The following is an 876,802-nucleotide window of genomic DNA, read 5'->3' on the forward strand; positions in this document are numbered from 1 at the left end:
CCAATCACCTAAAAAGAGATCCGTACACCAATCACCTAAAAAGAGATCCGTACACCAATCACCTAAAAAGAGATCCGTACACCAATCACCTAAAAAGAGATCCGTACACCAATCACCTAAAAAGAGATCCGTACACCAATCACCTAAAACCCGTTAATTATTGCCTAAAACGGAAGTCGACTCTACACCACACCCGACCCGTAAGTCCGAGACAGAGTCAGACTGCACATGGCCGCTTATCTAATCTCGGCCGTGAGATAAGAGTCAATGCGGGGTAGAATGTGGGGTCAATATACACTACCCCATAAATGACTGTATGCAGTACCATTTGGCTCGACGTTTCATCAATTTTTACACATCTCAACTCTCAACTTTGGTACTGCAGGTATGAGGTCATGTGACTGCACCTGGTCTCCCACTGTCTGGCCCTCATGGTCGGACTGCAGGTCACTCACTCACTCACTCACTCGCCTGGCTGCCCATACATTGTCCAGAAACAGAACCAAACAAGCCCAAAAATGATGAAAATGAAAATGTAACGACGCGAGCCATCTTCCAATAATGTAATAAGATATATAAATAAAAAATATTTTCTTAACATTATCTCCTTCCTTCTTTTTTGGTTTTGTAAAAATTGAAAATCCCAAAACTCAACCAAATACAAAATTCAAAAAACAAAAAACAGTGCCATCGAAAAGAGCACATTCAATATACCCACTCAAGATTTTTCTTTCCGTTTCCATTCATTTTGGTATATTTCACTCTGGACTCTGACTACTGTTCGTGGTAATACTCAAAATCACCAATATCCAACCAAAACCGAAAATCAAAAAAACAAAAATAAAATAATCCAAACACTGATACCATTAATTGAGACCTACTGAATCACAGAGACAACATTTTTTTCTCACCCAATCCACCTTCACCTTCATTCTTGTCGTTGTTGCCGGAAAGATACAAAACACAACGAAATCGCCCAAATCAAAAACTTAACGAAATGTAAAAACGTGAATCCAGTAATGAACGTCAAAATAACCGACTCCAACTTTTACTTTTCGTTAATATCTTTTCCATCCTCCTTTGCTTGTGTTGTTGTATGATTACAATACACAAAGTGACCAAAAATGAAATCTAAGGAAATCTAAGACAACAAGAACAATGAATAACAGTATATATACCCATAAAATTGTTTAGAATACTCACCAATATGTTCAAACGTCTTTTTGTGGTGGACTGTGAGGCTACATCTTCAATACCATAACCCAAAGAGACCAAAAATGAAAAATAACGAAATCAAAAACAACAAGATCAACAACTGATAGCATATACCCACTGAAGTGTTCAAAATACTCGCCACAACGTTCAATTGTCTTTTTGTCGTTGGTTGTGGCAGTACACTGAACCAAAAGAGACAAAAAACAGAAACTAACAATCAAAAACACAACCACACCGACTTAACACACCATATATATCCACAGAAGTGCTTAACATATACTTACAACACTCGAATGTCTTTTTGTTGGTGGCTGTAGCAGTATACCTAACCAAAATAGACGAAAAACAAAAAACAACAATAAAAAAGAAGCTCACACCAACTAATAACACCATATATAACCATAGCAGTGTCTAACATACTCCCACAACACTTGAATGTCTTCTTGTCGTTGACTGTAGCTACCATACCCTCAACACCATACGAAAAGAGACGAATATCAAAAAGTATCAACAAAAAAGATCATAACGTCAAAATATAACAACATACATATACATAGAAGTGTCTAACATACTGACTGCAACATCTGAATGTCTTCTGTCGTTGACTGTAGCACTGTACCATTACTACTCCAACAATCACACCAAAAGTCAAACAAAAACAAAACTAAAGAAGACAATATCGATCAATAGTAATGGATGACTCCACTGAATACTTTAAAATACTCACTGCAACATCCAAAGGTCTTCTTGTTGTGACTACCTGTCATACCTACAACACAATACCAAAACAGACGAATATCAGAAAATAACAAAATCAAACGTTACAAGGTCAAAGAAGAACATTGTATATACCCACTGAAGTGCTTAACATACTCACTACTGACTTTAAGTGTCCTTTTGTTGGAACCTGTAGCATTACTCTGATGTCCACACCCAAAGTCACCAAAAACAAAATGGAACAAACAAAAAGATAACAACATCAAAACACAACACCATATATATCCATCAAAGTGTTTAACATCCTCACTGCAACCTTCAAGTGTCTTCTTGTTGTGACTAGTATAGATAACTGTAGTATCCCCAGCCAAAGTCACCAAAAACAAAAACGAACGAACGAAAAGATAACAACATCAAAAAATAACACTATATATATCCATTAAAGTGTCTAACATACTCACTCCAACATTAGAGGGTCTTCTTGTTGTACACTGTGGTGATATATCTACGGTACCTTCAGGAGTCACACTCAAAGTGACCAATAATGAAAAATATCAAGAGAAGAAAACTTTAATTTCTTAATGAACATACAATAGACCATATCCAAATGTTTTCCTCTCGTCAACTGCCATTCTTCCTGTTTAAGTTGTCTTGTTGGGTGGTATCACAACTCAATACCAACCCAAAGTGACCAATAATGAAAACTATCAAAAGAATAAAACTGTATTTCCTTTATGAACATACAAAGTTCTATCTCCATCGTTTTCCCCTTCAAAACTTACTTCTTGCTCCAGTTGTCTTCTTCTTCTACAGATAGCTTCAGAACTACAGCCAAAATGACCAACAACGAAAAATAACAAAAGAAAAGTATTACAATTTCTTAATGAACATACAATAGACCATATCCAAAAGTGCCCTTCAACTTCTCTGCCATTCTTCCCGCTGTCATGTAGTAGACTACATACCCAATCAGACCACCCATACATAACTACTTCCATTCACATCACTCTTCAGCACTTTGGACCACTTAGACAACTGACTCTCCCGCATGACCTGATCGCTCATCGCTCTCGCCTTGGCTTCTGCTGGCATTGGACGATCCGATGTGCAAATTTTCACCCGTCTTGCACGGTTGTATTTCTTCCAAAACACATTGGGCAGGGCTCTAAATTTTCTGCGACTTCTGCAGATAGATACTCCGGAAAATGAGCTACCCAAAACATGGTCCAACCGCTATTTGAAAATTCCTGCTCGTTTTGCTTTTCCTTTTTTTCTGTAATTTACTGTAGATCTGGTTCTGCAGAATGGAGACTTGCATGAGCTGTACGGCCACTTAAATAAAATATAAAAGATCCACATATCCATAAAATAAAAAAGTATATCTATATACTATATGAGGTTTGATCCGAAAAATCCAGATACAGTTAGGGAGATCACGTTGGAGGAAGCCCGAAGTCGGTTTCCGTTCATGGGCCTCATCCTTGGAAAGAGAGTCGTTTATTACTATCGGGCGCTCTTTCTCGATTTTCTCTCGCCAAACTCTCATGTCAGATACGAAAAGTATATTGACGAAGACGGGTTGTGTGAAGACTACCACTTGGAAGTCAACTTGGGCTACTACTTTAGGAACTTTCCTGAGGCCTCGTGGAGGTCCCATGTGGAACTTCTTAAACGGTTCCCTGTTCTGCAGCTTCGTGCGTATATTGTCCATCGAACCGCAGATCTCCAAACCCATGCCACGCTTTTGGTCAAGGGTAGGGATATGAAGCGGGTCGAGCAGGGTTTCAAAGCCATGGGCGAGAAATTGAAGAACTATGATGTCGCAAGGGCAGACGCTATTTTGGATGCGATTCTTGCGGAAAAGCGTCCTTCGCGGGAGGATCACAAGTGGATCAACCAGTTGTACGAACAGCTGATCCGTAGTGTGTTGTTCTCGAAGGGTATCGTGCGCGAGAGGAACAGCGCCGTGGTAATGATGTACCCTACGTTCACGCCCGAGAAAGATTTGCTCCACCCTGTTCTTGACTACTTGGAAAAGAAAGAGGATCCGGAAACCAGTCTTCGCGAGCTTCAGAAAACATACAAACAATGTCTTACGGATGTGGTGGTGGATGGCATTCAGGTGACGATCACTAAACAAGGCCACGACCGCTTCCCTTTCGAATTCATTTATCCCTTGGGTCTGCCGCTCGACCCAGAGGAACAGTTAAAGTGGCACCTCTTCGGCCTTCCAAGCCAGAGCTATCTGGTGTCGGAAGGGCTCCTGCTGACGGACAAAGAGGCCTGGACAGGTTCACTCTTTGGCTTCATGACGCTTGAGAATGATACGCTTCCACGGCCGGCCTTCTACACCCTTTACGGAAAGTCGACCATGATTGTGGCGGTGCCGGGTTTGACATGTAACTATTGTCATCGACTTGGCCATCGTACTTCAACTTGTCCAAAAATTAGATGTCATAAATGTAATACCATTGGACACATGTCGAAGATGTGTCGGAAGGAGAAGAGACCTTTGGAGGTACTTGAGGTTCCTGCCACTCCTGAAGGCTCCCCTCAGAGTCGTCAAAGAAGTCAAAGAAGTCCAACTCAAACTGAAACTCGAATTGAAAGCCAAAGTCAAGGCAACAGATATACCCGCGGTGGAACTCAACGTATTCAACCTAGACGCTCCTCCAGACTTAACCCAGATACAAGTGAAATCGTCAACTGCGAAAGTGACTCAATCTCAGAGACAGAAAGTCTGTCTCTGGAACAAGATTAGTTCTCCGGAGGCGCTCAAGGGGTACAATTCGCACTTGCCCCGAGGAGTGCCAAGAGAAAACTTGTTGACGATCTTGCTGAAGAACGTCCAACGTGCGAAACTATGGTCTAAACTAATGGACCATGATATATTGTTGTTGCTGGAGGTGGGAAGACGGCCGTCCCTCGGGGATGGTCTATGGCTGGAAGAGGAGGAGCGGTGGTAATGGTGAGAAATTCTGCTGTGATAGAGGTGGAAATTGACAGTTTAGAGTTGGATGAAGTGACTGCTCGACTGGTGGCTTCGATGACGGTGATGACAGACCTAGGAGAGATGCTCCTTGTTTCTGTCTATATGCCGTGTTGTCGCTATGTCGAACAAGAAAATATAATTAGGGCTCTCTCTCGAGCAATCCAATGGCACTTGTCTCAAGGAACTGCTCGGATTGTGATCGGAGGGGACTTCAATAACATTCAAGATCCATATTTTGATGTACTTGCTGGTACCCCTAGTCCCAATCCCCTGGAGAGAGAATCCAGGTCTCTTCTAGGTGAACTTATCTGTCATTATGGTCTTGTTGATACAATGCGGTATCTCAATGAGTTCCTTCGTCATGGAACTAATACTTCTCATGGGGTATCTAGACGTCTTGATCGGATATATGTGGATCAAAGTCTTAAGTCACACATTTATCGGTACTACGAACGAAAGAATGATTTGACATCTACTCATGTAACCGTATGCACATCTCTTATGATCGATAAGAAGAGTGCGGTTAGAGTGGGACAACCTCGCTTCATTACTCCAAATGAACTTCTCACTCAAAGTACACTTCGTAAGTTTGAGAGGTATACTGACTTCGATAACATGGTGTATGACTGTCGGAAGAAGATGCAAAGGATATCATATGTGGTAAAGAGACTGGAAACATGTCAGATAAAGTTGATGATGAAGGGGATGATTCTGAGGAAAAGAGTGATTCTTGAGTTGAAAGATGGGGACAGTGTTGCTGATAATACAGATAGTATTATTGATATGGCAACGACCTTTTGGAGCAAGCAATATGAAGACTTGGGAGATCCTCCTGAATCGGAATATCTTGACCTTCCCGCCATTGAAGCAGAAGATGCTTTTCGACTAGATCGCCCATTCACTCAAGATGAGCTCTACTCATGTCTCCAGACTAAATCAGATTCAGCTCCTGGTGAAGATGGTCTTACTTATAAATTCTGGAAAGCAACTTGGGACATGTATGGAGAAATGCTCACCAAAACAGCAAATGGTTTAATGGAAGGGATCATTCCCAATTCCATGACAACAATCCTCCTTACAATGATACCAAAAGTCCCAAACTCAAACGAGATAAAGAATTTTAGACCAATCGCCCTCATCAACACAAGTCTCCGTCTAATCTGCCAAGCAATTAATGAACGATTATTACTGGTGGCTGATCAACTAATTGGCCCTTATCAAACAGGCTTTATCAAAGATCGTCACATCCATAACAACATTCTCCTGTTCCAATCAGTACTCCATCTATGGTGCAGAAAAGATCTTGACCTTGGACCAACGAGAGCATGGGCTTGGCCTGAAGTCAGATTACAGGACCCTGACCTTGCTGCAGCGGTCATTGACTTCCAAAAAGCCTTTGACCTGATTAATCAAAAGTACATTGGAAAATGTTTGGAAAAGACAGATATCCCCCCTCGCCTTCGTACAGCCATTATGACTATTCTCCGAGCGCAACACGCTCAAGTCTACATCAATAATGTAAAGGGTCCACGCTTTCCAATGAGAAGAGGTACAATGCAAGGAAACCCATTCTCTCCGTTCTTATTTATCCTCGGAATGGAACAATTACTCCGAAACCTTTCAAAGATTAAAGGAATGTGTCTTACTGGTCGACACAGTTTTGACCCTACTCCGATCAAGGTAATGGCTTTTGCTGACGACCTTATAGTCTTCATGAGTGATGAAGATCGTCCTGTTGTAAAAGAATGCCTTGAAGCTTTTTCCTATCACTCTGGCTGCAAAGTTAATAAGGATAAAAGTCTGGTCTTGGTCATTGATGAAGATCATCCCGATCGATGCCCATATCTAGACTTTCCAGTAAACACAGTTGCTGAACTGTCAAATATGAAATATCTTGGGGTTACAATCGGTCCGCTTGATTGGAAGAAAGAATGTCGAAACTTACTTGGAATCATTCATGGAAAAGACGAACTACTGCCATCTCGTCTCGGAAAAGCTGTAAACACCTTCCTTCTCTCAAAGCTCTACTATCGAGATATCCACTCACCAATGCATCAATGGGACATTTCCCACTTCACGAATGAAATCGGTCGGAAGTTGTTCTACGGCATCGGTCAAGAAACAATCTTCACCAGAAATGAACTCGGTGGTTATGGTGTACTTCTACTTGATCGACAACTTCTCGGTAGAAGAGCTCAAGTGGTTCATGAAGCAATCTTCGGAAAAGAATGGCATCATCGCCTCTTTCGCCTAACGATACAACACTGGGCAACATGGGCAATCCGTTACAGAGAAATGATCAGTGATTCCGATTTGACCATCCCATGGTATGAGTTTCTTCTCGGACGGACGTACGTTAGACCGACTCACACCTACCATCTCCTCGACAAATCACTCCAAAAGGAATTTTCAAAACTGATGTGGGCATGCATTAAGGCGTGGGTTGAATTGACTGGTATGAAACAAGGGGATCCAATCGAACCTTATCAACCCGCTAACCAAGATTTTGAAAAGTTGGTGGAGCCGTACCTGGGAGACCTCTTTAATTATGATCCGGAGATATTTCACTCGGTGAGTAAGAAGTCTCCGCAGACTGATCGATTACTGAGAACTCTTGACGAGATACTTCGTCCTTCTGATAGAAAACGTCTTCCAAAATTCTGGAAACAAATGAGCAAACAGCTTCATGTCCACGATAAACCATATGACTACCTTCATATGTTCCACAACGGAAATGACATGCGGGCAATTTCCCAAGCAAAGAATTGTCTACTCTGTGGTCGCGACATCAAAACCCTCCATCACACCTTCTTTCAATGCCGTATAGCTTGTCAGGTGTGGCAATACGCGGGACTTCGGGGTCTTCCCGAAATCTCAAAGTTGGTCGGTGTCTGCGGTCAACCACAGGATAAGTTCTGTTCATACATGCGTCGTCTTCTTAAAGCACGCGTTCCTAATCATGCTCAAGCGATAAGTGATCTTGAACTTCGGTCACTTCTTCGATACTACGAATCACTCTACTGTAAGCAGTATTGATGATTGTTGATTCTACTTTGATACATTTTATCGAGAACACCTCTAGCTCCATTGGCCGTGGTCCTAGTCGTCTCACACATTTTCGATATTAAATCTTCGAATAGCATGCGTTGATTCTGTTTTCTTGTTTATGACACTCGCGTTAAAGTGTCTGGTTGAGACATCGTTCTCACAGTGTTGCTATTTTAAATGAAATCGATCTCTTTGATTTTGAAGTTCTCAATGGCAAATTGCTCAGGAAATTAGAAATTTATATTATAACATATATAAATGAACCTAAGAGCCTGGAACCTAGGACCTCGCACCTGAAAGCGTCGCCTAAATGAGAATTTCATCTTCATCACGATCCACCCTTGGTCCACCCCGGATCTGTTTGTATCTTTTGTGAACCTAGTCTCATAGGCTACAATTTTGAAGATTTTCCGTTTGCGAGTGGTTTCTCAAAGATTGTCTTTTTCACCGAAATTCATCTTTGGTTCGGAATATCTTTGATTGGCTTTTGAATCTTGTGAACCTAGTTTCATGTGTTCTTATTTTCGTTGAGGATTCTCCGTTTGAGAGTGGTTTCTCCGAGAATCTCTTTCTCGCCAGAATTCCACTTTTGGCTCCGGATGATCTTTGACCTGCTTTTGAATTTTAATGAACTTAGCTTCATGTGCTTTACTTTCGGTGAAAATTCTTCGTTTGAGAGTGATTTCTCCGAGAATTTCGCCTGATTTTCTAAGATCCTTTCTTGGATGTTATTTTGGTGGAGCCCTTGCTCCATGTGTTTTTGATATTGAAATGTCTCGTTCGAGATTCGTCTCCCGAATATTTCTTTTGTTCTATTTCAAGAGTTGATCTTGTATTCCACTTGACTTACATCTTGATGATTTTTCATCCTTGAATTTATTTTCATGTTCACTCCTGTTTCTGATACTTCGCGAATTTCGACGAATTTAGTCATTAACAGAAATGAACAAATTTTCGACTTGATTTATTTACCTGCAGATTTACATTCATTCTGATTGATCTATCGATTTTTGATCAAATTACATCGCGTACAAGGTACGGTTTCGGACCCCCCCCCACAACATGTAATTAGATGCTCGCTTTATCGCTTGCTTGATTTCCTGCCCTCTCGATTTACTTATTGATTTCCCGATTTCTTGACTTATTGCCCGATTTACAGTTTGATTTCTCGACTTCCCGATTGATTGCCCGTTCACAGATTAACCTTAACACTTACTCAGACAACGACAGTTTAATACAGCACGGCGCCAAACATCCTGTATGCTTGTCCTGCAGATACGTGTTTCAGGTTAGTCTTTCTCGAACATCTCGGATGCGATCCCGACAGCTTCCCGTCCGATGTGTTCAGTATTTTTACATAGATGGCGGATCAGGTCTTCCTGTGCTCGTAGTTTCTCCTGCGCCAAAAACAGCGTAAGGTTTTAATCTTAGAGGTCCGTCGGTCGTGTTGGCTCTATGCCCAGGTTAACCAGGTCTTTGAGGGCGTTTTCGCGGTCACTTTTGTTTTGCATGGATCCTCTGTGTTTTTCATCGAAGACCAAGGCTCTTTCTCCCTCTTTTTGCCCCGGTGCTCCCCGCAAGTTAGCCAGGTAGAACCGTTAAGAGTGATGACTCGTAGGATCAGTATATATCTAATGCACAATCACTCACTCACTCACTCCGTACACCAATCACCTAAAAAAACACAACAATAACGAAAGACGACCGAAAAAAGACTTCAACATGAAGAACATCAATGAATAACAATAAAATAAATTGGAGACTCGCCAAAATATCATGAACATGGTGAAACAAGGTGCCAGTAACAGCCCGACAATGTGTTAACGAAGTGCCACAATGTGTTAACTATGGCGTAACTATATGCAGTACTGCTGTATCAGGTCAATCACGCTGGACGCAAAAAGAAAAAAACTATAATATTATTACTTGAAAACTGTCTAATAATAAAACTGAACAAACAACAACTAAAAAAGTTGTATATTTATGGAGGGGTGTGGCGGTGGCGGCGATACGACCATATAGAACCACGAACAGAACGAATAACGACAAGAATGAATCACCACCAGAAGTAAATCATCACTAAAACACTTCAATAAACAAAAGAGAATAATTTAAATCATAAATTGTGAAATAGGCATAAGAAACATGGGGACGACGTGCTAAGTGTTAAGCGCCAGTGGTTAACTATGGCGTGACTATATGCAGTGCCGCTGTATCAGGTCAATCACGCTGGACGCAAAACGATAAAAAGTATAATTTTATTACTTGAAAACTGGCTAATGATATACTTGAACAAATTACGAGTAAAATAGTTGAACATTTATGGAGGGTTGTGGCTGTATGTGATGTAACAGTGTATGGCAGTAAAGAAGCACGCCCAGGACCTTCATCACTTTAAAAGTAACTCTGAAGCAACAGAAAATATAATATGATATTGTTGAGAAACAAAATAGGTGGAGTATCATACAAAAGTAAGCAGATTGAGACCATATGGTGATGGTAACGGTCATAGTATGGCGTGACTATATGCAGTGCCGCTTATTCAGTAGAAATAGGCCTACGCAAAAGCACCAAAATGTCATAATATGGGAAAGAAAATACTTTCATTGTAATTAATGAACATAAAATATATAAATCAATATAATTTGTATAATTGTATACGTCTGACAAGTGGCACAGGGTAAAACATGAAAGAGGGTTTTTTAAAAAAAAATAGACCTAAGAACCTAAGAGCCTAAGACCTGGGACCTGGGACCTCGCACCTGAAAGCGTCGCCTAAAATGGACAACGTCTAGTTCTGGATTGTCTATGTTACTTGTGGTCGTTGATTGATCGATGTATATGATGATGTGGGTGCAAATACATATAAATATATAGATATACTTTAATAAAACTTGAAGGTGTTTGAAAGAATCAAAAATTATTCTTGAAGATTGTGATGTCTGTGAGAGTATGTCAAGTGTTGCATGTCTACTGGGTGCTGTGTCAGATCATGGTGGGCGATCTCATATAGAGCATATGGATACAACTACAAAAAAACTTCATGCCAAATGGGGACTCGGCGCGGGAAATATTAAATATCATAAAATTTGGAGACCCGGCGCGGGAAAAAGATATCATATAATTTGGAGACCCGGTGCGGAAAAAATGGAGAATGGAATTGGGACACCAACCAGTGAACACCGACGGTCTCACTCACTCTCAGATGTGTTATATGCAGTGCCGCTTATTCAGTAGAATAACCCCCTAGCGAAACTACACCAAAACGATAAAATCGATGTAAAAACATTTTCATTGGAATAGTTGACCTGGAAATAGGATGTGATTGTTGTGAAATTGGAGATATAGAACGAGTAGAGATGATGGAAAACGGGGTCATGGTCAAAACACTAAATGATGTGAAACGTGAAATGAAACAATAGAATGAACATGAAAATAACATAAAATACGACAGCATAATATAATTGATAATCTAGAAAACAAAACGATAAATATATGGCCTGTAATGTAAGACTATTCTTAGATTCATGTGGCGACAACCTGAAACAACGTCCGGTATAGACCGTTTCACATTAATATATAAACCATACTTTCCTATATTCTCTTTTCTGTACTTCTTTTGGGGTGGGAGTAGAAGTGGAAGGGGAAGAAGAGGAAGATGAGGATGAGATGAGAAAACACAGATGGTGTTTGGAATAGGGGCGGCACGGAACAGACTGGGCCTGGGTAGGGGGCTAGGGTGGGTGGAGGTGCTGCCGGGGACGAGGTCTGGGGGGTGTGCTTGGGGTGGTGCGGTGCGGGCGCTGGGCAGTGGGAAACTGTTCGGAGGTTCGTGGACTGTGGGCCGTGGGCGTGCTTCGCCGGCGTCTCAAAGGTAACTACACACGAGGGGTTTTATGCCTAACAGCTTTCCCCATTCGTATACGTATATAGCTTGAATGCACTTTACTAAAAAAAAAATTTCATCTTCATCACGATCCACTCTGGGTTTAACCCTGACTTGTTTATCTTTTGGAACTTTGTTCCATGTGTTTTAATTTTATGGATTCTCCGTTTGAGAGTGATCTCTCCGAGAATTCTCGATATTTTCCAAGATTCCCTCTTGGTTCCGGATGCACTCTGCCTTGCATTTGAAATTTAATGAACTTAGCTTCATGTGTTTTACATCAATTGAAAGTTCTCCGTTTGAGAGTGATTTCTCCGAGAATTCTCGATATTTTCCAAGATTCCCTCGTGGTTATTATTTTGGTTGAACTTTTGCTCACTGTGTTTCAATTTGGAATATTCGTTGCGATTCGTCTCCCGAATATTTCTTATGTTTTTTTTATTTCAAGATTTGATCTTGCACTCCACTTGATTGTCTTCTTGATGATTTTTGTTTCCTGAATTTATTTTCATGCTCATCGTCTGTTTCTGATACTTCGCGACTCTCGACGAATTTAGTCATTAACAGAAATGAACAAATTTTCGACTTGATTATTTACCTGCAGATTTACACTCATTCTGATTGATTTATCGATTATTGATTAAATTACATCGAGTGCAAGGTACGGTTTCGGACCCCCCACAAAATGTAATCAGATGCTCGTTTTCTCGCTTGCTTGATCTACTGTTTTCTCGATTTACTTATTGACTTCCCGATTTCTCGATATATTGATTGACTTATTGCCCGACTTATTGTTTGACTTATTGCCCGTCCACAGATTAACCTGAACTCGCACTCAGGCAACGACAGTTTAATACAGCACGGCGCCAAACATCCTGTATGCTTGTCCTGCAGATACGTGTTTCAGGTTAGTCTTTTTCGAACATCTCGGATGCGATCCCGACAGCTTCCCGTCCAATTTGTTCAGTATTTTCACATAGATGGCGGATCAGGTCTTCCTGTGCTCGTAGTTTCTCCTGCGCCAAAAACAGCGTAAGGTTTTAATCTTAGAGGTCCGTCGGTCGTGTTGGCTCTATGCCCAGGTTAACCAGGTCTTTGAGGGCGTTTTCGCGGTCATTTTTGTTTTTCATGGATCCTCTGTGTTTTTCATCGAAGACCACGCCTTTTTCTCCCTCTTTTTGCCCCGGTGCTCCCCGCAAGTTAGCCAGGTAGAACCGTTAAGAGTGATGACTCGTAGGATCAGTATATATCTAATGTACAATCACTCACTCACTCAAAAAGAGATCCGTACACCAATCACTACACACGAGGGGTTTTATGCCTAACAGCTTTCCCCGTTCGTATACGTATATAGCTTGAATGCACTTTACTAAAAAAAAAAATTCACCGAAATTCATCTTTGGTTCGGAATATCTTTGATTTGCTTTTGAATCTTGTGAACCTAGTTTCATGTGTTCTTATTTTCGTTGAGGATTCTCCGTTTGAGAGTGGTTTCTCCGAGAATCTCTTTCTCGCCAGAATTCCACTTTTGGCTCCGGATGATCTTTGACCTGCTTTTGAATTTTAATGAACTTAGCTTCATGTGCTTTACTTTCGGTGAAAATTCTTCGTTTGAGAGTGATTTCTCCGAGAATTTCGCCTGATTTTCTAAGATCCTTTCTTGGATGTTATTTTGGTGGAGCCCTTGCTCCATGTGTTTTTGATATTGAAATGTCTCGTTCGAGATTCGTCTCCCGAATATTTCTTTTGTTCTATTTCAAGAGTTGATCTTGTATTCCACTTGATTTTCATCTTGATGATTTTTCTTTCCTGAATTTATTTTCGTGTTCATCGTCTGTTTCTGATACTTCGCGACTCTCGACGAATTTAGTCATTAACAGAAATGAACAAATTTTCGACTTGAATTATTTACTTACAGATTTACATCCCTGCTTACTGATTTCTCGATTATTGATTCTTTTTACATAGCGTGCAAGGTACGGTTTCGGACCCCCCACAAAGTGTAACATAACTTCGATCTACATCTCGATTTATTGCTCGCTTGATTTCCCGTTCTCTCGATTTACTTATTGATTTCTCGATTTCTCGATCTATTGATTGATTTATTGCCCGATTTACTTCTCGATTGATTGCCCGTCCACAGATTAACCTTTCCACGCACTCAGGCAACGACAGTTTAATACAGCACGGCGCCAAACATCCTGGATGCTTGTCCTGCAGATACGTGTTTCAGGTTAGTCTTTCTCGAACATCTCGAATAGGATCCCGACAAGGTCCAGTCCGTTTTGCTCAGTATTTTTACATAGATGGCGGATCAGGTCTTCCTGTGCTCGTAGTTTCTCCTGCGCCAAAAACAGCGTAAGGTTTTAATCTTAGAGGTCCGTCGGTCGTATTGGCTCTATGCCCAGGTTAACCAGGTCTTTGAGGGCGTTTTCGCGGTCATTTTTGTTTTTCATGGATCCTCTGTGTTTTTCATCGAAGACCACGCCTTTTTCTCCCTCTTTTTGCCCCGGTGCTCCCCGCAAGTTAGCCAGGTAGAACCGTTAAGAGTGATGACTCGTAGGAATAGTATATATCTAATGTACAATCACTCACTCACTCACTCAATCACCTAAAAAGTGATCCGATGCTTGACAGCTGGATAGCCCGCGGTTGATCCGACGGTGAGCCTTAGATGGCCTCGGGTTCGTCCGAGGCCTTCTTCGCCTCTGAGCTCGGGAGATAAAGAGGGCTAGTCACGCCCGATTGAATACAACAACTAATACAGGTTTTCTAACCAAAGTAATAACCGATTAAACAGATCATTAGACATGAATGATCGCCCTAACACTCACAAAGTGTAATTTAATCTTCGGTTTTCCATCTCGACTTATATCATTCTCGATTTATCTCTCGCTTGTTATCTCGATTTACTTATTGATTTTTTTACTGATTTCTCGATTTATTGATTGCCCGATTTTTTCCGACAGACGGCTCTTGGACTCGCGCTCAGACAACAACAGTTTAACACAGCACGGCGCCAAACATCCTGTATGTTTGTCCTGCAGATACGTGTTTCAGGTTCATTCTATTTGGAACAACATGGATGAAGCCCGACGACGCCTTATCCAACTTGTTCAGTGATTGTTATGTATGGCGGCGGATTGGGTCTTCCTGTGCTCTTAGTTTCTCCTGCGCCTAATAAGGCGTAAGGTTTTAATCTTAGATGTCCGCCGGTCGTCTCGGCTTAAATGCCCAGGTTAACCAGGTCTTTGAGGGCGTTTCTTGGTCATTTTTGTTTTTCATTTAAGACCAGGGCTTATTCTCCCTCTTTTTGCCTCGGTGCTTCCCGCAATTTAGCAGAGTAGAACCGTTTAAGAGTGAATACTCGTAGGGTCAGTTTATATATCTGATGCGCAATCACTCACTCTCCTAGCAATACGTACATCAATCACTTCTTGAATTTGTGTTTCCCGTGTAATCCACATACTGAAGGCGTAGTTCACACATTGAATAAGCTTGGGGCTTTGATAATGCATTATGCAATTCCTGTACTCGAACTCCATGCTACTGATTTAGTGCTTACACTTGCCCTTAATATTATCTCGCTTGAGCACTTGAACAAAGATCTCGTGCTGGGCATTTAAACTACACTCAGATATTATTGAGGATCATGTTTATCAACTAAGCGTTAAAATTCCAGACTATCACCTGATGGTTGATTTAGGCCTTGATTTGCGACACATCCAATCTTCTGTAGCCACCGCCGCAAGCTCTGCACTCTTCTTGAAGCTCGCCAATAAGTCTTTGAGCCTCAAGTGGGTCAGCAACTTCAGTAGGCTCTTCCCAAGAAAGGTATTCGTTGGTGTAGTTAGGCTTGTAGTCTTGAGGCAAGATCTCCAATCTCTTACCGTAAGCGTTAACCTTTCTCCAGTCTCTGTGGACGTTGAACAAGGAGTCAGAGAAGTAAGCAAAACATCTGGAGAACATCTTGGTGTTCAAGGTAGAAGTCATTTGAGGCTTGAAGTCGGAGTACTCGGCCCAAGCTTCCTTAGGGTTAGCGAGCATGTAGTCGGTAGCCTTCTTGAGGGCGGTCATGATCTTTCTAACCTTCTCTGGGTTCTCGGCCAAAAAGGTGTCGTTGACAATGTAAAGAATGGTGCAGAAGCAGCAGCAGCCCAACTCAGCCAATTTGTCGATTCTGAGCATCTTGGCGTCGGTGGCTGGTCTGCCCTTCTCCTTCAAGTATTCCTCCAACTCGACTTGTTGGATACATTCGATACCAACACCAGCATCAATCTTACCCTCAATAATATACTTGGCAACGTTCATACCGCATCTGACAGCAGTGTAGTCAGATGGGGTCATACCGTAGTGCTTGGTCAATTCGTCAATTTGGATTTTTCCAAACTCACCAACGTAACCAATTCTCTTACCCTTCAAAGAGGTGAAGTCGGAAGTGATTCCGCTACCCTCCAAGTACAACACACCGGTGAATGGCTCGTCCAACAAGGAGCCAACAGAAGTGACTGGGAAGCCACGAGCCTTGGCAGCAAGAGTGTGGACCATAGCCTTAAGACCCATATCAGCCTTACCTGAACCGATCAACTCGGTAACATCGGAAGGGTTGGATGGCTCCAAGATGGAGATTTCGACACCTTGTTCCTTGAAGTAGCCCTTTTGCTGAGCAAGGTAGATTGGGGCGTGGTAAGGGGTTGGTTGCCAGTTAAGCAAGAAAGAGACTTTTTCGGTGGACATTGTATTGATGGTTTGATAAATCAATAAAGAATATGGTGGGAGATTGTTTGATACTTATACCCCTCTCTAATTAAGATGGATCCAGAAATATCGCTCAACTGCAATCCCTGAAACGACATATAGCATAATTTTCTCCTTAATTTCTGGAATGGACGGGTATTGGGTAATTCTAAGAGTAGTCTCGTCATGTACATTGGAGTTTGCACCCATTATGGCCGCAAACCCAAGAACCGTAAGCGCATTGGACTGCACAATGGCTACTAACATATTGGAACAACAGACGAACACATAGTTAAATATCCATAGACTATTGAAAAAAATTCGCTAAGTGTATGAAAGCAACCTCAACTGGGGTATTAATATCTCTGAAGAGAATGATTTTTGACATTATTAGTCACAGCGTCTCTTCCACCCAAGTACTTTCTGCACAATGGTGTTCTCTCATGCATAGGTAACTGCAGGGTAACAGAATACCATCAAGCAAGTTGGGCCGACTTGTTGGTTATTCGGGAGGGCCATATCTTTGATTTGAAAAACTCAAATAAATGTCCCTTTCTGGACTCGTCTATTGGAGTTTTCGTTCTATAATTCAACCCTAGGTGTGCAAGGCACACAAAAGATAGTCACAAAGCAATGTAGGTAGATGGAATGGAGAATCTGATTAGCAGTTCTGGATGAAGGATAAAAGCACCTTTTTTCTTATTACGAGACTTGATATCGTTGATACTAATCTGGTAAATCATAGCATGTTTCGAAATTTAACTCATAAGCGGGGTTCGGGGTTACTCATTGCGAGTGGGTTACCTTCGACTTCTTTTGTAGCGTTTTGATTAACATTCTTTGTTTCCTCTTGAAACTAGGACCTGCTTTCTGTAGTTTTGATTACTTCTATGTATTGCTTGCGGGTTCAAGCATTCACCTTTTGAAGTTATGCTCTCATAATATAATTCGTCAAAATGAGTCATTTTTTCATTAGTTTATTCATCATATCAGCTCTTTATCAAGCTTTTCTAAATAACCCTTGACGCCGAATGAGTCTTTTATGAGATCTTTTTTATTGAGCACTGGGCTATGTGAACTTCCATACAACAAAAGGGAAATCGCTAAGCTTTCACGAACATTGACACATGTCTTCGAAATTCATTCAAGTCGATGTTTTTTAAACCAACAACAGCCTCTCCTTGGCTCATTCTATATTCCATTAAACACAGTAGTTCTAATCCTCTCAGATGCTCCAATGTATGTTCTTATACCCACTGCTATCCTGGACCAATTGCCATTCCATACTGTTGTAGGTATCGATTTCTATCTTAGAATAGAGCTTTGGCGGAATTAAGGAAAGTGACATTAAAAGCTATTGAGTACAATTACGAGTAGTGTATTCCCATCCAAGACTACTTGGATGAAAGGCAAGATTTTTCGTAATTGACGCAACAGGGACAAATTGCGAGAAGTCAAATCGTGACTCAGAAATCTAAAAGCCTTGCTAGCGATGAAAAAAGAGTCTTCAACCATCATGTATAGCTCTATAATCTATACTAGGATATATTTATACCCAAAATGCATTCACAGCCTCTCTCTCAACAATTCACCGTATGCTCACCAAGATCAACGAATTTCATACAAAAAAGAGATGGACAAGCCCACGAGATCAATTAGAAATGGTAAAAAGTCTTGGAGTGCTGGTACATACCAAATGATAGTCTTTCAATCGTCACATGAAAATTACGATAAATTGTTTGGTCAGGCTTTCAGAGTATAAACTTTGATATGATACACGCATCTTTCCTCTGATTCAAAAGAAATCAGGCTCCATTAAATATGAAGAGCACTCGCTTCAATCCAATCTTGTATCTCCCTGAGTATGGGTTTTGAGAATGTTCGTTGAGCCTTCAGAGCCATGAAACGTTGATGTATCTGTATAGTTTCAATAGAAAAATGAAGAGTGCCAAGAACGGTATGGATTAATAATTACCAAAATACTATAAACTAGCTTGAAATATACTACGCCGAGATTGTGAGTGGTTGTAGTAGCGCAACCTGACATCACCTCTCGGTTTCATTCCTCAGTCAAGTGAAATTTCATATGCTAGTGCACATTGTTCTGCCTAGGTAAAGATTTTGGGATTGGTAGGTTTTAGGGGAATTGTCTTTCATCAATTTAGATCCTGCTCGTATGTAGTTGGCACCAATACTCCTATCGTCGAGTCGTACTAAATCGAGTCATGACGACCTATGACACGGATGAGGATACCCTCAAATTCATGCCTCACTATACATCAATTTTATAATCCAACTGAATGAATGTCCTACGGAATTTGGGGGTAGCCAAGGCTTCCTTGTCAAGCTGTTCCACTTTAATTTTCGGGAAGCACTGGTTTACCCAGAAATGGATTCATAGCAATTTTGGTGGCTCATCCTCAAAACAACATGTCAAACTTATTTTTTTGTTCTGAACATTAATTTTCCACGGTTAAACTAACCGGATATGGTAAACCTCAGGATTTCGTCACCCAAAGGGACAGATCTATGCATTTTGATCCTGCATCCATATGTTTCATCCTTGTATATAATTCATTTTCAAGAGAGATCCAAAGAATTTCGCCCAATGGGCCTTTGGCTACAATTGCTTGGATGATACTACTTTCTCTGATGTAGTTTGCTGAGTAACAGAGGGAAAACGGATAGTTCTGCACGGTTTTGGATTCTGGTTTGTTCAGGGAAGGTCGAAAGGGTGAAGGATTTGTGGTTATGTTCCAAGTACCTCTCGTGAATGCTAAAATTGCACAATCATTGTGCTTCCTGTTTACAAAATGACTTTTATGTGAGCCGATACAACACAAATACTACCAACTTCCAAATTTTTCTATGCTATGGGGCATGCTAGATAGTATAAATACGCTAGTCCAAGATTGATGCCTGTCGAGATACCCAAATTTTAGAATAAACTCTTTCTCATAGGGTCTATGACTGCGCTAATTGATGAAGACACATGTAGATACAAGCTCTATCGAATTCTATGAATGGAGCTCCAAGGCATAAAATTAACAGATAATTGAGGTCTAGACGAAGAAAAGGCCTATATCTCCAGGATCACTCGCAAGAATGAACTCATGGCCCCTTTGGTTGGGTCTTGGTCATTCTGTCAGCACCAAGGTTTGCGAGTTTGTCGGCTTGTTCATTTCCATCGATGCCCAGATGGCCCTTCACATGAACAAACTTGATCTGAGTAGCATTCTCAGCATTGAGCTTCTTGTATAAATCATAAGTTGGCAATATTATGTCAAGATTGGCGGCTGGCTTGTTCTGCGAGTTCCTCCAATTGTTATCTTTCCACTTGTCAACCCATTCCTCCATACAACTGATGGAGTATTTTGAATCAGAGCAGATCTCAATATTGGTATCCTTAAATTTCTCACGATTATTGGAAACGTGCAGAAGAGCATGTTTCATGGCGTAAAGTTCTGCCCTTTGATTGCTAGGTGTGATTCTGAGATTGTCAACATCACTTAATGGCACAGCAGCGTTTGACTCGTCGTCCTTACCAAACCACACACCATATCCACTCATTGGCATCGATTCTTTTCCGTTGCCTCTGCATGCTCCGTCCACATAGATTTGCTTTGTCCTCTTCAGCTTTGATGCCAGCGTAACTTGAGGGCTAGGTCTGCCATACAGAGTTGTACTTCCATACAGTGTTGAGCTTCCATACAGAGCTGCGCTTTCATAGCTCGGCTCAGCTCTATAATTGTCTCTACTATATGATCTGGAGATAGGTGAGTGGTCTCTTTGAGAGGAAGACGAAGAACTGTAGCGGACGTATCCAGACCGGCCACCATAGGAGGAAGAAGATCCACGACTGTTTGATGACCGATTGGCCGAACCATTACCCTCGTTATTGATGAACAGTTGCGCTTCGCTGAGGCTCAGAAACTTCTTGTATCTGGCCCCAGAATAGCCGTGAACTTCTTGGGAACAATCATCCCAACTTTCATAGACACCTGGGTTATTGCCCTTTGCGACGGCGTAATACAGCCTACCCATGTTTCTTGTAACGAGAGATTTAAACAAAGCGAATCCGATTGCGCTCTTGTTCGTTGTTGAGGCGAACTTCAGCGGTATAATTGATTACTAAATAACGGACCAATGAGTGCTTTACTGACCCTCTTAGAACATGTATGGTTCACATTTCAAAATACTAGCGGGCTCTATGTGTAATATAGGTATTTTTCGAACTATCCCCGCCTGAACGGAGTTGATCTACAATTGGTACATGCAGGTGCGAATCTAATGCATATCGGCCCACAAAGGCAACAGGAGAAAGTCTGCGCAAATTCTTTGAGTTAATTCGCTGGTAGAACGGCTTGAGTCATCCAACAATGTAATATGCGCATGGTTGCCGAGAATCAAGAAGAGAGTCAGGAAGTGCTGTTGGAGGAGGCGTTGTGGTAGGAAGTGGAACTTACTCATAGGCTCTGTTGATTAGAAAGCAGAACTCAAAAGAGTCATACACCTGAAGAATTAATGGGTGAATCGCAATTTTTAAGTAGGCGTTCTGCTGCTTTTGAATTCTTTTACCTCTATATATGTATATAGTGAGAAGAGAGGTACCTCCCCGATGTCTCCAAACTTGGAGCTTTTGGGATGAAAAGGTAAAAACATAAATATAATATTTCCTTCTCCACTGTGTGAGTTGCTGCTAAAGGTTTGACCATAATCTTGTACATAGAATATGAACGGACGAAACAAATTGGAAGCAATCCAATGTACACTCATCGACAAATGGACGGAGTATTCGCGGTAAAAAGATATATTATTGAAGAAAACAGATATGCTGTTAGGTAAACTATAGAGTATCACCATTAGATTCCCGATGCAAGAATATTGAGAGAATTGATAACAACGCTAAGACAGCACGAACATAGTTGGCCCGCTAGCCATCTGAGCCTGGCCAATGAACCACGAGCTACTAAGCTAGCGGCACCTGGTTGAGTGTCGATCTCTAGCGATCTAGCTCGCTGCTTATGGGGATCTCGGTATATTGCTTCAATTCACTGGGGTTCGCCAAGTACGAGTCTTTTGATTGAAAAGCTAACCGGGAATACTAATCATTAATATAAATGATCAGCCTAACATTATCCCTCTTACTAGATGCTGAAAAGTACGTTCCTGGATTTGACTGAAAGATGAAATTGAGACTAATCTATCTACCGACGGTTCATGGGAACCCTGCAGCCCAGAAAGGTAGTTACTAGGCTCCCGAAAAGTCATCTGGACAATTCATAAAACGAGTCCGCTCAAACCAAGTTTTTGGATTACAAAACAACTTGTGTTAACCAGAGAAACCGAATCAGCAAGACTTATTGAAATTTCGGATATTTCCATAGACCGTTCTCAAACATTCCGACTAATTCACATGAAATTAGATCGCAAGCTGATCTACTATAACTTCTTTTTGCATCCTTGGAGAACCCATTCGAACTCCCATCTTTGCAAGGGTTGAGAATTGATCAGGAAACAAGAACTTAACTCAAAAGATTATATGCTTCACCGAAACTCTTGAAAATCAGCGTTCAGGGACCTTTCAGTAAAGTTTCGTCTATTTAGGGATATGAGTAGATTGAACTGCTGTATAGAAAACTGCGGAAGCGACATATATGAAAGTGCCTATTGCAATGCAGGTTCACAACAAATACAACCTCAATTCCACGAACTGATATCTCTTAGCTGATCCAAAAAAAGAAAATAGAGGAAGTAGATATCTGACTCCGGCGTGATTCGAACACGCGCATCTTACGATAACAGAACTTGAGTCTGCCGCCTTAGACCGCTCGGCCACAGAGCCTCTATTAAGAGCTAATAGGGTATGGTAGGATAGACACTATTATTAATGTCAAATCAATGTAAGTTCCAAGCTAAAGCTAAGAGATCTCCTAGCTCAGAAAGAAGAGAATAATCCAATCTATTTATATCCTATTCTAAGGTCTCGCTTTTGTCTCATCGATGTCTCAAAGCGCACTATTAAACTTTCGCTAAGTGGGTAAAACACAAAAAGCTTAATATTTCTTATAATGCGCTTCGGGCAACTTGTAAGGAAGAGATATTTGCAAGATACATCCGATACTTGTGTCGCTTCCTAACAAGAACTGGAACGGTTTTGTTTCTTCATAGAATCATTTATTTGATTAATTTCAGTATCCTTGTATCGGACAATACGAATTGTTATAGAGTTTTCAGATTTAAATTGGAATATTTCTATATCTAGATGGAAATTATGTCCCTAAATTGTTATTAATCCTCCTGATTGAAATAATTCCGGAGAGAAGGGTGGAGCTTCGAACAAGATTGTATAGACGTGACACAAGATTGAAATGTTTCACTTTTTCCGTCTGTAATTTACTTTATGTTATATCCTAGAAACTTGAAATAAAAGCTTGAAACAATATTTGACGTGAATGTAATCCGGTGTCATGTCTCAATTTAATTTCCAAACTGAAACCTGATTGACACAATCTAAAGACGAAATAAGATGCAGTATCCTTCGAACAAAAGCTGATATTTTACATTGAATTGAGAATTAATATGGACTCTCAAACATCAGTGCAATCCCACTTGTGACAGATCAAAAAGCAGAACAAAATGCAATCTAAGTAAATAGTAATCCCATTTGGCGCACAATTTATCTCATATTGACAAACTTAATAAATTTTACTGTTAAAGCAAAAACAATCTTCATAGCCACTTTTGTTGTGATTGCCCCTGCGAGTTCTTGTTGATGTCTGAGTAGAATGATGCTAGGTAGCTCATAGGGTATTATGACTAGATTTTCGAGTTAAGAATATCGATATATCTGTTGACGCTAGGATAAGAGACATCGAATGAAATGTTCGGGATAACGACGATAGGAGAGCACAGAAGCTTCGGGCCACTAGGACGGCCCGTCTGTAAGCCTTAGATAACCCAATGATGCTCCTTGAAGAACCAGATGTGGGTTTTATCGGCTTGGCCAAGATCTGACCTACTGATCAGATCTGGCTATAAGTATGGCTAGCTATGGTCGATCATATAGAGCAACTAATCAGGTATTCTAATAAAGTAATAACTGAGTGAACAAATCATTAGACATGAATGATCCCCCTTAAAAATTGACTTCGTGAAGAAAATATGCAAAGAACCTGATGCGTCTCTCATCTTTACTCCTCAGATCAATACACTAGTAGCCCAGCTCGTCTGTATCACTCAAATGAACACTTGTTAGGTTGATCATTCAGGATGAATGATCTGTTTATTCAGTTATTACTTTAGTTAGAAACCTGTATTAGTTGCTCTGTATAATCGACCAAACCTAGCCATACTCATAGCCAGATCTGACCTACTGGTCAGATCTTGACCAAGCCAATGAAAGCTCCCTCTGGTGATCCAAGGGTTGTCATTGGTTCTTTAAAGCTCATCAACGGGCCTTCCTAGCGGCCCGTCGCTTCTATCTTGCCCTATCGTCGTTATCCAGAGCATCTCATTCGATGTCTCTAATCCTAGCGTCAAAAAGCCATCTCAATATTCCCAATTCGGGAATCTAGTCGTAGTACTCTATGATTTACCTAACAACGCTTGAAAGAACAATATGGGATGTTTTTATCCTTTCTTAGAGCTGTTGACCTTTCTCGTGCACAAACTGAATCATCGCTTTCCCAAATACCTGAATGAACATGATGGATTCCGTAGGTTACGAACATTAGATTTTTGAAATATTAGCGAGGATTTTAACCGTAGCAAGAACTGCAGTTTCTCCCTCACATCTTGGCATATAAATGAAATGTAATGGAGATAGCGGAAAGTCAAAGCATATCCCATAAATAAATTGTGCTAACCTACTTATAATGCGAGTTTCATCACACGTTCCCATTAACAGATGTTGGTTTCATAAGTATTGGAATATGAAAGGCTGATTTCAAGGTATTGTTGATCTAAACAATACCTTATGAGTACCTTTTCCGACAAGAGTATAAAAAAGCTGAGGACGAAGAACTTCATGAATTAAAAGTGAAGAAACTTGGAATTTTTGAGTAGTCCAAATTTTTTTGTGAGTCATATAGACTGCTTTCATAGAGTGGTCTCTTCTTTCTATGTATTGGAGACGCTTGTGCAGAAATGCCGATCAGAGCTCTCCAGAATTGAGTGTAGATTTATCATCATTTCTAAACAGATTTACGTCTCTTGCCGCTTAGGCGAACTTTCCAAGTTGTGTTACGGTTACTTTAGTTTGTCTGCCCATAATAAATTCAGGCTTATATCTACAACAAGATCGGGTCAAAAACTTCATACAAAAAGCAAATTTGCATTATTGCTCACGAGTAGTTTAAATTGGGGTCTCTCAATAGTTCCTGCTGTTTGCCCCAGAAGATCGAAAACTGGTACGATTTCTAACATTGTGGGAGCACTTCAAGAATCACACATTAATTAGAGTTCAAGAAAAAAAATGAAATATGATCAAATGAGTATTTGAAAGTTATATCTTTGAGCAGGTAAGGGTTTAGATTTTTTTGGACGAGATCGGTAATTCGCACTCAGTTCATCAGGGTGTAGACTCTTGTTCTTCTGCTTTAAGCTCCATCATTTTCATTTTACGAAGAGGAATGCCAGGAAAAAACTTTCATTATAGCTTCAACTCTATTTAAATCTATTGGATAGATCTCTAGGGTGATTTTTGATCTTGTCGTCATCTTTGTCCCGGCGAAACATCGATACTTATGTTTTGATATCGAATAAAACATTCCACAATTATGAGTGTTAGTTGAAACAACGAATGCGAGTCCACTATATGATCAAAAAACCAGAATTCTTCTATCAATGACCACTAGCGATGATTGGTGCCTGTAGCCTGATGCTAATTTCTCCCAGAGCACCAGAGTGGCATAACAGAAGCGAAAGAGTATAATTAGCAACTCTTGTCTACATTGAAATATGTGATCTTAGTCATAAAATGATGATTCATGCAATGAAGATTTGCCAGTGATCTTGCACAGGATACAGCTAATGAAAAATCACAAGAACGCCTGCGCTTCCAGAGTAGGTGAGAAGTTGAAGAGAAAGAAAAAATAGCACTCGACTTATTCATTCAAACCATCAATTGTCACAATCCCGTCTATATCGAGTTTATTGCGGTAGGCTTTTCTAAACCCTAAACTGTCGATTCCTTATCCTCTTCGGAATGGATAATATGGAGAAGATACTAAGATCTACGCATAAATTAAAGAGTCAAGAAGAGATAGCTACATCATAATTGGACAAAAAGCAAACCTCGTGCTTCGAGTTGCCAACGCATTCACGGGTCAGGATTCACGGCATGTCAAGGCACGCAATGAAAGTGTTCTGAAGTGGGATTGCTTATCCCCAGATAATTCGACAAGAGAAATACTACGTAAATTTTTTTTACTGGAGAGCCATATCGAGAGTAGCATTCTATTGATATTGGCTAACAATTCAGACAAGATAGATATAAATGTTCTAAGGTAGGACTGATATGAGTTATTTGTTGCAAATCCAATATATCAGCCAGTCTTGTATCAATTGTCCATAATTGTATGGTTTTTGTGTTTTCTCTGGGAGATGAATGGAGAATTTTTTAATTGTGAGATGTAGCTCAAAATGAATCAATCACAGCTAGATATTGTACGCTGCTCAAAATTTGAAATGGAAATAGCGCACAGACTATTCCGAATTGCTCCGGAACGTATTGCGTGAATTTGTGAGTAAAACGACCGAAGGCACGTTAGCGAACGACTATGAGAAGCTTGAGGAATTCCGAGAAAGTTTCAATACTTTAAAATACTGTCCAACAAGTGAGGAAAAAGAAATACATGACCTACTCAGCAAAATCAACTTGTGTTTACAGAACAAGGTGTGGCGCATCGCCTCGTTTGAAGCTATGAAAGTCAAAAAAAAAGAAATCGGCTTTCACTAAATTACTCAAGGCGGATGAAGGGTTCACAGTCATTTCCGAATTAGGTGAGGCCACTACCGAATTGGGATGTCTGTTTCGCAAGTTTTCGGAGTACCGTAAACAATAGGTGCCGTAAATTCGAGGCGGCAAAATGCAAGATCAAAAAAGACAAAAAATCATAACCAATTCGAGCCTGGCGAAACTATTTGGCTCACAATGTTCCCTTACCTGTCAATCTACCTGGGATAATGGAGTTCAAAGTAAGTCAGGGTCTTTCGCATCGAACTGTAAGGCACCAAGTCTACCAAATTCTCTCTCCAAATATAATCCTACAAGTTTATTACTTTATCTTTTCATTTATTCATTTAGTTTAAAGCCAGCTTCGATGTGGCGTATACTTGCATTAGTTGCAGGAATTGATGTCACCTAAAAAACCATTAAGAAACTAAACTGCATAATGACTTGACATGCATCAGGTGTATGCATAAAGGATCATAACCTGTGAGATTTGAGAGTTACTCGACAATGTTTGATGCTACAAAAAATTGACTGAATTCACAAAAAAGAAAAATTTAGTCGTTGTATCTGATTTAACTACTACCATACCTGATTCCATATCTTAGGTGGTTGTTGGGGATTGGAACGGTACCTAGATTAAATCCTTCAAAGAGAAAGAAGAAATCTTCAATGATCATGAAGCGAGAAGCGGATGATACGTTCTTAATCGGTGAAATTTCAGCCAAAGTTGAGTATATAATCCGAATACCTATGTTTTTCAAGTTTGACGTCATCCGGAAAAATTCAAGAATTAGCGAAACATACTAACACATGACATCATTCAAATTAAGACCCTTCAGGTCAACAATTGAGACTTCCAACTACTAGAGTTTCTGAGAAGAAGGATAGACACAAGACAAAGACCAAGCACATAAATATATATGACACACATAACATGAGAGAGTATCTTAGTAAGTTTGAACCGATCTTAGTCCTGATGCAATTTCACAAAAGAAATATACCTTTGAGATTCCGAATACGGTGAGTATAAACAAGAAGATGTAGAGCGTTGAAAGTAAGGCGCAAATAAGGAAATTATTTCGTTCGAGACCAAAAGAGGCTGTCAAACTTCACAGCATGAGGCCTTAGGAACCGAGGAGCTACATACAGGAGAACAAAAAACACAAGTATGACTTATGAATAAAATTTGATGAAAAAAGTTGAATAATATATGATAAAATAAACAGAGGAAGAGCAAAAGCCTTTTGTTCGGATTGATTTACAAATTTTTATCCTACTTGTGGCAATGTTCATGTCAAAAGATTTAGCTTCGTATATAAGAATAAGGTCAATATTGAGACTTACAATGCAGTCAAGAAAAACGCGGGGATGCACACCATAGTGTTGACATACCCAAAGTACAGGTTAACATGCAGTACCATTAACTTGTAAAAGCTGGTTAGAATAATCTATACCTGAACGCACAAGATGCTGCAGGTCTTCAGGCACCTGCAGCAAACAATCTATCCTGCGTCGAAGAGATTAAGAATTATGTCGAATTAGAGTTAGCTCCTAATCAAGTATACGATGCATGTATCAGGGGACATAACCCGAGGCGGTTCCCTCAAAATCTTGGAAAAAAAACAGACAACGCGTCGCCTAATATGACAAGATAATGCATAACTGATGACGAGATTTGGTATGACAGGTCTCTTTTGTTATTGACATGATGTGAGGCTCATGAATTAGCTATTGTTCTATTCTTGAAAAAGCTCTGTTGACCGGTCCGTTCATCTGAGTCATTGAGTAAATGAGTGATTTGTGGCCCAGAACCTCGTTTCAATTATTTCAGAACCAAAGTTGCGATCCGCAAGTTGTGCAGCGTTTTTGGACTATGCAATCACCGCTGACAGTATCCGCGCATGCACACATGAGCTGCACGAAGAACCAAAATAAGGATAAGCTAAACCCTACGCGAAATTCTATGTACAGTACAAGGAGTTACTAGATTTGGTTATGCTGCAAAATCCAATTCGGTTCATGAGATTACTTCTTTTGGCGAACAAAAGGACAACACGATTTTCCTTTTTGAGTTCGTGAAACTAAAGTAGATAGACTATGTTTGAAGGGTAAAACTGGCAGATCTTTTCTAGTTGTCACTTCATCGAGCTGTATTGAGTGGCCAAGAACATTAGTTCGGCAAACCTTTCTTTATTCTAAATGATATTTTCATAGAAAACGGTGTATGAAGTAAGTCTCTTTCAAGTAGTTACAGTGGACTCAATTCTGCTTCATTTCTTCGACACAATCACGTTTCAGATCTTTTTGTATCTGTACATCTTGCAAGTGCGTCAACATAGTTGACGCTGGGACCATACGCACGCCATATGTGTCCCAGGGAGAATAACCAAGAGGATATGCAGGCCGAATTTTGATGGTTGCAAAATAATGTTCAAACAAGTCTGATCAGCGCCAAAAGCCACATGTATAAAAGGATGCGGTTATCGCCAACGACTATTCGAATCACAAAACAAGCCGAGCAATGGGATTCAGAGTTTTCCAAGTATTGACATTGATACAGTGCCTTTTAGGCATTGCTCAGGCAATTACAATCACTCAAAACACTATCGAACAATCGCTTATTAGTCTTAGTCTAGGCTCACTAACTGTCAACCCCAATGTATACTATGCCATCTATGATGGCGCTGGTGCAGTTGTTGCTGGTGATGTATTGATCAACGGTCAGTTCTACGTTGTTTCTAGATTTGTGGCAACTGCTTTCGCTCAAACCTTGGGTAACTTCCAAAACAATGGAATCGTTTCATTCGACGCCAAACAAGGATTGTTATCTACATTCCAGTTGGCTCCAACTGGAAATTTTTTGAACGCTGGTAGTTTGTTTTTTGGGCAAAATGGAGTCATCTCAACTCCTGTTACTGTGACTGCTGTCCTCGGAACCTGGAAGAACACAGGAACGATTGTCTTTGACAGTGGTGCTCCTCTTTCGGTATCGGCAGTTACCTTGACTGCCTTGAGTAGTGTTGAGAATGATGGTGCTATTTGTTTGTACAACTCTTTATTGGCACAAACTAGTTCATACGTCGGAAATGGTTGTTACAACGTCGGTCCCTATTCGGCTATGCAAGTTCTTCCATCAAATCCACTTTTCACATTCGATTCGGACCTCACCATTGCTCTTTCCTCTTCTACCTCCTCCTTTGCAGCACTCGGTATTACCAACGCTATCATCGGAAACACAGTATACAAAGTGAGAGGTTTTGGTAACGGAAACTCTATCAGTGTAACAACAGGTTTCACTTCCTATTCATACAATCAAAACACTGGTGTGTTAACCCTTCTGCTCTTGCTTGGTGCTATTTCTGTTAGATACAATATCGGTACAGGCTACGATACCAGTAAGTTCAGAAGAACGGGACTTCTTGGTTTGTTATTTACAACAATCCATTATGATGGAACAGTTCCTACTGCAGCAACTATCCCAAGTATCTGTTCGTGTCCTGACTTCCCAATTCCTCCAAGACCTACCTCTAGCTCTGCTTCAAGCTCGGGCTCTAGATCTGCCTCTAGATCTGCCTCTGCTTCTGCCTCTGGCTCTGCTTCTGGTTCCTCATCTGCCTCTAGATCTGCTTCTGCTTCTGGTTCCGCCTCTGGCTCTGCTTCTGGCTCCAGATCTGCTTCTGCCTCTGGTTCCGCCTCTGGCTCTGCCTCCGGTTCTGCTTCTGGTTCCCCATCTGCCTCTAGATCTGCTTCTGCTTCTGGCTCCGCTTCTGGCTCTGCTTCTGCATCTAGATCTGCTTCTGCTTCTGGTTCCCCATCTGCCTCTAGATCTGCTTCTGCTTCTGGCTCCGCTTCTGGTTCTGCTTCTGGTTCCCCATCTGCCTCTAGATCTGCTTCTGCTTCTGGCTCTGCTTCTGGTTCTGCCTCTGGTTCTGCTTCTGGTTCTCCATCTGCCTCTAGATCTGCTTCTGCCTCTGGCTCTGCTTCTGGTTCTGCCTCTGGTTCTGCTTCTGGTTCCCCATCTGCCTCTAGATCTGCTTCTGCTTCTGGTTCCGCCTCTGGCTCCGGTTCTGCTTCTGGCTCCGGTTCTGCTTCTGCATCTAGATCTGCCTCTGGCTCCGCCTCTGGCTCTGCTTCTGCTTCCGGTTCTGCTTCTGCCTCTGCTTCTGCCTCTAGTTCCGCCTCTGGCTCTGGCTCTGCTTCTGGTTCCGCCTCTGCTTCTGGTTCTCCATCTGCCTCTGCATCTAGATCTGCCTCTGGTTCTGCCTCTGGCTCTGCTTCTGGTTCTCCATCTGCCTCTAGATCTGCTTCTGCCTCTGGCTCTGCTTCTGGTTCCCCATCTGCCTCTAGATCTGCTTCTGCCTCTGGTTCCGCCTCTGCCTCTGGTTCCGCCTCTGGTTCTGCTTCTGCCTCTGGTTCCGCCTCTGGCTCTGGCTCTGCTTCTGGTTCCGCCTCTGCTTCTGGTTCTCCATCTGCCTCTGGTTCCGCCTCTGGCTCTGGCTCTGCTTCTGGTTCCGCCTCTGGTTCCGCCTCTGGCTCTGCATCCGGTTCCGGTTCCGCCTCTGGTTCTGCTTCTGCTACAGGTTCTGGTTCAGCATCTGGTTCTAACTCAGCTGCTCCTGGATCAAGATCTAGAACCGCTTCTTCGTCTGGTTCTGCTTCCAGCACTGATTTCCCAATGTCTCTGTCTTACACTTACTACAGCAACACTTCAAGCTCTTATAGTTTCAGCAGCACAAATACTTTGCCCTCAAGCAGCATCTCATCTGATTTCGTTCCTTCCAGTACTACGCCTACTGATACTGGATCTTCTACTTTCCCTAGTCAGAGTTCAGGACCATCAACAAGTGTTGTCAAATCCACAAGTGTTGTAACCTTTACTTCTTGCTCGGACAGCACATGCTCTACTATTACATCCGCTCTCAGTATTCAATCGGTCACTACTATGTCATCTATGCCAAATAGTTCAACTGCTGGCTCTGGATCAGGAAGTGGATCAGGCTCTGGATCAGGAAGTGGATCAGGCTCCGGTTCAGGAAGTGGATCTGGCTCTGGATCAGGAAGTGGATCTGGATCTGACTCTGGATCAGGAAGTGGATCTGGATCTGGCTCCGGTTCCGGCTCTGGTTCTGGTGCTCCAGGTTCCGGCTCTGGTTCAGGTTCAGGCTCTGGTGCTCCAGGTTCCGGCTCTGGTTCTGGTGCTCCAGGCTCTGGCTCAGGTTCTGGTTCTGGTTCTGGTGCTCCAGGTTCCGGCTCTGGTTCTGGTTCTGGTGCTCCAGGTTCTGGCTCTGGCGCTACAGGTTCCGGCTCTGGTTCTGGTTCTGGTGCTCCAGGTTCCGGTTCAGGTTCTGGTTCAGGTTCTGGTGCTCCAGGTTCTGGCTCTGGTGCTCCAGGTTCCGGCTCTGGTTCTGGTTCTGGTGCTCCAGGTTCCGGTTCAGGTTCTGGTTCAGGTTCTGGCTCTGGTGCTCCAGGTTCCGGTTCCGGTTCAGGTTCAGGTTCTGGTGCTCCAGGTTCCGGCTCTGGTTCTGGTTCTGGTGCTCCAGGTTCCGGCTCTGGTTCCGGTTCTGGTGCTCCAGGTTCCGGTTCAGGTTCTGGCTCTGGCTCTGGTGCTCCAGGTTCCGGTTCAGGTTCTGGCTCTGGCTCTGGTGCTCCAGGCTCCGGTTCTGGCTCTGGTGCTCCAGGCTCCGGTTCAGGCTCAGGCTCCGGTTCCGGTTCTGGTTCTGGTGCTCCAGGTTCAGGTTCTGGCAGCGGCTCTGGCAGCGGCTCTGGATCCTCAGCTATTCCATCGGTCACTGTTGGAAACTCAGGAGCTCAAACCAAGCTCAATTTCGCTTTGGTGCTTCTCTCGCTGTTCCTTTTGTTATAAGCATGATTTTTCCCTTCATAAATGATATCCCCCCATGATGCTTCCATCACCATTCGTTCACCCGCTTTCGAGAACTTTAATTAGAGATTCTTTTTTTCCCTTTCTTCTGGATCTTACTTTCGATCTTAATACATTGTTACATTAATTAATGCACTTCTCGTAGATGTTCTGTGAAATTAGCTACCTAATCTCTAAACTCATCGATCTGTTCCTTTTAGTGATTTCGAAAGGTTTTTGAGTCTCGTAAGGATTTATGAGGTGCCTAGCAGGTTTTGAGCATGTCCTTAGCAATCAAACAAATGTATAACGTGAATCATTGAAGTGGCGTTTGATTTCAATTTTTCTTGATTTGTGGCATTGTCGGTACATGAAATGAGTTAGGCAAACGTTAGAATGCTTACGTCAGCTGACCAAATAAGTAAGTCTCGATCTGGGGCACGGTTGACAGGTGTCGCAGGTCGGTTTTCACCTTCCTAGTACACCGAACGGAAGTGTCACAGGTTGGATGCTAGGAACTCTCGTATACAAAAGGGAGGCTTCGCCCGTCCGTTTGTGTTGGAAGGTCAATCACTATATACTCCTTTTTAAGAAATAAATCAGTTTTACAATCAGTAATCTAACAAAATGGGTTAGTTTTGGATTCAACGACTACATCGAGAGGCCATGACTCTCATAATTCAAAGATTCGTGATTCAAAAAGTAATTAGTTGATTGGTTAAAGCATATAGAAAAATTTCATAATACTAATAATACTAACAATCATCATGATTAGAACTGAACAATTAAAAAACCTGTTGAGAACAATAAAACCCAACGTCGATTAGCTAGGTATTCTGACAAGACCAGCTTGTTTTACCTCACAGTATGATCATCTCGGAATGCATCATAATTTCAAAACAATTTTTCAATCTTCTAGGAGATCCTTGGGAAGATTTCCGTTCATCATCCAAGTAAGAGACCGATGATTACGGAATTCCTCCATATACTGAATGATTTCCTCGGCTGATTTATCATATTTCGCCATTCCTCTTTCTATCGCCTCACACAATTTTCTTCTACGTTGAAATCTTTTAGACTCTTTTGTACGAGAATCACCTCTCCATTCTTGCTTGCCGAATCTATCATCGAGTTCCCTGAGGGGAGGCTGACCCCGAAAGCCTTTGGTGAACTCGGTATATATTTCCTTGACAGTCATAGGGTTGTGAAGGAAGTCAATATTAAGTTTGGGTTTCTTTCTCCGAGCCATATTCTCTATATTTTCAACTTCGAGCCTGGCCAAAGATACAACAGACATAGAATCTTTACGTTTCAGATGTTCAAACAGTCCAACAATCTTGCGTCGATCGACGTGAGCAACATCTTGGGTCTGCGAAGTAGTAGACTTTCTAATGCGGGGAGGGTGTAAGGCCGAGAGCCCAGTGGAAGACGGTTTCGCATTAGGAGATAATTCCATATGTTGATGGCTTTGAAGCAAGTGGTGTACTTGATGATTTTCCTGGCTCAGTAGATCCTGTTGACTCAGAACTTTCTGTCGTGGATTATTTGCGTGGCTTATCTCTGAGGCAGAGCCTGTTCTAAACGAAGACTTTGAGGCGAGACTCACCTCTCGATTCGGATCTGACTGAGCTCTGACTGCCGCCTGTGCCACTTGATGAAGCAGGGTTTCTATGTTTCCCTCAAGCAGAACGACTGAGTCTGGAACGTCTACTATAGACGAAGAAGTCAAAGATGGAATTGACGCCATGGAGCTTTCTACGTCATGAATCAGACTATGAGTTACTTCATGGACGTTGTCATTTTCGGAGGCTATATTCTCTTGCACCAGATTGGCAATAGAATCGACAGTTTCGTCACCCTCAGACACAGTGAAAGGATCGGCAGCGTGTATATTTTGAAGCAGTTGTACCACAGATGGAACTTCTTTGTTATGGAGCAAATCAATGATGAGCTGGGTCAACTTGTCGATTTTCAGACCTTGATAATCTATGACGTGCCTGAAGTAGGAAATATCCTGAGTAAGTGTGTCAACTTCATTTTCAAGCTTGCGAATAGTTTCAGATTGTTTGAGTTGATTTTCACGAAGAGAGAGATATGATACCGAGCTCAGTGAAGAGTATCCTGCTTCTGTGTCGTTACTTGCTTGATGTGTGCTTTGTATGGGTCGCAGGTTGGGACGGGAAACTAGCGAATCGAGATGGGCAGTTTGAGAAGACAGGTGATTCGAGTGACTATTGTGAGTATTCTGATGAATTTGTGTCGGCATGACATGTGTGCTTTCATGAAGTGTATTATTTCTATCATTGAACTTAGAAGAAGCGTCCATTTCCAATTCAGCTTCATGATTTAAATGATGCAGGACTACATTTTGTTGACGTTGATCTTGCCCACTAAAGCTATGATGGAACCGTTGCTGATGTAGATGACTCCCTGAGCTCAGCTGATGATTCCGGTGCGAGGAATGCACAGCATTTGGCAAGACCCTTGCGGAGAAATTCCGGGATTTGGTTCCACCAGGGTTGCTTGAGTGGCTTGATTGGCTGTGATGCAACTGCGATTTCTTGTGTGGCTGCTTGATTGCATTTTGTTGTTGTGGCATGGTCCTGCTTTCACTATTGGCAACGATCTTTTTCGATCCTTGTCCAAAAACTGTTCTTCTCTCTTGATTTCCAGGAGTTCTATGTCTTCCACTCTCCAAAGGATGTGTGTTGTGGGCAATTTTTTGAGATGAAGCATGGATAGTGGATACCTCTACATTATTGTCCAGGACAGCCAGAACACCATCAAGGGCTACGATTGGCTCTATAGAAGAAACCCGAAGACTCTTCTCTGTCAACCCTTGCGAATCCATGGATACGCGAGGAGACAGCGAGAGGTATATATCTTTTGATTTTGCAGACCACAATGATAACGAAATCCGGGGTGCAATCGCGTAAATTAGCCCCGAACATACCACTTGACTTTACATTGAAAAAAAGTTTCATGTTTATTAGAGAGACAGATCGGAAGCATTAATTCTCCAAAATTTTCTCCGTCAAATTTTTGAAAGTGGTTGTAGGAAAACTGTGATTCAAAAATATACCAACTGACTCATGTTGAAACAGTCAAAATAGATTCAAAACAACGACTACTCAGAAATTATAGTCAAAATTTAATTACATTCGCTAAAACACTGAGTTTATAAATATGTGTTACAAAATACTGGTCCCTATACCCAAAGTAGAAAAAGAAAGAAAGAAAAAGACGCTTAGAAAATCCAGCCAAAGCACTTTTCGTAAAACCATTTAATGTTCTTTGGCTTGCCCTCGGCCTCCCAAATGGCCTTCTCCTCGTCTTCCTTTCTTTGAAATTCAGCCTCCTCAGCATCAACAACGTCTCTGTAGGTGTCTAAGTCCACATCTTCAGGCTTAATGAGTTTGGTCTTCTTAACCAACTTGTATCCTCCCCACATGATAAGGAAGACTGGAAGAATGATGTAACCAGTGATGAATGTCTTGTATGGGAAGTGACCGTGTCCCAAGAAGACAGTGAAGTTTTTAATCAAAATAATCAAAATGACAACACAGAAGGCAAAGTAAGTACCAAATGGTTGCCATGGAGAACAGAAGTTCAAATCTCTCTTTCTGACGAACCCTTGAGCCTTCAAAGCCTTCATGAAGCGCATGTGAAGGAAGAGAATACATGCCCAAGTAATCAATCCAGTCAAAGAAACAACATTGACGAAGTAAGTAAAGATCTGAGCTGAGGAAGAGCTGCATGTCATGAAAGCCAAGCAACAGAAAGCAGTGCCCAAAACGATACCCCAATATGGAACACCCATTCTGTTGGTGTTTGCGAAAAACTTTGGTGCGTAACCAGCAATGGCAAGACCATAAATAGTTCTAGAGGCAATGTACAAGTCGGAGTTAGCAGCAGACAAAACGAAAAGCAAGATACATCCGTTGATGACATGGTCCAAGCCCTTAATGTGTGCGTTTTTGATAGCGATGACGAAAGGCGATGCAGATGCGGTAGAACCAGAAGCACCCATAAGCAATTTGTCGTTTGATGGGACACACATTCCGAGGAGCAAAACGGAACAGATGTAGAACACCAAAATACGGTAGAACGTCAATCTAATGGCCTTAGGGATGGCTTGTCTTGGTCTAGCGCACTCAGCGAAAGTGATACCAACCAACTCGGAACCAGTGTAAGCGAAGGTAGCGACAACAAGCACAGACAAGAAAGAAACAAAACGACCGGTTGAGCCCTCGATCTTAATACCTCTAGCTTTATCAGTGTAGTAATTGAAGGCGCCTGGGTTCTTCCAGTAACGGAAACCGAGTCTGTCGTGAGTTGGACCACCGCCCAAGGCGATGACGAACAACAAGATAATCAAACCAATACAAGTAAGAACCTTGATACAAGACAACCAGAACTCAATCTCACCGAAGAAGCGAACACCCAAAATGTTGACCACAACAATGATCACCAAGAATACTGCGATCCACACTCCAGGATTGACTCTTTGCGGTGTAACCCAAAAACCCATCACCAAAGATCCAGCAACCAATTGATTGGCTGGAAGCAACAAGTATTTGAATAGGTACACCCAACCACAAGCAAAACCAAGAGACTCGTCAACATATCTGGTCAAGTAACCAGCAAAACCATCGGCCAAAGGAATGAAAGTTGCGACCTCACCCAAGGCACTCAAAACCATGTACACCACAAAACCAAGAACAGAGTAGGAAATGAAGACACCACCTGGACCAGCAGCCTTCAATGCGGAACCAGTACCGATCAACAAACCGGTTCCCAAGGCACCACCGATGGCAATCATCGACAAGTGTCTTGCCTCCAACGTCTTCTTCAAGGCTTGACCCTCAGCAGTCTGAGCCTTGAATTGTGGGTTCGACATGGTAACAGATAAGTTATACTCCGCCGTGTGGCGGGAGAGAACATCATCGGAATCTTGTTTCTCGATGTCCTTCATTGTGTTGTGAAAAGAAGATGCTATGAATTCGAAAATCCAAAAGGCGGCGGCCTGGCCTCGTTATATAAACCAGGTTAGGGAACCAGGCTGAATCAGTATGTAGTGCGGATTTTGCAGCCGGAGAGCTTCCTTGTGGAGATAATGCGCAAAACGCCTTGCGATCTAGGATGCCGTATCACATTCGCTGAGTGACAGATGGGCATTTTGTAACTGGTTGCAAATCCTGCAGCAAGTCCCCGGTCCTGTATCCCGGCGCCTATCGCTTCGATGACTTCCACGTAAATCCTGCAGCAATCGAAAGTTTAAATGGTTCATCTCACTTTATGCATCAACTTGGACGTTTGGGTTTTCAATTGATTGTGCGAGTGAGTCAGTGAGTCAAGCGAGTCAACGAAACCGCGTGGTTGAGTACAACACAACGGTCGCGTATGTTTCCAATGCGCTTGGCTAGTCGATGTCGGTGGAGATAAGAATTTTGCTCGTCACCCATCATTAACTAAGCTTTTCTTTTTTTCTTCTTCCACGCTCAACGGCCAGTGTGTTCACCAGAGGTGGTCCCGCCTTGGCGGATCCGCTACAGAGGGCCAGTTCAAGCAACACGTAGTAGCCCTATACTGAGTAAACCCAATTAGGGTGGTTTGATTTTTCCTATGACATAATCGTCACTCTTCCTCCCAATCTGAGAACTTGGACGCAAATCTCCAATGGTGCTCAATTGAGCGACATAGACATAAGGGCGGAGATATTGGTCTTTGACAGTAATGGAGGGTTCAATGATAGATTCTAGGAATAGCAGTTTGACCTTGTTAAATCCGCGCACTATCATTCATAGCACAATAGGCGCTTTAACACAAGTCCAACTTCTTGCTCAAAAATACAAAATTGGCACTTCTGCCTTATTCCATTGGTATCTGAGTTAGGATACTGCCCTTGGCAATGTCCTGATAGGTATTAAAAAATAGCCTGTACAAGATAACATCTGGAATTTGATAAAACAATTGTCGTTGAAAATCTTCCGGTTTTGCCCTGATCTTTGCGAGCTGCGATACCCAATCTGAGTATCGACAAAATACTGAAGCAGCCAGAGACGGACAATCGGACTTCTATTGGTGTTCCCTACAGTATGGCGGCTAATCGCCCGGCTGGTGCATGAATAGCCGTATGTATGGTCGTCTGTATGCACCCCACCGGTGTCGCCAAGAAACTCAAGTATGGTCTCTAAGTGGCAGTGCACACCACGTCCATGTGCATGAACTTCAAAACGCCGTTTCAATCTACAAAGAGGTGGGTATTGGAGTTTCTGGTCGTTGACACCAACCTCCGGGGATTTCCCCACAAATCCGAAACGAAGGAACATACAGCTGCTTTTCCAGCATTCTATGGTGGGGTTCTCTCATCGCAATGCGAACGCTGCATGCACTGCCAAACAATTCGATCATCACTCCCATTCTGCAGGGCCTTTAAATTTGCCTTTTTATCTCTGCACCCCAGGAACTGCCTTATCTACTGAATCCACCGATTGCTCCATGTACAGTCTTTCCACCTATCTTTATCGAGGTCTGTTGTAATAGGATCCGGACAGGAGGAACTTCCGCCATTAGTCGTTGGAGTTTGTCCTCGGTTGGCAGGCACAGCCACCTGCAGGAGCCATATGGGTTTAGTTTCTTTCAAGAGGCGTTTGCAACAGATTCTCTTGTTTCACGGCGTGGACTTATGGTGTACCGGTTGAATAGTGGGGGAGCTCCACTTTGACAGAATTGTGGGGTGGCATAAAACGCCGATGACAAAAAAAGAAAATGGCTACCCCAGAATTGGTAGCCGGTGCAGGCCGGCTGAAATACTTTTGACGCTTACGGGTTTTGGAGCTCAAGGGGTTCTTTTCTGTCTCTTGGCTGGGCAAAGAAAGGAAAGTGGGCTCGCATTGTGCGAAATTGCGTCGAAGAAAAACTGTGGTTCCGTTTGTGTGTATCGTAAATTCCGTCGGGAATTTGTATGTATATTAATGGTTCTGCCCAGCTGCTCCGTTTCATGGTATTTTTCGATTCGTTGAATACCTTTGAGCTACCTTTATGATTGACGTTGAGGTGAGACAATGTGTCACCATGGTGTAAGACACCCTGAAAAACAAACAAGGCAAAAAGAAATTGAACAACAACGGGAAACTCGAAGAAAAAAGAAAAAAATGTAAAAGTAAAAAAACCGCTAAAAGGAAAGAGGTGGAGAAACTCTCATCAATACTATATCATTTGTTCGCACCTGAAGAAGGCGTTTTTGGCACCGCCTTATAGTCGTATCTCCTCAAAGCATCGAGGGATCTCAACTAAATAATTCTTGGCAAACTGATTTTTGTGTCAAAGTGCGCTATGAATTTGTTCTAGCGCATTATTGATTATCACTTCCAGATACTTTGATGGGTCAATTCCGTGGGACCGCGATGCCGCTAACGTAGTGGGTCGCTATATGTCTGCAATCAGTCAAATTATCGATATGTTCCTGCAGCCACCCCAATTTAGCGCATTTCCTGCGTTTGCCCAAATCTGCATCAAGATAAAGATCCAACTCACTCGAGCCTACATATATATAATGTGGAGAGAATCTGAAAAACTTTTGATCGGTGTAATTCACTGAGTATTGGTTCCAAGATTGTGCTAATCAAATAAGACTGTTCTACACTTGTCTTTGCGCTATCTTCGACCTATTCTTTTTTCGCTTTACTTCTTCACTTTTGAGAAACTATTCATTTTTCAAATCTCGTTCTGCAACCTTTCAAGATGATTAGCGACAAGAAGGACAGAGAGTCCATTGTTGTCGAAGACATGAGCTCCACAGAAGAGATCTTGGTCGCCAAAACAAATGACTTTGGCGCAGAGATTGACTCCAGAGATTATGGTTCCACGAAGCGTAAGCTTTCATCTCGTCATGTTGCCTTGATGATTATTGGACAAAGTATCGGTACCGGTTTGTATATCGGTTTAAAGACTCCTTTGATGGATTCTGGTTCCCTTTCGCTCTTTTTGGGTTTCCTTTTCTGGTCCGTGACCATGATCTGGCCCTTGATGATGGCGGTTGGTGAAATGTGCTCCTACTTACCAATTAAAGGTTCCTTTTTGCACTATGCTGCCAGATGGCTTGACCCAGCAATGGGTTTCGCCGTTACCATGATTTACATGTACACATGTCTAATGTTTTTGTGTTTCGAAGTCGTCGCTTTCGCTTCTGTAGTTGGCTTCTGGACTCCAGTCAGCCCTGCTGTCTTTATCAGTGTCGGCTTATTAACCATTCTTTTTTTCAATGTGTTTGGTGTTAACTGGTACGGCGAAATCGAGTTTTTCTCTTCTATTCTCAAGGTCTTGTTGATCGTTGGTTTGATGCTCTTCACTTTGATCACAATGTGTGGCGCCAACCCAAAACATGATGCTTACGGATTTAGAAACTGGTCACAAGGTGGTTTAATGCATGAATTTCTTGCTAAGGGGTCCACTGGAAGATTCTTGGGACTCTGGAATGTTCTTATTTACGCTGCCTTCTCTTGTGGTGGCCCTGATATGTTGGGAATGGTCGCTGGCGAAATCTCCCAACCTCGCAGAAGCATTGCTCTCGCTGCCAAGCGTACTTACGTTAGAATCTACTTGTTTTACATCGGTGGTGTCTTCTTCATGGCAACCATTTGTTCCTCAATCAACCCTGATTTACTTGCCGCAAGAAGTGTTTCTGGTGTTGCATCTTCTCCATGGGTCATTGGTATCAAAAGCTTGGGTGTTCATGGCTTAGACTCGGTAGTGAACGCTGTGATTGCTACCTCTGCTTGGTCATGTGGTAATGGATTTGTTTACGGTGCTGCAAGAAGTGCTTACTCTGCATCTTTGGCAGGATACTTGCCTAAGATTTTCGCCAAATGTTTGCCAAATGGTTGTCCTATTTACGCTGTTGGAACATGTATGGCCATTGGCTGTTTGTCTTACTTGAGTGTATCTGCTTCGAGTAATGTCGTGTTCAATTGGTTCATCAACTTGTCTACCACTGGTTTGTTGTGCACCTTCTCGGTCATCTGGTTGTGTTACTTCAAGTTTAAGAAGGCTGTTGTTGCTCAAAATGCTGAACAACTCGACGACAAGTACTTCAAGTTGAACAAGTTCTTCTACCCCTGGTTGCCATACTGGGCTTTCGGTTTCAACAACGCTGTCCTTTTCTTCAATGGCTTCTGGATCTTTTTCCCCGGTAAGTTTTCCGTTGCAAACTTGTTCACCTCTTACTTTGCACCTGTGTTGTTCCTCTGCCTCTACTTTGGCTGGAAGCTAGCCAAGAAGACCAAATGGAGATCTGTTATGGAAGCCGATATTACGACTGGTTTGGCTGAGATCAATGCTGAAGAGATCTTGGAGAAGGAATTTCTTGACGCTACCCCTAAGAAAGAGGGTGTTTTATGGAAGATCTGGAACAAGTTCTGTGACATTTGCTTCAACTAAGCCACATGACTGTATTCAGTATCTTACTCAAATCGTTTCTCAACTTGTTCATAATAAGTTAATCTGATAGAATCAAAATAAATTAATAGTTTTTACCCTTTTGAGCGACAATGCACAGCTAACTCTACACCTTACCACCAAGCCTGATCTAATCGATCAGCCAATCGTAGCTAAACACCCGTATCAATAGTCAATCATTTAGCAAATTCGAGCCCCAATGGGATTATTACCCGGTTGATTATTCTTCATAAACTCAAATCACATGGATACGATGATTAATTTGTCGGTATTTATCTTTCAAAATTGGCCAGGAAAATGTCCATCTTGACCCACTCAAAAGAGAAAAAAAAAAAATCTTGGCAAAGATTACTGTAATCTGCTGAAATTCCGCAGCTTTAAACTATTATTTTGACGAGATTCGTCCCACTGCACTTTTGACACATACACTGTATAGTAGTCTTTTGATGGTACAATACCAGATGACACTGCCAAATGACAACTTCCGAGATCACTCTGTCATGTCATAGCGATGGTAATTCCAAGATTCCTCACACTGATGTAGATGAAAATGCACAAATCTCGAATTTTCAGCTCGATTCGAATCCCCAAGTGCCCGATGAGTTGAACCCTTCTTTTAAGATTAGTACTCTCTTTGAGGTAAAACAAACGAAATATGGTGGGAGGGGATGCTTTTCGACCCAGAAAATACAAGAAAATCAGCCTGTTTTGACCACGAATTACCCTATTGGTTGCTCAGTGGTCAGGCCTTTCAGGAAAGAGGTGTGCTGGTGGTGTTTCGCGTATCATGACGGAAAGACTCTTAAGAATCGCATTGATGGGAAGCTTTACTTTTGTTCCGAGTATTGCATGGCTCATTTTACGGCATATGACCCAGAGGGTCTCCTACGAACCTCTTTGATATCTGTGGAAGATTTATATTCAAAATGCGCCGGAGAAATTAAAGATGAGGATGTTCCAGGAAGAGATGAAGATTTATCTTCTTTAATAGAATTAAGATGGAGTCAAGTACACGAATGGGAGAAAAAGATCTTTAGTCTTAAGCCTTCGAAGAGACAAAAGTTCTTTCCTACTGTAACCGAGGAGGACTACGCTGAAATCAAATACGTAATCACAACTCTTTACAGCCTATATTTGGATCTGAATTTTTCCGGGACACATAATAGTGCTGACAGCGATAGGGATCCTGAATGTGAGCCCGTCTCTCATTCACAAGAAGTCGAGCTCTTCAAATTGTTACAATCTTCGGAGGAAGACAAGGTGAGAAAATACCCATACTTATTGGTTTCATACACCAACATTTACAAATTTGTCAGGCTAGCATGTCCAATCTCCCTACTTCCTTACATCACAACTCTGAACGTTCGTGGAATCATAGGGCGGAATCTAACAAATGCATTCGGAATTTGGTCTCATATTACAGAGCATGACGAGGAAAGAGAGTTTTTTGGTTTTGGCGTTTACGCTTCGGCTTCCTACTTCAATCATTCTTGTTATCCAAATGTGAAGAAAGTGAGGGAAGGTAATACTTACAAATTTATAGCGTCTAGAGACATATTTCCTGGTGAAGAAATGTGCATTAGTTACGGAGTACGAGAGTCAGATAATGTCATTCAGCGAAGGGACTGTCTCAAGGAGTGGTTCTTTACATGTGGCTGCTCCAGATGTATTTCCGAGTCTGCGGATTAATTGACATAGCATAATCATAATCATGAGCATAATCAATCATGCGTGAAATCAAAAGGTTGATAAAAATTCTTGAATTTCTCACATTCATTTGACTCTTCAGCCAAAGTTTGGCGGCATCGGTCCCAATTCTGTCTTTTGGGCGTTTTGAGGAGAAATGCCAAAACTCTTCTAGGAAACTGTAAATCGAGAGTCTTGTCATCTATCACAGGTGCCACGTAGTATCGCAGAAGCATCAGATTTTCGAAAAGTGTAAATCGAACAAAAGAGTTCTTTGTCAAATCCTCCATCTTACCGTCATCGGGCAAACATTTGGTGAATTCTAGATTCTGATTATTTGCAAACTTCTCGTTATTTACCTGAAGTCTGTTTTGCAAAGCTCTATCGAAGTGCTCTGCCAATAAGTTTTCAGGTATAGGCACCATTTGTATATGGTAGTGGACATTCTCAGGCCTGCTGATCTCAAAAAATACAACGGCAAACCCTTTCAGATGAAACGCCGCGGCTATACTACTTTGATATTTCTGGAGCTCTTCGCTAGTCTCTGTCGGAAGAGAGGCAGTTGGGGTATGATCCAATGGTACCAAAATAGCATGTCCAGATAAGTTCAAATTTCGCAGTGGCAAGGTGAGAGGGCCTTTTGCAATTGTGAGATATGAACATCTGCCAATCGAAACAATCATGTGGGTCTCGACCTTCGGATTCAGGAGACAGAAAAAGCACGTATCTGGAGTCACTCTGGGACGTTTGACCTCTGGCTCGCGGGCCTCTGATTCTTCTTCGGTATGTCTTTTGAGTCTTTGGAGCTTTTGTTCCTTTGTGTCTACTAGTTCTGTCACGATAGGACTCAACTCTGGTTTTGGCTCCACCAAAAACGGATTGGTGCAACATCCACTGACGTTGTCCTTTTCATTTCCCAAACCAAAAGCATAAAACCATTTGGTGCCTGTCTTCTCCCTACCCAAGGATATGAAACGACAAATACGCTCATTGTCCCATGCAAAGGCTGGGTATTCGAAATGTCTTCCCTTGTCCGACCCGACAGCGAAGTGATATCTTGGACGTAGCGATTGCACAATTGGATCCAAGGTTCTGTTTCCTACAAGTGTCAATCTCTCAGTAGCTGCAATTGCTTGTGGCCAATGGTAAGTGAACATGAGGTCAGCTGTTCCAGCGTAGTCGGCAATTGCTTTGATGTCTTTGGATTGTGTATCCACGAATGCCATTGTTACACCACAAGGGAGCTTTGTCACGGATGGTGCCTTGACTCCAATCAAATTTTTAGAGGTTTCCTGCTCGGATTGGCTGTTGTTGCTCTTTATGAAGTATGTTGGAACATCTAGCTCGTTTTCGATTTTGACATCAGGTAAAGAACCCAATAATATCACAGCAGCCAAGGGCCCAATTTTGGAATTCTGGGTATTTATCTTCTTCACGACATCGTTTAAGGTATCGGGATCAGGATGAAGCACCAAGAATTTCGGTTTCAGGACGTCCATTTCGTATATGGTTCACTATCTAATATTATCAAACCCCAGATAACGCAGCTAATGTGCAGGTGTGTAACCAAACGATGAGCATCGCGACTGTCGCTCTTAGGGTTTCTGCCCTCTTCTTGAGATAGTGGCTCCTTCTCAAACAATGCGAAGCACGTGATGACTTTCTCACGTGTGTACGTCCCTTCACAAACCTCGTCTGCACTCCCTCGCTCCCCAGCGCACTGTGCGAGAAAATTTATCAACCAACAAATCTTCACTCTTCCTAGTTACATAGCAGTATAGAAAAATGGGTAAATCGTATGTGTCAACCCCCTCAATATCGAAATTGAATCCCTTGCGTCCGGCAATCTGAATCAACCGGTTCAATTTGCTGAGTTCCCTGACGTGATCTGAATGAAAAGTTCCTTCTTCGCTTTTGAACAAAGAACCCTGCAAAGTCAGCCATGAGCTCGGACACCATACACATATCAACATTCTCAGTGTCTTAAGCTGATCACGTCGAGGGACTGAGCTAGTCTGAGTCTGAGTCTGCTGATTCTGAGCACATGGTGCCCTCTTGCCAGTGCTTCTAAAGAAGTACTCCGTGTGAGCATACTTTGCAGCTTTCAATGATTAATTCACTTGCTTCTGTCAACTTTCATTCACCTCCTCATTACATAATACTAACTTTGCAGTCGTGGTTACAGATCTGGTACTCGTTACATGTTCCAACGTGACTTCAAGAAGCACGGAACAATCGCTTTGTCCACTTACTTGACTGTTTACAAGGTTGGTGACATTGTTGACATCAAGGCCAACGGTTCTATCCAAAAGGGTATGCCACACAAGTACTACCACGGTAAGACCGGTATCGTTTACAACGTCACCAAGTCTTCTGTCGGTGTCATCATCAACAAGGTTGTTGGTCACAGATACCTCGAGAAGAAGGTCAACTTGAGAGTTGAGCACGTTAAGCACTCTAAGTGTCGTCAAGAGTTCTTGAACAGAGTTAAGGACAACGCTGCTAAGAAGAGAGAGGCTAAGGAGAACGGTACTCAAGTCCAATTGAAGAGACAACCTGCTCAACCAAGAGAGTCCAAGATCGTCTCTGCCGAGGGTAACTCTCCTCAGACCTTGGCTCCTGTTGCTTACGAGACCTTCATTTAAGCTGTATAACTAATCATAAGGTGTTTGAAAGATGTTGTAGATAGTCAATAATTAAATGATTTTATGCGATTGGTGCTCCTGTAAGAACAATAATAGAAAAGAACAATAACAAGTCCAGAAGAGTGATGTTGTGCTTTTGGATTTTTAGGGGAGTCTGAAATTGTTTGAAAAGTTTGCCACCCATTTCATTGGAATCACAAGATCGATTTTGAAAGGCCAGCTTTGCAATCATTAGCAAATACTATCACTAGCTCGATCTCTTTGCACGCTGATCGAGAGAGTAACCATTGCATTCATTACGCAGCAAATTAAGTGATGAAAATAAATGCTTCTGGTGTGGAAATTCAAGTTGCGGATTCATCCACAATCCCAAAAAACACGAAAAAGAGAAGACCTAATTATAATGGTAAAGGGGACATATTTTCGTCTCGCTAGAAATGCACTTTCCTACATCTCAGGACTATTTGTCGACTCAAACAAGTCCTAGTGGAGTCTTAATTTACGATAATTACGAGATTAAACGAACGCTCCTCACCTATAAGAACTTATCGGCGACTAGCGTCGTGACAGACATGACAATACAACCTTCAGGATCAGAAACTCTTTCAGCGTTTGTGTTATGTAACAAGAATGGGTGCGCCAAACACCTTCACCAGAAATACCCCGTAAAACCGTACGGCTCTACATATCCAGAGGAATCGGCAAAGCCGGCTCAACTCCAGAGGGAATTGTATGATGATACGCGAGACTTCATCATGTGTATAAAACTTGGAAGGTCATATGGAGATTAAAACTGGTGGCAGAGAGTGAAGTTCTTATATAGCGGGATCATTCCGGCCGGGTAACCGTACTGTTGAAACAATTACTATGTGGGTATGGTATGCAGGATCTCATCTCTTGATAGAGTTACAGAACTCGAGGTCTGCAATACTAAAACACCCCCAAAATGGCAAAGCGCGGGAAGAGTGAGAAAGTCCAAAAGTCCAAGAAGCTTAAGGTCTCTGAACCTGGCACTCAGTCGAAAAGTCTCGCCAAAACAAACACCTTAGAATCGCCTAAGGCGAAGTATTTAACTGCCTCAGACATCTCCAGACTAGTCAAGGATGTAACTGAAAAATCGGCTTACAACAGCATTGTGACCTTACTTGAAGAATTGAGGAAGTGTATCGAGCATCTCCGCAAGTCTGAAGATGTGGCAGTGGAAGAAAATGCTCGTTTGATAGCTGTCTCACTATTCAAGTGTTTCGAGGCTCTATTCTCGGGCCAAGCTATGGCTTTGGAACTGAAAGATGAGAAAAAACAGTTGGTCGCACGTTGGTTGCATACCAAATACGCTTCATTCATCGCAATCTTGGCTGAGTTGATTCAACACAATTTAGCCTTCGAACTGTCTTTGCAAATTGATGCTCTTGAAATTTACTTGAAGATCGTTCACATGGAAGCTAAGAAGACTGGTGAGTTTCCTGTTGTCACATACAGAAATTTGGTAAAACTGCTCCTTCTTAGCGAGATTGGAAGCAGCTTGTCTGATGAAAGTACAGACAATTTCCTCCTCGTTCAGTTCGCGGAATCGTTCTCTCAATACTGGGACTTGCAGACATACTTCTTCAGTAATGATCTCGCAGAAGAACTAGATGAATGTGCTGAAAAGCAAGCTCTCCCTTCTATGCTCTTCCCCAACTACTTCACCTTGATTAGATCCGGTCTCTTGTACACAACCAATGATGACGAGTTGAGGTCGCTTCCCAATTGGGTTCCAATTGAGCTTCCTGACTCTGCTTACAAGTTCAATATCAAAACAAGATATCAAAAATGTCTCTTGACTGTTTTGAAGAATACTGAACTCTCTGCATCGCAATACAAGGCTCTTTTGAGCATTCTACACAAACGAATTATCCCATTTATGGCTGTCCCTGCTGGACTCATGGACTTCCTTACTGATGCATACGACCAACAAGATGATGACGTTGTACCCATCTTGGCTCTCAATTCCTTGTGGGAGCTAATGAAAAATCACAATCTAGAATACCCGGATTTCTACACAAAGCTTTACTCCCTTCTCACGCCTACCCTTTTGTTTACTAGATACAGATCTCGTTTCTTCCGTTTGTGTGACTTATTTCTTAGTTCCACGCATTTATCGGCAAACTTAATAGCCTCGTTCATCAAAAGATTAGCCAGACTAGCATTGACAGGTTCAGCTCCTGGTGTGGTAATTGTCATTCCTCTCATCTACAATTTGTTGAAGAGGCATCCATCTTGTATGGTATTGCTTCACAACCCTGATGCTACTTCCGGATACGTTGACACTTTCAACAATTCAGAGACTGACCCGTTAAAAACAGGTGCTATGGGTTCTTCGTTGTGGGAGATGGAAACTTTGATGAGCCATTATCATCCAAATATTGCTACATTAGCGAAGATTTTTGGAGAACCGTTCAGGAAGCCAAGTTACAACATGGAGGATTTCTTAGATTGGAGTTACATGACCTTGATGGAAAGTGAGAAAACTAGGCGTTACAGGGGCTTGGCGTCTTTGGAGTTTGAGGAGTATGACAGCTTGTTTGCAGTTGGAGAGGGAAAAGCATTTGTGGGTGGATGGCTGTTGTAAATATGCATTATAGAACTAATGTAACAAGAGGATAAGAATATAGACATCAAGTTAGAATTAGGAAGGGCTATGTTGGTCGGAAATTGATATAAACAAGAGTTTCTTTTAAACGGGTATCTCTTTCATCGTTTTTTGATCGGATTTCAAGACACAACCGTTCCCAAACCTGCAAGTAGTTCAAAAAAAGATTCATTAGAGATCAGTTTGAAATTGTTCATATCCATGATCCCGTCCAGTCCTGCTATTCTGAGGAATGCCTTGCCTTAAAGCTGAATGCTACACACCCATTGCAGACTCATAGATTTTTTTTCTGATAATATTGATAAACATATCTTTGATATCCGGATGAAAAAGTAGTGTTTGGTCTAAAATAAAGTACTCACTTTTTCAATTCTCTCCAAGAGAGTCGCGTCCTGTTCTAAGTTTCAACATTTTGCCCACTTTTGCACTATGTCATTGAAATTAATTTACAAATATTAATATCAAAAACGTGTCACAACTTACCTCAAAATTACACAATGTATTGTTCCGGATCATAGCTTTATTTTCAACATTTTTTTTTATTTTAACGTTTCGTATTCTCAAATCAAATTGCCTCAGTCTTCATTTACCCATCGCGTGTCCCGATTCGGAAAAGTAATTACGCGCATGGTCCATCCCCCACCATACTTCAACTCTTTTTTCCTTCTCACACCTGGGCACTAAAACAGCCAACACTACCCCCACAGAATGGATGACACTCAATTTGATCAGCCCATCGATGCCGTTTTCGGTGATCGTGTTCGGCGGTTCCAGGAGTTCATTGATCAGATAAATGTCCAAGGGACAAACTACAGAAACCAAATCAAGGATATGCTCATGAAGGGAAGGGTAAGACTATTCGTATCACTCGATGAAGTGCGTGATTTTGATGTCGAGTTTTGGCGCGGCTTGTTGAACACTCCTGTAGAGTTTTTGCCCGCTTGTGAGCGTGCGCTAAGAGACACCGTTTTGACCATTTATGATCCTAATGATGACCGCTACCAACCATTAGATGACGACCAACAATTTTACATCGGGTTTAAGGGTGCCTTTGGAGGACACTCCGTGACTCCGAGAACGATCACCGCAGACATGCTTTCTACCATGGTGACAGTGGAGGGTATTGTGACTCGTGCATCTCTTGTGCGTCCCAAAGTGATCAGATCGGTTCACTATGCCGAGAAGACTGCTCGATTTTATGCAAAAAACTATCACGATAACACAACATCTTTTGACGCCATTTCCACGCCAGCGGTATACCCAGTGGAAGATCCTGATGGAAACAAGTTGACACCTGAATATGGTTACTCAACCTATAGAGATTATCAAAAGATTTCTGTTCAAGAGATGCCTGAGATCGCTCCTGCGGGCCAATTGCCTAGATCTGTGGATATTGTGCTCGATGATGATCTAGTTGATCTCACAAAACCGGGTGATCGTGTCGAGATTGTTGGTGTCTACAGAGCATTAGGAGGAGCAACTAACAACAACGCCTCCTTCAAAACTGTTATTTTGGCTAATGCTGTTTATCCATTGCATGCTAGATCCACTGGTGTGGCCGCTCACGAAAAATTGACCGATTCTGACGTTCGGAACATCAATAAATTGGCACTGGAGAAGAAAATATTCGATACTTTGGCCCAGTCTCTCGCTCCTTCTATTTACGGATTCGACCATATCAAGAAAGCTGTCTTGCTCATGTTGTTTGGTGGTATAGAAAAAAACTTGGACAATGGCTCTCACTTGAGAGGTGACATCAATATCTTAATGGTGGGTGATCCCTCTACGGCAAAGTCTCAAATGTTGAGATTTGTTTTAAACACTGCATCACTTGCCATAGCAACCACAGGTCGTGGTTCCTCCGGTGTTGGTTTGACCGCTGCCGTCACCACTGATAAAGAAACTGGTGAAAGAAGACTTGAAGCTGGTGCGATGGTTCTTGCAGATAGAGGTATCGTGTGTATCGATGAGTTTGACAAAATGTCCGACCTGGATCGTGTGGCCATCCACGAGGTGATGGAACAACAAACTGTCACCATCGCAAAAGCTGGAATTCACACCTCTCTTAATGCCAGATGTTCCGTTATTGCTGCTGCTAATCCAGTATTTGGCCAGTATGATGTTCACAAAGACCCTCATAAGAATATCGCCTTGCCTGATTCTCTTTTGTCCCGTTTTGATTTACTTTTTGTCGTCACCGACGACGTTGAGCAAACAAAGGATAGAGTTATCTCGGAGCACGTTTTGAGAATGCACAGATTTATTGCGCCTGGTCTTGCTGAGGGCGAGCCAATTCGCGAGCGGGCCACTCTTTCTTTAGCTTCAGGAATGGACGACACCGTCGAGGAGACGGAGCAGCCAGTCTTTGAGAAATTTAACCCCTTGTTACACGCAGGTGTGGCTGGCCGCGCCGGTAGTGAAACAAGCCCTACTATCGTTTCCATATCATTTCTCAAGAAGTACATTCAATACGCAAAGCAACGTATTAAGCCGATTTTGTCCAAAAAATCGTCCGAATACATCGTTGCAACATATGCTGCGTTGAGAAATAGCGATCCTTCTGAAACAAACAAGAGAACTGCTCCAGTAACTGCGAGAACTTTGGAGACCTTGATTCGTCTAGCCACTGCACATGCAAAAGTGAGACTTTCGAAGTCTGTGGACGTCAAGGATGCCAAAGTCGCTGAAGAATTGCTTCGTTTTGCCTTATTCAAGGAAACTTCGAAGAAGAGCATGCTTAAAAGAAGAAAGACTGCTCTGTTTGGGTATGAGGAGGAAGAACTTTCAATGTCCGAGTCTGAGCCAGAGCCAGCACTGCCACACGACGACAGCGATTTCGAGCAACCTGCTGAGGATGAGGAAGACGAATATGTGGAGGAGATGGCAGATGACATGGAGGATTTGGTACTCTCTCGCGAAAACCTATCCGACCAGCTTCCAAGGGAAGAGCCATTGACGCAAATACAAACCAACGTTTCTAGTGTTGATGCCAATACTGGGTCCACTGGTCTCACTTCGGAAAGATACGAGATATTCAAGAGGTTGATGCTGAGAATATTGGATTCTGACTTATTCAGGAATGAGTCAGCGTCTTGTCCTATAAATACCACAATGGCCGCCGTGAATGAGAATCTCGCACAAGAGGATGTTTTCTCTGAAGCGGAATTCAAAGCAGCAGCCAAAGTCATGGTTGATGAAAATATAATTATGGATGGAGACGGCAAGATTTGGAGAATCTAGTGAACATTATCCCATTAAACCCAGCGGCTGTTTGGAATTTCTACATGATTTTTTATTTGAAGTTTAATTGAATACATACTTGCTTTGATCGAGATTGATAGATATGAAGTAAGTTAGCGTTAGGGAGCTGGAGATCTTACGAAATGAGTCTTGGATTTAGGTTGCAAAATAATCAAACCACAAAATAAAGAGCACAGTGGTTTCTCTCTTTCTTGGTGAAAAGAATTATTTAAGTTTATTTCTCCCATCATTGCTCGAAAACCTAAGCGATCGCACCTCTATCTTCTCACCAACGCAGATCATCGCATATACGAACTACACATGTCTGACGATGAAGTAATTCTGGAGCCAGAATTGCTTATGCATACCCTACATACGCTACCCAAGCAATGTAAAAAGTATTGGAATAAGCGATACAAAATCTTCTCCAAGTATGACGAAGGTGTTTTCCTTTCATCGGAATTATGGTACTCTGTCACACCAGAGATCACCGCAGAGGCTACTGCACTTCTAGTAAAAAAGTTGATTCCAGACTGTAAAAACGTGCTAGATGTTTGTTGCGGTGGCGGGGGTAATACCATTCAATTTGCTAAATTGTTCGAACGTGTGGGAGGTGTAGATATCAACCCAACTAATGTGAAATGCTCCAGACACAATTGTCTGATATATGGCGTGAGTGAAAAGACATGGTTCATCGAGGGAGATTGGTTAGAACTAGCTAAAAGTCCAAAATGGCTTCCCGAAGATTTGACGGACGGGAAATTCGACTTTGTCTTCTGCTCTCCTCCGTGGGGTGGGCCTAACTACAAACACCAACTGACCTTCGACTTAAATGTGATGCAGCCATTTAATTTAAGAGAGCTTTGTAATAGTATGATGCCTTTGGCAAAGAATTTTGGGTTTTTTCTTCCGCGCAATCTGGACTTTGATCAGTTAAGACAGATTGGTTGGGAACTTGGCTTCCCTAAAACTCGAGTGGTGTGTTTGAGACAAGATTCTCGTCCAATGGCCATTTTGGCCATTTTCGGGCCCTCATTTGAAAACGACATTTAGAATAGATACAGAATTAATTAGAGCTTAAATGATAGATATTGTTGCAAAAATTAGGAAAAAGAAAGCCCGATGCGGGGCTCGAACCCGCAACCTTTTGATTGACCTTATAGTGTTTAAGAGTCAAATGCTCTACCGATTGAGCTAACCAGGCTTTTGTTGTCAATGAATTTTGATACTCTTATAGGTACTTTATTTTATTATCAATGCCTTCGAATATCTGTTGCAAAGCAAACCTTTGGAGGTACTAGAAATAAGAGTTCTCATTAATTTATGTACAATCGAAGTATATCAGCCACATGTGCGGGATTAAAAGTTGATATGGGGCGACAGGTTAAAATCTGTTCAAAGAGATTGTAAGAGTTTGAATAAAGAGAATTTTCCATTAAGAAGTCTTTACCATTAACACTTTTCATAGAATCATGTCATTTCTTCTCTAGGTTAGATATGCAAGTTTAATGTGGCGTTTTTCTATAAACTCTTCTGGAACTCCTCCATGACGTCGTCGTAAATCTTTTCTTCAAACCTCTCTGTATGTGGTGCCTCGACCTCATAGACCATGCCAGATCTTCCAACATCGTTCATTAACGTTTCAAACCATTTCAATTCACCATCACCAAAACACATAGATACGGCATCACCAGAAGAATTTGCTCTGGCCGTACGACCGACTCTATGAACAAAGTCACGCGCAGATGAAGGAAGATCGTAATTCACAACACATGAGATGGATGACACATCAATACCACGAGAAATCAAATCTGTAGCGACCAAAAAATTGACTTTCTTCTCGTCAAAGTCTCGCAAAATTCTAGATCTAATGGAGCTTTGATTGTTTGTGGAGTTCAAAAATGCTGCGGTCATTTTTTTACCAACACAGAGTTTAGGCAAGAGCTCATTAAAGATTTTTGTCAAACGAATCGTAGCATCATTCGACTTCGCAAATATAAGCACCGAATTGAACCTATGCGTGCTGAGTAAAAACTTGAGAAGCAACAAAGGTTTTTGAACCGTCTGCAGCGAAAGAAATTTCAACTTGTATTCAGTCAAAGTGGTTGGAACAGAGAACATCTCAGTCATTGGGCGATCCACAGAGTTAACAACGACCAATCTAGGTTTTGATAATTTCAACATAGCCATTTTACCGGCATCAGTTGTCAAAGTGGCCGAAAAAATTAATTTTTGAGGTGCCAAGTTCCAAGTCGTGGCAAGATTTCTCGAGGTACCGAAGTATTTCTCGATATGTGAAACCACCACTTGACTCCAATCTTGGTAGGACAGTGAAAGCAAACGATCAGCCTCGTCGACAATCAAAAATCGGAGAGCTTCGAGTGAAACACTTCCCAGGGATAAATGATCGACCAATCTACCGGGTGTGGTAACAATCACATCAGGAACATTTGCCCTCAATCTTGAAGCCTCTTCTTTTAGGGATCTGTCGTTTGTCAAATTGACAATGGAAAGAGATGTACCTTGAGAGAGTTCACGGAGAGTAGTTGCAACCTGAACAATCAAAGGTTTAGTGGGCACGAGAACAATCGCCCGGACTCTCGGAACAGTACGATTTTGGAGTGCTTGTACAATTGGAATGGCATAGGCTAGCGTCTTACCCGAACCTGTCGAGGAATTGACAAGTACATCGCCTCTGAAATCAGGAGAAAGCTTATTTTTTTTGATGTCTTCTAGTAAAATCTTCAAAACAGATAATTGCACCGAGAACGCTTCTTTGTAGCCAAGTTTTGCCAAATTCTTTTGTATTAAAGGGCTCAAATCGAAATCGGAAAAAGGACGCACAGTGCCAGGCGCAGAGTATGCCGGTTTAGCAAGCCAATCTAGGTTTTTCAGATATGTCAGTGTGGCTATGAGTTCTTCGTCTTTGGGGAGCTCTGGTTGCGGCATTGGTGTCAATTGTTGAGTGGGGACATCCTCCATTGATTCTGTATCATTGCCAGCGGACTCCAAGGCACGAATATTCTTGAACTTGTCAAAGATTTTGGAATGTCTGCTGGTATAGTCATCATCAGCAGCAACAATTTCTTCCATTTGTGCATCTGCATTGTATTCTGATGCTTGAGATTGAGCTTCTGGAAGGTCAACATCCATGTTATCCTCTGTCAGAACACTATTTAGTGGTGTTTCAGGAATTGGAGTTTGTGTATCCTCTTCATTATCACTCTCGCTATCACTGCTATCACTGCTATCAGAGCTGCTGTCCGAACTGTCACTAGAACTATCGCTGCTACTATCCTCCTCACCACTATTATCAGCTTCCAGATCAACAGAGGCATTACTCAATTTACGCTTTCGGAGAAGCACTTTTGAAGAAGCTTTTTCAACGACTTCCGCATCAGGATCGAACCGTGGAGCGAACATGGTGGTAGTGATGAGCATCGCATACCTTTACAGAAGATAATACCGTGGAGAGGTGCAACACGAGAATCAGGTAAAAAAAAATGTCTCGCTGTAAAGAAGAAGAAACTCAATCTTTTTTTTTGAGATGGACTCGTTTATGGATTTTTTTGTCCCTTCTTTCTCAATGATTAGGGGATTGAAGTTGGCCTACCAAACAACGATACGAACTAAATAGCATTAACAGAGAAGTTTCTATAATTTACATGTTTTGAATACCTATCTTATCCATTCGAGACTATCAACTCATGCATTCTTTGTATTTATCCTCTCTTTTTTATATCGACTGATCATGTGACCCAAGATACTCATGAAAAACTCCAAACAGGCTGAATACGACAAGTCAAGTTCAGAATAAGAGCCCGTCATATCCTTGACTTCAGTTTAAACCAGAGTTCAAATCCTCTTCTTAGTATAGGCTTGCACGAATCTGTGTCTTTCTTTTCCTTCCTCACATAGTACAACTATTATTCACACAATGAGAGCTGCCTTCACGCTTCTCAAAGGAAGATCCGCATGGAAAGGTCCTCACGTTGTTCCTCTTCCTATTGCTGAGGCAATGAAAACCGGAGCACCAATCAGAACAAATGCTCGGAGCTGTACAATCCTTCCGCAGTTTGTGGGTTTGAGATTCCAAGTCCACAACGGAAAAGACTACGTGGACGTGGAAATCACCGATGAAATGGTTGGCAACAAATTGGGTGAGTTTGCTATGACCAGAAAGAAGTTTGTCTACAAATACTCCAAGAACTAGACCTCTCACACCTTGTATATATTAATGAACACTGAAGAAACAACCGAAAGCAGCTACACAAATTCATACAGAAAGCAAATAGAAGCGATAGAAATCTTTTTGAAGTCATAATTGATATATCTGAAACTTTAAGTGAGAAAAAAAATGCCGGAGATCTGTGTAATGTGTGGAATCTGATTGTAGCTTAAGCGTCAGCGAAACTACTTAAGTCCAGTTCGTATTGTCACGCTTTGAACCGCTCAATCCCTTCTGTCTCGAGGCAGGTACGCGTTTAATCGTTCTTGTCTAAGTTGGCCAGTTCGATCAATGATTGGCCATTTCCCCCATCCATTCAATCTTACTACAAGACATGAAGCATTGTCATCTCCTCCAATGTACTCAACAAAGCGCACAACCTCTTCGGCACAGTGCTGTGGATTAGCTTTCAAGTGACCTTTCAAGTTGAAATTCGACATCACAATGTCGGCTATTTCCTGATCTGTAAGCTCGTTGCTGACTCCGTCAGTGCACAAGACAAGAAACGCCTCGTCGCCCCCAAGACCGCCAATAGTGTGATTCTTGATTTCCTCCTCGGTGAGTTTTTTCAGTATAGTATCAACATCTCCTATGATGTATTGAACAACGTCAGGCTCAGCAGTAACACCCATTTCCTTGAACTTTAAATCGCCAAATGATCGGGTGTTAGCAAGTGATATGAAACGCTCTTCGCCGAAAGAATCGGTCATGAAATAATTGGTCAGGTACCTCCGTAGACGGGAAGACTCTACTGGGTTTGAAGGATGATGAGCGATCGTCAAGGCATGTGCTTCTCCTGTTCGATCAACCAAGATAGCTTTAGTATCACCGACCTGCGCAACTGTTAGCTTTGATATGGTTTGACGATTGAAAAAATAACTCTCGTACACCGGACGAAACTCGTTCGGTTGCTCTGAATAGATTGTCTCGAGGTATGCAGAGGTACAAGTCGAGCCCAGCTCGTTGTCCTCTTGTTGAAAGAAGTTGTAGTCCGTGCGAAGGAACGCGAGAGGGAGACGAAGCATAAGGTCATCATAAGGCATCTCGAATCTCGACAACTGAGCAACTTGAGGCACAGCTAAAAGCATTTTCTCGACATTGGCCTTCTTTTGCTTGTACCATCTTTTCCAGTAACCTCCGATATCGGTGCCATACTTACGAAGTAGCTTATCTTGGGCGTCGGTGTCTTCAACCAAATCAGTCAGCCCCTCCACAGTCTTCGCTAATGTTTCCAGAAGAAAGGTCAGGCACTGCTCGCCGCCATGGCCGTCGAAAATGTTGAAATTGAACACCTTTTCCTTCCCAATATCAAGCACAAATGCACTATACTTATCCTCATTGTACATCCTGTTCACTCGCGACGAGTAATGGCCCAAATGAGACGGGCTCTTCAAAAGTGGAACACGCAACTTACAGGACGTACTGACGAGAGGCTTCGCGGCAGCCTTACCGAGCGACTGCGATCGATCAATGGACGTAAAAGTAACTGCGTTAGAGAACCGCCGAACTGTGCGGCTTCCACAAGAAAGGTGTCGCAGAGACGCCATTGTGTTCAGAATGAGGAGATTTCCTATGCTCATAAACTCATAAAGTGAAGAATTGGGGGCCGGAGGTGCGATTCTAAAATGTTGGGGTAATTTATGTGGGACAATTGATGAGAAGATGTGTGATGATGTGGAGTCCTATCTACCCCGGACCTGTGTTCCATGCACGGACATAGAAGCCCAGCAGGACCTTGAAGTAGGGGCTTGATCGCGAAAGAGGGGCACGAAAATCGATCAATAATGAAAAGAAGATCAGGGGACAAAAATTAACGAAAATGATTCTAAAAGCGCTTTCATATTTGCTTGGCAGAACTTTAAATTTTAATATTTCACATGTCGAAACAATAGGGTTCATTAGGTTTTTGGCTGGGCAATTCAAAATCACAGGTGGTGTGCGCCGGAGACTTGACAAAAAAAAAAACCATTGAGAATTGTGTATTTATTGTCAGAACTGAATTCACAAAGTTTCACTTGATATTCAGAATATAGTCGCTTCCGATGTCGGCGTCCATTTCTAAGACCTGGAGTAAGAGTCTGTATTCACAGAGGCATCAGGAGGAAAGACCCTACGCTCATCGTAGAATACAAAGAGCTGAAGCAGAACTTGGTTTTTTTGCGAGAACTCCTCGTTCGTTGAGCTCATTATTGGCTTGTCTCTTGATGCTACACTGCTTTGACTCGCCTTTGACTCGTCTAGGAAGCACTGACTTGGTTAGTATACAAAATTGGAAAACCAATTCGCCACGCTCATTGGTATACTTTGAAACCAAGTTTGTAATTTCGCGGATCGTTTGAGCACATAACTACTACTGCCTACAAAGCTCCTACTGTACCAGTGATGTCTGCAATACTCCAGGAACTGATATCCAGGACTAAATTTTTACTTGCTGGATCAAAGACAAGCCATAAAAATCTATAAAGCACCCGCAACTTGACGGAAGATTCACTGATGGTCTCAAGCAGTTTACAAGCTTCAAATGCAACAAAACACAAACAGGAATCAAAAGTCAACGCCCAGGAATGCGCATCGAGATTTTAAATTCAACAGATCACCTCGAAATGACACCGTCCTTTCTTCAATCTCATTTTTTTCTAGTCTATTCACTCACATGACAAACCATATCTACAGTTTACGCATAGTTATCTAACAACATTCATTATATTTAAGCGTCAACTCTACAAAGCAGCCTTGATCTTTGGCTCCAACTTGCCCTGAGAGTTCAAAGCTTGCAAATCGGAGTTTCCACCGATGTGCTCTCCAGCAATGAACACATTAGGTACAGTTCTTTGTCCAGTAATCTCGTACAAAGCTTCTTGGATCTCAGCACCATCACTCTCAGTATCCAACTCCAAAATATAAGCGTCTTTGGTGATGGAGCTGACGGTAGCCTTGGTTTTTGTACAATAAGGACAGTATGTCTTAGAAGCAATGAAAATAGGCTTGTTCTTGATCAAGGCTTGGACCTTGGACTTGGTTTCTGCGGAGGCCATGACTGGAGATGCGAAAAAGAATCTTTTCAAAATGCTGATCATGAAAACAGCCAAGAGAAGGTACGCAAACATCCGTTTATATATGTGGCTGAGACTGGGGTACTCAACTGTGAGAGTTTCCTGCAGGACCGCAATCAGGGAGTTTTATGCCTCTGATGGAATTAGTAATCTGAGTAACTGGTGCTGACAATTTGAAGGGTTCGGAACAATATGGAAGTGGGATTTGTCAAGTTCCAGTTTATAATGTGCTTTGTAGCTAAATTGCTTTTTTGTTTTGGGAAGAACCAAGTCGATGAATAGGGTTGCGCTGGTGGTCTAGATCGTAGGACATGCTTACATTCATCATATAGCTGAATCGGAAAGTTATCTACAGATTCACATCGGTAATTTATTGAGTTCAAATTTTCCTTCTTTGAGGTTCTGCTTTACTTTAAATCATCTTTGTGAAATCGCCAGAAGGTTTGCTTCGCTTGAGGGTGTGGTGATCATGAAAAAAAATTGCCAAAGCATAGATCATTGGAAAATCGAGAGTTTTGCTGCCTCTCAAGGATGGAGGTACCATTGTCAGGAAAGAGTCTTCCAAATATATGCTGGTTCGTGGTAGACTAATTCACGTATCTTCCTCACAAAACTTTGCGGCCATTCCAGAAGTTGTTCTCGCAGTGGTGCTAAGATTAAACTCACTGTTTAGTGCAGAAAAGGCAATATTTACTACTCTGTCCATAGTGAAGAATATTCAGAAGATGGATGTTTTTGTTGGTTGAGGAGTAAGTCGGAGCTATTGACATGAGGCAGAAGAGGAGTGGCCAGAGTCGCGTGGCTGACTGGATTATCGGCAAAACATCGCACTTCGTCTGAGACTCACCTTTCTCTTTTCATGATCGGCTTCAAAGGCCTAATCGCAGAATGGCTGCAAAAATAAATCAAAAGCATACACGCTCCTGCACCGTAGATTGACCGTTTCTGGCACCTGATTACGATTAGAAGACCACCAGGAAATGCACTCAATGCTAATTTTCGATTGTGTTGTAAAATTGACTACAGCTATCCATCGAAGTTTTTTATAGATTGTAAAAGAAGATCATGATATGTATTTTGTGAATTCTAATCATGTGCTTCGTTTAGATAGCGTATAATGAAGCCGTCCGGTTACAAACATCGACAGGGAGCAAGTATTGGCTCCAATTAGACATCCTCTGACATTGGGTGACTTCCTAAGATATTATCCATAAAGCGCTCATTTGTCAACAAGTATTTCAGAGGCCATCCATTAAGTTCTAAATTTACAAGTTGGCCGAAGGTGGTTTACCGTCCTTCCAATCGCTGAACATTTGGCGACCGATGATCTCCACAGAGTATCCATCAGGATCCTTGATGAATGCCAAATCCTTCATACCTCCTTTATTCCATTTGACAGACCAGGTGACGGAGTCACCAAACTCGGACTCGATTTCCTCGCAAAATTTACCTGGATGATCACAAGACACGCAAGTGTGACCGTATCCCTGTAAAGCACCATTTTCGGTAGAGTTACCGTTGTGGTACCCTTCGAAGGAGTCATCGTTCTCTGTGCCCCAATTGTGAGTGAGCTCAATGACACCTTGTTTAGCTGCAACAATATCGCGATCTACCTCTCCTTCCTTAATACCGGAGTGATCATAGCCAATGAAGTAGAGAGTGAATTTGCCTGCCTCAGACTCGTGGGTGCGGAACAACTTCATACCCAAAACTTCCCTATAAAACTTCAAAGACTTGACTGGGTCCTTGACTCTAATCATGGTATGGTTAAACTGGTAGTTAGACTCGTCTGTCTTAGCTGTAGCCTTACCGTTGCCATGCTCAATGAGCTCGATCCAGTACCCGTTGGGGTCCAAGGCAAACGCAATGTTGTGTTGACGTCCATCCGCCAATTTTTTCTGGAACTTGACACCATCTGCGAGAAGCTTCTTCTCACATTCTTCAATGTTGTCGACTGAGATACAAATGTGGCCAAAGCCTCTGTGCTCCTTTCCGTTTCCATTGTTCAATGTGTAGTTGTGATCATGTTCAACACCGTGGTTGTGGCACAATTCCAAAATACCAGGTCTGGCTGCCCAATTGGTTGGATCCACCGTCTCGTAGCCCATCATATAGAGGGTGAAGCCATCGAGCTCGAAATGAGAGATAAGCTTCATGCCAAAATGCTTCTCGTAGAAGGGAATACTGACCTTAGGGTCTTTGATACGATAGCACGTATGGTTCATGGTAAACGAATCATCAAAACAAGGCATTGTGGTATTATTCGAGAAAACAAGTGAGAAGATTTGAGTAGAATTTGATGGGTATTTCAATGGTATATATATATGTCCTGTATGTCTATGTGCATACCCGAACCGTTGGGAGACGAACTTAGAGCAATGATACATGGACATAATTTAGATTCGTAGACATGCGCACACTCTAAAACTGACAACTTCACAGAGCTAAGTCTCAGCATAGCAGCTCTTGGGTTTTGTTTTCTATTTTACACCTCATTCTAGTATTTATTTGTTCGGGTATCTAATCAAACTGATGGCTGCAAATCTATTTCGGGTAATTCTATCCGCGCTAAATTGCGAGCCTGGCCTCTTGCACCCAAGAAGACATATCTGAAACGGCTTAAAATTTATTCTGTGAATCTCCCGTATCGTAAAACCGAAGGTCAAACATGAACATTTGGTCATCTTCACCAGCTCTCATACCAGTTTCAAATGTAGACATCGCATATCCATAGATGACAAAAGATTGACCTGTGCTCGGGTTTCAAGACAAAAAAAAAACACTTATAAAATTTTGTTCATGATTTGAACTTCTGAAACTATTGGTAAGCAACCCCAGCTCATTGCCCTTCTAAACCCTGGTTTTGTATCCTAAATCCAACGATCCTACATATTTGTGTCTCAGATCACTCATCTAGAAACAGTCCTTCTTCACTGGAGGCAATAGAAAGAAGACATCATAATTCATTAATATATTCTGAGGAAAAAAAAAAGAAAACCCATATGAAAAGCTTAAAAAAAACCCGTGTTTCTCGGTTCACTTGCATTTGACTACCTTTCTCATATCTTCCTCTCAATGCATATAGCTCGGTCCGACTGCAAATTTCACAGTCCTCTAACCGACTACTCTCTTGTGTGACTCATTGTCCAAATAAACTCCCTACAATCATTAGTAACGAGTCGTGTTGCTCATAGATTCAACTCTTGCCAGTAGATTCGACTATATTCAACATAGCTCGTGGCATCACCACCTTATTTATTCAAACCTGCTCGTTTACCTTGCAAGTGAACTTATGCTCACCGCATAATCATTGAACATCACAGAATACAAATATCAAATAATTCAAGAATGTTAAAAGCTTGCCTAAGGAGCTTCTCTTCATCTGTTCCAAAACTTTCGGCACACGGAGCATGTGCTCGTAAAACAGTTCGGACCATTCAAAACTTATACGAGCAGAAAATTCCTATTTCGGTGGTAACCGCATGGGATGCAATTACTGCAAATATAGCAGATGAAGCACAAATAGATACAGTTCTCGTTGGAGATTCTCTAGCAATGGTAGCACTCGGCTACGAGGATACAAATGCTTTAGAATTGGAAGACATGGTGCACCATGTCAGAGCAGTCAACAGGGGGAACAGGTCATCCTTGCTAGTAGCAGACATTCCATTTGGAAGTTTCGAGGAATCTGAGGCTCAAGCAGTTCGTTCAGCAATCACTCTAGTGAAAAAGGGAAAGGCTCAGGCAGTGAAGATCGAGGGAGGTGTGGAGATGGCTCCCACCATTAAAAAAATTGTCCAAGCTGGAGTGCCTGTCATGGGGCATATTGGTTTAGCTCCTCAAAAGCACAATACTTTGGGCGGGTTCCGTCTACAAGGAAATACTTTGCAAAGTGCCGTTAAGATTGTCGAAGACTGTAAAGCTATTGAAGAGGCAGGTGTTTTCGCTATGGTGATTGAGTGCGTTCCTAATAAATTGGCCAAGCTTGTGACGGACTCGGTGTCTGTTCCCACGATCGGAATTGGCGCAGGCAATGCTGTCTCTGGTCAGGTTCTTGTCACCGCTGACATCCTTGGTATGGAAGACAAAAAGCCAGCAAAATTTGTGAAACAGTATATGCATTTCCATGGACAAGCAAAATTGGCCTTAGAAAACTACAATGATGAAGTGAAGAGTGGTGCGTACCCTGACCCTAATCACCACGGCTATAAAATGAACTCAGAGGTTTTGAACAAAGTAAAGGAATACTTGTCTCAGCAAGACATTACGAACTCAGAATAAAATAATAGACAAATACCGCAAAAATTGATAGAACTAGAGTTTCACTGTGTAGGACTGCCTTCGTAAACCCCATTGCATTATGTATGGCCCATATTCCCAACCACCAAAGAAGAGAAGGGCAATCACGAAATATTCATGTTTAGAAACTAACTCAAAAAAAAATCAGAGAGGGGCGCGCCGGGAATTGAACCCGGGACCTCCCGCACCCTAAGCGAGAATCATACCACTAGACCACGTGCCCGTCTGATGCTAGTTTTTCATAGCAAAGATTCACAACAAATAAATACATTCCTTTTCATGTTTTTAACAAGTAATTTGCGCCCATAAAATTTGATTGTTCATTAAAATATCCTCATTTACTTGATTAGGTGAAATTTGAAGTCAATTCCTATTTACTAAAATACTTGGAGAACCACTCACATTAGATACAGAAGAACTCATCTTCAGTGTATTCAAATTGCTCAATAAGAGTTTTGAAATCATTGACTTTCTTGAGTAATTCTGGCAGTGCTGATATCTTGTTCAATACATCATAGTTGTAGGAATCCTTGCAATAGTATTCTTTGGGGTCGATGTCGTGAGCAATGAATCTGCCTCTGAGCTCCGCAAACAGGTTATGAATATTTTGCAAATCCTCGGCTTTGATATTATAAATCGCGATGTCGTCGTCGTCTTGGAAGTCTGTCATTGGAATGGCCAGAACAAAAGTCGCAAGGATCGGTAACATGAAATACTCAAGCTTCATGATTGATGGGAATCCTCGAATGAAGTGTTTTCAATGATGAGTCTTTTCCATCTAAACACCGACTGTATTTATACTCCTACAGTGAGGATCAGAGGATCTACATCTACCTGAGCCAACTGAGCAATTGTCTGTCCCGAAGGAAAATCTCTGATCTGCGATAAAAAGCAAACAAGAACTTGATGCCTCTATATACGTAATTTCTTGTTTTTATCGAGTAGACTGTATTGCGCCAATCGCAAGATGATCGTCACCTGGATATCCTCCATGAACTAATTCAGATTTCAATTCTGGGACCATTAGTAGATAAAAGAGGGGACTTGAACTTGTCCGATTCAAAAGAAACATTCTATTCTCGTTTCTGATGACAGTCTAAAAGTACAAGGATGCCAGGACAAAAATGACTTCTGATGTGCTCTGTTTCAACAATTGCAGATCAAAGTCGTCTTTTGCATACCTGCAAAATTACTCCTTTGCGTTCCCTTAGCTGCACGCATTGCTTATGGTGTCATGTCTTCACTTTTTCAGATTCTATAAACCGACAAGCATCGTCTAGTTGCCACTAAACCGCCCAAACTTACTTTTTGAATTTCTAAGTGAAATTTGCAATCAAACAAATCATTGAGCAAGTATTCGAAATAGTTAGCCCAACTTCTGCTCGAACTCTTCAGATTCATCCACAGCAACCCAGAACACAACCCAGACCCTACAGAAGCCAGTACACAATCCTACAAGCCTTAAGCTTATTCAAAAATATGCAGAAGATTTAGCCCAGAATTCCAATAATACATGTTTCCACCTCCACCCTTGTAATTTCCAAAGAGCACGAGGACGGGCCTGCATAATGCCCGGGACCCAACTCGCCCGAATTACGTTTACAACTATTGCCACTTTTCTTCTTAGTCTAAAGTAAACCAAAATGTCTGCTCCTGCTTCCACTCAAATCGAAATTCTCCAAGAGGGCGATGGAAAGACCTTCGCTAAGGTCGGCGACGCTGTCACCATCCACTATACCGGAACCTTGGCTGATGGATCCAAATTCGACTCCTCTCGTGACAGAGGTAGCCCATTCCAGTGTCAAATTGGTGTTGGCCAAGTCATCAAGGGTTGGGACATTGCTATTCCTAAATTGTCTGTTGGCTCCCGTGCCAAGTTGACCATTCCAAGTCATGAGGGTTACGGTGCCAGAGGTTTCCCACCTGTGATTCCTCCAAGCTCCACCTTGGTGTTTGACGTTGAGTTGTTGCGTGTGAACTAAGGGTCTAAGGTCAGTTTAAAGTTTATATGAAATTTATGGCTTGATTAAATGATGTAGCACGTTAGCAATATGCATTGTGGGAAGTGCGATCACGATGTCGTTTCATGTTTGAAATCTGCAAAATATTAATTGAAGACACAGTTGCTGTTTCGGTTCTTTTTGTTTAGATTGTGAGCGATCTAAATAGCTTAAACTTCTAAGTACACTTTATGTATTGCTCGGCGATAAGGCAATTGATATAAAAGTGTACACGAATCAAGTGCATACTCACAAAAGGATCAATTATTATTCTCGAGTTCTACATAATTCTAAAAGATATGGTTTTATTGAAATGAGCTTCAAAGACATTAAAACAACATATGATATAAACCACAAATTATTTTTCAACAACTTGTCCGATATGGTGTAATGGCTAGCACAGTTCGCTCTCACCGAGCAGATCGGGGTTCGATTCCCCGTATCGGAGTTTCTTTTTCCTACCCTCTTTGTTTATATCCCTCTTTTTCTCTTGCTCGTTTTCCCAGGCGTAAAAGTTACAAAGTCTACAGAAAATTTTGTTCCAAGTATCATTATATTTACTGGAGTCATCACTCACCTCAGAGGACATTTACTTTCACATTATCTATATACATGCTTCAGATCCTAAACATTTAGTCCTGAGCTTAGTTCTTTGGCTCCTCACCACTGTTACCAGAGTTGTTCTTGTACATCTTCTCGAAAACCTTCAAAGAGTCGGCTTGCAACTCCTCGGTCTTGGTCTTCAACTCAACAGGGTCAACCTCCTCACCGGCTTGAGCCTTGGTGGTGATCTCTCTCAAAGCGGCGATCTTCTCTCTGATCTGGTCAGCCTCAGCTTGCTCAACCTTGTCCTTGAACTCAGTCAAAGAAGCCTCAGTGTCGTTACACATTTGGTCGGCTCTGTTGGCGTTCTCAATGGACTCTCTCTTAGCCTTGTCGCTCTCAGCGAACTTCTCGGCGTCGGAAACCATCTTCTCGATCTCAGCATCAGACAAACCGGAAGAACCAGCAACGGTGATGGAAGCATCCTTGTTGGTGGCTTGGTCACGGGCAGAGACCTTGATGATACCATCGGTGTCAATGTCGAAGGTGACCTCAATTTGAGGAACACCCTTTGGAGCAGGTGGAATACCAGACAAGGTGAAGTTACCGATCAACTTGTTGTCTCTGACCAACTCTCTCTCACCTTGGAAGACTCTGATCTCGACGGAGGTTTGACCAGCAGCAGCAGTGGAGAAGACTTGGGACTTCTTAGCTGGAATAGTAGTGTTTCTAGAGATCAATCTAGCGAAAACACCACCCATGGTCTCAATACCGAGAGACAATGGAGTGACATCCAAAAGAACGACATCCTTAACCTCACCGGCCAAGATACCACCTTGAATAGCAGCACCCATGGCAACAGCCTCATCTGGGTTAACAGCCTTAGATGGCTCCTTACCGAACAAGGACTTGACGGTCTCAACAACCTTTGGCATTCTGGACATACCACCGACCAAGATAACCTCGGAAATGTCGGAAGTGCTCAAACCAGCATCCTTCAAGGCCTTCTTACATGGGTCAATGGTCTTCTTGATCAATGGCTCAACGAGAGCCTCGAATTGAGCTCTGGTGATCTTTTGGTTAATGTGCTTTGGACCGGAGGCGTCAGCAGTGATAAATGGCAAGTTGACCTCGGTAGAGACGGTAGAAGACAACTCAATCTTAGCCTTCTCAGCAGCCTCTCTGATTCTTTGGATGGCCATTCTGTCCTTGGACAAGTCAATGCCGGACTCCTTCTTGAAGTTCTCGACGATGTTTCTGACAACAGCAATGTCAAAGTCCTCACCACCCAAGTGGGTGTCACCGTTGGTAGACTTGACCTCGAAGACACCAGCACCAATGTCAAGGACAGAGATATCGAAAGTACCTCCACCCAAGTCGAAGACAGCAACGACTTGACCGTCGTTCTTCTCCAAACCGTAGGCCAAAGCAGCAGCAGTTGGCTCGTTGACAACTCTCAAGACGTTCAAACCAACAATCTTACCGGCATCCTTGGTGGCTTGACGTTGAGCGTCGTTGAAGTAAGCAGGACAAGTGACAACAGCGTTGTTGACTGGCTTGTTCATGTAAGCCTCAGCAGTCTCCTTCATCTTGTTCAAGATGAAACCACCGATTTGGGGAGGAGAGTAGGACTTGCCTCTGGCCTCGATCCAAGCATCACCGTTACCGTGCTTGACAATCTTGTATGGCACCTCGCTCAAGTCTCTTTGGACCTCCTTGTCCTCGAATCTTCTACCAATCAATCTCTTGGTGGCAAACAAGGTGTTCTCTGGGTTAACAACAGCTTGACGCTTGGCTGGAATACCAACCAATCTCTCGCCCTCCTTGGTGAAGGCAACGATAGAAGGAGTGGTTCTACCACCCTCAGAGTTCTCGATAATCTTTGGGACCTTACCTTCCATAACGGCAACGGCAGAGTTGGTGGTACCCAAGTCAATACCGATGACTGGACCGTTAGGAGAGGTGGATTGGAAACGCACAAGACGCTTAGCGGCCTTTTGGCACGAGTTTCTAGCAGCCAACATTATTTAGTTACTTTGTGTAGTGGACGGAGTTGTGGGTGGAGGCCAAATGAAATACCCGGGGCAGGTGAAAATTTCGGCTGGGTTACCCGGCCGCGAGAGAAAGTTCCAGAACGAACTGGGGTAACTGTGTTGTCCTGGGGTCAAAATGTTCTCGAATATTTTTGATAGCGGGAAAGACCGCATCGGATCATCTATGTATTTACGATTTTGGAGTCCATAGGGCGTCGAAGTGGTGTTGTGTCTTCTTATTTTTGGTTGCAAAAGAATGATCTTGCCACGTGACCCGGACAACAATTGGCGGCCACAGTCATGTGCAGGACATTGATTCCGGATTTGCAGCCAAGTCTTAAGGGGGAGTTATGACAGTGGTTGTATTTGTGCTAAACGTTGTGATGGTGATTGTTACTACAAGCAACAAAAATCCTGTTTAATTTTCCTTAAGACGTTCTATTCAGTTATATTCTAGCCTCGTGGACTCATCTATTATGCAAGTATCCATGATATTGTTGACTGTGCTATTTGCTACCTGGCGTACACATTAAACTTCATTCTTGTGGAATTGTTCTCGTGAGTTTCAGGCAACACTTGTTGTGCTTCTCAGATTTAGGACACAAGATGCAAATTCGATGTGAAGCCAGGGGACCTGGTAAGACCAAGGGGCGCCTGTAGAATGGTAGACAGAGCTGGTGAATACTTAGATGAACTCCGAGACATATAATTAGGTCCATGGATACTCAGAATTGTTCCATATCGTCTCATGATTTGGCTGTCTATGGTATCATGAGACGTCTGCGATGCAATTGTAGAGGCATCGTCATCAGACGTGTAATCCAACATTTCACCCAACATCGAACGACGATTGAGGACTTGCTGCATTTTGTCAACATTCTCATCAATTGAATCAACATCACAATCATCACTGTACGCCAGACTTGTCAATGTTTGTCTAGACACACTTGGTTTGGCGGAGAGGTTGACAGAATATTGAGACGCAGATTGAGCAAGTGAAAATGCGAAGTCAGTCTCGCTCTCTTCGATTGATGATTTGCATTCAATAAGATTTTCCTCGATAGAGGAATCAATGACAAGGCTCTGAGCTCTGGCGTGTTGGCTCTTATCATCATGTGTCTCCACAATACTAGCCTTCTGGCTCAAAATGAACGAAACTTCCGAGGGCTTAGAATTCGACAGCTTCTCGCTTACGGAGAGGGCAGGTTTGTAGGCTTCGTGGCTATTGGAGTTAAGAGCAGGCATCTGCACATCAACTTGTGGAGTCTTTGGAATGAAGAAATCAGGAACTGCCTGTCCAGCCGCAAGGGCCTGGAAGAGCGCAATTTCTTGGCGGAGACGTATTCTCAGTGCTGTCACATTGCGAAGATACCGATTCCATAATTCTAGTCCTACTGTATCCAATGGCTGCTGATCGCCTGATAATTGAGGTGCAGTGTCTTTTGCAACTACCCTCAAACCACTAGAGGGTTTAAGATCTTGCTGAATCTCAGCATCATTCATTGCACGCTGAGCAGAACCTTCTTGGATATTGTCTTTAATCGCAATCGCAGATATTCCATGTGGTGGGGGCGTTGGAGCCTTGCTATCAGCCAAGAACGGGGAGACAGACTTCGTTGTAACAGGAGCCATATTTTTTTGTTCCTTGATATAATTCGAAAGATGCGAGAGTTTGCCAACTTGTTCGTGGAATGGATGGCCAGGATTTGGCTGATCGTTAAGCATACCTGCCATGTTTCTGACATCATCTGTAAGCGCCGATACCCGCTCAGCACCAATGTTCAGACCCAATTGAGGATTGTTGACGGGGGCAGAAATAATGCCTCTTCCAACTTTTGGAATGATTCTGTTCCGTCTCTTTTCCAGCTTCAGGCGGCGTAGCTGGGTCTTGGCATTCATTCTTTTCGACTTGGCTACGAACTCCCACAACAGGGTGAAGCGACTTCTACAAGAAGAAGCAAAACGTCTCATCTTGGCATAAGCACGATATATCTTGCTCCCGGGTTTGAATCTAATGGCTCCGCGACGTTTTGGGCGATTGTATCCCTCTGTTGGGTAGTCGATTCCGGCCTTCACGCTCTTCGATTTGGACTTGAATCGAGAGGGCCGATTCAGTGCACTATCATTGTCTCTAGTTGAGAATATAGTCGCCTGAGAACCCATCAGATCAGAAATCTGGCGCGTGCGGTCAGAATCAGTCACTACGTTCTGCTCTAAAATGAACTCCGAGAATTGCTCGGGAATTTGATTGAGGGTTGCGTGACGGCGCCTGGCCGCATCCGAAAAATGAGCTGAACTATCACTCCCTGAGCTGGACTGCTTGTTTTGTATCATGCCATCCGAAGTCAGATGTCTAGTGTAATAGTTAGACTCGAAGAGAGGTCCCAGTGCTGGTATCGATACAGACAGCTCCGTTTCGGCAATATGAGCCACATTGCGAGAATATCGTGGCTGGCTGTTTTTAGAAGATGACCTTCCACTCTCGCTAGCTCCTTTCATGAGTTCAGCTGTCAATACGTCTGAAATAGTGTATGAGGGTGATGATCCGAGAGACTTGGAGAAGTCCAGAGGCCAGTTTTTTGCCAGTCGGCGCTTTTTTCGTGAATCCCAGCGATTACTTGTCATTGTTGGTTTAATTCGATGGGTTGCAAGGGAACAATTAACCAATTGTTCTTTGATCTGATAATCTGTACTGTGTAGTAGTGGCTGCAAGTATTTAAGAGCCTCTGGAATGGTATGGAGGTGGCCGATACTAGACGTAATAAATTATTTGAGTTGAGAGATAAAGAGGTTTGAAGATGGTAATTCTGAGATCAGAAAATTTCAGATCTCCTCAGTCCCGCTTCGCACTGAGATGGCTGGTCAGGGAGACAACTACCAAAACAGGGTGCTGGTTGTTCCTGCAGGCGAACCCCTGATTTGCAACCATTTTAGATATGGGAAACAATATCTGAGCATGGACAGGAAAAAGAAGAAGTATAATTTATTAATCTTAACTAGCAACTCGTTTTAATTAAGTATATGATTTAATTGAACTCTAATAGCCTTGGATAGAATGTTCGAATTGCGAGGTACGATTGTTTGATAGTGAGTATTCACAATGACATGGCTCGCCACAAGTTACGAAAGAGACTTCAGATCATTTTATACGTGATTCATTTTATCAAATTACAAAGGAAGATATAATGCGCTACACATTTGACTGCGACCGGCACTAGATGGTATACGCTCCTACAGCATTGCTGTATCTATTCCCCTTTCTTTACTTTGCTGGGGCCAAACCAACGGCATCCTTCTTCAAATCGTACACAGAGTAGTACTTTCTCAAAAAGGCATCACCAACGATGGCCAAGTCACCAATAGGCTTAGGGAAGTCCATTGGAGTGAAGGCAGAGATACAGGAGCCAGAAACCTCCAAAGTGTAATCGTAGGCGGTCAATGTGAAGTTGGTTCCACCCAAGTTCAAGGTCAAATCTGGCAAGTTGTCACGGGAGTCACAGTCAACCTGGTATTGACCAGACCAAGACTTTGTGGCACCAATCTTAGCGTTGACAATCTCAGCCAAAGAAGATGGCAAAGTGATCAAAGAAGTACCAGTGTCAATGGCAGCACCAGTCTCGGCCAACTCAGCGTACTCATCGCCCAAACCGATACCCTCGAACTTGACCTCCCAGTAAGCCTTTCTTCTGACAGGCAACCAAGTAAGCTTGCCAGAGAACAAAGACTCATCGTAGCCACCAAAGGTAGCAACACCACCATCATTCTCATTCTTGTTAGTGTCACCCAAGTAGAAACCGAATTGAGGCAGGTCCAAAAGACCCAACTGGATGGCGTTGTACACTGGTGGAACAACCTTGTTGACGGAAATGGTGTCATAAGCCAAACCCAAAATACCGTCAAACTTACCGAAGGCAAAGGCAAGACCTGGCTCAGAGGTAGCCTCTGCAAAGTCTTGCTTTGGAATAACCAAGTCACCAATAGCCAAGGTGTCTTGAGAGATGTAACCCTCCATGGCACCTGAGCCGTATTGAATCAGGAACTCAGTGCCATTCTTCTTGTATGTCGAAGACTCGTCGTGGTCGTACTTGGTGTGCAAGAAACAGGCCAAAGAAGTACAGTCCTTAGAAGGCACCCACAAATTGGACGAACCAGTGTCCAAAATCACCTTGAAAGGCTGGCCTGGAGTACCCAACAGAATCTCAGTAAAGTACTGCGCATTGAGGTAATTGGTCAATGGTGCCTCGTGTTTGCTCGAGTCAGACACAAATGGGACCTCAGCCACACGTTGACGACCGCCGTCAACAGTGTTACCAGAACCAAAGAAAGCCTGGGTGTACTTGTTGACCAAAGCATCGGTATAGTCCTTGAAGCGGTATGGGTTGAGAGTCTCGTCAACAGGGAACTTACTCATCTTTGCGGAGTACGTTTTAGCGTCTGCTGTGGCACTCACCAAAGCTGTGGCAAGGGCGAAAAGAGTGGCAAACTGCATTTTTTTCTGGGGTCAATTGGATGAATGATGGACGCTAAATGAGCGAGTTGGGTGTTTGAAGTTCTTCTACGGCCACTTGCACTTAGAGAGGTACGCAATCAAGCTTATCAGAGAGCAAATGTGTGGGAAGAAGTTTAGGGGATAAGATAAAGCACTGCGGGTGAGGCCTGGTATATATACTTGTCGGTTGTATGCAGTCGACCATGTCAACTGTGGTATCTCTCCCCAGAATTCGGCAATGTGTTGAAAATGAGGGGACTTAATTAAAGCGGTTCTTGCTTAGATGAAATAATTAAGGAGATGATAACAGAAATTGTCGCTCTGTTAATCGGATCTAGAAGAACCCCTAGAACTCTGTGAAGCCATAGCTCTTAGCCAGCAGCAACTAGGCTATGCCTGTATATCTATAGTGGTCATTAAGGGTAGAATAAAAGAAAGATAGTGATTTCAAGTTTCTTTTTCATTTCAAGATGAATGTATCGTACACTGGTAGATATTCCCCTCTGTTTCGTTGTCATTTTGTGTTTCTGCAGCCCTAGCAGAGTTCTGATCTCGTATTGTAGATTTGGATTAGGCCATATGTATTCCTATTTGGGATATGAATGGCGCGCCCTGCATAATGTGTTGCAACCGTTGGGTCAAATTGGACTAAATGGCTTCGGAATCAATAAAGGTGAATAATGAACCGAAACTTTTGCGAAGATGCGGATAATTGTATCACTTAAAACCAATTTCCCGTTTGTTTGTTCAAACACGGAGGCGTAGAAGTCAAATTACAAACACTATAATACACCGTGAGAAAGTACATGAAGAAACACCATTATTTGGGTTTGATGTGTCCAAAATTCCGACCTGGTCTCTTGCTTCAATGGTTTTATATTAATCCTAGCATTATATAATATTTTTGGTACTCAGAGCGGGCAACGAAATAGAAAGAGGAAGCATCTTTTAGCTTGTCGCTTCTGGTAGACGCATGACAGCTCTCTTCAAATGTATTTCGTCACCTCAGAGAGAGCTTGATTGTAGCCATGATCCCACTCCCACAAGAATCTCAGCACACCTCTACTCTTCAAATGCTGCCTGTACCGGGCAGATTTAATAGCCTGAGTCCGTCCAACTCTGCTCCCTGCCTTGGCGAATGTTTCATAATCATTCCATGCTGCTTTGAAGCCATCTTCGTACCGGTAGTGCTCATAATTCTCGTTTGGGTTCGCTTTATGCCAATAATCCACATGTGCCTGGTAATGTTGGTTGAACAAAACATCAAAATAGCCTGCTGTCGGAACAGAAACCGATGGGAAAGTGAAGGACTTATTCAATTGTTGCTTGAAATCCCATTCACCTCCATTTCCTGATTCAAACTTGTATGTCCAGAAATAGATCGAGGCAGGTGCTCTTTGTAAAAATAAACCCATTTGGGTTTGAGCAAACTTGGCGACATAAGCTGCCCTCCGTGAACTTCCATAATCGTTTGGATCTAAGCCTGTGCGCGCCCATGTTTGACCATCAAGTACACATGTCCATTCTCCAATCATGATATCTACGCCCCTGCCATTGTTGTCGAGGCCAGAGAGGAGATCAGATTGTAAGTCATTGGTAATTTGGTCTGCACTCTTGGCCAAATCTGATTGTGAGAAGCATCTATAGCAGTGCTCATCAATTATCAAGCCGGCACAATTATTCTCTCCCTGTTGTTGTTGCACCCATTTAACATATTGATTTGCACTCCATGCATCGGAAATAACTATCGGAATAGAAGTGTCGATTTCTCTTATCGCTTTAATAGCCCTAACATAGTAATTTGTCTCTGGGTCAATCGAGCCCATCGAGACAGCTTCGTTTGCAAGCAAGATGGAGGATATGTTGTCATATGAAAGCAAATCCTGAGCAACAAAGCGCATTGCTTGGACCATTAAATCTTGGTATTGTTGATTACTCCAGAAATCGGCACTACCGCCGTTTTTCTCTCCACTAGAAGCATCACCATTAGCACCGCCAGGCAAAGCATGGATGTCAACACAAATGGCAATATTGTGCCCAGCGGCTGGCTCAATATAGTGTGATTTCAATATGTTCCATGAATTACGGTATATTTCGGAGAAGCTCTCGAATTTGGTACCTGACACAAACTTACCACCACCGATATTCCAATACCCAAGAGGGATTCTTACTCCGGTAACACCCTGGCCTTGCATCCATTTCCAATCGTCGTTGGAGATGTAATCTTTCCAGTATTTCTCCATGGCGCGCCTGGTTTGGTCAACTCCAACGTCATTGACGCTTTTAGCTACAGCCTCGAGCTCGAACAGAGTGTTGCCGGGAAAAGTCAGATGAAAGATCCACTTCTCACGCACAAATACTCCGCCAAGATTCACTCCAAGATTCTGTCTTGCACGAAAAATTTGGCGGCTGGTGATAGGCAGAGTCACAGCATCATCTGCGGAAGGAAAGCTTGAAATTTGATCGGTCATCTGCACTTAGTATGACTGCAATGCAATTTATTATGATGCATTAGCTTGACTCTCAAATCTTTACTGATTGAGATATGATGAGGATTCATTCTATGACATGACAAGCGCCGTGGTGTTTCAATTTAATTCGTAAACGTACGTTTGATGTAATAATTTTATTCAAATAGGGGTGTATAGCGAAAGAAAACAATAGTAAAAGAACTGAAGTATGGGGATGTCCCAGTCTCCTTTTATAGGTTTGTGTTCTAGCGTGCATGGATTTCCCGATTTGAAAGTGGCTGCAAAAAGGCATATTAGGTTTAAACCAAGTTGGCAAATACATCTCCTTTTCACAGACTGATGAGTATTTTTGCTGAGCGTACTTCTTTTTCGCACTGAGACTTTAGGATTCATTCTTAACGATCACTCTGATCGGTCGTTCTTATCATCTGGAGTCCTTTTGAAGAAAACTTGGCAGACAAATACACACCGTAAATTCACAACAACGTTTCCATCAAAAAGATGAATATGTCTTTGCTGGATATATGAAATGTCATTTTTTACCTTCTACTCTCGAACTTGCTCAATCTCCCCACATTAGCTGCAGACCATCTACAATTTTTGAATCAGATGATCCGTTGTGCAACTCCATAAGAGTCCAATGTGGCCAGAATTTTTCAGTGCATTAAACAAAAAGTTTCAACTCATCAACACCCATCTCACATTTTTATCTTCGTTCTCGCGCCAGACTATCCCGACTCTTGACCTTATACAGAAGCTTGACAATGATATATCGGCTCTAGATCTACAGATGATCAAGCAATTGTTTCCTCCAGGCGATGTATCATTTGGCTACTTTGATGAAAGTCAAATTTTGCTTCAACATGTCGAGAAAGTCCAGTACTCAGGCGAAAAGGGCTACAAGGCCAGTCAGCCAAAATCCATAGAAGACGCGTATAAGCAGGTGGCTGAACAGCGGGAGGATATGGATCATGAAAAGCAATTGCTTGTTTTTGAGTTCTGTGACGTAAGGACAAACGCTATCACAGCAATAATAAAGGGAAAACGAACGTATCCATCCAAGAAATTGAAAACGCTGTCGCCCTCAGGACCGGAATTTTTTCAAGCGTCCAAATCTATGGATCTAGCGCTGTTATCTCAGGCTCAATTGCAGGCTATTATTATGGCTCGAAACGATCGCTTTCGTGTCTTCATTCAGGAGCATTTGGATCAATTCACTGAGGCTGAAATCGAAGAGGGTAAGGCATTTAAAAATTTAGTAGAACAATGTTCCCCTAATATTCCTAAACCTTGGGGATATGTGGACCCTGTTCTCAACATGGAGTCCAAAGTGATTGGGCCTAATTGTGATAGAACAGAGAAACCTACCGCCGAGGAAATGTTGCAGTCATTACGCGAGAAGCCATTGTACAAAGAACAAATCAAGCTTCTGCAAACTTGGACGGAACAACGTGATGCACACTATGAGACTCTCGCTTCTCAGTCCATAAACCCTGCATTGGTTGAGGCCCTATGGCGCTATAAAGAAATTGACATCGATGACGGCGGTCTTTATTGCCATCAATCTAGGGCTCTCTCTTCAATAATAGATCATGCAAAACATGTGATTGTGAGTACTTCTACGAGCTCGGGAAAGTCTTTGATCTATCAAATTCCGATTCTAAATGACATCCTCAATAGTTGCTCTGCAGACTTGAACCGGAGAGTCTCAACTGCACTTCTTATATTTCCGACGAAAGCCTTAGCACAAGATCAACTCAGACATTTCAAAGAATTAATCTCATACCTACCAGATCAGAAACGGAAGATAATTGTTGATACATATGATGGCGATACCTCAAAAAAAGACCGGCCATACATACGAAATTATGCAGACATAATATTTACGAACCCTGACGCGATTCATGCTGCCATACTACCCTCTCATTCGGAAGAGACAGGGCCGAGGGGTTGGAATGATTTTCTTCTGTGCTTAAGGTATGTCATTGTTGATGAACTCCACGTTTACAAGGGGAATTTTGGTGTTCATGTCTCTTATGTGATGGCTAGACTCAACAGGATGCATCAATACATAAGTCGAAAGGATTCTGCGCCCGTATACATTTCGTGTTCAGCGACAATCGAGAATCCTAACTCACACTTCCGAACAATCTGTGCCATTCCTGCCGAAGAAGATGTGGTGCATATCTCAGTTGATGGTAGCCCCAGTACTGAAAAGAAGCTCGTAGTATGGGAGCCGCCGATTCTTATGAATAAGAAGGGTCAAAGAGAAATTCCTCAAAAGACTTTGAAGCTGGCAACGACTTTGGAAAATCCTATTCAATCCGTCTATTTACCCAAGGAAAGCATCATATCGGAGCTGGCAAAAATTCTTGTTCACCTTCTTTGCTACTGGCCCACAATCAAAGTAATTGTATTTTGCCCCATAAGAGTTGTTTGTGAGCTATTAACCAAGGAAGTAAAGTCACTCATTGCAGACCCTGATTATCCTCAGTGGTCCAATTTGAGCGAACATGATGTAATGGCTTACCGCGGTGGCTATTCTAAGTCGGATCGGCGAGCAATCGAACAAAAGATGTTTAAGGGACAGCTTAGAGCTATTGTGGCCACAAATGCTCTAGAGTTGGGTATAGATCTTTCCGACTTGGATGTCGTAATTTCATGTGGATTTCCGCATCTGAAAGCCAATTTACATCAACAATTTGGGCGTGCTGGAAGAGGCAAAAGCTCTAAAGGAAGTCTCGCAATCTTAGTTTGTGGCTCCAATCCCGTCGATAGATATTACTTACAAAACTGTGAGGATCTTTGCGATAAAAGTAGCTATGAGGATTTGTGCGTGGAGGGGTTATTGGATGGGACTTCCAATCATATAGTGATGTCTATGCATTTGCAATGCGCGGCATTCGAATGGCCAATTGATCTTGAGAAAGACATTAAGTGGTTTTCTCCACGCGACAATCCTCGAGTGAATGAGACTTTCTACCAGATATGCATTGATAAACTTATGGTTGACAAACGCGGCACCTACCGTACTGATCCAAGATATTTACCCTGGCCAGCAGAAAAAGTCTCTCTACGAGCTATAGAACTGAACATGTTTGCAGTTGTTGATGTCACAGCGAATCGAAACCAGGTTATCGAAGAGGTCGAGGAGCTGAGAACAAGTTTCACCCTCTACGAAGGTGGTATCTTTTTGCATCAAGGGCTACCATACCTTGTTAAGGAGTTCAATCCTGAAAAAAAATATGCAAAGGTCGAACGTGTCAAAGTTTCTTGGGTTACCCAGCAAAGAGATTTCTCGGATGTTGATCCAATAGAAATTGAATTGGTCAAGCAGTTGAGTATTTCGGCGAAGGTTGGGCAAACTGATGTGCCTGTGTTTTATGGTAAGATTCAGATCACCACCATTGTCTTCGGTTTTTTCAAAGTGAGTCGAAGTATGGAGATATTGGAAGCTGTGGAAGTTAACAATCCACCTGTTGTTTTCAAGTCGAAGGGATTCTGGATGGAAGTGCCCAATAAAGCTATAGAAGCCATAAAGCAGAAATCATTAAATCCTGCTGGCGCAATTCATGCCGCTCAACATGCAATCATGAACGTTTTACCCATTTACATTACAAGCGGAGCAACAACCCGGCACAATGATCGCTGGGCTCCTGGTGCTGCTGATGCTGAAATCTCTACTGAATGCAAAGCACCGGAGAAAGAATTCGCGAAGCGCCAATCGACCAGAAAAAGACCCGCCAGGCTTATCTTTCATGATACTAAGGGAGGTGAACAAGGGACCGGTATATCTGCAAAGACCTTTGAGTACATAGACCAAATCTTGGTAAAAACTTTTGACACCGTTTTCCTGTGCGAATGTGACTGGGGTTGCCCACTGTGCGTTGCTGGCTCCTTTTGCAAGGAGTTGATGTTGGTAATGTCAAAACCCGGAGCTATAATTGTTCTCGGGTCCATTTTAGGAAAAGATTTACAAGAGTTATTGGATACTGTCAAGGATGGACCAGAGCCAAATATGCCAAAAATTTCGACGGAGACGATTGCTGATCGGAGTCAGATGGTGAGGATGTCACCAAAGGTAGAAATCATACTTGAGGAGCAGAAGGGAGAGTCATAGGTTTCATCTATCAAATGACTATGTATTAAATGCTGGTTATGTATGTTTTTTGCCCATCATTGAGCTTGCGCGACGGACGAACTTATTTTTTAATGACTCGGAAGGTCTCTCGACAGAATCTGCAAGCGAGTCTGCTGTAATACTGGCAGTGCTCCGACTCCTCGGCGCGCTATAAAGTGGCGGGCGCACATTATCTAATCTCATCAGCTCATGCTTCCGGTTTGTCTCCTTGCTACTCTTTTTTGGTGAGGACATGCTTTTTCTTCTCTCTTGAAGGGCCGGAGATTTTGGTAGGGATTTTTGCTTGGCAAATCGGAATACAACCCTAACTGATTTCAAATAAATAGAAGCTAGTGTTCCAATGTTTAACTCCAATTCTTCAAGGTTTGCAGGGTCAATATTTTCAGCATCTGGCGTAATTTGGCACCGCCTCTCCATAACGACATGCTTGGTATACTTTTGAAGATTTGGCCCGGGTTCAGCATTGTACTCATGGGTTATCATCCGCCAGTAGAACAATCCTCTTTCACGAAGATCCGGATTGCCGCTTTCTTCAGTCGCATACTTAAGCACTTGAAGTACCAAAGACTCTGCGTCCAGAGGATTAGCAACATAATACTTCACCACAGCTGTCATGATTGCAAGCTGAACGGGCACACTTTCCTTTTCATAAGTATCACAGAGATATTTGAGAGCCTCGCTCGTAAATGTAATACTCTCGGAATAATTCCCGAGAATCCAAGATAGCGCGATTTTAGCATCATCATCCTCCATGGTTTTGTAATGAATGACAAAGTGGTCTAATGTGTCATCGTATGTGTTTTGGTACTTCCGTAAAATGTTTGTCATAACAATCATTGCCTCTTGAGCAATTCGGGGAGATTCACCTGCTAGCAAGTCAATCAAAAGAGCAACGCATCTATCCGCAGCGGCTTCTAATTTTATGGACAAGTTTCCAAAGGCACGGATTGCTTTGCGGGCCATTTTGACGTCCACATCAGTCGCATATTCCTCGAGCTCGCGGAATACGATCTCGTAATTGCCCTCATCCGCCAATAAATATATGATTTCAAGCTTTGTGTCCTTAATGTACATTGGATCATCCAAGTTCCAGAAAAACAGCTCTACATCCACATCGACAAGATATCTGCGGCCGAGTAGAATCAAGATCACGTTTCGCAATACTAAAAATTGGATTTCTGGTGGTTTGGAGAGCATTGACACCAAAGCTGAACCCAACCGCTTATCTAATCCCGAGAAATTTGACTCTGGTGATGCAATGAAGTTGCTCAAGTAGACCACAAGCTTGACGGAATTTAGAACCACGGCGGTATTTTCATGCAGAAAACAAGGCAAGACCGCATCCATCATTTCTAAGGCATCATCTGAGCTTTGTGGCACATAGGACATGAGAGCATCTAGCAAAGACACTTGTTTCCACTCGCTAGTTGTTCCGATGCCGGCGATTAAAGAAAGCAGATGCTCCTTGTTCACATTGAGACTATGGGAGGGTGAAGATTGTATGATGGAGTCTAGGGCAGCTAATGCACTGGCTACGACGTTTTTGTTCTCATCATAGAGTAGATCATTTAGGCCTTCTATAAGTCCAGAATCTACTACTTTCACTTGGTTTTCATGAAACAAACGTGCAACAGCAAAAGCAGCCGCAGTTCTCACGTGTGGATTGTTATCGTCAAGCAAGGGGCGTGTTATGATAAGTCCTTGGCGGAAGAAGTCCTTTTGCCGCACAGACGAAACTGTTTTCACTGATAGTGCCCTCAACAATGGATCTTTATCTTGCGCAAATCGGTGGTAGATTTCCAATGCGTTTAGGGCATCCTCTGGGTTGTAGGCCGCATAATGAACAATGTAATGAGAACAGAGCCTGCTGATCTCGTAGTCATCCAATGTTAGGAGATAAACAACCTCATTCATGAGCGATGCAAGCTCGACCTTGTTGAGGATTATGTTGGAGATGATTTTTTTGAGAACAACCTTGACTCTTGCGTTTGGTTTGCCTTTCTTTCGAGCTTGGCCAATTTCCGCTCTAAGCTCCGACGCTTTGCATTTCCCAAAATAATTAGCATCCATGGCTCATCTATGTTCACTGCGAAAAGATTGCGTGATTGTGTTTCGTGGGGAAGTACCGGAGGGGTCAATAGTAGGTAAGTATGGGGTAAGGTAAACTCAATTGCATTGTCACCTCAATCGGGAAATTAGCATCAACATTAAAATGTATTTTGATTAATCGTTTCATATGCATGGATTCTTATAGGATATTCAATTCTATATATTTTGGTGAAGGTTTTTTTCTAGGCTAGGCGAGAACAACTGTTTGAATGTTATCAATGACAGAAAGATCAAAGACTCAGAAAAAAGAAAGCAAATAGTCAATTGATCCCGGGTTTGCAGGAAATTTTCCTAACCCTTCACGACACTTGTGTTTGCAGAGGGCAATAGTCTGACGTACCCAGATGCATATGAGACACTTGAATCAGAGTACTTGATGGCCTTTCCGCTTTGTGAGTATCCAATCCATTCGAACACAGTGCTCGATGCCGTTCTACCGCCACTACGCTGTAGCTCCTCGATTAATTTTAAAACAACATTAATGGGTTTTTGGCCGCATATTGTGTTTCCTGTTTCTTTGATGTACCTGCTCCATTTCTCCAGCGAGCCCTCAGAGGCTATAAGCATTGCAGACTGGTCCAAAAACTTGATGGACTCATATATTGGAACTGAGCGATCGTCTGACTCATGAAATGGGACCAAATCATCTAAGTCGCCACTTGCGACATATTCTGTGTACCCGAAGCGCTTACCCCAATGACAGAAATCAGACAGCACAATAAAAGTATAACTATCATCACTAAAGTAGGGCAGAAGAGCAGCTATAACCTTTTCGCAGGCCTTTTCAGATAGAGAAGAGAACATGATCGGAACGATTTTTGGTGGTGAAACCTGATCTTGTTTGCACCGCCAAGCCAAAAAAGGCAAATGCATCTCGAACAGGTGCTCATCATCTTCCACTGACTCTGACATCTTTTCAAAACCACAACCCTTACCCAGACCTATAAGAGCATCACGGATACCTGTATTCACCTTTATATTTCCCAAAGGAGTTTCATATGCATCGTACTGAGAAACAAGTACCTTATCTTTGAAATAAACGTGATGAGAAGGACCAAGAATGAAAACGCATTTCGTATTCGTCAAGTCCCATACACTATATGACTCAGCGAGACGTTCACCACAGTATGTATAGCCAGCGTGTGGGCCTACAATGACCCTAGCGCCTCTTTCGAACTTAGGTGCTTTGGAGAAGTATTTCGTCAATTGTTTAGAGAGGGTATCATGATTTGCTGAATACCATGTTCCCGCATGAGTCGGTGGTCTGATCTTTGTCATGATTTGTGGGGTAGTCGGGTGTGGGTTTCTTCAGTGGCAAGTTCAATTGATAAGAGATTAGGCCAGTGACGTGCGGGACATAGATAAGGAATAAGAGTGTTGCAAGAATTAAAGGAGGATAAATTAAAGACAGATATACTTAGAAATTCCTAAATTCATGGGTTCTGCAATTTTTTTCGTCGCCTTTTTTGCTCTGATTTGTTGAAACGATACTGCCGTCTGATCATATTCGACGCAGATTAATTGGACACTTCTCTAGAAACAATCGTAATAACCACAAAACTTTTATTTCAAAATGAAAGGAAATACCTCTGTACAGAAAATGGTCAATTGGCAAGGCTCCAATTTTCGTACGCGCAGCATCTTTGCTTCTCCTTTAGGTGATCGTGAGTCTCCATGGCGACTCAAACAATTCTTCCTCATCAGCAAAGTACTTAGAATTACACCAAAAAGTGCCCCTCGAAATGATACCCTGAGGCGAACGATCCTGTTTGAATGCCACCACATACTCCTCTTCCCGGGGCTCAAACTCGTCTCCAACGTAATGATCTGCTCTCTTCACCACAATGCCGAACTTTTTCATTTCTTGCTTGTAAACCAATTTGACAATCTTGCTTTTCTTTACTCGGAAATGGATTGTGGTCTGGTAGTCTGTGTCGGCGGGAATTATGAAGTGAATGTCATCACTTCCTTTCACCGGCACTTCATTGACAGTGCCATCACCCAATGTGACCACAAATTTGATGATCTCTAGATTCTCATGTTCAGTCATCAGATGAATTTCTTGTGCAAGATCAATTATTAGTAGTAGTGTAGTGCTTTCGGAGAAAACTTACTAAAAATGCAAACGGGAAATCGATAATTTGTTCGAACGAACTGTATTCAGTCAATTTGTTTAGCCGGCTTAATTTTGCTTGTATATCCTAGCGAAAACTAGCTGGCGCCGAAAAATGTATGATTATGGGGTATCCTTATATAGCTAGTACATGCAGAGGGGTCTAACCGAGGATTTCCTAAAACGGGGTAAAGACATGATAGCGAATACGGAACTGCCGAAATTGCCGAAAATTCTTTTACTTGCAAAACCACAAAGTAAACGGACGCAATTTGCTTACGGCGACAATTCCCATCAAAATTTCATAAACTAATGCCCTGGTTAGGACCCTGTTTCGAATTGCCCAGAGGTTGTTGTGCGCAGTCTTTGGATGTCACTTTTTTGCAGCCAATTCACGCCAACAAATCAATTATCACATGAAAATTTTGTGAAGCACAACCTGAAAGATTCTGGAGACTCAATATCGTGTATTTGTAAGAAATTTATGTATGTTTATTTTTTTTAGTTAAGCCTTGGCTCATCCCATCCTCCACAACGTTGGATTTGAAATGCGTTAACTTCGTCATTCAATAGGTTTTTCAACGACTCGAAATTGTGCTCGCTCTCCTCTCTGCCAAACGTAAACGATTTTTTGCACAGTGGCTCCCGGCCATGTTCCCTGACTTGGGATACAAATGTATGATCCAATGCCTGTTCCACAGTCATACGATCTTTAGGGAGCCAGCGAAGAAGACGCCCAATGAAGTCAAGACCTTCATCAGATGCGAAGGGATAGATTTGTTTCCAGGACACGGGATTTATAGCGCATTCCTTGATTTTCCAATTCCGGTGCATGGCGTACTCTTGAGGAGGTGGGCCCAAGTACTTGTAGATCTGCTGGAGTTGGTGCATTTGGTTGTCACCACGCATAAGTGCCTGGCGTCCATAGCACTCTGCCGCGATACATCCAATTGCCCACATATCTACTGCTTTACCGTATTGGTCGTAACGTAAAAGAAGTTCAGGAGCTCTGTACCACCGTGTGGCCACATAGTTGGTGATAGGTTGAGGGGCATTTTCATAAAAGTAGCCAATGGAACGAGAAAGACCAAAGTCACACACTTTTAGTGATCCAGTTTGTGACACAAGAATATTCCCTGGCTTCAAGTCTCTGTGGATCACCCCCGCCGAGTGTATGTACTTGATTGCACAAAGAATCTGGTACACGAAGTGGCTTATGTGGAACTCCAGAAGCTGTGTGGCGCTATAAAGCACCCGACACAAATCATATTCCATGTACTCCTGAAAGCAATAGAGGCCTTCATATGGCTTTTCCATGACTAGGTGGACGTCTATTAACGACACAATCTGGAATTAGTACTCTGTGTAGATCAAATAAATCGGACTCACATACGTTTGGGTGACCTTTGAAGAACCTCATAAGTTTTAACTCGCGGATTGTCCTTCTCATCAAGACTTCTTTGGTAAGAATCTTGCCTATCTTCTTGATAGCAAGAGGAATAGGTTCCGTAGCCTTGGTATCCATGGCTTTACAGACTACGCCGTATGTACCGCGACCTAAGCACTTTTCAATTTTGTATCTACTGGGAATGTAGAAATTGATATCCTTATAAGTTTGGAATTCTTTCATGAGGAAGATGTGGTTTGTGGTACACAAAACAAGAAACGGTCCCGTCGAACACACGCGCCATGAAAAATCAAAAAATATCAGGAGCTCGAACGATTCCAATACTACTTCATACACTAATTCGCGGAATCAATTTATATTTAGATTGATTTTTACTTCATAATTTTGAAGATTTAGTTTCTTATGGTAGAAGTTTGGAAGGAACATTGTAGAGAGCCACCAGACCTCGATGATTTAGCTTCTGGGCAAGTTGTATCGCGTATTAGAAGATACTGAATAAAAGAAAAACAAGTGTTGAATGCTTATGCAAGGCGTTCACAAGCGAAGTCTTACTTTATCTTGACCATCAGACTCAATAAGCTCGCTAGTATCCAAACAAATACATAAGAGAAAATTCTACCTAATTACCCAGGCAAACCCCAGTGCCACAATTTTTTTTTCATAATGTTAATGGTGGCCAATTTTTGCAACTTCCCAAAAGAGTGCTAGTGAAAAATTGTCGTGTCTGACTCACTTCACATCTGGAAATTTCTGCAGTCTGAAAGATCAGTCTTAATTCCAAATTACAGAACCCAACACATCAAAATGAGTAGCTCTAACTACAGGTTCTACGAGAACAAATATCCCGAGGTGGATGAGGTTGTCATGGTCAACGTCCAGGAAATCGCCGAGATGGGTGCTTACGTGAAACTTCTCGAATACGACAACATCGAAGGTATGGTTTTATTGAGTGAATTGTCTAGAAGAAGAATCAGATCCATCCAGAAATTAATTCGTGTCGGTAAGAACGAGGTCGTTGTTGTCTTGAGAGTTGACAAGGAAAAGGGTTACATTGATTTGTCCAAGAGAAGAGTTTCTGCTGAAGATATTGTCAAGTGTGACGACAGATACAACAAATCCAAGGCTGTGCATTCCATTTTGAGACACTGTGCTGAGAAATACAACTTCTCTTTGGAGAAGCTTTATCAGACCATTGGCTGGCCATTGCTGCGCAAGTTCGGCCACGCTTACGATGCCTTCAAGTTGTCCATCGCCGACCCATCCATCTTTGACGATATTGAGGCTCCTTCCAAGGAGGTCTTGGAGGAGTTGAAGGTTTACATCAGCAGAAGATTGACTCCACAACCTATCAAGGTTCGTGCAGATGTCGAGGTCTCATGTTTCTCCTACGAGGGTATCGACGCTATTAAGGCTGCTTTGAAGACTGCTGAGGCCGAATCTACCGAGCAAATGCAGGTCAAGGCTAAGTTGGTCGCTGCTCCATTGTATGTCATCTCTACCCAAGCATTGGACAAGAACCAGGGTATCGCTTTGTTGGAGAAGGCTATCGAAAAAGTCACTGCTTCCATCGAGTCTGCTGGTGGTAACATCAAAATCACTATGGCTCCTAAAGCTGTCACTGCCACTGAGGATGCACAATTGCAGGCCCTCTTGGATAGCAAGGAGAAGGAGGACAACTCTGACGAGGACGATGAGGAGGAGGAGGAGTAATCCTGAGAATATCTCTAAGGACTACCGTCACAATGCACAACCAGCTAAGGCGTTCTGGTTCACTGCGGAAAGAGAAGGATCGGATACTCTGTACTTCTACAAGTAAGAATTTTGCATGGAAGCGTTTTACTTTGCTTCGGATTCCATAAGCCTACGTGTATATTTAAAACGTTCTATATAGTATATGGTAACGACTTGGTTAATATGAGTTCCCTATTATTAGCTCTTTTCACGATGTCAGCAGGCAAGTTGCTCAAGAGAGTCGAAGGTATTCTCATTTCAAGTAGCGTCTCTGGGAAGTAAACATTGTCCACATTCATGAGCTCTTGGTTGCCCGAGAGGTCTAAAAATCGCAATTTGGGCCCAAATTTCACATTTCGGAACATTCTTAAGTCATTGTACTGAATACTCAATTCTTCGAGATAAAACGGAAAGTCCATGCTCTCGATTGCTTTGATCAGATGATATCCTAGACGTAAAATCCGAAGGTTTGATGGCAAGATAACGTCCTTGAGTGACGATATGTCTTTTTCGTTTTCTTCAAGGTCAGGATTCATTTCCATGTCTAAAACCTCTAATGTGGGTGGAAACAGGACGTTTTTTAATGATGTGATCAGATTATTGCCCAAATAAAGCTCCTTTAATCCTGTTGGGAATGAAACCTTGCTCAAAGTCTTGATGTTATTGTTAGCCAAAAACAACTTCTCAATTGTGTTCGGCAATTTCAATGGGTTGATGCTATTCACACCATTACAAGCCATGTTGAGCTCTTTGACATACGGCGGTAGCTTCAATCCACGAGTATTTGTCATGGACAGTTGAAGATTGAGACACAACGTACTATCCGGAAATTTAATTCCAGCCATAGACTCGTTTGGAATGCATGAAACGTCTAAGTATTCTACCTTCTCGGGAAATCGTGCCCCCTTCATGCACTCGATAGGGTTGTGAGCGACAGATAAAAAAGTTAACTCGCGAGGAAAATTAACATATTTGATTGTATCTATCCTATTTTGTGATAGATCAAGGGCAGAAAGCTGTTGTGGTAATTTAATATAGTCCAATGAGTAGATGCAATTATTTTGTAGGTTCAAGCGGCGAAGACTTGGTGGGAAAACATAATCGATGGATTTGAGTTGATTGTGAGATACATCAAGTACCTTTAAATTGGGTGGCATCTTGAACCCTGCAAGTGTTTCTAGTGACTCGCCTCCCCCTATGTTCAAGACTTCCAATGAGTCGGGAAATTTGACTCCAGGGAGTAGCCTGAGACAATTATAGCTGTAGTCAAGAATGCGAAGGTTTTCCCATCTAGATATGTCATCTGACATATCCTTTCCAAGAGCAACGAGTGCATCGATCTCGGTTATGTATATTGTGCTTGTATCAAATTTGCGGATTATAGAACATTGCTCCACCTTCGATCCAACAGCTTGTTTGAGAGCATCCATGAACTGAGTGTAAACATTGGTCCAAGATTCAGGAGTCTCCGACCACTTCATTGTAGATGGAAATACGATGTGATACGAAAGTTTCTCACAACTTTTGAAGCTAGGGGCGCCCGCCAATAGTATTGGAATGATTGTCTCTAACTCGGCAGTAGACCCGCTATCGGCGTTTATGAGAAGATGCATAGAGAATGGAACTTTCAGATCATATGAGCTCAACTCTTCGATCCGGATGGTTTTGACATTGAAATGAGGCTTGTCTTCAAGTTGTGTGACATAATGGAATAGAAGCTCGTTCGAGTAGTCTCCGACTACCAAATGGTCTTCAGGTGGTAGTTGCACAACTTGCACTGGTGGAACTCCGGCAATGCTGTTTGTCAACTGTCCATCAATATGGGAGTTTTGTGTCGATATGCTATACGGAGTATTAAACAGAGGGTCATACATGTTCAGTCCCACTACCAGTTTCGGATCGTCCGCATAATGAACATATGACGAATGCATGTTTGCTATAGGATCCGAACCGACACTTGGAGTAGAAAGTGAGCTATTCTGTTGGGTTTTCTCAGAGTATGTGCTACCATTGAGATACAGCTTTGGAATCCCCATTGGCGCAACTGGAATAGTGTTATCGGGTAAATAGTCAGGCATGTTGCTTATTTGGTTTGTCTCTCCATTAAAATTAGAATATTTTGCGGATGATGATGTATTTAGAGATGCCTGAGAGATGGCCGAATCAATATTCAAGGAAGATGAGTCTGAGGCGCCAGGCCTGCTTGAATCGTCTCTCTCCATGGAATTGAACTTTCGAGAAGCTACTGCGTGAAGATCTTATCCTCTGAAGTAATATTGGGAGTTGACACTGTTGTTCTGAGTTGATAGACTGTATTATTAACTGATAGTGCGCGAAGAGCATCGCGAATTTGGTGACACAGACAAGAACAGGCATCGTCACATTCGAAAGATTTGGTCAAATCATGCACCTTTTCCAAATTCTATTTTGTTCTTGATACTTTTTTTTTCCCCGCTGTCGAACCATTTGTTTGGGTGGGTTTTCTCGGGTACATCAATTGATTCGCGGACCTTTGTTTCAGACAATAATGAATTCTACACTCATTTTTTAAGATCATGATGTTTCGTTTTTTTCAAACTCATTAAGTATGGAACTATTTCTCACCACATGTTACTCTATAATGTTATTTTAAGTGGCTCGATAGTACGAGACCGCATTGAATCATACTTTGTCGCGTATGGCAAGGGCATATCTGAATGGCTCCCAGATTGGCACTTTTATGTGAAGATGGCCTTCATCAGTGTCTGTATCAGAGACCTCATTTCTGAAGATAATATATCCTCTTATCAACAATAACATGCATGTACATGCCATAAAAGAGGCGCCAGCGAAAATAGCGCAATCAGTATACTGGCCAGAGCCCACAAAACCATTGTTTCCTGTCTTCAATGTGAGACCGATGACGGGCGAAGCAATTCCCGCACCTGCCATGAACGGCCATGACAAAGAAAGACCCACTGAAGCCCTATGTAGGCCATAGAGCTTTGTATTAATGGATGGGAAAGTTGCGAAGATCGTACCCATTATAGCGCCCATAATGAGACAGAACGCAATGATAGTAGCGTAATTCTTTGCGGGAATCCACATGGCAAACACAAACACACCAGAGAGGAAATATGCAACTGAAGCAACGGTAACAGGGCCGAATCGGTCTGAAGCTTTGCCCACAATGGGTCTACCGAATACAGAGCCGACCTGGATCATTGCAGAGGCAATAGAGCCTTGATATGGCGAGTAGCCCATGGAAGTGGTCACATTGGCCATTGTATACAAAACAATGACATATCCGAACATACAAAAAATCAAATATAGTATGCATAACAAAAACGCACCACTTTTCACGACAGATGCATCCCATATGGTGTACTTGACCTCCATTCTAGTACGAAGTAAAAGTGTGGCACATGTACTTGATACAACACAGAGTATTGCTTGAACTCGGAGAGCCCAGTGTACTGAACGTACTTGCATCACTTTTTGCATAGCCAAGTTAAATACGACACCTCCGCAGCCAGAGCCTGCAGCAGCTATGGCCACAGCAAAGGCTCTTTTATGCTTGAACCATTGAGGAAGAATCAGAAGGGCAGGAATCGTCATGAAGGCTAATCCAAATGCTTGGAGCAAGCCTTGCGTTAAATACAATTGCCACAATTTCGTCACAAAAGAGGCCAAGAGAAGACTTGCAAACTGAAACACAACACCCGCACCGGCGGTGGGCCGAGCTCCAATTTTGCCCTGAAGCCAATTAATAAACGGAGAGAACAAGAGCCCACCGCCAAATGTGAGACCTCCTATGAGAGCGTAATCGTATTTATCGGCACCTGGAAATGTCTGTTCGTTCAAGTAATGTGATAAATATACGGCAAATCCTGAGTTAGCACCCCAAGTCGCAAAATTAAAGAGAAAGGAAGATAGCACAATGAACCAACCATAGCCTCCGTCGGGGATGTCTGCAATCCCTGGAGATTTATTCAGAACAGGCTCCTTCTCGATATCTGTAGCCTCTTTTGCTGGCTGACAAGTCATACTAGGGTCGCTGGTCTCCTTTATGGATGCTTCTCGAGACTCCGATGAAGAACGATCGCTTTGAATCATTCTTTCCAGGTTTTCTGGCGCTTTTATTTGTATTTGCGGGGACAATTTCAAATTATTAATGCATGCACTGCAAAGCAAATATCGAATGGAAAAGTATGGAGCTAGAAAGACTTAAACTTGTTGTTGAATGCCTTGGGATCAAGGTGGAATGAGGAACTGCTGAAGTTGTTATGAAACATTTTAGAAAGATTTGTAATTTATACTCCGAAGGTGATTCACATAGATGCTGCACACGACCCGAATTCCGCTTTTGAATCCCGAGATTAAGAGTGTATATAAACCTCGGTCCGATCACCGATCTCGGTACCAGGGTTGTGTGTCCGAAAAATTGCGTTTCCGGGTAGAAACTCCCAAAATTGAAGGAGAACCTTAGCTTCAGCCCTTTCATAGCAACGACATACAATTGAAATGAGTAAAAATCGAAAAAATACAGGGGCGCGCCGGGAATTGAACCCGGGACCTCCCGCACCCTAAGCGAGAATCATACCACTAGACCACGTGCCCTTGTACTTGACATGTTGAGTCATGACACTGAAACTTATACGCCACTGACCCCAAGTGACGCACCAACGCGCGAAGCTTCCTGCACTCCCACTCCCATCCAACGTCAGATCGAATGGAAGTAATTTAAAACGTACCGGGACGATCGTTTATGAGGCGGGGGAGAATGTTAGGGGAAACGCGGATTCTGGGCCAAATTAGGCCTCAAACCGCGCCGTATGGCCGATTCGCTGAAGCAGTCCGACTCGGACATCCCTAACTAAGCAGAACGGATATAAATATACTAAGATAATCCCTAGTTTATAGAAACCAGGAGATTCTCTAGTTTTAATACAACGAGTACTGATCTAATTAATCTCTAACATCTCAATAGTAATCCACCTCCTAACATGACAAAGAAATGTTTATCAGGTGTAAGAATTTTTAGAATGTATTTGATATGAGTAGGCTTTGAACTTCTCTCACGCTAAGATATATAATACTCGTAACTCATACTCTTGTACCCATTAAACTAAATAGATTGAACTATCAATAATCCTAGTAATGAATCGATGATAGCAGTCGCAGCCAAGCTCGTCACCTCACTATTGGTGTCATATGGTGGAGAAACTTCTACCACGTCGCCACCTATGATATTTAGTCCTTCTAGAGCATCTAATATTGTGAGAAGCTCTCTACCAGTCCAACCGCCGATCTCCATGGTGCCTGTTCCAGGAGCAGTAGAGGGGTCAAGAACATCTATATCGACCGACACGTACACTGGTGTCTCCCCAACGGTCTCTTTAATTTGAGTGACTATTTTTTCCTTGCCCATATCATCTAGATCTCTAGCCGTTATCGTGTTGAAGCCACATTCCCTGTCATGCTTCTGGTCATAAGTAGCCAGGATGTACGGAGCTCTAAGACCCAAATGAAAGCACTTTCCTGGCTCCAAGTATCCATTTTCGGCGGCATAATGGAGAAACGTCCCGTGATTCAAAGACATGTAGTCAGAGTATCCGCCGCCAAGAATTTTCGGGTTCCAGGTGTCGATATGACTATCAAAGTGAAGAACTGCAATTCTTCCATACTTTTCGTAAGCCAGGCGCAAGGCCATCAAAGTTATCGTATGGTCTCCTCCAATTGTAATAATTTTTGGCAGAGGAATATCCACTTTGCCTGATGTAGAATGCTTGTGGATGGCTCTCTCGGCTCGGTATAGTTGATTAAGTGCAAATCGATTATCAAATGGAGTCATTGGGACGTCCCCACAGTCAATAATAGTAAAATTGTGTGACTTTGAGTCGTATGGATTCACTTTCCTCAATTTAGAATTTGGACCATTTCCTCTGACTGGTGTCACTCCCTCATGAAGTCTTCTAGCACCCAGTCTTATGGCCTCTGGGCCGAACCTAGCTCCTGGCCGGTAGGATGTCCCAGTATCAAAGGGCGCTCCAACGATAGCTATGTCAATAGGGTGGTCAAACATGTTCGAATTGAAGCATTGCATCGTTTTGAAACCTCCAAACGTTAATAGTCCACCAAATATCCCACCAGTAAAGAGGTCGGAGGTGTCGTCATTTTCAGGGAATTTTATACTGGATCTGTGAGTGAGATATTTTTCATGTGCATTCATTCTGGATGTCCTCTGCTGCGTTTCAGAAATACGAATCAAATCATTCATTGTCTGAAAAGTGCCAAACGCAAATCTCTCATTGTAATTCACATCTTCGACAAAATCAGATTTTCCTGCATTATTTTTGGTAGTTGACACTTTTCCCTCATTAATACAGTTAAACTTGTGTTCTCTACTTTCTTTGGAATCAACCAATTCACCGTATAGTTGGTCAAGTAAGGAAGCAGAAGCCTCGATATTCATAATATCTTGCCCATATTTATACGGGGACAAGGCAACTGTGCATCCTAAGAATATGAAGTGTAAAAAGCCACGCATATTTGATGCTTTGTGAATCTTATAGGGCGACACTTACTCTTATTACAAGAGAGGTTCTCAATTCCGTTTGACGTTAGCGCGTTACGATTGTGCAGTGCTTATTCCATAGGTAGAGATTCCATGCGGCAAAGCATATGATGATTTACTTGATATAATAAAGTTTCCTCGAGCCTCTCGATCGAGTCTTTAGTTCAATCTTAATTTCTTAGGAGTGATGTGTTTGGCATACTCAAAAGGAGACTGAAAGATGATGGATCAAATCGATTATCCATAGAATCGATAGACATCATACTTAATTGAGTATTTGTATGCTTCCGTATGTTCTTTTTGTTCATTCTTCTTTTTGTTCCTGTTTTGGAATCTACAGATTTGTGGCATTCTTGACAAAGAAAAGCGTTTTAATGAACTATCACAAATCTCAATTCTAAAAAAAATCGAAAAGCTTGACTAAAATTCCAAGACTCAAATTCATGACTTAAATTATAGCTACCCCACTCCCTTCAACCTCTTTTATATCAAAAATCTTCTCTTCGAATCTCTTAGCAGGGACTATTATTACACAAAGTCCTGTGTCCAAGAGGTTCCATTGCATGAGAAAAGACAAGACATGTGCTAAATCTGAATCCACCTGAGAATCTTCGGGCAAATATCGACATTTAGAATCAGCCGGATATTATTCCAACGAGCTCAAGCCTGCAATCCTCGAGTGAAATCAAATCAACGTTTTAAAATACCCCACAGACCATCAATCTCATAATGGGCAACTACAAGCCACCTGAGACAAGAGGGCCTTGATCATGCATGGAACTCAAGAACTCTCATGGCACATAACCAAAACGTTGTTCTTCATCAAATTGCCGAATTCCAAATTCAGCATCTTTAACAATATATAAAAGAAGTCCAAATTACATCTGAAAGTAATTCGAAACCCTGCTTGTTGATAGAAGCCTTCTGTCACCCTTCCACCCCAATGCAGCCTTTCTTTTCGCACCTTCGGCAGACAAAACGCATCTCGGGCTACATACAGAACGAGCTACATACAGAACCAGCAACTGGCCATATATATTCGCAACTCAAACCATTATTTGCGTCACTTGCATCTCGGACAATTCATCTGATCACCATATAGGTCCTGACGTCAGCAGAATTGGCAATTGGTATAAAGTGCCCAATTTCGCACCTCCCAAACTTCAACATCTACATTACTGCTCAATAGACCCCAGATGTCTAACGATACAGAGAACCAACAATCCGTTGCTTACACGGAGAAACCAGCCGAATCGGAGAATTTTGATGAAGCATTTAAAATCGAAAAACCGAAGTACAATGACAAGTTCTTTGCCTTGTTTTTCGTGCTTGTGTTTGTTGCCTTCTTCATTGTGGCAGGTATAGCCATCAATGCGGCTAGAGAAACATGGAGCTACCAAGGTGGTTCGATTTACCATAGTTCAAACACTTTCTCGCTCAATTCCAACACCGCTATCTTGTTTGGATTTGCTGTTGTTATTGCCGTGGTCTTATCGTTCCTAATCCTCGTGTTTGCTAGATTGAACGCAAAATTATTCATCATCTCTGGTTTGATTCTCAACATCTTGTTGGGATTGGCCACGGGTATTTATTATTTGGCACTTCATTATTGGTCGGCCGGAATTGTGTTTTTGGTGTTCACTGCAATTAGTGCTCTTTGCTACTGGAGATGTAGAAGCAGAATTCCATTCAGTGCCATCGTGCTCGAGATTTCCATCGACGTCATGAAAAGATACAAATCAACTTTAGTGGTTTCATTATGTGGTATTCTACTCTCTGGTGCATTCTCCGCTTTCTTCTTGATGGTGGTTGTTGGCTGCTATATCAAGTATTCGCCCGATGCTGGAAATCCCGGCTGTAGCGAAACCGGAGGTACTTGTTCTAGAGGTAGTTTAATCGGTGCTTTGGTGTTTGTTTTCTTCGCTGGTTACTACATCACAGAGGTCATGAAGAATGTAATTCATGTTACCATAGCCGGTATTTACGGAACCTGGTATTATTTGGCTGGCTCAGATCAGGGCGAGCCCAAGTGGCCTGCTTTGAGCTCATTCAAGAGGGCAATGACTTATTGTTTCGGCTCGATTTGTTTCGGATCTTTAATTGTGTCCATTCTTCAAATGATTAGAGGTCTTGTTCAAGCTTTGAGGACACAGTCCTTCGACAACGGAGACATCTGTGCTGGTTGTGGTTTCCTCATTTTGGATTTGATTCTCGGCTTTTTGGACTGGTTGGTGCGTTACTTTAACCACTACGCTTACATTTTCGTGGCCCTCTACGGAAAACCATACATCGAGTCAGCTAAGAACACCTTCAACTTGATTCGTCACAAGGGTATGGATGCTTTGATTAATGACTGTTTCGTGAATACCTCATTGCAACTCTATTCCTTGTTTGTGGCTTACGTGGTGACTTTGTTTTCATGGTTCTTCTTGAAGTACACCAAACCCGAATATAACAGAAATGGTTCATTTAATGCGCCTGTTATGGCATTCTGTTTCGTCGTTGCCATGCAGATCACCCGTGTCTCTCTTGCAGTCATTGAATCTGGTATTTCTACATTTTTCGTTGCTTTGGCTAACGATCCCGAGGTATTCCAGATGACAAACAGAGATCGTTTCGACGAGATCTTCCGCAATTACCCTCAAGTTTTGGAGAAGTTGATGACTAAAGATGCTCAAGTAGAGCAGCAACAGAACTATCAACAACAGCAGCAGTACCAAGGCCAACAGCAATACCAGGGCCAAGCGCCACCACAGTACTAATAAAGCTTGGTCACTGACATTTTTACTGAAGAACCTATTCCTTTATTCATGCACTAAGTATGCATCCTAATACACATCTTATGAATACGACACAAGAGGTGTTCTATTGTTGCCTGTAATATAAGAAAAAAAAAAAAAAAATAAGAAAAAAGAAATTTTTCGTTCAGTAGAACTTCGAGCTATGCCGGTTCATCAATTTTGAATCTTGAGACCGACCAAGCAGCCTCGCCAACTCCCCACATTCCGCCAGACTAGAGATTCACACAATAAACATACAATGCTTACTCTAGCTATCGGAGATTTCTTCATACCAGAACGAGTGATAGAACTACCATCGAAGTTTTGCAAGCTCTTGTCGCCCAATGCGCCCGCTGTGCCATCCAATCCGAAGATTGCCCAGGTGCTTTGCCTTGGAAACATAACCCAATCTGCATCCACTCTTCGATTCCTAAATGACCTATCCCCATCATTTCACATAGTGCGTGGAGAATTTGACAACTATAATATCTTGTGTCAGCAGCTTGCGAACTTGGGCCACAAGTCATCCAATCCACTACCGTTCTACAAAGTTGTAACAGCAGATAACTTCCGCATTGGATTTACTTCAGGCTATCAGGATGTACCACGTCATGATCCATTACTGTTACTGACATTTGCTCGTGAAATTGATGTCGATATCTTGATATGGGGAGGTGCTCATCATGTTGAAGCATACACTCTAGATGGGAAATTCTTTATCAATCCTGGCAGTGCCACTGGGGCTTACACATTTGATTGGCCAGAGATTGAGGAGAAGGATGATGACGAGGACGAGGACGACGAGGAGACCACTTTAGCTCCATCCAATGCCAAGAGTAGCGGAGGCAGCGAAGATCAAGGCGACAAGGAAGAGTCTGAATCCGATGAAGTTGAGAGAAAACTGAGCGAGGATGACAAGGAAAAAGAAATAGAAGACAAGCAGGATCCATGCGAGCTAGAGCCTCTTGAGGAATACAGCACACCCTCTTTCTGCCTCTTGGATACTCATGGCTCGCTGTGTACCCTTTACATCTATACCCAGGTCAACGGCGAGATTAAGGTTGATAAAGTAATGTATCAGAAAGATGAATAATTTTCGATTATCGAAACAGACCAAGTAGGGTGGGACCTCCGTCAGCCGCTTGAATACAACAAGATTTACACACACAAAGCTTCTAATTTAGACGTTCATTATAGCCAAACATTTTATGATACTCAGGAAAGAGACTTAGTAAATGTCTTTACATCTTCAAGCCTGAACTGAAGAGTAGTGCAAAACAAATTCCTTGCGAATCTTTTCCCAATTGTGCGGATCGAAGAAAATATAAACACCACGCTCGACGTCCGGCGAGATAATTTGCGGGTCCACATTACTGTCTTTTGTGAGCCAAACTTGTAAATCTCTATGATATCTCCAATTCCTCGTCACTAGCTCTCTAGCAGCATACTCTTGTATCGTGTCTCTAGGCCTGGAGTAGAAAATGTAAAAAAGTGTCTCGTCCTGAAATGACTGTATTTTGCTACCGCATGGCTCTGGTTGCGGAATGATGTTTTTCTTTAGTATAGACTCTGGAAGTGAAAAGTAAGGTTCAGCCTCCGACCGCGTCGTCTCTTGCCAAGGCGAGCCCATGTTCTTCAAATTTTCTGCACCCGGACTGAGGTCTAGTCCCATGAGATCAACATCCTGGCATAAAACGTTCGCCGACTTTTCGTTATTGTTAATGTGTATGAGTGCGGGTAGAGCAGCAAGGCCAAAACGTTCGATTGGCGATACCTCCGGACCCGGCGTGGAGTTGTTATTGATAGCATTTTGGCTGACGGTACTCAGAAGCCCCGGCGGAAGTGTTCCAGACATCTTTAGTTATGACGTCTAACTAGTATGGAGAGAATGGAAGTTGAGGAAGGTTGGGTCACGTGCGCATAGCCATTTGCAGCCAAAGGTGCGTTTATGGTGAGAGAATTCGAGTCAATTTAATTTAGGTCAAAAATAGAAAATCTTTAATTGCCACTGAAATACTCTCAACAGATTTAAATGGATAATTTTCCAGTTTTTGGATGAGCCATAATCACATGGGTAGCCATGGAAAGGTCTCTAGACCCTTAAACCGAAAAAAGAGACTCAATGGAAAACAAGCGGGTCTAACACATACCCCCACAATTGTCCCCCACGGCCATCGAATGGCAAAACTCACCTTTTGCCGAGCTTAAAGTGCAATGCCAACGACTGCCGATTAAGCGGGTTGCAGCTATCCATAATAGGTAGTGGAAGCGGGCTGTGGAATAGGACCATAAACGACCCAAAGGCCAATGTCCGAGAGGCTATAAAAGTGATTCAAAACCAAGGTTCTGGCCAAAGCAACCACGTCATTCGAGTGACGACCTTTCATGCACAGTCTGGTATTTTGCAAAATTTAATGAACATGAGTGTAAAAACAAATTTGCTTATACCCGGCTTTTGTTGAACAAAACATGGCTGTTCGGCAGTAAGGTTTATTTTAGTTTCGAAGCTCGATGCGACATAGCGCAAAGCTTCCCAATTAGGCAATGCGCCGCAGCGACTTCCGATTGGCCCGAACTAGTCCAAACCAGGGGGCAAGATGAATACCCGGGGTGACTTACTAAAGAGGATATGTCTTTTGTGAATAACCAAGTTGAAGAGTCTAATTCAAAAAGGCACATTAGATGATATCACAGCCCCTACACATTGTAGTTACACGTTCAGAAGGCTTAGTGCTTATCACTTGGCTGTCATGTTCCAAGAAAGCAGTGCCTCTTCCAAAGCTGTGTGTGCAGTTTATCCGGGCTTTCTACCACCGGCTACAAAACATTAACATGAGTGAATGGCAGACAAATTGAATGAGTTACACAATTTTTAATAAATAGTACTACGCTCTCGTGTAAAATTACCACCGAATCAATTTTGCCGGATTACCATAGCACCATTACCGTCATTGTGGCTCCTCTGGCCCGGTTGCAAACGTTAGCCCAATTCAGTGCCACACTGTGTTGTGATGCCCGAACAAGGGAACTAAGGGGTGACGAACAGATAACACAGAAGACGGCTGAGTATGTGGGGGACTTAATACAGAAAGTCTCGTCACTTAACTCAATTCTGAACCCATGTTTCGCCAGCGCTGACTAATAAAGTAGTGGTAAATGGGTCTCTGAACTACATTACCTAGTTTGGAGATGAAGAGCAAGTTTTAACACATCCACTCTGTAATGAGCGAAACTGTGTTGATGCATATTCACACCGTTAGTAATCACTGGCTCGTCGTTGCCATTTATGGCTACTTTTGGAGCGCATGCAAAGAATTGTAACCAACTGTTCCGCATCCGATGCGGCGTTTGTATACAGGTTCCGATAATGTCCTAACCATGTGCTACCTTGTCGTGTGTGTTCGAATAAAAAGGGGAGCATAAATACGGAGCCAAATCCGGATCTGTCGCGGAACTACTTTTTGTCACCTTCTTTTTTTTAATCATCATCTTTATTTAAAATGGCCAAATTCTCTGCCTCTTCCCTTCTCCGCCGCCATAGAGGTTCCAATGAATCTCTCAGTGCTGCCAACAGCAGCGGCTACAATTCAGAACTACCCAGCTATTCTCCTTCAGAGAGTGAATGTTCTTCTATTTATTCCAGCCGAGATGGGTCCTCGACACCAAGAAGGGACCATCCCGGGGCGAGCGCTAACAACCTCGATGAGCAGCTCGCTTCAAGACTCCGGGCTTTGGAGACGTCTCTCCGAAACCCAAACCTATCTCCAGCCACCAGACAATTTTTGGAGGTGGCTATCACTTCATTTGAGAAGACTGCTGCTGAAAACGAGGAATCGCTCCCGCCTTACACTGAGGACTGTCGTCCACCATATGAACAGTGATGACTGCTTCAATTTTTGCTTCAATCACAAGGGCACTTAACACACGAATGTCTAGCAGGTTCCATCTGGTAGAAACACTGTGCTTGACTCATCTTTGCCGAATTTTTTTCTCATTATTATTGTCGGTTGCTTTCAGTTACCAACAGTCGTTGGTTTTTAACTTTTAATTATTTTGACATCACATCATTGCCATGGTGAAAGTTTCTCCCGGTTTACTACTTTCAAGCCACCTGGCGCACATTTTCAGTTCTCTCTGATCATCTTATTTTCAATTAATGAATACCATCGGCCATCTACCGGCCATAATACACTATCGATATTTGCAATTGCATTGTAGATAATAGGGGTTTACCCGGAGAATCTTGCATGGTGTGAAATGATCCGTTAATTTAGCCGCCGGAAAAACTTCCAAATGAAGCAGCGCCAGAGTTAATCAGACGACTTCGGCCAATGGTATCTGCGCCGGATTAAGTTTTGGGCGCTTTTGGGTCCCCATCCCCTATCTTGCTGCATATCTGTCAAAACTATACATGCATGGTACTGCAGCCAAGAACTCAAACATTCTCTTATGTAGTCAATGCTAGAAACTATGACGTGAGGCGTGAGACATATACGAATAGTGAAAAAGAAATTCTAACAACTTGTTCAACAACAACATGCTTTGAATATTGCTCGAGATAGCTTATTTTGTTCATGTATAAATACCTATTTCAAAAAAGTCTAAATCTATACCTCTGGTATGAAGTTTACACATAGCAGCGTATACTTGATATCGCATCTCTACTTTTCTAGAATCGTTTACAAGAGTATTTAAACAGAACTGACTATGAAAGAGACCAGATTCCAGCCCAATATTATAATAACAGGTACTCCCGGCTGCGGCAAAACCTCTCATGCTGAAAGTTTGGTATCCCTGCTTGGCGAAGGATACAAACACTACAACATTAGTGCCTTAGCAAAGGAACGGAAATGTTTTCTGAGCTACGATGAGGAGTTTGATTCTCACATTGTGGACGAAGATAAGCTCTTAGACTCTCTTGAGCCAGATTTACGAGAAGGTGGTGCTGTTGTAGATTGGCATTGTTGCGATATCTTCCCTGAAAGACTCATTGACTTGGTTGTAGTCTTGAGAACAGATAATTCTGCATTGTTTGACCGATTAAAGAAGCGTGGCTACAAGGATAATAAAATTCAAGAAAACTTGGACTGCGAGATAATGGAGGTTGTGTATCAGGATGCAATCAATGGATATGTTCCAGAAATTGTCATTACCTTGACCTCTAACAGTGTTGAAGAATTGGAGGACAATGTCGATAGAATCTCGGCATGGGTGGAAACTTGGGTCAAAGACCATCCTCAAGGAGTGACAAATGAACTTGACCCCGATATGGTCAGAAGTGAAGATGAAGATATGGAGTAGTAATGTGTATACGATAATCAATTAAAAAGCCTTTAGGATCACTGTATTTACGGACTTATTGTTTTGGGCATGAAATTTACTGAATGTATCGATTAAACTAGATTACACATTAAGATACACTGCGATGATGCCCAAAATATCTCCTTGCCAATAGCAATTAAAACAAACCCGTGAATACTTTTCTCATTAAAAAGATGGCCAAGAGGGCCAACAAAATCAAGACAACGTTGTATCCCTGTCTAACGAGGATATAAGCCCATTTGCTCTTGATTCTTGCCATATTGTGGGTTTCAAGTTCAGTCATGCATCTAGCGTTTTGCTCGAAAATGTACTTTGATTCCTCTATGATTTCCTGCTTTTGAGTCTCAGTCAAGTTGTTCCTAGTCATAAGCTCATAGTCACGCTTGTATAAAAGACGGAAGGTTTCCTCGTCTGGAACCTCAAAGTGAAAAAAATTGGTGCCCATTTTGATAACCTCCTCATGCTTGAGACCATCTTTTTGCGGGAAGAGACCAGTAGCACGTCCGAGAGATGATCTCATGACCCTTCCGCCTGCGAAGAGAGCCAAGTACATCACATGCAAGTACGCAAAAAGAATATAAGGTTTCTCCTTGATAGCTTCATTAATGTGGTTGACGAATTCAATTTGAGCAGGCATCATTGGTGTCAAGAACTTATTCTTATCATCATCATAGTAGAATAATAAGTCCTGCTCCGCGCGCTCTCTTCTAGCCATCTCCGGCTTCCAAACCTTTGCCAAAAGATCCTTCCACTCTCCATCGGAATCAAGTTGCTCATATAAATTACGTTCGACGGTGGCGAAGACATGGTAGAAACTTTGCAATCCTTGGCGGTAGATCCTGTAGTCCCTGAGGGCAAGAGCAAATCTCAAGGTAACCCATTTATCGATTTTGTTGTGAAGAGCTCTAGTGTCCAAGTTAATTCTATTCGCAAGAGCGCCCACATCCGTTTTGTGTGGAATTATTTCGTGCAGCGACAATTTTGTGGACATTGTATGTGATTGTAGTTGGGTATATCTGGGTGTAGGTGAAAAAAGATTTAGTGCGAGTGAGACTTTAATGACCCAAGGCTTCAAGAAATGTAAAAATAGTAGTGCTGTTCGAAAATGAAGGCTGCCACGCAGCTATAAATATTGAGGGGGGAGGATGACTGGCGATATGTCCGCAGTACATCTCATCTGCAAGGATCTCCGTAGAACGCGCAGATATCGGGAGGTATTATACGCAGGAAATGATCGTTGCAAGTTTATCAAAGCAAATATTATGGCGGCAGATATCGAAATGAAAGTGTGGTGGAAGGAAAAATCTTGTCAAATCAAATGACTACAAATAGCCATGCTTCCTTAGCTTTTAGAGGTAAAAAAAAAAAATTGAATCGTGGCGCCAGCATAGCCGATATCGCTCTTGGATTCTGACAAGAATTTGGTCCAGGTACAGTCACGTCAAAATGTGGGGCTAAATATTCTCCGATGTCGGTTCTTCTTTTGTTTATCTCTGATATGCGTTTGTGATAGATAATAGATATCGAAAAAATAAGTCTGACCGGAGGTGATGAGACCTCGGAAATTTTTTTGAGCCAAGACTCGTCTCAAGAAGCGTGTTTATTTATTGAACTTATTCATTTCATGATCTATAGAAAACCGGGATGCTTCTCGATTCGGATATTATATTCCACTATAATGAGAATCGATGTTTGATTGCTGTCTTGCTTCATTTTTGTTTCGAATAGACTGAGCTGGGACGGCTACTTCTTTGGCCAAATGTATGAACTGAGAATACTTTGTAGAGTACATTACAGAAACACGTAAAATCGTTGCAAATGTTATCGGAAGCGCGTTTCCTAAACATACCTCAGACAGTAATGATATCGAGATCTCAGAGTAATAAATCTTGGAATTGGAGGCCGCGTGTCTAGTTTGAGATTTGTTTTTGCAGTTGCAAGTAGCACCCAAGAAGCCCTCGTTTTTGATATTCTTGGTTTGACTTGGCACAAACATCTAAGTTTGAAGAGATAGCCCCAATAATATGAGAATGACAAAGCTTAGTATACTTAGCAAGCATTGCACCTGGACTCCCTTGACTTTCTGGTGAACTAAACTACGTTGCCCATACACATGTATGAGCAGAAAATATTATCTCTAATTCGATATTTGATTCTTTCAAGTGACGAGCATGGATGGACTCAATTGATTGGTCATCCCTTTGCTGTAATATCAAGCCCAAAAGCTTTAGACTACAAAAATTGCATAGTTTTCTATATTCGTTATCGTATTTTACATATTCGTACACACCTCTAGTTGAAAAACCAGACCCATGGCTTGGCCCACCATTTGGCGGACTTGACCTTTTGAGTTTTTTCTTGTTTGTCCAAGATAATAGTTTCAGCGTCGTAGATTGTTCTGTCAGTCATAATGTCAATTTCGTCCACACGAAGGTAGTACTTGTTCCATGATCTAGTCCAACATTTGTGGCCAACGTAACAAACAATGGTGAATGGAATACAAGCGTAGTTTTGAAAGAAATTGTTGACATCAGCGTCAGCCTCAGGGAACAAAGCAACCCAGAATTGACCAACCAAAATCAAGATGTTCACAATAATAGAATACCATGATCCGAAGACACCGGTGTAAGAAACGAAACCCAATGTGTCGAGAGGGATGTTGTTGTACTTCAAAGCAGCTCTCCATCTCAAGTGACACCAACAAAGAGCGGGCCAAATAAGGACAATAGACAAAGCGACAATGGACAACAACCAGTTGAAGACAACGTCTTGATGCTTGAAAGTGGCGATAAATGCAAAACAGGAACCAATACAACTGACCATCCAAGCTCTAAGAGGACGGCCAGCCTTGTCAGTGTAGTCAAACCACTTAGGGGCGAAACCCTGTTGAGCCAAAGAACGCAACAATCTAGATGAAGAATACATAGAAGCAGTGGCGACAGAGGTAACGGAATTCAAGATCACAGCGTTAATGATACTTGGAACGACCTTAACACCATGGAGTTGAGCAGCCAACACATAAGGAGAAGCAGCACTTGCAGAAGAATGGGCACCCAAAAGACGGTCAGAGTTGTATGGAACCAACAAACCGACAAATGTCAAAGAGCCCAAGTAGAAGAAAATGATACGGACAAAGACAAGTCTAATGGCAGGAGGCAATGCTCTGCGAGGATTGCGCACCTCATTAACAGACAAGGCCAAGAATTCAGTACCTCCCATAGAGAAAGAGGCGGTGGCGAAGGCTTTTACCAAACCCTTGAAGTTGGTGATAGCACCGGGGTCTCTCCAGTACATACCACCAATGAATCCAGATTGACTGGCACCCAAATCAACACAAAGACCCATGATGATGAATCCCGTTAACATAACCAATTTAAGAGTGTTCATGAAGAACTCAGCTTGAGCGTAACCTTTCACACCGAAGAAATTAATGGCAACAATGACAATAAGGAAAATTGCGACAAAGACATCGGAATCGATTGAGGTGTTCCAGAATTTGATCGTCATCGCAGCCGTGACCAATTCCAAGGAAATGGTGGTGGTCCACTGGAGCCAGTAGTTCCACCCAAGAGCGAAGGCGATGGAATCATCTAAGAACTTGGTGTACCAGTCATTGAAACCACCCTCCAAATTGGTGTAAGCGACAGATAACTCACCAACAGAGTTCATGGTACATATACACATAGCACCTACAATGGCATAGGCGATGAGAACAGCTAGAGGACCACCCATTCTCAATTTAGCAGCCGAACCGACCAAAAGACCAGTACCAAGACCACTGCTAAGGGCAATAACAGCCAAATGAGACATTTTCAAGTCTTTTCTAGGGATTTCGGCCTCTTCTTTTCTCTGGAAAGACTCCCAAAAGCCTACCTTTGTATGTTCATTGTCTGAGCTCATGACCTTGAGCTCGGATACAACCGGCTCAAGATCGGAGCTGGATTCGTAACCTTCTCTTTTACCCATATTAGCAAAGGATGAAGTGTTTCTGTTCTATTTGCAGATGAGTTGGAATGTGGAAGTATAGGCAACACAGAATAATCCGGGTGCTAGTGCCTAAAGAATATGCAAGAGATGTATGGACAGGGTGCAAAGAATGAAAAGACGATTGATCAATGTTTCAGAAATTGATAATTGTCTGTAAGAAGAAAATGATATAAAAGTACAATAAATTGGATGTCTCAAGAAAAAGTACCACAGCAGACTTGAGGCATTAAGTACACTTGATAGAGATGGGGAGGCAGGGGTCAGCGCCCAAAGGCGAGCTGCAAAGGACGGCAACAATTACCACTACACCCGGCATAATTGGGCTGTTCACACCGAATCATTTGTCCACGCAAGAATAGGGTGATGAGCATCTGCATCTGCACGAGGCATTACCAATTGCCGTAACTGATGGCTGCAAATGCCGCGCAGGATATGCAATATTGTCGGCGCCAAAGCCTGCATCTGGGTCTGCAGGGCTGCATTTTGCAACAGCGAAGACAAGAAAAAGAAACTGCAGACGCATTATGAGGGACATCAGATCAGACATGGTCACTGGAAGAGTTCGTGACGAAAAATTCAAATTTCGAGGCATTTGAATGCCCAATGTCCCGGAGTAAACAGAAAATAAAACATTGATCAGTTTTTGGCAAGCTTATTTTCGAAGCTCGTATGCATATGGACCCCTCGCAAGCGTCTTTTTGCGACATTACATTGGACCATTAATAGCTTATTGGCTTATCTAAGGTTCTACGATTTTTCGTAACCAGACCACGACGTGCCTATGTTCAAAAGTATAATGACCCATGCACCCAACAAGCAATGGAACCAATCACATCAGTTTGAGTTATCTTCTTTACGTTATCGATGGGTCTATCTGATGTTCGATGGAACTATTAAGCTATTGTTCCATGGTGGTAGCTCAGAATGGAAGACAATGTAGAGAAGAACCTGTAGACAGTATAATGGCTGGAATGTTCGAGGATAGCGAAACTGATAGTCAATTATTGCGGGCTCTTATTTGTGAAACTCAGTTCAACTTCTTCAAAAATATACATAAAATAGACTTCTGCTTTCCGATTTAAAAACGGAACTTCCCCGTTTAAGTCTGAAGGTCATCCCTCATAGCCGGCTTCTCGAATAATGGACCTGCAGCTCGGAAAAACCCAGCCATGGCTCAAGAATTGGCATTCTTATAATCATCTTCAGGCGGTTTCTGATCTGCGATTGATAAGAGTCTCACGTCTCAATTCGATGGCTGCCGTCAAGAATTAGCGTGCAGAATGGCGTTTTTTCCCCCATTCAGCAGTATCCGAGTACGGCATTAGCGACATCGGCACTTCGCGGACCACGGCACATTGAAAAAGGGACATCGCACCGTTGAGTCCTGCAGACTTGCGTTCTGCTAGAGTTTCGGCTACGTCGGTTTGAGCCAAGTAAATCAATTACCATTTAAAAATGATATGATTAAGCTCATGACCTCACTTTTCTTTTATGGTCCTGTTCGCATCGCCGTTTGCTAAGATTTGATTTCAACTATAATTGGCTGGATTTGGGGTAGGTGGAACCGATGTGACAGCGCTGGATGCAGGACACAGGCCATCGTCAAACTTTAAGTAATTCTACAGTCACCGAAGAATAATGAGGGCGGAGGGAAGCCGGGGTAAAGCCACCGTCATCTGGGGCCAGAATTTAGGTCGAGCCGTTTGCCGTATTTGACATGACGTGATGAGGGGTGAAGACATATTCCAAGCCTGGCTAAATTGTTTAGAATTCGGGCAGGAAATGATCTTCTGATCGCGCTTTTTTTGATGAAAGCAAGAGAGTGTCACTATTTACAGCTCTGGAAAAGATCAATATGAAACATGGAGGAAATTTGTGGAATAATTTATTTACACGACAACGATTCAGTGGAAAGAATCTGGCATGATGTTTACCTATTAAGCTCTATTCTGCATTTTTGGCCGTGCTTTTAAGGATAATGGAGTCTACGCTCTTCGCAGCTTTTGTGACTGCCAAATGGTCCAACATGTCTCACCAAAGTATATCTGTCATAAATTTGACAGGTACAAAACTCTTCAGTTTCTTTAAAAATAGAAAAAAAAACCATGCTACGATCGATAAATTCAACGGCAAGCGTAACCTTTACACATTTTTTGGTTCGATCCAAGTTTTAGGTGTTGCTCAAAACCCACGTGACCTGCTTGCTTACCATTATCTGAATAATCTCTGTATCGTTTCGTCCGTACCGATGGTTCAGCTATTAAAGACTAACTTTACATACAACTACGACTTCTACACTACCTCGGTCGCATACCTTAATCGCTATCCAAATCCCTATGCCAAACATGTGCTCAGTTCCGACACATTAGACTCTTTTGTCGATGATGAAGGAAGACTTCATACTACCAGACTAGTCGTGAAAACAGGGCTGTTGCCTGAGTTTATCATGCCATATTTAGGTTCAAGTGTCCAATCATGGGTGATTGAAAAATCTGTCATTGATCCAAAGCGACAGGAAGTCAGTGCCTATAGCGCCAACGTTGATCATCATAGATTTGTAAAGGTGGAAGAGTTTTTGAAGTATAGCTGCAAAGGAAATATGACCAGGCTTGAATGCAACGTGCGCTTTCTGTCTAAATTTTTTGGATTCAAGAAGCGAATTGAAAACTGGACTAAGGAGAAGTTCTCCAAAAATTTGCATAACCTGACTGAGGGCTTCATGTACGTCATCAGTAGGGTAGGGGGCTTGAGCAGCACACAGAGCGAGCAAACGATATGACAATTTTGATCTTTGTTTGTTTGCGCAGCCGCATCGTATATAGTATTAATGTGTGTAATGACAAGAATGGGTATTTATTGGAAAGACTGAAGATCTTGCCCTCGTGCATTTGATCAAGGACATGTAGAATTTGCATGAGTCTGTTTGGTAATGTCTTGATGCCATGACTTGACTTTCTATAAGCTATAGTTCATTAAGAGGTAGTAGAGTCGAGATTGAGAAGACCTTCTTTTCGGAATCAACATATCAATAAAAGAACTAAGATAAGAGAAAAATCTCAGCTCGCCAGAGTTATACCTAGAATATTTCCACAGGTCTGGTAATTTTGGTGTTTACAAGTCACTAGGTTGAAAGAAGAAGAATAGAAGCAACGGAACATATTACTAATTTTAATCTGAATATCCTTATATTCTATCAAATCTACGGAAAAATTTCAGACTAATTCTGAACGATAAAATATTCTCATAAATTAGTTTGGAGCTTATCTAATTCTGATAAGAGGTAATATCTAATCTCCGCAGTAGATGCACCTACGCAACAGATCAAATACATCAAAGACATCAAAATAAACTGCTAGATTCCATCAGGTCCCCTAATTCCCGAGCAAAGATTCAGATAGACAACTACTCGAACTAAAAAGATTTCGTCATATCAACTGTGTTACTTCAATTGTTTTCACCATGAGTTCGTACCCCGATAAAGAATCCGATACTGTCGTGAGTCAATCACGTAGTCATTATCCAGAATCAGACTTTGCGAATTACTCCGGTAATGCCCGTGAAGTGTTCCTCTCTCCAATTTTCCTTAAGCAAGAGAAGTTTTACGTCTATAAGGGTCTCAATTTCCTTGGAAGACAAGACACGCAATTTGTCGTAACTCTTGACGAATACCAAGGCTTGAAATTTAAACCGGAATTGTACTCGGGACACATCTGTCATCTGAATCTATCTAATCATAAAACCGAACGCAAAGTCTCGTTTCTGAGCAAGAAGCGGAGTAAATCACACAGCAATCCGTCTTCGTCGTCGCAGACAGAACAGACAGAACACACAAGACAACGCAGATACACTTCATATGATAGTAAACTCAAAGAGTCACTAGGCACATCATTTAGCCAGCAACCTCTACTTCCGCTGCCTCGAAAACCTTCTGCCAGTACCAACTTCAATCTCTTAGGGAACCTTGAGGGGGGATTCGATGGGAGTGGTAGTGAAAATGCAATTGAGGAGGATGCAGAGCTGCTTGAAAATTATGATGATCCGACACAAGAGCAGAGTGATTTTGTAGACGTTGTAGATGGAAATTACAGTAAGGGTACTGATGATCCAAATGAGGACCTCGATGAGAGTATTGATGAAGAAGAAGACGAAGACGAAGACGGAGGCGAAGATAATGAAGATGAAGATGAAGACGAAGATGAAGAGAACGAGAGCGATGAATTTGATGACGCATTTTATTCTTCAGATGATGACAATCACTTACCAATGGGCCATAGATACGGCTACCCATACGTTAATAGAGTGCCGGTGATCGATGTATTCGTGAGTGACTGCGAAGATGTTGACAAAGAATTTGATGTCGAAAATTCTGAAGACAATATGAGCGTCGTCAATGATTAAGCCCGAGTATTCTCTTTTTTTTTTTGCGAGCTTTCTCGGTGATCTCTCTCTTTTAAACATCTTAACCACAGCAGATCCTGTGTGGAACATCACCCATTATCTTAACAAACACAGAATACCCACCAACAATGGCCGACATCAAACAACAATTCGAAGAGCTTCTGTTGGCGTACTCCAAGTCCCAATCATCATTGTCTGAGTTTGTTGAAGCTAGATCCAAGCTCGAAACTCAGTATCAGGAGAACAAGATTGTTCACGAAGAGTTAGAGGGATTAGACGAAACAGCAAAAATCTACAAAATGACAGGGCCTGTCTTGATGCCGCAGGATTATAGCGAAGCCAAGATGAATGTCAGCAAGCGTATGGAGTTCATTCAGGGCGAGATCAAAAGAGTTGAGGAGAAACTCGAGACCACTCAGAAAGACATGGAAACTATCCGCGGAAAGCTCTTACAGGTCAGATCACAATTGCAAGGTTGAATATCATCTCATAGCCGTATAGTACCCACCTTGGTCCTTGGCTTTTGAGAACTACCTATGGCACGCCATCTTACATCAAAACTAGCCCGAATTCTATATTGAGCTTGCCCTCTATGTTATGTATGGTATGGACTATCCACGAGTCAACTGGCTCTTAATCAAGTTGACTATAGAGATGGCGTTAAACATGGCCCACTGCTCAACAGAGCTGTATGAGTATCCCATGGACTTCATGGCTGCGACGCTCTCATCAACATAAGCGTGTGTCCGTTCAAAGCCTGCACTGGAGTCTTGAAGCATGAACAACTCCGATTTGACATATATAGTAGATAAAAGAAATCTCTTGGCGTACCATGCACTATCGTTTGACTCGTCGCCAGCGTAGAAAGCAATGTCATCCGACAAATTATGTAGTTCCTCTAAAGACAGTTGCCAATTGTATGGTAAAATGAGTCTGGAAAGCGCCTCGGAGAGATGGTCAATGATTGGCTCGTTGTAGCCCAAACGCTCTTTGATCAAGTATGCCGCACGACTGTACTCATCTCCAATACTATGGAAGTCGGCATTTTCGTTCAAAGCATGATCGTAGAGTTTTTGTCTCTGAGACTGAAGCCAAAAAAGTACCAATCCGTACTCGGGAGAGTGCTGGGACAGAGCAGAGACAGCACTCTGGATTGAGTCAGAATAGCCTAAATCGGCTACAGCTGCATTGATGGAGTTTTTCGAAAACCCATACTTTGGAACGTAATCCAAAGCCTTGCTAAAGAGAACACCCTGCGGAGTTCTTTTGTTTACAATAATGTTTGAAGCTGGGTGAGACGTAGAGTGGTAGGCTCTTCTACTACAACGAGAGATAAGGCGGAACATAGTAGCTATGAGGAGGTGATACACTGTAGTCAGGTACGTGGCAGAGATTTTGCTCTGTTGCTTCGTATAAAACTGAGCAGGAAGATACAGATATCGTCAGGCCATACTGCGAACGATCTGGGGTATACACAACGCCCAAGCTAGAAGGAGTATTTTGAGTAGTGGGAAATTTACTTTGTTCCAATTTTGAGAGATTCGTTAATTTTATGGTTTAGGCATCGATATATGTGACTTCGTCTTTCGTGGAAATCTCTCTCTCGAAGCACATAGTACAGGCATTCTGAGATCATCTTGATTATCAAAGATAGAGTGTGTTTAAGAATATTTGACCAGTATTAATACTTAATGCCTTTCTGATAAGGTTCCCTATCATCTGTACGTACGAAGTGTTTGAACGCTCATAAATTGGCCTTGTTGCATTGAATTACTCCACTAGACCTGTTCAGAAATGAATAGTATTTTTTTGCAACCGCCAACTTGTAAGCAGATTCGAGATGTTTGAAATTGGACTTTTTATGTTTTGATATTTTCGATCTTCTTATCAGATCAGGATCTCATTGTCTCACTCCACACTATTAGAAACTAACCCAGTTTACCATGCTTGTACGTATCAAGACAAAGACGAGGCTTGTTGTGAAAAATTTTGCAATTGAATAGCCATCTCCAACTCTCTGCATCCAAGATCTATCCACTAACATCAGATTAAACAGTGGGACCAAGGACAAGGCGCTCGCCACATACTAGATGACGAAGATGAATGCACAAAGCGCCCATTGATACCTACTGTCAAATGTCATCTTGAGTCAGAGATAGAAACTCGTATTGTGGTGGTGGTTCCATCAACAATGTCTTCTTTTGTGCAACAAGCATCCAAATCAACGGTTGGATCCATCTCAGTGAGTTATCCAGAGTTCCAAAACAGCCAAGAATTTTTGCTGCCACAGAATGATTTCGATGAGGATGAGCAATTGTATAATGCTGTTGATACACAAGCTCTTATCAGAAAATATCCCAATATTGAGATACCCCTCTACAAGATTGATGAGCAAGAAGCCTTAGCGATGGTTGTTCCACATTTTGCCAATAGCATTGCTGAACGATATGTTGCAAAGCAAATTGCATTGCTCTCAAAACAACTGACTCAATGGTTGATTTTATCTCCGTGTCAGATCAACAATAATATTTCTATTTGTCGTCTAGATTTGTCTTCCCGGATGTTCACGGATGTTCCCATACTTCAACCACCGCATTTCATCACAGGAATTTGCGCATCTTTGTTGTCTGAATTGATGAAACTCAATGTTGATCCCGCTAACATTGGCGCTCTTGTGTTGAACTCTGAGGGTCAACCTGGGTTCGAGAAAATCGACGCAGATGCGCTAATGGAGGCTGCTGAAAAAAGCGCATCGTTTCTCGTTGGAGAACAATCAAAACAGAAATTCTTGAAGACTCTTAGTCTGACTGTTCGCAAGATAAACTCGGCGGTAACATCAGGCATGTATATTTGATCCCACTTTGTTAATTCCTTGTGGATCACGAACCTGAGTTTTCGCAAAATAACAGAAAAATTGCTCTCTGATCATTTCATATTCTGGCCCATACATAACTGTTGTAACCACTTCTGGTACGGGAATTTCTAAAAGATACCTTTTAAAGCCCAAATATCTCGAAAGAGAGACATATTTAAACAAAGTAAACCCAGGAAATGTATTTTAATCTATAAAATCTGAATTTTGGACCTACGCTGAAGAATTTCTCATGGACAAGAAACAGTTCCACAATACGGACACCGAGGACAGGAAAGGCACTTGAAAGTCTCTAGGAATGAGCAAAAAGTTGATGAATTGAACGGGGAACCAAACAGAGTAATTGATGACTAGAGTCTGAAGGTAAAGTTTCAGGAGCTTCGCTTTCGCATCCTCCCATGTGCCATTTTCCAATACTATAGTTCCGTAAGTAAAAAAGCAAAAGAGAGAAATCGGTGAGAAACAAAACTGGTCGGACATAACTTTTCGAAGCACTTCTACAAATTGTGGGTGCTTCGAGTATATCTGAAGAAACTTGTACCACCAGCATTGGACAAACGCCATAATAAAGCCCCAGCACATAAAACCACTCAAGCGATAAAAATTGAAGTATGTCGGCTCAATAGTGGACATTGAGTTGTATATTGCTGGTGTATCAGTGCTCGAATCCACAAGAAATGGTGCCTCGCTACCAGAGCCAGGTCCTCCTAAGTAATCGAGGAATCTATCAAGATCATCCTCACTAATTTCTGTCTCATCTCTCAATTCTATTGGTCCTGAAGTTGTTTGTACCAGGGTGTTGTTCTCTACATCTGATGGTCGTAATCTGGGGTAGATATAAGAATTCACATAGATAGAGAATTGAGGAGATTCCGGTTTGAAGGAGAGGATCGTTTGTGCCAAAGACTCCGAAATTCCATAAAGAACCAAATTTGTTACAATGATGGTAATGAGGGAGCTTTTCATGTACAACTCCTTGTACTTTGTAGTGAGTTTGAGGAGAAACGCCACTAGCGTCAAGATGATCGCAAAGTTCAAAACGGGGATATTGTAGATCCTTACGCAATTGATGAGTTTCGAAAATGTTATTGAAGTGTCTTTTTGTGAGTCCGTTTCATCTGGTAGTCCTATCATTAGATGGTGTGGTCTGTAAGAGTTTAATTAGTGGAACTAAAAATGCACCAAATAGATGAAAAATAGGCACATGAGGATCTGAGTCTTAAAGTGTTTAACGATTCATTTCTGCCTTCATTTTATTTTAATTCAAACTCTTTACATTTTTTGGTTCATCTTCGGTGAAGGCTTTTGTTGGACCCTGGGTTTTGATAAGAAGACACTACACTTCACTCCCTGGACCATGAAAAGGTATAAATATATCAATGTTGATAAAATGAGTGACTGAAGAACAAGCCTGATATGAAATTAGCCAGTTGGAACTAATTGTGGAAAATCTCGGATACTCTTACAATACGGATTGTGTATCAAATACTACGTATCACTATTCTATCTCCTTACAGTCTTTGCCAGACTAAGCATTACATGCATGACGTCCAAATAGACGATGACTCTGATATCAGGCCCCTTAAGAGGCCTTCTTGAGAGTAGCAGCCTCCAAAACACCGGGCAAGGAGTCGTTGCCAATATTGAAAAGAAGCTTGATACCACCAACTAAGGTGACCAACAAGGCAATGGAGGTCCACAACAAAAGCTGAGCTTGGGCAGCAATGTCCTTCTTTGCACAGTCGTAACCGGTCCACTTTGTGGTCTTGGAAGTCTTCTTGTCAAAGGTTGGAGAGCATACACATTGCCAACACTTGGCGCCAACCTTAGAGCACTTACCATGGCTGTTACAGTTGTGCGTGGAAGCTCCACATTCATTTTCATCAGCAAAGCAAGCTCCAGAAGATGACGTCTCTCTTTTAGCAAAGTTGGAGAACAACTCGCTAAGCTCCTGACTACGCTTGGACATATGGCCCTTGTTGCATGCATGTTTGTGCTCTGGTCCAAGTGCAACAATAGTTACATCAAATGAGCTCTGCAAAGCTGTAATGCAATCAACCAAAGCTGCCTTGGCAACCTTGTAAGTTCTGGCGTCATATCCCAATTTGGAGCCAAGGGAGAAGAGCGAATCTAGGTTAGCAACAACAAAAGCTGGTGCGTCAGCATCGTCAGTTTCAACCGAGGCATCATTGTGTTGCTTGGAAGAGAACTTGATCAATTGCATGAGCTCGCTGATGTAAAGTTTGTCGTTGACGAGTTGCAAGCTGGAGTCCAAGTTCTCCATAACATTCTGCTTTGAGTTGAAGGATTCAACGATGTTAGACCATTTTTGTGGCAATTCACGGTGGAAGAGTTTAAAATCGTGGGTCAATTCTGCGGAGCCGGAGCCAGAGACGTACTTAATCTCCTCAGTCAAGTGAGCAACGTGGGATGCATTGACCAATCTGGCGTATTGCTTTGGAAAGTCTTTGAAAAGAGCCTTGGTCAAGTGCTTAACAGATTTTCTCTTGTCCACACGGACCTCAAACGAAGCCTCATGGTCCTTGATTAAGTTGGATGGAGAGTCAACACCCTTTAAGATAACCAAAAGGGAAGGCTTCTCCTCATCTGCATCTAAACGATGAACAGAGTCAATAAACTCAAGAGTCTCGTCTTTTCCACCGAGACTGTAGTTCTCGTCAAGGCCGAATTTGTCGGCCAAGTATAAAAGGGCAGTATTGACGGAGACTTTCTGCACATCCTTCTTTTCGATGATTCTTTCGCCCGAAAACTCGTACACAGCAACATTGCTGGCACACACAGCCAGGGCACTTGCTAAAACAAGCGAGCAAAGGGACGCAAGCTTCATGGCGATGGAGTTAGAGTAGGTTAGACTTCGGATTAGAGAGTATTGAGGTTGGACATTGTGTCTGCAGGTGATTAGATCACGTGTAGAGATTGCAAAAGGCTATATGGAAGAGTGTGTTGAAAACAAAGAAGTATTGTGTGCAAAGGAGTAATGTGTGTTTATCTAGACTGAAATTTTACAAATATAGAGTACTTCTTTTTGTTCTCTCTTGTGTCTATGAGCTGGTGTATCCATCGCAGGCTGGGCAAGAACGATACTTGGGCCAAGTTGGATAACACTAAAACAGCAAAATGATAGTGTTTCCAATGTAAAAGAATTACGGTTTGAAGTAGGTTTTTTTCAGTTAGATACAAGACACATTGGAACATGTACTTCACGAATATTGAATGTAGTCTCAGGACAAGAGGTTCAGACCAGCTCCGGGGTTAAAGCAACAGTTCTCCCTAGATTCTTGAAAGACATCAAATGTCATACCAAAAAGTTCTCAAAAATTGTTCACATAGGATCTATTAAAAAGGTGTCTTTTGATCCTGTAAGAAGATGCGGTGGCTCAATGGCAGAGCTTTTGATTCCAAATCAAAGGGTTGCAGGTTCGATTCCTGTCCGTGTCATTCTTTTTTGTTTTTTAGAATTTGTGTTTGACTCTTCGGTATTCTTGTGCTACATGTTGCAGCAATGAACTTGTTGAAAACTCGCATGACAGAGGATGTGTTATGGGAATATCGGTCTTTTCGACGGGTCCAGACTGGCCCTTGCAATAGAAATATTTGATTGTCTAGGAGTTTACTGTGATTTACTTGTGTCAATGGGTTCGTTAAAACACACTGAGGCAGCCATGATCGATGCATTCAGATAGGGGTGAAAGACTAATTTCGAATTTTATTATTCTTCAATTTTATTCAGTCAAAAAAATTATCATCATAAGCATAGATCCACTACAGAAATCATGAGACCTCTCGTGATAACTCTAGTTGGCTAGTGTTGTAAAAAAGCTCATCCTGCTCATTTATATATAAACTTATGGGCCGGGTAACCACTTAAATAGGTCAGAATGATCACCAGAAGTCAACGAGATAGAAAACATAATACGGAACTTGATGGTTGAAGAAGTTATGCGCTAATTGTAAGTGTAACTGGAACTTGTTGTAATTCATTTTACTAAGATTCTGAGTCAAGTCGTAAGACATGGAGACAGAGTCAAAGTCACAACGTCTCATTTGCAAAAATGCTATCAAAGAATCACATATTCGTGGTCACATCTCTTTGGTTTTAGAAGGGTAAAAGCAAGATCCATGGTAATAAGCCGTATTTAAGTATTTTTTTGAAACTCCAACGGTACCGGTACGAAGGACCACATCACTCGTTGAAATGAAGTCCATGCGTGGACTCTGAAACTTGATTTTTTCCGAACTACATGTTCACTTTTATGGCGCACTCTGCTAAATTTTCTATTTATTTCAATATTCAATGCTGGCGCATTTTGTTCGATTTGATCTAATTATCCTAACAATCGCTGATTTTCAAAATGTTTGTACAAACTCAAAACAGGCGCAATCAAAAACAGAAAAAGGGCAAATAAAAAACTTGACGAGGCCTAAGCAAAATCAATCTTGTCTAACAAGTCTAATCAAGGATATTTCCGCCTGTTGGCCGCCATCGCATTTCTTTTGACATTTGACTATTCTCCTCTGTTGAGTAGCTCCCCGCCTGGTCCAAAACCGTAGACCCGTATGCACAGCCAGCGCCCATCCCAGATCAAGGACAATAGGAGAAAATATTAAAAAACAAATATTACTCGGACATTTCAGAGATTCGGCCAAACCCACGAACTGTCTTTATACTTGCTTCGCTCTCCCGTGACCCACTCCCCCATTCGCGCCATTTCCCTTATCATAAAGCCGGCATCGGTGGGGCTACGCAACTCCGATAAGAGTGACTGGGTCTTCTGCAGGTATCCCATCAGATATACGAAACCAACAAAAGCCACATAGTGTCTATTCTGCGCCCTCGACAAACCGACAAGGAATTTGATAATATCACGATATCTATTGCTGGAAGGACTTACTTTGATCACTATTCCAGGTCCACATCTGCTTAACATACGCAAGTTCTCTCTGCTAGGTGTGGCTTCACGGTTTCCCAAACCTAAACCAATACGCAAATGGCATTCAATCCAACATTTGAAGCCAAGAGAAAGCTCTCTGCGAGAGCCCCCTCCGTAGAAAAGGAGGTTTCTCTCTTCTCAGAGTCTCAGAACTCTTGGGTCGTCTTCAATCCAAATGACCAAGTACCCTATGATATCCTCTCCTTCTCTACCAACAATCCCTTGACTAGTTCGGACGAGGAGGATCAAGAAGAAGAAGACGACGAGGTACATCTGAAATACGACATCCGTCAAGAGGACCCACATGACATGAGTGAAGAGCACGAAGATGATGACCTAATCGAGGATCTACATACCTCGTTGTCAAATAGAATCAATGAGTGGCAAAAGACAACGGACACTTCTGTCTCAGATAATGTTGCTTCGTGGGATTTGGACGCAGAACTCGTCTCTCAGATGCTTGACACCACTATCTTACAGCGAGTACCTGCGTTTTACGGAGATAAGTACTTCGACGGAATGTCCAAAAGTCAATATACTGAATTTAAACGTACGAGTGCTCGTTTGAGGCGCTCTTTGACACGGGGTGGTATCAATTCTTCCGATCCCGATCTTCTTACTCGTCTTCTCAGTCTTCTACAGTGGCAATCACTTCTTCGAGACTCCAGCTCTGGCTCCATGGTCAACGATTACATTGTGAATACGAGGTCGCGCGTTCATCATAGAAGACCTAAATTTGTTCGCCAATATTCCGATACCGCAACCTCATCTTCGTTGGTAATGTGTGGTGGGCCTTCATGGAACGACGTGTAGTGTCTAGAGTAGCGCTGTTTCGATAACGACGCCGTTCTTCTTGTATATTTTTATTTCAATTGATGGAAGCCGACTGTGCTTCAAATTGTGTTGGCTGCTAGCCGCTTTTTAGATGAATATATGCCTATGATTTGCCTCTGTAGTTCAGAGAGCACTACAATGGGGAAAAGCCGTTTCCATCTACATCACTGATGATCTTCAGTGATATCAAAATATAACAGTAAGCCTGAACGAAACTGAATCATAAGGCCAAAACAAATTTAATTTGATCCCTCACGTCAACTTCAATTTCTTGAGTATCTTGTCTTGCACCTATTCTCAATTAGTAGCTGGCTAAACCAAATTGAGAGGATCTACCGCGTCCTGCAGATACACCGTTACTGGTTCGCGCCTCTATTAACAGCCGCCCCGTCTCCCAAACACAAATACCTCATTTTGTTTATCCGCAAACAGATTGAACAATATATCCCAAAAATGTTGAGATCATCCATACGCTCCCTCTCCTCCTCAGCTCCTCGCCTCGACTTCGCCAGAATGCAATTGTTCGGTGTTGTCGGTAAAGTTGTTCAAAGAGAACTGAGAGACAACGTTCCATTCTTGACTTACTCCCTCGCTGTTAATAGATTTGTTGGCGGTAGAGATGACAAGACCCGCGTCACCGACTGGTACAATGTGTCTGTGTTCGAGGAAAAACAGGTTCAATTCTTCGAGAACCACCTTGGTCCTGGCGCCACTTTGATTGTGGATGCCGACGTCACCCAAAGACAGGTTGTCGATGACAGCGGCGAGGGCAAGCAGATTTACACCACTTTGAAGCAGCGCAAGTTCGATGTGGTTCGTTTCCCAGCCAAGAAGCATGATGGCGAGGAGGAGATTGTTGAGGAGAGCGCCTGAGTGATTCAGATTTATACCAATTATGTACTTATAAATGTTTCAATTAAGAACTTCTAAATGCCATTGTGGTAGACTAGATCCGCTGCTTGAGCTGGCGATATTGTAGTTCCTGTCGGGGTCGTGATTGATGAGAGATACAAAAGACCCAGATGTATGAGCTGTTAGTACTGAGAGCGACTTCCATTCTAGAAAAGCACAGTTTTCGTGTAATGGATGATCTTGCTGTAAATTTGATTATACTCATTTGGATCGCTGCAATAGCCTCTTAACTTGGACACAAAACCAAGTGGCTCAACACAAAAGGGACGGGAATACTCACTATGGTGCTTCAATTCAAAACTTTTATAATTTAAAGCATTCAAGTTTGTTATTTCAATTATTGATATTTGTTTTTCTATATCTGTCCATGTCACAAGTACACATACATTTGACCATCAATCATGAGATAAGAAAAGAGAGAAAGAAAAAAAAAATTGAATTCTCATTCCTCCCTTCCTCATCTCTACTAATATTCTTTAATCTTTACCCGAAATACCTTTTCGAGGACTTTGTGTTCCTCCCACCTTCCCCAGTCGTGCGCATTTCAAGGTGCAACCTCTTGAAAAACATCCCTTGAATCTACCACAAACACTCAGTATCCACCCAGGCCATGAGCATTTTGGCATCCGTCATCCTGGGAAAACCATCCCTGGCACCTGCTGATGATACTAGGGCTCCACAGCAAGGTACAAACGGACATAAGTACTTAGCTCCCACCATCACGTTGGCTCACGATGATTCGGACAAAATCGAGTTCCAGCGTGGAAACAACGAAGCTGCATCTTCACAGCCTTCGCGTTTTTATCTTCCAATGGTGTTGGACTCTGTCAATGAGGTCAACTATAAGATAAATGTGCCCAACTTCGCCAGTCTACCGCCTCTTCGCCTCAGTTCCAAATACATCTCAGACTTGATTCGAGTGGACTCGATGACTCCTGGTGACTTGTATGGACCAAACAATCTCAGCAAGTCAACTGGACTCGATAACTACTATTTCGACAAATCTGCTGGCTTGGGAGACTTTTCTCGTTTCGAGAAGGTGTCGCAATTAGACTTGCCAGATAGATTCTTCGAGGAGTATAACATGACCAAGGTGTCGACCCGAATGGGATTGTTCTCCGAAATCAATCGTTCATGGATCGCTGTAGACAACAAACTTGTGCTCTGGAACTACCAATTGCCACAGTCATCCTTCAACCAATCATCCCAGTTCCTCACCATTGATCAGATACGACACTCCGTCATTACTGTGGCTTTAGTCAAGCCAAAAAAGGGTGTCTTTGTCGAAGACGTCAATCATTTGCTTTTAATCTCCACGGCCATGGACATCTTCATTTACGTTGTGAAATATGATGCAGCATCAAACAACCTTGAGATCTTCAACCCTAATTTGTCTGTCAGCACACAGGGCCTTATTGTCAACAAATTCATTATGAATGAAGAAACCAATGACATCTATTTTACTGGCGAAGGGGACGGTGTTAATGTCTGGCGTCTCGATTACCACAAGAATGTGTCATTTCTCAAAAATAAGTGTGACAAAGTCTGTCTCACGAAAAGTGCATTATCCTCTGTTTTGCCCATTGGCAAGATTCCAGGGTTCGATCTTTTTACTCACGAAACCGATTATAAGTCTACAGAAAAGAAGGACCAGGGCAAGAATACCGTAATTCCGGAGTCAATCACACAACTTGAGGTAGATTCCGGTCGACAACTATTGTACACTCTCTCCAATAGATCCGTGATTCGTGTGTACAAATTGCAACCAAATCAAGAGCTGTTTGCGCAACACAGTGTTTTGACCCCACACGAAATGTTCAAAACACTCACTCAATTAATTCCAGACTCGTCAAACATAAAAGCATTTCTGAAGTTCAGAATTATCTCAATTTCTAGAGTCACTTCTCAGGAATCAAGCAATGTTCAACTCATCGCAACCACCAACTATGGTGCTCGAATCCTCCTCAAACTCGGATACTCGTCTTCACTTCCATCGTTTGCTTCTTCGACTATCCGTAACACAACTTCTCTCAAACTTTCGGTTGTATGTATGAAGTTTCCACCTGCAAATGATGAACCAAAAGTCAATTCTGAATTAGACAACTACGCAAGAATTAAGCAGTATGTTGCAATCATGGTCACCAACCAACAGAACTCGGGGCTTTTGAAGAATACAAAATTTGCAAAAATTTTGAGTCCGGGTGTCTTCTTGGCAGTCCAGAAAACTACAGGCTCCGATAAACTATTCATTGCCTCGGTTAATTACGGATTCTTGAAACACAACAATAAGTTGGTTGAAGATGCTGAATTTCTCTCGTTTGGAAGTGCAAAGAAGGATTCTGAGTCTGCGCCAGTGTATGTTCATGACATTATTCAGTTAACTCCTTCTATGAACGCGACAAATACTCCAAATGGTTATGCAAACATCCAGGCTGCCCAATACACTAAGAAGCCACTTCAGTTTGCTGTTTTGACTAACTATGGAATCAGCATCTATCAGTACAGAACCTCAGACAAGATATTAAGTTCATTGAATGATCAAGTTGTTGAGAATTTCATCGAGGAGAACGGTTATGAAGAGACATGCTCGTCTCTTTTGTATTTGGCCTGCTCTTATGGTGTTCACAGGGCAGATGAGTTGATGAAGAGTAAAGCTCAACTTTTGTTTTCTCACGCAGGCAATAATGCCAGGCTCATAGAAAATTCTTCTGTTTCGGCCCAGCTGCATCATGTTCCTATCCAACCATTAGAGCAACAACCTATGGCGGAGCAAGTCATTTTGAGTGATCGTTTCTACGGAACGTGCCTTCTCATTTCCAGATTGTTGAAAGACTTGTGGAATGAAAAGGTCTTTACTGCATTACCTCATATCAAGTTGCATCCAAGCGGTGAAATAGAGGTTTCATCAGTTAAGGAAGACAATCTAATCTTAAAAGACTTGACTGTCAATAAAGCGCAAACAGAATTTTTTGTTGGCTCGATTGTGGTGCTCATTGAGTTCTTCAATGAGAATTCTAACAAGATTCCTGGTCTCGATGCTCCAACATACAGTGCAGACCCATCTAAGTTTGACAACGAAATTTGCTCTAGAACAGAACACATTGCATTTACCTCTTTAATCAGATCCTTGAATTCTATGAAGGAAGCCTTCTCTTTTTTGATGGTTCTCATTGAAGAGACTCAGTCGCATCAAAACAACTTCAATGAAGTTTTCAAATACCTTTCTCTCACAAATCAATTGAACTTGTTGAAACTCAGATTCAAGGACCTACTCTTGCCCACGGCTGAGGTCAAGAACTTAATCAAGGATCTTCTTTCTTCCATCATTAATAAGAACATCTTAAAGGGAGGTTCTATTGACCTGATCGCTTCTTCATTGCAAGGCCGGTGTGGGTCTTTCTGTTCCACAAATGATGTTTACATCTTCAAAGCCATAGAAAATCTCACAAGAGCAAAATCCATTGGCAACAGAGATGTTGAGTTGAAGTTGAAATGCCTCAACAATGCAGTTTCATTGTTTGAAGAAGCCAGCGACTCGCTTACCTTCGAAAATATTGAAAATTCCGTGGATATTATGTTGTCATTAGATTTTTCAACTGGCGCAGTTGAGTTCCTCTTGAAACTTGCCAGCAGGCTGTACAACTTTCCTTCTGCAAGGTCAAATGGCATGTCTTCAACTAATGAAAACAATCCTCATGACATAAAGAAGCATATGGAAGAGAATTCGAGGAAGCGTACGAAATTGTACGATTTAATCTTCAAAATTCTCGTTAAGCTCGACACAAAGGCTCTACAAATCAATGAACTGAATAATCAATATTTGATCAATGAGTTCTCGGAAGTTAGAGACTTGACTTATGATACTTGTTTCTCATCTTCTGATAAAGCATTCCATTACGAGTTCTATCGCTGGTTTATTAGTAGAGGCTGCAGTGAACGACTCTTGACTGTGGAAACCCCATTCATTTTGCCATTTTTGGAAGAGCTGTCGAATAATGACTTGGCTTTGACAGAGCTACTCTGGCTCTATCATGCCAGAAGGCAATCATACGAGCAGGCGGCTACTATCTTGTTTTCCTTAGCCATTTCGGAGTTCCCCTTGAACCTCGAAAAGAGAATCGAGTATCTTTCTAGAGCAAACGGCTTTTGCAATTGTACCTGTCCTCCAAGCATAAGACAAAAGATGATTCAGCTCGCTGCCCTGATTCAGGAGATATTTGATGTTGCCAATGTTCAATTGGACCTTGTGAACACTATAAAACAGGACAAGAGAATAAAGGGCGAGAACAAAGACTCTGCGATTACAGCTTTAAGTTGTAAAATCCAAAACGCAAGCGAGCTATTCAATGGATACGCCGACCCTCTCGGCTATTACGAAATCTGCTTTAAGATTTTCTGCATATCTGACTACAAGAATCCGGATGATATTTTGAAACGATGGGAATTATACTTTGAGAGTACCTTCCATGAGTTTCTTGCATCCAAGAAAAAGTCGCAGCCATTATACTCAATTCTTAGTGATTCAATTTCTAACGTGGGCAGAAAGGTCTCTTGCAATGATTCTGTCTTCCCAGTTAGAAAGCTTATGAAATTGATGTGTAAGTTCATTTTCAATGCAATTGAGGAGATTGGTCAGGATCAAACACCTCCAGCGGGAGTCGTCGTCGAGACTTTCCTCAAGTCGGGAATCAGTTTCGAGACTTTGTATGCGGTCATCAAATCATCCATCACCCAAAATTCCAACGAATTAACTGAGCCTTATCACTTATTTATCGAAAAGCTTCAGTCGAAAGAAATGGTGTACTTGATTCAGCATTGGTATAAAAACGATCAAAACATGATGTCCAGCATACCAAAAGAGTCAATTTTGACCATGACTGAGTACTCGGTCGAGAAAGATCCTTTGGAACGTTGGGTTAAGACTCAAAACTCCTTTATTTAGTATTGAATTTCTATAGTGAGTAACAACCCGGTCATGTGTGCATTAAAACTATACATAATATAAGAATTATCATATTTGTTCAGTTTTTCAATTAAGTTCATAGAAGTTGCCCTTTTGATTGTCAAATCTTTCACCTTGAAATGGACGAAGACAACTCGTTCCGCTATGCTCTAATAGCTTGCCGAAGCCAGTGTGTGGTAGGATGCCATCCACAATCAATGACACACCGTTTGCTTCAGCGCCACGAGGCATGATCACATCGGCTCGCTCTTTTGTAGGAAAAATATAATCTGTCATTTCCTGTTTCGCGCCTTGGAGATATGTTGACAAGATGTGCTCCAAAGTCTCAGTTTCGGTAAAGAGTACGTCTCTACGGATCCATCGAATAAGCCGAGTGTCTGCGTCACTATCTATGTAAACTCGCATGTGGGACATGTCACATATTTCCTTATTGTAGAGCGCATAACATCCATGAACGATCAAAAGCTTTTGGATCTCACCCTCTTTATGGAGTAGCAGAGACTTCAAATGATCCAGGAGCGCTTCGAAATCGACACGAGCGGGTCTGAATTTGTGTTTTGACATCTCATCACTAGTGCTGCCATTTTTTGTGACCGACTGTTCGAAAGTGGTCATGTCCAATACTTCAATGTGTAGAGATGAGCCATTGTTCTCTGGTAAGTTCTCGACCTCTGTTTTTATTAGCTCCGCTGTTGTCCTTTTTCCGGCAGCATGACCACCCCCAATTAGTACAATGAGGTTTTTCTGCATTGCCTAAACGACTTTATTAGAATAGGCTCCCTGAACAGTGATCTGGGGTGGAAATTAGAAGCGAGTGTGGTAGACATACAAAATATTTAAATATATGTATACTAGAGAAGCTTAGCCTCACATATAATATTTGGAACTTAATCGAGAGGAACATAAATTTTTTTTATTGGCTTTAGAATGTTCCCTCTTCATAGGGGTAGTGGATCTGTTCGAGAGTGAACGCTCATTGTGTTCGCAGTGAAAGGGGTCTAATAGTGAGGATGATTTAGTACGAGCGACATTTTGCAGCAAATAAAATGCATCACTCACCAACACTTCAAAACTTTGAGCGGGGTTTGGTTGCCCGTTCGATACCCCATCACTCGACACTCCCCACCAGTGGTGCTGATACTGCTAGTGGAGCTAAGATTTAGCCAAAAAAGCGCAAAAAATTTAGAGTAAAAGGAGTCTAGAAAGGATCCAAATCTAGATTCATGTCATGAAGGTGCCTTCCATGCACAGAAGCTCTCCGCTCCCTGCTTGCTCAAACCTAGTTTGCTCATTTGCAGCCATGACGGCATGGACGCTAGGGCACGGCTGAACCTGAACAACAAAACCGATACAAACTTGCTTCCTCTAACCGTCTCCCTAAAAATAGGAGTTGATGAGTCAAGAGGTAAGCTCTCATGCAACCGAAGTATCTTAGGAGGCGCAAAGTACCTTTTCGCCTTGCTTGTTCGATTCTGTTATGTCCGGAGCCTGCACCGGACAGGACTTTGCAACTTAGGCAGGTACTTCCAAGTTCAGATGTGCCATTAATTCAGAGGTTCAAGCACAGCATGCAAAAAAATATCTACGAAGGAGGAGAAACTAATCAGGGAAGACAGTTTCGGGAACAGCATCTCAAAACAGCCTATACTGCAGAAGCTAAAATTGATATCAATATGATAGAAGAAATGTTTGTCAAAGGGAGGCTTATGCTTCTACCTAAGCTGCACTATACATTTTTTTAACTTGTTTTATTTACTGTTGCGTTTCACACGGCTCTCCTCAATTTCATCACATCAGCTTTCCTCTAAGGCACTGTTATCATAATACGTATGTACTGTGGAAATCTCCTATTCCATATTTAGCTTGACATGGGCTTCTGTCCTGCATAAATGAACACTTCTGTATTAGGATCCTCAAATTTTCAAGAGGGGTGTATTGCTTCTGCTATGTCATGCTCTCCGTGTTTTTGGAGTCCGTTGGGAGCTAATAATGAAAACACATGACAGCATCTTTTATTTCTCACGATCGGCAAACAGAACACAGTACCCGGAACGGCAATGATTTCGGAACGGCAACTGAAAAATAGCAGCCGGCAACTGGCGCAGCCGAAAACAACCGCTGCACGTCTAAGTCATCGCCTCTGCAGGACTCATCTGGGATATGCGCGATGAGATGACCCTATTTTTCGTACGAGTCGATAATGCGTGTGAAAGACTACAAGGGTGGAGCTGGTTAATGATAATGTAAAAATTCAAATATACAAAATAAATATGTAAGATGCCAGAAGTAGAAGATGATGCAAAGTAGCGTCCAGCGCCGTCACCAACAGGAGCCCTGCTCCAATTGTAGTTTGTGTGTTTCAGGTAAATATGCCTAGTAGACGTGGTTAAACGAGAAAGCGGCGCTTTCCTGTTGAGGCTTGAAGTCAATGTCCTCCACAGAAACATTTGTACTGTCGACTTTTGAGAGACCGACAGGGTAGTAAGGGCTGTTGGTGCGGCTAAGCATGTAAGTAGGCATAGAAATTTCATCTTCTGAGTCTGAGTCTGATGGGGAGTTCAGGCCAGTCAATTCGGGCATCTCCTCCTCATCCTCTTCAAGGACAATCAGCAATTGACGGTCGCTAGGAGATTCAAGAACTGGAAGTGTCTTAGAAGGAGTGTGCTTGGTAGCAGACATAATGATAGGTTCTTCGTCGTCTGAATCAGACAAGTAATCATCTTCCTCAGGGTCGAAAACGTTCTCGTCAGAGTCGGAGCCAGTGGAAATGTAGTCGGAATCATCGGAGTCGGAATCGGAATCGGAATCCACCTCGTACTCAGTGACGTTTGGGCCGGCAAGAGGCAGCAAGATCTGTTGCTCTCTCTTCTTTTCAGGAACACTGAAAGTAACCTTAGAGGCGGGCTTGCTCTTTTTGCTGTTGACAGTAATGTCATCCATCAAACGGTCCAACATGTTGGCTTGAAGGACCAAGAGACGCAAAGAGGATTTGGGGTCAGCGGCCTGCTTGGCAAGCTTGACTCTGACCTTGGAGGCCATGACGTAAGTTTGGGTCAAACTCATAATATAATATTGTGGAGTTTGAAGTTTTGCGCTATGAAACAACACCGAGTCTTGGATGGTGTTTTAGTAACGCTGGGTATAGTCGCAAGAGATGACCAGATGGGGAGGCAAAAGCGCAGTCCTAGGTATATGCAATTAGAGAATTGCAGTTGCGGATAACAGGAGCTAAGATATGTATAGGATCAATGGAGACAAACAAGCTTCAAAGTGAAGTTGTTTTTGTTGATGTGGTAGCTGATGTGAAATACACTGATTAAAAAAACTGAGATACGGGGGATCTTGCCAATCTATATATGTATCACCCCCGGCAAGGAATTAGTCAGAGGTCCCGATGACAAATGCCCAGGTAGCCGAGTTTGCGTCAGCAAAGTGCGCGGAGGTGTGCATACACTCGCACGGTAAACAGCCGCGGCGCGCGCGCTTCCCTGGTAGGAATAGTTCGATCGGAGTGTCCATTGAGCCGCCGTTAATTCCGCGTGCTAGCTCCGTACTGTCAACGGAGATGATTAAGACTAGAACGAGGGGTTTGAAGTTCATGAATTTCTGTTTGTCGGAAAGAGCATGGCCTGAAAAATTTGGCTGTTATCCAAAATTCGTCTTTTTGCGTTTGTGGTAATTTGCCGCTACGATCCCGGTTGACCCTTCCACAACCCCAATCTCCAGGGAGTTGCGGACGCATCCCCGGCTCCGAGAGGCTAGTACCGGATCCGAGAGCAAGTGCGTCAGACAAACGACGCACCGCAACCGGGGCCATGGGAAATAACCACTGATTTGGTCAGAAAATTATTCTTTTTTTAATAACGGCGCAAGTTTCGAAAATTGCAACCGTTCTTGTTGAGCCATTCACAGAGTTGGTTTCGCAAGTATTCCTTCCCCAATTTTTTTCTTCGCTTCTCCACATATGCTCTTAGACTACTAACTGTATGAAATGACGCGGAAGTATCCACCTGGCTGCAAAAGAGGATCCCAGCCGCTGGCACCAGCGTGCGTCCTTGCTTAGCCACGATCGGACCCTTTTCGATATCCGTTCATTTGGATCATATGCACTAGAACCGAATCCGAATCCGGTGTTTTGTCCGGCTGTCATGCCTAATTTCTCGCTTCGGTTGTCGGTGCCAGTGGATTAGCCCTTTGTATTGAGACAGGGTGCATGGCCCTCAACTGTGGCTCCGTTCAAGTCGGCCCCAAACCGTGAGTCATGTATGATCTCTTACTAATTGCGAGGTAGACAGTTCTTACGTCAATGAAATAGATTATGTCTCAATATTTATTGGTTCACTTGCTTATCTGCTGAAATTTTAGCATTTTATTTTCTTTTGTAATTATTTCTCCCTTTCTCATCTAAATCCTTTCCTTTGTCAGCTTCCTTACCGCCTTGACATTTTGCGCGCCTGGTTCCGCATGCCCTAAACTCTATATCCGTGCATAGGGGTCTCTGCGTATTCGCTTACTTAATCGGCCCCAAAACGCACACTTTCTACCCGTGTGGTTTCGGCCGAGCTAGAACACTTGGTCACTAGGCCACAGCGAAGTGCCAGAGTCATAGATCTTATTGCCGTTGCTGAAGAGATTGAAAGAATTTCCAAAGATTGCACCAAACATCGCATACTCGAATATTGATGATATCTGTCATGTCTTTCTTTAGCAGGGCTGTCTATTTCCACACGGCTGAAATTTCTTAGCATACATATGCAGCTCTGTGTATGGGTGGTGGCAAAACGACACCTATCTGAAGAAGTATGCACCTGCAGAATGGTCTCTATGCAGCCGCACCCCAGCCGTATCTCCGTCTCATTCCGTAGAATAATTAACTACCGTAGAGGAGTGTTTTGGAGGCGTAGATACGAAAATCTCGATGGCGACACTATGGATTAAATTGAGGGCTCAATTTTCTTAGAGGTGGAATTGAAGAACGTAAATTGTAGATCCTTGGGGCTGACTGATCTGCTGAAATGTTATTTGTAAGCACACAGGAAATGATTTGTCTATATGGTACTATCGAGCAATTAGTTAGCAGGTGAAGTAATGGATAGTTTAATTGATTCTGTACACAAAGAAAGATATGGGATCGCGAATGGGGTTTTCGGTAAGCTAATTTTAGATGGCGGGAGGATTCCTAATTCAGTCAATGACCCCATCCATAGTAGTTGTATTCTAAATTACTAGAATTGTATTTTGTTACTTATGAGGGGTGAAAGTGGGTGGAGTTCTCTAGAGTCAGCCCTGACGTCTTTGTATGAGTTTCATGCGAACAGAGGATGTCTCAGAAAGCTTTGAAGCCACTTCAGAGTCTTACAAAGAGAATTGAAAAATAGTATGCTTTTGATCTAAACAAACTGTAATCTCAAACTCACATAGGTTGATACTATGAAACATGGCCAAATTACATGCCTTGACGCAATGGCATAGCTCCTAAAATAATAGATGGATAGCTGCTAATTTAGACTCGCAATTCGCTAAGATTGATCTGAAGTGGGCAAATTCGTGCTGCAAAATTCTACGGGTTTGACAAAACATTATGTGTATTTCAAATGCGTTACTCAACACGGGTGTATACTCCTTTTGGTTTGACACGAGCTACAACGAATAGATAATCGGCTCATCAGTAACTTTATGATCAGATCCCTTCAATATTTTGACATGGACTTCTTAAACCAAATCATCGGCAAAAGCCATCATGAGCCAACGCTAACATCTCATAATTATGCAGTTATATATTCGGCCTATTGAAAAATCCTAAAGACTGCTTTGGAAAGGTCGGATTTTTAATTTCCCCTTGTTCAATCAAGTAAGCAGACATCGTAATTTAGACTAGAGCTCACCTCAGTACAGCAAGCCAAAGCTGAAAAACGAAATATTAAACTTTCCTTATGCTCGAAAACGACAATAAGGTAGTTGGGAATAAAATATCGAAAACTTTGAATTAAGTCTTAACAGATGAACAACACTATCTGTTCGCGGCTACTGCTGGCCTGACCTCCCAAAAAACTACTGGCTGTTTGTTATAAAGCAAGTACAACCACAAATGAATACCGCAAATAACAGAGAAATTACAGATACACATGCTCGGTTCAAGAAGATCTTGAAGGTACTCATGGACCAACCTCTCTTATTGACTCCCGTTCGGCGCTACTTGGGATGCCTCAGCTTGCGCCAAAAGAGACTTTGTGCAAATTTGAGGTCGTCTATGAATAGATCAAAAACCGTAATGCGTTATCGAAAGACTATGAGCGAGGCCATGTACTCGGCGATGGTCGAAAGTATCGTAGAGCTTGCATTGATACGTTTTATTAGATTCGAATTTCAAAATATGTTGGCCGCAATTCACTAAGATATCATGAGCATTATAATCTCATTAAATACCTTGATTCAAGTGTGATTCAATAAAAAAACGTATTCTTTTTTTTTTTTCGAGGCGCTGTGTCAGATTTGCCTCATATGAACCCCTCGCTAAACCTTCAGTACGCCCCACATATAGAATTGATCTGTGTTCTCTAGCTCTGTAAGAATGCTCCGATTGCCTCAAAACATCTTCAAAATCGGCCTCAAGGCTCATCCTATCAGGAGCCTCAATACAAACTGGTCTTTAAAGACAAATGTCTTCCAATTTCTTAGACAAACCCGCCTCTCATCTACCTGGTCTCGTTACAACAAACACTATGGCCGGAACAAGATTGATTGGGACAGATTGAAGAAGCCTGCTCTATTTACTGCAACATTTTGTGTTGCTACAACATTTGCAGCTCCTTACCTATTCAAAATCCCCCCATTCTCGGTCTTTCAGTACAACCCTAAACTCCTAGTTTACACCATCATTGGACTCAATGTTGCAGGATTCCTCGCATGGAAGTCACCAGTATTTTCCAGATATATGACTCGTTATGGCCTCCTAGTGAAGGATAACGTCAGAAGTCAGTGGTCTTTGTTAGGTTCGGCCTTCTCCCATCAGGACCCATTTCATCTCTTGTTCAACATGCTCATGTTATTCTCCTTTGGTACTAGTTTCTCAGCCACTATTGGCGCAGCTAATTTCTTGACGCTTTATCTAAATGCAGCTGTGTTCTCGTCCTTTTTCTCTCTCGCGGTGCCTACGCTCATGCGGACATCATTGGCTGTGGCTTCTCTCGGTGCTTCGGGCGCACTCTTTGGCGTTTTGGGTGCATTTTCTTATTTAATCCCTAATGCTGCTGTCCTGTTGTTTTTTATTCCCTTCCCTGGTGGAGCATGGGCCTTGTTCTTGTTTAGTGCTGCCTTAAATGCCGCTGGTATTTTCATGAAATGGGGACGTTACGACTACACAGCGCATTTGGGAGGATCTTTGGCAGGAGTTTATTACGGGTGGTATTATTCAAACATCATTAAAAAGAGAAATGCTAGACGGCAAGTGATCTGGCGACCATAAGTTCAACCATAGCTTAGGCATGTTTATTTAGATGTATACTCTTTCATTGATCACGGCCATTAATTATTGTACATTAGAATATGGAGACCCATCAATAGGCTCTATGCAAATGAAACGGACTTCTTCTTAGACTTAGACTCGCTTGCAACCAGTACCTCTGCGTCAGATCTTTTAGCGTCCCTAGCGTTCTTCCTTCTAGCAGCCCTGGCAACATTGGCCTTGCTCTTGATCTCATTCTTCTTATCCTCTAACTTGTCGATCTTGCTTTGCTCTCTGCGCTCGATTTCCTTACGCTTTAACTCACGAACCTCTTCTAATCTTCTTGATTTTTCTAGCTTGGACTCATTCACCAAGTCGTGCTTGTCATTGATAGACTTTATAAGGAGATTAAGTTTCAAACTGTCGTGGTCATCTACAAACTTCTTGCCTTTCTTACCTGACTTCACCTTCACACCTGGCACGATAGCTCTATTCAAGGTTGGAATACTCAACTGGTCCTCACGATACTCTTTTCCGTTCTTGGCACCATATAGTCTCATCTTAGCTTGCTGCTTCTTCACAGCTTGCTTCGAAAGCTTCTTGACCTTGGATTTTTCAGTGAGCTTCGGCTGGTTTTGCAACAAGTTTCTTGCATGCGAGTCTGTGAGGACCTCGCTCTCAACAGAACGAGCGGAGTTGGCGGATGCTCGATTTTTTTTGGCTTGAGACAGTCTGGCTCCCATTGTTAACGTTTGTTTCTGAGATCAATTTGTCTAAGGCTGAAATATGGAGATGCCATCTCTCATCTCAATGGTCATGTGATACGTCACGTGATACAACAAAAGATAAAGACCAACGTTTCACATTCTCACCTGAAAAATATATGGGTAGAAAAAAATAAATCAAAGACGTTATGTTGTTTTAAACGAATAAAAAAAATCTCCGATACGGGGAATCGAACCCCGATCTGCTCGGTGAGAGCGAACTGTGCTAGCCATTACACCATATCGGATCTGTTTGTCAAAAAAAAACGTTTTTTGTTTGTGTCATCGTACTACCAATTATTTAATCTATTATTCTACAGATTGACTTCTTAGAAATTTTTTGTTGCTATAAAGAGTGCTTGGGTAGCAATATTATGAACTTCGTTCTGAACGTAATTGATATTTGGACTCTTGATAATGATCTAATCCATACCGCAAATCATGAATACTGGATCCCAACCTTTCGCCTCGAAAGTCATAAAGAGTCTGTTTACGAAATACTTATCCAATTGATGAGCCTCGTGTTTTTTGCCGTCTTTCAATCGCATCAATCTGAGTGCTTCTTCTTCATTCGGAACTTGTTCCCTCGAAAAACCTCCATTTACACATAATGCATGCTTCAACTTACCGTCATTGGCGTTCATGATTGCTTGAAAAAGCTTGTAGATTCTTTCGGGGTCGCTCTGCCAAAATTTCCTCTTGCTCAATTCAGATTCGGGATCAGAATTCTGTACAACAGATGCAGCGGCGGCTACAACAAAGAGAGCTATTGGTAACAATCTCATTTCTGGTGTATCTTAACCTAGCGGATTAAGGGCTTAATATATGCACTTGCGCCGATCCACTGTGATCGACTAAGATCTTCATTGATCTACATAAATTGCACTTTGCAAATTGGAAGCAGACAGTAATGCTAGTCAATACAACTACTGAATACAATGTTGTCGACAGAAGGTCTATAGGTCCCTGATTTATCGTCGTCGCTTTCAGTGTTCAATACGGATGATCCACAAAGACATTTTGATATATAGGATGGCTTGCTCTCAATTAAGTTCATCTTTCCTCTTTGCGATATATTATTTTTACAAAGAGATCTACATTCCTTTAGTTTGTGATGTTGCGGGATACAAGATTGTCTTGTCAAGACTATAGTTGTACCCCAATAGTCCCATCCAATTAGGTGCTACAATGCTTTCGCCATACTTGAATGTATTTGTCACTCTCACCTTAAATCTTTTTTAACAAAAAAAAAACGCTTGTGGAATTTTGTCAAGGTACATAAGTATAATTCCGAAACTAAAGGATCAAGTGAATATCAGATATTCCGCATTCAAGAAAATTAAACTCAAATGACAGCCAACTATTCAAATGAAACTTTTCATTCTGTTTTCCTTGAATTTTCGTGATTCTTGGACTTCGACAAATATCCTTGTCACTCGGGTAACGCCGAATCTCTTATCAGCTCGCGAGTCTGGTGAAGAATGAAGTCACTACTAAAATTCACAGCTACCAGGCCAAAATCGACCGGATAAATGTCAAGAACCGAATTCAATTGGGATGTGTTTCCATCTACTAAACTCGAGGCAAGGCAAATGTCTGGTCCCATAGCCTGCTTGTTCACTCCATTTGAAAGTACTACCACCGGGCATTTGGAGTCAAACCCCATCCAGTGCTCAAATTGCCAGGCCATTCTCAATCAATTCATAAGGATTGATAGAGAAAATAGGCTTTGGTGGTGTCCTTTGTGTCAGATCAAGTCGGAGCTTCCAGAAAGGTTTGTAATACCTGAGAAAGGCTGTTCTGACGATGAAATACCTCTTTCTATCAGACCAAGTCCACACGGAACTGTGGACTATGTCCTACCAGAAGATATCACTGAGTCTGTTTTCTCGGGCTCTTGGGTGATCTTCGTTATCGATGTGTATCAATACACGAATGGAGACGAGAACGGAGATGATTTCTGGTCGCTCAAAACGGCGATTGCCGAGAGTATAGATAAACTCGAGAATGATGTCAAAGTAGCCATCATCACTTTTAGCGAAGAGGTCTATGTTCATTTTCCAAACAAGGCCCAGTGCATGGTTCTTGAGCCATTTCAACAAACAGGAGACTTCATGATGGATTTCTCCCGATGGTCTGAAGGTAACCATGAAGTGCTTTCGCGCAACAATCATGCATTCTCAGCCCCCAGTGAACACTTGAAGCAGTACATTATGTCTCTTCAGCCTCACCCAACAAAACTGGTGAAACCTTGCAGAAGGACTGGCACGAGTTTGCTCACAGTCTGTGAACTAGTGAAGGAACACTACAAGTCATTTTCTTTGGGAAGAGTTTTCTTATTCCAATCTGGGCCACCAACCACAGAACCGGGCAAAGTCTCAGAAGAGAACACACCATTGCGCACTCACAATGACATAGTGACACTGAGTGCTCCACACTTGTCTTCTGCTATTCAATTCTACTCATTTATTTCTCTTGTCTCAGTTGGGTACACTTTTAATCAGGCTTACAAATCTGTGTACCACTCTTCTACACATACCGCCATGCATAGACAAAGCAGCTCCCCAAAATTCACTTTCAATATATTTGTGGGATCCTCCGATCAGACCGGTGTGTACGAAATGAAAAGGCTAGCCGAGGGAGGCAATGGTACCATCTACATGACAAGCACATTTTGCTCCAAACAATTCGTTGAAGCATTTCACAATTGTATTGTGCGTACAAACAATGAGAAGAAGAACTGTTCGATTACTGTTCTACCTTCTATTGGCATCAAGATCATATCCGCAATTGGTAACTGTACGGAGTTGGAGTCTTCATACAAAGCAAAATACGCAGACTTGCATCATGACAGAATATCGGACCTCGTTACAAGCTTTGAGTCTTCTATAAAGCTCAGAAACTTCACGAACCAATGGTATCTCGGTGGTCTCAATAATACTGAAACTACAGCCTTCTATTTTGACGTGGACACTGTTTCTTCTTCATCCATGCTTGACCCATTTAAGGGTTCCAAAGAATTGTACGTACAGTTTCAAACTAGACACTTTGATCGAAAACTCAACAGGCAATTGTTACGTGTGACAACCGTGCGGCGACCCACAACATTGGCCATACTTGACTCGAACAAAGTACAATTGTCAAATGGCAAGTACAAACTTATCCACCACAAGAGTACCATAATTAAGGAGAAAATTCTTCTGGAGAGCTTTAATGCCAATATCTGGATCACATTGCTAACGCGACTCCTCGTCAATAAAATTGATTATCCTGGTTGCTACAATCCCACCGAGGATATTACAAAGGAACTTGATAAAATCCTCATTCGGTTACTAAGCAATTTTGGTGGCATTGAAATAGATCGTGAAGTTGGGTCAAATCCGTACGATGCTTCGAATTACAAATATGCCATGCACAAATGCTTTGAGGAGCTTCCTTCTCTTGCCTATCAATTGCGGAAGAATCAGCAGCTCACAAAAGTGTTTAATTGTTCTCCTGACGAAACGGCATCGTGTCACAATGTCTTCAAAGCTCTCTGCGTGGAAGATTCTGAGAAAATGATTCGACCAAGGTTATACAAGGTTGTTGCAAATTCTTTCACCCAAGTCCCATTCCACTGGAATAGTTTACTCGTGTCTAACAACGAGAGCCACTACGTCGTACTTGACAGTGTGACCACTATCATTATTTGCAAGTGCACGGCAAATAAGGAAGACAGTCTTCCTTTGCATCCTTCGTACAATGATGATGTTCTCTATGACACTCGCATGCCACAGGACTTGCAAGATGTGATAGCTTTGGTGAGAAAAGAGACTTTGGCGGCACAAGGCGTCTTCCCTAGAATAATTGTCACTCAAACGGGACATTCACAAGAACGTTCATTGAAAGCACGGTTAGAGAAGGCAGCACCTACCTTGGAACCCAAACCGAAGACGAAAAAATGGTGGCAATTTTCTAATGCTGGAGAAAAGACGAGGACTTTAGCAGAGGAAATGACCATGAAAGAGTATCTTGAGATCTTATTGAGTAAGGTCAAAGCTCATAAGAACAGATCTATTTAATTCATAAATATTGTTAGATATTTCCGAGGAAGGCAACCACTTTGGATACGGCTTCAGTGACAGCTCCTTGGTCTGAGCCTCTGCCAATATTGTGATTGGCTCCTTTTACAATTCCACTATGGGGGCTCCATATCTCTGCCTTCGTGCATGCTTTCCAAGTTTGAAGAAGAGCAGCTTTGTCGACTGAGGCTGGAACAAATTGATCTTTGCCGCTGTAGAGAACCAAAATTGGGGATTTAATTCGTCCAAATGACTTGAGATGGTCCTCATCGGTCAAATATGAAGAAAAATAGTCGTCGTCTCCCCTCTTAGAGGCTAGTGAATAAAACCTGTAAGCTGAAAAAGGAGCGCCAAAGAAAGTGTTCAGGACCTCCAAAGGTAGCAATTCATCTGGCTTCCCCTCATCAATAAGAGTCTTTGCAAGCTCTAAATAGCCAGCAATTTTATCGTTATCAAGAACGGCCTCTGAGTCACTAACAGGTGCTTGAAGAATTCCTCCATTGAGTTCGAAAATGCTATCGAAGCCTTCTTCATTTGACAATTTGCTCAAATACTCAATTGTATCCTGACATCCTGTTGAATGTCCCATGAGCACCACTTTAGAATCCTTAGTTCCCCGCTTTGTCCTCAAATACTTGACAAGCTGACTCAATTCTCTGACATCTCTCTTCAAGCTGCCAGTACCATAGCCCTGATAAGATGATGAGATTAGGGCTTGAACAACTGTCCAATTGCGGCCAAATTTCCCTTCGATACCTTGTGCTAAATCAGGAACATATGGAACTGTGAGAAAACCGTCTCCCAACCCACCAATGAAGATTAGGAAGTTCTGAGGGGTGTCGCTTTTTTGGCCGAACTCAATTGCAGTGAGACTCTTGTAATATCTATGGATTACTACGTCATTCATCTTTCTTGAATGTATCTTTTAGTTTTGACCGTTGGAAGTGAGTCAGGTGAATCACCGGAGTTCTGATAAGAGATTCGCAATAGCTCTAACTGCCAAAAAAACAAAAAAGAACATAGTGATGAGTAACACTAGTAGAAATGAATTGGCCATCATTTGATTGATAATTGCTAGTTTTTTATATTTCATCTTGTTTTTTTTTGGTACCAATTCTTTGTGTATAGTCGATCTCAAAAAACTGAACTCAACCGCTTGGCTCGTGGTAAACATTATCGACTCATTAAAATTGCTATTTAGGAGGTTTTGCTAATGCTCCAGGAGCAGATCCGGTGTTTCCGCCGGTGCTTTGTCTCATGCCAACCTCAGGAATCAAGAGAGTCTGTAGGTGCGCCGAATGAATAGTAGTATACATGACAACAATATGAAGGAGGAGACAGTAGGCCAAGAAGATCATACGTGTAGCCCGAGTTGCAAGAACTGAACGGGTGAGGAATATGAAGAGTCGCTCCAATGGAGAGAGTCTGGAGTTGACTCGTTCTTGTTCTTGAAGACGAAATTGCTCGATGGGGTGTAACTTCGATTCATATCGCGTTTGATATGGGTTCTCGAGATCTTGGATATTAGCTTTGGGCTGGAACGTTTTATTGCGCTGAGATGCACTTTCGTTGGTTTTGATAGCTGCCATGTATCTTGTCTTCTCGTAAAGCTCTTCGTTATCAGTTTGCAATTGCTTGTTTTTTCTCTTCAAATCACTTATCATGTTGAAGTGCTTTCTCAAATCATCCTCTAACTCCTTGTTCTTCTCCCTGAACCGGTCTCTTTGTTTCGTGATGATAGGTAGAATAGATGCCTCGTCAATTCCCGGAGCTCCAAATTGGGAGTTTCTTGTCAACCGAGTCATATTTGAGACAAGACTAGCAGTGTCGTTGAACCCACCATTGCTGGCATCCTGAACACTTGCTAGATCAGCTTCTAATTTAACACTTAGCGTTTTGAGACGTTCAATCTCAGCGATTGAGCTTTGCAAGTCAGCTTGCAATTTTGTGTTAGTTTCTATGAGAGTTTCATGTTCTGCTCTGTATTCAGCAAGTGTGTTGGTGAGTTCTTTGTTTCTCTTTTCCATGAGAGAATCAATGGAATCATCTGGTTGATCACCAGTAGTTGAACCTTCACCAAACTCGATCTGGCGTAACATCTGTAACTCGCTTTTGATATCATCATAGTCAGAAGTTGACTCTAGCTTAAGCTTCAAGCTCTTGATTTCCTTGGCTGCCTGCAGCAACTCTCTCGAAATGGACTGGAGTTTCGATTCGTGATCCATGACTGATGCATCAGCATTTTTCCGGACTTGCTTCAAGTTAGCCATGAGTAAAACATTCTCGCTTTCCATCTCGGCTAGCTTCTTCTCGTAATCTTCTTTCATTGAATCGATATCAGAGCCAGCCTGAGCAGTAGATAGCTCTCTTCTCAAAGCTTCGTTTCTGCGCTCGAGGTCAAATACTCTTTTCTTCCACGTTTCAGATTCTCTAGTGAGAAGGCCGATTTCGGCAAGGACACCAGCCGAAGCCTGGCCATCTTCAATTTGACTATTGTGTGAGCTCAACTGCAATGTGGCAACCTCCTGAGATGTCTTCAATTCGTTGACAGTGGATTTGTAAGATTCAATCTGGGAATCATGATGTTCCTTGATGTTCTGCCAATTCTTCTCTTTCTCGTCAATCAAAGCCCTGAATTCATCCTCTTGCGCTTTCAACTTGCTTGCCATCAACTCGGCTGCTTTCTGTTCATTCCGTAAGAGACGTTGTTTGAGGACGTCGTAATCGGCTTTCTTTGCTAGTTCATTTGTGAGGTCTGCTACTTGCGTTCTTAACGATTCTGCCTCGGTCAGTTCCATAACCGCGTCCAAGGAAAGTTCCAAAAGGGGCCTAGGATCTGGCGCTTCCGCCATGAACCTGTAGAATCCAAAAAAGTAAGATTCTGCTTTCTTGTTCTTGCTTGCCATCTCATCAATCTGGTTCTGATACAACTTCAAAAGCAGATTGAACAGCTCAAGCTTCTGTGCATCCTCCAATTTCTTGAAATCTCTGGTCTTCTGCGCCAACTCTTTTCTGGTGGTCAATGACAGCTTCTGGTCTTGCTTTAATTCCAACCCCTGATCATCTAGTTTCTTTTGTAGTGCGGGCAAGTCCAATTCTGTCCACGCTTGAAGGACATTCTCGTAAATGCTCACCTGGCGTGGTTGTTCGCTCACTGGAACTTCAGGAGACGACATTGAGGCTGAGTTTGCGAACCGAGGATGGTTGGATGATTATACGTTTACTGATAATAGGTTTGTATCTATGGTAATAGTGAGTGTGGAATTCGCGACTCTATATAGGGAAGAATGTTACCAAAATAGGCGATAGAGAGCGATACAGATTTGAAAGGAGATCGTAATGAAAAGATAATTCTTTGTTCTTATTTCTTTTAACACTTACTTCTTTTTCTCTTCGCGCAACTTTGGATTCGTTTTTGGCGATATATAGTAGAAGTACACCTTGATACAGATATAATGATAGTAGTGTGACACATTGTTCATTTGTAATTTACATACCCGTATGGAAAATTAACCAATGCTATTAAACAATTTCTTATTTACAGCTAAACCGCTTACTCTTCGTCCTCCTCAGCGGCCTCACCCTTACCCTGGTTCTTTCTCTTAACTCTACCAGCTCTGCCACCACCGTATGGAGAGTTTGGAGCGAAGTCAATGTGCTTTTGGGAGTCCAATCTAACCATGAAAGATGGAATGTTGACGATTTGCTTACCAACAGCAATGTGTCTTTGGGAAATCAAGACTCTAGCGTGGTGGATAGATCTGGCCAAACCCAACTTGAAAACTTGGGTTTGCAATCTTCTCTCCAAGAAGTCCTCTGGTCTCAAAGCCAAGACGTAATCCAACTTCATCTTGTCCTCTGGCAAGACACCAACTCTCACCAATCTTCTGATCAAAGCGTTACCCTCGAACAATCTCTTCTCATCCTTCTCATCTCTGGTCAACAAGTCACGAGCAGCTCTTCTGATCTTGGACAATTGGAAACCAATTCTGTAGATCTCTCTCTTGTTCTTCAAACCGAATTCACCGGCCAATTTCAACTCAGCGTCCAAACGAGCAGACTCGTATGGTTGCTTTGGGACGGAGTAAGTCTTAGAGTAGGTTCTTGGAGCGCCTGATATGTTAGTATACTTTTTGTTTTTACAGAACTACGTGATGACTGAGTCAATACAGCAAGCAATAGAGTCACACTCCCATACCATTTGAATTCTTTGCAGAAACAAATTCGTGCAACACTTTGGCGATGGATGTTCATGTCTCGTTCCACACAAAGTGTACATGGCACACTAACTAGCAACGACCAGAACGGGTACAATAACTCGTCACAAGTCTGAGGTCCACTTAAGAACCTTTGCTAGCAGTGGTTCTATGATTAACTGGAAACCAGTAACACTTAGAAGCCAATAGAAAATCTTCCAAGTCCAGAAGGAATGGAAAGACTACAAGGTGCATAAATGCTTGGTGTAACTGAAGTGTCGGGATTCAGTCACGGCCGTGAGGCTTTTGATGAGTCTGTTGTGAGAGCCCGAAATTCTCTAGACTTTTGTAAACATACGAGGCATGTTGACTTTGTTGGAGAGGTGAAAATTTCTGGGAGGGGATGCACTACTTATATAGACTGCGAAGAATTTTTTTGGGCACAGACACGCACTTTTTCAAAGTTTCACCTCATCGCCAGGTGCACGGATCTTTTCTCAATCCCATCCCCCGCGATGTGCTCTATCAACACTCTGCATATAACCCATCCATCTGATTACCTAACAATAGTTGTACAACTAAACTGTCCAAAATTGAATCTTTGCAAATACGCATATGAAGTTTGTGGCACTCATCTCCGGGGGAAAAGATTCGTTCTACAATATCTTACATTGTGTCGCCAATGGGCACGAGTTGGCAGCTTTGGCCAATTTGCACCCTAAAGATGCTGGTGTAGACGAATTGGATTCGTTCATGTTTCAGACTGTTGGTCATGATGTCATAGACTTTTATTCGGAATGTCTTGGTGGAATTCCGTTATTCAGACATGCAATTAAGGGATCATCGTCTAATGTGCAATTGGAGTATTCTCCAACTGAGGCCGATGAAATCGAGGATCTCTATGAATTATTGAAAAAGGTGAAGGAAAGTATTCCTGAAGTAGAAGCTGTATCTTGTGGAGCAATTTTATCCCATTATCAAAGAACAAGAGTTGAGAATGTCTGTGATCGATTGGGCTTGACCTCTTTGGCCTATCTCTGGCAGAGAAACCAAGAGGAGCTCATGAGAGAGATGTGCGCACTGGGGTTGGAGGCTCGCCTCATTAAGGTTGCAGCTGTGGGACTTGAGGAGAAACATTTGGGCTTGCTGCTTCTGGAAGCTTTGCCAACCCTTTTGAAACTCAAGGCTATGTATGATGTCCATGTCTGTGGAGAGGGTGGAGAATTTGAGTCTTTGGTGTTTAATGCTCCAAATTTCGTCAAGAAACTTGTCAAAACAAACCTGGAGATTAGATCGGACTCCTCCGATACTCTGTATCTACGATTGGCGGTGGAAGTAGTGCCTAAAGACGACAAAATTGATGAAGGATTGCCAACAATACCTCCACTTCTTTCTGAAGAATTCGCTGAGATCTCGGATAGTCTAGTCCTTTCAGGTAATGCGAGTGAAAATACTCTGCCAATGAGTTATGAAGGGGACGCATTCACAATCCGAACTTCAGAAACAGCTTCCAAAGTGTTTATCTGCAATGTGAGTAGCACTCTGCCCTCTGTTGAAGCTCAGACAGAAGATGTATTGAATCAGATTGAAGCTCTTCTACAGGAGAGAGGAGCTGAGATCTTCGATATCCAACATATGACCGTTTTGGTGAGCGACATGAAAGACTTTGCAGCAATAAATGGCGTTTACCTGGGTCATTTCATTGCAAAATTCCTTCCGCCCTCTCGAGTTTGTGTAGAGACAACGTTACCAGCTCAATCAAAGGTCGTTATGTCGTGCACAGTTTTGAAGCAAGGGTCCGACAGGCTGGGTATACATATCAGATCCAGATCATATTGGGCACCGCAAAATATTGGACCCTACTCGCAAGCCATCGTGGAATCTGTGGCCACCCATAAGACCGCTTCTTTATCAGGTCAGATTCCTTTGGTGCCATCTTCCATGGCTCTAGTTGGAAATGAGTCGCGAAGTGTCATGCATGTATTGGCACTTCAGCATTTGCATCGTGTAATGGAATTGATTAATGTCAAGAAGATCGCCAACATCATTTGTTATGTGACTGACGCATCAGCTGTTGAGAATATAGTCGAACTATGGAGTTCTTACGTCGATCAATTCTTGAGTCAAAAAGATCAGAGGAAACTCTCTATTGTTCAAACAACCGCTCTTCCCCGAGGTGCCTCTGTTGAGTGGGGTGGGCTGGCCTACGAAATAATTGACCAATACGACGATGAAGACGATGTAGCTGACCAATTAGCTCAGTTGAACTGCAAAGCCTCCTGTCTTGATGAAGATCTTGTGTCTGAGTCTGCTTTTGGTCCGAATCTCAGCCTGCTATTCAGCGTTAACGATGAAAACAGCCTAAGCACTTTCTTAAACAACGAAAAGGTTGCAGCCACGCAGGTTTCAGTAATGGCAACCTTGCAAGACATTGCAGCATTAATTGAACTTGGATGTTCAGCTGAGTGGGTACCGGTTCTTGGCACTTGGAACTTCCAAGGACTCAAGCAGAAATATAGTGTTATCTGGGAGAGATGATTGCATCTGCAGCTCCAGACCCATCTGCTTTAAATTGAAATGTTTTAGACAAATTAAAAAATTCATATTGAAGTTTAGGGAACCCAACCTAGAACAACTCCATGTTTAAAGGTCACAAGACATCTTGCCTAACAGAAATAACTAGACTAAGAAAACAATAATCATCAAGCCACCGTACCACTTATTTTGTCGAAAATTTAATCTTATTTTTTACTACTTTTGCGGGGTCCACTCATGCTCCCCCGCGAAAAGTGAAATTTCATTTGGTAGTTGATCCGATGAGATACCCCAAATGCTTTCACACCATAGAGATCTCCTACGAAACAAAAGTCATGCATTTACCTCAATATTTGCAAGACGCCATGTTTTCATCATGAGTCATCAGAAGAAACGTGAGGCAGTCGCCAAAAGCCAGCCGTCTGAGGATGACAAGAAATCCAAGCTACAAAACTGGGCTGAAAACGATGATAAGAGACGGATCCAGGAACAGCTACTAGAACATAACAAAAGACTCTCTAATTTAAAACTTTTCACATCTGGGCTAGCGAGCTACGTCAAGCATAAAACGGATGGTTCTCTACCTCCAAATACAACTTTCAAGAGTTCAGTTACAGAAACCAAAAATCGTTCGCAGGTAAAAGAATCTAAATCTAAAGCGCAGGACGAAGGGAAAGAAAAGGAACCTGCTAAAGACTTCAAAGCAGAGAATGCCAATATCTCTACTCCATTCGGAGATATTCCAGAAAGAATCCAGGAGAGATTGGGCCCAGCAACAAAATATCTTGTACATAAAGACCATCAATATTGGGAGCTTGTGTTGATTCATTTGCAAAATAATGGCGGCTTTAACGGCCTCAAAACAAAGGAGGTGGCAAAACTCATTCGTTCGATACCTAGTAATCAAATTCTTCTGGTGTTTCCCATTGTTGAAACACTCATTGAGGACGCAAGCATGCTGAAAACAAAGGGAATAATGACCGCCTATCTTCAGAAATTGGTCTCGGTCCCTGTTATTGATAGTGAGCGATTGCAAATCATCGAGTCAGTTGCAGACGGCTTGAGAACAACTTCTGAGGGAGGGAAACTAAACACAGACACGTTTGAGATGCTCATAGAAGCCTACGGAAAGACAAACAACATTGAAAAACTAGAGGGAATGATGGTGGAAATGAAAAAGCTTGGCCTCAATCCTTCTTCGCGGGTCTACACATGCGTTCTTTCCACAAGCGTTTATAAAACAAAGGATCACACCCAAGCTGTACAAATATTTGATCTGATGAAGTTTCTTGCGGGCTCAATGGCTCCAAAAAGTCGAGAGTATCGAGACATAATTGTCTCTTACATCAACAATGATGACATCGAGAAATCACTCGACTTATACCAGGAGATGCGTGACAACAACATCAAGGTTGACCAGCCAACTCTTGTGGCCCTCGCTAGAGGCTGCGCTACGAGATCACAGCTCAAGCTCAAAGCGTGGGACTTCATCTTCGAGATTTATGAGCTTGGAATGAAGCCTACGATTGGAACCTTAGAGTATATGCTTTATTTGGCTGCTAAAGATGCTGATTTGAGCTTGGCAAGAGCTCTTTATCAACAAGTCATTAAGGTCAGTGTATTCAATCCAAGAGCATTGGGATTCCTTATGTTGGCATATGCCTCTTCTAACATCAACGAAAGCAACCTGACCGTACCGGCCATTTCAAATCACGAAACTGGGCGGAGGTTCAGATTTAACATATTAGAGAAAGTGAACTACGTTACAGACTTGAGTGATCCTATGAAGGCTGTCCCATTTCTTCCCAAGGTCGTATTGACAACGCCTGAGGAGGTCTTATCGGAGTCAAGTGCTATTTTGGCACACGCTCTTCTAGTTAACAGAAATGCTGTGACATCTCAAAATGTGAACTCATTTTTGAATATTGCAGCAAAGTACGGCTCGCTTGACGAGTTTCAAGACAGATTTGAGCAGTTTTCGTATCTAGACATGACTGGAGCTCCACAAACAAGACTCCAAGAAGATTCTACTGTAGAATTGATCGAAGATGTCGAGGATACGGAAGACTCCGTCAAAGAGCCAGTGCAAACAAAGGCACCTGTTTTGAATACTACGGATCAACTACTTGCCGGTGTACGGACAGGAAGATGTACATACACATACACAATTGCTCTCAAGGCTGCAGCTCGGCACAAGAATTTCGACTTTGCTGAGAAAATCTGGAAGGAACGTGGAATTTTCAGGAAAACGACGGCATTCACTAGCATGTCTAGACGGGAGAAGGATAAACTGGATTTTATTTTTGCGACATCTATGGTGCACGCGCTAACGGAAATGAATCTACTCGATGATGCTTTGGCTATTGTTGTGAGTACAGAGTACCAGTTCAAGTGGACGTGGAAAGAATTGATGCCACTACACAAGGCCGCTGTGACCACTGGATACGACAAAGTAACCCAAACAATACGTGGTATCACAAACAGGGCGCAAATAAAATTTGAGGGTAAAATTAGACGGAAGGATTATAAGGTTTACGTCATGCAAAACAAGCGCTAATTGTTATAATAGCTGTATATAGACAAAGAAAATTTTGCGCTGATTCATGGAATTATATGTACACGATTATTTACAGACAAGGCTGATGACACCTTTCTTAACGACCATCTTCGAAATGCGATTAGTGTCAATATTCTTTTTGGGGGGCAAGTTCTCTACTACAAGAGAAAGGATCTCCTGTTCAGGAAGACCTATGAGTTTTTCGTCACTTGAAATTGCGCAGACTCTTTTGCCATTGATGATAACATTATAGCTGACAATGTTCAGCAACGCGGGTTTGGAATCAGGGAATTTTTGCGAGAAGATAGAGCTCCAGGTCTGGTTTGTTCCACGTAGCAAAATCTCCCAGCACTCTTCTGCGATAGCCGGAACAACTGGAGCCATACAAATCAATAGCTTTTTGTATGAATCGAGTATAATTTCATGCAGCACTCTCTCCTTGAATGCACTTTGCAAAAGATTGGTCAATTTCATGTAATCCAGAACAATTGTATTGAGAGACAAGTCAACATCAATCGATTGCGATATCTTTGCAGTGAATTCCTCTGTCGCATTGTAAATTTGTAGTTCCTTGGGGCTGAGCAGAGACAATTCGTAATGCTCTCCGTTCAAGATGATACCACTAGTCTCGGAGGCCTTAATAGTACTTTTTGAAGTTTGACTCGCCATCACAACTTCAGATGACATTTTGAGGACCTTTTTCAACCAACGCTCAATACCCAGAATCAGCTCCTCGTTCCAGAGCAAAACGTCTGATATTGGCGCCGAGAATAATGTATGTGCTCTCACGGCGTCTGCTCCGTACTTTTTGATACAAGCAGCCGGGTCAACTCCATTGTACTTAGACTTGGACATCTTTTCGTAGGAAACCAAAGCTTCTTTTCCAGAATTTTTTGCCATTGGCACACCAGATGCAGAAAGAGTGATTTCGTCAGGCTTCAAGAATTTCCCGTTTTCAGGATCCTTGTAAGTTTTACCATGAACCATGCCTTGAGTCACAAGTCTCTTAATAGGCTCGTTGTTGAAATTCTTTCCATTCCACAAGCCAGCGTCACCCAAGAATTTCGAAATGAATCTTGAATAAAGCAAATGCAAAATGGCGTGCTCAACACCTCCAGTGTAAAGATCTACTGGCATTGTCCGAGATGCTTTCTCGTAGTCGAAAATGGCTTCAGAATTGTGAGGGTCACAAAATCTGAAGAAATACCATGATGAATCTATGAAAGTATCCATGGTATCGGTCTCTCTTCTTGCATCTCCGCCACATGATGGACACTTCGTATTAACGAAAGACTCTATGCTTCCCAAAGGATTTCCTTTACCAAAGTTCTTGGTGCTGACTTTTGGGAGAAGAACAGGTAAATCCTTATCAGGCACAGGCACTGCACCACATGAATCACAGTGGATTATAGGAATTGGAGCACCCCAGTATCTTTGACGACTTATGAGCCAATCTCTGATACGAAGTTGCGTCGATGTTCCACCTCTTTGTGCTTTCGAAAGACTTTCACATACAAGACTGCCGGCTTCGGCGGAAGTTAATCCATTGAACTTTCCAAGATGCAGAAGGCCATTGGGTAAGTTCAGATTGTCTGATACAATTCCAGTTTCAGTAATTAAGTCTTCTGGAGCAGTTTCTCCAGAGAGGGGACGAATTGTTGGTTTCACGGCTTGACCGGGTCTATGCTGACTCCAGAACGCATTATCTCGAGAGTCATGAGCGGGACATCCCATGACAGCGCCGGAGCCATATCCCCCAATAACGTAGGGAGCTGCGAAAATTGGCACATCGAAGGTTTCATTTGTAGTTCCATCCACAGTTAAAGGAATTGAAGCTCGGATGCCTTTGAGCTCGAATCCATCTTTCAGTGTAGAATGTATATCTGATTCAGAATGCAGATCAATGAACTGAGCCAATTCAGGGTTCGACCGAGCTAGCTCTGTGACAATGGGATGCTCGAGAGAGAGGGCTAAGAACTGGACGCTAAAAAGGGTATCTGGCCTTGACGTATAGACACGAATGTTTGAGAATTGTTCCGATGACACAGGGAAATCAATATCGGCGCCTTTGCTCAAACCGATCCAGTTCTTCTGCATGGCCTTTACCTTCTCGGGCCAGCCCTCCAAAAGCGTAAGGTCATTGAGCAACTCCTCAGCATACTTCGTAATTCCAATGAACCATTGCTCCAACTCACGCTTCTCAACGAGAGCGCCAGAGCGCCAAGAACGTCCTTCAGAATCAACTTGTTCGTTGGCCAAAACGGTTTGATCTACAGGGTCCCAATTAATGACAGCGCCTGCCCGATAGGCAAGTCCTTTCTCGAAAAGCAAAGTGAAAAGCTTTTGCGTCCATTTGTAGTAGTCAGGAGAGGATGTATTGATCTCTCTTTCCCAGTCGAAGTCCACAAGCATGAGGTCAAACTGCTTCTTCATCTGCTCCACGTTCTGCTCAGTCCAGTCGGCCGGATCAGCGCCTCGCTCCACAGCGGCATTCTCAGCTGGAAGCCCAAATGCATCCCAACCCATGGGATGTATCACATTGTATCCTTTGAGCTTCTTAAACCGTGCAATCACATCACTTATAGTGTAGACACGCTGATGCCCCATGTGCAAGTTACCGGAAGGGTATGGGAACATGGTAAGGCAATAGAATGAGTCTTTGCCGTTGTTTTCTGAGCGGGACGAGTCATTGAGCCTTGAGTGGATAGATCCATTCGGGAACACTTCGTTCCATCGTTTCTTCCATTTCTTGTCAAGCTCGTTCAAAGGAGTGTTGTGACTTGAACCAAGCGATCCCTCTTGACCGGATGCATACCGTCTGAAAATAGGAGAGAAACTCCTGGATGCTCTGGCTCTTCGTAGCATCTTGAGAGGGTTGTTGGTTGGGTTTAAACAGATCCAGAAACGCACCATAATTGATGAGGTGAATAATTGTTGAAGAAAATATCTAGAACTCTAATAAATACAAAATAATATTGCGCGATGATCCGAGGATATGTATCTTTTTACCTTGAGTGTTCTATTCTCATTTGAAGCTTCTATGTTGCGTAGATTAGTCGTCTCTATAGTGTCCATTTTTGTGTACAATACGAAATTCTGGTTGATAGCTCTCACTGAATATTCAAAAAAGATTATTGGGAATCACTTCGGAAAGCTTCTTCTTTTAGCTCTTTCAATGACCTCACTGAGGAGTATAAGAATTGACCAAGCCCTTCCAATCCAACTTCGACCAAAGTATGCAAAACGAGAGTCTTGATATCTGAATGGCTCATGTTTATCCACAGAACATCAGCATTCCGTTGGAGCCGAAGCACAGAGTCCTCTGAGAGCGGTCCTGGATGTCTCATTGATATGTCCCCTTGTCCATCCTCAAGCGACCATACTGCCTCAGCGAATAGATATGCGAAGGCAGGATTTCGTGATAGTCCTCCAAGATTCTTGATCAGGAGAAATTCTGAACTTCCGAAAAAATTGAGGCTTCCCATCTTTTCAATAAATACAGGGTGCAAAAACATGCCCTTGTTAAAGGATCCGGGCTCCTGCCGGAATGCAAGCTCCTTCCAGATAAAGTTTACACTATCGTATACATACGCATTGATCAATTGCTTGCAACTCGAGCTTCTGTCCTCAAAACGTATCGTTTTCAAGTACGAGATGTACCCAAGAGTTTCTGATACCAACAACGGATTTGACGCTAGAAGAATCAGATAGGTCAAATTTCCAGGAGGAACCATGTACAGAGCTTCATTCAGAGACGAGTCGACCTTCGAATGGAAGAGTGGTAGAGATCTCAACAAACATGTGAACACCAACTTGGCTCTTAAGTCGAGATTGGTCCAATTCATTCCGGTGAATCCGTAGATCCCATGAAGAATATCCAGAATTGCCTGGTAATTAACCATATTCGACGTCAAATTTTCATCACGACTCAAAGAATAGGCAAGCTTGCAAATCAAACTTGAGGCACTGTCAACGAGGTGACCAAAGTGTTGGATCGATAAACTATGTGAGAAATCTTCGATTAAGGAGGCTAACAATCTTGAGGCCCCATCAAGAGGCAAATGTGGGATTATTGACATTTGAAAATTAAAAAGGGCCAGGCCCTTTAAACGGGGGCGTTTCCCAAGTCTGCTGAGCAAATCCAGAGCGAAACTTTCTTGGTGAAAGATCCCAAATATCGCTAGTCGAGAAATAATGTCGGAATCCAATCTATCCAGTTCCACATCTTGTAGGATTAGGTTTTCGAGAATCTTTAAAAGCTTGATTGCCTCCTCCGACTGATAACCATGGTATACTAGCTTCAAGCAGAGTTGAATGTAGTTTGTATGGTACTCGGGCGATTTCAATCTGAAAATAAAGTCATTGTCAGTCATACCCGTACACAAATTGTCAATGTGCTTCTCTAGATGCGAGTCCTTTGCTAAGAGCCCACCTGGGTCATCGGTAGACAACTTTGTTCTTTTGCGCATATACGATTCCAGCCTCAACTGGTCTGATAGTGCCAGAATTCTTTTGTAAACTGCTTGGATATCTTGTGACAATGGAGAAGAAGTCGCATTGACAGCCTCAAAGGATCCGTTTCCACGCCAAATGAAACCAGCCTCGAAGTCTTCTTTTGTGATTGTTGCAGCCGAAGAATTCGAGTCATTGTGTTTGGGTTTGGCCGCTTTTTGCATCACCCACCGTAGCAAATGTAAGGAAGGATCTGAGGGTGTCTTTGCAAGTAGGTCATCAATGAGCCCCGAATGCCATTCCCTAAATGATATCATTGTATCGACTTCGAGCAGAACAGCGCCAATTATGATCAAAGTGGTGATCATTGGGCGGCTTTGTTCGTGTGTGAGTAATTTGAAGAGAATGGGATAACAGCTTCGTAGTAGACGGAACGACAGTCTTCCAAAATACGGAATGCTATGAACAAGCCATCGCAAAATATCAACCTGGCACTGAGACGCAATTCTTCTCAGTTTACAGGCCACTCCATTCCTATAGTACACTTCGGACGGGCCCACACAGGCAATAATCTTCAAGAGGAGCCTATCTTGTAATAAATATGAGTTTGATGGTATAAGAACATTATCTAGAATGAATTTCCTTTGCACCTCTTGAAGTGATGGCTGAAGGACTTGGTCGATGACTGACTCAAACTGAGTGTAATTCAAGCCATTGCGTAAGAGGCGGGCGATGGTCTCATTGAGTTGCGGGTTCACTGAACTCTCGTCTAGTCGAATATTATCAAGTAGCGTCTGTAGATCATGATCATACATGTCATTCACACCAGGTGAAAGAGATTAAAAGGTAATAAGAGTACACCATGGCATACAACAGATACGAGTATTTTGAGCTAAATCTGAAGCCGATAAAAAAAAAACCAAAATCTTTTAATTTAATAACTGCTTTAATGACTTACAGATGGTAGTATTTGGGATTATTGGTGGTACGCTGCTTATGTATTAACATCAAGTCGAAGTGACCTTTCTATGAAGAGATTTTTTTTACACTCCACCAGCTTCTCTGTACCATCTAATACCTCTGTCAAAACTAACCACACACAATCCTTCGTTGATATCGCCTCCAAGGCCTCCACGAACACCCTTGTCGATGAACGATACTCCACTGCACACACTTATATCGGAGTCATCGCATCCTTCGGTGGTTTCCAAATCTGACAAGCTAATTTGAAAAGTGGCCTCGCGCTCACGCAGCTCCATGCTCCAAACTCTAACACACTTGTCGAAGCCGGAGGAAGCCAAAAGGGTTCCGTCGGCGTTGAAACTGAGACCCATGATCCAGCTCTCATGTGCAAACCCACCGATTGTGGTTTTTGCTGAATGCGTCAGCGTAGTCAATGATCCGATGTTCTCACCGTATTTAATGTCATATAGCGTAATAGACCCAGCAGACTGGTTGTCTCTGGCTACAACTAGAATAGATCCACCCGGAGAAAATTCGATCACACGCGGAACAGATGTAGAGCCTACACCGACCTTCACTTGAAGATCCGTGGAATGGAATGTGAAGAGCTGCTTCAAGCCCTTGAGATTGTACACAACAACGTCTCCCATAGTGTATCCAATGGCGCACAAGCCTTCTGAAGAAACAGCCAAGGCACCGGGAAATGAGGAGAAGTTGTTTGATGAGTTGAGTTCGCCCACAAGGGTGTTCAATGCAATGTCGACCTTCTCGCCATCGACAATGAGGTCAAGGTTATAAACGCCAGTCTTGCCGTTTGCCTTCGTCACGACGAAGAAATGCTGCGCGGATGTCGGATCTTTATAGAACCCAGGACACCAACAGTCGCTCGCAAAAAGATTGCCGGTCTCGACTGCCAGGAATGTAGCCATATCCGTATTTTTGATAGAGAAGAATTTCACCGAGCCATCGAAGCATGCAAATGCCATCAACATGACCTTGGTAGTCAGTCCTGGGGGCACGTCTTCAAATACAGCAACATGATGTATACCAATTGGATTGATTAGTTGTCTTACCACATGATCTTCTGGATTATGAACCTCATCAACCTGGTTGTCCCAAAAGGCAGCGTAACCATCACTGGAGACGGTGATTGTGTATTTGCTTGTCATGACAACGCCCAGAATGTCCAGTCGGTGGGCATTTGAGGCTGTGACGGTGGAGATGTATTGCTTTCCCATTGTAAAAGTACTCTAAGATTCTTGATTTAGATGGTAGCAATTATTCTAATTGAATACTAACTTTGTTGATGGAAGAGGTATGATAAGATAGGCTACCGATTGTGTATTATCGGTCTGTTTCTGGTCTGTTTTGGTAGGACAATGCCTAATTCTGAGTTAAGTTCAGTGAAGAATGCTAGCTAGTGAAATTATATATGAGGCCTCACTGAGTGTGTCTATCTGATGAATACACAGTAAGTCGAGAAAAAAAATGGGGTTTGATTTAAACAATTTGCATTGAATACTTGAAATTTATTTCGGAACTGTTAATTCGGAGGCTTCACATCTGCATCTTGGTAAATGCTTTTGTTCAGCTTCTCCACTACCCCAAGTTATTCTCCAAACTCATTGATTCAGCAGATTGCGTCTAGCCTCTATCAATAAAAAAGTTCAAAATTCCATCATGAAGGTTTACGCACTCTCAGATCTTCGATTTATTTCCCCATCTACTCTCAGATCGTGGCTAGCACGTAAATCTGATCCAAATCACGGAAGATTAGCTATCGTGGATGTGCGGGATTCGGACTATTTTGGTGGACACATCAAGGGATGCTATCACTATCCCGCGGGAAACTTCCACGAGACATTGCCTGAGCTCAGACAGAAACTTGTCGATGACAAAGTCCAGGATGTAGTATTCCATTGTGCCTTGTCACAGGTCAGAGGACCCAAATCGGCACTCCGTTTCCTTCGCAGTATTGAGGAGCTTGGAGCCGAAGAAAAGAAAAAGTTCGACGGCATGAACGTGTGTGTGTTGAAGGGAGGATTCACGAGCTGGCAACAAGAATACGGAACAGACAAGGAAGTGACTGAAGATTACGTCAAAGACTTATGGGAGTAGATGGATGATGAAGCCAAAAACCGGCACTGCTCCAATTGGATCTACACTGATGAACTAGGATGTGATCTGCTGGTATTACTTCCAAGAGCGACATTGAGAAGATTAGAACCACTATACGGGCATTCCGTTTTTCAACATTGATGTGAACAATGTGGATATTCAGAATGGAAGATTTTTGTAAAACTGAGACTGATCTCCTTGGCATCATCCCTCCCACTGATTATCCCAGACACCGATCGTGAACATTCACAATATCTTCCAACTAATCACACAGAATTCAGACGACACTATCTTGGTTGAAGAATTGACCTCAAGAATCTGAGATTGGTCTATTCAGTGCAATCTTGCGAGGCCTTAGCTAGCATTGATTTACGAATCTTGATATTCATGCCCAGAACGTGGCCTGGGCCTTGCTCATAGAGCATGCAACTGGAGTCTCAGATATTATCAATTGCTCGAAGTCTCTTAATTCCTGTCTTTTTCTCTTCTAGAAATTATATCAAGTCCACTCTGAAAGTCTTATAGTCCCAGTTCCATTCCCCTACTAAATCACCCGGTGAGCTAGCAAAGATCTAAGTCCACTTTACTAGAATTTCTATCTATTGAATTTATAAAAGAATTTCACATCATCTTCTACAATTTTTTGCCATTTCACATGTACATTTTTGCTTCTCTTCCATGTCTTAGTATTACACCGCGATCGGGGTACCAGAAATACCATTCCACTACAATCCCTGTCTCGAAATGAATGGGTCACCGTGGAGCTCGGCCATGAATTTACCCAACAATATTGCAGTCACAGCCGCCGAAGATGTATACGTCTCCGAAGGTAACTCGTTGAAAGTTGGCACTCTCAATTCCCTGCTTTTTGACCAGATCGACTTGGCAGCAGCCCAAGGAATCAATATCCAAGATCTCATCCTCAATGACCAAGAATGTTTTCTCGCTCTTGTTGGAACTTCTTCTCTTGCAGTAGCAGACTTGTCGTCGGTCCACAAGAGTGCCTCCAATACAAGTGTCTCGATCTATAAGGTGGGATCATTCAAGGATCGGATTGTCTCTGCGCTCTGGCATCCAGCATCTGCCACCAAGACGCATTTGGTTGTTCTCACACAAACCTCGGTGCAAATATTTGACTTGGCGCTTTCGTGTGTTGATGCCCAGCTCAAGATTGACCTCACTGAGTACCCTAAATTTGGCGGTGACAGCGCCGTATCTATGGCCTTTGGCTCCCACTCGAGCTATCTTGGTTCAATTACTCTATACATTTCTACAGGCAAGGGAAGTGTACATGCTCTTACTCCATTCATTTATGAGGGCTTTCCTCAAGCTTTCACTGGGCTGATGATACATGATCTCTTGAAGGAACGCGAGGATTTAAAAGACCTTACCAATGCAAACATCCCACCAGCATCCATCTTCAATGATTTTCGGAATGCTTTCCTGGATCAAGAAGTGTTTGCAGCAGACTTGGATAATCTATATCAGTCGCTTCACATTTCTGATTTCCCGGATGAGAAAGAATGGAACTTCAAAGCTGCTGGAATCAAATCGCCAAGGCTTGTTGGTCCCCTCACTCAAGTAGATCCACGAAGCCGAATCATCAACGCATCTCCCAAGCATAGATTCACGATTCTTGCCTCTTTGAGCGAACAAACAAACGGAGGTGTGCGTGTATCATACTTGGCTCAACTCTCACCATTGATATATGCATTCAACGATCTTGCGGAGATTGGACCCGAGCCAAAGAAGCCGGAGCCAAAGAAGCGGGAAGAGCCAAAAGACAAATATGTCAAACCACGCCGAGGTTTCGGATTCGTCGTGGTTCCTGGCGGTGATAAAGCCACAGATGATGGCTTGAGCAAGGAGGAAGAACATTACAAAAAATCATTAGAGGACTATAAAGCTAAATTGAAAGTCGCTTCATTCATCAAGACGACATTTAACGTGTTGACTATAATCTCCAAAGACAATGTGAGCCTAGGAGACAAAGCTGTTGAAAATATCAAATTTGCTGCTAATGAGTCATGGCTTGTTTTAGCTGGGGACAACAAAATAGTAGCGGGAGACGTCAGCAAAGCTGCTGATCAACTTCTCGACCCTAGCTGTGAAGCATTCACTGTTAAATACTATCTGAAATCCAAAACTTCTGGTAGTGGCTTCTGCTTCTACACCTCCAACGAAGAACTTCTTAGCATCTGTTCGTGGCAGAACGCTAGCAAGCCACAGGTTGTCAATGTTGTGGGTGAGAAGACATCTACAACAGACCCACAGTTGGCGGTATCTTATGAGTTAGAGACTCGAAGTCGCACGCCCGGTCTGAAAGCTGCACTGCCTGCAAGAGAGCTAAGATTATTTTTGGAGGGTGCGGGCAATCTTCCAGCCATCAGCAAGATTGATGAAAACTCCTCCAAATCCTTAGAAGAGATCCACAACGTCTCCAGTTTGACGGTGCAGCGCCTTCAAAAATTAACCGGGTTCATTCTCACCTTACAATCTGTTCTAGCAATTCAACACGGAGAATTGCATTTGCAAAGACAGGGGTTGAGCGAGATTGCAGCTAAGAACTTCTCTTCCCAACATGAAGTCACACAAAATCGCATCCAAGCATTACTAGAAAGGCAAAGTAAACTAGCCGATAAAGCAAAGAGGATCCAAGATCTGTTGCTGGAGAGATTCGAGGAGAGCAAGAAGAAATTTCAGCTTCCGCTTTCAAATTCCGAGCGTGCTTGGTTTAAAGAACTCAACTCCATCACCAAGAAAATAACTGTGGGTGATGAGGATTGCCTAGGGTTGCAGCTGATTGTGTCTGATTTAACACAAAAGGTGGAGGCAATTGAAAGCGTTCCAGAGACAGCAGAGGAAAAATTAGCCAAGACCTTGTCGGATTTGCTGATGGATAAGAATTGGAAGAGACTTAATTTCATATTGAAACACGAAGGTAACGAAATTGATAATGGAAAAGAAAAGATCGAAGAATTATTATCTCGTGTTTCGAGTCTTAATTTGGGAGTTCCGGTTTAAAACGGCTAGAAATTTTGTCATTAATCAATATACAATTTGGATTCATTCTTGGCTATTCAGGTGGTGGTGGTGGTGCTTTAGCAGATGTAGTCGGTGGTGGCGGCGCTTTTACGGATGAAGTTGGTGGTGGCGGTGGTGGTGGTTTCCTTGGTGCCGGGTTTGTATTTACCGCACCGGTGGTGATTACAGAGGGAGGTGGTGGTCTAGGAATGACAGGTTTCGCAATTGGTGGAGGCGGTGGCGCCTCTCTAGAAGGCTGTGTCAGCTTTGGAATATAATGATCATAGCCATTGGGTCTACCAGAGGGAGGTGGTGACCGATAAGTTGGTTCCCCTCCATATCCGGGTCTGGGAATGTAGCCATGTTGATTCGATGGGTTTCTCGACTGATTGGCACGAGGTGGAATCGGAGGCAAGTGAGTTACGGGACCATGATTGGGGCCGTGGTTGAACTGATTGGGAGACAGGCCCCTTTGCGAATCGTAATTGTTTGTCCTTTGCCTCTTTTGATCCTGGAAATCTCCTTCAAACGATCTAGGTCCAGACTCGGGGCTTGCTTGGCGCTCGTTCCGGAACTTACAATCTCGTGTATAATGACCGATATTTCCACAAGTACGACAAACAATTTGCGTCACATCGCGAACCAGTGATCTTTGCTGGTTGTAGCTTTCAGGAGGCGTGAATGGCTTCGTTTCACGTAGGGTACCGTTGAGAACGGCAAGTTGACGAAGCTGATCTCTTTTGAAATCATTCTGGCCTACAGGAGATGAGATGGCCTTCTCAATGACCTCATTAGTCAATTTTATGGCCTTGTTCACCATTGCAGTGGTGTCTGCAGAAATTACAACATGTAGACTATCTTCATTACCTTGAGACCCTGCCAGATCCATCTCCTTACCTTCTTTCACAGACCCTTTTCCACGGATTGCCAATTTAGCACCAGACTCCTCTTGTAATTGGCGTAGGGTATTACCTCTAGGTCCTAAAAGCAAACCAACAAAGTTGATATCTGGATATTCTTGTACTGGGATGTATAGTTTTTCGGTGGTCTTGCCTGCCTTTTTATAGTCCAGTGGGGGGTCATAATTCTTTATGCTTGTTACGGCAATCTCCACTAGCGCGTGTCTTTCTTTCTCAAGATTTTCGATAGCGCGAGACTCTCTGCTATTAATTCTATTTCCGCTTTGATCGTATTGAGGTGGAGGGGAAGGTTCTCTGTAGTAATTTTCCACACTTTTGGAAGGTAAACAATCAAACAATGACGTTCCGCCTTTACCGGCTTTTCGTAGGTAATGAGAGATTTCTTCCACTCGAAAGTATTGTTGGTATGCAGTGATTTGTTCCTGGGTTAGATGGCCTGAAATAACAGTATCTAGCTGGTGACCCCCAAACTCGACGAAACGAGCGCTTTTACCGGACCACCGTGTTTTTCTTCGGCCTCTGTCTGTGCTGTCTTGGCTCATTTTATGCAAAAATCCGAATGAAGAATTCGGATGGGGGAGTTTGATCAGAGATGAGTGATTCCAATACTGGCTTATCTGAGTGAACTGTGGGGGTGTACTAAAGTTTAGACCTGGGTCATCGACGGTCAAAATCTCTATCAATTGCTAGTTAAGATTTTTGATTTATTTCGAATTTTCTGAATTAATTTTGTTAGTATGCGAACGGTTTGGGTCTATAAGATAGCTTGTGTCTTGGAGGTCTTTACCAGACAATTTCCCACGAACACGCCATTTTATATATAATTTCGATTTTTGGAATGTCTTACGAATTGATGCAATGAATTAATACCCAATGTGCTCCTCGAGCAAAGGAAAATCTTCATAAGTCTGACGGGTAACTCAAAACCATCAGCTTCTCTTGAATTCAAGAACAGACAAGACCTCCCAGCCCGCTTTCCTTTTCTCGATAACGCGCACAGACCAGCCTCGTTGTTTCATGAGCTCCTCGACTTTGTCTGGATTGTTTCGGGCACAAAACAATATGTATGCCACACCATCTCGGCTCAAGATCTTCTCAAGATTTAAGAGAACAATCCATGTAACCTCCATGCCATCTTCTCCCCCTAGAAGTGCTAGATCTAGCCATGTGTAGTGATCTCTCGTTGTTGGTACATCCGGAACGACTTCTGCTGGGACATATGGGGGGTTGAACACCAATACGTCAACAACGTTTGGTCTGATGCTCAGCGTTAGAGACATTTGTAGTACATCAAACGTATTGAACTTTTGCTGGCTGCAATTGGCATTATAGGTTGCAATCACCGCTTCACAAGCATTTGGATTCAAGTCCGTAGCAAAAAATAGACCCTTTGGAAACACATTTGCCTTGAGGAATGTCGAAACAATACCCGAGCCTGAACCAATCTCACACACAATGGGATACTTGCGTTCTTGAAGCCCAGAAATGCACAGTTCCATGCAATCTAGCAAGAGATAGGAGTCCTCTGCCGGCTCGTAAACACTCTCGGGTAGTAGCGGGATCTCTGGTGTCGGGAGCATAACTATGTTTTGAATAAGTTATTGCGTAGGGGTTGGGTTTGAAAGGCTTCTTCAGTGGAGATGATCTTCAATTAAAAAAGCATCTCGATCCGAAGTGATGAAGGCCTTTAAAAATAATCTTTTGCAAAAGTTGTCATACTGATGAAAAATCAAACAATGTTATGTTTTTCGTTAAGGTTTTTGGTTTGCGAGAAAAATTGTTCTTGCTGTCTTCTTATCGTCTTCTCATCTTCAATTTGTCAATACCCCAGACTCTATTGCAAATGCAAGTCAAAGTGAAAACTCTAACAGGAAGAGACATCCCCGTAGATGTTGAGCCTACAGACAAAGTCATTCGTATCAAGGAAATGATGGAAGAAAAAGAGGGGATTCCTCCAGCCCAGCAGAGGTTGATTTTCAACGGATCGCAACTTGACGACGAGATCACCATTGAAGCCTCTGGAATACAGCCAGGTACATCTTTGCACTTGGTGTTGACTTTGCGTGGTGGAAGATAAGTGTATTCCTACCTGCGTTGGTACGATTGGGACAAATGGAGATGATATGTTTATCATCTTTTTTCGAGAAACAAGAAGAGATCCAGGCGTGCAAGTTCTTCTTCATGCTCAGGTCGCTTAATTGGAGCATTGCTTGAGAAACTCATGCAATACCACTCCTCATTCTCGCGGATCATGAATGCTAAAGGTTCAATTAAAAATACATAATGATACATAATGAAATTAAGATGCATTAGCCCATTTCCTGGCGTTAGCCAAAAATTTATTGATCTTGGGGCCTGGGAATTCGTAGTCATAATATTCCTCGGTCATTCCATCAATTTCTCTCTGTTTCGTGACGAGATTGGGCATCTTCCCTTCGATTCTCGAAATGGTCTCGGCATCACCGTGTTCTGATTCAAAGTCTTTCCAGGACTTGAGAAGCGTTATAGCATCGGCTCCTTTGTGCTCCTTCTTAAAATGATTGTATGCTTCTTCGAATATGAGTCTAGTGTTATTGACGTGATACTCTTCCAATTCGAAATCTGTCTCCTCGGAACCAACAGTTGCAAGAGTATTGATTTGCTCTGGCGACAAGATACTTGACTCAAATAATGCAAGCATGATCCACACAATCGCTTCATCTCTTGAAGCGATTTCCTCCCTGAGAACGTTTCTTGCGTCGTCGTATCTAAACTCTTCCTTAAGGAACTCAATGAACTGGGACAAAAACATGGTTCCATTGTCGAACTCTTCTTTAATTCCCAAGCGATAGAGTTCGATGCATCTCTCTGATTCGTTCATTGATTTCTCAAACGATAGGTATTCAAGAAGTACATCATGTGAGAGTGTTCCACCGCTCAGCTTATCATGCAAATAAGAGACTTCAAGCCATTTGGCGTAAATTTTCCGTACTCTTTCGTACTCGGAAAGTTCTTTTTCCGTTGAAATGTAGAATTTGAAGATCTTGCTCTTAGGCTTGGCTTGGCATCCATAACCGATAGCTCTGCCTAAAATCTTACGGCCTTCAACCAAACTCTTTTCGTTGCGAATTTCAAATTGGGCAAACATGATCCACAACTTTGCGAACGAAAATCTTTTGTGCGGTACAATAGCCAAAGCACGCTTCCAAGTGTCTCTGGCCTTCGCAATATCTTTGCATTCAAACTCATACACCAACGCCAATTTAATCCATAAAAAGATGTACCGTCTCCATTGAGTCAGTTTATTGACATCCTTTGGGGTATGCGCAATAGCGCTTTCAAGAGTAGTGACTCTGAATTTGATGGCCTCTGAAGAATCCACGATTCTGCTAAGTTCCCACCAACTATCATAGTCAAAAGGATCTGAAGTGACATTTTTCTCGAGTTGAAGTTTTTGTTTTAATATGCTATTGTCACCAGCACTGCTGAGGCTGTGGTGATTTTTTATCCTCTTTACTAGATCGACCTTTTGCTCTTTCAGTAGAAAGTCCTCTTCTAGGATTTTGGAGGTGATGGTTTGTGAACGATCAGTTTCGCCTTGCGAAGCTTCCCATGTAATCCAGCGACTCAACAACTCACATGCACTGGAGTCTTGTTGTACGCTTTTGTGTGCCAATAGTGAGTCTGCAGCTGTTTCGAAAATTCCTCTTATTGAGGCCTTGTGCTCATCGTCATCTAGTGGCTGTTTTAGCTCGAAATCAATCCACTGCACCCACAGTTCTGAATCAGGAAATTCTGCAACATATCGCCTGTAGATCTCTCTGGCATTATCAGTCTCGTTATATCGCTCCTCAAAAGATGTATACGCCAACCATGCCCCACGCATTGGATGCCATTTCAACCAGCGCTCAAAGATCTCTCTAACAGCTTTGAAATTCGCCAAAGACTCCTCAATCTGCACATACATAAACCAGAACTTGTCCGTTCGAGGAAGTGTGGTAACAGCTCTATTCAATAGATTTCTCGCATGGTTGACATTTTTGTATAGTAGTTCAAGCTCAATATAGCGTACCCAAAATGGAACATGTTGTACATTCACTTCCAACGCTCTTTCTAGAACCGACCGTCCACGCTTGAAGTCATGGTTCTGTTCTATCTCCCATTTAGCGTATCGCATCCATTGGCCATAGTTGAGTCTGTTTTTATTAAGCTGCTGTTCATAATTGCGGCGTTTCGTTAGTTGGAACAGTCGGAGCTCTTCCAAGTCTCGTATGTCCTGCTTCGGCTTCGTAAGTGTGGAGCGTTTCGATTCGTGAGCTTCGTGTAAAATCTGAGATGAGGTGACTTGAGTTGCGGCAGGATTCGACTGCCGTATACTCGCGTCATTGTGGTCGTGTGCTTCAAGAGCGATAGACATTAATGATTCAAAAAGTAAGAGCTATGGAATGCTAGATGTGGAGAGAAATGATGAGAAGTAATCAGTGATAAAAAGAAATGCCTTCAGCCAGATTCGAACTGACGATCTCCTCATTACTAGTGAGGTGCCTTACCAACTTGGCCATAAAGGCTTCTATATTAAATCGAGATACATTGTTTTTCAAGAGCTTTTTAATTTGTTTTTTTTACCTCATATGTTCTTTTCTTTTTTATTGTGGTATGTACGTTAATTCTGCGCGGTAGCTGAATGACTTCTTCAAGCTTAGGCAATCTCATTAGTTAGGCCCAGACTTGCAATTGTTCAAAAAAATCTATCCGTTTTCTTTCTGAACCAATAGCCTTTGTCACCTCATATCGTAAATCATCGACCATCGCTGGATGTCCACATGTAACAAAACATACTGAACCGTTGCTTTTGAATACTTCAAAAGAAACAATCTTCGCAATGTTGGGCCTTTCCTGTTTGAAAACAACATGAGGAAGGGAGTGCTCCAATTCAACATTGCTTTTATCAGAGTCTCCCAACAATGGAGCACGCTCACAAAGCCTAGTCACGTAGATTGTGACTGCAATTGAGTAGTCTCTCAATAAATTCAATTCTTCTTGGAACCAGCGAACTGCTTCTATGTCTCTAACAACCCATATCAAATGTGTCAGTCCGTGACTTGAAGCAGAACTCACAGCCTCATAAGCCTCCGCAAAAATGCCAGGTATTCCATTACCTCCAGCCACGAAAATTTTGCTGTCATAATTTCTTGCAGGGGTACACTCGCCATATGAGCCCTCAACTGCTACTCTTACAAATACCGACTTGGACTTTGAGCGCTCAATTTGTCTCTGTAAATCTCTTGTAACCCCTTCTTTGACTTTGATGTAAAAAACGATAAAGTCGCCCATGACAGTGTATGTAAACGGATGCGATTGCCAGAATGTCAAGGGAAGAAGAAAATGAACAAAGCAGTGGCCACCTCCTTCCGCAAGGAAAGACGGAGGCCTACGAACTTTCACCCTCAAAGTAGAATCTGCAAATAATTCAACTTCTGCATTTGGAAAACCGAATTGCAAAAGCCTCTGGATTCGATACGCCCTATCTGCGAGCCAAACCCAGAGAGAAAAGTGGTAGTACCATAGAAAGTTCAAGTTCTTAACATGCATCCAAGCTCCAGCTAAGAAAACAGCCGCGAGAATTATGTGTATGGCTAAGAACATCTCGTAGAATTTTCTTCTGAGCACTAACAATGCTTGTCCAAGTAGGGCGATGCCAGCAACGGTGCCTGCGAAGCCATAATAAATATAAGCCTTTGGTGCAGCAGTGTGTTTATGTAAAAGAGCACCATACCCAACAGAATGGACAAGAATTAGTAAGACCATAATTCGAGTTGTCCAACGATGAAATATGATGAAAGTAGAATATGTCCAACCAGTAAAGCCTTGTAGTATATTGTTTCGACCCGCGAAAAGAAATGAAAGAGGGAGAATGTAAGTTGCAATTATTCCTGAACGCACAGAGTAATATCGAAGAAGAGCCATGGTCGAACTCGGAAATATTGGATCATTTTCCACCGGATGAATTTTGCAGACGGACAAGTAGGTAGTTAAACCACAGAAACCAATCAAAATCATTGACTCCATTCGACTTGGCTGCAAGTAATCGAAGATTTTCAACGAGGTTTTCTCCTGGGTTCTTTGTCTCCCCAGTAGGGCTGGAAGTGTAAATGACTTTCTGATGGTGTTCGAGACTGGATCCGTGAATCGATTCGTAATCTTCGGTGCCCAGAGCTTGATACGATAATCTATGGCAGCAACTATAAATACAATTGCCCAGAAGGCAATAATTGGGATGCCGTATTCGACAGATCGAGTGTAGTTGCCTAGAAATTGATCATAGGCATCTCTATAAGTGTAAATGACCTGAGAGGGCACTTGCGGCGGATGAAGAGGTTCAGTGGAGACTGTTTGGGCAGCCTCTTTTCTGTAAAAATCCAAAGCATCAGAATAGTCTTTTCTGGACACACCTGCATTGGTTCGCTCATTGCATAGGTCGAGGAACGCATCGACCTGATCTGGGTACCCAACATCGAAACAATGAGCCGTCGTCGCAAATGCAATTTTGTTTTTACAAAGACACTCTGTCAATGAGTCCAGCTTATTTTGAACAGACGCCATTTCGCTACATACCTGCATTTTTCTGGCAATCAGGCTGCAAGCGTACATAGCGATTTGACTGTCAGAATATCTATGGAATGGTGCACCCTGCAATGCCTTCTGCGGTGTGGTGATCTGGAAGCCACAGATGAGTATAATCAGTAGTAGAATAGTTGAATACCTTCTATTCCGTTTGATACTGAAGCTCCATGCTAGTATTAGGCCAATAAAGCCTGCAGCAGTCATCCATAATTGAACAGGATTCATCGAATTACAAAATGGAATTAATCCAAAGATGAAGTGGTATTATCAAATACTTCCAGTCGGATACATAGTGAAACATTTCTCTAGCTCCTGGATTTGGTCAAATCAATGTGGACCCTGATTTCTTGAAGGCAGGACAGATACCCGAACTTCGGAATTACACGGTTATGAACAGTATCTGGTGACAGATCACAAAATTCGAAAAGAAGAGAGCTCAGCTGTTTCTGTGTAATTTTGTATGCTACACTCCTTTCAAATATTTTTTTTCTTGTTTTTGATGTCTGTTTATAGCGTTGGAAGTGTAAAACAACGATGAGGACAACGAAAGCGGCATGAAGCGAGCAAAATGTAATGAAACATCATCTCAAACATATCTTCGTTGTGTTCTCATCCTATGTTATTCCTCTTCCAACTTTTAAGGTGATTTTGTATTTTTAATCCCTGATTTCATTTATTACCAAGATACTGAATCCCTCTGGGAATTAAAAATATCAATACATCAGGTCGAAATTAATTTCAGTAATCAAAACCATTTTGTTCATGGAGCGGTCATTAGTGCCCGCTAGTCGCGTTTTATCATTGGCGATGTATCATCGTGCTTCTGGAACTTTTTCATTACAAATATCAATGCGGTATAAAGCTTAGAGCCCGCCCGTGATTAAGGTCCGCATTGTAGAAAGATGAATGCTCCTGGAGTCAGGGAACTAGAGGTTCCATTAAGTGAAATCAGAAGACCAATTCCTCCAGTTCTTGATCATCAAAAAATAGAAGCCATGCTCTCAACACTTTTAGGAGTGCCCATGGCTTCTGCTACTTGTGCCATAGAAAACATCACACCAGGTCAATTGCCCCAAGTAGACGTATTTCTTGTCAAAGAGAATGGCAAAAATTATTACTTTGCTTTTGGTGGCTGTCACAGATTCCAAGCTTACGATCGTCTAAAATTAGTCAACACGAAAGAGCCCATGGTGCGCTGTAGGGTTTTTCCAGCTACAAGAAAAACTCTTCGTGTTTACTTAGGTAGTTCAGTAGATAGCATGTTTTAATAGAACTAAATTTGAGGAAGCATTAAGGTCATCAGAGTCAAGAAACGTTCAATTCTGTTCGAGAGTTGATAGAATCCACACTATTCCGAGGTGATAGATTGTCATCCAATAATAGTCTCTTTGCGATTCTTCTTTTTTGCCAGGCAGCAGGCACCAAAGGCAATTGTCCAAAACGTTCCTCATAGATCAAAGCGGTGAACATAGAAATAATGAAGAGCCAGTAAAGATTGTAGGAAATAACACTTCCATAAGTGGCACTATTTGTCCAGCCGAGGACTGCTGTGAATAACATCCACCACACGCCGTCTTCTGCACGTTCGCCATTGCAACAATTGACATGCCAGACACTCTGATTTATGTCATAGGATCCGGGGCCATCTCCTGTTTCGCTCACATCCAAACCGCCACACTTAAGAATGAACTGCTGGAGTTCGAGATTCCAGACGCCTTTGGCAAACAATCCCGCTGCGACAAGATAGAGAAAGCATGTCGAGATGACCAAAAACAATTGGATAGAGAGCGTATGGCCCGTACGAAACATCACAATTCCAACTCCAGATCCAATTGCAATACCTAAAAGAGCAGCATTGATTATTGAGGCGATGCTTGTGTTCTCATTTATGCCAATCCCGCCGACAAAGACAATCGCTTCTAGTCCTTCTCTCAAGGTGGTCACGAACGGGAGAAGAAATAAAGCGTAGCGCTCTTTCCAAGCTACATTCGAAACACCCGATTGTAGATTGTTAATGGCAGAGCCCAACTTGTGCTTCCATTTCTTCTGCATCTTCGTCACTCGAAGAATCTTCACCCCCATAAAAGAGATTGTGACACTAGCCACAATTGAGAAAACACCTTCCCAATAATGCTCCGTAATAGCCCATAGGTCTTGGCCCACTTGATAAAAAACCACTAGAATAGCCGTGCCCACAAGAAGACACACTGCAAAACCTGAAATTCCGCCCGCCCATATATTTAATTTGAGTCTCAGGCATTCATCTTCCCTTCGTTGATGCTCATCCGTTTCGAAGCTCTCGTTAGGGATACTTTTGTAATCCCCTGATTTCTTGTGCTTATCATTTGCAGCCTGATCTACGAATGCGAGTAGCACTGAGATAATGATCGCCAGCTCGAGAGTCTCACGTAGAACAATGAAAAACACTTGAATTGAGAAATAATCGTTGAAAGAAAACATACTTCCAATTATTCATCAGGGGTAATTTTGGTCGGCTTAATATAGAGACACAGCCATTCCGACAATCGGTCAACCTAAGTGCCGTACGTGGTGGTTCCGAATCAATGCAAGGCGCCAATCCTAACTAATTGGAACGAGGTCCAATTATCTTGAACGTGTGCCATTTACACTTATTCAAACTAAGGAATGGACGCTACGTCTTTGATTTAGAAGCTGAATTCTTCCTTGTTGGTTTCTTTTTTTTAGAGCCAGCTCAAACTAAGGCATGAGTAGCTCTGTGCTTTACAAAAAGCCCACATTTCGAAATGACGCTTTTTTAGTATCAATTCAGTGGGGAATAAATCAATGCTTAATTCAAAGTGGTGCTCCGGTAGCGCATTATTACTAGTAACATAGCTGAAGTATACATTGAGATATCGCCAACGTGACTCACGAATCATTCACTTGAAAAGAATTGTACTCTCATGAATTTGTTAAAACCCCAAATCTCACTCGTATCTGAGCCCAGTAAAGGCTTACGTATTGATCCTGTTAAAAAGAGAACCTCCGATACGCGCCGAATGTCTGTAGAATCTACTCTTCCAGTTGATAGAAGCAAATGTTGGAATTGAAATAAATGTAGAGAGTAATCTTGAAAAATGAGGAAAAACAAGACTACCTTTTTAGCTAATCATACATATTTTGGTAAAAAAATCATCTTTCGGTTGCGGCCATATCAAGTGGAAAATACTGTTTCCCGTCCGATCAACGTTAGTCAAGCCACTTAGAGCCACACTGAGTAATGCAGTGGGAGACCATGTGTGAAATTGTGGTGCTGCAATCTTTTTTTTCAATTTCCAGCATAAAATTAGATTGATATTTCCTCCAGGATTGTTCCCCAGGTTTTTGTCCAAATTAATCTACTGTTCAGTGAAATTCTCATGATGTGTATGCTTCGCTCCTCGATGGGGCTCAATAATTAATAGTCGATCTAAACGAGTCATCCTTTCCCTTCGAACGTTGCCTTGGATTAGAATCTGTCTTTTTAGCCTTGACTGGCATGTCAGGTGGTGGCTCCGATCGAGCTCTCTTGAATCTCTCTTTGTCAATCTCATGACACTCTTCAAAGATAGGAAGTTCGTTCAGTTTGAGTGGCAAAGGATCTGACTTGAAATAAATATGATCCAACGCATCAAGCGCATTATATCTTGTCTTTGGGTCAAGCGTCAACATATGACTCAATAGATCCACCCCAAGGTCACCCATAAGAGGCGTAAACTTCGACTCCAACGATCTAGTACAAGTCAAGCCAATATTTAAATCAGGTTTGTTCGGCAAATGTGTGGCATCGGGCCAGTTTTCTCTATTTGGCGGGCCAACCAAATCAAATATGATTTGTGCCTGGTTCGAGTCAGACGAACCTACCAAGATAGGCTTTTTCACAAACAATTCCGCGAAAACACACCCAACGCCCCACATGTCTACAGCGGTTGTGTATTTCCGCTCACCAAGAAGAAGCTCAGGTGGCCTATACCATCTAGTAACTACCAAGCCAGTGTAGTTTCTTTGCCCGCCACCAGGTCCTTTACCTTTGAGCGGAGCTTGACCATGATAGACACGAGCGAGACCAAAATCCGCTATTTTCAAGACTCCATGCGGATCCAAAAGAATGTTGGCAGCCTTCACATCCCTGTGTAGAAAATGCAGTTGATGAATGTAATTGATGCCCTCTAGTAGCTGCATCATCATGCATTTAATGGAGGCCACATCTAGATTAGTAGCAGGATTACCTAGTAGACCCACCAAGTCAGCCTTCATGTAGGGAGAAACCATGTAAAACACGCCTCTTTGCGTAATTTGATCCTTTGGATTGGAGGTTCGAGGTTCCTCATGTATCATGGTCAGAATCAGTAGAACGTTCTCATGATTAAGTTTTTTGAGAATTGTGATTTCTCTCAATGCTGTGATGGGAAAACCCTCTTTTGCCAGATTGTTTATGAGCTGCTTTAAGGCTACTACCTCACCGGTCTTGATATGCTTTGCCTTTTGAACCACACCGAAGGTACCCTGGCCAATTTTCTTGATGATATCATAGTGGCTCAATTTCTCTATATCCTCGAAGCGATTGATTGGCTGTAGCTTCCGTTTGGACTTTTCAGACATGTGTAAGAAGAGTTGTTGCTTGGGAATTACTATTTCCTAGTGCTCACTATGAAGGAATGGTAGAATATAGGTTGGATACGGAAATAGTGTAGCGAAGCATAAAAATAAGCAAATGTTTACTAATTTTGAAAGTATTCAATTCTGGTAATTGAATTGTTTCGATTAATTAATTCTCAGGTAAATGCCATTAAAAATTGAGACCTACATCTCGGGTCTTGTGGTCAATAACGATGAATTGAAGAACTATAGAGTGAAGTAAATGTGATTTTCTATGGTCTTATAGACATCTTATTTCTCTGTTTCATTTTCTCGATCCTGGCTTTGAGCTCCGCTGTTACCTCAGCAGCTCTTCTCCAGCTGTCTTCCTCACCAGAGAAATCGTACAGCTTCTTCGCCGTGTCATTGTCGTCCTCTGAAACTTTTGCATCTGGTATTCCACCATCAATTGACAATCTGTCAACGCGGGAGCTGAGTTCTTGCAGAGACAACCGCAGCTTCGACAATCTATCTGGAGACCTAAACGGTGAAAAGCGACTAGATTCACTTACCATCGGCGGAAGAAGAGAAGGGGTCAGCGAGGTACTCTGCTGGAGCTTTGCCATCTCCACCTTCTGTTCCAAGCTTTTAATTTTAGATTGTGCATTGTCTAAGTCGCTGACGAGTCTGGCGACCTTCAAATATTTTTGTCTTGCAGCTGTGTTTCCTTCATTCAACTCCATTTCTAACTGCTCTAGCTTGGCACGTAAAAGCCCATTCTCCGTTTTCAATGAAACAATCTCATCCTCTCGTGTCGAGGCGGCAATTGTGAGCTGCTCACATCGGCTCAGTAAAAGCGCATTGTCCTTTCTTAGTAAGTCTAGTTCTTGTTGATGCTCAGGGGAGCTAGAGGCTTGTGGTACAAGTTTGGGAGCCTCTAAGGTCGGCTTTGATTGAAGCAACGTTCTGCCAGTAAAACTCTTAGCAGGCGCTTTACTACTAGAATCATCTCTGCGTGCCGGAGATGTGGCTATACGTTTGGTTGGAATGGCTTTGACCATGGGTACTTGATTCTTAATAGTGCTCTGCACTACAGGTTTTGTCTTGGGAACCGAAGGAGGTTTCGAGGCCAATGAAGATGTGGTAGTAGTTCTCTCTGAATTTTGCCCCAGAATTGCAACCTGTACCGTTTCGTAGACAACTTTGACTTTTGCGAGTCTATTTTCATCGATGTTTGCGAGCGCCTTTCGTAATTCTCTTTCGCCAACAATTTTCATGAGTGTTCCAGTGAGTTCTGTGGATGCTTGCCTCACAGGCTCTTGAGGATCGCTCAAAAGTTTTACAGCAACGTCCATGATTACGTCCACCTGTTGAGTCTTCGGTTTTGTTTTGGAAACAGCTAGGCATTTCAGAAGAAAATTCATAGAAGATATCTTTATCTGTGGAGTCTTATGTTTCATTCCAGCGATTGTATCTTCAAGAATATCCTGTAACGAGGAGTATTCAAAGATTGAGAACATAGCGTTTAATATAGCTTGAGACACCAGGGGCTTTTTCTCCTTCGTTCGTTCAATCATGAGAGAAAAGACAAGATTCTGGTATTTGCGAAATTCTTCATGCAATCCTTTCAGTAGAAATTCAATGGCGTTGGCTGTTAGTTGTACTACTTGTATGTTGGCATCCTTTAGTGCTTTTGCGAAGGACCTCACAAGATCTGAATAGTCGCTGTGCATGAGTTTTGGAGCCTTTTTGAGTACATCATTGAGTTCTTCCATGGCCTCCTTTCTATCTTGCCATTTGGAGGATCCTAATTTCTGATTGAATTGTGGCGGGATTTTGCTGAGAATGTCAACAGGGTCAAGCATTTCATATGGGTCAAAAGACTCTCTAGGATCTTCGGAGTGATCGACATCCATTTCTGAGATGCCGTTAGCGCCATTATGTATTTGAGATTCGGCGGCGGCTTGCTGCGCTCTTGTTTTCCTGATTTGGACTGCTTTTACATCCTTCACTTTTTCAAACTCAGAGGTCAAATCACGCTGCTGCACTGGTTTTAAGCTATCAAAGAGAAGGGGTATGAGTCCCTCGCCAAGCCATTTGTATAGCTCAACAGTCAACTTTGTAGTCTCTGCTCTCACATTTCGGTCAGCGTGTGCGAAAAGCTTTGCAAGAAAGGGAATTATGGGTTTAGGAGAGATTATGCTACAACCAAATTGCTCAACAATCTGGGAAGTACAATTCACGCATCCAGCCACTAATTTTGGCAATCTGTTATCGAAAAAGGTGCTGATAACTTCAAACACCCAGTCTCCTGAGCCCGATATTTCAACCAATTGCAAAAATACTTCAATCGTGTTTGCTTTTGTTCCAGATCTACTGGAAGCCAATCCTTTTTCACATAGAGAGCGTATCACCGGATGCTGCTTGAGCTTTTCGACTCTTTCGGTTGTACCTCCATACTGAAGATACTTAGCCAGAGCCAATATTCCGGACTCCTGAGAAATCACATTAGAATCCGTAACAAAAGCTTTCAAGAGGTCTGGATTATTGGAAATTAGATCAAAACATGCGTCATTGACATTTCGAGACTCCTCAAACTCTTGTATTAACGTTTTATAGCCGTCTACCCTAGCCTTCCAAGCTTTATGAACTAGCCTGTCTTCAAGAGCCAATTGAGAGTAGTCTTCATCTTTTGGCGGCTCGCTCATTTTCGCTGTGTCTACAGACCTATGTTTCTGTTTGTGGTCTTGATTCAGATGTAAACAAAGACACGCGAAAGTCGGGGTACACTAGATGATGTATTCTGATTATGAGCTAAGAAATTGATACTTTATTTTTTGAGTAGGGATTTTATGTAGATATTTTTTTGCGAAGGAAAATGTTTAATTGTGATGCTATGGGTATTTGGGAATCAAGTCAACGGAGGTGGAAGCCATAAGAATCCCGATTGGTAGAGAGAAAGGCATTTATATTCTGCTACATCATTGATTTGTTAAATTTGGTTGTGATTTTAATTCCAGCATCCAAGATCCCGAAAAGAAGTTAGATATTGTGCATCACATCAGATACGAAGATCATCTCCAAAACACTCTTACACAATTCTATGATAAAACCTCCTCTAGAAACACAGAACAAACGAATATTATATCTTTTCATGTATGTAGTATGGCTATTGAAGGCATATGCTCAACTAAAGCCCCAAGCATGAGAGGAGAACAATTGAAAGCAATTCCGGTTGGCTGCTATCTGCGAGCTCATCCTACAGAATCTCCCATGCAAATGTATTTTACAGTCTGTACAAACTTACTCAATGACCTTGGCGTACTTAGCCTTGATCTCATCGTAAGGCTTCAACTCAAATCCCCAGGCCTCCTCACCTGGTCTAGTCTCGTAGTATTTCTTGATGTCCACGCCATGGTATGGGTGGTAAGCCATGTTAAACCATGGCACGAAAGCCATGAGAAGGAACGAGTATTGCGAGTTTCTATTGGCAATATCCTTCATCTTGTCATCCAACTTGGACTCGTTCTCGTGGTATGGCAACTTCTCCTCCGACAACAATTTCTTGATCTCATATCTGTCCTTCTTGACTTCTCTGGCGTTCTCGGACCAGCCCAAGAAACGCTTGGACGATCTAACATATGCAAGACAGAAACCACCAAGGAGACCAATCAAGGTGGCACCTCTCAAAAGAGTGGGAGGGAGCTTGGCAGGCTTCTTGAAGGAGCCTGCGATTGGGTCCAATTTCTCCCAAGCCATCATGGAAAGTGGGACAGCAGCGGTTCCAGCGGCCCAGATTCCAATGTCGGAAGGTCTCATGTAGGAGATGACTCTGCCGTAGTATGGGTCGACATCTATGAGCTCATAGTCGCTGTGAGGAGGCTCGCCCCTCACGGGTTCGTATGATTTGTTGTAGGACATTGAATATGTGATGTCGTTGAGGTGGTAACTGTCTGGATTTGATTGGGTGAGGAAAAGAGAAGGTGGTCACGTGGACGATATGGGGTCCAGTAGTAGGAGGTTGAGAGAAGGATTTCTAGAGATGTGTTCAATTCAGATTTCAAAGGGATCGCGGAATATTGTTGGTCTCGTTCATTTTGATGTTTGACTGGCTTTTGAACTCAGAGCATACGTTCTTGGCACCTCTATGTTGTGTCAGATAGAGAATTGGCCATTCATGATACACGGTTGACAAAATGACTTTTTATATTCAAAAATATTAGTTGGGAAATAAAATATTCATAAAACATAAGGGGGTATTCAGAATTTGGCGGAGTTATACTGGATCAAATGTATAAAGCTCTTCAGAATGGTAGCAATACGTGTTCTGACCAAGAAACTTTACAGAAACAAAAGAACTCTAAATTTGCCTATTCAACCATTCCTTGAGTTCTAAACCGCATCAATTATCCCATACCTCGTCGATACCTCTAATGGTACACGTTCTGTCCCCAGTCTACTTCCTTCAATGTTTATCATGCCTCCAGCGTGAAACAAAAGACATTTTTCATTTCTTCTCAACCAAACACAATTGATATTCCAGTTTCTGAAATCTGTTCCGATCTCCACGCCACCCTAGCTCAAATCCTATCTGCTTAACCATCTTGGCTGCAAATCCTTCCTTACATGCATGCCTACCTGCTCACATATAATAGTGGTCTCATAAGCGATTACTCTCAAACACGCCTTTTTCTAAACAGCAAGATGTCGAAACCAAGAAGAAAGCCCCTTTTCAACATCCTTTTGTTCACATTTGTGGCATGCGCAATCTATTTCGTCGCCTCCTCGGACAGAAAGTCTTTGCCCACACTCATATCAACAAGAGCTAATTCGGCTCCTGTTGTCGAACCTGCCAAGGCAGCCATAGCCAAACAGAATCCAATTGACACCAAACTGGATGCAGAGGTTGATCTTACCGGAGCGCAAGATCTCGAGGGTTCATTGACAGAGACACCCTTCATGCCCAAGATGGCAAACGAGACTTTGAAGGCACAACTCGGGAATTCAGCGTGGCACTTGCTCCATACCGTATTGGCGCGGTTTCCCGAGGAGCCCAGTGCATCTGAGAAATCAACGTTGAAGCAATTTGTCCATCTGTTTGCTCAGGTGTACCCGTGTGGAGACTGTGCTAGACACTTCCAGAAGCTCTTGAAGAAGTATCCCCCACAGGTGGGTTCAAGAAAGACAGCTGCAATTTGGGGCTGCCATATCCACAACAAGGTCAACGAACGCCTCAACAAAGATGAGTATGACTGCACCAAGATATTGGAGGACTATGACTGTGGGTGCGGAGACGACGAGAAGAAGACGGATTTCACTCTCGGCAATGAGTCCATGGAACACTTGAGACAAATCTCTGTTGACGAAGTGAGTCCACGTCAAGGTGGTTAGACGGCCCATTTGACCATTTATCTTCTTTGTCGACCCAACCAACTTCTCCCTACAATTATGCTTTGGGTATGTCTACACGAAAGTTCATATGAGATTTTGGCACATGGATTAGTAAAAACTGACTAGTCTCTGCTTGTGAAAAGCATCGTTGAGACTGTGGATGAAAAACCCGTTCTAGGAGCTTCACATGATGGTACAACACGAGACGCTTTGTGGACGTCTGCTCTGCATCTCACGATACACATGGAACTTGTTTTCTTCGCGGCGGATCCCGCCGAGTGCTGGAATCAAGGGGTCTCTTATAGTGCTGGCTCTTTCGATAATGAGCTTACTAGCTTCAGAGGCAAGTAGTCTGTCAACTCGCATGTATTTTAGTAGTTTGGTGTTGACCACCTCAACGCGGCGCGTCTTTAATCCTACGATTTTCTCTTCTCTTCTGCGAAGTAATTCTTGAGCGTCCATTCTTTGCTTTTCTATCAACTAATAGATATTGGTCTTGCAAATCAGCTCCCCTATTATAGTCCTTCTAGATGCAGTCGAGTTGAATACACTAAATGGTCTGTGACTGTATGTTCAGCCATTTCCGTGCCACATGCGAAGAAAATGAATATTTTAAGGAAATGATACTCTTAAATGCCCCAGACTTGGGCCAGAATTCATACAAGCCTAAGTTATTTCTCCGTTTGTGCCTAGATATGAAACAAAACAGTTCAGTTTTTTGACACATTTGGATGCAGGTTTCAGATACATAGTGTAGAACCAAAAAACATATATCGAGCACTTACATAATTACAGTGTAAACAATTTCGTAAATTTCAGTGTTTGTAGCACAGATTTCGTGGCGATAGATATACAGTCAATGAGCCATGTCTGATATGGCACCCTGCCAGCTTCAATCCATTGAAGGTATTCTGTGAGAAATTGAAGAATCAGGACCTGTGTTCTCAAACCTAATTTCTAATAAAAAAAAAAAGGTTCTTCCAATACTTCCTTCATCTCATTTACAATTCTCAAATTTCTGCGTTGGACCCTGCGATAGCACACCATTCAAATTGTACGATATCTAGACTCGGTTTATAATGGAGAAGAAAGCTGAGGTCTCCTATGAGAAGAAGAGTAATCCAATAATACATAACGAGATGACCGATGCTAGAATGAGAGTATCTCTTTTCCTCCTTGTGTTGATTCGGGAGACCAACACATTGATACCTGGAATCTGCTGGATTGTGCCTGCAATTCTACTCTGAGCATTCTGGAGAAAAGCCTGCTGTCCAATCAATTCATCTCTTGTTTCGTATGCTTGTTGCAAGAGTCTGTCTGCAAAAGAGTTGGCCTGTTCAACCCTGCGGCCCTCTTCCAAAATGTAGTCATTTTCATTGATCCCCGACGCAGACGAGACATTTCTCTGTTTGTGTGCTGATAAGTCCAGACGAATCAGAAAGAGGAGATTGTTTCTATTCCTCTCCTCACTTATTTTGGACTGGATTTTAAGGAACGAGCTTCGATGATCAGCCAACACCTCTTTATGTCTTTGTACCTGTTGGGACCTGGAAGCTGGTGCTGCGCTGTCCGTCTCTATGCTTCTTTTCAATCTTGCGATTATATCCTCGCGCTTTTCGAGGATCTGTGTGATGTCGTTGACAAGATTGAGCTCAGCATCGTCGGAAGCCACCGAATTACCAACCTGTTGGATTTTAGAATACTGGGCTAGAAGCTTATCTGTCTGGTTTTCTAGCGAGAGAGCTGAGTTTCGTATTTGCGAGAATGTAGCCGAAGACATGGCACAATTGGTGTCAATAGGCTTGTGAATATGGAGTATGATAGTGGACTATGTGGAGTTGTTAGAAAATCAATTCAATCGGAATGAATGACGAAAAGAAATGTATTGGAAAAATGTCAAATAAAACAAATAGCAAATTGATTGCGAATTTTAGTATTCTTCAATATAATAACGATTATCACTGGCGTGAATGGATTGATTCCTTTGATAGTTGGTGAGACATCCAGCAATGCTTCCAGAAGAGTTGCAGGAGATTATTCTCTTAGAATCTTATAATATTATGGAAATGCCGGTTCACAAAATTTAAGCACATTGATTTGTTACAATTATTTCATGCGAGATCATGAGTACCTGAAGTGCACGAACAAACATCATTCAATTGGAATGCGACTGTTTGTTGAAACTTAATCTCATACAGCAGACAAAACTTCTAATTGCTTTCATTTATAGTCAAGTATATTTGATTTGTAACAATCACGCAATTAATATGGGAAACGAGTCTGGGGTGACTTTTCCAGAAATCGTCATTGACATCTTGCACTGATTGAATTAGACTTAGACGCCTAAGAAATGGGCGAAGATTTGAGTCTTTGTCTTGTCTTTCATGGATTCTACTTTTGTATTCTTGTCTCTTGTTGGATATAGTTAGAATAGACTTCGACCAGATTCAAAAGTGTATTTTGGATTGATATGTCAAAATATTATAATTTCAGAGTTTTAACTGTCGAAACCCCTGTATATATTAGTGAATACTGAAACGTCTGATTAGCCATGTCAAGACACATCAGGCATTGACTCAGGTATACGGAGCACGTCGTTCAAACACATAAATTGTCAGCATAATTAAAATTGAGAACATATTAAAAAAAAAATTCCCGTCTTGATTCATAGATGGATCAAGGATTGCTCAAACCCACCACAACTGGCCCTCATCGAACAAGAGATTGAATAAAGCCACGATGCTCAAGGTGACTTTTTAACAAAATCAATGACGAAATCATTATAAAAAAGAAAAGAAATAGAGTACACAAATTTGTAAGAAATTGTTAGCTGCACACAAATATTCTGACCTTCTCAATACTTACTATTGGTCCCACATCTGTCTCCGTTATCTCCGACGCCTACATCTAAATCTAGCTATCGAGGTGAATCCCCCTAGTTCATACCAATTGCTCAATTGACTAAAGAAAATGACAATTGAATCGCCCCTGAATACCAGACCAGCACATCTCCAACAAGTAGCCCCCCTTCCAATGAACGAATTGGTCCCTGAGGAGTCGGCTGATGCTCCCAAGAAGCAACCTAAACTAGTCAAATCGATCATCTCGTTCCTACTCAAAGCACAGAAGTATTCCGCATATGGGTTTCTTGCATTCTTTGGGCTCCATGCATCGTCTGTAGTCGTAGCTCCAGCTTTGGGTATAAGTTCTACAGGTATTCAAGACTACTTTGAGATGACTCGTGCAGTGTACTTATCACCACTCTTTGAGTATCCAGTTGTTCATGGATGTGCTTTGGCACATGTGTTCAGTGGTGTTAGCATAAGAATCCTCAGGCTCTTATCATCGCAAAGGACCAAGAGGGCTACGGCCGAAAGAGACATTGTCATTCAAGACGTACAGCGAGAGGATATTGGCTTGGGCGGAATTGGGTCCATATTTGGGTTTGGTTTCAAGAAGTCATGGATCTCTTCAACTATTCCATCCCTCACGCCGCTCACATTTTCTGGGTATGTATTGTCAGTGGGATTGCTGTACCACATGTGGAAGATGAAGTGGAGACCTATTATAGTTGACGGAGACTCGTCATTAGTCACTTTGAACTTCATCACACATTACCTCAGCCCCGAGATCAATGGCAAGGGTTGGGCTGCTTTCAATTTGGCCATGTTGGGCCTTTTACTGTGGGTATCGTTCTACCACATGGTGAGTGGTTTGTTCAAGTACAGAAGACAAGTCAGTTCCCGAGCAAAAAAAATTGCGTACGGCATCATCACGGCTTTTACCACCATGAGTTTCATCAGCATCGGCCGTTTCATGCTGTGGCCGCTAGACGTCAGCTTCATCGGCAAACAATTCAACAAGTACCTTTTTTAACTGTCTTAATTGCTTGATTATTATCATTGTATATTCAATTTTACTTCGCCAATCAAATCTAGATCTACAGAGCACAAGTGCTGACCTACAGATTCACAAGAAAACATTTGCGCCAAATAAAAAAAATCCAGTGTATCTTAGGGCCTCACGAGTGTCCGTTGCTTCTATCTGGAGCGCTCATAACCTCCCCGACTATTTTATCCACACATAACTGCCAAATCGAGAGGTTTTTTAGTTTGCGCTTAAAAGTCGCCTGATTTCAGACATACAGACTCGAGCTCTTGGACCACTAATATTCCACATCTACGGTATTCTTGACTATCGTAAAATTTAAACTACTTTCTTTTCCTAAACCAAATCGATTGGCGAATATATCATAATCCAAACTTTGTGAAGTAAGGACCATCTGGACTGTGACTAGAAGCACATCTGTGTCAACATCAACAAGCTCGCCGGTCTCAAACTCGACATGAACTTCACCTGAATCGCATGCAATGCTGCTAGCGATATGTGCTCGAATGCTCCCCAATTGCTTCAAAAACCCATTCATGAACTCAATCGAGACTAGTTGGAACGAAGCTCCAACTAATCCAACAAATCATACCCTATTTGTGTGCCATAATTAGGCTATGGCTCCCAAAGTAGGCTGCTTCATGGCGCCGGCTCTCTTGGATTTGTAGTCCTTGACAGCAGACTTGATGGCGTCCTCTGCCAACATGGAACAGTGCAACTTCACAGGTGGCAACGACAACTCTTTGGCAATGGCAGTGTTCTTAATCTCCAAGGCCTCTTCAAGAGTCTTTCCCTTGACCAATTCGGTCACGTACGATGAGGAGGCGATGGCGGAACCGCAGCCAAAAGTCTTAAACTTGACGTCTTGGATGACACCGGTCTCTTCGTCCACCTTGATTTGCAATCTCATGACATCACCACATGCTGGAGCACCAACAAGGCCAGTGCCCACATCGGAGTCATTCTTGTTCATGGTGCCCACGTTTCTCGGGTTGGCGTAGTGATCAAGGACCTTCTCATGGTATGTACGTTTCTGCGCGAGAGCCAACAATGGGCTGCGGGAAGCAGGCACCACGGAGGTTCTGAATATGGCGTTCAATGCGCCGGTTGGTCTTGCGACGGCGGCGTGTCTCAAAGCTTGTCTAAACATTATTGAAGTAGTTTCGAGAAGAATGATCGAGGAGATGAAGACGAAAAAAGTACTGTGTGACGGAGCGGATGCGGACCTGTGGGGAGGGCTTCGGCTCGGGGCTGCGTCTGCAGGAACTATACAAAGATACCTAATTACGTAGACACGATTTGGGCGGGGCAGGAATTAGTTAGAATAGTAAATGTGCATTTTTGGACTTCCGTTGATTTTTTGGCGTCTATGATTTATTTGGTTTTATTGTGGTGTATCTTTTGTTAAAGTGTGGCTCCCGAATGGCTTACCGTAGGATTTGTAATAGGGACTGCGCAGATGCTTTAGATAACAGCGTTGTCAAATGGGGAAAGAACTGTTTAGAGAGTGAGCCGAGAGCGGATCCGAACACAAAAAAAACTAATGAAACCTTAATCTATCGTTTTGTTCCATTTATTGTATTTTTATTTTCGTTTCTTAACTTTTGTATTTATATTGGCAGGATTGAAACCTACGATTCGATGGTGTCTATTGGCCATCTAATATATGCAATGCGTCATCGATGATTCAGGGTGACTCAAAAGGATTTCAGGCCAGAAAATCAAAATCCTAAGAGTAAAGCAGCTATCAAAAAATTTGCATTGAATTGGTGCCGCGGATAACATAGATTGGGTTGTTTTTGCATGTTGAATGTACCTCTTCCCATATTGATGACCATTGGTATTGAAGCATTTCGTCTACCATAGAAAGAGACCTCAGCAGAGCAGAGCAGTCAAAAAATCAAAGATGCTTCAGATGGTTCTATCGCACAGCTTGAAAATGGGCTCTACTCACTCTCGTTGTTTGAATCGATGGAGCACCTTATTCTAGGCTATCATGGTAATAGGTTAAGCCAGCGTATACTGTACTACCTCCCACACATACAAACGACAACAAAACCGAGTGATGAACATCATTAATCGAGTTGATGGATTTATATAACGTACGAAAAGACCATTACCCTCTATTCATATCCCATTAATCCCCGAATCCGTATACTTCGATTGGCGGCACCCGGCAAAAAGACAAAGCCGTCCAACCAACCGCATGCGGTCAATCTAAATTCTCTCAAAATTTGGATACCATTTCCTCCGTCAACTCTTTTCTTGCCGAAGGCTCACTCTCTAGCTTCCCTTCCTCTTCCTGTCTTATCGTCTTCCATGGCTACATGCACCCCTAAATTACATGGCGCCAGCCTGGAATAAGTCTATCACGAGAAACGATCACGAGAAACCATCCCCTACTATTGGACGCCAGTAACAGTCGCCTGCAAATTCTCGATTCCCATTGTATCAATACCTTTCCCAGAACCCTCAATTCCTCCTCTAGTTCCTCATCCCCCCAACTCCATCCCTCCATATCCATACCTAGGATTGGATCATGTCTCTACCGACCTCGGATATAGAGACAGGCGTCTCCAATGGAGATGTAGACTGGTTGTTTCGGGGCAAATCAAAGAAATTGACCAAGAAATTGGCTTCCGAGTACCGGCCATCGGTCTCGCTGGAAGAGAAACCGACCCTAGATACAGCGACCAAACCTAGCAAAGGGCTCGATTCTGCCTCCAGTCAGGAACAGAAACCAACCACGGATCAAGTTCCCAGTGAGCCAAGTGCCACCGTTGGGAAAGAAGGCTCTCCACCGAGCAACAATCAGGAGAACCATGACAAGGAGGAGAAGGCCAGAGAGTCGGTTTCGAACCATGACCAGTCTCGCATGGGCCGGTCTGCTAGCGTGGGAGATGAGCCTCCGCAACCTGGAACAAGGTCACGTTCGTCTTCTGCTCCTATTGCCCCTACTGACCTTCCCTCAGGCTCCAGTTTGGGCAGGGGACTTAGTCTAAACCTAGGTTCGCTCGACCGCTCGAAGTCGGTAGAACACGAGATTGCTTCGGACACCACTCAGGCCGCGTCGCCCAAAACTGCTCCTAAAAAGAGTAAGCATCTATTCAGTTTTCTATCATCTAAGTTCAAGAGCTCGGCCCCGCCAAACGGATCCTCCCACTCCCAGCCAAAGTCATCTTCTCCTCCCTCAGTCAGCAGTGCCGCATTTAGACATTCAAAGCCTTCCCAGGCTGTCTCCAATGATCTTTCACATAGCACACATAGGCCGCCTTCTGAGATGGGAGTACAGACCGCCAGCAAGCCAAGTCGAAAAAACTCCGTTTCAAGCGGAAGACTGTCTGAAGAGAGAGAAAGCTCGTTTTTCTTTCGCCGTAAATCTGTCATTTCTGAGACGGTTCCTCCTGAGGTGTTGGACCACAAACTAAACAGAAACCCCAATAAAGAAAAGTCACGGCTCGTTGAAGTCCCAGACCTTACCTTGAAGCGTGTCACTTTTGCGGTTGACCAACTCGAAAAGGATCCACAACAGCAAATTCCTTCGCGGAAACCCAGACGTGGAAATGTGCTAATCCCAGAAGACTTGGTAGCCCCAACGCCAAGGTTGAATCAAGGTATATCTGCTACTGATAGCGCTCGTACGGCTGCTGAGCCCAAGTACTCAGAGGCAGATCTTCTACGCGCAAAAGAGGCTCAAAAACGAGCTTTAATGGAGGCAGAGGTACATGCCACTGAGGCTCATTTGTCGGCTAAAAAGCTTGCGCTTCAAGTTGCCCAACACAAACATCTTAAGATTGCAAGCGTAATGGAAGAAGATGATTTGGCGCCGGCTCGTGAGCTGATTGAGATCGATAAACCATTGCATGTCCACGAATCTCACTTCGCTCCTGAAAATCCGCAAGAAACAGTATCAGCGGAAGAGGAACTTTCCCTTGAAACATTATATACTAGATGCTGTCATCTTCGTGAGATTTTGCCCATTCCTGCTACACTCAAACAGTTGAAAAACAAATCCAGACCTCTCCCAGTCTTGAAAATGTTAAACCCGAAACCAACTTTGATTGATGTGCTTTCATTCAGTGATTTCATTTCAATTACCCCCATCAATACCGTCATTTTCGACAATGTTACTCTTACCACAGAGATGCTCAAACATGTTTTGGGCTCCCTTTTGCATAACGAAGGCTTGGAGAAGCTCTCACTCCGAAACGTTCCCATTGATGCTACGGGCTGGGTGTATCTCTGCGAGTTCATGAGCAGAAATACAAACGTTAAGAAGCTTGATATTTCACAACAGAAAATTAAGCTGTCATCCAAGCAAACCGCATTGCGATCTTCAATGAATTGGAATCTTTTGATTGAGTCTCTCATGGTTCGGAAAGGACTTGAAGAATTGGTTATGGGAGGTTGCAAATTATCAGACGATATATTCCAAAGACTTTTAAACGATGCCTTGGCCCTTGGCACATATCGACTTGGCGTGGCTGGAACAGAACTTAACACACGTAAATGTGAGATCATTACTGACTGGATCAGTCGTCCCGATTCGGCTTGTGTGGGAATCGATGTTGCATTCAACGATTTGAGCAAAGGTCAACTCAGACCTTTCATTGATACATTTTTGAGCAAGGACGTTAAGTTAATTTTCTTCTCATTAAATTCAACGAATTTAACAAATGTGGATGAGGTTGCAGAACTTTTATGGGCTCTTGTAAGAGTCAAAACGCTCCGCTTCTTGGACTTGAGTTCCGTGCCTGAATTGTTCCCAGGGGTAATTCTGAAGCTAGCCAAAACTCTTCCATTATTCGAGAGTTTGAGACGAATCCACTTTGATCTCAATGAATTGACGACACAGTCAATAGACGCAATTGCGGATATTCTTCCTAAAGTCCCTCGACTTGTTCACGTATCCTTGCTTGGAAATCGAAACTTGGATCGTGGATCAGTCGGATCTCTTTACACAGCAATTAAGTCTTCTGACATCTTCACGCTCGATTTAGACTACGATCTTGTGCCACCAGAATTTTCTCAAAGGCTTGCTCTTTACCTCATGAAAAACCTAGATAAGTTCATTCGTCCTGATATCAATGATATTGGAGTCGATAGCGAGCAAGAAGATGTCATGTTTGATGGTTCATTGCTTATGGAGACTGCCGAGAAAATGCTTCTGGAGAGTGACAAAACCCCAGGTCAAGAAGATCTCAAGGTTCAAAAGATTGTTACAAATGCATTGATCGACCGAACCAGGACCGTAAGAAAAGAGATTCACATCATTATTGACAAGCTCTTCGAAAAAAGGAATTCTGGTGAGCTCTCCTTCGAAGGTAAGGAAACCTTGCTCCGGTTCTGTCTTCTTGATGCATCTTTAGAGAAATTGCTGAGCATGTTCGAGGAGAAGGCTAAACTGTTCTCAGGAACTCCTTTGAGTCCCACTCCAACGCCAAGCTACGAAAATGGTACACAGATTGATCAAATTACAGTGAAGCCAAAGCAACTCCACGAAAGCTCAGTTGCATTGATCGACTCAGGGCCTATTTTGATGGCAAAGAATTCAAGACCCTGCGTTCATCCACCACTCCAGATAAACGAGGCTTTTGAGCCACATTCGGTTGTTATTGATGCTTCATCTGATGGAAAAAATGTGCCAGTTGATTACTTTACTGGTAAGCCCGTTCTCATGAAATCTGCCTCGCAGACATCTGTGTATGCAAAGCAGCAGGAATTAGAGGAAGGTGAATTCCATAGATGGGGTGTGTTTGTTCAACACAGGCAGGGAGATGACAAAGTGCCCGAGACACTGGCACATGAAGGGGGTAAGGCTGACTTGCCTCTTCTCGGCGCTGTTCCCTCGGGCTCAGAGCTTAGAGAAGCAATTATTGATGCAAAGGGAATTGAGTCTGTCACACAGTTGATCTCCAAGATTAACAACAATAGAGTCAGTATTGAGAACATTTATCGCACAAAACCCGGCGTATCAAACGAAGAGACGATTAAGAGCAGTTCTACATTGCCCAACTCTGAGCTTGTTGAAGAGCTTTCCGAGCGGGCAGAACGCATTGAGGATGAAGTTTGCTCCATTGACTCCGAGCATGATGTACATCCTGTGGTCAACGAAGCTTACGACATGCTATTGAACGAGGCAGATCGGGTCAGATCAAACAAGTAATTGATTACATCCGAAAGAGTCGAAGAGCTTTACTATGAATAGAATCCATACTGTTATCGCAAAGCCTGTAGGGATGTCCTCAACTTGACTAGTGCACAGCTAAAGCCAACGAACATCGAATGTCACAATATAGTGAAGGAACCAAAGATTACAGAATCTACAATAGTTAAAGAAATTACAACTTATGATTAAATTTAAAAAAAATTGCACATTTAGTTGGCAGCCTTGAAAGAAGCAATCTTCTGCTCAACCTTAGCTTGTCTCTCCTCTCTGGTCAACTTAACGGCCTGGTACTTCTTAGACTCAGCAGCGTATTGCTCCTTGGTGAACTTCTTCTCGGTTGGCTTGAAGACTGGGTCCTCTCTGATCTTCTCGTGAGCGTTCATGTAGATCTCCTCAACATCCTCTGGGTCGATCTCGTCGTCGATGTAGGCCTTGAAGACTTGCTTGTACTTCTCCTCATCGTCGTCCATCAACTCCTCCATGTACTCAGAGACGTGACCACCGAAGATGTACTTTCTCAAAAGCTCAGCGTCCAACTCCTCGGACTCAATGTCCCAACCTGGGAATCTCTTGGCAGAGTGAGGAACGTACAAACCACCGTCGGAAGCACCCTTAAGGACACCGAAGATTCTGGCACCGGTGGTGGTTCTTTGCAAACCAATGTCCAAGAAAACCTTGAATGGTCTTGGAGCATCCTCAACGGCCTCGGTCAACTCGTACTCACCCTCAACCTCCTCGACACCGGTGTAGGTCTCGTGCAAGTTCAACTTGGTGACAGCTCTTCTGGCAACCAACAAACCGACAGCGTAAGCAGCGGACCAGTTGGTCAAACCGTACTTGATACCGTATTGAGGCAACTCATGGGCGTAAGCAGCGGTAAGGACAATGTCACCAGTGATGGTAGAAGAGACAATTTGGGCAATGATGTCTCTGTTGGTGAATCTGACAACCAATCTGTACTTAGGAGAGTTGTACTTAGCCTTGTGTTGAGCGACCAATCTCTTTCTTTGGTAGTAGTCGGTCTTACCCTCCTGTCTTCTACGGAAAGGAGTTTGGAATCTGGAACAGTAGGCAGAAGTCTTGATAGCGGATTTGTCGAAAGCCATTTTGGATGTGGTCTGTAATAGGAATGGTGAAACTTTTTTTTTTCACCTGGTGCGCACTGATGGGTCGTGTGGTGTCCATTTTCCAGCTGCGGCCTGGGAGACATTGGTCTCACATTTACTGCTACGGACTGATTAGAACGCACACGGTCACGTGTCGTATCCATGGTTGCAAAGAATGAAGATAATGATCAAATAAAAAGGTAATATTAGATGAGAATCGATTAATTTCGAAGTTCATTTCTCAGTAGCACAAGTACGACTCGTCGTCTGTTGTGAAAGTCACAGTGTGATGTTGGTGTTGAGGCACAACTGCAATTGAACGAAACGCTAGCACCGCCAAATGGCGATAAATATCCATACTTCCGAAAAACAGACAGAACAAATACACTTTCATTGACATGTTTCATTTTTGTTAGACTATATTTTATATAAATCGTATAAATCAAGACCTAGATCATGAAGTCTGGGTTCTTGTACAATTCCCACTCGAAGTCGGGTTGGAACTCGGCGTAAAGCGTCTCAGGATCTCCTTGAACGTTCTCGGTGTAAGCAGCCTCTTGGTCGCCACAAATCTTCAACTTCTCGCCAGGTCTCAAAGCAGCATCTGCCAACAACTGACATTCACAACTTCTCTCCATCAAGGTGTACAAGTAGGCAGCCTCGTCAACAGTAGCACCAACGGTCAAGAGACCGTGGTTCTGCAAGATAATACCCTTACCGTTGCCGAGCGCAGCGGCGATCTCCTTGCCCTCCTCTGGTTCAATTGCAACACCACCAAAGTTGGAGTAGACCGCCTGGGTCTTGTAGAAGGTACAGACATCTTGGTTGATCATGTCCAACTCTCTGCCAAAGGTAGAGAACGCTTTACCATAGACGGAGTGGGTGTGGCATGCGGCATTGACATCTGGTCTAGCCTTGTGGATAGCGGAATGGATTGCAAATCCAGCAGCATTGATAGAAGACTGAGGGCCATCGGGCAAAACGTTACCCTCCTCATCACAGTGAACCAACTCGCTGGCCTTGATCATACCAAAGTGCTTGCCCAAGGGGTTGATCCAGAACGTGTCGGGGTCAATAGGGTCTCTCAAAGAGATATGGCCAGCAGTGCCCTCGGTGTAACCTTTACGGGCGAAAACACGGAATGCGGCGGCCATGTGTTGCTTTGCCCAAGCACGCTCTTCCTCTTTAGTGCTGAACTTAGGAATCGAATGTGGAGGAGGAGCACCCATGGCAAGGTTGTGTGCGCCTCTGGAGGCAATCTCGTAACCTTTTCCAGAAGTAGTGGAGGTTTCAGCGGAAGTACCAGCTTGAATAGGAGCCATTTTGTGACGTTTGGTGGAACAAATTAAAGATAGGAGACACTAAAAGTGGAAAGTAGAAAGCACGCGCGGTCAAACTACTGTGGTAGGGAAATTACGGAAGGAAAGCTATTTGAATATATGAGGTTCCAATAGCAAAAAAGCCAAGTTGACAAAAGAAGGCTTGTTTGTAGTATGATGCAGAGAAACTCCGGTGGATTTCCAGCTAATTTATGTCTGTGCGGAAATTGATTTGGAGTGTATTTGGAAGGATCCGCCTCACAGAGTATCTGATGAGATCGGCTGTCCTATTCAGGAAACTAGCGCGCGCACTAAAAGAAACGCCCGCCATGACTTCAGACAAGATAGGGAATTGGCGGTAGCGGCACCGATGTTCCGTGCATTCCGAAATTGACGTTGGTTCAATCGGGAAATTCTTGAGATTGTGGTGGCCGTTTGTAGTCATCGAAATCCATTTGACTAGCGGTACGCAAATCAGGTCAAGCGTAATCAGAATATAGCCGCCGTGTACAGGTACTTCACGGAGACCACTGTTTCAGACTATATCACAGATACACAGCCAATCTTTGTGAGTGGTGCGAATTCCGGTGAATGGCGCATAATTGTACCAAAAACGACAGACAATATTTGATGATTTTTTGAAATGTTCACACTTGGAACGGACAGGTGGAGGACGCACGTTGACGCTAAAGTATGAAGTTTTGAGACATACGAAGTAACTGAAGATCTGTTGTATATCCAATTCTATTTGCTAATTTGCTTGCGCTACTGGAAATACTGGCTCATCTCTCTCAATATTGTCTTTATCAGAATACGGGTTCGCATTCAAAACCATCGGATGCGAATTGAACAAAATCCGCCCTGCAAATATTCAAGACGCCAACTCAAGTCTCTCCACTCAATGAAACGAAAAATTTTCAAATTTTCACTGAGCCCTCAGTTGCATATCCCACTCACCTGCTCTTTATCGCGAACCCTGGTCTGTCTCACTTCCATGTATGCACGATCCCTGGTCCACTAAGAACTACGCAATTTATTAGCTATTAAACAGTTTCTGGAACGGAACTGCAACAATGCTTCCATCTCGGATTCTCGGATTTTGCGCCATTGCAGGCCTCAATCTCATTTCTTCTGTTTCTGCCTCTGACGGCGACGATCTTGAAGAATTCGAAGACTGCCTCTATCAGTGTAACCAAATCACATGTTTCAAGAACCCATACAATATCATACAGCAAGAATTCGAGGAGGCCCTAAAACGAAACAACCATCGCTTCCATCGCTATGAGTCCTCGTGGAGGTTCGAAAAAGATTTGAGCGGCCATCTCCGAGCCATGCTTTGGGACTGTGAGTCCAACTGTGACTATCAATGTCAACGAATCATCACTGCAGAGCGGAAAGCGAAGGGCGAAGAGGTATATCAGTTCCATGGCAAATGGCCGTTTTTGAGGGTTTTTGGAATTCAGGAATTGGCGTCGGCTGTGTTCTCCATGGCGAACTTCTTCCCCCATTACATTGGCTTCTGGGAAGTCAGCAAAACAATTGAAAATTTACCCAGTGAGAAATATAATGCATTGAAGCGGCCTCTTAGAAACGTCCAGTTTGTTGCTTTCGTCACCATGTGTGCGTGGATATTTTCCACAATCTATCATGTCAGAGATTTCTTGATCACCGAACGTCTCGACTATTATTTTGCGGGTCTCACAGTTCTTTCGGGTTTCTATGGCATTGGATATCGTTATTTAAGATTGTATCTTCCAACTAGAAGATTGTATCTGTTTCTTTTCACCGCATTGTGCTTCTTATCTTACTGTGGCCATGTATACTATCTTGTTTCTGACTGGCTGTACACTTACAACATGAGGGCAAATATCGCTGTTGGAATCTTGCAGAACGTTTTTTGGGCTCTCACATGCTACTCGTTGTATTACAGATATTATGCAATGGAGTCCAATAACGAAAACTACGACCTGAAGAAGCACCTACAATACACTCAGGGAAGCACTTTAATCCTAGGTGATTTCTACAACCGTTCCGCCAAACTCTTTTCGTTATATCCTTTAGCGATTTGCTCAATTGTTTTGCTCGGTATTTCACTTGAAATTTTCGACTTCCCTCCTATTTTTTATGACTTGGTGGACGCCCACTCGTTGTGGCATCTTGTCACTGCCGTGCCCTCATACATGGGGTGGTATAAATGGATGATTTGGGATATTTGCGAAAACGTCTGGGCAGACTTGCTGCCAGTCAAGAAGAAGGAGGAATAGTCAGGGTGTGTTGTAATCGAGTATTTATATGATAGTTGTCACGATTGAAGGGAAACCAAAACCTGAGTAAGTCAGTTCAATTTGGCATTTTGCTGTATTCGTAATTTTTGCTTCAGAATAACGCCTCCTCTCAAAGAGTCTCATCTAGGTTTACTATACCATATGACAGATACGCTTTTTGCGTTTGTCAAACATTTCATCAATGGTCGGTTCAGTTCGGTGTGTAACATGAATTCTAATAAAACAACATTTGAATAGTATCAGGCTCTGTTTCTCGTATTATATGGTAGCAATTCTATTATCTTATTCTTTCTATTTCGCTTAATCGCTCATGTCATCTTCCTCAGGTGGAACCCAAGCTGGTGGCTTGAAGTACTCTTGGTCAGCTTCAACAAGTTTCTTGAATTCATCCTTGTTGTCTACGAATTGGTAGAGGTACTCCAACTCAAGGTCGTGAACTTGTCTTCCCAACATAATCAAGGAGTGCAAAGGCTCACCAGCATCGTACTCGGCCATTTGCTTCAAAGAACCGGCTTTAAAAGTTTGAGTTGGCGATCCGAGTCTAGAGACTGCTACACAGGGGGTATCAGGAGTGTATGCCTTCTCCTGCTTTGTTTCCTCGATCTCAAGCAACTGTTGAGCTGCTACAGCAATATCCATATATCTAGGAGGCTCGTAAATGAGTCTACCTCTAGCCATATTCTCGATACTCTGCTCCTTGACCTTGATGTCTAGCAATAGCAAAGTGTGCAAACCGATTTTTCTGTTCTCCATGACTTTTGAGTAGAACGAGTCTGGCTTCCAGGAATCGGTGAAGAAGACAAGAGAAACAGTCTGTCCGAATTGATACAATTGCAATCCACATGCGCCGACTGCATTCATCACACTGGCGTTGTGAATAGACTCGTAGGGAATGCCCAACTCCTTGGCTCTAAGCACCAAGTCGGTGTGGGTAGTTGCACCAAAGACATCACCCACAACCAAAAAAGCGATGTCGTCTTTGTCTGCGCCTTCCAAAATTGAGTCTGCACCAGTCTCAACTAGTTCACGATCAGCAAGTATAATCTCCTTGCCATAGAACTTCTCCAAAGACGATTGGTCTGCTGCCATAAGGATTGAGGTGTAGGCTTCCAAATAGACTCTCTTACATTTTTTAACAGTTTCAAGACCACGAACAGTGATGTCTGATTCGTGCGAAAGACCCAATCCGATAAGGTAGAGCATTTCGAACTGGTGGATGTGATCTGAGATGAGCTCGATGAGATGCGCAGGATACTCCACAATACACTGAACATCACATACAAATATGGCACGAGAAAGTACATCTAGGGGAAAGCAAGAATTTCTTCAAGATATTGCCAATTACGAGAAGTTGCTACAAAATGCTAATCTCGAGGCAGACATTCCTCCTCGAAGAGCCATGAGAGCAAAGTCTCTGAAACCCGTCATAAAGGTGAAAAGAGCCGCCAAGCCAACTGCTCTCTCCAAGAAATACCTCCAGAAAATAAAGAAAAGTCCATACCTAGCGAGACCGACGTACAATGGTAAGCCGCAGATAAAGCTCATGGAGCCAACGGCTCCAGCAAGAAGACAAACCCGAAGCGTCAAGAAACGCCAGCAATTCGAGGAGTCGAAGCCATTGCAGAATAAATTCGAACTTCCGGAAAGAAAGAAGAGGAGTGCTTTATGGGAGAGTGTTGCTAACGTTGATAGCGAGAAAATGAGTTTCGACCACTCAATCATGACCACCAATACCTACGAGTCTCTTATTCGTACTATTCGTGAAAAGGCAGAAGACATCGATTTCGGTCTTCTGTGCAAGTTTCTTCCGAAAAATCTAGAGGCTGAGAAACAGAGGTTTCATATAGACTTCGAAGCCGATCAAGGTCATATCTATCCGAGAGGACGATTGTTCAGCGACGATATCGATTATTTCTTCAAGCAGTTGAGCGACTCAATTCCTTCAAATGGTACCGATACAATTCCTCTTATATAACTATACACTTTTATGCATTATGTCCCTATTCAATGGTTTGGCTCTACAACAGCTCCTAGGCCCTCAACAACTCTGAGGAGTAGGTCGGAGGGATGCGGGTACTCAAGAATCAAGTGCTTGGCCCTCCTGATATAATCCTGCAATGTTTCATATGTGTAGTTTAACGAGGGTCCTGCTTGAAGATAGTCTATAGCCAGCTTAATAGACTGCAAATCATTTCTGCGCTTCTCTGGAGAATCAAGCTCGAATAGAACGTGATGCAAAGGAGTCGTATCACCTTTACTATTGAGTAGTGAGTGGAGAACCGGTAATGATAGCTTTCCTTCAATAAGATCTTCTCCAGCGAAGCCCTTCATCTCAGAGTATCTGACGTCTGCAAGATTGAGGTAATCATCACGGATCTGATAGATTATACCTAGCAAGTTCGCCAATCTCACTAACGAGTCAGAATCCCAATTTGAAGTATCGTTTGCAAAGAGTCCAAGTAATTTCACAGAGAGTCGGAACAATCCGCCTGTCTTGTTCATGATCATTTGTAGATACTCCGCGATTGACGGAAGACCATTATGCATAACTTCACGAAGATTGTCACGCCAATATATATCTAGGCCCTGGCCCTGGTGCAAATTCAACATCTCATCCACAAGTATCTTCATCGTTTTCTCTTTCACCCCTGACAACTTCAGGGTATCAGACGATGGCAACAGTGTCCAGAGTCGCGGCAACACATCCATGCCTTTCCTGAGAGCAATGAAATACATGTAGTTCCCACAATTGATTGTCGAAGGCGTGCCAAATTTGATGTGGGCACAAGGTTGGCCTCGTCGAAGAGTCGAGTCGTCTTCTATATCGTCAATGAGAAGGGACGCATTATGAAAGATCCCAATGATGTCTCCGATTTCGTATAGAATTTCCTCGTGTTCTATGTGGAAGAACTTCTCGTTGAATGCTATGAGGAACTTGTAACGGATGTTCTTGTTGTTTCCAGGTATTCTCAGAAGATAGTCGTACGGCTGTGTGATCTCGCTGCGTGCCTGTTTGCATGCGGAGTCGGATATTATCAGTTCTATATCTGGGTTCAATATGTTGTTGTGCATCATGAAACCTTTACTGTTTGGGTGTAAGTCGCTTTCAAAGGCGGGGGTAGTGACACTTTGCAGCCAAGATCAGACAGCAGAAAATAGTGCAGGTGATCTGACACGCGACAAAAACAATTCACAAAACTTATTCTGAAAATTTTCTAAATATTTGAATGTGATTATGGGAGGCACTCTTTTTGGGTCAATACTTGCAAACTGTCATTCGATTCTGTCTTGATTTGGGATTGAATTAGAGCATGAATGACTGAGTCTTCCAAGTTGCTTTAGTGCATTCTGATTCCCTGAGTGAATTAATTAGAGAAGAAACCTTTTGTCATTTTCAATTCTTAGTTTTCTCAGAAAAAAATTTTGGACTTGGTGCTATGTTCAACTATGTAGTCTCGATTTCATAATTTTCAGAGCACCAATCGAATTTCATGTAAAAGTGAAATATGCCTCTAAAATCTAATTCTATCACTTTACTAATAAATTTCTCTGCAATTGCCAAATTCCATCGAAGAATCCATGGACACACACCCACTTTTGATTTCCATTTTCTGCTACCACTCAATATGTTTCACACTACCACCTGTCTCCCAAACTCCAGTGGTGAAGTAAGATCACAAGCACATAGTCCCGGCCCATCGCAGCTTTGTCCCAATCGTAATCGCCAATTACCCAATTGACGTCCCCAAAAAAGCTGATTCACGTTCTCTCGCTTCTACGCTCCTAATACTTACAAGTCCGATTCTTCAATGGATGTCATAAACGTCTTTGACGTTTCACCCTCGCCGGTATCCATGATCTGGATCGGAACCATCTTTGCATCGTCAATATCGGTGTATTTCAATGTGCTATCACCCACAAAGTTCACGTTTGCCACGGCCCGATTGAAGCAAGAGCCCTGGCGAATACTCCTAACGTTCTGCTTTCTCGGCCCTCCTCTGGTAGGATTGGTACAGAACTGTTACTTCGTAGCCAAGACAGTGGGGCTTCTCGAAGAAGTTTATGTGTTTTCTCTCGGCGTGGTTCCACAAGCATGGACTAGAGGCCTCGATGAAACTCTGAGAGCCAAGGCTCGTGAGATCATTGCGCAAAACAGAACAAGAGACTTTGGCTACTTCATGATACAGCTCGGGCTCTCAATTGCATTCACAGTTTGGCTCCTATCCTACTTTGGGGTTGCGTCATCTATTTATTTCCTAGGGCCACCTTTGCAACGGGTAATGCTCTACATACGATGCAGACTATATCCAGATCAGGATATCAATATCATGGGAATCGAGGTCAAGTCAAAATATGCATTCCTCGCATCTCAGCTTCTAGAGTTCTTAATATCGCCAGAGTACTTCAAACTCATGACACTCTTTCCGGTGAATCCATCCATGGCTGTGTTGCATTTGTTCTCCTCCCAAATTCTCTACGAGGCATTTTTGGAGTTTTGCATAGGTCACTTTTGGTGGTACTTGAGATATTTCTATCTCGATGTCATGTACAATGACAGTCAAGATGAGTGGAACATTGCGTACTCCAAAGAGCGTCAAGAAAACATTAACTTCCAAGAAATACTCCGGCACGTGGTCACCCCTTTCTGGTATAAAAAGGTGATGAAAAAGATCATGTTGGATCAACTGTTGCGGGTATTGTTTGGAAGCTTGGGAGAGGATGGCCAGGTGCCACACACTGTCGAAGAGATGCGAGAGCTAATCCAGCGACTTGGCGCAAACTCCCGCACCACTAATGAAACTCCAGAAAATAACGACGATGCTGCAGATGAGGCGCACAATGGTGACACAGATGGTCAAGGCCCGGATCTAGAGTTCGACACAATCCCAGCCTTTGAGGGAACAACGGGCATGAATGTCAGAGGCGACGGAGAGGGCCAGGAATAACAAAATCGGAAATAATATTGAATTTCAGGGCGATTTGTAGACCTAAAAATAATTAGTGAGGACCATCGAAAATATGATGTCATTCCGGATCGGCAGGTACGAGCATCCTGGAGATGACCAACTACATAAACCCAAATCCGAAGCAAATATATGAAAAAAAGACCGCGAAATTCGGCGATTTCAAAAACCCGGAATCATCCACTTCACGCCATTTCAATTCTTGACCCCCAAAACGTGGTCCGTAGTGGAAGCCGCCGCACTTATTCTGCCAGGCCTTCGTTACTGCACCTCCCCCTGTCAATCACTCCCTCACTGTAGATAAACGTAGATACTACATGGACTGGTCCCGATCATGAAACTAGTGGGCACCATTTCAGATGAGGTCCTTCTCAACATCGAAACGGAACTAAATCCCAAGGTGGCCGCGCTCGTGTCGGCGTTCGTTGCTTATCTCAAAGAGCCCAGATACCAGAACCCCCTAACCATCTCGGAACTTGCCTCTCTCTTCAACGCATTCTACCATGATCTCTACGGCCTAGTGCTCAGTCTATACGCCCAGCTGACTCTGTGCAAGCGGGCGTTGATCCAGAATTCTCCCCTTTTCGCCAACGATCTCCGAACGTACGACTACTTGAATGCCATTGCTCATTATTCTTCGTCCCACATAAAACTAGTCAAGCGCTCGGATCCCCAGGCAGCATACCAGCTTCGAGTGTTTGCGTACTACAAGGCGGCCACAATTACACAGACGATAGAGACCGCGCAGGCACAGCTCTTCACGTCGGTGACGCCGGGTGATCAGACCCAGCTCTACTATAAGATCTTCCGCTTTGATCTGCGGGACCTAGCCATTCAGGATCTTCTATCCGAGAAGTTACAGATTTTGCGGAAATTGTCTCTCCCTTTGAGCGCCTTTTGTGAGACCGAATTTAAAGCCGACTCGGCCAAGTTGGATGAGTACTTCATGACTCTCTCCGAGGAAGCCAAACAGACCTTGGCAAAATTAAAGACTTGCATTGTGAACTTGGACGAGGCCAGAACACCCGATATGAAACTACAATACATCGTCAAAGTTCAAAAGACCTTGATTGATTTGTGCGCGGGCTTCTACAAGTACGACTCCTCCAAGGTGAACAACGACCTTCTTCTTCCGGCGCTCATCTACATCATCATCTATCACCCGCCGGACTTGCCAGAGGATCACAAGGAAATTGATCTCTATCTCAATTTCACGTTTGTGAAGAACTTCTGCCAGATCTTGGACCCATATTGCATCTCGTCTACCTCATTCAACTCAAACTCCTCTTTGTCGTCTTACGTCCCCACTGAGAGAAGAGACTCATATTTACGTGGCGATAAACTCTCCTCTAACAATTTCTTCGAGCTTATCAACCTAAAAGAATCTAGCAATGAGGTTTTCGAGGAAGTAGAGCCTGAGTTCCAGTCTGATAAAGCATTGATTGATTACTTGCAAAAAACAATGTTCAATACAGGAGAGCTACAGTATTACCTCACAAACTTTGAGGCAATTCTATACTTCCTCGTCAACACTCCAGTCAAAGATATAGTGCCCGAAGGCTACACAATCCCAGAAGTTTATCTAGCGAAGGAAGTTGTTACCCTCCCTATACAACAAGTACTCGAGAACAGGGAGGCCAAGGAGAAGGAAGGCGCAGAAAACCTGAAAGAGATTACTGAAGACTCTGCAGAATACTTGGAAGAGGTTGAGGACTCTGCAAGGTCACGCTCTAGTTCTTTGTTCAATACTATTTCTAGCGCAGTTTCTCAAACTGTAACCAGATCCCGCTCAAATTCGGCAGCTCTCAAATCTCATCATGCAAGAGAATCCTCATTCCCTAGCTTTGAGCAGTCAATCACATCAGGTATGCCTTCCGGGGACACATACGGCTTGACTCCAATGAGAAAGTTTCTTGGTCGCATCGGCCAAGCATCTGGAGTCAATCTCAGTGACGCAGAAAACGGACCCATGTCAGACAGCGATGAAAACGCAGAAAATAGAAGCAAGCGTTCACTGTCTTTGTTTGATGTATTCTCACCTGGACAACCTCGTACTCGGTCTGGATCAGGAGAAACCCCTTCATTTTTGCATTCGTCTAATCTCCGAAAGCCCACCATCTCCACCAAATTATCCAATGGTGTTTCCGAACTCATGACTAAGCTTAATGTTGCTGCGAACGGTAGCTCTCACGCTCTCTACAATGAAGGCGGGAATAATTACAAAACACCTTCTCGAGAGGACTCATTGGAGAATTTTAGCATCAACACTAAAGCTCCGCCGATCGTGGGCGACCCGGCTTCAAGTATGGATAAATGGTTCAACAACCTCGGAGATAATGGTGATGCACAGACTTTTGCCAATAGCCAGATGGGTTCCGCCTACAATGAAGGATCCCTTTTCAGCGCATCTTTCGCCGAGCTCACAAAATACCACAACGCAGATTTCGATTCATTGACAATGATGGATTTGAAAAATTTGAAGTTTTATTATGACCAGCTCTGCAGCGAGCTTCTAGCATTGAAGGAAGAGTCTAAGACAAGTAACGAAGAATTGGCAGTGGAGAAAGACCCACAGAACATAGAGTGAATTAAAGATAACTGGGCCATGAATATAGGAAATAATGCATATGATACTAATACTATTAATCATGTACTATAACCCTCCAGACACTAGATAACCACGCACCTGCACAATAGACAGGTGTGTTCCAGAAGAATCTGGAGTAACTGATAGCAGACCTCTTAAACCATTCACCTAGATACCACTCTCCAACGAAATGAAGCATGGTTCTACACTACGGCAAACGGAGATATCAATTGGATGACTCTGACCGTGCGTTCACACATAAGAGAGTCAGAGTCGAACAGCTTCTAGAAAAGCTTCTGTTAGATGGGAAAGCAGCCGCCAAAACACAAGTAGACTACGATGTGAATCCGCTCCTAGATTTTTCCGACGACAGAAAGCGGAAGAAACGGCCCGGCATCGACTCCGTGATCTCCGAGAAGATCCGACTGGAATACAAAGATCAAGTTCTACGAGGGTTGACGATGATACGATACATGCCCCCAATCACCATCATCATTCTTCACTTCCACGCATGGGTGAAGAGACTCTTCAACAATTTCATTCGTAAGTACAACCGCACTCATGCAGGGCAGAGACAGGTGGGGTTCTTCCGTAGCTTCTATAAGATCATGGCCATGGTGGAAGACCCGCGAATTGGCTTGACCTACGCGAACTTGTATGACATCGTGATTCGCGAAAGCGAGATGGAAACGCGAATGCTTGTTTTGAAGAAAAGCAACAAGCTCGATAGTAAGAAGATCCAGGAGATCCGAGACGAGGAGTCTTTGGCGCGGGAGTGTAATTACAAGTATTGGGACCGGATGGGGGACCTACCTGAGGTAGACATGGATGATGTTTCTGATTGAGATCTGGTAGAAAAAAAAAAAAAGAAAAGAAACGAGAAACATGATAAAGTAATCCACTTACATTTTCAAATAGAGCCTTTACTATATTGATTGAATAAGTCAGTCTACTCAGAGAGAGCACAGTGATGTCAACCACGGAGCACGTAGTCTCGATAACCGTAGATCGCTTGTCGAGTCGATGTGTCTCAAGATATACCGAAACAATATATATATTATCACTCTACTAATATCACAAATGCATGAACTCTACCTTGGAACTCAGTTGTTTTGTTGACGCACCCGTACACCAGGCGTCTCCATTCGATCTGAATTTCCAACCGCCAACTCAGTAGTGACAACTTCCGCCTCGTCTACACAAACAATGTCACAGGATCTTGAAGACGAAATCCGGACCGGCGATCCTGGAGAGCTCGACAACAACAGCTCTGAAGAGGGCGACGACGTTATGGCCGACTCTTCGGAGGAGGAGGAGGACGACAACGACGAAGAAGCCATCCAACAAGTGCGGGACGGCTTCATTGTCGATGACGACGAAGACCAGGAGGTGTCACACAAAAAACGTAGAAAACACAAAAGTAAGACCAAGAAGCGCCCTGCTCGTGTCGACTCCGGGGATGAACTTGACGACGATGATTTCGAGCTTATGCGTGAGAACCAAGGCGCTGCCCCACGTCAATCCAGCTCCAGTAAGTTCAAAAGACTTCAGAGAGCTCTGCCCGGCGAGAGCTTGGACGATGCCGAAGAACAGGATCGTCTGAGTCGGGGCCGTGCAGACAGAGGCCTCAATGATTTTTTCTCCGACGATGAAGCCGAGAATGATCTCGAAGAGGGCACGGGTGCCAATGATTTGGCTGACGATGGCGAGAGAAACATCTTGGACGAGTTCGAGGATTTCATCGAGGATGATGAGTTCTCCGACGACGAGGGTGGAAAGAGCCAGAAGAGAGCCCAGCTCCAGAAAACCAAGCGCAAGGGTCCCAAGCTAGACACATCCAAATTGTCCAGTGTCGACCGTGAGAGTTTGCAGCAATTATTCGAAGTCTTCGGAAATGGTGCTGAGTACGAATGGGCTTTGGAAGCTCAGGAGATCGAGGACGAGGGTAATGATGAAGAAAAAGAAACTGCCTTGGATGAAGTCTTCGAGTACTCCGAGTTGAAGGAAAAAATGCTTACACAAGAGGATAACGTTATCCGTATCATCGACGTCCCAGAACGTTTCCAAAAGTACAGATCTACATTGAACTACATAAACTTGGAGGGCGAGGAGCTTCTTCGAGAGAAAAAGTGGATCAGTAATGTCATGTTCACAGAGAAGAAAAACTCATTCATCGGCGACCTTCAAGGCCCATTCACTGAAGCTGTCGAGAAAGTCGTTGAACTCATCTCAATTGATAACTTCGAGGTTCCTTTCATCTGGGCCCACCGTCGTGACTACTTGATTTACACCGAGGAAGTCACGCTGCCTGAAGGCTCAATCAAGAATGTCGTGCATAAATTGCTTCTCGAGGATGACTTGTGGCGTATAGTACACTTGGACATCGAGTACCACTCCCTCTACGAGAAACGCCTCAATACTGAGAAGCTCATCCAACTGATCGAAGTTGATGATGAGTTGACCACTGAAGTGGAGGCTTTAGAGTCTATGGTATTTATCCAAGATCTTCAAGACTATGTTAACTTCACATACTCCTCGAAAATCAAAGCTGTCAAAGCTGCCAAGCCAAGTAACACAAATGACTCCGGTGAAGAAGACGAAAAGTCTAGCGCAAAGAAGCATTCCAAGTACGCGATTTTCGAGCGTATTCGTGAAAATGTGTTGTATGACGCTGTCAAAGCCTATGGTATTTCTGCCACTGAGTTCGGTGAAAATGTCAGAGATCAATCCTCAAAAAACTATGAGGTTCCATACAGAATTCATGCCACAGACGATCCACTCGAGTCGCCTCAAGATATGATCGAGCGTTTAATCGAGGATGATGAAGTCTTGTTTAAAGACTACAAGAATGCTCTCAATGCTGTGAGAAAGACCTTTGCAGAGGAGATTTTCCACAACCCAAAAATCAGACAAGAAATTCGTCAAGTCTTCAAAAAGTTTGCTGTTATCAGTGTCACCCTCACTGATAAAGGTAGAGCTTCAATTGACGGTCTTAGTCCGTATGCTGATATCAAATACGCGATGAATAGATCTCCCGCAGACTTGGTTGCGCAGCCGGATGTTTTCTTGCGGATGTTAGAAGCGGAACAGAAGGGTCTTATTGTTGTTAATGTTCAAACTCATGACAGTGATAGCTGGTTCCAGTCTATTTTCAACTGCTTAAGGTCTGATGGTACCTCCGAAATTTCAGACTTGTGGAACAAAGAGCGTGAGTTAGCTTTGAGCGCAGCATTCAAGCGTTTGTCTGCTATGGTTGCACTCAACACTAAAGAAGACTTCCGTCGTGAGTGCGAGCGCTTAATTGCCGCAGAATTGAGAGCCCGTTTCTTGGCCAAGGTCGACCAAGCTCCATTCACTCCATTTGGCTACGACAAAGGAACAAAGCCGAATGTGTTGGCATTGTCCTTCGGCCAAGGTCTTCATGACAGTGCCGTCGTTGGAGCTTTTGTCAGGGACACTGGTAAGATTTCCGACTTTTTCAAATCTGAGCTGAACCCTGCTCGTGATCGCGAAAGTGAGGACAGATTCTCAGGTCAACTTCAAGAATTTTTTGACAGGAACCTCCGACTTCATAAGCCCGATGTCATTGCTATAGCAGGTATTAACACTGCCAGTAAGAAGCTTTTCGAAATTGTCAAGAACTTTGTCGCCAATAAAAACTTGACTGTGAGTTCCGACGATCTTCCTAATGATGAAACACCACCTTTGTTGCCTGTCATCTGGTGTCAAGATGAGACAGCTCGTTTGTTTCAAAATTCCATCAGAGCTACAACAGAGCTTGCTGATAAGCCGTCATTAGTGAAGTACTGTGTTGGTCTTGCCCGTTATGTTCAAAGTCCTCTTTTGGAGTACATTTCGCTTCGTGACGATATTTTATCCCTTACCTTTTACGAGCATCAAAAACTTCTCTCGAATGACGCAGTTCAAGAAGTCTATGAGACAGTTTTTGTTGATATAGTGAACATGGTTGGTGTTGAAATCAATGAGGCCTTACGTGAGCCATATCTCGCTCAAATGCTTCAATATGTGGCTGGATTGGGGCCTCGTAAAGCATCTGGTCTCTTGAGAAATATTGCAAAGTCTCCCGGCACCTTGCCAAGCCGTAGTGCTTTGATCACATACGAGTTGTCAACGAGAACCATCTTCTTGAACTGTGCAGCATTTCTCAACATCCCCTACGATGATGGAGTATCTGTTCGTGAACGAGATGCCTCTGTGGACTTGTTGGACGCAACCCGTATTCACCCAGAGGATTACACTTTGGCATGTAAGATGGCTGCTGATGCTCTTGATCTCGACGAAGAAGATGTGGCTCATCTTGAAGATCAAGGTGGAATCATTTATCAGCTCATGCAAGAGGGTGTCAGTAAGGTGGATGATTTGAACTTGACTGCATTTGGCCAAGAGCTCGAATCCAAATTCGGCCAAAAGAAGTATGCCACTTTACAGAGTATTAAAGAAGAACTCGTTAACAATTACGAAGAATTACGTCGCTCGTTCCACATTTTGGAGAATTCCGAGGTGTTCCGTATGTTGACAGGAGAAACCACTGAATCGTTCTCTCGTGGATCGATTGTTCCAGTGACAATCAAGAGAGTTGGTAGAAGTCAACGTGATGACAAGATTCGTTTCTTGCGTGTCTCCACTTCTACCAATATCAATGGGTCAGTGGATGAGGGCTACATCCTTCGTAAGGCTCACTTTTCCGAAAACCAAGTTATTCAAACAGTTGTTTTGGACGTGAATTACGAGAACTTCACAGCTTCTTTCAGTGCTCTTCCCGAAGATATCCAGAAATCCTCTGGTACCAGATTTTTCCGTGACCCTGCTAAGTGGAATTTCGCTTTGGAAGATGCTGATAAACAGCTTGAGAAAGCCAAAGAGAATGCTCAACTTGCAAAGACAAGAAATGTGCAGCACCCATTGTTTCACAACTTCAATCACAAACAAGCGGAGGAGTTTTTGGCTGCCCAAGCCGTCGGAGACTGTGTCATTCGTCCCTCCTCGAGAGGCCCAACTTATCTCACCGTCACATGGAAAGTTGCAAATAATTTGTTCCAACACCTCAGTGTTGAGGAAGTCCCAACACCTCATGGTAAGGAATATGTTGTCGAGCGTAAAAGATACTCTGATTTGGATCAATTGATTTTCCAGCACGTCCAAGCAACTGCCAAACATGTGAATGAGATGTGTCGCCATCCAAAGTTCAGAGAGGGTGCTCTTCCAGAAGTCATCGAATGGTTGGAATCATACACAAAAGCAAACCCCAAGAGTAGTGCGTACGTGTTTTGTTACGACCATAAGGCTCCAGGCTGGTTCCTCCTTCTATTCAAGGTCAATGTCAACACTCCCGTCACCACATGGCACGTCAAGACAGAGGTCAATGGTTTTGTCTTGAAAGGATTCACATACCCTAACATGATGCGGTTGTGTAATGGTTTCAAACAAACGTTTAAGTCGTTGGTCAGTGACCAGACCAAGGGTTCTAGATACTACTAGCACTGCCTCTGATCAGGAGAAAAGAAAAACGAGGTCTACCTCGACCGGAAAGAAACGAATAATATAATATATTGTACATTATAAATTTTAATCCCTGTTGTATGTTCTCAACTTAGACCTAAAACTGTCACCATCAACATAACAACCCATGAGCCACCTATCTCCGCCATCGGCTGCGGAGAAATGTAAACGAGAGTGCAATACACGTCTATTGTCGAATATGACACATGTGTTTTCGGGAATTTTCACGACATACTGGTTGGCCGCATTGTTCACATATTCTTCGAACGCAATCATTCCTCTGATGAATGCATCGAAGAGGACTGGATCATCATCGCGAGTGACATGATACTCAAAAGGTCCTTGGAATGGAGGCGAGTAGTTAACCTCCTTGATCTGAGCATTTCCAGTCTCCGGACAGCGCACATATGGGTCCTCAACAATGAGAGGGCGAAGATAGTAGTAGTATTCGTTGTTGTTATCGTAGTGGAAAGTTATGGGCACTCTCTTCAAGGCATCGTAAGCCTCCGGATCACTATCTCTAATATGTTGGGCAGCCAAGAAGGAATCTGCGAACACATTCTCGCCACCAGTGGTCGAATTCTGAATGAAGTGAAGCAACTGGAGCCCAGGAGGAGACTCGTAGTAGCACAAGTCCATGTGAAGCGGCAAGAACACATCTGTGTTGGCGATGTTCTTTGCGTCTGCCTCAATTTTGACGTTGAATAATGTGCCGTAGAAGGTCTCCTTGATGTACCCAAACCGCTTCGCCAACTTCGACACTGGCCAGAGTCCCGTGTTGGCATCCGTGAGAGCCTGCGTCTGTGGATTTCTCGTAGGATCATCGATACCGTTGACGAAGCATATTCCAAACTTGTTGAGAGAATTGACCACCTTCTTGAACGTTTCGTCCCCACTGAGATATGCATGATAGTCTACATTCAAGCTCTTCATCTCCTTGATGAGATCAGACTTATTCCAGAACTTCTGCTGATCGCGGAAAAATTTCCCGGCCATCCGGTTCTTCATACTACTATACTTCCGCAATTCCGACAAGCCATAGTCGGACTCACTGACCGACCCATCGTTGTGTTTCCAAGCCACATGAAGCGTGGGCTCACTACTATCTACTACAATAGGATCCTCGGCCAACTGAAGGTTGCGCGCGATTTGGGCGGTGGAAAACGACTTTTGTCGGGAGGAAATGTCAATTGATTCGGGCGAGCCGCAGGCATCTCTAAGAAAGATGGTTTGGAATGAGACATGGTTCGGTCTCTCATGCCCTAAATCGACCGTGATCTGCGAGTTATCAAAAGAGACGATGGACAAGGGTCTGGCGAGAATACGAGATTTTAGAAATGTTGTCGAAATGACTTTTTGAGCAGTGTTCGGCTTAAAAATCATGTTCGGGTAGAGAATAAGTTAGTGGTGCCTATCAGATATCGGCACGATCTGCATTTAGCCAAATCTGGGGAAGGCCTGTATATGTAGATATCCAATCGCACCGGCCAAAAAAACACGAAAAAATAATGACACCCACGAGGTTCGAACTCGTGCCTCCGAAGAGACCAGGAATGTATGGTAAGGTAACCTTACCCTGGCGCCTTAGACCACTCGGCCAGAGTGCCTATTATTGGTATATGGGAATTAGTGCTTCACTATGATGGATTTGAAACATCATTCATTTACATATCAATTGATCTCATTATCCAATTTTCAAATGGAAAGCAAAGTATAGTCCATATTTCTATGTACTAGAGTTCGATGTATGGAAGTTTAAACTGGCATAGACACTGGAATCTATGGTAAGTTTCAAGATTCTGATCTCCATTAGAACATGTAACTCTACGAATCTAGGCTATGACTTTAGCTTACATTTAGCTCAACAAAAGTATAAATATAAATGTATATTTCTCCGTACCCAATTTTTGTCTTTGACCGCTCTATAAAATCATAAGGTGAAAAGACTTGTCCTTTGCTTACCGAAAGGATAAATAACTAAAGCAGCGGCACACAAGCCGACACTAATACCAATTGAAACCTCCACCATTGTAGCACCAAAACTCAACGAACTGGCATCGGTGGCGACTCCTGTCGCAGATGAATTGGTGATTTTGTTTGCTGTGTCAACACCCGCCAACAAGGAGCCCTTTGAGGCAATACCTCCCGGAACCTGTACGAAAATAGCTGGAAGCATTGCACTGACAGCCATTCCTCTACCTAAACGGGAATACACATTACCCAAAACACCAATAATGAACGCTCCGATGGCTGCAGTGAACTCAGTCACATCAGCAAAGTGCTTACCTGCAAAAAAGGTGGCCACATAAGAAATAGCTGTAATTATCGTCATCACAGGAAGTTGACGTAAGCGAGCTTGATTAATGAGACTCAAACAGATGGAAAAAATTGGCACAAACAAAATCTTCCATTTGTCATCCAAGCTGTGACCCGCCGGACAAACAGCTGCATCTGTGGCATTATGGTCAACCCATCCATATAAGGCGGCTCCGAGAGTAATTCCGAAACCAAGGAATAGCGAATAAATGATGGCATAGAACATACGCACAGAACCGGCGACGAGATTCTTTGATTGAAGCTCAAGCGAGCCACACAAAATAATGTAACCTGGCAAAATAAGAGCCAAAGCACCTTGTGCAATAGCTCCAAAACAGAATATATTTCCACCACGGATTGATCCCAAGGCTCGCGAGATGAAAGACACAACAATGGAAGCAGCGACCTCAAACACAGAGGAGTACAAGTGGGATTTTGGCGACAAAAAGAACTGCAAATATCCAATAATGAGACCAATTGCAAATGTGACGGGAATGTCGTACCAACCACCACCGAAACCCCAAGCGCAAACAGTAGCAGATCCCAACCCATACAAGAAAACGCATGACCATGGTGAGTAAATGTTGTTACTGCGAATGAGCTCTTCGAGTTTTGTAGTTGCCTCTTCGACACCGGCTAAGTCGTGAATGACTTCCTTGTAGATTTTGTGCGTATCCGATAATTTTGATAAGTTGAGACCTTGAGCACATTTGACTAAATGCACTTCCGAGGTTCTGGTAGCTGCGTCACCGAAGGCCATGATCATGGTTCCGGGGAAGTAAACAAACTGACCATCGATTTCGAGGACTCTACTTGTCATAATCATATACTCTTCCAATCTGTGGGTGGGTGCACCATACATCATGAGGGCTTTGCACATTCTGATGATGAAACGTTGGCGTTGTAAGATATCTGCGATGTGAACTGTGATGCGCAACTTTTGATTTTCACGCTTCTTGAAACGTTTGCCAATTTTGCGGGCGTCCATCTTAGGTGCCTTTGGTTTAGCATTTTGGAAAGAGGGAAGATTTGATGCTTCACCGTCCAAATCTCCAAGATCTTCATCGCCGTCTTGTTTGTTCGTATCGGATTGCTGGCCTTTGTTTCGCCAAGCACCACTTAACTTTTGTTGACCATGTTTGAGTGTGGCTTTCAACAGTGAAAAGTCTCTATGATTGGCCTGCTTTAAGTTCAAATCACTATCAAAAGCGCTCTCGCTAGCCAAAGTTGAGCCGTTGATGGACGAACCAAAGGTGGTCGTTGATCTATTGTCGCCACCGTTTTGGTAAAGCTTAAGTAATGAAGACAAAACACCTGCGTGCACTTGCTTAGGTGGAGCCACAAAACCATCGTCGTCGAAAAAGTCATCGTGATCAATTTCATCACGGGGATCATCGAACAAAAAGTCTGGATTTGGCTGGAAGAAGGTCTCGCCTGAGCCTTCCGTGTTGGTGCGGTTGTGACCTGGAACATGACCGGATGTAGCAGTTGGCTTCTCATTTGGAACAAGGAAAGCAGACGAGCTGTTGTTGACGTCTGAGTCTCGGTCACTCAATGACCGTTTTGGCTCGTGATGATGAGCGTTCGGAACGTGTGCAGAAATGAGATGCTGAGCTTCTTCGTTCAAATCGGAAAAGTCTAAAGGCTTCATTTCGATGGCATTATCTTCAGGAGGAGCAAACTCTTTCTCCTCATCAAGGACTTCCGTGTTCTTCAAGGATGCGCCAGGGGCCAAGCCGCCCGTGCTCCCGCCGCCAAAGTTGAGAACCTTTCCCAAAAACGTGTCCGAGCGTGAAGGAGCATCGGCGCCCTGTACGCGCTCAGCCATAGACATCTTCCTGAAGATGTCTCGGAAGCCCTTATTTTCGGTGCTATCGCCCGACTTCCGAGACGAGTTGGTCACCGATGAGCGGCGAATGTCAGTGAGATCGATTTCGCCCGGTCTAGATGTGCGGGAACTCTTTCTCGAAGGCTCAAAGGGGCCCTCGTCACCAGAGGAGTCTACGTTGTATGCATTGACCGGATGGTCCACAGGGTCAATGGGGGTGTATTCTGAGTCAGAGTCTTGCTCGGAGTCCTGCTCACTGGGAATCTGCAACCTGAAGTTGGGAAGATTCTGACCCTGAGCCTCTGCGCCAGGGTAGTTCTCGGGATCCAGGTCCAGTTCATTAACCGACAGCATGGAAGACACTACGGAACGACGGAACGACTCGGGCTGCGCGGAATCGGGAAACCGCACCGTCTTGGTGCCTTGCGACAATTTCTTGGTGGCCCTCGCGAAGTTTGCGCGGGTGGAGTTTTTCCCATCTTTCTTGCGTAGATTCGCTAAATTGACCGACGGAACATTGAAGTGGGATTGGTAGTTGGAGTCGTCATCAGAAGAGGAGAGCCCTTGATCATTCATGGTTCTCCGGATACGGTTTGAGTGAACGAAATGGCAAAGGGTTGTGGTAGGTCTATGTGATGTCTCTTGCTTTGGTAAGACTTGATGCTTCTAGAGGGACTTCTAATGAGAATCCAGTTGCAGGATGATTTGGCGGTTCTTACGAGAAAGCAAATGTGTGTAGAACGAGAGGACCGCTTTAATGTATGGGCGATACGTTACTTGATGAGCCGATGGAAAAGAATGCAAAAAATAGCACTTTTTCTACCGTTGTCTGGACATTCTATCTGCTATATATAGAGGCAAGCGAAGACCATGGAGTGTATGTACTTGACGCATATCTTACATCTATGTACCGTAGGCCAGGGTTGTGTGCAGTGCCTACGGATAGTATGGGAGGCTGAAACCAACGGAAAGTCCAGCCAAAGGACAGATAGAGGGGACAATTTTGTTTCGGAGTTTCGAAGCAGTACACCGAAGCATACACTCAAAGTAATGACAAACGCAGATTTTCTGTGGCCAAGCTGGATTCCGAGATCAGTGCGTTTTGCTCCTTATGTAATAGTGCATCAACGAAGATTGCAAGGAGTTGGTTGATCTGGTGGGAGTAGGCACGCGATGGTAGATAAGGCAACTAGGGAAGAAAAAACAACCGATCCGTAGAATCACACTTCTTAAAATTGAAATTTAATTTCTTTGGAATTATGCCAGAGCCTTCTTGTTCGAGTTAAGTTGCAAACCTGCCTGTGTAGTGACCGTTTCATGTTGACGGCTGAGTTTTGCAGCCATTGAATCCACAGGCTACACAACTTAAGTCAATAGAGAAATAGCATACTGTTTGATGAAGAGATATAATGGCTGCACATTTATATTAGTTAGAATTTCTCAAATTACTCTTTCACAAAATTTAGTTGAACCGTTTCTTAAGTATACAGACACTTATACACTTTCTTCCCATTGAACACCACAGTATTCGACAACATATCCCACATGATTTTCATCTAGCAGCGACACCCCGTCATCGATATCGGTAGCCACAATGATGGTTCCCCAAGCCATTCCTCCAAGAATATCTTTAACCAGCTTCGACAGATACAGTTCAAGGTCCATGATTGCCTTTGGCATTAGTTGGAGCTCAAACTGACGCTCTGAAGATGGATTGTACGCCGGCGATGGAAGACCAGAGCTCTTGAAGGTTTTGGCAACATCATCCTTGCCGCTGTAGAGTAAAGGCTCTCCACCCAAGTCGTACCTCAATACCTGCGATGGGTTGTGGCCAACAATTGACGAGAAATTCTCGAAAAATGCGTCACTCAACATAGATGCGATTTTACTTGTTTCAGGGTTCAAGCCCGAGGACGACGTAGCAGATGAGTTGGACATGGATCTCTCCCTCTGGTCCTCGTTTGGATCCATCTTGTCTATGAGCTCCTTGTACTTCTCGAGTTCAGGCTCGTGGGTAACCTTCTTCAACTGCTCTTGCTCGGTGAACAAGAAAAAGCCAGGATATTGTGGTAGCACGGAGCCTGCAGACAATTTTTTAACTGGTTCCTTCTTGGGCGCGGCCTTGGCCAGGACAGCTGCGTATGTCAGTTCCTGTTTAGACTGCTTTGCTTCTTGAGCTGGAGCCTTCTTGTCATCCACCTTCGACTTCGTCTCTTGCCCCCCAAAAGGATTACCACCGAATGGATTACCTCCAAAAGAATTGCCGCCAAATGGGTTTGTCAGTGTCGATGGCTTGGTCGCATCGAATATGTCCTTCGTCATCTCAATCTGCAACTTCTTCTTGTTCTCGATTCTCAATTTTTCGTCAAGAAGCTTCTGAACTTCCGCATCTTGTTCTGCTTTGATTTCGGCCATTCTCTCGGGATCTTTGCAGACTCCTCTGATGGCCTTAATGGATCCCTTCTTACGAGAGCACACCTGGGTATTCTTACAAGCAAAGATGTACAATACCCTGTCATAAGGCTTATCGTCACGCGGAGCGGAAGCCTGTAGAAGTAAGGCCATGAATTCATTGCAATTGTCACATTTTAAGTCTTTTTCGGCTGGACTCGAGTCTTCGTGAAGCCATATAGGCTGTCCACCAATAAAGGTATCTTCTAGCGTAGGCTCTTCGTCTTCCTCGTCAAAAGCGACGTCAGTGTAGCCAAGGAACACTTCCGAGGCCTTGTCATAGAGACTTTCGTCGTCTGAGAACTCTTCGTCGATGGCACTCATTGGTTGTAGATTGGAGATGAGCATCGCGGGGTGCTCTCACTAGGTAGAGATAAGGAAACACCTTGAAAATGCTTGTGGAAAATGATTGATCGGGAGAAACAAATGATTTTTAAGATTGTTACGAGTAGATTAAATATTGAAATAAATCGACAAAAACAAGGTGCTGTTGGACTTGTATGTTCTATGTCGACCCTTGGAATCTAAAAGACAGAAATCCATCGTAAATACACACGGTCTTCGAGGTACGATGATCAAAAATTCTTATTGAGTTGAAATTCGAGGATAATAGGCTGTCTTATTCTTGTCTCTATTTACAGGGGAATCTACAAGAATCTAGGCACTTCCACTTCCTCGAAAGCCTCTATAGCATCACCGGCTTCGAACTTGCTCCATTTGTCAAATTGGAGTCCACATTCCAAACCCTTCTTCACTTCAGTCACATCGTCCTTGACATGCTTAAGGGATGACAATTCACCGGTGAATACAATTTTGCCGTTACGTTTCACACGGACTTGCGACGACCTCTTCAACGTACCATTGTTGACTTTACAACCAGCAATTTTGATGATTGCCTTGTTTTTAGCAGTGATATCGTATACGGCACGAATCTCAAGCTCTGCCAAAATCTTGATGTCGATGTGAGGCTTGAGACGAGACGTAAGATCCTCTGTCACATGTTCGATCAAACGATAGATGATGTTCTGTTCCAGGATCTTGACTTTGAGCTGACTTGCTTCAGCTTGGATGGCCTTAGGAACCTTCACGTTGAAGCACAAAATCTGCGCATCAAGTGCGCTAGCCATTTCCAAATCGGACTTGGTGGGAGGGCCTGCCTCGAAGAAAATGACCAGTGCTTGAACTTCGTCATTTCCAAGTCCTTCAATGCTCTCTTTGATGGCCTCAGCAGAACCATAAACGTCACTCTTGACAATGAAATGAACTTTCTGCGTGGCTGCCTCAGTTTCTTTGATTAGGTCAGTTGCATCCAATCCAGCCAATTTGCGCTCATTGATTTTCTCCTGTAGTTCCATCTCCTCAACCTCTTGCTTTCTCTTCTTGTTGATAGAGTCGATGTCTTTAATGGTCTGCTGTTGTTTTTCTCTATCCTCCCGCGCTTGAACGACCTTTTTACAGACAGGCTCCAGGTCTGCTTGAATGATTCGATCACCAGCCAGGGGAAGATCTTTCCAGCCCCAAACTCTGACTGGAGTCGAAGGTCCTGCTACTTTCACAGTCTTTCCAAACTCGTCTTTCATACCTCTAATTTTACAGTATGTGGTGCCGGCAACAAGGTATGAGCCGACTTTCATTGTTCCTCTCTTGACCAAAACGGTGGCAATGTTACCCAATCCAGTGACAACTTGGGATTCGATAACCCATCCCTCAGCTGGCACACCAGTAGGTTCAGCTTGAAAGTCGCTCAATTCACTAAGCGTGATAACGGCTTCTTCCAATTTGTCCATGTTGAGTCCGGTCTTACCACTCACTTGAACAGTTTGTGTCTCACCACCATAATCCTCGATATCCACTCCATAGCGAGAAAGATCGTTGAGAACCTTCTCAATGTTTTTTGATGGCTTATCACACTTGTTGATAGCCACAATTATAGGAACATTTGACTTCTGGGCATGCTTAATGGCCTCAATTGTTTGGGGCATCACAGAGTCGTCTGCTGCCACTACCAAAATGACGATATCTGTCACGATGGCACCACGCTCCCTCATACTCAAGAAAGCCGAATGGCCGGGAGTATCCAAGAATGTGATTTTCTTCTTGGAGACAGGCGTCATCACGGAGAACGCACCGATGTGCTGCGTGATGCCTCCAAACTCGCTGTCTACCACCGCCGATTTACGCAAGTAGTCCAAAATTGTAGTTTTGCCATGGTCAACATGACCCATAATTGTAACCACCGGCGGTCTGGGCTTCAACTTGCTCTCATCTACAGGCGCTGGAAGGAGATCATTGTCCTGCTCCTCGCTCACTGTCGCTTCAAACCCAAACTCGTCCGCGATCAACGATGCGTTTTCTTTATCTAAGATGTAGTGGTGGGTCATTTCCTCATAACCCATCTTTTCGAGTCTTTTAAGAAATCTAGAGAGTGGAACGTTTAGAATAGATGACAATGTAGACACAGTGACAAACGGTGGGATGGTGATCTTGACCGGCTCGCGCACTCTTCTGCGCTTCTTAACAGCCTGGGGCTTCGAAGACGGCTGCAGATACTCCTTTTGCCTCTGCTTCTCTTCATTGAATCTCTGTTTGAGGCGAGAATATTCTTGGTGCTGCGATGCGGTCGCATCTTGTCTAGAGCGAGGCGTAGAACCCTGATATGGCAGGGATTGCCCATTTTGTCTGAAGTTTCTGTTGTTGTGCTGTGTGTTTTGTTCAGGGGAACGTCCTTGTCCATTGTTGGTTCTGGATTTCTTGTCGTACATTTCTGCAAACCTGTTCGGACGGGGCTTGTTGCCACCAACAGGACCTACTTTGGGCAAGTCTTTAAAAGAGGAGTATGGGCGAGAAGCCCAGTGCTCGGTGCCGGCCTTTTTGAGAAGGAGGGCGGCTCGAGAATACATATGTACAAGGGTATTAGTGGGTACTAGACGAGTAAAGTGTGTAGGTGCGAAAGGGTATACATATGGAAGTCAAGATGCAATATATTACGAATACTAGGAGAGAGCGCAACGACCAACGCATAGCCGCCAAAAAGATTATTTAATGAGGCGCAGATTTGTTTCTTTATGTTTCATGCAATAATTTCTGCCGCGGTACTCTTTTTGGCCGCTTGGCTGTTGCGTCTGCAAATGCAAAGAACTACGAAAAGCTATAGTCGCCGTTCGAGGCCACAAATCCCATGGATTTGCACTCGTTGAGCGTTTCGATGAGCTCATCGATATCCCGGAAGTTGCTATCGCTACATGCAAAGTTGCGATGGCGGTTGGAGAGAATGTGCTCGTCGAAATGCTCGTACTTGACACGGCAGTTTTCACAATAACCTGGTTTAAGCTCCGCCTCCTTTCCCTGCAAATCCCGTTGCTGGAGTTGGCGCTTGACAAAGATTCGTCTTTTGAGGTTGTTGAGATTTTTCGAGCGGACCAGAGATACTTCCGGACCAAGCCCATTTCCTTGCTGAGCCTGCTGCACTGCAGCACTATTCAAGGCTGAATCCATGGAAAATTGGACTGAATTGGAGGCTCCATTGTATCCAGAGGCCATGACATCATAAAATTTCGACGTGGACACATTGTGGCTTATGCTAGTAGGGTTGTTGAATGGCTGAATAACAGATGAGTTGCGAGTTAAACCAAGAGGAGGACGGAACTGCAAATCTTCGACAGGTGGCTCTTGCACGTCTGTCGATGTGTTTTGTAATTCCTGGTCGATGGTTTCGTTGCCATTGATGGTTGAGGTGCTTCCTTCCTCTGCCTCGACATTGTCAGAGCTGACAGTGGGCCCAGTGAAAGAAACTCCCGAAGAGCATTGTTCCCCGCGAGCAGCAGCAATAATATCGTAGGAGACCTTCCGGAGGAGCTCCCGGTATTCTTTCGTGGCTTCGAACTTCTGCAAACGACGCTGTTTCTTGCGCTCAGAGTTCTCTGATTGCTCTGCGATGAATGGACATTTGCCATCCAACGTGTAATGGAATAATGGATAGCTATCAGACAGCCATTCGCGAACAGCAATAGGGCGAACTGCTTGAGAGAGGTCGTATACGTATAAGTAGTTCTTTTCCAAATAATGAAGATCGTCCCTACGCGCGTTTGGATCCTTGTCCTTCGAACCGAAAATCTTCTCTTCACGCAAAAGATTGGACAAATTGCCATTGGCCTCGGTAACAGTAGATTCGGTCACACCCAAGTTTTTGAGGAATCTGAAGACCTTGTCGTAATCCCACACTTTGATCTTGAGACTAGCAGCGTCATTGAAGATGTCATTGGCCGCGTAGTGCCCTGAGGCAACGAACGGACGTCTGCTTACAATAATGCTCACGTCGTGGTCATAGAAGGGCGAGATCTCGCAGCCCACCAGGCGCAAGGCTCTTTGAGCCCGCTTTTGTTCATTCTGATGCTGAGACAGCGAATCGCTGCCCTGGGTGTCGAAATATACAACCGATTCTCGCATGATCTTGCGCCATGATGCCTGCCATTCCTTGAGCTCATCGCCTACAAGTCTCGCGGACTTTGCTGTCGCGGTAGCTACATTTGTTGACTTTTCCGTAAGCACATTGGAGGCGTTATTTTCCGCATGTGAGGGGGTATTCTCCGCAATTTCTTTCGCAGAGATTTTCGCCGAGTCGTATCCCTGTGCTCCGCCAGTACGGGCTTTTTTTAGCAAGGGCACGGGGACATTGCTGTTTGTTTCTGCAAGCGGGACTCTTCTCGAGGTGTTACCTAGAGGAAGGGTTCTTTTTCTAGCATTTACTTCCATTTTACAACATGAGGGGGTTAGGGGGATTCAGGCGATATTTATAGTAAGGAGGAGAATATGGTGTGGTGCAGAGATGTGGTAGTATGGGGAAGATGTAGCTAGTAGAGGTTTGTAGGTGGAGCGTGTAGTTAGTATTCGCGGTAGGTACTAGGGCGCGTGGTCAGCCATGAAGAAACCTCGAAGACATCGGAGATAAAAAAAAAGAATGGGAAAACTTTAAATTTTAAATTTATAGCGGGAATATGAATGATTTTTGAAATTGTCTTGTTTTGTATTGCAACTGTTTTGGGTGGTGCTTTGTTGATTGTAGTTGGGTGTGATTGGCTGCAAATCGGTGCTGAGACGAGATTCAGTTATTGAAAAAAGTTGAAGATTGGTCAAAATTTCTCACATTTCACTCAGAGAAGAAAGGTTTGCTCAATTGATGCGACTTTTCCACAAAAAATATTGTTGTTTACAGGTATGCTCTTACAGAATGTGGTCATGTTCAAGGTAACAGAAGTCACGATAAGACTTCTACAAAGTCTATTCGCAAAGAAGTGGAACGTATAAATCAACAATTTGCGTGAATTTTAATGAATGCTAAATTCCTTATCGGGGTTCTCAACATATAGACCACTATGTATCCGTTCACCGAAGAACCCTACAAGTGTAAAACACACTCGATGCCGGTTCTTTGAAAGCATGTTTGCAACAAAATTACAATTTGGAAAATAGGCCTAAATTTATCGGCTCTGCTTCAAAATCACTCACATAGACAGTGACCGATCTTCACAACCGACCAGACTACCTACTCCACACTTATCATGCTACAACAGCGAGAAATCGCCAAGATCTTGTCGCAGGTGGTCAATGAGGCAGGCACTCAACTGCCCTCCGGTGCATACTCGGCGTCGCTCCTTTCTAGCAAGGGATTGCCGCTAATTACCGTCACTTCGACCGAATTACCTGCCCCAGACTATTCTGTGTCGCCAGACACACTTAGAGTATATTCGCTTCTAGCCATCAATTCGTACAAGCAACAAGAGAAATGCGGAGATAGCAGCTTGGATGACTGGACGGTATTGAGCCTCGATGAGACTTTACGGGCTATAGTCAAGAGGTTTGTTACAGAAGCTAAGGATGGTCAGAGTGAGCTATACGTGGTGCTCTTCTATGGAAAATCTTACAGCGACGCAAGGGCAAAGGTCAGCCTTGATGCTCTTGCTGAGATTTTGAGTGAAGGCCTCAAAGGATATGTCTCTTAGTGAACGTACGCTTCTAAGTTTATAGTGTTGGACATACCAACTTGTACCGAATATAAATAGTCATACTATTAATACTATGCTAAACAAACTGAACGGGACCCCATCTGAATTTTCGCCTGGACGTGCTGTGCCCCTACTCTAAGGGGGAAGCCATGTATTACTCCAAAAAGGAAAGAGAGCGAGAGTGCTGTAAGAACTGAACCCTGCGGTGCCATCAGTGCATGCAAAATCACCGAGGAAATAAAAAGAAGAAACAAGAAAAGATATGACAGGTATGCATCGTGGTGGCGCCGGGAGCTTACTTGACCATGTCGACGTCGGTATCCTCTTCGTCCTCCACGTCCTCCTCGTCGTTGATGTCGTCCATCAAGCTCTCCTCGTCGAAGCTCTCTTCCTCGGAGTCGTACCAGAAGTCCTCATCCACGGGCTCGGCGTCCTCCATGTTGGCACCTGAAACACCAAACGCGTGCTCGCTGTTTGGAATGACAAATCCCGGGGGGATGTTTTTCTTCGATCTCTGGACCTCTTGCAACACACGCTCCTTGTACATCTCGGGGTTTTTCCTCAACTCGAGCGAGGCATCCATGTTGGCGGGAGAGTTCACGTTTGGATCCTCCAAAAGCGAAACAATCGAGATGAGCACAGACTCCACGGTCTGTGCGGGCGTCCAGGTCTCACTATCGAGCTCATCGGAGGTCGGGTCGCCGCCCTGGTGCAAAATGGAGATGCACAACCGGCCATCTCTATAGACATTTGGGTGGAAGATGCTAGGGGTGAAACGGAACGTGGGAGGGGAGAACGGGAAATCGACCGGGAACCTCATCTGGCCCTTGAAGTATCCGCCGTTGTACATGGAGTCCTTGTTGAGAATCATGAACCCGATGTTCCACAAGAAGATGTTGTCATCTTCAAGTTCGATTTGGAAGGTGGGGATGCCCTTCTTAGGGTGTGTAAGCTCCTTGAATTGCCGCTGAAGAATAACGGCTGCAGATTTTGAACTCATGATAAAGACGTCTTTTAGTTAGAAGGCGGCAGTGGCGGGGAATATGGGTGTAGGGTGGTGGCGTGTGGTGTCTAGGGGAAAGATGGTGGTACTCAGCTTACACAGAAATGTGACTATGGCGGCAGACGGGGTGCGGTGCAGGGCATACCCAAAGGAATAGTAATGTCAAGAATGCCGTCTTCGGAGGTGCGGCGACGGGGCAAAAATGGCGGGAGAAACGAATTTTTTTTCGAGATTTGTGGTGAATGTGGGGGCCTATTTTATTTCGGGCTGTTTTTTTAACAGAAATTTCGTGCGTTTCTACTGGTTATTGGATACTACTTGCTAGATGGGGCTGACTCTTGCTTGTGCGCATTTCTTTTTCGCACCTACTACCGGCGACCCGCACTGTTTCATGTGTGTATGTATAATGAGCAGAATAATCTGACGGGGTCTGGAAGGCGATGCACTTTCTATAATTAATTTGAAGGAGAAGAGTGACCGCATTTGATCGAGCCTTCGGTCTGCTGCGTAACTAGGCGTATTTGAGACATGCACGAGTGCAATGTATACCTGATGATGTAGGTTTGTTAGGGATGCAATTTGCGACCAGGGGGTATGTATTGCCCGCCAAAACCGCAGGATATACACATATACTGACTGTATTTTTTTTATTATTTAATTTTTATTTTTCAACTTTTCAAAATTTGTTTATGTTCATTCAATACATATGCCATTGACTGCTCCAACTTTTGCTTTGTTCTGATCTTAATTAAACAACAGAATCTCATTCGTGTCTTTCATTATGAAACATTTTGCACCCAACCTGGTCCCTCATAACCCCTTCTTTAGTTACCCCCTCAATGCACAATACCGACCATATCCGGCTAATCTAATCATTCAATGGACACATTGTTCTTGTCGAATTTGATCTCCTGTATTATGGACACTGTGAATTTCGTTTTCGTTCAGCACGTGTAGAGATTATGTGGTGATTGGCTTATGCTCACTAATGAGAATACTATGGTTCTAGAAAAATCGGAACAAAATAAGTTCAAACAGCTATAATTTTTCCAATCGGTAAAAAATAGCCCCTCCCAAACCCACAGGAAAATATGCAATGGCCGATTGCAGGATACGGGCAGCCAGGAAACAGAGTTCGTATTTCTATCATGCATTGTGCAGATGCAAGTCCAGGATCGGATTGCTCCCCAGATCTATCCTGCAGAATCGACTGTTGCAGCCATTATTTAAAGAACTTCCATTTCCCCCGAACTCTCTTTTTCTTTCCCAGTAGCAGCTAAAAAGCACATCAGCAAATAACTCTACTACAATTTCAATAATGCAGGATCCTATCAATATCTCAGAGAACATATCCGATAAGGAGTTCGTTCGTTACAGAACAAACTTCGGAGTCAACCTAGGCGGATGTTTTGTCCGTGAAAAATGGATGTTCAAAGACTCAATGATCGGGGATGAACATAACGGACCCAAGACTGAGCTCCAGGCTCTTAAAGAAGAAGTAGCACGGGACCGTGATGGTGCTCGTGACTTCTTGGAGAACCACTGGCAATCATTTATGAATGATGACGACTGGAAATGGATCCAGTCGAAGGGAATGAACAGTGTCAGAGTGCCAATTGGATACTGGAACATTGATGGAGGCAATTTCACCGGAGGCACCAAGTTTGCTGACTATGCCGACATTTACAGGAACTCATGGCAGATCTTCAAGTCTCACTTTATCGAGGCAGCAGCAAGATTTAATATCTCTGTTCTAGTGGACGTGCATGCTTTACCCGGAGGCGCAAATAAAGACAGTCATAGTGGAGAAGAACACACTGCTGATTTCTGGTCCGACGAAGGAAAGCAGGGCTCAATGGTCGAGGCAGTTCGCTTCATTGCCCGTGACTTGAAAGGTTACAGCAATGTCAGTGGAATTCAAGTGGTGAACGAGGCTTTTGACGTCAAACCTAAAGACAGTCTGTTCAGATACTACGAGAGCGCTATGAGGGCAATTAGGGAAGAAGACGACTCAATCCCAGTTGTCATTTCAGATGGATGGTGGACCCCAAATTTCACTAGTTGGATCAAAAACATTCAGGGAGATGGCCAGAACTTTGGCTTCGTCTTAGATGCGCATTGCTACCGAATGTTTAGCGAAGGAGATCAGAAGAAGTCGGCCCAGCAAATCACTGATGATCTTGAAGGAGACTTTGTGAACGGTCTTATGCAAGGTCCTCAAGATGAACAGGAAGTGGTTGATCTCATGCTCGGTGAGTATTCTTGCGTTCTCAGTGAAGAAACTTGGCGGAATTCCAACGTCAGCGATAAGGACACAAACGATCCAGGTAGAAAAGACTTGGCAGCCAGGTTCGGCCGAAAGCAAGTTGAACTCGCCTTGAAAAGAACGCCCGCTGCGATCTATTTTTGGAGCTATAAGTTTCCTTACCCATGGGGTGAATGGGATGCCAGAGTGGTATTTGATGGATACATCGGGACACCATCAATCTCTATGCCCCAAGGTGGCCTCTTCGAAGAACTTCGCGACAACGCTTTCAATGCGCATGTCGACTATTGGACGAATGAAGGCCATAATTTTGATTTCGAGAGATACAAGCTAGGCTACGAAGCCGGATGGTCCGACTGTTTTGGTTTTGCCGAACGCGGTGCCATGCTTGGTCGCAGAATCGCTCTTAATTTTGCCAGAAAGCAGCAGCATATCCGTGAGAGAGGAGATCAGGATGTCTGGCAGTTTACTCAGGGCTATAACAAGGCGACGAAAGACTTTGCAGAGAGGTGCTACAGAGTGTAAACCTAAAACAACTTCTACCCTTTGCTACTACTTTTTCAATTCACGCATTTTTCTCGTATATGACCTCTAGCTTACGTAGTCTCCTATCAGTAGTCCCTTTACATGCTCGGATTTCACGAGCTAAAGAAATGATCATCAGCAATAGATCTAAAATTCGATCCGTTTTGTAAATCATTTCCCTCAATTGATTGGCTACCATCGAAGTCTATGTCCAAACAAACCATGTGTTCCGTAGGCCCTGCGCCTGGCTACCTATGCGCCTATCACAGAGAGCCTAATGTCATTCTTATCAGTAGGTAGGTGTACAAAATGCCTCAGCACAGCCCAACAAAGAACGTAAAATTCCGATTCAAAAAATAAATCAATAAAACCACTCAAGCAAAATATTATTTCCCGCAGCAATTCTCCTCCCTGGATCCTTCCACCCTGTCAAGTCTCGGCCCGCACAGCAATTGCGGAGTTTTGGTGTAGATAACGGATCAGAGTCCTCACCCAACCTGGCACTTGGAATCGTAGGTAGATTTCCGAAACAAAGCGAGCCATTGAAGTGACCAATCAGCACCTACAAATTTTAACCAATACCCACACCGGAAAAATTATCCACGCATTTAACACGCATTGGGCCTTCTTCGATTCCGGTGGTCCAGCCTTTTCCTGTTTCTGGCCCCCCTCCTTTCTGTGACATCCTGTATTTTTCAACCCCCAACGAATTCCCCATATAACCACTCCCACTTTCCCCAAACCCAGTTCTCTATCCCCAATTGCCGAACATGGACATCGAGGAACAGTTGGACAGGGCCGAGAAGCTGCCCTATCCATCTTTGGTGGGCAGTTCCGTGAAATCCGCCGACGATTCTCCCCACAACAACTACATCCACCCAGAAAAGTACACTGGAAACCTTAAGCCCGCCCAGAGAAAAAAGTCTCTTTTGAACTCTTCAATTGGTGCCTCCTTGGACGATTTGATCAGCGAGGGCGCCCTCATGGGCTCCGAAGAGGACTTCGACCGGTTCTTGGACGATAAGGGATCTGTGCGTTCCGACGCCAAGTACTTGGGCAAAAACTCTTCCGAGAAGTCTGACAAGAGCAAGACCGCCGCTCTGAAATTGAGCGAGGTTGCCTCGGCAGACCAGGGTGCCCCAGATGCTTCTGTTGCCAAGGAGCCAGCACTGACAGCCATTGACAACTCTGTATCTGTCACCGAGAGCGTCAGCTCCGGCAACGAGGTGCAAGCTGGTTCTTCTATCTATGGGGCTGAAAACTTCAGTACCCCCAACTTGTCTGAGTACCAGCTCGACCACCAGATCTCTGACCACTCGCAGTTGTTGGACTCTGTCAAGTCGTACGATTTGTCCAAGTTGCCCTCCTCCAACGATTCTGAATTGAAGTCGAAGAGCAATGACGCGTTCGGCCTTGCCGACAGAGTGCCTCATGTGGTTAGACCATCCACTGCTAAGGGTAACCAGGCGTTCGCTGTTAACCGCTTGGACTTCGGCGATAACGCCAAGGTGGCCCAGACCGACTCCTTGCACACGCCATTCTTCCAGAGAGACGAACGCTCGCCTTCGAGATCGCGCTTCCCAGTGTCGAGAGTTGACCGCTCCAGATCTAGATCTACTGACAGATTTAACCCAAGAAGCCATTTGGCAAGAGGCGACTCTTACAAGAACACCCACGATGATTTGCCTTCCAAGTACGAGCTTCCTGCTGACTTGGATGTCGATGAGGTGCAAGAGGACGACGCCAGAGAGAGCAGACACTCGAGACCTACTTTGGGTGAATCCGTCGCCGCAGCCGAGAAAGAAATGAGAGAGTTCAAGGCTACTAGTGTTACCAGAGATCCATCCTTGGTCACCTCAGGCGACTACACGAACTTCAATGCTGATGGTGGTAGCGAGAATTTTAACGACAAGAACTTGTACTCCGTTCGCTCTGAATCTTCTACCAACTACTTGCGTTCGATCTCAAGATCCCGTTCCAGACAGCCTGGTTCTGCCAGAGATCACGTCACTCACTTGAACAACGAGAAGAACGAGAAAAATGACGCAAATCCAGCTGAATTAGTCAACGAGGGTGCTTACGTCTCAGACGACCCCTACGGACAAGTTGCTGGTTTGGATGACATGATGAAGAAGGTTTTAACACCAACAACGTCTACTCAGACCAACAACAAGAGTCAAAAAAACTTAGTCAATGATGTATCTGCTATAAAAAAAGTAACTGAGACTAAGGAGCAGTCAAAGACAGTACCAGTGCCATTAGATGGTGTGTCTGTTGAAGATAAGAAGACATCGACTGTGGATGCAGTAGGAGAGGTGTCTTTAGAGAACAAGGAGGAGGAGGAGGAGGAGAAAGGAGAAGAAGTAAAGGAAACAAAGGGAAGCAAAGCCCTGGAGCCAACCTCAGATAGTGGAATTGAGGTTTCCGAGAAGAAGGCTGATGTAGAAGAGGTCGGGCTGAAGTTGCCAATATCGGAAGTCGTGGAGCTAGTTGATCAAGCTCAGCCACTCACAACCAAGGAAGAAAGTGCAGATGACGAAAGTGATGCCAAGCATGCGGAAAAATCTGTTCCAGCTGATACAGTCCTTGTCCTGAAAGCTGAACACCCGAGCTCTTCGACAATTGAAGCAGATGAAGAAGAAATCATCCCTGCAGAACCTTTGAAAAGTTCAGATAATGCAGCCGACCAGATTGTAAAGGAGAAAGAGGATCTTCTGGAAACACAAGCTGTTTCGGAAGAGCCTAAAGTCAAAAACCCAGCAGTCGTAGGCACAGTTCTTCAGACAAAAGAACAGGAGATTGGAGACGTAAAATTGGATGAATCACTGAAGACAGAAGTTTTATCAAAGGAACTTGGAGATGAGACAGCAGTTTCTAGCTCGAAGACTGAAGACATTCCAAAGCAAAGCGAATCCGAAATCTCATCTGAACCTAAATCTGATGAAAAGCCAGAGAATGCAAAAGAGACTTCATTATTGGATGCTGTGAAAGAGAAGGCCGAAGAGCTCATTGAAACACTCAGTGGTTCTAAGGAAGAGGACTCTCCTGAGACAAGCAACAAGTCTATTGATGATGGTCCTGGCGCTCCTGTCGAAGCAAAATCAAATACTGCTACTGAACCTATCAGTGCGGAACCGGCTTCAGACACTCCTGGTGTTTCCTCGGCCAAAGAGGTAGTAGATGAGAACGTAAAAGAGCCAAAAGACGAGGGGGAGAATGTGGTAGTGGAAGAAGAGGAAGAAGAATTTTTTGATGTTTCTCCAGAAGAATTAAGAAAACATTTGGAGAGCTTGCCCATCTACCTCTACACCTCTCTTGCCGGCGGTATGCAGATTGTAAACAGAACCAATCGCCTCACTACCATCTTGCAAGCCAATGGAATCAAGTTTGAATACCGTGACCTCGGCACCGACGAAGAGGCAAAGAAGATATGGAGAAGATATGCTACAGGCAAGACCCTCCCGGGAGTTGTTCGTGACAACGAAGTCATCGGAAACTGGGAGTACATCGAGGAGGTCAACGAGGACTACCGGTTGAGAAGCGTTCTCTACGAATCACTCTAGTCGGGGCAGCGCTCAATACTCTAATCTCCATTTTTCCATTTTAATCGATTCTATTTTTACCAAGTACCTCATTAAACAAGCCATCCTGTAGACAATGATGGCTGCAAATCCACGAATCGCGAGAATCCTGCACAATATACTTTTTTTGCAACCACACTAAGTTCAGACCAAACCAGACACTGTGCACCTGAGCTTACGGCCACGTCTACATCACGTGTACAAGAGTCACGTGACCCACCCCACCACCACCAGATCTCAATTTCCAATTTTCAGTCGGTCACTTCTGTCGATAATCGGCTTTCGCCTCCGTTCAATCTCTCCCCTCTCCCCACTCCCCGTCGGCCTATAAAAGAACAGAGATTCGCTCTACCTTTTCGGTCTTCAAATCCCTGTACTCTAGCTCTCTTTCGTAGTTAGCTTCCCCCGCTGCTTCTTATAAGCATTGTCCCCCCTGTACTTCCCTTGTAAACTGTTATTTTTCTGTTCCAATGGCTACTCCTGCTGAAATCATCGCTGCCCGTATCAACGGCATTGACTTGTCGCAGCAAAACGACGCGCCCAAGCCAGTGCTGCTGACTGTGTCCGAAACCAAGGCTCCAAAGGTTCGTTCCATTAACGACGAGAACGCCTTCCCTGTTTTGGGTGGTAGCGCTAAGCCTGCCAATGGCCACTCTTCTTCTTCATCGTGGGGTCCTAACCTGAACGGTTCGTCTCCTGTGCCCTCTGCGTCTGCATTCAGAAGCACTGGTCAGAGCGCCAAATTGAAGACCTCTACTGTGCAAGAGGCCTTCTCTTTGGGTGCTGAGGATCAGCTCAACGTTGCCAGACCAGAGTTTGTGAAAATTTTGACCTCGATTAAGGCCACCACCGGTGCTGGTATCGAATGTACCTCGTCTCAACATACCAAGAAGAGAACGTTTTTGATTAGTGGTAAGCCCGAGCAAGTCAAGCAGGCCAAGAGATTGGTCATCAAAAAGTTGTCCAAGCCCATTGTTACCTCGTTTGCCATCCCTGCCAAGGTCAGATCCAAGGTCATTGGTGCTCAGGGTCGTAACTTGAAGCCTATCATTCAGCAAACAGAGGTCAAGATCGAGATCGGCAATTCCGACAGATCTGTCAGCCCTGATGCCGATGACGACGATGATCTCTTCTCGCAAACTGTCAACGTTGCTCTTGAGGGTGACGCTGAGAGCTGTAAGTTGGCCAAGAGTCTTATCATGGCCATTGTTAGAGAGGAAACCAAGAATGCTCAAACTAAGATTGTAGTCAGCGCCAACGTTAAGCCTTTTGTTACTTCCATTGCAAACTCTATTGCCGCCAAGTACTCTGGTATTGACATCACTGTTCCTCCCTTCAACTCGGCCTCGAACTCAGTTATCATTCTGGGTGAGAGAGAGGCTCTTCTTTCTGCTAGAGAGGATCTCAACCAAGCTCTTACCGCTTTGGAAGGCAACTTGGTCACTGAGTCTGTTAACATTCCAAAGGTCAAGCACCAATTCTTGCCTGTTGAGCAGATCTTGGAAGAGGACAATGTCTACATCAAGATTCCTGCTGATGGCGAGGGTGAAGTCCAATTTATTGGTGACAGACTGAAGCTTGCCTCCGCCAAGGAGAAGGCTAGATTGACCACTTCTCAATACAAGGTTGAGTCTTTGGAAATGTCTAAGGCCCATAAGGGTAACTTGGCCCACGTTCGTGCTGTTGCCAGCATGTTGAACAAGTACGGTGTCTTTGACAGAATTGCATCTGAGAATGGCGTCAAGATCAACGCACCTTCTGACTCCGCCTTGTGCGTTGAAGGTAACACTCTGATCCCAGTTGATATCGTTGTCAAGGCTGATGAGGCCGAGGCCATTAAGAACTCTCGTCGTGCCGTCGTGTCTGCTGTCAATGCTATCTCTCCTTCTTCCACAAAGGTCGTGGAAGACATTGACTCTTTCTTCATCAAAGCCGCCACCGAGGTTCTTGATGCTTTCAGCGGCGTCAAGTATGTCACTCTCAATAACAGAATCACTTTGTTCGATGCAAGTGAAGCTGAGACTGGCGATGACTTTGACGACTTTGTAGAGCTGTCTAGTGATGTCTTGATCGAGGCTGACAGAGCACTCAACCCATTCCGTTCTTTGCAAGAAGGTTTGGTGTCTGAGGTTCTCCTGATTCCATCCGCAAACCAGAAGCATCTTTCCGGCCCTAACGGCTCTACCCTCAAGGCTCTCTTGAACTCTGTTGAACACAACACTATCAGCATTAAGTTGCACTCCAACGGTACAGGCTCTTCTGCCGATGAAGTCTACATTAAGGGCTTCAAGGATGAAGTTGCTAAAATGAAGAAAGAATTCGAAGAAATCTTAGCCGAGGTATCTGAATTCAGCGCTACTGGTGGCTACACTACTACAGTGAATGTTCCAGCTTTCGTTTTGGCCAGAATCATCGGTAAGGGAGGTGCTAACTTGAAAGCTATTCAGGATGAGTTTGGTGTGGATCTCGATGTCGCTGATGAGAGCAAGGACTTGGACAAGACTGATAAGCTGATTACCTCTGAAATCACTATTAAGGGTCTTAAGAGAAACGCTCAGGCAGCTAAGGCCAAGTTGGCAGCTTCAGCTAAGAAGTTGGCAGATGACACTCTTGTCAGATTGAGAATTGAGAGTCAATACCATAGAAGAATCATGGGACCTGCTTTCTCTTACGTGAACCGTTTGCGCGAGAAGTACAGCGTTATAATCAGATTCCCTTCGGAGAATGGTAGCAACTATTCCGATGCTCCTCAAAGTGCTAACGAAGTCGTCATTCGTGGACTTTCTCGTAATGTTGCTAAGGCACAAGAAGAATTGATGCAATTGTACCAATTTGAGAAGGAAAATGGCTTCAAAGCTACTCTTCAAATTCCAAAGGCCGCAATCGGTAGAGTCATTGGTAGAAACGGTGAGAACATCAAGGACATCTCCGATGCCACCGGTGCTGAGCTTCTTTTCCGTGACAGAAAAGAAGATGCTGAATTTGCCGAGGTCGACATCACTGGTTCTAAAGCAGGTTTGCAAGATGCCACTCAAAGAGTCAAGAGCATCATCGAGGAGATCGAAAACACAATCAACACCACACTCAAGGTGAACCGTAAATACATTCGTGACATCGTTGGTCAAAGTGGCTCGACCTTGAGAGCCATGATCACCAATGCCGGTGGAGACCTGTTGCCCAGACAGCAATACGCTAGATTGGTTACTGTTCCTTCCAATGGATCAGACTCCGATGAAATCGTCTTCGAGGGTGACAAGACCATTGTTGAAAAATTGATGAAGGAAATCGAGGCTTTGGTTGCTGAGAAAGAGGCCGCTGTTACTGAAACTTACGAGTTGGCCAAGGAGAAGCAGAGACTCCTCGTTGGAAGCTTTGGTTCTGTCCGTCGCCAATTGGAAGAAGAGTTTGGTGTCCAATTGGTCATTCCAAAGGCAGACGACAACTCTACCACAATTAAATTGATCGGTTTACCAGAGAAGATTGAAAAATTGAAGGTTAAGATTGAAGAGCTTACTAAAGACAACTGGAACATGAGCATCGACATTCCTTTATCATACCATGCCTTGGTCAGTGACAAGGGATCTCTTTTCGCCTTGTTGAGACAAAACCACAATGTCGAGGTCTCCCACGGAAACCTCAACAGAAAGGCCAACAAGGCTATGGATGCCATTCCACCTGCTCCGCCCGCCGAGGCTCTTGGCGGCGATGAAGCCACCAAATTCACCACTGCCACTTTCGAGATTACGAGCGACAACGATGATGTGATTCCTTGGAGATTGATTGGTTCTGATGAAGACACCAAGGCCGCCGCCAAGGTCATTGAAAGTAGATTGGAGCAAGCCAAAAACGCCACAACTGCTGCTTGGCTCTACTCTCTGACCCCATCGGACCACTTCCCAAAGATTGTGGGTGCCCGCGGATCTAAGATCAAGAAGATCAGAGACAGCACCGGGTGTTTCATTGTCGTCCCACGCGACTCTCACAAATACCGCGACTATGTGTACTTTGTTGGATCTGAGGAGAGCTTGAACAAGGCTAGAGATCAAATCCAGAAGTTACTCTAAAAGGGTCTACGTGAAGTCTAAAATTAGCATATCTACATAGCAAATAGAAATTTACCAAGAATTCGGATCGATATCAAGACACTTCTCCCATTGTGTGGCTCAAACGAAAGAGGCGCACGGCTGCTTAAAGCTTCCACCGTTTTCACTGACAGTAGCAGCCACCACACTTTAGGAAAGGCATTGGGCCTGTCACGTGAAGTCACCTCAATGGTGAGACCCTCCTAAGTGTTCGGTTGCAGGCAGGGCCCAGCGAGAAGTCCAATCATAGGCAATATTTTCAAATACAATTTTCCCCGGAAAAAAGCTCAGTCTAAACGCCGCCGCGCAGAATCGTCGGCCTGTCAAAGCTTGCATCCAATCATTGGCACAAGTGTAGCACTGCCGGAGTTGTATCCACATACTGTGGCCGAACTGGCAAACAGAAGTGCCCTGGCCATGTACCGGAACATGCGGTGACGGAGTTTTGCAACCGTTAGTGTCTGCAGTCCGCTATCCGTATATGGCGAACTGACGCCCTTAAACATGGTGGATCAAGAGTTCTTTCGGGCTGTCTGCAGTACGCATGCCCCATCGCCTTTCTTTCTTTTTTCGCATACATGCGACGTCTCAGTTTGCCGTGAAAGACTATTCATTGCAGTATAAAAAGGTAACCGCTTCCGGGCCGTGGCAACGCAGGAAAGTAATTAGGCTAGCAAATATATGCTGAGCTAATTTTTTTGTCACCTCATACTTCTTTTCTTTCTACAACATGTCTTACGAAGAGAAAAAGATAGATTCAGCCTACGCTGATGAGCTGGACTTCCCAGGATCCACAGACGATGACCAGGCATCTGGCGTCGCTGTGGTGAACATTGACCAGAACACAAAGAAGATCGGTGTCATCTCGGCGATCTTCTTGATTGCAAACAGAATTATTGGTGCTGGTGTGTTCTCGACTCCCAGTACGATTTTGATTCTTTCCGGTTCCGTTGGTACGTCCTTGATCCTCTGGGTGGTGGGTGCCCTTATCGCCTTCACTGGTCTCTTGACGTATATGGAGTTGGGATCAGCCATTCCAAGAAATGGTGGTGAGAAAAATTATCTCGAATATATCTACACCAAACCAAAGTTCTTGGTGACTGCCATGTACGGCTCGTATGTGTTCTTCTTGGGTTGGGCCGCCGGTAACTCCATTGTCACTGGTGAGTTCTTATTGAATGCCGCCGGCAAGGAGGTGACCCAATGGAACTCTCGTGCAATTGGTGTGGGTGTGATCACCTTTGCCTTTTTGATCAACTCTCTCCACGTCAAGTCTGGATTGATGTTGTCGAACGTTTTGGGAATGATCAAGATTGTGGTCATCGTATTCATCTCGGTAACGGGATGGGTGGCCCTCGCGGGCGGTATCAAGATCAACAATTTCCAAAAGCCCGACAACTTCTCTCATGCCTTTGCAGGTGAGGCTCCAACTGGTTTTGGTGTTGTCAACGCTTTGTATAACGTCATTTGGTCTTACATTGGTTACTCCAACGCCAACTATGCTTTGGGTGAGATTAAGAACCCAGTTAGAGTGTTGAAGATCGCTGCCCCAACCGCGTTGTTGGGTATCACTGTGCTCTACATTTTCGTTAACATTGCCTACTTCGCTGTCGTTCCTGCCGCAGACATCCGTACTTCCCAGCGTATCGTTGCCGCTACCTTTTTCAAGTTCGTTTTCGGTGATAAAGGTGAGAAGGCTGCTTCTGTCTTGGTTGCTTTGTCGACTTTGGGTAACGTTTTGGCCGTCACATTTGCGCAAGGTAGAATCATCCAGCAATTGGGTCGTGAGGGATCTTTGCCCTTCTCAAAATTTTTCGCTTCTTCGAAACCTTTCAACTCGCCTGCTGCAGGCTTGTTCCAGCACTATATTGTGTGTGTTATTACCATTCTCGCTCCTCCTCCTGGAGACGCTTACAACTTCATTTTGAACTTGATTTCTTATCCATTGAACATCGTCAATACTTTCGTCGGTATTGGCTTGCTTTATTTGAAATGGAAGAAGAGCAAAGGCAGAATTCAATGGAGTCCTCCTATCCAGACCCATTTCCTTGTTGTAATCTTCTTCGTTTTGAGCTCGCTTTACTTGGTCGTTGCTCCATACATCCCACCAACTGGCTCCCAATCTGTTTACAATAAGATGCCATACTATACTGCTCCTGTGGTCACATGGGGTATCTTTGCAATTGGTGCAATCTACTTCTTGTTCTGGGCTAAGCTCTTGCCTAAGTTGGGCGGCTACACTTTGCAGGTTGAGGAGGTCATTGGAACGGACGGATTCTGGAGAAACAAGTTCTTGAAGGTGCCAAACGGCGTCAACCAAAAGCAATTTGTTGAAGAGGCCATCAACGAGGATGCTCTTCGCAACTAATTTTCACTTCATTTTTGCATACACTCGTATCTCAACGCATACCAGTCGTTTCCGAAACAATTACCCAAATGTATAATACGGAGAAATTACGGTTAATAGATTTTACTTTAGATTAATTCAACATAATTCGGTTTTTTGAAATGCATGAGATGTAGCAGAAGCTCTCACTGGTCGTCTCCCCAGAAATAGATGTTGACGGCTCCCCCAGCGGGAAGAGAAAAAATAAATGAACGCAAGCAAACATTATACATCAATTGAAAAAAATAAATGAATTCAATTTGGAAAAGATTATAGCGTCTTTAAGACCTTGAATTTGTCCACATCCACCCAGGCTGTCAGATATTTTTCAGCACACGCACGACCACAGTAAAGATTTCTACTTACACCACCTCAAGTAACACAAAATGCCTGTCAAGGCCATACCCAAAGTTTCCATACCCAGAAACGGTGTCTCTTCGTTTGTAAGACCATGCTATAAAGTGTCTCTCCAATACTGTAACTGGGGTGGCTCCTCTCAGGGAGTCCGTGACTTCTTAACTCATCCCAATAAGCTTGTCGATAGATTCGCCCAAAACAACAAAGACGTTATGTTTGAGATTTTGTCCAAGGGCGGACACCCAACTTTCACATTTCACTATGCCAACGGCCAGAAACAAGCCGTTGACGTCAGAAACTTAAAGGTTGGAGATGTAGCTAGAAAGCTTCAAGAGTACATGCACAGAAGCGGCAACGAGCCATTCAAATTCAACCACAAGGTGCTTTCAAACAACGAGTCGGTCAGAGGTATCTGGTCTCCTTTCCATGTTGCTAAGAACGACAGACATAGGATCTAGGGATGTAAATGTACATAGAAAAACGGCTTGGACGCCGTTCCAATCCCCTGCATTTTGATGGTATTGGGTTGACCTCAATACTTTGGACGTTTTGGTGAAGAGAAGGGCTTTTTACTTGGAGTAGTATATGAGTTGAGGATGACGTTAGTAGGTAGATAGAAAAAGAACTGCTGTAAACAAAGACATGTAGCGTATGGGGGAAAAACGAGAGTAATCATTGATGAGAGAACATTTGAAAATTTATAATTGTATTCTATGAGAAAACGAAAGAAAGGTATTAGATGTTTGCTTGGTTGGTGAAGCTATCACTCCACATAGATATGAAGGCCCAAATAGTCTATCAGTATTAGAGAACCTAAATTTTACGAAAGGATCTAGTTCACTGCCAAATAATCAATTTAAAATTTGTTAGTGAATGCTTCAAAGTCTACTGGAGTGAACGTCTACTGTCGAAATCTATGTTTCAATACCAAGATGTTTCCTCAGAGAACGAGAAAAAAAAGAGAAATAAAATAAAAAGAAAGGAAAAGAATAGAAACAGAATAGAAAAGAATAATAAAAAAATGGTGAATGTTTCCCACAAAACAAATATTACACCTTATTCAATGACTCAATTTGTACCACTGAATAGTCACATTGACCCCAGCTGTGTCACTTACCCTAGCACAAATGCAGTAACTGCGAGTGCGCGCTTACCGGCGTATGCTGCCGTTTTCGACAAACGGCTCTTTGCACAGGCGCCCAAAACAGAACTACAGTGCGAGAGGCCAACCTCAATTCGGCTTTGCATACCGTTTCGCGCACCTTTCTCTGTCGGTTGCCCCTTCTGGAAGCATTGTTTCATCACTCCACAAACTGAAAAAAAAAAAATATGACTAGTAGCAAAAATACTTACCACTCTTTATTTCACGAAAAACATGGATTACAGAAGTTATCAGCAAGTGCTAGACTTGTCGGATCCCAAAGAGACCCTCAGAAGCAAGACCAAGGCTGCCAAACAACCAGGCGCGGTTAAAAAAAGAACAAAGAGCGGTTGCTTGACATGCAGAAGCAGGAAAAAGAAGTGTGACGAGAACAAAATCGACGGCAAATGTCAGGCTTGCATCCGCAATTTCTTGGATTGTTGTTGGCCATCTTCTGCCACTTCTAGTGCTACTTCAAATGCCAGTGTCAGTGCCCACGTTCTGCCTACTGAACCTCCAACTACCTGCGAGAATGCAGAACAAAGACTACAAGAGAAGAAGCCTACTCAGCCCAGCAAAGGTGCTAGTGCATATCCCTCTCCATTGTCTTCGCCCAAGCTCATCACTGTGGAGGAGACCCACGAGAAGCTTATGAAGGGTATGTTGTCTACCATGACCTTCGGCAAAGTGAGCAAACAGCCTCGCGCCACCAAGGCCAAGACCACGGCGTCGCTGTTTGTTGTGACGTCTTTTGACAAGGACCGGGTCTTGTGTCAAATTGCTTCGAAGTGAGGTGTCTAGCAGGTCTAGAGACTATCTATTTAATGGTATGGGTTTAGGATATGGTACAATGAATATTTATGTTTGATAACGGCATGGAGTTGTAGATTTAATCTTAAATTAGACGATTGATTGTGAAACGAAATGTAATGTTTTGAGTCGACTACGTATTTTTACATTGTCACTAACAGTCCACGCGCCTCCTGGAAATTTTTCACTGCGACTCAGGGTTTTTGTGGGGCAATTAGGCGTCTGTGCTTGAGAATGCCGCGACTCATGAATCAGCCAAAAATACATATAAAAAATAGAAAAAGGAAAAATAAGAAAAAAAAAAGAAAGCAAAATTGAAAAACAGATAATTCGAAGAACTTATGAGCCAATCAAAATTTTGGAGGGGCTCATTCATTGAAAGATTAATCATTGCTTGGCTGGAACTGTTGCAGAGTGGTTTCTGAATCCACTCCTCCATTATACGATAAGCAATGTCCAACTAGACGTTTCACATCCTGCCAGCAAATCCAAAGGCCTTTCACAAAACCGGGCACTAGCGCATTAATTGTATTCTCTTTGCTAAAAAGGTACCTTTCGAAACATTCACCTTGACATCATAGTGCGTACTATGCGTCAAGAACTCCGAGAAACATCACCAGAATCAAAATTACTCGGCTGCAAAGAAAACAGAATTTGTCACGCTATCGCCTCAAATCACCCCATTAATTAATGTATACCTTCCCCTATTCTCTGAGGGGAATCAGTGAATGTTGTGATTTTAGCCACACCTGCACAGCATCTTATCTCTACGTCAAATTTGCAGCCAGTCTCAACTGTGGCTGCAAATACTGTGGAGTGAGGCTTCACTTACAAATGAGAAAATGGATGCAATCACGAGATCCCCCGTAACGAGGAATAGTCTAAGCATTTGAGCTGAATATATAAGCCATATCTGACTTTTCTCTCCAATTTCCAATTCACATCATCCAAAATATAAAGCATGGCTCCAGTTCTTAAAGTGCCTTCTGGCGACTACGACACCCACTTCAACAAAGCAACTGATCAAATTACTAGGGACGGGCTCCTCACAGTGAATGAAAAGAACACAAAAAACGCCTTGTACCCTGACTTTTTGCCCACTTGGAACCCGAACGAGAAGTACCCTCCACTTGAGTTTTTCAAACATGAGGATCCAGGCAAAAAGGCTAACCCAAAGCTTCCAAACCTCTTGCCAAAGGACGGACTGCAAGTAGTCAAGCGTATTACCCCAAAATTCGGAACCGAAATTGTTGGCGTGCAATTGTCTCAATTGGATAACCAGGGAAAAGACGAGTTGGCGCTTTTGGTCGCACAAAGAGGTGTGGTTGTATTTAGAGAGCAGGACTTTGCTAAATATGGCCCTCAATTTGCTGTCGACTATGGCCGCCATTTCGGTAGACTTCATATTCATCCAACCTCTGGTGCTCCTCGCAATCACCCTGAGCTTCATATCTGCTACCGTAGAGCAGACCCAAATGAGTTTGAGAGAATTTTCTCGACCAAAACGTCGGCTATCCAATGGCATTCGGACGTTTCTTACGAACTTCAACCTCCCGGTGTTACCTTTTTCTCTGTTTTAGAGGGCCCTGACGCTGGCGGAGATACTATTTTCGCTGACACTGAAGAAGCCTACAACAGATTGTCGCCCGAGTTCCAAAAACGGTTGCTGAATTTGCATGTCCTCCACTCTTCTGGAGAACAAGCACTGAACTCCCGGTCTCTCGGTGGTGTTGAGAGAAGAGCGCCTGTATCGCACATTCACCCCTTGATTAGAACTCACCCTGTCACCGGCAAGAAAAACATCTTCTTGAACAGACCATTTTCAAGAAAGATTATCGAGTTGAAGGAAGACGAATCGGATTATTTGTTGAATTTCTTGTACACCCACATCGAGCTGGCTCAGGACTTGCAATTGAGAGCAAAATGGGAACCAGGATCGGTTGTTGTATGGGACAACAGAAGACTTGTGCATTCTGCTGTCATTGATTGGGATGAGCCAGTTTCAAGACACGCCTTCAGAATCACTCCGCAGGCAGAAAGACCAGTGGAGAATTTGGCCGACTTGAATATTCCAGACGAAGAATTGAGCCAGCAATTTCAAAAGTTATCGACTTGAACGTCACACTAGAATCTCCCTGAATAAAATAGTATTTTGAATGTTATATGATATCTTAAGATCTGTATAATGAAGTTTGTGAACGACTTCCAGGCTATAAATAAAAAAAGATACACAATTGATACACTGCTTTGGATAACATGTAAAATCTGAATTGTAATATGGATTGGTACAAAAAATACACAGCATCATGATGCCATCAGGCATGGTCAAGCAAATAGTTAGTAGCTGCCTCAACATCCCATTGTTCTTTCTCAAGGGCGGTTTCGACATCCTTTCTGTCAAAGCCCATTCCCATCAACTCAGCAATGGCAACATCGTGATTTGCAGATGTGGGTGGAGAATTAGAGGTTTCTGGTAGTGGTGCCGCATTTCCAAAGCCTGCGAATAATTGTTCCCACTCGTCGTTTTTGTTGTCGACTGGTTGGGGATTCTGGCTAACAGAACTGAAATCGATCTGATTTTGTGCACCAGATGGATCTACATCTGTGAAGTGATCCGTGATTGATATGTCGACCGGATCAATATCGTCCTCGATATCATCCTCTGCCACTTCTAAATCATCGAACTCATCTCCAAATATATCATCACCTCCATTAGTCTTGGTGACTGGTTCTGCAATAGCGGGGCGGAGGTCGTCAAAGTCGCCATCAAATTCTTGGGAAGAGGCTTTGTATTGGCCTACCTCTGCCACGGCATCATCAAACTTTTCACTCAAGCTTTGCTCATCATCAGAAGAACTTTCATCGAGATCAAGTTCCCTGATGGGTGGGAACTCTTCCTCTTGTTGACCCAGCCCATGAGGCAACTTGAAGCTTTGAGAAAGTGGATGCACTGGTGTATCTGACAAATGATCCTTTGCATCTTCTGAATTAACCAATTCAAACAGTCCGACGCCCAGAGATGATCTGTCACCCTCAGTGCCAGCTTTTACCTCTGGTTGGTCTTGGGGTAAGACAACCTCATCCAAAGCATCTCTATCGCTAACCTCGTCGATGTTATCATCCCGAACTGACATTGATGGGTTGTTCTGGATACTAGAAGTCAAAGAGTCTGTTCTTTGAACTCCCACCAAGACACCAGGCATACCGACCATACCACCAACAACGTTGGATGGTTGGAAGCGATACTCGGAAACATTTGGAGAGGTCACTGGTGTTTCGACAGTGTCACCGCCCTCAGTTGGTTTATAGGAGTTGGTAGAAGCTTGGACAACACTACCGAAGTTATCAAAATCATTTGTCATGCCAACAAATTTCTCATTCTGGTTCTCGAGGTCTTCTTGTTCGTATTCTGTTGGAGGTTCGAAGTCGATGCTCTTTCTGCGAACTTCCTCAAGGTTATCAAGACCAGTCATATCCTGAGCAGGATGCTCCACGACTTCGTCAACGAGAGAAGATACGGGTGGTACCCCTTGCTGAAGAGTTGGCTCATCAGAGTTGTTCGAAGGTTCGACAACATCAGACTCGGTAACTTCCTCAGGCTCGGCATTTTGCTCTGAGACAGTCTCCTCAACGTAAGAACCAGGAACAATCTGGGCTTCCTTTCTCACATCTTGGAGGTTTTCTGCAGGTGTATCAGCAGATGTTGCATTTGATACTTGCTTACTCTCCTCAAGTTTTTCGTCGGTTTTGTGAGACGCAGCAAGTCCAACGGCACCTGCGGCGCCTAGAATGGCGACACCTGCGGCACCGGCAATACCGGCAATGCCAGCGGAAGAAGACTTCTTGGACTTGAGCTTCTCTGCCTCCGCTTTCAAGGATGCACTTTTCAATTCCGCTGCCTTTACCGCAGCTTGAGCCTCTTCAGCATCTTTGATGGCCTTGGCTTCTTCATGCTGTGCATGTTCGATTTGTTTACTAAGCTGGCCATTCTTTTCATCAACCTCAATCAATTGTTGTTTGAGCTCCTCGATTTTCACCAATGCAACCTGGTGTTGCGATTTACGAACATTGGCTTCATTTTCTAATCTCACACTCTCGCTCGCTTTACTTTCGAGCTGTTTAGACAATTCGGCAATCTCAGCATTGACATTGCCCAATTTCTCTCTCAAGACTGAATTGATTTTCTGATGTTCTTCAACTGCAAGCTGCTTTTCATGAAGTTCACCAGACAAGTGATTGAGTTTAGCTTCAGCAATTGATGCTTCAGAACGCAATGCTTCAGTCTCTTCTTTTGCTGTTGACAATGTTGACTCAACCTGTTCAACTTGTTTCACCTCATTCGCGTAAGAAGTTCGCAATAACTTCAACTTAGCATCGATATCTTCTTTCAAATTCAAAATTCGTGCAAGTTCTTGCTCAGCACGGACCTTTTTCTCGTGGAGATTAGAAGTCTGGGTTGTTAACGACTTTACCTGGTTTGAAATATTGGCGATATCAGTGTTGGCGTCAGATAATTTACCGGCAATTTCTGTGTCTGCCAACAAATCATTGTTGTCCTGCTGAGAAAACGAACGAGGTAAATCAGCTTGAGGAAAGTATCCTGTAGCTGGACTGGTTTGCAGAGGTGCCTGTATCATCGAAGCCCGACTTCTAGGTGGAGCGGGAACATTTCTTAAAGCCTCGTAGTCGACCTGCGAGCCCCAAGAAGTCAATGATGGAGGCTTTTGAGTAGCTGGAGAAGCAGTTTGCAGAATTGAAGCATCAACTGTAGTCTTTGCGACCTGAGTATCGCTGTTGACTTGATTTGGTAATGGAGGAGAAACATCTTCACCAATAAGACTGGGGGAAGTCACAGATGGCTGCAGTGCCATCAAAGACTTACCAAAGTCAGAAGTTGGTGCGAACGAAGATGTCAACTGTGACTTCATCTTTGGTGGTTCTTTTGAATAGTGCAAATCGCTACTGCTTACTCTCTGCTGTAAAGAAGCTCTCTTTTGGATAAGAGGTGACTGAACAGGAGCTGCTGGAGTCAGACTTCCAAAGACGTCCGCCAAATCATCGATTGCAGATGATTTTTTGTCTGGGGCAGGAGCAATAGGAGCGGCTGAAGCGGCAGGTGATGATACAGAAGCCGAAGGAGCAGTTTGAATATCCTTTGGTGTAGCGCGCTCCTGAAGCGATGAGATCAAAGAATGGGGAACAACATTTGGCAAAGGCATACCGGCGCGCTTTCTATTAACCAAAAACAATGCAATTGAAAATTCGATCTTCTCGAAGGTTCCGGTGTTATTGACATCCGAAAGGTCCCAAATGGTGGCCAAGTCCTGCTGGTCCAAACGAGAAGTCTTGAGGAAGCTAGCGACCTGATCAGGGCCCAAAGAACCTGTTTTTGCTGTATCTAAGCTGTCGAAGATGGAGTCGAATTGTTGCTTTTGAAGAGGAGTCACAGACCACTCTTGGTTTTCTGGAACCTCAGTCTTAACAGGAGCAGGCTGGGGAACATAGGATGGAGTCGCAGGAGTTGCCTGTTGTTCAGGTGGATTAACTGACTTCCACAAATGGTCAGGCAAGAATGGTGGTAATTGCTTGAGAGCTCCACTCAACAAGCCATGGATAAGGTGCATTGCCATAACGAAGGCAGGCAAGTCAAGCTGCCCCTTATTTTGGATGTCTACAAGACTCCAAATTTGGCCTAGGGTGACAGTTGGCAACTTGGCCTTCGTCAAGATGTCTTTGGCGGCATTACCATCCAAGGGAGTTGATTTAGAACCTGTGGTCCGAACAAACATTTGAGAGAACCGTTCATAGTCTGCTGGCGAGACTGGCGAGATTGGCTCCTGTCTTGGGGCTTGTTGCGCTGGCGTGCTTTGTGGAACGGTAGAGGAAGGTTGCGATTGCAAGAACGAGCTACTGGTTCCCTGGGGCACCAATTGGCCTGGAGGAGCCAACCCAGAGAATTTCGGTAAAGGCCCAGGCGTTTCTGCGAGCTGGGCAGTCGGATACTGGCCGGATTGGGTGTATCCAATCAAACGCATTGCGAAGCAGAAGCCGAACTGGGACAAAAAGCCCATGTTGGTGCTGTCTGCAAGCTGCCAGATCTCCCCCAAGATGTTCGGAGGCAAGCCGGACTTCTCGAAGGTCAATCTGGCCTTTTCTCCGGTGACAATGCCGCTTCGTTCAGGGTCTAGCGACCTGAACAACAGAGAGTAGAGTTCCTTCTCATCCTGGGTGAGCCCCACTTTGAACGTGGTGGTCGATGCTGATTTGTTAGTACATTTCCGGAAATAATGTTTGCCTCCAAATCGGAGGGGAATTGAGCCACATACGCTGAGAGAAACTCATGGTAGTTTGGTGGATAGTGGTTGAACGATACAGTACTGAGCAATACGGGGTATAGAGATCTAGGATGTACCGGGTGCGGGTATCGGATGGTAGCTAATGGGGGCATGGGGACTCGAACCATTGGGGAGATTAATACATGAAAGTTTGAGCGTTTTTTTTTTTTCTATTTTATTCTTTTTGCTTTCTGTTTTATTTGTCTCAAATTTCTTTGACAGTTTTTTCTTTTGGTTTGCACAATCAAGTGGATCATTGTACGTATGAATACCATGAAGCCGAAAGTTAGTAGAGACATGGCCAAATACACCTCCACCAGGTATCCTGATTGGAAATATTCTCGAGAATGGAGTGGAAATATAAGTTTCACGTGTTACGTGTAATAGATTTGAACCGACTCGACGAATGCATTCTCGGGCCGATAAAGCCGCTGGATTGGCTTCGAATTATCTCGCAAAGGCATTAATTTCAGACCGCCAATTTTTGGAAACTCTGAGGATATTGTTTACGCATGTCCCATAATCAGAACAACAAAAAGAATGTCTTTGTGAGTTTTTGAACTCAAATCAATTTTGTTACCGAGCTCGAAAGCGACCTTTGTCCAAAGATGTTGTATGTCACCTTTCTTCCGGTGCCTATAAAACCCTTACGTCAACACCTAAAAATTTAACTTCAAGCACAATTAAACAATTTGAGTACCCAAAAAGTCCATTTTCCTTCAATTTGGTTGAATTCAATCTCGAGTATTTCCACTCTGCGACAAGCTAACCCTTGCAACAGTGAGCTACAGACTGAAAGTATTTGTTGAAAGCTAACTACGAAAAGTCTTGATTGTAAATGACTGAAACTTTCAAAATTCGAGAAGTTAATCCCTTCACTCCTAAGTTTTCCCTTCCCTTTCCGAATTCTAACTTATCCAATGAAAATGAGATTCATTGATTAGATTTTCCAAAAGTGAACAAATCCAAAAAAAAATTGAAAAAAAAAAAAAGACAGTCTTATTTCATGACAATCGAATGGATAGAGAATGTATTCTCAGGAATCCACGAACACCCAGATAAGCACTGTCCCATCTCTTTGGATCAATTCTCATCGCAGCCGTACACCCGTGCACCATCTCATCACCTCGAAAATCTCTGCCCCATACAATCCCACTATCCATCCATACCAAATTTAACCACAATGAACAGAGGTAGAGGTGGCTTTAGAGGCGGTCGTGGTGGTGCCCGTGGTGGCTTCAATGCCCCACAGGGTCCACCCGACTCCGTATTGGAAATGGGCTCTTTTTTGCACTCCTGTGAGGGTGACATTGTGTGTCGCTCCATCAACGTCAAGATCCCATACTTCAACGCTCCAATCTACTTGGAAAACAAGACTCAAATTGGTAAGGTCGACGAGATCTTGGGTCCATTGAACGAGGTCTTCTTCACCATTAAGCCTTCTGAGGGTGTTCAAGCCTCTTCTTTCAAGGATGGTGACAAGTTCTACATAGCTCCAGACAAGTTGCTTCCTATGGAGAGATTCTTGCCTAAGCCAAAGGAGGTTGGCCCTAAGCCAAAGAGAAAATCTACCGGCGGTGCTGCTCGTGGTGGCCGTGGTGGTTTTGGCGGTAGAGGTGGTGCTCGTGGTGGATCCTTTGGTGGCCGTGGCGGTAGCCGTGGTGGCTTCGGTGGCCGCGGAGGTGCTCGCGGTGGCTCTTTTGGCGGTCGCGGTGGTGGCCGTGGTGGATCTTTCGGTGGCCGTGGTGGTGGCCGTGGTGGCTCTTTCGGTGGCCGTGGTGGTCGTTTCTAAAGACCATAGATCCTTGCCTTGCCCATTCTACTTTGATTGCATGTAAATTACACTTCATAAAACGATATAGTATTAAACCCTTGTAGAACTATGTACAGTGTCTGGTCCACGCCGATCAAAGGCCACAACTGTTCAAGATGGACCCTCGCAACTCTCTATAGCCCGTGCGCCTTTTGAGAATGTTATTGCACCTGGAATTATTGAAATGAACACCTGATAACATCGAGTATTGGATTAATTCAGCGTTACCTATCATCTCCAAGAAATGCTCCACCACTTGACTGTTGCCTTGAGAGGCCAAAGCAGTGGCAGCTTTTTCATCGCTAAGAACCTTCTTCTTGATGATTTCCCGGGGAAATTTTTTCTTGACCACCTCGTCCAATCTCGTGAACACTATTTCAAAAGGGCTTTTGCTTTCTTGTAGGTAGTTCATGATTTGTTCGTCCTCCTGCTTGAATCCAGCTACGCCATCCACAATCATGTAAGTCATTCTCAATTGCGGTCTTTGCAGAACATAATCTAAAACCAAACTTCCCTGGTTCTCAATTGAGCGATTTCCGTACCCAGGAGTATCAATGAGGCGTAGTTTCGAGCTCACATTGAAACAGACCAAGCATTTGGTGAAACCTGCCTGCTTGGATTCGAATGCCAAGTCTGCCTCAGAGCTGTCCTTGCGCGACAGTTCTTTTTGTGCAAAGACATTATTTATAAGACTTGATTTTCCAGCATTGGTGTGCCCTACGAATAAAACCTCAGGCAATGGCCTTAGAAGCAGGGTCTCGATGCCAAACGATGTTCGCGATTGTTGCAAGCTCTTGTGATAATCGTTCCATTGATATGGTTCGACCAGATCAAGTCTGTACTGACGTTCTTCTTCCTTCTGTTTGACCTTTATGTCTGGAATATCCGAGTAAGACGCACATGTCCATTCGTGTTTCGTTTTGAGAACCTGAAACATTTTGTCCGCTTTGGACATTTGAGCCGGCAGTGGCTCTAGGAATGACAGGAATCTAAAGTATTGATTGAGATCTTTGGCATCCCAAACCAAAGAGGATAGGTCTACATTTCGGGCTTTCGTTTCTGTGGCAAAGCTCAAGGGTTCGACCGTAGTGGGGACTTTCGGCAAAGACGATTTTAGGTACTTGAGCGATAGTAGTTGTCGTGATGGTCTCATATGGTGTATTGGTTAGATAGCTCAAGCGTTCAGTTGTAGATTCTTAAGAAGCTCAAAAAAAATTAGTCAAAAGAAAGAATTGAAAGTTTTCAGAAACTCGGCTTTTTAGATTTTCCTAATCCACTGCAAAATCTCAGAAATCTACTTTTTCGATGTCTAATGCCAGACATCCTGGGGTAAAAGAAAGAGACTGGTGTACATGGTCTAAGAATCTAAGCAATCGACAGAAACTATTGAGATATTGCATTGTTACTCTCTCAGTGCGATTCAAGTTCCTTCTTGCCGTAAACCGTGTGCTTAAGTTAGCCCAATTGACTGTTTGACATGTTTATGCAAATTCTTGATCCATCGATATTGAGGCGACCGGTACTTCTATGTATGTTCTCAGTTGACTTGTGAACCATATTCTTTAATGATTTTCTCAACTTTATTCTTACTAATAACAAGTATTCGTTGTGTCTTTGTTGATAGCTGCATACTTAGGATTTGCACTGATAAGCTTCGGACATGACAAGATACTCCACTTTAGCGTCTTTGCGATCCTAACAGGGGAATTCTATTTCATGTTCAATATTCAGCGACCTTGGAAAATCACATTCATATTCATGACGTTAGGTGCTTCGATCGCTCTGGAGTTTGTGCAGCACCTTGTGAACCCAAAGAGGGTTTTCGATCCTGAGGATATTTACTACAATTGCTTTGGTAGCCTGCTATCACTAATTTTCTGTGTGTTGACTCAAAGATTCTGGATTCGTCAGCGGAGCAGAAATGACTTAGAAACAGGAGACACCGATTATGTCTATGTAAATCTACAGGATATTGAAACCTGATTTTCGAGTCGATAAGACTGGTGAGTTTCTATTATCACTTTAAAACATGACTTTTTTCAGTCACTGTCTTCAATTTCTATGGCAAGAGCCACATAATTCGGACTCTTGGTTTTAATTGATTGCCGTCAGATTTCTCTATCAGTTCATAAACAGTTCAAATAGGATTACTCATTCGGTTTATGAAAATTACAATGTGGTGCGGTTTTGCCGCACGATAAGCCGGCATTGACTAAGGAACGTAATGCTTAGTCAAAGTGGTCCAGCATATAAATAGGACATGAGATCCATGGGTACATGGACTATTTTTGTGGAGAAAACAAACTCCTGATACGGAAAACATTTGATTTATTCAAAATTGCACTTCTTCTTTTGAAGATATAACATTCTCGTGCTTGTTTTTTTCGTTACTTGTGAATAATGGCCTCCCGGATCAGAAGCTACGACTTCCACACGTATTTCAATGGCAGCGACAAAAAAGAAACAGAATTTTGCTTGAAGTTCCGCGACCTAGTTGCTGCTGAATTCGCAGAGGAACTCGCTTCCGGCAAAATCCACATAGAAGAGCCCTGGAACAGGCCCATTGGCCCTCACCCCATCAACATGTGGGAATTGGATACCGCTGGAGTATACGATCCCGCGTTGGTTGGTCGTCTCATAGGATTTTACCAATTGAATCATGGAAAGTTGTCTGTTTTGATACACCCACGCACCAGTGATGGAGACTTGAAGGACCATACAGAATATGCCCTTTGGCTTGGACACAAGCAAAGACTAATGACTGATATTTTCACCGATTAGTGATCGCATTTGCTAATTATAGTTCATATATGTATTGCGTGAACTACATGTGTCGTGTGTAGCATGAGCGTCTGTTCAGATGACACATAGGCAGAGAAAACGCGAAGCACATAATACAAATTTCGTAAGCCCAATTACTTTCAGATCTAAAATATAAGTGCTGTCATTTCTACGAAACCATAAAACTGATTATGTTAGAATAGTCTCTAATTAAACCTGTGCGCAAGAACCTCATACACAGTATTGTAATAACACCAAGCAACACCAGCTATTCAGCCACCAGTTACCACCAATTAAGCCCAGTGTGCGCTCCTCCCAGCCGAATGCCGCAACCAGAGGTCCCTTCATCCCCGAATGGTCCGGACCGTCATGTTTCGGCGTCCGACGTTGTCTCAAACACTTACGGCAAGGTCAGATCAACACCTCTACGCCATGAAAATTCGAATAACATAATCGGAAACTCCTTCAGCATGTTTGCTGCTCGGCCCGACCCGAAAGAGGCTCGATACCTGAATCCAGACACCGATGATGACAACTACAACTCCAATATGCCTTTTAGTGATGACGATATGAGAAGTGTGGAGGCCGAGGACGCCGGTGCACCTATACAACGAGTGGCAAGTTCAGATTCTGCAGTAGATCCCGTAACCAATCTTGCTCATGACGAAGAGCGTCAAAAGCAGCCAGCAAGAGCGAACACAAGCTCGCATTTCTCTTCTTTTCGTAGATCAACCACCACCCTCTTTGGTCCCAAACCAAATTCTGTCCAGTTCAACGATGAAAACAGAAAGTCGTCCCGAAATTTGTTCAACATATTCCGGAAAAAGACAAAGGATAAGGACCGCCGGCCTGAGGTCGCTGATGGGGATGCTGACTCCTTGGAGCCATCTTCTGATGACATAGAAGCCGCGAAAAGAGCCGTTGATCTTTTGAATGCATTGACTCTCGGCGGGCCCGCTGTCAATCTCGTAGCTTCATGTTTTTGTGAAGACGAACATGGAATAGCTCGTGCACCTCTTCTTCTTTCTTTGATGAGCATGAAAGTCACCGATATCTCTCGCTCACCACTTACAAAAAACCGTAAATTTAAAATTGATTTGCAGTATGGCGTGGCACCTCAGCGGATCAAGTGGTCAATCGAGAAAACCGCAAAAGATGTCCTCTATTTGCACTCCCGACTCAAATGGCTTGGTGTCAGAACATCTTTTAAAACTTCCGATCTCCCGAAATACCCTGTACCTCCTTTACTTAAACGGAACACTGACCTCAGAGTGGTTAGTTTGCCAAAGCCAGCCAATGGAACGCCTAATATATCTAGTCCAAACCAGGCTCCAAGAATATCCGAGGAGTTCAATAACGATGTTCAATCAAACTTGAGCAATCACAGTCTAAGAGAGAGATTTTCAACTCTACGAGCTCACTTCAGCGCTCAATCGTCCATATCTTCGGCTGGATTCGACTCCCCTGAGCAAATGCGCACCAGGGCCATAAAAAACCAACAATATACCTTGGAAATCGAAAATTATTTAAAAGAACTCATCATACAGGTTGCCATGAGACCTCAATCCAATCGTCTTTTCCAATTTTTCGAGATTTCTCCCATATCTTCTCTTTTGAACTACGAAACTGGTTACATAGGAAAGCAAGGTGTTATTCATGTTGGAGGAACCGCTCGCTCACAAGGCTGGAGAGTTGGCCATTTCAAAGCAAACGATCTTAAATCAATGATTGACAGAAGATCGGAAAAGTGGTTCCTTGTGAGAGGAAGTTATGTGATGTATGTGCCAGACATTATTTCCACAACGCCATTGGAGGTGTTTATGGTGGATCCCTCCTTCAAGATCTTGGGTAAAGGCGAATCCCTGGACCCAGGTGATGGAAGAGGCTCTGATCTGGACTCAGACTATGCAGAGGAGTCCCAATCTCAAGTCGAAGCAGCAAATCGACTTGCGGATAAGGTTCAAGATCAAGTTTTCACGCATCTTAAAATCACATTAGAAAACAACGAAAGAAAATTGGTCATACTTCCAAAGTCCCGGATTGAGCAAAAATTATGGCTTCAATCGCTAAATGAAATGGTGAAGAGCACTGTCTGGGCTGAGAAGCATCGGTTTAATTCTTTTGCTCCTGTCAGAAAGAATTGCTACGCCCAATGGTTGGTTGATGCCCGAGACTACTTCTGGGCCGCTTCTGCCGCCATGGAAATGGCAAAAGACGTGATTTTTATCCATGATTGGTGGCTTTCTCCGGAGCTCTATCTCCGTCGTCCTGCGAACGGAAATCAGCAGTTTCGTATTGACAGAATATTGCAAAGAAAGGCGCAACAGGGTGTTAAGATTTTTGTCATCGTTTACAGAAATGTCGGAACCATTATCCCAATTGATTCCTTGTACACAAAGCATTCTATCGTTTCATTGAATCAGGAGAACATTCACATAATCCGCTCTCCAAACCAACTTTTGCAAAACACCTTTTTCTGGGCACATCATGAGAAACTATGTATTGTGGATTACAACGTGGCATTCATTGGTGGTTTGGACTTGTGCTATGGAAGATATGATACTCCTGATCATGTCCTCTCGGACGACTCGAATATTGGTTTCACGAACTTAGACCAGAGCAATTTAACGCCCGAGCAATTCGATTCCTTCAACATCTTCCCGGGCAAAGACTACTCAAACACTCGTGTCAAAGACTTCTCAAATCTTGATAAACCATACGAAACTTTGTATGATCGAAACACCACTCCAAGAATGCCCTGGCACGATATTCATATGATGACATCAGGAGAAGTCGCAAGAGATTTGTCGCGCCATTTTGTCCAAAGATGGAACTACTTACTCAGACAAAAGCGTCCTAGTCGTCTAACTCCACTCCTCACTCCTCCACCTGACCTTACCCCTGAGCAGCTCAATGACCTCAATTTGACTGGAAGCTGTGAGGTGCAAATCCTTCGTTCCGCTGGAAATTGGTCTTTAGGGCTCAAAGAACACGAAGAAAGTATTCACCAAGCATACTTAAAATTAATTGAGAACTCGGAGCATTGTATTTATATTGAAAATCAATTCTTTGTGACCTCGTGCTTCATTGATGGTACCGAGATCAAGAATCGTGTCGGTGATGCTATAGTTGACAGAATTATTCGAGCCAAGAAAGAAGGTACAGCTTGGAGAGCTATCATTGTTATTCCTTTGGTCCCAGGATTCGAGAGCCAAGTTGACCAGATTGATGGTTCCTCGGTCAGAGTTGTGATGCAATGTCAGTATATGTCGATCTCTAGAGGAACGTCAAGTCTTTTCGCAAAATTGAGAAAAGCCGGGATTAACCCCGATGATTATATTCAGTTCTTTTCTTTGAGAAAATGGGGAATTTTGGGTCCAGATCGTACGCTTGTGACAGAGCAACTCTACATCCATGCAAAGACGATGATTGTCGACGACAGAATCGCCATCATTGGAAGTGCTAATATCAACGAAAGATCTATGAGAGGTTCAAGAGACTCTGAGGTTGCCGCAATTGTGAGAGATACAGAAACAATCAAGTCTACAATGAACGGACAAGCAGTTCGCGTAGGTAAGTTTGCACACACTTTGCGGATGAGACTCATGAGAGAACATCTAGGTGTTGCTGTGGATATACTTGATGTTGTGGAAAGAAAGTTCGAAAAAATTCTACAATTTGCCAAGACAGAAGACGGGTTGAAGGCTCAGTCGCACGAATTATCGGACTCTGAAGGTCAAGTTCTATCTGCTGCTGTTGAGCTTGCAGCCAGATATGTTTTGCAAGAATCTGACGGTACGCCGCTCTGGAGAAAATATCAAGAATCATGTGGCTTTAAACCCGAAATTCACAAGGTGCCATTTGATGCAACACCTGATGATACTGCGGAGCCAATGGCCCTTCCTATTTCCTTCAACAACAGAACGGGTCCTAGAGAAGCCAATGTTGGAATTCGTGAGCGCAAGAAACATTCTTTCGATCCAAGGGTCCAGCAAAATATCAATCACAAGCGTGATGTTTATGGAGAAGGTATCGACAAGTATAGATCTAAACAAGCTCGCCTCGCTAGGCTTGACAATGCTAAATATTTGAAGAGGCTCGCGCATGCCTATGAGGAAGATAAACCAAACAAATCTTTCCTCCCGGATATCAACAGCGTCTATATGTTCCTTGATTCCGATGAAGAACATCACAGCCAGGCTGAGACAAACACGAGAAACCGGGAGAAATGGCTTTTCCTCAAAAAAATCGCTTACTTGCAACGTGTCGCTGCCAGAGATGCTGAACAATCTGAAATAGAGCGCAAAAGACGTGTCGCAGCTGGATTGCCATCGTGTGTCCGGGCCTCAACTAACATTTCCGCAGCCAAGAAATTGCACAAGGATGTGGGTGCCAGTCATTCTCCTGAAAGTTCCAAAGAACAACACAGTGACAGCCCAGCGAGATCCAGTGACGTGAACGGATTGGTGCAGGCCAACGATGTTGTTAGCGATGTTAATCTTGAAACGCAAGATGCTACAACTGGGGAGTCCATCACCGAGCAGATTCCTATTGTAACTCTTGATGATGAAGCCTTCAAAGAGACCATGAGAGGTATCAACGCTCAGGCAACTGATATAGTCACCAAGTTTGTGGACCCATACTGCTTTCAAGATCCTCTTGATCCTGAATTCTATGAAGATCTCTGGTATGAAATTGCAAGAAAGAACACAGATATCTTCCGCCTAATCTTTCATTGTCAACCCGACGACACTGTGAGATCGTGGGCCACCTACATGCAATTCATGAAGTTGAACAAAGGATTCCAGGTTTCTCAAGCCCGAGATGCTGATTCTAGGAGGGAGAAACGTCTGTTTGAATCAGAGAGACCGGGTCAAGAATCGAAATCTCATCAACGGAAAAGTAGTCACGCAACCATAAACATCAGCGACTATCAGCCAGAAGCTGGCATCCTAGGTGACATCCCTTCAGGTGATCGCGACAGACAGGGTAGATCGGGTGAAAGAGCCAGATTCAACGTCCCAGACTCAATTGCCGAGCATGATGATAACAGGGACGGGGACGCTTCAAGCCTGGAAACCGAAGGTGAAGAGGGAGATGATGACGATTTGATCGATAGCTCTAGTGAGTCAAGATCAGAGCGGATCAATGGAGAAGCAAATGGAAGTGTTAATGGTAAGGCAGACGGCAAATCATTTGATGCTAAAAAGAGAAGCGATACCACCAAAAAAGTGAGAAGACGTGCTGGAACCTTTAGCAACCGCCGCAGAGCCAAAGCAGGAGAGAAGATCTTCGAGAGAGACTCTGCGCAGCGCGTTTTGGAGGAAATACAAGGACATCTTGTTCTTTTCCCTGTTGATTGGCTTCAAAGGGAGTTAGATGGAGAAAATTGGTTCTTCAATACCGATAGAATCCCTCCAATCGAGATTTATGATTGATTAGAATGTGTGCATACATAAAGTCACAGAGCAAAGTTGTTCTTAAAATTAATAAATAACTACTAATTCAATTCTATACAGGTACTTGATTTCTTCTAGTTTTTTGTGATTTCTTTGTTTTATTTTGTTTTATTTTTGTTCTGTTATTGATACGGTGTTCCCCCAGACTAGCACAACAACTACTAAGAACTTGCCAAACTCAAGTCTTCTCCCAGGGTACACGATCGCGCCAAACTCGGCAGCTTCAATTAATCAGAGATGTTCTTGCTTCTTCTTTCATATATGGGAATCGTAGTGGGATTCTTCTTGCTCGTTCTAGCAATTGCACTGGGGTTATATTATCTTTCTGAATTGGTTGAAGAACACACAGAGCCAACCAAAAGACTCCTCACGAGAGTCATTTACGGAATAATGGTCATGTTCGTCCTCTTGTGGCTTTTCGACTCATTCCCTTTCTTCCTACTGCTTTTCCTGATTTTCTCGTACTTCGTTTACTTGCAAAACCTAGCCAAGTTTCCATATGTGCAGTTGACTTCGCCCATTTTCCTTGCCTCTTGTGTCTTAGTGATTATGAATCACTTTTTGTGGTTCAGTCATTTTCAGAATCCACATGTTCCTCTGTTCCAAGAGAGACTCAAGAATGGATACCATGCTCCTCACGTTCCTCTGTTCGCAGAGGTGGTCTCGTTTTTCGGAATATGTGTCTGGCTAGTGCCCTTTGCTCTATTTGTTTCTCTTAGTTCGCATGATCATTTGCTCCCACATCACGACGACACTTCTGGTTCCAGACAGAGAAATACCGGTTTGGCAAAGGTCGTTGTGGAAGCTATCAGAACCAGGGTGTACAATTTGTCTCGCAAGCTTGGTTATGAGTTGGATTCCAGCTATGGCTCTCTCGGATAAACGCTCTTTCTCACTCAATGTTGCGATCTTAAGTTCCACCCTAATCATTTGCACAGTTTCATTCTTATCGCTTACATACATCCACAACATTGACATTTAATTAAAATGGTGTTTAATATATGAAATATTTTGTTCATAAGGCATGGACCCTTTCGTTTAGGAGATGAGTTTTATTGAATCATGATTGGCTATGATTATGAAAGTCTCAGCTCGAAAACCTCTCTGAAGTTTCTATGCTTACTGTGACTGCGTAGTTGTTCCTTAAATTAATTCATTCAAAATACATGCGTCATAAATCCTTATCCTCAATTTGACAAGAAGCTCTTTACACGAGGGCCAAAATGATCCACACTTAACAAAAATGTGTCGTGGCCAAAGTTACTGACATTCGTGCCTAACTCCAAATATTGGATGTTTTCTTGCTGTGAGCTGACTGATCGAAGCACGTCTGCTATCTCTCTTTGCTGCCACACTGGAAACAAAATGTCCGACTCCACACCAATTACCAAAACCTTCTTGTTTGCAATCTTTTTCATACCATTTTGGAGATCCTTCCAGGATTCCTCTGGAGTTTCAGTGGCTTTTTTAATCTTTTCTTGATATGGCTCCTTGGGTAGTGTTTCTTGCAGAGTTTCTGAAACTTCGTTGAAAAATTGCTCTTCGTTTTTGGACCTGACCTCAAACGCTTTCTCCCGATTCTTCAAGCCAAGATCAAAAATATCCATGGCTTTCAGGACGTATAGGAGCGAATTTGCATCGTATTCAAGGCAGAACTTCTCTCCAGCGTGATCTAGATAAGTTTCCACCAAGAAATCAGGACAGAATGCGACGGGCCTTGAGTCATCGGCTCTGTTTCTTCCAAATCGAGACTCCCACTCTGGACCTGATCGATAAGTCACTGTGGCAATCTCTCTTGCGAGCTTCATACCTACGTGAGGAGGAATTCCATCGTAATAAAATCCTCGGTTCCAGTTGGGATCACTCATTAAGACTTGTCTCTGTGTGTGTCTGAGAGCAATAGAGTACGGATGCGATCTTGCGCATCCACTAATGCTAATGACATGTTCAACTTCTTCAGGAAATTCCCAGGCATACGCAAGTGATTGCATGCCACCCATTGAAGCTCCAACCGAAGCATGAAGCTTTTTCACCCCAAAAACTTCCCTTACTAATTCTCTCTGAGCTCTCACCATATCATTGATGGTCATGATCGGGAACCGAGTCCCATAATAGTCATCCGTAGCAGGATCACGAGATGAAGGGCCTGTAGATCCATAACAGCCACCCAAAACATTCGTGCAAACCACAAAATACTTATCTGTATCTATGTATTGACCGGGTCCGATGAAGTTCTCCCACCATCCGCTTTTAGTGTTCTTTGGCTGAGACCTAGCATGCGAGGATGCCGAGAGACCAGTGTGAAGTAAAATCATATTATCCTTGGCAGCATTCAAGGTACCCCATGATTCGTAAGCAATTTCAAAAGAGGGTAGATATCCACCATTGTCCATGAATGTGGGCCTGTCAGACTTGAAGACTTCAAAACCAGTGACAACTCTCGAGTATGAAGGTTCCGGCCCTCCTTCTAGCGAGTTGACAGATGGTGCACAGAAAGTCAGCTGTTCACTCATGGCGGATGCTAGCGTCTTGTTTTTCTGTTCCAATTTGTCCAAACATGGGAATGATAGTTGTGGGTTTGAACTTCTGGGAACCGCTGTGGCTTTGTACCTCAAGGCTATACTGGAATGACGGTAAGCCAGTTTCCATGCTGATTTCATTACTGACATTGAGCGCATTATGAGCATCAAACGAGCTACACTTGCTGATCTTCACTCGTTATCACTAATCAATCCTTTCAGATCATGGTGTGGTCACGTGAAGTTCCATCACAGCAGTGTAAAGATTTGGGTGCAAAATAGATTTACTCCTGCAGAAAGGTCTCACGTCTGGGACATACCGGACTGAAGTTTTACTACTTGAATCCTAATTAGCAGGTAAGAAGATGACTTGTAAAAGGTGGCAAAAATCCGTCTCAATCTCGGAAGTATTAGTGAGTAGCTATGTCCGTTGAAAATTTGGATTCAAGACGGTCATTATATGTCTCTGTAGTCAAGTATGCAAATATCCAACTTATCTTCGAAGATTTGATCGAATTGTTTTTTATTTTGTGATTGAAGAGCTATTCAACATTTTTAATTTTACAAGAAGCATTTGCAACGGTTCCCGAGTGGCGTTTTGGCATCTCGGATGTTAGCTCAAGCCGATGGCGAGCCCATGAAGGAGTGCTTCCGGAAATTGAACAAACAGACTTTTGTCTCAAAAAACTTGCAGCCAGCTGCAAACATCCTCTTTTGCAGTATATTAGGGGATATTTTTTCATTACGATTTTCAAAATCAGAGCTGAAACATGGCCCTAGTAATCTCATTCCTAACTATTGAGGCAAATGCTCAAGCTTTGCAAATGAACAACATGACTACTAAAATATTAATTTAGTCCACTAAAATACCTAAATCACTTGAGAAAGAGACCCCAGCCATCGAATAAAAAGCTTATTAAATAAATCAAACCATACATCCAATCATTCTTCATAAGCAATCATTGGTAAAGTTTTGGGAATGGATAGCACGTGACGCAACTGATAGGAGGGCGAACCTAATTACCAAATACAACCTACTTCCAGCATCAAACACCAACAATTATGTCTAAAGAAGAAATCGATATCACCACCCAAGCCGTTCAAAACGAGGAAGAGGGCTCACTCAGATACGCTGCCTACGCCAATAGATTCAGAACCATCCTTTTGGCATCTCACAGATACGTTGCCTACACTTCTGATATCGGAGAATCTTTCCGTCCAGTGGCACATCCATACTTGGTGACCTTAGGTTATGGTGTCTCATGGGCATATTTGATTGGTGATGTTGGATACGCCGCTTGGAAGGCAAAGTTGAAGAATGAGGGCCGATTCTTCCCTGGTCTCAAACCATGGAACTATCCATACCCTCCCCCCAATAAGGCAATTGCTGAAGCTTACAAAAACGATCCTGCTGAGGAGACTGAATGGAAGACGGTTGCTGTCAAGAGAGGTATTTTCCAGAGTTTGGCCTCCATGGCTTTACCTGCTTTCACCATTCACTCTGCAGTGAGATACTCCTCAATTCTCTTCAAGAACTTCAAGTCAAAGCCAATTAAAACATATGGACCAGTGGCAATCGGACTAGGAATTGTTCCCGTGTTGCCATACCTTTTCGATGAACCGGTAGAAAAGGCTGTTGAGTGGGGTTTTGAGCAGGCAGAACACTTCTACAAAGAGAAATTGGAGTAAGGGCTACCAACCCTATTTACACTGCTATCTTTATCTAATTAGAACTGAATGGCGGCTCTCACGATCTTGATCCGGTCGATATTTATCACGAAACAATGTGCTTTCATCAGTGCCTTCATTGGCTACGGAATAACAGAGCTTACATTAAGAAATCAAATATTAAACAACCCGAACACCATGTTCGTTTAATTAAATACATAGTCATCAAGGATGTAACACAACCTATCCCATCTCGTCATTTTCTCATTTCTGTTCTTTCCAAACCCTCATACCTCATTAAAGTGTCTCTGGAATTACTGTGGTCTCGAAAAATTCAACTCACCGCACTTCTTACAGGTACGAGCATCCATGTCACCATCGAAGGCGATGATTGCATCCTTCACTTGAGTCCCTAGGTCGTAACAATAGAACTCCTTTTCATGAATGATCTCCTTACACTTGCGGCAATACCATCTAACCTTGTCATTCACACCTTCTGGGCGGTCTTGCTCTACCACCAAACCAATAGAGTCAGCAAATCTGACCGGGTTGTGTGGAACATTGCCAGGCAACAAGAACGAGTCTCCAGCCTTGATCACAACATCCTTGAACTCTCCTTCATCAACAACCTTCAAGCACATTTCTCCTTTCAACTGGTGAAAGTATTCTGGGGTTTGGTTGATGTGGTAGTCCGTTCTTTCATTGGGTCCGCCAACAATCATAACCGTGAAGCCGCCTCTGTGAACGCAGTAGTTATTGACAGGAGGCTGAAGAAGGTCTCCGTTTTCTTCAATCCATTTTTGGATATTTATGGGATTTGGAAGCATGTCGTTGCACAAAAGAAAAGTGGTGTCTTTTCTGGGGTATATATATCGTCTGTCACACCACTATCGCATTACTCACCAAGTGATATACGAGCAACTGAACCGAAAATCAAGTATACGAGGAAACAAAGACAGATTTTTTTGCGAAAAAAATAAAGCTATTTTTTGGTAACTTGATTGAATCTCACAAGTTCTAGACGAACTTGTGAGGTAACGATTCAAGACGCACCTACTGATTGAAAATACGAGGAACACAAAAAAAAAAGACACAAAATGTGATTGAATGAATACAAGAGCACTGATGTGCAACACGAGCAAAGCAGGCGAGAGAGTGATTGTGTTCTATTACGGAGCGCAAAAACAAAGTTCTCCAAATCGAAATGAGCATGAGAAGCTATGCAATAAAAGGAACATGCTTTAAGAAGAAGAGTATTGAGATAATCATAATCAAAAATGAAAAAAAGTAAGCTTCCCCACCAGGAGTCGAACCTGGAATCTTCTGGTTCCAACAGAAGTGGTTACTTTCGTAGCCAGACGCCTTGACCATTGGGCCATGAGGAACGAAGCTTATGGGTTAAATTTTGGTCATAACTATATTGTGCAAATATTGCCGTTTCGAACAATCTTCACTAAAATATAGGAAATTATTCAAATTTGCTTTTAGGTATGCAGACATTAGCCAAGGGTATTCACGCCTTCATGTGCGCTTTCAGTAACAGGGGAGACATGGGGAGTACTAATAATGTATCATCATTTATCTAATATATTTAGAGACTCCTTACAACGAAACCCGCGACATGACTTGGTAAACTTGACTGTGTATTGAGGTAACTTTTCTTTTTAAACACAACTGATATTTTGTTCACACAAGTTCTCATTCAAGCCATACGAAACAAAAGCGTCACCTGCTAAATCCATTCGTTCAACTGAGAAAATTTGAAAAAAAAAATAAATAATAAGAAAAGGAAATAGATGAGAAACCGCACCAAATCTGGGACCATTTTCTAATTCATGTTTGAATCGGACTCACAATCGCTCAAGTACTCCACAGTAATCTATCAGGCTGGGGCTTCTTCCTACACTACCACATAAACACAACTCAAAATCATGAAAATCGTCATAACAGTGAGGTTTTCTGACACTGAAGCAAGCTCAAATGCTAATCAAGACTTGGATATCCCAATCTCCTATAATCCTCAAAAAGATGACATCAATAAGCTTGTCAATACCTCATTTTGTAAAATGATAATCCGACAGAAAAACCCCACAACGCAGCGCAGAAGGCTCCGACTTATATACAATGGGCGAGTCCTTAATGATCATACAAATTTCAACACTGAAATACTAAGACCCAAGTTGCAGCAACTCCAAAACCTCAACGAGTCAACGGAATTGATCAGAATATACATACATTGTCTTGTTGGTGAAGCTTTAACGTCTCAGCAGCTTGAAAACGAAAGGGAATTGGACCGCATTGCACAACAAGAAAGTACAGATGCACCCGTGATTGGGTTTGACCGTTTGCTACTGCAAGGCGTTAGCGAGGTTGATGTGAATAACCTTCGTGATCAATTCTACCAGATCCACTTTCCCGAACTCAGACAGCAAGCTACTAACAATGGTGTGACTGACGTTGAAGAAGACGAAAGCCGCCAAGAGTACATTCGGCAGTTGGAAGAGCGTTGGCTAGAATCAACTGTTGCAGGCAACAATGGTAGCGGTGGAGTCGAACCGGCAGTAGCCGAGGACCGAGCACAAGCGGATTTGGAGGGCACTCTACACAACGAAGATTTATTAATTGGCCTCTTACTCGGCACGTTTCTTGGTGTTGTCGCTTTGGTTTTCTTAATGATGGATGATTCTCTGTTCAACACCACACAGAAGATGGCAATAGTCCTCGGGGTCACTATCAATTTACTTCTTGCATTTTTGAGAATTGGATCTGTTTACAGCGTTTGAAATCACTGACCAGAGGTGCTTGCATTATTGAGTAATGCTTTGATAGAGTCTGTATGAAAGCTTAAATTCGTGGTTTTCAGACAACGTATGTAATTTCTCCATGTACATTTAGGCAACTTTTTTAATTGACGAAGGCTCAAGATTCCAGTAGGTGAAACACGAGACCATATACCAACACCCACAAACAAAGAAGTCTCATGAAGGGATTCCTGACGAAACGAAGAACAACAACAGAAAAAAAAAAAATACAAGCAAATTAAAGTGTTCTACAGATTACAGTATGTTTGACCTCCCAGCCCTCATGAACATCCATGCACAAGTGCGTTAGCCATATTCATGAAAGGGCGTTAAGATGGCCGATGTCCATCACTGGATATTGTTCTGGCCAGAACTTGACACTCGCCAACTCGTAGGGATAACGTGAACAGACAAGCAACACGGTATAAGTTCTGGATGCCGCACGAAGAGGTCGAAATTTTGGCTGGAGATGATTCTTATATACTTGAGAGATGGGGTTACCCGGAGGCATAGGTCTGAAAATTAAGTGAGTTATGTTAGAGAACAAGTGGAGACCAAATATTTACTGGAAAAGATTAAAAAACAATAAGCAGAGAAAGGCTTCATCCTATACGAAGCTTCTATTTTAATTGATATTTTTTTAGCTGGTCTGTTGAGTGTACACACATAACCAGGCAGTTCTAATCAATTACAAGGAAAGAGTAGAACAATAAAATGAAGACACAAAGAAAGCATATCACCTGGATCGTACACGAGTTTACACCAGAGTGCATTTAATACGCCGTTATGAGTAAGTACATGTCTGTGCCCGGGATTGACAGTATGGAGTCAATCAATTAATTAGTAGTCAGATGACACCTACGGTTCTAGGTGAAAACAAACGGAGAGCATTCCATTCTTATCCTAGTGCAGATTCTAAATATTCTACCCAAAGAATCGCTGAATTCAAACAAATAAAAAAAACACTGAGGCTAATAGATCAGCCATTGAGTCCAATTATCATCCCATTTAGCCTGCTTACTTGAGTGTCTTTCTATTAGCTGCCGAAAGCGGGCCGCGCGCATTGGCGTGATAAGAGTGATTGCACGAGCCAATGAACCCAGGGTTGGAACGAATCAGAACTTGGAATGTTGTAATAAACTCCAAAACCAAAAATGAAAGGTCTTTGCATTTCTATATAAATTCTGGTCTTGCAGATACATGATCCAAGTAGCCTCGCTGTTAAGCATATCTTCGATCCTCCCTCCCCTCATTTGGCTGAGGGAATACTGTGCGTTTCTTGCACAGAGTGATATGTGGGACCGCTTTTCCTTATGGGGCTTACCTTTTCAACCACCCGGGAATTTTTCTGACTAGAGACTACCACTTCTCTTGAGCAACCCTTTCTTCGATTTCGATCCTTTTTCTTCTCATTTCTAGTCCCGACACATTCCTGCCACAATGTCCGAGCCTAAGCCATTACCCTTTATTTATCAGTTCGCTTCTGGTGCCATTGCTGGTGTCTCCGAAATCTTGGTGATGTACCCATTAGATGTCGTGAAGACCAGACAGCAATTGGCTACCACCAGTGACTACAATGGTACCATCCGTTGTTTGAAGAAGATTGTTGCTGAGGAGGGTGTTTCCCGGTTGTACAAGGGTATCAGTGCTCCAATTTTGATGGAAGCTCCAAAGAGAGCCATCAAATTCGCAGCCAATGACGAGTGGGGAAAGTTCTACAGAAAGGCATTCGACATTCCTGTCATGACTCAATCCTTGGCTATCTTAACCGGTGCTACCGCTGGTGCCACTGAGTCCTTCGTGGTTGTGCCTTTCGAGTTGGTCAAGATTCAGTTGCAGGACAAGACTTCTAAGTTCAATGGCATGGGTGAAGTTGTGAAGCACATCGTTAAGACTGGTGGCCCTCTTGGCTTGTATAAGGGTTTGGAGTCCACAATGTGGAGACACGTTTCATGGAACGCTGGTTACTTCGGATTGATCCACCAGGTTAGAACCTTGATGCCTAAGCCAAAGACCTCGACTGAAAAGACCCTTATTGACTTGACATGTGGTACCATCGGTGGAACTTTTGGTACCATGTTGAACACCCCATTCGATGTTGTTAAATCTAGAATCCAAGCTGGTTCCACCAAGTACAAGTGGACATTGCCCTCTATTGCTACCGTTGCCAAGGAAGAAGGAATGGGCGCATTGTACAAGGGTTTCGTACCAAAGGTGTTGAGATTGGGTCCTGGTGGAGGTATCCTCTTGGTGGTGTTCACCACTTGTATGGACTTTTTCAGATCGATCCAAAAGGACTGAGTCCTTCCATCAAACCATGCTTTATGCACGTACATACTTCTCGATTTTGTATTTATTATAGAAATTCAACAACGACACAAATTTGACGCTGGCTTTTGCTTGGCCTTGTATCCCCAGGGTGTATCTAAATTCAATGTATCAATTTTGAATTTTGATCATCTTTTACTAAATAGATGAATGAGCAAATCAATAAATTCTGCCTCTTCCTCAAAACATCCAGTGTCCGATTCTTTCAAAAATTTGAAAGTTTCCGCGTAATTAAACTTTGATAAGTCCAAATTAGTGTCTTCAGCAACATCATCGCTAAGAAGTGAGAGTCTGTTTAATGTTGGTACTACCACACTCTCATCGATTTCCTTGCTATTGTTCAAATTAAATTCTTTGGCAAGCCTATCAAATGCACTTCGCGTTCTCTTGAAGTTAGACTCATCAATGATAAACTTTTCAAAGAGACTCAAAATTGGACGGTACTCATGCAACAAGATATAGTACAAATCATAGTTCATGGACTTGATATCGTGACTTCCCACAATGTAATAGTCCGGCGACTTTTCAATGATTTTTGCAAAGGAGGGACTGAGAATAAGCTCGAAGATTGCAAATACTTCCTCGACTACGTACTTCACATCCTCATTATTGCGATTTTTTCCGACAAAGAGAAGGAAATGGACAAGAGTATTATAAACCTCATTCCATTGATGATTGATCAAATCCTCGAAAGGACGAACTTCACATTCCTTCAAAATTTGATACATGGCTGTCAAAGCTAATTTTGCGTTGTCCAAATTAAAGTTCTTTGCTATGTTGAATCTCAAAGTCACCTGAAGCACATCCACGCAGTATAATAAAGCAGAGACCTTGGGCCCATTCGCACTTAAACTTACAAATGGTGCCTTTTGATGGCAAAGCTTCCAAACGTTTTCATTGATTTGACGAGTTTTCAAATTAGCCAATGCCAGTGAGTTTTTAGAAGTCAATTTGAGTAGAGCGAAAAGAAATGCTTTGACGCCGTATCTGCCGAAATGGGAACCCTTTTGGTGCTGACTTATGTAGGATGAGACAGAGAGCCACAAATCAAGTAGCGGAATCTTGGAGGATGACTCTGGAGCTGTCAAATATTCAAGAAACGACTTATTTCTCATGAGATCATACATTGTGAGCGATAGAATCAAAAATGAGGGAAGCTCATATATCTTTTTGCAAATCACCTTCTGTACCTCCTTAGGAGTTCCTCTCTCAAGTCTAGAGTCGGAGGTATCGAAGAAAGGAAACTTAGTTATTTTGAGGCGTTCCTCCATGTCAGTGTATTCCGCAACTGTATCAATGGACACATACAGATCTGGAGCAAAAGAATGGCCAGTGATCCATCCAAAGAAAGAAGAATGATTCATGCTTGCCAGTAGCAAATCAGGCTGATACTGGTATAGAACTGTGAATAGAGCTGACAAAATTGGAATAAACCGTGAACGAAGCGTGTTTACCGTGATAATTTGAGAGAAATCCAGCCTGTTTACACAGTCTTTGTATGGATTAGAACTCTGTTCGTTTCCACCGCTCATGTCGAGAATATACAAATCCTTCTGTTGAGTGTGAATGGTGGCAGGACAGCTCGAAAAGATCGAGAATAGAGCATATAGCCTCAAAAGCGTCTTGTACTCTATTTGAGGAATCAGTAAAGTGTTATCATTATGGCTGCATTTCAGTAGATCCTCAGCCAGATAGCCTTGCCAATTCAATGGCGTAGTTGTCGCAATGACAGCTTCGAGAGTAGCCGAGAAATCAGTTTTGTAGAAGAGTCTGAATAATGCTTTTGCCTTAGCTCCCTGTTGAGAGCTTACGTAGCGCTCGACTGCCATGAGACGAACTAGAGTAGCTACGATGTCGTACATGAGCAGAACAGAAGAGTCAATATGGCCGAAACGAGAGCGGTCATTCTGATCAAGAATCTCACAATAGAACACGTTTAAGTAGGCAAGAAAGACATGGAAGTGTTCTTCACCAAAATTGGACTCATCTCTGTTATCCAGGAATAAGAGAGGAAGAATGTCGACTTTATTGTTGTCGAAGATGGTAGTCACCTCTCTAAAAACCTGAGCGTAAACAGCCATGACGGAAGCCACAATCGAGAAATCATCTCCATCTTTTATTTTTGGGGCCGGTTTGAACGACTGATCCTTCTTTTCAGACGGCTCAGAGGACAAAGGTGTATCAGACGGAAAGGCAGTCACATCACTCAAATCATCCACCTGTGAGAATGGGTCGGTGAACCCCTTGCTCAAATCGATTTTCTTGAAGCTGGAGAAACTGTCGGAGATATCATCGACGGGGAGTTCCTCGAAGAGGCCATGCTGTCTTATTAGCTGAGCGATCTCATGATCCTCGTCGAACAATTGTTTGGCACGTCCAGCGGCTATTCTAGAAACAGACGAAATGAACACACGCAATCCCTCGACCAAAACCTTTTGTGTAGACGTGGGAATGTGGCCATGCTTCCACAGCTGTTCCAATGCCTTATCTAAGGCTGCCTGGAAAGGAGGTCCCAGAACATCACCTACGAAGACATTGCGAACAATTGCACTCGAAGCGTTGGGATCAAAGGCTTCAGTGAAGGACATCGAGACACGAAAAAGAAATTGCGGCTACTTTTCGCGGGGGTTTCAGACGTTTCTGCACTTTCCTAATGAGGGAGGAGATGTCCACTAAATAGAGGTGGTACATATGGATCGTGTACCTACATTCCGTTTGCCAAGTCTGGGTTCGTGAATTTTTTTTGCAATATTTTTGTTTCTGCCAAGGATTGCTATTTCGGCTCAATTGTTCGATCCAAGTGTTCAGCAACCAAATTTCTCTAGACACTGCCTCGAAGCCTTCCTGTGTTGACGGATATAGGTCCTGCTTCAATACTAGAGGATACTCCATATAATTGACGCTCATTGCACAATTGTTGGAAATAAAAGTGTATTGTATACTTCATTGATGTCTGTAGACAGACGCGAATAGAATTTGCGAGTCAATTTTCGTGTTTCTCTCTCGAGTTCCTCATGTCATACCATCCAGTGGACATCGCTCTCCAGGACCTAAGCAAGCCGGACGATTCCGCAGGCATTGACAATGATTATCTACTGGATGCGGGCTCCGATGCCTCGGAGACATCGGTCGTCTTTGACAGCATTGATAAAGCTGTGTCTTCTTGCCTGGAGTCAGACGTGTCTGCAAATGAGTCCCTCCCAGATATGGCGTATTTCAATCCGCACGAACTCAACAAGCTGGGATTTCTGAAGAAATTATGCTCGTTTTTCGGACTCGGGGTGCTCTCAATATGGCTTTTGGCTGTAATGGTTTACTCAAACACCAACATAAGTACAGCTACGAAATTGTGGAAGGATAAGAACTCCTTCAAGGTCACAGGGCTCGAAAACCGTAATATCAGCCTCAATGCATATTCGCCTTCTCAGCAGAATGTCACTCTTGACTCTTACAGAAAGGGCAGCTACAGGAGTAGTCCCATCTTGGCAAGATGGTTGCATCCACGCCAATTTCCAAAATCGTCGACGGATGCAGCAAGAGGCTTCTACTTGACCACAAAACATGGCTCATTTGTTATTAAGCAGGTAGATTCAACTTTCAGTCAAGTTGTTCTTGAGTCAACACAATTCGAGTACGAAAACACATTCATTTATATCGACGACCTCTTCTTGAACCCGGGCACTTCAGTTGACGATAAAGATGCCTGGCATCTTGTGCGCCTGGACTCAGTACGGCAGTGGCGCCATTCGCTCTTTTCTTTGTATTGGATGTGGCAGCCAAGCTCAGGTAAATTTGTCCCTTTGAGACAATCGGAGGAGACTAAGGAAGGAAAGGAGAGTTTGGAGAAATTGAGTTTCGCCGAATTTGATCCCTCAGGCAAGTTCGTGACATATGGGTATGAGCATGACTTGTATATCATTGATCTTGCAACCCAACACACCACTCGACTTACAGACTCCGGTTCACACAACGTTTTCAACGGTAAGCCCGACTGGGTTTATGAGGAAGAAGTCACATCCTCAGATAAACTCCTATGGTGGAGTCCAGACCTGAATTTTCTTATTTACGCTTCCTTGAATGATACCTCAGTATCTGAGTACATTCTCGACTACCATACAGACTCTAGTGATGTTGTTATGTCATATGATGACAAGCCGCGTCCCTTGTTAAGTGGAATTGAACAATATCCTGATTATCAGTACCTCAAATACCCAAAACCTGGGACGAATAACCCAGAAGTGACACTTTATTGTTTCGATGTCAGTAAAAACGAAACTGTTGAGATCGAGCTGGCCTCTGATACTGTTGTAGGTCGAGATTTTATTCTTTATGATGCTATATGGATCGATGAGGTTCATTTTCTCATGAAAGTTTCTGACCGCACAAGTTCTGTTCAGCAAAAGAAGGTGTTCACTCCACATGATTCTTTGAAGCTAGTCTCAACTGTGAATGCAAGTGATTATAATGGATGGTTTGAGAAGAGTCTGCCAATTGCCACAATACCCAAGAAGGAACAGAACACCAAATACGTAGATCGGGTTGTTGTCGATGGCGTAGTCCAACTAGCATTGTTCGAGGATTCTTTGAGTTCAAACTACTCAATTTTACTTGGCCCAGTAACCCTGGAGAGCCTTTTGACATACGACAGCATTGAGAACGCAGTTTATGGAGTGTTTGGCACAAATTTGAATCTGTCGTTCGGTATGATTGATTTGGAAACAGCTTCATTATCTCCCTTGACTCACTCAGGCCATTACAAAGTCGCATTCAGTCCTGACGGACAATTTGCAAATCTTCGGTATATGGGTCCAAATGAGCCATGGCAAAAGTTGATAAATCTAGGCCTCCTTCAAGAGCACGGTTTGCGCATTGAGGACGTCGCCACTGCTGACGATGTTGGTCATTTATCTGCAACTTTAGAGACAACAAACTTACCCACACACATACGAAGCACAATTTCGATAGGATCAGGTGGCAGTGCAGTCAATCTCAACATAGTTGAAATCTTCCCGCCTAATTTCGATAGGACCAAAAAGTATCCTTTACTTGTCCATGCATACGGAGGACCAGGTTCTGTCAAAATTGATGACTCTTTCGACATAGACTTCCAAGACGTTGTGAGCGACATGCTCAACTCAGTGGTACTTATTATTGATCCCAGAGGTACTGGAAAGGATGACTGGACTATTAAATCATTCGCTCGAGAAAATATAGGCTATTGGGAGCCTCGAGATATAACAGCTGTCACAAAAAACTATATTAAAACTACGGGATTCATCAATGAAGAGAAAGTAGCTATCTGGGGCTGGTCCTACGGCGGCTTTACGACTCTCAAGACTTTGGAATACGACAAAGGAAATACGTTTAAATACGGGATGGCAGTTGCGCCCGTCACAAATTGGCTCTTCTACGATTCAATCTATACAGAGAGATACATGAACAGCCCACAACACAATCCAAATTACCACACCGCTCGCATCAACGATTTCGAGTCCTTTGCTCTTGTAAAGAGATTCTTGTTAATTCATGGTACAGCCGATGATAATGTTCATGTTCAGAATTCCCTTTGGTTCACGGATCACTTGAATTCCGAAGATGTACACAATTATGACATGCATTTATTCCCCGATAGTGATCATTCAATTTATCATCACAATGCTGGTAAACTTGTGTTTGAAAGGTTGTTGTGGTGGCTTGAAAAAGCTTTTATGGGAGCTTATGACTAAAAATTGGCGTAAATTTTAAGCTCAAGCCTAATCAGGAATAGAAAATATTAAAATATTTATCGATTTATCTTTCTTATGTTGTTTTACAATGGCCGTTATCACTTCGAAATTGCGCCTGCATAATACAGGCAATGAGCATCTCATCTCGGGAATTTTTCTATGGTATAGAAACTAGAAATTGCAGCCATGGCGAAAACATCAAAAGCTACTAAAAAATTTCAGAATAAGCACTTGAAGCATACCCTAGAACACAGGCGAGAGGTTCAAAAGCAGAACAAAAAGATTGCTCAGCGCAAGGGTAAAAGCACTGGCTCTGAACCTGAACCTCCCAAAGTTAAGAAAACTGCTAGAGAGACTTTCGATGACATGTCCGTAGAGCAATTCTTTGAGGGTGGATTCGAGGTACCTAAGCCAAAGAGAGGTACTAAGATTTCCACCGCAGAAGACGATTCCGAAGAGGAATCGGGCAGTGAAAATGAGGAAGAGGACCAATCTGATGAAGGAAGTGCTGAAGATGATGGCGAGTCTTCTGAAGAAGATGATGACGAAAAAATGGCACAGAATATGGATGCTTTGAAGGAAAATGACCCTGAGTTTTACAAATACTTGAAGGAAAACGACAAACAATTGCTTGACTTCGAGGCTGTCAATCCACTTGATGCTATGAGTGATGATGAGAGTGAAGCCGAAGATTCCGAAAAGGACGAAGGCCCTCTGTCTGAATCTAAGAGAAGATCCCGAACTGATATTACTAGAGAGCTTCTCAAAAAATGTGACGATCAATTGAAGTCCAACCCATCAACTCAAAGCATTCAAAGAGTCGTCGCTGCTTTCAAATCTGCCGTCAATTTCGATAATTCAGAGGAACAAAACTCTAAATTTACCATGAATGACCCTTCTGTTCTTACCGATCTCATGATGCTCGGTTTACAATCTGTTCCACGCGCGATGCACAAAATCTCTCCCTACAAAGTCAATCTGAGAGGTATCAGATCTCTTAATGAGAAGAATGACAAAAACACCAACCTTGGCCGTATCATGAAGTCCCAAGCAGGTTCATACTTGGCACTCTTGAGCGAGATCAACAACACTGAAACCGCAGCTTTGGTTTTGTCTTCCTTACAAGAGGTTTTGCCATATTATATTTCTCAGAGAAAAATTCTCAAGCAGCTCGTGGGTGCTGTAGTTGAAGTTTGGGCTAGCACGAGAGACGTTGACACCCAAGTTGCCACTTATGCCTTCTTGAACAATGCTGCCAGAGAATACCCCAAGTCTGTCTTGGATGTGGTTTTGCGTTCATCATACTCTGCATTCTTAAAGTCTTGTCGTGTCACGAACCCTCACACTGTTGACCAGCTCAACTTTGCCAAAAACTCTGCTGCTGAGCTTTTCGGTATTGATGAACAATTGTCCTACAGTATCGGATTTGACTTCGTACGTCAATTGGCAGTTCATTTGAGAAATTCGTTGACCGGCACCAGTGGTGCTGCCAGCAAGGACGCTTACAAGTCTATTTACAACTGGCAATTTTGCCACTCCCTAGATTTCTGGTCGAGAGTCTTGGCTAGACTTTGCAACCCAGAGAAGGAGTTAGTTGATCACAAATCCCACGAGTCTCCATTGAGATCCTTGATCTACCCATTGGTTCAAGTGACTTTGGGAACTATCAGACTTATTCCAACTGCGCAATTCTTTCCTTTGAGATTCTACTTGATCCGTTCATTGATCAGATTGTCTCAAGGAACAGAGGTTTTCATTCCAATTTTCCCACTCGTACTGGAGATTCTTACTTCCACAGCCTTTACCAAGCCAGGAAAGCCATCTAGCTTGCCTGCAATCGACTTTGATTATCAAATCAAGGTCAGTCTGCAATACTTGGGCACCAAAGTCTACCAGGATGGTTTGAGTGAACAACTCATCGAGTTGTCTAGTGAGTACTTTGCTCTTTATTCGAAGAACATCGCATTCCCAGAACTTGCTACCCCAGCCATTTTATCTCTTCGCAGATTCATGAAGAAATCCAAGAATGTTCGTTTCAACAAGCAGCTCCAACAATTTGTTGAAAAGTTGAACGCCAACGCTTCTTTCATAACTGTTAAAAGATCTCGGGTTGACTATGGTCCAGCAAACAAGACTGAAGCTGCCAATTTCTTGAAGGATGAATCTTGGGAGTTTACTCCATTGGGACAATTCGTCGTTGTCCAGCGCAAGACTAGAGAGGAGAGACAAAATCTTTTGAAACAGGCTCTTAAAGATGAAGAAAATGCCAAGAAGAATGACGATGATGTTGATATGGAAGATGCTGTAGATGCCATTGTCAGTGGTGACGAGGATTCTATGTCAGAGGAAGAGGAAGAGGAATAGATAAATTTCTATAATTGCATGTACAATACAAAAACTTTGGTAAGAACCTTTTAGTACACTATCCATAGACGCACAATTGTTTAGTTAGAGCTACAGTATTTTGGTTTGTTCGTAAAACATAAATTGATAAATAATGAGAGAGTAGTACAACTATGGATCGATTGGAATAAAATTTCCCACGATGCAACTAGGAATGTTGTAGCGGTCACGCCTGATAGTGAAACTGAAACAGCAGCTTTTCCTCTTGAAGCCGTCTTTTGTCCGTAGATTGCAGCTCGTGAGAACTGCTTTTTGACCTTTGTCGAATGCAATTGCACCATACTTCTCCCAGAAGTTTACAGCACTTTCCTCACTCATGAGCTCGTAGATTGCGAGTTTTCCGTCTTTAAGATCATCTGTGCTGACGCCAACTAAGGAGGCAAACTCCTTGTTACCTCTATAAATCTCACCAGTCCTTCTCCAAAGACAGGCTGGGATGGCCATGGAAGTAAAGACACGGTCATAATCCAACAACACCCTTTCGAAGCTCTCCTCAACTAAAACCAAATCTACGTCTTTGAGTGTCCGTGCTATAGCTCGGAACGCAGGGCGGAATATCAGAAGAGGTTTCATGATCCGTTGCCTTGAGGATTGATTCATGTAATTGTCCATGTAGCTCTGCAATCTAGCATAACCCTTCGCGTAATTGTAAGGCTGTAGCAAGCCGGCTTCCAACTTGGCCTTGATCACCTGCTTCAAACGCTCCTCGGGGGAGATCTCTGTAGTAGGGTCTGCCGCAGTGAGGAAAAACTTGTCTCTCGCCGAATCAGATATTACCGGCTGGTGGTTATCTTTAAGATTGTTGGACGATAGATTCCGCGAGGCGGTTCCTTTGGAATTTCCGTTTTCGGCCTCAGAGCGGTACATTTTAGCCTGTGTATCAGGAAAGGTAGGGAGCTGGGCGGGAGCAGCTGGAGAAAACTGAAGAAGATTGTTGAGGTTTGTGGTTGAGTTTCCACGCTCCGGAGACATCAGAAATCCCATCAATGGGTCGGTTAGCGTAGTGCTATCTTGAAGAGCCCCATTGACGAGTTCAGGGTCATCGATCATGGAGAGGAAATCATTCAAGGAACTAAATTCACTACCCGCATGCTCGGAATAGAAAAACGGCTCTTGATTGAATTGTAGAGATTTTGTGAGTGATGTGTGTGATTTGATTCCATGATTGAGGGTTGGATCAAGCCCTTGTCCCTGATCTTGTTGGCCTTGCTCTGGGCCCCCTTGTCTAAACAAGCCTAAGGACTGATCATTCTTGTTCCCAAGGTTGATGTTGTTCGGTAGGTTTGGAACAATGACTGGTACGTAATCTGCCAATGGCCCCGTTGTATTGGGCCTCAGGCTATCTGGTGTGGAGCCGTCAGGCAAAACCTCGCCCTTTTCAGAATACCCTAGATCGGGCTTTTTCTTCTGACGGCTGGCAGTAGGCTCATCATGGCAAAGATGACCAATTCCCCTTTTTATACATCGCAGACACGGTCTAGCGTCGTCACAAATCATATGCGACCTTCTACAATATACACAAGCTTGGTCTACTTTCTTCTTGCGACCTTTGCGCTTTTTGGAATTAGCGTCGGACCCATCGCCCGAGTTTTGCGAATCTATCGAAGCGGAGGGCTCGAATTCTGTGCCCCCTGACGTGTAGGATATTTTTTCATCCTTTTGCTTATGAGGATAGGATACCATTATGGCGGTGTGGATGCAAATATATGACTAAGTTGGGCGGAAACGGAAAAGGAAGATTTGATTTAAGGAAGAATAGTTTGCAGAAGTTGAACTTCCTGCTGGCGCGACTTTTAGCCCAATGGTAGATATTTGTGGAGGTACTATTTGCTTACTATTTTGCAGAGTCTTGGTGCTTACGCATCACGTGACACGTCTCAAGATGGCGGGGGTTTCATATCGAATCCGAGATTCGCCGGGTTTCAGCCGGTTATAGACACTACCGAAAGAGGATCAAGGATGTATTATTGGTTCTCGTTGTACTGATAAATTAGATTTGCCCCTCTTGACATCAGAGACACGACGCTTACGTAGGGCTATAGAAATGAGTGCTTGTATAGAGAGACTGCAGACAGATCGGGGTTAGGCGATGATATTTGACGTATGGTGATACATTAGCGGATTAATCATTCAAAGGTGGAATATATTTACAATGGTAGTGGCGGGTGCAAAAACCCGTGATTTCATGGCAGCCGGATCGTGGATGTGCTCAGTTGAAACAGATCGGTTTCAGCATCCTCCACACTATCCTCGCGCGTGGATTGTGGGGTAAAGAAGGAGCTTGAGATGGATTCCAGAAGCTGAGTTCTGGTGGTCATGTAGGATGTAGATGATTCGACACTGTCGGCGACAGCCAATTCATTGGAATGGGTTTGTGAAAGTGAGCTCTTGGAGGTCGATTCAATAGGAATCTTCAATGAAGAGGTCGTAGTAGCATTATCAAATAGACCTTGAGAGGGCATTGGCTCCAGATTGTTTGAGCCATATTCTTCGCTGCTGCGCAGTAGCAATCCAGAGCTTGGGGATGAGCTCAGAAGGAATGCGGAGTCTGAATCGCCTCTCTCTAGATCTGGGGTGAACGTGCGGTAAGTTCTGGACTGATTAGAAGAGGCATGGCTTTGCTCGAGTAGGTTCAAGTTCTCGTTGCACAAGGGGCAAGAGCGTCTAAAGTTGACTAGCCAGTTCGAGAGACATTCCTCGTGATACATGTGTTTGCATTTCAACACTAGGACTTTGGAGCTTAGTGGCACAAACCGTCCCAAACAGATGGAACACTTTTGGGTCTTGAAGTAATCTTTTTCGGCGAATAGAAGATCCATGTCGGTCAAAGTGCGCACATCAGTCCCATTAATTACAAAGGTGGGCAGTGGACGCAGCTCTATTTGGCTCGAGAGGTCATCACTTGAATTCACTGTCAGAGGTAGATCCTCAGTCTGACGAGTGGCTAGTAGATAGGGGTAGAAATTGTTGGCCGGTATCAAGTGCGTAGTGCTAAACATAAATACAGGTAGTTTCAGAACGATTTTTTTGTACCGCGCGTTGAGAGTACGCTTTCTGAAGTGCCTAAGAGCTTTGACCAAGAGATAGCATAAGAAGATGATGAGTGTTGGAGAGATGGCCATCAGAAGCATGACACCCACCAAACCATCTATTGATGCTGTCTGAATCACGAGGCTAATATCTTGATCCTTCACTTGGACCAAGCCTTGGTAATCCTCAAGTGTCATGAAGAGAATGGGAACGGTCACCAGGCCATCCTCGTTGAAACTGGTGGAATACATGGTGACCAAGCCTCTATGAGGTTCGTTATTGGCTATGATTATTGCATGCGGATCAAGTTTGGCCTCAAGAAGGTTGGTGACCTTGTCAACGAAAGCACACTCACCTCTTTGAACGATCACGATTTTGCCCTTGACGTCCGGGAAGCGATGATGGTCGATGGGAGAGCATGCAGTCAAGTTCAACAACACGAATTTGCTCCGTAGCTTCACGTTAAGAATGGGACTGAACGACGCATACCTAGCAAGGAACTGTTTAGTCACGCCATCAGACTGGTTGTACGAGATGATCAGGTCAACAGGAAATGCAGATGTCAACACCGAACTTGGGCCGAAGGAAGAGGTTCCCACGGTCGAGTTTTCGCCATGAAAATACTGTGGCGTTGTTCCAGGAAACGACTCTTGTTCAATATGGTGAAGGACGCTAGCCAGAGCGCCATTTAGACCCGAGAGTGAGATTGCATTTACTGAAATTGCGCGAAGGCCACAAATAAGAGCAAAAATCATGCTCCATGTCTGCGCTGGGCCCCTCATGCTATACAAATCGGAGAATCAGACCTTGTTGTGGAGACGAAACCTTGCACTCTGCATGATAGGGTCCAAGGATGCAGAGCCACCAAATGAGGAACAGGTGGGGTGAGCCAAGGTGAGACACCATGTCCAAAAATGGAATTAAATGGGTCAGGAATCTCGTTTGAACTGCAAATCCGATTTCATTTCTGACCCGCGTCAACCAGATCCACCCCGTGGAATCGGTCGGGATATTTTTAGCCGCCGTTGCCCGAAGTTTCCAAAGATGCGGCGTAGAAGCCCGCTAGGGCAGGAACACGGAAATGGATGAACGCATTTGCGGCTCCACTGGCGAAAATAATATTTTTGCACGAAGAAAGCCGTCCAAAATAATCGATTTTTCAAAATATTTATCAAATGGGAATCTTCCATGCATCGAATACCTACGCTTCTTCTCGAATTTTGCAACCGCATCTGTGATTCATGCAGGCCCAGCAACCCCATCTTAGCGAAGCTTTCCCCTGATACCGACTATCCCTTTCGCAGCCTACTTTCTCCCCACCAGCAGTAGAATTTCGCCCAAAATACACGCTAGAATTCCGCAATCTGCCCAATGAGTGCTGCTCGTGACCCAATTTCAGTATGTCCGCCGAACGCTACCTCAATTGCCTTATCTCTGCCACATTCTCAGTCCAAATACTAACTATCAGCCATCAGAGGTGTGGGACCCACCAGACCAGGAACTGATAAACCAACCAGATGCAGACTTTGACGAGCAAGAGTCGCTGCCTCCGTCTCAATTACCCACCGAGACTGATAATCTAACTGTCAGTGAAGACTATGATATGACCTCGGTCAAAACTAAGCCTCCTCCGAGACAGTCAATTGAGCCCACTTTTAGAGGTTGGAAAGAAGCAGGTCTATTCGAGCAAGCAGACCTGTTGACAGAAGATGACGAGGCTGTCGATTTGCTTTCACGAGGCTCTTTCTTTGACACTTACTTGCCTCCAATGGCTTATGGCCATTGGTACCACAACGCGGCATATCTTGGAATTGCAGGCCTTTTGTCCTGGATCATTGGCTGGTTTCGATTCTCCATGGGTCCATTGTTTTTTGTCATGGTTGCTTGCTCCATTTTGTACCGATCCTCTGTTCGTACTTGCAGACAACGGTTGCGTGATCAGGCTCAACGTGAGTTCTCCATCAAGTCAATCGAAAATGACTACGAGACTGTAGACTGGCTCAATGTTATTATGACTAAATTCTGGTACTACTTGGAACCATCAATCGCTCAGATCGTCTCTGACCAAGTCAATCCTATTCTCGCTGCTTCACCGGCCCCGGCATTTATTAAAGCTCTTTGGCTTGACACCTTTACAGTAGGAACCAAGCCACCACGTATTGACATGGTCAAGACTCTTGATGGTACAGCTGATGATGTGGTGGTCATGGACTGGGGCTGCTCGTTTACTCCAAATGACTTGTCAGACTCGAACAACAAACAAAGAAGAAGTAAAGTCGACCAGAAAGTTATTGTCAAGGCAAACCTTTTTGGATTCTCGATTCCTGTTATGGTATCCTCGGTGTCTTTCAAATGTTTGCTCAGAGTTCGTATGCGCATGATGGCCGCATTTCCTCATGTTGAAACTGTCAGTGTTTGCTTGATGGAGCCTCCTCTGTATGATTTCACTTGCCGTCTTCTTGGAGATTCCGTTTTCAACTGGGAGGTCCTTGCATTTCCAGGATTGTATCCATTGATTAATGAAATGGTGAAGAAGTATCTTGGTCCATTGTTGTTCGCTCCTCTTTCGTTTCAATTGAACATTCAGCAAATTATGGCTGGCGCACCCTTTAATTCATCAATCGGTGTGTTGGTTATAAAGATCAAACTGGCAAAAAATTTGAAAAATTATGGACGTATTGGAAACACCGTCGACCCATACTGCACCATTGGATTTTTCAAAGAGGTACTTACTAAGACTAAGTACATAAGCAGTAGTACTAACCCCGTCTGGAACCAAACATTGCAAATCCCTATCTCTACGCTTTCTGAACCATTGAGCATATCCGTTCTAGACTACAATGGTAATCAACTGCGTAAAGACCACGACATCGGTTCTGTTCAGTATGACTTGGACATACTAACTGGAACTCCAGAAATAAAGGACATTCATGCTCCTATCATTAGAAATAACAAACCAGTCGGTGAGCTCCAATTCGGTCTCCACTTCATGCCCACGTTAATCGCTCAAAGACAGGCAGATGGTGCAATTATACCACCACCAGACCTCAACACAGGTGTGGCTCGTATTGAAGTGACCTCTGCCAGAAATTTGAAGGGTGCAGAAGGAAGTAAGGTTGAAACCTATGCAGAGGTTTTCTTGGATGGTAAGTTGCTCCTTACCACCGCAGTTGTGAATAACAATAATCCCGCTTGGGGCAAAGCGAAAGAGTCTATTATCTCGAATAGAGCCAAGACAAAGGTCAAGGTTGTTTTGCGAACAAAAGACAAGAAAATTTATAGCAGCTTCACTTCAACGTTGAACAATCTTATTGATGCCTGCCAAGTGGACGATCCCTGGTTTCAATTAGCCAAAGGTGGCGAAATTCAAATTAACACATTTTGGAAACCTGTGGAGCTTGAAGGAGCTTCTGGAGCTGGTGATTACACACCACCTATTGGAGTGATGCGTATCTTGGTCGAGAGTGCTGAGGACTTGCCTAATTTAGAAACAATTGGTAAGATTGATCCTTACGTACGGATTTTCATAAACGGTATTGAAAGAAGCCGAACCGTCAGCCTTGAGTCGACCTTGAATCCAACATGGAACGAAGTGCATTATTGCTCCATCTCTTCGGCCAATCAAAAACTTACACTTGAGGCAATGGATGTTGAAAGACACAGTCCTGACCGTACTCTTGGAAAGTTTGATGTTAATTTGAGGGACCTCATTAATAAGGATGAGAAAGGTAATTACATTGAAAACGCCGAGAATATCAAGCGCACATCTAAGCTTATGAGAAAGAAGGGTACAAAGGGTTCTTTGACATACTCTCTCTCTTTTTACCCTACTTTGCCTGTAATGACAAGAGATGAGATTAAGGATGAAGAGGAAGAGAGGAAAAAAGCTGCCGAAAAGAAAGAGAAAGAATTAAAAAAGCGTGAAAAGCAACAGAACGCCGGCAATTCGAAAGCGAAGTCCCCTGAGGTGGAAGATGATGACGAAGACGTATTTCAAACGAATAAGTTGAAATTGAATCTCGATGAATTGCTCGAATACAAAAGTGGTGTACTCGTGTTTGAAATTCTAGAGATTAGAACAAACAAAACGGGATCCTACTTGCAGGCTTTTTTCGACAATCATGGCCTTTGCGATTTTGCTTCCCCAAAATTGAGAAATAACAAGAACTCAACTAAATGCACAGGAGATGTTATTATCAAAGAGCTTGAATGGTCGGAGGCATGCTTCAGAGTCGCAAAGAAAGCAGACTACAACAGAATGGAAAAATCATATAGTGAAGTGAAAATCCCAACCCTTCAATTGCTCAAGAATGGTTTTGATAAACCATATACTATTGAGTTGTCAGGTGGACAAGCTCAAGTCTTATTGCAGACCCTGTGGATTCCTGTTATTTATGCCTCTGAAATTCCGCCACAAGACTCTCACAAAAATAGTGGAGATGTCAAATTGCAAGTCTTGAGCGCAGAAAACCTTCCAGCTGGTGATCGAAACGGAAAATCGGATCCATACATCAAATTGTACTTGAACACCAACAAGGAATCTTTCTTCAAGAGTAAGACAATCAAGAAGACTTTGAATCCAACTTGGAATGAGAAGTGCGATGTTGAGACTGTGAACAAATATGATTCCACAATTCGTGTGGAATGTTATGACTGGGATGTAGGTCCTGAGAAGGACGACTTCCTTGGAGGAGGCACGATTTCTTTAACCAACGTTAACTCTGAGGAAGAAATCGAAATAGATGTCCCATTGAAGGATGAGCAAGACCAGGACGCAGGTGTGGTGCATTTCAAGGTTGGTTTTGAACCAAAATTTGTGTTGAATGTCGCTGCTCGCACAAGTACTCATGGTGGTGCACTCGGATTGGTAGGATCTGGTGTCGAATTGGGTGTTGGAACTGTAGGATTCGTCGGAAAGGGAGTTGGAAAAGGTGTCGGCAAAGGACTAGGCTTGGGAGTCGGAACTGTGGGCAAAGGCTTGAAGAAAGGCTTGAGTATCGGAAAGAAAGATCGATAGATGTATTTCTATATCAATTTATGTACTATGAACATTCCGCTTTCACGACATCCTAAGCTTCCACAACAGCTCATTGTATTGACTCAATTAAGACAAAGTGTCTATTAGATACCCTTCTTATTTACATTAATTATTTTACATTAGAATACGTCTCCGAGTCTTAAACGAGGAGCAATGTTCATCGACAAAAGCTCCTGGAAAAGCAACTTAGCGGCGTATGGAATAGTCATCTTAATGACATATTCAGAGCTTTTACATGTGTTGCACCAAGAACTGTAGCCCATCAAACCACAATTGTTGCAAACGTCCACATCAAAAGCATCTGAGGACAACATCAACCGCTCTAATAAGAGCTGCGATGCTCCATATGCAATTACACAGTCTCTCTCCATCTCTCCCAATCTCAAACCACCATCCCTAGATCTACCTTCGGTCGGTTGTCTTGTTAAAACGGCTCTTGGTCCTCTTGCTCTTGCATGCATCTTATCTAGAACCATATGCTTCAACTTCTGATAGTAAATAGGCCCAAAGAAGATATAAGCTTGCAAACATTCACCTGTAATACCAGAATACAACATATCCTTTCCGGAATAACTGAAACCCTTGTCCACCAAAATCTGGGACATTTCCTCCAATTTCGAACCACCAAAGCATGTTCCATATTCTAAAGAACCATTCAAAACACCGGCTTTGCCCGAAATCAATTCGATCATCTTTCCAACCGTCATTCTGGAAGGAAAACCGTGCGGGTTCATGATAATATCAGGACTAATACCATTATCATTGAAAGGAAGATCTTCTTGTTGTACAATAATTCCACAAACACCTTTCTGTCCGTGTCTCGAGGAGAATTTGTCACCAAGCTCAGGTCTTCTAGTTTGACGCAAAAGAACTTTCACCAAGGTCTCATCTCTTTTATCCTTGGTCATTAAGACTTGATCAATATATGCTGGCTCAGGACCTTTATAGTATGCTGGAGTTTCTCTGTATGCCTCGGAGTTGAGTGGTTGAGCGGGCCCGGTTGGGTCTCCCACATATGAGTGTTTATTTGCGAAGACTTGACCTTGTACAACACGCATACCGACCTCACCCAAACCGTCTCTTTCAATTGAAGCATGAGCGAAAATTGGCTTGTTGTTCTCATCAACACGCATACCTGGAAGACTGTCCAGATTGTTCGTGTACTTTTTCAAGTTGATTGTGTTCTTGTAGACAGCTTGACATCTTCCAAAACCTCTATCTATAGATGACTTGTTAAGCACTAAAGCATCCTCGATATCATAACCTGAATAGGACATAACCGCCACGGTCGCATTTTGTCCAGCTGGGAGCTTATCATATTGAATTAATTCTATTGTTTTTGTCTTCACCATTGGCTGTTGAGGATAGACCATAAAATACAACAAAGTGTCAATACGACGGAATTGATTGTATGCAATTGCACCGATGGCTTGCTTACCCATCGCACATTGATACGTATTTCTTGGGGATTGATTGTGATGAGGATATGGAATCAAACCAGCAACAGCTCCTAGAACGGTGAAAGGCTCAATTTCGAGATGTGTGAAGCGCATTTCAGGCTCTTGCTCCATATCGCGTTCGTAAAGAGCAATTAAGGCATCGTTTTCTTCGTTAACATCAAGATATTCGACTAAACCATGTTTCAAGAAATCATCGAAAGCCCACTCGCCTTTTAACAATTTCTCTAGATGCCATGCCTCGACTCTGGGTTGTTGAGTCTTGTCGTCAATGATAATTAATGGACGACAAACTCTTCCACCATCGGTAGCTATATGGACCGCAGTTTGATGCGTATTGGTGAAAATTGAAATAAATTCAGAGACGCGACCTGTTCTTCTAAGTTCTCTAAAATCTCTGACGAATTTGATGGGATAACGAGTTGTTCCAACGAGAGTACCGTTTACGAATATACCATAATTTCCATCAGAGTAAAGAGTGGCAGAGTCAATACTAAGGATATCTTCACAACCTAGAAGGAGACACAAACGTTTTATCGGTTCTTCCTCATCATCAGTAGTGATATGTGTCATCAATGCAAGATTCTTGACCAAACCACAGGCCTCACCCTCGGGAGTGTCTGAGGTACACAACATACCAAATTGAGATGGTTGCAATGCTCTGGGGCCGGAGACCTTACGAGACTTTTCGAATTGAGAGGAGATACGAGTCATCATACCGAGCGCAGAAATGTATGAAAGACGGGAAAGAACGTGGGTCACACCTGCTCTTTCCATCTTGAAACGTTTCAAAGACCAATTACCTGTGGTAATAGCCCTGCTCAAACCTAAGGTGATCTGATGGATCTGGGATTGCATGAGTATCACTGCGTCGAATACAGCCACACCCTTCTTTTGCATACCCTTGTCAATGGCAATTTTCAAATCTGAGTTAAATTTTTTGAACAAATCCTCGAAAAGAAGGGACATGAGCTGACCGGCCAACTCGAGACGCTTGTTACCAACGTAATCTCTGTCATCGACCATAGATGGGTTGTGCATAGTCATTAACACTCTTCTTGCCATTGTGGCCATGTACAATGCCTTCTCACGAAAGTTCAAGTTCGAAACTGTCAAGTGGGCAATGATGGTTGTAGCGATTGCTTCAATACCCTCCTGAAGCTGAGTGAGCCTAGGAGAGCCAGCTCTACGGATCGTTTTGACTCTCTTTCCAACATAGAGAAGAGCCTGTTGTTGGGTATAGATCTGAAGCTTTGCTGCTTCTTCGAAGTTGATGGCGAACAAATCTTGATATTGCGGGTTGTTACCACACACTAATTGCAAAATTTCGAGATCTGAAGTGATACCAGCGGCCTTCAACATCACAACGATAGGCATGTCCTCAGCGATGGAATTATGTTTCAAATATAGTTTTCCATTTTTGCAAATGATGTAGGTTTTGGATTTACGTTCGTGAGTCGACGAAGTCACAGAGGCTTGCACTATACCCTTCTTTTCGTCTGCTTCCACAATGATTCTGTTTTTAGAAAGCTGCTCCTGAATCAAAATGACTCTTTCAGTACCATTGATAATAAAATATCCACCGGGGTCAATTGGACATTCTTCTCTGGCAGCCATTTCTTGACTATTGAGACCATCTAAGACACAGCTCTTGGATCTCAACATAATAGGCATGTCACCCAAGGGCACATTTCTATTACGAATGACCTTTGTTCCACGGACGTATTCAATATCTGCATAGATGGGCGCAGTATAGTCCATGTCTCTCAATCTACATTTGTGAGGATCCTCGGAAATGCCTTTGCAGTCAGGGCTTTGGTCAGATGTTCTACCAACACGAATGTCTCTGTATCTGATATAGAAGTCGCGCTTCACATCTGAAAAGACATACTCGTTGGCTTTGACAATCTTTTTCAAATCAGTCTCGATGAAGTAATTGAAAGAATCCAAATGTTGTTTGACCAAACCTTTCACTTTGAGGAAAGCTGGCAAGAGCTCCCATTTATCTTTGACCGTATTAATGGGATCGGTGAGTTTCCGGCCCTTGTATTCCTCTTTAAGGAGAGCCGAGAATGACTCGTCGACTTGGGGAGAGGCCATTGACTAGGTTGTGCAAGCTTAGAAATGCCTTTCAGATCGTAATATTCAAGACCCTACTGTGTGGTGCACGGGTGTGATGCCATCTCTTCTCAGATCTCGAGAAGGCACTTCACCATACAATAACAACGGTCATCAATAAACTCGAAAAAAAAATAACTTTGAATTTAGACAATCGGCCTTTTGTGTTTGATTCGCATATTTTATTTTGTATCATCGTGAGCTCCATCTGGGGTGATTGTTGCCCTGCTTGGGCACATTGTCATAAAATTAAAGCCCATATACATATCCCAATCAACAACTAAAATTATTTGACATAGAAAAGCGCCTTAACTAATTATTCAACGAAGCTCGTATGGCGCAGTGGTAGCGCAGCAGATTGCAAATCTGTTGGTCCTTAGTTCAAACCTGAGTGCGAGCTTTATTTTTTGCCCGCAATTTGCTTCTCAACTCATTACTATACCCTTTTAAGACAAACCCATTTTCATGACTTCTGTGCAATATGAGGGTGATCCTAAACTTCTACCGTTTGACTCGAATAGACTTTTTCACCTATACACTAAGTTATCTGAAAATTTAGATATCTCAAACGCAGATCTCGAAGACGCAGCACACTCCATAGCTTTAGCACTACCCTCCACAATCACTGTTGATGAGCTCTTGCACTTGGCAGCTGAATCTTTGGCTCAAAAAATTGTTGTCAACCCCGACTTTTCAAATTTAGCTGGAAGAGTCGATGTCCATGCGATCCATAGGTCAATACCCCATGATTTTGCAACCAACTTCGAGAGATTACATCGCTACCTTCACCCTAAGACTCGGCATCCGCAGCCATTAGTATCAGATGAAGCATCTGCTTTTGTCAGAAAGCATGCTGACTTTTTAAACCGTTTAATCGTTTCAAGTCGTGACTATGATATTACCTTTTTTGGGATGAGAACTTTGGCAAAATCATACCTTATCAAAGCGAACAATAGAACGGCAGAAACGCCACAATACATGTTTTTGCGCGTTGCTATCGGCATTCATGCTTTAGCTCTTCAGGGTGCTCCTGAGGCTGAGATATTGTCTCAAATTGCAAGAACCTACAATTTAATGTCCCAAAAATACTTCATTCACTCGTCGCCCACTTTGTTCAATGCAGCTACTGTTAGCGGCTATCTCTCCCTGTGTTTCTTAATGGCAGTTGACGACGATTCGATAGATGGTATCTACAAATCACTCCACAAAGCGGCTCTCATATCAAAGGCGTCGGGCGGGATAGGCATACATGTAAATAATATTCGATCCAATGGCTCCCTCATCAGATCTTCAAACGGAACCTCAAATGGACTTGTTCCTATGCTTCGCGTTTTTAATAGCACGGCTCGATATGTTGATCAAGGTGGAAATAAGAGACCAGGCGCCATCGCTGTTTATGTTGAGCCCTGGCATGGAGATATAGAAGAAATTTTGGATTTGCGCAAGAATCACGGACCCGAAGAATTGCGAGCTCGTGATCTATTTTACGCTTTGTGGATCCCAGACTTGTTCATGAAGAGAGTCAAAAACAACGAAGATTGGTCATTATTTTCTCCAAGTGAGGCCCCAGGTCTTTCTGAAGTTTATGGAGATGAGTTCGAGGATTTATACAATAAATACGAGGAAGAGGGTCTAGCGATTACCCTGTTCAAAGCCAGAAAACTTTGGGTGAAAATACTCGAGACTCAAACAGAAACAGGAATGCCATTCATGCTTTACAAAGATTCATGCAACAAAAAACTGAATCAGAAAAATTGCGGGACGATTAAATCCTCAAATTTGTGTTGCGAAATCGTACAGTATCTGTCTGAAAAGGAAACGGCAGTGTGCAATTTAGCTCTGTTAGCCTTACCCTCTTATGTTGTTGAGACAGGTACGACGGTCTCATTTGATTTCCAAAAATTACACGAAGTCACGAAATGTGTCACGCGGAATTTAGACCAGGTAATCGACTCGACTCTTTACCCGACAAAATCAGCCAAGGTTTCTAATCTCAAACACAGACCTCTCGCAATTGGAGTTCAAGGATTGGCTGACGTTTTTATGCAGCTACGTCTACCATTTGACTCTGAGGAAGCGAAACAGGTCAATGTTCGGATTTTTGAAACTATTTATCATGGAGCAATTGAATCATCAATGGAATTGGCAAAGGAAAAAGGTCATTATGAATCTTTTAAAGGATCACCCGCTTCTTTTGGAATTCTACAGTTTGATATGTGGAATTGCAAACCTACTTTCTTTGATGACTGGGATGAATTGAAAAAGCGTATCATGAAGCACGGATTAAGAAATTCTCTTCTTGTCGCCCCCATGCCAACCGCTTCAACTTCCCAGATTTTAGGTTTCAATGAGTGTTTCGAACCGTTTACATCAAACATATACCTGAGAAGAGTTTTGTCCGGTGAATTCCAGGTAGTAAATAAAAACCTAGTGAAGGATTTGATTAAGCTTGGTATTTGGAACAATGCCATGAAAGAACAAATCATCATTGATGATGGTCTGATCCAAAATATTGATATCATCCCACAACCTCTCAAGGATATTTATAAGACGGTATGGGAGATAAGTCAAAAGAGCATAGTCGATATGGCTGTTGCTAGAGGGAGTTTCATAGATCAGCTGCAAAGCTTGAACATTCATCTAAAGAATCCAACCTTCAAGAACCTCACCTCTTGTCATTTTTACGGTTGGGAAAGAGGCCTCAAGACAGGAATGTACTACTTGAGAACAAAGGCTGCTTCCAGAGCCATTCAATTTTCAGTTGATGCCACAAAGTCTGCTTTAGAATTAGAATCGATGAGCAAACCTGACATTGGCCTTTTAATGGCTCCAAAATACATCGAGACTCGCTCGTATCCCAAGAAAATTTCGGAAGACTCGAATCCAAGACGCAAGTTGGCGGCATTGAAGCGCTCCCTGCTGCTTTTATCAACTCCAAACACCGATGTTTCTTTATCCAGATCTCCTAGCACGGACAACTCCGAGGTTCAATCGAAGGAGCAAAGCCCGAAGGCAATCACCTCTAGCAAGACTACTTCGCCTGAAGAAGACTACGACATTTATGATACCACTCCAATCTCTTGTAACATAGCTAATCCAGAGAACTGTGAAAGTTGCTCTGCTTAAATCCGTTGTATATAGTATAGATTCATTTCAATTATTTATTTACGACTCGCAAAATCAGCTACTTGGGTCATTCCATCAGCAGTGACAAAAAAGCGTAATTTAGATTTTTCTGACCAGAGCAAAACTCCGACTTCAGAGGCGTAATTGCACAAAACCTCGTATTCTTTGACGTTTTGGAAATCCTTGAATAAGTATCCATCAAAGGTTTGAATTCTATCCAATTCTAGCTGCCACAATTTAATTTGGTCAACAACATTAGGAGGGAGAATCTCAAGTCTATGCTGTGCATTTGTGCTGTCAGTACTTTTTGATTGTGGCGCTCCACCGGCCGTATTGATGTTGTGACTTATGTCAAACTCGATTTTTTTGTCAAGTTTTTCAACGGCAAGCTGTTTCATTTGTGTATGAGCATGAGTTTCGAGGAACCGAATTATCTGGTCGGCTGTAATGCCATTGTATAAGGCTTTGCGAATTGATTCACGGGTGATCTGGCCAATGACCATGTTTGCAAATCGAATCTTTAGCGAGACAAAAAGATTGAGAATGGCAATCTCTAATGGAGAATTAGTGTATGCATATAATTTAAAATTTGTCTCCAACACAATTTGGCCCATCTGTGATTCTTGATGAGCGGTGTCGACCGATTCGGCTTCGTTAGATTCGGCATCCTGTAAGGTTTGATTAAGAACCATTGATGGCGTTTTTAATCCCATGGAATCGGATGTAAGAGTTGTCGCTAATCTAGTAGGAAAAAATCTTGGTGAATTCTCAGAACGTTGGTATACTAGACCATAGTCTCGCAAATCCGGCAACATCTTGAGTTGAGTTTCACTCAAACTCGTCACTGAATAGGCCTTGCCCAATTCTAAGGATCCTAGGATGAATATGAAATTCAAGACATCTACAGCATCCATGTTTAAGTCCAGAGTCAAGTTGAGGTATTCCAAAAGAATCGTCCAAATCTGAATATTGACATCTTGGAGCAAAAATTGGAATCCACTATTCGTGATTCTTAGTGTAGCTGCGCTGTTTCCCGGCCCTTCCATCAAGCCTCCCAGCTTGAGAAGAGAAAGAACTGACTTCGATGGTACTGACGGTAGTTCAGAACCGACCATAAAATGCAAGATGGTTTCCCATTTCTGAGATGCAAATTTATCAAGGAATTTGATGTCAACATTTTTATTTTCAGGTTCTGTTGAAATGATTCCAAAGGCGTTTGGCGCTTGCGATCCAGTCAAGCAGTCTCTGAAGTTATTCTGAAATTTAGGGTGCAATCTAACATGCGTTCCTGATTTGTCATTTTCTATTAGATGCAAAGCACGAAGTCTCTTGAGAGACTCGTATTGAAGTCTTCGAGCTTGCGGTTGGCACCATTTTTCTAGATCTTTGATGGCCACTGGCTTTGGACTGAAAAGCATACTCATTACATAGAACTTTGCCAAAGAAGGTAGAAGCCGGAAGATTGATAGACATGTTGCAGGCGCATCATAAATACGAGACTGTACCACGTCTGGGAGTGCTTCTAAGTACTCATTGACGGTGCTTTTGAAGGATGTTCCAGACATGGTCAATGTATGAGACGTGCTACCCCAGATCTGAGGGATGTAAATAGTGATACAAGGTGAGAATTGGTATCGAATATATCTAGCACAAAAACCATTCGAGGCCATTCAATTCTTTCCTTCTGAATTCATTTGATATTTTTCTGACCTGTTTTCTTTTTTTTTGTAAAATTATGAGAATTCGAATTACCATTATTTGATAGCAACTCTGTTCTATTTTGTGAACTCAATCTCGCTGAGTGACCTAAAACCATCTACTGAAAAAAATAAAATCGCGCCAAGTGGAAATTGAGATATGAAATTGAAGAGCTTAATGTGATACCAAGATTTTTCTTACAAAAATTACAGTGGTGTTTTCCAGATGTGAGAATTGATACTCAATATCCGTATGTGAGAGCACGAAGACGTGAAGTTCATAGGCCACGAGCTGCAGACCACAAAACATTCAATAAAACACCGTAGAATTTGACCCAAATCCAATTGCTACGCTCATCGCGTCACCATCGCGATATGATAAATATTTGGCCAGATCGTTGCTTTATCTCTTGTTCTTTGGCGCACTTGCTGCAGCGGAACCCTCTCTGCAGTGATGATATTCCTTAGCGCCCAAGGCCTGCTACTCCTAACAGTGATCACTAGAATGCTAATTTCGCCCATAGCTCATCGCGGCAACCACCATAAACACTTCTCTCGAGCGTGTTTCGAAGCAATCGCAATATCAAATGTAAAAATGAGGAGTTCCATGGCCACGCCTAACTCTACATTGCCTTCGACCAGATCGCTAAACCCATCTATCATAACCTAAATCATAGCACAAAATAATTCATTTATGCATGCGGCCTAAAAAAAAACATTCGAAGAGAAATAAGATTAATGGGTTCAGTTTGATACCGGACAGACGGTGATGGCGCCCCTCCTGTCAAGGGCTACATGCATCAGAAAAGGCATAAATTGAACACATGAGAGGATGCAACGCAAAAGACGCACGCCTCAAGGTTACCAAGAAGACTATAGCTCCAAAGTTTCGGGCGCGAATCCTGTAGCAACTGCACATCTGCTAAGCGTTGCCCGTCTATGCAAGACGACAATGTTCGTTGTAACGCGTGGAGTGTATCTATGGTTGACGCCTCAAGCACCTTGTTATATAAATGTAATCTGGAATCCCCACAATTTTAAAAGGGTAAAAGGTTTGCTTCTACACCTATACGCTCCCTGTTCATAATTCCCACACTCCACACATTGATCCCCTGATGTTAAAAATGATAGTACCTCCCCTTCTTGACAATCGTGCCATCGGCTTAGAGGCATGGAATTCTGCCTCTTCGCGACTAAAGAGCATTCTCCCAGAGGCTGAAATCTCCACCGAAAACGTTGCAGCCATCTTCACTCCACCCAAAGGCGATGGCCTCCGACTCCCGGAAAACGACCAATACCGCTTCCTAGTGGTGGACGATAATGTAATTTACTTGCGCATATTCAAGCGAGTGCTCCATAAACTCTTCCCCACTGCTACGGTGGATGTGCTACAGCTTTCTACTGCAGTTGATGTGCACTCTCTTCTGCAATACCACATAGTCTTTTTGGACATTGAGATGCCCGATGTCACTGGTGTAGATATTGCTCGCAGCGTTCGCAGCTGTCCATCCTTGGATACTGTCGGGCTTATCGCTGTGACCACCAGACATTTGCTTTCAGATTTACAGTTGTACCAACAATGTGGATTTGACCACACCTTCCCAAAGCCGGTTGGCTTGAACCAGGGAAATATTTTCGAGCAAATCTTACGTGTGCTTGAGAACAGAAGTAGCCACTTCTGTTGATAATCATTCTTCTTTTAAAAATGAATTAGCTGGACTAGTTCCGATCCTGGATAGGATCTCTATGGGGGTAACAATATATTCAATTCTTGTTGGTAATAGGTAATTAACAAATGGTTTTTAATCAAGACTGATGTAGTAATTTCTCTATCTGTTGAAATTCTCAGCTATAGACTTAGTGTCTTATTGTGGCTACTGGCGCTAAAACTCTCCCCACGGATTGGGTTGGGCGTGTCTCAGGCGTCGCCACAGATCAACCAAGCCCAATTCCGCCAAATAATGCTCATTGCCCAATTGAGCGAACAGACCAAATAACCATCATCGTTATCAGGACTCTACAACACGTAACAACTGTAGTCAATCTCGCTTTCTCTTGATAAGAAATTGGAAAGCAATTAAATATTTGTTAGTATGACTAAAGTTCTCGATTAATTCTATTCTTTGCCTGCGATGGCCAGACACTTTCACTGTATCTCAATATTAGGTGAGGAGGGGGGAGGGGGGTGGTCATCGGTTTTTTTTAGACTCAGCCATTTTTTGTATTGTTCTCTGACCGCCCATTCTCGCATGCGCACTGCACTCATAACCCGTTGCGTTTGGCAACATGCCGCTATGCATAAACCGTTATGCATGGCATTGTGACCTGTGAGAATGAAGCCTACAAGGTGACAGCCCCAGTGTGCAAACTGGTTAAGAGCATAGTAAGTAAAATGGTCTCGAACGACACAAATGAACGAAGTCGAAATCTCAGATCTTACGAGTTACTATCAGTCCAATGCAAATAATGTGGTATTTAAGCGCTCTCATCTAAAAAATTTGCTGAATGTGATTGATGCACGTAGGGCTAACCGTTTAAAGTTGCCTATCAACCTTGAACTTTACCCAGACGAGCCAACTCACTCATCATATATATACACTGTTCGATGTTCTCTCCTTTTGGTGCACAAACGGGAACACAGGTCCAAGAGCTGTCCATTTCTTTTGCAGCGGCGCACAATTCCGTATATTGAGCACCATTCTTAGTGAGGTCAGCCTTGGTAGCGATAATCATCACTTTCTTGTCCTTCATCCTCTTTTCGCCAACTTCTTCTATGAGTAGTTTGAGATCAGCAGCCGCATCTTTGGACTCAAGGGAAATCACAAAAGCGAGACCTCCACTGCGCTCGATGTGTCTTAAGAAATCCATACCTTGTCCCTTGTTTTGAGATGCACCCTTAATAATTCCAGGGATGTCCGCTACGGTGAATGGATCTTTATCAATCCGAGTGAATATAGTGCCAATTGTAGGTTGTAACGTAGTGAATTCCCAGTGACCGATTCTGGGTCTAGCTTTCGAAATAGCTTGGAGAAGGGTCAGTTTGCCAGCATTAGGAAGACCTACCAAACCGAGGTCAGCAATAAGTTTCAACTCTAGAAGAAAGAACTCGTCCAATCCGTTTCTGCCTTGCTTACTGAATCGAGGATTTCTGATATTTTGGGTGAGAAAATGCATATTTCCCATTCCACCTCTGCCACCTCTAATCAATAGGATGGGCTTTTCAGTCGGCTTACTGAAATCAAGACCAGTTAAAGGGAATCGATCAAACATTAGCTCTTCAGCTATAATTTCACGATCGTAATCTCTCACTTGCGCATCTAACTCATTAAAGAATTCCTTTTCACGATGGTATTCCTCGTCTTTTTCCTTGAACATCCATCCTTCTCCTGGCTTGTAGTCGCCTCTGAAAAATTGAATATCCATAGTTGATGGCGCGAGCTTAAGATCCATTACAACCTGGTTTAGGTCACCATTAGTTTTCAGCAATTGCTCATGAACTTCGTAAGGCTTGGGGATCCAGCGAATAGTGGTTCCCACTGGAACCTCTAAAACCACATCATCACCTCTCTTTCCGTCCAATTGACTCGAATGACCCGCTTTTCCTGGCCCCGCGACATAACTCTTTTTGATCCGATGTAGTGAGCCAACGCTATTCACAACCAGAATGTAAACATTTCCACCCATACCACCATCGCCTCCGTCTGGAGGACCAACGGGTCTATTTGCATCTCGGAAGAAAGACACACATCCATTTCCACCCTTGCCCGTTTGAAGACGAACAAGTTTCAAATCAACAAAAGTTCTTTGTTCAATTCTCTGGCCCTGGCGATATGAATGATGCTGATTGCTGAAAACTTTATGACTATGATGTTGATCGCCTTTAAAGTAATCCTGCAAGGTCATAGTCAGGTCTAAAAAGCCCAAGTCATCCTCACTTTTAGATGAAAACCTCACGTCACGGTGAGTGACAAAATTCGGTTTCTTGATCGCCCGCCGATGAAGATTGTATGACGATTCAGGGATTTCTGCGTATGGATCTCGTTTTTCAACTACCTCTTGTTCAACAATTTCTTCACTTGAGGGTGCTACACTTTGCAACGCTCGACTGTAAGTAAAAAAGGAACGACATAGTTTGGAAGGTAGACGAATAGAAGAGACAGATCGAGTCACGTTCATGTTTGGAAATCTCTTTTCTTGCCACTTTGCAATATTGGTGCTCAAGCCAAACCTGATAACCCAAAGAATCACGTGACACAGAGATACATAGTGCGGTAAGTAAGATCGATGATCATCGCATCAACCAAATGGCATTTTCAGACTTAGGAGTTGCAAAATGGCTCGATGAGGCCCTTGCTGCAATGCAGATTCATACACCAACTGAAATTCAAAACAAATGTATTCCCGAAATTCTCCTGGGCCGGGATTGTATTGGAGGAGCGAAGACAGGATCTGGTAAGACCATCGCATTTGGTGCTCCTATGCTAACTAAATGGTCAGAGGATCCAATGGGAATTTTTGGACTTGTCCTCACTCCTACTAGAGAGTTGGCTATGCAAATTGCCGAGCAATTCGCAGCGCTTGGTGCCCTGATGAACATTCGCCTCGCAGTTGTAGTAGGAGGTGAAGATATGATGGAACAGGCGTTGAAGCTACAAAAAAGACCACACTTTGTTATTGCTACTCCGGGTAGATTGGCTGACCATATCCTCAATAGCGGAGAAGAAACCATCAAAGGCCTTCGAAGTGTGAAGTATTTAGTCCTAGATGAGGCAGATCGTGTTCTCAGCAATACTTTCAGCAAAGATTTAGGACGCTGTCTCAGTGTCTTGCCAGATGCTAGCAAAAGACAGACGTTGCTCTTCACCGCTACTGTCACTGACTCTGTAAGATCATTGAAGAACAAGCCACAAACTGAAGGGAAACCTCCGGTATTCCTCTACGAGGTTGAAACTGTTGATAAGGTAGCTTTGCCAGCAACACTACTGTTGTACTATATTTTTGTGCCCTCCTACGTGAAAGAGTCATATTTGCATTCTATCCTTTCCCTTGAAAAGTATTCCAAAGCAAATATCATAGTCTTCGTCAACAGAACAAAGACAGCAGAGGTTTTACGCAGATCTTTGAGGAAATTAGACTTCCGTGTTGCATCTCTTCATTCCCAAATGCCACAGCTGGAGCGTACCAGCTCGTTGCACAGATTCAAGGCCCAGGCGGCTCGCATATTAATTGCAACAGATGTAGCATCTAGAGGTTTGGATATTCCTACCGTGGAGCTTGTTATTAACTTCGATATTCCAGCTGATGCCGACGATTTCATTCATAGAGCTGGTAGAACGGCCAGAGCAGGCAGACGAGGTGACTCCATTTGCATTGTCACTGAGCGAGATGTTGAACGAATTCATGCCATCGAAGAACGCGCAAACAAAAAAATGGAGTTGTTAGAAGATGTTACTGACGACAAGGTAATTGCATCATCACTACAGAAGATTGGAGCCGCCAAAAGAGAGGCGCTCATGGATATGGACAGAGAGAATTTTGGCGCTAAGAGAGAAATTAACATTAAAAAGAGGGAGAAGAATACCAAGAGTGCAAAGAAAAGTCATTGAAGTTTAATAGACGTACACGATTGAATACAGGTACCATTCTTGAATTTGCATTGAATGTAGTGCATTAAAGTTGTAGATCTAATAGACCGAAGGAAGCGCGCTCAAAAACCGCCGCGGTATCGCTCAGCTATAAGCAATGAGTTCACGGCAATAAGAGCAACCACTACTGCTGTGAAACAGGCCATTACCAAACCTTTATGAGAGCCGATTGTATGTATACGTTTTTGGGTTAGTCTTCTCACAGTTTGGAAGTAACTGATGAGAGCCACTACTAGACTAGCTAAGGCTAGGAAAACAAGTAATGAGAACACAATCTTTGACAAGATGGTATTAGGCGGACTTGGTCTGGTCGGTTTGTCGGTAAAGGAGAAACCCAATATCACACTAAAAGCACAAAAAAATAACGCGACAGAGAATTTGGAGAAGCTCAAACATGTACGTTCATTCTGAAGAAGATCTCGGGGCTCACTCAACGTACATGTCAAGGTCGTGCTTGGGGGGAGCCAACTCACAAGACGAGTGTGCTCTGAAATCTCATGATGGTCATCTTCAGTCGACTCAATTGTGAACATCTGTTCCTGAAGTCCTCTATCTGGGCGAACTGCTCTAGTCCTTTGAGCGGTTGGAAGGATTGATTCTTGTGCAAATGTCAATGGATTCTGAGAAGTCCCAGGATTAGGTATAAGAGGGTCCAAATGAGCTGACGAGAGTGTTCGTAGCCTTATAGGCGGCGTGATGTAGCCAGAAGCATCCTGGTTTGACATGGTATCTTTCGTGTGCGTGCAATTATGTCATCAAAGGTCCACAGTTTCTAGTTCATAGCATAAAAGAGCTGGAGCCTGAGGTTTTGAGTATAAAGCCCGAGCAGGAGTAATATGATAAGTGAGTTGTAAGAAATGTAATAAATTTTGCCACGATCGGTTTTGGCGCGGCTGTTTTGTAAATATTGTGTTTACCTAAATTAACTGTGGATCCAAACGCATGCAATATCTACGTGCAGGTGCAGTGGGACAGTAGGGCTTATCGGAGCCTTACAAAACGAAAGATTGGACCTCAAACTGTGTCACAATGATTCATCATTTGCTGTAACAACAATAACAAAATTGAATCCAGACCTCTTGATTAACCTTTTTTTTGTATGTGAAGACGACCAAGATTCTGGGTTCAACTTAACCATAAACAAAAGAACAGAGAGAGAGCGGAAGCTTCAAATGCAATTAGTTTTTTGTTTTTTGAAATTGTTTCTGAGATATATATTCCAGAAGAATTTTGTGGAATTTTCAATGGAAATGTCAAGGCGCAGACACGTTTGGTTGAGCTAGTGTGATAAGTCCGGGGATCGCATCGCGACTATCCTCATATCAACAAAGCTATAGAACCTTTACTACACAAATTCCAAACCACAACACTCACCTCAACTACATCATATCATAATCGCCAGAACAAGACATGTCGTCTAAGGAAAGAAAATGTATCTGTGGATGTACGCACATTGCTCGAGATCCCTCGAGTGTCACCAACGAAATGGTGTGTCAGCAGTGTGGTTTGGTGCAAGAAGAAAACTCCATTGTCTCCGAAGTCCAATTTGGAGAATCCTCTAGCGGTGCCGCTGTGGTTCAGGGTTCCATGGTCGGCCCAAATCAGACACGTGCATTTAGCCATGGCAGTGCTCTAGAAAGTAAAGAGCATACATTGATGAGGGCAAAACAAAGGATGAAGCTTATTGCTGCCAGTATGAGGATCCAAGAAAGTGTGTTGAACACAGCTTTCGGATGTTTTCAATTAGCCCTCGCGAACAATTTCGTGAAGGGTAGACGTTCCCAGAATGTGCTAGCCGCTTGTCTCTATGTGGCCTGCCGTAAAGAAAAAACAAATCATTTGTTGATTGATTTCAGTTCTCGTCTTCAGATATCCGTCTATTCTCTCGGTGCAACTTTCTTGAAGCTTATCAGGGTTCTCAACATAGAAAACCTTGAGCCGATTGACATCTCGTTGTTCATCGAGCATTATGCCGAGAAGCTTGACTTCGGCACATACACCACCAAAGTTGTCAAGGACGCCCGCAACCTCGCAAAGCGTATGAGTGCAGACTGGATCTGTTCTGGCCGTCGTCCTGCCGGCATTGCCGCCGCGTGTTTGTTGTTGGCTGCTCGTATGAATAATTTCCAAAGATCCCACGCAGAATTGGTGGCTGTTGCGCATGTCGCAGAGGAAACCATTCAAAAGAGAATGAACGAATTCAAAAAGACCGCTTCGGCGAAAATTACCGTCCTGGGGTTCAGAGAGGCCGTCAAGGAAAGCGACTACTTCACTCAGTCACAAGACCGCCCGCCCGCAATCAACAGGAACAAGGAAATCGAAAAGAAGTTTCAAAAGGTTCTTCGACAAAGAGAGCGCACCTTGGAGAGGCATCGTGAATTGGCACGAAAGAGGAAGCTTTTGAGCAGTCTAGATATTGTTCCTGAACTCTCGATTGATTCGAATCCAGAGGCAGCGGAGAAGATGTCGGAGACTATTGAAAATAACGATAATGATGAAGAATTAGACGAGGCGGAAATACTAAAGTCCGTGAACAATATAAGCCCGGAAACTTTGGCTAGATCTGGAATCAGTCTCTCAGAGAGCAACTCCACGAAAGATAAGGTGGCTCAATCTACTACTGAGGATCAATCTCCAGAGACAGATACTAAAGACGATAAGAATCCCACAGATGTGATTAATCAAGACAATACAGAAGGTGAAGAGAAAGATCAGGAGAGCAACGAAGCATCCGATGATGAGACAAACGATTTGTTTGTGCCCAATGAGGACGATGATGACTTTGGATACGATGACTTGCCCGATGCACCAAGCGACAATGATGAGTTGTATGAAGAAGATGCCGATGACGACGACGATGATGATTACCCCGAACCTAAGTCAAGACTTTCGAAGTTGGAAAGTGAATACGAAACAGTTCGCCCAGCTAGAAGAAGCGGAAGACTTGAGGGGCTCAATGCCGAGTCTAGTACATCTAGAATGCGCTTTGCTGATACACCAACTCCGCGAGTTCCGAGACCAAAGAAGTCCACAAGGATTAGAATAAAAAAAGAGAAAATCGAGAAAGATAAAGAAGCAAGTGAAGATGGATTTCTCAAAGCTATCCTAGATGGGGGGTCGCTCAAGGAAGAAGATATTGAGAAGGCGCTCGACGCTATTTTACAAAAGAATCACTCATCCAAACCGACATTTGATGACTCTACTCATCAAAGTGAGGAAGAAATACGGAAAATGATTGATTCACAGAGACCAAGGAATTTAGTGAAAGGCGGTCCCTCCTCCAGCGATATTCTCAAAAAAGTGCGGGACGACGAGGAATTGGACGATATGGATGATGACGATGAAGTCAATGACGTAAAACTCCTGGAAGAAGAAATGAGAGAAAAAGAACGAATGTGGATTGCAATTAATCACGATTTCCTCATTGCTCAGGAGAAAAAGAGACTAAAGCTAGTAGCCGATGAGCTTGCTGGTAATTCTTCGGGCCAAGTGAAACGTAGAAGAACAGTCACAGTCAAGCAGCCACCAGCTAGTGACAGTGTCCGCCAAAACTCTTTGAGTAATCGGACAATTACTCCAGCCGAGAGCACAAGACAGATGCTTCTGAAAAAGACCTACTCCAAAAAGATCAATTACGATATGTTTCCTCAACTCTTTGCAGAGTGATTATTCTTCTTATCAATGACTGGGTATTTATTTGTTTAACGAACGATTTTCAATTCATATTTAATCAACATCTTGATTTAAGAAGACACTACTTTAATTCTAAAATACATTCGTGCATCGCTTCGCCAAACTAATATTCTCTACAATTTTATTTAAAAATCTCTTGTATCATAATCTCATTTCAAAAGACTGATTTTGTTCAATATTTGGTCCACTGGGAGCTTCTCCACAGGCTGCGATGAGGTGCGATGAGATAAAATAGATAGATACACTTCTTGTGGATACTACGCACAAAAATTACACAGCATCATGGGAAAAAAAAGAAGAGCAGCTATCTTGCCAACTAATATCATTTTGCTTCAAAACGTTGTTAGAAGAGACCCCGAATCTTATCATGAAGAGTTTGTGCAACAGTACTCCCATTACGAGTCATTAAGAGATATATTCTTATTAAACCCTTCCGCTGACCAAGGAACAGACTTCGCAGACTTGATTGGATTTGTGAGTGCGGTGTGTGGATGCTACCCCAAAGAAACCGCCAAGTTTCCAGATGAATTGAAGAACATTCTTTTGAATAACCACAGATCTTTGACCCCAGATGTGAGGGAGAAGATTATCCAATGTTTGACTATGCTACGTAACAAGGATATCATTAGTGCCGAGTCCTTGATTCTGACGCTATTCCCTCTCTTGGAAGCCTATAGTTCCAACTCACAAAATGCATCTACATCCTCGCATCATGCCAAAGCGGTTAGAAGCCAAATCTACAGTACATTGGTGCTGTTGCTAAAGGCTGTCAACACCGGTGCAAAGAACCAGAAAATTAACAGATCCACACAGGCTTTGCTCTTCAATATGTTGGAGCAAAGAGATGGCAGAGGTCTTTGGGCCACGAAATTGACCCGTGAGTTATGGAGAAGAGGTATTTGGGACGACTCCAGAACTGTTGAAATTATGTCTCAGGCAGCATTGCACTCAGATGTTAAGGTTTCGGTTGCAGGAGCCCGTTTCTTCTTGGGTGCTGATAAGGAGAGAAACGACGCTCTCGAAGATGATCTGTCGGATGACGAGAGCTTTGACATGAACGCATTGAAGCATAAAGCTCAACACAACAAGAAGAGTGGAAAGAGAGGTAAGAAGATTGAGCAAGCTTTGAAGACTATGAAGAAAAAGAACAACGCTAAGATCTCGGCTACCTACCTAAATTTCTCTGCAATTCACTTGCTCAGAGATCCTCAGGGTTTCGCTGAACGTCTTTTCACCGATCATTTGACCAACAAAAATGCAAACAGATACAACTTGGAGCAAAAGATTTTGTTCATGAATCTCATTTCGCGTTTGGTTGGTACCCATAAATTGACTGTGCTCGGTCTTTACTCATACTTCTTGAAGTACTTGACTCCAAAGCAGAGAGATGTCACTCAAATCATGGCATCGGCAGCTCAAGCATCTCACGACTTGGTGCCTCCAGAATCAATCAACTCTGTTGTCCGTAAAATTGCAGACGAGTTCGTCAGTGATGGTGTGTCTACTGAGGTGGCTGCTGCTGGTCTCAACACCATTAGAGAGATTCTTGCCAGAGCTCCTTTGGCTATTGAACAACCATTATTGCACGATCTTGTTGAGTACAAGGGCTCCAAGGCAAAGGCCGTTATGATGGCTGCAAGATCTTTGGTTTCTTTGTACAGAGAAGTGGCACCTGAGATGTTGCATAGAAGGGACAGAGGAAAAGTCGCTTCTTTGGAGTTGCAAAGTGGTGAGAAGAAGGGATTGCCCGTATTCGGTATCGAAAGCTCCACAGTCACAACCATTCCTGGTCTTGAACTTTTGTCTAAATGGAGACAAGAGCAGGGTGAACAAGATGAGAATGCTGACGAAAATGACGAAAATTGGGCAGTGGTGCTGCAAGACGAGGAGGAGGAAAGTGAGGTTGAAGGAGACTGGGTTACCATGGACTCTGACAAAGAATACAACATCAGTGATTCTGACGACGAAGAGAAGGAAGACAAGACCAATGACAACAAGGACGAAGATGATTCTGATCTTGAGCTTTCTGATGATGAAAATGTGAAGGAATCCACCGATGCTGCAGAGGATGCTGATCAACCTGCCAAGAAGAAGCAAAAGACTGTGGCCACCGATTCTACAGCTGCAATGAATGAGTTGCTTTCAAGCAGAATCTTGACTCCTGCAGACTTTGCAAAATTGGAAGAATTGAGAGTCCAAGCTGGTGTCGATAAGCTCATAGGCAAGAAACAGCACAATGAGGAAGCTATTGACTCGACTAGTTTGCTCGGCCAAGTCAAATATAAACAGTTGAGAGAAGAGAGAATTGCTCATGCCAGAGAGGGTAGAGAAGACAGAGAGAAGTTTGGTTCCAAGAAGGGTAAGAGAGATGCTCCTCACTCAACTACCAACAAGGAGAAGGCTAGAAAGAAGAATTTCGTTATGATGATTCACAAAAAGGCTGTTCAAGGCAAACAGAAGTTGTCTCTCCGTGATAGACAAAGAGTTTTGAGAGCTCATATCACAAAGCAAAAGAAGAAGGGTCATTAATTTAATACAGGTAATTGCTTTAGAATTTACAGAGATTCTGATAATATAACATAAATGAGCCTCAGAGCCAGCAGACTTGGCGATTAAAATAAACATACATCAAGACAACGAAGAAGTGAAGATCAGAAATCCGATTTACTCGTTCTTTTTCTTTTTCAACTTCTTGTCGTCAGCCTCCTTGTCCTTTCTCTTCTTGGACTTCTTTGTTGGGTTTTCTTCAGTCGAAGCGGCGGCTTCAGCAGGGGCGGAAGTTGAAGACACAGTTGGCGCATCGGATGGGGATGCATTAGCAGCAGCAGCGGCGGCAGCAGCGGCTTTAGCTTTTCTCTTCTTCTCTGCCTTTGTCTCTGGGGCCTTTTGAGCATCAGAAGAAGAAGCAGTAGCTGTTGGCTTGGCTGGAGCAGCTGGCTTAACAGTTGCAGATTTGGCAGCAACAGGTTCACTCACATCAATGGAAGACTCTCCGGCCTCTTTGGCATCAGCAGCGGCAGCCTCAGTGGCGGCGACGATGTTCTCGTCCAATTGCTTCTGCAACTTGTACTTCTCCAAGTTTTTCTTGTAGGCCTCGAAATCAGTCTCATACTCCAGTTGCAATCTAGCTTTGTCTTCAGATGTCAAGTTAGCCCACTTGTCTGCGATGATTTGATTGAGCTCAGTTGCTTGGAAAGTAGGTTGACCACTTTCAGCTCTCTCCTTTCTCAAAGAATCACGGATCTGGAGGTTGAAACGCAAGTATGACGTGAGTGGCTTCTTAGGAGCATTGGGGTCTTTTTCTGCGCGCTTTTTCTTTGGCTTCTCGGCTCTTTCAGCTCTTTCGGTCTTGTCGTCCTTCTCTTTCTCATCAGGAACTTCTATAGTCTCAGTAATTTTTGAGTCAGAGGCAACAGCCACTGGTTCCTTAGCCTTGGACTTTGCTGGTGTAGCCTTGGCCTTTGGCTGGGAAGGCGTTGGAGGCTCCTCAGCGACCTTAGGCTCCTCGGCCTTTGAGGTGTCTATCTCGACCTTTTTTCTTGGGGCTCTTTTGCGGGGAGTAGCTGCACTATTTCCATTAGAAAGAGTAGTGACTGTGGTGGCAACAGAGTCAGCAGCACCTGCAATCGATGCGCTTAGGTCTTTCAACTGGGAGCCTGCTTGTTCGGCACCGTCCAAGCCTGCTTGTTTGTAAAAATCGACAGTGGCAGTAGCAGCACTGGTTGCGGCATTTGAAAGCTCAAACAAGGAAGCAACAAGTGCGTTTTTGGCTTGTTGGAGTGTCATTGTGTCTCTGAACCTTGGACGTGGATTCCTAGTGCCTAGTGATGAAAAAAAGATCAAGGGATGGTAATTCGAAAAAGAGCGCAAACACCAACACGTGAGGAAATACTAGGCTATTATTTAACAGCAATTGAGTTCAATTTTTGGATCGGATACACAAGTTGTGGCACTGGCTTTGGAGTTACACCGTGATCTGAGCGTGTTTTTTTTTTCAGGACCAACAGAAGGTGTAAAATTTTGAACGTTTTGGATGGTGCGAGTGGGGCGGGTGGGCGTAGGTGGTCACAGAGAGGCCCTGGGAAGGGTCTGGCGCGAAACTTGCATGGATGGCGGGGGGTCTGGGGAGGCGAGCCACTTGGACAGAGGCACGAGTTCGCGCCAGCTAATACTGCGCTCCAGCACCAAGGTGGGCTTTGTGGGAGGGGGTGATAGTTTTGTGGCTTCCAGGTTTTGTTCAAAGGTTCAGACATTCACAAGTTAGGAAGATAATGTTTTGATTTTAGCTTCAGACTTCGATTTATGAAACACCCCAAATCCAGTTAATTTGACCAATGTAGTCTGATCGATTTTTTTTCCTCATTTTTTACATCTCTTAACGTCTCATCTTTGGCCTTGACCATTCGTGAATAATAGGTGGTTGCAAACATTTCGCACCCTAGGCCCTACCCCAAAATGGTACCAAAGGCCTTAAAGTCAATAGCCTTGGCTTGCCCTGGACAAGGAATCTGGCCTCAAGGATGTCTTTATCATCTACGCAAACACGAGTCTCTCTTCAGGGATTCATTAGACTGCTTGGACGAAACCATCGGCTCCAGCTTCTCCAAATTTCTTTTGGATCAGTCATCTACCCAAAATGAATCGTGGAACCTTTCCACCGCCAATGCACAACCTGCTATTTTGAGCTCTACTTATATTCTTTTGGATATTTTCAAGAAATTACACGGGATAGACTTGGCTTCTTCATCTTCTACAACACATCTTTTGGGTCATTCTTTGGGTGAATACACTGCAATCACCTTGGCTAAAGTCATATCCCTAGAAGACGGCTTGAACTTAGTAAGGAGGCGTGGATTGTTGATGGAAGAATTTGCTAAAAGCACAGCTGATCGCAAATGGGAAATGCATGTGTTGGTGTTTCGTCCAGCTGCATTCGATTTGGTCCTACGCAAAGTGACGGAGGCTGGATTGTTGGCTTGTGTCAATAATGAAACACAATTGAGTATTTCAGGAGAGCTGAAGCGTATACTGTTGCTACTATCAGATCTCAACACCCCTAAAAAGACGATTTTAAAGCAAGCAGTCTTGCCTGTGGAAATACCATTTCACAATTCTGTTCTTACCGAAGTAGAAGAAGAACTTTTGAAAGTAAGGCCTGTATCTGGATCCCCAATTAAACCCGTGGTATGCAACATTGATGGCGTTTCGGCGAGCGAGGATCTTCTTGAGAAAACAATACGAGCCACTTCCAGACCTGTTCAATGGAAGAAGTCAATGGATCACTTATGTAGCTTGCATACAGACACCGTTATCAACATAGGCCCTGGAAGCGCTGTGGATAGTATCAATAGCCGATTCAAAATCAAAAATCTCCCGATGAAGAACGAGGAGGACATGAAAAGCCTTGCAAAGCTCTTGAGCGGAGCCGACTGAATACACCTCTGCGATTTTGAATACTTTAGTGACACTTTACAGGCCAAGGAATACAAAATATAAGATTTCAATCTTCACTAGTTCAGTAAAACTCACGTTGGATTAGTCTGAGCGGAAGATCTCACGGTTGCGGCCATATCAAGTGGAAAATACTGTTTCCCGTCCGATCAACGTTAGTCAAGCCACTTAGAGCCACACTGAGTAATGCAGTGGGAGACCATGTGTGAAATTGTGGTGCTGCAATCTTTTTTTGATTCTATGTTTCTTTTGAAGTTTTTGTTGCGCTACATATTATTTGTTTAATACACTCGTTCGATTAGTAGGCCTAATTCTGCGGATACACGACAGACAAGTAAGTGAACATAAGCAACCTCAAATTCCAAAGCTCATTGAGTTCATAAGAATTTTTTATAGAAATAGTGCTAAATGCTTTATCTCTCATGCCTGTACCGTTTTATAAATGATTCAGCAAAATCACTCATTGCCCTTGTTGGCGTATCACGTATGAGCTGAATACGAAAAGTTCAACCTATACCCAATTACTACAAATTATGAAATCATTCACTTGATGAATCAAATACGCCATTCCGAAAATTCAAACTCGAGCAAACAGCCTGAGTTTTGATTATTGTGGAATGGATTCTGAACCTTAACCGCTTTCAAACGCGAATAATTAAATATTGCAAGATTGCACAATTATGATAAATCTCATTTCGTTTGGCTTCAAGACTCTTCCAGAAAAATCCTAGTCTCTAGATGAAGGTAATGCCCTCCTTGCTGTAGAGTGTTTTAACCTGAAACACTCCTGAAACACACTCCGCGAGTCGCGAAACTATATAAAGAGACAATTTCTCGATACATCTGGATATTTATTCCTCACTTTTCTCTTGAGTCTAGCTCGTTGAGCACTTTTTTTAAATAGAGTGATGTTGAATTGAGTCTTCCGAGGTTCTGTGTTAGCACCTTTCAATCTGAAGCACCTAATTCTTGAGTGGTAATTATGGAAACTGATGAAGATTTTCTTTGCTTCGGTGCTAGGAACATCATCAAAGAATGTGAAGAAACAAATTCCATTAGCACGACTCTTTGTGACGGGAAGAAAATATACACCAATAGGGAGTTCTTCAAGTGCCGACTTGAATACCCACATCTTGTGCAATTTTTGCAGAAACAATTGCATAAAATGCAATTGGAGTTTTTGCTGATGAACGTCAGCGATGAAGTGAAAGATGCATCTCTAATCATATTGACAGAGAAGAGGCATGAACTCGAACAGCTCGTCAAGCACCATCAGAATCTTTCAGAACGAAGAAGAAATTGTGCTGCAAAGCAGCTCACAGAACTTTCTGACGACTTGGATTCCAATGAACATCACCGAATTCAACTGATGGATATAGACTCGAACAGCATGACTTTAATTGACACACATCAAGTCAATTTAATCGCAACTCTTCGTGACGGTCACCTCGAAAACTTTCAGTTACTTCAAAAAATCAAGAATTGGCCCGTTATTAATGACGAGAACATGTTTGTCTATCACAAACTTCTTTGGGTTCTCAATGATCTCGATCGTACTTGTTTTTTGAACTTGAAACACATTCAGGAAAAACATTGCAACACCTATGAAGTCATGTTGAAGAATGTAAGGGGTGCTAGAACTATAAAATTGGCCGTGACGAGTCTTTCTGCCTTCAAAATCGGAGATGCCTGGAGTGCCATTCCCTTAACATATTTGTTCATCTTGATTCTATTCGGGTACTCTGAGGTCCACGATGCGACTTATTGTCTATTCTACTACATTGGTATTGTAGTCAAGTGCGTGCAGTTGCTTATTCCAAGTATTATATTATGGGTTAGTTACTTCATCAACATGAACTGCCTCAAATGTTCTCATTTATTGTGGAGGGCTCTCTATGAAGCTAAGCCTTATTACAGAGGCACGGCTTTTTCTGAGTTTAATGTTGAGTATTATCTCTCCATGGAATCGTGCGAAGGAATTGAATCGTTAAAGCTACCCGCAGAGGTCTCAGCTCAACTACTGGAATCAGACGTGAACACATATCATGACGCTTTGCTCTCGTATCTTTCTCAACAAGATATCGCGTTCGCCAATATCCAAAGAAAGTCTATTGAGATCACGGGTCTTTTCGCTAAAAGTAGGAGGGAACTCATCAAAGCGATGGGTCTGAACACCAAATCCTGGTTTATTCAAAGGTGGGTTCACATTCTAAGCACTAAGCCTTATGAAGAAGCCATTCAGCAGGAACTCAAAAAATTGAGCTTAATGAATGTGCGTAATTTTGCCAGCGGCAAGTTTTCAAAAGAGAGTTTACTTATTACTGAATTCAAGGAGCACCTCGAATTTGTGAATCATCGAAACAGGGAGGTAATACGGCAATTACTGAAGTTTAAACTAGGTTTAATTTCTCAGCATGAGGCGATCTTACCAAAACTTCGCCGCCAGCTTTATTCACAGTCTTATTGTGGCCGAATCTCGAGCATTATCAACTTTTGTTCGGTAACAATTATGTTGCTTACGATCCTCAGCAAGAGGATAAGTTGAGCTCACTTAGCGAGAAGTCGTCTTTAAATTTAGAAGCTCACTATAACTGCAACCGATATCTTGGTGGTTTATAATATTTCAGGGACTATTCAGTCTTTTTTTATCGTCGAGATTTTGATCGTGCTCTGCTTTAATTGGTTCTTCGGGACTACAGAAAAAAATAAAAAATAGTTTACATAATGTCGAAAATATACAATTCACTCAAATAATGGCAAATAAGTTATTCGATGTTGTCGGTTCAGAATGATGGATCTCTGCTAAACGAGGATTAATTGAGGATTCAAACTCTGCCCAGTGCTTAAGTGTAGCCCAATACAATAAACTTCAAGTATTTTGCATTAGATGTAACGATAGTCCACTGAACTCACGATGTGAACCAATCCTATCGATGAGGTAAATCACGTTGAATGTGTTCCCACCGTCTCTTACTCTTCCTTCTCTCATTTGCTAGCTATTTCTACCGTATTACTGGCAGGTCTTGGGAATGATTTAAATATTAATTTATCGAAACTTCACCGGAATTGTTTTCTTGAATGACAAAATATATGATGATATCGGCAACCAATGGTATGTATTTGTTATTTTCAATTATACATCCTGATTTGCGCTACGCGTATATTGTGGGGCATAGTCACGCAGAAGGATCTTTTTCATGAAGATACGAGGTTTAGGAAGACTTAATACAAATTTGGGATATCAGTCTGGTTTCTTCAATTGCGTCATTAATCTCAAAGAGCCGCCTTCCTCACATATGGGCGCACCGGAAAAGATTAAAAGTTTTCGAGATTCCTTTTCAAAACTAGAAAAACTCTTAGGCTGCAAAAGCGACCCACGGATTCGTTAATATATCTCTGATAGAAATAATACATCTTGACTTCATAGGACAATCCCAAGCATACAATACAGGTATGAAACAATTGAAGGCAGGAATCATTTGTGTGCAAGAAAACGGCTATCATTTCCTCTTCATAAGAACGGGGATGATTTCTTCTTTCCTTTCATTATGAAGACAATAGAACTTTTCTTCAATGCTTCTTTTGGCGACTTTGGTCTTGTTTTGCTGTGTGATATGGTATGTTACCCCTAAGGTTATGCGTTATTCGTCTCAAGAAGGCCTAAGAAATTTAAGTATGATCGCAGATCGGTTATTACCCGGTATATTAAGATTAATAGAATTTCTACAGTTGTAAGATTAGTCTTGCAAAACTTGGTGGGTAGAGGTGTACATTTGCATTTGATTTGTCCTTCTTCTTCTTCAGAGGAGATCCATAAACAATTGGCAGTCAAGTTGAAGAAGGAGCCAAGAGATGTACTGTAATACTCGAGAAGTGTGATTTGCTGCTGTTCATAGCTATTCGCGAGTTTTCATGGGGGCAGATCAGGAAGTTTTGTGGAAAACTTTCTGGCTGCTTGTTCTTCAAAGAGACAGAAGATCTTTAAGTTTAGATTTGACGACTTTGCGCCTGATCTTGTATGGAATAGAATCACTTTTGTCCTCTGATACCTACAGACCAAAAGCTCGTGTCGTTTTTGATTCAGTATTTCTCAGTAAAAGAGAAGAATTTCGCGAGGGAATTACAAAACGATGCTTCTTCTCAGGAGTTCGTTGACCATTCTGAAACGCCCGAAGATGTTCCCACTCAAGGAATTGACCAACAGTCTACTTCAAGATCAAGAATGCTCAGATTTTCCGAAACCCAGATATTGCTGATACCTCTGACTCGATTCATGCCCAGGATCACAGCTGTTTAGATATGATCCTTGACAGTACATGGGTATTGGCTGTGAGTTTCTCTTGTCGAATTGGATAAGTATTTACAGCAAAGAGTACTAACTTTAATAAAAGCGATACTAGGAAGCCTTACAAAGATCGAGGATAAAAACAGTCCAATGAGCACTCAGTGACGTCTCTCATCATATGCGAGAGGTTGAGCAGAGCTAAAAAAAAACAGGCCTTGCACCCAAAAGCTCCCATGGATGTGAATCTCACGTTTCTATTTCATTCAATGCTGCTAAGTGGTTCGCATTGTCTCCCACTTGATTAACAATCGGTCTGCCCAACAATAAGTAATGCAGTGGGCAACCAATGTGAGACCATGTGTGAAATAATGCTGCTGCAATACTCTTTTTCTTCGAGACCTTGATTTCGTTTCAAATTCAGAGGCTGGATTGTGGGCAATTATATTTTACTGAACTCAAGGTTTGTACAACCGCTAAGTTGAACACCCAATTTTGTTTGTTGACCTTGAAATATGCTGACCACTCTACGCGCTTTCAGGTTGAATCGGCGCGGATTTTGCCGATGGCTGACTCAAATATCCACAACATTTGTAATCCTCGCGAGAAGTACCTACATCATTGTGCATCTGAGACAAAACCTAACAATAGCTTTCTAGGGTGAAACCAGAGGAATACAAGGCATTTCACAGAAGAAATGAAACAAGAAAAAAGGAAAAAAAAAAAGGAACCGGAACTATCTAAATTCTGCATTCATTTGGTATACACGCATACTACAGTTGATGGGTATTCTAGCCTCGGCTGCCATCAGTGAGTTGCTGACCGCAAACAAAGCTCATCTAATTACGTAGCGCATTTATCAACCGAGTAGCAGTTATATATTTATATTTTCACTAAACCAGGTGAAAAATTTTAAAACCCCAAATTTGGATTGTGCATTATAGGTTTTGTGGTGGTAGGATTCCCCTCAAATTTACCCCAGCAATTCCGATAACCGTCACCTGACCCCTGACTCTTGAATCACAAATACACGATAAGCCAACAACTGCTTCTTCTCTTCTATGATTGGCACAAACTACACCCACACACTGATGGAAGATACCATCACATCCCGGCCTTCAAATATGGGCGACAACACTTTGTATATCAGCTTTTATTCTTCCCCCTATTCCTTTTCCCCAATCAAACATACAAACACAGCCGCCGAAGATCAAAACGTCTTTGAGTTTAGCGATGCCTCTGTTTGTTACCAGAAATTCCAAGAGTTCAACCGCCAAATCGTGGCTCCTTGTCATGTGGTGGTAAGAGACGATACTATGTACTGGGTGTCTTGCGGAAAAGATCATAGTTCAGAACACTGGAATGAAATGGCGTTTCCCCCAGCGGAGAACAGCGTCAAAGTGAACACAGATGTTATCAAAAGAATATTGCTCTCCGAAGCTGGAAGATATCCCTGTGATAGGTCTCTACCTCTGGTGATATCTTCCGCTGAATTACTGGGTAGCTCAACCAGTAACGCCAAGCAGGATAACCACCGCGCCACAAATTGCCATCTTTCTGTTCGTTTAATGGACGGTAAAGTGGTGAGATCCACTTTCAGCGAGAACGAATGTCTTTTGGATGTCAAGCGGTGGCTCCAGCAGGAAAATCACATTCCCCAGGTCCCAGAGGATGATGCTGTGATCTCAAATTACGTCCAAATTGGATACCTCGAGAAATTTCGCCATGCATTTTTCTTCCCTTCAACTCGTCACACTTTTACTGAGTCGGAAGAGCTTCTACGTTTGAAAGACATTGGTCTTCACTCAAGACTGTGTCTCATTTTACGACCCGATTATGACCCATCTGCTCAGGTGGAGGATCCAAGCACAGGTATTACAACTTCCTGGGAGACTGCGATAAGTCGAATGGGCAATCTTTTGCAAGCACTATACCAGTTTTTCGACTATGGTGTCGATGAGGCTCAAAAGGATCTCCAGGATTTCACAGACAGCTTGGAACACAAAGACTACGGTACTCCACATTTCTTAGGCACAGCACCAGCGACTGGATCGTTGGTGAACATTACGACTGCGTCTGATCCTGCCAAGATTTCGGATACCAATGAATCCAGTTATCTAAATGTTGCGTCGCGTGCAGGCTCACCTTTATACCAAGTTACGGAGACAAAGATGGCGCACGATGATTCTTGATCACGGTGCTAGATGAAGAAGTTCTAGACTTGTCATGAAAGTTCACTTCAATCCAAATACATAAGTAGGTATGTTTTTCTTTTTAATTTAATGATCTTGAGAATTATTGCGATTAGAGTTTTATATGTTGAATATCCGTATTTATTCCTGTTCCCCAATTACATGAGCCCGATTCTGCCTTGTTGACTCACACCCGTATTCCCCCACATTTTCTTATCGCATTTTTCACGTCAAATAAGCACCTCTAAAGAGGATGGATTCCTTGAGATTATCAAACCTTTTAAATCTTCTCAAGTTTCCCGCTCATCCGGATTTAATTGTTAAAGATGCTTCTGTTCTCAATTGTGGGTGTTTGGTCTCTGAGTCACAATTCGTTCAATTAGAGACCAAGGAATGCCCAGTCTGCCTTGCCAATCCGGTGTCTATTCTAAAGGAAATACAGCCACTAAGAGAATTGTATGCGATTGTTCAACAAATCGAAAATGATAGCTCTTCTCGAATTAGAAGGGTCCTGTCGCTGAGACAACGAAACAGTAAGACGACTATAGAATTCAAACCCCAATCGACAGATGATATGGACTTGTTGGGCTTATTTTGCAAAATTGCGAAAGAAGATGCTGCAGAAGCTCAAAATGCCTTGGTAGATACCCGTTCAGTGTCTTTGAAAATACCTGCAGTGAAGGGTGCTTACTCGTATTCTCCAACCGACCAACCAATCCAATCCCTATCACAGAATCTTGATATTCCAAGCACACAACAAACCGCCCTCTCAAATCTGGCACATCAATATAACTTGGAGCACAACTTGTTGCTGGGTCTCAGTGAACAAGAGGAGTACAACTTTTCTCAATGTTTCCCATTCCACAGAAATGTCACCACCTTTGCAACGCAACAAACAAAATTTTCTTTCAGCTCAAGTGCCCTTAAACTGAAGAAATTTCTGTGCACTGCGGTTTTCACCACATTTGACCCTGTAGCCAACCGAGAGATTGCATATTTCGCATTGGTATCTGATAAGAGATGGGAGTTGTATAAGTATGTGACAACAAAGCCACAACTTCTAGCGTGCGGAAAACTGTCTGGTGAGTATGGCCCGAATCATGGCGAGATGAAAGCACCAAAATCCGAGGGGATTGTCGTAAAAAATGATTTCGGTGGTGCGAAAGTTGATAATGTCGAAGGAGATGATCTATCTGACAGATTAAAATCGTGGATACACCTTTATTGTTGCTTGTCAGAAAAATACCTTATTTTATCAGGAACAAAAGGTTTGGTGAGAGTGCTCAATGTCGATGCATCAGTGGGCCCGATCGGCCAGCCTGTTTACTCGTATTTGACCAACTTCCCAATAAGGTGCATATCATTGTCGCCTAACGATAAACTTGTGGCATGTGGAATAACTGCAAGAGAAAAGATATCTGGGAAGCAACAACCTTTCATTATCTTACACCAAATTGAGACCGACAAAAGCGGGCTGACCTCCGTAACACCAATTACAATAACTGTCCCATACAGGGATCCCTTGAAGATCATTAATTTCAATGCTTCATCAACTCATTTGCTTTGCTGCACCGTTTACGAAATGAGGTATTTTATTATCCGATTGAGAGGTGAAGAGGGATCCGACTATCGCCGTCCTCGTCTCATATTCTCAGATATGAGAGTTGCACGAAAGTCCAAAAAAAGAGATTCAGGTGAAGATGGATACACCGATCTCGATGTGGTATTCAACGACGAGGATGATGACCAAATGCTCGATAACGAGGGTATAACGGACATCAAATTCGGCAGGCCATACACAAATACCATGATTATCACCACATCATCCATGAAGAACCGCCCCACAATTATGCTCAAATTGAACGGTCCCGCTATTGATTCAAGAAAGACTGTGAGTGGGGACGGTACCTCTGAGGATCTAATGTTTGAGTTCAGCTCACAAGCGAGTCAGCAAGACGAAGATACTAACGCGAACACGAACATTGTTGATGCAGATGTGATCATGAAAATTCCCGAGATCGGGTCTACGATTTACGGAGTTGATCTATCACCTCGAGGAGATGGCATGGTCTTCGTTGATAAGCTGGGTAGAGTTCTACTTGTATCAACCACGGGCACAGAACAACTAAATATGATTAATCTGAGCTCTGTGCGTAAGAGTGTTGTGCAATTGGGAGAGGTGACTCCCGCATTACGGTCTACCGAAGCTGCCTCAGTAAAATTTTCAGCCCACGGCGGCAAAATTTTTGCTGTTGACCGTAAGGGTCTCTTTCAAGTGTTTGATTTTACGAAGGGTATTCCTGGCGAACATCCTGGCGTTTTTAAGTGCAAGATCATAAGTGTGTGAGACCCTTCATCGCATACAAACCCGCGATGCCCATCGTGATCACACATCAAGTCACTAGCTCTGACAGAATTATTCGTGATACTTGTGTAATCAACCGGGAGAAAAACAGAACTTCTCACGAAAACTCGACAAAAAAAAAGAATTGTTGATTACTCATCATGATCTGATCATTCGAGTAACTTGCCTGATATTTATTCATCATGGAGCCCATCCTTCCATGTGCACACCTCTCGGCATTCGCACTGTGGCTTTCACTAATTACTATAGAAATAACTTCTCTTCTCTTACTCTACTAATCGTCAAAATGCCTTTGTCTCCGCTTGTTGAAGATGCCTTGGACTTAATTGGAAACACTCCGTTGATTAAACTCAACAAGATTCCAGAAGCCTATGGCATCAAAGCTAATATCTACGCCAAGGTCGAACTTTTCAACTTGGGAGGTTCCATCAAGGACAGAATCGCCAAAAACATGGTTTTGGAGGCCGAGAAGACCGGCCGTATCAAGCCAGGTTACACTTTGATCGAGCCAACCTCTGGTAATACCGGTATTGGTTTGGCTTTGGTGGGTGCCATCAAGGGATACAGAACCATCATTACTCTTCCAGAGAAGATGTCCAACGAGAAGGTGTCTGTTTTGAAGGCATTGGGTGCCGAGATCATCAGAACTCCAACTGAGGCTGCTTGGGACTCTCCAGAGTCTCACATTGGCGTCGCCAAGAAGTTGGAGAAGGAGATCAAGAACTCCGTTATCTTGGATCAATACAGTAACGAGGCCAACCCTAACGCACACTACTACGGTACTGGTTTCGAGATTTGGGAACAAACCGAAGGTAAAGTTACCCACTTGGTTGCCGGTGCTGGTACAGGTGGTACTATCACTGGTATTTCCAAGTACTTGAAGGAGAAGAACCCAGAGATCAAGGTTGTTGGTGCCGACCCTAAGGGTTCGATCTTGGCCGTTCCAGAGTCTTTGAATGGCAGTGTTGACCCATACCTCGTGGAGGGTATTGGTTACGACTTCATCCCAGATGTTTTGGAGAGAAAGTGGGTTGACTCTTGGATCAAGACCGACGACGCCGAGTCCTTCAAATTGGCCAGAAAGGTCATCAGAGAGGAGGGAATTCTTGTCGGTGGTTCCTCTGGTTCCGCTTTGCAAGCTGCTTTGGAAGTTGCCAAGGACTTGACCGAGAACGACACTGTTGTCGTCGTCTTCCCAGATTCCATCAGATCTTACTTGTCTAAGTTCGCTGACGATGAGTGGATGACCACTAACGGTTTTGAGGTCGAAGACACCTCCAAGAACGGCTCTAAGAGTGACGACTTCTTGTCCAACAAGACTATCAGAGATTTGGTTGCTGGAAAGCCACCAGTTGTGACTGTTACCTTGGCTGACACTGTTGGTAAGACCTTCGAGTTGTTGCAAAGCAACGGCTTCGACCAATTGCCAGTATTGAGTCTGTCCGGTAACTTGATTGGTTTGATCACCTTGTCAAAGATCTTGAAGTCCTTGTCAACCAAAAAGGTCCAATTGACCAACTCCATTAGATCCGTCTTCTTGGACTTCAGAAAGTTGGCTGACTTTGAGAAGTCCTTCTCTATTGACAAGGCCTCTGGTTTCACCAAGAAGTCTTACCAGGCCATTACCTTGGACACTCCATTGTCCTTGTTGAACAAGTTCTTCGAAACCCACTCGAACGCTATCATTACCGACGAAGACTTGAAGCCAGTGCAAATCGTCACCAAGGTTGACCTTTTGTCATACATGACCAAGCAGACCACTCTTTAAGTTTAAGACTTTTTATTAATACATATCTACGCAGGGATTTTTCCGCTTGTATAACCCCTTCCCCAGTCTATCCCTGACTTACCAGCGAAAAAAAAGTATATACACACAAAATCTACTATGAGAACTTCCATCTATTTCCACAGTTCTCACAGGTACAGAATGTGGTCAAAGGCTCATCCGCGGAACGTGTTTGCATCTGGTAGTAACTGACCTTCTTATGCTTACATTTACCACAGGTGAATCTATCGGTCACTGCTCTCTTCTCCGTGGCGCCCTGGGCGTCAAAAAGATTCTGCTTGTTCAATTTCTCGATTTCTTGTTTCAAAGCTTCCGGAGCCATCTCGTTAGGCGTCATCTTAGTGAAAGCTTGAGGTGTAATGGTTCCTTCCAACAATCTACCTCTCAACTCTGGGTTTCTTTTGTTTCTGAGGTTCATGGTGAAGGTTCTAAGCTTATTTCTGTAGCTGTCATTGACTTGAGAGTACTCTGCTTTGTAGACCTCTGTCTCAATCTCTTTGGCAACGTTGAGGATTTTCTTGCTGTCATCATCTCTCTCTATGGCTAAAGCAGTGTACAAGGCAGACAAGGACCCGTTACGTGTTGTGTTTTCGTAGATGGCGGTGTTGACACCGTCGGTCTTTGGATTTCTAGGGCCATTGTGGAATTTGCTATTTGTGGAGCCAGCCTCTGGTCTTTTGGAGTCTGCACCAACAGAAGCAGGAGAAGCAGAGGAAGCAGGTGCAGCAGGTGCATTTTCTTTCAGTTTCTTCATGGACTTTTCGCTTTGAACAACCTCCTTCCACTTCCTGATCATCTTCTTGACAAGATTGCTGATCTCGCTGCTAGAGTTTGATCTGTACTTGTTGACAGCGACACCAACCTTTGTTTCTCGCAAAAGCTTCTCTGAGGGCTGGACGCCGTCGTTTAATATGTTTAAGAGTTTCAAGATGGTTTCATTATCCGTACTTTTCTCGAGATTTGACACTGTAGACTTGATTTCCTTGACGTCCATTTCGGAGATGATGTAGTGTGCTTGAAGACTACATGAAAAATATCAGTAGATAGTGGAGTACAGTTGAAAATTGCAAGAACCATAATCATATAAAATAGTGGCTGAATTTCAAATTTACTCCTCAATTGATTTTTTTTCTCCAAAGAATTTTTTTTATTTTTTGGATCCAGCTCATTTTGAGAATCATCAACTTGTCGTTGTACTTATCACTACTCTCGAAACTATTCGGCTTCTATAAAACACAGTCTCTTCAAATTTAGTCGCTCACAAATCAATTAAAGCAATGAGCGAAGACAAAGATAGAATCGTATACATCAGCAGCTTGCCCTTTGACTATTCGGAAGAGCAGGTTGCGGAAATCGCCAAGTCAGTCGGCCCAATTTCAGATTTGAAGCTCATTTTCGACTCAGCGACAGGAAGATCGAAAGGATCTGCTTACGTTCAATACGCAGACCATGAAACCGCCCTCTCGGCTGTGCGTAATCTCAATAACGCCAATGTCGGCACCAGATACATACGATGTTCTCTCGCCAGTGACAGCGATGCGTACGATCCAGTTCCCGAGTTTTCGAGCCACAGCAAATTGCCTCCGTTGCCGCTCGGCATCCAGGTCCATCCCTCTCAAAATCCACAGCAAGTCATCGCGTATCTTCTATCTACGCTCGATCTGCAGAAGGCCTCCGAGTTATTGAAGGAGGCCAGAACTATGAGCTTGGAGAATCCACAGCTTATGAAAAAGCTACTAGACCAGTACCCACAGCTATCACATGCATTGGTTGAGACCAGTATGATGATCAATGTGGCCACAAGCAGCCAGATAGAGTTGTGTCTCAATCGCCAACAACCAGAATTGGACTATATGACACCGGATCATGTGGATTTGCTTGTTTCGGTAAACAAAATGAGCGAAGAAGAACTTGCTGCTCTTGATGAAGACCAAGTGAAGATGATTAAGGACATCAAGAACGAGATCAGCAAGGGCTCGTATGGAATTATTGACTAAATACTCCTTGAATGACCAGATACGAATGGATTTCTGTAACTGTACATAATTCAAAGTAGGTTTTTTGTCCAAAGCCAGAACTTATAAACAGACAAATTGTATTCTTTCGATCTCCAGTGTGTAGCCAAATATTGGTGTCTCTTAAATCTAATTCAACCGTTTCTTTCTCGAAAACTTCTACTGATCAAAATAAATAAAATACAGGATTAAGACTCTCATTTTTGAGCGAAGCAAATATATTATGTGCCTATTCGGTGTTTTTGTTTCACTGATTGACCTCACTACTACATCCCCAGGCTTCGCACTAGTATCTAACTCTCCATTCCACAATGCAAAGAGGAAATCAAGACTTCGACCTAGCGAACCAAACAATCATCTATTTGGGACTGATTCCTTTTGAGTGGAATGAAGAAAATCTCAAGGCCGTGGTTTGTAGTCTCGGCACAGTCTTGGATATCCATTTCAGTATGGACCATGTTGGTAAAAACAAAGGATATGCATTCATAGAGTATCAGACACCTCAACAAGCCAAAAATGCTATTGCTGTCTTACTACAGAGTCAATTCAAAAACCCCATGACTGGATACTTCCGTAGGTTCAAAGCTGATCTTTCAAAGGAACCAAACAAGAACTCACATATCACCAACAGGCCGCTGATTATACCCAACATGAACGCGATGCCTCAAGGAATGCAGTTTCCTCCCGACTTTGTTCCTCAAATAACAGCAACAGCTCCTCCACCACCAAGCCAAAACCAATACAGTCAACAAGCTCCAGAACCCTACAACCAAGCAGCCCAAAGACCAAGTAATATGAATACTTCTGCTCAAGCGCCTCCACCACCACCGCCAAATAAGGCAATGTTGTCTGAGCTGGGGATTCCCGAGAAATTTCTCAAGGCAACAGAGGCTCTTCCAATTCCAGTGAAACTTCCGTTCGCAACTCCAGATAAGATCAGCGAGACATTATCACTGCTTCCACCAGCAGAACTCATTCAATTGCTAGCCAACTTAAAGGCTATTTTGGCAAGTGGCGACATGACCCGTGCCGCTGACGTCTTTCAATTGTCACCACAGCTTGCAACTGCTGCTACCCAGGCCCTTTTGCTTATGGGCTTCATTGATGAAGGCGTCATCCAGGATACGATGAAATCAGGCGGAGCATTGCCAACTGCAGCTCAACCAATCAGCCAGCCGCCAAACAACTTCCAGAACAAGCCCTATGGCCAGGAGCTGTACGGTGCTCCCCCACCAATGAACCAAAGTGGCCCACAGTCATTCAATAGAACTGGGTATGGAAACTATCCACAGCAGAATTACCCACAACAGGGCCCACCTCCTCAGAATCACCGGCCTCAAAGTGGCTACAGCAGAGGGTACAATCAGCCTCCAACAGGTATGCAAAATGGAAATCAGTCCGCGCCACTACCCCCTCCAAGTTCTCAGTCTCAAGGTAGATGGCCAAATTTGCCACCTTCGGCGCAAATGAAGCTCGCTAACTTGGCTCCGAACGAGGCGCAAGTGATTGCCGAAGTCTTACTGATGCCCATGGAACAAATAAACCAATTGGCGCCTGATCGTCAAAATGTCATCATGACTTTACGTCAACAATACATGTAATTGACCGGGGAGAACAGAGTTTAGTAGAAATTATCATTCATTAGCCGTGATACTTGTTATGTGAATCTCGTTTGTAAATGAGTTCTCACAATTCATTTGTCAGTTTTGTCTCATGAATTGTAGCGATTAATATCAAAAGTCTGTTTAATGAGCTCCAACGATCGAATTTTGATTCCGTCTCATGCATGAAGTCTAATTGAGCAGATCCATTCAGATCGCATCAACTTCCATGCAGTGAGGTACTGTTCATCGTATCTAGTGAAAGGCTTCGAATAAGCAAATCGTTGAGCCGTGAAAATAAACGATCACAGAACACCAATATTTCTAGTCTTCTAAATAATAATAAAAACAAAGCTTCTTTTTTCCAGCAAGGGCTGCGAACTCGTTCTTTTGTGTAGACGCCCTTTCACCCTTCGGTCCATCTGCGCGGGTTCTGTATGACGGCTCAACGGTTAAGTGTGGAGAACCTCATGCTAAATGACACAAACATGACCCGAGATGGGGCGAACTTTAGCCGACGCCCGAAATACAAAGACAGGCAAATCTCGCCTTGATCCAAATTCATAATACCCTTTTTTTGAAAATCCTTCCAATCTCATATTTTTTTTGACCTCTGGTTTGGAGCCTCGACCTCGCTGCTACTCCGTGGAGAATTTGGTCCAACCTCCTTATCACGTGGCCCATCTCTACAGTTGAGCCATCCATCATATGCCAATTAACACTAAGGCGACAAATTCGTTTTTCTCAGTTGGCACCAGGCCAGAAGTCCATTTGTAATGGCAGCCCAAAGCCATATTCTAAAATATGTTCACCAGCATGCTCTCCAGTACCTGGCTGAGAGTCTAGGCCAGAGTGATTCTATTGCAGTGCCCAACAGTACCAAAAAAGCACTGCTATCAGCGTTGTTTCCCCTAAATCAGTGCACAAATATTCAACTTCGCGACACGAAAAAGTCATGTCGTGACGGAATTGAGCATTCGATGCTACAAACACATTCTCAGGGCGTTCATTGCGAAGAACACAATGATCTATTGGAGGAAAGCGGCAATTCAAGCCCTCTCAGTTTTCTTCTGAACGATTCACTAGACCACTTTGAAAGCCTAAGCCTTACTTCTTACAATTCTTCTACGAACTCCATTCTATTGAAGGAATCTGCTCTATCGAATCAACAATCGCTACTTCAGACAGTTAACGACGTCTTCATGTCTCTCCTAAAGAAAAAGTGCAATATCAGCTCCAAAGATTCTGTCGATGATACCATAGCTGTCGCCGTCACTTACGGCACGAATTTGTTTTTGCAGCAGTTCTCCTCGTCCTCCACTCATGAATTGTGCCTTGATATTTTGGCGGCCAAGGAGAATGGCGAGTTGAGCGAGTATCTCCATTTTACTCTAGAAGAGCTCTTTGAGAAGTACGAGTTTTTGGCCTTCGACCGGTTTTGTGACGCTATTGTAGATAGCATGAGCTGCAAATTAGATGCTGCGCAGACACCCGAACAACCAGAGTATTTCAACCTATTTAAAGACATATGGACTTTTGACCCGGATTCTTTCCTATATTTGAGTCTTTCAGATGTCCTTTCATTCTACCCTGCTCGAAGTTCTGACAGTGCAAGCTCCGATGATGCCATAATACAATACGAAGAATCAGCGGTCCACATGAACATTGTTTCGTGCTATCATTCACTACGGAGAGAATTCCTTCAAACGCCTCCGGTGACAAAGTTTGACATCGGGAAAGATTTGAAGCAGCTTGAAGTGCTACTAGTCACCGGCATCGGGTATCATTTGCGAGGAGCAAGCAAAGAAGCGATCAAACCACAAAGAACCAAACTGAAGTCACTAAGATTTGATCTTTGAGACTTGCATAAATCTGCATCATTTTTTTTAACTCATATCACGACCCGGATTGCTAGCTCCCGACGAGAATAGGGATTCACTTCATTAATGAGTCAATCTCACCTACGGTTGAGCCCAAATCTGGAAAATAAATGAAATACAATTCACCCGAATAAGGGAATTATTCTATAAATATATTCGATTTCATTTTCTTTATTTCATGCATTATCTCTTTTTCCCCACTTTTCACTGCATCTACTCAAACAGATTCGGCTGCAAGATTAATAAACACTGACAATGAGCCCTCAACCGGGCGACTCTCCACTTCCGTCAGAAGGCCCAGCCACGAAAAAGAAAAAAAGAATAGTTGGTGTGTTTCCCTGTCCCAACTGCTCGAAAACATTTACCAGAGCCGATCATTTGTCTCGTCACTTCCTCAATCACAAACCAAAAGAAGTCTATGTGTGCGAATACGAATTGACTGGATACGTGGGTCAGCCTCGAAAGTGCGGGAAAACGTTTGTTCGAAAGGACTTGAGAGCTAGGCACTATAGGCGACATTTGGCAGAGGCAGAAAAATCAGACGATCCTTCAGCCAAACTGGCGTCATCAAAGAGTATTGATTCAAAATTTGAGACACCAAAGATCGAGCACGATACACCTAGTGCTACACAAAACAGTCCTTTTTCATTTTCGCATAAATCCGACACACCTACAACACAGCGTGTACCACATCCAGATTCAAACCTCAGTCAGAGCGAGCAAACTATTTTGCCGGACCAGAATGTTCTTGCCCACACTAGCGTTGTTTCACAATACGTACCACCTGGTGCTGAAATTTCTGCTCCAGAATTGTCACAGAATCATAGCGCACCAGGTTTCAATACCCTATCGCATGAATCCATGACAAGATCAGGTGTCATGAATACCACACCTCATGACCCAAGCTCACATTATCCTATGACGACGAATCAGGAGAGGCTCAACGATTTCCAGTATCCATTAGCACCACAACATCCTGCTGCTAGCCAACGAGACTCTTTCAGAGCTGCCAGTACCGTTCCTTACTCTGAAGGCGATATAATATCTTGGCTTTTCACTGACAACAGTTTGAATACAGGCTTATATCAAACCGGAGGAGTCAACTTGGCCGCGGACCAGATTGGGCACGGCCAAGAGATTACCGACTACCAAAACCATACTCAAATTCCGAGTGAACAACAGATACCTGTTGGAATAAAAACAGAGCCGTCTGAGAATTTCCAATTGGAGAATCAAGTCACTCCACATTTTCAGCACCCTTATGCGCCAAATCAAAGCGACCACACCATTCCTTACATCCCCCCTACAAGACAAATGCCGGGACCTGAATTGAAAGGATCCCCAAATTCTTGGCCTTCGCCATTCTACCCAGCACCAAAAGATCTGCTTTACAATAATGGTCTACAAGATCTAAATTATTTCTTCAACAATGACAATCCATTAGAGGATCTTCTAAATACTTCTCCGCGTGATTCTCTTAGCATCATGGGTCTCATACCTTCCACTGTCTCTTCAACATCTCCTTCGCAGTCTAACGATTCAAACACACCAAGATCGCTCACTGATGCAGCGACTAGAGAAGCTACAATGGATTTGTTTGAAATGAACGCTAGATCGATTACATCGGAGCTCAACACTCAGAAAAACAAACAAATTTATGTTGACAGAAAAATTCTCTCGAAGTTATTTGACCAAATACCCTCTTTGGATGAAGTGTATATCCGGTCTCTTTTCCCCGACTATCAGGGCCTGACTCTCGGTGATAGGTTTTGTTTCTTTCTACAGTGCTACTGGGATACATTTCAGCCAAAATTTTCTATTCTACACCGTCCTAGCTTCTGTACCGAAACAGCTGAGCCACTTCTATTGCTAGCAATGATTTGCGTCGGGAGTATGTATTCGGCATGCTCAACAAGGTATTCTGAGCAGCAAAGGAAATGCCCTGAACTCAAGTTTTGTATGTACATATTGCAGCCACTCCGGTTTACACTTTTCCAACACCATCAGTTCAAATCCCCTGTCAGAGTGTGGATTCTACAAACTTTGAATTTGCTTGAATGGTGTGAGAAAAACTATCTTCTGAGAGAGATGCATGAGCGTGCCCATATACATCATGGTACGACTGTTCAGCTTCTACGAAGATCACCATTTTTAGGAGGGAACCCTGCAGTTGCGAATAAGGCTGCTAACTCTGCCAGTGATACCGCTACAAGTGGAGGTGAAGACGAACACTCAGATGGAGTGAGTGATCTGGAGGACCAAATGAGCTCAGACCAAACAACATTCAACAAATGGGTTGAATCCGAGTCAATGAAAAGAATCACATTCATGACATTTTACTTAGACATCATGGATTACATTAAATTTCGCCACAATCCCCAAATTCCTTTTTTCCAACTTCAGCTTCTCAATCTACCTTGCGACGAGGAACAGCTATGGAATAACGAAGAAATAAATGGCTCGTTTCAGAAAGTTGTCAAACGCCAGAGAAAGTTACAGCGATCATCAAATCTACTAAATCGAGGTGTGAAAGACGAACCAAACAGAATAAGACCAGGTATGAATTTCCTCAGTGCAATGAAACGAATTCTCAAATCACAAAGAGAGAAAGTATCTTTTGTCAAGACTAGTGTGTTTGTGAAAAACATTTTATTAGGTGGCATAGCCTCTTTGATGCACCTGATGCAACAATCGGAATTTCAAAACAGTTTCACTGCTTTGGTTTCTCCAGCTGACAAGACTAGAAACTCAGTTTGGAAAGCAATTCTTGTAAAAGCATTAGACAATTGCGAGGCGGATTTGTTCCCAACACATTCTACACTGAGTAATGAATCATGCTTTCGAGCCGATAGTCTGCGCTGTAAGTTTCCAATGTATCACTTGTTGCAAATCATTGGATTGTCAGACATAAACCACTATGATATAGCCATTTTTGGTGGTTCTCCTAAGAATATGAGTGTCGACGCAACAAGCAAAGATCAACAGCTTGTTCAAAGAAAGCTTCATTCCATATGGAATGCATCACATTGGTTAAAGACCTCAAATGATGTCGCCAATGTCAGAAGTGTTATTCATTGCTATTGGCTATTGTGGAAGGTAATGCTTGCTCCGATGGATGATAATGGAAAAGTGAATGACCAGCAATGGGCACGAACTTGGCAGATTGAGTTCGACTTCTTCGACATCATGTATCCGTTGAGTGTTTCTATGCTAGTCCTCTGGTGTTATACCTTTGCCACTTATGGCCCAGAGTCAAGGATCTTTTCGGTAAAAACTGAAAATTGGGCAGTTCAAGACTTTAGAGACTATAATAAGTTGACGTCATTGAGTACAGAGAACGGGTATCAGTATTTGGCAAGGCTAAGAAACGAGCTTGTTCAGGCAACCAAGGCGAGTCCTACATCGAAACATCACGTTCTTCATCAACGGTCTTCCTCAAGAGCGATAGCTCTCGAAGAGGTAATGAAATCGTACTGTGAGAAATTACCAATTTTGACTGACCAAAAAAATATCAGCGGCTTATGTTTTCTAGTCGGCACAACTCTTCTTAAAAGTCAATGGGAAGTCATACGAGAAAACGCAAAATTGATCATTAATTGCGGATTGAGATCAATCGGCAAGGAAAACGTACATTGTACAGACTTATTTGACAATGAATTTGATAATTAATGATACACGAATACATAAAATTAACACTGGGCTTTTCTTATCAAATAGGGATTGACCTTGTAGACTCGATTTTGTTAAAAAATATATCAATTGTTAATGCTAAAACGAATAAAGGATTGTCTGTAGACAAATTAATCCTTTATGATAAAGACCCCTAAACAATGCTCAGAACTAAAGAAATGAATGCTCGAATGATTTAAACCAACAAAACAGCGTTGACACAACCGTCTCTGTCTGGCTCATTGGTAATCTGGGCGTACTTACCCCAAACAACCTTACCACCAGCAGTCACCAAACCCAACTCAGAGACGTTGACCTCAATGATGGTACCCTTGGTCAAAACACCAAGTTGAGTGTACATTGGAGATTGAGGGTTCTTCTTGACACCAAGAATAGGCAAGAACACCGTAACACCCAATTCTGGGTGGGTGACATTGGCCTTTTTCTGTCTCAATGCAGAAGGTCTGATGATTCTCTCCATCTTAACTGGTCTACGTGTGAAACCCTCTCCAACGAAAGTGTGTTTTGTGATCATTCTCTTCCAAGACTTAGTCTTAGACTTACCAGTCTTAACAACTTTGAACATCTCCTCTTCAGAAATACCTCTAACCTTAGGCAAAGGAACAGAGAATTTATCTGCCTTCTCCATTCTCTTCTGCTTAATACTGGAGGAGATGGCCTTAGCAGTGTTGTTGGTTTGACGGTCCAACAAATAGGTTGGAAGAGCCTCGCCGCTGTCCTCCATAGGAGTGGATGGACCTTTAACCTTAGACTCTTGATGGGCCTTGATTTTCTTCTTCATTGCCACCTTTTCGCTGTAACGCTTCTTAGCGAATTGCTTTCCTCTCCAACCCTTCAAGGTTTGAGCATCCTTAGCCACTCTGTGGCCCTCTCTGGCCTCTCTCTTTCTCTTTCTCTCCTCGTGATCGAGTCTACGACCATGTTGTTTTATGTGCTGCTCAATGTACTCGTTTTGAGGCATGTTGAATGTAGAGTTACTTAGGGCATCTTAGAAAATTAAAGCGATGAGGATGAGATGGGGTAAGACCCGTACACCATAATTTGGCATCGATTATTAGGAACTCAATCCAAACCACCATACGACGACAGTATGAATTAAACAAGCAATGAAAGCAAATGATATTCTTCTCTAATTAAAGATTTACTTTTTTTGTCTGTAGTTTGGCTCATGCAGTTTTAGAGAAAGATTGTTCTAGCTCTGTAAGCCTCGTGTCTGGGGCAAACTCTTCTGTCAAGCTAAAAATTTAGAATCATTCTATGGCTTTATTGATTACGAGGTCCATGTCTCCAAAATTTCTTATAACATTAATGTCACTTTCATGCTTGTATTTATTGCACACTTCCACATCCAAGTGCGCGATGACCATCTCAAAATAATTCGCACACTATCTCACCAACTGTAACTATAATAAAACCAAGATCCTCGTCATCAATACAAAATGTCGGAGCAATCTCTAGATGAATTAATCAAGGGGATCACTCAGTCCCTCTCCCAAACACAGGATGCCCTTAACTCCACGCTGACCAGGTACATAGACGAAGCAGAGATGCTCCTTCCGCCAATTATCAAGCAGATCCTAGAGAAAGGTAGCGGAGAGATTGAAGGCATGTCACTTCTTTCCTTGAAAAGTAATTCTCTTTTATCGTATGTCAATAACTTGGCTATCGTCATCCTAGCTCACTTGTCAAGATTGCAACAAGAAGGCACAGAAGAGCTGAAAAACAGTGCCGTGAAGAACATCATTGAACAAAGAGTCACCTTAGAAAAGGGAGTCAAGCCTTTAGAAAAGAAACTCTCCTATCAGCTAGATAAAATGGTAAGATCATTCCACCGGATGGAAGAGGAGTCTAGCAAGTTGGAACAGAAGGTGAATGAGCAGCAAGAAGCCAGAGCTAACGGTGAGGAAGACGGTTCTTCTGGATCTGACTCTTCTGATTCCGATTCCGACTCTGATGATGAAGATGCGCTCTCATACCGCCCAGATGCTGCTGCTTTGGCTAAGATGGCTCCACCAACGAAGAAGAAGCTGACTCAATCGGCAGCAGACTCTGAATCTAAGGAGAAATATAAGCCTCCTAAGATTTCCGCTGTGGCTCCACCTTCTGCCAACTTCAGCGAAAAGGCCGGACCTAAGAACCAGACAAGAAAATTGCAGAGTATGGAAGAGTATTTGGCAGAGGCCTCCGATTTGCCACAGGCTGAGAGCTCAATTGGCTCAACCATTGTGGACAAGGGAAGAGGTGGTGTAAAGACCAACAGAGAAAAACAAAAGGAACAAGAGATCCAACGTTACGAAGAGAGCAATTTCACCAGATTGCCCAGCACTGCAACCAAAAAATCTTTCAAGCAGAAGATGGCCGAAAGAGTCAATAATTTTGCAGGTGAAGATTGGTCTATGTTTAACTCTAACAGAGATATGAGAGACGGAACTAGCCGGAAAAGAAAGGCTGCGTCTGCTTGGGATAGAGCTAAGAGAAAACAGAATTGATGGAACTAGTCTACGCTTTAATGGATGCTTTTTGACATATATAATGTAAATTCAAGATTTTTTTTTCTTTTCCGGTAAGGTAGATACAAAGCTGACAGATAAAAATAAATGGGTAATGCAGTATTGAGACATGGAAATCACCAAGGGCTTGCCAAGTTGATAGCATTATAGGAGGCACTTCGGCCATGACTCTTGTGTAAATTTTGCCCAGGAACACTATGATTTGGTTTGTAGTTCGTGCCAAAGGTTGGACCGTTGAGACTCAAATTGGATGTTGATGAAACAAGGTTCTCATTATCGACAAACGAAGGAGTTCTGGATTTTGCTATAGTCTCAAGAGGAAGGATTGTTCCTTGGTCACAGCTTGAAATTTGGTTCCCGATAGTGTTGTAGGGTACACTGTTTAAGCCTCTTGAAACAATTGGAGAAGTGACATGATAATCGGGAGAAAAAGTGGTTGTTCCGGGTACATATGAAGAAGAAATAGACTCGAGAGGGCGAGTCTGAGCGGTAGCCTTGTTCATGGGCAATGCATTTTGAATGAAATTGGAATGAGAATGAGTTGGACCTGTAAATTGTGAATTCATCATATTCTGGCCATAGTGTGGCTGCGCACGATAATTGAAATTATTTCTGGCAGTGACGTCCAAAAGCGGATATGTGCGAAGATGAGGACCATGTAAGCTTCCAGTGTTGAAGTTTCGTGCACCAGTCATCTCATTCTTACTCGAGTATCCATAGCTATGATGATTGTATGGTCTTCCTAAGAATTGGTTTGCCTGCGGTGGAGCGGATCTTCTATGCGTGTAAGGATTTGGGTTTCCGTTCAAGATTGTCGCAATCTTTGATTGGATTCGTTTCCCGAAGGATGAGACAATTTTGCAATTTGCAAACCACCTTCTGATTACCTGAGACTGGAGCAGACCAGAATTTTGTTGTCCCAAATGTTCATTTCCGAGCAAGATTTGCAATCCAGGCATAATCTGTTGCGTTCCGTCTGGTAGTTCAGTGATGTAGGTGACTTTTGTGTTGATGAGAACATCAATCAAAGTTTGGGCCACATAATTTCCATACGGATCGTTGATGAACTTGTTGATATCAGCTGTCAAGATCAGGGCGATGATTGTGAATTTCAACTCGGAGAACTCTCGTCTCACCGGCTCATTTGTGTAGCAATTTTTCATCAATTTTTCAATGACGTTCGAAGAGAACTTCAAATTGCACAATTCAGACACTCCAATTCTCATGAGGTTTTGGAAAAGCCGGCAATCCACCTCAATGGAGTTGATAGAAATGAGATATTGTAAGACATAGTTTCCGAACTGATCATTGACAAGTCTTGCAAAGGTATCGTAGTGCAAAATAGAGTCTGCGAAGGCAGTGAGTTGATTAGCGTTGACATGATTCAAGCATTTTTGCAACACGCAACAGCCATGTTTGTGTGTGGCGACTACCAACAAGTTGCCAATTATTGAGTCATAAATGAATTGACATTTTTCCGGGGGATACTTGTTGAGAATCTTCTGTATGACGTGATTTCCATTCAAATCCTTGATGAGCTCAATAATGTAGGGAGTCAATCCCTTCATGAGGTAGGCCAATTGTAAGTCGGTGTTCATTTTCTCAATGATCTTCTGCAAAGCACGGGTTCCATGTTGGTTCACCGAGATCAGGTAGAGCTCAGTGCTCAAAGTTTCCATGATGAAATCCAAATCAGCCTCCGTACAGTATTCGGTGAGTCTTTGGACCAAGTAGTTGCCGAAGGGATCCATGATCAACTCGCAAAACAGGTCCAGAACCTCCGTGAAGATGATTCTAAAATTGGCCTTCCGGGTCTGGGAATTCGTGACGATACTCTGATCTATGCGTTTTTGTAAGAAGCGGCATCCATACTGATCCTTGGCCAAACGTGGGATCTCTTGCACCAACTGCGACAAGGGGATCTTGGCAATTGAGGCCAAATACTCCTTGTCGAACTTGGCAGAGTTGTAGTGGGAGTTCCACGAAGACAACGACTCCAGCTCTCCCAGTGAGAGCTGGTCATTTGGCAACTGTCGAGGGTGGTCGCCCAAGTTGAACAGGGGCAACACCACACCAGTGTTCAATTTGTGCGAGTCCCAAAGATACGATTTTGTGGCAGCGGCCACGGGAGGGGGCGTAGTAGGCTCCGAAAGAGACAGAATGGAGTGAACAGATAAATTGTGGGAGTGGGACCTCGGGTGAGGTTTTGGGTCCGAGACCCCATAGTGGCCCAGGGACATTTGAAGGGGTTGTTCTAAGAAAAGAGAGGCGAAGAGAACTTTAGCAAAAAGCTCCTGGGATAAAAAAAAGCCAGGTTTCCGGGTGCGTCGAGGACCTTGGTGGCAAACGATGGGATGTTCTTTGTCTCCCTACACTCTGACACAAGGCAGATCAAAGAGCAGATCTAGGTACTGGAGAAGGTGCTAATAGAAAGAACAGAAGGACGACTATTGGACGCTGACGAATTAGAGTGTGGATATACTTCAAAGCACACGGCGCAGCGGACTCAAGAACAGATCACCTAGGCTAATTCACACTATCGACTGTTCAGGAAAAACCACTGTCCTGCTGTGGAATTTCCTCGCTGGGTGACACAGTCCGTTATACCAGTAGCTGCGAAGGGCAGATAGCACCCACAGGCACTGTGCACTAGGCCCCGTAGAGACAGGACGCTTGTACAGGGCAGAGAAGCAAAGACAATGCGGTTGGGCCGAGCGGATGTGCGAGTCTAGAATTGGCCGAAGGGGGAGGAAACTACGGGACGGAGTGTGAAAAACTAGCGGCGGTTGGTTCTAATTATATGTTTATATAAAATGTCTATTATTACTTGCCATGGGGGGGGGGGGGGGGTTCTGGTGACTTGAACGGTCTCGTTTCCTGTCCTATTTTTGGCAGGCTCGGTGTACGGGTAGGGCTTGTCATGTAGGCCATTGGGGCAATTGGGTCCAATCCTGTCTGCGTCGGATACTTAGGAGTGGCGGTTCTAGGGGCGCGGGTTTAGTGTTGGTTTAACGGTGGTAGTGAGGTTGTAGGTTGTTATTATTGTTTCTGTTGGCGGTGTTTAATTGTCCGGTTGGGCAAGAGACTGCCGTAGAAACGTGTGTGGACGATGGCATTGTTCAGCTCTTTTGGGTTGAGACAAAACTTTCTGTTTTATTGCATTTTTTTTCTTTCTTTCTGGTGTCTGCCCATTTTGCACTTCGTAATTTTCCCATTGTCTGTTGACGTCGTATGTGATCATTCATCGGTGCCTGTGGGATCATCTCACATTCCGGTGCGCATTGTCATTTTGCTGACGAATGCGAGTCAGGTTCGCTATCCAAAATACGAGCACAATTTGTTTTCTATGAAAGGCTCACTGCGGATTTTATCACCCGCAGGATCTAATTTATTTGTGTGTTCGTTTGACTCGACCAGCGCGAACAACAGAATTAAACACCTCTTCGTAGAATATAAACTCCTCCCTATTGAAAGCACTCTTTAGTCTTCGGTTCACCCTGGCTTGAATCTTTTGCCTCGAAATGGCCTTGTTTTCCTCTGCCTCTTGTGTACTCATAAAATCTCCCACCATGTACCCTGGAGGCGACAGGTACTTGTCCATGATTTGGGACCGAACCCATTCGTCGTCATCGTCGTCATTTTCAGAAGCTTTGGTGTCCATTGTATCGGCCCATTTCGGACCAGCGGGTTTAGCTCCAAAACCTGCTTCTTTAAAAAAGTCCTGATACCTTTGCTCCTGTGTCTTTGTCATCACTCCGAGGTTTGTGTTAAGTTTTTTTGACGGGCGCCATTCTGGATTAGGAATAAAGTCATCCAAAGCCCATGGCTTCTCTGTGATTGGATTTTTCGTCAAATCAAATTGGTAATCTTTCTCTTCGAGTTTGAGCCGATAGTATGTGCGGAGAAACTCGATACGCTGAAGGGAAGTGTAGTTACTGGGGTAGTTCGGCTCGTCAATTGGATTCGGCCCGTCATCGTAGGTGCTATTGATCTTTAAAGGCTCGAACTCATCTTGAGAGTCAGCAACAATGTCCTCGGATTCCAAAGTGGAGTCATCTGAATTGATCTCTGGAGAGTGCTCTCTTTTCTTCGTTTTAGCAAAATCAAAATCTTTCTTTGGCAGACTGCTGGCATCAGAGTATTGAGTTGGGAGCATATTAAATTGAGAGCTAGTAATTTCACGAGGCGAAGTTTTCTTTGTGGGTGACTTGAAAACTACATTATTTCCTTTACCCTGTGAATCATCATTGACTTTAATTGGACTTGAGAATATAGGAGAATCCTTTTTGCTATTGGATCGCCTTTCTTGAGGTGGCTTCATGCTCGTGGAAGTAGTCAATCGCAATGAGGGCTCTACAGACTCACGAGGTCGTTGCTTGGCTAAAGAGGCAGATTTCGCTGCCTCTGATCGCTGCAATTTGGCGATTCGTTCCTCAAAAGCTTCAAGCTTTGACTCCAATACACTTACTTGTTGTTTTAATTTTGAGTTTTCATCCCGAAGTAGTTGATTTTTGGCCTTGAATGCTCGTAGCTTATCATTGAACTCTGCGATGAGCTTAGCTCGGAAATCTTGGGTAATATCTGGACTAAAAGAGACACCCTCGACCAGACGTAGAATGTGACCCAATTCCTGCTGGACTTTCGCCACAGAATGCTTGATTTGAGCGGCGTTGTCCATAAATATGTATACTAATAACGCGTTGAATATACGTGGGGAGAATCGATCCGGTGTATAAGCACTAAGCCAAACACATGAAATGGCTGCAAAACAAAAGAAATACTACTGCATACTAAATGTTTTGTTAATATGCAAGTTGTATGCAAACTTCGCAGCCTCTTGTCCAACTGGTGAACCTAAGATGAATTGGCTGTGAAACCAATTTGTACTAAAACTAGTTGCACCTTTTCTTATATTTTTCGAGAAAAAAAGAATCCAACAGGTAGAGATTCAGGTGAAAGATTAATCTTTGATTTATAAAAACGATTCATCTTTACAGCCAACAGTTTGTCTTCTTGTCCAAATGACAAGTACCTGAAGTCGTAACAAGATGTGAGCTCATCGTGTCTTGATTTTTTGCCATGAATCAGAAGTTTTCGTGCAAATCCTTTTATGTGATGCCTGCATTTTTCTACGCGAAGTAAAGTCTAGCATTATTTTATAAAAAACTGTGATGAAGGCAAATCGCACTGATTTGCTTGATAGAACTACCACCATGAGAATAATACATTCAATTGAACGGACATGGCAATGTACTTACTGCTCGGAAAAAAGAAACGATCTTCTTTAAAGTGTCTCATCAATCTCATCATACTAAGCATTTCTTTTTTTATATGATTAAGTATAGTATACTACACTTGACTACTAATACCTCATCAGGTAATCAGAGTAGGGCAAGATATCAAGTTTGGGAGACAACAGCAGCGAGAATTGACTTCGGGCTATAAATTGAGTCCTATTTTTTGCAATGAAGATTTCTCCCAACTTCTTTTATTTCGCTATCCTCGAATCGAGATACAACAGGCTCCTGCATGTCTCGCATTTTTTGTCTACCATATTTCAGACTTCACCAACTACATCGAAATGAACGGAGCTGCCCAAACGTCGGGTTTCAGCTTTGGTTCCAATACTCAAGCAGGCACCACCGGTTTTGGTTCCTCCACTGGCGGCTTAGGATCCTCAGGCACGTCCACTGGCATGTTTGGTAACCAAACACAGAAACCAGGAGGCTTGTTTGGCAATGCATCGGGTACGCCAGCCTCCACTGGTGGAGGTCTTTTTGGCAACTCTGGAAACTCCAATTCCGGCGGCTCTTCTGCTTTTGGATCCAATGGCACATCCGGCCTCATTGGCCAAAACCCTCTCGCAAACAATACAAACGCAGCCTCGCCATTTGGCGCAAACAAACCTGCTGCAACTGGTTCCGGTATGTTTGGAAACACAAACACCGCTCCTTCTGCCAGTTCCGGCTTGTTTGGAAACACTGCGTCCACTGCTTCCAAACCTACAGGTTTGTTTGGTAGCGCTGCCCCTGCTAGTTCAACATCGACTGGAATGTTTGGCGCCACAAACAACAACACTGCTGCTCCTAGCGGTGGCCTATTTAACAATAATAATGCGGCTGCTCCCGCTGCTTCAGGGGGTTTGTTTGGTGGTAACAATACCTCCTCAGCAACTGGTGGCCTCTTCTCAAATGCAAACAATGCTCCTAAGCCAGCAACTGGCGGTTTGTTTGGAGGAAATTCGGCTCCAGCTACTGGTGGCTTGTTTGGTCAGCAAAATGCAGCTTCATCCTCAACTACCACTGGAGGTCTTTTAGGTCAGAATAAACCTCTCTTTGGTGGAAGTAGTTCAACTCAGCCACTGGGCTCGCTTTTTGGCGGTACCAACACAAACTCCGCCAACACTGGTGGCCTCTTTGGATCATCACAAGCTACTCAAAGCGGTGGCTTGTTTGGAGGAAACAATGCCGGAACAAGTTCATTGTTTGGCGGACAAATGCAACAGCAGCAGCAGCAGCAGCAGCAACAACAACAGCAACAGCAATCTCAAGGTCCACAGCTAACAGCAATGACTAGATTCGGGGATCTTCCGCCTGGCTTGAAACAAGAGTTGACTCAACTTGATGCTTACATCGACCAGCAACATCTCATAGCAAAAACACTCAAGGGGGACCTAAACAAGCATGACTCATTAATTCGCTCTATTCCAAACGATGTGAATTTCTTACATTCAAAACTCTCATCGATCAACCAAGCACTCCGGTTCGACGCAGAGCACCTAAAGTCTCTCAAGACTGTCAACGACGAGCTCACCAATGATATCTCGAACATAATGCATCTTATTGTACAGCTCTCCACACCCGGTACGAAGCTTTCTTCCTCATTCCAGCTTCACGAGTTCTTTGCAAAGAAGGTGAAGAAGTACAAGGAGACCATGGACTGCTACGAGGCAGTCGTTAACGACAGTGTGGCTGCGATCTCCGGTTTGGAAAAGACATATGCGGATGATTCCAGCAACATTTCTAATATAGTGGATGTTGTTAGAAACCAATATCAGCTTTTTATGGAGCTTTGTGAGGTCGTTGCACAAGTTCACAATGAGTTGGCAAGAACTCACCCAGATCTAGACAGAAAATGAGCGCAGTCTCTACTAATTCCTAGTATTGTAGTGTAATATATATATAGGCATATGCCAGATGATATACTTGATTAATGTAAATTGCAGTTGTGACGCCTTATTACCCCAAGTATGGCATGCACATTAACTGATACTATGTCTTCTAGAATCGATTATTTATCCAAATACCTACTGACGTCTGATACAGACAAGCTGAAGAAGAAAAAGAAAAAGAGATCGCACCACAAACTATCGGATCAAAATGACACTAGCGACTCTACAGCCGTTGTTGTAGGCACTGTTCCTCTTCCTACCACTCATATAGAAGAAACCACCCCTCTACGACCAGAATTAGAGGATCCAGAAAATGAGGATGCGCCGATTGTTCTACAACCAAAGAGTTCATCTAAGGCCAACAAAGGTTTTAGGCGCATTGATAATGGAATGGTTGTTTCTAACACGAATGACTCTACAGAATCTGCCAATAATGCATCTAAAAGCAATACAGACACCACGAACCAACTTCTAGAACAAGGAGAAACTATCTACAGAGACAAGAGTGGACGGATTATAGATATTGAAGGCAAAAGGGCCGAGATGGCTGACAAGGCTGCCAAAGCAGAACAAGAGGCGAAACAGCTTCAAGAAAATCTCAATACAGGAGACATAGACAAATTGAAGAATGTTTCAGACGAATACAAATTAAGTAATGCAACCAGATTTGATGTCGCGAAATCAAGTGAAGAGTATGTATCTCTTATGAAGGGAAAGGAACAATTCGATGATCCGCTACTGGCTTTCTCTCAAAAAGAAGAGAAGGTAGAGGTTTCCAGTACAGGACGTCCAACCTACGACAAAGGGATTCAGCCTGTGAACAGATTTAATATCTCTGCTGGTCACTTTTGGGATGGTATTGATCGGTCAAATGGATTCGAGCAGAGGCTCGTTACGAAGAGAAATGATCTTAAAATCAATTCGTTGGTTGAAAAGAATTCGAAGGAAAGCTACACGGAATACGACTACGAGTAGGCCTTTGCTCTTTCCTTGCTAGAACTGAAAAGGGTAATAATCTATAGATCAATTTTATTCCGAGACATCAGCTAGTCCAAAATTAATAAATCAAATGAAATTTTTTGAGATATGGTTATTCGTACGTAATTCTAAGAGATGGCCTACCTTTAAAGAAGCTGAGGCCATACCCTACAACGTAATGCCAACACCGGAGCTCCCAGGGTTTTACTACGATGAGGAGAAGAAAAAATACTTTCGAATAGTCAACGGAGACCAAAGAATCAACTCTTCCTATCACAACAACACGATCAGAGCTGAAAACCGTTCGCGGGAGTTTCTGAAAATCATCTCATTGAAGCGACAGAGACGGGCAGAAGACCCATACGAATTGAGTCGAGAATTTCAGAAACGTTCCGTTTGCTTTGATCTTAGCGAAAAGCTCTTGCAAATCAGATTAGGGCTACAGTCTCCTCTCTTACTACCTCAATCCCAACTCGAACATGCTCTCCGCCATCTACCTTTAAAGAAGATTAAAGATGGGGCAATATGGGAAGGACTTAATGAAAACGAGGTCTTTATTTCTGAAGGACTGACAATATTCCTTACTGATGTATCCTCTCTTCGAGATAAGGAGATCCTTCGACGAATGCCTTTAGGAGTACATCACATCTCTCCAAACACTACGGATTCAAGACCTATAAGAGATGTTCAGAGCAATGGCGAATTTGTGCTATGTCGTAATGACGAGCTCTCTTCTCTTCTGCGATGGCAATGCGTTCGTGGCCGTTACCGGTTTGAGAACGTCACTGCAAGGCTAATAGCAGTCTTGAAGAGCAAGCTTCCTCGTAATTCGATAGATTTCGAGCATGATAAAGTCTTCTTGGGCCTGTTCCATGAAGATACTTTGCATCTTCTTTTGGGGGGAGAGTATCTTGTCAATTTTGACTTGGCCACTTTCACCGTGGTAGATATACACAGAGTGCCATTTTTTAGCAATGATAACTATTTGCACTATGCTCAATTGAAGCAAGTTGGACAATACGTTTGCCTCAATTTAGTCACAGGCCTATTTGTTTTTGATTCGATTCAAAAACAATTCGCCAGAACGAGGTTCAAACAAGTCATATATGCCTACTTCTGTCGGCCCTTTGTCATTGAAAGACCATCAGGCCATATTCAGACTGTGTTACGTATTGATGTTGTCACTCAAAGTGAAATTCGCACTGTCGATTTCGACTCTAAAATCATCAATATCAAGAATTCTGGCTCTCCGATCAGCATTCATAATGGTAACGAGGTGAAACCTCTCATTCAAAGTCTTGATGGGATGCTAGTTGTGGAAGAGTCGAGGGAGAATCTTTTTATTGTAAATTACAAAACATCAGTTCAAGAGCGTCTCAAACTTAAAACAGGATTGTGTCGCAGGCGGGTCCTGATGCCACGGCTTGAGTGTTTGGGAGGCGTTTATTATATTTGCCAGAGTGATGGGACTTATGCATTCAAAGAGATGGATATGAAGTAGTTCCATCATTCTACAGCTTGAGGACATAGATAATAATACATATAGTGTATTTTAGGGCGTTAGGGACATCATTGGCACATAAGTGTGTCTATATACTTCTATTTTTTAACGTAAGTTTTGTAGGCACCGTAGTCAAAGTTACCAAATTTGTAGTCGATATCCATCAATAACTTGACGGCATCTGCAGAACGGTAAACGTAGTCTGCTGGCAAAGTGATCAATGCATTTGATAAAGGCTTTTTATCAGCTTGCTTGAATTGGTCTCCGTTCAAGTAGAACACCCTGGGGTCGGTGTTGTACACTTGGTCATTTGTCAAATTGTAAACACCTGGGTATCCACTGATAGCCTTGAAGTTGGATTCTCTAGTATTTGGAGGATGCAAAGGAAACAATCTTTGCAAAAGCTCGTAAGAAGCCAAAGTGAAACCAAATTGAGGAGAAGATCTAAAAACTCTGGCAATCGAACCCTTGAAAAATGCAGAGATTCCCTCCTCTTTCAAAATATGGCTGAAAGCATGAGCAATGCCTCTATACTTGACATCACCCTTCTTTGCCTCAACCTGTAATCTGGTCTTGATAACGTCGGCTGGAGTAGTAAAGAATGCAGCAGGGGCACCAGCCATAGCACCAGATACCAATAGTTGCCAGGTACTGAGAGAGTGTTTCTTAGTTGGGTCGTGAGGATCAAAATTGAACAAATGAAGTTTGATGTTAGCGTATGTTGGGAAGTAGATTGCAGAAAATGGAACATCTCTCAACAAACAAGCGCTGGCACCCTTATACAAACCTTTGAGTCCCAACTGCTTGATGATTTGGCCTGCAGTCAATCTCTTGTGTGGAATCTCACCGGGGCTCAAGCTCTTGGAGGTAGCACCACCCTGCATTTGCAATCTAATCTTGACAATTTCCAAAGGATTAGTGAAAATGACTTGACAACCACCAGCTGTGGATCCCGCAAGAATTTCCCATGGCATGGTAATGGAGCCATCGTCATTGGTACCAATACGACGAATCAAATCATTCACAGTCAATTTGATAGCTTTTTCAGGTGCGACACCAACCAATTGTGCACCCAAACCGGAGTACAAACCCTTCAAACCCTCCAGTTTGATGATTTTTCTGAAACAATCCAAAGAGTTGTCATAAAGGGCTTTGTGCTTCTGTGCCTGCATTCTTGTTTTCACCAAATCGATAGGGTACACTGCGGTAGCACCCACGCATCCGGCGATGGACCCCAAGAAAAACGAATACAATGAGTCAAAGATAGGCCACAAGGAGAAGTTATCGTCCTTCACTGGCTGGGCAGCTGGATGCTCGAACATGGAATATAAAGTTGGAACATTGTTGAGGTAGTTTGGGTTCAAGAAGGAGATCAATTCTCTTCTGGGGATCGACTCCTCGTTCCGGTCGATTAAAAAGAACAACATGTCCAATTCTGGGGTGGTGATAGGACGGAAGTTGGATGATTTAAGCAAGTGGTGGTTCAAGTGGTCGTGTAAATCCTTTTTGTTGATCAAAATATCGGACTTATCCTTCTGAGTTGGTGGGGTATTAGCGATAACTTCGTTAATCAAATCCACTTTGTTCAAGCAGTTGTACACCATCAAAACATTTGCCAACGTGAACTGATCCTTATTGAAAAACTCAGGTAAAGTGTTCAAGTTCTTCTTCAACTTGATGGACAACTTGTGTCCCAAGTTAGTCGAGAGAAGATGGGTCATGTCATCTTTACTGATGACAGCGGATCTACCCGAGAGAACTTCAAATCCACCAATCAACTTGGTCATTGGCAAGTTGTTGATCAAGGAGATGAAGTCCAAGAAGTCGATCTCACCATTTGGAGCAAAGAAGCGTTCCAAATAAGCCCAATTCAACTTTCTACTCTTCATATGGTATTCTGGGTCGATTGATTTGTTCAACTTGTTGAGTGCCTCGACACATGCAGCATATGAAACCTTCTTATCGCCGTCACCAATCAACTGGAACACAACTTTGAAGACACCATCGGTGTCAGTCAAGTTGCCGAGAAAGGAAACGAAATCTTTCTCATTGACGTAGCCCTTCTTGTCTTTGTCGGCCATGAGGTAGAGTAACGCGTAGGCTTCCTTGGGCAAGTCGCTTGGAAAAGGCGACAACAACGAAGTGAAGCTTGGCAACGAGAGAAATTTCTCATTGGTTTCATTGTTGACCAGAGCGAACTGGCCAAACAATTCGCTGGCTTTTAGATCAGTGGACATAGTGAAAAATATCCATGCACGAGCTTCTCAACAAAATGAGGGAGCTGGAAGCAAATAAATTAAGGATCTTCGAAATGAATAGACAGCAATATGCTAGTATATGCCTGATTTGTCTATGCAGCTATTTTCTTTTGTGTTTGGTTCCAACGGAAGAAAATCAAAATAAATAGTAAGAGTTTTTCGGCTGGCACTGAAATTGCAGTGAGCCCTTTAGTGTGCACTCGCCGACTCCGCAAAAACAGCCCCGATCAGGGAATCCAGCCAAATGACAGCACTCAAAACCTGGGGAAATTCGTATGGGGAAAAAAAGGATAGCGCCCCAAGACAATTGGAAGTAATCACTCACGAAAATTGTAGTTGCAAACGAGCCAAAGACTTCGCTTTTTATACCCTCTTCGGCAATTATGTCTCAAGCGAGGTACGATCTAGCGCCTGTAAACAGCGAGGCAGGTCGATAGGGCCACCTCCGCTCGCCCGCGCGTTAAGCCCGAGGCGACTCACACAATCAGAGGAGTGTGATTCTGCCCCTGGAGACGAAAAAGAGAAGCAAAAATTGCAAAAAATAATTTGAATTTTGGATTTTTGGATCATTAGCTTCTCGGGTTATTGGGTTTCTAAAAATGTTGTTTAGTTTGGTCAATGTGCGCATCGGCTTTTGGCTGTATGACGATGCTCCATTTACTCCTCTCTTATGCGCTTGTGGTGCGTATTAGTTCCGCACCCAGCATGTTAGTTTGACCGATCGGCTTAACATTCGTTATGACAATCTGGACCATTTAGGACGAGATTAAAGATTTTGAAAGGATTTTCGTTTTTTGCAACTCTCATCTAGACAATTGTGATTTCTGGTATCATCGAACTGTCACTCTCGGTTTCGTAATTGTTGGATATTGTAATTCAAATGATGTAACGTGAGTAGCCAAGTAGTCAATAGCAAAGAATTTTGTGGTTTGGGGGGATCTTTTGGTTTTATTTACCTTTCTCTGTATCTCTGATTATCGGACAAAGGGTCATGGTAGTTTGTTATCTTATCGGGTCTCCGGTAGACCATTCGGGGTTATCTATTGTGAAGTACAACGGTTTATCTCCATATATAAATATCTATCATTTGCCATATCAAAGTTTAAATTCTGTTATATTATCTACACTAAAATCTGACAGATATGCTTTACTACTTCACCAACAAGATCCACTTTATTAAATTCAAATGCAACTCCCAATCAAGAGAGACAAGGCCTAAAATTCCACACGGCGATTTAGGATACCAACAGATTACTATCAGCGTTCCTTCTGGTCCTTGAAGAAGAAACATGTTCCCAGAATTCGAGCATTAAATGTGTGTTTTATGTTTCCCACTGCTTTTGGTGGATATGAGCGCTGGCTGCCATATTATGAGAACTGTTAGGATCACAATGCAACGAAATTAATTTAAAGAATGTAGTCATAAACACGAAATGTAAGGTTTCCTAAATTTAAGCTCACAAAAGTTTCGACCTTGTTTTTGTACATAGTTTGTAATCATCACCCCACACTGATTCAAGGTATATACTACTACTAATAAACTATAATGGCTAGTGGAGCACCTGGTATGTTCATTACTCATTGCTTAGCTTGTTCAAACTAACCAATAGGAGGCAATTTTAGAGCATGGACCCCAACTCCCCCCGAAAGAGGGCTGTTTCCTCTAGATCATTTGGGAGAGTGTAAGCAACAAATGATGGACTATTTGAAGTGTATGAAGTACACCGAGAATAAAAATGCGCCAAACTGCAGAGTCATGGCCAAGAGATATTTGAAGTGCAGAATGGACAACGAGCTCATGGATACCTCGGACTGGGATTCACTTGGGTTGACCAATTTACCCGAGGATAGTGCTGAAAAAAACCAGAAAAAGAAGTAGATACTATATTATTTTGTTCTCGGAACGTTGTTCGTGAAAATCTGTCTATAGGAGCTTGTCGCTATCCTTTCTTGTACATACATACATAAAGTCATTGCATCGCCATATATTGTAACAACTATAGAATGGAGAGTTCATTATTGTAAACTAGAACATAGAGATTCAAAGTCTGAGTACTAAAAGCTATGGAGAAGGAGTAGCTTGTTCCTTTGACGAAGGCTTTCCGCGTCCTCTTCCTCTAAAGTCACCTCTACCTCTACCGCGACCATTGCCTCTGCCACGTTCTCCTTTAAAACCTCCACGACTAGGGCTGCCGCTCGATTGCGGGCGTTGAACTGGTGGTGGATGGAATGGAATAGGCTGGACTGGCGGTTGATTCATGAATTGTGGGGGAAGCGGAATACCAGGGACAACAGGAATAGGATGAGGTGCGAAAGTGGGTGGAGGTGGGACGTGTCCTTGATTCATAACAGAAGAGTAAATCTGGCCGTAAATCTGCTTGATAGCAGAGGAATCGGTTGTAGAAGCGTCAGTGTTATCGCTTCTAGATTCTGCAGCTCCAGGTTTATCAGTAGAATCTTGCGTGTTCTCAGAGGACTCTTCTGTGGGTTTCTTGTGCAACAAAGCCAAAAGTTCATTGGCTCCTCTCGACTTTTGATCCTTTTTCTCTGTCTCCTTTGCCTTGCCTCTAACCTCTTCAGCTTTCTTGAATCTCGCGGTTCTCTCTTCCTCAGTCATAGTCTTCTTTGTCTTTGAAGCATTTGAATGGTAGACCAATTGTCTATCAGTAATGTTCAAGACTAGAGAAGAATCAACAACAGTACCACGGTTTGTCTTTAACTTACCACTCATGTTGTTACCACCCACTAAAGGTGTGTCAAAAACAACAGAGAGCGAGGTCTTTGTTCCCAAAGTGTTGATAGCTACCACTGTTCCCTTTGAAAGCTGAGGCACCTTTCCTGAATCCTGAACATAGATGATTCTGTCACCAAGCTCGAATCTTTGGCTGCTCAAGATTTGATAAGAAACACTTGGATTGATCACAGCTCTCTGAGGAACGCCCTTGACATCCTTGTTAGCAAGAGGCAATGGCTTGCTAATGAAGTCTTCCATGTAGTCCTCGATGGCAGCAATACTGAATCTAGTCAACGACTCGGATTCCAACGAGACCCTCTGCATATCTGCTTTTCTCTGTTTCAACCACTTCATCAAGTCTTTGATCTCAGAATCAGAAGCTAATTCGCTAGCGTCTGGAAGGCCATTTTTCTGCATACACATGCTTTGCAAGTTTTGGAAGATCTTAGGGAACTTCGATTTGTAATCTTTGAGCAATTGAATTGCCAACGGAGAGTACTCCCAAAACCTTGGTGATTTTCTAGTGAAGCCCAACACCTTAAGTCTACGAGCATCAAATTTGATATCTAAACCAACGTTGAGTTTCGAATTACGGTCCTTCAACATGAAAGATCCAGTAATCTTTGACAAGAATAAACCAGTGATTCTCAAGTGCTTGGCAACTTCGAAAGATGGTAAGTACTTAATCTCAGTTTGCTCAATCTTGAGTCTCTTCTTACCGATGGCAGGCTCCAATTGAGATTGGATCTTGCTGATCTGGATGTTCAATTTGTCATCACCGGTGTATCCAACAACCGTCGCAGGGCAACCATAAGCAAATGCACCCATGAAGACAACGGGGGAACCAAGAGGGAACTCCTGGTCAACTGGCATTGGAGGTTTGATTGCAAATCTCTCATCTTGATTGGTGACGCTTTCAACGATTGTTTGCATGGGGAAAGGTTCTGGTTCCTTAGCAAAAGCCTTGATGTAGGCACCCTTGTTGCTCCTGAACAAACCTGTCACATGTTGAACGAAAACAAGGCACTCAATTTTTCCAATAAAAACGGCCTTGGTTTTCTCATAAGTGAACTTCAAATCTCTGTTATTTTGAGCAAAGATCTGTCTTTCCTCACTAGTCAATTCAGTCGAAACAATGCTTCTGGTGGTGCCATTGAGAACAGATTCAAACTTGTATTGGGAATTCCACACCTGAGTGACCCTGGATTCTTGGAGAAATGGCCAATTGGTATAGACAATCTTTCCCATGAATTTTTTAGTGAATTGCTCAATTGAGAGATCGCCCCATATGTTATCCAATGTCAAATTCATAGACTCTGACTTAGAAGGAAAGTTGAAAACCTTTACCTCCAGGAGCGCAAGCTTGAAGGAGAAAGGAATGGTGTACAACGATGGGAACCCTGCCAACAATTCAGTCTTCAATTTAGCGCCTTCGGGCAATTTGAATTTGAAATCTGGATCAACCTCAGTGTGAGGAAGTTTTTCTTCGTAACATTTGTCATTTTCCAAGTCCTGGAAAAAACCAGGTAATGGAGATGGATACAATGAGTTGATCTGTGGGTTGAAGATAAACACAATATCGGTTCCATAAGAGTTTCTCTTTGCTTCCTCAGGACTCAATTTGGCCTCAACAGGCTTTATAACCTCAAGTAATCTCTTCTCATCAACAAAACTAAGCAACACAACGGCTTCCCAAGATGCTGTCTTTCCATTGAGATCAATGTTGACTTCATGAGGGTAAAAGTCAATGATAGGCGAGTGCTCATTCGTCATGAGGGGTCTGTAGACCAGTGGAAGTAACTTTCGAGATCTAGCAGGTAAAACGGCCATCAATTGCTCGAATGGCTTGAACGGTGTACCTAAATCAAACTTGATTTCCGGATCAGTCTGTCCCAAGATATGCTTGAGTCCAATGGAGATATCAGAGATACGAGGAGAATAGTGGTATTTATAATACCAATTCCAAGATGGGCATCCCTTATAATAATAGTACAAAACCCACTGCAAGCCCTCCACATAATGTCTTGTCATTTCAGTGAGTTCTTCTGTGTTGTGGAACGAGAACCCAAGCTTGTCTTTATAGTAATTATCCTTAAAGTCGACAAACTTCTGGTCGTACAAGTCCTTCGTGTCTTTCATGAGCTCTTCGGTAGCGAAAAGATTTGAGGATTGATATTTTTTCACAATCTTTCTCAAATCAGTGACTCTCGCTTCGTATTCCTCGGCTGTTTCGTAAGGCGAAAGACCATCGACATCGATCATAGCTTCATAAGTGTTCTGAGAACGCGAATGAATTATAAGAATATTTGCTTCCAAGGCAAATTTTTTCAAAAATTCCAAGTGGTGTTCAACCACATCGGTTGGTAAGCTGAGGTTGGGCATTTGGTCAGTGTTGGCCAATTCAACAAGCTCGTTGACTGGTTTCACACCGAGTTTTAGCAACCATGGTTGGATCATTCCAACCAATTTTTTTTCGTCCTTGAGCATGAGAAGCTTGCCCGTACGTTGTCTCTTCTTTTCACCAGTAAGAGAGATATCTTCTAGTCTCTTGTTGAACCAGTCAATGTCCACGCTCTTTCTCTCAAAGTTCTCTAACTCAAACTCGGACAAGTAGTCGAGCCACACACCCAATCTCTGAAGATTGATTTTACCTCCTTCGTTCAAATAGCCATCTAAGTGTCTTATGCTTTGCTTGAAAGCACCTATTAACAAGGGGAATGCACCACTGCGGATATGCAAGTCGGGCAAATGAGGCAAGAAATCGTTACCAATAACATACATAATCAAGATGAAATCATCAAGAATTCTCTCGAAATCGTACTCAAAGGAGATTTCTGTCTCCAAGTCGGCGAACTCCAACTCCATATACTCACGCAATAAGGACAAATGCAATAAGAAAAACTTTTGGTCGTGGACGTCTCCACTTTTGCTTTGAGAGCTAGGTCCAAATGTGACCTCCTCTCTAAGTAAAGAGAAATGAGTATCGTGAGTTACCAAACCCAACATGATCAAGTCAGCGTCTAACCCGTAGACACAATGCCTCAAGTTTGGGTTATAGTTTTCTTGCGATTTCATAGTTCTAATGAAATTCATGATTTTGTGCTCACCTTCTCCTGGCACTTCATGGCCAGACAAAATGATTTTAACGTTACTCCATCTAACATCCTCGGACATTTTCTTGTGGACAAAGTACTTCAAATTTTCGGTCAATTTGGCCATGAACTCAGTTCCCGGAGTGATGGCGTTGGAATCGAAGGGATCTTCCTTTGGAATCTGCGCGCCTTCTTTGATTGCCTTCTTCAAGTTCTCCTCGGCTTCGTAAGCAGTCCTGAATCTTCTAGCTCTTTGCTGGTTCATTTTAGCTCTTGGGGCCACACCGTCAATAGCCATATAAAATACTTCTTTAGGCTTAATGATGTCGAACAAGTGATCTATATAATTGAAGATAGCGGCGAACATCTGGTCCTCGGTCATTCTGGATAGCGTGTTGTCGTTGGAATGGGTGCACGTATGTAAAATGGAATTCATATCAAGATACAAATTGTCGAATTCGGAAACATTGGTGCCCTCGACTACCTGAGAGATCAAGGGCCATCTTTCCGAAATGAATCGGAAGAACTTAGGAATACCTATGCTGTTAGTAGAGGAAAACGAGAGTGGGACTATCCATCGAGGAGCTTGTGATTACATACCCATTTGGTTTTGGTTAGATGTGGAGCGAGTAGTATGGAGTTGGAAAGTTGGACGAGGCAGGCAAGACACGACTCTCTGTGCAGGTCCCAGCTAGACTGGGGATCGGCCAAAAGACAAGTGTGAGAGAATGGCCATGGACAAAAATCGAATATATTTGACAAATACCTTAAACAGAAACTAATTAAAAAAACAATGTTGCACCAGGCCTCTGGTTCCGCCGGAACTCCGGCCATTACATAAGTGCAAACTCCACCTCTGGATAAACCATTCGCGCGAGCCGCGCGAGCTGGCCTACTGGTAGTGAAATCCGGGAATCATGTGGTCTCGCGTAGATCATATTACTTGAAGGCACAAACGACCTTCTCGGTGAGAGATTGATATGCCCTTGCCAAAAAGGTGTAGCCTGGGGATTGTTTGAATCTATTGAGGGGCAGCATTACAGCATTGTTCTCCTGGCCAAAACGATCCCTGAAAGAATTGAAGTCAAAGAACGACGCCTTTCCCATGTTCGAGCTTCCCCACGCTTTGACAGATGATATTGCCCTTGAACTGTAGATCTTGCCATCCTTCAATATGGCGTTGGCTGTCAAACAAGACAACTTGAACATCCGGGTAGCCTGGCTCATCAGTTCGTCACGTAGGTGATACACGAAGGGCAGATGCTGGGCCCAAAAATTGGCCGCGGCGGATTTCGATAATTTGGTATAATGGTAGAGTGCTTTCCTCAGAATTAACAACCTCTCCTGGATATGTGGGTTTTGTGGCCAGTGGTCAACTACCATTTGCTTGACTTGAGGCCATACACCCTGTGCGTGGTGCATAATTCGAGACGAAAGACCCAGAGCCTTATTTATTAAAGGTGCGCATTCCTGGCGAGCTAGGTCGTAGTATCGCAATACCCTCAATCTCTTTGGCCCAGCAGTTGAAAACCCAAAGAACGAGTGCGAAACAGGTCCATCCTCGTACATTGCTTTCTCATAGACATTCTGCCAGGCAGGGTAGTTGACCCAGGACTGAATTTGAGTGAACATCGAGTCGGGTTCCTTTGGCGATGTCACCTTCAGATGAATTTGAAAGAACGCTAGGATGGTCACAAAAACCAACATAGTCTGGTAGAGCCAAATTTCCTTGAACTGTGAGGCAAACTCAAGAACATCGATTGTTCCATTAATAACCTTTTGCGAGGTTCTTTTTACGGTGCAGTTCTGAGTTTTAGAGTCGTTGCCACAAGTTCTCTTCATGACATGAAGCCTACGTAAGATGGCGCCTAGAGTCAAATCAAAATACCACGCAGACACAAATCTCACTGCGCTGTCAACTCTGCTGAAAAGATTGCATGAACTGGTATTTCTTACCACGCAAGCGCCATGAGCGTCTTTCCCCTTGATGCCGCCACAATTGGTGTTGCCACCGAAATTCGAGTCTCTCCCTTCCAGATTGACAGACTCAGAACAATCGCCAGACAAGACGGATTGAGCAGACTGCGGAGAATTTCCTTCTTGAGCGGCATGATCTACACCAGTTTGAGTGGTGATAGTGTGGAGAGACAGGTCAGGAAAGGACTTATCCTTTCTAACCCAGGTGTTTCCTTCGTACACATACGACACGCTTTGTGTTTGGGACTTATCTAAACTCTTATCCAAGCCGCGGAGACCTTCTTCTCCGAAATCGTGATGATTTGCGTCCCTGTGGTATGAAGAAGAAAGATCATCCTCTAAATCAGAGGAAGAGGATATAATCGACCAATCTTCGTCTTGACCTGAATGAGCACTCATAGCTGGGAATTAGTAAGCCTACTGATTACTGTTTTTGGTAATTGATGTGTGTTGATGTGAAAAAGGTTATTCTATGTTGTAGAGTAAACTGGGGTACAGAAGGGGTGAAGATAAAAAGGGAAAGTAGATAAGCGTGGTCACGTGTGATAAATAAGTGACAGGCTCATTTGGTCTGCATTCCCGAAAGGAAAATCGGTCTGACGGGGTTTTGAATCGTGGCTCCAGGTATTCTGTGGGTTTCCTATAGAAAATTAATTTGAATTCTGTATGTTTATAAATTTGTTGGATTTTTTGTTTCATTTTTTTTTTAATACTTCTGGATAGAAAGTTCTGCGGCCACATTATCAGTGTGCGCACTATTGTAAGCACTATCTGGCTACAGTATATAGGAGCTTGAGTGGGTTCTAGGTAGGTGGCTGTTTTTTGACTCTTCGATTTTGAACACAGTTGTGAATATACACTAGATAGTTTCAGTTACCTCGATCGCAATTGAGATAATCATCACCTCTGTAGCCAGTATCTTACTAACACAAATTATACATCATCTACGTGTTGACTAACACCTAACCATTAATTTTCTATAAAATACAATCATTGATTTGCTTTCAAATCAAGCGGAATGAATGGTCGGAGGCGACCACTTATCTCACCCGTTCATGGTAGTCGTCACTAGAAGAGATCCAGGCCTTAATTACCTGCATTGGCTCCGGATCTTCTAGATTTTTTTTCAGGGCGACTGCTTTGCCTCTCGGAAGAACTTGGTTTGTCACGATTGTTCTCGGACTCCAAAGCCACCAATCTGTTCTCAAGTGTGCTAAGCGAATTTTGCAAATTGCTTGCGTAGTTCATGAGATTCTCATACTTCTCCATTGATACATAGGATCTTTTGCCATTCATCATTTCAAATTGACGATTCTGCGGTGCAGCATAGCCCTTGGATCCATCAGAGAGATGACGGTGCACATTTGGATTGTCTATTGGAATGCCGTCTTCTCCTCTATGAGAGCCCTGCTGTTTCTGCGACTCAGAGACAGCTTGGTGTTGCTGCTGGGCTTGTAAATTATGCGGAGGCTGCTGTGAAGAGCGATTAGCTGCCGAATCTAAACTATTGTCGCTTTGAGAATTTGAAAACTCCATTTGCTTTTGAGTTTCCCAATGCTGCCTCTCAGAATTTGGCATCACGGGAAGGAATTGAGAGCTACCGCCTGCGTTATCCACCCTCTCATATCCACCGTTTCTTTGAATACGCTCTGGAAAATTTTGATCCGGGTAGGATTTTTGATGTGGCATTCCCCGATTGATTATGAGGCGCTTTTGACTTCCATGAGGTTGCCCTAGACCTTCCGAGCTTATCATGCGTTGTTGGCGAGCCACAGGGGGACGTCCCGAAGCACCTTCATGATTTAACTCAGCTCCCATACTATAAGAGCCGTTCAACTGTGCATGTGGCGGATACTGTCTTCTTTGCGATGGGTGGGAACCCTCGTAATTGTGGTGGTGATAGTAGTGAATATGGTGGTAAAAATGACGATCGGAATTCGAACTTTGACGGGGAACAATCTCATCTCTTCCTCGTGCAGTCATTTGTTGCAAATACTTTTGACTCATGGGGCCATTACCTTGTTCCATGGTAGTTGTAGTGGTGGTGGTCGTGGTGGTTTTAGGGAAGTCCTTTCTGGCACCGTTGGTGGGGTTTCGGAGCAGAATATGACCCCCTGAAGATTCAGTGCTATCAGCTCCGCTCAGTGGTTCGCTTCTAACGTCTTGTGAATTTTCTCCATGCTCTTGGGGAGGCTCTTGGCCCGCATGATACTGCAATGGACGCCATTTGTTTAACTCGTACTGAGGCAAATCAATGGACCCGCTACTTAAGGAAGACGAAGGAAACGAGCCATCTTGATTATTGTGGGACATAGCAGTGTCCTTAGGAGTCTTGAGGATCTCGACATCTTCTCTCGCCAGCAATGAAGAGACACCAGTTGAGTTCATCAAGGCACCGCCTTGGCCAATGAAAGTTGAACCTACATTAGAAGAATTGGACGATGATTGGGTTTGATGTGATCCAGTGTTGTCAGGTCTTGCTTCGTTGGTTGCAGATGCGGAGGTATCATTCGTCACTTGATGAGATGTAACAGACGTCTCTTCATTAACAGAAGGACTCACACTGGCATCGATGTCCCTCGAAGTCGCGCGCTCATTTGTTTGGCCACGCAAGATGTTGCCAGTGCAAGCGTTTGGGGAATTCAAGTGGCGTGACAACGCATCAGTTCTGGCAAAGTGGCGGTGACACTTGTCACATTGGAATGGCTTCTCACCAGTGTGAAGCTTCTCGTGCCGTTTTAGGTCATGAATACGTCTGAACAGAATGTCACAGATTTCACAGCGGTGAAGCTTCAGAGAGGTGTGTATTAGCTCATGAGAGACCATGTTGTGCTTCCGGGTGAATCCCTGATTACAAATCTTGCAGAAAAAGGTTTTCTGTAGCCCTGTTTTGCTCAATTTACTGATGGCATCTTCGGATGCCGTGGTCTTGCCAGTCTCATCAGTTGCGCCAACAGAGTCTCCAGTCGACTTCAGGGTGCCGTCAGAACCCGTTTCCGGCTGTGGGGACGCAAAACTGGCCGATGGAGGCGGCTGCGGCATGTCCGACGTGTCCTTGTCGACGCTGTTTTCTGGTAGGTGTTGCATGGGTTGCAGTACAAAAGCGCAAGGTTGGCGGTCGTCAGAAGCGTTGTTGTCCAGGTCAGAGGTCTCGTTGGAAGCGTCGTTGGACAGCTCGTTGGAATCGACTTTCTCCTTTTGGTGGTGGTGGGTCTGGCTCTTGGGCTTGTCGGTACTGTTGGAAACACGATTGGGTGAGCAGTGCGAGTCAGAACTGGAGTCCTTTTCATCAGAATTTTCAAGGTATTTGATATTGAGTCTGCTTGAAGATGAAGGCATGGTTCACAAAAAATTAGACATAGCAAACTCGAAGTCAAAAATTATTTTTTTGGGGGTCGTTGGTCCAAACACTTAGAGTACTATTTTCAGATTAGATATTGGAGCAATGGTGGAGGAAATTGAAAGGTAGCGGTGATGGAGATGGTATGGGTGGTTATACTACTAGAAGGCACGGTCTGTATCAGAATACAATTGAAAAGTGCCAACGCCGTTATCGAAGCGGTAAGAAAAAAAGAAGTTACGACAGGAACCAGGGTAGTAGGATGAGCCCCATAAAATAGGCCGTGAGCGAAGGAAATCCGCCACAAACAAGCAAAACTGCGGGATCATGCGCCTAGCGCGTGTATGCAGTGTGGTCCGGCAGGAGGCCTGCATTGCCCGCCATGTACCCTACGTAGGAGTGCAGACACTGGGTATCTGCTAACGTGTCCTGTACACTGTCGGCACCGCGACTGTATGTATATATCGCCTTGCGGTGCCACATGTATGGAGAAAAGTGGTCCCAGGCGGCGCATAGGTGATCATCTTTTGAATGTTCGAGAAAAAAGCAAAGCTAGAAGCAGATTTTTTGGTCAGTCAGTGTTCGTGGATAATTTGGCAATTGCACTCGAATATTTGAGGCGCAGCAGCATGATTGGTAATGGAGAATCAGATTCTTTTTTTACTCTGGATCCCTTTTCTGGGAGACTCTAATTTATTGGTAGGAGCTGTTGCATGTATGGTGGATTACCAGCAGACCAACCAATGGAAGTTGTGTAGGCAACCCCTCCCAGAATGGAAAAAATGTTAATTCTGAGTATGTGCCGTTAATATAATTGCTCTAATTCCCTCCACAAGGAGAGAAAGCGGTCAATCTTTCAACATCACACATACTCATCCAAAGAGCGATAAAAAATTACTCAATTGTCGCCCAGGCTGACTTTGATCGCAAGCTTTACTCTGAACATCCTTGTACTCTAATTCGATTCTCTCTGGACCAACCTGCACTTTCATGCCTTCAAACCAGGAAGCATCTCGGCTATAACACATTCAAAATGGACACTTGTCAAGGCGAAGAAACATAAAAGTATTGTTCTAAAAGGGGCACGAGTATTCCCTAACTTAAATTAGAGACTGCGATATTTGCAAAGTCCCGAGATTTTCTTCCAAAAATTAAGTATGGTTGTCTCTTACTTGATACTACAGGCATTGCCATCAAATAGTCTATGCAACACTACAAGGCCACTTCCGCACAAGTACAAACGGCACTAAAGTATCAATTCACTTCTAGACATTTACAAAGACACGAGGTGCAAATGATCTTCTTTGGTAATTTAATCAATAATTGCAGGAATGATGTTCCATACCGTTTCGAAGTTGAGGAACAGGCTTCAACAATATTACCAAAGCACCCAGGCCATGTCAAATTGGTCTGCAGGTAAGTATTTGGTCTCGCATATGGCGGACTCCGGACTGTATACACTCCGAACAGAGAGACGTCACCACGTTTTCCGACTTGCATGGTGACATATATAGCCGAGGTGCCGGGATTCGGGCTCAATGGAGTTCCACCAAACAAGACCTGTTCGGGATCCCGAACGTATGTCTTTTTCCAAAGAAGTCCAGAATTGCTTTTGAGACACGATTGCCGAAATTTTATGGAATTGACCCCGAAATCCGATGCTCGATCGATGATTGAGCCGCGGTAATCCATCCTCCCCGCCTGGAGCAGTCTGTTTAATTGGTCCAAATAGAGTCCGTTGGCGTTTAAGGCTATGGCCTACCGAAAGATTTTAGCAGCTGCCTATCTTGCTCAGGCGACTTGAATGTAGAGCGGTATTAGATATTTCGTAGAATTCATCAGAATATAGGCATAAAAGTTGGACTTAGTTATGACAATTCGGAGACTGAATCGATCTTGCCAAGGTTCTGAGTCTTGGGAAAGAATGATGAGGAATTGTCATGAGAAGAAGAGACGTCCTGCTTAGTTTGATGCGGGGCATAGAAGATATATCGCGCTGAGTGGCTAAATTAGGTCAACAATTTCCAAGTCCAACGCAGTGTCGAAGAGGAATTCACCCACCAACAACACCTATTTGGGCCGACTTTAGTCATAAATGTTCAGGTTAGAGTGGCCATAATTGGCAAAAACGACACAATCGTTAAAATTGATATCTTTGAACATTTCTTGAACGAGACGCGACTTAGTGGATAGACCAATAGACTAATTGCAGTGACTTCGATCTCCAATGACGTCTGGGTAGGCTTTGCGATAATGGTTATTAGTCCAATGCGCCCACCACAAGTTTCCTTCCTGATACAGTTTTGTGTTACATTTGATAATCTTCGAAAGATTTGAAAGACTCATCATTGACCATTTGTCCTCGTGTACCTCGCCAGTGTAGAGCCGGTCAATTGCGTCCACAAATTAGAGGAATGGTGTGAAATCAGTGAAGTCTATGAATAAGAGGAACTCGGTCAATTGAGAAGTACCAGCATTTTACCGGAGTGACGCTCGGACTAGTCTTGAAAGCAATTGTTGCTTAGCCAATAAGTACGCTGACTGTAATGTCAGTCTAAAACCACTAGTCGAAAATGAAATGACAAAAAACACATTTTCTAAAACAGGTTTTGCGACACGTCATCATGACTTAATATTATGGGTAACTCGATGCCCAAATCCTGGCACTGTGGAACTGATTACCTTAGCCCAACAAAACAGGCATCACGAAAATCACCCAAATATATTTGGAAAAGAACAACAAAAACACGTTATCATTTAATCATGTGAGAATTGTTCACCCTATTCTAAGCCAAAACTATAATTTCCTGATTGGTGTTTTATGAACTATCCCCCAACAAACGATAAGCGCAAGTGTGTCATTGCAATTGTAGTCGAGCTAAACAAAACACAAATCTTGAAAGAGTGACGAGAAGAATAACACAAAAAAAATATTAAGTTCGCCGACAACTCTGACTCAAAATTTAATGCTACATTCCGTTGTGCCTATTTTAACCAGCCATTCTTGCGATAGTCATTAGACCCAGATTAGTCCTGTACCTACGTCCGGTTCCAACACGACCAACGGGGTGGTTTAATTATCTCCAGAAGTCACAGTGACACCACAACATCATTCGAAACAAACCACTCCAGACCCTACAAATCATACCCAACGTATCCTTCACTCTTATACTTCTACGGCATTTGATCCTGCCTTTGGATTGCTTTGCCTAGCTCAATTTAGCGTATTTTAGAGCTATACAAGTGCCTCGGTGTTTCGTCGACCATTACTGGTTAATCCCGTCGGCCAAACCCTCACAAAATCAACTAGTTTCAACGGCAGTAGCTTCTCCTCACTTGAGAAGCTCGTTGTTGATTGTGTTTGTCTGAGTTCAGAGTCAAGACAGCTTGTGCAGTGGCTATCGTGGTAGGATACCTTAGTTTGCTGTACCTTGAACCTGACTATAAGGCCTTAGTAGCGCAGATACCCCTTTTCCTTTTAATTTAATTCTCTTGTGACTTTCTACTGAGTGATTGTGCGAAGTCTGGACTTTGTTTCACCAGTTCAAAACGCTCCCAGATATCCCCCCTCTTGATTCCTCTTTGCGGATCAATTCCGAGCAACTACGTACCCACCTGCCCACCATTTGTGATTACGATAGGATGTCCATCATTACAAACCGCAAGCGACCTAGGGGGTTCAGTGAAAACTTCGATCAAAGCCGCAAAGCTGCTGCGAACGAAGCTATCAACTCTTCCAAGAACTATGACTCCGTTCAATCCCGTGGACAATTCAACCAATCTCCGAATCTCAATATGAACATCAACCTCAATTCTTCTGACCCGGGTCTTTCAAACTGCGGCGGGTTGCATCTACAATCCTACGGTGCCTCTAATGAGAATGCTTTACTAGAGGAAGACGAAGATTTGGATCACGAGATTGACGATGTATTCGACAGTAACGATAGTGATGTCGTATTTTTGGAGGAGAGAAGACTCAAATCTTCTTCTTACACCAGACAACAACGCAACAACTCTGACTCTTCTCATATTATTGACAGAGACGTCTGGGAAGCATACAACATGTTCAATGTGAACAATGCTGATACCCCTGACTCTTCAATTACTCCTCTGTTGGCAATCAATCAGAAAAAGCAAAGAACCAATTCGTTGCCGCAGCTTCCCCAAGCTCGTTGCTTTTATGAGAAAATTCCAAATAATTACATTATTCAGCATCCAAAAGTTGGCAACATTAAGACTCATGTGGTCCCACATAAGCTTAATTTGCCCCCATGCGATGATGAAGATGGTCATTATATCATAAAAAATAATGATTTGTTTGCGAACAGATTCATTATTCAAAAGTTGTTGGGTCAAGGCACATTTGGAAAAGTCGTCGCTTGCTATGACAAGATCAATCGTGAGACAGTAGCGATCAAAATTATTCGTAATATTGCCAAGTATCGTGATGCGGCTAGAATTGAGCTAAGGGTATTGACGACCTTAAAGAAATTTGACAATGAGAACAGAAATCACTGCATCCATTTGAGAGAATGCCTAGACTACCGAGGACATATTTGCATAGTGACTGATCTTTTGAAAATCTCGCTATATGATTTCTTGGAGAATAACAAATTCATTCCGTATCCAGGCTCTCATATTCAAGCAATCGCTAAACAACTTGTTCGGTCAGTGACATACTTCCATGACCTCAATCTTATTCACACTGATCTCAAACCGGAAAACATCTTGCTTCATGACGATTCCTATCAAAGAAAGCAGTTGAGAAGTAGTACCATTGTGTCAAGCTATATGAACTTGAATCTCAGCTCAGACAAAAGACGACCCGAGAAAGCTCCAAAGTATTCAAGGATTTTAAATAATCCTTTGATTCAAATAATTGATTTCGGGTCTGCAATTTTTGATGATGAATACCACTCGTCAATAGTGTGCACAAGGCACTATCGGGCACCTGAGATCGTTCTAGGTGTTGGATGGTCGTTCCCATGTGATATGTGGTCAGTTGGCTGTATATTGGTAGAGCTAGTGATTGGGGAGCCAGTCTTCAGGACCCATGACAATCTTGAGCATTTGGCTATGATCGAAAAGGTCGTTGGGTCTCGCATAGATAAACAAATGGTTCTACGTTCCAAGCAAAAAGAGAACGAGTGCGGTGTCAAGTTGTTTACCGACAATTACAGACGCTCATATGATGACATAACAGATGATGATTTCGAGGATGACATCGAAATCCTAGGGGAGATCGAAGCAGATGACGATGATAGTCTACGATTAAAGTTTCCTACAGAGTCTACTCCAGAGAAATTCATCCGCAGTGTTGAGCAGCTCAGTCGTATTGACTTGTTTATAAGCGAAAGAATTGGCTTGAACATCAATTTTGACTACTCATTGAGCGAAAACTACCAAAACAATTCCCACATCATCAATTTTGGGAACTTCACATTCTGGTGGTTTTTTATTGACTTGTTAAGAAAACTATTTGTCATCAACCCGGCTAATCGGATATCAGCTCTTGAAGCGCTCGAACATCCATGGTTCAACTTGGGTAGTGAAGACGAAGGCACTGTGTAGCGGAAGCCTAAATCCGACGGCTTTACGAGGCTTAGAGGGGGCGATCTAGACCCCCCATCACAGTTCATGCATTCACTTCAATCCCGTTGCGGAATAGGCACTCGCTTTCGGTTCGCGCACACTCAAGCACTCACAATTAAATGCCCGAAGAGGAAAGCAATAAACAATGGTGAGTATGTCCTCTGACAGGGTCCTAGACCCGCAGTTGCGGGGGCAAGCTGACCCACTAGTTTTAGTTCGAGATTTTGTTTAATTTAATTCAAAGAAAAATTTCTTCACAAAGCAGACAAAGAAAAAAATAAAAAGAAAAAAAAAAACGTTTTCGCCCTGCACACAACCCGTAAAAACTTTTTTGACTGTCTCCGTTTTCAGGATTCACCTGCAGATACAACCTTTGAACGGTAAACCCATGCTCATATCCAAGGCTATCGTTGACGATATACAGAATCGATCGTAACGGCTTTTAGGACTTCGATGATTAACGATGACGACAGAAACCACAAAAAAACGGTTTCAGGTTATGAGGCAGTCTAGACATTGAGCTTGTCTCAAGTTCGTTGGAAGTCCACAGAGCGAGGTATGAGAGACTTGAGCTGATTCTAGGAGCGCACTGTATGTGCCGTGCAAAGGAGAGAGCCGTCAAACTACAAAAGGGGACGTCCGTATCTGAATAAAGGGCAAGATTAATGGTGGAGACTATGCGGCTCGGTATCAAAGATAGGCCGCACGAACTGCCATAACTCCCCACCCCAAAAAATGAGGAACTGATACGCCGATCGATCCAGTTTAGATCAACTGCCCGAATCAGTCCCGATTTGACTCACAAGACAACTGCCTAAAGAATCGTTCTGGACTCATCTTTGATTGACTGCGTGACCTCATCTGAGACCCGCCCTGAAGGAACATTCCGACTGTGAAGACTACTGCAAGGGACTCACGAATACAAGTCCGCCATCAAGGAGGTTTGCAGCTTGTCTCTGTCTCCTATTTGCATATACTGCCCGCCATTGAGTTATCTGCACTCACGAACATATTGAATGCAGTATTTGACGCGTGCGATAGGCTCAGATTCAGAACCTGGACAGATGGTTTTTGGTCGAGACTTGGTCTGCCATCACAGCCTTGCATTACATCACAAGAACAAGAAATGATTTCTGCCATAATCCATTAGACTTAGCGCGGCAATGTCAACCGCGTTACGGGAAGGCTTTCGGCGGCGTCACAAACTCACAGTCACCTATTACCAGGCGAAATTTGCGTGGAACAGAACTAATTCTAGATCTGCAAAAAAGAATAATAGAGCAAAGACAAAATCGGTGTTGACTCTGCCTTTTTGAGATCTCGTTCCTCCTGAGGATTACATCACATCAGAGTTCAGCTGATTGCTGCTGCCAAATTGTACCATCAACCTTTAGCCTATTACATCCGCATTGGGCAGAAGAGATGCAAATTGCGAGATCAAAGACGTACCTGCATGTATCCTGCAGGCGGCGGTGCGGCAACGGCACTCCTGCAGCAAAATTGTGATGCAGTGAAAATTTTATTTCCTCAATGGGCCTAAATGACCTCGGAGCGGTCTAGGCCTGCTCTTCGGGCATGTTCAGTGTGCGCTAAACCTGTAGACAACCGATCCATACAAGGTTTATAAAGTTGCCTGAGACGCCGAATTTTCGGACCCTAGCTTTTTTTCACCTCAGTCAATCTTTAGTACTATTTGAAGTCCATTTGCTCTGTCTCAGGAATCACTCTTTTATTTCCTTTGAACGTATCCTCCAACTGCCAACTACTGTCTTTCCTTAACCCACACACTCTCTATTTTGGCCAGTCTTATATCCGCAAACTCAAATTTTAAAAACAAATTTATTCAATCAAAATGAAATCTGCTCTTGCTTTTACTCTCCTTTTGGCTGCTGCTTCTGCTGCTCCTGCTAACCACCGTCACCACGACCACAAGAGAGACAACAACGGTGGCTCTTCGAACCCTTTTGCCGGTGATCTTTCTGCTTTCTCTGACCCAACCAAGCCTTTCGAGGATGGTGTCCATGACTGTAGCTCTTTGCCAACCGGCCAAGGTGTCATTGCTGTCGACTGGATCTCTGGTTTGAACGGTGGTTACACTTCGATCATGAACCTTCAAGGTGGTACCTCGAACACTTGTTCCGATGGTTACTACTGTTCTTACGCTTGTCAAGCTGGTATGTCCAAGACCCAATGGCCATCCAACCAACCAAGCAACGGTATGTCCGTTGGTGGTTTGCTCTGTAAGGGCGGTAAGTTGTACCGTTCCAACCCAGACCAACAGTACTTGTGTAACTGGGACAAGCAAACTGCTTCTTTCGTCTCCAAGCTTAGTAAGGACGTCGCTATTTGCAGAACCGACTACCCAGGTTCCGAGAACATGAACAACCCAACCTTGTTGCAAGCCGGTGGCTCTGCTCCAGTCTCCGTTGTTCACGCCGAGACCTACTTCACTTGGAAGAACGGTAAGTCTTCTGCTCAATACTACGTCAACAACGCCGGTGTCACTGTTCAAAACGGTTGCGTCTGGGGTTCTGCTGGCTCTGGTGTTGGTAACTGGGCTCCTGTTGTTCTTGGTGCCGGCCAGAACGGCGGCAACACCTACTTGTCCTTGATTCCAAACCCAAACAACAAGGACGCTCCAAACTACAACATTAAGATTGTTGGTGCTGACGGCTCCAGCACTGTTGGCACCTGTAAGTACGAGAATGGTAGCTACCAAGGTGGTAACGGTTCTGATGGTTGTACCTTCACCGTTACTGGTGGTACTGCCCAATTCGTCTTCTACTAGATGTTCAATCTCGACTTGTATACTAGACGCTTTTCATCTTGCCTTTGCTGACTAGCTTGTTTTATTCCCGTATTTCTTCCGGATACTTAGATTCGTTGGCTTTATGCCGTTATTTTAGACTTTAGAAACAATAGAAAAACTTGATTTATTATTATCTGTGTAGCTTTACATTCCTATTGTTTTCTTCTAACCGTATGCAATCTGCTCGCAATAGCTGAGAATGAGCTCGTTGTTAGTTTTGAATAGTGTATGTAGCGACTCAAGACTTTCATCTGGTGTTGGTTGGAATGAGCTCAGCACATATATGTGTACAGTTTTTAGACGTAATCGTTTCATGAGAAACTTCATAATTGAGCTGATTGTCTGTTTCCCTGAAACCTGAAAGTTTTGCGGTTTAATGAGCGGCGTCGAGCCAATTGGCTGGAACCGTATGGCTACCTTTGACTCTTTTGAAGGTATATCTTTCGTGAGATTCACTTCTTGTAAAGGCGAATGAATGTCCGCTTCTGTATCAAGAGGTTCTGCTTGCGCAAAGCTCTCATTTTCTGAAGAGGCATCTGAGCTCTCGTCAGAGTGTAGGAGATTCGGCATTGAATTGTGTTCCTCAGGGTGTAACTCTTATCAGTTGTTGATAAGGAACGTCTGGGGAATCTGACTTCCAGTGGTAAAAGTTTACGATGTCTTTGCAATAAAAATTTTCGAATTTTGCGAATATTCTATAACGTATATTTTGTTTTTGATCGGTGCACTTTTATAGTTGTAATCCGATGGTTTATCTCTGGTACAACTCACCCTAGATTACTATTTATACGTGTGTAAAGAGCCCTGAAGAGATCATTGACGGGATCTGTTGAACATCTCAGAATTTATACCAATTGGACTTCATGATATCCTCATTTACTCTGTTTGTTACACCTTGTATTTCTATGTAGCCGTATCAAGTACATACTCAAGTATCTGAGCTGCGTTTTTGCAACAGCATCTAAGCTTCCGAAAATTTCGGTGATGTAAATTTTCACTTTTTTTTCTCGCTTCTTTTGTAATTATTTCTCATCTTTACTCAGAAATGAGTGTCATTATGTCTTATTCTGAATGAACATCAAATTAACTTATCAACAGAGTATAACAAAAAATCAGGAATATATTTGTCGAGCTATCTAAATCACCAGATTCTAAAAAATAAAACGTCTTTTGGTAGTAAATTCAAGTTAAGGGTCCTCTCTGACCGCCGCATACCCTCAATTGACACCCCATACTTTAATTAATCTCAATACCCCAACATGTCTGAAACAGATTCGGAAACGCGCCTGCAAGTCAGCGAAGAAACAATCGAGGAGAAGAATTTCGAGAAAGTTCTTCAGCTGATCCGCGAGGGCGCTGTCGATGCCGCTGAAACAAGCGACTACTTATCGTATTCTACCTTGCTTGATGTTCAACTTTCCGAGCCTTCACGCTACACAATTGATGAGAGGGAAGAGCTTTTGGCACAATTGCTCGAGGCCCTTTCTTCCGACAGCCTGTTAGTTTATGAAATCGGCTGGGATTTGCCCTCACTCCTCATTCCGTTCATCGATTCTGATGACGAGTTCAACACTGCAATTAGAGATATTCCATGCGTCTATAAAGTGCTCAAACTCTTCGAAATGCTTGCAATTCATGGAAATGCGAAAGAGCTTTTCCTTAAGTCGAATGAGTTGTTGGCGTCTGTGGAATTGGAGATCCGTGACATGAAGTGGGAGGCTGCCACCAAAATGTATGAGGTGAAAGTGTACTGTCTCTTCGAGCTTATCATCAGCTGTTTGCGCAGAATACACACTTTATATCCTTCCAGATTCTTGAGTATGACTGTTCTGAGCTTCATCAATGCGTTGTACTTGAATCCGCCTTTCACCATGGAAACCTTCCACTTCTCGTTGAGACGGATGTATGACTTTGCCCGCAACTACAATAAGCCTCCGCTCCCAGAGTCCATTGACGAAGATGAGGAAACATTGAAGAAAATAAACGATGACGAGGAATACTTGCAGAGGAAACTCTTGACTGCCTTTATCACAGAGGGAGTGAACTTGATTTGCAAGCAAGAAACCATTGGTCTTTCAGCAGATTTTTTCAAGGGTCTTCAGGACCAACTGTCCTCGGATATACGATACACAAGTGCTCACACTCTCAAACAGCCGTCTATTGACAGGATTCTTCTGTTGACTGAATCCTTCGATATGGATTTGAGAAAGGCTTTTGTTGACCTCATAAGCACCACTGACTCCTTAATCTCATTCCCAACTGCTTCTACCCCTGATGATGCTTACAGAAACGAGCTTTTTGAAAAGTTAACGGTGGATTTCCAAAAGAACTTCGCAAGCTCCATCCTCGGTGGTGATTCCAACGTTGTCACTGACTCTATCAATGGATGTGCTACCCTTTTCTCATATAAAATTGCGACTACTCAGGACTATGACCTGATCCAGATTTCAATCGAGCAAGCGATGAAATTGGGACTACGCGTCCTTGTGCCTGGCCTCGTGCATAACAGCTTCACGAGGAGAGGGTTACAAGATCTATCCGTTTTTTGGATGTGGCTTGCGATTGAGCAAAAGGGTGGCCAAAAGGCTTTGGAACTTGTGATTGCAACAATTCCTCCGATCATAATCTCCACATACTTACAGTGTTTGATGTTCACATTGGCTACATCGTTCAAGCAATCTTACTTTAGATTTGTTACACTTACTTTGATAACCAGACTCTTTTCTTGTGCCCCTGAGACAATCGCATACAACCTTCTACTTAATTCTCTACAAGAATGTCCGTATGAAAATGTCAAAGCGGCACTTGTGCAAGTTTTGAAGTCTCTTCTCATCAAGGATAGGGTTGAAGAAGATCTTTCTGCGAACATGAGTGCTTTGGGACTCGATAAATCAGATCAAACTTCTGTGCCTCCCCCTTTGCCCTCTCGTGAACCTCCAAAACTGTCAAAGTACATCAACCTCACAGAGACCATGTTCACTGATTTAATTTCTCTAGTTGACACTTATATCGATTCTGCTTTCAAAGAAGATTCTTTGGATTTGAAAGTAACGCCAACATTGCAGGCGTACTTGAATCTATTGATTGTCATTAAGAACAATGAATTTGTAAAGGCTGAAGAAATCCAAAGAATCTGCAAGGAATTGACTGCAAAAATCATCAATGTCGCCCAGAAATGTAAGAATGATCCTCAGCAGGCAAATTCCTACAACATGTCTGGAATGTTAGCTGTTAGTGTAGAGAGGTTGAGTGAAAATAATGTTTAGATAGTTTAATAGTTACATAGTTTAAGATGCGGAAGCAACAGTTCCACAGTCTAATGAATTTTGATATGCAAACCTTACTTCTTGTTCTTTGCAGCATTCTTTCTTGTAGGCCCGGTGGCTCTGTCGTCGACTAGAGGACCCCAATACACAAAGAATCCTTCTTTTGTCGTTGTAATTTCTTCTTCCCATTGGAGCTCGGTATCATCAATAAAAGGGTCGTCGCAATCATACTTTCCGACTTTTCTGTTCACCTTCGGCTCCTTCTTTTTCTTTTTCTCCTTAGTAGGTTCGTCTTTCTTCTTTCCAACGGCGGCTTTATCATCAATAGCGGCGGGCTCTTCTTCCTCATCTTCTTCGCCATCGTCCTCATCCTCGAGCATTTCATCTAACAAATCAATTGCGGATTTGGAATTTGGATGCATGGCATTCCAGCCATACTTTTCCTCGGCCATCTTCATGACATGTACTACGACCTCTGCCTGTCCCGGCTTTGGGTCTTTGGGATCTAGAAGAGGAATATCTAGCACTATGACCGGGAGTACAGAGTCGCGTTTATCTTGATCGTCGTCGTCCCTCCCCATGAGCCTGAGGTTACCTTCTCCAGCTTCTAAGATTGTGGGATCTCCCACTGAGGGCGACGCCTGTGCCCACTTTCTTTTCTCAACTGTCATTGTGGCATGGACACCCGGTTTCTCCAAGAGATTTGGCGTTAATTCGGGTGTCTTCTTTTTTGCGTTCGTTTTCTTCTGGTCGGCAGTGGCCTTAGCTTCAGCTGCCTTGAGCTCGGCTTTTGTAGGCTTCTTGGCGCTTTCTGTCTTTGCTTTTTTGCTAGTACCATCTGTCTTGGGTCCCCTTCGTTTCTTCTCAGGAGGGGCGGGGACTGAGGTATCTCCGGGGTTGTCATCTGTATTTATTATTGAAGTGATTGATGCTCTCGTCGATTTTGGCACCTTCGCGGCGAGTTTTGGAGCAGCTTTCTTCGCGCCAGCCCGGAAATTCGTTTGAAAACTCTTCAATTGGTCCAGCAATTGACCTGAGTGGGGGTTAGTTGGCGGTCTGCCCCTTCTGGCTGGAGCTATTGCCCGAGGGGCAGCTTTGGCTGAAGATTCCATTGGTAGAGGCGATGAAGGAGCTGGACTCGACACAGCAGTTGCATCGACTGAAGTTTGGTACTGTGATACGAGGCTCTGGGTCAGTGTTGACACCTCTTGGTTTGTGGGGGCAGGCTGATCTTCGTCCATTTGTTCTTTGCCGTTACTATCTAATAGTAATGATATAGGTACATTTCCTTGCGCCATTATTGATAGGTGAAAACGGCGGATAGATGTTTTTCCGGTGTGGGCGCGATCACAGTCGAGATTGTTTATTTATTAAAAAGTGTGAGTGTAGGTGTAATCAGATAAGTGTATGAGTATTTAGGTCTGAACAGAGGTGCGGATCATAGAAAAAAAAGAATTTCCGATAAGTATAGATAAAAAAGAAAATTGAAGTTCTGTCGTTTCATGCATTTAATATTCATTATATCTTGTAAGTTCATGCTCTGTCTAATTGTACAACGTTGGAATGGAGACCAAGCTTACTCAAAGTCAAGCAAGTATCACTTCCGTAGCCTTCTAGAGAATTCATAGAGAGATCACCATTCCAGTAATCAGCATATACCTTACACATAGGCAAGCCAAGGCCCAATTTGAACTTGTATGGCCTGGTGATCAACAGCTCGAGAGTGGACTTCTTAGTAAGGGTAGATATCTTGTTAATGTCTCCAACGGATGTGAGACCTAGACCATTCAGTTGTGTTTCGACAATCGATGAGCCCGCAGAGGTCACTTGGAGGTTTGAATACAATTGGAGACCAGGGATACGGTGGAAGTTTGCGAGAGACTCTCTTGCTAACTCGGGAGACTTTCCAAACGACCAAATAGATTTAAGTTTGCTGTGTGCGATTCCACCACCTTTATCGGAGATTCTAAACATGACGTTTTTCTTCGAGTCGATTATTGTGATCTTCACGGGCGGAAGCTTGTGCTTGTTATGTCCATGAGTTTTGATAGTGGCCTCGAAAGAGTTTCTCAAAATCTCTCCAAAAAGATAATGAAGGTGAGGTACCATAAATGGGAAAGTTGCGTTTTTATCGCCCTCAATTATGAGATCAGGCATGAGCTCGGGGTGAGGGAAATACTCAGCCATGGAAGCAGCAATGAATTTGCCTACGATTCCGAAGTGTTCCTCAGCATTACAACTTTGGAAAATCTCACCAATGTAGTCAGGTGGGTTTTCTTGCTTAGGTGATTTTTTGTGGATCTCAGTGAGTGACAAATGTTCTTCTACAATGACTCTTCTACTAATACGAGAACGGAGCATGGAACTCATGAATGCATCAAGATCCTCCTGCTGAAGATTGTTGAAAATGGTTGATTCCAACGCACCCATCATCAAATGGGATAAGTTGAAAACATGCTGATCTAGAATGGCGCTGATGACGGTACAAAACTCTTCGTTTTCACCAAGAGTATTGATCGTGGGTATCTTGCGGAAAGCATTGAACAGGTGATAGTAACTTTCATAAATCTGTGCCAAATGGAAATTATTGACTACACCAAAAGGAAGCGTTTGTAAGTCTCTGATTCTCATTGCCAATCTGATTGGAAGCTCGAGACGTACAAAGTTGGCAGACGCTAAAACCTTCTGTTTGGTGAGTTGCCGACCGTAGCCGGCCAACTGACGCAAAGAGACAGGATGCGGCAGTTTCTGCGAATATTGCAATAGTACCTCATTTTGGTAGAAATGCTGTGGGGTCAAGATGTTGGAGAAGGACGGATAAGCGCCTAGATCATGGATGTGCTTGGTGATGTTCTCTTTGCTGACTAGCGAGAGAAAATCATCATCTATGTATGAATGGGATGTTATGGGCGAAGAGAATTTGGGCAGCGAGTATTTTCGGCACTGCCCAGTGAATCTGAGGCCAACTCTGGTCATTAGATAAAGAGTAGGTGATAGTGCATAGTGGTTGAGTGAGTCGGAGAAAGCAACAAGTATCCAGTGTAAATGGTGCCAATTCAGAAAAGTGATTTCTAGCAAATGACAGAATGTGAATATTAAAAGCGGAAATTTGTTGAAACTACTAATTGTTGTTTCTTTGTGTATTAGAACCCTCTGATGTTCGAAGTAAACCTTGATACAAGTCCAATCCGATTGATCACCACTTCTTAGTCGTAGATCAAGTAAAATACAAAACTAGGCTCGTGTGACAAAAATTAAAATTGGCCCTTCATAACAAGCAACAAGAAGTCATATGAGATGTTCATCCTACCCTGTGGTCGAAAGGGCCAGTTTCGTTGCCTTGACAAAAGAAAGGTGTAGATTGCTTGTCCGGGCACTAATTTGTTTCGAATTTCATTCTAACAATTTCATTGACGAATTGCTTGTTTCACCTAATTAGTAGAATTCTTGAGCTTGGTGTGGAACTCTACATTCACCAATCAGTATCCAAGTGAATTTGTCAACACAAAAAATCTGCAAAGTTTATTTTTCAAGATATATATTATTCGTCTAAAATAAATGTTGAGTAATTTCTACAATCTACCGATTGTGATCTACACCAGCCTCGTACGTCATCTGACCCCTGGTTCCTACTTTAGCCAGCCACCTGTGTTTATATTTGAAAAGTAGAATCCTATCACCAACAATTCCCACAAATTTCACAAAACAAATAAGCGAGGACATACACAGCAATTCTAATGAATGTTTCACGCAACGCTTATTTTTCCTCAGAATATCTAGAAGACTTAAAACGGTCGCCTAAGTCATACAATTCAAATGGAACAAATCGATCCACATACAGATCGAGACAAAATTCTCCAAGAACAAATTATACCAGGCCTTCGCCACGATCCACGGATTCAGTTGTAGATAAAATTGACGGCATCGAGAATCCAGATGATTTGATGGAGGAGATCACTCCTGCTGAACTTAATTATCTATCACAACGAGCACCGGCTAGAGAACAAAGGCGACTGGTCGGTTACTACGACTATTATAGACCTCGGGATGGACTGAGAAGTCCTGTTAAAGGTGCACTGGCGCTGAACTACACAAGAAGAAACCATGTAATACCAGGTACAATGGAAGATACCGAGTCCCACGAAGCCATGCCAGGCCGTGGGGATTTTTCTGGCTACTACATTGATCAAAAAAGGAAGTATGATGCAGCAAAAGAGGTCAAGCCGGCTTTTTATACCCATAAAACTTTCAAAGATGTCTTCAAGACGGATGCCGAAGAACGCCTCAATCCCATGGACGTCGTGTTTGAGGATCCAGCGAAAAAGAGAGAACAGAATGATCGCAGAGTTTTATCCAAGGCATTGAAGAAAGTCTCAAAAACAGTGGGCTACGATGACTATGCGTCATATGACTATTTTGAACAGTCAAAAAAACGGGAAGCCATGAAATCAAGTCTGCCTTTTGTTGACGGAAATGAGCCTGTAAAAACGAGTGCATTGGAGAAACTAAAGGCAAAGAAGATTTTCGGATCGAAGAAAAGTGACCTGAAAGAAGCGGAGGATATCAATACCACAGCGCTGTATGAAGAGCATGATGAATCAATTGTACAACTGAGTACACTTCCGTACCCAACTCCGTACCCAACTCCATATCCAACTGAAAAATCATCCCGAATCAGATGGAAATTTTTAAAGAAGCAAAAGCAAACTGAAGAAGCCGCAGAATCTGCAGACGAAGATGTTGGTAACAAATCTGAGGAAGAATCTGAGGTCCTTGATGAACCTATTTCCGAAGTTACCGAAGATCTAGAGCCAACCATTTCTCCAGTAGTCGAGCCTCTAGGCCCTAAAGAGCATTTTCTGCCTTTGTGGAACACTCTCCTTTCATGGGTTGTGTATGAGAGGCTACAAGAAGAATCCTCAAATTCTGAGCCTAATATCAATAAAATTGAGGAGCTCAAAGAGATTGACTCGACACACAACTATGGTGATGAAGATGGACTCGCAGTTCAAAAGTTTTCGGCCAAGTCTCTTCTCAAAGCTAAGAAGTATAAAGATGCACTTCGGAAATGGAATCACCCTGCATCGAATTTCCTTACCCCTTCTTCAAAATTCTCTGAAAAGAAGAGAAGAGTCAGTGGCGATACAAGCAACACAGATGCTTTCCTGGAGTTCGAAGTGGAGTTTGACGACGAACTTGCGGAAGAGCTTGTATTCAATCCCGAAACAGGTCAATTGGAGGCTGTTGCAGGATCCAAGACCCTTTCTAGTCCATTAACACGGTCCATGGATGTGCTGAACGCCGGGAATGCGTCTGTAACTGTGATATCCAGCGTGAACAAACTTATCAAGAACATAAGGATCATGCAAATTTTGTTTGCTCCCATTGATGTTATTGCTGAGAATTTCCCTCGTCTTCAAACGCTTGTCATAATCGTCGAGCTCATAATCTTCATTTGGATCCTCTACGAGCTATCGCTACTAATAGATGCGCTTTGTATGGCAGTTAAAGCTGTATGTGCGCCCATGATTGCAGTCGGGAAATTCATGAATAGAATTATGTGATCCTGTGAGGATCGATTTATAAAATATGCCTAGAGATGCCTCAGAGGCACTCTGCCATTTGTGTAATAGTGTAAGTGTTAGATGTACAATAGATAGAATATTAGAATAAAATCGGAAAATGAAATCAACAATATCGTAAGAAAAGCTTTTTTTTGAGTATCTTAAAAATTCTCTGCCCCAACATATTTCATGTGTAACTAAATTAGTGCCTACATCTCAGGTCCAACAACGCTTGTGCAACACCAACTAGCATTTCACAGACTATGCTCCGTCTCAATAGAACCAACCCTAGCAAGGTCGTTAGGGCTTTTCAAACGCACAGAGTATTCTCTCATAGCGCGAAGCTTCTGAATATTCCACAAACCCCAGAAAAAGATGGCAAGAAGTTGTCTCCTCAAGAGGCCAAGGTCGAGGCAGCCAAGCTCGCCATGAAATCACTCAAAGACATGGGCTCGCTCTTTTCGTCGGGAAACGATGATGCTGTGCAACCTATCGATACCGCTCCAGTGTTTGAGCTGCCGGTTCTTTTCGGTGGGCTCAGTTTACTTCACCAGGGTCAGGTATTGGAAGAGCTCCAACAGAAATTCGACGGGAAGTGGACCAAATTGACAGAGCAGGAGAAAAAACTAGCGTACTACATCTACTACGGTAACTGGGGCCCAAGAGAGAAATTTGAGAACTGGAAGGACGACAGCGCTCCTCTCGATTTGCCTTTCACAGTGCCATCTCAAATTCGTACAAGTAAGCCTGCTGTGAAAGATCAGATCAAGAAGCTTGAGCCCGTAATCCTTGGAGAGACAGAAGTTAGAAAAGAGCAGTTCGACACATCCAAGATGGACCCTGTCACTAAGACCTTCATCTACCTCACCATATTCGTAGCTTTATTTGCCATTTCGCGCGACAAAAACACTGGCGAAGCAGGAAAACCAAAGGAGATTATAGTGGAGGACTTGTACATGAAGAAAAAGTTGGAACAAGAGGAGCTTGCAAAGAAGGCAGCAGAGGAGGCGGCCGCTAGAGAGAACAAACGCCACTGGTACTATCTCTGGTTGAAGTAAGCAAAATCATGTACATATCTATTCTTCCAGATCGCCTCAGGCCAAATTTCAGACGTTATTTCCATCATGTATATAATCCACTTAGCGTATGTGTATGTGTCAATGCCGTGATGCAACTACTAATACAATAAAAGACTGAATGGGATTATCACTACAATGTTTCATTAGGACTCTTTATTATCGCAATACTGGCGGGGTGTGAGCCATCACTCATCATCGTCTTCCTCGTCTTCTCCATCCTCATCCTCGTCACTGTCATCCTCGTTCCAGCTGTTTTCTACTGTCTCACGTACACGCTTGACGTACTGGGAACGGTGGTCTTTGTACAAATTGGCAGCCTCCACGTTGGCAGGAGATGAGATATTGGGATCGTTCAAAAGCGACTGGATCGAGGTCAAAATACTGGACACATCATACGTTGGCGACCATCTGTTCTGCAAAATATCTAGACACAACTCGCCGGTGGCATATACGTTGGGATGGAACATTGTGCTCAAAAACTTCACCAGTGGCGGTTTGTTCGGATACTGTTCGTCGAATTGCATGGCCAAGCGGAACGTTCCGTCCTCAAACGGCGTATCGGCTGGCCCTATAATAACGGCGTTCCAATACATCACATTGTCAGGAACAGGCGAGGCCGAAACGCCACTTGGGGCATCCAGCTGGATTCTCTTGAAGTCTCTCATGAGTCTTCTTTTGGCAGGAGTGGACATGGCTGAGGGGGTTGTTGTTGTGTGCGCGTTGTGTGCTGGTTTACAGGGAAGGGAGAGACTATGAGTGGACAGAAAATCCAGTTAAAGAAAAGGCGGTGGTGGGAGTAGTGGCAGGTTGATTTGTAAGACCAAGAATCTATTGTTCGCAGTGAATCAGTGGGTGGTGTGTGCAGTATTGTCTGTTGAGTGCCACAATATGGGGTAATCGCCATAGAAATCGCGGACCAAGAAACGGCCGATCCCATTCTATTATGATAGCCGCGAAAATATGGGACGGGTGTAGCATTTTAGTTGTTGTCGTATTTTAAAGCTTTAAATTTATTGCACTGCATGTGCCTTGGTAAAAACAAAAATAGTCGTCACCTGTCGTGTGACTGATCAGTTGTAAAGGGATATATATGAATGTATGCAAACACTCCCGACTAGAATGACACCATCATCTATCGATTCGCGTCCACTGCCTTCATTAGAATAGGGGAAGTTACTCTCTGCCGTAGATTCCAGACACCATGTGCTTAATCTCTTCGACAAAGTCCTCTGCCTTCTCCTCCAACTTCTCCATGAGGTCAGTGACCTCAGCATCGATCTCAAACTCGGACTCGGAATCAAAGTTTGAGGAAGAGCTGGCCCAGAAGTCAGTCAAGTTGCCTGCACCGTTGAATGCCAAAAGGTTTGGAGTACCATCGCTTGGAATGTCAGACAACAAACCCTTGGAAGCAAAACTCACCAAGTTCTTCTTCAATTGAGCTGGAGTAACACCCTTACCGGCGGCAAAGAACTCAGAGCCAGAACCTGGTTGCAAAGAGACATAGTAGGACAACAAACCACAAATGTGTGGAGAGGCCATAGAGGTTCCACTCAAGGTGGCGGTGGCGGTTTCGGATCCGATGTAGGTACTGAGGATATTGAGACCTGGAGCCCAGATGTCAACCGTCTTACCATAGTTGGAGAAGTACGCCTTGGCATCCGCAATGGTAGAAGCACCAACAGTGACGGCCAACTCAGCAGATGCTGGAGAGGTGTTACCAGCATCCTGGTTCTCGTTACCTGCAGCAACAGCAAAGTGGATACCACCAGCTACTGCAGCGTTAACAGCCTTGTCAAGGGTAGGAGACTTACCACCACCCAAGGACAAGTTGGCAGTAGAGCCTTTGAAGCCCTTTGCTGCAGCACTGATGGCCTTCTTGTGCGAGGTGAGCACAAAGTTGACACCCTTGACGACGTCAAGCATGGAACCGGAACCGTTGGACTTCAAGACCTTGACACCGACCACATTGGCCTTCTTGGCCACACCGTAGTCCTTCGATGCGATTGTGCCAGCACAATGGGTACCGTGACCGTTGCCGTCAACGTCAGCGTCATCAGTTGGAATGGTAGCACCCCATTTGGCTCTACCCTCAAATTGCTTGTGTTTGATGTAGACACCAGTGTCAACCACATAAGCGGTAACACCGTCACCACCCTCGTCGTCGTAAACGTACTTGCTGAAAGTACCTAAAGAGAGGGATGGGCGGTGCGAGATTCTTGCCAAACCCCATGGAGCACCGTTCTGAACGGTGTTCTCGTTGGCACGGACGACCGAGTCGATCTCAACGTAGTCGACAGATGGGTCACGGCGGATCCAGTCAAGGGTAGAGTCCAAGAAGTATCCAGCGTAACCTTGGAGATTGCCGATCTCGAATTTGTCAAAGATACCATCCTTACCGTTGTTCTCAGCGACGGAGGCAAAGTATGGGTCGGATGGGCTGGCCAGAGACACGTCCTCGGCATGCTTGCTGGCAACAAAAAGCTGGTGGAAGTCAATGGTCTCCTTGGGCACATTCTCCTTGAACACAACCATGTATTTGTGTGCAATGGTGTCGGCCTGGTTGTCCATCAATGGAGCAAGGGTGTCGGAGCCAGCCAACATTTGCTCATACTCGGCAATAGTGGAGATGGCAGAAGAAAGAGCGTCACCAGCATGGTGAATGGCCTCCTGGATGCCGTTCTTCAACTCAGCAAGAGCATTGTTCTTGTCTTGAGTCTTGAACACATCAATGACGTCGCCGACATTTGGAATGACCATGGCATTGGCGGTGAGAGCAGCCAAAATGGAGAGGGCTACTGGGTGAGAAAGCAACATGGTGAAGTGTTGGGGATAGGTTTAGAAGAGGTTTTACTTTTAGCTAGATTTGTGATACGGATGGTTTGATTATCTGAGATCGTGTTGAGCTGTGGATGTTGTTGCGGGTGTGGGTTTTTTATAATGTTATCTGTGGTGAGCGGATAACAAAATGTGGGAGGTGAGAGAATGGGGGCGATAAGAGGCGGTGATATATATAGTGGCGTCGTGTGTGCAGTGCCGCGGACTATGTGGCTGGCACCATTGAGATTTACCCGTAAGTACCTATGTGTGGGTGAGCGAGAAAGGGAGTATGCATGCAGGACGGCTGAAGGGAAACATTTGTTCAGCAATTGAGATGAAGAATTCTCCAGAGACTTAGTAAATGAAGGAGAAAATGCATTATAGATCTTCGGCGATTATTGCATGTCTTCTTTTATCTTTTTCTCTCGTTTCTTCTTGTCTGAAATGGTATCTGCGAGTGGATGTTGAGCCTCGCATATGTCATACTATCCACAGTAGGGCTTGTGGGGAGGACCCCTAATGCCAGTCATTTCTAGGAATAGACACCGCTGATATATCACCTGGAAATGTTTGGGAAATAAAATTCCATTGTGGCCGCATTTGCTTTCTTTTCCTATGGGGCTCGGGAAATGACTCCCGTCATTATTCGTAATCTGCTCGTTATCTGCTGTTTGTTGGACTGGTCCAATTGTGGCTGCAGGACTTATCAGAAGCCACTGGCATTGTACAGGTAACCGTTGGAAGGGGTGGTTCTTATCGTCAATCAGCATTGGTTATCGGCGCCTCATTTAAATAGAAGTTGCAAGGCAGTTTATAATTGGGTCTACGCAGTCTCGATCAAGTACTGTCTTGCACCTTCTACACCTTTGGCAGATAAGGCCAAGTAGATCGAGGACTCGGGAAACCGAGCTTCGGCTATCAAATCTTGTAGAATACCCTTCTTGCGATGCACGCTCTCATTCACACAGAACCAGAATTCATTGCTGCCTGATTCAGACCGAGCAGAATTGATTGGCATGACTGGCTGGTAGATCTTGCGCAAGAGGTCTCCCTGGATGTGGCTGAAGGCTCTTTTCATATCGAGCTTAGTGCCTCCAGTAGCACATTCCTTGTTATCACACCACGGCTGTCCACAGCCCTTTGTGAGCTGGATAATGTACCTTCTCTCGATACGGCTTTGCAACTTCGAATGATTTTGGTCGTGGACGGTGCTGTAGAGCGGACCATAGCATGTGTCGCAGAGCTGAAGAGTGTTTTTCGTCTCTGAATTGTCGCCAGCTAGGTTCACGCAGTTGACGTTACTGCAATGCAGCACAAGACTTGAGCTCTTGATCGGATTATCAATGGAGTGAAGTTGCATGTGCGTTTTGATGTCCTTGTTTCGAACACTCTTCTTACATTTGAAACATTCAACCGTCTTATTACCACACTCGCTTTCATGATGAGTCAAGTTGTTGAATCGGTCCTCATACGTTGCCTCCCCTTGCGGTACAACTAAATGGCAGAATTTGCACTCATGCAACTTCGCTGGGCATTCGACACCCTTATGTTTTTCGACCAAATCCACGTATGTTTCGAAATGATCGTCACTATCACAAGCATTACATTTGTAGGGACCACTGTGAAAGAATTTCTCATGCTTGAACCTCAGTAACGTAGAATCTCCTACAAATTGACACGATCCACAATGCCAGTGCAGAGAAGGTATTTCCCTGTCAAAAACCTCTCCACAAGAACACTTTTTGATGTTACGGAGGCAGTAGGCCTCATGTAATGGATAGTTTTTCTCTTGAATTTGTTTGCCACAGTTTTGACATAGTATGCTGTCTTCTAGTGAATCCTGTAGTATTAGGGCCCCCTCGTCCTCGGCAACTGGTCTAAGTTGCAAAGTGATCGAGGCGGCATGGTCCCACGCAAATGGGACAACATACAAGTAGACGGGATCGGTATCGTCTGCCTTCAACAAGCAATTTTGGATGATGTCACTTTTTAATTCTATTGTGATAGCCTTGGTGGCTTGAGTGTCAGCTTTTGATGAGAGTGAACACTTCATGAAGTTTTCGAGCGTCAAGAATTTGTCTACTCCGCATATAAGCTCAACATTAGGTGAGTCATCTGCGCATTCAATAGATATAGTGAAATCGTTCTTCTGCTTTCGTAGATCAATACTGTAGATATGTTGAATGGCGACTTGGTTGAAAGGCTCTAAGGTCATTTGAGTATCAGTCTCAAGAGCAGGAACATTCTCCAAAATATTGAGATTCGCACCTTGCTCAAGTTGTTGTGCTGCCATAATGTCGTTTAAGGGCACTACATCCAAGACGACATTTGTCTCTACTACCACAACGGCGTCAGCGTTGCAATCTTCCACAAGAAGCTCCACGGTCTTGCCAGCAAGGGCATCTGCATAGTAGAATGTTTGATTCTTGCTCAAAACTGTATATTTCGTGCTTAGGAATGACTCCAAGTAGTACTTCCAATTCGTTATGTGTGAGTAGAATTGGAAGGGCTTTATCTTCAAAAAAGTGCTTTTGGGTAGATCGGCCAAATGGATCTGGACATTGTCACTCTGAAGTTGATCGTAAACATCTCTTGGGACAATCACAGTGTCCTCTGGTGCAGTAAACTCCTTCACTCCAACGTACACACTTTTGACACCGACTAATTGTAGAACGAGCGGGTGTGGAAGCTCGGAATTTTGATCTAGAACCAGCTTAAGTATTGACGGTGGCAAGATGCATTTGTCGGAATGCTGGGGGAGCTGGTCTGAGCTTTGGACTATGAATGAGCCACTCATGATTTGTGTTTTAGTAAGATACTATGGTCACTCGTACATGGGATAGAGATAAGCATTTTCGAAAGAAAAAAAAATTACGGATGCTGATTTCAGTCTCTCTGTTGTTTTAATCGTAATTGACTTACAATATATTCTCTATCTATCATACATGGTCTGAATGATTCCGCGGGTTTCAATGTGTTGCGAGAGGAGTCAAACAGCAAGAATTCCTTGACTTTTTACCATTTTCTTAGTCTCGTTCTTCGTCGCTATCTTCTTCACTGTCTTCCTCGCTATCTTCTTCGCTATCTTCCTCGCTATCATCCTCACTGCATGTTTCATCCTCTTCGTCATGAGAACAGTCCTCATCTGAGCAACACCCTCCATGAAATTCTCCATCCTCGGCACCAACGGAGTTGATTTCTTCATAAGACACTTTATAGCCTTGTTTCTCGAGGAATTCAGAAAATTCTCCACCTTTAGAAGTAGGCACACAAGCGAAAACAAGAGAGCTCTTTGCTGAGAACAATGGAAGGAAGAACTTCTTCATAATGTAGATCATATCCTCGCTTGTATACGAGTTCAATTTTGACAAGAAGTACTTCAAGTAGTCGGACCCACGCTTTTTGAATAGGTGGTCGGTGATCTTGTTGATGGCGGCGTCGTATGTGTTAGACTCGCTGTTAGCAATTTCATTCACAATGGCAGCGACAGAGTTTTCCAAACTCACTTGATCAATAGCCACTTCACCGGCAACAAGCTTAGATATGATGTCTTTACCAGTCACCCATGCTTGTTCAGCATCAGCTCCTCGGTAGATGGTAAAAGACAAGTAACCCGACTCGATCAAACGCCTGATGTTGGCACCATAGGCCAAACCTGTTCCTCTAATACCTCTCCAGAAAGGGCCTTCAACGCCTCCCAAATACTCGCTGGCCAATGCGATCTTGAAAATATCCTCATCCAAATAGTTGGTAGGAATTGGAGTTAAGGAAATGAGATGTGTTGTTTCGCCAACAGGGGATCCCACAAGGAAAGCTTTGTCCGCACATTCTTTTCCTGTAGTGGTTGCAAATTCAAAGGCACGTGGGAACTTGTCAAAGATAATGCTGTCTCCCAGCTCAGACAACTCATTGTAAAAGGATTTCCAGTTGGACACTGGATTCTTCAATTGCGAACAGCCTCCAACAACGAAAATTTTCATATTAGAGGTTTTGAAGAGATGGCTGCGCAATTCTTCGAGATCGGAGGCAATTTCAGCAAAGTTCCCATCGTTGATCTTTTGAAGGAGTGCCTTGTAGAATTCTTCGGTGTTGATACAATCCTGTGCTTTACGTAAGGACAGATCGCTGAACACAGTTCTGTATTGTAAAGAGTACATCATCAATTCTTCATTTCTCTTTTTGTCTGGGAGAGAATTGATGATTTTCTCTACAATGATTTTGACTCTAGTTTCATCAAATACAGAATGCTTCATCACATTGATCAACCATTCAATGGCTTTCTCAAATTTGGAGATTTCGAATTTGATCTTAATGCTTGGGAGCTCAACAAATTGGTTCTCAAACCCATTATCGAAGTGAAACTCAATCAAGTCGTCATTGAGTCCCGAGATTACATCTTCAAATGGTATTAAGTTGCCATTCAGGAGCTTAATTGGCAACGTGAAAATCTCCTCCATGATGTTAAAATATTGGAGCAAGTGTGGTCTGAGTGGAGTTGTAGTCATCAAAATATGCACGGACACGAATTGAGATTTGTAGTCCTCGAAATGAATGTTTAAAGGAACACTCGAATCTTTAGCAATGAGATCATAAAACGATCCATTTTCCTTGTATTCTCCAAGTGCCTCCTTGTTGGATCCACCTCTGTAGGAATCTGTGTGAATGAATTGGATCTTCGAAGGGTCGGGTTTGCCAAATTTGGTAATGACTTCATCCGGAATTGCAGCATCGTTTTTTGATTGTGCATCAGAGAGGAGTTTTTTCTTCTCTTCAAGTCCATCTTGTCCTAGATCTGTTTTGATTTTCTTTGAGCGGTCTTTACTTTCACGCTTAACGGATTTGTTCAACAGAACAGAGGGCTTACCAAGGATTGTGGCCGAGTGATTGTCAACGAAATACTCCAGAATGAGGCTACACCATTGTTCTGAAGACCAATGTTTCAAAGCCTCAAATTCTTTGAGGTCCTTGGTCCAGTTTGCCAAGTCAGAGCCGTCCGGCTTTCCATAGATGAATTCCAGAATTGCGACATTCGAGAAAGTCGAAGGATCCTTCTCAGTGTTGGCAATGAATTTGAGAGTTTGCTGCGAGACAATTTGTTGCATGTACTTCAAATCGAAGTTCTTGGTGTCCGTCTGATCTTTAAGAAGTTGTTTAATTTTGGTGTCAACCTCGTGCAAGTTAGGAGTGGGTACGCCACTGATGGTCAAGTTGAGACCCGTGCGAACAAAGTCATCGGTACCATAGCCAATATCCGTGGCCAAAGAATTTTCGATCTCTACTAAGTTCTTGTTAAGGAGCGAGATGGGAGAGTCACTCAAATAGGTTCCTACCATGTCCACAGCAAGGTTCTCAAGGACCTTGTCACCTTCAGGACCAATCCAACCAATGATGACCTCACCCATACTCTCATCTTCGTCTGGGAACTCAACAGTCTTGACAATAGTCTCTTTGAGTGGCAAGTCGTGTGGCGAATCGAGAAATGGACGTTTGTTGGGAATCGCCGGCAAGCTTTCGAGCCTGTCGTCAAACTGAGACATGATTTCAAGAAGCTCTTCTTCTTCAACAGAACCAGTAACGACAACACAGAGGTTGTCTGGACGGTACATTGACTTGTGGAAGTCTCTAATCTGTACGTTTGTCAATTTACGCAATTCGGACATGAGTCCGCCCGTCTCGGAGGAGTATCCAGACTTCTCGCCATATAAAGTTTTCATCAAGCTCATGTACGTGATGAACCAAGCTTGAGATTCGATACCCTGCATTTCGGAGAAGACGACACCCTTTTCCTTACCTTTTCCATCGATATGATACACTTCGGTCAAGCAGGCCTCGTCAGTAATAGTTGGATGGAACAAATGATCTAAATAGACGGGCAAAAGGGTCTTAAAGCCTTCCCATCCAGCAGTAGTTAAGGTATACACGGTCTGATCCACGCTTGTCCAAGCATTCGTAGAAGAAAAAAAGCGATTGCCCAAACTATCCAAAAAGCCCTTGTAAGGGTAGTCTTTGGATCCCATGAAAACCAAATGCTCTAACGTGTGTGGGGAGCCTGAATCATTTTCGATCTCTGTTGCCACAGCGAAGTAGCCATTGACGATGGGCGACGGCTGGTTTATATATGTGAGCTGTAGCCCTGTTCTAGACGAGCGCCATTTACAGATTCTTGCTGGCGCATATTCCACATCGAAGGCCGTTTGGCGAACAAATTTACTCATGATGAGAAGGTACAATTTCCTTGGGTGCGAATAGTACTACTACATAAGGCTAGGGCAGACAAAATGAACGAGGGGTTGAGGAAATGGAGGAAAAAGTGAAGCGAAGAGACAGATGCGGCCTATTGAATCTATTTGAAATTTTTGCACTCTCTTGTTTTAGAGGTTTTTCCAAATATATGGCATTTCTCTGGTCAATGGATCGGAAAGCATGAGTGAAAGTGTACTGTTAGACATGGTTGCACAGAAAATACAACAGCGATTGAGTATGGATACATTTAAAGCAAAAAAAGCCATTCTTTTCAATTTTGACTGGTCTTTCGAGCCCTACAAAAATGAACCACCACTCGATGTAAGATTTGAGAGATGCCGCTCGCGTACTAAATATAGCCCTGCCAGCCGTACGCGAGGTCCATCACAGATCCAGATTCTTTTATACATATTCAGGTGAAAAATCTAGGGTCAAGAATTGTTGAGTGCTGAATCCTATCTACAAAAATATTCTTGGTGGGAGGCTTGGTTCGTGTTCTTGGCGCCTACTCTCCCTATATAACCTTTTTTTGCAATCCGTAGAACCCATCTTCAATGTGAAGAACACTACCGAAAAACAGGACTATCCAATGATCCTTAAAATTCACATTCGAACAACTAAAAGATAATACCATTTCAATGCTTTTCCTCTAAAACTCTGTCTCCAATTCTAGACCCTTTTGTTTCCAAATATACTGTGCCTGTGTTCCCTGCGCACTGCACACAGACCCGCAATACCTATCTCAATCCACGACTTCCTAAAAAGTCTCCTGGTTTTTAAACCGTAGTATCAATACTGGAAGAAGTCATCGACTACCCTGGTAGCTGCTTTTATCCTTCACATATCTTATCCAGAACACATTCTATCACGCGTTTGTTATACCCCAGTCCGCGTTCACTTTTCCTTATATTCTAGGTGTGTTCCTATTTCGTTCTTTGCAACATACACAGAACTTGCGTTTCAACAACTGCCTGATCATCACATACACATAGACAGTTTTTTGTTCTCACCACCCATACAAATACTTCTTGCACACATACTCTGACATGTTGTCTTTCCTCCATTTCCTCCCCTTTCTCGCCATTCTAAATGGTGTTTTGGCTGACCCAAGCATGGCTGAGTTGGAAGGTACCTGGACTTCCAAATCGAACACCGTCTTCACCGGCCCGGGCTTCTACGACCCGGTTGATGAGCTCTTGATCGAGCCTGCCTTGCCAGGAATCTCCTACTCTTTCACAGCCGATGGACACTATGAAGAGGCAATGTACAGAGTGAAATCCAACCCTCAGAACCACTCGTGTCCTATTGCATCTATTACATACCAACATGGTACTTATCAGCTCTTGGCCAACGGAAGTTTGGTCCTCACACCGATCGCTGTCGACGGAAGACAACTTTTGAGTGATCCATGTAACATTAGCCCTAACCACGCTCAATACCAAAGGTACGTGCAACCCACTTGGTTCAAGACCTACCAGGTGATGGTGTCGCCATACTATGGTAGAATGATGCTCCAGATTTACCAGTTCGATGGCTCTATGATGCAGCCCTTGTACTTGGCTTACAAGCCTCCAATGATGTTGCCTACCAACGCCTTGAATCCAACGGATAAGTCCAGTGAAACTTCTTCCTCTTTGAGCAAAAGAATGAAGAGATCTTTGGAGAATCAATACAGAACCAATGCCGTGAGAGACTACTCCAATCCGCTTTTTGATTTGATTTGGTGGGGTGCCGTCGGTTGTTTGGGTTTGGGCTCTGCTGTGTACATTATTCGCTAAATTTTTAGGATGCTGAGGCTCCTGTTTTGTCACGTTGCAATGGTATTCATCGTGAGTGAACAATTGTGTATCAATACAATGAGGGCGCTTTTCCAACTTGCAATGGAACAGCGCATCAAATAAAAGAAATTCTGCAATCGCTGCTTCTGCCAAATCCGTAGATATGCTAATCATCGACCCAAGTTAGATAGTTCAAGACAATACTTCCAACTAGAACACCAACACGAAAAATATGCAACCTTTAAATAAGCTAATTGAATTAAATGATAACTTATCTTAGCTCCGATTGCATTATCTTTGATTTTCCCTCAGATATTCTATTTTTCGCTCTAATCTTTCACACACTGCACTATCTCCACACTCTGCATAGTACAAGGGGCGCTGTCAGATTACTGACTACTATCTATAACTCCACCTTCTTCTTCCTCCAATCCACCAAAAATATGTCATGGTTTGGCAGCTCTGATCCAGTGGCCGATTTGGATGCCAAAATCGAAGAGGCCACATCGGAATCAATTCCCAATGGCGAGTTAGATGTCGCTATCGCTCTAGAGATCACCGACGAAATCAGGAGCAAGAAAGTGCAACCGAAGCAGGCAATGAGATGTTTGAAGAAAAGACTCACCAAAATTTACACCAATCCCAATTTGCTTGCTTCCACACTCAAATTGTGTGACATGTGTGTCAAGAATGGCGGTAGTCACTTCTTAGTAGAGATCAACTCCAAGGAATTCATTGACTACTTAGTGGAGGTAATTTTCAAGGTTCACTATGATACAAAAAACTATAGGGTTTATTCGCATACAGCCAAAATGAAGGCAGGAGAACAGATTTTGACGCTCGTTCAGGAATGGGCTGCTTACTTTGAGAAGAGTGGCAAGGCTAGTTACTTGGATCGAGTTCTCACAAACTTGCGCACCCAGGGGTACGAATTCCCACCACTTGATCCCCTGATAAGTTCTGTAGCTGCCAATTTTGTCGATTCACAGGCACCGCCGGATTGGATCGACGGCAAGGAGTGTATGATCTGTTACACTCCGTTTTCTGTAATGAACAGAAAACATCACTGTAGAGCATGTGGTGGAGTGTTTTGTCAGACACACTCTGCCAACAATATCCCATTGGTTTCGTTGGGTATCTTGCTTCCAGTAAGGGTATGTGATGATTGCAATCAAATTCACAAGGGTAGTGGTTCCAAGCAACCATCCCACCCAAGAAGCCGAGCTGCTTTGCCAAACACACACCCAGGAACTGGCGGGGAGGATGATGATGATGAATTGAAGAGAGCCATTGAACTAAGCTTGCAAGAGTCTCTGGTGCCACAATCATTTGCTCGACCTGCAGTTCCGCCTCCTGTTGTCCAATCTTCCAATGGTGATGAAGATCTCGATGAAGATTTGAAGGCCGCAATCAAGGCCAGTTTGGAAGACTATCAAGATGCTGACAGCTCTCCATTCAAAGACCCACCAGAAGCTGCCGAGGCTAGCCGAGAGCCAATTCCGAATTTGTATCTGAACCTCATGCCCTTTGATGCAAATGCGTATTCCAACAGCCAAGACCAGCCGTCCTACAATTCTTCGACATATGATCGTCAACCTTCTCAAAGTAACGAGTATAACGCAGCACAATTTTCTCCCCATACACAACAATCGATAACGCGTCAGGTTGCCCCACCGAAGCCAGAGAAATTGACAGAACAAGATGAAGAGAACATCAATTTATTTGTTCAGCTCATGAACGGTATAAAGAATGATCGTTTCAAGCAGGCTAATATTCTCAACGACCAGAATTTAAATGATTTACACGGTAAGGTAGTGCGTTTGAAACCCAAACTCAATCGCTCTCTCAGAGACTCCATAGACAAGTACGAGTACTTCTTGGAGATGAACAACAAAATTAGCACTATCACGAGACTCTACGATCAATTTTTGGAGAACATGCTCAACAATGCTTACAGTAGGCACTCCATTGCTCAACCCTCGAATTACTACAGCCCCTATCCTCCAACGTCAGATCCAGAACTCCAACAGCCCGAGCATACTGGTGGCATGAACCGCGATTACAGGCGCGAAAACCAATATCAATCAACGTACTTCCAAAGCCCGCAAGAAACAGGTCAGCAAACCCAACATTGGAACCAACAACATCTACAACGGCAGCAGCTCCATCAGGATTCTTCAGAGAGATTTGTTGGTCAGCAGGAGCTTTATCCAAATGGCTCAGGTCAATTCATTGAGCAAAATTCAGAGGAGTCCGTACCTAATGGAAAACCTCTTCCTTCAATTGAAAAACACAACACGGCGCCTTACTCTGTCTCCGAATTGAATCCCTCTGACATAAAAATTGCAGATTCTGGTAGACAAAGAAGCGATTCAATGTATCCTGTCAACTCAGAAATGTATCCGAAGCTTCCAAGTCCCACATATGGTTTACCAGAAAGCAATAACATCCCTACTAATTACACTGGTTCGTATCCACAAGAGCCTTCAAGCCCTCCGGACGAGGACAGCGATGTTGATGAAACTGAGAGCGTATCCAGTCGATTCCCTCCGCTTGAGAATCAATATGAAGCGGACGAACCCACCGAGCCCGCTGCGCGAGAACATGCATCAATGCGTTTCCCTAGCTTAAATCGTATAGAGCAGGTTCAATCTGCGACTGAGACGAGCGGTGTTCCGCTGGCGCCAAAACAGAGGGCAGAGCCTGAACCACTTATTGAGCTATAATTTGAATACCAGATATATCATCACTAATTTTTTTTACCCCTAGATCCCTACATCGGGAATGCGTTTGTCGAACCCCCTTTTTTGTATGGGACTGCACGAAAGCTGCAGATGGCGGCCCTTGACAGGGTTCATGTCAACCAGATGCATGGATGATGGGGTACAGATTCAAGAAAGTGTAAATTTTGATCTGGCTTCAGATTGAATTGTCGCGAGAAATCTTTTCCGATTTTATTTCTGGCCTCTCCTGCTATTGACGTCATCTTTTTTTTTTTTTTTCTTGCGGTGCTCCCGAGCCCGATGAGTACATATGCACACAGCTCCAGTAATTTTTCACGTCAACTTTTCTGCTTGAAAAACCTTCAAACCTACGAGAGCTGCCGCTTGAAGTCCAATCGCTGAACTACTCACACCTTCCGTGAGTAAGTTGTTTTCCAGACAGAATCTTTCCTAGCTTGTTGCTCCCCCGAGTCGTTCGACTTCGATCTCTTGTTGCTTATTTGAACCTGCCCTTCCACAAAACCAAACTTGGTTATGGCTTCTGCAGTAGAAATCTTGAAAAATGATGATTCCATCTTGATTACCGAGTTTAATCCCGAACCGCCGAAGATAGTCTCCTTCGAAGGTTCGGTTTCTCGACAAAATAGCAATCTTTCCTGCGAGTTAGTTGGGCAAGAATTGGTGAACGAGGTCCAAAACATTGATCACGATGTGTGTGAAGCCGGCGAGGAGGACTCGTTTTTCGTGGCCGATCTTGGCGAGGTAGCCCGTGCCTACAAGTTGTGGACGGAGAAGTTGCCTAACGTTCGTGCCCACTACGCTGTGAAGTGTAACACTGACAGGAATGTTGTGCGGTTGTTGGGACACTTGGGTGCCAATTTTGATTGCGCTTCCAAGCAAGAAATTGACACCGTCTTGGCGCTTGGTTTCGATGCTTCTCGCATCGTCTATGCTAACCCATGTAAGACCAACTCCTTCATTCGTCACGCTAGAGCTAATGAGGTCAACTTAACCACTGTTGACAATGTGCAAGAGCTTTACAAGTTGCAGAAGTTCCACCCGGACTGTAAGGTCTTGATCAGACTCGTCACTGATGACGAATCTGCTCAATGCCAATTATCTACCAAGTTTGGGTGCTCTGTGGATACCGCTCTCAACGATTTGTTGCCAACTTCCAAGGCTTTGGGTATCAATGTTGTAGGTGTCGCATTCCATGTTGGCTCCGGTGCCAAAGACTTCACCTCCATCTACAAGGCGGTTAAGGATTCTCGTGATGTGTTTAACGCCGCCGAGACGTACGGCTTTGAGATGAACATTTTAGATATTGGCGGAGGTTTTGAGCGCGAAACTTTCGAAGAGTCGTCCGAGATGGTTCGCTGTTCGTTGGCCAATTTCTTTCCTGAATCTTATGTTGAAGATAGACAGATTCGCTTCTTGGCTGAGCCAGGCAGATTCATGGTGGCTAATGCTTTTACCCTTGCTACTCACGTTATTGCTCGTAGAGACTTGGGCCAGAATTCTGAGGGAATGGAGGCCATGTTGTACATCAATGATGGTGTTTATGGAAATTTGAATTGTATTCTCTTTGACCACCAACATCCAACTGCGCAGGTCTTGAAGCACTCCGGGGTGATTTACTATAATCTCGAGGGTAAGAGTGGCGCCAACAAGGGACATTCATTTTCCATTTGGGGCCCTACTTGCGATGGTTTGGACTGTGTTCTGTCGAAGACTCAGTTGGCTGCGAACATACAGGTTGGCGACTGGCTTTACTTCAGCAAATTAGGTGCTTACACTTCTGCTGCGACCACCACCTTCAATGGTTTGGGTGGCAGTGCCCGCGTGAAATACGTGAGTAGTGAAGCTTTGAGCGGTTTCGAGTATTGATCGTTCCCATCTGAAGCTTACCGGTAACATGTTGCTAGTATAGCTAAATATTGGATTTTATTTAAATTATTCTGAAATTGTAGAAGTAGACAAGTCACGAATTACTTTTTTCGTACTCTTGTATTTATGGGCCATGGTCATGTTGACTTTGGATCGATATGAGAACTCTGGAATTTGAGACTGAATCAGATGCATACTTTCAATGTCATCATTGAATACCGTCATGCCTCATAAACTACAGAAATCGAGAAGTGTTCGATTAGCGATTATATTCGAATCGTCAAGAATTGAGCCATGTAAGTTTCTACTGATTCCTCACAGACTATTTCAACGTGAGGACAAAAATTCGATCTTTAAGAAACATAGAATTAAAGCGAAAAAATATTAGAGTGCAATTCAACATGTACAATAACCGATCCAATCTGATTGGTCGATTTCATCCATACAGCCTCGCTTCCGTATTACCTCGACTTGTTCCTGTGTCGCTGATATGAACGAACCTCGAATCATTCCCCCACCTTATACACACTCAGTACTCTGGATAGAAAGGACAAGCCTCTTCCTCACAGACCATCCCGCATCACAAATTCTGTGAATATAAAACACAATTGTCTTCTCCTGTACCCGATACCATCGCACCAAGTCAACACATGCCTCAGGACGCACAGGAGAACCGGAAACAGCTCAAAAACGCCTTTGACGCTATCAATAAACCGCTGCAGGCGGTCGAACGAGACTTCAGGATATACACGACCGAGGATGGCACCCAGATCAATACCACAGACCGTGTAGTTTCTTCGGTCAAGCCGCCTGCTACATTCAATCCCTTAGACGAAGAGGTGTTCTTGCCCAATGGTCTTCCGAACTGTGAGTTCCTCAAACAACACTTTTTCGATGAGGGTAGGCTACAGGAGCATCAGGCCCTTCGAATTCTTGAAAATGCCACCAAGCTCTTGGCGTCAGAGCCTACTCTATTGACAGTGCCTGCGCCAGTGACGGTGTGTGGAGATATCCACGGACAGTACTATGACTTGATGAAATTATTTGAGGTGGGAGGCGATCCGGCAGAGACGTCATACTTATTTTTGGGTGACTACGTAGACCGTGGTTCATTTTCCATTGAGTGCTTACTATACCTCTACTCGTTGAAACTCACCTATCCTAGGCTGTTCTTCATGCTCAGAGGCAACCACGAATGTAAACATTTGACCGACTACTTTACATTCCGCTCTGAATGCTTGCATAAATACTCCCTTACAGTATACGAGGGTTCGCTCAAATCGTTTAATGCCTTGCCGTTGGCGGCCATTATGAACAACCAATTCTTCTGTGTTCATGGTGGTCTTTCGCCTGACCTCAAGACTCTAGACGACGTAAGAAATATTGACCGCTTCCGCGAGCCCCCTACGAAGGGTATCATGTGTGATTTGCTCTGGGCTGACCCTATTGAAGACTATGACGATGATGCTGAGGACAGGCCATATCTCAGAAATACTGTCAGAGGTTGTTCTTATGCATTTACCTTTAAAGCAAGCTCCCAGTTTCTCGAACGAACAGGTTTGCTCTCGATTATTCGCGCACATGAAGCACAAGACACGGGGTATAGGATGTACAAGCGGTCCAAAACCACTGGGTTTCCGTCCTTATTAACAATGTTTAGTGCTCCGAACTACTTGGACAATTACAACAACAAGGCCGCTGTTCTCAAATATGAAAACAACGTCATGAACATTCGTCAATTCAATAGCTCTCCACATCCATACTGGCTTCCACATTTTATGGATGTATTCACTTGGTCACTTCCTTTCGTAGGAGAGAAAGTCACAGATATGTTGATGTCCATTCTCAACATCTGTACGGAAGAGGAGCTTGATGAAGAGACTGCCATCGCGCAAACAGAAGACACTCCACAGCTGTCTCCACTACAGTCGTCATTCACATTGCCTGAGGCAGTAATCGGCCAGGTCCCAACGATACCAGAGGAAGAGCCAGAGCTCACTTTGGAAAATAAGAAACAGGCATTGCGAAACAAGGTTCTCGCTATCGGTCGGGTGGCAAGAATGTATCAGCTTCTCAGAGAGGAGTCAGAGCAGGTTGCACATTTGAAGAGTCTCAACTCAGGCGAGTTACCAAAAGGTCTGTTAATGAATGGTAGACAGGGCTTGCAAAATGCCATCACCTCTTTTGAGCAGGCGAAGAAACAGGATTTGGTGAACGAGGCTCTTCCTCCAAGTGAAGAAGAACTTAGGAAGATCGACGAGCAAAGGAAACGGAAGATTCGGAGCGAGATTGGGAACGACGACAAATACAACTCCGCTATCCTGAAGCTTATGCGCAAGTTCACCAGTTGAATAAGTTTGACGTTGGTATATGGTCACTATAAATTCTATAGCTACATCATGACATTAATGAAATTACTGGTTCTTTAGCAAAACATTTTAGGGGATCAGTGGATATGCAACTTCTTTATTTGATGACTTTATGAATTATGTCCGGTTTTTTTCTATTTTTACTACCCCAACCTCAAGTCTGTGCAATTAGTATTTTGACGCACCAGCGCTATGGGTGACTCAAACCACGAAGCGAGAGCCAAAAAAAAATGGAAAAAAAATCCCAATATCGTTTTTGAGAATGTCCAATCTTCATATTAGAAGTGTTTCTCCAAAACTTGAATCCACGAAAACCTCGCCAGTATCATGTGCAATTGCATAAATGACATGCATATGGATGGGCCCTAATAAATCCATCTAAACACACATATTCAACAAACCAAGTGAAAACCCCTAACCGGACCAATGCCTGCTACTCCACGGATAGTGAAAGAGTGTCCGAGTGTGGAGAATACCGTTTTGGTGGATTCTTACCAGTCTCAGTACCCTGCCAGGTATTCGCTGGAAGACAACGACAAACATGTGCTTCATGCTGGTGGCGAGGGTTACGAGATAAGCGTTGATTTTTCTCGAGTCAAATTCATGGACGCAAATGCACAACTGGTGTTGGAAAGCCCGGTGGCGCTATTCGTATTGAACTCCACCTTTGTCATCTGGGCCAAAAGCAAGAACTTAGGTTTAGAACTTCCGTACACACTGATTGCGTTGCATGCCATTAAAGATGTTGATGGCGTGCCTGTTTTGTATTTACAACTTATCCCATGTCTGTTGTTCACAACTTCCGGAGACTCTGAATATGTGGAAACATTAGATCTACTCATACGGGAAGGAAACGCCACGGAGCAAGGAGTTTATGAGACACATGCCGAGGCAGCTACCAAACACAAGAGCGCGCAATCGCTTTTGCTCAAAAAGTACTCGATCGAAGAGATATACGATGCTTTGTCTACATGCTCAGCCCTCCATTTTGACTCTGAGAATGAGAGTGACGGGTACGAAAGCCCGTCATCATGGATCACGAAAGACACAGGCAGTCAGTTGGAAATTCCCGCACACTGGGTCAATTCGGGCGACGCAGACGATTTGGGCATGGATGCCGAATTGGAGGAAGATGGCGAAGCAGGAATGAACATTGATGTGGGAGAAACACCTGCTATAGGTGTGCGTCGACGCAATTCGGATGCTCTTTGCTCCGCTGAGTTTTCGAAGGCACGCCGTGTCGTGTAAATCAGTTAACTACTGCCCTCTCATTTACGTATCTTTACTTCAACAGTCTGATTCAAGGGCCGCGATCTCATGATCAGTCATGAGGCACAAAGGCCATGGACATACAGCTAAAATAAATTCAACCGGTATTTTTCACGAAACTTCCCCTCGATCAGTTCTTCTTTCTATCTGCTGTTTCTCAGTCACCTGCACAAGGCCTTATTCAATTGTTCCATGCGAAGATCATATGGTTTATCCGGCATACTTGTATCCTCATTAAGCTACGACCAGTACTGATAACCATCACCAGAACTATATGGACGACAAACCCGATTTGAGAAATCAGTTTCTCAAGCTTGCCCAAGGGAGGTTAATACCCCTTGACAATGATCCCTTCTGGTGTGAGTTTTGGACTTCTCCGTCGGATGCCTCTGATATCTACAATCTACGGGATTTGCAGAACATTAGAGACCAAAACCTCCCCAATTTTCTAACTCTTGTCCGTCGCTGCTGTGAGAATATCATTCTGGAGGCACGATCTGGCGTTTCTCATAGGAAGGAGCTTCTCAATAGCGTTCGCCTTCTAACGAAGCTACTACCTTTAGTCTATGAACTTCCATCTTACGTCAGTCGAATAGAGGAGAACTTATTCTGGAGATCTCAGTACGACTTTGCATTTCTCACACCTCGCAGAAGAAAAAAGCCTCTTCTATTGAACCACGGTGTAGCTTCAGATTCCTCCGGTTCTCTGCCAAAATCGATTCAGTTCGGTACCCTACTTATTCTATCTCTTGTAGAATTACTTTTCACCGATAAATTGACCGTTGACGGGCCCAATTGGCGTACTCTGGGCGAATATATTCTCTGGCAAGCTGGCTTGGGTGGGAACAGTAATGCTACCAAACTCAATTATAGATATGTCAGTAACCGCAGCGAGATCCTTCGCCTTCTATTGACGTTGTGCTCTTCGCCAATGTATGAAAAAGTGACTCAGGTAGTTTCGAGCGGGTCTCGATTCTTGAATGTGTTGCTGAGCGATCTTCCAAAACCAGCGTGCTTGAGTTTGGTGTTCAGTTGTTTTAACTTCATGGCTAGAAACTCCAAGCCACTCGCCAGCGGCGCTGATGGTGACAAAGAAGTGCTCTCTGAGGCTCAGATGACATGCCTGATGATGGCTGGACAATTGGTAGCCCTCATGATCTCATACCCGGTCCCTTCGGAAACTGTCTCTGGTCGCTCGCAACGTGGCATGAACAAAACCAAGCTATTTTTTTCAAAACTCAATACGCAACTGGAACTAATGTTTCTTGTTTCCAATCTCGTTGATATCATGAGAACCCCTCTTGAGCCACACAATTCTGAAAGCGGCGCAGTATCCTATTCTGAATCGCCCTCTCCAGCTATTCTTTCAAGCATCGTCCTTCTATGGGAGCTTTACCAATGTAATTCTTTTGTCCGTGGACTTCTAGCGAAACGTTATCTCCAAAAGGCGATCACTGCTTTGCTTTTTCATGTGTACTCTTTCCATGATGTGGCACAACATGCTCATTCCTGTAAAGTTGCAACCTATTTCCTATTAGCAATTAGTACCGACAAACCTCTCGTTGAATTATCTATTTTCCAGATGACTGAGGGCCTTCTCAATCTGTTTCCCCCTGAGTTTCAAACACGATCCCCGATGTCTTTGCGAGATTTTTTCATTGTTTACTCTTGTCAATTACTCAACGCTATCACTCCTCAATCTGGAGGTAAAATATCTCGCATCCTGGAGAGTTTTAGGGAATTCTTATGGTTTAGTTTCACTGAGATGTTGTACAATATTGTACCAGTTCTCAATAGTGACATCAAGGCATCTTCAGATGTGTCTTTAAGATTGTCTAACATCAATCATGAGGGAGGTATCTGTTATCAGGCTTGTCAAAGCCTCAATAGCCTTGTATCGCTCTTCTCTAATAGGGAATTTTTGAGGAGGTCCTCGAAGAATGCAGAACTCCTTTCTCTTCTAATTAGAGCAATAACTGTTGCATGCTGCAAGAACCCTCAGGCATCAAGCTGTTTGCTCATGGGGATTCTTGAGAATGAAAGCATGTATCAATCTATCTCATCGGTTTTAAAGTTTTTTGATGATGAACATCTTCGCAATGAGATTAGAGTTTTAGAAAGGCTTCAAGAAGAGGAAGAATCTTCTGTCTCAATGGACTCAGATGTGGAACTTATGGTTTCTGATTCTGAACTTGATACTGATCAAGGTTCAATAATCTCTCCTGTCGATTCAGCCGAATCCCCGATCGTAGGGTCTAGAAATAACTCTGTCATTAGCACAAACACCATTCCAAACACTCAGCTGGCCGAAGATGCTCTTTTAGAACTGGCCTTGCGCCCAAACTTTCCTTGTGGAATGTCCCTGAAGGCGCAAGAGAAATTACCTGTCGATGCCACCCTTCGAATGTCATGGGGAGGAAATGACGCGCTCCAGGTCATTTGTGCCATCATTATCCCTGGGTTAAAACAAAAGCTTGATAGTTGCTGGTCCAACAGAGCTGAACTCAGGTTTGACAAATACTACATTTCAAAGCAGATAGAGCTCTGCAAATTTGACGAAGTACTCAAAGAGCACGAGCATATGATTCCATATGATGCTTTGCCGTTTACCCGTTCCGATTGCTTGAAAATTTCTTGGAACGACTTATCGCTTGGCTGGTACACATCTATGTTGTATTGGGATATCTACAACGCCTACGACCTAATGAGAATCAGTATCAAGCAAGGAATCTCAATCATGGGAAGCCTTTCATCTTCTATTTCAATATTAGGAAGATTAGCTAGCTCGTGGGTCGGAAATACGGGTCAGCCCAACAATAATCCTGATGCTTTACTCCAAGAATATGTGAAACAAGGGCTTCTCCAATCGAATCCTTGGGCCAACACTCTGTTGAAACTCTACCAAAACCATGCTGAGACTGGAAGCTTTGCTCCGTTCGGTATCAAATTTGGGGACAACTTCACGAACTCTTTAGTACGTAAAGTCTCGGGATTACGCACGGGGAGCAGAACCAGTGTTGCAACAACAGGGCTAGAAGAAATTTCTGAAAGGCCAAAAGCACTCAAGCGTGCATCTGTCAGTTCCATCCATTCGCTCAATTCGCTCAATCGAGCCAGATCGTACACCCCCCGGAATTCTTTTAGCACATGATATTTTTTAGAGCATGTCGAAATAACAAATTATCCGAAATACATTCTTTCTCTCTCCCGCCGTAATATCCTATTAAAATCTCAATAAACTTAAAACCTATCTTCTTCTTCCCTTCTTCTGGACAAGCTCGAACCCGTCATCGTCTACAATTGGACCTTGAACCTCAGGTTCATCAACAGCCATATCATCTTCTTGCAATTGTGGAACTTCATCCTCCTCATCAGATTCGTCTTCAGAGCTATCGGGATTGTTTGGGTCACTGCCAACTTTGACTTGCAACTTCGAAGCACCATTGGCTTCCTTTTCCTGGTAACGAGCATACAATTGGTCTACGCGATCATACGACTGAATTGCGCAGTCTTTGTAGATCTTCATAATCAAGTCACCAATTTCTAACGCAGAATCATTGTCAATCTCAGTGTCAAACTCGTCAACCATAGCATACAAGAGTGTTTCCTCAATTAAAGCAACATCGACAATTTTTTCTTCGAACAAGTCAATTACGACACCAGAGATCCAGTCTCTTTTGTCTGCTGAACAAGGTCCACCCCATGAGTTGTCCACGGCTGTAGTTAATTCATCCCATTTGTAGATGGCCATACAAACACCCAACTCAAAGTTTCCCTGTTGCTTTGGGTCTTGGAACTGAAGTGATTGCTGGTCACCCTCGACCTGTACAAATTCAGTGGGGTCAATTTCTGGCATTTTTGTGTGAGTTAGATCTCCGAGATGCTCATCTCAATACATCAACTAGGATGCACGGATGTGTTTCCCTATATCATGGCTGCAAAATCGGGATCTTTTCTCATAACAGAAAGAAGTTCATCTTCTGAAACATTGAGAGAAACCAGTCTATAACGCTGGCTATTAACATTCTGTTGTAAAATAATCCCCTGTTCGACTAGGCCGTTAACAGTGTACTCCAAGTGCTTGCTACGTACCATTGATATTGAGGCACCTTTCGAATCGTCACTAAATAAGAGACTCATGTATGTGACATGACCAGGTAAGTCTTGAAGAATTTGGGTGGATTTTTGTGTTGTGAGGAGCGACAAAGATATTCTCATCTCATCAATAACGTCACCTAGAGGCACAACGCCAACACCGGATCTTCGCACAAGAAGGAGTATACCGGTCAACACTAGTTTAGCCGTAAAAGGAAGTTCGGCAATGAACTGTTTAAGTGGCGAGTTTGTGGTTTCTTCTATAGCTTTGCTGATGTGTGAGATACGAACGGAGAATGTCTGCTCGTCTTCGCGTAGGCCACTGGTGTTAGTACTTTGTAGGTAGTCTTGTTCGGCAATTTCGACAGCACGGCGACAAATTGTCAAAGCTCTCCGTGCATCACCACTGACAAGTGCCACCTTTTTGGAAGCATATGTCATAGCATCTTCCGAGACTGTTACTTTTCTCTTGTTTTCATTTTTGAGTAGGGTAAGTCTGTGTGCAATGATAGTTCCTAACTCGTCCTCAGTGTAACCTCTGAAGGTATACCGACGAAGACCCAATCTGGAGGCAATTTTGTTTGATAGGAGTCTCTCTGGAAGGTCCATGGTGTTTGCGATAGCGACGACGATGAGTTTGGAATTGGGATAAGTTGGCCAATTGAAAAAGTTATACATCACATTCTGATTTTTTGTTGCAAGCTGGTCCAACTCGTCGATGACTACAATGAGAGGTTTACGGTCGTCTGGCTCCTTCCGTCCAAAGTACTCCTCCAACAATAGCGAAGCATTCGAAGGGGTAACCTTAATTCCCCATAAATGCTCCCATAACTTTTCGTAGGCTGTTATGGGCGAAACTAGTTTGAGACTATTGATTTCAAGGAAATCGAAATCGTCTACATAGCCCAGTGTGACATTCTCTCTCAAGGAGCCAATTGCTTCTCTGATCGTAGCAGTTTTGCCCACACCAGGGGTTCCACTCACATACAAGCAGCATCCCACACCTTCCATCACGGCACTCTCTAAATTCATGTATAATTGTTCGACTTCCTCCTCACGACAGGGGAGCAGATCGATACGGATAGAAGTATGTAATTTTTCACGGAGTTCTCTGAATGCTTCAGACGTCGTGGATTTCTTTTTCTTTGTCGGCAGGTTGGAAGTTGACAATGAGGGAAGACTAGCGGCATTTGATTTCACTTTGAATCCTTTCTTCAAAGGAGAGAGGACATTCAAGACTTGTTTCAAGGCACCGGATTCCAGGGCAGCTTCTCTAGCCTTCTTTTTGGGTGTTGAATTCACCGATTGAGCCTTGCGTTTGCGGGGAGATACAAGCTTCGTAGGTTTTTTTACTTCAGGATCGTCATTTTCATCTGAGCTCAGATCAAATCTGGACTCGTCCGATGAATCGTAATCAGCATAATCATCTTCGTTGTAAGTTTTGACTTTGCTTGGTGATGGAGACACTTGGCGACTCTGGTGAATACTTTTTAGAACTCTCTTACATTTCTTTGGCGAGATAATTACCAGTGTACGATCAGCCAAGTAGCTGATAGCCTCTTGCATATTTTCGAGCAAAAACTGGTGCCATTCTTTGAAATCGAATTCTGGGGAAAGCTGTTGATGCATGCGATCCGTGGCTTTCCGGCAAAAAAACACAGAGGACGACAAGATGCCTCCATCCTTCACTTGTTGATACTCGTTACACGCGAGAACAGTAACTTTCTCAACAAAATCTGTCAATTTGATTGATGTTGTTTCACATGTTATGAGAAGTTCGCCTTCTACCTTGTCTGTAAGAATATCAGGGTTGATCTCCAGGGCTTTCACGAAAGATATGACGGTGATATCGAGATACTTCTGGATACCCATTGATATATCAGCAATAACTCCAATGTATGAGCCACCTTTTCCTTGCTTGGAGTCGCCACTGAGAAGAAGGCAGTCACCTTTCGCTAGTGTTGTATCATCCACTTCTCTGTGAACTTTTATCGATTGTGACTGTTCGGCACCTCTTCGACTACGCCTGCTTGGTGTAGAGGGATCTGCACTGTTTTCTTCTTTGAATATGATCTCCCATTCGCGAAGATCCTTTAGTTTTTTGGCCATTCTGGGGTATATATCAGTTGTGGCAGGTTAGTGGTACTGAGACAATTGTGTTGTAGTGCCGTGATCTAAATAAAATTTGAAAAGAGAGTGCAATGAAGATTGTATTTTTGTTGCTATCGGAGTGTGCTTTGTATAGTTGAGACGTGTCAAATGAGTTATTGGCACATGGATCTGTCTTACAGAGTATGATATGAGTTTTGTGCACTAACATTGTTTTGAATTCCATATGGAAAATAAATGCTTCGATATGAGTACAATTTTAGAATCAATTAAGTTTTGAATAAAAAACGTATCTATTTTGGAAGTGTGAACATTTGCAGAAAATTGTTCTCTAGGTTGGGAACGGTGTAATGTGTGCTTTAGGAGAAAGAAGCATTCCGCATCGCTGTACCCTCTCCGGAAAGTTTTAAAATGCAGATAGAATAGTTTCTGCAATAAAGCTATAACAATTATTAATGTCCTTTCGTTCTTTTCAAATGGGTGTAAGCGTAGATACCGCCCACAAGCTCACCACTTGTCTCTTGTAGATTGGACTCTATCTCAATCTGTATATCTGGATCCTATTGTTTTGAAATTCTAGCCGGGGTAAATACCTTCTTACGTTGTCTCCACATTCCCGTGATTGGTTCAGCCCTTGACACAGCAAGATTCTAGCATCGTCAGAATAAGTAATCACTTGTACACAAGAATGGGTTCGCCTACATTGACGATCTCATCTAGAACTAATTTCACGCCAAAGGCCTTGGCTAGAATGACCTTGAATATTTTTTGCACGTTGATGGAGTGGCTAGTCGAACAGAAGATAACCGGCAGCTTCATGGCCTTGCCAAATCGAAGCGCCTGCTGTGTGATCTCTTCTTGGTCTTGAAAGTCTAGTTCAACAAATTCGTCGTACTTTGTCCCCACGAGAAAAGGAATGGCGCTCTTGTTGAAGCCCCGGACCTGCCGATACCAATCTTTAATCGAATTGAGGGTCGACTTACGTGTCAAGTCGAACATAAATAGAATTGCAACCGCGTCGTTAGATACAAGCGGAAGCATGTTGATGAATTCCTTCTCTCCTCCCAAGTCCCAGATCAGGAACGTGATATTTGTGCTTTTGATCTGCACCTTCTTGTCCATGAAGTTGACCCCCAACGTTTGGATGTAGTCTTCATTGAACGACCCTTCTACATATTTTACCATGAGTGATGTTTTGCCAATCTGTGAGTCGCCTATAAGGCCCACTTTTAGGGCCACTCTGAACGTTAGTAATCTTGATAACGTGAAACGGAACTCGCAATGTTGTATCAGTGGCGATGGAATTACGATAGGAAACACTTAGTACATACTGGTTACGTTGCTGATCCTGAGCCATATATGCGAGACGTGATAGTGTCTTGTTGTGGTCTCTTGGTATAATCTAAGGATGTCCTGTAGGCTATACCAATTATGTACACAGATAGGGTAGTGGTCAGATAAAGCGAGTGAGGAAAGTATAACGGAACATTTTCAGGATCGTTTTGGATTACGATTCATCAAATTCCGTTAGTTAAAATGGTTTTAATAGTATTGGTTTTATGACAAATGCTGCATCCTTAATGTACCCTTGCACCTTGGATATGTCTATCATTAGTGGATACGCGTAGAGAGAGTGTGCTATCAGTGATTCCGCTTGTGCCCAAGCTTCTGCATTCCTAATTTCGTTGAAGCAGGTATTGATCATACAGTCTTTCTGAATAAATACCTATTAATTATCTGTCAATGTATTTTTGCTTGGAATGTCATTTGCAACCACTTATGTGATTGTCATGCATAGGTAATACTCTACGATTTGCTATTTGATTTGAAAATCGGCTACAATTTTTGACTGGATTGGATTTGGTTCACCAAATCTCAAAAATATTTTGAAACGATTTGCTTTGTTTGGCATAAGTATGGCATCTGAGTGCTGAGTCGATCAACCAATCCGAACAAGAACAATTCTTTACACCTACGAATAGTATACAATCATGCCCTCTGAAATCCCTAGGTTTTCTTCTAGAATCAATATTGTTCAAGACACTTACTATTTTTTTAGTCTAATAGATTACAGGTCTCTCCAGCCTACAATCCTGGTCGCCAGCTAAGAGCATACAGCAATAGCCCAATCAGTTACTACTAGAAAAAATTGAGAAATCCACCGCCTTCTAAATTTTTCGATGGATTTCTCTCAAACGTAATTTTACATCATACCGTATGTGTACCATTTATGCATTATTAAGTCAGGCATAGGAATTAGGGCTTCTGCCCTGCGGGACTCTCCCTCACACTACTCTGGCATCCCTCGCGCACACAGGATTCTCACTCCGCAGACTGAGAAAAAAAAACTACCTCAGCACACACCCACTCTAGCTTTTCCTAACTACTGAACATCATGGCTGTCGGAAAGAACAAGAGATTGTCCAAAGGCAAGAAAGGTTTGAAGAAGAAGATCGTCGACCCATTCACCAAGAAGGAGTGGTACGACATCAAGGCTCCATCCACCTTCGAGAACAGAAATGTTGGTAAGACTTTGATCAACAAGTCTACTGGTTTGAAGAACGCTGCCGATGGCTTGAAGGGTCGTGTCTTCGAGGTTTGCTTGGCTGACTTGCAAGGCTCTGAGGACCACTCTTACAGAAAGGTCAAGTTGAGAGTCGACGAGGTTCAAGGTAAGAACTTGTTGACCAACTTCCACGGTTTGGACTTCACCTCCGACAAGTTGAGATCTTTGGTTAGAAAGTGGCAATCTTTGGTTGAGGCCAACGTCACTGTCAAGACCGCTGACGACTACGTCTTGAGAGTTTTCGCTATTGCCTTCACCAAGAGACAAGCTAACCAGGTCAAGAAGACCTCTTACGCCAAGTCCTCTAAGTTGAGAGAGGTTAGAAAGAAGATGGTTGAGATCATGCAAAGAGAGGTCTCTAACGTCACCTTGGCTCAATTGACCTCCAAGTTGATCCCTGAGGTCATCGGCCGTGAGATTGAGAAGTCCACTCAATCTATCTTGCCTTTGCAAAACATCCACATCAGAAAGGTTAAGTTGTTGAAGCAACCTAAGTTCGACTTGGGCTCTTTGTTGGCCTTGCACGGTGAGGGTTCCACCGAGGAGAAGGGTAAGAAGGTTTCTTCTGGTTTCAAGGACGTTGTCTTGGAGTCCGTCTAAGCTCACATGAATATCAGAGCTGCCGCTCGTCTTTTGTTAAATATTAATAAGACACATCATCGATATTTTATGACTTTGTAAACTTACTGACTACAATCTGCCTATCTACAAAGCTCTCTTTGCCTTGAGAGCCCTTGACAAGGGAAATTTTTCACATTTTTTTTTTTTTACTGGTGTTATACGCAGGATCTTGACTGGTGTGATTACCAAGTAGGTCAATATAGGCCATAACAACAGGCTAACTTAATTTCACCTGTTGCTTCTTGTTTTTCGTTCCTCAATCTGTACAAGTCCCTTTTGTATTTATTGTTATAAGAAGATTCATTGTTGAGCCTGAGCCTCTGTAGAGTAGGTTAGTTCGATAAGAATTTCCAGAAGTAATCAAAAGAATCCTTTTTTGTACGATCTTCATCTACATAAATAATACTTTGGTAGCCAAATTACGAATTTAGCATATTTCATGTAATTTGCTTTGTAATAATACTGCCTGAAGGATCCAGTTTGCAGATTTATTGGTGTGAGCTGCGCAATAACACATGAAAAATGTGAACAATAAATCTCACAAAGACTGTTGAATAAATAAAAATTGAAAAATTTATTTGTATCTTCGGATTCCCCCGTGAATTAAATTTCGCCTTCAGTTCTTCAACAATTACTTTATGATCTTAGCTAATGTAAAACTGTCCGCAAATTAGAACCTCATGAAATCAGAGAGAGAATACTGTGTAAACCACCAATTGCCGACTTTGACTCACTTCCTAGCATTGTCTCTAACGTCTCTGCCAAAAGAGCTCAGCTCCTTCTGATGCCACTTGTCTGATGAAGGGGCCCTAATAATACATAATTAATGGCCATGTCCAATTTTAAGACGTGAAAATTACAAAGACAATCAAAAATTCTCATAACGGTTGCAAAAGTGAATCATTCGATCATCTCAAATTCGCATAACGGGTAACTTGCACCTTTCAGGTGGTTCCTGCCCGTGGAAGCCTATCTCCACTGTTCCAGAATAACACACTGCACCACCGTGCCTACAATAACGTGCTGGGAGCCAAAAAAACGTGCTCTATTTTCTTCTTGAAAGATTCGTTCGAAGCAGGTCTTCTTTTTCCGGGCCTCTTCGAATGCAAATTAAATGTTTCTCAGTGTCCTATTTATACTTCTTCTCATCGGCAGTCCTGCCGCCAGTCTTAGCCGCAGATTCACGTTCTTCGCTTAAGCCAGTCTGCAGTATCTGTTCCTAAAGCAACGATAACTGCACAACTGAATCGGAACAGCCACTTCGATAATTCTCCTGCTGTGACTATGAAAAGTGTATGTACCAATTGACCACTGTGGCCATTCCTCTCGAACGCTATCGGCATATGTGTTGACACAGTTCATCGCTAGTGATCCTATCTCTCCCCCACAGACTCAAAGCCCCGATTCCTTTTCAAACTAACAAACAGAATACTCCTCCGAAGGATTTTGAACCTCCGAGCAAATCGGTGAATAAACAGGAGGTGGCGGAAATAAACAGGCAGCAGAAGGCTCGCAATGGCACCATTAAAGCTCCGGTAGATGGTTCAGACAAAGCTACAGATGCTCCTAAGGAACCGAAGGAGAAGGGGCCTCACAAACCAATAACGAGTCCCGGAAAGCGCCCTTCTTTTGATTGGAAACTTGTTGGATCGTGGGACATCCCGGCTGGTCGGAAGGTTTCAGCTAGTACATACAGAAGTACCCAAGATTATGTGTTGGACCACTTTTTTGGCGATTGGTATTGCAACACTGCATTGCCAATCGGAGTTTCTTTCTTTGCATATCTATTTTCTAGACTTGGCTTCAGTTTCTTGTGGCTCATAGTCGTCTATCTTTGTGCTGTCTCCGTGTATAAAGCTGAGTTTAGAAGATTCAATAGGGATGTCAGAGATGACATGCTCCGTGTCAATTCTACCAATCGCTTGGAAGACGAATTGGAGACCATGGAATGGATGAACTCGTTCTTGTCAAAGTTTTGGGTGATCTATATGCCTGCATTATCTGATATGGTATTGTTCAACGCTAACGAAGTTATGAAAGACCAGGCCCCGGGCTTTGGTATCGAGGCAATTGCTTTGGATGAGTTCACATTAGGATCGAAAGCCCCTAGAATTGACTCTATTCAATCTTTTACCCGGAAAGGTCGTGATCATATTGAAATGGTCTGGTCGTTCTCGTTCACACCCAACGATACCGACGGCATGACTAAGAACGAAATGCGGAAGAAAATAAGTCCCAAGGTTGCATTGGGTGTCACTGTGGGTAAAGCATTCATCCTGAAGTCATTTCCAATCTTGGTAGAGGACATGTCTTGTACTGGGCGACTCAATATCAAGTTGAAGCTCAACGAGAACTTTCCGCACGTGAAAACAGTCTCTGTTCAGTTCCTCGAACCTCCTGTTTTTGACTATGCTTTGAAGCCCGTGGGTGGTGATTCCTTCGGTTTGGACATCATGTCTTTTATTCCAGGTTTGTCCTCTTTCGTCAATGGTCTTATCCATTCCAACTTGAGACCATTTCTCTACGCTCCTAACTCTCTTGATATAGATGTCGAAGAAATCATGTCGCAGCAGTCAAATGACTCGGTCGGAGTGCTTTACGTTCATATCAAACGTATTACAAACTTAAAGTCGACATCAGACATCAAAGAGTTCAATCCATATGTGCAATTGAGTGTTTCTAACAACCAATCTCTTTGCGAGAAAACAAAGGTGAAGAAGAATACAACTGATCCGGTTTACTTAGAAACAAAGTATCTCTTGATCAGCGCTCTCGATCAAAATCACCTTACTTTCAATGTTTTTCACATGGTCCCAGATAAAATGCTCGATACTCCCCTTGGTATTGTTAAAGTCCCTTTGATTGACTTTTTGCAAAAAGAGGTTCAAACTGGTTTGACAAGTAAAATCATAGAGTCTGGAAAAGTTGTTGGTAAACTCGAGTACGACTTGAAGTGGTACCCAACAATTCCCGATGCTATCTTAGAGGATGGAACCAAAGAGCACAACATCGATACGCAAGTGGGTATCATGAAATTATCGCTTTTTGGTGCGACTGATCTAGACACTTCCAAATCAATCATTGGCTTGTTAGATCCATATGCTGAAGTTTATGTCAACAACGAATTGATCAAAACATCAAGAAGATTAAAGAAAACTAATGAGCCAGCATTTGGTGTCACATTTGAATCTCTTATAACCCTGCAAGCACAAACCTCAATTCAGGTGATTGTCAAAGATTCAGCGGAAAACCAAATCGTAGGAAGATTGGACGCCAACTTGCAAGATTTGGTGTTCGAATCTTCAAGAGGTCAACAATGGATCACTGCCCCACCAGTGAACAAGGATGGACATCCTGCTCGCTTTAGAATCGGTGCCAAATGGAAAGCTTTACCTTTGGAGACTGATGAAATCAATGCTCACATCGAAGCTCCGATCGGTGGATTACGTTTGCACATCCGCATGGCTAAGGATCTCATCAATCTCGAAGCTGTGGGTGATGTCGATCCCTACGTTAAAATTATTCAAAGTGGTAGGTTGAGGGCGAAGACAAACATTATTGCAGAAACTCTGAACCCGTACTTCAATCAAGTCTTCTTTTTGCCTGTTGCTAATGAACATCAACATGTTCTTCTCGACATTTTCGATGCAGAGCCCGAAGGAAAAGATCGTCCTTTAGGTTCATGTGCCATTTCTATTAAAGACTTCTTGAAAAAGAGTCCTGATGGCTACTATCTTGGCTACGATGGTGAACAGGAAGTCATTGAGCAGCCTGTTCTATACCAAGGCAAAAGTTATGGAACTATGTCTTACTCCGTTTCATTCTTCCCAAATATTCCTGTTATGACAAAAGCTCAGATAGAGAATATTGGTGATATTGAAGCTGAACAAAAAAAGAAGGAGCAAGCCGAGAAATCCAAGGAGTTGAAAGAGAAAGAGCTCTACGAGAAGTACCCTAATGACTACGAATGGGTAGAAATGCAAGAAGATATCTGCCCAGAGCCTACAAAGATCGAAATGCCTCTTGAAAAAGCCATTAAGTATCGATCTGGAACCTTACTTGTGAAGATTTTGAGTGGAAGCTTCAACAAGCCGGACTACTACGTTCACACTTTGTTTGATGACAATATTTACCCGGCAGGAGTTTCGGCTCAGGCTGATGGACGTAATTTGACTATACCTGTTTCTGTGGAAGCTTTCATGAGAGATTTGCCCAATTCTAAGGTGGTCTTTAGATTGTCTAAAAGAAGAGAGCTCGACGACCAGAAAGATGTTGCCACTGAAAAGATTCTTCAGACTCTAGACGTATTGAAGAGGTCGTTTGCAAAACCACTCACCATCAATCTTGATGCAAAGAATAAGATTAAAGTGCGGATGGAATTCATTCCCTCGGCAGTTAAATTGCCTCCTTTGGATACCGTACTTGATGTTGGACTAGTCACCTTGGATATTTTATCCGCAAGTGGTCTCAAACCCGTGGATAGAAATGGCAAATCGGACCCATTCTGTGTCATCAAACTCGATGGTATAGAGATTCATAGAACAGATAAACAAAGGAGAACCTTAAATCCGGTCTGGAATGATGCCATCAAATTTCCGATGTTGTCTAGATCGAGACAGGTACTTTTGCTCGAGGTATACGATTGGGATTTGACCCATGATGATGAACTTTTGGGACTGGCTAACCTTGACTTATCACTCATAACACCAAACAACTCTACACAATTTGAGTTGCAATTAGATACTGAAGGAACGATGTTGATACGGGCAACTTTCAAGCCACAATTTGTCAGACCAAAACTTTCAAAATCGTCCGGTCTTCCAATTGATCTCAGTGACGTCACAGGAGTCCCACTTAAGGTCGTCGGTGGAGCCGCTGATCTTGCTGGAAATGCTGTTGGTAGCGGTATTGCTTTGGTGACTGATGGTGTTTCACTCGGTGGAAATTTCATTAAGGGGATTACAAAGGGTAAGAAGAAATCTGATCTGAGCAGTATTGCCGAGAAGGACAAGGAAAGAAAACCGAGAGGTAGTAAAGATTTCTTCCGCAGACACAAACATGACTCTACCTCGGCTCATGGCCATGACAATGCGCTGGAGAACCTTGCTGCAAGCTCTACCCATGCGTCGGGTGATGCGGCTGATGACACTACATTCATGAGCCACACCATGGACGACATTGAGTCCAGAGACGAGGACGAGCGTGATGAAAGCGACGAGGAGAGCACAAAGCATGAGACAGCCCCTTCTGCTGAAGAGCAACAAAACCAAAATGTCCCTTCGCAAGTGAAGAATGCAATTCCTAATATTTTACCAGAGTTTATTCCGCCACCACAAGGACCTCAGGGATTTATGGGTCATCTGAGAAATATCAGTGACAGTACTAACATCAGTACGATCTCTGCAATGAGCCACGGTGAGCGGGATGTTCCGGGTAGGATTAGCATCGTATCATTGAAGGGACTAGACTCAGCTGCATACTCCGTGAAGGCGACTCTCAAGAAAGATGGCAGAAGCAAGGATATTTTTAAGACGAAGAGTGTTAAGCCAAGCAAATCTGGCGAGGTCGAATTCAAGGAGCATTTTGTGTTCCTGGCCCCTACCAATGGCATGTTGATTTTCCATATCCGCGAACATCATGCTCTTGGAAGAAAGCAAAAGGTGGCCCTGGTAGATATCAACTTGAGTCAGTTCGTTGGAGACGATAAGTTGTTCAACGTGGCAGCTGGCAAGGGTGAGCTTCTGCTAAAGATCACATACGGAGCTCATGAGCATCATGCCTAAGATAGTACAATAAATTTGATTTACTGATAATTACTTTCTACATGTTATTGATAAATTCGCTTAGACTTTATAAGGAGACAACTTTCATTGTGAGTGTCTAATGAATGGTGTATCACCAGAACCGGCTGATTTGCAGCCAATACATTGAGTGCAGGCAGCTTAGGCAACCGTGGAAAACAAAGAACATTAAAATCACAATTAATAAATGCAATGGGGCTGGAGCATACATAGTTCGTAATTCTTTAGTCCGGGTTTTTTTTATTTTGTGATTTGATTCCCAAGCTATGTTAGATTTTGAAGCCAATGCAAATGGTCATAGTGGCCACGTGATTCTCGTGACTGCGGTGACTGCCCTCACTCACCCTACGCAGACCTACCATACATCCAGCTCGACGCCTGCATATTCCCTCCAAAAAATTGTAGTGAGAATTTGCGCACACTGGAAAAAAATCATAGTCTTGTTTTATTCTACTATCAAGAACTAGTTACAATGAGTGTATGTACCCACCAACACCACCAATAGATGAGAAATCCTCCATGATCATGCCACAGAATGCAAAGACATCGTCCAGAATTAATTTACATGGGTTTTGATTGGTATCTGGCTTTCTTTCATGGTTTGTGCCTAGCCATTACCAAGATCTCCAAGAAAGCTTGAAGAGACTATCACTCCCAATGAAAGCATAGCAAAGCGCCACCGGTTGAATACGGCGATTCTTATCTTCTCTCTGTTGCACATTTCCCCTTCACAGTGATACTAACTATCCAGGCTCCAAAGTGGTACCCCAGTGCAGACTCGGCTGTCCCAAAGCAGACCAGAAAGGTTGCTCGTCCTCACAAGTTGCGTGCCTCTATTGTTCCCGGTACCGTCTTGATCTTGTTGGCCGGTAGATTCAGAGGTAAGAGAGTTGTTTTCTTGAAGCAATTGGAGGACAACACTTTGTTGGTCACTGGTCCATTCAAGGTCAACGGTGTTCCATTGAGAAGAGTCAACTCCCGTTACGTTATTGCTACATCCACCAAGGTTTCTGTCGACTCTGTTGACGCCTCCAAGTACAACGTTGCTTACTTCGCCAGAGAGAAGTCCGAGAAAATCAAGAAGTCTGAGATCGACTTCTTCAACGACGAGATCCCACAAAAGGAGATCAAGGCTGAGAGAGTTGCTGACCAAAAGACCGTTGACGCTGCTTTGTTGTCTGAGATCAAGAAGACCCCATTGTTGAAGCAATACTTGTCCTCTTCTTTCTCCTTGAGCAGCGGTGAGAAGCCTCACTTGTTGAAGTTTTAAGAAGTTCTCGGTTAAGAGCTTTTAATCCATTTGTATATTTAATACACCCACGAAACAGAAACAAAAATATGGCATCTTGTAGTTACATTATTATGGACGCAAACTATCTATTAGATGTGAATTAAATAATTTGAAAGTGTATTTGTTCTTCGAGTCTATATTTCACAATGATAAGATTAACTGGAAGTGTATTCAAACATGCCTTCGGTTTCGCTATTAGAAGAATCGAGGCTTCTGTAGAACATTCCTTGAAACGTTTTGAGGGATGTTGTAGATTTCAATAGTGATCAATAGTTTTAAACAGCAAAACGAGTTTTTATAGCTAGTGTTATCCGTAAATTTCCTCTTACCATTTTTTATTTTCAATCTTAGTTTCATCAATCATCATGTTCAGCACCTAGCATTAAGATCAAAGGTGATTAGTCGAACGTCGAGAAACAAGCCAAGAGCCTAGCCCTGGAAAAAAAAACTAAGTTATTTTAAATGCTCAGCAATTCTTTTAATAAGATTTAGTTTAATTAGTTTCATTCCAAAAAGAATTCTTCGTTTATCTTCTCTAGTGTGCACACACATCCTATATAATTTTGCTCATCGCGAAGGCCATCACTAAGAACCACTGTACCCCACATGTCTTCTTTAATCCCAATTAGCACCTACAACTTGGCCCTTGAGCCATTCAACCCTCAACCTGCTTTGGATGAGGAGTTTCCCGTCACCATCAGATTGACCATGGCTGCCGTCGACCCTGAGGCCGCTGATGACAAGGAGGAGCCATCCACCGTCAGAATCTTGAAGAAGACCAGAGTCTTCTTGGATGATGAGGATGAGGAGGATGAGGATGACTTGCTCGATATCGATGAGGACGAGGAAGAAGAGGAAGAAGAGGAGGAGGTTGTTGAGACCAAGAAGGAGAAGAAGAGCAAGAAGGCTGAGAAGGAAGAGGAGGAGGAAGAGGATGAAGAAGAGGAGGATAACGAGGATGACAGTGACATTGAGGACGATGAGGAGATTGAGGAGTTCATTCTCTGTACTCTTTCTCCAAAGGTCCAATTCCAACAAACCCTTGACCTCACCATCTCTCCAGAAGAGGAGGTCTACTTTGTTGTCACTGGATCTTACCCAGTTCACTTGACTGGTAACTACATCGAGCACCCAGCCGATGAGGACAGCGAGGATGAGGATGAGTACGATGACGACTTTGACCAATACTACGAGGATGACGAGGATGAAGACGATGAGGAGGGTTACAACTTGACCCCAGATGAGGATGAGCTCGTTGACCAATTGGAGGAGGTTTCTGACATCGAGGGTAAGATCGAGGAATTGGTCGAGAAGGAGGCCAACAACAAGAAGAGAGCCGCCGAGGAGACCTCTGAGTCTAAGAAGAACAAGAAGACCAAGGAGGACAAGAAGAAGGTCCAATTCACCGAGAAGTTGGAGCAAGGCCCAACCCCTTCCAAGAAGGAGAAGAAGAAGGCTGAGAAGGCCGAGAAGGCTCAAAAGGCTGAGAAGGCTGCTGAGACCGACAAGAAGGAGAAGAAGTTTGCTACCAACACTTTGTTGGGTGGTGTTGTCACTGAGGACAGAAAGGTCGGCTCTGGTGCTCAAGCCAAATCTGGAAACAAGGTTGGTATCAGATACATCGGAAAGTTGAAGAGCGGCAAGGTTTTCGACAAGAACACCTCTGGTAAGCCATTCGTTTTCAACTTGGGCAAGGGTGAGTGCATCAAGGGTTTTGACTTGGGTGTCGCTGGTATGGCTGTCGGTGGTGAGAGAAGAGTTGTCATCCCAGCCAAGATGGGTTACGGCTCCCAAGCCTTGCCAGGTATTCCTGCCAACTCCGAATTGACCTTCGACATTAAGTTGGTTTCTCTCAAGTAAGCGAATTTGGACTACTATGTACGTTTGAAATAATATTAAAAAATAGATGACCTGATAAACAAAGCGAATTGTGATCAAAAGCTGTATTTTCCATTTACATTGCCAATCATAACATAAGGGCTTCTCGAAGACTGGATAATTTTAATCTTTCAATCATCAATTTTGTCGTAGTGATTTGTTTTTGTAAATCGGAGTTTAACGGCCTGAAATTGCGCTTCCGCACGGAATGTAGCTCTCATTTCTGATCACGTTCTAATCCGATGGTCTCTAAATATCCTTACTCTAATAAAATCTGTCTTCGGTTAGTTAAAGTCGAGTTTTTCTTGGCCAGCATCTTCAAACAGTGAGATAAATGGTACATAGAAGAGCAGCGCTAAACTACATTACTTCAATAAGTAAAACGTGCATGAAACTTCCAAAGTCCGTCTTTTGCCTTTTTCGGCACGTAAAATTTTTTCCGTCGTAAATTCTTGTCATTTGAAATCAGTTCAATTTTCGGACAAAGCCGACCGGGGATCACCGCCTGGTTAGGAGCCCTGCAGGAAGATAACACGGGCATGTTGTCATATCCGCCAATCACATGAATCTACAGGGCATCAAAGTAGTAAATTGAGAGTTCCCTAATCTCCAGAGATAAACGAAGCTGCAGTACTAGTTTGATCTTCGCTTCGGTGTGCGTTGCATATCTGTAGTAGTGAGACAATCTGAGTAGGTACAACTTGAGGCATTAGAAGCGTGGAGTTCAATACAACGGATCTGTCTTTTGCCAAAATCAGTGCAACTGAATTCGCCTTAATCTCCTCAATAATGACGAATCGTTAAAACGAGATTTTCAGTGACCATTTCGAAATCACTTCGATTCGAAACTTCATCAACTCGATATCAAATCCAATTATCGAACAAGGTCGCGATCATTTATAATGTTAAAATACAAAATTCAATCCATTCGTCCCATCGTAGTGCAAAAATTGATTCAGGTCGCCTTCTTTCACCACACCAAAGTGGCTAGATTAGACAAATGTATGACACCAAGACGAGTAAGATGCCAGACATGACATACCTCATTCAAAGAAAGATAAGAAACAACTTGCATTATCGGGCATCCCCGCTGGAAATCTGAAGGAGCTTCCAAATCGGATTGAAACATCCAGAAAAGAATCTGGAGTCCTGCAGAAGAAGCTCATAGCACGGCCCGCCCTTTGACCCTTATCTCTGGCCCTGCAGGAAGCGCCAGTTTTGAGCATCGGCTGCAATTATATAAATGAATGCGTTTTCCTTAGCAGCCCGACAATTGTGATCTCTTCTAGTTATATTCCCCTCCATCTAATTCGAAAATGATCGCATTTAACGGCGCCTCGGTTAAGCGCCTTGCTAAGAAAGCCGTATCTAGAGAGTTCTTACTTGGAGACTATGATTATGGGTACCTTTTTACCCCAGAAATGCCATTTACCAAAAAACCGCCAAAGACACAGCCATTTTTTGGATTGAACTCGGAAATGCCTGTTGTTTTGGGCCTCTTGCTTGGGTTCCAACATGCTTTGGCCATGTTGGCTGGTGTCATTACACCTCCAATCATCATTTCTTTGGCAGCAAACCTAACGCTTGATGTTCAGCAGTACTTGGTTTCAGCGTCTCTTATTTCATCCGGCCTTTTATCTCTCATCCAGATTTCTCGGTTCAGAATTCCAAAGACAAAGTACTTTGTGGGAACAGGTTTGTTGTCGGTGGTTGGTACTTCGTTTGCAACTATCACTATTGTCACCAAAGCGTTTCCATTGATGTATTCCAACGGTATGTGTCCTACTACAAATGGAGTCCCGGGACCATGTCCAGATGGCTATGGTATGATTTTGGCAACAGGCTCTCTCTGTGCTCTTTTAGAAATCCTTTTGTCCTTTTGCCCTGCAAAGATCTTGCAGAAAGTGTTTCCTCCTTTGGTCACTGGTCCTGTTGTTCTTTTGATTGGTACTCATTTGGTTGAGAGCGGCTTCAACGACTGGATCGGAGGTTCCGCTTGTGTCGGAAAGCTTTGTGCCAAAAACTTGCCTTGGGGCTCTGCTCAGTTCATTGGTCTTGGATTTTTGGTGTATGTCTCGATCATTATTTTTGAGAAGTACGGCTCGCCCATCATGAAGTCATGTGCTGTGATTTTGGGTTTGCTTGTGGGCTGTATCGTAGCCGCTGCTTGCGGTTATTTTACCGATGCTGGTATCAAGAAGGCCCCTGTTGCCACATTCTTGTGGGTTCACACTTTCAAATTGAAAATCTATGCTCCCGCCATTCTACCTTTCTTGGCTGTCTACATCGTGTTAATGATGGAGGCCATTGGTGACATCACTGCGACCTCCGATGTATCGAGATTAGAAGTTGAGGGTGAATTGTACGAGTCCAGAATTCAAGGCGGTGTTTTAGCTGATGGATTTAATGGTGTTTTGTCTGGTTTGTTCACAATCACCCCAATGTCCGTTTTTGCCCAGAACAATGGTGTCATTTCCATCACAAAGTGTGCAAACAGAACGGTAGGATTTTGGTGTGCTTTCTTTTTGGTCATCATGGGCGTCTTTGCCAAGTTTGCTGCTGCTATTGTCTCTATTCCAAAACCGGTTTTGGGAGGTATGACTTCATTCTTGTTTACTTCGGTCGCTGTTTCTGGAATCAAGATTATCTGTACCACTGAATTTCTGAGAAGAGACAGATTTGTCTTGACTGCCTCTCTTTTGCCTGGATTGGGCGCCACTTTGGTACCAAACTGGTTTAACAATGTCTTTACCTACTCTGGACCCAACAAGGGTTTGCATGGATTCTTTGATGCTATTATTTTGGTCATGGAGACAGGATTTGCGCTCACTGGTCTTCTTGGTGTAATTTTGAACTTGATTATCCCTCCAATGGCTGATGATGTCGAAGAAATTAATGAAGTGGTATTGGAGACTATTGGCTCCGCTGATCAACATGCTTTAGAAGTCTATGCCACGAAAGAGAAAAGCGTTCTTAACAGACCAGTCCACGAAACCTCGTCCTCTTCCGCATCTAAGTAATATTCAAGTTCTACTCTATACATATTCAGTCTAATTTACAGGTAAATTGTTCGATAAAAAGTGTTTTTGTATTATGATAGTCTAAAATTCGCCCGATGCTTGAATCAGTCAATTTAAAAGAGCTTGACTAGGAAAACATCATACGACTTATTATTGTTGTTAATCCGCTTGAGAAAACAACGAGAGCTGCAGAAGCAAAAATCAAGTCAGATTTGGTGATAAGGAACTGGCCAGACAGAAAATCCATGGCAAAAACTTTGTGAAAGAAAGCTTTGAGAGAGTCCCAAGATGTGAGAGCACTCGTAATTGTTGTCTGGGAGAGACGCTGAACTTGTGGCCCCAAATCCTCCTCCAGTGCGAGAAAGACTTCACTCGGTTCTTTTGCATCTGTCAACTGTTTCATTTGGTCAGATAAATGCCTTATTTCAGTGTTGTATTCATCGAATTGCAGACTAACCTCCACATGAAATGCATTGACTAAACGTCTTCTTTTCCATGGCTCGACAAAGAAGATTGCCACAACGAAGAATATTATGTTTAGTCCAGTAAGCATCCATGTTCCATACGTCAGTGCCAGTCTGATTTTGTCACTCCAGAGCTGTTCCTCGTGATATCGGGCTAGGATCTTGGTGCCAAGCTTCAATTGAGCTGAATCGAAGACTTGTTCTGCCGTTTCTAATCTAATTTTCGAATCAGACTCATTGCGCTGGTTCTCGTGATCGCTTCTGTATAGTTGCGTGAATCTCTCGACATCCATAGGATTCCAAGTGTCTTTCCGAGTCAAAAGCTCGGTAACTTCCCTCTGCAGATTTGAACGCTGTTCAATTGCATCCGAATAAGCATTTTTGGCTCTTTTGAGCTCCAAGCGTGCTTCCTTCACTTCCTTTTCCAATTGTTGCACCAACTGTTTGTGCTCCTCGATTTTACTATATCCCGTGATCTGGTTCAATGTTTGTGCAAGAGTGTTCACGGAGCTCAGAGAATCTTTTATAACTGAAGACACTAAGAGTTTGTAATTTGTCTTCAACATTTCCAATGGACTCTGTTTGGGTTTGTTTCTTCCGTTATCTATAGGCTCTGCCTCGTCAGCAGCAGCGATGCTTTCCACGATTGTCTTCGGGCTAATTGGAGCCGATTCAACAACTTGCTTAAGTTTTTGTGTGTCGTTTATACTTTGGTCATTGTTTTCAGCCTTGAACCTCTTTGAAGGTGCCATGTTGGAGGACTCAATTATATCTCGGAGCTTGGCATCATTGAAATCATTTGAGCCATTCGTTTTAGTAGAGAAAAGCTGTCTGCTTATACAGCTGAGTCTCAACGTTCGTGGAGAAAATCGTAGGCCACACTGAATCATTTATTGTTAATGCTTGTATGGTATTAAACGCGGAATCTGGAGACGAATATAGTGTGAAGCATGGATAAAAATTCTAGATAAACAATTTTAGTGTGTTCTATGCTGATAATATTTTGCTACAGAATAGCTGTATGTTTTTAATTTTGGAAGTTAGAGTCCACAAGAGATCTGGCCAACCCCCAATTATCAAGATCGATAAAGTCCAAAATCACAACACCACATCCCTTTTTGAAAAATGATGAAATATCAGTATTTGCTACCGCTCTCGCAACCCTATCTGGCCAGCAGTCTTTGTTAATGAGATTTGTTCCTGAGGTAAAGTTGAGAAACAACTTATTAGCGTCCTGGCTGGAGTTATGATCCACAGCCTTCTGCATCAAGTTTTTGACAAAGCCAACTTTTTGTTCAATTTCCTCTTTGTTGCGCAACTCGCATTTGTCCTGGACCACGAAGAGTCCTCTGTCGTCCTCAATGGTATTGTAAGACCAATATGATGCGTCAAACCCGAATCTAGGAATGAGAGTCTGATCTGTTAATTTAAATCGTCTCATCAAAACAATTCTACCGCGGGCATCGCCAAGTCTGGGCAATTCAGAATTAAAATGCCACTTGTGCTCGTTCGGCTGAATGTACCTATTCCAAAGTAACTGAGCAAACTCGTCGTTCTGAGTATCCCAGTCACCAACACCCTCAACCTTCAATGACAAAAGAACGGCTTCTGAAGGGTTTTCGCCCAAAAAATCATATATCTCCGTCAAAACCTTTATAAATTTCCGAGCAATTGGAATACGAACAGGAAACTTACCGTGAACAACGGTCAATTCGGCATCGTCATCTCTGGATTTGAGGTGATGTTTTCCCACGCGAATATCAAGGAACCGTACTCCATTCACCAATTGATTGTAGACTGGTTCATTCTGGCATCTAACAGAGGGTAAGGTCTTGTAACAAGCACCTGAATTATGAGTTCCTGGAATAGAGAGAGAACTTAAGCAGACATCGTCTGAGATTTCACTCATCCAAGAATTCTGGTTTACCATTTTAGGCCGATTTTGTTGTGATACCGAAAACAAAAGGAGTTGTATATTCTAAGCGTGTTCCAAATATACCATGTTCAGCCATGACACTCTGGTGCACACGACCTTGGCTGAAAATTCGCGGCCAAGATCTGGGGTATTCTTGATTCGGGCAAGACTTCAACAATAGTATATTGTGAAAAAATAAAGTCTTTTTTCAATTTCATAAATCTGATAGTTTGTAAGAAAAGATTTGAGTTGGTTCATCTGAATTTTTATTTGTACTTTAGATATATGCTGTCTATTCCAGGCCCCAAATCTCGTCATAGCCTTCACGACCCTTCGTTTCGGGAACATAAATGTACATTGCAACAAAGAAAATAATTCCCGTCACAGTAAACAGAAAAAAAACGGCATCACCCAAAATCTCTTTTAAATAAGGAAAAGCGTACGCAATTGCTACGTTTGAAAGCCAGTTCGACATGGTACCGAGAGCCTGTGCCTTTCCAATTGCCTCTTGACTAGAAAGTTCACTGATCATTAAGAAGGGAATTTGTCCAAGGCCAATCGAAAACCCGATTACAAAGCCAAAACATCCAACAGCAGCCATGTAGTCTTTTTGGTTGATCAATCCCGTTGAAATTATCACCGAACACAAACTCATTGTGGTAACTGATGCAAGTAACAATAATTTACGGCCCCATCTGTCAATCAATGGCGAAACTGCTAAAGAGACAATAACGTTGGTGAAGGCAAGTGAGGAAGTGAGATATAGTACATTTGTGTCAGGCGGCACAATTTTGGATAACACTGATACTCCATAAAAGGTTATGGCATTCATACCACTCAATTGTTGTGCCGACATAATAAGAACAACTGCAACCCATTCCTTCTTGTATTTTGACCCGGTGATGTAACTTATAGGGCTCAAAGTGCTAGGATCTATAGACCCTCTTCGAGACATTGCAGTTGAGACAGGGTATAAATTATCCTTTGGAGATGATTCCAAAAGCGACGAGGTTTCACTCAGACCTACAGATGAAGTTGGAGAGGGCTGGTTTGTTGAAAGTCTGCGCCAGTGTAGAATTTCGTATTGGGCTGCCACTTCATCGGATCTTAATTGGTTCAAAAGCTTAGATGCATGGGAAATCTCTCCGTTGTGCATTATTAGCCATTTAGGAGACTCAATCGTCGTGAAAAGAAGAACCAATTGTAGAAGCCCAATCCCTGCTCCAAAAATAAAGAGGTTGCGCCAGTCGTTGTCATTGCTCCACAAGAAAGCGATTAATTGGGCCAACAAAATGCCGGTTGCGACACCAAATTGAAGAAGAGACCCCATAAGGCCGCGATGGTTAAAGGGTGTAATCTCATTTATGAAGATAGGTGCAACTACCATCGAAGATCCAGCGGCCACTCCAGCAAGAAATCTGCCAAAGTTCATCACTGGAAGTGAATTGGCGAATGCTATTGATACGCATCCGAATATGTATAGAATAGCAGTAGCTTTTTGCACAGTATTTCTACCCACTGAGTTCAAAACCCTGTGTGATCCGACAAGTGTGGACGACAAAAAGCCCGCTACAGTGAAAACGGTATTGATGGTTGCAATTCCAGATTTATCCATTGGTATGCATTGTTGCATACCCCAACGAGCCCACATTCCGTCAGAGTACCCATCTCCACGACCATGACTTTGACAAGATATGATTTGTTGAGGTGCATTGAACACAGATAAATGAAAGCCGAATTGAAGAGTAGTCAAACAACAGATGGCTGTAGCCCATAGGAGCCGCCATCTTATTTTGTGATTCACGTATAATTGATCCTCCATTTTCGGTGACGAGACTGTTCGAATACTTTATGGGCCTTCTCGCGTTATGCAACCCAAAAATAATGTCTCTGGAAATTTCCCAGGTTTCGCTAGATTAAATCAGCTATTGATATCGGAATTTTCACTTGATACCAGTAATGTCTTATCGGTCTGCGTACAGGATTAGTTCTCTGATAGGAACTAAAGAGATGATGGCGAAGACAGTCTCCGACCGATAATGAAAGAAATGTGGTGATCAAAACTATATCAGATCACTGAACTCTTATATCTTATCTTATTCCACTCTCTGAGGCTGCTGAGAGTGCCTGCTGTCACGGAGATCACCGAACAGGAAGCAACTACAGGAACGGTTGCAAAACGGGTACAGGACCCACTTTGAGTTCACAGAGTATTGGAATCAGGGTAGTACATTCTCGATTCTGAAGTTTTTACGGTCACTGGTTGCTACCAAATAGTTCGAGATGCAACTATGCGAAGTACAAATTATTTGAGGCAAACGTCAGAATGACGCACGCTATGAAGTTCGTAGCAGAGCGTGTGTGCGGCTAGATCGGGTCCATGAACAGCAAGTTCGTGACAGAGGTTCAAACTCAATTGTATCCTCATCTGAAAGGGGGGATACTTTGTTGATAGTTTGGCATTTTATTTCAAGTGCACGAATAGAGACGAAAGAAATTCAGAAGACACGTGTACAATACATGGAGAAAGTGATTTCTCCAACACTTTCATAAGGTCCTTCTGATAGCCTACAATCTAATGTCAAGGATAATTGCGGATGCGAGATTGCGAAGGGTTGCCAGACCAAAGCTCCTGTCCTCGCACAGCCCAGACAGACTAGCAGATCTCGTTCAAGCTACATGGACACCTTAAGAGAGCTTACATAAGTAAAAGGAGTCAAGCGACCAAATATCCCAGACACAAGAATAAAAATCCGTTGAGGGCTGAGATTTCTACAGGCTGTGGCTTCGTGCAACTCCCAAGTTGGCGAGTCGCATGGTGACATAATGGGTGCGTTATCTTGGTATACCAAGAGCCGCCGAGCATTCCATAATTCTTGATAGAGGGGATATTGTTTTTTTTTTTTTTTTTTCTGGGATTTAAGAATGCTTGCGTGTGTGACATAAACTACAGGACATATACTTTCCATCCGGTTTGGTCTACTGATTCCGGAACAGAGGTGTGCGTAATAGCTTCCGGACTTTAATTAAAATTGGAACTGGACAAAACAGGAATTCGCACTCACCACTCGTAATTATCACTTGAAGAACGCATACATGCACACTGCACCTGCAATGTGCAATGATGAAACCGGCAATTAGTGCAAGTGGTGGAGCAACACCACATCCAATGGGTGCCCAGATCTTGCTTCTCTCACCCCGAGAAATTCTGCATCTGCCAAGGGGCTCTCTATGCAATTCGTTAGGGGACTTTGCTATTTTTGTGTCATTTTCGTATAAGCCCCTCCCATATCTGCTTGCAGGCAGTGTTTGTGTTCAGGGCCGCACTAGGCCTAATAAGGACCAGTTTACCATCTTTCTGGGACAAGGTATTTTTTTTTGAGTGACCCTCTTCTAAACAACAATTCTAGCCAAAACAAAAATTTCCATAAGAGCTCCACCAACGCTCCTTTAGCAACCTTCATCATTTCTTCGTGTCTCGATCTTCGACTTGAGGCAATTTCAGACCCACACTTCCTTTGTCCTGTCCTCTAGTCTCAGATCTCACTGCGGCTCTCTGCATCTGGCTGACAAGAAACTTGCCTTGACAGAATCGCCCACTTTTTTTTTCGTTGCTAGGCGTATCTCCTTTCTGCCTTTCTCCCTTAAATCTGGCACCAATATTTCACACAAATCCCATCATGTTTCTATTCCGAAAGAAGAAGGCAGCCTCTAAGCCCTCCAAATCTTCAAAGTCATCTGAAACAAAATCGTTGCCCCAAACTCCCATTCTCTCTGGGCCCATGGATGGGCAACAGGAGATCACTCCTGGTGGCAGTCAAAAGTACTCCTTTCCTCGCCCTCCTCGTCTATCACCCTCTAGCAATCTGTTGGCATCGCCTACATCTCCCACAAACCTGACGTTTGATGGCTCCAAACAAGCGCCTTCCTATGTTCGCCATGTGAGGGCCGTCTCAGGAGCTAGTGGAAGCTTTGCTGTGGATCCGGCGTTGACTCGCTCTTTGCAGGTCCGCCAGCAAACCATCAACCTGGACTTGCCGCCAGAGTTGCTGCCTGTGGTTAATTTGATGAATGCTCAGAAGCTCCGTCAATACGTCTCTGGAACTGTCTCAGTACTTTCTGAGGATCATTTAACTTGGAGTACAGCTCTGGCCACTTTGACCGGAGTAGAGCTTGCAGTTCAGACCCTTGACTCCATAAAGCCCCGCTATATCAACATTCAAGATAGCTCTGTAGTTCCTTCCCCAGTAAACGGCACATCAGGCTCGAGATACGAATTGGTAATCCTACAGGATTTTGATGGTCATCAGACTACCTTGCGTTTTGCTAATTCTGAACAATTTTACTTATGGCTCTCAGCAATCCATTTATCAAAATTCGAGAATTCATCGCTACAGGAGGCATTCACCGCTGTTATATTGTCTTTGAAAGGTCCTGAACTCTCCGACATCTTCACTCTTTTATCCCACAAGCAAAGATTCACCCGTTACGAGTGGAGCAATTTAAGATTGCCTCAGATTTCCAACAAATGGGTCAAGGTCTTCGTCAACATTGTACCCGGCGACAACAAAAAGAATGGACGTATCGAAGTCTACGCTTCAGACAAAATCACAAAGAAAAATTTGGTGTTGTACGTTGATCATCTTGACTCCATCTACAACGTGTATCCCGAAGATTACAAAATGATCGATGTCAATCTGATCATGAAATTGGAAGGCCAAGTTTACGTCAACAAAAAGTATCAACACCTTTTTATTCATGGCACTGATGGTTTGGATAGTGCTGCTGTCAAAGGCTTAGATTTGTCACCAGTAAGAAGAAGCGATTCCGCTATGTCATTGAGCTCGTTGGGTCCTCCAGGAGCTATTCACTCTCCCACAAGGTCTCGCTCGAATTCATTGAGCTCCTCATCCTCATTCTTTGTCAATGCAGCGTCTACTAGTGCCAATGCTGAAGGTGACTCACTGGCTACAACTTCTCCTAAGGCATCCACAAAATTTATCAAGCAAAGTGCAAGCAGTTTCGTCAAAACGGACTATTTGTACTTGATGCCTGAGCCTCATCCGGGTGTGGGAGTGACTGAGATTATGCTTCGAAACTTCATTCATATCATTGATGCATTCAAGCTTTATGGTCGTCCGGAGCATTTGGTCAGCAACAAAAGAGATCCTGTTTCCATGTTGTTTGGCTTGCCGGCCTTGCCTCACCACTGTTACTTAGATCTCGAGGATGCATATGAAGTTATTGCGCTTAATTTTGAATTGAGCTGCTTGCAAAACTGGGGTTTGTGTGAGTGGCGAGCATCAATCAAGGAGTACATCAGCTGCAAACAAAGAGACTCGAACTTCAAGGGAACCGGAAATATCTACGATTTGTTCAATTCTCTTGAAGACTCTCAACCAAGCAGTCCTATTCTTCGTGATACTCGAAGTCCAGTCTACTTGCAAGCACCTCCTGGTGCAAAGGCAAAATCTCCATTCGCAGACTCTATTCTGAGAACGCTGAAAAGTCTGGACTCGGTGCCTTCCACCGAGGCTTCGACCAGCCATGCGATTCCAACCCTAGGAAATGCATTCAACTATAGAAGTGGCGACAGCAGCGCTCTTAGAGGAGTTTCGAATCAACAACGCAATTTACATCCTATTGCCGATTTGCCAACGCCGTGTGATGAGAAGAATCAACAATTTTTTACTCCTTCCAACGGAAACATAGCCATTCATCTCTAAATTCGGCAATTTCTTTATTCTTGTTTCATATTTATAGTCGGAATTCATTTTGTTTATAGAATAGCCCATATTCACTTAGGAGTCTCTATAAAAGGTTTTGTAACGTTATGTCGATAGTGACATGAGTTTGTATAATAGTGAGATACATCTCGGTCATTTTTCAAGCAGATTTGTTCATATTATTTATCGTTCGATGTGAACTTTTGTCCTAGATAGACGAGCATAGAGTATGGCGGTTCAAGACTATTCCGAAGCTTTCTTTGTTTATTGTATTATTGCTATTTCATTTAGTACAGATCGAACGTCTTTATGGATTATTTTAGTTTTTTGTGTGAGATTTTTTGTATCTGACTGGGAATGCCGCCTGAGTTGGCGTATTTGCAAAATATGAGTGAATCAGCTTTGAAGACGTAAATGTTGATACAACCCACCATAAATCCCAGATTCAATATTTGTGCAAAGCCGCTTTACCAGTCCATCAGTAGCCACATTAGTAACCAGATATCGAAGCGAATAAGATTTATGCCTATAATTTATGCCTATTTTCGATCTTGATCTTGAATTGACCGACAATACACTGCATATAGCAACATAGACTTGATCTAAGCCTAAATTTTTTGGTATATCAAAACGAACATATGTTGCATTTCAGCCTCGGAGAATGTGCCCTGTAGTATAATTGACTATCAAAACAAGTTTCAACATTACACTTTAGGTATCTATCTTTCGCTAAAGGTTTCTACATCATCTACACAATAATGATCTCACCCACATCAGTGGTGTGCATGCAGCTCGACTAAATTTGCAACTGTCTTCATAACCGTTGGAGTTCAGAAATCTCCCCACCTAATTTAGTAATCAAATCAAGTCATTTTATTCAGATGGCAAGCTATACCGGAAAAGCAATTACATCTTCATGGGACACAGTCCTTTCATAACCTTACAATTTCACTGTACAAGCCAACTATCAAGCAATTGCTCAAAGCAACCACCCAAAGTCTTGATCTCAAAGCCGTATCTCGGATCAAAACAGTAATTAATACCATATTTGATCAACTCGTGCACACAGATATCAGGGAGTTGTTTGCATGAAGTATCTCTGTGTGAGACCACTACCGAGACTCGGCCCTTAAATGCATATCTACACCAGGGTGGTGCTAGTATTGCATAACTCGATGGAAAGTGAAAGGGGAATCACATATGCAGAGACAGTGACTAGAAAATTCTTACAGAAATGGCCAGACGCGTCTGCAATAGACACACCGAACGCCATTACTTCCCTGAACGGGCTAAACCTAAATATCAGCCTTGTGTAATGTAAGCGAATTGTGCAGACAGCCAGCCAGCTTCCCCAATGGGACCGTCACACGCGTCCGGGCGCGTCACGTGTAGCACTTGTATGACGGCCTGGTAGTGCGCGTCAGCGCGGCATCTTTCACTGAGCCTTTACAACCCTAATATTCCTACACCATTGCTGAGCGTGTCTTCCTCATAGGTATATAAGTGATACCCTGCTCGCACCTATTTCCACCTTTGTTTGAAAATTTTCTTCTCAAAGCAATCTTCTCAAGCTCTCGAGTTTCTGTCGATTAACAAATCTTCTTATTCTAATAGAAGAACCTCCATTCCCTCTTGGAATTCCGAATTGAATAACTTATAGGAATCCCACCCACCTCCACACTCATATGTCTATACACGAAACTCCAACTTCCGGATTGACTGGTAAAATATTGAATCTCGAAATGACCACAAGCGGATCTTCTCTCACTGACAAATTGGCCGCCGAGGCTGCCGCCGCCGACGTCCTGACTGCGTCTGACTCCTTGGCTGGCAAGCCAAAGGACATTGTTCGTCCAAAGCATATCATCGAAGGTGGTGCTGAGCAAATGCAAAAAACCGAATCGGAAATTGCAGCTGCTGCAGCAGAGCACCGTGAGTTCATGAAAAGCCACAAGGTACACAGACATCAACTAAAGGCACAGGAGAAGGATGAGCCATTGTTGGCCGAGAACAAGCGCCGTTTCGTCATGTTCCCAATCAAGTTCCACGAGATCTGGCAAATGTACAAAAAGGCTGAGGCTTCCTTCTGGACTGCTGAGGAGATCGATTTGTCCAAGGATATCGGCGACTGGAACAACAAGTTGACTGACAACGAACGTTTCTTCATTTCTCGTGTCTTGGCTTTCTTTGCTGCCTCTGACGGTATCGTCAACGAGAACTTGGTCGAGAACTTCTCTGCCGAGGTTCAAAGCCCTGAGGCCAAGTGTTTCTACGGTTTCCAGATCATGATGGAGAACATTCACTCCGAAACATATTCTTTGTTGATTGACTCTTATATCAAAGACCCAAAGGAGGCCGACTTCTTGTTCAACGCCATCGAGAACATTTCATGCATTAAGAAGAAGGCTGATTGGGCTTTGCGCTGGATCAACGACGACGAGGCTCTCTTTGGTGAGCGTTTGGTCGCTTTTGCCGCTGTTGAGGGTGTCTTCTTCTCCGGCTCTTTTGCATCTATCTTTTGGTTGAAGAAGAGAGGCTTGATGCCAGGTCTTACCTTCTCCAACGAATTGATTTGTCGTGATGAAGGTTTGCACACTGACTTTGCTTGCTTGTTGTTCTCCCACTTGAACAACAGACCAGACCCAAAGATCGTTGAGAGAATCATCACTGAGGCTGTTGACATCGAGAAGGAGTACTTCACCGATGCCTTGCCAGTCAGCTTGTTGGGTATGAACTGCGCTTTGATGTGTCAATACGTTGAGTTCGTTGCCGACAGATTGCTTGTGGCCTTGGGCAACAAGAAGGTCTACAATGTCACCAACCCATTCGACTTCATGGAGAACATTTCATTGGCCGGCAAGACCAACTTCTTCGAGAAGAGAGTCTCAGACTACCAAAAGGCAGGTGTCATGGCCAAGTCTAACGATGCTAGCGCCTCGAACCACGACTTCTCCTTTGACGATGATTTTTAGGTTCTTTGGCACGCTAGAGTGTATTGCGTCTTCATTTTTTGTCACCTGGTGTGGCTTCTACGCAATACATAAAAGTAATGGTTGTTTGATATTGGTTTTTTAATAACAGTACATATGTAATAGAAATTTGGCATTATTTACTTTTGTAGAATGAAGAAGCTTAAAGCATACAAGAATTACACAATAGAATGCAAAGCATGTCGTTCACAACGAAAGTATATGATAAATCGTCGACTTGACTTTGCTTTGACTTATTTTGAAAATCATTGTGAGTTGTGCAGGTTTTTTTATATCATTCTTCTGTATCTTCCAGTCAATCCTGCATCACCTCATCGTCTTCAGTAGTACATCAATCATTGTAATTAGTGCAAAATGGCTAAAGGAAAGAACAAACAAAGCGAAGAAAGAGGAGATAGATCTCGAACTTCTAATGGACACAAATCAAAACAATTCCATTCCCGAAAGGGTAGACAAGAGGAGGGAGCGATGAACCTGGTTCAAAGTAAGCTCCCTGTGAAATTAGCGATGTGGGATTTTGATCAGTGCGACCCAAAACGATGCTCTGGAAAAAAACTTGAGCGTCTTGGCTACATTAAAAATTTGCAAGTTGGTCAAAAATTCCACGGTGTGGTGGTGTCACCAAATGGTAAAAGTGTTGTCTGCCCTGATGACAAGGAAATTGTTGAAACCGGAGGAGCAGCGGTGGTAGAGTGCTCATGGGCTCGTTTAGATGAAATTCCTTTCCACAAAATTGGAGGAAAAAATGAAAGATTGCTACCTTATTTGGTTGCTGCTAACACTGTGAACTATGGCAGGCCATGGAAACTTAACTGCGTGGAGGCACTCGCTGCTTGTTTCGCCATTGTAGGTCATATTGAATGGGCCGAGGAACTTCTACAGAACTTTTCATGGGGTCTCACATTTCTTGAAATTAACAAGGAGCTTATTGAGATTTACCAGCAGTGCACAGACTCCGAGTCAGTGAACAAAGCTCAAGATGCATGGTTGGCAAAGCTTGAAGAGGAGGTAAGACAAAGAAAAGAGAGAGGCTCCAGCGAAGATATTTGGATGACAGGTAATGTGAACAGGCAAGTGGAGCAAAGTGAGAGTGAAGATGAAGACGATGTTGAATATGACGCCTTAGGTAATGCCATTGCCAAGCAGACATTGGATGACAAAGAAAGTGACCAAGAAGAAGAAGAGAGAGATGAGGAAGGTACAGAAGACGACAATGTCGACGAGGAAGAGGATGAAGTGGAAGAAGAAGAAGACAAAGAAATTAATTAATTGCATGAAGCCAGCAAAGAATAGAACACATTAGGCATGACGGAAATTTTGTCGAAAATTTCAAAGCATTTATATACATAATTGGAAACTTATACAGAGGAGCAATGAATCCATTGATCTAAGTTCTTCTGGTGCAGTAGATGAAGACACAGAAATAGAATTGATCGTAGAAAATTACAAAGCTTTACAGAAAAATCAAAGTCTTCAAATAGATGCATGAAATTAACTCAGTGTTAATATAAATCTCACACACTCTCAAGTTGCAATCATGTCATCTAAAGTTATATGTTGCATGCATATCTCCAGTGTTTACACCCTTTCTCAACCACAGTATGGCAAATGGGCAAAACGCTATCAAACATTTGCCCTTGCTACATAATCCTCTCCTCAATGCCATCTTCAACAATCCATTTCATGCTACATCCCCAACTAAGCACACTATCCGCGAGATAGCTGAAAGACACTCTGATTTTACCATTCTTGTCCCTCCTTCGCACGTCTTACGAAGCGGTCAAGACTCATCAAAGAGAAAATTGGCAGATCTCTGCTACAATGACGATGAATTTCTACGATCGCACGTTATTATTTCATCTGCTCCATTCTCAGTCTCCACGGCACCCGTCTCGAAGGCCCAACTGATTATATATAATACGATGAACGGGCGACAAGTGCTTTTGCGAGGAGGAGCAATCCTTACTGGCAAAAACTTCAAAAGCAGCATTAGAGTCAAAATTCTATCGGTGGCTCAATTTGTGTCATTTTGTGATTATTTCCCAAAAGGAAGCAGGTTTCTACTACTATTCATCGAGGATACCCTTCTACATAACCTGCCGCAGGCGCAAATTACTAATACACATGACCGGAGATTGGCAGGAATTGATTTGAATATGAATCAGAAGCATGATATTACATTCGAAGACCTTCTCAGAAACTATCCCGTACTATCTAAGTATATGTCACACAAGTTCTACACCTTATTTCACCACAATAATCGAAAGTTGGATAAGTTGCGGACCCGACAGATAATGAGTCCAGCAGAAATTGCAAGTGAATTTCGTACAATCGAGTCAGAAGCTTTTGCAATTATACAAGACTGCGTGAATTCTGATTCAACAGATGGTGATCGCGTTTACACCATTTTTGATTCTGTCGCCGCGAAAAATCCAAAAGTCGATATGAATCAACTAATTCACGAGTATGTCGAGCTAAATTTGTACGACAAAGTCTGGCTGCAACTCATTTTCCAATACTCCTCTGGCCCTGAACCTAGCTCTGGTGGTAGTCTGGGTCAAGCAAAAGTCCTAACCTCTGAATTGTACAAAGATTTGTCTTGCTTATCGCTAAACCAATTAGATATCCCCGTGCAAGACCCATGGAAACTCAACGTTCTCCAGCGTCGCATCACTGAAGCCATCACTGTACTAAGTAAGCTCCTGAACAGTGATGTCTCAAAGCAGAGAACTAAAATCGCAATAATTGGCGAAGCAATTAGTGCTCTCACAGGAAAAACAGAGAAATCTCTACAAGAAGACTTGGTCATTGATGCCGATACATTCATCGGTTTGTTAATCATGGTTGTTGTACATTCTAAAATCAACGATCTCGAGGCTCACCTTGACTATATTCGGTTCTTTGGAGGTCACGGCTCAGGTACAGAATTGAGTCATCCGCATCCGCAAACAAATAATCAGGGATATCTCAACTACGTCTTAAGCAATTTTGATGCCGTGATATACTTGTTGTCCTCCACCAATGCCACATCTGAGAAGAGTCATGTGGAGAATATGATTGCGGCATCTGCATTGAATTATAACTTTTGGTATGCAATTAAGACTGAAAACATCTCGGAGTTGACTGTGGTTCTCGAAGCCGTAAAGCGAGAATTCGGTGACAATGAGCTTCCGAGATCTCATTTCTTGAAAAGTAAAAACATTAACGGGGAAAGTTTTTTAACTTCAGCAATAAAAACCAAGAACGTTAATTTGTTTTCCATTCTTTTTGAGCAAACAAGTTCATGGATCTCCTTCGAAGAGATCATGTTCGATAGAAATACAACTTCAGATCAAAACTTACTCATGATCGCGTTGCAAGAAGAAGCTTCCGAAATTGCTTCTGTTCTCATCCACTTTTTCCAGGAAAATGCGACAGAAGAAGAATTGGTATCTTACTATAATTCTTGTGATAAGCACGGAAGAACTGTTGGCCATTATCTATCCCACGATTTGGTTGCTTTGAAGTTAGTGGGCTCCTACATCAATTGGGATATCAAAGATAATATTCTTCAGACACCATTGGCAGCGGTTTGTCGTTGCTATGACCGGGCAGATTACAAAGAACTCATCAAGCAAGTTTTTGCTATAGTGTTTGAACAAAATGATCGCGTCCTTACATTTGATAATCACATCGATAAAGCAGGCAACTCTTTACTACATGTACTCGCAAAAGGATTACTGGAGTCAGAGCTATTCTCAAACAGTTTAGCACTTGTTGATGTCAATCAAATGAACAACAAACAATTAACTCCAATGTCACTGTATGTTCGCTATAGCAGAACTGAGAACTTGGAAATCATTTTGAGGCAGAAATCTCTCGTATTTGCCATGGAGGATCCAAAGCTATTCTACAATGTTTTGGATTATTATAGCTTTTCTGCTAGCAAATTGTCGACAGGATCAAATGGGGATTTTCCATTTATTCAAAGTCTTATCCTTCAGAGATTTTTTTCTGAGAATTTTTCAGCTGGACTGGAAAAGAAAATCGGCTTTTTGAACTCTCGATTCGATAGTAATTCCAACGAGTGGCTAATCAATTCCATCTTTACCGATCGAATATCGGAGCTGAGTTTCAAATCGAAGTATATTTCGATAGAAAAATTATATCAGTTTTACCATTATCAGAAAAGGTTGCCCGCGATCATTTTCTTTCCTCATCCAAGCGTTTTATTGGAGTATTTCATGAAAGGTAAAAGTTCGGTTCCCATGTATCTCAAGTTTCGCATGAATCGCAACTTAGAGTATCTCAATGCTTTTTTGGCCTCTCTAAACTATTTAGATGAGGCGATTCAGAATGAGACGTTTGATGCATTCTCACAATTTTTCCTGGACCATCATGATCTCAAATCAGATTTTTTTAAGTGGAACAGAGACATCGAGCATCACAATATTGAGTGCAAGTTAACCCATACTCAGATTTCAGAAATTGTTTACTTTGTCGAATACTCACTGGATGATGTTCGAAAGTATCTGCATATCATTAAAAAGCTTCGGAAGCTCACAACTGTTTGTGGTCTTAAGCAATGTGAACAGAGAAATTTGTTTGACAGACTATTACTCACCATGACAAACATTCGCAATCTTGAAGAGAGTGCGTCTATTGAGTATAGGAATGTTGACAGACCATATGCAAGGATCGAGCCATTCCTTCTATGGCTAGAAATGTGTAGTGAGGAAATACTAAGGAACTGTGGTTCGTTATTGAACAAGGTGACCCGATGGAGAACATCGTACAGCAAAATCAAAGAACTCAACAACGAGCTTCACCATATTGAACAACAAATTATGGTGGTCAGCGACTCAAATAAAAAGCTCCAGCAACCGGAAGCTATTGCATCACCACCTCTATCACGACAGAATTCCCTCTCCGTTGATCTGGCATTGACGGAGTCTGAAATACCGGATGATACGTCCTTCTTCAATTTTGGGTTGGTGGATAGCAAGCGTGCAAGATACAAGAAGCTTCTACTCTTGAAAGCAGATGGAGTGAAACGTTTGATGGATCTAAATTATGAGATCAAGCTGGAGCACGAGCAACTAGCAGCATCAATTTCACAATTTATCTCCTTCCGAACTGGCTACTTAACGCTTGCTTTAAAATTACTAGTGAACTCGAATCTCAATCTGTTACGATACAGAGTGTTCGAATTAACAAAGTATCGCACAGAGATCTGGTCTTGTCCCTTGAGCATATAGACGATTATTTCTGAGATCACGGACACTTCAATTGCTACAGGTGCAAATGAACAATAGAATTGACAATTATTTTGTCATTTTACATCAAAGATATTTTTCAAAATGTAGTGTTTTTTGTTTTTTGGAAAGGAAGGTTCTCGAACATCCGTACACCCACAATATACCACTTAACCAGTTGTTCGTTTTATATTGATAACAGATAACATTAAGATGGCCGTCACTAACAAAGATTTGGCTTTGGCCATTATCAACTTCTTGAACAGCAGTGTGTCTAACAAAACTATTGATGAGGAGTTCTCCGAGTCCGTTGATGTTGCAATTGACTGTATTGCAGACGCATTTAGTGTAAACAAAGATCAAGCCTCATCTGCTCTTGGTGGAAAGTCCTTGCTTGAAATTGTCAACGGCGCTGCAAGTACTGCATCTCCTTCCACCAAAGCTGTTGATGTTGACGAGGAAGCCAAGGCCAAGGCCAACGCCTTGAAGGGTGAGGGTAACAAGGCAATGGCCTTGAAGGACTTCGACACTGCGATTGCTAAGTACTCTGAGGCAATCGCATTAGACCCTTCTAATGTTGTGTTCTTATCCAACAGAGCCGCTGCATACTCTTCTTCCTCGCAACATGCCAAGGCTGTTGAGGATGCTAAGGCTGCAATTGCCTTGGACTCCAAATTTTCAAAAGCTTACTCCAGATTGGGATTGGCTGAGTACGCTTTGGGCAATGCCAAGGGTGCTATGGATGCTTACAAGAATGGTTTAGAAGTTGAGGGGTCTGCGCCATCGGATGCTATGAAGAGAGGATATGAGACTGCGAAGAAGAGAGTGGAAGAGGAGTTGGAGAGTAGTATCTCTGAAGGCGACTCTGTTGCTACTGCGAAATCAACCGCTGATGCATCCGGATCCTCGGCTTCTGCTAGCGCTGCTGCAGGTGGTTTGCCTGACCTCTCCTCTATGTTTGGAGGCGGTGGAATGCCTTCTCTTTCAGACATGATGAACAACCCTCAAGTGATGCAAGCTGCTCAGAACTTGATGTCTAATCCAGAGGCAATGCAAGGCTTAATGAACAACCCAATGCTTCGCCAGATGGCTCAAGGTTTGGGTGGTGGCTCTGGTTTAGAAGGTTTGATGAACAACCCAGCTCTTCAAGATATGGCCAAGCAGTTTATGGGCGAGCCGGAGAAAAAGCCTGACTCCGCATAGTTCAGTTTAGTGCAAACATAAGTTTGTATGGCTGAGCGAGCCAGGCCTCTCCTAGGTGACAGACGCAACCCGGCTCCATTTATGAGTTAATTAAAGAAAAAATAAAAATAGAAAAGGATTTTATTCATCGACCATTATATTCATTTCATCTCGTCTTTTATGAATCAAGTTAATTGCAAGGAAAAGTCACTGGGATGAAACCAGTCCTGTGCAGCGGGATCTCCTACACACTCTCATTGTTTACCATAGGATAAGACAGATCAAACTGTGTATTCGAAGTTGATATCACCTAAAACTGGAATCTTAAACATCATCCCGAACGGGCGAGTCATAATATATCTTCTAAGCCTCTGTTGCAACTCAAAAACTTCCCATTAATACAAAGCATCGAGTTTGTTCTAACGAGTACCCCAGAGTTCTGCAATGGCGTCCGATGCTACTGCAAAACAATCATCGATCACAGTATCAGTGCGTGTTCGACCGTTTACAGAAGATGAAGAGAAGAGATTGGTTGTTATGGAAGATGCACCATTATTTGCCAGTGATGGGCAGTTGCTGCAGCCAGGAAGTTCGAGCCCAAAATCAATCACCGTGAGATCTTCATCGCTACGAAAAATTGTCAATGTTGTAGATGATAAAATGCTAATATTTGATCCTCCAGATACGAGTCCTCTTGTGTCTATGCAAAGGAAGTTGTTCCCGAACCCCAGGCTTAGAACCAAGATTCGAGATTGTCGTTTCGTGTTTGACAGACTCTTCGATGATGATGCAACTCAACAGCAGGTGTATGAAAATACAACGAAGCCCCTTCTAGATAGTATCATCGATGGATACAATGCCACGGTCTTTGCATATGGAGCTACTGGATGTGGGAAAACTCACACAATTCTGGGAACACCACAGGATCCAGGAGTCATTTTTTTGACACTCAAAGAATTGTATGAGAGAATAGACAGACTCAGCGATGAGCGGAAATTTGATGTGTCGGTTTCGTTCCTCGAGATTTACAACGAGACCATCCGGGACCTTTTGAGTCCAGATACTCCTTCAAAAACACTCAATCTTCGCGAAGACTCGAAAAACAAAATAACAGTATCTAATCTTCTGACCCACACTCCAACTGATATCGAAGAGATTAAGCAACTAATAGTGGTTGGTAATCGCAACAGGACTTCTTCTCCTACTGAAGCTAATTCAGCCTCTTCAAGATCACACGCTGTTCTACAAATAAATGTTGCACTGACGCACAGGACTGCCAGTCTTAGAGAAGAGCATCTTTTTGCCACTTTATCCATCATAGACCTTGCTGGTAGCGAGCGAGCCGCAAATACTAAGAACAGGGGCGCCACACTTCACGAGGGTGCAAATATCAACAAGTCTCTACTTGCGCTTGGAAACTGTATAAATTCTCTTTGCGATCCGAGGCGAAAGAATCATGTGCCCTACCGAGACCTGAAGTTGACAAGACTACTTAAGTTTTCTTTGGGAGGAAATTGCAAGACGGTCATGATAGTTTGCATTTCCCCACTGTCTCAACACTATGACGAGACCTTTAATACACTTAAGTATGCGGATAGAGTCAAGCAAATCAAAACCAAGGTCATTCGCAATCGGCAAAATCTTGATAGACATGTGGGCTCATACCTCAAAATGATCACAGAACAAAAGCAAGAAATAGACGAACTCCGGTCTCGGGAAGCACAAAAGATAGAAGCTACAAAACAAAGATCTTCACTAGAGACTCGAGCCTGCCTTGATGCAATTCTGCAACAAATCGAATCATTAAAAATGATCGTTGACAAACACGTTTCCGAGAAGTGGAAGAAGTACTATGTTCTTGCTAAGAGAAAATTACTTCTTTTAGATCTCAATAACCTAGAGACGATCCATACTGTCTTGAACCAACATAGCAGGCCTATCGCCGACGGAGCTCTGTCATCAATTAGAACGTGTCTCTTGCAAATTGAGCTTTTAAGAGCCAAATTTAATGAGCAGATTGTTCATCTAGAGAGATTGTATGATTCTTCAAGTGAGATTGAGGACGCTTTACATAAGTCAAAGGAGCACACCCATGTGAGATTACAGGAACTAGAAGGGTGGAATGAAAGTTATGATTCTATTTTCAATGTGATGTTTGGAGCTGTCGAAGACTACTTACAGAATGATCTACTTCTCAATTCATCTATTTTGTTTGACTTTTTGGTCGGAAAACTAAACAAATTCAATTTTCTACAGCATGTTTTCTGTCAAATCTCCGAAATTCAATTAACAGCTTGTGACTACAGCAAAGAGCTTGATAAGATATTTCACCAGGTGACACTTGTTCTTGAGCTGATGAATAATTCGGAGTATGATGTGACGATAGAAAAGATTGTATCTTCGTTCATGACAACTAAATTCAAGTCTAGCAATGACGAGATGTTGGAAGTCAATGAGGGGAAAGCCCTCACGAACGTGAAAGCACATGATAAAAGAGCCAGTTCATCTCCCTTGAAGAACTCCCCAGCATGTAAACGAACAATTCGCCCGATGCTAGAAAAAATGAACTACTCAAACATCACACTCGATATGGATCTAAGCTCTGATTTATCCACATTGAACAAAGAGGATGATTCTCCGATCACTGATCGTATAGACCGCTCATTTATAGAGGTGGGAGACCTATCTTTTGAACCTGCACTAGAATCGCCGCCATTATCGCATGTCCACGACTCTTTAGACTTCAAAAAGCCCAAACTTCTATCGTCCGATAAGCTAATGAAGACAGACTTCTTCTCTCGGGAAAATCATTACACCAGAATCCCACTACTCAACAAAGAAGCGAGCAATAAAATCCTTGCAAAATCCCCGGATAGCCCCTCAAAAATTAGTTCCAGTCCAAAATTTGACCTCAGCGTATTGGATATGCCATCTGACATGTGACAACACTGTGTATCCTCCCCTAGAACGAGATGTACCACCAATTAATTGGTCATAATCATGACATATTTATTGTCAGCAAAGAAATAAATACTTGCATATTAAAACGAATCTTAGCCGAACACTGGTTTTATTAGTAGCATGCTTGTCGATTTATTTTAAGATGCGGCTCGAACGGCATGGCTATAAGACAAAATGGGGACTAGAACTTCATTTTCTTAAATTAAATCACTAAAAAAAAATGCCTTAAGAGGCAAAAGATTCATTCAAAAATATTTAAATCATTCAATTTGCCACGATGAGTATGCGGCATTCGAAAAAAGACCTCAAAGGGACCTGATCACATAAATGCACATTTAGCATCAGAATCATCTTTGTCCGTGCTAGATTTTGCGACCTTTTTCATTCGTTTCGCGATTTTGGCAGCTACAGCTTTGTCCTCGATACGATCCAAGGCTTTTTGATAGCCACCTTCGGCGGCCTTGATGAACATTTGTTGTGCTAGCTCTGGGTTGGCCTGAACACCTCTGCCTTTTTGCAAGAAATAGGCATACGTGTATTGTCCTTTGGGGAATCCACATTCTGCCGACTTTTTAATCCACAAAGCTGCTTCACTTTCGTCAGCGGGCAAACCCTCACTTCCACACAAATACCAAGCACCTAAAGCAAGCATTGCTCCGGGGTGTCCCATCTTGGCAGCTTCTGTATAATAATGAATTGAGAGGTGATCATAATCAATGGTATCCTCACCATCCTCATAGTGCTCTCCAAGTCTTGCGGCTGCTTCGACATGACCAAGAGCAGCAGCCTTAGTGAACAATTTAACAGCGTAATCAAGGTCACGGATCACAATATCCTTGTAACCTACGTAGTAAATCTTACCTAACTCATAGGGTGCAGCGGCAGTGAGCTCGGTGGCCACGCTGGCGGCTCTTTCAAGCCAGTTCATACCCATTTTCTTGTTGGTCATAGTGTCTGCAATTCCCATGCGAGCATAGAAATGGTACACACCCAACTTATACATAGCTGCGGGATGTTTGTCAGATGCAGCCTTTTTGAGAAACTCAATGCCTTTTCTAGCATCTCTTCCGGTTCCCAAGCCCTCTTCATAGCAATGAGCTACACGGAAGGCACTTTCGGTATGACCGTGCTTGGCAGAAACCAAAAATAAGCTGAACGCTTTCTCGTTATCGACTTTGCCGAAAGCACCCGAACTCCAAGCATCGCCAAATAAGTACTGGGCTTCGACATACCCTTTATCAGAAAGACGTCTTAAATAATGTTGTGCTTCCTTTAAGAAAAAACTCATTTGTTGTTGAAGTTCTGGGGTACTATTCAAGTTCACAGAGCTTTGTTTGCGAGAAGTAGAGCTTACTTCTGACAGAGACATGCTGAGATCCGTTCCAGAAGGACTCTCAACAGCCACCGGCTTCTTCTCTAAATCCTTCAACTCCAATGCCATCTGCAACATGAATTGAGCATACTGGAAGAGCACTTTGGGGTCGTTGGATCTCTTCGCATTTTTGCGGTATTGCTCAGAAACCTCGAGACGTGACTTCAAGCTCGAGCTGTTTGTGCCCAAATGTTGCTTGACAAGGCTCTGATCCATGTAATGATAAGGAGAGCTGTCTGACTTGAAGAATGACAGACATGAAGACACTGATCTGTTATGACCCAACCCGTTGAGTCTTTGAGTAACGGCCGTTAAGTCCGGTTCAGAGCCCGACATGACCGACTCCGCAGGGATTGTTGCATGCGGAGTGTCCAAGTTCAAACCAGGCACATACGAGCCGTCTGAACTGTACAGAATATCTGGTGAAGCGACATTGTTCCTACCATTCGCATTATTGAAAGACCCCAAGTTCAAAGGTCTTTCACCAGTGAAACGAGGACTGGATACACCCGTGTCACGGTGAAAGTGTTGAGTGAAGTCGTTGCCGTTGAGCGCCTCGCCTCTGATAGGAACAATATAGTCTGTGTCTGCAGAGCTATTCAGCTCTGGGAGGGTGTTTACTGCTACTCGTTGCCTGTAAGGGTGAGTAGCCATGATGAGAGTATGATACAAGAATTAGGAGAATGCACAAGAGGGGTATGAAATAGAAAAAAGAATAGCAAAGAGTCTGGGGGTCACCTTCGTGCTTTCGGGTAAAGACTCCTTAAGAATAGGGCTTAGGAGGGAATCAGCACACTAGAGGGAAGCGAACAGGGGTTTATGATAGGAAGGCTCACGAGGGTACCGTAGTAAAGACCAGGTCTATGCAAGAGATTTCGTGGTCAGAATGAGGTATGCGGGTTTCTGGTAGAAAAGATGAGAAATATTCGCAGATAACTCCTTCGGCCAAATGAGCGGTACTGGAAGTTCGAAACTCTTGCCGATTCAGATGAAGGCACTGCGCGCCTGCAGAATAATATGCAGCGAATTGAAGACAAGGGGATAGACTCGAGATGGAACCTTCACGTGTGGAATGCTTCAATGGTATTACTTGCGATTACAACTTAGATTTAGAGTTGGAAAACTTTGTCCGAGTAAAAGGGCTTATCGGAGTGGTCATTGAAGGTAATATACTAGTGGATCAGCTCTAGGCATGGGTGTTTTGTGCAGTGCTGGTCTTGCGCGCTGTGGAAGTGTAATTACAAGTTGTTGAGGATGAACCAGTGTGATCCACAATAATGATTCGGAGCGGCAAACGAATTCAAAGATTATTTTCTCTTGCATGAGAGAAACAGTCAAGATTATCTAAGCATTGAAGGGAGCACTTATTGGCTTTGTTGGTTTTGATGATGCCTCAGCTTTCAGCTGCTAGGTTGCGTAATGCGAAGAGATCCAAATCGAGTGTCTAATAACGTCATGCCAATGTTTTCGTCGAATACAGTAATTGAACTCTCGGACATTGAATGGCCGTACAACCGTACCGTGATAACGAGATGTAATTTTAGTCATGTAATCGCGGTAGCGTTATCTTGTTATTATTTCTAATTATAATTATACCCTTCGTGCATCCGAGAACTGTTCCAATTCCGAGAAGGTTCGACTCAAAGTGTCACGGCCTTGCCCCATTGAGTGTCATTTGAAATTTATTGGAATTTTTACAAATGCTTTTGAAACTCAACCGGATCGCTCTGGCTACATATTAATTTACACATATGTTCTGAGAATCATTCTTACGACTCTACCAGGACATGATATCTAAAGAAGGCCATAATACGATCATTGTAGGTCCGAGAAACGGGAATCAATCACTAACTGAAGTGTTCACTACTTGTCGTCCTTATTTTAAATCTCATCTCATTTTATAAACTTGTATTGACCCAATAATTCCCATAGTATGAAGCTCATGATATGTAAGCATAAAGGGCACAAACTGCCGCTAACAATACTCCCACCACGGTAATGGGGAAGTTTCTGGGCTTAACATCTTCTTGCTGAACTAGAAGGCGTGCTCTATCTTCGGGGTCTAAGTCTGCAGCCTCCAAGGCGCCAGAAGATTGCTTGGAAGCACTTGCCATCAAAAGAGCCTGCTCCTGTTTCTCTGCTTCAGCGGCCAATATATCAGCTTTGTTTTGCGCAAGTAACTCTGGAAAAATGGCTGCAAAACGGGTACTCTCATAAGTATTATACTTGATGCTCTCCGCCGCCAACTTAACCTTCACGGAATCGGTAGTGCTAATGGAGCCCGTTGTCTGTTCATTTCCAGTCATAAAACTCAAAAGGCCAGTTAAAATGGTCAGCACACTCCATGTTGGATTCCATGTGTCCGGATGGTAATCACTCATGCTCAAACAAAGGCGAGTATTGCAGGAAAAACGTCCATTAGGAGTGATAATCGAAATCGATGGAGGCTTGAACGGATAGTCCAGGGGGAATCGGAGGACACCGTGATATTGGCCATTTTCGTAGGGTGTCTTAGGTGGGCCGGTGATCACATAATGCCACTCGAGTATGTTCTCATCATTGGGCTTAGCTATGATATATGGCGGAGGGTTGGCTGTAATAGCCTTGTATTCCTTGTTCAAACGTCTTTGTGCCTGTCTAGATACCATGGCTAGCTGGTGTTTGGTATGATTTAGATCTGTAGAAGTCAAGTTCGAGTAGCTGTGGGTATGGAGTTTGAAATGCTGATATTTCAAATATGATTTAGGGTTATACGATTGCCCAGAATCTATCAGAAGTCTCGGTTATTGTCTTTGTATGGACGATACTGTTATGCTGCCTAAACAAGTGGTTGGAAATGGGTCGTGCACAGGCAAGCGATCAGGCCTCACTAATCGTGTGGCCCAAAGTTGGGGAACTGACCGGGAGGAGACTAGACGGAAAGTAAAAAAAAACAGAGATTAATTATTGTGTATGGAGAAATATGAGATGAATTCATCCGAAATTGTCTTTATTTGAATATTCCTTTTTTTTTCTCAGCCTGCTTAATTTTCGTTCAAATTCCCAATATCTTTCGTGTACGACAGCCCAATAGGTCCAATGGATTGTCCGAGGACAATAGTAAAAAATTTTGGATATGCGCCAATGGGACAGACAACAAGTGGATGTGGAAAATAGATTCCATTTGTCTATCTCACTAGTTCATGTTTGTGTGCCACTTCACAGACTTCCTCACTTAGGTAAAGAAGATAGAATCAGTGCTGACACTCTCATGTCAGAGAACCTAAAATAAACTATGCGAGTCATCTCCGCATTCTCCTGGATAAATGATGCACCTCAGATGGAAGCCTATATCTGCATTCACGTCAAGGCGTAGATTCCGGCCCTTGTTTCGTCCTTTTTGCCCTAATTTGGACATCCATGATACGTCATGCATGCCGGCTGTCTTAGCCGTTGAGCTCTGCTAGATTTAGAAAAGTGGTAAAGCTCTGGAAAACGATGGATTTGAACATTCTAAATGATATTTTTTACTTTTGTTCATTGCAAGTGATTTTGATTGATTTTCAAGTGGTCTATTGTTCTTTGTGTATCAACTCACGCCCTAGATTGGTCTGGCCAACTTTCTTATCTGTACCAACTGCAGTGCCCCCAGGTACCGCGCAGAACGTAGGGATGAAGATCCCGAAGGTCAAGATAATCCGAAAGATACACGGAAATCCCAGAAGATACGGTAAAAAAAAAAAAAGATTAACAAGAGAAAAATCACAAACAAAAGAACTATCGGAGGTATGCGAAGAAAAATTGAATCCGATTCTCAATTGTTTTTCTGTTTAGCTAGCATTTGCCTTTTTCTCCTCAAGCTCACCTTGCGAAGTGCCTTACGGCGATGCTTATCTGCTAAAATCGTGCATGTTTGCTGTATGAGAAGGCGCCAGACAGGTTCTTTTTGAAGCCTAAATTGGTATGTTATTGTGTCGGGGACAAAATCGATGAGCCGACAAGCCGAGGTTCGGCCATGTCTCTATTTAGTAGAATAGTTCACATTTGCAGCCATCAACTTGGGATGAGTGCAAAAAATGGTAAAGCAATTGAAAGATCCGTTTTCAAATGACAATATATCATCAAAAGGGGCTTTGATGCCATTTTGATTGCCTGCTTCCCCACCGTCCTTAGGATATTCATTCGATCTACACAAATAAAAGATCTATCTCGCTGATGATCGATATCGATAAAAAAACTATAATGTGAAGATAAATTGAACAAAACAAGTACTCGGTGGGCCAAAATGTCCCGAGCATGATCCCATCGCCGCCTTGCTCCCTGCTACTATCTATAATCATAGCCAACTGTCACCATCTATAGATAAGGTGTTCGTTTTTCAGAACCAAAAAAGGGAGTCAAGATGCAGCTCGGACGTGCATCCAAAGTACATGTACAGGTATAAACACGCCGACACAGGTCGTTTCACTTTTCTGCAGGCTATCGCAGGACATCTATGCGTTTTTGCACCCATTTTGGCCCCACCGTTTACTTCAAATCAAAGGAATAGAATATATAAAGTCACCATCTCCAGCCTCTGTTTCCTTCCAGTATTCAATTCACCTTCAATAGGTTCCTCTTCAGAACACTACATTCCGCGTGTATCAACACAAAACTAAACAACTGGTCTCTTAAATCTATTCAAATGTCTGCTGCTGTCGCCACTGACTTGAATTCGGATATCATTCGTGGTAACCGTCGTAAGTCTGTTCCCGAAGAGACTTACAACAAAGCTTTAGCTCGTACTTTTCTTCAATTAGAAGCCAAGTATGGGTCTGTTGATCACATCAAGTTTGACCCAGATGTGCACTTGGCTTACTATGCTGGCTCCTTGGAAGACAAAGCCCGTTTTCACAGTATTAGAAGAATCACCATGGAAGAATTGAAGTTGACCAATGCAAAGCAAATCTCTCCAATTGGTGTAACGGACGCTTTCCCATTGTTCACCGAGGAAGCCATCGACATCATGAAATTGGAGGTATTGCGTAAGCTGACATTTTTGGAGCATGCCAGATACTCGAATTCTTCCACCTCTGGCTTGGATTGTATGGTTAGAGGCTACGTTAAGGACAACGAGAAGATTATTAACCCATTCATTTACGATGCTTGGACCCATCCAAAAACAATGGAGTTGGTGTCATTAATGGCTGGAGTTGACTTGGAAATTGTTATGGACTACGAAATCGCTCATGTTAACCTCGGAGTTTGCGACGAGGGCACTGCCGAGGAACAACGTATGGCTCACGAACAAACTAAGCGGGAGAAGGTGTTTGCTGGAGAAGAAGATGGCAGTGATATCCCTGCTATTGTTGGATGGCACCACGACTCCTATCCCTTCGTGTGTGTGCTTATGTTGTCTGACACTTCCGAAATGATCGGCGGTGAGACTTATCTCCGCACCGGTGACAACAAGATTACTAAAGTTTCTGGTCCAACCAAGGGAGCTGCAGCAATGTTACAAGGCCGCTTGATTTCTCACTTGGCTCCAAAGCCAGTTGGCGCCTCTGAAAGAATCACAATGGTGACTTCATACAGACCAAAGGATCCCGAGTGTCACGAGGGTTCTGTTTTGTCCACAGTGAAACCAGAGATTGAGTACGGATCAATCTACAACTCTTTCTACCGTCAATGGGTGCAATATAGAGCTGACTTGGTCAAGAAGAGATTGGATAAATTAATCGACAATGTCAAGTCTAATGAGGTGTTTGACAAGGAAGGGGTCACTAAGTGTCTTACAGACATTGAGTCATACTTGAAAAACACATACAAGGAAATGGAGGTGACCGAAGATGAGTGGGACCGTATTAGAATGAAGGGTTGATCTAAGTACAATCGAACCCTTCGTCGCCGAAGACCGGCGCACATGATATACATGAAGATAACGGCAAGTAATAATTGAACAAAATTAAAAGTTTTTCGTGTAGCATTCTGGAAGTTCCCAAAATTTGTCAACGAGGAGCAATTTGCTTACATGCCATGCGCTGTTGGAATTGAGGCAGGATAATTACAAATAGAACCAAATAAACATCGATTAGATGTGCAGATTTTATTGACTGCGAAAGTGATCCAAGATTCAAGAGTAGAGGATTGGAAATGAATGTGTAATAAGATTTTGTTCTCGGTGACAAAAGAATTGTCAGCCAAAGGAGTCTATTTCGGGTCAACACTTGATTAGGGAAAAACTAATTTTCTATTGACAGCAGAACTTAGACCAAAAGCCCTTCTTCTCCTCTTCAACATGCTGCTGTTGTTCATAATGATCCACTCTTTGAACGTTGGAGGTGTAGTTGGCAGGAGAATTGCGCATCATGGCTTGACGACCTGCAACATCGTTATTGGATGCATTGACATTTGAACTTGGATCGGTTGGGTGATCTTGTCTTATTGGAGGCAAAGGTCTGTTGATCAAATGTTGCAACTTACGTTGATGAGACTGGGCAGCACTCAATTGCTGTTGTTGTTGCGCTGATTGGTTCATAGTAGTGTTCAAGTTGTTATTAGTCGCAGAAGTGGCAATGGCATTGTTGCCTTGCTGGCCGTTGGGATGAGTCCGATTTCTCCTCAGTTCTCTATGGCGTCTTTCCCTTTCATTAGGTGGGTTGGGGTGGCCGTAACCATGCAAGTTTGGTTTCTTGTTGATAGAAGCGTCCCATCCACGACCGCCATTGAGATGCATCCAGTCAAAATCATCATCACAGTTAACTCCCATATCGTCCAAAATAGATACCATTAACATGCGGTATTCTTCATATGCTGGCTCAGCCTCGAACGGCAATGATCTGACCATATCCAAGTAGTCTGCAAACTGTCTTGGCAATCCCTCACACAAGAGGGACGCTGAGGTGCTGCGTTTCTTATCCCCAATCTTCTCGTATTTTTGTTTATTGGTGGGAGCCTTCAAACCTTGCCATGGCAATTGTCCTCTTAAAAAGTAGAAGAAGACATGACCCAAAGCTTCTAAATCATCTCTTCTCAGTTGCTCTCTTCCCAAGTGGGTGTTGATGGACATGTAACGGGCGGTACCACTCAAAGACTTTTTCTCGCGGTAGGGGATATGCTGTTTAGTTCTAGGATCACGGTACTGTTTAGCCATACCGAAATCAATCAAATGGACCTTATTTTCGTCAGGGTAGCCCTGGCGCCCGATCAAGAAATTGTCGGGTTTGATATCTCTGTAAATAAGATCATGACGGTGCACTTCCTCGATTAAGTTCAACATTTGTACGGCCACCTGAACAACTGTTTTCACTGAGAAACGGCGACCGCACCAGTCAAAGAGGTCCTCTAAGGATGGACCCAACAAATCGATGACCAAGATGGAATGCAAGCCTTCTTGACCGAAGTAGTACGCGTTCGGGATGCCATCACAGCCCTGCAAATGCTTATAAGTTCTGTATTCGTCTCTCAATTGAGGAGCTTCGGTTTTGCGTGGCTCAAATTTGATTGCGACTGCGACGCCGTTGATGATGTTGCTTCCTTCAAAAAGAACACCAAAGGAGCCCTCGCCGATCTTTTTGCCGATTTTGTAGTGCAATCCCACCACAGAGCTGTTGGAGGAGTTGCCAGATACGCTCATGTTATTGGAAGGCTGAGTGACGGCGGCTGCGGCAATGGCGGCAGTTCCAGACATGGGGTTGAGAAATGCTTCAAAGACTAAAACGCTATGGAATTAGATAGACAAATGCCAGCTCAAGGAGAGAAGATTTGTAGTAGGAACCGGAAGAATTGGCTTATTTAATGGCGCCTTGTGGTACCGAGGTGATTCTGGAAGTGTGAGTTTGCGGGACAATTCCTGAACTGTCAAACAAAGCCACCAACAATCCGAAATCGGTCAATAATGGATAGACGAAAGTCGGTTTCCACAAACAGATACACACACTATTTAGCGCGTGCGATTATGCGAGGCAGATGGTGAAAACGGAACTTTAGAGGGGAACACAGAAGTGGGCACAAAATCAACAGAGAGCGATGTTCCCTAGTAGACGCCGTACAGTTCTGGAGTCGGGCCGTTCTTTTCGTGTTCGAAAAGGCTTGGGCGCTGAAATGTTAAAACGGGTGAAAAATGGCTCCGGATGGGGTGAACTCTGCACGGAGATTCCGTTGTGGCTTTGCGGATGGAGTTTTTTCGGGTGCACCAAACATCGTCGAGTGGGAGGTGGCGGAGGCACGGGTGCGGCACAGTGGTGTTTCGGGTATCTTTTGTCAGGAACGGGGATGCGGAGCATAATATTTTTTGATGGGCAAATTTTTTCGGGAACAAATTAATTGCATTCAGAACTTGGTATCGTCTGATTTGTGAATAATTCGGAATGCGAGACTCTACAGTGGCTGTTGTGGTACCTCATAATCGACCCCCCATTAGTGAGCAGGGATAGAGAAGTGAGTTGGTAGGGAATGTGAGCGAACATGAATTCGAGACAAAAGTACTTAACAATAATACCGAGTTTTGATTTACCCAAGATTCTTGCGTAGTCCTGGGGCAGTTTGCATTCTAGTATTGCGTGTCCCTAAATTTGTTCTATGGCCGCTTAATGAGTTTGTCAAGAGGCGTTCCCTGAGTCAATTTCCTTGTGACAGATAATTGAATCAAATTATTTTACTGAGTAAGAAACAAGTTTGAAAGATCATTTTGAGATTGCAAGAGACAGTTGTCACCACGACTTCAGATTGACTCACGAATGTTATCAGACAGAACCACCGACTACAAAATGAATTAGCTAAAAAGTTACCAAGAAAGGCATTTTAAAAACTTGAAATTAAAATTTTATTTCAGTTTACAATATTCCCATATCTAGGCTCCTTTACTGCCTACTGCAACTTTCCTAGCGTTACCTCTTCCATCCAAAACCAGAATGTCTGCCGTATTAGACCAAATCATGATCGAAGATGTGGCTAGATGTTGTCCTCAACAGTTTCTAGCCTTCCATCAATGTATGAGCAAACCTCCTCTGGAAGCTGACTGCATCCTTGAACAAGCCAATTTGAGCAAGTGTATAAAGAGCGATGTCCCCGCCTTTCAGAAAGTCCACAGCCTTTGTGCTGGTAAATTACAGGGGTACGAAGCTTGTCTTAAAACCAATAAGGGCTCCTTGGCTAAGTGTCAGGCAGACTTGAAGGAGCTAAGAGAATGTGCTTTGGGAGCTGTTTCTAAATGAGCAGGTCCAATTACGCAAAGCAAATCGAAAGATATTCCAAAACCCATCGGAACATATAGATCTATGGACAGATACAAAAGTTGCTTGTAAATATTAATATACATCATGAGTTGATAGTGACTAATAAGGTCGAGAGGATCATGTTGAATTTTGAGCCACAATTGGCCATGTCAATTATACTCATTTTCAAAAAAGGTATCTAGATGGCACGTTATCTAATTTGATTGGACTGAGGTAGTTTTGCAACTTCTCTCTGACCTCAGGATGGTCAGCGTGAGTCTCCTCAATCTCATGTTGATGATGCAAGAGTTCATGCACAATATCCTCCTTGTGCTTGATTCGCACATCTGGGTCGCTATCTCTGTGGTATTTGTTCCAGTGATGGTTTTCGTACTCGGTCTCGAAGTCAAAATGGTGTCCAGGCCCAGCACCGAAATCGGGTAACAGTCCGCCATTGTTGGCGAACTCAAGCCATTTATCTTTGGAAATAGTTCCATCTGAATCTGCCTTCAACATCACTGAAACTTCCTCGATCACTTTCTTCTTGAAGTCTGGAGAGATCTTTTCCTCGTGGTCGTGTTCTCCCATTCCGCTTCCATCTCCGATCACGGAATCAAGAGACAAGCCGTATATGTATAAAATGTCCTCCGCTGTCCAATGACCTTTTCCTTGAATATCATGAAGCATGAAAAAGGACAGAGGATCAAAGGTGTCAATTTGATGTTCTTCACTCATGTGCCATTCTTGCCAAGTGAGATGCAGAGGTTTAACAGGGTATGCTTTGTGTGCGAATGCCGCGGTAATTAGAAGCAGAAAAACAAAATTTTGACCTAGCATCTTGTTTGATCGAGCTGTTGCATGTACTAGGTTATATTTAGAGGAGTCCGCGATAAGATATGGGGAGTGGTACCTGAAAAATATGGGGAACGAACTAAATGAGGTGAAAAAAATTCGAGTCGAAGCAAAATTTTAAAAACAATTTGGCAAGATATCAACTTGTCGCTCATTGACAAAATATTGAGAGTTCATGATGGGCGCCTTCTTCATTGACGGGTTGTTAGGAATTGTATCTCAGTTTAGATTTATAATAAATAGAGGTAGCGCTTAATTCTGTTGTTGAGCGTCAATAGTATTTTGCGATAATCATTTAATGTACAAAACTGATCGTTTCACAACTTGTGGAATTGGGCCTAAATATCCCCAAGTCTTGAACACTTAATGACACATAGAATACATAATTTATTTTTTAAAAAAAACAGCTCGCGTTTTCCATCTCATTATTTTTCAACAGAAATGTTGCTACAAAATAAGAAAAAAATTCAGAAGATAATTCACACACGTTCCATTTGTCCTATTAAAGTCATCTTATCTACCCCACAATATCAAAAACATACTTCAATTGAAACTCAAAATGAGCAGCAATCCAAACCTCGCTGTCAAATCAACAGAGTCAAGGGTAGGAAGAGAAAACCAGCGCTTTAATCCTGAGAGCGGGGCCAGAATGGTGGCAGGATGTATCTGTCTCAACGAAACCAGAGATAAAGTAGTGATGATTCTGTCTAGCGTTCACAAAAACAAATGGGTACTTCCTAAAGGTGGAATTGAGTTGGATGAAGGTGAAGATTTTGTCATTTCTGCTGTCAGAGAAACATGGGAAGAGGCCGGATGCGAGGGCCGGATCTTGGAGAAATTACCTGTGGTTTATGATCTGAGAGGTGCCAAAGCTCCAGTATTGGAAGGCGAGGACCAGAAGAAAGATTTTGATCCAAAAAAATTCATTCCGAAGCTGGAGTTTCATTTCTACACCATGGAAGTGGTACAACTTAGTACAACATGGCCTGAACTGGACGTTAGAAGTCGTAGATGGTGCACCTATTCTGAGGCTAAGCACGAGCTCATGAAAAGCAAAAGACCGGAACTAGTGCAGGCACTCGAATATTCATGTATGGTCAAGGATGTCGAAGCACCCGTGGATGTCGATGCGTACTAGCCTCTTTGCTATTCAACATTAATTGAGTTATTAGAATGAAACGATTGATATTAAGGATCCAAGAGAGTCTCCATTATTTTTTTATGCTTGTATGCGTATATTAATCGGCTTTCTTTAACCTTTTTGAGTCAGATTGGAGAATTTCTACTTGAATAATCCGCCCATCAAGTTAGCTAGCATATTGTTGCCCGCATTCGGATTACCGAGTCTCAATTGGAAGTACAAATTGCCCAAATACTCTGTGGGCGCTACAAGCTCATTTTCCTCAAGCTGGCTTTTGTAATGGTTGAACAATTTCATGAACTTGTCTCCAGCATCTGCTTTACCTAACGTGGTGGCAAGTAGTTGCAAAAACACCACAAGAGACAGGCTTTCAGCACTAGAGTTGTCGTTTAAAGCACTAAGCTTCTTCAAAAAAAGCTCAATAGAGGTGTTCATGAACTTGTTGTTCTTCAAATATGCGTAGTTGTACACTGCTCTGGCCAAAAACTTACCAGGGTCCGCTTTATCCTTGTTTTCCTGGTACCACTGGAACAAATAATCCACATAGATAGGAAGAGACTCGAAAGTTCCCAAAATTAAATGCAATTCTGCTACAGTGAACATCTTGTACTTATTCTCCTCCAGTGTCTGGCTGGCCACAGCGTTTATGAGCTTGCAGCCAAACAAATGATGTAGACTAGCATCGCCAAAAGTCAGCGCATCCAGTTTCTTGCTCCAAGAGATAGATGCCTTCGCCAAATCACCCAAAGCAGGGTCGGTGTCAGGAAGCAAAGAGATCAACTCAATGAGTTTCATTTTGTAGTCCTTATCCGAGGAGGTTATACCAGCCTCTTCGAGAACATTGATCATGTACAATATCAAGTCTGTAGCAGAAGCGTACTCTTTATTGTTTGCCAAAATGGCACTTCCCTCAGCCAACAACTGAAGAGCAGGGGTATACTGGGTGGCTCTGACATATCTGTTAACGATGGTTCGAATAGTCTGATGGGCCTCGTAGAATTCCTTATTGTCGACACGTTGCTGGAACCTTTGGATGGTTTTGCTGATTTTGTCGCTCATTGTGTATGATAATGTGATGTTTGGGCAGACGATATGTGTCCAAAGTATCTGCAGAAATTGTGGAGTAGAATCAGCCACGAAAAATTGGGAGGAAGTTTGAAAAAGAAATAAAGTTTATTGAATCAATTACTCTTCCTCTCAAGCTTCCTCTCACAAATATCCAATTTGCATCTTCGTATTCTTCTTTCCAGAAAGTGAGCTTTTGGCGTTATTTTTCTTCCAGAAAAGGGTACTAAGATGAGTCGTCAATCAGACACATAACTTCAATGAAAAATCAACGAACTGAAAAAAAAAACTTCTCATCAATTGCTCAGGACTATGAACCGAAGTAAATGCGAATAGACTTTGTCCTTTTCGATAGACAGATACATCGGTTCCCTACTTTGATGCAACCAAACAACACTAAATTTAATTTTTGTTTATCTTCATCAAAGGACAGAAATAAAATTCGTATCATTAGTTTGCAATCCAGTCATTAACTGTGTATTTACAGATTTATCGATTCTACTCCCTGCAGAAAAATAGCCCGGGATATATATTAGACCCCGGCATCCCTTCAACTACAACTACCTCTGCAAAATGAAGCAAGCCGCCAGATTGTTAAAACACGTTCCCCTCATTAAGTTTGTCGGTGGTCCACACACACACGGTATGTATATGCACTGGAATTAATCTTTACACCAATGGAGATCGAGCGAAATATGATAGTTTAGCCCCTCGTGAATCATTCAGAGCTCGAAATAAGGAAGACTTTCTACTGAAACTCGGAAACATACACAAATTTATGCTAGATTCGATGCAAAGTCTTGCCCGTATGCCCGCTTCCAGATCTTGAACCGTCATTCGAAGTCCACCACCTCTGTAATGACATATCATGAGATCCATGGTTCTATACCAGCGAATTTATGACAAGAAACTAACAATCAGCTGCTGCAGGTGCTGCTAAGCCACATCCACTTTCATCCAGTGGTAAAATGCCAACTCTCAAGGAGGTCGTCGGCTCTTTCTTGAGTCCAATCGAACTTAAAGAGGGCGAGGTTCTTCTTAGAAATGAGTTGTCCAAACGTTTCAGATACAGTGCTCCAGACCTTTCGGAGATTGACCAAATTGAGTCTGGTGGTGCAGACTTGGTGTATTAAGTATTTTGAGATGACCAACGCAAATAATGTGTATCTGAACCCCTTCAAATAAACGACAAAGAGTATATTCCACAAGCAGATAAGCAAGAAGTGTAGGACCGAAATGAAATGTAGCATGAGAATATCTGCTGCGAAAGCATTGTTTCTGAGACTACCATGTATTCTTGATGAGGATCCCAGAAGCAACGATCTCAATGCTGAGGCCAAAATAGACTGTCAGAATATCAGGGTTCCCTCTTTGCTAGAATATGATGTTCGATAGCTTTTGGACAGATTTCTAACACTCTCTCCCACAGTTGTATTTCAATTGCATTATTAAGAAATCGATTTAGTTTAAATGAAACCAAACCGTCTCAACTAGCATCAGAGTATTTTGAATTATATAATGATGTCGAGAATATCACAAATAAAATCTTTAGAATTATATATTTTGTTGCAACTCTTCATTTTTTTTTCCAATATTTCAACTATTGCCTCCACATTATATCAATCGCCACTACACCTTACAACACCCATCCCAGTCCACAATGAATCACGACCCCTTCTACTGGGGTAGACCCTCGGATGAAACCTATGGCCACTACAATCATGCAATTGCCAACGCCAAATCTCAGATTCCTACTTCGCACACCCAACAACCTATCATCACTGGTACTTCTGTGTTGGCACTTAAGTTCAAAAATGGTGTTGCCATTGCAGCAGACAACATGGGCTCCTACGGCTCTCTTCTCAGATTCAACAACATTGAGCGTTTGATACGCGTGGGTACTGAGACCATTGTGGGTATCTCAGGTGACATTTCCGACTTACAGTACATTGAGAGACTCTTGCATCAATTACAAACGGAAGAAGAGGTGTACGATAGTGATGGAGGCCACAATTTGAGAGCACCACATGTGCATGAATATTTGAGCCGTGTCATGTACAACAGAAGACTGAAGATGGACCCATTATGGAACGCAATCATAGTGGCTGGCTTCAGTGACGACAGAACTCCTTTCTTGAGATATGTCGACCTTTTGGGAGTCACGTACGGTTCTCTGGCTCTTGCCACGGGATTTGGTGCCCACTTGGCTGTTCCATTGTTGAGAAAGTTGGTGCCCTATGACGCTGACTACGAGAAGGTTTCCGAAGAGCAGGCTAGAGTAGCCATCGCTGACTCCTTGCGTGTTTTGTACTACAGAGATGCCCGCTCGTCAGACAAGTACACTTTTGCAGTGTTGACGTTTGAAAATGACAAGATTAATGTCGACTACAAACAGGATTTGAAGGTTGAGAACCAGAGCTGGAGATTTGCCGAAAACCTTATCGGTTATGGAAGCAAGCAACAGTAGATGAGAAAAAAAATACAGGAATGAGTATGAGCTATTTGTTATTGTAAAAATGCATTTGTAAGAGATGACTGGGGGACCCAGGGAGCCCTGAAGATTTTGGAACTTCGAGGAAGCTTAGTGTAGAAGATAGGGTGCCTAGTTCTTTGTGACTATTTTATATCTTACAGAATTTCGAACAAGATTTCTATTGTGTGTTGTCTGAATCCAAAACTACCTCTCTTTGCTCGTATTATTGGCGCCATGACTGGATCGCTTGGCAACCATATCTGGTTTCCAGAAACAAGAGACAAGGGCTCATGGACCATAATGGAACTCCGATTCAGCCGCCTCGAAGGTTTCGATACTATTCCCCGGGAACTAGTTTCTAACTTACCAGTGGTTGCAACCACTTTATGTGCACGCCGAAAGCGATAAGAACATGAAGTTAAATGGGATAGAAACCACCACACAATCTGCCTTTTTCCACACGTTAACTTTCTAGATCATTCATTTTGTTGAGAAATACTTTAATTATCTTCTAAAGTACACTCCTCGCTTTCCAGCGCCCGATATTTCTCGGCATGGAAGCTTTTATGGGGTTTATCTACGACCACATACAGGCACACCGCCGGCTTCCATGCTTGACCCTTCCATCTTTCGCCTTGAGATTGCAATAGTCATTAAATCTCTTCCTGAACTCAGAATTGACTCTTCTCCCGAAGAAACTTGAATCCAGTTCTGGAGAAGTGCATATTATATTCACCTCAAGCCTTTCATTGTTTCCCCAATGAGCTTTGAATTGTCCTTCTTGGGTTGTTCAGGGGGTCCAGTTGAAACAAGCAACTGTGCTATCCTAGTGAAGCCGGCTCAGATCCCGTACTCTGATATCCTCACATTACCAGATGCTCCGTTCTTTATGATTGATGGTGGAGCAGGACTTCTTCTGTTGGCAGAGTTAATTGCTGATGAAGAGAAGCAGCCAAAACTCCTACTGCTCTATGAGGACTCGTTACTGGTGGAGAGGTACATGAATGTGAAGCGAACCTTTCCATTTAGAACCCTCAAGGGACCTGCAATCGCCCTGCTGGCAGCGGTGCTTGCCAAGGTAGCCGGTGCCTTAATCACACACCCCCACGCTGACCATGTTCTGGCCATTGTGCTCAATCTGCCAGGTATGGTAGGCAAGAGAGCCTCTCTACCTTTGTATGGATCTCAATTCACCATGGATACTCTACAGAATCACATTTTCAATGGCCATGTTTGGCCGGATATGGTTCTGTTGGGAGTACTAGAGTTGAACTCACTATCATCAAAAGTTCCAACTGACATATGTAACAATGCATTCTCGGTCATTAGGTTTGATCTCAGCCACGGCATCATTCACGACACTAAGGAGACGTATGAGTCGCTGGCGTACCTAGTGACCTGTTCCCAGTCACACTCAAAAATTCTTGCATTCGGCGATTTTGAGGCCGACTCTGTTCTGGGTCTACATAAAAACCTACTTATTTGGAAGCACGTTGCTCCATTTGTCATTGACGGGTCTCTCAAATGCATTATCTTGGAATGCTCCATGCATAGTGTAGCACCAGACACACAGTTGTATGGGCACTTGACGCCTCGACATTTGATAGAGGAGCTCGAAATCCTCAATGAAATCCTGAAAACCATGAAAATTGACCCATTGCAAGATCTTCATATCGTCGTAACTCACGTCAAAGAGAACATCGAAGGACAGGATCCCCGTCGCAGAATACAGAAAGAGCTAAACGAGCTAAACGATGCTTCGGGCCTTGGATTGAGAATCACCATGGCACTTAGCGGTGTATCCATGGTGGTTTGATTGACGGATCTATGTGCTGGCCTTCTCATCTACTACATTTACACAAAAGAGTTCATCAGGGTCTAAAGCGTATTTCTTCTCATTTAACTCATCCTATTCAAAATTATAAGGGTAAAAAATTGCAATGGAAAGAGTTTTTCAGTTTCCTAAACGTAGAAAGCCATGCTTTTTTTGCGACTAGTACCACTCTCATTATGATCTCCAAAAGAGGTTATACGCGTTTGTATTATATCTTATATCATTTTAGAATCGAATTATTTTAGTCCACCAAGTAGTTCTCATTCACAAGGTTGAGGTGAAGGTCGAATGGAAGAGAGGCTTCCTGCTCGTTGTTGGAGACAACATCTACAAGGGATACACCGCTCAATGTCACATCACTCTCTGTACCATTCACACTTGAAACGTTGAAGTTTACTTCCATTGGGAACAAATCCTCCTCTGAGCTTGCAGGAATGGAGAATTCGAATGATCCCAGTGGGTTTTCAAGCAAAATCTTCTCAATAGTGAATTCAACACCAGCATGCGTGATGTCATACAGTACAAGTCCAGTAGAGTCGTCCTTCAAAATGATATCATCCAGTGAAATTGGCACAAGAATCGAAACCATATCGAAAGACTCTTGGAGTGGGTGAGCTTCGAGATACTCAGAGGTCAACTCGTATTCCAATGTAACTTCTGCAAGACCATCAGAAACGTTGACCCATGCAGTGAATAATACAGGCACCAAACTAGAGTCACCATCCTTAGCTGTGGCTCTCCATCTCAATACACCCAAACTCTGATCGTTACTTGGGAATGGCTTAGACTTATCCTTCAAGGCAATAACGCCCTCGGACGAGAATAAGTTTCTGTCAACGTTAGGATGCGTTTTGTACTGTGTGTTGGTGGAGTTTCCGACCTTCAACAAAATCTTCGAGCGAGCTAATTCAGAGTTGTTGATGCGCAAATTGAGGTCACCCTTAACCTCAGAGGCAATGATACCATTTTCGTGGTTTATGTGTGCGGTGACCTTCTCGTTCACTGTGATTAGAATACCGTTGTTGAATTGCTTCCCAGCTCCTGAGTTGCTTGGAGCTGGAGAGGAGGAGGCCGACTCAGCACGTAATGGAGTGGATACTTGGGGTTGAGAAGCCACAGGAACACTGACAGGAGCTTGTTGTTGAATTGTTTGACTCTGTTGAGGTTGAGGGGTGGTTAGGAGAGGACTGGAAGAAAGCAATGGCTGGCCCAGCTCCTTGTGGCCGGACAAGCGTGTGGGTTTCTTACCCAATTTCAAACCCTTGCCACCAATTGGTTTAGGAGCAGTGAATGGCTCAGGAGCCACGGGCTCGGGCACAGTGTTGGCAGTGTAAGATGGTACAGATGGAGCGGATGAGGTGTAGTTGAAAGAATCCCGTGTCTGCAGTTGTGCACCAGCACCGGAGTTGCCATAGATGGCAGCCTGCTGCTGCTCCATGGCTCTACGCTCGAATTCTTTTCTTTGAATTTCCTTGGCACGACGACGACGCTCCTCAGCAGCCTCCAACTCCTTGTTTTTCTCGATGATCTCCTGGATCTTCTCTTCGTGGGAGTCCATCTCCAAAAAGGTCTGAACTTGCAGAACAGTAAGCTTCTCCTTGTAGCCCATGGTGACAATCTCGTCAAAAGCACTTAAAAGTTCAAAAGCACTCTCGAATACTCCGCGTTCGTCCACTGTTCTCAACATGTTACTAGTCACACTAACAAACAAGTGCAAGGTCTCAATGTCCTCCAAAATGTTGGATTGCTTGGTGGTAATGAGAACAATGTAGCACTCACCCACAGATTGAAAGACATATCGCACATTCTCGTCCTCAACCGTCGTATTTTGAGACTCGGACGTGGCAAGTAAGGAAGGAAAGTTGCCTAAAAATGTAGTGATCCGATCTTTGCTCAAATCACGGAACAGCCGTGAGAGAAGGGGCTTACCCGACTGGGTACAGATCGAAGCAGCAAGGACGGCCATCTTCGGTCAATCTTGAACGTAGGTTTGGATGGAGGGTGTCAATAGAGAGTTAGGACACGCAAAGTAGTATTGGGTCGTGCGGGGACAAAGATCTGAAAAAAAGCTAGGGAAGGGAGGATGAACGCGGTTTATAATTTCAACAATAGTGGAATGTATTGTGTGTTTTTATTTTTGATTTTATTGCTTCGAATTTGAGTTTTTCGTTGTTCACATTTGGGACTTTCAGTATCGCTGAATCGAAACAATGGCAGAAGAATCGTCCTTGTCTTGAGGAGCGAAGTTCACAGAAACATTGAAGATTATTTCCTAATTTATCACTATCTACATTTTGGCCCGAGTGAAATCCAGTGCCTTCAGTGATCAAGTCCTGTTTAGAGGTGAGAGGGCGTGCTCTTCTTAAACACCAGGATCATCGACTCACTAATTGGCAAAGTGAATATCAAGTTGAACATCTTCATCTCGTTTCTTCGCATTCACCAACTTTCTTTCCTCGAACAATTTGTTGAGCTCTCTTTCGATTTCTGTAATCAAAGCGTCGTAACCACACCGCCTTGACCGAACGCGAGCTTCTCTTAAAAATCTCTCCGCGATGTCATAATCAGCAAGATGCAAATTCACCACACCAAGGCCGTATGTTGCAAGAGCGACAGATTCGGAAATAATTGTGTTCTCTTGCACAACTTCCTGGGGTAATTGCTTGGAACCTTCAATCACGGACTCGTAGATTGCAACCACCATTTTTAAGAGCTCATCCTTGTTTCTTACAATCTGTTCATAAGCCTCTTTTTCTTGTTTTGTAACTTTGTCGTTAATTTTGCCCTTAATCTCCTGGGCTTCTTCTTCTCCAATAGTCAATGGATGCAAATGGTCATGAATAGATTTGAGCTTCTCGTGATCAACTTCAGCCAGCTCAGCAAACTGTTTACGTAACTTGAGTTCCTGGGCTTGAAGTTGCTCTGCCTGAAAGTATAGGAGAGATGCGGTATTACACTGTGCCAAAATGAGTCTCTCTGGAGATACCCCGGCAATGAGCATTTTACTTGCCATTGAAATACGGATACCGCTAGCTGTTTCAACGTCTCCAACTGAGATACAAATGGCGGAAAGAATGTCCATCGCATTGAAAAACTCCTCAGTAAACGGTTCCCATGCCTCTGGGTTAGTCTCAAGTACAATTGGTGTTTGCATGGATTCATTTGTGTCTTCAGTACCTTTGCCGAGCTGAGATAATAATTTCTGTGCCTCAGTAGAAGAGTGAGACGATTTCTGGGCTAAAAGATCACCTGAGTCCATAAGTGAAACCGTGTCAGCTGCAGCACCCAATCTTTTGTTGACTTCTTCCTGAGCTATGAGCAAGTGTGTGATGAGGATTGCCTTAGAAAGCAGCGGATTCAGACGATTGAGCTCCACTAACTTGAGCGCAATTCGTAAGTCTTTCTGAATTAGATGAGCCCGATGGACTGAGCCATGAATTCGGAGACCAAGCGGTGAATTAGGAGCTGCCTTTAAAACAGAGAGGTAAAGAGTTGCTATTTCATTGTAAATAAACGCAGCTTCTTCCGTTCTATCCATTCTCTCGTACATCTCACCAATCTTCAACTGGATGCCTGTGTATTCGTCTGATAACGGGTCAACCTTCAATTTTCCACATTCTTCAAGAGCCTCCAAGTAATGCTTGAGTGCCAATTGATAGTCTTTTTCTCCCTTGTCTGATTCAGCCCATAGTCCTTTCCTCAAATGCTTTGCTACAGGAGATGGGAAGGTGTGTTTTGGCCACCACATGTAGTAAGCAAATGCCGTACATGACACTATCCAGAGATTGAGTTTGATAAAGCGACTAAATTTGGAAGGGCCTGAATGTAGTGTCTGAAAGTGTGAATAGTTGTAGTATCTAGTTGTGGACAACCTTAACGACGGAATTGACCTGCGTGCGGTCAGTCGTATTCCAAATCTGAACATGATGGAGGAGCTATATTCGAAGACGGTCTTGCTGTGTAGATCTTTAATGCCTAGTCCTCTCTATGCTAGTTGTACCTATGAGAATCTATGTAGTTGGGGCACGGGTGTAAGAGTGTTCCTCAAGCCTTGCTATAAAGTACCAGACAGACCCGTTCTGCAAATTCTATAGAAAATTCTGGCTGTCGTACCACAATCGATGAAGGAAAGAACATTCTTTGTAAATTGACAAGCCTCCGTGATCCGTAGTGCAGTTCCTTCTCATTACATGATATATATGATCTCATGTAAATGACGACTCCACCTATAGGCCCATCAGCAGAGGTATACGCGCCTGCATTAACGTCTCTCGGCAAAGAGCGGAAGATCCCGAAAACAGGATATTTCTCCTAATCGGGCATTGTGCCCGCAGATCGTGAAATACGGATGCAAACTTGAATAGGGCTCGGGATCCTTTCCTGCGTCGGGCCGATTAGTAAAAGAAAATGCAAAGAATTGCACACCACACATGCTCTGGCTCCCTCTTTGTCTATTTTTGGGGTCCTACCCTCCAAACCTCGTAGTGACGTGATGACATAGGTCTCACTGCTGTTGGCCGGGACTGGTGATAAGGACTACTCTGGTAGCAATGCCGTGCCAAAATCCTGGGCAAGCGCAATCAGAGCATCACCACCATTCACGTCAAACACAAGCCGAGATGCACACCTGCGGACCAGACAACTAACCATAGACAACTCCTAATGAGGCAAAACGACGAAGCTCCATGCCGAGAGGCACATCTATGTGTGGGCCGATATTGCTCTTGAATTGTTGACGTAACTCACATCTTTGGCCTTGCCTAACAAAGGCTCTTTTGGGACATACTCCGACGAATTTTTCCGTGTGACACTCCTGCAGTGGTTAGAGAGTGCGGCACTTAAAAAGTTCGGTCAACGAGGCGGGCACCGTAAATCCATTCATTGGGGGAATCTGTAGCCGGAACCAGACCCAGGGCGCTGGGGTGCCTGAACACAACTTTATCCCCTGCTGCGCACGAAAACCACTGGAACATAGCGCATTAGTTGCCCTTGCCGGAACATCTCGTATCTGCAAGAGACTATTCTCGCGTGTGAATAGCTAATTGGAACAGAAACATTCTCGGTCTAATTATTAGAAGCAAAAGTGGTGCTTTCAATGGTCCAATTCTCTGACCCAAATGCTCCAATTGCAGCTGATGACTCGCGTTGTTCTCTTAATCTTCGGTTAACAAGCCTCAGTGCCTGGACGTGGTGGCAAGGCGCGATGCAAGCTAGACGCTTATGTGTGGGTATTTACGCGCGCCTGCGTCGAGATTCAGCCGGAACTCCGGCTTTTACGAAAATGAAATAGTCATGCTTCTGGCACGGGTTGATTTCAAGAAGCCTACTCTTTTTTGGAGTCGGTGTTTCCTCGATGCTATTCATACTTCCCCGGTTCGTGTCTACTGCGGCGTGATGCTCATGTCAGGACCGAGGCACCTCGTACCTGTCCCGAGAGGTTTATTCTCGCACGTCCTGCTCTCCTGTACATGATCGATATGTCGTTAGAAAACCTTGTCAGGCAGGTCCTGCAGGATCTGCTCCACACTATGTGAAATCTCCTCTAATCTGAAACGATCTCTCTTCAGTACAAATGTCTAACATCTTAGATGTATTCCAACCCCCGGAAGGAAGGGACTTGAGCGATGAGGAGTGTCTCGGCTGCACTGCAGTGCAGACTTTCATGTCGCTCGCTGGTGGTTCTTACTTTCTTTCGTCGATGCCTTTTAAAAACAAGAAGGGAGTTGTCGATTTGAAGACACACCCATTGTGGTTTCAACGAGGCATTCGTGGTGGTGGGATTGTTTTGATTGCATTAGGAATGTATCGATTGGGCGAAGTTGCTCAGATTATCTATAAGCGTAGATCTTAGAGCTTGTTTCGCTTGAACCTACAAAGGCATGCTATTGCAAACGCCATTTAACGAGAAATGAACATCTATGACCGAAAGCACTTGGAACTTGTACATATTTGAATTGACATCCGTTTTCTCTGTCAATGTAGAATGAGCCCCACGGGTTCATCGTACACATCAATCTTAGTGGCGGCATCCCTGTGAATACTTCATAACCCACTGTGTCAAGTGGTTTTGAATATAATCCATTTGATCTATTATATCTGTGCGTTTGAAAGTGAGCTTTGATAATGAACTATTCGTTATGTTGTCTTGACCCAGGCTTCTCAACCATCGTTGAATTTTTTGATATTTGAAACCTTGGAGTGCAAGGGCTGCACGCCGTTGTCTCACGTTCACTAAGAGCATCTTAAAATTTTGGACATTACGCTGCGGAGACGTCCGAACCTATATTACTAATTTTATCCGCTCTACTCGAGGTTTCGAGGCTCCATTGTTGACAACCTTCATGGTCTCGTATGTTCAAATAAACACTTCCGCTAAAGAGCGGAATTCGTAACCATGAAGGAAGCTCATATCACTCAAGGTTGGCCAACGCCAAACAATAAGTAGCTATTACATTATAAAAGACAAGTCCGTGGATCAACTGAAAGAGTTCTTGAGCAATCGCCACATGTCTTTACGGATAATTGTTCGCTTTCTTGCAGATTGTGACTTTGTTTACCGATTGATATACACATTTATCGAAGCATTTGTGGTGAAACATTGTACCCCTTCCTGAATTGCAAAAGGTTCATAACACTTCGGTCTGGATTCCAAACCACAATTCGGATCCGATCATACGGGGCTGCTGGCCTCTAACCGCAAAACCATTCTTTCATGTCGTCGAAATTTAATCATTCTTGTACGAGTTCCCGGCTCTTTAGTGTTCTTTTATTCATAGCTTGATTTATCTCGTAAACTTCCAACGGAAGAAGAAGTAATAGCTTAATTCTTGTAGTGCTGTACCTATTTGACTGGCGAAAATCTTACTGCACGGCGCACACAGGATACGCAGTACGGCCTAAAGGCAGCCTTGTGTACAGCATTGGCGATTACATCATTCAACATAGCCGTAGCGCATTCTCCCACAAAGAATCTCAGATACATTGCTGCCTCTTTGATTGGCACCTTTCATCATACCTCTAATCCCAGGTACATCAAGGATAGAACCGCACGTGTCATGCTTTCAGACAAATCCGGGCATTTTACGAGGAGTATTGCATGTGCTTCGAAATTGTCTAGCTATGGTACGGTGGATGGTAACCGCCTAATCGCACCACCCTGAAGCGAAGCAAGGACGCTTTTCCTCAGATTTGGACGCATGTCCCCTCTCCGGGTCCAGACTCACAACCATAGGAGTTGCAACATGCAACATAGTATGGTCCACCTGAGTGCGCCCGATCTGAGGCAAGTGGCGTTTGACCCGAGATCCATGACGGTCTTGCATCAGAAGCAAGAAAGGTTAGTTGCTTACTGCAGGTGAGATGGTTGGGAGGTCTGGCGGACTGCAGGAGCCTCTCCTTCACATGTCCCCATGTCAGGAACAGCGAGCGGGAATACATACTACTTCTTTTTAGTGGCTCGTGTTGTCCTTTTTTTCCTGATCTTTATTTTTTTAACCCCGTCAGGACCAATTTCGAACGCACCCAAAGCTAATTTCCGAGCGACGCAACACTGTCTTTTGGTTGCTATTTGCTAATTGATTTGACCCGCTTCCATACACCTCGAGAGACATTTGGTCCCATACATTAGTTGTTTTTGTTGACCGATTGTTGCGCACTATACTTTAGTCAGAGGTGCAGAAGAGACAAACACTCACAGGATCAATCTGGCATTCTCAATTGGTCGCTTATTCTTTTGTCCAATTCATCTTTTTTTATAAACCCCTCCTTGGTTTTCCACAAATATCCCTTCCCACATATTCACATCTGATATCATGGATCCTCCGTTCATGGTAGACCAGGATACAAAGCCGCCGGTGCTGATGCGAAGAAACTTTTTCCCAGAAGAGCACGATCGCCTGCAATACAGCTACGATGTTAAGATTCCCTTCCCGCAGGGCCAATACTTTCCTCCTCGACTGTCTGTCCGAGTCATGCCGATGAAGGCTTATGGCGATCCTGGCGCAAACAATCAAGAAGTGCACTACAGCGACCCAAGATATATGCCTCAAGATATGCCATATGACGAGAAAAGATTCAAGAACTACTATGGGTATCCGATTCAATCTTTAACTCCTGCTCATGGCGGCATGATGGGCATGCCTAATCCCAATCAACCCGGTATGATGAACAATGGTATGCCAGGAGCAATGTCGCTGGGAATCGGTGCGATGGGTATGACTGCTGGCTCCGGCATGAACAATGGTGTCGGTGTCAGTGGTACAAATGGTATGGGCCCTAACCTCGGGCCAGGTATGGGATTGGGAATGGGCCCAAGTTCCAACGGTGCCCCGGATCTACCAAACAATCCTAACAACAATAGTACAGGCATGGGCCCGGGCATGAGCTTAGGCTCTGGCATAGGTTCAATGCCAAGCACAATGAACACTGGTCATTCGAACTCACTCCCAAACATGCAGAGCGGTGGTCTGTCTTCTGTACCAAATTCTATGGGTTCCATTATGGGCCAGAATCAATCCAATGACCCTGATCATTCCATGTCATCAGCCAATGCTAACATCAATAATCCCGGCATGTTGCCAACCATAAATCAACAACCAAGCATATTTCCCGGAAAGCTCGAAGAAGGCGGGGGCCTTGTATCTCCAATTCCTCCTCTTCATATCCAGCAACAGCTTGTCAATAAGGAGGATGAACACAGAAAGATTGACGCCGATAATCAGATTCAATCGAAGTGTTCCAGATGTAAGAAGGAGTTCACGCAGAGTCTTTTAGTAGCAAAGGACTCTTTTCTGGGCAAATTTGGTACAGAGCCAAAAATATTCAAGCTTTGCGACCACTGCAGAGACTTGCAGCGTGAGCGCCTGAGACGGTGGCAAAAGAAAACCAAAGATAAACAAGGGGCTTGTCGTCGTTGTGGAAATGAGATTCCTCAAGACCAACAGAAGTATGTCTTGTGCCCACTGTGCCGTCAAAACCTCAGAATCCGAAAAGCTAATCGTGCAGCTCAAGGAAAGTGTGTACATTGTTCTGGTCCGATCAACTTGCTGATCATAAACGAAGAAAGTGTCGATGAGAACGGACGCAGGTCGTCTGTATCTGGTGGTTCTTACAAAGTTTGTCAGCGATGTCGAGAAAATGATAAGATTCGCAGGACCAACTTGGAGCGCATGGGCAACTGCAATCGCTGTGCCAAGGCCTTGTCAGCAGAAGAACAGGGAAGACATAAAGTCTGTTTGAACTGTCGCCAAAAGAAGAAGAAGATTGGGAGCGTTTCGTTGTATAGCGGGTTCCCTGGTGTTCCGTCAATGGTCAATATGGAAAACTCTCAGCAATCTGTCAACATTCCTCCTCCGCAAAAGAACGTTATGTCACACATGAATTATATGCCAATGGACCAAAATACCATGATGGGGCCAGCCTCAGTGAACCAAATGATGCAAGTTGGAGGCCACATGCCGCAACAGGAGTATGTCCCTCCATATGCACAAGTCATCCAGTTGCCAGACATGTATAAGGCTCAAATGTCTCAATACCCAATGCAGCATCAACCTGATCAAAGCCAACAGGGCCAATATCTTCTTCAACGGCCACAATTCAATCGCTAAACTGCTCACGCATCGCAAGGTCGCTACTCTTTTAATTCATTCATACAGTTTGCTACAAAGGAGTCGTGCAATTGCCTGGTGAACGTTTGATTACGACCTCAGAAAACCATCTTGTTGGCCAGCACCATGGTTTGATGAATTTCACTAAGGGCAGGTACATTTCATCTTTTTTTTTTGTTTGGCCGATTTGAAATGACCTGCTCAGGATTGTTTTATTTTTTTGCATGTTTACGTCGCCTCAGAGTTTGTATGATGATCGTGTAATAGTATTGTTTCATTTTTATCTCTGTAGATCTAGACCATTTTTGTCCTTTGCATAATTGTAAGACAAAAATGCACAGCGAATGTTTCCCAAGCAAGCACAGCCACCTAAATGACGCATCGGGATATTTTGCCGTTCGGATTATGCGCCAGCGGCCTGCAGTCCCAATATATTGATAAGCGTGCTTTGAAAAGAGGAATAGATCCGTAGTTCTTGGGGGCTACTTGGATGCATTCTGCAGACGCACTTAATTTCGGAGTGCATAAAACCTGTAGGACCCGCATGGGCCAAACCATCGTGCATGTGCGGGCCGGCAGCCATGCAGGGCGTCTATCCCCAAACTAGGTTACATATTGAGCCTCACACAAACACGTCTTGAGACACTGGGAAGGAGAGTACTTTTGGGTATTTTGAGACAAAAATTGCGGTTTACTGCATCCCGCAGGCTTGGCCTGTAATGCAACTGAGATTTCTTAACGGTACCCTGGTTGGATCCACTGACCACAGTATCTCAAATTTGACTATTAAGGGATTAGTTCAAGAGGATGGATAGAGTACTCAATTCGTGTGATTTTGAGAACATTATATTTTTCTTGTTCTTCCGTTACTTATTTCTTGACTCGTGAACACCAAATGTGACGCTCAATCGGGTTTTGCAGCCACGCTTTAATTAAGACCCGTGCATTCCACCATCTTACATTGACAACCGTTTCAGACACAGGGAGTTGCCCATATTATTCATTGATTGAGGAAGTTCCATACATCCACAACAAATTTTGCATTTATTTCTTGCATTAGCTTGCTAGCGAAGCACTATCTACATTCGAGATTCCCCACTTTCAACCTGGCAACTCTTATCTTGGCTTTTCAATATAGGAGGTCAATACTCGCTCGTTACCTTCTATTTCAAGTCAATATTTCAACTTGAACAAACGTCACATTCTCTCGCTGTATTAAAATTTGAGACTTTGTTCTTTTGCTTTTCAATCCTTTTATTCGGTGTACATACTTGGATTTTGTGGCTACACAATAAGAGCACATCAGACCATTGTTGGAGAGTATTCGGAACCAAAATTTGCATTATTACTATCAACTAGAAACATCTGCCGTGTATGTCTCATGAAAGTTTGCATTCTTGGGAGAAGGAACTTCCCCCAGTTCCTTCAACGCAAGATGCTACTCTATTAAAACCTAAGTCTCTCAATCGAAAAAATGTCAAGAATCTCACTTTTCTGTCAATTCAACAAGATTCAAGCGAACCTCTCAAATTGTCAAAGTCCTCTCTAGGAGGGCGGCGAGCTCCACCAATGTTGGACCTCAATCAAAGGGGTTTTAGCTCATCTTCTCTTGGACAAGATGATCCTGTGCTCGCGTTCCAAGAACTTAAGCTTTCGCCTGCAACTGTCAATGAAAGCATTCGTCCTCAAATAGGACAAAAGCGTCAGACAATTGTAAGTTCATACTCCCCTACGAGATCAGTTAGCAGCCAAGAGGGAACCATTGCCTCTTCTTTGCCAACTACTCCTTTAGCATCTACCACTTCGTCTAATAGCTTGAAAGATAAAGATTTGGTACACCTCAAAGAGCTCGGAGCAGGAAATTATGGATCAGTTCTGAAGGTATTTCACGTTCCACTGCAAAAAACCATGGCCCGTAAGATCGTAAGCATAGACTCCAAGCTGACGACCCAAACGCAGATTATAAGAGAACTCAGAATTATGCATGAATGTCGTTCTCCACATATCGTGGAGTTTTATGGGGCGTATCTTCGCTCAAACAATACCGTGGTGCTTTGTATGGAGTACTGCAATTGTGGTTCTGTCGATAAACTAGCAAATATGCTTTCTGATAAAGCCTTTCCCTTATCAGTCCTCAAAGTTCTACTGTTTTCCATTTTAAGTGGACTTTATTATCTATACGATACTCACAAAATTATCCACAGAGACATTAAGCCTTCGAATGTTCTCATGACCCATAGGGGCGAGTTCAAATTATGCGATTTTGGCGTTTCCCGTGAGCTTACAAATTCTGTTGCTTTAGCTGACACTTTTGTCGGCACCTCTACCTACATGTCCCCAGAGAGGATCCAAGGAAATATGTACAGCATCAAATCAGATGTGTGGTCAACTGGGCTCATGCTCTACGAATTAGCATCTGGCCTAAGCCCCTGGTCAGACCCTGAAGCCGGGCACTTGACTGGTATTAGATCATCTAAGGTTATTGGACCAGAAGGTATTTTAGATCTTCTACAAAGAATTGTGAACGAGCAATCCCCATCTCTTCTTAATAAAGAAGATCAATTTACTAAAAAGATATTTGATTCTGATATGTGCCGATTCATAGACAAATGCTTGGTGAAAGACGAGGAGCATAGACTGTCTCCACAAGATCTCTTGCAAGATCCTTTCTTAGAATCTGTGGCCATCGGAACCTTTGACAAAGAAGTCAAATGCTGGGCCAAGCTGATAAGAAAACAGCTGAAGGAAGACAATTGAAAAAAAAAGTCACACGCAATTGCATCTAAAGCAACATTTTAATTCTAGTTAACAAATACAATCTCATAGCATTTAATATTATATAACGACACTTGTTCTGTGAATTCAACTGAATATGAGAGCGTTCACACTTCTATTACTCCTCTGTGTGATTGTCAAAAAAACTCTCCGGATGTGAGTTTGCTCAGCGAGTAATCGATTGATTGTTTTTGTCAGTAGACATGTGCATTCTAGCGCGTGGTCACATTGATCGTCAGGACCTAAATTCAAGCAATAGTCACATTGGAACCATCTCAAAAGTTTCCTTGACCGTCCCTTATCCAGATTGTTGCTGTCACTTGCAAGTGACAGATTGATTATAGAGCTTTCTGTATCAATTCTGCCACTAAACAGAAGTAAATTCTCAAAGAAGCTGGAGTCTTCATCAAAGAAAGATGAAGGTTGAACTTCTGCTCGGTATGAATCAAGACTTGACCCCAGACTCCAGGTGAACCGTTTTGGAAGCTGAGATTTAGTTAAGAGATTCATCTCCGCGATACTGAGTAAAAGCTCCTCCATTAGAAACCGGTCTTTGAAAGAGAGCGATAATTGTGCAACATTGATGAAGTGAGGTATTGTTAAATCGTGCGATTGAGTAGACAATAAAGTAATTTGTGGCTCGTTCGTTTCATTGAAGTTCATGTTTGGAGCACGAAACGACACAGCAAAATCAAGAGCTTGCTGTCCAGCAGCAATGATAAATACATCATTGAATCGTTTTTGGTAGGTGTCTTGAAGTGAAGGGCTTTCTCTCAAGGTGGCAACATCTGTGAAGGTGAATTGCTGATCATTAAGGAGAAGGTGACGGATTACTAACAAACAATCATTGGATTCTTTCTTGACATCGTTGAGAATGACTAGCGTCCTGCCCATTAGATTCGCTCCTTGACATAGATGGTCCTTGCAATAGGACATGAACGGAACAGCGACATCTAGTAGGAAACAACAGTCGCGCAGAGAGACCTGATCAGGCACAAGAAGTAACAGTTTGGAAGGATGTGGGATTTGTATAAAGTCCTGAAGTCCCCCATCGATAGTCCTTCCATAAATCCATTCCTCAGTGCACGGGTAGTTTCGATGAAGATCATACTGATCTGCTTTGTCAAAGGCAACATCATCCTCTTGCAACGACACTAGCCGACAGTTCTCGCATGTATTCGCGCAGTTTTGCAATAAGCAATTAGAATAGGGAAACACGAATACCCTCTGGCCTCTCGCGAGCTCTGTGAACCCGCTGGTGTGCTCGGTATTGATTCGGATCTGCCCAATGATCCGCAGGCCCGGCACGAAATTCGTTTGCCGAACAAAGTCCCGTGAGAAGTCAATTGCAACATGTTTAATTCGTAGTAATGCTGAGCTGGGCTTTGGTTGTAACAGACCTAGAAGAATGATTGTCTCTCGTAGAAACCCGGAACTGGCTATCACTCTTCTGACGGGAAGGAGACTCACAGGATTAGCACTGAGATACAGACATCTTTGATTGACATCAATCACTGAATCTTCTTTTATTGTAATAGTGAAAGATAAGCTCTCGTTGGGCAGGAGAGTGGATGACATGTCTTCCTATCACTAGGCCAACAAAAAGGCAAATGAGCAAGGCACAGAGCTTTTATATGTGAACTCAATAAGGAAGGTGTCACGGTTGCGTCTAGTAAGATAGGCACGGCCACAATTTACGACAAGAGATGGGAAACGGGAGTGCATCAAGGTTGAGGTTGTTAATACGGGCACGTACACTCCCGAAGGATCGAAATCTGTCAAAAACGGTTATGTGTTGGAAGAGGAACAACGCGTCTTGAAGACACCACCAGGCAAGACTGAGGGAAAAAGACGAGTGAAAGAAAGCAAGCCATGAAAACAATCAAAAATTGCAAATCAATGGAACTTATAATATTTTTAGTCACACATTCTGGACGTATATTAACATTCCATGTTTTGGCCGCACAACAGAGGTACTGTATAATGGCAAACCTTATTTGCTTTGGGTTGCACAGAAGGTTCTTAATAAGGTAGATCCTTTACTCAAATCAAGAACAGAAGCGCGCGGAATTCTAGTCATTGAGTACTCGTTGATACTTCAAATTTGGTGGCTAAGCCTTTTCTCTCTGCAGCAATTGGAATAACACTGTGTGTTTTCACGAAGAGGAAGAATTAGTTGTGGTGAATATTTAGTTGAGGTGCATGCCCTGATAAGCGAAAGATTCCTCATACCCATGAGCCAGCTCTTAGCATAACCAAGACCAACCACCCGAGCACTATGAAATGAAACAATACCGTCGCAAGAAATCAATTGAAGTAATAAATGAATTCTACATAGCCTAAAGACAAATGATGAATAATTTCATGACTAAAACTCAGGACGAGGAACTACCCGGCGACTTTTTTTGGCGTTCTTCCTCTTCAAGAAGTGAGAGCCTCAAGGCTTCTTCAACCATCTTGTCTTCGAGAGAATCTATGAACAGACGATTGCCATTGCCAGTGGCACTATCTCCAGTGACAATTAAACTTGACGCATGTATGGCGCTTGCTGTGGCAGATTTGCGTGCTAATCTACTTCTGGCAGATGCTAATTTCAGCTCCCAATCAGGGCGTATGAAGTCAGTGGTAATTACGGACTTCGAGTCAGCTGAGATGGAGGAGCGTCTACGAGGTTTCACATGGCGAGTTGGTGGGGGCACGGAATGAGTTTCAGTCTCATCGGAAGAGTCAACAGCACTATCAGTAGCTCCTTCTGCAACAGTTTCGACTATTGTTGGCTCTCTGTAATCGCCCGGTTTTGTCGTGGTGCCTAGTCCGACATGCACATCTAGTGGAGGATCATAGGTCACACCAAAATCAGCTGTGGCGCAATATGGACAATTGGCACACTCAGAGATAAGCGTATGCGGTAGCTCACTGCTATCTTGCTGACCAGGGTCGTCATGAGGGGGGTGAGGTTCGAGTCTTTTAATCTGAACAAAACACTCAGTGCAGATGGGCTGCCGGCAGCATCTGCTGTAGTTCATTGGCTCAGGGAAATACAAGAAGCAGATTGGACATTCTACTGCAGTCTTGTACAATTTGATGATAAGGTCTTGCAGCGACAAGTCCTCGTTATGCGTGCTGCTTTTGCGGGCAGTAAGATAATCAAGATCATTTTGTCTCCTTTCTGCCTTCATTTTGTCGATCATTTCACGTTTCTTTGCCTTTTGTTCCTGACGTTTATAGTAGTTCAGCGACCGATGGATCTTATGGTCCTCGGGGTCAAGTTCTTCCTCTTCCTCAGCAAAAGCATCATCATCGGCATGAAGAGGCATTTGCGAAATCAAAATGAAAATCTCTTTATCGCTCCAACTTTCGTCAAAGTCCTGCAACGGAGTGTAGAATGGAGCTAATCTCCGAGCAATGATCAAATCGCGAACTATAGAAGTTGAAAAGTCAAGATCCAGTTTGTACGTACCATACGGAGCCAAAAATCCACCATCAACCAGCTCCTTCACACGAACAACGAGGTCGTTGTAGTGCTGAGCCTGAGCCTTGAGCTTATCTTTAGACTTACTGGTTTTCATAGAAGCAGGGTTAAAAACAGAAAGTGCAGTGTTCCTCCTGCTGGACCGGCCGCCAGTATTCGTGCCATGTGAGTTCAAAGAACCGGATCTGGACCGGGGCTCTTTCGTGGGAACATTGCCCATGTTTTAAGTAAGTGATACTAAAGATAAAGAGAGATGAAAGCTTCCACGGTATTGAACTGATCCAGTCTATGAAGCAATTGGGGGCGGTATACAGGATTATCTGAAAATACAAGGCAATTGATTGTTACGATACCTTTGCAAATATGTGATAAGCCTACCTGTCGTATCTGTTAGGGGTACAATATGTTTCTGGAGGGACAAATGCGAATAGGTTGTGGTATCGCGTGATAAGTCATGTGATGCCAATGCTTTGTATCCTTGCTTATGAAAAGAGAAGGGGCTGGACCGTTGCCGAAAAAGGCAATTCTGAAATAAGTCTTGAGCTTCGACTTGAAAAGATTTCTCAGAAATTAATGGAGATTTACTGGATATTTGTCGAGCACCTGCCTCATTGCGGCTCATAGGTATTGCCCGCTTCGCATAGCCTCTCACGCTGCTGTGTTGAGACCTATACTCAAAGAGAACAAATGGCTCAAACCACAAAAATTTCAATCGGGTTATATTTCGCAGCGATTCCTATACATTAAATTTCGAGGTAAACTATTTCTCGTTGTTTTTATTATAATGCAAATTAATTAGAGTCTAAATATTTCAGGCACTATGAAGGTCGGGAGTTCTTTGGATTATCCTCCCGATTTCTAGCCGAATTCGGAATTGAAAGCGCTGATTTGAGGAAATCAACATTAGAGTTTGCTCAACCTAATAAGTGAGTACCTCGAAAATGAGCGAGTAAAAATTCTATGCAAATGATTTGCCTCTGATGGCAAAGTGTGATGTGTGGTGTCGTGAGTAACTACAATCGTGTGAGTCCTAGGCCAAAGCCGACACCAATCATGGACAAGATGGTGGACAACCATAGAACTCCGAGGAAAAAGCTGAGAATCTTCTGATTTGCAGTGTACCTTTGATGATATTTTAAACCCCCGACTATCTTTTCATCGGACCGAACAAAATCATGATAGTAGAATCCGCTTTTGTCTAGCATCCCCAACGCGAGAAGAAAGAAAATAGGTACTACAAGAAATGCGGAAATCATCATCAAACTCCACTTTGCCCATGAGTAGTTGAGATCTGGATTTTCTTGCAACTCGATAAGATTTTCTGTGGATGCAAAAAGCATATTTCTATGAAGCCGTTGCTTCTCAGTTGAATCACGAGTGGGAAAGGCAGTTGGAACAGTAGGCGAATAAGAAGGCTCTTGCATACCAAGAATAGGGTTTCGGTAACATGGGTTGACGAGTTCGGCTGCACTTTGGCCGAGAGAAACATCACTTACCACCAATGGCGCAGGCCTATGCGCTTTTGTTGTATACGGAAATGGCCCACTAGCTACATCATATGATATGGTGCTGAAAACACCAGAACAATCAGGGTCCATCTCCTGTCCAGCAAAGAAGGATTTGGCAGAGTCGACACCATCAAGATGCCCGCTCTCTTGCCTCGAATGAATGGTTTGATAAGCACCACTGGATCGAGTACGATCATTCAGCGAATTTTGCATTGAAACTCTCTGGGATGCAGCTGGTGAGAATTGAGGTTTCATTGGAGTAGTAACCGATACTCTTGATTCTGGGTGATATGCTATTGACATGTTCCCTATCTCACCAGCGTGTGCACTTTCATTGCTTCCCCCAGAAAAAGATATTTCAGTGCTGAGAATCAGTAGCGTTTTCTTTTGTACGTCTATAATGGAAGGCTTTTCAGTCTTAGTCAAAGTCACAAATGTAATCGGGGAAGATTCCAGTGCCGAATTGTTTGAGAAGATGTTGCTATCCTCAACGGGAATTTGCCCGCTTTCGATGCTTGTACCAGCTGATCGCGATTCTGTAGTACCCTTGGAAGCCTTGACTTCTGTTTCAGTAGTGCTGTCAAAGTCTTCATCAAAAAGGAAGTTTTGTGTCACCTCATAATCCTGAATGATCGAATAAATTGTCGCAGCATCTGCCTCTGCTTCCACTGAAATATGCGAATGACTTGATTCAGAGTCAGCAAAGTCTATCTTCGATATCAGTTTTCTAGAATCATGCGCCGTGCTTGATTGTGCTCGTACATCAGCCTTAGATCCACTATACTGAGAACTCGAGCTACTTCTCACTGGGCTCCTTGTACTTGGACGTAGAAGAGAATGTATGGAATGTCGAAATGAAGATCTCAGCGGAGATGCTAGGCCATCAACTCTGAAACTACTTTGGCTCATGCCTTGAACAATGTAATGGAGGGTCGCAAGCTATCAACGCACCTCAAATGGGGAGATCCAGGAAGAATTGAAGAAAGCAAGAGTTGTCCGAGAGGATTTTATACAAAGTTTCAGGGTTTAAAAGTTATCACAGTAGCTGGTAATGCTGAGATCGGTAACTGAGTGTCTCGATTAGGAGCCCTGCGCATTGCTGGTTGACATTTCATCCGAATTGGGATGTAAGTGTCTGCATCACCGATCTATGTACAGGGCTGAGATGAAGTGCCTTAAAATGCAAACTACGCAATGAATGAAAGATGAGCAGATCGGAAATCTTAAAATAATTATCGCCTGCTTCTTTTCCTCCAATGAATATTTCTCTATAGTTTTTAAATCGGTATTATATTACGTTTATTCATAATGGCTTTAAAAATAAAAAGACGTGACGAGAAAGAAGGAGCGTCACTTAAAAAATATGGAGTGGTAGAGACGCGCATTGAGTTGTCAGACTCACTGATAGAGCCCTCAATTTTCGAAGGAAAGAAGAACTTGAGATAGATCGGGTATTATTGGGTCACACAATCGTTTAGTAGTACATGTTGAGCCGCTCTCTCTTGAACAAACGAGCTGCTGTAGTACATGGGTTGGCAATAGGAGTGGCAATTGTAGTTGTTGCTGCAGAAATAGCCTTTGTTGCCACAGGAGTAGCTATGTATGTTACTGACGCTTTCGGGGCCGTAGCAGAACTAGATGGCCTTCCAGACAGACTGCCAAAGAGACTACCGAGCCCACCTAAAAGGCTGCCACCACCAAGTAAAGCACCTAAAAGTGAGCCCAAACCCTTAGAGCCAGAAGTAGCTGAGGATGAAGTAGCAATTGCTGTTCCATTTTTGCGAGTAGAGCCAGGGGAACTAACAGTACTCCCACATTTGCCCAGAAACGCATTGACTGCTGTAGAAGCAATGGTCTTCAAAGTCAGGACATTCAATAAATCAGATAATAGTGCTGGAACAAGGCCAGATTGACTTACTGCTTGTACTAAAGGTTGAAGCTTGAGAAGGCCTTGTGCGTAAAGAACTCCTATTAACAGAGCAGAGAATCTGTAGAATTTAGGGTCAACGAGGGCTGCCTCGACAACTTGCGTTGCCAAACCAGACTTCGCCAAACTGTCTAAAACGTTGTTAATAACGTCGTCAACCGCCCTTTTGTCTAGCATTTCTAAGTTATCGAATTCAGTTTCCTCGATGAGTCCATCCCTACGAAGTAATTCCAATCCTTCCTCATGTGTGTATGGTTCGTCTCTTTTGAAAATGTTTCCAAGCTCTGACTTCAAGAGGCCCAAGACTTGGGCGAAAAAGCCACAGTCCGCGATGATATCGTTGATCACCGATGTTATCAAACCAGATTGTGTAAGATATTTCAATAAAGTGGCGGCACTGATTAAGTTACTCTTGATTACAAAGAGAATACCTTGCACAGCAGCTGCTTGCAAGACAACGTTACTAGTGAAGTACTTTAAAACAACCGGTGCCAAATTAGTGTCTTTGATTGCATCCAATACGTTGGTCACGATTGTATATTCTCTTGCTGAAAGTTCACTCTCCAAAAGTTCTCGTTTTTCGCGCATCATCTTCAATTCATTGAGATCTGACAAGGCATTCTCTAGCTCTTGTCTTTTGATCAAGGAGAGACTATCAGAGGCAGTCGACTCCGTCATTTGTGTTGGAGCAGCTTCTGCAACAACAGCTGAGGTGGCAAGAACAGCCAAGGCAGTATTGGAGAATTTCATTTCGGATTAGGTGAACGAGCGGCGAAGATAGTAATTTGGTTCGAAGAACAGACAGAGAAAGATTTGAAGAATGAGATCACCCATGCACAGGGGACGCGCTTATTTGGGAAGGTTTATATACTTTCATAGATACTAAGTATTTTCTTTTCATTAATTACTCGAAGAGGCACTTACTTAAGAGACGACTTCCCAAAAGGGTAAATAGAAATGGCTGCAAATTTGTGTGCACACCTGACTTTGTTTGCACCTGGAGATCTTGTCATAGTCAACAGAATTAGCCTGGAGTGTACGAAAACAGTCCAAAATAGTTCCAAATCAGGTAAATGAGCACCTTGATGCAGCCTGAGTAAACAGTTCTTTCTGTTCACGTTGCCCAATCGGAAGGGTACTTGACACTCAACATGGCTCTTTACTGTACAATGGGAAGGCCAAGAATTTAAGATCCGAAGAAGTTGTAAATCATTAATTAAGTCAGAATATCAATGACCGCATGTAGGTATTTTGAGAATGTGATTCAACGTTGAAAGCTACCTTTTGCCGAAAAAGCTCATGAGTGACGCTTGTTTTTTCTTCCCATCGTTTTTTGCACTTTTGTTAGTCTTAACTGCTTCAAGTTTGTTCAACTTAGGGGCACTCTTTTTAGGCTGCGCTGTCTCTGTTTGCTTATACAGTGTAAAGTATCCGTCATTGTCAACTGTGGTTTCTTTAGGAGTGACATTAAAGGGTTCAGGCGTAGCAGAGGATCTACCAGTAGAATTAGACGTAAAAGATCTGAAAATAGAGTCTTCTGGTACCGTAGGCGCGCTAATAGGCTCGGCGTCTTGTGACTCTGGATCATCATTAACCACTGCTATTGGCTGACTTTCTTCCTCCACAGGAAGCTCGTTAGTTTTTAGATCACTTTCATCATCTGTGAAATCATCATCGAGGAAGAGCGACTCTAGTTTGGAGTTGTCAGCCACCATGGGGCCAGCAGATTTCAGTCCCACATCGCTCTCTGGTTCAACTTCTTCGTGATCCGCCACTACAACTCTTTCTTTGGGTTCCGTCTGCTCCAATTTTCTGGATTTATACTGATATGCTGGCTTAGATTCTGCTGCTCGCTTAATAGCTGCGTTTGTTCTCATCTCCTTTCTTAGAACGTTACCGGAAGGAGGCTTCACAGGCGTCTTCCTTGACTGATACACCGGTCCGCTCCTTTTATTTGTACCGCTTTCAATAGTGGTTTTAGATTGCGGAGGTTTGGGGACATTGACAGCCTTGGCCTCAGGTTTCACTGTCAGTGGCAGTATTACCCTAGCACTTTTTGAGAGAACTGGCCCTTTGATGAGGCCGAGTTCGTGATAAGTTGCTACTTTGCTTAAATTCGTTGGGTTGCGAAGTTCCTCCAGTGCTGTTTCCACGGGGCTTATGTTGTTCTGCTCCAATTGCAAGCTGTAGATTTGTATAGTGTGAACCTTGTCAAAAGTCAATGTCAAGTTTTCGTTCAAATCATTTTCTGTCTCGAATCTGTGGATAACTATTGATTCTCCTCGTGTTCCCGTGGCAATAAAGCATGCACACACTCTTTTCTTATTGGTTTGGTAACATTGTGCAAGTAGATGTTTGCTCTTATTCATCGATAGCTTGAGATCTCTTGAAATGGTATGATACGTAATGGGTCGTTTCTCCATAGCTTCGAAAACATATTCCACTTCTTTTTCTGAGAAGTCCATGGTCATTTGTTCTTAGAAGCAGTTTGAAGTGGACTAGTTGGTCGCGTACACGTCTGAAATAGTGTCAAAGCACGTCAACAAAAATAGTAGTTACAAAAAAGAGACAGCAAATATTAATTAAAAAAATAAATAAGAAGTGATTCAACATATGATATTTAAAAGCGTACAACATCTTCTCATATGCTTAATTTGGCTACAATCAAAATGGACGAAGAATTCAATAAGATTATGCATTAATCAAAAAATACTATACAAAAAAGCAATAACATAATCACAACTCATCTTTGACTAGCTCACTCTTCCTAGCTAAGAACTCTTGGCGGCTTTTTTCTCTTGCCTCGAGTGAGCCTCCCAACTCGTTGTCGATCATTTCGTCTGTCACTCCATCCGATATCAAGGTCTTCCAGGATCTGAGTCGTGAGAAGCCATTTCTAGCCATACGGTAGTCGGCAAAAGCCTGGTTTATCCTTTCGGCAGAGTTGGCAACGAAAGGACCGTGTTGGACAATCTTCTGGTCCAAAATTTGACCACCAATCAATACAAACTCAAGGTCTTTTGATTCGGTTGCAGGGTATACTCCTTCAATTGTGTCTCCATTGGCATTGAAGAAAACATTGTCATATTGACTCACTGCAGTCTTATTCTGGAGCACCAAATTGTCGCCCTCCAAGACATACAAGAAGAAGTTGTAGTCTGAGGGAACCAGCTGCTTAAAATGTGAGCCAGGCTTCATGATGTAATGGTAGTACTTGACGGGCGTGTAAGCAAGTTCAGCATCCAGTTTCACTCCGTAACTCTCACCTGAGATGACTCTTACCTTCAATTTACCATCTTGCTCAGTATACTCAGGCACCTCCCACTCCCTCAAGTCTCTATAGCGTGGTTCGACTTCTTTGAGCTTTGCAGGCAAGTCTACCCAGAGCTGCAAGCCCACATTCTTGGAACCATCCTTATGAATAACAGGCATCTCACTGTGAACAGTGCCTCTACCAGCAGTCATGAATTGCAAGTCTCCCGATCTCAAGACACCGCGAGAACCGGTGAAGTCTTCATGTGCAAACGCACCCTTGAGCATAAGGGTGATGGTCTCCTGACCCAAGTGAGGATGTTCTGGAAATCCACCCACACCGCTCGAGGAGAAATGATCGAAGAGAAGGAATGGGCTGAAGTTGCGCATCTGCATGTTTCCAATCGAGCGTCTGACTGTAGCGCCAACGCCCTCGGCCTGTTCAATACCGGGAAGAATAGTTTTAATGGTTCTCATAGACATTTGTGTGGATATCACTAACTGAAGTGTGAAAAAAAAGTAAAGAACACAGAGAGTCAGGATGTTTCGCATCAATTTATAGTGCGAGCAAATCTGAGAAACCTTCTAGAATGATTTGGGAATTGCAAATCAGATCACACCGGCTCGTAAGAGATCATTCTGGTATTTATCAGATTACAATTGGGTTAGTAAGTACTCTCAGTGCACTCGATGATGCCTGCATCCAGCATAGAATCAATTACTATCACCTTAGTCATTCACCATGCAGGTGCATATCTGAAATCCGGGGAAACCTGACTAAGACAAAAATGAGTCAAAAGAGGCTCATACATACAGGCCAATTGTTAAAAAGGACTAATACTTGTATTAATATTCTAAATTCTGACAAGTTGCATTTTCGTGTGTGCAACCTTATCGATCTTTCGTCGTCGTTCTATCTTCTTCTAGTAAGGGTGTAGATGGTAGGGAAGATGACATTGATTGGAGTGTCAAGATCAACATCAATGATCTTCTGCAATTTGCTGATGAATTCATCTACAGTATCTGGCTTTTCTGGAAATGCCTTCTTCCAGCTGTGGTACCCACTCCAACTGGTACCATAATTCTTGTAAGTTCTCAAAGTAATCTGCTTCTCGATAAAAAGAGTGGTGTAGTCCCGCTCATTCTGCTCAGGATGGTAGTACTTCTGAACTGTATCATAGAAATATTTTTCTGGAGGAAATACGTCTCGCAATCCCTCACGGTACTTCTCATGGCCGGGATTTTCGAAGAAAGGACCCAAAAACTTTTCATAGTCGTCTCCATATTTTTCTACAGATGACGCATATGAAAATTCCAAATTGAGTTTTGTAGCTTCGGGAAACCCAACAAATACAGGGTCCAAGTAAAACCACCATGACAAAGTACCATTGGGTTTCAATACACGATAAGCTTCCTCGAAGACACGATCCATATCCATCCAGTGACATGCTTCCGCCGCAGTGATCAAATCTATAGATCCTTCTTTGACTGATTCTGGTGTGATTTCTGCAGGCGCAACCAAAAAATCGACTGAGTCTTTCTTGGCCGAAATTGCATTTTGGCGACTGGCCTCAATCATTGTCTTGGACAAGTCGGTGCCAATTACACGATCAAAGTAGTCTGCGAGCTTCAAAGCGACGAACCCGGATCCTGTACCGATGTCCATAGCGAGATTGGTAGTATTTCCGGCCTTTTCTTTGTGAAACCCTATCAATGTTTCGTAGTATGAGTCTGGATACAGTGGTCGAGCATCGTGATAATGCTGAGCATCAAAGTCTTGTTTAGAGTAGGTTGCCATTGCCAATTGAGTGGATATTGAAAAAATGAACGGGATATTATCTTCGATTTAAATAGTTATGGCAATGGTATGAGTAGTTGGTCTGAAACAAATCAAGGGTGCACACAAGCTGAGGTTGTGACGGATAATGAGGAGACAACTCCGATGCCGGTACTTTCTTGCCCGGTATCGGTGTAAATCCACAACAAACACAATGTAAATAGCAAAAAAAAAAATACAGAACTTACGGCCCGGTTTGTTTATGTGTGAATTTGTTATTTGTTTACATGTTTGTATACGTGAGTGTGACAAAAAATCAAACTGTTATTGGTGGAGCGGAAAGTAGTTATTAACACCAAAACTATAAGCGGCGGAGATGGAAATGCACGAGGACCAGCAACAAAAAGGAAAGGAAGGGGAATGTGGGAATTTTTTTTTTTTTGTGTCGTTATTTTCATGATCATTTTTGACCACTTGGATTACTGTGTTTTTTTCAGTTCTCTCTCAGAAGTCTCGTTATTCAGCTTTCTAGCTGCCAAAAATTCCTTGTACTTCTCTAAAGTAATCTGCTTCTGCTTTTCTTGATATTCTCTGACAAATTTGTATTGAGTGTCACTCATGACATCCCAGAATGTAAAGAATGGCTGGGAGTAGTTGAATCTGAAACCCCAAGACTGGTGGTGAATGTCATGGTATAAAGCATTGTTGGGGAACAAAATCTGGAAGGGATCAAAAGGAAATCTGTAGCCGCAGTGATCGTCTACGGTCTTCATGGTAGCAAATGTAAATAAAAACATACCTTCTCTTGGAGTCAACTTCAAGAGGAAGGCCACCAATCCAGTTCCTAAAGTGTCAAGCAAAAATCCTTCCACTGGATCATTGTAGAGGGCACCAAATGAGTAAGGTACGTATAATCTGTGATGTCTGGAATGGAAACGGCGATACAAGAATTTACTTTCGTGCATGATACGGTGGAGCCAGTATTGCCAAGTATCGATGAAGAGAAGACACACGGCGATTTTGAGGAATGACCAGCCATAAGAGTAAGCAAACCACAAAAGAGAGTCGGGAACAAAAGAGGGAAAATAGTTTTGCTTCAAATACCACATTTGATATAGCTCATCACCAGTTGTGGGCACCTCATCGATTCTCAAGACAAGCATTCCAACGACCGTCTGTAAGACATGTTGGAAGGCAACATCACGCAACACCTCGTGCGAAGGTACTTTGTTGCGTGCCTGCTCCTCTTCACTTGGATGGATTCTGTATTTTTCTGCGAGTTGAAAGTGATCCAATAAGTGGAACATGAATGAGTATAACCAGTAGGCAAACACGGGAGCCAACACAGCTAGGACACCGTCGGAAATACCAGAGAGAAGATTATCCTTGGGCCTTAGCGCCTTTGAAGGTGCCAAAGGCGAGCCGACCACCTCCGAAAAGTTTTGAGGCAACAGGAAGAAAGGCATCAGAAGAAGTTGGGGTTCCGATTCGTTAAACATACGGGCTAACAGCGAGTGCGCGATATGGGTGTGCCGTGTGATTGATGGGGAGAGCCAGAAGAAGAAAATTGATGTGCTTGTAAAGTACTTGAACAAGAACGATAAATCGAAGCACGCTAGATATTTTCTCACTTTGTTGTTCTCGGTGTTCACAGAAATTCAACGCAAGCAAGAGAAATGCCGGAAGGTTGAGGAAGCGATGACCAAAAGAGTGATGATATTGATCCTTGCTGGACAAAGACAAAAGGGTACTTAATTTTAACGGAAATTTTCAGCTCGAAGAATCCGAATATTATTTCAGGAGTTTATTTCGATCCAATGTCTTGGATTTTCTCAGTTGGTGGGCTGCTAAAATATGATCTGCCGAGAGTGTGAAAATATCGGGCCTGCGTAGAGAACAGAGGAAGGGGAATAGACTTAGTAATACAGGGGGTCTATATCATAGGTTTCCAATAGGGGAAATGCGGCGTATTTATATCACGAGATAGTCCTAGGAAACGGGCGCGCTATTATGGAATGTTCCGTGTGTCACCTGTTTCTTTTTCTTAAAAACAATATGCTTTTAGACACACTACATGTTCCACCTCGATGATGTGGTCCGACTCTTTGGTACTGCAGAGACGCAAGATTCGATGGTCGGCACGCGGAGATACGCGGGGCCCGATAATAAAGTTGGGCTACCAAAAAGAACATAAGCTTTAGCGGGTTGAGCGTACGCGTACATCTTAATGAAGTAGAATGATTTATTTTCTGTAGTCCACCTTTTTTTCTCTCAAAATTCTTGGAATTTTAGCTACTCCTTTTTCAAGGACTTACGGCCTTAGTGGGTCAATAATGGTGTCAATTATGTTGCAACCATGCCATTACTGTTACTCACTTCGTCCATTATGCAAATAAATACACAATACCTAATTTCAATTTCGAAGAGTGAGGGAGAATTTTCATAATAACGAGAGCACGGGAGGAGATATTCCCAAAATTCGAAGTTGTGTAAAAAATCGGACATACTGACATCTTTTATCTGCTATATCCGTGCGGACTTAATGAGTGTTACATTGTGAAGTTAATGACTTGGGAAGCAAGCTGTCAAGTTTTACATCGCGCTATTTCCAGACGGCGGAAATATGTAATTCTGAAGCACAAAGTGTTGTGCGCTAATTATGGATTAAACTTTATCGGGAACCTACACCAAATGCATTTTGGACACGGTTAACTTTGCAACCTTGTGTATTTCTGGTTGCAAAATGTGAACAAGTTCTCGGGTCATGGGTTATCGAATGTGCTGCCTCTGTATTGTAGTAGGTGGGTTGACATTTGACTTACTTTGCAATTGTAGCTAACAGCTGCCTTCTGTGAGGGCCTCGAACTTCCAATAGTGGAATGAGAATTTACAAGCACAATAATCTCATGGGATCTCTCATGCCGTTTCAAAATAGATACTGATATAGCGGATATTATTTCTTACAAAACGACCTCGGGTTTTGGGTTTGATAAACGCTAAAGGAGGAAAGAAACACAATGAATCCTCCCTAGAAAAGGCTTTCCGTTGAACACTTGTAGTTTAAAGTAATGGAAGCATTTATAAACACGGACAAAATCAAATCGTTCAGAATGAGGACAAATTGCTCTCAATTGTTCGGATTTTGTGTAGGTTTCCTATGAAGCTGTGAAAGCATGTTCATGTGAATAATCAAAAGAGCAGGGCAGAAAGGTGCAGAAATGGATTAAGTACATCTGCAACATTATATTTGCAGATCACCCAATTCTTGTTTTTTATTTTTTGCTCGAATTGTGTTTTCTACGAAGAACTCAGTCGCATAGCTTCATAAACTCATAGCTGACATAGATGGAAATTTCAATCCAGAATATCTGATTCAAGAACTGGCTTGAATCAATTCGGTGCTGAGATTTTCTCTTTGCAACTAATTGTAGATTCGAGCTCGATTTATATCATAAGCCGCTAGTCTGAATCAAAAGGGTTTCTTGCACTGTCCGTGGTATTAAAAATACCAATGCTCGAGTGATTAATTACGAGGAGATAAATCTTGCAATATCTTCATAATTAGTCGTGTCATTTTCCCCACCATAGTATTTTGTATTATTGAAACTTTGCGCGTGCTTACACTACTCCACACCAAACACTCATAAACCAGACACAAATGTCGAAATCAAGAGTCAGCGCAGATGACATCTGGAAAAACAATGTCGAGAAAGTAGTATGTATTGCATCTTAAAGATACAATTAATGAAGCTAACATCCAGAACACAGAACTATTCGCTCTTACGTACGGATCCGTCGTTGCACAACTATGTCGTGATTACGAACACAACTACAAAGAGGTGAACAAGCAGTTGGACAAAATGGGATATAACATTGGAATGCGCCTTATCGAAGAATTTTTGGCAAAGACAGGTGCTCAGAGATGTGAATCATTCCGAGAGACGGCAGACATGATCAGTAAAGTCGGGTTCAAGATGTTCTTAAATACCGTACCACAGATAGAGAACTTCTCCTCCGATGGAACAAGCTTCTCTCTCATATTGACCGAAAACCCGTTGGCGGAGTTTGTGGAGCTTCCTTTGACTCAATATCCCAAGATCCATAAGGAGCTCTGGTACTCGCAGCTCTATTGTGGAGTTTTGCGTGGGGCTCTACAAATGGTGCAGCTAGATACCGATGTATATTTTGTGCGTGATTCGATCAGAGGAGACGATAAGACTGAGATCCGCTTGAAGTTGAACAAGGTGTTGAAAGATGAAATCCCTGCTGGAGAAGATTGAGGCATATGATGAGATCATCCTCGTGAGATAAAGTCAACTGGTCTTCTCAGCAACTTTTGAACTCATGGAATAATGACCTTGTTCATCAACGTTATCAGCGTGACTTCGAATGTGCTTCATACTTATGCGTAGGAGGTCCCAACACAAACGTGGAAAGTTGCAAAGTATCCCGGTCTATTTCACTGCAGTCCTTCGAATTCATATGCTGAATCTTTTCCTCTGTGATTTTATCGATTGTCAAATTCTATTCTCATGAACCTTAACTTTTGATTCTTGGCTTATTTCACAGTTCACGGGATACCAAAAATTTGCAATGAAAAAAAAATATACAAATTGTCTCTAACAGATTCCAATGCACGATTTTGAAATGCTCAACATTTTTCGAATCCAATTCACATGTCATGACCCATGATTGGCCTCTCACCACCAATTGTGGGGCAACTATACGCCTTATTATTCAACTGATATCTCTGACAGCAAAAACCCATGGGCAAATCCTAGACCACATACCCGAGACACTTCAATTATTTGCTCAATTGACCTCAAATGTCCAAAGAAAATATTCAGAGACAGCAATCTGCTGGTGGAGCCCTGGAGGATGAAGGACATCATGTTTCCAAGAACTCTTCCCACTTATCTCATATTATGGACATCGTCCTGGCAATATTTTTGGCATGCACCTATGATTTTGTGATTGGTTTTTTTGACTTAGTCATCAAAACCTTTTTTCGTGAAGTCAGAACAAGAGGAGGTTTTAATATCCCGAAGAAAGGACCAGTAGTGTTTGTCTGTGCACCTCACCATAATCAGTTTGTAGACCCAATTGTGGTCATGACCACCGCAAAGCAATATTCCAATCGCCGTATTTCTTTGCTTACAGCTGCAAAGTCTTACAACATTTGGTATATTGGCATTCCAGCCAGGTTGTGTGGTGGCATATCAGTTGAGAGACCTCAAGACTTAGTGAAGCCCTATGATGGTACAATTCGGATCGAAAATTTCGCAAAAGATAATGACAACTTAACTGTGATTGGTGAAGGTACACAATTCACAAAATATGCAACGCCCAAAGGTATCATTGGGCTCACTCACTACTTAGGCAATGCCAAGGTGGACCATGTCGAGTCAGACACTAAACTTATTTTGCTGGCACCATTTCGAGTAAACTTTGATAATCCCAACGAAAAAGAACGGGAGCTTTTGAATGGTTTGAAAAATGGTCATCCATACGTGTTGGCTCCTCATATTGACAACACAAAGGTGTTTAAAAATGTGTTCCACCACCTCAACAAGGGAGGTGCATTGGGTATATTCCCTGAAGGTGGGCTGCATGATAGACCAAATTTGCTTCCACTCAAGCCAGGTGTGGCGATCATGGCCTTGGGAGCCGCAGCCGAGTCTACTGATCCAGATCAGGTTGTAAATATTGTTCCAGTTGGTCTCAACTACTTCCATGCTCACAGATTTAGGTCAAGAGTCGTCATTGAGTATGGTAAACCAATTGCAGTTACAAAAAAAGACGGTGAATTGTACCAGCAAAACCCCAGAAATGTTGTGAACAAAATGTTGGACTTGATTACTTTACGACTCAAAGAGTTGACTGTCAGTTGTGACGACTATGACACACTCATTGCCATCCAAGCTGCCAGAAGATTGTACTTTTCTGCAAACAGAGACTCAATCCCTTTGCCTGTAGTGATTCAAATGAATCGAAGATTGTTGAGTGGGTATCAAAAATATTCTGATCAGGAAGAAGTCCGGCAGCTTAAGGAAGCTGTTGGTGCGTACAATAAAAAGCTTATGCAATTGGGCATCCATGACCATCAAGTTGAGTCTCTCACTAGGTCTAACAGACTTCTTGTTTTAGCAAGATTTTTGAGTAGACTCTTTACCGTCTTGGTCTTTTTTTGCCTTGCTTTGCCGGGTATTGTAATGTTTAGTCCGATTTTCATTGTTGGAGACAGGATTTCTAAGAGCAAAGCAAAAAAAGCACTCGAAGGATCTGCTGTGAAAATTAAGGCTAACGATGTGATAAGTACATGGAAAATCCTCGTTGCTCTTGGCTTGGCTCCAATTCTCTACATCTTCTGGGCTGTAATTGCAACAATCGTATCGAAAAAGTTTGAACTATTCGAATCTTTTCCCACATCATTTGTTTTCTTTTTCTGTTACTTATGGAACGTATTTACTACCTACGCGTCCTTGAGAATCGGAGAAATTGGTATGGACTATTACAAATCCTTGACTCCGCTATTCTATTCGCTTCTACTGATTAACAAGGATATTTTGCAAATCGAAGATTTGAAAACAACTCGAAGAGAACTCGCTGAAAAAGTGACGAAGTCCTGTGAGAAGTACGGACCACTGCTATTTGATGACTACGGAGAAGTGTCGAGGTTGTATCAGCACGAGGAAAGGGTTCATTCTGCAAAACAAAACTCTATTGTTTCGCTTGCCAATTTGGAGAATATTCCTATTTTCTCAGAAGAGCGTCATATTGCAGCTGATGATGAAGAAAGTGAGAGCGAGACTGATGACCACGACCAGAATGATAGTGATGGAGATCTCGACTCCAAAACTAATACACTGCAACACGATAATTTGAGCTCGATGAGATCCCGAAAGAAATTTGACCGAAAGCTGTGAAAACTCCGCTGTGCACTTTTTTTTTTAAAATAATCAATTATCTTATTTATCCGTACAAATACATTCTTAATCCGGCTTGAGCCGATGTATTAGCTTGTAAACCGTCTAAGGTCAAACCAGTAGGAGGGTCACACCTATCGAACAACATCCTTTCAAATCTGATTTGACCGGTACAAAGAAAGTGCAACATTCTCAAATACACTAACTCGCAAACTAAGAAATGTTATTTCCTGGCAAGAAAATCTTTGCTGTGTTATCCATCTAGAAGTGACCAAAGAAATATCATGGCTACCAGACGTTAGCTAGAAAACGTTTCCTAATTCTCCAAAATCCAATATCATAGAACTTTAATTTTGAAGTATTACCGCAAATCTATCTAAACGGATTTCATTACCCGCGTCTAATGATGCATCTAATTAAATTCCACAAATGAATGATCATCTACTAGCCGCCTTCTTCGGGCTAATTGGACTCTTCTAACAAGGCATGGGGGCAGGCGCAGCAGAAATGACCAATCAGTGAAGACCCACTATCTTTTCACAGATGATTCATGATTTAAATTAGAGGTGTCACTTTCCTGCAATTTCATGACACATCATTCTTGAGGCTGACTATTGCCATTAATTGCAGCTAATTGGTGACGCATTCCGTCCTCAACGAGGCTAAGTATAGAAAACGTGCAAAATGCCGCGTTGCGTCCCGTCTGCATAGGGCGCGTACCCGAAAGTCAGTGCTTCTCAAACTGCCGGTTTGAAAAGCATATAAAATGGTCGTAGTTCCACAACTCATTTGGTAGTTTTCAAAGATCATTTCCGCATCACTTCCCTGATTCTCTTTATCTTTGCCCCTGTCTCAAAACATTCCAGGATCAACAATTCTGGGCACAAGAATTGGTCCTAATCTTCAAGCCCTTCCATACACTCTTGATCCTAAGAGTGCGTTAGGCCAAGTATTTCCTCCTCTCTTCACACGACCAGGTATAAAGAAAAGCTTAAATTCCTCCTGTCCTCTTGAAACTCATTTTTTCTTGTGGATAGCACATACCGATTTATAGCCTCCAAGCGGTTCAATTGCATCAATTGTCTCCTCAGAACCTTTGCTCACACTCAGAAATTGCTTGCCACTGAAAAACCAAGACAAAAAACAGCAAGAGCAGACTTCCCATTTCTGTTGAGAATACATGATGCGTTACTCAATTTCCTTCTTGCTCGCGACCTATGCCTTTGCTGCTGCAGTGGAGGAAATCGCCGAAGTTCCCAAATACTTGAAACTCCCTGTCGAACGTTCTTTCGGTGACTCTATCGATAAACGTTCCCATGAGAATGTCCCAGAATTTGAGAAAAGAGATGGTGTCGTTATGACTCTCAACAACAAGAGAGTCTACTACGATACTCAATTGCTCTTGGGATCTAACCAACAGAAGATCAACGTCTTAGTGGATACTGGTTCTTCAGATTTGTGGGTGCCTGCTTCCAACGCCTACTGTAGCTATTCATCCCCTTACTCCAGCTCCAGCTCGGCCAACATGGTGGAGGGCGAGTTGGAGGATGTCTCCCGTCCAAACATTGTTGACCTTGACAACCTACTTCTTGACAACAAGGGCAGTCCCACCGATAAGTTGGAGAAAAGAGCTACATCTACCATTCCATTGTACGGCCTGACCTCAAGTGCCTCCAGTGGTGGCAATCTTTGTACCACATTTGGATCATTCAATCCTAACTCCTCTTCCTCATTCCACCTCAATTCCTCTGCGCCTAGCTTCTCGATTTCCTATGCCGATGGCACTACTGCTAATGGCTTCTGGGGACAAGACACCATACTGTTCGGCGGTGTCTCCGTAAATGACGTCAGTTTTGCGATCGCCAACAGAACATCTTCTCAAAACGCTGTTCTCGGAATCGGACTTGCTGATCTTGAAGCTACAAACATTTTGTCTTCAACATTTTCGTCACTGTCAAACACCTACACTTACGAGAACTTGCCAATGCGCCTTAAGTCACAGGGTTTGATCAAAACAAACTCTTACTCTCTTTACTTGAACAGTAAGACAGCTCTGTCCGGCTCTGTGCTCTTTGGCGCAATTGATCATGCAAAGTATTCCGGAACCTTGCAACTGGTTCCAATAGTTCCCACGCTTCGAGAGAGAAATAACAAGCCTCTGAGATTGCAGGTTATTTTGAGCGGCATGTCCATTCAAGGTAGTGGTCAAGATGTTGCAGTCAGCTCATCGCCTTTCTCTGCATTGTTTGACTCTGGTTCAACTTACTCTTACATGCCAAAGAGCGTTCTCAGCAACCTTGCCAGCAATTTCAACGCTCAATACAGTTACACATACGATGTCTACGTTGTTGATTGCCTGTACAACAAGCCAGGATACAATGTTACTTTTGATTTCAGTGGTATTAAGATCCTGATTCCATTGAGCAATTTGCTCGTTGAGTCTAGAAACCAATGTATCTTGACGCTTTTCCCCAGCACTTCGAGTCTGTCAACCAGCCCTACTTCGATTTTAGGAGATAACTTCCTTCGCAGCGCATATGTGGTTTACGACTTGGATAACTACGTTATTGCTATGGCTCCTATAGTTTACACCACCACTGAGAATATTGAAGTCATCAGCGGTTCCATTCCATCTGCTGTGAATGCTCCTGGTTTCTCCAGCACTTCCACGAGTGCTGCAACTGCGACATCTCAGAGTTCATCCTCGCCTTTGAGTACTCCAAAGGGTAATGGTGCTACCAGCGGTAAGTCTTGTCCAAGCGGCTGGATTTTGGTAGCATTCTCTGTCGTCTCTACCATTTTCGTCTTGTAGACTTGTTCTGTATTCGTTAATAAAATTCATGCATGTACTTTTATTTGTAGAGTTGGTTGGACAAGAAAGCAACATAGAGCATTATATGTCTTCAGCTTGCAAATCACACTTTGTTGAATCAAGCAAAAAAAAAGAGCGACAGTTTATTATTGGTGCCTCATATCTAGACTATAGTTGGTGACTAGTAATGCTCGTCTCGGCGATAATCTTATCAAATTGATACCAGGACTTAGACGAAAAAAAAAAAAAAAACAGAAGTAGACAACATGTGCCTGGAACAGACCACTCCTGTTGCAGCAATTGCAATGGCCAACCTGCTAACTTGTTAGGTGCGGGTGCATTCCATTCTCGGCACCTTCATGTGTCACTCACTATCGGAACTTCTAGGTGAGCAAAAACCGGTGATGCCAAAAATACCCTGTCCAAATTAGGACTCAACAAAAGTGGTCTCCGAGACCTATCGGCACCGGGTATTAAACCCGAAATATAAAATTCAAGCACTGAATTCACGAAACGTTCCTCAACGAATTTTTCAAATAAACATTCCCCCCTGCAATTTAGAACTTTTATTTCTTTTCCCCGACCCTGTTCTGTTCTCAACGTTTCCGCAGTGCCGCCTAGCAACACCCGCACTCAGGCATAGTAGTTGCCATATGACGACAGTTACTTACACCGAGAACCATCACGTGAATGCAACCGTCTTGGTGGCGATACTTGGCCAGGCGGTCATGTCGGGAGTCCACCTCTTGTTTTTCCTGCCCAGCTTATAAATTCTGCCGATTGCCTCTCTGCTGAACAACTCTTGATTATCTGAACCCTTTCTCGTTTTCGCTGTCCCAGTTCCTACCTTTCTGTCGTCAGCCGTTCATTGCCTCAGACTTATCGTCCTTATCGATAACACATATTCTGTTCATACCTTGCAGTCCCTCCGAACAAGAAGAGGTTGGTTTGCTCTGAGATTTTACTTTGTTGTTTTATAAGCGTGGCTTTTGTGTCTTTGTTTGTGAAATTGACCGTCGAAAAGTAACAGCTTCGTTGGTGTGTTAGTCATACCAGTTATACCCCTAGACCCTTTTACTCCGCTCCCCCTACCGAGCCACAACTACTCACCAAAAAGAAAGAAAAAAATATGAAAGTCATTTTCAGATTGTCTACAGAAGTTTCGTTCTCGATGACTGTTCCCGAGAACTCCACAGTGGCGGACTTGCGCAATGCTGCTGTCGTTGGTTGTCCCCTGTCAGCCAAGTTGCCCGGCGATTTCAAACTCATTTTCAACGGCACCAAGCTCGCGCCTCACAATAAACTGTTTGAATCTTTTGGTGCGTCTGGTGAATGCGTCACTGTCATCATAATGAGCGAAGCCGTCACGACTCCTGTGGCTTCGCCACAGTTGGGCCCAACTATGGCTGCACCCAAGAAGAAACTGAAGAAGAACAGATGCACATTTACAAGCTGCTCGTCTACGCCGCTTCGTATCGTTGGTGATTGCGGGCACTGCCTCGGCAAATTCTGCGCCAAGCATCGTTTGTTGGAGGACCATCTTTGCACTGGATTGCAGTTCTGCAAAGAAGTTGCACACGAAAGAAACGCAATCAAACTCCAGAACGAGAGCACCATTACTTCCAGGGTCTGAGACCTAATATTTCTTCATTCATTCATCCGCTCTGGGAGCTCATTACATATAAGAATTTAGACATTACATTCTATATTTCGCCATCTCGTACATCAGCCCATTGAGAGTCGAACTCCTCTCATAATCACAACCCATTATTCCTTTTTCATTTGTCCATTCATAGAAAAAAAATTGTTTTTGTTCCATTTTGTTTTGTTCAACTATGAGTATTTTCCTTAGCCCTGGACAAGGTTTTCCAATATGCTTTCGTATTTGCCGTTGGTAGCATTGTTTGCACGAATCAAAATTGACTCAGCTTCCTTGTACAATTTCTCTTGCTCCTCACTGCTAATGTCGTAAATGTTTCCTAGAGAAATTGTAGCCTCGGCGACGGAAGCCCATGAGTCTGGATCCTCCTCATCTTCGGCTTCCTTTAAGTAAACCAAAGCCTTCTTGTAAAGACTCTTACACAATTCTCGTGATTGCTCTAAGTTCATGCCGTTAACTTCCTTTTCTCCGCGCGAGTAGTAAGCTAAGGTAGTAAACACTGTAGTTGGCATTTCAGCCTCAGCTAAAAACGAGTCACCGAGTCTTTTAGACATCTCGCGCTTTAAATTGATGAGAGATGATATCTCTTCTTGATCGTCAGATTTTCTTACTTGCTCCAAGTTTTTCTCAAGATTCTCAAGAAACCTCTGACAGTGCTCTCTCCACCACAAACTGTACTTGTCCGTCTTGCGAATAGCGTACAATGGATGCTTCTTGCTCAACACAACTTCATCCGGACTGTCACTGGCATCACTGTCATCACCTTCGGGATGCTCTCTGCCAAAGTTGTCAACTATCTCAAGCAAGTCATCAAGAGCATCCAAAAAGTCGGAATTTTCGCGATTAAAGAAAGAAAACTCTTTTCTTTCTTCAGAGACTTTCTCAGCTTCCTCATATAAACTGAGGCAGCGATCAAGCAAAACTGAAGCATCCTTGTGTTCAGAATTTATCTTTGAGTCTACTTCCAATTGACTGATCTCAGTCAATGGAATCAGATTGATGAGAATTCGAGCCTCAGCGAAAAGAATGGATATACTATCTGGATAGAGACGCTTTCCGGTTTCAATTCTATCTCTTGCTGCCTCAAAAAACTCTTTGACCAGTTTTGGATTTTCAGTGTGGAAAAATGCCAAAGACGACAAAGCAATTGCGTAAATACTGTAGAAGTCACCCAGAAGGACAATTTTCTCCTCGTCAATATTTCCTTCTTGTCTCTGAGCTAATTTTCTTAACATTCTGTCGCATTCGTGCACCACAGCGTTCACCATCAACTCATTCCTTTCCTCTGATGCAATGAAGTTGCGCCAAAGAACTCTGAGTTGACCCATGGCGTCGTTGATATCGACATCCGCACTCAACTCAACACTCACCTTTTCCTCGGGTAATTGATCGTTTCCTTCCACGGCAATATCGGTGCCATTGTTAGTTTCAGGAGTACTGTTTGGATCAGCCTCTTTGTTGACGGAGGACACCGTTACTGAGTCTTGTGCATCGGGAGTAGGCGATAAAGTCTTCAGACGTTTTGCCTTCCCAGCTTTAGCAAGTCCCAAGTGTCTTTTTGGTGCCATGATTGCTTTTGAGTCGCTGAAAATTGAATTATTCAATTTACACTAGTAGTATCTATCACGTGATCTAGTGGCCTGAGATGCATGAAGTTGCAGATGACAGGTTATGGGAGCGAGAACTCTTAAGAGAATAATTTAGTGATTTGGTAATGAGTTATGTAAAACAGTTGATGGGCAATATTTGAGAATCGGTATCGAAGTTCTGAGTTCTCTATTGATTTATTTGCTTTGCTATGTTTTTTTTTATTTTTTCAATATTCAGAATCCCCACTGTTGTGTATAAGTTTTGTAATTCTCCGAATTGTTGGACACTCAGATACTGATTTTTTTTTTCGTATTGGAAAAATATTTCCAACAACTTCAGAGTTTTGGCATGTGTGTATCTCCTCCTCAATACAGCAATTCTTTTGTTTCTTTCTATTATTTCATTCCCATTACTCTGTCGATTCCCTCACTGGCTGGAGTTGTGAGACATACAATGTGAAGTAGCACATGTCACGTGCCGTGGACTAATCTATAGGTATATATCTATTTTGCAGCCAGGTCCACAATTGAAAATTTGTACCAATACACTCTTCTCATGAATATTCTAGCATCATTATCGTGCAAAGATGAACTACACTTAGTGTACGGTGGTCTGTCTAATGTTGCAGCACTCAGAGTCAATACCATTCTAGCGTCAGGTGCAATTCCCATGCTAGTCCAAGACACCAGTGTTGATAAGTTCCCTGTATCTCTTCGAGCACTTATTGAGGAAGAAAAGGTGCAATGGGTCACCAAGTCCTATTCCAAAGAACAGCTCATAACTTTGGGTCGAGCAGATGTCGGAAGTGTCGTAGATCGTGTTTTCGTTTGTCTTGACTCAGATGACATCAGTCTTAAATCGGAGATTTCCGCAGATTGCAAACGCCTCAGGATTCCCGTGAATGTGACTGATTCAGCACCTCTCTCGTCTTTCACTTTGTTATCCTCTTATTCAGCAGGTGACTTCCAGTTGGGTGTAACGACCTCAGGAAAAGGTTGCAAATTGGCCTCCAGAATCAAAAGAGAACTCGTCTCTTGTCTTCCTCCAAACATCAAAGATATTTGCAATCGCGTTGGCGAACTAAGACAGCAGCTCAAAGAATGTGACCAGCAGGAAACTGGTGATGACGATGATGATGCTGTGAACAGCTCTAAACTCAATTCTTTGATTCGTGAATTTGATATGAGCAAAGAGCAACAAGCAGCTCAAAGGGCTAGGTTTCTCTCGCAGGTTGTTGAGTACTACCCATTGTCAGAACTCGCAAATCTCACCATTGAGAAGTTATCTAAAGAGTATTCAGTTACGAAAGAACTTGATGACACCCAAGCAGCCGCCCATAGCAGCGAATCAACCGTCAAAAAGGGCTCAATTTCTCTTGTCGGCGCTGGCCCAGGTTCGGTCTCGATGCTCACACTTGGCGCTCTCCAAGAAATACATTCCGCTGATTTGATTTTGGCTGATAAGCTTGTACCTCAACAAGTTTTGGATCTTATTCCACAAAAAAGAACACGTTTATTTATTGCTCGTAAATTCCCAGGAAATGCGGAGAGAGCACAGCAGGAACTTCTTGAGCTCGGCCTCAGTAGTCTTCTCAAGGGCGAAAAAGTGGTACGTCTCAAGCAAGGCGACCCATACATTTTCGGAAGAGGTGGCGAAGAGTTTTTGTTCTTCAGTTCTCATGGATTTACTCCTCGTGTTCTTCCTGGTATTACTTCCGCTCTCGCCGCCCCTGTTTTCTCGAATATTCCTGCTACTCACAGAGACGTTGCAGACCAGGTTCTTATTTGCACAGGCACAGGTAGAAGAGGTGCTTTACCAGATTTTCCTGAGCACGTTGATTCTAGAACTACTGTTTTTCTCATGGCGCTCCATCGTATCGTGGATCTCATTCCTCATTTAATTAAGGAGAAACAGTGGCCCGCAGATTTGCCTGTAGCTATTGTGGAACGCGCTTCCTGCCCAGACCAGCGAGTTGTGAGAACTACCCTTTCGATGGCTGCTGAGGCTGTAGAGTCTTTGGGTTCGAGACCACCTGGGTTGTTCATCGCAGGTAGGGCTTGCCATACCCTCGGCGGAGATCTGAAGGAGAAATGGACAGTAGAAGAAGGCTGCGCATCTGCTTCAATTGGCGGTCTTCTAGAAAAGTTAGCCCACGAGTAGTGTTGCCTCTGCCCAATTGCATAGAACTCGCATTTCATAGAACCAATTCATAATTTGCATCCAATCAAACGTAGTTAGAGCCACAATATAGAGCTAAAAAATTCATAACCAAGTTATAAAATGCCAGAAATTGGTTCTTTTGTTTTATGATTGAATATAATTCACACATTGTTTCTTTTTTTGTCGACTTATTGTCGCATCTTCGATCTGATAGCGGACCTCTTATCTTGACTGTGTACTACTTTAAATTATGTCTCTTATGATAAGATCCCTTCTCAGAACTCAATATTCCCTACGAGGATTCAGAAGATACTCAGTGGAAGCTCAATCGCCAATCGCGTTTGTGTTCGATATTGATGGCGTTCTTTTGAGAGGAAAAAAGCCTATTCCCCAGGCCCACGAGGCTTTATCATTACTCAATGACAAGAAAATTCCATTCATTCTTCTCACGAATGGAGGTGGGGTGACTGAGCAAGACCGAGTGAAGTTCTTGTCAGAGAAACTAGATATCCCACTCTCGAAACATCAAATTGTGCAGAGTCATACTCCAATGGAAGCATGGGCGAGAAGTGAACAATTCCAGCGAGTGTTGGTTGTTGGTGGTGAGAATGACAATTCTAGAACTGCTGCATTGAATTACGGTTTCAAGGATGTAGTGATGCCAATTGATATTGTCAAAGCCTTCCCTGCTGCCTCGCCTCATCATCGCTTTACAGCCAAAGACTTCCTGGAATACGCAAAAGATGTTGATTTCCTGAAGCCAGTTGACGCGATTCTCGTGTTCAACGATCCTCGTGACATGGGCACGGACATACAGATCGTATCAGATATGCTCAATTCTGTGGACGGTATGGTCGGTACCAAGAGATCAATTCCCGTGGAAATACCAGAGAAACCATCCATTCCGATTGTGTTCAGTAACAATGACTTTTTGTGGGCTAATGATTACAATTTGCCCCGTTTCGGTCAGGGAGCATTTAGAATGATCATTGAGCGCCTTTACACAGAGACAAACTCGCTCAGCAAGTCTCAAACGTTGCAGTCAACAATTCTCGGGAAACCGTTCAAGCTTCAACATGACTACGCTCACTGGGTATTGATCGAGTGGAACAAGATTCTTCATGGCCACCAAGAGCACGATTTCAGGCCTCAATTAGGAAAGGCACCCGAAAATTCGCCCTTCAAAACATTGTATATGGTTGGAGATAACCCGGAGTCTGATATCCATGGTGCCATAAACAGTAACTGGGAGTCAATTCTTTTGAGAACTGGTGTCTACAAAGATGAGGACTGGAAATCAACAAAGCACAGACCAACGGTAGGAGTTTTTGACAATGTTCTCGAAGGTGTTAAAGCTGTTGTTGGAATTTAATAACAGGCCGACACTGGATTTCTTTTGATTACTCCAAGCACATGACTATCGCTTGTTCTTATAAAGGACAAAGACTACGCTATACAATTAGAACTTTTGGAAATGAATCAAAAAAATAAATTGAATTACAGAAACTATAATGTAAGATTAGAGATACTATTTCGATCTGTGTAGTGAGGTCTTCCAACGTACACAACACAAAACGCACTAGTCGTAATTAAGAAACGACGAATTTCATTTTTTTTTTTTCATTTTTCATTTTCCAAATTTTCGCGATACTCAAATTGCTTTAATTGAGATTCGTGTATTCTTCATCTTTTTCACGTCGCTTTCCTCTACCATATTAAGCCTGTACATACCTCTGTCTTTGTTTACAAGCACGAAAACGAAACATATTCTATATGAGATGGACACCGGGAGCGGTATCTCTCCGTCTTTAGTTTCTAAGGTCATGGAGGACGAAAACTTATTTGGGCCGCCTCCTTTAAGCGCGTACAGCATCGCAATTTTGAGTGCCCACTCATCCTCTCGCCCCTCTACCGGATCTCTATCTACTGCAGAAATAATGGACAATAGCGAGCTCAAAGATTCCCTTAAACGAAAATTCTCTGCCCACCTCGGCGAAGCATCCATATCCACCCAGAGGCGCGTGAGCTTCGACACAAGAGTATCAACCAAGAGTCACAACAAGAAGACAGAATCGTACACCAATCTGCTGATACATCAAGAAAGCCAAGAGCAAGCATTCAGTAACGCTCTTAGTCCAGGACTAACAAGTACATCCAGTGGCAGTAGCTTTATGGGCCGCTCTGTGCACAGCCCCAACACGCATCTCACATCGCACAGTTTCTACGAGACCGATCCTATCGCGACAATACCAGCACTGGAGGAAGCTTTTCGAGCTGATTTCGGGAATGAATTCCAACTCAATTCGCTAGACGAGGTGAAAGACATCTCTGCGTATACGCCTACACTTGAGACCCTGAAAATTATCGTGAACCCCTTGAAGAAGTCAAAATTATCACACAACCTTAGGTCTTTGGGCCCACCAAAGCGAGCATCAGAACTCGAAGCGTCTATTGATGAAGATGTTACCAAAGAGGAGAACAACAGTTTAATGACTCCAGAAACTGCCAAAACTTCGGAACGCAATTTGACTAATCATAGCGCATTCAAAAGTCAAGTCACAAAAAGTAGTCCGTTTGAAACACTGATGGCAAAAAATGAAGATCTAAAATTCGATCCGCAGATTGCAAAGCCAGTGATCTCCAAGGACCAAGTAACGAAGAGCACTGATTTTTTCAGAAGTCTCGAGAGCCTTAAACACAAAAGCCCTCTAGAATATGCCACAATTGTTCAGCCAAATTCTAGGACGAAGCGCCATGTCGTTTCGCCCTCGAAAGCTCCAATTGCGAGTTCGGGAAACTTTCTGGTCTACAATGATGGCAAAAGGACTCACGAGGACAATAACATGATGCAAAATTCTGACAGTCGAGCTCCTTTGAGTGACATTTCATCCTTGTCTGTCAACAAGAAACGGATTGATTGCTTTGTCAAACCAAGCTTTCCTACACCTGTCACCAAGAAGACCAGCTCTCGAGACTACTTTCCGACTTCAATAGACTCGCAGAAATCAGAGCTACTGTCAGCTACATCTAATTCTGTCAAAAAAGTGATCGTTGTTAACGGCATTCAATACGAAAAACTCGAATTATTGGGAAGAGGCGGGTCCTCTAAAGTGTACAAAGTGCGTGAAGTGAATTCTCGTAGAGTCTTTGCCTTGAAAAAAGTTGACTATGATCAATTTGATGAATCATGCGTCAAAGGTTTCAAGAGTGAAATTGAACATTTGACTACTTTGAAAGATCACCCTAGAGTAGTTTCTCTTAAGGACTACTGTTTAAAGGACGGCAGTATCTACTTGGTTATGGAATGTGGAGAAGTTGATCTTGCACATGTTCTTCAAAATCGAAATAATGGTAAGCCAGTACTAGACATCCATTTTGTACGGTTCCAAGCTGCGGAGTTGTTCCGTTGCGTTCAAGCTGTGCATCAAGCAGGTATTGTGCACAGCGATCTAAAACCCGCTAATTTCTTGTTTGTGAAAGGATTCATGAAAATCATAGACTTTGGAATAGCAAACGCCGTACCGGAACATACCGCTAATATTTATCGAGAGTCTCAAATTGGGACACCAAATTATATGGCCCCTGAGACATTGATTGAGGTAGGTCAAGCCAATTGTCCCACAACAGCAGAAAAATCTAACACCTGGAAAGTGGGAAAGCCCTCTGACGTGTGGTCATGTGGATGTATCCTCTATCAAATGATGTATGGAAAGCCCCCCTATGCTGCCTACACGGGACAGAAGCGAGTTCAGGCGATAATGAATCCAGACACGATAATACTGTACCCTGAAAATGGCATTGGCGGAGTCAAAGTTCCACAAAGCGCAATAATTCTCATGCGTGGCTGCTTAGACAGAATTCCAGGATCCAGGTTGTCCATAGAGGAATGTCTAAATTCGGATTTCTTGAAGCCTAAGGTGGTAAGCAAAGCCTATGTCCGTGACTTGATCTACTCCGCTATTAACTACGGCATGGAGAATAGGGACAACGGGAATGTTTCGAGGGAGAATTACGATGAGTTGGTAGAGACAGTTATAAAACAGATAGAGGATCTCAATTTTGCATAGTTTAACGAACAACTTTAAAGCACCGCTTGTATTGGTAGAAATATAAATGAGTCTATTCGATTGAATATTCCGAGGAATAAAGGAAAACTGCTAGACAGAGAAGATTTTTTTGAAACTTGCATGATTTTTCTGAAGCTTCTAGCGTGGACCCAACTTTTCTAAGACACGAGGACCCTGTTCCTCCCATTCTTGCTTTGATATCCACATGTGATCCTTGTCAGCCATAATGTTGGCCAAAACAGCACCACCAATGAAGACCATATGTCTTCTTCTTGGTGGATCCTCAATTCTGACCTTGAACTTGTCCAATCTGGTAGCATCACCGTGCAAAACTCTAGTCAACCACAATTGCTTCAATTCCTTTTCCAATCTGGATGGCAAACCAGGGTACATTGAGGAACCTCCGGACAACACAATGGCCTTGAAAAGAGAAGATCTAACATCAACATCCGCTGACTGGATTGTGTTAAACAAAGTTTCACCAATGCCGACTTGTTCGACATCGACTAGGTTAGGTTGGAACAAACATTCAGGGGCCTCAAATCTCTCAGAGCCGACCTTAATTACTCGTCCGTCAGGTAATTCATATGACTCCACCAATGTTGTAGTCTCGTTGGCTAATTTCAGGTCGAGAGCTAAATCACACGACACATAACATAATTTCTCTTTTATCTGGCGCACTGTCTCAAAGTCTGCAGTTCTGTTGAAAGCATAACCACGACGCAACAACAAATTGATCAAGTTTCTTGTGACATCACGCCCGGCAACATCTAGTCTCTTGGTCAAGTGATTCAACACCACGGATTCGTAGACTGGCACAACGTGAGTGACACCATCACCCGAATCCACCACAACACCTGAACTCAAACCTTGTGCATACAAAGCCAAAACAGCCTGAATGGCAACATAAACACCTCCAAACTGATATTTCTCGAACATGACATCGCACATAGTTTCTCGGTTTTTCAACGGATTCATGGGTGGCTCTGTCAACAATATCTTACGCCCTTCGGTCGGAGTTTTCATCTTTTCGTAGAAAGCATAGTCCCACAAATGTTCCATATCTTCCCAATTCTGGATAATACCATTCTCCATTGGATATCCAATCTGCAAAAGAGAACGAACCTTACTGGCTTCATCGCCGCACATGATATCTTTAATCTCAATGTCATCAGGGACTAATGCATTGCGTTCTTCGGCTCTCAATATCGGCCTTCCTACAAGAGATGGAAATGTATAGTCTGGGAAGTTTGTTCCCGCTCTTCCTATCTTCACAAATCCAGTACCCTGGTCGAGAACTGTAAGTTAGTAAAGGGACTGACATTGAATAGAGAATGAACTGACTGAACTTTATTGTTCATGCAATTGGAATTGAGGCGACAGAGGCGACAACAGCCATCACAGTTGCTTAAGAGTCTTGATTCGAACCCCTTATACTCCAAGTCAGCATACACAGGCAATTGTGGAAACCAGCTCGAAGCAGAAACACACAGTGTGACTCGAATTCTGTATCTCATCTATGTAAAGCTAAAATTGACATACCAATTGGCACTTGATCCATGATTTAAATGAAGAGTATGTAGACGCAGTTATGCCTTGACTGGAGATAGTGACGTACATACAGTCCATTCAACTGTTGTGTAGATATATGGGGTTAGTTTTATGTAAGCCAAAAAGTAACAATTTACGTTAGATAAACGAATTTTGTGATTTATTATCCAAAGAGCAATATTGAGCCGATAAAGTATTCTAATGTGCCCAATGGTGGTCATTGTAGGATTTGAATGTGGTAGGGAGCAAAGATAAAAATGATGCTTTTCAACAAAGCAAGTATATCTCGTGCATACAAATTGAAGTTACTTTCGGAATATCTGAGTTTCCAAATACGACCTTTAGCTTCTGGTGGGGACCAAGTATGCAAATGTCAAATAGGATGTATGAGTCTTGATCTCGGTCTCAACTTTCGTAACTTGTTTCCAATTAAATTGCTCATCACCTTCCTTGATTCTGATTCCCTTGCCAAATGGATTGAACTTGGTTGTTTTTCCAGAGGGCTCTGGCAGAGCAGAGTCAGCATCTAGCTGGTCAGCACTCCGTTTCTTATCAGATTCCTCCTCCAACTTAACCTGCCTTTTGCTCTCAATTCCCTGAGTCTTCTTTCCTTGAATTTGTTTCAATCTCTCGATGACATCCAGAACATCACGCACCATTTCCTTTCTTGCTTCCCAACGACGACCGGCAATTTCCACCATTTCGATATCGGTCCAGCCATGCTCTGCGAGTGCTTCAATTGTTTTGTCAACCTGCTCGATACACGGGCTGAAACAGCAGATTCCGACTCTTGTTTCACTAGACACCACAGATGATAGGTTTGGAATAGCAGTCCATGGAGAAGGCAAGTCAAGGAACACGGCATCACAACATAACCCACCATTCTTAGCAAACTTTTCGGGAAGGTTCTCTATATTAAATCCGTCATTGCAGACATCTCTATGCGTGATAAGACAGTTGTTCAGTAAGAGGCCATGTTCTTCCAACTCTCTGCGAGCCTCGATGTAACGAGGCTCATGAAACTCATATGTGAAAAGCTTTCCGTCATCACTCAATGTACGAGCAAATGCATGTGTAAATGAGGCAGAGCCAGTACCGGCCTCAATGACTCTGGATCCACTAGTGATTCCAAGCCTTTGAACAATGTATGATGAGTCTGGAGTGTAAACAATCTGGGTTCTGTGCGGAAGAGACACAGTCCAGAGTTCTGGAGAAGGATGAAGTAGATGGATGAATCCTCTATCTTTCACACCTCCCATTTGTGTACCGTATTTCATTCCAATCATGAGAGCATGCTCGAAGCTACCAAATCTTGTATTGAGAAATTCTCCAGACTTGACAGTGAATGGCTTTATAAGGCCTCTGCTTATAAAAGCCAAGACAAGATCGCCCTCTTCAATGAAGTCTTTGTATTTGTAGAATGACATCGTAGTAGGTACTTTATCTCATCTCAATACTGCGATGAGATACTGAATCTGATAAGTACCTAGTGAAAGAAATCTAGACTATGTGAATCAATGAAAAAAATTAGGTTGAACTCTTATCTCGTTGCATGAAGCTTTATTTTTTTCGCGGAATCTGATATCCTCTTAGCCGTTTATATTATTTGACTTTGTTTCAGCCATTGTGAGCGACATGGAACGAGTATTCAAAAACTTCAGCCGTCAAACTAGCTTAAAGAGTTTTAACAATTGCATTCAATTTTATTGAGATCAAATGGATCCATATAGGGCCACCAATTGACATCTTGTCTGCAAATTGATTGGCAGATTGACTATGGAAAGATAAAGCCCGGTGTTAACCGTATCACCATTCCTATTTATTTGAAAACAATCAACTAGATATTTTATAGAATCTACTTATGGATTCATTTCCAACCAAGCTATTATCAAATGCCACGACTTATCTAACAATAGATGACTTAGTGGAACCATACCACCACTAAACTGTCCAGGCCGAAGAAACAGAGTCTGACAACGAAGTAAAATCCAAAAAATTTGAAACTCTCATCTCCTTTAATCCTACAAATTTACTCCAAAATTCCGAAATCTCAAAAGATTCAATACTCCACTTTAATGTGTTGACTTCCTGCAGAACTCCAGCCACTTCAACACTGCAACGACATGTCTATTTCGCCGCAAGAAGAGAATAAGGCACAGACCAGTGAGTCAGGCGGCTCCAATGTCGAAGACTTATACTTGGAATCGTACGCCTTCACCACAGCCGCAGCTATTGTCGGATCTGTGGACAGAAAGATTTTTGTCCAGTTGAGGGACGGCAGAAACATTTTCGGCATTTTACGTACCTTTGACCAATTTGCCAACTTGGTTTTGCAAGACGCTGTTGAAAGAATATATTTACCAGCTGTTGAGGGCAATGGAAAGGAGCGTTTCGCTGAGGTCCCAAGAGGTGTTTTTATGGTGCGTGGTGAAAATGTTGTCATGTTGGGCGAGCTAGATATAGACAAAGAGGACGACCATTTGGAGCAGAGAGGACAGATTCATTTTGGCGAGGCAGAGGCAGAATTCAAAGCATTGCAGGCAGCTAGAATGAAGGAGGAGAAGGAGAGAGCTAAGCAATACTTGAAGAGAGGCTTAATCCACGACTATGTGAAAGCCGACCTGTATTAAGTGACCCATGCCCGTTGATCTTGGTTTTTCTGGATAGAACTTGGAAGTATTCGAATCGGGGAAGATTCATTTCTGCATACGTATTTACGATCAATTACATGACAATTCTTTGCCAACTCATTGAGTAGGTTTTATTCACAATTTGGCGACATCAAGCCGACTTTGTTCAAGTTCTTCGAAATATTTTTCGATCTTCGGGAAGTCTTTGGCGTTGTTTCTTGCCAACTGACCCAAGTGGGCCTCATCGGGACCATCAGCAATCCGTAAGGTCCTAGTCTCAGCGTAAGCTCTTGCTAGTGGCGTATCTTGCGAGACACCCTCAGCTCCAAACATCTGAATGCACCAGTCAAGGATTTGCAACACTTTTCTCGGAACCTCGATCTTAGCCATCGCGATCTCTCGCATTGCGCCTTTAGGACCCTTAACATCAATTGTATGAGCCGCATTTAGTACGAGGATTCTGCATTTCTCAACATCAATTTTGTATTGCGAGTATGCAGTTTTGAACGATTCCCGCTCGCTCATTCTCGTGCCAAAGATCAATCGATTGTTTGCTCTGTGGGCAACTGTAAGTAAAGCCTGCTCTGCAACTCCAATTGTACGCATGCAATGATGGATACGACCCGGGCCGAGCCGGGACTGGATCACTTCAAAGCCTCCGCCTAATTTATGAAGGATGATCTCACTGTTATCGGCATCAGTTACTTCGTAGTCTTCAAACACAATTTCGCAATGTCCATGAGGCGCCTCATCATAGCCAAAAACTGTTAAAGGACGAACAAGTTTTGCCTTCCCACTTGCCAAAGCCCGCTTGGAATCAATTAACAACACAGTGTGATTTGCGTACGGGGTGCTCTTAGAAGAATCAGTCTTGCACATCACAAGCCACACAGCACAGTTTGGGTCGCCGGAGCCCGAAGCAAACCATTTAACACCATTGATAACATACTTTCCACGGCTGTTCAATTTGGCCGAGCAGGAAATGTTCAATGCATTAGAAGATGAAGTTCCCTTCTCGGTCATGAGGAAGGCCGAGCGAATTGCACCATCTAGTAATGGATTTAACCATTTTTCCTTCTGCGATTTTGTACCATAGCGCGCCAAGATCTCCATGTTACCAGTATCGGGTGCATTGTTATTGGTCACACTGGGTGCTACAATGGATCTTCCCAAGTGCTCAGCCATACATCCATACTCTAGGTTGGTATATCCAGCACCTTCAGAGTACTTGTTGGAGAGAAACATGTTCCAGAGACCCCTTTTACGAGCCTCAATTTTGAGCTTTCCTATTATTTCGGGTACTTCTTTCCATCTTTTCTCTCTGTCAGGGCTAATCTGTTCCAAATAGATCTTGTCAGCAGGAATGCAATATCTTTCCACAAAGTCCTTGCATTGAGCGATTTTTTCTCTTGCTTCCGGAGAAATTTTTTCGGAGAAAATAGTCGGAATCTGAGAATACATTTTGAACAGCTGCAAATTTCAATGTATCGGATCTTCCAGGTATTTATGTTCCCCTTCCCCACAATTTGGTATACAGACTAGGCAATAAGATACCCTCGGGACTAAGATGATCCCTACATGCAATTACTAACATGGACATGTCCGAAATGTAGCCCATTCGTAGAAACTTCTATTTTTCATTTTTGTTTTAAATTTTCGAAATTCCGCAGTTGCATGCAATGTATTGTGATTGAAGCCACTCGCTTCTTACCACTCAAAACCTCAATTGTGGACATCCTTGAGAGCCTCCTCCCAGCTGAAGGTTATGAACGCATATCTGGAAGAAAGGAATTTTTCGGTGACAATAGATGTCGGAATATTCAAAGACCCGAGCGCGGAAGCGACAATTTATCCCTTACCTAGCAATTTTTTTATAGGCATTCTCCAGTTGTTCAGACCTGCTAGGGTTTGCCTACTTGACCATTTAGATCAGAATTTGAGCATAGAAAGATAAAATCAAACAAAGAAGAAAAAGATCAAAAATTAAAATTTCCAACTACAATAATTCTTTCCTCTTGGAAATTCAGGAATGTACGCAAGCTCGAAGTTCTCTACCTCTTATTCTACAGTTCCCTGTACACAACTCTTGTCTAGATAACTTGTAACTACTTTCCTTCCAAACATGAGCGACTTCGAATCAGACATTCCCAATATTCCTGACCATAACTTGTCGCAGAAGCAATTTGCCTTGCGCCACTCGTCGGAGAATGAGCGTGCTCAGATAATTGACGACATAAAGCAGGCAATTCAGGCTGAAAGCATGGGACCTTACTACAAGTACTTAACAACAGAGTTACCTCAATTTTTCCCATACGACGATGCCTTCTATCAAGCTTTGACTAAAGAAAATGATGAAAAACTCGCACAATTACAAAAAAATGTCTCTGAGGCGGAAAACGACGAGGAGTCCGAGCTCGACGTCAACGCCACGCTCACCTCTCTTGCTGAATACTACACTCGTATTATTGACCGCAAGAATGCCACTGAAACTTACAAGAAGTTGTTGCTGTTGACACAAAACACAGGCGCTAAAATTGACATATTGCTCTCGCTAGCTCGTATCGACTTCTTCTTTTTAGACTACCACAAAGTGTCCAAACACTTAACAGAGGTTGAAAGCTTGGTTGAGAAGGGAGGCGACTGGGAACGCCGTAATAGACATAAGACATACCAAGGTGTGTATCTAATGGCCACCCGTAAGTTCTCAGAGGCTTCTAAGTTCTTAATAGACAGTTTGGCCACTTTTACATCCACAGAATTGTGCTCGTATGAGCAAGTCGCTCAATATGCCATCATATGTGGAGTCTTGAGCTTGGATCGGGTTGACTTGAAGGCAAAGATTGTGGACCTGCCAGAGATTTTGGCGATTTATTCCAGTGCGAAGTCGCTTGAGCCTTTGATCAGTTTGACCAACTCGTTGTACACATGCCAATACAATTGTTTCTTCCAATTCTTGTTGGAGAGCAACGACTACTGCTTGAAAAAAGACAAATACCTCAATGCCCACGCTAATTACTTTATGCGTGAATTGAGATGCAAGGCATATGCCCAATTGTTGGAGAGTTACAAGTCGTTGTCATTGAAGTCAATGGCACGCAACTTCAATGTCAGCGAAGAATTTTTGGATGAAGACTTATGTCATTTTATTCCAAACAATAAGATAAATTGTACTATTGATAAGGTGAATGGCATTATCGAGACAAACAGACCAGACAACAAGAATAGTCAATACCACCTTTTGATCAAGCAGGGTGATGCTTTGTTGACTAAATTGCAAAAGTATGGGGCTGCTGTTAAGTTAAGTGGTACCGAGAGAGTCGCCTAAAAACGCAGAATATTTCTGCTAAGATCTGCAAGGGGCCATACTTGTGGATAGGTCACAGCAATTTGAAGCTTAGCATAATCAACGAGTGAATAAACAAAACATGATAAGTACAATGAAGTAAGCAAACCTACAAGAAGAACCACATGATTGATTTGATTAAATTATAAAAAAAATCTGGTGGACCAAAGCTTGGATTACACAGTTTTGCACTAAAATTGTGGGGGCACTTTTTGACTTGTCCCATTGTGCACACCACCTCCGATAGCGCTTATACGTCACAGGACCACTGTCTGCGTTCTGTTCTCCTTTTTTTCCGCCACCACCACGAAATAAACCATGAGTACAAGCAGAAAGAGAATGGATAAAGACGTCATGGAACTCATGATGAGTAACCATGTTGTAGAACTCATAGATGACTCGATACAGCAATTCCATGTCATATTCAAAGGACCTTCCGATACTCCCTACGCAGGGGGAATGTGGAAAATCCGGGTAGAGCTACCAGATCAATATCCTATAAAGTCTCCTTCTATTGGATTTGTGAATAAAATCTATCATCCCAACATTGATGAGAGCTCTGGGTCTGTGTGTCTAGATGTGATCAATCAGACCTGGTCTCCGATGTTTGGTCTTTTGAATATATTTGAGAATTTCTTGCCCCACTTGTTGAGGTATAGTAATCCTAGTGATCCTTTAAATACAGAGGCCTCGAATCTCATGACTAAAGACCTCCAGAAGTACACTGAGGTGGTCAAAGAGCATACTAAACGGTATGCTCTGGAGCGCCTCACCACCGAAACAACACAAAATTCTGAAAATGAGGATGGAGATGATGACTTGAGTGATGTGGGGACCCTATCAAGTGGCTCTGATGAAGATTAAGATAGCCTGCCTTTTGAGAATCCCCTATTGCTGCTATCCTGGCGCTATTCTTTAGGTTTTCACAGCATAGAACATTTAGCGGTTATTTGAATAATCCTAACGTACTCACTATCTACAATTTACTAAGCATAACCTCTATTGATTTTTCAAGAGGTTTTGATACGAACGTTTGAGCCAAGATGGGCTGGTTCATGCAATTCTAGGTGAGTTGCAATCCGCAACCTGCTCGGGATCAAAGTAAAGAAGAACTCTGTCATGATATATCCTTATTTTTATATACTTAATTTGCAAAACTTCCCGATACGGACCAAGCATTTACCCCGGCGGCTCTTCCTTCCTGATTTGGAATAGGTTCGTCAATGTTATCGACTTCGAAATAAAGTAGTATTTGAGGACAGTTGTGACATCTCAAGATTATCTTCCACAGAGTTTCATTCTAATTATGAAACCCGCTGCCACAAGTGCCGAATTTCTCTTTATCAGTAGCTTGCCGTTTGTAGCTGTATGCACGTTCCCAACCCGCTAAGTCAATATAAGAACGCCATGTTGCCGGGTTTGCAATTGCGCTCCAAAAATGCTTCGTGCTGTTCGTAACAAGTCAAGTATTGCTTCGAGTTTGCGTAAGCAAATCAAGAATGTATCCCTTTTACAGACGAATGGTCTTATCAATGGAGAATGGGTGGCTGCAAACAGTTCCTTTGAGGTGGAGAACCCCGGCTTGAAGTCAGAAAATGACGCTCATCTTGCCAAAGTTTCGTGTTTCTCGCCAAGTGATTACAATGATGCAATTGTTGCAGCAGATGTGGCTTTCAAGTCCTTTCGCAAGACGACTGCCAGAGAACGAGGTGAGCTTCTTCAAAAGATGCACGATCTTATGTTGGAGAATGTAGACGACTTGGCCAAAATTATTACACTTGAGAACGGTAAGCCTTTGGCAGATTCCGTGGGGGAGGTCAAGTACGCGGCTTCGTTCTTCAAGTGGTTCAGTGAACAAGCTCCACATGTCACTGGTGACATTATCGAGTCAAGCATATCGAATACCAAAATTTTGGCACTCAGACAACCGGTAGGAGTCTGTGGCATCATAACGCCCTGGAATTTCCCAGCTGCTATGATTGCAAGAAAGTTAGCCGCTGCTGTGGCTGTTGGTTGTACAACAGTTATCAAACCTGCTTCCGAGACACCTTTGACAGCACTTGCAATGGGCTCTTTGTCCCAACAAGCTGCATTTCCAAATGGAGTGGTAAACATTTTGCCATCTCAGAAGTCATCCGATGCCGGAAAAGCAATTTGTGAACATAAGCTTGTGAAGAAGGTCACATTCACTGGCTCCACAAATGTCGGTAAAATTCTCATGAAGCAGGCTTCTTCAACGCTTAAGAAATGTTCATTTGAATTAGGTGGAAACGCGCCATTTATTGTCTTCAGTGATGCGTCTATCGATAAGGCTGTAGCGGGTGTGTTGGCTTCTAAGTTCAGGAGTAGTGGACAAACGTGTGTTTGCGCCAACAGAATATTTGTTCATGAAAGTATTTACGAAGAGTTTTCAAAAGCTTTGGTTTCAAAACTTGAGAAGGATACCGTTCTTGGATATGGAATTGATAAAGATACCACGCATGGGCCTCTAATTCACGATAAGTCTCTTCTGAAAGTTCAAGAACACATCAAAGACGCCACAGAAGCAGGTGCAAAACTTCTTCTTGGTGGCAAACCTCGGGAAGATTTGGGTCCAAATTATCATGAGCTCACTGTTCTCGGAGACGTGAACGAAAGCATGAAGATTTTCCACGAGGAGACATTCGGCCCCGTTTGTCCATTGATCAAATTTTCATCAGAGGAAGAGGTACTCCGAATGGCCAATGATACAGATGTGGGTTTGGCAGGCTACTTTTTCACCAATGACATTCTGCGGATCTTCAGCATTGCTGGTGATCTTGAAGTTGGAATGGTCGGTGTAAACACTGGCGCTATATCGGAGGCAAGTCTTCCTTTCGGTGGAGTGAAGGAATCCGGTTTTGGCAGAGAAGGATCAAAGTTCGGTCTTGAAGATTACACTGTGGTGAAGTCGGTTGTATTAGGAGGTCTTTAAGTAAATTGAGATATTCATTAGTGGGTTGAGAGTAAAATTACAGTTATATGGCGAGAAATTCTAAATAGTTTTAAATACCAGGAGTAGTCGAGTATGATCCAGCGTAGCTAGAAGTCCCCAGATTGTTCTCTAGGTTAAAAGACATATCAGGTGGCCCAGGAGGAATGAATGGTGGTACAACTTGCATATTTGCATGGGCTGGAACGTGCTGATTATTATACCCCATTGCTGGGGGATCCACGTGCATTTTGTTGTGAGTTGGGATATGCTGGTTCATGATATCTACTACAGGTCTGACATCTTGTTGTCTCATTTCAAGCTCCTCCATCATGGCTTCTTCTTCCAACTTCTGTGCTTCTAGGGCAAACTTTTCGTTCTCTATTCTCTCTTCCTCGCGCCTACGTTCTGCAGCCTGATGATACATAGTACCGTCGAAACCCTCAACTTCTTCCATTGTAGCAACGGGCTCTTTTGATATGAATCTCTTGAAAGTCACGGTGTTGTCAGATGCAAAGCACCCGCATTTTTCCAACAAGGCTTTCTGGTATTCTTCGCTGATGCTTTTAGTTGAAAGAAGCTCGTTGTCTAATTGAAGGTTGAATTGGTCTACCACTTGATCGGTACTTGTGTTTCTAATTAGCTTCAGCGCTTCCAAGGCTTCTATTTCCAGCTTGAGAGATGAGACACGTCTTGAGTCAAGGTTCTTGTCGGTGAGCGAGAAAGTATCTCCTTTCGTTGGTAGTACGGCTTCGCGGGCTGAGGATAGTTCTTCAACAAGCTTCAGTGCGTATATAGATTTATATGTGATAGAACGAAGCCCGCCTTCGACTGTGGTGCCGTTCATGATAGACGACGCATAACCATTCTTGGCTAAGCGGTCATGAGGTTCCTTGTATTCCATTATTATTGCCTCTGTAGAGATTTGTGTTGTGTAAGAGTGGTAATCTGAAAATGAGATTGCATATACGCGGGGTGCAGATTTGAGTGAAGACTGGAATCGTACCAACAAGCTCGAATTTTTTTCTGATCTCTCTTTCAAATGTCACACCCGATTTATAATTTTTGATTTGGTGCCTGGAGTTTAAAGGCCTTACTAGCGTCCTGATGACAATTTATGACTTTCATTCATTGTACAAGATCATTATATTCGAATAACTAGAATCAAAAAAAAAAAAATACTACCCGGTTGGGCACCGTAAAAAATATTATTAATTAAGCACTGCCATCAGTGAGTGACTCCTCAATCCCGTCGATGAGGCTGTCAATATCTTCAACACGAAGGCCACAGCTCAATGAAATGAGCTTCCTATATTTGTTCATACTCGAATCAATAGCATACTGTTTCATGCTTTGCAAAAGAGTTTGCACGAGTCGTCCTCTTTTCAATTGAGCTCGAGTGATTTGAACAACAAGATCAAATTTATGTTGATCGTTATCAGATTCATCCTGTCCACTGGTTCTGGACAGATGGGAGGCAATCAAATTCGTGAGCTCATTGAATTGAAATTTTTCAATTTGATCGAGAAGCTGTCTTTCTTTAGTAGCTAGTTGTGTTTCGTGATTGGCAAGATGGCGTTGCACTTCAACGCTCGCGTCAGAGTAATTGTCTACCTCTGAAAATCCATTCTTCCTCATGAGAACGTTAAGTTTTTCCGACTGTTTAGTCTCTTTTGACTTTGTTTCGTTCAAAGTTTCCTGCAAACGAGTTTGTTCTTCCGTCAAGTTTTTAAGTTCCAGATCGCAGGAGGAGGTAAAGGAATTGATCATGCCATGAAGCATAGATGCCACATCATGGATCGGTAGAGGAAGGTTCTGGTCTTGCAGGGTCTTCGCATTATGCGATTCTCGAACAATTTTGCCGGACTTGTCCATCATAGGAGGGTTTGGAACGTAATCTTTTAGCGGTGATTGGGTTTCAACAACAGCCTTATCGGTTGGTAGAGTGAACGCCTTATCTTGAGCCTGCTTGGAAGGTTTTGGAGTGGACATGGCGCCATAATTGAGCTTCTTATGATCTTGCAAAAATATGTTTTCCTTGTTATCCTCTATGTTCACAGACGACTCCTCCATGAGGGAGCGCAAATGATCTTTGGTGACACGGTCATTGATATCATCTTCCTCATCATCTTCTTGAATCGTGGTCTTTTGTGTGTCTGGAGTGACTGTGTGTGAGAACCGAGGTTGAGTTGGAGTACCGATGTCATGGGCCAAATGTCTCTTTTTGTGGACTGATTGAGGAGCGGATAATTTCTGACTTGATTGAGAGCCACGACGTTGCTGTTCCAATTCGGGTTGAGAAGGTGTAGATGACTGCTCAAAAACCGAAGGCACTTCAGCTGTATTGAAGTCATATATTGATGGCACGATCTGCAACATCAAAAACTTCGGCAGCTCATTCATACTATTCACAAGATCATCCTGTGCGCCATGTCTCAAAAAGAATCTAAATAGCTCTGGGCAAGCAGACCTGGCTGCAAGGTGTAGACATGTGTCTCCATTGATGTCTTGATGGTTCAATACATTGCGAAACAAATTCACGCGAGTTGCACTTCCGTGTCCAGCAATAGCCAAAATTTTCCTAAACATCAACTCCGTGTAGTGTAGAAGTGATGGCAACTTGGACCGAACTTTAGAAAACTGGCAGACGTAATGGAGAGGAGTCCGCCCATTAATATCTGTATGAATTAAACAAGCTTCAAGAGCGTTGAGAACATTCTGGAAATTTCCAAGGTCGAAACAATTGTTGAAAGTGATACATTTAGAGAGAGGATTCATTCCAAAATTACTCACCACCAATGGATTTGCACCTTTTGAAAGGACCAATAGGACTAGGTTCAAATTTCCAATCGAGGCAGCCCAATGCAAGGTTGTATGTCCCTCATCATCAATTGCATCATTTATATCGAAGTCAGCCGTTGGGTTGTAAATGAACTGGGGAATGGGCAAATTGTCTTCACTAAAGTAGCGAAGCATTTGGGCAGCATGTGAGGGCTCCGTTTCGTAGCTCATGTTATTCTTGACCTCCGCGGAGGACACTGAGGTGTCCGAATCGCGGTTTTGATCCTCCTGTGACCAATTGGTCTCATTCGTGCCATGAGACAGAGCGCTTTTCAAGTTTGCTTGATACAAGATATGTTGTTGACTCATATCTTCAATATTCGATGTGTTGTTTTGCATTTCGTGATACTGTGTCTGCAAATGCTGTTGGTTAGGCGGATGTTGAGGAGGTTGAACGAACCCAGGACCGGCCTGGATTTGATAGCTGTCATAAGATCTATTGAAGCTGTTATCAGCTGACATATGGCCATTCATACTGCTCATTTGACTGTAATCATGCATGCCACTGTTCTGAATTTGAGGAACAGAAATATGAGGCATGTGCATACTCACATTGCCATCATCTTGTTGCAGCGGACCAACATTATTATTCATTGCCATGTAGTCTTGCACATATACACCCGGCGGAGGTAAGTCATCAACTCTTTGTTTCTTGGGTGTATCCTTGGTTTTCTTCAAGTATTTGCGCTTGACAGGAGTCGTTCCGCTTTTGGGAGCAGTGGTCGAAGCTCCGGGCTTGGTCTTTTTCGGAATTATCAAGTTTGGATCTTCCACATCTATGTAGAGTACGGGAACAAGATCGGCGCCAATTCCATACTCGTTGGCTAGATTGCGGGCATCTTCCAAAGGAATCCACGTTCCTTGAAAACGGCCATAGCCTCCTTGAACCTTCTCGTGCTGGCCAACTTGAACACCTTTTTCAAGGATCTTAGTACGTTTTGCTTTGGGGAAATTACACAACTTCAATATCTGAGTAGCGTTGACCCAGTCGTCTTTGCATCGTCTCATCACTGGAGACTGCCCGACAACACACTCATACACATCGATCTTTGGAGTTAGTAGCACTTCTGGAATAAATGAATGAGAGAAGTGTGGAATCACTTGCTCGTGTAGCTTTGGCTAGGAGGCTCTTGCGATAATCCTTCGACAATGTCTGCAAAGGGTGAAGGGCAATATCTAAGAGGACAAAATGATCTAGGCTCGGGAACAATTAAATGCAGAAGCTCTTCTAGAATTTGTGAAACATACATGTGAATAGGTGGCAATGTATACCGACGGATGTTCATATGACATCGTTGTTGGGAAAGGTCGGTCTGTGTCAAAAGATGGAGGTATATGCGGGAAATTTAACTAATTGGGAGATTGTCTCACGCGTGGTGGTGCAGGGGCACGATTCCGGAATTGACAATAATCGTCGCAAAAGATGCCCTTGCAAAATGAAGAAATGGAGGGGATTGGATTTTCAACGGTATTTTTCAGCAAGTTTTTTTGTTGTTTGGTCTTCGAATTTTTTTTCTGGGAATCTATAAATTTCCCTTCCTTCGCGAGTTATTTGTTGGAAGAACCTTGCAGCGCGTCTCTACTTCAGCTGACAGATGCTGCGAACTTAACATTCTGAGAGAATCACATCTATGAGATATGATAGCATTACAAAATAGAAAATGGATAAGAATATTTGCCATACGCTTTGTTCATGCATTTACTCGAATGGAGACCCCTCCTTGTTTTGCATCTCTGGATGTGACCAGGCAACTCCTTGGGGTCCTTTCCACGCTCCGCTTTTGATTCTATATCAGCTAACTCTGTGATTGATATCGAATAATTGTACTCATCGGTACTTTTTGTCTCATCTCTATTTTTTTTCGTTGGAAGCAAATTCTATCATGGAAGGAAATCCTTCAAATAGTCTAAGCTCCAGAAAAGAACAACTTCATTAAATGCAACATGTAAATCATGCCCCTTTTTGAAACTCAACCTTTCTGAGTCCATGATCATTTTAGCACGTCGCTGGATCGTATAAAACTATCATCGGTGGTCACTGTAAAACCGTCATGTATACAAGAATGGTTGCAAATTCCTGCATTTGCATATGAAACGAGAGCAGTTATGGAGCTCGAAAGCCAAACCAATTTAAGCTTCTACCAACAAAAGAAAAATAACTGCCGGCCCATCTTAAAACAACGCACAGTCCAGTTTCCATATCTCGAAATGCTGCAAATTGAAAGCTCCAGCCTTGAATGTGCACAAGCTACGAAAACTAGAAAAAAGGGCCGGAAAATGTAGTACAACCGCTAAATATATTCATGAATATTTTTCTCAATGTTAAAAATCTTACCCCGATACCCACCTTTGATTCTTCTCGGGTTCTGCTGCCCTTTGTCTTTATGCTTCCCATCACAAAAACATCGGTCCTGTATACGCTCCATGGGTAGAGATAAGGCAACAGTATCTTTCGTCCTTTCTGAGCCCTAACTGGCGTTGCTTCCTGAACCATTTTCTCTCAACAGAAGTAGCTGTCGGCCACCTTCACGTTACTACTCTTCAGGAAATCTGCACTCATGCGTGACTCAGTAGATGAAGACGAGAACGCCAGTCTCCTTCATCGGAGGAGACTGTCCATCATCGACCAGCCATTTGGTCTGTTCAGGGGTCCAAATTCGCTTCACAATTTCGCTTCCTCGTTCACCAGAGCCCAATCTTTCGCCGCCCATAAAATCGATTCTGATATAAAAAAGAAAAGATCTTTTTTCGCGGGTGCCAACGGAGAGAATCAGCCAGATGAACTTTACGATCCAACCCTTATGGTACCCCTGCCACAGGGAGAAAGACTAAGCAACCTTTTGAATGAGTATAGTTCATACAGATCTGGATTTTCTTCGTTTTCACCTTATAACGAGGTGTTCTACCAAGATGATATTGTCAACATCATGAACCAAAACCGGTCTCGTCAGAATTCGATGATTGGAGCTCCCAACACCGCTGCTATTCCAATACCATCCAAGAGACTTACACTGTCGAGATCGTTCTCTTCGATGAGACTGGGTCTTTCATATGCATCTACTGCCTCTCACTTCAGTTTGAAGAAGGTAGAAGATTCCGATGGAAATGTCGTCACTGTGATCGCAGGTCAAAGTACAGCGCCCCAAACTGTCTTTAACTCGGTCAATGTGCTTATTGGCGTTGGTCTTTTGGCTTTGCCCGTTGGCCTCCTCAAAACGGGCTGGATTCTCGGCTTGCCACTTCTCATTTTGTGTTGTCTTACCACATTTTGGAGTGCCCTTCTTTTATCGAAATCGCTAGATACTGACGCAACGTTGATGACTTACGCTGATTTGGGATACGCATCATATGGCTCTGCTGCAAAACTCTTTATTTCATTACTATTCTCGGCTGATCTTTTGGGTCTGGGTGTCTCTCTCGTCCTTCTTTTTAGTGATTCCCTATTCTCTCTCTTGGGTGATGATGTCTACTGGACGAAAACAAATTTGAAGCTTCTTGCTTTCTTCGTGTTGACGCCTTTCACATTCATGCCCTTGCCAGTTCTCTCCGTCTTCTCGTTGTTCGGTATCATTTCCACCATTTCGATCACCATATTGGTTTTCCTTTGTGGTTTAATTAAGCCGTACTCGCCTGGCTCCCTAATCCAGGTTATGCCCACCAACTTCTGGCCACAATCCATTCCTGACTTCTTTCTTGGTCTCGGTATCTTAATGGCTCCCTTTGGAGGACATGCAATTTTCCCAAATTTGAAATCAGATATGAGACATCCTCACAAATTTTCTAAAACCCTTGTCTCTACCTACTCTATTACTTTACTAACTGACTGCTCAATGGCCATCGTCGGTTTTTTGATGTTTGGCGCATTGTGCAATAATGAAGCTACAAGTCTTCTACTTGAAACAGAAGGTTATCCAAAATGGGTCTACCCTCTCATTAGTGGACTCATTTGTGTGGTTCCTCTCGCAAAAACCCCATTAAATGCAAAGCCTATCATTTCTACTTTGGATTCTATGTTTGGAATTGACCACCAGTATGCCGAGGACTCTCTCGCTGCCAGAATTATTAAAAACTTTGGTAAATTTGCAACAAGAATCGGTGTTAATGCTTTGTTTGTTGGTTTTGCAATTCTTTTGCCTGAATTTGACAAGATTATTGGAATATTGGGCTCTTCTATTTGTTTCATTATTTGCATCATTTTACCTTGTTTATTTTACTTGAATTTGTGCAAGGATAGCATTCAATCATTCGAGAGAGCTTACATTTGGGTAGTCATAATTGTTTCGCTTACATTGGCCACAGTTTGCACTGCTATTACTATTATGTATTAGAGAAGCAAATAAATGCAGAACTAGCTTTGGTCGTAACTCTTCTTGTAGTCCAATTTTAATTTTCGCTCCGCACGTATGAAACAAATGTCTCAGCAATCTTCTTCATCAATGGTTCTAAAATTTCACCTTCGGTGAGAAAGTCGTAATTGAGCTTAACAAAAGATTTCTTTTTGGAGTGACAAGTCTCTTGGAGCTCATTAGTTGCCCGGTATATGAGCTCAAATAGCTTTCTGAACTTGAGGTTTTCAGCGGACATGTTGTCCTTCATCGAAAACTTGAAGAAGAGAATCTGCCGCGAATCAAATTTGTTACGAGCAAACGTGATTGCGAACACAATGCGATCCTTTTGTATCTTTTTTGGAGATGTAGAGTGTGCACTATTAATGTTAAAAATGAAATGAACTTTGTTCAAACTCTGGAACTTGAAATCAAATCGTAAACGACTCAACTGATTCGGAAGTTTGAGTTCATTAGAATCCAATATCTCGTTGACAGACTGTGCTGCTCGGAAAATGCTAACACATTCTTGGAGATACTTAAAGCATCCGGCCAGTGAATTGGACTTCTGTGCATAATCCTTATTCACTATATCGAGTAGAAGCTTCACGTGAGAGTTTTCATTCTGATCGGGAATGATCTGTGCCTTTCTTCCGTCAACCTGATTTGCGAGAATTAGAGTGAAAGGTTTGTAAAACGAATGAACTTTGAAGCATATCTCAGATAGATCGTACCTTGTCACTTCAATGTTTGAAGCTCTCAATTGCTCCAAAGATATTAGAAGTGCGCTCATTCTACGAAGGCTTTCGAACAAAACTGTCAACAACTTTTGGGTAGATGTCGATTCGTTTGTCTCATCGTTATTTTCATTCAAACAAACGGAAGACAGGAGCTCAAACAAAAGCAGATCTGGATGAAGTTTTACATCAATGTGGGCAAAAGAGATCACATCACCCAGTTTTTGTTCTTTGAGTGAACCATACATCGTGAGTTGCAACTTAGTCGAAGTACCCTCAGTAGATAGCTTGACCACAAGAAAAATGGTCGAAGAAGAAGCCGACAAGGGAAGCAAATTTCCAGAATTGTGGAGAGCAATTACTGTCTCGAATGTTTGAGGGGTGAGATCACCAGGAACATTAAACTTACGGAGTATCTCCTTGTTGTTGACCCTCAAGTACTGTACCTCTCTCTGTTCGAGCTCTTCTGTGATGAGATGATGAATGATTAGATTAGAGCAAGAAGTAGACAAATTGTTGAGGAACTTGTAGTCGAGCTCGGAATGTGAATCAGTGTCAAGCATTTTTAGCCATTGAAGCCTCCATTCTCCCTGAATTGATTTCGTGCGTGCCACCCACCAATGAGTCTTAGAGCTGTGGCCATTTAGCATATAAATGAGAAACCATGCCGAGGGCCAATTGCGGCATCGATAAAATTGCAACTTGTAGGACGGGTTTGATCTAAGGTCAGTGATGAAACTAAACAAGCGGCTGGTCTCATTCTCGCTAATTTTTATGAAATCGTTTGGAATCCATTCCGTAGTTATAAGTTTTGTTCTCAAGAAACTATTACTCATGTCGAGTCTTATGAGTATGAGATTCTCAACAACATTTTTTATCATGTCTTGCTCTGTAATGAAATTCTTGTTCTCGGTGACAGAGGGAACGCTGTTTATTTTTGCTTGGTATTGGGATTCGATTGGCGATGGATCCGTGAAAAACAAAAACCCAGTAAGAGGATTAATTGCAAGAATTGTGCTCTTGCGTGGAGTCAACTCAACTAACAATTGATGAGGACTAAGAAATGAAGCAGCACTTTGGTTGACAGTTTTATTGAATAGGTTGTGGATTTTGTTCATGATTTTCTCCGAATGTTTGTGCACGATCGTTGTGAGAATCGAATCAATACTTAAATCTTCGGCATCTTCAGGATCTGAGGAGTTCCCGTTTATGTCTGGGATATCGTGATCGAGTTCATATTTTCCGTTTTTGAACCAACGGAAATTCAAATTGTATTTCTTGTCGATACCAATTTCAATAAAAGACTTCCAACTCCGGGAGAGGAAATGATTGTTCCAGTAATTAATGATGATGAGAGATGAGGAGTACTTGAATTGAAAATTCCCTCTCCATTTACTGTTAACAGACAAATCCTTTAATTGCCTTGAGATGAGGAATAGCTTGAAAGAAATGCTGTACTTGTGCAACACCTCATAGAGACCCAGCAAAGACAGGTTCAATAGAACTTGATTTGCAACACTTTCAAGTTTTTCCCGAGACGCCTTTGGTAGAGCACTGACAATCTTTGAATCTTTATGAGTGATTAATGAGGTTTCGGGGTTAATGCCGAAGAGGAATGCAAAGTCGATGAAAAAGAATGGGGATTTATGGTAGTCACAAGGTTCATCGATAATCAAATCGTTGGCAACCGTGATCGAAACTTGAAACTCGCCAGGAATCGTGATAATAATGCGTCCATCTTTCACAACGTAATTATTGTGAAACCGATGGGGAATCTCATCCATAAGAGCCATTCTGGCCGTAAGAGCTAGATTTAAGTCTTTGAGGACCTTGAGAATAATTTTGGGTGAGATGGGCGGTTTCTGTATGTAGTTGTACGAGGGTAATTGTGGCCGACCTCTCACTAGCACTTCGAGTGCAAGTGGAATATCGGAGCTGGGAAGTTTTGCACCTGAGAAATGATTAAGCTCATTGATACCATGGCTCAAACCTTCGAAGTAGTATTCTTGACTTCGGAGCCAGTTAAGAAGATCTATTAGCTTGGAGACATCTTTTGACCTTTGAGCCCACTTGACTAAGGTATAAATTTTCACGAAGTCTTGTCTCATAGACACAATAAGATCTAAAAGAGCTAGCTTTCGATTGACATCGCTGCTTGTAGTCTTTGTATTAGCTAGCTTCTCAACTAAGCTCTCGAGGCGTTTATAGGATTCTTGCGTGTGAAAACGTAGTATGTTCAGTAAAGGAAGTATATTTGCTGTGACATGCGGTATTTCTGGCGGTGCTGTCCTTCCGTGCGATACCCCAATGGCACCATTTCGGCTTTTGGTGTCCACAGACATTCTATGATTGTGACCGAAGTACTAGGAAGAGGAAACTTTTAATTTTGAAAGAGAGGAGGAAGAGCAAGCTCCTTTAGTTTTCAACAGGTCAATTCTGAGAATGATGCACCTTGGCCAGATCTCTGCTGCTTAGTGAGAAGCAAAGGTAGCAGTAACAAGGTTGACAGTTGAAATTTGGAGTGTACTCTACAAATCTGGGGAGAGAGGCAGATATCCAACTAGCTCAAAAAATTAGATTCAATCTGTCCGCGAGAGAAAAAAACCTACCTGCTAATTTTTTCCTAATTCTCTTATTTCAATCATTCTCTCCTTTTGCGTGTCGTTTATTTGGAGGCACCTATGAGACAGAAGTACAAAGACAAGAAAGAACAACAAGCACAACTTGGATTCTAGAAAAAGAAATTGAATAAAACAACACAATGCATTTCATATAGTATCTTATATAATCAAAGCCCTGGTTAATAAATAAGCGTCCACTGATTTAAAGGAAGTACTTAGCACGAATGTACACAGACGCAACTGCAATTGCACGTCCAATCACAATACAAGCAGTCAATGCTCCAAAGAGAGTTGGAATGTGACCGGTCAAATTGTAAGTCTCGAGCACGGCTTGGCCAGTGGCCAAGTGGCAGTTACCGTCAACACAAGGAAACACTTGGTCCTTGAAGGCCATATTCATACAAATGAGCACCACATATTTAACAGGATTGAGATAGTTCCAAGCCTTGAAAAACTTTGGCATTTGCAAAGACATGGTTCCTGCCATGAAGAGTCCTAGCATGAAAACGTTTGTCAAAACATTTGTCACCAACCCCATATGGGTAAAAATACTGTTGAAAAAGATTCCTGCCGATTCACCACAGTTCACAGCTGCGTAATTGACAAAAACAATTGCGAAGAACATTTCTGGAGTTCTTGGTAGACCAACCACGAAGACAACCATTGCAGCGAAGAAAATACTTGGAATGAGCTCGAAGGGAAAAGCCACGACGGAATAAGCCGAGGAGAATATAGTCACACCATAAGTCCTGTCTTTGTATTCCTGATGGAATAAATTTCTCTGTGATGGAAACAATGATAGGTTATTGAGGAGACCGACGAAATAAGCATTACAAATGGACTGGAACAAACCAAGTCTGTTCTCAATTCCAATTGCCGTATTTCTCAAGGGTGAAAAGTACAATGCGTAGACAATCGCGAGTAAAAACAAGGTGAAAACTTTTGTGAAAAGAATGTCCGCGTCCCGGAAGGAGACAATGAACAGTCGTTGACATAAAGCTTTGAAAACGATAAACCATGGAACACGAGGGCCATGAAACAAGGACATGTCAACCAGCTCTCCAGAGAAATCCGATGACTTGTAAAGTGACTCGGATTTCTCCCATTCTTGGACTAAAAACGAGACTCTTGCCTCAGAATTTTCCTTTGACTCTTCAAGTTGAATAGAGACAATATCCAAAATGTAGTCTGCTAAATTGACAGAGGGTGGGCAAGAGTAACCCTTGTCGCTGAGATATGAGCCAATTTGACTTCTAGGACCATCGTAGATCACATGTCCGCCTCTAGCCAAAAGAGTGAGCGAGTCAAAGTTGTCGAGCATAGCCTTGCTGGGCTGGTGAATAGTTGAAACAATGGTTGTTCCCTCCGATGCTAAGTCTTTTAACAATTGTAAGATGGACACTGACGTCGCAGAGTCGAGTCCTGAAGTTGGCTCATCCAAGAAAAGGATTTTTGGCCGGCTCAAAAGCTGGATCGCAATGGAGACTCTACGCCTCTCACCTCCTGAAGTTCCCTTTTTGGACTCGTTACCAATTGGAGTGTCGGCGCAATCAATGAGACCTGTTTGTCTCATCAAATTTTCTATAATAGAGGGAATTCTTGGATGTTCATCTGCTGGAAGTCTCAAGATGGCCTGGTAATATAATGTTTCTCTTACTGTAAGAGTGGAGATAAGCAAATTGTCATGTTGTGTAACGTAAGCCGAAATTTTAGACAATTCACTGGGCAGAATCTCCTGAGTGTCATTTAAAAAAATAGATCCGTTTCTTTTTGGCGAAGACATGGAAAGACGATCGGCCAAAAGATTAAGAAGAGTTGTTTTTCCGCTACCAGAAGGTCCCATGATAACGTTCACGGCGTTAGAAATGAAGTTGGCGCTAACATCATGCAAAAGAACCCGGTCCACCTTCTTAGCAAAGATGCTCTGAGATGCCTTGACTTTTACAGTCAAATTGATACCTTTCACATTGATAGAAGGACTGTTTTGCTTCACAATCTCCTTGTCACTCACCAGCGTATCTGAACCAAGCATGTCCTCTTGTCCAGTCTCACCAGTGCCAATTCTGTTCTTCTTCTTGCCAGCAATTTCAACATCGTACTTTTTGATGTACGTAAGCACGAGAATTGTCAACAAATTAAATCCGACAAACCAAATGGCTAGATATCCAATTGGAGCACCAACCCAATTTTGAGGGTATCCAAGTTGATGAAGTTGATGGTTTCCGCTCAACGCGATGCATCTAGGGTCTCCTTGTGGGTAATCACACTGTCCTTCCCAATTGGTGTATTGATTGGACACTAAACCTCCGAAAGCATACCAGAAGTATGCAATATACTTTGTCCAACGAACATAGACGGGCATAGTTTTCGAATTCACGAAATATCCACAACCCGAGTTTTGAATTTGATAAAAGACGTTTGTGAGCAAAAGTGAGGAGGAGAAGTCATTGGACAACGCAAACGCAAGACTTGCGGTTGACATGGAAACCAAAGCGACGAAAAGGATAATCACGAAAAATTTGAAAAAATACTCAACGCTGCCGGTATCTTGGTATGACAAACCGAGACGCAATCCCCACATGAAATACGTAATGACAGAGAAGATTATGCACATAGGTAAATCTTCTATGAAGAACTTAGCAAGTCTTCTGGATATAACGAAGCCGGCAGGAGAAACGCATTTTTCTTTGTATTCTTTGAAGTAGAATCGACCGTCAAATGACCAAAGTCTTGCGATCTCCATTGTCAATGGAGCGAAACCAACAACCTCAAGAATGGCATAAAGACTCGAAGTGATTGATCTAATTCCCGATAGGTTTGGAATTGGTTTAAAAAACATCCAACCAATGGCAAAAGAGATTAAAGTTGCTCCAACGAGGAGTGACAACAAAGAAACCTTGTCACGGACCGAAATTAAAGCGGAACGCTTTGTTAAGACCCAAACCTCACGATACAAAGGCAATGGATTGTTGGACTTGAAAACTTTCGAATTTTTTCTCAAATTTTCTTGTTGCGCTTCGGGGGTTAAGTCTTGAATGTATGGGTTGTGTTCTTTCCAAATGGAGACCAATTGATCTACAATGCGAGCAGTAGATAATTCTTTCGAAAGGGAACTTGTGTCTTTGACCAGCATAGCCATAATACGATTCAACATGGCGTACGAGTCAGCAGAAGAATCCATTTTAGAAACGATTCCAGTGCCCTCGAGCTTTGAAAAATGCAGCAATGATCCATCGAGAGATCCATAGAAAACTTGTCTACCACCACGCGTCAAGACACAAAGATTGTCAAAAAGACTGGCGATTTCAGCTCTAGGCTGATGGATCAGGATAATGATAGTGATACCTATCTCAGGTGATGCAAGTTTTCTGAGCACATGCACAAGTGTCAATGCGGAAGAGGTGTCCAACCCAGTCGTTGGCTCATCCAAGAATAAGACTTGAGGTTTGTTTAAAAGCTGAATAGCCAAAGAAGCTCTTCTCTGTTCACCTCCGGACAAATTGATCTTTTCTGTGAAGGACATCACAATCTCATCTTTGCGGTGGTCAAGCTCCAAAAGGTTCAATAAATGTGCAATAATCTGGTTCTGCTGTTCTCTAGTACTGGAATGGAGACGTAACTGTGCTTGATATTGGAGTGTTTCTAATAATGTCAAACCGGGAAGAAAGCGGTCTTCTTGTAGCATGTATGCCACGGATATGCTACTGTCTTTGGTTTCATCTGGGCACTTGTAGTGCATGGACCCTGAGAAGAGTAACTTATTGTTGTTCACATTAGTCCTTTGAGCCAAGACGTTAAGCAAGGTGGTTTTACCCGAACCTGAACCACCCATGATGGCCATCATGTTGGATGATGCCAAATCGAAGGAAACCTCGTTTAAGATAGGTATATCATCGTCGATGTCACGCTTGGCGGGCACTTTAACGGAGAGATTGTTCACACTGAGCGAGACTCGCTCACCCTCTGGGACTCTGAGGATCTCAGTGCCTGAATAATTCATGTTTGTGATAACTTGAGTTGATGAGACAGCAGATGTTAATGGTATATGAACAAGAAAAGAGAAAGGATATCGGGGAAGATTTATACTAAGAAATGAAGAATGGGTCAGGGCCCTATTAGGAAGGGGTTACAGATGAAAGCGGCTTAGTATAGGAACCAATAAAGCCCGACTGCAGAAAGCTCACAGATGCGTCACAGGCAAATGGGTAGATATTCCGCTGTTTTTAGGGTATGGGCAGAAAAGCTGGTGGCAAGCTGACAAATTTCTTGTTGAATAACGAGCTTTTTGTAGCCCCGAAGAAGTAGATTCCGTTTATGTCAAAACCATGTTGCAGTCCCACTCATTGAGAGATACGACGAATAAGTGACACTGCGCCCGTTGCACTCTCTGTGCAGGTATCACTGGTGGAACTAACTGACGGAATTAGGTCCACCTTGTAATTCCGCCGAAAAAACAAAAACCGAGCAAACACATTACTAATGCTTCTTTAGATGTTTCGGTGTTTTGGTGATCGAGGCATAGATCGAGCTGAGTCAGATGAATCATTCCACCTTGGTGATGTCCAAGATGTAACGTGTACCTCACTTCCGCCCAATGTGAGTATTGTGGGGCTAAATGAGCAGACCTGGCGCCAATTTCCGCAGTGTGGCATTTCTGGCTAGTCCAGTTTGGTACATATTAAATACTGTAAATCCATGCATTTTTTGTTTTTTTTCCTGGTAGAATCAGAATTAGGGAAACGAGTTTTCTCTGCGTGCATTTCATTTATGTTCAAGTATATTCATTTGACTACATTTCCTTCTCTTGCTAGGTTATAGAGTGAACCCTTGAGTTTAGCCGTTGAAATTAAGCACACCCTCATACAGGTGTCAAAAAAGTCTAGAATTTGATAATGAATACTAACAAAAAAAATGACAGACAGATAAATGCTTTAATTGCAGTAATTGTTTGGTGTATCCTAGTAACTGATGGATTAACTTTTTGTGATGGCCAACAATTATAAGCCCCGTTATGGTTTATGGTGATTCAATCTTCCCAGAAGTTCCGTCGTGGCTTGCCATGGAGGTCTTGGCGAAAAGATCAAAATCATCTCAGCCTGGCCTGTTGACTCATGCGGGGCCAAGAACAGTTGATTTAAAGTTGCGTCAAATTCCGTTTCATCGTTCAATACGATAGATAATGGCTACATGCACAATTTTAGTTTTGGTCTAGAATACTATTGAGGGGATCCGAAGAAGACACACCCCGACGTTCACTATAACATCGACAGTTGATTGAAGGTATTTCGTTAGGTATTGATTGATTATAAATATCATTCCTTATAATACAAGATGTTCCTGTCATACATTAGCCGTAGGAATTGACTTCACAATGACAATCTGTATGAGAACCTGAAGTCATAAATATGACTTTACATGCTGTCGAACTGAAGGACACTTTGAGGAACAGACGTCCTTATCCAAAAAAAGTCGCTGTCATGGAGCAAATCGGACACAGTTCGTCTTTTCTCCTTACGAACGAGTAGCGAGTCAACGACCGCCATCAAATTTTTGATAATTTCTTTACTTTCCTCACTAATCCGTTTGTTGTTGATCATTGACAATGTTCGATACCAATCCCAATCAATCATAGCAATACGGTATCCAGGATTATGTCTCATCCTTCGTCTTTTGATCACGGATGGAGAGATATTGGATGCTTCCATGAATTCGAGAGGTGGTATGTCAAAGGGCAATCGATTCTCTAAGATAGCGTAGATTACAACGCCCACTGCCCACGAGTCTAAAAGTATTCCGTCATATTCCAACCCCATTAATAGTTCCGGACTGACATAGTCTTGTGAACCACATTTAGTTGTTAAAAGATGGCCAGAATGAGCAATTCTTTTTGAGAGACCAAAGTCAGTCAAAGTAATTGTCGGTTTCGCAGACAGAATAAATGAAAGGGATTGTGAGGTGTCGTCGAATTTCTGATTTAAAAGAATGTTCTCGAGCTTGATATCTCTATGAACAACACGTTCAGTATGCAAGTAAGCAACCGTGGCTATCAATTCGGCGCTAACCCGAGAGGCGAACTTCCAGAAGCTCGTCTCATGCGAGAGACTTGCATAGTGTTTCTCCATGTACTGAAAGAGATTGCCACCAGGACAATACTGCAAAAAGTAATACTGTTTGTTTGAAACGCGCAAATCATTTTCGTCCAACAATCTCTCAAGCTCGTCCTTAGAGGACAGTCGATCGAATGATTCTACGCTCTTCGAAACCGGGACGATATTGTAGGAGTTTACTATATCGTCCCTTGATATTGACATCGTGAGGTTATAATCGAAGAGTCTCACAATGCAAGGATGCGATAAATGTGATAATATGCTGAGTTCTCTAGTGATGTATGATTTGAAGTTGGTGATGCTGGCCAGATCAGTTGTAGGAACGGAGATTATCTTGATAGCCACTACAACATTAGAATCAGAAATCTGGTGAGCTTGGATGACAGTGCTGAAGGATCCTGACCCAATTACTTCACCGGGCGCAAAGTAACTTCTCAGCAATGGCGAATATATTAAGTTCTCGGTTACTTTCAGGTCGAACTCAAGAGGCGGCAGAGGAATTGACAGCAGGCTGACCGGAGCCTGGAACTCTACTGGGTTCGAGACATTACGACTCCCAGTGACTTTCAGCTGGGCCGCATTATTTTCAAAATGACTGGGCACGAATTCAGAGACTGCTCTGTTGCGCGACGTTGAGGTTGAACCGCGATTAGCACGTTTGGGAGGAACAAGCATATTTGAAAAGCCGCCGCCACTAATGATTGGAGTGGGCAACTGTGAAACCAGTGTATTGGCGTATGAAGCGGGTTTCTTCTCAGAAAGGTCAATGGCTTCTCCTAATTCGAAGTCTTTCTTTGGCACATTGATCCGCAAATCATGACTCTTGTGTCCTGGGGCCAGTAAGGGCACCTGAAATATCTCTGGTGGGAACTCGCGAGGTTCTTCGCGGTCTGGGGATTGTTCGTTTTGAGAAGCATTCTGAGATGCACCCTTCTGAAGCTTCCTCGTCATACTAGAGAAAAACGCCATTGTTGTGCTGGTGGGAAGTTATGGAACTTATTATATGTATCAAATAGATTGGGGTACCGATTTTGTATGTCTAGATGGCTTTATGGAGTAGATCAAGCCAGTTTTGTGGTTCCAGGATTTGACTGTCAACTTGTTACAAATGAGTAAATCCCGGTCAGGTGAACGAGATGCTCGTTGCTTACGCTGCCCTCAATTCGAAACACCACTTAAGCGCTCGAAATCAAGATACTAGGGATGATTGAAGCGCACGAACGATGGAAGTCCAATCCTCAGGGGAAAAAGAAGAACGTTACAGATAGGAGGGTGAATTCTGGGGGCGCACCAAAAGACTAAACTGTCCTTCCTGCAGACAGGCCGCTTCACGATGCGGCACGCATCTCAATTGCAAATACGGGGAAAGTACAACGCGATTAGGGGAGCAGGGTCTCGTTGGTAGCGGGTTCAGAAGTGCGTGTTGCCATCAGATAATTAAAGGAAAAATCGTTAAGTTGTTTTTGAAAGTTTAGCTAGGGTCCATAGCAATTAATACAATTGTTGCGATCGGCCATACCATGAGTGGGATTTGGCTGGTTGGGTTGTGATTCAAGTAGACCTGCAGGAACAGTCATTGAAATTACCCGAGGAAACGTTCCTAATCCGAATGACAGACGAGGCTGAAAGTAGATGGAGGACACTGCGCACAAGAGACGGATGACAAAAGAGCACTATTGCCTTTTCCTTTCGTTGGACTAGAACACTACTTAATTGAGTCCCGTTCTGGACATCATTTTAGGCGCTCTCAAATACGCCCAACGGGAACCCTATTTGGTATGATCTTGTATATTGCAAAAGCAGCGCGGCTTAACGCCCTTTTCTGGCATACAAGTGCTCCAATTTAGAGAAGACTGCTTGTTCTCATTCTTGGCCGCGATTTTGACACTGGCTGGTTGTAGAAAAATGCTGTGGATCACCGATCGAGCTAAGGGTTGAGTAAGGAAATGAATACATGTGTTCCCCCGTGAATTCATATGTTGCTTTCAATACCCTTGTAAGACGTCATGCGGTTTTGAGCATTGGCTAGGCGCCTTATCAAGCAAGATATGCCCCTCTTTGGGACCCTCTTTCCGGTGCTATATTTGTATCAGTCGGTCACTAACGATCACAGTAAAAAAACAAACCTAATAGCTATGTGTCAATATTTCATAGCTTAATAGCCCTAGAAGGCTGTTCGTATGTGTAATGAAATGTCTCAATTGATGATTAAAGATCCGTTGAGGCTCAATTTTGCAACTACACCATTATCTTCGACACTTCAAATGTAGATGAAATTAACGGCGCCTCAACAATACAAAAACCGATATTATTCGTAGAACTGAATGTATTTAATCAAGTATATCTATTGTCATGAACTGTGTGACACCCTTCTCGTTACATAAATCCTTCCAAAACTCTGTGTGCCTTCTCTAATCTTGCAATGCCGACCAGATACCGATTTTCGTCTAAAACCATATCTGAAGTAAGTCTACTTAACAGATCTATGATTTTCTCAATTAATTGTTTCTCTTGTGTAGGCAAGTTCAAGCTCTCGAATTCTTCACCAATAACTGTGCCATTTATACTCTCGAGTAAATTCACAAGAGTGGAATAACTGAATGGTTTTAATTTAGAATCTGTACTTCTGCGCGATTTCCTTGCTCCTTTTTTGCTTCTACGAGAACCATTTTTCATGCTGTCCTTGATGGGTTTTCCTTGAGAAGGTTGTGAAACAAGAATTGGCTCCTCGATATCATAGAATTCATTATCTGGGTCAACGTTTCTCAATTTATCAGGCTGCTCTAACGAGCTAGTCTCGATAGGAGGCGGTAATACAGCGTTCGTTGTGTTCTGGTTCATATCGGCAAAATTTTCTTGTGGTACGGTCGTTCTGCCTTCATCAGCCTGAACAAGATGTGTAGCCGGGTCTGTTTGAATACCTTCAGTGGGAAAGTTATCAATTGCAATGGATTTTGCATGGACTTTATCGAAGTCCTTGTCTGGGTTGTTGTATTCGTTATTCCCAGTACGTGGACTAATCTTTGATTCTTCGGAGTATAGTCTTTGTGGTATTAGTTTTTTTGCTAATGAGTTTGAAACATCGTCAGTTTTTGGTTTGATACCCGCATCTGTTTCGCCTCCCTGGCTCTCAGGGATCAATTGGTCGTCGGTGTGGAAACTTGATGCTGTTTCTATACTCAGTATCTCCAGGTGGTCCTTGCGGTCACCCGGTACTTGTTTAGATGCAAATTCCAAGCTTGCTTGGCGAGCCTTGCCTAAATTTGCAGCATTGGGTCTTTTTGGAAGTTTCAATGGCGCTGAAAAACTTGTTGTCTCTTGCGAGGATGATACAGAGTCTCCTTCAGCAGTTTCGAATGCATCTGAAGACAAATTAGTTTCTGGTACGACTCTATTCGTGAGACCTGATCCCATTGATTCATTGACACTCATCTTGCTTGCAGAAGTGTTTTCTTTCAATATATTTGCACTTTCCATGAGTTTGTCTAAATCCTCATTGATTGTAAGAGAGCCCCTCTTAGCCGATTTTGGAGATTTCGTAATGACCTCTGCTGTTGTTGGTAATTCGCTGATTGGTCTTCTTCTCAGACGAGGAGGGATAACACTTTCAACTGCAGTAGTTACAGTTAATTCTGGTTGTTGTGCAAGTCCTTTGGCATCAACACTTTTCACGGTATCAAGACGGCCGAGCTTTACTGATCCTGAAAATACAGACTCATCGTCTTCGCCAATAGGTCTCTCTGTGTTGACGTTTTCGACATACATTTGTTTAACCTCGCCTGTATTCCTGAGATTATTGATCATGGCCACTGGGACTGCTTTTCCTATTTCTGAGGCTTCATAAGAGATGTTTGATAAGAAGGATGCCCTTCCTTCGTCATGGCGCGGTGGAATTAGCTTAGATCCACTCTTGTGGCTGTCTGAGTTTTCAGAGGAGCTCTTATCAGAGGTCATAATAGGCCCAGAAGATCAAGTCGAAGTACTAGGAGATAGAAATAAAATGAAAGGAGTTGTAACGGCAAGAGACGAAATCAGCGCCAGATCGGAATGTAGAGCCCATATGGTATATTTATGTTACATCCCAAATAGGCAATGTGATTACGCTTTTGAAGTAGTGCACTGCCGTTCCCTCAAAACGATCAAATTCTGCACACAAGATATTCCTCTATGTCTCATAGTCCTTTCATGAGCAAAATGAGAGGATGAAAAAGCTTCTAGCGAAGAACTTTTTTAGTCGCGAGCCTCTAAATTATGAAACATTGACTCGAAGATGTACCGAATTTCATGCTCGAGCTGAGCCATCGCTGCAAGCGATAATGGATTATATTAACGCAAACCGAAAGCTCCAAACAAGAACCAGGCAGACTGACCAAAGAGCTCATTTTTCTAGTATAATCAAAGATCCCGAATCTCTTGGCATAAAACTTGGGGTCTCGAAAGCAGCATTGGAGCAAGAATTATGGGTGTTCATGAAGAGGTACTGGCTGCATTGCATCAGCGACGAAGCCGTGGTCAAAATGTACTTACTCGAATCCCATAGTGCAAACATAAACCAGGAGTTTCAACTAGTTGTGCAAAATTATAGGCATAGGTTGGCCTTGAAATTGAAGGAACAAGATGATCTAAGTTCCTCAGTGGTGAGTTCATATACACGAGTGCTTCTAAAACGGGATGATTTTGCCAATTGTTTCAAACTACTTGATGTGACATACAGTCATCCAAAGCTGTTGGCTCTCAAGAAAGCCCATGTTTGGCTGCTGGCAGCCAAGATGTCTCTCGGATCCATTGGCTTTGCCAGCTTGGGCTGGGGGTGCATCGCACTATTGAGTTCAAACTTGAGCATACCGGGTATTCTTGTTGGGTTTTGCCTGTCCGCTATTACTTCGTGTTTGACAATCATAGGGCTCAAAACTAGATGTTTGCACGATTTAGATCGCGTGTCTTGGAGACCATATGTTCTGTTAGGATATCGTTACTTGTATCGAGAGGCAAGCGCTATAATTAATCAAATCGTCAACTATTACGAAGAGCACAATGATTTGAATACAAAAATTTATCATTTGCGACAAGAGTATCAAACATCGCCCAACAAAATGAATGGAGAGCTCGAAATCCTCCAGCCGATTGATGATTTACAGAACACAGGGTATTCTCATGCGGAAAATGAAGCTCTCTTGAATAGCGCTCTCATAAGATCAGAATTGGCCAAGAGAAAATTGATGTGGAATAGTTTGAAGGAAGAAAAGAAATTTTTAGAATTTTGGATGAATCATGGAGAAAATTTTGAATGGGTTGAACCAGATCAAGATCCTGGAGAAATAATTCAGCGGATGCATGATACAAACAATGGTAACCACGTTTAAATCAGCAGGACTCTTTGCACTAAAAAAATAAACCCAATAATTGTACACTACTTGTTTTCATCAATTTTATGTGTTTGATATCTGCAATTGAGAACAATTCTGTTTGTAGAGAGTGCCATTCTTTGTTTACATCAACAAACACCACTCAGATTTTATACATGTACTACAAAAAGCCCAACCAACGTGCCAATAGATATAACCATGAGCTTTGTTGAAGTAAATACGGCTATGAGCAATGAAGTGCTCTCCGTGGTTAAATTTCTCAAGGACGACATATTGCTATCCTCGTATTACAACAACAATGTTGAACTTCGAAGCATTGTTCAAGAACCGGACTCACTTTCGGCGCCTGTTCTCGCCAATATTGTAGCTCCAGACGTCATTTCTTGCGTCCAACAGACAGAGTCTAACTCTATACTAGTAGGTCTAAATGATGGCACTTTACGATATCTTGATCTAGAGAACACAAAGGTGTCTGAACCTATTCTACAAGCTAGTGATGAGGGCGTGGGTATCAACTTTTGCAAAAAAATTGAAAATAACATGATTGTCGCGTCTTCATATGAAGGCTCTATTTGGCTGGTTGATCCAAGATCACCAGCGAAACTGTTTCGATACAACACTTCAGGGAGGATCTTTGCCCTAGATACAACATCTAGGTATGTCACCCTTGGCAAGTCTGGTCAGGAGGTCGAAATATTCGACATTCGTAGATTAGATTCGTCTCTCATGGTGAGGCTGACAGGCTTGAGATATCAGATTACTTCGTTGAAAACCTTCCCTGATGGCGAGGGCTACGCAATAGGCAGCATAGACGGGCGAATTTCTATTGATGCCTTCAACGAGCTACAAGATGCATCGAAGCGCAAATTTGCATTCAAATGTCACAGGCAAAAAGACAGTGCATCTGGTGTAGATCATGTGTATCCTGTAACCGCCCTAACATTTCACCCAAAGTATGACACACTCTTCACCAGTGGAGGGGACGGACATGTTTGCATATGGGACTGGGGGAGAAGAAAACGTGTTAAGCAATTGCCTTCTGCTCCTGCTCCACACTTCATATCACACATGGATCTCAATCACGAAGGGACTTGTGTTGTGGTAGGGGTAACGAATGATAGCTTTCTTCGAAGTCAGAATGGAAATGCAGAAAAAATTCTGAGTAAAATCTATTGCCGCGAATTAACTGAGAGTGAAAGCAAGCCAAAACAATAATGAAAGCGAAAAATTTATATTCCCCGTTTAATCACCTCGTCAACCCGTCAAGTTTCTCGCGAGAGCACTTCACCATCACCGAATGACCTTCGCTCAGAAAACCAATGAATATTATGAATGGTTGCTAGCTAAGGGGGCAATCATATCTCCAAAAATAGAGATCGCCGATTTACGAAATATTGGCCAAGGCAGAGCTGTGGTTGCCAAAGAGGCGATCGAGGAGGACGAAGAACTCTTCAGACTACCGAGATCTTTGACTATCAATGCTGAGAATTGTTCGTTGATACAAGATAAGGCCTCTCTGGTTGATGCTTTGCTAGATTTAGGCCAATGGCAGGCACTCATTCTTTCCGTTTTGTATGAATGGAAAGTTAAAGGAGCCGACAGCCCTTGGTTTCCATACTTCAATGTGCTTCCCGTAAATGACCACGGATCTTACAAGTATAATCAATTGTTGTTTTGGAGCGATGATGAACTTAAGCTCTTGCAACCTTCTCAAATTTTATCTCGTGTTGGAAAGGAATCGGCGAGGAAAATGTATGAAGATATGAAAGTATTGCTAGAGCGTTTTGTTGGAGACGTTAGCGAAGAAGACTTTAATTCCGTTGCAACCCTAATCATGTCTTACTCGTTTGATGTCAGCAAGCTCAAACAAACAGGTCTGGAAGAAGAGGTTGACGAAGAAGAAGATCTTGATGATCCAGATGATTCTGAACCTGTTAGAGACAGTCATTGTCTAAAATCCATGGTACCGCTTGCAGATACATTGAATGCTGACACCCATGCTCACAATGCCAGTTTAATGTATTCTGATGAGAACTTGGTTATGAGAAGCATTAAGTCCATAGCCAAAGGTGAACAGGTATTTAATAGCTACTCCAATCACCCAAATTCTGAAATACTTCGCCGTTACGGGTACGTTGAGCTAGATGGTTCTCTTCATGATTTCGCGGAGGTACGTTTATCTGACCTCGGGCATTATTTCGGGCAACAAACCGGGGGTTTCGAGAGGATCATCAGTTGCTTGAAGGATATAGAAGTAGAAGAAGACGAATCCTTTATTCTTGACTCTTATGACTGCTTTCTCTCTGGTGATGTCATATTTGAATTCATCTTTGCAGCACAACTAATTGACGTCATATATAAAGTGGACAAAAAGACAGCGATTCTCTCGGAGTCCCCAGATTCGATTCGCAAAAGCATTCAACGGATATTCAAAAAGTGCTATCAATTGTTGGAAGCACGGAAGGTAACGGATGGCTTCATGACTGCTTATGAAGCTATTCTCTCTTACAGACTATCCCAATATCCGAATCTAAATGCAGATAGTAGTCAAGCCCTTGGAAATGAGACATCAAGGGAGCGACAAGCTCAGGTCGTACTCAAGTCAGAAGTTAACTGTCTCAAAGCTTGTTTGGAACGCCCAGCGTTCTTGAGAGGTGAGGAAAAATACAGTGTGATACCTGATCAGAAATTACTCAATAATGTATTGAAACGGATTTTATCGGAGAATGATACCAGTCATTCCTCGAAAAAACACAAAAGCGGGTGACTAGCTTAGTATAAATCAAGTTAAATAAACGCTTATCATATCTTTCACTTATTTTGCTTCATCTAGATTTACTGACATATCAGGTTTGATTACAAGAGGACGTGGTCGCGAAACTTGAAAGCCGGATTCCTTGGGTATCTTCTTGCGATGGAAAAATGTCGATAATCCAAATGCATTGGCTTGTGAATAGTTTTGCGCCTCTTCATCGCTTGATTGTGTTCGCTCTCTGGCCTCCCACATCTTCCTAATCTCTGGGTCAATGTTGGGATTAGAAAGGCCGATTTGATAGATGCGGTCGGCCTCTCTCGTGGTGTAGTCGTGTTTGGTTTTTGGCGGTTGATCAGCGAAAATATTCTCAGCCGAAGTATGTTTTGGATCGAGTATTTCAACTTGTGAAATGGTCTCATTGAGATTAAGAAACATATTTCCGGTATTCGATCGGTAGTAGTCTACTTCCTCGTCATCGGCATTTCCAATCAGAGAGGAAGTGAGGTCTAGATGGCGATCTTTACCATTTGATGCTGAAACAGGTTTCATAGGCTGGAGTTCGACGTTGAGAAGCAAGTTGTCAAGACTTTCTGGGGCCAGGGAATTACGAGTTGCATAAAGGTGAGTCGATCTTCGTTTCTTCAAGAGAGTCTTGAGCACCAAACTCGAACAATAAATAAGATGCGCAACATAAATTGCAACAACAATGACATGGATAATTAATTGAGCGTATGCCACATAAGTTCTTGAAGCTTCAGAGATTCCCAATTGACGAATGTAAGGAATATTCAAAACGGCTATGATCACCCGGGCTGATCTCATTATCCATGACAATGAGTGCCAAGTTATGTTTAGAAAATGCGGTTTCAATGTGAGGAGCAATACGAGCTGGGTAAACTCAATGACGATCATAAACACAACTTGGACAGTGCCATAAGACTGTAAAGCACCGATTACAATCAGAGCAAATACTACTCCGAGAAGATCAACAAGAACGAAATGGACTCTGCTTGGTTTGTAGGTACTGTAGAGGTATGCCCATGTTATAATGGTTTTCACAGAAGTGTATAACCTGGAAACATTGGCGTGGGGCCTGATATGCCAATTTCTGATAGGAAGCAAATAGTGATTGGCAAAGAAAAACGCACATGCACACCAAAGAAGAATAGTTATCACACCTCCTGCTATATTCTTTGCAGATATAATGTACATAGACTTATTTGGAGGTTGATTGGGTATTAGGGAGTCATATGGGAATGTGGGGTCAAAAGCATTTAGTCTCAGAATGACCTGCTCTTCGGTAAATCCAAGACTAGAGAAGGTTCCTGCCGAATAAAGCATGAAAATGGTCAACAGCAAAAACACAAAGCCAAAAGTGCTAAGAAAAACTCTCAAGCAATGCCCAATAAGTGCCCATGCATTTCTTCGTACAGAATAATCGGATTGAATCTCTTTGCCCACTTCCTTGTTGTCCATGTTCGGGCCTTTTTTTCTCAGTTTTAACAACTTTGAAGTCTTAACTTTGAGCTTCAGGTTGAGGTGAGTGAGCTTAACTGCTATGAAGAATTGATAAATGAATAGAGTAATAGCGATCCAGATGATGAGACAAACCATGAAGTTTTGCCAACTGTAATGAATAAAACCATTCGAGCTGTACAAGGATAGTGATTTCAAACCACTAAAGTTCAAGGTAATATAGGCATTATCGCTTTGTGGGGATGGAATTGAATAGCTTTTGTTGAGAATGTTTACTCCTAGAAGTGAACACCATCTAATTTGACCAATCAATGGCTGGAAGAATCCGGGGTATTGAACATTGAGACCTCCCATGAATAGAGCAAACTGCAAATAACTGATTATTCTATCAGTACTCGCCTCTAGTTGCTCCAAGAGTTTTCTATTGCAAATAGTTGAAGCTTCGATAAGAAACGGATTTGAAGATTCCTGATCAGGAGAAAATGCCATTATAAAAAAGTTCAATCCATTTGCAACGAGGAGAAGTGCAAGTACAAAGAAAAAGATTAATAGCTGGAAACTCTTCGGTTGTATCATGGGGGTCACATAGCATCTCGCACCACCAATTATCTTTGGCTCAACTCCGTTTGAGACTATCGTAAAAGTAGCAGTATATGATCCAATTCTCCTAGCATAATCACTAACATCAGCTTGATAGTATAGAATCAATGAATCATTTTGACGTAAGGGACATTGCACAAGACTGCCAGTCGAGTTAGAAAAATAGTTGTTGATGGAGGAGTTTGATGTTGCCAAGAATGTGTCGACTTCTGAACCACATGAGTAGCATGTTGTCGCATTTGGGCTTGTGAGAGCATTCACTTGTGGGAGTGACTGCGCAAGCCTTCTCTTACGAAGACTCGATATACGCGTGCCATTTGGGTAGTAGTATGGGAGCGCAGTCGGTAGCAGGTTTGTTTGATTTGATAATGTTTCGTTCCTTATAAGCGGGTGATACCTGGCCGTGGTTTCATACATTGATGTATTCTTTACAGCAATGATTTCGCACAACCGTAAATTTTGCAGCACAAATTTCTTTCCCACGAAGTCAATATCAACATGTAGGGTTGTGTAGCGATTGGTCTCGGGATCGACATCAGTCACTATGGCTTCGGAGGAGTCGTTTAGTAGATGCGAAAATACCTTAGAGTTGATGAAGAACTTCAATAGTTGTCTTTTGGTGTCGAGAGCGACATATATGACGAAGGGTTTGAACACTACCGCTGATGAGTTATAAACATTCAAAGGAAAGCTTTCAACAAAGGCCGCTAGTGAAATCGGAAGAAAACATAGTAGTAGAATGAAAGTGCGCATCTCAGATACATGCGTGGTATATTTCAAACACGGCGAAGGGACTTTCTTGTTTGTCCACTAAACCAGTAGTTCTCTGTTGATAGAGCTAGATGCTAGAAACAATGGTGTTCTTCTTGATTTTATTTGATTACAAGCAAGAGCACGCTTGGATGATTTATTGGTGACAACTTGATTGGATTAGTTCACCGATAGATGGTGAGATGCAAGGAATTAAATGTTGTGGTTTAATTTAGAACAACAAAAGATATGTGCATTCCACATGAAAAGGCTTTGAAATACGCTAAAAATAGAGTGTCATAAAAATTTGGTAACAAAAGCATTTTGGTCGTCACTTTTATAAAATTAAATATTCAAGTCACTTATTTTACTATAACTCATCATGTTTGGTGTTATTTATTGACACCAAATGAGACTGAAGGGTAGAACAAAACCTCATACAAGATGTCCTAACTGTCAATTTTTTCAAAAAAAGAATTAATTTGGCCGGGTACTTGTATGAATGACTTCGTTTTTTGGGACGCCATGAAGGCGTTATAAATTGTGTTTTGAAATTTTTAATGAATTGCATTGAATAAGTACAAACAAAAGAACAAAGGCGGGAATGGATCAAATCGGGAAAATGAACTATTGCTAGAAAAATGATTCTAATCAAGTTTTAACCCTAGAAGCTACGTCTTTTATGTTGCTGGTATTTTGTGTATCCGCATTTGAGTCGTAACCCTCTACTTCAAGGATTCCCTGATTTACTTGCGAGAATGCTTCAAAGGCCGGCTTAGAGACCTTAGAGGACCATGGCTATTTATCTATAGTCTCAAATTTAGCAGTCACAGAATATTTGATATACAGAAAAACTTGAGAATCCATACGAAATAGGGACTCCATTTTCTATTAAACCACATGAGCATGTGAGGAGGTAGACTACTATGGAAAATGTAGAAATTAGCTAGGTCAGTACTCATTGTGTTAGAAGTACAGAGTCTCCTCATTTCCATACGCTGGTAGATTACTTTTTTATATATTGAAATTTTGCTCACGTAAATGATGCCCGACTCAGGCTTTACATTCGATTCATTTGCATTTTTTTTTGCTACAAATTTCTTATTTGCAGATCCATGAACATCAGAAGCGGTTTTAGCTCAGTTGGGAGAGCGTCAGACTGAAGATCTGGAGGTCCTGTGTTCGATCCACAGAAATCGCATTTCTTTTTGCTTTTGATTATCCATTACTGTGATTAATTTTTTGATTTATGAAACAGAGCAATGATTAGTTTTCTTCTTTTCTCTACATTCTGTTAACAACTACGTATATCTTGCGTATCTCGTTCCTTGTCTCCCTTTATTTGATATCTATGTACAATCTTGAATTTAGTCAAGTTTCTTTGTGAACTTGGGGTACAATCTATTAGCATGGTATTTGAATGAGTCTGCTGGAGCCCTTGTTGGCTTTGTTGTCTCCATACATGTTTTTAGATCATGTTCGAAAGCTGCACACTGAGTGGAACCTTCTCCGTTTGCTGCCCAGCAGTTCAAGAGAGAGGACATGAGAACGTAGCACTTATTCGTGACCTGTCTGTTTCCTGACTTACTCAAGACCAACCGAGGCAAAACAGGCAAAGTCTTGGTCTGAACGAGCTTTTTGTTGACCATTTTGTTTCGTAGTTAAGACTGAAAAAAAGAGAAGGTGCTTGTGTGCATGAACTATATCAATCTGGTCAACTGGACAGACTTTTGCGAAAAAAAAAGAGAATGACACTAAGAGACTTTCAAAGTCTTGAATATTATTTTTAAAGCATTCATTTGAAAATAGAATTAAAGAATAAAGCTATTCTAGATATGACTCGGATATGAGTACCCTGGCGATTGAAATCGAAAGTCAAATGTCTACCAATTCCCTACCGAAATTTTAGTTTCTCAAGGCGTTTCAAAAATCTCAATTTTTGTCTGCCCCGCCGAGAAGATGTTTGAAACTTGTGGTGAAGTGGACTCTGAGGTTTTCGTATCCAGTAAAGGCGTGAAAAGCTACTGGTCTTCAAGGGCTTGTATATCAAAAGATTGTAGCCTGCCGCTAGTGGACGCCTGTGTTTCAATGCCACGGGCATAATTTTTCGGATGATAACATTATGAATCCACCCGTAAAGCCTTCTCGTGAAGAGATTTAAATCTTCTGCCAGTTTGTACCTTCCTTGAATCAAAATTTGGATCAGCGGTTCGCAATTGACTAAGAAAATCTTGAAGAGATGGCGATAGAGCAAGTGATATTGCCTTCTGGTTACAAGATTGATTCCGAAGAACGGTACCAACGCAAATCTACTCATGTAGTGCTTGTAAACAGGCCCATCGCTGTACGATAATTCTTCATGCTTTGAGGCCAAGAAATACTCTCCACTTTTGAGAAAGATATCTTTGTGAAAATCATTGAAGCTGTTTTTATCAAACTCTGTAATGTTTGTGTCTCCCAAAGTTTGCCCAAGTTTACCTGTGCTTAAATTCTTGAAGATCTCATTCCACTCAGAGGACAAAATTTCTCCCATAGTTTTCTCGGTTCCGAGAGAATCGAGGTAATTAAGAAGTCCTTTAATTTGAATTTCGATTGTGTCCTCCAATTGTCGAGAAGCAGCCAAAGCGCTGTATTGTGTCGCATCAGCTACAAATATTGGCTTTCCAAACGATAAAAGGGCCTCTCGGGTAGGATTAGGCCTAGAATAGTCAGGATTGATGGTATTTTTCAAAACTTCAACGTCGACCTGACCCACATACTTCTTGTTTAAGTAAACCGTGGGCCCTTCTCTGCTTTCTGAAAGATCTTCTATGAATTCCTTTGGATAAATGGGTTTGCCATTCTCATAGACGGCTTGTGTTGCTCTAAGGGGGAATCCCATAGCACTTCTGTCGAAACCCATCACGTTATATGGGTATAAAGCTTTTGTTATCTGCTCTCCTGTCAGAAGAGACCGAGGCTGCTCATCTCTACGGAGCTGCTTACATCTCTGGTAGAAATCATTCTGTTCTCTCACTCTATTTCTGGACGGAGGAGCTTTGTTTTGGACGAGAGCTTTATGGAAGAAAGTATTGTCATGGTCCAATTCATCGAAGGTTTTATAGATACGCTTGATTTCTCCCCACGGCGTGGTAAGCACATCAAACGAATGAGGTATACTTCGGTATGCGGCCGTCCTATCTTTGAAATGTAGGGGTAGCACGCTACCCCACTGAGACCCTTTTGTCAAGTTCGCTTGCAAATCAATGTCTTCTCGGCTCATTTGGACTATTGCCGAGTAACTCTCGCCGAGTTCAGATTTGTATTTTAATGAACATCGTGCTAGAGCTGAGTTGGGCTCGGTTTCCTCCTCATCTAGTTTGGGGTCTGATTCTGGGTTCAGGTTGGGTTTTTGTTTCAGGATGCCTCCTCTTTGTAGTGCCTCACCTAATCTGGCCAACTGTTTCTTGTACGAGCTTCTATGTAGCGATACAGTGGAACGAAATAGCCTCTTTGGTTGAATATATGTAAGTCGTGGCGGCATTGAGGATCAAATTGCTTTAGATCAACTTAGTGCTATCTCAAGATACAGTACAGACACACTGAGAATGGATGCTATGTATGCTAGGCCTACCAAAGAAATAAATTTGAGGCTTTTTTTATAATAACTTTAGAGAAAGAAAATGCAAACACTTTTGAAAATATTTTTGTGTGGTGGAATTTTTCACACACGGGTACCGACAATCCAATCATGTGTGAAAAGTTGAGTTCCAGGAGTATATCAAACTACTACTTAATGTAGCAAAACCGAAAAACAGAAAAAGATTTTCTACAGTATCGTTGTAAAACTGATCTATATTAAAAAAACCTTAACCAAAAAATGTGCGTGAAGAACCGAAATATATAATAACCATCATTAATCATAATCCGAGAGTCCGGGAACTGAATTCATTGAGCATTTCAGTCAATTGGATTTCCTCTGAACGAGCGGCCATTTCGATGCTAGGATCGATATCAAGCTTGTTCATCCAATTCAGTTTAGCTGCAAGCGTGGGACTGACAGTGTCTATAGAGCTGCAAGAGCTCTGTCTGGTGTGATAAAGGGAGGAGTTAGAGCTGGAGCGAGAATGTGAGGCTCCCAAAGACAAACCAGAGATAGTGGAAGAGCTGCGGGAAATCGAGGTTTCCAGCAGAGAGTCGTACGATGGAGTTCTTGGAGGAGTAGAAAGCATTGTTTGGGCAGTTTGAGACATTTGAGAGGCTTTTTGTTTCTGCAAGTATCTCTTGAGCTTGGCAGCCTTGATCAACTCCTCCTTGATTGGAACCAAGAATTGACCGACCTGTTGGATCATGTCTTCATTGGAAACTCTAATGTCCCAGTTCATAAGGTAAAGCAATTGTCTCTCCATCAAGTTGACGTCCTTCAAAGAAAAAAGACCATCGGTGTATTGAGCCCAATGGACATTCTTAGGCGAAGAATCGTTGTGGAATTTGGAAGCGAGGATCAAACAACTCAAGAAGATGCGGTGTCTGGTACAAGGCAAGCCTTGAGCGTTCTTTGGAAGCTTCAGCTTCAATTTGTTCAAGTAAACAAGAGTAGTCATCAATGTGCCTGCGTAGACATTGGTGTAGCGGACCAAGCGACTGATGAATGTCATCAAAGAGGGCAAGGGCTTCTGGCCAGAGGAGCTCTTAACGTTTTTATCCTCAGTACAAGGAATCACTTGCAACGTTGCCACGACCAATTTGTGGACCATCTCATGGGTGACTGGACCTTGAATGAAGATGCGAAGAGCTTTCAAGTCGGTAGAGGAGGCCATCGTGGTGAGTTAGGGTGGCTGCAAATAGAAGGAAGGGAAGGCAAGAATGAGCCGAGAGAATGAATATAGACCTGAAAAGGGGAAAGTTGTTTTAGAGAGAGCTAAAGGGAACTGCAGGAATTGAAAAATAATAGTTAAACAGACCAAGGATGCTGAGACCATGCATCTTTATACATTTTCCACCTGATGCCTAGGCGCGACACCATTCACGATCAAGTGAACCTGTCCCTTAGACGCGCGGTGTGTCTGCAGGCTGGTATCGAGGGAGGTGCGTGCCTAACGATCTGGTTTGAGCCAGGTCCTGTGTGGAGCTGCTGACAGAGACCAAATAGCGACCACAGGAGAAAGGGATAGCTAATTATAAATTTGGATAGGGTGAAAATGACCGTGGTGCAAGTCGTATCTGTGACACTGTCGTGCTCGTTATGCATGGAATGCGCCTTTCGTGCGTCTAGACCTGAGACATGGCAGCATGGACTTAACGGACGCACTGCTGATTTTTCCTATTTGGTGCTAATTGGAGCACTACATCTAAAATTTAGGTCCAAAGGGGAGATCTGGCACGGACAGCAGATTAGGAGAAACGGTGAGGCGTCGTCTCCTAATGCACCAATACAATGAATAAAAAAAATATCTACGGATGATTCGTAATCCAGTCTGTTGTCAATGACTTTTAGTATTTAATGTGGGGAGTTTTTGTCCATGATGTCCCCCCTCTTCGTTCGTTGTAGTTGGGTTGTAGTTGGGAGATGGGTGGTGCCTACAGATGTCCTAGCGATGTTCCAGCTGGACAACGTCCGCATTGGGTGCAAAATGTATTCCGGAGCCAGTGGAACCACCCTCGCGACCGCCTCCACACAAGGAGTTAATTAGACCATTTTTGGAACCTGTCAATGGCCTGCAAGGCTATTAAAAAAAAATTCAATGCTGCTCGTGTTTTTTCCCCCTCTGTAATCACATAACCCACGCCTGTTGCAGTGGCCAATGGTCCCGCGTGTCGCACAGACCCCCAGCGGCCCCTTGTTAAACGCGACCAAAACCAGGGGGCCAAGTAGCATAGCGCGCCCCTATATGTTCAAGGATACACCTGGTGAAATGCATATTGATCAGTCCGAATGAAGTAAAACAGGGTCAAAGGTTTCAGGGTTGGCAGGGTTTAGTTGCAATGGCCCGCCCTGACTACTGCTTGATCAGTTCATTTCGGGATTTTTTTTGGATGATTGACATCATTGACAATCATGATCTGTACCAATTGAGACTTGGCTGATCGGCTGGTTCATCGACACTGCCCCAAGGAGTGTTCATGATCTGGATGCAAAATTTTAAAAATATCTCTATTAATGGTGTCCCGTGAATCTATCGTAGTTTTAACATTTGGATTGTAGCCGAACAATACACCATCTTACTACCCCCAAGTCTCAGCTTGATGTTAATCATAATCTGTCTGACGTGAACCTACTAACTGTGGCCCCGGGCTGAGCGCTGGTTACCCAGCTCATGGGGAGGTAAGTACGCTAAAGATATGTACATCAATGTAAGTCTGAGTGCTTAAATAATTTCGTATCCAAGAATCAAAAAATCACTGGTGAATCTCATGTCTTTGCCTAGAGGTGTGTTTACACTGTCATCTCCTTCAACATGTGCCATAAGATCTATATGACGACTTCTTGCCTAGAAGAATACAGAGACAAATCAACACTCTACATGTAACTACGGTTTGAATTAAGCGCGAATATTGCTCAGAGAATCTAGCATAGACTCAAGAAACAAAATCATCAATCATTGGATAGATGCAAAGGGATCTAATTGTTAGTGAAAATTCGAAAGGTTTGAATAAGACATCTCAGGAATATGGGTATACTGAGTCGATCATAAGTTGAGTACTCTGACTGGTGCACAGCGTTTTGTCATCTCCGTGTCTTGTTTGAATCACATACCGTTGATATGTCCACAATTGTATCAACATACTGATTTGAGTGATGACTGAAAAATCCGCCTTTATATGATGGCCTGGGTCGGGTAAGGGCGCCTTGTGTGCCGGTCGTGTAAGATAACCCTAAATTGACGTTGGCGACAAAACTCAAACTAACTAATGAAAAATTAAAAATATATTAGTACAATTAAGTCTAGAATTAGAAATGGCGCCGAGTCACGCCAATATGAGCTAGGAAACTCAGTAGAAATCGTCAGGTTGTCCAACCTGGATATGTTGATCAACAATGCCAGTGAAATTGGAGAGGTTCTTCCAAAGATCATCAATAGCGCCATTGCTAACAAATCCCAAATCATCGAAGTCCAAAGACAGATTAGAAACACCGGTGCTTGCGCTCCAAGCAGTCTCATAATCCTCGGGAACAGAAGAGTGGGCTGGATGTGCCGAAGCTATCGGAAACTCTTCTTTCACCTCACTTTGGGCCGCCTTGCTTTTCTCAAATAATTCTGACTCGGATTTGCTGTATCTGTGATCTTGCTGAACTGCGAGCTTCATTTTTTGTATGGCTTTCTCGGCCATTTCTATGAGTTCCCCAAGCTGATTCGAATTGAAATCTACGAATTTGTGGTCAGCTTCTCTAGCATAGTTTTGAAATGACTCCGAAGAAACAACGTTGCACAAATAAAGATGTGCTTTCGAGACCCTCCAAGCATAGTAATATCTTTGACCCAAACGAGAAATGCATTTCGTGCTAAATCTGCAAAGCTTGTCCAACAACTTGGCCATAGTGCAAAGTCGACCGAATTTAAGATTGTACGTTGGATTATGAGCCATGTTCTCATTGTGCATTCCTCTATCACTCTTCAAAAGATTTATTGCCTCATTGATTCTAACCCACAAGCCAAAGTTGAACTGGTTACCCTTGTGCACTGCGAACTCAATCACAGGATTTAAGATCATGTCAGAAACCGTAGATGTGTTGTCAAAGTTTTTGTCATTGTGCAGAATCAAGAACAAAAGCTCAGGAAGAATTTCACAAGAGAAAATAGACATGATTTTGCGTGCGTAGAAAAAACACAAATCTGTCAAGCCGGCCTTCTCATAATTGAGGAAAAAGTGATAATACAATGACGATGTGAAAATTCTAATACACAAATAGAATTTGCACTTCCAAACCCGGATAAAAGCAAATTCATCTCGGTTTTCAATAGGTCTGGTATAATCAGAAAGGCTACCAAAACAACATCTCATTTTTCTTTCAAGCTGAGAGGCAAATTCAGTAGCTTCACTCATTTTTAGCTTGTTGTTGATCTGCAAGCATTTGCTAACAACTGAACGGAAGTGACTCACGACATCATCTACAGTCACAATGAAATCGCAAAGAGCCCGCTCCATATTGATGTCAAATGTGTTAGAATTCTGTTGCCCTAAAAAGGGTCTTTGAATGTCATTGTACCCATCATGAATGACAGGCGGAAATCCAAACTCGAAACTCAGATGCAAGTCCAACATTCTTAAGTGAAGCCAGATTTTTCTTTTTATGTTATTGGCCCTTTCTTTTTCAAGGTCATCTGTGTAGTTCGTAGGTTCCCGATTAAGACCCATACAATACGAAATTTGGATGCAAACAGAATTCAAAACGTGGCCGTCATTACCATCAGTTCCATCGCCGTCTTCAGGAGCTAGAGCACCATAGATTCTCAAGAATACAACACATTGGAGAACCACTAGTGCATTTTTCTTGTATAGGTCAAATTCTTGCAAGCAAAGACGCGCCACACTTATAACATCGATGTTGATCGGGTTTGAAAGGATATATCTCATTTCTGCGAGGTCCGGGTCAGGAGCCGAGGCCAAGATCCGCTCATTGACAGTGCTTCTGTTTGAGAACGAAGATAAATAGGCCAATCTTAAAACAATTAATAGTATTCCGAGAGTCGCAAAATCATTTTTAGACTGAGTCTTAATCTCTTCATATTTTGCATCGGTGTATTTTTCAGGACCTAAGATTCGACTGATCTGTTTTCTGAAATAAGTCTCGTCCAAAAGAGGCATGAATGGATAAACTCTTCTGAAGAACCTATTGATGAGTATCCAAATGCTTCGTTGTGACGGGAGGCTAAGACGAATTCTCTCTCGTAAGTTCAGTTTGGGATCGACGACTCCCTCATAAACAGTAAGACCAAGAGACAAAGCCTCTTTATTTAATTGCACCTTTATTTCGGTTAAATTGAACGGACTTATTTCTTCACGTTTCAACGAGTTCTGCTGAAACTGTTGCTCGTGATGAGCCGTATCTCCTGAGGGATGCTTTTTCGGTATCATTTGAGGCTCACCTGTTTTCTTACCATTCGCAGCGATGAAATTCCAGATTAAATTGCAAAACCGATCTTTTCTAATAAACGATAGCCATACAAAGGGGCCATAATTCATTTCATGATCCTGATGTCCCTCGAAAATGGAATTGTAACCGCTGTAAATGTCTAAGAGTTCGTCCGGTTCGTTGACATTGTAGATATTGACACCCAAGAAAGTATCATGTGACTCATTTGATGGTAACCTGTTTTGTGAGTCCTCAGATCTTTGCACATTTTGATATCCTATCTCGTTCTTAGGAATGTCCGGTCGTGATGGCAAGCGAGTAGAAGGGGTAAGTTGTGGCCTCGGTCGGAGCAAGGAATCCTGATACAGATTCGTCAAACTTGACGAATTCGATAGCAGTCTAGGAGACAGAGTATTTTGCAGTATATTAGATTCCGAAAGTGGAGTTGGTAGATGATGCTGAGGCAAATCTCTGATTGACGGCAGAGAACTGGCGTCTCGTGGATAAGGTTGTTGATAGTGAGGTTGAGGAACGGCAAAATTAGGAACTTGAATTAAAGAGGGATGCTGTTGTAGATGAATAGGTGGATGAAGCTGCTGAGGAAGCGGATGTTGATGGAATTGAGGTCTCAAAGGCTGATGCTGTTGGTACATGATGGCCTGTTGATCTGGGTGCTGGACTGGTTGGAAGTAAACATGGGGCTGTTGTGGTAGCAAATTCTGTCCCTCTGGATGAGAATTTAACATGTCATTTTGTCCTATTTGTTGGGGAGTTGCAGGCTGTGTTGTCGGCAAAGGCTGCCCTGGCATAGGCTGAGACGCAAGCGGCGCAATATAGCTCTCAAGTTGCTGAAGCTTCGCCTTGAGAGCAGAAATCTCAGAAAAGACCTCTATCTTTGGCATTGGCGTATGATCGGTCGACACTAGATGACCTCCGGTAATTGTCTGCTTGGGTATGTGATTGTCATTGCTTGATTGGTCTTGTGGCGATGGCTCAGGGGGAGCTTGGGCCAGAGAGGCTACTGAGGTGGTGGGTTTGAACGTTCGAAAGATTGAAAGATTTCCAGCCATGCCCAGGTCCACAGCAGCAATTGAATCCAGCGAATATGAACAGCTGACAGAGCATTTGTGCTTCACACAAGTCAGACAAGGTAAATTTCTGTCGCACTTAACTTTACGTCTTCTACATTGGTCGCACAGAAGTGAAACTCTATTTCTTTTGCGCAGCTTTTGCTCATGATCTCCTTCTTCTTGCGTGGTTAACATTTCATTGCTGGTTAGACTTTTCTTTGACAGTTGTGAACGTTTCCGGGGTACTTTGAAAGGTCAGTGTTACATGACAGTCCTGCACCAAATGGTGGCAGATGGGATAAGTCCTGCACACAACGCTACGGTTGATTATCACAATCATAGATCTAGAAGTGAAAGTAGTTGGGATTAAAGGACAAATTGCATCTAGTTACTATTTAATCGAGGTCTCCGAACATCTCAAAAAGCTGGAATAGCTCGTCATTTCCTATCATGCTCTGAGAATCGAATACCTCCTTCTGAAATTTGGCATCCATGTGCCGCGGCTGCAACAACCCATAAGTATTGACAGTGTTGTCATTGGCGTACATGGTGCGATTTGCCAACAAAGCGTCAAATTCTTCTGCCATTGAGTCCAAATCATCCTCTAAGAAAGAGTTCATATTGTCTGTCTCGTTTGTGGCCATCGACAACGGAGTGTCCCCGATGTTGGTCTGAAGCGTAGGTGCTTCTGCCAGCTCACTCTGTTTACCAGCAAACAAATTAGTATTTGCTGAATGTTCAGTGAGACCCTTTTGCTGCGTTTCTTCTGCCTTGACGTGGCTTCGTTTGCGTCGTAAGGAATCGATCTTAGCAATACGGAACTCTTCGCAGAGCTCACTCATACTTTCGAGCTCTGTCAACGAAAGCGACAGAAGGAGATTGGTACCGTTATGAAAGAACAGTCGAGACTGTCCTGTGAAACCTTTGAGTATATGCTCCGGGTTCTCCATACATTGTTTTAGCGCAAAATATGCCATCACGTAGAGTTTGTATGAGTTGATGTGTGTCTTACTAAGAGCCCGGAAGTTACCTACAAAGAGCTCAGCTTCGGTGATGGAAATTCCAAACAACGAATCCACGACATCCATGCGTGCTTGTGAAAATTTGGGGTCTTTACCTTCAGTAGAACTTTCTGACTGCAGTTGTTGCAACGCCTGACAGGTAAGCGTGCGCTTCATATTCACAATGCGGATGAAAACACTAGTGGCAAAACTGTGAGTTTTGATCATTGAATGTTCAATTCTTGAGGTAAGAAGCCAATCGAAATATCGGCCGAAAAGCTCCTGCGAGTTATCAAGAGCGTATGTCATGATATAAACAACTTGTACAGCACTTTTAATAAATATTTTGAAGAGCTCAGTGCCGGCACCCATGTCTGTCTCGACATTATTGTCTACCTTTTGTTCATAGTGTAGCACAATCAAGAAGTAGAAGCATGAAAGGTTCACTCTAATGCTAATGAACCTGATAAACTTATCAACCTTTAATGAATCCAACCCATTCATCTTGTCTTCTTTGCCTGCTGGTCGACAAACAAAATCTCTGAAGAAATTTTCTCCAAAAATCTCTAAGAACTTGGTTTCCAAATAGCTTGTTTCCGATAGGATATCTACCACCTTTGGCTTTGATGCCAAATTAGTGATTTGCGAGACTATTCTTCTATAGCATGCATGAACATCCTGAATTTTTTCAAAATATTCAGTTTCCTCTGTCATTTCCTTCTCAAATGTTGGTGATTTCACATCGCTTAATCTAATATCTGGGATTTTCAATGCCGTACCACAGTAAATAGAGATCTCAGCATCTGTTTGAACAATGTATGACCAAAGATTACGCCACATCTCAACGGAATGCTTGTTTTTACAAATGCTTCGGATCCCAATGTAGTTTTTCGGGTCTCTATTGAGGCCTATCGAGAGTGCATGATTGACTAAGGCTCCAAACAATAGCTGAGAGTCAGACCCACTGAGACCCAAACAATCATTGGGTGCCACTGATCTGTAGAAAAATAGAAGAGCCAAACATTGAACGTATTTGAAAGTAGACTTTGTCTTGACCTTTTCCTCGGGTATGCATAAATCCACCACACCCATGTAATGATCACTCTTGAATCTTGTGATATCTTTTATGAGTTCTTGCTCTTTCTTTGTATATTTGGCTTCTGTGTCAGTGTTGGGAATCAAAGTCATATAGCCAAGCCGAATAACTAGCAAGAGCATTCCTGCTAAGTTTTGTTGATTTTCACTCTTTATTGAGATAGAGGAGTGGTACAGCTTTCCTTCCTCAGATGAACGAAACAAGGGCCGGATGTCTTGCAAAAATGTCTGCTCGTGCAATATTGGAATAAATGGGTGAACATATCGGAAATACATATAGATCGCCGTTGACATGGCAGTCTTTCGAGGTAAAACCAGTAGAATGTTGTCCTCCACAAAGCTGAAGTAAACTCCTTTGATGGAATGAAGAGAATGTAGAGATGGGATACCAGGAAGAAGCAAAATTGGTTTAGGTGCTACTCCAAATTGCTCGCTACTGTCCTCTTTTGAAGAATCTGGCCTAATTTTTGTGACAATCAATGCATCCTCTTCAAAAACATCACCTTCTTCTTCATCTTCCTCAGCAGAGCTTTGAGCTGTACTTTCCTCTTTGATACCCTCGAGATTATTTCCACGGTGATCTGACATACTTGTATCGGTATGGTTGATTGAACTGCTAGAGGAAGCCGAACTGTTCAAATGCTTTTTTTGTTTTTTTCTTGAAACATACTTCGAAAATTGTTCGCTTTTGAAAAGATCTGTTGTGAAATTACGAACGAGTTTGATAAAAGGGTCTGTTTTGGTTAGTCCAACATATGACAATGGCCCTTGCTGCTGCCAAAAATGACCTTCAACCATCAATGCATAAGACGCATCTTCAAAAAACGTAAGGGAGTCTTCAGAGTCAATGTTAAGTAGCCTTGTCCCGATCGCAACGGATACGTATGATTTTTCAGCTTTTTCAGGTAGTTGAACTTTGCCGGGCGATTCAGAATCCGCACTTTTTCGTTTCTTGCCCAGAATGGGAGTACTTTTGTCCACTTTGAACTTTATTATAGATTCTTTGAGGTTTCTAGCAGGAGACTGTACGTTCAAAGAATCAAGTGATGAGCTCTTCGCACGATCTAGTTTTTGTATGTGCGACTCATTTTTTACGCTCATTGTTTCAGGAGTCGGTAGAGAGCTTTCGGGCCTGTAAGGATGTGGAGGCGCGATTGCTTCATCTTTTTCTTTCTGGACCAAACTCTCGTAATTAATTCCACTGGACACGCCAGCGGGTGTATTCTGGGAGCTGACCAATGCATTTGAAACAGATAAGGAGGGAATTTTTAAATTTGTTTGGTCTATTAGAGGCAGTTCCATATTCAGAGCATTTGAAATATTGGAATACAGGAATGTACTCGACTGTCTTCTAGGATCCGAGTGAGCAGACTGTTGCAGACTCAGACTCATTCGTGATAGTTGATTCAGGGCCTCTGAGACATCAGAATTACGAGAGTAGCTCCCCGAATGAACAGAGCGATTATTTGCTTGCAGATAATATGTCGGTGGCTCAGTCAGTTGGGGATCGGGCCCGCCTACCGAAACTGCTGAGTTGTTCACACCTGCATGATTCTTCAAGTCGTCTGGGTTCGAAGCAGGTATTTCCAATGAAGCTAGTTGTATCTCCAGCTTAGCTTGCGTTGGCGCTTGAGCTTGCAACGGCATTTGCTGGGGAAACGGTTGGGAAGTTTGTTGAGACGACTGAGGTTGGATATTTGGCACCAGAGCAAAGAAAGGGTTCTGTGACGTGGGCCAAGGTGAGCTTAGATTGTAAGGCTGCTGCATTGGATTGATTGCCTTATTGGGAACACCAACCTGGAATGGTGAAGCATTTACGGGCATCATGTGGGGGTTAAGCGCCACATAAGCCATTCCGCCCTGGCCATGCGGTGGCATCTGTCCTACCGGGATAAAACTTGGTCCCGGTTCTGGTATTGGATAAGGATTTGTATCTTCGTATGTACACAAGTGAGCTATCAGTTTCTTTCGGCAGGAGCTACATATTGGACGGACTCGATCACACTTCGACTTTCGCTTTCTACAAACCAGACAAGACGCGGGTATTCTGTGTCGTCTTTTGAATGAATGTTCCATCCTTGCAGGGTTTGGATGCTGTCACCTGGGATACAGCACGGAGTACAGGGTATGTGTTAAAAGTACAGGGAGCTTCTCAACAGAGCGTGAAACGAAAAAGAGCAGCAGTTGTGTTGGAGGCAAGAATCAAGTAGATAAATATCTGAGATCAGCAGTCATAAGCCGCCATACTCGATTGAAGGGTAGCTTGACCATGCAGTCGAAGTATGGGGATTGAGGGGAGGCTGCGGAGATCCAGTATACGCTACTGACGTACAATATCAAGATGGTTGACCACAGAAAGATGGTAAAAGTCGGGCACACTGCATAGATCGATACATGGAGTTTATTAAATAATAAAATTTGCTTTCTCAATATCAACTTTGACAGCGAGATCTCTTACTAAACTCCGAATACCCGTTGTTAACACCTGCAGAAACTGACATCTTGGGAGCGCCCTGCAGGACCACTGCTATGCCATTGTGTGAAGGCAAAGAAGCCAGGCAATGTGAAGGAAGACCAAATTTGGCATTAGACAGTTGGAAGATGCAGACCTTAGGTCCTTTTTAGGCAAATTTGGAAGATGAGACAACGTCTTGGGATCATGACTCCACTGATGTCAAAGCAAATCGGGGCTGCCCCTCTCTCCCCAGATATGCTGCTCCAATTTTTTCCCTTTGCTTCTCTGTTAGTTCAAAAGGTAATAGGTTGAGGTGGAGACTATGTTCAAAATGTGCCGTGAGATACTGTAGCCGTTCAGACAAGTGGGACAATTGATCATCGCAATTGGCTAATGTTCAATTCTGGATATTTTTTCGATAGCTCAAATTGCAGTGTTCAATTGGATGTCAATCATTTTTCTTACAATTTGCTACACGAGATGTTTAGTTATCTACAATGAAAATGCCAGCGGTACCAAAAGAATCGGTCTATTTATTCTCAGATCAATGCAATTGATTACCTTCTGTAATTAATTCTTTCTGCATTGTATTGTGGGTTTTTCTCGAGCTGTATTGCTGATGCTTTGCCTTTTGTATACCTTCGCCCCATCTTCCTTCAAGTATTTCCTCGCCCATATCAAAAAAGAAAAAACAATTGAGAAAAAAGAAAATCGAAGAAACTCTAGGATTGTCCTCTGCGACAATTGTGAGGCATGTCCATTTGTGAAGCTCTCAGATCATCATTCGTACTACGCGCGCGCGTCTTATACTATAGATCGTATTTTCCACTCATAGAGCAGCATGAGCGATCCGGACAATTATGCAGAAGACGAGGAACTAGCAGATTTTGTTGTCGAGGACGCGCCTGTTCTCGAAAATACCCATGACCAGCCTGACGCCTCCAGCGAAGATGAAGCTCAAGTAGTAGACAGATTGGCCGAGCTTACCTCCACACAAAGAACAAACGAAACTCCAACGAGTAGAATTTTGAAAGCACACATAGCAATTCTCGTTTCTGCCTTGGGTGGTCCAGATCATACCTCCGAACAGGGTCTTTACAAGCTCGGACATGATGCTTTGGCATGTTTGAAGGACTTGAAGCGTTGGATCAAGTCTGTAGATGAGAGAAACTCCACCTCTGACGTGGCCCTTGCTTGCGCTGAATGTGGACTTTTTCAGAATGATCTTACTGTTATACTCTGCCAATGGGATAAGCCACAAGCGGGAGTGGTTCGTACTAGAACGACTAACAAAATCATGATAGCTTGTTTAGAGCTCTTGGTTCTTCTAACTTGGCCAACCGAACTAAATAAAAAGATCTCCCTCGAAGAATACAGCTCAAGGGCGAAGACTCGATTAGCCCAACTACGGTACAAACACCATATCTTGAAATACAACAATGGAAAGACCTTGAAGGCCGCTATCAGATTGGGACTCAATGCTCTCAAGTTGACCCCCGAAGAGCGCGACCCTAGAGATTTGAGTATATTGCGACTCATTGTCTACTTTATCAGGAATATTCTATTTATACAGCCTCTTCCAGCTGTCAATGGAGCGAAAGCCGTCTCTAACTTTCTGAGCTATCCAAGTGGAATACAGGCAGAAGATCTCAGTATTTTTGCGATCCTACCTGTTTTTGAACAAAATAATGTTTTAATGTTCCTTACATCTATCGCTCATTCTGTTCTGAACAGCATTCAGGACGAGCAATTCGGTCTTCTCGCAGTCGAGTGCCTATACCTATTAACTAAAGAAGTCCGAGTCGACACTCTTTACCTGAAAGTCATTGATCAGCAGTCCCAACAAGACACAACAAAAGTGGTTCCACCTGCTTCTGCTGCAGATGGCCTAGACTTATCCGCTTTACTCTCTGAGGAAGATAAGCGAAAGAAAAAGCTGAGGAGTGCAATGTCCTCTCGCCACGGCCGCTTTGGAACTCTTTTATCTCTTCAGAACTCCAGTAATGCTTCGTATCTTGCTGTGTCTGGCCAAAAAGCCCTTGCGAGTACGTATGACACGCTTCAATCGCTAGATTCCACCAAAAAGTGGCACAAAACTTCCACGTTCAAGTATGACTCGAACTCATTTGTCACAAGTGTTGGAATTAATTTGTATGGAAAGGTCTTGAGGCTGTTCTTAACCTTTATTGATCACTTATTGACGAGTGGTTCCATCAACAACTTACTTCTGTTTGTCAGCAGACACTTCACGAATCTTGCCAACGATGATATGAAGCGCACAGGTTTGTTTCATGTTATTGATAGCCACGAGCTCGCTTCATATTTCCTGTTGATCTCTTGGCTATTTGAATTCAAACGTAATAAAGCTTCTAAGCTAACAAATGAATCTCTTTCCCCCGATGAGGATAATTTAGATTATGGCTCTGTCGGTGCAGCTCTCAGTGAGGTCAATTTCATCCTTTTGACAGCTTACGTTCGCTCATCTTTCGAAGCTAGAGACTACAACTCGCTACACGTGGCTATGATTTGCTTTCGTGAGATGCTCCTTATAGCGAATTCAATATTTGCCAGGCAAAGAACACAAAAGGAAATCGAATTGCTATCCGAAGAAGATATTAACGAAGACCGAGAGTTGGCCGAAGGAATAATTAGAAAGTTGTTTTCACAGAAGGAGTTCCTCGACCTTTGTGTCAATATCCCGAAAACAGCCTATAAACACTCACCCGAGTATCTCAATGTCTCCGTTTCTCTTGTTCATATTCTTCTTAAATCATTCGAGACACTTGCCAACGAAGACGTGCATTTATTCATTAAAGCTCGCAGGCGAATGCGGAAATTACAGAATGGCTCCGGTCTCAATCATCAAATGGACCGTGAGCATTGGCATTTGATAGACCGTGGTTCAGATGAAGAGGATGACGAAGAGGAGATAAAATACATCACCCGTGAAAGAAAGCTTGACTTCAAAAATGCAGAGGTCCGATTCTTTCATCCAGAAATCGTGAGAACACATATAAGTTTTCTCGAGCGATATGAAGATTTGTCACATGAAGATATCAAACGGGGGATCTCTTACTTTCACAGACTTTTTGTGATGCGCAAGGATTATTCTGCTTTGTATCGACTCGATTTTGTTGTTCTTCTTTACAAATTACAAGCATACTTGCCACGTTCTAGTGGTATCCGCCGCCATGTTGACGAATTTGTAATCTACTTTATGAAAAAATTCCAGGACGCCATTTCTGCATTTCCAACCGCTATTGAGTTATTATTTCCTCGATTCGATAACCTTGAGTACAAGGCCTTCTTGTCAACAGGTGATTTGGAAGTGTTCGATAGCAAAAATAATGGCCAGGGCTCCAAAACTAACAGCTACTTTGATTCCGATGCGATCCAACCAAGAGCTGCCATTGTGTATGAATTTGTGGAAAATGAGAAGTCTCTTAGTGAGAAGCTTGGAGCATTGACATACCATATCATGAAGAAAAAGAACACTACGAAGCTCCTCACACTACTTTCTGAAGAGTTTATGAGAATTCATGAAGCAGCTAAAAGAGGCGCGAGAAGCGAATTGTTTGTTCGATTAAACCTTGCAAATAGGAGATTAGTTGTTTCAGAACCACTTGTCAGACTTCTACTTCTGACTGTTGGGTTCGATTTACCATTTCTCCAAAATGATGAAACAGTGTTCAGGATTGATAGCAATATTGAGGTTTTAAAAGAGGGCGCTGATTTATTGAAATACTGGTTGGCACAACACCAGAGGGGTGCCGGTGATATTGAACCGTTTTTGGATCAATTTCAACGTGTCATCTTTTCCGGCGAAGAAATTGCATTTGGCAAGAAGGCACTTGAATTGGAAAGAGGGGGAATTGCAATTGATCCTAGCGACCCTATTGTACAAGCAGTCGGCATGCCGAGAGCTAGCATACTCGTTGGTCTAGCCCGCAGAAGGGAGTATGACGAGCAAGTATCAGCTAAATTTTATCCTGAAGATCTTGCACATTCGTTATCTGACTTAAGTGACGGCGAATTCGTCGAGTCTCATACCTCGCGCCGAACTAAGAGAAATACGACTCGTGATGAATTTGAAAATGGACTTGATTCTGCTGATGACGAACCTGCCAAAAAAAGAAGAAGAAAGAGCAAAAAGTCAGGAACGCGGAATGAGCGTACAAAAGAGGATGAAGCTCCACCTAAACCAGTAATTTCCGCCGAACTTGTTGCTGATTCTGATGACGATTCCGACAGCGAGGAAAATCGCCAATTCTTCGAGCAAGAGGAGAGACTTCGAGAACTCATAGCAGCTAAAGGAGGTATTGCAAACAAGGATGAATTAATTGCTTTCCAGCAATCCTGGTCCAAATTGATTACGCCACTGGCTACTGTGAATGTCATAAAAGCGGTGACAAGCGCCTCTCGATTGTTTGTTAGTGACCTGGATGACGAGGACGATGCAATTCATGAATCCCCCGAGGAGATATCTCTGAAAGTTCTGCTGCTAAATTCAGTGCCGCTGGAAGGCACAAAGCTGTCTTTTGAAGGAAGCGATCGAACGGTACGAAGAAAACGAGTAATTGAAGATGATGAAGATGATGAAGACTAGTCCAAGTGTCAATTCTATATTCTAGATTATATACATACATGCACGTACTTAGTCATCAACACAATGATTATCGGAATTGTTGTTCGCGAGACTTGTTTTGATTGTCATGTATGAACTGACTATCATGACTGTGAATCCAAAGACTACGCAAAGAATACTCGGGATTGCTTTTTTCCACAAGAACGCTTTTCTTTCCTCATCACTCGCACTTTTGTAACCCACTTTCTCCCATGACAATTTGAGATAGCAAAGTGGCGGGATGATGTATGCCATTAATGATGCAGAAGTGGCACCGATTAACTCGAGTATCATACCTAGATTGCACGTAAATAGAGAGACGGACATCGAAGAAAATACCAAGATAGTAGTGATTGAAAAGTGTTGTTTCTGTGTCAATTCAGCGCTTGTGGATTCAGAATTCGACCCCGAATGTGAAAATGCGGCGACAATATCCTTCAAAACGTCTCGAACAACAAAAACTTCCAATGGAAATGTTGTGAGCATGTTAAGTCCGAAACAAAATCTCGCAATATTTATCCAAAAGTCATTTGCTTTGAAATTATTGAGAATATTGCCCTTTACAATATGTCCAAAGTTCAAGAGCCCGGGGATACCCATGAGAAGACAGAAGCACATTGAAATCCCGCAAGCAAAATGAGTGAGTTTGGAGAATCTTTCGACAGTGGCATTCCGCATAGAATTGAATATGAAAAGGGTATTGTGATGACAAACGAGAGCAAATGAGATAACAGATATGCCCTGGAAAATATTTTTGTTTATGAGCCATTCACTCGCCTCGAGTGGAGCCTTGAGGCTTTTATCAACAAATGGTCCACGAAAAAGGGTGATCAAGACGATGATAGTCATACCGAAGAGCGCAAAACCAGAAGCTTTTGCCAACTTCGAGATGTCCCTATTCAAAGAAAGAGGGTAGGAGATGCAAGTAGTGAATATTGTGATGATAACGTTTCTTTGTAGGAACCAACCAAGAATTGTTCCTTTTGCGTACGCAGCATCAGGTAAGAACAGTTTCAAGACGTGAGGGATAGTGTCACCAATGATGACACAAAATGCCATGCATCCGCCATATGCGAAGGAGCTGATTGTGAGCAAGAGTAGAGCTTTGCCGACTTTTCCGTAGCAGTAGTGAACAGTGTCCTGATACGATCTCGTTTGAGACATTTGTGCATTGATCACAATCAACCGTAGAGTCCAATCGATCAAGAACGTAAGCAAAATCATGACCAAAATTCCACCTAGTAGACCACTGTTCCGCATCGCAAACGGTTGTCCGATTATTCCTGCGCCAAGAATGGAATTAGCCATGTTCATGAATGCCATTTTCATACTAGATGTTCCTTCTTCTGAATCATCAAGGGGATCATCGATATCAAAATCCTCGAATTGGGTGGATTCCAAGTTCTGAGAGCTGGTCGTATCCCAACTCGATTGTTTGAATACATCTGGTTCGTATGCTGGAGGTGCCATGTCTGGAAGCTTCAGTGTGCCTTGTGAGTTCGGCGATCCGGAGAAAGACGGGAGCGTCTGCTCACTTTGCAACAAGCCATTGTCTTGATTCTGAGTCTCCTCTTCCGCCTCGCGCTGGGGAAGTTTATTGTATTGTTGCAGCATCAGATCTATATATTTTCCGAACCCATTCACGTGTATGAGATATTCCAGGATTAAATCGGACTATAAATTTAAATGATGAATCAAGCAACCTTTCTGTTGTTAGGTTATTCTCTATGTTCGCGAATTCTCGTAAAAGTAGATATTTCTCTTGCTCAAGTTCCACTTTGAACGTGGTTAACTGATTGGTGTGGTATCATGGGGCAAGTATTGTGGAGTTTTTTCAACTGAACAGAAAATCTTCCGTAGATACTGAGAGGCGACTGTTTTCGAGAGGACTGCTTTAAAAATTCGACTGCAACAAATATCTTGTGTATGTTGGGACTTTCAACATGGAGCGAGATTACGATTTGCAGTCCAAAACTGTAAAACCAGGGTCGTCATGAACTTAAACCTGGAAAACGGAAAGAAATTGAGACAAAAAAGAGAAAGTGAACCAGAATGAACAAAGAAAAAGTTTACAAAAAGCACGTTCCATATAGAAATCTTTTTTTTACCTTCTCCATTAGTCAGATCAATAATCCTCCCACATATACAACAAAATCATATATGTCATTTTCAACACAAAACAACTATTTGAGCCTCGCGCCACACATTTCTCCAAAAGCAATGCTAAGTTAAACGTATCGAGCGCCCACACATATGCCGACCCAATTCACTTGAGCTTCCGATTCACAGACCGGGTCTATGACGTCGTGTGCAGCGCAGAGCCGATTTTCAGATAAGGCCTGGTTCGGTACATTATATCACGGTGCAGGAAACAGTGGCTCTGGGGGTCCTTTAGCCACAGTGATTTACACGATTTCAGAGCCCTTTCGAACAAATTATTGTGGATTCAATTTCAATTTAAGACATCAAAAGAGACTTTGGATCCCTTGCCATCAATTTCTCTGGACATATTCGCCGATCAACCTCGAGGCCACTCTTACTCAGCGCGATAACCCTCACTGAAGCCCTTATCTCTGACGCACACTCCCTACACTCCACAATTTTAGAGGATCCCCCAATACCTTATCTTTTTCCTTTAGTCTTATCCTTTATCTTCTGACAGACTGAGATTAATAAGATCTGCAACAAACAAGAACACCTGTATTTCGAGGGACATTTTTTTATCAGCGAACACTTGTGCCCTAGATTTTTGAATCTGACGGACCACAGGGTGCCTCGCAATGTTAGAACGTCTGAACGTGCAATTCAATACCAAACCTGCTCACAAATTGGATCGCTTTGACACAAAAGCATCGAACTATTTTCCCTTGTCGAATTCTTCCGAAAGCATGGCTCCGGCCTCATACAAAGAACACTCACAAACACCCAAAGCCGGATCTCGGCCTCTGAAGGGACACTTTCCGGACCACAAGGCTTTGGAGGATCAGTTGCCCCCCAACACTGGCCCTGCGGGTACTGTTGACACTAATGGGGGTGGGATCTTATCTAGTACCAGTAAGAACTTGAGCCATGTTCCTTGCAAGTTCTTTAAACAAGGCATTTGTCAAGCTGGGAAATCTTGCCCTTTCAGCCACGACCTTGATAGCTCAACCGGGGCCGATAAACTTCCTTGTAAGTATTTCCAAAAGGGAAACTGTAAATTCGGATTGAAGTGTGCGTTGGCGCATTATCTCCCTGACGGAACTCGAGTTAACAACAAAAGCTTGCTGACTTATCGTAGAAACAATGATCGGTCTGAAAGAAATAAGGCCCATCAAGCCACGATGCCTTCCCCTTCGTCTTCAACTTCCAATCAAGTTCATGATGGATCATCGTATTACTATAAGCCAACTCAAAACTCTTACAGTTCTTCTGATCTTGCAGATTTCATGGACAATACCCCTGACTCTGCGGGAACAAATACATACCCTATGCACGGAGATTCGACAACCACCTCGTTCTCGATGCCAATCACGCCCCTGACGCAGTCTCGCTACAATCTATTCGTCTCCACAAACACTACATCCCAGTTACAAGACGCATTTGGAAGTGGAGACTGGCTGGGTCATCCTTCGTTCAATTTTTCGTCAAATTTGTTTTCAGCAAGCAATAGTAATATTGCACTGGCAGGCGGTGCGTTTTACACGGGTATGAATACCTCACCTTCAAATTCTTATCAAATTCCACTGGTGGGAAATTCCCGTGGTTTTCAAGACGCAAGAAATCCTTCCAGCGCTGTTAGCTTGCCATCGTTCGGTCTGAACTATCAGCGGAAGAACTCCAGCTCGTCGTCGTCCCCTACATATGTCTACAACCAATTCGTGCCAGAAGAAGCAGTTGTCAATGACGAGGCCGAAGGAAAAGGAGAAGAAGAGCCATTTTTCGAGGATTATGTCCCGGCATCTTTAGGAAACTTGATTTTGACTCCCCAAGAACAACAACGCCGCACCTCGAGGTCGCAGTCAGGAACTTTGTTGGTTCGTCCAACCATCACCAAGCCGACCTCCAACGACCTCAACAGTGAAAAATGTTGGGCACAACAATTAGCCCCGAAGCCCGACGACAGCGTCTTTCTTATGGAATAAAGAGAGATCGTAGTTACCCAGATTCAATTCACTTTAAATTCACTTCTTCAGGACACGGTTCACCCAAAGGTTTTTGCTACGAAATCAATACTTTTACAAAAAGTTTTTCAGTTCACTCAGTTACATATCAAAAAATGACACAGAATTTTATATACATTAGGTGGCTCTATTTACTTCTCTTGAGCAGGAGGGCTTCTGTAGATGTCAGCACAGATACGCTGGAACTTAAACAACGCACGCATATCAGAACCGTCCAATTGGGGTCTGAGTTTTTGGTATGGGCCGGCTGCGAAAATAGTACCAGCAAAAATCATCTCGTCAGTGTAAGGGTTCAAGGTCATAACGACATAATCGGTGACCAGCCTTTCAGTACGCTTGGTCTCAACGTTTTCTCCGTGAACAACCATTTCCTGCCTAGTTTCCAACTTGATGATAAGTTGCAAAAAGGCAACGACTTCATCCTTGTCTGGAATGATTTGGAAAATCTTCACCAGCGGTTCTTTTTCGATCTTCTTCAAGTTCCATTCCAATCTGGCACCCTGAGGGAAACTGCTAGCACGGCCAGCCAAACTATTCTTTACCTCAGTCGATACAATGCCATCCAATTGAGTCTGGATATATGATCTTCTCTGTCCAGGAGATTGCGAGCAAGCAGCAGCAAAGATTTTGTTTGTCTTGACGTATCTTTCCAAAGCTAGTTCCTTCCAGTCGACCAATTTGAGCTTCAATTTGGTGTCGTTTTTGAATTTACCAACGAAGTAAGTACTGAGACCGAAAGATCCAATGCTTCTGAGAATGACTCTGGGCCAGGCTTTGATGGGAACAGTAGAAAGCTTTGGTGGAACATAGAAGTCGGTCAACACTCCCATAGACTTCAAGGGGATATTTATGATGTCCACTTCATCAGAACCTTTAGCGTAAGTTCTGGCGAAAGCCAACCGAGACGCCTGGGGAAGAGACAAAGCTGGCTGTAGATTTATGCGAGCGAGGGCACGGCGACCGAACATGTTTAGTTGATTCAGGTTTGAGATCTGGAAAAAATCAGTCTTAGTAGTGGGGGGGTGTATTTCTGCAGGACAGTGAGCTCCTAGTAACGCAACCGAAGAAAGAAATAATTGAAAATAAAATCGAGAGAATTGGAGACGACCTCGAATTACCTCTATTTCATATTTTTTTATAAGTTTTGTGACTTTTATCCGTTGTCAGTAAGTGAGCGATGGCTATGGAGTAGATCAGCACCCGTACACCCTAAATTTATTTAGTATTGAAGATGAGCTTCGCTATCTCTATTCGGAACCACTATCAATGCCTGCTGCAAACAAAAAGCTAGCTCCTGAGAAGGAGAGATTCATCCAATGTTGTGGTGATATTTCTTTGGAGCTCGTGGCGTCCTTGAAAAATTCCCAGAACATCAACTTGAATGGACTTATAACCAGATACGCTAAGAAGTACAAGTTGAAAAACCAGCCAAGACTAACAGATATCATCTCTTCAATCCCAGATCAACACAAGAAATACTTGATTCCAAAGCTCAAAGCAAAGCCAGTGCGTACCGCCTCTGGTATTGCTGTTGTGGCAGTGATGTGTAAACCACATAGATGTCCTCATATCGCTTACACCGGAAACATCTGTGTATACTGCCCAGGTGGCCCTGATTCCGACTTTGAGTATTCGACGCAATCTTATACCGGCTATGAGCCCACCTCGATGCGTGCAATCAGAGCACGTTATGATCCGTATGAGCAAGCGAGAGGTCGTATTGAGCAGCTTAGGCTGTTGGGACATTCTATTGATAAGGTGGAGTATATTATCATGGGAGGTACGTTCATGTCGCTCCCGATTGAATATAGAGAGACTTTTATCACACAATTGCATAATGCTTTGTCGGGCTATAATGGAAATGATATCGATGAAGCCATCAGTTACTCACAGCAGTCCCAAACAAAGTGTGTCGGTATTACCATTGAGACCAGACCCGATTACTGTACAGAAACACACTTGAGTGACATGTTAAAGTACGGTTGTACTCGTTTGGAGGTGGGAGTGCAATCTGTCTATGAGGATGTTGCCCGTGACACAAACAGAGGCCATACTGTGAAGGCAGTGTGCGAGACGTTTGCAGTCGCAAAAGATGCTGGCTACAAAGTTGTCAGTCACATGATGCCAGATTTACCAAACGTGGGCATGGAAAGAGATCTTCAACAGTTTGTGGAATACTTCGAGAATCCTGCTTTCAGAACTGATGGTCTAAAAATCTATCCAACTTTAGTCATCAGAGGAACAGGTTTGTACGAATTGTGGAAGAAAGGCTTGTATAAATCGTACAACGCAAACGCTTTGATCGATCTAGTTGCTCGTATCATGGCTTTGGTCCCACCTTGGACTCGTATCTATAGAGTTCAAAGAGATATACCGATGCCTCTCGTTACATCTGGTGTTGAAAACGGTAACTTGCGAGAGCTTGCATTGGCCAGAATGAAGGACTTTGGAACAACATGTCGTGATGTGAGAACAAGAGAAGTTGGTATACAAGAAGTTCATCACAAAGTCTCGCCGGATCAGGTGGAACTCATAAGAAGGGACTATTACGCAAATGGTGGATGGGAGACATTCTTATCTTACGAAGATCCAAAGCAAGATATTTTGATTGGATTGCTAAGGTTGAGAAAAGCACTGAAGAAACACACATACCGCAAGGAATTCACATCGCAACCAACTTCGATCGTCAGAGAGCTACATGTTTATGGGTCTGTAGTGCCGTTGCATTCTAGGGATCCAAGAAAATTCCAGCATCAAGGATTTGGTACTTTGCTAATGGAGGAGGCAGAGAGAATTGCAAGAGAGGAGCACAGAACAAAGAAAATATCTGTCATCTCTGGTGTCGGTGTCCGTAACTATTATGCAAAGCTAGGTTACGAGTTGGATGGCCCATTCATGTCAAAAACACTTGACTAAAGATACTTTAATGAACTAATGTAAAAAAATACTTGTACTTTTCTTGATGAGGCCCATCAGATCTTTTGCGTATGATTAATTGACTTATTTACTTTGATATATTTGATTAATACACAGCTGAATGCAAGGAATATTTGTAGAATCATTTTAGATTCTAGAAAGAGAAGCACGTATTATGCAAGAGATTATGTACATTGCTCAAGGATGAGCAAAGTTAAACCGGAAATTGTTTTTCGCAGTGTTGGTGCTGGCTTCTCTGGACCATCCAGGAATGTCCTCTCCAGAGCCTCCAACAGGCCTCTCTAAAACCACATTTTCGAGGCCAAGAGCGTCGCTCAACCATGGGTGGTTGAGCATTCCACCAGCATCAGCACGCTGATCTGGTTGCAAGGTAAGCATTGGAAGCAAGAAACTTGAGATTTCGACAGCATCTGTGACAGAGAATTTATACTTCTCGATAAGAACATCCTTTAGACCCCATGGTTTGAGTTTCGAAACACGATGTAAATCTCCCTCGCTGTTGAAAAAATCCTTCGAATAGTAACATTCTTTCAAAAATGTTCTAGGGAATGGTCCAATAAGCTCTATGATTTGCGCAATATGATCATCGTCTTTTGTGTATGACTTACCATTCTTTGGGTCAAAAAGATAGTCACCAGTAAGGAGTTCGAAAATCAAACAAGCAAATGACCAGAGATCAGCAGATGCACCCCAGTGATGTCCGAGAAGAACTTCTGGTGATCTGTATTGTCTCGTTTGCACTTCATCAGTGAAGTGATGATGCACCCAACAGGCATTACCGAGGTCTGCAATTTTCACAGATATCAATTCTTCATCACCAATGATCATGGAATCATCAAAAGACTCATTGGTACCGGTATGATTAAGTTGGGTTCCCGAATTATTGAAGTTTTGAGCTATAGACATCGAGGAGATAGAATTGTTAAGACTCTTTTCTAAATTTTCTCCCTCTTCAGTCTCAGAGTTGTTAAGGAAAGAGCTTCTGCTTTGAATAGGCCCTATGCTGTTCCCGAGTGAACTCTGACTTCCAATGGGTTTGATACCCTCATGGGTTTGTGCAGCCACGTTCATGAAAAATGAACCAGTTGAATCTTGTCTCAAAGGGGTGTTGCTTGTGGTGATGGCAGATGCATTCAAAAACGAGCGACTGAAAGATCTGAGGGGCGAAGGTAATGGTTGAGATCCTGTAATAAGTGTTTGCCGACGTGATCTGCGACCGAATCTGCCAAGTGATGATGAATTTGCGACTTCAGAAATGGATTTGACTCTCTGGAGGGTCGTGTTTGCCTGATTAGAATTGGCTGGAACATTGGAAGCTCCTGGCGAAAGGTTTGTGTAAGAGTGGGATCCAGACTTGGATTTAGTGCGCAGCAACTTGCGTTGGAGTTTTGCTTGTTGTTCCTCCGCTTCTACCATGCGAACAATCTGTTCCACATCTCCTATTTCAATTAACACATTTTCTGGTTTTAAATCAGTGTGAATGACGCCACACGTTCTGTGCAAGAAGTCCAATGCTGCCAAAAGTTGTTTAGCAATCTGTTTTACAAAGATAATAGGGATACCGCGATGCTTATAACGGCGTATTAATCCCAATAGATTTTCTCCGAGGACTTCGAAGACCATGCACACATGAACACCGTTGGGGCCTTGGTGAGTAAATGTGTCGAGAAGTTGAATTACATGTTGATGTCCTGGATGATGAATTTCGGACGAGGTCACCTTGTCTAGCAATTTGATCTCGTCGATGGCAGTATCGGTGTAGTGCTTAGCGCTCCGCACGATTTTCATCGCCACATGGCATTGTTTATCGTTATCGCGCGCCAACCAAACCGTGGAAAAATGTCCCCAGCCGAGTTTCCGAACTAGGGTGTATTTTTCATTCTTGTAGTTCTCTCCAATGAAGCACGTGTGGTACCCTCCTGGGACATAGTCTTTGAGATCCTCTTCGTTGTCAGGATTGACATCATCGAGACTGTCATCGTCCGAATTAGAGTCTGACTGGTCACCAACTATAGACTTCCGCTCGTCTCCACTGCGTTTTTTCGTGTCGGACTTACCACTTGCAATAGACTTCGCAGTGACAGTATGGTTACTAAAGACATCGCTATCCTCGGGAACGTTGAGGGGGCCATACAGCTCATTCAAGCGATCCTTGAGAGTGGAGAATTGTGTTTCGGATTGTTCATCAAACGAAGTTGTGATGGGTGCAAGCTCCGGCTTGAAGCTTTTCACCAGCGGTAAAGAGGTAGCAGCGGCACCGACCAGACCAACCAAGGGAAGGAAGTTCAAGGACAGGATCTCTCCCAGCGGAATGCTTGGAGTCCGGCTTTTCGTTTTCTCATGCTTGCTGGAGTTGTTGGCGTCTGCTTTTCGGATAGCTATAGATAGATTAGACTTGTGGGAAAGAGGCATTAATTACGGTAAACTAGAGTCTGTGTTGTGTGGAATAATAGGCGCAAAGGCTCTCGAAGGGCTGAAAAAAGATTCTACACTGAATTGGGCGCTGTAGCTTGTGAGACCCAGTGGCTCAGGTTTGATCAAAACTCGGATGGAAAGAATAGAAGAACTTGGTGCAGATGGTAGACAATGGCCAGAGCCGCGGCGGGTGTGGACGGAGGCGGGTTGCGGAGACGGAAATTAGGCTGTCAGCGATATGCTGCAGAGATAATACAAATGCTGGAGTAGGGAACCCTTTTCTAAATTTGCCTGTGAAGTGATGCTTAAAGACAGTGCTGGTGTGTAGGCATGGTATTGATCGGGAATCTGCAGACAGGAAGAGGAAGTGCCATACAGAAACCAGTATTGGCTGGGAAAAAAATGCGATAATTTACTTGGAACAGTTATTGGAGAGTTTTATTTATACAAGTGATTTGGAACTGCATGATTTTGTGAGCTGAGAAATTTGTTCAAGTGCACAAGTGACGGTTCAGGCTTGAGACAGTGTGTAGGTCACATTCAATTACAATCCATCCCCTAAACCATTTGACATGATGTTTTAGTCGGTAGTGTGTATTTTTTTGATGATTTGGGTTTAAAGTCGATGTCATTACGAGCTGAGCAGTCTAACTATAGTAGTTCATTCTTTTCCATAGGTATATTACTATTTATATATAATTCTCTATCATCGATGCATCTAATCGACATCCATCTCGTCTGCCTCCTTCTTTGGCTCCTCAGTTCCCTTGGATGCCTCTCTGGCAGCAGCCATCTTCTCGGCCATAGCAGCCATTTGAGAAGCCTCTTGCTTTTGTCTCATGGCTTGCTTCTTCTCCTCTTGGTCAGCCAAGTAACGGCCCTTGATCAAGTTTCCGATGGAGGCCAACTCCTCGTACTTGGCAATGTACTTAGCCTTGGTCGAGTCGTAACCGTCATCGTACAACCAGTCCTCAGCCTTGGACAACAAACCAGTCAATCTCTCCTTCTCGGCGTCAGAAGCGAACTTGGCGTATTGGTCTTCCAACTTACCTCTCAACTCGTAGATGTACTCCTCCAAAGCGTTCTTTCTGTCCTCGGTGTCAGCGACCAACTTGTCAGCAATGACCAAGTTGTTCTCCTTCTCGAAGAAAGCATTTCTTTGGTCCTCAGTCAAAGCAGCGGAGGTCATCTCAAGAGTCAACTCGTCCTTCTTGACGAGCTTCTTGACCTCTCTGTACTCTGGCTCAGCCTCTTCCTCACCCTCCTCAGTGGCCTCCTTCTCAACCAATTCCTTGACAGTGACCTCTTGGACAGTGTGTGCGGATTCGATGGTGTAGAAACCAGATGGGTCGTTTCTCAACTTCAACTTGGTGGCAATGTATTGCTCACCCTCGTTTGGAACAACACCCTTGACCAACCACTTGGCAATCAAAGGCTCGACACCTGGAGGACATTGCTCCTTGTTGGTGTATCTGGCCTCAACCTCGAAGTCACCCTTTCTGAACAAAGTGATGATCTTGGTGGATGGGAAAAGACCACCTCTTGGGAAGACCTCCATGTGGTCATCGTCTTCCTCCTCCTTGTCCCAGAAGTAAGAGACTGAGTATGGGTTGAAGTCCTCAAACTTGAATGGTCTGACTCTCAAGGTTGGAGAGTGCATGGCACAGATGAAGGCATTACCTCTAGCAATGGCCTCGTCTTGGTTCAAGGTGGTGGACAATGGCTTGCCGAAGATCTCGGACAACTTAGCCTTCAAGGAAGGGACTCTGGTACAACCACCAATGACCTCGATAGAGTCGATGTCAGCGGCAGAAAGGCCAGCGTCTTTCAAAGCAATCTCAATTGGAACGTTGATTCTGTTCAACAATGGCTGGATGTACTCCTCCAACTCCTCTCTGGTGATGGAAGAAGAGACATCGACGTCGTTCATGACAGACTCAATGTTAATTGGGGCTTGAGTGTTAGCGGACAAAACCTTCTTGACCTTCTCGGAGGCAACAAGGACTCTGTAGAAAGCCTTAGCGTTCTCTCTAACGTCGATCTTGTACTTACCCTTGAACTCCTCAGCGAAGTGGTTAGCGATGGCAAGATCGAAGTCTCTACCACCGAAGTGCTTGTCGTAGGCAGAACCCAAGATCTTCAACTCACCCTTCTTGACGGCAGCGATGGAGACTTGGTAAGAGGAGTGACCAATGTCGATGAAAGCGACCTTCTTGGCCTCGTCAGTTGGCAAGTCGTTTTGCTTGAAAACACCGTAACCGACAGCAGCGGCAGTGACCTCGTTAACAATTCTAACAGGGTTCAAGCCGGCAATCTTACAAGCATCAGCGGCAGCACGTCTTTGCTTCTCAGTGTACCAGACAGGGACAGAAAGACAAATGTCGGTGATGTTACCCTTGGTCTCCTTGACAGTGATGTCCTTGATCTTGTTAAGGTACATAGCAGTCAACTGGGTAGAAGTGAACTCTTGTTGCTCGGCCAAGAATCTGACCTTGGCGCTGATTTGAGCGGCGTCGTTCTCGACCAAGTTGGCGCTGAAGAACTTCTTCTCGGTCTCAAAGTCGGGGTCGGCATAGTTCAAACCCAAGATTCTCTTCAAGTTGTCGACGGTGTTCTTGAGGTTGGAGGTTTGCTGGTTCTTGGCGCTCTCACCGATGAATCTGTTCTTCATACCGAAACCAACCAAGGAAGGAGTGGAACGGTTCGAGACTTCATTGACGATGATATCGATACCTCTGTTTCTGGCACAGGCAATGACAGTGTTGTCATTACCGAGATCTACACCGAATGGGACGGACATTTTTTCTGGGTTGTATTTGGGGAAATAAACTGAGAAAAGTGTTTAATAAATGGCAGCGCAGCAGTGTTCAAAAATTGTCTTAGTATGAAAATCCTTTATACAGGTTCGTGCACGACTCATCTGGAAGGTTCCAGAAAATGTACCTAGAGGAATATGGTTGTTGAGAGTAGAAATTGGTCAGAATGGGTATCATAGCAATACTCGGCGATACTTCATGAAAAATTTACTTCTTTTGGATTTTTGTTGGCCGGAAAGCCGTCGATGAGCAGCATAATGCGCGTCGGGCCAATATTATGCGACAAAAAGAAACGAGCAAGAATCATAGTGCAAATGCAGTAAGAGGCCACATCCGTGAAAAAAAAATTTGGGCCAATTTCAATTTCTTCAGCTCAACCATCATGAACTTTAGAAACTTGATTGTTTTAGACAATTTATTCATTGTAGTTTGTTGAAGGAGGCCTGATGCCAAAAGTGCAACACAAACCATATATTTTAAGCCCCGCCTTTTTTAAACATTACAAACATATCATTTTTTCAAAATTCTTTCCGTTGTATCTAAATATCACAATGGCACGCCCAGTTTTAGTCGCTGTGCTCAAGAATCGTAAGCAACGTCATCCAGCTCCCGCTGTTCACGAGCGCCTGGAGCTCTTCATCATTTTTATCCTTAATATACCGAAGTAACACTTGGGAATCGCTCTCGCCCAAAACGCCCATTTTCAAGACATAGACCAAAAAGTGGAAGTCAGATAATGCGACGTTGTACTCACCCAGATTCAACACATTTTTGACAGACTTCAAATTTTGGAGCGATCCCATATAGTCTCGATTTTCGATTGGGAATTTTTGTCTAAACATTGGTGTTGGCTCCAAAGGAAAGGAGTCCAGTAGGGTCACCAACAAGAAATCGACAGGGAACGCTGGCTTAGCGTTTTCTTTAACCTCTAAACCGTACTCGTTGATTTTCGAAAAAAACACCTCCGGCACATATCTTTTACCCATGGTTTCCTTCACGCACACCATGTTTGGATGGGTGGAAGCGCCAATGTCATCCGCTTTGACCAAGGCCTCTGCGCTTGCAGAAACCTGATAGACACGGGGCTCAATTTCACCCTTGAGGTTACCAGTGATGACACATGTAACAAACTTTGAAGAGTACTTCCCGGACTCGGAGTGCTTGGTTATGTTTGGGTGGAGCGATTGGCTACGAGATGCCATTAAAACTTCAATGCAAGACAAGAAGAAAGAATCTTTATGCCTTTTGCAGAGCACAGAGCCATTGGATTGCCCAGAGTCCGTCAAGTCTGTGAAAACCATTCCAACTTGACACAATCCGAGGGATTCAGCAACCGAGTCTACAAAGGTTTGATCCTCCCACTCTAGTAATGTAATTCCGTCCAGTTCACAGGCCTGTGGAGGCTCATAAATTGCCTCTACTACAGCCTTAATGCCCAAAGGAACTTTATCGTAGGCCTCGTATCTTCCGTAGAAAATTCCAAAGCGTTGCATTCCTGTTTGTCTCCATGCATCAATGAACTCGTTGAGAACGCTATGGTCAGCAAATTCAACATGGTCCACCATTCTGAACCCTTGTTGCTGAAGAGTGATTGGAGCTGGTTGACACTTACTACATATTCCGTGTGGGTAAGGCGCATGCCCACTGGTGCAATTCAAATCAATTGAATAGTCAGGCTCCGTCAAGGGCGCAATATAGGAAGAAGACTTGTTTCTGTTGTTGTTGTGCTCGTTGATTTCCTTGAGATGTGCATGGAAGGACTTGTGCTTGATCTTGTGCTCTTCCAAATAGGCCTTGTCCCAAGGAGGCAAGGGCGAGCAATACTCACACATTCCCTTGTCGCCATGTCTACACATAGACGACTTCTTACGAGGAATGGATCCGTCTGCCTTGTCTAACATGTCGTCGAGTGGCAATTGTTGGATCTGCTTGATATCAAGCGAGGGCACCGTTCCAGCATCGATTGTCACAGTAGCACCATTCGTCGAGCGAGCCACCACGGGCGCCGCTTCAGAGACGGATTGGGTCTCATTGGATACAAACAAAATATCTCCGTGATGTAGGTCCAACTGCTGGATTGTCTGGTGGCGTAACTCGGCAGAATGTTTCCCTGGACTGTTGGGGGCGTTGCTGATGTAGAAGTCGTCATTTTGCAAGCCTAGCTGTGTCTGCACTTGACTCAATGCGTCTGAAAACGTCGAAGAGGCATCGACATTGACTCTGATCATGCCTCCTTTGGATCTAAAACGGATAATCATTGTATTGTTAACTAAGGAAGGTAGTGAGAAGAAGGAGCAGATGACAGGTGCTTTTTAGCCTCCAGATGAGAAATTTATAAGTTACTGAGTATTGATGTTAACCTCGTTAAGGCTGTTGAATTGCGACGGAGCTGGTGGCCGGAATTGTTCGAAGTAGCTGATTCTGTATCAAAACTAGTACTTATTGCTAGTGTGAGAAATGATGCACTGATAGAGATACATACAAGGGCATGAGAGGAAAACAAACATTTAATGGGTGAAAGTTCGAAAAAAATCTGAAGTTCAAATTATTCGAAATGAGTTGATTCCAATTTTGCCAACGATTTTGAGTTGCAGTGTGGTCTCACTTGTCGTGTTCTTGTATCGTAATCTCCATCTACTCGTACATACTACTTCCTCTCTAAATACACCATTGGAGTCTCTTTTTTTCTCAGACTTTAGCCAATTCCTAATATCAACCTATATCGGTCCATTTATTGGTCCAAATTAACAATTCTGCTGTGAGATTGTCCAGGATCAAACAGTGCATTGTGAACGGAGCTACCCTCCATTGCACGAGACTAGAGCAGCAACCATTACATGCCCCGTTCGGATCTCTTTCCTGAATTGGCTGTCAAGTCTCAGTCCAAGCCGATCCACGCGCTACGTTCTAAAGATGGATACTCCAGCTCGCAGGAGATAAATGGCTTGGTTAGTGACAATCTACACAATTCATCGGATGCACAGATTGCGAAATTGGTCAACCTCAAATTCAACAGCAATGCCTTCGCCTTGATCAGACAACTATCGCAGGATTTGTCTGCGAAAGAGACGGAGCTAATTCTTCTTCGCGAGGAGAAGAGCCGGAGAGAGAACGAACTTCTTCGTCTCTGTAATGAGTTTGGTAACTTATCTTATGTAGAAGTAGACCGGCGTTTGAATGCTCTTAAACCGGAAAAAAATGTGCACAAGGTCGTATCTGCCATGGTGCTGGATGCCATGGCAATTTCAGATAGCCAAGGATCAAATGAGCGCCTTCCGAAAGACGTTCAACGTCCAAAACCACAGAGTAGAAACAAAAGGACCGCTCTGAGGCGTACACAACAACCATTCCACAAGGAAGAGAAAAGTGCTTCTACTCAGAACCGTAAGAGCTTGGCAGAAGCTACAGACATAAGATCTTCGGTTGGACTGCCCGTGTCTCCAAATTTGCACGATACACAAAACCCAAAAGAAGAGCCGATTTGGCCTCGGTGGCTACATTGGCTCAATCAATCGGAGGAAAGTGTTGATTTGCCAAACAAATCTACTGACATCCAGAACAAATCTTCCATCGAGAACTCACGCAATAAGAGTGTCGTAGAGCTAGAGAGTATGGGTGACAGTTTTAGCCCAATTCTTACCTCGACGATTTTCGACGCTGACAAGTTCGGATTTGTCAATGACAAACCACTACAGAATCTCAAGTGTAAGACATCTAGTCTCCAGGACATGCCGAGTCCCGTAGAAAGTCCAGTTTCCATTTCAAAGTCAGCCACGGAAATAAATCTCACACTGGCAAACGTAGAGAACTCTGAAAGCGGAAAAGCTCTGACCACTCTCGCCCTCTCACAGAGTCTCGATAAACTCAAACTCCTAAACGAGCAATACCTCGCTACCAGCGAAATGCATTTGAAACAATGGGATATCTTGATGAGGCAGGCCCAGACTTCAGGAAGCCCAAAGTCAGACCAGGATGTTAGTTTAGGAACTTTCGGACTCAAAGCTCAAAATTTGAAGAAACAGGGGTCTTCTCTTCGGAAGATGTTTGGTCATGAGGATGAACTGAGTGACGATTCTAAATCTTTCAAATTTCTACAGCGGCTCATTTATGAGAGCGGTATTCCTCCCAAGCACCGCAATTATCTATGGTTTGAATTATCTGGCGCAAAGAACCGAGCAATCGCTGGTGAATATCAACGTCTACTAGCAAATAGTCAAGGGACATCAGATCCTACGTTGATTGAGAGTATCGACCAAATCAAGCTAGATTTGCACCGGACTTTGCCATCAAACATTTACTTCAACAATCAAAAAACAAACGGGCCAGGTCCTCAGTTCGCAGCACTCAAAAATATACTTATGGCATTTGCAGCATATGAGCCCAATATCGGATATTGTCAAGGAATGAATAAGCTATTGGGTAATGTCATGTTAGGCGTGAATGAAAGTCACTCCCACGGAGGAAGCAAAGTGAGCGAAGAAAATTTGTTCTGGCTCTATGTCTCAATTGTGGAGGACATTTTGCCATGCTACTCAGAGCTCAATTTTTTCCACCCCAAGGCCATGATGCTTCTACGGGAAGACTCGCTGATTTTACGCCAATACCTCAACAAGCTCATGCCTCAACTTGGAAAGCATCTAGAAAGTTTGGGTGTAGAATTAGAGCTTGTGGTGATTAGCTGGTGGATTGGAGTCTTTACCGAGGCAGTCTCGTCTATTGACTTATGGCTCAAACTTCTAGACGGTCTACTTATCGCAGACAATCCAAGAATCAAATTCCACGCATATACCCTCGCAGCATTTTACTTCTATCAAAGAGCATTGTGTGGTTTCAAGGAAAGAGACTCCATATATGGCTTCATCAATCTTCTCAAAACGGGAAACGGACCCAACATCAAATCAAATGAGTTTATGTCGATTGCAGCATCATTTGAAAAGCAGATTCATACAATCGAGCTTAAAAGTCCCTCTTGATCATACAATGACGCTCAGGTACAAACGCTTGAAATGCATTAGTCGACCTTCATAGAAGAGACCCACTGAAGAAAATACATGCAACGATGGTTGCAAAAGTTAGACATGTAAAGCTATCTCCTGCACTATATGCATCTCGCGCACTCCTATACTACACATAAGTTGCCGAAATGAGAATAGACTGCCCGAAACGCTTCCTAGAATACCGGGGGTCCGTTGTTCTGGAAAGTACAAGGGCTATTAAAATCTGAAACCTGAATTTAAATTTTGGAAGTCAATCAAATGTCATCTCCAATAAATTCTTTGTGACGCGTTTTTCGAAGGAATGCGATCTGAAACACGCCCATACGTGGACTAAAGATACACTCCTAATTCCAGCTATGCATTACCATCCAAAAGAAACGACGACCCCCAAAAAATAAAACCATGAGTCGGGATCGATTCACTAATTAATTTCTCATTTTTTCAAATCCGAAAATCGCGTCCGGCTAATAATAGCTGCTCATTTCAGCAAGTTCCCATCCCAAGAAAAGTTTTGACCAGTCGTTCCTCCCCGCGACTCTCCCGGTTCGCGCTTCGCGAAATTTCATACCACGTAACTCTTCTTTTCTCCATCCAAAATGGCTTCATCCAGATCAAATGCCCGTCTCGTCAGATTCGGAGTGTTTGCTCTTGTCTTGATTTTCTGTGGTTATATTCTCACCAAGGGCTCGTCCTACTCCATCGCTCCCCAGAAGAATGCTGCTGTCCAAGAGAACACCTCCGCTGGAAAGGTCGCTTCCTCTGGTAAAGAGGCTGCTGGTGCCGGTGCAGCCGGTGCCGCCAATGCCGCCCCTGGTGCTGCTGGCGCCGCTGCTGGTGCTGCCGCAGGTGCTGGTGCTGCCGCAGGTGCCGTTGCAGGTGCCGGTGCTGGTAAAGCTCCAGCCACTGGTGGCTCTTCTGGTGCTGTCGCTTCTAAGGACGGCAAGGTGAAGGCTACCTTTGTTACTTTGGCCAGAAACTCGGATCTCAACGGTTTGTCCGACTCCATCAGACACGTTGAAGACCGTTTCAACAAGAACTACAACTACGACTGGGTTTTCTTGAACGATGAACCATTCTCCGAGGAATTCAAGAACACCATCAACGCTTTGACCTCTGGTGTCGCCAAGTTCGGTGTGATTCCAAAGGAGCACTGGTCTTACCCAGAATGGATTGACAAAGAGAAGGCTGCTTTGGCCAGAGAGGAGATGGTCCGTAAAAAGATCATCTACGGTGGTTCCGAGCCATACAGACACATGTGTAGATTTGAGTCTGGTTTCTTCTTCAGACACGAGTTGATGAAGGACTACGACTACTACTGGAGAGTCGAGCCAGATGTGAAGATCTACTGTGACATCGACTACGATGTGTTCAAGTTCATGCAAGACAACGACAAATGGTACGGCTTCACCATTTCCTTGCCTGAGTACCTGGAGACCATCCCAACCTTGTGGGACACCACCAAGAAATACATGAAGAAGTACCCTCAATACATTGCCGCCGACAACAACTTGGACTGGATCTCTGACGACAAGGGTGACACCTACAACGGTTGTCACTTCTGGTCTAACTTCGAGGTCGGTGCTTTGAAGTTCTTGCGTTCTGATGCTTATCTCAAATACTTCGAGGAATTGGACCAAGCTGGTGGTTTCTTCTACGAGAGATGGGGTGACGCTCCTGTGCACTCTATCGCTGCTTCTCTCTTGATGCCAAGAGAGAAGATTCACTTCTTTGGCGACGTTGGATACTTCCACGTCCCATTCCACAACTGTCCTATTGACGATTCTGTCCGTCTTGCCAAGAAGTGTGTCTGTAACAAGAATGACGACTTCACTTGGAAAGGATACTCTTGTACCCCTCGTTTCTTCACTTTGAATAACATGAAGAGACCAACTGGCTGGGAGCAGTTCAGCGGTTAATAGTTGCTCTTTACTTTTTGTATGTACACACTTTGATATACACGTCTCCTTTTTCGTATTTAAAGTCCAGTGATATCTCATCTAATGTATTTTGAGGTCTTGTTTCAAGACAAATAGTAGTCTAGTGCTCTTGAGTGTTGCGAGACTTTCGAAGCATTCTACTGATATAGTGGAATGCATTGCTCAGAATCACTAGCATACCCATGGTAAAAATGGGACGAGAGTACATTATAAATTGCCTTATTGCATTTGCTGCTGAAGACTCTGAAACATTTTTCAATCCAATTCGTTGCACAATCGAAATTCTCAGCATTTGCCTGACTTAAATCAAATTTGTATGAGATGTCCTACCTGAAACATTTGAAACATAGCCCGGCAACCACACAAAAAGAGGCATATCTCACAGAGTGGTTTTTCTTTCAACAAGCAGAAGAAAAATAAATCTGATTGATATCGCAAAAAAAAAACACCTCTCGACCTTGAAAATGTGTGAAAATGACGCTGGCATTTCTTTCAAATTCAGCTTGAATATACCGTCCCATACACATTCAGTGGTTTTTCCGGCATACAACCCAAACCTGAAACATGGCTCCCTCACCATAGCCAATGCGTATTGATCCTAATATATTCCTTCTGTATCTGCTTGCCACACTTGTATTTGTGCCAGAACGTTCACTTGCTATCACTTCTGTATAGGGCCACTTTTTAAGGGTTATCAAGAGTCCTTTATTCCATTTTTTGGTGATCTAGGGCGTGCTCTCTTCTGTCCAAAGTCCTTTTCAACTCGGTAAAAGTTTGGCTCGATAAACACGCCGAGCCTTGTCAACAAAGTAAAAGCCCTATATTTGGGCTCTCGGTTGAACTACTTTTTTCAACACGCACAAATCAAGTTTCGATGATGCACGCAACCACATCAGTGCCAGATGAAACCAATTCTGGCAACATCAGACCAATTGACCCTAATTATGTTCGAAAAGGTATTGAGGATATTCTCAGAATATCGGAGGCCATTCGCCTGCTGCAAAATTGCATTATCGATGCCTTGAACTACTCGGGTCCGTCGTTGTATTCAAACATGGCTAATGTATCAAGTGATGCACAATTTCCTCGTCCCAATCTAGCTGCAGCCCCATCATATCCTAACTCAAGCTCGGTTTATCCTAGCTCAAGCTCACTTTATCGAGGGGATCTTAGCTGTCTTCCTCCAACTCGATTTAGAAATGAGAACGAAGAGCACTTAAAGACCAGCCAGAGCACAGCCGGTGCTTCTAGTGCTGGGGGACCTCTAGTTCCTTCAAATGCTCTTCCTCTGATCTCAAATTTTACGAATGCAGAGAATCAAAGAGTAGACCAGTCTCTGAATAGCATCCCAAGTACTAGACATCCTGGGCCGCAGGAGCGCTTTACGCCCATGTACAAGGCGACTGTGCCTGAAGTAGGAAGCAGCGAAGTTCCCAATAGTGCTTCTTCTGCAGCTGTAGTAGAAATTGAGGACGAATCGCTGATGGATGAGTGCGCCCGTCTCTTGCGCCAGAGCTCAAGAAAACGTCTCAAACGAGTTCCCCCTGGTAAACTACCTGTCCAAAAAGGAAACTCATTTGTTCCTTACACTGGGTATGGCTACATGTCTAATCAAAGCCCTTACATCTCAACCTATAGAGGTTTTCAGTCTACTAGAGACAATGATAAGTCCCAACATTCCAATACGAATCTGGCTAAAACCAACATTCAACAGACAGTGAAGTTACCAAATGGATCTAATTCTGATTACCAGAACTGCAAAGAGCAGGTTTATCAGAACGGCTCCAAGACACCGCACACTAATAGGCACTCGGCCCGAACCGGACCTGTTAATCTAGATCAGTCTGAACAATGCAATTGCCAGGCACGTGTGCCTCTGGGAATAGTATCTGGTAAGCCTGCGTGCTCTGGTAAGAACGAAAAAGCTACCAAGTCGGCGAAAGACTTGCCCAAAATAGATGAGACTCATGAGTCATCCCGAGCAGAAGTACCACTCAAACGCAAAACCAGAGGCTCCCGTAAGAATTTGCGAATAAATGCAAAGTCATCAGAAGGCCAAGATCTGAAAGAAAATGGAGTAGAACCTACTCCAACATCATCAAACAGAGCGGAACCCAAACCTGAAACTTTGTCCGAACCTAACAGTGCAAAATCAGACTCAATTGAAATTTTGCTGACAATGAGGAAGCTACCTCGAGGTTTATTGAGTGGTCTTACAGTGTTGCCGGATCAAAAGATAGTTACAGTTGAAGCGAAAAACATTCCTTTGAACCAGCCGCCTGTTCCCGAGATTGAGCTCAAATTAACTCCTGGATCAAAGCAACCTGTTTCAGATGTGTTTATTGACGAACAGATCAAGGCTGCGCCAATGGTGTCACAACCTCCATCAGCCCAATTGGACTATGTTACAGAAGTACCTGCTCCCCATAAGGAGCCCGACGAAGCAGTCAACGATCCGGAAGAAAGCCAAGATGACGAGGCGCAAGATCCAAACACAATGCTCCAAGGCAGCATCATGTTCAAAGACTCGGATGTATTCAACTTCATGATCTTCAATGGGTCCGAGGACAATGCTAAGAAGAATTTCATGAACATATGCGAAACAGTTTGGGATAGGCTCCAGGAGCTGATGAACGGATCGAAAAAACTGTGTGAATGTCATACGACTGGCGGGCCGGTTTAGTTTAAATGGCCTTCACTCAAGTGTCAGGTTGTGTAGCCCATTACAGGTAAATGTTCTTGTTGAATCAGAAATACAAGACATGATATTAATATCTATAGATTAGAAATGTACTACGATAAGTTCAAAAATTGACTAATACGAAAATGAATTTTTGCTAAATTCAAGTATCGATATATGTTTCTCTCGGGGTCCTGTGTCACGTGACGCCGCTCCGACTAAAGTCCAGCCTTCATATGTACTAATCACTTTTGCCTTCCACATATAATGAAACCTCTCTTTACCCGGAGATCGTTACTCGTGGCCCATTCATTGAAGAATGGGTTCCTTCCGCGGTCCCAAACATGGAGAAGTATGCTTATTCCGGCCAAAAATTGGACAGGAACAAGATCATTCACACAATCTCAAATCATCCGCAACTCCCATAAAACTCCAGACTCAAATAAAGAACTGGGAAATAAGGACTCAGACGATAAAGAGAAGAACAAGCAAACAAAGAAGAAAACACCTGCTGAAGAGGAAGCACAAAGACAAAAGGAAATGGAGGATAAGTTCCGCAAAGATATAGAGGAACAAATCAAGAAGCGATTCCAGGGAAACGCCCCTAACATCAAAATGATCAATGTCGATGGGCAGCAGATTGCCAAGGGAGCACTTGTGATCTCCACTGTGGTCTTGCTTCTTACGTTTTTCTTGGTATCGAATCAGCAGAAAGATGAGCTTTCATTCCAAGATTTCCAAACAAGGTATTTAGAGAAAGGCTTGGTTCAGAAGCTCAACGTGGTGAACCGCTTTGCCGTGGAAGCTGAATTGATTCCTGGTGCGTTCTCGGATGAGACTGTTAGAGGCCCCAACGGTACTCCAATTGTGACATTTACCATTGGTTCTATTGAAGTCTTTGAGGAGACCATGAAAGAGATACAAGACAAGTTGAGCATTCCAACAGAAGAGAGATTGCCCATTCTGTATGTTGAGCGTGGTTCCTTGTGGAATCTCATTCTTCCTGTGCTCCCCACTGTCCTTCTTATCGGAGGTTTGTACTACATAACTGCTAAGCGTATGGGTCTGATGGGCGCCAATGGTGGCCCCGGCGGTATCTTCAAAATAGGCAAGTCCAATGCTAAACTTTTCAACCAGGAAACTGACGTCAAGATCAAATTCAAGGACGTCGCAGGTTGTGAAGAGTCGAAAGAAGAGATTATGGAATTCGTCAAATTCTTGCAAAATCCACAAAAGTATGAGAAATTGGGTGCCAAAATCCCACGAGGTGCTATCTTGTCTGGTTCCCCAGGTACCGGTAAAACGCTCTTGGCTAAAGCAACTGCTGGTGAAGCGGGTGTCCCATTCTTATCCGTCTCTGGTTCAGAGTTTGTGGAGATGTACGTCGGTGTCGGTGCTTCCCGTGTTCGTGATTTATTCAAAACAGCTCGTGAAATGGCCCCAGCTATTATCTTCGTTGATGAAATAGATGCTATTGGAAGAGAAAGAGGAAACGGCAAAATGGGCGGAAACGATGAGAGGGAAAACACTTTGAATCAATTGTTAGTTGAAATGGATGGATTTGAAGCTTCCGATCATGTCGTTGTTTTGGCTGGTACAAACCGTGTCGATATCTTGGACAAAGCATTGTTGAGACCTGGTAGATTTGACAGACACATTACCATTGATACTCCAGATGGTGAAGGAAGAAAGGCCATTTTCAAGGTACATTTGAGTAAGATTACTCTCAAGGCTGTGGAGGATATCAAAGCAAGTAACAAAGGAACTGAGTTCAGCAAGTACAAACTGGAAGTTGACGATGCCATTGAGTTCTTAGCTGGCCGCCTTAGTGCCTTGACTCCCGGTTTTGCTGGTGCAGATATTGCTAACTGCTGTAATGAGGGTGCTTTGATTGCTGCTAGAGACGACGCAAATAGCGTTGACATGCATCACTTCGAGCAGGCAATTGAAAGAGTGATTGCAGGTCTCGAGAAAAAGTCTCGTATCCTCAGTCCACAGGAGAAGAAGACAGTCGCATATCACGAAGCAGGTCACGCTATTTGTGGCTGGTTCTTACAGTACGCCGACCCATTAGTCAAGGTCTCGATCATTCCTAGAGGTCAAGGCGCCCTTGGCTATGCTCAATTTTTGCCAAAAGAGCAGTACTTGACTTCAGATGTACAGTTCATGCACAAAATTATCATGGCTCTTGGAGGCCGTGTCAGTGAAGAGTTGCACTTCCCCACTGTCACCTCTGGTGCGTCTGATGATTTCAAGAAGGTCACTGGCATGGCAAGACACATGGTCGTAAAACTTGGAATGTCAAAGAGAATCGGAAACATTACATTTGATGAAGAAGATGGCTCCGAGGGCTTCAAAGTGCACAACACCTACTCTGAGAGCACCGCTCTTGCCATCGATGAAGAAGTGAAACGAATCATCGATGAAGCCTATGCTCAATGTAAAGAACTTTTGACCGAGAAATTGGAATTGGTTGATAAGGTCGCCGAAGAGGTTTATGCCAAGGAGGTATTGACCAGAGAAGATATGATCAGATTGGTCGGCCCAAGACCATTCCCAGATCAAAATGAGGCATTTGATAAATACTTGAAGGGACAGGATGCCTTCAAGAAATTACCAAAACAGGTTGACGAAGCTGATAAGAAGGGCAATTCTGACACCATGGAATAATAGCTTTTTGTACATAGACACAATCATAAACGCTACTGGAAAATTTTAGTCTAAAAATGTATACTAAATAAGGGAAATCTCCATTTCTAACTTAGTGACCTAGTCGCTGAAAAGTTCCTCAAGAGATAAGGGCTCTTCATTATGGGTGCGGTCAATAGTATAGCTTGAGCGCACAGAGCGAGTGAAATTTCTTTGGTCGTTCATGGAATGAGTGTTATTAAACTGGACTTTTGAATCACTGCCAGCAGGGAAATTCAATTGGGCAAACTTAGAGCTCTTTCCAGCGTCGACTCGGTCTTGAGATGGCATTGTGAGATCAGGAACACTTGGTTTCATGAGTTGTGGAACATTATCAGTAATCAACCATGATCGTTTTTGATGGCTATTGACATGCTGGCGAAACGCTTCGTAGCTTTGGTCTGTCTTGTAGGTACAACCTAGAACAGGACAGAGTAGGACTTGGGTTTTCGACGAACACAGGCTCAAATTTTTTTGATGTTCCAATAAATCTTCTCTATTGAGGAAGACTTTTTTGCAAGGACCCTGCTTGAGGTTGATTCGGCAGAGAAAAGGTTCTAGTGGCAAGTCCCACTCCAATGGGAAGTGAAGACTCAATTTCATGGAACATAGGTCGGGTATAGAGATATGTCCATGGGAAGAGCTTAGATCTGTTGCAACAGGATACCCCATTTGCCGGAGTTCGGGTGCGTGCTCTGAAAGTAAATGGTCTCTGAATACCAGCTTCAGCTCATTATTGAACTGGCATTTTGGGAAAGGACACAGAAAGAGAGCAACTTGAAAGTTCTTTTCGAAGCGTGACTCGTGCCCATTTCCCGCATCATATTCATCTGAGGAGTCTGAATTCGACTCGTTATAATCAGACCATTCGTCAAAATACGATGCTGCTTTGTCCTTCGTTTTTGTCGGACTCTCAAGATCTACATCTGAAGAGGCCTGCGCGAGAATGGGAAAAACGTCTCTCAATTTGTCTACCTTCAACGGGCTAGAATTCATAGGAGTGTCCCTCTTCTGTCTCTTTGTAGGTGATTCGACTGGTGAATTAAGCTTACTTTTATGATCTTCCGCTGTTGAAGGCTGGCTCAACGGCTTTTGAATCTTGATCAGTCTCTCGATCATCAAATGTCTCTGTTGTGGTGTGATTTTTCGAAACTCCTCACTGAAATTCAATAACGAATTCATGCTTCGTGCAACGTCTTCATCTGTGAGAGAATTAAGATGCCCGTTATTTTCAATCACTGCTCCGGTATTTATGTCTACAACATCGCTCTTAGTGTGGTTGTCGAGCTTGGAATATTTCTCGATAATGTTACTCCATCGTTCTTTGCCTCTTTGCAACGTCTTTTTCTCTAGATGAGAAAACAGATCTATCTGCCGGCTTTTATCGGACGTTTCATAGCTGTATGTACTACCTTCATTGAGTTCATCACTCGCTCGTCTTCCAATCTCTGTAGAGATTGTGTTTTGGTTCATGTAGTCTGCAGATTTCATGTAAACAAACCGCTTCGCATGTGTGATGATAAAAACACATAAATCTGTTGGAAAATATGTAAATTGTAGATCGGGTTCAAATAATTGAATTTGATGGAAGAGATTATTTCCTCTTTTAAAATTAAATTCAGAGGTTTGACTCCTCAAGCTTGAGTTTAACAGTCTCTCTAGAATCAATAGTCGCTTCATTTACACATTAAACTTTGAAAGAACAAGAGCTTGACTACCATTTAACTATTATTTCATCACTTTTATTTTTACTGGATTGACTACTCTTTTTGTTGATGTCAAAATTGATTAGATTGTATGATACAAGTATGCTTATAATAAACCATTAGATAACTCCCGTGCAACTACTGATATTTGTTTCATAAAAAGAGTCAGGATACGAGAAATGTCATATCTCTAAAATCCAAACCCACTCTTAGAATAGGCCATAGGCTTCAAATCAGGGTGTGGCACCGCTGAGAATGTCTCTGTCAGCAACACCCAAGGACAGTTGGGATCATCTGCGTTTCTGTAACCTTCTCCGTCATCTTTGCTGGCATCATACTTCAAGTTTGGTTGGATATGAACAACACCTCCCAAGTTACCGGTGCTGTCGCAGTAGTTAGGTGCACTGAACACAGTGATCAAACGACCCTTGTGCTCAAATTCCACACCCTCCATACGAACCTCGTGAGAACGCAAAACCTTTCTGATTTTGTTCGTTAAACAGAATCTCTCGGTAATGTCAGGTCCAAACTGAATACCCAAGCCTCTCTTCGAAGGGGAACGGCCATTCTCTGGTTGAGGGTCAGTCCATAGAAGTTCCATCGCAAGACCCTCTCTTGGTGGCTGAGATGAGCCGGAGGTTGGAAATCTATTTATTTTCTTGATATCGGCAAGAGTCACCTTGTCGTTAGAGAACAAGCCGCCGTGCATGACAAGGTACAGCTGGTTGATGAGGGTAGCCAAAGGAAGGGCTCCGAAAGACTCTGCAAATGCTTCGAAGACCTTCTTGGAGTATTTGGCTTCACACTCATCGGTGAAACCGTATGTTTTGTTCATATCATTGGTTTCGTGATTTCCACGGTTGATGTAAATGGAGCGAGGAAACAAAATCTTCAAGACATAGAGATAAAGGGCGACCTCACACGACCAGGAGCCTCTATCGACAAAGTCACCATTGAAAAGGAAAATGTGATCATCGGACACATGGCCGAATCTACTGAACAAATTCAAGACGTCATAGAACTGGCCATGGGTGTCACCGACCACAGTCACCTTTTTACCGTCAGGAAGCACAACTTCGTCACTGCTATATTCAGAGGAGATGTCAGGATGAGGAATCGAAACCTCGACCATAGAAGCCTCTTGCTTCAAAATCTGGTGCACCTTTGCGATGATCGCAAACACATGTTTCTTGGGCAACTTGCCGCCTTCCTTGAAGCGCTTGATCATGAACTTCAAGTAGTCGATATCTAGACCCTTGATCTCGATGTCCATATCTTGCACACCATCGCCTCCGCTCTTCTTGGAAGTGGAGATGTCCAAGGCTGGACCATCCCATGACTTTTCAACCAAAATGCTATCGTAATCCAAAGAGTAGATCACGGACGTCTTGTCATCCCCTGCGATCGCCTTTTCAAACGCCTCTTTCTTCAAGTAATTGACACACTGTTTGAGATTCTCACTGGTGGCTTTATCGTTGGGAATCTTCTTCAACACTATTCTGAAGTTACTCTGTGCGGCCTTGTAGTCCAACATAGCCATGAGAGATACACCTTTACGATAGTATGCCTTCACAAACGACGGATCCACTTTCAAGGCGGTGTCACAGTCGCTGAGGGCCAGGCCATAGGCCTCCAACTTGATATGCACCTGAGCCCTATTGGAATAGAAGATCGGGTTCGAGGCATCTAATTCTATGGCCTTGGTGTAGGCGTCAATAGCCTCGTTGTACTTGTGGTCCTTTAAGAGGGCATTTCCCAGATCCTTGAATTTTAATGCTTCCGCTTTTGACATGTGTGGTGGTGTGGAGTGAGAATATTTTTCAACTTTGGCTCTTTCGCAGAAGAGTTCTATGACGGTCTCTGGAAACAGGACTACATGATCTGACTGTGGACGTTTGATAAGAATTTCTGGAAATGATTTGCGTTATACATTTGAGATTTTCGAGATTATCTTTCCCCGATTTTTTTTATTGGCATGTTGCATCTCTTTGTGCTAATTCTGTAGGCCTTAGAACACTCTAACGAAAGATCCTTCCAGACTACATTCTGATGAGGACACATTCTACATTTTTGGTAATGATTGATTTTCCTCTCTGTGCCTTTGATCATCGCCCTTTTCAATAATTTGAATCAATTATGTATATATTTTCTTAAGGAATAATGTGAAAGTTTAACACTCGTTTTTGATCCGCAATCCAGAAGCGGGAACACCAACGCAAGTGATATTTGTGATACGGCAGACCAGTCCCTTGTACTCAACCTTGTACTTAGCACCAACCAAAGCCTCCAAGACTTCCTCTTCACCCTTGTAGATAGGAGTGAAAGAGGCGCAACAAATGTCAAAGTCAGCGTATGGATCAAAGTCGATCTCGATGGCATCACTGGCAATTGTGTCGGATCTAGCGCGGATTTTCTTCGCTTGCTCAGCCTTTGGACCAGTTGGCAAGATGTTCAAAAGCTCACCGGCAAAGTATGAAGCGCTGCTGTAATTTTTGTTTTTGAATGACTGCAGCATGGCAACTTGCAAAGCATTGACGCGGTGCGTGTTTTGAAGCTTGGCACGTGTAAAGTAGGCAGCCAATTCTAGGTTACGTTTGACATCTGTGGTCTCCACGGAACGACGTTCCAATTCAATGGACAATCCAAGAATGTACTCGCGACACAAGGTCAAGATGTCCTCGCATTTGGCCTCCTTCTCATCCTCACTGACGCTCAACAAGGTGATTGTGTAGATGATATCACGGAAAACTGAGATTGCTTCGGGCAAGTTGTTGCCACGGAAGAACTTGAACGCCGAACTCAATTTTTCATCCATTTCCTCGAAACCAGGAATGAATGGAACAAAGCTGTCACTTGAATCTTCGTCATCACGCTTGCGGATGTAACTCTTCATAGCAGGCAAGCCGTCAACACCAGGCAAGTACAATTTGTTGCTTGAATAAACCTCCATAAATCTTTTTCTCAATGGCGCAAAATTGACGACACCAACCTGTTTGTTTAACAAGGAAGCAGCCTGTTCAAAAGCTCCTGCTGCGGCACAACCAGCAGCAGTTTTATTGTTGCGGAGCCAGTACGTGATTTCGCCCTCCAATCCAGATTCTGTTTCAACTATAGCTCCATCAGCTTCAACAAAGTCAGCCTCGACATCATCTAGCTCATCATCGATGCCAAGATCATCCTCATCCAACTCCCACCCGGCGTCTTCCTGCTCGGACTCGTCATCCAATGCGAGATCGTTAAAGGCAGCTGTGGGGACCGAGGTTGAACCACTCTCGGTGTGACTCTCGATCTTGGAATCTTCCACGAAGTCATCCAAGTTGCCACTCTTGAATGCAGATTCAAAAGAGGTGAGAGTGCTTGGCTTAAGAGGCCAGTTCTCAGCAACAGAGCCAACGGGTTGTGGGACTTGTAATGGGGCACCTGTAACACCCAAATTGAGGTCTTCTGGTTTTCCGGCCTGCAAGAGCTCCTCAGCGATCTCGTTGCGACCAGTTGTGACGGCTAAAGTGTACGCCAACGAGACAAGACCTCCCTTTGCGAGAGCATTAATTCTAGCATCCACATCATTAGTGTAAATTGTGTTTTGAAGAACCGACGAAGGGTTCAGTTGAGCTTCAGCAATCACTGTCATCTTGTTCAAGCGTTCGCTATCACCTTTACTCAAATAGAGGAAAGACAATTTGTCAAACAGCTGGAGTCTTTGGAAGGCACGTTCCACAACTTCGACATTTCCCTGGAGCAAAGCCTCATCGGCAAGCTTCTTCCAGGTCTTCTTGGAGTCCAACTTTTCAGCCTCGGTCTCAGCAATAGCAAGATCACCACACTCCAAAGCCAATTCGAAGCGAGTCTCTGGGTCTTGCACGAATTGCAAGGCGATTTCGGAGTAACCCTTCTTCTGTATGTATGCAATGATGTTTTGACCCACCAAGTTGGAGTTTTTGATAATTCTCAACACCTCAGCGAAATTTTTGTTAACCAAGGAACGTTTGAATCTATACTCGGTTGGGTCGATCACAACCACTTCAGCTTGACCTTGACGGTTCAAGCAGTACACCTTGTTGCCCAGAATCTTCACAATGTATAATGTATCCTTCAAAGTTTTGATGATTCCGTTGTCGCCGTTTAAGAGACCATACTTGATGTGATTCAATGTAGAGTACAATAAAACACCAGACTCATCCCAAGCGGCACTCTTCACACGAATAGTCTCATGCAAGGAGGTGACGTGTTGCAAATCCTTAGTTGCAATAGTCACTGTGTGCTTTGAAAGCAAGGCAAGGTAGTTTCCGTCAGGAGACCAAACGGCATACTTAATTTTGTTTGCAGACATTGTGTTCAACTCCTTCTTCTGTTGAACATCGTACAAAGTGACAGAGTGGTTTCTAACCAAAATAACACGACCACCATTGGCATTCAAGACATCAGTAATAGCCAGGTCGAGCTGTATGGACTTGGTCACGGAGTTGTTCATGTCCTTGACATACAAAACTTTAGATGATTTGACAAACGTAACAAAACGGTTACGGGAGATGAAGCAAGCAAAATTGGCCTCGCCCAGTCTAATGTCCGATGGTTCAAGAGCACCGGTGATTTGTTTGGGCAATGTCAACAAAGCATACATACCGTTGTCGCCATCGCCATGAGTTACAAGCATGGAGTTCTCAGCAGAGTTGTATGAGAGAGTTTTCATGAAAGACCAAGCCTTACCGATTTTTTTCATGGACAACATTGGCATGGAAGTCTCATCTCTAGAGGTGTCGAAACTTTGCAATTGCTTCTCACCATTGACATAGTAGAGCTTGTTCTGGAACAAGGTGTGGGCTGGTCTCTCTCTTTCGAGCTTGAAGACCATCAAACCGGAATCATGGCATGTGGCAAACAAGTTCATAGTAGGATGGTTGGCAATCATCCAGAAACGGTCGTTCTCTCTCTTGAACTGCTTCACTGGAGTACGTTTATTCAAGTCCCAAACACGAATAGTTTTGTCGTCAGAGACCGAAAGAATCAAGTCTTGATGAGGGTGGAAAACCGCGCAGATGACGTTTCCAGTGTGGCCACGGCAAGTGTCGACCTCCCAGGCCTTGGTGTCGCTCATACGCCACAACTTGACGAGTCTGTCATCAGCAGCGGAAACGATCAATGGCAAGGTGGGATGGAAAGCAGCCCAGTTGACACCTTTGTCGTGGCCCTCCAAGACATATTTGACCACGGCGTTGACGTTTCCAAAAATATCCTGCTGTGGCAACTGTCTTCTTTGCATCTGATCCTCGAAGGAATGTTGTTGCGACTGGGGAGCGGAATGCTTCTTTCTCAAGCCAGAGATATCCCACACACGCACAGTCAGGTCCAAAGAAGCAGACACGATCAAATCCTCGGAGGGGTGGAATTGGGCCAGCAACACGTAGTGGTTGTGGCCGGTCAAGCACGCAATTTCCTGACGATTCTGCCAATTCCAAATACGAATGGTCTGGTCATCCGAACAAGAAAGAATCCACGGCAAGTCATGGTGGAAAGACACGTTACGCAAGTAGTCCAAGTGGCCAGTCAACGTGAAAATACACTTTCTACTAGTAAGGGACCAGACCTTGATCGAGTAGTCATCGGAACCGGAAACAAACAAAGGCTGTGTCGGATGGAAGTTCACGCACCGGACCGGACCTTCGTGATCCTCGAAGCGGTCAATCAATGTGCCCATGCGGTAGTCCCAAAGTTGGATGATCGACAGGTGGAGAGCGACCAAAACCCACGGCCGCGTGGGGTGGAAGGCCACGCCCTTGGCCCGCGAGGACTTGGACTCAAACTTTGTGAGCATCTTCATGGTGAAGGCGGAAGTTTTGGTGTTGATGTTGGGGCGATTGGTGGATGGAGGGTCTTTGTGTGTGCGTTTTTCGAAAAAGGCGGACTGGACACCTGGCGCGACACCCGTGCCTCTGCGATTATGGGGGATTGGGGGATGTGAGTTGTGGATTGAATGGTGAGGTGAGTTTGGCGATTGCACGGTGTAGAGATTTTTTTTTTTGTTTGGAATATGGTGTGGTTATTAAATTTTGGAAATTTGTTGGAGTAGTTTCACTCATTTGGGAGGAATTCGTGAAGGCGCATGGTATGGTCCTGGATGGTACTTATTGGTAGTGAACGCGTATATGAAGTTGAAATGAGATCTTTAAAGAATGAAATTGGGTACATGTAGAAATCTGATAAACAAAATGAGATCGTTGAAGAAAATTTAAAAAGCTTTACCTGGCGAATTCCGTTGAATTCTCTTAGTTCCTTCTTTGACGAGTTCCGTTGAATTCGTTATGGTTTATTTCTACGCTCAATTGTGATCTTAACGTTCCTAACTCTTCATTTTTAGGTATTTATTATATGCATCAGAGTTTAAGTTTGCAATGTTTTTGAGGGTGTGTGCGTCACTTAAAACACGAAAACACCAGCGATCATGGCAAGGAAGCCACCAATAGCAGTGGAAGCACGGTCGGCACCAGCGCCAGACTTACTGGCAGAAGCAGAGCCTCCCTTGGCAGAGGTGCTTCCTCCCTGAACAAAACCACCAACAAATGTGTTTGAAGTGGTGGAGTCGGTCACAATAGGCATGCCTGTGGAGCCTGAACCGGAGCCAGTAGTCTTGGTAGTCTTGGTGTTACTGGAAGAAGAAGAGGCTGAAGACTTCGATGACTGGGAGGATTGGGTGGAGGCATCGTTCTGAGGGTTGAATCCCACAGCCTTCTGGTTACCCAACCAGGTCTTCTTGTTGGTCAACAAGACATTCTCCTCATTGAAGTCCGTGGTGGAGTTGTACAAGAATGCAGAAAGGTTTGTAGAGTTTCCAGAAACAAACGAAGGCAAGTCGTAAGCCTTGATACTAACGTTCTTGACGTACGCATAGTAGTAACCGTAGTCTTGGATATCTTGGGAGTTCCAGTTGATTGGACCACCAGCCCACTGGACCGTACCCAAAGCATTCAAGTCGGATCCGGCAGGCCACAAAGAGAACTGGACTCTGGAGGGAGTGGATGGATAGTCGTATCTGTTCTTTGTCAGGTTCCAGGTGTCGGATCTCTTCAAGGTACGCACGACGTTTCCATCGATGATCCACTGAGTTTGGTCCTCGGCCCAATCGATCTCGTAGTAGTGGTAGTTCTCGTAGGTGTCGGTGGTGGTGTAGTTCTTGGAGTTGGTGTAGTTCAACAAACCGAGGGAGTAGAAGTTAGTCTGGGGCTTTTCCAAGTCGTAACCCATGAACTCGTAATCGATTTCATCCTGAACGTCAGAGAAAGTAATAAAAGCAGTGACCACACCAACGTCACGCGCGGTCTTGATGGTGGCACCAACTCTGCCGAACCACAAGTACTTGGTGGAAGAAACAACGGTACCAGTCGACTGGTTGGGCATCTGCAACAAAAGAGCACCGTCTGCGTTGTTGATGTAGCCAGTGTACACCCAGTCGGCCTGCGAAGCGTTACCCAAGTATTGGTTGATGTCCATGATCTTGGAGGCGTTGGACATCAGGTCTTGGAACGACGACATCCGGGGCTGGGGCATACAAGCAGTCAAGTTGAAAGAGTATCTGGGGTCACATCCACCCAAACAGTAAAACCCGGTACCACACATACCGTACTGGTTACAGCATGGAGCACTGTCTGGACATTTGGAGGTGGCATTACAAGGAATGGGGTTCCAGTCGGCGGCCTGGGCCAAGGAATAGAATATGCCGAAGAAGAGAAATGCGAGAGCAGACTTCATCTCTGTGGACTCACGGTAGACTTTTAAGAAGCGAAAGTAGCGAACGGAGCTAGAAGAAAAAGAAGTACTGACAGAAAAGAAGAAGTCACAATATGAAACGAGAGTGCGCAGTATTTTGATTTCTGGGCTGTGTGCAGACGTCTCTATTTTGACCCGTTTTTATCATCGTTTGCATTGCTTTCTGCAGGTCCAATACTACGAGCCCTGGAATTTCAGAAGCGCACTTACCCGATTGGTTCGAGGAATGCTTGAGGCCACCAAGAAAAAGGGGAGTTTCTGGCAAAACGGGGTGCTCATGCGGGAGTCATCGTCAGTCAACGTCTATTTGCAGGATCTGCCGTTGTATTGCACCTGTTTATTTGGTTACATACTTCTTTGTTTGTTTTGGATACAGTCTGGTCCTGCTTGACAACGCCAAATTTTTAGCTTTGACCCTTTCTTCTATTGGCTTAATTTCCCTTCAGGAAAAAGTTGTACATGTTGGGCTGGTAGGCTGATGGCTCATCGTAAATCAGAGTTTGGCCCGGTGGGTTCATGGGTCCTCCTGCCTGGTTTGGTCTGCTTGGCGAGTTGAAGCCAGAGAATTGAGGCTCTACCTGCGGACGATTGGCTCTGTTGGACGGCTGATGCTCAGGTTGAAATTCGGTGCGGATTTCGCCACTATAATTTGAGTTGACGCGGGGCGGCTTGGGGGGAAGTCCTTGATTCTGCGTGGCATGCGGCTCTGGTCGCTGGAACTGACCAAAAGACCCTGCAGGACTTCCAAGTTGTAGAGAACTGAATGAATTCGATACTTGATTGTTGTTGATTTCATTTTCAATTGCCCGATTCAAGCCTTCCGCAAATCTAAGCAACTGTCCGTAAAACTCGAGTGCTTGTTGCAAACCTGCTGAGTATCCCCTCCAGGAACTGTTGAATTGATTGATTCGAGATACTTGCTCGGCCAAGACGGTATTTTGGAAAGTACTCAGAGATTGAATTTCTTTGACTTTCGGGTTAGTTTCTAGTTTCAGCCATTTGTTCTGCAACTCAGTAATGACACTCTCTTGCTTTTTGATCAAGTAGTCGAGCTTCTTCAGGTACACCTCGAATTTTTTGAGCTCTTCCGGGAAAAACTCGGTTTTAATTTCTTTTGTACTTTTAGTTTTGCTATTGAGCATTATGACATTGGAAATGTCGTCTTTGTGAATATCTTCCTTGAGTGAAGACAAAAGATTTTGGCGCTCTCTTTTGAGGACATTAAGGTCGTTCAAGATATCCTCGATGGCGGTAATTTGACCGGAAATTGATGAAGATTGTTCTTGCAATTGACTATCATCAACATCTAACAAGCTGATTTCATTGTTTATATCAAAGGAGGGATTTACCTTGTTGGCTTGAATAGCAAACAAAGTTTGGAATTGACTCGATTGGATTCCATGGCCAAGAGTTTGAAAAAGCTGACTATTCTCGCCATCAACAGGCTCGAAGAGTCGAGAGTCTGAGTTGCCAGCGTCATAGAGCGATTTTTTCAATCGGATCAAATCGTCACGAAACTTCGCGGAAGAATCCGAAAACTGTATTTTCTCGATATTCTTCTGACTGTTATTAATCAAATTGTAAATATGTTCTCTTCTTTTGTGGATTTCTTTTCTGTTTCCTATATCTCTCTCGTAGCTTGCGCTAATTTCATTGACTTTAGAGATAACATCCGGCGGTAAAGAGACATGCACGCTGTCCGAAGCTCTGTGTGCTTGATCGGTATTTAAAAGCTCCTTAATCGTTACGAGGGCTTTCGGCAATTTGAGACACTCCAAAGCTGATGCCAACTTTTCTGCCGCAACATCATTCTCGTCGATTTCTGCCCTCAATAGCTGAGATTTTTCCTCAGAGTAAAAACTCAAGAGCTCATGTACATTGATAGGAACAACATTACTCAAGAAGTTTGTATAACTGTGCTCATGCACCTGGGAAAAAGATTCATTTTCAGAGATAAGTATAGGCTTGGCACTTCCACACTTCATTGGTTTTGGGTCAACTATTGTCGCCACATTAGGGATGATATCGTGGTAGATAAGATCGTTGTCTTTTGTGATGTCTTTGAGTTTTATATCAACCGCGTCGCGCTGGTATTTGTAGTTGTCGAGTAGCTCGAAAGCATCTTCGCCCCCACTTTTGGCAACAGATTTCAATGTGGCTGTGGGAATTGCAGCAAGCAAATCGGATGACTTGGACAAATAACTGATAGCCTCACCGTATTTGTTTTTCGACTCCAATTGCAATCCTTGGAAATAGCACGCCAATGACTTGTAGTAGAGCGCCTTTACCTCGATGATTGAGACCCAAAAAGGGTCCAATTGAGCAGATACTTTCTCATCTGGAAGGCCATTCTTGTCAGGATCATACTCAAAATCCAACTGCTCGTCCCCCGACAAACTTTCGACGTCACTTTCTGTAACAGCGTACGTTGAGTGATTTGATACTTTTGAAGCACCTTCAGCAGTTGACAAGTGACTGATCACTTTGTAACACTCGTCAAAACACTGGGCGGTAGAGGTACATAGTTTTGCAATCACAGAGTTCATTTTCTGCTCCAAGTCTCCATCAATGGCCTTTAATGTGAATACCTCCTGGACCTGCGCTAAGCAGAGGTTGATAAGGAAACTAATTGTAGAAGGGTTGAGATCATTAGAAGGGCCATTGAGAAATGTTTTTGACAAAAATTCGAAAACACCAGCTGCCTCCTGGTATAATCTGATAGCTTTTTTAAACGCCTGTTCGTCTCCCCCGGTGCTTCGCTTGGAGATGTTGTAATTCACAGAAGCCGCCTTGGTCATCAACGAGCCGATATTGAAGAGAACACTAGCCTTCTCAAATGCCAATGCAAACTGTTCATGCAGACTGGAGGGCACAAACGCATCATGCCAGATAAACTTCATTGATTTATGCTTGTTCACCACATCCATGGGCACCCTAAGGTCCACAAGCTCCAAATAACTGTAGTAGCGCATGTACAAGCCTATTCCAGTATCGTCGGCATGAGCTCCTCTGATGTCCAGGCGAAGTTTGTTGAAACTCTTGACATCCTCCAGGAATTCAGAGGTATTGCCGTAGACTGATAGTAGGTACTTTGTCAATGGTTTGGACCAATTGACTTCTTCTGTTTTCTTTGTTGGAACGGTCAAAAGCGATGCCTTCATATTGTTTGTTCGGAGACGCTTTTGGTTCGACTTTGGATCTGGTTCAGGGGTTGAGTGAGAGGTGTTCGCGATAAGATCAAGTGTGATAATTTGATGGCAATGATGTTATTGCGAAGAATAGGGGCGAAAACGGTGTATTTTTGTCATAAATCCAAAAAGTGAATATTTGCATTTCGAGGTTTCCCCTTTGAAATTTTTCTCTCTCCTTTCAAGTTCAAGATGTGTTGTTCATTGTTCTGGATTTAACAGAGCTCAACTCTGTACCACGACAGACCTAGTGTTCCAGGTCAATTCCACAAACAAAGATATTGAAGTGTTTTGTCACTGAGGTTGGAATTTATCTTAGCCGATCACATGTATTCGTGTGGCAGAGTCTCATCAACTGATGTCTGTCAACCCATACACTTCAAACTTTCTTATTCGTAGAGGATCCGAAATTCTAGGAGCCGGTTGGAATTAAATACACTTATTTGAATTGATTATGATAGTCCAATTGAATGTTTCCAAGACCAGACGTCCAATTGAACTTCATCATGTATTGGCTGCAAACACCCCAATCGCTATTGTCCTGCACTACTGCTATCTACCAGATCCCCATGGCTCCAATCGAAAACCAACATGTTTTTCGTATTAGTAATTGCCTAGAAAATCTCAAACCAGTGGGTACAGTGACATTCTATGATGTTCCGACAAACGATTGTGGCTTTGAAGCCATAAACGTTTCTCGGTCGACTTATAAGTGGTTTGACGCTGACTACGTAGCTTTCCATTTTAGAAAAACCAAGCTCAATCCGATTTTACGGACTCTCTTAAAATTGGTCGCTTTAAAGTATATCCTGGCAACATTCCGAATTGTGCCTGTGGTTCAAAACCCTCCTGTGCAAGTATGGAAGGTAAGAATCTACGCTATACCGCTTGATATAGATGGTGCTAGATATATTCGACTGTGGCGCAACTATTACAAAGTTGCGCTTACAGCAAAACAGTTTGAAAACTTGTGGTTGGAATTGATTGCAGTCATTGATTTTTCAGCGGAGTCTTGGAATACGTCCTCTAACGTGGGTTTTTGTTTATTGCCCTTTCTAGCTACACATAATTCCACAAAGTCGAATGGCTCTGCACTGGAAAATCACCATATTCAGAGATGGTTCCGCAGGAAAGGATATTTGGCAAGTCCCGAAACACATGCTTCGTTGGAGTCCTTGGTAGAATCAGTGTATGATCTGCTACATCTGCCAGATCTATCTCCGTATGAACAAAAGCACACTGGCTCATCCAAGCTCGGAATTGCTGTTGCAGAGGACTATATTGCCAAAACACTAAATTCATACAAAAATGGAGAGGATATCATCAAGGGTTTGAAGAGTAAACTATACCCATTCCAGCTACGATCTCTTTGTAAGATGTACGAGAAGGAAACAATCAAGAAGAAAGATGTTGTGCCAAACTTTGTGAAACTTACAACTCCTACGGGCCAGCCTTACTATTATGATACCCTTAACCCGGGAATTTATGGTCACCCAGAATTATACTTCTTACCTTGTGGAGGAATCCTAGCTGAAAATATGGGTTTCGGGAAAACCCTCATATGCTTAGCACTTGTTCTATTCTCTAAACATGAGGTGTCGATTGCACTGGCGGACATGGCCCCAGTTTTGAATTTCAATAGCAACAATGTTCCTACTCTTCAACAAGTATGTGTCGAATCTATAACTAGGAATTCATTACCATGGCAATATTACAAAGATGAGCTTAGCGCTGCAGTCATTCAAAAGATTGCTAGTCTGCCTGCCAAGTTTAAAATTCTCAGATACGATGAACCCAATTCCGCCAAGTTAAGGAGGAGCAGAGTAGTACCTAATGAACTGGAACTATATCTATGTAGCACAACGCTCATTATCACTCCCGAAAATTTAATGCACCAGTGGAATGACGAAGTACGAAAGCACTTTGATTCTGGGTGTCTCAAAGTCTTGTGTATCTCTGACCGCTTTAAAGAACAGATCGTGACCGACAACTCTCTCCACACAAATACGATTTCTTCCGTGAATGCAGTTATCTCGTACGATCTAGTAATTATATCGTCACCATCTCTAACGAGGAACTCGAAAATTAGGCATATTTTGGAACAAGTCTATTGGAAAAGGCTCATAGTAGACGAAGGGCATTCCATGAACTCAAAAAGTTCTACGCACAGCTCTAAAGTTGCTGCTTTACATGCGGAAAGACGATGGGCTGTTACAGGTACACCAACCTCGGGTTTGACGAATCTTTACATGAACGAAAAGTCGGATTCTGCTCAAAATCCTGAAGCCATCGATAGCAGTCAAAAATTTGTCGTGAAAAGTAAGTTTAATGCTCGAGATGACTTAGTCAAATTAGGGAATCTTGTTGCACAGTATTTCAGAATTGAGCCGTTCCATACTCAATCAAAACTATGGAACTCTTCTATAATTCGTGGCTTAATCGGCACGAGCTCGTTTGCGACCCTGTTGAGCTTATCTAATTTGCTCAATTCTATTATGATAAGACATTCGCAAAATGATATTGAAAAAGATTTACAATTGCCAAATTTGTTCCACACAGCAACTTTTTTGAAGCCATCGTATCATAATCGACTTTCTATCAATTTATTCACGGCTGTTCTAGCTGTCAATGCGATATCCTCCGAAAGAGTTGGCCAAGACTATATGTTTGATATCAAGAACCGTCCTCAATTGAGACAGTTGATCCGAAATTTGCAGTTTGCATCCTTTTATTGGACTGGTTTCAGTGTCGAAGATGCGGAACTACTCACTCAAGTAATTCATGAGACTTATAAGAAGCTTGAGAAGGTCAAAGACGCCAAGAGTGACATGGACATGAAATTACTTCACTCTTCTCTACAAGCTGCACAAGAAGCTCTTTCGAGTGAAAGCTGGAGAATGGCTTCTCCGAGTCACGAAATGCAATATTTCGTTGAAGATTTGCCACCATGGATTGGAGCATTATTAGCCATTGATCCTTCCAAAAGTCCTGATATTTTTGCGGCTCCTCATTTGAAAACTGTTCAAAGATTCTATTACAAAAACAGATTTGTCAATCCTGAAAACAATCAAAAATTTATTGAAGGCTATCTCAATGATGTAAAACAGTTTTGGACACAATACGAGGAAGCATCTCTGAAAAATAGTCATTCAAAGATATCGAACCAAGAAAAAGTTGATCCGAAATCTATTTTGGCTGGCACAAATGATGTCCCTCATTACAAAGAAAATCACAAAGCACAAGAATCTCTGAACACATTCAACACGCTCAATTCTAAGGATGCACATATTAATGCGGCCGATATGAAAAGGTTTCGAACTGCGCAATTGCTTGGTACAGCATCCACGAAGCTTTCCTACTTGAGCTGTAAATTAGTTGGACACTTTCAAGACGGGATTAAGTCAATTGTGTTTTTCGACAATGAAGACACTGCTTATTTTCTACTTGAACTGCTTGAAACTCTTGGTGTGCCCTTCATTTTGTATGCTCATTTCATTGGCACCGAGCAGCGAGCCAACAATTTAAAAACGTTTGCCAACCATAACTCATCAGAGGGTGGTATCTCTTTGATCATGGATTTAAACTTAGCCTCTCACGGATTGACTATCACTTGCGCTACTCATGTTTATTTTACTAGTCCTATATGGAAGCGCTCTATTGAAGCCCAGGCGATCAAGAGAACACATCGTATTGGACAAACAAAGGATGTTCACGTAGAAACTCTTATTTTAAAAGGAACTTTGGAGGAAAAGATGTATTCCATTAGATCTAAAAACTCTTCAGACTCTCCGGAGGACAAGCTTTCTTCGTCTTCTGCTGAACCGCAGAGTGTCATTGACGATGATGATATCCAGAACTTCATAAAGGAGTACAAATTCCTATCTGCGGACAATCATGAATGTGAATATGCTAAATTTCAAGTATCTGATACGAACAAAGCTGAAAAGCGAAGAAACGACAGTTGCGCAGAAGATGAATTTTCCCTTCTTGATCACTTCAGCAAGCTCGAAAAGATACTGACAGGTACTCCGCTGGAGAACAGTAGGGTTTGGCACATGATGTTGTTCAGCAGAGGTAACTTGCAAAACATAGACGCCGCTGGACGAGAAAAGCTTTCCTCTCACGACCTCAATTTGGAGCTCGTGAACCCAGTTCAAAAGGAGGTAATCAGAGATGAGTCAAACAAACCTCGGAAACGAGTTAAGTTTTGAAGTCGCATTGGCGCACCACGATATTTCCGTCAATAGCACAACTCATGAGTATACTTTCAGACGGGTGAAAATCTGTTTGCAAAACTGCATCTTTGTGATCTGTATATCTTGCACGCATTCTACGAGACGCGCTATCCCAAACCAAAGCTTCTTGGCAATCAGAGCCAGCTGTGAGGAACACATCGTCTGTTGAGAAACAGGTTCGAACGATGTTGCGCAGCGGACGTGGTGTCGCGCCTTCAAACGAAGGGCCAACTCTAGATATGCCAGTCGGCACTGATTTTGATGCATTGATGGTTACGACATGGCCATCCACCAGACGGCATGCTAATCGTGAGCCATCCGAGCTTAATGCGAGACCTGTCACGGTATCCTGTGCCACTTGACACGACCACAAGAGTTCTCCATTAGACATGTCATACGCTTTGACACACGGATCGATACCTGAAACGTACGCAATTGACCCATCTTTGCTGAGCTCGCAACAAAGAAGAGGAAACAGAGTTGTGATTGACGAAGTCGCCTTTTTCACCCGTCCATCCCAGGACATGAGCATACCGTCATCGCCTACGCTGATAGATGTTGCAGAGTAACTGACACTGCAATCGTTTACACTCAATTCATGGCCGATTCCGTTACTAATGCGGTCACCTGTGATGGTGTCCCAAAACCCAATTGTTCTGTCAGCAGACACCGAAAAGAGAGTCTCCATGTCTTTCCACTGCATTGAAGTAACCGCTGACTTGTGACCTTCTAATACTCCGAAGTTGGGTGTGCTCTCAAATTCATTTTGAGGTAGATGCCATAGACGGATTGTACGGTCCATACCCCCAGACACTATACACGTTCCATCCAAACTGAATTTGGAAGTGAGAACTGCACCCGTGTGTCCCAGCAAGACTACAGCATCGTCATAGAGAAGGTGTCCCCGCTGGTTTGTTTTAATGTGTGTCAATTGTGACATAGAGTTTACAGACAGTGCAGGAGATGCATTCATGGCACCAAAGGAACATGCCATTTTTACCCTGGATAAACACACCAATAAACGATCGTAAATTTATGTTTGAAAAAAATTGGTAGTCGTTAATTTATGTATATTAAGCTAGATATTCGTATGAGCCTCCCTCTACTCTCGCCAAGTATTCTTTCTCAACCAAGTACTCAATAGCTCTCTTGATATCAATGAGCTTGGCTTTGAAGCGCGATTGTGCTTGAAGGAGAACCTCGTTTATCAATTCGTTATGCTGTCTCGTTTTTCTGGCCTTCATAATTCTCACAATACTTGCTGTCAAGTAATTCTTACGCGATTCTTCAATCTCTTTGCTGGTCTCATCTTCCTCCTGTTTTTGTTCGTTCTTGATCGAGCTGACGAAATTTACCTTCAATTTCTTCGACTTGTACTCGTTTACAATGGTAAGCGATGAGTTTGGATCGCTCAATGATTGTGATGGTGGGTCTTGCTCAATCAACTTGAACTTAACGAATGGTAAAAGGTGGGCTTCGAAAACATTTTGAGCAACTCCAACAATTTGGTGAAGTGCTCCGAAGGAGTACGTGGAAGACTTGTTGAATGCGAGAAGAATCATCAACTGCACATTTGAAACAGTAAAAATGAAGGGTGGCTTGCCTTTTCTAGCCAAATTGGCCTTGACCTCGTTTTTACCATGATTCCAAAGCCATTGAAGATTTCTTTCTGAGTGTGAATTAGTGTACTCGGCCTCGACGGAGTTAAGAGTGCTTTGCAACTCGGGAGGAATGTTAAGAGTGTACTCCTCGTTGTGAACAAACGGCCACATGCTACTAGCTAAGATCAATGGGTTGAAATCACCCACGACAGAGTTAGGCCCGATTACTTCTTTCACCCTTTGCTTCAAAGTCTCAGACGACTTCATATCCTCGAACATCTTTGTGATCTTCGATGTATATTCGAGTGAGTTCTTATCCTGGAGCTTTTGTAAAATTCCTTCCTCGAGTTCGTCAGAGCGAGTATTGCCATTTATCAATCTCTTCGCCAATAAACGACGGTAATGATTTTCGAACTCGTCTTTGTTCTCAACATATCTCAAAACGAGCTTCAAGTTATCAGCCACGTGCGTTTCTGTTTCAACCTCCTTTGTAGTAGCCTTCAAAAATGCATCAGCATACCTTGCTAATAACTCCGGTGTCTTGCTTGCAGATTTAGGGGTTGGGACAGCTATTGCGTTGATGTTAAAGAAGTGTTTACATGCAGCGTCAAGGGACTTGATGAAGCGAGGGTCTCTGTTGAAACAATCAACAAGAACTCTGCTGAATTTGTCGTAAATGTTGACCAATGCATAAATATAGGCTTTAGGGTTAACGGCAACTTGTGGTCTCTTTCGTGCCGTTTTATCCTCAGATGAAGCCTCAAGAGACTCCGTTGACAATTTCAATTCTTCGAGTTCTTTTGCGGCTTCAATTTTAATGTGAGACTCCAACCTGGCAGCTAAAGTATCTAAACCCTCGGGCAAATCGGCGAATAAAACAAACATGCGGTGAATATGTTCAGTTCCGTTTTCCTCTAAGAGCTTCAAGTATTGATCATACATCTCCTGCGCATGGTCTTCGATCAAGACCTTACGTAAAGTGATATGCAAGAGCTTTCGACTTCTTTCTTCCAAGTAGTTGTTAGCACGAATAATCTCCTCGGGCAAGCGCTTCTCACATTTGATCATGTAATCCTTGACTCCGTGTTGAGAGAGGAAGGATTGACTCTCTTTACGGTAATACTCGGCTGTAACTTCGATAAATTGTGTTTCAAAGCAGGTGGCGTATACCAGCAAGTTTGGCTTCTTCAAGTCATTGACATCCAATCCCAAATACACCATTGATTTAACAGCCACAGAGATGATGTTTGTATCAACGATCTCGTTGTTTCTTTGGCGCTCGATGAGACCAAAGATCTCCGCACGAATACGATCTAGGTTCGGTGTGAAAAGGTGGTTTTTCCATTGAACGAGAGCCAAATTGTTGATGTCAAAGATGTTCCGGTGTCCATCAGATCTCTCCTTAAGGACCCAATACCGGTTCATGTAGTCAAAGACATTGTTTAAGTAACGAGCGCCGATTGTGAACCGCTTCCATTTACGGACATAGAACTCCAAAAACGGTTCGTTATTTTCTGGATGCAAGCTCTGCACATATTCTTTCAAATAGTCCTCTAGTTTACCGTAAATTTCCCCACCAGTGAGTGTATATGTCGTCTTTTCCAGTCCCATGCGGGTGCTTGTTTGCGAGAGAGTGCTGCTGCGAGTTTTGTTGGTACAGTAATTGTATACTGCGGTATAGCAGTTCATGTATATCTTAGAAGTTACTCCCTGGTCTCCCTGGGCCCCCAAGATGAACTCCAATCCTGGTTTGATGAAGTTCCATGTTGCGTCTAAATCTCCAGCAATAGGAAGAGCTTGAGGAGGAGCTGACATTTAAAGTTCTAATTTGCTAAGTCGGGCTGTGGTACGAGAATTGATTGATGTGGGCTTACCGGTATTTGTGGGATCAACTTGTGAACGCCTTTCGAATAGTAAGGATTTCTGTTGGCTTTGAAGTGAAATTGTCGCAACAAGGAATCAAATCTGTGGATCCAATCTCGGAAATCAACCAGTGAAAACCAAAACTATTCAAAGCTCAGATTGGAATTGGTGCGAAGACTGTGTCTTGGTAGCAATTCCGTTTGGTTGTAAGGAGATTCTCTTACAGTAACCATCAAAGGTGCTAGGGTAAATTGCAGTATACAGGTCGTACGGGACTGGGGAAGGTGACTGTTTTTAATTGTACATGAGGCTATCTAAGATCCATTGTGGGTCATAAATTAATTTTTGTCTATTTTCTGTGAAATGTTTTCGATACCTTTTAGTATTCGTGTCGTTATTGTCATGGCTGAAACTTGAGAGTGACAATAAATAGAGTTGGTTTCTAATTATTCTAGAAAAAGCTGGCTTCTAAGAGATGAAACGACATTCAAAATTGCTATTGGATGAAGTTCTGAGAATTAAAGCATCTGCACACGCATCAGGTGTTTGAACGGAGGCTAACAAACAATCGCAACATATGCTGTCATCATCCTGAGCGTGGCCCAGAACTGACCCTGTCTACGACTCTAATGATAGAGATTGCGAACGTAAGAAGCCACAAGAAAACAATCAACAGAAGGAAAAATACCAAGGCTCGTTGGCGGCGGCACAAGAACCCGACTGTGAGTGTGTGAATGCTCAGACCCAGCTCCGGTTGAGCCATGCAAACCCACTCTGTATCAAACAAAGAATGGAATGCAAGAGAGAGGTTTGCAGAGCAGAAAATAATGAAGAACACATCCAACATGATGAGCTTCAACTTCCCCAATGGATCGCGGAGTCCCAACGGTTTCCCCGAGTATTCGTCATACGCAACATATACAATGTATATTATAGCAAAGCTTTGTACAACAATCGCGAAGACTGTACCGGGCTGTTGCAGGACTGGAACGTTGTCATACTCCTTCCTCAGGTTGACAAAGATGTTAATGGCTAGCGCCAAGGAACATGTGGAGAAAACGAGCATCATGATTCGTAGCAAAAGCGGCACCAAGGGATTCTGAACAAATATTCTCTGGAGTGTAGGCGCCAAGTCTTTTCGTTTCTCATCCAGCATCCAATATCCTGCCTTGCTTCTTACTCTGGGTGTGTCGTCTGCATGCTTACGTTTTGATAGAAATAAGCGAGAAAAGAAGCCGCCCTTATTCTCTGCGCCGGTCAGATTATCGCCGGCACTTGTGCCCATAATTGCTTGTCGTAGTCTATCGTCTCCACCCCACGGGCTGTCAGAAATTGGCGATTGACTCAAAGACTGGTCGAGAGATAATTGGTCCAGAGTGAACTCGCTGGGCTGTTTGACTGCCAGTAGCAAATCATGGTAGCCATGGTTCAATGTTCTGTTGAAGGGATCATTCATAAACGATGTATATTCCTCTTTTTTGTCACTAGAGGTAGTGGAGTTCGAGCGCAATTCAGGCGAAACCAAATCAGAATTCGTGCCCCGTTGTGACTGCTCCCGCTGATGCGCCTGGGCCATCTTGGCCAACACATAGTTGGGCACCACCTTTGGTTTTAGGGAGTACGACGCAAGCTGAGTCTTTCGAAAGGGATCAATCAGAACAAAATTGCCGCTTTCGTCAACGGTTGCGTTGCCGAAGTACGCTTCTGTGCCGTTGCGGTCGGCATGATTGTCTCCTGGCATCAAATGATTCTAGTATTTTGTGGAGTTTGTGATGTTGCTGGAAGTATGTATTATGTCTGTACCTATACAGAAGTAATAAGTGTGTTCCTGCAGCGGGAGGCAGATGTATTTGCAGCCAAATAATAGGCGAAGCATGGTATGGCTTTCGGAGAGTAATCCCAATTTTTTTCGGTATAATTTGCCGGAAACATTTAAATTGTCATGAATTTAATAATTCGATGGGAATTGGTCGCCTTCGGAGCCTATGATGCTCAATGGGGAAGGGATTGCAAGGCTTAGAAGTGAAGTTGTCCCGAGATTGAGTTTCAGAGAGAAGTCATATGATCATAATCAGTGTGTCGTTAGAGAACTGCTTTCATTATGAAAAAACTGATTTCAATTAAACTAACATGGAATGCACTATGTTCATGGAGAACTAAATAGACTTCTGTAATAAAACAGAGACTCAAATACTCTGCTTTAGATGCTCATACTCATCATTAAAGAATCTGATTATTAAAAGTCATTCCTTGCTTGATTCTGGATTGTTCTTGACTGAGACAGTACTCATTGAGAGCTACCCATAACATGGTAGTGGGTTCACAAAATGCGCCATCACGGCAACACCAATTAACTACTAATTTTATAACATCATTTTTATACTGCAGCTCCCGTTAGTCTTGCTGAGAGTTTAATTAGTCTCGATTTGCATCCCCTCGGTATCTATGGTATCAGTCTCGCATAACCCCAGATCCTGCATGATCCACCAGTATCTAATTGCGGCAACTGAGCAAGGCCAAATTTCCATGAACATATCAGAACCAGATGTCCCTCTATTCATGCTCGCATCTTTCACATTCAATGAGACTCCTTCCGAGTAAGTCTCGCGTGGCCATTGGATCCTATCGAAATTTGCATCAATCATTGTACATAGCCCAACAGAAATCGTCGCAGGACCTCAAATCTGATATCATCAAGTCAAAAATAGAGTCCGACAAAAATGATCTCGTGCCTAACAATGGCGCATCGATGAACAATGATATAGAAAAACAAGCTCGACCTACCCCTCTCCTCAATTTGGACTCGATTTTCGTTCTTAGTGTTCCTATTACTACTCACAGATCGTTCATTTATTGCCACCACAAGCCCAGTCTACTAAGCGATAAGCAGCGCAATGAGATGGACTGGAGAGTCAAGGCTGAAAATAAAGTGGTTTCACTTGCCATCAAGGGATGGAATAAGCTTGAGAATTCGAAGGTGTCAATTAATCAGAAGATCGTGGTATTTATTAGGCGCCTTCTTAGCTCTATCCCCTACGATGAGAATTGCTTGCGGTCATTTCCCAGGAAATCCGTAATGATTAGAGAAATCAATGAGGAGCACCGAGAATCCCTTCCTAAAGTGGTGTTGACTGCCGATATTGAGAGTGATGTAGTCTCCTTGGACCAACTCAAACCCATACCAGTGTATCACCCTCGATTCCAAGAGCCCCAGGCTATATTGTCACAGATGCATGAGTTCAGAAGCTCGCTTACTGCCTATCATAAAAAATGGGCCTATCTCTGTGCTTTGGGAATCCCTCTCAGTTTACCTGCTGCCCTCATTCCGGTTCTCCCCAACGTGCCTGGATTTTACTTTGCATATCGTTTGTACTGCCATCTTCAAGCTCTTAGAGGTGCTGGAAATCTAGGCTACTTGCTTGAAAGCAACAGTGCAGATGATACTATAGAAGACACCACTCACTTAACTTTTAGCTCTGTTCCCGGCTTGGATAATCCATACTTGGCTAGCGGCTTGTTTGAAAAAATAAAGGAGGAAAATTTGGAGGAGTCCGAAAGGCTTTTGATCAATCCTGAAATCGTAGATCAGCTTTGTGAGAGCACTCATCTTCATCAAGTGAAGGACGACTTGTTACGAGCATTGGCGCAAGAATCACGCCGCTTGAAAAAAAGTTTAGAAGAGAGTCCTGAGTAAAATGTATATATCAGACTCCAATACTATACTAGATGGTTTGTGTATCGCTCAATGACAACAAAACTTCAATTCAGATATAGCTTCTGAATATAGCACTCAACTTTACTCCCGTTTCGGCAATTTCAATTGAAGATATATTGACACAAACTTGAATATGTATTCATCATCTCGAATGCATCTCATTCTGTGCTTACTTAGCCCTAACTTCAAACTCCTACAATAACTCCGTTTCAAATCAATTCAAGAAGTAGCAAGGTCATATATCACAAAACATAAACATTATCAACATGGCCCGGGGCAAGATCATTCGTAAATTAAATACATTCAATTGTCCTTGACACTCTCCTTCAGTACAAGGACTGTAGTTCCATAATTTTGTACCACAGGCCATTGATACAATTATACAAAAAAGAACTTCAGTAAATTTTTCCATATCAAGTCAATTGATCCATCATCTAATTGAAATTCCACAATTTCATTGGCCCCAGATCAGTTCTGATGCTCCTGCTTGATTGCAAACCGAACTACAAGTTGATCAGGATGGCATTGTATGAATAGACATAAAGAATAATTGTTTTTTAAATAATCAATTTTGTAAGCGCAGCTCAGAATTTTTATTTGATACCGATTATATGATAGAGATTGGGTTCATTGAGAGCCTAGGGCTTATGCCCTGACACAGTAGTGGACAGTCACCCGCACTGTTTCTTTGCCTCCACACGCCAAGAGGTCATATATAGCGCGAGCTTTTGCTGGAAATTATTTTCTCCTACACATTCATTCACTATGAGAAATAAGTGGAGAAAGAAGAGAGTTAGAAGACTTAAAAGAAAGAGACGGAAGGTTAGAGCTAGATCTAAGTAATCGCTCTGCGGCTCTTCTTTAGCTTCTCTGATTGGAATCTGATTCCAATCCTTGACCCTAATCATCCGTTTATAGCAATACATGCCTTCGGTGTGAGAGCAGACTGTAGAATCATGATTAGTATGGCGGCTGTAACAAGAAGCTAATAAGGTTGCTGAGGTGTTTCCTTTCGTTATGTGTTCTTCACGCAATTGAGAACTCTTTGGCCGGAACAGTAGTTGATCCCCATTGCATGGAGGGACCGTAGAATGACAGGGTCACCTGTTGGATTTAAGTCCAACCCCTACTTGATGATCATCTGAAGTTAATCTAATCATTGCATGTCCCACAACTTCGAGTTGTGTTTGGTCCTGCTGATGGAAGATGGACAATGACGAGTATGACGAAGATGATGATAAGAACGCAGAAGAATTTCTGAAAAGAAGAACTTCCCCGTGAAGCAATTTTGCTCGCTCCTTTAAGTTTTTGCATTAATGGATCTTTTCGATTTCATACGTACATATTGGGGTCCTTGACTTCGGAGCTGCACTTCGTGACTATACACAGAATTGGTTGCAAAAACGTCAGTATATACTTCAAGGCACATCCTCTTCACGCCGGAATGTCTCTCTGTTCAACTAGTCAAATCAGATTGGAACAATTAGATTTGAAAACAATTGACGATAAACCAGGCCCTTCGTCTTCAAATAATGTTGAGGTCAACAAGACTACAGCCGAAGAGTGGTCAACAATTCCATTGGATTCTAGTCCTTCCAAGAAAGCAAATTCTGCCCCAATTAATTCAATTACTCTGCTTCTGGATTTGAAGCTGAAAGGTTTCAATCTTGCTGTATCTAGAGCTCGCGATTGGAGCTCTGGATTCTCTGTTCAAAAAGGACGTTACACAAAATCTGCTACCTGTGTTGAAAACAAAGAAGGCGGTCAGGCAGCGCTTGATAGCAAATTTCTCGAATTGTCCCCTCCAAAATTAGTCTTGGCTGAAAATGCCTTGACATCTCCTCAATCCATTGATCCTTGTAAAGGCATGAGAGTGGGGCCCCATGAGCCTCCTCACCCAATTGATTCGGCGCCAAAATTACAAGTGACGCCATTTACCATGTTGCAAGATCCATTTGGCCGTTCAGCAAATGATAGATTAAGAAACTTCCGTCCTACTCCGTCGCAACATGATCCAGATACCTCTCTAAATTGTCAACACCCATATCAAACAATGCCAGAGACAGAGACTTGGTCAAATCGGATCAGGTATTGGTGGTCTGGATCAGTTAGAGATACATCTTCAAGTCATAATTGGCCGCAGCCCATTTCGGTCGTTGTGGCTAACTCTGTCAATCAAAGCACAGCATCTTTCATACCAATGCAAGACATTGGCATGTCGCTGGAAAATATTCTTGAACAGCCGTCATATACCCCTTTAGCACAACCCATTGAATCCAGTAAGTCTCGGTCGCAATCACTGATTCAGGTTCAAGAAAGCCTGTTTAGAAACTTCATTGGATGCTTCTGCTTTTAGAATTAATCAGGAAAATATTCATTGATAAAAAAAAAGAGAGCTACTCGTATTTGATATATGAATTGTATTCTGAAATGATCGACAAAATATAGGAACAGAAAATGTAGTGGTCAGCACCGGAGACTTGCTCCATTACTCAGAAGCTTCAGCGAAACGTTCAGTAATCTTGGTCAACAATTCGCTGTAGTGCTTCTTGCCAGCCTCTTCACCTTCCAGTGGCTCAAAGAACTTAGCACTGGAGACAGCGTGCTTCACGTCACTAGTTGCCTCGGCCAACTTAGACCAAACAGCACCGTTTGCCACAGCTTTTTGAGCTTCATCGTGGTAGGACATGAAAGCACGCATCATGCTGTGAGTCTTCCAGATTGGGCAGAATTGATCGTAAGAGGAGTATCCGTTTTGTTGCAAGAAATCTTCTTTAATCAAGGTAGCCACATCCAAAACAATCTTGTCAGAGTCGGACAATGCTGACTTACCGACCAATTGGACAACTTGCTCCAACTCTTCGGCATTGGACAAAATCTCCTTGATCTTGGTTCTCAAGTTAGCAAATCCGGAGTAGTTCTTCTCGTAGTAGGAATCCAACACGTTGGTGTACTTGGAGTAGGAGATAGCAGTGTTAACAGAGGGGAAATGCTTACGTTGGGCCAACTTCTTGTCCAAACCCCAGAAAACTTGGGTAATACCCAAAGTGGAGGTGGTCACAGGGTCAGAGAAATCACCACCGGCTGGAGAGACAGCGGCAACAATGGAGACGGAACCAACTCTGTCTGGAGAACCCAATGCTAAAGCCTTACCAGCACGTTCGTAGAAAGAAGCCAATTTGGCACCCAAGTAAGCTGGGAACCCCTGATCAGCAGGCATTTCACCCAAACGACCAGAAATTTCTCTCAAAGCCTCGGCCCAACGAGAGGAGGAGTCTGCAATCATGGAGACGTGCTTACCCTGATCACGGAAGTACTCGGCAATAGTGATACCAGTGTAGATAGAAGCCTCTCTGGCAGCGACGGGCATATTGGAGGTGTTGGCGACTAAAGTAGTACGCTTCATGATTGGCTCCTTACGGCCGGAGACCTCGGTGAAAAGCTCTGGGAACTCCATCAAAACCTCAGCCATCTCGTTACCTCTCTCACCACAACCGACGTAAGTGATAATGTCGGAGTTAGAGAACTTGGACAAGGCTTGCGAAATAACGGTCTTACCACAACCGAAGGCACCTGGGATACATGTAGTACCACCTTGGACACATGGGAACAAAGAGTCCAACACTCTTTGACCGGTCAACAATGGGAAGTCAGCAGTCAATCTTTCAGCAACTGGTCTTGGAACTCTAACTGGCCAGGTGTGCATCATAGAGTAAGAGTGCTTCTTACCATCGAACTCAACTTCCAAGACTGTCTCGTCAACAGCGTAGGAGCCTTTCTCAGCAATAGAGGTGATAGTACCTCTGGCACGAGGTGGCAACAAAATCTTGTGGTCGTCCAACAAGGAGTTCTCGTAGATAGAACCGAAGATGTCACCTCCAGTGATATGGTCACCAACCTTCAAGGAGGCAGGGTTGAAGTCGTATTGAACCTCTCTGTTCAAGCATGGCACGTCAATACCTCTTGGGATATAGATGGATTGAGACTTGTCCTTGATAGCCTTCAAGGGTCTTTGGATACCATCGTAAATGTTCTCCATCAAACCAGGGCCCAATTCCACCGACAATGGCTTACCGGTTCTCAAGACTGGGTCACCGACAGTAACACCAGCGGTTTCCTCGTAGACCTGGATAGTAGCCTTGTCACCATTGATACGAATCACCTCACCGACCAAGTTGGCATGACCGACTTTGACCAACTCGTACATGGCACATCCAATCATGTTCTCGGCAACCACGACGGGACCGGAGACGGAGAAGATTTGTCCATAGTTGGATTCGGCGGTGTCCTCGAGGGAAAGACGCTTGATTTCTTTGCGGGCGCTATCTAATGCACCAGCCTAATTTTGTTAGTATTGGGTGGACAAATGAGGCCCGTGAATACATAGATATGTAATTGAGCTCTTGGGCATCACTTTTTACGTGATCCAGGTGTTATTACGTACCATTTTGAGTGTTCTGATGTGAAAGTAGTGGGTAATAAGGTGGAAAAGGCTTTATCGTTGGTAGATTCGAGGTAGTCGTGGGTGGGCCAAATTACCTACTATTACGGTGGTGTAGGCGCTCAATGGGGCAACGGAGTACCTTGCTACATGTTTATAATAATAAAGGTATTCACAATTAAAGTATTTTTCTCAATTCCTTGTTATTTATTTTCTCCGATAATATTTTGCTGGCATCTGGGTTGTGGGCCATTGTTCTTCGTCGCATTTAATCTATTACTGCCAAGTGTGAGAATAGGATCAATGACAAGACGAGACTTGACAATTTCAATTAAAGGCGAATTTTTATTTTCAAACGCTGAACTCCTTAAAATTACTATCTTCACCCTTTGGAATGATTATGGCCGGTAGAGACTGCGGCCTCTATGAATGTCACCTCACAAATGACCCTGCGACTATAACATGTTAAGAAAGGGAGATTTTCTTTCTAGTGAAATATAAAGTGTATTTGTATGGGCAAGTTTGTCATTTTTAATTGTGAAGAGGCAAGTACACTTTATTTTGGAGTTCTTGAATCTGTCCAATCTATAAAGTAGCTGTCAAAATCTGTGAACTGTCGGCGACACACTACTTTCCTATCAACTTTGAAAAAACTCATTCTACAATTACGTAAGTTTGCAAATATCTAATGAGATTCAATTATACAATGGCTTATCTAAACTCAATAACAGTCTCTTGGAGATGTAAAACCTTTTCGGATTCTGGTATCCAACCAGAATAAATACACAACCTGAACCTAGACAAAAAATAAGAGATTTGTGCACGTAATATTCAATTAATGATAACTATAGCTCTCAGACAGTATTGTTCGGTAGATTATCAGATTCATAGCTTTGATTCCAACTTTTCTGCTCTATCGATGGCAATATCACACATGGCATTAAAAGCCTCCTTTCTTTCTAGTTGTATATCTCCTCTCTCAATTCTGCTCCTCATATTTTCCATTATTGTCTCTCTAGATCTGCCGTTGACAAAGACGACATACCGAAGGCCCGGAAACGTTTCTTCATAAAGAGCATTCAAAGATGCCAATTTCTGTGACTCTTCTTGGCTTCCAGCAAGCGATTTCTGTTCAGACGATGAATGAGAAGAGAGCTTGTCTTTCGAGGGACCGAGTCTAGGATGTGCCGATATGATCTGAGCAATATCGGGCAGAACTTCACGTTTGCTTTGCTCTTTCTCTAAGAACAGAAGGAGGAATGCTCGACAGCTTTCAATGAAGTCATTGTAACTCTGGTAGTTTCGGTTGAAGACATTTTGTATGAGAAGGTTTGCCAAAGTTTGACAGGGTTCAAACAAATGAGCGAGGCATTCGCTTTTTTGATCCAGGTTGAGCTCAACAAAGGTTTTCGTAGAAGGTAACGTATACATTTGTGTTTATTGAAGAAGTAGTGACAGAGTCGCTAGTACTTATATGGATGATCAGATTCGGCAATCTCCGGTGCTGATAAGGAAGGCTGCGAAAGGAATAGGGATATCTGGTATGCGATTGGATTACTAGAACCCACTAAGCAAAATGCCGAAACAAAATTGGAAATGTTTGCGAAGCAAATAATTTTTAACTGCTAATCTTTTGATAATAAATTGACATTGATTTTCTTAGTGTCTTATTCGAGATGAATAGGAATATATAGTGGTACGTTGAGATGCAATTAGTTTACAAATGCGAGGAGGTCTAAATAAAGTGCTGTTGTTCACGCAACTTTCTCAACTCCTTTTTGCTTGGGGCACCTTGTTGGGCGATCAAAGGATGTCTCCAACCCTTGACGTAAGTGAACAAGACATCAGCCAATTGATCGGTGTCTGTGATTCCCAAGTCAGCAAAAGTCTTTGCAGCAGGATCAATTTGCTGGTGGATCAAGTGTCTTTGAACTTGGTCTGGGTTGGTTTCCTTCCAGTAAAGGTATTGCTTGAGCTGAGCAACGAACTTAAGAACCTCAACAGGAAGCTCGTACTCGCCGAAACCGTAGGAAATTGGACCAACTTGAGAGAAGTCTTGGGTGATACCGTGAATCATTTGTCTGATCTCGGCAAAGGTCAATTTCTTAGGACCGAACAATTCGTAGGTTTGGCCAACGGTGGAATCATCGAAACCAATCTTCTCCAAAGCGCGAGCAACATCGAGAACATGAACGGGATAGATCTCCTTAGCGTTCTTGTTTGGAGTCCACATCTTCAACTTTGGACCCAAGTAGTTCAACAAGTTGTCTTCACGACCGTACATTGGGGAAGGTCTAACAATGGTGGAGTCTGGAATGATATCTCTGACAAGGTTCTCAGCGATTCCCTTTGTGGCATAGTAGATGGAATCAGAAGCAGCGTTGGCGTTGTACGAGGACACATAGACGTATCTGGCATTGCCGGCCTCCTTGACTGCGTTTGTGATTCTTTCAGTGATACCAATGTTAGCATCAGCCATCAGGAAGTTCTTGGTGGCATAGTCTGCACCAATGAGGTTGAAAACAATGTCGGAGTGAGCCACACTCTCGGCAATGGAGTCCAAGTTTCTAGCATCGAACTCAACAAAGTTCACGACACCCAAGTCTCCTGTGACTTTCAAGAATCTCTTCTTCATATCATCTCTGAATGGAACCACAACAGAGGTACCGTGACGGGCCAACTTGGAGGTCAAGTAACGGCCCAAAAATCCCGAAGCACCAAATACAGTGGCTGTGTATCCGGTTCTTGAGGATCTGCCGCCTTGGCCTACACTGAGGTTGACTTTTCCATTACGGGTGATGTTGATGTCAGACTCCAAAACAGAGGTGTAGATATTCCGGGTCCGAAGAGAAGGAGCCACTGAACGTCTCAACATAGTGGAAGTGGTGTGTTGTGTTTCGTTGGGGAGATCGTTTACTGAAGGTTCAGTGTGGATGGGGGTTGTTCTGTCCTTCACACAGGCTGACAAAAAATCGGCTCTGGTTGGTTGAACACTACCAGAGGGTAAATGTAGGGGAGCATGGGATACTCAATGGAGAACATAAAAACGTAAAAAAAAAAATAATTACTCATCCGTTTGCTTTATTTCTAGAATGAATTTAGTGGCCAATAGACAGATGTCTCATGGGTGCTGGAGCTATGCCTGTTTCCATGAGGCTGGAGAGTGTACTCAAAAATCGTTTCTGCGGCAAAAAAAAAAAAAAGACGAGTAATTTGGAAATAAGCGGTTGTGGATTAATGACAGTTCCATAGTGAATCTATAGAGAATGTCAAACCATTGCTTCATCTATTGTAAATACAAGCTGTTAGCCTGTCCACCTAATAAATGCACAGACCTTACAATACAAACATAATTGTCATACAAAATGATTTGCTTTCGAATTTGTAGCACACAAATCCTACATTGAAACTTTGAATGACTGTTGTTGATTATACATCGACGGATGAATTGATATTATTTGTATTCTTTTACGAAACCAGACAAATCATTTCCTTTGTCAAGAATAGCTCGTGATAAAGTTTGATTTCGCAATTACAAAAAGTAGTCTGGCGTCTTCCTCGTAACAGTTGGCTCTCCTGGGCGCACAGATGGGTCATATTGCAAGAACTGTCTTTGGTGGTTTTCATCCACCTCCATGATCGCAGCTTGATTACCACAACGGTAACAATAGTTTGGTGCACTGAAAATGGTAACCACGCTTTCTTGATGAGACCAGGAGTAACCCTCCATGACCAATTGATGTGCTCTAGCAATAAGGCTCAAGTCATTGGTGTGGTTGAATTGTTCGGAAATATCCTGGCCAAAAGTGAAACCGGCTCCTCTTGGAGAAATACCCCATCCACCTCTATCATCTGGGTCAGACCACAACAAGTCACACATGGGTCCCTCGTGAGGAACTTCCTGTATTCTGTTTAGTTCTCTGACTTGGTCTATGGTCTCAATCATTGGCGACAAGCCTCCATGCAAACAGAAGATTTTGTTGTCGACCAATGCTGTGATCGGGAAGTAGTCAAACAAGTCGGTGAACAACTTCCAAACAGTGGCAGAACCGTACTTGCGCAAACACTCATCGTAAAATCCGTACACTTGTGTAATTTGACGGGATTCGTGGTTGCCTCGCAAAATGGTGATTCTATTGGGATAACGAACCTTCATACATACCAAGTATGAGACGGTCTCCACAGAGTAGTAGCCTCTGTCCACATAATCACCCATGAACAAGTAGTTGGTGTCTGGACATGGACCACCGATTTTGAATAATTCCATCAAGTCATGAAATTGACCGTGAACATCACCACAGATTGTAACAGGCACTTGCACAGGTTGTACGTTTTCCTCACATTGTAAGATATCGATGGCCAAGTCGCAAAGTTTCTTGACATCGGCTTCACTCAAAGGCTCACACTGGGATAATTTCTCAATCCATTGATCTAATTGGCCATATGAAGATTCGGCCACAGCATGCTTCTTACTTAGATTCTGTGATTCTGTGTTGGTAGGTTGCACGTCCTCGACGGCGTCTTCCATAGGAACATCAGTGTCTAAATCCATTATATGTGATGTTAGAATTTCCTTTCAATGATGGGTTTTATGTGATGATTTTGTCTAGACCGGTTGATGTGGAGAATTTCGACAAACAACTGACCGTTTAGAGGATTTGATTCGGATAGAACAGTAGCGCCAACTAGACAACAACGGCGAGTACTAAAAGAGGGCAAAGTTCAAAAGCGAGATGAATTTGCTCGATATGAATTGATGTGTGCGATCAATTGGGGAGACGTTGATTGTTCTGTAGTGAAATCTACCAATTGAAGCCACCTCAAAACAGATATCAAAGAATCACGGTAATTGAGTCCGGAAACGGAGAAAAAGAATACCAAATCTGGAACTTGCAGGTAAAAGCTATACAACGCACTACTTCAAGGTTGAATTGCGAATGCAGAACGATGTAGTTGGCTGGAGTGGGGAGGTTTTTTCTGTTCAAAATGGTCGTCCACTTGGAGGTGCCTGGTGTATGGGTTTTTTTACCTCCTGACGGTGTGTTGCAATAAATTTGCTGTATTCCTACAAACGAGAATCGAAGTGGGGTAGAATTTTTTTTGTTCAATCAACTCTAGGGTTAATCGTTATTTTTTTTCTCATTTTTTTTGAGTCGTTTCATCTGCTTAAGGAAGGTCATGTAAAGTATTTACAGCATGGGCTTTTATTAAGATCAGGTTACTAAGGCAACAAGACAAGCAGCACTCTCACAAAAGTAATTCGAAAGAAATACAAAAGGAATCCTACAGAATAAAATATTGGATTCGCTTTTATGATCATGATATGTGAATCGTCTGACAACAAATTCATGGTGTGCCGTCATTCCAAGACATGTAACACCATTGCCATGAACCTGAAAAGTTCAATGAGAATTTGTACGCAGACAAAGGAGTACTCTAAAAATATAAATTGTGCTATACTAAAACATATAAAGAAGTTTATCAAGTGACTATTTAACCGATGTTAATTGGGGTACCAGGAGCAGCAACCCAAGCGTCAACAATTGCAGACACCAAGACAGAGTCAAAAGAGACAGAGTCGTCAAGTTGCATAACGTGGATCTTACCCTTGGTGAAAATGGCAGCAGCCTTCATGGTACCTTGGACTGGTCTTTGGATGTAGTCGCCAGATCCACCACCACCGTAGCCAGAGCCGTTGTCACCCTGCTTGTCGTGCAAGTGAGTGATCAATGAGTTAGAACCGCTGGAAAGAATCTCGAACAAGTCCAACTCACCACATCCACTAGACCAACAAGAGCACGATTGAGCACCGTATTGCAAAGTTCTTGGGATTTTAGCGTTCAACATCCAAATAGCAGGCATGTCACCGTTGAAGCCAGTAGCACCAGAAGAAGGCATCAGGAACTCGAAAACGAAAATCTTCTCGATACCGTTCCATCCGTGGTAAGCGGGGATACCCTTTCTGTAGAAGCCACATCCTCCAGTTTCAGACTTGTCACCACATTGAAGGCCAGACATGATAAGGAACTCCTTGTTGGAGCCAATCAAGACGTCACCGAGGGCAACAGGGGAAGAAGAACAACCAGAGTTATCAGCGTTAGCATAGGAGATAGAGTTACCAAAAGCAGAGGACCAGACACCAGAACCAGCACCACCGAAATGGTTCATGATAGTACAGTTGGTGGTGGAACCTGGAACATAGTAAGACGATCTGATCCAATCACCGGCGGCAGCGGAGCCAGGAGCAGAAGAAGCGGCACTGGATGGAGCAGAGGAACCAGAGGAACCGGAAGAACCAGAGGAACCAGAAGAGCCAGAAGAGCCAGAGGAGCCAGGAGTAGCAGGAGCAGCAGGAGCGCCGGAGGAGCTGGAAGAAGCAGCACCGGAAGCGGCAGGAGCAGCAGGAGCAGATGGAGCAGCAGGAGCAGCGGCGCCAGTAGCAGATGGAGTAACGGTTTTTCCATTCTGGTCCAATACAACCATTTGGGTGACAACCGTGGTGGCTCTCTTGACGTGCTTGTGAACGTGACGTTCAACCAAAGCACAGTCATCATCTCTCTTCTCCTCCTCGACGTCTCTCTTGGAGGCACCGCCAGTAGAGCGGTAGTAGACACCGAACTGCTTCAACTTAATAGGACCTCTGAAGTGAACAGACAATTCTTGGTCCAAAGGAGACAAGGTGCCCGAGAATGGGGCAGGTTGGGACGAACAAGTACCGGAGTTCTCATCCATGGAGGTGACATCGTTGTAGGAACCGGAAAAACCCACATTGTTGTAGATGAACTTATTGGTTTGGGAGCAATACCAGTTTCCACCAATGTTCTGACAGTCAGCCAGAGCAGTGCTGAACAACGTGGCAGCAATAAGAGAAAGAGTGGCGATCTTCATTTAAGGAGAGACTAGCTACGCTTCGTAGGTTAAAGGAATGACTGGGGTTGGATTATAAATGAAAGAAAGAAGGAGTGGTAACTAGGGGAAAAAGAGTGTCTGCAAGTACCGTGGCCGCGGCCAGCACGGTTTTAAAACAACATGGAGGTGTTATGAGTGGTAAGGGGCCTGCAGCGTCGGAGAAAAAGCTGGGCAAGGGCCACCTAAATGTTCGGCATAGTACGCGAGCTCTGCATATTTGATAGGCATATAGGAAAGATTGGCGCGGCGAATGCACTCCCTACATTCAAAGATGGATTATGTGCAAGTCAAATTACAGATTAGGTCAGAGACAAGCATCGGCTACTGCAGGCAAGCATACGAGCGCCTGTAGTGGTGACACTTTCGGTCGCGCTCTGGCGGCAAACCGCGAAATAAGGCTTGGATCCAGCAAAACAACCCTGAAACACGGCCATTTATCTACAGTCAATAATACATGGGCCTTTTCAGGGGAAACCCCGAAAGTGTGTGGTCACACGCTCTAACTGATTCAGACGATACGTTGCGGTTTTGAGCACAATTTGGTATTTTGTCATTCATTTGATCTTTTTTTGGTAATTCTTTCTTCGTTCCATTCCTCCTTCATAAATCACTCTAACCCTCACGTCGAAAGTAAGAGGACTTACAATGGCTGGATCAATTGGATCACAAGTTGAAGAAGAGCGAGGGCCTAGATTTTCGTAGTAGATTCGTATGTCTATAATTACCAGTCTTGAGATGACTTCCCTCAATGATTGTACCTGATGTGCCAACACTAAACTTGCCGTTTTGCAGATTTTCATGGCTAGCCCGAGAAAGAGGTGAAGCCTAGCATCGGTGGTCTTGTACCTAGCATGATCCCTACAGATATGACGAAATTAAAGTATTCTTCTTTCTGTTCCGCTGTCGTCCCTGCACTGAAAGCTGACCGATGCATTAACGCAACGCCAAATGCAATGATGCCTTCGCTCCTTATTTTGGTCTTCGCTTCAATCGTTCAAAAGCTTAATAAACTATCTCTAGAATGTGTCAGACCGGGCAAAACGGGCAACCTTCCGAGCTTTTCCTTTAATCATTCAAATTTGATAATTGATCTGAATCGTAGCTCATTGTAGGACCACAGGTCGTTTTCTTGGTCCTGTTTGAGAGTTATGATCCACCATTTTCCCTGTTCAATTCGTCCGACCATAAAGTCCCATTTACAGAGGTACTGCAGACAACCTCTGAATCTTTCAATGGACGGCATGTGATCCAAGTTTGAGTGCATGCTCAAATTAAAGACAGGAACCCAGAAAACCGTTGATGCAGTACGGCATGTTGTGCTCCAATTAAGCTATTTCTCAACGATCCCCTGGTCCAGCCGTTTGAGACGGATGCAGTAAAATTGATCTACTGAAGGATTTCGCATCGAGCCGTTTCCTTCTCCTATTTTTTCTGATCTAGACTCCGTACCACATAATGATGTGACGCATCGCCCAACTTCGCACATTCCAGCCGCACACTCTACTGAAGCAAAGCTATGACAACATTGATCCTACAGGTGGGACACTGATGAACAAAAAAGGCCATGCTTGTCCAAATAGGGCAACCTAATCACATAAACATATGATTTTAAATGGGGAGAAGTAAACGCAGCATTTCTTATATCACTGATAGCAAACTTTGCGATAGCTTCTGATACGGGTGACTGAAACTTGGAACATCGTATTCCACTACATGACTAGGCGATCTGTTTTTGTGATGTACACTGTCGAGCTAGTGTGGGTCGAAATGGTAAATTCACGAATCTATCCTGAAATTTACGGGTTTATCTAACTGAGCTCAAAATGTCTTCATCCTTTATGTTATGTTCATTTGGATTGAGGGATCAGTGCCGAACCGATTCGAGTCTAGTCAGACCAATGACTACCATTTCAAAACAAAGACAAAAAAAAAAAAACGAAAATATACCTAGTCATAATGAAAAGTTGAACTCGTTGCACAGCCAACTCTCGCTTTTAAAACTGCACAGCCTAATATTCAGACTCCCGGAATTACACAAAGGAAATATAGATGGAAACACGACAAACATCGAGTGGCGCTTCCAAAAATGGTATCTCGCAAATTCTGGCAAGATTTTTAATCTCTATCTGGAACCTCTTGCGCATCTCCTGTTACAATGCTGATCAGTGGCTTATCATTGACCCGCACTACGGCACTCTTATACTACGGCACACTAATTATAGCTCAACCGTTCTTCTTTGATCCATAACATCAACAACTCTTAGGAGAACATCAATCCTTCACACCCGCCTCCCTAATATTGCACATTCTCTCACTGTCCGTGATGGCCCGTAAATCTGTATCGTATGATTCGCCTGAACTCGCCTCTGGTTTCTACAATCCCTATGAGCAAAGATCTCTGCCTTCACAACCGACCAATGCAAGGGTGAAAACAAATCCAGTGGTTCCCAACTATGAAATTACAGGTTCAGTCTCAAAGAATTCTTCTTACAGTATGAAGATTGTTGTTGTAGGTGATGGTGGCTGTGGTAAGACCTGTTTGCTAGTCAGTTATGCTCAGCAGCAGTTCCCAGAAGTCTACGTCCCCACAATTTTCGAGAACTATGTTACAACGGTTCGCTCTCCTCAAGGAAAGCTCATAGACTTAGCCCTTTGGGATACTGCTGGTCAGGAAGAATATGATCGTTTGAGACCATTGTCATACCCTGATGCAGATTTGATCTTAATTTGTTTCGCGCTAGACAACCTCGTATCTCTCCAGAATGTGAAAGACATGTGGTACCCAGAAGTCAACCACTTCTGTCCTGGTATTCCTGTTGTATTGGTTGGAACGAAAACAGATTTGAGACTGACCATTGACCCAAACTTACCCACACAGGTAGCTTCCGAGATCAATGCCATTGGCTATATTCTGTGCTCCGCGAAGACTATGAATAATGTGAAATCAGTTTTCAACTTTGCATTGGCTCACTTTCAAAAAGACAAAGAATTCCAGGAACAGGTCCAGAAACTGAACAACAGATTGTCACGTATGATGGGCCAAACCCATGCTCGTGGACACTCACGCAATTCAAGTAATAACAGTTACAAGAAAGGACATCTAAAAAATGCCTCAGTCAACTCTAGTGTACTCCTCAACGCTCCTCTAACAGAGGAGGAGTACGACAAAGACCCATACAAACAGCTGCAGGCAAACAAGTACAACGAAGAAGAGTTTGCATTTACGCGAAAGTCGCGCTCGAGAAAATGTATAATTTTGTAAAATGGTGCTAGTTTGCTCGAAACAGATTTGGATTGAAAACACAGGTTTCGTGGTTTGATGTCTATTCAGAATTCAAATTGACCCATTTAAATTGAAAACCTATGTTTCTTTTCGGATCTAATGTTATTTAATTTATCATCAGTACTTGTAATCGGAACATCGAATTACTTCGGGGTTCCAGGCTGCACCAGAGTTCTGGTTTGACCTAGCCTTCAATTGAATTGTAGATTTTTTTTGGATACTGTAAAGAGTGCTCTTACCAATTTTATTTGTCAAATTGTGTCATTGCATTTAGGTTCAATATCATTTGGACTATGAGTAATACACATACTGTCTCTTATCTGCAATCGCCAATACTGTCCGAACATCTCTTCATTTAGAAGCATTGGATAGTAATAGAAACGTGAAAGATAATCATGCCAGTCCCAAAAATCCCTCTTGCAAGAAATCTCAATATTGCTTTGATTCAATTGATCGCTGGTGCAGACAAAGCAGCCAATTTATCGAAAGTGACTCAATTCATTGACTCGGCAATCACAAAGTCAAAGATTGGCAAAATAGATGTCGTCATGTTGCCGGAATGCTTCAATTCACCCTACGCGGTCGACAAATTCCGTGAATATGCTGAGGAAATTCCAAATGGAGAGACTAGTAGACTCTTGTCGGAGTTGGCTAGCAAACATGACGTCTTTATCGTGGGTGGATCTATTCCTGAGCATGACACTCTGAACGACAAAATCTTCAACACGTCTTTGACATTCAATCCGCTGGGGCAAATTATCGCGAAGCACAGAAAGACTCATTTATTCGATATAGATATACCAAATGGCATTACTTTTAAGGAGTCCGAGACCTTGAGCGCAGGTGACAAAGCAACTGTCTTCAAACTAGGAGACTTTGGAAATGTTGGTCTAGGTATTTGCTACGATATCCGTTTCCCCGAATTGGCAATGGCCGCCTCAAGAGCTCCTAATAATTCATTTGCGATGTTCTACCCAGGTGCATTCAACACAACTACTGGGCCATTGCATTGGCACTTGCTTGCTAAAGCCAGAGCAGTAGACAACGAAATTTTCACCGTTTTGTGCTCGCCTGGTCGCGACGTGGGTGGATCAGGGTACCAGGCCTATGGGCATTCTCTTGTTGTGGATCCATATGGTAAAGTCATTGCTGAGGCTGGAGAAGGAGAAGAGATTTTATATGCTCAGCTAGACAAAGAAATTTTACCCGCAGCCCGTTCTGGCATTCCCGTTCATTATCAAAGAAGATTTGATGTCTATGAAGATGTCACACCTACTACTAAAGTAAGCGACCTTTGATCTATCAGAACGAAAAGGATAAATTTTAGTTTTTTATTCAATATTGTCATTAGTTCTAAAACTCCTCGTCTTCTTTTCTTTCGATGAAATCTTGTAGGACCTCCATGAACTCGTTTGGTTTCTCGCTAATCACCCAATGGCCCGCATCAATGTCTTTAATTTCGAATTGTGGAAAGTAGTTACCTATATCAGGAATAACCTCATCGGGAACGTAAGTAGACTTAGTTCCCCGAATAAACAAAGCTGGTCCTTTAGACCACCTCACAACGTTAGAATCATACGGCCAGGAAGCAATATTACCCGCAGAAACAGCCTTAGCGATGATATCCAAAGGAATTTTGGAAGAACAGGGTTCCTCTTTAGCGCCTCTATTTACATTTGTCAAGAGAAATTGGCGCACTTCCTTGACTGGTTCGACCTTTGCGAGCTCTGCATCAACGTCTTTGATACTGACGAATTTTTTGTCTTCCAAAGCATATCGAAGCTGACGAATGTACTTTCCAAAAGGTCCGTTTGATGCGCTCAAACATACAGGCGCATTGTCGACAGACACAATCATTTTAGGAAGATCTGGACGCCTGAGAGCCAAAGCCATTACAGTTTTAGCACCCATAGAGTGCCCCACCAAAATCGGCTTTTCTTTAAAGCTTTGTTCATCTAAAAAATGTTCTACATCAGCGGCGAGGGCTGGATAGTCAAGTCGCAGATCATGAGGTGACAGACCAAAGTTCCTAAGATCTAAGCAGTAAACATTTCTTCCCATAGTTCTGGCCACACTCTTGGCCACAGATCTAGTATTAGCTTTCGAACCAAATAATCCATGAAGAAACACAATAGGCGATTTTTCATATGCTGGTGTTTGTGCTGGTTCGTGTTTGTCAAAACTCAAAGAAACAGTAGGGATATCAGTAGAGAGGGCATCTCCTAGGTGAGATGTATCACTCACAGCATATGAGTGAATCAAGCGTTTCGGCAATTGGAAAGCGCGAAGCCTTGCGGGTATTCCAAGCTGGCGAAGCATGATGTATATACTTTTCAGTTGTAGCTTGATTGAATGAGCGGAGGGGCACACCTTCATGAGTATTGACGTAAACACACAAGATCAGAGTTGCATTATTACATGAGAAAAAGCGTATTTTCTGAATAATGTATCATTGGTTCATTCAATAGCGAGTAAAAGTGGTAGGAACATAGCATTGTGTTACTTTCGTGTTTTTTCCTCGAGGCAACGCTTGTACCATTATTAACATCTGTTTAAAAAGTTCATCATTGTGTTATGATTCTATATAATACAAAATTTTATTGTGCAACATCGAAGTCCGACATACTTCAATTACAGAGCCTCTTGAGTATTACTTTCCTGCTTTTCATCTTGAATGACGCCCCAGCCCATCTTCAGATTCAACCTTTCGTATTTTGCACGGTCCTTGTCGCTCACACTTGGCACGATTGCGCTCAAAGCCCCCATGAAGTCTTCTCTTGTAACAAGAATACTATTGTCAATTTGACTGTCGACGTAAAACCCGGATTCGTCTAGTTCTTGAACCTTCTGACCAAAGAAAAATTTCTTCTTCAAGGCGAAAACGCCCGCCTCTCTCACCAACAGAGACAAGTCCGCACCAGAGAAATTTCTGCACCTTTCATTCTGAGCGATTTCTTGCAAATTAACATCCGAGCTCAATGGAGTGTTGTTGATCTGTGTAAGAGTTTTCAAAATATCAAAACGTTCTTCAGCAGATGGTAACTCAATGTAAAGAGTTTTATCCAATCTACCAGGCCGAAGCATTGCCGAATCAATCATGTCTGGCCTATTTGTGGCACCAATGACAAAAATTCCCTGTCTGTCATTGAGTCCGTCTAGTTCAGTCAAAAGAGTGTTCACCACTCGCGCACTGGATTCAGACAACGATGAGGTTCTACGAGGAACTAAAGCATCTAGCTCATCGAAAAAGATAATGCAAGGTGCAGAGGCACGAGCACGTTGAAAGACCTGTCTAACGGCCCGCTCAGATTCACCGACGTACTTGTTGAGCAATTCAGGGCCCTTCACGGAAATGAAGTTAGCTCTTGACTCATTGGCAACTGCTTTCGCAAGAAGGGTCTTACCACATCCTGGAGGACCCCACATCAAAACACCAGCAGGTGCGCTGATACCAACTTTCTGATAGAGCTCTGGTTTTTTGATCGGTTGCACAACACACATATGAAGCTCCATTCTAACTTTCGTTAAGGCACCTACGTTCTTCCATGTAACGTCTGGAACTGTTGCAAATCCTTCACGCTTGGCGGTGGGTTGAATAGTCGGGAGAGCTGTCTTGAAATCGTCGTATGTGATACTGAGAGGAGCAAGCTGTTCCTCGGTCAAAGGGGAAGGATGCATATGTAAAAACCTTTGAATTGTAGATAGCTTCTCAGCTTCAGACTTGTTCTCAAATTTAAGATTTGCGAGCTCGCCATCAACATCCATGCTGTCACTTTTGAGGAGCTTTTCTTCTTCGATCTCGCTCATGCTTTCGAAAATACGTTTGATAGCAGCAATTCCAGCAGCAGTCACCAAACTTTTCAAATCAGCACCAACAAAACCAGGGGTCAATTTGGCCAATTCCCAATAATTGAAGTTCTCGGAATCTTGCAATTTAAGAGAGGTCGTCATGGTTTTTAGGATAGAGCAACGCTGTTCTTCATTCGGCACGCTAAGGAGTATTTCCCTATCAAAACGGCCCGCACGACGCAAAGCAGAGTCGAGTGAATCAGGTCTATTTGTTGCTCCAAGAACAATGACCGCCTTGCCATCGGTATTACTGAGTGTCAATTCATCCATGGAGGTGAGTAGTTGAGCAACAATACGACGCTCCATTTCCCTTTGCGCACCCCCATCTCTCTTTGGAGTGATTGCATCAATTTCGTCAATGAAAACAATACATGGTGCCAATGATTTTGCTTCCTCAAACACTTCTCGTAATTTCTTTTCGGATTCTCCAGACATACCGGAAACAATGGAGGGCGCGGAAATGCTGATAAATGAGACTTGGAGCTCACCCGCAAGAGCATTGGCAATAGTAGTCTTACCACAACCGGGTGGGCCATATAATAATACACCTCTTGGTGGTTCCACACCGGTGGAGAGATAAACTTCAGGATGAAGTATTGGCAAACCAACCAACTCCATAAGCTGTGTGGTGATGGCCAGAAGTCCGCCCAAAGAAGATAGCTTAATATCGGGCGGAGTTCTATCTTTCTTGGCCTTCTTGTTTTTCACACCGTTCTTAGAATCCTTAGCACGCTTCTTAGCCGAAACCTTTTCATCCTCTGGCTCAACCGAGTTCTTCATGTTCCACAAAGAAACCAAGGATTTATTGAGAGAATTGGTGTCTTTTGACTCCATGAGATTGTTTGGGTCGGTCTCTTCGTACTCACTTTCTGATTGTTGGTCGAGTAATTCGTCGCCCAATTCTTGTCTTTCCTTCTCACGAAAACTAGTCAAAACAACATCCACGGACTTCTCTAGAATAGCACGTTTTTGACGCCTAAGAAGAGGAGCCTTGGCTTGTACGTATGCCATTACTTCCTGGAATCGTAGGTCTCTAGCCAAAGCTACAGTTGGAACGGAGTTTGAGTCATCTTCGGGTTCTTCCAGCTGTGATCTACTGCTTTTTTCATTCAATAGATCCTGCAAAAGAGAAGCGACCCTCTGATCGACAGAGTTTGCACCTGATCCGCTAATTTTTCCCATTTAGAAGTGTATTGGGGTAGTGATCTAGAGAAGCGATGAGCATCAGACCTGCATCATTGTAGGAATTGACTGGGGAAGCCGAAGAAGTTTATGAACCATGTATTTAAAAAATTAAGTGGCGATTTTTTATATGAGGGAAATTGAACTAGAAAAATTGAGGCTTTCGTGGCGAAAATCATGTGTGCTCCTTTAGCATGAGCGAGATATTTCATCTCTCTTACACACTTTTAATCACATAAGTGAAGCACAAGTAAGTGGACCATATTTCATACAAACTTATCACAGAAGGAATAGAATGTTAAATCTCTGGTCATTGGAATTTGAACCGCAAGATGTTGTTCATCACTAGCACCAAGTAGAGTATGTTTTTTATAAAAATATGAAGCTCACTTGAAAATCATAATGAACAACATCTACTAAGTGCAAGAAAGTAATATTTTGTTAGGCATTGTTTCTCTTGGACATCAATGCCAAATGGCAATTAATAGCGAGACAGTGGCTACTACGAGGTGGGACATACAGTTGAATCCTGGATCTGACCTAGAAATTGCTTAATATAGAACAGTTGCTCTATATACCGTATCTGTGCTGGCCCATATTGACCCCTTCAAGTCAGCAATTGTTGCTGTTCCACTGCCTATAGTTTCTGGGTGCGGTGCTACACACCTCCTCAATTGAGTGTGAATTGCTTCTGCAGAAACCGTGACATGGCCACCACAAAAGCCAGAAACCCCCGAATCAATTGATCCCATACCGGCTCGTAACCGGGCGCCTCATTACGCATTTCTGGCAATTGCCAGGATTTTCCCAAATTCTGTGACAGAGTTGCCCTGGTTCTCCAAACTCTTGTATTGCAGCAATCATGGTGGGGGTGCTATGCAGGACCACATTTTGCAGCCAATTTCGCTTCACCATTATTGCTACTGTCACAAGTATATAAAGAGCATATGTCGCCACGATATTGTCGAATATCACAATCATTACAAATACAATAACATAATGTCTGACGCTGGAAGAAAATCATTCACTGACAAGGTCTCTGAGACTGTCACCCCAGACTCTCAAAAGTCTACCTTCGAGAAGGCCTCCGAGTCTGTGACCAACACCGTTGACGGTTTCGTCGGAAAGAACACCCCAGACTCCCAAAAGTCCTTCGGTCAAACCGTTGCCGACAACGCAAAGCAAGGTCACGACGATGCTAAGGACGCCGTGAACAAGAACGAGGCCACCTTTGCCGAGACCGCCTCCGAGTACGTCGAGGCTGCCAAGGAGCAAGTTGCTAACGCTGCTCAATACGTCTCCAGTGTTGTCACTGGTGCTACTGAGGGTGCTAAGACTGCTTCTGAGGAGAAGAAGTAATTCTCTATGCAAATAATGTAAACTAGTAATGAATAAAATTTATTGACAAGATTTTCTTGTAAACTGACTAGTCGCTATTTTTTATTAAAAAAGACATACCTTTTTGGAATTAATTTCAGTTAAGCTTGGGGATGGGTTCCTCCTCTATCATACTGTGTACAACCCTCTACTTGTTCTTCACTTGTCTTAGAAACATCTCATCACCGTACCATGGATCTTCACAACGTGCAAAGTGATTCCGAATATGAGAGCGCTTCAGAGCAACTCTCTCCTGTGAATAAATTCCAAAAAAAAAATAAAAAGCTTGCCAAAGAGGTAGAGCTGGAGGATGATTTCGTGGATTCTTCCGATGAGGAAGAGGCAGTCTTCGTCACGAAGAAGAAGCTAGATACAAATAAATTCGAAAGCAAAGACCTTCAAAACCAAGACCAAGATGGAGATTCAGAGGATGAAGTTGATGAGGTACTCGAAGCATCTTCTCGAGGAGTGAAGCTAGATGAGTCCGAAGCAATGGTCTTGGAACATAAAAAACGAGTTGGAAAACTCAAGAAAATGACCCCAGAGCAGCTCGCAAAAGAGGAGCAGAAGATAAAAAAGACGGGAGTCTGCTACTTGTCTAGCATTCCTCCATACATGAAGCCTGTGAAGCTACGGTCTGTTCTCTCCAAATTTGGTAAGCTTGACCGGATCTTTTTGAAGCCGGAAGATCAAGCCTCTTACCGGAAACGAGTAAAGTATGGTGGAAATAAGAAGAAAAGATTCACAGAAGGATGGGTCGAGTTCGTTAAGAAAAAGGATGCTAAGATGTGTGCTCAGACCATGAATGGCAATATTATTGGAGGCAAAAAATCCTCCTACTATCACGATGACATAATGAATATCAAATATTTGCTGGGCCTCAAATGGGCCGACTTGACACAACAGATTGCAAAGGAGAACCAAGAGCGCCAAGCAAAGATGATGCTAGAGATTTCTCAACAAGCGAAACTTGATAAAACCTTCGTCGGAAATGTGGAGAAGGCAAAGAGGTTGGATAGAAAGAGAAAAGTCGAAGGAAGTGAATTCGAAGAGTCATTGGCTAAGAAGTCGTTTGACCAGCGTGATGTTACAAGTACCCGCGCTGACTCTCACGCAAAAAAAGAAAGTGCCTCAAGCAATCTTACAGATGTCTTGTCAAAGGTTTTTTAGCATAACACCAAAACTGCATCTGCTGGTAATGTCCGTAACATTCATTAATATCATATATTTAATCAAGTGAAAGAGAAAGACTGGCCACAGCAGCTTCATATCTTCATTTCTGTAGTTGATTTTTTAAAAACTGCACTCTTTGGGTCAATTCCTTTTTGTTCATACATCCAAGTCTTTGCCGAACCGCCTTACTATTAATGATGACATTGTCAGGAATCGGCAGCTGAACAAGTTTTCGCAACGTACCCCATTGCCCTTGCGACCAATCTTTCGATTGAATTCTTTGCCTCTTGTTACGCCCATTATTTATTCCGTCTCTGGTGTTCTTCCTCGAAGTCTTTTGGGTTCGGAACTTTCTGCTCTGTATGGGACTACCAAGCTCCAGCACAATATTTTCTTTTTGGTGTGAGACATTAGACACAAGTTTGGAGCCATCTTCCAAATTATTACTTCTAGGAGGTAGAAGCACATCCAAACTCTGAAGAATCTTCATATCTGAGTCTTCATATCTAGTGGCTGGGACATCACTATCAGATCTAACGTTTTCGATCACGCGCATTCGTTCCACACTAGAATGTATTTGATCAGCAATTTCCTTGCTTGTTCGAGGTCGTAGAGCTGAACTTTCAGAAATTAAGTTAATTACTTCTTCGGTTGAAGTATTTGCAGAATCTTTCGCTAAAATTTGTCGAAGCGGAGAGGACCTGCGAGGAGTATATGTTGCTTTGACAGGTTGATCCAACACAAGGCTTTTAGGCACGTTGTATGTTGTTGTAGGGCCCAGATTTGATACCTGCTGCAGCTTCTTATCTTCTGCTTCTATCTGGCGTTGATGTTTTTCAGGCAGATCACGATCGGACGGATCGAATTCTAAGTCTTCCAATCGTAGATCGAATGGTGCCTTTTTCAGCGTCAAACCCATCCGTCCAGCGGGCATACTTGGTGAAAATACGTTAGAATCACTAATGAGTTTATGCTGCCTTATAAATTCAGCATCTGTGCTCAGACTAGGCTCTCTTCTTGGATGCTTTGAGTTGTGATGAGTTGTAGATTGAGTTCGCTGAATATCATCTGCTGAAGTAGCTATGTGCGGCCGAGATACAAATTTAGTATCAATTGACTCGAATTCATTATTTATGGGATCTAGCGACCCATCTCCGAGAAGCGTCCAAGCTGGGGGTTTCGAATCGTCATGTGTTAGTTGAGTCAAGCCATTGTTCGCTATCGTCTTCGCGACATGTGCAGAATGATCCTTGAAGCTAGATGGTATATGTTGCTGCGGCAGAAGGCCCGATGTGACTCTTCTTATTTTGAAGGCCATCTTTGCGGTTTTTGTGTTCTTTGGGTCTTGTTTGTGTCAAGAATTCAACGTGCAGGTCGCGTTTTTCGGTACGTCATGACTGTGAAGGGTACTTTGAAAAATGGATAGTAAATATTTCGAACTTAGGCCATCAGTAAAGTATATTGAATTATTGATTAATTGACAGATAATGCTAAATCAAGTAAGACTTCCGACTCACAACGCGAAGTTGAGCCATCAAATAGATCGTAAGTACGTTCATAATTGATATAGCTTAACAGCCCCAAGAAGACCTTCAACATGGCGGTGCTTTTTAACTCACGAACACCCAGGAGTAATGGTTGAGACAACTCGCCCTTTTGAGGTCTGGAAACTAAAATCGGAGTCTCCTTCGACATCAAGGACTCTGTTTTTTTAGCCAAGCGGTCAATGAGTGCAATTGGCTCACCTTCTTCAGCAACAGAACCTTCACTCACGAATAGCCATGAGCAAGAATTAAATTCATCCAGTCCTAATAAGAGGAGTTGATCCAACAATTTGCATGCCGATAAAAGAAGAGAGAGAGAATCTGCTTCCAAAGATGAAAGATCTTTGGTACTCATTGCAAGGAACAAAGCAAAACAATCACATAGTGATTGAGTAACGAAAGCCCAATGTGAAAGGAGATGCGAATCTGAAAATTTTAACGTCACTGCTCTTAAGAAAGTTAGGATCTCACTTTGAACTAAAACTGACAGGGTATTTGTCCATAATGCAGCGATTCTAGCGAATAAGTCATTCAATTGTGGGCCGAAACTATCGATTGGCCGAATAACAATTAGATAAGAAAGTCTTCTGAGATGTAAAATAGTGTTTTGAATCTCAGAAGAGTCATTCCATAGAAAAATATTCGCTTTGGCTGTTTGTTGTGATGGCATCACCCGCGACATTAACTCTGAAACCTTTTCTTGATCATTGGAAATCCAAAGCAGCACACAATCCTTCCAAGAATTCTCAGCAAAACGGCAAGTGGAGAAAAATGAGCTATCCATAAAAATGTCTTGAACAACTTGTCTCCAAGATTTTACTGGATTTGTTTCACCAATAGCTTTGAGAAGGAGTGAGACATTTGGATCAAATAGATCGGTTTTGCTTTTAATCTTAGGTAAAATCATTGAATTTATCACATTGCTGATAATAGCCGTGATCTTGTCCTGATCTTGAAGACAGACTTTCAAATCAGTTACAAATGAGCCCATTTTATCATAAAATACACTCTCTCCGACAACGCCATCTTCAGAAGCCTCGAAGATCTCTTGCCTCTTGGAAAGAACGACATTCATACAGCTTTGGAACATTGTTTCCAAATCCTTCTGATTAAATTTCCTGTTTTTCATTTTGAGCGCTATCACTCGCATCACATCTAGAAGATCGAGCAATACCGAGTGGTACTGAGAGACATGACTGATAGATTCTCTCACAAATTTTGATATAGAGTCCCAAAGCTCATCTATGACGTCCGAGTCAATCGAATTTAGGTATGGAGGAAGGAACGTTGACAATTGCTTGGCTTTGATGTTTGGATTTACAAAAATTCGATCCTTTTCCACTAAAGCTTGAGGTGAGCATTGACTTTTAATCGACTCCAAGATACACGGCACGCTGAGTTGCGTGCGTCCACTGTCAAGGACATGAAGTACCTTGATTTTAGATCCGATAGGTTCAGCAATTGCTATTATGGACTCGATCACTCTCTGACGCTCAAGTTCACATAATCGCTCGAGGAATTTTTTAGATCTAAGTTTAATTTTGGCTGTCCAGAAGTTTACAGACTGGCGAGAGGCACTGGAGGGCAAAACAATGCTCAGCAGAGTGTCTGCCCAATTCCAAAGCTCAAAAGCAGTCTCTGATGCTTGAGCAATGCAGTTCAAGATCAAAATGTTGACTTTGTCTTCCTCCGATCTAGCGTATGGGGATTCAATCTGAAAAACGCCGGAAATAACGTTACCCAAGAATCCGCCATCCTGTGCAGATGTTGTTGATGCGCTGGTAGATGGTCTTACCAAATGAGAGTGTGAGATCACCAAAGAATTTTCTAATCCGGAGAGAAGAATGAGCAATAGCTCGAACAGGTTAGCTTCCTTACTGGGACTTTCAAACAGTCTCAAGTCATTGAACAAAGTGCTCACCTTCGCTGCGATAATCGCATTTAGACTGAGCAGATACTCTAGTGCACTTGTTTTAATGACGTGCAACAAAGTACTAGATAGTTTAAACCAAGCTTCCAAAAGACTGGCCGAATCGCACACAACAAAGACTTTGGTCATGAATGTAGCAAGCTTGCATTCGGTCTCGTTTTCTGCTTTGTTAGCATAGCTGAGCGAAACGTTCATTAGTTTTGTCGTTTGCAAGATATCAAAAACTGTACGTAGATAAGCAAGAATCGTATCTGGGTTTCTGAGATTCTTGTTTGAATCTCTCAAATCTTGAATTTGCAGTAAACAAGAATCAATTATAGAGCAAAATAGGGCATCGAAGTTTGTCTCAGATCCATCGATACATAACTCGAGTATTCCGAGTGCATTTGCAACACATTCCGAATATTCGGCTTTCTCTTGCAAATCAACTGTATCACAGATATTGAATTCAAGTTGGATCAAGTAGACAGCAATGTTAAGTACAAGAGATTTGTAGTTGGTAATACGCCAAGAACCAGAAATCTCCTGGCATTTGGACAAGGTGTCAGCACCAACAAACTCGTGACCAAGAACATGTTTCATTACTTTCCGGTTCGAAGCAATTAGATTCTTCAATGTCCTCACATGATAATGTAAAAGTCCCATGTCATCGTTAGCAGTAACTAAATGACTGCCATTTTTTGATCGCATGAAAGAAAGTATCGGAACAGTCACAATGTGATAAAGCCTCCCAATGGTATTGTCTTTGTACGCACTGTAAAGAAAATTATTTGTTTCTCTGAACTTATCAGAAGACGATCTTTCTAAGCCATCAAGAATGATAAAAAGCGGATTTATCAAGAGACAGTGAGGATCATAGAGATCTACTGAGTGAATCCAAAGAGTTTTGAATGCATTACGCGAATCTTGAGTCGAAGAATTTAAAATCATCGAAACAATACCAGCCTCAACCTCACCCTCATGATAGCTAGACGATAAATCAAAAATGGCTTTAACAGATTCGACTTGGTTTCTTGCTGGATAGTTGGAAACAAGAATTGTCCAGAAATGATATGTAATGAGTCTTAAGAATTCTAACTTCTGATCCTTTGTCATCTTTGTCAAAAAATATCTGTGTAACTTGTAAATGCCAAAGACACATGTATCGTCAAGCAATTCACTCTTTAAAAACGGCGCATGGTCCAAATCAAGAACGGATTTGACCAATTCAATATCAGAGACGTCCATTTGACCCTCTGAGTATGGAACAGCGTATACAAATTCGGATAGAATACTTGCGAGACGTAAGCCATACAATGAACTCAGCAATTGATTGCCGTAGAGTGATTTGAGTTCATGTAGAATTATGAATGTTATCTTTTCTCCACTCAATGGGAGTTCTCCATTTTCATCAGTAGATAAAACATCATAATACTCTTTTACCAGACGGATAATTTCCCTTTTATCATATGGATGAGTAGAATCTAATTCGTATGCCAGAAGTAGCTCAGGTTTGGCTAGACTCACTAAAGATTCAAGGGTTGAAATTGACTTTTGATTCAAATCGAAGCTCAGAAGACATGTCAAAATAGCAAGATGTATATGTTCAAATGATGCCTCATCAGGAAGATCGAACGTCTTGAGGATAAACAAAAGAAGTTCCTGATCACTTTCAATCTTCAGCTGCATCAAATCACATGAAATATAACGCCAGATGAAGGCTGTTTCTACCTGATTAAAGAACAATTTTGTGTCTTGCAAAATTTCTTGGAAACCATCCAAATCTTCACGCACCGCAGCTTCACATGTTCTCAAAATTGTTTCAAACACCAAAGGGGTGACGAGCTGGCTTATTTCCCATTTATCAATAATGAGGGAAAGGCTCATCTTTAGAGCAGATAATCTGTCTTTTAAAACGGGGCTGTTGAGCAAAGCTAACAAGCCACTCTTTACATACAGAAGTGCATGTTCAGAAAAGAATTCTTTTCGAGCTTTTGGTTCCAGCCCTTCATAGCTCGAGTTAGGGCCAAGAAGCCATGTCCAGAGTCTTCTGTTGAGACTCATCTCTTTTCTTAAAGTAGTCTTAACACATGCCATGATAAGAAGTTGCTTCTCGGTTTCAGAACAGACACTAGTCAAAACTGGCGAGTTGAGGGGGAGTCTTGCCAATAGTAAATCAAAAAAACCTCGAACCACAATAATATCAGTAGCTGGATTAAACGATGTGGATGTGTCCAAAGCAGAGGCAAATGCTCGGATTAGCAAACCGCCTTTGTCTCCCAAACAAGATTGGGCCTCTGAGGAGAATACTTCATCAGATCCCAGTTGAATTGTGCTGAAGACGGGGAGGTGCGACAAACACCAGTTGAGCGCGCCAATTCTTTTCTCGGGACTGGAGATTATGCATAGGAATAAATTTTGCCAGAAATGTGAATTTTGATCTAGTCTTTCTTTGAAACGCTCAAGCACTCGAAGACAATCTGAGTAGATCTCTGAGTTCTCATCATCTAATCCGGGGAGAAGAGAAAGGATAAGAGGCCGTGTGACGACCCTTAGAGTCAGCTTGTCTAGATGCTCTATAAGCTTATGCTCGTACAAAGCTAGAAGCTGAGGTTTGACCTGGGTCGAGCCGTACGAAAGTACCAGGAGAAGACCTGGCAACCAGGCTGGAACCAACTTGTTGAGCTCCTTCAATGTCAATGCATCAAAAATGGATGCATACAATTCCAAAGTTTTTTGGTGAACTCCACTTGGTAAGGTTGGGGAGAGACATAGGGCCAACTTATTTGAAACCTTTTCATGGAGTGGAATCCACAGGACAGAGCGCGACTTCTCCGGTAGCGAAAGTGCTCTCAGGAGTCTGGAAAGGTATGTGATGTAGTCTGCCCATTCCTCCAAAGAAGAGAATGTGGCCAATGCCTTTTCTATTTGAACTATGTATCGCTTGTCACTTGACGAAGTTCCTCTACTGGCACTCAGCTTGGATCCAGAATTCTTCTCTACAGATTTTGTATCCATATCAGCGTATAAGAGGAATCAATCGCTTGCAATTGCCTTGATTTCACGAGACGTACTGAGTCGATTATATTCAAATCAGTTGCAACTGTATCTACAGGAAAGGTAAACGGAAATCTGAAAATCAAGAATGCACACAAATGTTAATGAAAAACTATGGAACTAATAAACAAAAGAGGAGGCAATTCCAACAAATAATCCTCAACATGGCAATAGATCAAAAAGTACACGCTTTGGGGAGATTTGTCAGATGCGAGGAAGACACATCTGATTAAGGCAAGAGGTGAGTTTCTGTTATACATAATAAGAGGACTCCATGAAATGTCTAAGCCTAGCCTGATCGAAGAAAAAGTCTTTTTTTTTTTTGGATATTTGTTTTTTTTTCACCTCCCGATTTATGGTTGTGTCTCGTTTTGCACCCGCGGCGTCGTATTTGCATCAACATGCCAGTGTCCATTGTATTATCAATTCTGAAAAACGCATAATACTAACGCGACATAATTTTTAGTCTTCGACTCAGCAATTATTTTACATATTGTCAAATCAAAGAAATCTCTCTTCGGCTAGAGCTGAAGCTTTCTGCATGCTTTCTACAACACGCATAAAACAAAGCGAAAAATGTATCTCACAATTTTGAAACGAAAATTCTATTGGGTAGTCATAATAAATAATAATATAGTCTGATAATTCAGTGATGTCATGAGTGTTGTTTGTGTGCTTTTCTAACGTGTCAATCCGCCACCTTCCTTCAGCATGTGACTTACAGAAACATTTAAGTCAAACTCCTGTTATCGGTTTTGGAGAAATTTCAAGCACTGAAGTGTTGAATCAGAGAACTGTTCATGTATGGGTACTTGACCAGCAATTTATGATGCACTGGATGCAAATTGTCGCTTAGAACTGGTCTCGGTAGATGACTGTTCCTGCATTGTAACCGGGGTCTTGCAGGGAAATGGCGGGGTTGTATTTACCTTCTCAATTTATCTTATTATACATTCCGTATCGGAAAAATGCTCTGGTCAATTTGAAATAGTAGCCAACCTTATGCGAGAGCTCTAAGAGCACATCAATGTAGTATAGTACAGCCTCAAAAAATGTCATGAGATAAATGCCTATCGAATTGATAGTGTCCTTAAGGATTGCGTAGAAACGCGCTATTGAAAAGTAGAACGTTGTCCAGATATTATGAACGCGAGTGAGTTCCACCACCTTAGTATATAATTGTGTCTCTGTAGTCATGCTATACGTGTAAGTCTAAATGTTTTGGTAAAATGTATCGTGTGAAATGTTTTGTATGAAATGTATTGTGTTATGCGGAAGACATGTGTACTATGCGTCCAAAGTAATTTACAAGATGACTCCATCATAGGAAATAGGCGAGTATTTATTGCTGCCAGCTCTGAGTTAAGCAGCCCCCTCCGTGAACTTCAAATTGATGACTACCTTTTATTCTCCACTTTTTTCTTTTTCAACACGGCAAAGCCGCTGCAGGTCATGCGTCGGCCAGCGCACACAACATAGGCGCTGCGGCAGCCTTTAACCTTGGATGCCCAAATGGGTAAGAAAAATCGAGAGGATTGCGACAACTTTGTTTAAAGAGTTGCTTTAAGTTGTTGCATGGAAGAGGAGTTGATGACGGGTCTTGAGATCATTGTAGTAATTTGTCCATTCGCTTGTCAAGGCACTGTCGCTCACAAGTGCTTTGTTTACCACTTTAGATAGTTTAATAATAGCCCGAAGGGTATCTCCATGACTTTCTGCCTCTTGTGTCGTCGCTTTGGCACGTAGATTTCGACTCAGTATTTTCATCAAAGATTGGATGAAATCGTGAAGATTCGAAATTTGGGTCAAATATACCGGGTTGCTTTGAATGATTTCAATTAGGTTGCCCACAGCCAAGTTGATAATATCATTTTCAGAGTCATTGAGGCCCTTTGCCAGCATCATCTCTAAAATCTTCACTTTGTCAATTTCAAATAATAGGTCTTTCGTAGAGGAGTCACTCAAACCGATCATGGCATTGATCAATTCGTAGCTCAATTTACGCACTTCGAGCCCTTCGTCAACAACATACTTGTATGGTCCCATAGGTATTACCTTCTTGAATTCCTCTTTTGCAGATAATTCATCAAAAATGGGTGGAAGGATCATCTCATTTGCAATGCCGGCAATGGTTTTAGACTTGTTATACACACCAGTGAATATCGTACTCACAATCGCCAGTTTCAAGTCCAAGTTAGGTTTTGAAAGATTGCTCATAACTTGCTCAATGACTTTCTCGTCGAATGTAGTCTTTGAGTCGCTTAGCAAAACCTTGGTGACGACAACCATTGCGTAAACAATGAATATATTCCCACTCTTCACGGCCTCAGAATCAAAGCATTGCAACAATTTCTTTTGGTAATCTTCTTGTATGTCAAGCTCTGCAACCACTCCAAGGATTTCACCGGCCAATTTGATTCCAGCAACATCATTGTGGTTCATTTCACAGTTTGAATTGGATAATGCTTTGACTATTGTATCCCAAATGAGCCTGAGAGAAGAGTCCTCTATTGCCACAGAATCTTGTTTCAAAATTTGTTTGACAGAAATGAGCAAAAGGGATTTTTTCGAATCATTAATTGAGCACAAATATTCGTACTTTTGCAATAAAAGCGGTAATCGTATGTTAAACTCTGAAAAAATGCTCAATCCAAGAGCTCGAGCCGATGCCATACAAATTGATTCAGTGGCGTTGTTCTCTAGAATGGAAAAGAAATCCTCATAAGAAAATCTAGTCACCTTGTTGTGTGAAGACATGCATCCAAGAAAATGGATACAGAAGATCATATCTTCGGTCAGAATTGTGGATCCATCGAGACTTGCACTTAGTTTAGCTTCGATAAGTTCGGTCTCAGCAAACAAATTGCACTCTAAGACTATGGTTGAAATGAAGGTGGCAGAGATGAATTTAGAGAGGTCAAGAATGCTCATAGCCATTTGAAATAATCTTGCGCCTCCTAGGGTATTGTGTTGAGATAATTTTGCTGCTAATTTTTCGATGGTATTCAGCTTTATATCCTCAGCTTCAAGGGATGTAAATCTTGTTACGACTTTGAGAATTCCTTCAGTATACAACTGATCCGCGTTTTGTAGTTCGAGAACATATGTTAAAGCACAAAGAGCCTTGTCTATAAGAAGTGAGTCCGCGGAATTTTTGAGGAGCTCAAGAATTTTTTGACTTAGCACTTGTACTACCTCAACACTTCCATTGTACTTCGTTTGCTGGAAAATGGTTTGAATCAAGGTTAAGGAGCTGCTATACAAGGAAGAGTCACCCGAACCTAGATACGTCGAAAGCTTTTCGATGATAAGATTTGACAATTGCAAGGAATCAAAAACTTCAGGATTCCGCTCGCAAATATCATTGAGACAATCAATTGTGTAACCAACTGTAACTTCATAGTTCAAGGTTTCGCTGAATGTTTGAACAGCCAAGGCTCGATTATCTGATGAGATTGGTATCTCGATTAGAAGGTCCGAAAGATTCACTAATAATTGCTGGCGCACATCGCTGGAGAATTGTCGCGAAATAGCGCTTTTAATAATGGCTGGAAAGAACAAATCATTCGCTAACTGACACTGGAAATCCAACAAAGGCTTTCTGTGGTAGAAAACTTTACACACCTGCAAGTATTTAGAAATTGAACTTGAATATGCCCTCAGACCTTCTAAGGATTCAGCCAAATCTTTGACAAGAATCTGGGCTTGGGGGATTTGCTCAAGCAGGTACGTTTCTAATAGCACCTCGTAAAGCCCAATCAATTCAGGGTGGCTTTTCAAGGACATACCTTGAGCGACAAGCCGATCAACAAGAAGAGTCAAGAAATTATTTGACAAGTTTCTTGACATTTTCTGGATGAGAGGCTCGACTAAAGCCTCTATATGTGAGAAATTTGATATGTTTTCCGGAACTAGCAATTTGTCAAATAGAATTGCCTCAATTCGAGGAACAAATTTTGTCACAAAAAGATCATGAAAAGTGGTCAAATCGAATTGCTGCATTGAATCGTCAGATGCTGGGGAGTTTGTGTCAGTCACTAAGTGAAGCAAAAGAATGACGCAATTTAAAGCCTCTATAGATACATCCGATGATTTGTCACCAATTGCTTCGATCACTTGACTAGCCAAGTTTGATTCGAATATGCTTGACAAAACAAGTGATTTGTTGTAGCACAATTGGCCGAAAGCTACTAGGGATCTGATCCTGAGCTTCGAAGCCAAGCCGTCAGCACCGTCAGACTCGTCTTGCTCCACTTCATCATCGTCGGAAAAATCGATCTCTGAGTCATCATCATAATCTGAGTCGTCTTGATTTTGCACAGCCAAAGGGTCATACGAGATGAAGGCCTCAAGGATGCGAACAATGTCGGGCAAGAAAGGTTCAAGAATACCCTCATAAGAAATGCACGGAATCAAGAGAGCCAAAGAATCCAAAACATCACTCCGGAGAACGTTTTCACTGACCATTTGATCTAAGTCCAAATCTTCCACTTGCTCCTTGTTCAACGTTGATAGGCAGAGATTCTCGATCATCACGGATGCGATCATCTCCGCTGTTGCAATCGACATGATTTGCATTTTGAGTTTGCTGATATGGTTGAGAACAGTCAGAAAGATACTAAACAAAGCCCTCTTCGCAACACGAGAACAATTCTCGTTCTCATATAGAGCTATTGTCTCTGAGAATAGTCCATCATAAAACTGCCTTTGCAATCGAGTTTGATCCGAGCAAGCAGACTTAATGTGTCCTAGAAGCACCCCGATTGCCACAATTGATCTTTTGCTTACAATACCCGTTTCTGTAAACGCACATACCAATAATGCATTTCGAACGGCGCAAATTTCTTCGAGAACAAGAACACCACCCAAAGATTGTAGCAAATCAATGAGAATTTCAATACGGCTCAAAGTCATGTTTCCTTGAAGAATTTGAGGAAGGAGATTGTCCATGATAACCCTCGACAATTGCTTCCCGAATCTCGCATGCGAGTTCTGAAACAAAGAACGGAGAGCTAGATTAGGTACAGAAGTAGCGAAGCGCGAAATATCTTTTGATGATTCAGACTCCGTGTACAATTGCTGAATCACTTTCACCGTTTGGGAGTCATCGATATGACGAACCAATGGTGCGAAAGCTTTGATGGCTTGGTTTTGTACTTCGGCAGCAGGGTCATAAAGCAACTTAAAAAGTACCGGTATAATTGACAGGACTCCTTTAACTTGTATTTTGGGGTTATTGAGATTCTTTTGGAAGTCCTGAAGGGCCATATACCTTAAATCAGGGTCTACATCCCTACAATTGTCTTCCAAAGTCTCAATATTGAATGTCATGCTTGAAGAGAAATATGTCTTTTTTTATATATATCTGGTGCAATTTATGGAAGTATGGTATTTGAACTGATACAAGTTGATCCGGAGTACAATAGGTGAGGAGTAGCAGAGACAGGTCCAACGAATACACTATAACGTTGTCGGACAAAAAAATACTTCAATTCAATTCAAGAAAATAAATTGATAGGTACTCAATTAACTGAAAAATTTGAACTGTGACAAAAGAAAATTAGTCTCTATTGCTTTGCTGCTGATAATCAAAGCATTCTCCCAACAGGTATACCATATAAATGACAAAATTTCGAAAAGCTAATTAAAATTGTATGAATAAATTGTATGCTTAATCCGATTTAGCTTCCTTGACGTAATCTTCCACGTCAATTTCCTCAATTATCAAATTCTCTTCACTTACACCCTCATCTTTGGTCTCTGATCCATCATCTAAGGAAATTGTGTCAATGACGGATTCTTCTATGCCAACAAGTGTGATTGGATCATCTTGCAAAGTATCCAAGAGCATTTTGCATTTAAGCACATAGTCTCTAGAAGGTCCTGTGGGCTTCTCCTCCTCTTTTGCCTCATCTTCCTTCTTTCCATCGCCCTGTTCTTTGTCATTTTCTATTGCTTCTTCACCTTTGTCGCCATACAACTCTGCCTCGATCTTTTCCTCGAGTTTTTTGGCAATTGCGTTCCACTCATTAACTACAGCAGTCAATTGTTCCTGAAGTCTGGTACGGGCACCACCTTGTATGCTGTCCACATAGTTTCGGAGAGCAACATCATAATTTGAGGGAATGTGTTCGATATTCTTTAGTAGCCAATTCTGTTTCTGCTTGCTGAACTTCCAGTTGTCTCTATCTTCAGAGAACTGCTTCAAATAGGATAGCTGATCCTTCTCTGGAGGGGCCTTTCTCTCAGCCTTTGGAACTTTTTGTCTCTTTGGTGGCTTCTTCTGTTTGTTGGTTTGGCTGCCGGTGCTCTCTGAACGCTTTCTGGCGAGCTTTTTGGCGGCTTTGTTCGTAAGAACCTCATCGCCTAAATGTTCGGTTGTTTTCAACACATCGTCTTCGACATCTTTCTTGACAGCAAGACCTAATTTCTTCCAAGCAGGGACTTTACTCATGATGTAGTCCTAGAAGCTGTTTTTTTTTTCGTGTCAGGGTAAAGAACAGTTGATCTTGTGTTTTTGGTTCTGTGTATAAAGAGATGGGCATTGCAGCTGTAAATCATACCCACCAAAATAATCAAAAGATATGAGGGTTTTGTTTCGAGACTCGAAAAGCAAATCAAAGATATTCAATTTATCAAGACTGACGACTTAATTATGATCCTTTATCACAGATTCAGGGGTTCTCTGATGAAGGAAATACCATAATGTAGATAATACACAAAACACACATAGTAGTCAGACTGACCATAGTCACTCATAAATTCTCTTCTTTTAAAATACATTACGTTTTATTTTGGTGCATTTTCTTAGTTCTTTTTCGTATTTTCACATGTCCGGCATATAGTGACTATATAAGATCTCTTCGCCTTCTCTTGGGTCTTTTCAAGAATTCATACTAGTAATAAATTCTTACGATAAGTACTTGTAGAGTTCGCCGGTGTTGGTATTGATTATTTGATCAAGACCATCAGACAGAGATCCAAATTCTGTTTGTTTTGACACCGGGCTATATCGAAGACACATGGTTTGAGTCTGTCATATTATCTTACATTTGACGGATATAGAAATTGTGCACATTCTTTCTCACAATAGGTTCCAGTATTACTCAATTGGCTTGTAGTTCAAACGTGGTCAATCTGTATTTCGGCGTCTAGCTATACTTTCCACTTCTACTATTTGTTCACTTACTGCTTATCCAACACATACTCGATCAATTTTTTGTATCCATCAACAGCATCGAGCAAGTCCTGGTTTTCCACAAATTCATCGTCTCCATGAGCAACGTGAATAGATCCGGGACCATACAAATATCTCTGCTTCAAAGGAATGGTGAGGTTGGGGATGTCAGTGGTGTAAGCTAAAATGATGGATTCGAAACCTGGAACCTCATAGTCCAAATACTGAGGTTCAGTGCAGTAGATTTCAGGTGACTTAACATGTTCAACTCCTTCTACAGCACCTTTAATAAGTTTGATTGTTTTTTCAGCATCTGCTGCCACACGGATGGCAATGGAAGCCTTGGCATAAGCGGGTACAACGTTGAACGCAACACCAGCCTCAATTTGACCAATGTTCAAAGTAGATGGGCCCAAGAGGTCCGACTTTGGCAAGTCTAATTGCTGCAATTTAGAAAGAATAGGAATGAGGATCTCAGTGGCTGAGATTCCTAACTCAGGATAGCCGGAATGAGAAGCCTTACCTTCAACAATCACTTGAAACACGAGAATTCCCTTGTGGCCAACGCCTAACTTGTTTTCGGTTGGTTCACCGAAAATAGCCGCATCCCAAGATGCTCCCAAGGATTCCAGGGCCTTTCTCATTCCAAAGCCTTTTGTCTCTTCGCCAACAACAAACAATAATGCAACATCACCCTCCTTCAAATCTCCCCGTTTGACCAAATCCAAGAAGGCAATAATTTGAGTGGCTACAGAGCCTTTAGCATCGCAAGTGCCCCGTCCATGAATTTCAGTTCCCTTGACATGATATGGAATGTACGGTGGGACAGTATCGATGTGAGATGTCAATAACAATGAACAGTCTCTTTTCTTACCCAAATAGGCATACACGTTGTAATTTTTGGGGTCATCTAATACCTGTTGCGTCTCAACAGTCAAACCAGCATCTTCAAGATATTTCAGAAGCCACTTTGACACTGAGAGTTCATTATCGCTAATTGACTCTGTCGAAACAAGCCTGCGATGTAACTGAAGCAACGAAAATCTTTTATCAACGATATAGTCGGTCAATTGAGACGATGAATCATCGAGAGGTGAGTCACTGGTCAAGAATGTCTGAACCCTGCCTGGGACATTAAGACCCAAGACTAGAGGTGTCAATGCTAAGGTGACAATTTGAGATAAACGCATTCTTGATTTACTTTCTTAAAGTTTTTGCTGCTCACAATTCCTATTGAGAAGTAATTATCGTGATATCTGTCAATTTGTATAGAGGGAGCACCTGACTCCGATAAGAGATCCGCTAAGGAGCGGCTCCGGGCAAGACGGAATCGGAGAAATGCAACACGTATTCTTGGACTGATTCGTAAGTTCTACCCGCTGTATTTCGAATCATGAATTTTTTATTTCCCTTTTTGCATCCATGTAGTGTGGCTTAGAGTCTATTGAACCTTTCGAGCTTGTTCAAAGATTAAACTTGTGAGCTATCCACCCAAAAACAACAAGCGCACAAAAGGTATTGATATACGACTATATTGCGACAAAATTCAGGTTCATGTGGATTTTCAAATTTTTACGTAAGTCATTGAGTTCAGATCCATCCAGAACTTCTATATGATTCTCTTTCTATATCTTCAATTGCCCTCCAGATCCTCCAGCATTACTTTTACACCCCCTGTTGTCTCTTGTTTTTCTTGATCAGCAGTCCACTTATCGACAAATGGCTGGGCCCAGGCTACGAATTTGTCCACCGCAGCTTTGGAAACCTGTTCTGTAGCCTTTTCCTTATCGTCTGCATTCTCGATCTTTTTCAAGCCATCATAAAAGAATTGGAAGGTATTCGTAATGCATTCGTCTACTTGTGGACTCACAGTGCTTTGATTGAAGATATTTCTTACCATGCCTTCAACTTCCTGAAGTTGCTCCGCCGAGGGAGCTGGCTGATCAATTTTTTGTCCTTCCATTGCTACTGAATTAAAGTAAAAGAAAAACGTACAATAAATGATTCATACTTAAACCTGTGAATTTGTACTCATTGAAGCAAGGTCATGTTCAACTTCCTAATGGGGTAATTCTGAGACCTAAGGGATCAAGAGATAAATCAAATTAATTGGAAGTATCCTTTGGCTTTTGACCCTCCGTTTTGCCCTCAAATTTACCGACGGGATTGGTAACTCCTTCTGTTTTTCCTTCAAACTTACCTTCAGTCTTCCCCTGGAATTTTCCCTCTGTCTTTCCCTCGAACTTGCCCTCACTCTTGCCAACGAACTTCCCTTCGGCCTTACCCTCGAATTTACCGCCAGTGATCCCTTCAGTTTTGCCTTCGAACTTTCCCTTCTCTGCCTTTCCTTCGAATTTGCCCTCCTGAACCTCGGTCTTACCGAAAAAAGCCGATTTCTGCTTCTCCGTCTTACCCTCAAACTTGGTCTTTTGCTCCTCCGTCTTACCCTCAAACTTCAATTTCTGTTGCTCAGTTTTCCCTTCAAAAGTATTCTTTGAAGCATCCTTGTTAGCGCTTTTGTGAGTTTCAATTTTGTCTTGGTCGAGGTGACCCAATTCTCCGACTTCTTTAGACATGTCTGGTGAGTGATAAGAAGTACGGGGGCTTAAGTGATGAGGGCTGGTACAAACGTATTTAAAAATGTGCAATTAGGGCTCAGTAGTCGCAGAAATACAGGAGATGAATGGCGACACATCCAAGGTCCCAGAATTCACCCTTTTCGAATTTCTGTATTTTATCCTTTTGCTATTCGCTGTCGAAATTTCTCTACCAACAACATGCCCATTCTAGTCCTAGATTGGGATGAGACATTGACGGTTAGGGATACCACAGGAGAAATTGCACATGCAGCAGAAAAATGCGCGCCAAGGAAGTATCCCTTTGCGTATTTTACTGAGAAATACCTTGCATCATATGCGGCATTCCTGGATCAATTCAAAAGAGAGCATGGCAAAATTGACAGTGTGGAAAAAGAAATCGAGTATCAGAAGCAGTTACGAAAGGTGGAATTAGAGTCCATTATACGTTTGGAGAAGTATGATTTTTTTAAGGATGTTCCTTTCATTACCTTCACAGATTTGGCCAGCCACATTGAATTGAAACCAGGTAGCGTGGAGTTTCTAAAGTCATGGAAGCTGCCCGTTTATGTGTTGAGTATCAATTGGTGCAAGTCAATGATAGAAACTTGTCTTAAGCAACATGGCTTGAGCGATATTGTTGTTTTTGCTAATGATCTAGAGCATCGTGAAGGTGTAACTACTGGCTCTTTCTGCAACGATGTCGACATAAGAACAGGTTACGATAAATCTAATATTTTACGGGACTTGAAAGCCAAATACAATGGTTCGCAGGTCATCTATGTTGGCGACAGTCATGGCGATGTCCTTCCTATCGTCGATGCTGATGTAGGTATTCTCATTGAGAATGGAAAAGGCAAACAGACCCTTGAATTGATACTGGATTTACAGCAAATTGAAATGTTGCTCGGTACAGCCTTTGAATCAGATTTGGATAGACACCAACCGAGGAAGAAAAGGCTCTATGAGGGATCTTGGCCAAGAATTGCACACGCTCTTGGTAAATATTTAGATAATAACACTGCATAAAATTTAGCTTTATTTCATCTACGTCATATGCACGGCCCAAACCCTACTGTTCTTTAGCCGGAGTATCGGAAATTTCCCTGGGTTCTACAAGGCAGAGGCTTTGGATGTTGTGTGACTGGGGTCCAAATTTGTGTATTTTACTACCCAAAAAGCATTGGTTTCTTCTTTACCTTCTCCAATTGTATGGTTGGACTTGAGCCAACATACCACCTGGAACAGGCATGTATTGGCCATAAACATATCCATGGGGACCTGCGACAGGATATCCTTCACTAGGCATTTGAGGCATTCCCATAGATTGTCTCGGAGGTCCGTATTGTCCGGGGGGATACATCCCAGCGGGAGGTGGACCGAACTGAGAATTCAATGGTGGGGGACCGTGTAGTAAATGAGGTTGGTTTCCTAAATGTTCTTGACCAGGCCAGACTTGACGTCCCGGGGGGAAGTTATGAGCCATTTGGATTGGCAGCTTTTCATTTGGTTTGTAATGTCCGTATACCCCTTGAGCACCAGGAAGCGAGTGCGGTTGGGAAGGTAAATTAACGTATTGAGGCTGTGGTTGAGAAGCCGGTACATTCGGTACCGTATCTGCATGGTTCTGGCGGCCACTGTTATATTCTTCGGGTGCTGCACTACCCACAGTGGTAGGATGACTTCCGTTTGGAGTGCCAATTGGTGCTGCATTTCCATTAACATTTTGCGTACTCACCATGTTAGTAGAAGGGCTAGCACTTGTCGTAGTATTTCCAGCTACTGCGGGATTGGCATTAGCAACCTCTTCAGCCTTAGCTTTGTCTTTTGCTTGTTGAATGATGGCAATACGTTCACTTGGCAACAAGGTAACCAATTCCCGCAAGAAATAATTTGGAACGCCCATTGGGGTCTTCAATGGTGGAATTGGTCCTTTGCCTTCGGCTGCATCTTTCAACAGTTTGGCTCTTTCCTCATACTCTGCTGCTGAATCAGAATCTCCGTATGCGGCAAAACACAATGACGCACGCGAGCAAGAGTCAGCAGCATCCGTAAGTTGTTGATCACAACGTTCGTAAACACAGCTTAAACCATCCCAAGCAGCGGCGGTTCCTGGCAGATCTTCGTTCAATTGCAAACGCAATGCCTGAGAATAAGCCGCTAAAGCATCTGGAAGTTGTTTCAACTCCAAATATAGCTTTCCAACAGCTAACCAGGTGATAGGCAGCAGACTGGCGCGCCTCAAGGCAATTTGGTAGGAGTCGTAGGCAGCACGTGGGGCATATAGGAGGGTGTACGCTTTACCTAAGAGACACCAAGGTAAAAAATCACCCGAAGCATCTTCTCCTACATCCTTCTTATGCGGCTGCCCTTCTTTTGGTTTAGAATGGGCACTCTCCTGCTGCTCAAGATCAACCACTCTGTTAAGAAGACGGACAGCCTCGAAGGCTTTATCTTTGTCCTCTTCGAGAAGAAGTAAATAGGCATGTGTAATGAGGATTCGAGGCAGTACACCAACCGCTAATTCTGCACGTTCGCAAGCCTCCAAAGCTTCTTGAATACGTCCTGCTCTTTCTAATGCAGTTGATAAAGCACACCAAAGAGCAACATATTCATTGAGTCTTGCAAGTGGTGGAGGTGGTAATTGTAAGGTCATTTTTAATTCTTCGATTGAGACATCAAAGAGACCATCAGCGGCAGCAATTGCTGCTAGTTCAGCATGGCTATTACGAGCAACTTCGACATCTTCACCCAGGTAATCAGAAATGGCAGATGGCAAGAGTTCCAAGGCCCTCTTCAAAGCCGCTGCTGCCTGAACCCGATGTCCTGCTCTAATCAAAGTTTGGCCAAGAAGTAAGTGCAACTCGGAAATATCAGAGTTGAGAGCAATTGCATGCTGTATGGTTTGATGAGCTTGGTCTGTTAAACCCAAGAGCAAGTAGCTCTCAGTAAGTTCTCTGTATACCTCGTAGCTTTTAGCTAGCTCACCAAAACGATCAGTAGCCTCACTCAATCTTCTCAAGGCGGTTTGGGAGCCTATGGTCTCGTTTAAAGATATGTCGTTAAGCCTAAGCAGCCTGCTCCATCCAATAAGAGCCTTGATTGAAGTTGGATTGTAATTTAGACACAGATCATACAGCTTGATGGCAATTGCGTGTATACCCATTGTAGCGGCACAAGCACCAACAGCCTCCCAAACTTCAGCTGCTTTTGAAGCATAGCTTTGTTCTCCTTGTGAGTTTTTGCGAGACAGCTTGGAAACTCGTGGCGATGTTGTGAGTGACCTCTTTCTTTGTGTCATTTGAGATGTTAAGGTTGATTTAAAGTCGTAGATCCACTGATTTCAGAGATGAATATTGAAGTTGAAAGGTTGTACTCCAGTATATCGAAGACTCCAGGCGAAACAAGTCCCAATAACTTTCAGAGAAATTTAGATCTGCAACCAAACTGAAACGTGAAGAAGTAGTAGATGATCTTTCGAGGGACCTTTTGAATGCTTTGCAGTTCAAATTGAATGGTATTCAATATAGGTTATTCAGAAAAACTGATGAACTGAAAGAGGGAAAATGGCGGTGCTGCAATAAATGATGCTAATATGGGTGGGCGCCGTCTCTATTGATAAAAGTACAGAATATGAGAAGAATGGGTCGGGAAATTGTGTCGTAGAGAAAGAAAAGTGGTATGTACTAACAGAAAAGAGGGATGATAGATGTGTCGAGAACTCCCGTGGGAATCCTAGTACCGGAAGGATTACTCGCTCGGCATAGGCAACGATGTAGGGCTGCATATGCACTGCATGGCAGCGTATATGTTTCAATGCGTAGAAGCCTAAACTTAAATTCGGAAAGGAATTAGGATATGGTGCATCGTAAGAGGTAGATCCTAGTTTTCGAGAGCATGTGCTACATAGTGAAGCTTGGTGTAAAGGCCGCTCAAATTCTGTAGTCTTTCACTTCATGTTCATAACGGAACCTTTCTCCGCCAGTCATCAGAGTATTACTTTACAGGTGGGTTGTTGCTTTTCTCCTGTTTGAAGCCCCACCATCAATTCGTCTACATTTTGCCATGCACAGCATATTTCTGGATCGAGACAGGTGGTTGCTTACATAACAGCACACCATGCGCTCCGGTACAAGATAGCCGCATGCATGACTTGCGTTTTAATTTCGGTTTGAGGGGGAAACCTATTTGAATTCGGTGATATACGAAGATCTTCTGATAAAATGACAAATTTGCTACCAAAAAAGAAACTTCATTGGTATCTATAGTGTTCATAGCTAGTCACAAACTTTGTTGAGATCATGTCTCATGTTGAAACGCCTCCCTTCCTGTATTGTTAGGGAAGGCGCGTAACCAGGCCACGGGCAGGTATTAGGAGCACGTATGCATAAAAGTTCTTTGTTCTAACTGTTAGACTTGCAATTGCCACTTCCCCATAGAGGATGCAACGGAACATCATCAGCGCTTTAACGTTATTGGTCTAGCTCATTCAGTTGTCTTGACAACAGGTCCTTGCAAAAAACAGTCAATGGCCGACTAGTCAACTATGTACAATTTGGTTCACTTGGCTTCCGGCTATTCATTCCACAGTCCAGTTGTAGGGGCAAACCCAAAATTTCAAACCCAACGCCCAGACGGGTAAAGATGTGATGGCGTGAATTCACCGCCTCTTTTACCCGCGAAGCGTATTTTTGAAGGTGTTGGAAGGTTGTTACAAGCACCTGTATGTGCCGCACTCCTCAGTGCAAGGTTACGTGCCGCTTTTGCGGAATTTAACAGTTCAAACCAGTTATCATTACAGTTGCAACCCAGCTCTTGAATAAGGTGCATATAAGTCCAAAAGACACGATTCATTATTGTTAATGTGTATGTACTTTCCGAGAAACTGCTCTCTATCCAATACTAGACATGTCTCTCTTGAGTTGCATGTGGTTCTTCTTTGACACAAGCAACTGATCAAACAAATCAAGTGCGACCCAGGAGTACTGATGCAGAGATTGTTGCGACAGACCAAGATTCTCGTGTGAGAACAAGTGAATGATATGATGAAACTTTGACGAGGCTTCACTCGCCAAGCTCTTGTTAAGTGATGTCGAAGCCGTCAAGATTAGCCAAAAGAGACTCGAAAAGCTTCATCACCATATTGTAACATGAGATACTTCCCCTGGATTATGGAATGGGATTTTTTACAACAATGCTATGCGCCCACTGAAGCTAAATCTCTAACGATTTGCAACTATCTGAAGGTTCGCTTTTGTTTCTGCTGCACATAGCCTGCAACTGAGTATGCGCAAACACTTAAGTTCAACGCTTAAATGAAGCGGGACCAATCTGATGTTGCCGCATGCCATTCCAAACACTTTCTTCCAAATAGGGAGATTTGCTGAACCTTGCCCGAATGAAAGTTTGTGTATCATGTTGAGAGGTTACCTAGCTTATGTGCTCACACAAATCTTACAGCTGCTGCTCGTCGGAATAATTCGGAAGTGCAAGCCGTTTCTTTAGTCAAAGTTTCTTGCCGCAACTATTGCAGGTCAAGCTCGCAAGCTCTACCCTTTTCGTTCTTTGGCATTACTCTGATGGTCTTGTTCAGATTTGAACGGTTAGTAGAAAAGTTCATGCAGATGCTACAAACCAAGCTCTAAGATATAATAAATCCAACGGTTGACACAAAGCAAACGTCCCACCTGGTTCTTGGTTGACCTCCACAGGTATCATTTGAAGAGGTTCCGTCCACTGTTACGACTCGTAAACGTTAATGACACATTGAACTTCTGACACATCCGACGATTTACAGGAAATCAGGGATGATCGACACTAAAATGTACTCTAGCGTTGTCTAGCCATGTGCACTTTTACTTAGTTTTTCTGTGACTGGTCTACATAGAGGAGATCTAATCGGAAGACCGCGTTTGACGTCAGCAGTATCTACACTTACGTCAGTATCAAGACATGGCACATGGCACATTAACTTATTTATATCTTATTTTCGTCCACAACTACGTCATGTTCGATGATTGGTATCATAATCGATGCTTGAAACGAGACCTCTTTACCACTTAGAATTCCTAGGTACCACAACTCGAAAAACCCTCCCGCAAGAACAACTCAAGTTAAATTTGCACCTTGAAGAAACAAAGAAGAGATTTTTTAGGAGAAAGTTCAAAACAAGTTTTCATAAGAGTTTGGTACGCGGCATTTTTGTCAATACTGCGTAAGGCTCGGGATTTGTCCACATGGATTGTACTTCAGGGCCTCATTCTGTTCTTCTGTGTGGCTCTCTACAGCTGCACCCCATCTTAAATTACCTGCTTCATGCTCGCTGTTTCCTGCCTAAAGGAGGCTCACTTCTGCCGATCAGACTTGGCATACATTGACATAGCCTTTCCTGCACCGCGTCCAGCGTATGAGCATTGTCGTCTGCCAAACCATGCGATCGAGAATATATACAGACCTGACAATTTATATACAGATTATGCGAGCACCTGCAGAGATTAGCTACTCCAGAGTTTCACATTTTTTTACCGAGGCACGTGACCTCTTCGCATTATTCTACATCTGATCTCTAGTATGGAACTGCCAGTCAAATAATGAACATCCTCAAGTCCTTGCTGACGCAGTCACCGAGATTAAATCGGGTTCTACGAATCGGGAGAGTGTCGGGAGCCATTCGTTTGCCCGTGGCTTCTACACGCCCATATTCTGTTCTCAAAGTTCTAGAGTTTCTACCTAATCAACTTGCACCCAAATGCAAGTCATGTGGAGTGCAATTGCAAAATGAAGATAAAGAAAAACCCGGATTCTATAGAATAGAGACTGGGGAGAAGAAAAACCCAAAAAAAGACCTTGATAGTGTCTACCAAAAGGCTCTTCGAAGTCTCTCAGAGGAGGATCAAAAGATGCTAAGCGGGGGCAAATCTGTTGAACTGCATCTGCAAAAAAATGAGGCCGCGGACAATTCTAAAGATGATACAAAAATTGAATGTATTCGTTGTCGTGAAATTAAGTTTCATTCTAGATTTGACAGTTCTCAGTTTCCTATCGAGTCGCCTATGAAAGTATTAGAAAAAATACCGCCATGGGCGCAATTGGTTTATGTGGTGTCAGCACAAGATTTTCCGTTGCTGTTGGATAGTAAGGTGTTTGAACTCTGGCCTGCTCGACAAATTCAATTTGTAATAACGAAAGCAGATTTACTATTCCCAAACAACAAATCAGCACAGGAAAAGGGTCTCCGATTCTTTCAAGACTACTTAGAAAGAACATACCATATTCCCAGAGAGCAAGTATTCATTGTCTCTGGTCATGTTAACTGGGGAATTTCGAATTTGTTAGGGAGCCTTAAGGATGATTCTTTCTTTATTGGTTCAGTAAATTGTGGCAAATCTACATTGCTCCAGTCGCTTATATACGTCACTCATTTGATTCGAAGTAAGCTCCCAAACGCTAAGAGGGAACGCGAAATGCAAAAAGATGAGGATCATCTTGGGCACACCGCAATCGCCAGAAAACGCATCAAGGAATTAACAAAGTTCAAGGAGCAGAATGGTCCTGGAGTATCATACATGCCAGGATTCACTCGAAGTGTCATTCCGATCGAATTGTCCCCCACCAAAACTGCATTTGATGTTCCCGGATTCGGCGCTTCTGATTCGAACAGTTTCTATGAGATTTTGGGACCTGCGGCTTTGAAGAAGTTGCTCAAAGGAGTCAAATTCCACAAGAATGGCATGTATAATTCCCATTATGACACGGTGAAAGCGGGCCTGACTCTTACTGTAGGAGGCCTTTTTTTCCTCACTATTCCGCCAAATTGCATGTACCGAGTGAAGAATTTGGTCAATCATCCTATGCATGTTTTCCGAAATATGGACAAAGCAGTTCATAGTTGGAAGCATCAATCGGAGAACCCGGCTCTAAAAGATGTGTTTCTCACCGACAGTTCGAACACTGATCTCATTAGGTACGAGATTCCACCGTTTACTGGCTCGTTTGACTTAGTTATCAAGAACTTCGGGTTTTTGAACATCACTGCAACCGGAAAAATGCCAGACCCTATGCCTCCAATATTTATCTATTTGCCTCGTCAAGTCAGTGCCGTTTCTCGCGATCCAATTGCAAAGTTTATCACGAAATCTTTCACTGGAAGGGACAAGAACGGAAATCCCCTTAAAAAAGAGAACATAGTGAGACTAAGCACGAAAGAAATTAAGAGATACGTTGGCCATCAACAGCTCATCAGACCGTTGATTTGGGCGCAGGAGACCGGAGACCTGTCACAGAGTCTAAAGAAAACGTAGGCCAAATGAACACAAGTTACTTACAGAAGCACACATGCATGAAGAAGCGTATATGTACGCAAAACTTGCATACATGCTTTTCGCAGCGCATGGCCTCTCCATTTGGCATACAATCTGCATGCATACTTGCTACGGTAATGACGCCAGATTGCCATAGAATTCCATGCAATGCAATGCAATGCACGTTCTACTCTATTGTGACTGTACCCAGAGTGCCGTTTTTCAGAACCGGTACATTTCTATTCTTGCCAATAATTGTTATCTAGTCAGTACGGTTGAAATCCCAGAGTAACTGCAATGTGCTCCAAGCTGCTTCACGTCAGGACCTTAGAATTGGTTACATCTCTCCGTGTAGAACGGAAGCCCCTTTAACAGGTTGTGGTATTATGAGTGCGACCTTTCCCCTTTTGATGAATATGAGTTGCGTTACTGCAGATGGGTTGCGCACTACCAATGTATCTGGATGTTCTATCTGCCGAATGTCTTGCCATGCATGGTGTCTGAAAATGCACAACTCTGTATATACGTTTGCAATTTATGAGGCTGTGCAGGTGGCAAGAGAGCCGCAGCAACTAGGCTAAACCACTTCCATAGCTACTAACCATGGCGGAGCATTTGGGATCTGAGGAAAAGACCAGTGCTTTTTGACCAATCTAGAAACGTAGTTCTCATAATTATAGTGGTTATCTTACTAAAATGACAAAATGGCTTACCATGGAAATATTTTCGATAAAAAAAAACGAAAAAACCCTCCTTGGTTCTTTTTGAGCGCCTGACAGTGGTTACCCATTCTGGTTGACCGTGTTTGGAAGTGTTTTTGGTAGGGGAACTTTATCTGGATAAACGGGATAGTGCAGCATTTCATTTAATAGGTAAATTACGAGTTTCTGATTATGAGTACGACCCTGTAAAAATTCATTGAAAAACGACTTCTTAAACTTGGTCATTCATGTTTCCTTCACCTCTATTTTGAGTAGGACAGTCCGCCAGGCACCGTGAAAGCGTCAGTTCCTGGTGTCTAGCGCTGTATACACGCATTATTTATTCCATATTCAACTGCTTTTCGCAACATGCAAGATTTTTAGTTGTAGCGTGTTTATGTCACATATCCGTATAAAAAGGGTCCTGGCTGCTTTTCTCAGACTAGACCCTAGATTACCACACTTTTCGCGTCGCAGATCAGGTCATCTAGACGCACTTCAACATTGGCTTGCCCGTAAAACATAAGATTTTAGCCTATTGAACAATTTTTGCTTTCTTTTGCCTCTTTTTTAATAGCTCTTTCTTAGCTTAGACATGGTACAGCTGGGAAAAAGAAGATCGACCATACTATCATCCTTCTCATCTCGTCGCTCACTAAGGACCATTGTTACTGGCGATACACCATCTGATCAAATGAGAACGATTAATTCAGACCACTCGAGCCGCCCCAACATTAGATCTAGAGTAGTTGCGGCTCCCTCTTCTACTTCAGACTCGTCTCTCGATTCGCTTACACTGGAATCGCCTCTTGCATCCACATTTAGAAGATCAGAGACCTTCTCCGCATATTCGTCAGCGCCTTCGGAGACGAGTTTTGATCTGCGGAAATTTGGTGGCATCCCCAGGTCCACTCATTGTGGCAACATTTCAAGCTATGTCGGTAGCAAGAACGTACTTCCTCTCGGAAACCGTCAGTCAATGGCTTTCGAGATCCAAGAACTTGAGTCACTGTGTTCACAAATAAGTTCACCCGATGAGGATTTGCAATTGCATTTAGTCGAGAATGCTATCTTCATGACGTTCTGCCTGAAGGAGGCAGACCGTATCAATAATACCAGCACGCGTTACTGGGACGACTTGGACGCAGAAGAGATATTTAAGAACGACACAATGCAATCAGAATCATTACTGATCCATTGATGTCTTCAATCTTATCTAGCGTAGCGACTTTCTACTAAAATCATACCCTTTCTTGCGCAAACATTGCGCAACAACCTTTCTATTTCTACCATTATGACCACCACTGGCCTCAAGATCCTTGTCAGCGGACTTACAAATTTCATTTCAACTCAGCCTTATGACATACTGTCTAGGCCCTCACCAAGACTTTAAATATCACCGGTTTCTCATCACTGATTTGCTGTGACTTTAGAACAACAACAATTATTTTATGCCCAAAGTATTTGCACTGATACTGGCTTACACATTTATTTATTGAATAAAGAATTACATATCTTTCAATAGAATAGTTTTGATGATAGTCAATCTTGTAAACATTCTGATCGGGTATAGTACTATCAGGCTTAATGCTAAGGTCTACTCTTGTGCATGCAATTTCAGCACTTTTATTTGCATGTTTTCTACATCAAAGTGGACTCTCCAAAAACTTCCTTGAATGCTGATGAGAAGAAGAGACAACAGCTTCCAGTTCTCTGAACTTACAAATGTGTTTCGTGGTGTAGTCATTGTTCTTTCCACCTGATGAGAAAGAACTAATGCATGAGATGAAATGATTCAAATGTTCAAATTTTAAATTTACTTAAGAGAAGACGTATTAATTGTAATTACGATGTCATTTTAAAATATGCCCTTCAGCTGAATTCACATCGCTAGTCCCCACAGGTCCCTCAAATTTCGAGACTGCATTTTCTCAGATCCAGACATTCTACCGAAGAAACAATAAGACAATGTCTAAACCCGACGTTGATGCCTCCGAGCTTCTCTCCTCCTTGAGTATTGAGGGCAAATCTGGCTCTCTTCCAAAATCTGGCGATGCAAAGCCCGCTGTTGCAGACTCTGCAGTGGATGTGAAGGAGACCAATGCCAGCACTGACACCTCCAGCCCTAGTGATCAAGTAAACGGCAATTCGAATATCAAGAAGGATGTTGAAAATAAAGCCTCTCAGTCTGAATCAGACGCTACCAAGCCTGATGAACCAAAACAACCTGACACTAACTTGATCAAATCCACGTATGAGGTCAAGGTGAAACTAGCACAGGAGAATCCCGACTCGCCACTTTTCTCCGTCAAGTCTTTCGAAGAGCTTGGCTTGAAGGACACTTTGCTTAAGGGATTGTACGCTATGAAGTTCAACAAGCCATCTAAAATTCAAGAAAAGGCTTTGCCCCTTCTTCTAGCCAACCCTCCGATGAACATGATTGGTCAATCTCAATCTGGTACTGGTAAGACTGCTGCATTTTCTTTGACCATGTTGAGTCGTGTTGAAGAGGGAAATCCTTGTGTTCAAGCGATCTGTTTGGCACCCGTGAGAGAACTTGCAAGACAAACTCTTGAGGTTATTCAGACAATGAGTAGATTCACAAAAATTACCAGCAGACTTGTGGTGCCTGGTACCTACGATAAGCTGACAATCTTTAACGAGAACATTTTAGTTGGAACTCCCGGCACTGTCCAGGACCTCATTAGAGCAAAGAGATTGAACATGAAAAAAATCAAGGTGTTTGTCTTGGACGAGGCTGACAACATGTTGGAGAATCAAGGTCTTGGAGATCAGTGTGTCAGAGTCAAGCGTACATTACCTCCCACTTGTCAACTTGTCTTGTTCTCTGCTACTTTCCCAACGCAAGTGCGCGCATTTGCAGAGAAGTTCGTTCCAAACGCCAACTCCTTGGAATTGAAACAAGAAGAACTCAATGTCGATGGTATCAAACAACTCTATATGGACTGTGATTCAGCAGAGCACAAGTTTGAAGTCTTGTGTGAATTATACGGTTTGTTGACCATTGGTTCCTCTATTATTTTCGTAGAAACGAGAGCAACTGCTGACAAGTTGGCTGCAATGATGACGGCTGAAGGACATAAGGTGTCTGTTTTGCATGGTAAATTGGAACATGACGAGAGAGATCGTCTCATCGACGACTTCAGAGAGGGAAGATCGAAGGTCTTGATTACAACCAATGTCTTGGCTCGTGGTATTGATATTGCCACAGTCTCGATGGTTGTCAACTACGACTTGCCTGTGACAAAGAATGGAGACCCAGACCCATCTACATACTTGCACAGAATCGGAAGAACTGGTAGATTCGGCCGTGTGGGTGTCTCTATCTCATTTATTCACGATAAGAAATCTTACGAGACGATCAAAGCTATCAAGGAGTACTTCGGTGACGTTGAGATGACAAGGGTTCCTACTGATGATTGGGATGAGGTTGAAAAGATTGTAAAAAAGGTGATTAAAGGGTAACTTGCCGTTAAATATTTCGAGAATTTCAAATGCGTATAGATTAACCTATTAATATTTAGGAGGCTAGTTGGTTCTGTGAGTCTTGGATGAGCCGAGCAGCAAAGAAATTCTCAATGCATAGCAAGCACTCCAAAAAGATGTAGAATTATGAGATGTAATACTGGCTGAGAGACTGAGAATTCTCTTTTTGTGGTAATTTCATTTATTTACAAGTGTGTGATTAGTACTCAAAGACCATCGATGGCTTGAATCTCTTAGGAGTTCTGCTGGCAACAACATCCCAGTCGACACAATGCCAAACATTTTCCAAATACTGTCTTTTGCCGTAAATACCATAGTCCTCCAAATAAGCCCTCATCGAAGCATCAATGGCAAGAAGAGGAACCAACTTGCGGTCTGAGAAAAGCATGACCTCTTCTGCCTCTTCAACTGATCCTAGAGCATTCTCATCAGCAGAGATTGAGCGCTTCTGTGTCTCCTGGACGACTTCCTCTACCGCTTGCCCTTGCTCTTGCACCTCACCTGCAGCCATTTCCTTGCGCTCTTGGTCCCTTCTGTTAGCAGCATCCAATTTCAATTGCTTTTGATGCTTCATCTTTGTGACCTGGCCGGATCTCATAGAATCATCCACGATTCCGGCGTTGTAAGTGTTGACTATTGCCAAAGTGTCGAAAGATACACCAGTGCTAGCACCATCACGCATAGCACTTTCGGAGTAGGTTGCCTGCGCAACTAACCATGTGGTGCCATCACCCTTGATGCTGGCAGCAGAGTTGAGAAGCAAAGTCTTGAACTCGACCATAGACCCGAAAGAGTCGTTGATCCACTCCGCCAAAGACTCATCCTGAGGAGCATTCTCGACCTTAATGGATGTACTGGGTGTCTTGAGAAGAGCTGAAATTTGAGCCTTCGAAAATGAGCGATCTTCGTTAGTTTTTAACGATTCTAGGAAGAATTGTAAGTTGTGCAAAAGGGATGCATTTGTGAAGAGAGCATTCAAGTCATTCTTGGAGAACGAGACCTTGATCAACTCTTCCAAATTGGCAGGAGCGTTTTCGACATTGTTCTTGATGATTTGAGCATTGAGGTTGTCGACTAAAGCCTGGCCTCTGTTGTACCACAACTCATTGATGGTTTTGTTGGAAAACAATCCAGGAAGATCACTTTCTGTTGATTTGAGCGAGTCCAAAAGACGAATAGAGGGGAGATTGTATGAAACGGATCTCTGGAACAGAAGCCGAACCTTGGATACGGTTCTTGACGACTTGAACATCTTACGTTGTGTAGTTGGATTTTCCACTTAGCTTGAAATGAACGGTACTGCAGAGACTGAAAAATTATTGAAGTGCCAATTCAGAAAAAAGCCTATAAACGAAGCCCGCTTTATCAAAATTTAGGAAAAATTACAACATAGTTCTTCATTTCTTTTTTGAAGTGGTACACATTTGCACTATTTGTATGTCAATGGAAGTCGGCTTTCACCGTTACTTTTACTCTCTCTCAAATACATTTAAGAACAAGCATAGAAGAGCCATCTTTGGTTTGGATCTATACTACAACGCCGAACTTGACGTCGGTATCAGGAACTCATCTAACGAGTGACTAAGACTACTTCAATACCTGCTTCCCGTGAATCAGAGGTAGAACTCAAGGACTGCTATATCAATCTTAAAATTTCGACTCAAACACATAGTAACTAGCAAATGATCACCTACTTTCTTCCGACCTTCAAACTTTTCACCCTCCGTAGCAAAGAATTGCCACCCTCCTCGTCTCCAAATGAGGTCCGGCCGTTTTCAGAAACTTCGGATGATCTGCGACCTGACAGACCTTCGGCAGCGCTATTTTTTCTGAGTCTATGAACAATTGACTTTTTTCTTCCCAAGCCACCTGCAGCTTGAGCCTGTTGGATTGCCTGTTCTTCGGCTTTAGGTGCTGGAGCACCATCAACGAATGTTGTAGAACCGAGACCTTCAGTCGAGGGACCATGAATTGGCACAGCCTTTTGATTTACATCGAAAGCCACAACGGATGGATTCAACCGGGGCAATTCTGATATTTGTGGGTCTGAAAGAGGTTGCTTATAGGGACTCGTGGTATTACTAGCGCGGGGCACAGTGCTTCCTACTATTGTGTTATGATCCTCATAATTGCCGAAGGCAAGGTTCATATGTGAAGAATCATCGTTGTTGACACGAGCCTTCATGGAGTTATTTGGGCCGTCAGCAGGGAATGCCATCACTGGCGCAGCCTTAACATTCCTGTTTCTGTGAGGTGTACAAGCATCAAACGGACCATCATGATGGAATCTTCCGCCAAAGAATGAGCTGACGTCTAGTTTGTCAATAACGTCAAGATTTCTAGCTTCCGACTTCTTAGAAGGCGACTTCTTTGAACTTGACTTCTTTTTGTCACGGTCACGTCTATCCCGATCTCTTTCACGGTCTCTCTCCTTGCGTGGATGTCTGGTTGAGTCACTGTGTGAACGATGCGGCCTTGAGTGGCGAACAGGGGAGCTCGAAGACTGCTTTTCTTGTGGGTATTCTTTTGATTTGGATCTAGGACCAGCAGCTTCCTCGTATGATGGTGGGGGTATATGTGGAGGCTTCTTTGGGGTCTTTTGAGTTGGAGGTGGGGGAGGATCTCTATGAGGTTTTTCGTCTGTGGCCATGGCCGAAGCGAAAGGATTGTTGGAGGACATTTTTCTGAAGTTAGTTTGCAGATTCGTATGAGGACAAATGGGGTGTTAAGGCAGAGGATGGTTAGGTTGTTTGAGTAGTAGTTAAATGTTGCAAGTTGTAAATCAACACAGCAATACTGTGTATAAGCAGGGTATCCAAAGAACGCGAGTCAGTGGGGCAGGTACAGAGGCTAAGGCTGAGTGAGATAAGTAGACAGGGGTAAGCAGGACAAAGTTGCGAGACAAAAGCCAAAAAAAAAATGCATTATGACGCATTTAATTCAGTTTCTTAATTTGTCAATCGAGAATTCATTACCCAAAAATCCCAACCGTCAATTGCTCTAGTGCTGGCGAATGCCGAATAGACAATTTCCGGTACAAAGGTTGGTTCGACCAGCATAGAAAGATCTGAAGTAAGGGTCATTTAGGCATTGATACAGACACATAATAGATGTAATGGTGTCGTAAATTCTCAAATGGGAAAGCCAGTAGGGTATTGCTTTGCGTTTAATTGTGGGGAAGGCTAGCACAAATGTCATATAAAGTATCGAGCATACTCCGATCAAATTGAAACTAGGAGCCACTTGAATCCAATGACTTTCGAAGAAAAAGTCGACTTTTTGGTCGACACTTGTCTTATACTCTATTCAGTAGTTTTGGTCCTAGAGTCGACCAACTAAACTCTGCTCAGGTCTCTAATACATTCCACGGTACAGTTGTTTGCACTCACTTGCACCATACAATCCAAATTTTCAAAGCCTCCATTGTGAAAATGGCTTGCCAACTACTTTGCTTTGCACGATCGACAAAAGCAAGCGGCTTTGACTACACTTGACATGAAACCCAACAAGAACAAGACCCACCACGAGTATTGAGTAGGGACAAAAGATAAAAACAGAGAAATATGAAGGCTACTTGGTGCCTGAAAAAATTACGTACCTTTCAGATCCATAGTTGACGTTAGTGTCACTGCCTATCCGGGATTGGGTAGGGAAAGCTGGCCGTACAGCAGTAAATTCGCTGTCATCATCAGAATCAATCAATTGTTTGTTCCTATTCACCCATTCGTCGAACGCAGAATTTGTCAGGCCACGCGACACTGTCCGACTGGGCGACTCCTGCGGTACGAACAGTCTGAATGGATTGTTAGATGACAACTGTCTGCCCTCGCGGTTTTGCAGGCCATCTGGTAACATAGCAGATAAGAGAAATATAGGGCAGATCTAGTGGTTCTTATACTTTGGCGAGAGAAAACTGGATGGCTACTGGAAACTTACCATATGCGTAGTATACGTAGTTGAAGATACTAACGTGTAACGAGTGACAAATGGGTTCCGCACGCCATGTGAGAGAGATGGGTGTGCGTGGAACAGAATTCCAGGGCCAGCGGTTTTCTGCCACATCTAAAGCTCAGATCCGGTCCTTTCTGCAGGTTTCCTTTGTTCATCTTCGGTTGTATCTAGAAGAAAAGAGAAAAAAGAATTACTATTTCAAGTGTATCTGTCGGAACAATTTTTTTCTCATTAGCATAATTTGTCTTTCGTTTGAATTCTTGTCACAGTATCCGCAAATGCCATATGCACTTATTGTGCATCTGGTATACAAGCCAGACATAGCCGTTCCATTTTCCTAGGTGGCCTCTCGTGGTCTAGAAGGATCACAAATTGATATGTACTGAAATGATAATTAAAACCAATATGCGCAATGTCTATTTTTGCAATTTTGATATCTGTTATCAATAACTATTAAACAATTTGACTCGAAATAAATTTGTTGGGTGTTGTGGCTCTGCTTCGTTTCTAAACGAACTACAGTTACCATTTTTGTTCCTTTCGATATTCTAAAACGAACTCCATGTCCAATCGGGAGTTTTTGCCAACAGGACACGTCGTTCGGGCATTGACGCCTTTGTGGTGACAGAGTCTCTTGAATCTAATTCAGATGGGTTGTTGAGGTAGGGGTTTTCAATGAAGACATACCCACTATTAATATCATCTTTGATCCCTCCGGGCTGGTTCAAGACTTGCATAAGCTTCAGATATCCACTTCCGCATGTCTTACATACCTTGCACACTTTATGTTTTTGCTGCATTCTCGAAACTCCCTCTGGAGGAAGATTACGGAATACGGGTATAACAAATCTCGCCTTGCAGTCAAGCATCACTCCTCCAGCATTTTCGTCGAAAAGAACGGCGGTTGTCTGAGTCAAACCAGTGCTACTTGACAGACCGCTGTTACTAATGAGATGATCTTCTTCCGTTTCTATTTCACTGTTATTTGTGTTAGGTTGTTCGGGAATCGGGGAAGTTATTTCGAACATGTGCAACTCCCGATTATTGTATAAGCAATTCTGGCAATACAATAATCCACAAAACCTGCAGTGGTGGCGCCTAAGCCTTTGTGGAAGAAAAAAACCACCAAATTCACCAAAGCAGCTTAAACAGTGATCTGTTGAATTGTTAGGCTTCCAGTGTTCGTGGGTTGGCTCAACCTTTTGGTCAGATACAGCTGCATCATCAGGTATTTCCATGGATACTTGTTGTGGAATGGTGCTGTTGTGCGAGTCCATTTCAACGACTGTAGTTGTTGTACCAGAGGAGCCTGGACTATTTTGAGGCTCTACTCTTTTCATTCCGCAATTCATGCTCTCTGAAGACAGAGGCCTAAGCACAGCCGGAAGGCACATAGGCTTTTTCATGTGGTAAACTTGTTTGATAGCCGGCCCGCGGCTATCATTGTTCAAATGGGCTGCCAAGTCCAGGTCGCTTCTGTCACTACGATCGTAGCGCTCCGCAGTGGTCACATTGTTGTTCAAATTGTCAATTGCCCGTCTGAGTTTCAGCTGAACCAGCAGCCCTGCTGAGGCATCACTAGAATCGGAACCAAAATGATCAGAAGTATCATTGTTAATCTTTTGAGCAATATCCTGAGGATTGACAAGGGGCGCATAGTCACCCAAGATACCACTTTCTACACCCCAGCGTGGTGGCTGTGGTTCCAGTAATCGACGGGTAGGCCTGTTAAGGTCTGCTGTTGCAGGAAGATACGTGTCGGACTTTTTTGGGCTTAAACCATGTGGGTTAATAGGAACATCAGCCAAGACCAGGGTCTCTAAAGCAGATGATGTTCTTGCCTCGTTGATTTGATGTCTACTGAGCTTTTTCTCAAGAGACCCCTCATCATTTTGCAACGAATCTAGTCTTTCTGGCACATTTGATGCAGTAGGCAATACTTGTTCTAGTTTTGACGAATCAGATATGGCAGACTCGTCGCCTGGAAATTGTAACGACTGGTCACTTTCACTACGGCGGTCAGTAAATGGCCGAGGCAGTTCCGGCTTATATGTGTAGTGATTTGCTACGGACATACGTGGAGCCCGAATCTGTTCATCGTAGTTGATGTTATTGAAAGATGGTTTTTGAGGAGGCTGATTATCCGGGACAACCACGTTGGAGATAAAAGAGGAGATCGCCGATGTCAAGTGACTATTCTTAATAGGCTTTTTGGAGAAGGAGAAGGGCGGAAGTTCGTCAACCATCGTCTCCTTTTCTGTGGTCATTTTCGTCTAATGATGTGGAGTTGGCAAGCCTTGGTGAACAGAGAAGGTGTGTATGTTCAGAGTAGTACTGGAGGGCAACGCAGCTGCGTTGAAAAACAAATGACAAGGAAGATAAAAGGAAACAGTAGTGCTACTGAAGTCGGCAATCTATGCCCAACAGCAGGGTTTTGTGGATATTTGATGGAGAGGCCTGTAAATGAATTTGTTCGGTAGTAGATAAGACCTCAAGCGCCCTGCAGGAGGTGGGTGCATATGCGTCTTTCTTACAATTACGCTTTGCCGGTTACGGTGCGGAATCGTCATCAGGACGCTAAGATCAACTTTTTCTACAATGCATATGTAAATTATGAAATCACAGAAACACTAACTCGTTGTAGGATTATTGATGTTCTATGTGTGGTTGTTTTTTCACTGCATCATGTCAGATCGATGGTTAGGTAGCTTCTTTCAAAGTGACTGAGTACAGGTTTGGGGCGGTAATTGAACACAGCTTTGCTCATTGGCCCACATGTAAGCGATAAAAGAGACTCAGTAGAGATTAAACTATTTCACCACGATGGTGCCTGGGCTGTCTTTGGTAGGCAACGGCGAAAATCGGGATCTATCATCTGGTTCCGGGGTCTAGAAATCTACTGTTCTCATCTAATCTCCAGCAAAAATAACTGGTAGTGCGGTGCGCTATTTCCGTATCAGTTGCTGTTACATGTCGCCTGGAGTTATCGTGAGGCAAGCGAGAAAGTTCAGTCGTATTTTCTGCAGAGATCTGTTGCTGTACCACTGCTTGATAGGCTTCCAAGAATTATGCGAGTGGCTCTAAAGTTTGGAGAAATGTATGGATTTTATATGAGTGAGGTTCTCATTTGGCACATGGAAAGGAGTAGATCAAGAGGGTCAGCTAAAAACAGATAAAATGAAGATTGAGGGTATTTTTTTTTTTGGTTATTTACTGCAAGCTGACTTCCTGATTCTTTTTCCGGCTCTATATGTCCACGTTAGTCGAGGTACTGCCAAATACAAGATTATATCCACTGAACTCGGAACCTGTGTAATACCGATTTGGTGGTTTGCCAAGGCAAGCGCTTTCATTTCACTACACCAATTCCTTCACAGAAGAAAAGACATTTTTGAATGGAAGATATTACGTCTATGGAAGAATATGTCTTCTTCCGAAAAGTTTCATTTCTGCGCTCTTTATTCTGATGGTCTTCTGACTAAGGGGTGATAGCCCCTATCCTTTGAACCAGTATCAATGCGATTTTAATCCAAGTTCTCTTTCAAAAGACACTTTGATGCAGAGTGTTTCTCGCAACCTAATCTTCGTCTTCTCTTTCTCAGTTTATTCTTTCGGTGGTAAATGTCTTTCTTTTGCAACTCATAAGGTCTTTAGTTGCTTCAGGTGTCATCTGGGCACCGCTCAGCAGATGAATTTTCAGATTTATTCAGGTATTAAAAGCTTATACATTTAGGTAATTTCCAGATAATGGGTCCTCGCCATCAAGCACGTCAGGTATTGTTAGATCTGTAGTGAAGCGAAAGGTCACATGCCTCCAACTCATAGTTCCTGTGGAGGTCACAGGATATCGTAACCCATGATACAATCAAACTGTAGCAATATCCAAAGATGTTTTGAGATTCTCTCAACAACTACAATCCAAATTTCTAAAATCTCTACGTGTAATTCTATAGTACAAGGTGTGTATTAAGTGTTTAATCCTTGAGGGTAACGTACAAAGCGTGAATGATGGCTGGGAACCAGAAAAAGATGCAACAAACAATGTTGATCCAGAATTGAGTGGTCAAGCCGACCTTCAAGAAGACAGCTAATGGTGGGAGGAAAATCGCTGGTAGTTAGTATCGGAGTTGCACAATTGACTCAATTTGAAATAAACCTGCAACAAAAAAACATTCGCATGTATTCAATTCCCATTATCCAATTGGTTATATAACGTAGCATGTATTTCAATTGCATCAGACATACCCAAGATGACGCCGACGATCTTTTCGGTGTTCATTATTAATAGTGGGTTTATCGTGGCAGCAATTCCGGGGGCACGATGGTCTATTTATGTTGTCATACCTCGTCCTGCAGGCATGTATCCCAAGGATACCAGCCGCCTTTTTCGGGCCATTTGATGCAGGTACAGAGAATGAGACAAAAATCAATGGGTCAGACGAAAAGTTACTACGGCTTGCTTCTGCTTTTTATTTAGCTTAAAAGACTATTCTTGTCTCTTTGAATATCTTGCATAACGATATTTTCGGAATCGCTACAGCTTATTGAATTGTGTCATTCTTTTTGCTAGATAAGAGATGCTTGCTCAGAATCTGAAGCGGGCGTTGGCTGCAAAACCGTTGGCAAGATCTTTGTCATGGTAGGCCAACTTTCTCTGCACAGAATCCAAAGTAAGCCCTAAATGAGTGAGTTGTGAGCAGATGAAATTTATTTTAAACTCTCTTGCTAAATAATTTAATGACTCAATTTTTCAATTGATTCAGCTGATTTCTCAAGTCTTCCTCTTTCGTTGTAGGACAGCCTATTCAACATGGCCTCCAAGTCCAGAGAATATGGTGCCTTGGTTTCAGTGATATCGTTTTGAGTTTTCACTACCTTGAAGTAGGTTTCGTACCAGTTACCATCATATCCGCCGATGGCCGAATTAAGCAATGTGTCTGGGATTTGGAACGAGTCTGTAAGCGTAATTGCCTGCTCTCTTACCTGAAGACAGCTTACACCAATGAATTGGGTAGAGATTTGAAGACTCAACTTGGGACACAAAACTTGATAATTGACAAATTCGCGGGAAAAGTTCTCCAAAAGGTGAGTAAGGAAATACAATCTCACAACCCTTGCAAGGATGTACAAGAGCTCGGGCTTTCCTATGTTTGCCATAGCATCAATAAATGTCAGCAACATATACTGGTGACAACGTAATTTTGATAACAAGACCCTTTCGTAAGAGACATTGTCCCAGCTGCTGGACTCATCTCTTTTCTTGGAAGCTTCAAAAGCAACACGAACAATCAAGGCTTCCAAAGCCCACAAGACTGTCGTTGGGTTAAGATCGGCTTCTGTTTGGAGGACCAATTCACCTCCAAGATACTCATGAGCTTTTGATAAAAACAGAGAAGTTCCCGATATTTTGGCGTTCTTGTTCAAGACGTCTTCGACATTCTTCATTATAGTTCGACCGGCGGACATTCCCAAAACGTTGTTGTCGCCTTCCCACGTACATTGAACAACCCAATCAGCATATGACTTTCCGAAGCCAGAGTATGCCGAATATCCCAGACCACCACAGGCTTGTCTGGATTCTGTGATACTTTGCTCAGCTAACCAAGTCAAGGTCGATTTCAAAGAGGCAGAGTCAACAAATAAAGATTTAGTATCTCCCAATGACTTATGTATAGCTTTTTCGTCATTCAACTTCACTGCTGTCTCCAATTCTTCGACCACAGATTCGTGTTGGCGTTCTAATCGATCAGTTGCAAGGGCTGCAACGTAAGTTAAGGCTAGGATTGGCATTAAACGACGCTGATGCAAAGGATAGTTGATCAATTGGGTTTCCTCGCCCTTCTTTGCTCCATCTCCTCTGAACTGTCTTCTACCAACTGCATATCTTGTTGCGACAGTAATGAATCTAGCGCAGATTCTGTACAGATCAGAGGCCATTCCAACACGGCCTTGCAACAAAGAGATATAGGACAACTGTTCCAAAGGTGGAAGTGTAACAGTACCATCTCTGTCTACCTTACAGTATTTCTGTAACATAAATGCGCGTGGAATTCTGACGCTCGAGAATTGAATCCAGCCATTGTCAACACCCTCACGACCCATTTTGGAGCCAATATCTCCAATTGCAACACCCGGCATTAATTGATGATTTGAGTCTCTTAAGGGTACCACAAAGGTCTTTACACCCCAATCCTTGCCTTTCACAATCAATCTCGCATAAATAGAAGAATGAGTTGCAGAATGAGCGGCGCCACCGATCCACCATTTAGTAGCACCAATATGAGGTGTGTTGATGACAAACTCATCAGTCTCCGCATCAAATGTTGCAGTAGTCTCGACTCCAGCTGCGTTGGAGCCATGGCCTAGTTCGGTCATTCCAAAACAGCCCCATAATTGTTTCATGTATTTTGCCTCTTTTTCAAGGCACCAATACTTATATTGAGCATCCGTTCCATTGCCCTTAATACAGTTGATGAATAGCCCCAAGTTCACGGCGATTCTTATACCCAATGAAGGGTCATAAGCTGTCATGAGATTGAGTCTTCTCCAAAAGTCTGGGTATGGTTCTTGCTCTACATATTGTGTCATGCGAGCGATTCTGGAGGTTGTCTGCTCTCTGTTCTCGCCTCTTGAAAGCTCATAATCCTTGAACGAAGGAGCCAAAATGGGATCTCTTTCCAAAGATTGATAAAGGTCAAGAATTTTATGGGCTTTTTCTGGCGTACCCTCAATTATTTGATACATGTCTCGGGGATCAAAGCATGCCTTAGCACGTTCTAGTCCCATCAGAGCACCAGGGTCAGGCCCAGGACTTGTACTAACTGAAGTTTTGGTAAAACTTGTCATAATTGGTTTGATTTTGTTGAAAAAAAATCATCGTATGTGACCAGATTTCATCATATATATGGATTGACAGCGTGCATAGGCAGGAACATTGTGGGGTAGAGCATGTGTATCACAGGCGTGGAGGGGAGGCTATGTGTACAACTCAAAGGCATATGAAATTAAGTTTCCACGGAAACTCGATATGGTCTGATTTTGTCCCGTTTCTCCAGGTTCTTCCTAGAAATTGAACTTCACCCGATGTGTTTGTACCCATGTGATGGAGCACCTTATTTGGAATCATTTGGAACCTGGGGTTAATTGTGATACAGTCGGAAAGGAGTTCATGAAATGAAAATTGTATTCAGCCATAAATTATCATTACTTTTCTGTAAACCTAAAAATACACTACTTAGAAAGAATAGAGCCTGCAACACCAGATCTTTCGAATCTCTCCCTTACATCAGTGGAGCTTCTGTTCAAGGCTGATTCAAACTCTGCACTATATGGCGCCTTAGTCAATTTTGATGGGTTCAACTGCTTGACAGTTCCGAAGTAGTTCTCGTAGATGTTTCCATCGTGCTTACCGATTGCAGAGTTGATGATGAAGTCACTGAATTGGAATGAGTCAGTCAAAGCAATTACATCTGGTCTAAGCTCAGCGCAAATCTTTGGGGTGACCTTATTGATAACTTCGTTGAGTGTTTCTGGCGAAATAACGTAGTTGCTAACAAATTCACCACTGAACTTCTCAATCACATTAGCTGTGACATACAATTGACCCAATTTCAACAAGTAGGGGTTGAGCTCCTTGTACTCATTTTTCTCTATCCTGTCAATGTACTCCTTCAACATGTAATGATGAGCCTTCAATTTGGAGATAGCCAAGCTGGAAGCTCCCACGGAGTCGTAACTATTATTATTCTCAGCGACAATGTGAGAGCCCTGGATCGCAATTCTGGTGATCAAAATCTCAATAGCTCTTAAACTCTTCTTCAAATCCAAAACATCGCTCGAACTTCTGAGGTACAAATCCTTGTTATCAACGGCCTTAGCGTCATTTAAGAAGGAGATCGAGCCAGTTTGCTTTTTTCCGTTCTTCAAGACTTCCACAACGGCCTTGATGAATGGCTTTCCAACAGACATAGCGAGAACGGAGTTGTCACCTTCCCAGGTGCATTGAACAACCCAATCATTAAAGGCCTTGCCGAATCCGTTGTATGAAGAATAGCCGTGGCCACCACATGACTGTCTACATTGGTCAATGAGGTCAGCTGTGAGCCAAGTGCTAGTAGATTTGTTGGCAGCAGAGTCAATAAACACAGATTTCATGTCATTGATTGATTTCATGATAGCCTTCATGTCGTTGTTCTCTACAGCGATATCCAACTCATCCAAAGTGACTGCAAGAGTTTCCTCCATCTTCCAAGCACCAACGCTGAAGACATAAGCTTGTGCCAACCAGGGCAACAATCTTTTCTGGTGCAAAGGATAGTTGAGCAATTGGGTCTCGGATCCATCCGCTTGAGCAGAGGACTTAAATTGACGTCTTCCGACTGCGTAACGTAAAGCGATGGTTGCGAAACGAGCAGACCATCTGAACGAGTCCATCACCATTTGAACTCTTCCACCCAACAATGCAGAGTAGGACAACTGCTCCAATGGTGGCAACACAACATCACCATCACGAGAAACTTTACAGAATTTCTGCAACATGAAGAACCTTGGGATTCTCACAGACGAGAACTGAATCCAACCGTTATCAATACCATCTCTACCCATCTTTGCACCAATATCACCAACAGATACACCAGGCATCAAGTTGTGGTTGGAGTCTCTCAATGGTACAACAAAGGTTTTGACACCAAAGTCTTCGCCATTGACAATCAATCTAGCATAAACACTGCAGTGGGTAGCCGAATGGGCAGCACCACCGATCCACCACTTAGTAGCACCAATGTGTGGGGTGTTTACCACAAATTCATCAGTGTCTTGGTCAAAAGTAGCTGTGGTTTCCAAGCCGGCTACATTAGAGCCATGAGCGAGCTCGGTCATACCAAAACAGCCATAAATACCTTTCAAATTGTTGGTCTCCTTCGTTGAAGTCCAATATTTCTGCTGAGCAACAGTTCCATTTCCGCGAATACATCCTAAGAACAAACCCAAGTTGACACCAATACGGGTACCAACTTGTGGATCATACAAATTCAAGACAGCATTACGCGTAGCCTCAGTTTTACGATCTGGCGAGATCTCTAAGTATTGGGCAATGCGAGCAATTCTACGTGCGGTCACCTCTCTTTGCTCTGCCTTAGTAAGGTCATAGTACGAAGCATCGTTGGCCAAAATAGGATCTCTTTCCATTTGCTGGCAGACACTCTTGAAGTCCTCGGCCTTCGCCTTGGAAGACTCCAAAAAATAGTGCATGACCGTAGGGTCAAAGCTACTGTTGGCTCTCTCGGCCTGAATTGAGGCTTGAGGGTTTGGGCCAGGCGCCGAGTTCACAGTGCCGGTGGCGACAGACATTTTTGGAATAGGTTGTTTGATGGTCTCTAGCACGGATCTGCGCAATAATTTGCGTTGAGAAAAGGGTCACTTCTTATGTGATATGTCTACTGTGCTGGAGTATTAAAATACAAAAGTGTAGACGTCAATTGCAACCGAATTATGAGATGTAGATAGTTTTAAATGTATAAAACTGTTGTAATAGACTTGCGGTAATTGAATAAAGAGAATAGGATTCCTAAAATGAATACGGGTACTTGCTGACTATATATCTGTTTTTTTTTTGAATTGTGGAGAACCACTCTTGCCGAGGACCAGCGTACCGAGGGGGGGATGGTCGGCACGAGGGTAGAAGCCGAGACAGGGCCCAGTGGCGTGAGGTCACGAGCAGAACAAATGCTCCAAGATTCGTTCCAGCCAGAAAAAAAAAGTGAAAAAAAAAAAAAAAAAAAACCTGTACATCGAATAGAAAGTTGACAAAGAGTACATACTCTGTGGCCGCCAACCATTCCGATCTTCACTTTTGTATCCGGTGTCGATCCCCATCCACTATACCTGCCTCTGTCTCAGCTTAACGCTAAACTGAAATGCCTGCATATACTGAACTAGTCCAAATTCTGTAGCATGGGGTCTGCAGCGTGCTAGAAAATCTGACCAGTGACAGATTTCAAAATGGAAGTCTCTCTAATACGTACAATTCGCGAGAGCACGGTTGAAATGGCGAATACAAATGATAAAGTGTAAACTTCTTTCATGTCGCATAAGCCCGGTCTTCCCCAGAGTTGTCTGGTATCGACACGCAAACCATAGTCTCAGCCGTACTGAGAATTGGTGCGTTTCTCAACTACAAAGCATCCCTTATCTTGAGCAAAGCTAACTCCTTATTTCACCTTCTTTTTGACCTCTACTCATTCACTTATACGTTTGTAATAGTTTCTTGGTTATGGCTCTCTTGTCTAGAGTGTTAAACCATCACTCTGACAAGAGCCCCCGTGTGAGTAAATTGGCACTCACCCCTACTCTGCTGCGGCAAAGCGAAGACCCGCCTGCTTCCTTCAGTCTCCGTATTAAACTTGAATCACCGCCGATTGTCTTGTATGGCCAAGCCCATGAACTGTCGGGTTCGATATTGTCTGGCGTTTTGACCTTAGATGTGCTGAACTTGTCAAGAACAACTCTGCGTGGTGGACTGACAGCTAATTTGGCCTTGTCCCCTGTAAGCCTGGCTGTTTCCATAGCTTGCGAAGAAGTTATGCTTGAAATCGTGACTCTTCAGCTCATACAAACATTCCACGTACTGAAACCATTTATGCCTACTTCCAGCCTGATATTAGCATGCAAGAATTGTGCACATCGGGAGACCGTTTTAGCCGAATGGGACATTTCACTGCTGAGGTGCTCCTTTGCCGTCGGCTCTTACGCATATCCCTTCTCGCATCTAATGCCAGGACTGTTAACTGGGTCTTCTAAACTTGGCGATGCGTCCTCATGCACCTACATAAGATACGAGCTTAGCGCAACAGCGCGATCTGTTGATGGCAAAGAAGTAAAAGCGGTTCTTCCGTTGGAGATACTGCGCTCAATTCTTCGAGGGCCAGACAAGAACTCTCTCCGAGTTTTTCCACCAACTGAGGTTGTCACAAGTGCCGTGCTTCCCGGCGTTATGTACCCCAAATCAACTTTGCCGATAGAATTGCGCATGGAGAATATTGTGAATGAGAACCACACTCGCCGGTGGAGAATGCGTAAGTTGCTGTGGAAGCTTCAAGAGAGCACTCAGGTTCGAGCGTTTGCGTGTAAACATCACCAAAGCAAACTTGAATCCATTATCAGAGGCCAAAGGGTACAGCAAGAATCGAGGTCACTTCGTGCGGATCCTACTGGCAAAAAAGTGGCTCGTGGTGGATTTGAAAGCTCCTCTAAAATCTCTGGAATGCATCACCTGACTGTGCAAACGCTGATGTTTGTAAGTCGCCCTCCTGCAAGCGTTGGAAGTGAAATACTGCCAACTCTTCTAGAGCAGCTGGAACCTCAGACTCTGGCTGATCAAGACACAGAGATGCCTCGGGAGGAAGCTCCCAGCAATCGAATCAGTGACGAGGTGGTGAATTTTGAGGAGGATTTTGGCATCACAACAACTTTGCAAGACCAAAATAATGAATCAAATGTAAACGGAACTCCAGAGCCGCAGCTGCAACGTCCTACAAATCCAGACACCCTTGAGTCTGATGCACAGAGTGAGGACTTATACTTCGATGAGTTAAGAATAGTTGGACATGGTGACGTTAAGTCGGGGTGGAAATCAGATTTCCTGGGGCGGGGTCGTATCGAGCTTGTCTTAGATGTGAATATTTTGGGCTGTTCCACTGGTACTAGGCTTAACATGACAGAGGCGTCTTCGGACAATCCAATAGACAAAGGAAAGATCGAAATCGTTCTTCAAGATACCAATGTTGCGTGTGATATACATGATCCGGTTCTAGGTGTGTATGTGAGTCATCTTCTAATAGTGGAAATGATAGTGGCAGAGGAACAGATCAGAATCCCACGTTCTGATGGACTTCATCCTGTGAGCTCTACTAGCTCGACCGGGGCGTCCTCTTCTGCTGCCGGTATTCCGACAGGCGCCGCAAGAGTACTTCGAATGCAATTCAAAGTTATTCTTACAGAACGCTCGGGTCTCGGAATCGCTTGGGATGATGAAGTTCCACCGACTTATCATGATGTTAAAGCTTTGAGTCCACCCACATATGCCACACTGGCCACAAACACGCCGGCTTCCTTGGTCGGTGTATCGCTTGCTAGCCCAACAATTTTGTTTGGAGTTGGCGATAATGCTATGGATCGATTAAGGCTGGCGGAACAAGCCAATATTGATCTGATAACCGGGGCAGAGGATATGATACAAGAATTGAGCCTTTGAACATGCCTCTTCTCGTTCCTCAAGTTGAGCTGGAGCTGCTCACATCGATAAGCGTTTATTGCATACTTCATTTCACTTATATATTACTAATAGCATTCTTCAGTTCTAATAGGTTAGTGTTTAGTCTAGATATATCAGATTTAAATGTTCAAAGTCAATTATAATTAAATCTGAGCTGCTTCTCGAATTTCAGATGCAATTTGAGCCTGCACTGCTTATGATTGTAAGCTCCTAGACACAGCTCTTCTTCTCAACAGAAAAGCAACCGATGCATGGCTGAATGGGATGTAGAATATCCTGTTGACTTTTAAACTAAATACAGTGAGAACTTCTCTCAAATAACATTCATTTCTATGTACATAGTTACAATTGAGGGACCAAGAAGTCCATCAAAGGAGATTGGATGAAAGCAACACCAGCAACAAAAAGACCAACTTGAACAGCGGCAGTGAAAGCTGGGGAGTTGTAAATTTGAGTAATAGTGGAAGGTTGATCCTTGGCAGCCATATTGTTCTATTGAAGGTGTTAAGAGTATGGAGAAAACTTTGATTGTCTGAGCGTGTGCAGGCGTCGTCGGTGTGGAGTCTAGCAATTCAACAGAATCTCATATAAAAAAGACCAGAAATGATGGAAAAATGAGACGATTCAAAATGAAAAGTTCTTCTGAAATTTTCATTAAGCCCAGAAATCTTCTTTGACTAATTTTGAGACGAGAGCTGTGCTAGCTTACCGCTGTTCAAGCTGAGAAAACATGAGATCTGTTTGTAAAATGATTTTCTTCAAGTTAATAATTTATTCTGAAGGTGCATAAATGGCATGTTCGTTTAATTTGGTTTTTGTAATTCTCTAATTGGTAAGAATCCCTAGTGAGGACTAACAATTTGTAAATTACAAGGCTCTCCACACAATTTGCATAATTTAGTGAATCCAATATGAAGAAAAAAGCATTAAAATGGTAATATTTCAGAGAAAAACAAGCTGTTTAAAAAATATGACAGATGTATTCAGAAAATGTAAAGTATTAACATTCATTAAGACGAATGTTTGTATGCGCCCAAGCTCCCTCAACCCTAATACTAAATTGCAGGTACCCAGGAACAACTGTCAACTAAGATGAGTATCACCACCGAAACCACGTATTCCGTCGCAGGCAAACAGCTCAAACTCACCACTGCTGCTGACATTGAGCCTTATGTTTCTGAGTTGTCCTCAAAGCTGGGAATAACCAAAATTGACTTCAGTGGAAACACTATTGGTATCGAGGCCTCCAAACGGTTAGGAGAGGCTATCGCTCAACACAAGGATAGCCTCATTGAAATCAACTTCTCTGACTTGTACACAGGCAGATTAAATACTGAGATTCCTCAATCATTGAACTACTTGTTACCTGCTCTATTGGAATGCCCTAAATTGACCACTGTGAACTTGAGTGATAATGCTTTCGGTTTGCAGACCATTGATCCAATCGAGGATTATCTCTCCAAAGCTGTGAGTGTTGAACATTTGATTTTATCAAACAATGGAATGGGACCATTCGCTGGCGCTCGTATCGGTAAGAGTTTGTACAAGTTGTCCAAGGCTAAGAAGGTTAGTGGATACAATTCCTTAAAGACATTCGTTTGCGGTAGAAATAGATTGGAGAATGGTTCCATCAACTATTTGGCTATCGGGTTGAGAAGTCACAAAGATTTGGCTACGGTAAGATTGTACCAGAACGGTATTAGACCAGCGGGTGCAGAGAAGCTAATCACCCTGGGCTTGGTGCGTAACAAGCAATTACAGGTACTCGATTTGCAAGACAATACTCTCACTACCAGAGCTGCCTCTGCTTTGGCAAAAGCCTTGCCAGAATGGAGTAACTTGCTAGAATTAAACTTAAATGATTGCTTGTTGAAGCCAAAAGGATGCTTGGTTTTGACTTCTGCTTTAAGTGATGCTCAAGCAAGCAAAACACTTTCGATTTTGAAGTTGCAATACAATGAATTAGAACCCGACTCTCTTAAGAAGTTGGCCCAAGCAGCTGAAACATCTTTGCTCAACTTGAAATCTTTGGAGTTAAACGGTAATAGATTTGATGGTGAGCTGGAGGACCTCGAGGCCATCGTTAGTGCTATTGCAAAGAATGCTTCTGGCGAAGTGGATGAATTGGATGACTTGGATAGTGACGAGGAAGAGGTGTCGGATGAGGAAGACAATGAAGACACTTTCGATGATATCGACGCCAATTTGAGCGATTTGGAAGCCGATTTAGCTTCTGCAAGTTCAAGTGATGTCGACGAGCTCACCGAGAAGCTTGGTAGCACTCACATTCAGAGCTAATTAATAAAGTTTTGCTGACGAACGCCAAGTTGAGAGCGTGTAGTGTATTTATTTACTAAAGATCAGGCTCAATATTAAAAACTAACGTAAATAATATGAGTATCATTATCAATAATTTTTGACACTTTTTTAGTTTAATTGTGTAAATTTTGGTCAAGATGTTTTCGAGGTTTCAAATGTCGCGATCTAGTTTTAAAACCCGATTTGAGTAAACTGTCTCAAGAAGCCTTTCATACTTTCGTTGCTCAGACCTATTGCTAGAAAAATAAAAAAATCATTCACATGTCTATCTATGAAAAATTCGGCCATCAATTCGATGCAGCCTACCAGATAAAATCTGTTCGGCGAGTTGATGCTTTCATAGATGACACAAAGCTGCTCTTGAAATTAATCAACGAATCTTCTAAGCCTACTACTCATCTTCAAATATTGACATTTTCCAAAGTGGCGCAGAGAATATTGCAATGGAGGGTGGGAGACCTTTCCGCTTTAATGTTTCTTTTGTGGCATGTTGTTGCTGAAGTATCAAAGAGTGTACCGATTTCTTACCCTCAAGCCAGATTTCCTCATGGAGCAGGAAAAAATTTGCCAACCCTATTGAATCTAATTGCTGAACTATCTCTGGAATCATACTATAGCTTCATGAGGGCCTCACCCATTGAATCTTCTGTTCTAGCCCGAAATTTATGGCCATTGGTAGCATCAAATTTGACAAATACCAAAACCATTAGAAAGTTTGCAGAATTCCTTGCAAATGGAGCAGTGAATGATTCAATTTATGTCGTCAATAAGTCCTTGCAATATTTGACGGCCAAGGACCAATGCATGAAAACAATAATTGTGTTTCTTTCAACGAAGACTGGGCGCTCTAGTGAAAGTGTTTGGAATGAAAGTAAGAGAGATGTTCTCAATTTTTACAAGCAACTCATGAACCGAGGTACAATCAGTAATGAAACTCTAGCGCCTTTCTGTTTCGGTGAAATCCCAGAAGGAAGAGAATTTACACATTTTTCTTGCATGGCTATCAGACGTTGGCGCCCGCCTGGAGAGTCTTATTTGGCTCTTTACAACACAATGAGACAAGAATACTCCTCTATGATTCACTTGGAATTCGTGAATTACAACTCAACTGATTATGTTAGCCCAGAAAGCGAATTTGGGTATTTTCTTGACCGTATTATCATGGACTTTCAAGTCAATAGCTACCAATTGAATAGAAGCTGCCTTGAATTACTAGTTTCCATGGTTCAACATCACTTGAAGACTGGATCTAAGCCTCTGGTTCACATCATTAAACAACTTCAAGAGATGTCCGAAAATTTAGAGATCCCATTATACCGTCAAAGCAAAGGCCCAGACCAATTCAAACTATTCTTACGCTTTCAAGCTCTTGGCGAGTGTTTAACACAGTCAATCCTAGCACACAGTGTTTTATCCGATGAGCATAATAGTTATGATTCAAAACAAATGACAAAGAGCAAATGGTATAAACAAATGACCACTAAAAATTTCTTGTTGAGATTGGGACGAAAACAGACAGAGTCGTAGAAAACAAGATGCAATTCAGTTTATTAAGTATTCCTAGTAAAGATTAGCTTTGAAAAATAACGCCCTGGTTAATTAAGTGGCAATTTGGCTATAGTGACTGGTAATTTAAACTCAACAATCTCATCGTTACTGAAATGGACGAAGATTCGAAGATAATACATGCGCGAGAAAAGGCATGTTTGAAAGCTGGGAACCAAGCAGAATTCATTGAAAGACTTGTAATCGGGTGATAGATTCTTCAATGGGAACTGCTTCTTTTGAGCTTTGGTTGCGTTGACTAGAAGAGTGATATCACTCGAAAATCTGCCATCCTCTGTTTGCTTCAAAGTGAATTTCAATGGTTTTTCTGCGTCATGCATTTTGCCATTGGAGTCAAGAACCTTCGATTCGCGGAGCAACAAGTTATTATACTTGGATTCTGCTGAGGCCATTGCTGCCAAGTCTTCCACCAAAGACTTCTCTACTTTGAAGTTTTCAGTTCCCAATTCTTTGACAAGAGAATACAACTGTTTAGAGTATTCTTGCATTGGTTTCTTAACAATATGGTCATAATCGTCTTTCAGTTTAAGAGATTTCGTTATTTGAGCACAATTCTTAAACAAAGAATCGTGATGAATCTCCACAGGAATTGGACGTTTCTCAGACTTCATTGTGAAAACAACCAACTCGGTCGTAACTTTGCTGATCTCTGGTGCTTTGGAAGTATTTCCGAGACATGGAGAGTATGTGAATTTGAGTGGAATTTGGAGTTTCCACAATTGTTCACAAGAATCAGCTTCTGATCTAAACCTTTCAGGCTGCATGTAATTAAGCAAATAGTCTGTTGCTGGACTTGATATCGTGAAGGTGCCTTGCACTTTTTCGCCTCCCATAAAAGTCTTCTTATGAATAGGAACTGTCAAAGTAACAAGATTAGGCTTTTTCAGATAAATTTGTTTGGAAGTGTCGTCATAACGAGTGTAAAGTTGTCTTGCTTTAATCGCATCACTAGTTCCCATCGAAGCTTCTTCTTCGGCCAACCTTGCAGAGATGTCGACTGCTTTCAAATCATCGCCCAGCTCAATGGCTTTCTTCAAAAGATTTCCGATCTTGATTTTTTCTTTAATGCGACTAACAAAGTTCTCATATAGTATCCGGGATGCTTCACGATTAACAGCCTTCTGGGGTTCAGTTAGGCAATTAGAATCCTGCAAAATACGAATGAACGAAACGTTTTCTTTCATGATGACAAATTCATCACCAGTAGAGTTGATCAATTTTGTTTTCAAGTTTTCTGCTTCGTCTACCTTAATTTGAGAGGCCCTACCAATAATTCTTGCCAAGACAGCATAACTTGTGGATGCATCAATGAAAGAAAAGTCATTGACAGGAGCCACTTTACCTTTATTGATTTTCTTCTCTTTCAAAGAAACACCAACTGTAGGGGGCAATTCGGTGTGACCAGCAAGGTTATGTTCATTACATTCGGAATCCAACAATTTATCCGGAATTTTGAAAGTAAAGAATCTCTTAAACTTTTTTCCGGGGGCGAAACTTTTTCTTTGGATGCAAAGAGCTGTATTATCAATTGGATCAATTCTTGCTTGACAAGTAAATTGGTCAGATTCTTCCGTGAGAAGTCTGTCAACAGACGATTGATTCCACGAGGCTGCAAAATCGTACATTTCCAAAAACTTTTTAATCCTGACAGTAGATTTAGTGTTATCGGTGTTAACCACTTCAAAATTGCCTTCGAAGAGGACATAGAACATTTCGAAATTGATAGGCTCAGACGACTTATTCTCAAGAAGGATATATCCGTTCAAATAATCGCCTTGTTTATATTCGAAAACTGAAGGGTCAACATGTTTAGGCACTTTGCCTGATTCTCCGACATCTTCTGTAAAATGAATTGAAATTTCAAGTTGATTCAGAATCCTGTTGTCAGAATCAGTGAAATTTCTCAAATTATGAATATTGTCCAAAATGGTCTCTCGCCAGAAGCGGGTATTTTCGTCCGCCACAATAAGAGAGGGGGTAGATTGCGATCCATTTGAGGTGGCATTAGTTGCTGAAGCACTTAGAAGCAGTGTAGGAGTAGTTGAACAGCTATTAGTATTTGTGTGAAGAGACTCAGACCCTGTGAGGGACTCTTCGTACTCAGGTGGGTTCTGCTGTCCGTAGAATGTGGATTCATACATAGAGTATGATGGCAAAATAGTCCAAACTGGATCTTCTTTGATCGCTGGTTTGGAAGTCATTGAAATGAAGATTTGTGATTATTAGAAGAGAATTATTGCAAATGGAAGTCAGATTTGAATTAAAAGTGAGTGAAGGAATTTGTTGATTAGTAGTTCTTACAATACAACTATATTGGTAATCAAGAATGAGCAGTAGAAAACTTTTTGCTTTAAGAAAATTGATATGGTCTGGGATCTAAGGAACTAATATAGCTTTAGTAAGTGACTCAGGCCTTCCTGCAGAGGCTCCGTGTCCGGATGCGGCTGGTTCTAAGTACCGGACAGTAGTGTGCACAGGCCACAAAAAGTACTCTTAGAAGCATGAAGCCGAGTTCACGAAAAGATAAAACACGGCCAGAATAAATTGAGGGAGAGACATCGACCATTTGAAGCAAAAATAGATAGAATTGAATTAGCTTAAATGAACCCTTAAGGCTTCTACCTTTCATCTTCTGCAATGTCGTCATCGCATACCGTTTAAAAGTCTTGCGCTCAATAGATGCAATTACCACTAAATTCCGTTCTTACCTGCACAAAACCTATGTCCGTTGTGTGGGTCAACAGATAACAGTCCATGCAAACACGTTATTGGGTATTTAAATCTGGGAAGGAGAACGTTCGAGAAAATGCTCGGGGTTAATGCGAGCATCAGAACCCATTGTTCACTTAATACAACTGTTGAGGCGGACAACAATATATGAGTCAAATGCGCCATTCTGAGAGTTGACTTCTTCTTCAAGAGTATTTCATAAGTATTGTTAGGGAGATTAGATTCTGTGTCATTCTATTTTTGGTGATACAAGTTTGAGCATGTCGTATAAAATGTGGAATCAGAGCAGAAAGAATGGAAGGCGATACTGACCTTCGAAGTCAAAATTGATGAAGTTTTACGAATTCGAAAATGAAAGTGAAAGACGCAGAAATCATAAAATAAGCAGACTCACGGCGGGTAAATTACACGCTATCTGCAACATCGCCACGCTGATATGCACGAAACCTGTCAAGGTTTCTTTATCAAACATATGATTTTGAGTCTAAAGTTCAAAGAATAGTGGACTTATTTTCATGTTGACGAACTAGTATAAATAACGTTTCACGTCAAGCCAAACTTTTTGAAGAAACGGTGAAGCCCATATCGTTGCAAAAACGCGGCTTACTAATTAATCAACCTCTCACAGCAAATCTTGGCAATGCGCGGGATGCAATTAGCAGAAGTAATTATCAAGAGGAGGCCATTTCACAAAGTGGATCTTTACAGTGTTTGAGTCACTGAATTCAATTCATTACAATCTGCACACATATTCGTGCGACTCAGGATATTTCGCAATTCATTTTCCAAATGTTAATTGTGCTTCCAGATTTGTTGCAATAGATAAACGAAACGCACGATTACTCAGATGACCGTTTACCAAACTTATTACACTCCCTCACAATTTCTATGTCATTTTGTTTGGCATTATTCATCAATTTATTACTATAATAGTAGGTAAGATACAGAAAATATGATTATTAGAACTAAAATACCGTAGGAACGCACTTCTATCTTCCGAACTTCTTGAGCTCCCAGTATCTGAGACACGGAAACACGAGACCACTGAAACCAATACAAAGCCACATAGCAATATCTCCGCCGACCTTTACCGCTAATGGGCCCTCATAATATGTTTGAGCCATACCAACGACAGCACCGGCAGCACCACAAAGGAAAGCTGCAGTTGCTGCAAGCCCACGAGATAATCTACCCTGGTTATTCCAGATTCTGAAATTATAGTTCTCGCTGCCACCGCACAAATGCCTGTTTTCTTCTGTAACTCCTTCGAATTCTTTCGTGTACAAATGTCTGAAGCGAGAGCTCCTGAATATGGTGTTCTCTTCCAAAAGGATGATAAAATACATGGAAATCCAATATCCCACCATCGGCAAAAAATTGCCGAGAATTGTAGCAAACTTGTATCTACCCACGATTGCCAATACCAAATAAATAGCTGTCAACAAGAAAGACCACAACCAGCGGGGAATTCTAGCCAAGGGTCTTCCTATCAATTGTGTACCAAATACTGCGGAGTATGTGTTCAATATGTTGTTTGAAATTAGGGACAAGAAGATGAGAATTAACAAGAACTTTCCGCCTCCACCCCAACTTTCAAAAGCAGCATGCAATAAGCCACCCATCCCAAGTTCCTCATACGCGGCTGCCCAAGGTGGGTAGTTCATAGCCACATTACCTATCAAGATGGCGACCATACCAACAAAAGTGGTCGGAATTGCTATTCCCAAAAACGTGAGGGTAAAGATTTGAATATCTGAAGTATCTTCAGGAAATAAAATATAATAGTCAGCTGCAATCGATCCCCAAGTGGAAGTAATAGAGTAGCACAACGCAAAAAAAGAGAGACTGTTTCCGATGATTTGATGAGATGAAAGATCCGGACTGTCTGCAGAAGATAAGTATTTGTACTTCGGAGCTGCTGCAATGTATAATGTCAAGAAAGCGATTGTGACGGGGATGGAAAGGTACGCCTCAACTCTAACCAAGAAACGGATTCCCGCGATGGAAATACAGAGAGAAACCACTGCAATAATGATGATGGCTGCAATCAAAGGAACTTTGCCATTGGAAATGGCACTCAATATTTGGCCTCCCACAATACAGTTCACCACTGACCATCCCATCACACCAATGATACTGGCTAGACAGACGAGTTTGATAAACCACCACCCGAACAAAAATCGCCCACTAACCATTTGCCGACAACCAGAGCGTGGCCCCATAAGCGAGCAATATGCCGCGATAAGACAACCAAAAATTTGACCAGTGAGCCCTAAGATGAGTGTCTTTTTCAAACCAAGACCAAAGAGTAATGGCCCTAGATAAAATGACGACATAGATGATAATCCACCTGATGCTGAGATCCACAAGCCAATCACATGTATGAGTTGTTTAGTCTTGTTTTGTGCTCGTTTATTTCCGGGAATTCTATCTATTCCTGTCACCTCCACTCCAAGAGAGTCAAGTTTGTCAGACATCTTTTTCACTATCATGTAGGGCTTTATCAGCTCTTCCGAGCTGAAGGTAGCCCCAGTCTTTATTGACGCATCATCTTCGCGTTTTGGTGTCATGACTAGATGTCGATAAAAAAAGCCAGGAAGGCAGTGAATGAAATATATAGTCTTTATCAGATATGAAATATGACTCTTCTCCAGATGTGCATATAGCTTAGCGGTTTCAGCTTTCTCTTAGAGGGACTGACAGGTGCGATGATCAAAAAAGAAAGCCCGATGCGGGGCTCGAACCCGCAACCTTTTGATTGACCTTATGATGTTTAAGAGTCAAATGCTCTACCGATTGAGCTAACCAGGCTTCGATGCGAATAAATTGTTTAGAGTTTTATATCACCACATGAATGTATACCTATTCACGAGAGTATTACTCGTGTGTACTTTTTGTACGAGCAAAGTTGGTTTTCATCAATTTAGTTTAATTGTCTATTAAAAGGAGTATTTAAGAAACAATCTACTAGAATACAAGTATTGCTCCGCTCGTTCACACTCGGAGGTTCGAAATGAAATGATCCTGGGCCATCTTTTTGCACTGTGATATGAGAGGATGTCCGTGGATACTGTGAACAGGCTCTTTACATGATCAAGTAATCGAGTCTGCAATGCAGGGTAGAATGCATCATGAACCAATTGTTATAACAACGTCTATTACTCTTTCAATAGAGCTTCTAGAGTGTCTTCGTCAAACATATTGCTTCCAGACTGAAGCGTCTTTGCTAAAATTACGATGGACTTGTCTGTGAAGTCTGGCTTCTGACGAAGCTCATCTAATTCTGATGCAAAAGTTCCAGCCATTTGGCCCAAGAAAGCTGCATCCAACTCTTTCCGATCTCTTCTAACAGAACTTTTTGCCTCTTCGATATTCTGGTTTTCCGTGCTTGTGAATTTAACAGATGCCATTTTTTTGAGTGTAGCCTCGGGCAAGGCACCCAGGCTCGATAGTTCACCCGATTCATTTTCCGAGTCCATTTCTATATCAATAATGTCAATTTTCGATTTCTCTTGAGCTGGTGCTTCTTGTTCTGATACAGAATCTTTCACGGACTCCTGTTCATTCTCAGAGTGATCACTGGAATCAGAGCTTGATTCAGACGAAGAATCTTGAGTTCTTCTCTTTTTCCTTCTACGACTTTTGCTTTGCTTTTGCAACACTGAGTCTGGTGCCATGATGAAGTCGTAATGGGATACTTCACGGTTTAGATTCCGCGATGCGCATCTCATACCTAACAACGAAGGATGGGGTATGGTACACCTCTAACTTGTCCACAACCAAAGAAAATAAAAACCAACTGGATGTCAATGAATTTTACTTTCTTTTACTTAACATACATAGAACACCTTGAAAAGTCTAATTTGTGGTTCACCTGAGTGACCGTGAATGTGAGTTGTACAGCAATAAACTAGACCTTATCCTAAGATTCTAAAACCCGGATTGTGTTAAATATTGAATCAAATCTCTTTATTTTTTCTGCTTTTTACCGGGTCCACCGGGTTGTGCCTTCCTCTTCTTAACCATAGACGACAAGTCATTTACCTTACTTTGCACAACAGAGACAAGCTTGGCTTGGCCAGACTCTTCGGAAGTAGCTTCACCTAGAATACCCTTAATGATGTGCATTTGCTGGTTTCTTATCTCCTCCTCGGGGTCCTTTTTGAGTTCTTCGTGTCTTTCCTCAAGTTCTTGAAGTAATTGTGCGTCATCTTCCTTCTTAGTTTCATTGGATTCATTCTTTATTCTGATTTCTACGATGCCAATGGCATTCTTCATATGTTGTGCCGCTTTCGCTCTCAGTTGTGGATCTTCGACACAGAATTCAAGGGCCAAAGACAATTTGTAGTGACTTTCAGATACTAGAGAGGATACCGATTCGTCATATAATTTTTTGCGGATCTCCAAACAAGATTCAAGGTCGCCTGCAGCTTGTGGGAAGTTTTCAGATTCGAGGGATACTTCTCCCAAGAGGTCATAAGTCTCTGATAGTTTTTTCAAATTGACAAGGTACTCATTTGTAGGAATGTCTTGATCGGATTTCAAATACGGTACTGCCAACCCGTCTGCCTTCTGATCCAAGCCACTGAGTCTTTCTTCAAAGAGTGCTCTTGCAAGATCAAGAATGTCCCACGATGCCTCGAAATCAGATTGTTCCTCCTCTTGGGCTCCCTCCTCTTGCTCATTTACATTATCATCATTATTATGCGCGATCTCCTCCTGCTCTTCATCTTCTGCGCCTGCCTCGACACCTTCTTCCTCTTCTTCTGCGGCTACTTCGGACTCCTCGTTAGCCATTCCTTCTTCGAAATTTTCTTCCTCTGCAGTTGCTTCTTCATTCTTAGAGATTTGATTTGAAGCAGAAAATCCACCTAGAACACCTGACTTAGATACACCGGATTGGAATAAGGCCTTTCCGTATAGAAGAAGAAGATCAGGGCAATCCTTTTCCTTCTCCTCATTGAAAGCAGCACATGCATCGGCGTATTTTGAGGCAGCCAAATCATAGTCCCTAAGGGAATAAGCTTTGGAACCCTCATTAATGAGCGCCTTTACTTCTGCAGAATACATTGGATTGAGAAGTACAGTTGATTGATAGACGCGTAAGCTAAATTACATACTCGTCTAGTCGCAAATCAAATGATTTTCGGATAAATACACTTTTTTAAAATCAAAATGTTTATAAGCAAGATGTAAATGACCAACTAAAAATTTCGTATTAAGCTACTTCAAAAATTTGCTGGCAGACAGTTTGTTGTGTAGCTCTTGGTTTGAGTGGATAGTCTAGCAAACCAGACTAATCAAGCAAGAACGCAAAAGAGATCACTCTATGATTCTCAAAACTATTTATATCACGCCACCTTTATTGATCATTCATCGATGGTCTTGCAATTCTACACCAACCTTGTATCCCTTCGGTATCGAAAAAGACGAATTGGCTGTTTTAGCAACAGCACGCTTTTCTTATTACAAGCCTCCTTCGACTGATTACATTTCATTGCTTCCGTCATAATTTTATTAAAAAATTCTGTAAACAATTAATGGCTTCCAAACCCAGATTCTCACGTGACAAGAACTATTCCATGTGTTTACTTAGCCTGGGGTAACGTCTATCTCGTTCCGAAACCTTTCCAATCTATTCCCCAAATTTTTACTTTTTGTACCATACGTTCCTTCCTATCCTTTCAATTCCTGAGTTACCATATAGAAACAAACCCACAATGTCCGAGGTCAACAGAACTCCTCGAAGAAAACCTCCCCCGCCTTTAGGCGATGACGCCTCACCACACACTCACTCTTCAGAAGATCCCAGTGTTAACAGAGTTGTTTCGGAGATTCGTTTTGAATATGAGGATCCTAATCTAGCACCATTTCTTGCTTATAGCGCGAAAGAGCCTACATTGCCGCCTCTAGATATCACAGTTGAACGGCCCCCAGACGAATATGCAGATACAACCTATGATGAACTGATATTGAATTTCACAAGCGCGAGAGCCAAAGGTCCTCAAGATCTCCCGCCTGACCCTTACTTTGTCCCAGAAACTAGTTTTCTCGAGGAGGACGAGCGCTCATTCTTGCATCAATCACCAATGGAGACACATGGGTATTTATTGAGCCCAAGAAGAGGGTCACATTCATCGAAACGATGGTCTGGATCCGCAAGAAAATTTCAAAATCTACTGCAGCGTGGAACTTCGCCTGCGGGGTCTCGAGAATGGGATCGACTTGGGAGTCCACATCTGTATGAAAACTCACCTAGTCCATCTAACTCTCGCAACAATCTCCCATATCCAGCCGATGAGATTAATTTATCTAATGAAAGCGATTTGTCTCCAGATATATCGAGCTATTACGAGTTGAAAGATCCCACTCAACTGACTCCCACCCAAATCCCTTCACTTGTGAGCCACGACTCAATTCAAAAGCCCAGCATAGATATACCTCAATCTAATATTCTGCAGAATAGTTACTATTTTATGCAGAGCTCTCCACCACTTTTCCAAACATCAGTTGCCTCTTCTCCTGAACTGCCGAATCGTTTCATTCGAACTAGTGCAAGTAGCTCACCGATCAGACATCTTGGCCATCGGCGAAGCAGTGGGGATATTTTCTCACCTATAGCTGATAATTCGAGCAGTCCATCATCTTCTCCTAGGAAATATACCTCCCTGAAGCATTTGAACAACTCCACAGAAGATGAGAGTATTTTTGATCAATATGACAACCATGGTGAAGAGCGGTTTCCGGAATGGAGCTTGATAGAGCATGCAGAACTGTACTTCTATGATGAACAGCTGGACTCGTTCACAGAACCATACGATTTTGACTATTCAAAACTACCAGAATTGCCAAATGTCTCAATGCATACAAAGACATCTTCAGACGCATTGTCTCTGTTCATTAGCAAACAGATCCCGCCACCAGCACTTAAAGCATCAGTAAGCTCTAAAAAATATGGAGACCTCCCGCCAGTCCCAATGGACCTCCCGTCTCTCGAATTTTCAGCTTCCTCACTCATGGCAGGCCATTTTCAAGAATGCCGTAATGTTTGGTCTCTATCAGAAATCTCGAATTGGTGCCTAAAGTTTAGTGGTTGGGTCAATGATCAAAGTATTTCGAGTAAGGATTTTGAAAAGGTTCTTACGAAACTTCTTGTTTTTCACAAGCCAAATCTTTCCGTGGATGTGATTGAGCGCAATGTCAAGCATTTATTGATGAGGCTTACCGAAACTGGACTTGTTGTGAAATCTGGCGAAGAAGATAAAAGAACTTGTCCTATAACTTTCCGGCCCTCTAGTATACACATTTCCACAGGAGTTCTCGTTGAATTGTGTCCATGTTATTGTCGAGAAACTGACTTCGTGTCTAATTCCTATCAAATTAGTTGCTACTCCTCTCTTTGTCCCATCAACAAGCGGATAGCACATGAAAACTTCATGAATGAGGCAGTGGCTGATGACATCATTTTATCAAATGATTGGGCAAACCATTGGGGTCTCACTGCTCATGAAATTAGCCTTGACCCAAGTGGCTCCAAGAAACAATCACTCCTATTCGATCTAATTAAATTTGAACAGACCTTTCTCAATAGGGCCAATTTATTCATTGGGATAGCAGGTCCTGAGTTTATACGATGCGCAACCTTACTATTAGCGCAAAACTCGTCCATGACGATGCTGAAAATGAAGACAGATATCTTGAATTCTGCGAAAGCTTTAGCTGCAATTCATCATTCCGAACTACTCAACCCCTTGAAGAACATCTTGATATCGGAGGGGAAATTTATTCGAAACGTTAGAGAGATCGCTGACGTCTACTTTGCATGGTCAAAGTTAGTAGAAGAACCCCTTCAACAATACATGAGCGTGCTCCCGACGATAGAGGATATTTTGAGCTATGAGGTCTTCAAGGGATGGGATTTAAATATTCTGAACGATCCTCGCATGAGAGAGCAGCAAGTGAATGGCAATTTACTCCTCATTAGCACCTTCAATTCCAGATATCAACAACTCCCACTTCAGCTTGCGGACGTGAGAAAGTTTTTTGAAGAAGATGACGAAGAGTACATTAAATTGACTAAAGCTATCGACAGTATCAAGCTGCTTGGAGCAAAGGCAAACGAGATGAAGGTACTTGCTGACAATGTCCATCTCCTCAAGCAAGTGGAGAAGCATTTAGCCTGGAAATCCAATATGTTCAAGGTGAATTTAAATCTATCTTCACCGAACAGAAAATTCTATTTCAGAGGTGATCTATTTAGAAAGGGAGATCTCAAGATTAATACAACTGCGGTTCACGTTATTGTCCTTGACAATTATGTATTAATTACTGAAAGGCAAAGATCAAACAAGGTTTCCACATTCAAGGTCACTGAAAATCCCATACCGCTCCAATTTCTTTTATTCGAAAACAGAGAGTCTGATACACAATTGAACCGGACAGCAACACCTCCTACTGTTGGAAACCAGCCCTGCGAAATCGAGGAAGATTCTCAAGCCTATTCTTTTAAGATTCGTTACGCTGGAAGGGGAAAGAGTCAAGCACATACCCTATTCGCGAAGTCTGAGACGGAACGGAAGAAATGGATATCAGTTTTTCTTCAAGCCCGCTTTGGAGTTGTTAAAAGATTTGATGCAGTCAACCCATTTGGGGTGGTACTGCTAGAAGATTCATTCTTTGCTTATGACCAAAACTCTAAGATCACTAAGCTCCCAATTTTAGCTTCAAATGACCCTTTACTGGCAATCACAAAAAATTCAAGAGATCATCTCAAAGATCGCAGAGTTCCTGCTGATTTGTATAGTCCCTCTATATCAAGAGCACAGCTACTTTATACCCAAGGCACTTGTTCAGAGACTTTTACATACCGAAACAGTTTTTTCATGTTTTTAGGGCTGCATTCCGGAGTTTTGTGCTCCGATGGCAAGAATTTATGGAAGAAGATCGTCAATTTGAATAACGTGACAAAACTCTCCGTCATCCCAGAGCTAAGTGTCGTTTTAGTCCTCGCAAACAAAGAGTTGCGTTACTACCCTCTTCAATCTTTGATCGATGTATACTACGAGCGCAAAGAACGATTATCTTCGTTTTCATTGACAAACGGTGCCGTCCTCTTTTACGAATACGGGCGCCATAAAGAAGTACCCACGCTTTTTGTTGCGAGGAAGAAGAACTCAGGAACCACTACTTTTAAAGTTTTTGCTTTGGAGACAGACATGAATGGAATTTTGAGCTCATTTTCAGTGATCAAGCGTTTCTACATCCAAGCCGAATGCTATGGCTTATCAATTTTTAATACTTCAATTGCGGTTCATACTAATCGGGGCTTCGAAATCCTTGATTTGGACAAGTTAGTACCCAGAACAGTTCCTGAGCTACCACCTCAGGAGCTGTCATCTAAAAAACTCGATGCGTATTCCAGAAAGAAGGACACTCGGGTAACTGAGCAGATACGAAAAGCACTAGCTCATACTACTCCAATGGGCATGTATAAACTCTCAAACAACAAGGAGTTCTTGTTGGTTTACGCTGATTGTGCCGTTTTTGTCAACAAAAATGGAAAATTGTCACGGAAGTCGATGATATGCTTTGACTTCAGACCTCGCCACTGTGCATTTCTCAATAATCACCTTGTGTTAGTGTGCGAAGAAGTCATTGAAGTTTGGTCAATAAGCGACTTTACTAGCGGAGCAAATACTCTAGTTCAAGTGATTCCTGGCAAAGATATTCAGATGATGAACAACAAAAGTTTTGAGTTTAGATGTGCGAATCCGAAATTGGCAGGTCTTCAAGTTTTGTTTCGGCTAATCCCAAAAGAAGAGTTGTTCTCGGCTGCAAAATCTGCCGAATATATGCCTGCACAGTAGTGCGAACGTATCACGGTTGAATCCCTCGGTAAGTAAATGTGGGGAGTTTCTCCAAGGAGTGCACATCATGCTTCAAAGATCAAGTATATAAGGACCAGGTTGTTCTTCTGCAAATCAATATTTTCGGAATTTCGAAATTGTAATCATTCATATTAAGTCATGGTTGATTTTAACGTCAATGGAAAGACAGCAGTTGTGACTGGTGGAACGAGAGGTTTGGGTCTCCACACAGCAGAAGCCTATGTATTAAACGGTGCCTCAAATGTTGTGATTACATCAAGAAAGCAGCAGGCCTGTAAAGAGGCACAAGAGTACTTGGAGAATGTCGCGCAGCAGGCTGGGAAAACAGTGAAAATTATCGCGATCGCTGCAGACATAGCAAAGGAGGAAGATTGCACAAGATTTTACAATGAAACAATGAAAGCCGTTGAGAAAGTTGATATTTTGGTGGCTAATGCTGGCGCCAGTTGGGGTGCTCCGTTGAAAGATCACACAGTTGCCGCTTTCAGGAAAGTCATTGACTTAAATGTCGTTGCTGTCTTTCAAACAATCAAGTTATTCACACCTGAATTAGAAAAGGCCGGAACCCCAGAAGATCCACTGAGAATTTTGATTATGTCTTCAGTTGCATCGTTAGTCGCTAGCGATCCAGTGGGGGTCTACGGTTATCTTGCCTCTAAATCTGGAGTTTCGCACATGGGTAAGAACTTGGCGCTTCAATTGGGTCCAAGAAACATTACTGTAAATTCATTGGCTCCTGGATTTTTTCCAACTAAAATGTCAAATGGTTTGTTGAGTGTTGCAGGCGATATGATGGCAGAGCAAAACCCAAGAGGCAGGCTAGGCGAAAAGGAGGATTTGATGAACGTAGTTATATTCTTGAGCTCAAAACAAGCAAACTATATCAATGGAATCGTACTTCCTATTGACGGTGGCTCGTATAATGGAGGCGCCTTCATGCCAAAGCTTTAAAGGCACCTATTATGGAATGAAATAAACTTGTACAATGTAATGCAAAATTCATGAATTACCTGAGCTATAGTAAACAGAGTACTTTTCTTCTGGTGAAAAGATAAGCTCCTCTGTAGATCAAAGGTCAAGTGTCCTGCACCGTACGCACATTGCGTGAAGTGGAGTTTGAACATACCAAACTTGGAACAAGAGAATAAGTATTGAGCACCGTAATCCGTGATGGGTGCCACATCTTCGATATTGGACTCTCTTATGGAGGGCACACATTTTGACCGTGAAGAAATCGACCGATTGAGGAAAAGATTCATGAAACTAGACAGCGATCGAAGTGGTGAAATCGACAAAAACGAATTTCTTTCTATACCGGGTATCTCCTCCAACCCACTTGCATCTCGTCTCATGGACGTGTTTGATTTAGATAGTGATGGTAGCATTGACTTCCAAGAATTCATCACTGGCCTTTCGACTTTCAGTGGCAAGTCTTCTCGTAGAGACAAACTACGGTTTGCTTTCAAAATTTACGATATTGATAGAGATGGGTATATAGGAAATGGCGAGCTCTTCATTGTTATGAAAGCTATGGTTGGTCAAAATCTCAAGGATGAAGATCTACAACAAATAGTGGACAAAACCATTATGGAAGCCGACAAAGATGGCGACAACAAATTGAGTTTCGAAGAATTCGAGCTGTTGGTTGATCTGGGGAAAGTTGCGTCTGTGATGACGCTTGATACCTTTTGATTAGACAAAATTCTTCCATACCAAGTATCTGTGCAATTTGAGATTTGCAGTGATTCTTGCAAATCAATCAGGTCAAGTACCGGGGCTTGACGTATCTTGTAAAGGGTTTTGATGCCAATATGGCCCTTGTGAATCATTCGTAGCCGTTAAGCGATACCCAATAATCACTGTAACTAATCGGTAATGTGAACCGAACAAGAAACTATTAGGTAAATATGAGAAAACGAAATTTCTATCAGGACATTCGATTGTATCAAATCTAAGTTTGTTTTGTATTCATTTTTTTTTCCTTATCTCATTCTTATCAGGATGTCCTCTGTATACGTATACTTACCAACTCCACAATATCTCATAAGCTCATAATAAGCATCCCAAAACCCATATTACTACATATTAGACTGTATAATTGCAAAGTTTCGATCAAGTCATTGCCATAATCTCTTCATTGATAACTCATTCGCTTTCATTTAACTCGGTCAGGCGTCTTTGCTTCAATTGTGGACCATGAGCCAAACTTTTGAACTGGTGAACCTAAATGCTTCGGATGTGAGTCATCAAGAAGGATCAAAGAACATAATTGCAGCTGGCCATGAATCTTCTGATGATGGACTAGATCCCTACGAATTCATCTCGCAAGACGAGACGAAACGCATTCAAGTTAAAATGAAGCCCCAAAGCCCCGATGAAACATCAACTATTCTGAACTCCGACCTAGAATCCAATTCTGATTACATGACCAAAACATTGAGTGCATCAAGACTCATGGAGTCTTTAAATTCAGTAGCGAGCTTATCCTTGACTGATCTTCCACATCAAGCCCATACCCAAGAATCACCACTAGTATTTCTCCAACGTAGAAATGATTTTCTTGAAAAAAAATCAAGAAGTCTCATAGCAAGACACCAAGCAGAGCTAGCGGCAGGCTCCAATTGCGTTTTGATTCGAGAGGAAATCCTCAACTTATTCAGAATGCAATCAGAAAATAATCTACAATTACATGAGGTTTACAATCGAGAACTTGATTCTTCTAATGAATTCCTGAAGAAATTGAGACGCTGGGAAAAAAAGAGGATAGGAGTGCTAAATAAGGTTCAGCTGATCAAGAGCAAGAATAATAAATTCGGCGTGAAATTAAAGGACCTTCTCACTCAACGTGATCTGATTGACCTCGAACTTGATTCTCTCCAGAAAAGGATTGAAGCTCTCTCATCCAAGAGAACAGCAATAGAGAGTGAAATAGGCGAAACTATTTCTGTGCTAGAGAGTAAATCCTCCAAGTATGTGTCCCTTTTCAAGTCCTTGGAAAAGCAAGGAATTGAAGTTGTACTGAGATACTTGCAAAGAGATAGTGCGCAACAACACTCCGTCTCGTCTCTCATAAAAATGACACCAGTGAAGACGGATTTCAACAGCGGCATCGATGATATAATTCAGGTCTTGGCTATGCCTAGACTTCAATCAGAGGGAGAAAAAAGAACTCAGAATTTTGAATGTCAGCAAGATGACTCTTCCCTGTTTGACAAGCCTAATGATATTGGCATGAAACCATACGACGCGACTACTTTTCATGACACGCAACAGCAATCAAATGTAACAGGTTACGAGGCTGGGTTTCTGACAGGTGCTGAACAAGTCGTTCGTGTTAAAGAAAATTTGTCTTCATTTCTTGCTACCGTGTTTGCCAGACCCACACGCGACATAAAACACCCAAAAAATCTTGATGATGAACTGAATTTGATTACTGAAATGATGGACTTGGATGTAATTCTACATTTCCTAGCTTCGAAATCGGAAGCACTCACCGAGCTTATTGCAAAAACAACCATACTTGCCCATTCCGATCACAAGGATTCTTTGCGCTGGTCTAATCTCTCAACATTTATTAATTCCCAAGAAGACAAGATTTTTGAGGTACTAGAAGCATCAAGCCAAACCGATCAAGTTGCCTCTATTTTGGGTGATTCATTTACACAATTATACGAGCAGTTAAAACATCTTGATGTCGTCGACTGCAAAAAGCTATACTCAATCGTGCTATACAATGAAACTAAAAATATTGCTTCAGCATTATATCAGGTCACAGGAAGTCATGATTACCTTGACAAAGTGAATTCATTTGTAATTTCCGAGAATCCGGGCACACCTATTGACAACAGGTATCTACTTGAGTCTAGAATTACATTCGCAGAAAACAATCAAACACAACCAATAGTTGGAACATCTGAGAAAACTACGAAACACAATAATTTCAAGAGTTCATTACATGGGTTTTCGCCAAGGGTTTCCAGTAAAGCGTTAAAGAAAGAGTGAATCTAAATCTTGTATGCATTTCTGTAAACGTAAGATACCCCTAGATCCTATTTGGATGTGGGCGGTCTTCTTTTCTTAATAAATATACTAGACCCATTTTTGGCTGGCTTCAGGTACACTCCAGTTCGCAGGGGATTTATAGCCAGCTGATCGGGGCAGTGCCTTCTTAGTGCTGGTGCCGTGGAACAGTTGGCGGAAGAAGAATCAATTTCGGAAGATTTCCGATCAGAAGTGTCCTGTTTTGACAAGTTATCTCCATCCCTGACTTCGGATGTCAGCGAGTACACAAAGGCTTTTTTCTTGGCGCGATTTGAGGTTTGGGAATCTGACGCTCTTTTATTGAACAAGCGATTAGGTTTCTGTGTCAATTCAGACTGTGGTGTTGTCTTTGCTGATTTTGGAATAGGTCTCTGCAAACTGCTAAATTGCTTTCCAAGTTTTGAAGCACCATGACCGGCACCGTTCTCATCGTTGGTATTACCTGGATTAGTCCCCTTCAGGGATACGCTTTTATTTAAGTTTTCCCCTTTTGCGTAGTTGATATCATTGAGGCTCTCCCTTGGAGAGCATTCGCGAGAGTTCGTCAGACTCGGAGCTGAGGACGTGTCTTTCACTACGCCATCTGAAGTATCGGAAATATCAGCTATCTTCTGATTTTTGATTGGTCTTTGGATTTGATCATGGCCTAAGCGAATTTTCAGCGTAAATCCAGGACGAGCGCTCGAGACACAGTTTCTGTTTTCAGCGTTTTGGATGAGCTTCTTCCATACCTTGTCCCTTGTTAAAGATGTTTTGTTTCCTAACACCCACAAAGTTGTTCTCGCACGAGTCAATGCGACATTCATACGTCTAATATCACTCAAGAAACCCACGCTTCCAGACTCACTTGCTCTCACACATGACATAATGATGATTTCTTTTTCTTGTCCTTGGAATCCATCAACGGTGTTGAAATCAATTTCGCGCAATATGGTTGCTCCATACTTTTTTTGAAATACATCACGCAAGTGCCGAATTTGCTCTTTATAAGGCGAGATGATTCCCACTTTACCACTGAAAACCTGTCCTGGTAAGGCCTCCATTAGTTTCTCTACCAACTCTAGAGCCACTCTTGCTTCAGTATGATTGAGGAAAGATTTAGACTTTTCGTTTTGCAGATGTTTACTGACAATGTCAAAGAATCTGTAAGGTGAGAGAAGCGTATTTGAATGCCATGGTCGAGTGTTTTTCTCGAGCATACCCTCGCCGTCAGTTAATCTAGAATTGTAAAATTCTAGACTTGGGAATTTGGATATTTGAGGATGCATACGATATTGAACATCAAGTAGATAAACAGACTCTGGGTGCTTACGTTGCATACGAACGAATAGACTCTCTTCGTATTTTAGAGACGCTGCTTTCTGGGACAAAACAGTTGGAGGCAATTGATTGGGATCACCGACCATGACACATTTTTTGCATCCATACCTTAACGGAATTATGGCTGATAATTCCACACACTGACATGCTTCATCAACAATGACTTGATCGAACTTGATATACATGCTGGCCAAAAAATCGTGAGCTGAACCAGACAAAGTAGAGCATATCACCTGCGCTTCGCTAATAAGTTTTGCCTGCACTCTTCTCTTTTCAATTTCTCTAGACCTGACCGCGACAGAGACATTCTCCCTCTGCTCGTCAAGTCGTTTTCCAAGTTCACTTCTTTTTTTGTTCACTTCTCGGAGTTCTTTTTCCAATTTGAGAACTTCATCATCTTTTAAATCACCTTTGAGTGCTTCACGAATACGATCTCTCTCAGCAAGACACTTATTATGATCTAAGCGAATTTGTGGATTTACGGAGACTTGATCATTTCTCTCACGAAGATGTCTGTCGACAAGTTCTTCCAAACTCAAATCTCGGACTGATGCGTTCATAGCATCGGACCTACCAAGACGGATGATTTTGGGGACATACTGTTCCCCATTTTCTTTGAGAACACCATCTTTTAAACGCAAAACTAGTTCATCGACTGCAGCATTACTGGGAGCACAGATCAATACTTTTGACACTGGTTTTTGATCGACCTGATTGCCCGAAGTACCTGGAGTACTAATCGCTACTGTACTACTCCTTTCACTTTTCGATATGAAATGACCCACAATTCCAAGAATCGTCTTGGTTTTACCTGTGCCTGGCGGCCCCTGAATGAGAGAAAATCCTTCACTCTGACTTGAGCCAATAATTGCAGCTGCTTGCGACTCGTTTACACCTAACTTTTTGCACATGGATTCTGCGAGCGTTTTGGAAATCTTGATCGGTTGAGCGGGCAGCGCCGTTAAAATATCATCACATAGATCATAATATTGAAGCCCCTTTAAAGACAGATATTCTCTCTCAATAGTAACCATTTGCATGACTTTCATACCAACAACTATGGATTTTGGGGTAAGAATTCCCATCATCAGGCCCTGGGGAAAGACTCGTACTGTTACGTCACAATAGTCTGGATTAGCAAATTTTACTTCTCTCACTTTGCCGAGACAGGTTTGACTGTCGGAAGCCTTAAGATATCTTGCTATTTCTTGAGGGTCTGTCAAGCCTTTGTCAGCCACATATCCCAAGACTAATAAATCCGATTCACCAATTTTGAGTTGCTGTAAAACAACTCGCTTCACCGAAAGGTAAACATCAAAGAAACCATCACATGTCGTTCTACTACCGACCAAGAGCTCAAACCCCAGCTCCTGGCCAGTTGTTCTAGATGATTGGATTCCTTGCCAACATTCAAGCATCAATAGAGGCTCAATCTCTTCTGTATAGTTTTTAGCACTGGTATATGAGTCTGCCTTCATTTTGTAGCATTCCCTATTCTCGGTAGGGTATTCACTGTTTGAGTTGTAGTTCCATTTCAAGATGGTTGAGTAAAGAGGCTTCAAATTGATGTTTAAACGCAAACGCATTCTTTCTTCTTCTTTTTGCTCGTTATTAATCTTTTTTGGAGCTGCGACTTTCGAAACTGGTCGCCCGTTCATATCCAACTCAATGATTTTAGTTTTCTTTTTGCTATCAAAAAATAGATCTGACGTGTCAACATCATCCTCGTCCCCGGAGGAGTCACTTTCAACCTTTTTTGTTTTAAGAGTATTTAAAGACCTTCCGACCACTGGAGCTTTGTTATTGAAACCAGCCGGGCGTGCCGGAGCTGGGTTTATGGATGCCGATTTGAGAGTGGATCTGTTAGACTTTAACTCGTTTCGAATTGCTTCTAAATTAGTTGGCTTGAAAGGCTGAGGTGGAGGGGGAGCAACTGGGGGCTTGGATGTCACAATACCAAACCTGGAGAGGTTGATTTGCTTGAGTTCTTTAGGCTTTTGGAAATTAAATTTTGCAGATTCAGCAGGAACCGTCTTCAGAATCAAAGACGGAGTCGTGGAGCGGCTTGGATTTGTATCTTTCTTAGCTTCCTCGACAACATAAGCAACTAAATTCGAATCAAATTCACTAGCCTTGGCTAAAACTTCATCTCGCTGCTGCTGGCTCAATTTGTTGTTAAATTTCTTAGCTTTTGCTCCGTACTTAGCGAATGTAATGATGAAATCTTTGTCCACATTCACATTCAATTCTTTAGCCAAGTCGAATCCTTTGAAGACCAATTCAACGCAAGATTTTAAAAGAGACAAGTCACCTAGTCTCAACCAAACAATAACATGAGTGAAAGTAGTCATAAAAGGCTCAAAAAGTGGCTTCACAAGTGAATCATCGCCAAAAAAGTCTATCAACGCACGGAACGAATCCAACAAGAGATGACTTGTATCAAGTGTATCTCTCGTGAACTCTATCAAATCATCTAGATGGTAGAGATTCGCCCAAATTAAGGTCTCCTTATAGATCATCACAAGAAATGACCAGCAACTATTCCACAATCTTCTTATTTCTGGTTTTGCTTCAGTGTGGCTAGTTGACTGAGTGTTCAAAATACCCGACAAAGGATCAAGAAGCGACCGCACAACATCCATGAGAATTCTGAGAGTCTTCGGGCATGGCTCGAAGAATTTCATTGTAGTGATTGTATCTAGGCATGCTATGAATGACTTCAAATTAGAGACTAGAGAAAAGTCAAAGAGGAAAAAAATAGCCTCATATCGGCCCTCAGTATCTTTAATTTGAGATACAATAGATAATGCTGCAGAGCTAACCTCTGGATTGAACATGCAACTCCAAAGACTATGGAGAACGTTGTCCGATAATAAAAATTGTTTCAATTTTTCTGGATCGAGCATAGCAAGTTTTTCTAAAATCGCGATGATGTTATTGTTGAGAATCTTGGAGTCACGATCATGAATTTTTTGTGCTGCCTCTAATTCTTGGCCCACCTTCAGATTTTTTTTCTCTTTGAAAGATATTATTCTGGACACGTCACAAAACGATTCCAAGGCCATCAAAGAAAATTCTGAATTGGCCATTGTAACTAACTTGAGTTCGTTCCATAACTTGACGTTCAGCTCAGAAAGACTTGGAATTTCTTTTTTGCCAATTAATGCAGAGTTATGTCCTCCAACAGAGATATCGTACCTCAAACAGAATTGTATGAGCATCCCAGCCTTAGGAAACCCTCCATTTCTTGCGGCTTTTACAAAATAGGTAGGATTTCTTTCAACAGCGGAGCGTATATCACGCATCTTCAAAAGAGATACCGATTCTGTCAAAGCATTCTGATCAACGCAACTTGAAAGAAGCTCAATTACAACATTAGTGATGGGCATAGAATCCGATAAGTTCAAGGAAATGAAGAAATTGGAGAGTTTAATGGCTGCGACTTGTTTTTGTGGGCCAACCAAACTGTTGACAAAGGGTTGAGTCCAGCCTAATAGATCGTCTAGCATTTGCTGGGATCCAAGTTCAGTTGAAGTTCTGAGTTGATTAGCAAAGTGAGGATTCGAAGGAACAGTCTCAATAATGAAGGAGAAATGACACTCTTCTGCGTTTTTCCAGAATTCTGATCCATACATATCAAGAAACTGGCGTAATACGCGAAGCAATGACGGGAGAGGCAAATCAAGATTAGCCATAATGTTGTTGAAAAGTGTCTTAATGACGGGATAGAGCCTGAGCTTTGTATGATTGCTCATAGCCTCCAATTCTGCTGGTTTAATTAATTTTTTGATCTCGGTAGGAGGACAAATCTTAAGGAGAACAGAAAGCATTCTCCAAAAGCGAAGACTTAGCTCCTGAGAGAAAAATTGACTATCTTGTAGGCGGAAAAAATGGTAAAAGAATTCTTCGCACACATAGGAATCAAGTTTCAGCATACCATCGGGGAGAGAGGTCAAAAAAGAGTTAGCGAAATATGACTCGGTTTCATTCCCTTCTACTAAGTATAATATGTGAGATGAAAGGATACTGTTCATAAATTCGTCGTCTTTTAAGCTCATTTTGCTTAGCCGATTAGAGACCTTTTCCCGAAGCTCGGGTTTCATGCGAAGAAGTGGTGCATTTGAAAGGCACATGTAATCCAAGAGATCAGTTTGTGATTTGTTAAGCTCATTGGCTTCAAGTAATTGGAATCTCTTCTCAATGATTGTAAATATCCATTCGTTAACAATATCGAGGAATTGCAAAACCTGGCCCACGGAAATGTTGCGGACCAAAATAAACCGCGATCGTATATCGTTAAGGCACTCATAGAATGAACAAACACATTTTGCACACAGATTTAAGCTTCGTTCAAATCGGGACTCGATAATTTGGCGTGGAGCACTTGTGGTGCCTGGAAATGAGAACATTATCAAGGTATGCCCCGAGATAACCTTCAAGCTAGGGGTACAAAAGAGATGAATTGTATTTTCTAATTCTTCCAGCAGTAGAAGCAGCATGCACCGCATGAAAATCTGTGTTTGGGTTTGAGAATCAACAGCAATTTCATGGCTATTGGTGATGTCAGCGGATAGGCTTTGAAGACCTTGTGAATCCATTTTAATATGCAAACGGCTATGAAATATAATAAAGAAGTCCTAGTTCTAAAAATGAGTGGGATTTATGCTAAAGAGGGAGTATTTGGGAGGCAATTTCAATACCAGCTCCAATGATCAGAAGACTTGATCTATAGTACAGGAGATGAGGTCGCTGTGTAGATGCGTGAAACACGCGACCTCAGGCACAAAACTAAGCTTAACATTGAGATCCATCAAGAGCATTTTTATTAGTTGGCCACGAAACTTCTTATACCATTTTCGGAATTTTTTCTGTCACAAATTAACAAGAGTCTTTTATTAAGCAGAGCGTAGCTCTGTAGTTGTTTTGTCAAGTAATACATCACAAGTCTAGATAAAACAGAAATCTAAATTAATTGCACAACGTACGTATGCCTCTTTAAAAATTTACTAAACGAATCTATAAAACCATCCGCTGGCCTCACATCAAGACTAGATCAATAGCGAGTGCATTGGCTGCGGTGATCCAGTCTTCTCCAGTTTCCCAGCATCTACCCATAATTATTAAGCTTTTTGAAGCATTTGAATTTCCTTCTTGAGCCAACCTGGTGAATCGCTCCACAAAAAACATCCTGAGTTGCGGATCCAAAACCTCGCACCCACAACTGAAATTACAGAAAATGGTGCAAATTTCAGCGGGACTTGCTGGTTCAATGAACAAGCGGAGAATTTCGGCCATCTTTGTTACCAAGTTCTGGACTAGAAACAGTTCTCTAGGCAATAGAAGCACTCTTCTGTATAGATTGATAAGACCGGCGTAGAAGAATAATTTGTTCGTGCATCGTAAAATATTATCTTTATTCATAATCTCCAGTAGTCTCTCTTTTTGTTTACCAACATACCCTGTTCGGGCGTTGACTTCTATCATTTCATCTAGTAGCAGTTGACGCTTCTCCTCTGCAGCTTCGTGATCTTCTGTAAACTTCTCCTTAAGTTCAAGTGCAGCATTAATTATGTTCTGAGGCAAACAAAATTTATCATTTTGTGTATCACTCATGTAGAGATCGACCTCATCCAAAAGAAGCGAAATGTTCACGAAGTGAGGAAACATTCTGACATCGAAACCTAGTAAATAGTCAATTTCTCGATTCAGATTATCCATGAAATCCTCATCTTCACATGATATGCTTTCAACGGGCCGATACTCGCCCTTCCCTCTGTAAGTTCTTAGATATTTTTCCCGACCCTTGGTTGATGACAAAGCTCCAATAACATCAACATATGCAAACCATCGCATAAGAAAATAAGCTGTATTGCTTTCTTCGTGAGAGCTAACTGAAATTGAAGAGGAGCTTCCATCGTTTTCGTCGGAATGTGGCGAATGACCACTTATGTGCAATTTATTTCTTCGAGCGGTAACAATCTGACCAGCACCATACGTATGTGTTCGATGTTTCTCGAAATTTTGTGAGTGAATGACTTCATAAGACGAAAGGAGTAAAATAGTTGCGAGTGTACCATCAGAAGTTGCCTCAGATTTATCTTCTAATTGGCGCAATAATTCGTTACAAGACCGACCCAATAGTTGATCAATAATCTCCAAGTTCCCAGAAGTACCATTGAGCGTTTGCATAGCTTTTGCTGCAAAAGCTAAAATAGTTGTGAGAACACCAGAATAGTGCATTGCCATCTGTGGCAAGAGAACCTTAAACGGATTATCTCTGTACAACGTCGGCGCAGGGACGAGATTATTAGAGGCAACTTCAACCCAAAAATGAAAAAGTTGTCTGTAGTATGGAATTCGTAAAAGCAATTCTGGAAGTGGCATAAGCAGGGGAGGAATAGAGCTTACGGTCAGGAGCTCTTCAACCTCTTCAACTCGACCTCCATCAAATGACGATTCCGGCATTTCGATGGATTTTCCATAATCAGGAGATATTGGGGATTCAATTCCACTCTTTATCCACCCACCAGGGCTCAAGAAGTCAGGTGTTGTCACCCCAGACACATCCTGATGTACTTGCATGTTCACTCTATCGATATCAACAGCATAATTAGTGCACACATCTGCGAGTTCTGAAAGCCTAGAATCCGATCCAAGTGGACTGTGTTGATAGATTAGGTCATCCAGCTTCATTGGCGAGAAGATCTCTGGGTTCTGTCTCACAACTGGTGCGTCAACTGGTACTGAGGGCTCTGACTTGTATGCTGATTCAGCGACACTACTGCTTCGCGTCATTCCATAATCCTGGTCTTCTGAAGCTCTTACAAAGTCTGTCCTACATTCCAGATTTTCAAGTTTGATTTGCATGTCTGGGTTGGACCTCTCTTCAACTTTCACCATGGACTTGTTGACAGCAAACTGACTGGGGACAAAATTGACTGACCCAGCTTTGAGATTGAGTTTTACCTCTTTGAACTCTTTTCCTGACAAGTGAGGGCTTTGTCGTTTCTCCTTATTCTTGAACTGTCGTCCTCCCCAGACAAGCTTAATTGAGTAGTCACAATCATGTCCCAGTTTGAGGCATGCAGAACAGGAAGGCTTTTCTTCTGAGCATTTGCTTTTAAGCCTCTTGCATCTGTGACATCCATTTCTTGACCTAGTGATTTTCTTCTTGTCATTACCATCGGTGGGGCTCATGATTCATGCTTGTTGAAGTCTCAATGGATTCAAAAGATAAAATAGAAACAGGCGGTCAAGGTTATATGATAATTTTGGCAAAATGAGTGAAAATATCCGTGATATATTATTGTCTAAGTAGAGACACAGACAGTAAGAGAAATAAATTCGAGGTAAGGCTTAGGCCTTGCAACGGAAGCACCTGCCTAACTGGGACCAGTCATTCGTGGTACCTGCATGATCGTGTTAATCGCTATCTAGCCAAATAAATCTCGAATAAAATGAGTTGAACTAAAATCTAAAAATCTTTTGAGTGGTGATTCGTTGTCTTGTCTAAAAGTCCACCATCTTTTTTTTCGGTATCTCTCTCGACATACTTGCGCCCAAATAGAAGAACTAGTAGCTTTTCATACAATCTGAACAAGTATCCACCGGCAATAAGTAAGCCAGATAAAATAGTAGCCAATTTTGCAACAAACACGAAAAATCCAATTCTCTGTTCTATAATGTAGAGCTTAATGGATTCGAAGGAATATGAGAAGTAAATTCCGGCCGGGCGAAGATCGCTCTCGTCTGTGACATGATGAATTTCAGTAAGAGAATACTGGTTGGTATCGACGATCAAACCCAATTTCTCGTACTGAGTCGGAACAACTTTAGCAAAGTATTTGTATTGCTGTTGGGTTTCTTCTGTTGTTTTAGCTGTGAAATCTAGAGGATTGTTAATGAATGGGAAAAACTCTCCATAAGAAAACTCGTAAATCGCATGGGAGAAGTTGTATGCCGCTGGACTCACCACCAGTCCATCATACATGGCCAGTCCCTTACTGATAATGTAGAATTCACCTTTAACCTGATTTACGGGTATTGTTCCAAATATGTGGCAAGCTGGGGCATCTTCATTGACTCTAGCGCCTTTCACGCTATACTCAGCTCTTAAAGTTTCCGATAAGATCTCGTCTAGCTCGGGCGTATCATGAGCTTCATTATTGCTGTTCAAGCGAAATATTTCAGGGATGTAAAAACCAGTGCCTTGAAAATTCAAAACTTCTCCGGCCAAATAGTTGTCGCTGGTGATGTCCATGACATTTGTCACAAGATATTGGCAAGGCATTGCAACCACCATGTCCACATTGATGTTCAACGACAGTCTGATATCTTTATCGACAGAAAAGCGCCTGTCAATGTATCCACCCAAGTATCCACCTATTTGGACATATAGGATCATTAACATGAACAAGACCGTAAGTATTGTCGAAAGCCCACCACGCTGCGACCGAACCATATGCTCTGGGTTGACCTTTGGAAACGCATCGAAGACTCGTACTTTCTGCGAGAAAGCATTCATCGTAAATATGCCTGAAGTGGGTTTGTGGAAAAGGTCTACAAGGGCTGTAATGAACTGTATGAATTTCGCGTGTGCAAGAACACTCGCATGGCTGCGAATCATTAGCTCAAAAACAATGCGACGAAAAAAAACATTACAAAAGCTTACACCACGTTCCGGAAATAATTTTATAAGATGCTTAATTGTGTATTCTTCATGCAAATTTGATCTTGTCCACCGGCCGAGCATACCTGTAGCACGTCCGGTAAAGGCGACGCCGCCTAAATTCCTTCACATTCTCTTGGTCAAGGGGTATATTATCGTAAATCCAACCTTCCGTATCCATATCCTCTTCTCTGACGCTCAAGTGTGTTTGGTCAAGGCGTCGGTCCGTAATAAATGATATGGGGTCCGTATCAATAAACCAATTACTGGCATATCCAAAATCATACTTCCATTCCTTCGGTGGTAGCACCTTTCGAAGATGATTAACACCGTGTGGATATCTTCCAGATAATCTTACAGGATCCTTCCAATCGTAAATGCGTTTGGAGTACGCAAACAATGACCACTCATGCTTGAATATGTCCTTAGCCTGCAATTCGAATATCTCAACGACGCGAGTATCTGGCTCATTGTCAACAATGATATTTTCAAACTCCATAGACTCTAGAAATTGACCGGGCTTTGCTTTCGGGACGATAATCTTCGGGGCGGCTTGCGACTTCGATTTGTTTTGGCCCTTGCTCAAGGCAGCAATCACATCTTTGGCGCCAGGATGTAGCACAGACAACACAATGTAGCCCATAGATATGAAAATTAGTTTCCATGGTATGAACTGTCCCAAAAAAAAAACGACCAGCGTCAGGAGAACTACGATAAAAAAAACAACAGTGGAAAGCCGCTCATTCTTAAAACTCAAAATGTCGGTCGCCAATGTCTCTCCTTTCTCTAAACTATCCAATAGATCTGTTGTAAGATTTTGTAAGTCACGCATGTTCATGAGTAGAGAAACTTGGGATTTGATGATTTTCGTCTTGTCCTTCTTGTTTGATTCGTCTGGTGCCGCAGACTCAGCAACAGAAGAAGGGCGGGTGGAGATTTCGTCCGATGACTTCATTGTTCCAGTGCCGGAAATAATCGAGCTATCGCACAGTTGAGCCTCGTCAATCGTCGATGTTCCCACATTCAAGTAGTCAGAAAGTAAACTACTGTTTTGGGACTCCGTGAAGAATTGGAAAAATGACTGACCTCGCTTCTTCACAGGCAAAATCTCTGGTAGATCCATTGGATGCCTTAGTAAATAGTGTGGCAATATCACGCCGAACAAAAGAATCAACAATGGGAAACAAACAACCAAATGGGGCCATAAACAAACTGACGTGTAAACAACCAACGTAAAGAGAGTTTTTGCCTGGTTGCGCCACGTCAAAATATGTATCAATCCGTATTGCAATCTAAAGAAGCCTCCCATTTTCAGACTAGTTCGCTTCAAGTTGGACACCAAGAGCACAAGTGATAAAGGCTTTTTTTCGCTTCTTGATGGATCTTTTATTCTCTCCTGCAATAATTGGGCGTCCGGAGAATCTTTTGGGATTGTGTTATCAATTAGGCGCTCCATGAACCGGTCCATGAAATGTGCCTGCTCTTTACCCTTTTGTTGCTGATAGTCTTCAGCAGACAGGGCCATGCCTTCTATCAATTCGGCATCCTCGATACTTAGTTGGAGATTTTCATTTCTCGCCAATTCTTGTGCTTCCAATTTGGTGATGCCCATACTTAAGAGAGTTGCGGCGGTACTTGCAGCAACACCTCGGGTAGAAGACAAACCCTTCTCACCAGCAATATTGGATGTGTAGTCATACAAAGACGATAAAACTCTAGCTTTTTTGGAACGCAGAGTTGCCCCATTATATTCAGTCATTTTGAATGATTATAGGAAGAAGGGGGTGTTCATGGGTAGTGAAATCAGAAGGAGAAGGTGTGGAGAGGGAATGTGCATATGATTCCGCACCTCACGAAAAACTGGGGGTACGATCCAAGAATGCAGAACTGAGAAGTTGGCATGACGAAGCGCGATCTTTATAGTCCCAGCAAAAAATCGAAGCAAGGAAACTCTGAAAATTTGTCTGATCGATTCGATCTTCGCTTGAGGTCGGCAATCTCAATGTTACATCTAGTGGCCGTGAACTGACTTTGACATTGCGTCTAAAGTGAGTTGGAGACTGCAGATGGGATTCCCGTGTTTCAGATGAAGATCCTTGGAGCTGTAATGTAACTGCCTGCAAATTGATTTTTCCATCAATCCCAAAGAGGGAGAAAAGAGGTGTGCGCCTAAGCTTGCGTTCATCTTTTGGACTTGGGATAAACGGTGCGGCATCCGAAGCCTGCGGATTCGACAACACCCTGAGTCCCTTAACTTGTAGTGCTTTTTGGAGAAGATTTCGTTCGCGTAAAACAAATTTGCTTGAGGGTGCTCCAAACATCTCTAAGAAGTATGCTATTTGCTCAATTTCCGATTTTCCAGGTAGCAATGGTGATCCTGTGAAAAGCTCGGCGGCAAGACACCCTACAGACCATACATCTATTTCTGGTCCATATTCTGTGCCAAAAATAACTTCAGGTGCACGGTAAAATCTTGATTGGATGTAGGTGTACATGGTGTCGTTCTTGAAGCAAGACGAACCGAAGTCAATGATCTTCACTTTGAGATCTACGTTCCGGTTTGTAAGTAGAGGTTCAAAATCCGCCGGAAACTCAACCATGATGTTTTCTGGCTTGATGTCGCAATGAACAATGTTCATTTTATGGATAAATGTTAGACCTTCAAGTATTTTTTTAGTGATGTATTTCGTAACTCTCAATGACACCCCTCTATGGTAGTTGAGCTTCAGAAACTGGTATAAGTTAATTGCTAGTGCCTCGGAGACTATGCACATATGGCCTCTGAAATGAAAGTGGTCACAATAATTGAGGATGAAGTCTTCGAAAGGACCATTCAGAGCTTTCATAAGGTGTTTGAGTATCTTTATCTCGCTGACAGCTTGGAGAGACCAATCAAGCTTATTCTTTATAATTTTTATAGCGACTTTGCGGATTTTGGTTTCAGAAGCGTATTTGTGATCAATACAAAGCACAACGCTACCAAATGAGCCTGTTCCCAATGTTTTTATGATCTCATATCTGTAATCAATATGATCATTCATGCTTATGATATAATTTCCACGCAGGTCATCGAATCCATAATTATTCTGTGAGTTGTTCAATGTTACGTCCATATTTCTTTTCCCAGCACTATAACGCTCAGGAACGTAGTAAATCGTGGAGGCCCTCATAATCTCACCTCGTTCAAAAATAGAAAGATCTCGAGCTTGGCGGGAGTCAATAAATTCATGCGGCAGAATAGGTTCGTTGGGGTGTAACAACAGATCAAGAGAGTGAGAGTCTTCGAAGAGTTGTGGCTCTGACTCATAAACAAGCTGGCAGAAATCGAAGACGGTTCGCACCTTATTTGGTTTTCGCATCCTTGGATCTAGTGAAGAAGTTTGCTTAACCTCGACAAAATTGTTAAGTGATCTTGATTTGGTGAAGTTGGGGGTCTCGGGCTTCAGTCTGAAATCGAAAGGAGTATTGTTGGGGACATCAACCCGCAAATCCGGGAGTCTTTCTCTGGATTTTGATGCACTATTGTAAAGTCTGGTGTAAACATCTTCTCCCTTTGATTTCATTGCGTTTTTAGATATATCTGTCGCGTAATACTGGGAAACTTCAAGGCCCAGTGCATTGTTTGAGGAAGTGTAGTTATTCGTTATATCAGCTGGTCTCAAATTCTTCAGCATTAAACGTTTCTTCCCAGAATGTTGTGCATAATTTTTTCTTTGATTTAGATCTGAATGTGATGTAGAACGGGTATGGGTAAAAGGTTTGTCAAACATAGGCATGGTTGACTGTTTCTTGCGCGAAGAAGATGTTTCTCGCATGAATGAAAACTGCAGCATATCTTGGTTCCTGGCTGTTCTGTTTTCTCGCCCTTGAGAAGGCGATATCTGACAAGAATTCCTGTTGGTATTAGGCTGTGGCCGTTTTGAGACTGAAGGAGCGCTACTCGTGATTTTTGACGCAGATGATGTCCTTGAGTCGGCTCTCTTAGCAGTCGATAGCTGCGGGGCCTTACATGGTGTTGTGAAAGACGTGGAACTCGAAAGATTATAGCTCGTGGATTTTGAAATCGGCTTTTTTGGCAGCTTCCCTTCGACTTGCATTTCTAGCTCAATACCAGCAAACCGGTTGCGGAGGCCAGGAGAAATATTGGACATTACAGACACTCAGGAAACATTCGGCATGAATCCAAAGGCTTGGAAGATCTATTGTTCGCGTAGAAGAGTGAGGTTTAAGGAATGCAAAATAGACGGTATATGGGCTAAAGGATGTCAGCTAGGCTCTACAACACCAGAAAAAGTGAATATAAGCGGAGCGTTTCTCACTTGACATATTCAACAAATTAAAAATATCATTCAGTTTTATGAATTTTTTTGCCTCATTCCGATATTGAAACTCCGATGCTTTTTGGGGCATTCCAATTGAGAGCTAGTCAAGCATCAATAAAAGTTTTCAATTATTTAAAAAAACGCCAGATTGGTCAATGTAAATAAGTAAGTAGCTAAGTATTAAGGAATTTTTTCACAGATCTCCTACCCCGTAAAATATGACTGGTGTAAACGCATTCATGAAAAATGGTGGAAATGTCGAGTCTTGATGAAAACAAGAATGAAGCCTAAAGTCTTCTACTTGAGCTTCTGTTTAGGATTAATATCGAACCACAAATCTCGATCTTATTTTCCCGGTGGAGTATCGTTTGTTTTCTCTAGATTTCTGTTCGTGCATTCGCAAACATGCCAGTTTAATCTCTAAAATCACATTGGTCAAAAGTCTCGTCAACACAAATGGCTCATTTTTTTCATGCTAGGAGCCTTTTATTTGAGCTGGTACAAACTAATGTCTTAAGAACTATGGTGCTCTATAGAGTTAGAATACCTGATGTAAGATATATGGAAAAAAAGACAATAAAATCAATCTATGAGAATGATCCAATACGTCGGACTTCCACTGATGAAATGTAATTTTGAAAACAAGTTTTGTTAATTCTATTCCTACCCCAGTAATTATCGATGCAGGTCCCAAACAAAACTCAATACAAAGAGAATGGAAAAAAGTGAGGAGCATACTACACATGATTCAAATGACGATGAGACTATGATGCATGAATCAAAACCTGAAGGTACTTCAAAAACAAGTTCTGAAAGTCCTCAGCCAAAGCTCAAGTCGGAGACGTTAGAGACATCCCAGCCGCCAGAAGATGATGTGGAACTTGGATCACCAGAAATATCCGATGATCTAGAAGAACAAGAAGAACAAGAAGAGGCACAGGAGCCTGTAAAACCCATTGAGAGCAATCCCGCCTCATATACATTCCGTGACCTTCTTCTCTTGACACAGATTCTTCATACTCTGGGTCTCATAGAACCCAAGCAGGTCCTTCAATCGCCAGATCTCGATGAATGCGGCGAAACTTGGTTTAATCATAAATGCACTGTGTTAGCACGACGTTTAGGGGAATTTCCTCTTCATACTGCAGCTACTAGCGATCAAGTCAAACAGCTATACGAAAATATGCTTCAGGACTTTTCGCCGTGCCAGAATACAACGGAACTTGCAAACAGTTTCTATCATATGAGAATTAGAGAGTTGGAAACCAAAATATTGGAAGAGAAGGATGCCTTCGAGACCCTTCACAACGTTGCATGATCGGCACCAAAGATCGCTTACAAGAAACGGGTAAAAAATCCGTTTGCGGATCTCTCTTATTGGACCGAAACCTTGTGAACTCGATTTGCAACTCTGGTGTATGATGTGACTGTCTAATCATTTACTTATATGTGAGACTGCTCATCCGAACGGCATCAACAATCAGCAAATAGAATTTGCAGGTAGAGGAGTCAAGATTGTTCCCTTTTGAGAACTTTCATCAGTTCGAAGAATGAATAGAAGTATCAGTTCAACGGAGCTGTAGTTGGTTCGTTCTTTGGAATTGAATAGCACTATCTTGGATCTGAATCTGTTAATTAAAAAATTCCCGAATACATTTATCAAAAAAAGGAATCGCCAAAAGACACAACAAAACCGTTCATACCTGTTTTCACTTATCTATTTTTCACTTTTTCCCCATGGTCCTCGGCAAGTTCGTACCCCACAATCCTGCAGAGATTGTAGTTGTAGTAAACCGTTATTGTCTTATAGTCGGTCCTTACAACAACTACACAATGTCTTCCACTCGACACAGAGAAACGTTTGCTTCTCTTGCATTGAGAACATATCAGTCTAACAGATCTCTTCTACTTAATGCAGCCTACATTATTCTTATTACAGCTGGCTTCTCCGGAGCCACTTCAACCTCCAGCTCCTCTCAAAAACGGAAGGATCGAGATGCATCTGCGGTCGAAAATGCAAACAAACACCCTAAAGTTAACCGCGCTGCTTTTTTCAGACTCATGAAAGCCGCCATGCCGAAATACAATGACTCTTCAGTGTTGTACTTGATAGCTCACTTAATATTGTTAGTTTGCAGAGCCATGCTCACTCTCAAGGTGGCAAGTCTAGACGGTATGTTGGTAGGTGCGCTAGTGGCCAAGAAACTCCGTAGATTCAGCAAGCTTCTAGTTTTCTGGATGTTGATAGGACTCCCTGCATCTTTCGTAAACGCCCTCTTGAATTGGACAAAAGACAAGTTGCGCCAAAGCATTCGGACTAACTTGAATGATAGTGTCATGGATGACTACTTGCCAGACAATTTGGATCCAAACTACTATGCTCTCATCCAGCTTTCTGATAGCAAAATTAAGGATCCAGACCAAAGAATATCTACTGATATCACCAGATTGGCCCAAGCGCTTTCTAGCTTACCAGGGCAACTTTTAAAACCGACATTGGATCTCTTGCTCTGTGCAAGAGAGCTTTCGAAAAGCGGAGTCGGAAGCGGTGAAGGCACCTTGGCTCTCGGTATGTTGGCCCACTTTTCAACTACAATTCTTCGATTGTTTTCACCTCCGTTCGCAAAACTTGCTTCTGAAAAGGCAAACCTTGAGGGCCAACTACGCAGTGCCCATTCCAAAGTGGTTGCAAACAATGAGGAGATTGCCTTCTTGCGCGGCCATGATCGAGAGCTCGACTACCTCGACTATTGCTACTACCAATTGGAGCGCTTTTTGAGAATGGAATACTGGAAACGCGCAATACATGAAATTGCTCAAAGCTTTATTGTAAAGTACTTTTGGGGAGCTGCTGGGTTAGTCCTCTGTTCCGCACCAATCTTCATTAACAAGTATCTTGGCAAAGCCCCAGATCCAAATGCCGCTGGTGAATTTATTACAAATAGAAGATTGTTGATGAGTGCGTCTGATTCTTTAGACCGCCTCATTTATTCACGCAGATATTTGTTGCAAGTTGTTGGCCATGCTTCACGTGTGACATTTTTTCAAGATGCTTTGGCTGAGATAAAAGCCCGGAGATCAGTTGTTAAAGATCAAATCGAAAAGGAGGAGGGCAATGTTAGATATGGGGATGAAATTACATTCAAGAACGTCAAACTTGTGACACCAGCAGATGTCACTTTGATTGAATCTCTTAATTTTAGCATCAAACCTGGTGAACATCTCCTTATTGCAGGACCCAATGGGTCCGGCAAATCTTCCTTGTTTCGAATGCTCGGTGGGTTGTGGCCTTGCAAGTCAGGGGAAATAATAATTCCTACTTCAGAGAACATGTTTTATTTGCCCCAAAGAGCCTATCTCGTGAAGGGAACTTTGAGGGAGCAGATCATTTATCCACACTCAATTGAGCATTTTGACCAAAAAATTGGAGGAAAGACTGACGATGACTTAGCTGAAATCATGAAATTATTGAAACTCGATGACCTTTTGACATGCCCAGAGGACTGGGATACTGTCAAGAATTGGAACGAGGAACTCTCGATTGGAGCCCAACAGAGATTAGCCATAGCTCGTTTGTTCTATCATCAGCCCAAGTTTGCCGTTTTAGATGAGTGCACATCTGCCGTCTCACCAGAGATGGAGCAGTTTGTGTATGAGCATGCACAGAAGATAGGTATCTCTGTGTTATCTGTAGCACATAGACCAGCGTTATGGCATTTTCACAATCGATTGTTGAAACTTGATGGCAAAGGGGGCTACTACTTCGGTGTTTTAGATGCCGAGCGCCGTCTTAAGTTCGAGGAGGAGAGACTCAAGCTTGAGAAGAACTTGAGAGATATCCCCGTGATGAGAGATCGTCTCGATGAGTTGAGGAAGGTGTCTCGTTCCCAACATATACGTTACGAGAACTCACATAGAAATCTCACTGATTTAAATAGGGCTTCGTGAACTGTTTAATTTATTTCAAGAAATTATATTCTTTCATTAAGTCATTCCTTTCTTTATATGGTAGATAAGAAAAAGGTACTGCATGGCATGGAGCCTGATAGGTCTGTCTTGTGTTATTTGAATGAATTTGACGAAGCCATTGTTATCATCAAAACGAATACTTATTGTAGGCTTGGGAAACCCTTCGCCTGCTTATGATCTCACAAGGCATAATGTTGGCAATTGGCTCCTAGATCAGCTAGTGAGCAGAAGATGGAATGGATTCACACAGTTCAAGAAGGATAGGAGATACAGACACTTCGAAATTAGCCAAACTTCAGCTCCTGAGTATTCTCATCTTGTATTAGCGAAATCAGTCAACACTTACATGAATATTCAGGGACCAGCCGTCAAACAATTATGGACATCATTCAAAAAGGAGAAGAACGATGATCCAACATTGATGATTATACATGATGAAATAGAAATAGGCCTAGGCAAGGTTCAATTAAGAAAGGGAAGTACCAGTGCTCGTGGCCACAATGGTCTTCGTTCTATAAGCACCCAACTTGATCCTACTTACACAAAGATGGGATTGGGGATAGATAAGCCGGATAAGCTGTCGAACATAAAAGTTCTGGATTATGTTTTGTCGAAATTTTATCGTAATGAACTCGACGTTTTAGAGAGCGTCACATTAGAGCAGGCGTCTAAATTGATTGAGGAGGTTGCAAAAGGGTTGCATTCCAAGTGATAGATCGCCAAATGGCAAAGCAGGCATTTTAGCTTCTCGAAATTAACACGAATTATGTAAATAATCTAGTTCCTGGATTAAAGGGCTAGTACCGGATTGAACTCAATTATGGTAAAACCACTCAAGGACACAATGCATCGGTCCGATAAAAATACTAGTAAATTCAATACCTGTGATGTTGATATTATTTGACTTTTAAGACATTGTAAGATTGTCGACCCAAGGTTAACGCCACCCTTCTACCCCATATACCTACTTTCTACATGTATACGACCACAGTCACAATTAACTCCACCAAAGAAATGGAGTTCACGCTACACCTCACCGCTGAGCGGTCTGTAGTCAGAGAATCCATAAAAGGTACGTATTTACAGTTCTGGAAGACTTTACATTCAATTGCTCTTTTCAGCGCGTGGATACTAATCTTGTAGGTTTACTATGGACCATTCTATTTAATCGCCTTTTCGGTCCAGTGACACCGATAACAAATGAATTGATGGATATACCGTATCCGATGGCTGCTGAGTGTCCCGATATCGACTCTTTAATCGATCATCAAATCGATTTGCTCATCAAGCAGTGTTTCACATCGACTCAACACCCACCTACGCATACATTTGGACAAGTGGTAGTGCTGTTCTCGCATCAAGACCAATTAAAAACAAAGAAAAAGACAGGATGGTTCGGGAATGTTAAGGAGCAGGCCTCCGAAGACATGGTAGTATGGGAAAAATGGACCATCAACATCAATTGTCTACCGATTACTGGGGATATAGGCAATCTACCTGAGGGCGACGGTGTCATGAATAATGCAGAGCGTTTACTTCAATTATCTGCTGCCAGCTTCGAAAGCAATTTGCTCCGTATCTTAGAAATTGTGGATAAGCACAAAAGCCATGTGCCTCCTATTGTCACCCTCGAAGTAGCTCCGTTCCCTTATACTATTGCAGTCACGCCCAGCGCCAAGCCGCCCTCTGAGGACGAGACTTGGGGCCATTTGATCAAGAAGATGATGGACTGAACGTCACTTGTTGAATACATATTTATACATAATGAATCTTATAGACCTCAAAGGTTGGCGCTACTGAGGCCAGCTTCGCCTCTAACCAAAATACACTCGTCCTCGTGAATTGCACGGTCGCTTAATCCAATCTCTTCTGCTTTATCGAGAACAGCTTGGTCATAGCTGCCTGGCTGAAACCACAATCCCTTGATTACTGTCTCAAAACCAGGGACGGAGCTAATGTCTTCTAAGGTTTGTCTTGTAATCCGAGGAGGAGTCAAGAACAGAATGCTCAAGCCATCAGCCGCAGATAATTGATGACCAGGCAAATCCTGATTTTCCACGAGCGCCAACACCAATGGCTTGACCGAGTTGACCACTACTTCCCCACAAATCTCTTCTTCCTTCGGGTTAATTGGCACAACAGGAAGATCATGGTTAATATACCACGTCAAGATTTTGAACCCAAATTTGGAAGTGTTTTTGGTTGCTCCCACCACGGCGTATTGTCTTTTGAAGCCGAAAAATGATCTAATTTGGGACATCATTCTTGCAACCTTATATTATAGAAAGTCTGGAGTAATCTGGGGTACATGTGATCCTGTCTTCTGGATTCGAATGAGCTGAACGTAGATATGTCAAACAAACCCAAAATTTTAGATGGTTCATATTTCGATTTTTATTCTCAATTAAATTATCCGGATTTGGTATTGTTTGTTTGTTGGCCATTTGAACCAAACTTGCTCGGAAGAGATCTCAATGAGTTCAAAAAGTACAATAGCTTTGAAAAGCTTGAATTTGGAGTTGGAACGCGTAATCTTATCTGGCAGTTTGTTGTCTAAACTTCGTAGCATCGATGGTGAAGATGAACCAGCTTGTTGCAATAAGCCTTCAACGCGAAAAAGAAATATTTGGCTTCGAAAAGGGTCAAAAACAGTGAAAATCAAACGAACAATATTTGTCGTTATAACAAAGTATGTGGTTTTTTTTCAATATATTTCCGCTCCGGGTCAAACATGCACTTCCTCTACTTTCTTGTAGGAAACATTTACATCTATCGTCAAGAAGCCCTGAAGAACACCTTCATGCACATGGATGGTCCTTAGATTACCTACTCTAACCTTCCATCTGAGCTTTATCGAGCGCGTAGTAGCTGATGGCTCGAGATAAACGTACAAAGCCATGCGGCAACTGCAAAAGATCAAAGGTGAAGTGTGAATACGATCAGAGTTTACCATGCGTGCGATGCATGAACATAGGTTTGGCTAGCTCATGCCTGTTTCTGTTGAAATTACCTTCACTCCAGCTTCCACTGATCAATGCACCTCTTGTTCCCTTTGCCAACACACCACCACCTGCGATGCTGCCACATCCGCTACATGTGCCTTCTCACAATATTTACTCACAATCACATACACCATCTATTCCAGCTGTCCAGGCTTCTTTCCACCCACCTGCGCAGGATTCTATTGTCAAGCTCGAACAGAAGGTGGAATCTATGGATTCAAAATTTAACGAACTACTAAAACTTTTGCATGAAAATCAAACGGCAATTCGCGACGATCGTCAAAAAAATAAAGCTCAAAGAGAAGTACATTCAGCTACTCCAAGTGGGCAGATACTGAAATTGAAAAGAAGTCTCACATGCTCCAATGATGATGACTACTTGGCTACAAAGAAGATAAAATGTAGTGATGATTTTAGGAATGAAGTTCTTTCTATGCAAGAAGCAAAACTCCTCTTTAATTTTTTCGATCAGAACATATCTCAGCAATTGTTTGGCTTCGAGCTCAAAAACTTTTGTGTTGAAGATCTTTGGGAGTCATCGCCCATCCTCGTATGCGCTATCTGTACTATCTCACTGATACACTACCCAGATCCTAGTGTATCTTCGAAGCAGGCGACATTGCAGACTCATTTACAACAACTATGTTCCAAAATTATCTTTGAGCCTCAACCTAGTTCGGATTCAACTGTATTTAATACTATCGTGGCGTTAATTCTCTGCAGCTTCTGGCTCTCTGACTCTCAAAGATTCACGGGATTAGCTTTGCAATTGGCAAAGGAACACAATTTCAACGAAATTCACCCCAAAGATCCGAAAACAAGTTCAGTGACCCACAGAGACAGATTGAAATTGTGGTATCTACTATATATATTGGATGGACAACAGAGTATGACGTTCCATAGGCAGGCTTTATTATCAGCCTCAGATGGTGCGATTCAAAATAGTCGTCATCTCCTACTTGATAATTCTAAGGAAACGAAAGTTATTGAACAGTCCTCTATAGAGGAAACCCAATCAAAAGAAGTCATCAAGCAAAATTCGAATGGCCATAGCAAATTGACTGATTTACGTTTAATCTCGCAAGTCGAGTATAATTGTGCTCTAGATGAAGCCCTCAAGGGCAATGCTTGGGATCTATTGGATCCACAAGCCTTTGGCATCCCATCGAAATCTAATCTAGAGCTTGATAAATGGATGGTATCCTGGACTGTTCTCCTTGCCCCTATGAACAATGGGACAGTTTGGCTGTCAAAGTCAACTTTAATTTACTACAACTTTGCTAAAATGCATATCAATAGCCTGGCGCTTCGCTCTTTACAAGTCAACACAGGTGAATCCGGTGTCATATTCCCGAAATGGAATCAGTACAAATTTGTTACCGACAGCTTGAGAACGCCTGAAAAAAAGACAGAGTATGACGTACCTGCCGCTGATAACGAAGAATTTGTGTCCAACACTGAGCTAGCTACTCAAGATCAAGCAATGCTTAATTTGAATATAGCAGTTTCTGCAGCACAGACAGTTTTGAGCTTGGTTCTCAACGACAAAGACATCTTGGACAATTTGAAGTATGTCCCACTACATATACATATCATGCTTTACTATGCGGCATTTCTCCTTGTGAGTGCCCCAGCCAATCTCCTCAGTGGTGGAATAGAGGACTACTCTCACTTCAAAAACGTTTTCAATAATCTCAGAATGACTAAGACACTACAGAAGAAGATTTTGTTGAATCTTCCAACAGACAAAAGGTTTGGAGATAGACTTCTCAAAAGCTTAGATGCTCTTTTCAATGAAAGGATTCATAATTTGCAAATTGAAATTCACAATGCGCCAATTGACGTGCCAGCAAAAGCGGAACTCATGAACGAAATGTCAACATTGCAGTGCACATATTCACAGGTAGAATTAATACCGGAAAGTGCTGAAGTTTCTAGTCTGGACTCTTCGCCTCAGCCAGAAAAAAAGTACGCTTGGCCAGCTTCTCATCATGGTCATGTATAGTGCGCGAACTTGTGTTTAGCTACCTACCACATTAATTAAACAATCCTAATAGTTTTGAAGGCCAAAAATGTCTCAATCTCGTATACGAATACTTGCTCGTAAAATAGTGCCTGAACAAATTCATTACCTTGTTCATGGAAACACAATTCGAGTTCCAAGGTACTGGCGGCTCCAAAAGAATGTCTGCGTGAAGACAGTTGACACAGACTTCGAGGAAACCGTCGAAGAACTAGATGCGATTGAGGAAGCATGTAAGGAAATTGCTGAAATTTTAAAGATTTACTGTTCCGTATCGAGCGAGCTCATATCAAGTTCTCTGAGAGTTGTCAACTCGTTTCATATCTTGACTCACACCAGTTTCACCAATACGGATGATGCCCCACAAGAAATTGGTTCCAGCGCATGGACCAGTGCGAAGAGCTATCAAATTGCTTTAGAGGCGGTAAATATTACCTTGCGTGAGACACTTTGTGAAATTCCACAAGAATTGGATTCGAAGATTGGCAGGCTAATGGATACCATTAACCATATACACAAACAAGTGAATACAAGAGATAAGCTACTAGCACAATATGAGAGCATGAAAGATAAGTATGACTCATTAACTCTTCTTCAAGCTACCAAAAATCTTTCTTCTCGCAGAAAACGCGAGCACTTCGATTTGAAAACGGCCATGGAGGTTGTGTTAAAGGAGTATACCGATTGTAATTCAATGATCTGCTTGGAACTGCCCTATTTTTTTAAGCTAGTCCGACAATTCATTCAGCCATTCTTGGAACTTTTGTTCTTTATACAATTATCCGTCACATACCAGACTTACTTGAACTTTGTTCCACTTATGGAAGATTTAGGGATTGATGACGAAGTAGAAACATCCTCGTTCCTCAAAGATCATCTTGATACATTTTCCCTTCCTGATTCGCTGGAATTAAAGAATTTGGATATCATTCAGCTTCATAAGAAGTACTTAGAACTGCTTATTCATGACACGCTCAGTCAAACACAACGCGAAAATTCGCCAGAAACTTGCGAGGCATTGTATGATTATAAATCTGATGTTCCGGAAGATCTAGTCTTCTCTCGTGGAGATGTGATTCAGGTATTGCTGAAATCTGGCAACTGGTGGGAGGGACAGACCCTAAACGGCAGGGGAATGTTTCCACGAAACTACGTGACTACCACAGCTGAAAAATTTGTATCAAGACTGGAAAACGCACAGCAAGCAGTAGCGCCAGTTGATGAAGTGCTAGAAAACGATGAAGTTTCACAAAAAGATGAGCTCACAATTGAATGTCCTACGACACAGGTTTCGGTACAAATAAAAAGTACAGCTAACTCTACTGGCTCAAGAATATTGGAGCTTGCTTGAAGCAAGCGCAAAAATTGGTAGAGTAAATATTGAGTCATATTAAGATGTTACTAGTAAATGAATCGTCCGAAAAGCCTCAGACAGCATTGTATTTAGAAACACACTTACCGGAACAAAACTTTCTCTTGATTGGAATGCTTTTGTTCAGCAAAATATTCCACCATTCGTACACGGTAGCGTATGGCTCAACAACAATGAGGTCGCACTCATTACACCTCTCGTTGAACTTTCCTTTGGAGATCGTGAGAGCAATTATGGGGTGATACAACTTGGGGACTGACTTCTTCCAATGTTTAGTCTCTCGGTACGTCACATCATAAGTAGCTATTGTGTTGAGACACAATGCTTTCAATGTGGGTACCTGGCTAGTTTCACGTTTGATCTTTATCGGAGAAACCCACCGTAATCCTTTTTCATATCGCAGATCACTCAGTTCTATTTCAGTTGCATTGTCATAAACTTCGACAAATGGATTGGGACCAGCCCTAAATGTGTGAAGCTTGGACAAATGAAGAATCTGCGGTGGCAAGTGTCGTAGTTCGTTGATACTAAGATTCAAATCACGCAAATCGACGAGGTTCTCAATAGAACTAGGAATAAAAATAAGTTTGTTTTGACGTAAACTGAGAACATTCAATTTCGTGAATTGGAATAAGTTTGGGTTCAACATGCTCAAATTATTATTGTTCAAATAAAGCTGTCTCATGACATGACCAGAATTCTCGAAAATTACTAAGTTGTTCAAGTCTTTGATTTCGTCAGGAATATCTTCAAGTTGCATGTGGGCCAAAGAGACGGATGTGTGAATATTTTCAAAAGATGTTTGAATTATTTGTCTTGCTTCATTGAAGCTAGATCCTAAATTTCGATTGCTCAGCTCCTCGCTTTGATGCACTGACGAGCTTTGTGCTAAAGAAGAGAATTTGAACCTATTAAACTGGTCAATGCCAAAATCAGCCTCAGAGCTCTGTACTTGCAGTCTCTTGATAGGAGAAGTCTCCAAATTGAATGCTTTCGGTGTCAGAACCGGTGAATCTGGGACAGTCACCTCATGTGTAGATAGGTCATATTCGGAAACCGGGTTCACAACAGGAGGACTACTTGGAAGGATTGAGGAAGATTCTGCAACAGCGCGAGCTTCTACTCCACCTGATACCAAGGGTTCCATCAATTGGATTGTCTGCCGTTCATTTGATGAATCAGTTTGAACCTGATCATTCGGTGTTCCCGTGAAAAAGTCATAGTCCATTCTCTTGACATCGTCTTTCTCTGTGAAGCTCTCGCCCATCTTTCTCTTAATCGAGGGAACCGATAAAAGCACCGGGCCCCTTAATTGAGGAGACTCTCCTGGCTGATCTTCGTCCTTTTGCGTACTTCTGGTGTGATACATACTACTAGCATTTTGATCTCGGACATACTTCTCTCTTGGATCAGTGTTCAAAGCAAATCTTTCATTTTTGGAGGATGTGCTATATGCAAAAGGTAGCAACGGATCATTCCTCTCCATAGTTTTCGGGTCAGAACCTAAATTGGTTAGCCGATGACAATAGAGAAGGAAACACTTTGTGTGGGAAATGTAGCACCTGTATCGCTTATTGGCAGGAGTGTTTCTACAGAGGCAATATCTTACCGAAATCGACAAGCAAAAAAGCTCAGAAATTCATGGATTGAAATCCAATTGGTATATCCTTTTCAAGACTTTAACCTAGGGTTTGATTTTTGTCATGTTTATTATCCTGATTGACATGTAATTTGGGTATGATTGTAGCTTACGGTTCTGCAAAGTTTAACAGTCTTACTTTTATTATAAAATGGTTGAAAGGTAATTATCGAATTTTTAGCTCTCTCCCAAATGGGTTTTGAAGGAGAAATGCCGTCATTCTATGCATTCAGTGATGTCGGACCACCAGCATAAGTCATTGTAGTGCCAACATTCGCCTCACTAAATGATTGATGAATGCATACTATAGTGCGAAATGGCTTCATTTTAATACTTCGGGCATAATCCGGATTGCCGAGCTCTCAGTTGCCTCTTGCAGATCCTTAAACTTCCTCAGATCTACATGAAGAGTGTGGCTTCAAACGCCGAACAATGAGCCTACATGCGTTGGACCGGAAAACTCCGAAAAAATGATGTCGATTTAGGTTGAAATCTGCCAAGAAAATCTCCTTCCTGTAATAATGTTTCAATTAAGCCTAAACAATGTCTTTGGAAAGGTTCGTCGTGATCAGGTATCGAACGCCGTCGATAACGACCCAACCAGAGGCGCTTAAATTTTTGAGCCGGACCTTTAGGATCTACAGATCCATATCTTTTGTGACAGAAAGACCTAGTATATAAATGAACGCTCTATGGACAGGGATTATCACTTCAAATTAAAGTCCAAAAACATAGTATCATGAGCAAGTGGTAAGTAAAACTTCCTTTCGAGAAATTCTGTCCTAAATACTAACAATAGCCGAATTCCTTCATTTGCAGAACTCATTCGTAGTTGCAGTTCCAGAGATGAGAATCAAGGTTGCAAATCTAACTTCATGCCTCATTTCGAAGCTCACTACAATGTCAAAATTCTTCCAAAAGAATCTACCAGAGACAAGGTACTGGAATATCAAGATGGTGTATCGCCTTTGAGCAGAAGTAGAGCTGTTAGTCCCCAGACCTCGGAACTTCTTCATGTTTCAGGCGACGACAATGTACATGACTTGATCCAGAGCTACATCTCCGAAACAAAGAAATTAATCTATGAATTTACAAGATTCGAAAATGGTATTAAAGAGGGCTCATACCCTCGTAGCCTTCCTGAGGATAGCATCGATCAGCTTGCAAATGTTCATCAGAATGCGTCTAAAACATTACTCAATATCAGGAAGTCTTACCGAAAGGCAAATCCTGCAATAAGCAAGCAAAACTTTATATCACATTGCCGAAGAGAAGAAAAGGTCGCAAAACCAACCAAGTCGAGAGCTCAATCTACTCGCAAGGCAGACCACAGCATCGTAGCTTTCACTATCAAAGCGAACAAACCACAAACATCAATGATTGACGAGCTCAGCCCAAATCAAGACTATTTAAACAGAGACCTTTGTTTGAAAACGAACACTATGTGTACTCAATGTGGCTCAACTCAAACACCTGAATGGCGTAGTGGTCCCTCAGGAAGCAGGACCTTGTGCAATGCATGTGGCCTTTTCTATTCAAAGCTTGTGAAAAAATTGGGAGTAGCTAGTGCTTGCGATTGTCTCAAGAAGAGAAAACGGACTGTTAACATTGACACTTCTTGAATACAGACTTTAGTTTTGAATCTGCTTTTGATAATAATGACCTGCCAATTCGTCTATCCAAGTCTCATTGATAACCATGCAATTTCTCATGTACTCCTTGCTAGTCAATACAAGCTCGTGATAGAGAACGTATTTTGGAGGTGGTTTAACTGAGAAAAGCCTCGAGGATGGATGAAGGTAAACCGGTTGATTCTTTTTGAGCAGTGTGTAGCTATTACCTAGTTTAGAAAGCTTAGCAATATTTGGAAAGAAGCCGCTCATCAACGCTTTTTGAACTGAACAGATGTCCGGTGTACACTCGCCAACAACCGGGAATACCGGAATCACCTTTTGACACAACTTCTCCAATTGATTTCTGACTTCCCTTATTTTTTTTAAAGTTCTGTATTGTAGGAAATGGTCTTCACACCAAAGGTTCGAGTACCCATTGTCTCGCCATTGGTGCCAGATATTCAACAAAGTCAAATGATCACCCGCCTCGTGAAAAAAGCGTTCTCTCATCTTATCAGCTAGTTCCTTTTTATCTTTCGGTCTGTAGAATAGACTCGATGATTCCGAAAGCATCGAAATGATTGATAAGATGTCATCTTTCACGTTGTACTCAACACTTGTTAAAATTGCTTTACAAAACATCGGATCCATTGGAAATTTCGCCATTTTTTGTCCCGTTTCCGTTATCTGCCCTTTCACGTTGAGTGCTCCTAACGAGTATAATAATTCGAGGCATCTTATCAATGTTTGATGACTTGGGGGGTCCATGAAGTCGAAATTTATCAAGTCAGATACCCCAATAGACAAAAGAAGAAGAATCACGGAGCTGAGATTTGCTCGCAATATTTCAGGTGTCCCATTCTCGGGAAGCTCGTTATAGAATGACCATTTCGTAAAAAGTCTGTAGCATTTTCCAGGACCTACTCTTCCAGCTCTGCCAGCTCTTTGGTCAGCAGAAGCCCGGGAGCAGGGGACAACTACCAAGCTCTCCATACCTGTTGCCGGATTGAATACATTCTCTTTTACATATCCGGTGTCGATGACAAATTTGATACCATCTATGGTAATGGAGGTCTCGGCAATATTTGTTGCAAGAACAACTTTTCTGGAATTATATGGAGTCGGCTCAAAGATTCTTGCCTGAAGTTTGGGTGGGAGATTAGCATAAATAGGTGCAACGATAAGAGGTTTGATCAGATTTCCTAGTTTGCGACTCGCCTCGTTTAAGGTTTCTTCCATAGTTTCGATTTCGTCTTGCCCCGTAAGAAAAACCAAAATGTCGCCCGGTAGTTCCTGCTTCATATGAATTTGTAAAACCGTGGTAATTGCCGCTTGAATGTAGTTTGCTTCAGGGTTTTTAGTGTACGCAATGGTAACAGGAAACCGTCTTCCCGGGATCTTGAAAATCGGTGCCAGATTGAAGTAATCCGAAAATTTCGAGGCATTGATAGTAGCAGAAGCGATGATGAGCCGTAAATCCTGTCTCTCTTTAATGACATCTTTGAGCAAGCTTAAGACAATTTCTGTAGAGACTGTTCGCTCATGAGCTTCATCAATCATTAAGCAACTGTAAGAGGTAAGCATTGGGTCAGTCATAAATTCACGGAGAAGCATACCATCAGTGAGATACTTGATGGCTGTGACCTGGGAGCTTTGATCTTCGAACCGTATACTGTAGCCGACCTCGTCTCCCAAACTACATCCAACTTCTTCGGCAACTCTACGAGCAACTGATGTTGCAGCAACTCGTCTAGGTTGAGTACAGCCAATCTTCAATATCTTTTGCTTTCCAGCTCTCTTATGATAGCCCTCCTCATACAAGTATTGTGGAAGTTGCGTTGTCTTACCGGATCCAGTCTCACCGACAACAATGACCACTTGATTGGATTTGACTACATCCAAAAATGATTGCCGTTGTTTGAAAGCCGGTAGACTCTTCCGTACCGCTTGTATATCTGAGTGTGTGGGTTTTTCATGAGTCGCACTGTCTTCTCCAGGTAGCTCGGCACTTTCAGAATAATCGACCAGTTGTGATTCATCAAAGACATATTCGTACTCCTTTTGATTGGTGAGCTGTATTTGATCTGGGTTGGAGGATACGATTTCCTGTGCCTTCTTGAGCTGATCAATTTCCCATTGATTATCCTGTCGAGTCCTTTTCTCTCTAAAGCTATCACTATATTCGTACAGCCGTTTAAGCACTTCCTGTTTTCTCTTACGATCTAAGTTTCCGTTTTCCGTTGTGTATTCTTTTGGAGGTTGATATGTGCCATCGCTTGAAAGTTTGTCCTCGCTGAGCGTGCTCAACAATTCTTGCTTCGCGCTTAGTAAATGAGCTTCCTTAGGGGTAATATTTGTTCGCAGGCTTAAACATTGAACTTCTTCCTTTAATTGTAGGATGTGCTCGTTTAGCTTTCTTTGGATATCACCACTAGCAGAGTTTGAATTTGGTTGGGTGAACTGTTCATGTACGCTAGTGGTCGATTCAGGAGCCATAACAGAAAGAGAATTGTTCTCCTTCGAATTGTCATCTTCGTAGTCCTCGCATTTGTTTCTTCGGTACCCTGTGCCTGTAATTTTCAGCATTTGGGATTCTCAATTGAGTATTGGAGTACTTACTGCCCTGCTTCTTGCCTGTATACCGTGGCCTCATCTCTCCACATATTGATCAATTGATCAAAGGGCCGTATAGGTATCTACAGAAAGCAAAATTTGTTTGTCCTCTCTAATTTGCTTGATTCAATTACATGAAAATGTCATCCCGAGGACTAGATTCAACTACTGATAGCACTTCGCAGTTTGCTACCATAGAGAAGACTGAGCCAAGTAAACGGTACACTCCTCCTTGGACTAAACCATATATAATTGGGATTGGTGGGTTTTCAGGTTCTGGTAAGACTTCAATTTCTCAAAAAATTATTCTGGAACTCAACCAACCCTGGACGGTGTTGCTCCTGTGTGATAATTTCTACAAGGCTTTGACAGAGGAGGAAAGAAAGCTTGCCTTGGCATCGCAGTATGATTTTGATTGTCCGGCTGCGATGGATTTGGAATTATTGGTTGAAAAGTTAGACTCTTTGAAACGAGGAAAAAAGACTGAGATTCAGATTTACTCATTTTCAGAACACAACCGTACCGAAAAGCTGTTCACGATATATGGAGCCAATGTGATTATTCTAGAGGGAATAATGGCACTCTATGATCAAAGGTTGCTTGACATGATGGATATTAAAGTGTTCGTTGACACCGATTTAGATGTCTGCTTGGCTCGGCGCTTGACTAGAGATATTCTCTACAGAGGAAGGGACCTCGTGGGTGCTTTGCAACAATGGGAAAGATTCGTTAAACCTAATGCAGTGAAGCATATCTATCCAACTATCCGTAATGCTGACTTAGTCATCCCGCGTGGACTTGACAACACCACTGCTATTGACTTGTTGATTCAACATGTCAAAAAGCAACTTGCGGTTAAGAGCAAATTGCACATCCAAAGACTTGAGGCACTAGGTCATAATTTTCAGTTCAACGTCCAAAGCTGCAAGAACTTACATATCCTACCTTCGACTCCCCACACTAGAGGAATCCATTCCATCATTCTCAGCAAAAAAACCGAGCGCACGGATTTCATTTTCTACTTTGATCGTATGTCTAACCTCCTTATTGAAATGGCTTTGGATACATTGACCAATTACACCTCTGTTGACATCCGGTGTATCAAGGATTATACTTACAAAGGGTTGAAGCAGACCCTGGAAGTGATCGCAGTGAGTGTGATTCGTAGTGGTGACTGTTTTATGAACTCCATGAAGAAGTCAATCCCAGACATTCCAATCGGAAAGCTCTTGATCCAAAGCGATGCGTCTACTGGCGAACCACATTTGCATACTGAGTCGTTACCCAAGAGGGAGCATTTAGCAAAGTACATTTTGCTTGACGCTCAGATGATCGGAGGTGCTGGCGCCATTATGGCCATTCAAGTTCTCATTGACCATAAAGTCAAGCAAGAGGACATCATTCTTGTTTGTTATCTGCTGTCTGAAATCGCTATGCGCAGACTTTTCCGTGTTTTCCCCGAGATTACTGTTGTTGTGGGTAAACTTAGTAATTCTGAGGAGGTTGATACAACTTACAATATGGAGGGATTCAAGGACTCGGACTGGCCATTTCTGAACAGGTTTATTGATTCACTCTACTTTGGGACAGACTAGCTACAAAAGAATGAATACGCGATGCAGATTAAGTATAGACTATCAAAAAACAGTGCTATGATGAAGCAGTTATATTGGCTCCGCTAGCCGAATGTGGAACTTGAAACTTTACAGCCACTGTATGACGACGCATATGCTTTTTCTTTGGATCGATTGATTTTGAAGATGACTGGAACTGGTAGTTCAGCTGACTTATGTTGTCTAAATCACAAAGCGAATATTCAGAGAGCGACTTAGAATGGTCTGCTTTTGATTTTGGCGAGGGAGGTTCGTTGGAGTCCCGCTCCACGAGAAATCCTCTCACTGGTTCATTTAACGGCTCGGATTCGGGGCCCTTTTCTGTCTCAATTGCGAGAGAGTAACGTCGTCCGAGCATTTTTCATGTACTCGATGGTTTTGAACAAGAATGTATTAGAAAATGGATCAATACACTGTATTGGTCAGAAGAATGGAATGGGTATAAGCCGGAGCAAGCAAGTGGAGAAAAAAATGTGGATGAATTTGGGAAATTCTTGCAATCGAAAAAAGTGAACTTGATCAAGGGAAATACTGGACCTGGCGCCGTATTTATACCTGGCTCTCCGCATTAGCCCACCTGCAAGTTTATCTAAATTTACGGACCCCTAGACACACTGCGGCTGAGCACAATGCCGCAAGAACGGTGGAGCTAAGTTAAATGATGTCACAAAGCTTATTTTGTCTGCTTTTAACTAGCCGTGCCTTAATTTTTACCATCAAATCAGGTCAATTCTCGTAATTGATTGCTTCAAGCGATGGTTAGAAGTCTCGGATCAAGAATCTTGACGTCGCGCCTGGACAGTACCTGCCGGAAGTTTATTTGGCGAGACCACTTGTGATGAAGTTTAAGAATAGTTGCAAGGCCTCAGGAATTATGCTCTGGATTATGTGAAATGAAATTTTTTACAATGGCTTCTTGAAGAAAACAATTAACTTTTTAAATTCTCTTATTTTTTTTTTCAAAGAATCCTTGTTCAGGTTTCACTGCCCCTCAGTGTACACAGTAAGCGTCAGTGCTACGTTGCAAGCTTGCTTAATCTGAACTATCAGCAATGAAACTAGAGCCGACGCAAATATGGTAAGTTCTACCACAATTTTGTTTGTGGTAATGCGAACCAATGCTTTAGGATATATTCTGCGATGAAACTCTGTGATTTCAATGCTAGACCACATCTAAACCACCAAAAACTCTTCAACAAAGGTGAAAGACATAAGCATAAAATCCTATCCAAGTCTTTCTAGGCAAAACGAAAATACAATGAATAGATGAATTTGAAAATTTGCCAGAACTAAAATTGAAATGACCGTCTTCCGTAGAAATAGATAGCAAGACAACTTTGTGCCATAAAAAAGACTACTATTTATCACTGTACTACGGATTTCTTCCCTGGACATGTATCCCCGAGCTTCGCGTCCTTTTCCACGCAAATCGCCTGAGTAAACCGGCATTGACTCGGATCTACAACCAAATACACCCGTTAGTATGCCTTATTTTCAGTCCACGGCGTTTCCAGTCAATTTAAAATGCCCTAAGTAGACTTAAGCGCTAAGAGATGCCTCATGCGCCATATGATTACCAACACGGCTATCTCCTCTGCTGGACATATATGTCCGAGAATCCCCGGAGGTTGTTCTCCGCGATAGGCAGATGGTCATATAAAAATAGAAGAAATTCCGCACGCTGATTTCATCTTCGCGGCATCAAGAAAGAATCAGTCGAATGCAATTGTTTTGAATCGGAAGAATATTATCTGACTCCTCGAATACACCCCAGCCTGCTCCCCCCATTTTGGTAAGATATCGTTCTACATAGGACGAATGCGAAACTACACAGGATATCTTCTCCACAATTCAACTACAACTATCGATACCCCTCACATTCGTCGATTCTAAGCGAACACTTACCACAGTTTTTTTTTACCTATATGAAGATCTTACGAATCTCGCCGCTATGCCTTCGCCGTAGCTATGCCTCTTTCAAGCCGGCTCCGAAGCTTTCAGTCTCGGACTTGAATGAGTCAACACTTGAGGCCAAATATGCTGTACGAGGCAAGATCCCCATCAGAGCCGATGAATTGCGAAGCAAAATAAAGGAGCTGAACCATGGATTACCGTACGATCGCATCATCAGCGCCAACATCGGCAATCCCCAACAATTGGACCAGAAGCCTTTGTCTTGGTATAGACAAACATTGTCCCTTGTACAATATCCGACACTCATCGACAAGATCAACAAATTGGACAAAAATGTTAGAGATGCTTTGTATCCACCCGACGTGGTTGATCGCGCTAAAAAATTGTTGAAAAGTACTGGTTCCGTTGGTGCGTACTCTCATTCTCAAGGTGACACTTTGATACGAGAGTCTGTAGCAGAGTTCATTCATCAACGTGACGGATATCCTTCCGACCCAAACAATATATTTTTGACCGGCGGTGCATCAGCTGCTGTTCTGTACTTGATTCAAGTCTTATCATCAGGGACAAAGACTGGCTTCTTGATCCCAATACCACAATACCCATTGTACACTGCATCCATCTCTTTGAACAAAGCTGTGCCAATTGGATATTACTTGGATGAAGCAAATGACTGGTCAACTGACCCTAAGCTCATCCGCAAACTCATCAAGGAGAACAAAGAGAAAGGTGTCACTCCTAAATGCTTGGTCGTCATCAACCCAGGAAACCCTACAGGCTCCATTCTCACCGAAAAAGACATCACTGAAATTCTCGAAATTGCTGCTGAGCATGGTTTGGTAGTTATAGCTGACGAGGTATACCAGGAAAACGTTTTCGAGGGCCAGTTTACATCTATGAAAAAAGTTTTGGCAGGGTTGGTCGAAAAAGATCCACAATCATATGGTAATGTTCAGCTTGCTTCTTTGCACTCCACTTCGAAGGGTGTGAGCGGAGAATGTGGTCAAAGAGGCGGATACATCGAGCTCGTTGGTTTCGCAAAGGAAGTCAAAGAGATCATTTTCAAATTAGCTTCAATTAACCTTTGCCCTGTGGTTACCGGACAAATCTTAGTTGAGCTAATGGTCAATCACCCAAAGAAAGGTTCTCCTTCATACGACTTATACAACCACGAGGTATCTTCCATACACAAAGATTTGTTGGAGAGAGCTACACTCTTGTATGGGTCATTTCAAAAAATGACTGATGTGGAGTGTAACAAGCCCAGAGGTGCCATGTACCTTTTCCCCAAATTGAACTTCACTGAAGACAAATACCCAAAATTGTTTAAAAAATGTGAGGAACTCAACTTGACTCCTGATGAGTTCTACTGTACAGAATTGTTGGAGCAAACGGGAATCTGCTCTGTGCCTGGTAATGGTTTCGGACAAGTTCCTGGCACTTATCATCTCAGAACCACATTCTTGCCTCCTGGAACAGAATGGATAGAGTCTTGGTCCAATTTCCATAAAGACTTCATTTCTACCTTTAAACAAAAATGAGCTTCCTTCTAGCTGTGTATTTAAGTATATATATATTTATATAAATTTTCTTCAAATGCAATATATTTATGTGCTAATCCGCCTTCTGTTTGACACTTTCGATCCTGAAATCTCCAAAGATGCATGCGACGGCTATAGCACTCCATGCTGGATACCATCCCAATGCAATGATGAAGTATGTCCAACTCTGCATAGCATCCCAAGAAACAAACAATCCATGACTAAAGTTCGCAATACCAAACATCCCACCATCATTGATAAGGTAGCCAAGCGCTACAACTACTGTGATTGGAGACGAAATAAGAAGGCACATAGCAATCCTTAGCTTGTGCTTAATAAGAGACCCATTGCCCGCATTGCACATATTTATAAGAGGCTGGATAAAAGTCAAAGGCAAAGCACAAATTCCGATTGAAAAGGCTAATGCAAAATGAACTATGAGCATACTCACAATCAACATCGCGATGAAAAAAAGCGCGAAAGCTAAAAGCATGTACGAGTGAGTTTTGCTCAAAATTTTGATGTTGTTGCCTGCAAGCGTGCTTAGGACAGTCACGAGTGTACTTATAACAAGTCCATACACTATGGTGATAGTCGTTGTATAGCCTTCAGTGGCATTGACAACAATGGTTTGCATCAACAAGGACAATAGTAAGCATACAGCCTCTATCCCTGTAAAGATGAACAAAACATCACTTATATGAGTGATGAATTCAGGCGTAGTGACGCCACTGGCAAGGGAGTACAAAGAACTGATTGCAAATGACACAGCCACTAGAACTGCAGCAGGTAAGTAAGTGCCTATGGACACAAAATGGCGTGGCGACATCAAAAGATAGAAAAAGAATGACTGATGGAATTTTTCGAGCAAATTGTTGACAGAACGAAATGAAGAATCAATGATTCTACCAAATTGAGTAACATCGTGTCCTTTCTCGCCAGCCGCTGAGATGGTGATTGCTTGAATCTGCCATCCTGAGAAGGACTCACATCCCGGAGACTTTGAAGATATTCCAGCAGTGGCTAGGCGCAAAATACCAGACGCAAATACCTGCAACCGTGACCAGTAATCACGCTTGTCTATGTCATCTGGACTCATGCCCTGAACACTGACTCTGATACCCTCGTGGCTTGCCACAGTCGTCACAGTGTTGATTAAGTCCAAGTTCGGTAACTGACCATTGAGACCCTCATAATTGATTTCTAAATGACCAAAAGCATCGCTGTCTGAGGGATACTCGACCACAAGAGCTGCGTCAATAGAACCTGCAGTTGCATCCAATGTAGTATGATAAGCCTCGACCCACGACCGAAGGACAGAATGACCATTATGGGGAAACACCAAAATGAGATTTTTTGACCAGATGGACATTTTTGCAAAATAATTGGCCAAGGCTGGGCCTAGAGTGAGCCCACCTTTATTAGGCATACCTTCAGAGGTGAAATAGGGAACAACTAAAACCATTGCCTCTGTGTTGTCTCCACGTGGAGCGTGCATTATGGCATAAGTTGTGGTGGTATTTGTCTTTGGATCGCGGTGTTTCGAAACAGACCATCCAAAATCTTGAAGCCAATTAGTTAGGAGCTCGTTGTCTGTTGACATTTCCGAGAAATTCCAGTTGACCACTTCCGAGCGGAATCCACGTACGTAGTTCCATTCACTTTCACGAAAGTACGATGTCACTTGACCAGGCATCAATGCGTTTTCAGAAATGTACGTGTTCCTGAACTGGCCATCCATTGGTAACATAAGTAACCAAGCAACACTAGCCAATGCTAAAAGAAATGACACTCGCGGAAGTATCAAGAATAGCTTTGGCAATAAACCAAGTTTATACACCTTGCGTAGAACTGTCTCCGCTAACGCCATTGTGGGTATTGTGGGGTATCAAGTGGAGAGGTAATACGAGATAGTGGTAGGTGTTTGATGTTAGAGTGTATGTAGCTCTCACATAATATCAAGTCAAAAGCAGATGGGAATATAAAACAACGAAACAGATGCTACGATACTATAAACAATTATATCGGCGAATAAATCGTCTACCGTTAGACCTCTACAGCTTAGAGTATTTGCGTTTAAAAACACGACGGTGGTTTCAAGACGCGAAGTGTGTGTCTTCCAAAGTAGTGATAGATAAAAAGAAGTATGATCACGCAATTAAGACAATGGACCAGATATTGATGAAGAACCAGTACACGTCTTTTGGATTGGTTCTAGACCTTGTCTACAAATTCGATGAAAGCAGGCCTCTGTGGGTTTCAGATTTTCTTCATACAAAGTATAGCGCTTTCAGAAGAGTGTGGCCGCAAAATGACTTAATAAAGGAATTTGCTGATTCTTCTAGTATTGCAGAATACGAAAGAGAGCTCAAAAAGTGCTTGCCAATTGAAGAATTTCTGATTATGGAGGAACTCAAGATAAGGGATGATTCAACTTTTGAGCCCCTAGTTCCCATTAGACACGCCAGTGGTGACACCTCTTTGAACAAACTATTAATGAATCATGCAAAATCATTCTACATGTTCTTGACTCCCCGTTTCACTGTGATACTGCAGGGCAACAAGCTTCGACCCTTTGAGATTCACTACGATCCGAGTCCCTTCGGCCTACCGCAAAGCGTAGTTGCGAGAGACAAAGTGCTCAAAGAGAAAATAAACTACATCAAGAGTTTACTCAAGACCTATGTACCCATCGAAGAGAAGAATCTAGGAAAATTAATATTGTTTATCCAAGACGAAAACAAAACCGTGAACTCTAACTTCTTCAGATTCATGACACGCAAGATGCAGAAAGACAATAGACAGCATTCTGTGTCACCACTAGAACGAAAGCATGTTTGGGATAAGCAGTTAATTCCTGACATGCGTTCAATTCGTCAGTACTACCGAGAGTACACCATTGCACAGTTTGTGCGTAAGGCTGATGGTGCCCTAGAAATGAGCCCTTTCAAAAATTATTATGACTAGATTACTATCACTGAATATTTTCGCTTTGTCGAATCAACCAAGAACCCTAAGGACTCTGAGCTGGAGTAGGAGCCATTGATATGCAAAAACGTCGGTTGCGGGGTGAATGAAGTAGTGGAATAGACAGAGGACTTGACCTTTTTCGTTGTATCGTAAAAGTATTTTTTCCGGGTCCAATCGATTTCAATTTCATCTAGACAAAATTGGTCTGCGGCGCTTCTCTGTAGAACGAATAAGTTGCGGGTGTTGAATGAAGCATTTAAGATGAGCTCATCCCGAAACTCAATTGTACAATGCTTTTTTGAATCATGAGAAAGCTCAACTACTTGAAGGGATTTTGAATCACTCACTGAGATAAAGTCAGTGTCCTTCGTGAAAGTGCACCTGACGACTGATTCTGGTTTGGCAGTAGTTAAATAAGTTTTCTCCTTGAATTTGAATGCCCCAGCGATAAATTTCTCAAGTCCTGCTCGCAAACGAACTGATTCAGCAAGGAATTCGTTGAAGTGGTGCTCGATTGCTTGTTTCGATGATATTGAGCATTGGATTACTTCGTTGTTGGGGCATTCCAATACAAAACCTCTCAGGAATGCAGGAGAAAGCAAAGACGAATCAAAATATTGTATGAGATCAGACACATTGAAATCAAGCGTTTGATGTAATCTGAAAAATTCCTCCAGGTCAGAATCATGCTTTGCCAATTTTTCGATGACCTCGATCTCGCACCAATTCAAAAATTTATTGAATAGCTCCTGCTCATCATTTAACTTCCAAACAAAGTCTATGACAGTTTTAATGAAATTTTTGAGGTACTCAATGGCCCTATCTGCCACGTCGTCAAGGACACCGAAGCAATTGTGACGCGCAAATTGCTCGGATTGAGCTATCGCTCGGAGGTCACTTAAAATAATAATAAGTTTCTCGGCTGCGAGAATAATTTGTGCATAAATAGTGTCACGAGTAAAGTCGTACGCGTTGTTACCAACACTTGAGAGACGAGCTAAGCCCCTGACACCAAATTGATTCTGCCAATAATCCCTCGTCCTCTCGGGTATAAGGCCGGTTAAGAGCATGTCGCTCAAATCTAAAATCATTTCTTCACTTCTCGAATCCAAGCCAGCTGGATCCGAGTCATTGGGACTAACTCCAAGAGAATCCTTATAATTTGAGAGATAACGATCAAAAAGAATAGTGAAATCAGCAGCGCACTTCGATATGAGACCCAAATGTTCCCTTATGTGATGAGAAATTGAGATCATTTGCACCATTAATTCGATAACTCGTAGAAAATTCTGACGTTGGAAGTGGCTTTGAATTTCGAGATCACCCTCCAACATGTACAATTTTTTTTCTTCGTCCCGTACAATAAATTTTTGAGAAAGAAAATGGCCAGGCATGCCATGTTTGAGGTATACGTATTTGGGCGGTAGAGGTATCTGAGCGACCACAAACGAATTGCAAAAAATCAAAGACATGCTTGTATTGTCGTTGATGACAAGAATCAAATCTAGCTCAGTACCAGTCTCTTTAGTATAGGTGGATTTCGACAGCTCAGTCCGTTTATGCAAGGAACTTGTTCCATGTTGTGTTTCCACTGTTTCACATTCGAAACTCAATTTAGGAAGTGCCTTGAGAATATCCAAATTGGACAAATCAATTGCAAGAGAGTGATTAAATGGCTTTTCGCCTGAGTTTGAATTTGTTATAGAGTGCCAAGTCATTAACGATATGGGAAGTTCATTATGAGTTGGAAAGGAACTGATATTGGCACCGGTATTTGAGTCGAACACATTTATCAAGCGATCAGCACCGGAGCAAACAAAATATTTTCCGTTCTGACTCCATGCAAAGTCCAATATTTGTGCTTTATTATTGATAGAGTATACTCTTTCACCATCGACACGAAATATCCAAATTGAAGTCTTATTCATGGATATAGCTAGTAGGTCCATTTGAGGGCACCAACTAAAAACATTCCCATCTGGAAGTCCCACAACCTTGTTATGACTCAACTCCGTGAAGGCGGGAACAGCCATGTTTTCAGGTTTCGTATAAGGGTACTAATTGTGGGGGAGGGGTAAACAACTCCAAAGTGACAAAATATAGGCAAAAGAAAAGTCTAGGTTGTAGATTGACAACACTTTACAAGTTCATTTAAAGTATCTAGATCATTAAATTCGTAATTATACAAAAAATTTCAATTCCTTGACTTTGTGGCTCAAGTTTTCTTTATCCACAAAGAAAGACGTCTACTCATAAGATTTTTCGTTCCCGGAGCCAGCTCTGGCTTATGAGTTGAAAGTAGCAAGTCGTCCACGGATTTATTCACTGGTTCACCTGTAATGCTCTTGGTAGACTTGCTAATACTAATTGTCCGTGTTCTCTCTATTTTAGTATTGTCAGAGCTCGGGCTACGGTGAGCTCCAAAAATAGACAATCTTCTCTTCGGCTTAGAAGAGTTTCTTCTCGATCTATCGGCAGAGACATTTCTTTCCAAACTTGCTCCTCGCTCTTCAGTTGCCAGTAGTAATTCGATAGGCTTTCGATATGCATTTGAAGAGACAAAAATATTCTCAATGCTTTCCATAGACTTGTTGTTCTCGTGTGGACAGACAGATGAGCCTGGGCAACCAAGATCATCGGAGGATTTGTCAGACTCACGGGACATAAAGGAGAAACGTCTAGACTTGCTAAATGGCAGTGTGTAGCCATCCCAAAAAGAGCTGAACTTTTGCGATATAGAGAACCGGCCGCCAGCGTCCGGCATTCCATTGCTTGGATTGTTACTAGGCGAAGCTTGAACAGAAGAATAGTCTGTCGATGTAGTTTTGGATGGGGAGTATAATGACGTTACAGATATTACGTCCGTGTCAGCTTCATCAACACATTCCCCTAAAACGCTGTAATTCTTTTGGTACTCTTCGATCAATTGCTTTTCATTGATTATGAGAAGGGCAAGAATTTCTTGCAACGTCAGCAACACTGAGAGGTTCGTCGAGGTAAATATGTATGGTTGGAAGATAATAGAGAGGTTCTCGGGTGTCATTTTCGTTATCTCTTGATGATCCAGTATTTCTCGTAGGGTGTAAATAAGGTAAAAGAACAAGTTGTTCCTCCGGGATGAATTTTTGGTAAGAAGCAAGTGCGCTACAGACTCGGCAAATGGATGCACATTTAGTTCTCTGATTCTTTCGGCATCACCAACCTCATCAATGCAGGGAAGCGCAGATGAGCTTGACAGCACAGAAACAGACGAGTTGCCACTAAAGCCCGAACTTGAACTGACAGCACTGTTATGTCTAATTTGAGATAAGTAAATTTTGCGGATCGCTTGCAAAAACGAAGGGCTGAACAATCCGTTCATTGAGGTTGTATAGTCGCGAAGAAACAGTTTAATAACACCACAAACGTCGTGGGGCAGAGGTTTTTTCTCTGAGTTATCAAGCCACGATTTGTAGTTATTGAAATCAGAGGATACTTCACGAATTCTGCGAACAGAACCATTCACACGGAAGATTCCTTCTACTAAGCCATCTTTGGCAATATAGCTGAAACAATCCACCAAGAGGCTCGGAACTTCAAACGACAACTGACCAACCTCAACATGAGAAACGGCCAAATTGTCAGGAATCCCTGCAAGTCTCTCTGGGGGAGTTTTTGTCGGAGAAACCGACAATACCAGCATTTCCGGGTAGTCCAGCAGATCGGCACAAACCCAGATTCGAAGCGAGGGGTGAAGTTTGAGGAGAGAAAATGACGTTGATCAGCAGGGCTGTGCGAAAGTTTATATGATTCTTTGAAGTGGAATCTGCAAACGGTATTTCTTTCTGTTGCGAGTGAAAAGTGGTTGGTGGTAGTCAAGATGATCTCCGAATGTAGACTGCTGCGCGGTACAAAAAAAGATGACTCGCCAAATGCGGAGAGGCGGGCGACTATATGTATGCGAAGATTCAACCACGCGACTGGGGATAAGGGTGCCAAAAGATTTGAGGCACCGCGATATATTTGAAAAGCTATCGCCAGAATGTGAACGGAGGAAAAAAAGATACAACAAATGGCACAGGTCTTGACCGACGATCACCTGGTTAATAGGCTGTGTCTTCCGTCAGAATGATGACTGTTTAGCTTTGCACCTATTTCATTAAAGTGGATGTCCAGAGCAGGCTGAAGGACGCCTAGTCCCATGCGAGGAGTGCAGGTAGGGCTCTTCGTACAGTAGTGGAAGCGGCGGGGGTACTTTTGTGCCGTCATTGCACTGTTTAACCAGCGAGTCAACGAAACCGTTGAGTTATCTGCACACCGCGCCCTGACTCTGGCTGCCGTGAATTTTTGCCCACGATTGCGGAGCAAAGGATGTACTCCAGAATACGAAGTTATAGAATTTACTACGACGGCTCTTTGGTTCCAGAATCTCCAAGAAACATCCGAGCCTTTTGAACAAGTTTCCCATTTGAAGGAATCCGTCACTAGTCGCGACAAAGGGGGGGCTACTTGGGAGTGTCTATAGTGGCACCTTCGAACGGGGAAGATTACAACTATTTCCACAATAGGCTCAAATGATAGAATTGCCTGTGGACAAGTACAACCTTAATTGTAGACAGCCAATTAATCATGAATATCTGATTGCGTGAGGTAGATGGCAGACTTTACGACTCCTTAGTGAAGACCCTGAAATTCCCTTCGTCTTTTGGGGAACCTTGTTTACCATCGTTTGTAGGTTTGTAGTGAAATACACTTGCCCTGCAGTCCATCGTTGTGTAAATCTTCCCCTATTCCTAGGATCAACAGTAGAACGATCATGACGTAGCCTGCGGGCCTAGGTCGAGCTTTTCGGATTCCATGATCATCTTCAGGGGAACCTGAAAGTAGTAGGTGGTACCCGGATTTTAGGTCCCTTTTTTTTTGGCACCTTGCTGTAGTCTTTCTATCTCAATTAGATGCATCCAGGTTTGCTGAAAGGTGTATTGAGAGACACGGGCCACAAATTCTGCAGAGGCCGTTCCCTTTGAGCCTCATTCTGATTTCCGGCGCCCCCTGTTTTTTTGAATCTTTTTTTAGTGATTTTTTTCCGCTTCATTCGGTCGGTGTCATGCGAGACTATTATACCCAATAATTAAACGAAATCCGCCAGAACTTGTGCACCACTCACTTGGGACACAAAAAACAGAAACTGGACTCATCAAGTTTTAAATTGTCTCGCATTCCTTTATTTATTTTGACAATTTCTTCGGTCCAGTTAGTATGTGTCACCTGTTCATATTCACGTGACCACGTCTATTCTCATAGTTTTCCAGTACAACACCTCAAAATTTTCCCACCAAAAAACGAACAGGACATGCTTAAATCCGGGTTCCAGAGCTTCCGCTCCTGTTACTTCTCTAGAGGGTTCGCTTCTTCCCTATTTCTGTTAAATGCTACCGGCGCAACTCTGTCTGTACTCAGAGCATCTCCAAAGGATCATCGCAAGGACCCAAAGGTAATTTTGCAAAGAGTCTCTAGAAAAAAGCAAAGAGCTAAAAGACCTGCCGATATGAATCCTATTTACATGGATATTCCCCTCGCAATGAAGTACATGCGTGCTGCTGAGGTTGGAAACCCTGCAAAGAGAACTACTGTATCTGTGCAAGTCACTATAATCCCAGAAAAGGGTGTTTCTCCAATACAAGGCCTGGTGGCGCTTCCTAAACCAATCAAGGACACTTGTGCTCTCGTATTTACTGAAAACGCACTGCAAGTCGAGAAACTTGCGGCCACTAGTTACTCCTACAAAGTTGGTGGAAACGATTTAGTGGAACAAATTAATCAAGGCTTATCTCTCGACGGCTTCTCGCACTGCTTTGCCACTCCAGAGGCATTGTCTATTCTCAAGCCCATTCAAAGAACACTTGGTGTCGCCGGTTTGATGCCAACTGTCAAGAAGGGAACTGTTTCTGATGATATATTGAGTCTTGTTGAAAAGTCCGCAGGACAATTATCCTACAGACTGAAGGGATACAATTTAGCGATCCCTGTTGGTCGTTGTGACTTCACTGACAAAGAGATCATTCAAAACATTAAGGCCATTGCTGACCACGTTAACGCTAGTCAACCTACTGGAAACAAGAAACACATTGTGGGAAGATGCAGTTTGAGTTCAACCAATGGACCATCCGTCGTCATTGATTTCAAGAACCTTTAATGTATATAGTAGTGTAATCATCAAATGTACGACTCTCGATAATTCATTCGAGATCTCACCAATGAAGAAGATCAGTATTAGTGATACAATGCAGGGTATGGTAATTTCTAGTGGATCTGGACCTCAATTTCGTCTCGTTCGAATATTGAACATTCACGATGCGCAGTCTAAGAATAGAGTCTTGCTCATATCAAAATGGACTCCGAGTAATGCAAATATCATAACCATTCTTGATTCGGAAAGTAGCAAAATGATTATATAGATACCAAGCTCATTTACGGAAAATATCGCCGCCACTCGACCAGATAACTTGACGTATGATGACTTGCATAAGCTGTGGGTACACGTCTGGGCAGCCGCTTCAAAAACATATTGCTAGACTCAATTTGATGTATCGTACAGAAATTTCAGTAGATTTTCTATGAAATTCTTTCCTACCAAAAGATTCTTTAACTAAGGACGTAATGCGGTGCACTAGTTCGGCAAGATCTTGCGTCTCATCATACTTGATCCTCCGATGTGGTGACATGAGGGCATCTGTCTCCAGTCTTGAGCCTTGGGTGCGGAACTTGGTACCTGAAACCAGTGAAGTCATCGAAGAGTAACCAGTAAATAGACAAGATCTACACTTTGCAAATCACATGGTATCTAGCAAACACCATTCTCAAATATTTTTGTGGAGAGTATGGCCTGACAAGCCTAGAAATCGCTTCGTTTCCATCTTAAAACACCAGCTGAATTCCTGCGTGAAAACGCATCACCAGGTTGAAATGCTTAAGAATAGGTTCCCAACTCTGCCGCGCAGGACGACTAGCCAGGGCGCAGGCGCAGATCCGCTAAGCGATGCGGTCGCGAATTTCGGCAGAAATAGCCGTGTTTTGGCGAGGGTCAATGTCTAAGGAAACAAGCTAACAGAGGCCTGTGACGTCCAAAGTTCAGTCAGCTGGACGTTTCGGCAAAAAATAAGATAATCTTTAAAGAGTCTGTCGCTCAATGAAAAGAAACATAAACCGACCAGTTCTGCTCAAAATTGCAACCTCGTTTCTATATTCAGCATGGCTGGATCAGCCCCGGCACGGGCTCAACCTCTCCGCTTTACAGGAACATTATGAGCCTGGGGAGAGAAAAACGTCCCAAGACTCCATGCTGCAGCAAAATATATCGCTTATTATTGCTGACAGTGTGACATCGGAAAATTAGGAAAGTTTCGATAAGCGCCCTCAGCGCCTCACTCGCAACAACTTGGTTCATTTCGGTCTAAAACTGACGGGATTATCCACGGGGCATGTCAAGTGAGACATAGTATCCTGCAGAAGTACCGAAGGCTTCCCACCCGATGGTATTCGCTTCCTCTGATTTTCCGCACCAGAGATCAAAAGTGAGGGACTGTACACCGAGGTGACGAAACAGCAATAGACAGGACCGATCTGACCATGGGATACTGCGGACGCCGTAAATGCGCTATCACGCTATGAGCGAACAAAAGTGTCTTCTGTGCGTCAGATGGGGGTTCTCCACGGGGCCTAGAGTCCGGCTTGCGTTTCTGCAATGCCGCCCCATGCCTTAACCAGTGCATTGCGTGGGCGTGCGTGTAAGTGCGAGATGCAGAAGAGCACCGGCTTGTGTGTAGGCTTGTTCGTCATGTAATCGCACTTTTCTCTCATGTACTTGTACATATCCACATCCGTATCTTCAATATTCGAAACTATTTTAGCGCCCTGGATCTGATATCGCTGCTGGCCCTTTATCCGCCAAAACCCTGAGCTAGAGCACCAGAATCTCGGTGTTTTTTCTTTCGACCTTACTCAAACTTCTGCTTTCCCTTCCGGAAATCTGCCTATTCTATCTTTCTTCTTTGATTTACTCCTTGCTGCTCCACTTATGGGTCCCTCTCTTGTTGTCTGTTGATCCACCTCAGAATATAACACTTTCCTTGTATACCCTCTTTTATTGTTTGCATCCCGTTGTATCTTTTCCTTGTGTTGTAAATGAGCTCGGCGAAACTGCCCTCAAGGAACTTCCAGCCCTTGAGTTCCTCACCGTTGGCTGACTCTCGGGAAACCCCTAAACAACTGCAGTCGACACTACATCCTTCAAAAACCGATGTATCAAATGAAACCGGTGGGGCCGAAGATGAAATTAGGTCTGATAGTGATGATGAGTTGCTACGAGACCTGAATATACCTGCCACGCTCCTTGACAAACTCAAGACGTTTCCTTTGTTCAGAGACGCTCCCAAATCCTTTCATGCAAAAGTTGGTTCGAAACTCAAACTCGTTCAATATCATGCTCAAGAATATATCATTAAGGAAGGAGATCCTGCATTATCCATGTTTTGGATTTTAAAGGGCACTGTAGGTGTCACATCCACCGACGGTGAGTCGGTGTACGCTGAATTGAAGCCTGGATCTTTTTTCGGAGAGATTGGAATTCTATTCAAACGGCCTAGAACTGCAACTGTTGTTGCTCGTGGAAGAGTCTTGGTCGGTGTTCTCACTGCCGACTCGTTGAATGATGTTCTAAGATCGTACCCTGTAATGGAACGCCGTATTCGTGATGAGGCCCAAGAGCGTCTCGCCATGCAAGAGAAAAAGAACAGAGCTGATATACCAATAATTAAGGTAAGCAAGAAGCTTTCTCCTGCGAACTGGGTTGAGAATCGCCTACCGCCGCTACCAGCAGTTCCTCGGATGATCCTGCCCTCTGGACTACTGCCTTTGTCCCAGCTAGTGCACAATTCAAGCAGTAACTCGAAAGTTCATCTCGCCCAAGCCGACAATGTCGACCAGACTGTGTCTATACAAGATTTTATTACTTCCGTGCCCATCTTCAGCAAACTACCCTCGCGAATCATTCATAGATTAGCCTTGGGTGTAGAGCCTCTCACATTTAATGCCTATGAAATGATTGTCCGTAAAGACACAAAGGGATCGGATATTTATTTCATAACATGGGGAACGGTGGAAGTCATTGACTATCAGGATAAGTCTGAGGTGATATTAGCCCATCTTAAACCTGGATCATTCTTTGGAGAAATGTCATTTTTGGAATTCATCCAAGGCACTGCTGATCCAATCAGGAGCGCAAGCATTAGATCGGTAACCTCTGTTGAGTTGTTGGTTATTCGTACAGATTCTTTGCAAGCTGTCTGCCAACAATACCCAAATATTGTAGCTGAAATGCGTAAAACAGCCAATGAGCGCAAAACCTCAAATCAAAACGCACTGACAGCTCAATCTGAACCTCCATATTTGATTCAATTCCAAAAACCCGATTTTTCAAAGCCATCAGAGCCCCTCTCTCGCCCTGTTCTGCCCTCATTCAATTCAAACAACCAGCATGGAGATCTGACCGGGCCAAACTCCATATTCAATCCCAATTGGAATTTCGGTTCTAACGATCTAAATCTGCCGGGAAGCAGAGCATCCTCACATACCATTTCTCGATCGGTGTCTCCAGTGTCCAACACGGAAAGCGAGATTCTGTGGGCAACAAAAACTGCCAGAACTCTGGCGTTTTCAACAGAGGATCCAATGAAATCTAGAAAAAGAAAATCCATTTCAGACTTCAGCTTGTCTCAAATGCATTTACCCCAAGGCCCAATTGACTTCACTGTCCCCCCTGAGCATCAACCCAACAGTCTAAGACGATTTCTGGCAATTCCGAGCCGCAGACAATCTTTTCAATACATCCCACACAACAAGCGTATAAGATTGATGGAGATGGCTGGTAGGCGAAGATCTTCTATCTTGTCTAGCACAGGTTCGATACCAGACAGTATTCTCCTCAAAGTATTTGAGTTCCTTACTCTTCCGGAATTGATGAAATTTCGGGGGATTTGTCGACGTTGGAGGCAACTCTTATATGTTGCCCCTAATTTATTTAAGACACTTGATCTTACGCCTTGGAACACTTCTGTTGATGACCAAGCCTTGATTCGGATTACTGATTTTGTTGGTTCAAGACCAAAGTACATTGACATTTCGAATTGCTTCCATGTTACAAATGAAGGTTTCAGTTACATGGTGAATGAAATAGGCATGTCTGGTCGCATAAAAATGCTCAAAATGCGTTGTCTTTGGGAAGTCAGTGCAATGGCAATCATGGACTTAACCTCACCCTCAGTTGGCAGATACTTGGAGGAAGTTGATTTATCAAACTGTAGAAAGGTTGAAGATGTTGTAATAGAGCGTCTCATTGGTTGGAGCAATGAAGGCTCGACCCATCTAGATCATCCACATGGTTCTGAAGGTATCTCTAGTAATGAGACTGGCTCTCGCAATCTTAGAGTCCTCAACCTCGGATATTGCAAACATTTGACAGATCACACCATGTATCACCTTTCCAAGCATGCCAATGAGAGCTTAGAGAGTCTAGATCTCACCCGTTGTACGACCATCTCTGATGCTGGGTTTCAATACTGGTCACAACACTCATTTCCCAACTTGAAGAAACTCTCGTTGAAAGACTGTACTTTCCTTACAGACCAAGCGATCATTTCTCTCGCTAATGCTGCTCCCAATTTGGAAATACTAGATCTTAATTTTTGTTGCGCTTTGCTGGATGTTGCAATTGAAGTGCTTTGTCTTGGCTGCCCTAAGTTGAGAGAGCTCGATCTATCATTCTGTGGATCAGCTGTTAGCGACTCGTCGCTTGTTGCAATTTCGATTCATCTATTCAATTTGGAAAGACTTTACGTTAAAGGCTGCATTCGTGTAACAAGAGCAGGAGTTGATGCGCTTCTTAGTGGGTACTGTCCTCTCACTTACATAAATATCAGCCAGTGCAGAAATGCCCATATGTATCCTGGCCGGATACCAGCTCAGAAACTTGAGGTAAATCCATCAACAAAATCAGCTTATATCACAGCTGGTCCTGCCCAAAAAATTATCGAATTGGTGATTTAAGATGAACCGCTATGTTTCCGATGAAATAACGATATTACATGACCTCTATTTACTATTTTCCGTAGATGTCTTTAAGACCGCTTCTTTTTGCCTTTACTCTTATCCTCGAATTCTATAAATGCTGTGGGAACTCCTTTGGACTTCAAGTACTCAATCGCGGTACTCCCATGAGGTCCTTGAACCATAACTTCCAAAACAGCAGGATTATGTTTGCAGGGGTTGATCGCTGTTGAACCAGAACAGGCATTTTTCAAATCTTCAGCAAGTTTCTGTGGTTTGATGTGAAATTGTTCAAAGTTCAGAACGGTCGTTGTTTTCTTCCTCCCTAAAACAGTTTGGGTAGTAATTTTAATTTTAGCCGGCTGGCCTTTTTTCACGTCCAGCGAAGAGTTGTATTCTTCGCCCGGGTCAAGAATGGCGTAGTGGGGCGAACAGCCTTTGATAAAGTTTGCACAAATAGTTTCGCGACTCACAGCTGTTTTCCCACTACTATTGATGGCAGAAGATAAAGCTTCATCCGGATTGATCAATTTCGGCGAGTTTGCATCCACTAGTTCATGTTTCTTCACGTAATTGTTCACGATAACTTTAATCTCGGGAGCAGTGTATAGCCTATTGAATACAAGCTCCAAACTATTGAATATCATACGAGACTTGCTGGTAGGCTTGTAGAGACTTAAAACGGTCATCTTGTTTTCATTGTCTTTCTTACTGGGGGTCATTGAAGGCCCTTTAACGTCCCCAGTCTTATGAGTTACAAAGTTCCTCAATATTTCTTCAGGAACTGTGACAGTCAAAACTGTAACATCATCTCCTTTGCCCTTGAGGGTCAAGTAGTTAATCTTTTCTAAGTGTTTCAAGAATTTAGCACTCTTCTTCCACAGGGTCTTCTTGATAGACCGGTACTTCGGGTCAATTCTGGGAAGATTCTTTAAGACAAAATCTGACATGATAGTGGAAGAGGAGATTGGCAAGCCTAAATCGCTTGTTTTGACTGACTGGATGAATGAACGAATGAAGAAATTGTCAATGTCTTCGGTTTGCATTTCCTCTGTCTCCGGGACGATAGAAGAAGAACTTTCCTTCGAACCATCTGTAGCATCTACAATTTCGGACTCTTCCATAATCTCTTCTTCCTCGCCTATTTGTTGGTTGTTCGAGTCGCTTTCAATGCCATCTTGATTCGAGCTATCTTCGATGTTGAGTGAGTTGAGTGACAATTCAATTGATTCCGGAATACCTACTTTTTCATCGTACAACTTGAAAAGTTCGTCTCCTAAAAAGTGTTTCACTATAACAGCAGTTCCCTGTCTGCCTTGCACATCATCGAACTGAGTCAAGTTGAGAGCACAGACGCCAATGGCCATGACAACATCTGGACTCTTATAAGATGCAATTCCAACCAAGGCCCCCTTGGTCATTCTTTTGTCAAAAGGAGGTATACAGCCGGGCAACATAAGGTTAGCATTATCAAGTATTCTTTCAATGACAAAAGAGTTTGTCAAGACAACCGGTAGGATATTTGAAATGCTCCATAATGTATAGATAGTCGGGTATAAGATAGAATCTCTATTTCTAAACCATATTGGCTTTTCTTGTGAATCAAAGTAAATGGTACCTTTTTGGTCCTCGTTGTGATATGTTGATTGCTTTGTGATTGAAGGAAGAAGTGCCAATTCTTGCTCCTTCAGTAGAAGCGTTTTGTCAAAATTATATGTTTCGCAGACCTTATTCAATAGATTTCGCCTCTCAGAAGACTTTATATTCAGAGAGGACTTTACTTGTGGTTTCTTTTTAAACATGATGCGTGAAGTGTTGCCGCTCTTCGCATGCACAGTGTAGTGATATTGACACCAAAGAAAAGTGAGTGTTTTACAAAAAGTACTTTCAAAACATAAACTTGTAATAGATTAATGATGATTTTCCTTTTTCAATAACTCTGACACGAATTTTCAGTTTAAGTCAGGATTCGTCCAACTTTGTTAATTTTACATAAAGTTCGCAAGATTTGTGCCAATGTAACAAGTTAAATTTAAATCACAGGTCAACAAGGGGTAAGCGGCGCAATGGGCCTCATTTAGAATATTTTTAAACAAAAGAAACTCAATTCTAACAAAGTTTTTAGCACAAAGAGTTATTTTTGCAACGAGGAGATGTGTCTTTTGTATCAAGGTTGGCCTTGTTCATACTGAAGCACACAGATATGCTATCAGATTAAATCGTACAAAAGACAAGAGCATAATAATATATTTTCTAGCATTATATTAATAAAACTTGACTGGATCTGTTTTTATTTTTATCAATTATGCATTTATGTACGCAACGTAGACCACGATCCTAGACCACGATCCCAGACATACCCCACAACTAATGCTACAGTCCAAAGAGACCCCATACAGCAAGGTCGTCAGAGACCGGATCGTCTTGGTCATAGCTCTCTTTGTCTTCTGTTTAGGCGCTCCACTCTTTCTTTACACGACTCGCGTCCACAGAGCGGATCTTCCCGTTCTCGAACTAGACCAACGTGTTGAAACGTTTGCAGACTCCGTGAAATTTCGTATCCCAGTATATGTCAATTCCACTAATGAAGCTGCAATTGCACAAATTCAAAGCGCAACCGACAATTACATCTCAACGACCACAAACTTAGATCTGTTGTGGAGTCTCGAGTTCAGGCCATACACACAAGAGATTGACTCGTACCAGGACTATGTTCTCTCTTTAATTGAAGACGACGAGTCATCGCTGGATCATTTGACACAATCGTTTGTGTTGTCCCCATTTTCGAAGGGTATCACAGTTGTCCTGCCTTCGTCCTTAAGCATATCGAATGTTTCACAATATGTGACGGAGGTGCTATTCAATCAAGTGTTTGGAAGCGAGATTCAAATGTTTTCTGCTCTCAAAAGCAATTCATTATCTTCAGACATGTCTTTTCCCTATTCTACAGTCTTTAATGTTGTATTCAACTTGTTTGTTCAGGATGGCACCCCGGTTGATTGGGCGATTGCAGAAGCAGTTCCTCTGATGCAGCCTATCTTTCAAGCTTTGCAGCATTATTGCAAATTCAAGGTGAGTACACAAATCCAATACTATTCTAAGCTCACCAACGAGCCAACATTCAACGAGGAGCAAAATGCAAATATAATCTCTCAGGAAAATCTACCAACGTTCGTCAATTTCGGGGACTGGAACCTCCATAATCATGAAGTGACACCCTCTATCAATTTTGTCATCTATTTCTCTGAGCTGAACTACGAGAATATCCCTCTCCTCGTTGAAGGTTCTGAAACTAATTCCTTTTCAATCCCTCAATGGGGCGGTGTATACATCTACAATCCTGCGTTACCGCCTTTGGAAGGATCGCGCATAAAGATCTCGGAGTCAGAGCTCAACAAAATTTTGGATATTTTTGCCTCTCAACTTTTCGAGCTCTTGGGTGTTCCATCTGAACCCGTTTCTCCGTTAATGAGAATCGATTCATTCCAAAGATTTTCCAGTTACAAGAATTTGAAGCGTTCCTTGGATAACTTGTCTGCTTTGGTCAAACTTTCCAATTCGCTCATCGGAATTTCCATTCCTGAGGCAACCAAAACGAATGTCGTAGACTCAATGGCTCGTTTTGATGAAGCCGTGCAAAACCTATCAGTAGCCGATTTTTCTCATGCACTCGAAAATTCTGGAATTAGTTTGGAAAGCTCTGACAAGGCTTTCTTCGAGAAAGAAATGCTTCAACAAGCGCATTTCCCCAATGAGCATAAACTCGCCATTTTCCTGCCTCTCCTTGGACCGATTTGCTCTATTGTTCTTTTCGGAATCCTCAAGAGGTTCATTGCATGGAAGAAAAACAGAAGCGCTCTCTCCCAAACAGAAAAAGCTAAAAAGGAGATCTAAAGTGTCATGTACCAATCCACTACGAGTGTCCAAGACATCAATTGCTTTGTACTAATCGTATCCATAAATTCAATGCACAGTACATATTGAGTTAGGGAATGCAAGACGGCGCTGATATAATGAATGTCGAATTTTATTTTAGTTTAATCTATATTATTTTATCTTTGTGTTTTAAATTTTTTTCGGTTGTGTTTCGTACCACCTATTGCTTTGGGTCTTACTACAACTTCCTCTTGCATACGACTATACTTTCACAGATCGCTTTCTGGTTAAGGATATCGGCAAAGAAAGTGCTTATATGCATGATTAATCAATCGCGCGCGTAAGGGGAATTTCCAGCCTCGTCATGAAATGGTATCAAAGCAAGCATAATTCTGGAAAATATTCCTCATAAATAGTAAAAGATTAAAGATTTATTTTCCTCTTTATAAATCGCGTATTTTCATTTGATTTTATCGCTGCTCCCTTACCAAAAGTGATGACAGAGTCGCACAGCCGATGAACATATCTGTATACGGCTAGCTCCCATACTCTTTTGAAGTGTGCCTCAGTTCTTTACCAGTTTAAAACAACTTAATCCCACATTCTTTACCCAATATAGCCAAAAAGCAATCAGTCATTCCTTTGAGATTACTTCCAGTTAATTAACACCCCGCTCTTTTCGCCTGTACACCCTAAAATGTCGAATCCTCACGTTAGTGTATCGTCTAGCGTGTATTCGGAAATCGAAGCCGACTATAAAACGAAACGATCTACGAACCACTTCCCAAGTATCGAAGAAGATGAGCAAGAAAGTCTCGACTCTGATTTTGAGGGTTCTGACACGAACTCAATACGCAAGTCTCTTGACAGAATGCATTTCCCTCAGACAAAGTCTGCCCAAACGATCTTTTCGCAACAATCCCAAGAATCGCATGCGAGAAGCAATCATCTGTACAGCGATATTAGCACGAATAGCACAAGCAGTTATCATGAGCCCTACAGGCGGATAGATAACGACGAGACACCGCGTCTAAATGAACACGGTCAGTTTCTTGACCATGACAAAACTCCAAAAATGAAAGATTGGAGAGCACACACTAAAAGTCCTAAAGTCCTTGTACCAGATGCTTCAACTGAAGTCCAGAAACTGCCACCAAACTTCACTGACTCAACTCTCGCAATGAAATTTCAGCGACTTTCTTCTACTTTGCAACAGAATGACTCAAAAGTTTCTCAAGAATCCCAAAAATTTCAAGTATCTTTTTCTCTGAACGTCGAACGCGCGAAATCATTGAACCCAGGCACGTCAAGAACCAGCCAATACTACAAGAAAGTCCACTCTAATCCAAAAGATGAGCCAAGTGATAGACAACAGCAAAGTTCATACAATGGCTCTGCGTCGACCAATTCGCAACAAAATTCTTACAGTAATGACAATAATGCGAGCATGGGCTCTCAGCATGATTTTGCTTCTGGTGGCTTGAATATTTCGTTTTCGCAGGATCGAGAGTTGACAAGCGACAACTACTCCTATGTTCCTACTGAAAACTTAAGTTCTGAACAAGATCGTAGATATTCTGATCCCGATCCGGAAGCTGACATGTCTGTTTTATTTATTCGTGCCCTTCACTCCTTTGACGCGACCGAGTCTCAAACCGAGTCTATGAACTCCGTGTGTCTATCATTCGAGAAAGGAGACTTAGCATTTGTTCACACGATCGATGATTCTGGCTGGGGTGAAGTAACACTCCTTGAAACCTTGGACAGAGGTTGGATACCAATGAATTTTTTTTCGATGGCTGTCAACAGTGCCGCAAATGTGGATACTGAAGATGGTGAAAGTGCCCTCCAATACGCTCATTACATGTGGAAGCTCTTGAATTCGTGTGGTAAATTTCTCATGAACCCAATATCTCACATAACAAAACATGGAGTCAAAACTTTTTCAATTCGAATCGTGAATGAGATTCGTGATGGTGTCCGATCTTTGTTACAGGAAACAGATTGTTTATCTCGCTCCAATGAAATTGTCATTAAGAGGCCAATAGTTCGAAAATGCAGAAAGACGCTTCTTTCAGACTGGTATAATTTGATGCTAAAAGCTAACGATTTTCGAGGAACCTCTAATTATGACAAGATTGAAATTTTGACCTTGTTGATTTTTCAGGTAATCCGCCGTGCTGCCGCGTTTTTTAGAGTCTGGTTGTCTGAGAGTAGTGATATAATCAAAAGAGAATCAGAGAAGTCTCTTCAAACAGACTTGAGTCAATATCCCCTCTTATCAAGTCCTCCAATGGCGAGACAACGGGTGACCGAAATCAATGGTATTCTCTACTCATATTTGGGTCTAATAATCGGCAGACTTGATATTATCGAGCACAACCCAGCAGGATGTGATGTCTTGGAAAGTGTTGTTCATCATATTATTCTTTTATTGCGGGAGCTTTTGTTCATCTCAAAAACCGGATCCAATTATTCTATGACAAAGCCCGCCGAACTTGACAATTCGTTGGACTCACTTCTTTCGCTTGTGAGTGAAATAGTAACGGGAGTCAAGAGCTTAGTAATTCTAACTATGAATGAGCACAAGAGAAACGCAAATCCAGAGCTTGGCAACCATAACGATGACCAGTATCTATACACAGTGGAGGGTAAACGCTTGATTTACATAGCTGCAAAGATGGTTACCACCATTCAAGTCACCATTTCATGCATCAAAAAGATATTTGAGAGTATTGGCGATTATAAATTGAGCTCCGAAAGGTCATATCCTGATTATTCGCAGATGCGCATCGATCCTGATATATTCATCAATAAGTGTACTATGGGCCTCGCGAAATCCCACTCGGTGAAAAATAGGGACTTACGATCTATGAAGCTGAAGATTCCCGCTAACTCAAACAGATATTCAATGATAAGGTCAGGTAACAAGGGCAATCTTGGTATCACAGCAAACGGTGTCAATGTTCTTCATAAGATCTTACTCGTTGAAAGTGATGATAACACTCCTTTTGGATCTGATTTGCAGGAATTTCAAAAGTATAAACCTTCAAGTGACACAGATTCAAGAAAAGATTCTTCTGCGATCAAAGATGAATTGCTCGTTGATGCCAATGGGAATTTATTAGGTGCTTCACTCAAGGGTCTCGTATTCACCTTAACGGACGAGATATCTCCTCCTGAGTACTTTTTCGTTTCTACATTTTTCATTTCCTTCAGAAGTTTTGCGAACGGGCTTGACTTAATGGAGAAATTAATCAGTCGATTCGAATCAGTTGCCGCAGACGACAACAGAAATGATATGCTGCAAGAAGTTCGAGCCAAGAATAGGCGGAAATTAATTTGCAAAGTATTTCAAATCTGGCTCGAGTCCTATTGGGATTCAGAATCAGATTCAGTCTACTTAGCCACATTGATTAATTTCTTCAACGAATGTGTTTTCAAATTCTTACCGATTGAAGCAATGAAACTAATTGAGATCGCCGTTTGTCTCATAGAACAGGAGGAAAAACCTAGTAAACAACTCGTTCATCGTCACATCACACTTGCCAAAATGGAAAGAAAGAACGCGATAACAAAGGGCTCAAACAATGACGCTTTAACTTCAAGATACTCTATGATAGACGGGTATGAGCTTTCAAGAATTAATACTAATAGTTCAGTCGCAAGCTCTTTGAAGTCTCTAACTCTTCCAATGCCGCTTGGAATTAGCGGTCAAACCTCTTCGTCGAGCTCTTTGTTGACGAAGAGCCAATTGGGCAATATCGAGGCTCTTGTTATTGCTCATCGTAGGATCTTAGGTGAGCAGTGGTGCCCCATCGATCTCATAAATTCAAGGGATTTCCGTGCCTTGGATGTGGATCCTTTGCTTCAGCGCTGGGCTACTCTTTGTCAAGGTGAGTGGAATATCACCAATCATCAAACAAGGCTCGTGGACTTCAATGGACTTGAAGTTGCAAAGCAGCTCACACTCATTGAATCGGAGATTTTCTGTTCAATTGGAGTTGATGAGCTTGTTAACAATCACTACATGTCCGAAAAAGCTCACTTAAAACGTGCAGAAAATGTGCGCATTTCAGTTTTATTCACCAACAGTCTCTCGGGCTACGTTCTCGAATCAATTTTGCAGCCAGACATTTCGTTTCAAAAGCGTACCAACATTTTGAAAACATGGCTCAAAGTGGCAATCTCATGTCTTTATTTAAGGAACTTCAATTCACTTGCAGCAATTATCACTTCCTTGCAGTCTCACTTGGTCACTAGGGTTTCAAGAATTTGGGAGGACCTTTCGGAAAAGTATCAGGACTTGTACGATTATCTATGCAGCATTATCCACCCTGAGCGTAACTATAGTGTTTACAGGACAAAACTCAAGAGCTTTCTTCTGGCCAACGACTACAATATTCCTGTCGTACCATACTTCTCTTTGTTTCTCCAGGACTTGACTTTTGTTTCAGAAGGTAATCCCAACTATAGAAAGGCTAATACGTTTCTTAACCAGAAACTCATCAACATTGATAAATACTTGAAACTCACTAGGGTCTTGGCAGATATTGAGAGTCTACAAATTCCTTACCTGAGGGAGCCCGCTGAGAAGACAAGGAAGTTCTCGATCAGTGGCCCAAAACGAAGTTCAGATTCTATGGATGACTACACCATTGCCGCTGTTCCAGCCCTCAAAGAATTGATACTCTTAGAGCTTTGGAAACTCTCTCAAGTGAACAAAAAAGACGACGACAGAGCGTGGAAACTCAGTTGTGTAATCCAACCAAGAGAGAGTTCCTCTTCTTCTCATCTGATAGATTAACAGCAGTGATGTGCAGGCATCATGCAAGCACGCGTATTTAGCCGCGCTAAGTTATGGCATTGGTACGATGACTCACATGATGCACTCCCACTGGCACAGATAATCGTATCTTTCACAAAATTCATTGGCCGGGATTTATATGCACTCTTGCATGGGGTGAAAAATATATGTAAGTGATCCGGAGTTCACTCCTCAAAACTTTTTACTTTTACCATTTTTTTCTTTGTAAACAATGTTGGGTGCTCGTAGAAATTTGAGGTTCCCAGTGTCCGTGTCAAGGAGATTGTTGGCTACACAAAGTGACGCTTCCTTATCTGTCCCATCAGAGTATCAAGCAAGATGTCCACCTTACGCCAAGTTGATTAACACCTTGGGTCAAGTCAGAGAGGTCACTGGCAATAAGCCATTGACCTTGGCTGAAAAGATCTTGTACTCACATTTGGTCGATCCAGTGGAGTCATTGGGTTCTGCTAATGGTGATCTCTCCAAGATTAGAGGCCAACAGTATTTGAAGTTGAACCCTGACCGTGTGGCCATGCAAGATGCTTCAGCTCAAACTGCGCTTCTACAGTTCATGACTACGCAAATGCCCAGTACCTGTGTCCCTGCTTCGATTCATTGTGACCATTTGATTGTGGGCAAGGACGGAGCTGACCAGGACTTGACATCATCGATCGCTACTAACAAGGAGGTCTTTGACTTCTTGCAGAGCTGTGGTGAGAAGTACGGTATCCAATTCTGGGGTCCAGGTTCCGGTATTATTCATCAGATCGTTTTGGAGAACTTCTCTGTTCCTGGTTTGATGATGTTGGGTACTGACTCCCATACTCCAAATGCTGGTGGTTTGGGTGCTATTGCCATCGGAGTCGGAGGTGCTGACGCTGTCGATGCCTTGACCGGTACTCCATGGGAATTGAAGGCTCCTAAGATTTTGGGTGTGAAGTTGGTCGGTGAGTTGAGCGGATGGTCGTCTCCAAAGGATGTCATTACATACTTGGCTGGATTGTTGACCGTCCGTGGTGGAACTGGCCACATTATTGAGTATTTTGGTGAAGGTGTCAAGTCTTTGTCCTGTACCGGTATGGCCACCATTTGTAACATGGGTGCCGAAGTCGGTGCTACCACTTCCACATTCCCTTACCAAGACGCTCACCGCAGATACTTGCAACAAACAAACAGAGGCCCAATTGCTGACGCTGCTGATGTTGCATTGAACAAATACAACTTTTTGAAAGCCGATGAGGGAGCTGACTATGACCAGATCATTGAGATTAACTTGAACACCTTGGAGCCTCATGTAAATGGTCCGTTCACTCCAGACTTGTCAACTCCAATCTCTGTCTTCGGCAAGACCGCTCAGACAGAAAAGTGGCCTTCTACTGTCAGTGCTGGTTTGATCGGTTCTTGTACAAACTCCTCTTATCAAGACATGTCTCGTGCTGCTTCGATCATTCGTCAAGCTGAAAACGCAGGTATTAAACCAAAGATCCCATTCTTTGTGACCCCTGGATCAGAAAAAATCAGAGCTACTATTGAGAGAGACGGTTTGATTGATCTTTTTGAACGTAATGGTGCTATTGTCTTGGCAAACGCTTGTGGTCCTTGCATTGGACAATGGGATAGAACTGACGTTTCGAAGACCTCAACAGAGTCTAACGCTATTTTCACTTCTTTTAACAGAAACTTCCGTGCTAGAAACGACGGTAACAGAAACACTATGAACTTTTTGACTTCCCCTGATATTGTCACTGCCATGATTTATTCAGGAGACATGAACTACAATCCAATTACGGATTCCATCAAGACTGAAAGTGGAGATTTCAAATTCACACCTCCCAAGGGTGATGAATTGCCAGGTTCCGGCTTTATTGATGGACGTGCTGAGTTCTACCCTGATCCTAACCCAAAACCAAACGCTGAAGTTGAGATCAACGTCTCACCTTCTTCTGATAGATTGCAGATTTTGGAGCCATTTGCTCCATGGTCTGGAGAGGAATTGGACACCACCGTTTTGTTGAAGGTTGAAGGTAAATGTACAACCGATCACATTTCCGCTGCTGGTGTTTGGTTGAAGTACAAGGGTCATTTGGAAAACATCTCGTACAACACTTTAATTGGAGCTGTAAACAAGGAGACTGGGGAGGTCAACAAAGCATATGACTTGGATGGATCAGCCCATTCGATTCCTGAGTTGATGTTTAAGTGGAAGCTGGAGCAAAGACCATGGATTGTCGTTGCTGAACACAACTACGGTGAAGGATCCGCTAGAGAGCATGCAGCTATGTCTCCAAGATTCACAGGAGGATCAATCATCCTTGTGAAATCTTTCGCCAGAATTCACGAGACCAACTTGAAAAAGCAAGGTATGTTGCCATTGACTTTTGCAGATGAGGCTGATTATGATAAGATTTCTTCGGGAGACAAGATCTCTACTGTCGACTTGCGTGACATGATCGCCAAGGACGGTAACAACGGTGGTCACTTGAAATTGAAGGTCACCAAAAAGGATGGATCTGAGTTTGATCTCTTGTGTAAGCACACCATGTCCAAAGACCAAATTGACTTCTTCAAGGCTGGTTCCGCCATTAATTACATCGGTAATTTGAGAAAGGCTGAAATGTCTTCTTAGGCCAATGTATCTTCGCATATAGCATTTTAATAAAAAGAGAGGTAAAACAATGGAAAATAAAAATGTCGTTACGAAAATGATAATAATTTGTAGATATTCATCTAAAAGATACGAATGGGAAGTTGTCCACGGTGTTGGGTCTTATCTCACTTCACGAATTAAAGAGCCTGGATCGAGTTTATATCAGGGTGCAAGGATTAATGGGAGTAGCCACATAACTCTTAAGCGTCGATCAAGTCGTGAGACTTGTCAGCGTCCTCTCTTTCATCCTCGTCATCGTCATCCAAGTCTCTGGCACGCTCGTAGAATTCGTTCAAAATCTTTGGACTGATTCTGTTCAACATCTCCTTAGGGAAGATTCTCAACAAAGACCAAGCAAGATCCAAGGAGTCAAAGATGGTTCTATCTTCGTAGGCACCTTGAGAGATGAAGTTCTTCTCGAACTTCTCCAAGAATTCCAAAGACAACTTGTCCTCAGCAGACAAGGCCTCCTCACCAACGACGGACTTCATAGCAGCAGCATCTCTACCGATAGCGTACTTTGCGTACAACTGGTTGGACACATCACCGTGGTCCTTTCTGGTCATACCTTCACCAATGGCGGACTTCATCAAACGAGACAAAGAAGGCAAGACATTGATTGGTGGGTAGATACCTCTGTTGTCCAATTGACGGTCAATGAAAATTTGACCCTCGGTAATGTAACCGGTCAAATCTGGAATAGGGTGAGTGATATCATCATTAGGCATAGTCAAGATAGGAATTTGAGTGATGGAACCGTTTCTACCCTCAACTCTACCAGCTCTCTCGTAGATGGTAGACAAATCTGTGTACATGTAACCTGGGTAACCTCTTCTACCTGGAACCTCCTCTCTAGCAGCAGAGACTTCTCTCAAAGCATCGGCATAGGACGACATATCGGTCAAGATAGTCAAGACGTGTCTCTCAGTTTGGTAAGCCAAGTACTCAGCAGTAGTCAAAGCCAAACGAGGAGTGATAATTCTTTCAATGGTTGGGTCATTGGCCAAGTTCAAGAACAAAGAGGTTCTGTCCAAAGATCCGTTCTCTTCGAAATCTTGCTTGAAGAATCTGGAAGTTTCCAAGTTGACACCCATAGCAGCGAAAACAATAGAGAAGTTCTCCTCATGACCATCGTGAACGTCCTTGGTTGGTCTGACCAAACCAGCTTGTCTACAAATTTGAGCGGCAATCTCATTGTGAGGCAAACCAGAGGCAGAGAAAATAGGAATCTTCTGACCTCTAGCAATAGAGTTCATGGTGTCAATGGCAGAGATACCAGTCGAAATCATCTCCTCGGGATAGATACGGGCGTAAGGGTTGATAGGGGAACCGTTGATGTCTAAGTAATCCTCCGCAAAGATCTTAGGACCCTTGTCAATAGGACGACCAGAACCGTCGAAAACACGACCCAACATGTCTTCAGACACTGAGATCTTCAAGTTCTCACCAGTGAACTCAACACGAGTCTTCTTGATGTCAATGCCCGAAGTTCCCTCGAAGACTTGGACAATGGCTTTGGAACCTCTGACCTCCAAAACCTGACCGGCTCTCACTGTTCCGTCAGGAAGGGTCAAGTTCACAATCTCATTGAAACGTGGGAACTTAACATTGTCCAAGATGACCAAAGGACCATTGACACCGCCGACAGTGTTGTAGTTGATTCTAGGCTTAATCTTGAAGCCCTCGGTGACGGCTTTTTTGTTCAATTCAAACAATTCTTTCTCAGACAACATGATGTATACTAATCAAATGCAATGACGTTTGTGTGTTGATACGATAAGCAGGAAAGCTGACCGAACTGTCGAGAGAAGTGTTATCGGGGCTGGACGATAATTTGGCAGTGGACATGCGGTATTAACATTCTGAGAATTACTCATGCGCTTCAGAGTTACGCGCAAATATTGCAGCCACTGGCATTGTATCTACTATTAATTCTGTAATTTAATTCAAATAAGGTTTTTTGAGTGTTTTCTGGTACTAAATAATCAGTACATGAGGCTGACCATATCCCATTCATCAAGCCGGGCCTTGGACTGTTCCAACATGGACGTTGTTACCTTGCGAGCCTCAATCCTAGACTCCTCAGAAAACGCACCAGCTCCCCCCTCAGAAATCATCGAATGCACAACCTCCATAATGTGCTTTAAATTTTGTTCTGTTGGCCTTCCCTTTTCAGTGGGCTCCTTGGTCTCAGTGCCTGATCTAAGGCTCAGACTGCTTGTATTAGATGACTGAGTCTCACTAATCATCCCGTAAATATTTATATCCTCATTTACAGCACCTAAAACCGACATATCTTTTTCTAAATTATTCTTTTTCGGTCTGTCTCTTTGTAGCAAAGAATTGTAGAATCTTTTTATGTTCGAAGGACTTGCCAGCGCAGGCACCTGGGAACTATTGATGTTCACAAGGGACATGTTGATAACAGAATCATTGGTAATTGTCAGGATTAAAGATGCGTCAGGAAAGGATGAAGATGCAAAATTTTTGGGGGTATTCCATGGTGTAATAGATTGGTCAATTACGTCACACTTGAAGTGGTCATCGAGATTGGCCAACTGATGTAGAATTTTTTCTACATCAAACAGAAACTCTTTACTTGATTCATGTCTCATTCGCGGCTTTGAACGTAGGTTACTGATAGCGCCGAGAACAGAGTTAGAATGCTTGAGCTTCTTCACTGGCATTCTGTCACAAATTTCTGACAAGATGGAGTTGAATGTCAACAAAATCTTCACCAAAATCAGTACAAATTTGAGGTAGTCTTTGGGTTTGAGTCTGGTGAAGGGCCTGGTCAAAATCTTATGTGGAACAATTACAATTTTTTTGCCATCAAGAGCTCTCTGAGAGTTCTGAACACTCGTTGCTGCTGAAGCAGGGGTTTTATCTTTATGAGGATCCTGTGAAGTCTCCACTGGTTGATCTTGTTCTTTCAAAGAAGCTCTACGGTTGAGATTTGCAGTTCGAGATGAAATCGGGATCTGGATTGTCTTGTTTTGAATTGTAATTTTGCCAAGATTCGTGCTTCCGTCTATCGAAATTGCATTTTGATTTTCACCAGTCACATTCGATAAGTCCGGTTTTGTATCTGGTTCGTGACTTTCATTGGTTATTGCGGAAATCTTATCTTGCACTGAGCGATAGAATTTCTCATCAGGTAGTAACGTCTGAAGATAAGGTAGGAAAGGTAAAGTCCCTGGCTCGTCAAGTGATAAAAGGTCTTTAAATAGGATTTGAGTTCGGATCAAATTTTCAAGAAAGTTATTCACTGCGTCAACTTTGTTATTGTAGTTGAGAAAGGACGAGAATTTGATGACTGGCTGGCCGAACAACAAAATCGATGACTTCTGTGCGCCTCGCAAACCAAGGCTTTTTGTAGGAGAATAGTTATCGAATATCAACGAACGCATAGTAGTGTAATGTTGCCTCTGTAGCGACGTAGCGTGCCGTGTGATCTGTTGAGAACTCTCAACTCGTAGTCTGGTGTCTTCGAGATGTTTTCGGGACGACTCTGCTTCGAAATCGTTGTTCAATTGCACTTTCTTTCTTTGGAAACATTGCTCTCTGCGAGCAATTTCACCTCTGAGCTCACTTAGTTTAGATTCAGCTGTGGCAATCTTCTCTTGTAGTAGCTTCTGAGAACGGTCAATGGCCTGGAGTTTTGTTTTCACGTTCTGGGTGTCAAGTCTTCGGAGCTGAAGAGATAGACTCTTCACAGCCTCTTCGCTGGTTTGCAATTGAGTGTGCGTGACTTTAGGGTCCGTTTCTCTTTGTAGTCCATGCTCTAATTTATTATCGCAGCTGTCAAAAATGAGATTGATTTCTTGTCGTAGTTCCAAAGTGATATTCTCGTTTTCGATGACGGAGTTTCTGACTAATTCGATATCATTATGGATACATGTTTCGCATATCAAGTCTTGATGTTTGCATGTCTCAACCTTTTGGCAAATTAAACAAGACGATTGCAAACTTGAGACTGCATTAGGCGGCATACGTTATGAAGTTCACCCAGAGAGTCGCTAATTCGGATGCTATCACAAGTATCGGTAAGGTGGTGGAGTGTAACAGTAAGTTCTGCATGCCGCGATTAGATAAGTGGGAGAGAGAAGGATCCGATAAAGCCATGGAGCAGTACACATTATCGGCTTATTACTAAAATAAGGCATGTTCCCCGTAAAACCAATGTTATTATGTTCTATATACTGCTATCCGATTATTTTGTTTTGCGTGCTTCTCTGCGTTCTATAATTTCTCTTAGCATCAAATCAAGAGTGATATCCACATTCTCCGATGCATCCACGGCAATGAAGCTGCAATTCCATTGTTTTGCGTAATTTTTCCCTTGTTCGATTAAATTGGGTGACATAAGTGGCAGATTTTTGTGAGTGCAGACTATAAGAATAGGTGGTAGGCACAGCTTGTCATAAGGATCTTGTGAAATGCTTTCAGGCTTTCCACGAAGCGGAACTTCTTTTTTTACTTTTGTGTCAAACATGTTCTTAAACGCATTTTTCAAAGAAAATATGTCCGACTCTCCACAACTTGAGTGTTGCGTTCGGTACATGTAGTATTCGCTCCAAGCCTCGATAAGACCATCGCGTATCACCGGAAGATCACTCAAGGATGTTTTTGTAGGTTGCAGCACCTTAGAGTCTGCGTCATACGCAGGTATTTGGGCTGGAGGAACTGCACTATAAACTAAAACGTAGCCATCAATTGCTCCATTCAACTCAGCAGCTCCGCTAGCGACTAAAAGAGGTTCAGCATTGACAGAATGTCCTGCGTCATTCGCCAAATTCCGCAACACGTCTTTGGCAAGTTTGGCATGCAATGAGACTTCTAGGAACGGCACTGATCGGTCAGGCTCGAAGGCCGGAGTATCTATGAGTTCAGTAAGAATTGGTGTAACAGTCTTTGCAGTTTGATTTGAGCTGGTGTTTACATGATAAACTTTGTTTTTGGCAAGTGTCTGGGCTATTTCAGATAATGATGTAGTACTCGCATCTGCATTAGTTCTACTCAAACCATGTTTCATGACAGGGCTTAGTATCAAATTTGAGTCCTGTGCACCTAGAATTTCGTGTGCATTCTTATCGAGTGGATCCAATATGGGGACCAGCGCTGCACTTGGTCTATATGTATATAGCACTGGGTTTGTCTTCCTCAGGGGGTAGTACGTTTCTCTATAGTGTTTGGTGACAAGTTGTGAGATAATGGAGGTTTTGCCCGTCTTGGGACCTCCTAAAAAGGCGATCCGCACAGGACTGCTTTTGTTCCTGGGAATAGGATCTGTGCTATCTATGCTATTCTTCGTACCCGACATCAATTAACGAGTTAGAGGTATGGATCAACGCAGAATAACAATTGGGAGCTACAACAAAACGGAACAGCAAGATAAGGGGTATAAGTAAATGTTTTGGTGGAGACAATTGTTATTATAACAATTGCAATTGCACACACCAACACAAATATGGTAATGTGCGGGGCCGGCCAAGTCCGTAAACTTATAATTCAAACAAGACCACATAAAATGCTGAGCAACTGACAAGACTTAAATCCCGGAAAATAATTTAATATTTGATGGCTCTTTCATTTGTTTTGTATCTCTTGTTCATCTCCAATCACCAATGTAGGTCCCACAAAATGGCACCCGGAACGGAAAGCGGTCGTTCCTAATCGAAGAAGAACATAGACACTCACAGTTTCAATAGAATGGAACGACTATATTTATCCTGACATAGACATACGTAAGAACCATCCACTCATGCCAAAGAATCAAACCCTCTCATGCACCAACAAATTGGCTAGCTACAAAACAACATCTATGAAGCACTCAATAATTTGGGGAATTTTTGGCATGCTTATTTCGCTCACCTCAAACTTTAACACCGCAAATCTTCCAATTCTACTGCGCCTAAAAACGTCACCCGAGTCTGTTGAGCGCGAAGTAGCAGCCGTGCAACACCTACTATCCTGTAACAAGCTGTTATTTCTACAAGTCAGCACACCACCGATTAAGCGCATACCCTTAGAATACAGAATTCCATATCATCTCTGTCGCTTCTAATCTATTCTCACCAATTCGGCGGCTTTTATAAGATCTCCTCTCGCCACCTCAGTTGTAGCTGCTTCATTCCACTAAATTCAAAATGGGGCAACTTCTCTCCCACCCGGTGGAAGAGAAGGCGATTGATTTCCGCTCCTTTGATTCAATGACTTATTGCATAGGGTCCATGCAAGGATATCGTATGACCATGGAGGATGCACATGATGTCAGGATATCGGAGGACGAGTCGCTAGCAGTCTTTGGCGTATTTGATGGCCATGGAGGAAAGGACGTTGCCGAGCTTCTTCGTAAAAGACTTGTTGCATCGGTTTTCAAGGAATTGAACATTCTTGTCAGGGCCAACAAAAACGTTGAGTTGGCCACACTTACTAAAACCATCAAGAACTGCTTCTTTGCGGTGGACTCCGGATTACCGGAGCCTGCTGCCAGTAATTGTGGATCCACCGCCATCGTGACTACGATTGTGGCCAACAAATATGTAATTGTATCCAACACCGGTGATTCGCGGTCAATTTTATCTATGAAAGGAGGTCTCCCCAAGAACCTTTCTTTCGATCACAAACCATCCAACATGGGTGAGCGCGTCAGAATCGAAAACAGTGGTGGTTATGTCATCAATTCGCGCGTTAATGAGATTCTTGCATTGTCTCGTGCGTTTGGCGATTACAAATTCAAGCTACCCTGGCTTCAATTGGCTGCGCCTGGCAATAATAATTCCTTTTTGGAGCAAAACCGCAAGTTGGTCAAGAACAATTTGGTTGCGCTACCGCCAGAGTTGTATCAAGTCACGGTTGAACCGGAGTTCGTGATCTATGACATCGCGGCACTCTCCAACCCAGAGTTTGTGGTTTTGGCTTGTGATGGTATCTGGGACTGCTACACTAACAACCAATTGATACTGCTTATACGCAAGAAGCTCCGTGATCGCTGGTCCTTACAGCATATTACTGAGTACATTTTGAACGATTGTATCAGCATGGCCTCTAGTGCAACTGGTATTGGTTTTGATAATATGACATTGATGATAATTGCGATCCACCCAGACAGTACAATGGACGATTGGAGCATAATGATGGAGAAACGAGTTAATGAAGAGGAGATGCGGGCAGAGGCTGCTTAGCTGTTGTTTTATTTTTATATGTTTTTACGATGACTGCAGCTCATTGACACTCTGTTAGGCCTGCCATATCTTCTCCCTAGCATGAGTATAGAGATTCTGATGGCGAATATTCTCGAATTTAATCACGAAAGTAGGAAAGTTGTAGCATTTAGTCCGCTGTTGATTGGGAGAATCGGTGATATTTATCTAGCCCTTATAGCTGTTTGGCTTGCGGTTTTCAAAAGATAGCCAAGCTAATCTCAAAATCTTTTCAAGAATTTGATATATTAATTATCCTCGCCGAGAGGATTTCAATAGAAGAGGTTGCCTAAGGTGTCTAGAACCTGGTTTTATATCGAATTAGTCCATAATGAACCCAGAGTCAAAGCATGATCTAATATCCAATTAAAAGATCATCAAACAATTTCACTCTAAAAAGCATTTTATTTAATGGTATAAGCAATGCCTGGTTTGGAACAATCAGCTCTGTTCTGTGAGCAGCCAAAATATCAGATCATAAACTGCACAGTCCCATTCAGCTATCTCGCTAAACACCGATTATTGGACCAGAATTCACTTCCAGCACCAACACCTTAGAGTACTCACTGAAGAATCTTCTCCTGAATTAATGTGCTTTGGAAACCCACAAATCCGATTTTAATATATACATGTTGACTACAAGAGTGGATTCGTTCTCCAGTGATGACAGTTACGATGACGAGATACTAAGGCTTGCTCGAGACCCGGAGTTGAATCGGCAAAAGAACAAAACCTCGCGATTAATCCTGCTCATTCTGGGGTTCTCAATAGCTGAGAGAAAAGTATCGCGTCTTTGCCAGCTATCACTTAAAATCCTTCAAACACTCGAGAAAATAGAGTTAAACCTCAAAAACTGGGCCTTCTTATCCCTTGATATCAACTCTTCAAACCATTTCGATGCCTCCAACACGGATGAAATCAAACTATTCAATACAAACGTCAGTGTCCGTGTTTTGGCAACATGCCAGGACTTAACTGTCAAGCTCAACAAGGTGTCTGCAGACATCGACTTTATCACAAAAGCACTGCGAACATTAACTCCTATCGAGTACATCAGTGATAGTGGCACTCTTCTTACGTCGCTTACTCTCCGAAGCATCCGTTTGAAGGATGAGCTCCGACGTAAAATAACTATTGCATACCTGAAAGCCACACTAATCACAATTGGAAGTGATCTAGAGACAATGCTCTCCGATGGCTTGGAAGAACAACTAGCCACGGTATCATCTTATAAACAATTTGTGGTGAGTTTGCTTGATCAATTAAATCAGGCCATCGAGGAGGAGAATGACGAGGACGTGAACGAGTGCTTCGCCGTAATCAGTGATATGGAGCAAATGTTTGAAGTATTCAAACTTGAAACGGCACAGAAAGCTAGACAGGAATTGGTTCCAGTCAAAACCTCTGGGGAAGAGACTTCACCCCTTCTGGATGAATCAGTTGATGGTAGCGAATTCTCTGTGTCTGAGGAGCCAAATTGGCCATCACAAGCAAGCTCTCAGCTGTATCTGCGTCCAATTGTTCGTTCAATTACCAAACCTTCCACTTCAGAGACAGCAAGCCATCACAGAAGTGGCCTGGTCTCTTCATTCGCATCCACAAGCATCTTGCAGAAATCCACCATTTCGGAGGAGCTTCCTTACTTAATGTCCGCTTTTAATCTGGCAAAGACCTTAGAAGAAGACATGCATCATTTCAAAGATGAGGACGACACCGTCCCCTCTCCCAACGCTAGTGCGCCTCCGCCAGCCAGACCCTCAACAACATCACAAAGTCATTTCCTAGACCACAGCAGCAAATTGCCACGAACCGCTCTATATTCAAACAGTCAAATTCTCTCACAGCCAATGTCGTCCCCGTCTTCGTATCTTTACGCTAATAACTCCTTGCTTTCAAAGTTAGGTATCAAGCCGCAAGTTATCATAGCAAATCTTCCATCTCATATGAGTGAAAGCTCTTTGAGCTCCAGCGGAGAATCAAAATTTCTGATTTCTCTGAGTTCCACAACATTTGATGAAAGCAAAGAGGATGAGGCCAAGAAAGACGTCAAAGCAATACAAGGGCGTCTCATACCATTGACAAAAGAGAACCTTGCAACTCATAACTTGACCGCTTTGTCTACTGTGGATATAGAGTTGGGCGCAGACTATGTTGAATAACCTATCCAACACTAACATATTCCCTCACATATACCCTAATTATGATACGTTACGAATTGATATTTATTGCATAAATTCCAACAAAAATGTAGGCATTACTTTTGATCACCATTAGCCTTGCATTTGAACAATTCCTTGACGAAACTCTCTCCCCAGAAACCGGAGGTGTATTTGGAAATATAGGAAAACAATTTATTGAAATTGAGCTCCTTCTTTTCCTCGGGTAATGTCAAACTCTCTTTAATGGACTCGCTCAATTCGTCGATATTCCAAGGGTTCACAATAAGAGCTCCGTTCAAGGATTGTGCGGCACCAGCAAACTCCGACAAAATCAAAGCACCCTTCTTTTCGCTTTGACAGGCGATGTATTCGTAACTCACCAAGTTCATACCATCTCTTGTAGAGCTGACAAGACAGACATCAGAAATGGCGTACAAGCTTATTAGCTCATTAAAAGGCACGGATTTGTGCATGTAGTGGATTGGCACGAACTCAACAGTGCCAAACTTACCATTGATGCGTCCAACAAGCTCATTGACCGTTGCTCTTAAGTTCTGGTATTCTTCGACGTCGCCTCTCGAGGGAACAGCGACCTGCACCAACACAACTTTGCCAATCCATTCTGGGTTTTCAGTAAGGAATACTTCGAAAGCGTGCAATTTCTGAGGAACACCCTTGATATAGTCCAATCTGTCGACACCCACGATGATCTTCACGTCCTTGAACTTGTTTTTGAGTTGCTTGACTCTTTCAACAACCTCTGGCTTTTCCAAACCGTCAGTGAAGTTGTTCACATCAATTCCGATGGGAAAAGCACCCACGCTGATTGAGCGACCTTCATATTCGATTCCGTTAGGAAGTGTCTTCAGGTTGGGTACAATTCTCGAAACCGAAGAAATAAAGTGTCTGGCGTAGTCATAAGTGTGGAAGCCGATCAAGTCACAGCTCAAAACACCAACCAAAATCTCCTTTCTCACCGGTAAGATTCTGTAAATCTCAGAGGATGGGAATGGGGTGTGGAGGAAGAAACCGAAACGAACATTCTTCTTTGAGGTGCCCAATTCCTCTCTTAGCATTTGAGGTAACAACATCAAATGGTAGTCATGAATCCAGACCAAATCGTTGTCCTCCACCTGCGAAGCAATCTTAGAAGCAAAGGTTCTGTTTGCTTCAATGTAAGCGGCCCAAGCAACCTCGTCGAAATTCATTTCACCCGGGTGGTAGTGAAACAATGGCCACAATATACTGTTAGAGAACCCATTGTAGTGCAAGTCGGCGATAGCATCACTCAAGTAGATAGCAGTGCAATTGAACTTGTCCATAAGATCCTTGTTGACTTTCTCCTGCTCGTCCTCACGGATTTCCAATCCCGGCCAGCCGAGCCATTGAAATTCAGTGGACTTCTTCAAGCCTTGGAGAGCGGTCACCAAACCGCCAGAAGACATGGAGTAGTCGTACGTGCCATCATCCTTTCTGGTGATAGTCACGGGCAATCTGTTCGACACTACCAATACTTTACCTTCTTTTCTTTCAGACATTGATGCTCAATTGAGAAAAATGTGATGCTGGTGGATGAAATAATCTAGGTTCCAGCAAGGATGGTGGGGCAATATATACAGACTTGGGGGGGACAGGGGATCGATCCAAGATAGCAAGAAAAAGAAATTAAGGGGTCGGGGAGAACCAAAAAGGGTGCGCAAATTAAGGTATTTTATCCTCTCTTAATTGACTAAACTGTAACTCAGATTTGTAATATTTCTTCAGTCTCCTTTACTTGTGTAGTGTTCTGATTCTGAAGAGGGGCTATCATAGATAGGTTGCGCGGAAGTTTAGGCACTGGCTCAGCAGTTAAGAGGTATGAAGCGCGGGGGATTGCTTCGGAACTCCTAAAAATGGACACCTTATTTTATTTTTGAGATATCCCAATTTGGCGTATCGACTGGTCTCGCCAGAATTCATACCGATCGGATCACGGTTGCTTGGATGGGTGAGAGGCTGATTTGCAGCCACCTATACCTTTACCTGGGCACAATCACCTCCTAATTATCAATACAATGCAATGTTTGAAATATGTATATCTATCGCTAGATTTCAAATCTTTAAATGGTCTAAATTTTCTGCTTCAATAAATTTGTCTTTTTTTAATCAGCCGATTTTTGTAGATTTTTTTTCTGACCATTTATTTCTGTCGCTCAACCTATCTGGGGTTCCACATTTCATGCGCAGTTACAGCTCTCGCGTTTCACACACTTACCACCTACTATATGAGCAATCCCTACGCCTCCAACGCCTACTCGGGCCAAGGTTTGGAACATCCCCAGCCTCAACATGCGGCGCTGCATTCTCAGTCGGACTCTTCCTACAACCAGTATGGATACCAACAAGGATATGGCCAACAACAATCCCTGAACCTGCAACAGTACCAACAGCAGTATCAACAACAGTACCAACAACAATACCAACAACCTTATCAAGCAGACTATCAACAAACATATCAGCAAGGCTATCAGCCCCAATCTACACAGCAGTTCCATGACCAGGCAGGTGCCGGCTATTCCCAACTGGCTCAATTCCTGCCAAACCAACAATATCTGCAACAAACACAACGAGCCCCACAACCACAACAAAACGCAGGGTATGGCAACTTCTTTTCTGACCCTGCTGCATCAATGGCTGCGCAATTCGCCAAGAACAGTCTCGGCCAGTCCAACCAATATCTCCAGCAGAACTTCGGACTGTACATCCCTGTTGCCGGCGAAATCAGCTACTACTTCAAAGTGAGTAACTCTTATGTGCTCCAGAAACTCATCCTAATACTTTTTCCGTATCGCCACCGCGATTGGTCACGTATGATTTCTGCCGAGGGTGGTAATACAAATGGCACCACAGGAGGCTCCACACTGTACGCGGCAGCAACTGAGGATGTGAACGCACCTGATTTGTACATTCCTTTGATGTCTTTCGTGACCTACATTTTGTTGTGGGCTTTATTCCTGGGTTTGAGGGGCGATTTCCACCCTGAGGTGTTTGGTTACTTGGCCTCGCAAACCTTAGCATGTTCGTTCATCGACATCGCCTTTTTCAAAATCGGGCTCTACCTTCTCAATTGCTCCACCAATTCGTCGCTCTGGGATCTCGTCGCATTCAGTGGCTATAAATATGTGCCCATTATCCTTTTGCTTTGTGCAAAGCAAGTTTTTGCTTCCTTGTGGGTTTTCGGCTTCTCTTTGGCTGTAGTCTCGAACTTGTCTGTGTTCTTGATGAGATCCTTGAAATTTTTGGTGTTGCCAATCGGTGCTGTTGATTCCAATGTCACTATTTCCAACAGCCAGAGACGTATGCGCGTGCAATTCTTGTTCTTGTACTCTGTGGTGTTCCAATTCGTCATAGTCTTGTTCATGTCACGGTAGACAGCTCTGAAGGATTATGCGAAATTAAAAGACGGCGAAATAAAAATAGAATGTGGAAATGAATAAATCGATACTATCATTGAGTGGTAATTTGCAGCCACATCGGTAGGCGCACCTGATCCAAGTCACGAGACTTGTAATCTGAGACGCATCGGGTCCTCCGCGTCTGTACTATAGGCATGGTTCACCAGCCTTCAATACATAAGTAAATCGCCGAGCAGCCTCTATTTTGCGCGTATTCTTGTAAAATTGGTGGAATCACCACCATTGTATTTAATTTCCACAAGCAATCTTCCCATAATTCTTGCACACACCATGTCCTATCCCAAATCATTCAAAGGATCGAATAGCGCTCGATTTGTCAAGAACAAATCTTCAAAAGTCACCACCACCAAATTCAAACTAGATCGAGATGATGTAGATGTCACGAAACTTAACCCAATGCTGAACGATGTTCTGAAACGAGAATTGGTCGAAAAAATCGACCATTTGGACTCTCTCATGGGATTCGACAGGTTCGACCAGGGAGAGTCAGACGGCGCAAAACCTAGAAAAGGATGGTTGGTTAATATGCATGCGACAACAATTCATTCTGCAGATTATGCGGGTGGCTACTCCGGTGTTGACTTTTATTTCTTGGACGAAGAGGGAGGATCCTTCAAGTCGACCCTACAGTACGACCCATACTTTTTCCTACTAGTTGTACCTGGTAAAGAGGCAGAGGTTGAAGAGTCATTAAAGAAATTGCTAGAAGAGTTCAATGCCAAGTCTGTCTCGCGCGAGGTGAAGGATGATTTGGCTCAGCCCAATCACTTGATAGGTCTAAAGCGGCCTCTCATCAAGTTGGTATTCCACAATGTGTCTGACCTATTAGGCGCGAAGCGTTTTCTCGCTCCAATTGTCAAGGAAAACCAATCAAAGAGAGATACACGTGATGTCTTCCAGGTCCTTAGTATCAACAACGTAAATAGTGTGGATCATCGCAAAACAAGAGCCAACGAAGTCACTGTCGACCCAACATCTTACATCGATGATATCAGAGAACATGACGTGCCATACCATGTTCGAGTTTCCATTGATAAAAATATTAGAATCGGCAAGTGGTATGATGTGTATGCCCATCATGGTGTCATTGACATTCAAGAAGACACCGCTAAGATAGCGTTCGCCGACCCTGTCGTTTTAGCTTTTGATATAGAGACGACAAAAGCTCCGCTCAAATTCCCAGATGCCAAAATTGATCAGGTGATGATGATTTCTTACATGATTGATGGCGAGGGTTACTTAATCACAAATCGAGAAATCATATCGGAAGATATTGAGGATTTCGAATACACACCAAAGCCAGAATTTCATGGTGAATTCACTATTTTCAATGAGCCTGATGAAAAGCATGTTCTCTTACGCTTCTTCGAACATATTCGTGATGTGAGGCCCACAGTCATCGCAACATTTAACGGTGACTTTTTCGATTGGCCATTCGTCGAAAACAGATCAAACTTTCACGGCATTGACATGTTCGAGGAAATTGGTTTTGCTAAGGACAATGACAATGAATACAAATCTAAATACTGTGTTCATATGGACTGTTTTAGGTGGGTGCAGAGAGATTCCTATTTACCTCAAGGATCTCAAGGTTTAAAAGCTGTGACCACTGCAAAATTGGGATATAATCCAATTGAGTTGGACCCTGAATTGATGACGCCATATGCTTATGAAAAGCCACAAATTCTTTCTGAGTACTCGGTCTCTGATGCAGTTGCAACTTATTACTTGTACTTTAAGTACGTTCACCCCTTCATCTTTTCTTTAGGTACCATTATTCCTCTTAATCCCGATGAAGTTCTACGGAAGGGAACCGGAACTTTGTGCGAGATGTTATTGATGGTGCAAGCATACGAGAAAGAGATCCTTCTCCCGAACAAATATACCGATCCCATCGAAAGATTTTTTGAAGGCCATCTACTTGAGTCAGAAACGTATGTTGGAGGGCATGTGGAGTCACTTGAATCTGGAGTGTTTAGAAGTGATATTCCAAATGAATTCAAAATCCAACCTGCTGCAATAGATGAGCTCATAACTGATCTCAAATCCTCTATCGAGTTTTGCATTGAAGTTGAGCATAATCAAAAAGTTGAAGAGGTCACTAACTTTGACGAAGTTTACAATGACATCAAAGCAAAACTTGAGAACCTTCGAGAGAAACCAAATCGAACAGAAACGCCACTCATTTATCACGTGGATGTAGCTTCCATGTATCCCAACATTATGACTTCTAATCGTCTTCAGCCTGACTCCATGAAAACAGAGGAAGATTGTGCTGCTTGCGACTTCAGTAGACCTGGAAAGAACTGTGACAGAAGATTAGAATGGGATTGGAGGGGAGAGTTCTCTCCCGCCAAAGCCAATGATTATGGCTTGGTTAAGCGGACACTACAAAACGAATTTTTCCCGGGCGCAAAGCCATGGCTTCCAAGAAGAACCTTCGACGAGCTTCCTTATCCTGAGCAAGCTGCTTTGATTAGAAAGCGATTAGGAGAATATTCCAGAAAAGCCTACAAAAAGAAGAAGATTACCAAAACAGTCACACGAGAGGCCATTGTCTGTCAAAGAGAAAACCCCTTCTATGTTAACACGGTTAGAAATTTCAGAGATCGTCGTTATGAGTTTAAAAATTTAGCTAAAGTGTGGAAAGGAAAAGTTGGAAAATGTAAGGATACAATTTCCAAAGATGAAGCGAATAAGATGGTTGTCTTGTACGACTCCTTGCAACTTGCTCACAAAGTCATTTTGAACTCTTTCTATGGATATGTCATGAGAAAGGGATCCAGATGGTACTCAATGGAAATGGCAGGTATCACATGTCTTACAGGTTCTAAGATTATTCAAATGGCACGCTCATTGGTGGAACGAATCGGGAGACCTCTTGAATTAGATACGGATGGTATCTGGTGTATCTTGCCAAAATCATTCCCCGAAAACTACAAACTCAAATGCAAAAACGGAAAAACGGTGTTTTTAGAGTACCCATGCTCCATGCTTAATTTTTTGGTCCATCAAAAGTTCACTAATCACCAATACCAAGATCTAGTTGATCCTGCGAGATTAAAATACAAAACTCATTCGGAAAATTCGATTTTCTTTGAAGTGGACGGTCCATATCGAGCTATGATTTTGCCTACTTCTAAGGAAGAGGGCAAAGGTCTTAAAAAGAGATATGCTGTATTCAATATGGATGGTTCATTGGCAGAGCTTAAAGGTTTTGAAATCAAAAGAAGAGGAGAGCTCAATTTGATCAAAAATTTCCAGTCGGATATTTTTAAGCTCTTCTTGGAAGGTGAGACACTAAGCACATGTTACGAAGCTGTTGCAACTGTGGCTAACAATTGGTTGGATGTCTTGGACACAAAAGGTGGAACACTTGAGGATGAAGACTTAATTGAACTTATTTGTGAGAATAAGAGCATGAGCAAGCCTTTGACTGAGTACGAGGGTCAAAAATCGACTTCTATCACTACTGCAAAGAGGTTGGGTGAATTTTTAGGAGCCGAGATGATCAAAGACGCTGGTTTGGCTTGTAAGTATATCATTAGCGCAAAGCCACTTGATAGCCCTGTGACAGAGCGGGCAATCCCTGTGGCAATTTTTTCATCGGATAAAAAAGAATACTTTCTCAAACGGTGGTTGAAAGACCCATCATTGAGTGAGTTTGATCCACGTTCGGTAATTGACTGGAATTACTACCATGAGCGTCTTGCATCGGTCGTGCAGAAAATTATTACAATCCCTGCCGCTTACCAGAGTGTTCAAAATCCAGTACCAAGAGTTCCCCATCCTGACTGGTTGAGACAAAAAATTGCGGTTCAAGAAGACAAATTTCAACAGAAATCCATCACTAATTTTTTCTCAGCAAGTTCTAAAAAAGAAGTTCAAACAAAAGCAATTAAGGATATCGAGGATTTTGCTGACTTCGACGAAGCAAATTTACTTAAGTCTAAAGTTGGAAAGGTGACAAGCAAGAAGAGAAAGTTGCGGGAGGCTCAAAGAGCACGTGCACTTGAAGATGAACGCAACGAAGCTATTTTGTCAGGTCCCTGCCCATCTATGATGGAGGACTATGTTGGCTTCTTGACTTACCAAAAGGCGAAGTGGCTGCTGCAATCACAAAATAGAGAAAGGAGAAAAAAACTCTTCGGAGATAATACTGATACTAGCAGCAGATCGTCTGTCAGCAACATGTTTCGCCGTCATGCCGAGACGGTTGCAGGAACAGATTGGGAAATTTTAGAATACAAACCTGATCCGATGAAAGCCGGTGCTTTAAGAGTATTGGTCTCTATTTCTGGAAAAATCCATTCTCTTCTTTTCCACATTCCTAAACAGATTTTTGCAACCTTCAAGAACGACATTTCTTTAAAGAAGCACATAATGAATTGTGAAGTTGAAAAATCAAAGGCCACTTTGCCCAACGGACATGACAGCACCAATTTATACAAGTTGACAATGTCTGAAAGTGTATTCAACGAAGAGATCAGCAAAGTGGACAGTATATTACATCATACCAACATTTTGGGATTGTACGAATCGCAAGTTACAGCAATCGATCGCGCTATCATCAGCTTGGGAAATGCTGTAAGATTCGATGATACCCGCATCGGTGCACTTGGAAAATGCTTAAAGAATGGTTTTACGAAGAAAGACTTGATGAAAATCGAGAATAAGCCTTACTTAAAGAGGTTTAACATGGATATCCTTTATTTGTTGCACATCGTTACGAACAGTTATGAATTCTATGCTGTGTTCAATACATGGGACAACACTGCTGAGTTGTATATCTTGAAACCCTCAAGCAGCGCTCAAGAGCTTCCTACCAATACTGAGAAAATATATCAAGAGATCCATAGAGCTCGTGAGGAAAAGCTCTCGAGGTTACTGAACATCATCGATTACCAGAGCGAAGTCAAGTTCGACACCAAGTATTTTAACAATGCGACCAACTTGCATAAAAAGCTTAATTCTGTTTTCCGGAAAATTCATGAGAGCCGCAACAACAAAGCTTTATTCGTTGTACAATCGCCATTCTGCCACAAAATTTTGCCTATCCTAGAGAATGCCAAAGATTTTCCAACAATCCGTATGAGTGTGGGTGAGGTTGCTTTGCCTGCTGTTGGATGGCAATCTCTCATTTCTGAACGAATTATTAAGCATTACTTTCAACTAGCCTCCTGGATCAAGAACTTGATTGAGCTCTCGAACCAATCAAAAATTCCTCTTTGCAATTTGCAAGTCGAGAATATGGATTATTTAATTGATGTTCAATATGCCAGAGTCTTGTCTGAAAACAACGTCGTATTGTGGTGGTCCCCACAACCTTATCCTGATCATGGTGGGTTCGAATCTGATAGACTTGACAATGTGTCTAGTCTAGACTTTGTCACTATCAACAATCCTGAAATTTACGAGACTGCTTGTTTGGAGATTGAAATAGGTACGTTGACGATTAACACACTTTTAACTAGTTCTTTGATCAATGAAGCCGAGGGTGCAGACTTGGCTGATGACCCGCTTAACAATTCTGATGGTGCCTCAACATTAGCTGCGGATGCATTTTCGCCCGTTTCGCTTTCTCATTTACGATCATTGGTGAAAGGCTGGTGGGATCTTGCGGTAAATGACAATGTTTTTGCTGATTCTATGATGGGACACATGGTCTCTTGGATCCAAAACAAGGACTCCTACTTGTACGATTTCAATTTGCATCGTCATATTCATAATTTTACCTGCAAAACCCTCTTGCAATTAGTTGGTGAATTCAAGAGAATGAATGCAAATATTGTTTTTGCAAACCGACAAAAAGTCATCATACAAACCTCGAAAATCTCCGTTGAGAATTCGTATGCTTTCGGTAACTATGTGGTGAATACCACTAGATCAAAGCCTTTGTTCAACTATTTGGATTTGAGAGTGATACGCTATTGGGATATTCTCATGTGGATGGACCAGTACAATTACGCTGGTCGTAGTTGCACTGAAATCTCGGACGAGGATGTTGATAATTTAGTTCCAGTCAGTCATTGGGACATAAAGAATTATCTTCCAATTATGTTTCAAAATGAGTTGGAGGATTGGCTAGTTGTCTTCCTTGACTCCTTATCTACTCATAAGACTGAAAAGGTCATGAATGGAACACAGTTTGGAACTCAGCGGGTAACCCAATTGGCACATGTTTTGAATGGGCAAAAGAATGGTGGAGATGCTGATGATGATGATGAAATTGTAGGTGAGATCATGACAAGCTTCAGGAAGCCTCTTCAACAGCGTATCAAAAAGTTGCAACGTCGTCAAAATGAGTCAATTCTTAACCCCGACATGAAAGCTGAATATGAGTTCCCAAGATTAGCAGGCTCTCATTTAAGTATGAGAAATCCAGTCTTAGAATTGGTGAAATTCATGTGCGCCGTCTTTTCGTTGTCAGCTAAAAGAAGCATAGAGGTGCGAATGATTCGCCATGATCTCTTGAATGAGCTTAATGTTCGTGAGTTCAGTGAAGAGTCAATTTTCCGTAATCCAAGTGCTTCTTTAGTTGTTGGTTCCGTTATTTGTGGGTACTGCAGTTGCATTCGGGACATTGACCTCTGTCGGGACCTGGAGGATGCAATCTGGACATGCACCAATTGTCACAAGGGCTATAATAAAGCCTCTTTGGAAGAAGAAGTAATTGGTCAACTACACCGGACCATTTTTGAGTATCAGGCTCAAGACCTTAAGTGTGCCAAATGTCACGCTGTCCGCAATAATAATATGAGCGAGTATTGTAGATGCTCCGGCCGTTGGGAAGAAACAATTCCATACTCCTCAGTTGCCCAAAAATTCGTCACCTTGAAGAATGTTGCACAGACCTACGGCATGAAGATGCTATTAGATCTTTTGGACGAAGTGGCATAATAGAACTAAATTAGATCCATACGAAAAATTGTTAATAGATATCGCGCATTGTTTGCTCTCAGTGTATCATTTTGATGGGGTTCTCGTGCTTTTTTTTCCCTATTCATTTCCTCCTCTGTGTGGCATTCTCTACATATTTACATCTAAGCGCGTACCAGTATTCTGGCTACATATGGTCAAACCAAACCCAGTGAGATTCAGGGAAACGGAATACAGTTTACTCAGCTCCTTCATTGCCAATGACTCGCATATTCTGGTTCCGCACGTAATCGTCCAGGGCTACAAGTCTGTGGGTAAGACATTTGTTGTGAAATCCTTTCTAGATGACATTGGAATCAACAAGACAATAGTAAACTGCGATGAGTTTCTCACTCAAAAGCTTCTTCTACAAAAATGCCTACATCGCATCAAGCAAGACAGTGGAATTGATCTTGACAAATACCAGCAGAGATTCATGTACAAGGGCTTGGAGGCATCTAGAGAATCAGTATTGTGCGAAACATTCTCGCAGTTTCTTATGACTCTTGAACAATTCATAGACGAAACCAATTATAGAGAGCCACATGTGCTAGTTCTTGACAGGTTCGATCAATGTCTTGATCAGACTAATGAATTGTTTCGGGCTTTCCTTAAGCTCAGAGAGTATTCAAGCATCACAAACATAATCGTAATTTATATTACGTCACATGAAGACCCCAAAGAAATTGCACCCTTTGTAATTCCTCATGTTCATTTTCCTCCCTACACACAAGAAAGTTTGGTCGAAATTCTAGCTGATTCCCGCCCAAAGGAAGTGACAGAAGGACTAATAGATGTGAGCGCATGGCAAAGTTTTTCCAAACTTGTCGTTGATTCTTTATTTCACTATACTGGCACAGATCTTTCACTTATTAAGGATATTTGCAGTAAGTCTTGGCCCAAATTTAGTGCCCAATGCATCGAGAGTGGACAAGGTAACACAGGTTTTTTGAAAGCATTGCGATCACTAAGAGATGAAATTTTTCAGGATGACATCATCACCAATAGTAGTGTCGTTACTTTTGGCGGGCTGGTGGACGAAAAAGGGTCCAACTCTTCTTTGGGTGATCTCCCATATCATTCAAAATTTATTCTCATTGCATCATACTTGGCTTCATACACGGATGTGAAGCTGGATATTCAGCTATTTTCCCGTGTGAAGACCGCTAAGAAAAGACCTAGAAAGAAAACCAATAGTTCAAGAGCAGATGCACATTTCATGTCAGCGGCATATTTCGACCTAGAGCGATTAAAAGCGATCCTTTCTGTCATATACAGAAACGAATCTTTGAGTTTATCACGGAACAATGAGGAGTTTCTCAATCTTTATCATGATCTTTCTGAAAAAGACTTGGCCAAAAAAGAGGCTGAGTTCACATATTTTACTCCGAACAAATCTGTCGATGTAAATACTCAAATAGCGACATTGCTGTCACTTGGAATGATAGATAGAACGTATTCCCTGGACGCCTTGTCCTCAAGAATTCGGTGGAAGTGCAATGTCAGCTGGGATATCATTAGTAGTCTAGCTGAGGATATTCGGTTTCCACTCCATAATTACATGATAGATAATTGAAAAGACTAAATCGCTTACCTATTGAGTCATGCATTAAATAATTACTATTTTAAGATTCGTCCGCAAAATCCAATTCCGAGATATGTAAAAAGGCATCCTCGCCACATTTGCGAGCTTCTGCCTTATTCTCGAAATAATTGTCAACCCAGTATCTCATTTCGTATGTTGTATATGGCCCGTTGATATCTTGTTCACCGATCCAGCGGAATTCCCAAATCTTCGGGTCATTATCGTCATCCTCAGCCTCACTGTGGTCAGCCTGGTGCTCTTGTGAGATCTCTGCCTCATCAGCGGACCTTTTGGTACCCCTTGTTTCATGTTCTCTTCCGGATAACTGCTTGAAAGCTCTCATGAGCTGCTCGCGGCTCACTTCATATATCTGCGATGTGTTGTAGGAGTTGAGCAATGTCTCGCATATATCCGTGAGCTCAAAAACCTGGGATTTGCGTTTCTTTTCGTTCTCTATGCTGTCATTAGTACGTTTGCTTCGCTTGGATTTGGCAGGGCGTAGCCTACTCAACGCCTCATAAGGGGTTTCAGATGGCTCAAGCAAATCAATGAGTGCGCCGATAAGTACATCTTTCGATCGTAGTTGCTTGGTATCTGCTTTTTTGCGATCCTGGAGCTCTTGTGCTATCTTTGCCTTTGCTATATCACTCTTTTCGAGCCCTTCCATCCAGAATTCTTCATCATCATCTCTTGTTGCTTTGGCATAGGTAGATCCGTCGTTGAATTCTCCATCTTCAACCTCCTTTCTCAAACTGAATGCCTCTAATTCGATTTCATCTTTAGCTCCCGAATTTTCATTATCACCATCACCCAGAGTGGGTTGGTTTTCGAGTTCAAATTTATCGAGATCAAAAGCATCTGTCTCTTCATCATCTAAATTCTCGATCTTTTTTTGAGTTTCGTCATCACTGGCAAACATATCGTCTTCATCTTCTTCACTTATCGCATCCTTAGGTGCTTCCTTCAGCTCAACAGCTTTTGAGGAACTCTCTGAATCATCGGAGAGATTGGCTTCGGAATCTGACTCGTAGCCATATCCTACTACTTGCTTCCTTGCTAGACCATTTTCCGTATCAGTGACGTCTTCAGAGTCAGACATTCAGTCTTTCTTCTACTATAATGTGTCTGCACCAGAGCTATGCAGTAAAGCTTACTAGAACAACCATGACAGATATAAATTTGGATACTGCACTCGAATTTGAGAATGAGCTATATTCACAGGGCTATGAAGAAGGTAAAGAAGCTGCCAACAATGAGCAGTTCTTAGAAGGTAAGATCTATGGCCTACAAACGGGGTTTCAACGCTTCTTGATCGTTGGCTACATGGATGGGCTTCTACAAGAATGGAGGAAAGACGGGCATAGTAAAAACATTGAATCGCATCTCAATCAATTGCAAAAACTACTTGATAAAATTTCTAATGGTAACAGCGATCAGTCTGTGGCTGACTATGAAAGGGCTTTGAGCGCTGCTCGGAACAAGGTTAGAGTCATTGCCTCGATTACTAAGACCACCGACAAAATAGCCGGTTTAGATAAAATGGTTCAGGAAGTTGGCGGCACGTTGGCCGTGTCTAGCAATCCAGACGACATGTGGTAATCAACACGCTATTTAAAAAGCGAAATCAAACTGAGGCAATTTCTGGGGTGTCTCTAAATTGTATGTGAGAATTCCCCCTAACGGGTGATCGTTCACTCCGATCACGAGCTTCTCGTCGTGACCATCCATTGCGCAAGTATTGAGTCCAATGCATTTTCCAATGAAATCTATTGATTGGACATTGAGGTGCTTCGTAACAAGACCAGATCTCAATTCTTCGACTGGTACTACTCCGACATGATCAAGTGTTTCGGCCCATACCACATAGCTACCGCTCTGGCTGAACTTACAGTTTCTCACTGGCCCTCCCAAAGCTGAGCTGTTGATATCATAGATTGGAGACCCTAATGCACTGTTCCAGCAGTACACGCTGTCTCCGGTCTTTCGATTATCCCAAAGTCTCATGGTACCGTCTTGATTGCCTGAAATCAAAAGGTTGTCGTCTGCCTGGCTCCAGTCACAACAGAAACTGTAGTCTTTATGTCCTGACAATACAAGTGATGAATCGAGCGAATTTCGTGGTTGAAATCTGTAGTCCACGATGAACGCATCTACATTATCACCCACTATCACTGCGACATTTGAGTTTTTCGGGTTAACAGACAAGGCATTAACTGCAAATGGAGTGTTAGCCTTGAAAACTACCTTTGTCTTCTCAAGGTCCATCACTCTTGTTGTAAGATCATTAGATGCAATGAATAAATGGCTGCTATCACCGTTGAATGCTAGACAGTTAGTGATCCCATCTGAAGACTTTGTAAGCAGACGCTCAGCGATCAAGATATGTTCGTCCGGGTTTTCTATATTATGTATCAATAAGCCTCCTTCGAACGTCCCGCTGGCCAAATGCTTTTTGGAACATGTAGAAGAAGAAATTCTACTGTTGGAGCTCATCTTGAGCGAGCGAGAGTCTTGAATGCAATCAACCTTCATTGTCCGCCTAGAGGTTTCTGTCGGATCAGGCATGAGCCGGCATAGTTTAAAAAAACTATGATGGCCCCCGAAACTGTCCATTGGGTTAACTTGATTTAGTTGATCATCATGAAGGCACATGGAAGGGTAGAAGATGCCATTTTCCAATCTCTCGCCACATACAACAAGTGAGCGGAGCTGGAAATGAGTTATATGGTTTTTCAATTTGCTGTAAAAGTTCTCGAACGTAAAGAACTGGTTTCTGGAATAGCTAAGTGCCTTATCTAGGCTCTGTAATGATAGTTAGTACTGACACCATTGAACACAAGTTTCTCTGTACTTACAGTTAAAGCTGCATGTCGCGAGCTGGGTATATTTCGGAACCAAGCGGGCAGTCCAACTCGGAATCTTTCGAGGCAAAACTTTTGCTTGAGGCCCGCAGGTAGTAGGAGTCCCTGGATGGTTGTGCTATCCTTAAGATCCTTGAACGAAAACGGTAGATTTTTCTCTCTGTGCTCGAAAGAATTGAGAATTGTCAATATTTCTGTCTTAGATAACAGAGATTGTGGGTCATAGAGAAGGTTGTATAGAAATGTAAGCGAATGGGACTGACTGAGTTCATACTCATGTAGTGTGTTCTGGGTTTCTACTTGAGTTGGAGGCGACAAATGACTCGGAAGGAAATGTTCATTTAGGTGATTATCGTTTTCTGTGCGTATCAGCGAAACGGGGCCAACTTGCATCGTTTCGTTTAGGATGTTCTAATCTATTGCGTGCGATTGGGAAGATGATGAGACACACTGATAAGTGATACGGGGCATCACAACCATAACACAAATTCTGAGCACTAGTACAAGCTCTTCTCAGAATTTGTGAACGAATTTGATGTAAAAAGAATTGTTTCTATATTGTAGAATAATACTATACGCTCTGTAGGATGTAGTGGCAAAAGGGACTTGAGGCCTACAAAGTACACTGTTGCACGAAAGCGAAAGTTTATATTGTTTCTCAGAGAAGGAGGGTGAAACCTTTTTCTCTAAGCATCTCTATGTTCCGATTCCAGGTGGTGTCTATGTTGTCCTTATTCAGTGCTACTCTGGAAGGTTCAATGATTGAACCACCTGTGATGAGATACGATCCTGAATCATCCTCACCCAAAGACTGGTCCATTGCAGCTCTTAGAGTAGCAAGAGAGCCTTCCTCTGACGAAACGCCGATGAAATATCCCGCCACGTTGCGAGCGGTATGAAAGATGCTGCCCAAGAAAGGCAATTTGTCCCACCAACTATACAACTCTGTCTCGCCAATTACACCCGGATGTATCGAAAAGGCAAGAATTCCGGGATAGTTCGCTGCGAATTTCTTCATAAACTGAATTGCGGCACATTTTGCATTTCCGTACCGAATCCAGGTGTAGAGCATCAGAGGGAAGTGATTGATATGATCGCTAGGATCAAAATATCTATAGGCAGCATTGTGTCCGACAGAAGAAAGAGTTAATACTCTAGGCACCGCATCCGATTTGGCAGCTTTGAGAGCTGGGAGTAAATTCAATGTGAATAGGAATGGCGCCACTAAATTGACCTGATATTGTATCTCATACCCATCTTTTGTAATTTCAAATGGAATACCCATCACTCCAGCATTGTTAATTAGAACATGTAATCGTCTCTCTTTGCTTAAAAATGCTGTAGCACATCGTTCCACTGATTCAAGATCACAACAGTCGAAATGAATATATTCCATGCTACCAAGGTGACGAGTCTTCTTCTGAAATGAGTCATAGGAGCTGGTTCTCCTTCTTGCCTCGTCTTCAATGTCTTTAATGGCCTTTTTCACTCTACTTTCATTTCTTCCAACTACATATACCGCATACCCATGCAAATAGAGATGGAGAACGGTATACCATCCGATACCTGAATTTCCGCCGGAAACGATAGCAACACGGTGTGTTTCTTTTGGATCGAAATACTCGGCGGTTTCTGGATTGTAAAATCCGGCTGCTTGGGTCATACTTTGTGCACACGATCCGAGTCTTATCAGGTCAGATATGGGGTAGAGAGTGTATGGTGAAAGATTCACTTGAGAGAGGCATAACAGCGTGCTACGCGGAACAAATTCAGAAAAACTGAGACAATTTGACTTGCTTTAGAAACATAAACAAACTCTCTGTAAATTTATTCGAAATGTATTTTAGTTGTGTCTATTAAATCCTTTGAAGTTATTGCTTATCTTCATCTCTTAGACTGGAGATATGCCTCACTCTCTAAATTGGCAATAAGCTCTTCCAAAATCTCTTCTGTCTCTCGTGGACTCGAAATCCACACAGTGCATGCACTCAATCTTGCCTTAAAGTCATTGGCCCCTACTGATGCGAATTGGTCACCAATGTGGAGACTCTCACTATGTGATATCAATTTTTTGTCCTTTCTTGTACTTGTACTGTAAAGATATTGCTGCAATGCAGCCACTCCAAGTGACTTGTCACCAATGTCGACCCACACATCTGCCCCTCCATTAAAGGCACACGCACGAATGTCGTGGTCCTCCATTTGACCAGATGGCTCTGGTAACTCCTCGTTCGTCTTATGGAATAAATGAATTCCCTGCGATTTTTGCAGAAAAAGTACCTCGTTCAATCTTGCCAGGACAGACAAAACCATTTCTTCCAAAATTTCACGTGAAATTTTGTAACCCTCGACTGGGATGATTCCAAGAGATCTCTCCTTTCTAATAATCTTTGTTTTTGCATCATCATCAAGTCTGAATTTCTTCTGGAGGTGTACAATGTGTTCGTGGCAAACATCCATGGTTTCAAGTATCTTGCTTTGATCCCAGCTCCTCATGAGAGGGAGATACCATTCATCACCATCGATGAAACGGAGGCCTCCAATTTTGCTGTCGTAGCGGAACAAATAATTGGATTCTCCTCCCATAATTAAGAAATTGTTCTTTTGTCTGTCACTGAGAGCTGTGCTTGTTTTGAGCTGCTCAATGAGTCCATTCAAGCGGCTCTGATAAGAAAGAGCACCTTGGTGGCCAGGATATCCTGCGGCGGTGACAACAGCTACATACAAATCGTTTGCCAACAATCTAACTAAGCAGCTGACAAGTGGAGAATCCAGGGAGAGATTTTTTCCATCCTCATAAAGGGTAACATCTCCATCGAAAGTCATGAGGCGCACTTTCGATCCGCTGGTGTTGTTGGTAAGTGCAAGTACCTGAGCCGTGTTCAAGATCGAGCGTATATCATTGAAAGAGGGACTGACGAGATTACGTCTCGAAATCAGACGCTTTTTATCCTCAATCAAGAACGCTTCCCGCAATGGGAGTTTGGTAAAAAACTTACCCACGGTGGGGACCAATTGTCTCAACCGGCTGCGAGCAACATGGTGTGGATCCTTATGAACCTCGTCCAACAAAATTGTGTCCTCAATAAGCTTTTCTACATCTTCAAACACTTCCAAATATCTTGTTTGGAGTGTCTTTTCAACTCGTTTCTCCACAATCTCCAATTTACTCTCGTCTATATCGTGGCCCGCCAATTGCCGGTCATACTTCTCAATGTCACCGTGAAGCACGAAAGGCACAGCAAGGAGTCCTTTGATCCATTCAATGAGTTCGTCTCTTTTGTGAGTTTTGAGTGCATATTCCACTCTGTATCTAGATGTCATTTTAACTGTAAGCAATATAGGTTGATACTAGGTTTGTGAGTAACTTAAATAGCTCGAACCTGTGTATACGAAAACCGTGGGGTAAGATCCATGTTGGAAATTAGGAACGGGAGTTAGAGGACCATAATCTAAACAAGAGTTAAAAACGCCAAGAATTGAAATTTTGATTTAATTTCAGTGCTGAGTTCAAATTAAGAACAACATTTAAGTCATTTCCTTTTCAAATTTTATTCCTGAATAAATTCTATGATATACTATATTACAAACCGGTTTGAGCTCTTCTTCTGTCACGCTCCTCAGTGATAGACAACTTGATACCCTTACCCTTTGGCAAGGAGACGTATGGCTTACCAGCCTCGGTACCGATGACGAAAACGTTAGAAAGTCTGGTGACGAAAGAGTTGTCCAATTGATCCTTGATGTGGACCAAGTCGAAACCACCCTCGTGCTTCTCTCTGTGGGTGATAACACCAATTCTACCCATGTTCTTACCACCAGTGACCATGACCAATTTACCGGTGTCGAACTTGATGAAGTCGGTGATCTTACCAGTAGCCAAGTCGATCTTGACAGTGTCGTTAGCCTTGATCAATGGGTCTGGGTATCTGATAGTTCTACCGTCGTGGGTGACAACGTATGGAATACCTCTCTTACCCAAGGCGATCTTCTTGACTTTACCCAACTTGTAGGAAGCCTCCTCAGCGGTGATTCTGTGGACAGTGAATCTACCCTTGACGTCGTAAACCAATCTGAAGTTCTCGTTGGTAGCCTCCAAGGTGATGACATCCATGAAACCAGCTGGGAAGGTAGAGTCAGTTCTGACCTTACCGTCGACCTTGACGTGCTCTTGCATCAAGATAGCCTTGACCTCTCTGCCGTTCAAAGCGTACTTCAATCTGTTTCTCAAGAAAACGATCAAAGGCAAGGACTCTCTCAACTTGTGAGGACCAGCAGATGGTCTTGGAGCGTAGGTACCGGACAATTTGTCCAACATCCAGTGGGATGGTGCTGCCAATCTCTTAAGGTGCTTCTTTCTGGAATTGTTAGTCAAGGTTCTCTACAATCTACAAGGATAAACATCATCGGATGCAAAGCACCGATCACTATCCGTCAGAAGGTCAGACAGCAGTCTGGCAAAATACCGTCAACCAATGGGACCAACATAGAGATGATTCAATCGGTCAACGCTAATTGCCTAACAGTCACAACGGGCGTCGATTGAAGCAACAAAACTGCTAAACATTCGTGCCCAACAACAATACCACGACACTATGAGTTTCGTGGTATTGAGCGCTGTGTATCTGATCTCCCTCAAAAAGACAGATGATCAATGATCTACATCCGATTATCAAGACAAGGCTCCCATCCGGGCCACTTTGAAAAATTCATAGTGGCTGGAAACCGACTTATCACCATAAAGGTGTGCAGTATTGAGAAGTTATTCGCTTAAAGCAAATGTCTTGTGAGTCTATCCTTGCTGAAAGGTAGTTTTCACATACGGGCCTCTTGCCATTTTTGATAATCGAGTGTGATGAGGAAGTGAAAATTCTGACCATAACCCAAGCTTTATAGTTACCGCGTGTGTAGTACACGCCCTTTCCTCACGTGACTTCTCTTAGGGCTTGACCTTTTCAGATAGATGGCCATACATAGAATGAATAATTGTTGAATTTATTTTCAAAAGACATTATTGTAATTGCTGATTCTCTGTTGCTCCGTGAAAGCCTCATGTAGATTCTGGTATCTCTGAGTACATGACTTAAAGCGATGAACAGGATTACATTCATGAATTAAACATAGGAAAAGTAAAGCCGACGATGTTGTGAATTTTATGGTATTTATTGGTATGCAAATATGGATCATATAGTGTTTCGAAATATCAGCCAGCTGACTGTCACAAACATCCTGACAAGAAAGACTTCTCAAAAGACTGTGACCTTTGGCTCCTCGTACTTGTGAGTGTTGAGGGCAGAACCGCCACGCCCCGTGGGCATATTGGTTCCCATATCTTTGTGGTCCTCACTCTTGTTCAAGCCGCTCTCAAGAGCCAATCTCTCAATGCGCAGTTTTTTGGCAACCTTCTCAACCTCGGCGCCAGTCATTACCTTAATCCAGTCAACTTGCAAGGAGAAAGGGCCATACTGCTTGTCTAACAAGCCAACACCGACAGTCTTAACCTCTGCCTTGTTGAGCTCGTTTCCATCTTGGATGACACCCCAATTGGTCATGACAAAGTCATTGAGAGGAATCACAGCTGTTTCCCACTCTCCAGGGTGGTGCAAGAACAATCTATGCTGGAATAAGTCGGTCACAAGAGGTGTGTTGGCCTGAATGTTGACCAAATACTTCCGGCGATCTCCCTTCACACGCATGACCAACAGGCTGTACTGCGACCAGTCCCAATACGAGTCTCCCAGGAACCAGGATTCCTTTTGGTCCGTGGTGCGGAACATAGCGTATCCCGAACGGGTAATTTCTGGGTTTTCTTTTGGTAAGTCCAAATTCAAGTACCCATGAAAGTGGCCGGCACCTGTGTGTGGGTCCAAGTCGAAATGGACTGTGGAGTAGCCACCCATTTCTTTGTCACATCTGGTCATGACTTTGGACAAAGATTCTTGAGGGTTCTTACGAAAGTTGAGCACCGTCAGCACGGGTTTGGTTTGCTCTACCAGCTTGGCAAAGATACGGCCAAATACAGAGCTTGCTCCAAGATTCCGCAATGACATGGTTTATGTTATGATAGTGTTTCAGAATAGAGAAGTGACTAGATGCTGATGAAGAATACAGTAGAGAACTGCGTCACGTGGAAGACCAATTGAATTGAATATGAGAAGTGTGTGTCTTACCAACTACAGGAATGTAACTTGATCAACTTAGATTTCAAGTCAATTGCTGAAGAGCTAATAGTTCTGGAGAAAAAAAAAATTCGAACTAAGGTGGTTGGGAAATTAAGTGCCCTTATATATGTGGGGAGTTGTGTCTTGAAGTCGATCACCTGTATGTAACTGAAATTTGTAGTGGGTGTGCATCCCGGAGTTGCTGGGCAGACGTGCAACATAACGGGCCCCACCCAAAGAAGATAGGAACTGAGGTCCAAGGCAGAAGAAAGGGGGTCCAGAAACACCATATTCGATGATCATCCGCTTCAATTACTCATTTCTTTGGCTCAACTGTGCGGAGAATCATTCAATTGGCTACTAGGCAAATTATTTAGTGCATTAGTAATACCGCTAGCCGAACCTAGCCCAGGTACAACGTAATCAACTTTTCAATTAGCAGGATGGATTCTCAGTCTAGGGATAGAGGCTCTTCAGGTCTACTATGCATCATTGCAGAAGGGTTCCCCACAATGTATTCCTAATTGATAGGTGTGGGTGGTGCATAGATCCCACATTATGCCTGCATATCCTACTCCGATGCAAGTCCGAACGGATTGGTGAATCGGAGTGGAGCGGAGTTGTATGTATGTGATAAGAATTTCCAAGACATGGGTGGAATTGGTCCTTCAATGGCCGGGATTGAGTCATTTGCTCCGAGTTGCCCCATATTTATGCGGTGGTCTTTGATTCCGGGCATTGTGCGGTGTCTTCAATTCTACATAATTTTACTGTGTGGAATTTCAAAAGTTAATTTTGCACGCTGATTGCTTAGTGCAAGTGAGGAGAAGGATGGGGAGTACTATCGATAAGATACGCTCCCCCCTTTACCTGCCAAAGCGATCAGCCTTTCTTCAGAGTTCTTTCCTCCATACAATACCCCTTGCATCTAAAGGTCATTGGATACTAGGTGGGGAGTCCAAAATGAGGTAAGAGGAGAAGAATTTACACAGTCCACAGTTGTAACTACCAGTGCAATTGTGAGACAACGCTTGGAATCCTAAGATTGGTGTTTGATATCCTTTATTGTGTGCGGCTTGTCAAAAGTAAATAGCACGATAATATGTTAAACTTGATTTAGCCTCGAGTAATACTTTTACAGTTACTATATGAAAGCTATAAGTAGACTTAATAATTTATTCTCTAATCATAATAATTTGAATCTATTGAATTGGCCAGTAACCTGGGAAAAGGAAGTGCATCTTCTCCAACAATTCCTTTTTCACACCATGTGGACTTGTGCTAACTGAATATTTCATCGAGCCTTCCAAATCAGAGCCCAATCCCAGCTTTCCAGTGCGCAAGTCCTCGGAAACAACCTCGATAAGCTTGCTTGCAACTTTGAGGGCATTGGAGGAGTTAGCCTTCAAATTTCCAACCACCGTCTCAACAGTAACTGGCTCCTCACTCTCGTTCCACGAGTCGTAGTCGGTAGACATACAGATCATCTGATAAGCAATCTCAGCCTCTCTGGCCAATTTGGCTTCTGGCAAAACAGACATGTTAATAACAGATCCACCCCAACTGCGGTACATCTTGGACTCGGCTCTGGTACTGAATTGTGGACCCTCCATGCAAATAACGGTCAAGTCCTCACCATTGGAAGTGTGTTGCTTCGTGTGCAAAATTGGCTCGACATCGGTATCATGAGCCTCTAAGAAACCCTTTGTGGGGATAGAGTCTGCAATGATTTTGTTGAGCTTCAAGTCGAAGGGCTCGCCAAACATGGCATGGGCAACGAAACCTTTCTCAAAGAAAGTGGAAGGTCTGATGCCCTTGGTTCTGTCGATGATTTGCGTAGGAACAACGAAGTCACGAGGACGAATCTCTTGTTGCAAAGAGCCCACTGCAGAGAATGCAATGATAGCCTTCACACCAACCTTCTTCAAAGCAGCGATGTTGGCTCTCAGGGGAACATCGGTTGGGAGCAAGTCATGGTGGGGGCCATGACGGGCCAAGAAAGCCACTGCTTCACCACTTTGTGTCTCTGCAATGGTAATTGGAGCAGATGGAAATCCCCATGGAGTTGATACTGTGAGACGTGCAACGGGCTTGAGATTTGGCAATTCGTAGAGACCTGTGCCTCCAATGACAGCCAAATGGACAGGCTTGCTGAAGGTGTGAGGCAACGATGCCAAGTCGGTTTTTTCGTGGGACATAGCTTGGGTGTATAACTTAATTGATGGACTAGAATGCAACGGGCACACTATGGCACTGTGGCTACCCACGTTTCGGTACGGACCGATGCGGCTGAATAATCATGATTGCCACAGAATTTATTCACTTTGTTGAAAATATTTTTTTTAAATGGATTCATATTATTTTCACGCTTTTTTCAATCTTCTTTTTGCGGATGCCTTTGAAGGATACCTTTGGGATTGTAGTGACTCCCGATTCGCTGGTGTATTAGTCATATCTAAGGAAACAAGCTAGTTTTAAGTTGAGAGCTCTCTCCAATTAGAAGAATAGATGCCATTTGCTCATGATACTAATTATCTTTTTCAATCTCTTTGATCCAAAAGGACCTGTGGGAAATGAAAAAAGGATTGTTTGTGGACTTCACCCAGATGAATTTAAAATTTGCTAAAACTTTCAGTTATAATAGATATTCTAGAAGATTTTTTAAGATACTATAGTACTCCTTTTATAGCGAGGCTTACTACAATTTGTCTTGTATTGACCATTCCTCATGAAATCATGGAACAACAATCAGTCACTCGTATTCGGGGCAACAATTAGATCAGAAAACTACGAAATTTGTAAAAGCGCGGCAACGTCCCGACTGTGCTTTTTTAGTAAATTAAGGAGATAAAGTATTCCATGCCCGGCGCGATTTAACTCAAAGAACAAGGAATAATAGTTCAACGTATAGTCAAGACATTGTATATCAACACCTCCAATCATAATTGATGCAGAGCGAAATAGAAACGAGACAGGATTCGATTAAAGATTAAAGAATATTTTCTTGAACACTTGTACTCACGACTCCTCCTTGAAAATTGTATTCAGACATGATCTAGTGTAGCTCTCCGAAAACATGCAATATGAGAGAATTAAATGAAAGCAATTCTATACAGTCAGAGATTAAACAAACACATAAAAATGTTAGCTAGAATTTGCAGCTTTATCACTATAAATCCTCTGTGACTATACATCACGTGACAGCCAGTATCATTCCTACTAAATGAGGCGGCACTCCCCTTCACAACGTAATCATACTCAAATGAGATCTTTCATTACCCCCACCAGACGAGCCCTCGCATTTCCTATATCCCCGAGGATCTCTCATAATTTGGTGAGATTTAACTCGTCAAAGAAATCAGATAATGTTCCATCAGATGCTTCATCTCCCACAAAACTTCCAATACCAGACAAGCTGAATGCCTCTGTCGATGTCCAAAAGGCCAAAAGTGCAGGCGAGCCAGAGAGAAAAGATACCACGAATAACAGCCTGGACAAATATCTTTCGTTCGATGAGCTTCCAAAGGTACCACAGGCAGAAGTTGATAGAGTTGTTTCCATTAACCAACTATATTCCTACCAACCACGCAACATTTTTGATCCGGAAGAAGAGTCAAAGCCAGAAACTTTTGCATACAACTTTTCCATGCTACCGAGTGATGTCAACTACCCCAGACGATACTCAGCCGTAGATGTCTGGCACGAAGTAAACGGACAATCTCCTGATCACACAATCAAAGTTCACCCTCTCAAAAGATCTATCACCGGCAAATTCGAAAGAAGCACTCTATTGAATGAAGTAAGCGATTTTTATCTCTGGGATATGTTTCCTCAAGAAGATTCCTTTGGTGCTGCACCATTTGATGGCGACAAAACCATCGACAGCGTCAAAAATTATGAGAAAAAACACAACGATCTTTTGAAAAAGAAGTTTGATGAAGAAATGGCCAAATCCAAGGAGCTCGAGAATTTCCGAAATGAAATCAATGCTGCCAAGTCATTCGTCAAGAAAAAGTACTCTACAGACGAAGATACAACAGTCGGTCAACCTCGCGGAAGAAAGAAGTTTGACAGAGAGCTATACAAAAAGTACTTGAAGCTAGTGCAGGGCTCGAGGGATAAGAACTAGTGACCCTCGGCTGAAGGATCCGCTTGAACGTATATACGAATATTAATGGGGTAGGATTTAATTGAATATAATTTGAATGAAATTTAAGATCAAGGCATTAAGAATGAGAGTCTACTCAATGATTTTTAACTCGACATCTCCGTAGCCAAATTTGTCCTTGTTACATTCGTAGATTCTTCTTAACTCATCAACGTACAATCGGTGGTAATGGTCAAGAATGTCTTGTGGAATTTGTCTTCTCACATGAGTCTTCGATCTGTTCAATTTGAGTAAAGAAGTAAATGAAGACAGTCTAGGCTTAGTAACCGGAGAAGGCTCTGCCTGATCTTGAAGTAGCCCAGAAGGTACATATATTGGTCTTCCGGTGACAATGTTAATAGGTGTTCGGTATGGGATAAAGCCGAAATCGTAGAAAAAAATGCCCCTGGCACTGAAGAAAGGAAGAGTGAAATGGAAAGTCTTTTTCATCCATTGCTGGAACTTGTATCCGAAAGATCCAGGCTGTGGTTTTGAGAGTTTATAGATGTCTGCTTCACCGAAGGCAAAAACTGGCACTAACGAAACGTTCCCCAACTCAATTGCAAGTTTAACAAACCCTTTCCTTTTTTGCAAAACCAAACGGATTTGCTTGGTGTAAGTAGGGTCGTTTACATCGTCCGGCTCTTGTACTTCATTGTATCCCATGCTGATTCGGCGGTGGTTGCCAACCACATCATTCAACAAGGATTCCTGCGCGCCTCCAACCACAAGACATACGGAGTTGTCTCCATTGTTGATGATGGATTTTATATTCTTGGCGCTTGCACTTGTAAGGCCCATACTTAAAAGGTAGTCTCTGAAGAAAGGGACAGTGAATTGAGTGGTAAGTGTCAAAGGGAAAATGTATCCAACACCGGGGAAGAGTCTCTCACCCTTGGATGGGTCGTGAAATAATGGCTTCAAAAATTTCATAAATGGCTTGAAAGGTTCGTTGCGCACGATATTTGTTGCGAAAAGCCCCATGACACCCATTGAGATGACACCATGAGGGTGGTAACCAAAAATGTAACGCGGTCCGACCGAAAGTTTACGCAACTTGTGTGTCGTGCTTTTCTTGCTATCATCCTCGGTTTCCAGCGATTCTGATACTGAAGACAGATCCATATCATTGAGCCTTTTCTGAAGACCAAAGAACTTAAAAATCTTATCAATTGGGGTGCGCGAATTCTCCGATACCAAATCCTCTTCGTCACTAGGAGTTGTTTCGACTTGAACGTACTCAGTGGTAAATGTAGGTTCCAAGTCACAGGTCTTGTGAACAGTGATAGGGAAGTAGTTCACAAACCACTCCCATAGGACCAAATTACGCATCCAATCTCTGACTCTGTAGACAACTTTGCCGTTCGTCGGTGTGTGAAGATCAAACCCATAGAACCAGATGAAATACGGCACCACTATGAACAACCAGGCCACCCAACCGAGGTAAAGCACAAAGAAAAACAATGCAAAAAATGAAGGGATGGAAACTGTGTGCCAGGTAACAGCAAGCGTTTGCAAGCGCCTCTTCAATGGTGTATTTAAGGGTGCTACATTTATCGGTGGCCATAAACGTGCCTTAGTAGCCTTGCCCTTCTTTCTCGCGCCATTATTCAACTCAAGTCCTCCATCCAGATCCTCTGCTTCTGTGTCTTTGATCACAGAGCCGGTTTTGGATCGAGTCTTTTGAGCTGTCTTCTCAGCAGCTCGAGCATTGTTTCTGTTGCGGACACCTCTCAGTGAAGCGCCTGCTTTCGATCCCGTTGACATTTGAGATTAGAATCGCTTCTCCCAAACAGTAAGAGAGCCACAAAATTGAAATTGAGTAATGGGCGTCGATCCAGGCGACAAAGAAGTGAGCGGGGTTCGTTAATCAGTAAGCAAGGTGTCAAAGAATATCTTGTAGGGAGCTCCCTCAAAATCGATTATGGAATATATTGAAAAGCGGAAAACTCCTGCTTTCTTTTAGAGTAAACCCAGCTAAAAGCAACAGGCAATGGAGAGATTGATACAAGAATTATTATTCTCTTACATATTGCACCTAAACCCCATATTTCCTGTTCAGATGCAGTACCTTTGACCTTGTGAAAACACCACTTAATCGCTGCGTTCGAAAGTCTCACCAAAATACTGGCCAAATTGAAAACGGCCCCGACGAATTCCACTCATTTATTTTTTAAACAACCGGGATCATCCCAATAATTTGCTTTACCATGAAGAAGCATACCTCAATGGACCCTAATTATCAAAAAACACACTACTTCCTAGATACGACTCAATTCAAGAGAAGACGAATCGCAAATCCTTTATTTGGCGTAGAAGATTTGAACACCCATGACTGCGTCTTTACCAAACTCTCTGAGGAAACAGACGATGATGTGAAGCATCGCTTCCACCTTTATGAAAAAGTATGGTCACACCAAAAGAGTAAAATTGAGCAGATTTTAGGAAGCGCGAACAATGAGCTCTTTGAGGATTTGATACACTACATCCATACTCCACTCTCGCTGAAACTAGATATCGCGTTCTTGAGTCTAAGCACAAATACTGCCAATAACCTACGTATCCTTGACGAATTCTCCTCAAATGTAGTAAAAAATACACAAGCTGATAACACACATATACGAATAGTGCGCTTGAGTTCCAAGGTTTGCTTCAATGGAAAGGCTGCCATCAAGGAGGTTGTCAAACAGGTGTTGGAGGATCCTAAGGACCACGGCCAGACTCTGCAAAACGGGAACGCTGGAGATTACAATCTAGACCAAGACGATGAAGATGATGCTACGGTTAAAGAGGCGGCAAATGATGAGGCAGATGAGCTTGATAATCCAAGCGATGGGGATGGTGACGATGGCGACGATGGCGACGATGGAGCATCCGGCAAAATCTCATACGATTTCGAAATAGTCGAGGATTGGGTTCAAAACTATATCAAGAAGCACAAATGCGAGGATTCGTTCCGTATAGTTGTGATTTTTGATGATGCTGATTCGTTCCAAAACGAAATATTGAATCTGCTTCTCCAGCTCTTCTGCGTTTACCGATTGAAGTGTCCAATGAAAATCGTCATGGGCCTTATTTCCAAGAATGCCTCTAGCTGGATCAACAACAATGTGACAAGCAAACTTCGTAATCTTCTTCTGGGGGTGAGATTGGAGGCTAAGGACAATAAAAATATTGGGTTTCGTGTCATCAATGAGATTTTGCTTCAAAACACCATCACGCAACAAAATCCGCTCTTAGTCAGTGCACACCTTTCCCTGATTATTCTCAATCGCTTCGAGAATACAAATAACTCCATTGATAGTTTGATTACCGAGTTGAAACTTTCCTATATGACTTACTTCTATCAACTGCATCTATCCACTCTATTAGATCCCGAATTTGTGGCCAAGCCCTATCATTACGATGGTCTCAGAAAACTATCATCATTTAAAACACATGTGGAGTACTTCCTTCACGAGTTCATCAAAACTAGCGATGATAAACACAAGACCTACTTATGCAATTTACTCGAGGATGACTCAAAGTTAAGCAATTTATTCAGAGATGCCAGGATGAAGTTCCAACAATACCAGAATACTGTGATGAACGCTGTGAATGTTGTATACTGGTTATGCGACCATAGAAAAGAAAAATTCGAGGTATACAAACTCATCACGAATAATCAGCTCATCAATTCTCCTTTCTTGACAGATTTGCTTAAAACCGTCAAATCCTTCGATGAGAAGAAAAGCAGCGACTTTGTGGATTTTCTATCTAGCGACAACATTCACCCAGATCTTGAAGAATGTTCTGACCCGGATGTCAAAAACCTCAAAAATTCTATTGCAAAGGATTCGAATAGACTTTTGGACAGTTTAACCGACTATTTTCATCAAAACCACAGCCTCAATATGAAGATCAGTGATAACCTCTTCCACGAGGTGCTCACCATCACTGGAGGAAGCAACGAATTTGAAGAACAAATTCCAAAATTTTCTATTGAGGAAAATTTCGAAAACCTAATGATTAATCTCATTAGACCCAAACTGAGAGAGATAATTGAGTCTGCATTGGAGGAGCCACAAAAATATTTGCGCAATTCAATCCTCGTACAGAAGTTAGGAACTGCCGGAAACTTCCATCGCATCCTAGGGCCAGCGTTGCCCAGGTTTTATCAAATTTACAAGGATGCTCCAGTAAACATAAATCTTTGGGATTTCTACACAGCGTTCAAACAGTCATTGCTCAAGCGCGAAATTGTGGATGAGATCGAAGAGAACTACAAAGCATACCAACCAACTCTCAACCCAATTCTTGGTGAATATGTCTCAAAGCTCAGAAACTCCGAGGAAGCATGGGATAAGATGACATTCTCATGGTTCATCCAAAGTTGCTATGAGCTTAGCTCGATGGGATTCATGAGAGATAAGTCGAAAGGAAACTACATGGAGAAGATGATATGGAGAAATCTTTAAGTCAACTCAATGCCCCTAAATTGATGTAGATTGATATAGTTACATGTAATTAAATTCCCATTTGCACGCGATACCGCGTCGAAAAGTGTGGTACTGTGTTGAGTTTCCTGTAAGTCCCATTGTGTCATATTTCAAGTCAAGGCTACGTATAGCAAGTCCAGCTCAAGCTCTACGGTTTATGCATTCTATGTGGTTGGTGAAAGCTTGCAACAGTTCTTTGCGAAGCGCGTATTAAGCCCTATCCTAATCAGCTTTGATACGACCAACCATACTGTTGGGAGAATCACGCTTGTCCGCGGATTTAATCCACATATTCATAGTCTAGGATTGTGGTATCTTCATTGTATTCGGCCAAAGGTGGTTCTTTAAACCAGTATTGGCGTTTCGCTCTTCCTAGCATAGGCTCCGGATGTGAAACCATGGATTCAAGAATGGTCGACACTGTGAAGAATGAGATGAACACGATTGCAAACGCTAGTATGATTTTTCTTTGAGGGCGCCTTAGTAGCTTGTGAAATTTCACGGATGAAAATTCGTTCATCGTGATCCAAAATGAATGAAATACTAGTCGAACACGGTTCAACCTGAGAGAAAACAGCCAGGTATATATACAACTCACTAAACAGGACTCTTAATACCTTATTAGTACATAACGGTCGTTAACCAGCACAAAAGAGTCAGATCAAAGAAGACAGGAGAGGCTATTACGAGCAAAAATGTCAGCTTATGTGACCACCAGAGCCGCAGCTGCAGCTTTTATACAATCTTGTTTTATTTCGCGCAATATTCGTCTAATTCAAGGGGGGTTTCAGTAGACCCTGCAATCTGATGCATTGCCTCTGCAGGATAGTCTGTTTCATGTCAGATTGTGCACACCTCCCTGCAAAATGATCCTGCAGGTATCCTTTTCTCGTTTGAACATTCCACTTGTTTCCGCCATTCAACAGTAGGTGATACTATCCCGGAATGTCAAAAAAGATTACGGAGTTCGGAAACAGAAATTTTTGAAAGATTGTTTACACACAAATTGGTACATACTCTTGGTGTTTACCCTCAGCAAGGCGGCGCATTGTCTGAATTAATTCCCTTTTGAGCGCATCTGTCAATTGGTACCTAACTCTTGTCCTGCACGACACGCCAACAAAAGCCGTTCTTACACAGTTGCCAATCCCAACTGGGATGAACCTGGATGGCTGGCTATATTCCCCTAAGCAATTTCCAACGGAGAACTGTCATTCATCCACCAAAACTCTTTTACGAAATTGCTTTGTTCAATCACTGCAAAAATTTACATAAGTCCTTGTTGGTTGGGTCCCCGAGCCTTTTCACTGTGGATTGAAATGTTGACAGCCGTGAAGATTTGATAGATTAAGCGTGAATAAACAGGAAGATAGACGATCGCGAATTTTGCTCATGAGCCTCTCGAGACTTCACTGCGTCTGTTAATACGCATTGACTATAGAAAAGGGAGTGCGGCGTTGTGGGGCTCACAACCAGCTCTCGTTTGGTGGATGTTCGCACCATCTTGAGACCGTGCATCTGAGCGTGTATGAGCAGTCATGTGTCGTCGTCGTATTCGGCGGTAAAAGTTACAAAAATGATAGCTGGTTAGCACCGAGTGGTATTTAATTGAAGCCGTAGGGTTGTGCGTTTTTCGTTGTGAAACACTATCATACAGTCCCAGCCAATCTTAGATGGCCATTTTGTCCCACGTAAGTGAATATTCGAGAAATGGGGTAGCGAACTCAGCGGTTCCCGCGCCTATTAGTGCTTATTGCATATTTTGGGGAACACGTTGGGGAACGGGTCCAAGATCGTGGAATGAGATCGTTTTGTAGATTAATTGCGAGAAGTGTTTCCCCTTTTTTGGCTTTATTTCTCCTAATCTATTGCTTGGCTGTCTTAAAAGTAAAAGTTCAATACACAAACATTTTACAGTCAAAGTCTTTTGAGCCGACGAACAAATCAAATCAAAATTTTTTTGATTAACGCATCCAGTGGCCACAGGTGTTCTTAAGTCCCAAGAGGCCAACTAGTAGTCAATACCGGCGGGGATGGAGTTTGGTGGTAGAAGGTTAATGGTGAGAATGACCATAAAATAGAGCTGGGCTACCAATACGGAAAGTGGACAAAGAAAAATGAAATTATTGACATTTACATGTGAAAATCCAACCAGCATCTAAATCTCGACCATTTTGGTTCAGAATGGTTTGAATCTTCTATTTTGCAACTCAACGAAGCTTATTTTCATAGGTCAGGACTGAAAAAAAAAAAGAGAACCTCGGAATGGCAAAATAAAAAAGAGAAAAGAGAACAATCTAATATAAAATCGACGTGATACTAAAATAAATTCGATTATAGCGCTGCCTACAGTGTTCGAATCTCCGCCGTTTTTTTCCCTCAACGTTAGCAAGCGCACACCCTTACCTCTCTTCCACTGCCCGTGTGTACGTAGAGATCAGGCCATTTCTTATATGCCCAAAAGTGGTCCACAGTCATCATTCGGTAACAGCCCACCAGTTTTTTTTTCGGCATCGCTCTAGTTGCTCTTTTCTGTTGACGCATATTTTGATCCATTCACCAACAAACTCTTCGAGCTTGATCTCCACATCCCCTTAGGCAAACGTCGCTCTTATCGGATCGTTCCTCATTGATTCATCGTGAGGCTACCTTTCAACCCCCATCGGTCCTTTATCCATCTCGAACCTTAATCGGACACACCTCGTTTATAAGAGGGAACCGAACATCCAATCACGAAGGTCCGTGCTCATCTCTCACCAAATTTTCAATACCCGAAGTGAATTAACTTCCTTGTACCCACTCACCTAGCTCAATTTAAACTATCTCATCTGGGAGACAAATAACACCATGGAACAACTCAATTACGGATCGCTCCTAGACTTTGACGAGACCAGCAAGTTCTTGTCTGCCATTCAGAATACTGTCCCTGCCCTCGAAGAGGTTCCTGAATGGGACGAGTTCAATTTGGCACTCGGCAACGCTGATGTTGCCCCATTGTACAGCCCTAGCTTTGAGGTTTCAGCAGAAGACACAAAGCAAAACCTGTCGCTCTTTCCAGCTGACCAATACTCGTCCACTCGTCTGACATCGTATACTGAGTCCATTGACTCCAACTTTGTGGCCTCATTGGAGCAGTCTCCTAACACAACTTTCCTGTCCCCACACGCGCTGCCAGATGGTTTGATGAATAAAGAAGCTCCTCTCTTCGAATACTCGCATGCGGATTACCAGCTTCCATCTTTCACACAAAGCAGCTCCAACGGGCTTGTCAAGAAGGAAACTGCTGATTCTGTTCAATATGATGAAACCGCGGAGTCCGATGTCTCCACAAAAAAAGACTCTCCAAGCTCTCATGCCAAACGCACCCACGATGATGACGACTCTGAAGAGGAAACAAAGACTGAAAAAAAGGTCAGAACATCTCACAGAGTCATTGAAAGAAACTACAGATGCAACATAAACTCGAAGATTAACGAGCTTCGTGATGTCGTTCCAACTTTGAAAATAGTAACAGGAAAGACAGGCATGCTGATTGCCGATTTGGAGGGCTTAGTCCCAGCTTCTAAATTGAATAAGGCATCGGTCTTGTCAAAAGCCATCGAGTATATCGATCACCTCCAAAGAAAGAATGACTCGTTGCAAGATAAAATTGCCAGATTGCAGGCTCTTGTAAGTGAAGCCAGTACACAAGGTCCTAGTTTACAAGGCCTTAAAATGGAGCCATCTACTTCAGTAAGATCTCAGTTTGATTTCAACTTCAATCTTGGTGACAACAACTTTGCCCTGATGTATGCCAACGATGCTGTTGCACCGGAAAATGCCGCGCAGGCATATCCAATGGGTTTCTCGCAATCAAGAAACTCCAACATGATGTTGGGAGGCATTGCTATCGCTATGGGTTCTTCATTTATCACTGATGATAATTTCCGTGGACTTGGAGCCATACCGATGTCTGGTTTATTTTCCAATTCACCAATGGTTGCGAACCATCTCATATCCGTCCTCAGGTTGGTGGTCATGGCCTCGGGTCTCATTATGATGCTAGAACCTCTCCGACAAATGTTTTACTCTCAGAAGGACAAAAAATCAACATCACAACAGCCTCTTTGGCTTACTTGGCTTCTAGTTTCCTGTGGTCTTCAGCTCCCCCCTGCCATCTCATCTATTGAGAAGGAGGCTATTTGCCAACGTCTCCTCGGAAGAACAAAGACAGATTCCACACAACTTTTGAAAGATTATGCTTTGCTCAGCTCATCCGAGATTACCTTTGAAAATTGCTTATTGTCCGTTTTGGTTGGAACACTTCTCATACGCAAGAACCCTTCGGTCTCCACCTTCATGAGTCTTGGGTTGAAACGTAGAGGATCTCTACTTGTTAACCTTGAGTACAACGGTTCAAACAAGAACTTGAAGAGCCTTTCAACATTCATCAAGACTGTTGATGGCCTTGCTTTGTTTGAATCCGAGAATTTGTTACAGAGATTTATCAATTTGTCGTCGCAAATTCCGATCTGCACAAACGTCAAATCTGCTGAGAACGAAATGACCTACGTTGACTTCTACCTTAGAAGCAGACATGATGTGTTTGGTGTTTTGTATTCCTGGAGAATACTTGAGCTCATCTACGAATTGAACATTGTATTCTTAGAACTCTTGGTTTCTCAGAATGACGGGAAAACGGATGCAATGAAGAGTCTCTCCGAAGATATTGAGAAATTGCAGAAACTCATCTCCGACAATGGCGCTTTGACAAGACACTTGCTCCTATTGAAAGGTGTCATCTCATCTGAGAATGTCCCTTCTCTGATTTCTCAAATCCAGGATGATATCCGGGGGTACTTGTCTAAATTAGACGCAATCTATAACGAACCAGAGATCACGGACGATGAGTCAGATATCGAGGAAACTTCAAAAACAACCATTGCCAACGAGTCAACGAATTCTCTTGCAGCAGACATCGTCGCCAATCTGTCAATCATTTACTCCTTAAACATTGTTGATGAAGAGACAATTGTTGCCCTCGTTTCCTCAGCTATATCATATTTCTTGAATCGTGAGCATAATTTGAAGCTGCTTCAATTGCTTCGCTTGCTCAAATTCGAAAAAACTGATCAATCTGTTTCTCTCTTTTCTCTTACCTGTTTTGTCAAGCTTCTCTGCGTTCTTGTTAAGTCTGAGAATGAAGACAAAGCAGAAGACTCCGATGAAGACAAGAAATCCCTCTGGGCTAGCATGGACTCTGAGTCATGCAGTGTCCTTGAGTCTCTTGTCAAGATTATGAGAACTTGGTTGAATGATAATAACAAAAAAGATTGCTTGAGTCTGGAGCTCCGTAGCGATCTCTCAGACTTGGTAGTTCACAAAGGTCTTACATTGAATGGTATTTGAAGAACCGACAGAATGGTTTTACATCCTTTATTTATTTCGAGACAGACTTTTTAACTTCCCAAAGCTTGTTTCATATTCCGTACTGAAAATCATCAATTGCTGCAGTATTCTGCGGTTGTCATGCTTTACGATTAGACAGAGAAGTCTATAAAACACTCAATTATTTATCAATACATTAGATTATTTCTGTTAACACTATCGTGCATTTCATCTTTATATACAAAAGATAGCAAACATTTTATCATCATGTATCCCTGATTTCAAAAACCCCAAGTATCAAGACTTCCTTCACAATGCGGCTCATTGAACGAGACTTGAGCAGTAAGTCCTCAAAAAAAGCTAGTAATCAATACTGCTGAAAGAGAAAGGCTCATATGCATAACCCTCTCCCTCAAAGAATTTAGACATTGCTTCGACCCAATGCAATCTTAATGAGTGCAACATTGCGGAAGTACCTTCCATCAACACAAGGATGCAAACCGTCAAGACAAACCACATGGCAAACAAGCAGACTGTAATAGCGATACCCAGCAGCCCTTTTGTTCCAAAAGCATTTTGAATAGTCATTGTCCAAAGGACACTCGACAACTGAGCGTGCGCCAAAGACAACGCCCATAAACGAAGGTACGATGCTGTATGTGAGACACAGTTCAAACAAAATTCAATCGTGTGTATGACTTGATGTATGACAACATCCATGAGATTGAAGTCTTCTTCGCCATGGCCGTGTCCCGAACTCAAATTCATTGGCTCAACGTCGTTTGGAAAGGTAAAGGTTTGACTGAGCTCGTCAATTTCATCACCCTCGTTCAAGTCTCCATCATCATCACGATTATCTGGACCTTGGCTATTGAGCAAACGCTCGAAGGCAAGCTCCTCTTCCTGTGCTTGCGCAAAATGATTTTGCTGCAGTTTGAGATTGTCAAAGCCGAGATTCTTAGCCCTTTTGTTCTTTTTATTGAGCACAATTGGCTTATACAAGAGTAGCCAAGGCACACAGCAAAGAGCAATAAGAACAAGGACAATTTGCACAAATTTCTGTCCACTATAAAGAGGATCCTCTATACTTCCTGGCGCTAAAAACATGTTAATCAACATATTAAGAAGACCAGGGGGTTGACGATTAGTACCAAACCAATCCACACACCATTTGTACACAATGGTCAATGCCAAGTAGCCAAAAATACTTTGCATAAAGAAGAATCCCGGAAGAAAATTTCCGATGATATCGACCAGCGACTTAAAAAAGCGGTAGTTCACAAGACTGAACATTAATGAATAGTTCATATGGCAATATCCCATTAAGATGGACATTTTCATCTTGTACGAATTCGTAAAAAGCAATCCGTTTTCTGCTCCATGCCAAATCCAGTCAAGACCTATGGGATATGTTTTTCCAGAAACTCTGACGGCTGTGAGTGATATAGGACCGGAATGAGGATCATAGCCCTCTGGCCATACCCATTTCCATCCAGAGGCAAATAATGTCATCGATTTTGAGAAAATATCATTGTACATAAGACCAGTGTACATGGAAAACAATCCCATCAACAAAATGATGTATCTTCCGTTAAAAGCCATCTCGAAAATTTCATCCTTTTTCCGCATGGCGTTGAACTTTGTTTCGTTCACAATGAAAAACAATGCCACCAACAAGACAATAAAACCATGTCCCAAATCTCCGAACATGATTGCAAACATGAAGGGAAATGTGATGATTGTCGCTAAACCAGGGTTGACTTCTTGGTAAGAAGCAATACCGTATGTGTCCACGATAGCCTGAAAACCTGAGGTGAACTTGTTAGTTTTGTGATAAGTTGGAGGGACTCTGTTGGTTGTAAGCTCATTGACAACCGCGACGAAGCTGAATTCTTGATCATCGTCATCATCGCTGTTAGAATTATCATCATAGTCACTTCTACCAATAGCGAAATATGAATTGCTAGGTTGTTCATTTTGCGTGTTGGCCAATGTGTCTGTTGACAAGCTTATTGAGTGCTCAGCTTCTAGCAGATTTCTATTTGATTGCTGTGCTTTTGATCTGACTAGAGCTTTTAAGCTGTGACGAATAGAGCGGAGCTCTTCCAGCGGTATCCATCCCTCTCCAACAAGACATCTTCTAGTACTATCCTCGTCAAATTTGTTTAAAGTCTCATAGATAGCCTTTTCTCTTTTGATGATATAATGCCAATCAGGATACTTTTCTTGGAAAAATATAAGCTCGGATACCAAATGAGATTTCGTTGAATCGATTACACTAGTAAGGTCCTCGATTTTGTTGTTTAGTTGGGAAAGGGTAACTTGACGTGAACTCGAAGAGCCCTCAACATTATCATAGATAAAACCGTCCAATGAATGGATTATCCGGCGAACTCTTGATTTCAAATAGTCACCATGGGTATAGATGATGAACACATTTTTGTCGATATGCTCTGCCGAGCCAGTTAGAGCGGCATCGTCATCTATAATTGGGATGTCATTGAAGTAGAGATTACCTCTGAGGGTTCTCCATAGAATTTTGCGCAAAATTGGAATCTTGGTTCTGGCAATAGTTCCAGTAATTGCATGCATGACGGACTCGTCGAGGTTGACAGACGTTTCCTGAACATCCAAAGACGTTCTTGCGCCGCCTAAAAGGGCCTCTTCATCTTCGTCATCGAGGTCCTCGATTTCGAATTGACGGAACTCATCATCCTGGGCGGAGTCAACAGTCCGCCTGTGGAAGTTATTGACTAGATTGAGGACGTGTCTATTCTCGATTAATTGAGATCTTTTCACTTCAAGTGAGGTGTATGAGCCATCTAAATGTTTAATTTTTTCGTATGATGTTTCCAATGTAGACTTGATATCGTCTATTTCTGACGTAGGCGGCAAAGGCCTCTTGTCGGCCATCAAGGTTGCAAAAGGGTCACCTTTCAAGGTTCCATACTTCACCATCGCATTGTGCAAAAACTCAAACTGAATTTCCATCGCATCAACATCGCGCAACTCTGACACAAATGTTCTTTGAAACGGCGTGAGCTTGGAGTTAAGATCTCTGAAATGCACTTGGCCCAGCAGACCAAGAGCAAACACCACGTCTCGTGCAATTTCAATAGTGACGTAGAACTGCACCAATGTCATTGGGGCAGACCGAAAAACGGCCTCGTTGGCTGAGGGCTGTTCGTTATCCTGCCAACGCATAGTGAATATAGGCGCCTAGGTAAGAGACAAGTTGAGCCAGTCGACTTCCGAATTCGTGCTTTCTGAAAGCCTAGGTATATGGATAGAGGGCAGAGTGACGAGGGACAATAATGGTAGGTGGGGGTGGTCGCAATTGCCAAGTGTCCAAGCCGACTATCTGTAGTTGAATATCCCTGGAGTGTACAGGCACATCTAAAGTTAGTGAAATTATAAGAGTTAGTCAAGGGATCTGAACCGGATTTTCAATTTTTAGTGCGGGCATTTGAAAACAAACCTAGGTTTTGATGTGAGAATATTTGTAAGAGGCTGTTTTTTTTTGATTTTTTGCTGATTGATACCAGGTTCTTTGTGCTACGTATACTATAGCCGATCCAATGAATCAGCTACTGATTATTGGAGCATGAGAATGAATTTAATAACTTGAATTATCTCTGCCGGTGATCAAATCATTACAATTGGTTTTTCTACCGTTGTCGTATTGCGCTATACTCTAAAGCATGCATGTATCGGTGGTAGACAAAGAACCATATCAGAATGTTGCTGAAGTAATTTTTTCCAAATATATTTCTGATTTAAAGCATAAATTCAAGAAAACTGGATTCTTGAGAGCTTTTCTGCATGAAATTCTGATTTATGATATTTATCTTCAGATACCCTCTCCTTCTTTATCGCACCAGCTATGCCTCTCTGATTCAACCAGTGGGTGGATTCTCAATTCAAAATGAGACTACTCCGTCAAATTACAAGTCTCAATGTGTTGGCATTATGCTTGGCACTAAACTCAACAGCCCTATTTAATGCTGCCATTGATTCTCTCCGACACCTCCCGCACAAGTATCATGCTCTTACCCCAATTTACACATCAGAGAACATAGACGAAGGTATTTGGATACCCGAGTACGATCTACACACACAAAACTATAAAACAAATCATGTATATAAACCGATTCCTGAAGCTTCAGCTGGGATTTCCTTGCTCGAACAGGCGGTTGAAGCTGGATCTTCAGACGCTGCCGCTGCATTAGGCGACATTTACACCTTTGGCAATTTCCTGGTGCCCACGAACTACACCAAAGCACTACTGTACTACCACAAAGCGATTGCTACGAAAGCAAATGGTCATGCGTACTTCATGTTGGGTTACATGTACTCAACGGGGATGTTTGGCGAAATTCCGCAAAACAAACAGAAAGCAGCCGTGTATTATGAATTTGCTGCGAAGAACGATGACCTCAATGCCATTCTAGTCCTTGCAAATAATTTCTATCATGGAATTGGCCGCGCAGCTGACTGTGGCGTGTCAAAGTTCTACTATGCCACAGCTGCTCGCAAGACAATGTCAGTCCTTTCACAGCTTGCGCCCGAAACAATAAACGAGTTTCTTACATACAACATTGCTTTACCTGACTACAATGGAGGTATTTATGGAAGAAGAGTGAGCGAGTCGCCATCATCGACAACCAATAAGGTGAGCAATTTTTTGGCTTTAAGAGAGTCAATACGGGACCTGAATTTTGAATCACAGGATTCCAACCTTATAGACTACTATTTCAATGCCTATGAAAACTATCATGGTGGCCATTTCAAGGATAGGAATTACACGGAAGCATATGTCAATTCGATCATGTGCGTCGTGCAAGGTGATGAAAAATTCGGTGGTGCCTATTTTGAACTTGCAACCGATATTGACAAATACTTTTTAAGCAAATGTCACGGCTTATTGAGCAAATTGTATCTCAACGGTCACGGTGTGCAAAGAAATTTGACCAGGGCTTATGCCTGGCTCCGTAGCGCTCAAAAGATTTATAATGAGCCAGAAACTCTATTGACATTTGCTCAATTCCACAACCTTGATCCTAGCTACACGGGAGGATTCACAGATAAGGGCTTGCGATATTTGCGAGATGCGGCATCGAACAATAGTGCTCGAGCTGCTTTCATTCTTTCTAAATCAGGAATTGCCCCAAAGCACCCTTTGCAAACTACTTACACCAAGAGCAACTATGATCTAGTTAAGTTTGCCGCAAAGAAAGATATCCTCGAAGCACTCTTTTATTTTGCGGATGCGGTAGAATCGGGATTTGGGGCCTCTGTTGGCGACAAATATGAGTGCGAACATGTGGTGGGCTTTTACAAGGAGTTTGTTGAAAGATCAGAGAAGATTGTGTTGCCTCATATTAAATATGCTTTCGAAGAATTCCGATATGGAAATTTCAAGAATTCTTTGTTGGGTTTTCTGATCGCAGCAGAGCAAGGCTTAATTAATTCTCAGATTTCTGCGGCATATCTCCTACAACAATTGGAACCACTTTTTCCTTTCAAAAAGAAAATTCAGCATGGAAGTCGAATTCGGTCAGCCATCGCATACCTTGAGCTTGCATCCGCTCAAGATCACCTTGATGCTACAGTCCTTCTCGGAGATTTTTACTCAACCGGATTTAATTCAGCAAATATCTCGGCCGACTTTACTCAAGCTTTTGCATATTACAGTAAAGCAGCTCTGTCCGCCTCTAGCCATGGGTGCTACAAACTAGGGTATATGTATGAGTATGGGCTTGGTTCGCCAAACAACACCAAAGATTATTTCATGGCCAAAAGATACTATGACTTGTCACGAAAATACACTAAGGACAGAGATCTCTCTCAGCTTTCACAAATCAAAGCCAGTACATTTCCAGTTACCTTGGCTTTATTGAGGCTCAGATTCAAAATGCTATTCAACGGTAGTTCGAATGAGAGAGAATTGGATTCCACTGGCTGGTTCAGTACTTTTGAAAAGCTCAGAAAAAGCAAGGAGGTTGAAAAACACGAAAACACTGCTCAAGCTAAGTCCGAAGCACACCTGGAGGGCGGGAATTACGACGGTGATGACGAGTATGAAACTTTCGACTACATTGTGCTAATATTCACTATTGCATTTTTCGTATACATGGCCCTTGAAAACGTTCGGGGACATTTTAGAAGAATGGATCGGAGGCGTGAAGCACCTGGAAATCAGAATGTAAATGCAGAGGCCAACAATAGATTTGGTGTTCAGTTTTTCTTTGCGATTTGAGTTTCTTATTTCCGATGTATAGATGAAATACTAATTAAATCATATCATCTAGAATATTTTTCAAGATTGGGTGTCGTTGTAAAGCTGCAGGAGCAAGTTTTCCACTTTGTATCTTTGTGCTTCGAAACTGTTGAGTATCTCCTATAGCTTCCGGATACTGAGTCAAATTAAAGGTCCAGCCTTTTCTTGATGACAAATCAGTGAACTTGCGAGCAGATTCTGCAGTTGACATCGTTTTTTCAGAGCCAAAAATTATTAATTTGGATCGAGCTCTGGTGACTGCAACATTTATTCTTCGCCAATCTTTCAACAAGGCTCCAGAGCGACATTCAGGATTCGCCCGAACCATAGATATTATAATACATTTTTTGTCTCGACCTTGAAATCTGTCAGCAGTCAAAACCTCGAGTTCCGGAATGTGCTCAAACGCATCGAGCAACAATTTGAGCTGCGCTTTGTATAAGGTCATGACACCAATATCGGCAGGATCTACTCCTGATGCGCAAAATGCATTAACTAATTGTACAGTGAGATTGACCTCGGTAGGGTTGACTATGTTTTCTCCAACCGACTTTTCAAAAGCAGCAATTGGGTCATGATTAAAGAATGCGACATGGGTATCTTCGTTGAGAGCATGTTGTATCCAAGAAATGTCATTTTGTCCAGGGCTAGTGGACAGAAAACCAGAGGGGCGCGGGAGAACGAGCTTTTGATTTGCTACTTCCAATGACCCACATTGTAAACGATTGTCATAAACCAAAACATTCGAAATTTCCATGATTTCCTTGCTCATACGGTATTGATGATGGAGCTCTACGACACTCTCGGGATGCTCGACAGCTAGATATTGGAACAATGACTTGGAGAGACCATGCCGTACATCAGGATCGGGGTGAGTTACCAATGGAGGGAGCTGAAAATGGTCTCCTACCAAAACAAATTTGTCACAACGTGAAATGGGCCCTATGCTGACCGGCATCGAAACTTGCGATGCCTCATCAACAATGCAATAATCAAACAGGGTTCTGACGCTGAAGATCAAGTCCTTCATACCCAAGCAAGTGGTTGCAACAACATACGGCTCTGTAATCTCTCGCTCAAAGTCACGGAAGGTATTTATTTGCTTTTGGTCTGAACTGACACAATAAGGTCGTATTTCAGGATGAACTCTCGTAAAGTGACCCGTCCTAATGAAATCCACTCCGAGTTGTAGTAACTTGAGAAGGATGTTATCAACGGCTGAATTTGTATAGGAAGTCAAAAGAACAGTTTTTTTTGAATTGACTAGCATTTTGATGAGGTGTGCAATAACTGTCGTTTTACCAGTGCCAGGCATGCCCAAAATCAAACAGTAGTCCTTTGTGCAACTAACACGTTTGAAGGCCAATAGCTGATCATCATTAAAACATTCCTCGTCTCCGTCTATGAGAAACTGAGGAGAAGAAGTGAACGTCGGTGGGCGCAAATTAACTATCAAGTCGCGTCTCTTCAGGTCACCTTGAGCGAGGAATAAATTAAGTATGTTGAACCTCGCCAAGCCCATACCATAATAAAATTCATCCTTGTCTATGCGAAATACAACCTCGTTTCCTTGTGATATCGGACTCTGAGATTTGTGCAAAACCTGAGCTCTGTGAAAAATGTCTGACTTTTTATGAGTTCCAACAATTTGTCTTCTAGTCAGGATTGTAATTGAACGTGCATCAATAAAGGTGACAACACCTTGCGCCAAGGCAAAATGACCCTCTTGGTCGCTCACAATGATCCTATCATGTTTTCCAATTTGAGTGTTTAACATTGACTCATTAGTTCCATCTTTGTTTCTCCGAAAGACATAAACATATGAGTTAGAATTAACGTCTTCATCTAAACACTTACTAATGATCAAATCACCTAGCGCTTTGCCGCGCAACTTCTCTCTTTCTTTAGCTGTCATCACCCATAGCTCTTTGTTGACTCTTGATTGAAATTGTTCTTCTTTAGAAATCAAATTGTCCCAAAATTTAAAAAATTGTCCGTACTCCGGATGGTTATTTAAATGCTCGACAAGTTCAACGTACTGATCTTCTTCAAGGCCACTTTCGGAGGGTAGACCATCTTCAATCATGTAATTGATGGTCATGCAGCTATCACGCACAACACACCTTTGGCATTCTTGCCGTCTTATCAAGTCAGGAAGGCTTTGATCACCTGGCTTCAAGAAGCTCGAGATTCTGTTTCTTAAATTCACTAGCGAGCGAAGATCGGGTGTTGAGATTGTGTGCTTTGTTGTAGAACCTTCGTCCAGCGAATATACAAGAAGAAATGATGAGATTTCAACATTGTACCTATCCTTGAATAAAAGAGAATACAAGGCAGCTTGCGCTTGATGGCTCAAATGTGGACGACCGGTTTTAATTTCCATGGGAAGAAGAAATTGACCTGTACCAGTGTCGCCACCAATGTTGGCTTTTATAGTAACATCTGCAATTCCTTTCAATCCAAACATGGGGGACCAAACACTTTCCTCAATATCAAGAATTTCTGCCACTGAAAACTTCACTTTTTGCTGCCTTTTGTTGGTGGGGATTTCTCTAGGTCTTGTTTTGTAATACTGGAGAAACCAATCACGCAAAAATTTAAACTGTTTGCGAGCTTCTGATTTTAGCTCCTCCACGATGTCACCGATTGAAAATATTTCAAAAAGATTCTTTTGAACTTCTTCACTCAATAGATTCTCCATAAAATCTAATGTAAATTTTTCAGTGATCATGCAAATCTGAAATATCTCGTGAACTATTGTACCAAGAATCAAAGGGAGAGACAGGGCGCCTGGAAAAGAGTATCTTTTGAGGAGGACTGTTTTGCGAGGACAAAATATTTGATCTGCCACAACAGTTGATGAAATGAGTATATCTGGGTTCCATATAAGTAGATTATGAGCATCGTCAATCAATTTCTGATTGTCAGGATATGTATGTATGACATGGATAATGTCATTAACCATAAGGTTGAGCTCGCTAGCCTCTCCTCTCACGACAAGCTTTGCGTCTAAGCCAAATGAGTCCACAACGGAGAGGATGAGTTGATTTCTTTTATGACCTTGATGTTGGTATGACGAACGTAGTATAGATTTTAATTGGTACCGGGCAAAGTCAGGCCGTTCGTATGAAAGTTTCGGTCCGTCGTCAATCTCTACATACATTTCATTTTCACAGGTTGCATCTGGCTCGGACTTCCTGTCATTAGTGGATTTCTGACCAGTAGTATTTGTGGAGGGCTGGGTTGCAAGGGTGTTCAAAAACAGGATATCAAGCTCATCAGAGAAGGGGTCCGCATCTTCGTCAGATACCAGCAGATTAGTCGCATGATCCAATGAGTTGGTAGCATTATTGGGGTGCACACTTGATGTCGCTGATTGAGTTAAGCTGTCAACTCTAAGGTTTGCGAGAAACAAATCATCATCGGATGAGAGGTTATCGTCATCCGGCTCTATAGTCTTTTCATGCTGTAATGAGGCTGTTTCTTTAGGACTAGAATGTAGCAAGTTAGATTCCAGGAGTGTGACAGGAGGTCTCTCTTCAATACGGACCTCGTTTGAAGAATTTTTATAGGGAGTGTCGTCGAATTGATCGATCCATCTATGAAGACCATATTCATAAGTGCCATGGCCATCTTGTAATTGGTCATTTCGAGCGGTGAGGGAGTTTGGATCAAATGATTTCGATCGGCTTAACGAGGGTGATGCATCCGAGCTTAGAGCGGGCATATCAGAGTAGGCTCTCAGAAAATGAGGAGTCTGCGATAAACTGTTCTCCAATCCAACACCATATTTTGTGAGCATTGAATCTGTTATTTCGTTTGTGATGGATTCTACGGGTTTTTCAGAAGTATCTCTAATTTCGGATCTCTTCAAGGGAGAAGATAGGATAGGGCGAGAGAATTTGGAGAGTTTTTGGTCGGAACGCCAGCGCACGCCATCGAAACTATCATCTGAACTCTGTTGCTCATTCGGTTTGTCATTGTTTCTTGCAAGTAGAGTACGGTTAGCAATCTCAGGTCTCATACCATGTTCTTGCAGACTCGGTAGTCTCAGATCCAGTACTAAAACTGTATGAGCAGGAGCTTCGGGCTTCTGATTTCCCAATTCATCTGCATTGGGTTGTTTGGCAGGTGCTCGGAAGGTGGCGTCTATCGAGGAAGATGCGTTTGGACTGAATGCTAGAGTGTTCTGTGGCTTAAAGAAATATGTTTTGCGTGATTGAGCCAATGACTTTGATTTTTTTCGCGCCGGTGATCGCGTGTCGTTCGAATCGGGGGACTTGTTCATAATCGCCACATGTGGGAGCAAGAGATACTTTCAATTTCTATTATGTGTATTTCGCGTCCTTCAATGAAGATCGATGGAGCAGACATACCTGCTGGTAGTTGAATTCGAAATTTCAGGGAAACTATATACTGTCAACCGTGATGAAGTGTTTCTGTTAACGTTTGATTTTCCTTTTTTTTTCAGCCGAGTTGTATTTGTCTCAATAGAGGAGAAGGTTTGATCTTGAGGTTCCGAGTGACACCTGAATGAATCCATAAACTTACAAATATTTCTATAAAAGACCTGTCTTCAAGATTTGTTCGTCTATTCGCCGTTTGGTTTAGTTTAATCAACAGAGGTTCCTTGACTCAAACACCATGAGATTGAAAGTGGTCCGGTGGAACCGACGTACGACTAAAATGACAACTGTTACAAAATTCAATATAGAAAAGTGAAAACTTCGAAAAGACGGTCCAGGAGAAATGCTCTTACCCCAGTGGCAATGTATTTCTAGGTACCTTTATTGGCTGCAAATCCACAGAACCTGCACCTAGTTCTTTGTTCAAACTAGACAAAGACAGATTTTCCAGATTAAAAATTGCAGAACAATATTTGCAAGAGTGAAAAATTCATAGCAAAGATCTGTGAAGTGACAGCATTCGAAAGTTGTTCCTTTTTTTTTCTGGATATCCTAGGCCATCACACCAGTACCTCCCCACCATGCCGGCTGCTCTTGTGCAGTTTTTTCTCGACCTCATCTCTGAACAGAAATTATCAATCCACCGATTCCAACTAAACAATGGCTTACGTGTTGACTGAGACTGCCGCAGGTTACGCCCTCTTGAAGGCGGCAGACAAGAAGATACATAAGTCCTCTTCTATCCTTGAAGACTTGAACTCTGCCGAGAAAGTTGCCAACCAGTTCAAGATCCACCGTTTTGAAAAATTCCAGTCCGCTGCCAATGCTTTGGAGGAGGCCAACGCTGTCATTGAGGGTAAGGTTTCTGACAACTTGAAGAAGCTTTTGGAGGATGTTAAGCTTGAAAAGAAAGCCACTTTGGTTGTTTCCGAGGCCAAGTTGGGTAACGCTATCAACAAGTTGGGTTTGAACTACTCTGTTGTCTCCGATGCTGCCTCTTTGGACTTGCACAGAGCTATCAGAGAATTCTTGCCAGAGCTTTTACCAGGTTTGGATGACACTGTCTTGAAGCAAATGTCCTTGGGTTTGGCCCACTCTATTGGTAGACACAAGTTGAAGTTCAGTGCCGACAAGGTCGACACTATGATTGTGCAAGCCATTGCTCTTTTGGACGACTTGGACAAGGAGCTCAATACCTACGCCATGAGATGTAAGGAATGGTATGGTTGGCATTTCCCGGAGTTGGCTAAGCTTATAACCGACTCCGTTGCCTACGCCAGAATCATTTTGACCATGGGTGTCAGATCTAAGGCTGCTGAGACTGATCTCTCTGAGATTTTGCCTGAGGAGGCTGAGGAGCAAGTTAAGGCTGCTGCTGAGGTTTCTATGGGTACCGAGATCACCGAGAACGATCTTGACAACATCAAGTCTTTGGCTGACCAAATCGTTGACTTTGCCGCATACAGAGAGCAATTGTCTAACTATTTGTCTTCTAGAATGAAGGCCATTGCTCCTAACTTGACTGCTTTGGTCGGTGAGTTGGTTGGTGCTAGATTGATTGCCCACGCTGGTTCTTTGACCTCTTTGGCCAAGGCCCCTGCCTCTACCATTCAAATTTTGGGTGCTGAGAAGGCTTTGTTCAGAGCTTTGAAGACTAAGCATGACACACCAAAGTACGGTTTGTTGTACCATGCCTCTTTGGTTGGTCAAGCTTCTGGTAAGAACAAGGGTAAAATCGCTAGAGTTCTTGCTGCCAAGGCTGCCGTTGCCTTGAGATACGACTCTTTGGCTGAGGAGAGAGACGACTCTGGTGACTTCGGTTTGGAGGTCAGAGCTAAGGTTGAGTCCAGATTGAGTGCTTTGGAGGGTCGTGACTTGAGAACTACCACCAAGGTTGTCAGAGAGAACAAGAAGATTGACATCACAGAGGCTAGAGCTTACAACGCCGACGGAGATGCCACTGCCCCAATGGAGCAAACTCCAGAGGCTGACTCCGACGATGAGTCTGATGAAGAATCCGAGGAGACTCCAAAGAAGAGAAAGAGAGACGACGAAGACGAGGAGAAGAGCTCTAAGAAGTCCAAGAAAGACAAGAAGGAGAAGAAGGACAAGAAGGAAAAGAAGGAGAAGAAGGAGAAGAAAGAAAAGAAAGAAAAGAAGGAGAAGAAAGACAAGAAGGAGAAGAAGGAGAAGAAATAAGTGATGAGTGAATCACACTTGAAGTTGAGACGCGCCTGAGTCGTCGATTTATATTGCATGTATCGTAACTAGAATTTTTGTTATAATTGTTAAAGAGATTCTTGTAGGCAAAGTGCCAACGATTATTGTTCAAATTTAAAGGGATACCTCCAAGATATACTTCGAAAAGTGACAAAACAAGTGCTGTTGTTGCTTGTGTATGTATCATCATGTATGCACTTAGTGATTGAACGAAAGCATACATTCAACCGTATTTTGAAAATTCAAGAGAGAGAGGCCTTCATCTAAACTTAGGTAACGTTGTATAACATTCAAATTAACAGCACCATCGAAACGACCTTACAACCATCCCAACCACCTGAAGTTCATTTTGTATTTCGCGTCTTTCCCCTCGAATACATAAAAACGCAAAAAGTTGAATACTTGAAACAAAAGCATAATAATACAAAAAGCAAAATCTTTCAAGAAGAAGAAAACAATAAAAGAAAAATCACAAGAGAGAAAAAAAAAAAAAGATAGACAACTCGAATGAGATTTACTGGTAAAAGACAACTAGCTGTCTCAGAGACAAAGCACCACTAAAAACACATCCAATGACAATCCTCCTACCTCAACTCTTCAGCCTCACCGGATATATGGCAGGGCTATGACCTAGCAACTCAGACCACCCCACACTACTCAAATCGATAGGAACGAAACCACCAGAATGCCGCGACAGCATGCACTACTTAGAATGTGATAAGGTTTTGACAGGTCAAGAACTATCTGACATACATGCCACAGCTGGGGGCCTCTATGTACCCCGTCCTGCCCCCTCTCAAATATGCCGAGGCAGGGGAATTGATTCTCCACCGTTGAGAGAACAGCCTGTAAATCTTACCCCATTCGGCGGTCAGTCTTCTTAAGCATCAGAAAGGGCAATGAAGGCACTGTATTGGAACTCCGAGTGGAAAGGACTGCAGAGGATGTTCTCATGGAGGCCTTTTGCAAGTGCGAAAGCCGCACCCGCCTTCGGTTGTATCTTTTACAACTATGTGTCTTATCTATCTGAACAGTCGCACGGCAATAGTGCTGAACTGATGTTTCAAATTTCGGAAGGTAGCAAAGGCTCTGCGTTGCGTATCGCGCCTGCCCGATAGAGCAAAAGCTTCTTCTGCGTAGACTTTCTGGGTTGATAAGGTAGGGCGTGCATAGATGCTGTCGTCACCAGATGCACATCCGTTCTTGAGAGCGAGATTGAGTCTATGTGGGAGCTCCGCCGAAGCGAGGTGACTTTCATGGACATGTTATGGAACAGTTAGCCTTTTTGCACTCAGAGGATGGTTGCGCTCAAGAAATTATTTGTATTATTTTTCTTAGCATCGTTCCGCGTAGTATCTCTGACCGATGGATTGAGCCCCTCTGTGTGCATACAGTTTGATAAGCGAGATATATCTATGAAAGTTCCTTCAGATCGCATAGGCGTGAGCGAATTACAGTGGTAAGGGCAAAAACTGGAATCTACAAAACGACTAAAACTGTGCGACACTCAGTCTCGCTTATCTATGCATTTAGGATTGGCAAAATTGCCTAGGCAATATCTCCGTAGCACCTCACCTTTGAACTAAGTTCAAATAAGCTACTCCACATGTGCAGCATCTCTATTAGGCTTGGCCAAATCGACATCAGCAAAGATGACAGTGGCTTAATGGCGATTTGAGAAAACAAAAAAAAAAAAAAAACTCGGACCCCACACTCGATCTCATTTTTTTCCTTTTTTGCCCTTCTCGCCCTGTTCTGAAAGCCTTAGACAGTTATGAAACGCCTCTTGTCCTACGATACTGCAAGATGCATACAGGAACGCGGCGATTTTGCACCCACTTCCCTGCACTCCATGCACTGGCTGTCACTCTTATCAGCGCTTGGTCCCAGATGCCGTTTTCTTTTGATCTTATATAAGGTCAGGTCAATCGCCGGATGCTGGCCTGCTTTCTTCTTTGTTTGTCTCTACACATACTTTTACACAATGCCTGAGAAGGAACTTAATTACATCACCTCGCGTGAGCAGGCCTCCAACGAGAAGGATGGTGGAGTCTACATCGATGCCTTCGACGCTCAGGATACTAAGGAGCCAATGACCAGATGGGAATCGTTCAAGGATGGTTTCCGTAGATTTGACGAGAAGGACTTGGGTCTCGACCCTAACTTGTCGGAGGTCGAGAGAGCTGCTATCATTACTGCTAACTCTCCTTTGTCCAGATCCTTGAAGTCCAGACACTTGCAAATGATTGCCATTGGTGGTGCCATTGGTACTGGTTTGTTTATTGGTTCTGGTAAGGTGTTGAGACAAGGTGGTCCCGCCTCCGTCTTAATTGCCTACTCGTTGATTGGAAGTATGATCTTCTCTACTGTGCATGCTTTGGGTGAGTTGGCTATCACTTTCCCTGTTTCCGGTGCCTTCGTCACTTACAACACTAGATTCATTGACCCATCTTGGGGTTTCGCCATGGCTTGGAACTACGCCTTGCAATGGTTGGTCGTTTTGCCTTTGGAATTGGTCGCTGCTGCTATCACCGTCCAATTCTGGGACACGAAAACAAATCCAGCTGCCTACTGTGCCATCTTCTATGTTCTTATTATTGTCATTAACTTCTTCGGTGTTAAAGGTTACGGTGAAGCCGAATTCGTCTTCTCCCTCATTAAGGTTGTTGCCGTCATTGGTTTTATCATCTTGAGTATCGTTTTGGTTTGTGGTGGTGGTCCAAAGGGTGGATACATCGGTGGTAAATACTGGCACAACCCTGGTGCTTTTAACAACGGTTTCAAGGGTCTTTGTTCTGTCTTTGTCACTGCTGCTTTCGCTTTTGCTGGTACTGAGTTGGTCGGTTTGGCTGCTGCTGAGTCCGCTAACCCAAGAAAGTCTATGCCAAAGGCTATCAAGCAAGTCTTCTGGAGAATTACTTTGTTCTACATCGTCTCTTTGATTTTGGTTGGTTTGCTTGTTCCTTACAACAACCCTGAATTAGCCAAGGGAGACGGTACCGCTCGTTACTCTCCTTTCGTCATCGCTATTCAAAACGCTGGAATCGGTGGTTTGCCATCTGTCATGAATGTCGTCATTATGATCGCAGTTTTGTCTGTTGGTAACTCTTCCGTTTTCGGCTCTTCTAGAACATTGGCTGCTTTGGCCGCAGCTGGTCAAGCTCCAAAGATTTTCAACTACATTGACAAGAAGGGTAGACCATTGTTTGGTATCATTCTTCAAGCTCTCTTTGGTTTGATCTGTTTCGTCTCTGCCTCTGGCAAACAAGGTGAAGCTTTCAACTGGATGTTGGCTATCTCTGGTTTGTCGTCTCTTTTCACTTGGGGCTCCATCTGTTTCTGCCATATCAGATTCAGACGCGCTTTGAAAGTTCAAGGTAGAGGCACTGATGAGCTTGCCTTCAAGTCTCAAGCTGGTGTCATTGGTTCTTACTACGGTGTCATCTTGAACATTTTGGTCATCATTGCTCAATTCTGGGTCGCATTATTCCCTATTGGAGGTAAGCCCGATGCCAGTGACTTTTTCTCTGCATTCTTGTCCTTCCCTGTCGTTATGGCATTTTACATTGGTCACAAGATTTGGAGAAAAAACTGGAAGTTCTACATTAGAGCCAAGGACATTGACATTGACACCGGTAGAAGAGAGTTGGACTTGGACCTTTTGAAGCAAGAGCTTGCAGAGGAGAAAGCTATTCTTGCCGCCAAGCCATTCTACTACAGAGCTTGGGCTTTCTTGTGCTAAATCACAATTCGCCCCTTTTCAATTCCTTCAGTTGAATACAACTTGTATTTTATTTAAATCTTGAATATTTTAATTCATCCTTACCTGTGATTTCATAATGTAAGTCGTAATTTGATCTATAAAGTCTATGAAGATAATGAATTAATACACAACGCCGAGGATTCTTCTCCAAAGCGGCCTTGGATCATTTTTTTCGGCCATCATATCTGGATCTGGTACTAAACGGCCTGTCTCTAGGTCAACCTCCGTTGCTGGGATAATCAATCTTAAGTCTCTCTTCCAAACCTTGTAGAATATGTAAGTGGCCACAATGACGGGAAGGCCGAGAACTTGTTGAAAGAAATTGCTAGCCGTTGCTTTTTCTCCGATTGGAGAAATGGCCAACCAGAACGTGGCTACAATAACGAGGAAACAGAGGATAAAAGAGTACCATGATCCAATTCTGCCGGTCGATGCAACGAAGGCTAATTCATCAAGCGATCTATTTTGAGCTTTCATTGCAGAACGGAATCTTAAATGAGCAATGTTGATCGACATCCAAGTGAATATAGATGAAAGACCAGAAATGGCAAGTAACCAAGCAAAAGCCTCAGCTTGAGCATCAGATGCAACAACGAAAGAGATGAGGCCAAAAAGGTTTGCAAAAACAAGTGCAAATAATGGTCTTCCTTTTCTGTCAATGTAGCCAGTCCATTTAGGAGCCATCCCTTGCTCTGCAAGAGAATTGAGGGACCTGGAACAGGCGTACACAGAGATATTACCCACTGAGAGCACGGAGATAAGAATGACAGCATTGAAGATACTAGGTAAGACCTTCACACCTCCATTGACAATAGCAAGAACAAAAGGCGATGCACTGGCATCAGCCGAATTGGCGCTGAGAAGACGGGGGTCATTTGAGGGAACCAAGGTTGCAATGAGGACAATTGTGCCAAAATAAAAAATCGCAATTCTGAAGAATACGGCCTTAATGGCTTTAGGAACTGCTCTTCCTGGATCATCGGCCTCGGCAGCGCTCAAACTCACTAACTCTGTGCCACCAAAAGAAAAGGCAGCCATAATGAAGACAGAAGCAACACCCTTGAAACCATTGGCAAAAGGACCTGGGTTTCTCCAATACATGCCTCCCACAAATTGATGATTTGGACCGCCACCGCAAATGAGAACAATCCCTAAAATAATGAATCCGGTCACTGCGACAACTTTAATGAGACAGAAAATAAACTCGGCTTCACCAAACCACTTCACACCTGTCATAGTCACAACAAAAATGAAGCACCAGAAAATAGCCACGAAAATGACCGGATTGAGTGATTGGTTCCAGTACTTGATAGAGATCGAAGCTGCCACCAATTCAAGTGGTAGAAGGACAAGAAATTGCATAAAGTAGTTCCAACCGACTGCGAAACCAATCGAAGGCTCAATGAATCTGGTGGCATAAACATTAAATCCACCACTGACTGGGTAAGCTGTGCTAAGTTCACCAAGTCCTTGCATAGTAGTGTAAACGAAGGTAGCTGTAACAGCCCATGCAATGACAATACCAGCAGGTCCTCCGGCCCCTAGTGCGGAACCTGTTCCAACGAACAAACCAGTGCCAATTGATCCACCGACAGCGATCATTTGCAAATGTCTCTGCTTCAAACCCTTAGAAAGTTTTGAGTTCGAGGTATTGATGTTTGCCTTTTCCACCAGATCTAGGTCCTCGTAAGTTACCTTATCTTCTATGGCAGGCTTAAATGAATCCTTGAATGATTGCCATTTAGAAACCGATTCAGGAACGCTCATGTCTTGCGACAAGAACGACAGACTGTTCTTTGCTGATGAACTTGACATTGGGTTTAAATGATGTGAGACTGGATAATGATTCGAATTGATGTGTTAAAGAATGAAATGATATGAATGCAGTTTGATATGAAGATTTGAATGCAATTATGAATATGAGAAAAAAATGTGATAAGAAGAAATCAGGCTGCAGTTGCTAACTATAAAGGGTCGATTTGAAGAGTTTAACTCCATCTTATCCTGCACACCATATAACAGGTGATGCAGCCCTCTCTTTCTCTTGCCGTAAATGACATAAATTACGAAAGGTGAAAAGTTTCATCGGCTCAAAAATTTCCACTGAAGTATACGATTAAATAATGTGGCATTGACTGTGATTTTTTCTAGATTTTTTCAGTGTCAATACAATGCGGACCGACTATTCATGAGTCCATCGTTTAACTTTAGACGCCGGAATCGAAATAGACCTGCACTTAACCGACCAAAAACGTCTTTGTGCACTTCAATACCCGTTTTCCAACGGTGATGGAGGAATGACGACGCATCGGAAAAAAAAAAGAAAAGTGAGTTCGGGAGACCACCTATCTTGGTTACCTCACTTACAAAAAAGCTCGGAAACTGTGAATTTGTTATTTTATTGTTTGAGTTCGCCCCGTCATTATGGCCTAAGGTGACAGCCAAGGCGTGCGCGATGGCTCAAGGCAATTCTCAAAAGCCGTAGAACAATGACCTGACTCAGCTTCTAAGTAGTAGCACCCCTGACTCATACTTGAAATATGCCGTTGCCTTCTAGAAAGGAGCGGAATCCATAAGCGCGTTTACACAAAGTCAAGCTGTAAACCTAGGCTACCGGTAACTAATAGCGATCATAATCATTATTTTTCCGATCAATTAATTAGTTTGACTTGGTTGTAATTTGTAGTGTCGCGGTTAATGCTACCAGATGCTCGTCAGCGATCGGCAAAAGTGGTGCGCCATCCGGCTATTCTGATCTCCGGACCAATTTGACGGAATGCACAATCGTCACTTTGTTTCTAATGTTCAACTTATTCAATCAAGTAGATCTCTTGTTGACAGATCGAATTTGGAAAAATCCACAAATGGTTTTCTGAAAACAAGCTCGATGACTTCATTCAGGGACTGATTACCCATTTTAATTTTTTTTTTCGTTGTTTTTTGTGATATAATTTGCTTTGCACTTGTGTTTTGGCGGCTTCTTAACCTTGGATCAGTCTCTCTCATCACTACTCTCCACACGTGATCACGTACATTTTAAGTTTCACATATTCAATCAATACTATGTCCGCTTTACGAGAGTATATAGGTAGTATGTATCAATTGCGTTTCCGTGATAAAACATGGCCTTATGGCTTGTACTAACAATAGAAAAAATACGAGTTACTACCACAGATGCTCGTCTCTTTGAGGGCACTCTCATAAGTTATGATCACTCAACAAACATGATTCTAGGTGATACAATCGAGCGTGTGATCTACCCAGATGACGAGAATCAAATGCTACTGTTAGGAGTCTACCTACTTCGTGGCGGAACTGTTGTTTGTGCTGGGGAAGTCGACGAAAGTGAACACGTTGATTGGATGAAAGTCAAAGGACAAGAACTAAAAGGCACAAAAAACCCGCTCTAGCACTTATGCTCTACAAACACTCGACTCTAAAACTGCTCATTGATTCATCAATCTTAATGGATACACTGATGCTGTGCACTTACTCCTTTACCAAAGGGATTCCATTTTGGTGCATCTTAAGCGCCAACTCTAAAAGGTAATCGATGGCTTCATTGTAAACTTTTGCCTTCCATACTGTTTCGCCCCAAACATAAATACCATGACGACGAACCAATACGGCAGTTGCTCCAGGATACTTTCTAATGGCCTCCTGGAGTGAGTCGGTCAAATCCTCTTCGTGCGGCGTATTCTCAATGATCGGAAGAACCATTGTGTCATAAAATTGCATGCTTCCAACCTTCTCAACCTTTCCAGTTTTGTCATTCAATTCGAGCTGCGGAAGCGCCTTGATCTGTTCGATATGGCTCATACTGAACTCAACTTTGTCCTCCCAAATCAAGGTGGCCATCACTGCATTTTGCGAATGAGTATGAATACATGCACCTGCATCTCTCATGTTGTAGCAACTCAAAAACAAGGGCGTACATGCCAGCGGTTTGTATTTGAAATTGGCAGCTAGATCCTTTGATAAGGGAAGGGAGTTCTCATCATTGGGAGTTTTGATAATAGTTCCCGGCAATTCAGCAACAAACATTTCGCCAGGCTGAAGACGCTCCTTTTGGATTCCTGAAGGCGCAATGTATACGATATTAGGGTTTTCTCCATCAACGTCCCTAATTGAAATTCCTCCTCCGGTTCCAGTCACCCAACCATTATCGTAGAATAGTCTACACAATTCACAAATGAGGCTAGCAGGGTGGTTTTGGTGGAATTCTTCGGATCCAGACATGTTGATCTTCAATTGTTGCACACAATTCCAATCAATCTTTGAAACACATGGGATTCAAGCTGCCTGGTGCACGGATGCAAAACTGTGGAGTCTGCAAATTGGACCTTTCGATAAGAATAAAATAAAAAAGTATTTCCTTTCGAAGGTCGTAAATTATTATTGAATTATTGAAACAATTATTGCAACTCAACATTGTTTCTCTATAATCGGCTCTTCTTTACTAACATTTTTCACTGGAGTCTGTGGTGTAAGCCATGGTCAAAACCTTTTCAATGATTAAATAATTGACGATTTTTTGTAAAGTTTGAGCTTAGAAGCCACTGACTTTGGCAAGCACAATACCGGATCTACCTCTTCCAAGCTATACTTGTCTGCGGAAGCTAACGCCAATCCGCAGATTGAGAAGCATGTATGATACACATCGGTTTGATTACCTGGTCGGTCAGCAAACCCACCATCTTCAAGATCCTGGCATCCTAAAATGAAGCTTTCCAACTTCTCTGTATTTATCCAATGAGCCTTATTTAAAGCCACTAAGCTCAGGAGCACCCACCAACTGTAGCACAGATCTGGTAACTTTTCCGGACGACCATTAAAGCCCCCCAGAGGTAATACTTGTCTCTCTGATAGCCAAGAGGCTGTCATATCAGACAGACTTGATAGCGAATCGCACAATGCAAGAGCACCAACACATGTGTAGACTTGAGCAGCATGCGATTCGGCTACGGGAAACATTCCAAACCCACCGTCAAAGTTCTGACAATCCATTATGAAATTTTGAGATGATTCAGCAATTTCTGTGGTCATTCTCTGCAAGATAGTGAGTACATAGACAGCCACAAAGACGAATCTGGTGTCAATCTCACCGAACCGATCGCCAGTAAAGGATCCGTCATCCAATCGCAAACTCAACACAAATTCGGCGGTCTGCGCCTTCTGCGATTCATCCAAAGCGTTCAATCTGTCATAAATGAGTAAGATTTGAAGTCCTGATAAAGTGGTGAGTATATGTGCATCATGCCCTGGATAGGCTGCAAATCCGCCTGTAGTTGCATCGTAACATGACAAAACAAAAGAAACGACTTCTTCTTCCGGGAGGCTTTCCTTCGAGTTCATTGTGGCTAGGGCCATAACACCCCAGTAAAGGCCATTGAGTCTCAAATGTTCCAGAAGCCAATACTCATATGTTTCTTTGGTGACTTTTGAATCTAGGTTTTGTATATATTTGATATGAAGCTGCTTTTCAAAGGATGTAGTGTGATCGTTAGACATGACGCTTATGACAAGTTTGATAGGAACAAGGGATACTCCACACAAAGTGACAATGCATCATTGAGATATACGCACAAATACAGAAGAAATTTTTCTACAAACTGTAAGGCTAAAACTGAATAAATTATATGATTATATTAAATCTATCAAAAAGTATGCATGTTCTATGGCAATTACGAGGGGTAATTGAGATTAAGCCTAGAAGTATAGTTCTTTATAGGTGTACTTCTTGGAGCTTGGACAGTATTCCGCATAATTAAACTTTTTAGAGTTTTGATTGCTGATCAAATTTCCAAGATTTGACACCTTGCAGCCATTGTAAGTGACTTCGAAGCTCTCGAAGTTAGCATCAAAAAGAGCGATTGTTGTAGGTAACGGTTCAATCCTGGTAACGTGTTGAAAATTGGGGTCGGTGACCCTAAGATTCTTTAGGAAAGGTTGAATAGTTCCTTGATCAAGTAATGTTTTCACGAGCTTACGCGCCTGTTTTGTTTTGGGAGGTAAATGAACCTCTTCGCTAACAATATTTTCGACTTTTTTATCTTCACCCTTAGATTGCAATTCTAATTCGAGTTCCCCAATTTCGAGATCATGCTCGAAAATGATGTCATTTCTTTTGAATTTGTTCATCAAATCGTCACGAAAGAATACTATCTCCTGAGAAATGTAGTTGATCCTCATGGGGTTCCATCCAGATATCAAATGACCCTTGGGTAAAAGTCTTTCCAATCTTGTAAGAAAAACTTTGGGAATTGGGGCTTGAGGTAAAAGTGATGAGCTTGACTTTCCTAAAGAAAACGTGGACTGTGATGGATCATTCACCCCTGGAATAAGAAGAAGTTTGCAATGTTTTACTATTAGTGGGTATTTTGATAGCGTAGCAGCAAATGTGTCAAAATTGCTTTTGTAATCCTCAGAAGTTGACGACTGAGATGCGGATCTCTGTGTGGCACATAAGGGTTTGGACACAAATGACCCACTCAAGACTAAAACTGTATGGGCAATGGATTCATTGGCATCTTGTTCTTCTTCGAAACGGCCCTCAAGTCTAGCGAGAAACTTGTCTAGACCAAATTGTATCTTCGGGTCATCAAGATGCACATTGGCACCTAATATAATTAGTTTGTGACCCACTAGCGTCTTCTCGAGAGCCGAAAGTTTTTTTTGTAACGATTTGTCAATCTTTACTAATCCAGAAGCTTTCGAATTAGAATCCTTGTGCATTCCCATGAAATCCAAGTGGCCGTACGCGTCCAAGCTTTGGTCTCTCCTCTCTGCTGGAGGGTGGCCAATGTTTGAAACATAGAAGCAGCCGCTTATAACGGAAGCATCATTTTTCATGGAACCACCAGAGGCCGAGTAGATACCTTCCACTATTAAAAACATTCCGGGCGCGTAAAACGACCCTTCTGCCTTGTGTGCTTTGGTAATATTTAGCTCAATGAAGTCAGAGCAGTCCTCAAGAATAAAGTCTCCATTTGCATTTGTTGATAGCAAACCCATCAATATAAATCTGCCACCATCTCTTCCCAACACATTTTTTATAAGAGTTATCTCATAGTTCGAGAATGAACCGTTCATGTTCGTGCTTAAGGCTGCAATACTTGAGAGGGAATTTTTTTTGAAATTGTCATCGCGAGACACTCTATCCATGATAAGGTGATACCTCTGATTGTAAAAGTCAATGTTGGCTTGCATGGACGCGTGTAGCTTGCGTCCTGTGGCATCACGGGCTGAAAACTGTTTTCGTAGTTTGTCGAACACAAACTTGGGCTGTACATCAGGTGAAACAAACAGAAAAAAGTCACTCCAATCTAGTTCCTCTTTGCTAGCTAATGTTACATCAGGTAAATCATCTTCAATTGTGTCGTTTCGAGTTGCCTTTACGCTATCAAGAGTCCCATTGCGGTTACTTGAGTCTTTGGTGAGCTCTTTTATAACCTGTGTGAGGCCGGGCCCATCAACAAATAGGCCACGGTCTTGTTGCTTCCAAGCTTTTGCTACATCCTCTAGAAACTGTTGGGACTTAGCGTCTCTCCACGCAGCACCAAAGCGTTGACTGATAGTTTCCGTTAAAACCACAAGTGCGTCTGACTGAATATTGAGACCATGCTTTTTTGATATGATACGGTATGCAATTGGACGAATATTTGACGGTTGAAGACGAACCGGTAAAAGTGTCGGGCCTGCCATTACTTTCTGGTGTTCGTTGGAAGCCTTGTGAGTGGTGTTTAGGGTAACGCGGAAGATGAAACTTCTCTATGGAAGTCCTATGACGCGTGTAAATAGAGAATGTGCCAATATTTCAAGTTTCAAACAAATTGACTTCTTTTTTGTATCCACTTTTCACTTCCAAAATTTTTAAACTTCTCAACAAATTGTTTATGTCTTTCTGGAGATTTAGAAGTTGGCTCTGAGTGACAAATAGGTGAATATTTCTGACGAATGCACATAAGCTCTCAGCCAAATTCTCTGGGGTGGATATAATCAGCTCCAATTTGGAGAGGAGTTTAAAATTCTCTTTGACGTGATCTTTCAATTTCTGTGATTTTTGGTGGTTTATTTTTTGGATCCCACTGAAACAAGTCTCAATTCTGTTAAGAGTTTTTTGGTCAAAATCAAAGAACCGACATGTACCAAATGTATTCTGAAGAAGATTCAAATCACAATCAGCCAAGAATTCTTGACATCTCTGTACTTTGTCATATGTCTCTGTAATAAACTCAGCCATTTTTCGGCTACTCACATCATAACTTTTGGTGATGGGAGAATCTTCAGACAAAAGACAGGCCAAAATTCTCAGAGGTTTTAGTTGACTGCTAGATTCAGTTGCTTCTATGAGGTTCAATAAGTTTTTCCCATATTCCGTATTCAATCTTCTTGAGGCTGCAACAAATTCAAATTCCTTTGTTAGAACCGACGCATTTTGGCTGCTTTCCTTTTTTATTGTTTCGAGTGTGATTTGCAACAACCTAAAAGAGTTTTCAGATGATTCTTGACTGTGCTCAAGTTTTCGCTCTCTTCTGTCTAGTTCAGCCTGCTTTTCTTCAATCTCTCTCAAAATGGCTCTATGCTTCGACTCGGTTTCATGTTTTGAGGTGAGGAAGACCTCATTTTCTTTGAAAAGTTTGCTCTCAATTGTTTTCAAATCATTATCTGTCATTGTACCGTATTTTTTTGCAGTCTTCGTGGTTAGATCTCGTATCGCTTCGGTAGCTTTATCTAACTCGTTCCTGAAGTCCAATTTCATTTGCAGTGCTTGCTTCTCAAATGATGCCTTCAATTCCAGAGCTTTCTTTTTCTCGTCTTGTAGTTCAGCAATGAGTGCTTTTACCGACTCCGCCTGGGTTTTCGTCTTTTGCTGCTCTTTTGCTTGTTTTATAGAATCCTCGACTAGATCGACATCTTGCACAGTCCTCCTCGTACCCTTTAATTCAAGAAGGCTTTCAATATCAACATATGAGTTTCCTCGGTCATGACTACTCGGCGCTAACGTGGTGGCCAGCGACCCTTGCAACCTCGTATCCTGGGTTCTTGCTCCAAGAGTCTTTGCAAATTGCCACAAGCCATGTAGAACACCTTTATGATTTTTGTTCTGTGTCTTAACAGGCTCTTTAGTTATTCTGTATTTTCGTGGTTTTCTGGGATCATTGAGGTCGAATGTGGGATACTTCCCGGCGGTTCCGGTATTCCTCCCGAAACTACGAAGTGATTTGATTGGCGACCTGAATGTGCCGGGCATTTTTGAGGTGCTTCTTCTCGCCAGAAGTCTGTTAGATTCGTAAAATCGCCTTTGTGGTGTGCTATACATGTAGTTCTGGTGAAATTCGGACCTTAGTTCTGACCTCTGCGGACTTCCATCTCTTTTCGAGCCTCCGACCTGCGAATTATGCGTCCACAAATTACCAGAACTCTGTTTATGCTCGGCATATTTCCTCGCTAATGTCAGGTTGAGTGCCATGAAAGTATTGTCAAGTGTTGTAGGCCTGCACGTCTCGAAACAAAAACAATCGATATGTGGAGAAGCGCGATGCATCACTGCACCTTATCCACCCAAGTGATTTCGTATGAAATTGAACAAGATGAACATAGATATGAATTGGAACTAGATAAACATTGATTTCTATATTTTCGCAGGCTCCAAAGCTGAAGTACCGATTTCGATTTCTCCAACAAGCTCGATTTTCCTACTCGAACTTGCTACATAGACCTTGTAGGTACCTGTCTGGATGATCCATTGTTGCGTTTGTGTGTCCCAAATACTCAAATCGCGATGCAAAAGCTTGAATTTCACTATTGCAGACTGCTTTGGTTCCAAGTAAACCTTTTCGAAGCCGCGAAGGACCTTTGGTGGCGATTGGACTATCTTATTTGGAAATTCTAGGTACAACTGCGAAACATATGCGCCAGGAAGTGCACCATCGTTGGCTACAGCTGCAGTGACTTCATAGATTTCCTCCCATAGGGCTGGATTGCCCCCAAGTCCACCGCCGGAGACCGGAGGAGTTCTTTTGTGCTGTTTGTTATATCCTTTTGGATAAGGATAAGTCTCATCATCTTCCAATAGTTGGACCTTTTCATCAAAGAGATACGGGTAAATTACCCCCGGAGAAGCTTGGAACTGGCCATATGGAAAAAGAGCATCTTCGGGGTCACAAATATCATCTTGAACTGCAGAGTTTAAAGGAATGTAATCTTTTGGTCTGGGAAGGAATTCAGTTGGCGGAGAGATTTCCCGAATTTTCAAATTGAAGACCAGAAATTCTGTGTAGGAGAGGCCGAACCCAAATGGATACCTGGGTCGTATAGTGTGCTTGTCGAAGAAACGATAATCCAAATAGATACCGCGGTCAAATATATCTTGTGGTATGAACCCTTGTGTGAGATCTTCTACCAAGGGTACATAGTGCTGCGATTTTTTGGCGATGGTAAATGGCAATCTACCTGAAGGATTTATTTCACCAAAGAGCACCTCAGCGATAGCCTGGCCAACATATTGACCAAGTGGCGCCGTTAAAAGCACTGCCACAACATTTTCGTGATCTATCCACTCCTCAAGATCTACCGGACCAACCGTGCTAATTACCACAACTGTGCGGCGACACCGGTTTGCGACATGTTTGATGAGCTCGTTGCCGTTATTCCATAAACTAACATTCTTGCGGTCTCCATAGTTTCCATCAACCTCAATATATCCCTCGCCTGAGTAGGAGCCAACCATGACAATTGACATATCCGCGTAGTCTGCTTGTTCTTCTGCGTGGAATACATCCCAGTCATCTGTGTTTGTATCTACTATTATTCCGCGTTTTGCCGCTCTTTCCTTGATAGCCTCGAAAGGTGTCACAACGAATGGATTGTTTACAGCAGCAGACCCCCATCCTGATGTCATCACTCCCGAAGTGCATTTCTGGTCTTTGCAATTGAATCCCCTTTTATCGGAGCTTTGAGCCAGACCGGCCACAAATAATCTTCTGAGACCATTATTTTTGTCAATTGGTAAATGATGTCCGTTGTTTTTTAAAAGGACTATAGCTTCTCGAGCTATACTCAATGAGACTGTGTCTGACATTTCAGTTTGAGCATCAATGTGCCAATTCTGCTGTGTGATAGGGCCAAAGTGTTGATATGGAAATTGCTGGCCAAATGTATGAGAGGTCCATGAGGAAAAATTTGGAAGGTCATTCTCAAGAGGTAGGTTCACTGTCTTGCTTGCAAAGAATGGTGCTAACACTCTGGCTGCCATATCGTTCAAGCGCTCCTGTGGAACAGTGTCATTGTAAACTGCGCGAGTCAAGGAGGGACCCCAGTAAGACCTCCCGCTAAGCCACTCGTCAAATATTTCGCCAGGCATGGACATGTCAAGTCCTGCAAGGGCAGATTCAACTCCAGAATGTTGAGCGCCCCAGTCAGAAACGACGAAGCCTTGGAACCCGAGCTCTTCCTTCAAGAGGTAATTGATGAGATAGGAGTTCTCACAAGCCTGAGTGTTATTGACTTGATTGAAGGAGCATATAATTCCTCCAACACCAGCGTGAATAGCATCAGCAAAGGGCCATAGGAATATTTCATGCATTGTTCGGTCACCAATATTTGAACTGATGGACTTCTGTAGTTTGTCCCATCCATTAACGTTCCATTCATTTACTTGTCTGAAATGCTCTTGTTCGTTTCCCACTAAATGCCTAGCCACAGCGACGATGCCTTCTTCTTGCAAGCCCTTGATCTGCTGTGCGCCTGCCACGCCTTGCAAGTATGGATCTGCTCCAAAACTTTCCCAATTTCTTCCACCTTGAGCCTTCAATCCAATTGGCCCAATCGTTGGTGCGAGGGCGATGTGTATGTTTTTATACTTGAACTCCCGTCCGAGTGCCTTTCCCTTTAGAAACATCAAGTCACGATTGAAAGTGCTTCCCGTAGCTAGACCGGACGGATAGTGCGAAACAAAATCAGCGTATCTTATTCCATTGGGTCCATCTTGTAAGCATAAACTCGGAATTCCAAGTCTGGGCACTGATCCGGTGTTCCCAACACAAGGACCAGACCCCCAGCCCGTGCCAGTTGTTAAATTCACTTTCTCTTGAATCGACATTCTTTCGACAATTTTTCGTGCGCGACCATAGGCGATTTGCCATACAGAGTCAATTCTACCTCCTAGTGCTGTTTGTTGTTAATACTAATCTAAAGCACTCTACGTTGAGATACATACGAGACGGGTAATGAGATGACAGTGAGTAGTAGTCCAGCACATGGTCATCTGAAACAAAAAATGAAGGGCTTTGCTCATGAAACCCTCGCTTTTGGTTGCCGCTGAGCCCTCGTCTGTTTAGCTCGTGGCTGGCTTCCTCGCGAGCTATGGCTGCTCGAAATTGAATTTCGCCAAAATCCAACAGAAATCCAATGAAAGGAAAAAGTATGAACAAAATCCAATACATCGTAACGCGATTTTTTGGCTTGAGGAAAGACTAGGTAGTTTGAAGAGAAACGTCATGGCGCCACGAAGAAATGAACAGAGTTGAAAATTCTTGGTAATGTTTTGAGGTCGTTTATTGTTCCCTAAAATCCAGCTGTAAAAATTAAAAGCTATTGAAAACCCTCTACCTGTACTTGAACTGCAGTTATCACACTCGGCGCTGGATTCTGTGTGGCCGGTGAGTCTAAGTCAATACGATGCATTGTTACTGAGCTTCTAAGAGTACTTTCTGAACCATTTCCAGTCATGTACAACATTGGGGACAGATATTGTCTAACCATTGGTGGCATCTTTCCTGTTGGATAATGTGGCTGATTACCCAAGTTCTGATTTGGAAGCAACGGTAATATTGTCTTGGGGAAGCTCTTGAGTGACGGGCTGGACTGAGCACTGTTGACCAGAGAAGTTGGCGTGAATACCTTTGGCGTCGTTTCCGCTGTTGAGGATGCTGTGGTCATCACACTACTCTGCTTACGGCTAGTAATGGTATTCTCGAGGTCTTGGATGTCGAGCTTTGTCAAAGACTCTAAGACATCACTTGTAGATGTAAGTCGGCTCGAAACACGTTGCCTTTCTGGTGTACGGGGTCTTAAGTTAAGTTCTTTAGAGATGGCCGGAGGAACAGCTACAGATTCCTGCTCTGATGCTTGCAGCTCCGAATCTTCTGGAGAATCCAAGTTCATAAATTTTCGGTAGTGTTTAAGGGACCCTTCTGGGTCTAAAAGCATCGCGCTTTCAAAATATCCTGGCCTGGAGTCGTCGATTTTGATCTCATTCTTTGGCCTGGCACCATTAAATAGGTTGAATAGTTCTGCTCTGTATGTTCTTGGAAGGCTGTTACTACTGATAAAGATGTTATTAAGTTCAGCTCCTGGCGAGGCAACCAATTGTATAAGCCCTCTTAATTGAGAGAGTGCACTCAATTTATTTCGCCTGAGATCAACACGTTGTACCGTTAAAAGATTTTGGATCCCATCAAGACTTTCAATCTTGTTATTGTTGAAATTAATTGTCGTGAGGTGTTTCAAGTTCAGAGGAAGCTTTTTCAAGTTAGTGATGTAATTGTCAGCAAGATTGATGTACTTGATGTTTCTTAAATGATGAAGACCATCAGGAATATCTTCAAGTAAATTTCCAGAAAGGTTCAATTTGACGAGATTGGTCAACGGCTCAAAGACATATGGCATGACAGAGCCGATAGAGCTCTCACTAACAGTTAGTTGTTTGAGGTACTGCCATTTTGCATCTGGTAATTTGTTACTAGACAGCTCATTCAAGATGTTTGAATGAATGTGTTTATCTTCTCTAGGGTTGTAGGAGCCGTCCCTCCATGAATTGCTCAGAAAGTGAGGAGTAGACATTGTCCTTTCCAGGCGCATCCGGGACTGCGAAGCCATGAGATTTTGAGCTTCGTTGACATCGGGACTGTTGCTGTATGGAAATTTGCGGCTTTGACGATTGCTGTTGAAAGAGGACCTGCCATTTTCATCATCAATTACCAACGAGAAAAGTATCTCTGCCAAATCTGAAACTTTGGTCTTGCGGACAATAAGTATGCGTAACTTTTCACTTAAAGTGTGCCACCCATAGACCTCATGAGGCTCATACTCAAAAAGCTCGAACACTTGAAGATTCTTGAACATTCGAAGAGGGAGTGATGTGTCACAGGGGTACTCTTCGTAACCGGCAATACTGTTGATCTTCGTATGAGGACTGAGCACTAAGCATGGAATCTTGGTGAAAGACGAATACAAATATTTCACATCTTTTTGAATGACTTTTGGATCTTTACTGAAGGAAAATGACATCCAATAAACAGACGCACTGGACACGATAGACTTAACAGAATTGATCGAAGTAATGGATTTGGCGTCACTTTCAAAGTGACGCTGGTTGCGAGCATTATTGGCCATGAATGAGATAAATGTCGGTTCATGATTTGGGGTATCCAACTTGATGTTGAGAGGTCCGGTGTCAACATCTAATGTAGAGTTAGCGATCCGCTCAGTGACATAGTAAAGATGATGAATCGTAAAGCTTGGCCGAAGCGGTTTTACCTTTGACAGTGTTCTCGTTTTGGAGAAGCACAAAAGACCATTCGCCAATGCCTCTTCATTTCTACGAATGTAGGTGGCGAGCCTTTGGACATAAACATCGCCCTCGATGGACGAGTCGTTTCCAAATGCACCCATGGTGATTCTTTAGGAGATTCTGGTGGTTGATGAGAAGTTTCGAAGAATCAATGAACTGAGAGGTCGATGTGTGTTATTGTTTTGGTGCCTGCATCGTTGGTAATCAGCCTTCCGAAAACGGAAAATCAACAAAAAAAGGGTTTAATCGCAAACCAAATTATTAAGAATGGATCCGCTCACTTTTTGTATTCTTGCTCAAGTTTTTTAAAATGAGGTTTTGATCTGAATTAAATTCGCATCGCTTGTACATCTCTGCTGTCGTTTGGTGGTCAAAGAATTTAGTGTGTCAATGTGCAGGTGAAATTTTGGAAGAAATGCTTGGTTTTTTCAATCAACAGACGTGTGGTCATATGAAGAAATGGAACCCTTGTATGAATTATGAGAAAGTTTACCCATGATCGAAACTTAGATTTAAAAGAAGAGCCCTTTAAAACCATGGTAGGTCAAATATATAAGAATTCATGAGTATCAATTTTGTTGAGTATAGACTCGCTTTTGTTCATTCTCATTCTGCTTCGATAGTACTTTCAGTAAACTCTAAACGTATTGAGCTTTAAGGTTCACAATGGGATCATCGATAAAATTCTCATTTGGTCTCTTGATCTTGCTGCAATGCCATAATTGTAAATCACAGCATGTTTTAAACTCCTTGATGTGATCCTTCTGTCAGTCACTCTTGTGCGTACCACCGAAGCATACGCAATACATTTCTCCTGTGAAACACGTCAACCAAATTTTTAGACCTTTGGTAATTTGCTTATTTATTTCATACCTGGATCCCGCGATTTGTTTCCCGCTAACTCTGATTTTCCTGTATTAGCCCTGTGTACAATCATACCTCCAACACATACCATTTCTATACTCCTCACCATCATGAATCTCCGAGAACAATTGACGCAATTGCTCACGTTAGCATATGTCTTCCTGTCGGCCTTTGTAGCATGGAAAGCCTTAGGATTAGTCACCAACTCCCATTCGCCGATTGTGGTTGTTTTGTCGGGGTCGATGTTACCTGCCTTCGACAGAGGTGATATCTTGCTTTTGTGGAACAGAGACCAGCAAGCTCGCGTCGGAGATATTGTTGTGTATGAAATTGCCGACAAAAGCATTCCTATTGTGCACAGAGTTCTTCGTGAGCATCATAGTACAGAAAAACAGCTTCTACTTACTAAGGGTGACAACAACATGCAAGATGATCTTCCACTTTATGCCAAGGGCCAGCTGTATCTTAACCAAAAAACGGATTTGGTTGGTACTGCCAAATTTTTCTTTCCTAAGCTTGGTTATGTGACGATCTTGCTTACTGAAAACCAGTATTTCAAGTTCGGTTTGTTGGGACTAATGGGAATTTCGGCGGTGTTGACAAGCGAGTAAAGCGCTTTTTCAAAGGATTCAACATGTCATTGTGTGAAATCAAGATTGTCTACATACCATAGATGAGGCTCATGCGCTAGGATAAGGCACAAAGGCTCATACAAGAAAGAAGAAACTGATAAACATATTGATCCATCTGGCCTGAATTCAAACGACCTCACGATTCATGTCTTTGTAGCGCAGGCCTTTTTTGTTGAATCATAGTCACATGAATAGCTAAGATTATACTCTTATGATGTGCACATGGGAAGCCTGTCCTCAACTAGGTTTTCTGGAAGGTTTTAGCCCAAAGAGTGTAGGAAATAGAAAGCATAATTTGATATCAAAAACTACAATTTTCATAAGGAGATGGCCGTTGAAAACCGAGCTGGTCTCTAATTTTTTTTGATTTTCTTCCTTTAAAAAAGAAATTGGTTGACACATTCACGTGAGGGCTCCGAATCGGACCATTCGGCATATGGCAGATCACAGGACCTGTCTCTTATCAGTATATCTCATCTAAGGTCGTTTAAGCCCTCGCCCCACCGCATTTGTTTTCTTTTTCCGATTATATATAAACTCCTCGCCCGGATACTTTCAAATTCTTGTACTAATATGTTCTTCACGGATCTACCAACAGATATACTATCACAGGTGTTTAGCCACTTACCAACTGAATCGTTGAAGTCATTTCTCCAATGCAGAGATACATATGTATGTGCATATCATCAAATCCAAACAACACTGTCAGTGGAAATTAAAATTGAATCCCCAGAATTCGATAATGATCATCACGACTTCGGTTTGTACGCTCCTATTCACGAGAGAAGGGACATTCTCTGTACTAATTTCAGAGAACTCACACCATCAGGAAATCTCAAAGTCCTACGCAAAAGCTCTCTGGTCTTGTTGCAAGCTGACTTTGGTAATAACTTCGAGTTTGCTGCACTTCTTCTCCTCTTAATCGACGTTTGGCGCAGATCTAATCATAAAGTACTAGAGCTACATTTGAAAGTGAGCACACAAAGCAGCTTACAAGCGTGTCTCGAGTACCTCACAAAATTCTCTGATCTTCTGAGTCTAACTTTGTCACTTAAATTAGAAATTTGCGAAGATCTATTCGCTGACTTCGCAAGTGTGGTCCATTGTTTCCAGCTCGAGTCAATTAATATCTTCATCACTAGCCCGATGGGCATGCAAAGAAAAAATGAAGTCAGGATTGAACTCAACAATTGTACTAGAAGATTTAAACTCAAATCGAGTCATAACCTTACGAGTTTACAAATCTCTGGCAGTGCACTAGAATGGCTCGAACTCGATCTGCCAATGACTTATGACACGATATTGAAATCAATGAACCTCACAGAATTTACTAGGTTGACAGACTTGAGACTCTTCAAAATTCAAAAAGCTCCGTACCACGGGCTTTGTGATTCATTTCCTAAAATCTCAAGCTTGAGGCGTCTCTACTTAGGGTTTGCAGAGAAACTTCATGGCATCGATTTTAATGATTTCTTCCACCACAACGGTAATTTAGAATACCTTTTCTTTGCAGACGAAAAAACTACCAGCAGTAAATACAAGAAATAAAAAAGAAATGCCTTCAGCCAGATTCGAACTGACGATCTCCTCATTACTAGTGAGGTGCCTTACCAACTTGGCCATAAAGGCAAACGACCCCGGTGAGGATCGAACTCACGATCTCAAGATTAACAGTCTTACGCCTTAACCAGCTTGGCCACGGAGTCATTTGATGTTTGTTGGAAAAATGACGTTTGCTATATAGCAACTTGTACACTTTTATTGTGAGGCTACTAGGCATCTCTATATTCCCTTGCGACTCAGCTCTTTTCTTGCTAAAATTGAACTACTATATATTGAATCCTTTCTGATGTCATTGCCTTATGAATCATCTGGAAGGCTGTGACCAGTGCTTTAATACGTGCTGATATATTAAATCCTATCATGAGAAACAACAGATGTGATTCTTTTTTTTTTTATCTCTTTTTTTTACGCGCTTCATTGTTTATTTTATGGTGTCTGTTTCAAAGTTGTGCGTTACTAGAGCATTCCCACCGGTTTTGCAATTCTCTGCAATGATCTACTGATTTGTGAAATTTTACGGGCGAGACGCAAACTTAATTTTAAAATTATCAAAATAAAAGACAAAAGATTTAAAGCGTGTTGAAGCGATGATGTAATTTAAATGGCAAATGAAGATTTCGCTACTCTCAGCAATAAATCTTGATGTATTTGATTGCTTCAGCAATGTCAATTCTGCAGGTATTTGCAACCCCATAAATACGACTGGGAATGTCTCCAATCACGAAATACAACTAAAATGCTTGCAGGTCAAAGAGCAGTTATAACAGGCGCTTCCAAAGGTATCGGGAGTGCTTTAGCAGTGCGCCTTTCCCAACTAGGATGCGCCATTACAATGGTCTCCAGAAACGAGGCCCTTCTTTCAGACACATTGGACAAGCTCTCCACCGATTCCGACCAAAAACATGATTATGTAGTGTATGATCTCCTGAAACTCATGCGTGAGGCTGGAACATCAAGAACAGATGAATTGAGCAAGACCTTTGACGAGAGCTCGATTTTGGTTAATTGCGCTGGAGTTGCAAATCATAACTTGTTGTACAAGCTTTCCAATGAAGCTGTTGCGGATACATTGCAGGTCAACTTGCTTTCTCCTATCCTTCTTAGTAAGATGGCAATCATGCCTATGATCAAGTATCTGAGGAAGACCAAGGTCGTTCCTAGCATTTTGAACATTTCTTCAATGCTCTCATTGAGTGGAGTTACAATTGGGGGCACGACACCATACGCTGCCCTGAAATCGGGGCTTTTGGGATTTACTCAGTCCCTACTGAACGAGTTGGGAGGTAAAGTTAGAGTGAATGCAGTTTTACCTGGTCTAGTCCCAGAAACAGAAATGGGGAAAACTGGATCCAAGTCCCTCCCACAAGTACCACTTGCTGACGTCATTGAAACATGCGAAAAAGTTATCACAGGTTCAGAGTATAATGGCGACTTAATTGTCGCTGATGGCAAGGGCTTTAGAAAATTGGAACAAACATATTAAATTGAACTATATTAGTCTTCTACGCTTTGTAGCTCCTTTCAGATCGCAAAACCGCTCCAAAATACTTTCGCCGAGATCGTTTAAATTCGCGTCATTCGATTCACTGAGCCAGTCGAGAAAGTCCTGATAAACTGAGCCATGAAGGTCATCTTCGAAAATTCGTCGAAACGATTCCGCTACATCTTCAGGCAGAACTTTATTAAAGCCACCTTTGAAAGGTACGTTCAAATAGAAGCTTCGCAAAGCTTGAATAGCCATCGCGAGAGCGCAGATCCGAGCGTCTAGGTCGAGGATTTGCGTTATTAGATGTTGAATCTTTCTCCGGCTTGAGTGTTTCAACAAATAATCCACTATTTTATTCGATTGCTTGTGGTTAAATGCAGATAACTGCAAAAGAGAATTGAAAATCTGGATGTTACCATTGTCTTGGAAGTGAAAAATGCAATTGTCGTTGAGGGCAAGCCATTGCAGAGCAAATTCAGCCGTCTTAACATAAGTTTTTAGGAGGGTATTATGAGTGTCTTTTGATAATGTGGCCATTGCTAGACCTCTCGAGTTAGACTCTATGAATAGCGCTATAATGCATGTCAAGATTGCTGAATTTCTTGAATACTGAGAATTGAGCCTCATAAGCCTGTATGTTTCTTTGAGCCGATCGCGTTTTATATCTAGTTTATCAGTGTTCGAAAAGGCGTCGAGCATCAATGCATGGAACTGACAGTAAACATCATATCTACTAGTGTTCGAAGAGGTGAGTTGTAAGGTTGTGACAAGATTTTGCCAATACCCATTCTTGTAAAAAAGCCAAAATGTATCCTTGCTGGATTCACAAGTCAAGGTAAGAAGGTCTTGGAAGTTCTTCAAGTCACCGTCAGTTCTAGAGAAGTTCCAATAGCTACTGAAAAAGCATCGTACCACTGGAACTCGACATTCTTCAAGCCAATGGAGTAGTACGGGGATCAATGTGTAGAATAGGGTATTCAGATGCATCACTAGAATATGTATGACGTATCCAAAAAGCAAAGTGTTTGTGTACCTACCAAAAATAGGTTGGGGCTCCATGGAGAGCCACGGTTCAATATTGTCTTCAAGGTCATCACAATACTGCCTTAGGTGCTGGGGGAAGGTGTCAGGATTGAAAGCCATAGCTTGATTGATACGCTGAAAGCTTGTTTTTGTACCTAGCGCGATTGACTTGCCCATCTTAAGAGCCGCTAGTGTTGTCAATCTAGGAACATTTGCGCCAGGAATACACAGCAAGCTATGTTGGATGGGACCCGTTCTGTGTCTTTTGCGCTTGGGATTGAGGTCCATATCGAACAAGACAGCAGTAAGCTTTTTGAAATTCATGAAAATTTCGCAAAAAGCTTCGAATACTTCCGTCTGTAGGAAAGGTCTTAGTTCCAAAAGCCTTTGTTGTGAGGTAGATGGATTGATAAACGAGTCAAGTGCTTTCTTGTGCAACAAGGAGCACCTGTTCACGTCAAACTGAAATTGGGTGGGGTTCTTATCATGCAAATCAACTAGCTTGTGAATTTTCGCGAGAAGTGGTCTTGTGAGCTTCAAACATTTAGTAGTGCTTAGATTCACAGACCACTCCTTGGGCGATTCTGGACACGGAGAGGAGTACGTGGAGCTTTCAGGACATGTTGTATCAAGAATGATTGATTTCATAGACTCTTCACTATCAGAGCCATATTCAGGCGAAAGGCAATTCTGTGCAATTAGGTGTTGGCAAAAAAAAGGAAACACAAAAGTAAAAGCCTCTATATCAAAGTGTCTAAAAGCCTTAATTAGTCTAACAGGGATTGTAATAAAATAGGGAATGAAACCGTGGGAATAGTTAAAGATCAGAAGAGTTGAAGATTCGAGTTCTTGTATTTACCACCTTTCAGTGGCCTGAATCAAATAAACAGGGCCCTCTTCTACACACAACTGTACAGTCTTCATATAAGTTGGAGAACAGATATCCATAAAAATCAAGATAGTTCAAGAGGGTGGCAAGCCAAGCTTTCAATCGGATACACTTTTATTCAATCGAGTCTAGATGTTTTTGCGAGCCTACCTTTCCGGATTCGCTGCGTCTGTTGTAGTTGCCGGGTCCATATTGGGTGTAAGTCCTGATAAGCAAGAGCTATACAAACCTAATGCCGATGGTTTCTGGCATTGCCTTCTGGACCCTTCGATTGTCCTTCTGTTTGATCAAATCAATGACGATTTCTGCGATTGTCCTGATGGATCTGATGAACCGGGCACAAATGCCTGTGAATACACTTCGGAACATCCACAATTGTTTTATTGCGCGAACCAAGGATTTAAACCAAATTACATCGAAAATTACAAGCTCAATGATGGAGTCTGTGACTATGAATTGTGCTGCGATGGTTCAGACGAATACCGCAGCGGACAATGTCCAAATGTTTGCGCTAAAGTGAAGGAACAATACGACGAGCACATATCGAAAAGACGCGAGGAGTCCGAAAGAGGACTTCTGGTCAAATTGGAGTTCGAGCAGAAAGCTGCCAAATTGAAACGGATTGCTGAAGAGCAGCTTGCACAACTCGGTAAAGAGATTGAACTATTACATGAACAAATTGATGGTGGAAAAACAGCTTCGACCAGCGAAGTTAAAGATGAAAAGTTCATAGTAGTTGATGAAGCAAAGCTCAATCGGAAACTAGAGGCATTTAAGGCTGAGAATTCTCTTTTGACAAAAAAGCTCGCATCCCTCGAAAGCGCATTCCGCGAAATGACAGAAAAATACAATCCCAATTTCAATGATGCTGCTGTCAAAAATGCAATTCATACGTACCAAGATTACATCTCCAATAAGGCTGAGGAAATTGAGGTGGACCTTGAGTATAAAGATATCGTTGTTCAGACCATAGAACGTTCAGAGAATGCCTTGCAAGATAATGACCAGTCAAAGATTCTCCCCACACTCCAAAATATGATTCATTATTATTACAACAAGCTTGTCGAGACGTTTCCGCACAACAACGAGATTAGCACTCCTCCTTCAAAACTCTCAAAACAGCAAACGTTCAACGCCGAAGAAAACGAGGCGCTTATTCAAGAAATCAAATCAAAACAGATTGAATTAGACGCATCCGAAAGAAGATTTAAGCAAGACTATGGCGAGAATGACATTCTAAGGGCCATTGAGGGTGGTGGATACGAAAAAAAAATTGGAGACTACAATTATCGGATAGCATTCATGAATGCTGTATATCAAGATAATACCTTAGTTGGAAGGTACACCGGCTTTGATGGCAAATCGATGCACTTTACTGGTGGAGATAGATGCTGGAATGGACCACAGCGTTCTGCAACTGTGGAGTTCGTCTGTGCCCCAGAACATGACCTTTTGTCTGTGTTCGAGCCACAAAAATGCCAATACAAGTTTGTCCTTGCGTCACCTTTAGTGTGTGAGAAGTTTTCGGAATCTGAACTAGCAGAAAACTTTTCAGTAGACAAGACGAAATTTTAATGAAATAAAGAACAGAAGTATCCGAAAATTAATCGAATGTAATTTTTTTCCCTGTAAATTTGACATCCTTTTGCTTTTGCTCGGCCAACTTTCGTGCTTCCCAAGAAGGATGCAATTTGTTCGTTGCGGCAAGTTTGGCAGCTGAGCCGTCTGGCAAATCCGCCGCCATCTTGGCTTTGAGGTCTCTCTTCCGTTGTCTTTCTTCGAACTCCTGTTGCTTCTTCTCTCTCTCACTTGCAATTCTGTTGTTCTCCTGCTGAACATGATTCGCTTTTTGCCCGTACTTTTGTTCCCAAATCTTTTGTCTGGCTCGTTGACCTCTTCTATTCTTGCGAACGGTGGTGGCCTCTTTGACAACTTTATCGTTGTCCACATCGTCTTCGTCATCTGAACCTCCGGAAAAATATCCCGATGCCAATTGTGGAAGTTTACGCTCAGGCTGCTTCTCTTTTTTCTCTTTTTTCTCCTTCGATTGTTTCTTCAGACTGAGTTGCGTTCCCTCAATTTCACTTTCCGCATCATCGCTCATTTCGCTGTCGGAGCCTGCTACGAGATGGTCGTACCTATCCATATCTTCGTCATCAGAATCACTATTTGACTCCTCCTCATCGCTATCAATCTCACTGTCAACTGAATCATCACCGTTCTTGCTTTGATTGTCCTTAGACTTGACGTTTACCGAAGTCTTCGAATGCTGTGCGATCTCCTCTTTTGTAAGGTTACCTCTTATCTTGCGGAATGTCCAGTCAATTTCGTTTGAAAGGGCTTTCATTTCCTTGGAGTTCCATAATTTAGAAATGTAACCGTTTACAACCTTGTCGTTCTGGCAGTGCTCGATGTAGAATGTAGTTGGGTTACAGGCATTGCTCTTGTCAGTAATGACATTAATTAATTCCGGCGAAAAATAGCTGGGAGGATTAGATTTGAGCTCCTTATTAGTCAATATTGCTGCGGAGATGATCTTGGCCAATTTAGCTGTCACTAAGGATGTTACGAATTCTTTATCATTAAAGAGTTCGTCTAGCTTTTCGCTCCGGTCGCTTTTACTTCTCTGCTGCTTAAAGATACGAATGACCTCACGATTCATTTTCTTTTGAGCGCCGTGCGCCTTTTTGATGAACAAATCGGTCTTGAGAGCATGTATCTGTTTGAGTGCATCGTTTCTTGTGGATGGAAGTTTCTTCAAAAGGTGCGAGTTGTTGTGCGCATTTATGAGTTTTTTCGTAAATCCAAAACGGGGCGTGACATTTGTGAATTTTACTTCTAGAAGATCTAGCCACCAAAACTCGTTCTTTTTCTCCTTCATGTTGCACAATTGGTTGTAGGTTGTAAGTGCTCGCCGCGATGCTCATCGCATTCGCGGAGTACTGTGCGACAGGATAAGGACACCAGAGATTAGCGAACAATTACAGACAAGAGTCTTAGTGGAGTCTTGAAATAATCCCAAGTTGGCACACTTACGTTATTTTTGTTAAACGAAAAAGGTTTACACTTATATTCAGTTCTTTGAAGGGCTTACGATGACCACCACAGATTTGCCTAACCAGAATGACAATAAACGGCGAAAGAAGAGCAAACCAATTGATCCGAATCGATGCGAATTCATACTTTTAAACAAGAAAAGACGCTGCGGCATGATGCGTCAAAAGGACCATCGGTTTTGTTTGGATCACCAAAAGTTGCAACCCAAAAGCGACGATGTCGATGCTCAAGACCGAATTCCATGTCCATTGGATCCAAAACACACCGTTTGGAAGAATGATCTAGAACAGCATCTAAAAAAATGTAACGCTCGTGCCGTGGAAACACATGAGGCATGGTACAAGAAGAACTACAACACTGTTTTGCAATCGCAAATTGAGGTCCCTAAGAAGTCCAATGAACTAGATCTGTGCGCCACGAAGACTGAAGAGCAAATTAATGAGAGACACCAAGTTTTCACAAAAGTAATAGAATTACTCAAGGAGTACAGTAAAACTCTTGAACCCTTGCTGGAGAAGGTTTACCGGCACCCTGGTCTAGACAGTTGGGTACAGGCGAAAGAGAATAAGAAGCACATATTACAACAATCATCGCTAGCTGGTCTATTGAAAGAACTCGAATTATTGAATCCACATAATTTTTTTGTTGAGTTTGGTTGTGGAAAGGGCGAATTGTCTAGAACAATTAATGCTTGTGTTGTGAGTGACTACAACAACCAATTTCCAAAGGATTGCAAATATGGTTTTGGTTTCATTGACAGAGGCTGTAACCGTATGAAGGTAGACAATAAAATCCTACAAGACTGTGAAAAACATGAGATTCATCCTCATATCAAACGATCTCGCATAGATATCGAGCATTTAGTCGTGGACAAATTTCTAGAATCAGTGGAGCCTGATGGGGTAGTAGCCATCTCCAAACATTTATGTGGTGTTGCCACGGATCTCACTTTAAAATGCTTGCTCAACCTGACCACCACTTTGAAGAACTTAAAAGGATTGGTGGTAGCTATGTGCTGTCGACATGTATGTGATTACGAGCAAATGTTACCCGAATCAAGAGAATATCTTGCTGCTAATGGTATTGAAGATGATACTATGTTCTCCGTGTTGAAAAAAGTGGTCACTTGGGCGGTCTGTGGCTCGATGACTGGTGACGAGGACCCTAATTACAAAGAGAAAGAACAACTCGGCCTTATCGCTAGATCTATGATAGACAACGCGCGTGTCACTGCCATCAATAAGCTCATGCCGCTGTTTCATGCTCGATTGACAAGGTATGCCACCATGGACATTACATTAGAGAATCATTGTTTACAGATAACAAAGCGTCAATGAGTCCTTCTACAAAGACGAACCTAATTAAGTGCTAAATGTATTGAAAGTGGTTTGAACTTAGATCTTGGTCTCCTTGATACCGTGCTTCCAGACAGCGACGTATGGAGTCTCACCATCCTCACGGTAGTTCAACAAAACAACCATGGCATCTGGGTCCATGGACTCACCAGTGTAGAAGTCCCAGTCCTTGAAAGAACCAATGACCTTCTTGACGTAAGCTTGAGCACCCTTCTCGAAGACCTCAACCTGGTCTGGAGCGGTCTCAGCCAACTTAGCCTTGACAGCCTTCATGTAACCCTTGATGTAGGTCAAGAAAGACTTCTTGTCGAATTGGGTCTGTTGCAATCTGAAGGAGTTGACAACGTTGTTGACGGTCTCAACACCGTCCTCCAAGTCCTCAGCAGCCTCCTCAGCGGAAGCGTTGGCACCAATGTCAAAGTCACCACCAGAACGGACCTGGACCATGGCACAGTCAGCCTCGTAAACGACGCCGTCAACCTCCTTGACATCGTAAGCGTCGGACAACAACTCGTCGCCGGAGAAAATGTCAATAAAAATCTTCATGATGATGGTCAGATGCGGCTTGGATTAACGGGTTCACGCTTGTATTTATACTGGTGGTAAAAATTTTCGACCAAGAACAGTAGGCCACGTGAGGGATGGTGTTACCCGGCCACTACAGATGAAACACGTCTAGAATCGGCTGAGAGAGCAAGGAATTCGCAGCTGAGCTACTTTGATGCAATATTAAGACTTATAATTATTCTAAGAGTCTGAAATACTCAGTTTACATACATTGTTGGAGGTATAATTGTAACTGAGAGATACCAAAGTAGAGTGCATGTACTGGTGCGTTGCGCATACGCATGATGGACTAAATGCCGATGAGCATCGCACTCCGATAAACACCAGATAAGACGATTGTTTTGCTAGACTGGTAAAAAGAAGAAATCCACGAAAAACTCACATTTGCATACACCTCTTAGAGTCAATTGCATTGAAGATGCTATTCATTGCCACAGATAGATCGTATGCCTGACATCGAAACTGAATTTGAGTTTTTTGCCAGTAAACCCTGCAGTTTGACTTGGATCACATACGAGATGGGACATTACACATTACACTCTGAATGGATTCCATTATAATATTCAGCCATGATAAACGGGACTCCTAGGTGATATAATCTAATTGAGAGAGGGTGAGTTTGAACGAGTGAAGTCGTTGGCAAAAGCGCGTCTGAGCCAATCCACAATACGGTCATAGACGACCTTATTACCATTGTGGTAGCTGATTGAGTGGTCTGAATCTGGGAACACCATGAAATCAAAATTCTCCACTGAGTGTAAATTAAATTCATCGAGAAGACGCAAGCTGTTTTGAAAATGGACATTGTCATCTCCGGATCCATGCATGATCAAGAATCGTGTGACATCCTTGAAACTCTCTGGATCCGAGATGCTTGCTGTAACATAACCCTCTGGATTCTCCTGAGGAGTACGCATGTATCTTTCAGTATAGATCGAGTCGTAAAGCTTCCACTGAGTGACAGGGGCGACGGAGACTCCATACGAGAACACACGATCCTTGTCTTTTTCCAAGGTTTTCAAGGTCAAAAAGCCTCCGTAAGACCAGCCCCAGATGGCGATTCTCGTTTCGTCGACATATGTGCGGCTAGCCCATTCTTTCGCAGCTGCAATTTGATCGAGTGGCTCAAAATGTCCCAACTTATCACGAACACAAAATTTGAATTGAGACCCCAAGTCCAGATTTAAGTTGTTAAACCCGGTACCCCGTCCATCGACAGTGACAACCACAGAGTTTAAATGAGCTGCGATGACGTGGCTGAAATCAATTGCAAAAGTTTGTGTAACCAATTGCGACCCAGGGCCACCATAAACGTAGAATAGAACCGGGTATCTCTTCGATGGGTCGAAGTTTGGCGGCAAAATTTCCACAGTGTTTACCTTAATAGATTTTCCTTTGTTACCATCTGGAATTAAATCAATGACCGAGACATTGGCCTTTGGCAAGTCGTATTCTGTCATCAGTTTTGCGATATGCTCATTGGTTTCTAATGTCTTAACGACCCTGTTTTCGTGCAAATCGACAAGACGTTGCAGAGGTACATCAGGACCGAGATCGTTTAAGAGCAAGAATCTGGAGCCTGAAGAGAATGAGCCCCCATACCATTTTGTTCCATTTGTTATTGGGTTAATTTTAGGCAAACCCTGTTCGTGAAAAATATGGAGCAAATCAATTGAGTAAAAATGGCGTTCCACAGAAGCTGAGATTGTAGCAGTAAAGTAAACAATATTGTTCTGTAAATCCACGTAGTTAGATAGAACTTCCCATTGTCCTCCTGTAAGAAAGATAGGATTCGAGCTTTCAGGAGGCAGGAAGTAAGCTAAGTGATTGAAACCGTCCTTCTCAACAAGGTCAATATAGCCATCGGCATATCTACCCAAAGAAGCATTCTTGGGTACGAACATGGCATTGGCGTTGACCTCAAACCATCCACTTGAGGCCTTGAGACTCCTTACGATTGAAACTTGCTGGTCTTGCTCGGAAGGAATCAAGTAGACTTCCTGAACATCACTTGCACGGTTTGTAATTTTGGCAAGTACTTGAGTGTTGGAAACCCAGAGAACCTCCGTGATCAATCTTTCTTTTATTTCAGACGAGGAGAAATCAACGTTGTACATTTTGAACGCCGAACCCGAAGATTTAGGAAGCTGAGCAACCACCAATTCAACAATGGGGTTGGAATAGCCTGGCTTCGGATATTTCAAAGACACCATCTCTGGATATTCGTCGTGACCATCTTGAACATAGTATGGAATTGGGAAGTCAGGAACCGAGGCATCGTTGAATTTCAAGAAAGTAAACTTATCGCCTTCAGGCGACCACCATAAGACGCGATCTGAAGCGTATACCTCTTCCTCGTACACCCAGTCTGGCTTCCCGTTGAATACATCAGCACTGCCATCAAAGGTAAGCTGAGATATAGTTCCTGAAGCGAGATCCTTGACAAAAATATTGTTGTCGTAAACGAAAGCAATGTGATCAGATGTTGGCGACCAAGAGGCAAAGGATATTTTGTCATTTGTGTTAAAAAGAGGAACAATCTGCTGACTCTCAACATCTAATATCCAAAAAAGTGCCGAGGACGAATGTCTCCAGCCGTGAACCCAATCAGTTCTGATTACGGCGCGAGTCAAATCTGGCGAGGCTTGTAAGTCGTGCACTTTATATTCGACACCATGATACTTGAACGACGATCCACTGAACAAAGTATGGGTGTATTTGTCATCAAGAATGCTTTTCACTACGTAGGCATTCTTGTCGCTGTCAGAAGTTTCCTTCACTAGATAGGTTCCTTGGTCATTGTGGACAGACTCGGGGCTCTGAATCCACTGTATCAGCTGGAAAGTAGGTCTGAATGTTCCTTTCCTCCAAGTCTCGAGAGTCAACTGATGCTTAGAGGAAGATTTTTGCCACGAGTAATCATCATTTATGTGGTTCACAGCTGTGGTAATGACCAGTTCGTCTTTTAATGATACCAAAGTATTCACCGACGAAACAAGAAGAACGGACCCCCAAATGAGACCAACAAGCAAAGTGAGCCCATAGAGGAACGATCGTGAGATAGTTTTTTTGTCATTATGCGTCCAGCGCTCAATATCTATGGACGTCATTGTTAATTTACCGGCAAGAGACCAGATCTGCCGGGGTTTACGGCTGAACCTCGATAAAGAGTAAATTTGCGGTTTAGTTGTTCTGGAAGGAATACAGTGTTAGAAGACTAACAAGAACAAAAAAAGCTAGCTTTGAGAAGGGGGCTGAAAGACGGCTGGTTTTTATGTTAATTTAAGCACAGGTACAGACCTGAGACGCAGGTCATAATGTGGTGCTCACACCAGGGTGGTTCTACGGAAAGTACATATATTCTGATCGTGTAAAAAACTATTAAAACAAATGAACAAGAAAATATAGTGATATGCAAATAGGTTTATGTCAATGAAATTGACATTAGGGTCTTCTTGAAATTTTTTTTATGTTGGAGTGTGGGCTGGAGAATGCTGGCTATCTTTGATATTATGATATCCACGCATTGGTGCGGCCTCTCCAACAAATTTCATCAGCGTTATCTATGAATAATTCACAAATGACGAGGCCCCGAGTACTAATGAAAAAAATGAACAAGATTTTGAGCTTTTTTAAATCGGTGTTTGATCATCATTTGGAGGACTATGGGAATCCAAGACGCTTCTCTTCCTCAGAAAATGTTGTGGGAGTTGTAACTGTTCCGCTGAGTAAAGCTGGACTAAACTCAGTGACAATTTTTCTCAAATTAGTTCTCTTAATAGGCTTGGACAAGAATCCGGACATGCCAGAAGTCAAACACTCCTTCACGTTGCTCTCATCTGCGAATGCAGTCAAAGCAATGATCGGCTTTTTGAATTGTAGGTTGTTACGAATGATCTTTGTAGCAGTCAAACCATCCATCTTAGGCATTTGTACATCCATGAAGATAATGTCGTAGAACTTCAAAGTGTCATATGAGTTTTTGACCAAGTCGACTGCTTCAGCTCCGTTCGCAGCCATGGTTATATTAGTAAAACCTTCCAAACGAAGCATTCTCTTAATGACCTCTTGGTTCACTGAATTATCTTCTGCAACCATAATGTTAAGATGTGACAAATTGTCCAAACAACTCTCTCCTGAAATCTGATTCACAGCGCCTGTTGAGGTGCTACGAATAGTACTATACGATTTAAGCCTTGCTGGTTTCGGAGCAGAGTCAGTCTCATTAGAAGCAGTAGAATCTTTTCTGTCATTTTCCAGCTCGTCGGCATCAGCAATATCGAAAAGAACCTTGCGATTGATTTTCGAACTCGAATTGAACTCGTCATTACTGAATTCTTCCATGTCCATTTCGGGAACAACAATCTCGCCATTTTGAGGTAAAGGAACAGTGAACAAAAACGTTGAGCCTTTTCCAATGCTTGATTTTAGTGTTAATGTTCCATGCATCATCTTAGCAAGCTGTCTACAAATGGACAAGCCAAGGCCCGTTCCACCGTAACTTCTCGATAGAGTCTGATCACCCTGGACGAATGGCTCAAAAACTTTCTCTTGGAGAGCTGGCTCAATTCCAGAGCCCGTATCCTTGACCTCGATCTGTATAACCCACGTCTTGGGGTGATACAATTTACGTAGACGATATACCTTGTTGTTTTTGAGTAGCTCACTATTTGATAGCTCAGTAGTCAAGAAGGAAGCATCCGAGTCAGTATGCTTCAATGAAAGGTTAGATGTTCTTCTTTTAAAGCTGTTTGGGTTGAGTTCTGGCAGAGGTGGAAAATTAGAAGTTTGATTGTGATCAACAGCGTCTGGCCATCCTGGGGAATTTTCCTCTGGCTTCGGCGCTGGAACATCGGACAGCGAAGAGCTTGCTAAAGCATCCATTTCTGCGGCGGTTGGCGATAAGTCACTTGGCGAGGAAGTTGTATCCAAACTTGGGTTTGCAATACGTGGAACCTGAGGCAAAGGCTTTGTTGAGGTGAACTGTGATTGGAATAAAGTGTTTTCATATTCTGTGGTGGATATGGTGGCCAAACTAGATGCATCTGAGTCATTGATGAGACAGTTGTCATTGGATTTTGTAGAATAGACGCTTTTGTTCAGAGAATGATACTTCTCAGGTTCATCGCCGTTGAGACTCGTAGAATCGCCTTCACTGGAAGATGTCATAGCATCCTTAGCTCCTATGACAGAAAGCTGCGCGTGTTTATCTTCCTCGTCAGCTTTGGTAGTTTCCGAAGAATGCTTGCTTCCCGATTTTACAGTTTCTTTGAGGAGGCAAACCTCTGAAAATTCGGTGAGCTTCGAAGCTTCGTGATCATATTCTCCCACAAGCTTAAAAGAGACGTCAACAGAACCATCCACGGGAGTAAACTTCAAACTGTTAGAGACAAGATTCATCACGATTTGAATTATTCTGTTCGAGTCCCCAAACAAAATAAGTTTTCTCATGATATTAGGTTTAATGAGTATTTTGAAGTGAACGCGCTGATCCAGAGCAACTTTTCCAAAGATTGATTTCACTTGATGAGCCACTTCAAGAATCTGAAAGTTTGATTTTTCGAGCTTTGATCTGTTGAGTGTATTCTTTGAGTAAGTCAAAAGCTCCGTGAAAATATGGAGAAGAAGCTCTCCAGATCTATGGATAAGCTTCAAAGAATCTTGGATCTGCAGGTGATCTGTCTCTTCCATTGCGATGGAGGTCATACCCAAAATTCCATTAAGTGGTGTTCGCAACTCATGGGAAATGTTGGCGATGAAGACGGTTTTAGCTTCATTTGCCGCCTCAGCTTCAATTTTCGAGGCTTCTAGCTCTTTGGTTCTCTGCTTAACTCTGTCTTCTAAATGAGTGTATTGTTTCTCCAACTCTTCCGTCATAATGTTAAAGGCATCCAGGAGTTCAGTCAACTCATCTTTAAATAGCTTCTTAGATTTGGGAATTTTACCTGGAAGTCTGATACCAGTAGTATAACCATTTGAGCCTCCACTGCTGACTGTATTAACAGAATTTCTTTTCTCGCAGGTGTTCATTTCGGTTGAAGCCGCGCTAGCATGTTCAAACTGGTTCGGTGTAATATATCCCCCATTCTGTGAATCTTTCTCGCGTTTCAGTCGGGTAATTTCTTCTGTGGCTTCTTTCAATTTAGTAATTGGATTGATAAACCAAACTGCCAATCCGAACGTAACAAGGCACATAAAAGCACCTGTACCGATCACAACTCCGATCATAATATCAGTAAGCTTCTTGATAGGTGCAACAAAAGTGCTTCTTTTTTGTTGAATCAATATACTCCAAGAAGAAGTTGAGTCTATGCCGATTCTAGTGAAACCGATAGCTAAATTAGGACCGTCAATTTGCGGTGCGTCACTTTCAAGTCCACTTTCAAAGGTTAATGCTAGCCCAGCTGCTTCCGAACTATTAATAGGGTAAAGTGTGTTTGGAATGAGTGGACTATTGATGTTTGGAAATATACTCTCGAAACCTACGAGATAGACTGGGTCGCCTGCCACCGATGCATTTTGATAGATTGCTCGAAGTGCTAACGAATCGTAATCCGAAGATTCTGTAGTCTCTAGAGCATCTTGAACATTTGCGGCAGATGCTAAAACACTTAGATAGCCGGAGACAGCTGGTCTGTTAATAATAATAGATGAGTTCGAATATATGGGAATGGTTATTCCCAAGAAATATGCAGCATCATAATCCGAGGAGTTTTTCAATGGCCCAGACATGTATCCCGCTCCTAGTGCGTTTGACTGGTTTTTTGTTGTGACAGCGAGAGGAATGCTTGCGTTCGGTTGCAACGGATAAAGAGCATCCTGCGCAGTGCTACTTATGTTGAGCACATTACTCTGTGATTGCGCAACAATCTTGAGATCAAGGTTGTACAACCGAGCCAGAACAAATGTCTCTGAAGAAGAGAGGAACTGGTCAAGGGCACCTTGCGCCGCAACAAACATGTCCGCAGAGGTATTTCCAGCTCGATAAGAGGAAAGCGGAAAAGATATCAGATCCTTCAGCGATAGCGACACTACTTGGAAGTAGAGAAACTGTATGGATTGTTTGACTTGAACCGCTTTGAGCTGAGCGATGACCAGAAGTCGGTCACCTCGTAGCGCAGACAAATTCTTGGAAAAGTATATTCCGGTGACAATGGCAAGGATTAGAAGGGACGTTAGTGACGAGAAGCACACTATTATGATGAGTTGCGGTCTTATACCGACTTTGAGTCTGCGCTTTCGTGTAATGATATCGGGAAGCTTCATGGTTTGGGAAAATGAGTTGTGTCGTATATAGGAAGGGATAGAAAAGAAATGCTACTGTAGAAATGGAACAATTAGATATTCTGGCCAGAGGTAAGCCATGCACAGAAGTGTTGTGTTTGTAAAATCAAATACGAATTGAAGGATAAGAAATGGGCCATTGTTTTCCTGCAGAGAATAACCACGACGTCAGGAAGGAAGACGCAAACAATGCCTGAGTAAGGAAATTTTCGGAAATAATCCCGGATAATTCTGTCAAAAAAAATATTTTGGTATATCATACGAATTTTTTTTTCTAAAGCTCATTTCTTGCGTCTCGTCGGATGGAAACTAATTATAGATATGTCACATCCGGTATAGTTGGGATTAGTGGGTTGCAGATTGTCTGGAGACGGCTAAACGGCTTTTGATTGACTTCATTTTCCATTCATCGATTTATACATGATCTATCTGATGATCCTTATCAAAAAAAGAAATTGCTGAAATTGGCAACGTAAGTATTCCTAAGATCCAGAAGTGGTATCAATTATTGCAGTACTCTACATCTTATACGCAAAAAAGTAGCCAGTTTAGTCAGCTTTCGAAGGGGGTTTCCTACAATAGATCTTAGTAAGCATGAGACTTGCTTGTAATCTCTCTTGTTCAACTCTAGAGGGCCTCGGTCCAAAAGCACGCTTAGACCTATTCCATACCAATGGATTTAGCAAGACAAGATAGGACAAGATGTCATAGATTTCAAAATTCTAGTAAATATGGTCAGATTTATCTACTTCACAGCGGCCTCAGCAGAATTCCTATTTAGTTCATGTCCATCATCTCCTTAAAAGAAGGGTAGACCTCGTAGAGACACAAAATTTCTTACACAACCCAAAAACCAAACGTAGTCTTCATTTTACATTTCGCCTATCTGGCCGCAATGCTCAGGTTTATTTTTAACTTCGAGTTGCAAGACTCAGCCGCTCATATGATTGATAGCCTTCCCCTCTGTCATCGCGACAGGATTCCGAAAATAGTGTTTGGAGCCTCACACATCTCAGAGTAGCCGTTCATTAAATTCCACCCCGGGGAAGATTTGCGCATTTCCAGGACCGTTCCCAAGATTTCTTCTGCTAATATTCTCATATCTGACGTCGAAGTCTTATCACTGTCACTTCCGATTTCAACACAAAGTGTCTGTTTGGCTCTGTTGCAAACAAGTTTTCCCAATCAAGACCGCACAGTGAAATGTTATTCTCAGCATTTCTCCCGGCTGTCGTGGCAGCAAGCTTCATGGCTTCTGTAACATCACAAGAGAAGTCCCTCATAACTCAAGCCTCGCTAGTTCGTTTAGAACCAACTACTACCGAGACCCCACTGACGATTCTGGGAACTGTGAGCGGGATAGTTTCCATTCCTATTTCTATGTCTACAGTCGAACTGTTCTATAATGCTTATTTCACTGATACATCTGGAAAGGTGGTTGGCGGAAGATTGGATTTACTTCAGCCTAACGTGTGGCTCCTTAACGGTGAAATTAATGCGGACTGCCAATCTGTCGGCTCTTTCCTCAGCTCATTGTCGAGAGTTCTGGCGACAGAGGTGCCCTCTTATCTTACATACAATAATTCGACGTATGGCTTGGATAACTGCTTCAGCAATGGCGCTATCTACCCAAACACAGTGATAACTACAACTATGGGCTCCATGAATGCTACAATTACGACCCTGTTGTATTCGGTCGTGCAAACACTGACGTTATCGTATGGAATGGTCAATTATGCGACTGGACCTTACGTGAAGGGTAACCTTACAATACAGGCTTCTAACGGAACAGACATCGAACTAAATGATTTCGAATTTCTTATAGCGAACAATGCCACAAGAGTCACCGGTGCTCTTGGGCTTGCAAACAGTCTTCGGGGTGAAGGTCTTCTCGACTATTTGATAGCGAAGGGCCAGGTTGGAGGAAACGGGTATTCTATTTTCTTTGGCCCTCATCAGAATGAAACCGACGGCACTGGAATTGTTCTCCTAGGCGGAGTGTCAGAAGCGTTCATGTCGGGGCCACTATATTCATTTCCTAGGGTGCCCCATACTTTATCCAACTCGCTGTTGTTTCCAATTGTCGTCCTAGAGCTGGTCTGGATGATAAATTTGGCCAATGATGAGCTGATTAGTTTATACTCGGATGATCCTTTTGGAGTTCTCTTTGAGAGTAGACTGCGCTACTCATTCTTCCCAATCAATTTGATTCTCAATCTAGCAGTCCAAATGAATGCCGTCTATAGCAATCAATTCAAACGTTGGATTGTTAGATGTCAAGATATATGGAACACAGACGCTGAGCTCAGGTTTAAGATTGGACCATTGACTATAGCGGTTCCCCTTCAATCTATGTTAATGAAGACGGAGCTTTTCAAGTACACTGATGGTGGCGAAGCATGCTATGTTACAGTCTTGCCCACGTCATTCCAAGGGTATTCTGCTCTCGGCCTCAATGTGATGTCACATGTCTATATGGCAATGGACAATGAGAAAGGAAATATCGCATTGGCCAACCCAAATCCTAATGTCTACTTTGTAGATTCGCAACCTGTTCTCAATTCATCGTATCTGGATTCTAACAGCACAGGAATGGCTAGAATCGTCAATGGAAATATACCTTTTGCCGTACTGGTAACACTGCAGCCACAAGTGGTGTTTACTTTTTCGACGGCAAACGCATCCCTGGAAGCCAATATTCCGGCACGATTCTCTGGATCATTTCTCATGTCGGATTCGCTATTAATTTCAGACAACATCCAATCAACTATGTCCTATAGCGCTGTGTCATCTGTGCGGACCAAGACCATGAGTGGACTGGGACTTTCTTTCACCGTTCCGAATCAAACAGCTCTACTATGCTACGTTCTACTTGCTACAATCGGGTTTCTAGGTATTGCAGCATTATAGTTTGCAAAGAAACAATTAATTTTAAAAGTCATCATTATATGTTCGTATCCAATGTCTAATTAACGAGTCTGTAGCTCGATGTCCTCTGAGTCTTCTGTTTGAGAGACCGAGATGTAATCTTTGTTTTCAGTGTCATTGACATTCTCTGTATATCTGTGATAGTTATACCATAGAATGTTAACGATGGTAATTGAAAGGCCAATGGCATTCACGACGCTGAGAATATCACCAAACACTAGTGCACTCATGGCAATTGTGAATAGTTCTTTTGCAACGCCGGCAATGGATAAAGTCAAGAGCTGAACTAGTGTGAGTAACTGGAACTCGCAAACCATCATGACGAATGCTAACACCGAGGGAAATGTCATGAGAAGCATGGTTCCGAAAAAGCCCTTTTCTTCCCACACCGGCAGGGACACAAAATTCGACCATCCCTCAACTATCAACGCCATGCCAAATAGAAATAATGCCATTCCTGGGGCTAGGTAGAATATGGTGAGGATGGGGTTACTGGTGTACTTATTTTTCTTTAATAAAAGTTGTGTAAAACACCATCTGACACCCAGCAATGCAGACGCGAGTAGAATGAGCATAACTCCAAACGAATGATTTGGATTTTCGGGTTTGGAGTCCGATCTGGGTTTCATGGTCATCATGGCCACGGACACACACATCACCACGACAATGAGAACCAATCTCCAACTGAACTTCTCTAGGCGAAACAAAAGGCCAAAAATTAGCACAAAAAGCAAACTGGAGGTTTTCACCATCGTGTACAACGACAAAGGAATGAAGATGAGGGAGACGTTGCTCAAGCCAATATCTCCAGCTGATGCCAACGCACAAGGAATGATCTGGGTAAGAAACGCATAGAGTGGGATTGCCAACAGGCGAGACTCGATATCTCCGGCTGATAATTTGGGCCGGAGACTAGGGCGTAAGAGGATGACTATGAAACTGAATAATGAAAGGCATACCTGATGGTAGGCGGTGATGAATAGAGGAAAGCCAAACTTAAGACCCTCGTCAAACATCCATTTGTTGTAAATGGATATGAGAACAGAAGCCGAAAACCATCCTGCCGCGCAGAGAAACGCGTACGATAGTTTCAGTGTCATAGGAAACGAATACGGACAAGAATATGGTTTACCTCTTCTGGAGATGCATATGTGGAGTGTGTCTAATCTGACTGAGATACAAGTACCCTGATGAGGTAAAGATAGGTTTGTGAGAAGCAAACCAAATTTCTTTTTTCAAACAAATTGAATGAGTCGAAACAATTTGATACTAATCATAAGACTTTTTATCCATAACACTTGATTTAGCGGATTGAGTGTGGTCAACGCAGCTGCGATACTCGAATCTCAAGTCTTACTTTAAAAACAGGTTGAGGATTCCAGAGTAAAGGACAAAAGAACTCCTAGGCAATTATACGCGTGGGAAAATTTTCTGTTTTTTGCCGTTGAGTGTTTGCTTGACCTTATCGTGTTTGGCAAGTGCTCGCACATCACCATCTCTGCCTCAAATGTAGAACTACCTCGACACTAGACGTAAATAGAAAAGAACACGTTTCAATGAAACTTGAAAAACATCATCCTTCATTTAAAGCCGGAAAAGTTTGTACGCTCATTGATTGTGCCCAATTAGAACTTTTCCCGAAATTGTGGTTCAGGACATGATGAACAAGACTAGCACTAATCAGAGATCGCCCGACGCGGTTCAATTGAATAGTATGTTGAAAAAAACCACCAAAAAAACGATAACAATTTTTCAGGTTTTGCCGTTAATTTGCTACCGCATGAATTTTGGCATATCGTCGGTGCCTTGTCTACTCCGGATTCCACACCTTCCGAATTGATCGTGGTGATCCACACAGGCCTAGCAATCGCAAGATCAGATCACCATAAATAGTATCAACCAATAAACCCAGCATGAGCGCCAATTCTGATCCAGGCTCCCTATATCTGCTCCAGCAGACATATTTACTCCTGAAAATTCGACTGGTGTGTGAGCCAGGTCAACTCTACGCTTTGGTATTGGATCGTAAGACAGAGGCGGCACTTCTCCTGGTAACCAAAAAAGATGCGCTTTTGCGAATTGTCACTACCGTGGAGGTCATCGATGATAAGAGAAGATTGCTGCCTTTTTTGCATGCCATTTATTTCGTAGAGCCGCTGGTTTTCAACTTCAATTGCATTCTCGCCGACGTTCACACCAACCGATACAAGGACGGAACGGGCCTTTTGCTACCGTTCCTGCAGTGGGACGAGGAAGCAAACCGGTTCTTTCGGTCCGGCAGATTTTTGGAGAATCAGGATGTTGCTCGTTACTTCCAGGGCGGTATCAATTATGTCCATGGCTCGATGGTTCCAGTCGAGTCTCGGGTGTTCCTAGCCGATAAGGTCACCCCCAATTCTATGCCGATATATTATAACGAGAATTGCGGTGAGACTGTCCTATACCAGATTCGGAAAACGGCGCGTGCGATCGTGAATGCTGTAATTGTGGCTGACGAGTATCCTCTCATCCGTTTTTATTCTCTGCCAGAGGCCACGCACCAAGCTGCCCGGTTGCCAGAGTTGATAGCAGACGAAGTTCAAAGGCAATTGGATGACTATGCTCGAGCTAATAATGACTACCCTCCAGCTTCTGTCGCCGAGAAACCACGTGCTGTGCTTGTAATTTGCGACCGTACAATAGACCTCTTTGCGCCGCTCCTTCATGAGTTCAGTTACCAAGCTATGGCAATGGACATCGTCGAGAATTTAGAACGCAATGGTGTTTATGAGTACTCCGCTGAAAGCGAAGCCGGAGAAGAACAAAAGCTAGAGAGTCGCTTGGACTCCGAGGAGGACGAAACTTGGGTAGCATTGAGACATACCCATATCATAGAAGCTTCAGAGTTGGTTGTCATGAAAATCAACGAACTTATAAAAAACAACCCCATGATGATAGACAGAACAAAAGCAAAAACATCGTCCGATTTGATGTACGTTGTTGCCCATCTTCAAGGTTTCGATTCAGAGCGTCGCCAGGTCACACTCCACAAGTCATTGATTGATGAGTGTTTGTCTCTTAATGCTAGCCGCAAATTGGCCGAGTTTGCTGCTGATTTCGAGCAGAACTGTACCGCGAAAGGTATCTCATTCGAGGGAGTCAAGAATAAGCACTTGCATGAGGACCTAATCGTATTACTTGCAAGAGACGACCTCACAGTGAATGACAAAATCCGTCTTGTTCTCATTTATGGCCTCTACCGTGGAGGGTTGGCGGAGTCAGACTTTGTGAAATTGGCAAAGTTCATCGGTGTTTCGAACAATCAAATTGTATCATTGGTTCTGCGCTGTTTCACGAATCTACATAAACTTAATTTCCCTATTGTGAAAAAGTCTGCCAAAGACAAGCCCATTACGCATCACAATTTCCATGTGATCAACAACGAGGGTACCTACAACACATCGAGATTCATTCCTGGTGTAAAAACTGTTCTACAATCTGCTGTACGCCATGAACTAGACGAAGAATGGTTCCCATACTTTCGAGACAAGCCGCTTGAGGGAGAATTACCAGTTAAAACTTCCCGACCAGGTCTTGAGCTGACGGGCTCTTTGAGAAATGTCCGAATCAAAGCATCGTGGGCTCCAACTGGTGCCAAAAATAACGGTAAATCTATATCACGAAACAAACAACGTGTTTTCTGCTATGTTGCAGGAGGTATCACATACTCGGAAATACGACTGGTCTATGAACTCTCCACAGCAATGAACAAAGACTTCTACATTGGTTCTGAATTCATTCTTAAACCCCGTGATTTTCTTATTGGGCTTCAAAATATCGACGATGTTAAAAATTTGGAGAACCTACAGCTTCCTGTGTGGCATGAAATGAATATGTCTCTGAGTAGGGCACCCGACCACCTTATACAAGCACAACCACCGGCGCAGCCAAACGTCTCCGGACAAGTCCGCTCTTCTACATCTTCCCAACAAACACCACCGGGTCAAAATGGACAAAGTGTATCTTCTCCAGTCAAGAAAGCACCTACTCAAGCGTCTGTCCCTCAAAATTACCAGAAGAGGGTCAATCAATATGCAACAGACCTCACGGCCGAGCCCGCAAAGGAAAAAAAGACCTCAAGACTTAAAAGGCTTTTCAAATAGAAATCATATTTGGACAAAGAACATTTTTCACTGAGGCTTCCAACACATATCAGCCACTTATCTCCTGTACAAGGAAAAGCCAAGACTCATGACGCACTCCGGACATTCCGGAGTAAATGAATACAACGGTTCTAGCGGAGTTAAAAAATTATATAGAAACATATATAACACCCTTGACAATCCCTTGTTATCAAGAATACATCAACATCAATTCAAATCATTTTCTCATTTGTCAGCAGCCATACCAGTCCTGTATATACACATACTCGATAAGTGCTTGCAGATCGAATCCATTCTTATCCACTAGTAGCCTCTTCCTCGTACCAGTCGCCATGGAAAATCTAGATTGGCAACAGCAGTCTGCCCTACATTTTTGGAAGGGAAACCGCATTGATAAGAATTGGGAAGCGTTGACCGTGCTCTCACACAGCAATGCCACTGCTTCGTTTCCCAGAAACTTCATCTCTTGCCCTTGTAAAGATGGCTGGGGCCCAATGTCGCCAATTTATAAGGATATTGCCCCATGTTTCTTTTCAGGTGCACTTTACTCCATTGTTGGCTTAATCTTGGTCTTCACCGCAATCCATCAAATCCAAGTCTTGAGAAACAAAAAGATCACTACAGGTAACAAGGTTGCATGGACATTCTATGTGAAGCAAGCTCTCAGCGCCTTGCACGTTGCGTTTTCAGTCATTTTGGTGACGACATCCGGCAAGCCAAGTATCCTCCAGACTGCTTTCATCATCTCTATTGTAAACTCTGTTTTAGCATATATCGTTCACTACTTGGAGCAATTTAAGTCCCATAAGGCCAGTGGCACTCTCTTATTCTTCTGGCTCACTCAATTTTTGTTCAATGGCGGTAGAGCTGTGGCTTTGTACTTGAGATCCGATTTGGATGACAAATTGGGCTTGTTCTCAATTCTTGCGGCAGTGAACGGTGCTCTCGTTTTACTCATCGAGATTTACTTTCCTCCTCGCTCGCTTAATCCTGCTTTCAATGTCGAGAATGCTTCTCCTTTTGACCAAGCAAATGTCTTCTCGAAATTGTCATTCAGTTGGATGGCGCCATTGATGAGGAAGGGTTACTATCAATTTTTGACTGAGCGTGACCTTCCATTCTTGCCAAGGGAGCTTCGGTCTTCTGCCACCTCTGCCGAGTTTTACAAGTATTGGCACAACCAAGCAAACCCCTCGCTTGTTTTGGCAATCTGTAAAGCCTTTGGAACTCCATTTTTGCTCGGCGGTGCATTTAAAGGTATGCAAGACATGTTGGCATTTGTACAGCCTCAACTTCTCCGTATGTTGATCGTTTTTGTAAATGACTACTCCGAGGCAAAGAAGGAAGGAGATCTCATTCCATTGACAAAAGGATTCATGATCGCTGGTGCCATGTTTTTGGTTTCAGTAACGCAAACCGCTTGCTTGCATCAATACTTCCAAAGGGTTTTCGATTTGGGTATGAGAATCAAATCATCTCTTACGACTGTGGTCTACGAGAAATCTCTTGTTTTGTCAAATGAGACTAAACAGGCTTCTAACACAGGTGACATTGTTAATTTGATGTCAGTAGATGTCCAAAGATTGCAAGACTTGGTCCAGAATTTGCAAATTATTTGGTCGGGACCTTTTCAAATCATTATCTGTTTGTATTCTTTGCACGGCCTACTTGGCAATTCTATGTGGGCAGGTGTTTTCATAATGATTATCATGATTCCTTTGAACGCGGTTCTTGCTAAGATTCAAAAGAGATTGCAGAAAACTCAAATGAAATACAAAGATGAGAGATCTAGGCTCATCAGTGAAATTTTGAACAACATTAAGTCTTTGAAGTTGTACGGATGGGAACTTCCCTACCTTGATAGATTGAACAATGTTAGAAATAACAAAGAACTTGCAAACTTGAGAAGAATGGGAATTTTCAGTTCCGTTACAATGTTTTCGTGGAACATGGCTCCTTTTTTGGTTTCTTGCTCCACCTTTGGCCTTTTTGTTCTCTTTAACAAGAATGCTAGTTTGTCAACCGACATAGTTTTCCCAGCTCTTTCGTTGTTCAACCTTCTCTCTTTCCCACTAGCTGTGGTTCCTATGGTTATCACCAACATTGTAGAGGCACAAGTCGCTGTATCAAGATTAACTAAATTCTTGACCAGCACTGAGTTGCAAAATAATGCCGTAACAAAGGGCCCTAGGGCAGCCAAGATTGGTGAAACTGCTGTCTCCGTGAGAAATGGTACCTTCCTTTGGTCTAAGACAAAGGGCGAGGAGTCGTACAAGGTGGCATTGTCAAACATCAACTTGGAAGTCAAGAAAGGTGAATTGGATTGTATTGTTGGTAGAGTCGGATCTGGTAAGTCTTCCATCCTACAATGTCTTCTTGGTGATCTCTATAAACTTGATGGTGAGGCGAAAGTCAACGGTAAAGTTGCTTACGTTTCACAGGTTCCGTGGATCATCAATGGTACAGTTAGGGAGAATATCTTGTTTGGACACAAGCATGATGCTAAGTTTTACAACCTTGTATTGAAAGCTTGTGCATTGAACATTGATTTGAAAATCTTACCCCAAGGTGACAAGACTCAAGTTGGTGAGAAAGGAATTTCTTTGTCTGGTGGGCAAAAAGCCCGTCTTTCGTTGGCAAGAGCTGTTTATGCCAGAGCCGACGTGTACTTGCTTGATGATCCATTGAGCGCTGTTGACGAACATGTTGGAAGACATCTTATTGACAATGTTTTGGGACCTAATGGTCTTTTGAAAACGAAGTGTAGAATTTTGGCAACCAATGCTATTCATGTGTTGAGTATTGCTGACAATATGCACATGGTAAAGGATGGAAAAATCGTGGAACAAGGCTCTTATGATGAAATTATGGGTCAAGATAAAAGTCAATTGCGTCAATTGGTCCTTGAGTTCGGAAAAGGCTCTCGCACACCAAGTGTTGCACCAACGGACGAGCCGATGGAAAATTTTACCGAGAAAGATCTTGATGCTCCTGAGCTTGAACTGTCCGACTTTTCAGATGCCAACCAGGATTCTGAAATCACAAGTTTGCGGAGGGCTTCAGAAGCACCGCTCATAACCGACGAGGAGAGAGTTTTGTTATTACAAGAGGAGGAAGAAGATGAAAATGATGAGGAAGTGAAAGCCAGAAAAGAGCATTCTGAACAAGGAAAAGTCAAGTGGGATGTCTATCTCGAGTATGCACGGGCCTGTAACCCTCGCAATGTTATAATCTATATGTGTTTCATCTTCTGCTCGATGTCTTTCAATGTTTTGTCCAGTGTTTGGTTGAAGCATTGGTCCGAGGTGAACACAGAATTAGGAAGTAATCCAAACATCCCTAAATATTTGGGTATTTACTTCCTCCTTGGAATTGGATTCTCATTTTGCTCATTGATTCAGACTTCGTTCATGTGGATCTTCTGTTCGATTGCAGGCTCTACAAAATTACACAATGCCATGGCCACCAGTGTCTTGAGAGCTCCGATGTCATTTTTTGAAACCACCCCTATCGGACGTGTTCTCAACAGATTCTCAAGCGATATCTATAAGATTGATGAGATTCTCGGAAGAGTGTTTGGTATGTTTTTCAGCAATTCCATCAAGGTTTTCTTCACAATTCTCGTTATTTGTTTTTCGACTTGGCAGTTCATTTTCATTGCTATTCCATTGGGTGTGCTGTATGTCATGTATCAGCAATATTACTTGAAAACTTCAAGAGAATTACGTCGTTTGGACTCAGTCTCTCGATCCCCCATTTTTGCAAATTTCCAAGAATCTCTCAGCGGTGTCTCGATTATCCGTGCGTACGGTCAAGAGGAGAGATTCAAGTTTTTGAACCAGTCAAGGATTGACAGAAACCTCCGTGCTTATCATCCCTCAGTCAATGCAAACAGATGGTTGGCTGTGAGACTTGAGCTTTTGGGATCGTTTATCATTCTTGGAGCTTCTGGTTTAGCTATCTTCACATTGAAGAACGGCGCCGTCAGTGCTGGTATTGTCGGTTTGTCGGTCTCATACTCTTTACAAATCACACAATCATTGAATTGGATTGTTAGAATGACTGTTGAAGTCGAGAGTAACATTGTTGCTGTTGAGAGAGTGATGGAGTACTCTAATTTGACGCCAGAGGCTCCTGAGTATATTGAAGAGACTGCACCAGCTGATTCTTGGCCAGAGAGAGGTGAAGTTATATTCAAAGACTACTCCACTCGCTACAGACCAAACTTGGATCTCGTTTTGAGAGGCGTTAACTTGCATGTGAAACCTCAAGAAAAGATTGGTATTGTTGGCCGTACAGGAGCAGGTAAATCCTCTTTGACTCTTGCTCTTTTTAGAATCATCGAAGCTGCAAGTGGTAATATTGATATTGACAATGTCAATACCAGCGAAATAGGCTTAGCAGATTTGAGACACAAGCTTTCTATCATTCCACAAGATGCTCAGGTCTTCGAGGGCTCTGTGCGGAGCAATTTAGATCCTACCAATAGCTACACCGATGCTCAGATGTGGAAAGCTTTAGAATTGTCACATCTTAAGGATCATGTTTTGAAAATGTTTGAAGAGAGAGACGAGGCAGAGAAAGATTTGGAAAGCGCTCTTGATGTTCGGATGAGTGAGGGAGGTTCAAATTTGTCTGTTGGACAAAGACAATTGATTTGTCTCGCAAGAGCTTTGTTGATCCCCTCATGCATCTTAGTTTTGGATGAGGCTACTGCTGCTGTTGACGTCGAAACTGATCGAGTTTTACAAGAGACTATTCGTTCAGAGTTTAAGGATAGAACCATTTTGACGATTGCTCACAGATTGAATACCATTATGGATTCTGACAAGATTGTTGTGTTAGAGCAAGGAAAAGTTGCCGAATTTGATACCCCTGAAAATCTCTTGAAGCGTAAAGAATCGTTGTTCTACGCTTTGAGCAAGGAGGGCGGATTTGTTAAGGATGAGAAGGTCGTCGAAGTGGAGTGATGACTGTAAGATTTAGAATACAAAAATACATGCTATTTTGAAAGATAATTAATGTTCACTTCTTTTTCTCAAAGAACTGATGTAATATAATGGGTAGAAGTCAGCGCGACCAGATACCTCACACTCAACAGATTTGCTTATGACTTTAGTGAGGTCTGAATCCTCGTGATGTAAAGAACAAGAGTCGTCGAAGCGGAAAAGCTGGAGCAAATTATCTTCAGATTCGACATCCACGGCCGCGAGGACGGCATCGGAGACAATAACAAAATCAATAATAGAATCAGTTGTCGAAAGTGTTTGCTTGTGAGTGAGGCTCATGTCCTCATTGAAAGAAAAGGTCAAAATGCACTTAGTGTTTTCACACAAAACAACCAAAAGCTTTTGATCACCTTGTTCATACACTCTGACCTTCGAGATGCAAATCTCACGAGGCGAGTCTTCACGAAAAAATCTCTCAGGTGGCAAATGGGAGTCGGTCAAAAACGGAGCTACCAATTCACGGAGCTCAACTTTGGCGAGTTCCTTTTTCTCCCACCAATTCCAAACCAACAAATAATCGTCACCTCCGCCACTAACGAGAATGTCCTCGTTGAACGGACAAATTTGCAAACAAGAAACGAATTCATGGTGCCCGAATAGCCAGTTTCTTACTACATATGATTTTGGATAATGGCTCACCTTGATATGTTCATCTCTGTCACCGGTGAGCACAAATTGTTTCCCGTCATGCTCTGCGACAATAACTTCACTCAACATGGAAACATGTCCCAAGATTGGAACAAGGTCTTTCTCTGCCACCACAGCCGAGTCCTTCCCTTGAATTTCATAAACATCTCCGAATTTGTCTGCAACCACAACCTTTTCATCATCAAGTGTGGTCAGCACAGAGCATGGTCTCTTTGGAAATACTTGGCGCTTGACAAGAGAGAGACAATTGTCTTGACTATAATCAATTTTGAAAATGACAGCAGCTTTATCACTGTCTGTAGTACCTATGAGATAGCTTTCATCTCTCGAGAGAGTTAATGAACGTATATAGTTGTAAATGGTGGGTGCTCCAGGGCCTGGAGCTGGAACCTTTGGTTCTTTCTTATTGTTTTTCAACTTCTTAGCGGCATTCTCGTCTTCATTTGCCTCTTCCTTCTTTTTTTGCTCCTCCATTCTGGCCTTGAATCTCTTTTCCTGGAACTCTTGTGCATCTACGGGATCAACCCAAGAGCCAATTAGCTTTCCATCGGAAGCACGCAAAACCAAAAGATGGTTAGTGACGGATGCGAAAATGTGCTCGCCCGATTTGTCAGCAATTAGAATCTGAATGGGGTGCTTCATCTTGTACGGGTTGGGTCAAACTAAACTCTTGATGCTCTTCTCAATACAACAGACTGCCAGAACTGCATACAGGACTCTGATAAAGACAACATTTACTTCTTGAATCCCCAATTCCAGTAAGATTTTGGTTCAGATGATTCATTTTCTTGCTGATCTGAGGAATTGTCTTGGGATTCATCAGCCACTTTGGAAATGAACTTTTGAGGTTCCTTTCCACGAGAGGTAGAACTCGAGGTCTTCTCAGACAGCTTGCTGACAACCCTCGTCTTTTTAAAAGTAGAAATAATTCCGCTTAGATAGCTCGAATCTTGGTTCGGAAGCTCTGCTGCAATGTGTACTGGCAGGTGGAAATTGAACACCATGTCGTCGCAAGTGGCATTCCAAATCTCGTAATTTTTTGTAGAAGTCCACAGTTCGTGAAAAGACGACCCAAAATTTCTGATATTTCCTAGGTTTGGATTCTCGACGATATCGAAACCTGGAGGCAGACAACTGAACTTTTCAGTGTAGTTATGGAGCTTAGTCGTGGATAGTAAGCTTCGAATATAATCTTCAAACTGATACCTGATATAATCATCACTTCCAATGTAGCCATCTTCTTGCTGAGTTGTGGAAAGCAAGACAGACATGAATTTTTTGTCCATACTAGAGAGTTTCAAGTCCTCTGACTTTCCTACGGGATGAGAGACCGTGGAATCATCCAAATTTACCAAAACATCGATCTTAAATGTTTCCAGCTGATTTGCAATAATTAAATTTGAGCATCCAACCATGAGAGAGTCTGCAGCTAGCTCATCAATTTGCTGAAGGGGGAGATATGGATTCCAAAATGATCCTTTGGTGCTGAATATCTGTAAGGGCAAACCAAAAAACCGTAGCATTGACATTCTGTCATTTGTTTTCAATGATGTTGGCTTTGAGAGAGGAGAATGTTTCTCCTTGTAGTCACATAAAGGACTTCCGCAAAGGTCAAGGTTTTTGAGTAAGTTTGGTATGAGTGCAATCATATTATTTTGAAATTGTGTGAGTAGCTCGAGATCGTTACTGGAATACACCATCACTTTCTTCTCCAAAAATAAGGCTTTCAAGATCACAAGCATGTCTGTTTTGAATTGGAATAAAATTCCTCTGAGATTGAGATTAACAAAATATTCTTCCTGCTCCTCGTAGCGCTGCTCACGAAGCAAATCTTCCAGTGAGCTCAGAGTTTGAGGACGTTTGATACTCAAGGGTTGTTCGTCTTCTCCTAGTTTGAAAGTTCCGTTGAGATTGTCAAAAAGACTGTCCAACAAGGCGAAATCCTCGAAGTCCTTTTGCTCAAAAAAAGTCTGTGTTATGATTGACAATTTTTCCTTGACTTTGGTGAAAATAGGCTGCTTTCTGGTGATTACAACAACAGCCTTTTGCACTATCGAGCGAGTGATATCCTTGTTCCGGGCGACCTCTTCTTGAGACATGTCAGTAGTTTTAATCTGGCGGACACAAGAACAGCCAAAGAGTGTTTCCAAATGATTAGGGTTGCCTTGAAAATGATCAATGTCCTTTCGATCATCAAGTGAGCTCTGAGATCGGAAATCGTACACTAGGTTGAAGTTCGAAAACGTTTCTTCGAAGAGATGTGATCCATCCGGCAAAGCCTGGAATGGCAAGTGTCTAAACAACTTGTGATCAGAATTGAGCTCCGGTAGATAGTTGGATCTCCACCACAGGACCTCAGGACCTCTGACATGATGGAAATCAACTAAGCATATCGCAAAGACCATCTCGAGAATCCCACTAGGATCAGTGGAGATTTTTCGGGGAAGCAAAGGTGCTGCAACGTTCTTAACCTGGATCGGCGAGGAATTTGTGGTCGATAATTGGTCTGGGTTTGGAGCAGAAGAAACCAGTTTCCTCGACAGCCGTGACAGCATAGAGATTTCGCTAGATCGGTCACTCACACTATCAATAGTACGATCAATTGTATGAAGACTAGCCTTGTCACTACTGGATAATCGTTTTTGGGCTGTTGTCACACCCAGGCCAAGTCTCATAGGGCGACATACGAACTCACTCAGACCAGCCAGCTTCAGCTTTGCAGCCTCGCCACGTTTGGCTATATGGAGTGGGCGGAGCTGATTTGGGTCGATGTCATAGTCGGGCTTTTTGCGTGAGTCGCCTGAGTCAGCCATGAGAGTTCAGGTTCAACTGGTGAGATCCGATTCGGTGGGGTGAAAGATAGGATAACTGAATCAGTCGAAGCCAAAAAGTTGAAGAGGCAGTTATGCCGGTAAGAATTAATGTTTCGAATTTTCGATCTACCGGGATTATTATCTCTTTGTGTCTACTACAATTCTTTCCAATTTACTTGAGTCTCTGTGCTTTTAAGACTAGAAGGCTTTAACTCACTAGATAGAATACTTTGATTTTTACACTTTAGTCGATAAGCCTAACGTGAAATGCAGTCAAAGAATTGGTTTTGACTCAATTGAATACAATAAGAATTCTTAAAGTAACTGATGTATTTAATTAGGTATAGCAGGGTGCAATATCTGAGGCCTATGATGCAACTGGTCCAGGCCCTATGCTAAAGAGCGGAACCGAGTTTTAGACATCCTTTCAAGAACGATAATAAAGACATTGTAAAAAGATTAAAAAAAAAATCGAGGATAAGATATTTTTCATTTGCTTGAACAAAGCATTCATCCAAGTTAACAATCCCTACCACATCGATCAATTCGAATTCAAAGACCTCAGTTTGCTGTGGCTCCCCTAATACATGCAACAGACTCAATTGATCTGATCCAATAAATCAGCGAATGCACGATGATTTTTTATTTTCTACCATCATTTATTCTACGACAAGACGGACGTCACAGCCCCCTTACAGAGCTCGCTCGTATCCATTAATTGCTACTTAACCCAACATCTGGAATATTCGTTAGTGCATAGATGATGGACGTTCCGCACCTAGTCTAAATTAGTAATGCGACCTGTCGGGGTATATAACCGCACCCAAGCCGCCTCGACTCCACAATTTCCAATTGTTTTTTTCAAACACATATAACTATACCAAAAATGGCTATCTCCACCGGTTCCACTTTCCCATCAGGCATTGAGTTCTCCTACGTTCCAATTGACTTGGATCAAGTCTCTGCAGATGACGCTTTGGCCTGCTCTAAACCACTTCCATTGGCTTTGGACAAATTGCTCGAGAAGAACGCTGGTGGCAACGTTTTGTTCGTTTCCGTTCCAGGTGCTTTCACTCCAACCTGTACCGAGAACCACATCCCACCATACTTGGACAACTTGGCCTCTTTGAAGAAGGAGAAGAACATCTCTACCGTGGTCATTTTGTCTGCCAACGATGCCTTCGTCCAAAACGCATGGGGTAAGTTGTTGTTGAAGAACGCTAAGTTGGGCGCTGTTGATCAATTGCCTAAGGTTATCTTCGCTTCCGACCCTAACGCCAAGTTCTCCGTTGACAATGGTATCTCTTTGGACTTGACTGGTATGGGACTTGGTGTCAGAACTGGCAGATACGCTTTCGTTGTCAATGCTGACTCCAGAAACGTTTCTTACTACGGCGTCGAGCTGGGCAGCGGCGTCACTGTCAGTGGTTTGGAGGCTGTTCAAGCCGCCAAGTTGTAGTTAGGATGATATACATCGAAATAACAATACAAAAACATGTCATTATGAGATACTATGCATTGAAAGCCTTACTGAAATATAATTCAATAATTGCTCCATTGCTACACTAGCTCCAACAGTGTCAATTGCACTTTAGTTTAGTCTCCTTCTAGTAGCAAGTAACAAAAGACTGAGCTTCAGAACTGAGTAGTCTACAGTAATAAGATTCAAATGGCCGGCCATTGCATAAAAAGCTATACGCTACAAATCAATAAACGGATCTAATTTTGGAGGTCATTTACAACTCACCAGAAGCGTCAATGGTAATTCTGGCCTTGGTAGCACCAGAGTTAGAACCGTAGGACTCAATGGTCTTGACAATGTCGAAACCCTCGGTGACCTCACCGAAGACAACGTGCTTACCGTCCAACCAGGAGCATGGAACAGTGGTAATGAAGAATTGAGAACCGTTGGTGTTTGGACCAGCGTTGGCCATGGACAACAAACCTGGTCTGTCGTGCTTCTTGGCGAAGTTCTCGTCAGCGAACTTCTCACCGTAGATGGACTTACCACCGGTACCGTTACCACGGGTGAAGTCACCACCTTGCAACATGAAGCTTGGGATCACTCTGTGGAAAGCAGAGTTGGCGTAACCGAAACCCTTCTCACCAGTACACAAAGCTCTGAAGTTCTCAGCAGTCTTTGGGACAACATCGTTGTACAACTTGAAGGTGATTCTGCCGAGCTTGTTGCCGTTGGCGGAGACGTCGAAATAAACTTGGGACATGATTTTAGGTTGTTCGGAAACAATTCCTTTGACGCTGACCTGGACACATGGCCCTTATATAGTATTTTTCGTATGCAAACGGGTGGAACTGAATAGAAGGAAAATATGACGAAACAACTGCATGTGTGCAGTACACAGCCTCTTTTTTGGGGGACACCTCAGATGCAGGTTCTTCTGGATACCTGTGTGCAATTAGATCCAAGACCAGCGAAAAGAGGCCTTGTATGTTGAATGATTGGTATGGACGAGAGCCAAATCACTGTTGAAACAAATTTACAAAGAAGGAAGTAAAAAAAATTCATGACGGGACAATCGATAATTTCTATGCATAAGCTGTAGATAAGTACGTGTTGTGTTCAATGTTTTCATACTCTGCCCAATGAGGGTACGGTTAGAGAGAGGCTGGATTTGGGTGTTGCACAATGGACTCCACTCGAGAAGCGTTCTGGCCTGTGTCTCAAAGAGGGCAATATATGTCAGCTAACAACCCGCGTCAAGTGTATTTTTAGAGTTCGGTTGTTTTAGTTGTGATTTAGGTTTGCGAAAGATTCCCGAAAGATACCCGAGGCAAAAGTCATGTTGCGCTGGATTTTTTCTTTTGGCAAGTGTTATCCGATCGTCCTTTTTTTCTATTAAGGCTCAGGTCTCATTTTCAGTAGTGAACGTGACCTCATTTTGTAACTACTTCAGTAAGCTCTAGAGTTTATGCTCATGAAGTAACGTTCGTGTATTGTATGCAAAGGATAGTTTAGTAAAATGTATAGCTCCTATCCCAGAGCTTATTCAAGTTTTCTATGATTGTTGACTCTTTGTTGGCACGGCAGAATTCAAGCTCTTCAATTGATTCATCAGCGTTCAACCTCAACCGCTTTCTCATGGTTCTCATGTATTTGTAGTCACGGCATTTATCCAAGGCCTCAAGCTCTTTCTCCTCGTCCTTGAGCAAGGCATCTTCTAACAAATAATCCTGTAATATTCTTTTTGTAGGTACGCGGGTAGGTTTTTGTACTAATTCCTCTGGGCTCATGAAACGAGACATTTGCCCATTTGGAATTGAAAGCGGTGGATCAAGGCCGTCTTTCAGCGGAATGAAACTTTGCACATCAGTGCAATTCGAAACACTGGTGTTTCGCAGAATCATGCTTTCGTTTTCTGCGCAGAAGCTCTCGTCGTCATTGTCGGCAGAGTCCAGCATTGAGGAGGCAGCCAATTCATCTTCGCCTACGGTTGCCACAACAACGCTTTCTGTGTCGTTACAACCATTGCAATGATTTTGGCGTTCTGTCTCAGTGACGAAAAGGGCCTCCTCTGGTTCATTCTTGATGACCGGAGCTGATTTTTCGGATTCATTATTCGCCAGGGATGCAATTGAGCCATGATCATGATCAGTATGTGATTGAAAGGTGTCTCTCCTAGATACGTTGTTATTGGATCCAACAACCTCGGGGGCTTCGTTTCCAGAGACCTCAATCTCAACATCACTCGATCCTTCGCTGTCTGCATTGGCCTCCAGAACACCCCGAGCTCCATAAATCATCATTTCATTCCAGTCATCAGAGTCAGATGACTTTGCATCCACTGGATGCATGAAATGTTTGTCACCCAAGACAGGTTCGCTGTACTGCTCGAAGGCAAGAAACTTTTTGCGTGACATTTGCGGCCCTGGCTCATGAGATTCAAGATCGATGTCTAGAGACTGAACGACTTTTCTCCAATATTGATCTAAGAATGGATATTTTCCGTCACGATATCTGCTTTTGCTGCCCACGGAGGTTTCAAAGATCAGTGTATCAACAATGGACTTGTAGACGTCTCCAGTGTTGACAAGAATTTTCGCGCCATGAAGCAAACCTGTGTCCTCGTTCTGGCCATCGAAGACAGTGGTCTTATTATAAATAATATTCTCGAGTATTTGTCTGGTTCTAAGTTTGACTAATTGCTCAATAAGGAAATATGAGGCGAGAGAAAATCGGCATGATTTTCTACCAGCAACAGTTGGTGTAATCTGATTCGCACGATAGATTTTCGCTAGACCGTTTGCATTTTCCTCGTCAATTAGAAGCGCGTTTCTTGACTCGGCGTCTTTAACGTATTGAGAAAAGAAATTCTTTCGCTTGGACGCACGTTTCGTTGCAGCAACATGATCTTTTGTGCCAAGGAGGATGCTCTGATCCTCTTCATACTCAATATATTCCTCGTCTACCTCATGCGCAATTGGTACTTCCGAATAGGGAACGCTCGAGGGATATGTTTTGACAGCAACGCGACCGGTCTCAACGTCGTCCTCAATATATCCAAAGTTTTTTAAGTGTCGTAGCTCATTAGCTAGTAAATTGTAGTATGCAAGGATGTCCGCCTGGGACTTAGAAGGAAGGTGAGGAAGAAATTCTTCCGATCTATGTATGGTGAAGCGTGCTAGACAATTGAAGAAAGTATCTTTCTCCTGAGATGTCCAGAAGGTGCCTGGAAGATGAATCGTATCCTTGTTATCGAAGCTAAAATCATTTTGCACTGGATTCTGAGTGGTGATCTCAGTCATACTATGCTCATCGTCCAGAAGAGAAACACTTTCGCCCACAGCTGAAGAAAGCGGGCAGTAGTACGATGAATTAAGTGTGATTTTGCTTGGCTGTGGAACAAATCTGGCAGGAGTCCTTTTCTTCGGTCTTGATGTTTGCAAATAAGAGAGGCTGAAAAATTCAGTCACAGAGTCACTAAAGAATTCACAATATTCTTCGTCAAGCTCCTGAGACCTGTTGCTTCTCGGTAGGCTATCTTTTGCATCGGGATTAGCATCATGGCCCTCGATATCAGAGGAGCTCATGTTTTGTTCAACATAAGTAGCGATGGCCTAAATAGCAGAGACTGCAGAGACAGAACACAAGGAATAGAAGGGGTTGTACACCCAAATTAAAATGTCACTATTGAAATTCTATATTCAACCAGATCCAAATTTTGCTAGCCTAGATTATTTGCAATCTTCGCATTGACGAATCCTCTTTGACCGGAAGTGACAGATTCGCTAGAAGAGCATACATCAGTGAAGCCAAGATTTAGAACAGTGGTATAACCACATTTAGATGACTATTTATAGGCTGTGACATCCCCGAGCTTCTAATTAATACCTGCTTTCTCAAACTGTCCTTCAAGTTTCTCTACATCGTCGCTTTTTCGGAGGGAGCGCAGCTTTGTATGGCTATCGTCTTCGTCCACGTCTTCCCATTCTTCTTCACGAGCCTCATCAAGCTGCCGAAGAAATTGTGGCATAAATGGCTTTGGATCGTCCTCGAATTCGGGCTCTTCGAAGACGAACTCTACGTACTCTTCTGGCACAAGACCATTCCTCCCCAGCTCTACATCCTCTGCAACTAGCCATCCCTGCCCATGGCGATATGTGATCCATACACTTTGTCCTTCGTACAATTCGATTTCATTATCGTTCTCTGGTGTGAAGTCGAATAAAGCTATCGCTCGAAGATTTATCACGCGTGAGCTTTGCGGAGAATCCTCATATCTCTGGCTATATGGCGAGCTATCCGAACAGTAGTCACTATCTTCTAACTCTGACGACTCAGCACTGCTCGGATGGTGGCCGTGCCTTAGCGGGTGGTCTTTCTCGTAGGCAAAGTCACATATGGAAGTTGAGGATGGGTATAGATCTTGAGGGCTCATCGGTGAAGCATATAAAGGAGTGGAATGTGAGCGGCGGTATTGTTATAAAGGAGAGACTGTTGTTTGTAGTTGAGTAAAAGGTTTGTAAGGGACGAGTGCTAATATTATCTCGAGCTCAGGTTATCTAGCCTGATCCATTATGTGCAGCGCATCCACAGAAGTTGGGAGCACGACCGTATCTTTGAATGCTGAAGTTTTTCTGACAATATTAAAGAATAGAGTGAAAATTCCAGAGCTCTCCGCACACAAGAGTGTCTTACGTGTATTATTCTTGTTGTTGTTTTAATCGAATTGTGCCTGTTGTCTTTCACATAGAAGAGACAGAACCTTCAAAAGAGTATTTTGTTCTTCTACGTTATTAAATCAATGGAATTAGGTTTTATAGAAGTTAAAGTACTACCTATAAACATATCGTTCTAGTACCGTTGACATGAGAAGAGCTCTTATTAGGTACAGAGTCCGATTAATTGGAGAATTCTCAACGGTTCAATATAATTCTATTACGATAATAATTTCAATCAAATTATGCAGTCTTGACAAAATTCTTTTAAGTTAAAATTTGTCAGAGTCGATGTTTTTAACTCTTTTGTTTCTGTTCTCTTCTTCCCCATACAGTACGAATTGATGCCCTTTGATCCATCTTCGCCATAAAATGGATTATCAGGACGAACAGAAACAGGAACTTGAAGTCCTTGAATCAATCTATCCAGATGAGCTTGAAATCTTGTCTGAAACACACTTCACAATCAGAATCGGCCTCGACACGCAAACAGACAGAAGGCATGGTTTACTTCTTGATGTGAGATTCCCAGAAACATACCCAGAAGTTGTTCCTAAACTTGGTATCGAATATCTTGAGGAAGAAGACGAAGAAGAAGTATACGATCTGGACGAAGATGATGATGGCGATGAAAAATTCGTGAGTCTAGCTGAGACAATGATTTTCGAAAAGCCAGACTTTGCGACGTTGCTATCTAAGCTCGATGAAGAAGCAGAGCTCAATGTTGGCATGCCTTCTATTTTTGCCATTGCTGCTATTCTAAAAGACGAAGCCGAGATTTTATTCCAGAATAAGGTGGATAATGCCCAGAAAGCGTATGATGAAGAACTTCTAGCAAAAGAGAAGGAGGAACAAAAGAAATTCCACGGAACGGAAGTCACAAAAGAATCATTCAGTAACTGGAGGAAGAGTTTCCGTCAAGAAATGAATATCGACAAACTTATTAAGGAAAGGTTTGAGAAGATGCATAATGGTAAGATGACTGGTCGTGAGATATTCGAGAAGGGCCTCGCTGGTGAAGCTGACGATGATTTCCCCGAACTTGCCGAATCGACTGCTAAGTTAGAAATATAAATATTTATATATAAATCATTCTATATAATGCAATTGTGTGACAGAGGGTCATTTTAGCTTACTCTCTACTTCCAATCCACTGCCACACTTTCATGACCTCACCATGAACCTCTAATAATTCTGACTTCACATTCGTGTTTTTGTCAACTCTCCGACTTATTCCTTCCCAAAGACGCATCTTGTATGCTAAATTTGTGTCGCTACTAAGAATCAAATCTCTAAGCTGAATAGACCCAATAAAAGCAGGAAGCTCGGATGATTCCTGAGCTAAACGTGCTTGCCTTTGAAGCTTATTGAGAACTTCCTTGTAGATGGTCTCGATTTTTTGCGCGTATACCTGCGATTGTTGGTACTTCCAATAACCTCCATAGGACACCAATAAGATAGATGCAGCAATAAATACAGCCATCTTGAATTTCATGAGAATAGAGACTATGGTATTAGACATCAAACACTTGAAACTGAGGTGCGATAAGGACGTTGATCGAAAAACTTTGTTCTTGCTGTTCTTCGTTTCAACAGCGTTGTGAGAGTTATCTGGGGTACTAGACTCACTAGACTCAAGTCCGACCTGAATGTTAGTATGCGTACTTGATTGGTTGGTATGATCAAAAATGGTAACTTGCCTTACAATTATTTCTGGTTCTTTTTCCAATTCCACCACGGAACGCTCCCATAGTTCCTCGAATTCTTCTACCGTAATGTAGGGAGCTTTCAAAGATAACAAAAGATCGTGGAGATCAGAAAGGCTAATGCCAGCAGTCATGTCTTCTGGAGAGGACCTACCGCATTTAATGTTTGCGTTGCGAGCTCTCAATAAGTCTAGAGAGATATCAATCATACTTTCGATTTTCTCGGCCTTCTTAGTGTCTGGAATACACTTTTGAGCTTTGGGATCAACAAAAGGGATATATCTATAGTACCAAGGGGCATACGGCATGAAATCATCGTAGCAAGCGATCTCTAAGTGAGGGAAGCATCTTGCATGCTGAGGGCAGTCAACACAATTTGGTTTGAAATTGTCGTCCAAATACTCTCCGAATTGAATGAATGCGCTCGGATATTTATCAGTTTTTGGAATGGTCCTCTGGTTGATTTCATGACCGCAGTAGCCAACTAGAAGGGTCTGCTCCCTAAACCAATACGTGTAAAGCAATGAACCAACAACTGAGAGCCATAACAAAAGGTAGAAGAAAAACTTTAATACTGAACTCGAAAATGGTTTTTTAGGTTGCTCGATATCGGCATCAGAACAAAGCGATGAGTCTGAGTGATTAGCATCGTCCAAGATATTGACGGTATCAATTTCTTCGATCTCAACCTGACTTTGGTTCTTGGCTTCATCTCTCAGACGACTGAGTTCTGCTTTCAGAATGTAAATTGGTCTCCGAGGCGTGATAGACCTGCGACCTTTGGGTTTTGGCTTAACACTATGAATGTCAACCCCCAAAAGTTTTGCCAAATCTTCGTCCTGTTTCTCGCGAGAACTTGTTTCAAAATCAGAGCTTGAATCACTAGAGGGTTTCAACTTATTCAAAGCCCTGTCGAAAGAGGATGCAGTATCAAATGAACTATGAGCAGAGTGAGGCTTTTGAGACCCTTCATCACTCTTCGAAGAAATAGAGTTTGCAAGGCTAGCGCGAGAAGATGGCACAGGAGATGAAGACTGTTGCACTGTTGATCTACTTGGGATTTCACTAGAGGTCTCAAGGACATTTGCGGCATCTGGTGAATTTGATTTAGATTTTTCGGAATGAGCGGTGTCAGGAGTTGATCTTGCGTTCTGTAATGGTGTGCGGGTTGAGCTATTTGTCGCCTGCTTTCTAGGTGTAATGGACTTAGAGGTGGGGGTAGAGGGAGACTTCAATAACTTGCTCAAGTTTGGCGATGCAGCTATGAGAAGGTCTGGCTTCAACTTTTTTTTCCTAGGAGAGAGAACATCTGTCTCAGAATCGCTGTCAATTTCGAAGACATTGCCCTTAGAGGGTGAGTCAGAATGAGGAATCCCAACTTCCAGTAGCATTGAGCGTCTTTTTTTCGAAGCTGTTGAGCCAGGCTTCTCGCTGCCAAAAGACTTAGATGCATTATCGGATTTTTGTGACTCTCTAGTGGGTGTTTCGGGACTTTTTCTGATGGGTTTCAGCACTTTTTCTGCCTTGCTGATCTTCGCGGGCACGGAGGCACTCGAATCAACAACCGCCTCTTCAGATACAGCCAAGGGCTCAACAATTGAACCAGACTCCTCCTTTGCATTAACTTCAGCATCCAGCACAGTCTTCGAGTCGGCTGTGGCTTTTGCTTTATTCTTTCCGCGTCTCTTGCGAACCTTTTTCTTTGTAGGACCCTCTACAACAGGTTCCTCTGCCTGAATTGGCTTCTGGCTCGAAGTCGCATTCCAGAAGATGCTAACAAGCTCCTTTTTTTTGGCCTCTGCTGGATATGAGATCTTGTGCTTCTTGAGAATGGATCTCAACTCAGCACTTTTCAACGCCAGTGGATCAATCTCTGTAGTTAGTAATGACTCTAGAATATAGAAGATATTGGTCCGGGGCTAGTTTCACAATTTTGACATACCGTCGAGAAGATATTGTTCCATTTGTTGATGATTCCAATGATGTAAACAAAAAAATAATATGAGTGCATGCAAGACCCCGAGGAAAACATGTACAAGAGCAAGGATGAAAAATCACCCACAACCACTTTATTCGCAAGATCTATACGAAATTCTTCAGAAATTCTTGTTCATTAGTATTTGGTCTGTGGAATCGTTGTCCTTTTTGTATGAAACAGGTATCGGCAATTTCATATCCCGAGTAGCAAAGAATACTTGGAGATCCATTCTTGATCAATGTAGTCTCTGTTTATTACTCAAGGAAAGATTTCAATTTTCATCTCATTTTTTTGACTGCTCATCTCTCAGAAATGCTTGCATCATGTGTGTTCTCATTTAATATACACCAGTACATGAGCATAACACGTTCAAGTCAAAATTAAAGTAGGAAAGAACATAACAGTAGAGATTATCGAAGTCAAAGGGGATGTGTTTATGACAAGTGCGACAGCTCTTACGCTCGGGCTCGTCGATTGGCTTGCGACTGAAAAAGTGCTTTGATCTCCATTGATGAGCACAGTGTTCAAATTTTCTATTCCTGCTGCTGATTTTTCAGCCCCAATTGTACTTTTTGAGGACTTTTGCGTTATCTCTCTTCAAGAATTTAGGTATAATGTTCCTGAGAGTCTGTTTAGTCTTGAGCGTCATACATCAGAGCCAATGGCCAACAACGAACCCCAAGAAGTTGAAAAATATTTGGTTTTGGCAGTCGGATCTGGAATGCTAATTGTGCCGAGTAAATCAGTAGCTGCATCTGCAGTTTTAGAAACACGCACCATTAGATATGAAGACGTTGCAATCTGCGAGTAACCTCATGCTTCCAGAGCAGGTGGAATGTTGCCATTTGCGACTTGAAAAACTTATCAGAGGAGTGGTCGAATGGTGCCAATGCGATCCCGGAATTTTTAGATCTACTGCAACATGAGCTATGCGAAGGAAATAAGTATTTAGGACAATGTCGTCGCATCTCAAGTGGAGGGCAGAGTATGGGCGAATCATCAAGTAACAGCTATTACCATTCTCCACTGTCAGTTCAGTCAACGGAATTAGGATTTCGAGACCATTGAATATCAAATACATCGTAGTCTTGCCCGTCATATAGGCATTCAATGTAATACAAGTCTAAACTAAAACTATATTCAAGGTGCGAGCGACGCCTCGGGACATATTGAGGACATTATTTGCAGAACTTGAAATCGCTGCCACTAGTGCATTAGACAAAACGATTGAACTGAACCACACTTGACCAAGAATTCGCTCACTGTAATCTTTGGATATCGAGCAACTGTCTCTTATCCATTTATGATGGATGAAAGCAGCTGAAGGGCTCCAGAATACTCAGAACAGTCAACAGAGCCGAAGAGAAACGAAAAAATCAATTAATCGATACGATTCTTAGTGAAGCTAATACAAAGATGTTCTGATAAGTATAGTTGAACTTTACGGCATAGGAAAATTCTCACAAACGCAATATCCACGAGTATTCTCATACATTACAAGCTCCCCTGCTAGAGGGGCCACGCCAAGCAAGCCGCCTTCATAAATACAATTATTGAGAAGACCCACCTAGAATTTGTAGATTTCAGCGTCACACAATTTGATTGCATCTAACTTCATGCGCCTGTTGCATAGTTCTACAGCCTAAAGAGACGTGAGCGAGCGTGATCAGAAGCCTTCATACAGTAAGACAGAAAACTAGAAAAACTGAATACTACTCACAGAAAACGAAAAAAATTCTGTATCTTGACTCGATTATGTTTTAGACTCAGTAATTATTCGTCGTGATAGGCCTGACATTCCGCTAGGTAGTCTCTCCAAGCGTAGTCTTCTAGAGAACCTCAAAGTCAAGCAGCCAAACCGATGAAACTATTGTTTTGAAATTTAAGTACGAAAAGAATTAATGCGTCAGCTGCAATTGTTCTCGTAGCCTTTTTTAGTAACTGGTGATCTGACCCGAACGAAAGAGGTAGCTTCCATCCACGCCTTCCTAGAGAATGTCACCGGAATCATCAGAATCTATTACTCGAGCCTCAAATTTGAGGTACCCTAGCTTCACTTCAAAGGTAAAAATGCTGGCTGCAATGTTCTAGGATATCAAGAATGGAGAGGCCACAAGTTGCCTTGTTCCTCGCTATATAGAGAAACCGATTGGAATTGATAAGTCCCTTTTACAAAAGATATTTTGACTCTATAGTGAAAGTGAAATTAAAAAGTTTGCTTTAGTACTGGACAGAATACCCGTTTAGGATGAGTAAAAATGATGATCTGAATATAAGACTTTAAGCAAATTCGATTGCGCTATACTATTCCAGTTAACAGGTCCTTCGTTGGGCTCGTGCTACTTCTTGGAATTCCATTGAATTCTGGGGCACACTTTCTACAGATTCAATGCCTCAACACTCAGAATTAAACTATCTCGGCTACTGACTATGCAGGATGACGCACCACGCTACTTTGCGAAGTCATTTCTCTCGGGGAACTATCAGGGACAAACGGAATACAAAGTTGGGAGCTAATAAGACTCCAACTGACCCAAATTGTCATAGATGACTCGTATTTCTCGGCGAATATTTAAAGAAGAGCCGTATATGTTTTGAACAATATTGCGCATTGGCGTTTCTTGAAATGTGAATCAGCTTCCTGCAGGTCATGGCAACTGGCTCAGAACGGGTCACGTGCATGCCCGGCTGAACTAGGAATCTTTTGGACCATGACTATTCCATGACCACTGAGATTCAATTGAGACCCAAACGTGGGAGGAAAATCGACATAAATCCTGGTATCAGAATCCTGCTTCGCCCTATGAAGCCTAAGGCCTGCATTTTTTTTCTCTTTGCAAATTTCAAAGGAGTTCAACTGATGGAAGGTTCTTTTAAAGTGATCTAGATTGTCTGTGACTAGTTGATAAAATGGGTGAAAACCTTATTTTAATTCCATGAGGTTGGCATACTATACAGAATCTCATCTACACGCAGAACATTATTGACAATTTTTGTTCATAACTTATAATTTTTGTTGGTGTAGATACAATTGGCCTTCAGTTGCACAAATCATGACCTCGAATATAAGGTCCGAATGAAAGAGCCACATCAATATCTGAATAAAGAATAGATCCTCAGGTTGTTGAAATCCGGTAGTCAATTTTTGGTTTCACCCTTTTCGTTTCGGCAGTCATGGGTGTGGCCTCCAGTACAGTTATACCTTATGTAGGGTATCATCATGGTTATAACAGACTCTGAAATTGGATATTGATGCGAAGTCAAGCATGGAGTTGACACACTATTTCTCATCTAATCAATGAATTTTGAGTTAGTTAGCACTGGATTTGGTATGATGGAGGATGGGATCTTAGAGACCAAGATACATCATATGAGGAAGTTTGCCTCAACAAGCCCCGGCATTGAAGCACTTCAAACATGTGTTACTAGAATTGCCCATAGTTCCAGTTGTATGTGTTGAAACTGGCAAGTAGGATTTTCGAAGCTTCTGGCTCAATATCCTCGCCCTCTGTTTCGCGAGTATTCTTTTGCAAAAGTCTGTGAGGCCAAGTGGCAATTGGCTGTCGGTCGGTTCATAGTCTATAGTTTCTCTAATCACACCTCGGTAAAGTTGTATGATAAATTCTCATGTCAGAATTTCTATTTCAACTTCAAACTTCTATGCTGCTAAGTTACTCTTCTCAAATTTTTGACTTAGACTCAAGATAGGTAGTGTTATAACATGTTCGGGCGTGTGGTGACACAGCACACTCATTCTCCTTTGGATGGATAAAGTATCGATCAGAATAGTTTTTGATGTATTTGAAACCATACAGATTGTGGGTATTGACTCGTATAGCCCCTCGTATTCGATGACTGAGGATGAGAGCTGAGGCGTCACTGGAGCCGCGAGCAAAACACAGGGGCTTGACAAAAAACTCACTTCTCCCTCCGAAGCTCTGGTTCGAACACTTATATCTGGAGAATTAATTAGCTGAATCGAATCAATGAAGCAAACCTAGGATTATCGAAGAATGCAAAGATCGAAAAAACTACATTCAACCATAAGACCAACTTAAAGCTTGATCGAACGTTTTCAAATGCCAGTATCAGCAAAAGAAGTATACAACCGTGAAGTTTTTTATTCTATGGGAAGACTGATGACTTAAAGTGGTGGAATTCATTTGTTAATAACAGAACCTGGGATAGAATACCAAAAAACCGGACTTGGAGAGAGACTAGGTAAAGAAAGGACCTATGTGATTGTCAAATTCTGAGATAGTGGCTCGGCCATATTCTAAAGTCACGATCATTCCAGGTTTCAGTGTATATCCGTGGAACTTGAATGTAGCTCTTAAAACAATCTGCAACGAAAAGAATGTAAAGCCAATTTGATTGATACGTGTGATATCAGGCAAAACTTGTCTGTTGTCCAAACCCGGCTTGTCCAGGTACTTGTCCGATTACGAAATCATCACTTATGCAGCGCCACTAATCGCCTGGTGTCATGTTCTCATCTTTTCTTGGCGAATGAAACGAAATAAGCTACGACTTGACAGATTTTTCTTCGAGCAATCCAGAGAATGTTTTGTATTCGATTTGAAATTAGTTTCGCTCGGTAGTTGCTCGTGTACACCTTAGGTGAAAATTACAAGCGTATCGAATTTGGGAAGGTATCTTTTTTCCTATCCATGGACACTCCAGTTTGACTTTCGATGCTGAGAATATCACATAAAATGGAAGAGTGAATTCGAAGTATTCACAACTTCAAACACAATGAATTGTAACAAAATGGAGCATGTTTATTTTGGATAGCATGACACAGCGCCGCAACTGATTAATTCAATATTGAGCTAATCATCATTCTGAAATTAAAAACTCGACAACACAATGTTATTAGAACTTCTTCCGGTAGTCTAGTGGGGCAAGTGGTTATTAAACCTCCTAACCCCATGAATTGTGTATTCTTTCAAGGCGCAAAATTTTTCTTCGTCCAGTATCGATTAACGCCATTTTGAATCCGCGGTAAAAAGGTTAATGAGGCGCTCAATAGAGATAAGAGAACCTCGATGCTCCTTGGAGTTCATCTTGAATTTTACACTTAAAAGATTCCAGGTTTTTTTTAAAAACAAACTCGTGACTGGTTCTAGCCATTGATATAACAATCTCCAACCATGAGCTGAGGGCAAAACTTTCCACAAGACATAGAAAGAGACTCATTTTGGAAAAACAAGTTTTGGAATCATTTATTTGCTGACTGCTAAAAAGAAATGGGCTCTAATCATTCTGCCAAAGCCTCATCTAGAGTGTTGGAAATACGTAAAGATCTAGTTAAGCGCCATGCAGTATTCTTTGGTCTAAAAAGCCTAAGACAGTGTGAAGTTGCATACTTTCGGCAGTTTTTCAGAGAAGAAATTGGATCTCCGCTGGCACATATTTTTTTTTTTGGACCTCCATCGAAGTCGAACAACCTGTGATTTTTTATACCATCATGCCCTCATCACCCAGTTTACTTCAATCAAACTACGCCCTCACATACTTTACACGACATACAGCTCTCACAAAACAACCTCCCAACAAAGAATCACATATTAGCCGTCTCCTTCGCGACCATGCCGGATCTCGATAAGTGTGTGCGAGGCTTACCAAATTGATATAATTGTGACAGGCTTTGTCTGTAGCCCTGGAATAGTGGTGTCGGCCTCCGCAATCATGGATTTGAGGCGGCCTAAATTGGCACTGTTGTCTGCAGGACGTCCTTTGTAGTGCATTAGAATGTGTTCGGGGCGTCAGTCGGTACGCAACTGTTTTTTGGCGAGGGCGTCTATGCAAGAAGGGCTAAAACAATTGCCTGGGGTGCATGATATATGCCATTCTGGGCTTTGGTCCAAAAAAAAATTGGTTAGGGGTGCGTGCGCTCAGCCAGGCTTTTACAATAAAAGGAAGGTGACTCGCCGGTCTGTTTTAAGTTTCTTTCTTTTCGACAAAAGCTTTCATCAAAGACGTTCCTGACTTCCTTTTGCCTTCCTAGTCTTTGACTAATCTGGTATTCGAGTATCGTGTTATTGGTAACCCCACCTGTTGGTTGGTCTCAAGGGTGTTTCACAATCCTTGTCTCTTCTTCTTTGACAAGTGATCCCTTCACTTCAACTTGCACATCAGGTTGCTTGTTCTTTTCAATTCCCTTATCCTAATTAGCCACGGCGACTTCTCTTTTCGTGTCTTGACACTTTTCTTTGCGCTTTGGCCTTTTGTCTATTTCTCCTCGTTGATCGACACCCAAGACACCTCCAAATTTTCTAATTAATCAAATCCCAAGAGTCCCCGAACTGAGAATAATGACTTCTTTACCCTCAATAGCTGAATTGATGGTTGGTATTCTAAATTCCAGTCCAGGAAGATCTACTGAAAAGAATGTAAATAAACTGGTTGGGGCATTCGAAGCCAATTTACCACGAGCATCCTCTTCAATTTCCAGTTTGCCAGCTGTTGATTCACGGACTTCTTCACTTTCTTCCCTGCCTGCAAGTAAAGAACCTTCATCTGTGACTGGGAGCTACACCTTGGGATCTTCAAAAAGCAGCCTGGTCAGTGTAACAAACTCCCCGGAAAAATTGGGCTCAAATGTGCCTGCTATAGACAGTAATCTTCTTTCACACCAGACATATGCATGCTTTGTAAATGGCTCTTTGCAGAGGCCTGGCTTGCCAAATCGATATATTTCCTCAGAGACTAACATCCATGGTGACACGGCAAGAATGGCCCAGTCTTTCGGTCGTGATCAATTTTCAACTGATAATTTGGGTCATTATGTCTCGAGAGAGTACGGCTCTGAGCTACGCTTCCCTCCTTTACGGTACTCACTTAGCGAAGCCGACCAGTTTAATTCTGACACGGGTATGCATACATCACCACACACACCACATGCGTATCTGATGGATCCTTATCAACGTCCACGTCCATCTTCTGTTTCTCATTTTCCAAATGTTGGGTATTCAAGTCGAGTCGGCTCTATTGTCATGCCTCCTTCTTACTTTCCACATGAAAATGCAACAGCATTTCCATTTGGCCTGGGCCTGAGACCAAATTTGCAAGAAACAGTTCAGTTTAATCGTGTACAAACAAACTTCGAAAGGCCCGCATTCGGAAATATACCCGTCGGATTTACCCTGCAACCCCTCATGAATACCATGGGCCACCAGGAAAGGCCAGCTGCTGTAGCTCCCGCACTTCAACTACAACGTCAGGATGATCCTAAAATTCCCAAGCGGCGAGTGATAAAGCGTCGCACACGAACCGGGTGTCTTACATGCCGTAAAAGAAGAATCAAATGTGATGAAGCGAAACCGCATTGTTTGAACTGTCAAAGGTCTCGTAAGCTCTGCTTGGGTTATGAGGCAATTCCAAAAAATCGTCTGCTTGCCGAGCAGGAGCCTGTATCTCAGGAGGCATAAGTTGCCGCTTCCCCAGGCCGTAACCGAATGCAGCAAGCTTTCCACTGTGACTCCTATTTTGGCGAAATGCCATCTGCGCGTCGGCTATTCAGCGAAATCAATCTTCGTAAAATGTCTCGGGTGACGAGCTGGCTCTGGAGCTCTTAGACATTATTATGTCCAGATTGTATAAATTTATTTCTTCCTATTGGCTGTATTGAATATTAATGTATGTTTCTTTTATTGTTTCTTGACGTAACTGCCGCTATTGAAAACACGAGGCGTAATCCTTGTAACGAGTGTAAATTGATGGTATTTCTAAATACCTGATATGCACTACTTTTAATTTTTACCAGAATGGAAAGCTATTCAAGGCACTTTTATTAGGACTCCATGCAACCTGTGGCCCTCTTCAGCATTGGTGTTCAGAGACCATGTCGACAAAAAAGCATCCTCATTACGAAAATACAATTTATCATTTTTGTGTATTTCGTGCTAGAGCTTCCAAGTCTAACAAGAAATACTCCGCGATCAGGCTGACCTTTTCGTAAAAATTGGACCCGCCATTCAACGTCTTATTGTGCACAATAAGGTGGGACATCCCGCAATATGCACACCACGTTAGGAGCTTTGGGCATTGACATCAGGAAAGACTACTGAATATGCGCCCTTGACAGTGAGGCGTTCGTATTCAAAGTATTGTCATCAATTCAGTCCATGTTAGGCTATGATACTGCCAAGAAGACCCTATGAGCTCCACACCGTTTCATTGTCCTTTTTCTGATTGGCACACCCCTTTTTCGGAATACCGCGGTGTAGTCATTGGATCGATTTCAGGAAGATCACTGATCCGTAATTCCTATTCCTAGCCTTGAACAATTTTTGAAACATGAGAGCTACCGGGGGTACACTTTCTCCATAGGCATTCGGTTTTAGGGATTGCCGGATTAAAAATTGATAGATTACGAGAAGAATAGTCATGCTTTCATTCCTTTTATTCTATTAAACGCTCTGCATCTCATTGATCACATAGTCAAGGATGTAGGTCTCCTCGAGCATGTCATCTAGACGCTGGAAATGCCTCTCATTGTAAGGGATAATCAGATCCATCGCCTTCCTCATCTCGGCGGATTCAGTGTCAATGAAGTCAAGAACGACAGAAAGGACCTTCTGCGCAATCTCAAATTGCTTGAAATTAATATTCCAGTCTCTAATTTTTTTGAGAAGAGATATTAATTGGGTAGGTTGGAGTTCTTGCATCGTAGTTTCGAGAGCCTTCAGGCCAACCACCAGCTCAGGGTCTTGATTAGCTCCAATTGAAGCTTTCACGACATTGTATACTCTCATCAGGTGCTCCAATGTGAGCGCCAACAAGAAAGCATTACTCCAGTCATTCTGATTAATATAGTTACTGAGAGATTGTTCTTGTTCCACCTTCAATTTCTCGTTCTCCTCTCGTTCTAATAGTAGCTGTTCGGTATTGTCGACCCAAAATGTTATGAAACCATCAGCGTCAGCAGAAAGTAGATCCAAGCCATCTTCTTTGAGGTCAAGTGCCCACAATCTATTATTATGATTGTCGAGTGTCACCGTGCACTCTCCCTCGCTGATGTCCCAAACTTTAACCAAACCATCAGCTCCGGAAGTTACGAGTTGTGTGTTTTTGTTCATGAACTGGCATCTTTGGACAGCATTGGTGTGTCCTTCAAAAGTCTTTGTACAACTAAAATCCTTCAACAGCCATACCTTAGCTGTCTTGTCACCAGAGCTCGTAGCAATCAATTTGTCATATTGACAGAACGAAACGTCCCACAAACCTCTTTTATGACCCTTCAATATACCAACAGTCTCTCCAGAGTCCGAATTCCAGACCTTTGCAGTCTTATCAAACGACGCAGTAGCGAAGAATTCGTCGTTTGGTGCAATGGCCATAGAGTTAATCTCTTTGTCGTGCGCTCTTCTAGTGTAATCACTTCCCTTAACAACGGAACCAGCCTCTTTTGGAATTTTCCATTTCTTCACTGTTAAGTCAGTTGATGCAGTTAATGCAAATGTAGGTTTGCTTGAACTTCGTGAAAGTCCGCACGCAGTCACAGCGCCCACATGGCCGTGGAAAGTGGTGTGGAGGATAAACTCTTCAGAGTCTGCGTCGTAATGCCATAATATAGCGTTATTATCCTTTGATCCGGTAAGAATCCATAGTCCATCCTGTGAAACATCCAAGCAGTTGAGTAAGTCTGTATGGCCCTCGTAGAGTTGAACGTCAAAAGGGACCAATGGGTCAATGACACGAAGGGCGGGTGCGTTTGTAGCCATTGCAACAAGAGTCGAGTTTGGGCCGGCGTAACGGATGTCCGCAATTATTCCGTGATTACCTGCAATTTTGCGGACCTCAGGGACAATCAAGTGGTCGTCAACATTTTCACTTAAGCTTAGGTCTAACAATACAAGAGTTTGATCACTCAAGACAAGCCATAAACTTTCATCCTCAATTTGAGCGACATCGATGATCATGAGTTCTTCTGATGTTTGCAATGGTGGTTTTGAGCCTCCTAATGGCGTTCCAGAATTAATATCCCAAAGCTTCAAGCAACATTCGGAGCCAGCAGTGTAGAAAACCAGTTTCCCGCAGACCTCGAGAAAGCCACACTTTTCCACTTGATGTCTGACTGTGTAAGTCTTGATGGACTTTTTCAAATTGTCCAATTTATATAGAACAACGATTTGGTCACGACCTGCAGTCATGAAATACTCTCCGTCGGGCAGGAAGGCCAAACCTCTGACAGCTCCACCGTGCTCGTTGGTTGTCAGAATACACTTTCTTTTGACAAGATTCCAGACTTTGCATGTTCCCATTGTGTCTCCCAGTGCTAACATCCAGTTAGATGAATGGAGTTCTCCATAGAATGCAAGGGAACATATCGTAGTTCCGTGTCCTTTAAGTGAATGTGTAACATATCCAGCTTCAATGTCCCAGACAGTAACCACACCATCAGTGGCACCAAAAGCGAAAAGAGTAGAGGTAGCATCGGCGGCAGCGATGTACACTGGCGCTGAGAATCTGAACTGTTTGACCAAACTGCCATCAGAAGTGTCGTAAACTCGAAGCTGCTGACTTTGCGAAACGACCGCTAAACGGCTTCCATCTGGAGTTAATGCAAGAGCAGTGATGGTTTCTCCGTCACCTTCGATTTTATGTACAATAGTGTTGGATTCGATGTCTGTAACGACTACATCTTCCTCAATCGGAGTGGCCAAGAGGGAATTTTCACTTGAGAATACAGCCAGTGTTGAGCCAACATAAAATGGCTCGAGAGATGTTGAGCCATACGAACACCTTATCGCTTCGGCCATGTTTCGATGAATGTACTTGTTACCTTAAATCTGTAAGGTGTGTAGATCCACTATGAGATGGGGTAATGTGTGCAGGTCGATGAGCTGCCATCGAGATAGAACTTAAGGTTGATTCTAGACACGAGTTAAATGCATTGGGAAATACCAAAAAAGCAGCTATGAAAAACAAAAAGAAAAAACAATTCGAAAAAAGAGTAAAACAGTCACAGATGTAGTGTCTGGAAAATGTCAAGTAATCGAAAAAAGAAAGCCCGATGCGGGGCTCGAACCCGCAACCTTTTGATTGACCTTATGATGTTTAAGAGTCAAATGCTCTACCGATTGAGCTAACCAGGCTTTGTTGAAGTTTGATTGACCACTCATTGAGACAACTTGCATTTTTGCATCAGATCCAAATAATAAACCAATTTGAGAACATTCATCTAAGTTCCCAAGGATTACCGTTTTTGTCCAGTTTTTTAATGACTTCTTGCGGGCTTGTGCTATTTATTATTAAACTTTGGCAGAAGTCTTGATATATCTCATACTCAAATTTCAAAGGGTGTTGTTCGATTAGTCAACACAATGGCTACAAGTTCTTTTGCCGGTACTAAAAATGATCTCATACTGTTTGCTAATTTCGCAATCGAAATTTGAATCTCAATTCTGCAACTGCGGCATCATCCTCTGCTGGCGGGATTGAGCGAGTATAGGAAGAGGAAAGCGCAACGGAATGCAGGCGATTATACTTCCTAAAAAAGACAACTTATCTATATTGCTTGATTAAACAAGAATCTTTTTCATACTTGCAACTAAGCTCAATATTGTAAATTACATATATACAAGTTGTTGAGATATGTCTGGTAGCAGCGGGAAGAGAAATCGATATCGAAAGGTTTGCTTGGCATGCCGAAGAAGAAAGTCAAAATGTAACTGTCGTCGTCCAGTTTGTGATACATGCGTCATTCGCCAGACAGAGCATATATGCATATACGATGATCTGTTTCCTTTTCAAAGAAGCCTTCGGCAATATCAACCGCAAGCAGTGAATCCCAATTTTCCTCAATTCGATATGGTTCATCTCCCACAAATGATAGCTGCAGGTCAGTCAATGTCTTTTCCACGTGAATACACGGAGAATCTTTTGCAATTTGACAATCTCATTCAGAATAGTTCAAGAGCTAGTCCACAACAACATGAATCTCAAAGCCAACGCCAACCTTCACCAACAAATGGGGCCGAGTTGCCACAAAAAGATTCGAGCAATCAAGAGCCAGAACCCATTGCTAGGTCAAAGAGTCAATCACCCTCTCGTGAATCAAGCAAAACAGAGACAAAAGCAAAAGAGCGGCGGAACAGATCAAAGCCCTGATTGACTACAAACCATCCACAATTTCAAATCCCATTGACTTGGCGCTTTCACGAATATGTTCTTCAATGAAATCCTCCATACCTTCTCCCTTTCCTCCATACTTATCTCCCAATAGTATTTGGCGAGCTCTCAAAAAGAGGAACACAGTCTCACTAATGAAAATAAAAAATCTAGATTTGATCGAGATGAACCAATTTTTCAACGTAAACTCTCTTCTATCTGTCACCAGGTAGATTGCAGACTTCGTTAAAACGTTAATTCTGTTGACGGGACTTCCCATAGTTTGATTTAAATTTTGGATCATTCTCATCGTTCTCATGATGAACATAAGGTCTGGTGGAAATTTCGTCAGATCACTGAGAAGCTCTCTCATAAGTTCTATGGCATTGGGGACTTTGCCCATATTTGTAGGTGGTCTGAGTTGGGCCATTCCTCTCAAAAACTCACTAGATCCAACACCCCATTCAGCTGAGACCTGGTTTACCTTCTTTTGATCCATGTTGAACATAGCTTCCCAAAGTTCGCTATATTCCTGTCTGAACTTCTCCGGCAAGGATATGTATAAACCATGGTCCAAGATCACCAATTGTTGTCTTCCGCCAATTTTTCTAACAAGCAAGTTGCCGGGGTGCGGGTCTGAGTGCACAAAACCGTATTCAAAGATTTGACGGGCAAAAACAGTAATGTATTGATACATGACTCTGGGCAAAGAGTAGGAATTGTCAATGAGTTTCTCCTTGTCTGTCAAGGATATACCTTCTATCCATTCTGTAATAAGAATTTTCTTACTTGATAAATCCTTGTAACATTCTGGAACGTAAATGTCTAGGTTTTGCACATGAGGATCGTTTGCAAGTAGACTTGCAAGCCTTTCGCTGTTGGCAGCTTCGGTGACAAAGTTGGTCTCCTTAAACATTTGCTCCGCTACATACTTTGTAATGAAAGTCAACGGTATATCAAACACTTTGGAGTAAACCCAACTCATGAGTCGATAGACTCTCAAATCGACCGGCATTTGTTTGGCAATGTATGGGTGCTGGACCTTGACGGCCACCACGTCTCCATTCAGCTTAAGCTTTGCTTTGTGCACTTGTGCTATCAGAGCGGATGCAATTGGATTGTGTTCTATATATTCAAAGACTTCTTTCTCGTAGTTGGATCCAAGAGATTGCCGAAGAAGCCGATCTACCAGGTCCCAAGAGTCAACAGGGGCAGCATCGTACAAGTTCACGAAATGCTTTTGGTAAGCAACAGGAAAGACAGCACCTTGATTAGCGATTGCCTGTCCCAATTTGATGTAGAGGCCCTTATTGGCAGCCAACATGTCAAAGATGCTCTTTGCACCCTGTTCATGAAAGGCTTGTATTTCTGTTATACTGGATGCAGTTGAGTAGCGATACGCAACATAAGACAAAACACTTATAGCCCTAACTGACCTTTGAAGTAAAGATTGCAAGTAATACTCATCGATGAGGTAGCATGTTCCAGCAACGCCACCAAAGATGGCAAATAATCTGGGTAGACGGGACTTTTGCTCCAATCTATTCAAATTATTCGAAGTGTGGACATTTCTCAAACCCAAATTTTTGGAATTTCGAAATGCTGGAGAGCAATTGTGCCAACTTCGGCTAGCGAGGAACATGTCAGTGTTGTGTGCTCTAAAGGTGTGAGCAATGAATGAGGTAAGCAAGAGTTACAGAAACCGGCAGTGACTTCGATCAAAAAAAGAAGAGAAATGAAATAATTGAGCAAATATTTCGAAAAATTCATCGAATTTAGACAGCCAGTTTGTTATTCGCACTTGGATAGATCAAGTATTATTTTGTCCATCTAGCAAGTAAGGGATTGAGACATGGTACACTTATTGATTGAATTCACCAAATGAAGAGACAACGTTCTTGTGTCAATCGATTTCCAAATATTTGCTTCAATTTCTTATTTATGTCTGTATCTAGTCCTAACCATGGACAACGCCTTTGCGAACGTAAGATCCTTCGATTCCCTAAACGACAGGAGACTACCAACAATTATTCCCATGATTAGGCCAGTATAGCTTGAATTCCTAAAAGCCGAGAGAATTCAATGTCTTGAAGTATGCCATTCACAAACGTGGTATTTATCACCACAGTACGACTACAAGGAACTGGCACATGAAATCCCGTAAGTATTCAAGAAAAATCGCCTCGTTTTTTTCATCTTCTTTTAAACATTTTTGTTCGAGTTCTTTCGACTTTGCCAAAATCCGTTCCTCTTCTCACTCCACTAATCATGGTGGTTTCCTATCCTCCCCGGGTATATTTTTCGCGGACAGCCAAACTCACCTCCCTTTTAACCAATTATGTTCTCATCCACAGCTCGCTCAATGCTTGCAGCCTCCCGGTCATATTCCACTGCTCCTGTGGTCGCTCCAAAGAGAATTGGTGCCGTTAGAGGTGGCCTCACTGGTTTCTTGCTCGGTGTCACTCTCACTGGTGCCGGATGCTACTACTACTTGTTGGATGAGTACAAGAGATCCAACAATGTTCTTGTTCTTGACTTGTTGTCTTTGACAGAGACTGTCAAGAACTTGGAGAAGCATGTCAAGACCTTGGAATCGAAGAAGTAAACTCTGGATTGGCTATCTCTGTGTTGGTAGTATTCCAAGTTGAGCCCTATATACATATATTCATAGACTGAATTAACATCTAAACGAAATTCCCACGGCATGAAAGCAACACGTGCAATTGTGTTGGACGAACATCTGTAGTAATTTCTGTTGCAAGATCATGCATTGTTTCATCACTGTGGGTCTCACAACTCACTAATAAACTCCGCACAATAGTCGATTAACAGATCGAAATTTTCCCTCGAAATTCCATCCCCATACTCTCCAATAAATCTTACCTCAAGCCTACGACCACCGGATTGGCCTCCGTCGATGACATTGAGTTGCACAGTCTTTTTGTTCTCCAATTCTAAGGAGAGCTCTCTTCTGTGTCTCAAACTAATGAATGCATATTGAACCTTCTTCCCGTTAATAACAACATCCATATAGTTCGGTATATGCGGCCTCGTCCCGCTAGCAAAGTCCACCCGCAAATCGCCGATATACCTCTCGACACCAGGTTGAGCAGATAAATGAGAGAATTTTTTTGCAGTTTGGCTGAGGACGTATGTGTCTTCGTTTGTTCCGTTTGTAATAGCAAGGTTTGTGCCGTTCAAGACTTCGCCGGTCATTTGACAGGTCACCTTGAAGTCTGAAGGGAGTTTAGGAAGGCACACGTAAGCATTGTTTTCGCCCTCCACAGTGACAACTTGAACAGATTCTAGATCCAAGACCGACTTTTCATTAAGACGAATCCACATTTCAATTGGTGGGTATTTCATTTTGTCTTCTAATACCTCTGCCAGAGCCTCTTCATATGGAGATGGTAAAAACTTGAACTGTAGGTAATAATTATGTGGGTCATCTTGAGTGCTCATTTCCTCCTTTACCATCAATCGAGCGAGTGCCTGATCGTACACCAAAGGCGTGTTTGTCGAAAACGAAAAGGACTCAGTAAGTTTGTCTTTACTTGGAGCAGTGCCAAAAATAGAGTTCTCCTCCCTGTCTTTTGAAAAAAGAGTACGTCCAAGCGTCACTGTGAATATTGCTGAGTCTAATTTTCCCTCAGAAACACCATGAAGAGCTCTTCGGTACCCAAAGTCAGTGAGTTGGGAATAAAGCGAGGCTTTGTCAGACTCTACAATGTGCAGCTCATATCGCAGCTGTGGAGTCATTTGCTCATCCATGGACATAGGCATCTCGGCATCAAGATTTGGGCTGACGGCGGATTTTTCGTGTTCAATATCTTCTTTCAGGAATCCAAGTCTTTCAAGCAAATCGAAAGTCTCGTCAGAATTTACTACCTGGTTCCGGATACCTTCCGCAGGATCCAGACTGAGATCTAAATCGTCAATTTGCAAGTTTGAGAATCTTTCCAACTCATTCTTGACCCTGGAAGACACTTCTTGGCTATGACTTTCATTGATGAGATGAAAATGTGACTTCGAGCGTCCTTCCCAATCACTAGAAAGCGTGTCAGTGTATTGTATTAACAGACAGTGCTCCAACTCAGCGCTCGAAGGCAAGTGTAAGAGCGTTTTATGATGTTGGTTGTTATTCAAGTTCCACAACAATAACCTCTTTACTCGTTCCACCTTTGCTGGCTGCAAAGAACATAGGAGATATTTGTGATCTTTAAGCTTCTCGGAATAAACGTCATTTTCCCTCATGATTTTTTCAAGCGATTTCGATTTCGATTCCTTTTCATACATGTGAGTAATAAAGGACAAGTCCTCTTCAACTTTATAAACAGACTCGAATTTGGCAGCCAAGAGCACCTTTGCATTGGCTACTTGACTTGCCGTTCCATTCAACACTAGGCTCTGGTTATCAGATTCAAGTTCAAGCGATGTAACGGCGTTTCTCATGTGCTGCAAGATGTAGCCATTTTGTGCCGAAAGAAAGAAGAGCTCCATTTTGGAGAGTGGAACAATTTCTTTCGAAAGAAAAGTAGCATTTGTAGAACCAGATTCCGATTTCCAAATATTCGTGACAATGTATTCAGCAATCTCCCGTTTTGAGTATCTAGAAGGGGGTTGTTTGTGTCTCAGTTCAGCTAGATATTGTCTCATCTGATCTCTGGTGAAACTTTTGTACAAATTCTGAGTTAAATCCTTGACTGATCCTTGGTTAAGCGGTTCTCCCGACTGCGGCTTGAAAAATTCAACCGCTTCGATCATGCTCGATTGAGAAGTAGCCTCCGATCCTGAAAGAAATGAGTCTATCTTAAGCATCTCTTGTGCAATCTGCAGCTTTTTCTTCGAGATGGTACCCCGTCTTCTCTTGTGTTCATGAAGATGTTGGCTCAACATCTTGTCTCTCGTCTCATTTGGCTTTAGAATAAGGATTCGCTTGGGTTTGACTTTGTCTCCCTTCAGAGGGTACTCCATAAAGCTAAGTAGATCCTTTTCAGCATTGCAGCATGTTTGAGTTTGTGAAAGAGATCTTCTGGATAATCTTCGTAGAGCTGTGTGCGTCAAAGATCTCATTGAACGGTTATGGAGGGTCAGTTCGTAGTGCGATGAGGAGTGATGAACATGACTTTAATGATACCTCATTTCCCCGACAAATCTTTCTGTCAATAGAACAAAATATATTTGAATTGAAATCTACAACTCCTTCTGAGGAGTGAATTTGCACTTTGACACTTTTGATGTCTTTTGTGTATCAGAGAGTATCTAATGAACACACGATTGGAGAAGACCTACAAAGATATTTTTCGAACAATAGTATATCATCTGAACTAAACTTATAATCCCTTGATCAATGCCATAAAATCTCTGTCATCACCCATGACCTCCTCGACATCTGCCAACACGTTCTCGCTGAACAACCCCGATTTTGTTGGTCGATACCCTTCAGAAACAGCATCAGCTATAGACGCTCTACGCCTTATCAGCTTCGAAGACATGTTCAAGTCCTTAGCCAAGTTTGCATTTGCTTGAGATTCCAGTTCCCTTTGCGCTGCTAACTTAGCACGGATCTGCAGACTTCTCCGCCCAGAAACACCGCTGTTAATTTTTGACACATTGTATCCAGACAAGGCTTCTGGGAGGTGACCTTGATGCATCTTACTCTTGTTTCTGAAGGCTCCAAGTGGAACATGCTTCTTGTTGTTATTGAAGTCTCTCCATATCCGAACATCGTTCTCGTCGTCATTGTCTAGCTCACTGACGTTCAAAAGTTCTTCTAATTCGATAGCCAGATCTTCCGAGTCATTTTTGAGACTAAAACTTTTCCAGTTCTTGGTGCGAGGATTCCGTTGATTTGACTGATTAGTCAAGGTTCGAGTCGATAACCCATCAATGATGCTAAACGGCTTACTATCAATTGCTACCCACGTTCCCAAAACAGGAGGACGGTAGTCGGCAGTGCGAGACGATAATACCTCTTTGGCCAGCTTTGAACCGAGTGTACTTCCACGCCCAGATGATGGGAGAGACAAATCGACATCCGTCGACTCGCCGCTATCATATCCGGCATCCAATTTGTTGTCTTGGTTTTCCAATGAAACTTCATCACGGCCCAATTGCTTTTGCTTCTCTTCGAACTCTTTCCGGAAGACTTCTTCAAGCAAAAGCTGTTCCTCTACATCATAGTCATCTAGATCTTTAGCCTCGGCGTCACTCTCAGCATCAGAACTGAAGAAATAATTCCAAAGATACGAATCATCTTCCTCTTCACTGTCGAGGGGCCCACGTCTAGAGCCCCGCTTTTTTGGAAACTTGGATTTCTCTTCTTTCTTTGCTGTTCCCTTTCCAATTCCAGGAAGAATCTTTTCTTCCTTTTTATGATCGCTAGAGGTGGCAGGAGTGTCAATGTCAATAAAGTCAATGTAATCATCGATCTCATTATCATTATCATCATAACTCAATTTGAGGTCATCGAATTCCGATCCAGATTCATCTTCACTTGAACTTGCATATTGTATGACTTGATCGTCTCTTGTACCTGTCATGTTGAATGAGTCCATGACTTTAGCTGTTTCATTTCCAGTCCTGCCGGGTTCTTCGTCATCAAATCCATTTACCTCAAATTCATTCACGAGAAACTTCTCTTCTTCTCGTAGAAATGGATCTTCTGTATCATCATTCATGGAACTCATCGAGCTTTGTCTTGTGCGGATATTTTCACGATTTTCGGAGGGCAAGAACTCGTCAATATCATTCTCTGCTTGCAAAGTTGCGAGCAAATCATTGTCATCGAATTCATAGTCATCATCTGAGTTGAGTTCTTCATCCTTGATTTTCGGTACATCAATCATCGGCTCATCAAAGTGAAATTCAAAATCAGGCCGTTGGTTGAGATCCTGGACTTCTTCACCGATGTCCTCTTCTTCTTCTTCGATCTTTGGTTCTTTCAATGCAGTCGTCAGCTCTTGATCCGAATCATCGAAGACACTTTCGTTTTTAGATTGATCAAACTCAAATTGGAAATTGATGTCCTCTGGGAGTGCTACTTCTGATCTTTTACGGATGGCAGTACTTCTCCTTCTCTTCAGTGCTTTTGTCTTACTTTGAGTTGGTTTGCCAGGTAATCCCTTTATGGCTTTGAGATTGTTTAATCTCTGCTCAGCCTGCAAACGAACAAAATCAACTTCAGAATCATCGGATGAAGAAGATTCATTTCCATTATCCTGCGAGTCATCTGAGCTTTCACTCCCCGATGAATCGCCTTCAGTCTTACCCATCATTGAGTAAAGACCCATCGTGAATTTCTCTGCGTCTATAGCATCTTCATCTCCATCGTCTGAAGAAGCGGAATCATCTGAGATGTCGGCGTCACGATAGTGTGTTTTTGTAGATACTCTCTTGCGAACAGTCTTGGTGGATTTCGCAGATCTACTTTTAGTTGCATTTTGCGAACGAGGCTTACTCTTTGCAGCAACTCTTGAGCCAGAATACTTTGTGACGCTCTTTCCGGAGTTGCCGATGTGTTGGGACTCCTCCTGCTCCGACAAGGCGGTCAAGGAAGATTCCGAGTCAGAATTGATGTCAAATTGACTGATGGCCCTTTGCGATGGAAGGCCATCGGAAGACTCTGACGAAGTGGACTCGGCTAAACTAAATCTTCTGCTCTTAGACATTGGGTTCTTCAAATTCTGGAAATTTTTCCCACCATATTGGTGGGGCCGGGCCGTTTTGGAGGCCATGGTTGGGGCCAGGGCTACTGCCTTCTGGCGAAACGGCTGAGCCTTTCTGGGGGTTTTCGCCATTGCACCAACTGACTAGTGCTTCAACAGTATATAGGAATTTTCAAATAAGCTGGAAACAAGTAATTGGGCATTCTTTGGATCTCTGTGAAGAGGCAAGTCTTACTCCGTAAGAAACTTGAAATCTTAGATGAGAAGATGTAGGAGGTCTTCCTTTTAGTGGGATGAGTGGAAATGCCAAATGGTATGGCAGGAGCAAATTTCGCTTTACGGTTAGGAAACGGGCAAGACTTATGGTCCTCTGGTCTTTCAATATGTGTCCGGGAGTAAAAACTATGGCTTTGGGTAAGTGTGGTTTCAGTATTATGGGTGCGATGAGGCCCCATCTCTGGGTGCAGGTACGATGTGATAAAGATGGAGATTTCCCCCTAAGAGTGTTGATCCACGGAATTCGGAGAAAAATAACATTTTGTGACAATCTTTTTGTTAAGGAAAGAATTTTAATTTTCATTCGTTTGGATGGGCATCGTGATTTATGCCTTCAATTCTATACAGCCCCTGATTTGGTGTAACCGCCGCTTTTGTCTTGAACATTTGATGTTACTGATGGTGGTATACGGTACACAACATAGATAATTAGAAGTACAAAGGGAACGAATAATTCAGATCAAGGGGTCGATTTAAAGTTTAATAATTATTTGTGTATTTGCACGCCACTATCAAGAGTTCCCATCCTCATGTGTTCGGTTGGTCCAAGAGGCTTCGCCTAAGTGATTAGTCTTGCAACCTATTCATATACGGAAGTAGAAGAACTCTCAGTATAAAAAATTGCCATGCGC

At 42.8% G+C, this 876,802-nt stretch overlaps 384 protein-coding genes and 16 non-coding genes across 400 annotated transcripts; 187 read left to right on the forward strand and 213 right to left on the reverse strand.

The window, feature by feature from the left end:
* Positions 1 to 4,870: 4,870 nt before the first annotated feature.
* Positions 4,871 to 7,960, forward strand: PUMCH_000005 (uncharacterized protein; the record flags this gene model as incomplete). Its single annotated transcript, XM_063019110.1, has 1 exon — positions 4,871 to 7,960. The coding sequence occupies one exon, from the start codon at positions 4,871 to 4,873 to the stop codon at positions 7,958 to 7,960; it is 3,090 nt and encodes a 1,029-aa protein (XP_062875180.1).
* A 7,600-nt stretch (positions 7,961 to 15,560) lies between these two features.
* On the reverse strand, positions 15,561 to 16,595 carry PUMCH_000006 (uncharacterized protein; the record flags this gene model as incomplete). Its single annotated transcript, XM_063019111.1, has 1 exon — positions 15,561 to 16,595. The coding sequence occupies one exon, from the start codon at positions 16,593 to 16,595 to the stop codon at positions 15,561 to 15,563; it is 1,035 nt and encodes a 344-aa protein (XP_062875181.1).
* A 3,111-nt stretch (positions 16,596 to 19,706) lies between these two features.
* PUMCH_000007 (uncharacterized protein) lies at positions 19,707 to 20,639 on the reverse strand (the record flags this gene model as incomplete). Its single annotated transcript, XM_063019112.1, has 1 exon — positions 19,707 to 20,639. The coding sequence occupies one exon, from the start codon at positions 20,637 to 20,639 to the stop codon at positions 19,707 to 19,709; it is 933 nt and encodes a 310-aa protein (XP_062875182.1).
* Positions 20,640 to 22,358: 1,719 nt separating this feature from the next.
* PUMCH_000008 lies at positions 22,359 to 22,440 on the reverse strand. The gene has a single exon. It is a non-coding gene; the product is annotated as a tRNA-Leu (tRNA).
* Positions 22,441 to 29,074: 6,634 nt separating this feature from the next.
* On the forward strand, positions 29,075 to 32,416 carry PUMCH_000009 (uncharacterized protein; the record flags this gene model as incomplete). Its single annotated transcript, XM_063019113.1, has 1 exon — positions 29,075 to 32,416. The coding sequence occupies one exon, from the start codon at positions 29,075 to 29,077 to the stop codon at positions 32,414 to 32,416; it is 3,342 nt and encodes a 1,113-aa protein (XP_062875183.1).
* Positions 32,417 to 33,320: 904 nt separating this feature from the next.
* On the reverse strand, positions 33,321 to 35,264 carry PUMCH_000010 (uncharacterized protein; the record flags this gene model as incomplete). Its single annotated transcript, XM_063019114.1, has 1 exon — positions 33,321 to 35,264. The coding sequence occupies one exon, from the start codon at positions 35,262 to 35,264 to the stop codon at positions 33,321 to 33,323; it is 1,944 nt and encodes a 647-aa protein (XP_062875184.1).
* Positions 35,265 to 35,660: 396 nt separating this feature from the next.
* PUMCH_000011 (uncharacterized protein) lies at positions 35,661 to 37,388 on the reverse strand (the record flags this gene model as incomplete). The annotated part of the gene is made up of 1 exon (XM_063019115.1): positions 35,661 to 37,388. One exon carries the CDS (start codon positions 37,386 to 37,388, stop codon positions 35,661 to 35,663), a length of 1,728 nt encoding a protein of 575 aa, XP_062875185.1.
* A 2,771-nt stretch (positions 37,389 to 40,159) lies between these two features.
* On the forward strand, positions 40,160 to 41,854 carry PUMCH_000012 (uncharacterized protein; the record flags this gene model as incomplete). The annotated part of the gene is made up of 1 exon (XM_063019116.1): positions 40,160 to 41,854. The coding sequence occupies one exon, from the start codon at positions 40,160 to 40,162 to the stop codon at positions 41,852 to 41,854; it is 1,695 nt and encodes a 564-aa protein (XP_062875186.1).
* A 492-nt stretch (positions 41,855 to 42,346) lies between these two features.
* Positions 42,347 to 43,561, forward strand: PUMCH_000013 (uncharacterized protein; the record flags this gene model as incomplete). The annotated part of the gene is made up of 1 exon (XM_063019117.1): positions 42,347 to 43,561. One exon carries the CDS (start codon positions 42,347 to 42,349, stop codon positions 43,559 to 43,561), a length of 1,215 nt encoding a protein of 404 aa, XP_062875187.1.
* Positions 43,562 to 43,593: 32 nt separating this feature from the next.
* Positions 43,594 to 45,057, reverse strand: PUMCH_000014 (uncharacterized protein; the record flags this gene model as incomplete). Its single annotated transcript, XM_063019118.1, has 1 exon — positions 43,594 to 45,057. The coding sequence occupies one exon, from the start codon at positions 45,055 to 45,057 to the stop codon at positions 43,594 to 43,596; it is 1,464 nt and encodes a 487-aa protein (XP_062875188.1).
* A 286-nt stretch (positions 45,058 to 45,343) lies between these two features.
* PUMCH_000015 (uncharacterized protein) lies at positions 45,344 to 46,203 on the forward strand (the record flags this gene model as incomplete). Its single annotated transcript, XM_063019119.1, has 2 exons — positions 45,344 to 45,354; positions 45,732 to 46,203. 2 exons carry the CDS (start codon positions 45,344 to 45,346, stop codon positions 46,201 to 46,203), a joined length of 483 nt encoding a protein of 160 aa, XP_062875189.1.
* A 946-nt stretch (positions 46,204 to 47,149) lies between these two features.
* On the forward strand, positions 47,150 to 48,814 carry PUMCH_000016 (uncharacterized protein; the record flags this gene model as incomplete). The annotated part of the gene is made up of 1 exon (XM_063019120.1): positions 47,150 to 48,814. One exon carries the CDS (start codon positions 47,150 to 47,152, stop codon positions 48,812 to 48,814), a length of 1,665 nt encoding a protein of 554 aa, XP_062875190.1.
* Positions 48,815 to 49,543: 729 nt separating this feature from the next.
* Positions 49,544 to 52,075, forward strand: PUMCH_000017 (uncharacterized protein; the record flags this gene model as incomplete). The annotated part of the gene is made up of 1 exon (XM_063019121.1): positions 49,544 to 52,075. One exon carries the CDS (start codon positions 49,544 to 49,546, stop codon positions 52,073 to 52,075), a length of 2,532 nt encoding a protein of 843 aa, XP_062875191.1.
* A 321-nt stretch (positions 52,076 to 52,396) lies between these two features.
* PUMCH_000018 (uncharacterized protein) lies at positions 52,397 to 53,128 on the forward strand (the record flags this gene model as incomplete). The annotated part of the gene is made up of 1 exon (XM_063019122.1): positions 52,397 to 53,128. The coding sequence occupies one exon, from the start codon at positions 52,397 to 52,399 to the stop codon at positions 53,126 to 53,128; it is 732 nt and encodes a 243-aa protein (XP_062875192.1).
* Positions 53,129 to 53,191: 63 nt separating this feature from the next.
* Positions 53,192 to 53,279, reverse strand: PUMCH_000019. The gene has a single exon. It is a non-coding gene; the product is annotated as a tRNA-Lys (tRNA).
* Positions 53,280 to 53,596: 317 nt separating this feature from the next.
* Positions 53,597 to 55,516, reverse strand: PUMCH_000020 (uncharacterized protein; the record flags this gene model as incomplete). The annotated part of the gene is made up of 1 exon (XM_063019123.1): positions 53,597 to 55,516. The coding sequence occupies one exon, from the start codon at positions 55,514 to 55,516 to the stop codon at positions 53,597 to 53,599; it is 1,920 nt and encodes a 639-aa protein (XP_062875193.1).
* A 496-nt stretch (positions 55,517 to 56,012) lies between these two features.
* Positions 56,013 to 56,288, forward strand: PUMCH_000021 (uncharacterized protein; the record flags this gene model as incomplete). Its single annotated transcript, XM_063019124.1, has 1 exon — positions 56,013 to 56,288. One exon carries the CDS (start codon positions 56,013 to 56,015, stop codon positions 56,286 to 56,288), a length of 276 nt encoding a protein of 91 aa, XP_062875194.1.
* Positions 56,289 to 56,527: 239 nt separating this feature from the next.
* PUMCH_000022 (uncharacterized protein) lies at positions 56,528 to 57,883 on the reverse strand (the record flags this gene model as incomplete). Its single annotated transcript, XM_063019125.1, has 1 exon — positions 56,528 to 57,883. The coding sequence occupies one exon, from the start codon at positions 57,881 to 57,883 to the stop codon at positions 56,528 to 56,530; it is 1,356 nt and encodes a 451-aa protein (XP_062875195.1).
* A 1,140-nt stretch (positions 57,884 to 59,023) lies between these two features.
* PUMCH_000023 (uncharacterized protein) lies at positions 59,024 to 59,410 on the reverse strand (the record flags this gene model as incomplete). Its single annotated transcript, XM_063019126.1, has 1 exon — positions 59,024 to 59,410. The coding sequence occupies one exon, from the start codon at positions 59,408 to 59,410 to the stop codon at positions 59,024 to 59,026; it is 387 nt and encodes a 128-aa protein (XP_062875196.1).
* Positions 59,411 to 60,621: 1,211 nt separating this feature from the next.
* PUMCH_000024 (uncharacterized protein) lies at positions 60,622 to 61,749 on the reverse strand (the record flags this gene model as incomplete). The annotated part of the gene is made up of 1 exon (XM_063019127.1): positions 60,622 to 61,749. The coding sequence occupies one exon, from the start codon at positions 61,747 to 61,749 to the stop codon at positions 60,622 to 60,624; it is 1,128 nt and encodes a 375-aa protein (XP_062875197.1).
* Positions 61,750 to 62,704: 955 nt separating this feature from the next.
* PUMCH_000025 (uncharacterized protein) lies at positions 62,705 to 63,637 on the forward strand (the record flags this gene model as incomplete). The annotated part of the gene is made up of 1 exon (XM_063019128.1): positions 62,705 to 63,637. The coding sequence occupies one exon, from the start codon at positions 62,705 to 62,707 to the stop codon at positions 63,635 to 63,637; it is 933 nt and encodes a 310-aa protein (XP_062875198.1).
* A 169-nt stretch (positions 63,638 to 63,806) lies between these two features.
* On the reverse strand, positions 63,807 to 63,878 carry PUMCH_000026. Its single transcript has one exon. It is a non-coding gene; the product is annotated as a tRNA-Pro (tRNA).
* A 1,420-nt stretch (positions 63,879 to 65,298) lies between these two features.
* On the forward strand, positions 65,299 to 65,637 carry PUMCH_000027 (uncharacterized protein; the record flags this gene model as incomplete). Its single annotated transcript, XM_063019129.1, has 1 exon — positions 65,299 to 65,637. The coding sequence occupies one exon, from the start codon at positions 65,299 to 65,301 to the stop codon at positions 65,635 to 65,637; it is 339 nt and encodes a 112-aa protein (XP_062875199.1).
* Positions 65,638 to 66,031: 394 nt separating this feature from the next.
* PUMCH_000028 lies at positions 66,032 to 66,103 on the forward strand. Its single transcript has one exon. It is a non-coding gene; the product is annotated as a tRNA-Glu (tRNA).
* Positions 66,104 to 66,299: 196 nt separating this feature from the next.
* On the reverse strand, positions 66,300 to 68,222 carry PUMCH_000029 (uncharacterized protein; the record flags this gene model as incomplete). The annotated part of the gene is made up of 1 exon (XM_063019130.1): positions 66,300 to 68,222. One exon carries the CDS (start codon positions 68,220 to 68,222, stop codon positions 66,300 to 66,302), a length of 1,923 nt encoding a protein of 640 aa, XP_062875200.1.
* A 603-nt stretch (positions 68,223 to 68,825) lies between these two features.
* PUMCH_000030 (uncharacterized protein) lies at positions 68,826 to 70,856 on the reverse strand (the record flags this gene model as incomplete). Its single annotated transcript, XM_063019131.1, has 1 exon — positions 68,826 to 70,856. The coding sequence occupies one exon, from the start codon at positions 70,854 to 70,856 to the stop codon at positions 68,826 to 68,828; it is 2,031 nt and encodes a 676-aa protein (XP_062875201.1).
* Positions 70,857 to 71,493: 637 nt separating this feature from the next.
* Positions 71,494 to 72,720, reverse strand: PUMCH_000031 (uncharacterized protein; the record flags this gene model as incomplete). The annotated part of the gene is made up of 1 exon (XM_063019132.1): positions 71,494 to 72,720. One exon carries the CDS (start codon positions 72,718 to 72,720, stop codon positions 71,494 to 71,496), a length of 1,227 nt encoding a protein of 408 aa, XP_062875202.1.
* A 986-nt stretch (positions 72,721 to 73,706) lies between these two features.
* On the reverse strand, positions 73,707 to 75,191 carry PUMCH_000032 (uncharacterized protein; the record flags this gene model as incomplete). The annotated part of the gene is made up of 1 exon (XM_063019133.1): positions 73,707 to 75,191. The coding sequence occupies one exon, from the start codon at positions 75,189 to 75,191 to the stop codon at positions 73,707 to 73,709; it is 1,485 nt and encodes a 494-aa protein (XP_062875203.1).
* Positions 75,192 to 75,831: 640 nt separating this feature from the next.
* On the forward strand, positions 75,832 to 79,311 carry PUMCH_000033 (uncharacterized protein; the record flags this gene model as incomplete). The annotated part of the gene is made up of 1 exon (XM_063019134.1): positions 75,832 to 79,311. One exon carries the CDS (start codon positions 75,832 to 75,834, stop codon positions 79,309 to 79,311), a length of 3,480 nt encoding a protein of 1,159 aa, XP_062875204.1.
* A 36-nt stretch (positions 79,312 to 79,347) lies between these two features.
* PUMCH_000034 (uncharacterized protein) lies at positions 79,348 to 81,402 on the reverse strand (the record flags this gene model as incomplete). Its single annotated transcript, XM_063019135.1, has 1 exon — positions 79,348 to 81,402. The coding sequence occupies one exon, from the start codon at positions 81,400 to 81,402 to the stop codon at positions 79,348 to 79,350; it is 2,055 nt and encodes a 684-aa protein (XP_062875205.1).
* Positions 81,403 to 81,732: 330 nt separating this feature from the next.
* PUMCH_000035 (uncharacterized protein) lies at positions 81,733 to 82,719 on the reverse strand (the record flags this gene model as incomplete). Its single annotated transcript, XM_063019136.1, has 1 exon — positions 81,733 to 82,719. The coding sequence occupies one exon, from the start codon at positions 82,717 to 82,719 to the stop codon at positions 81,733 to 81,735; it is 987 nt and encodes a 328-aa protein (XP_062875206.1).
* A 295-nt stretch (positions 82,720 to 83,014) lies between these two features.
* Positions 83,015 to 83,473, forward strand: PUMCH_000036 (uncharacterized protein; the record flags this gene model as incomplete). The annotated part of the gene is made up of 1 exon (XM_063019137.1): positions 83,015 to 83,473. One exon carries the CDS (start codon positions 83,015 to 83,017, stop codon positions 83,471 to 83,473), a length of 459 nt encoding a protein of 152 aa, XP_062875207.1.
* A 1,381-nt stretch (positions 83,474 to 84,854) lies between these two features.
* On the reverse strand, positions 84,855 to 85,184 carry PUMCH_000037 (uncharacterized protein; the record flags this gene model as incomplete). Its single annotated transcript, XM_063019138.1, has 1 exon — positions 84,855 to 85,184. One exon carries the CDS (start codon positions 85,182 to 85,184, stop codon positions 84,855 to 84,857), a length of 330 nt encoding a protein of 109 aa, XP_062875208.1.
* A 582-nt stretch (positions 85,185 to 85,766) lies between these two features.
* On the forward strand, positions 85,767 to 86,672 carry PUMCH_000038 (uncharacterized protein; the record flags this gene model as incomplete). Its single annotated transcript, XM_063019139.1, has 1 exon — positions 85,767 to 86,672. One exon carries the CDS (start codon positions 85,767 to 85,769, stop codon positions 86,670 to 86,672), a length of 906 nt encoding a protein of 301 aa, XP_062875209.1.
* A 173-nt stretch (positions 86,673 to 86,845) lies between these two features.
* PUMCH_000039 (uncharacterized protein) lies at positions 86,846 to 88,915 on the reverse strand (the record flags this gene model as incomplete). The annotated part of the gene is made up of 1 exon (XM_063019140.1): positions 86,846 to 88,915. The coding sequence occupies one exon, from the start codon at positions 88,913 to 88,915 to the stop codon at positions 86,846 to 86,848; it is 2,070 nt and encodes a 689-aa protein (XP_062875210.1).
* A 439-nt stretch (positions 88,916 to 89,354) lies between these two features.
* PUMCH_000040 (uncharacterized protein) lies at positions 89,355 to 90,788 on the reverse strand (the record flags this gene model as incomplete). Its single annotated transcript, XM_063019141.1, has 1 exon — positions 89,355 to 90,788. The coding sequence occupies one exon, from the start codon at positions 90,786 to 90,788 to the stop codon at positions 89,355 to 89,357; it is 1,434 nt and encodes a 477-aa protein (XP_062875211.1).
* Positions 90,789 to 91,220: 432 nt separating this feature from the next.
* On the reverse strand, positions 91,221 to 91,292 carry PUMCH_000041. The gene has a single exon. It is a non-coding gene; the product is annotated as a tRNA-Pro (tRNA).
* A 508-nt stretch (positions 91,293 to 91,800) lies between these two features.
* On the reverse strand, positions 91,801 to 93,222 carry PUMCH_000042 (uncharacterized protein; the record flags this gene model as incomplete). The annotated part of the gene is made up of 1 exon (XM_063019142.1): positions 91,801 to 93,222. The coding sequence occupies one exon, from the start codon at positions 93,220 to 93,222 to the stop codon at positions 91,801 to 91,803; it is 1,422 nt and encodes a 473-aa protein (XP_062875212.1).
* Positions 93,223 to 94,445: 1,223 nt separating this feature from the next.
* On the forward strand, positions 94,446 to 96,011 carry PUMCH_000043 (uncharacterized protein; the record flags this gene model as incomplete). Its single annotated transcript, XM_063019143.1, has 1 exon — positions 94,446 to 96,011. The coding sequence occupies one exon, from the start codon at positions 94,446 to 94,448 to the stop codon at positions 96,009 to 96,011; it is 1,566 nt and encodes a 521-aa protein (XP_062875213.1).
* A 277-nt stretch (positions 96,012 to 96,288) lies between these two features.
* PUMCH_000044 (uncharacterized protein) lies at positions 96,289 to 97,122 on the forward strand (the record flags this gene model as incomplete). The annotated part of the gene is made up of 1 exon (XM_063019144.1): positions 96,289 to 97,122. One exon carries the CDS (start codon positions 96,289 to 96,291, stop codon positions 97,120 to 97,122), a length of 834 nt encoding a protein of 277 aa, XP_062875214.1.
* A 156-nt stretch (positions 97,123 to 97,278) lies between these two features.
* On the reverse strand, positions 97,279 to 97,884 carry PUMCH_000045 (uncharacterized protein; the record flags this gene model as incomplete). The annotated part of the gene is made up of 1 exon (XM_063019145.1): positions 97,279 to 97,884. The coding sequence occupies one exon, from the start codon at positions 97,882 to 97,884 to the stop codon at positions 97,279 to 97,281; it is 606 nt and encodes a 201-aa protein (XP_062875215.1).
* A 2,852-nt stretch (positions 97,885 to 100,736) lies between these two features.
* PUMCH_000046 (uncharacterized protein) lies at positions 100,737 to 101,330 on the forward strand (the record flags this gene model as incomplete). Its single annotated transcript, XM_063019146.1, has 1 exon — positions 100,737 to 101,330. The coding sequence occupies one exon, from the start codon at positions 100,737 to 100,739 to the stop codon at positions 101,328 to 101,330; it is 594 nt and encodes a 197-aa protein (XP_062875216.1).
* Positions 101,331 to 101,487: 157 nt separating this feature from the next.
* On the reverse strand, positions 101,488 to 102,342 carry PUMCH_000047 (uncharacterized protein; the record flags this gene model as incomplete). The annotated part of the gene is made up of 1 exon (XM_063019147.1): positions 101,488 to 102,342. The coding sequence occupies one exon, from the start codon at positions 102,340 to 102,342 to the stop codon at positions 101,488 to 101,490; it is 855 nt and encodes a 284-aa protein (XP_062875217.1).
* Positions 102,343 to 103,643: 1,301 nt separating this feature from the next.
* PUMCH_000048 (uncharacterized protein) lies at positions 103,644 to 105,317 on the reverse strand (the record flags this gene model as incomplete). Its single annotated transcript, XM_063019148.1, has 1 exon — positions 103,644 to 105,317. The coding sequence occupies one exon, from the start codon at positions 105,315 to 105,317 to the stop codon at positions 103,644 to 103,646; it is 1,674 nt and encodes a 557-aa protein (XP_062875218.1).
* Positions 105,318 to 107,316: 1,999 nt separating this feature from the next.
* Positions 107,317 to 108,117, forward strand: PUMCH_000049 (uncharacterized protein; the record flags this gene model as incomplete). The annotated part of the gene is made up of 1 exon (XM_063019149.1): positions 107,317 to 108,117. One exon carries the CDS (start codon positions 107,317 to 107,319, stop codon positions 108,115 to 108,117), a length of 801 nt encoding a protein of 266 aa, XP_062875219.1.
* Positions 108,118 to 108,797: 680 nt separating this feature from the next.
* PUMCH_000050 (uncharacterized protein) lies at positions 108,798 to 109,736 on the forward strand (the record flags this gene model as incomplete). Its single annotated transcript, XM_063019150.1, has 1 exon — positions 108,798 to 109,736. The coding sequence occupies one exon, from the start codon at positions 108,798 to 108,800 to the stop codon at positions 109,734 to 109,736; it is 939 nt and encodes a 312-aa protein (XP_062875220.1).
* Positions 109,737 to 109,864: 128 nt separating this feature from the next.
* Positions 109,865 to 110,215, forward strand: PUMCH_000051 (uncharacterized protein; the record flags this gene model as incomplete). Its single annotated transcript, XM_063019151.1, has 1 exon — positions 109,865 to 110,215. The coding sequence occupies one exon, from the start codon at positions 109,865 to 109,867 to the stop codon at positions 110,213 to 110,215; it is 351 nt and encodes a 116-aa protein (XP_062875221.1).
* Positions 110,216 to 110,347: 132 nt separating this feature from the next.
* On the reverse strand, positions 110,348 to 111,082 carry PUMCH_000052 (uncharacterized protein; the record flags this gene model as incomplete). The annotated part of the gene is made up of 1 exon (XM_063019152.1): positions 110,348 to 111,082. One exon carries the CDS (start codon positions 111,080 to 111,082, stop codon positions 110,348 to 110,350), a length of 735 nt encoding a protein of 244 aa, XP_062875222.1.
* An 845-nt stretch (positions 111,083 to 111,927) lies between these two features.
* On the forward strand, positions 111,928 to 112,590 carry PUMCH_000053 (uncharacterized protein; the record flags this gene model as incomplete). Its single annotated transcript, XM_063019153.1, has 1 exon — positions 111,928 to 112,590. The coding sequence occupies one exon, from the start codon at positions 111,928 to 111,930 to the stop codon at positions 112,588 to 112,590; it is 663 nt and encodes a 220-aa protein (XP_062875223.1).
* A 231-nt stretch (positions 112,591 to 112,821) lies between these two features.
* Positions 112,822 to 113,742, reverse strand: PUMCH_000054 (uncharacterized protein; the record flags this gene model as incomplete). The annotated part of the gene is made up of 1 exon (XM_063019154.1): positions 112,822 to 113,742. One exon carries the CDS (start codon positions 113,740 to 113,742, stop codon positions 112,822 to 112,824), a length of 921 nt encoding a protein of 306 aa, XP_062875224.1.
* A 448-nt stretch (positions 113,743 to 114,190) lies between these two features.
* Positions 114,191 to 115,456, reverse strand: PUMCH_000055 (uncharacterized protein; the record flags this gene model as incomplete). The annotated part of the gene is made up of 1 exon (XM_063019155.1): positions 114,191 to 115,456. The coding sequence occupies one exon, from the start codon at positions 115,454 to 115,456 to the stop codon at positions 114,191 to 114,193; it is 1,266 nt and encodes a 421-aa protein (XP_062875225.1).
* A 539-nt stretch (positions 115,457 to 115,995) lies between these two features.
* Positions 115,996 to 116,067, forward strand: PUMCH_000056. Its single transcript has one exon. It is a non-coding gene; the product is annotated as a tRNA-Trp (tRNA).
* A 1,550-nt stretch (positions 116,068 to 117,617) lies between these two features.
* On the forward strand, positions 117,618 to 118,373 carry PUMCH_000057 (uncharacterized protein; the record flags this gene model as incomplete). The annotated part of the gene is made up of 1 exon (XM_063019156.1): positions 117,618 to 118,373. The coding sequence occupies one exon, from the start codon at positions 117,618 to 117,620 to the stop codon at positions 118,371 to 118,373; it is 756 nt and encodes a 251-aa protein (XP_062875226.1).
* Positions 118,374 to 118,847: 474 nt separating this feature from the next.
* On the forward strand, positions 118,848 to 119,267 carry PUMCH_000058 (uncharacterized protein; the record flags this gene model as incomplete). Its single annotated transcript, XM_063019157.1, has 1 exon — positions 118,848 to 119,267. The coding sequence occupies one exon, from the start codon at positions 118,848 to 118,850 to the stop codon at positions 119,265 to 119,267; it is 420 nt and encodes a 139-aa protein (XP_062875227.1).
* A 649-nt stretch (positions 119,268 to 119,916) lies between these two features.
* PUMCH_000059 (uncharacterized protein) lies at positions 119,917 to 124,248 on the forward strand (the record flags this gene model as incomplete). Its single annotated transcript, XM_063019158.1, has 1 exon — positions 119,917 to 124,248. One exon carries the CDS (start codon positions 119,917 to 119,919, stop codon positions 124,246 to 124,248), a length of 4,332 nt encoding a protein of 1,443 aa, XP_062875228.1.
* An 87-nt stretch (positions 124,249 to 124,335) lies between these two features.
* PUMCH_000060 (uncharacterized protein) lies at positions 124,336 to 125,019 on the reverse strand (the record flags this gene model as incomplete). The annotated part of the gene is made up of 1 exon (XM_063019159.1): positions 124,336 to 125,019. The coding sequence occupies one exon, from the start codon at positions 125,017 to 125,019 to the stop codon at positions 124,336 to 124,338; it is 684 nt and encodes a 227-aa protein (XP_062875229.1).
* Positions 125,020 to 126,642: 1,623 nt separating this feature from the next.
* PUMCH_000061 (uncharacterized protein) lies at positions 126,643 to 127,332 on the reverse strand (the record flags this gene model as incomplete). The annotated part of the gene is made up of 1 exon (XM_063019160.1): positions 126,643 to 127,332. The coding sequence occupies one exon, from the start codon at positions 127,330 to 127,332 to the stop codon at positions 126,643 to 126,645; it is 690 nt and encodes a 229-aa protein (XP_062875230.1).
* A 3,508-nt stretch (positions 127,333 to 130,840) lies between these two features.
* Positions 130,841 to 131,734, forward strand: PUMCH_000062 (uncharacterized protein; the record flags this gene model as incomplete). Its single annotated transcript, XM_063019161.1, has 1 exon — positions 130,841 to 131,734. The coding sequence occupies one exon, from the start codon at positions 130,841 to 130,843 to the stop codon at positions 131,732 to 131,734; it is 894 nt and encodes a 297-aa protein (XP_062875231.1).
* A 101-nt stretch (positions 131,735 to 131,835) lies between these two features.
* PUMCH_000063 (uncharacterized protein) lies at positions 131,836 to 132,456 on the reverse strand (the record flags this gene model as incomplete). The annotated part of the gene is made up of 1 exon (XM_063019162.1): positions 131,836 to 132,456. One exon carries the CDS (start codon positions 132,454 to 132,456, stop codon positions 131,836 to 131,838), a length of 621 nt encoding a protein of 206 aa, XP_062875232.1.
* A 197-nt stretch (positions 132,457 to 132,653) lies between these two features.
* Positions 132,654 to 132,725, reverse strand: PUMCH_000064. Its single transcript has one exon. It is a non-coding gene; the product is annotated as a tRNA-Glu (tRNA).
* A 1,284-nt stretch (positions 132,726 to 134,009) lies between these two features.
* PUMCH_000065 (uncharacterized protein) lies at positions 134,010 to 136,538 on the forward strand (the record flags this gene model as incomplete). The annotated part of the gene is made up of 1 exon (XM_063019163.1): positions 134,010 to 136,538. One exon carries the CDS (start codon positions 134,010 to 134,012, stop codon positions 136,536 to 136,538), a length of 2,529 nt encoding a protein of 842 aa, XP_062875233.1.
* A 13-nt stretch (positions 136,539 to 136,551) lies between these two features.
* PUMCH_000066 (uncharacterized protein) lies at positions 136,552 to 137,445 on the reverse strand (the record flags this gene model as incomplete). Its single annotated transcript, XM_063019164.1, has 1 exon — positions 136,552 to 137,445. One exon carries the CDS (start codon positions 137,443 to 137,445, stop codon positions 136,552 to 136,554), a length of 894 nt encoding a protein of 297 aa, XP_062875234.1.
* Positions 137,446 to 137,731: 286 nt separating this feature from the next.
* PUMCH_000067 (uncharacterized protein) lies at positions 137,732 to 139,714 on the reverse strand (the record flags this gene model as incomplete). The annotated part of the gene is made up of 1 exon (XM_063019165.1): positions 137,732 to 139,714. One exon carries the CDS (start codon positions 139,712 to 139,714, stop codon positions 137,732 to 137,734), a length of 1,983 nt encoding a protein of 660 aa, XP_062875235.1.
* Positions 139,715 to 140,091: 377 nt separating this feature from the next.
* On the reverse strand, positions 140,092 to 140,388 carry PUMCH_000068 (uncharacterized protein; the record flags this gene model as incomplete). Its single annotated transcript, XM_063019166.1, has 1 exon — positions 140,092 to 140,388. One exon carries the CDS (start codon positions 140,386 to 140,388, stop codon positions 140,092 to 140,094), a length of 297 nt encoding a protein of 98 aa, XP_062875236.1.
* A 961-nt stretch (positions 140,389 to 141,349) lies between these two features.
* PUMCH_000069 (uncharacterized protein) lies at positions 141,350 to 143,272 on the forward strand (the record flags this gene model as incomplete). The annotated part of the gene is made up of 1 exon (XM_063019167.1): positions 141,350 to 143,272. One exon carries the CDS (start codon positions 141,350 to 141,352, stop codon positions 143,270 to 143,272), a length of 1,923 nt encoding a protein of 640 aa, XP_062875237.1.
* Positions 143,273 to 143,564: 292 nt separating this feature from the next.
* Positions 143,565 to 145,826, forward strand: PUMCH_000070 (uncharacterized protein; the record flags this gene model as incomplete). The annotated part of the gene is made up of 1 exon (XM_063019168.1): positions 143,565 to 145,826. The coding sequence occupies one exon, from the start codon at positions 143,565 to 143,567 to the stop codon at positions 145,824 to 145,826; it is 2,262 nt and encodes a 753-aa protein (XP_062875238.1).
* A 66-nt stretch (positions 145,827 to 145,892) lies between these two features.
* On the reverse strand, positions 145,893 to 148,739 carry PUMCH_000071 (uncharacterized protein; the record flags this gene model as incomplete). Its single annotated transcript, XM_063019169.1, has 1 exon — positions 145,893 to 148,739. One exon carries the CDS (start codon positions 148,737 to 148,739, stop codon positions 145,893 to 145,895), a length of 2,847 nt encoding a protein of 948 aa, XP_062875239.1.
* A 218-nt stretch (positions 148,740 to 148,957) lies between these two features.
* Positions 148,958 to 151,093, reverse strand: PUMCH_000072 (uncharacterized protein; the record flags this gene model as incomplete). Its single annotated transcript, XM_063019170.1, has 1 exon — positions 148,958 to 151,093. The coding sequence occupies one exon, from the start codon at positions 151,091 to 151,093 to the stop codon at positions 148,958 to 148,960; it is 2,136 nt and encodes a 711-aa protein (XP_062875240.1).
* A 228-nt stretch (positions 151,094 to 151,321) lies between these two features.
* Positions 151,322 to 152,479, reverse strand: PUMCH_000073 (uncharacterized protein; the record flags this gene model as incomplete). Its single annotated transcript, XM_063019171.1, has 1 exon — positions 151,322 to 152,479. The coding sequence occupies one exon, from the start codon at positions 152,477 to 152,479 to the stop codon at positions 151,322 to 151,324; it is 1,158 nt and encodes a 385-aa protein (XP_062875241.1).
* Positions 152,480 to 152,921: 442 nt separating this feature from the next.
* PUMCH_000074 (uncharacterized protein) lies at positions 152,922 to 153,359 on the forward strand (the record flags this gene model as incomplete). The annotated part of the gene is made up of 1 exon (XM_063019172.1): positions 152,922 to 153,359. The coding sequence occupies one exon, from the start codon at positions 152,922 to 152,924 to the stop codon at positions 153,357 to 153,359; it is 438 nt and encodes a 145-aa protein (XP_062875242.1).
* Positions 153,360 to 154,103: 744 nt separating this feature from the next.
* PUMCH_000075 (uncharacterized protein) lies at positions 154,104 to 156,383 on the forward strand (the record flags this gene model as incomplete). The annotated part of the gene is made up of 1 exon (XM_063019173.1): positions 154,104 to 156,383. One exon carries the CDS (start codon positions 154,104 to 154,106, stop codon positions 156,381 to 156,383), a length of 2,280 nt encoding a protein of 759 aa, XP_062875243.1.
* Positions 156,384 to 156,435: 52 nt separating this feature from the next.
* PUMCH_000076 (uncharacterized protein) lies at positions 156,436 to 157,845 on the reverse strand (the record flags this gene model as incomplete). Its single annotated transcript, XM_063019174.1, has 1 exon — positions 156,436 to 157,845. One exon carries the CDS (start codon positions 157,843 to 157,845, stop codon positions 156,436 to 156,438), a length of 1,410 nt encoding a protein of 469 aa, XP_062875244.1.
* A 387-nt stretch (positions 157,846 to 158,232) lies between these two features.
* PUMCH_000077 (uncharacterized protein) lies at positions 158,233 to 158,883 on the reverse strand (the record flags this gene model as incomplete). The annotated part of the gene is made up of 1 exon (XM_063019175.1): positions 158,233 to 158,883. The coding sequence occupies one exon, from the start codon at positions 158,881 to 158,883 to the stop codon at positions 158,233 to 158,235; it is 651 nt and encodes a 216-aa protein (XP_062875245.1).
* Positions 158,884 to 159,146: 263 nt separating this feature from the next.
* Positions 159,147 to 159,380, forward strand: PUMCH_000078 (uncharacterized protein; the record flags this gene model as incomplete). Its single annotated transcript, XM_063019176.1, has 1 exon — positions 159,147 to 159,380. One exon carries the CDS (start codon positions 159,147 to 159,149, stop codon positions 159,378 to 159,380), a length of 234 nt encoding a protein of 77 aa, XP_062875246.1.
* A 222-nt stretch (positions 159,381 to 159,602) lies between these two features.
* On the reverse strand, positions 159,603 to 161,699 carry PUMCH_000079 (uncharacterized protein; the record flags this gene model as incomplete). The annotated part of the gene is made up of 1 exon (XM_063019177.1): positions 159,603 to 161,699. One exon carries the CDS (start codon positions 161,697 to 161,699, stop codon positions 159,603 to 159,605), a length of 2,097 nt encoding a protein of 698 aa, XP_062875247.1.
* Positions 161,700 to 161,777: 78 nt separating this feature from the next.
* On the reverse strand, positions 161,778 to 161,850 carry PUMCH_000080. The gene has a single exon. It is a non-coding gene; the product is annotated as a tRNA-Thr (tRNA).
* Positions 161,851 to 161,998: 148 nt separating this feature from the next.
* Positions 161,999 to 164,131, reverse strand: PUMCH_000081 (uncharacterized protein; the record flags this gene model as incomplete). The annotated part of the gene is made up of 1 exon (XM_063019178.1): positions 161,999 to 164,131. The coding sequence occupies one exon, from the start codon at positions 164,129 to 164,131 to the stop codon at positions 161,999 to 162,001; it is 2,133 nt and encodes a 710-aa protein (XP_062875248.1).
* Positions 164,132 to 164,808: 677 nt separating this feature from the next.
* Positions 164,809 to 165,174, forward strand: PUMCH_000082 (uncharacterized protein; the record flags this gene model as incomplete). Its single annotated transcript, XM_063019179.1, has 1 exon — positions 164,809 to 165,174. One exon carries the CDS (start codon positions 164,809 to 164,811, stop codon positions 165,172 to 165,174), a length of 366 nt encoding a protein of 121 aa, XP_062875249.1.
* A 37-nt stretch (positions 165,175 to 165,211) lies between these two features.
* Positions 165,212 to 166,366, reverse strand: PUMCH_000083 (uncharacterized protein; the record flags this gene model as incomplete). The annotated part of the gene is made up of 1 exon (XM_063019180.1): positions 165,212 to 166,366. The coding sequence occupies one exon, from the start codon at positions 166,364 to 166,366 to the stop codon at positions 165,212 to 165,214; it is 1,155 nt and encodes a 384-aa protein (XP_062875250.1).
* A 951-nt stretch (positions 166,367 to 167,317) lies between these two features.
* Positions 167,318 to 168,508, reverse strand: PUMCH_000084 (uncharacterized protein; the record flags this gene model as incomplete). The annotated part of the gene is made up of 1 exon (XM_063019181.1): positions 167,318 to 168,508. One exon carries the CDS (start codon positions 168,506 to 168,508, stop codon positions 167,318 to 167,320), a length of 1,191 nt encoding a protein of 396 aa, XP_062875251.1.
* A 269-nt stretch (positions 168,509 to 168,777) lies between these two features.
* PUMCH_000085 (uncharacterized protein) lies at positions 168,778 to 171,192 on the reverse strand (the record flags this gene model as incomplete). Its single annotated transcript, XM_063019182.1, has 1 exon — positions 168,778 to 171,192. One exon carries the CDS (start codon positions 171,190 to 171,192, stop codon positions 168,778 to 168,780), a length of 2,415 nt encoding a protein of 804 aa, XP_062875252.1.
* A 457-nt stretch (positions 171,193 to 171,649) lies between these two features.
* Positions 171,650 to 172,390, forward strand: PUMCH_000086 (uncharacterized protein; the record flags this gene model as incomplete). Its single annotated transcript, XM_063019183.1, has 1 exon — positions 171,650 to 172,390. The coding sequence occupies one exon, from the start codon at positions 171,650 to 171,652 to the stop codon at positions 172,388 to 172,390; it is 741 nt and encodes a 246-aa protein (XP_062875253.1).
* Positions 172,391 to 173,110: 720 nt separating this feature from the next.
* PUMCH_000087 (uncharacterized protein) lies at positions 173,111 to 173,875 on the forward strand (the record flags this gene model as incomplete). The annotated part of the gene is made up of 1 exon (XM_063019184.1): positions 173,111 to 173,875. The coding sequence occupies one exon, from the start codon at positions 173,111 to 173,113 to the stop codon at positions 173,873 to 173,875; it is 765 nt and encodes a 254-aa protein (XP_062875254.1).
* Positions 173,876 to 174,058: 183 nt separating this feature from the next.
* On the reverse strand, positions 174,059 to 174,337 carry PUMCH_000088 (uncharacterized protein; the record flags this gene model as incomplete). Its single annotated transcript, XM_063019185.1, has 1 exon — positions 174,059 to 174,337. The coding sequence occupies one exon, from the start codon at positions 174,335 to 174,337 to the stop codon at positions 174,059 to 174,061; it is 279 nt and encodes a 92-aa protein (XP_062875255.1).
* Positions 174,338 to 174,977: 640 nt separating this feature from the next.
* On the reverse strand, positions 174,978 to 175,655 carry PUMCH_000089 (uncharacterized protein; the record flags this gene model as incomplete). The annotated part of the gene is made up of 1 exon (XM_063019186.1): positions 174,978 to 175,655. One exon carries the CDS (start codon positions 175,653 to 175,655, stop codon positions 174,978 to 174,980), a length of 678 nt encoding a protein of 225 aa, XP_062875256.1.
* Positions 175,656 to 176,845: 1,190 nt separating this feature from the next.
* Positions 176,846 to 177,751, forward strand: PUMCH_000090 (uncharacterized protein; the record flags this gene model as incomplete). Its single annotated transcript, XM_063019187.1, has 1 exon — positions 176,846 to 177,751. One exon carries the CDS (start codon positions 176,846 to 176,848, stop codon positions 177,749 to 177,751), a length of 906 nt encoding a protein of 301 aa, XP_062875257.1.
* Positions 177,752 to 178,373: 622 nt separating this feature from the next.
* PUMCH_000091 (uncharacterized protein) lies at positions 178,374 to 178,913 on the reverse strand (the record flags this gene model as incomplete). The annotated part of the gene is made up of 1 exon (XM_063019188.1): positions 178,374 to 178,913. One exon carries the CDS (start codon positions 178,911 to 178,913, stop codon positions 178,374 to 178,376), a length of 540 nt encoding a protein of 179 aa, XP_062875258.1.
* A 1,389-nt stretch (positions 178,914 to 180,302) lies between these two features.
* PUMCH_000092 (uncharacterized protein) lies at positions 180,303 to 183,929 on the forward strand (the record flags this gene model as incomplete). Its single annotated transcript, XM_063019189.1, has 1 exon — positions 180,303 to 183,929. The coding sequence occupies one exon, from the start codon at positions 180,303 to 180,305 to the stop codon at positions 183,927 to 183,929; it is 3,627 nt and encodes a 1,208-aa protein (XP_062875259.1).
* Positions 183,930 to 184,141: 212 nt separating this feature from the next.
* PUMCH_000093 (uncharacterized protein) lies at positions 184,142 to 185,038 on the reverse strand (the record flags this gene model as incomplete). Its single annotated transcript, XM_063019190.1, has 1 exon — positions 184,142 to 185,038. The coding sequence occupies one exon, from the start codon at positions 185,036 to 185,038 to the stop codon at positions 184,142 to 184,144; it is 897 nt and encodes a 298-aa protein (XP_062875260.1).
* A 449-nt stretch (positions 185,039 to 185,487) lies between these two features.
* On the reverse strand, positions 185,488 to 186,360 carry PUMCH_000094 (uncharacterized protein; the record flags this gene model as incomplete). Its single annotated transcript, XM_063019191.1, has 1 exon — positions 185,488 to 186,360. The coding sequence occupies one exon, from the start codon at positions 186,358 to 186,360 to the stop codon at positions 185,488 to 185,490; it is 873 nt and encodes a 290-aa protein (XP_062875261.1).
* Positions 186,361 to 187,430: 1,070 nt separating this feature from the next.
* Positions 187,431 to 188,621, forward strand: PUMCH_000095 (uncharacterized protein; the record flags this gene model as incomplete). The annotated part of the gene is made up of 1 exon (XM_063019192.1): positions 187,431 to 188,621. The coding sequence occupies one exon, from the start codon at positions 187,431 to 187,433 to the stop codon at positions 188,619 to 188,621; it is 1,191 nt and encodes a 396-aa protein (XP_062875262.1).
* A 321-nt stretch (positions 188,622 to 188,942) lies between these two features.
* Positions 188,943 to 189,845, reverse strand: PUMCH_000096 (uncharacterized protein; the record flags this gene model as incomplete). Its single annotated transcript, XM_063019193.1, has 1 exon — positions 188,943 to 189,845. One exon carries the CDS (start codon positions 189,843 to 189,845, stop codon positions 188,943 to 188,945), a length of 903 nt encoding a protein of 300 aa, XP_062875263.1.
* An 82-nt stretch (positions 189,846 to 189,927) lies between these two features.
* Positions 189,928 to 190,617, forward strand: PUMCH_000097 (uncharacterized protein; the record flags this gene model as incomplete). Its single annotated transcript, XM_063019194.1, has 1 exon — positions 189,928 to 190,617. The coding sequence occupies one exon, from the start codon at positions 189,928 to 189,930 to the stop codon at positions 190,615 to 190,617; it is 690 nt and encodes a 229-aa protein (XP_062875264.1).
* A 29-nt stretch (positions 190,618 to 190,646) lies between these two features.
* PUMCH_000098 (uncharacterized protein) lies at positions 190,647 to 191,717 on the reverse strand (the record flags this gene model as incomplete). The annotated part of the gene is made up of 1 exon (XM_063019195.1): positions 190,647 to 191,717. One exon carries the CDS (start codon positions 191,715 to 191,717, stop codon positions 190,647 to 190,649), a length of 1,071 nt encoding a protein of 356 aa, XP_062875265.1.
* A 2,223-nt stretch (positions 191,718 to 193,940) lies between these two features.
* Positions 193,941 to 196,193, forward strand: PUMCH_000099 (uncharacterized protein; the record flags this gene model as incomplete). The annotated part of the gene is made up of 1 exon (XM_063019196.1): positions 193,941 to 196,193. One exon carries the CDS (start codon positions 193,941 to 193,943, stop codon positions 196,191 to 196,193), a length of 2,253 nt encoding a protein of 750 aa, XP_062875266.1.
* Positions 196,194 to 197,399: 1,206 nt separating this feature from the next.
* PUMCH_000100 (uncharacterized protein) lies at positions 197,400 to 201,692 on the forward strand (the record flags this gene model as incomplete). Its single annotated transcript, XM_063019197.1, has 1 exon — positions 197,400 to 201,692. One exon carries the CDS (start codon positions 197,400 to 197,402, stop codon positions 201,690 to 201,692), a length of 4,293 nt encoding a protein of 1,430 aa, XP_062875267.1.
* An 87-nt stretch (positions 201,693 to 201,779) lies between these two features.
* On the reverse strand, positions 201,780 to 203,096 carry PUMCH_000101 (uncharacterized protein; the record flags this gene model as incomplete). Its single annotated transcript, XM_063019198.1, has 1 exon — positions 201,780 to 203,096. The coding sequence occupies one exon, from the start codon at positions 203,094 to 203,096 to the stop codon at positions 201,780 to 201,782; it is 1,317 nt and encodes a 438-aa protein (XP_062875268.1).
* A 126-nt stretch (positions 203,097 to 203,222) lies between these two features.
* PUMCH_000102 lies at positions 203,223 to 203,320 on the reverse strand. Its single transcript has one exon. It is a non-coding gene; the product is annotated as a tRNA-Leu (tRNA).
* A 323-nt stretch (positions 203,321 to 203,643) lies between these two features.
* PUMCH_000103 (uncharacterized protein) lies at positions 203,644 to 206,433 on the reverse strand (the record flags this gene model as incomplete). The annotated part of the gene is made up of 1 exon (XM_063019199.1): positions 203,644 to 206,433. The coding sequence occupies one exon, from the start codon at positions 206,431 to 206,433 to the stop codon at positions 203,644 to 203,646; it is 2,790 nt and encodes a 929-aa protein (XP_062875269.1).
* Positions 206,434 to 207,351: 918 nt separating this feature from the next.
* PUMCH_000104 (uncharacterized protein) lies at positions 207,352 to 208,656 on the reverse strand (the record flags this gene model as incomplete). The annotated part of the gene is made up of 1 exon (XM_063019200.1): positions 207,352 to 208,656. The coding sequence occupies one exon, from the start codon at positions 208,654 to 208,656 to the stop codon at positions 207,352 to 207,354; it is 1,305 nt and encodes a 434-aa protein (XP_062875270.1).
* A 299-nt stretch (positions 208,657 to 208,955) lies between these two features.
* Positions 208,956 to 211,208, reverse strand: PUMCH_000105 (uncharacterized protein; the record flags this gene model as incomplete). Its single annotated transcript, XM_063019201.1, has 1 exon — positions 208,956 to 211,208. The coding sequence occupies one exon, from the start codon at positions 211,206 to 211,208 to the stop codon at positions 208,956 to 208,958; it is 2,253 nt and encodes a 750-aa protein (XP_062875271.1).
* A 238-nt stretch (positions 211,209 to 211,446) lies between these two features.
* Positions 211,447 to 213,060, reverse strand: PUMCH_000106 (uncharacterized protein; the record flags this gene model as incomplete). The annotated part of the gene is made up of 1 exon (XM_063019202.1): positions 211,447 to 213,060. One exon carries the CDS (start codon positions 213,058 to 213,060, stop codon positions 211,447 to 211,449), a length of 1,614 nt encoding a protein of 537 aa, XP_062875272.1.
* A 1,545-nt stretch (positions 213,061 to 214,605) lies between these two features.
* PUMCH_000107 (uncharacterized protein) lies at positions 214,606 to 215,310 on the reverse strand (the record flags this gene model as incomplete). Its single annotated transcript, XM_063019203.1, has 1 exon — positions 214,606 to 215,310. The coding sequence occupies one exon, from the start codon at positions 215,308 to 215,310 to the stop codon at positions 214,606 to 214,608; it is 705 nt and encodes a 234-aa protein (XP_062875273.1).
* A 1,321-nt stretch (positions 215,311 to 216,631) lies between these two features.
* On the forward strand, positions 216,632 to 218,104 carry PUMCH_000108 (uncharacterized protein; the record flags this gene model as incomplete). Its single annotated transcript, XM_063019204.1, has 1 exon — positions 216,632 to 218,104. One exon carries the CDS (start codon positions 216,632 to 216,634, stop codon positions 218,102 to 218,104), a length of 1,473 nt encoding a protein of 490 aa, XP_062875274.1.
* A 770-nt stretch (positions 218,105 to 218,874) lies between these two features.
* Positions 218,875 to 221,667, forward strand: PUMCH_000109 (uncharacterized protein; the record flags this gene model as incomplete). Its single annotated transcript, XM_063019205.1, has 1 exon — positions 218,875 to 221,667. The coding sequence occupies one exon, from the start codon at positions 218,875 to 218,877 to the stop codon at positions 221,665 to 221,667; it is 2,793 nt and encodes a 930-aa protein (XP_062875275.1).
* Positions 221,668 to 222,155: 488 nt separating this feature from the next.
* PUMCH_000110 (uncharacterized protein) lies at positions 222,156 to 225,749 on the forward strand (the record flags this gene model as incomplete). The annotated part of the gene is made up of 1 exon (XM_063019206.1): positions 222,156 to 225,749. The coding sequence occupies one exon, from the start codon at positions 222,156 to 222,158 to the stop codon at positions 225,747 to 225,749; it is 3,594 nt and encodes a 1,197-aa protein (XP_062875276.1).
* A 748-nt stretch (positions 225,750 to 226,497) lies between these two features.
* PUMCH_000111 (uncharacterized protein) lies at positions 226,498 to 228,135 on the forward strand (the record flags this gene model as incomplete). Its single annotated transcript, XM_063019207.1, has 1 exon — positions 226,498 to 228,135. The coding sequence occupies one exon, from the start codon at positions 226,498 to 226,500 to the stop codon at positions 228,133 to 228,135; it is 1,638 nt and encodes a 545-aa protein (XP_062875277.1).
* Positions 228,136 to 228,539: 404 nt separating this feature from the next.
* Positions 228,540 to 228,968, forward strand: PUMCH_000112 (uncharacterized protein; the record flags this gene model as incomplete). The annotated part of the gene is made up of 1 exon (XM_063019208.1): positions 228,540 to 228,968. The coding sequence occupies one exon, from the start codon at positions 228,540 to 228,542 to the stop codon at positions 228,966 to 228,968; it is 429 nt and encodes a 142-aa protein (XP_062875278.1).
* Positions 228,969 to 229,885: 917 nt separating this feature from the next.
* PUMCH_000113 (uncharacterized protein) lies at positions 229,886 to 230,443 on the forward strand (the record flags this gene model as incomplete). The annotated part of the gene is made up of 1 exon (XM_063019209.1): positions 229,886 to 230,443. The coding sequence occupies one exon, from the start codon at positions 229,886 to 229,888 to the stop codon at positions 230,441 to 230,443; it is 558 nt and encodes a 185-aa protein (XP_062875279.1).
* Positions 230,444 to 231,422: 979 nt separating this feature from the next.
* On the forward strand, positions 231,423 to 232,577 carry PUMCH_000114 (uncharacterized protein; the record flags this gene model as incomplete). The annotated part of the gene is made up of 1 exon (XM_063019210.1): positions 231,423 to 232,577. One exon carries the CDS (start codon positions 231,423 to 231,425, stop codon positions 232,575 to 232,577), a length of 1,155 nt encoding a protein of 384 aa, XP_062875280.1.
* A 199-nt stretch (positions 232,578 to 232,776) lies between these two features.
* On the reverse strand, positions 232,777 to 236,532 carry PUMCH_000115 (uncharacterized protein; the record flags this gene model as incomplete). Its single annotated transcript, XM_063019211.1, has 1 exon — positions 232,777 to 236,532. The coding sequence occupies one exon, from the start codon at positions 236,530 to 236,532 to the stop codon at positions 232,777 to 232,779; it is 3,756 nt and encodes a 1,251-aa protein (XP_062875281.1).
* A 1,270-nt stretch (positions 236,533 to 237,802) lies between these two features.
* PUMCH_000116 (uncharacterized protein) lies at positions 237,803 to 238,588 on the forward strand (the record flags this gene model as incomplete). Its single annotated transcript, XM_063019212.1, has 1 exon — positions 237,803 to 238,588. The coding sequence occupies one exon, from the start codon at positions 237,803 to 237,805 to the stop codon at positions 238,586 to 238,588; it is 786 nt and encodes a 261-aa protein (XP_062875282.1).
* A 115-nt stretch (positions 238,589 to 238,703) lies between these two features.
* PUMCH_000117 (uncharacterized protein) lies at positions 238,704 to 239,762 on the reverse strand (the record flags this gene model as incomplete). The annotated part of the gene is made up of 1 exon (XM_063019213.1): positions 238,704 to 239,762. The coding sequence occupies one exon, from the start codon at positions 239,760 to 239,762 to the stop codon at positions 238,704 to 238,706; it is 1,059 nt and encodes a 352-aa protein (XP_062875283.1).
* A 1,247-nt stretch (positions 239,763 to 241,009) lies between these two features.
* PUMCH_000118 (uncharacterized protein) lies at positions 241,010 to 241,390 on the forward strand (the record flags this gene model as incomplete). Its single annotated transcript, XM_063019214.1, has 1 exon — positions 241,010 to 241,390. One exon carries the CDS (start codon positions 241,010 to 241,012, stop codon positions 241,388 to 241,390), a length of 381 nt encoding a protein of 126 aa, XP_062875284.1.
* Positions 241,391 to 241,713: 323 nt separating this feature from the next.
* Positions 241,714 to 246,828, forward strand: PUMCH_000119 (uncharacterized protein; the record flags this gene model as incomplete). Its single annotated transcript, XM_063019215.1, has 1 exon — positions 241,714 to 246,828. The coding sequence occupies one exon, from the start codon at positions 241,714 to 241,716 to the stop codon at positions 246,826 to 246,828; it is 5,115 nt and encodes a 1,704-aa protein (XP_062875285.1).
* Positions 246,829 to 247,086: 258 nt separating this feature from the next.
* Positions 247,087 to 247,731, forward strand: PUMCH_000120 (uncharacterized protein; the record flags this gene model as incomplete). The annotated part of the gene is made up of 1 exon (XM_063019216.1): positions 247,087 to 247,731. One exon carries the CDS (start codon positions 247,087 to 247,089, stop codon positions 247,729 to 247,731), a length of 645 nt encoding a protein of 214 aa, XP_062875286.1.
* Positions 247,732 to 248,036: 305 nt separating this feature from the next.
* On the reverse strand, positions 248,037 to 249,536 carry PUMCH_000121 (uncharacterized protein; the record flags this gene model as incomplete). Its single annotated transcript, XM_063019217.1, has 1 exon — positions 248,037 to 249,536. One exon carries the CDS (start codon positions 249,534 to 249,536, stop codon positions 248,037 to 248,039), a length of 1,500 nt encoding a protein of 499 aa, XP_062875287.1.
* Positions 249,537 to 250,430: 894 nt separating this feature from the next.
* Positions 250,431 to 251,057, forward strand: PUMCH_000122 (uncharacterized protein; the record flags this gene model as incomplete). Its single annotated transcript, XM_063019218.1, has 1 exon — positions 250,431 to 251,057. The coding sequence occupies one exon, from the start codon at positions 250,431 to 250,433 to the stop codon at positions 251,055 to 251,057; it is 627 nt and encodes a 208-aa protein (XP_062875288.1).
* Positions 251,058 to 251,350: 293 nt separating this feature from the next.
* On the reverse strand, positions 251,351 to 251,863 carry PUMCH_000123 (uncharacterized protein; the record flags this gene model as incomplete). The annotated part of the gene is made up of 1 exon (XM_063019219.1): positions 251,351 to 251,863. The coding sequence occupies one exon, from the start codon at positions 251,861 to 251,863 to the stop codon at positions 251,351 to 251,353; it is 513 nt and encodes a 170-aa protein (XP_062875289.1).
* Positions 251,864 to 252,328: 465 nt separating this feature from the next.
* Positions 252,329 to 252,421, reverse strand: PUMCH_000124. The gene has a single exon. It is a non-coding gene; the product is annotated as a tRNA-Arg (tRNA).
* Positions 252,422 to 252,967: 546 nt separating this feature from the next.
* On the forward strand, positions 252,968 to 253,819 carry PUMCH_000125 (uncharacterized protein; the record flags this gene model as incomplete). Its single annotated transcript, XM_063019220.1, has 1 exon — positions 252,968 to 253,819. One exon carries the CDS (start codon positions 252,968 to 252,970, stop codon positions 253,817 to 253,819), a length of 852 nt encoding a protein of 283 aa, XP_062875290.1.
* A 1,458-nt stretch (positions 253,820 to 255,277) lies between these two features.
* PUMCH_000126 (uncharacterized protein) lies at positions 255,278 to 256,138 on the forward strand (the record flags this gene model as incomplete). The annotated part of the gene is made up of 1 exon (XM_063019221.1): positions 255,278 to 256,138. One exon carries the CDS (start codon positions 255,278 to 255,280, stop codon positions 256,136 to 256,138), a length of 861 nt encoding a protein of 286 aa, XP_062875291.1.
* Positions 256,139 to 256,293: 155 nt separating this feature from the next.
* Positions 256,294 to 258,753, reverse strand: PUMCH_000127 (uncharacterized protein; the record flags this gene model as incomplete). Its single annotated transcript, XM_063019222.1, has 1 exon — positions 256,294 to 258,753. One exon carries the CDS (start codon positions 258,751 to 258,753, stop codon positions 256,294 to 256,296), a length of 2,460 nt encoding a protein of 819 aa, XP_062875292.1.
* A 426-nt stretch (positions 258,754 to 259,179) lies between these two features.
* PUMCH_000128 (uncharacterized protein) lies at positions 259,180 to 261,891 on the forward strand (the record flags this gene model as incomplete). Its single annotated transcript, XM_063019223.1, has 1 exon — positions 259,180 to 261,891. The coding sequence occupies one exon, from the start codon at positions 259,180 to 259,182 to the stop codon at positions 261,889 to 261,891; it is 2,712 nt and encodes a 903-aa protein (XP_062875293.1).
* A 186-nt stretch (positions 261,892 to 262,077) lies between these two features.
* Positions 262,078 to 264,255, forward strand: PUMCH_000129 (uncharacterized protein; the record flags this gene model as incomplete). Its single annotated transcript, XM_063019224.1, has 1 exon — positions 262,078 to 264,255. One exon carries the CDS (start codon positions 262,078 to 262,080, stop codon positions 264,253 to 264,255), a length of 2,178 nt encoding a protein of 725 aa, XP_062875294.1.
* A 150-nt stretch (positions 264,256 to 264,405) lies between these two features.
* PUMCH_000130 (uncharacterized protein) lies at positions 264,406 to 265,977 on the reverse strand (the record flags this gene model as incomplete). The annotated part of the gene is made up of 1 exon (XM_063019225.1): positions 264,406 to 265,977. One exon carries the CDS (start codon positions 265,975 to 265,977, stop codon positions 264,406 to 264,408), a length of 1,572 nt encoding a protein of 523 aa, XP_062875295.1.
* A 500-nt stretch (positions 265,978 to 266,477) lies between these two features.
* PUMCH_000131 (uncharacterized protein) lies at positions 266,478 to 268,106 on the reverse strand (the record flags this gene model as incomplete). The annotated part of the gene is made up of 1 exon (XM_063019226.1): positions 266,478 to 268,106. One exon carries the CDS (start codon positions 268,104 to 268,106, stop codon positions 266,478 to 266,480), a length of 1,629 nt encoding a protein of 542 aa, XP_062875296.1.
* Positions 268,107 to 268,927: 821 nt separating this feature from the next.
* PUMCH_000132 (uncharacterized protein) lies at positions 268,928 to 272,341 on the forward strand (the record flags this gene model as incomplete). Its single annotated transcript, XM_063019227.1, has 1 exon — positions 268,928 to 272,341. The coding sequence occupies one exon, from the start codon at positions 268,928 to 268,930 to the stop codon at positions 272,339 to 272,341; it is 3,414 nt and encodes a 1,137-aa protein (XP_062875297.1).
* A 140-nt stretch (positions 272,342 to 272,481) lies between these two features.
* Positions 272,482 to 275,919, reverse strand: PUMCH_000133 (uncharacterized protein; the record flags this gene model as incomplete). The annotated part of the gene is made up of 1 exon (XM_063019228.1): positions 272,482 to 275,919. The coding sequence occupies one exon, from the start codon at positions 275,917 to 275,919 to the stop codon at positions 272,482 to 272,484; it is 3,438 nt and encodes a 1,145-aa protein (XP_062875298.1).
* Positions 275,920 to 276,265: 346 nt separating this feature from the next.
* PUMCH_000134 lies at positions 276,266 to 276,337 on the forward strand. The gene has a single exon. It is a non-coding gene; the product is annotated as a tRNA-Cys (tRNA).
* A 65-nt stretch (positions 276,338 to 276,402) lies between these two features.
* Positions 276,403 to 279,063, forward strand: PUMCH_000135 (uncharacterized protein; the record flags this gene model as incomplete). The annotated part of the gene is made up of 1 exon (XM_063019229.1): positions 276,403 to 279,063. The coding sequence occupies one exon, from the start codon at positions 276,403 to 276,405 to the stop codon at positions 279,061 to 279,063; it is 2,661 nt and encodes an 886-aa protein (XP_062875299.1).
* A 35-nt stretch (positions 279,064 to 279,098) lies between these two features.
* On the reverse strand, positions 279,099 to 280,733 carry PUMCH_000136 (uncharacterized protein; the record flags this gene model as incomplete). Its single annotated transcript, XM_063019230.1, has 1 exon — positions 279,099 to 280,733. One exon carries the CDS (start codon positions 280,731 to 280,733, stop codon positions 279,099 to 279,101), a length of 1,635 nt encoding a protein of 544 aa, XP_062875300.1.
* Positions 280,734 to 281,875: 1,142 nt separating this feature from the next.
* On the forward strand, positions 281,876 to 282,445 carry PUMCH_000137 (uncharacterized protein; the record flags this gene model as incomplete). The annotated part of the gene is made up of 1 exon (XM_063019231.1): positions 281,876 to 282,445. The coding sequence occupies one exon, from the start codon at positions 281,876 to 281,878 to the stop codon at positions 282,443 to 282,445; it is 570 nt and encodes a 189-aa protein (XP_062875301.1).
* An 862-nt stretch (positions 282,446 to 283,307) lies between these two features.
* On the reverse strand, positions 283,308 to 284,936 carry PUMCH_000138 (uncharacterized protein; the record flags this gene model as incomplete). Its single annotated transcript, XM_063019232.1, has 1 exon — positions 283,308 to 284,936. One exon carries the CDS (start codon positions 284,934 to 284,936, stop codon positions 283,308 to 283,310), a length of 1,629 nt encoding a protein of 542 aa, XP_062875302.1.
* Positions 284,937 to 285,064: 128 nt separating this feature from the next.
* PUMCH_000139 (uncharacterized protein) lies at positions 285,065 to 286,366 on the forward strand (the record flags this gene model as incomplete). The annotated part of the gene is made up of 1 exon (XM_063019233.1): positions 285,065 to 286,366. One exon carries the CDS (start codon positions 285,065 to 285,067, stop codon positions 286,364 to 286,366), a length of 1,302 nt encoding a protein of 433 aa, XP_062875303.1.
* A 101-nt stretch (positions 286,367 to 286,467) lies between these two features.
* PUMCH_000140 (uncharacterized protein) lies at positions 286,468 to 287,130 on the reverse strand (the record flags this gene model as incomplete). The annotated part of the gene is made up of 1 exon (XM_063019234.1): positions 286,468 to 287,130. One exon carries the CDS (start codon positions 287,128 to 287,130, stop codon positions 286,468 to 286,470), a length of 663 nt encoding a protein of 220 aa, XP_062875304.1.
* A 685-nt stretch (positions 287,131 to 287,815) lies between these two features.
* PUMCH_000141 (uncharacterized protein) lies at positions 287,816 to 290,071 on the forward strand (the record flags this gene model as incomplete). The annotated part of the gene is made up of 1 exon (XM_063019235.1): positions 287,816 to 290,071. One exon carries the CDS (start codon positions 287,816 to 287,818, stop codon positions 290,069 to 290,071), a length of 2,256 nt encoding a protein of 751 aa, XP_062875305.1.
* Positions 290,072 to 290,380: 309 nt separating this feature from the next.
* On the forward strand, positions 290,381 to 292,627 carry PUMCH_000142 (uncharacterized protein; the record flags this gene model as incomplete). The annotated part of the gene is made up of 1 exon (XM_063019236.1): positions 290,381 to 292,627. The coding sequence occupies one exon, from the start codon at positions 290,381 to 290,383 to the stop codon at positions 292,625 to 292,627; it is 2,247 nt and encodes a 748-aa protein (XP_062875306.1).
* Positions 292,628 to 294,553: 1,926 nt separating this feature from the next.
* Positions 294,554 to 295,531, forward strand: PUMCH_000143 (uncharacterized protein; the record flags this gene model as incomplete). Its single annotated transcript, XM_063019237.1, has 1 exon — positions 294,554 to 295,531. One exon carries the CDS (start codon positions 294,554 to 294,556, stop codon positions 295,529 to 295,531), a length of 978 nt encoding a protein of 325 aa, XP_062875307.1.
* Positions 295,532 to 296,531: 1,000 nt separating this feature from the next.
* PUMCH_000144 (uncharacterized protein) lies at positions 296,532 to 298,094 on the forward strand (the record flags this gene model as incomplete). The annotated part of the gene is made up of 1 exon (XM_063019238.1): positions 296,532 to 298,094. One exon carries the CDS (start codon positions 296,532 to 296,534, stop codon positions 298,092 to 298,094), a length of 1,563 nt encoding a protein of 520 aa, XP_062875308.1.
* A 2,798-nt stretch (positions 298,095 to 300,892) lies between these two features.
* On the forward strand, positions 300,893 to 302,023 carry PUMCH_000145 (uncharacterized protein; the record flags this gene model as incomplete). The annotated part of the gene is made up of 1 exon (XM_063019239.1): positions 300,893 to 302,023. One exon carries the CDS (start codon positions 300,893 to 300,895, stop codon positions 302,021 to 302,023), a length of 1,131 nt encoding a protein of 376 aa, XP_062875309.1.
* Positions 302,024 to 302,276: 253 nt separating this feature from the next.
* PUMCH_000146 (uncharacterized protein) lies at positions 302,277 to 304,370 on the forward strand (the record flags this gene model as incomplete). Its single annotated transcript, XM_063019240.1, has 1 exon — positions 302,277 to 304,370. One exon carries the CDS (start codon positions 302,277 to 302,279, stop codon positions 304,368 to 304,370), a length of 2,094 nt encoding a protein of 697 aa, XP_062875310.1.
* Positions 304,371 to 304,587: 217 nt separating this feature from the next.
* Positions 304,588 to 306,156, forward strand: PUMCH_000147 (uncharacterized protein; the record flags this gene model as incomplete). Its single annotated transcript, XM_063019241.1, has 1 exon — positions 304,588 to 306,156. One exon carries the CDS (start codon positions 304,588 to 304,590, stop codon positions 306,154 to 306,156), a length of 1,569 nt encoding a protein of 522 aa, XP_062875311.1.
* A 115-nt stretch (positions 306,157 to 306,271) lies between these two features.
* Positions 306,272 to 307,168, reverse strand: PUMCH_000148 (uncharacterized protein; the record flags this gene model as incomplete). The annotated part of the gene is made up of 1 exon (XM_063019242.1): positions 306,272 to 307,168. One exon carries the CDS (start codon positions 307,166 to 307,168, stop codon positions 306,272 to 306,274), a length of 897 nt encoding a protein of 298 aa, XP_062875312.1.
* A 283-nt stretch (positions 307,169 to 307,451) lies between these two features.
* PUMCH_000149 (uncharacterized protein) lies at positions 307,452 to 308,171 on the forward strand (the record flags this gene model as incomplete). The annotated part of the gene is made up of 1 exon (XM_063019243.1): positions 307,452 to 308,171. One exon carries the CDS (start codon positions 307,452 to 307,454, stop codon positions 308,169 to 308,171), a length of 720 nt encoding a protein of 239 aa, XP_062875313.1.
* A 329-nt stretch (positions 308,172 to 308,500) lies between these two features.
* Positions 308,501 to 309,790, forward strand: PUMCH_000150 (uncharacterized protein; the record flags this gene model as incomplete). The annotated part of the gene is made up of 1 exon (XM_063019244.1): positions 308,501 to 309,790. The coding sequence occupies one exon, from the start codon at positions 308,501 to 308,503 to the stop codon at positions 309,788 to 309,790; it is 1,290 nt and encodes a 429-aa protein (XP_062875314.1).
* A 776-nt stretch (positions 309,791 to 310,566) lies between these two features.
* On the forward strand, positions 310,567 to 311,649 carry PUMCH_000151 (uncharacterized protein; the record flags this gene model as incomplete). The annotated part of the gene is made up of 1 exon (XM_063019245.1): positions 310,567 to 311,649. One exon carries the CDS (start codon positions 310,567 to 310,569, stop codon positions 311,647 to 311,649), a length of 1,083 nt encoding a protein of 360 aa, XP_062875315.1.
* A 276-nt stretch (positions 311,650 to 311,925) lies between these two features.
* Positions 311,926 to 315,339, forward strand: PUMCH_000152 (uncharacterized protein; the record flags this gene model as incomplete). The annotated part of the gene is made up of 1 exon (XM_063019246.1): positions 311,926 to 315,339. One exon carries the CDS (start codon positions 311,926 to 311,928, stop codon positions 315,337 to 315,339), a length of 3,414 nt encoding a protein of 1,137 aa, XP_062875316.1.
* A 196-nt stretch (positions 315,340 to 315,535) lies between these two features.
* PUMCH_000153 (uncharacterized protein) lies at positions 315,536 to 316,321 on the reverse strand (the record flags this gene model as incomplete). The annotated part of the gene is made up of 1 exon (XM_063019247.1): positions 315,536 to 316,321. One exon carries the CDS (start codon positions 316,319 to 316,321, stop codon positions 315,536 to 315,538), a length of 786 nt encoding a protein of 261 aa, XP_062875317.1.
* Positions 316,322 to 316,799: 478 nt separating this feature from the next.
* Positions 316,800 to 317,849, forward strand: PUMCH_000154 (uncharacterized protein; the record flags this gene model as incomplete). The annotated part of the gene is made up of 1 exon (XM_063019248.1): positions 316,800 to 317,849. One exon carries the CDS (start codon positions 316,800 to 316,802, stop codon positions 317,847 to 317,849), a length of 1,050 nt encoding a protein of 349 aa, XP_062875318.1.
* A 137-nt stretch (positions 317,850 to 317,986) lies between these two features.
* PUMCH_000155 (uncharacterized protein) lies at positions 317,987 to 320,110 on the reverse strand (the record flags this gene model as incomplete). Its single annotated transcript, XM_063019249.1, has 1 exon — positions 317,987 to 320,110. One exon carries the CDS (start codon positions 320,108 to 320,110, stop codon positions 317,987 to 317,989), a length of 2,124 nt encoding a protein of 707 aa, XP_062875319.1.
* Positions 320,111 to 321,258: 1,148 nt separating this feature from the next.
* On the reverse strand, positions 321,259 to 322,548 carry PUMCH_000156 (uncharacterized protein; the record flags this gene model as incomplete). Its single annotated transcript, XM_063019250.1, has 1 exon — positions 321,259 to 322,548. The coding sequence occupies one exon, from the start codon at positions 322,546 to 322,548 to the stop codon at positions 321,259 to 321,261; it is 1,290 nt and encodes a 429-aa protein (XP_062875320.1).
* A 903-nt stretch (positions 322,549 to 323,451) lies between these two features.
* PUMCH_000157 (uncharacterized protein) lies at positions 323,452 to 325,008 on the forward strand (the record flags this gene model as incomplete). The annotated part of the gene is made up of 1 exon (XM_063019251.1): positions 323,452 to 325,008. One exon carries the CDS (start codon positions 323,452 to 323,454, stop codon positions 325,006 to 325,008), a length of 1,557 nt encoding a protein of 518 aa, XP_062875321.1.
* A 111-nt stretch (positions 325,009 to 325,119) lies between these two features.
* On the forward strand, positions 325,120 to 326,016 carry PUMCH_000158 (uncharacterized protein; the record flags this gene model as incomplete). The annotated part of the gene is made up of 1 exon (XM_063019252.1): positions 325,120 to 326,016. The coding sequence occupies one exon, from the start codon at positions 325,120 to 325,122 to the stop codon at positions 326,014 to 326,016; it is 897 nt and encodes a 298-aa protein (XP_062875322.1).
* Positions 326,017 to 326,110: 94 nt separating this feature from the next.
* PUMCH_000159 (uncharacterized protein) lies at positions 326,111 to 327,520 on the forward strand (the record flags this gene model as incomplete). The annotated part of the gene is made up of 1 exon (XM_063019253.1): positions 326,111 to 327,520. The coding sequence occupies one exon, from the start codon at positions 326,111 to 326,113 to the stop codon at positions 327,518 to 327,520; it is 1,410 nt and encodes a 469-aa protein (XP_062875323.1).
* A 98-nt stretch (positions 327,521 to 327,618) lies between these two features.
* Positions 327,619 to 329,757, reverse strand: PUMCH_000160 (uncharacterized protein; the record flags this gene model as incomplete). The annotated part of the gene is made up of 1 exon (XM_063019254.1): positions 327,619 to 329,757. One exon carries the CDS (start codon positions 329,755 to 329,757, stop codon positions 327,619 to 327,621), a length of 2,139 nt encoding a protein of 712 aa, XP_062875324.1.
* A 1,714-nt stretch (positions 329,758 to 331,471) lies between these two features.
* PUMCH_000161 (uncharacterized protein) lies at positions 331,472 to 331,657 on the forward strand (the record flags this gene model as incomplete). The annotated part of the gene is made up of 1 exon (XM_063019255.1): positions 331,472 to 331,657. One exon carries the CDS (start codon positions 331,472 to 331,474, stop codon positions 331,655 to 331,657), a length of 186 nt encoding a protein of 61 aa, XP_062875325.1.
* A 183-nt stretch (positions 331,658 to 331,840) lies between these two features.
* PUMCH_000162 (uncharacterized protein) lies at positions 331,841 to 336,040 on the reverse strand (the record flags this gene model as incomplete). The annotated part of the gene is made up of 1 exon (XM_063019256.1): positions 331,841 to 336,040. One exon carries the CDS (start codon positions 336,038 to 336,040, stop codon positions 331,841 to 331,843), a length of 4,200 nt encoding a protein of 1,399 aa, XP_062875326.1.
* A 503-nt stretch (positions 336,041 to 336,543) lies between these two features.
* PUMCH_000163 (uncharacterized protein) lies at positions 336,544 to 337,980 on the reverse strand (the record flags this gene model as incomplete). The annotated part of the gene is made up of 1 exon (XM_063019257.1): positions 336,544 to 337,980. One exon carries the CDS (start codon positions 337,978 to 337,980, stop codon positions 336,544 to 336,546), a length of 1,437 nt encoding a protein of 478 aa, XP_062875327.1.
* Positions 337,981 to 338,667: 687 nt separating this feature from the next.
* On the reverse strand, positions 338,668 to 340,920 carry PUMCH_000164 (uncharacterized protein; the record flags this gene model as incomplete). The annotated part of the gene is made up of 1 exon (XM_063019258.1): positions 338,668 to 340,920. The coding sequence occupies one exon, from the start codon at positions 340,918 to 340,920 to the stop codon at positions 338,668 to 338,670; it is 2,253 nt and encodes a 750-aa protein (XP_062875328.1).
* A 3,643-nt stretch (positions 340,921 to 344,563) lies between these two features.
* PUMCH_000165 (uncharacterized protein) lies at positions 344,564 to 346,492 on the forward strand (the record flags this gene model as incomplete). Its single annotated transcript, XM_063019259.1, has 1 exon — positions 344,564 to 346,492. The coding sequence occupies one exon, from the start codon at positions 344,564 to 344,566 to the stop codon at positions 346,490 to 346,492; it is 1,929 nt and encodes a 642-aa protein (XP_062875329.1).
* A 1,873-nt stretch (positions 346,493 to 348,365) lies between these two features.
* On the forward strand, positions 348,366 to 349,301 carry PUMCH_000166 (uncharacterized protein; the record flags this gene model as incomplete). The annotated part of the gene is made up of 1 exon (XM_063019260.1): positions 348,366 to 349,301. The coding sequence occupies one exon, from the start codon at positions 348,366 to 348,368 to the stop codon at positions 349,299 to 349,301; it is 936 nt and encodes a 311-aa protein (XP_062875330.1).
* Positions 349,302 to 349,487: 186 nt separating this feature from the next.
* PUMCH_000167 (uncharacterized protein) lies at positions 349,488 to 349,892 on the reverse strand (the record flags this gene model as incomplete). Its single annotated transcript, XM_063019261.1, has 1 exon — positions 349,488 to 349,892. The coding sequence occupies one exon, from the start codon at positions 349,890 to 349,892 to the stop codon at positions 349,488 to 349,490; it is 405 nt and encodes a 134-aa protein (XP_062875331.1).
* Positions 349,893 to 350,581: 689 nt separating this feature from the next.
* PUMCH_000168 (uncharacterized protein) lies at positions 350,582 to 352,588 on the forward strand (the record flags this gene model as incomplete). The annotated part of the gene is made up of 1 exon (XM_063019262.1): positions 350,582 to 352,588. One exon carries the CDS (start codon positions 350,582 to 350,584, stop codon positions 352,586 to 352,588), a length of 2,007 nt encoding a protein of 668 aa, XP_062875332.1.
* Positions 352,589 to 354,121: 1,533 nt separating this feature from the next.
* On the reverse strand, positions 354,122 to 355,564 carry PUMCH_000169 (uncharacterized protein; the record flags this gene model as incomplete). Its single annotated transcript, XM_063019263.1, has 1 exon — positions 354,122 to 355,564. One exon carries the CDS (start codon positions 355,562 to 355,564, stop codon positions 354,122 to 354,124), a length of 1,443 nt encoding a protein of 480 aa, XP_062875333.1.
* Positions 355,565 to 356,325: 761 nt separating this feature from the next.
* Positions 356,326 to 358,152, forward strand: PUMCH_000170 (uncharacterized protein; the record flags this gene model as incomplete). Its single annotated transcript, XM_063019264.1, has 1 exon — positions 356,326 to 358,152. The coding sequence occupies one exon, from the start codon at positions 356,326 to 356,328 to the stop codon at positions 358,150 to 358,152; it is 1,827 nt and encodes a 608-aa protein (XP_062875334.1).
* A 263-nt stretch (positions 358,153 to 358,415) lies between these two features.
* PUMCH_000171 (uncharacterized protein) lies at positions 358,416 to 359,210 on the forward strand (the record flags this gene model as incomplete). The annotated part of the gene is made up of 1 exon (XM_063019265.1): positions 358,416 to 359,210. The coding sequence occupies one exon, from the start codon at positions 358,416 to 358,418 to the stop codon at positions 359,208 to 359,210; it is 795 nt and encodes a 264-aa protein (XP_062875335.1).
* A 206-nt stretch (positions 359,211 to 359,416) lies between these two features.
* Positions 359,417 to 359,923, reverse strand: PUMCH_000172 (uncharacterized protein; the record flags this gene model as incomplete). The annotated part of the gene is made up of 1 exon (XM_063019266.1): positions 359,417 to 359,923. The coding sequence occupies one exon, from the start codon at positions 359,921 to 359,923 to the stop codon at positions 359,417 to 359,419; it is 507 nt and encodes a 168-aa protein (XP_062875336.1).
* A 481-nt stretch (positions 359,924 to 360,404) lies between these two features.
* On the reverse strand, positions 360,405 to 362,045 carry PUMCH_000173 (uncharacterized protein; the record flags this gene model as incomplete). The annotated part of the gene is made up of 1 exon (XM_063019267.1): positions 360,405 to 362,045. One exon carries the CDS (start codon positions 362,043 to 362,045, stop codon positions 360,405 to 360,407), a length of 1,641 nt encoding a protein of 546 aa, XP_062875337.1.
* Positions 362,046 to 362,871: 826 nt separating this feature from the next.
* PUMCH_000174 (uncharacterized protein) lies at positions 362,872 to 364,845 on the reverse strand (the record flags this gene model as incomplete). Its single annotated transcript, XM_063019268.1, has 1 exon — positions 362,872 to 364,845. The coding sequence occupies one exon, from the start codon at positions 364,843 to 364,845 to the stop codon at positions 362,872 to 362,874; it is 1,974 nt and encodes a 657-aa protein (XP_062875338.1).
* Positions 364,846 to 365,074: 229 nt separating this feature from the next.
* PUMCH_000175 (uncharacterized protein) lies at positions 365,075 to 368,263 on the reverse strand (the record flags this gene model as incomplete). The annotated part of the gene is made up of 1 exon (XM_063019269.1): positions 365,075 to 368,263. The coding sequence occupies one exon, from the start codon at positions 368,261 to 368,263 to the stop codon at positions 365,075 to 365,077; it is 3,189 nt and encodes a 1,062-aa protein (XP_062875339.1).
* Positions 368,264 to 369,337: 1,074 nt separating this feature from the next.
* On the forward strand, positions 369,338 to 370,069 carry PUMCH_000176 (uncharacterized protein; the record flags this gene model as incomplete). The annotated part of the gene is made up of 1 exon (XM_063019270.1): positions 369,338 to 370,069. One exon carries the CDS (start codon positions 369,338 to 369,340, stop codon positions 370,067 to 370,069), a length of 732 nt encoding a protein of 243 aa, XP_062875340.1.
* Positions 370,070 to 370,332: 263 nt separating this feature from the next.
* On the forward strand, positions 370,333 to 372,795 carry PUMCH_000177 (uncharacterized protein; the record flags this gene model as incomplete). Its single annotated transcript, XM_063019271.1, has 1 exon — positions 370,333 to 372,795. The coding sequence occupies one exon, from the start codon at positions 370,333 to 370,335 to the stop codon at positions 372,793 to 372,795; it is 2,463 nt and encodes an 820-aa protein (XP_062875341.1).
* A 531-nt stretch (positions 372,796 to 373,326) lies between these two features.
* On the forward strand, positions 373,327 to 374,679 carry PUMCH_000178 (uncharacterized protein; the record flags this gene model as incomplete). The annotated part of the gene is made up of 1 exon (XM_063019272.1): positions 373,327 to 374,679. The coding sequence occupies one exon, from the start codon at positions 373,327 to 373,329 to the stop codon at positions 374,677 to 374,679; it is 1,353 nt and encodes a 450-aa protein (XP_062875342.1).
* A 650-nt stretch (positions 374,680 to 375,329) lies between these two features.
* Positions 375,330 to 377,030, forward strand: PUMCH_000179 (uncharacterized protein; the record flags this gene model as incomplete). Its single annotated transcript, XM_063019273.1, has 1 exon — positions 375,330 to 377,030. One exon carries the CDS (start codon positions 375,330 to 375,332, stop codon positions 377,028 to 377,030), a length of 1,701 nt encoding a protein of 566 aa, XP_062875343.1.
* Positions 377,031 to 377,474: 444 nt separating this feature from the next.
* PUMCH_000180 (uncharacterized protein) lies at positions 377,475 to 378,296 on the forward strand (the record flags this gene model as incomplete). Its single annotated transcript, XM_063019274.1, has 1 exon — positions 377,475 to 378,296. The coding sequence occupies one exon, from the start codon at positions 377,475 to 377,477 to the stop codon at positions 378,294 to 378,296; it is 822 nt and encodes a 273-aa protein (XP_062875344.1).
* A 295-nt stretch (positions 378,297 to 378,591) lies between these two features.
* PUMCH_000181 (uncharacterized protein) lies at positions 378,592 to 381,468 on the forward strand (the record flags this gene model as incomplete). Its single annotated transcript, XM_063019275.1, has 1 exon — positions 378,592 to 381,468. The coding sequence occupies one exon, from the start codon at positions 378,592 to 378,594 to the stop codon at positions 381,466 to 381,468; it is 2,877 nt and encodes a 958-aa protein (XP_062875345.1).
* A 96-nt stretch (positions 381,469 to 381,564) lies between these two features.
* PUMCH_000182 (uncharacterized protein) lies at positions 381,565 to 382,173 on the reverse strand (the record flags this gene model as incomplete). The annotated part of the gene is made up of 1 exon (XM_063019276.1): positions 381,565 to 382,173. One exon carries the CDS (start codon positions 382,171 to 382,173, stop codon positions 381,565 to 381,567), a length of 609 nt encoding a protein of 202 aa, XP_062875346.1.
* A 68-nt stretch (positions 382,174 to 382,241) lies between these two features.
* On the reverse strand, positions 382,242 to 384,521 carry PUMCH_000183 (uncharacterized protein; the record flags this gene model as incomplete). Its single annotated transcript, XM_063019277.1, has 1 exon — positions 382,242 to 384,521. One exon carries the CDS (start codon positions 384,519 to 384,521, stop codon positions 382,242 to 382,244), a length of 2,280 nt encoding a protein of 759 aa, XP_062875347.1.
* Positions 384,522 to 385,193: 672 nt separating this feature from the next.
* PUMCH_000184 (uncharacterized protein) lies at positions 385,194 to 385,706 on the reverse strand (the record flags this gene model as incomplete). The annotated part of the gene is made up of 1 exon (XM_063019278.1): positions 385,194 to 385,706. The coding sequence occupies one exon, from the start codon at positions 385,704 to 385,706 to the stop codon at positions 385,194 to 385,196; it is 513 nt and encodes a 170-aa protein (XP_062875348.1).
* A 1,210-nt stretch (positions 385,707 to 386,916) lies between these two features.
* Positions 386,917 to 387,687, forward strand: PUMCH_000185 (uncharacterized protein; the record flags this gene model as incomplete). Its single annotated transcript, XM_063019279.1, has 1 exon — positions 386,917 to 387,687. The coding sequence occupies one exon, from the start codon at positions 386,917 to 386,919 to the stop codon at positions 387,685 to 387,687; it is 771 nt and encodes a 256-aa protein (XP_062875349.1).
* Positions 387,688 to 389,603: 1,916 nt separating this feature from the next.
* On the forward strand, positions 389,604 to 393,491 carry PUMCH_000186 (uncharacterized protein; the record flags this gene model as incomplete). Its single annotated transcript, XM_063019280.1, has 1 exon — positions 389,604 to 393,491. One exon carries the CDS (start codon positions 389,604 to 389,606, stop codon positions 393,489 to 393,491), a length of 3,888 nt encoding a protein of 1,295 aa, XP_062875350.1.
* A 1,915-nt stretch (positions 393,492 to 395,406) lies between these two features.
* Positions 395,407 to 396,660, forward strand: PUMCH_000187 (uncharacterized protein; the record flags this gene model as incomplete). The annotated part of the gene is made up of 1 exon (XM_063019281.1): positions 395,407 to 396,660. The coding sequence occupies one exon, from the start codon at positions 395,407 to 395,409 to the stop codon at positions 396,658 to 396,660; it is 1,254 nt and encodes a 417-aa protein (XP_062875351.1).
* A 1,334-nt stretch (positions 396,661 to 397,994) lies between these two features.
* On the forward strand, positions 397,995 to 399,698 carry PUMCH_000188 (uncharacterized protein; the record flags this gene model as incomplete). Its single annotated transcript, XM_063019282.1, has 1 exon — positions 397,995 to 399,698. The coding sequence occupies one exon, from the start codon at positions 397,995 to 397,997 to the stop codon at positions 399,696 to 399,698; it is 1,704 nt and encodes a 567-aa protein (XP_062875352.1).
* Positions 399,699 to 399,825: 127 nt separating this feature from the next.
* On the reverse strand, positions 399,826 to 401,052 carry PUMCH_000189 (uncharacterized protein; the record flags this gene model as incomplete). The annotated part of the gene is made up of 1 exon (XM_063019283.1): positions 399,826 to 401,052. The coding sequence occupies one exon, from the start codon at positions 401,050 to 401,052 to the stop codon at positions 399,826 to 399,828; it is 1,227 nt and encodes a 408-aa protein (XP_062875353.1).
* A 137-nt stretch (positions 401,053 to 401,189) lies between these two features.
* PUMCH_000190 (uncharacterized protein) lies at positions 401,190 to 402,092 on the reverse strand (the record flags this gene model as incomplete). The annotated part of the gene is made up of 1 exon (XM_063019284.1): positions 401,190 to 402,092. One exon carries the CDS (start codon positions 402,090 to 402,092, stop codon positions 401,190 to 401,192), a length of 903 nt encoding a protein of 300 aa, XP_062875354.1.
* Positions 402,093 to 402,369: 277 nt separating this feature from the next.
* PUMCH_000191 (uncharacterized protein) lies at positions 402,370 to 403,899 on the reverse strand (the record flags this gene model as incomplete). The annotated part of the gene is made up of 1 exon (XM_063019285.1): positions 402,370 to 403,899. The coding sequence occupies one exon, from the start codon at positions 403,897 to 403,899 to the stop codon at positions 402,370 to 402,372; it is 1,530 nt and encodes a 509-aa protein (XP_062875355.1).
* A 1,858-nt stretch (positions 403,900 to 405,757) lies between these two features.
* PUMCH_000192 (uncharacterized protein) lies at positions 405,758 to 407,803 on the forward strand (the record flags this gene model as incomplete). The annotated part of the gene is made up of 1 exon (XM_063019286.1): positions 405,758 to 407,803. One exon carries the CDS (start codon positions 405,758 to 405,760, stop codon positions 407,801 to 407,803), a length of 2,046 nt encoding a protein of 681 aa, XP_062875356.1.
* A 1,685-nt stretch (positions 407,804 to 409,488) lies between these two features.
* PUMCH_000193 (uncharacterized protein) lies at positions 409,489 to 410,775 on the forward strand (the record flags this gene model as incomplete). Its single annotated transcript, XM_063019287.1, has 1 exon — positions 409,489 to 410,775. One exon carries the CDS (start codon positions 409,489 to 409,491, stop codon positions 410,773 to 410,775), a length of 1,287 nt encoding a protein of 428 aa, XP_062875357.1.
* A 372-nt stretch (positions 410,776 to 411,147) lies between these two features.
* PUMCH_000194 (uncharacterized protein) lies at positions 411,148 to 412,062 on the forward strand (the record flags this gene model as incomplete). Its single annotated transcript, XM_063019288.1, has 1 exon — positions 411,148 to 412,062. One exon carries the CDS (start codon positions 411,148 to 411,150, stop codon positions 412,060 to 412,062), a length of 915 nt encoding a protein of 304 aa, XP_062875358.1.
* A 332-nt stretch (positions 412,063 to 412,394) lies between these two features.
* PUMCH_000195 (uncharacterized protein) lies at positions 412,395 to 416,030 on the forward strand (the record flags this gene model as incomplete). The annotated part of the gene is made up of 1 exon (XM_063019289.1): positions 412,395 to 416,030. One exon carries the CDS (start codon positions 412,395 to 412,397, stop codon positions 416,028 to 416,030), a length of 3,636 nt encoding a protein of 1,211 aa, XP_062875359.1.
* A 210-nt stretch (positions 416,031 to 416,240) lies between these two features.
* Positions 416,241 to 417,230, forward strand: PUMCH_000196 (uncharacterized protein; the record flags this gene model as incomplete). Its single annotated transcript, XM_063019290.1, has 1 exon — positions 416,241 to 417,230. One exon carries the CDS (start codon positions 416,241 to 416,243, stop codon positions 417,228 to 417,230), a length of 990 nt encoding a protein of 329 aa, XP_062875360.1.
* Positions 417,231 to 417,653: 423 nt separating this feature from the next.
* PUMCH_000197 (uncharacterized protein) lies at positions 417,654 to 420,152 on the forward strand (the record flags this gene model as incomplete). The annotated part of the gene is made up of 1 exon (XM_063019291.1): positions 417,654 to 420,152. One exon carries the CDS (start codon positions 417,654 to 417,656, stop codon positions 420,150 to 420,152), a length of 2,499 nt encoding a protein of 832 aa, XP_062875361.1.
* A 337-nt stretch (positions 420,153 to 420,489) lies between these two features.
* On the reverse strand, positions 420,490 to 422,196 carry PUMCH_000198 (uncharacterized protein; the record flags this gene model as incomplete). The annotated part of the gene is made up of 1 exon (XM_063019292.1): positions 420,490 to 422,196. The coding sequence occupies one exon, from the start codon at positions 422,194 to 422,196 to the stop codon at positions 420,490 to 420,492; it is 1,707 nt and encodes a 568-aa protein (XP_062875362.1).
* Positions 422,197 to 423,482: 1,286 nt separating this feature from the next.
* Positions 423,483 to 424,190, reverse strand: PUMCH_000199 (uncharacterized protein; the record flags this gene model as incomplete). Its single annotated transcript, XM_063019293.1, has 1 exon — positions 423,483 to 424,190. One exon carries the CDS (start codon positions 424,188 to 424,190, stop codon positions 423,483 to 423,485), a length of 708 nt encoding a protein of 235 aa, XP_062875363.1.
* Positions 424,191 to 426,205: 2,015 nt separating this feature from the next.
* PUMCH_000200 (uncharacterized protein) lies at positions 426,206 to 427,381 on the forward strand (the record flags this gene model as incomplete). The annotated part of the gene is made up of 1 exon (XM_063019294.1): positions 426,206 to 427,381. The coding sequence occupies one exon, from the start codon at positions 426,206 to 426,208 to the stop codon at positions 427,379 to 427,381; it is 1,176 nt and encodes a 391-aa protein (XP_062875364.1).
* A 369-nt stretch (positions 427,382 to 427,750) lies between these two features.
* Positions 427,751 to 429,190, reverse strand: PUMCH_000201 (uncharacterized protein; the record flags this gene model as incomplete). The annotated part of the gene is made up of 1 exon (XM_063019295.1): positions 427,751 to 429,190. The coding sequence occupies one exon, from the start codon at positions 429,188 to 429,190 to the stop codon at positions 427,751 to 427,753; it is 1,440 nt and encodes a 479-aa protein (XP_062875365.1).
* Positions 429,191 to 430,412: 1,222 nt separating this feature from the next.
* PUMCH_000202 (uncharacterized protein) lies at positions 430,413 to 430,715 on the forward strand (the record flags this gene model as incomplete). Its single annotated transcript, XM_063019296.1, has 1 exon — positions 430,413 to 430,715. One exon carries the CDS (start codon positions 430,413 to 430,415, stop codon positions 430,713 to 430,715), a length of 303 nt encoding a protein of 100 aa, XP_062875366.1.
* Positions 430,716 to 430,901: 186 nt separating this feature from the next.
* On the reverse strand, positions 430,902 to 431,552 carry PUMCH_000203 (uncharacterized protein; the record flags this gene model as incomplete). The annotated part of the gene is made up of 1 exon (XM_063019297.1): positions 430,902 to 431,552. The coding sequence occupies one exon, from the start codon at positions 431,550 to 431,552 to the stop codon at positions 430,902 to 430,904; it is 651 nt and encodes a 216-aa protein (XP_062875367.1).
* A 574-nt stretch (positions 431,553 to 432,126) lies between these two features.
* Positions 432,127 to 432,705, forward strand: PUMCH_000204 (uncharacterized protein; the record flags this gene model as incomplete). The annotated part of the gene is made up of 1 exon (XM_063019298.1): positions 432,127 to 432,705. The coding sequence occupies one exon, from the start codon at positions 432,127 to 432,129 to the stop codon at positions 432,703 to 432,705; it is 579 nt and encodes a 192-aa protein (XP_062875368.1).
* A 144-nt stretch (positions 432,706 to 432,849) lies between these two features.
* PUMCH_000205 (uncharacterized protein) lies at positions 432,850 to 433,767 on the reverse strand (the record flags this gene model as incomplete). Its single annotated transcript, XM_063019299.1, has 1 exon — positions 432,850 to 433,767. One exon carries the CDS (start codon positions 433,765 to 433,767, stop codon positions 432,850 to 432,852), a length of 918 nt encoding a protein of 305 aa, XP_062875369.1.
* A 1,666-nt stretch (positions 433,768 to 435,433) lies between these two features.
* PUMCH_000206 (uncharacterized protein) lies at positions 435,434 to 436,240 on the forward strand (the record flags this gene model as incomplete). The annotated part of the gene is made up of 1 exon (XM_063019300.1): positions 435,434 to 436,240. The coding sequence occupies one exon, from the start codon at positions 435,434 to 435,436 to the stop codon at positions 436,238 to 436,240; it is 807 nt and encodes a 268-aa protein (XP_062875370.1).
* Positions 436,241 to 437,006: 766 nt separating this feature from the next.
* Positions 437,007 to 438,062, forward strand: PUMCH_000207 (uncharacterized protein; the record flags this gene model as incomplete). Its single annotated transcript, XM_063019301.1, has 1 exon — positions 437,007 to 438,062. The coding sequence occupies one exon, from the start codon at positions 437,007 to 437,009 to the stop codon at positions 438,060 to 438,062; it is 1,056 nt and encodes a 351-aa protein (XP_062875371.1).
* Positions 438,063 to 438,321: 259 nt separating this feature from the next.
* PUMCH_000208 (uncharacterized protein) lies at positions 438,322 to 440,046 on the reverse strand (the record flags this gene model as incomplete). Its single annotated transcript, XM_063019302.1, has 1 exon — positions 438,322 to 440,046. One exon carries the CDS (start codon positions 440,044 to 440,046, stop codon positions 438,322 to 438,324), a length of 1,725 nt encoding a protein of 574 aa, XP_062875372.1.
* Positions 440,047 to 440,466: 420 nt separating this feature from the next.
* PUMCH_000209 (uncharacterized protein) lies at positions 440,467 to 442,005 on the reverse strand (the record flags this gene model as incomplete). The annotated part of the gene is made up of 1 exon (XM_063019303.1): positions 440,467 to 442,005. The coding sequence occupies one exon, from the start codon at positions 442,003 to 442,005 to the stop codon at positions 440,467 to 440,469; it is 1,539 nt and encodes a 512-aa protein (XP_062875373.1).
* Positions 442,006 to 443,652: 1,647 nt separating this feature from the next.
* PUMCH_000210 (uncharacterized protein) lies at positions 443,653 to 443,931 on the forward strand (the record flags this gene model as incomplete). Its single annotated transcript, XM_063019304.1, has 1 exon — positions 443,653 to 443,931. One exon carries the CDS (start codon positions 443,653 to 443,655, stop codon positions 443,929 to 443,931), a length of 279 nt encoding a protein of 92 aa, XP_062875374.1.
* Positions 443,932 to 445,891: 1,960 nt separating this feature from the next.
* PUMCH_000211 (uncharacterized protein) lies at positions 445,892 to 447,685 on the forward strand (the record flags this gene model as incomplete). The annotated part of the gene is made up of 1 exon (XM_063019305.1): positions 445,892 to 447,685. The coding sequence occupies one exon, from the start codon at positions 445,892 to 445,894 to the stop codon at positions 447,683 to 447,685; it is 1,794 nt and encodes a 597-aa protein (XP_062875375.1).
* A 1,374-nt stretch (positions 447,686 to 449,059) lies between these two features.
* On the forward strand, positions 449,060 to 450,442 carry PUMCH_000212 (uncharacterized protein; the record flags this gene model as incomplete). The annotated part of the gene is made up of 1 exon (XM_063019306.1): positions 449,060 to 450,442. The coding sequence occupies one exon, from the start codon at positions 449,060 to 449,062 to the stop codon at positions 450,440 to 450,442; it is 1,383 nt and encodes a 460-aa protein (XP_062875376.1).
* Positions 450,443 to 450,547: 105 nt separating this feature from the next.
* On the reverse strand, positions 450,548 to 452,038 carry PUMCH_000213 (uncharacterized protein; the record flags this gene model as incomplete). Its single annotated transcript, XM_063019307.1, has 1 exon — positions 450,548 to 452,038. One exon carries the CDS (start codon positions 452,036 to 452,038, stop codon positions 450,548 to 450,550), a length of 1,491 nt encoding a protein of 496 aa, XP_062875377.1.
* A 797-nt stretch (positions 452,039 to 452,835) lies between these two features.
* PUMCH_000214 (uncharacterized protein) lies at positions 452,836 to 454,152 on the reverse strand (the record flags this gene model as incomplete). The annotated part of the gene is made up of 1 exon (XM_063019308.1): positions 452,836 to 454,152. The coding sequence occupies one exon, from the start codon at positions 454,150 to 454,152 to the stop codon at positions 452,836 to 452,838; it is 1,317 nt and encodes a 438-aa protein (XP_062875378.1).
* A 793-nt stretch (positions 454,153 to 454,945) lies between these two features.
* PUMCH_000215 (uncharacterized protein) lies at positions 454,946 to 456,349 on the reverse strand (the record flags this gene model as incomplete). Its single annotated transcript, XM_063019309.1, has 1 exon — positions 454,946 to 456,349. One exon carries the CDS (start codon positions 456,347 to 456,349, stop codon positions 454,946 to 454,948), a length of 1,404 nt encoding a protein of 467 aa, XP_062875379.1.
* A 565-nt stretch (positions 456,350 to 456,914) lies between these two features.
* PUMCH_000216 (uncharacterized protein) lies at positions 456,915 to 458,117 on the reverse strand (the record flags this gene model as incomplete). The annotated part of the gene is made up of 1 exon (XM_063019310.1): positions 456,915 to 458,117. One exon carries the CDS (start codon positions 458,115 to 458,117, stop codon positions 456,915 to 456,917), a length of 1,203 nt encoding a protein of 400 aa, XP_062875380.1.
* A 527-nt stretch (positions 458,118 to 458,644) lies between these two features.
* Positions 458,645 to 459,838, reverse strand: PUMCH_000217 (uncharacterized protein; the record flags this gene model as incomplete). Its single annotated transcript, XM_063019311.1, has 1 exon — positions 458,645 to 459,838. One exon carries the CDS (start codon positions 459,836 to 459,838, stop codon positions 458,645 to 458,647), a length of 1,194 nt encoding a protein of 397 aa, XP_062875381.1.
* A 265-nt stretch (positions 459,839 to 460,103) lies between these two features.
* Positions 460,104 to 461,171, reverse strand: PUMCH_000218 (uncharacterized protein; the record flags this gene model as incomplete). The annotated part of the gene is made up of 1 exon (XM_063019312.1): positions 460,104 to 461,171. One exon carries the CDS (start codon positions 461,169 to 461,171, stop codon positions 460,104 to 460,106), a length of 1,068 nt encoding a protein of 355 aa, XP_062875382.1.
* Positions 461,172 to 461,532: 361 nt separating this feature from the next.
* PUMCH_000219 (uncharacterized protein) lies at positions 461,533 to 462,417 on the reverse strand (the record flags this gene model as incomplete). The annotated part of the gene is made up of 1 exon (XM_063019313.1): positions 461,533 to 462,417. The coding sequence occupies one exon, from the start codon at positions 462,415 to 462,417 to the stop codon at positions 461,533 to 461,535; it is 885 nt and encodes a 294-aa protein (XP_062875383.1).
* Positions 462,418 to 462,875: 458 nt separating this feature from the next.
* PUMCH_000220 (uncharacterized protein) lies at positions 462,876 to 463,895 on the reverse strand (the record flags this gene model as incomplete). The annotated part of the gene is made up of 1 exon (XM_063019314.1): positions 462,876 to 463,895. The coding sequence occupies one exon, from the start codon at positions 463,893 to 463,895 to the stop codon at positions 462,876 to 462,878; it is 1,020 nt and encodes a 339-aa protein (XP_062875384.1).
* Positions 463,896 to 466,256: 2,361 nt separating this feature from the next.
* Positions 466,257 to 466,676, forward strand: PUMCH_000221 (uncharacterized protein; the record flags this gene model as incomplete). The annotated part of the gene is made up of 1 exon (XM_063019315.1): positions 466,257 to 466,676. One exon carries the CDS (start codon positions 466,257 to 466,259, stop codon positions 466,674 to 466,676), a length of 420 nt encoding a protein of 139 aa, XP_062875385.1.
* Positions 466,677 to 467,222: 546 nt separating this feature from the next.
* PUMCH_000222 (uncharacterized protein) lies at positions 467,223 to 469,322 on the forward strand (the record flags this gene model as incomplete). Its single annotated transcript, XM_063019316.1, has 1 exon — positions 467,223 to 469,322. The coding sequence occupies one exon, from the start codon at positions 467,223 to 467,225 to the stop codon at positions 469,320 to 469,322; it is 2,100 nt and encodes a 699-aa protein (XP_062875386.1).
* A 1,180-nt stretch (positions 469,323 to 470,502) lies between these two features.
* PUMCH_000223 (uncharacterized protein) lies at positions 470,503 to 472,134 on the forward strand (the record flags this gene model as incomplete). The annotated part of the gene is made up of 1 exon (XM_063019317.1): positions 470,503 to 472,134. One exon carries the CDS (start codon positions 470,503 to 470,505, stop codon positions 472,132 to 472,134), a length of 1,632 nt encoding a protein of 543 aa, XP_062875387.1.
* A 1,129-nt stretch (positions 472,135 to 473,263) lies between these two features.
* On the forward strand, positions 473,264 to 473,767 carry PUMCH_000224 (uncharacterized protein; the record flags this gene model as incomplete). Its single annotated transcript, XM_063019318.1, has 1 exon — positions 473,264 to 473,767. The coding sequence occupies one exon, from the start codon at positions 473,264 to 473,266 to the stop codon at positions 473,765 to 473,767; it is 504 nt and encodes a 167-aa protein (XP_062875388.1).
* Positions 473,768 to 473,982: 215 nt separating this feature from the next.
* On the reverse strand, positions 473,983 to 475,362 carry PUMCH_000225 (uncharacterized protein; the record flags this gene model as incomplete). The annotated part of the gene is made up of 1 exon (XM_063019319.1): positions 473,983 to 475,362. The coding sequence occupies one exon, from the start codon at positions 475,360 to 475,362 to the stop codon at positions 473,983 to 473,985; it is 1,380 nt and encodes a 459-aa protein (XP_062875389.1).
* Positions 475,363 to 475,939: 577 nt separating this feature from the next.
* On the forward strand, positions 475,940 to 477,544 carry PUMCH_000226 (uncharacterized protein; the record flags this gene model as incomplete). The annotated part of the gene is made up of 1 exon (XM_063019320.1): positions 475,940 to 477,544. One exon carries the CDS (start codon positions 475,940 to 475,942, stop codon positions 477,542 to 477,544), a length of 1,605 nt encoding a protein of 534 aa, XP_062875390.1.
* A 250-nt stretch (positions 477,545 to 477,794) lies between these two features.
* Positions 477,795 to 478,916, forward strand: PUMCH_000227 (uncharacterized protein; the record flags this gene model as incomplete). Its single annotated transcript, XM_063019321.1, has 1 exon — positions 477,795 to 478,916. The coding sequence occupies one exon, from the start codon at positions 477,795 to 477,797 to the stop codon at positions 478,914 to 478,916; it is 1,122 nt and encodes a 373-aa protein (XP_062875391.1).
* Positions 478,917 to 479,322: 406 nt separating this feature from the next.
* On the forward strand, positions 479,323 to 481,611 carry PUMCH_000228 (uncharacterized protein; the record flags this gene model as incomplete). The annotated part of the gene is made up of 1 exon (XM_063019322.1): positions 479,323 to 481,611. One exon carries the CDS (start codon positions 479,323 to 479,325, stop codon positions 481,609 to 481,611), a length of 2,289 nt encoding a protein of 762 aa, XP_062875392.1.
* A 138-nt stretch (positions 481,612 to 481,749) lies between these two features.
* PUMCH_000229 (uncharacterized protein) lies at positions 481,750 to 482,760 on the reverse strand (the record flags this gene model as incomplete). The annotated part of the gene is made up of 1 exon (XM_063019323.1): positions 481,750 to 482,760. One exon carries the CDS (start codon positions 482,758 to 482,760, stop codon positions 481,750 to 481,752), a length of 1,011 nt encoding a protein of 336 aa, XP_062875393.1.
* A 743-nt stretch (positions 482,761 to 483,503) lies between these two features.
* PUMCH_000230 (uncharacterized protein) lies at positions 483,504 to 484,589 on the reverse strand (the record flags this gene model as incomplete). Its single annotated transcript, XM_063019324.1, has 1 exon — positions 483,504 to 484,589. The coding sequence occupies one exon, from the start codon at positions 484,587 to 484,589 to the stop codon at positions 483,504 to 483,506; it is 1,086 nt and encodes a 361-aa protein (XP_062875394.1).
* A 696-nt stretch (positions 484,590 to 485,285) lies between these two features.
* On the forward strand, positions 485,286 to 485,792 carry PUMCH_000231 (uncharacterized protein; the record flags this gene model as incomplete). The annotated part of the gene is made up of 1 exon (XM_063019325.1): positions 485,286 to 485,792. The coding sequence occupies one exon, from the start codon at positions 485,286 to 485,288 to the stop codon at positions 485,790 to 485,792; it is 507 nt and encodes a 168-aa protein (XP_062875395.1).
* A 135-nt stretch (positions 485,793 to 485,927) lies between these two features.
* On the reverse strand, positions 485,928 to 487,253 carry PUMCH_000232 (uncharacterized protein; the record flags this gene model as incomplete). Its single annotated transcript, XM_063019326.1, has 1 exon — positions 485,928 to 487,253. The coding sequence occupies one exon, from the start codon at positions 487,251 to 487,253 to the stop codon at positions 485,928 to 485,930; it is 1,326 nt and encodes a 441-aa protein (XP_062875396.1).
* A 661-nt stretch (positions 487,254 to 487,914) lies between these two features.
* On the forward strand, positions 487,915 to 489,117 carry PUMCH_000233 (uncharacterized protein; the record flags this gene model as incomplete). The annotated part of the gene is made up of 1 exon (XM_063019327.1): positions 487,915 to 489,117. One exon carries the CDS (start codon positions 487,915 to 487,917, stop codon positions 489,115 to 489,117), a length of 1,203 nt encoding a protein of 400 aa, XP_062875397.1.
* Positions 489,118 to 489,453: 336 nt separating this feature from the next.
* Positions 489,454 to 489,999, forward strand: PUMCH_000234 (uncharacterized protein; the record flags this gene model as incomplete). Its single annotated transcript, XM_063019328.1, has 1 exon — positions 489,454 to 489,999. One exon carries the CDS (start codon positions 489,454 to 489,456, stop codon positions 489,997 to 489,999), a length of 546 nt encoding a protein of 181 aa, XP_062875398.1.
* Positions 490,000 to 490,573: 574 nt separating this feature from the next.
* On the forward strand, positions 490,574 to 492,088 carry PUMCH_000235 (uncharacterized protein; the record flags this gene model as incomplete). Its single annotated transcript, XM_063019329.1, has 1 exon — positions 490,574 to 492,088. The coding sequence occupies one exon, from the start codon at positions 490,574 to 490,576 to the stop codon at positions 492,086 to 492,088; it is 1,515 nt and encodes a 504-aa protein (XP_062875399.1).
* A 70-nt stretch (positions 492,089 to 492,158) lies between these two features.
* Positions 492,159 to 492,989, reverse strand: PUMCH_000236 (uncharacterized protein; the record flags this gene model as incomplete). Its single annotated transcript, XM_063019330.1, has 1 exon — positions 492,159 to 492,989. The coding sequence occupies one exon, from the start codon at positions 492,987 to 492,989 to the stop codon at positions 492,159 to 492,161; it is 831 nt and encodes a 276-aa protein (XP_062875400.1).
* Positions 492,990 to 493,300: 311 nt separating this feature from the next.
* PUMCH_000237 (uncharacterized protein) lies at positions 493,301 to 495,934 on the reverse strand (the record flags this gene model as incomplete). The annotated part of the gene is made up of 1 exon (XM_063019331.1): positions 493,301 to 495,934. The coding sequence occupies one exon, from the start codon at positions 495,932 to 495,934 to the stop codon at positions 493,301 to 493,303; it is 2,634 nt and encodes an 877-aa protein (XP_062875401.1).
* Positions 495,935 to 497,484: 1,550 nt separating this feature from the next.
* Positions 497,485 to 499,254, forward strand: PUMCH_000238 (uncharacterized protein; the record flags this gene model as incomplete). The annotated part of the gene is made up of 1 exon (XM_063019332.1): positions 497,485 to 499,254. The coding sequence occupies one exon, from the start codon at positions 497,485 to 497,487 to the stop codon at positions 499,252 to 499,254; it is 1,770 nt and encodes a 589-aa protein (XP_062875402.1).
* A 55-nt stretch (positions 499,255 to 499,309) lies between these two features.
* Positions 499,310 to 502,330, reverse strand: PUMCH_000239 (uncharacterized protein; the record flags this gene model as incomplete). The annotated part of the gene is made up of 1 exon (XM_063019333.1): positions 499,310 to 502,330. One exon carries the CDS (start codon positions 502,328 to 502,330, stop codon positions 499,310 to 499,312), a length of 3,021 nt encoding a protein of 1,006 aa, XP_062875403.1.
* Positions 502,331 to 502,811: 481 nt separating this feature from the next.
* Positions 502,812 to 506,609, reverse strand: PUMCH_000240 (uncharacterized protein; the record flags this gene model as incomplete). The annotated part of the gene is made up of 1 exon (XM_063019334.1): positions 502,812 to 506,609. One exon carries the CDS (start codon positions 506,607 to 506,609, stop codon positions 502,812 to 502,814), a length of 3,798 nt encoding a protein of 1,265 aa, XP_062875404.1.
* A 1,411-nt stretch (positions 506,610 to 508,020) lies between these two features.
* PUMCH_000241 (uncharacterized protein) lies at positions 508,021 to 509,685 on the reverse strand (the record flags this gene model as incomplete). Its single annotated transcript, XM_063019335.1, has 1 exon — positions 508,021 to 509,685. One exon carries the CDS (start codon positions 509,683 to 509,685, stop codon positions 508,021 to 508,023), a length of 1,665 nt encoding a protein of 554 aa, XP_062875405.1.
* A 1,407-nt stretch (positions 509,686 to 511,092) lies between these two features.
* Positions 511,093 to 512,670, reverse strand: PUMCH_000242 (uncharacterized protein; the record flags this gene model as incomplete). The annotated part of the gene is made up of 1 exon (XM_063019336.1): positions 511,093 to 512,670. The coding sequence occupies one exon, from the start codon at positions 512,668 to 512,670 to the stop codon at positions 511,093 to 511,095; it is 1,578 nt and encodes a 525-aa protein (XP_062875406.1).
* A 248-nt stretch (positions 512,671 to 512,918) lies between these two features.
* On the forward strand, positions 512,919 to 514,079 carry PUMCH_000243 (uncharacterized protein; the record flags this gene model as incomplete). Its single annotated transcript, XM_063019337.1, has 1 exon — positions 512,919 to 514,079. The coding sequence occupies one exon, from the start codon at positions 512,919 to 512,921 to the stop codon at positions 514,077 to 514,079; it is 1,161 nt and encodes a 386-aa protein (XP_062875407.1).
* A 201-nt stretch (positions 514,080 to 514,280) lies between these two features.
* Positions 514,281 to 515,297, forward strand: PUMCH_000244 (uncharacterized protein; the record flags this gene model as incomplete). Its single annotated transcript, XM_063019338.1, has 1 exon — positions 514,281 to 515,297. One exon carries the CDS (start codon positions 514,281 to 514,283, stop codon positions 515,295 to 515,297), a length of 1,017 nt encoding a protein of 338 aa, XP_062875408.1.
* An 82-nt stretch (positions 515,298 to 515,379) lies between these two features.
* PUMCH_000245 (uncharacterized protein) lies at positions 515,380 to 516,849 on the forward strand (the record flags this gene model as incomplete). Its single annotated transcript, XM_063019339.1, has 1 exon — positions 515,380 to 516,849. One exon carries the CDS (start codon positions 515,380 to 515,382, stop codon positions 516,847 to 516,849), a length of 1,470 nt encoding a protein of 489 aa, XP_062875409.1.
* Positions 516,850 to 516,897: 48 nt separating this feature from the next.
* PUMCH_000246 (uncharacterized protein) lies at positions 516,898 to 519,666 on the reverse strand (the record flags this gene model as incomplete). The annotated part of the gene is made up of 1 exon (XM_063019340.1): positions 516,898 to 519,666. One exon carries the CDS (start codon positions 519,664 to 519,666, stop codon positions 516,898 to 516,900), a length of 2,769 nt encoding a protein of 922 aa, XP_062875410.1.
* A 1,125-nt stretch (positions 519,667 to 520,791) lies between these two features.
* PUMCH_000247 lies at positions 520,792 to 520,864 on the forward strand. The gene has a single exon. It is a non-coding gene; the product is annotated as a tRNA-Phe (tRNA).
* Positions 520,865 to 521,030: 166 nt separating this feature from the next.
* Positions 521,031 to 521,312, reverse strand: PUMCH_000248 (uncharacterized protein; the record flags this gene model as incomplete). The annotated part of the gene is made up of 1 exon (XM_063019341.1): positions 521,031 to 521,312. The coding sequence occupies one exon, from the start codon at positions 521,310 to 521,312 to the stop codon at positions 521,031 to 521,033; it is 282 nt and encodes a 93-aa protein (XP_062875411.1).
* A 245-nt stretch (positions 521,313 to 521,557) lies between these two features.
* Positions 521,558 to 523,186, reverse strand: PUMCH_000249 (uncharacterized protein; the record flags this gene model as incomplete). Its single annotated transcript, XM_063019342.1, has 1 exon — positions 521,558 to 523,186. One exon carries the CDS (start codon positions 523,184 to 523,186, stop codon positions 521,558 to 521,560), a length of 1,629 nt encoding a protein of 542 aa, XP_062875412.1.
* Positions 523,187 to 523,562: 376 nt separating this feature from the next.
* Positions 523,563 to 524,462, reverse strand: PUMCH_000250 (uncharacterized protein; the record flags this gene model as incomplete). Its single annotated transcript, XM_063019343.1, has 1 exon — positions 523,563 to 524,462. The coding sequence occupies one exon, from the start codon at positions 524,460 to 524,462 to the stop codon at positions 523,563 to 523,565; it is 900 nt and encodes a 299-aa protein (XP_062875413.1).
* A 2,173-nt stretch (positions 524,463 to 526,635) lies between these two features.
* PUMCH_000251 (uncharacterized protein) lies at positions 526,636 to 529,983 on the reverse strand (the record flags this gene model as incomplete). The annotated part of the gene is made up of 1 exon (XM_063019344.1): positions 526,636 to 529,983. One exon carries the CDS (start codon positions 529,981 to 529,983, stop codon positions 526,636 to 526,638), a length of 3,348 nt encoding a protein of 1,115 aa, XP_062875414.1.
* A 200-nt stretch (positions 529,984 to 530,183) lies between these two features.
* On the reverse strand, positions 530,184 to 533,960 carry PUMCH_000252 (uncharacterized protein; the record flags this gene model as incomplete). Its single annotated transcript, XM_063019345.1, has 1 exon — positions 530,184 to 533,960. One exon carries the CDS (start codon positions 533,958 to 533,960, stop codon positions 530,184 to 530,186), a length of 3,777 nt encoding a protein of 1,258 aa, XP_062875415.1.
* A 1,220-nt stretch (positions 533,961 to 535,180) lies between these two features.
* On the forward strand, positions 535,181 to 538,945 carry PUMCH_000253 (uncharacterized protein; the record flags this gene model as incomplete). The annotated part of the gene is made up of 1 exon (XM_063019346.1): positions 535,181 to 538,945. One exon carries the CDS (start codon positions 535,181 to 535,183, stop codon positions 538,943 to 538,945), a length of 3,765 nt encoding a protein of 1,254 aa, XP_062875416.1.
* A 48-nt stretch (positions 538,946 to 538,993) lies between these two features.
* Positions 538,994 to 540,577, reverse strand: PUMCH_000254 (uncharacterized protein; the record flags this gene model as incomplete). The annotated part of the gene is made up of 1 exon (XM_063019347.1): positions 538,994 to 540,577. One exon carries the CDS (start codon positions 540,575 to 540,577, stop codon positions 538,994 to 538,996), a length of 1,584 nt encoding a protein of 527 aa, XP_062875417.1.
* Positions 540,578 to 541,743: 1,166 nt separating this feature from the next.
* On the forward strand, positions 541,744 to 543,087 carry PUMCH_000255 (uncharacterized protein; the record flags this gene model as incomplete). Its single annotated transcript, XM_063019348.1, has 1 exon — positions 541,744 to 543,087. The coding sequence occupies one exon, from the start codon at positions 541,744 to 541,746 to the stop codon at positions 543,085 to 543,087; it is 1,344 nt and encodes a 447-aa protein (XP_062875418.1).
* A 170-nt stretch (positions 543,088 to 543,257) lies between these two features.
* On the reverse strand, positions 543,258 to 544,094 carry PUMCH_000256 (uncharacterized protein; the record flags this gene model as incomplete). Its single annotated transcript, XM_063019349.1, has 1 exon — positions 543,258 to 544,094. One exon carries the CDS (start codon positions 544,092 to 544,094, stop codon positions 543,258 to 543,260), a length of 837 nt encoding a protein of 278 aa, XP_062875419.1.
* Positions 544,095 to 544,392: 298 nt separating this feature from the next.
* Positions 544,393 to 546,042, forward strand: PUMCH_000257 (uncharacterized protein; the record flags this gene model as incomplete). The annotated part of the gene is made up of 1 exon (XM_063019350.1): positions 544,393 to 546,042. One exon carries the CDS (start codon positions 544,393 to 544,395, stop codon positions 546,040 to 546,042), a length of 1,650 nt encoding a protein of 549 aa, XP_062875420.1.
* A 198-nt stretch (positions 546,043 to 546,240) lies between these two features.
* On the reverse strand, positions 546,241 to 548,475 carry PUMCH_000258 (uncharacterized protein; the record flags this gene model as incomplete). The annotated part of the gene is made up of 1 exon (XM_063019351.1): positions 546,241 to 548,475. The coding sequence occupies one exon, from the start codon at positions 548,473 to 548,475 to the stop codon at positions 546,241 to 546,243; it is 2,235 nt and encodes a 744-aa protein (XP_062875421.1).
* Positions 548,476 to 549,196: 721 nt separating this feature from the next.
* On the reverse strand, positions 549,197 to 551,278 carry PUMCH_000259 (uncharacterized protein; the record flags this gene model as incomplete). The annotated part of the gene is made up of 1 exon (XM_063019352.1): positions 549,197 to 551,278. One exon carries the CDS (start codon positions 551,276 to 551,278, stop codon positions 549,197 to 549,199), a length of 2,082 nt encoding a protein of 693 aa, XP_062875422.1.
* Positions 551,279 to 551,860: 582 nt separating this feature from the next.
* On the reverse strand, positions 551,861 to 553,552 carry PUMCH_000260 (uncharacterized protein; the record flags this gene model as incomplete). Its single annotated transcript, XM_063019353.1, has 1 exon — positions 551,861 to 553,552. The coding sequence occupies one exon, from the start codon at positions 553,550 to 553,552 to the stop codon at positions 551,861 to 551,863; it is 1,692 nt and encodes a 563-aa protein (XP_062875423.1).
* A 579-nt stretch (positions 553,553 to 554,131) lies between these two features.
* On the forward strand, positions 554,132 to 556,267 carry PUMCH_000261 (uncharacterized protein; the record flags this gene model as incomplete). The annotated part of the gene is made up of 1 exon (XM_063019354.1): positions 554,132 to 556,267. The coding sequence occupies one exon, from the start codon at positions 554,132 to 554,134 to the stop codon at positions 556,265 to 556,267; it is 2,136 nt and encodes a 711-aa protein (XP_062875424.1).
* Positions 556,268 to 556,887: 620 nt separating this feature from the next.
* PUMCH_000262 (uncharacterized protein) lies at positions 556,888 to 558,207 on the forward strand (the record flags this gene model as incomplete). Its single annotated transcript, XM_063019355.1, has 1 exon — positions 556,888 to 558,207. One exon carries the CDS (start codon positions 556,888 to 556,890, stop codon positions 558,205 to 558,207), a length of 1,320 nt encoding a protein of 439 aa, XP_062875425.1.
* Positions 558,208 to 559,102: 895 nt separating this feature from the next.
* On the forward strand, positions 559,103 to 560,911 carry PUMCH_000263 (uncharacterized protein; the record flags this gene model as incomplete). Its single annotated transcript, XM_063019356.1, has 1 exon — positions 559,103 to 560,911. One exon carries the CDS (start codon positions 559,103 to 559,105, stop codon positions 560,909 to 560,911), a length of 1,809 nt encoding a protein of 602 aa, XP_062875426.1.
* Positions 560,912 to 561,175: 264 nt separating this feature from the next.
* On the forward strand, positions 561,176 to 563,578 carry PUMCH_000264 (uncharacterized protein; the record flags this gene model as incomplete). Its single annotated transcript, XM_063019357.1, has 1 exon — positions 561,176 to 563,578. The coding sequence occupies one exon, from the start codon at positions 561,176 to 561,178 to the stop codon at positions 563,576 to 563,578; it is 2,403 nt and encodes an 800-aa protein (XP_062875427.1).
* A 99-nt stretch (positions 563,579 to 563,677) lies between these two features.
* Positions 563,678 to 565,276, reverse strand: PUMCH_000265 (uncharacterized protein; the record flags this gene model as incomplete). The annotated part of the gene is made up of 1 exon (XM_063019358.1): positions 563,678 to 565,276. One exon carries the CDS (start codon positions 565,274 to 565,276, stop codon positions 563,678 to 563,680), a length of 1,599 nt encoding a protein of 532 aa, XP_062875428.1.
* Positions 565,277 to 565,492: 216 nt separating this feature from the next.
* PUMCH_000266 (uncharacterized protein) lies at positions 565,493 to 567,094 on the reverse strand (the record flags this gene model as incomplete). The annotated part of the gene is made up of 1 exon (XM_063019359.1): positions 565,493 to 567,094. One exon carries the CDS (start codon positions 567,092 to 567,094, stop codon positions 565,493 to 565,495), a length of 1,602 nt encoding a protein of 533 aa, XP_062875429.1.
* Positions 567,095 to 567,472: 378 nt separating this feature from the next.
* PUMCH_000267 (uncharacterized protein) lies at positions 567,473 to 571,120 on the reverse strand (the record flags this gene model as incomplete). The annotated part of the gene is made up of 1 exon (XM_063019360.1): positions 567,473 to 571,120. One exon carries the CDS (start codon positions 571,118 to 571,120, stop codon positions 567,473 to 567,475), a length of 3,648 nt encoding a protein of 1,215 aa, XP_062875430.1.
* A 596-nt stretch (positions 571,121 to 571,716) lies between these two features.
* Positions 571,717 to 573,045, reverse strand: PUMCH_000268 (uncharacterized protein; the record flags this gene model as incomplete). Its single annotated transcript, XM_063019361.1, has 1 exon — positions 571,717 to 573,045. One exon carries the CDS (start codon positions 573,043 to 573,045, stop codon positions 571,717 to 571,719), a length of 1,329 nt encoding a protein of 442 aa, XP_062875431.1.
* A 449-nt stretch (positions 573,046 to 573,494) lies between these two features.
* Positions 573,495 to 576,224, reverse strand: PUMCH_000269 (uncharacterized protein; the record flags this gene model as incomplete). Its single annotated transcript, XM_063019362.1, has 1 exon — positions 573,495 to 576,224. One exon carries the CDS (start codon positions 576,222 to 576,224, stop codon positions 573,495 to 573,497), a length of 2,730 nt encoding a protein of 909 aa, XP_062875432.1.
* A 497-nt stretch (positions 576,225 to 576,721) lies between these two features.
* On the forward strand, positions 576,722 to 580,462 carry PUMCH_000270 (uncharacterized protein; the record flags this gene model as incomplete). Its single annotated transcript, XM_063019363.1, has 1 exon — positions 576,722 to 580,462. One exon carries the CDS (start codon positions 576,722 to 576,724, stop codon positions 580,460 to 580,462), a length of 3,741 nt encoding a protein of 1,246 aa, XP_062875433.1.
* PUMCH_000271 (uncharacterized protein) lies at positions 580,452 to 581,480 on the reverse strand (the record flags this gene model as incomplete). The annotated part of the gene is made up of 1 exon (XM_063019364.1): positions 580,452 to 581,480. The coding sequence occupies one exon, from the start codon at positions 581,478 to 581,480 to the stop codon at positions 580,452 to 580,454; it is 1,029 nt and encodes a 342-aa protein (XP_062875434.1).
* Positions 581,481 to 581,559: 79 nt separating this feature from the next.
* On the reverse strand, positions 581,560 to 583,902 carry PUMCH_000272 (uncharacterized protein; the record flags this gene model as incomplete). The annotated part of the gene is made up of 1 exon (XM_063019365.1): positions 581,560 to 583,902. One exon carries the CDS (start codon positions 583,900 to 583,902, stop codon positions 581,560 to 581,562), a length of 2,343 nt encoding a protein of 780 aa, XP_062875435.1.
* Positions 583,903 to 584,536: 634 nt separating this feature from the next.
* PUMCH_000273 (uncharacterized protein) lies at positions 584,537 to 585,691 on the reverse strand (the record flags this gene model as incomplete). The annotated part of the gene is made up of 1 exon (XM_063019366.1): positions 584,537 to 585,691. One exon carries the CDS (start codon positions 585,689 to 585,691, stop codon positions 584,537 to 584,539), a length of 1,155 nt encoding a protein of 384 aa, XP_062875436.1.
* An 804-nt stretch (positions 585,692 to 586,495) lies between these two features.
* On the forward strand, positions 586,496 to 587,644 carry PUMCH_000274 (uncharacterized protein; the record flags this gene model as incomplete). Its single annotated transcript, XM_063019367.1, has 1 exon — positions 586,496 to 587,644. The coding sequence occupies one exon, from the start codon at positions 586,496 to 586,498 to the stop codon at positions 587,642 to 587,644; it is 1,149 nt and encodes a 382-aa protein (XP_062875437.1).
* Positions 587,645 to 589,109: 1,465 nt separating this feature from the next.
* On the forward strand, positions 589,110 to 590,021 carry PUMCH_000275 (uncharacterized protein; the record flags this gene model as incomplete). Its single annotated transcript, XM_063019368.1, has 1 exon — positions 589,110 to 590,021. The coding sequence occupies one exon, from the start codon at positions 589,110 to 589,112 to the stop codon at positions 590,019 to 590,021; it is 912 nt and encodes a 303-aa protein (XP_062875438.1).
* A 132-nt stretch (positions 590,022 to 590,153) lies between these two features.
* Positions 590,154 to 591,887, reverse strand: PUMCH_000276 (uncharacterized protein; the record flags this gene model as incomplete). The annotated part of the gene is made up of 1 exon (XM_063019369.1): positions 590,154 to 591,887. One exon carries the CDS (start codon positions 591,885 to 591,887, stop codon positions 590,154 to 590,156), a length of 1,734 nt encoding a protein of 577 aa, XP_062875439.1.
* A 1,104-nt stretch (positions 591,888 to 592,991) lies between these two features.
* On the reverse strand, positions 592,992 to 593,537 carry PUMCH_000277 (uncharacterized protein; the record flags this gene model as incomplete). Its single annotated transcript, XM_063019370.1, has 1 exon — positions 592,992 to 593,537. One exon carries the CDS (start codon positions 593,535 to 593,537, stop codon positions 592,992 to 592,994), a length of 546 nt encoding a protein of 181 aa, XP_062875440.1.
* A 304-nt stretch (positions 593,538 to 593,841) lies between these two features.
* Positions 593,842 to 594,981, reverse strand: PUMCH_000278 (uncharacterized protein; the record flags this gene model as incomplete). Its single annotated transcript, XM_063019371.1, has 1 exon — positions 593,842 to 594,981. The coding sequence occupies one exon, from the start codon at positions 594,979 to 594,981 to the stop codon at positions 593,842 to 593,844; it is 1,140 nt and encodes a 379-aa protein (XP_062875441.1).
* A 657-nt stretch (positions 594,982 to 595,638) lies between these two features.
* On the reverse strand, positions 595,639 to 596,658 carry PUMCH_000279 (uncharacterized protein; the record flags this gene model as incomplete). Its single annotated transcript, XM_063019372.1, has 1 exon — positions 595,639 to 596,658. The coding sequence occupies one exon, from the start codon at positions 596,656 to 596,658 to the stop codon at positions 595,639 to 595,641; it is 1,020 nt and encodes a 339-aa protein (XP_062875442.1).
* A 941-nt stretch (positions 596,659 to 597,599) lies between these two features.
* Positions 597,600 to 598,994, reverse strand: PUMCH_000280 (uncharacterized protein; the record flags this gene model as incomplete). The annotated part of the gene is made up of 1 exon (XM_063019373.1): positions 597,600 to 598,994. One exon carries the CDS (start codon positions 598,992 to 598,994, stop codon positions 597,600 to 597,602), a length of 1,395 nt encoding a protein of 464 aa, XP_062875443.1.
* Positions 598,995 to 601,338: 2,344 nt separating this feature from the next.
* On the forward strand, positions 601,339 to 602,277 carry PUMCH_000281 (uncharacterized protein; the record flags this gene model as incomplete). Its single annotated transcript, XM_063019374.1, has 1 exon — positions 601,339 to 602,277. The coding sequence occupies one exon, from the start codon at positions 601,339 to 601,341 to the stop codon at positions 602,275 to 602,277; it is 939 nt and encodes a 312-aa protein (XP_062875444.1).
* A 416-nt stretch (positions 602,278 to 602,693) lies between these two features.
* PUMCH_000282 (uncharacterized protein) lies at positions 602,694 to 603,596 on the forward strand (the record flags this gene model as incomplete). Its single annotated transcript, XM_063019375.1, has 1 exon — positions 602,694 to 603,596. The coding sequence occupies one exon, from the start codon at positions 602,694 to 602,696 to the stop codon at positions 603,594 to 603,596; it is 903 nt and encodes a 300-aa protein (XP_062875445.1).
* Positions 603,597 to 603,651: 55 nt separating this feature from the next.
* On the reverse strand, positions 603,652 to 604,674 carry PUMCH_000283 (uncharacterized protein; the record flags this gene model as incomplete). The annotated part of the gene is made up of 1 exon (XM_063019376.1): positions 603,652 to 604,674. The coding sequence occupies one exon, from the start codon at positions 604,672 to 604,674 to the stop codon at positions 603,652 to 603,654; it is 1,023 nt and encodes a 340-aa protein (XP_062875446.1).
* Positions 604,675 to 604,929: 255 nt separating this feature from the next.
* PUMCH_000284 (uncharacterized protein) lies at positions 604,930 to 607,329 on the reverse strand (the record flags this gene model as incomplete). The annotated part of the gene is made up of 1 exon (XM_063019377.1): positions 604,930 to 607,329. The coding sequence occupies one exon, from the start codon at positions 607,327 to 607,329 to the stop codon at positions 604,930 to 604,932; it is 2,400 nt and encodes a 799-aa protein (XP_062875447.1).
* Positions 607,330 to 608,205: 876 nt separating this feature from the next.
* PUMCH_000285 (uncharacterized protein) lies at positions 608,206 to 608,688 on the forward strand (the record flags this gene model as incomplete). Its single annotated transcript, XM_063019378.1, has 1 exon — positions 608,206 to 608,688. The coding sequence occupies one exon, from the start codon at positions 608,206 to 608,208 to the stop codon at positions 608,686 to 608,688; it is 483 nt and encodes a 160-aa protein (XP_062875448.1).
* Positions 608,689 to 608,898: 210 nt separating this feature from the next.
* PUMCH_000286 (uncharacterized protein) lies at positions 608,899 to 609,876 on the forward strand (the record flags this gene model as incomplete). The annotated part of the gene is made up of 1 exon (XM_063019379.1): positions 608,899 to 609,876. The coding sequence occupies one exon, from the start codon at positions 608,899 to 608,901 to the stop codon at positions 609,874 to 609,876; it is 978 nt and encodes a 325-aa protein (XP_062875449.1).
* A 103-nt stretch (positions 609,877 to 609,979) lies between these two features.
* Positions 609,980 to 611,197, reverse strand: PUMCH_000287 (uncharacterized protein; the record flags this gene model as incomplete). Its single annotated transcript, XM_063019380.1, has 1 exon — positions 609,980 to 611,197. The coding sequence occupies one exon, from the start codon at positions 611,195 to 611,197 to the stop codon at positions 609,980 to 609,982; it is 1,218 nt and encodes a 405-aa protein (XP_062875450.1).
* A 155-nt stretch (positions 611,198 to 611,352) lies between these two features.
* Positions 611,353 to 616,350, reverse strand: PUMCH_000288 (uncharacterized protein; the record flags this gene model as incomplete). Its single annotated transcript, XM_063019381.1, has 1 exon — positions 611,353 to 616,350. The coding sequence occupies one exon, from the start codon at positions 616,348 to 616,350 to the stop codon at positions 611,353 to 611,355; it is 4,998 nt and encodes a 1,665-aa protein (XP_062875451.1).
* Positions 616,351 to 617,952: 1,602 nt separating this feature from the next.
* Positions 617,953 to 621,720, reverse strand: PUMCH_000289 (uncharacterized protein; the record flags this gene model as incomplete). Its single annotated transcript, XM_063019382.1, has 1 exon — positions 617,953 to 621,720. One exon carries the CDS (start codon positions 621,718 to 621,720, stop codon positions 617,953 to 617,955), a length of 3,768 nt encoding a protein of 1,255 aa, XP_062875452.1.
* Positions 621,721 to 622,060: 340 nt separating this feature from the next.
* On the reverse strand, positions 622,061 to 622,843 carry PUMCH_000290 (uncharacterized protein; the record flags this gene model as incomplete). Its single annotated transcript, XM_063019383.1, has 1 exon — positions 622,061 to 622,843. One exon carries the CDS (start codon positions 622,841 to 622,843, stop codon positions 622,061 to 622,063), a length of 783 nt encoding a protein of 260 aa, XP_062875453.1.
* A 731-nt stretch (positions 622,844 to 623,574) lies between these two features.
* PUMCH_000291 (uncharacterized protein) lies at positions 623,575 to 624,756 on the reverse strand (the record flags this gene model as incomplete). The annotated part of the gene is made up of 1 exon (XM_063019384.1): positions 623,575 to 624,756. One exon carries the CDS (start codon positions 624,754 to 624,756, stop codon positions 623,575 to 623,577), a length of 1,182 nt encoding a protein of 393 aa, XP_062875454.1.
* A 1,422-nt stretch (positions 624,757 to 626,178) lies between these two features.
* Positions 626,179 to 627,171, forward strand: PUMCH_000292 (uncharacterized protein; the record flags this gene model as incomplete). The annotated part of the gene is made up of 1 exon (XM_063019385.1): positions 626,179 to 627,171. The coding sequence occupies one exon, from the start codon at positions 626,179 to 626,181 to the stop codon at positions 627,169 to 627,171; it is 993 nt and encodes a 330-aa protein (XP_062875455.1).
* Positions 627,172 to 627,337: 166 nt separating this feature from the next.
* PUMCH_000293 (uncharacterized protein) lies at positions 627,338 to 629,443 on the reverse strand (the record flags this gene model as incomplete). Its single annotated transcript, XM_063019386.1, has 1 exon — positions 627,338 to 629,443. The coding sequence occupies one exon, from the start codon at positions 629,441 to 629,443 to the stop codon at positions 627,338 to 627,340; it is 2,106 nt and encodes a 701-aa protein (XP_062875456.1).
* A 3,289-nt stretch (positions 629,444 to 632,732) lies between these two features.
* Positions 632,733 to 634,442, forward strand: PUMCH_000294 (uncharacterized protein; the record flags this gene model as incomplete). Its single annotated transcript, XM_063019387.1, has 1 exon — positions 632,733 to 634,442. One exon carries the CDS (start codon positions 632,733 to 632,735, stop codon positions 634,440 to 634,442), a length of 1,710 nt encoding a protein of 569 aa, XP_062875457.1.
* Positions 634,443 to 635,738: 1,296 nt separating this feature from the next.
* On the forward strand, positions 635,739 to 636,344 carry PUMCH_000295 (uncharacterized protein; the record flags this gene model as incomplete). Its single annotated transcript, XM_063019388.1, has 1 exon — positions 635,739 to 636,344. One exon carries the CDS (start codon positions 635,739 to 635,741, stop codon positions 636,342 to 636,344), a length of 606 nt encoding a protein of 201 aa, XP_062875458.1.
* Positions 636,345 to 637,111: 767 nt separating this feature from the next.
* On the forward strand, positions 637,112 to 638,629 carry PUMCH_000296 (uncharacterized protein; the record flags this gene model as incomplete). Its single annotated transcript, XM_063019389.1, has 1 exon — positions 637,112 to 638,629. The coding sequence occupies one exon, from the start codon at positions 637,112 to 637,114 to the stop codon at positions 638,627 to 638,629; it is 1,518 nt and encodes a 505-aa protein (XP_062875459.1).
* A 220-nt stretch (positions 638,630 to 638,849) lies between these two features.
* Positions 638,850 to 639,902, reverse strand: PUMCH_000297 (uncharacterized protein; the record flags this gene model as incomplete). Its single annotated transcript, XM_063019390.1, has 1 exon — positions 638,850 to 639,902. One exon carries the CDS (start codon positions 639,900 to 639,902, stop codon positions 638,850 to 638,852), a length of 1,053 nt encoding a protein of 350 aa, XP_062875460.1.
* A 438-nt stretch (positions 639,903 to 640,340) lies between these two features.
* PUMCH_000298 (uncharacterized protein) lies at positions 640,341 to 641,330 on the reverse strand (the record flags this gene model as incomplete). The annotated part of the gene is made up of 1 exon (XM_063019391.1): positions 640,341 to 641,330. One exon carries the CDS (start codon positions 641,328 to 641,330, stop codon positions 640,341 to 640,343), a length of 990 nt encoding a protein of 329 aa, XP_062875461.1.
* A 1,819-nt stretch (positions 641,331 to 643,149) lies between these two features.
* PUMCH_000299 (uncharacterized protein) lies at positions 643,150 to 644,868 on the reverse strand (the record flags this gene model as incomplete). The annotated part of the gene is made up of 1 exon (XM_063019392.1): positions 643,150 to 644,868. The coding sequence occupies one exon, from the start codon at positions 644,866 to 644,868 to the stop codon at positions 643,150 to 643,152; it is 1,719 nt and encodes a 572-aa protein (XP_062875462.1).
* A 2,467-nt stretch (positions 644,869 to 647,335) lies between these two features.
* Positions 647,336 to 649,447, reverse strand: PUMCH_000300 (uncharacterized protein; the record flags this gene model as incomplete). The annotated part of the gene is made up of 1 exon (XM_063019393.1): positions 647,336 to 649,447. One exon carries the CDS (start codon positions 649,445 to 649,447, stop codon positions 647,336 to 647,338), a length of 2,112 nt encoding a protein of 703 aa, XP_062875463.1.
* Positions 649,448 to 649,831: 384 nt separating this feature from the next.
* On the reverse strand, positions 649,832 to 651,949 carry PUMCH_000301 (uncharacterized protein; the record flags this gene model as incomplete). The annotated part of the gene is made up of 1 exon (XM_063019394.1): positions 649,832 to 651,949. One exon carries the CDS (start codon positions 651,947 to 651,949, stop codon positions 649,832 to 649,834), a length of 2,118 nt encoding a protein of 705 aa, XP_062875464.1.
* A 922-nt stretch (positions 651,950 to 652,871) lies between these two features.
* PUMCH_000302 (uncharacterized protein) lies at positions 652,872 to 654,851 on the forward strand (the record flags this gene model as incomplete). Its single annotated transcript, XM_063019395.1, has 1 exon — positions 652,872 to 654,851. One exon carries the CDS (start codon positions 652,872 to 652,874, stop codon positions 654,849 to 654,851), a length of 1,980 nt encoding a protein of 659 aa, XP_062875465.1.
* Positions 654,852 to 655,214: 363 nt separating this feature from the next.
* On the reverse strand, positions 655,215 to 655,358 carry PUMCH_000303 (uncharacterized protein; the record flags this gene model as incomplete). The annotated part of the gene is made up of 1 exon (XM_063019396.1): positions 655,215 to 655,358. One exon carries the CDS (start codon positions 655,356 to 655,358, stop codon positions 655,215 to 655,217), a length of 144 nt encoding a protein of 47 aa, XP_062875466.1.
* Positions 655,359 to 655,964: 606 nt separating this feature from the next.
* PUMCH_000304 (uncharacterized protein) lies at positions 655,965 to 657,170 on the forward strand (the record flags this gene model as incomplete). The annotated part of the gene is made up of 1 exon (XM_063019397.1): positions 655,965 to 657,170. One exon carries the CDS (start codon positions 655,965 to 655,967, stop codon positions 657,168 to 657,170), a length of 1,206 nt encoding a protein of 401 aa, XP_062875467.1.
* Positions 657,171 to 657,452: 282 nt separating this feature from the next.
* On the forward strand, positions 657,453 to 658,718 carry PUMCH_000305 (uncharacterized protein; the record flags this gene model as incomplete). Its single annotated transcript, XM_063019398.1, has 1 exon — positions 657,453 to 658,718. The coding sequence occupies one exon, from the start codon at positions 657,453 to 657,455 to the stop codon at positions 658,716 to 658,718; it is 1,266 nt and encodes a 421-aa protein (XP_062875468.1).
* A 68-nt stretch (positions 658,719 to 658,786) lies between these two features.
* Positions 658,787 to 660,958, reverse strand: PUMCH_000306 (uncharacterized protein; the record flags this gene model as incomplete). The annotated part of the gene is made up of 1 exon (XM_063019399.1): positions 658,787 to 660,958. The coding sequence occupies one exon, from the start codon at positions 660,956 to 660,958 to the stop codon at positions 658,787 to 658,789; it is 2,172 nt and encodes a 723-aa protein (XP_062875469.1).
* A 1,518-nt stretch (positions 660,959 to 662,476) lies between these two features.
* PUMCH_000307 (uncharacterized protein) lies at positions 662,477 to 664,057 on the reverse strand (the record flags this gene model as incomplete). The annotated part of the gene is made up of 1 exon (XM_063019400.1): positions 662,477 to 664,057. One exon carries the CDS (start codon positions 664,055 to 664,057, stop codon positions 662,477 to 662,479), a length of 1,581 nt encoding a protein of 526 aa, XP_062875470.1.
* Positions 664,058 to 664,210: 153 nt separating this feature from the next.
* Positions 664,211 to 664,298, reverse strand: PUMCH_000308. The gene has a single exon. It is a non-coding gene; the product is annotated as a tRNA-Lys (tRNA).
* A 347-nt stretch (positions 664,299 to 664,645) lies between these two features.
* On the reverse strand, positions 664,646 to 665,218 carry PUMCH_000309 (uncharacterized protein; the record flags this gene model as incomplete). Its single annotated transcript, XM_063019401.1, has 1 exon — positions 664,646 to 665,218. One exon carries the CDS (start codon positions 665,216 to 665,218, stop codon positions 664,646 to 664,648), a length of 573 nt encoding a protein of 190 aa, XP_062875471.1.
* A 238-nt stretch (positions 665,219 to 665,456) lies between these two features.
* On the reverse strand, positions 665,457 to 666,557 carry PUMCH_000310 (uncharacterized protein; the record flags this gene model as incomplete). The annotated part of the gene is made up of 1 exon (XM_063019402.1): positions 665,457 to 666,557. The coding sequence occupies one exon, from the start codon at positions 666,555 to 666,557 to the stop codon at positions 665,457 to 665,459; it is 1,101 nt and encodes a 366-aa protein (XP_062875472.1).
* Positions 666,558 to 667,207: 650 nt separating this feature from the next.
* On the forward strand, positions 667,208 to 671,353 carry PUMCH_000311 (uncharacterized protein; the record flags this gene model as incomplete). Its single annotated transcript, XM_063019403.1, has 1 exon — positions 667,208 to 671,353. One exon carries the CDS (start codon positions 667,208 to 667,210, stop codon positions 671,351 to 671,353), a length of 4,146 nt encoding a protein of 1,381 aa, XP_062875473.1.
* Positions 671,354 to 671,512: 159 nt separating this feature from the next.
* PUMCH_000312 (uncharacterized protein) lies at positions 671,513 to 672,325 on the forward strand (the record flags this gene model as incomplete). Its single annotated transcript, XM_063019404.1, has 1 exon — positions 671,513 to 672,325. The coding sequence occupies one exon, from the start codon at positions 671,513 to 671,515 to the stop codon at positions 672,323 to 672,325; it is 813 nt and encodes a 270-aa protein (XP_062875474.1).
* Positions 672,326 to 673,570: 1,245 nt separating this feature from the next.
* PUMCH_000313 (uncharacterized protein) lies at positions 673,571 to 675,376 on the forward strand (the record flags this gene model as incomplete). Its single annotated transcript, XM_063019405.1, has 1 exon — positions 673,571 to 675,376. The coding sequence occupies one exon, from the start codon at positions 673,571 to 673,573 to the stop codon at positions 675,374 to 675,376; it is 1,806 nt and encodes a 601-aa protein (XP_062875475.1).
* Positions 675,377 to 675,423: 47 nt separating this feature from the next.
* Positions 675,424 to 681,333, reverse strand: PUMCH_000314 (uncharacterized protein; the record flags this gene model as incomplete). The annotated part of the gene is made up of 1 exon (XM_063019406.1): positions 675,424 to 681,333. The coding sequence occupies one exon, from the start codon at positions 681,331 to 681,333 to the stop codon at positions 675,424 to 675,426; it is 5,910 nt and encodes a 1,969-aa protein (XP_062875476.1).
* A 439-nt stretch (positions 681,334 to 681,772) lies between these two features.
* On the reverse strand, positions 681,773 to 683,932 carry PUMCH_000315 (uncharacterized protein; the record flags this gene model as incomplete). Its single annotated transcript, XM_063019407.1, has 1 exon — positions 681,773 to 683,932. The coding sequence occupies one exon, from the start codon at positions 683,930 to 683,932 to the stop codon at positions 681,773 to 681,775; it is 2,160 nt and encodes a 719-aa protein (XP_062875477.1).
* Positions 683,933 to 684,209: 277 nt separating this feature from the next.
* On the reverse strand, positions 684,210 to 685,487 carry PUMCH_000316 (uncharacterized protein; the record flags this gene model as incomplete). The annotated part of the gene is made up of 1 exon (XM_063019408.1): positions 684,210 to 685,487. The coding sequence occupies one exon, from the start codon at positions 685,485 to 685,487 to the stop codon at positions 684,210 to 684,212; it is 1,278 nt and encodes a 425-aa protein (XP_062875478.1).
* PUMCH_000317 (uncharacterized protein) lies at positions 685,453 to 687,162 on the reverse strand (the record flags this gene model as incomplete). Its single annotated transcript, XM_063019409.1, has 1 exon — positions 685,453 to 687,162. One exon carries the CDS (start codon positions 687,160 to 687,162, stop codon positions 685,453 to 685,455), a length of 1,710 nt encoding a protein of 569 aa, XP_062875479.1.
* Positions 687,163 to 687,253: 91 nt separating this feature from the next.
* PUMCH_000318 (uncharacterized protein) lies at positions 687,254 to 689,554 on the reverse strand (the record flags this gene model as incomplete). The annotated part of the gene is made up of 1 exon (XM_063019410.1): positions 687,254 to 689,554. One exon carries the CDS (start codon positions 689,552 to 689,554, stop codon positions 687,254 to 687,256), a length of 2,301 nt encoding a protein of 766 aa, XP_062875480.1.
* Positions 689,555 to 690,440: 886 nt separating this feature from the next.
* PUMCH_000319 (uncharacterized protein) lies at positions 690,441 to 691,043 on the forward strand (the record flags this gene model as incomplete). The annotated part of the gene is made up of 1 exon (XM_063019411.1): positions 690,441 to 691,043. The coding sequence occupies one exon, from the start codon at positions 690,441 to 690,443 to the stop codon at positions 691,041 to 691,043; it is 603 nt and encodes a 200-aa protein (XP_062875481.1).
* A 419-nt stretch (positions 691,044 to 691,462) lies between these two features.
* Positions 691,463 to 693,673, forward strand: PUMCH_000320 (uncharacterized protein; the record flags this gene model as incomplete). Its single annotated transcript, XM_063019412.1, has 1 exon — positions 691,463 to 693,673. The coding sequence occupies one exon, from the start codon at positions 691,463 to 691,465 to the stop codon at positions 693,671 to 693,673; it is 2,211 nt and encodes a 736-aa protein (XP_062875482.1).
* Positions 693,674 to 693,794: 121 nt separating this feature from the next.
* On the forward strand, positions 693,795 to 694,406 carry PUMCH_000321 (uncharacterized protein; the record flags this gene model as incomplete). The annotated part of the gene is made up of 1 exon (XM_063019413.1): positions 693,795 to 694,406. The coding sequence occupies one exon, from the start codon at positions 693,795 to 693,797 to the stop codon at positions 694,404 to 694,406; it is 612 nt and encodes a 203-aa protein (XP_062875483.1).
* Positions 694,407 to 694,902: 496 nt separating this feature from the next.
* PUMCH_000322 (uncharacterized protein) lies at positions 694,903 to 695,427 on the forward strand (the record flags this gene model as incomplete). Its single annotated transcript, XM_063019414.1, has 1 exon — positions 694,903 to 695,427. The coding sequence occupies one exon, from the start codon at positions 694,903 to 694,905 to the stop codon at positions 695,425 to 695,427; it is 525 nt and encodes a 174-aa protein (XP_062875484.1).
* A 47-nt stretch (positions 695,428 to 695,474) lies between these two features.
* On the reverse strand, positions 695,475 to 695,957 carry PUMCH_000323 (uncharacterized protein; the record flags this gene model as incomplete). Its single annotated transcript, XM_063019415.1, has 1 exon — positions 695,475 to 695,957. The coding sequence occupies one exon, from the start codon at positions 695,955 to 695,957 to the stop codon at positions 695,475 to 695,477; it is 483 nt and encodes a 160-aa protein (XP_062875485.1).
* A 608-nt stretch (positions 695,958 to 696,565) lies between these two features.
* Positions 696,566 to 698,701, forward strand: PUMCH_000324 (uncharacterized protein; the record flags this gene model as incomplete). Its single annotated transcript, XM_063019416.1, has 1 exon — positions 696,566 to 698,701. One exon carries the CDS (start codon positions 696,566 to 696,568, stop codon positions 698,699 to 698,701), a length of 2,136 nt encoding a protein of 711 aa, XP_062875486.1.
* A 67-nt stretch (positions 698,702 to 698,768) lies between these two features.
* Positions 698,769 to 700,070, forward strand: PUMCH_000325 (uncharacterized protein; the record flags this gene model as incomplete). Its single annotated transcript, XM_063019417.1, has 1 exon — positions 698,769 to 700,070. The coding sequence occupies one exon, from the start codon at positions 698,769 to 698,771 to the stop codon at positions 700,068 to 700,070; it is 1,302 nt and encodes a 433-aa protein (XP_062875487.1).
* A 76-nt stretch (positions 700,071 to 700,146) lies between these two features.
* PUMCH_000326 (uncharacterized protein) lies at positions 700,147 to 701,577 on the reverse strand (the record flags this gene model as incomplete). Its single annotated transcript, XM_063019418.1, has 1 exon — positions 700,147 to 701,577. The coding sequence occupies one exon, from the start codon at positions 701,575 to 701,577 to the stop codon at positions 700,147 to 700,149; it is 1,431 nt and encodes a 476-aa protein (XP_062875488.1).
* Positions 701,578 to 702,605: 1,028 nt separating this feature from the next.
* PUMCH_000327 (uncharacterized protein) lies at positions 702,606 to 703,352 on the forward strand (the record flags this gene model as incomplete). The annotated part of the gene is made up of 1 exon (XM_063019419.1): positions 702,606 to 703,352. The coding sequence occupies one exon, from the start codon at positions 702,606 to 702,608 to the stop codon at positions 703,350 to 703,352; it is 747 nt and encodes a 248-aa protein (XP_062875489.1).
* A 9-nt stretch (positions 703,353 to 703,361) lies between these two features.
* Positions 703,362 to 705,929, reverse strand: PUMCH_000328 (uncharacterized protein; the record flags this gene model as incomplete). Its single annotated transcript, XM_063019420.1, has 1 exon — positions 703,362 to 705,929. One exon carries the CDS (start codon positions 705,927 to 705,929, stop codon positions 703,362 to 703,364), a length of 2,568 nt encoding a protein of 855 aa, XP_062875490.1.
* Positions 705,930 to 706,090: 161 nt separating this feature from the next.
* Positions 706,091 to 707,551, forward strand: PUMCH_000329 (uncharacterized protein; the record flags this gene model as incomplete). The annotated part of the gene is made up of 1 exon (XM_063019421.1): positions 706,091 to 707,551. The coding sequence occupies one exon, from the start codon at positions 706,091 to 706,093 to the stop codon at positions 707,549 to 707,551; it is 1,461 nt and encodes a 486-aa protein (XP_062875491.1).
* A 1,943-nt stretch (positions 707,552 to 709,494) lies between these two features.
* Positions 709,495 to 711,024, forward strand: PUMCH_000330 (uncharacterized protein; the record flags this gene model as incomplete). The annotated part of the gene is made up of 1 exon (XM_063019422.1): positions 709,495 to 711,024. One exon carries the CDS (start codon positions 709,495 to 709,497, stop codon positions 711,022 to 711,024), a length of 1,530 nt encoding a protein of 509 aa, XP_062875492.1.
* Positions 711,025 to 711,097: 73 nt separating this feature from the next.
* PUMCH_000331 (uncharacterized protein) lies at positions 711,098 to 712,894 on the reverse strand (the record flags this gene model as incomplete). The annotated part of the gene is made up of 1 exon (XM_063019423.1): positions 711,098 to 712,894. One exon carries the CDS (start codon positions 712,892 to 712,894, stop codon positions 711,098 to 711,100), a length of 1,797 nt encoding a protein of 598 aa, XP_062875493.1.
* Positions 712,895 to 713,987: 1,093 nt separating this feature from the next.
* PUMCH_000332 (uncharacterized protein) lies at positions 713,988 to 716,027 on the reverse strand (the record flags this gene model as incomplete). The annotated part of the gene is made up of 1 exon (XM_063019424.1): positions 713,988 to 716,027. The coding sequence occupies one exon, from the start codon at positions 716,025 to 716,027 to the stop codon at positions 713,988 to 713,990; it is 2,040 nt and encodes a 679-aa protein (XP_062875494.1).
* Positions 716,028 to 716,209: 182 nt separating this feature from the next.
* Positions 716,210 to 717,676, reverse strand: PUMCH_000333 (uncharacterized protein; the record flags this gene model as incomplete). Its single annotated transcript, XM_063019425.1, has 1 exon — positions 716,210 to 717,676. The coding sequence occupies one exon, from the start codon at positions 717,674 to 717,676 to the stop codon at positions 716,210 to 716,212; it is 1,467 nt and encodes a 488-aa protein (XP_062875495.1).
* Positions 717,677 to 719,326: 1,650 nt separating this feature from the next.
* PUMCH_000334 (uncharacterized protein) lies at positions 719,327 to 720,169 on the forward strand (the record flags this gene model as incomplete). Its single annotated transcript, XM_063019426.1, has 1 exon — positions 719,327 to 720,169. One exon carries the CDS (start codon positions 719,327 to 719,329, stop codon positions 720,167 to 720,169), a length of 843 nt encoding a protein of 280 aa, XP_062875496.1.
* Positions 720,170 to 722,157: 1,988 nt separating this feature from the next.
* On the forward strand, positions 722,158 to 725,076 carry PUMCH_000335 (uncharacterized protein; the record flags this gene model as incomplete). Its single annotated transcript, XM_063019427.1, has 1 exon — positions 722,158 to 725,076. One exon carries the CDS (start codon positions 722,158 to 722,160, stop codon positions 725,074 to 725,076), a length of 2,919 nt encoding a protein of 972 aa, XP_062875497.1.
* A 71-nt stretch (positions 725,077 to 725,147) lies between these two features.
* On the reverse strand, positions 725,148 to 726,878 carry PUMCH_000336 (uncharacterized protein; the record flags this gene model as incomplete). The annotated part of the gene is made up of 1 exon (XM_063019428.1): positions 725,148 to 726,878. One exon carries the CDS (start codon positions 726,876 to 726,878, stop codon positions 725,148 to 725,150), a length of 1,731 nt encoding a protein of 576 aa, XP_062875498.1.
* Positions 726,879 to 727,446: 568 nt separating this feature from the next.
* PUMCH_000337 (uncharacterized protein) lies at positions 727,447 to 728,970 on the forward strand (the record flags this gene model as incomplete). The annotated part of the gene is made up of 1 exon (XM_063019429.1): positions 727,447 to 728,970. The coding sequence occupies one exon, from the start codon at positions 727,447 to 727,449 to the stop codon at positions 728,968 to 728,970; it is 1,524 nt and encodes a 507-aa protein (XP_062875499.1).
* A 679-nt stretch (positions 728,971 to 729,649) lies between these two features.
* Positions 729,650 to 733,759, forward strand: PUMCH_000338 (uncharacterized protein; the record flags this gene model as incomplete). Its single annotated transcript, XM_063019430.1, has 1 exon — positions 729,650 to 733,759. The coding sequence occupies one exon, from the start codon at positions 729,650 to 729,652 to the stop codon at positions 733,757 to 733,759; it is 4,110 nt and encodes a 1,369-aa protein (XP_062875500.1).
* A 232-nt stretch (positions 733,760 to 733,991) lies between these two features.
* Positions 733,992 to 736,388, forward strand: PUMCH_000339 (uncharacterized protein; the record flags this gene model as incomplete). The annotated part of the gene is made up of 1 exon (XM_063019431.1): positions 733,992 to 736,388. One exon carries the CDS (start codon positions 733,992 to 733,994, stop codon positions 736,386 to 736,388), a length of 2,397 nt encoding a protein of 798 aa, XP_062875501.1.
* A 221-nt stretch (positions 736,389 to 736,609) lies between these two features.
* Positions 736,610 to 738,142, reverse strand: PUMCH_000340 (uncharacterized protein; the record flags this gene model as incomplete). The annotated part of the gene is made up of 1 exon (XM_063019432.1): positions 736,610 to 738,142. The coding sequence occupies one exon, from the start codon at positions 738,140 to 738,142 to the stop codon at positions 736,610 to 736,612; it is 1,533 nt and encodes a 510-aa protein (XP_062875502.1).
* A 252-nt stretch (positions 738,143 to 738,394) lies between these two features.
* On the reverse strand, positions 738,395 to 740,401 carry PUMCH_000341 (uncharacterized protein; the record flags this gene model as incomplete). The annotated part of the gene is made up of 1 exon (XM_063019433.1): positions 738,395 to 740,401. One exon carries the CDS (start codon positions 740,399 to 740,401, stop codon positions 738,395 to 738,397), a length of 2,007 nt encoding a protein of 668 aa, XP_062875503.1.
* Positions 740,402 to 740,622: 221 nt separating this feature from the next.
* On the reverse strand, positions 740,623 to 741,732 carry PUMCH_000342 (uncharacterized protein; the record flags this gene model as incomplete). Its single annotated transcript, XM_063019434.1, has 1 exon — positions 740,623 to 741,732. One exon carries the CDS (start codon positions 741,730 to 741,732, stop codon positions 740,623 to 740,625), a length of 1,110 nt encoding a protein of 369 aa, XP_062875504.1.
* Positions 741,733 to 742,558: 826 nt separating this feature from the next.
* PUMCH_000343 (uncharacterized protein) lies at positions 742,559 to 743,596 on the forward strand (the record flags this gene model as incomplete). The annotated part of the gene is made up of 1 exon (XM_063019435.1): positions 742,559 to 743,596. The coding sequence occupies one exon, from the start codon at positions 742,559 to 742,561 to the stop codon at positions 743,594 to 743,596; it is 1,038 nt and encodes a 345-aa protein (XP_062875505.1).
* Positions 743,597 to 744,243: 647 nt separating this feature from the next.
* On the forward strand, positions 744,244 to 745,773 carry PUMCH_000344 (uncharacterized protein; the record flags this gene model as incomplete). The annotated part of the gene is made up of 1 exon (XM_063019436.1): positions 744,244 to 745,773. One exon carries the CDS (start codon positions 744,244 to 744,246, stop codon positions 745,771 to 745,773), a length of 1,530 nt encoding a protein of 509 aa, XP_062875506.1.
* Positions 745,774 to 745,868: 95 nt separating this feature from the next.
* PUMCH_000345 (uncharacterized protein) lies at positions 745,869 to 747,311 on the reverse strand (the record flags this gene model as incomplete). The annotated part of the gene is made up of 1 exon (XM_063019437.1): positions 745,869 to 747,311. One exon carries the CDS (start codon positions 747,309 to 747,311, stop codon positions 745,869 to 745,871), a length of 1,443 nt encoding a protein of 480 aa, XP_062875507.1.
* Positions 747,312 to 748,037: 726 nt separating this feature from the next.
* PUMCH_000346 (uncharacterized protein) lies at positions 748,038 to 749,183 on the forward strand (the record flags this gene model as incomplete). The annotated part of the gene is made up of 1 exon (XM_063019438.1): positions 748,038 to 749,183. One exon carries the CDS (start codon positions 748,038 to 748,040, stop codon positions 749,181 to 749,183), a length of 1,146 nt encoding a protein of 381 aa, XP_062875508.1.
* Positions 749,184 to 749,498: 315 nt separating this feature from the next.
* Positions 749,499 to 756,128, forward strand: PUMCH_000347 (uncharacterized protein; the record flags this gene model as incomplete). The annotated part of the gene is made up of 1 exon (XM_063019439.1): positions 749,499 to 756,128. One exon carries the CDS (start codon positions 749,499 to 749,501, stop codon positions 756,126 to 756,128), a length of 6,630 nt encoding a protein of 2,209 aa, XP_062875509.1.
* Positions 756,129 to 756,300: 172 nt separating this feature from the next.
* Positions 756,301 to 757,722, forward strand: PUMCH_000348 (uncharacterized protein; the record flags this gene model as incomplete). Its single annotated transcript, XM_063019440.1, has 1 exon — positions 756,301 to 757,722. The coding sequence occupies one exon, from the start codon at positions 756,301 to 756,303 to the stop codon at positions 757,720 to 757,722; it is 1,422 nt and encodes a 473-aa protein (XP_062875510.1).
* A 49-nt stretch (positions 757,723 to 757,771) lies between these two features.
* PUMCH_000349 (uncharacterized protein) lies at positions 757,772 to 758,830 on the reverse strand (the record flags this gene model as incomplete). Its single annotated transcript, XM_063019441.1, has 1 exon — positions 757,772 to 758,830. One exon carries the CDS (start codon positions 758,828 to 758,830, stop codon positions 757,772 to 757,774), a length of 1,059 nt encoding a protein of 352 aa, XP_062875511.1.
* A 20-nt stretch (positions 758,831 to 758,850) lies between these two features.
* PUMCH_000350 (uncharacterized protein) lies at positions 758,851 to 759,330 on the forward strand (the record flags this gene model as incomplete). Its single annotated transcript, XM_063019442.1, has 1 exon — positions 758,851 to 759,330. The coding sequence occupies one exon, from the start codon at positions 758,851 to 758,853 to the stop codon at positions 759,328 to 759,330; it is 480 nt and encodes a 159-aa protein (XP_062875512.1).
* Positions 759,331 to 759,342: 12 nt separating this feature from the next.
* Positions 759,343 to 760,383, reverse strand: PUMCH_000351 (uncharacterized protein; the record flags this gene model as incomplete). Its single annotated transcript, XM_063019443.1, has 1 exon — positions 759,343 to 760,383. One exon carries the CDS (start codon positions 760,381 to 760,383, stop codon positions 759,343 to 759,345), a length of 1,041 nt encoding a protein of 346 aa, XP_062875513.1.
* Positions 760,384 to 761,250: 867 nt separating this feature from the next.
* On the reverse strand, positions 761,251 to 762,255 carry PUMCH_000352 (uncharacterized protein; the record flags this gene model as incomplete). Its single annotated transcript, XM_063019444.1, has 1 exon — positions 761,251 to 762,255. The coding sequence occupies one exon, from the start codon at positions 762,253 to 762,255 to the stop codon at positions 761,251 to 761,253; it is 1,005 nt and encodes a 334-aa protein (XP_062875514.1).
* Positions 762,256 to 762,476: 221 nt separating this feature from the next.
* PUMCH_000353 (uncharacterized protein) lies at positions 762,477 to 763,916 on the reverse strand (the record flags this gene model as incomplete). The annotated part of the gene is made up of 1 exon (XM_063019445.1): positions 762,477 to 763,916. One exon carries the CDS (start codon positions 763,914 to 763,916, stop codon positions 762,477 to 762,479), a length of 1,440 nt encoding a protein of 479 aa, XP_062875515.1.
* Positions 763,917 to 764,175: 259 nt separating this feature from the next.
* Positions 764,176 to 764,910, reverse strand: PUMCH_000354 (uncharacterized protein; the record flags this gene model as incomplete). Its single annotated transcript, XM_063019446.1, has 1 exon — positions 764,176 to 764,910. One exon carries the CDS (start codon positions 764,908 to 764,910, stop codon positions 764,176 to 764,178), a length of 735 nt encoding a protein of 244 aa, XP_062875516.1.
* Positions 764,911 to 765,838: 928 nt separating this feature from the next.
* On the reverse strand, positions 765,839 to 766,642 carry PUMCH_000355 (uncharacterized protein; the record flags this gene model as incomplete). Its single annotated transcript, XM_063019447.1, has 1 exon — positions 765,839 to 766,642. The coding sequence occupies one exon, from the start codon at positions 766,640 to 766,642 to the stop codon at positions 765,839 to 765,841; it is 804 nt and encodes a 267-aa protein (XP_062875517.1).
* Positions 766,643 to 767,955: 1,313 nt separating this feature from the next.
* On the reverse strand, positions 767,956 to 768,951 carry PUMCH_000356 (uncharacterized protein; the record flags this gene model as incomplete). The annotated part of the gene is made up of 1 exon (XM_063019448.1): positions 767,956 to 768,951. The coding sequence occupies one exon, from the start codon at positions 768,949 to 768,951 to the stop codon at positions 767,956 to 767,958; it is 996 nt and encodes a 331-aa protein (XP_062875518.1).
* A 1,025-nt stretch (positions 768,952 to 769,976) lies between these two features.
* PUMCH_000357 (uncharacterized protein) lies at positions 769,977 to 770,882 on the forward strand (the record flags this gene model as incomplete). The annotated part of the gene is made up of 1 exon (XM_063019449.1): positions 769,977 to 770,882. One exon carries the CDS (start codon positions 769,977 to 769,979, stop codon positions 770,880 to 770,882), a length of 906 nt encoding a protein of 301 aa, XP_062875519.1.
* A 111-nt stretch (positions 770,883 to 770,993) lies between these two features.
* PUMCH_000358 (uncharacterized protein) lies at positions 770,994 to 772,667 on the reverse strand (the record flags this gene model as incomplete). Its single annotated transcript, XM_063019450.1, has 1 exon — positions 770,994 to 772,667. The coding sequence occupies one exon, from the start codon at positions 772,665 to 772,667 to the stop codon at positions 770,994 to 770,996; it is 1,674 nt and encodes a 557-aa protein (XP_062875520.1).
* Positions 772,668 to 773,110: 443 nt separating this feature from the next.
* PUMCH_000359 (uncharacterized protein) lies at positions 773,111 to 775,357 on the forward strand (the record flags this gene model as incomplete). Its single annotated transcript, XM_063019451.1, has 1 exon — positions 773,111 to 775,357. The coding sequence occupies one exon, from the start codon at positions 773,111 to 773,113 to the stop codon at positions 775,355 to 775,357; it is 2,247 nt and encodes a 748-aa protein (XP_062875521.1).
* Positions 775,358 to 778,225: 2,868 nt separating this feature from the next.
* PUMCH_000360 (uncharacterized protein) lies at positions 778,226 to 780,766 on the forward strand (the record flags this gene model as incomplete). Its single annotated transcript, XM_063019452.1, has 1 exon — positions 778,226 to 780,766. The coding sequence occupies one exon, from the start codon at positions 778,226 to 778,228 to the stop codon at positions 780,764 to 780,766; it is 2,541 nt and encodes an 846-aa protein (XP_062875522.1).
* Positions 780,767 to 781,105: 339 nt separating this feature from the next.
* On the reverse strand, positions 781,106 to 783,949 carry PUMCH_000361 (uncharacterized protein; the record flags this gene model as incomplete). The annotated part of the gene is made up of 1 exon (XM_063019453.1): positions 781,106 to 783,949. The coding sequence occupies one exon, from the start codon at positions 783,947 to 783,949 to the stop codon at positions 781,106 to 781,108; it is 2,844 nt and encodes a 947-aa protein (XP_062875523.1).
* Positions 783,950 to 784,670: 721 nt separating this feature from the next.
* On the forward strand, positions 784,671 to 787,004 carry PUMCH_000362 (uncharacterized protein; the record flags this gene model as incomplete). The annotated part of the gene is made up of 1 exon (XM_063019454.1): positions 784,671 to 787,004. The coding sequence occupies one exon, from the start codon at positions 784,671 to 784,673 to the stop codon at positions 787,002 to 787,004; it is 2,334 nt and encodes a 777-aa protein (XP_062875524.1).
* Positions 787,005 to 787,038: 34 nt separating this feature from the next.
* On the reverse strand, positions 787,039 to 791,313 carry PUMCH_000363 (uncharacterized protein; the record flags this gene model as incomplete). Its single annotated transcript, XM_063019455.1, has 1 exon — positions 787,039 to 791,313. One exon carries the CDS (start codon positions 791,311 to 791,313, stop codon positions 787,039 to 787,041), a length of 4,275 nt encoding a protein of 1,424 aa, XP_062875525.1.
* A 778-nt stretch (positions 791,314 to 792,091) lies between these two features.
* PUMCH_000364 (uncharacterized protein) lies at positions 792,092 to 793,630 on the forward strand (the record flags this gene model as incomplete). The annotated part of the gene is made up of 1 exon (XM_063019456.1): positions 792,092 to 793,630. One exon carries the CDS (start codon positions 792,092 to 792,094, stop codon positions 793,628 to 793,630), a length of 1,539 nt encoding a protein of 512 aa, XP_062875526.1.
* A 1,795-nt stretch (positions 793,631 to 795,425) lies between these two features.
* Positions 795,426 to 797,393, forward strand: PUMCH_000365 (uncharacterized protein; the record flags this gene model as incomplete). The annotated part of the gene is made up of 1 exon (XM_063019457.1): positions 795,426 to 797,393. One exon carries the CDS (start codon positions 795,426 to 795,428, stop codon positions 797,391 to 797,393), a length of 1,968 nt encoding a protein of 655 aa, XP_062875527.1.
* A 141-nt stretch (positions 797,394 to 797,534) lies between these two features.
* On the reverse strand, positions 797,535 to 799,229 carry PUMCH_000366 (uncharacterized protein; the record flags this gene model as incomplete). Its single annotated transcript, XM_063019458.1, has 1 exon — positions 797,535 to 799,229. The coding sequence occupies one exon, from the start codon at positions 799,227 to 799,229 to the stop codon at positions 797,535 to 797,537; it is 1,695 nt and encodes a 564-aa protein (XP_062875528.1).
* Positions 799,230 to 800,536: 1,307 nt separating this feature from the next.
* On the forward strand, positions 800,537 to 800,824 carry PUMCH_000367 (uncharacterized protein; the record flags this gene model as incomplete). The annotated part of the gene is made up of 1 exon (XM_063019459.1): positions 800,537 to 800,824. One exon carries the CDS (start codon positions 800,537 to 800,539, stop codon positions 800,822 to 800,824), a length of 288 nt encoding a protein of 95 aa, XP_062875529.1.
* A 79-nt stretch (positions 800,825 to 800,903) lies between these two features.
* On the reverse strand, positions 800,904 to 801,653 carry PUMCH_000368 (uncharacterized protein; the record flags this gene model as incomplete). Its single annotated transcript, XM_063019460.1, has 1 exon — positions 800,904 to 801,653. The coding sequence occupies one exon, from the start codon at positions 801,651 to 801,653 to the stop codon at positions 800,904 to 800,906; it is 750 nt and encodes a 249-aa protein (XP_062875530.1).
* A 276-nt stretch (positions 801,654 to 801,929) lies between these two features.
* Positions 801,930 to 802,925, reverse strand: PUMCH_000369 (uncharacterized protein; the record flags this gene model as incomplete). The annotated part of the gene is made up of 1 exon (XM_063019461.1): positions 801,930 to 802,925. The coding sequence occupies one exon, from the start codon at positions 802,923 to 802,925 to the stop codon at positions 801,930 to 801,932; it is 996 nt and encodes a 331-aa protein (XP_062875531.1).
* Positions 802,926 to 803,123: 198 nt separating this feature from the next.
* PUMCH_000370 (uncharacterized protein) lies at positions 803,124 to 805,118 on the reverse strand (the record flags this gene model as incomplete). Its single annotated transcript, XM_063019462.1, has 1 exon — positions 803,124 to 805,118. The coding sequence occupies one exon, from the start codon at positions 805,116 to 805,118 to the stop codon at positions 803,124 to 803,126; it is 1,995 nt and encodes a 664-aa protein (XP_062875532.1).
* Positions 805,119 to 805,230: 112 nt separating this feature from the next.
* On the reverse strand, positions 805,231 to 806,961 carry PUMCH_000371 (uncharacterized protein; the record flags this gene model as incomplete). The annotated part of the gene is made up of 1 exon (XM_063019463.1): positions 805,231 to 806,961. The coding sequence occupies one exon, from the start codon at positions 806,959 to 806,961 to the stop codon at positions 805,231 to 805,233; it is 1,731 nt and encodes a 576-aa protein (XP_062875533.1).
* Positions 806,962 to 807,048: 87 nt separating this feature from the next.
* On the reverse strand, positions 807,049 to 809,517 carry PUMCH_000372 (uncharacterized protein; the record flags this gene model as incomplete). The annotated part of the gene is made up of 1 exon (XM_063019464.1): positions 807,049 to 809,517. One exon carries the CDS (start codon positions 809,515 to 809,517, stop codon positions 807,049 to 807,051), a length of 2,469 nt encoding a protein of 822 aa, XP_062875534.1.
* A 491-nt stretch (positions 809,518 to 810,008) lies between these two features.
* PUMCH_000373 (uncharacterized protein) lies at positions 810,009 to 812,090 on the reverse strand (the record flags this gene model as incomplete). The annotated part of the gene is made up of 1 exon (XM_063019465.1): positions 810,009 to 812,090. One exon carries the CDS (start codon positions 812,088 to 812,090, stop codon positions 810,009 to 810,011), a length of 2,082 nt encoding a protein of 693 aa, XP_062875535.1.
* Positions 812,091 to 812,963: 873 nt separating this feature from the next.
* On the forward strand, positions 812,964 to 813,464 carry PUMCH_000374 (uncharacterized protein; the record flags this gene model as incomplete). Its single annotated transcript, XM_063019466.1, has 1 exon — positions 812,964 to 813,464. The coding sequence occupies one exon, from the start codon at positions 812,964 to 812,966 to the stop codon at positions 813,462 to 813,464; it is 501 nt and encodes a 166-aa protein (XP_062875536.1).
* Positions 813,465 to 814,058: 594 nt separating this feature from the next.
* Positions 814,059 to 815,033, forward strand: PUMCH_000375 (uncharacterized protein; the record flags this gene model as incomplete). Its single annotated transcript, XM_063019467.1, has 1 exon — positions 814,059 to 815,033. One exon carries the CDS (start codon positions 814,059 to 814,061, stop codon positions 815,031 to 815,033), a length of 975 nt encoding a protein of 324 aa, XP_062875537.1.
* An 8-nt stretch (positions 815,034 to 815,041) lies between these two features.
* PUMCH_000376 lies at positions 815,042 to 815,114 on the reverse strand. Its single transcript has one exon. It is a non-coding gene; the product is annotated as a tRNA-Thr (tRNA).
* A 3-nt stretch (positions 815,115 to 815,117) lies between these two features.
* PUMCH_000377 lies at positions 815,118 to 815,191 on the reverse strand. Its single transcript has one exon. It is a non-coding gene; the product is annotated as a tRNA-Asn (tRNA).
* Positions 815,192 to 815,784: 593 nt separating this feature from the next.
* PUMCH_000378 (uncharacterized protein) lies at positions 815,785 to 816,531 on the forward strand (the record flags this gene model as incomplete). The annotated part of the gene is made up of 1 exon (XM_063019468.1): positions 815,785 to 816,531. The coding sequence occupies one exon, from the start codon at positions 815,785 to 815,787 to the stop codon at positions 816,529 to 816,531; it is 747 nt and encodes a 248-aa protein (XP_062875538.1).
* A 6-nt stretch (positions 816,532 to 816,537) lies between these two features.
* On the reverse strand, positions 816,538 to 818,205 carry PUMCH_000379 (uncharacterized protein; the record flags this gene model as incomplete). Its single annotated transcript, XM_063019469.1, has 1 exon — positions 816,538 to 818,205. One exon carries the CDS (start codon positions 818,203 to 818,205, stop codon positions 816,538 to 816,540), a length of 1,668 nt encoding a protein of 555 aa, XP_062875539.1.
* Positions 818,206 to 818,578: 373 nt separating this feature from the next.
* PUMCH_000380 (uncharacterized protein) lies at positions 818,579 to 820,021 on the forward strand (the record flags this gene model as incomplete). Its single annotated transcript, XM_063019470.1, has 1 exon — positions 818,579 to 820,021. The coding sequence occupies one exon, from the start codon at positions 818,579 to 818,581 to the stop codon at positions 820,019 to 820,021; it is 1,443 nt and encodes a 480-aa protein (XP_062875540.1).
* A 28-nt stretch (positions 820,022 to 820,049) lies between these two features.
* PUMCH_000381 (uncharacterized protein) lies at positions 820,050 to 821,327 on the reverse strand (the record flags this gene model as incomplete). Its single annotated transcript, XM_063019471.1, has 1 exon — positions 820,050 to 821,327. One exon carries the CDS (start codon positions 821,325 to 821,327, stop codon positions 820,050 to 820,052), a length of 1,278 nt encoding a protein of 425 aa, XP_062875541.1.
* Positions 821,328 to 821,541: 214 nt separating this feature from the next.
* PUMCH_000382 (uncharacterized protein) lies at positions 821,542 to 822,840 on the forward strand (the record flags this gene model as incomplete). Its single annotated transcript, XM_063019472.1, has 1 exon — positions 821,542 to 822,840. The coding sequence occupies one exon, from the start codon at positions 821,542 to 821,544 to the stop codon at positions 822,838 to 822,840; it is 1,299 nt and encodes a 432-aa protein (XP_062875542.1).
* A 57-nt stretch (positions 822,841 to 822,897) lies between these two features.
* Positions 822,898 to 823,404, reverse strand: PUMCH_000383 (uncharacterized protein; the record flags this gene model as incomplete). The annotated part of the gene is made up of 1 exon (XM_063019473.1): positions 822,898 to 823,404. The coding sequence occupies one exon, from the start codon at positions 823,402 to 823,404 to the stop codon at positions 822,898 to 822,900; it is 507 nt and encodes a 168-aa protein (XP_062875543.1).
* Positions 823,405 to 824,024: 620 nt separating this feature from the next.
* PUMCH_000384 (uncharacterized protein) lies at positions 824,025 to 826,535 on the reverse strand (the record flags this gene model as incomplete). The annotated part of the gene is made up of 1 exon (XM_063019474.1): positions 824,025 to 826,535. The coding sequence occupies one exon, from the start codon at positions 826,533 to 826,535 to the stop codon at positions 824,025 to 824,027; it is 2,511 nt and encodes an 836-aa protein (XP_062875544.1).
* A 553-nt stretch (positions 826,536 to 827,088) lies between these two features.
* PUMCH_000385 (uncharacterized protein) lies at positions 827,089 to 830,691 on the reverse strand (the record flags this gene model as incomplete). Its single annotated transcript, XM_063019475.1, has 1 exon — positions 827,089 to 830,691. The coding sequence occupies one exon, from the start codon at positions 830,689 to 830,691 to the stop codon at positions 827,089 to 827,091; it is 3,603 nt and encodes a 1,200-aa protein (XP_062875545.1).
* A 1,221-nt stretch (positions 830,692 to 831,912) lies between these two features.
* Positions 831,913 to 833,619, forward strand: PUMCH_000386 (uncharacterized protein; the record flags this gene model as incomplete). Its single annotated transcript, XM_063019476.1, has 1 exon — positions 831,913 to 833,619. One exon carries the CDS (start codon positions 831,913 to 831,915, stop codon positions 833,617 to 833,619), a length of 1,707 nt encoding a protein of 568 aa, XP_062875546.1.
* A 59-nt stretch (positions 833,620 to 833,678) lies between these two features.
* On the reverse strand, positions 833,679 to 834,737 carry PUMCH_000387 (uncharacterized protein; the record flags this gene model as incomplete). Its single annotated transcript, XM_063019477.1, has 1 exon — positions 833,679 to 834,737. The coding sequence occupies one exon, from the start codon at positions 834,735 to 834,737 to the stop codon at positions 833,679 to 833,681; it is 1,059 nt and encodes a 352-aa protein (XP_062875547.1).
* Positions 834,738 to 835,550: 813 nt separating this feature from the next.
* PUMCH_000388 (uncharacterized protein) lies at positions 835,551 to 837,779 on the forward strand (the record flags this gene model as incomplete). The annotated part of the gene is made up of 1 exon (XM_063019478.1): positions 835,551 to 837,779. The coding sequence occupies one exon, from the start codon at positions 835,551 to 835,553 to the stop codon at positions 837,777 to 837,779; it is 2,229 nt and encodes a 742-aa protein (XP_062875548.1).
* Positions 837,780 to 837,895: 116 nt separating this feature from the next.
* Positions 837,896 to 842,749, forward strand: PUMCH_000389 (uncharacterized protein; the record flags this gene model as incomplete). Its single annotated transcript, XM_063019479.1, has 1 exon — positions 837,896 to 842,749. The coding sequence occupies one exon, from the start codon at positions 837,896 to 837,898 to the stop codon at positions 842,747 to 842,749; it is 4,854 nt and encodes a 1,617-aa protein (XP_062875549.1).
* A 48-nt stretch (positions 842,750 to 842,797) lies between these two features.
* PUMCH_000390 (uncharacterized protein) lies at positions 842,798 to 844,078 on the reverse strand (the record flags this gene model as incomplete). The annotated part of the gene is made up of 1 exon (XM_063019480.1): positions 842,798 to 844,078. The coding sequence occupies one exon, from the start codon at positions 844,076 to 844,078 to the stop codon at positions 842,798 to 842,800; it is 1,281 nt and encodes a 426-aa protein (XP_062875550.1).
* A 92-nt stretch (positions 844,079 to 844,170) lies between these two features.
* Positions 844,171 to 846,249, reverse strand: PUMCH_000391 (uncharacterized protein; the record flags this gene model as incomplete). The annotated part of the gene is made up of 1 exon (XM_063019481.1): positions 844,171 to 846,249. One exon carries the CDS (start codon positions 846,247 to 846,249, stop codon positions 844,171 to 844,173), a length of 2,079 nt encoding a protein of 692 aa, XP_062875551.1.
* An 886-nt stretch (positions 846,250 to 847,135) lies between these two features.
* PUMCH_000392 (uncharacterized protein) lies at positions 847,136 to 847,708 on the forward strand (the record flags this gene model as incomplete). Its single annotated transcript, XM_063019482.1, has 1 exon — positions 847,136 to 847,708. One exon carries the CDS (start codon positions 847,136 to 847,138, stop codon positions 847,706 to 847,708), a length of 573 nt encoding a protein of 190 aa, XP_062875552.1.
* Positions 847,709 to 847,985: 277 nt separating this feature from the next.
* On the reverse strand, positions 847,986 to 848,474 carry PUMCH_000393 (uncharacterized protein; the record flags this gene model as incomplete). The annotated part of the gene is made up of 1 exon (XM_063019483.1): positions 847,986 to 848,474. One exon carries the CDS (start codon positions 848,472 to 848,474, stop codon positions 847,986 to 847,988), a length of 489 nt encoding a protein of 162 aa, XP_062875553.1.
* A 748-nt stretch (positions 848,475 to 849,222) lies between these two features.
* PUMCH_000394 (uncharacterized protein) lies at positions 849,223 to 851,298 on the reverse strand (the record flags this gene model as incomplete). The annotated part of the gene is made up of 1 exon (XM_063019484.1): positions 849,223 to 851,298. One exon carries the CDS (start codon positions 851,296 to 851,298, stop codon positions 849,223 to 849,225), a length of 2,076 nt encoding a protein of 691 aa, XP_062875554.1.
* A 290-nt stretch (positions 851,299 to 851,588) lies between these two features.
* On the reverse strand, positions 851,589 to 852,146 carry PUMCH_000395 (uncharacterized protein; the record flags this gene model as incomplete). The annotated part of the gene is made up of 1 exon (XM_063019485.1): positions 851,589 to 852,146. One exon carries the CDS (start codon positions 852,144 to 852,146, stop codon positions 851,589 to 851,591), a length of 558 nt encoding a protein of 185 aa, XP_062875555.1.
* Positions 852,147 to 852,798: 652 nt separating this feature from the next.
* Positions 852,799 to 853,500, forward strand: PUMCH_000396 (uncharacterized protein; the record flags this gene model as incomplete). The annotated part of the gene is made up of 1 exon (XM_063019486.1): positions 852,799 to 853,500. The coding sequence occupies one exon, from the start codon at positions 852,799 to 852,801 to the stop codon at positions 853,498 to 853,500; it is 702 nt and encodes a 233-aa protein (XP_062875556.1).
* A 58-nt stretch (positions 853,501 to 853,558) lies between these two features.
* PUMCH_000397 (uncharacterized protein) lies at positions 853,559 to 855,523 on the reverse strand (the record flags this gene model as incomplete). The annotated part of the gene is made up of 1 exon (XM_063019487.1): positions 853,559 to 855,523. The coding sequence occupies one exon, from the start codon at positions 855,521 to 855,523 to the stop codon at positions 853,559 to 853,561; it is 1,965 nt and encodes a 654-aa protein (XP_062875557.1).
* Positions 855,524 to 862,427: 6,904 nt separating this feature from the next.
* PUMCH_000398 (uncharacterized protein) lies at positions 862,428 to 863,543 on the forward strand (the record flags this gene model as incomplete). Its single annotated transcript, XM_063019488.1, has 1 exon — positions 862,428 to 863,543. The coding sequence occupies one exon, from the start codon at positions 862,428 to 862,430 to the stop codon at positions 863,541 to 863,543; it is 1,116 nt and encodes a 371-aa protein (XP_062875558.1).
* A 981-nt stretch (positions 863,544 to 864,524) lies between these two features.
* Positions 864,525 to 866,876, reverse strand: PUMCH_000399 (uncharacterized protein; the record flags this gene model as incomplete). Its single annotated transcript, XM_063019489.1, has 1 exon — positions 864,525 to 866,876. One exon carries the CDS (start codon positions 866,874 to 866,876, stop codon positions 864,525 to 864,527), a length of 2,352 nt encoding a protein of 783 aa, XP_062875559.1.
* A 248-nt stretch (positions 866,877 to 867,124) lies between these two features.
* Positions 867,125 to 867,212, reverse strand: PUMCH_000400. The gene has a single exon. It is a non-coding gene; the product is annotated as a tRNA-Lys (tRNA).
* A 499-nt stretch (positions 867,213 to 867,711) lies between these two features.
* On the forward strand, positions 867,712 to 868,227 carry PUMCH_000401 (uncharacterized protein; the record flags this gene model as incomplete). Its single annotated transcript, XM_063019490.1, has 1 exon — positions 867,712 to 868,227. The coding sequence occupies one exon, from the start codon at positions 867,712 to 867,714 to the stop codon at positions 868,225 to 868,227; it is 516 nt and encodes a 171-aa protein (XP_062875560.1).
* Positions 868,228 to 868,231: 4 nt separating this feature from the next.
* Positions 868,232 to 869,869, reverse strand: PUMCH_000402 (uncharacterized protein; the record flags this gene model as incomplete). The annotated part of the gene is made up of 1 exon (XM_063019491.1): positions 868,232 to 869,869. The coding sequence occupies one exon, from the start codon at positions 869,867 to 869,869 to the stop codon at positions 868,232 to 868,234; it is 1,638 nt and encodes a 545-aa protein (XP_062875561.1).
* Positions 869,870 to 871,017: 1,148 nt separating this feature from the next.
* Positions 871,018 to 873,300, reverse strand: PUMCH_000403 (uncharacterized protein; the record flags this gene model as incomplete). The annotated part of the gene is made up of 1 exon (XM_063019492.1): positions 871,018 to 873,300. The coding sequence occupies one exon, from the start codon at positions 873,298 to 873,300 to the stop codon at positions 871,018 to 871,020; it is 2,283 nt and encodes a 760-aa protein (XP_062875562.1).
* Positions 873,301 to 873,560: 260 nt separating this feature from the next.
* PUMCH_000404 (uncharacterized protein) lies at positions 873,561 to 876,026 on the reverse strand (the record flags this gene model as incomplete). The annotated part of the gene is made up of 1 exon (XM_063019493.1): positions 873,561 to 876,026. The coding sequence occupies one exon, from the start codon at positions 876,024 to 876,026 to the stop codon at positions 873,561 to 873,563; it is 2,466 nt and encodes an 821-aa protein (XP_062875563.1).
* Positions 876,027 to 876,802: the final 776 nt, after the last annotated feature.

The sequence above is a fragment of the Australozyma saopauloensis genome, chromosome 1 (genome assembly GCF_035610405.1).
Source record: "Australozyma saopauloensis chromosome 1, complete sequence".
NCBI lineage: Eukaryota > Fungi > Ascomycota > Pichiomycetes > Serinales > Metschnikowiaceae > Australozyma > Australozyma saopauloensis.